At 37.1% G+C, this 921470-nt stretch overlaps 3 protein-coding genes, 4 long non-coding RNA genes and 2 pseudogenes across 23 annotated transcripts; 2 read left to right on the top strand and 7 right to left on the bottom strand.

Annotated features, from left to right (window-relative positions):
- Positions 1-3178: 3178 nt before the first annotated feature.
- Positions 3179-6516, bottom strand: LOC134470811 (uncharacterized). Its single transcript, XR_010039974.1, has 2 exons — positions 5451-6516; positions 3179-4416 (listed from the first exon to the last, which is right to left on the bottom strand). It is a non-coding gene; the product is annotated as an uncharacterized LOC134470811 (long non-coding RNA).
- A 37081-nt stretch (positions 6517-43597) lies between these two features.
- LOC111753922 (protein FAM136A-like) lies at positions 43598-43904 on the bottom strand (annotated as a pseudogene).
- A 182996-nt stretch (positions 43905-226900) lies between these two features.
- On the top strand, positions 226901-740387 carry Kcnq5 (potassium voltage-gated channel subfamily Q member 5). 6 transcript variants are annotated; one of them, XM_063226947.1, is made up of 16 exons: positions 227979-228115; positions 245081-245157; positions 557332-557422; positions 593857-593983; positions 637864-638039; positions 638289-638414; positions 654910-655020; positions 660663-660758; positions 666890-666984; positions 670734-670760; positions 675497-675553; positions 679315-679535; positions 706652-706760; positions 733180-733311; positions 735035-735161; positions 736058-740387. In XM_063226947.1, exons 2-16 carry the CDS (start codon positions 245132-245134, stop codon positions 737015-737017), a joined length of 2481 nt encoding a protein of 826 aa, XP_063083017.1. In that variant the 5' UTR covers positions 227979-228115; positions 245081-245131; the 3' UTR covers positions 737018-740387. The 6 variants fall into 6 exon arrangements, with proteins under 6 accessions (XP_063083012.1, XP_063083015.1, XP_063083013.1 ...); XM_063226946.1 differs by lacking the exon at positions 245081-245157 and adding an exon at positions 316514-316626 and having other exon boundaries at positions 227989-228115; XM_063226942.1 differs by lacking the exon at positions 245081-245157 and having other exon boundaries at positions 226901-228115.
- On the bottom strand, positions 643230-646374 carry LOC134470810 (uncharacterized). Its single transcript, XR_010039973.1, has 3 exons — positions 646252-646374; positions 645085-645356; positions 643230-643371 (listed from the first exon to the last, which is right to left on the bottom strand). It is a non-coding gene; the product is annotated as an uncharacterized LOC134470810 (long non-coding RNA).
- Positions 660752-689843, bottom strand: LOC134470764 (uncharacterized). The gene is made up of 4 exons (XR_010039929.1): positions 689659-689843; positions 667303-667420; positions 666854-667021; positions 660752-663734 (listed from the first exon to the last, which is right to left on the bottom strand). It is a non-coding gene; the product is annotated as an uncharacterized LOC134470764 (long non-coding RNA).
- A 4910-nt stretch (positions 740388-745297) lies between the features above and the next one.
- LOC101787062 (collagen alpha-1(XII) chain-like) lies at positions 745298-815919 on the bottom strand. Of its 12 annotated transcripts, none has more exons than XR_002788716.2 (8): positions 814015-814348; positions 787993-788142; positions 787792-787911; positions 787538-787702; positions 786800-786946; positions 756120-756269; positions 755018-755091; positions 745298-746545 (listed from the first exon to the last, which is right to left on the bottom strand). XR_002788716.2 is itself a non-coding variant. In XM_023560826.2 (8 exons), exons 2-8 carry the CDS (start codon positions 814088-814090, stop codon positions 782957-782959), a joined length of 942 nt encoding a protein of 313 aa, XP_023416594.2. In that variant the 5' UTR covers positions 814091-814127; positions 815664-815919; the 3' UTR covers positions 781423-782956. The 12 variants fall into 12 exon arrangements, 10 of the variants coding, with proteins under 10 accessions (XP_063083011.1, XP_023416594.2, XP_063083005.1 ...); XM_023560826.2 differs by lacking the exons at positions 745298-746545; positions 755018-755091; positions 756120-756269 and adding exons at positions 781423-783100; positions 783611-783750; positions 815664-815919 and having other exon boundaries at positions 814015-814127; XM_063226935.1 differs by lacking the exons at positions 745298-746545; positions 755018-755091; positions 756120-756269; positions 814015-814348 and adding exons at positions 781423-783100; positions 783611-783750; positions 788871-788978; positions 790076-798776.
- Positions 813944-814845, top strand: LOC106025326 (uncharacterized). The gene is made up of 3 exons (XR_001198900.3): positions 813944-814082; positions 814337-814458; positions 814566-814845. It is a non-coding gene; the product is annotated as an uncharacterized LOC106025326 (long non-coding RNA).
- A 31040-nt stretch (positions 815920-846959) lies between the features above and the next one.
- On the bottom strand, positions 846960-877183 carry LOC100721198 (cell cycle control protein 50A-like). The gene is made up of 7 exons (XM_003478276.5): positions 876767-877183; positions 859179-859286; positions 857770-857877; positions 855714-855801; positions 854413-854562; positions 853443-853649; positions 846960-850357 (listed from the first exon to the last, which is right to left on the bottom strand). The coding sequence occupies exons 1-7, from the start codon at positions 877001-877003 to the stop codon at positions 850161-850163; spliced, it is 1095 nt and encodes a 364-aa protein (XP_003478324.1). The 5' UTR covers positions 877004-877183; the 3' UTR covers positions 846960-850160.
- Positions 877184-905272: 28089 nt separating this feature from the next.
- Positions 905273-906412, bottom strand: LOC100720661 (max-interacting protein 1-like; annotated as a pseudogene).
- Between the last annotated feature and the right edge of the window lie 15058 nt (positions 906413-921470).

Genomic DNA, 921470 nt, shown 5'->3' with positions numbered 1-921470 from the left:
AACTTGAGAAGTTTAGAAGGGGCTCAGAATCCTCTCTTTGTAAACATTGTCCTCCTATGAGAGACAAGGGCAGGGAGATGGTGTAGGCAGGTAGCCTGCTTACAGTGTCAGGGAGGAGAAGAGGCTTGCTCTCCCCACTTTTGTTCCTGTTGATTTTGCTATCTTCTGCCTCCTTGAACTGTTGCCCCTGCTGCAGAGCCAGCTAATTATGGACTGAAACCTCCACAAACTGTGAGCTAAATAAACCTTGCCTTTCTTAGTTTTGGAGGTGTTCTGAAGATGAGAGAAAAGTAGCCAAGAAAAGCACATTCAGGAAATGTTGATGAACCCGATCAGAAGTGATACAGTTCCATCAGCCAGAATTCAGTCACAGGCTCTCACCTGTGGACATCGGAGGCTGTGAATGCCCACAGACATGAACATGGGTTTTGATGAGCAACTCGCAGTCTCTTCTCAGTGTTTTCCCCCATAAGTGAATGAATAAATGGAGGTCAAACATCTCCCTTTTATTAGAACTAGTGTCAGACAGAATTCGCTTTGAGTAGAAAGCAATAGCCCAAGGACTAGCAAGCAATATCTAAGAACGGGACATAATCTCCAGGAGCTTTTGATCTACTAAGAACAGCACCCAAGGAAACCACTCAAGTTTTCTTAGCCAGGCAGAACAGTGGTTCATTTGCTTAAGGATGGTACACTGATCTTCCTACTGTAATGTTTCAATTTGTTTGAAAATACTTGGCAAAGGCTTTTCAAATTCCATCCTGAAGAATAAGGAATCTTCCTTGAACTTGTCTCTAGGATGACTGGAAGAGGTCAAATGGAGATCAAGCAGGCAGGTCCCAGAACCTTCATTTTTGTTTAACTCACAATTCTGAACTTTAATGTCCTTAGTAATTTTACTGAGGTTTGAGGAAGGTAGATGTCTATGCAGGACAGCCAAAAAATTCAATTTTGTGAAAATTTAGATGGATAAGAACCAAGAATGGGCTGCCCTTAGGGAAAGAGGAGCTAGGGCCCAGTTGGTGCAGATTTATGGCTTGTCCTTAGTTACTTACACAGATAATATGGGCATGAATTTTAAAAGGAAACCTCAGAAGCACAAAAGGATTCGTTTTTAATTAAAAAGATAATTAAAACATAAAAAATTTAGATGGACACTGAGATTTTAGGATAATTCTTTTAACCTAACAGTCACCACGTAAGCAGTATAACCCTGTTTCTAAGGGAATTTGGGTGTCAGCACCCTAGCTGGTAGAGTTCAACAATCAAAATAAAAGGTCCAGGACACTGTGGCTAAGTAGTCTCCCAATTCTAAAGACAGCCGGAAGCTCAGTAAGCTACGGGGATGTTAGCCAGCCTCCTACACCTCTGACTCCTGTCATCCTCACTGCCACATCACCGTGAGCAGGGACTAAAAAATGAGTTTGAGCTTCAAAATAGTACGTCTAGCCACAGGTTTTGGCTTCTTGGAAAGTTGTGTCATACCTATTAACTTCCTCTGCTTTGTGAACAGCTAAAAGTCTGTGGTGTTACAGGATTCTTCTCGGTATCAGTTGCAGAAGAAAGCTTGATGGGCCACACTAAGCTCAGTTACCCGAAAAGGTTTCCTTCCCAATGCCGGCCCTCTGTCGGTGCAAACTGGAATCTTACACACAGAACGGGTGCGGTGGCGTCGCTTGGCCACGAGATGGCAGCAGTCACCCGCGGGCAGATGCCAGCCTCAGAGGAGGTGAGCAAGCAGCACAAACCGCAGAGCCCGGGGCGCACTGCTGGGCCAACAGCTCGCCTCGTGTTATGAAAACAGCCATTGCGTTTAAATATTTCATAACTACGAAGAGGCCCAGCCTTTTCATCTTTATCTCCATTGAGAACTGCTCAGGATATCGTTGTTTAAAGCAAAGTCTGAATTTTTATTTTTCTCTCTGAGGATAACAGAAAGTTCATTTTCGGTTCCCAGCATGTCCGGCTGCAGAATCTCTATTATCTCTGCTGTCTAATGGTACATACACTGCCTGATCCTCAGGGCCGCCTTCACCACCCCAACCCGTCACCCCAGGGCCACCAAGCTGGAGCCCTAGGTCAGAGGAGAGGCAGAGGGGACCTGGGTGACAGCCAAGGCCTTCACTGGGCTGTGTCCTAGGCCCCTATGGCTCTCACAACAAATCACCACAAAAAATGATCAGTCATTCCCAACAGCAAAAGCACTGTTTTTCAGTTCTGGAGGCCAAAAATCTGACACCAAGATTTCCTAGTATTTCCTCCTTTCCCTTGTCCAGATCTCACAGCCTCCTGAGCATCTTCGGCTTGCTGCCAGTGACTCCAACCTCTGCCACCACCTTTATGGGTCTATCTGCCCCGGGCCCCTGGGTCTTCTCTTCTGTCTTTTACTGGGATATTTGTCACTGGATTTATCGCCTGCCCCCAATCGCGATGCCCTTATCTTGCAATCCTCACCTTAAGTATGTCTGCCGACAAAGACTCTTCTTCTAAGATAGATCACATTCGGACTTTCCAGGGAGATGTTTATCTTAAGTGGTGGGACATCATTCCATTATTGAATGTAACTCAACCTGTACGGAAGCCAGTAAATGTCAGGCCGTAACAGCAAAGTTCACTTGACTGTGAATGTGGAAATTTCCAGAGATGGGTTATTGGTAAAATTAAACAACAACAACAACAACAACAATTTTGTCCCAGAGATGTCCACACAAGTTCTTTAGTGAAATAATTTCCAGTGTGTGTTATTAATACCAGTTATGACAATGTTCTAATTTGTATACCAGTTTTAATATAATGACAGGAACATTCTCTTTGGATTAGTCTTTTGTGCACCCTCCCTAGCTGTGTGTCACTAGACAGAATTATAGGTGTGATCATGCTGCTCCCCCCCCACCTTGCCTAAAAGAAATGTGTTCAAAAGTGGTTTAAAATGTAGAAAACCCTTCTTTCTCCACCTTGGCAGGATGTGTAGACACAGGAGTGTAGACTGGAGCCTGAGCTTGTTGTCCTCAAAGTTCCATCCTCAAGGCTGCCAAGAACAGCAGCTCTTGGGAGCCTCCTATACACACAGCACTTGGGATCTGCCCTCTGTACCCCCAAGACCGAAGGCCTCCAGACCCTCTGTGTAGCACAACCTCCAGGTGATGTATATGGACACTAACACCAGAACACTCTGCTGTACGTGACCCTCGGTTTAAGTTTATTTGCTAAAATGAAAATCCTCAGAACTTCTCTTTAGCGCTGCCTAGAAGCACCCCGGGTTTGAGCAGGAGTGGGCACCAGAAAGAAGAAGGCACTCAGCACTTCCTGGCTGAGACTCCCAGCAAGCCTGATTAGGCGGCATAGTGACAGCTCCTGACTTGGCTCCAGAAGGTGATTGGAACCACAGCAGGGAACCATCCATAATTGTGATCTTGACTCGGGCCTTGTAGTGTGGAAGTGTCAAAGGCAACCAGAAAGAGTAACTGCCAGTGACTTCCAAGGACATTAGCTGAATAAAAAAGAGGGGGACTGTAAATAAATGGGCAAGGAGGTCCAAAGAACCCGGGAGAGGGTCCTTTGATCTTGGCCTGATTCCTTCCTCCCTGTGAACAATGTGAGGAATGATAGCATTCATCTCAAAAGGCAAGATCCATGTAGAGAAAGCATTCCTGCTTCAAGGTGCCTGGATGAAACGTGCTCTGGAAATACAGAACAGTGCTGTCCAGGCTAGCCTCTGGGCACGCCCGAGACTGCTGCTGGGCCCGAATGGTCACAAGGTGGACTGGGGAACAATCCACCAGGCCCTGTTGCCAAGGAAACAGCTGCAGGAGTGAAGGGGCTGTCTGGTTTCTTGGTTGGCTGTGGGACTGAAAGAATAATGGCCTGGGAAAGATAGATTTCAGTGACCAAGGCAGAGAGCAAGTGATGGGTACCAGAAGGAGGTCGGCCCATCTTCTCCTACAGAGCTCCTTCAGATAGAAAATCTCAGCGAGGCAGGAAGCAGCCTTTTCAGGAGCACATTCAGCCTGAAGGCACAGCCCCTGTGGGAGCTGCTGTCCTAGAGGACACAGAGGTCAGAGGATGCTCTCACAGGCAGTCCAGGTAGTGCGGTGCCGAGTCAGCCTCGGAGTACTGTTTTGGCCTTATGTTGTCACAGAGCTGCAGAGGTGCAGGGGCTTCACTTTCCATCTTTGCTCCAGGCTGTGCCATCGACTCGTCTTCTGCACACCGTGAACTTTGCTTGAGGAGCGGCATGAGCTTCTCCACTGTTCTCCAACCGGATACTAAGGCTTGTGTCATCACATCCGTTGTAACAGTGTTGAGGTGCTGCCTCTCCTTCCACCAGTCAAAGAATTTCATGGAGACCAAAGACTGTATTTATTGGTGGCCAGTGTCCTGCTCAGTGCCTGCTGCCTGAAGGAAGTTGGCCTTCCTCTGTGAAAGCAGAGAGAATACAAACAAAATGAAACAAAGCCACAACATTTGCAGAAAACCTCAGTGAACACAAACAACATAATCATATTTCTGGCTTTTAAGTTGCTAGCAGCTTACACAGTTGTTTTATCTAATTTTCATGTTTCTTCTATTCTATAAGGTAGGCAGTGTTTCCTATACTCACTGACAAGAAATTAAACCCTGAAAAGTTAAATAAATGACTTAGACAGATGTCACAAGTTGCGGAGCCACTACATGTAGGTAGATCTGATATACATCACGCTGTCAGCCAGCCTGTCCAGATACCTTGTGGTGGGCATGTGAGCTTTCATGAGACACTCTCCAGCATCCACAGACTGCTTGTGATGGTCCAACTAGCCTTCACAAGAAGACAAAGTGGGTTCCAGGCTGGGTGAGATTCAACCAAAACTCAGTGGTTGGTGCACGAGTGTGTGTGTGTGTGTGTGTGTGTGTGTGTGTGTGTGTGTGAGACAGAGAGAGAGAGAGAAAGAGAGAGTAGAGAGAGAAAGAGGACAGCAGCACAATAACGCAGACTAGATACATTGAGGTTAGAATCCCAGCTCCAACAATCACTAGCTTTGTGGCCTTTTATTGCTAATTTTATTCAGCTCCTTCATCTCCACATTGAGGTAACTATTATTTCCTACAAGAAAGTATTGTGAGAATTCCACTGAGCAATATATGCAGATGTGTTTAGTATGATTTCAAACACATAGTAAGTGCTTCATCAATTACACTATATTCTTTATGATCAATATCGTCATGCTAACGTAGATAGTATTTTTAGCGCAAAAAGAGGTTTTTGGTATTTGTGGGCCTTGTTTTAGTAGTGCTGGATTTCAAGCCTGTGATCCTCCAGATGTTAGGCAAGTGCTCTCCCACTGAGCTACAGTCCCAGACTGCAAGTGGTTTTGTTCAAAAGACTTAAGGAGCTGGTCAAATTTAAGCACTGCTGGGGCACTGTCTAAAAATCACTGTTCCTCTGATAGCTTAGAAAAGACAAAAAACATTACCAGGAGAGAGAAGATCTGCCTGGTCTGCTGGTGTTTTCATCACATCCACATAGGCCATCTTTCCACTGGACATCTTTCCCATGTATATAAAGAAGTGATAATTGTGGAAATTCTTCGAAAATGAAAAAGAACCATGCAGAAGCTCTTTTTCCCTCTTCATCAAATAACATTCAAAAAACCCCCACAACTTTGTTTTTCTTTACTTAATCTGGACAGACTTGAATTCTTTGGGGTCTCTTTACTTTTCAACTGTCTACCTCTCCAGGTTTTCAGGGTTCCAGAGAGGACAGAGAAGTATTTTTTCCATGAAACTCCTTGTTAAATAACAGCTTTGGAAGGACACAGTCTGTGCTTTGTATTTCTTGGTGGCTTCCCTAGTTCTGTAAATTCACTGCCACTCACTAAGCCGTGTCTTGATTCTCTATGACCTGGAGAAGCCCCAGCAATGATTAAGCACAGCAGCAAGCTTTGTTGGTGACTTCATACCCTTCAGCTCCTGCAGGCCTGAGCTGTGTTCACTCAGCAGCAGCCGAGCAGTCAACCCTAAGGGCAGGGTCACAGGATTTGCCACCCTGTCCTCCTCTTCAGAGGAGCTGCCCTGGGTCTTCCTGTCTACCAGGAAGACCTGGCTACTAGTGTGGTTCTGGCAGTCTTAACTCCTTGTACAAGCCACTTTCCACAGTCAATTTAATTAGGCTTCTTGGTAGCATCCAGTTCCCCATGCCATCGGAGGTCTTCTGATAGTTGCTTGGCAGCCACTGTTCCAACAATTGCTGATTTTCATCCTATAGTGTTTATGCAATTTGCTCGTGAAGGTTCTTCAGTTGATGAGATCTGTGTAAATACAGATACTCCAGCTCAAATAGTCCTGTCGCTGAATTAACAAATACTTTCCAGTTATCTACCTATGGAGACTCCAGCTCTCATTCAGATTCTTCTTGCTTTTCCAAGGACTGTCCCAGAAACGCAGTGATCTGAGATGGTCCAATCTGAGCGTACTTACTTAGCACACCCAGGCTGTGTAGATTTGAATCAAACAACTTTATCTTGGCTTAGTGAAAAGAGCCATAAACTGAAACAGAAATACAGTTAATGCATTATATTTAGCATTGCACATGTTTAGGCCAAAATCAGCCATCCTAAATAGCAGTGCCAAAAATCAAGCTTAACTTCCTAAATGTGTCTGAATTCTCAAATGGTAAAGCTGGAAGGAGCTATTCATTTTATAGTAGAATTAACTAGGTCTAGAAAGGTCAAATGACATTTGAGCTCCTGGTTGGTGGTAGAGTCAGAACCAGAACCCAGGGACAAAACCCAGAACAACTCCCTCTAGTACGTTTCAAGACTCTAGTTTCAGTGCATGCTTGGGGTAAATAAATGGTCCAAACTTCATGCATATTACTCATGTTATTTGCACATTTCTTACACAGATTCCCCTATATCAATACAGTAAGAGCCACGGAAGCATCCTGTCTCCTCCTTCCTCTGCCTATGGAGTTCACTCCTCAACTGGAGAGATTTCAGTTTGGGTCCATTCTGGAGAGGTCAAAATGCCAAAAGTCACATCTCCACATGCTCTGCTCTCCTATTTTTTCTTGACACAAGCAGAAAGAATTATTCAGTGACAGATACAAAGTGTGAAAGACCAAAAAACAGCACAGGAGAGAACTTTGTTCTGAAAGAGACTGTTTGTTGTTCCTGGCTTTGCTGACATTCAAAAGATCTAAGACAGAGGAAGGAACAGTGACTCAGGCAGCCTGCTCACCTCTGCGGGCTGGCATAGGTCCTGCCCATCTTTGCATCTTTGCATGGCAAGAAGGATGGAAGAGGAGGTAGCTGGGGGCGGGGCAGGTGGAACTCCCTGGGAGCTGCTGGTGGATCCTGGATCTGGATTCCTACCAGGTCCTGCCACAGTCTGAGCAGACCAGTCTCTCTCTCTGCAGCCCTTTCAGTGGAAATCAAAAGCTTAACCTGTTGAAATGACTTTTAGATGGGTAACCTTAGTGGTGAGTGAGTGAGGATGTTCATGCTATGGGGCCACCCCTTGGCCAGGTCTCCGGAGCAGCTAGCTGGTGGATTGGGAAGGCAAAGGGTGGGGCTCTGGGATGCCCTCCCTCCTCACTTTATTTTCCCTTGAATGTCAGTTTGTGAGCTGTGCCAAGTATCTTCTGACACGTCACTGGGAGGGTGCAGGGAAACCAGATGGTTCGCCTCATCCTCTGATCCCCGGGGTCAAAGCGAACAGTTCCATCCAGATGGCTCTGCAGAGAAGACCCCCAGGCCCACCCTGCAATGAAGTGCTTTAAAATCTGTGGCTGACAGGCCGGACTTCAGAAGGAAGTTTAAATAGACCTACACATACCATGAAATTTCTTAAGGGCCATTTGATTAAAAGGATCTTCCTCTGAATGAAACCAGGAGCTACATAGGAATTGGGGTAAACCTCTTTCTAGAGCCAAGAATGATGCCAAATTGGTATATTTTTTGGTTTCATCACTTGCTATCCAAAGTACCTGGACCTTTTCCTTTTGAACAAGAAGGTTGCTAACTGCTTGTTACTGGCCTCTTCTCCCTCAATCCTTTCATTTTTAATTTCATTTTCTGTGATCAGTGTTGAAAAAATCACATTCTGTATTATGATTTAGCACAATGAAGGGTTTTTTCAAAGGTGGTTATAGGTGTAGTGTGGTAACAGATAACCTTTCCCTCCCACTCGCATTGATTTCTCTGACTCAGTCTTTAAGATCACTTGAGAATAAGAAGCAGTGAGGTAGACTTTGTGGAGACTGAAAGGCCATCTGGGAACGGGGAGGTGGCAGGCAAGGAAGGAGAAGTAAAAACAATGACTGCGATGTGTGTATGCACCAATCCTTCCAGATAAATATAATTATTATGTATTATAAACATATACTAATTATAAAATAACACTTGCATTCAGATAGTGGAATAAACAAATTAACAGGCCACTTGAGGTTAGTAATGTGCACACACAAATTGGAACCCTTTTTCTATAAACTCCCTTTAGCCTCTTCCTCAGTGATGTGTGTCTACCACCTAAAATGTGATTTTTTAGTGATTCCTAAGAGATTTCACAAAACAACTGAAAACACCACTTTGTAACATTTCTGCATTTTTCTTGAAATGTCAGAGGTAACATTGCCTTTAAATGATTGCAAATACAAGAAGATCTAAGTATGAATCCTCTGTTGTTTTAGAAAGTTGGCAGAAACTCCCAAGCTGATACAGAAAGGTGTTAAATATTGATGAGTTCGGGGCTGGGGATTTAGCTCAGCGGCATAAGCGCCTTGCAAGCACGCAGTCGTGAGTTCGATCCCTGGTACCGATAAAAATGAAAAAGACCAAAAAAAAAAAAAAAATATATGATGAATTCGAATAGCAATCCAGAACAACTGGGCAGCATTCACTGAGGGGTAAACCAAAGACCTGTTTGGTCATATTTAACTGCATCTAGTTTATTTACAAGAAGAAACTGACCGTGGGAAGTTTGGGAGAGAAGAGTTTCCCTGAGAGACCTGGCTGTGTGCAAAATGCCATCCTTATGAGATCAGTTTTCTCCCATACAGTAGGTAAAGAATTTACAGAAAGCCATTCATGGAATGAGCAGGCCCTGAGGAAAGACCAGACTGACTGTCCATTCCCCCAAGGATCTTTGCAAGTTGCAGAAATCTGAAAGCCTCGTGGCCTCCAAGTTCTCCCAAATACTGTCACAATCAGCTGAAATGTGGAGCCAAAAGGTCTGGTATGCCCCTCGGCACATCTGAGTAGAGAAGGCACAGGCATGCTGTAGACCCCTCGAGGTAGGGACCACACCTACCTGCAGTCTCCCGCCAGCTGAGAAATGCATAACCAGTATTTGGCCTTGGTTGTGTTGATGAGGAGACTCCACTGTAGAGGGCCTCCCTCGAGGGTGAGGCATTGCTTGCAGAAAGGCTAGAGATGCCCAACTAGAGGAGAGGCAGATGAGGTTGAAGTTTTCAGAATGACCAACCAGAGCCTGCTTTACCTCACTGTGAATTAGAGCTGAGAGAGGCACACAGTCAAAGGATTTAGAAAATTTGCGAGTCTATGCAAGGAAAAGCAGCAGATCCCAGCATTTGGATGCCTCCCCACTTAGGAGACTAGCAGGGCTCTCTTACATTTTCCTCTGCCTTTGCCTTCCCCTCCCAGCTTTTGATACAGCCCTGCAGCAGCCAGAGCAACACAGAGAGAGGAGACATTCAGAAATGTGTGAAAATGCAGTGGAAATGGATCCTTGGATCACACCCCTGGATCCCCATAGTGTTCTGAGCCTGAACTAGACCCACTTTGGCATAGTTAGAAGCATAAATTGGATGAGAGATTAACATCTTTGCTGCAAGAATGGAATGAGCTTTAAAAAACACAGAATATTTTCAAACATATCAAAATAGAATGGTATAATACATTTGCATGACTTACCACCTAGCACAAATGGCTGCTCACATCCTTCTACCCAGCTGAAGCAAAACTGTCTGTATCTACAGTGATACCTACACATGAAGACCCCATGTTGATGTTTGACCACTGCAGCTTTTTAGGCTCCCTGATCCTCCTTCCCCCCTTTCCTCCACCAAGAAGCCAATATGAAACCCCATTCCTTGCTATGACTGTTGAGATTTCACTGGGGGATCTACCCTATATTAGGTAATAGCACAGTCTGATTTTTAGGTTTTTATGGTTTCTCTATTAAGGGAGAGTTTGATTCCCTGTTTTAATATCGCTGTTTTTTGTTCACATTGATGGTGACATAGATTCCTGCAGACAGTGTGGAAAGACTGACTGCTTGTGTAATAGGACTTTCTAGGGAGAGGGCAGCAGCTGTCATTCTGGAATTACTTGGACCCAACTGAAGAAGCTGTGGTTTGGGATTCTGTTGTAGGTAGGAGATGGGGCTTGGATGAGTGTCATGCAGCTTGGAGAAGTAACTCCCCTACCTGGATACCAAGTCAGGGAAACCATGCTCCTCGGGCCTGTCCTGCCTCCTGGCTGTACCTGGCTCCAGGCAGTACATATGAAACAGACAAAGTTGCTGCAGATGGCAATTCCCTGCAGCCAATGCGCTGTGCCAGAACGCAGAGGTCAACGGTGCCGTGGCTTCCTTCCCAGTGTCAGCTCTCCTAGGAATTCTGGACGTGCACCATAAATCACAGCTCTTTAGAGATGATTTTCTAGGAATAATTTATTCCCCATTTTGATTAAGTACTCTTCCCTACTAATAAATACTAGTGCCATAAGAGAGTTAATTCAGGAATCATCTAGCAACAAAAAATGTCAAATATATAGCCTTAGTTTCTTAATATTCACTTGGATAAATTCACTGCTTTCAACACCAGAACTTTGGAATCAGAAACTATTTGGGTTCTCGAAGGTTTTGAATAGAATGCCATGAAATCTAACAGATAAATTTGCCTCTTCTTTTTAGTCTTTTTAAATTTTCAAGAATGAGCCCAGTGTACCAAAACTACCATAAATTAACTTCTCAGTCCTCAGGAGAGCTTCTGTCTAGAATTTCCCATTTCTCAACTATGATGTGCCCACTGGGATAGGGTACAAACAGTGTATGCATTGAAGTTAGCTTACAAGAATCGATGGCATACACCTCGTGTCGTGAGGCCCCACAGAATATTTTATAATAAAATAGGTTACTTTCAGCTGATGACATCTTAACTTTGATGACCAAAACTCTGCGTTTCACTTTCTCTTCCCTTGTTTTTGATGTCCTATTTTAAATTTTTATGTTGTACATTGTTTAATCAGTCATTGTGGTTATAGTTATAAGTCTTTATCCTAGAGATGCAAATGATTGACACAACGCCATGACAGTATTCTGAATCTGACTTTATACTAATTTTACCACTGAATGGGGTCTTTCATATATTCTCATGTGGTTAACTAGTATCCTTTCATTTTAACTTGTGGGACTTGGTCAAGCATTTCTTGCAGAACAGGTGGAGATCGGATGGGCTTTTATTTTTCTGGGAATTTCTTTCACATTTCTCACTTGTGAAGGACACCATTGACAGACATAGCATTCTGAGCTGGTGGATTCTTCTTTCTTCCAGCACTTGGAATATACCATGCCCACTCCTGCCTTGCAAAGCTTCTGTGTAGAAGTCTGTCCCAGCAGCCTTATGCAATTTCCTTCATGTGTGGAGAGTCTTTTGTGTCTTGCTGCTTTCAAAATTCTTCCTTTGCCTTTAACTCTTGACTATTTGATTACAGTGTTACTGGGAGTGATCTTCTTTGGATTGTTTTCGCTTGGGATCCTTGGACTTTATAAATCTGGGTATTTGTGTTACTCCCAACTCACATGGGTGGCTTGAAATCAGCCATAGTGCATTTGCGTAACAGAAATTGACAAGTGCTAAAAATCAGCATTTTTTTTAGTAAACCAGAAATCCCACCACTGAAAATAACCAGCATACTATTTTTAAGGGTAGAATTGGAAGAAGGGGAAGTAAATGAATCTCAGATTTTATGTATACTATGGAAAACTGAGTAATTTTAAAACTGAATGGCAGTTCTTGTCTGTCTTTCCTTATCTTTCACTTGGCTTATTTGCTTGTTCTTTTCACATATGAGAACAGAATTAAGCATTGTGATATAACTTCATAATTCTAGATTAGATATATTAGATGAAACAATATGGCATCTGATTTATGAGCTTGGGTTCTAGGTCAGAATTCTGTGCCTGCCATTTTCCAATTACTTGACCATGGAAAATGTCATTCAACATGAAATTCTCAGTGTCCTTATCAGAAAGTACAGATAATAAGGACCCTTATCTTATGGAGTTATAATAAGATCATGTCTGGCATTCATTGCATACCTGTTAGATATTAAGTAGGGCTGGGGGTTTAGCTCAGTGACACAAGCATCTGCTTGGCAAGTGCAAGGTCATGAGTTCAATCTCTGGTAAAAAAAAAAGGATTAAGTAAATGTCATATGTATGCTTATAAGAGCACGTTGTCAATACCCAAAGATTTAATAATGTAAGATTGAGAACAATGATGGGGAGAACTAGAAAGGAAGTTAAGTCCCCACCGATGAACCATCTGGAGTGTGGATTGGGAAGGACCAGGAAAGCAGTGAGCCTGTGCCTGTGAGCCAGGGTAAAGCCAGTAGTCTGAGCAACTATTTAGAGATCAACAGTATGCAATACAGTAGCTCTTGTAGATTTCCTACTGTCTTGTCACCGTTTCATTTCATTTTATTGTTGTTTTATTCCCTTTAAAATAAAAACAAATTCATAAAAATGTAAAAAAAATAGAAATAATAATACCTCAACAAAGAATATAAGATTAGTTTCAGTAGCTTAAATCTACCCTTGGTTTAATTTATGCAGTTTTTTTTAACAGTTCAATATACACACCAGTCTCTGACAGTTCAGTATACACACCAGTCTCTGAAAATGATACAAGCTGAGACCTGCTTTTGAATTCTCATCAGAGACATGCCACTGAAGCTGCAGGAGGAGAAGCTAGATCAAAGGTGACGGATGAGAGCTGATTTGCCCTCCTGTGAAGGTTTGCAAATTCTGGGTGTGCTGGCACATAGTTGAAAGTAGTATTCATCAGCATCCCTTCTGTGCCTCCTGCTTTCGTGGTATTGACCACAGGACATTAAACATGTCCCTTGTTATATTCATTTTTATATTTTAATGTTTAAATTCAGCTTTCTAATCTACTACTCTAACCCTTATGATGTTCATATATATTGGACAATTAAAATAAATATAAAAATAGCTAATGAATACAACATGTTTAAAATCACATGATTTTTAATATATGAGTCTATATATTTTTTGAGTGTCTGTTTTAACTGATATTGGGAAAGGATTTATATTTCTCTGGAAAATTTATAGGAGAGATTATGCAAGTTAACAACCATTATTGAAACTAGAGACAATAACAAGTATTTACTTTGGTCCAAAAAAAAGGAAAAACAGAAGCGAATTGAAAATTCAAGGTGCTTAAAATCAGCAGTTAGAACAAGCTGTGATTTCATATACCAGTAAGAATATAGCAACTTATAAATCTTATTTAGAAAACTAGAACTTTCATAAGGAAAAGTAGCCATAATTAACGGAAGTCAATATGAAATTCTTTCTGGTTAATTCCTCCACCACCACCTCCTCTTCCTGCTTCCTCTGTATTTTTTGAGAATTGGTGCAAATTCAACTGTCAACAAAGAAATTGCTTGATCAATTAAAAACCCATTCTGTAAGAAGATACCAGTTTGTAAACTGAGGTCATTCACTTGCTATGCTCCCCTTCATTATTTATTGTTTTTTTCTGGTACTGGTGGTCAAACCCATGACCTCATGCTACACATGCTCCACCAATTCTCTACCTCTAAGCCATACTCCAGCCATCCTGCCTCTGTTTTGCAAACTGTAAGTAAAAGAATAATGAGTTTCAAATATATACTCTTAGGGTAGACATTATGAAACTGTGAAGTGTAATTCCTGATCCCCAAAGTTTACAGTGTATACATACAGAGAACAAAGAAGTACACACCACAGCACATCAAAAAACAGCACACTGTATACAATTGCATGCTAGTTATACACAATTCACCAGTTAATGAAGTGACTCAAGCAGGAAGGAAAGCACTAAGACTGCAGAACATTAGGACGCAGAAGCATTGAACTGGACCTTGAGAAGCATTTATTTTGATATGTTAGAAAACAGAAGACTTGGGAGTTGGGATGGAGGTAAAAGTTCTTGTCACTAGAAACGCTAGCAGGACAAGTTATTTCACCTGTATCTAGTGCTTAGAATGGGCATATACTGCAGAATAACCCAAAGTATGTATGAAATTCAAAATGTATTTACTCAGTAGCTAGCTGATCTATTTTATTTTATATTGGAATTCCTATGCTTTGACTTTGCTTGTGATGTTGGTGCACTTAATATACAACTATGTTGGATTTAAAACATGTTTTTTACTTTTTTTTGACAAATGAAGTTTTCAATAGACAGAGGTTGAGCTAGAAATCTTGTCTAGAAAATTAGCTGTTTTACTTGATTTGGGGCTGCTGTGACTGGCAGGAAGTAGTCTGAGATGGGTACCTGTTCCCCCCACTTATCCAAGCTGTGGCAACTGGCGAGAAAGAGATCCTAAAGGGGCTCCTCTCTGCACTATTGATCAGGAGCTGCCGTGACTGGCAGAAAAGTGTCTGAGACAAGCTCCTGCTCCCTCCATTGATGGGACTTAAGGACCCAGAAACCAGTAGAAAAACTGGAGACTCAGTAGAACACTGGCAACAGTGCCCACAATGGACAAGTAGGGCTAGGAGTGCAGAAAACGGTAAGCAACACTAACAATGTGAGCAAGCAGGTAAACTGGGAACTGATTGAGATCAGAGCTGGTGTAGGCCAATAGAAGAAGCAGCCAGCCCTGATCCATGTACATATAAGCCTCCATTGGGACCTTCCTGCAATTAGCCAGTGCAGGCTGGGAGAAGAAACAGCCAACCCTTCCCCCATGAGCCCAAAGGCTGCTACCCTGTAGCCATTATGGGACAGGAAAACCAGCCAGTCATGCCTTGGAGAAGCTGCATGTTTCTGGAGAAGCCTATCATGTGCCCCACCACCTCCCTGGAACCTGGGCTAGGAGAAGCCCAAGTGTCTGACCCTTTCCTGTACACTGCAGATGGGTAGCCAATGTTGGAAGTGCCTGGGAACCCACAACCAGTTCTTCAGGAGGAAAACAGGAAAATGTCAAGATGAAAGAGCAAAAGTTAATGTCAGACCTCCAGCCCAATCAGAACAAGTCCAGGAGACGTAGTCCTGGAAGAAATCAGAAGTTGCCCAAATGAAAGTTCTGAGATGATAGCAACTGAGGTAAAGAAACTACTTCATGAGGCTGTAAATGGAATCAGATCAGAAACAATATCTCAGGTAAAACAACAATTGACAACATTAATAACAGGGTTGATGAGCATATGTAAAGAAGACACAGGTAAAAAATAAAAAGAGGAGAGTAGAAGAATGAGAAATGCCTTGAATAAGGATATAGAGAAAAATAGGAATGTATGAAATAGATTAAAAAAGATATCCAGAAAATTGAAAACTCAATTGAAAGCTGGCAAAATTCCTTGAAAGAAACAAGATGGACAGGAGCTTGAAGACAGAATTGCAGCTACTGATTGTGAAAGGAAAGAACTCTTGAAAAGAACAAGAAACTAGGAAATAATTCAATGGCTGCAAGATGATGCAAAGAAAGATAATGTAAGACTGATAGGTGTCAGCAAAAAAGCAGGAATCAACACAAATGACATAAAAAGTCTATTTACATACTAATAGCAGACAACTTCCCCAACATGAGAAAAGGACCTGACATACAAGTAGGTGAGACATATAGACTCCAACTAGCCATAACCAAAATAAATCTGCATGTAGACATATAATAATCAAAATCCCAGAAAGTCAGCACAAGAACAGAATATTAAAGGCTGTTAGAGAAAAGAGACAGATCATCTATACAGAAAAACCTGTATAGATCAGAATCATGACAGACTTCTCAACATAAACCATCAAGTAAGTCAAGAAGAGCTTGGAGTGCAGCCTTTCAAGTCCTGAAAGAAGACAACTTCAAACCTACACTGATGTAACCTGCAAAACTATCTTTCAAAATTAATGGAGAAATAAGATACTTTCATGACAAAGAACAAAGCAGGGATAGCTTTCCAATCAACTGCAGAATGAATAAGAAAGATATAGCATTTTTATACCATGGAGAGCTACTCAGCTATAAGGAAGGATAATCATGAGACTCTTGTAGGGAAATGGATACAACTTGAGACCATGTTTATGGGTGAAATGTTCAGATTCACCTGGGTGAACATTGTGTTGTCTCTCTAGTATAAAAAATGAAGGAATTAGTGGGATCCAAAATATACAGTAGATACGGTGCAAGTGAAAGGGGAGGAAATATCTAAAAAGGAAGGTGGTAGTCATTATTAAGTTCCTATTATTTTGTTTTGAAGCTCTGTATCATTTTAAGTGCCCTGTTTGTTTGGTTTTACTCTCTTTGTTTGATTTTTTATATATGATGGTATGGGTTCAAAGTTAACAAGATATATTATGCTAGCAATTGTTGACTTCCTATTATCTGGTTTTGAAGTCCTCAAAGTTAACAAGATATATTATGCTAGCAATTGTTGACTTCCTATTATCTGGTTTTGAAGTCCTCTAATACTTTTATTATTCTTTTTTTGGTTGGTTTTACCCTATTTTTGTTTGTTTGTTTGTTTGTTTGATTTTGTTATGTCTGATGGTATGGACAGCTGTTTTGAAGAAGGCAAGAAACATTATGGTAACCATTGTTGATTTTCTATTGTTTTGTTTTGAAGTCTTATATTGCTTTCATTGTTCTGTGTTTATGGCTTTGTTCTGTTTTGTTTTGTTCAGTTTTATGCTCTACAAAACAAAAAGAAAATTAGCTATTTCAAAATGTAGCCATATTTCCCTGTTTACTATCTAGGATGTGGGAGAATAGTCAGCAATCATTCACTTTCTATAAAATAGCATTGTGTCAAATATTCTGATGGTTGCATTTAAATGTCTTTACTTCTAGCAAAAGTAATAGTGGAGAGAATAACATCAAGTCATGTAACTGTTAGCCCCCAGTGAAAAACTCAGAAATATGAGAGTGTCCTGCTACAACCAAACTCATAGTTGGTAGGTATGAAGGCATGGTCATCAAAAACACTTGTATATTTCATACTTCAATTCTTAAAAATGCTTTTCCTAGCTTTCACTGTAAAAGCAATAAAAAGAGACAAAGTCATCCACTGCACCACTTCTATTTAAAGTAGTTCTGGAAACATTAGCCAGAACAGCAAGACAAGAGAAAGGAATTAAAAGAATAAAGAGTAGGAAAGGAAGACATTAAATTACCATTATTTGCAGATGGCATTATACTCTACACAGAAGATCTCAAAAACACTACCGAAGATTTGGAGATTTAATAACCAAATTCAGTAGTATAGCTAGATGCAAAGTCAAATCTCAAAAATCAATAGCCCTCCTTCACACACAGAGAAAGAAATTAGGAAACCACACTCTTTACAGTAGCATCCAAAAAAAAAAAAAGAAAGAAAGAAAGAAAGAAAGAAAGAAAGAAAGAAATAGTTAGGAATCAATCTAACAAAGGAAGTAAAAGATCTATACATTGAAATTATAGTAGTCTCAAAAAGAAGACCAGAGGATATCACAAAATGGAAACATATCCCATGGTTATGGATAGAAATAACAATGTAGTGAAAATGGTACTAGTCCCAAAACAGTTATACTTATTTTGTGCAATCCCAATCAAAATACCATTAGCATACCTACAGGACTAGAGAAAAATAAATCCTAAAATTCATTTGGAACCAGAAATGATTTAGAAGAGCAAAAGCAATTTGGGACAACAAGGAAACAAGAGGCATTACAATCTATGGCCTGAAATTATACTACAGACTACTGTGATACAATATGGATGGTACTGGTAAAACAAACAAACCAAAAAAATTTTGAGGATTGTGGAACAGAATAGAAGATGCAGACTCAACTGGAAACACACTATTTTTGACAAAGGAGTCAAACACTTCTAATGGAAGAAAGATAGTGTCTTTAATAAATGGTGCTGGAAAAACTGATTTTCTACATGCTGAAGGCTAAAATTAGTTGAAGATATATTTGTAAATGGAAAATTCATGAACAAAACCATACCGCATGGGATGTATTACAAAGAATGAACAACTGAAATCTCTCTCTATCAAAAAGATTTCGCAGAGTTTTGGGACCCTCACTCAGCCCCGGACAGGGAACTTCGTGGCTTCCAGTTGCAATGGACCAGCAAGGTGGGTCCTGAGCAGTCCTGCAATTGTCTCCCCGCTCCTGGCTGTGCTTGGCAGATTCTGGAGTTCTAAGCAAGCAGACGCCATTGGTTCTAGAGGCTGGGCGGGCTGGGATGAGTGTCCCACGCAGCATCCCCTGAGCCCAGCTAGTTTGGCATCCTTGCTCAGCCCCTGACAGGGAACTTCACGGCTTCCTGTTGCACTGGACCAGCTCGGCAGGTCCTGAGCTGGCCTGCACCGTGCCCAGTGACCCTCTAGCAATCTGAGGAACTGATTGGCCAGAGTCCCAGGAGCTGAGGGCATAGAAGAGGATTTCCAAGAGACTCTGGGGGAGCCTTGGAATAACACTTGACCCACAGAAATATAGGAAAATGACAAAACAAAAGACCAAATTACAAACTCAAATCTCCATCCCATCCCAAAAAACCTTAGGAGCTATGTACATAGAAGAAAATATATGCCATACACCTGAAATATCAGACATAATAGCAACTGAAATAAAGAAGCAAGTCCGGGAAGCTTTAAAGGAATTCAAACTAGAAATAATCTCCCAGGTAAAAGAAGAAATGATAAAAGAAATGACGGAGATGCTGAACACATCTAAAGAAGACACAGTTAAAAAATTGGAGGAACTAAACAAAGAGATAGAATCCCTGGATGAACAATATAAGAAGCAGAATACATGAAGTAGATTCAAAGAGATATACAGGAAATAAAAAACTCCATTGAAAGCTGTAAAAACCATCTCAATGAAAGTGAAGATAGAATTTCAGACCTCGAAGACCAGATTGCAACTAGTGAACAGGAAAGGAAAGATTTTTAAAAATAACAAGGAATCAGGAAATAACAATTCAACAACTGCAAGATGATGCAAAGAAAAACAACATAAGATTGATAGGGCTTAATGAAAAAGAAGGGGACAACATAAATCATATCAAGAGGATATTTAGAGAAGTAATAGCTGAAAATTTCCAAAAATGAGATTGGAAACTTACATAAGGATCAGTGAAGCATATAGAACTCCAAATAGTCATAATCAAAATAAAACTACATCCAGACATAAACTAATCACCATCCCAGAAATCCAACATAAGAATAGAATATTAAAAGCTGTCAGAGAGAAAAGACAGATCACTTATAAAGGAAAACCTATCAGAATCACACAGACTTCATTATTAGCTCACAGGATATATTTAAATAAATGCAAAAGAGTTGAAATTATTCCTTTCATGTTACCAGATCATAGCGCTATGAAATTAGAAATTAATGGAAAACCTATCATAAAGGAAAACCTATCAGAATCACACAGACTTCATTATTAGCTCACAGGACATATTTAAATAAATGCAAAAGAGTTGAAATTATTCCTTTCATGTTATCAGATCATAGCGCTATGAAATTAGAAATTAATGATAAAAGATACTGCAAAAATCCCACAAACACTTGGAAACTGAATATCACACTCTTGAGCAATCAGTGGGTCAGTGGGGGAATTAAAGAAGAAATTAAACAACACCTACAAACAAACGAAAATACAAATGCAATTTACTGGAATCTGTAGGACGCAATGAAAGCTGTCCTCAGAGGAAAATTTATTGCACTGAGTTCCCACATCAGGAAAACTTAATGAATACAAATAAATAACCTGATGTTACACCTCAAACTTCTAGAAAAAGAAAAGCAATCAAGCCCAAAGCCAAAAGAAGAGAGGACATTATAATAATCAGAGCAGAAATCAATGCAATAGAGGCTAAGAAAAGAATCAATGAATCTAAGAGTTGGTTCTCTGAAAGAATAAATAAAATTGATAAGCCCCTAGCCAACCTTATTTAAAAAAAGAAAGAAAAAGCTAAAATTCTTGCAATAAGGAATGAAAAAGGTGAAATCTCTACAGACTATAGAAATACAGAAGATCAACACCTATTTTGAAAACCTCTACTCTCAAAGGTTTGATAATACAGAAGAAATAGATTCCTAGAAACATACGAAGTAGCAAAGCTAGGTCAAGAGGATGTAAAACTGCTGAATAACCCGATTTCTATTAATGAAACTGAAAATGTAAATAAGTCCTTACCTACAAAGAAGAGCCCAGGCTGAGACAGATTCACTGCAAAATTCTACAAAAAGTACAAAGAAGACTTAATGCCCACACTCCTCAAGTTCTTCAATGAAATTGAAAGGGAAGCAATCCTTGCTAAGTAATTCCTGGAAGCAAATATTACTCTCGTACCAAAACCTGAGAAAGACCCAACTAAAATGAGAACTATAGGCCAACCTCCTAATGAAAACAGATGCAAAAATCCTCAATAAAATATTGGCAAATGGGATGCAGCAAATCATCAAGATAATACACCATTACCAAGTGGGACTCATCCCAGGCATGCAGGGATGGTTCAACATATGTAAATCAAAAAAGTAATCCACCATGTCAATAAAGCCAAAAGTAACAATCATATGATCATTTCTATAGATGCAGAAAAAGCTTTTGATATGGTCCAAGATTCATTTATGATAAGAACCTTACAGAAAATTGGAATAGATGGTCTTTACCTCAATATAATAAAGGCTATCTGTGACAAACCAACAGCCAGTATTATCATACTAACTGGCCAAAAATTGAAGGCCTTTACTTTAAAGTCAGGTACAAGACAAAAATGTCCTTTATCACCACTCCTATTTAATATAGTACTGGAAATACTAGCCAGAGCAATTAGACAAAAGAGAAAAATAAAAGGGGTAAAAATAGGAAAAGAAGAAGTTAAATTATCATTATTTGCAGATGACATGATACTATATAAAAGACCCCCTAAACTCGATTGAAAGACTCTTAGATATAATAAATAAATTTAGCAAGGTAGCTGGATACAAAATCAGTACTCAAAACCAATAGAATTCCTATACACTAACAACAAAATCACTGACAGAAATAAGAGAAGTCACACCCTTCACACTAGCAACAAAAAAAGTGAAATATTTAGGAATTACTCTCACAAAAGAAGTGAAATACCTATACAGGGAAAATTATAATACACTGAAAAAAGAAATTGAAGAGGATCTCAGAAAATGGAAAGACATCCCTTGCTCATGGATAGGAAGAATCAATATTGTGAAAATGGTCATTCTCTGAAAACTGTTATACAGATTCAATACAATCCCGATAAAAATACCATCAACATACCTCATAGATCTTGAGAAATCACTTCTAAAATTCATCTGGAGTGAGAAGAGACCTAGAATAGTATAGAGAGTTCGAAGCAGTGAAGGCAAGGCAGGAGGCATCACAATCCCTGACTTGAAGTTATACTACAAAGCAACTGTATTAAAATCAACATGGTACTGGAATCAAAACAGAGCCGAAGATCAGTGGAACAGATTAGAACATACAACCACAACTACAAACACTAAACCAACTTATGTTTGATAAAGGGACCAAACAGGTTCACTGGAAGAAGGACAGTCTTTAATAAATGGTGTTGAAAAAACTGGCTCTCCATATGCTGAAAACTAAAACTATACCCATGTCTATTGCCATGTACTAAAATAAAATCTAAGTGGATCAAAGATCTGAATATTAAAGCAGAAACATTAAGTCTATTGGAAGACAAATTGAATAAAAACCTTGAAGACATAGGAGTAGGTAGAGAATTCCTGAACAGGAATCAAACCGCATGGGAAATACTTCCCAGAATCAATAACTGGGATCACCTCTTATTAAAAAGTTTCTGCATGTCAAAAGAAATTTCCAGCAGTGTGAAAAGAAAACCCGCAAACTGGGAAAAATTCTTAGTGAACTGTCCCTCGGACAAAGCACTTCTGTCTAAAACATATAAAGCATTAAAAAAAATCAGACCCTCAAAATTCAAAGATCTAATCCAAAAATGGGCATCTGAGACGAATACACAATTCTCAGATGAAGAAATACAAAAGGCAAGTAAATACATGAAAAAATATTCATCATCATTAGTCATTAGAGAAATGCAAATTAAAACCACACTGAGATTCCATCTCACTCCTGAAAGAATGGCCAGGATCAAGGAAACTGCCAACAACAAATGCTGGAGAGGCTGTGGGGAAAAAGGAACTCTCCTGCACTGTTGGTGGGAGTGTAGACTTGTGCAACAATTGTGGAGGTCAGTCTGGAGATTTCTCAAAAATCTGGGATTGGAAGTCCCATTTGTTTCAGCTATTCCTCTTCTAGGCATATTCCCAGAAGAACTGAAAGCATCATACCACAGTGATATATGTGCACCCACGTTTATAGCAGCACCATTTGTAATAGCCAGAACTTGGAAACAACCTAAGTGGCCATCAATTGAGGAATGAATAAAAATTTGTGGTATTTTAATGCAATGGAATACTACCCAGCTATAAAGTAGGTTCACATTGATATATGTATAAATAAATGGGTGCAGCTTGAGACCATACTCTTAAGTGAAATAAATCAAACTCACATGTATAAATACCAAAGTTTCCCTAGTGTAAGAAATGATATAAATACCTAAAAGTATGTGGTAATCATGATTCCCCATTATATTGCTTTGAAGCTTTATAATGTTTCCACTCATTAATTGGTATGGTTTTATTCTGGGCTGTTTGATTTTATTGTCTGTGATGGTATGAACAGCTATTTTGAAGAAAACAAGACATCATAAAAGCTAGTGCTGATTTAATAGCATCTTGTTTGAAGTCCCATAAAACTGTTGTTCTTCTGTCTCCATTGGTTTTATCATGTTGTATCTTATTGGATTTTATTATATGTGATAGTATAAACAAAATTTTTATAGGCAAAGAGATAATATAGAAACCATTGTTCATTTTCTGTTAGCTGGTTCTAAATGGCCTGTAATACTTTCATCCTCTTGAATGGTTTCACACTGTCTTGATATGTTTGATTGCTGTAGTATACGAAGTTATACTCAAGTATTTCAAGGAAAGAGACACTATGGTAACTACTATTAAATTGAGTTATCTTATGGTGAAACACTATGTTGCTTAAATTTTTCCGTTCTGACATGTGTTGTTATGTTGTTATGTCCTCTTTTATCTCAATCTCCCTCTTTTTCTTAAAATTTATTTTTTAATTAAGGGAAAACAAACAATTAGCAGGATATATTATAGTAACTTTTTTGATTTCCTATTAACTTGATTTGAAGCCCTGTATTGCTCTCATCATCTTGTTTTGACTGATTTTTACTGTATTCTGTTTTGTTTGATAGTATCAAGTTTGAGGGTATAGGCAACTACTTTGAAGGCAATAAGATTCACTATGATGTCCATTCTGGTTTGAATATTATCTTCTTTTGAAGTTCTGTAATGTCTCCAATGTTTACATTTTATTGTTTTTTTCTGTACTGTTTTGTTCAATTTTATTATACCTGATGATATAGACAATTCTTTTTAAGGTAGCAAGAGGATTATGGTAACCATTGGTGATCACCTTGTAGTCTGTTTTTACATCATGTACTATGTCCATTCTTTGTTTTGACTGACTCTGCTTTGTTTTGTCACATTTGGTTTTATTCTCTTCCCCCAAAAAATAATAAGAACTGTGGGAGTAATAAAACCCAAAATGTGTAATTGTTATTGTAAAAAAGAGAGGGAAAGGAAGTGCTCTAAAGGATAGAACTGCAAGTGTGTTTAGGTTTGTTAAGATAGATGACTATATTACTAAGGTTTTGTTGGATAATTGAACACAATTTTTGTAGTCTCACTGTTTGAATGTCCACTTTGTATGCTTTACTTTTGTAACCTGAACAACTATTTCTAAGATGACAATATGTAATCTATTAACTAGTGATTTCTTACTGCTTATTTTTTTGAAATTCTGTATTACTTGTACCCTTTTACTGGTTTTATTTTCTGTTTAAATAAAATTTTTAAAAAAGCTTTTGTATAACAAAAGAAATCACCAACAGAGTGAAAAGATAACCAACAGCATAGTTGCCAGTTGCCCCTCAAAAAAAGAACTTTTATCTAAAACATATAAAGAATTGAAATAAAGCAGGCCCTCAGATTGAAAGACCTAATCCAGAAAAAGGCATTGAGATGAATACACATTTCTCAGATGAAGAAACACAAATACATGAAAAAATTTTCAATATCATTGGCCATTCAAGAGATGCAAATTAAAATAACACTGAGATTCCATCTCACTCTAGAAAGACTGGCTACCATCAAGAAGTCAACCAATAACGGATAATGGTGGGGTTGTTGGGGGAAATGAACCCTTTTCCAGTGTTGGCAGGAGTTTAGACTGGTACCACTGTGGAAATCAGTGTGAAGATTCTTCAAACAACTAGTTTTTGACATCCCATTCAACTCAGCTATTCACCTTCTGGGTATCTTCCCAGAAGAATTAAAAACATCATACCACAGGATATATATGTTCCTATGTTTATAGTAGCACAATTTGTAGTAGCTAAATCTCAGAAGCAACTCAAATGCCCATCAACCAAGGAATGGATAAAAATGATTTTTTACAGAATAGAGTACTACTCAGCCATAAAGAAGGACAGATTTGAGACTTTTATAGGTAAATGGATGCAACTTGAGACCATACTTACAAGTGGAATAAATCAGGCCCTTGTGTGTAAATCACACTGTCTCATTAGTGTGAAAAGCTGAACAGGTAAATAAGATCTAAACTGCACTACAAATGTTGTGAACTGGGAAGAACTTTTTTAAATGAAAAGATAAACTAATGGGAAAAAAAAGGTAGGAAGAGAAAAGGGAAAATAGGTCTATAGACAAGAGGGTTAAGATAGCTATATAGCTACTTTCTCTCAGCTCATTGAAAATAAAGATTTGTGCTAATATTTCCTGGAGATTATTTCATGCCTATATCTTGTACTCTGAGTAACTACTATGAAGATAACGATGCACAATGTATTAATTATTGTTACCCTTCTAACAGCCTGATTTGAAACTCTGTTTTATTTATTCATTTTGGTACCGGGGATTCAACTCACAAATTTGTGCTTGCCAGGCAGGCGCTCATGCCACTGAGCTAAATCCCCAGGCCCCCAACTCTGTTTTATTTTATTTCTATTTTTCTTCTTCTCTTAAGAAAAAAAGATAGTAGAGAAACTGTGATGGGGGAAAAGAGCAAGTAAGAAAGGGAATATATATATATATATATATATATATATATTATATATATATAATAGTTAAGATATATATTATATATATATATAATAGTTAAGATAGTGTTGAAGCTAATTTCTCTTAGTTCATTGAAAAGAAAGGTCTACTAATACTGTTTGGCCAATATTTCATGCATATATATTGTATCTGTGAATAACTACTATATAGACAACAATACGTGGTATACTAATTATTGTTACTGTCCTCTAACCGGCTTTATTGTTTTTACTTTTTACCTCTTTCAACAAAAAGAAAAAAGCTCTGCCGTTTTCCATCATCATCCCCAGAACACATACAATTTTCACAAGCCAAGAGTTTCATTTGCAGCACCCCAGGAGCATTAGCACAGTGGTTATAGTGAGCATCACAAAGCCAAGAATTATTGGTTTTAGCAAAACTACTATGGATAGTTAGTTTATGCAGTGCAATAACAAAAAATTAAAATATGTAAATAGAAATAAACTCTCACAAGCAAGTTTCTAAAGTAGATTTAATACCAAAATCTTTGGAAACACTTTTTTTAAAAACTTCATTATCACTGTTCACTTAACAGATGGCAATTAAAGAAATGAGTAGAAATGTAAGGGCACATTAATGTGGAAACATGCTAAGTTTTAAAGCTGTTGAAAATTTTAGTGGTAACCAAATTTACATTTTAATTAACCTCTGCTCACCATATTTTGTTCTGTGGCTTCTTAGTCATATACTCGCTTTCATATGCTCAGACACTGACTCAATTCAGCTATTCAGTGTCACAGGACTCATAAAAAGTAGAGATCTGTCATTCAAACAACTATTATTGTTTCTCAATCATTTGTGGGACGTTGATACCTTATCTTCAGTCATTTCAGCAATTGTTAAGGTGTAGGAACAGTGACAATCTTTTGATGTCTAGAAGTGAAATCAGCAGGTCTCAGCTCATTCTTATTCAGCCACTGCTGGTCTTGTTGCAGAAAAACTGATATCAAGCCTAATGGAACACTGCACTGAGGAGTCTGAAATGCAACTTTATTTTAATGCCAGTGGTCTGGGGGACCAAATCAACAGTCCTGAGTCAGCTGAGAGTTCAGTTCAAACACTTTTTGCAAGCAGTAAGTACAAGGCGGACAGCAGATTATGACACGGTTGGTTATATGATTAAGTCACATGTTGTCAAGCAGATTAGTTTTAAACATATTTACGTAAAAAGCAATTGTTATCTTAATGTAGGAACATTCTGGGAAGGCGGGGAGGAGATTTCAGCAGAGCAGGTAGAGTTAAATATGTCCTTGACTGGGCCAGTTGGTTCTGGGCCTAAAGTCCTTAAAGCAAGCTGGAAAGCTGTAAATATATTTCTAGGTAGGAAAACACAGATTTTACTGCTGGACTCATGTTGACTTAACCCATTATCTGGGAGAAAGAGCTGGACACAGATAGTCAAGGCTAACTATGTGCCAGGCAGCATGAGCATAGTCCTGGGCCATGAACTTTTAACTGCTGCTATAAAATGTCCATAAGTTTGCTTTTCTATAAGTTTGCCCTTATAGTATGTCTCTCTTGTATCTCTAAACTTGTCAGCACAGTCCTCTCATGTCCATGTTCTCATGTCACAGGCTATTAATTTCTTGCTATCTCCATGCCGATATGGACAGAAGTTAACCTTTCCAAATGGGTATTTACCAGCATAATATTGTGAATATTTCTTTTTTTAACTTGTTTTTTTTTGGGGGGGGGTCATGACATACTCCTCTGTCAGGCAATATCTCATCCTAGAAGTTGGCATTTTAAGAGCCACCATAATTCCTAGCTAGGTCATGTTTTTGCTGCTGAGAAGTGATACCTGACATCCCCAGTTTAAAGAGAGAAGTTTTTTTTAACTCCTAGTTTGTAAAGGTTTTGGCCCACAGTCAGGTGTAGCCAAGGTAGGACAGCATGTCAGACAGGCTGAGCAGAGGTGATTTGCCAATGGCATGGAATCAGGAAGCGGAGATCAAGGGAGGAAAGAGGGAGATTATCTTGATTACTTTTCTCTTATTGCTGAGACAAATGCATGGCATCCAAAGTTAAGGAAGGAAAGATTTATTTAGCTCACAGTTTGTAGAGGTTTCAGTCCATACTTGGCTGGCTCCAAGGCAGAGTGGCACATGGCAAAGAGCAATAGTTCATGGTGACAGAAAACTGCAAAAGAAATAGGAGTAAAATGAGAGGAGTGTAAGAGAAGATTCTTTCTGTTCCTTATGTTGTATGTAGGCTACCCACCCTAGGGTAGATGTAGCACTCACACTTATAATCCAAGCATTGGACAGTGAATCAATCACAAACTCTAGAAGCCAACCTCCATGACTGAATGAGGCTTTAGGGGGACATTTAGACACAAACCACAGCAGAGATAGAACCTCCCAGGCCACAGTCCCAGAGACCTATCGCTTTCCACCAGGCTTCACCTCCCAACATAACATTTACTTCTAAAATCCTCAATGGAAGTGATGCTAAATTTTAAAGTTTATAAGGCCACACACCCATTGTCCAATCACTTTTCAAAGGCCCCACTTATGAGCACATGAGGTTTTAGGATGACATCTAAATAGAAACCTTATTCCCCAATCTTTTTAAAGATTCCCTATTGTTACCAAACACCAGAGTCCCGTTCCACAGTGAAAATTAATGAAAACTCAGACAGAAGAGTTAGTATACAAGTGAATTTATTTAGATGATATAAAAGCAAGAAAGTAAGACATACAAAGGCAATGAGGTAGAAGATATAAAGACAAAGAAGTAGAATTCCCACTACCCAGAAGGAGTCCTGATCAGAATTCTCAGAAAGTCTCTTATCTAGAGGTTCTTAAAGGGTTTACAAGGGATTTTTCAGCTGTTGAGCAAGCAATGTGATCTCAGTCCCTTGGGAAACTACATAGTTTTCAGGTCTAGTCTAGGCAATGTTCATGCAGGACTCATGTGCTCTTGAGCCTATAGCCTGCCTGATTATGGTCTGGGGAGGTCTCTGTCAGCCCAGATGTTTTTATAAGATTCATGGAGGGTGATTACTTAGCGGACTCCATTTTCAGCTTTCTGGCTCCATTTTGGAGCCACCATCCTTACTGTCTAATACAATCCTGAGTCCTGTCTCACAATGTTCTGTCATCCTTCCTCCCAGCATAACAAAACAGGCGTAAGACAACAGGCATGTAAACCAACCTTCCCTTGTCAGCACGGTAAGCTCTTACAGAGTAAGCAACTCTTTCAAATGTACTGTGGAAGGTGAGAAGGACGAGGTGCTGAATGCCCCTAACTTTTGTCAGAGAGGGCATCCCCACGGGGGCAAGACACTTACAGTATTGAGCAGAGAGGAAGGCGCGGTAAGGCTTAGCAGCCTAGAGTGCGCGCACACACATCCCATGATTGCCAGTTGTAAAGCAGAAATTCCTTCTATATGAAGGGAAGTGTTGCTAGAGAACTCCTGGGGCGGGGGAGAACCCAGACTTTAAAGTTTCTGCTATGCCAGTGATAGCAAACCTGAGACAGGCGTGCTGCCATGGGCTGTTGTAGTATTGAAAGCTCTAAAATGTTCACCATTGTGCTATAATTTACTATGGAATGTGAGTTTTAAACCCCAGTAAAGAGATTCTCTCAGGAATAATTACAAAAGAAAACTATGACAAATCATTTGTTTCAGAAAAGTAACTCCAAAGAGAGTATTAGAAACCTTATGGCACAATCTAAGGGTATTTTGGTTTCAATGCACAGGAAAAATGGACCAAAATTAACTAAAAATAGAATATGTTGCAAGCATTATCTCTTTTTATTGAAGAAATCGCTGAGTAACCAACGCTATGGATAGACCCAGGGCACCTGCAAAAGTCCCAGGGAATCTCCCCAATGTGACGTCATTAATGTGTCATTAACTTAAGCCCTCTAGTGCAAGAATGAGTAATAGAGATTTACGAGGGAAAGAATTGTTCACTGTGCCAGAAATGGGTTAGATAACAGTAATATGGTCCTTGAGCAAAGTGTTTATTAGAGTTGTTAGTGAGTTTCTGTGAGTTAAATGACCATTTATCCAAATGAGTTGGAAAACAACCATTCTATACAAATATAGAACAGATGAGATTAATGATGAGCCATATAGAACATAGTCAATGTATGTACTTGTTAGAAGCAATGTAATTTGGTAAGCAATTAGATTTGTGAAGTAAATGACCCGGGGTAGAATCCCTAGTTTGGAAGACAAGATAAACGGCATTACTAGTCAACAGTGTAGCAAACAGAAGAAAGAGGAAGTTGGAGGTGAAAAAGACCATTCCTTTCCGAACCTACTGAATTTGAGGTGCTTGATGCTTGTATGACATGCGCAGGAGGAGATCCTCAGAGAGTTGATATCTGATTTAGGCACTTGAGAGAAGCACCAATCCTGATGTCCTTAGAGCGACTGCAATCTTGGAAGCCATAGACAAAGGTGCTGTCACCTAGGGATGTCAGGTAGTGTAAAAGAAAAGTGAACTCAGGAGTCACAAACAGCAATTCATAACATGCCTGGGAAAACTTAGATGAAAGAATATATCACAGTATCTACTATATAACAAATCATTGGTAACTGTGAGCAAAGGGATGCCATCATATGACTGAGGTAGTGGCATGGGACTGAGTAAAACAAGCGAGAAGTAAAAAAGTGGAAATAGTGTATACAACTCACGTCATTATTCCAAGAAGTCTAAGGAGAGAAAGAGTAAGTTTTATTATGCCAGTTTGTTTTCATATTGGATGGGACAAAAGCAATATAGAAAATCATTAAAAGCATAGTGAAACCTTTAATTGTAACTCTGGAGAAATGAATATGAGCGTATTCACAGGAAGGATGAGATGTTTATCGATATGAGAAAATAATTCTTTGAGAAAAACAGTGTTAATGAGGGGTTTATTTTAAAAAGAAAGGAAACGCTTGACCTTTAAAATGGGAATAAGGTAGAAAGAAGAAGGAGTTTATTAACTTCTTTTCACCAGTAAATAGGAAATAGGTCCTTTGTCAGGGGCCCTTAAGTTGCACTGAGGTGCTGAGCGGAAGAGAGTGAAAGCAGTTGGGAAAGTGATCTTTCCAAGAATGCAGGATGCAAAGCAACAGGCTTAGCTGACAGTCTAAGTACAAACTCCACATTGACAAGTGCTGATACTCAAACAGAACTGTACAAAACAAAACAAAACACTTTAACAGGTTTCCCAAGTTTTCATGCAGAAGGTGAAAATATAGACAGATAATTAATGCAGAAGCTTCTGCTCATACCTGGCAAGGCAGAAGGACCAATTAGCAAGACTTTGAGTCCTGAGGAAGAGAAAGTGAAATGACTATGTACTTAAGCTATAAAATGCTGCAGAAAGCCAATCCTCCCTTTATTGGTCAACTGGAATTAAAGAGAGCAATCAATGGCTTCAAGATGCTGTTAATAAAGGGCAGATTTAATGGAAATGCCACAGGAATAAAAGGGTACAGTTGCAGAGGAGAGGATCACAGTTATTACTTGTAACTTAGCATTTCAGATAAAACAATATTGACTAATAATGAGATAAAGATAATTTGATTTAAAGTGTTCTTGAAACTGGGCATCATCTATAGGATGGCTTATTTCCTTTAGAGATCAACGTTTATGGTAGGAATTCAGGTGAAAATGTGGCTGAGTTAGATATTAAAATCCTCGAAGTGTATGCATCAGGGACATGAGGAATCGTGCATAGTTACACTCTTTATCACCAGCTCTCATTAGAAAGTTGCATGGTATGATTCCAGAAATAGGTCTTAGAGGAATGCAGGAAAGCCGTGATCCCAAAATGACAATTAAAATAACATGAATGGCTTCAGATGCTTTTAGTTGTGTACAAGTGTGACAAGAAGAACTCTATTAAGTTGAATGCCCTATTAACAAACACAATCCTATCAGGTACCCTGGGGAGGTATCACTACACTGTCTTATTTTTTAAATGTACATGCAACATAGGGAAAATGTAGTAATAGCTAAATAAAATAGTCATGAAATTTAAATAAGGGGTCAATGGAAGGTCTGCTTGTGAGGAAAAAGACATATTGATGTCAAAACAGTGAGTCATCCCATTGTTGACAAAAAAGTTACATGATCATTTAATACTAACACTTGTGATAGCAATAAAAATATTCTTAAAGCTGTGAACATTTAAAGTCAGGGGTGAGAAGGAGGTTGATATGGCAGAAGAGAAGGAAGGAGTGACTCCAGAAACTACTCATAACATCAAGTAGCTTTTTATTCCCAGTAAGTTACCATTGCAATTGCTAGTTGCTGCAAAATGTTTTGAAGATTCATTTGAGACTGGTAAAAAAAGTAAAATGCCAGATTAGTAAGGATCACAATTACTGAATGCTGATGGCTCAAAAAACAATTCGGCTGATATGTGATTCCAGTACAAGAAGAATTAACTAGCATTATTTAAATATGAAGGGTCCTACAGGCTCAGGTATCAAGGGCTTGAACTATGCAACAATGTTCAGAGATGAAGTGACCGATCACAAGGTTGGGAACCTTGTCAATGGACCAAACTGCTGACGAGGTCATCACTGAGTAGGCTGGATGAAGTAGGTCACTGGGGTTTTGCTTTTGAAAGATAATTCTTGTCCCTGACCCTCTCTCTCTCTCTCCGTCTCTCTCTCTCTCTTTCTATTCTCTTTATCCATTTTATTCCTGGCTGCTACATGGCAAGCAGCATCCCTTCCACTGTGCTGTGTCTCCCCACCTTGATTTTCTTATCTTTCGGGGTCTGAAAGCAATGGAGCCAACTGACCATGAACTGAAGCTGCCAAAACACTGAGCCACAGTAAATTTTTAGTTGTGTCAATTGTCTGTGTCAGATATTTATTCAAAACAATAGGAAGTTAATATAGTGAGTGGTTATATTTACAAATGGTTCCATTTCATAATAAAATATTCAAAATATTAGAACATTTCTTGATAAAATATCAAAAAATTGGGAATCAATTTTCCAGGAAAAAAAAGCCATGGAAAATGACACAGTAAATTGCTAACATAAACAATCTCTGAGTGGTGGGATTGCAGGTGCTTTATACAGAGATTTCTGAATTATCTGAATGAGTACTGATTCTGCAATATCAGCCATGGTTTACTTTAACTTTAAAGTGTTTGTAATGTATTTGTAGAAAAGAAACACATGAGTTCAACAACCTATTGACAATAAACCATTGATAGTTTCTGGAGTCTATTCTTGAGCTTACTTTTGTGATGAATATCCTTTAACCCTCAGTGTAAAGTACAGATGTTCCATGATTTACAGTAGGATTGAATCCCAACAGACATACCATAAATTGAAAACACTATGAGTCCAGAGTCCATTTAATACACCTAATCTGCTAAACACTATGCTTTAGCCAGTGTATGCTACAGATGATCATCTTTGAATCCCAGAGCTGCATGGCCAATTGGATGCTATTGCTGACTGCCATTGTCCAGCACCACAAGAAAGTGTCATATTGAGTGTCACTAGCCCAGGGAAAGAAATAAAAATTGAAAACATGAAGCATGGTTTCTGTTGAATGTATATCCCTTTCATATCATTGTAAATTCAAAAAGTATATGTCAAACTACCACAAGTCAGGGATTATCTGTATTGAATCTTTATCATCGAAGACTAAAGATGGAACCCAGTCCCTTCACACTGAACAAAACCTCCAACTCCAACTGGATTTTATGTTTTTGACAGTCTTGCTAAGTCTCTACGTTGCTCATCTTGGCTTGAACTTAAGATCCTCCTGCTTCAGCTTCTCAGAATTCTAGGATTACAAGCATGCTCCAGAAAATCCAGGTTTGTATTCTTTTGATAACAGTAAGAAATCAACATTTACTCTGAATAATGAAATAAAAATGAATTACATACGTAGAAAATTGTTGCTTGATCAATAGGTTGATTCTGCAACATCAACCAAGTGTTTGTAATGTATTTATGGAAAAGAAAAACAGAGCTCAACAAACTAGAAGTATTTATGAATGATGAGATTTCTTCACTGGACACACAGAATATTTTCTTTTATATACAGCTTTTTGGAATCTTATTAAAATCTCCACGAACACTAATATAAATGCATGACCTGATAATTCAGTAAGCAGGTCTAAAGTTAGAGTCTTTGTTCCTTTCATCTATCATTTTTCTGTAAATATTAGCATTAAGAGAAAAATAATTTTCCCTAGTAGCTTCTTGTGGCTAGGATTGCTGTTTATTTATTTACTTATTTATTTATGGTACTGGGAATCAAACTCAGGTCCTTGTGCTTGCCAGGCAAATGCTTGTACCACTGAGATAAACCCCCAACCCTAGGATTGTTATTTAAGAAAGTGTTCCACCTCTTGCCTTCAACTTTGCTAGCATATTATGCAGCACCTTGTGTTTGTCACTTTTTAAAACAGTATTTTATATGTGCTAAATTATTTTTGCTCATGACAACACTAGTAGGTAAATGTTAATTTCCTCAGTGGACAGACAGAGCAATTGAATCAAGAGAAGGTGGGCAACTTGCTAGAGGTAATGTTTGAGAACCAGCCACTACAACATCTAGCTCTTATTTTTAACCACTGATGCCTTAAATTATGATTTACATTTTCTTCTCCTTGTACAAACAAAATTATATATACTTACAGGAATGCATAACTTATGCATAACAATACAGAACAGAGAAAATATATGGATGTATTTCTTCAAGTTTACAAAGCTCAAAGTACAAATAATTGAAAGTACAATAAAAGACAGAAATGAGAAAGGGATCAGGAGATGGAAGGAACTTAATTCCCATTTACCTAAACTACTATCATACTGAGTATATCACTTAACACTTAAGAATTTTGTTTTAAAGGACAAGGGTCAAAAAATCTACTCTCTCATATATACAATATTATTCTTGGATCAATAGATTGATTCTGTAATACCAGCCAAGGTTCATTCTAACTGTAAAATCTTCGCAATACTGTGAGAAATAAAATCATAGAGTTAAAGAAACCAAGGAATGTTTATGAAATTATATGATACTTTCATTATAAATCTATGGATTGAATGTTTTCCAAAATTTGCATACATGTGCACACACATGTACACACTGGTATTGTACTCTGTCTTTCTTGCCAGCTAGCAAGACGGAATGCTTTCCATCATCTGCTTCAGGCCCTGGGTTTTGACCATTATTTCTAAAGCCATAATCTGTTTAGGAGTCCCTCAGAGTTGAAAAGGGCCTGAAGCCTTGATCCGCTAAAGGCTCAATTGAACATTTGCTTCCAAAAAGCGAGCCATTTGTAGGGTTAACTCACTACAGAGACAGCAAGAGGATGCTTTATGAGAGAATCTTATTGAGACAGCTCTGTTTCTGCCTAGAGATTAGCTGCATTAAGATATCAAGAAAAGTAGCAACTCTGCTGTGTTAATCAGAATTTTATGCACTATTTACAAGTGAAAATAGTACATCCTTGAAATACGCATTTTTTCTGGGGGATTTACTGAAACATTCTTCCTTTCCCTTGGCCATCAAAATACTAATCCTGTCTAGACATACTTTTAATGATTTGACATAAAAATTGATAGTCTCTCCCTTAAGAAGAACAGCGTACATTGTTAATGTGTGCAAATACATGTGATTCTGTAATGGGAATTGATTTTGTTATGTTTTTATCTTTAGTACCACTTTGAAGCATGTCTTCATTGATTAGCAGAGGCCTAGGCACTTGATTTTGTTGAGCCACGTAATCATTGGAAAGGGGGTTGAAAAAGGATTTAAAAGTCTAAATGAGTTAAGATTAGAATTAGGGGAGAACATTTCATGAAGTTTGAGATCAATAAAGATAGTAGGAGACAATTAACCTAACCCAGACTGAGTTTGGAATTAGTCTTAGAGGCTAGAGAATGTATCGCCCAGTGTTTATAAAGAAACAGATTTAACACAAGATACACAAATATATTAGGATTTATGAGATATGTTTCCAATGGTCACCTACAGAGTCAGGTGTAGAAAAGTCCAAAGGGCTGCCTGTGAGAGGGAGATCTGAAGGATCCAGTTGAAGGTCCATAGTGTCCAATCAAGTCAGTATCAGCAGACTGAAGAGGCTGTGACAGAAGGCTGAAGATTCTGTGCTGGAAGCCAGGAGATGACATCCAAGGGGAAGATGAAGACCAGAGCTCCTCTTAAGATGCAGAAGTAGCCTTCCTTCTTCCTTTCCCTTTTATTCTATCCAATTTGCAAGTCTGTTGGTTGGTGCCATTCACACCCAGGGTGGGTCCTCTGCCTTCAGCAAATCCCTTCAGCCAGTGGACATTTCTCACTCAAGTGGATACACTCAGTTAACTATTACAGAGAAGTTTCCCAACAACTTGTATGCTCAATTAGATCATGAGAGAGAGATAAAGAGAGGCTTGGAAGTTACTTTCTATGTAATATGAACATATGCCCTTTTTGACTCTGCAGTGAGACACTGCAACGTAGACTTAAATTATCTTACAATTCCTCTGGCTTTCTGATTTACGTTTTTTTTTTTTTTTTTACTTTGACAGCATGCTGATATTGGCTTACAAGCTGCCTGTCTATGCACAGATGATACAAAACTATTAATGGGGGAAGCTCTGCCACTAATCTTTCACACTATGCATTAGAGAAGGTGCTACCCTAAGGTAAGGGAGACTCTACTTCTACTGGGATATAATTTCCCAACCAGAAGTTCACCAAGTGTGGCTTTCTGGGGTAGAAACAAAGGTGGGAAGTCTTAGGCAAATATAATGCACAGTGCAAAGGTGGAAGAATATAGTAAACTGATACACCCAGCCTCATCAGTGACCAAGCAATACATTGAAGATGAAAAACTCCATCCAGGGAAAAGACTTATACATAGAAAATTTAAAGTCACAAGGAAATGCAGACTTTTTGTTTTGATGCCCTGAAGTGCACTTGCTAATTGCATTCAATCAACCTTGATTTTTTTCCTGATACCCAGTTAGCATCTCTTCATACTAACAGGTAGTTAATTTTTACTGTTTATTTGGCTTCATTCTTGTAAGAGGAGGTTAATCATTTTCTCTCATCTCTCTTACTATTGGACCCATGAAGTCATGGTTGACATTGTCCAGTGTCTTTCTTCCACATCCCTGAAGCATGCAGCCAGTAAGTATTCCCAAGAAGAAGAAATTATATTATACCATTGCCAACCCGTAACTCATCTGTCTGCTTTCCCATTTCCCCACCACAACAAAGTCCTACCCAAATAAATCAGTTAGTTTTCCCCATAACTATTGATATCCTGATCCCAAATGAAGAATGGGTTCTATTGTTTCCTCAACTAGTTTTATAAAATACTTTTTACACTTCACCAACAGGACTACAATTCTGTTTTTCCCCCTAGAGTATATACAAAAGCCCTAGTGGAATTGGGATGGATAACTACCAGCAAGAACAACATTCGGACCCATGAGCCATCCTAGAGGACCTCAGCACTCTCTGACAGAGTGAAAATATAAGAAATATTTATGAAGAAGGGAGAAAATCGAATGACAGTCATTCCAAAAGTGCCCAGCTGGTCTACAAAATGTGTGGGTATAGAAGACTCATGTGCTGAGGAAAACACAGATTTTGGAAATCAAAAATGAAACCCCTCACGAAGTAGGGCATTCTTCATAACCAAATTCTGAGACCAAATTCCTCATCTCATACTTCTAATTTAGTTCAGCTCTGTTGACATAAGTGTATTTTTTTGAAAGTGAATTCAATTCTCACCTCAGCATGGTTTATATTTGTGGTGTAGTTAAATGGCTCCATCTGAAGAGTGATGTAATGGAGCATATGCTACTCAATTATAACATCATCTTATGATTTGAAAATTAAAAGAGATGCACATTTGAACTCACACTGGAAGCAAATGTGCACAAAATAACTACCTTTTACAGTAGCTACCCTGCTTTGTTCTAAAAGTTGAAAGTATATTTAGAAGCAAGAACAAAAAAAACCCTCTTGAGATTTTCTTCAGGGAAGGGTTTCTCAACATTTTTATTACTGACATTTTGAACTAGATAATTCTTGAAAGAGTTTATTTTTGAGAAGTTTAAAAATTGAGTAAAAGGCACAGTGTTTTCCCATATACTATGCATGACATGATTCTTCTCTACAGAGAGCTGCCATGTGCACTATAAGATGAATGTTTAACTTGAAGTTACTTAAAGTATCCTCTGGATGCTTGTAGAATGTGCTAGTTGTGGCAACCTAAAATGTCATCAAGTATTGCCAAATGGCCCCTGCTGATCAAAATACCCCAGGTTGAAAAGTATTACTTCAGAATTTGACCTCACTCCTAAAGGAAAGAGATGACAGGTTCCATCTTGCAGTTTCTTGAAGGGTCATCCTTTTGGAATCTTGCTTCATCAAAACTGCAGGACCCAGCTAGATGTTCCATGAGTGTTTGACTTCCCCAGATGAAACTACTACAAATTCATTGAAGATTTTTTTTAGGGAGACAGTGAATTTGGGGTAGGGGAGAAGGAGTTAGGAGAGGAGGTTAGAGGTATTCCTAAGACAGAGCTGCATGGAGCTGAAGCAAGGTCTGTCTTCAGTCCATCATGTCTAAAATCTCAGGGTATAGCAAGGAATTACTAAATCATGGATCAAATTCAGCATTTCAATTCACAAGAAAAAAGTTTACAGGCTATAGAATATAAACAATAATTTGTTAATTTCCCAAGAGAAATGCCATGGTGAAAAGGACCACAGTCCAAACTGGCTTCTGCTGATTTCTCAGTAGTTTAGACATCTGCACACTAAAGTGCTAAAGAGTGCTAAGTATGGGATTAAAGTAGGGACAGCAACACCTGTGACTTGATCACCTAAAGAGCTTGCTATGCCCATGCCACATCCGAGCCCTTTTCTTTTCCCTGCTCCATGGAGAGACACATGTGAATTAGTGCTTCAATTAACAGGTGAAAGGAACACCTTAAAACCAGAAACTGATTTAGTAGGATTAGGGTAAGACCCAGTCATCCACAGCTTTACCCAACATCCCAGCTGTGAAAACTCTGGGAGATTTCAAGATATGAACCTTTTCCTTTTGGTTTCCACAGATTACAAGAAATCCAGCTCTAGTGAACATGGTCCTTCTCTGACCATATTAGCACTTTCAGCCTGAAAATGCTGGGTCTCTGTAGGTACTGCATGTTGATAACTACTGATTTCCACTGAATCAAAAGTCTCTATCACTTCTATTTTTGGAAGAGAAGACAGTAGGTAGGAACACCTACAAGTACTAAAAAGACATTTTTCATTAAATACTTTGAAGGTAATTAAGTTGAGGACGCTTTTCTCTCTTAGACTGAGAGATTCTTGCTGTTGGCTCTAGGCCATTGATTGCAATTACCAAAAAGAAGAGCAAAATACTGAGTAATAGGCATCCCCACTTCTCTCTGTTTCCCCCAATTACTAAACCAAATGTCCTGTTCTTCATATTAAAAGCCCATCTGTCAACGCATTCTGTAAACACTTACTGAGTGTTCACTAGGGGGAAGTTGTGATTTGTAATTTTGAGACCCAAAATCTCTGCTATAGAGTACACTGTTGTAGCACTGTTCAGGATGGAGCATAAAAATAAACAAAGAGAAGAGAGAACCTAGCTCTTATGGTGTAAAGTGAAGAGTAAGCCACGTTTCTCAGAGCATGGTATCCCTGAACTGAATAGAGAGTGTAAGGAGAAGCCCACTGAGCTTCTGAAATGACATTCAGAAAAATAAGGGTGGATAGTCTTCGGCCTTTTAAGAGCTGACACTGGTTCTCTGGAAGATGAGATGCATGTGGAGATTTGGGATGTGATGAGAGTAAGCAAGAACCACTCCATAAAAGGCCCTGTAGAAAATGGATGGAGGAATGTTGTGGATCAGTGTGAAAAGTGATCCTTCAGATGCATTTAAGCCTGGAAACTGACAAGTGGATTTATGTTTAGGGAAGGTCACCGTGTAGCCCAATGGAGATTTCCTGGTGCTGGATGCTCAGGCAGAGGCTGAATGGCTGGTGTTGAGGAGGACCATGAACAAGAGCCAGGCACAGGACTGCCAAGCAGTGGCGAACAGCTTGCTGCATTGAAAAAAAAAACTTTCATGCTTTAAATAATCTATGTGCTTTGAGGATTTTTTTTCTAGCAGTTCTCAGAATCAAGTTGTATAGCAAAACAAGATGATGGCTGAATTAATTCACAGTTGTCATGTAAAATTTTTTTAAACCAAGGGTGTGGGAATATTTGTAGGTTTGAACAAGAGATGTAATGGAAGAAAATGATGGGCAGGGAGGGAGAAAAGAAGTCAAATAACATGCAGCCTTACTAACTTGAAGAGCATGTTCGCCATGGCAGTGAGAAAGCTAAAGTGAAAAACTGTGAGAGATTGAAATATCCAAAACTAACACTTAAGAGGCAGCACAGTCCTTCGTGATGAGTCAGCACCATGGTAGGAAGTCTCAGGAATAGATGCCCTGTAAGTATGCTTCCTTTCACCTTTGGAGTGCTTTTCTCCTGCACTCCTGGCCCTCTTTCCCTAACCCCCAAGACCACAGAGGGCCAAATGAGGTCCATACTGATGAAAGCGCGTGGTGCCCTGGGCACTTGGGGCCAGTGCGTTTCACACTTCCAGAGACAGGAAATCAGAATACTAACTACTCTCTCTTGTTTGAATTCACTGCTCGGGAATACTAGTGGTTAACTGTATACCCGGAGAGAGAAATGGTGTGGGAGTGGCGGAGAAAGAAGAGAGAAGAAGAGAGAGATGAATGCACACATGAAGAAACGAGACTCTGTGTTCATGAAAGAGTATCTGTTGCTCCCTCTTACTTCCCAGTTGGCTCAGTTTCCTTGATGTTCTTCTCACAATTTCCTCAATGGTCTGGTCTTCAATGATAGAATTCTGGAGGGAGAAAGTACCTCTGCACTCATCAGTTAAGCACTTCAAAAATAAACATTATTTATTTATCAGATCGATTAAACTTCAATTACAGTCAGCTTTCATGAGGAGGCAGAGAAAAAAGTGCTCTCAAATTTATTTGCCAAGAAATAGGTATGGGAACCATCTTTTTGAAAGGCAGTTTGGCAACAGCTGCAAAAATTTTGTACGTGTGTCTTTTGACAGGATGAATCCATGTTACATGAACTCAAAAGCAAAGAAACTTTCTGTAATGCTCTATTATTGTTACAATATTATTTTTAATAGAAAAAAGTTAGAAACATGGAACATATCCACACATGGATGACTGGTTATATACATTATGATACATGTGCAAGTGTTGATCAAAATATACAGGGACTATTTAAATGAAAACATCAGTTACCATAAGATATGCATTGCCATGAACCCTCTCAGAAGAGTTCTCAGCCTGAAGACACTCATTGAATGTTCTTGACACTTCCTGAAGCTGTTCAGAAATCCTCTTTCGAGAGTGTCTGTAGAAGGTGTGATGATAAAATTCAGTGAATGCTGCTGCTGAGGGCCACCCAACAGAAAGGCAGGGTTATGAAACGTGACAGTGTCCTCACCCAGCTTGTTCACTGTCTGACATCCTGTGAGTTCTGGTTCTTCCCCACGGTCAAAAGGCCGTGAGAGGCAAACACTCTGAAGAGATTCAGGACACTGAGACAGCCACTATAGGACAAGTAAAGAGGATCAAAAAAGCACTTCAGGTTTGCTTCAAAAACCAGAAAGAAAGACGGGCTGAGCATGTTTGGAGCCCAGGGGAGTATTTTGAGAGGATTAATGGTAATATGTCCTTTACTGTAATGAATTCTTTAAAAATATAAACTTTTACCATATTTTTTGTTCATACCTTGTAAAACGTGATGCTTATCCATACAACAAGGTCCCAGATTAAAATGAAATAAATTAAATAGATTTCCATTTGCTAATATGTATATATATATATATATAATAGCATATATACACATATGTATAATATCTATCTATCTGAAATATTTTTGAATGAGAAAGAAAAGCTGAGTGCAGTACATTATACCTATAGTCACAGCATTCTGGGAGGCTGATGCAGGAAGAGCCTGAGTTGAAGCTCACCCTGGGAAACTTAGCAACTTAGTGCATCCTCTCTAAAAATAAAGAAATAAATAAAAATCTGTGGGTACAGCTCAGTGCAAAGGCCTGGGTTCAATCTTCTATCTTAAGTAAGAAGGAATGATGGGAGAGGAGGAAGGAAAGGAGGAAGGAAGCTAAGAAGGAAAAAGGGAGACAAAAAGCACATAATAAGCATATTCCACTTTTACATGCATGCATTTCTGAAGCACATACTTATCTGTGATGATGTTTCTGTGTATTTCCTGACTGAATACACGACAAATTGCACACAGTGGTTAACTTGGAAAGAAAGACCTGAAGAGATTGTAGCAGGTAGGAGAAAGGAAATCTGCTTTTCATTCTGGGCTTCCTGTTTGTGCTGTTATTTATTGTTTATTTAGTATGTTCATATGGTACTTTGGTTTAAAGAATAAAATAATCCTATTTTGAGGAGCAGTTCTAATAAGTGATGTTTATGCCAGTTTACTCAGAGTAAATGTCCAAGACAACTCATACCACACTGGGAGCCAAGCCCTTGCTTTGGCAGCAGCTGGCCTTTTTGTTGGGTTGTGTTGCACTCTGCTCAGAGAGCATGCTGATTTGGATTTCCAGGGCTGGATCCTTACTTCTCCCTAGCCAGCGACAGAGATTTCTCCTGCATTTTTCAGACTGCATTTTGAAAAGCACCAATTCATACTAGAATATTATTTTAGGACAAATTCTCACCTTCTCCCAGGCATACTTGTATGTTAAGACTCTTTCTTTGTTTGGAAAATAATAAATTTCAGGAATATACTTGAAACCTTTTCAGAGGGGAGGGCTGCAATTAAAATAAGACTAAACCATTAAGAAAATATACCACAGCCTTGACACAGACAGTCTATATTGTATCATTTCAGGTAATATGCTGGTAAAAGACAACACGGTCCTCATCCAAGAGAGAAGTGCCATGCCAGGGCAAGAACACTGCATGTTGCAAAGATCCCAGGCAAAAGTGCTACTTGATAATAGGGTGATATTCTATCCCTGTACTCTAAAGGAGTCACAGCTAACCCCAACCCGAGTCTCTTATTCTTTGACTGTCCTGTTGCCAGGTGATTACCTCAATAAGATGCTGTTAATCCAGGGGGCTAAGCAAGCAGTGCTGGCTTTAGGCTGTTACTCTGTTCTGTTCTACAAAATTCAATTTCTTCCAGTTCAGTACTTCACGTTCTTAGCTAGCCTGCAGTTCCTGTTTATTCTTGGATACTGGTGTTTATTTCTAAGTCCTTTCCCTTTCAGGGAAAGTATCACCCCAAGATTGCCCTGTCATTGCAGCAAAATGCCTAAAGGCTCATCAGGCATTGAAAGAGTTATGCTTGCCACCCTGTGTTACACCATCTCTCATATTTCTGCAATCACTTCTAGGCTGAAAAATGCAATGTAATAATTCAGGAAATGCACATTCATATCTTGATGGCTAGAAGAAGATGTATGGTATAAACCTTTCAAAGTTCTTAACTGAACTACTCTCATTTCCACACTTTAAATACACTCTATGTATTTTCATATTAAACACATACAAGACAAACACAAACATACACTCGCTCGCACGCAAAATGAAGATCTGGAAACATTTTTCCCCTAAACTAGTAATCTTCTAGATTTTTTTTTTCAGCTTACAAAAATAGTGTGGTGACATTTTTGTTTAGGAAGTAGCTACAGAGACACCTCTCTTGCAACTCCCCCAAGTCATAGGAGGCTTGGAGAAACCTCCAGCTGTTTAAATCTGTGTAGTGAAAAGAATCTGGTACCTTAGAGAGCTTGAGACTGGTACAAAGAACCTCTCTACCGCCAGGACAAGGTCTTGCCACATGCAGTTTAGGATCTGAAACACTCCCTTGTTTTAGCACAATTCCCTCCCCCCCCCCCGTTTCAATTTCTAGTATCTAAGCATAGAGATACCACCTTCCAGAGGCAAGTGAAATAGTTTCTTCATTCATAAATTTTATTTAAAAGATGAAATTTTTCATTCTTTTTTAAATAGATTCAGCCCAGCTGACCACTGGCAAAGATTTTATTTCCTCGAGGATAAGGGAAACTCCTCAGTCTTCTTGGTCATATTTGGAATGAGGTTCATGTGGTAATTCACATACTTGGCCACAGAATTATCCAGCTGCCTTTTCACCCGAACCTCTGTACTCCCCCACACTCCATCTATATAATCTTTGGCTTTGTCATTGCAATGCAGGGTGAATGTGGCCAAGCAGTTCTGGCCAAATCCTGTGCTTGAGCTAGAAGTGCATAGCAGCACTTGTGCACTGGGGTACCAGCTGCATGGACACCTGGTTCTCCTCACAGCAGTTGGCACTGCACTGGAACATGAGGTCCTATATCCTCCAGGTGTCCCCTCTCTCCATACTCTTCATTGTGGAGTCTTTTATGTTTTGTTTAATAAGTTCATTCCAGTACATTTCTATTACTTATCAATAACCTCAGGCAATTCTATCTCATTTCTTCCTTCTAAATGTCTAGCTCTTATAAATCAAGGAATGAGGAAATCTTTGGGTCCATAGGATTCATATATAATTCTTTAAATCAGGCCATATAAATATATTTTAAACAATTAATACAATCAATTAGTTTGCTTAGCTATAAACTGGTTTAATCCCTTATTCTCATAGGACTTATCTCTTGCAAGAATAGGTGGGAATCATAAAACATTTGTTAATTCTGATGTTAAAAATACACTTTCTATTTTCTTATTCCTTCTTCTCTTGGAACACTGGTAGGCTTTCCCTGCACTTTGCACCTGACTCCGTGGGGGCCATTCTTGACTTAAATGCATGAGCCTCTCTAACATGTACTCAAGATTTCATCCTATGGCTCTTCGCTAAGTAGATTCACCATAGTTTCAAAGATAAATTCAAGGATGAAAAGAACACCCAGCTCATGTCTCCAAAGTATAGACAATTCCTTCTGTAAAAAAATAAGTTTCTTACCATTTAAGTCAGCAGAATTCTGGGGCTGGGGATTTAGCTCAGTGGTATAAGCACCTGCCTTGCAAGCAGGCAGTCATGAGTTTGATCCCCAGTACCGATTTTTAAAAAAGACTGTATCTACATCAGCAGAATTCTTAACTTTTTTTTCCTATTCAGTATTCCAGAAGCCATTGGCCTGGGGGTTTCTGTGAGGGAAGCTGTCTCTGTGTGGCGAGGTTGAGGTCAGGTCCTCAGGTGAGTCGGAGGAAATGTCCACATAGAGAAGCTCCATCAGTCTGTCAGGTGGTTTCTAGCCTGAAACAAGGGTGTTAATGGTTGAGTTTGTAAGTGAGGCTCATTTAAAAAGGAGTTTCAGATCAGCAGTGTACCTGTGCTCAGTTCATTCTAATTCACCCCAGAAAATTTCAATTTTTCCCTATTCTTGAAAATAATGGTTTTTAAGTGTCAAATACCATTATTTTCAAGAACTGTAGTTTTTGTTAATAACTGGAAGAAACAGAAGCTTCAGCCTAAAGCAAGATCTAGAAGAAGTCAGTCATGTTTCAGTCAGCAGCTCATTCATTTTTATGAGGCAGTAAAATCATTGCGGCTCAATGATCTTACCATAGGTAATATTTTTTTTAATGGTGTCAAATACAAGTCAAGGAAGAAGTGATTCTTATTTTCTCATATTTCCTGAATCAATAAAATCTAGCCTATTTCTGTAGTTTCCATCTTATTTTCATCTCTTATCCCTCTCTATGCCTGTCTCTCTCTCTCTCCCATGCCTGATACCATTTAAAAATAAAATGGTGCAACTATCTCTTCCTTTTTAGTGCTTTGTGATTTTTTTCTCTCTGATACACCTGCAGAGAACCAGCCAAATGGAGCTAGTTATGGTAATATCAAGTTCACTCAGCCAAAGCCTTTAATTAGACTGTCATTTGCTCTCAGTCTCTTTCCTGTTGACATGATGCTCAATTTCTTATTTTCTTCTACCTCCAAAGGTGGTCCTCTCCTCACAGTTCTGTACATGTTTTTTCTCTGAATAGCCTGTTTTAAGAATTTAGACTCTTAGAGAAAACCTTTTCTACTGTTCTAAACATTTGCAGTATTTTATATATAACAGAAATTGAACTCAGGACCTGGCACTTACCAAGCAGGTACTGTGCCACTGAACTATATCCCTGGCCCTATTTGTTTCCTGTCTTATCGTCAGCCCACTTGGGGGGATGGCAAGGGAGACTTTTGTGGTTGACATTCCTGGATTAAAGAATGCATGTGTATAAGACATTAGAAACAGCAACAGGCAGCAGGGAGCAGAGCAGAGCACAAGAGCCACCTGTGACTTTATTGTGTAATTCCTACACAGGTTATTGCCTCATATTTACATTCTTACATAGTGCCATACCCAGAAAACGCATGATGACCTGTGTTATGTCATGCTCAGTGCGCTATACAGTGGGGTCATCTCACAACTGTCCAGAAGCATCCGTAGATCCTCTTGAATTTTGCAGCCCTTTGGAGTAATATCTCACGATTATATTCAACTATTTGAAAAGACCAACATCTGAACTTTTTTTAAAAATTAGATCTTCATAGAGGATTTGAGGGTATAGAAAAACAGTTTTGGCCTTAGAGTTCACTTTCCAAGTACGATAGTAAACAAAATGCCACCTATGCAATCCTGTCATTTTTCTTACCCCCTCTGTTAATTTCTGGTGTTTTCTTCTTGTTGCTGTTATCATTGTTTTCACTTCTTTGGCTCTTAAAAGCTTCATCTGAGAAATTAAAGCTACTTGACTATCCATTTGATAGTGTGCATTCTAATTGCAAGATCTTCTCTCCTTATTAGTGAGTCAATGGTTTGCCTTTGCAATAAACATCTTTAGAGTTTCCTTGAAGAGAACTAGCCTAGAATATATGCAGGCTTTGATTGATTATTGCTCAGTTTCTCTAAGAATCAGTTATCACATAGGTAGAATATTTTCACATAGGTAGATATTTTGTAGACCCACTTGGGATCTGTGAATCTACTAAATATAGAATAAATTATTGGTGCCATTTCAAGTGAGGAATTTTTTGCTACAGATGATTTTATATATTTTATACCTTTCCTGGCTTTAAGAAAGCCTTGAGTTAAATTCATTGTCCACATATTGGCATATGCCAAATGCCAAATGTTTTGCAAAGCATCTATTTCTCTTCAGAGGGATTTTGTTCTCTGTTAGCCTCAGATGCCTTCCTTGACAGGTTTTGCTTATAGATGTGAGCAGAATGCAAGATGTAAATTTAGCTGGCAGTACAATCTTGAATTTCAAGCTGATAAATTTTCAGGTTCTTGTTAACAAATTAATCTGCTTGCTTGCAATTGTCTACCTCCAAGGCTGGTGTCAGAAGCTATTAGAGAAGATTTACTCTTCCCTGAAGGCAATACTGTCGGAAGGTAAGCAGCTATTCTGACGTACTGAAGTGTGGGAAGATGTTTCTTGGAAGCCATCATGGGCTCTCCTGGAAGGCCATCGAAGAATATAGTAGTTCATGCAAGAATCTTCTCCCTGCTTGTGCTTAGTGGAACTGCTTTGCATGAATAAATCCTGTATGTTACCCAGGGTCTCAGGGTTTCCAACCTTCAATAACTCAGGAAACAACTCCAATGCTCAGAAATATGTTCTTATGCTGAAAACTGTGGCTACTTTCCTTTCTTATTTCAACTGCCTCCTTTATTGGTGCATACAGTTCGCAGCCCCCCCACATGGGTTCACAGTGCCCTAAAGATGTTCAGTGCATACTCCTGACACCTGGGAACAGCTACCCTGAGGAGGGCTTCCCATGATTCAGCCTTTTGTTAGCTTCCTGTCATCACTTTGATCAGCCTCAGCACTACTCAGACTGTAATAAATGCTCTGCAGCTTTGTCTAGACTAGAGAAAATCATGTGGTTTTGGTATCTTTCAAAATCACATAACATATATTAACTGAAAACTGTAAACCACTTCATTTTTGAATGACACCTTTCCTATATCAAAAATAAACTTATCATCTTAAGCAGGGAAAAAAAGTGACAGTGATTGTGGAAAAACAAGTAAGAAAATAGAGATTAAATATATTCAAGAATTTATTCAATTACTAACAATATTTTATTTTATTTATTTTTTCTTTTTAATTTTATTTAAGGAGAAAAGAAAAAAAAAGCAGAGAAAGGGTACAAGTTATACAGATTTACACAAAAAAAATGAACAGTAGGAAATCACTAGTTAATAGATTACATATTGTCATCCTAGAAATAATTGTTCAAGTCACAAAATTAAAGCTTGTAAAGTGGACATTCCATCAATGATACTGCAAACAGTTCTGTTCAATGATCCAATAAAACTCTGTGATATCATTTTCTATCTTATACACTTAAATATACATGCAGTTATATAGTTTAGAGCACTTTCTTTTCCTCTCTTTTGTACCATGACTATTACACATTTTGGGTTTCACTGCTCCCACGGTTCTTATTACTTTTTTGGAAGAGAGTAAAACCAAATGTGACATAACAGAACAGAATCAGTCAAGTCAAAAGGGTGGACATAATAGATAATGTAAAAACATGATACAAGGTGATCAACAATGGTTACCATAATGCCTCCCGCTATCTCTAATAGAATTGCCTATATCGTTAGTTATAATACAATTGAACAAAACAGTAAAGAATAAAACCAACAAAACCAAAACATTGGAGACATTGTAGGTCTTCAAAAGTAGATAATAGTCAACGAGAATGGGCGTTATAATGAATCTCATTATCTTCACAGCTGATGCCTAAACTTTCGAACCTGATACTATCCAGCAAAACAGAATAGGGGAACATCAGTTAAAAACCAGATGGTGAGAGTAATACAGGGCTTTAAATTGAGGTAATGGAAAGTCAAAGTGGGTTACTATAATATATCCTGCTATTTTTTTCCTTTAATTAAAAGGATAAAGATAAAAAAGTAAATAATGAAATAATGGAGTGGAGATTGAGATAAAAGAGGGCATAACAACAAAACAGCGCAGATCAAAACATAACCATTTAAGCAGAATAGTGTTTCACCACCAGATAATCCTGACCCAAAAGTAGTTACCATATTGTCTCTTTTCCTTGAAATCCTTGAGTACAACTTCGTATACTGTAGCATTAAGTATATCAAAACAATGTAAAACTATTTAAGAGAATGACAGCATTACAGAGTATTTAGAATCGACTAACAGAAAATGAACAATGGTTTCTGTATAATCTCCTTGTCTTTAAAATGTTTTTGCTTATACTATCGTACATAACAAAATCCAATAAGATGCAACCTATTTAGACCATTGGAAACAGAAGAACAAAAGCTAGATGAGACTTCAAAACAAGATGATACTAAATCAGTATTACCTATTAAGATGTCATTTTCTCCAAAATAGCTGTTCCTATCATCCAATCTTCTCTGCCTCATTTCTGTTGAGCTCTTTTTCTGTCAGAAGCTGTCAGTTTGTCTTCTTCATTTTGTTCTCTGCTCCATTTGTTGTGGCCTCCCCGCCACTATTTCTGGGTTCTTTGTATTTTTCTTTTTTTTTAGAATATCCTGCAATACTCTGTGTAGAGTTGAATTGGTGGCCGCAAACTCCCCCAGTTCCTCTTTATCCTGGAAGCACCTCGTTTTTCCATCAATTTCCAGGGACAGTTGTGCAGGATATCTCAATCTTGGCTGGAGATTATTATCTTTCAAAGCTTGAATTATTTCCCCCCACGCTCTTCGTGATTTGATGGTTTGTGCAGAGAAATCTGCTGTAATTCTGATGGGTGTTCCCTTGTAAGTGGTCTGTTTCTTGTCCCTGACAGCTTTTAATATTCTGTTCTTGTATTGAATTTCTGGAATTTTGATTATTATATGCCTGGGTGTTGCTCTGTTTGGGTTGTAGATAGCTGGGGTCCTGTATGCCTCATACATCTGAGTATCTTTACCTTTTGCTAAATTAGGAAAATTCTCCTGGATTATTTCTGTGAGTAGCTTTTGTAGTTCACTTGTTTGTATCCCTACTTCTTCTTTTATGTTCTTAATCCTTAAGTTATGGATCCTCTTATCATCTTCCTGTCTTTGTATTATTGCTGTTTGTTTCTTTGTTATTTTTAAGAAGTTTTTCATTTCATTCTCCCATATTACAAGTCTGCCCTCCAGTTCAGATAGTCTGTCCTTAGTTTCTTTCAAGCTGTTATGCCAGTCTTCGATAGACTTCTTAGTTTCTTGGTAGTCCCTTTGAACCTGCTTCACGTATTCTATGCTTTCTCTGTTTTCTCCATCAAACTATTCTCCCCTCTTTTTCTGTTCTTCCATTCCACCATCTGTTTTTTCTTGGGTGGTGCTTAGCATTTCTCTAACTATTTTGCATACTTCTAGCTTCAGGTCGTTGATAACTTCATTCCTGAATTGGTCTATGAGGCTCTCTATATGGCGCTTTATGTCTATTGGTGCAGTGTCCGCTATTGCCTGTTTCTCAGGATTGGGGGCCGAGGAGCCTTTCTTGTTGCTGCCTCTTCCCATATTCTCTGTTCCTTATATATTCAAGCTTATATAGGAGACCCAGCTTCTCTCCCTGTAAGCTACAGCCTGATCAAATTGCTCCGGTTAAGTGTTCCCACCCACTGTAGCACACCAGGAAGTTGCAGATCAGGCAGCCTACGCGGGGGTCGCCCCTCCCGGCCACCATCAGGCTCTGGGATCTGGGTTGGGCCAGCCCACCAGGTCCGCCAGCAACGTCACGCAGGCCAGGCACTTTTCACCAATCCCGCCCAAGAGGGGATGTGTGGCTGGAGTCGCCACCGCGCCCTGCTCCTGCAGGACTGCCGGGGCCCAGAAAGTCCTCTGCTGGAGTCAAACTGTTGTAGAGTGACAGTTTCTCTCACTCACCTCACCACAAGTCAGTGCACGCCTCCCTGCCTGTCCAGTTTTCGACTCGGTTCGCAGACTCCCGCTCTCAGAGCTTCCGCGCGCCTTGCCGAGCCGCTGTAGATGCAGTCACCGGCCGCGCGGCGGGAAACCCAAATCGAGGCTTCCAATGGCGTGGGGTCCAGCCTCCACACCAAGGCTTTTCTGTTCCTGTTTTAGCACCAGGACTGCATTCCAAGTTGGTTTCTCTCAGCCCAGTTCGTTCCTGAGTCAGCAGAGCATATCTCCACCTGCTTATATCTCCTTAGTCCACACCATTCCTGGCTTCTGAGCCGAGTCTTTCAGAGAGCCTCCGGTAGTTGCTGTTGTCTGTCCGCCATGTTCTCCCGGAAGTCCACCTTATCTTTGATAAAGGGACCAAACATGTTCACTCAGCTGACTATGGAGTTCCCAGACAGGCACTAACAATATTTTAAATAGGTTTCTAAAATAAGCTTTCTTCACTAAGCAGTATAATATATTAATTTCATTTAATTTATAATTTTCATTACACCTAGAAAAATTTAGTCCCAGGGGAGTTATGAAAAAGTCACCTTGAGTCTTCAATGAACAGAAAATGAGATCTAAAGAATTTTAAAATGTGCCTATGAATCATGTCCAGGCATCTCATCAAGGGCTAAACTTTGGGCTACAAATAATCTTTGCTCAATGAGATTTTAAAAATGTTTTTGTTTATTTACTTATCTATCTATCTACTTTTATTTGCTGTCTTATAGTTTCAAAAGAGGGGTGCATTATCAACGAAAGTCTAGGGACACCTTTGACATGGGCAGACATGAGGCTCACACATTGAGCTCACCATCTCCTCACATCCAAGACGAACATTACTGAGGGCTGTTGAAGCTGTAATGTATGGCATGAAGATATCTCCAGCCCAGCAAACATTTGTCTCCATTTACCATTCTTTATCAGTCAGGCATAAAAAAAGTGTGAGCCCTTGAAATTATTCTGATAGTGGAAATTATAGCAAAAAAATGCCATTCACTTTTATGGCTAAATTGCATTTCCTTGTGTACCACAAATGTCTCTCATTTTCTTTATCCACTCATCAGTCAATGATCACTTTATTTCCATTTCTTGATAATTGTGAATGCTTCCACACTGAATGAGGGAGGGCAGATGACTGTTTAAAAAAAAACCTAATATCATTTCCTTTGGATAGCGACCCAGTTGGGGAGTACTGGGCCAGATAGTGCTTTGAGACTCCTCCATATGGTTTTCCATAGTGAGTGTGCTAATTTACACTAATTTACCAGCTGGTACAGCAATGAGAAAGTATTTGTGTTTTCTCTCCATCCCCCCAGAATTGTAAGACTTCTGAAAATTTGTCAGTATGCCATATATATATTATATATATGCATATATATGCTAAAATAATTATATTATGAATTTCTTTTAGCTCACTGAAAAGATCATTTTTTAGTGGCTGATTAATTTTATATGCCTATATCTTGTAATTTTAGTAACTACCTTGAAGACGACAATATATATTAACCATCATCAATTTCTTATTACCGTTTTGAAACTCATTTTATTTTTGTTTTACTTTTCTTTCTTTAAAATAAAAAATAGAACATTTTATATGTTTATTGGACATGACTTTCCTCTAAACTGTCAAGCAAATTTTATGCTGAAATTTTTCTTGGTTTTCTGTTTTCAATTGATTCTGATCATCATATTCCATATATGTACTGTCGCTGATTATATGTTGTGTCTATATGTTTCTACATGAGGTTACCTTCAGATAGTTATTCTGGTGGGTGAACCTTAATTTTAATGAGGTTAAACTTACCCTTTTTATTTGCGGTTAGTGGGTTTCCTGTCCTATTTTAAAAGTACCCTCTAAAGTCATGAGCACATTGGTCTATATAATTTTGTGGAAGTTTTATAGTTTTGACTTTCATATATAGTTCTGACATACCTACAATGTGTTTTTGAAAATGGTGTGAGATAGAGTCTGATTTTGCCCCACGTATACTCAATTATTCAAATATTTTGTTGAAACTATTATTATTTTGTCATAAATCAGGTCACTGGATGCTTTCTAGGCTCTTCATCATTTTGTATTATTCTTTGTCAGTTACATATTTTAACTCTTCTTAATTGCTTAGTTATTAACTGGTACAACTAGAGACAGATCTAGGCATTAAGGAACACAAAGCTTACACAATTTTATGCCCTCCAGCTGCAGCAGAAAACAGCATTGAGATGTCACTTAGGATTTAAAGGCAGATTTATTAACTTTGACAAACAAGACAGAGAATCATTCCCAAAATATCAGGCCTTGATCTCTGGTAGTCTGTAGATTCTATGGGGTTTGCAAGCAAAAAGTACAGAAGCAGAATATTTGGTGGTTATTGATTGGTTACATTTTATCTCCTTATTAATATTAGCTTAAAGGAAAATTATATCATATAGGCAAAGTGAAACTCCAGGCAAGCTTAGAGTCGTGAAAAACGTTTGATTGAGGTAACATATGGAATCAGGGTGGGGTTAGTAGCATTAGGGAAATAAGCTCTTGTCACTAGAAAGCAAATCTGCTCAGGGGAGTAGCTACTTATAGGCTGGCATGGGACCTCAGAAATAAAGTTTAATTTTTTATTTTCCTCATCACTGTAAGATAATGATGAATGAATAATGATGAATCTGAAATTAAGCACAAAAATGAATGAGAAATTACAACAAAGCATAAATCTTAGCTGACAAAACCTCTAAAAATTGTGAGATTCACAACATAATATATTTTGTGATTGTTGCTTAATTTCAGAGGGTTATCTCTTTAATTTTAAGCCACATATTGTTTAGTTGTAATTTCCTATGTTGATGATGATTTCATAGTACTAATTTCTATAGAGGGGAAATTGCTCTTTCTGGCAGGACAGATAATTAAAATTTTATTTAAGTTTAGAAAAGTTTTTTTTCAGCTTTTCAGTTCACTATTTCTAAAGATATGGATAAATAAAAATTTGTTAAATATGTAAAAATATCCACCCAAATTTTTCATTTGTATGGTATCAATATACTCACCATTTGCATATTGTTACAAGTGTATGTGCTAAAAATGCAAAAATTATGATCTTTTCTACAGTGCATGCCTCCCACTTAAAAGTACATGGTAAACTTATGAATACTGCTTATTTTTGAAACAAGATTAATAACTGACTATAGAAATCAATTATCTCCTTACTATTCAACATATCAGATGATTGGAAAACTTCCACAGAGAAGCTTGTGATACCACTTTTAAACCTTGCTTCTCCTGCAATCTTGCCCACATACATTTCCAGACACATTCTGTGCAGTGATAATGTCTGATCTTGCTCATTTGGGCACTACACTGCTTGTGGAGGCACAGAAACCTTAAGCTTATCCCCAAAGCCATTCTGAGAACTGAAGGCTAGAAATGGGGTAGATCTGTGTAGAAGTGACTAGGACCCACAGGATGCCACAGCGCACCAACATTAAATACGACCCAAATTCAACTTCCTCTCACTCAAATCACTCCAGTGCCCATAGCCCTTCCAAAGTCTGCTAATATGAGTGAGTAGGTGGCGGAAATGAAAGAGAAAGGAAAGATAGCAATCTTAACTGACTGTGGTTATCTTATGTAACACATTTTGCAAAAATATATAAACATCTGAACACACTGGTAGGGTAGCCTGAGAGTCCTGATGGGACATTTCATACTCCATGAGAGCTGCTTTTGTTCATTTATAATAATATTTAACAGCTAGGACCCATCTTAGTACATTGCTGTTCTCCAAAGGTACCTATATTATTCTTGGCACTGTATATTTTCATATGAATTTAGATTCAATTTAATTTGTACCGTAAAGATACATATAGGGATTTGGAATGACATTATATAGAATCTATAAGTCAGTGTTAGAAGAACTGACATCTTTACAATATTAAGTCCTCCAAAGCATGCACATAGTATGTGTCAACATTTATTATATTTAAAATTTTATATATATTATATATATGCATGAATCCTTATATAGAGGTGTTAGACATCTCAATTGCATGAGCAGTTCTGGATATTTTTACTATGATACATTGTCTTATTATAATAAATTTGATTTTATAATGTTTTATTGTTGGTATAGAGATATATAGCCATGCATATTAATTCATTTTGCTAAATTGTATCAACACCGAAAGTGTATCTGCAGATTCAAATTTTTTCAAACTTATATAGTTTATTTAAAATTAACATTTCTTTCTGATTCTCTCTCTCAACCAATATATATATATTGGTTTGGCTTGGCATGGCTTGGCTTGGTTTGGTTTGGTTTGGTTTGGCTTGGTTTGGTTTAGTTTGACTTTGCCCTTCTGCACTTACTAAGGTCCTCAGTTCCCAGATGAAAAGAAGTAGTGAGAATGGAATCCTTGGTTTTTATCTCAAAAATATCATTATGTATAATGATTCCTATAGAACTTGTTGGGAGCCGCAGCCCCGAGCCCGGTCGCCTCACTTGGCGGACGTGAGGCCTGTAGTAAAGAGTAAAGCCTGAGGTAGATTACCCCTCCCATCGAGCACGTTAGTTTCCTGCTTACCGCGTAAGCAACCCGCTCAACAATATAGTCTGCCTGGCAACTGATGATGTTAGCCAATCAGCTTGCCTTGCTTACTTTAACATGATTGGACACTGTATCCGTATATATACTGGTGCCACCCCTGGGGGAGAAGAAGAAGCCCGGAAGTAGAAGCCCAGAAGGAGCCGCGGGGAGCGGACCAGAGGAGGCTTCGGCTGGGAGCGATCCCAGGGCAGGCTGTACGGAGAAGGAAAATAAAAGAAAAGGTTGTCCACTGCCAGACTTTGTCGTGTGTCCTTCCTGCCGGCCGGGAGCGGACATCGACATTTGGAGGCCCGCACGGGGACTGATCACCCCCGAGACGTGACAGCGGACAACGCTCCAGTACAGAGCTGCGAGACAGGTGAGTTGGGGATAAGCCTGGGCTCTGGGTGGCGCGCACCTACAGGGCTTTTAGACTCCCCTCAGGCTCACGCGTAAGTGGCGGATTCCTTGGGCCTCACGCGGTGAGTAACATATTAAAAGATGGGAAACATGCTAGGTAGCAACACTAAGAGCGAGGGTGGTTGTGGAGAAAGCTCTCAAGAGCTTACAAAAGTACGCAGGGTATTTGAGCAGGCCCAGTCAGGGAGCTCCCGAGAGGGGCCCGTCAAGGGGAACAAAGATGCTAAGGAGAAGGACGGGGCTCTAGCCTCGGAGTCGTCTGACTCCGAGGACGAGGGAAAGTTGAATGGCAAGGAGGCCAAAGAGACCAGCTGTCAGGAGCCTAAGTCGCTCGATAAGGAGTCGCAGGGTTCTTTCCCAGTAATTCAGGGTACCACAGAGCCATTTGTTGACTTTGTGGCCCGAATGCAAGATGCTGCCGATAAGATATTTTCTGATCCGGGAGTGGCTCGACCGCTGGTAAGGCAGCTGATTTTTGAGCAATGTACAAAGGAGTGCAAGGCAGCGATAGCTCCTCATAAGAACAAGGACCTCAACGCCTGGATTAGGATATGCAGAGAGATAGGGGGGCCGCTCTCCAACTCAGGAGTGGCTGCTCTCCTGGCCGCGGCTGTACAGCAGAGGGGACCTCGCGGGTTAGAAGGGGAATGTAAGGCTAAAGGGTGTTTTGCCTGCGGGGAGCCAGGACACATTAAACGTCATTGCCCAAACAATGCAGATGCTAGGCCTCGCCCTAGGAATGAAGAACCATATGTTTGTGGGCGATGCAAGAGGGGATCACACAAAGCTGAGGAGTGTAGGTCGGTCTTTGATGCTCAGGGCAACCGTATTTGTGGACGAGATGCTAGAGGGCCAAAAAACGGCCAGAGGGGGCCCCCTTCACAGGCGGGCCCCCGCCCCAGAGACAGGACTTGGTCGAGGCCCTGAGACAAGCTAATCTGCATGTTGCCCCCGACAAGATTCAGGGAGGAGAAATGGTGACCTACTTAGGCGCGAAAATCTCCCCTATGCTAGTCTCTCCACAGAAGGTCACCATTAGGACGGATGGCGTTAGGACCCTAAATGACATGCAAAAGCTATTGGGAGACATTAATTGGATTAGGCCATATTTACATATACCAAATTCAGATCTCAAACCCCTGTTCGACCTTCTAAAGGGAGACCCAGATATAGCCTCCCACAGGAGGCTCACTCCTGAGGCAAGAGCTGCCTTACAGAGAGTGGAAAAAGCCTTAGGTGGGGCTACCTTACACAGAATTGAACCAGGGCGACCCTTTGATGTCTGTTTGCTACAGACTAGTCTACAGCCCACAGCGGTGATTTGGCAGAAAGGACCATTACTGTGGATACACCCTAAGGTCTCACCTGCAAAAGTCATAGAGCATTACCTGGAGGCAGTCGCTTCATTGGCCCTTGAAGCGCATGATAGAGCTGTCCAACATTTTGGCTCAGGACCACAAGCCATCCGAGTACCCTATACCGCCAGCCAGATCAAGACCCTGGCTGCCTGCATAGATACATGGGCCATTCTGAGATGTGTTTTCCATGGGGATATAAACAATCAATACCCTAAAGACCCTATCTTGTCATTTGTCACTCAGCACCCTATAATTTTTCCAAAGGTTACTGCCTCTGAGCCATTAGTCTCAGCAACTACAATATACACAGATGGCTCCAAGACGGGGATAGGCGCCTATGTGATCCTAGGCAAGCCCCCGGTTACCATACAATTTGAACCTGATCAGCCTCAGGTGGTGGAACTGCAGATCGTTAAAATGATTCTTGAACGGTTCTCAGAAGCCATTAATATTGTCTCCGATTCTAGGTATGTGGTCAATGCTATGCAAGTGCTTGAGACTGCCGGTTTAATTAGATCCACTTCCACAGTGGCTGGGCTGTTCCTGTCTATCCAGACATTGCTTCAGAACAGACACCATAAGGTCTTCACCACCCACATAAGAGCACATACATCCCTGCCGGGGCCCATGGCACAGGGGAATGCGGCTGCTGATACTGCCACTCGCCCGTTATGGATTTTTACCTTACTAACACCAATCGAGCGAGCCCGTGCCTTCCATGATAAGTTTCATGTCAATGCCAGGACACTAGCAAACCATTTCCATGTTTCCAGAGCAGATGCACGAGATATCGTGCGACTATGTGACTCCTGTGCCACATACAAACCTGCCATACCGATGGGAGTAAACCCTCGAGGTTTGATCCCTGGTGATGTTTGGCAGATGGACATCACACATATACAGGAGTTTGGGACTCTTAAATATGTTCATGTTTCCACAGACACCTGTTCTCACGTCATATTCGCAACAGCAGAAACAGGTGAAAAAGTGTCTAATGTGATCAATCATTGCCTGGCGGCTTGGGCCGCATGGGGCAAACCAAAAATATTAAAAACTGATAATGGACCAGCCTATATAGGCAAAGCCTTCAATGAGTTCTGCAAAATGATGGAGGTTCAATTAAAACATGGTATCCCATACAATCCCCAAGGTCAAGGAATCATTGAGAGGGCTCATAGAAGCCTCAAAGAAATTTTACAAAAACAAAAAGGGGGAGTAGGCCAAGGCCTGGCCCCAAAGGCACGATTATCCATGGCACTATTCACACACAATTTTTTAAATTTAAATAATGATAATTGCTCCCCAGCCGTGGAGCACTGCAACCCTTCCCCCAACCATAAAGGGTGGGTGAAGTGGAAAGATGTCCTGACAGGACAATGGATGGGCCCGGATCCAGTGGTCAGCTGGAACCGAGGCGCGGTTTGTGTTTTCCCACAGGAATCGGGACGAGAACCACTGTGGGTACCGGAGAGACTGACACGGGCGACAAAGCCCTCGACTAAAGATCAGACTTGCCCTACTGGAGATCCATCACAGACCAACCAACAAGATGAATAGAAATAGCGGTAGCCCGAAATGGACAAAAAGATCCTCAGGCATATGCATGGCTCGCTCGCCTAGCCTACGACCGAGTCTAGGGGTGGTGAGCTTCCCACACTCCTCCTCTAAAAAATTATGACATAGCTGGGTAGGAGAGTCAATGACGGGTAAGAGCGTACTCCCCCGGTGCGACTCAACCTAAGCCAGGCCCTACCCCATCCTGCACGTAAGCCGCTGGACTGTTAGATGCTGCCCAGGTCTAAATTTCTCTCCGAGGGGATTTCTTTACGGAGAGGAAATGAGTGCAAGCTTGTGTGCATCCAGGTTCCGTCCAGTTTGTGCCTGGCCCTAGAAAAAGGACGAGGGCCTCAGGGCCTTGGCAGACCATGGGACGGCCGACCAGGGTCTAAGCCAAGGACCTACGGTGGGCCTACACATAGGGCATAAGCCTCTGCACCCAGTCCAGGAAGGGCTACGATGCGCACATTCATAAAAAATAAAAAAGGGGGAGATGTTGGGAGCCGCAGACCCGAGCCCGGTCGCCTCACTTGGCGGACGTGAGGCCTGTAGTAAAGAGTAAAGCCTGAGGTAGATTACCCCTCCCATCGAGCACGTTAGTTTCCTGCTTACCGCGTAAGCAACCCGCTCAACAATATAGTCTGCCTGGCAACTGATGATGTTAGCCAATCAGCTTGCCTTGCTTACTTTAACATGATTGGACACTGTATCCGTATATATACTGGTGCCACCCCTGGGGGGGAAGAAGAAGCCCGGAAGTAGAAGCCCAGAAGGAGCCGCGGGGAGCGGACCAGAGGAGGCTTCGGCTGGGAGCGATCCCAGGGCAGGCTGTACGGAGAAGGAAAATAAAAGAAAAGGTTGTCCACTGCCAGACTTTGTCGTGTGTCCTTCCTGCCGGCCGGGAGCGGACATCGACAAGAACTGTTTTGCAGATATGCTTATTCCAACTTAGGGAACTTACCATTTTCTTCTTTTAAAGTTCTTTTGTATGTTTGAATTAATGAATGTTGAATTTTGTCAAATGCTTTTCTTGTGACTGCTGAAATGATAGTGAGTTTTCCCAGCACCATGTGCTGAAAAGGGTATCTTTCCTCCAGTGTGTATTTTGACCCCTTTGTCAAACACCAGGTGGCTGCATGTGTCTGGGGTTGTTTCTGCATCCTGTATTGTGTTGCATTGATCCACATGTCTGCTTTTATGCTGTTTTTATCACTGTGGTTTTGTAATCTAACTTGAAAGCTGGTATTGTGATGCCTCCTGCTTTGCTGTTCTTACTCAAGATTGCTTTCGATATTATGAATCTCTTGGTTCCACGTGAATTTTAAGATTGTTTTTCTCCACTTTAATGAGATTGATTGGGTCACAACAGGACCATAATTCATATGTCTTGCTGCCAAGCAACTCTGATCTAAATTTGACCATCCACCTGGCTCGAACCATCAATGGTACCTGCATGACTGTCTCATTGGACTGCTTTTTTGAATAGTACTGATTAATGTTTATATTTGAGAAGTAATTATTCAGATTAAAGTGAATAACTAGTTTCATGCACAAAGTTGTTATTAATTTTATTAGTAAAAAGACCAATAAATATTAGCTCCATTTTTATTAACTGTGGTACATGTACAGGGCACATCACATTACATGTCCTGATGGGGCACTCATCATTGGTGGTTCAAGCCAGCTGGATGGTTTGTATTAAATGGATACACAGTTTTGGAAGTATGGCCACTCTGACAATGTTGGTTCTACTCATCCAGTAACAGGGATTCTCTTTCGATTTTTGATGTACTCTTGAATCTCTTCAGAGACTATAGATTTCATTGTAGAGATCTCTTACCACTTTTATATAGAAGTCTCCCCTAATCTTCATGTGCTCATATGTCAGGCTTTTCAGTGATGCCTGGATCTAGGGTTTCTGAATATGAATTAAGGGTATTATAACTAAATTAGATGGGTTTAGCACAGTATGGATATGGATACTGGGGAAACACACTCTGGGTGTGGGTGTCATTGACCAACACACTTGTAGCTTGAATGGAATAAAAGGGAAAGGGAGGCCCCAAAGAGCTGCTTACCTGCTTTCTTCCTACCATACCGTGGAGTGTTTCTCCTCTGTGCTGCCTCTCTGCTATTCTGCCCAGTCTTGGAGTCACCTGGCTATGGACTGAAACCTCTACAAACTGTGAGCTAATACAAACTTTTTTCTCCTTTAACTTATGGATATGGGTAGTTTGTCCTAGTAATGTTGAAGTAATTAAGATATTTGGTTAGGTTAATTTTTAAGTATTTAACTTTTGATGTATTGTGAATGGTATTTTTTAAATGACTTTCTCAGTTGGTTCATTATTGATGCACAGGAATGCTACTAATTTCTGTGAGTTGATTTTGTATTCTGCTACACTGCTGAATTTGGTTATTAATTCTAGGAGTCCTTTGGTGGAAATTTCTGGATCTTTTACATTTAGGAGCATGTCACATGCAAATAGTATTGATTTGACTTCTTCCTTTCTTATGTATCCTTTTTATTTCTTTCTCTTGCCTGATTGCTCTGGCTAATATTTTAAGTATTGTATTGAAAAGGAATGGTGATAACAGACATCCTGATCTTGTTCCTAATTTAGAGGGAAAGCTTTCAGCTCTTCTTTGTTTGGTATGATGCCAACTATCCTTATTGTCTTTTAAAGCAGTTATAAATGATATAGAAAGAAGGAGTTAATTGGATATATCTGCATATGGTTTTTTCAATTTTTCTTAGCTGAAAGGCTCACAGCCCTGTAGTTATGTCCAACTTTTAACTTTTTTCCCATGAGCTATGAGACAGAATATTTTTAGAACTTCAAATGTCAGTAAATAAACAATGCATGTGGGAAAGTAAACGTGTTACTTACACACGCCAAATAATCTATAATGAAAGTATGATTTTTCTCAGAAAGACATCTCAAAGGATAACATTAGAGGTCACCATTTTTTAAAACAAAATCTGGTGTTGCAAACAACACATATTCCCTTCTATCTAACGTTCTAAGTATCTTCCATGGGAAAAGTCATTTCATCTTGTATTAATAACATATCAAGAGCACCACGGTATAAAAACAGCAAGGATGTTTTATTAACTAAAAGCTAAGAAGTGGAACTCCCTCTTGAAATTCTGCATTTCCAGTAAATTTATGGAACTAGAAATATATTAAACACATGACAATCATGGGTATCTTGGGAGCTCAAAGTATAATGATACAAATCTTCCTTTGAATCTTGACTTAAATTGTCCAACTCTTCTACTATTCAGGAGGAAATTCTTGAAGGCTAAGGTTCCACTTTTTAATGAGTTTTCTATTACTTTGACTCAAAGGTCTTGAATGATATTCTTATGTAGGGTCAGAATGGACCCCTAGAGAAGGTTAAAAGACCCAAGACCTTGTTGGACAGTAGAAAATGCAGCCTGTGTGTGGCTAAGAGTAGCAAACATTTTTAAAGTGCTTCATAGTTTAGAGCTGACAGTCTGTGGTTTGGACACCTGCCTCTGGTCGGCGACACTGCCCTTTCTAATGCAGATTGCCATACCTACCTAAAGTATTGACTCTCAAGCAGGTAAAGACAGAGTCCCTACCTATTCCCATCCTATGCACTGGAATGACTGAGTCACAGGGAGCAATGTAGGGGCAGTGGGAGGGGGAGACAGATGAAAATGTAGAGCATAGCTAATGTGGTGTGCCTTGTGACTATAAAACAGCCACCTGGTTCCTGGAAATTGCCCTTTGTGAAACCTTGATGGGTTCAGAACAGTTATTCTTAGAGATCTGCTTGCGTGCATGGGAAACCCCCTCAAAATATGCACCGGAACCACCCATAAACTTAAGCACACCCTAGTAACAAGCTCATCCCCAGCAACAAAGGATAAGGTTATACTTGACTTAAAACTCCTATAGAAATGGGCAATGCAAGGACACCAGCCTGAGTTCACTTAGCTCTCTCTTTGCCAAGAAACTTGTTGCTCAACAGCTTTTATCCGGCCTTCGCAATATTATAAACGCACTTCTGCTTCACACTACTTCCATGTTCTGAGTTCCTCATTCTGTGCCAGATGACCTGAGAGATCTTTGGCTCCGAGTCAGCCTCACTCCACCCTTTCATTCCTCACCAGGATGAAAGCAAGAACCTGAGGAACAGGAGGATCATGCATGAGAAAGTCCTAGGTCTCTAGACCTCTGTTGTGTCTTTACATTTGGATGATTGCTTTGAGGTAGAAATGGAAAGGCTATGTGGAATTCTCATGCCTGTCTTTTGTGGTCATGTGACCTTGAACAAGAGATTTTGCCCTTTGGGTGTAGTTTCTTCTGTAGAATTATGAAAGTCATAGGTACATTGCGGGGTGCTGTTGAGTTACACATGCACATTCTTGAGTGTGACCATGCAGCATGCTTGGCATAAGGTGTGCATACAGTGCTCTGAAGATGTGACTGTTTCTGGGATTTTTAGGTTGTTAGATTCTGAAGAAACTCAAGCCAATAACAGAGGAAAATGACTTATGGATATCAGAAAGGATGTAGACTTTAAACATAGTCACATATCTCTTTACAGCGGTTTCCCAAAAGCAACAATTTCCATCTAAATAATCAGAAATACACAATGAAATTTCTCTCAAATGACAATATCCACTTCAAAACTTTTACATAGAAAACAACTAGACAATAATAATATCCTGAGTCTCTATCAGATGTATCCTTTTTTACTGTGATTTGTTTTACTTCAGATATGATGACATCACAATGTCATTGTGTGGTCTGATTCTTTTCAGATAGAAAGAAAATATATTTTTCAGGTTTTCTCAGGCAGGAAAAAGCAAAATACAACTAAATTTATTTATGATTCTGTTTTGTTCAACTCAGTAAGTATATGTTTTAGTAAAACATGTAAAATACGGCTCTCTTTATCCAAAGGATTTGAGAAGAGTGTGCTTCCCAAATATCAACAAATAATTCAGTAGTAGGAAAAGCTCTGTCAGTTGTCTATCTGTCATTCTATCACAGAAAAATAATCACCTTTTTTTTTTCTTCAGGAAAAAGAAAAGATAAATTTAATAATGTAATAATACTGGCTGATATTTATCGAACATTCCCTGTGAGACAAATACCATTCCAAACACCTCATGTGTAACTAATATGTCCCAATCCTCATGACAGCCCTATATGGATGGTTTTAGAATTAATCTTATTTCTAGATGACAAAAAGAAAGCGCACAGAAAGCCTTATAAAACTTTCCTGAAGTCACATTCCTCATGAAAGATACTATCAAACTCAAGCAATCTTTGTCACATCCACACAACCAGACCCCATTGTTTTTCTGGTAAAACCTGACCCTGAAGATTCTCATCCCTAATACCAGCTGCTCAGTGAGACAATAAAAGTGATGAGCTTTTAGTGTAGGAAACAACCAATATTTTGTTTGTTTAATTAAACCGTGTTACTTGTGTCATGAATAAAGATAGATGTGTGGCTAGCTTTTTTTTTTTTTAATTTTATTTTTAAATTTTATTTAAGGAGAAAAGAAAAAAAAAGCAGAGAAAGGGTACAAGTTATACAGATTTGCAGAAAAAAAATGAACAGTAGGAAATCACTAGTTAATGGATTACATACTGTCATCTTAGAAATAAGTGTTCAAGTCACAAAATTAAAGCTTGTAAAGTGGACATTCCATCAATGATACTGCAAACAGTTCTGTTCAATGATCCAATAAAACTCTGTAATATCATATTCTATCTTATACACTTAAATATACATGCAGTTATATAGTTTAGAGCACTTTCTTTTCCTCTCTTTTGTACAATGACTATTACACATTTTGGATTTCATTGCTCTCACGGTTATTACTTTTTTGGAAGAGAGTAAAACCAAATGTGACATAACAGAACAGAATCGGTCAAATCAAAAGGGTGGACATAATAGATAATGTAAAAACATAATACAAGGTGATCAACAATGGTTACCATAATGCCTCCTGCTATCTCTAATAGAATTGCCTATACCATTAGTTATAATACAATTGAACAAAACAGTAAAGAACAAAACCGACAAAGCCAAACCATTGGAGACATTGTAGGTCTTCAAAAGTAGACAAAAGTCAACGAGAATGGGCGTTATAATGAATCTCATTATCTTCACAGCTGATGCCTAAATTTTCGAACCTGATACTATCCAGCAAAACAGAATAGGGGAACATCAGTTAAAAACCAGATGGTGAGAGTAATACAGGGCTTTAAATCGAGGTAATGGAAAGTCAAAGTGGGTTACTATAATATATCCTGCTATTTTTTTCCTTTAATTAAAAGGATAAAAATTTAAAAAAAGTATTAAAAAAGTAAATAATGGAATGGAGATTGAGATAAAAGAGGGCATAACAACGAAACAGCACAGATCAAAACATAACCATTTAAGCAGAATAGCGTTTCACCACCAGATAATCCTGACCTAAAAGTAGTTACCATATTGTCTCTTTCCTTGAAATCCTTGAGTACAACTTCATATACTGTAGCATTAAGTATATCAAAACAATGTAAAACCATTTAAGAGAATGACAGCATTACAGAGTATTTAGAACCGACTAACAGAAAATGAACAATGGTCTCTGTATAATCTCCTTGTCTTTAAAAGGTTTTTGCTTATACTATCGTACATAATAAAATCCAGTAAGATACAACCTATTTAGACCATTGGAGACAGAAGGACAAAAGCTAGATGAGACTTCAAAACAAGATGATACTAAATCAGTATTACCTATTAAGATGTCATTTTCTCCAAAATAGCTGTTCCTATCATCCAATCTTCTCTGCCTCATTTCTGTTGAGCTCTTACTCTGTCAGTAGCTGTCAGTTTGTCTTCTTCACTTTGTTCTCTGCTCCATTAGTTGTGGCCTCCACTATTTCTGGATTCTTTGTATTTTTCTTTTGTTAGAATATCCTGCAATACTCTCTGTAGAGTTGAATTGGTGGTTGCAAATTTCCCCAGTTCCTCTTTATCCTGGAAGTACCTTGTTTTTCCATCAATTTCCAGGGACAGTTGTGCAGGATATCTCAATCTTGGCTGGAGATTATTATCTTTCAAAGCTTGAATTATTTCCCCCCACGCTCTTCGTGATTTGATGGTTTGTGCAGAGAAATCTGCTGTAATTCTGATGGGTGCTCCCTTGTAAGTGGTCTGTTTCTTGTCTCTGACAGCTTTTAATATTCTGTTCTTGTATTGAATTTCTGGAATTTTGATTATTATATGCCTGGGTGTTGCTCTGTTTGGGTTGTAGGTAGCGGGGGTCCTGTATGCCTCATACATCTGAGTATCTTTACCTTTTGCTAAATTAGGAAAATTCTCCTGGATTATTTCTGTGAGTAGCTTTTGTAGTTCATTTGTTTGTGTCCCTACTTCTTCTTTTATGTTCTTAATCCTTAAGTTATGGATCCTCTTATCATCTTCTTGTCTTTGTATTATTGCTGTTTGTTTCTTTGTTATTTTTAAGAAGTTTTTCATTTCATTCTCCCATATTACAATTCTGCCCTCCAGTTCAGATAGTCTGTCCTTAGTTTCTTTCAAGCTGTTATGCCAGTCTTCGATAGACTTCTTAGTTTCTTGGTAGTCCCTTTGAACCTGCTTCACGTATTCTATGCTTTCCCTGTTTTCTCCATCAAACAATTCTCCCCTCTTTTTCTGTTCTTCCATTCCACCATCTGTTTTTTCTTGGGTGGGGCTTAGGATTTCTCTAACTATTTTGCATACTTCTAGCTTCAGGTCGTTGATAACTTCATTCCTGAATTGGTCTATGAGGCTCTCTATATGGTGCTTTATGTGTATTGGTGTGGTGTCCCCTATTGCCTGTTTCTCAGAATTGGGGGCCGAGGAGCCTTTCTTGTTGCTACCTCTTCCCATATCCTCTGTTCCTTATATATGCAAGCTTATATGAGAGGCCCAGCTTCTCTCCCTGTCAGCCACAGCCTGATTGAATTGCGCCGGTTAGGTGTTCCCACTCACCGCTGCACACCAGGCAGCCTATGCGGGGCCCGCCCCTCCCAGCCTCCGTCAGGCTCTGGGATCTGGTTTGGGCCAGCCTACGGGGTCCGCCGGCAGCGTCACGCAGGCCAGGCACTTTTCACCAATCCCGCCCGAGAGGGGAATGTGTGGCTGGAGTCACCACTGCGCCCTGCTCCCGCAGGACTGCTCGGGCCCAGAAAGTCTGCTGGAGTCAAACTGTGGTGGAGTGTCAGTTTCTCTCACTCACCTCGCCACAAGTCAGAACGTGCCTCCCTGCCCGTCCTGTTTTCGACTCCGTTCGCAGACTCCCGTTCTCAGAGTTTCCGCGCGTCTCTCTCCTTGCCGAGCCGATGTAGAGGCAGCCAGCCGCCGGGCAGCGGGAAACCCAAATCGCGGCTTCCAATGGCGCAGGGTCCAGCCTCAGCAGCGAGACTTTTCTGTTCCTGTTTTAGCACCAGGACTGCATTCCAAGTTGGTTTCTCTCAGCCGAGTTCGTTCCTGAGTCAGCAGAGCATAACTCCACCTGCTTATGTCTCTTTAGTCCACACCATACCTGGCTTCTCAGCCTAGTTTTTCAGAGAGCCTCCGGTAGTTGCTGTTATCTGTCCGCCATGTTCTCCCGGAACCCTCGTGGCTAGCTTTAACTTCTGGCAAGAAAATCTGGTTCTCTGTACTCATCCGTACCTAAAAGGCCATAGTTCTTATGATCAATCTGCCGGAACTTCTTTGTGGTAATCATTGAATTCTGAAGCAGTCCTTTGTATGTCTTCTCACAAGCTGGTTTTCTAAAATTCTTGGTTCAAACTGAACTGTCCAGTCCCAGCATCCCCCAGCATTGTCAGAAGCTCTATGTGTAGATTCCAGCTGTGCTTCATAATTGTCTCACAGGGACTTTCCATATCCACAACACACATCTTGCTCAAGGTTGTTTCAGTCAGCTGAGTACTGAGTGCAAACGTTCTAAAAAAGCCAGCCAGGACTTCAGAAGAGGGAAACTGAAGTTTCTCTTTCGTTTCCAGCTTACACTCAGCTGTCAGAAGAATCTCTCTTTAGAGTCAGGCAGCTTTATTGATTTTCATTTTTCTAGCTCAGAAAATGAATGCATCACTGTCTTAGTTACTTTTCTTGTTGCTGAGACAAAATACCAAAATATTCAACACCAAAAGTTAAAGGTTTATGTAGCTCACAGTTTGTAGAGTTTTCAGTCCATAATCCTCTGGCTCCAAGGTAGGATGGCTTTGCAGAGAACAGTTCGTAGCAACCAAAGTCAACAGAAGCAACAAGCAAAGAGAAAAAAAAAATTTCTGTCCCTTTATATTGTATGCAGGCTATCTGTCCCAGTGTGATTCCCTTAATCTTAGCCAGAACTATGCCAAACCGATCAGTGAACCAATTTACTAATCATACACCCTTAATCTCAGCGTTACATTTTCTAGATTCAGCTATCTCTGAAAAAGCCCCATGACTGCGTGAGGCTTTGGAAGGACATCTTGACACAGACCATAACAATTACCTTCCCCTCTTCAGCCTCTTTGATCTGATTACCCTAACAGCTAACCTTGTGCACTATCTCTAGCCAGAATAGACTATTTCTTATCACAGTGAGTTCCTTCCTTCTTTCCTTCCTCGCTCTGTGTGTCTCTCTCTGTCTTTTTTTCTTCTTTCCTTTCCTTCTTCCTTTTTCTCCTCTCTCTTTATCTTTCTTTCTTTCTTTTCTTCTTGGGTCTGGAACCACTTAACGACATCCTCATTTCTCTCTCTCTCTCTCTCTCTCTCTCTCTCTCTCTCTCTCTCTCTCTCTCTTTCCTCTTGAGATAAGGTATCACTACGTTCCCAGGCAGGACTCTTACTCGGCCTCCACCAGTGCTGGGTTTACAGGTGTGCACCGCCATGCCTGGCTCCTATCAGTTTTAAGCACATTTTAAAGGTGTTTTGCCTTGCTTGATTAGTTTTTCTACAAGTATTTCTGGAGCACCCACTATGCAACAGGTGAAGAGCAAGAGAATAACTAATATGTTAGTTCTCTCCAGTATTTGAAACTTCAAATTCACTCAACACTGCTTGGGCTTTTCTGGTATTCAATATTCATTATTAATTTACAATCATTTCCTCCACTGGGTCTAGGGACTCACAGGCTCTATATGTCTGTATCTTTCATTATGCTGAGCAGATATACTTGCACAAAAGTACTTGTCAAAACAGAACTTCAGCAAAACTCTTTGCCTCATTAAAGCTTCACTCTAACAAAGGTCTCCAACCTTTACTTAGAAGAGATGATGAATTGTTATGAAACTGATGAATTGTTGCCATCTGTGCAGATGTAAGAGAGGAACATGGAGTCACTTTTGCTCTTTAAAAACGGATGGTGTTGATGTGTGTCTGAGGACAGCGGGGGTGGGAGACCGGGAGGGGGAAGGAACTCACTTTTTATCTTACACAACCTGATCCACATCTTTTGGTTTTCTACCTTAGCGTGTTGCCACTAGAACAAAACTCCTTTGATATATTGGAGTTCTCATTTTTTATGCATTTTTAAGCACAAATTTAAGTATTTTTTCCTATTAGAGTTAGGAATTAATCCAAGTTTCTGCTCACAGCCTTGTACTGTAAGATCGTACTTTCTAAATTTTTATTTTATACCAGCTCAATCCTACTATTTTACCCATAATGTTTTCTTCAGCATATTCTCATACTGTAAATACTTTGGCTTACTCATTTAATCAAAAGCCCACTTTGTTCATTTTACTGTATAATTTAGTTTCAATGCATCTTTTGCAGCACAATTGTTATGAATTTTCAATTTATTTTTATGTCTATTTTTATAGCTGCCACTTCTACAGTGTGGCAAGATTTTTTTTCTTAACTTTAAAAACATCATTTCCAAGAGAAAGCTGTTCTAAAATCTGGCTTTTTCAGTAAACTGAACACCCACACGATAAAGACAGAAAGACAGAAGCTAGAGGTAGGAATGATGCAGAAGGTCACCTTGCCTATTTTTCTAAGCAAATAAAAAATGTGTACACAATAATGCTCGACTTTACAAAACTTCCCACTTCAAGCTTAGATAATGTTGTTTTGACCCTCACTGTTGTTCTTTTATGTATGGATTTTGCTGGAAACTTAGATGCTTTGCATCTACATTTTCTTTGAAATCAGTTTGTAGCTGAGGAGTAGAATGTATCTGAGAGGTCCCTAGACTAGACCCCCACCCAGCCAGGAGAGAAACACTCCCCAAGCAGATCTGTTATTCACACCTGCCAGTAGGCGCACAGCGCTTAACAGAAAGGCCGGGGCTGCCCCACACAGAGAGCTGATTCAATGGAAAAAATCACAAGATGTGCTGTATCTACCAGCACTTTCTGTACCCGACATTGCCTTATTTACTAGCCAGCCCCAGGCTCCCTAATCAGGGACCCAAAATTTTACACCCCTTCAACAATGCCCACCATCATATACAACTCCCCTATAAAATATGCTCTTGCCCCTTGTTGAGGGCCAATATCTTTTCACCCTTGGCCTAACCACACATAGTCTGCTATAAATTCTAGCATGTTATTTAAATTCTGCCTGCTTTGGTGATCTCAATTGTGCCTTAGTTTGCCCTAACAGTGAGTTTGATTGATTCCAAATTTGTTTTGCCTTTCAAAGGATAACAATAACTTTGTTTTTCTGTGTTTCACAGTAGTGTTCTCTTTGTCACCTTCATAACAAACCAATTGCTTCCATAACAAACCAATGTAGTCCTCAATAATGTGAAGTAACAGCAATCATTTGTTTCTATTTTGATACCATTTGTCAAGGATCCTGGACTGGATTTCAGGGCTCTTATTGGGACCTCTTATGCAGCTGGGGTCAGATGATAGAGGCTGCTAGAGTCATCTTAATGGTTTTCTCCCACACTTGGATCTTTAATAGAACCTCCACCAGAGCCAAGATAGCTACTTGTGTCTTCTCTAGTTTCCCTGGTCTACCCCTTACAGCCTGATGACTTGTTGCCAGGGGAAGTATACCAAAATATGGGTGAAATAAGTATTGTCCTGGACGATCTAGGAATCACTTTCACCAAAGTGTCCAAAGCGACCACTCAGGTCTAAATGGGGTGGCAGGAGGGATTGAGGGTAAAAGCTCTGGCAAGTGGGAAAGTAGGTTCGAACTCTGGTGAGGTCACTTTGTGAGAACCAGTGTGATGAGAAACAGTGTTGCTGTCATTTTTGGAAGACACAGTCTTCACCAAGTAGTTGTATATTTAACTATTAATCACTTGCAAATAGATAAGGAGTTTAAGTTCATAGATACAAGCCCCAACTCTTCTCATACCAAACCACACGTAGGTGTCACTGATAAATCTAACCAGGTTTTCCTTACTTATTTTGTCATAATGCTTCCTGACCACTTTTTCAGGTGAGATACAATTGGTGAAAAAGAAGAATATTTGCTAATTCGTACACTCGTATACGTTGTACTTGCCATTCTCATACTTGCTCAAGTCATGCTGTTTGTCCTCTGACCGTGTGAACTTGAATGCCAATTGTTTACCCAGGACTGCATCATGGCTAAATTGTCTCCAAGTTCTGTTTTTCTCTAATCTTCTAGAATTCTCACTCTTCTATTTGCAGGTCTCAGACTCTGCTTTCAGTGATTAAATAAACAGCATCACCAATACAACCAGGTAATTATCCTAATGAATGTATATGTTTGCTTTTGTATTTTGAACCCCAGGGAAAACCATGAAGTCAATTCCTGTCACATGCTCCGTCTTTATAACTATAAAAGCATTTTGTTTATATTTCAAGTTGAGTTTATCCAAGTTACACGTATTATTTTTCTCCTCTTTTTTCCTAGAATAGTTCCCCAAACGATGAAAGTTTTCCTATGAAAATAATAATAAAGTTCCAGCAACATGTCCTCCAAAGGTTAGCTAATAACTCTTTATCAAATTCAAACCTGTAGTAAAATGGTGAAATGAAAACTATGAATTTTTCAGAAGCACGAACCTCACTAGGGAAACCAACTGCTAGTATATGGGACACTCACAACACAATACTAACCCTGTGGATTTGTAAATAAACAGGAAACTCAAATCTCCAAGAAATTTTGCAGCACTGTCTTGAACCAGTATCCAGCAGAAGTGACAAAGCTGTGGTTAACAATGGTTCCTAGTGCCATTCATCAGAAATAGCTTATTTTCTGGATCACTCTGAATAAAACACTTGGCTAAGTGTGATGATCTCTTTTTTTCTCAGTTATGATTTTTAATAATTTAATTTACACTTTGCTTCATTTCCAAGGAGCTTTGCTTTTTTTTCTCTCCAAATCAAATATTCTCCCCCTACCTCACTGTTGCTAACAAGATGATTTTTCTCCACTCCCACCCTTTTCTCTCTCCAGTTTAGAGCCTTGACATCAGCATTTCCATGCCCTGTCTTTTATACAATAAAATGTCCTCTCAAAATTTTTTTTCTGATTTTAATCGTACATCTGTAATTAAAATCTTAGGGCAAATCATCTGAGAGTACCTCTGCCCATATTAATGATTCTACTAGAGGCATGTGTATGGACACATAGCACAAAAAGAGGAAGTACTACTTATTTCCCTATCTTTAGTCACTGTTTTTGTGTAGTTCCGGCCTCAGTCTTGACAGTGCCCTTGAAATGATTTGTGGGAATTAAGCTAAGGCTGGCTGAAAACCTCTTTAGCCGTCGATCCCAAGAAGCTGTTGACGAAGGCCAAGTGTAGTTCTAGGGTGCCTTGGGATAACAATGATGTATTAAGTCCCTCCTTCCCTGTACCCTGTGAATCATGTTCCTGAGGGAGGAAGTCCAAGGATTTTCTGGCACCTATCTCTTTCCCTGTGTGTCAACACTTCTGGAGGCACCATATTTCTGAAGGTAGCTTCAGACTCAGGGACAAAAGTGACCTGTACTGACAATGCCACTAAGCTCATCACAGCCTGTCATTCAAATTAGCATTTGCAAAGTGGTCTACCCAATATTCTATCCGTAAATCATTTAACTGAGTGATCGCATGCAGAAATATATGGGCAATCAAAGAGGAGAAGTATCCCAGGGCTGACTCCAGGAGGCACCTTTGCGGGACAGCTGTTACCACCAACTGCCACATCCTGGCTGCACAGGCCCTGCTGCAGAAGGAATGTAGATGCCTTGCAGAACCACTGCAACCTGGAATCTGGGTTCACTTTGCTGAAAAATGATATTTACTGAGTAACCTACCTGAGAAAATGCAGATTTTCTTCTTTTTACTTAACCCTTCAACAAAATTGGTATTATCAACATTCACAACTTTTAAAAATCAGCATTGTTCTTTATGCTTCTTTCTTTCATTCCCCCAAACTATTCTGTTTTGAAACATCCATGACAACACATAGAAGTAACTGATTAAAAGTTTGTCCTTCCAATGCAATGAGAAAAATCATAGGATGAGAATATTCTGTCAAAAAGAAAAGAAACGTAAGATTTTTCTAAGAAGCATGGTTAAAATAAAAACCAGAAAAGATAACCAGAGGGAAGATACGTACCTAGAGGAAAGAACTTACCCTGAGTCTAATTAAAATTCAAATCAAAAGCATAATGGAGCAGGTTAATAGGTCTGGCTGATAGAGTTTATGTTGTCATTAGACACCCAGTGGCAAGGAAATAAAAATGAAAATGCAGTTAGCATCCTTGAAAATTATCCATATTTCACATAATTGTTTCTTCGCATTTAAAACAGTATCCTGCATTGCCAACATAGTTCCCTTAGTGAGAAGGATGAAGGAGATAATTTTAAAATAATTTCAACTGAATTGGTATTTTAATGTATCTGAGGGGACCAAAACTACACAAACTAAACATGGAGTAGCAGGTGAGATGGGAAGCTGCTGAGTCCTGAACAACTCTGGAGTGCTGATGCGATAAAAAGACGTACCATGCTGTCCACACTGAAGCCTAGGCGGTAAGACAGGTGCCGTGTTCCTCAGAAGGATAGATCTGAAGTTGAGGTAGCACGTGAGGGCAGGTTGTGCAGATAGCCAAATACATCTTCCCAAACTCAAGCACACACACGCTGTATGTGCAGCTGGTACGGGGTAAAATGCCGATTCATACCTCACAAAGTCATTACAGTACTTCTCTTCCTGGTACTAAGAACACTTTGTACAAATTGTAAGATGAAGAAGGTATAATACTTACTTGTCAAATGTCAAAATTCCTCAAGTGTGCATCCTTGAATGCTTTATGTATCTGTGCTGTAGATTTTAAAAGTCCTCAAAGCTAATGGATGTCTCAACAATCTGTCTTAGTATGGTCGGTGGAATATGGAAGATTCCTGCATGAGCCAAGTATGCTGAGACGAGAATTTGTGTCACTCTGAATTCTCATTAAATTTAATAGAATTTTATTAAATAAAACTATTAAATAACTACATATTCTGACCTATGGCTACAAGATGATTTCATATTAGTTTGCAATACCCAAATGTCTCAATTTATGGTAATACAATGTCAGCCTTTTCAGAGGGCCCAATGTTGAATGGTTGGAGTCTCCAAAATGAGGCCAAGCATGATTCATAATCATGTAAACGAGTAAGGTGCAGTCCATATTTGATATCTTCCATCTGGTTCGTCTGCTCTAGCTTTTACTTCTCCATTATCTTCACACAGACCCTCAGGTATTGCTGATGGACCATCATGACAGCACCATTACTATCACCAAAGGAGGTTCTTCAAGTGTCCACATCTGCCATGTGGAGTGTCAGAGCTGTGAAAAAATAAATGGCTTTCTGCCATCTTTCCATCAGCTCAAACTTAGCTCCTTCAAAAATGGTTTCTCCTCAGTGCAATTCTTTTCTCCCCGATGATAATATTTTTCTCCTGATAGCCAGAAAATCACTTTGAACTCCATTTCAGCTGCGGACATTCCATTATCTGTGTCTAGCCAAAACAAAGCTGCTCAACCTCTCTGCTCTCTGCACACAATAAATAGCCATTTTTATCTAAAGAAATGAATCAAAAGAGATTTCTAGTCACTAGCTCTTGTATATAACAAAATCATCTTGAAATCATAAGTTTTCCACCCTCATCAAGATTCTTGGTTAAATTAAGGAAACTGACAAAGGATCACTGCTTCTCCTCTCCTCAGTCTCTAATAATATGTGCTCTTCAGTGGGACCTCTGTCCTTCAGTGATAAGGGTGACTTCCAAAATGGAGAGTGCTCTTGCTCTCTGGAAATCACAGCCTTTTGATTGAATGTCTGCAAAGCATCACACTCTGGGTATACTTCTCCACGGGCTTATGGCTTGGAAGAAAAAGGAGACTCACCTATATGAACAACTCATCTCTAAGGCAATCTATAAAAACGATAGTTATCTGAGGGGGAAAAAGAATAATATGATTTTAAAACATCCCTGACTTTGAATGATGAAGAGTACTTTGACAAGTAGCTAGAAAAGGAAAGAACATTACAGGCAGAAGTGAGGTAATGATGTTAGTCCAAGACATAGAGGAAGTAAGATAGAGACTGATGAATAACTGTGGAAGAATGATAAGTAAGAGTTAGAAATGATTACTGACAAATCAAATTAGTGAGACATGAGCAACTAGCTCAGAAGTTGGAACTTTACTTTTAATAGAATAGTGAAATTTTGGAGAGAAAGAAAACTATGATCAAAATTGGAATTTATTTGTTACTTTTAATTTACCTGTAGATTGCTTATATAAAAGAAAACACGGGTACTTAAGATTCTGAAATTGGCTGTTTTGCTTAACATGATGTTTGCCAGTTCATTTTTCTGCAAAAGATATGGCTTTGTTTTTCTTTTTTAAAGATTAATTTTATTGGTACACTTTTGACATACATCAAGATTAAATTCATCATAAGGAATCTGTGCCTGCACATATTATATTTTAATTCTTTATTTTTCTCACTTCCCTCCTTTCTTTCACATCTTCTTCCCCTCCCTACTTATAAAACTTTATTTCTATTACTTTCTTTGACTCATTTATTGTTATATCCGTTTCATTCATTCGCTCCTCCTTCTTTTCCCTTGCTCAGTTTCCCTCTTGAACCTTTTCTTCCTGCTTCCCAATATGAATCCTCCATTTTAATCTTTATTTACCCTTTGAGTTTATCACACAAGAGAAACAATAATTAAACGTGTGTCCAATTTATTTCATGTTCTCAAATTGTCCTCATTTACCTAAAAATATTTCAAAGTTATATTTCTTTAAGGCAGAATAGTACTTCATTGAATATAAAATCCACATTTTCTTGATCCATGTATCTTTTGATAAGCATAAGGTTTGTTTCCAGGATAAAGCTATTACAGATTATGATGATATAAATATGGATATGATATTTTAACTCTTTTGACAAGATGCCTAAAAAGGAAATGACCGGGTCCAAAGGTCTGCTAGTGTTTTGAAGAGTCACCATACTGATTTCCACAGTGATTGTACCAACTAACATTCCCGCTATCAGCAAGGAAGAGCTCCTTTTTCCCCACAGCCTCATTAGCATATCTTATTGGTTGGTATCTTGATGTTGACAATTTTTTTTCTTGAGTGAGGGAATCTCAGTGTTGTTAATTTGCATTTCTCAAATGAGAAGTAATGTTGAATATTTTATCGTATATTGATTTGCAGTTTGTATTTCTTCATCTGAGAAGTGTCTCTTCATTTCCAATGACCATTTATAGATTGGGTCCTTAAATTTGGAGAGATATTGTTTTTTCTTTTAACTCTTTATATATTCTAGATATTAGTTGTTTCTGAGGAAAAGCTAGCAAAATTGTTTCCTACTCTTTGGGTTTTCTCTTCGCTCTGTTGGTGATTTCTTTTGCAGTGCAAAATCTTTTCAATATACACTAGTTGTTGGTTCTTTGTACTATTTCCTGTACCATCAGGATTTTGTCTAAAAAATGTTTGTCTGCACTTGTGTTTTCAAGAGTTCTACCTGTTCTTCCAGTAGATTAAGAATTTTTGTTTTAATATTTAGAACTTTAATTCATTTCTATTTTAGTTTACTGTATGGTGAAAAATATGTGTCTAGGTTTAATATGCAGCATATGGAAAGCCAGTCTTTCCACCACTGTATTTTAAGAGGATGTCTTTCTTCCAGTGGGATTGTTTGGCCTCTCTGTTGAAATAAGGTGGCTGAGTATGTTTGGAGTTTTTTCTGCATCATCTATTACATTTCATTGTCCTCAGGTCTTGTTTGTTTTGCCAGTACTATGCAGCTTTTATTACAATACCTTGTAGTGTAATTTCAAAGAAAGGATCATGATGCCTCCACCCCTCGCTCTTGTTATCCAGAAGTGCTTTTGCTATTCTAGGACTCTCCTGGATCTATGGGAATTTTAGGATTGTTTTCTCTAGTCCTACGAGTTATGCTATTGGTATTTAGATTGGATTGCATTAAATCTGTATAATAATTTTGTGAGTATGGCCATTTTTATTATGTTGGTTCTTCTTATCTGAAAACAAATGAACTCTTTCCATTTTCTGATATCCTCCTCTTTTATGGATCATCTAGAGCCCGTTAGACTGATTTTGTTTCATGGTCCTTTGCTATTTTAAAGAATTCTTTCATTTGATGGTTAGCAACCACCACCCTACATTCTAGAAGTGATATTCTCTCTTTGCACTGGTTTATTCTGTGTGTATACCAGATATTTGTTTGAATGTTCTTTATGGAATCCACTTCTTTCCTGTATTGAACATTCATGACTTTCCTAGACTCCTTTATTTTTTTTTTATCTGTATCTACTCTAGATTCACTGATCATTTCCTTTGTTATGGTTATCATCTCTTTAGTTACGTATATCATTATTTTTGTTTTGTTTTCTTCTAAATATTTGTTTATTCATTTTGTTACTTCTGCTGATACCATTTCAAGAAATTCAGTTGGCAGGCTTTTGATTTCTTGCACCTTAATATTTTCTGGAGTTGCTTTGGATGACTTGGGCATGTTGGCTCGTATCTTGCTTCTGTGTTTTCTCATTTTCTAATTTTTTGGCTTTGTTTATTTGCTTCCTGCATTGATGCTTGTAAGATACTTGTGGGAGGTAGTTTTATTACCAGTAATAAAACTCTTTAGGAAATGACTACTTTTCAGAGCTGTTTTCTAGTCATAGCTGGGTTTTGGCATTTGAGTCAGTCCTAAGATCCTACCTCTTCTGTTCACTAGGGATGAAATGCTGCAGCCCATTTGGCCTAGCACCCAGTTCTTTGGATCTGGGCTGTAGTATTATTTATGGTCCCCAGTAAACCTAGATATTGGTATACAAGGTGAGTTAATTGATCACAACAGCAATATCATCTTGGCTATCAGTACAATTAGTAATAAGTAGTATTAAACACAAACTGGAAAATGACAAACCGTAATATCTCTTTGTCATCTTTAACCCTAGGTTCAGGATTTGTAGTTATATAATGACATCTAAGGCAAATCAGAAAATTATATACAGTAAATATCCCATCTTTAGAGCAATTTACCTTTTTTCATTGTAAAGCAGTATTTTGTCAGGTAAGATATAGTTAACTACCTGTAGATTCTTAACAGTAGATGGCATGTGCAAAGCAGAATGAAGGAAAAAGAGCAGAAGAAACAGATTATGAAAAACAAGGCAATGGTAGATGTGAATAATGTGGAAAGATTGATGTAGGAGGTCTCACTAAGGAGTGGAACAACGGAAATAGATAACAATAACAGATGACTCTCTAGGAGAGGATAAATAATAGGGAGTGGAGATTAAGCTAGAGAGAAGCAAATAAAAATACAAAGGAAGCAAGTTGAAAGAGAGGGAGTGATAAAAGAAGGGGGAGAGACAGAGAATAAAAGGATTGTCTATGATTCCTATGTATTTTCACGTGGGTGTTTCCTTCCCACGTCAGTAATCTTTAATCTTACAAATTACATTCCTGATTGTCTTTCTCTATAGTCTGTGACTTATATGGTGATTATTCAGGGGAGTTTCTCTTTACAGTCCCATTTGTGGCAGCTGTTCATGCTAGGTAAGCAGACCAGGGAAAGTATGGCTCCTGTTGTGGATCTCTTCTGGCTGGGCATCAATGCTGGTTACCCGATGTACTTTCCAATGTTTGTGGGACAGGCTCCTGATTTATGGAGGATCCTGTGGGCTCTCAGACCTGACTGTCAGTGTGTGGGTGCTGAGGAGAGAAACAAATTTGCTCAAGACTAATGTGGGCTTATTTCCACAAGCCCAGTGTGGGTGTAGAGCTCTGAGTAGTGTCTCAGGGGTGTCTGGAGTACTTGGCAGAATAAGCAGCCATTGAACCTTGCTGCTTCGGCAGGCAGAGGACTGGCCTGCTGTGTCTAGGACTCTGGCTGAGTGCAGAGAGAAGACTATACCACGCCCAGTGTGCTTGAAACACCTCCATATAAACCTTGGTTGCCCGGGGACTAGTGTTAAATGCCAGAGACTCGAGTGGGTCTATGATTGAAGCAGAAGAGTGGGAGTTCAGGGTAGTCTCAAGTTAACCTGGGGTACTGAGTATGGACTCAAATGGGACCAGTGTCAGTTCTGTGTGCTGAACGAATGTCCCGGTTTGCTTAAGATAAACAGTAGGCACCCAGCAGTTATTCAGGTGTGCTTGGGGGTCCAATATTGAAGACTCCTAATACAGGCACTGGTTGGTTGCTTGTTTCTCCACTCAGAGTCTAACAGGATGGTGGGGGGAGGGAGCAGCAACCTGATCGCTCACCCCTGGTGTGCACCAGTGAAAAATGCTGCCAAGTTGTAGTCTCCTCTGTTTGGAGATGGCGAAGTTCCCATATACTCCGAATCTATCCTGCATAATTTTACTCTGCTTGGACATTGTTGGCTACTTAGGAACATCTCACAATAGTGACTCCTGTGTTTGGCATTGGCTGAGTCCCTCCCTTGGGCAGTCCTGTCAGACTGCTTCACCTCTTTTAAACTCCTATGCATATACTTTGCTTGTAGATCTTCTTTCAAATTGATTTTTTGCATCAAAGTGTTTGACTCTCTCCTTCTTCCAACTTTCTGTGTTTTTAGTTGACCTCTAAGTCTCACTAACATGACTCCTTCACTATTTAGCTATTGAATCTCTAGTTTTGTTTTCCTTTAGGGCTGAGTAGGGTTTTTTCCTACATTTCCTTTAGGGATGAGTATACACTGCATCTGTATACTGTATTTTCTTTATCCATTCACTGTTGATGGGTCACTAGATTGAGTAGCCTAGCTATTGTGAATGTACCAGTATTCAAACAAGTCTACACATATCGCTACAATATGCTGTCTTTAAACTTTTCAGAACTATACCAAGGTATGGTATGGATGGATCAAATGGTGTAACTTTTGGTAGTATCTATTTTTCTATTTTAAGGAATCTCCAAGCTGTACTAATTTGTATTCTCATCTACAGTGTAGAAAGATCCCTTCCCACCATTACTACTGTTCCTGATAGAACTCATTCTGATGGGGGTGAGATAGAATCTCAGTGTAAATCTAATTTGCATTTTCCTGACAGCTAAATGACATTGAACATCTGTTCATATACTTCTTGGCCATTTATTGTATTTCTTCTTTTTAAAATTCTTGGTCAATTGATTTTCTTATTTATTGCTTGGTATGTATTGTTGCTCTATCTGTTGGAACAGTAGGTAGCAATAGTCTCTAGGTAGCAGTAGGTAGTAGATGATCTCTTTACTGTGATGACTGCTCACATTGCTGTGCAGAATCTTTATAACTTGATGTAGTTTCATTTGTTGACTCTTACTATTATGTCCTATGTGGCTTTAAGTTTCCCCCTGTTTTCTTCTAGCAGTGTAAATTTCTGGTCTTATATCTGGCTCTTTGATTCACTTTGATTTGCTTTATTATGGAAGGAAAGATAAGGATCTAATTTCAGTCTACTGCATTTGAATATCCAGCTCCATTTGTGAGTGATTGGGTTTCTTTCCTACATTTTCGTACATTCCATCGGTCTACATGCCTGTTTTGTGCCAGCCCCAGGTTAACTTTATTGCTATTGATTCAAAGCATAATTCAAAATCAGGCATCATGTTGACTCCTGCTTTTTCTTTTCTTTTTCACGAGGACTGCTTTGGCTATTTCAGGTTCACACTTGGGTTTTAAGAAAAGTATAAAGCCTACAAGCTTAAAAATAGCAAAAATAGGAGAAAAGAAATGTGTAAAGTTCATACAATGTTTAAAGGCAGTAAAACCACAGACACAACCCATCTGAGCATTCCACATGACGCTTCACAGCGGCAGCTACCACTGGGAAAGAGCAGTCAGCCCTGCTCAAGCTCAGATACGATTTCTTTGTTTTTGGAAGTAGAGAGAAGATGAACATTTTGTTCTGTAAATTACATAAGGATAAATAAATGCTGTCTAGAAACAAACTGTCTTATTTTAAAGAGTCTGCTTTCTTCAAATGGTTGAATTTGTATAACAATCATGCATGGTGTTTCCATAACTCAGGATGACCTTGTTTTTAGTTATGTTATCTTGAACTGTATGAAAGCAGTTTAGAAATATTTTCAATTTTGTAATCCCTTGAAATCTAGGAATATTCCAGCTGGTCATTAATAATGAGAACAGCTGACAAATTACAAATAAAATGCATATTATCATCCATAGGAATAGCTAGGCTGATCACGCTATAATCAAGTTATTAAACTTAAATTGAGCTCTTCTCGCCCACTGATGGCTTCTTTATATAGCTAACTCAAGAAAAATGCCCTCAGTAAAATGAAGATTACCATCTCCTCATATCTAAACCTCTGGAAGCGAGGATACAAGGAGATGGAAGTGCCAATTTATTGAGAGAAAAATTGTCCTTCTTTCGCAGTTATCAGGCAGTATACTACCTCAGAAAGTTTCATCCTAAACACCTCTTTGTCATAATAAAGGCACTGGTTGTAATTCACTCGTGTTGGTTAATGATTCAAATAGTACACATTCTACATTCAGATGGCTAGAGAGCTTGACAGTATTAAATATTGTGTCTTGGTATCCTGCTGTTCTCAGCAATTTGCTGAGATCTTGGAGCTTTCCATAGCAAATAAATACTTTTCCCACATAGCTACCAAATTACCCTGTCATACAGAACAGCATAGACTTTATCTAATTGAAAAAGCCACAATTCACAGCAGGGGTCAGCAAACTACAGTCCATGCCCCTAATCTGCCCTGCTGCCTATTTATGCAATGACTGAGCTAAAAATAATTCTTAGATCTTTTAATGCTAAGGAACATATAAAAAGAATAATGTTTGTGATATGTAAAAATAATATGAAATTCAAATTTCAATATTGATAAATAAAGCATTCCTGGAAAATAAGTCACACTCATTTGTTTATGTGGCAGCTTTGGAGGTACAACCGTGGAGTCAGGCGGTTGGAAGAAAAGCCATATAAGACCAAAAGGCAAAAAATATTTACTACTTGGGCCTTTAGAGAAATTTTATTGAACCCTACTTCTCAGCATCTCCAAATGAGAAATCAAGTGACTTTTTTTTAAGCCTAAAAACTGTTAAAAATTATATTTCTCTCAGAACACAAAGTTTCTTCAAACAAGGTTTTAGGTCTTGGGAGTTTTTAATTATGCGGACAAACAGGTAAATGAGATATCCGTGAAGGGACATGGTGAGGTCTGAACTCCCCACAAAACTTTAGGAAACACTAGGTTGCAATGAGAATGCCAGCTCGCGGTTCTTTCTGGCTAGGATGTGAAGCTAAACTAGTTATAGCGATCCAGCCAATGGATGAATGTTTGCATGCTAAAGAATCACCCTGAATTGAGAACAGGAGAATGGTTCTCTGGGATGGGAGGGACACAAAAGGCTACTTTAACATAGCATAGAGAACAGTCAGGGAAAGAGTGCATATTTTAAAACAAGGAGAGCAAAGCCAGTAGTCCTTGTAACTGTCGTCAGCAATTCTAGTCACCGTCACCCTAATGTCCCTCTCAGAGTGTAGGGGCACAGACACAGAACACTGCTATTTGGGTCCCCAGAGTTGTGCTTTAAAACCATTCCAACACATGTAACCAGTGCATCCAGTGCCCATCTGGAGGCATTTCTCTGGCAGGTCTATGATATTTTCATAGATCATAGCTGGGTTTATAGCATTCTTGCTATGCTCTGAAGAGTATGGACAAGCGCACTTTTGAGGTGTCTGGTTTTATTTGCTGTTCTCAACAGATCAAGAAAATAGAACCAATCTTAAAGGCTTCAGGCTTCCCTGGCAGCTTGCAGTATTTATTGCCATCACAGTGCAAATCAAATGAGCAAATAAAACAGTGGCTGCTATGGCAAAGGCTGCAGTGCTCAACTAAGAGAAAAGAATTTGCTTCCCTGGAACCCAGCATGATGCAGCCTTGTCTGGGCTCCTGGAGCCCTGCAGATGTACTAATTTAAGCATATTTTAACAGACATCACTAGGATTTATCTTTCCCTTTTTAAATCAAAGGACAGTTCTGTGCATAGGACACAGACCTCCAGATGTCTGAACAATGCCCCCATGGGGGACGGCTAACACCGTAAGATCAGAACATGATGCTTTAGGGTACTGCTGTTGCCATGGGACTGACAGGTATCATTCCTGTGCTGTTGGGCCTGGCCATTTTATGCCCTTAGCACTGTAGTTGCTTCTGGCTTTGATTGGACCACTTTAATTCATTCCCTCAGTTCATTAAAAATCTAATCAACTGCACCAATACTCACTTACAGTTTTCTTGCTGTCTTCCATGCTGGCACGGACTGCCTTATTTCCTAAAGTTTGGAAACAAAATAAAAATATTTCCCTTTTAATATAGCAAATTGTTCTTCACTAACTGGATAGGGCTAGTTGAGTAGATGTGATTCTCACTTCTGCACTTTCCTGAGCTTAGTCTAATGTTACTGTGAAGTCTTGCTCTGGTTTTTACAGAAGTGACCAGTAATGGAGCAACCAACCTTCTATAGCTTAGTAATTCACTTTTAACTCTTAGTTATCTTTTCTTCCATGTAAATCCTTGAAGTCTTAATGTCTCATTCACATGCCTAGTTAGAGCTTTTACTTAAAGCCATTATTTCACTGTGCAAACCACTAAAATTTTAAAAAAATTATTAGTCATTATCTAAAATGTAATGAGAAAGAAGGCGGTAAGAGAGGATGGAGATGACAAACTGCTAGGAGCTGCCAATCAGTGAAAAGCACTCACAGCATCATTTGTATCTAACACAAATTAAGAATTGAGTCCAGTGAATACAGAGCAAAAACTTCCATGTTTACTGTGAGCCTTTTAGAAAATTAAAAAGTATTGTTTAGAAAGTGTATCAGTTTCATTTCAGAAACACTAAGTAATGGAGATTTTTAAAAAATTAACGTTAATTCCATAGCATTAAAAATTCTAAAATAAAGTCTTAAGTAGATTTTTGTATTTTGACAAAATGCTTCCCATTGCGTTGAGAACTAATTATCCAAGAACTAATTTCTGGAAAGAGGAAATATAAAACATTAAAAACAAACATGAAAAGAAAGTCCTTAGAGAGACTCTTCAAGGGTTGGAATTAAAAGTTGTAGACAGAGTGGCTACAGGATGTCTGGACAAGCAGGTATTGAAAATTTTCACAGAGTAAACAAGAATATTGAATTTGGCAGAAAGGTGCCTGTATGATTTTGAACAAATCACTATGTTTCCCAAATCTTAGGATTTTTACTTTGAAAATCAGGTATGTAAATATAAGTATATAAATACTTCCATAGCATTTTTAAAAAATGAGATAGGCTTGTGCAAATTTTTTAAATGTGAAGAATGTCTATTAATTTGGTCACTCCTTGTGGGAGCTGGGCTGGACAGGGAGCCCAGGTACGCAAAAAAGCAGACCTAGATTAATATGCAAATTTCCCAGGAAGTTTCCTTGGAAGTGGTGGTGGGAAGAACACTTCTCACAGCCCAGAGGATATCAGGTTGAACACAAATATCCACTCCTTATTGTTCAAGGCTTTGGCATCTAGCATTTCCTTAGCATTGTTTATTTTGATACCTTGATTTTCTCACCAAAGATGAAAAGGTTGGTCCTTCCCAATATCTCTTCTGGCCCCTATATCCTATGATAAGGTATAAGGTGTGGTTAAAAATAGTGAATGTAAACATTTATTATTTTTAAATTTTATTTAAAGAGAAAAAAAAAGCAAAACAGAAAAAGGATAGGAATAATACAGAATTTCAAGAAAAATAAACAGTAAGAAACCACTAGTTGATAAATTACATATTGTCATCTTAGAAATAATTGTTCAAATTACAAAATTAAAGCATACAATGTGTGCATACAAACAGTGAGACTGAAAACAGTTTTGTTCAACGATCCAATAAAAACTTAGTAATAGGTTTATCTATCTTATACACTTAAACATATATGCTGTTATATCCTTTAGATCACTTTCTTTTCCTCTCTTTTTCACAATAGCAATTACACATTTTGGGTTTTATTACTCCTGCAGTTCTTATTAATTTTTACACTAGAGACACAATGTGATATTTATAAATATGATTATTATTTATTTCACTTATGACGATAGTCTCAAGTTGCCTCCATTTATCTGTGAAAGCCTCAAGATCATGATTTTTATAGCTGAGTAATGTTCCATTGTATAAATATACCACATCTTTTCCATCCACTCTGTGGTTGATGGGCATATTGGTTGTTTTCCAAGATTTAGCTATTACAAATTGTGCTAATATGAACATGGGTGCACATACATCACTATGAAATGACATTTTCAGTTTTTCTGAGGAAATATTCAGGAGAGGAATAGCTGGACCGAATGGAACTTACCATCTTAGTCTTCTGAGAAATCTCCATACTGATTTCCATAGTGGCTGCACCAGTCTATATTCCTACCAACAGTGGAGCAGTGTTCCTTTTGCCGCAGCCTGATCAACACTTGTTATCAGTTAATTTCTTGATGGCAGCTATTCTTTCCTGAGTGAGATGAAATCTCAATGCTGTTTTAACTTGAATTTCTCGAACGATCAGTGATGGTGAATATTTCTTATCTATTTATTTGTCATTTGTATATCTTTATCTGAGACGGTGTGTTCATCTCAGATGTCTATTTTTGGAGAGGGTCTTTGAATTTGGGGAGTTTTCTGTTTTTCAGTTCTTTATATGTTCTGGATATAAGTCCTTTGTCTGAAGGGCTACTGGCTATAAATCTTTCCCATTCTGTGGGTTTTCTTTTCACTTTGTTGGTGATTTCTTTTGAAGTGCAGAAACTTTTCAATAGTATGAGATCTCAATTATTGATTTTTTGAAGTGTTTCCCGTGCAGTTTGCATTTTGTTCAAGAATTCTCTGCCTACTTCATGTCTCTAAGACTTCTACCTACCTTGTCTTCCAGTAGATTCAGTGTTTCTAGGTCTTTGATCCATTTAGACTTTAGTTTTGTGCATGGTGATATACATGGGTCTAATTTCAGTCTTCAGCACGTGGAGAGCCAATTTTTCCAACACCATTTATTAAAGAGGCTATCCTTCTTGCAGTGAACATGTTTAGCACCTTTGTCAAATTTCAGGTGGTTGAATGTCTTTTAGTTGTGTTTGCATCTTCCTATCTGTTGCACTGATCCTTGGTCTATTTCTTTAACAGTCTCATGCTGATTTTATCACTGTGGTTTGGTAGTGTAGCTTCAAATCAGGAATTGAGATGCCTCCTGCTTTGCCTTTGTTTCCCAGAATTGCCTTTGCTATTCTAGGTTTCGTCTGTTTCCAAATGAGTTTTAGGAGTGTTTTCTCTAAATCTGTGAGGTATGTTAATGGTATTTTGATTGGGACTGCATTAAATCTGTATAAAAGTTTTGGGAGTATGGTCATTTTCACCATGCTGGTTCTTCCTAACCATGAGTGAGGAATATCCTTCTGTTTTCTAATATCCTCTTCAATCTCCTTTTTGAGTGTAGCATAATTTTCAGCATATAGGTCTTGTACATTCTTAGGTTGATTCCTAAGTATTTCATTTTTAGATGCTATTATGAAAGGTGATATTTCCATAATTTCTCTATCATACAGTTTTTTGTTTCTGTACAGGAATGCTATTGATTTTTGAGCACTGATTTTATATCCAGCTACACTACTGAATTTATTTATTACCTCTAGTAGTTTTTTAATGGAGTTTTTTGGGTCTTCTATATAGAGTATCATGTCATCTGCATATAGTGATAATTTAACTTCTTCCTTTCCTATCTTTCTTCCTTTTACTTCTCTCAATAGAGTCCTGGCTAGTATTCCTAGAACTATGTCGAATAGGAGTGGTGATAGTAAACATCCTTGTCTTGTTCCTGATTTGAGAGTGAAAGCTTTCAGTTTTTGTCCATTTAGTACAATGTTGGCTGTTGGTTCATAGATGGCCTTTATAAGATTGAGGTAAACACCGTGTATTCCGAGTTTCTGAAAGTTTTTTTTTTTTTTTTTTAATCATGAACAGGCGTTGAACTTTATCGAAAGCTTTTTCTGCATCTATTGAGTTGACCATGTGTTTTTTGTTTTTGGTTCTGTTGATGTGGTGTATTACATTTATGGATTTGTGTATGTTAAAACATCCCTGCATTCCTGGAATGAATTCCACTTGATCATGATGTGTAATTTTCTTGATGATTTGCTGCACTCTATTTGTCAGTATTTTATTGAGAATCTTTGCATCAATGTTCGTTAGGGAGATTGGCCTATAGTTCTCCTTTTTGGTTGGGTCTTTCTCTGGTTTTGGTACCAGAATAATACTTGCCTCCAGGAATGATTTATGGAGGATTGCTTACTTTTCAATTTCATCAAAGAGTTTAACATATATTTGCATCAGATCTTCTCTAAATTTCTTGTAGAATTCAGCTGCAAATCTATCAGGACATGGGCTTTTCTTTGTAGATAAGATTTTATTTCCATTTTCAATTTCAATTAGCTGGATTATTCAAAATTGTTGTATCTTCTTGGTTGATCTTTGGTAGTTCATATATTTCTATAAATCTGTACACTTCCTCTGTGTTTTCCACTCTATGTGAGTAGAGATTTTCAAAGTAGGTATTCATGATCTTTTGAATTTCCATGGGATATGTAGTAATTTCCCTGTTTTCAGTCCTTATTGCATGGATTTGGGTATTTTCTTCCTTTCCTGATAAGGTTACCTAGAGGTTTGTCAATTTTGTTTATTCTCTCAAAAACTAAGCTATTTATTTCATTATTTTTTTGTGCTTTTTAGTTTCAATTTTACAATTTTTAGTTTCAGTTTTATAATTCCCTCTCTACTATCAGCTTTGGGTTTAACTTGCTCTTCTTTTTCTAGCAGCTTGACATGAAGCATTAGGTTGCTTATTTGTGTTCATTCTGTTTTCTTGATATAACAATTTATTTCTGTATGTTTTCCTCTTAATATTGCTTTTATTGCATCCCACATATTACAGTATGTTGTTTCCACATTTTCACTGAATTGTAGATATTATTTATTTCTCCTTTAACTTCATCTGTAGCCCACTGGTTGTTCTGAATGTTGCTATTTAATTTTCACATGTTTATGTGGGTTTTGAAATTTCTTTTGCCATTAATTTCCAAATTCAGCGCACTATGGTCAGGTATTATGTGTGGGATAATTTCAATACCTTTACATTTACTTGAGAATGTTTTATGGTAAAATATATGGTCTATTTTGGAGAATGTCCCATGTGCAGCTGAGAAGAATGTGTATTCTAATGTGGTTGGGTGGAACACTCTGCAAACATCTAAGTCCATTTGCTCACAGATATGATTCAGTTCTATTTTTTCTTTACTGACTTTTTGTCTAGTTGTTCTATCTCTTTGTAACAATGGGGTATTAAAGTCCCCTATTATAATTGTGTTCTTGTGTATTTGGTTTTTCATGTCCATTAGTATTTGTCTTATATAGTTGGGTGCTCCTGTATTTGGTGCATATATATATATAATTGTTAGTTCTTCCTATTGCAGTTTTCTACTTACAAGTATAGTGGCCTTGTTTATCTCTTTTAATACTTTTAGGTTTGAAGTTCACTTTGTCTGCAAATAGAATAGTTACCCCTGCTTTTTTCTGGGTTCCTGTTGCATGGAATACTGTTTTCCATCCTTTGACTTTTAATCTATGAGTTTCCTATTGGGGCAGATGTGTTTCTTGCATATGGCATATCGTGGGATCATGTTTCTTCATCTACCCTGTCAACCTATTTCTTTTGATAGGTGAATTGGGGCCATTTACATTTATGGATATAACTGATATGTATTGGCTCCACTTTGCCATGTTATGTTCCAGTTGTTTGCTTTCTGCTTTTCCCCATTGTTTAATTGCTTGTCCTATCTGGTGATTTCTTTCTGTTGCTGTTCTGGAGATTGTGATCATTTTTATCCCTTCCTATTATGACTCTGAATACTTTTTGCAGGGTTGGTTTGGTGGACATGAATTTATGCAGTTGTTTTTTGGCATGGAAGTATCTTGTTTCTCCATTAAATTTGAATGAAAGCTTTGCTGGGTACATCAATCTGAGTTGAAAGTTGTTTTCTTTCAGGGCTTGCAATCCAAACTCATCTTGATTTGAGGGTTTGTGCTGAAAAATCTGCCGTGATTCTAATGGGCTTTTCTTGATAAGTGAGTTGTGTCTTTTCTCTAATAGTTTTTAGTATTCTGTTTTTATGCTGCATGTCTGGGACCTTAGTTATTATATGTCTGGGTGTAGATTTATGTTGTTTTTGATTGTTTGGCATTCTATATGCAGTCATCTGCATATCAGATTTTTCCCCATTGTTTGGGAAATTTTCTGCTATTACGTCTGTGAATAGTTTAGTTATGTTATTTGCGTTGACTCCTGCATCTTCCCTGATGCCTATTAGTTTTATATTGTTTCTCTTGGCATCATCTTGAAGCTGCTGGATTGTCATTTCATGTTTCTTTGTTATTTTTTAAAGTTCTTTCCATTCTTGGTCACTAATTGCGATCCTGTCCTCAAGGTCCAAAATTCTATCCTCAGCTTCATTTAAATGGTTTTGCAAGCTTTCAATAGAATTTTTTGTTTCATGGATATCTCTTTGAGTTTGTTTCATGAATTCTGCTTATCTTCTGTTATTCATTCAAGTTTTCAATCAGTTTCCCATGCTCCTGTACATTTTTATCTATTTCTTCTCTAGCTTCGCTGAGCAACTCCTTTACTAAAGTTGTTTTTGTCTTTACATGAGAGATTACTTCTAATTTGATTTCCTCTATAGCCTCATGGAGTTTTGTTTTATTTCACTTGCTATCTTTTTAGAGATTTCTAGTGTGTTACTTTTGGGGTTCTCTATTTAAATGTCTCCTGTACTTGTTCTTAGTGGACTAGATGTTTGAGATTGTATTTTGCTTTTTTGTTTTGCAATTTTCCTCTTTTGGGTTAATATTTAGCACTTCAATCTCACCAGTGTCAACTGTTGGTAGTGTGTATCTTGAGGTCCTACTGCAAGGTTGATGTTTGTTCAGTTGCTGGGTCCCACAGTAAAGAGGTGGGCCAGTCACCTGCATTCCTCCTGCGGGCCCTGTTGGGTGAGTCCTATGTTCTTCCTAGGCTTACAAGCCTAGGGGTACTCTGATGAAATCAACCCCTAGTACCTGCTGTTATTATATCTTCAGGTTGTTCAGAGTCACTAGATCTCCCTGTTTATAGTGTTTGACTTAGCTGGGACCCTATTGTGTCCTGGGTGTCCCATAGGCCCCCTTAATTTTCTCCAGGTTGGGGGAGGCTTTATTGGCACCCACCTCAACCTACCTGATATTCTCTGTGTGGAGGAAGGACTCACGCACCCACTTGCCAAGCTCACCAATGGCCTACTTCTGGAAAGGGCTTCACTATTGTTCCTGTTTACCCACTGAAGGTGGCAAACTGCATTCCTATCTTAGGGGCAAATTCACCTCACTGATGGAAGCCTGCTGAGTTCTTCTGTTTGAATGAGGGGTTACTGAGTCTCCCCTTGATATTGCATGGTTAATCCACTGCAGTCCACAGTTCTGGGGGGAGGTGTGGGAGCTGAAGATCAACAGCAATACTAGGTCCCAGAGGTGGGGAGACCCTGATGGCAGTGGTGGGAATGCAGGAGCACACATTCCTAGGCCTGAGGTGGGTGGCCAGGACTGCAGGGACATGGGAGGGTCCCAGTTCTGGACTGGCCTCACCCCCCACCACTGGCTGGAGCTCCCAGGTCCTGCAAAGTGGTCTGCCAGGAAGGCAGGGATTGTTAGAGGGGCCTGGGTCTAGCATGGCCCAGTGTGTGCCATTGGTTGGAATTCCTGGATCCTGTGAGGTGATCTGCCAGGATGGTGGGGGTCACGGAAGGAGCCCATCCCTGTCCACACTGCAGTCTGGAGTTAGTGGGTCCTGCAAGGTCTACAAATTCTTTAAGATCAATTTATAAATTGGGGAGCAACTCCATGAATGAGATTTTTGACTTGACAGACTTTAAAGCTAGTACTACTGATGGCAATCTTAGCTCTTCCCTCCTGAGTATCTGCTATAAATTTTCTTTCTAATGAAGGCTTGGAGTGCATTTTTTCTAATTTCTGCAAAACCCCGAAAAGATAGATATTGCTATTAATATTCTGATCATGGGACTCATTTCCTAGCATCTTACATTGTACTTAATATACAAGCATGACTTCTTCACCTGCTGTGTTGGCCAGGTATGTATGGGGGCAAGTTTTAATCATCCTTCAGAAGCTGGCTTGCGACTGGGTATGGTGATGCACACCTATAGTCTCTGCTATGTGGGAGGCTGAGGTGGGTATTGCTTGAGCTCATAGGTTCAAATTTAACCTCAGTAACATAGTAAGGCTCTATTGGGGGAAGGAGGAATAAAAAGAGAATTGATTTGGTTCTTCCCTGTAATCCCCAGCCTAGCCCTTCCTAAACATCCATGGAGGGCATGCTCATTGATCACTAATGGCAATGCTCACTTTCTGCACAAGTTTAGGAAATACCAAAGACCCACTAGGTAAGGACCATGAGGACTTGCGGAGGGTGGGATCAAAGAAGAGGAACTTCTTCTCAACTTGTGAAAGTAACCTGGGACAAACAGACACCTCAATAAATGAGCACCTTGGAACAAACAAAAGGTGGTGTGGTGCTTTCCCTGAGAGGAGACAAGCATGCCTGAAGACAGCAATTCTGTACCAGGCCTTGCTGTGCTGTTTTGGTCCCTACCCAGGCTGCCTGTCTGATCCCTAGCCTCAGGCTGCAAGATTTTGCTGCAAAACAAAGCAGAATCAGACTGTGACTTCTAGATGAAAACCCCAGTGTTTCGGAAAAAATAATTGTCAGTCTTCAAAGAGACATTATGAGCCAAATAGAGAAAGTAGTAAATTTATGAATGAGAAAACAAATCTCTAGATAGGTGCTCTTATTTTAATGAAGACAAGTTACAGAGAAAATTTCTCAGTAATATTTCTGTGAAGACTAATTATTGTCACAACTGTTGTCAAACCACCATGTAAAAAAGCCAAGCCCATGAAAACATTCATAGACCCTAGACATGTTTGCCTCCCTGGTTCATATCTTTCAAAAAATATTTTAAAACTATATTTTATTACTTGTTGGTAGAAAGATTAATGTGTTAAAATATTTTATTTGATCTAAAAGTTTAGTGCTGGTTGAAAGGCACTGGGATTCCTTTTGCCTGTTAGGGAGGTTAGTCTTGATATAATCTATGTTTCAAATGATGAACTTCTATTACTATGTTCACAAATTAAAGTGGTCATCGCATTTTTGCTTTAATGATATTGGGGATTGACCCCAGAGCCCTGTACTGAGATGCATGCATCTCTAACATTTTTTAAACATTTTATGTTTTAAATTTTTTTACATGGAGATGATGTATTGTTTGCTAAGTTGTCCAGGCTGGGATCTAAATTGCAATTCTCCCCTCTCACAGTGTTGAGATTATGAGCATGAACCATCCTTCCCAGCTTGGTCTCCAGCATTTTAATAAATTAGTCTGGTTTTGTCACATTTTTACATCAGGAACTTATTTCCTTCATTAAAAAATATGAACATTTCTTCCTACCTCTCTATTGAGGGAAAACTAAATGCTATAGAAATGTTATAGAAAAGCCACATGAGGCTGTGCTTGCCTGGCAGTTTTCAGGCCTGCCTAGGACAGGTCCAGCAACCTTCTCTGGAACTGGGAACCCAGAAACTCAGCTGGCTGCTGGGGTGAGTCTGCTCCCCAGTCAGAGCCTGGGAGTCTGTGTTAAGATCATTGTTCCTAGAGCTCAAGGACCCGCCCAGAGAACAGCCACACTAGGCTGTGCTCACCTGGCAGGTTTCAGGCCTTCCCAGGACATGCCCAGTGACCTTCTCTTGAACCAGGAACCGGGGAACTTAGCTAGTGGCTGGGGTGAGTCTGCATGCCATCCCAAGCCCAGGACATTGTGTTAAGATCATTGCTCCCAGAGCTCAAGGAGCTGCCCAGAACCCAGCCACTCTAGACTCGCCGTGGGAGGTTTTGCAGCCTGAGTAGATTACCCCCACAAGCTTCTTCAATTACAGGAGTGGAGAACAGGTGAAGTGAGTTTCAGGGCATTGGTCTTTGCCCAGGGAGAGCTTTATCCCATCATCCACAGTGGGTAGGTATCTGCCCAGCTACCTGAAATACTGAATGTAGCACAGGAAGGCCTCAGGGCCTGACTGGACCAAGCTCAGCAACCTCCATTCAGTCCCATGAGCCTAGGGTATAGGAGATGATTTCCAACACATCCAGGGGAAGCTTTAGAAAAACACTTGGAACAAAAAAATAGGAAAATGACAAAATGAAAGACCATAATGCAATCATAAAATTACAGCCCATCACAAAAAACCCTAGGAGCCATGTACATAGAAGAAAATATATGCCATACACCTGAAATACCTGTACTAATAGCAACTGAAATAAAGAAGAAACTCCAAGAAGCTTTAGAGGAATTCAAACTAAAAATAATCTCCCAGGTAAAAGAAGAAATGATAAAAGTAATGAAAGAGATGCTGAACACATCTAAAGAAGACACTTTAGAGTCTTAAAGGAACACTTTGTTCCTTTAAAAAGTTAGAGGAACAAAACAAAAAGATGGAATCCCTGGATGACCAATTTAAGAAACAAACAGAAGAGGGGCTGGGGATTTAGCTCAGCGACATAAGCACCTGCCTTGCAAGCAGGTGGTCGTGAGTTCGATCCCCGGTACCAATAAAAATGAAAAAGACAAAAAAAAAAAAAAAAAAAAAAAGAAACAAACAGAAGGCATGAAGCAGATTCAAAGACATACACAGTAAATCAAAAATTCCATTGAAAGTTGTCCAAACCGACTCAACAAAAGAGAAGATAGAATTTAAGACCACAAAGACAAGATTGCAGCTAGTAAACAGGAGAGGAAAGATCTTTTTAAAAAACAAGGAGTCAGGAAGTAACAATTCAACAGCTGCAAGATGATGCAAAGAAAAACAACATAAGGTTAATAGGGATAAATGAAAAAGAAGGGAATAGTACAAATGATATCAAAAGGCTATTTACAGAAGTCACAGCTGAAAATTTCCCAAACATGAGAATGGAAACTGACATTAGGATTAGTGAAGCATATAGAAGTCCAAATAGCCATAACCAAAATAAAGCTACACTCAGGCATATAATAATCACCATCCCAGAAATCCAACATAAGAATAGAATACTAAAAGCTGTCAGAGAGAAAAGACAGATCACCTATAAAGGAAAGCCTATCAGAATCACAGCAGACTTCTCAGCACAAACAGTGAAGTCAAGAAGAGCATGGAGTAAAGTATTTCAGATCCTAGAGGAAAATGATTTTCAACCTAGAGTGATGTACCCTGAAAAACTGTCCTTCAGTTGGACAAATGGATGGAGAAATAAGATACTTCCATGACAAGAATAGCTGAAGAACTTCATGATCACCAAGCCAACCCTGCAAAGAATACTGAAAGACAGTTCAGATACACTTAGGAAAAAACCACTAAGCAAAGCAGACAAATAAACAGAACAGAAAGATAAAGATGCAACAGCAGAAGGATAACATGTCAACAATAAACCAACATATAACAGTTACAATCATTAATGTAAATTGACTCAATGCACCAACTAAAAGAAACAGACTGGCAAAATGGATCAAGAAACAAAATCCAACCATATGCTGTCTACAAGAAACTCTTCTAACCCAAAAGGATACTCACAGACTGAAAGTCAAAGGATAGAAAACAATATATCATGCAACAGGAACCCCCCAAAAAACAGGGGTAGCTATTCTGTTTTCAGACAATGTGAACTTCAAACCAATAATGATCAGAAGAGATAAAGAAGGTCATTACATACTGGTTAGGGGAAAACTTCAAGAGGAAGAAACATCTATCTTAAATATATATGCACCAAATTCCAGAGCACCCAGTTATACAAAGCAAATGTTAACAGAAATGAAAAATCAAATAAGCAATAACACAATTATAACAAGAGACCATAACACACCACTGACACCAAAGGACAGATCAACCAAACAGAAAACCAGCAAAGAAATAACAGAACTGAATCACACCTGTGAACAAATAGACTTGATAGACATATACAGAGTGTTCCACCCAACAATGTCAGAATACACATTCTTCTCAGCAGTACATGTGTCATTCTCTAAAATACACCATATATTAGATCAAAGAGCATATTTAAGTAAATGCAAAAAGAGTTGAAATTATCCCTTGCACGCTAACAGATCATAGTGGATGAAATTAGAAATTAATGATGAAAGATACTGCAAAAATCCCACAAACACATGGAAACACATGGAAACTGATTACTGTTGAGGAATCAGTGGGTCACAGGGGAAACTAAAGAGGAAATTAAATAATACCTACAAGTAAATGAAAATACAAATACAGCTTATCGGAATCTGTGGGATGCAATGAAAGCTGTCCTCAGAGGAAAATTTATTGCACTGACTTCCCAAATCAGGAAAACCGAACAAATACAAATAATCTGATGTTATACCTCAAACATCTAGAAAAAGAAGAGGAAGTCAAGCCCAAAGCCAAAAAAAGAGAGGAAATTACAAAAATCAGAGCAGAAATTAATGGAATAGAGACTAAGAAAACAATCCAAAGAATCAATGAATCCAAGAGTTGGTTTTTTGAAAGAATAAATAAAATTGATAAGCCCCCAGCCAACCTTATTTTAAAAAGGGAAGCAAAAGCTCAACTTCATGCAATAAGGAATGAAAAAGGTGAAATCACTAAAGACTCTTTAGAAATACAGAAGATCATCAACACCTATTTCGAAAACCTCTACTTTCATAAGTTTGATAACACAAGAAATAGACAGATTCCTAGAAACATATGAAGTAGCAAAGCTAGGTCAAGAGGATGTAAAACTGCTGAATAACCCAATTTCTATTAATGAAATTAAAAATGTAATTAAGTCCTTATCTACACAGAAGAGCCCTGGCCCGGGTGGATTCACTGCAGAATTCTACAAGAAGTAAAAAGAATATGTAATGCTGACACTCCTCAAACTGCTCAATGAAACTGAAAGGAAAGCAATCCTTCCTAAGTCATTCCTGGAAGCAAATATTACTCTAGTACCAAAACCTGAGAAAGAACCAACTAAAAAAGAGAACTACAGACCAATCTCCCTAATGAACACAGATGCAAAAATCCTCAATAAAATATTGGCAAATAGGATGCAGCAAATCATCAAGAAGATTATACACCATGAACAAGTGGGATCTTTGGTTCAACATACTTAAATTAATAAATGTAATTCACCATATTAATAAAACCAAAAGTAAGAATCGCATGATCTTTTCTATAGATGCAGGAAAAGCTTTTGTTAAGGTCCAAGATTCATTTATGATAAGAACCTTACAGAAAATTGGAATAGATGGTCTTTACCTCAATATAATAAAGGCCATCTATGACAAACCAATAGCGAGTATCATACTAAATGGCCAAAAATTGAAGGCCTTTACTTTAAAATCAAACAAAAGACAAGGATGACCCTTATCATGACTCCTAGTTAATATAGTACTGGAAATACTAGCCAGAGCAATTAGACAAGAGAGAGAAATAAAAGGGATAAAGAAAGGAAAAGAAGAAGTTAAATTATCATTGTTTGCAGATGACATGATACTCTACATAGAAGACGCCCTAAACTCCGTTGAAAGACTGTTAGATATAATACATAAATTCAGCAAGGTAGCTGAATACAAAATCAATACTCAAAAAGCAATAGCATTCCTATACACTAACAACAAGATCACAGAGAGAGAAATAAGAGAAGCCACACCCTTCATACTAGCAACCAAAAAAAAAAAAATGGAATATTTAGGAATTACTCTCATGAAGGAAGTGAAAGATCTATACAGGGAAAATTGTAATACACTGAAAAAGGGATCTGAAGAGGATCTTAGAAAGTGGAAGGACATTCCTTGGTCGTGGATAGGAAGAATAAATATTATGAAAATGGCCATTCTTGCAAACCTCTTATACAGATTCAATGCAATCCCAATAAAAATACCATCAACATACCTCATAAATCTAGACAAATCACTCCTAAAATTCATCTGGAGTGAGAAGAGACCTAGAATAGCATAGAGAGTTCTAAGCAGTGAAGGCAAGGCAGGAGGCATCACAATCCCTGACTTGAAGTTATACTACAAAGCAGCTGTAGTAAAATCAACATGGTACTGGAATCAAAACAGAGCTGAAGATCAATAGAATAGATTAGAAGATTCAATCACAACTACAAACACACTCAACTCCCTTATCTTTGATAAAGGGGCCAAGTGTGTTCCCTGAAGAAGGACAGTCTCTTTAAAAAATGGTGTTGGAAAAACTGGCTCTTTATATGCCCAAAACTAAAACTAGAGCCATGCCTATCACCATGTACTAAATTAAAATCTAAATAGATCAAAGATCTGAATATTAAAACAGAAACATTAAATCTATTGGAAGACAAATTGTGTAAAAACCTTGAAGACATAGGGTTAGGTAGAGAAATCATGAACAGGACTCAAACCACATGAGAAATACTTCCCAGAATCAATAACCGGGATCATGTCTTATTAAAAAGTTTCTGCATGTCAAAAGAAATCTCCAGCATAGTGAAAAGAAAACCCATAAGCTGGGAAAAAACCTTAGTGAACTGTCCCTCAGACAAAGTGCTTATGTCTAAAACATATGAAGAATTAAAAAAAAATCAGACCCCCAAAATTCAAAGATCCAATCCAAAAATGGGCACCTGAGATGAATATACAGTTCTCAGATGAAGAAATACAAATGGCAATTAGATACATGAAAAAATGTTCATCATCACTACTCATTAGAGAAATGCAAATTAAAAACACACTGAGATTCCATCTCACTCCTGAAAGAATGGCCAGGATCAAGAAAACCACCAACATCAAATGTTGGAGAGGCTGTGGTGAAAAAGGAACTCTCCTGCACTGTTGGTGGAAGTGTAGACATTGTGGAGGTACAGCCCTTGTGGAGCTCAGACTGGAGATTTCTCAAAAAGCTGGGATTGGAAGTCCTATTTGTTTCAGCTTTTCCACTTCTAGGCATATTCCCAGAAAAACTGAAAGCATCATACCACAGTGATATATGCACACCCATGTTTATAGTAGCACCATTTGTAATAGCCAGAACTTGGAAACAACCTAAGTATCAAACTGAGGAATAGATAAAAAAGTTGTGGTGTTTTTATACAATGGGGTACTACTCAGCTATAAAGAATTATCACACTGAGATATTTATAAATAAATGGGTGTAGCTTGAGACCACACTCATAAGGGAAATAAATCAATCTCACATGTATAAATACCGAATAGCTTCCCTAGTGTAAGAAATGATAACAATACCTAAAAGTATGTGGTAATCATGATTCCCCATTATATTGCTTTGCAGCCTTATAATGTTTTCATTCATTAATTGTAATGGTTTTATTCTGGGCTGTTTGATTTTATTGTCTGTGATGGTATGAACAACTATTTTGAAGAAAACAAGACATCATAATAGCTGGTGCTGATTTAATATCATCTTGTTTTGAAGTCCCATCAAGCTTTTGTTCTTCTGTCTCCATCGGTCTTAACATGTTGTATCTTATTGGATTTTATTATATGTAATAATATAAACAAAAACTTTTATAGACAAGGAGATAATATAGAAACCATTGTTTGTTTTCTCTTAGTTAGTTCTAGATACCCTGTAATACTTTCATTCTCTTGAATAGTTTTACAATGTCTTGATATGTTTGATGCTACAGTATACGAAGTTATATTCAAATATTTCAAGGTAATAGACACTATGGTAACTACTTTTATGTTGGGATATCTTGTGTGAAACACTATGTTGCTTAAATTGTTATGTTTTGACCTGTGCTGTTTTGTTGTCATGTCCTTTTTATCTCAATCTCCTTTTTTATTATTTTTTTTACTTTTATCTTTTTAATTAAGGAAAAAAGAAATAAAAAATAGCAGGATATATTATAGTAACCCACTTTGATTTCTTATTAACTTGATTTGAAACCCTGTATTGCTCTTACTATCTTGTTTTGATTGATTTTACTCTATTCTGTTTTGCTTGATAGTACCAAGTTCGAGAGTATAGGCAACAACTTTGAAGACAATAAGATTCAGTATGATGCCCATTCTGGTTTGACTTTTATCTTCTTTTGAAGTCCTGTGATGTCTCCAATGTTTTGGTTTTATTTGTTTTGTTGTTTACTGCTTTGTTTAGTTTTATTATAAATGATGATATAAGCAATTCTTTTTAAGATAGCAAGAGGCATTATGGTAATCATTGTTGATCACCTTGTATTCTGTTTTTACAGTATATACTATGTCCATCATTTTGATTTTACTGACTCTATTTTGTTATGTCACAATTGGTTTTATTCTCTTAAAAAGAAAAGTAATAAGAACTGTGGGAGTAATAAAACACAAAATGTGTGATTGTCTTTGTAAAAAAGAGAGGAAAAGAAAGTGCTCTAATGGATATAACTGCATGTATATTTAAGCGTATAAAATAGATAACCATAATACTGAGTTTTTGTTGGATCATTGAACAGAACTGTTTGCAGTCTCACTGTTTGAATGTCTACTTTATATGCTTTAATTTTGTAACTTGAACAACTATTTCTAAGATAACAATATGTAATCTATTAACTATTGATTTCCTACTCTTTATTTTTTTGAAATTCTGTATTACTTGTACCCTTTTCCTGTTTTTTTCTTTTTATCCTTAAATAAAATTTTTTTAAAAAGAAATGTGATAGAAAGCATCTTTCTTTTGAAGTAATACTTTGGAGTTATTCGAACCCAGTGAAGAAAAAAATGCTACAGTATACGAAGTTATATTCAAATACTTCAAGGTAATGGACACTATGGTAACTACTCTATTCTATAGCCTATCCTGAGCCTATCTTTGGTAAGTCAGTTTTCATATAAAATTTATTTATATTATCAATGTGTTAGTTCTTATTAGCCAAGATGTATATGTCATATGTTCCTAGAATTATCTGCTCTTAACTTGTGATTGTCTAATACTTTTCATCCTTAACATTACATAGTTTTCCTTCTTTTTCACCTAATTTACTGTGTAAGAGAGTTGGCCATTTCAATCATCCTTTCAAATGAGATCTTGATAGTTTCTTGATCAAGAAATCATGCTCTTAGATTTTATTTCTGCTTTCATCTTTATAAAGAAGTTCTTTTCTTGGGTCTGATGATACTCTAGGGATGCTACTGCTGGACCCTGTTTTAAGCAAAGAGTGAGATAATGAGGAAAATTTACTAAGAGAGGCTGAAAGGAGAGATGGAGGGAAAGAGATCAGAAAGTATCACGCAAACAGAAGGAGGGAGGAAGAAGTTGCTTAAAACCAGCTCTTCCTCTTTCCTTACATCACATGAGCTATTAAAGTCTTTTAGTTAAACACACTAGTATGTTAATAGAATATACTATTTTATTATTTATATTGCTATTATAGATACATATGGGTGTTTGTGAATGCGATCAGTGTTATTAAATTTATTATTTTCTCTTTGCTAGTTCCATAAGTCTGTTGTATCTCCTCACTCAGTAATGGATCTCTTTGGTTCAATTTGCCCTTTATATACAAACTATAGATGTCTGGAGTCATCACTGGATATGTGACCAAAGAACATTGTTTTCTTAACAAATTAACTACTGTAACAGTTTTTAGGAATTAAATAAGGGGAAATTACTAGACCCAATTTAATATTGGCCACTTATCTGTTATGTGATATTGATTCTATTCTTTTCATGCATTTCTTTACAATACCCAATTTGGAAAACTTCAAATAATTCTGGTAAAGCACAATCTCTGGAAAGTCTTCTCCAACATAATTTCTGCAGGATCTAAAGGATGCTGGAAGCAACAATGGCAGAGAGAGGTCTTAGGTACAGACCTGATTTTTCTACACATTTATTATGTAATTTGCATAGGTCATTTTGCCTTTTTAAGTTTTCAGCTTCCTTATTTGAAGAGCCAGATTTTACACATATGATTTCTAAGATTTCTTCCATCTCTGGCATGCTGTAATTTTATGAATTATTATAATCAAAGACGTTTCATCAAATGACTTGTGTGACAATTATTGCACTACATTTTCTTTGTGTTTACAAATGTGACTTAATATTGATATAAAATCTTTAAACGTTGAGTACAGTCTGTTCAATATGTACTTCTGGGAAGGATTATAATTTGGGTATCTTAATAAAAATACTCTTAGAGATGTAGAGATAAATGTTTACATATAGGTCAAATACTCCTAGCATGACTTTTTCTCTGCTGCACAGGGGATAGAACCCAGGGCCTCAAGCATGCTAAGCAGTCATTCTATCTCTGAGCTGTAATCCCAACCCTGTCATTTTTCATTTTTAGCATCAAGTTAAAAATGTTGTGTGAATGACTAAGAGTAATTATTTAATACATTGCAATAAGAAAATATTACTTTAAAAAGTATTCTTTTTCCTTTAACCCTCTGCTTTAAGGCCACCACAAAAATATCACTCCATAAATTAGCAAAAATATTTTGCCAAGTAAAGGGTTAAATGGTCAAGTACATCATAATATCATGATTAGAAATCATAATACCATGAATATTTTCACTGCACTTTGTGGATTCCAGTTTCTCTCTCCACTGTTCACAGTAAAATTGTGCCTTTAGGATTTCTACCATCTCTGGATCCATAACAACTTCTCCCTGTTTTGGACTGTAATTGAGTGACTTATATGCACACTCACTAAGAAACTTAACAACAAACTAACTTATTCTGACCTCCATGTTGCCTTCCAAAAAGTAGAAGCTGAAAATCAAGCATTTTATATAAGTATTTTTCCTTTATATACCTTTCTATGAGTTTCCAGGGCCTGAAGAAATTCTCAAATGTATAAGGACTTTAGACATAACCCACTCTGATTTTATTTTTCTCCGAAACGTAAGACAAGGCCATCAAGCTCTGAGCTGAGTCCTCACATAGAGAACTTGACAGACTTGGGAAGTACCGTTGGTTTCACAGCTAAATTGGAGGTTAAGATGGACTGGCTCGTGGTTCACAGTGAGTCTGGCTAGAAGTTTTTTGGTCTTCTGGGATCATTTACGGATTAGAATTAGGCAGTGGGGTGCTTTCTAGAAGATGGAACTTTAAAACTTATTATGTCTTTAAAAGCAGAGTAAGAACCTACATAATACTCATTAATATTTCCCGTATAGAAAAATTTGGATAGGTTGTACTTTAATTATTAAATGTGTTGTCTGATAGTAGAAATCACAGATTGTGCTTTTTCTCATTTCTTCTTGCACTTTCTTTTTGCAAAGTGTGGAGTCTATACACGTGTACTTTGGAATGCATGAACAATGTCTAGGCACACATCCACCAGCTGAAATACAGAATATTACCTGCACCTCACTCTTCCTGTACATCTGTCTCAAATCACATCCCCTGATATTCTCCAGAGGCAACCTCTGACTGGATATTTGCATTAGTCATTTTCTTACTTTAAAAATTTTTGCCATTGTTTACCTATTTCCTGGTAGATACATGCAACAATTTTTCTATCATTTATACCTGGGAGGATGTTATAATATAGAATACTCCGGATTTACTTAATGAATATCTCTAAGTATTCTGCACCCTGGGGCACAAAAGAAGGTATAATCCTGTGGATTTGTAAAATATGGATTCCTGAGTATAAATTAAGCATAATGCAGAAATTCTGTGCCTAATCTCAAAGCCTGCTGAAAGAACAGAGCATTTATCTGAATTGGCTACTGAGATGAAAACTGGCTGGCTCATAAAAACTATGAGAAAATCAGCCTCCGGGCTGTTAAGTGAAAAATGTAAAAATAGACGCTATGGTTTGGCTATGATTTGTGTGATTTGAAGGGCGGGTTCCCTGGGTGATGCTGCAGGATGGCGCTGTGGGAAGATTAAGGGGTGGGGTCTAATGAGAGGTCCTGGTGAGCCGCTCCCCCTGCAACTTACAAGAGGGTTGTTATAAAAGGAGTATAGCACCCCTGTCCTCAGTGTGCACCTGGCTTAAGGTACAACATGGTTTGATCCTGCACACCTCCCCCACGGCTGTTTACACCGTGGGGTGATGTGATCCAGGGTCTGAGCCTTCATTAGGCATTGGCTATCAGACTCCAAGACCATGAACTAAGTGAACTTCTCTTAGTAAGTAGCCTTGTCAGATGTGTCATCACAGTGACAAAAGTATGGATGGGCAGGTGCCACTGCTTTTCTGTTAGTAATTAGATATTTATGCTATTTCAGCCCTTGAGAGGTAACTAGACTCCAGTGAATTCTGTATCAATAAATGCAGGCCTATCAACCAGGAACATACACACAAAAGAATCTGTATTAACTTGGGCTTGTTTCTCTTTCCTTTGCCCCGAAGCCTTGTCTTCCCTTCTCCCCATGCTATCTCCTCATCTTTCTATTCCTGTTCATTGTCATTTCAAAGAATAACTACTCAGGCTTTAATGAAACTCTAAGAGCATCACACTGCAAAAAGGATAATATCTCAAGATTTTCTAGGTAACTGATATTGTAAGGAATATATTCTTAGAAACGTAAAAGAATACAGTTATTTTAGGATTTTATACTTTTTTTCCATTACAAAATCTCTTGGGAGTCATTTAAAATGGTGGTCAAAAAGAATCACACAAATATCTCTGTTCAGTAGTTCTGGCCTGTGGGTTAAGTGCTATGTAAAGTGGACAGTGATTCCATATTTACAAAATAACAATAAGGGTGCAGGGCATGTCTGGCCCCTGTAGACAATGGCTACTGAAATGCCTGTGGAGCAGCAGGGTGGTGCACACCTATGATCCCAGGGAAGCTGAAGCAGGATGATCACAAGCTCGACAAGCTGAAGCAGGATGATCACAAGCCTGGACACTGGACAATTTAGAGACTTAGCAAGACACTGTTTCAAAAGAAGAAAAGAAAAAGAACTCAGTAAACGAAAAATGCACTGCCTTCAACCCCTAGTACCAAACACATACAAAAACCATGTGGACAGTGTGAGGCATGATTAGACAAATGTATTAAGCAGCATTCATTAGCCCTGCGTGGCTTATCCCCTTAATCAGTGAATGCATAGATGTAGTTCAGCTACTGCCAGAAAGATGGATGAGAGGGAATATTTGATATTAAAAATAGTTCTGAGCTCTAAAAGTTTGGGAGCTAATATAATATAACTCGCATTTTGACTTTTAACATTATATATATATATATATATATATATATATATATATAGACAGACACATACACGTATCTCGATGAACACATTTATCTCTATCATGAGAAGGATAGGAGAATATTAAGAAAATTTTCCTATGGATATGTGCCTTCTAGCTCTCTCTGAGATAGCATTTTAAATTATTCAACAGAATACCTCATCTTTGTACTTGAATAACTTATTGGTAAACACATAAATTAGACAACACCATTATTTAACAGGATTTCTCACACTCCTTAAGGGACCTACTGTCCCTTTTAGTTGCATCTTGTAGACATTCTTTATAAATCACTAAATACATAATAGAGGGTTAAAAAGCTTAGTTGATTAAATATGAATCAAAAAACAAGATGATACGAATATTTAATGGTAGTATCACTTTGTGATCATTTACATTTTGAAAAATTGGTTTGTTTTATAAAATTTTGACGATTCAACTTCATTACTCAAAATAATTTCTTCCAAACTAAAAAGTAATTTATAAGCAGTCTTGTAGATAAATGTGAGTGCACTTATTTTCTCTTTGAGCAAAATTTCTGTGAATAGAAGAGTATCTTTTAAATAGCAAAAAGGTGACACCTCTTGCATATAATTTAATTTTATAACTCAGTTCTTCAAATGGAAATAAAAATAACAATAATGATTCCTCACATGGCTAAGACTCAGCACAAGAATTTCTTGCTAACTCATTTCAGAAGACTGTTGTGGAAAATGACTAAACTGGTTCCTGACAGTGTTTTCATATATAAAATGAAAATATAATGACAGTATTTTCATTACTGCTAATAATGAAAATATTTGTGTCTAAATATTTATACTCTGAAAAAACACGAGAGCTTGATTGAATTTTTAAAAGCAGAGGGTAAAAAAACAAAACATGCTATTCCTAAAATAGATTTTTTAAAATTTATGAAATAATGAGAATCTGTGGCTTTATCTTTTCCCCCAGTGACATGTAAAGAACAAGGCTAAAATTTAAAAATGTGAAACAAATATACCAAGGAAAATGAAGAATTTCATAAAATTTGTAATTAGATGATTCATGGTGCCCATACTTGCCCTTCTCCATGGGCTGGTCAATAAATAATACACTTGAGAGAGTTTGTATAAATACTGTCTTGGCACCAGAGAAAGGTAAGATTAGCGCCGACTTCTGGAATAGGTCCTGGCAGCCTCACGGGATGGAGTCTGTGAGTTTGGTGAAAGGTGGTGCAAAAAACTGATTCTTTGCAGGACAGTTTATCCCTTATATCTACTGTGTTTAGACATGTGAAAATACAGATACGCAGCATACTTATAGAGGAACAACCACTTGAGAACATTACACATTTTTATCTTTGCAATGCAATCATTCCTTGATTTTACCTTTCTGTGTAAACTTTCCTATTACTATATGGAAACAAAATGTTGGAATGCAAAGGCAGGCTCCTGAGGGTTAGTCTTTGCGTCTTGGATGATTGGAGAGTAAGTAGGACTTCAAAAGTGTTGGAGTCTTTGGCAAGCCCTCTCTGCTAAAAAACAGGAACACCTACCCAGGCAGACTCTGTAGGAGACTGCACCTTAATTTACATGGTGATCACCAAAGAAAAGTTTGTCTATTCAGAAAGATACAACTGTCATGACAGTAGGCTGTTTACAAACCATTCATAATTATTTCACATTTTGAAAGGACAATTGAAAATTGAAGTCCAAACTTTCCTTTAAATGCTTCCATATTGCCTTTGCATTGCAAGAGAATTCCCTTTACTACTCTATACCTACCTAGATTAAACTCATGGGAGTCTTTAGTCTACTAAAATAAGTTTGTCTTCTCTCCAAAGCAAGGGCATATATAATGCTCATATTAAAGTTTGACTTATAGTTCAAAAGCACATCATCAATTTACTCACCATAAAGTTGAGTGAGTATAAAATATCAAGATTGGTAATGTTTTACTTACATTTTTTGAACAAACATAAACAAGAAAATATTAAACTATTGCTAATTCTCCTTGATACTTAAGTTTTAGTGTTGACGGGTTTAAAGTAACCATTCAGATTCATAGCGCTGCAGTCTGGAACTTATCTAAACCTGATAACAAATCATTTGGTCATGTTCTGAAGAAAATTCCCCAATTAAAATTGACTCACTTTCCACAATCTAAATTGATAAAAACCTTTGTTTCTTGGAAAATTATCTCCAAGGAAGCTGTTCTAAAAAATTACAGAGCTTTTCCCCTGACAGTATTGAAGCTATAAAGAGCATTTTATGAATATCAAAGGTATCCCAAACTGATGAATATTTTCATGGTTTAGGTTCAGCTCTTCTGAAAAGTCTTGAATCTATATTAGCACTCCTAACTACTTATGACGGAAGACTGATTCAGAATGGATCACTTACAAATAAATCTATAAAAATAAATTCAGTTGTTTATAACTGGAATAGATAAGGGAGTGGGGAGGATGTCGGAAGTGGTTTGTGCAGAGATGAGTTGACATCACCAAGACCCTTCCCCCGGGTTCATGCATTGCTGGATTCCCTTTCCATGGAGGTAAGATGCCTGCAGCACCAACAGCCTCACATACTCCAACCTACAGTCTGATAGAGGACCCATTGTGTCTCAATATTCGCCTTTTTAGAGTCCTTACCTGTCTTTTAAATGAGAGTTTCATTATGTCTGATTCTCTCTGAGTGGGTTACTTGCTTATCCCTCAATCTGTGACCAGTGACTACAAAATACAATCCACCACTATACTTAGGCCTTGGTCATATACTGTACCCCTAAAGCTGAGAATAGAAGTCCAGTAGACTGCAGAATGACAGTAAGCAAAAATTGACCTGGAAATTAAGACTGAACTGCTCCATCCTCGAGAATCTATTACCATCAACTCATAGCAAGCAGCCTCTTATATATAAAAGATGTGATAAAAGTCATCTAGTAAGCAATGCTCTGTAATATGATAAATTACCAGTGAAATTACTCACTATGTGGAACTTAGTATTATATATTAAGTAGATTTTTCATAGTAACATACTTGCAATTTGAATTCAGAATTCAAATTTTACTTTATTCAAATTTAGATGAAGGCTAATATTAAGATAATTGTACTTGCTTTTATGTAAGTATAGTCATTAAACTCTTCCCTCCCTTCCATGAAAGCATTGTATAACACTGTACTGAACTTTTTCTATTAAAAATCAAAAAAAAATGGGAAGAACAAAGATCAATCAAAAATATTCGCTAAGGGAAAAGAATTATATTATTACATACAAACTCTGCAAGTAGAGTATAAAAGTACTATCACACTTAATATGCCAAGTAATAATTTTTTATGCCTGAGAGGGCTATAAAGATCATTTAATCTTAAAATTTCCTAATAAAGATGTTTTTGCAATGTACCGTCCACATTTTCTCTCTAAAACAGGACAGGAAGACATTAACATTAGCACTTCTCCAAGGAAGAGGTTAATCTGAGGTTGTTCTACAAAGAGTCTGCTGCTCCTCCAAGCAGATACAGCTGCACAACTCTGCTGACTCCTTCCCAAGTGCTCACTCTCTCCATAGGTCACTAAGCTCCTATGTCCCTAGAACTATACTAGGGGCTGAGATTCAAGAAGGTACAAGGAAAAAGTGGCCCCTGACAAGCTGGTACCTCCAGGCCAGTGGGAGCCACAGATGCTAATCCCTTTACTGCACAATTGTATTCATTAGCACACACTACAATTAGTCTTTCAAAGGTATTTTTCTTTTTTTATTTAAGGAGAAAAACTAAAAAACCGAAAAAGGGTACAAGTAATACAAAATTTAAAAAATAAACAGTAAGAAATCGCTAGTTAATAGATTACATATTCTCATCTTAGAAATAGTTGTTCAAGTTACAAAATTGAAGCATATAAAGTGGACTTTCAAACAGTGAGAGTGCAAACAGTTTTGTTCAATGATCCAAAAAACTCAGTAATATGGTTATCTATCTTATACACTTAAACATATATGCAATTATAACCTTTAGAGCACTTTCTTTTCTTTTCTTTTGTACAATGACAATTACACATTTTGGGTTTTATTACTCCCACAGTTCTTATTACTGTTTTTGAAGAGAGTAAAACCAAATGCGACATATCAGAACAGAGTCAGTCAAATCAAAAGGATGGACATAATAGATAATGTAAAAACAAAATATAAGGTGATCAACAATGATTACCATACTGCCTCTTGCTATTTTTTATTTTTCAGTGCCTGGCTAGAAGAGCTCAGACCTGTCTGCCCGCTCTGGAGGAGGCCTCGGGGTGCTGCCTGTGAGCTGAGCGTGTGAGAAGAGGATGGAAGTCTGGGCTGTCCCTTATGCTAAGGCTCTGACAGCCACATGCCTGGAGCACAGAAAGCAAGACAAGGCCAGTATTTACCACATGGCCAGGTCATGCAGGATTTCAGGCGGCATGGACCTTACTCTTCACCCTAGCATTTATCCTAAAATTTAATTTAATCTTAAATGAAGCATAATCAGATATGCATTTGAAAACTCCCTCCCCTCCTCTGAGATTGCTTTCAAATTTATCCATCCCCCCGCCCCCCGTCTACTTTTTCAGGGCCTCAATTCATACCCTTGTTATTTCTTGCATACTAAGCTCATGTTGGTTTTTTTTCCTCCAATTAGGGTCCCTTTGCTGACCCATTCTCCCAATCTGAGCCATCTATGAGGAAGACTGACTTAATCATCTTACTTCTGGGCAGAATATCTCAGGGAAGCTGTTCCTTCATGGCCTTTAGGATAAAATGCCAGCAGCTCAGTGTAGCAAATTGGATCCTTAGGAATTTTTTTTTTTTTTGACCATTGTATTACAACAGCACAGCCCCTCCTCTCCCAGGGACTCCATTTGTAAATGCTTTGAGCTCCGCAGTTACACAATGTGTTCAACTCTGCCTTTGCTCTTCTTTTTGCCTCTCACTACTACAACTCATCATCTTTGAGGGTGAACCCTAAAATCCAGCACAGTGTGAAGCCCATGTGTTGTAGTTAGGGGCTGTGCAGAGAACAATTAGAATCAGGACATGGAGTTTATAATATTATTTTTGTAATGGTCACTGGGAGTTAACACAAGAAAATGCAGGAAGTCTATCCACAACACCAATGACATACAATACTTAGCCAAAGGCCTGAATCCCACAGTAATGTGCCACATGAGTCCAGATGAAGACCCAGAGCTTATGACAATGCCTCCCATGATTACGACTGGAGGTCCAGAGCCTACAAAAAAGGACCCATGCCAGTCTCTCTTATGGGACTGTGCTGGGAAGGCCCAAAGATCAGTGGCGGAAGCTAGGAACTTATGCCAGCAGGGTAAAGGAGCTGTGCTGGTAGGTGAAGGGTTCTTCGCTGGAGCCAAGAAGTCACACTCACAGCAAAGACCAGGGCTGTCCTGAAAAGCACCATAGTGACATCCTCAGTGACATGGAGGCCTTGAGCTCCAACGACAACAAGCACAGTTGAGTACATGCCAGGAAGCCGGGGTGACGAGTTTATCCTGGAGGCCAAGCGGCACATGTCTTCCTCTCTGGAGCCAGAAGCAATGCTCATTGTGAGGACCAGAGCTTCTCCAGGAGAACCAACGGCTCAAACAGCAACACAAAGGAGAACCCACAATGCCTCAACGCCTCAACACAAGCTTCTCCTTCTCCACATCTCTATTTATGCTGGCAACTTTCCTCAGGTAGAACATCTATGCTCGATGCCATGCGGATGTAATCCAGCTGGCATTAAGTTGACCACCAATTCTTAATTCATAAACCAGGCATATATCTGCTACTTAAAACTTGTCTATCGCTATGGGGGGGGCTCAGATTAACTTCCAATAATATTACATCTCAATTTCAACCAAACTTTGCAGAACAGATTATCTTTTTGTATCCCAGGATCTATACTAAGTGTGGTATGCAATAAATGTTTAACAAGCATCTGTGCAATTGATTATCATAGTTCTCTAAAAAAAAGTAATAATTGTATATTATGTGTTTTAGCTGGAAGAGAAAACACACACTAGATAAACAACCTGAGTGACAAAATGAATAGGCCAATTTCAATAACTCATTAATAGGGTTGAAATGACTATGAAAATGACTTTCAAGTTTTGTCTTATGTGATTAGTAGCCAAATCACGTTTTTATTTTTCAGATTTTCATTACTGTGCCCAAATACCCTAGAAAAAGAATTTTAAAAGAAAGAAAGAAGGAGGTTTAAGTTCATGGTCATCAGGCTTCATTGCTCTTAGGACTGCAGGAAGACAGAAATATCGAGGAGGAGAAGGAAGAGCCTGGCATAGGAAACCTGCTCATCTCCAGGCAGCCAGCATACAGAGAGCATGGGAAAGGGACAGAGAATAAAGGGTCAGGGCAAGATGTGCTCCCTGAGGTCACCCCACTGAATATCGGCCTTACAAACAGACCCCATCTCCTCAATTCTCATTACCCCTCACAATGCCATCAGGTTATGATCTTCTTAACACATTAATCCATGAGTGAAAATAGAGATTGTGATCTCCCACCTCTGAACACATAGGACCTTTGGGGACCCTTTTGTGTCATCAGATCTCTACTGTCCAATCATATGTAAGGTAAATAAACTTCACAGAAATCATCTTCACCTTTCCTATGTGTGATGTCTTCTAATATCTTTCCTATAACTTTTTGATTTTAATATATTTGCTAACAGCTATTAAACATGTTTTATGACATTTGGAGAATCACAACTTATCATTTTGATTTACACATGGTTATAGTCACATAATTTCTATAAATAATTAAGTATACATAAAAAGCAATTGCTAATGCAATTTTCTTATTTTAAAGCTACTCATAACTCATCTATTTTCTAAAAAGGTGATCCTCATTGCCAACACTAGCGCTATGTTTAAACAATAATGAATACGCCATATACATTTTTGACATTTCACCCAGAAGCAGGGTGTGCGACCCTCACTGAATCATCCCGTTCCTGTTTTCTTTCTTACATGCTGTTTAACCTTGAATCTATTTCCTGCCACAAAAAAGTTAAAACATTTATGTGGTATTCCTACTAGGCATGCTTGCTTTATTTTCAATAAATACTATAAAATGTGACTAGAGGGTAACTTTCTTGAATTGAAGCTAGTGACATAAATAACTTAAACACATATATGGAATCATTCCACAATATTTTTTCTTTCATATTTCTGAATAATTGTGTCATTGTGGATAAATGACAAGTAATTCTCCTATAGCCATGCTGTTTGGCAAGGAAATGGATGACATTTTTTAGGAAGTTTAATGAGCATATATCTGCTGATTTTTATGTTACCATGTGGGAAAAAATGAATAATACACTCTATATATCAGCATTTTAGAACCTAATAAAGAAGGGACTGTCTGTTGCTTTTCTAAGTGACAGAAAAACAAAATTAAAAAAGAGATTTTTGCCAAAGATTTGCTCTAGAAACACCCATTTCTTTAAAAAAAAGTGGCTTTTTTTCCTATTGGACCCATACCAGAAAATGAATTTTTTTTTATCATGATACATGCGTTCTCAACTAAATCATGATTAGTTTAAATTGACAGTTTTGACATACTTGAATAAATAAGTGTTTTGTTTTAAAATAATTCATTCTCAAAATGAGATATAAGATGTGTTGAGAAAGTTGTCAAAATGGAGTTTCTCTCCCTAACTCCTGCTAAGTATAATAGCACAGCTGCCATGAATCCTAAATTTGAGTACACAACTTGTATAAGTAGGACATAGAATGTTGTTGTTCAAGTAGGACGTGGAGTCCTCTTGATATGTTTCAAGGCCGTGAATTCCCTTCCTACATTTAGTAGTTATTCTAAAACTGGAAGCTTGAGAATGGGTATAGAGAAAGGAAATTATGACATATCCATATTCATATAGATATTTTTCTAGATGCATTTGATGAATTAGAGAATTGCTTAAATTAGGAAATGTCAAAACTATTTTTTGTGGATTTTACATACAGTTTGATGGACTGAAAAAAATAGGTGAGAATAAAAAGACAACTCCAAACTGGGTACAGAGAACAACAGGATGTACAGGGTGGGCCGAGGATTTAGCTCAGCAGCATAAGTGCCTGCCGTGCAAGTACGTGGTCATGAGTTCGATCCCCTCAATCAAAAAATAAAATAAAATAAAAATGAACAGTGTGTCCTCATGGGGAAAGGGATCAAGATGTAGGTCCCTGATGTGAGGGTGACTTAAAGGTAGGGAGCTGCTCAGGGGACCGCAGAGACCATGGCCTGAAACAGGTTGTTAGGTCTTGATTAGAGTAAGGGAGGCATTAGTGCACTGACTCAAGGAATGTGAGTGGTTAGAGGAAGTCTAATCAGGAAAGAAAACATATGACAGATTATGGGAGTCAAGATTCCCGTAGACAGAAAGGAAGGCGCAAACAGAGAAACCCAGGATGAATTATTTGATGAGGCACTGACATACGTTTCTCACCACATTTGGGTAGTCACAGAAGTAAATGTGTTTAGGTTAGTCAGAGTTCTCCAAGATATAGAAGCTGTAAGATTTGGCACATGCAATTAGCTGGTGGGGACTCTGAAGCTAATGATCTACAGTCAGTCAGCAAACTGGAGAATTACAATAGCTATGCGAAGGTCAGAAGCCTGTGCAAAGGTCAGAGGCCTTACAACCTGGAAGAGTTTCATTGTAAAGACCCAAAGAGACTGTAGGGCAGAAATAGATCCCATCCCATGGGAGAGAATCACCATTTTTATTCAGTTCTTCAACTGATCATATGAAGCTCACTCACATTAAAGGACAATTTGCCTTACTCAGTCAATTATCCAGAGGTTACTTTTAAGGATGAGATAGAAGAATTATAAGTTTGAGCCCAGCCTGAGCAAGTTAGTAGCTTAGACCCTGTTCCAAACTTAAGAAAAAAATTAAAGAATGGTTGGGGATATAGATCTGTAAAAAGTTCAATCCCCAGTATAAAAACAAACAAACAGGCAAACAAGCAAAAACAAGTTATTCTCACCCAGAAATTATCCTCATGGATACTACCAGAAATCTTAGTCAGATTAACACATAAAATAAACTATCACAGTGTGAGAACTTTTGTGTCTGTATTTAAAATACCTAGCATCTGGGCCTTGGTTTCTAAATACTGTAGCATTCTACCCTAAAAGGAATTAAGGCTCCTTGGAGAAATGGCTGAATTCAGGTCTGGACAGGGAAAATACAAAGAACACATGAACCGTTTAATTGTGCGATAAAGAGTGCTTAAAGAGCGATAAGGACAATTTTTAAAAAGACATAGGGACCAGTTTGAAGATGCTCCCACTGGACAAATCCTGGGCAATTTGAACACCAAAATAAATAACAATAGTAACAGTTTGTAACACTCAGTAAAAAAAGGATTGCCCAGTCCATATTTATATTAATTAATCAAGAGATTCATGGAAGATGAGATGTGTACATAGTCTCAAAGTATATCCTCACTAAATATGCAGTAGTTACAGAAGGATATAGTAACTTTTCAGTGGAGAATCCTGGCAGACACTACTTTAAATGTGTGCTAAATGTTAGCATGAACAGTAGTAGAACAAATCAAATCATGTACTGTCTGATAGAATACAATGAGATGAATGTAAAATCACTTTCTGTGGCATTTCCAGAAGAAATAAAGTACACTGTGAGAAGATACAAGGAAAACTTCTATTAAGGGATATTCTATAAAATAGCAGCTCTTTGTCCTCAACAGCATTAAGCTTATACAGCCCAGAAAAGACTGGGCTGTATAAGGAAATTGAAGGAAAATAAAAATACGTGTCAACTCAGTGCAGCATTTGATTCTGAACTGTGTTCTTTGTTACAAAGGACATTATCTGACTACCTGATATAAAATAGGATCTAAGATTATATAATAGGGACAGACTTATATTAATCTCCTGATGTTAGTGTGTTTGTAAGGTAAGACAGTATCCTCTTATGAAACTATTCATGAAAGTATTTGAAAGAATCACATTATCACTTTTACTCTCAAATACAGGGATGGGAGGAAAGACTTTTGTTCTGTTTTTACAATTTTTCTCCACATTTGAAATTGTTTCAAAACTATGTGAATATTTTATTCCACTGGCAAAGATAAATATCACTTATTTCCTTAAGACATAACACTCTTGCCATTTTCCCTTAACTCTCAGGCAGGTCTGCTTATTTTAGTGTGAAATGGCAGTAGGTACTGCATTCCTCATCCTATAAATTACTATGCATAGCTTCTGAAATCTTGCAAAAAACTTTTTAGCTTGAATTTTTTATTATGCAGAAACCTTTCCAAACAGCGATACTTGAATACACCCAGTGACAGAGAGAACATTACCATGTTTCCTCCTTGGATAAGTCTGTTTTTAGGAACTTCTCCCATATGGTGAACATTCCTTACCACCTCAATGAAACAGACTTAAAATTTTTATCACCTTTCTCAGTTTCTGTTATTTAACTGTAAGTATACTTATTCTTTAGTTGAAATCTCTGTTATCTTACAGACTCATAACGTTTGCCTCCTTGAACTCTCCTCTCACTTGACTCTGTAATGTTTACCTCATCTTCCTCCCAGTTCTCCAGGAATTTCTTAGTAGTATCATGGATGGTTTCCCCTCCAATAATCCCTAAAATATTGATGTGCTCCTGGGCTCTAGGCTCATATGGTACCCTATTACGTACTTTTTTTCTGAGTTATATCTTTGACGCTTGATCATCTCACACTTGCTGTTGGCCTCAGATCTCTGTGATAGCTAGACATACTCCCAGGCACAGACCTGAAGAGCCCACCATCTAGTCAACACATACACACTTTCATACCTTGGACGTCTCAAAGTGAATCAGCACAAAATTGAGTTCACCACCAAATTCCACTCCCTTTAATCTACTTCCATAGGCTTGGTGCTAAGTCTTATTTTGCCCAGTGAATTATATCTCCATTCATCTCGTGGTCAAGCAGTCAACAAGATCTTTTCAACTTCCTGATTATTTATCACATCTATACATTTATTTCACTCCCCTCCCACTGTCTTTGATTAGATCACTAATATCTTTCCCTGGATTTCAACTTTATACATGGTTTCCTGGTTTGAAGTCTTGACCTTTTCTAACTGTTCTTTCTGAAAATGAAATGTCAAACTTACCGTGCCATGAAAATCCTTTGGCTAAAATCCTCTGTTGTTTAACCATGGTCTTTGAGTAAAAATGCAAACTGCTTAACAGGATTCATGATCCTTCATGATCCCACCCTGCTCACTTCCCCAAATTCCGCTCTTCTCATTCCCTCTCCTCAGTACCAAGCTCCTGCAGCTCCGTGGCAAAGTCATACTTTATCCAGATTCCAGGTTGGAACACATTTCAGGCCCACTGTCTTTCTTTCTTTACCTGGTTACCTGTCAGCCTAACAGGAAGCTACCAATTTACAAAGTCTTCCCTGACTGCGTCTCTGCTGCGGGTTTTCCCCTCAGAACCCTGTGATTGCCCCTCATTTCTATCAGAACATGCATCATATCAAATTGCTGTTTTCTGTCTCCACCTGGAAAACTAAAATCAAGCCTGTTATGGTTTAGATCCAGAATCTCTCAAATTACTATGTTCCCAAAGATTGAGAGGCTTTGAGAAAGAGGTTGTATCACGGTGCACTGTGCTTTACAGGGCGATTCAACAGCTGAGTGAGCTGTCAAGGTGCTGGTCACGTTGAAGACCTGATGAGAGGGGCATAACTTCCTGCCAGCCCTCTGCTCTCTACTCTCAGGTAGCCATGATGAGGACATCTTTCCTCTGCACAGGCCCTCCTACAATCCCCTTTTTTCCTTAGAGCCAGCTAAACATGGACTGACACTTCTGAAGCAATTCTGATGCCAAATGAAACCTAGCATCCTTGCTGATATTGCTAAAAATTCATCAAGGGAAGGGAGTGATTAGTTTCAGAACAATGTGTCATGCTTGCTCCAAATCCTGCTCTGTATGCTATCTCTGATTTCTTCACATCTGATTTCCAATAGATGTTATTCACAATCTCGCAGAGAAGAGTTCCCCTACTGCACTTTACCAAAAACAAACCTGTTACAGGTAACTGATCTATAATGAATATTTGGGAATTTGGAGGAAATTATACATTGGTACAGAAAACAATCTGCTATTAAACAACTGTTCTGAAAGCTCATGGACTTTCCCTAATAAGAAATCCCTCATTAATCTTTTTTTTTTTTTTTGCCTGTTGCTGTGTTTTTGGATCTCTATATCTACCTACAAAAAAATTTTTACTTTTTACAATCCAGAAAATGTAGCCTCCTTTGTAACACAGTCTCTCCCTTAAATAAATTCACATCATATTTCACTCACAAGGGACCACTATTAAACTTTCTTTAGAAGAAGAAAAATGTATCCACTCTCCTTTCTTGGAGGGTGACCCTGTTTGCTCTGAATAAAGCTATCATCTCCTGCATTTTAGATCACTGATTTCTGTCAGCAGTGCCTAAAATTGTATTAAGTTCACGCTAAACGCACTGTGTGATTGACTCACTGAAAGTCATTGAAATCATTTAGACTGAAATCTGTAAGGCTTTCACAAGAGTTGCCTTTCATCTACAGATCTGACTCTGAGGTTTTTTTTTTTTTTTTTTTGAGTTGGAATTTTGACCAAAGTACAGAGAGCTACCCCTGTTAAGCTTGATCTTATTATATTTGGCCCATCATTGCAGTCTGTCAAGATCTTTTAGAATCTGGATTCTGGCATGCAATCTATTCACTAAACCTGCCAACTTCATGTCAAGTGCAACTTGCGTAAGTATGTTCTCTATCCTTGTGTAAGCCACCAAAAATGGCTAACAGGCATGTGCTGTTTTGTAACAGGATCTTAAGAACTAAAAAGAATTTAAAATCACCAAATGAGACATGTAAGGACAAATATCTTTAGATCGGGAATGAAGGTCTCATTTTTAGGCTTGTGTCTCCTATGTTCCTTGGCAATTCCCGCACCACTTACTTTGTGGTTTGGGTTGATGTGGTGAGAGAATAAGATCTGACACAGCAGACATCCTAAAAATATTTTTATATGACAGAGTCAGAGATAGGTTAAGACAACTAAGAAACTAGAGCCCAAAAAGCTTACTCTCAAGAGTCTGGCATTTGCAGACACTGGGAGTGAATTCCCTCTTAACATTTGCACCCGAGGCTGCTCTCTGGTTTCTTCCTCATTCATGTCCAAGCGTTTCATTTGCAGAATTTTCTTCCTTAGAATCTACTTCTTCAGCCTGAGCTTGAGCTGTCACTTTACCTCCTTCCTCCTTGCTAGCAAAATTTCCACAGTTAATGCTCCTTGTGAATGCAAATGCTTGAATTTGATCACAGTTCTCTAGTGCGCTAAGATCAAGATGACTGCTGAGTCCCAACGATCAGAAATTTTAAGAATAAATGTAATTCCCTTTTTAGTTTAGAATATGCTGTTTTGATCTTCAATACTTTTTGTAACCTTTTATGCCAGCCAGGATATTACTTTCTCAATCTAGGTGTCTCAGGCCTTTGAAGTCTGGTAGACAAAAACCATCACCACCAGGAAAGCAAGATGAAAATCAATTGTGGCTAACGGGCTCCTTTGGGAACCCTGTGTGGTTCATTTGGTTAACTTGCTCTGTGAAGGCCTGCACAGTCCTGTTTACTGAATGGTCTGTATTATTCCTCTGCATGCAAGTTTCTGACCCCAGGACTGATGTGTAAGGGATCACAAAGCCCTAAGGGCAACCGTTCTCCATTTTTTTCTCCTCATATCTACCATTATTACTTCAGCACTATCCTTGCTAGGGGAGACTGGTTTTCCCACTAAGAAGTTAACTGGGACTTCATCTATCCTGTTTGTCACCTGGTTGAATACACACAAATCCCACTTCATTTCCTTTAGTTAGTGGATGAATGAAAGAGCAGTAGGAATTAGGTATTCAGCACTTCAGAAGGCATGATCAAGTGATGTGAATTGCTAATCTGCCTTCCCATGTATGAACATTTGGAGCCAGGCAGATGGCAACTGTGACATCTGGGTATATCTTAGCTTCTCACCAATGACAAGCATTGATTTACTTGGGCATGCAGGCTGGCAAAAATCATAACTAACAAGATGAAAGTCTAAGGGATAAAAGGAGCTTGAAGAGAATCTAATAAAATGGTGTCTAATATAAAATGATAATAAGAATATTATTATTTTCCTTGTGTGCACCTGAGTGTGCATATCCATGCGTCCACACACACAGGATAAAGTTGAAAGTGTAGCTGGCTCCAAGACAAGCCATTTTCTTACGCTCACTTGCTGCAGCCATGCTCTTTTCATGTTCAAACACCAACAGATGAGGAAAGAGGAGGAAAAAAAGGGGAATGGGGGGTAAACATGTACTAATACAAATTTTAAAAACCTACAAGTAGCTAAGATAGATTCTTAAGATCAATCATGTTATCTATTTAAGACAGAAGGTATCTGTCTTCAACATTTTAAAATTTGATCCTGGGGCTAGGGATTTAGCTCAGCGGCATAAGCTCCTGCCTTGCAAGCAGGCGGTCGTGAGTTCGATCCCTGGTACCGTTAAAAAACCGAAAAAGCAAAAAATAAATAAATAAATAAATAAATAAATAAATAAATAAATAAATAAAATAAAATAAAATTTGATCCTGCTGGATTAACTTTTAATGCTTTTATTTTGTACTTTCTGAAATGTTTTTGCCCCAGATGGGACACTGTAGCTGGTAAAGCCTTGGAGGCGAAACCAAGGGGCTCTATCTTGAGGTCATCTTCCCACACCTATGCAATTTACCTATGGCGCCAAATGAATACCAATGGGCTACCTGTGCATCACTAATGCCCCTTAGGCACCACCCCAAACCTAAGCTACATGTATGCCCCCACACCACGTGTCTGGTGGAGAGAATGCCAGACCCCGGAGGGACAGGGGGTCTCTCCCCACATTCTTAAAAATAAAGGGCTCTGTATTTCATACTTATCTTTTCAGCTGCGCCAAAATCCTATCAGATGGTTCCCTTGCGCGCCAAAAACTCTATCACTTTCATATTCCCTTGTGATGTTTTTCCAAGTCTTTATCTATCGACACCTATATTGCAACATTACTAAATAATAAAGAAAAAGGCTTTGGGTACACAGACATAAGAATATGCAGGATTGGGGCTGCAGATTTAGCTCAGCGGCATAAGCGCCTGCCTTGCAAGCAGGCAGTCATGAGTTCAATCCCTGGTACCGATAAAAAGGAAAAAGACAAAAAAAAAAAAAAAAAAAAAAGAACATGCAGGATTTTCCTTTATGAATGAGAGGGATAGAATTACCTTGTATTTAAAGAAATACATGTTTCTGTGTTTCTTGCATTGTTTTTGCTCTGCTTTGTTTTGTTTTATTTTATTAATATAAAAAAGAAATTGGGAGATGGGGATTTAGCTCAGTGGCATAAGCACCTGCCTTGCAAGCAGGCGGTTGTGAGTTCAATCCCCGGTACCGATTTAAAAAAAAAAAAAAAAAAAAAAAAGAAAGAAAGAAAGAAAGAAAGAAATTTATGCTCTAAAACCAGAAATATGCTCTCTGTATTTCTAATCAAAAATACATGCTCTCTGTATTTCTAATCAAAAATACCTATTCAATGATATGAGCCCACTATTCAGAAAATGAACAGTAGATGGGTAATCAACAAATAAGAGATTTTAGCAAATTTGTGAAGTATATAAAATAAATAAATGATGCCTGGTGAACTGGTCCAGAGAAAATATTCAACCTACAATACACAGTCAAGCTTACATATAAACTAATATGCAATGAATTTAGGTGGTGCTTTGGGGATCAAAAATGTTAGATTCGATTGCGAATAAAGTTACTGTATACATGTTCGCTACTTTTCTCTCATTGCTGAGACAAAATATCTGATGCCCAAAATGAAACAAGGAACGGTTTAGTTAGCTTACAGATTTTGGAGAGTACAGTTCATACTCAGCTAGCTCCAAGGCAGGGTGGGTTGGCTGAGGGGCATCCGTTCACGGCGGCTGCAAGCAACAAGAGTGAAGGATTAAAAGAGGGAAAGCATGCCTCCTTTCCTCCCCTATATTGTATGCCAGCTCTGTCCCTGGGTAGGTGGAGCACTCACACGACCAATCCCAGCACGGTATAACAAACCAATCACAAATAATTGGTTTAGCTGCCTCTACAACTGCATGAGGCTTGGGGGGCCACCCAGACACAAACCATCACAACATAGGACTAAAAACAGAAGCAGTCAATATTCAAACAGTTGACTCACTGCCCTCCATACATATATCTTCCAACCTCCAAGAGGGACCCTCTGGAAATCAGTTTCTGTGTGCCAGCCAGGAAGGGACATCTCCAAGAAGCTGAAAATTCTGAGGGAACATAACTTACTTAAAGTTTTCCAATATAAGAATCACAAATGCAGATTTCCTTTTTTCCTTTTCCACTCATTATGCCAAATAGGTGCTTGCCTATCAGTTAGTCCTGCGCACACACATGGAGATACCAATATGTTATTACCAGCTTATTTATAATAAATAAGCAGACATAATGCACAAGCAATCTGCAAAGAGCTTCAACTATTAAATGGTAACCAAAATAAACTAATTTTGAAATTTAAAAATGACAAAATATTTCTAATTGTCCTCCTCAGAGAATCCTGAAGAAGTTGAACTCACAAAACAAGAGTGGGAAGCAATAAAAGGAACAACCAGAAAATTGAAATGAGTTTTTACATGTGAAAAATGTTGCTACCAAAAAGTAATGGATGGATTAAAAGAGCAAGATAAAGAATCTCTCAGATTCTTCTTTAGATTCATGGGGAAAATGAGGAACTAAAGTTATGAGAGAAGATAGCAGAAGCTTAGAGAAACAATCTAGGGCATTCAAATATCTGATTAATAGACAAGGCTTCAATCTGTATATATGATAATTAACTTTATAAAGTCTTACAATATGAATCAATCTGGTGCTGGGTAATTAAAGGGGTGAAGGGAAGGGGAAAAAAGAATTGGAATGTGTTATGTACATATACCAATTCCCTACAGTGAGTGTAATCCTTTGTACTGCAAACATGTACTAATAAAAATACAGTATAATCAGAGAGAAAAGTCATGGCATGTATGAAGGGAAGAGAGTTGTAAACATTAGTACTCTTGTTTTGTTGTTTTTATCAGCATCTGTGTATTCTGGAAACAGAGTGTCACAAGGTTCTGAGAGGTCATTATTTCAAACTCATGGCTATGTGTGTTAAAATTGCAAATAAGGAGTCAATGGATGTTTAAATTTTATATACATGAGGAATAGGGAAAATAATCTTCCCCAAGTAGCAGGTGAAAGCAAGTAGTGGTTGTTTGCTTTGCTTTTAAACAGCCTACACATGATGCTTCTATTTCTTCATTCTTTTTATAAACTCAAATCCTCCGAAATTTAGTTCTTACCCCTAAGTCTCCATAAAAAATTGTTAACCACAAAGATCACAAATAGCTTCATCATTATTAATTTTTTTATACCATCTGATATTACCAACTTTCCTAGTTTTAAAATTCTCCTTCCTTGGCCCCCTGACCCTATCTGTTCCACGCTTCCATTTCCCTCTGCATATCTATCTCTCCTCTTTCTGGATTTTGCTCCAGGCCCCTTCCTTTAGGTGTTAGTGTTGTCTGCATTCTGCTCTTAGCTTTTAGTCATGCTCTCTTTATGGCCATCCCCCGAACACATGCACAAGCAGAACTAGGGTCCATGTGTTATTGACTCTGCCATTTATATCTGCAGCTCAAATTTGTTGTGTGGTTTTGAAAGTCTAATGCCACATCTCAATCAAATATATATCTGCTTGGGTGTGTCAAACTGAGTCTATTATCTTCCTCCTTGACTCTATACAGACATAATTCTTGGCATTTCTATCTTGGTTTTACATACGCAGTTTTCCAAGCCGGAAATCTCCATGCAGGACTTTCTCTTTGATTCATTTGACACCAGGTCTGTGTATTAAGATCACTCTCCTTTCCCCCTCAGTAAGCTCCTTCTTTTGTGTGGTTCTTTCATCACCTCTCACCTCCAGTGCTGTATTAATGTCCAAGTGATTTTCCAACCTCCAGTCAAGCCCAGTTCTTTATACAGTCCCCAGAGGGCTGGAACACACAGGGTCCTTAGGGTGATCTTCATAACTTGGTGAACTTCCCAATTTTGGTAAGATTTTTCTTCCAGATTGTGAAGTCTTCATGGAAAGACCTGCATTTTTCATTTTTTAAGAGATTGAATAGTAGGACATTGTGGTTCTAGGCTTAAAAATGGTCGTATAACCCAGCACTTAGCATACCACTTGGCATTTGGATGCTGGATAAGTGTCGTGAGAAGGAATACATTTTCCCCAAAATTGAAACAATTGGTGGATTATTCATAACATCTGGGTTTAAGATTTATCTGTACAACTTAGAAGTTTAAAAAAAGTTTCATCATTAAAGATAAAAAACAGTATTTTGAAATCAGAAATTAAACTGCTAGCATTTAAATCTGTCAAGAATATTAATCCTCACAGCTATAATGTTCTTTTCTCAGTCACAATAATTACTAAATCAAAAGAATCATTATTTGGAATGTAAAACACATTACAAATGCATTTAGGCATTTAATATCTAAATTATAGAGCACTTCATCTGTGATCTATATGACGAGAAACTTTTATACAGAAGTGAAAAATAAATTTGCTATTGAACACTCTGTCTTCTGTCTCCCTGTGGTTACTTTTCAGCTAACTGTGTGGTAAAATCAAACGCTATTATAAGTTAATCTTGACTTACATGGCTGTCAAAAAGAAGGCTACTACTTAATTGGGAATAAAAAAATATTGAGGAGAGTGAATTTGATTGGACCTTTAAATGTTTTGTATCTGTTTGCTGTGAATTTCAAATGAGTTCACTGATTTTGATCAAATTTCCTGTCTTCAAATTTTAAGTATCACGATGAATGTCTCTTTTAGGAAACACTTTCTCATATGAAAAATTTGTCCTCAGACAAATCCACATCTTTAATAAGATAAGAGCAAAACCACAAAGTGGAGCCAACGTGTCCCATAAAGCCACATGTCTCTGGCCTCTGCATAGTGTCCCTTCTCCTCCCATCATGGGATGAGACACATTGGTAATCAGAGATTGAAAGTTCTTACTACTGACATTGAAAGTATAGCCATTAATAAGGAAAGATAGATGCATTCATATAAGGAGGTAAGTTTTTCCACTACATAGTTTATTTTACTGTATGGAATGTGGCATTGTATAACTTCTGAAAATGGGGGAAACTGGCCTAACCTTTCTGAATATCTATTTTGTCAACCACAAATGAACTAAGATACTACCTGCCATGTTAATTTGGGAATTATGTAAAAGACTATAGTATATGTTTCATAGCAGAGTGCCTGACATACACTTAATGCTTGCTAGTTGCTAGCTATGGATATCACTTTTACCCCAACAGATGTCTCACTTATAATTTTAAATGAGAAGCAAAAATTCCACACTCTAATTTTCCTCAAGTCCTAAAACATTTTTTATTTTGAAATAACTATAGGAAATACACAGAAAGCTGTGAAAAATATATGCAGTGTAATCTTGTAGGTTTTTCACCCAGATTCCTTTACCTGACATAACTATAGTACAATTTTAAATACAAGGAAATGACAAAGGTATAATCTACATAGAAAGATTCATTTTTTTCCAATTTGCATGCATTTATATTTTCCATATGAATGTATGTGGTTCTTTGGATTGATTTGTGTAATCACAATAATTAAGACACATATATTTGAATTATAAAACTCCCTTGTGCTATGTTCATAGTCCTAATCTCCATACCTGCCTTCACCACAAGCACAAGTACAATGTTCATCTCTACCCTAGGACGTTATATGCATGGAACCACATAATAATGTAACTTTTGGAGATTGGCTTTTGTTATTCAATGTTTTCCTTGAAATGCATTCAAATTGTAAATATCAACTGTGTGTGAGATTTGGAAATAGCAACTACTTTAACCAATTGTGAAGATACTTGAAATTTTGCTATTACAAAGCTGTAAAACTTTTTTTTTTTTTTTTTTTTTTTTTTTTTTTTGTCTTTTTTCCTTTTTATCGGTACTGGGGATCGAACTCACAACTGCCTGCTTGCAAGGCAGGTGCTTATGCCGCTGAGCTAAATCCCCAGCCCCTAAGCTGTATAAATCTTAATTTATCTCGTATAAATGTACACAAGTACAATTGTTTCATTGGCAGGTATATGCATGTTTAATTTTGAGAGAAACTATTAAAATATTTCCCAAAGTAGCTCTGCCATTTTCCTAATAGCACTGTCTCAGTTACTTTTCTCACTGCTGAGATAAAATACCCAGCAGCTAAAGTTAAAGGAGGAAAGGTCTAGTGAGCCCACAGTTTGTTGAGGTTTCAGCTCTTAGTTGGCTGGCTCCAAGGCAAGGTGGCAGGGCAGAGGGGCATTACAGAGGACACATAGTCCACAGCAACAAGCAAGCAGGTGGGAGCAGGCAAGAGGCCTTGGCAGCTTTTTCTGCCCCTTTTATACTCTATCTAGGCTAATAGTATTAGAGTGATGCCAAATCAACCAGGGCACGGATTTAGTAATCACATATTCTTAATCTCAGAATTGCACTATGAATCAGTCACACACCCTAAATCCTACTACCTCTGCAAAAAACCCCACCCAGGATTGCATGAGGCTTTGGGGGAACATCTAGACACAAACCATAACAAGCACTGTATGAGCACACAGATTCTTTTCATTCTTCTCAGGATTTGGTGCTATTTTATTTTTATTTACCCCTTTCACTTTAGGGGTATAGTAGCATTTTGTAATTTGATTGATATGATGTTTTTAGGGTCTGAAGCAATATTCCCTGACTGATTGATATCATATATTTTTATTGGTTTTACTAGAGACAAATAATTTAATTTATGTTTTCATGATATATTTTTCTGTTAATTTACTTTTAAGTGATCTCTATTTGAACTTATATTAACATCTATAGTACATGGTTATGTTTTAAAAATTCACTCTCCTAATCGTTATTTTAACTGATTTATTTAACATAATTATTGATTTTTTTCAGGCTTAAACTTGGTATTTTGTTTTATGTTTTATCTTTTTTTTTCCATTTTCATCTCTATATTCTCCCTTCTAGAGTTTTGCTTTGAACTTTCATTGGGATTTTATTTAGATTCATCTAAAGATTTTTTGAGTTTATTTATTTGTATAATTTTACTGGTTCTTAGGTAGTGAATTATGTATATATAAATTGTTGCAGGCTATCTGTTCCATGCTTTTCCAGTTCTAATAAAATTTGCTGCCACTCTGCCTGATTGTGTGGTTCAAAATCCTCTGGAACTGGATTGCAGAAAAAGTTTGGAAATGTCAACTATAGAACCCAGAGAATAATCTAGACATTGGTGGACAACTTTGATCGAAATGATTATTACACTGCTTGTGAAGTTTCAGTTGAGATTGAAACCTACTGAGAATCAAACTAATGGCCATATATATTACCATCTGGTAAAAATTTGTCTACATTTTATTTATGTTTTGAGACTTTGTGGAAGACTAAGTTTAAAGGCGGAATACTAATTAATCTGGTGGAGAAAATTTCAAGACAGCCCAATGGTCAGGCCATGATATGAACACTGTTGGCTGCTTGTAGCTAGAGTTATACTGAGAATTAGGAGCAAAAGAGAAGTACAAAGATTTTGAAACTTTTTTAGCCAGAAGAGATGCACTGTAAAGTTGGGACAAAGGAGGTATTAATGCTGAAGAGATTAGCATCATTTAAAAACAAAACAGAGACCAGCAGAAAGATTGACTAAGGATATCTCAGAAATGGATAAGATCGCACTTTTTCAGGCTGAAGTGCATAAAATTGTAAACTTTTCATTTGAGAAGTCCTTGGGCCTCCTATTTCAGAAGACCTAAAAAATTACTTCTCCATGATTGATTTCACCATCCTCAGTTATCTGGGCACTCAGGGGCCACGGCAATCATCATCCAAGAAGGCCTGGTTACTGTTTAAGCTGGTGGTAGACACTGATATAACACACATGATAGTGGATTTGCGGGTATGTAAAGTTTACAAGATGTGTCCTCACAGAAGTTTCCACGCATATTTAAAAAAAAAAGCCTACGAAGCCAGATGTGCTACAGGGTCAGAGAACCACCACAAACCTATCCTCCTTTAAGGTGCAGGTGTCAGCTATTTTGTCCATGCAATGAAACAAACAACCAGTTCAATTTCTGATAAGAAATACACTCTCATTTGAATGGTTTCATTTCTGTAGATAAGGTGATTTTTTTTTTCTTGATATTTTTTTGTGTCTAAGTTTCCAGAAGTTTGATTATGATATGTCTTGGCATAGAGTTCTTTGAGTTTTTCCTGTTTGGCATTTTCATAGCCTTTTGAATATGTAAGTTTATGTCCTTTGCCAAATCTGAGGATGTTTCATCCATTATTTATTCAAATACGTTTTCAGTGCTACTGTTTTGCTTTTCTCCTCTGGGGCTCTGATGGCACAAACGCTAGATCTTCCATTGTGGTTCCTATGGATACTTCAGGCTCTGTTCACTTTCGTTTCAGTGAATTTTTCTCTGTTTTTCAGATTGAGTAATCTCCAGTGCTCCAGTTCTATGGCCTGTGTGTGAGTTTTTTCCTGTGTCAAAGCCTCTCTCCTCGTAAGCCTATACATTTACCTTTTTAAACATTAGCTGTTACATTTTTCATATCTAAAATTTCTATTGTGTTTTTTTTAATGTTTCCATTTTTTACAGAATCTCGTTCTCGCTCTCTTTTTCTCTCTTCCTGGCTGAGATTTTCAATATGTTCAGAGGCTTCAATCTTACTCAAACACGTTTATGATGGCTGCCTTAGGATCCTTGTGTGGTTACAAGATCCATTTCATCCTGGCCTTTTCACCTGAAATTGTCTTTTCTTATTCATTTTTTTAAATCCTTTTTTAAAAAAAATTTATTTAAGGAGGAAAAAAAGCAGAGAAAGGGTACAAGTTATACAGATTTACAGAAAAAAATAAACAGTAGGAAATCACTAGTTAATGGATTAAATATTGTCATCTTAGAAATAATTGTTCAAGTCACAAAATTAAAGCTTGTAAAGTGGACATTCCAACAGTGAGACTGCAAACAGTTCTGTTCAATGATCCAACAAAACTCAGTGATATCATTATCTATCTTATACACTTAAATATACATGCAGTTATATCGTTTAGAGCACTTTCTTTTCCTCTCTTTTGTACAATGACAATTACACATTTTGGGTTTTGTTGCTCCCACAGTTCTTATTACTTTTTTGGAAGGGAGTAGAACCAAATGTGACATAACAGAACAGAGTCAATCAAATCAAAAGGGTGGACATAATAGATAATGTAAAAGCATAATACAAGGTGATCAACAATGGTTACCATAATGCCTCCCGCTATCTCTAATAGAATTGCCTATATCATCAGTTATAATAAAATTGAACAAAACAGTAAAGAACAAAACCGACAAAACCAAAACATTGGAGACATTGTAGGTCTTCAAAAGTAGATAATAGTCAACGAGAATGGGCGTCATAATGAATCTCACTATCTTCACAGCTGTTGCCTAAACTTTCGAACCTGGTACTATCAAGCAAAACAGAATAGGGGGACATCAGTCAAAAACAACATGGTGAGAGTAATACAGGGCTTTAAATCAAGATAATGGAAAGTCAAAGTGGGTTACTATAATATATCCTGCTATTTTTTATTTATTTTTCCCTTAATTAAAAGGATAAAAATAAAAAAGTGAATAATGAAGTGGAGATTGAGATAAAAGAGGGCATAACAGCAAAAGAGCGCAGATCAAAACATAACCATTTAAGCAAAATAGTGTTTCACCACAAGATAATCCTGACCTAAAAGTAGTTACCATATTGTCTCTTTCCTTGAAATCTTTGAGTATAACTTCGTATACTGTAGCATCAAATATATCAAAACAATGTAAAACCACTTAAGAGAATGACAGCATTACAGGGCATTCAGAATCAACTAACAGAAAATGAACAATGGTTTCTGTATAATCTCCTTGTCTTTAAAAGTTTTTGCTTATACTATCACACATAATAAAATCCAATAAGATACAACCTGTTTAGACCAATGGAGACAGAAGAACAAAAGCTAGATGAGACTTCAAAACAAGATGATATTAAATCAGCACTAGCTGTTATGATGTCTTGTTCTCTCCAAAATAGCTGTTCCTATCATCCAATCTTCTCTGCCTCATTTCTGTTGAGCTCTTTTTCTGTCATTAGTTGTCAGTTTTTCTTCTTCATTTTGTTTTCTGCTCCATTCATTGTGGCCTCTCTGCCATTATTTCTGGATTCTTTGTATTTTTCTTTTTTAGAATATCCTGCAGTATTCTCTGTAGAGTTGAATTGGTGGTTGCATATTCCCCTAGTTCAATACAAGAATATTTCTATATTTCTGAGGGTAGTAAGTTTATATCTTGACATTTTGGCTGTCACGTTGTAAGACCCTGGATCCTAGTCAAATAATTTGCATTAACAAGGCCTCTCTGATAATACTGTATCAACAGGAAATGGAAGAACACTACCTTTGGACAGCTATGTATCAAGGAAAATCAGAATTTCCACTGAGCTGTAGGTGACATCAGAAGAGGATCCTTTTTCAGTACTGTGTGCGGCATAAGCCCAGGTTCCACACTAGGCTTCTTCTGGAACTATCTTGACTTGGAGGTGAAGCACTGTCAGTTAATGTTCCCGGCATGGAGCCACAAACACTGAAGGTGGGTGGGATAAAGCTTGTTACTTGGGCTGCTGAGAATGGTCTGACTTCCCACTTCGCTCGCCTCCACTGCTCCCTCCCTCGAGGTGAAGGGGAAGAAACTCAAGTTCCCTTTTCTGCCTTTGCTATTGGGGTTCGTGGACAGTCAAATTTTTGTTCATATTATTTGCTGATGTGAAGCGTAATGTCACCGTCAGGAAGTTATTTCTCTGAAGATGTTGCCCCTTTTCTTTTTCTTTGATTTGAAATTGAAGGATTTTCTTGGGACAAGCAAAAACTCATTGCATCTGTCAGGTTCCTGCTTCTCGGCAGGAGCGGTAGGAAGCCAAATGAAACCTGGGAACTAAGGAGGGTATCACTTCTCAGGCCCGAGGGCCTGGGTCACCTGCCTTCTTTCCTCCACTTACCAAATTCTTCCAGTGTCTGGTCAGTACGTAATGTCTAAGGCATTTATTACCTTATTCGGCAGGAGGAGTAAAGAGAAGTGCATCTACTCTGTTTATCCCCCAAACTAATCAGACATTAGTTCTCTCTTTACGGTTTTAAATTGCATTGCTGTAATTGCTAAATATACTGCACATCTGTTTTATCTATGTGCTTGTTATCTGCATAGCCTTTTTGGTGAAATGCCTGTCCATGTCTTTTGTAAATTGCTAACTCGATTATTTGTGCTGTTTTCTGTTTTTTACTATTGTGTATTTTCAAGGTATAAACCTTGTGATTTTCAAATATTTTTTCTCAGTGTAGCTTCACTGTTCATCCTCTTCACAGATTTTCATGAGCAAAAGTTTTAAATTTTGATTATTTTTTAACAGCTGTAAATACTCAATTAAAAATCTTTCTATAAATGTGATATATACTATAAGAATATTATTTATGCATTAAAACAATGAAATTTATCATTTGCAGTCACGTGACTAGAACTGGAGACATTTTAAGTGAAATGAGAGAGGCACAGAAAGACAAGTACTTCATGATTTCACTGTTATATGGAATCAAAAAGTTGATTTCTGAAGTTGACTAGTGCATGGGGTTTACCAGAAGCCAGAGAAAGCAGGAAAAAGGAGGGAATGGGAAAATTTTGCTTAGTGGGTACTAAGTTAAAGTTAGACAGGACAAGAATTTCTCTTGAGCACAATAGGGTGAGTTTAGATAGCAGTAACATACTGTACAGTTCAAAAAACTAGAAGAATTTTAAAAGATGATAGCATGAATAAACAATGATTGAGGAGACAGATATATTTAACCTAATTTAATTATTATACCATGTGTACATGTGTCTAAACATTTCATAGTACTTCATTATATATACAATTATATGATTATTATACCTTGAATGCACATATGAAATTATCACACTATTGTACAAGAACATGTATAATTATCATATGTATATTGTATAAAATTTTAAAATAAAATAAATAAATGAATTTTGAAACATAATTTAATATAAATACCCATGGAGATTATGGTACATGAAAATATTTATTTAGAAAAATAATTTTAAGTAGCATAGTCATTTTCCTATGCCTATTAACTAATTATATTTACCCTTTGTAAATGGTCTTTCTTTATTTGCTTTTGAATATTTCTGTCTTTTGAGGAAGAAATTCATGAAACAAAGACATGAAGCACTAATTATATATTAAGCATTAAGTACACAGGTTCACTCACATGTGCAATGGTGAAGTTACACCCTGATCCAGCCTGCTCTCAGATGAGATGAGTTGAGATTTAAATCCCAATCATTAATGTACGCGTTGGTAAGATGTACATACATATCAGGTGTGTTTTTCTCTAAACTGCACAAAGGTAAATATCTGAACATAAACAGTTATGTGCTCATCTTTTCTGTACTGATTTCATAGCTATATTTTAAGCCATAGAGGTCCTTTCTTTTCCAGATAATTTAAAATCAATTAACTAAAATGCTTAAGACTTCTTTTTTTGCTACTGTTAAGTGTGGAGAAAAAAGTTAATGGAAAAGTCTTTAATTTATCTGGATTTATTCATATGCAGTGTAAGATCTATAAATAGATTTCTTCTTACACCAAAAATCAATGATTCTTTCACTAGTTAGAAAATAAACCCTCCTTTCCTGTCTATTTTAATGTTTTAAAAATCTTTTTAATGTAATAGAGATAATAATGTATTTTATGAGATTTTTTGCTCAACATTATTGTTTAAATTGTTAATACTATATTTTACTAATACGTCAGGTAATATATTTTACTAATATACCACACTGTAGTAAAGTGTGATAGTTTGACAAAGAATAATGATCAAATCAGGGACTTACTATAGTGCTCTCATTTTTAAAATTGTCTCCTTATTTCTGTTAATTCTTCAGAGAACATTAAGTAATTTTTCAAAGTTGAAAACACAAGCTAATTGTAATTTAATATGAAATTATTTCAGTAATTTTTTTTTTTGGTCTTTTTCGTTTTTATTGGTACCAGGGATTGAACTCACGACTGCCTGCTTGTAAGGCAGGCACTTATGCCGCTGAGCTAAACCCCCAGCCCCTATTTCAGTAATTTTCTACTTCAAAGATACTCTCATCAGAATGGAATATGCCACTCGACTGATATATTTTCCCACTTTTTCTTCAGTAAACAATTATATTTTTCATAATATGTGTTTTATTTTATTAAGTTTAATCCCAGGATTTGATATTGCTTTTCCATGAGTGATATAAGTCTGATAAAGGTAGTCAGTGTTCCTGCAGGGAGGTAACTGTGACCTATGAAGTAAGCCTAAGAATCCTCTAAAAGGGAGATGATTATGAGTTTTCTCTTTTCTGTACACCAACATCTTGTTTACAAAAATGAGAAAAATGTGCACCATTTTAGATAGCTATTTACAAAGTTATACAAATTATTCCTTTTAAAACCTGAAGGTAACTAATGTTGGGAGACTCTTGAACTCCCTGCTTTAGGGATTACTATATGTAATATAGTCCATATACATGTAATCATTTTTTACACATACACATTGGTTTTAGCTGTATATCTCCAAATCTATATTACTAAGAAGTTGGTGATGATGTTTAAATCATATAGCTAAAATAATCTTTGCTTACTCTGTTTGTACATGATGTATTGGATTTTAGTTTGCAATTCAGTTCCAGATGCACATTGTAGTCTTAGCTTAGCTATACATACACATTGGTTGTATTAAGCTGTATTATGCCTGCCTAGCTAGTCAGGCTTCTATTTTTTTCTCTGCCTGTTGTGGATTAACCAATAAGCAATTTGGAATAGCCAGCTGAACTGAATCAGCTTGATGCTGGGTTTGAAAGGTACACCTGACGATTGTTGCCAACAGCATAAAAACAGAAGTACAGGGAAGACAGTGTGCTGGTGGTTTTCCGGGAGAAGCCTGTCACACTAGTTTTCCTGATATAAACTCAGCTGTTCTCATCTTCAGAGGGGCTGGGTTTTTGCTGTCACTGAGGATGGCCGTGGTTCCTTATGGAGAAGCTCTGGTCCTTACTTTGAGCATTACTTGCTGGCTCCAGTGTAGATAGATCCTTCACCCTACTGGTACAGATCCTTTGTAATGCTGGCACAGACTTCCTGCTTCCACCACTGATGTTTTGGCCTTCCCAGTGTGAATCATTGATGCAGACTTGCATGAGATATTGTTGTGGGCTCCAGGTCTCCAGTTGAATTTGTGGAGGACATTGCCATGGGCTCTACATCTTTAGCTGGACTTGTGCAGGACATTGTCATGAGATCCAGGCTCTCAGCTAGATTCTTTGGGTCTCCAGTGTTTGGAGAGATCTCCTTCACTGTTCTGCATTTGACTCCAGATGAATATTATAAAATAATCCTAGAAAGTGTACTGAAAGACATGCTAGATAGAGATAAAAATGACCATAATCTCCAGAACAATAGGAAAAAACCACCAGGCTGGACAAGAAATTAAACAAGGAAGAAAAACAGCAAACTAACATTAGAAAAACAACATGGCAAAGTCAAGCCAATACCTATCAGTTATATCCATAAATGTAAATGGGCTCAACTCCCCTATCAAAAGACACAAGTTAACAGTATGGATCAAGAAATAGGACCCTACAATATGCTGTATACAATAAACACATCTGACTCAAAAAGAAACTCATAGATTAAAAATCAAAGGATGAAAAACAGTATTTCACACAACAGGAACCCAGAAAAAAACAGGGGTAGCTATTCTGTTTGCAGACAAAGTGAACTTCACAAGGCCACTATACTTGTAAGTAGAAAACTGCAAGAGGAACTAACAATTAGAGAGCTAACAATTTTATATATATATATATGCACCAAATACAGGAGCACCCAACTATATAAGACAAATATTAGTGGACATGAAAAACCAAATACACAGGAACACAATTGTAATAGGAGAGCTTAACATCCCACTGTCAAAGAGGTAGATGAACTAGACAAAAAGTCAGCAAAGAAATAACAGAACTGAATCATACCTGTGAGCAAATGGACTTAGTGGATGTTTACAGAGTGTTCCACACAACCACATCAAAATATACATTCTTCTCAGCTTCACATGGGACACTCTCCAAACAGACTATGTATTAACCCATAAAACATTCTTAACTAAATTCAAAGGGATGATATTATACCATATCTGACCATAGTGCACTAAACTGGAAATCAATGGCAAAAACCTGCAAAACTTGCATAAATATATGAAAATTAAATAACAACCTTCTGAATAACCAATGGGTTATAGATGAAATTAAAGAAGAAATAAACCAATATCTACAATACAATGAAAATGCAGATACAACGTACTGTAACCTATGGGCTGTAATAAAAGTAGCACTAACAGGGAAATATATAGCAATAAATAGTTACATCAAGAAAATGGAAAGAACACAAATAAATAACATAGTGCTACATCTCAAGCTTCTAGAAAAGGAAGAGCAAGTCAAATTCAAAGCTTACAAAAGAGAAGAAATTGTAAAGATTAGAGCAGATACTAATGCAATTGAAACTAAAAAAATACAAAAAATTAATGAATCAAAGAGCTGGTTTTTTTTTTTTGAGAGAATAAACAAAATTGATAAACCCCTGGCTAATCTTATCAAGAAAAAGAAAGAAAAACTCAAATCTATGCCATAAGGACTGAACAGAAGAATATTACTACAGATCCCATGGAAATTCAAAAGATCATGAACACCTACTTTTTTTTTTTTTTTTTTTTTTTGTCTTTTTCCTTTTTATCGGTACCGGGGATCGAACTCACGATTGCCTGCTTGCAAGGCAGGCGCTTATGCTGCTGAGCTAAACCTCCAGCCCCAGGAACACCTACTTTGAAAATCTCTACTCATATAGGGTGGAAAACAGAGGAAATGGATAGATTTCTAGGAACATATGAACTACTAAAGCTCAATCAAGAAAATATAGCAATTTTGAATAACCCAATATCTGCTACTGAAATAAAAAATGTGGTTAAACACTTACCAACAAAGAAAAGCCCAGGTCCTGATGGATTCACGGCTGGGTTCTATAAGAAATTTAGAGAAGATTTAGTGCCAATACTCCTTAAACTCTTCAATGAAATTGAAAGAGAAGTAATCCTCCATACATCATTCTTGGAGGCAAGTATCACTCTGATACCCAACCAGAGAAAGTCTTAAACAAAAAGGAGAACTATAGACCAATATCACTAGTGAAAATTGATGCAAAGATTCTCAGTAAAATATTGGAAAACAGAATGCAGCAAGTCAAGATTATACACCATGACTAAGTGGGATTTATTCCAGGAATGCAGGGATGGTTCAACATATGCAAATCAATAAATGTAATACACCATATCAACAGAACCAAAATGAAAATCACATGATCATCTCAATAGATGCAGAAAAAGCTTTTGAAAAAGTCCAACACTTTTTCATGATAAAAACCTTTCAGAAACTCGGAATAGACAGTATGCACCTCAATCTCATAAAGGCCATCTATGACAAACCAAGAGCCAACATTATACTAAATGGACAAAAATTGAAAGCCTTCACTCTAAAATCAGGAACAAGACAAGGATGTCCACTATCACCACTCCTATTAATTATAGTTCTGGAAACATTATCCAAAGCAATCAGACAAGAGGGAGAAATAAAAAGAATAAAAATAGGAAAAAATGAAGTTAAATTATCACTATTTGCAGATGACATGATACTCTATATAGAAGACCCAAAAACTCCATTAAAAGACTACTAGAGGTAATAAATTCAGCAATATAGCTGGATACAAAGTCAACACTTAAAAATCAATAGCATTCCTGTACACAAATAAAAAAAACTCTATGAGATAGAAATTATGGAAATACGGACTTCCAAAATAGCATCTAAAAAAATAAAATACTTAGCAATCAACCTAACCAAGAATGTAAAAGACCTATATGCTGAAAATTATACTACTCTTAAAAAGGAGATTGAAGAGGATATTAGAAAACGGAAGGGTATTCCTTGCTCTTAGTTAGGAAGAACCAACATTGTGAAAATGGCCATATTCCCAAAACTGTTATACAGATTCAGTGCAATCCCAATCAAAATACCATTAACATACCTTATAGATCTAGAGAAAAATATTCCTAAAATTCATCTGGAAACAGAAGAAATCTAGAATAACAAAGGTAATTCTGGGCAACAAAGGCAAGACAGGAAGTTTCTCAATTCCTGGCTTGAAACTATACTACAAAGCCATAGCAATAAAATCAGTATGGTACTGGCAAAGAAATAGACCTAAGGATCAATGGAACAGATTAGAAGATGCAAACACTATTACAAAGACACTCAGCCACCTTATACTTGACAGAGGGGCTAAACACGTTCACTGGAAAAATGATAGCCTCCTTAATAAATGGTATTAGAAAAATTGGCTTTCCACATGTCGAAGCCTGAAAATACACTCATGGCTATCACCATACACTAAACTAAAATGAAAATGGATCAAGGCTCTAAATATTAAAACAAAAACACTAAATCTTATGGAGGACAAGGTAGGTAAAAATCTTGGAGACATAGGGGTAGGGAGAGAATTCATGAATAAAATGCAAACCACACAGGAAATACTTCAAACAATCAACAACTGGGACCTCATATTACTAAAAAGTTTTGCACTTCAAAACAAATCACCAACAAAGTGAAAAGAAAACCCACAGAATGAGAAAGAATTTTAGCTGACAATCTCTCAGACAAGGACTTATATCCAGAACATATAAAAAACTGAAAAACATCAAGCCCCCCAAATTCAAAGACGCTCTCCAAAAATAGGTATTGGAGATGAACACATAGTTCTCAGATGAAGATATACACATGGCAAATAAATACATGAAGAAATGTTCACCATCACTGGTCATTCGAGAAATGCAAATAAAACAGCACTGAGATTTCATCTCACTCCAGAAAGAATGGCTGCCATCAAGAAAACAACTGCTAACAAATGTTGGTGAAGATGTAGGGGAAAAGGAACACTTCTGCACTGTTGGTGGGAGTGCAGACTGGTGCAACCACTGTGGAAATCAGTACGGAGATTCCTCAAAAAACTAGGATTGGAAGTTCCATTCAACCCAGCTATTCCCCTCTTGGGCATTTTCCCAGAAAAATTGGAAAGGTCATGTCAGAGTGATATATGTGCACCCATCTTCATAGCAGCACAATTTGTGATAGCTAAATCTTGGAAACAACCAAAATTCCTATCAACCGCAGAGTGAATGAAAAAAATGTGGTATATTTATATAATGGAATACTATTCAGCTATAAAAAGGATGATCTTGAGGCCTTTATAGGTAATTGGAGGCAATTTGAGAATGTCTTCATTAGTGAAATAAGACTCATATTAGTAAATATCACATTGTCTGTCTAGTGTAAAAAAATATTAAGAACTGACAGAATAATTGGATCCAAAAAGTATAATAGGTATTATAAAATTGAAAGGGAAAGAAAGTGCTCTAAAGGATATAACAGTATGTATAGTGTGTAAGATATATGACCATATTACTAAATTTCTGTTAGATCCCTGAACAGAAGAGATTGCACTGTCAAATGTTTGAGTGCCTAACCACTTTCTATGCTTTCATTTTGTAACTTTAACAACTTTGTTAAGATGAAAATAAGTAATGTATCAACTATGAAATGTATCAACTAGGGATTTTATTATGTTAATTTTTTTCAATTCTGTTCTATTTTTTCTTTAAAAATTTTTTTCTTTCGTTAAATAAAAAATAATCCTATGGTTACGCATGCTGTATTAAATCCTTTCCTTGTAAAGTTTGACTACAATACTGTGTTCCTTACATGGGGCTTCCTTCTCTTGCCTCACAGCTGCTTCTCTAGAAAGCTCTAACAATTTACAGAGCTGCTAGAGCCAGCTCAGAGCTAACCAGGAAATTCTACATGTGAAATGCTATAAGCCTTTCTCTACAGTTTCACTGGCAGCCCCTGGAATAGTTGTTCATATTAACATTTAATTTTTCGTATGTGATCAAGAGGGTAGAACTATACTGGTATTGTCAAAAAATATGTAAGAAAGTAATTCTTGGATAATCATTAGTAATCATTAGAATGGCCTCTCTGCTGACATAGTAAATACAATATATCTACTGAAAAATAAGACTTCATTTGCGTTAATTATGTAAAATCATAAATTTTTTAGTACTGGGTCAAAAGAAATAGGTTAAAAACTTAACTTCTAAAATACATGTTGTACACTTATTATAGGGTCCGACAAGAGAGAATTAAGTTGATCTCATTTTTCCACTCTGAGTGGAATTCCATGCCAGGCCATTTACAGGGTATTTATATCCTGGTGGGCTGCTCCTTTTCAGCCCTGTATGTACTATCCCTGCAGGTTTACCAGTCACTGGGAGAACAGCTCACTTCCAGAAGGTGGATACTCTTGAGTGTTGCATAAATGAATATTTACCAATTTTACATCTGTAATATTCTGCACTGAAATGGAGCTCAGCTCAGATGAAAGGGAAATGAACCATCTGAATCACTTGATCTATCCAGTACCTGGATTTCAAGGTTTCATTTTCCATCTTGAGGTAAGAAACTGAGTTGTGGACTGAGACGTCCACCATGGCAACTGGATTTCTTACATAATAGTACTTTAATGAATAGAGGAAGAAGCCATTGATGGATCTGAGAGTGTAAGTGATTATATTTGAGTTCCCACCCGATGTATGTTTTTCACTATTTGTTGTTTTAATGAGAACTCAAGGAAGGGATTCCTCAGCACCAACTCAGTCTGTTATAACAGAACTCTTTTGTGATATTGTTTTGCTGGTGAATCCAGCATCTTACTGTATCAACAGCTGCACAATTAAACTCGTATATGAGAGTCTCAAGAAATAAATTTATGAAACCAAAGTCAAACTTATACATTTGGGGAATCAGTTTAAAATTTCTTAATTTTACTTCAAAAATTAAGTTGGGACAAAAATATAGAGTATGTTGCAAATTAAAACAAATTTGTTTGATGAAAGTATTTTACATTGTTTTACTCTCCTCTCCCGTACTAGAGGATCTGATCCAAAAACACAAAAGCATGACGGCACTTCCGAGAAACTTCAGTGCTATTTCCTTCAGGGGTTTCTGATCATGCAGAACTTTATTTCTCCCACAAATTTCAAGGAAAAAGGGACCAAGCTACATAATTATTATGTTTAAATTTTACAGTCATTTACTAGGGTAATCTTAAAGTGATTGCAGAAAATGTTGCTAATTAAAAATTAATTAGCTTATTTAAAATAAGATTTTATTTTCGAGAACAGTGAAATAATGAAATGCATCCGGCAATACAATTCCATAACTGGGAGGGAAAACATACCGCTAAATTGTTCTTATAAAGGCCAAAGTAATAAAAATGCATCTAATCAAGTCTCTAAATGAACAAGTGGAAATTACAACCTGGTGGATTAATTTTTGAAAAGGGTCTTATTTTTTGGAGAGAATAACTCGGGAGACTGGAACTCAGGGCAGCAGGTGGGAGAGGGACACCAGGCAGCCTGTCTCCTTACCTGCTTCTCAGATGCTCAGGGCTGACTACGTTCTATGCCTCGGGCGGGACAGTGCGGTCTCTAGCGTAAGGCAAATCTCCTAGAGAAAGACCTAGCTGCCCAAACATTCCTGGATCCTTATTGCAGTGAAGACTGATCTATGCAGCCTCTCATACACAGAAACTTTCCAATTAACTCTGTTCGCTAGTACAAATATTTCAGTATCACCAGCTACCTTCAGGATAGCTACCTTCCTTCTTCTAGTAATGGACACACATGCACATGTCTCTATCTTTGTCTCTCTGTCTCCCTGCCCCATCTGCCCTTCCCCCATCTTCCTCCTTGGCCCCCTCCCTTCATCAACTTCCTGGTTGCCATGAGATGAGCATCTTTTGTCCACCACATCCTTCTACCATGATGTTCTATCTCACCTCAGGCCCAAAGCAAAAATGGAACCAGTCGACTTGGGGCTGAAACCTAAACCGTCAGCCAAAATAAACTTCCTCCTTGAACTTGTTTGTGTTAGCTGTGTTGTCATAGTGACAGAAAACTCACTAACACAGTTAAAATGCCAAATTATAACAGAACTATAAGTCAGAATTCAGCATCGGAAGCACTTGCTATTCTCTGTTCTCCCTGCAATGAACTCTCGAGGGTATCTGTCCACATAGTTCATGCAGAAAGCGGATCTGGAACCTATAAAACCTGAGGCAGAACTTTATATAAAGAATGTAGATCAAGTAAAACATAGAATTGGGCCCGTTTTTTCAAAGGAAATGTCTTTAATTTGCATATGGATATTCTTCTGGGCAGTGGCCCTTTGGCAGGTGACAACAGGGATGTAACACTGTGGCTGGATGCTGCTGGCCAGGCCCTTCCCCTACAGGAGACTGGGCCTTGTTGGAAACAATGACTGTAACCAAAACAATAAATGTCACCTTCATTCTAATTCCTGAGAAAGATTCTATCAAATGTCCCTAATTAAAATGACCTCTGAGATTTGTAGGGAAATTTAAGAAAACCTTTATATGAGGGTTCTGATGAAAGTTTGCCCATTTTCCCAAGGTTCAGAGAAAAAGGAGTTATTTTCTTATACTGAGTGTGCTTCATGCATTTCTAATAAGATGAACTCTGGAAAAGAAATGTGTTATGTTGTTGGTGTTAAAAGATGAAATATAAATCTCATAATTCATTTAAAGCCAAACCATCATCTGAACAAGAAGCAGATCCCCTTGGAACTGGCAGAGACGAGACAGCAGGGCCCTGAAGTACACTTGGCATTGACTACATTTTCTCACACCATCGTCATTTCTCCCCATGGCTTCGCCACCCTTGATGGGCACGGTTATTTCCTGGGTGCTGCTTTGAGCTGCATCTTGCCAAACTAGTCCTGCACCTCTATGAATCCAACCCAGGCAGGGGCTGTGGTTCTGGTGCTGCTGCATGTCAGACTCACACTGAGACACAGTGCTCCACAGCCGGGCAGACATTTCAGCCTCCCCACCCCACAGCTGCTGCAAGAGCTCTGCCTCAGGGGCTGCAAGCTCTGTCTACCCCGTGATCTGTAGCTGTATCAGAAAAAGGATGCCACCTGGCCTCTGTGAAGAAGTGTTCTTAGCAATTCTGGACCTATTACCAGTACCAGTAGGAGAGGGTGGTCCATACCTGCCAGTAGAAGCCTATCTTCCTCAGTATAGGAAGCTATGGAAATGAGCCTGAGAGCTCTCAAACCTAGTGTTCTTGGCCACTACTTGAGTGGGTGTAAGGCAGGAAAGGAAACAGTGAAGGATTCATCAACATCGAGTTTGCAGAGAAGAGTAATAATAACCCCTCTCTCCATATCCATCCAGCAGAAGAAAGTGAAGAGGCCTGTATCAGTTAATAATTTTAGATCAACACTTTTCATCACACTTTTTAAAAAGTGTATCCAGTGTTAAGAAGCTCCAGAGCATTTAGAGTGCCAGTATCATCATTTCTCATTGATAATTCCAAAGGGAATTTGCACTAGTGCAATTGTTCCCTGGCTGAATTCGGCAAGAGACTAAGCCCTGTTTCCCCCATCTGAACAATTGGTCCCTACTCCTTGAGCTGTCCTCAAACTCAGGAATTTATGCAGACCTAAAATGGGGTCTTTCCAATGGCCATTTCTAATACTCATGCAAGAGGTTTTCCACTGGCTGTCACCTACTCCTTTTTCTGCCCAAATGGGTACCAAACCCCTAAAAGCCAAAAGACACATTTGTGTCTCCTCCTTTCTCCCCTAGCCACTGAGCTTGCTCGTCTCTGAGGAGACCTGTTCAGACTCCTTGAGTCGAGAAAGTAAAACTTTCTATAGCTAACAAATACCATTTCAAGGTCCAGCATGATGACTCAGGCTAAAGTGATGAAAAGCAAGTCCATGTACCACCTTCCCGGAGTGATGTTACTTTTAGGTTTTCCTGTCTTTCCTGCTGGACACCTTTTCCCCAGCGAACTGAATCAAAAACTTTATGTGGAGGAAAAACACTGTGAACAAGTTGTCCTGGCAATGAGCTTTCATCTCCCAAAGAGACACTCACTGGAAACTGGTTGTGGGTGTTTATGTATGCTAAAAGCGTAACTAGTTTCTGCATGGCTAGACGGATGTGACTATGATTAATAGCACCTGGAAAATATTTATGAAGAAAGATCTAGGGTTTTCACATACTTTTTCTTACGCTTTGCTTAGCCTCTTGAGAAAGCTATCACGGCAATTATGAGGAGGAAGCTATTAGCAAGGAGGATATCTGAGAAAATGTACTGACTGAAATATGACCTCTCATAGGAATTGCTTATTAATAGCCTTCAGGTTGGGATGACATTCAGTACATTTTAGAAAAGACTCCTAAAACCAAAGCTTCTCTTCACTTCACATATGAGAGATCTTACAATCACTTTGTTCATCTAAGCAAGCATACTTCATAACAGACAGGCTTTGAACACGACTCATGTTCCTCTTAGAAAGGAATGTTGAAAACTTATGAGAAGGAAGCACTATATCTCTCCTAGACTAAGTGTTTTGCAGCTCCTGGGAATGATTTCCTATTATTTCTTTTTGAGCCTTTCTATTTCTCACTTACTTGGTTCTCTTAATTCTCAAGGAGCATTATTCTTCTGTACTTGCTGAGTTTTTTCCCCCTTGTCAGAAGAAATATCACTCCCACATTTGTTTCCTTCTTTTCTGCAGGGACAGAGAATTCTAAAATTGTTGCACTGTTCCAGGTGACAAAGTTTTTTCAACCTCTAATGAAATGCTCTTTATAGAAACTTAGCCATTGTCACAAGATATGTACTACGCAGAGCCTTTACTCATTGTAAAGTTAACTTTATTCTTATAGTGAATCTTTCAAAACTATGTTCTTCCTTGAGCATAGTTACAAACTGTCAATGTTTAGAGTCTGAGGGAAGAGCCCTAAACTCTGGCACAGGGGTTTTCAAAAATTAATTAAAATAGCTACAATTGTATCTGTGTCATCTATCTAATTACATATCTAGATATTAGAGGAAATGTTAAAGAGCATGTTATGATGCGTGTTCAAGAAAAGCTTATTTACAAAGAGGAATTGTGCTCACTACCTAAGTCAAAGGTGAAAAAAATGATCGTAAAAATAAACTGCATGAAAGGCAAATTTTCTCTTTCTTTACTTGCTTTTCAGAAGTTCCTGGTGGCAAACTTCACAGAAATTTAGGATAGGATTACTTAAACAGTCACCAAATAGAACTACATCCCTGAAAATTGATCATTTGGCCAATTTTTAACCACCTCAAGCAAAGGAAAACACTATTTACAAATACTGCCTTTTCCCTCGGAGTTCTGACTTTCTTTTTTTTTTTTTTTTTTTTTTTTTTTGGTCTTTTTCATTTTTACCGGTACCAGGGATCGAACTCACGACTGCCTGCTTGCAAGGCAGGTGCTTATGCCGCTGAGCTAAATCCCCAGCCCCATTTTTTTTTTTTTTTTGGTCTTAGTTCTGACTTTCTTATAGTAAGTCAATGCCTTTAAGCATAAACATGTCAAATAACTGGGCTCCCTACCCAGCATACCCACACATTACTGGTAAGCATTCCTCATGATGAGCCAACATGGTTCCTCTTAAACTTGGGCCCTTTGGTTCTAGATTTGCCTTGTTAAACCACAGAAGAAATTTAAACCATCTTATTGTAAACACATCATACCAATGGCCATCCATCAGGTTTTCAGGCTATCAGTTAAACCTCTCTTTCTTCTACAATCACTTGATATGGTTTGTAGACCACCAACTAGTCCAGAGACCTTCCTCTGGACACCCTTGAGGAATTTCTTTAACTGTCCCTGAATAAATGGTTACTGGTGGGGTTCAAGCTACATAAAATCCAGCAAGGTCACTTAGATACTTTTTTATAAATCTATCCAGAATCATAGGAGTTTTCTTGAATGATGCATCTGCTTCTTGAATGTTGAACTCAGACTCAGCTAAACCAAATAGCCTGTATCCAACAACTGTACATATATAACTTTTGAATCCAAAAATGTAACTGCATTTTGACCTCTTACATTTCTCCACATTACATTTATTCTGGCATTCTGCCCTTTTTTCTTTTCTTTTCTTTTCTCTTCTTTTCTTTTCTTTTCTTTTCTTTTCTTTTCTTTTCTTTTCTTTTCTTTTCTCTTCTCTTCTCTTCTCCTCTATTCTTTTCTTCCCTCCTCTTTTCTTTACTAGTGAATATTTGTAGTGCATGATAGCACCATCCACGCGGGGGAACTGTTACGTGCATTTAAGGTACCTTGATCATTGCAATCCCTTTGTCTTCCCAGCTCCCTCCACCTCCCCTGGATATCCTCTCCAGTCTTAAAGAATGCACTTCGCAGTTTCTTATCATTTTACTTTATCTTATTCATTCATTTATTTCTATTTTATATTTCTCACAGAAAACATTCCAGCATTCTAATTTTTTAAACGTTGATTCCCATTCCTTTCTGTTCACTTGTTTGTTTGATTGCCTGTTTTTGAGATGGGGTCTTGGTTTGTTGTCCAGACCATTCTCAAACTCTTCAGCTGAAGAAAACCTCTTATGTCAGGCTTCTGAGGACTTGAGAACACAGGTGCATGCCACTGTGCTGGTATATATACATTTATATGACCCTGCTTCTTTATCCAGTGTGCTATTTTTTCCTAATTTTTAAAATTTCAAATTTTATTGATATGCATTAATGTTTCTCTAAATACATTTATTTAAACTGTTGAATAGATGAGAAAAAAAGATTCAGCTTATCTGTAACAGAAATCCACTCAAATGACATTAATCCAATTCTCATTCTTTTTCCTTTTGTGTCTTGCCAGGACTTCAGACTGATGTTTATCAATAATCTCTCCTCCATGCGGTTTCCTTAATTTGAGAAGAAATGGAAAAAAATCTGTCAGCACCTTATTGGGTTTTAAAAGCATGTCATCACATGTCACATAGGTACTTAAACCACACTGACCCACACAATAAACTGAATTTGCTACTCTTATGAATAGCAAAGTGAATAAACTGAGGAGTTATTTTTTATCCTAGGAACTTTTGCGTACCGTATCTTGCAAATGCATCCTCATGGCTACACTATGATCTTAATAACCCAAGAAAATGGTAACGCTTTTTGACCTAAACTAAATTCTGTATGGACTTGAGGGTAAACCAGAATCAATGGGTTCAAATTTGAGGGGAAAAGATGCTGGTTCACTATGGGGACTGATAATATGTAACAAGAAATCTGTGTAGACATAGATCGTACAGTGAGTTGTTGCAGGGATGGAGACAAAATGCAAATGCAAGCTGAATACATTTTACCTTTATATAGCATGTCATAGTTAGCATCCACTCCATGTCCACGAAAATGAATAATCTTATCTCAACCAGTGTCCTTGCACTAGGAAGTCCAACCCTTCCTTCAACACAAGGCACTATCTCAACCCAAGTCCACGTGACTCATGCTCGATATTCTCTGAAAATCTGATCATTTTAAAGCCAATCTGATATATGTATGTAAACAAAGTGTTAATATTAACTATTAAAATGTGAACACAATTGATTACTTGCATTTGACAAAAGCTGTCAACATCTTACACCAAAGGAACAGACATTGAGGACTCAGTCATCCTAATATCCTTCACATCATCTCAGAAAACCAGTCACATTCCTTTCCTGACGTGGAAAGCCTTCCCTGTGAGGATGGAGACACTGACCCACGAATCAGTGACTTCTCCACAGGACATCTGCTGTTGTCTTTAGCTTTATTGGATGCATTGGTAACCGCCTCTGTTAACTTCCCTAACTTAAAATTAAACAGATAATTTAAAACCACTTGACTTATTAAGTGGTTCAATTTTCATATATATTTAACACATTAGCATTCAAAATAGAATTCTGTAACTATTTCAAAATATATCCACAGAACAATAGAAATAGCAGCAATATAACCAAGACATGGTCCAATAACTTTTATTGTAGGTCTGACTATCAGCTTTCATTACAAAAGATCTCAGACACTGTCACTGAAGCTGCACTTAATTTCTATATTACAATAGTATTACCTTTATATATATTTATATGAAATAGATTAATTTTAATTAAATTAGGTAAAATATCACAAAACATTAAAGAGCTGCTGAATTATTCTTTGAAAACATCTCAAATAATTCATCTCTGAGAGCATCTCAAAGAATAATTCAGCAGACCTTTAATACCAGAGGTCGTTGTGGAGATAAAGAAAATGTGGTATATTAATGCAACGGAATATTATTCAGCCATAAAAGTAATGAGATCCTGACATTTGTGGCTACATGAACAAAACTAGAGAACATGTTATCAAGGAATACACAAAGATGTAATACCACGTGTTCTCACACATTGGTGGAACTCACCAAGTCAACCTTGTTGAAGAACCAGGTGGAATATGGTCACTGGAAATTGGTTAGGAAGGAAAGGAGCCAGCAAAACGATCAATATAGCACTCTATACAGTGGAAGAATCCCTCCTTGCTCTTCTTCAGGCTTCTAGGGTAACCACTGGGAAAAATGATCTATGGTGTATTTCAAAATGACTAGACAAGATCATGACATCTCCATCACGTGACTAGAGATGGAAATACTTCTTAGCCTGATTGGACTAATAGACAATGTATGCATGTGTTGAGTTATTATAATATGCACTACAAAAATGAACAAAATTTTAAATAAAGTAAAAATGTACCATGTCATAGTGTAAAAGTAATTAAAAGGATTTTCAAAGGTGAGATGACTATACACAACAGACAAACTCAGAAAGATGAGTAAATATTCTTTTCTACAGAGGCTTAAAGAAAAGATTTTATAACCAAGAGCTTCCAGGATCATTCCTATTAATTAAAAAACAAAAGTTCTTAGTCACTGTGGTGAATTAACTAATGGTAAATTTGTAGTGCCCAGCTGAACTGAATCAATATGGTGCTGGGAGTGAAAGGCTCACCCGAGGATTGTTTTAGAAGAATAAAAGGAGAACAGAGGGGAAGATGGTCTGCTATTAGTTCTCCTGAAGAAGCTTGTCACTCTGGTCTTCCTGATATGAACTCAGCTGTTCTCATCTTTGGGGGAGCTCAGGTCTTCACTGTCACTGAGGATGGCTGTGGTTCTCTGCCGGAAGCTCTGGTCCTTACTTTGAGCCTTGCTTCCTGGCTCCAGTGCAGATCCCTCAGTCTACTAGCACAGATCCTTCATCCCTCTGGTGCAGACTTTCTAGCTTCCACCACTGATGTTGTGGCCTTCCCAGTGTGGATCCTTGATACAGACTTGCATGAGCCATTGTTGTGGGCTTGAGGCCTTCAGCTGGACTCGTGGAGGACATTGCCATGATCTTTAGGTCTTCAGCTGGACTCGTGGAGGACACTCCAGTCTCTCAGTTGGATTATATGAATCTGCAGTGTATGGACAGATCTCCAGGATTCCTCTGCATTTCACTTTTTGGGTGAATATTATAAAATGAACCTGTAAATTATGTGTCCTGTACCAAATCTATTCCCTTGCAAACCCTGACTACAACAGTCAATGGCTAAGAATTGTAGCCATTCATTCCCGAAACTCCTCTTTTGGTTGTCCTACTGTTGGTGGTGAGAAAGAACAGCTCCCCTCTATCCTAATGCCTAATTTGGGAGTTCTCCTGTTATTGTGGGATACCTTGATTTCAAACTTAAATTCAGTAAGGATCTCAAAAAGAAGTAGAGAACAGGTTTTCACAACTTTTATTCCAAAAGGTCTTGCTTGTGGAGGCTAAGCTAAGTTTGTGGAGGCTCCATAAGTCTGCAATTAAGTACTGAATACGTTTGACAGTGATGTTGTTGACTTTCTCCTTCTCAGACACTTCAAGCTGGCTACATCCTGCAGTTTGCAGAAGGGAAGAAGAGAAGAACAACATCCCAGAAACAGATGGTGTAAGTTCAACTTATTAAGTGTTTCCAATACTGATTAATTTGGCAAGTCATATGAACTTTTTAAGTTTGCTTATTCATTCTTAAAGTGAAGATGATAATAAAGTATATGTGAAGAACTGACTGCAAGACACAGAAAACAGGCAATTCTGAGTGTATTTAAGCACTTCAGAAAGTTTATTCTTTATCTTCATCAATATGGTTACCATAAGTTTTTGGTTAATTATTGCCCCCTAAATTATGTCTATAATTTTGAGATTCATAAACAAAGGAGAAAAGATCAAATAAGTCTAGCATCATTGAAGAAACCTTAATTACCAAGTGAAACTCACAGTTGATTAAGAACTGCAATGTTAAGTGAAATATGTCAGAAGCATAATGTAAATATCCCATACTTCTTCTTAGGCAAGAAGCCTAAAATATAAATAAAGAACAAAACAAAAGATATAGAAAATAAAATAGACCTTTTGACAAAGGACAGGGGACCACGAGAGGGAGGAGGGGTGAGGAAGGAAATGAAAAGTGGATGACAGGAGAATGCAGATGTGTTTTGTACATGTACCAATTCTCCACGAGGAATGTAATCATTATTGTACCTCAGATACGTTCCAATGAGAGAAAATTTACAAAATAGGCCAGCATGGTCTAGTTAAGGAGTCCAAGTATTATGCTGCCAATTCATCATTTCTTCAACATGGAGGAAGACAACTAAAAATCTTCAACAATGTGATTTCTAGTCTGACCTTCATAAGAACTTGTGCCTCAGTTAGAGCTGGAACAGATTTGACAAGTTAATGGCCTGAATAGAAGTGGCCAGATCACTAAGCTGAGAAATATGAGGCAGGTCCTGAAGTCAAATCTGCAAACTCAAGTCTTCAGCTTCAAAGCCTGGAACCTTTATAGCCTCCCACCATACTCATTTCCTACCACAAATCATTTGCTTTAAGCCTGACTTTACTTTGATTCCATGGTGTCATGGTTTATGTCTGTGTCCCCAGGCCTCATGAGTTTGCATTGTGCATTTGTGATGGTTCATTGTCTAGAGCTTGGATTGATAGTGTCAGTGCTCCACCCACATATGGGTGGAGCCAGGACGTGATGTAATGGCAGGAAGAAGGTGTGTCTTGTTCTTTGCCCTTTCTGGCTTGCCGTGAATGGCAGGCCAGCCATGCCCACCTGCCTTGGAGCCAACTGAGTGTGGGCTGAAACCTGCAAAAAACTGTAAGAAATAAACCTTTCCTTTCCCAACTTGGGCTTCAGGTATTTTGTCTCATCGACAAGTAAAAAGTAACTAAGACACATGGTATATCTCAGATAATTTGGACTGCTCAGTGACATGGGCTTATTATGTGTCTCAGAGGAAGTTGACATGTATGTAAAAAATCATTATAGTTCTAAAATGAAAATCTATTTAAAATTAGTTTTAAAAATGTGCTATTATGGGTTGAAAATCACTTTAATGATTAAAAAGCATTTGCTCCTTCCAATTGAAGGAAACCTCTTTCATTTTTATGCTTGCCATAATTTTAACAGGTCCTAGGTTAACTCTAATAAAACTGACCTTACTGCTAAGCTCAAAGGACTGCATATCAGATTTGCAGTAATAACATCATTATAGTCACTATGTCATATTCCTGCAATCTTGGCTGGATTGTGAATTTCCTAAATAGCCATTGTTTGGCTGTCTGCCTTTTGGTTTAGTTAGTTGCGGCCAAGCTATGACAATCAATTATTTTTCTCTGCTACCTTTGGCAGTCTGCGCTTGCCATGCTATGCCACCCTCAGTCATTTCTGACGACAGAAAATCTCTGTGTATGAAGACTCTGTAAACCTAGTAAAGATGGATTTGTTATACAGTTGAATTATCTTAGAGGCATATGTAAGAAAGTTCACAAGTGCATTTATTAATATTTGATGCCCTTAAAAACAGTGGGGGAAGCATCTGTGATGAGATGAACATATGTAGCAAGTTTGTTCATTACTTGCTTGAGCCTGTCTATATATGCATGCATGTATATGAACACATACACACTGGGTACTCAACTTGTATTAAATTGGACAAAGCTGCTAAAAGAAGAAACATGGCGAACTAAGTTAATATCCAAAAATAGAGATTATTGAAATGTATAATGATATTTTCAAGAGTGGCCTACAGTTATCCTTGCTCAATAGTGAAGAAACTATGGGTATACATTATTTTAGTCATCACTTAAAAATTTACAAGAAGGGAAGCAGGAATACTGATTGTTCATTGGGACAAATTCTTCCTGATAAATTCTAATGCCAGTTTCCAAATATTATATGCACTATGATCAGTTTTGCAAAGAAAAGGAAAATACTTCATTAGGAATATTATGAGTAAGATATGGAAGCAAATGTTAAAGAACTATTGTTGGCTGGGAAAGTAGATATGTTTTTCTTCAATATCACCTCTACTTAACAGAGTGTAGATGTTATAACTGGCAAGAGGAATGTACCTACCCACAAGTCTGTATTCTGACTCTACATTGCCAAAGTTTGGTTTCCAAATCTAAACATACCAACTGCAATCCTATCTTCCAAAAGCATTATCAGATGAAAGTTTACCTTATGGCTAGATATTTGTAAAAAAAAGTTATTCTTTGGCAGCAGTGTAAGGGATGCTTCTTTTTTACTTTAAGCTTTGTCCAAAATGTTCCTCTGTGCAAATGTATTGTAATTATTCTAATAGAATACATGGCCACTTTTCAAAATGCTCTGTCAAACCAATTACTCATTAAAGCCTTTGTTGGCACTTTCTTCATAAGTAGGAGGTGGTTGGAAGTCTGTCCCTACCAGATGGAGTGGGGAAGATGTGCACACGTTGAGTGATGCTACTGTGACATCAAGGAACGGAAAATTTTGCAGGAGACTCTCTAACAGTGGAGGAAAGTGTTCACTGTCTAGCCATTACCACTTCAGATTTTCGAGAGGATAGAATATGTAAGCAATTTTCCCCAGAGCACCATTGCTAAGCAATTCCACACCAAAAGCAGAAATCCCTGTCACCCCATTTGTACCTCACTTGCAGAGTCCATGGTGGCTCACAACCACATCCTGCCTTGCTACTGACTGTGCTTTTCTCTCATTACAATCACGAGGTAGGGAAGCGTCCCATTTCTGTCCTTAGGCATATGGTTTCTTTCCTGTCTGTTTACTGTCCCCTGGTGTCTCCACCAGGCACCAGTGCTGAGGATGCTGACGCATGGCCACATGAATGTTCGTCTTCCTCAGACGACAGCTTATCCCATTTCCGGGCCACTCATCTGGAGTAAGATTTGCACTTTGAAATAAGCCTATCTTCAATATGGAGCTACTTCCTCCTGATGAACTTGGCACCATTAAGAGATTGACGCGGTATTTCTAGCGTCACACTTCACCAGTTATGTGTTCTCCCAGTGGATGAAAGCTAGGGGGCGCTCTTCCTCAGAGTTGAACTCAAAATTTGAAATGGGTTGTCCTAATGCTTCTGCCTTGAGATGATTTCCCACTGCTTTATGATTTCTTTCTGTAGCTGATCAACATTATAATCCTAATTGTGTTTTTTGAATTTGTTTCTTTCATGAGAAATATAAATTAGGCACATGAAGGAAAAAGAAGTTGAGTCCCATACCCAAAGATATAATATTAACAAGTAAATGAACAGGACAGAGACATAAGAAAGATATTCCCCTTAGAGTTAATGATGAGGGCCAAGCATAGAAAAATTTCTACCTATCTGTCTAGGCCTCAAAGCCTTGTCTCCCCTCTACTGCCTCAAATTTCTCCAGAAACTCTACTGCAGAATATTCCCATCTGCATTCTAAAGTATAAAGCAATAGCCTCTCTTGATATTACAGAAATCTACAAGTGGCATCCAGTGAATTACGACTGGTCTGCCAAAATGTTTGCTTTGCTCTCCTAGTGTGGCTTAATAATCTGAAGTTTTCTGCTTTTGGGCAAATCAAGGAATGTCAGATTTAATGAGTCTCCAACATTCAACATTTGTTATTGTCATACATTCTGTGGCTTTGCTTATTTGCATGATCTGATTGGAGACCTCTGCAGACTATGTATGTACCATGGAAGTCACAATTGCCTTTGCCAAAATCTAGGTTCTAGTTGTAAGTGTAAGAATGCATTGATGAAAACATAAAAGAAAAAAAGATTTTTGCAATGTTACAACTGAAACAGGATAAGCATAAAACTAAAAGTCAAGGCCGTAGAAATGGGAAAACAGTGTTGAAGGGGGTCTGGATGTAGGACTAAATTGCTTTCACTGATCAGAAACTAAATTCAAGTCTTTGCTATCAGTCTGCCAGCTTATTAACGCAGAGATCCATGTGGCTCAAACCACTGCAATATTTTGATCCAAGAAATCTTAAAACAGCAAGTAAAGATTTTAAAACAAAATTCTTAAATTTTTCTACAGCCATGAAGAAGATGCATAATATAAAAAATACAAGGGGCTTATTTAGATCTCAGTCTCTTCCCTTATACCTGGCTGCATTTTACAGTTTGTGTTCTGATCTGTACAGTTTGTGTACAGAAAGAAGCTTTCTGTACACACTCTGAATGTAGCATTGACTTTCTCTGATTGAACTGTTGGTAAGATTGCAGTTTGAGGTGGAATCCTTATTACACCTGTCTTAGTCCTGACAGGAATCTGTATAATGGAGGAATAATCTATATCATTTATTCCGTATTTGCCTCTGCCTAGTAGCATTACATACTTATAAAAAAAAACAAATTCGAGAGCTTGAATGATCATAGAACACTCTTCAGTTTATCATTTAAGACCAATAAGCTTAAATTCAGTAAGTAGGACTAGCTAGGATCATTCTTTCACCATGATAGATGAAATGTCTTTGACATCTCATCCTCATTTCTAGATGTCCCATAAAACTCCACGTAAGTGATTGTAGAGAACACTCTCTCGATTCATGTAAACATTGCTAGGTTTTCAAGAGGCTGCAGAAAGCTTCTTCTGATCATGACAGTTTATCATTAAAGTCCTGACCCGTTGGTTAATCAGAAATGGGTTGTTTCGGTATTTTTTTGTATTTTCAAAGCTTTCTTCTCTTCTATGAAGAAGACATCTTGTATCTCTGGTGGTCTCTAAAATGTATGCCATTCACAACCTGCCACTATCAAGCCTAGATGTCAGAAGTGGTTCTGATATGATGATAACTTGAGCTTTGCATCTGGCCACTTTTATAGCTCTCTTGCTAACTAATCACAAATCTCAACTTAGGACCTGTGGCTGTGGCTCATTTATAATCAAGTTACTTCAAGTCAAATTGTGAACACTCACAGATTGTAGAAATAAAGGCAAATGTTTCCAAATTATTTATTTCTACAGTTTGGAAGTAACATTTTAGTCCACTGCAGAAAATAGGAAACAAAAAAGAAAAAAAATCATGCTTACTGATGGCAAACCTTGTTGCCAACCTATCAGGGACATTATGGGCAACGGTCATTTATGAACACACTGAACACTTGCAATAAGCATAGGATAACCTTAGAATAATAGAGAGAACCATGTTTCTGCAATGCTACTTATTTCTAGGAAAAAAAATCTCATGCTTACAGCATTGCCTACCAATCATGTTGAGGTGTATTGGTCAGTTTTTTGTTACTGGGACCAATTATCTGACACACAAAGAGGAAAGTGTTTAATTTTGCTCACAGTTTCAGAGATTCAAATCCATGATCAGCTGGCTCCAAGGCAGAATATCATGGGTGAAGGGCATGGTGGAGCATGTTAATTTTTAGTATCTGAGAAACAGTACAGGCAAAGTGCTCAGTGATAGATACCCTGTTCCAAAGCCACAGCTCCTGGTTACCAGTCTCCAATGGAGCTCCGTCTTCTAGGAGCACATTTGGCTGTAAGCATGATTGGGTTATGATCCAATCATTTCTACAAGCATCTTGGTACAGACAGCTTGGCCAGGAAGATTAGGGTCATTGGAAAAGAAGGGTTAAGATGATCAAAACCTATGTATCACAGCATGATGTGCCATAATACTAAGAAAAATAATTAATTGGTACCTTCAGAGACAAAATGGTAGCCCAAGAAGGGAGTAAAGAGCAGCCATAGGCTGGCTATGGGATGGCAAGTGCCCACTTGTAGTCACTGGCCATGCAGATGGGCATGAAGCTGTGATAGTAGGATCACATACTAGATAAGTACAGGAGAAGTATAACTGATCGGATGCAAAACCCACTTGTAGAATTGAGCTCATTTTCCTGTTTTAAAGCTCTTTAGCATTTATAAGCTAATGTTAAAGAGTATTAGAGTTGTTTATTGCTATTAACATGTCATTGCTTTTAAACCTTGGTAACAGTCAATTTTGCTTGTTAGCATGATTGGACTAAGAGATGCCTACAGAGGTGATTGGAGTGGAGGGAAACAAACTCCATCAAGTGGATTAATCCAACTTATGTTGAATGGACCAATAAAAAAATAGGACCTAACTATATAAAGCAAGTTCCTAGGGAAGTGGATTTGATGGGTATATTTTATCTAAACCTCCATCTCTGCTTCCATCTGCCATGAAGTGAGTAGCTTTCCTTCTCCACACTTTACCACAATATTTTGGCCTCATCAGAAACCTAGAACAACACAGCAAAGTGACCACAGATCAAAGTGACCACTGTGCATGATGAAACTATGAAGTAAATCTTTCCTCCTTTAGCTTGTATTTGGCCACAGTGACAAAAAACTGAATAGCACACCTTTTCAACAGTTAGAGCTTTTAAATGTCTGTGGAAAGGGAATATAAAATAAATTCACTGTGATTACTTTAATTTCAATGGAATATCCCTGGAGATTTATAGTGTCTTTTCTTTGTTTACAAGTGTCTTCTCCAGTCATGATAAACCTGACTCCCGTTAGCCTCAAAGTATTTATAGTGCACAAGCACAGAATGCAAAGAAAGTTCACTAGTGTTAACACTTAGTATTGCAAAAAGGAAAATCTATTAATTCAAGACCTTTTTATCTGGAAATGTATTTACTTTGCTTTCATTATTAGTGATATGTTGCTGGATATAGAAATGTAGGGGTTTTTTGTTGACGTTCAGGATGTTGTCTAATTTTTTTCTGTGTAAAATTTTCTTCTGAATATAATGTTATTTGAACCTCTACTGTATTATGTATGAAATGTTCCTATTTCTTGGTGTTTTTAAGTTTTGCTCATTATTTTTAATTTTCTTGATATATGTGGCTGTCAATTGCTTTGCTTTTATAGTTCTTAGGGCTCATGGAACTTTTAAAATTGGCTAGCTTAAATTTTCAACAAGTGTAGGACATTTTCCAATTTCAAAAATGACTTTTCTGTTTTATTATCTCCCTCTTCTTTTAAGACTCTAATTTTATATACATTAATGTCACAAGACCTTATTCCTTAGATTACGGAGGCTGTTCAATTTTCTCTATCATTTGTTTTTATTTTCCAGTCTAGATAGTTTCTATTTCTTTAACTTCCAGTTTACTAATGCTATCTTTTGTCCAATCCATTGTTAAACCCATCAGTGAATTTTTAGAGATATACTTCTCAGTTTTCAAATTTACCTTCAGATCTCTCTCTCTCTCTCTGTCTCTCTGTCTCTGTCTCTCTCTCTCTCTCTCTGTCTCTCTCTCTCTCTCTCTCTCTCTCTCTCTCTCTCTCTCTCTCTCTCTCTCTCTCTTTCTCTCCCCACCCCAGTTTCCATCCTGCAGACATTCTCTCCCCTTTTATTCTCTAAGGCTGTTTCCCTTTAAGTTCCCAAGTGAGTCTATCACTCTACGATCCTCATCGTATTAGAACCTGTTGTATTGACTGATTTCTTCCTTGACCAGGAGTTTTCCTGTTCCTTCAGTTGTACACTCACTTTTTAAAGTTATTCTGAAATCTGTGGGGATGCCATGAAACAGACTGGATTCTGCTTTTGAACCCTGAAGGCTATTGATTTTCTTTCAGCCAGGTATTCACTAAACAGGACTCACACCACAAGCTCCATTTTCCTGCACCCTAAGGAACTGAAATAGTTTTCCTCAGGCACCAGCTCCTCATGTGCCCTGTCATCTCTCTCAGAAGTGCATCAGGGCTCAACCCAGGATCTGGATGCCATCTGCACCTTACGCTCCCTGGATCCTCACTCTGACACTCTCCTTTTCTGCATGTTTCACTGTCTCCTATCAGTACCAGATTCCACCTCTTAATCCCGAGAGCCAGGAAGACACTGGTTTTCTGTCCAATTCTACCTTTCTGGCCCCCGGTGTAAAAAAAACCATAATGATAAGGATCCTTCCCAGTTCTTTTCAATCCAATGGGTTCTCCTCAGATTTCTGCCTTTCATCCTACTTATGTGCCTTCAAATAACTGTTTGTAAGGCAGTATCCTTATGTGAGTCATTACAGGTGATTTTCAGCACAGCCAGACCAAATCAAAACTAATCTAACATCACTAAAAGCAGTGTCTCTGTATCCTTCTTTCTCCCTCCCTACCCCACCCTTCCTTTTCTAGAAGGGAGGTAACTACTAGAAATTCATCCCAGTACCTGATTCGTATTAATTAATCAAGCATTTTATTACTAAGATACATTTAGAATCCAAGCCTATTCATTTTAGATGGTCCCTTAACTCTATAATTCTTTAAACATATCAAATAAATACATTTTACATTTTTACATGATCATTATAACTCTTACATGTTTTACAGATCCATAATTTCTTCTCTTTTGTTTTGGCTTTTTTTCTCCCTTTATTTGTAAATATTTTAATGGACTCATATTTGTTCATACATTTTACACTTTAAAGTGTAAAATGCATTTGATAGTCTTTCTCAAGAAGATTTAGATTACTTTGCTTTACTTTTAGTTTTTGGGTTGTGTTAGCCAGAAGGATTTCTTGAGTCAAGCTTGCCTTAAACTAAATTCTTACATTTTTGAAAGAATTAGATAGAAAGAATTCTGACCCTGAATCCATATGGAGGGTTTCCCAACTCCAGTTAGAGCCAGATCCCTGTGAGGTAAGTTGGTGTTCACTCTTTAAGCAGGGGTGTTTCCTTCAGGGATTCCAGTTTTATCAGTGTGTATAGCTCAAGCTCCTTTTTATGAAGGTGCTAAGTGTTGTGTCCTAAATGTATCTTCTTCCTGTCTCCAGCACCATGTATCAGTTCATTTCTAGGGAACCAAAGATTGAAGGAAATTCAAAGCAGTAGTAACTTCAGCGATTGTTTATGTCATTAAATTTCAGCTTTCCCATGAGTTTTGAGTTCTTATTTCCCTTACTCTTCAACTAAGTCACCTGGTCATTTAGAAAGGTGCATATATTAGCTAGCAGTTTAAGTCATTGACAAATGAAAGGTTTTTCAAATGCTAGTACATATTGTTGTCAGAAAAAGTTCTTTATTTTAGTAGCTGTTACTTCCTCATTCTTTATGCACATTTACAAGTGATCTCAATTACAAGTTGACAAGACTATAAGAACAAAATAGGATCTCTTGGGGGTGTTCTTTAATTCACTGGCATTAGACTGTATATAGCAGGAATCTTGCACAACTGATGGCACATAGTTTCCCAGGCTGATATTGGGTTTTGTTTTCTTTTCTGAAGTGATAGAATGTGTTTGTCTCCTTTGGCCATGTTACTAATTTTCTTGAAACCATGGTAGTGATGCCATGTATCAATAAAAATAGCTAAAATTAAATCAAATGGGCAAAGGATTAAATTATGTCTATTTCATGAGTACTTCTGTTTCTGAGAATTTATGAAAGAGAGAAATGATAGGACATGATCTTAATACTTCATTTAAATGAAAAAATAATTTAACGGTCAGCTAATCCAGTCATTCCCCTCAAACAAAATGACAATAAAATCACTTTTTATACAGAAAAATGTATTCCATATAAAGGCCAAGGAAAATCACACTTGAAAACTGCATGTGTTATGATTTGTCATCTTGGTCACTAAAGGAGCTTCTTTCAAAGACCCCAAGAACCCCATTTGCTTCATCCATCACCTCGCAATGACAGTCCCTCAGTCAACCTCCGACCTGCCTGAAGAGAAGAGCCAGACAGCGGTAAATATTTAAGAAGAAGTGACGACAATTCCCCTTTCTTTGAGCAGAAAATATTCAAAATAATTGTCACTGTAGCAGACAAGCGTGAGTCAGTTCTTTTACTGCCCACCACCGTCATAGAGGTTACTGTGGGAAAATGGTCACATGGGCTGCACCTGACTTTCACCCTGCTAAAGTAGTGCACTAAAGTCTGTCTAAGGAAAGTATCAAAATAACTTCAAAACTATAGCATTTTCTCTAGATTTGAAACATCACAACATGTGCAGGACCACCTGGATGGCTCTCTTAGAAAGAAGAGCATTGATCTCCATTTTGGTTAAACCTGGCCCTGACCCCATGTGTTGATATGTATAGAGCTGGTTCAGATATTTATTTCTTTAGCTGACTTTTAGCAATGCAAACGGGTTTAGCTGAACTGCTGATGTGTAAGCAATGCAGACAGGTCAGTGATACCCTGCCTACAGCTTCCATCTAGTATATGAGAGCTAGGCTGAGCATGTTGCACTATTGGCTGGGATTGAGCCTTGAGAAGGAGGGCGATGGCTCAGGGCATGAAGATTACACATCAAAGCTGAAGCACTGACCCCCAAACACGAGATACTTCCTCAAACTGCCTCATACAGATTACTGTCTGTGTCTGTCTGTCTGTCTGTTTGTCTCTCTCTCTCATTGCACAAATGCTATCTCCCTTCTTCCCTAGCCCATTGCACAGCATTCATGTACCTTCCACTATTCTCACAGTCACACATCCCCAAACCACTTCCTCTTTGTGAATTAATACAACCTGAGTTAAGCCCTGGGTTGAGGTTCTTCTTCTGGTTGGTCACTGTTGTAACTGGATATAGGACTTCCTTGGATCCCCACCACTATAGATACCTTATCAGATCTTCGTTCTTGCCGTGGGTTGCACTGGGAGTGGTAGAGTAGAATTACTTACTGGAATTCTGATAACTTTTGCCTGGGATTACAAATGTGGACTTTTCTGTACTGTGACATAGTGAGTGGAAAGGGATCTCTGTAACAACTTTCTCTTATTTTCATAGGCTGTTACATTTAATGCAGTACTTGGTGTCAGCTTTTGGTTCATTGTCCATTAGCCCAGTCAATAACTATTCTTTTCATCTCTTGTCACATAGAAATCTAATTTTCTTGTCCTTTAATGTCAATGACTTTTCACTGAAATCTCGTGTCTATGTTTTTCTCAAGATTACTCATTTTCTCTCCCAACTCAAAAATATATTCATATAATTTGTGAACTAAAATTTCAGTTTTTATGTTGGTATTGATTGATATTACTAAAACTATGAACTTTAGGCTCACTTGCAGATTTATAAATAGTCCTACATGTCCATAGCAATAAAATAACAGATACTGAAAATGAATGTCTTAAAACAATACTAAAAGAAATAGTTAGTGGACTGAACAGTCAAATTTTAGAGTTGATGACACAGATGCATGAGATTTTTAAAAATCAGGCCATCTATTTTTTGTAGTAAGGTACACACATGCAAAATTTACCATTTTAACCACTTTAAAGGTTGGATTCAGTGGCATGGAACACACTCACAGTCATGTGCAATCACCAAACTTATGTAGTTCCAGAACACTTTTAACACGATCACTGTGTTGTACAACCGTCACTGTATAGTTCCTAAACATTTTTGTCACCCAAAAGAAAACCCTTAGCAGTTAAGCAGTCATTCCCTATTCTCCCTCACTCCCACCTTGCTAATTTCAGACTATAACTAAACTACTTTCTCTTGTTAAGTACTTACTTTCGGTGGGGGGAATATTTCAAAAAAGTAGAATCATAAAATGTGTGATCTTTTGTATTTGATACTTTTCACAGAGCATAACATTTTAAAAGTTCATCTACATTGTATCATATATAATATTTCATTTTTTACATTGTGTCAACTTGAGAAGTTCAGAAGCTTAACTCAGTGAATCAGCAGGGAGCCAGGGTCCCGTCCCGAGCCTGTGGAAGACAAGGGTACAAGATGGTGTAATTTCTATGTCTGCCTACAGGAAGAGGGAGCCTATTTACAATATAAGGGAGGGAAAGAGGCTTGGTCTTCTTCCCCCTTTTGGTTTTGATTTTTTTGCTCTTCTGCCACCTTAAAGTATTTCCCTGGTGCCATGCCACCCTGCCTTGGAGCCAGCAGATTATGGACTGAAACCTTCACAAACTATGTGCTAAATAAACCTTTCCTTCCTTAATTTTGGGTGTCAGGTATTTTGTCTCACTGTTATGATTGATACATTGTTTCAATTTGAGAAGTGTATACATAAAGCATTCTGAGAGCCAGGGTGCTTACTTGGTAAATATCCTCCCCTTGTGCAGGAGGAGGACACAGAGATTTTGAGAGGGCTGCACCCTCCCTGGGAAGGGGAGAGTAGCCAGTGTACAATATAAGGGAGGATAAGAGGTTTGTTACACCCTTTTTTGCTCTTGCTGCTACCTTTAAATATTGCCTCAGTGCCATGCCACCTTGCCTTGGAGCCAGCTGATTATGGACTGAAACCTCCACAAACTGTAAGCTAAGTAAATATTTTTCCCTATTTTGGGGTGTCAGGTATCTTGTCTCACAAAGAGAGAATAGTAACCAAGACACTCAGCAATGAGAGAAAAGCAGCTACTGTAGAATTTGATACCAGAGCAATGGGATATTTGCTGTGGCTATACTTCAACATGTGGTTCAATAACCTTTAGGAGTGGCTTGTGGGAAGAGTTGGGAAAGGTTTGAAGATGTCTCCTGAAAGAGTAGCACTGGTATGCCTTAGGCTGTTCAGTATGAAAGATTCTGGTCAAAGCTCAGAAAACTGATTGAAATTCTACCTGTAAAGACCAGGCTCAGGAGTTTCTGCTAGGAAGAAGGACTGCATTGGCTGTTGGATTCCAGATGGTATGTATTATGACTTGGCAAAAAAGTTTGTCTGTATTTTGCTCCTGTCCAGAGACTTTGCCTCAGATTAAAATTAAGGGTAGTGCACTAATTAATATGACAGAAGAAATTCCAAGGTAGTTGAATATTGAGGCGTGGTATGGCTATTATTGGGGGCTTTTGTTTAGATCTGTGTTGAGATTCAAGAGCAAAGAGCCCAGCAAAATGATTTACATTGTAGGTCTGGCCAGAAAGGAAGCTCCAATAATGCTGTACACTGAAAAGACAGAGCTGAGGAGATTTCAGTTGCTGAGAAGGAAAAGGAAAATATAAAAGATGACCCTGAGGGCACCCCAAGAAGCAGCAAGTCTCCAGCCTTTGCATCCTTAAAACTGCAAAAGTGAAAGACTTTTCTTTCAGGAGAGAATCTTAGAGCATAATGTTCCAGAATGGAAGCAGTATAGAAAATTTGTTCCTCAGAATTGATTCATGGTGCCTAAAAATCCAGGCACTTGACCCCTACAGCAAAGAGAAAGGAAAGCCTGGTTACTGTTCCAACTGGCAGCAGACTCTGGAATCACTCACAGGGCACTAGTTTTAAGTACATGTAGAATTGAAGAGTTCTGAGCTTTAAAAAGGCTTCCACCTTTATTTCAGAAGGCGTAGGAGGCCAAGCAGTGTGCCACTGAGAGGGCAGTGTATGAAGTGGTGAGTGTGAAGTCAAAGGTGCAGTGGACACCCCAGAAGTTTGGAAAATCCAGGAACATGGATCATGTAAGGAAAACTACAAGTAAAGAGCAAAGCAAGTCTCAGAGACAAAGACAAGCTGTGGGAATTACAACCACCAGAAGTCCCATAGGGTTGGGTCACTCAAACCCTTTGGAGCTCACAATGTGCCACAGATTGCCTCAGACACTGGACATGGAACTGCAAGACTTAATGTTTGTCTTACTAGATTATGGACTGGCTTTGGTACCAATTCTTTGTATTACCCTATTTGTAACTTTTGGGATGAAAATGTTTTATCTTGTGCTATTGAATGTAGCAAGTGTTTAACTTTTCATTCACATGAGGGCTTGCAGCTAAGATGTCTTGGAGGAGATTTGGGACTTGGACTTTTCAGTAATGCTGAAACTGTTAGGACTTTGGCAACTCTTAGAGATGGGCTAAATGCCTTTTGCATAAAGGAATGTGCATGAGTCTTTGGGGGTCCAAGGCAAAATGTTATGTTTCTAATGTAATATAATATGGATAGGCTTAATACTGGTTCTTAAGGATTGTTATACCTGTGTTACAATGTTCAAATTGTGAAATGATAAGGATAAGCTTGTCTGTGTACCCGTAAAAAGTTTTAAAGAAATACGTCTGGTTTCAAATTGACAAGGGATGGACTGTTATGGTTTGATACATTGTGTCAATCTGAGAATTTTAGAAGCTTAACTAAATGACTCAGCCAGGAGCCAGAGTCCTCACTTTGTAAACATCCTGAGCCTGTGTAAGACAAGGACAAAAGATGGTGTGATTGTTATACCTGCCCTATGTGCATGAGGTGGTGGTAGCCTGCTTATGAGCGATGAAAAGAAGCTTGCTGCCCTTTCCACTTTTGGTTTTGCTGTTTTGCTGTCTGTTGCCATCTTGAAGCATTGCCCCATGTCATGCTACCTTGTCTTGGAGCCAGCTGATTATAGCCTGAAACCTCCACACACTGTGAGTTAAATAAACCTTTCCTACCTTAATTGTGGGTGTTGGGTATTTTGTCTCAGTAATGAGAGAAAAGTAACCAAGACAAATTCCATTGCATGCATTCAGTATATTTCAGTTATTACTTCATTCAGAGATACTTGTGTTGTTTTAAATTTTGGCTGCTGGGAATAGATTGCTACAAATATTCCTGTATAAAAATATTTTTGATGAAATGCCCACATATTTTAAACTCATATGGTTATAAATCTAGAGGTGGAATTGTTGGGTTACATGGTAATTATTCCTTAAATTATTTAAACTATTGAAGAGCTGCCAAACTCTTTTCCATAGCAGCTGCATTATTTAGAAGGGCACAAGCAATGCACAAGGCTTCCAATTTCTTGATGTACTCATCAGTGCTTGTTATTTTTCTTCCTTAAAAATTTAGTCATCTTAGTGAGTATAAAGTAGCATTGTGATTGAAACTGTCATTTCCTAATAGCAAATAAACTTACTGGCTATTTGTGTTCCTTAGAGAAATGCCTAGATCTGTGGCCCATTTTTAAATTTAATTATCTTATGTTGATTTGTAAGAGTTCTTTGCATGTATTGGACATGAAGCTCTTTTTGTATATATTTGCAAATCATATGTCAAATATGAAGAGTGATAGTGTCCTATGATACACAAAAGAATTTAATTTTTTAAAATCTAATTTATGTGGGTTTCAAAAATGGTGGCTTGCTAGGGGATTGGGCAGAGTCTCTGTGGAAAAATCATATTAGATACTAGAATATGACAACATGGAGAGGGCCAGACGTATGGATAACGATTCTTACTAACCAAGGCAGTAACCAAAGGGAAAAATAAAACTAGGAAAAGGAAGAAAAAGCACGGATGGAGAGCTGAAGCCTGATGTACTCACTGAGCCCCATTCCACACTGTACTAGGTGCGGCCAGAGGATTTAAGGTGGTGCTGAGATCGCAGTTGCCGATAATGGGAGTCTGCGAATCCCACACCCTTAACACAGCACATGGACCAGTGGATCCAAAAGGAAAAGCTGTATTGGCTTTTGGCAGCTGCTGAAAATTGAGACCTGGGACCCCATGAAGCAGCCAGGGCCACCTGGCTGTGCCAGAGGAGACAACAAGAAGCTCTGGAGCTCCAATGCTGGACACTATGCAGTTTTCTGACTGATCCGTGCTGTGCTGGGAACACAGTGAAAACAAGCTGCACAATGTGCAGTGTACCCAAGAGGAAGCTCTGCATTGAGTTCCGGTGAATAATAGGGACTGAGTCCCGCAGCTGCTGTCGCTAGCTGGAGGACATCTTGAAATTGGGCAGAGCCCACCACCATGGCAGCATCAGTGCACAGAGAGGTCGGGTGGAGGACATCTTGGAGTTGGGCAGAGCCCATGCTGTGGTGACATCAGATAGTCGCCCCTGGCACAGAGAGGTCTGGTGGAAGACATCTTGAAATTGGGCAGAGCCTGGCACTGTGACGGCATCAGTGACACAGAGAGGACTGGTGGAGGACATCTTGGAATTGGGCAGACCCGGCACCATGGTGAATCAGATAGTCACTTTTGGCACAGAGAGGTCTGGTAGAGGACAGCTGGGATTTGGGCAGAGCCCTGTGTTGCAGTGACATTAGTCAGCTGCTTCTGGTGCAGGGAGAACTGGCAGGATCTGCTGAGGCTGAACCATGCCTCTGGTTGGGACCCAATAAGCAGATACAAAATAGTAGTGACTCTGTGATGTCCACAAGGTACAGCCTAACTTGTGGGTTGACTGGCACAGAGGCTGGAGGCTAGCCTGCACCATCCCTGAATCCCTGCCTACCTCAGATAACAGCAAATTGGAGAGGGCAGCAAAAACTCAAGTCAGCACACTTCAGAAAGGCCCTAAGCAATACAGAAAGGGCTAGAGACCCCCAGGACACTCCAATCTGAAAGAAACCAGAAACATGACAAGAGATAGAAATAAAAGAAAAATCTCCAGCTGCTGAACGTGAGAAAATAAGCCCAGGAGAAGTAAACACAGAAGAGAACCAGCACAGTAACCATCCAATACTTAGACCCAACATCAGCTGAAATAAATACCTTTATGACCTCATAGACGAATTTAAAACTGTACTTCTGATCCAAGTGAGGCAAGATATAAAGAGAATAAGCCCTGCCCAAGAGAACACAGATGTAATAACAGAGAAATAAGAAAAGAAAGAGAAACTTCCAAAGAAGAATTTAAACATAACCTAGAATACATGAAACAGATCCAAAGAGATTACCAGGAAACTAAAAATTCCATTGAACACTGGCAAAATGACTTGACAGAAACTAAAGTTAGCCTTTTGAAACTTGAAGAGAGAATTATGATATATGATCATGAAAGAAAAGACCTCTTAAAAATAACGAGGGAACAGAAAGAAACAATTCAAAGGCTAGAAGATGACAAAAGGATACATAACTTAAGAATAAAGCATGTGAGCGAGGATGCAGGAACAATCAAAAATGAAATACAAAGAATATTCACAGATATATTAAAGGAAAACTTCCCAAGTGTAGGAAAAAGAAATGATATCCAATATCCAGATAAATGAGGCATACAGAACTCCACCTACCTACAACCAAAACAGATTTACACCCATTATCAAAATTACAACAGACTTATCAACACAAACTCTCAAATCGAGAATGGCCTGGGAGAAAATATTCCAAGCCCTGAAAGAAAACAATTTACAACCAAGACTGATATACCCAGAAAAGTTCTCTCTCAAAATAAATGGAGAAATAAGATGTTTCCAAGACAAGGAGGAATTGTGGGAGTTCATGGCCACCAACCCAACCTTACGGAGAGTGCTGAAGGACATTCCAGAGAGAGAGAGGAAGGGATACCAGCATTCCAGCAACAGTGGCAGAAAGGCCTCAATGAACAGGGCAGACAGTGGAATGAGGGAGTAAGGTGGACAAATTATAGCAGTAAAGTGGAGTAGCAGACATGAGGCAGAGACAGTAAGCTATAATCTTTAGTATAGATAGCTTTGATACACAATAAAAAAGGCAGAGGTCATTGTTAATAGTGTATCAGTATTTAAAAGTCACAGTAGTCTTAATTCTCTATTTAGTTTGAATTTAATTTGTTCTGGTCTGTCCACTCATATCAGATTTGAGGGCACAGACATCTGACCCAAAAATAGCAGGTTATACCATGGTAACTATCCTTAATTTCCTATTAACTTAAACTGAAACCCTGTATTACTTACATTGTCTTACAATGAATGATCCTATTTGAATCCGATTCGTTAGACTGCAGTTTTGCCTTGGCTGATTTTATTTAAATTTGGTGTGCTTGATAGTATCAACCCTAAAAGTTGAGGCAACTACTCTGAAGATGACAAGATGTAAAAGATATCCATACCAGTTTTGATAATTAACAGTTCTCAAGTCCTACAATGTTTTTAAAGTTGTGTTTTTTTTATAAAACTAGCTATGTAATACTATGCTTAACTATATTAAGCCTGATGATGTGGACAAGTCTATTGAAAATAACAAGAGAAAGCATAGTAACTATGGTAGATCATCTAATATTGTGGTCTTATGTGTCTTTTTCATTGCATGTTTTTCTAGGAATTTGTTTTGTTGTCTTGTTATGATTTGTTTTTCCCTGTAATACAGAGAGGAGAGATATACATGTAGAAATTCACACATGGGAAGAATTTTTTAAACTATTTATGGGAACAGATTACATAATGCAAGATGTAATGAACAGATACTGTGAAGAAGAGACACTAAGAAACATAATGCTAATTCTATAGCATTATGATATAAAATCTAATAATACGATTATTCACTGTCCAGAGTGACATTAGCCTAGTCTCTTAAGTTCAATTTCAGCATATGTAAAGATAAGGACAGTTACTACGAAGAGAATGAGAGACACTATGGTAGTTATTATTGTCTTCCCCAATGTCAGCTTTTGAAGAACTAAAAAGCCTTCATCATCCTGTAATGATTTGATTAGTTCCATAATATGCAGTATATATTTAATGTGTGTGAAGATGGGGGCAACTATTTGGAAGAAACTAGAGACAATTAGATAAACAGTGAAGATCTCCAGTGGACTTACTTTAAAATCTGCATTTCTTTAAATTTTTTTTTTTTATTAAACTGTTTCGTTCTGTTTTGATATGTTTAATCTTACCCTCTTTAAGATAAAAAACAAGTGTGTAAGACTGATAACCATATTACTAAGTTTTTGTTAGATCACTGAGCAGAACTGTTGGCAGTGTCACTATTTGAATGTCACTTTACATACTTTAATTTTGTAACCTGAACAACTACTTCTAAGATGATAATATGCAACTTATCAACTGATGATTTCTTACCATTTATTTTTCTGTAATTCTGTATTATTTCTACCCTTTTTTCTTCGTTTTTTTCTTTCTCTTTAAATAAAAAAAATAACAAAATTAATTTATGCACTTTGTTGTTCTTGCTTTGGGTGTTTGATGTAAGCATTCATTGCCAATTACAAAATGTAAAGTTTGTCTTTATCCCTACACTTTCTCCTAAGAAGCTTTTTTTCCCCCCTCAGTAGTAGGGGTTAAATCCAGTATTTGCTGTAAGCTACATCCCCAGCCTATTTACTTTCTGTTTTGCTTCAGGGTCTCTGTAAGTTACTAATTGGATAGTTTGGGCTTAAATTTGTGATCCTTTTACCTCATCTTCTGAAAATTCTGGGATTATACATGAATGACATCACACTGTCTTCTTCTACGTCTTTATACTTTGAAGTCTTACTTTTAGAATTTCAATCCATTTGGAGGAGCTATTTTTGCATATGATGTGACATGAGTCCAAATTCATCCCTTTTTTTCTTCTTTTTTGGTGATACTAGAGATTGATTCTAGGGACATATATACGCTAGACAAGACTCCTCCGCAGCGCTATACTCTCTCCAGCTTTATTCTTTCACAGGTAGATATCCAGATGCCCCAGCCCTTCATGAAGAGACCATTTTCCCCCTTTGAATGTTCTTGGCATCCAAATCATCCAATCAAAAATCATTTGGCCAAAGATGTGTACTTTTACTTCTGAACTCTGAATTCAGTTCAATTTTTCTGTATGTCTATCCTTATGTTGGTATCAAATTATTTTAATTACTCTTGCTTTATAGTAAATTTTATGTCTTTTTTTGGTACCAGAAGTTGAATTCAGGACCATGCACTTGCCAGGCGGGTGCCGTGCCACTGAGCTATACCTCTGGCTCTGTTGTAAATTTGGGGGAATATGAAGCTTTAAATTTCATTTATTTTCAGAATTATTTTGATTGTTCAGATTAACAATTTCATATGAATTTCAGTATAATATTTTTCATTTCTGTGGGGAAAAAAGGCCACTGGAATTTTGATAATGATTACATTAAACTTGTCAATCAGCTTGGGGTGAATTCCCATCAACACTATTACACATTCCAATTTATGAATGAAGAATGTCTTTCCTCTTATTATTTATGATTTAATTTCTATTAGCATTGTTTTGTAGTTTTCGAGGTATAAAAACTTTGTCTCCTTGGCCAAAATTTATCCCTGAATATTTTATTTTTTTGATGCTTTTGTGAAAGTAACTTTTTCTTAAAATTTTTGAATCATAGATTATTAGTGTGTTAAAATGCAACTGATTTTTGGTATTGATATTGTATTCCACAACTCTGAGTAACTAATTAATTTTAGTATTTGTGTGTGTTTGTGAGTGTCTCATTTAAAACACATTCTGTATAAAATTATGTCATTTGTGAAAATAGTTTTACTTCCTTTCTAACCTGAATGTCTTTTATTTCTTTTATTTGGCTATTGTTCTGGCTAGAACTTTCAGTTAACTGATGCATAAATTAGCAAAAGCAAGCAGTCTTCTGTCTTTGATGTTATAGAGGATTATTTCATTGCGTTTGATGTTAACTATGGGTTGTAAGAAATCCTTTTATCATTTTAAGTAAATTTTTCTCTTTTTAATTTGTTGAATGTTTTCAACTCATCAAAGTTTGTTGGTTATTTTAAAAAGATTTTCTGCAACAATTTATGTAATCACTTATTTTTTCCTTCATTTTGTTAATGTGATATATTACACAGTTTATTTTTATATGTTAATAAAACTTACATGACCATGATTTATGATTCTTTTATATGCCATTGACTTTAGTTTGCAAATATTTTGTGGAGAATTTTTTTGTATCTGTATTTATTAGAGGCACTGGTCTATTATTTTCTTTTCTTGCAATATCTTTGTCTTTGGTTTAGATATCATTCTGGCCCCATAGAATTAGTTAGGAAGTGTTCTGTCTTTTATTTCTTGACAGGGATTTGTTCCTTCTTTTTGCTTTGTGCACCCCCGATTAATTTCAATCACCCCATCTTCAAGTTTGCTGATTCTTTCTTCGGTCTGCTGAAAGCTTTTGTTGATACCTTCTGGTGCATTTTTTTCAATTTTGATACTGCATTGTTTTCAGTTCCACAACTTGTATTTGGTTTCTTTCCTTAAAGTACAGTATCTGACATTCTCTAGTTCATACTCTACTCTTCCTCTGATTTCTTTTAGATTTTTGGCCGTTGTTTCACTCAGCTCTTTGAACACATGTAAAATAGTAAAATTTAAATGTTTGTCTGGTCAGTCATAATTTCAGATCATTTATTTTTGCGTGTATGATAGGGCCAAACTTTTTTCTTTGCATGTCTCATATTCTTTGTTGAAACTTGACACTATGACTGTTACAACATAGTAACCTAGAAAGTCAGATTTGCCCCTCCCCCAGGAATTTGCTGTTGCTCCTTAATAGTTTGTTGTTTCCTGTTTATTTTGTAAACTATTTTTATAAAGTGTGCATTCGATATTATATGTGGTTATTGCAGTCTTTGTATGTGTGAATCAAAGAAAAATAGAAAAGAAAAGAAAAATCTTCCAGTATTACTAGCCGGATTCTATATGCTGCTGCCGGGATACATCTTCCATGCCTCTTCCTTTGCCTTTTTTCCTTATTTGCATGGAGCTTGGGGATTGGTCAAGGCAGACACTTGGGCCATCTTATGTGTTTTCATGCCCAATGCTGGGCATGAACACCGCCTTGTTGATTCCTGGCCCTGTTCCTTGAAAGTATCTTACTTTCCTTCCTTTTCTCCCAGGCCTTTCCCAGACACTTAAACTCAGATCTTTTGCCTTGCAGAACATCAGGTTGCTCATTTGCCTTTGAGGACTTTAACTACTGCTTACTGTAGCCCAGCTGCTGTTTCTTTACCCTGAGAGCTGTGAGTTTAACGTATACAGATAATTTCTTCACCTTAAGCTTCAAGGAGTTACCAGAGAGATCCAAAGAGACAACTACAACTCCTCAAACTTTCACTGGGGATGTGGGCCTTCACCTTCAAAGACCATTACTCAGCTGAGAGAAGTGGCCATGGGTCAAGGGAGAGTGAAAATGTCAACAAGATCTCCCACACATTTTCAGTTGCCTATTTAAACATTTTAAATTAAAATCTTTGACTATTTTCCATGGTTCTGACAAAGTTGGTGTTGGTAGTTTTTGCCATGTTTTTCAGTGTTGGTGAGAATGCTAGTGTTCTTAGAGTTTCTTTGCCATCATTTCTCCTGATATCCTTACCATATGCTTTTAACTGTTCTTCTTATGTGTATAAAATGTATTTGATTAAATATGGAACAGGTCCTATTTTTTATTCCCTGGGTTATTATTGTGCCTGTGCTAAAACTATCCTGAAAAGGAATATACAGCCATGAATAAAAGCATAAATCTTGTCTCAGGAGCTTATGGGCTTCTCAGAGTGTGTCAGATACCAAAACTACTACATCTTGGACACAGCAGCAAGTAGAGACTTGTAGAAGCAAACCAGACTTGAAGGGAGATGCCAAACCATAGTGAGATCAGGGATGACAGATGTTATGGGGGAACAAAATTCAAATAGGTAAGAAATAAACAGTAAATACATAAGCAGGATGCTAGCCAACCAAGGAGAATCAAAGATCCTGTTAAAAGTACTCCAGGACCTTGAAAGTACCTCAATTATTTATGACTTGCATATCTGAAATTCAGTACCTAGCTAGGTCTCATGGACAAATATCTGCATTTGTAAACAAAGATTTAGTAGAGCACAACTACACCGATTCATTTTGTATTTTCTGCTGCTATTTTTAAATTAAACAGCAGAACTGAGTAAACCCAACAAAGGTGAAAATATTTATTATTGAGCACTTTATAGAAAGTGTTCTCAGAATCCTGAATTAATGGATTGATAGTGAATTTTAAAGAGAAAGAAAAAAAAATGCCCTCCTCTGCAAGTATGTATATTTATTATGAAGATACTGCATTTACAATATACAGCAAAGGAAGAATACATTACAAAGGAATATCCTTTTTATTTTAATGTGGCAATAAAATCTTTTAATATAAAAGAGATCACAATAAGGGAAATATTGATAAATCTATTTCCTAATTAACTATGTCTACAGTTCAATATTTGTATATGATTCTGAAATTCTTAATATGTTTATTGCTCTATTATAAAACTTTCCATGTAATTCTATTCTGAAAATTATAGTCTGATTTTTGGCGATAAGACGGAAATGAAGTTACGCAGCTACAGAGATACATACCAAATTTACAGGATAGTCTTACAATGAAGAGGATGGATATAGTTTCAGGAAAATTATTTTAGAAATTTAGTCATTTGAGAGCAAACTAGATATTGCCTGAAACCCTAATGTTAAAAAACAAGAAATTTCACCCAGAAAAACAAGGAAATCGGTGAATGTTTTCTTATTGACCTCATAAAAGAAAAGAATCGCGGTTTTTTCTTTCCTTTATTTATTTTCTTTTGTTAAAATCATGTACTACAACTGGTATGTAGTTTCATTCATTAAAGACCTTATAATACCATTGGTTTAAATGTAGAACCTAACAAACTGCGAAAATTAGTACTGAAAAATCATTTTAGCTGCAACTGTCTTTAACACACTTTTATAATTACAGTATTTTCCACCTTCTGGCATCAAAATTCTCTAAACATTATTTCTCTGCCCCCTAAAGAACTGGAACTGGCACTACACAGTTCTCTAGAAAATGTTCCAACTCACTCACCTAAAATCTGAAAGCAAGTATCATAAAAATACCTGAGCTATATATTGCCACAAACCTCTGGGAATATTCCTGGTTCATAAAAAGACAAACTAATATGCTCCATATTGTCTTTCTTAATCTTGAAGGAATTTCTGATTTAATTAAAATAAACCTTTTTTAGAACAAGACTCAAATTATCTATGCAAAGCACTACGTTTGACAATCTCTAAGGATGGAACATCCCCTTTATCTTTTACCACACTGTAAGACTGGTACACAGCTAACGTTAAATTAAATCCAAGATGGACACATTAAGTTCTCTTTGGCTGCAAACATTTCTTTCAATATTTAGGAACGTGTTCCCTCTGCAGATGCATCTGGTAATTATTAAACAATGTGTGAGGCTCTTTTCTTCATACATCTACCACTTTCCAGTCACCTCAGTGTGAGGAATTTTTAACTGAGTATCACAAATGATAAGGCTGGCAGGGGCTGGCTGAACTAAGCAAGAGACTGACACTTGTAAAATGAGAACCACGATGCCTTAACCAAGTGGCAAATGACTTCGGTACAAAGGAATATTATTTTCTCTGTCAAACATCATAGGGCTTACTTTGACAATCTCTGGTTGACAAATTCAGGTGATCAAAGTAGTTAATAATGACATAATTAAAAGGCTCACAAATTCACAAAAGGTAATTGCCATTGGGCTCTGAAATTTTCATGGTTTATTTTTGTTTTTGAAAATTACCACAGGGAACTCTAAGTGCATTGCTTTCCTATGTACAGTGCTTGGCATGAATTTTTTGCTTTGCTCTACCTGATCTCTCATTCCATCAGATTCTATTCTGTGTGGGAAGTAACAGCGAATTTGGCTGGCCCAGGGAGAAGTACAGAATGTAAGAAATAACAACATCCTAATACCAAAAATACAACACCTAGGACATAGAGCTTAGAAATACACACAGTTGCTCAGATAACATTATACTTATCTGTTGTATAGAAAAGGAAAACTAACTGATTAAAGTTGATTCACATAAAAATAGAAAACACAGACTTTGAAGTTTAAAAACAAACCTATTTAGTAATGATTTAGTAAGTGTAGTAGTGAATTTGAGATTGAAAGAAAAGAGATTACAAAAAGTGGATATAAAAACTAAAATCTAAATTTGTGGCTCTAAAATAACAGGCAGCAGAATATCATACAACTTATGATCACTGCTAACAAAGTTTGGCATGATGAGCTGATCGATACCTAGGACAATTATGAAAAGATAAATTTAATATGATTAAATGGAAGTGAATTGAACAAAAAAAAAAAAAAAAAAAAAAAAAAACCTCCTAAGGAATAATTTGAAATACTGTGAAAGGCTAACTAGCATTATTAGATCTTCCTGTCTGGCCTATCAAACCAAGAATGAGGTTTAATCTATTTTAATCACTTACACAAGTAATATTAGGTTACATAAACAGAAATTACAAGTACGATGGGGGAGACAGAAATCTTGCAAAATAGCCATCTTTTCAGCTATATTAACACTGAGAATAATGGATCAATAGAAACTGAGAGCTTCCCCAAACTTTAGTATTGTTTTAAATATTTCCACTCTGCATCACAGATAAGCAAACCGAGGTGAAAGCAGCTTGTGACTGTTATGAACCAGATTTGCATACACGTGTAGCAAACATATACAAATGCACACATATATCCTCTCCTAAAGTGACAATTTTCACTTTAATAATTAAGTCTAGTGAAAAAGATCTTTCGAACACTGCAAATTTCACAAACACAGCAGGTTCAACATGTTAGCATGTTTACGAGCAGCAGAGTCAGGTCACTGTGCAAACATGCGCTTTAAGTTATTTGAAAGGCACACACAGAACGGGTAACACTACTAACCTCAGAGGAAGTTAGGGTCATGGGCAAGGCATTGTTAGTTTTACCCAATTTTAGACAAATGATGCCTTTATATATTAGTTGTGTAAATAAAATGTTAATTGCAAAGTAGCACTTTAATAGATACATGTTAATGTTCACATATTGACATAACTTTTTTCTCTTCCTTTTGTTTTATTTTTAATAGTACTTAAGACAAAGAACATAGTATCACCACCTCTCTAATTCTAGTTGTATTGTTTTGAGGCTAACTAGATAATTTCTGTGTTTAAGTACAGGAAGTGTCAATTTTTCCCCTCAATTTTTACCAAAAATACCTTGTGTATTTTTTTTTCTGTCTGACAGATTATGTACCTCTAAAGATAGATTTTCTTTCTATGACAAACCAAGTAAGTTATCCTAAGAGTTATTATCATTTTAAAATTTTCTCTGAAAAATTTACAAACTATCAGGAAGCTAAAATCTTTTTATAAAGTTTGTACTAGAAGTTCAGATCTACAAATATTTCATAAAAGTTTCCCTGAAGTAAGCAAACATAACATGTTAAACCACTGTTCCATGAAACAACTGAGACTATGAACGTTGGCTGGGAACCTGTCTCATCTACTGTAGCCAGCTTCAAAAGCTGCCTGTAAGGTGACCAAATGTGAAGGGAGTCCTCCCTTTCATATTTTGATTATTTTCAGGCTTTGGAATGTAATCCAGCTTTTTGCAAACGAGAAATCAAGGATTGAAAGGTAAATCTATTGACTTAAAGCCACTCAGCAAGTAAGTTAACAACTACTGCTGAGACAGATGTGCTGCTCAGCATATATAAATGCAATTGAGGCAGAAAAGAAAACACATGTGAGAAAGACAGCTATCCCAGGGCTTTGTTAGATATTTAAAGATGCATCACACTCTGCCTCTGATATGGAATGTTTTACATTTTACTTTTCTGCCAAATAAATGTTGCTTTCTCTTAACCTCCAGGATTTTCTAGTGTTTCCTAATTATAATTAAGTTCCTATTGCTGTTTCTTACAGGCAGAATGATATTAAATCAAGGGGACTCTTGCCAATTCCTAGGTCAGCCTTTCTGTAAATTTTCTGTTCAATGACCCTCCTGTGACTACACTGAACCTATACAAATCCCACTGTGTAATTCCTCTTCATCTCCTGTGGAAAGTGCTCTTACTCCTGCAACCAGATACAATCAAAAACTTCAAACTTCTAATAAACAGTTTAGATTCCCAGATTGGACAGCATATTGTCTCTGTGCCAATACCTGGCTGCAAAAAAAGAATGGAAACCTCTCATTACTGATTTGAAGCATGCAGATGAATTGGAAAACTCTGGACAATTATCAGAGAACACATTCAAAAGTGTTAATAAACTGACAGTCTCCTTCCACACTGCCTATGGATGTTGCTCCAACCTTTCTTCTCTTTTTTTCTTCTATGCCTTCTTTGTTTGTAGGGCTGCCTGAGTTAGTAAACAAAAGCACGAGATGGGACACATATTGAAACATTCTTCTGGTTTATTTGTAATTAAAACAACTTAATCCTGTATTTTATGTGACATACCTACACATATGTAAACATCTTTCAGGTGTTTCTGAGGGCAATTTGGCCTTTCTCATGCATCAATATGAGATTTTTATATGTTTAAAAGAGGAGATATTCAAAGAATAACCATCTTATAAACTTCACTTGAATCTGCTGCATAAATTTGCCAGATTTAGTGTATTACATGGTCCACAAGGATGTGATAATTTTATTAAGAGAGCAGATAACAAATAGCATAGGATTTGCAGGCTTAAACTCCTTCCACCAAACTATTACACTCTTCCTCTCTAGTGTGAAATGAGTGTGGCTATGATCCATTAAACTTCATTTACAAAAACCAGTGTTAGGCTGGTTTACATTTTTACAGCTTACATTTTTCCAACCAATATCCTAATGAACCAGCACTAAGATGATATTCCAGTGACATTAAATTTAACATTGGAAAATCAGCCAAACCAACTGGGTATAACTGAGGTCCCTAAAAGTCATCAAAATAGCAAGAGTGATAAAGGGAAATGGAAATCAAGCTATTAACAAATACCTTGCACTATCCCATAGGATGGTCAAGATTTGAAACATTCACTGAAACTAAATTTAGCACCTTATACTAGCACATAGTCCATAAACAGAGAAACACTGTTATTTAACCAAATTATAACTTTTAAAACATAATTAAGTTGTTTAAAATTTTTTTTAAAAATTGTAGGAGTGGAAATTCAAAGGTGGAAAATTTAAACAAGAGAAAAGACACTGAAGGCGAATCAAAAAGCATCTTGTTACACAAGGGCAGCTGAAAGGCAGACAGATAACGGGATACGGCTGGGAGGATAAACAGACGGGGCTGGAGTGGTTTCCATGACTCAATTACTGAGCTACAGTAACTGGAGAGGCTGAGAGACTGAGCCAAAGTGGATACAGGGAAAGTGAATGTCACAGGCAGAAAGAGGGACAAAGAGAGCCAAAGACCAAGAAAGGACGAAAACTAATGACGTTTTAGATACCTTCTCTGGAAAGACATGTGGAAAATACAGACTACAGAGGTTGGTTTTACTTATGATCTCTTGCCAAAAAGTACTTGTTTGCAATATGACGGTTAAGTCAAAGATGACATGTGTAGATTTCTATTTTTGTACTGTAAGCATGACTTACATGACATGTCCAAGCAGTTTAGTCTGGTGGAAAGGATTCAAGCATACACTTAAAATCAATCATGCATGTGACACCAATGATGTATTTTTAGATAAAAATGTTTCACTTACTAAATTTTAGAAACAAAGAGCTGCAAAAAAAACTGAGCCAGAAGAATCACTTATTAAGTTTTTCCCCCTTTTTCATCAGCTCAAAGCCAGAATAAACTTGATAGCATATTAACTGAAAGACTGAAATGAAGTAAAGAGATTGCTGTCATTGACTATCCCCATGACAATAAAAATAGGCTGCATAAAGAGTGGACAGAATAAATGAATAATGGATTAACCCAAGCCGAATTCTGAGAACTCACAGTCCGATGTCAGTGAGTATATCCCAAAAGAGATATTTGGAAGTCTAGATATCAGAAATGACCAAAGTTCTAGTTTCACTAGAATTTTTTTCTTTTATCAAATAAAATTCTCCCCAAGTCAGAATGAAAATTTAGAAGCAGTGTCTCAAGATAATTTTACCTGCTGCGTATTTTTATGCAAATGATAAAATAACCACTTTAATAGAATATATACACTGTGATAAAAATAAATTTATTTTAAAATTTCCTGTGTTTTTGCATTTATCACACTAAAAATTGTATAAGAATATGTTCACTATAATGAAGTCAGTAGATATCCTGAAAGAAAAAAAATTATCTTTCCAGAGGCATATTCACCAACTTTTACTGAGCACATTTTAAGTGTCAGGTATCATGATAAGTGCTATGACACAAGTTTCACAGCTACAGGAAAATGATATTATTAATGTCTCACTTTCGTATGGAAAAAAATGAGGCATGAACAACCATGTACAAATACACCACCAAGAACCTGCAGCTAAGGCACTCCACTACAAGATACCTCTTGCAAAACCTGACTCTTGGTTTTAGTTCTGCACCAAAAGATTTTGTTTGTGCCCTCATGGAAGTTAACTGGTCACTGATCACCAAAGCACCAGCCAATGTAACCTTCATTAATAAGTATTTGTTGCACCTGAGTTATGTGGATGAGGATCACATTTTGTGTGCAAGCAATTTGTCTTTCCATCATGTCCTTGGTTTTTTGCTAAAAAGGTGACCCCCCTGTGTCATCTCCCCAAACACAGGTTTCCCGAGTTGATGGATTTTCCTGACTCAGTCAGTATGTTCTTTCTCTGCCTCTGCAGTCTGAGGTCAGCTCTGCATAGGCCTGTTTTTTGGCCATAGGTATCCATAGAAGGCATTCTGATTTCCTGACTGAATTAATCATGCACAATCACTGATCAGGGCAGCTCTATTCAAAGCATGAGTCTTAAATTTGTGGGACAGCAAAGCTTTAGAGTCTTCTAGAAGGATAGCTCCCCGAAATCCAGCGAAGTGCTTTCTCAGTATCTTTGAATCGGCATTTTGATAAGAGCTCAAGGCAAATCGTAAACTACACTTGAAAATGTTGATAAATACATAGAATCATGATCAATATTGATAAATATATAGAATATTGATAGACATGTAAAATCATGATTTTTTTTTTCTCCTGGGGCCTCATTCCCCTCAGTTTCCCAAAGAAATCTTAGACACAGAAAGCTTTATTCACACTGGAATCAGATTAGTCACAGATCCTAATCACCAGTTTGCTTTATTGCACCTCCCAGTATAAAACAGCTAAAAATGAGACAAACAAGTAACATCACATAAAATTCAGATCAGTTCAGTGTAAGATGATGCCAGCCATGACAACTAAAAGTCAAGAGACAAATTTACAGGAGTTCTGGCTGTTTTGTTTTGAGACAGGGTCTCACTACATAGTTCAGATTGTCCCTGAAATCTCAACAATCCTTTTCTTTCACTCTGGAATGCTGCCTAATTAAAGCAACAGATTTGTGATAAACTCTATTCCTTCCCTTCATTTTATCAGTTTATTCCACAGTGCCTTGGCAATTACTTTTTTTCTGAATATCTGCTTGACATTCAACACATTAGTTTTGATTAAATGCCCATCTAAGGTACTTTTTCTCACTGCTGAGACAAAATAACTGATACTGAAAGTTAAAGGAGGAAGAGCCTATTTAACTCACAGTCGGTAGAGGTTTCAGTCTGTAATCAACCTGCTCCAAGGCAAGGTGGCCTGACAGAAGGGCATCGGAGAGGACAGACAGTTCACTGCGTGCAGAAGCTAGCAAAGCGGGCACGTAAGCAATAAGAACATCTTTCTATCCATTTTATATTCTAACTAGACTACCCGGTTTCTGCCCTAAATGTGGGTGGCGCTCACTCTCAGAACTATGCCAAATCCATCGCTGGACTGATTTAGCAATCACACATCCTTAATCCCAGCATTTCACACTCAGGATCAGCTAATTCTGAAAAAAGGTGCATCTATGAATGTATGAGGCTTTGAGGGGACACCTAGATCCAACTCCAAAGAGCCCAGTATCAAAGTACTATTCTGGCAAACAGGGGTTTACAAATTGAAGAGACTGTATAAGTGCATAAATTTTGCAAAGGTAGTATGTAAACATATAAGGTATTAGACAAAATCGCAATTATTTCTATCACAAGTTGTATGGAAGTTCTACCTAAGCAGAAGCTGTTGATGTTATTAAGGAACGAACTCCAGAAAACAATCTATAATTAACATAAGAAACGAAATTTGAGTTGCAATCAACTAGAATCCCAGAAATCCAGGATCTTCAATGAAGATTGCAAAGAAATAAAATGGTTAAACTCTGTTTCTCAAAAGTGGTTTGTGTAGCCTTCCTTTAACTTTAGAATTAATTTTATTCCTAGTTATTCATCTTGTACTGAAGAGTTACCCCACCTGTCTCCACATCTCACTTCCTCCTTTTCTGTGTCTATATCTGTCACTCTATTCTTGAAGTTTTTGCATCTCTCTCCTTGTGATCACACAACTTATTTTAGATCTGGACAGAGTTTCCTCAGAAGGTTCCAATCTGGACTCCTAAAACTCAGAAGTTAAATACATTCTACATTCCTGACCAAGCAAGAATGACAGACTTGTAGAGACAGGCATGGCATGAAGGCACATTCCAAACAATAGTGAGTTCAGGAATGATAGAGTTCAAGAGAGCACACAATTCAAGTAGGTGAGAAATGACTCAATCAACAAGTACATTCGGGAAGCCAGCTGATCAGGAAGAATAAAAATCTTATAGAAGAAATACAGAACTTTGCAAAATTGAGACAAGAGTATCTCAAATAATTATGATCTGGGTGTCTGAAACTTCATACTTACACTTTACAATCAGTTTAAACAATTTCAAATAGACAGTATAATTCTGCACCTATCAAGGTACATGTATTTACTTTTAAGCAGAATAGTGAAAATCATTGTGAAATAGTTAAGTATTTTATTTCTGATAGTCTTCTGACATCAGTAAACTTATTATTAAAATGTATGTATTTTATCAAAGTCAGAATTAAAGATATACTTCCCCAAGGTACAGGTATAGGATAAATTCTCCTTGGCATAGTTTTCAAAGGCATTTCTGAACCTAATGGTTGATCCAAACTGAAGCAAATTGTCTAACATGCAGCCACTTGGTCTTCTAAGAGAAACTAACTGGTTTCGTGTCTTCATTTTGGCCCTCACGGATATCTACCATCTTTTGAGCACTATGTGAATATGTCTGATGTAACCTATTTCATATTTGAAAAGTGAATTACACAAACAAATACCACTCAAGATGTTGTTTAAGGGGGGAACCCACTCAGAACCCCTTCTGCATCTCTCTTGGACAGAAGCTTTCTTTCTCTCAATAAACATAATCTGCTCTTAACCACCATTCTTCCTAAAATTCGTTCCTCAATTTTCTAGACACAAATTCATATTAGACATCTAGTAGGTTGGAAGTTCATAGGTTTTCCACTGAGATCATTGGAAGGAGGTAAGAATTTGCTTTTGTTTCATAGACTCTGGACTGGGACACATTTAGATAATAAATTTTTGTGCTTCCAATTTTTGTTATGTCTTTGTGTGTTGCTTATGCTTTGTGTCTTATATACTTTTGTTAAAATGATGATAAGTATGAAAAGTTTTCAAAAAGGTATTGTTTAGGGATACTTACCTGTGTGATGATAGCATTTTTTTTAAAAAAGGAGTTGCTGAGCATTAAAATTGAGGATAAAGTTACCTCCCCAAGAGAAGGCAATGGAAGGCAGAAAGGAAGCACAGTGACACTGGTGACATTCTTTGTCCTACATTGGGTAGTAGCTATATACTTTATTACTGACCATCATCATTTAAATCTCGCATGTATTATGCATGTAAAATATTATATAATAAAAATTTAAACATCATCTAAAAATTTTTTCTATGAAGTCCATAGAATACAAATTCAGTCTTCCAGAGTTAGGAATAGTTGTACTTGAAAAGAAATTATATATGAGATTAGAAAAAAAGGTTAATGGCTTGAAATAATTTTCTAGTTTATCTGTAGTTAGAGAAAACATCTCTTTGCCAAGGAAGTCAAGTGGAAGACTCTTGATCCTTGTGGGTTTTGGCTATTTATGGCTGTAGGAAGAAAAGCAATTTTGTCTTTTTCCAAAAATAATTTATAATTGATTTTTACTAGAGAAACATAATGTTTTGCAGACAGGCTGGGCATATTTCAAAATTAATTGTCCTTAAATAATAGAGTATTACATAATTTTCATTCTATAAATACTGCAAGAGTGTTCTAAAAAGAAGTAAAATAGAAGATTTGCTTTACTTTTTTTTAGGTCACTTTGTAGCCCCAGTTGGTCTCCAACTTGCAATAATCTTCCTGCCTCAGCCTCCTGAGGGCTGCGATTCCAAGTATACACTACCAAGACCTGGCTCTGTTTAACTTTTTAAAAACATCTTTTAATTTTTTAAGTTATGTGTATGAAAAAAAAACCATAAATAGAAGAAACTTGTTGAATTAGTGCTTTTGGCACATTGAAATTGCCTTAGGACATGCATATAAACAAAATAGGTAAGTGGAAATTGAGAACCAGAATGTGAATGTAAAACCTGTTGAATGACCACGGTCTAAGAGTATAGGCCTGTTGCTGAGTTCTTCTCGGATTCAAATAATGAAGTACTGGTAACTATTTCTAAGTAGTGAATAAACCAAAGAGAAGACATGGCAGAGAAGAGACATTGAAACCTCAACAGCAGGACCAGTCATTTCGGAATTTGATTGGTCTTTGAGGAGGGGATACGCATGAAGGAACATCTCTTCTTGGAGGTAAACTGAGGAAGAGTGACATAAAGAAAAATCAAATACTTGATGCAAGCTTACATTGCATCAATCTTGTTTGTTTCTAAATCTACCTGTATGTACCTAAATGCCATTTGACTAACTTAATTTGCTTATTTATCTAATGTGAATATATTACATATGATGCGGATAACTCTTCAAAGAATAAGGATTTTCCTGATTCCAAATAATGACCAAAGTACAATATAAAAATATTAGTTCCTATAAAGGAAAGAAAGAAGACATGGTTTAGTGGAGCTGGCATTGAAGAAATGATTAAATCAAAGAAAAATCAAATTGGTGACTAAGTGGTTTTAATGTTTCTGGTTTGGGTAAATTTTAGACAGGCTTCCTCCTGGCTGTAAGTTTTGGCTTTCTTTTTCCACAAGCATTTATTTGAGAAAATTTTCAACTGTAAATTCTTTGAGAGATTTACCCTGTATATTCTAACAGTCTGTTGCTGAGTTTACAACCTAGAAAGGTCTTTCTCAAGGACCTGTGGAGCCATGTATGTGAAAGGTGGACATCAAGGAAGACAGTGGCAATATCTCCAGTGTCTGAGGGAGAGAAGGAAAGAGTTTAATGTGGCAAACCGGTCATCAATTCCAGGTCATCTAGTCACCAAAAGGAGCATTTTCAAATTCAAAAATAACTTCATGGGTTCAATAATTGTCACTGATGAACCTCTTATAGCATCCCACAGTTCTTTTCCACTAGCTTACCCCCAGGATTAAACAACTTCTTGTCTTTTGTTTTAGAAGAATTTAGTTCAGGGGCTTTCTCTCCAATATTACAATAGCCTTTAAATGTTTCAAATTTTTATTAGCATATATTTTCAGTCATGATCATTACATGCATCGTGGGGGTTGTTACATGCACATAATGCCTGATAATTCTTTTTATATCCCATTTTCCTTTTCTCCATGCCCCCATCTCTTGGTCTGCTTCCCTTCACCGTGTAACTTTCTCCAATGCAGTTTTTACACGGACAGTGGTGGCAATAAAAGATCCAAGGGTAGTAAACCAAAGTCTAGGTAGGTACCATCATCCAATAAGCATTTCTAAGTGCCCGTTAACAGAAGTAGAGCTTTTACAGTCTAGTGTTCAAGACATTGTCACAAATGACTAATTTGGAGTTGGAAACGAGCAGTGGCTTGAGAGAACTCCTACGAGTATTACAAAAGAATCAAAATATTCCATGTCCAATGTTAGACAGAAAAGGCCCATATAGTACATAGTAAAACTCCACCAACAATATATTATAGTAAATCAAGAAAGTGTTGGCACACCTAAGACATTGGTAAGCGCCAACTAATGAGGAGAGGAGTTGTTGAGTAGGTAACATGGAGTATAAATAATGAAAACAATGGCAGAACTTGACTATCCTCATCTTTTAATAAGTATATGGCCATCACGGGGAGCACATGCACACACACACACACACACACACACACACACACACACACACGTGCACACACACAAGCATGCACAGATCTATATCTACCTTTATATATGCATACAGGTATATTCAAAAGAAAATAAACAGGCAAATATATCAACTGCTTGCTTTAATGATATAAATAGCAACAATAACAAACAATAATTGTCACGCCAAAAGTTTCAAATACCTTTTTTTCAATCTTTTCTAAAATGAGGAAATTATTACTATCCTCGCTTGTTTGATAGGGGAATTGAGGCAACGAGAGACCCAAGAATTAGAAGCAAGCGAGATTTAACATGAATGCTATTAAGAGAGATAAATTTGAAAGTGGATGTTCCTCGAAAGCAAACTAAAAGATAATAGAAAACCAGGAAGGTAAATTATTTTGTAAATGAGAAGGGGATAAAGAGATAGAGGTTGAGGCAGGGGGCAGAGGGAAGGGACATAAAAAATTAAGATTTATCATGTAAAAGTACCAATTACCCATACACAATAAGTTCAGTCAGCATATATCACAAATATGTACTGATAAAAATATAAAAAATAATCTAAAGCCTATTTGATTACCATATTCTTGTTTGATTAAATCAGTAGTCTTCAAGCCCAGATAAATATTAGGATAGCCTGCAGTCCTATTTAAATATCAGTATCTGAAGAGCTCCTTTAGAAACTCCACTTTAACAAGTTCAGAGCAAGGCCCAGGCAGTTTTATAAAAATGGTAAAAATATAGAATTAACCTTCCCAAGGTGATTGTAAGATGCATCCAATCATGAGCTACTGCATCAGGCTACTCTGTTTCTCTTCCTACCCTTTCCTGTGGTAGAAATAATAGCATAAATCAATACTAGGGGACACAAAGCTGGCTCTCACCACTTCCTCACCTCTAATTCACCTCAGAATAGAGTAGAGCAATCTGATTTCATATGCACCATCAATACAAACTGAAAATACTAAAGCTACCAATTAGCTTGCACTTGATTTATCTATCATCTTTTAATACCCAAGCTTCCTGCATCATTTTATGCTGTGATGAGAGCCTTATTTTTGAAACCATTCCTTTTTCCCATTTGACAGAATTCCCACCCATCTTCCGAATTATCCTGACCTCCCGCTGAAGTGGAGCTTTGCCCTGCCACTTGGCCCTTCATGCTCCTCCATGAGCTTTATTGCCCCATAAATTTGCATTCTTGTAACTATCTCAACCCACTGCCACAGTTTCATTACCAATTCCCTCCCAGGAAAACAAGCTCATCAGCATTATCATCTGCACCCAGTCTCTGTCCTGGGCCTTGGGTCTGTATTTGAAATATCTCCACCTACTTCACTGTACAGCAAGGGTGCCTGGACCTCAAGAGGCTTCTACCCAGGAGTGAGAGGTTACTTTTTATGCAGGACCTGTTGCTCTATGCATTGTGTCAGGGACAGAATAATCATCTAGTTCTAAGTGAACCTCTGCTGCCTCCCATCTCACCATTGAAGCGGGGCTTGTCATTCACTCTACTTGTGAAAACAAGAGCTTACTGAGAATAAAATGGTAAGAAATCAGAAATTGGAAGAAGTATCTTTTTCTAGGTCCTTTACCTGCTTCCAGGTTCCTCTAAATGCAACTATTCTACCAAAACACAAAACAAAGTGAATATTGTTCATAGTCATGATTTACCTGCTATTTTTCTTAATCTGAGGCTTTGCACTGATAACCAGAATTTCAATATTGATTTTTTGTTTTCTTCAATGTAAACAAGTAACATTTTTCAATTATTTAGTGACATGTAGCTGTTATATATGTCTGCTTCATTTCTGAGATCACATTTGTTAAAACACGCTGCTTTTCACCATGACAAACCATTAGCTATATATTCCAGTTTCATAAATTGTCATTAATTTTAAGTTTGCTACTTAAGGTAAAGACATATAAAAGTAACCACTATTGTTAGTTATTTTAAATTTTACAGCATTTCTCATAACAGTCATATTGGTGGTAATGTCAGTAATGGCAAGAATATTATTTTCTTTGTAGAATTTTTTCATAGTTTATAGGCCTATTGATAATGTTACTATTAACATTTTATCTCTAATATGAAGGAATATAATAATATTATAGTATTTCATTTATTTGTTTTTATTGCAATTATGTATAAGCAGTAACTTGAAGATATATAAATTATCTGACTCAATAATTGAAGTCCAAAGTTACATGAGCTACAAGCACAGGAGGTACTTGTTTAATATTAAGTGATAATTACATGGTTGGCTGCATCATTTCATTTATAATAAAGTGCAAATTCTTTTCAATTTATATTAAGACAAAAATCCAATTAGAAGGTTTGCAAATGTAATCATTCCATTACTGCATATATTAACTTTGTCATATTAAAGTAATCTCCCCAGTGTATAATTTTTAAATCAATTTCTGCCATAATTTCTTTTTGCTTACAAGTTAATATGCATAATGTGCATACTGGATACAATAATATTTAATATATTTCCCCTCTTTGTTTCATGAGTTTAATATAAACTACATTTTCACTCAGCAACCAGTAAGACTTGAAAAAACTTGTCTATGAACCCAGAGGTTCTCTAGAATATTTTAATTTTTTTATTTTCTTCTTCAAGAAGAAACTAAAGAACTAAACTGAGAATTTTAGGTAAGAGATTTGTATTCTAATTCATGATAGAAAAATGTGAACCAAGAATTAAGTTTATTGTTCATTTCAATAATAATCTCTTTATAGATAATTAATACACAGATTAAACAGGTTTTATATTTATATTTATTTGCTTGTTTGAGATAGAGTCTTTCTATATAGCTCAGGCTGGTCTTTAACTCAGAATCCTCCTGCATCAGCTTTTCATGTGCTGGGATTACAGATGTGTCATCACACCTGGTTAGAAGTAAGTAATGTTCCTGGATAACTCACAACTAGGAATGCTCTCTGTTTTTTGTTGCTATTACTTTATTTTACAAAACAGAGACTCGCTCTGCAGTCAGACTGGCCACAGGCCACTTGTGTATAACAAACTTGTAGTTCCCTTGTTTCAGTCTCCTGAGTGCTGAGATTTCAGATATGTGCATTCACACCCAGCATAAATGTTATTTATGTACTCAACCAAGTAAAACATCAATGAAATAGGCCTAGATTTTACTTTTCTTTGTAAGTTGTAAACAAAAAGCCTCATAATAAATATGCCTGACTTCATTTGTTTTCTCGAGTAACAGTTTTTGGAAGGAACCAGAATTACCCAACATACTCCAGCTCTAATTAATCTCAGGAGTCAGGACAATGTCCCCCTGGACTTCTATGACTCACAGATATTGCCACTGGCTACCACAGAGTCTGTGACACACTTTTATTTCTTTTGCCAGCAGACTGCAAAAATGATAGAAATGTAAACACGCTGGAGTGTCAACACAACTTCTCCTTGGCTAACTAGAAATGATACCTGAAATTAATAACCTCCCATCTCCAGCACTATGTCACACTCCCCTTCTGCTGCAATCTGAGTTTTTAACAGTGTAGAATTTTTAGTTTGGTAGAGACCAAACATTGACAGAATAATTTAATTAAATCAATGGAATTTTAAGGAGAAAGACTGGTTTTCCACGTGTGTAGATTAAAAGTTTATAGTCACATGCCAAGGAAATGGAACACCAGATTATCCTGACTCTGGCCAAAATATGTGAGAAAGAACATGTCCTTAGTTTATAAAACCAAACATTGAAATTGCTAAAGCCTTAGTTATTTTTCTAAGGGAAGAGAAATGTTTGAACATTTCCATCAATTTAAAAAGTAGCAACAAGGTGAATGCTCTTGATTTAGTCTCTGAAGATTTCCTCCAGGATAAGCCCCATTCTAGATGGATACTATTGGAAGTTAGGGACTGGGTTTCTTTTTTCTTTTTTTTTTTAAATTTTATTTTGAAAGTATACAACAGAACAAGTCAGAATAAAGCTAACTAAGATCTTACAGTGAAATTAGTACAGAACTTCATAGCAGGTTACCGGGATAACAGTAATAGGTATCACAGTGTATTTTGTTATCGTTATAATAGTTGTTCTTTCAATCATGTATATCAAAATGAGATGAAATATAGAACACTATAGAACTTATCAAAACAGAATATTGAATAGAGCAGTACCATTAATCCGAAAAGAGCAAAACAGTAATAAAAACATTTGCCTTCAAAGAAATGGTAGAAGGAAGTCCCCCTTATTTGCTATGCTCAACCTCCCAGGAGGTGCTCAGATTTCTGGTTCCCACTTGCTAATGGGCGGGGAGGAGTAGGAGAAGGAGGATAGGGGAAGTGGGATATTTGACTCTAGGCCATGTAGCAGTAGGTTCACTATTGCTTAGCAGGGAGGCAGGATGGTCATTTGTTTTCACAGCGTCCTCAGTTACAACATGGCGTGGATCTCAGGAGCTGCTGATGGTTCTCCCCCTGGAAGGGCTGCAGTCGGCCAGACCACCACCGCTTACTAGGGAGGGGAGGTGCTTGCTTGGCTTCCTAGTGTCCTCAGTTCCAACATGGCGTGGATTTCAGGAGACACTGCTGGTTCTCCCCCTGGAAGGGCTCCAGGACCAGGTTTCTTAATGTTTACAGTATACCTCTTCTATAAACGATATAGTGTGAGGTAGTAGCTAAGAACATGAATAACTCTGTAGTAGATAACACAGAACCCCCTTAATTAGCTAAATGTCTTCAGGAAGTTCATTTATAGTCTTTACTAATCTTAGTGTTTTAAAGTTATCAAGTGGAAATAATATCTAGCTGCAAAAGTTATTGACCGACTTTAGTGAGCTATCACCTGCAAATAAATTAGCACTGTGTCTTTGTGGGGGAGGGTTAGGGTTAGAGTTAAGGCTAAGGTTAGAGCACTATGTTTTACATATAATAAACACACATATATTATTATTATTAATGACGTATTTTGCTTTATTTTTAAATTTTATTTTAAAGAGAACCAAACGAAACAAAATGAAACAGAGTAAAGCCAATCAAAACAAAACAATGGGAGTAATACAGGACTTCAAAAAAAGATAACAGAAAATCAACAGTGGCTACCATAATGTCTCACATTATCTTTAAAAGCTGTCCAATCCATAAGACATAATAAAATCAAACAAAACAGAACAGAATAAAACCAATCAAAATAAAACAGTGAAGGTGATACAGGACCTCAAAACAATAGGAGATAACAATGGCTACCATAATATATCTTGTTACTTTCAAAATAGCTTCCCATACCATCAGACATAATAGAGTCTAACAAAAAAAGCTAAATAAGATAAAATCAAACAAAACAATGAAAATGATGCAGAACTTCAAAACAAGATAACAGGAAATTAACAATGGCTACAACCTTCCCTTTTTAGATATTTCTCCCCCTTTCACTTTCACAATAAATATTGTACATTTTGGATCCCACTAAATCCTTCAGGATTTTTTTCTCTTTAATTTTAAAGGAAATAAAAGAGAGCAATAAAATGAATCAAAACAGCGATAAGACAGTAGGAAATCCACCACAGTTACTGTATTGCATGTTATTGTCCTCCAAATAATTGTCAACTTTAGGCTTGCAAAGTCAATCAAACAATACAGTACCTCCAAATCAGCTGGTTGCTCATGGTGTGGGGAGTGCTGTTTTCATCACCCCAGCCTGTGTACCAGTTAGCTCACAGGTGAGGATATTGCTTACTTAATTGCTTTCCCCAATCCCTGTTCTGAATGACTCACAGCATGGGGTGGGAGACTTTGCCTCACGTCTTATTTTTAATATAAAAAATGCTTCTCAAAAGTCTCATGTGTTCAGAGGTGGAGCTTTTAGAAGATGATTGAATTGATGGGTTGCAATTCTCATCAATAGATTAACCCATTGAAGAATTCAAAGCTGAACGTGTTCTTAGGAAGTAGGACCTGGAGAGAAAAAGTGGAGTTATGACCTGGAAGGGTGTGTCCTTGTCTCTGCTTCTCTTCTCTCTCTCTGATTCTTGGCTCCATGAGTTGAGGAGTTTGGGTCTCACAGATCCTTCTATCATGCTATTTTTGTCTTCGAGACAGCCTGCCATGGACTAAATCCATTGAAACCATGAGCCGACACAAACCTCTCCTCCTTTTAGTTGTAAGTGTTGAGTGCTTTTTCCCATTAACAGGAAAGTGACTAACATATCAGCTAGACTTTGAGTAGTTATATGTTATCTGATATGTTTGTAATCTTTCAAAAGCACTGAAACTCAGAGAGAAGAGACTGAGCCCTTTTACCTTAACATCTTCAATTATGGTTTCTTTGCATCCAGTATTATCTTTTATTTTTCATTTTCTAGCAATCATAGCAGAGGAGCAATTTCATGCCAAGTTATGATTTTGGATATTCAAAGGTCTTCATGAGATCCTATTTAATTTCCTTCACTTCCCTCTGATAACTTTGTTATGGAATATATTCGATGGTCAAAGAAAAACTCTAATCACATCTGCTTCACCTGTAAAAGTTTTTCTAACTCTTAGAAAAAAACCTTGTTTCCTCCACGTTGTTTCCTCGAATAGCATAGTGAATCCTTTATTCTCTTTGACTAGTTGTATGTTTATCTGTTTCTTTTGAGACACATAAACACATTCCTTAAGGTAGGAATTTGGGGCTTACTTGTCATTGTAGAATTTAAAAGTGTAAAAAAAATTGAAAATACATGCTTTGGGAAGACAAATACTGAGACTCTTTCAGACTGGTGATGTTCATTGGTATTTGAGGAGTCACTAGGGATGGTCAGACATTGTTTGATTTTTCATGGAAATGCCACAGTTAAAAGTGGCAGGATGCTAGAGAGCCCTCCTGGAATAGCACATTTTGAAGCAGCACTTCTGAGCTCTCTTTTAGGACCTGTATTTGCCCTCAAAGACTATGCATAGCTGATTATAAAATACCATTAAATGATCTTTTCAAGATTTTCTCCTGAAAAATAAAGATATTTTTGTCTTAAAATATCATTTACTACTCAAAACTTCAAAATGATAGTTTTTTAATTCTATTTATAAAATCTCAGGACATAAAAATAAGTTAACTCAAAATTTGTTTTATATTTCCAAAATATAATAGAGATAAATTATGATAATCATATCATAATCATTATTAAGGTCAATGCCAATTAGTGGAAGAAATATGAATATTAATTTATACCCGGTAAGAATGGAAAATATAACAATTTAATTGTCTTTATGAGACTTTTTAAATAAATTATTGGCCATCTTGTCACTTACTCTAACTTTATTTACATAAATTGAATTATTTTTGAGAAATGTTATGGAAATGAAGTTGTGAGATTGGAAGTGCAAATGCAGTGGAGATCCCAGAAACTTGGAAAAGGCAGAAAAAAGCATGTGAGGAAAGTTGCAAGTAATCAGAAAAATCTGCCCAGGAGAGAATCCCTGAGGGTCGCAAGCAGTGCCAGTGCCTAAAGGTGGGAATGCCCACACTTACTGCTCACCACAGCGTACCCTGAGTGCTAGACAGGTATTTTGTCCTATTGATGAATAATTAAGTAAGACACCTACTACAGCAAATCAAATAACCATTTCAAGAAAGACCTAGCTCATCTTTTCAGGTTTAAAAATTACTCTACTTTTTTTTAGAATTATAACTAAATTTATTTGGTTCTTAATGGCAATCAGATATCAATCTCCTTTTTAAAGTCATTTTAGCTCTCTGCTAAAAATTATTATGACAGAACAAAAATTGTTATTTATTCTTAAAAAAGATGAAGATATGATATATATCTTCACCTGTATTTTTTTTTCTTTTATGTTTTATATTTTATTTTGAAGAGAATAAAACCAAACAAAATAAGACAGAATAAAGCCAATCAGAATATAACAATGAAATCATTACAGGACTTCAAAATAAGATAATCGGAAATCAACAGTGGCTACCATAAAGTCTTGTTTTTTTCAAAATAGCTATCAATAACATCAGACATAATAAAATCAAACAAAACAAAACAGAATAAAGTCAGTCAAAACAAAACAATGAGAATGTTAAAAGACTAAAAAGCAAACAATAGGAAATCAACAATGCCTACATATTATAGCATTATCTTCAAAAAAGTTGGTTATACTGCCAGATATAGTAAAATCAAACAAAAGACAGAATAAAACTAAACCTAACAAAACTATGAGAAAGATACAGGACTTCAAAACAAGAGAATAGGATATTAGCAGTGGTTACCACCTTTCCTTTTTAGATATTTCTTCTTTTATCAGTTTCAATAGTATCTATTGTGCATTTTGGAAGCCACTAACTCCTTCAGTATTTGTGCGAGGGAGATATCACAATGTTCACCCATATGAATTTGAATCATTTCACACAAGAGCATGATCTCAGGTTGCATCCATTTACCTACAAAGGCCTCAAGATTATCCTATGTTATAGCCAAATAGTTTTCCATTGTATAAAAATACCATCTTTCTTATACATTCTGCAATCGATGGTTAAGTTACCCTTGCTTTTTTCTGGTTTCCAGATGCATGAAACAATTGTTTTCTTCTTTGACTTTTGGTCTATGAATTTCCTTTCCAGTTAAATGTGTTTCATTTCAGCAGCATATTGATGGATCTTGTTTCTTGAGCCACTCCCTGTGTTTCTTTTTATTGGGGAACTGAAAACATCTATATTAATGGCTACAACCCTCAATGCACTGGCTCATCTCTGCCCTGCTATCCTCCTGCTATTATAGCATGTCAATTTCCCCCTCCATTTAACTGCCTGCCCTGTTTGGTGATCCCCCTCTGCTGCTGTTCCTGAAACCATGGTCATCCAAATGTCTTTCTTCAACATTCTTTGTAGGGTTGGTTTGGGAATCATGAATTCCTTCAGTTGTTCTTTATCATGGAAGTATCTTGTTTCTCCATCAATTTTGAAAGATAGTTTTTCAGGGTACATCAATTTAGGTTGGAAGTTTGTTTCTTTCAGTATTTGAAACACTTCACTCCAAGATCTTTTTAACTTGATAGTTTGTGTTGAAAAGTCTGCTGTGATTCTGGTGAGTTTTCCTTTACTGATGACCTGTTTCTTTTTTCTAACAACCTTTAATATTCTGTTCTCATCTGAATTTGTGGGATATTATTATATGTCTGGGTATAGATTTATTTTGGTTATGTATAGCTAGAGTACTGTATGCCTTGTTTATCTGAATGCCAGATCCTTTTCCCATGTTTGGGAAGTTTTTTCTATTACTTCTGTAAACAGTCTTCTTATGTCATTTGTACTGTCCTTTGCTCTTTCATCGACACCTATTGCTCTTTAATTATTTTTCTTTTCAGTGTCTTGCAGCTGTTGAATTGTTAATTCCTGATCGCTTGTTATTTTTAAGCTATTTTTCCTTTTGTGATTGCTAGTTGCAATCTTTGCTTCAAGGTCTGAAAGTCTACCTTCAGTCTCTTTCAAGTAGTTTTGCCAGCTTTTGATGGAGTTTATATTTTCCTGGATATCTCTTTGAATCTGTTTCATGCATTGTAATTCATTCTTATATTGTTCATTCAAAATTTTCATTTTTTCTATGCTTCTATTTTTATTAATGTGTGCTTTAGATACTCTCAGCAATTCTTTCATTATGTTTGCAATTTTTCTTTTACTTGAGATATTATTTTTGATCTGATCACAGCTTCATGAAGTTGTTTCTTTCCCTCAGTTGCTGTCCTTTCAGAGATTTCAGGTGTGTGACTTCTGATTTCTTCCATATGTCTATCTTCCAGACTTGTTCTATAGAGACTGAGGTAAAAGGATTGCCTTTTGCTCCTTCATTTGACATTTTCATGGGTTCCTCCCGACCAGCCACTTGTGGTGTTGCTGGTGCTTCCCACATTGACTGCCCCTCTGCGGTGTAGCGGAATGGGACAAGTACCTGGGGCCTTCTGACCCCAGATTTACATGGAGGTAGCAGCACATGAGGTGGGCTTCCCCAGACCAGTGCAGCTACAGTGAGGCTTCCCCAATGACTAGATATTTATCCTTGATAAGCCGCATCTGCTTCTCTCAGTCTGCATGTCTACACTGGGTCTCCTGTGATGGTGGCAGGCACCAAAGGATGTGTTCGTCTGATTCTCTGCCCCATGCTGGCTGCCTGTGGGAAGCAAAAGTCTCCTCGGCAGCTTGTGGGCACACGGTGTGGATCTGGCTGTTTCTCTGAATTTACTTTCAAGTACACCTTCATACACTACAGAAAGAACACAGTCAGACTTCTAGAATGAATTAATAAAGAGTATTAGTTATAAAATTCGCTAATTTTCTTCTTCTGGTTACAATTTTATACTAAAAAGTAAATGAACCTACTGAGCACATTTCAAATGAATTTAAAAATTGTTTCTGAATTTTAACCAAGATAGTTACCAGAACATAGTGGTGGTGGAACAAAATGTATGATGTATCTTTTTTGAAGACAAATAATGTTCAAGTATACAATTTCTGATTAATTTTGAGGGAAATAAAATTTCTTAAGTTAAACTACCATAAACTTTAGAGTGCTTAGAAAGATCTAACCAACTCTCATGCTAAAAATAAAGGAACTGAAAAAAAATATTATAGGCTAATAGAAACCTAAAGAGAAAAGAGGTAGCTGTAATTTTATATGAGAAGAAATAGAAAAATCCAAAAAGCATAAAGAGAGACAAAGAAGGTCATTATAGGGCTTTCAGAGCTTTTAGGGTCAATTTTTCAAAAGACTATAACACAAATATATATGCATCCAACATCAGAGCCTCTAAACATTTGAAGTAAATCCTAAAATATCAGATGAATCCGGTAGTTCAGTGTAGAGCACAGGCTTAGCTGCAGAATGCCCTAGGATGCACCCCCAGCACCAAAATACAAAATTAACCCAACCAACCACCAACAACAAAATCTGTATATACACATGCAGAAAAATATAATTGGATCTTTAGTTCATATTTCATAAAAGAAGAACTCAAAATGAAGATGTAGATTTCCTAGGATAAAAAACAGGACATTAGTCTTAGCATTAACTTTGTTTAACAAGCAACAAAAGCGAACAATAGAAAATTTAGGCTACGTCACATGGAAAACATTTGACAGAAAAGGCCATAATTAAGAATGAAAAGTGCCTTAAGAATCAGGAGAAAGTATTTGAAAAACATACAGATAACCTTTGTCTAATGACCTAACAATTTCATGTCTGTTTGGACACTAGGACTAAGGCACATTGTTCAGGCTTATGATCCACCACTTGGATTTATGACCCCTTTTTTTTTTTATAGAGTCTCAATGTCTTTGTGGTACAGTACATCTCGTTTATATAATACTGTCATTTTTGTTGACTGTACTGTAGTTTTATGTTCTATTAATACCCTACAGTATCTCATGTAAAAGTTGTGCAAATACATTAAAAAAAAGTTGTGCTTTAGCAAATACATTAAAAAAAAGATGAGATAATTTCTATTTTATTCTTTTTCCTTAGGGGTAACTATTAAAATGTAGGGGTTAAGTTTAAGAGAAACTTCACCTAGCACTTTAAATAATTTTCAAATATTCTATTTATTGAAATATCTGAAGAGAAAATTGATAACCATTTCAAATAAAATAATGTTATATTAGATTCTTAGGACTATGATTTCTTCTAAAATTTTTATGGGGAATTGCATATTTAACAGTCCAGTTTTTGAAAACCAAAACTGGCTTTGGAAAATGTAAGTAGATTATTAAGTCTAAATCTTTGTATGACATCTAAATTATTGTGATGAAATAGTTCAAAATACGTTTATGAAAAGTATTTTCCAATAGCATTTTAAAAAGTATAATATTATAGAAAAAATGATATTTTGAAAATCAAAAAAACTTTAACAACAAAAAAAATCAAAGCACCAAAACTTTTAAAATATAGTCTGGGGATATAGCTCAGTGGCGCAAATGCCTGCCTGGCAAGCACAAGGTCCTGAGTTCAATTCCCTAGTACTAGAAACAAAAAACTTTTAAATTACAAAATCCTATCAATATTCATCAATGTCAACACTAACTTTAAATGTTTGTGGATCTAAATACACCAACTGAAAGACAGAGATTGTCAGAATAGACAAAAACAAAAATGTTCAACTAAAGGCTGTCTAAAACACACACATTTTCCATACAAATATACAAATATATTAAAAGTAAATGGCTATATAAAGATACATTATGTCATCACTAATCAAAATAATATAGGAGGAGCTAGATTAATTTCACATGGTATACACGTAATGTCATGGAAAATCACTAGAGAAAAAATCATATTATGATATAAGGGTCAGTACTCCAGGATATATAACAATCTTTAATGTATATGTACTTTGAAATAGAAAAGCAAAATATATAATGTAAAACATTAAGAAAAGAAACAGATCCACTATGATAGTTGAATACTTCAGCACTGCTCTATCAGAAAGAAAATGATACATCAAGCAGAAAGTGATTAACCATCCAGTTGAACAAAACCATAGTAGACATAAACTGGATATAAATGATCCCTATAGTCTACTTCATCCAACAACAGCAAATTATACATTTTCTGAAGTCAACATAGAGCATGCACCAAGATAGACTACATTCTATATGATAAAGCAAATCTCAGCAAATTAAAACACATAGAAATCACCTAATGCATATTTTCAGAGTATAATGGAATTAAGGTACAAATCAGTAACAGAACAATAGCCTAAAAATTCCAAATATTGAACATGGAATTAGCCGATGGGTCAAAAAAGGAATCTCAAGAAAAATTTTAAAATATTTTTAATTATATGAAAATAAAAAATGCGACTTAGCCAAACTTGTGGGATACAGCCAAAACAATAGAGGAAATTTAGTAACATTAGGATGCACATATTAGAAAAGAAAAAAGCTAAAATCAGTAACCTATGATTTCACCTTAGGAAACTAGATAAAGAAGAACAAATTAAATCTAAAATAAGCCGAAGAAAAAAATAAAAATGGCATCAGAAATCACTGAAACTGAAAAGAGGAAGTCAATAGAAAAATGAAAAACAAAGCAAAAAACCCAAAAAACTGTTTCTTTTAAAACGTCAATGAAATTGATACCCCTCTATCTACACGAAAATAAAATAGAAACCAAAGTGGAGACATTGTCTTAGTTACTTTTTACTCATTGCCGAGACAAAATACCTGAAGCCCAAAGTTGGGAAAGGAAAGGTTTTTTTTCTTACAGTTTCTGGAGGTTTTAGTCCATACTCAGTTGGCTCCAAGGCAGGGTGGCAGAGTAGAGCTACAGTTCATGGTGGCTACAAACAACAAGGCAAAAACTGGCAAAAGAGCAAGACACACTTTCTTCCTGCCATTATATTACATCCTGGCTCCACCCCTAGGCCATTGCAGCACTCACAACCCTAATCCGAGCTCTAGACAATGAACCAATCACAAATGCACAATGCAAATGCATAATGCCTGTGGGCCACCAACATAAACCATGACAGACATCATTAAATTTCCCACAAATATTAAAAAGCAATGTGAAAACACTACCAGTATAAGCTAAAACTATAAAGCTATAAAATGTAATATGAGTAGATTGTCAAGGTCAGTCTTCTGACATCTGACTAGTGGTGATAAATGCTTCTGCTTTAGCACATTAATTAAGGCATAGCTTTCTCTTTTTGTTTCCTTACTAATTTTCCTCCCTAAGAAAATTCTTGGTAGCCTTTCTAAAACTTACATATTCTTTAGCTTAGATTCTAGCATATAAATACACTTAAAATATGTTTTTATTAAATATATATGTATATATTTCCTAAAAGGAAAGTTACAGCAAATATTTTCACATATAACACTTACTAACATCTTGTTGAATCACCAATATCTTACAGAACAGAATGTGGAAGATTGTTCAAGAGATGGCTATTCTTTAGCATGAAATAGAAATATTCTATGAGCAGAATGTTAATGAAGCAACAGTGTCTTCTTCATAATGACAAGCAATGACAAGAATGTTAACAGTGACATTTTCTAAGCCACAAGAAACAGTGCTAGAAATAGTACTTACTACATTCCAGCAAAGGTTGTTGGTGTATATACACATGCTGAGCACATTAAGCTTGGCAGAAATTATTTAACTTGTTCTTTAAGATGGAGAATCTTCAGGCAATGACTGATATTAAAGTCAGTACTCCATTTGTGTTACAGTTTGCTAGATGGAGTTCTCAGGATTTCTAACTTGACTTTCTTTCACCATCTTTAAAATCATGCTGGACAGAATATTTTCCACATAAAGAAATGGGACAAGATTTACTTTATATGCTTACTTTATAGCAGGTACCTCACATATTTTTGTATGTATTATCCACAACATCAATTAGATAGAAATGTTTAAACAATGGCAGCACCCATAACCACTACTTGTGGAATGTATGAAAGGCACTACCAGAGGTCAAGGCCAACACCAAGGTACTGTGACCGCTTATCATTTCCAAGGACTATGTGATACAGTATCATAAAAATACTAAGAGCCTTTCTATATTCCTGTCATCTAATCTATACATTCTCTTCAAATAAAATCTCCATAACTGAAATAGAAAGACTATAAAAGCTATTTTCTTATTTATGTGTATTTCAACACCCATTTAATTATATGACTGACATAAACGTGTACTATGATGCAAATGAAATTATATAAATGTTAGCTGGGGGGAGAATTGATTAATTTTGCAATGTAGATACAAAAGAAAGATTTTTAAAGCAGGATGCTAATTTAGAAATTTGCTCAATTGTTGTTCTCCATTTCAAAAATATATATTTTTTCAGTCTTTTCTACAACTCAATCATGCATTACTGGATATCACAATTTAAACAATTCAATCCTGCAATAAATATTAATTTGTTAAAGAAAGTCACAAAATAGAAATTAATAGTATAGCTGTATCGAAAAGAAATCCTTGGTCCTGCTTCAGAGAAATTGCAGAGAGGGAAGATACTGGGTAAAAGCTCAGACAACACACCATGAGAAATATTCAAACGTGCTTTGCCATCTTTTGCATGAACCTTGCATCTTCTTGAAATAAAAGAGATGCACTGTATTTTGTGCTTCCAAAATTAAAACAAGTAAATGTTTTACTCTAAGAATAAAGAAAATACTATGTTAGCTTCTATTTCAAAAAGTTTCATGGTATCTTAATCTCTAGAAGAGGTTTCACATAGCATTATCTGTATGCTTACTCAACAGAATTTTATCTGTATATTTATTTCGAAGCTTGTAAATTCTTCTGACTAAAAATTATACTGTGGAATTGTGAGTTTTTATGGTGTAACTTCTGGAGAAGCTGTATCCAGTGAGTGTATCTCATTTTCCAGGAAATGTTCTGACCCTGTGGAGCAATTAAAGCAGCCCTTTCTTGGCGGCTTTGCTGAATGTTCTGAGTGCCCTCTGCTGCATGCTGTTGGCTACTGTAGGGGTGACTTCCCTAGCCAACAGGAGTCCCTGAGGCTAGCAGGAGCTGACACCTTATGCATTAATCCACAATCCATGTGTGAAAAGAAAGTACACTACAACAGCTTTGTGACATAGAAGACTCTTGAAGTGATTTTAAAAATACATAACAACAATAATTATTTCTGTGATAGGGCTTTAAATATACTCGAGACTTTCTATATTTAAAGTGTCTATTGTGATAAGTTCATCTACTAAATAATTCAGCTTTAGCTTCACCTTTTCTAGTCTGAAGCTATTCTCTTTCAGTTTGTTTATTTGATAAATACTGAATCTACTGTATTGGAAGAAGCAAAGGTAACTTAATGGGTGCATTAATAAATTTTACTGAGAGATACTAACATTTTTAAATTAAAGGACTTCTTTTTATTTAGACAGAAATAAATAGGAGAGATGTAGAAAGACATTAAAAGTAAACAAGCCCATTATTTTGAAGAGAATTTCCAGATACAAATTGGTAACTATTAAGTAAAAACATTGTTTATGGTTAGAGTACTTTGAAGACCATGGAAACTTGTATGCAGAATGCAACCCTGACACCTTAGCCGATGGCATCCCTTGTGGACACGGTCTCTTATGAACTGCTTCTGCCCCAAACCTAACTACACTGTTTTATTAGCTTCCCACTCTGGCTTGCATTGCTGTAAAGTGTGGTGTATATTAGCATGGCTGCCAGTTATGACGCATGATTTATGTCCATTCTGCTACTAATCTGTGCCCCTGTTCCATTTCTGAGAGCCCTAAATTTCTTTGAGACTCCAGAGAAACCTCACTTGGGAGAGCTGTTTCGGTTGTATATCGTCTTCTGCACTGCTCTTCAGATCCGTGACAAGGGACTGGGTCATTTCAACTACAGTTTGTCTTTTTGCACCATGATGAATTATACTCTAGGGTGATAATTTCATAATTTAATCCTCAATATTCTGGTTTATTACCAAAATATCTGTGTATAAAGTGCTCAGAGAAGATCGATGCATAACAGTTACTCTGAAACAATCCCTTGGGCTAATTTTTCTTGTGTTCTGGAAAAATATGCTTTTGTTTCATCCCATCAACAGACCATCCTTTATCTGGCAGAAAAGTAAAATATTCAAGAATTATGTTTCTCTAGTATTTTATGGTCATAGTTTCTTAAGAAGTACACAGTTAATTGCCTCAACACTGGAAATAAAGTAGACTGTGGATAAAGTAAGGGGTATTTAATTATGTATAAAACAAATCAAAGCAGCAAAATGATAAGAAAGTTAGAATTGCTGAGCTTCACTTAACCCATGGTTGCTCATGAGAAATTAGTAGTGAAACCAGTCATGAAAATCAAGTCGATCTAACTCCAAAACAGACTAATTTCCCAAAGAACTACACTTACAAGTGTTTAGAGAGCTGGGGCTGGGGATTTAGCTCAGCGGCATAAGCGCCTGCCTTGCAAGCAGGCAGTCGTGAGTTCGATCCCTGGTACCCCCCCCCCCAAAAAAAAAAGACAAAAAAAAAATGTTTAGAGAGCTGTGTGAAAGTTAGGGTCAAATCCAAGACATTTCATAGATTCCTGCCAGTAATTACATTATTATGTTCAGAAGCTTTATACGGAATAATTGTTCATGTGCAATCCAATTGAAATTCTTTAAAGGTTTCTCTTAATTCAGTCACCTGCCTTCCACGATGATGCATGTAACATCTAGACTAGAACATTGTGTTCGCTATCCAAACCATTGTGGTATCCTGTTCTAGGTCCCAGCTTAACTTGTAATTCAGTCTTCCCCTCCTGATCCCCCTCCATGTGGCTCTCAGACATTCTCCATCCTCTCATCTTCTTTTGCACACTTTTTTCCCACCTTTCAGAAGATGGAGGTCTCTCAAAACCTTCCTAAAAAGTTGAGAAAGAAATTCAATCAAGTGATCAGAATAAAGACAAAATTTGCAGGATCAAATTAGGATAAAAGAGAAAATAAGTCCAGGCTTTGCTGTGATTGAAGGATGGAGTTAGACATTTCTAGATGATAGGCACTCAGCAAAACAAAAGGCCTCTGGAAACCGCCAAAGGTACAGGAACAAAGTGTTCCTCAGAGAGCCTGTTTTAACGTATTTTTTTCAAGCACAATGTATTGAGTATCTATTAGCAGAAAAGTGAGAAGTCACTTCAAAAGCCCTAAAGGATTCTTGTTTTGTTCAATGCATAAAATTTTAAGCCTGAGAGCTCTGTTTCATAAAAGTATACACTGAGCTAGCTCTGCCCCCACAGACATGCCGAAAAGAGTCCTCAGCCCTAAGGAGATGGGTGGGTAATCTCAAAGTCCTCCACGACTGTGGCAGGATAAACATTCTCTATCCACTGAAAGATGCTGAAACCCTCACCCTGCCAACAGCAAGTCTATCTGAATGGTTTTTGTCCTATTTATTATGGAAAATATTATTTTAGAATGTTATAATTTCTGTGTGTGTGTGTGTGAGTGAGTGTGTGTGTGTGTGTGTGTGTGTGTGTGTGTGTGTCACTGGGATTGAACTCAGGATCTCATGCTTGCCAGGCAGGCTGTTATGCTGCTCAGCTGAATCCTCGGCTAGAATGGCATAATTTCTTTGACTTCCTTTCTGGCTTATTTTTCTGATTTTTAATGTTCACTCTGTTTGGTTAGATAAACTGGATCAGATTGATTTTTTGCTGTAGAAAGTAGTACAGTGAAAGAAAATATCCCTTCTCTTTTGTTACTTTATGGTACAAATAACGTTATAGCTAATGTAACTACTTAAAATTTAGTATTAAAAAAGCACATATAATTAGTCTTTTAAAATTACTAATTAATATGCCTAAAAACATGAGGAATGCTTCCAGTCCAAACACGGATATGAAAGTCAGTGTTTTCCCTTTCTGCAAGAAAATATAGAGAAGTAACAAGAACAATAAAAACGAAAGCCTCAAATCTATATTTTTAGTGAAAGTAGGAGATGGATATATTCCAGATTCAAAATGCCTGTAGGGCTGCCCCCAAAATAAAAAATCAATACTTCGTATCACTACTAGGAGTGCACCTCATATAGTAGGTCTTTTTAACCTGAGCCATTAAAATGGATGTGTAGCTGTATTTTAATATGATTTTAGTTTATCTTGACCTAATGACTAGCAGTTTTGAGTACTTTTTCTTGTCCTTACCTTTCATCTGAATATATGTAGTGTTATGTCCATTTTCATATTGAGTTACTTTTCTATTATTGTGTTTTGCAAATTCAACTTTTGGCAAACTGGTGGCAGGCAGTAAGGAAAGTCTTGTTATCTGACTAAAACTTTAAATCATTTTTTTCTAATTATAAATGAGGTAAATACTTTTCAAAGCGAACTAACTTTTATATAAAGTATCTATTCATATTTTTGCTGACCTTTTTCTTTTAATTTTTCTCTTTTTATTAATTTGTAAGTGTTCACTATATATTGCTGATATGAGTCTTTTCTGTTTTAGCAAATATCTTTTCCCACCTTGACTTATCTTTTAATAATTTTATAATACCTTTTGGTGAACAAAATTCTCATTTCCAGCATAATTGTATTTATCGATTTTTCTTTGTGTTTAATTTTTGCATCTTATTTGAGAAATATTCCCCTTCTCAGCTGTCATGAACACATGATCAAGTTACTTTTCAAACTCATCATCTTGCTATGACAGTCAGCTGCCTCCTCCCCTTACAACACACCTGGTGTGAGTACGGGTCCCTTATAGTTATCTTACATAATAATTACTACCCCACTTATTTTAAAATGTCCTCTGACACTTTATTTACTATTTAATCCAATGGCCACAGACGTATGATTGCTTTTAGATTCCCTTTCCTGTTTCAGTAGGCTATCTTAATTATTCTATACTATACTAATGTTACATCTTGAAATCTAGTAGAGATACATGCTCACTCGTCATGTTTTGCAAAGATGTCTGCATAAACTTTTTTTTCATATCCTTAATCATCTCAAATCTTCCATATAGGCTCACTTTTAATCTCATTGAATCAATATTTAGAGTTGTTTTTAAATGTGGCTTTGAGGGTATTGGACATTGAATGTTTAGTTTATCTATGGAGTTAGTATTTTTCCTTCACTTTGGAAGACACCACCAGTGGCTATCACGACATTTTAAAGATAATTGTCTTAGTTACTTTTCTTGTTATAGAGACAAAGAACCCAACACCCAAATGAAAGAGGGAAAGCTTTATTTAACATACAGTTTGCACAGGTGTTAGTTCATGGTTGGATGACTCTAAGGCAGGATGGCCTGGCAGAGAAGCATTGGAGAGGAGAAATAGTTCATGGAAGACAGAAGGCAGCAACGCAAGAAAGAAATAAGATGAGCTCTTTTTATCCTTTATGTTGTATCCAGGCTACAGGGATTAGGGGAGTGCCAAACCAATCAGTAGAACGATTCAGTAATCATACACCCTTAATCCTAGTATTGCACCATGAATCAGTCACACTCTATATTCTGAAAAAGCTCCACCTATGACTGCATGAGACTTTGGGGGGACATCTAAAAACAACTCATAATGGCATTTTACTAACTCTGAGCACCCTGGGTTACAATTATGATGTTGGCTGTCAGCCAAACTTCTGTTTCTGTGGAGCTAATTCACCTTTATTTTTCTATCGTACTTAAGATTTTCTCTTCGCCTCAGATATTCTGTGTTTTTACTATCGTGTATTTAAATGTTTGTTTTTAAATTTAAATTTTGTTGAGGTAATTGTGACTCACATGTACTTTTAATAAATAATGTAGAGCATGTATATTTTCCCTAGTCTTTCTCATGTTAAAATTTTGTAAAACTACAGTATAATGACCAGCCAGGAAACTGACGTTTATAGAATCCATGCATCTAACTCAGATTTTTCTATTTTTACTTGTGCTTATCTGTTTATAATTTTATACAATTCTATTACATATGTAAGTCCACATCCATTTCCCCAGCCAAGATGAAGGATAATTCTAATGATAGAATAGTTCTAATCCTCATGCTGTCCTTCTATAACCACACTCATCTCTCTTCTGCAATATCCTGGGTTTAGGAGGACAAACCACAAAGTCAGTTCCTACCCGTGTTATTTTAGATCTTCTGAGCATCTGTTCATTCTGTGGCTCATAGCATGACTTTTGCATTTTCCATCTTTTTATCACTTCATGCTGTATTCTGACAAATTTACTCTAACCTATGTTACAGCTAATTTTATTTTTAGCTATTTCCAGTCAGTTGTTAACTCTTCCCACCTGATTTCTTAATTTTTATTTATACTCAAGATGAGAAGTTTCATTCATTCTTTTAAAAGTCAATATTACTGTTTTTATGATTTTCTATTTCTCAAACATTTTAAAACATATTTGAGCAAAGGCAAAGAATATAGCTCAGGGGCACAGCACCTACCTTGCAAGTGTGAGGTCCTGAGTTTGATTCCTTGTCCTTCCTCTCCCCATAAAAGAAAACAAAATATATTTAAGCTTGTAAATTTGTTTTGCATTATGTTAATTTCAATCTTTGTAAGATTTTTGAATATTTTTTATTGTCTACTTTCAAACAATGGTTTTATTCTAATTCACCTTTATTCTAAGAGTATTTTTTTTCAGATTGCAGTTGGATAGAAAATGATTTTTGAAGTCCCTCCCTTTGATCCAGGAGGCTGCCAAATCACACCTCAGCTGCATAGTTATTTATAGCAACAGACATATACACTCTGGGCAGGAACCGGTGACATGGGCTGGAGGTATAGCTCAATGGCACAGTGCCTGCCTGGCAAGTGCGAGGTCCCGACTTCAATTCCTGGTGCAATAAAACAAAATAAAAAACAAAAAAACAGATGATATTTTTCTGCTTAACCTTCTGAGTTTTCAGTTCATCCTAGGTTTTGACCAGATAGTAATTCACTATGTTGTTAGCTTGCTTCTACATTTAAAAGAGTAAAAACATTCTATTCAGCTGTTTTAGTTGTCGTATCAAGATAAGTGCGCATTAAAAATATTCTTTGAAAGCCTGACTCATATAAAATTACCAATTTAGAAATTATATCCGCAAGTCCATGTACTCGCATGCACATGTACACATGCACACACTCGCACACACATGTGCACATGCACATTATGGAAGAATTCTAAAGATGCACTTGTAAGGGAACAGGAAAATTAATCAGAATTACCCCAGTCACATTACTTTGTAAAATCAGCCACACAACCATGGACTTTTGAGATTTTAAAAAAAGACATACATATTGCCAAAAGTTCTTGGCACAAATACAACAAAAACATAGAATGGAGCATGGGGTAAAAGAGAACATGTTTATTTTTTGTATCACATGAATTCATTTACTACTGAACGTTGCTAAGCCAATTAAACTGTTATCCTCTTTCCCGTAGTTTAAAAAATTTTGTCTTCAGATTAGCTAAAAGAAAAGGTAATATCTGGCACTGTTATCATTCTCTATTTTCTGTCATGTTTTCTCTTTTCCTCACTGCCACATACATTTCTCAGATTCTTCATATAATTCACTAAACTCATAATATACACAATCATTCTTCAAATTAATCATTATTTGTTTTGTGATATTTTCTCACTCCTCAAATTTCTAATTTATTCTGTTTCTCCTTGTATCATTTAATGTTGCCTTACCTGTATTTGTATCCTTTCTTTTAAGAACAAATGTTTAAATGTAGCTATTTTGTACTTTCTCTGATAGATCTCAAGTCTGAAAGCTTCAGGAGTTCAATTCAGTTGTTGATTTACTCTGCCCATATTCATTCTTGTTGCCTGTTTCCTGGGGTGTTTGTGACTTTGGCAAAGAGCTCCAATTTGTGAGAGCTTCATCTGCAAGTCCTCCTTAAGGTTTGACTTTGTATGGGAAGTGGGCTTGCACTGCTTCTTATAAGATCCTGAGGACCCCGTGGGATACTTCTAAACTAATGTAACTAATTGTAAACTAATGTACCATTAATGGTCTTTTAAAAAATTACTCAGACTTTATAAACTCAGTTGCAAATGCTCATTTTCTGACCTATTAAGAATTACTAATACATGGCTTCTCTCCGATAAATCTAATGGCAAGTTTAAAGATAAGCAATGATTCTCGCAAACTTTTTTTCTATTAACCCTTTAATTGAGAATTTAAGTTCAGTAAGGGGAGAATCATTTATCTGATCTGAGTAGTTTTGTTCCCTGCCACTTCCTTCCTCCCACCCAAAATCCTGTGAAAATTGAATTTTGTATTCATCTGAATGTTAGCAAATATCTTTAGGGCAATATTTCCACTTACCTATGAGGATTATTGCTTTGATTAAATTTGTTACCTCTGAGGGAGGCTACATCAGAGTGTATTTTTTTTTTAATACAACACCAAATACAGGATGCTAGTTTCCTTATGTGTGTATCTGTGGTCGTGTGTATGTAAAAAAAAAAAAAAATCTACCATAATTAAAAAATCAAAAATTACTGAAATAAGTATGTCAGAGTATAATATTATAATACAAATCTTCTCTTAACAAGCACTTATCATCTTTGGATTGTTTCTGAGTCCATTGGAGCTCTTCAAGAAAATACTCCATGTAGAATATAACAAGTCCATCCAGTTTTCCCTTTATCTGGGAAGAGGTGGAAAGAAAATTCAGATTTGGATACAAACTTCCAGTTAGGAACTTTTCAGAAGACTGAGACTATGTAATGCCATCCGGTTCCCTGCTAAGTCTTTCTTTTTGCTTATTTGGGGTTTTTCTGATTATTTGCAAAATTACATTTATTTGTAACTGATGTTTTCATAAAATAATGGAAACAAACAAGCATCTTGGGGTCTCAAATGAGTTAGTAAATTTGTGTTTAGATGTCTCTCTGAGTTTACAATTTTTGTTCTGGGAAAGGAAAATGTCTGCAAGCCACTATGTTGAACTATTAACTCATTCTGTGTGTGGAAGTGTGTAACTCCTCCTGTGTCCATCTCCAGGGTCAGCATTAGCTCTGGATTTCACAGATGGATGATTTCAGAGAGTTTGTTTTTTGAAAAATTTTCATTTCAGGTACTCAACTAGAAATAAAGTGTGTAGTATTTAGATGGGCAGGTGCTTCATTTGTTAAGCTTAAAGATGAACTTACAGGTAAGCATCTGGCTCTCAACCTTTGAAATCTTATTATCAAAATGATACATTTAAAAATATATAGAAAAAGTGGAATGTTATCCAACCTAAAGAAGGCAGGCTTCCAATGATTTGGCAGAAACTCTGATCTCTCTGTGGTAGCTCACTCATACCATGGTCTTTGAGCAGTGTACATAATAACAACAAATCTTATTCTGCCACTTGATACACCCAACTCCATATTATGATTTGAATCTCAAATATTCCCCCCAAAGACTCACGTGTTGAAGACTCAGGCCCAGTATTGGCAGTGGTATTCAAGAGTGTGGTTCTTGGCAAGTGATTGGGTCACAAGCACTTTGATCTTAACAGTGAATAAATCCACGGATGGGCTCAAGATATAATGGTTTATTATGGAGTGATAGAAGTTTAGGAAGTGGGATTTAGCTAAAGAGGGTGGGCCCTTGGGGACACGGCCTTGAGAGTTTATTTTGTCCCAGCTTCTCCCTCCCTTGATTGCTCTCTTGCTTTCCTGATACTTTGATTTTGAGCAGCTTACCTTTGCCATAACTTCTGCCCTCAAGTTTTAAATATACAGTAGGCTTAAAAACAAGCTGTCCATGGACTGAAATTATCAGTCAAAATAAACATTTCCTGTAAGGTATTCTTCTAAGATATTTTCTTAGCATGATGACCTCTGGCTAAAATCCCCCATAAATAAAATATGATTTTTAAAATATGTTTATTCTTTTTGTATGGTAAATCATCAGTTTATGGTCATGATTTCAGAAGACTGATGACATTGGGTTGATTCTTGCCTCACAGCTTAGGATCCATAATCTACAGGACTTGTACTATTCCCAGTGGACAATCATAACCTATATTTCTAACTATTCAGCGTATTCATTGATCATGGTTTCTGATTTGTTACTCGTTTTTGAGTTTTCTTCATTTGAGGATTTCTTTGCTATAACACAGTGGAATCATCAAGATAAAAAAGTAAAATGTTTCCATTAAATACTTTAAGTTAGAAGTGAACAATTGAATGAGGAAGGCCAAATGCAGCTTCTATTTTTCTGATGAGAATGGTGGCAAAATGGTGGCTTCCCCATGCAGTGTTAGTTTTAAGAACAGTTGCTAGATAAAGGAGACATTATGCAATAGACAACTGCAGAACAACAACAGCAAAAAAATCTAACATGTTGAACTTAACTATTGCATCAATGTTATCCAATCAGTTTTTCATAGTTTGATGTATTGTTCCAAATGTTTAATCTTGGCCTGGTTCTCTATCACTCCAGTAATGAAGCAAACACTTTTTTTTTTTTTTTTTTTTTTTTTTTTTTTTTTTTTGAGACAGCATCTCATTATGTAGTCCAGGCTGATCTTGAACTTGCTACATAGCCCAAGCTGGCCTTGGTCTCCCAGCCCTCCTATTTTAGCCACAGGAGTGCTGGAGTTATAGCAGTACACCACCACACACAGAATAAGCATCTTTTAATTTGATTACACAAGGCCAGCGACCCAATTATTTACCACCTGGAAAGCTATTGATTTGATAGATGGTAATTATGAAATTGTGTTCTTTATTGGAGGTGGAGATAATGTACCAATGGAGGCCTCAATGATGAAGAAAATATCCCAAAATTTCAGATTATGTTGTGTGGGGGACCTAAAATTTTGCTTACAACTTTTTATAAATTCCTGCAAAGAGAGAGAGAGAGAGAGAGAGAGAGAGAGAGAGAGAGAGACAGAGAGAGACAGAGAGACAGAGACAGAGACAGACAGAGAGAGAGAGAGAGAGAGAGAGAGAGAGTCAGAGTAGGACTGGCTTGTTTACAGACAGACCAAAGAGAATACTACCTTTTGAAGGGAAAAGTACTCTGACTGTGACTTAAAGGCTTATGATAAAGGCCTCAGAAATCCACTGAGCCATTTTCTTTGACAGCACAAATCAGTAGTTTTGCCCTAGAGAGACCAAGCTCATAGGGCTTTTTGTATGTTTGTTCGTTTGTTTTCTAAAGTAATTCTAGTAAGAATTCTCAACCAAATAATACAAATGGCCCACTGACAAAGAATCACAGTGTGGATATTTGTTATTTTTAACTACCTCAAAGTATTGATGCAAATATAGCCTTCGGGCCTAAAGAGATGATAGAAAAGTTTCATATCTTTTGGCCTGAGTTCTAATGCTGCGGAGATGATTTCTACTATAGTTCCCGGTACATGAAAATTTATTATCAGTTCATAAACTGACCATGGTAATCATGGCTGACAATAGCTTGATGCTCTCAGTACTCAAGTTTACATGACTAGGAATTGAACACCCTCTTCTAGGTGTGACATCCCTAGATGTGGCCATGATGATTAACTGAAGAGGCAAGAGTGCTTTCAAGGCTAAGGTACTGGACTTGCTGGGAAATTATGGTACGGGACAGAATAAGAGATTTTTCTCTTCTTAGCTAATTCTGGTTTTCTTGAGTTTTTGTTTCTTCTCTTTACTACATGAGAGGTTTTACTATGCATTTCTAGTTCTTTTCTCAAAACTTCTGATATGTTCAAGACAATGGTTTTCAAATGTTTAAACTACTAGATTTCTAAAAGCTACATTTAGAGTAGGTGAACAAGAGTGTGCCTCATCTGGAGATCTTTCTTTGGAGTAGAGTCAGTACTTTGAAGATACTCTGGAGATTTGGTGTATGCTCTATGTTAATGAAGAGTCGTACAGATGATGGGTAATTAAAGTGGAAGGGTATGGTAGGCATTTTTGGTTATCTATCAGCTCCTCAATTCTTTCAGCTGAATGGACTTTAATTGTTTATTTTCACTATTCTTAAATAATGTATTGTTGGTCCTGTGGTAGTTCTGGCTGATGAGAGATAGAAATTCCTCAGAACATCTCTTTCTGAATTACAGTCAAGTTCCTTTTGCCATTGGTCCTTGACTCTGTTCCTGTCTAAAAGCCATCTGTCTGGAGACACAGCAGCCATCATTACACCATATGGGTCAATAACACTTGCAGAGGGGGCCGAAGCAGCAAACAGAAAAGGCAAGACCTCCAGGCTCTGTGGGAGAGTAACTACCTGACTTAAAAAGTCTCTTAGTGAAACAAATGAAACTTAGCAAAACCACTGTTCTGTGGGCTTTTCTATTTGCTACTGAACATATTCATAATACATATAATCTACTTTTCAATTTAAAAAATTTTAAGTTGTAGTTTACTAGTTTATGTGTGTTATACATGTTTACATTCTTTGTGGGAAGTTGGTACAGGTACATAACACATTTTTATTTCTTTTCTCATCCCCTTTGCCTTCCCTCTCTCCCCTTGTTTCTGTATCTTGATTCTTTTCCATTAGTACTTTTTTTGGTACGTTTGTAGTATATTTACATTCTTTGTGTGGAATTGGTACATGTACATAATACATCCCAATTCCTTTTTTTCATCCCTGTCCCAGCCTGCGGTAAATCCATGGAGACCCTAGAGGGGAGTGGGGATGAAAAGGAAGCAAGAGACACAAGGATGGAAACAAGATGAGTCCAATCAAGTCTCATTTATTCAAGGAAGGAGTATCAAATATATAGGGTATTGAGGAGGAGGGAGTTGGTTTCTAAGATGTCAGCAGGTAACTTAGCAACAGTGGCAAGACCAAGGGTTATAGGTCAATTCAAATTTCCCACACGCAGGCTCATAAGGTGGGCTGATTAGCATGGTCCCTAAATAGATCAAACAAGCTAGATAGGCAAGGTGCTGCTTAACTACCAAACTTAACTCCTAGAGGGAGTTAAGGTGGTGCAGTCTGCAGATATAAGATGACAACCAATTACAGGGCTTCCCACAACCCCTTCCCCTTTTCTTCCACCCACTCTCTCCTCTCTCTATCTCTTGATCCAATTCCCCTTTGAGAATAATGTCTCCCTACTTTCTATTATCTATATTTTATTTTGCTCTTTATTTTTATACTGGGTTTCTCATACAAGAGAAATAATATGATATTTAAACTTGTGTGCCTGATTTATTTCGTGTAACATTATGGCTTCAAGGTACATCCGTTTTCCTACAGAGAATTACTCTTAATCTCAGCTCCAGAGTCCTTAGGAACAGGGTATGTATAAATTCTCATGGTTGGCTGGCTCCAGCATCATGGTGGAAGGGCACTGAGGAGGAAAGGTGCTTGGCTTATGGAAGCCCGAAAGGAGAGAAAGAAGGAAAGAGCCAGAGAGAAAGAGGTCAGATATCTGAGGTAGTCCCCAAAGTCCAACCCCCATGACCTTCAACTAAGCCTTACCTCCTAAGTTTTTGTTACATCCCCATAATGCAATCAAGTTACAGTCTTTTCGATGGATTAAATCTCTGATGAGGTTAGAGCTTGCATGATCTAATCACTTTCCAAAAGCCCCCACCTCTGAACACATTAGCCATCAAGGGGATATTTGAGAACTCAGTCACAACAGAGGGACATGATGGATTTATTGTTATGATGTAATTTCTAAAGTCAGGGAGTCATCCTTTAAGTGCCCATTTTCTAAAACTCAACAGCTCTGTTTAACATTTGACTGATATATGAAGGGAGTGGGAGACTCACAACAAAACTTTACAAAAAGACAGGTTGAAAAGAAGCAATTGAAAGTACTTGATTTATTACCATAAAGGTTCCATAATTTGTTGTGTCTGGAGCTATTAAAAACATAATAACCTATATGTCTGAGAAATGTTGCATTTGCCAGTTAATTGTTTCTTTATATGAAAAAGTTTAAATAAATAATCATTCCAGACCCTCTCTCAAACCGGAGAACTAGGTGGCTGGAGCTGAGTGTCCGTGCACCATCCTGAGCCCGAGGAGTTTAAGATTGTCACTCCCAGTGGTCAAGGAACCTCCCAGCTTCCCTCCACTCCACCAGCTCCACAGGTCTTGGGCCTACCTGTGCCACCCCAGTAACCCTCTGTTAATCTGGGGAACTGGACTGCCAAAGGTGAGTGTCCGCGCTCCATCCCAAGCCCCAGGAGTTTAAGATCATCGCTCCCAGTGGTCAAAGAACTGCCCAGGGTCCCGCCACACTCAACCGGCTCCAGCTCCGTAGGTAGGTTTTCAGTCTGCCTTTGCCACCCCCAGCGACCCTCTCTCAATCCAGGGAACTGGGTGGCTGGAGGTAAGTGTCCACGCACCATCCTGAGCCTCAGGAGTTTAAGATCATCACTCCCAATGGTCAAGGAACCTCCCAGGTGCCCACCACACTCCACCAGCTCCGCAGGTCTTGGGCCAGCCTGGGCCACCCCCAGTGACCCTCTCTCAGTCCGGGGAACTGGGTGGCCAGAGTGACTGTCCACACACCATCCTGAGCCCTGGGAATTTAAAATCATCACTCTCAGTTGTCAAGGAACCTCCCAGCTTCCTGTCACACTCGACCAGCTCCACAAGTTTCGGGCCTGCCTGGGCCATGCAGTGAACTTCTCCAATCTGAGGAACTGTGCTGCCAGGGTCCCAGGAGCTGAGGGCATAGAAGATGATTTTCAAACAGGCCCAGGGGAAGTCTTGGAACAACACTTGAAACAGGGAAATATAGGATAATTGCAAAACAAAATACCAAAATGGAATCTCAAAACTCCAGCCCATCCCAAGAAAGCTGAGAACCTATGTACATAGAAGTAACTATTTGCCATACACCTGAAATACCTGAAATAATAGCAACTGAAGTAAAGAAGCAACTCTGGGGAGCTTTAAAGGAATTCAAACTAGAAATAATCTCCCAGATAAAAGAAGAAATGACAAAAGTAATGAAAGAGATGCTGAACACATCCAAAGAAGCCACAGTTAAAAAATTAGAGGAACAAAACAAAAAGAATCCCTGGATGAACAATATAAGAAACAAATAGAATGAATATATGAAGCAAATTCAAAGAGATATACAGGAAATCAAAAATTCCATTGAAAGTTGTCAAAATTGCCTCAACAAAAGTGGAGATAGAATTTCAGACCTTGAAGACAGGATTGCATCTAGTGAACAGGAAAGGAAAGATCTTTTAAAAATAACAAAGAATCAGGAAATAACAATTCAACAGCTGCAAGATGATGCAAAGAAAAACAACATAAGATTGATGGGAGTAAATGAAAAAGAAGGGGACAACACAAATGATATCAATGATATTTAGAAAAGTAATAGATGAAAATTTCCCAAGCATGAGAATGGAAACTGACATTAGGATCAGTGAAGCATATAGAACTCCAAATAGCCATAACCAAAATAAAATTACAACAAGACATATAATAATCACCATCCCAGAAATCCAACATAAGAATAGAATATTAAAAGCTGTTAGAAAGAAAAAGACAGATCACCCATAAAGGAAAACCTATCAGAAATACAGAAGACTTCTCAGCACAAACAATAAAATCAAGAAGAGCAAGGAGTGCAGTATTTCAGATCCTAAAGGAAAATGATTTCCAACCTAGACTGATGTACCCTGAAAAATTGTCCTTCAAAATGGATGGAGAAATAAGTTACTTCCATGACAAAGAACAGCTGTAGAATTTCATGAACACCAAGCCAACCCTGCAAAGAATACTGAAAAACAGTTTAGATACACTTAGGAAAAAAACCACTAAGCAAAGCAGACAATTAAACAGAACAGAAAGATAAAAATGCAACAGCAGAAAGATAACATGTCAACAATAAACTAATATATAACAGTTATAACCGTTAATGTAAATGGTCTCGATTCACCAATTAAAAGAAACAGTCTGGCAGAATGGATCAAGAAACAACGTCCAACCACATGCTGCCTACAAGAAACCCATCTAATCCAAAAGGACACTCACAGACTGAAAGTCAAAGGATGGAAAACAATGCTTCATGCAACAGGAACTCCCCAAAAAGTGGGGGTAGCTATCCTGTTTGCAGACAATGTGAACTTTAAACCAACAATGATCAGAAGAGATAAGGAAGGTCACTACATACTGGTTAGGAGAAAACTTCAATAGGAAGAGATAACAATCTTAAATATATATGCACCAAATTCCAGAGCACCCAGTTATACAAAGCAAGTATTAACAGAAATGAAAAATCAAATAAGCAATAACACAATTATAACAGAGACATTAACACACCATTGACACCAAGGGAAAGATCAACCAGGCAGAAAATCAGCAAAGAAATAACAGAACTGAATCACACCTGTGAACAAATGGACTTGATAGACATATACAGAGTGTTCCATCCAACAACACCAGAATACACATTCTTCTCAGCAGTACATGGGACATTCTCTAAAATAGACCATATACTTGCCCACAGAACATATTTAAATAAATACAAAAGAGTTGAAATTAGCTTATGTATGTTATCAGATCATAGTGACATGAAACTAGAAATTAATGATAAAAGACACTGAAAAAAATCCCACAAACACATGGAATCAGTGGTCACAAGGGAAATTAAAGAAGAAGTTAAACAATAACTAAAAGCAAACAAAAATACAAATACAACTTACCAAAATCTGTGGGATGCAATGTAAGCAGTCTGAGGAAAATTTATTGCATTGAGTTCCCACATCAGGAAAACAGAATAAATACAAATAAATAACCTGATGCTATACCTCAAATATCTAGAAAAAGAAGAGCAAGTCAAGCCCAAAGCCAAAAGAAGAGCAGAAATTATAAAAAATCAGGCAGAAATTAATGCACTAAGAAAACAGTCCAAAGCATCAAAGAATCAAAGAGTTGGTTTTTTAAAAGAATAAATAAAATTGATAAGCCCCTAAACAATCTTATTTAAAAAAGGAAAGAAAAAGCTGAAATTCATGCAATAAAGAATGAAAAAGGTGAAATCACTACAGACTCTATAGAAATACAGAAGATCATCAACACCTATTTCAAAAACCTCTATTCTCATAGGTTCCATAACACAGAAGAAATGGACAGATTCCTAGAAACATATGAAGTACCAAAGCTAGGTCAAAAAGATATAAAACTGCTGAATAAAATTTCTATTAAAATCATTGAAAATGTAATTAAGTCCTTCCCTTCAAAGAAGAGCCCAGGCCCAGATGGATTAACTGTGGAATTCTACAAGAAATACAAAGAAGACTTAATGCCAACACTCCTCAAATTCTTCAATGAAATTCAAAAGGAAGCAATTCTTCCTAAGTCATTCCTGGAAGCAATTACTCTAGTACCAAAACCTGAGAAAAACCCAACTAAAAAAGAGAACTACAGGTGAATGTCCCCTACGAACACAGATGGAAAAATCCTCAGTAAAATATTGGCAAATAGGATGCAGCAAATCATCAAGATTATAAACCATAACCAAGTGAGATTCATCCCAGGCATGCAAGTATGGTTCAACATATATAAATCAATAAGTGTAATCCACAATATCAATAAAGCCAAAAATAAGAATCACATGATCATTTCTATATATTCAGAAAAAGCTTTTGATAAGGTCCAACATTCACTCATGATAAGAACCTTACAGAAAATTGGAATAGATGGTCTTTACCTCACTATGATAAAGGCCATCACAATCCCTGACTTGAAGTTATACTACAAAGCAACTGTAGTAAAACCAGCATTGTACTGGAATAAAAACAGAGCTGAAGATCAATATAATAGATTAGAAGATACAATCACAACTACAAATACACTCAATCACCTTATCTTTGATAAAGGGGCCAAACATGTTCACTGGAACAATCACAGTCTCTTTAATAAATGGTGTTGGAAAAACTGGCTGTCCATATGCTGAAAACTAAAACTAGACCCATGCCTATCGCCATGTACTAAATTAAAATCTAAATGGATCAAAGATCTGAATATTAAAACAGAAACACTACATCTATTGGAAGACAAATTGGGTAAAAGCCTTGAATACATAGGGGTAGATAGAGAATTCACGAACAGAAATCAAACCGCACAGGAAATGCTTCCCATAATCAATACCTAGGATCACGTCTCATTAAAAAGTTTCTGCATATCAAAGGAAATCTCCGGTATAGTGAAAAGAAAACCCACAAACTGGGATAAAATCGTAGTGAACTGTCCCTCAGACAAAGGACTTATGTCTAAAACATAAATAATTTTTAAAAAATGGGGTTGGGGATTTAGCTCAGCGGCATACGCACCTACCTTGCAAGCAGGTGGTCATGAGTTTGATCCCTGGTACCATTAAAATAAAAAGAATTTAAAAAAATCAGATCCCAAAAATTCAAAGATCCAATCCAAAAATGGGCATTTGAGATGAATGCACAGTTCTCAGATGAAGAAATACAAAAGGCAAATAAATACATGAAAAAATGTACATCATCATTAGTCATTAGAGAAATGCAAATTAAAACCACACTGGGATTCCATCTCACTCCTGAAAGAATGGCCAGGATTGAGAAAACTACCAATAACAAATGCTACAAAGGCTGTGGGGAAAAAGGAACTCTCCTCCATTGGTGGTGGGAGTGTAGACTGGTGCAGCCATTGTGGAGGTTGGTCTGGAGATTTCTCAAAAAGCTGGGATTGGAAGTCCCATTTGATCCAGCTATTCCACTTCTAGGCACATTCCCAGAAGAGCTGAAAACACATCACAGTGATATATTTGCACCCATGTTTATAGTAGCACAATTTGTAATAGCCAGATCTTGGAAACAACCTAAGTGTCCATCAACCGAGGAATGGATAAAAAAGTTGTAGTTTTTTATACAATGGAGTACTACTCAGCTATAAAAAATGATCACATTGAGATATTTATAAATGAATGGGTACAGCTTGAGACCATACTTATAAGTGAAATAAATCAAACTCACATGTATAAATACTGTATAGTCTCCCTAGTGTAAGAAATGGTAAGAATACATAAAAGTATATGGTAATCATGATTCTCCATTATATTGCTTTGGAGCCTTATAAAATTTTTATTCATTAGTTGGAATAGTTTTATTCTGGGTTGTTTGATATTATTGTCTGTGATGGTATGAACAGCTATTTTGAAGAAAATAAGACATAATAGCTAGTGCTGATTTAATATCATCTTGTTTTGACATCCTATAATGCTTTTGTTCTGTCTTCATCAGTTTTATCATGTTGTATCTTATTGGATTTTATTAGATGTGACAGAATAAACAAAATTTTTATGGACAAGGAGATAATATAGTAACCATTGTTCATTTTTTGTTAGTTGGTTCTGAATGCTCTGTAATACTTTCATTCTCTTGAATGGTTTTATACTATTTTGTTATGTTTGATACTATAGTGTATGAAAGTATACTCAAATATTTCAAGGAAAGAGACACTACAGTAGCTACTGTTATGTCGGGTAGTCTTGTGGTAATCACTATGCTCTGATCTGTTTTGTTATGTCCTCTTTTATCTTAATCTTTTTAAAATAAAAAAGGAAAATCAAAAACATACTTTCACACTTTAAAAAAAATCATTCCAATATGCTATAACTCCTGAATTTTTCTCCTAAAGTACCACACACATACGTACACACACAGACTGGGAAAACATCTTCAAGTGCTATTTAAGATTCACAAAGCCACCTACGGGACCTCGTGGTGCAATGGTAGTGTGTCTGACTCCACAAAGCCACCTACATGGTGCAAAGTCCTTGCACAGTAACTTAGTTCATCTCCCAGTGACTGTTTATGGTCTGCCATGTTGAAAATGGGAGAACTGTGGAACAAAGGGGCTAAATAATGCATTCAAGTTTTCTCATGTGTTAGACAGATTTACTTGGATTTAAGCTCAAATGGGTATGTAATCAGAGAGCTGGCATTGTGGAAGTCAATGAACCAAAAAAGAGGTCTAGTCACCACTACAGGATACAGCATCAATTCCTGACAAGGATTACTGACGAGAACAAAGGTAGGTATTCCCACCTGAAATGGAACAGTGGAAAGGTTATAGGCAAGGATATGACTGTTATCCATTTAAATGAGCTAAGGCTCCTCCTGGACTCATGATCTTCCTTCATAGATGAGTAGATTTGAGAACTCATCTAGAAACTTCAAAATAGAAACAACCATAACTGATTCAGAATCTCAGTTCTCCCTATTCAAAGCTTTATGATGGTCACAAACTGCTCTGTCGTAGAAGCCCCTTGATAGAAGTGTCACGAACTATTCATGACTCAGCCTGTGACTTAACCCTGGCTATTCCAGGGAGATCAATGAAGTTCTGGCTGTTCCACATTTTCTTAGATGTCCAAAGCAAGTGATGCAGAAGGTAACCTCCAGCGCATTCTGTAAGAGTCATTCCTCAAAGAATATGAGCCAGAGGGTGGAACAAGATACTGGCGAAGTAAATCCCTCCAACAATCCTCTGCCCACAGACATGCCAGCTATTCATGCACCAAACTATTTTCAGAAAAGCTGATGAAGCCAGATGAAAGATGGGACTTGGTTTTAGTGTAATTAAAAGAGGACATGCAATGAGGAGGGCGGAAAGAAAAGAGCTGCCAGCATCACCTCTTGCTCAACACATGGAGCATGTTACCTCGGGAGATGGCTTTAGACGGGAGAAAGAATTAAGTTCAAGCTTAATTGGCTTTCTGATGTATTACCAGGTTTTAGGTCCACTGCAGTGAATTCTGTGATGGACCCAAGTGTCTCTATCCCTAGTCCAGTACCTAGACTAAGCCCTTAAAGATATATCAGCTTGACAGATTCTGCTAACCCCCATCCAACTCAGACAGAGGAGCACAGAGCAATACTCCAATTGCTGAGCAGCAGGGCAAGAAGCTCACATAGGACCTCACCTCAGATCTCAGAACCTGACTATTCTGGAGAAAGACAGAACCGGGCAAAAACCAAAGGCTCTATACTTTGGCATCTACTCATGAATGGCACCACTAGAGTTGCTCAGCATCATGAGATCTGCACCACCAGACAGACCTGAGTTTTCATCTTGTATGATTACCATTCTAAGAATGGCCCTGGGCACATCCTTCTCTCCCAGACTCTGTATGTCCCTGTGGCTATGAGACTTAGGTGCAACCCAGTTAAATGATTACCTTTGGGTCCATTTTCTCCTATCATCCATTCCCCAACCTTGGGTTACACTGCCACCACCAGACTTCCACATGGAGCCTCTGAACTAGCTCAACACTATGAAAAGGATGGATGTTTTAGCCTTGCATCATCAGTGATGGGAAGCTCAGGCATAAAGATAGTTTCATCACAAGAGTTTAAGGCCAGAGTGGGCAAATAGTGTGACTCTATCTCAGTGAATGAATGAACGAATGAATGAATGAATGAATGAATGAATTTGAAAAGATTATAGTCCAAAGACTCATAATCTAAGACTCATAAATCGCAGCCTTTATTATTTCCAAGAATCTTTAGACTCCAGAAGTTGTATACAAATATGCATAAGTATGTGGTTTTTGCCTTTTCTAAAATTTTTATCAAATTCTCAAACTTGTCATTCAGAAAGATTTAGAATCATAAGCTTACAGATATTCTAGTTTAATGAATTCAGCAGCTGGCACAAGCTATCTAAAGTGTCACCGGTATACTAAAGTGAAAGGATTACTGTTTGAAAATATTTAGAACTAGAGTTACATCCAAAACTGTTTATTAAGCTTTACTCTGTTTCATTGCGTCTAGTAACCTTGAACAAACTATATAATATACTAGTATAAACTAGTACATTATCAGATACAGTTCTTTCATTTGCTTTTTAAACTTCAAAAAATGTTACCTTGAGGCAATATCTGCAAACAGGAAAATTTCACCTCTAAAGTATCTCTAGGCTTACTCATAAAAACCATGTCACAAGTTTAGATTTCTAATCTTACATGAATGCTAAGTTCCAGACAATATTAACAACTAAACTCAATCTGCTATTATTTCAAATTGCAAGCTACGTGACAAGTTGGACCCAAGGTAAATCTTGATATGCATGCATAGTAGTAGAAGTAATTTATATTTATGGATCACTTAGTATGTGTCAGCATTTTATTAAGGCCCTTACATAAACTAATTTGTTTAATCCTTGGAAAAGTCCTGTTATATGGATATTATTATGTTTACTTTAAACATGAAAGGAATGAAAACTGAACCAGATTCAGGAACGAGGATCCCACAGTTTAGAAGCTATTTTTTGACTCCAAATTCGGAATATACTTGACTACATATTGTTAGTTTTTTTTTCTTTACCCTCAGTTCTCATTATCCTATGCAGCATTGGGTTTTGTGTTCTCCAGCATCTTCCTCTTTTTTTCATTTTCCTAATCTCATCATGAAATATATTTTATTTAAAGCAAGTTTTAACTTCATTTGTTTTTCTTTTACTCACTGTACGTTAGTCTCATGTAGAAAATAACGTGCAAATCCAAAACCAAAACTGTGGAGACGTAGGTATTGGTACTTCCTCTACTTACATAGCTCTTTTATCACATCAAAAATTTTTGCCACAGTGGCAAACCACAACATGGTTGCAACCACACGTACCTGTTCTTCCGCACAGTTGGCTCTTGTTCCAATGAACTCTTTTGTACTAAAGATTCCTGCACAAAGCCTCATCTCCTCATAGCATTTTGCCTTAAGCCTGTCTATAACTTATAGTCCAACCAATGTGTGCAAGACCTCAGAGCATGCAGAACCTTAGATCTGTCCTCTGTTCCAGGGCACCACTTCTAGCCCCAGGATTCTATTTTCCTTGTCATTTTGTTATTGAAAAATATTTCAAAAGAGCAGAAAGTGTAACTCCAGGTAACCCAATAAACAGGACCATTCTCTGCTTCAGCCATTTTCAAAATAATTTTAACAAACTTTCTGTTAACATAACTTTATTCAGAAACTTCATAGATAGTAGGAAAACAAAACTTGATTAAAACTCCAGAAACTTGCATGCCTCTGCTTCTGCAACTCCAGACTGTCTGAAGGACTCCAAGGTATCACTTATTTGCAGTATCAGCAGCAGCACTGTTTGAAAACTATGTGGGGTATTTTTTGTTTGCTTGTTTATTTATTTATTTAATCGGGTCAGTTGTTCTGTCTTTGTTTGTTTGTCTTTTTGAAACAAGGTTTCACTATGTAGTTGAGACTGGACTTGAACTCACTTTGTAGCCCAGGCTGGACTTGAACTTGCAGTGATCTTCCTGCCTCAGCCTCCCAAAGACCTGGGGTTTGCAGGTGTGTCATTACGATGCCTGGATACTGTCTTCCATTATAAATAAAGTCAAACAAAAATGTGTAGTTTATCCATCATGCATTTGTTTTTCTGATAAAATTAAACATAAAAATGTGCTTTTATTAAATTGTTTTCAAAACTGCTAGGAATAAAATATTGTGGCTTTATTAAAGATAGGAGTCTCAAATAAAATCAGTAGAAGAGATTCAAGGTGTCAGAGACTTCACTGTGAACAGTGAAACACAGTCAGAACTCCAGCTCAGCTGTGAGCAGGGCTGGGCATGCGCAGTCTCTGGGTCTTTGAGAGGGGCCAACAACGCCGCCAGGTGTGAGTCTGTACTGCCTTCATCTAGAGGCTTCCTCAAACCCAGCTTCTCGGCTTGCGACTTCCTCTCCTTACCTTCAAAATAATTACCTCCACTTCCTCATCTTTAAATTCTTTCTTTTCCCACTCTCGCTTGATTCCTATTTCTGCAAATCTTCAGGGAAAAAAATATAATGAAAGCAAAGTGGTCAGATGACCTCTTTATTGCTCAATCCAAAATGCCTACCTTATTTGGTCTCTCTCCAATACTTTCTTATTAAAACTCCTCTCGTTGCTAGAAGTGATCCTTGGGGTACCCAAGCTTCCTGATCTCATTATTTCTTCTCTTCTTGCTTCTGTATTCTGAATGCTCATGTTCATCTGATATTGAAGTGCAGACTCTCTTTTTTTCCTTTTTCAACTAATCTATGTGCCTCTCCAGGTAATCTGACCCAGACCTATTGAATTCATCCTACATAGAGTAGATGATTCTCAAATTTAAACTCCTTGTTCCCCTTTGAGCTGCAGATGTATTTACTCTAACAGCCAAGACAGGTATCTGTGTTGGGCTTTATCAGGGGTATGTTGAATTGAATTTGATATAAAGTTGAATTCAATAGCCTTTCCTTTCTTAGACTGCTTCCTTTTCAGGCTCCAATAGTCAAAGAGATGGTAGCACTATCCACTCAGGTACTGTTGCAGGCAGCTGAGTTAGTTACAAATACTATAGGCAGTGAGACAGGCCTAAGTCCAGGAAGGAGCCAGTGCAGAAACCCCAATACCTTGCAGTTATGGCGGAGACAGACAAGTCCTGCTGTGGTCCAGGCCTCAAGACAAAAGATCAAACTGATGCATCCATATACTAACAACTGATATTCTAATTAGTTCCCTAACACCCTGAGGAAGTCAAAAGTCAACATGCCAACCCCTAGAGAAGAGTGGCTTTTCTAAGAATGCCCGCTTTCTATGTGACTGGCTTTCCCAATTTAATCAGTTTTACCTGAACTATTAATCTTACTGGCTAACCATAGTTCTGTCCCACCTTATGCCCATCTGCCTTGTGAGTTCACGGTTTTCCCCACCTTAAACCCATCTCACCCCATGATTTTACTCTATAAAAGTCCCTGGAAAAGACAGAGTCCCTGGCAACCCACTCGGGACCCCTTCTGTCTCTCTCTCATTCAGAAGCTTTCTTTCAATAAATATATTTTGTTCTTAACCTCCGTTGTTCCTAAAATTCGTTCTTCAATTTTAGAGAACACCAACTTGTACCGGACATAGTAGGTTGGGAGTTTCATTCCTCCATATCAGTATCGTGTCTCAAAACTTGAAGTTAAATTTAGCATCTGTCCTGGATTGCTAGTCAGTGTTCACTAACCCCCAACAGAAACAGGTATCACTTTTATATTTGAGTCCCTTGGTTTAGAATAATATGCACCTCTCATAGGGGCTTCCAAGGTATCAAGTGCTTTTCTGCACTTCCTAAAAGTAGGAATATGGAGTGATTGTGGCATGCCATTCTCCAGTGGTTGTTTGTCAGGATAAATTTCAAAGCTCTTGCTCAAACTCTCAGCCATGGAACCCTGCCTTACTTCTGGTGCTTATATATAGCTTTATCTTCAAAAGCTATTCACAATTCTTAAAATGTGATGAGCTCCCCAGATTTCATACTTTCTCAAAGCCTATGTCTTCAAGTACTCTGTTCTCAAGGCTTCAAGAAAATCCACGAATTCCTCAACAAAACTTTTGTAAATAAGGAAAGGGAGAAGAGGGACTGAAGAGATGGTAGGAGACTGGGAAAAACAATGCTCAAGTTAAATCATTTGCAGTTACAGGTTCTCCATAATGAATGTGATCGTTGCATATACCTAAAATGTACCCATAAAGATAATTAATTTGAAAAAGAAGACTTAGCTCATGTATTCCATTCTTCAGGAAATCTTTCGTAGCTTCTGCATGAAATTCTCTGAACTCATCATCAAGTTACAATTACTGACTTTTTAAATCTTACTAGTCCACAAGCATGATAAAAATCAGGAATACTTTTCATCTTTGCAATACACCAACTAGAATGGCACTTAATGATTGATGACTGTTGAAGGACTGAATATATATCTAGAAGTTTGCCGTTTTAATTCCCCCTTCAAACATGATGGTAAAAAGTCAGTACCACTAGGGGGCACAGATTTATAATAGAATTTTCTAGTGCATTAACTCAGAGGGGATATTCTCCCACATCAGCTTACTCAGTTTCTAAATAAATGGATCTCAAAAAGATCCAGGAATTGTACTCTAATTTGTTACTGAAAAAAATGTTCAATTAGTTGGTTAAAAGATAGTCATTCTAACATGACCGAAAAAACAAACCAGGCAAAAACAAATACTAAATACAAGGTTTTGTCAATAAAAGATAGTGTTAGGGGAAGATCAAAATTTAACTACAAATACAACAAATGAATGCTCTAAGATTTGGGACTGCTTTAAAATTTCATTTTAAAAACAGTCTATTCAATAAAGACTCTTTAACTTTACAGGAAAAGTGAAGAAAAATGAAGCTATTTATGTGATGAAACCCACAAATCTTGGCTTGAAACAAAAGAAACTTTCCTACATTTTTCCTGTCAAGAGAAACTAATAAGATTATGAGTACAGCTGGGTATGATGGTACACACTTCTAGACCCAGCATTCAGGAAGTTGAGGGAGGAGGATGGGTTTGAATTTGAAGCCAACCTGGGCTGCATAATGAGTTTAAGGGCAGTCTGAAATACCCTGTCTCAAAAAACAACCAAGTAAGATTATGAATGCATAATAATGGCACAAGCTTATATTTTTTTGTTTCAAAAGTTTATGGAAGATTAGTAGTTAAACATCTGGCTTTTGTTTTTCTCCACTTTGCTTTCTCCTTTGTATTAAATACGTTTAAGTTTCCATGCCCAAGCTCCACTATTTACTACTTTAAAAAAGTTTTGAGTATCTTCACCTCAGTTTCTTAATCTCTGCATTGTTTGATTGTAGCCTATGCTTAGAAAAGCATTGTCAGAATCAAGTGAAATAATTATTTAAATAACAGTAGCTAGCACCTACTGAATACATACTAAACATTCGTATGTTAGTATTGCTTTGACAGTGATTAGCATAATATTTTGATAATTATTAGACAAATAATTTTTGATGGTAGCAGGAATGAAAATGTTGAGAATTTTTAAATTCTTTTACTTTTAGAGTGTTATTTTTGAGCTATCAATCTTTTCTTCTAGCCACATGCACTGACACCCACAGACTTCCTGTGTCCCTATGGTGAAGGCTGTGCCTGGGCCATCCATGGGTGACGGATTCTTACTGTGTCAGAACCTTCATGCAGTGCTTCATGCAGCACCTCAGAACACCCCTGATACTGACCTGGGTTCTCTGCTTTTGACTCATCCCAGAAATCTCAAGTATGTATCCTGTCTCTTAGAGATAAGAATGCTTGATGGACTAAAAGTGGCACAGTGGGATATTTGGCCAATATATTTAAAACAGTAAAAGGAGGTAAATATGTTTTCTGAGTCAATAGTTTATATAAGATACAGTACCTACAAAATGAAATGCAGTTCTTGAGCTTCTGGGGTCAGTTATGGCTTGGGACGGCTGAAGTAAAAGTGAAGAAGGGTGGTGTGGTTTAAAGGATTTTCTACTGAGGAGCTGGAAAACTTTACTATGACTTCCAGGCCTGCATGTCAAATTGCTGACCTTTGTGCATCTCTTTCTTTCCTTTTTTGCTCAGCAGTTTAAAGATTCTATTTATTGTTACTGCTCTGACTAGGCCAAGAATCCTACGGCAGCCCAAATGCATCTGTGTGGCAACCATACGTATTACTTGATGGGAAGGAATGTTGTAGTAGGTATTTTGGGAGAGCTAGGAAAATGCTTACATATGGATAAAAAAGAAAGAATACCAGAGTCACTGACAGTGAAATCATTGCAGATCTATTTACTCTGCCTCTTTTATGAACATTGAAAGTCTTTTTTTTTACATTACAATTTTTAAATTTTAAAATGAAAAAATAAAAACGATACAGAATTTCAAAACAAAACAATGATTAACCATGGTTAATATAGTGTGTACTGTTATCTTCAATGTAATTGTTCAGGTTACAAGATGTTGGCATAAAAAATGATCTATCAAATAATGAAAGCATTCTTTTTGATGAACTAACAGAGATTTGTAGTATAGCTACCTATCTTGCATTTCTAGCTCACATATAGAATCATCAGTATTACTTATTCAGAGTACCTTTCAGTGAAAAAATATAATGGAATAGAAAACACTGAAAAAAGTATTTGTATTCATTATGTTCTGTTGAAACCATTTTCACGTAGACTTCAGAGGAAAAGCTTCCAAGGCTATAAATATTACTCAGGCATCAATGTGTAAAAAAGGAAAAAGTGGGGAGCAGACCCATTTCAAAGGCTGGGGTGGGCCAGTCAACTCACATGGCCTACATTCACTGGCATTGATCACTTGCATTTGAAAAAGGTGACTGTTATTTAACTTTACCTCTGCCGCTCACTAATGTTCTTCTGTAATTGTGAAGCCTAGGATATACACTCTACTGCTTTACTTGTGGCTTACTATGCCTACTCTCTAGATTCTGATATTTCAGCAAAAAAGTATTAAAGGCAGTTTCCTAGCAACATCTGTATTCAGAAGAACAACAACAAAAGCTTCAAAACACATACATTATTTCCCCCAAAGTTAATGCCTACTTATCCAGAGATGATAGTGGGTAGCAAAGGAAGTATGGTACAAATAAAGAATTTCACCGGAGATATCGAAGCAGCCTCACTTGATCTTCCTTCTTCAGAAGGGAAGATCAGGGTGGTCAGGGATTGTAGTGTAGCTAAACCAGTGTTTCCCAAGGTGGCGCTCGGCACAGAAGAGCTTGCGTTTGGTTGCATGCTCCCTGGGAGATGCTGTCTGAGGGAGTACTGAACCGGGCTGCAAGGTTGCTGTGTCCCTACTAATGGGTGCACTAGCCACTGGTGGCTGCCTGGATTCATCCCATCTGTTCTCTGGACTGTGTCTAAATGTAGGGGAAAATCCAGAAGGTCCGCCCCAACTCTGTACCGCTATTCCATGGAACCTGATTGTTTTAACTTTCTTGGCATTTGCTCAGTCACCTCACAGTTCCTTTGAAAAGGATCCTTTGGAAATTAAGCAGCTGGTTTTACTCCAGAGAAGCACATCCCTGTGCCCTGCCTTCCTAAAATTTCCCGCCTGCACCCTGGTGCCGGGAGCTCCGGCAGGAAGTCAGATGGAAGGGACCTGACCTAGGTAGTCCACACCTACATGGGAAAATAACTCGTTTAAAAGGAAGTGGTTTGCGTCTTACTGCAGAAAAGCCAACATTTCGAGTTAAAGCATGTACGCTAGCTAGTCATCTCAACTCTCCGGATCATTCACCCTGAAAGTCCCTGCACAGAAACTCCGAGGAGGGTCTAAAGATAGCAACAGCAAACTCCCCCCGCCTTCAGCTGGGGTCCCAGAGCAGCCCTGGGATTGGAAAGCCTGTTCCAGGAGGCTCTTGGCTTCTGCCTGGAATAGCAGGGCACGGAGCAATCGAGCTCGCACCTCCACAGCACGTGGGTGTGAAGTATATTAGGGGAAGGCGAGAGCGACTTTGGTGGCGGTGCGCGGCTCAGTCACGTGGCGAGACTACCAGCTGCCCAGAGGCTTGGGTAGAATGCAAGGGCTGGAGCCTGCGAGAAGATTTAGCCCAAAAAACAGCAACACAGTAAAAATTAAAAGTCAAGCATTTCAATGAAGCTATTACTGCAGGCAGCAAGCAGTTGCCACAGACGTGGGTGTGTACCGGAGGGAGTTGTTAAGAGTATCTTGGTGGAGCCAAGGCAGTTGAAATAGGGACTTGGACAGCAAAGAGACATAGGGAATGACCACCTGGCGACTATCTGCTGGGGTTAGGTGGTGGGCGGGAATGTTTCATCTCACTGAATTTCTCTCTCTCTCCATCTTTCTTTTCTGTCTGTCTGTCTGTCTGTCTGTCTTTGTTTCTGAATTCTTTCAGTTTCCCCTCGCCGAAGTGATGTTTAGCTACTTGTATTTTACACTGACACTCAAAGCCCGACGTTCCAGCCCTGGCACGGTGACCTCCCAGTTCGCCTGGGGTGTGAGACAACCAACCAGTACTTCCCAGCAACACTTTTCTAACTGCACAAGTCACAGCACCCAAGGGTGCTGGGCGTCCTGGGCGCCTCACGCCCCTAACCCCCAACCCCGAGTTCCTCGCGCAGACCATGGGGCTGCCGCTGCCACTAGCCACACTTCGCAGTTTAATGACTTTCTTGAACTTAAATGGAAATTTCTGGGCGGAGAGAACAGGATTAATTCCCCCAGGCGTGGCTATTAAAGCCCCCGGGCTACTCTTCCGCTGCAGCCGAGCTACTTTAGAGCCTTTCCTTCACCCCGCCCCCTCTCCCCGGACCTGGGCTGGGGAGGATGTCCAGGCACTCTCAAGCTGGCTGCTCGTGCAACTAGAATGAAAAATCACAGCCTGCTGGCTGGGGTGAGGCGCGGGGAGCAGCCGGCGCCCGGCCCCCAGGACCTGGCAGCCACGTCCTCTGGGTGCGCCCCTTCGCTCCGCGGAGGACGCGCCCCCAGCCCGAACGCCCCGGGGGCCGGGTAGTACCTAGCGGCAGGACCAGCCGCTCTGGCTCCGACCGCAGGCGGGAGGATGGCGAGAGCCTGGGAGGAGGCGGCGCTCGGTCTGTGCGTCCAGGTCCCTTTCAGGGCACCGAGTGAATTTCACGTTCTGACCGCTCCGGCCCCCTGGGAGAACTAAACCCAGCCCCTGCCTCGGAGGCGCGCCCGGAGGCTGGTCCTTCGCGGGGAAAGAGACGACCTCAGCCGGGCGCTGGGAGCGGAGGGAAGAAGGAAGGGGGCGCCGGCGCTGGGTGCGCGCGTGGGAGCGCGCCCGGGACCCCCTCGCACACCGCTCAAGCCGGGGCGCCGCGCGGAGGAAGGAGTGGCCGCGGTGGGAATCGTAGGGCTCAAAGGCGACCTCCTAAAGTGGCGCTCTGGACAGGTCCAGATTTCGGATTCGGAGCCACCCACAGAGACTCAGGTCGTCTGGGCTCCTCCGCACCCCACCCCCAAGCCGGGGTTCGCGTCCCCCGCCAGCCCTGGGGGGGGGTTCGCGCGGGCGCCCCGTCGGGACCGGCTGCCCGGGGCGCCCATGAGCTCGCGGCCCTCGCCGCCAGCGGCCCCCTCGTGGCGCGCTTGGTGATGCCATGCCCCGCCACCTCGCGGGCGGAGAGGAGGGCGGCGCCGCGCGGCCCTGGGGGAACAGCGGCGCGGCGGCGGCGCGCGGGGGGCGCGCGGGCGGCGGCATGAAGGATGTAGAGTCGGGCCGAGGCAGGGTGCTGCTGAACGCGGCGGCCGCCCGGGGCGACGGCCTGCTGCTGCTGGGCACCCGCGCGGCCGCGCCGGGCCTGCGAGAGAGCCGGCGGGGCAAGCAGGGGGCCCGGATGAGCCTGCTGGGGAAGCCGCTGTCCTACTCCAGCGGCCAGAGCTGCCGGCGCAACGCCAAGTACCGGCGCGTGCAGAACTACCTGTACAATGTCCTGGAGCGGCCGCGCGGCTGGGCGTTTGTGTACCACGCGTTCGTGTAAGTACCGCGCCCACCTTCGCGCCCCCTCCGCGTCCGCGCCGGGACCCCGCGCCGGCCCAGGAAGCGCGCACACGCTCGCGCGCGCACACGTGGTGGTTTTATTTCCCCGCACGTGTTCGCGTCCTCCTGCCCGGAGCCTTCCACCTCCCCCTGCCCCACCTCTCCCGCTCGCCCCTTCTCCGCAGGGACACCCGCGAACTGGCCGGCGGTTCCGGGCACCCGGCGAGAGCCCAGCGGGAGCGGGACTTAAGCTTTGCTGTGGATAATAGAAAACACTTAGGTCTGGAGATGCATAAACTTCCACTGAGCGGGGCTGCGGGGAGTGCGCAGGGAAGAGGTTCGCAGCGTGAGACGGGAGGGTCGGTGAGGTGAGGGGTTGGCAGCTGGATGCGGAGGGACAGAGAGGGGAGCTCGTTCTCGCGACTGCCCTGGTCCGCGTCCGGCTCGGCGCAGCAGGAGGGGAAGCTGCTACTTGCTGCTTGCTGGGTTCCAGTGCGCCCGGAAACATGCCTCGCCGCAGCCACAGCCACCACCAACGGAAAATCTGTCAGTGCAAGGAGGTGGCCCTAGTCAGAAAGAGCGGACTGGCTGGCGGGGCTGTGTCCGGCGCTGCAGCGGGGCAGCAGGGAGCTTGGCCCAGGTGCGGTGGACAGAGGCGCGCTGGATCCCTCGCCGAGCAGCGTAGGGCAGCGGCTTAAATGGGCTTCTATGGCGCCCAGAGTGTGTGTGTTAAGCATGCCCTTGCCTTGTAGCAGAGAATGCTTAATGAGGAAATGATTGGAAGCAAATGTTTATTTTTCCTTTAGGCATTTAAAACCTTTCGGTGGCTTTAAAGTTTACTACTGGTTTTCCCATGGCATCCATTCATTCAGTCTCCTGTTGGAGTTAGGTTTATCTGGACATTTTATGGTTACTTTTAGTACTTTTAGGCCCTAATTTAATCTTCTTATTTTCCTCCAATTTTCTCTCCTTTTAGTTCTCCACCACTCCTTGCTTCTTTATGTTAAAATGAAATTTAAGATGTCATCCTTAGAAGACCCACAGAGAAAGTTACATTCAGTCACCAATATATTCTTTGTTTCCTAGTAAAATATGTTTTCTAGACATGAACTAGGTTTCTTTTAGAAATGAGGTGTTAGCATCCATATGTATCTCTTGTCTGGGATGAAAGATTTGACATTGGTATGGGAAATACAATTTGAGATAACATGGGAAATGAGATTAGTTTTGTAAATTGACAAACCTGGGATTCGACCACGTAGAAATAAGGAAGCTGGTGGAGTGTACAATCTGTGGAACCCGGGTGTCTGGAAAAGTTTACGGTCCCAAGTTGATGTGAACATGTAGCATCAGAATATTCTGGCCTACTTTGCATTTTGCAGCGTATACAAGGAGAATGTTGCACTGCGTGACCACTACATCAAAAGATTTAACTTAGTCACTGGTATTAAGATTGACATTACTTTAGATGTAGGTACTGTAATGACGGACATAGAGAAATAATACCAATACTCTTCATTTTCCTCTCTGCTGGATTGATAGATAATGAACCCTATTACTTAGTAATACTAATAAACTACTTTGACCTGTCACAATACACTAAAAATAATTAGCAACGATGACACTATATGCATTATAATGAAATAAGTACACTTTATTTGAATAATTATTTTTGTAAGAATAAACTCAGGGTTCATGGTTTTGAATTTTCAATAGAATTCCCTTCATAGCCTTTCATTTAATATTACATCTACACTGTCCATTCAGAGAGGATTGGCAATAACCTTGGTTGGTGCACACACTTCAGATCTCCTAAGTGTTTTCTTCACCATGAATGGGAATTTCTCAATTCCATGTTTTCTTTTTGCTGTCTTGATGTGTAGTAGGTTTCTATGGGCTTACTGTCTTTATGTTGTGATAAATGATTTTTTTAAAGGTTCGATTTTAGATATGTCTCACCAGGCTTTGTCGGGTTAGCAGTGTCATTAGTAGTAGCTTGAAAATAAATTCTATACTTGTCAATAAGATGCTGCTAATGTAGAGTCTTGCATTCTATACTTCTGGAGTCTGAGCAGAGAGGGGGTGCTAGACCACATTAACACGAAGAGAGAAGGGTTAGTGTGATGTTTGGGAGCATTGTACACAGTTAGAGCAGGTCGGGGTTGGGGAAGAGGCCATCATCTTTGGCAATTGCTGCTTATAATTTGAAATGGGTTTTTGAATAGCTGGACTTTACACATTAAATTAATAAGGCAAAGTTGCTGTGAACTGTAAGTCTAATGAGACCGTTAATAATACAGGAAATTATAAGAAAACAACTTCTAGAGAGGTGTAACTAACTAATTCCCTGCCAGCCTGGGAATCCCCAGATCTTACTTTAATAACAGTTTTTGCAGCATATTAAGGTTGCTGCCAAGAACAAGTGCACTGTGATTAATGAGGTACTTCAGGGATGCATTTATGTGGTAGACCAGTGTTTTACTGCCAAGAAACAAGAAAACTGTGTTTAAAGTTACACTGTAGGTAAAGAAAAATTTCTGTGTAATATGCAAACATCACTATTGTAATGACAATTTGATGATATGTACTGTGGTTTCAAGAGCACACATCCTAGCTTGCTGATAGGATGACTGACAAGGACAAAACATGAGCTGCTTCAAACAACTGTCTTGGAGTCTATCAAGTAGTGGAAATTTGAAAATCTGTACCTGTCCCTCTTTCAGATGTAGGGACAGCCCTGTGGCTGTCGGAGTAGTTCTTCAGTTTGCTAGATGAGCAGTGCAAATATGAGAAGCTTCTCTATTGGAATATTGCTTGTTCCTTTTTATTTTCCTCCTCCTTTAAGGACAGTTTTTGGAAGAGTATGCTGGGATTCCATTGATGCATGTATGGTGCTGAGAAATTACATGGGAAAAGGTGTTGCACATAAATGTAATTTGTCACTTTGTTCAATGTATTTTTGTCTGACTTGATACTATAAATGAGAATTTATAGATACTTTAAACTAGACTAAATTGTCCAGTCACTAAGGTAGGACTCCTGAAGCCCTCCTTTTTCTCTCACTTGCTCTTGCCACTCATCCAAAAGACGTTAAGTCCTGGTTGGACACTTTATATTCTCTTTTTTTTCCCCTCTTGACTACTTCTGTTGCCCCTTCTAGTTCTTCAATACCTCTCTCCGGTGTTTTGTAATGTTCTCTTGCCTGATTCTTTGGCTTTGGTTCATAGCTTTCTAACTTTCCTCTCTGACACCATACTTTTGTTCTTAAAATGCAAAATTTGTCATATCATCCCATTGCCTAAAATTTTTTGTCACTATCATTCACTTATTTGTTTACTCACCTGCTTATCCATATGTGCTAATTCACAGGTTATTAAGACAAAGGCCTCTGTTATAAAAGAGAGAAAAATATCAGGCATGTGGACCAGTGCAAAATGATGTCGTTGTTATTGCTATGGAGGAAGCAGTTCTATGGCTTCCTGGAAAAAGACAAAAACTTGGTGGAATTGGAAGCAGAAAGGCCAGCATTATCTTCATGTGAAAGTGAGGCATGAACTCATTTTGGACAAATATGTATCTAATTTTCAGATGGGCATTGCAAGGGAAAATGAGCAATCTTGGTAGAGAAAACAACCTGAGCAAATATAGGAATTTCTGAACCAATACAATAATTCTAGGTACCATTGAGTGTTTGCAGGATGAGGAGAGCTGCAGGAAAAGAAGATGAGGGCAAGCAAGTGCTTGGCCTTCGACAGCCCCGTAATGCTAGCCATGGAATCTGGTCTTTATTCTGTATGCTAGAAGTCCCCAGTCCTTCTGAAACCAGGGGCCAATTTTGTGAATGACAATTTTTACACGGATGCAAGGGAGGGGAAAGGGTTGGGATTTAAAAATTGCATTAGTGTGTTTTAGTATTGAATAATTACATACCCCCATGCTAGCATTACCTCCTCAGACCATTTGATGTTAGATTGCCATAAAGAATATACAACCTACATTCTGCATGTGTGCAGTTCATGTAGGGTTTGAGCTCTTGTGGGAATTTAAAGCCCTTCATCATCTGACAGGAGGGGGAGCTCAGGCCGTAATTTGAATGCTGTAGGTAGAGGGGAAGTTTTGCTGTTTCCCGTTCTGCTCACCTCCTGCTGCACAGCCTGGTTCCTAAAGGCCACAGACTGGTGCAGGTCCAAGGCCCTGGGTCTGGGATTCCTTGCTGTAGGCAGTGTTGGGTAATGAAAGGTGAAAACCAAAAACATGACATAATTACATGCATTTTGGACATATCTGCATTTTACTAGTTAGGAAAATGACCTGGAGCATACAGAATGGAGTCAGTGTGGTCTACTGACTCAAAATTTCCAGTCATTCATTCATTCTTTCTTTTATCCATGTATTCATTCTGCATTTGCTGACTCTCCAGAAAGGTAAGAGGTGATTGCCTAAGTATTTAAGCACCTGGCGAAATGAAGAGGAGGGCTTAATAAGAGAAATGATGAGGATACAGAATTGTCAGATTGTCTTCTGTAGTCTGGTGAGTGGGAGAAGGATAATTTTGACCTGGATAATTTGAGAAATGGAAGTGCCATGCACTAATATATGGAGCAAAGGGTGAATGGCATATATTTATGGTGTACAAAAAGTTAAAATTTGGGCCTGTTTCATTTTAGGTATTTTTGAGTCATTCCGATAGAGATTGTGATTGGTAGGAACATAGCTGTAAACCAGACACAATCTCTTTCCAATGGGTCTTGGGTTGGTATACAGAACTATTTCTATCATATATGAGGGCACACAATAAAATGTTGTTTGAGGGAATGACTACATTTACAGATGTGAAGATTAGTCTGAAAGTCTAGATCAGATGTTTATATTTGAAAATATCTATCAGTTTCATGGTGAGTAGAAAAGAGTCTACAGTCAGGATATGAAAGAGGACAGAGTCATGGGGACACCAAAAATTAAGCTTACAGACTACAGGAGAACCTGGAAAATCCATGATAAATCAACCAATAGTCAAAGGAGAAGCCAGGAAACTTTATTTCATGAAAACAAGGAAAGACATGTGCACAAAGGTAATGGCCAGCAGAAAGGACTGCTGCAGAAAACAAATAGGAAGCTTGGTAAGATTTCATTGAATTGATCATGAAAGAAGCCAGCGATTGACTTTGTGACAGCAGCTTCAATGAAGTGGGAGGTCATAAACCTGGTTTCAATAGATGATCATGGTAGTCTAAGGTAAGGACCAGATTCTTTGAAGAGCTCACTGGACTCTTGTGTTATGTCCTTTGTCCATCTTTCTGGCCTCTTTACAGCCACTGCCCTATAAGATGCACCCTGTTGCAAGCCTTACACAACTGCTTTATCCTGTACCTCACTGGATCTCTTTGCTCAAGCTGTACTCTTGAATTCTTCCCACATCTTTCACTCTGGCTTTCCAATTTTTGTTTCTGCAAAACAATGCAAGGTTGGCTTTCTCTCAGGCACATTTTCAGACAGGCTGCTAGGAGAGCTTAGTTGCCCTTGTCTCAGAATTCATGGTGCTCTGGGATTGTCCTTATAGTGGTGTGTCCCCCACTGTGTTCTTGTTGTGGGCTACTTGCTGTCTCCTCAGGGTGAAGGTGAATTTCTTACATGGGAGCTCTCCTTGTTTCTGAATCTCAAGCCCTTAGCAAGGTCAGTTGTATCTTGTAGAATCTATGTAAGTTCTTGCTTAATGAGCAAGTAAATAATTTTTCATGGAAGCCTACTGTAGAGAAGAGTCAGAATGAATTTCTGAGGGATGGAATTACTAGATCTTATCAGTTTTCTTGGAAGTAAAATGCTGATGATTAAAGGGGAAAAGATACAGAGCTAAAAGTAGGAGACCAGTGCTCCGCTCCCAGCTTTTCAATGAACTAATTTTATCATTTGGAACCAGTCATTGTGTCCTTTTGGAGTTTGAAATCTCCTTCTATGAGTGTGTCCAATAGTGTCAGTGATCCAACTAAGATGGTGGAAGACAGACTGGAGAGTTCTCCCCTCATCGCAGAGATGCAGGGGCACCTTCTGTATGCTTCCTATAACTTCACTCCTAACTCCCCAGATCCCCAGATATGTGTGTGACTATGTAGCCAAGGTGATCTTCCTAAAGACTTAAAAGAACACATCACTGCTGTACTTGGAGAAGGAGTCTACTGACTACCCACCCTCATCCTTAAAAGCAGGGGGTGCTTTATCTTGCTCACTGCTGTCTCATCAGCACCCCGAACAGTGTCTGTCACATAGAAGATGCTTCGTGCATGGGTGCATGTTGGCTCACCCACTGACACCCAAATCTGCAAAACACGTTACTGACTCCCTTGTGAAAATGGAATTTTACTCTGCTGACTACTTTGCATCAGACTCTATGAGACTCAATGAGTTACTTTATTATTTAAATATATTTTCTGTTCTGATTTCAATCTGTTTAAAAATTTATTTTTGGCAATTTATTTTTCACCCCTACTCCTTAAAAATCATTGATTTCCCTTTTTCTTAAAGAAGTCTTACAATTTGTACTACTTTAAGTTCAGTTAATGTAGTAACATAAGACACTTCTTATTCTTCCGTCTACTTTTAGAAATGTAAGCAATGCTATAGTATTACAGTTAGAAATGTTAAAACTATTGAGGTATTAGTATGGGGAATATTATAATCTAAAAGAAATAAAATATATGAAAAGAATATTTCAAAGTAGACTGAGTCCTGATACAAGAAGCACTGTAAACAAAGAAAATAGCCAGCAGCCTCTTGTTAATTGCTTGCAAAGAAGTCATGCCAGTTTTAATTTTTAATTGCGATGGCTATTTTGGCAGATGAAAATGCCGGCAGAGCATGTTTTATCCTAGCCCAGTGGTGTGAAACTACTTGAAGCTCAATTGAAGAGCCACAACTCATAGTTCTGTTTAATGATTTGTCAATGTTTCCATTTTCATTTCCCTTTTCTTCAACGATTTATGAGCATGTTATTTGAAATTTTATTTGCTTGCAATCTGGGAGATAGATTGGCCAGACCACTGCATTTTTCATCATTAGTGAAATTCTTTGATAGGCCTCAGAGTTTCCAGGTGATCCTTTTAATCTTTTACAGTCATTTTGTCTGAAAAATGTGTTTGTTAAATGGTAATGAAGTCATCAATTCCTAAATTTAAAAATAGCCTCAACACTTTCCATTTGCATCCACAAATATTATTTATGCATATAGGCCATATGCACATAAGTAAACACACAATATAAACACACACTGTAGCAGAGAATTTGTCTCTGTGCAATTATTTATATTCCTCTTGTTTTGCTCCTCTAAAAGAAAAATGAGACACTTAAATAAAATATAATTTGGAAATAAATCTGTTCAAATGAGAAGGGGAACAAGGGAGAGGGAAGGGAAACAAAGCTTTTGTAAATAAGAAGGGGAGGAGAGGTTGAAGGGAGGGGTGGGTAATGGAAAAAAGAAGATATATTATATACAGATACAAATTCCCCATGATGAATGTGATCATTATGTATATCTAAAATGTGCCAATAAAAATGAATTAAGAAAAGAGATAAAAACAATCTAAACTTACTCTTGGCAATATGAAGATTGTCTCATATTTTGAAGATATTTAAATGTTAGTGTACATGAAGAGACAGCACTTTTTACAAACTCAGTCGTAGTAGGCCTTGTTCCCATTTATAGTACTTATAGAGTAATTTTAGTTTCTCTATTTCTTCAGTCTGTGGCGAGACAATCTAACTGTAATGTTACAATCCATCTTTTGCTTATTAACAGTCAATTTAGTTTTACATTTAATTAAGAGCCATTGTGTGTATCTGGTAATGTGTTAGATGCTGGTGGTTCAAAAATGGATTACAGTATATATACATTGAAGGAAATTCCACTGGGGAATATGATTAAGTTCTGATTCAATATTATAAACTTTACTTTTACCAATTGGATGAGTATGAGCAAGTTGCTTTCAATATCGTTTTCTTAATTTGTAAAGTAGGAATAAAACATTGCATCAAGACGTTACAGTATCGATATGAGATGTATGTATATGTGAGTAGTACTGTATTTTATACATATATATTCACACTCAGCACATTGTTTGTTATTGTAACTGGATAGAAAAGTTGAATAATGTGTTACAGGATTGTATTTCTATAGGTAGTGAGCAACCTTTGTGAAAAAGACTGATAATAAGGTCATGGATTTTGTTTACGATTTATCATTCTGCCATCTCTAAGAATGATACTAACAGAGTATCACAGAATTAATAATCACTGAAGAATTTTAACAGTGTTTGTTCCTCTGCCTTCATATTTCCTGGCTTATTTCTTACTATTATGTACCTCCCATAGCTTTTATTATTTGGGTCATGTATTGTAGTCCTTAGTTACATTACTGCCTCGTCCTTTAACTGGATTTTTATATAATTCTTCACAATACTTTGTAAATGTCTGAGTAAACCAAAGCATTCTCTTCTTTTATGTCTCCTATGGTATGTAGCTAGAGTTTCATTCTTTACTTCTAATCAGAATTTACTTTTAGAGTCTTAAACCTGCCTTCCCACGAAGCAGGACGTTCCTTCAGTTCTCCTAGTTTAAAATTGTGTAACAACTTGTATTGATGATTCAAATTCACGATTTCTTAATGCCATTTTCATGAACACTAAATTCCGAATTTATACTTTCGTTGCTATCTAAGATTTATTTTAAAATAGCATCATTTGATTTATTTAAGAGCCTTAATGCTGAATGTGCATGATATGTTTGCTCCAACTGATTTCCCACAGGATTCTTTCTCTCTGTCAAACAACAGATATAATTCTTGTTTTCTATGCATAACCCCATTTATCTTTCATGCTTTTCTTTCTCACTTTTCACATACCTGTTTTTTCCTGGACGTTTCTTCCGTTCTCCTCATTTGTCCCACTGACTTTTTTCACCTGTGGTTTAGATCTTTTTTTCCCCCTCTGTGTGTCTACCTTTATGGGATACATTTCTCTTCATTTATTTTTACTCTGTGGTATACCTTGATTTCTTGTCCTCGGAAGGCTGTCTGCTCTTAGTCAAGAGAGGCATTGGCCCTCTAGCTACTCCTGCTTTCCCAGTGTACTGCTGAAGTAAACTGGGTTAGCTAGTTTACATATCACACTTCAGTAATTAGAAGAGGCTTCTAGAACGATGTGGGGCTAGAAATGCACTGTGAGAATGCGATTTGGTGTGCTCTTTTAGTTAGTTTCAGACTTCTTAGAAGATAAGAGTGTGAAGTCTTAAGATTGCATTGAGTTCTTCTAATTATATTATTTCTGAAATACAAGAGTACTTAACTATTTAGCATGTAGTTTTTTAAAGATCATATTTCCCATTTTGGAAGCTACTGCTTTATACAATGAAGAAATCAGAAATTTACTTTGAGGTCAGTGGAGCTATTTTAGAAAAACATACTTTTAAAACAAACTCCAATATGTTTATAATATATAATTAAGTATCATTTAACTTAAAATATTTACCACATAGACATCCTGGCTATTAGGAATTGTCAAGTTGCCCTATTCAGAAGAAATAGGACTATACTTTGGCGTCAGAGAGCTACACTTTCTCTGTGTAATTGAGAGGTTATATCATGGCCTCCAAATGTAAGTATACTGTAAAAGAACCTCTGGGATATGAAACCAGTGGCAGTCTTTCCTTGTTGGAAATTTTCCTGAAGATATTCTTACAGTGTATTAAGACTATCACGGAAGTGTTGGACTCCCATGTCTTTAATCGTCTTTTCTCTACATCATGCTACTTGTGAAGTTCTAGAGTGTAAACTATGGGAGCTTCATATGAATAAGAGTGTATTTCTTCAAATGGCTATTAGTTTACTATTTACTGAGCCTCAGAAACCATCTCTATGAATTGACTCGGGATAAAAACAAAGATGAGCCTTTCTCCATCAACTCTTAGCTGTTGTTGCTCTTGAAAGGATTTACACAATGATCTCCAGGAGCACCAGATACAGGCCCACTGATGGCCAGTCCTCTCAACCCCTTGAGAAACTCACAAGGTTTTCTCATACAGAAGCAGCACAGGAGTTCCTGCTGTAAGAGTGATTTCTAAAGAGTGGTAATTAAACAAGTTAACCTAAATGTTTTAGTTAATAAATCATCCTGAGGATGTTTCATTGACTTCAAAGTATTTTAAAAATAGAAAGGAAACTGATGCTGGTTCACAATACTGTATTTGAGGATACTATTTATTCTCCCCAAAATGATTTAAGAAAAAAATAATATACACCATTAGTAAATCAAATGAAATTCTTGTATATTTTCAGTGTACTCTTTAAGTGTCTAATAGAGTTAACTTTTTAGATCTTGTGTATGAGAGGAAAATATTACCTGCCCTTCTAAGGAACCTTGAATTTACTTAATCATTCATTTACTATCTGAGCGCCCGCTGTGTACCTTGTCTTTGGAACACTGTGGATATTACTTCTTCCGTTGTGGTCAGCTATCTCTAGGGTTGGAGAAAGTGCCTTGTTTATTCAGGTAGACAATGTTACTTGCTCTCTTCTTTTAGGTATGGAAGGTGTATTCTGTGCAGTCATTAAGGTACTCTTCTTCTAGCTCATCAAAACTACCTATAGCTCATCAAAACTACCTCTTTATGCTTTAAATGGGTTAATGAACTAGATCATCAAACAAGTTAAAGCGTTGTAAAGATAGTAAGATTCATTTAGTTTCAAATTTGCTTTGCCAGATCCTACAATTCGGTTTGTCCCATCAACGGGAAAAAGAAAAAAAAAAATTGAAGGGAAATGTAAATGACTTTTTGGGAACCCACTTAGAACTTTCAAAGCAGGTTCCTAAACTGAAGGACCATTTGTTCTTATTTATAAAGTCTTTGACAAGTAGAAATGACACTGTGCTTGGGGCAGCAGTTTTGCTGAGCTTGAATGCTCAAGTAATCACCCAACTTGTTTTTTTCTGGAAGAAAGCCAGGTAAGTTCTTTAAATTCAGACCTATCAAAGGATGGATAGAATGAGATGGGTTAGAATATTGGCAAAGGCCAACATTCTATGAACAGAGTGCTTTGACTTCCAGCCATTGGTTTATATGATGTGACCATGTATTCCTCAGCCCTTTATTCCTTCTAGCTGGCGTGGCCCCAGACATTGTACTACAAAGGAAATGAGGCTTCTTGTCATGAAGACAGATTCCATGATGTGATTTTAGATTATTTTTGTATCCAGAACTGAACTTGACAAACTGCTTTAGAAATTACTGTTCCTTAACTAGTTGGGTCATGCTGCTCAGAGCTGTTTTTCAGAGCTCATAGGTATAGAGTTTTAGCCTAGGCTTCAGGCCAGGAAGTGGATAATAAAGATGAGTTTATATAAGGAACTAGGCGAGGTAGCTTAAACACCCATAAACAAAAATGGTTGAGAACCTATCACGTTAGCTAGAAATGCATAATATTCCTCTAATTCAGGACATGACACAATTCACAGTCGTCATCAGTGAAAGATCATAGGTTTAAAGATTTAAAGATAAATACATGATTTTTTTATTGTTTCTTGTTGATTCAAATTCTGTTTCCACATTGCATTCTTACAGTAGATTTGCAAAGCACACTGTAGTGTATTTAGGAAATGTGTCCACATAAATGTATCATGTTTTTATACTTGGGTCATGTGTAAAGTTATTGAGTGGTTGGTGCAGAATAAGCATCTGGAAGTGGGGCAGTAATGTAGTGTGCAAGGGCGTGGTTTGCAGTGCTCAATTTGGGAATTTGAAAGCTGACAAAATAGGAATCTATGAAATTGTTAGCCCTCAATTAGATTCTCACAGGCAAAGAATCAAATATTTCAAGGCTTCAAGTGAGTATGATTTTAACCATGAAGTATTTGCTTTATTCTGCTTTAGGTAGAGACAGGAAGCACCATATGGCCTGCTTAGGTTTTGGGAGAGAAAGATGGCAGGTCATCATTAGTTACCAGTGTAGAAGGGATGATAAGGAGATGAAATGGTGCTGGGCAAAGAGGTTCAGGAAATGCTAGCCTGTGGAGGGAGCAGAGGAGAAGAGAAAGGAGAGACGTGAGAGAAATACAGTGTGAATAGGATTTTGTCCCAAAGAAAAGTCACAACGGGACAAAGGTATTACAAAGAAGAAAAATGAAGTTATGCATGTAAAAAGAGGTAGTAATGTAGCCAGCCAGGGTAGATGAGGAGAGGCCAGAACTTAAAAAATAACACCTCAGCCATCATGTAGTAGATAGCATCTGCAGCGCCATCTGTTGTGGGGATATCCAGTTTCACAGGAAGGAAACATGGTGTCCAGGAGAAAAGAGGACCAAAAACAAGACAGCAAGTGGGTAGATGCTGTCAGCATCTCTAATGGCGCTTCACAGGGTGAGGAGTGTCCCCTAAGGCGCAGTTGTATAACCGGAATGGGGTCTCCAGGAGAGAGGCTGATAAAGAAACTCCTGTGCAAGCAGAGAAATCTGGTGGGAAAGCAGTTTTGGAGTCTGTAAGAGAGATGCTGATAAGTGGAAAGCAGCTCTAAAGGGTTTGAGACAAGGCACCAACAGTGTTGGGGGGGAAAGGAGGAGAGAGTAGGCTGCATAACTGCCAGCTGAATGAGGGAAGAGAGAAGGGAAAGAGGAGATTAGGAAGGAAGAGAGAAATGCTAAAGTTTTCATTTCTCCGAGCAGTTAAAGGTCTGTCCACATATAAAAGCCTTGGGGGAAGGGCCAGCCTGCGAAAGATTAGAGTGATTGAGACGAGCAAGGACCTGAAAGAAGGGAGACTGAGATTTCTGATAAAAATTTAGAGTGGTAAAGAAACAGTGTTGGAGGTGGCAGCATTCTGTCATGTGCTAATGCAGTACTGGGTGACAAATACTGTCATTTCTTGACAACAGCAGAGGCTCAAATGGAGTTTTGGCATACTAGGTACAGGAGCAGGTGTGAGGTTCTCAGAATCCCTCTAATAGTGGCAGACAGGGAAAATTTACAATAGCAGCCAAAGCTTTGACTCAAGACTGGCACCTGTGTGGCCCCAGCAAAGGTAGTGTGGAAGTGCTCTAGAAGCCACACACTCAACATGTGTGACCGTGAGCAGAACGTGGACCTTTCTAGGTACTGACCACCTGACGTTGTGGAGACTCCGTAAGGTAATATTTATACACCCTCACCAAGATATTCTGTTAGCCCTTTGAAGGGGGAAATGGTGCAGTAGTTACCTCACCTAAAAGATTCATTCAATGATTAAAAGAGTGAATAAGTATAGCACTTTGCAGCAAAAAGCATTATATTTGGTGCCAATATTATATAGCAAGAACTTTTCTGCTGTGTTTACAAGCTCTCCGAACTTGAGCAGTGTTTCTCAGAAATCAGGAAATACCGTATGATCTCTCTGTTTTTGAATATGCAGACAAGAGCACATCCTTAAAGTTTAAACTTGAAAACACTGCCAGGGACTACTGTTTTTGCACATGAAAATAATAGGGTTGTAGAGGCGGAAGGGCCTTTGAGGACCTAGTCTAACACTGTCCTATTTTACATGGGAATTGAGGCTGCAGAAACATTAAGTAGTGCGCTTGGAATGACTCATCAGAGCCAGCATTGGTTCAGCTTGTGTAGAAAGAACTTAAATTGTAGGTCTGGGATCAGCCTTAACATTCCTGTCCTTGAAGGTGTTCTGTAGTCTTTTAAAAAGGGATATTGCCATTTATTTCAAATACTATTGTTTATCTAACTATTATACAGAGTATAGTCTATTAATAAGCATTTTGGTGCCTTTTTAGTCTGCATAATAACAAAGAACATTTTGTCCCTTTTACGAACTCCCATTAGCTAGCAAAAGGCATTAATTGCTATAGTTCTTTCTTGTAAAGAAGAGAAATTCTGAAGAAGCAGTTTCTCCCGGCTTGGTCTTTAAGACTCGAATGGATAAATAGATCAAGTAAGAAGCAAGTAGGAATTTATAGTTCATTCCACCGTGGCATTATGCTTTGTTTTCAGATAAGACAATTTTATTGGAATTATCTCCAGAATTCCAGGAGGCAGTAGTGGGAAAGAGTATGAACATGACATGAATGATCTTAAATGATCACTCACACTCAATATGCCTGTGCACACACCACTTCATTACACTTGATAAACTCATTAGGGCAAGGCCAGTATAGTTTTCCAGAAGTTCAAGTGAGCCAAATATCTGTATTTAAACGTAACACGTTTAACAGGTCTAACGCTGTATATATATGCCCAAAGTGTATTGTCCACAACAGACCTGGGCAGGCAGCTAAATATGACCCTAGCCCCTGGATCTCCTCAGTCTGCCTCATGACAGGTGAGGCGCATCTGCTTTGCAAGCATGGGACTTCCTTTTGTGTGAATGACTAAAATTAACTTGAATTTGGTTTCTGTGCTGTTCTACATCTCGTATTCTTTTCATTGTTACTATTATCATTAAAAATGTAGTGGTTTGGGGAAGAATTATAAGAGAATAAAGAGTTTTAGTGTTTACTTAAAATTGTTAGTTTATGAATGACCACTTTCTCAATGGGCTGCCTGCATGCACCAAAGTTGACTTGTTCATGCAAGGCATTTCTGTTTTATCCAGGAAAATTTTGAAGTAGAGCAGTTAACCAGAGAACTTGAAAGTATCCCATTTATTTTTATGCAAAACTCAATATTCTTTATTCCTCTCCTGTGTTTTGAATGCTTACAACCCTACAATATTCTAAGTCACCATAGCCCCTGCACTACTGATCCCGTGCGACTTCACCACACAGACACAGGTCGGCAGCAGAAGGGTAGGTATGAGATACAAAGACGGAGGGCTTCCCTTCCTTCCCTTTGACACATGGCTTTTGTTTCTTCCTTCAAAGAAAAGTGTTAGTTTGGTCTTTAGTTTCAAAGCTCTTCAATGGGACCTTCTTCATGGGCAGCTTTAAATATAGACACAGATAAAAGGATGCTGCAATTATTAAAGCCTGACTTTACATACCAGAAAAGGTCTAATGACTTAACCCATGCTCATCATAGTGCTGTTATTCGACAGCGTTAACTTCACAGGCCAGATCTGCATCCTGCAGTGTAATACCAGTTTATTAAATTATTTTGATGACTCCTAAAGACAGTTGTGGCTGTTGAATATTTGTTACAGGAACTCAGAATCCAGAGATCTTTGTAGTGTGCAGTAATATAAGCGCGAGACTGTTCCTTGAAGTGTTTTTTTTTTTTTTTGTCATTTAAAATAACCAGAAATTACATGATGCTCTGTCTCATTAGCAACTAATTAAATCAAGAAATAAGTCAGTGTTAATCCAAGGGAAAACTATTATTTGAAAGGAATGAGGGAGCAATGTATAGCATGATATGACATGGTTTCTAAAATGAACTATTTGGTGAATACAAGCAAGATGTGAAGCAGTATACATAATATAGGTACTCAAGAATCCAATTTTCTAAATAACTCCTTATAGATATAGTAGGTTCTTGTCATTTATGGCTGTTATGTCCTATAAGGTCCCTGCAAATGCTGAATTAGTGAATACTAAATCTTTTTTTTTCCAGAACCAGGAATCAAACTCAGGATCTGGTGCTTGCCAGGCAGAACTTGAAATCTTCTTTATAGTGAAATTAGAGAGTAAAGTCCTATAAGCCTTTGTTATAATATTTTCATTAATCAGTGAACACATAACCTTATTTTATGTGTGTTTCTGTCCAAATATATATTATTTAATATTTATTATTGCCTGTTAAACTCACAGCCAATAAAACTGCAGCTCATTCCCGAATGAAGTTTATTTTCCATATTTTTTCCAAAGAAGCACCACACAGTCTCCTTGTGTGTAGGAACACTGAATAGTCTCTCAGTCTTATTCACTATTACTTGCTCGCTATTACGTGTGCAACAGAAGACATGAATATTTGCACACGTCTTTAAGTGACTTCAAAAGCACTATATTGATTTTAGGGGTTACCAATGAAATTCACCTACGCACATTTATAAACTGGAAATCAGTGTCTAGTGAGGATCAGGAGTCCTCACACTTCCACCGCATATGATGTGTATAAAATGAAAATTTCTGAAAGGAATAAAATAAACTGCTGATGAAAGTTGCCTTTGGTGAATGGTTCCATGTTTAGAGAATGAGGAAAGATGCTCATTTTATTTCCTTTCTGTCCCACATGACTTTCTACTCTTCACCACCTATTCCTTTCCATTCTCCATCATTTTCCTTTGTCTCTCCTACCATCCTCATCGCCATTCTTATGCAAACCATGTGCATTCTAGGGAGCTGTAGGATAAGGTTGTATTTGAGTGACTACTGACTCTTAGAAAAAGTCTATATAATTTTTCAAATGAAAAGTATTTTATAAATGCTAAATACAATACTTACAACATGGACATGCAGGATAATTGTGTCATACACTATCTCTCTGACTCCCAGCACCCAGAAAATCCTGAACTTTTTATTTCAGAACTGCCAAAGGATCTTGTATACATTCTTACCACAGATTGTCAGAATGCTTATCAGAAGACTGATAAGTATGAATCAAGAGCTATTGGTGATATCGTGGTAACTACTAAGTAGCATATGAATTATGGTATGCAAATTCTCTTCAGGTAGAATTCTGGGGTCTGGGCTCCCTACCGCTTCCTCATTGCAGAATTAGTAGCAAGGACCTTGGTTCAGTCCTTATAGGCGTGACTTCTTGGGCCCCTCTTATCTTGGGTGTCCAGACTCAACAAAATCCATTTCTGGCCTTGAATTATTTTTGAAATCTTGCCATTAAGAACTTGTAACTTTGGGAAGCAGAGAAAAGTTTTAATTGTTGCATCGTTTCCTTCCTTGCTTATGTCATGGTGTTCTTTAAGAGAAAAGCCTGAATGGAAAGGAACTTTTCACTTCCCTGAAAGGCTTTTTTCCCTAGTTAATGTGAAGATTTCCTCTTCCCCCAGGTACTTTCTGTGATGTACTGTACCCCTGATTGAAAGCAAGCTGAAGCTAAGATGGCCGTGGATGGAGAAAGAGATATGTAAGACATGTCCATGTCTAACTATAGTTGGGATACATTAGTCTCTCATAGATTGTCACTCTTTGCTCATTCTTAGTCTCTTATCTAAAATCATTCTGATTTTCACATAACTGGATTTCTGACAGCACTATTCAATGCATCACTTTCTCTTCTCAAACATTAAGAACACTGTACTAATTTTAAGTGTTTGTATGCATGTGCACATATATATAATCAAAATGTGTGAAAACATTCCTTCATTTAAAAAAGATCAACAAGCCTTGTGAAGAATAACTTTAGCAACAAATGGTGAGTTTATTTTAAGAATAAACTCTGTAAATGTGTATACCTCTAAGAATAAAAATAGTGAAACTTCTAAAGGTTTACTTTCCTCCCTAAATATGACAGCTACCCACAAATCAAACAGATTGTAGTTCTTGTTGATCTGATGCTTGCAAAACCACGACAGTTTAGGGAAAAAGCATATGGGTATTGAATATCCCACATAGTTTACTACTGCATCTGTACAAGTCTTCAGTAAAATCAAGAAGAAAAATCAAGATTTTCTCATCAAAGTTTGTAGTCAACCAATCCAATTTGGAGGGGGGTCTGAGATTGCCTTACAGCTGAGATTAAGTTTACTGTGGCTGACTCACTGTCCCTTCATCTGTAACTGTGCCTTGCAAAGTGTCCCTGCTTCCCAAAAGCAAGTATGCCGCTTTGGTGCCTTGTCCCTTTTACAAGTCTCTTTCCAGCCATGTCTGTGAGACCTAAGATATGAGTTCTTATTACTTTGTATATCTGAGTTATATTGGAAGGAATACTTATTGGTTATCAAATTCAAAAATAAAGTAGAATCCTCCACATAACTATCCTATTTTCCCATTGAAACTGCTTTCTGCAAAACTGAACCATCATCAGAATTACATTGGTAAATGCAAGCAGAAATTAATCGGGTGCTGGTCAATCTTGGTAGGTCCGGGTTCCATCAAAGGTACAGTTTCACAATACCATCGTGCACATTCATTTAGGTGTCGTCTAAGACTGTTTCCATGCTACGCAGTCAGAGTTGCGTAATTTGTATCAGTGACCTATAATACATAAAAATGAAAATGTGTACTATCTAGCTTAGGCTAGAAAATTATTTCACAACTTGTGTCCTTGCCCTGTGGCATGTGGTTTTTAATGATATAGGATAAAAAAAAAAATGGCACTGGTGAACCAGGTATTAGTAGAGTTGAAATAAAAAGGATTCCTCTTTCTGAGGTTAGAATCAGAGAAGTGAGAGAGAGTACAAAGTGAAGGTAGGAGGGAGGGGAAACTGTGATTTGAGTAGAAGAACCTGGTCAGGAGGCAGAACAGAAAGCAGAGATGCCTGAAGACAAGAGATAGACACAGATAGAGCTACCGAGATCAGACGGCTTTGACACAAGATTAACTTGGTCCTGGAACTCTTTGGTTTTAGACAGTTGAACAGTGCATGGATACACTTCCATACACCCCTTCTGTGTATAGGACCCACAGAGCTCTTTTCACAATCAAAAGAGAAGGATTAAAATGTGTTAGTTACTCAGTAAATTTTGGAAAACCAACAAGTTGTACAAAAGTTTTTCTTGACAGCTCGATGAATGAGAACATGTGAGCAACAAGGCCCAGTCCCAGAGAATATGAACAATTTTATAAGAAAATTCAGATGGGGCCAGACATAGTAGTATGATCCTATAATACCAACACCTTGGGACGGGATGCTGTGGCAAGAGGATTGCAAGCTCCAGCCTAGCATGGAAACTAGAAATTTAGTCACAACCTGTATGACAATAAACGTTTTGAAGAAGGCAGGGGGTTATAGCTCAGTGAAAAGCCCTGAAGACTGAACAGTCTTCAGCCCAAACAAACAAACAAACAAACAAACAAAAGTTGAGAGGGTATACCAATAATTGTCATACAGAGAAGACAAACCTGTGATTATTAAATTTAATAAATATCTAAAGCATAATGGCAGGTAGCAGAAATACTAGGCTGGTTGAGGCTGAGCCTCTGACACTAGAAAATATTAATGATGTGGATAAAGAATTGTTTCTTTCCACTGAGCCAACAGCCCACCCAGGGTATTGTGCAGATGGGCACATGAGGTCCACGTAATGAGCCTTGCAACATCATTCATTTATAGAGGAAAAAATCTCTAGAAAAGAGATAACAGGTAACTATCTGGAAGTGGTTGTAGGAGATGGACTTGAGCTGTTTGAGTCATTATTGATACATCTCAGACTGAATTTTGAGTCAAAAATAAAGGTGCACAACCGTTCTATAGTGTGATATAAGCTATACAATATTCAGAAACACTGAACTCCATATTTATATTGTTTAGACTGGTTGTACATGTGTTGCATAAGTACGTTTTTTTATTATTTAGAATGGATAGATATAAAAACAGCTTTTAAACCTGGAGGGAGGGATTGAAGAGGCATATTTAGTAATTCCAACTATATCTGAATATTTTAATTTTTTGTTTTGAAAATGATCTAAGCCTAAAGAAATATAGCAAAATAAGTGGTGGGCACATGGGCACTCAAATTATTCTCAGACCTTTGTTGTTTGAAATGACTCACGAGTGGTGGGGGAGACGGGGAGAGAGAAAAGGAAAGGGAGCAGAAGAGATGAGAGGAGAGGAAAGGAGGGGAGGGGAGGGGAGGTAAGGGGGGGAGGGGAGGGGAGGGGAGGGCAGGGGAGAGGAGAGGAGAAGAGGAAAGGAGAGGAGAGGAGAGGAGAGGAGAGGAGAGGAGAGGAGAAGAGAGGAGAGAGGAAAGGGATAGAGGCTAAGTGTGTGTTTCTGGACATGTTCTCAAAGAAGAAAAACGTGTGTGATATTACTCAGTTTATCTGTCTAACCAGATGAGAGGCATTAAGGACTTAGTTTTACTTCTGAGAGTCCTGTTTGATTACATATTGCATTGTATCAATTAACTGAGTGAGATCAGCTTCATGGTAGTGAAGCACCATTTCTTATGGCCAAACAGTGAAGGCAGTCTGGAAATGACTGTGCTAAGCATCGATCTTGTCCTGCTCCTGGGACATGTGCAGCTGAGAGACGCTGGAACTGTTAGTACATGTGTTAGGAATCTCTGGGCATTACTGTCAGTGCAAATCCTAAATTTACCAAATGCTTTGGGGTCAGAGTCCCTTTCAGAATATAAGAAAAAAGCAAACTGTGAGCCATGTCTGTGAGCAAACATGTGCCCATGTGTGCATATAGACAGATGATTGCACACATTTACGTTCATAGGCCCTGGGATTTAAGAGCCTTGGCAAAGAATCTCATGTATGGACACATTGCCTTAGATAAGTGTTGTCAGGTCCTCCAGTGGATAGAGCAATCTCTGTGAATGTGCCCAAAACTCTGGAGAATGGGAGCTGCAGTGTAAGTGAAATTCGTGAAACTCAAGACTCCATAAATCCATTGATTTAGATGCTTTTCTAACACCATCAGTCTTGGAGAAGAAATGACCAAAATACATGTGCCCCTTCTGTAAGTGTTTTATAATGCTTCTTGAGTGCATCTTCCAAATGAAGCTAGGGGGCATAGGAAATCCTTCAACTAGTGCTGTCACCTTGTGTGTAGTCTTTTAGGTGTAACTAAATTGAGGCATTTCATGTGAAAAGGAGGTTCAGACAGATGACAAATTCCAGGCATCAAAGCCCAATCACCAGTACAGAATATGACAAAGGAATGAAATTTTTAAGGAAAGATCATGGCTAATATGAACTTTACACATTTTAATTTACCAGGTGGCAGATATAAGTGAAATCCCAGAAGCCTGGTTTTGTGAAAAAATAGTGTACTGACCAATGTATCCTAGTATACTTAACACATTCTCTTCTTGAATGTGCTGATTTCTGTTGTATATTTTTGTTCATGATTCAAATACTTAATATTTTTGTAATATTAAATTCTATTTTCCATCCTTCTGAGATGCTATTTATGTATTTGTACCATTATTGCTTATAGAATTAAAAGTACACATTCATGAGATAAAAACTGGGTTTTTTTCTTGCCTTCTTTCTTATAATCTAGTTGGCGTTACATCATTTGAGTAGTAATTGTTTTGGTAATAATTTATCCTAACCATTTCTTTCCTGAGCTGGTTGACTAAAGTGTGTAAAAATAGTCATAAATATCCGTTTTGAAATAACCAATATGAATAGGTGCTGTCTGAGCATAGCACATTTCAAACAATACCCTTACCAAGTGCATCACAAATAATAATAATCATAATGATGATGATAAAATAAATTTTAAAATGTGTGCAAATACCTTGCAGTGAATGTTTCAAGCCAATGTGCACATTCCTTCAACATTTATATAGCTGTATCAAAACAAGGGAAAGAAACCAGAAATTCCAGAATATTTTCAAACTGGCTTAGACATCTTGACACTTTATTGTCTTTTCCTGCCAGAAGATTAAATAAGTAGTTTGCCCTCTGGAGAAAAATCCATTCAGAAGAGAAACTATTTTAAATTCTTTACCTTTGTAGAAGTAAAGAAAGAAGTGTAGTTCTTAGCAGTAATAGTTGGGTGAGGAGTTATAGAGGTGTATGTAGAGGAGGGTGCAGTGACACATGTTATGGGAAAGTCGTATTTACTTATCATTCCACTTTTCTCTTAGGATCTACTACAGATTGGTGTCAGAGTCTCTCAGACATCAAAATCTGTGGATGAGCCAGCCCCATAGCATTTGCATATAACCTACCCACATCTCCTGCATACTTTAAATCTTCTTTAAATTACTCATAATATTACAGGCAGCTAAGTTAGATAGAAATGAATATACACTCAGAGGACTGGGCTCTCAAAGAAGGCAGTGAAAAGTAAAGACATTAGAATTGGCAAAAGCAAAGACACATCTGTAGATGGCCAGACCTTATGATAAAGTTACAGTAGTGAAACTTCATACTTTCCTAAAGGATAAGCAGAATTGGAGACTATCCTCCAACTAGTACCACCCAGGTCTGTAAGCCCCGATATGGCATCAGACACTTGAGTGGGTGAGCAGAGCAACTGGACTCATCCTTTCCTAAAACGTTCCTGTTTTAGAGGTCATGGATAAGCCAAGGTAAATGATGTCAGCTACAGACTCTTGCTACTGTGTTCTGCTTTCCTATGGGATCAGTATTAGCTAAGTGACTATATTTGTAATCCTATGGGTTGATTGTAGTTTGACTCATGTTGTGCCCACATTGTGACTTTGCTTTATAAATTACCCTGACTTGGGACCCCTCTTGTTTCTCAGGAGCTATTCCTCTTCTCCCCAAAACGTTTCCTACTCTTAACCTCCTTGTCCTTTGGAATTCATTCTTTGATTAAGGGGACAGGAACCCTGCACAGCTGACATTTAGCAGTCTGTACATACTCAGTGCCCATGCTGTTTTGTTTCTGATATTTTCAGTTTGTGGTTTCTTGAATTCACTGATGCAAAACCCTATATGTGGATGCCCCACTGTGTTTTCTTCTTTGTTTTCATTCATCCTGTATTTAAGTGGTGAGCATTCATGATGAGAAGGAACTAATCCTTGCTGTCAAATGATTTCAGTCCTAGTAGAGAAGCCTCAGGACATAACACAGGGTATTTGTTACCTCAGAGATGTAAGTAAGTAATCCCACACAGTGTGAGGGAGAGAGTGGCCAGCCTGCTTGAGGAACAAGTGGGAGGAATAGGGACAGAGATCACATGCAGGATCACAGCCACGTTGGTGAATTGTGCATTGCACTTTTTGTGTGAAGGTGCAGTGAGACGTGAGATTTCTGAGTGTTTGAGGTCTCGTTCTCTTATCTTTGTTCATGTATTTAATGTAGTTGTTCCTTCATTGTACTCTAATTACCTGATAACATCTAATTACCTTTCAGTCTCTGTAAAGTCCTCAAGAGTAGGAATATTTATGATTGCTTTTGCTACTCAGGATTCCTTCTGATTGCTTGTGAATTTTTGGCTTGTTTTCGCTGATTCTACAAGAGATGCTTTTGGTATTTTGATGGGGAGTGCATTTGGTCTATACAACTGTTTTGGAATACAGCTATTTGGAGAATGTGATTTCTGCATATCCAGATACAGAGGGTGTCTTTTTATTTTCTGATGCCTTCTTTGATCCCTGTTTCCAGGGTACATTCTATTCCTCTTGATCCCTTGGTGCCTAACATAGGCCAGGCCCATGGTAGGTACAAAATGAATGATCTTTTTAATGGAGCTGAATGAATGAGTGAAAGGATAGGTGAATGTTATTCGGCATTTGGAAAAATGTACTTGGGCAATGACTGCTTTGGTGGAAAAAACAACATAGGAGAGGAAAAATGCAATGCATTGGGTGTGGTAGAATGTAAAAATATTTTTACTACAAGTTCTTTTGGACTTTATTATAAATTAGAAATTATTTCCTCCAGTTCCTGGCTCTTCCAAAATTTCACATTCATGCATACACTAGCGTACTTGTTAAATTGTTGGACTAAAATTTCATTTGATTTAGAAGTCAATTTTTTTTCGGGATAACAGTTTTTAGGTAATATGCAAATTTCCCAATCAAGATATTAATTTTGCAATGCATGTCAGGATTATATGAAAATAAACTGGTTAGTCCACTGGAGAAACCTTAATTATGTTAAAAAGCTTTAACATGGGATTATATATCAAAGCATACACCTTTAAACTACCAGTGAAAATAGAATAAAATAAAGGTGTGGAGGCTCAAGAAGAGCAAGCAGACAGCTGGAATTTTTAGGAAATACCTGTGGCATTTGAGTTTATTTTTGAGGGAAAGAAAAAATTTCCATTAAATTTTATAACACAATAACATTTTTAAAAACTTACATTCCATAAGAAACTTTACAGCATTGATGTAAAATTCAGACTACATTTTATTCATGAATGACAGATTTATTTTGTGATGGAGATGGATAGTGTAAGAAACAGGCCTTTATTAACTTCATCCACCTCCATTAATTACCTCCTCATCCTGCCTCAGCTCTCACACTTAAGAACATACACATCTTTTTCTTTTTCCTGAGGTCCATGCATAACAACATCATACCATATGTAAATTAAGAAACACTTCAAACAGTCACTGGAACTTGAAAAGGAAATCTAATAAAGCATTCTGTAATGTGCAGGCACCTTTAAAAGTGCCCAAAACAGAATCAAAAGAAGAAAAAGTGAGAGAAAGAGGTTTTCTAACCATGTGTCTTTTCTAGTCAGATATTTCAGAAGATGAGGAAGTTTTAATTATGCACTTCCTTGCAGGAGTGGGATATTAATTCCTCGGAATCATTCTCTCCAACTTTGAGGCTCACTCTCATCTTTGCTTCTCTCGTTTCCCTTGGTTTCGCTTCCCTTCTCTTTTTTCTCCTCTCCTCTTCTTCCCTTCCTCTCTCATCACCTAAAAGCCAAAATTGCTTGGTGGTGAGCCTCTAGAATCCAGCAGGATGGAAGTAGGGTCTTCCTCACTTTCCACTGTTCCCTACCTTTTCTCACCTGAATATTCCTGGATCTTTTAGAATTTCACTGACCTGTATCACACCAGCTCTTCCACATCCTGGTCCATGTCAGGATGGCGACAGGTATGTTTGTCAACACCACATGTGCTGTGTTTCTCTATTATATTTAACCTTGAAGAGAGATGCTGTGCCAGGGAGGAAGAAATTCCTAATCCTAAGCAGAAATCAAAAGCTCATTCCATCCTCACAAGTTGTTCAGAGTATAGTTTTCAACAAGGGAACTTTCAAATCCCAGTTTCCTGCTCCATATAAGGGGAATACGTGGAGCCACCTCATTGACCTGTGCTGAGAATTACATGAAATGGTCAAGAGCAGTGTCTAGTACACAATTCCTTCCCTCCATGGTATGCTATTGACAACATTTTGGATGTTTTCCCTAGCTCACCTGGTACTGTTATTCACAGACGATCACAGGTATTCATAGGTTATAAGAATCAGAGTCACAATTGCTTGGTGTAGTATGTTTATTCCACAAGAGTGGATTTATTAAAAAGGAAGAAAAAAGCCACATCCTTTGGAGTTTCATTTACAGTGTGCTGCAGCTGCCACACGCTCTGTGTCTTCCACGTCTTGAAGCCTCTGTGTTGGTGTTTCATAACCAGCCTGCACTTGTCAGATTCCGTAGAACAAACCAGGTGCTGCCTGTCTCAGATACACTCGCTGATTTTCTCCCACCAGTGCTTCACTTTCTCTGTGTGGATCCTCCTTTGTTTGAGTAGAATTTTCTTCCTTGTGTGCATTTGGAATTTTATCTCCATTTCTAATTGTGAAGTTTATTTTGTACTTTTATTAGTACCCAGAGAAGAGGATAAAGGATAGTACCCAAAGGAGGAAGCTTAAATAATGCCTTTAAAAAATTTTTTATGGTGATTTTTTTTTTTTTTTTTTGTACTGGGACTCAAACTCAGGACTTGCCAGGCAGGCATTTGTGCCTTTGACTTATATCCCTGGCCCTATGGTAATTTTTATCAACTGAATTAATTCATAATTAATGGCTATTTATATTAAAATAATTATTTGAAATTACTGCACTAAAGTCAGTCTCTGGATAATATACTTGGAATTTGGAGGGTGCAAAAATGTAAACAATAATTCATCTCACTGAATGTGGATATGAGAATGGTTAGAGCCACACCATTGAAGTCAAACAAAATTATCTTTCTAAGGATATTCATTTATCAGAATGAAGTGATATTATCTTAACCTTTTTTCAAGACAACTATTTCTAAATATTCATTAGAGAAAATTATTCTAGGCAGAATTAAATTTTAGATATTGTATACTTAATTCTGTAGTGGAGACATAAAAAGTTGGATATCAGATAGCTTTGTATCCAATTATATATCATTATACTTAATATTTGAAAGAAATACTTTTCTAATTTTTAAGGAATATGTAATAGTAGCATCTTCTTGTTGAGTTCGTTTGAAGATCAGTTACAGTAATACACACAGAATTTAACCCAGTGTCTGTCATGTGGCAACACTAAGTGCATAGTTGATGCTGTGATTGAGTGCATGATGTAAAACGTAGCTCAGAACGAGACTCTAGGGACAAGATAATGGGAATAATTAACATCTAAATAGCAGAAAACAGGAAATAAAAAGAAATTACTTCATCCTGTTTGAGACCAAGTGATGTAAAAAAAGGACTAGAAGAAAACTAGGCAAGGGCAAGGGAAATGGGAGTCTGGGGCAGAAGCGGTAACTCTTGTGTTTCAGATACACTGAATTAAAATGATTGGTCTTTGTAGGGAAGACATACCATGGCATCTCATGGATTGAGACAGAGCTTCTATGTCGCTGTTGACTCAATTTTTCAAAGAGCCAGCCTCGTACTAGATACTACACACATATGATGAGCTTAGAGTGGAAGTAAGTAAACATCTGGTCAGTATTCCGAGGGGAACTTAGGCATGAGGAGCAGGGTGCTGGGCAGGAAACATTGGTTGGTGATTATAAGCAGAGAAGAAAAAAGGAAGAAGTCTTCAATGCTGAAAGCATATTAGAGGAGAAGATAATTTCCAATAATTATAGATGTTCAGAACAATCACTTGTATAGGAATTAAACATCCTTTTTAGAGTTTGGGATCATCATCAGCTAGAAAGTGAAGAGAAAGATACATAGCTTATTTTTGGCTTATATCTGCCAGTTATACACAAAAATAATTACACATATATACTTATCAGGGTGCAGAATTATTATTCTCTTAAAAAGCAAAGATCACAGCAGTTGCTCAATGAACAATAAAAAATAGAGTTACACCTAAATATTATGTATGCTTGAATATTTAGAAATGTTTAGTTCTGTAATTTCCCACACACTTTTTAGTAAGCCAGACATATTTTTAAACAACGCATATCTTTTTTTTTTTGTATATATATATAGTAGCCAAATGTTTTATTTTTCTTTTAAGGTAAAGAAAATTATAGATGTTTGTATCTGTGTGTAAATAAAAGTGAAACAAATGGAAAAAGTCCTTCAAGAAGATGTACCTACAGAATTTAAAACTCAAAGCTCCGACACCAAAGGAGGCTTCAGATACTACTGTATTCAGTTCAGACTGACACATATGCTGTTGCCTGTCCATTTTTGAACAGGGTGTTACGTTCTACAAGGTCTAAACTCACAATCTTAAATGTAAGGAGGCAATTGTAGAAACAACTGCGACAAAAAGGAGGGTCCACTGATCACCAGAGGCATTTCCAAAGGAATGTGAAAATGCAGCCCATGTATGTGATGGAGCGAGCAGGCAGAGAGGAGTGGAAAAGTAGCATGAGAGAGCCCTGAGGTGTAGGATCAGAGCGATGCCATGAGCCAGGCAGTAGAAACAGTCAACAACGTGAACAGAGGCAAACAGACAAGTGTGGCACATGGCGTTACCAGGCAATTATCATCCTCCGGAATGAAGAGAAAAGGGTGTAAGAGTGGTGGAGTGCTAGCAGATAGGATAGAGTGAGGTGTGCTTGCTTCTGTGACACATCAATTGTGACTGATTCAGTATGTAATGAAGACCTATGAATGGGTTCTGAGAAATGAAATGACATTCCTGGAGCAATTTAAAAGACTGATATGACAGCGGTCTGTAGTGTATTCTGGAATGAAGACAAATGGGATTTGGGGAAACTGGCTGGGACCCTATTGTTATGGAACAAAAAGGAAAGAATCTATATATTCATCTTCCAAAATGCATATATTTCAAAACATTCCATATGTACAGGGCACAAACCTGCATTTAAAATTTTCACATTTCCCCAGATTTTTGGCAGGTTAGCTGTGGTGTGATCCCCACTGCAGAGCATTACTTTTTTTCTGTATTAATGGTGTCTTCTCAACCTCATAGGCCACCAAATATATGCATAAATTCCTTGATAATTCCACTCTCTTTGACCTAGATTCACAGTTTTGGGAAGTAATGCAGGACTACACAATACACTATTGTGTTATGAACTGATTGTCACAGGAATTCTAGAAGGCTTCATTATTTTAGAAAGACACCTGCTCTTCTGACGATAACTTGGACATTTTGTTTGCCCTGTTGGTTCAGTCCTCAAACACATCTTTACCTGGTGTTTCCATCAGGAGCAATTGCTGTGTTGGAAACATGGCTTTATTTATATTTAAGAGGCTTAGTTTCCTACTTAATAGACAGAGTTAATCTTTGATCAAAGAATGTTTCAGTTACTGTTATTATGTTGTCCACTCATCGGTTTCATCTTTTCATTATTAAAGTACTTAATTGCAATAAAACTTCAACACAAATAACCATCAACACGAGTCTGCCAATTGACCAATTTTAGACTTGCTTTTCTCTCCCTATTACCTAATAAAAAACTGATTTAATATTCTTCATTTATGAATCAAATAAACATCATAGACTTAGCTTCTTGAGTTCTATACTGCTGTATGTGCATTGTGAACTCCTTAGCTCTGGAATGCCTTTCGGCCCAGCATTGACCATTGTTCCATCCAGGAGGCATTTGGTGCTTCCACATATTAATATACAATGGCATAAGTTAAGTTATTTCTATCTGAATCTTGTGAATGACACTACACTTTTAAACCTAAACATTATGGGGTAGGGGAATACCCTGGTTTCTAAAATCCATTCTATAAATTTGTTTTAGCTAGTACTCAGATATAAGTAATCAAGTTATTGGTTTTTTTAATTTAGAAAAGTTTTAGTAATGTGGTTATGATGTTCAATATTTAGTATTTAAGAAAGTCACTTGTAATTTTTGCTTATCCTCACTCAGAATCAATCTCCTAATTAGCTTATTGAGTTAATAAATGGGGCCTTTCTCAGTGAGATAGATTTAAATGTTACAATGCACTTCTCAGGCTGAAAGAGGTTATTTATCTTCTGAGAATTTGGGGGTTTGCTTCATGGCTATGCCTGCCTAAGCGAAGAAACAGAGTCTTGTTCACCTACAGTAGTCCCTGAAATGCTCAGGATATTTGCCCAGAATTTCAGAATATGCCAAGACTGTAAAAGATTCCTTTCCTCATATAAAATCCTTTTTTTATAGCTTGTTTGCAAATGATGTTATGGTAAAGTGACGGCTTTTATATTTATCAAATATGTATGTCTTTATAATTGTATAAGGGAATTTAATGCAGCCTGTAAGGTAACATTAGTTTATCTTTGATGTTCCTAAATCTACTCATTAGTTATTATTTTATGACTTCTCTATATTTTAGTTTTTTTTTTGGATAAGGTCCTCAGAACTCTGTATACTCAGGCCATGTGAAGGGGTCTGTAAAGAACAACCAGACTTCTCACAGTGTTTGCATTTTAATCTACAGTTTAGATTTCCAGGTGCTTAGCTATTTTTGTATTGTGGTCACATTAGCCCAGGAAGTGTGGCAGATAGCAAGTTTTCCTGACATGCTTCCACTTTATGCTTAAAAACTGGTGTAACTGTAAACTGTATTTTAAAATGTCTTTCTTGGAAGAGTAAATACTCAAGTGGTGCCCTTTGAAAGTAACGTGGATTTGTTCTGTAGATCAGATTTATTTTTCTTAATTTAAATGGACATTTATGTAATTTTAGCAATTTAAAAAGTTAAATTTAAAAGTGAGTATAGAGATTGAGTGTGGTGGCATACACCTGTAATCCCAGAACTCCGGGATGCTGAGGCTGAAAGAACACAAAGTTCGAGTTTAGTTTTGACAACTTTGTGAGAAGACTGATTGAAAAAAATAAAAAGGGATGAGAATGCAGATCAGTGTGAAGGCCCTAGCTGCAGCACTGTACTGCAAAATCCATCCATCCACCCATCCACCCATCCACCCATCCACCCATCCACAGAACAGATGTGATTGATAGAGCAAAGACTCCAAGCTGTGTACGTATTATTCACTGTGTGCCCCTTCTTCTAGTAGCATGCCTTTTCCATTCTTTCATCTTTATTTTGGGAGTTCCTTGATAGCATTAGATCTGAGAATTCATCCCCTTTCCAAAGTATCTAGTGACTGCCTGTATCTCTGTGCATCCCACTACCATGGAAGAATGTTTAGTAGAACACATGGGAATATCTCCCTTGAAATACTGTCTCCTCAAGGGGGCTCCACTAGGTAAAAGCTTTGCTTTTTCATACTCCTAGTATGAAGTGACTGGTTGGCTCAATGAAAAAATGCTAAATTATGAGAGACTGCAGCTACATGACATGCATGGGAGTTATTTTCATGTGTGAAACTAAGCCAAATCCAAAGTGTCTTGGGTCAACAACTGACATTCATGAACTATCTTCCCTCTTTCTTTAATATTGGCCATTTATTGTATTCTTACCCAAATATATGTTGTGATAGGTCTTTAAACTGTGAGTTTTTTATTCCAGTCTGTGACTTCAAAGAGTATAAGATTTGTTGGGGGGATATAGGGGTTGAACTCATAACCTTGCACTTGCCAGGCAAGGGCTTGTGCCACTGAGCCAAAGAGTGTAAGATTTCTAAATGCCTCTAATAATATCTAGAAAACATCAAAGTGTGATGTACATACAATTTAGCCATTATTCACATAACTTAAGGACTAAGATAAAATCTCAGGGAAAAATTAGCTTACTTTATGATTAAGTGCTCATTTAGAATTGCCTTCTTTCCACTTGATGTTTCACATTTGAGAGTCTTCCCACATAACATAATTTAATCAAAAGCAACTCCACTTTTAAGTCTCCTTACTCAGGCCTCTCTCCTTGCTTTCCAACTACATCTTTGACATCTCCAAATATATTTGATAGGCATCTCCACCTGAATGTGTATGAAACGAATTTGTGGCTGTCCTCATCTCCTTATTCCATCTGTATATTCGACCATTTAAATATCTGAACACTTCAAATTCCATCCTCCCAAGTGACTTAATTGTTCTACCTTGATTGGCTTTGGGATCCACCTGTGGAGTTGGTGGATTACCCTTTGGATGCATCTGAGTGGGTAATGTAGGCATGGCCTCCAAGTTTGTATCTGATCCCTGGCTGCTTATTCCCTGGTACTGTTTTCTTGCTCTGCTTCCCAGCCACCATGAATTGAGTATCTTTGTTAAAGCTGTGTCTTTCTGCCATGATGTTTTTGCCTTAGAGCCAGCCAACCATGGGACAAATCCCCTGAAACGGTGAGTTGTGTGTGTTTGGTATTGTGTTTCACATTCTTGTTTCCTCTCCTCTTCTCTCTTCTCCTCTATTCTCCTCTTTCTCTAACCTCCCCTCTCTACCCCTGCCTTCCCCTCTCCTCCTGCTCTTTCATTCTTTTCTTGCGTTCTAGGTATGCAACCCAAGGCATCAGACATACTAAACAAGTGTTGTCACTAATCTATATACCTAACATTAATTCCTGTTTTTAAGGAATTTGTTCTTTTGGCTTAGTTACCTCCTAGATACCCTCATCTTTTAATTGCTGTGGTAGTAATTAGTGATTAAGTATAAAAACAAAAAAAATTGAGAATACATTTAGATTGTAGTACCACCCACAAGAAAATTCAGTTTTTAATATCTTTACCCTTTCTTTCAAATGTCATAGGCAAGTCTCATCTTGGTAGTTGTTGCCGTAGTTGACAGGATGGTTTTTCTCCACCTGCCCATGTCCTTTATATTCTACTTACAATGCTAAAGCAACAGTGCTCCTTTAAAACCCAAGTCAGATCATATACTTCCTCCATTGCAAATCTTCTTGCAGTATCATTAGAATGTTATGAAAATTATCAGTAAGACTTCAGCAAATACATGCTGATCACTTTCAGTGTGGCAGATCCTATGCTAAAAGTTTATAAAATACAATAGAAAATATAAATACATACATATAATAAATGTGTAAATATAAATATATAAATATATGCAAATAAACATGTACATATGAATAAATATAAATAGAAAATAAAAATTTTACCATTTTTGTCCTCACCACATCTTATTATTCTTGTGTTACACATAAGGCAATTGAGATACAGCAAGATTAAATAAATTTCTCAAGATCACTCAGTCACACTTTCTTTACTTGCTTTGTAATCAGTTGACCTCCTATGGTGTATTTTTATATACAAGTGTCTCAGAATCAAATAATATAGATAAAAATAGCATGTACACTCATGCATTATACATTTCTTTGAATTAAAAAATTGACAAAGCGATCACATATTTATTAGGAAAATGTGATAGCTTGATAAATAAATACTGTTATGATCTATTCAGAGTAATTAACATTTCCATTTCTTTAAACAATTATAATTTCTTTGTCATGGGAAATTAAAAAGTCTTCTCTTCCAGCTCTCTTATACATATATAATTGTTGCAGACTACAGTTGTTCTACTATTCTGTATGCTTCTAACACACCTTCCTCCTATCCAAACTTTAGCCAAACTTTCTTTATTCCCTTCCCTATTACATTTCCAGTGATGAGTGTTCTACTTTTTTCTCCCTTTTGTAATTCTTCTCCATCTCTCTTTTTTTCTTCAGTGTGAGGGATAAATCCTAGTGCCTCACACATGCTGGACAAGCATTATGTCACTGAGCTACAGTGCAATCTTACTCTCTACCCCTATGAAATCAACTTTTTAGTTTTTATAAATGGTTTATTTTACCTAGCATAATGTCCTCCAGTTCTATTTATGTGGACACAAATGACAAGCTTTCATTGTTTTATGGCTAGATAATAGTCCACTGTTCTTAGGTACAACATTTATGCATGCATTTCTCATTGATCATCTAGATTGATTCCATATCTTGACTGTTTATAGTGCTGCAATTAAAAAATAGAGTTCAAGCATCTCTTTGATAGACTAATTTCATTGAATTAGAATATATACCCGTAGTGAGGTTGCTATATTGTATGGCAGTTGTAGTTTTAGTTTTTTGAGAAACCTTCCTACTCTTACTGTTATCCATAATGGTCATATCATTTACGTTTTTCACCAGTAGTGTATGAGTATAACTTTCTCCATAACCTTGTCAGCATTATCTTTATTTTCTTATTTTTTAGTCAATCTAATTGGGGTGAAAAGATAGCTAACTGTAGTTTTGAGTTGTATTTCCTTGATGATTAGTGACTTTGAGCATATTGGCTCTCAATATTCTCTCCATGAGGGCCATGAAGGGTGGTGAGGAGGTGAAATAATAAAGAGAAGATACAGAAAGCTGAGACCAGGTGAAGCCCTCTTTTCTGATGGGAGGAAAAGAACTGCTCATTCACCATAGGACATTCAGGTTAGTTTCACGCAAAACTCTGTTGCCTAGCAACCTGTATGCATGGCCACCTAAAGGCTTGGTGTTCTCTGGACTGGAGTTCACATGGCTTGTTTTGGGTGCTCCTTGTTCTCAGGACTCCCTTGCTCCATCCTTGCATGTGTGATCAATCTCCAGCTTCAGCTGCTCCCCGTATTTCCCCCTTTTCTGTTTTGTAGTTGCAAGCAGTGGGTGGTCACTTGAAATTGGATGATTTGTCTTTGGGGGACTTTGAAGATGATTCTCTTTCTTGTGGTTATGTTTTTCTGCTGGAAATTCAAGACCAAGTTAAAGTGAGACCTATATGAATTAAAATTAATTTTTTTCTATTTATTAAGGTCAGTTAATCTTCCTCAGGAATTACTTTGCAACCATACACAGCACCTCTTAGTACTTTTGTGAGTGTCAGCTGCCTGGATAAACCATGACCATTGCTTAACCAAGTTGTTTTCTATGAAAGCTTAAGAGATTTTTCTCCCTTAAGCACTCTCCTTAGGGACACTACATATTGTTAATCACTTTCCTGTGTATTCCCACAATCTCCTTGGTCCGAAGACTGGGGATTCACTGAGTTATAGGATATTGAAGCGGAGGTTCTCTTATGTTCTAGGTCCTCAATGAATTTGGAGACTTAGGGCCAAAATATTGGCTGTCCTCCTAGAACATCTGTTTTTCTAATTTTTGATTTCCAAACCTCAGTTATTGAACACCCAGAAAAAAAGATTGACAACATTACAGTGTCATAGAGGTGGTAAGCTTAATGTTACCATCTTATTTGAATATCAAGCACCTTAGAACATAAAATACAATCATTATTTTTAACAACCATAGATGTTGTAGTATTTAAATCTCTATATAGTGTTAACAAGTAGTTACACATTTTACACAGAAAATTAGAAATAAAAACCATACATAATATTGTTGCATGACAGTCATGATGACTCACCTAAATTTCTATTTTGAGATTAAATACCCCTTTTAGTCAGTTATCCCTATCTAATACATAAGAAGCTTTTACCTAACTTGTTGACTGTTAGTGGGATGTACATCTCATAAGTTTTTGTTAAAGGCTGATGTCTGAATCTGAAAAAAAATCTGTTACCATATATATATATATATATATATATATATATATATATATATATATTTGTCTTTTTCGTTTTTACCGGTACCAGGGATCGAACCCACGACTGCCTGCTTGCAAGGCAGGCACTTATGCCGCTGAGCTAAATCCCCAGCCCCATGAATATATTTACTATACTACAAGAACATTAACAGTTAGCAGTCATAGCCATATGAAAACCTTTGTACCAAATCACCTTTAAACCAAAAACCTTATTTTCTGGAATACTCAATCCTTTTGATGCTGACCAATGTAAACTTATCACAATAATATATTTTTTAATGACATCTACTGAAATGTCTCCCATAAGACTGTAGAGATCATTGTGGCTTCCTATTAATGAATAAAGACTGAGATAACTTACCACATAGTGGCTCCTTTATCAAAGGGAGCCTTGACCAATAAGTTTCTAAGTCCAAAGTATCCTCATTTAGTTACTTTAACAAATTTGTGATGATTTATGAGAAAACCCACTTTGATATTATATTGACCAGCTGGAAGCTGAGGTGGGAGTATGCTTTTTTATGTCTATAAACCAACTCAAATTTTGAACAAATGATAAAAATGTCTAAAAAAATAAAGGGAAGAGAAAATATTGTTGAGCTCAAATAAAAAACAGGTGTTCATGGATATGACAAACATACACAAAGACATAAGTACACAGCTTAACAGATAAGACAAACATCTTACAAAATCAGAATGCACTGAAATCTATTTTTGACCAAATTGAGTTATAATAACTTTTAAAATTTTAACAGCTTGTAATTATAAATAGACTAGTCAGAATTATTCATAAGTCAATTAGCAGAGATCTCTTATAAGAAGAATTTGGAAGGAATAAAATCTTATCTATGATTAATATATACTTTTAAAATTTTATTTTGTCTTAAGAATAATAACTTTTGTGTCCCTTTCTTTCACACAGCTTTCAGCTCAGTTTTCTCTATACTCTCAGTCACCTACTCAGATTTTGATTCTTGTTTTTTGTCATCATCTCCTGGCCATCCTGGGTCAGTTGCTTTAATTGGCCACAAATCAGTTCTTACCTCATCCTTGTCTATTTGGTGTGGCATGGTCTCTGAAGCATCACTGTAGTAGGACTAAGCATCAGCTTCTTTAAAGGTGGAATCAGCTTCTCCAGGTTTGGGTCCATGATAAAACTGAACAGCACACTCTGGCACCCAGATAGGCTTCTCAGCATTCTCTGGATAAACACAAGCATATCTTCTAAATGAGGAGTAGGCTAGAATCTTTCCTAGTTTCTTTTCCTTTACCTGGTTGAATTGTCTTTCTGCCTAGTAGAATTTTAAAATTTAATAGTGCATCCTGGCAAGTGAAGTCTATAATGAGGTATAAATTTTGAAGGGAAGGATTCCCCCCTTTTGTTTATATAATTGAATTTTGAGCATACATTGAGCATGTTCATCAATTCCTTGACCTTGAGGGTTATGAGGAATTCCCGTGGTAAGGAAAATATGAAAAGATTTACAAAACATTTTGAAGGTAGCACTTCTATAGGCTGGGTCATTCTCAGTTTTAAATGCAAGGGGGGAAAAAGCCTGTTTTCCCATTCATTGTTCTCACCTCTGGCTGTGGCACCTAACTCATGGCCTCTGCAGCTATGGATATTTTATTCATTTGTTTGTTGTTTACTTTTTTTTTCAGAAGGCCATTTCAGCTCTTGAAGCCTGGAGCCAAGTCCTGTGGCACAGGTAAACCTTCAATTTAAAGGCTTGGCAGGGCCCCAAATGGAGTTGGTGCTGCATCATGTGAGAGGCAGGGCTGCTGGACTTCGTCCCTCCATCCCAACAGCTGCATCATGTCAGACAGCATAGTCCATTTTTTGTGGGCTTAAAGCCTCTTTACATCATCTATTTGTGTTTTCAAAAGCCAATTGTTAAATGATTAATGTGCTAGCCTTTGTGTCACTTAGTGTTGCTGGCCTTCCAGTAACTTGCAATAAGTATGCTGCAAAATCTTGAAATGGTTCATCACAACCCTGATGAATCAAATCAAGGGATGCCTCATCCTTTGAAGGAAGTTCCTTCCAAGCCCTTGTGGCAGCTATTTTAATTTGTTCATATACTTGCAGTTCAAATGTAAATTGATCATTTGTGGCAGCAAAGTCACCTTCACCAGTTAACATGTCATTTGTAATGGTTATGTTGTGAGTAACATTGCTAGTAGCCTGATCCATACGCAATTTTTTTAAAAAATCGTTTTCACAATAAATAATCCCCTGGAGTTAAACATGCTTTCGCTATTCCTCTCCAATCATTTGGGGCCATAACCTATTTTCCTAGGAGTTCTATTAACCCAAGGTAAAAAGGGCTATGGGATCATAAGTGGTAGCAGCTTGTTATAATTCCTTTAGAGTTTAAAGGGTACAGCCACATGAAGATGCACAACTTGTTCTGGGTTACTGGGGACTTGAAGTTTGGTAACATATGTTGAAAACCTTCCATAGACTCCCCACGCATCTGCCTATTTGTAGTGTCAATTTCGGGAGAAAAAAGGAGAGATGGAGAGAGGGAGAGAGAGGGAGGTAGGGGGGAAGAGAGAGAGAGACGAACAGAGAGAGAGAGAGAGAGAGAGAGAGAGAGAGAGAGAGAGAGAGAGAATAGCTCTACTCCTTTAGAGGCAAATTTTTCAATCTGTGATGCAAGATAATTTCTCTGAGCTGAAGAGGCAAAAATTGTGGGTTGTAGCTAAGTGAAGATTATCAGATATTGTGAAATGGAATTCACAGTGAAACGCTCATTTAGTGGGAAGTGGTCCTTTGTCCCCACAGCTCCAGCTTTATGTCATTGAGCAAAGCTAGAGAGCTTAAATTCTATCAGTGTTGGTGTTGCTTGTCCTTTTCCCCTGTGGGACTTGATTTTAAAATAGTGCTCTGGGCCAAATCCCTTGTGATCCAATGAATTACCACTATAGACTATTAACACATTCTCTAATCCAAATCCACAAAAAAGAAAGTAAACACTGGAATCAAAGATACAGCCAGCATTTCTATGTACATCTGTGGTTCTTGAGAACCAGTCTGCCCCATGTTTTACACCTAATATGGGTTCAGTGTTGATATTAATGAGTACAAGGTAGAGGATATCAATATGCTTCTGGGCTCACTATTAATAATGATAATGGGCTCAATGCTGAGGATACTGATACACATCCCTCCCTTTTGTGTGCACATTAGTGGTGTTCTCACCTGCTAAAGGAAGAATTTTCAAGTCACTGTCCAAGCACCATTCTGCTGCAACCCTCATGGCTCTTGAGCTTCCTGGGGTGAGCAAGGGTGGTGACAAGGTGAAGAAATAAAGACAAGATACAGAACACTGGGATCAGGTGGAGCCTTCTGTCCTGATGAGAAGAAAGGAGCTGCTCGACCACTGTAGGGCATTTATTTATACATTCAGCAGGTTGGTTTCATGTGACTCCCTGTTGCCTAGCAACCTGCATGCATGGCAACATAAGGACTTAGTGTTCTCTTGACTGCAGCAGCTTGTTCATGTGGCTTGCCTTGGGCACTCTTTGTACTCAGGACTGCCCTTGCCCCAGCTCTGCACATTGATCTCCAGCTTCAGCCACTCCACACAGTACATATGCACCATTTCAAACCCCTAAAGTAAAATGATTAGATGACTTTTGAAGATTTGAGTTTAAAGGCTGGTCTGTGACTTGACAATATTTGTTGGCTTTGCTTTTTGGTTAAATTATTTCTATTTTATATCATTTTCTTACTCATAGGTTCATATATATGAAAGTAGCATACTACTTGGCACATAACGAGCTGTTTTCCTGGATTTATAGATTCACATAATGAGCAAGGATGAGTTTCTTCAAAAAAGGGTTGGATTGCTTCCCACATTACTTACTGGTTTTTAGCCATTACAGCATCTAATATAGTAGTGAATGCCATATTAAAATGAGCGTTTGTAATAGAGAAGTTCTTATTCTCATGGCTTCCCAGGTATCCATCATTTTCATTTATTGTTGATTTCACAGTTTCTTCCCTAGGAATGTACCTCGGGTTAAAATTCTTGCTTACTATGCACAACACCGTAAGTTTGATCCCTAGTGCTGAAAAAAAAAAACAATAATAAAACAATCTTTATTATCACTTCCTCTTAATATGTTTATATCCTGATCCATATTTTTGTGCAGCTGAGCAGAATAAATTCACTTACCATGTAAACATATTTACTTTAGTCAAAATTAATTTTTTAATGTCTGAGAGTACTAGTCATGCAAAATAGTGACATTCTAGGAATAAGAGGAAAAATAAATTAAGCCTTGTATTTTCTTTATATAGTAGAATGTATATATTGTTTGTTTCTCTTTTATTTTTGTGTCACCCAAAGTGGACAGTGACCTGATTATATAGATGATTTGCCTGAAATGTTTCTATAAATTGAAAGGCACTTATGTAGTAATTACTAGGTGGATAACATTCCATAATGTCCATGAGAGGCAGAAAAGATACTGAAAATTAAATACTGCTCACAAATAATTAAACAGAAACTCCTACATGACCAAAACCTTTTAGAAAAGAACATGTTAAGTGGGATTTTTCTCTTTTACCTGTCAAGAGAGCTCTTGATGTCATTAAGCAAATAAAAAATTTTGGCCACAAAGAACTGATTCACTCTTCCTCCTTCTAGGAGACTTCTGTGTCTCTGTTCTCTTTGGTTTGGTTGTTTAAGTGACCTTAATTGATAAAAGAAAAATAGATAAAGCTATTATGATAACTAAAGTCTAAAAATATGATGATTTAGAAGAATTTCCAAGCTCTCTGTAAACTTACAAAGGCATAGAGAGTAGTATCAGTGAGTTTTGCATTGCTCTTTAAAAAATCCTTCCAAGGTGAAATATTCTAAAGGTCTTCAGGAAACTGGATGGTTTTCTACAATAGTAGCTGCCTGATCATGAAAATGCCCATGTTTCTAAGGAGGTCGAAAGTTTCATTTTATTAAGATTTTTCAAAGACATGAAGCATGATATTTTGCAATTATAATCATACTTGGTATTTAGCATAATTCACTTTTTAAGGGATATCCTTTCAGTTCGGTAGTTTAAAATATTTCATCTTCCTCCTATAGAAGAGGGCACTGGTGCTAAAGTCTGCCTGAGTCCTTTCCCCAGTCCTCCCTTCTGACTCCATGGCTCACCTCTCTCCTTCAGAGAGGCTACCCTGGTCCTCCTCATCATCATCGGTGCCCCAACATGCAAGTGATGCTGAACCCAAGCAGAAAGACAGAACAAGAGAGTAGGACAGTTTAAGGGTGTAAAGTGGTTGACACTTTCAGAACCAGATGACACTGTTGGCTTTGGTTTAGGCTCTCACTGGTCCCACCTGTTTTTCAGCTGTATTGCCTTGCACACTCCTAGAAATATTCTACAACCTGTGTAATCAGAGGTCCTGTCAAAACTAACAAAAATGACCAAGCTCTCCAGTTATGTAACATGCTATCTAGAATCTATTCTAGGGACAGTTCTCTTCTGGTCCATGAGAACTAAGAGCTACCTTAGTGGAAGCTGGCCTTGTATCATTTGCTTTTTTCATCGTATTTCACAAGTGCAATAAAAAAAACTGTACCAATTATCACTATCCCTGGCAGGTGTAAGGCCATAGATTGGACTAGGGTGTGAGGAGGTCAGGTCCTATGGAAACTTGTCATGTACTGCAGCAAACGGTGACACAGCTACATAGAAAGTGGGTCTGTTTGAACACACAGTGTGAGACCAGAAGAAGAGAGATTAAAAGTCCATGAAATTGATTTTAATATTGTTTTGATATTATAGTGTATTTGGCATAAGACAGCCAAACATATTTTGGTCTAGTATTTGGCACATTGTAATTTATAGATTGTGTGTGTGTGCACATGTGATATAACACAATGCATTAATTTTCAAAGGCAAAATTACTAAAAGTGAATGAATCCTATGTTTGATGGTCCCTTACTTGCATGATCCCTGGTATTTAAAACTGTCACTGTCTAGCAAATATATTTGCCATTAATCTCAAAAGTTACTACTGACTTGCTAAAAACAGGAAGTAGTTATCTGCATATTCTATCATGTAGCCAGATTGTGGCCTATCTGTACAAATACGTTTTAAAGGACAAGCATTATTTTTGAGAATAAAATAGAACCTTTTAAAGTATATAGCCAAGAAAAGTATGCAGCTCACCTATAAATTCTTTAAAGACAGTACCTATTTCATAACATAGTGTTCATATGTTGCCCACTGAAACAATTTAAAAAATCAATTTAAAGGCTGGAATTTGATGATGCAATCCATTTGTATAGTATAGTATTTTAAAATTATTGATGTTTAAATCTTGATTGCTTTCATTAATATCTATCTAAGAATTTCCAGGAACTTCTGTTCAGATATCTAGTAGCATCTTTTTAAACTTGTAACTAGCTCTGTGTGCCTTATTCACATTTCAGGTTGGCCAGAACCTAAGAAACCATTTTCCACATCAAAACTCATATGAGATCATTAGAAATATGTTAATCTTTTGAAAACAACCCTGCAACTTCCTTCTTTCCTATTTAATTACATTTTTCACCTTTTCAAATTTTACTTGTTTCCCTTCATTGGCCCAACTCATCAAGTGTTGCCTTGTGAAGGTGTTGTAGCTTGCTAGTATTTTGTTTTAATTTTATGGAAAAACAACAAAATTTCAAAACAAAATTAGAAAACAACAGTTAATACAATGTATATTATTATTTCCAGTATAGTTAAAGAGTAAAAGATATGGGCATAAAAAATTATTCAAACGATATTAACACAAACCTTTCTTTCCAATGAACCTAAGAGAAACTAGTGGTATAACTATCTTGTATTTTTTTTTTCTTTTTCTTTCCATTCCCCTTTCCCTCACCCTAATTTCTCTTTCTTTTTGAACAATTTCTACCCATTTTACAATATCTGTTGTAGATATTGGACCTTATTTACTGTTTCAGTTTCTCAAATCACGGAGAAATAGGGTGTTTATAGATATGACTTTGATTTATTTTACTTATGAGCATTGTCTCAAATTGCATTAATTCACCTATAAAAGCCTCTAGTTTATGCTTCTTTATAGCTGAGCAGTGCTCCATGTATAAAAACACCACATTTTTTAAATTCGTTTCTCAGCAATGGGCATTTGAGTAATTTCTAAGATTTAGCTATAACAAATTGTGCCGCTATAAATATGAATGCACACATACTTTGCTATGGTGTGATGTTTTCAGTTCTTCTAGAAAAACATCCAGAAGGGGAATAGATGGACTGAATAGGACCTCTAGTTCTAGTTTTTTGAGGAATCTTCATACTGATTTCCAGAGTGATTGCACCAGTTTACTCTCCTGCCAACTGTGGAGAAGAGTTTCTTTTTCCCCACAGCCCTGCCAGCATTTATTATTGGTTGATTTCTTGATGATAGCCATTGTTTCTGGAGTGAGAATTTTAATTTGCATCTCTTGAATGACCAATGATGTTGGACATTTTTTCATGTACTTATTCGTCATTTATATTTCTTCATCTGAGAAGTCTACATTCATCTCAGATGGCCATTTTTTGATTTGAAGGGTTTGATTTTTTCAGTTATTTTTATGTTTTAGATGTAAGTCCTTTGTCTAAAGGAAAACTGGGTAAAATTTTTTTCCACTGTATGGGTTTCTTTTCACTCTGTTGGTGATTTCTTTTCCAGTGCAAAAGCTTTACAATTCACACCCTGTTGTCCTTGAAATAATATCCCCAGGTGGCCACACCACTGGTGAATTGCTGTGTGGGGAATGTATTTCTTAACTGCTTTGGAATTAGCCTCAGAGTCACTACATGAACTACATAAGAATTTTGGTCATTAGGCTTCTCATCATGAATATTAACTACTCCAAACCTGTGACCTTAGAAGTCCCAAAAAAGGATTCAGCTATGGGAAGATAATAAGAGTCTTCTCACAGCTTTCCCATGTGACTGTATCTTAGCTCTGAGGGTACAAGGCCTCATCCGTAAAGACGTAATGAGGTTTTTGCCACTATTCAAAACATAAAACTATTCATTTTTTAGTAACGTTATCAGTAACTGAAAAAGTAGAGACATGCATTATGATATTTAAAAGGATGTTAGTGTTATTATAAAAAATTCTAGCTGTAAAGTTGTGTCCATACTAATAGAAAATAGCAAATGGAGTAAGTTGATACTCTATGGATTTGTAGGGAAGCCCTGCATTATCTCAATGGCATCATAATATCAACTCATCAATATCAATGCCACAAAACAAAAACTTTTAAAATGGAATAGGGTAATTTTCACCAAATTTAGCAGACTGATAAGTGAATTATTTCTATTTTGAATCAATTTAGATTTGTAAGTTTGAATCTCATGTGAGTCTTTTTAAAATTTTAAAATTTTCTTTTTGAGTAACATGAAATATTGAAATATGCAATTAACAATATAAAAGTGATTTAAAAAATAAAGAGAAGGTGGTCTGAAATACAGGTTTACTTTTTAAAATTTCAAAGGGTATTATTGCAAAGTTCAAAAGAAACTATAGTGAAAAGTCCAATAAAAATCTTACTGGGTATATGTGTGACATAATGGCACAGTAACTCCTTGAGTTTAAATAATTAAGCAATTTCTGCATTCCTTCTTTCATCCCTCAGAATTTTGTCTTCCATTATATATAGGAATATCACAATAAGAATCCATAATATTTTAGATGTTAGCATGTTATTACTCAGTAAACAGTTTTATGTATGTATGTACTGCTGTAACATTAGCAAATATTTGTTAAGAAATTTGTTAAATAAATTTTTTTTCAAAGAAGGTGAAATTGTTTGGTACTTGCACATATTTTCTGCATTTTTAATTTCAGTTGCTTTCACGGAAACTTTAAACTGTCTTAGCTCAAACATTGGGCATCACCAAGTAAGAAAAGTGGGCTAGGCCCATTCTAACAGATTAAGGCAGCTGCTGTGGCTTGTGTTTTTGTGGCCTCACCCCCTAAGCCTCATGCAATCATAGATGCTACAAGTCTAGTGTTTGTGATTGGTTTATCGTCTAGCGCTAGGATTGGTGGTGTGAGTGTTTCACCCGTCCTGGGATGGAGCCAGGATATCATGTATCAGGTGTGTTTTATTTCTTTTGTCAATTGGCTCTTTGGAGTCAGCCATGAAAGGAGGCCTGCTGTGCCACTCTGCCTTGGAGCCAGCGGAATATAGACTGAAACCTCCAACCTGTAAGAGATAAAACTTCCCTTCCCTAACTTTGGGCAACTCAACAAGCAGTGTATTAGGGTTTTATTAGAGAAAACAGATATAATGTGAGATACACAAAAGTATAAAAAAATGACAAGACTGGCTTATAGTGGTCAGTCACAGTATCAGATGAGAAAGTGCGCAGAGCTCAGAAGCGCGCCAGAGGCCGAAGGATTCAGTCTAAGGTCTGGAGTTCACTCCAGTGTCTCATGCAAGTCCGCACCAGTAGGTTGATGGGTCTTCCACGTTGGAAGGCTGAAGAGTCTATTCTGGCAAGCTGAAGAGTATACTGGAAACCAGGAGACGCTGTCCAAACCAAAGGTGAAGACTGGGGCTCCTCCAAAGAACTGAATTCATTCATCCTTCCTCCTAACCTTTTATATGGTCCAGGTGATGAGCCACTCTGGGGTGGGTCTTCTATACCCTAGAGGGTAGAGTTGCTAAACCCATTTAGCTAAGCTTCTAAATGTCTCAAGTTGACACAATCAATCAACACTACAATGAATAAAAAAGTGAATAAAAAGTAAGTAAGCAGCCATCCAGTCTGACTGAAGACTGACACCTGTCTGTGGGATGGATTGGCTCCTCAAGCCTCTTGCTGTGCTCCTGTCAATCCTTCAGACTCTTTATCTCACTGTTCAGGGAAATTCAGCTGTCTTTGGTCCTCTTAGAGGACTGCAGTGGATCAGTTTGTTTTAAAAATCAAGTTTAAAGGGTAAGGAAAATTGAAAATCATTATATGTAAAATTATAGAAATAGTTATTGATAGCTAGGTCTGTCACTGGATGCTAAAATAAGGTGGAAAAGAAACAGGCTATTTTACTTAGTCTGAAACTATAGTATCTCCCCTCAAATTATTTGCTAATTGCAGGAAAAAGTGGTTAATTTTTAGTGGAGAAACTCAACCAACAGGAAGCACTTGGTTTGGATAACATCAGTGGTAATAAGATCAACATGTATTACACAGTCAGGATTAATGTCAGCAATGAAAAAATATTTCTACATCAGTTTCCTGGTAGGGTAGTGAGAAGATATTGAAATCATATATCTTTATATGATGGTATTTGTGTTAATAATATATAATCAAAAATCAAATAACGAACATTATGCAAGATAATTGAACAGTAATCTTCAAAAGTGTGAAGATCATGAAAGGCAAAGAAAGATTGTTAATTGTCACTTATGAGGTAAATGCACTGTGGTGTCATGTTCTAATTATCAATGGAAAAACTGAAAGTCAAAGAAAGCTCTAATTTAGAGCCTGATGCTGTAGTCATGTTACTTTCTTGGTTTTGATAAACGTAGTGTGGTTATATCAGGTGTTGGCAGCAAGCACTGCTATAGAGCGGAGGGGTGGCCCTGCACAAGGCTGTGGAGGTGATGCTGCTATTCTGCTGGACCTAGAATATGGGATGTCAAGCCAAGGGGGTTTTGATTGACTTCTGAATTTGTAATGGGAATATTGACCTCACAAAACATCATTGTGTTTTGCAGTCACATAATTCTGCCTCCTTCGTACCAATTCACATTGCTAGCTTAATTTGTGAATTCTCAGCATCCTATTAAATCATTTATAGCAGTAACTATGTTTGCTCACTACCATATCTTGGTTTTGGTAAATGTAGTGTGATTTGAGTTACATTGACTTGAACTCTCAACATTCTTTTTTTAAAAAGACCTTGAATTTAAATTTATTTGATAATTATAAAAAAGCAAAATAGTATTATCTATACTGTATAGTATATGAGAATGTTAATATATGCCTCTATAAGTCTGCATTGTGGATAGATAGGATTGTATAAAGGCCTAGATGACTTTTTTGTCATAATAGCCAAAAAGGTTTCTCATAGATATGGTAGCAGTATTTAGGTAAAGTGTCAGGAGTTAGGAACACCCAGATTTTCATGCACTGTTTTCTGAAACACATGCCTTTGTGTATGTGTGGTTTTTTCAATTTGGGTCTTGTTTCTAGAGAGAGAAGATAATCATAGTGAAAACACTTTTTATTCATCACTATAAAATTGTGCTGCCTCTTGGGCTTCAATTTTTCTGTTATCATTTATTCAAGTAATAATATCAATTTTATACATCATGTAGTCATTTTACCTTTATACATGACAAGGTGTGTGAGGATTTTCAGAAAGTAACCATGACAACAGACTTTTTTTCCACCTGATTTGTGATGGCAGAGAACATGAGTGTGCAGTTCTCTGGAAGGAAATAGTTGTCTGTGATCACACACACACACACACACACACAACCACACACATACCACAACCACAACCACCACCACCATCACCACCACCACCACCACCACCAGAAAAATACAGTAAGTCCCTGACTTACAAATATTCTAGTTGCAAAGTTTCACAGGTGTGCTGTATAAGGTTCACTTTGTTGGATATGAAAGACTGATTTATGAATGTTCTCCCAGAATGGAACTCATTCATAAGATGGGAACTTATTGTATATGTAAATATACGTATATTAAACTCAGGACCTTGTGCTTGCCGGGCAGGTGCTTGTGCCGCTGCTCTATATCTCTGGCCCTATTAACTTTTTAACAGATGAACAACAAAAAAGATCCCACAGTGCCCACTAACATTGCATCATATACATGAGAATTCAGCCTAGTATTTTTTTAAATAACAGTATAATAGTTTTCTGTGACTCCTTGGCTGTTAGGTTTTAGCATTTTCTGGTTGGGCAGACTTGGAAAATGACAACCTTGAAGGTAACAGTGTTACAGGCAACTGTAAATTAGAAGTAAGATAGAAGAATTATAAGCAGTTAGCCAGGGCTAGGCTCTCTAAGGAGCCAGGGCAGAAGCCAGGTACCTTAAGACTGGAGGAGACAGACCAGGCGTCAAGACAAAAGATAAACAAATCCACCCACATCCTAAGAACTGATATTCTAAATCGGTTTCCATCACCCTGAGGAAGCCAGGAGTCACCATTCCAACCCCTTAATGGAAGTCACTGCTCCTGAAGCATGCTTTCTTGCCACATGACTTGCTTTGCTTCCCCATTTATTCCCAATTTAATCAATTTTACCTGAGCAATTAATCTTACTGGTTGACCATAGTTCTGTCCCACCTGATGCCCACCTTGTGAGATTGTATTTTTCTCCACCTTGGACCTGTCTTGCCTCGTGGTTTTACTCTATTAAAAAAGTTCCTAAAAAAGACAATCTTTGGAAACCCACTTGGGACCTTCTCTCTCTCAGACAGAAGCTTTCTTTCTCTCAATAAATATATTCTGCTCTTAACCTCCATTGTTTCTAAAATTAATTCTTTGATTTTAGAGAACATGAACTTGTATTGGACAATATAGTAAGTAGGTTAGGTGTTTCATTCCCCTATATCAACTGTAACAGTCTTGAACAGTGTCATAGTTTTTAAAAAATGATATGAGTGATGAAAAGCATTCCAGAAAGGTTAGGTGATCTTCAGAGATTATATATTAGGAGGAGATGGCCAACAGGTAATCCAGTATTGTCTTTAAGCACAGTAGAGAGTTGGTAATGATGAGCAGAATGGGAAAGGTCAGCCTGAGTTACTTAGGATAATTAAACAAAATAACTTTCTGAAAGTGAAAGTCATTGCAAAATAGATTAACTGCTGCGCAGGTTGTGGAATCCCACTTTGTGACAGGTTTCCCATGATCTGGGAGCAGGTTAGTGCCAGGCTTGCCTGGACCGTGCCTGCATTACCTTCCATTTGTGCTTCCACATAGATCTGTGGTGTTGGGGACAGTGAGTAAAGTTCCTGCTTGTTTTCCTGGTCACAGTCTTTCTGATCACAACTATCTACCTACAGAAAAAGAAGAAATAATGGAATATCACACCCTGAATAAACATTACATTGAGTATATTTTTTTCTTGCTAAAATAAAGCATCCAAATTTTCTTTTAAAATATTGAAAACAATTTTAAAAACGAGTAATGGTAAAAAGTACAGTATGCTTCTTTCCAAGAGATAGAAAAGAAAGCAAGAGAGGCAGGACAGAGACAGGGCAGAAAAGAAGGAGCTCCTTCAAGGGATGGAGTCCGTGGAGCAGTGATGATGATCTGTGGGAGGAGGCGATGCTGAGTAGTGTACTGAAGACATCAGCATTATTATTCTTTGTCTCCTGCTTTGAAAATTAGTTAGCTGGTTGATTACTCTGTTCATATTTTCAATCTGATGCCATTTCTTGGGTTTATTAACTTTAGAGGGCTCCCAGAGTAGATACTGGAAAGTAGTTTCCAAACTGCAATAGCAGTGACAAAGTAGTTTTATCGAGGTTAAATCAAATCAAAAGTTTTCCAACTAGAAGGCCTCCACTTCAGCTACAAGAGGTTAATATGAACCAGCTTTTGTTTCTAGAATTTCCACTAGTTTTAGTACAATATGTACATTAAAAGCCTTAACTCACTACTGATTTGACTCTAATGAAGGATTATCATATAAACTGTTATTTCTAAGCCAGTTTAATGATTAAAGCTATACTGAATAAGATGTCACTACTGATCCTTTCTGGAAATGAGGGGAAAAATCTGTCTATATCTATCCAACTATTATCTCTATATACATTACTGACCTATATGTGTAGGTGCATGTGTGTGTATGCATTTATCAGTACATCCATCTGTCCATCTATTCATCTCTATTTAATATTCATCCAGTATTTTTTGTTTTTCAGAAGAAACTATGTCTTATTTTTTCAAAACCTGAATAATAAGTGTCTTACCTAGTTGTTTTAAAGAATGGTTTGAAGACATGCTTAGTGGAAAATTTTAAGAAGCTTGGAAGTAGATGTGATACATTGTCTTTTGATAACCTAAAAAGAGATTGAAATTGCCTGACTTTGATGTTGTTTCCTAGAATAGTTCTATGTTTTATTGTTCAGTGAAGATGTGAGTGAACACAACCACATAGGTGCTGTGCATTATCAATATATCCAGTGAATATATACATTTTAAAACTTTGTTACTGTAAACGACATATTCCCATCAAACTTTCTTAAAATAGTTCTCTTTGTTTCAAACACATCTCATCATTTTTGCCACTTGATTAGGCAACTTTTTTCATGTGTGTCTTTAAAAGGTGTGATCAGAAACATGAAAGCTGGTGCTGAGTGCTGTTCTACAGAAAGGCAGGCTCATAAAAACATGATGTGCTTTTATCCACTTCATTCATCAGATTTTGCAGCATGGGACTTCTGGCTCACCCTCAATATCAAAATAACCAATGGAAAGTAAATGTTTTGAGTGCATTTGGAATATCAAGACAGGCACGACAGCACAATTAGAGTCACTCAGGAAAGAGGATTTCCAGAACTGCTTCAGAAAGTGGCAAGCATGATGTGTGTTTAGAAGCAATAGGGACTGTTTTGGAGAAAATTATTGATAATATGTCTTTTACACAAATGACTTTTAAAATTTGAACATCCACCATAAATTCTTGATCAGACTTCACACTAATCTTTTGTGGTCAGTAATGCAATTATTGCATGAAGATTGCCTTGTAGAAAGTTCTTTGCTAATTGCACCTTTTAGATTTTTTTTATTATAACTGTCAGTCAGTCTTACAGTATTTTTTTATGTTTTTGCTTTGCTCAGGTCTTTCTGAAGCAAACAAAACAGAACAAAAACACTCTTTTGTTTATATTTCCCAGGATACATTTTATATTGTATTCAGGGACCACTTGATTCTCAAAACTGAGTGTCCAAAATAGTCTTAAGGACTTGAGCAAACACATAAGGCTTAGACATGAACTTGTTAAATTATTGAATTACTTATACTTTCTATTCAAGAGCTTTCCAAAAATTTGTAAAATTGTTGACTTGTTAATAAATGTCTAATTCCCAGGGAAGATGGGTAAAACAGTCTAAATGATGTTATCTTGGAATTGGCGTAATATTTAAATCAAAATGTCATGCTTTACAATCCTATTGTAGAAAGCAGATGTCTGATTATATGCCACTGATTTCAATTTCCAATTCTAGCACTGAGGTCTGTGGTCCTGTTGCTCAGACAAATAGCAGTCAGCCAAGATTAACCACTAGTGCTGAGGACTGGGTGACTGGGTGACACCAGTGGGAACTGCCAGTGAGATAATGGCTGTGGACTTTCTTGGAGTGCTTCTCATGTCAGCTTTCTGAGTGGGTATGCATGTATTTTTCTTTTTCTTTAATTTTTAAAGTTAGTACATGTTGATACATAATGATCACATTCATCATAAAGAATTTGCATATGATACATTTTAATTCTTCATTTTCCCCCAATACCCTTCCTTCCCTTCAACCCTCCTTGTCCTCTCCATTTAGAAAAGCTTCATTTTCCATTGTCTTTTCATACTACTCCCTTTCTTCTCTTCCCCCTTTGCCTCCCTTGTTTCTCTTGCCATTTGAACATGTTTTTCCTGCTTCTTGATATCTGTCTTCCTTTATACTCCTTATTTACTTTTTAGGTTTCTTATATAAGACAGACAATGCAATATTTAAACTTCAGTGTCCAAGTTGTTTCACTTAGGATTATGGTTGCAACATTCATCCATTTATCCAAAATGGCTTGCTTATTCTTCTTTATTGGAGAGTAGTACTCCACTGTATATAAATACCACATTGTCAATGAGCAGATGGGCTCTTTCAAAGAGTTAGCTATTATAAATTGTGCTGTTATAAAAATGAGAATGGATATATCACTGTGGTTTGATGCTTTTCTTTTGGGGAGATACCTAGCAGAAGAGCAGCTGGATCAAATGGAACCCCTAAGTGTTAGCTTTTAATCTCCGTACTGGCTTCCAGAGTGGCTGTATCAATTTACATTCTTAGGTACAGTAGAGAAGGGTGCCTTTTCTCCCATAGCCTTGCCAGCATTTGTTTTTGGTTGATCTCTTGATGTTAGCCATTCTTACTGGAGTGAGATAGAATCATAGCTGTTTTAATTTGCATTTCTTGAATGACCAGTGATGTTGAATACTTTTCACATATTTATTTGCTGTTTTTACTGTTTCATCTGAGAAGTGTCTGTTCATTTCAGGTGCTCACTCTTGTAATGACTGGGTCTTTAAATTTGAAGGAACTCTGGGTTCTTTTTTTTTTTTTTTTTTTTTTTTTTAGTTCTTTGTATATTCTAGATGCTAGTTCTTTTTCTGAGGATTAGCTGGTAAAACTTATCCCCCATTCTGGTGGATTATCACTTCACTGTGTTTATGATTTCTTTTGCTTGTACAAGCTTTTTAATGTGATGTCATTCCAGTTGGTTCTTTGTCTTATTTCCTGTGCATTTGGGGTTTTGATCATAAAATCTTTGCCCACACCTATGTTTTCAAGAGTTTTACTTATTCTATTTTCCAGTGGATTATTTTTCTGTTTTTACATATAAATATTAGATCCACTTTGATTTTAGTTTAGTGCATGGTGAGAAATACAGGTCTAGGTTTACTCACTCTTTGGCCTATGGAAAGCTAGTTTTCCAAGTGCCATTTATTAAAGAAAGTCTCTTTCTTCCAGTGAAGGGATTTGGCCCCATAGTCAAAGATAAGGTACCTGAGTGTACCTGAAGTTGTTTCTGTATCTTCTCTTCGCTTCCTCTGATTTGCAAGTCTTTTTTTCTTTAATCACTGTAGCTTTGTAGTATAGCCTAAAGTCAGCCATTGTTATGACCTTGCCTTGCCTTTCTTGTCCTGAAGGTGTATCTGTTACCGTTTTCCAGAATGACCCCCAGGGAAACTCTGCCTTTATGGTTTCATCTCCCTACTTCACTCTGAGTTCTTGTAAGTGAAGCATTCAAACTTGGTGTTCCTGAAACTGTGGACCAGTAATTTTTAGAAGGGTGTTCCAGTGATCTTATGTGATGAAAACAGTGGCTTAGGAAAATGTACCTTTATTCTGGGCTTCTTGATATGGAAATATTTGAAGCTATAGTATATGAAGTTATATTCAAATATTTCAAGGAAAAAGACACTACAGTAACTACTATTTAAATCGGGTTATTTGGTGGTAAAGCACTAGGTTGCTGAAACAGTCATGCTTTGACCTATATTGTTATGTTGTTATGTCCTCTTTTATCTCAATCTCTCCCTTATTCTTACAAAAATTATTTAGTTATTTTTTATGTTTTTTTTTAATTAAGGGGAACAATTTAAAAAATTAGCAGGATATATTATAGTAACTTTTTTTTGATTTCCTATTAACTTGTTTTGAAATCCTGTAATGCTCCCACTATCTTGTTTTGACTGATTAGATTCTATTCCATTCTGTATGATAGTATCAAGTTTGGGGGTATAGGCAACTACTTTGAAGGCAATAAGATTCACTAAGATGCCTATTCTGGTTTGACTATTGTCTTCTTTGGAAGTCCTGTAATGTTTACAATGTTTAAGTTTTATTGGTCTTGTTCTATACTGTTTTGTTCAACTTTATAATACCTAATGAGATAGACAATTCTTTTTAAGGAAACAGGAGACATTACGGTAACCATTGTTGATAACCTTGTACTCTGTTCTTACATCATGTACTATGTCTATCCTTGGTTTTGACTAACAGCTTTGTTTTGCCATATTTGACTTTATTCTCTTCCAAAAAAAGAAAAAAAGCAATAAGAACTAAGGAGTAATAAAACCCAAAATGTGTAAATTTTGTTGTAAAAAAGAGAGGGAAAAAAAGTGCTCTAAAGAATACAACTGCAAGTGTGCTTAGGCGTGTTAAATAGCTGACCATATTAATGTTTTTGGTTGGATCATTGAACACAACTGTTTGCAGTCTCTCTGAATGTTCACTTTGTATGTTTTGATACTGTGACTTGAGCAACTATCTCTAAGACGATAATGTGTAATCTTTAACTGGTGATTTCTTACTGTTGTTTTTTGTTTTTTTGTAGTTCTGTATTACTTGTACCCTTACACCGCTTTGTTTTATTTTGTTTTTTTTTTCTCTTTTTCCTTTTAAATAAAATTAAAAAAAAAGAAAATGTACCTATTCTGGAATTGAAAGAGTAATAACTGGATATTTTAACTGGCTTTAGCAGGATGGTCTTTTCTTTGTTCTAACATATAGCCAGTCTTAGCCTGTCAATCGTTTTGAAATAGTGCATTTTTCTTATTTAATTGTTTAAGTAGATTCACAGAATTATATCTTTGAAGCTATTATCATAGGCTCTAATTTCATTAACTCTTAGCAAGACCTTCTGACTTTCCAGGTTGTTAGTGTGAGTCAGTAAATCCATCTTGATCTGCTCTATGTCCAATGTAACAGTCCATGAAAAGGGCCAGTTTTTCTGCACTTTTATTTGGAACACAAAAATCACTTCTGAGCATGTGAACTTGGGGCAGAAGTGTGTAGGAATTCAGTCTACTCTGAAGAATGGAAAATTGTATCTCTCTTTTTTTTTTGATTGTTCAAATATTGTTTTGTTGTTGTTATAAAATAATAAAATGAAAATCTTGCCATAAAATACTTCAATCCAATATAAACTCAATTTTACTGAGTCAAAATTGACCAGAGATGGTCAAGAGGACCAGAGTATTCTATTGTACGGATGGGCTGTGAGAAGCATCTTGTTGTCTAAGTGAATTTTTGGAGAAATGGTATCAAGTTTTCTAAATTAAGAAAAAAATATAAAATTTCTGCCTGAAAATGATAAGAAAAAAAATCTGGTAAAATATATTACTTATTTCTTTATATTTTAGTTGTGACATTAATTGACCAACTTTTCTTTTTGAAAGTGGGGTTCAGAGAATGAACCTCAGGACCTCCTGCATGCTAGGCAAGTGCTCTACTACGGACCTACGTTGTAATCAACATTACTTTATAAAAGTACTCCTACTTATTTTTATTTGTATTGGGGTAAGAGGTTTAACTCAGTGGCATAAGTCCCTGCTTTGCAAGCGCGAGGTTGTGAATTTGATCCCTGGTACCACTTTTATTTGTATCTATTTTTACATCCCATTAATTTGAGATTTTAAAAAAATCTGGGTATAATTCTTGTTAAACTAATTCTGTTCTGCTTCTTTATAAAATTCTGATTTTTAAAAACCTCTTTGTGTGGCGATGCAATCAATATGTCTAGATATTTCATTTTGTTTTCCTTCAAAAGCCTGCTGTAGAATAGCACAGGGTCAAATGTTAATGATTCTGACTGGCTCACATCCAAAGTGGTGATTTTAGATAATACAAAATATTTTGGTCTTTAGGGTACAGTTGCTTATTTGGTTAGTACCTTTCTTTTCAGCTTGTTATTGTTAGGTGTGTGTGTGTGTGTGTGTGTGTGTGTGTGTATGATGTGTTTGTAGTGTGTAACTGTAGTGTGTGTTTGTGTCTGATTTCTGTAACACGCTTTGAATTTCAAGGATTATCTCCTTGGCTATCAAATCAAATGAGTTCAGTAACTGGACTCGGTTCACTTTGTTTCCCTAACAGGAGGTCAGGCAAAACCTGGTTTGCAGTATCAGATGCACAGTCAGTCACACTAGTCTTTGGAGCCACTGAACCCTGCTATGTGTGTGGTGTGTGGCCAGGTAAATCAGCTTGCTCACTCTTATCATACAAGTTAGTAATCCTTGTGAGTGGCTTGAACCTTGCCAGAGCAGTCCTTCAGAAACATAAGCTCCAGCTGCTGAGTTTCAGATCTCTTGCTAAATTGAGCTCCAGGAATGGCACCGATGGGATAGTTCACAGATGATCCCGGAACCTCAGAAATGGGAATGTTTCTATTAGGATATAGACCCGAGGGTCTTATGGTTAAGGTTACTATCACTGCTTGCTATAATGAGCCTTCTCAAACTATTGGAGCTTATCTCGAAATGTGATCCTTGCTTATTCACAGATAATAAGGGTATTTGGCATTCACCTTTTACTTGATGATAAACTTTACCTTTGCTAAAACTTATAATTGAACAACCTGCTATTTTCAGTTCTAAACACAGTACGTCTCAGAAGATTTAAGGCTTAGGTAAGGCAAAGTTTAACCTTAGTTTATATATGTGATCCCTAACACAATATTTGGGCATTCAGTTACATGATACATTTATCCTGTGCAGTTTCTATGTTCAAAACATAGTTAGTGCCTGAAAGGTACTTGTAGAATAAATGTAATGTTACAGAGCTATAAATCAAATATCAGCACGTAGTTGAAAGAGCAGGCTTGTTTGCCTCTTCATTTTTCATTACACTGATGGATGCCACATGTCTTTTATAGGTGATTTTTTTTCCTTAGTGGCTAGCAATTACTGCCATTATTGTCTGTGATGCAGCAGTGCTTAGATAGCAGCTATTTTGCTTATAATCAGATGAACAAGATATTATGTTTGGCTTTGTTTATGGAAAAAAAGACATTTTAGGAACTTGTGGTTGGAGACCTATTAGCAAAAAGGGTGAATAGCTTCTTGGTATTATAATTTGAATTTTTTTGGAGAAAAACAAAAAAAAATTGTCTCTTGAAAGTGCTGAATTGATTTGTGACTTTGCTTCTCTAGATGAAATCCATGTACTCCATCTAAATGTCACTGGAATAAGACACAGTCTTACAACAGAGGATTAAGCAATGCTTTAAAAAAGATGATGTGTTGATTTTTCAGTTTGTCATGTGGCCTGTATCACTTCAAGTGCATTATCATAATTAATTGTTACAATCTTCATTTTAAATATGGAGAATTTGAGCACTAGCGAGATCAAGAAACTTCCTCAGGGTTCTAAATAGGGAATCAGGATTTGAGTCAGACTGGCTGAGTCCAGGGTTTGTGCTCCTAACTACCCTGTTGCTATGCATTATTATTCAGTTATTAAATACAACCTTACATTAATGGCATTTCCAAATGCATGTTAAAAAATAAAGTAACATTGTTCATATGTGTATGTGCATTTTTAAACAAAAATTACATTATTCTTTTGGTTTCTCAGGAAATTTTCACTGCATTAGTTACTAGAACACTAAAATATAAAACTTGGCATTTTTAAAAAATGTGTATGATGCTGTAATAAGTGTTTAAAATATATTTGGGATAACACTTAATTTCCAAGGTATTCCGAGTAATGTGATCAGTTAAGCAATGATTTCTTTCCTACTTGGGGTATGATCTATATTTGATCTGCTAGTTTCAAAAGACACACAATATAATTCTTTCTTAATCCCATTTTGCCTCCACTTTGTTCTAAAAACAAAGACAAACAAGAAAAAGGATTTTTTTTATCCTATTAGAAAAGCTGATAAAATAAAAGAATTATCCAGAGCCATTTTTTTCTTTAAAATTTAAAATTGGCAGGAAATTTTGTTTATAAGACTGTGGAAAATAAGCTGAGATTTACATACAGAGATTTTAAAACTTGTTTTGCTAATGTAATGTCACTCAGAAATTCACTGAAGCCAACAAGGTAAGCTCATGGGGAATGTTTATTTGGGGAAATGATGATGATGACAGAAAAGAACTTTCTAGTTAGAAAATTGAGGTATAATTCACATTCATACAGTTCCATGAATTTTAATGTATTCACAGGATTAAACAAACAACAAGTGTATAATTTCAGTATATCTTAGCACTCCAAATCAAAGCCCCAAGGTTTGTAAGCCTTCACTCGCCATCCCCTTCCACCACGACACCAGCCTGTCTCCAATCCAGTTTCCATCTCTGTGTATTTTCCTATTCTGGTCTTCAATAAAAATATCAATGGGATCACACTATATGAAGTGTGATAAAAATATTTGGAAATTTTAAATTTTAAAAATTTAATAAGGGGCTGGGGATTGTGTGGTTGTGAGTTCGATCCCTGGAACCGATAAAAAAAGAAAAAGGCAAAAAAAAATTTAATAGAATAAAAGACACATGATCATTAGTCTCTCCCAAAATGTGCCCCTTTGCTTTAAGCATGCCCCATTATTCTTGCCACTTTCGGAACCAGTTCTGGAAGCCCTGTTTCCTGCATGTCTTTAGTTGTGCTGCCGTGGTTGTCTGGAAGTCCTGAATCCATCTAAATCGCTTTCCTTTCATAATCATTTTGACTCTGAAGGAGTGACAGCAGTTGCCTGGTGCTGTGTCTGGTGAATAAGGGATGAGGACACACCACAGTATTTTTACAAGTCTCCTTTCTGTTGGGTGGCACTTAGTAGCAACATTCACCATACTTTTTTATGACACCTTGTAAAGACTCTCACAAAAGCGGACTTCTAGAACTGCTTCAGAAACTTGCAAGAATGAAGAGATAAGTATATTTGAGGTGAGTGGAGGTACTTTGAGAAGGATTAGTGGGAACATGTCTTTTACTGTAATAAATATCTAAAATGTTTAAACGTGTATTTTGGTCACCTCTTCCATGTGTGTGATTTCTTGTGCCTTTTCTTTTACTTAGTGTTCTCAAGGTACATCCATGTCATAGCATGTATCAATAGTCCATTCTTTTTTTAATAGTAAATAGTATTTCATTTTTAGATATACAAACTTTCATTCATCCATTAATCAGATGAGGGATATTTGGATCAGTATTTTACATTCATACTAAAATTCTAAAATGAAGAAACAGGAATACAATCCATGTTTGCTTTCAAATGCAAAACAGTAATTAATACTCTTGACTTCACCGTATTAATGAAAACTAGTCCTCACAGTGAAAAGAAGGTAAATTGAGAAAGAAAAGCTCATGCCATTTGTTTTTAAGGCAAGAGAGAACCAAGAGAATTTTTTCTTCACTGAAATACCTCAACAACTTAATTTTGCTCCTTCTTACTTTGCCATGTGATTTCATTGGCCAGAGATCACCAAGACTTTACATTAATATAAATATAAAGGGTTATTTTCTTCCACTGGTGTATAATACATTAAATCTAAAAATAACATAAGTAGTGGTATTGAAGCAAAAGTATATATTAGCACTGCCTTTGCTCATTGTCTTTGTTGGTTCTCTTCCTATCACTCACAAAAGAAAAGGAAACATAAATTTTAATGAAGAGTATAGTGACTTTTGTGATCTGATACTCTGTGTGGCAAATGCCAACAGGAGAGAACACTGGTCTGCAGTTCATTATTGCAAATCAGAAGCTACTAGAAATACTGCTTACTAATTGTGTACTGAAGCGCTTAAGTAAAAAGTGTGAACTGGCTTTGTTACATCCTACTTCTACAGACGATGATACATATGAGTGACCCATGTGTACTTTTCACAGGTCTCCTGAGTAGCACACATGTCCCATACATTTGAGAAATGTAGTAACATGGGGTGCTTGAGAAACAAGGGCAAGTATTTCTGTGTCATGATGGCCATCTGCAACTATGGCTATGACAACAATAGCAACCAATGGATGAGGTAACAGCAGCTGATTTTTATTGCGTAATCACTGTCTGCTGGATGCTTTGTATGCATACTTTACCTTTTCACAACCTCCCAAATAGGTTGTATTATCACCACTTTACAGACAAGAAAACGATAGCACTGAAGAATAAATTGCTTTTCCCTGCATTGGAATAATAACAAGTAACAGTTGGAATTCAAACACGGATTCAAATTTTGCATTTTGAAATAGGCAAAGATGGGAAATGGATGTTTAATATTAAAGCTATAGATGTTTCACCCACAATATGATGACAGTATGGTTTAAGTGGCATGTTAAGTGAAAGAGGCATTATGGTTTAGATCTGAAATGTCCCCCGTAAGTCTTGTGTCTTCAGAGGATGACCTTTTGGAAGGCAATTGAATGGTGGCGGTTCTATACTTACCAATAAATAAATAAGCTGGTGAATTTATAGCTAAATGGGCTATTAGGAGGTGAGGCCTTGTGGAAGAGGTGTGTGCCTTTGGAGGTTATCTTTTTCTCTTTCTGGCTATTTATGCTATCTTTTCTTCCTGGCTGTTATGGGTTAAATGGCTGTCCTCTGTTATTCCCTTCTACCATACTATTTTTGTCTTGGAGCCAGTTTAACATGGACTGAACTCTCAGAAACCACGAGCCATACTTAACCTTTTCTTAATTTGTGGTTATTGAATATTTTGCAACAGTGACAAGAAAGCTGGCTGACACTCATACACTGCCTATCTGCCCTAAGTAATAAACTTGTTTTGCTCTTTTTTGTTAATAATCTTGCACCTTCACAGCTGTTTTTTCCAGTTTATCCTGATAGATTATTATTATCATGCTATGATTGTGCAACTTCATAAAATATGACAGAGATTTCATGGGATTAACTGTGAACCATTTTCAGTGGGATTTAATAGGATTAATTTATGAACCAGTTCAGAATTCATGAAATCTGAAATGGCTCTACAATATTTTAATTTTCCCTTGAAGATGTACCTTAGACTTTCCTTTGTTACTTTGGGGGATGAAAGGGTCTCTCCCTAGAGGAGAATGGAAAATTCTAGGAATTCCTCAGAATCTGAGAATTTCCTTGAGCCTTAGGAGATAGCCTCTTCTGAGAACCTACAAATCCACTGACCCAGGTTTCACATCTTCAGAAAAAAGACTCTCACTTGAGTGTCACTGTGCAAAGAAACATTACCATATTAATGCTTAACACTCCTCTCTGTAACATTGAAAGAATGAAATATTTCCATAATTGTGTTCTTTGGTCTTGAACAATATTAATTTTTTAGATGACATTATTTTTAGGAATGCATCAGAATCTTCTTCAAGTCTACATCTTTGATGAACTAACATTGTCTGCCTCATCCTTGAAGGCATTTGTTTCTGGCAACTTCTGGATGTGACAATATTCAAAATTTCTTCCATCCCTACCATACTCAGAGTCTCTGATTACTTCAGATTTATATAACAAGTCTTGCCCAACTTTCTCCTTTGTCCCCACACTTGGACCCTCCTGACCTCCCTCTACCCCATTTTTCCTGCCTTTCCTTCGGTGGCCACACACACAGCAGGTGCAGTCTTAGTCTTCAAGACTCCTTCGATAGGCTCTAATGTACACCTTCTCTTTCTCAGTGCCCCTTGACCCAGCGTATTCCTCATGTACCCTTAGTCTTTGTCTTAAATCATTTGTATCTATGCATAATACAAAGGGGTCTGTTGAACTGATCATATTGAGAATAAGTGGTTGCCAGTATCCAGGAAGAGAGGTGGTGTGAGGTATGAATTGCTGATGCAATCAAGTGACTTTTTAATTAACAGAAGACCAAATTGGTGAGGGTGAAGGGACTGTAGAGTGGTGAGACTGGTCTGCTTATATTCTAAACACTTTTCAAAGAGAAATGAGGTCAAAAGAGAGGTAGCCTGGGTGTCCAGGCTCCAGGAGGGTTGGTCTTTCTGTGTTGGAAGGCAGAATTTATTGTTGTCCCTCCCTTTCTCTGTGGAAAGAAATGCACCCTCTTTTAAGGGTCACTCTGCTTTCAGCTGTGTGTGAGTTGGTCTTGCAGAGTTGACCATGGTCTTGGTGCAGCAAGTGAAAGTTGATCTTGACGTGTTTTTGCATTTCAGTAGACAACCTGTTCTACAGGGTGTCTTTATCTCAGTTTTGTGAAAAGACACATAAAATATGATTAACTCAAATGTTAAAGCTGTCCTCCCTCTGAAGTGTGTCTGCACCCCAAAGCCATGTCTCTCCCTGGGGGTTTCTGAGGCTCAAAAAAGCCCTCATTCTCCAAACATTGTGTGGAGGAGGAAGATATTTACACACATATATTCTCTCTGTCTCATGCTATGCTCCAGTCTGCAGGGAAACCATGATGTCAGTTATTTTATGCACATTTGCCTTCCTTCTGCCTAGCACATCCCTACTGCACATGGTCTTCCTACCTCTTAAAAAAATGCCCTTGTGTAACTGCTTACCTACTTCCCTACCTATGATGAGCAATCAAATCTGAATACTCAGATGAACACATACAGTTCTTGGGAAAAAATAATTTTTTTCTCACAAACTTTCACATAAATAATAGTTTTCTTTCATCACAGAAAATTTTATCTGTAGGAGAGTTTTTGATATCTTTATTTCTCTGATACTGAAACTGGGGCAAAATTTACTAATCTGCACAATCAGTGTCAACATACAAGTCTTCCAATTTTGAGCACTGGAAGTTTTATTTGTATATCTATAATATCATCACCTATTATGCTCAAGATATGATCACTTGGTTTCTACAAAGCCAAAAAAGAAAGAAAGAGAGAAATAAAGAAAGAATAAAAACTCACAAGCCAAGTATGGTGGTGCACCTCAAAAGACCCAGACCTTTGGGAGGCCAAGGTAGGAGGATTGGCAATTTAATTGAAGTATTTAGGAAGGCCATACATCAAAAAAACAAAAGCAAAAAACAAACAACAAAAACCAAGGGCTGGGCTGGAGCTCAGTATAAAGGCCATGTGTGCTTTCTTGAGCACAAACAAAACAACCCAAAAACAACAGCAACAAAAAGTCTTCTCCAAAACTGAACTAAACAAAAACACCCAGGTCCTTATTCATTCAAGATCCTTCTTCCATCATATCCTAAAGCTTTTGTTGGCACTTACAGAGGTCACCTGCAACACTAGAAGTGACCAGCAGGCAAGACCCCAAGTGCTCACAGACTTCTGGGCACATCCCTCAAGTGTACTGAGACCCTGTTCTGATGGAGGAGCGTGGCTTCCTCCTGAGATGTCAGGCAGCTTCCACCTGGAAAGCTCCAGCTGCTGTGATAGACACTGAAAGTGTCAAAGCAGTGTCCAGTGTCCTTTGGGATAAGTCTGCCTCTCCCAATCAGGCTTCTGAATATAGTTTTATTGCATCTTTACACAACTCTGTAAACGTCTTTCCACTGGGCTGCATTTCTTGACAGACAACGTGGTCAACGGGAAGCCACTGCATTATCTGTCTATGCACTGGGGCCTTAAGCAGACAAGTTCAGTAAACACATAGAACAAAAAATAGAAAACTGCAATAAATATAGATGAGGAGAGGAAGTGTAGGGGTGTGTATTGTGTATGCAAATAATTGAATTTGGACAAAATTTTCTTTGTTTTGTAAACTCTTAGCTTGTCTATTTTAGTAATCTACATTTAAAGCCAGGACCAAAGGTCCTCATCCAGTGATTTCTGTCTGAGATATACTAATCACTAGGTTTTCTTAGGAACACACTGTTTTAAGTTGAAGCTCAGATATTAGCAAAAATGATATGTGTTTTAACATGTACTGGTTTTGTTCTTATTCTTTTGAACTGGGTTGCATGCATAACGTAACATTAAAAGGGCTGCAGTGGTTAAGAGTGAGAAGGCTCCCTTTGCTGGCCCCTGGCAACCAAATTCCTTCTCCTTTGACATAATTGTCCTGGCATTTTGGGCAACCTTTAGAGGTGCTGTATGCATTATGATTATAGATGGAAATCTTCCTTCTTTACATTAATGTTAAAATATCCTATATACTGTATATTGCATCTTAGCATCCATATAATACTGCTGTACTAATCGTCAGACAACATAAACTTCCATCAAATGAATATGCAGTAGTTTATTTAATTTGACTGCTCTTATTTCTAGAATTGCTTATCATATTTTGGTGAAAATACTTAGGTGAATGTCCTTGTACTTGTGTGTCAGAGCATCCAGGAGATAACTTTACAAATGCATGTTTTAGCTGCGTGTGGTGGTGTAGGCCTGTAATCCCAGGATTCGGGAGGCTGAAGCAGGAGGTTCCTTGTGAGTTTAAGCCTGGTGCTAAACCTGGGTTACAAAATGAAGTCAAGGCCATCCTGAACTGCATAGCGCAACCCTGTCTCAAAACACACACACACACACACACACACACACACACACACACACACACAGTGTTTCGGTTTGAACTGGTATTTAATAAAATACAGTAGGTTGTGTGGATCTTTCTCTCTCTCTCTTTTTTTTTTTTTTTTTTTTTTTTTTTTGTACCTCTAGAGACAGAGAGGTCCAAACTCAAGGTGCTATTCGTAGGAAAAGTCTCCTCAGCTCCCAACTGGCCACCATCTCACACTATGCTCATGTGACTTCTTTGTGCATGCCCAGGAAGAGCCTGGTGTCTCATCTCCTAAGGACAACAGCATAAGGAGTCCAGCTTCATGACTTCAAAAATTAATTACCTTCCAAAGGCCTCACTTCCAAATACTATCACCTTGGTGGTCATCCTCATGAGTTTCATGGAGGGAGGATAAACTTTCAGTCCATAACATGACAGGGTTAACTGTAAAAGAGTTTTTGACTTTTGTTAGTACTTACTTACAGTAAATAATAATTGCATTCACTGTAAGGGATTGGTACATGTATATAACACATTACAATTTCTTTCTTCACCCTCCTCCAGTCCCTTATTATTTTTCCAGGATAAGACTTGTTTGTTCATCTTATAAGCCCTTCTAAATTAATTATACACACAGATTAAAACCAACTGTGTACATTTGGGTAGACTTGCCATTGTTCTACCTTGGGTCCTATCCATTTCCAATGGAAGAGGAAGCCTTTGAAACTCACCAATAAGGTTTGTTATTAAAATTGTGGCTGCTCTTTGAGTTTTTTGGTGAAAGTGATAGCTCTATGAACTTTTAATTTACAGCTTTCTTATTAATGTGTCAGGTATGTCATGTATTTAGTGACTGTCAATACTTTTCTGAGAAAAGTCATAGTTCTGAGTTACTCATAGTCTTTACTCACTTTTCAGTTTGCTGGGTGGTCTCTCTTATTTTTTAGGAAACATTTATATACTAAAAATGAGGTCACTGTCTCTGGCAATAAGCTGTAAGTATTCTTTCATGGTGATCTTGGATATTTTGAGTTTTGTTAATAGTGTTTTTTATACTGAGAATATTTTACTTATATTGCATCTCTATGCTGAGATTCCAAAAATACTACCCTGCTCTTTAGTTTTAGATTATTTTTACTTTATATTTAAGTCTTTGATACATGTGAGATTATTATGGGGAACATCATAAGATAAGGGGCTCACAATTTTTGCTGTATTTACTGGATGTATTGTTGGGTGATGTTACTCAATTCTATACCTATTTATTTCTTTAAAAAAATCAGTCTTTCAGTTTAGTCTTTCAAATAAGGAAAATATTCTCTTAAATCACTTAAGAAGTAAAATGACAATCCTTTTGGGGCTAATTTTATTGATACATGTTAGATATATTTGTAATGATCATATTCATCATAGGAAATTTGCACCTATGCATAATATGTCTTGATTCTTTCCTTTCCCCATTCCTTCCCCTCTCTTTAATTCCTCTTTGACTCCTTATTTATAAAATCAAATTCTTTCCATTTTCCCTTTTGTTTGTCTTTTATCGTCTTTCTTTTCCTTTTATATCCTCCTTTATTTCCCTTCCCATTTGAATATTTTGTTCTATTTCACAATATCTATTATATATCTCTTGGTCCTTATTTACATTTTTAGTTTCTGACACCAGGGAAATAATGTGATATTTAAACGTGCATGTCCAATTTATTTCACTTAAGAGTATGGTCTCAAGGCATATCTATTTACCTATAAATGCATCATATTTATCCTTCTTTATGACAGAGCAGTACTCTATTGTATAAAAAAGGCTGCATCTTCATTCATCTGTTGATGAACATTTAGGCCGTTTCTAAGATTTAGCTGTTAGAATAATTGCTGCTATAAACGTGGGTGTGCACGTACCCATGTGGTACAATCCTTTTGATTTTTTCAGGAAGATGCCAAAAAAGGGAATAGCTGAGTCAAATGGAACCCCTAGTTTTAGATAAAGTTACTATGATAAAAACAACTTTGTACTGGAAAAAACCAGATGTGAAGATCAATGGAAGGTTTAGAAAACACAAAAACAACTCTAACCAGACTCAGCCTCCTTATCTTTGACAAAGGAGCCAAACATCTTTACTGGGAGTAAGAGAGCCTCTTTAAAATGGTGCTGGGAAAACTGGCTTTGCACATGCTGAAGAGTGAAACTGGATCTTTATCTTTCAGCATGCACTAAATTAAAGCCAAAAGGTATCAAAATCTAAATATTAAAACAGAAACAATAAATGTATTGGAAGATAGCGTAAGAAGCACCCTTGAAGGCATAGGTATAAGCAAAGACTTTATAAACAAAACCTCAGTTGCACAGGAAATAATAAAGAGAATCAGCAAATGTAATCCCATTTTAGTAAAGAGTTTTGCAAAGCAAAAGAAACCAAAAACAGAGTAAAGAGACAACCCACAAATCAGAAAAAAAAAATTTGCTAGCTGCTCCTTAGACCTAGGATTAATATCTAGAATATATAAAGAACTCAAAAAATCAAACTCCACCCCACTTTGAAGACTCGACTCAAAAAAAAAGGTGTCTGAAAGGAATAGATTTTTCTCAGATGAGGAAATACAAATTACAAATAAATATATGAAAAAATGTTCACCATCACTGGTTGTTCAAGAGATGCAGCTTAAAACAACATTCAGATTCCATCTCACTCAAGAAAAAATGGCTGAGGGGATGAAGGAACCCTTCTCCACCCTTGGTGGGAGAATAGACTGGTAAAATGACTTGATTCTGTAGATTTTTGCTACTGTGAGAACTGTAGATTTTTTTATTACTGTGAGAATGGTGAGAATAATTCACGTTTGGAATATATATGCATGAATGTGTGTATAAACATAGGTACATATTTTGATTACTGAATTAAGTGTATTTTAGGCTGATAATTAGCTTATTCATTGATTTAACTGCCTAACACATTCATTTGTATATTCTGTAAACTTCATTTTTTGGAAATAGGGTCTCACCCTATTTCAAGGCTGGCCTTGAACTCTTCATCCTACCCCTTCAGCCTCCCGAGTAACTAGCATTACAGACATACATCTCCACACTAAGGTTTAAACTCTATTTAGACAGCAAAGATGAACTGCCTTGAGCACTAAGAGTGGAGCCAACACCAAGATTCTGCTGTAGCTGCAGGCTGTATATGATACTTTACCAGATATTTATACCAATACTTCTCCCTGTTTTGTTTACATTGATATGCATTGCCTGTATCACACAGTTGAGTTGAAAATCTTCTTGTCTTATTTCTATTGTATGATATGTATCTATTCCTCAGAAAAGCTACTGTAAAAGGAACTCAAAAGAGGGAATAGGCCTTATACTCCCATTTAATTGGCTCAGAAAACATTTATTGAATGTCTGCTGTGATCCAAGCAAGGTCCTAAGTCTGAGCGAGGCAAAGGAAGGGAACTTAGGTCTTGCCTTTGAGGAGCACAGTGTCATAGAGATGCAAACGGCACATCAGCAGTGGCAATATATATGACAGTCATGTTTACAGGATCCCAGGAAGTTCAGGGAAGGCCATCCAACATAGACAGGGTGAATAATAGGACATAAAAAGTGAAATTGTCTTCTAATTTTTAAGTGCTATGTGTTAGCAAATGATGTAAATTAAGTGTAGGAAAATGTTAACATTTAACTTCACATTATAAGCCAATACTCACCATATTTACCCATGCACTAGTAACATTACATAGCATTAAACAAATAATATCTATATTAAAGCATAATAATATAACAATAACATTAAAACAAATGACGTGGGTAACTATGAGTGTGGTAAAATGTGATTGTGAAATATTTATTTTTTAAAAGTGTCTATTTGTGGTATGATATGTTATTTTTTCACTGTATTCGAGTTGTCCAGAATTATAATAAGGTCATTAAAAACTTACTGTTTCCAGAACTACTTCAAGTCAAAGTACAGTACATGTAAAATAATAATTAAAAAAACTAAAACCACCACCGCCATAGCAAATACTTTAGAGGCAGAAAACACTACATCCATGAAAATAAAATTTTGAGCATTAAAAATGTCACACTAGGTTATTAAATGTTCTTCTGTCATTCAAAGTTCTTGCAGTCGAGACCTGAATGTACTTACAGTCTGTCCTCAGTTGATTTCAAAGTTTGAAAGGAACTTCACAGGGACAGACCCCTGGAGTCCTCTGCTGAGAACACAAGCTGTGACTGCTCTTCTGTTTCCAGACCTGCAGACTCTTCTGTTTCCTCCGTTGTCAGAGTGGAGTGAGCGAGGCCAGCGACTGACACAGTGAGTAACAGACCTCCAGTCGGGAGTCTAATTCCCCCATGGACCCAGCTGAGCTGACCTTTACACAGGAAAAACAGAACTGAAAATCTGCAGCTCAGAGAGACTTCCCACAATTTCAGACAATGTCCGGCCTCAGGCAGCCCTCATGCAAACATAGCCATTCGTCCAGTGAGAACTCGGTGAGAGAGCATCAACCCAGAAGGTCAAGCAGCAGCCAGCAGATTCGGGTCAGGCGCAGCACCCTTGCTAAGAGCCAAATGGATTTGGTGATAGACCCATACTAGATTTCAGGCTTTGGGGGACAGTAAATTTCAGAGGTAACTTAGTTTACAGAAGCTGAAAATTCGTGTTCAAATAAAAATTAAAGACTTTATAATTATGCTTGCATGTTAAATAATAAGCAAACTGAACTTTTATGTTCATTACATTAAGTTTGTTACTGTTGTTACAGTAAAATTCACATTGGTGAAGTGCACTACAATGAAATTCATACAATTTTAACGTAATTTAATTATTGAAGTTATTTAAATTACTTAAAGCCACTCATGGTAGTGCACACGTGTATTCCAGCACTTAGGAGACTGAGGCTGGAGGCTCACTGCAAATTCCAGGCCAGTCTGGATTACAAAGTGAGTTCAAGGCCAGCCTGAACTGCACAGGGAAACCCTGTCTCAAAAAAAAAAAAAAAAAAAGTTACTTAAAGGGTATAGGGTTAAATTTAATCCTAATTTAATGTGTATTTCAAAACTTTCCTGGAAAACTTTAAAAAAGCTGAAAACATGCTATTTCCACAAAATACTTTCATTGTACTGTTATGCATAACTGATGTCTCATATTTATTAATAAAATTTTGTCATTGTACCGTTATGCATAACTGATGTCTCATATTTATTAATAAAATTTTATCATCACCGTCTCCATCATCATGTGTGTGTTTAACTTCCCTAAAATTTTACCTGCATCAGATTCTCTACACTCCAGTTCCCACTCTTTTTCACTAACTTGTGCATTTTATGACAGGAAAATTTACAGTTCGTGTAAATTTTCTCATCATATATTTTTGCATTGAATTGACCTAAACCATTTAAAATAGTGATGTGACTAATTACTTGGCATCTTCCTACAATAGATTTACAGTGGAAAAGGCAGAGCTTGTGAAATGTGTGCATAAAGGGTGCTGCTGATATGGCCGTGTCAGTACCCCAAACACAGGTGCTCTGACAAGGTGTGCGATGCTGACATCTCTTGCCAAAGACGTCTGATAATTTAAGGCACAACCTCTCGGTAACCTAGGCATTATTTGGCTATGTTTTTCATTTTGCACAGGAACAAGACTAATTGCATATGGCACATAAATATTACTTACAGTGGTGCACATAAATTACATGACAATAAGGTTTCAGATGTGTAAAAGAAGGAAAATGATTAATCTCATTTTTTTCTAGAAATTTTCCTTAGCAAATGTTAATCAGACAATAATTCAAAAAATATCCAGAATGATTAGTTTTTTTTAATCATTGTGTTTAATGACTTAAACTAATAATTGCTTCTTGGAATCATTGCTTAGGAGCTTGAACTCACTTTATTAACCAGAAAATTCAAAATCATCTTCAGTTTCAGAGCACTTGACATGATTTACTTGAAAGATGTACTTATTCCCCTCACCTCTCTCTATTTACAGTAGGCTTGTGTAAATTACATAGTTCATATCCATAACCTCAATAATAAGGAGATTTCAAGTTGGAACATACAGTTCTATTTTTACAAGTGTCATTTAGAAACCAGTTTATAAACCTTGTGATTTATGAAATATTTATGAACAAAACACCTAGTGTTCTTGGAGTGATCCAAATGAAAGAGGGCTTGTATGGCACAATTTGCTGGTTGCAGACCTGCCTTTTACAATTGCTCTGCAGTTGACCCTCCAGTCCTATTTTGAGTTACCAGATGAAAATAAGGTTTCCCTTCAAGTGGTGGTTGCCAAGGGCAACTGGTACTGACGCCAAAAGATGAATACTCTACCTCCGTAGTATAATGTCTACTTTGTGAGCTAAATAAAGAGCTAAATTGTAGAGAAGGAAGTTGTATAAATGTGAAATATCAGGGAGGGAATAGAGGCAGGACTATTAAGGATGTGGAAATCAGAAAAAAGAATTACAATCAGCACATTTTTGGTAATTGCCTAGCATTTTGAACAAATGTCCTAATGTCTTGGCCACCTTATGTTTCCACCTGTCAGAGTGAAAACTTTACTTTTATTCTTTTCACTGGTTTTTGAAGAACATTGATTAACTTACATTTTTTCTCTGAGGCAAGACTTGCTTTTTGACATCAATGTATGTTCTCAGTGGGCTTTAAAAGAAATGGAAATGAGATTGTGTTGCAACTGCATAGGGATATATGTGCCAGCAGCTTTTGGATTGAATTTTCAAGCAGTACTAATGTGTCATTATAATTACTTTATGCTATTTGAAAACCTGTGGTAGATAGGATCAGTTATTTCTAGTGGCATTTCAGATTGTCTTATGAACATATGCATTTAAGGAGAGCAGTTTCAGACAGGATACATTATCCCATGCTCGTAATTTCTGTGACCAAATTTTACAGTTTTAATATGACCACTGGTGTGATTTCAAGAATCTTTAAGTACAGCCTTTTCTTCCTTGTATCCTTGAGCTGCTGTTCTTGAAGGGTGAGTTCACTGCTCCTTTTTGGCATCTGTTCTATGCCAGGTGTTATGTTCATCTACAGGAGCTCATAGACTGATTGGGAAGATGGACATAAAATCAAGTAATTACAGATACATATACTATCAGCTATAATCAAGCTGCAAACTGGATGTTATAGGAATGCAGAGGAAGCAATATGCTCAAGGAATAAATCATGTTTAGCTTGCAGAATGAATTGGGGTTTGCAGGATGCATTGAGAACCATCTGCCCGTAGCTGGGTCACTTCCTTGGTTATCAGAGTTGGTGCACCTGATCTGTTTTACTGCATATCTCTTTTCTCATTTCCTCTTCTGAAACTGATTTGTTGATTAAAGAAAATAATCCAGTTACAGGAGTTTCTTTCTTCTGAAAAGGACATTCTAGAATATGGCTCCTGCATACAAGACTCTGCAAATATCTTCCATGTGAGCATGGATATGTGCGATGTTTTCTGTGATGATAAAAAGAGGAATAACTTGTTAGGCACAGCTAGGAATGGCTTCTACAGGAAAACATCAACTCAGTATTCCAGATTCACCAAGAAAGTTTTGACTCCAAATAACCTCTTCTTTCCTGGTTACAAAAGGGAAAGAAAACCCTGCTTATCAGTCTTTATGTCCTGATGAAACTGTGATCAGAGTAGCAAAGGTATCAGAAGTAAGAACGGCTAGTGGAGTACTGTTACATTATGGTGAAGGTTTTTGAGACTAGCACATGATATAAGGACATAGATCTGTGTGCAATGCTAAGAAATTTGGACTTTTTCTTCCGTATCAAAGTTGTCATCACATTCTTAAAAAGAACAGTTCTAGAGCAATATGGAGAACAGATTGGTTTGGGTTTTCAAGAATGATATTTAACTTTAAAGTATACATTTATGAATTGCAAACTTACAGAAAGTTAAAGCCAAATGAATGAGAAAACAAAGGGAAAGCATGAAAACATAAGAAAACAGGGAGAGGGAAAGAATCCTCAGAAGTACGTGTGATTGGAGATAAAAAGAAAAGAAGACAGAATTATTTAGAGAATTAGAAATCAGGAGAGTGTGTTTAGAAATGAAGAGAATATGATGAGCTAGAGGAACTGATAAGCGTTAAGAGGTTAAATGGAATGAAAATTGAAACAGTACAGTGGATTTGGCAGTTAGGGCTGTATAAATTTTTGCTTTTTAGGTTCATTTTGTAAGATACTGAGGAGGCATGTTAGAAAAGAAATATGTATATCAGAATAAAGGATCCTTTTGGGGGTGGAGAAAAAAAACAAGCAGAGTAAAAGTTTTTCTTTGAAGTCATAAAGGAAAATATCAGAGAAAATTAAGATAATCATACGAAAATAAAGGAAGCCATAATCATAGAGTTGTAAGACTTTAAATTGTATCGCCATAGGCCATGATTTCATCTAAACTATATGAATCCTAATTATGAACTAATAAGAAGAGGAATTAAAATTAGCACCCCACTGATTTCATTGAAAGACATTTATATTAGCTGCTACTAACACTACTTTCTATCCTTCTCAAAAACCATAGTTATTTCACAATTGCTTCTCAGTTTTAAAAGTAGAATTGCTTAAGAAAGACAAAAAGTATCAGATGTTTTAGTTGTTGGATGTGTCAGAACAGGTTTTTCTTTTTATTTATTCTTTTCTTTCTTTGTTTTTTTTGGAAATACTGATTAACTTAAAGTTTTAGTTTTAATTTCTTACTCTGGGCCATTATGTGTAAATGCCAGCTGCTTTTTGCCAAACAAAAACTAGGATGGCCCCATATCAGGTTCCTCTAAAAGCTGCACAGTTGCTGAGGATGTGGGGGCAAATCACAAATTTTTGTTATGTAAAACATGGCTAATGATTGCCGGTGATTACTAACGTGTTTTAGAGTATATAGTTTCCATGAGAAACAGTATCCAAGAAAGGCACAGCATCTGTGCCCCTTGGATAGGGCATTCACAGGGTGACCCTTGGAGAGGCTTGCATATGGCTGGGCAGGAGGACTTGGTCTTCAGATACGCTAGTTGCATAATGAGAGGTTTCTATTTTTTTGGTCTGGAGTCATGGCATGGTTACACACCCATTCTCTTTCTTCGCCTGGCCTTTTTTCTCATGAGTTGAAAGGTACAGAGCCTTGGATTTAGAGAAAGAAGCACTGGCCTAGGAAGGAGTCCTGAGCTCTAGTGCTAACTTGGGTCCAGATTAACTGTGTGATTGTCTATCAGCAAATACAGAGTAACATTTCCTTACCTGTGAAATCAAGATTCATGCTACTGGAAATGCTTCTTACAGCGACTTGGAGGACCCAAGCAGAGAACACTTGTGCAGACCATCTGATGAAGTGCCTATTGCCGTGGCATCATATCTGCACTGTTCTTTTTTTTTTTTTTTTTTTTGCAGGACAAGGGCTATTGAGATAATCATCTGCATCAGTGATCATTGTTGTAAGACAACCAGGAGTCTGTATTTCCTGACATCAGTGCCATTGCAAAAGGATAGTGATTTCTACAAAGCTCAATATTTCATTTCTTGTTTCCCTTGTTTTTAAAATGAAGTACAGAAAACAATAGACATTTATGTAGTTTTATAAAGGATGTTGCCATTTTGCCACATTTCCTTCAGATTTTAAGAAATTTTTTTCTTTAAGAAAATTTGAAGCTTACAGATGTTGCTTGATGCTCCACCTCTGCATCCCAGTCTGCCTTTTCCCTCCACGAATGTGATCACTGGGTTCCACTCTATCCATTCCACACATGCATGTACTTTTACTACACCCTAATTTTTCCGTAAAGAGTACATAGGAAATACAAGGTGTACGTTGTGCGTATATTCCCTTGTGTAGAGGCAATACGAACTTACATAAAGTTTTGTTTGACACAGAAATAATGTTTTGGGAGATTTTCTATGTAATCTTGAAAAACCTCATTCATGCACACAAAGACACATTCAGGACTGTTCATACCAGTAGTTTTAATAGTAAAATATGGAAATAGGGGCTGCGATTTAGCTCAGCGGCATAAGCGCCTGCCTTGCAAGCAGGCAGTTGTGAGTTCGATCCCCGGTACCGATAAAAAAGAAAAAGACAAAAAAAAAAAAAAAAAAAAAAAAAAAAACAAACATGGAAATAATCTATGCCTCCCTCATTAACTAAATCAATAAATAATGGAATAGTATAAACCACAAAATACATTTTGATAAAATAAACTACGGTAATGTTAGAAAAATTATCAACCATTAACTATATGTAAATCTATTAACAATATCTGATAAAATCTACTGTGAAAAATTTTGTATTTTAGGCTTTATATAAAAAAGCTATTTTTCCTATACCCCATTCATCATAATTTTATGTAATCTGTTTCTGTATTAAATGCATGTATAGGGCTTGCATGAGATAGTCACAGTAGAAAAAGGAAGCGTCTTCAAAACTGATGTAATAAATTGACAAGGTTTATTTTGTACTTTATTCCATTTTACTTAATACTGGCTGGCAACTCTACTATTATTTAATGGATCATGACAAAAGAATTCTTTATTGTTGTTTAAGGAATTCTCTGCTTTAGAAAAAATCTGGCATATTAAAATATTGACTTACATGTATAAATACAGGTATTCTTGGATTTGCATTTGGAAACATGTTTGCATAAGGACACTCAGATTTAAATATGATTCAGCACATTGAATTTATTTTTCCATGATTCATAGAGTGCATCTAGAGAGAACATACGTCCATAGATTGAAAGGTGGTAATTTTAGCACTGCACACTGCTTGGCACTTCAGTAGAAGGGTAAGCCTAAACTTGCGAGATCTTCCCACCTTATCCCTCCTAAGTAGCGAGGATGACAGGTATGTGACACCTTGGCTGGCTCGGTGTTAGTTTTGTGATTTCATTCTATTCAGAATCATTGTGCAAACTCTTTCCTGTGAAACTGTATTTCAGAGAATACTGATTCCAGACTTTTAAGGAGAAGGTTGTTTTACCTGGTATTTAGGTTGTTCTCTTACATCATTCATCTTCCTATGCATTTCTGGGTGCTGTCTGACCCATGGAGGGATCAAATGGGACGCAGAGGAAGATGGTAGTGGGGAGGTCCATATGGCATAAGTATAGTACACATTAACACATGTTGGGTGAAATTTTTTTCAGAATTTCAGGAGCAACTTCCTTAAGCTCATGTGAAAAATAAATATGGAAGGAGGTCTCAAAGAGGCATTAATGTTGAAAGACAAAAGTGGATTATAAAAAAATGGAAAGACATTACTCTAGTTATGCAGTTTTACACTGATGTCTACACTCTGAACCATTTTATTAGTCATGACTCTTACTGTTGTTTTGCAAAACAGATTCTTTTTTGCCGCTTTCTTCAGGTATATTGACATGTAGATATGTTGATTAGCTTGATTAATACATACTCTATGCATACTTTAAAACAAAATTGTTCCCCTTAAATATATACAATTTTATTAAAGACCTTCTTGTTACAACAAAATACTTTTGAAGACTACCTAGAGACAGTTGCAAATAAGTTTCTATTCAAAAAATAATCAAGGCAGAACTTTTTTTTAAAGTTGCTCTTTATTACCATATGTAAAATTTAAATATATAAAGCATCACTAAAAATGAGTTCATTTACCTATTTTCATGTTTGTTTATATTGGCGCTATGCAATTTTCAAAGCACTACTTGAACATGTTTACAGGTGTTTTTATAGAGAAGGACTATAAATGTTCCATAACAACTTGGAAATAGACTTAGGTCCCTGCCCCAAACTGGCTGTAATAAAAAAGTTAGATAAAGTTAGCAATAACAGAATAATGAGAGAGCATCTTGATATCTTACTAGAACTCCCAGAAGGCACCCCTTTTAATATTACTTTGGTTAATACTTGTAGGTGGGGTGGCCCTTTAGAAAAACTCAAGGTAAAATGGTATGTAAATGGTCAAAAATCTAGGCCAATTTTAGAACAGAAACCAGGTCGGACCTTTGAAACATTAAATTCAAATTCACTTTTAAAGAGTAGCTTTTGAGGAAGTAAAAGAAAAAGACCTACATTTTTCCTTTGTAGTGTGCAATAAATATTTATCAGATAATTTAAAATCTGCACCTCAAAATGACCTGATGCTACACCTCAAACATCTAGAAAAAGAAGAGCAAGTCAAGCCCAAAGCCAAAAGAAGAGAGGAAATCATAAAAATCAGAGCAGAAATCAATGCAATAGAGACTAAGAAAACAATCCAAAGAATCAATGAATCAAAGAGTTGGTTCTTTGAAAGAATAAATAAAATCGATAAGCCCCTAGCCAACTTTATTTTAAAAAGGGAAGAAAAAGCTCAAATTCATGCAATGAGGTATGAAAAAGGTGAAATCACTACAGACTCTAGAAATACAGAAAATCATCAACACCTATTTCGAAAACCTCTACTCGCAAAGGTTTGATAACACAGAAGAAATAGACAGATTCCTAGAAACATATTAAGTACCAAAGCTAGGTCAAGAGGATGTAAAACTACTGAATAACCCAATTTCTTTCAATGAAATTCAAAATATAATTAAATGTCCTTACCTACAAAGAAGAGCCCCGGCCCAGACAAATGCAGAATTCTACAAGAAATATAAAGAAGACCTAATGCTGACACTCCTCAAACTCCTCAATGAAATTGAAAGGGAAGTAATCCTTTCTAAGTCATTCCTGGAAGCAAATGTTACTCTAGTACCAAAACCTGAAAAGGACCCAACCAAAAAAGAGAACTATAGACCAATCTCCCTAATGAACATAGATGCAAAAATCCTCAATAAAATATTGGCAAATAGGATGCAGCAAATCATCAAGATTATACACCATTACCAAGTGGGACTCATCCCAGGCATGCAGGGATGGTTCAACATACGTAAATCAATAAATGTAATCTACCATATCAATAAAGCCAAAAGTAAGAAGCACATGATCATTTCTATAGATGCAGAAAAAGCTTTTGATAAGGTCTAACATTCATTCATGATAAGAACTTTACAGAAAATTGGAATAGATGGTCTTTACCTCAATATAATAAAGGCCATCTATGACAAACCAACAGCCAGTTTCATACTGAATGGCCAAAAATTGAAGGCCTTTACTTTAAAATCAGGCACAAGACAAGGATGCTCTTTATCACCATTCCTATTTAATATACTACTGTAAATACTAGCCAGAGCAATTAGAAAAGAGAGAGAAATAAAAGGGGTAAAGATAGGGAAAGACGTTAAATTATCATTATTTGCAGATGACATGATACTCTACATAGAAGATCCCCTAAACTCCATTGAAAGACCTTTAGATACAATAAATAAATTCAGCAATGTAGCTGGATACAAAATAAATACTCCAAAATCAATAGCATTCCTATACACTAACAACAAAATCACAGAGAGAGAAATAAGAAAAGCCACACCCTTCACACTAGCAACCAAAAAAAAAGAAATCTTTAGGAATTACTCTTACAGAAGAAGTGAAAGACCTGTACAGGGAAAATTACAATACACTGAAAATAGAAATTGAAGATGATCTCAGGAAATGGAAAGACATCCCTTGCTCATGGATAGGAAGAATAAATATTGTGAAAATGGCCATTCTCCCAAAACTCTTATACATATTCAATGCAATTCCAATAAAAATGCCATCAACATACCTTATAGATGTAGAGAAATCACTCCTAAAATTCATCTGGAGCGAGAAGAGACCTAGAATAGCAAAGACAGTTCTAAGCAACAAAGGCAAGGCAGGAGGCGTCACAATCCCTGACTTGAAGATATACTACAAAGCAACTGTGGTAAAATCAACACTGTACTGGAATAAAAACAGAGCCAAAGATCAATGGAATAGATTAGAATATCCAACCACAACTACAAACATACTCAACCACCTTATCTTTGATAAAGGAGCCAAGCAGGTTAACTGGAAGAATGACAGTCTCTTTAATAAATGGTGTTGGAAAAACTGACTCTCCATATGCTGAAAACTAAAACTAGACCCATGGCAATCACCATCTACTAAATTAAAATCTAAATGGATCAAAGATCTGAATATTAAAACAGAAACACTAAATCTATTGGAAGACAAATTGGGTAGCAACCTTGAAGGCATAGGGGTAGATGGAGAATTCATGAACAGGACTCAAAAAGCACAGGAAATACTTCCCAGAATCAATAACTGGGACCACCTCTTATTAAAAAAGTTTCTTCATGTCAAAAGAAATCTCCAGCATAGTGAAAAGAAAACACATAAACTGGGAAAAAAAATCTTAGTGAACTCTCCCTCAGACAAAGGATTTCTGTCTAAAATATATAAAGAATTAAAAAAAAATCACACTCCCAAAATTCAAAGGTCCAATCCAAAAATGAGCATCTGAGATGAATACACACTTCTCAGATGAAGAAATACAAATTGCAAATAAATACATAAAAAAAAGTTTATCATCATTAGTCATTAGAGAAATGCAAATTAAATCACACTGAGATTCCATCTCACTCCTGAAAGAATGGCCAGGATCAAGAAAACCATCAACAACAAATGCTGGAGAGGCTTTGGGGAAAAAGGAACTCTCCTGAACTGTTGCTAGTAGTGTAGACTGGTGCAACCATTGTGGAGGTGAGTCTGGAGATTTCTCAAAAAGCTGGGATTGGAAGTCCCATTTATTCCCGCTATCCCACTTCTAGGCATATTCCTAAAAGAACAGAAAGCATCATACGACAGTGATATATGTGCACCCATGTTTATAGCAGCACGATTTGTAATATCCAGATCTTGGAAACAACCAAAGTGTCCATCAACTGAGGACTGGATAAAAAATAGTGATATTTTTATACAATGGAGTACTACTCAGCTATAAAGAAGGATCACATTTAGATATTTATAAATGAATGGGTGCAGCTTGAGACCATACTCATAGTGAAATAAATCAAAGTCACATGTATGAATACTGAATAGTTTCCCTATTGTAAGAAATGATTCAAATATATAAAAGTATGTGGTAATCATGATTCCCTATTATGTGGCTTTTAAGACTTATAAAGTTTTCACTCATTAATTGGAATAGCTTTATTCTGGGCTGTTTGATATTATTGCCTGTGATGATATGAACAGCTAATCTGAAGAAAACAAGACATCATAATAGCTAGTGCAGATTTAATATTTTGTTTTGAAGTCCCACCAAACTTGTTTTTCTGTCTCCATTGGTTTTATCATGTTGTATCTTACTGGATTTTATTGTATGTCATAGTATAAACAAAAAATTTTATAGGCAAAGAGATAATATAGAAACCGTTGTTTGTTTTCCATTAGCTGGTTCTAAATACCCTGCAATACTTTCATCCTCTTGAATGGTTTTATACTGCCTTGATATGTTTGAAGCCATAGTGTATGAAGTTATAGTCCAATATTTCAAGGAAAGAGACACTATGGTAATTACTATTAAGTCAAGTTATCTTGTGATGAAGCACTAAGTTGCTGAAATTATTATGCTTTGACCTGTATTGTTGTTATGTCCTCTTTTATCTCAATCTCCCCTTTAAAAAATTTATTTATTTTTATTATTTTTTTAATTAAGGGAAACATTGAAAAAAATACCAGGATATATTATAATAACTTTTTTGATTTCCTATTAACTTGATTTGAAGCCCTGTATTGCTCCCACCATTTTGTTTGGACTGATTTTACTCTGTTCTGTTCTGTTTGATAGTATCATGTTTGAGGGTATAGGCAACTACTTTGAAGGCAATGAGATTCACTATGACGCCCATTCTGTTTTGACTATTATCTTCTTTTGAAGTCCTGTTATGTCTCGAATGTTTAGGTTTTATTGGTCTTGTTCTGTTCTGTTTTGTTCTATTTTATTATACCTAACGATATATGCAATTCTCTTTAAAGTAGCAAGAGGCATTATGGTAACCATTGTTGATTACCTTGCATTCTGTTTTTACATCATGTGCTATGTCCATCCTTTGTTTTGACTGACTGCTTTGTTTTGTGATATTTGGTTTTATTCTCTTCCAAAAAAAAGTAATAAGAACTATGGGAGTAATAAAAGCCAAAATGTGTAAATGTTGTTGTAAAAAGAGAGGAAAAAAAAAGTGCTCTAAAGGATACAATTGCAAGTGTGTTTAGATGTGTTAAGATAGATGACCATATTACTAAGTTTTTGTTGGATCATCGAACACAATTGTTTGCAGTCTCACTGTTTGAATGTCCACTTTGTATGCTTTAATCCTGTAAGTTGAACAGCTATTTCTAAAATGACAATATGTAATCTATTAACTAATTTCTTACTGTTATTTTTGAAATTCTGTATTACTTGTACTCTTATACTGTTTTGTTTTGTTTTTTCTTTAAATAAAAAAATCTGCACCTCAATTCTAAGTAACAATAATGAAACATGATCAGTGTGATCAGTGGTTAAATGAAATCAGTGGTTAAATGATTACATATTGTCATTTAGAGATTTTCAAACCTGCCAGTGACCAAAAAGGAGTCAAACAATTCCTTTATTTATATCAGCTAAATAAAACCTTTCTTGTCTCTTCAGTGGACTTCAAAAATTAATAATCCTTGTCAATTATTATTTTACTATGAAAGTTCCATTATTCTACTTGCCTACTAATGTCATCAAATTAATTAGAAGCCTGCCAAATACTCCACTTTATTGGGAGTTAAATAAGGTGCAGTTGATGGTCAAATGCTGGTCGATTAAAGAATTTATAATGTGATGAGTTGAAGTGTTATTTGATATAAAAATCTTTTGACCACATGATTTTCATTCTTAGTCACTTCATGTGGAGATAAAATGACTAATTTGAACTTAATTAATTTGAAAATTAATTTAATTTTGACTAGACTTAAGTACTTTTATGTTGGAATATTCCTCATTGAGGGCCCTGTTGAATTAAACTTCTATGATCAAAATAGTTAACAATTATTGAAGCTATTTTACCATTAGACTTTTCCTGCACCACACCTACTTTTCACGCATAATTAGCTCCTTATTTCTACCTTTTCATCTTTTTTAAAAGGGGGTAACAATTAGAACCATTTCAGGCTTGAGGACTGAGATTATTTCTTAAAGTACTTAAAACAGCATAGAGTGAGCAGTCAGCAAATGTGATTAAAATCAACTATTTTAATACTCAGAACAGTTGTATTTTTGTATATTGCTATTATGTTCAGAAATTATTACTTGTCGTTTCAGTTCTTAATAGTTACGTCATACAATAATACCTGGCAAAACTGAGCGTAAACCCCGTACTGTTTCATTTCAGGGTCCAGGCCCTTAGTACACCTAGTACAAGAGCTGAAAACTGTAACATTTTTCAAGTTTTATTCCAAATTCTTCAAAAAAATTTTTCCATGAATAAGTCAATATTTTTCCATTCATTTTATATTACATTTTTAAGATTTAGCATATTAGAGGGAGGGTTTCATTCTAGGACACATCAGATTCTGTGACTTTCAACTACTGTGCTTAAATGTGTCACGACTAATTTTACTCGAAACAGGAAAATATGCAATGAGAAGCTAAAGTTTACAAAAATACTTTTTAATCTATAAATTCTGGCAGGTACAAGAGTACTCCTAAAACAGCGTCTCATCTACTTCCCTACAGTGCTCTATGCTTCCTTGAGAAAGGAAGAAAGGATTTGCAACCTGTTTTCTGGGAACCTTGCACAATTATCTGCAGGAAATAATGCCCTGGGAGGGTTTTCTATTCAAACCACTGCAGTTGCCAGGCCAAAAAACTGAGAACGTTTGGGTGTGCAAATCCACACCTTAACCAAACCTCTGTGCAGGTATTTTTCCTGAATTAACCAATCAGATACCAATAAAATATTATTTTCTAGACTTACAGATACCCTGTAAATTGAAGAACTAACCACATTGCTTTCATTCTTGTATACATTGACTCTATTACATTTTACTGAATTCATTCATGGTTTTTCATTCATTTTAGACTTACACCAGAATTTTTGCATGGGTCTTTAATGCAAAAATATAAATTGAAATTTCTAGCACCTTCAGTTACTAAAATGACTCTTGAGAGATTACTAAACTATAATTTTGTTGACTTTGTAGAAGATGCTATTTATTAAATTCCAACTAAAGGTAAAATAATGTGTAATGAAATCTGTTATATTTTTGAAAATATATCAAAGCAATTTTTATACAGTTGAGCATGGAAAGCTTACCTCAAACTCACATGTTCAAGACTTTTACCCCAATTCAAGACCCTTTGAAAAGATTCTATTTGTCTTAACCTCTAACATCTTGCTTTAGACCATTTTTACTTCTACAAATCAAGTACCAAACATTATATTCATTTTTCAAAAAAACACTATCACAGTATTATCACAAATTTGATATTTTTGTGAATCATTCTATAAGTTCTATAGATAGCTAGATATTATTTTGTTTTTCACACATATGGAAGAAAAATGATACTATCAACTTTTTAGTATATTTTACACTGCCATACCTCATTGCTACATAGAAAGTTCATTAAGTTTTTTTTTCAAGGCACATTAAGATTATAGAATACAGTAATTCAAAGCAAATACAAATTATTTTCTTTGCCAGTAGTATTAATGTGTGCATAATGGTCTACAATAACCTTTCAAAAGAATCTTAATGTTTATAAACAATGATTTGTCAATAAAGATAGAACATGAGGGTGAAGTTGAAAGTTTTAATACTACACTCTATTTAGCAATGTGAAAGACTGCTTAGAATAAGGATATGAGTCAAATACAATCACCAGTTCATGTAGCTCAAGGGAAATAACATGGGCAAGAAAGTTCTTGAGTTACTGGCTAAGGTTAAGGAAATACAGGTTTCTTTTTCTCTTTTACTCAAGAAGTGTATGAAAAGGCTTAAGAGAGAGATAATCTTTTTGCAAGTGATAAAATGTATTAAATTCTTGGAATGGTGCAATACATAGTCATGGTACAAGAAGAGAAAGATGTGTTTTCAAATTTCAAGGAACAAAAATCCCTTTGTTTTGTTCAACTCTCAGTGAAATAGCTGAAGACTCTGAAGTGAGGCCTGTACAACATCAGACCCAGTGTAATGTTGTTCTCCCACGTCCTTTGCATGTGACCCATTCACACAGAGCATTCAGATACAAGTACAGGCTCTGATTGTCAGCTAGTACACATTTCCTGGACTTCTTGCAATGCAAAATTAATGTAACTTTACAGTATAAAGTACGAGTTCACTTCTTAAGGCTATACTTTGGGCAGATCCCAGTGAAAAGAAATCATTCACATTTCTTATCTGTCCATGTATTCACTGTTTCCACTTCCTGGGAATCAGTCTTGATTCATTTAAAAAATATTTTACTGATTTTGCTGCTTCTTTCCATTTCTACCATCATTTAGCTGTCTTTGGCCCTATTTAAACTCTCTATCTCATTTAGTCTCCAAACTGGATGGTTCCACTCCGTTCCATCCTCTGTACGGCCACAAAAGTTGTGTATTTAGGATATAGATCAGTTGATGTCATCTCCGTGCTAGAGTGCTGCATTGGCTCCATACATCCAGCACACAGGGGACAAGCTCTCATGGGGCAGACCATATATCTCCTGGATAGATGCCGCTGACCTCTTTCCATCTGCTCTGCTCGAAGATCTCAACCCCATCACAATAGCCCTGAGCATGCTATAGTGTTCTGCACCCCTCAAGATCTGCATGATACCTCTTAATATCTTTCGACTTACTTTTGCTTTAATTTCTCCTCATAGAATCGGCTCTCATATCACCTTTTGCAACCAGTGATCAGATGGGCTTTGTCTGTGTCCTGGACATCTCTGGATTACTGCACTGGAGTGTTGTTTTGTGATTATTTGTTAGATGTCTGTTTCTTCCAGGAGATTGTTGAGTTTTGAAGACTAAGAACAGTGTTATGCCAATCCAACAAAACCATGGAGCTGAAATAGCTAGTTAAATAATTTCTTTAAAAAATATTTTATTTGGCCAGAACCAAGGTACACAGACTTAAATTCTTGCAAAGAAGGATTTGCGAAGAATCAGCTTAGACTATAAAGCAGCAAGTTCAGGTGGTTTAGATGTACTGCATGTCAGCATTTTTAGATATTTCTTCATTTGGTATAACTTTTTAAAAAATACATTTTCATGTGTAAGGTTAGATTTATTATATGTGCTTTAGTTTTCAGCCAAGTTGCAAGAATGTGCATGGTGCTAAAGAGGAAGTAATTACTGAGGATGACGACATTTGATATATTTGCTGTTCCTATAAAACCTTAAAACTACTCATTCTAAGAGGTTTTCCCTTAAAATAAAAGTTTTAAATAAGGGAAATATTCAGTATACTGTTTACCAATCACTGCTTTACATACTAACAATTTTGGGGCTATATTTTATGTGCCTTAAAAATTACTACCAAACCATACATTTTACAAAAATTAAAAATGAATCCTAACTTAGCTATTTATGAATACACATATGACATTAACCATGTTTTTAAGTTTTATATTAATAGTTTCTATTCTAGGATTGAGCTTCACATTTTCAGATATGTTTAATTGTCATAATTAGGTTTTTCAGAAAATTATTTCCTATTTTCTTTTAAAAATATATGTAATTATAAACCATTCTTCTTATATTTATGGAGGGATAGTAAAATTATGTTATTTTTAAAATATGATTTCCTAAAATCCATAAAGACCAAAATGAAGTATTTTCAATTTCATATTTTAAGTATATAGACACTACATTCACAACATGCATGTCTTTAGGTCATTGTAAATTACCCTTTTTTTTCTAATTTCCTGAAAATTACCCATTAAGAACTCTAGAGATACATGTAAGGGATGCTTACTAAATTATTTTAGGCAAGTAATATTGTAGCTTTCTCTGTTTAGTATAATATTAAGGATTTTTAAAAAGTAAAACCGCATACAGAATGAAATGTACCAATAGCAAGTTCATGATTTGAGCAGCTGTTTCCTAATGAAAAGAGGTATATCATGAACTTTAAATTTCTATGCATCTGTTCTTCCTTTTTGAAAAGCTCATCTTATTTTTTCTGAAAAATAATTATATGATGAAAGTTACTTCCATTAATATAAAATGTAAAGTTTCCTTTTTGCTTAGAATTACTGTTCTGTAAACATGGAATTTTAAGCATGGAATGCTATTATTTGATATTTATATAATTATGTAATACTACATTGAAGATTCTGCGTCTTTCCTTTTGTCCTGTTCTACATCAAATTTATTGCATTTAAAAGATGATTATAATGCTATTCCATTACATGTATGAGTTATTACAAAAAGATGATACAGTTGTAAATTTTATTATATAAACCCTCAGTTAAGAAATGTAGAATTGCCCTACTGTCCACCCTGTAACTTAGCCTGGCTTTGCAGTTATTTCTGGATTGATTTTTTTTCATGGTGTCTTTACTCCAAGTAAATAGAACTAGTCAATGTTTTCTAATAATTTGTTTTATTTTTTTCTGCCTTTCTGCCTTTGCTTGATTCATGTCTTCTACTTCATATGCTTTTCTTGATTTTTGAGTCCAAGTCCCATTCATATCTTTTCCCTAACCCACAAAGATACTTGCATCTGCGGATTTCCTAATAATTGTTTATTTTGGCATAGAGATCCTGGACCACTAGAATTCACTGTGAGTCTGTCATCAGTAAAACTCACCAGAATCTAAAAGAAGAATATAGATGCCTTCACAGTGAACTTATTTACTATATTTTTCAGTGTTAATAATTAGGAATAGGGCAGACATACTTTGTATAAGATATCAATGGTAGATTTGGCTCTACAGAGTAAAAAAAAAAATACAAATTATTACCTTGTGGAGATTCTGTGCTTTCTTTAAAGAAGGACGGTTTCAGATTGCAATACTGAAGTACTTTTATGTTACTAAAGATATGCCTAGAGAATGAGATGTTATTTCGAACCTAAAAGACCTGTAGGATTTTACATTTTGATTACTTTAATCTTGGATATAGCTTAATTTTTATAAGTTAGGCAGGCACAAATTCCCTGAAATAAATGATCAAAATAAACTGATTTTATGGGAAATTTTCTTTTATTAATTGCTGTCTTACCAAAATTGAATTATTGTGTGAAGTTAATCAAAATAAATAATAGCTATTAAAATGAAGTATTGTTGTACAGATAGATTGAAATAAATATTTGATAAAGATTTAAAACTTTGGGGGCTGTGGATTTAGCTCAGTGGCATAAGCACTTGCCTTGCAAGCATGCAGTCATGAGTTCTATCCACCCCCCTCCCCAAAAAAAAAAAGATTTAAAACTTTGGTTAATTTACTTTGTAATTTTGGTTAAATGAGGCAACAGAAATAAGAAGTACTAAACAATATAAAAATTAAACTTAGTTAAAATTCCACTCCTAATATAATTGTAATTTTCTCTTTTTATATGAATTACTAAGTGGTTCAAAACATAGGTACCTTATTAACCACTATGAATTTGTCTATTGTCTCTTTCTAAAGCAGACAGATGAACATAAACATAGCTTGTATAAAACTGTGACATAGAAAGGATATTTTTTGTGTAAGTTACAAATAGTCTGATAAATTTAATCTTATAAAGTAACTTGTTACAATTGAAATCTAAAGGATCAAAACTGTAAATCATTCATCTGTTAGAAGTTTCCTTGTGCTTTCTCTGTCCTAGAAACTCTAGTACATTGTCAGGAAGGAGAAATGACCTATAACCGCCATTCCTCAGAGATTTGCATTACTGGCAGGATGAAAAGACCTGTACCTAAGCAAATGCAACTGAAAATATACGTCGATGTGCATCTGGAATATAAAGGAACATAAATATAATGGCCTTCCCTTGCCCCTGACCTTTTATGGGTTCTACAGTACATAACATATATGTTGTAATATAGTCATGTAAATGCCTATCTTGGTAATTGAAAACTATGAGTAAAAATGTGAGCATATATTCATATTTTAATCAGTTTATAAATATTAGTCATATCCATTTGTTTTATTCTTGCCATCTCCATTTAATTCTTGAAATTAGTCTATGAGAATGAGTAAACATTTACTTTTTAAAGTGATAGACTGTTTTAGGTAATTCCTACTGCAGCAACCTATGTTGGTATTTATATTAACTTCAAAAGCATCAGGATAACTTCCTAAGTAACTAAATTAAAACCCAAGCATAATTTAACCAAACAGGGGAACACAACTACTGAAAATGTGTATGAAAAGTGCAGAATAGTTTTCTGTAGTAATCCATATCTAGTAAGTATAAAGTGTCACCATTACTTATACCTTTTTTAATCAAAAGAATGACACTTAGAAACATATATAATAATTTTCTGTGCTACCTTGTATTCATACATATGAAGACACCCACACTACAGTAAGTGTTCTGCATACTTTTGGGGGAAATCTGTTCATTTTTTTTTTTTTTTGGTTTCCATATTGAGAACAAATGTGTCTCACTAATCATAGTATACAATCTATGATTTTATATGACTGTGTGCATGAGTTTAGGAACATACACCAATCAGGGTTTCCAGCTGTGAATGAGAGTGAGCTTTTTCATAAAAGGTTTTTAGATTTGCAGGCATAGCCATAAAGCCTTTGCCTGTTCAAGAGTATTAAAGATTTGCATTCCTACCTGTGGAATTCTGCATATCAGAAATGTGTCCTGTCTGACTAAAAAGCCAGTGTTGATAAATATTCTTTTTAATTGGAAAGGCAGAAGGCCTTAATTAAGTTAATATAAGTTAGTATGAATTTGCCTTGATAATAGAAGTTCTGTGTGTGACCATTCTTGCCTTACTTGTAGGCATTATTCAACTTTTGATTATATATATATATATATATATATATATATATATAATGTATATGTGTATATATATATAATGTATATGTGTATATATATAATGTATATGTGTATATATATATATATTTCAGAATTTTAAAATAACATCATTATACTTTAAAACTAGATTCAGAAGGAAATGAAGTTAATGTTTGGTATTTGAAGTGGAAAATATTGAAAACCATCCACAAATAACTCCTGAGAAAAATTATAGCCAAGATAAAATGCTCATATGTTCAATTTATTCCGTGTTCCTTGAATCTCCTGGAATTTAAATTATACATTAACCTAGTAATAGTTATTTAGGACAGAATATAAAATAGACATGAATTTTAATTTTTAGATACAAGTTTAATCTTTGAGCAGACATGTAAAAATAAAATTGAATCTGAAAGATGCTGTTTGCATTAATTATCTAGAGAAAGGGGCAAGTATTTCATGGCTGACATAGAGGCATGTACACCATTAATCAGCACACTGAAGAACCCAACTCTGACCCATATTCAGCCTTCTCCTGGTACACCTTATTTCTCTGTTACCAGTTCCAAAACTACAGTCCTTGTTCTTGATTATTCCCATCATTATTCCAACTGCTAATCAGGCACCATAGAAGGGTCCTTCAAGTGAAGCAATACCATCTTTTAGTTCTCAGCCATAGTCTTTAAGAAAGCCATCTCTGTTTAACTACATCTTTCACCCCCGATCCCCAATGACATTCTATAGTAGCTTTCTAAAGTCTCATATGGAATCCTCTTCACCCCATCTTTCAACATTTCTCTCACACTTGCTTCACCGTGTTCTACTTTGGACCTTTAGGATATATTTGCTGCGTTGCATAGAATGTACTTTTCTCTTAACTTTGTCAGTACCCATCTGACCCTGACCTTCAGGCGTGTTCCAAGGCATGCCTTACATGAAGTTCTCCCAGGGGTTCTCTAAATCACTGAAATAGCTGTTGTCAACATGGACATCTACATAGCAATAAGATCTTCTGTTATTCTCCAACGATGACATCTTTACCATGGACTCAGCTTTTTAAAACAAGGAACCACGTCTTTGTCTTCTCCTGATCCCCACATAGAATATGGAGAGATGTAGATATTTTGTAATACTCACTGAGTAGATTACAGAGACCATCACCGAAAAATATAGGTCATTAGTCCTGCTCAGGTGTAGTGTTGGTCTTTCAGGGATATTTGGAAATGTTTGATTATTGATTTAAGGCATTTTTGATTATTCAAATTGAATAAGGAAGTCTTCCTGTTATCTATTGAATATAAGCCAGGGATGTCCTTAAACCGCAGACAAGGTACAGGAAAACCTTATATTGTCCCCAAAATGTGAACAGTGCCAAGGCAAAGAAATCTTTGCTGAAGTGGATGGAACATTTGATTGTAAATAATCAAAGATCTTACATATTTCATCAAAAGAAGTTCTGTGGATGCATCAATCAGACACAAATATGAATTTCTTTTCTATCGATTATGGAAGAGCAAAGAAATGTTCCAGAGATAGCCAGAGGTGATTTGAGTTCTTTAACCTTCCACTCCCAAAAAATCAAAGGTAAACTAGTCTACACTGTATCTATCCAAACATAAAAAGACTATCTTGGTTGTTTGAGAGCAGATACCTTTATTTTTGCTAAATTGACTTTTTAATGTGTGCTATTCAGACTCTACCCTTAAGAATATGCACTTGAGCACTAAAAAAAAAAAAAAAAAAAAAAAGAATATGACCTCCTACAATAAGGTTTCTGATGGGGAGGGGTTGTTTTGTTTTGTTGAGACAGGGTCTTGCTGTGTAGTTCAGCCAAATCTTTATATTACTGTGTAGCCTAGGTTGCCTTGAATTTGAGGCAATCCCTCTGTCTCAGCCTCCAGAGTGCTGGGGTTATAGGTATACATCACTACACCCTGCTGGGATTTTGTTTCTATGCCAGTGTGTTTGTTCATGATTAAATTTTAATTGCAACTAAATGACAAAATATTCATCGTTTTGATTTCTTTCCAAGTAGTTGTTCATTTTAAGATATATTTTATATGTATTAAAATACGAAGAGGAAAGGAGTTGGTAAAACCCATTTGAAAAATTTTGACATATGAAAAGGAAACTTTGAGATGTTCTTAAAGACATGCAATCATTTGGAATCTTGCTGTATGGCAAAGAAAAAAATATGAGATTATTAAACAAATACTTTTTTTTTCAAACTTTCCTCTAGGTGGAGAAATAAATCAAAAAGCAGTGGGTGTTGTTACTCATTTGGCTTATGTACTTTTCAACAAGCAATCAGACTCCTACCAGGATATTTTGGAAGAGAAAGAACACAATTCTGTAAGAATTTGCAAATATTACATTAATCATTTTTATTAAGCTGAATCTATATTTTGATCAATTCCAGAATAGTAAATAATCTAAATATAGTATTGATAAGCTTTCTTCTTTTTCTAAAATATTATCTAAAAATAAATCAAGCATAGGAAACATATCTAATTCTTAATAGCAGTTGGTTTAGTGTAGGAGTCTGTGTTCTTTATTTTCTTTTTTTAAAACATACTCATTTCAGTTTGTATAAAACATTAAAATAATTTGGTGCTGGAATTCCATTCAGTGGTGAACTAAAGTACCATTCAAGATAATCAAGTGGGGTCACACTTGGTCCTTGTAGCAGAAATATTTCTAGAAATAAAAAGTACTCTTATTGTCTTTCTTCTATAATTTTCACAGTACTCTGGTGGTAGTTTTATGGTCTCTAATAGATATTTGGCCCAGACAAAACATGCTTAAACTGAGGGTGTACCCCTATTAACCAAAATGAATTATGAAATAGCTAGAAACACTTCAACTCCTCTGCAAATTATTTCAACATGTTCTCTATAAACTTTCACTTGTTTCGTATTTTAAAAATTTAGTTGATATTGATTCAAATACTGACTGAAAATACCATGCACCAGCCACTGGTAAGAACCAGATAGTGGTGAGCGCAACAGATACTTTTCCATTACAAATTAGTGTAGTCAACAGATAAGAGACAAACAGCCATACAAATAAACATACTCAACTAATTCAGTCAAAAGGATATGTTGAATGCCCCTTGTGTTCTGGATCTGTGCCACACTTGAGGCACAGAGTTCCTGAGCCCCTGATGCTTATGTTCTGGTAGGCAAATAAGCCAGTAATCAAATAAACAAGTAATAGATATTGTGAAGGGAAGTAGTGCTGTGAAGAAAAATAAGCCTCTGTAAAGGCACGGAAAATTTTGGATTTGGAATAAAATGTTTAGAGACACAGAGGTCAGGGGAGGCCTCTGCAGCTGGTGATGTAAACAGAGATGAACGAAGAGCGGCCTTGTCCTAGCATGAGAAGAGATTGTGCACAGGCCGTCCCTGGAATATTAGGGAATCAGCAAGAGGGCTGGAGGGAGGAAGAAGGATAACAGTAGGAGATGAGAACACAGAGATAAGAAGTTCCAGATCTGTTCTATGCAAAATAACTGTTGGTTATTACAAACTGTGGAAAGTGCGTTGGAACAAATATAAGGCAGTAAGAGAATAGGTAACAGGGCTTTACCTCTAACCTGGGAAGCCAGGGACAAGTTTTGTTATGGACTGAAATGCTTCCCCCAACCCCTAATGGAAAATTAATTTAATTCCCAAAGTAATTGTATTTGGAGATAGGGCCTTTGGTGATGTAATTAAAATTAAATGATGTCATAAGAACAAAACCCTCACCCAGCAAGACTATTGCTCCACTTCTGCAAGGAGAGGAATACGAGGATAAAGGTTACCTGCATATAGAGAAAAGGCCATGTGGAGACTCAGGCCTTGCGAAAGGTCATGTGACAGTAGGCAAGAGACCATAAGAGAAGCAGGTCCTGCCAATATCTTGACCTTGGACTTTGCCTCCAAGCTGAGAGGAAGCATGCACTATTTCAGGCCCTGTTATGGATTAAGAACTGGTGGTCAACTTAATGCCAGCTGGATCACATCAGCATGGCATTGAGCGAAGATGCTCCACCTGAGGAAAGTTGCCAGGATAAATAGGTGGAGAAGAAGGGAGGTATTGAGGATTGAGGCATTAAGGAGGCATTGTGGGTTCTCCTACATGTTGCTGTTTGAGCCGTTGGTTTTCCTGGAGAAGCTCTGGTCCTCACATCGAGCATTGCTTCCTGGCTTTGGAGGGGAAGATGTGTGCCGCTTGGCCTCCAGGATGAACTCGTCATGCTGCTTCCTGGCGTGTACCCGACTGTGCTTGTCATTGGAGGAGCTCCAGGCTTCCATGTCACTGAGGATGGCTATGGTTCCTTTCAGGATAGCCCTGGTCTTTATTGTGTGACTTCTTGGCTCCAGCGTAGAACCCTCATCCCACTAGCACAGCTCCTTCATCCTGCTGGCATAGACTTTCTGGCTTCCACTGCTGACCCTTGGGTCTTCCCAGCACGAATCCATAAAAGAGACTGGCGTGAGTCCTTCTTGTGGGCTCTGGACAGCTCAGAGCATTGTCCTGAGCTCTGGGTTTTTATCTGGACTCATATGGGACATTGCTGTGGGATTTAGGCTCTTGACTAAATAATCTATGTCTTTGGTGTTGTGGACAGATTTCCTGTGTTAACTCCCAGTGACCATTATAAAAATAATATTATAAACTCCATGTCCTAATCCTAATTGTTCTCTGTGTACAACCCCTGACTACAACAGGTCCCCAACCTCTGCTGTGTTTTTTTTTTTTTTCTTTTTTGACACCAATAACTAACTAATGTGGCTTTTCTGAGGAGGTGGCCTTTGGACTAAAAACAAAAGGAAAAGTAGGAATTAGAAGCATAAGGGAATGGTGTGTTCTGAGGCTCTTCTGCATTTAGGCAGCCATTGGGACACTGAAAAATCAGAAAGAAAGCCTCTTAGCTGACTAGTAGCTGACTAGAGAACAAATATAAGAGAAGCGCAACAAGAGATGTGACATGGGAAAGAAAGCCTGGTCAAACCAGGTCTGGTAGACTCTGACTGGGATTTTGGTCGTCTTCTTAAAGAGGCTGACGTGATGTGCCTATTGAAGTGTCTTCTGGCTCTGGATAATTGGAGTAGAGAAATAGCAGTACAGGGAGACCCCTGCGAAGGGCCCAGAGAAATGAAGCAGTTGAGATTCAGATAGTGGCAGTGGAGTTGGAGAGACATGGATTGATGTTGATGGATAAAGTGAACAGGTCAAGGACTTGCCTCACATTTCTGGGTTTTTTAGAAAAAAGTTGACATCATTCTTGAGATGAAGAACCCTAGACTTATAATTTTCCCCCAGCCAGACCAGTTCCACTTGGAACACATTGAATTTTAAATGCTTCTGAGACTTTCAGCAGAGAATCAGAAGGTAGGTGAATCTGGAGCTCAAGGAACAGATAAGAGAATGTGTCATGAGATAGAGATAAAAATGTAGGTGTCAACAGTATATTACAGTAATGAACGCCAGGTACAAGGTGCATTCTCTGTAATCAAGTGTTTTATGTTTTAGCCACAGATGTATCACAGGTTTGTCTACAGTGCTGACAGGCAGAAGGTACTCAGTACATATTTGAATGAAATGAATGAAGGAAAGAATGAATGAACTACCCAGAGAGAAAAAAGAAAAGCAGACCTTGAGTGAAACATGTAGGAATACCAGTGTTTATCGACTGAGTGGAAGGGAACTAGCTCTGGGAAACAGCAACAGAATAATTGGAGAGAAGAAGAAATCAGTACAGCTGAGCTTTGGGAAGCCAAGGAAAAAAGAATAATTCAGAAAGAAGGATAAGCCATAGCCTAACACATACAGTAACACTTCTGCCTCCTCGTAGCTACATAGGTGTTTAAGTACTGGTGTTTATTTCACTGTTGTCAGTCTTTAAAACTAGAAAGGGTTGATCTCTTATGTGTGAGATATGCCTCATAATAGCATGCTGGAATAACCTTTGAAAGCACATCTCTAACACATTCGCAACATACGTGTATATATAATTGTATTGTCATTCTTTGTATTAAATTATAAGTCCAGTGACAAATAGCGAAATGCATTCAGCTAATATTTTTTGACAAGTTTACTTGGATCATGATCTCTGGAGGGGAGCTTAACAATGCTATGCTTTGCTCCATCTTCTTGTACTTTACTTGGTGTTTCCATGTACATCTACATCAGAGTAACTTTATTCACTTCATACATAACCACAGGATGGATCACAGTTATGATCTTGCTAAACAGTAGAAGATTGTTTTATTGTACAGTCTATATATAGACCTATATATATGCTCTATGTATAAAACAACTTACATTGTTTTAGAAAAAGAAGACAAACTAATGAAAGAAAAAAAAATGTATCATTCTGATAAAGATTGTAATTACTTGTCAAAGTTTGAAGTATAATTTGTCTAATGCTCATTTTCATGCAGATTTCCACCTTGCCATTAACTAGGGCCCCTGCTTGGGACTGTTGTGCCCACTCAGCAGCATGGTTATCTTATAACTAAATTGGGGTCACAGCTCTCAACCTGGAGACTAAGGATGTTTACCAAAGAGTCCTGGCAGTCCATCTCATCTGACTGGCCTTTTCCTTGAGACAGATAATCCACTTGACTTTTAGATATTATTAGCTGCAGTGGAAAAACTAGGAGAAAAGTCATTAATTAGTGCTTGGCTTAAATCTCAACTCTCACATAAATATTTAGTTTAAGAAATGCTTCCCCTCTCCCTCCCAGCATTATTTGTCTTCAATAGATGCATCTACTTGATACTTTGTTATGTGCCTATTACTTACTTGGCTTTGGTCAGTTTTTCCTGGGAAAATACTCTTCATGTGAACTGGGAAACTGTCTCTCTGTTTATTGCACCCCCAGATTTAAAAAAATGCCTGACAAATTATAAGTGCTCAGAAATAGCCACAGAGCAAATAAATGAGTAGATGCATTAAGTGTGATGGGAGGAGAGAAATACGCAAATGCTGGTTGGGCTTGCCATTTAGTTAGGGACATGATTCCTGATAGTGAGGAAAACTAGAAATCCAAGCAAATGTCTTGGCTTGGTAACTTTCCCAGCTGACTTCTCCTTGGTAGGGTCCTCACAGTGGCTGTTTCTATATGAAAATTAGAGTGGTGATTTGAGCTAAAAGTACCCGGAGAATAATTCACTTCAAACTCACATCTCTTCCTCCTCAAGGCTCTTTTTATCTTTATGAAAGTATCATCCTCTGCCTGCTCATGTGCATTACTAAACAGTACTCTTCTCTCATGCGTCCAATCAAAACCAACAAATTCTGTTAATTGTGCTTTTACAAGCTTTTAAAAATCTGCCTTCTAAACTGACTCTTGATTCCCAGGATGGCTTCTCTTTCTGATGCCTCCGTTTACACTTTTACCCATGCAGTATTGAATGCTGTCAGTGAAGTTTGGTTAAAGTAGAGTGTGGCTATTCATTGGTCAATAAGCAAGTTCCTTTTAAGTGTTTAATTAACGTATGATATAACTTACATATTACTTTGTAAGTTTTTTAGTGTGTTTATTCTGTCCCTAAGGAGAAAATACTCGAAGCCTACTCAAATCTACATGTCTTAGAGAGGAACATAGCGATCAGAAGGGCTAAGTCAAAAATGTTCAGCATGCTTATTTGCAGTAGAATAAATCTTAGCATAGATATTCCCAGAACCACGTGTGTGAAGTGGTACATTTCCAGCTTTATCCCATTCTACTGCCCAAACTCTGCAAACAATTGCTGTTTATAACTCTTCTGTTGTTTTCAGAGAGGCATGCACTTCATCCCGAATTCAATGTCTTTTCATCTCATTCCCTTTGCTGGAATGAAGTTCCCTTTTTCCTTATATCATGATGAAATCCTATTCATCTTTAGAAACCCAGTGCAAAGTTAGTTTACCCGTGGGCCCTCGCCTGCCTCCCAAAGAACCAAGCCTTTTCTCCCTGCTTGCACACTTGCATTTATTCCTCTGTAAGTGAACTCACCCATGTAGAGTGCCCTAGAGATGTGCGCTCCAGGTGAGTTTATTTTTCAGGGCTCTCATATCCAAGTTTTAGGCTACCTACATGCCTATTTGAGGCACCAAGTTCATATTCATGACTTCATTTCTAAGGATTTCTTAGATTTCTTCCAATATGCTGTCTGAAATGTGAGCCACAATGACACAGTGCTGTATGGTTTTTGGGCCCCTTTTATCTGAAGTGCTCTCTCTGTTCTATAACAATGGACAAGGTTTTTATAATGCATTTGTTAGGGGGACTCCTACCTCCTTGGTGCTCACAAGGGACAGGAATCCCCCACTAACCTGAAAAAAATGAAATCTTCCTAGCCCATCCCCTGCAAAATCATTAAGCAAGTTGCTTTCCTTTCTCTGTCTGATACAGCTCGGGAGCAACTGCGTGTGTACCTCATGCTTAATATTTTATGGGTTACAGAAGGACACTAAAGTATCTTTTTATCCTAAGTATAAAGAGTGGTTGCCTTGGGTGTTGTTAGATAGCTACTGTGTCTGTCCTAATGACCGTCAGACTCAGAGTTTAATTTTTGGCTGCTGCTAACACTGTTTTTTTTTTATGCTGGCTGATTTCTGACAGCTTCTAAATGATAGCTGCTAATGTCAGGGCAGTTCAAAAAGAGCAAAGACTTGATTTCCTCTTAATATCCTGAGAATCATATTCATGGGCACCAGTGAGTCTGGGCAATAATTCTGATGGATTTTTGCCATGAGATTTAGAATAAACAAATTAATGTTAAAAACAGTTTCCTAAAAGATAATAAGGAAATGGGCAACCAAATAAACGCTATGAAGAAGAAAAATACAGTCTCTGTGAGCCGATTCATTTTTTATTTTATTTTTGGATGGAATTTTTTAAATGTAGGCAAGAATTTTAAAGTCAGAAAATTTGGCTAAATATTTGTTTCTGTCATCAAATAGTTGTCTTTATAGTGGGGCCAAAATTGATATTTAAATAAGTTTTATTATAAAGAGCACTTGCAAGAGTGACTACGGCATTTCTCTAATTGGAGCGAGGTGAGTGAGAGTGTGGATCATCGCTGATAGAGACAGTCTTGGGCAGGCCACTGCAGGTGGGTGTGGAGGACCCACTGCAGCCCTTGTACCTGCCCTGAGATTACAGAAGGACCCACCTGGGGTCGCAGCACGTGGGATGGCCATGTTCCTGGGCGTGCTCACAGTCAGTCTTTCCCTCACCTGTCTCCAGGCTCCCACTGTCATCTTCCACACTCTGGCTGCATAGTGCATTATGATCTCTTAAGAAACATGCTTACCTTTTGGTAATTCTAAAGCCTTCTTGGTATAGAAATTCAGGCAGTATTCTGCATGGAATGAAAGTAGAGACCCAAGCAGAATAGGCAAATTCTCAATTTTATTGAGGTCGGCTCCTCCTTTCACATAATAATGAGAATCTTTGGTCCCTAAGGATTAAGAAGGATGGATATGTAATTTACTTTTTGAAATATAGATGCTTTTAATTTTTAAAAAATCACTTACAAGATTAACAGTTATAAAGTAACTTTGAAGTCATACTTGGTTTCGTACTATGGTGTTTTAATTATAATAACTACCAATCTAACAATGTCATATTCTAAATACTAATTTGCTTCTTTTAAAAGGTAATTATTCTACAAAATCTAGAATACTCTAACATAATTTTACTTTATGTGTCATAGAAAATCTTACCTCTAAATTAAGTAATTTTGCATATATATATACATATATACATATAAATATACATATATATTTAAACTCAAGTTTTTGTGGTTGGTATTTATAATCCATATTTTTTATCGTTACGTGTAAAATTTTGAAAATACACTTTGATCATAACTAAGCACCTATTTCAAGGTGGTAAGACTGTTGTAGTGTTTTGTTTGCTTTTTTCTTTTTGAGACAGAGTCACATTATGCAGTTCAGGCTGGCTCTGAGCTCACTTTGTAGCTCAAACTGGTCTGGAACTCGCAATGATCCTCCTCCCTCAGCTTCCTGAGTGCTGAGATTTCTTGTAGTGTTTTAAGAATAATATATATACAGAGAGAATATTTTTCTCATAAATTGGAGTTCATATCTAGAAATATACTATAGGTGGCATAGATAAAATAATGCAGTGGATTCCATGGAATATTTTACATTTTGAAAAGTAGATATTTTGTATAGAATGAGTTTGGTTAATGAATTCATTTTAGTGTTTTTGAAGATTAGTTCTCAAATTTAAAACTTTTGTGTTCCTAATCCTTCTGCATTCCTTCTGATCATTTATTGCAGACACTGTAACAGAGGGGTAGTTATTTAAAGGCAAGTTATCATATTTTAACAATATATAACAAATAATTTTATGAGTGTCATTTGCTGAAGAAAATATTTTTCCTAAGGAATATCTAAATGATATTAAAATATCAAGAAGACTTACTATCTAGGATTTTTAAAAAGCAGATTAAATAGCAACCTACACACATCTTTTCTGAAGAAAGGCCTAGAGCTTAAAGGAAATAATATAAAGAATTAGTTATGTGGAAAAATATTTAAGTGAATGTAGGGAAGCAGATCAGGTAAAACATGTCGTAACTGCCTTTACCATTTATCTGGAGGTTGTAGTTTCACTGTATTTGAATATGGCCTGTCCTAGTCTGGAATATTTTAGCACTATTATTAAAATTATGCTCCACTTCAAAGTTTATAGTTTTTCAAGGTTTCCAGCAATATGTGATGTGTGATTTTTAAAGGAAATAATAGTGATTTAATACTTGATGAAATTATTCTTTTCAAAATGCACCTGTAAAGAGTTAAGTATAAAATACTGAGATGTAAGAACATATATATTTAAATTGGACAATGGATGAAGGAACCTTATCTTGACAGTAGTCACCCTCATCAATTTTCTAGTTATTACAGTGGTTTTGCAATTGTTCAAAAAAAATTTTAAGCTAGGGGTGTAGCTCAGTAGTTGAGCACTTGTGTAACATGCATGAGGCTCTGGGTTTGATTTCCAGACACACACACACACACACACACACACACACACACACACACACACACTCCAGAGTTCTTTTTATGGATTTATAATCAAGTTATGAACCACATGAAATCCTTAATATGTTACTGTTGCATCTTATTGTTGCCCAAATGTTACTGTCCAACTTTATTACTTACAGTTTATCATAAAGGATTCCAAATGGATTTTTATAGTCCCCAAAATAAAATTCATCCTTTGAGTTTATTTAAAAGAACAAGATATGATTGCAGAGGAAATTGAAACATGATTTTAAAGTATTTAACTGACTGTTTATGAGAATACATATGTAGTCTTGCAAAGCAACTGTTTCAGAAAAGAAAAGAAAGCAATCAATCCGGTATAGTGTATAGAGTGATGTTTTATCTTTCTGTTTACTTATTAATGAATGACTATAAAAGGGTTAAAACATCTTTGCATCAAGAAAGTATTTAAAATTTTTCTCGTTTTCTAGAAAGGTAATTGTTGGAATTTTCATTTGGTTTTTGCAGTCACAAAAGCATTGGAAAGAATCCTGATTTAGAAGCTTCTTGTGATCTCTATCTGCTAACTTCAACAGAAGCTTTACATTTTTATCAATTAATTTGGGCACCATATAGTGTAAAGACTGCACTCACAGCCACAAAATAAACTTTATTTTCCTGCTTTTATGTCCTGGATTAGACCATGTGTGTTTGCTTTTCTTCACTGTTAATTGCTATCTGTTGAGCGAATATTGGATGTCAGGTGCTCACTATGTTGTGTTTTGTTTCTTAACATTTGAGAGAAGCATTCAACTCTGGGATGAAAAGAGGGAAATTTGTTTCAACACAATACACCTTTAAAAAGAATTAAGATGTGCCATGTACATATACCAGCTTAATGCAATGAATGTAATCACTGTGTACTACAAACAGGTACTACACTACGCTTTTTTAAAAAAGGTCAACTTTAGAGAACATCTTGCAGGGATACTTATTTATAAATTGATCCATACCTCCTATTTCACATTGGCCACTGTATCCACAGTGTGATTTCAAAGCAACAATCTAATGTCATTTGTGCATTCAAGCATCACAATGATTATTAAACACCTACTGCATGCCAGAGTGTTCTAGGGACTGGAAAAACAGTTGTAAGCAACACAGAGCCCCTAACGAGTTTGCCTTGTGTTGGGGTAGTAATAATTCTTGAAGATACTATAAATTATTTTTGATCACTGTTTCTAGTTATTGAAAAAATGCAAGTAATGACCTCCATGTAGTTGGAACCTCATTAGCATAATTTGGTGAGCCTCACACATGGTGTCACAAAAGGAAGTATTGCACTAGTTATCAGTGTGAGTAAATCAAGGCAATTTAGATGCCTAACGCCTCGAATTCTTTAACTGATATATGAAGGTTCTGTGTAAGAGGACTCATTGACCATCCTAAACTTCTCAGTAGTTACCAAATAACGTATCTTGGGCAGATGTTATTGGATGATATATAGTTTGAGGAAATAATGTATGTGAGGTATCAATATAGGAACATTTATTTGGAGCACTATTGTTAATAAAGGTTATAGGCTTTGGGGCTCATGGTTCTAACATTCACCATGCATTTAAAGAGTAAGTGATAAGCATACAATTACGTCACTGGTTTAGTATTCCTTTCTGTGAAGTTGCCTCTAGATTTTTCCCATCACCCTAAGCTACACAAATGAACATTTAGTGCATAATTTTGTTTGTGTATTCATGAATGAGTTTCTATAAAACTATGAAAAACCTCATAGTATGAAGGAGGCATTTCAAAAATCCTTTTATTTTTAAAAGACTATTTGTTGAGTGGAGGATTCACTCAGGTTTTACAGTAAGTAGTACTAGCAGTGGCTAGAATCCTGCCTTGGAGTCCTCCCCACCATGACCTGATAGGACTTTTCCTTATCAAATGTCACACTGCCAATCACTATCTGCATATCTCTAAAAGGGCAAAGATTGTGCATCGTGTGTGCACCTTTTTCATCTTCCACAGCCACCCCAAAGCATGCATTAGTGTCCCATAAGTGAAGTGCATCTATGTTTTTACAGTTTGACTTGGAGAAGAGCTGTGAAGGGTCCTTTCTACCTTGCCCAGTGTTACTAGAAATGTGCCTTGAGTGCCCTTTCTGAAGGACGTAGGTTGCCTTGAGAGCTAACAGTTACTTTTTCTAAATTCCTGTGGATCTTCGTGATTTTATAAGAGAGCTCTTCCAAGCTGATCTCAAAGTGGGTATGAATAGTTAATTATGTCACAAATGTGTGCCTTGTCCTTTCCTGGTCTGTCTGCTCCTCGTGCCAGTTTTCCTTCAGCAGTTGGTGGCATTCAGCAGCAGCTGCCTTTTCTATCTGCTTTTCACTTGCAGATTTGGGAGGTAGGCCAGGACTTCAGACTTTTCCCTTCTGAGCCTTCTTAGAGTCCTATCTGAAATCCTTTAACATATTTGGGGTACCCAGAGAAGGAAAGACTACAAATGATGATAATTTCTTCCATGTCACAGTACAAATTCTATGAGGTTTATTTCTGTATGTGATTGTGGTAGATCAGTTGCTCTTTTTGAACTGAAAGATGATATTCTAGCTTTGTGTTCTAATGAACTGGTGAAGTGGTTTGCACATGGATGTAACATAAAGTTGCTGGGATCAGAAGAGATGGGTAATTGTTCAGCATTTATTTATTGATTCATTCAATAACTGTTGATCTAGCATATCCTACTTGTTAGAATACATGGTGCATAAAAATGAATAAGACATAATTCTACTTCCTTAGAACACACAGTCTAGATGAAAAAACAATGTAATCGTACCCTGACTCAGTAGGAATCTGAACTCCTGTGGAGGTTTTTAAACCCCTTCTATGCCAAGTTTTCTGAATGAAAAGTGTTATTCTGTCTTACTGCTAGTATTTTGAAAGATTAACAGCATCTACTGAGAGAAAAGGGTGAGGTCTTTAAATGCTAGGCATCCCTGTAGTTCCATTTTACCTGCTGCTCCCCAAGAAACTAGGCAGAAGCCCCCTTTCATAGATAGCCTGAATTCCTTCCAAACTTCATAAGTAAGGACAAAAGAACAAAAAATGTTTTTAGAAAAAGTTCACTACATACCAGCAATACTGCAGCCAGTTCTGAGAGCAGTGAGATTAAATAGATATTTTACTGATGATAAACCTACAAAGTAGATATCCAAGTCAAGCCAGTTGCAAGACTAGGCCTGTGGTAACTCCAGACACACATGCTGTTAAAGTCAGAGCTGTGGGGCCTCCTTTAGAGATCCTTCTGTGTAAAGGTGGCAGCTGTTCTTGACAGTGTTCATTCAATGGGCCCTTTTTGGTAGCTCTCCTAGGCTGCTCTTTCGTCTCCATAGCAATTTCCCTGCTTCCTTAAACCACTTCCCAGGTATGTGGCCTGGAAGATGCAGCCTCCTCTCTCAGAACCAGCAGTGCTGGGCAGCTCTCTAGACCTCTGTCGAGGCACTTCTACAATGACCCAGCTCCAGACTCAGAGGTTCCTGGCTTGCTACCAGAGAGCCAGTGTCTGTCAACAGCCTGCCAAACAACCAAAGAACTGGGTAGCACTCTCATGTTCCTCTTCATCCTAAACTCTCCTATGTCTAATATATAATTGTATCCGTGCTGAGTCAGTGTGACAGACACACGCAAAGCCAGGCCCATGTTCCTCTTCACTTCCCCCTGTGCCCCGTAAGATGAAGCCCCTCACATGCTGTGCTTTTGAGGCATCCTGTCTACTTTTATGGATTTACTGTCTTTCGCATTGCTTTATACTGCTGTCAATGCCCAGCCGGCTTGACCTCCTGGCATATGTGCTGCTTTTAATTTGCTATGGAATGGATAATCAGATTTTACATTGCTTTTGCACGTTGTATCTAAATTAAGGGATGACAAAACTCATGAGTTAATGCATTCATTGTAGTTTCTCAGTCTACTAAATTAATTTTTCCCTGTTTAAAAAACCTAGCTCACTTTATGTCTCTCAGCTACTTCATGTTATTTGTGTCACTGAATACTTGGGTTAACTGATTGCAGGGATGTTTTCTTTTCTCATTCCCATAGATTCTTGGCAACATTTGAACCTGTGATTTTCTTCCGTTTCTTATTCAGTCACTTGTTGGCAAAAGGGATTTCTGATAAAAGACAGAATTCTTTCTCTAGGGAAGATGTGATCATATTAGCATAGATTAATAGGTAAGGTTTGACGTAATTCATAATTACTATATTCATAAAATTCCCAGAAGTGTAAAAGTGATTAAGCTAGCTGGTCTTTGTAATTCCATACTGGAAAAATACAGCACATCTAGATTAAGGTATTTGATCAAGGTCCCAGAGATAATGGATCCAGATCAGCAGAAAACCCCAACCTCTGAATCTTAATCCTTTGCTTTTTCCTCTCTCAATATTCATTAATCAAGAATAGCCGTTCAATGACTACATATTCTGTAGTTATAGTTTCATGAGGAGAGTGTTTAATCCCAAATGAGTAAACATCTGAAGAAGACAAGGGAGGAAAAATAGAAACTGGATTTAGAAGCTAGAGACAGTGACCAAATATGAGCCCTATAATTTTCTAACTCTGTGATTAAAAAGAGATTATTGTAAATTTTTCTGATCCATAAAGTAGATATTATAATAATAAATATTTAAGGATATTGTGACTATGAAGATTAAATGAATTAGTGCTTAAAACATCTCTTGACCCTTAATAAGTGTCCAGCCAATTTTAGCATATGTGCTGCTGACGGAAACACAGTGTCCAATAAATTGAGTGCACCATTCTCAGATGTCTTTTCTGTGATCAGATACAGGTAGTTTTTTATTTTCTTTTAATGTTTAAAATAGGATGTTTCTTATTGTGGAGTTATTATTTTAGGCTTGTTATAAGCCTTTCAAGAAATTAGTTTGTGAATAGGTTAGAAATGTGTTTCTTAATCATGTTTTGTTTTACTTGCTCAGTCCTGACCTGATTCTCTGTATGGGAAAGGAGTGCAAATAGATTTAAGTGTCCTAGCCCAGCTTTTCTCAAATTTTAGACCACTTGCATCCGAACTGCCTCTAGGAATTGTTTAAAAAGGAAGGTTCCTGGATTCCACACCAGACTCAGTTAAAAGAGCCAGGGACTTCTATTTTACAAAACCAACCAACAAACAAACAAATAATCCACTTGAGCTATGATTTTAATACATTCAAATTTTTAAGAACCTTCACTTTGATCATGCTGTTTCCCTATTTAACCTCCAGTAATTGTCACTAATCTGCACTTTGGTAAGAAGAGTCCTCTCCCATCAGACTGTATGTACTTGTCTGCCATTTCTTGTGGCAGGCTGAAAATGAGCCTCCAAAGATGTGCTTATGTTGGTATTTCATATAGCAAAGAGATTTTTAGAGGTGCTCCAATTAAAGGTATTGAGGTAGGGAGATTATCCGCATCATCTAGGTGGGCTCCACAGAATCACAAGGGGCCTTAAAAGAGACAGGGGATGAGAATTAGTGTATAACATCAGACTGGAGTGATACTTAGTAGTCCAGAGCCACAAAAGGCTTACAACCTCTGGAAGCTGAAAAGCGGATGCAAACAGGTTGTTGCTTCAAGCTTTCAGGAGGAAGCAGCCCCGCTGGTCCAATAAGACTGGTTTTGGGTTTCTAGCCTCCAGAATTGTAAGACGGCCAACACAAATTTGCAATAACTTGCTACAAATTGCTTATTATGGAAGCAGCAGAAAAAGAATTTGTTTCTTCCCAAGTCCTCATCTCTGCTCTTAGCAGCCTTAAACTTATCTCTAAGCTCTGCTTATTCTGCATCTACCATACATATTCATCCTTTGCTCTTCTGTTCAGTTGTCATACTAATTTCTCATTATTTGAACAAATTTTGAGAACTTTCAAACTCCCCTTGTCTTTATTTACATCAATCTCATCAAATGTTTCACATGCAAATGATTGGCTGTGGTGACCAGGTCAGAGTAAAGAATTCACAGGTATTGGCAATCACTTAAGTAGAAATAACAATAGTATTTACCTCTAATAATTGGTCTCACAAGTAAGTAAGATGATAAATTTGCCATGTGCTAGCAGAATATCTAGCACATAGTAAAAGTTCAGTGTACATTAATTGTTATTACTGGCAATGGGCACTTAATTTTCTATTGCTTATTCTGTATATAAATTTTGAAATACCTATTATTTGATATATAGAAAATATGAAAAATCAGAAGTAAAATTTTATATATAGATAAGACATTTTAATGTCACGATTAAATGTGCTGTAGGCTGTGAATCCTGCTGGCTTTTAAGCTTGCATTTGAAGTAACATTTGTACTACAAGATTCTGTAAGATACACATGAAACTTGTCCGGCCCTGTCTTTCTTTCCTTTTTTCCTTTCCTTCCTGTTTTTCATCTCCGGTGGTTGTATGAATTGCTTGATATTTAAATCCACTGAATATATTAGGTTTCAAAAACTTTTCAAAAAAATCTGATTCAATACATTGTCATTAATCATTGCCTTCCCTTGCAATCCTTCATGCTATTTTAGTGCAGATGAGAACTCTCCAATCGCAGCTAATTTGAATTCATTTGTCAGATGAAAGAAAGTTCATGAGCTGCTATGCTAAAATTAAGGTCGGCTACATTTTCTGCACTTCCTTTGTCTGCTAACGTAATATAATTTTTAAGTAATTGAGTTTTTTTTGACATGCTTTCTTATTTAGAAACTCAGACTTTTTGCATGTCTTTTCACTTTTTAGATGTTTACATCTTTTATGTACATATTTTCTGTGTAGCTAGCTCTGTAATTATTTTAAATTGTCTTAGAATTATTCATTTTTAAGCTCTTTATGACCAAGGAAATGTGACGCAAAATGTTAGAAAAAATTGATGATAATGACTACTTTCGTTGTTAAAAAAGGAAGGGAAAAATCAAGCTAATACCTATAAGAAAGAGGGAAAAATACACTTGAAAGTAATAAAAAGCAACCTTAGAGTTTACCCCTGCCATTTTTTAACTTTTAAAAGCAAAGAAAGATCCATTTTTTTTAACTTTTTAAAGCAAAGAAAGGTCTCTCTCTCTCTCTCTCTCTCTCTCTCTCTCTCTCTCTCTCTCTCTCTCTCTCTCTCTTTCTCTCTCTCCCGGCCTTTTTTAGTCAAAGAAATAAAATAATATGGAAGATTACACTTACCTGAAAGGCAATTGAGAAATTCCCCTAGGACAGTCTATTCTTTGTGAATTGTTCCTAGAATACAAAAGGGCGAGCACGGTGCTGTAGGCTCTCATTGGAAACTTTACCTGTGGGAAAACGGTCTGTCTTGCTTTGAGGAGGAGAGATGCTGAATTTGGACTCAAGTATACAGCACAGTGGTTTCATGTATGAAATGAAGTCATTAGGTAAAGTAACAAACGTTCGTGCTACTGAGGGATGTGTGCCCCTGGTGCTCCTCCTTGGCCACCTACAGCAGCTCCAGTATGCTGGCTGAGAATGAGAGTCAGAACAGATGAAGCCCCCATAATAGGAAGCCTTGTCTTTAATTGTTTACCCACGGCTACCTGGAGGTCCTAATCAATTCAAAATGCTCCCTTTTCACAGTCATTTTGACTTAGGCAAAGAGCCAGAAGTCATGTGGAACTAGAACTAGTGAATAAGGTGGATGAGAACACTTCATAATGTTTTTATTTGACAGAAGCTGCCATACCGGAAGAGATGTGTGACACAAAGCATTGCCATATGGAAGATAAAACTGCCTATTTCACAGGCTATTTTCTATGCACATTGTTTCTAAAATATTCTAATAAGCATAACTCCAAAGAAATGCATCGTGCATAAACCATGAGTTATGACACACTTCGAAATACATTTTCTTTCAGCCACATCTCACGAGTGGCTGATTGCACTGAAACCTGTCGCGCATTGTTACTGAGGTTTGACAGGCAGTTTCTCTCTCATGCTGAATATCTGTCTTTCTACTGGATAGCACTTAGCAGTAGCATTCACTGCCATTTTTAGGTCATATCTTATATCCTCATGGCAAAAGGCAGAAAGAGTAAATGTATCAAAGCCCAACTTGACAAGAATATTTTAAAAATTAATTTGTAATTTACTCATAATTAACATAATTTTGTATATATGTAGCATGTAATTGATGTTTTGGTCAATGCACGCTTTGTAAAACTAGTCAGTAAACCTATTTAACATATCTATCAACTCAACAACTTACCATTTTTGTGGTAACTGAAATTTGGTACCCCTTGTTAGATCAGTATCTTCCCTTTCTCCATCTTGAACCCTCCCTCCAGGTTCTGATAACCATCTTTCTACTCTCTGTTGCTAAGTGATTAACTGTTTTAGATTCTGCATACAGATGAGGCCATATAGTGTTTGCCTCTCTGTTTGGCTTATTTCCTTTAGCATGGTATCTTTTAGCTATCATAAGTGACAGAATTTACTTCTTTACGTAAAGCTATTTAGCATTCTATTGTGCACACTGACGATATTTATTTTCTTTATCTATTCATCAGTTAATGGGCATTTAGGTTGTTTCAATATCGTGCCTTATTTACCCATATAGTAAGAGACAGGAGCTGTTGTACATGTTCATCAGTTTACAGTGTTGCATTAATTATCGTGTCCATTGGTCTTATCGCACATGGGTGAATTTACTCATAGAAAAATAGAAACGACCAATTAAAAAGATTTTATGAGTTTTCAATTCTACAACACACTAGCAAGTCGCCTTTGGTAGAACTTCTAACAATACATACATGTATTGTCAGTCAAGAAGAGACCTCATATGCAATGGTTTCAACAGAAAACATTGACTCTCTACTCTGTAACTGACTTTGTTTGTGTAGGTACACTCTGTGGTGGTCACACAATGATAGAATTTCCTGATGACAACTTTGTCATGTGATGCATGACTGTCCAGACAGGCTTCTTTAACTACGTATATTAACAAACTTGGAATTTGACTAATTTCTCGGGTGAAAATGAAGTGTATTATGAGTGAAGATTGACTTACATCATGTATTTAGGAGCTATTTGTAATTTTTTTTTTTTTTTTTTGTCTTTTTAATTTTTACCGGTACCAGGGATTGAACTCACGACCGCCTGCTTACAAGGCAGGTGCTTATGCCGCTGAGCTAAATCCCCAGCTCCTATTTGTAATTTTTTTAAGTCAAGTTTCTTCTTACAGGATCTCATTCTATCGTGTTGTTGATCTTTGTCTCACTGCTTTCAATAAATATTAGATAAGTGACAATTTTGGGAGAGCTGAGTGTATACCAAGGACATTAGACATTTCAAAAATAGACTAATTGAATATCATATTATTGACTTTACTTATAAAGTATTAGGAATTTGCTCTTTTCTTTATTATAAAGACTAATTTACCAATTTTATGTAAGAGAAATTTCTCTCCTCATTCTGAGGTCATAGAAATAATTCTCATGCACATTTCTTCTGGTACTTTTATCGTTACACATAATCCTTTATTCTCTGAGAATGTGTTCTAGGATGTACATGAGGTAAGGATCCAACTTTTTTTCTATATGTCTGTGCAGTTGTCATGTCATTTATTGTACAGCCCACCTCTTCTCCACAGAAAGGAAAAGCCACTTTATAATATTTTAAACTTCTGTTTATTTATATATTTTTTAATATTTACATCTCTTTTTGTGGAATTGTTCCATATTTTTTAATTACTGAAGCTGTATAGCATTTTATTATCTGTGAGAGTTACTTATACCTTGTTAACTTTTATTAGGAATTTCCCCAGCTGCATTTATTCATTTTGCTTTTTCAATAAGCTTTGACATGGCCTTATTTTGTTCTGGATTTTTGAGAGTACTCACTTTTGAGTGCTAATACACTTAGCTATGAGAAAAGTCATGTCCCTATTGTAAGTTTTCCTACCTAAAAAATAGTTTTCATTAATTATCTTTTCTATAGAAATATTTGAATGGTCTTTCATATTTCTCCTGAAGTGCTTTTCTTCCTGATTCTTCTTGGGCTTTAGTATAATGATGGAATGCTGAAAAGAAAGGGCTTCATGGCTGTTGTAAGTCTAGCTCTATCTCTGGATTCTCACAGAATTGGGAGAAAAAGGTAAATAATGTTTTGAGAAGGGATATGAAACTATTATGTGAAAAGGAAGACCAGAGCATACTCCTAACAGTTTGAGTACTAACCAGTTTTTCTCATCCTGTCCAATGAAAGCCATCAGATTTGTCTGTCACATACAATATAATGCATACAGAAAAGTCTGAGAAGGCATAGAAGTTATTATTTCTTTCATAGAAAAAATGAATCTAAGGACCTTTTCAGTTGGATGTGGTAGCATAATAGGTATTAGAAATAACATAATAGAAATGTATTTTTCTCACATTTAAATGAGGTCTGGGTATAGTTGTCCTAACATTGGTATGGTCATTCCATAGAAGTCTCTTGGTTCCTCATTTCTTCATTGCTCCTGTCCTTAGTATGTGATATTCATCTTCAACCCTGCCTCGCATTTCAAGAAGGCTGCCCAGACTCTTGACACATTCACCTTTCAACTATGAGAACAAAGAGAAACAGGGAAAAATGTGTGTGCCTTCAAGCTAAATGGGCCTACTTAAATAGTGCATGATTGCTCTTGAGAAACCCAAAATATAAACAACAAAATAAAGTGTAGATAATAGGGGAAAGGGAGGTAGATCTTTTGAAAAAAGGAAGTGGAGCAAGAGATAGAAGGAGGAGGGGGAGAGAGAAGGCAAAAGGGATGGAAAAAAGAATGAAGATTTGCTGTGTACATGAGCCAACTGTGTAAGAGGAATGTAATCATTATGGACTGCAAATGCGGACTCATAAAACAGAAATTACAAAAAAAGTTATAGCTCATGACTTGTCTGAAGAATACACCTTCAACATATTTGGGGTCAGGAGTATAGCTTAGTGGCACAACACCTGCCTGGCAAGTGGGAGACCCTGAGTTTGATTGCCAGTACCAAAACAAAACAACAACAGCAAAACAGAATCAAGGATTTTTTACTTAACTGTTTCTCTAAGAAAAGTACTTGGAATATTTTAGATGTTTGCAAGTGACAAATTCCCAAGACTGGGCTGGGGATTTAGCTCAGTGGTTTAAGCATCTGTCTGGCAAGCATTTGATCCCCAGTACAAAAAAAAAAAAAAGAAGAAGAAGAAGAAGAAGAAGAAGAAGCTATTGTCATGAGCAATTATGTAAAATGAATCTTTTAAAAGTTATTTGTTTTGTCACAGTTGCAACACTACTCATACTTTCAATGTCATAAAATACTCAATAAAGTGTCTTTATGTTATTATTTTATAAAAAGTGACTATGCCTCTTTAAATTACCAAAGAAAGTCTTTTTTGCTTTTTTTTTTTTTTTTTTTTTTTTTTTTTTTTTTTTTTAATGCCGGGAGGGAATCCAACTCATGACCTTGCATTTATCAGGCAGGCACTTGTGCTGCTGAGCTAAATTCCCAGCACCCCCCACCTTTTAAAAAGATTTTCTTTCTCTTTTCTTTTCTTTTTGGGGATTTTGGGGGATTGAATTCATGACCTCGCACTTGCTGGGCAGACACTTACGCTGCTGAGTTAAACCCCCAGCCCTCAAAGAAAGTCTTTTTGATAAAGAATATTTTATTTTTCTTTAAAACGAAAAGTTTTGAATTAGTGAATTTCAAGCTCTACTGGGAATGAGGTGTGGGTGGGAACTCTATACTTTCTGACTAGTTTTGTTGTGAGACTAAAATTGCTCTCAAAATTCAGTTTATTCTTAAATACTGTAAAAGAAGTTAAAGATGAATACGACAGTTATGCACTGGTTATAATTTTGGGAATTGTAGAAATCAGTTCTTTGTTGGGCAATTTCATGGAGTAAATCTGTTCCAAGTCTAACAAACAATAGGCCTGAAGGACTGAAGCCACCACTTGTGACATATTGTATGGGGCCAACAAATAAGGTACACAGGGAACAAATCTCAAATCCTTTAATACAACCTATTTGATCAAAGACCTTTGCAGTAACTTCTCATTTTGGTTTCATTCTGCTTCGATTCCATTGCTTCTGAACTCTCATTTTATAAAGCAAACTCTGAGCTAGTGCTGCTTCACTAAATTTCATTTTAAAAATCTGTTCTCTCTTAGAAATGATAATACAGACACCACTTTTACAAACATGAGATTTAAAGAAAACCATTCCCCTGCATAATTTTTTTCTCTATCAGGGAAGGCAACAGAGCAACAGATGGTATGTTCAGTGAGCCGCGAATTTAAGACTGAGAAGCACTATTAATTCTCTCTAAAGCTTTTCTACTATTTTATGGTCCTGGAGACTGATGTCATTCAGAAACTGCTTCATACAGGATCAAACTATAAAATGAATTGTTTCTTGTATCTTAATAATATCTACAGCACTCTAAATTTAGCTACCATATTAGTTATGTTTTTCTAGGTAACAGATTTTTGTAATCTTTAGTAGCTCTGTTTCTGTGAGTCAAGTACCCAGGCAAGATGTATTTGGAGTCTCTGCTCAGATCTCATTCACTTGAAATCAAGCCACTTACCAAAGAGATTGTTTTTCCAAAGCTGTATTATAGTAATCTCATATCTTCAGTAAGTTTCAGTGCCTTCCCTAAATAATGATGTCTTCAGAGAGCCACTATGAATTTTCCTGCTATCTTCAGTTTAAAAATATTCACTGAGAATCTCCTATTTTCCACCTGAATATATCAGAAATATGAGACGCATGCAAGGAGCTGATGTCAGACAGTGTATGCTCTACTAGTAAATCAGGTTAGGGGGAAGATGCTGAGGGAGACCAAGTTGTATTCATTTTGAGAGAGAAGAGGAAACTCAAAAATAGTTGCCAGGATCAGCTTGTCTTGAAAGAAACGTCCCCACTAGTGAGTAACTGGAAATTCTTTGCAGGTGATAGATTTACAATGGGAAGTTGTTGTATTGGGAGACTTATGAAGAAGTCTGTGAGGTCATTGAAGTTGACAAAAGGCCACTACAAAACAGTAAAGATAAACAGATTCTCAGTAAAAGATCAAGTTCAATAGCAGTTTTTTTTTAATGCTGTCTATAGAGGATTTAGGTAAGATTCAGGCAAAGGGTGCTTAGGAAATATAGCCTCACCCTGAGGAATACGTTTGCCCAGCCTACAAGGGATATGAAATTCTGAGGTTCAAGGGTGGATGAAGACTTTCCATAGCATAGCTATGCAAATAGAAAGATTCTAGGAAACCCAATCACATGCTGAGAATGCAAGCTTTTGTGCCATTTTATACCTGTAAACCCCTGTGTAAATTTCAGATGCGAAATTCTGTCAGCTCTCGTTTTCATTCCAGTCATTTTATTGTACTTCTAGTTATTACTTTATTGATGCTGCAGTTATCTTTTTGGAGGGAGATCTAGCGATTGTTAAAAGATTTGTGGTGAGTATGGAGGTCATAGTTCAGTTCTTGCAGTATAACAAACTTCTATGCTAAAGTAACAAGAGTACTTCATAGAGATGACATTGATCACCTATAAATGAGAAAGTACAGTGCCTGATGGGAGTTCACATTGTATCGTTAATGTCTTGTCCTTTTCCTGAGTGTGGGAGACAGTGATCTGGATAGGCAATGAGTTGAAGTTTAGTCAACTTCAGCTTGGATGTAACATTGCCCGAGAAATGAGTTCTCAAAGGAACTCTGTGGTTAGGGTTCCTGTGTCACATCAGATCATACAACGATTCCCTTTCTTTAGTCTAATAATAAGAAATAAGCTGGAAGGCTTTGAAGTTTAGCTGAAGGGATGAAGCTCTGTGACTTTCTACCACCTTCAGGAACTAGCCTGTAAGACAGATACAAAAGCACACTCATTTCTCATATGGAAGAGTAAGAATGAAAATATGCCAGGGCAGTATTTCTCAAACTTATGTGAGCATATGACTCACAAGGGGATTCTTTTTAAATGCAGTCAGAGAGATGGAGGGAGTAGGAATTTGCATTTCTGAGTTTCCAAATGATGCTGATACTGAGCACTAGAATGAGGAAGATACACATTCGATGAACTGATTACAGTCCTTACATACTGAAAAGCCACAAAATAAGAGGGAACTTAACTTGTACTCATACAACTGAGTATGAGTATTTAAAGAGCTATAAGGGAAAACAAAATGCAGAAAGCAAATACATTCACTGCAATCTGTCTTCTCTAAAGGATGTGTCACGAAATGTCAGGAAATGATACTTTTGATAGGAGACAAACCAAATTATTTTCATTATCCCCTAACTCTGAAGGATATGGTCATCTGTTTTAAGATTTTGAGATCACCTAACACTAGCTAATTAAAAAATTCTGCCTGCTACACCCACACACTCAACTCCTACCTTCTTCATGTAGTGCCTTTTCTGTGAATGTTTACAGAATTTTTTTTAAAAAAACAAGTACTACAGGGGCTGGGGATTTAGCTCAGCAGCATAATCGCCTGCCTTGCAACAGGCAGTCGTGAGTTCAATTCCCGGTACCCATAAAAAGGAAAAAGACAAATTAAAAAAAAAAAAACAAAAACCAAGTACTACAGTAAAAGACGCATTGGTATTAATTCCCTCAACATACTCTCCGCCATGGGGAATACATAAATTCCCCATTCTTGTCACTTTCTGAAGCAGTTCTGAAATTCCTTTTTGTGAATGTCTTTAGTTGTGCTCTTGTGGATGCTTCAGTGTCCCTGAATTGATTCAAAATATTTACTTTTCATGGTTATTTTTACTTTAGGAAGAGCCAGATGTCACAGGGTGCCAGATCCAGTGAATACAGTGGACAATGACACACTGTGAAGATTTTTAGGAACCTGATTTTCTGTTGGGTGTCACTCAGCAGCAGTATTCAATGAATTTTTGATCATACATCATAAAACACAGAAGAGGACTTCCAAAACTGCTTTTGATAGCGGTGAGAATGACAGGATGAGTGTGTTTGAAGCCAGAGGGAGTATTTTGAAGAGAATTAATGGCAACTAGTGGTCTTTTAAGGTAGTAGATTTTTAAAACTTTAAGCCTGAAAAAAGACACACAAAAAACAGAAACCTGTACTGCTTTTGTGATTGGCCCTTGTATCTCTGTTACAGGCTGTCTTTGCTTTTCCACACGAGGGAAGGAGCTCAAGGTTGGCTTGAGGGTGTATTTTATACTTGGATCTCAGGTATCCAGAATGATTTTTATTCTAGGGAGTAGAGAGAAAAATCAGTCTAAAGACAGAGTGATTGTCCAAGGCTGGTTAGAAGATAGCTTCTGTAGCCTTTATGGTAACAGTTGTGTGACTGTTTACTGTACTACAATTCATAATTCATCCAAAACTTTGTATTTCTTTTAAAACTCAAAGCAATAAAACTGCCCTTGAATTAGTAAAGGCTTTTGTAATGTGCAACCTTGGAAATAGTTTTCCAAGTTTATCAGGGTTGCAAAACTTCTATTTGACCTGTTCACACACACAGATGTTCCTTCCCCTGTTCCTTTTTATAATTCTATTTATACCAACTGTTCTACAGGGGATCAGCTTTCTTCTCAGTATCCGATATAAATAAACACAATTCCCAGTGTGTGATCTACTCAAGATTTCCAGGTAGTCCAAGGCTGTTATTTTGTTATTCATATTCATTATTGATACTGATACATTTCTATCACTAATATGTGTTAATACTTTTCCTATAAAATGCAATAAACGTTTCATGTAACTCCAGTGATATTTTGATGAAAATGTCACTCTCCCTACTGACTGGGCAAGTCAAATTTGGACACTGCAGGGACATTCAGGAATGTGCAGTCAGGGTGTTGTTTTGAAGCCACGCCCTTGAGTTCAGTTTTCCCTGAAAAGATCTCCAAATGCAGAAATAAACTCAATAAACCACAGCTCTCTGATCTGCTCTCAATCTGCTCTGATACCTTTCAGACCTAAGGAGTGTGAGCACCGGCTTATTTTTATGCCCCTTGTGCTGTAATGCAAAGGAATGTGGACTGTCCTTGCTCCTTTGAGAAAAACAAAAAACAGAGTTAAGAAACATTTTTGCTTAAAACTGTCCATGTAAAAGCTGCTCAGTCTAGCTTTTGCACAGAATTCTTTAAAAAGCTTTGATCATTTAAACCATCTTAGATGTATCTTGATCTAAAGTGCACTCAACTTCAGATAATGTGGCAGCAGTCATTAAATACTTAAGAGACTTGAAGATCAAAGTATGGAACAGAAGTACAAGTTTAGTTATATCAATAAAAGCATTAATAAATAAGTGGGTTATAATTTTTCATTATAAGTACTGAGTTCAAGTATTATGAAACCCAATTAATGAAGTAGTTCATGATGTAAATATATTTTATTAAATATTTTTCATGACTTTACTCTTTAAATTGTAATTTAATTATGTTAATAGAATTTTAATGTATTTAAGCCAACATTGTCTTGCAGTTTAATAATTTGAATTTAAAGTAGATTAAACTCATTTTATTTTCATTTTTACTATAATTAGATAGATGTGAGAGGAACATAGGGACAATTTATTGAACTTAATTCATTAATATCCCTCATAATAACTATATCAAGATTATGCTGCAATAACCATAAGCCCTATTAAAAGTCTGGTCATTATTATTAGTACTGTGCTTATATACATCTTATAGATGATGAGCAACTTCTTAAGGAAGTAGTGCTGGACTCAGATGCAATTTCTGATTTATATTCTTATCAGACCTGTTGATCCTGAATCCTATCTTTCTCTTTGGTGAACTGGTGATTCTAGTCTGTGCCTTGTGTAATTCATGGAACGGTATTAACTGGAGTGAAAAATTATTGGATATGACACCAATTTTTGTTATTACATGTTTCATGAAGGATTAGGGTTTGCCACAGTAGCAAAAGAAAAGTATGGGCAAGATCACTGTGTGTGTAAATCTAGCCCACATGTGGAAGCTTATTTCTCTTATGCTTCATGTCTAGAGAAATTTGCTTCATTTTCATCCCCAAGCGACCTCCCTAATGGGAACTCCATGCTAACAAATGCCGCCACCACCCCCAGGTTGGGAAAAGGTTTTGGTTGATCACTCACTGGTAAGGGGAACTGTACTGCAAAATGATGCCTGTAACTCAGTTCATCTTTTATTGACCAAAGCAAGTAACATCAGAGCAAGTAGAAAGGTGCAGTTTTACCATGTACTTGGAAGAAGAGCTGTTCCCATCTTTGATGAACTGTAGTAATGATTACAGGTATTTCAATCTCGATGAATTTAGTGAAGAAATTCTTTGCCTTGCCCCGGTAAGGAAAACCATTCTATAGCTTTCTTCTATAAATGATGGAAGTGGGCAGCCAAAATTTGAGGAGGGAAGATGTTCCAATCTGAAATAAATAAATACCCAAATATTTCTTTTCACACCACCTGCTACATCAAATTCCTCTTACTAGGAATGCAAAAAAAAAAGACACAGAAAGATGTGGGCATCCAGAAATGAAGTAGAAAATAAAGGTAAGAAAGGCAAAGGGGCTACCAGGCTTTCAGAAGAATCTTATAGCTGGATGGGAAAGGTGTTTTGAGAAACGTGAGTTAAAGATAATATTTAAGAATGAGAGGGACATGGATTTAGAGAAAATATGAACTATAATACAGAAAGGTAAAACTGAACACAGAAATTCTGATTTCTAGGCTATACTTAGTGAGCACATGTATACTACTTTTGCTAAAATGTAGGACTTCTAATCTGGTGACTCAAATTTTCTGTGTTTCTGTTTCTATTACACTTGTTTTACTGATTTTCTATTTAAAAGTTAAACCATGGAAGAAATTTTGAAAATTATGTCCATTTCTATGTGTACAAGTGCTCTTTATAATTGAAAAGATCAATTAGGAAATTATTGACTCTTTCATACTTCCTTTGCCATGTCTAATCAATTAACTGCTTGCATGGGGCTCTCTAGACTTAGCTATTCTTACAATATCAAATCAATAATACCTGTTTAAATCAAGTGAATGTGTACAACTCCCATACTCCTTGCAAGTTCTGAAAAGCAATCTGAATTATTTAGGATTGTTATTAAGTAGAAGCAACAATCCAGGTTTAGGATTAGTTGGCATACTTGCATCTTTTTGCTCCAAGATTTAACCAGTATTTGTAGAAATAACAATAAAGTTATGCTTTTTTAAAAAATCAACTTATGTTTTGTAAGTTTTTTAGTGAAAGTAGCTTTTTAAGATAAATGTCTAGGTCACCACCCCGATGCCAATAATTAGTGAATTTCTAATCCTTCTTTAAGGATACAGTCAGATTCGTTTTCCCTGGTTGCCATACCAAATTGTCACACATTGAGTGGCTTAAGACAGAAATATATTATCTCACAGTCTTAGAGGTAAGAAGATCAAGTCAAGCTGTATCAAAAGGTCACACTCCCTCTGAAGTGTCTAAGAAGGATAGGTCCTTGTCTCTCCCCAGGTTCTGGTGGTTCATGTAAATCCTTGAAATTTTTTGGCATGTGGCCACATCACTGCGATCTGTCTGTGATCAAAAGGCTCTGTTTTCCCTCTATACCTCTGTCTCTGATTCCAAATCTGTCTCTTGTTACAAGGATGCCTACCATGGAATTTAGGACCCACTGAAATCCAGTTGCCTCATTTTAGCTTAAATATATTTGTAGACACTATTTCCAAAAGTGGTCACCTTGGCAGTACTAGAGGTTAAGACTTCAACATAAGTTTTTAGGACACACAGTTCAACCTACCACAAAGCCATTATTGAAACTTCTGTTATTCACTTAAGTAATCTGTTGAATGCTTACCTCTCAGCCCAAAAATACAGACACAAATTTCATCAAGACCCTTCCGCTTGCTTCTGATTCTGATTGTCACTTTTTTTCAGAGTCTGCATCATTATTTTACTTGCCCTAAGACTTCACTCCTTGATACCAGCTCTTCTCTTCTCTTGATTTTTTTCAGTTCAACTTGTCAAACTTTACCTTCTTTCAGAAGGTTTTGGGAGGCAGATCAGATGTACCAGAGCAGATAGGCTAGTAATCAAGGATGAGTCGCTGTTTCCCTCCTCTGCTAGGGATCTGTTGACAGATACTAATGGTAGCTGTCACTGAAAAAATCTGAAACAATGGTAAAAGAAAACAAGAGTTCTACCATGTTCAGAGAAGATAACTTACAATTTTTGTGTTTCCTCTTGCTCGTCAATAAACTATACTGGGTATATTTAGTTAACTGCTTTTGTAAACCAGCTCTCAGAGCAGCATCTTCTCTTCCAGAGTAACATCAATGTAATTTTTGAACATAGACAGAAGGGAAAATGTTAGAAAATGCCAATAAGGATAGTGCATTGATATCCAAAAACACCAGAAAATAAATCAAGATTCAATAATGCCCTTTTATGTTACACTAATATGTTGTTTTATGCAAATATACATCTATAATATATATTCTAATGTAAGAATGAAACTACTAGACTAGCTTATAAACCTTTGTAATTACAGTAAAAAAAAAGGATAGTGTATTGTATTGTAAACTCTGGTTAGAAGGAGATAAGAGTATGGCTTTGAGGTCTCTTAAGTATAATATTACTTGCATAGGAAAAAAATCTTTCTTTTCATGAACTCCAACTAATGTTTGATATCTCCTCAATTATGAGAATAAGCACTGGTAACAATAAAGGTCATAAATTAGTTTTGAAAAGTATATATCAAATGTAATTTATATAAAGTATATATCAAATGTAATTTATACTCAGCACTACTTCAAAATTATGTTAAGTACCTAGATTCACTAGGCTTGTTTTATTTAAAGAATATTTTATCCTTTTTATATATCTATTTTTTAATGTTTTATTATATGCATTTTAAAGTAGTTGTATAAGACTGATTAACCAGTCTTGGCAGCACTGCCAGCGGAGCCTATGATACAAAACTGGATAAGAACCTCGGTGCTGGGTTTAGTGCCTTCTTTCTCATGAAGACAGGCTCAATTACTGGTAGTAGATACTATGAGTTTTTCAGTTAGCCATTTCATTAATCACATGGATATTTTTTAACAATGCCATGATAGTTAATATTGGGATAAATACTAGAAGATATATGATTATAAAAAAAGAAGTAGAACATAATTTCTGCCCTCAGCGACATGACATTCCAGTTCAGTGGTGGCAAACCTATGACACAAGTGCTGCAACTGGCTCTTGATATCACTGAAAGCTCGAAAAGGGTTTCCGTCACTGGTCCAGTCAGTTACACAGCAGGTGAATTCCCATTGTTTCTGTCATATCCTAAAATAATAATAGATTGGGTCATATTTTCTAAAATGTTCTCAGAACACTAGCCTACATAAGAACTCGCTGGAAAAAAGAAAATTTTAAAGAAAGGGAAGAAAAGGGACTGGAGATATAGCTCAGTGGCCCAGCACCAGCTTGCCAAGCACAAGGTCCTGAGTGCAATTCCCTGTACAAGAAAACATTTCACTGGTCACCATCAACAGCACTGTTAAATTGGTAAATAAAGATCATATCAGTTTTATAAATAAGAAATTGACTTCTTGTCTCTAACATTGAGAGAGAATGAATAGCAAGACCCTGGGCAGTTCTTCCAAACTGTAGTCCAGTAGGACCTTCATGTCACCTTGCTGGCCTCTGAGAAACATCCTACATCAGAAACTCTTCATCTTGTAATCAGTACACTGTAACTTACATTCTGAGTAACTTACGTTCTGTAGTATCAGTATGAAAAGTCAGTAACTGTGGCATTTTTAATCAAATGGACATGAAAAGCAATTTTGTGTCCATTTTAAAACTTATCATTTACAAAATTCATTCTTTTTTATATCTCAGCTGATAGCCAAAATCTACTATGATTTTATTTTATTATTTACAAAATCAATACCCCCCCCACCCTGGACACTGATAATTCGTTTAGAGTTCTCTTACCTGAGTAAATTTTAAGTAGTCATGTACTTAAAATCCACTGTTTTGAAATAAGAGATTTCCTTATCCAAAAACTAAATCTCAGGCTAGGGATTTGTTCACTGTTAGTGCTCTTGCTTAGCAGGGGGAAGGCCCTGGGTTTAATCCTCAGGGTTACAAAAGGCAAAACAAAAATCAGTGACACCACCACCACCACTGAAAAAAAATCAGAAAAAAAAAACTACCACTCAAAAACTAAATCTCAAAATGACATTAAAATTGTTTTAATAAAATCTTTACTTATAAATAATTAATACTTACAAAATACACAGATTATTAATTCCAGGGCATTCTTGTATTCTGTATAGAATAGCACAATTTAACGCACAAAACACTCTTTTAGCAAATGTACTTGGGAATGTCTCCCAAGGTTTGCCAGTGACTCATATTGTGGCCAGGTTATTTATTTTTATGTTTCTTAAGTTTCTCCATTTATAAAACTACATAAAGTTTGGCATGTGCCATTTTGGATATCATTTTAATACCAAGATATATAGATCAAGATTTTGGGAATTTCAAAGACCATGCACTTGCATTCCAATTAAAATTATAATCAAGGAAATAATTATAGGTTTTAGGAACACCACCCCCTTTGACAGTGTTGTCACTGTAATTATAATTTGGCTCCGAATGGCGACAAGTACTTTCCTGACAGGTTATCTAAATTTGTATGTTTGCTTTTAATTAGAAAAATGCTTCTGAAGAAATTAAGATTCCATGAAAAGAAAAACCAAATGACTCAATGGTATGTTGAAACAACCCTAAGTTGATCACATAAATGGAAATAAAAATATTTTTAAAAAATATTCTCCATGGCTGTTCAAGGCAACATTATTCCCAGGATGGGCTATTTGTACCTTGTGTTTTTCCATCCACCTACCTGTGGTTGGACCGTTTCCCTGCCCATTTTTTTTTATGCAATGAAAAGCAGAGCATGGCAGAAGAAATTGAATGTGATGAAGTTCAAATCCTTCTTGTTGGCTACTTGTGAGCAGTGGTTCACTGTGAGATTTAACAGCAGGTATATTAACGGGTTTAATTTCTCTACATTTTTCCATGAACATGATAGATGATAGTTAAGTGACCAGTCAATGGCAGCTGAAAGCATATTTCTAAGTGAGAATAATTCCTAACTTCCACTAAAATAGAAAGTAAGCAAAGGTGCCTCATAACCAGGTGGCTTTAAATTTTACATACAAATCACTTTTTCCAATTGGCTGGCTATATTGGTGCTGTATTTGATCTGAATTTTTAGCAGAACTTCAATCTAAATACCAGAGCAAGAATTTGTCTTGAAATGAAAATGGTATGGAATTTTGAGAACTCCTTCTGTAGCTTATTGAAACTTCTCTGAATGGTGAGTTTCTATCATGCCAATGAGCAGTGAAGAGAAATATGAGAAGGAAGAAAATAAATATGTAATTTAGAGTTTGTTCAGGATCCAAGAGTTAACTCCCTTTATTTAAGAAAGTTGAGTCATGGGCAAACCACAGGTGGTCAGGGAGTGGATGAACCATGACACATCTGTTTCTCATAAAACCAGACTGTGCCATTCTAGGGCTTTTTCCTTTTTCTGAATGAGATACATTCATGTGTGAACATGTCAGAGCCAGTGCAGGAAAAATATTGGCTCTCCTTAGCACACTGTGTACTTAGGATTTGCCTAAATGTGACTCCGGGGCCAACTTGCTCTGTCTCCTCAACTGAGCTCTCCCATAGGTCTATGGTTGCTATTCAGGCTGATTTTCCTCATGTGTCGTGTCCTGTATGATGAAAATCTCATTATATGCTCTTTAGAATTTAATGAGCTTTTCACCAAAAGTAATTACTGCATGAATGTTATTACCCCGGGTTCATATCTCTAGATGAAAGTAGAAGCAGCAGCAAGAAGCACTAAACAGTGAAAGAATTAGGAGTAAGAAGGGGCAGTGCCATCTTGGTCATGACGGCTGCAGAAGACACGGATCATCCTGGCTTTTGAACCTCAGTGTGCATTGAATCCACTTGAGCAGTTTGACACAATGCTCCTTCTGACTCAGTAGGCCTGAGATGGAGCCCAAGATCTTCACTCCAGACAGACTTCCAAGTACGGTTCTACCAAGCTGTTGCTCTCTAAGACATATTTTGAATGTTTTGGAAAGGGCAGACATAAGCAACCAGCTGACTCTAAAGTCAATTTTAGTTACCTCAGTGCAATTACATCTCTTTTCCTGGTTTTGTGAGAACATCATTTGCATTTAGAAACAGGTTGAGATTTAAAAAAAAAAAAAGAAGAGTAAAAATTTATTGTTCACTAAATGTATCAAAATTCATTGTCAGCAACTATTGTATCAGTCACACCACCATTCCCATGACTACTCTTTTCCTTTGTGACATTTGTGTCTGCCGTTTGACAAGCTATCTCTGTTCTCGATATCTTCTCAAGAGAGCTAGAATTATCATATTACATGGATACTTGCATTCCACATTTATAGAACACAATTTATAATAGCTACATCTTGGATATAGCATATATGTACATCAACAAATGAATGGATAAGAAAAATATGGTGGGGCTGGGGATTTAGCTCAGAGGCATAAGTGCCTGCCTGGCAAGCATGAGGTCATGAGTTTAATCCCCAGTACAGCAGGAAAAAAAAAAAGGCATTTTCACCCAATGGAGTAATACATTGCCATAGAGAAGGATAAACGAGGTATTCATAGGTAAATGGATGCAATTTGAGAACATAATATTAAACGAAATAAACCAGACATATACGCTCAAATACCTACCGGTTTCTCTTATATGACAAACAACAAAAATGCACAAAGAGCAAAGTAGAAAAGAGATAAATATGAAGTAGGAATAAGTTCAAATACTTCTCCAAATTACTTATTTGATTGTTTCAAAACTATTTTAATATAAATGCTAATTTGCTTTACTTATACTACTAGTTTATCTTAGTTCACTGCAAAGAAAGTGTTTTGCTTTTATCTGTTTCCTTTTTGTAAGAGTATTTCTGGTTCATGTCTTATACTCTGAGTAACTGCTTTGAAGATAACAATACACAGTATTAACTGTTGTTATTTTCTTTGTATTGTTATGAAATTTTGTTTCATTTTTCATGAAATAAAAAAGAAAAAGCCTTGAAGTTACAATGCTTTGAATTAAACAGTTAAACAATTTGAAAATTCAATTTATTAGTCACACAGACTAACTCTGTATTTTATAAACAAAACCACAGTGATGCTAAAATTGTGTACTTTGCCTGAAATAAATCTGTACCTGATGATATACTATACTAGAAAAAGACACTTGTATTGTTCAAACCTTCCACTTTCATTCTTTTTACATATATATAGAGTTTTATTAATTCAGGTCATTTTAAAAGAAACCTCCCTTTAAATTGTTCTTTAGGTTTTGCATACAAAAGAAATTGTATTTAAACTGGGTGTGATATATGTCACTTCGTCATTTCAGATGCATCCACTTTCCTACAAATATCTCAAATTTAGGAAACAAGGGACAGATCTTTGGCAAATGGGAAGGGGATCACACCAGGAGCTTCAGGGAGGGGCGTGGTGGAGAGGGGATGTAAAAGAATTAAGATGCGTCACGAGCCTGTACCAGATCCTCACAATGCATACAAGCATTACCTGTCATAACAACTGAAGAGGAAATGTCTTCTAAATATGTCGGTTCACTGAAAATGATGTTCTAGATTTTTGTTTAGGTTGTACTGATACTGGGATGTGAGAAAATTAAGAACATCTAAAGTACGAATGGTGCCACTATGAATCCTGTAATTGGGGTGAAGAGAAAAATCACATCAAAAATTAGCTTTAGTACAAGAAAACTTATCTGAAGTGGTGTGTGAAGAGGGAGTTTTTTAAAAAAGGTTTGAGTTGGGTCGGGGGTAAGACAGGCAGTGCTTTTAATAGAAATGTGGAGAGTTAAGTTCTGGAAAAGCGTAAGTGAAGGCTCAGAATGGAAAAAGTATTAGAAATATGGGCGAAAATGCAGATTGCAGTCAGACTTGAGAAGTCTTGAATGATGGACTATGAAGTGCAAATGCTTTAGATAAGAACAAGAAAAAAAATTGCAGGTTTTTCTGTCATCAAATCACATTCACCCTAGTTATAAAAAGAAAATACACACACACACACACACACACACACACACAGAGAGAGAGAGAGAGAGAGAAAGAGAGAGAGAGAGAGAGAGAGAGACAGACAGACAGACAGTATATCTATACCAATAAATATACACACATTTTAAAATTATCAGATAATTTGGGCTACTTGAAATTGTCTGAAAGTTAATTTAATCAAATACTGGCATGAATTTTGTACTGTTTACCTTAGTAATTAATTTTGGAATGATAAATATCTATTTTACCATTGAATAGCTTTCTAAAAGCAAAGCTCTTAAAATGAAATATAATTGAGATTGAGATACCTGTCACGGTTGCTTAGTACAAAAAGCAATGATTTGATTCTACAGTTATTTGACACTTATCATGTATGAAGCCCAAAATAGGTACATTCAATACCTTTCTTCATTCTATATCACTAGATTTTTTAAGAGGAAATAATGTTCATTTACCTTCATTTGGTATAATGATTACAAATCATGTTTATGCCTACAATAATTGTAACAAATTAACAAGTTTGTAACAAAGTTGTATACCTATTGTCAATGTTGGAATGATGGTAACAAACTTAATTAAAATTTAATGTAATTTGTTACTACAGAGATTTATTTTCTCAAATCATCATCAGGGTAATAATTTTTAAATATGAGAAAATGAATTTGCATATGAGTTTCATCAAATCATTAGCAAGTCAATGATGATGTTGGGATCCCAGTTTCTTCTGTTTTTGTTTGTTCTGGTTTCATGTTGGGTTTAAAATGTCTGTGTAGTCTGCCCAGTAAAAAATCAAATTTTGGTTGAGCGACTATCTTGAACAAGGTGCAGAATGATATGGTGGATGTAGACTAGTCTATGGGTGTAGACTAATCACCAAGAAAGCCACTATTCTTTTTGTTTCAGAGATTTCAATTGAGTAACAGATACAAAACATTACTTGCAAATTAATTTTTCACTAAAATCAAGCTGTATGCTTTGAGACAATATATAGATGAATCGATAGAATATAAGAGGAGAAATTTGATCTCCAAAACAGGAAGAATTGTCTAAAACATTTAGGCTGATACCTGAAGATGAGTTGGTGTTAACAGATAATGGAGAAGAGAAGTTTTTAGGCAAAGAAAATAAGCTAGGCAAGATTTTGCTTTTTAAAAAATAATAACTGTTGCTCAAGACAAATAGACTTAAAAGTCATGTTCTTAGTTATACTTTTGCTCTGGCTACCTCCCACGCACTGAAGGGGAGCTCATCCTCAGTGTCCACACCAGTTTTGCTGAATTCCATCCAAGCCATTACACAAACGGGATCCTACACTATCCTGCCTTCCCCAAGTCCCTAAGTGTGCAAAGTTTGCACTGACAAGCTAGGACAGCCAGCACATGTCAATGCAGATTAAACTGAGTTATTACAAAGTTCTACTTTTGCCCTAATAACCTGTAATATTGTATTTCTGTTTTTTTTTTTTTTTGCAAATTAGAGGTTGATAATATACAATTGAACACCCTGATTTATTAGACACAAGGCATAGTGGATATGCATAGTGGCAAAGAATGGGAAGTGATGAATGAGTTATTATAGATGAATACTTTCTGGAGAAACATGAAAAAATGTGAACCTTTGGTTTTAATGAGAGCAATAAATCTGAAAATTAAAATTAACTCAATTTTTATGGCTAAGAGGATTTAAAATGACCTGTAGAGATATCTAACAAGCACCACAATTAAATTATGGAATATTTCCATAATCCCTGAGTTTCCTGTATTCCTTTTCTCCCAGTCCTACATTCTGGAAATGTGGATTTGATTTCTGGTCTTAGAGTTTTGCCTTGTTACTAATGTAACATAAGTGTAATTTATACCATACATATAATTGTGTAACTGGTTATACAATGGTATATTATAATTTCTATTTCCGTTTCTCTAATTCCTAATGATGAACACTTTTTTGTGTGTCACTTGCAAGCCATATCTCTTCCTTACTGATGATTGGTTTAAATACTTTGCCCATTTGGCTTATCAAAGAAAGTTGGGCTGTTTGGTTTTCACTACTGCATTGTAGGACTTATTTTAAAATTCAAGATGTTTATTCTTTAATGAGATAATGTGTTTTATGAGTGTTTTTAGCAAGCCCATGACTTACTTGCCTTCTGATTTTCTTAGCTTTGTCTTTCAAGACTGTGTAGACTCTTAGAAAATTCCTACATAGACTTTCATTTTGCAGTTTTGTATTGGCTAGGCTCTCTTTATGATGTTAAATGGAAAATAAGAGCAGACAGATTTACCACATTCCTGGTCTTGGGTAAAGGAATTGTTTCACCACTGCCTTTGATGTTTCATTTCAGTTGCCTTTCTTCAGGTTGAGAAAGATTTTAATAAATAAACTTCATATTCCAAGTTTTTAAAGGTTTTTAACTATAGATGAATATTGAATTTTTCAAATATCTTTTTCACACCTATTGATATGATTATTTATATAAGCTTACTTGTCATTAGTATGCAGAATAGTGAACAAACCTTATAATCCTGGGATAAAATCACTTGGTCATTATGTATTGTTTTCCCTATATTACTGGATTTAATTTTTGAAAATTTGTAGTAGTTTATGTTCACAGACTGTGGATAGTTGTGCTCCTCAAAGAACACTGGGAAATATCTGCACCCATATTTGGTTCCACATCTGGGGAAGAAGGAGATCTGCTACTGGCATCGAGTTCATAAAAGTCAGGGTGCTGCTGAAATTCTAAATAGTACAGGAAAATCCCACGCAACAGAGTTATCTGGCCCTGCTGTCAATAGTGCCAAATTTGAGAAATTCTGCCTTGTAGGATTTCAAACCTTTTAAGTTTGGCCATATATATTATTTTATGGCCTAAAATATGGCTATCTTGATGAATATTTAGTATATATATTTTGACCTATTAATGTTCAGTTTGATTTTTAAAAAAATTTAGTAGTTCCACAATTTAAGTGTAAATCTTTAACTTTTTCCCCTCTGTCTTGAAATAATTTTATAATATTTCATCTATAGAACAAGAATCTTACAACATAAATCCCATCACTCCTTCTTCCCACTCTGTTATTATCCATTCTACTTCTATGTATGTTTTCAGTCTTACAATTCATTGTTGCTATATTTGCTTCACACAGTCAATCCTGAAAGCGATTAAAAGTAAAAAAAAAAAAAATTGTACTCAGTTTTTTTACTGCCGTCTCAGTGCTGTCCGTTTCTATGTGTAGCTCTAAATTTCCATCTGGTATCAGAAGCATTGTGTCTTAAGAACTTTCTCGAAACGTTCTTAAAACGGCGTACATCTGTGACTTCAGCCTGCAGCAGCCAGTCCCCTGCAACAGGAGGGACTTGCTCTGAGTCCTTGCTGTCTTTCTGATGAATATCTCCTGGAGGCCTATAAGAAGGAGCCTAAGAGTGTGCATGGACTCCTCTTAAGGAGTCCTGAGATTTAGCTGCCTTTTGCCTAACCACTAGCTCGAAGGGCCCCTCCATGGACCCATGCTTTGCCAAACAGTAAATAGTTTGTCCCTTTGGAAGAGTTTGCCCCTCTTAAGGATTTAGTTTATTGCTGTCTTTCCCCTTAGCTCCCTGGGGGGTGGGGGGAATCATTGTCACTTTGTATATCTTCTGGATTTTGATCATTATTTAAGTGACAACATTCTCGTATCTTTCTATATGCTTCGTCTCAGCGGAACTCCTTTTTTTTTCTGAAACAAATACAAGTGTTAGCTAATTTTGGATTTGAAATGACTTGAAGCACTTCAGAACTCCACTTTCTGTATTGTAAAATGCAGCCTAGAGGCCCGTGGTATCTAACACAATCTTAACTGTTAATTACTCAGATGGGTGTATGTAACCTTGTAATAACTTGTAGGGCTTGTTTTTTTTAAAGAGATTATCATGACTCAAAAGGTCTATTTCCGCATGAGCATTAAAATCCTTTCTCAGAAAACAGTAACAGTAAATGGATCAACATTGAGAGGTGTGTGGAGGTGACAGGAGGACAAAGTGAACCGTGGCTTCTGCCTAAATCCCTATCGCCTTTTACTGGTTTTCACTCGGTATATATTATGCATGAGGTTGATAGCCAAGTTATGGAGTATATCAGTCTGGACCTACTCATCATTCTTCATCGGTATGCACTCAAATAATTGACCTAGACACGCTTGATAAAATAGATCTACTAACCTCAATCATTATTTTCAATCTGTTTGAATCTAAGCTGTGCACAAAACACCAAAATTTCAAGATTCCCTTAAAGTTGTTGCATACCATTATATGAGAAGAGGGCAAGATTCCATGTAGTAAAAGCTGAGTTCCAAATGTGTGGAATGTAATGTTCCACTTCAGATGTAAGAATAATATTGGTACTGATGAAATAATTTTTCTCTCATGTATGCTAGGATCAAATATTGTGAAGACATTTAAATTACATATAGATTAATGTGAAAAGACCCTGAACAGACTGTAGAAAGTGTTCAAACTGAGTTGTTTATATAGTGTGATCACATTTTAGCCCTTGAAAAAAATATGGATCAGATAGTATCATAGCAGCAGTGATGCTGCATATTCTGCCACATCAGCAGCCAGAGGAATGACCTATTCCGATAATACCACCTCATCGGTGTGCATTTAAGGCATTTTCTAAGAAAAAGCATATACATTCGTCACTTACAGGCATTTATTTATTTGACTTTTTAGTATTTTCTACTATGAAGAAATTACAGTTACAAAAGCAGCATTTTATGAAATCCATTTCTACAAACAAAAACAGTATTAATAAAAAAGTAATTTAAAAAGTTCCAAGCCACACTAATGAGCTCTTTTGTAATTTGAGGAGTTTTATATTTGAGTTCCAAGGATTCAAGCAATATTGGACTGGGAGTGTAGCTCAGAGCAGATTGCTTGTCTAGCACGCGTAAGGTCCTGGGTTTGACCTCAGGACTGCAGAAACAAATAAAAAAAATAGTTATCTTCCAGACACAGACTGCAATAGTATAGTCTGATTTCTCAATAGCTTTCAGTCTATCCAGAGTATTGAGACACTATAGAAGGGAAGGGATGTTGTAGAATTCAGTGACCAGGGTTCTGTCCAACGGATTCATCTACCTGAGGGTGGTCACTGATACTGTTCGTGGCCTCAAGCCGATGTCTTCTTACTGTCTTAAAGTTCCTGGAACTCTGCATGCAGCTCCTGTATACCTTCCCACCTCTTGGTTCTCCTGTTAGCAATTACTGATCTCTTTTGCTGTTCCCATGGGTAGGGTATATTTTAAAATATTATTTTAGAATTAGGGGTTGCTATTTTGCAAGATTTTAAGGGGTTTTTATTAGAAAATTTTAATAATTTTTGGGAAAAAAGAGTAACTTTACTAAATCTGTAGCTACAAATAACCCAAGGAAGAGTTCATAATAGAACAGACCACGTACAAATTTTCTCCTGCCTTTGTACAAAGAGCTTAGATCAAACCACAGTCCAAGACAGCGGAGAGCAACTCAGAGCTCAGATACAGCAAAAAGCCTTTGACATTATCAGCTGCAAACCAGGAAAATGTTAAGGAGTATAAAAACAAAGAAGCAGGATTGATATTTACAGCAATTTTATATATTTATTTTATTATTACTACACATTAAATGTACAATTTAATGAGATTCACTGTGATAGTTCCATATATACATACACCTTGCCTTGATCTTGTCTGTCTATTCTTGTGCTTCTACCCCTTGATACCTAGTCCAGGACCTGGTCATGATGGTAATACCTCTTCTACTTCAAGGCTGACATTTTTTTCAGTTGCTGCATACAAGAAAGAACACGTCAAATTTCTCTTTTTTGTCATGGTCTCATTTCACTTGTCTCTGCTTCCACCCATCTTGCTGCAAATGACACAGTTTCCTTTTTATAGATAAATAATATTCTACGACTCATGTGTATCATATTTCCTTTATTTATTAATGTGTAACAGACATCTAGGCTGATTCAGTATCTTAGCCACTGTGAACAGAGCTCTGGTATACATGGGGCTGCAGGGCTTTCTTTTGCATGTTGACTTAATTTCCTTTGGATGTATATCGAGAAGTGAAATATTGAATCATATGATAGTTTTATTTTTAGTTTTTGGGAAATCTCCATACTGGTTTTGTTAGAGCCCTATGAACTTAACATTTCCCACCAATAGTATATAAGATGGTGAAATGATACATTACTGTAGTTTTGCTATGCATTTCCCTGAATGCTAATGACTTGAAGCATTTTTCATATGGTTATTGATCATTTGTGTTTTTTTTTAAAGTGCCTATTCAGATCATTTGTCTGTTTTTAAATCATACTATTTCTTTCTTGTATATTACTCTCAGTTCTTTATGTCCTGTGAATATTAACTGTTAGATGAATAGCTGGTGAGTATTTTCTCCTACTCCTTTGCTCTTTAGAAGCTTTTTTAGCTTGATATAACCATGTTTGTCAAATTTTTATTTTGTTTCTGATGTTTTTTAGTTTGAATTCCAGAAAATAATTGTATTTACCAACGTCTTATAGTGTTTACTATTTTCCTCTTCCAGTTTCCAAGACTCAGGGTTTGTATTAGGATATTTGATCCCTTTTGAATTGACTTTTATACACAATGAATGATAAGAGGTCAAACTTTAATATTCTGCATGTATCTGTTTTGCTCTGCACTATTTTTAAAGGGGCTGTCCTTTTCAATATGCTTTGGGCTCCTTTGTTAAGAATGAGTTGGCTGTGGATGGTGTGGGTTTATTTCTGGATTCAGTCTTCTGTTCAGTTCGTCTTGTCTGTTTTTGTGCCAATATCATAGCGTTTTTATTACTGTGTCTCTATACTATGTCTTGAAGTCAGGTATTGAGATTCCTCCAAATCTTTTTATTTTTTAAGTCTAATGTTATTATTACGCATTTACAGTACATGATAGTTTTATTCATTGTGCAGCATTGGAACATGCACATAACACATTTTCAATTCTTTTTAACATATCCTTCTCATGTCCCTCCCTTTCCCTCCTTACATCTTCCGGTCCCCTTTCCTTTTGCAAAAGATCTATTTCCTTGTTTCCTAGTAATGATCATTTATTTTGCTTTTTATTTCTATTTAAGTTTCTTTCATAAGAGAAAGCATGTGATATTTTAGCTTGCGTGTCTGATTTATTCCACTTAACATTTCAGTTTCAAGGTGCATCCATTTTCCTAAAAATGGCTCAAATTTGTCTTACTTTATGACAGAAAAGTACTACATTATGTATAAATACATTTTACTTACCCACTCATCTGTTGATGAGCATATAGGCCATTTTCAGGATTTACATATTAGGAGCTGTACTGTTGTAAATATGGGTGTGTAATATGATGTCTTTAACTCTTTGGGGAAGATACTGAAAAGGGAATGAGCTGGGTCAGATGGGATTTCAAATTTTAGTTTTTAAATTAAAAAAAAAAACAAACAAAGGATCTTCATGCTTATTTCAATAGTAGTTTTATTCCTACCAGTAGAGTAAAAGGATTCTATTTCCCTCCCAGCCTTGCCAGCACTTGTCACTTTATTTCTTGAAGACAGCCATTCTTTCTGGAGTAAGATGGAATCTCAGCATTTTAATTTGCATTTCTCCTGTGATGTTGAACATTTTTTCATGTATGTATTTGGTGTAGAAATTTTTTCACCTTTTAGTGTTTTCAGTTTTGTTACTTCATGTATTGTAATTTTCACTGCAGAAATCTATCACTTTCTTAGCTAGATTTTTTTCTGACATACTTTTTTGTGGCCACAGCAGATGGGATTGCTTTTATGATTTCTTTTTCGGCATCATTATTGGTGTGCAGAAAAGCTACTCAATTTTTGTGTTGATTTTTTTCCTGCTATTTTTCTGAGTTCATTAATTTTTCTAACAGTCTGTTGGTGGAGTCTAGGTTTTTTCTGTGTATATAGAATCATTATCTGCAAACAAGGATAATTTGACTGCTCAATTTACTATTTGCATTTATTTTATTTCTTTCTCTTGCCTGAAGATAGATAGATAGATATCTGGATATATATATATATATATATATATATATATATATATATATATATTACAAACAATTTTCTCATTCCTAATCATTTTTTTTTCATTTTTTCCATTCAATACAATGTTGGCTATGAGTTTATTGTGATATATCTCTAATTATCTTGAGGCATGATGCTTCTATATCAAATTTCTTCAGGGATTTTATAATAAAGAGACATTGATTCATATCAAAACATTTTTATGCCTCTATTGAGATGATAATTAACCTTCAATCTATTTATGTGGTATATTATATTTATTGATTTGTATATATGAAGCCATCCAAGTATCCCTAGAATGAAAGCAACCTGATGGTGATGTGTGATCTTTCTGGTAGTGTTGCACTCAATTTGATACTATTTTGTTGAGTATTTTTACAACTGTGTTCATCAGGGATATAGACCTATAGTTTTCATTATTTATTATATGTTTACTCAGTTTCTAAAATCACCTTTGAATATGCTGTTACTTAGGTTATGCATTTACATTTTTAACTTATATTTCTAATAATTTCATTGTAAAAAATTAAAATATGTGTCTATAAGAACAAGAAATGTGAGGTTAGGTCTTTTGCATAGTTCTTTCTAATTTGACTGTAACTCAAAGATGTAAGCAAAAGAACTGAAGGTATATTACAAAGGATGATACTTAAAATCACTAAAAATGGGCAGAAATTTCAACATGAATAATTAAAAGACACAATTCACTCAGAGTAAAAGTTTACAGAGCAAGGAAAGAAGATCTTTGGCTCTCAAGAACTTTGTGTTGGACAAAACGCCACACCTCACAACCAAAAGACAGTCACAAGCATCATGTGATGCTTATTATTTTAAAAACCTGCTTCTCCACACACAATCACCACTATACAGTGACCAAAGTTACATAAAATGCAAAGCCTTAGGAAATAAATAACTTCTTTGATAACTCTTCTCTGGGCATATGAAGCTGTGAAGTCTAATTGCAAATATTCTGATATATAAATATTTGGAGCTGTAAGTCTTAAGGTCAAAATATATTAGCACATAGATTCCCTGTCTGCACCAGTTATAGACACAAAATTGTTATTGCAGAAGGAAGAATGATCAGTTTGTCAATTTTGGCTAAAGTGAAAGGAGAACCATGTGTAAGTTCAGATTCATATTATAACAGTCTATCTCTTTCTGCTTTTATTTGGTTCCCAATAAAATATTGATCATATAACAGAACATACTAGAATAACTGTTTCTTGTAGAAACGTTGCCCAGATTTTACTTGCATATTGCTGGAGCTCCGTCCCATGATAGATAACCCTGCCTCCCAGTTAACATAATACATGCCAGTTTATGGCCCTTTTATGTTCAAAATATGATCTGAATGAAAATATAATTGGTCTTATCAATGAAACAATTCTCTAGAAATAGCTTCTCCCCACTAAAGTTGGCTAGCTAAACATTCCACAGATAGAATTAAATATTACTAAAAAGTGATTTTATAGTCATATTAAAGAGCTAAAAAAAGTGTAAGTAAAAGAATAAAGCATCACAATTGTGCACATGCACACATTTTCATCCATTTGTTTTCTAATGAGATTTAACAGTATAGTGAGAAGATAAGAAAGTAGATGAGATGTGCAAATAAGATAGGCCTTACTAAAAGGGTGAAAGAAGAAAAAATATAGCTGTTACTGAACAGAACTTTTGGAAGACTCAGTGCTTCAGCCCCAGAATAAGCAGAGCTCCTCTGAGAAAACAATGTCATAGAAAGGAGAAAGAAGCACCCTCTGGATAGGAGGCCTGCTCTTCACAGTGAGGATGTGTGGCTGCTGGACTTTGTCCATACCTGGTAACTTTTAATAATAAGTCAAGTCTCACAATTCAGGCTGTACCAGGAAAGACTGCAGTTGGAAAAGAAGCATTAGTATTCCTGATTTAGGTCTAACAGTGCAGCAAGGTCTCCTGGGTAAAGCTTTAAGAGCAATTAGAGCTAATTAAAAAGACAGGCTTGTCAGCAACTGAACAATGTGGGAAAAGACCCAGCGTCTTGGCTTTTGATTTTGAACAGAACCCAAGTTAAAGCTGAATACAATTGACTTTTCAGAAGTATGTGGATGTGTGTACTGTGTGCGTGGGGTGAAAGGGTTGATAAATGCAGATACAGTTCAGCTTTGGAATAAAAGTGAAAGGCAGTCTTAGTGGCTTTCAAATCCTCTAAAAATAGCTATGAGTCCTTCCAAAGTTAACATAGGATTCCCATGGAAACCCATGGCTTGAAGGGGTGGGTATTATTTTTCACCAGTGATTGGTCAAATGATTCCTACTCATTTTCCATAACATGAAACCTGGCAAGCCAAAAGCTAAAAGCACCTGCTAATCTACCTGTCCCATGTGTGTGGAGGTGGGGAGGGAGAAACATTGTCTGTATTTAATTCAAAAATTTCACAAGCAAAGCCTTGTAGGAAAAAAAAAACTGTGCCATTTTTGTTTTACATTCTGTGCTTTGTATTAGTTTACAACTAGATTTTTAGTTTTTAGTGTTATCAGGCCCATGTATTTATCTGAGGCGGAAGTCTCCTTTCTTTATAATTTCTCATTATGGAATGTACCTGTTTTGGATGTATTTTTCAGTTCTGAGAAGCTGAAAAGAATTAAAGGATATAATATCAGCTTAGAATATTGCATTGTACAGTTAACCTTTGAGCAGTCTTTTTTTCTTCATTTTCAAGTGTAATATAAAAACCTTGAAACATATAGTCAAGAAAGACCAATTTGTTTTTGTCTTAAAATTTTAACACTTTTTGGAAAGTATTTTTTAACAAAATAACTAGATATAATTATCCTTTTATGTGGGATAAGACTAGATTAAACATTTTTAAATTACAAAATTATTTTCAACACGTTTCAATATAAACATTACAACTAATACAATGCCTAAATGATAACCATTTATATTTGATAGCTTTATTTTTTATTTTCCTCTTTTGTTTTCTAATAATATGTGCTGCCTAAGCCACATTATAAATATCATTAACATATGTTCATGTTAATTACATAATCTACAAAACCCTTTCATAGAAATTGGATTTAATAATTATAACTGTAAAGGTGTATAAAGCCATAATTTTTATAATTATTTTATAATTACAATATAATATAATTAGTCACGAGTCATTTCATTTCCTCATGTGGTTAAAATTATTTAACTCATACTTCTAAAAATTATTTTTCAGTAGCTGTGTCAGTATTTACATTTTTAAGTAAGGATTGGGATGAATAACCCTAAAATATTACAGCTCACAAAATACACCATGGAACGAAGTTTTAGGCATTCTTTTTCTCACTTATCAGTAGCTGTGGCTAAAAACAAGTTCTGGTAAGCAGAGGTATCTTCAAGTTCCAGGGCCAGGTGCTAAAAATGCCTGGTTTTTCTCTGTCAGAAAACTAAAAAGGGTGTTCAGAGAAAGCTGTCACACACACACACACACACACACACACACACATACACACACACACCCCTCCTCAGTAAGGCTGAGTCAGCTGCACTCTCGCAGACATTTTCCTGGTCCCTCCTTCCCTTGGGAGACCTCACTGTTACCTGAGGGAATGCTAGTAGGTCAAGCCAGCCAACCTGGAATGTCCACAAGTGTTCTATATATGGGGAATTTTAAAAAATCACATCAAATGTTTGTGGGAAAATAAAGCAGAGGATGTCATGATCAAAAAATAGTGCTTCCTTCATTTTTCTATTTATTGTTTCCGATTGAAAATTATGGGTGCCTGGGTTTTCCTAACTATAGGAAGTTGAGGAGGGGAAACACAGTGTAAAAAAGCACAAGTCTTGAAATTACTTGGACTGTTTGAAATCAGCTCTTAGCTACCCAGCTTGGGTACTTTTTAGTTGTTTTTCTTTTAGCCTGACAAGTTTAATACTGCTGGGCTAGAACTTGTGATCCTCTTGCCTCAGCCTCCCAGAGTGCTGGGATTACAGGAATGTCTCACCACAGCCAGCTAAAATAATTTGGAACTGTCTTAGTTACTTTTTACTGGTCGCTGAGACAAAATACCTAATGCCCAAAGTTGGGAAAGGAAAGGTTTATTTCTTACAATTTTTGGAGGTCTCAGTCCATAGTCAGTTGGCTCCAAGGTAGGGTGGCACCGGGTGGCTGCAAACCGCAAGGTGGAAACTGACAAGAGGGAGAAACACACCTTCTTCCTGCCATGACATTACATCCTGGCTCCACCCGTATGTGGGTGTAGCTCTGACATCATAATCCATGCTCTAGACAATGAACCAATCACAAATGCAAATGCATGCGGCCTGGGGGCCACAGACATAAACCATGATAGGAACCTTCACAGTTTATGAGATTTTATAATGCATTATTTTAATTAGGAATCAGCATTTACAGTAATCAAACAAGGCTTAACACTGAGAAATTTTGAAAAAATTCAGAACAAAAAGGTGTGTGCTCTGGCCAAACACCTGATGGTATTGTCATCTACCAGTAAGTTAATTTAGAACAGCATTTCTAAAGTTGGGCATTATTTCCTGTGTACTAAAATAAACACAAACTGTTATTCAAATAAGAAGAGGATGACTCTATATCATGATTAAGTATGTAATAATATGCGTGAGTTGTGTCTTGGTTGCTTTTCTCTTTTTGTTGAGACAAAATACCTTATGCTCAAAGTGAAACAAGTAAATGTTTATTTATCTCACAGTTTTTGGAGGTTTCTGTCCGTAGTGAGCTGCTCCCAAGGCAGGGTGACATGGCTGAGGGACAACTGTTCATAGTGGGCTCAAATAACAATTGCCTAAGGGCAAAAGGGGAAAGCATGCCCCCCCACCACGGTTCCTTTCTATTGAATGCTAGCTCCATCCCTGGGTGGGTGAGGCACTCACACCACCAATCCCAGTGCTAGACAATGAGCCAATCACAAACACTAAACTCCGTGCCTCCAGGAGGGCATGAAGCTTTGTGGGGCTGGGGAACATTTAAGCCATAACAAATTGTTCTTACTGTCTTTGAATAACATTACTGCTCTGCTTTATGAATTACTTAAATATATTACATTCATCAATTTTAAGTAGTGTTTTTTTCCTGCTAAAATGCTGTATTATTGTAATTTAAGTCTAATTTAAATATTTAGTGTCATCTTCCCAAGATATGAAAGTTAATTGGGAAGAACAAAACCATTTTAGTGATGCTTGGAGTAAAAGCACACTCAAAACCTGTACAGTTATAATGTTAACCTATTGTCCTAAATCAGATATTTTTTTCCTCTGCAATAAAAGTTTGTTTCATAAGTGGTAAATTTAGTTTAGTATAAACTGTGAGCAATATATTATTTATATTATAAACATAAAAATTCACTTTTATGTAGTTACATCTTTTTGTTTATTTGTTTTTGAAAATTCCTCATGCCCTAACCCTTGGACATGTCACTTCCATAGTACATTGAACAGTATTAACAGACCTAATATTAATTATTTTTTAAACAGACTTAATAACCTCACAGCCCGGATGTGTTGGCCTTGATGGAATGAGTTATTATAAACACTATGTGTGTAGACATTTGAAAGAAACAGTGTGGGAGTTGAAATTACAGGTTCAGGAACCTATTTTTCGTCTTTCTCCCACACATATACTCATCTCCTGTCATATTCTTTCCCAAAACTTTGCAAATTTCCAATGTTTTTCAGTAGATTTGCCCATTAAATAAATGCAGTAAACTGTCAGTTACAGGTCACGTTCATTGACCTTAATTATCTTGAGTCAAGACTCTTCATATTTAAATACTTATAGTGTAAACAATTGCAGTTTTGTTACTGTGGTACTGAAAGAAATTGTGCTATTAGCCGAAAGGTGTTCATTTCAAATCTAAGCCCCATGGAAGGCTCCAACTAGTGTGTTCTTTCAATTCCACACTATCTTAATTAGGTGCAATGAGGAGGAGCTGCCTAGGGGCAGGGATATTCGCAGAAGAACAGTTTTAATGTTCCATGGTTTCCAAGCACTGGAGTCCCTTTAGTAGTCACATGTTATTGTGGAACAAATAAGACATTTGAGAGTGAAAAAAAAAAAAAAAAACTGACCTCAATTCTGGCTCCACCATGTCCTTGTTCTGTGCTCTTGGGAGAGTTACTTATCTTTTTTCTTGTTTCCATCACAATATACAGCACCAATAAAAATAAGATTTTTGAGCAGATTCAGTGCTCTCTTTTATAAAATGGCTATTTACTGCTAATTTAGAAGACCTCTAAGTGTGAAGATTTTATATTCACTATTTTGATAATAGAAAGAAAGAACATCTAAGAAAGCCAACTCACTAGAAAGTCCATACTCAGAACACTGAGATTGACAGTATGTGAATTCTAATCCTGAGAAAAGATTCTGTTAGTTTAATTGAAAAATTAGGCCCAATTAAAAATTGTGCTTATTTAGGAGGACAAAAAAAAAATCAAAACATGCAACAAAGAAAAGCTCTGTGAAACTTTATTAGAGTATCATCTGTAGCCTTTTAGCCAGAAATTGGTGTTTGGTGATTGGAGTCAAATAAGGTGAAAGAGTATAAACTATTCAATGCTATAAATAAATATTAAGCTATTTATATGCCCAGTACTATAGAAAGTGCTAAGAGTCCTGTTCTAAATAAGGAAAACATAGTCGCTGACCCCTTGGAGATTATGTTCTATTGGGTATTGGTGAGGGTGGGGGATAAGGGATGCAGACAATTAACCCTTAACAAATATGACAAATAGCAGACCAAGATAAGTGCTGTGGAGAGAAACCAAATAGACTCAAGATGACTAGTGTCTACACCAGGGGTCTAGGAAATTCTCTTCTGGTAAGATCATGTTTAAGTGTAAGTTTCTCCAACAAAAATAAACTAATACAGTCAAAACTGCTGTAAGAATATTCCATAAGGGTCAGTAATGTTGGAGTGCAATGGTCAGGTTTAAGGATGAACCAAGACATGGATAGAGATGCAGCCAGCAGCTCACATCCACCTTCTTGTGCCCCTGGTAGGGCGTCTGTGTTGTATTGTAAGAATGATGAGTTGCCCCTGGATATCATAATGCTATCTCTCCTATGGAGGCTAGTTTGCTGGTGGCACAAGAGGAAACTGAAAAACTATTAAGAGATTACTGAGATCAGATGAGAAACTAGTTGCTTTACTAGGATGTTAGTAGTAAAGACATCCATTTTTTTCCTTCATTCATTTGACAAATATCTACTGATGACTTATGGGCCAAAATTTGTTCCTGCTACTAGCCACGCAGAATCAAATGCAAAGAACTTGCTATTATGTAGCTTCTATTCAGTGGATGATATAGATGATCAAGGGGAAAGACAAGGGATGGGGCTACTTTTAAGTAGGCAATTGAGGGAAGACCTTTGGCCAGACCTAAGTGAGGCAATAACATTGTAGTTGTCTTAACAGGATGATATTTGGAGCTCAGCTGAGTGAGAGGCAAGGAACAAACATTGTGATTTGGAGGCCAAACTGGGACCAGATCATGCAGCTTAGGTAGGCCATGATAAAAATTTTGAATTGTACTTTTAAATTTTATGAAAAGCCACTGAAGAGTTTTGGATAAGAAGTGACTTGATCTAGGAACTAGATCCATACTTTAAAAAGAATCACTCTGGTTGCTGTATGAAAATAGGTAATTGAAAATAATGGGAAGCAGAAGTACTCATTTGGAGAGTGTTGAAGTAGCATCCAAGATATGATGATGCACTGGCTTAGACTGATAGCCATAATAAAAAGTGGCTCATACTCTCAGCAGAATTTGAAGGTAGAACCTGTAGGATTTGCTAATGAGCTGGATATGGAGTGTGCCAGTAAGGAGTCAAGAAGTTTCCAAGGATTTTATCTTGAATAAACAAATGGAGATACCATATCTGGGAAAAGATGGCACATCAGGAGTAGTAAGGGAGAGCAGAGGATTAAATGTTTGCCTTTGGACATATTAAAAATAAGATAGCTATTAAATACACAAGAAGAATTGTCCAGTAAACAGTTCTGTATATAAAATTAGTGTTTAGGGTAGAAGATGAAATAGAGGTATCAGTGTGGATTATCACAACATACAGGTGGTATTTAGAGCCATGGGACTGAAGGAAATCACTTAAAAAGTGAAAGCAGAGAGAAAAGATGAAGAGTGTGGATTTAGGATGTGTTTTGAAGACTGAGATAAAATAACCTGCTGTTCAATCAGAGAAAGAAAAACAATCAAGTATGAATTATTGCTTCCAACAATTGAGTGGATAATTGTATCATTCCAAGAGTTGGGAAAGATTGGAGAAGGAACACTGTGTGTCTGTAGATGAAGCACCATGAGTTCTCTCCTGCTGTGTTAAATTTGAGATGCCCATTAGACATGCAAAGGAGCTTTCTGGTATGAAACAGATATTTAAAATCAAGAGAGTGTGACATCAGATGATGATATTAGGACAACCTGATAACCGTATGCCAAAGAATGAAGTTAAATCCTTACCTCATACAGCAGACAAACATGAATTCAAAGTAAATCAAAACCTAAATGTAAAAGTGAAAACTATTATACTCTTAAAAGAAAACCCAGAATTCAATATCTATAGCTGTGAATTTGGCAAACATATTCTAAACTTTGATACCATAAACATGAATAATAGAAGAAAAGATGATTAAATTGGATTTTATCAAAAGTATAAACTTTTATGCTGAGAGACACTAGAAAGTGAAAGAACCCAGAGAATGTCAAAAAGTATTTGCAAATCATGTATCTCAGTAGAGTCTAAGCAGACTTTATAAAATACTCTTATGATTCAATAATTAAAGGACAACCCGACTTAAAAAGCAAGTGTCAGAATAGACATTTCTTCAAAAAAGATAAAACATTTCCTTAATTACTAATGCTATTAGACACTATGACTAATAAGTACATTAGCTACTAATGAAAAACAAAACAAAACAAAAAAACCCCTACAACATAATGTCACTGGATCCCAACTAGGATTGTTAAAATATTAAAAGACAGATGATGACAAGTGTTGGAGAGGGCATAGAGAAACTGGAACACTTCTACCTATTGGTGGGAACATAAAATAGTTCAGTAACATTGAAAATTAATCTTGCAGCTCCTTAAAATGTAGTATTACTGTAAAATTCAGCAATTTCACTCATATATGTATATATGATTAGTGAAAACATATGAAATATGTCCACATAAAAACGTGAGCATAAATGTTTATATTTAGCATTTAGCATTATTCCTTAGAGCAAAAAAAGTGGAAACATAACAAATATTCATAGAGGATGAATGGGTAAATAAATGTCCCATATTGTTCAGCAATAAAAAGGAATGAAGTACTAATATCTGCTGCAGCATGGATGAATCTTGAAAATACTCAAAGCTAAAAACTATCTGACTCAATTTTTATATGAAATGTCCAGAAGAAGCAAATCTGTAGATATAGAAAGCAGGTAAATGGTTACCTTGAGCAATGAGAAGGGATGACTGAGTGAAAATGGGAGTCTTTACTCTTGGAGTTATGAAAATGTTCTAAAGTGGACCATAGTGATGCTTGCACAACTCTGAATATCTGGAAAACCATTTACTTGTACATTGGAAATGGTAAATTTCCAATGCACAATTGGAAATTTGAATATCAATTACACTAACTGCATATATTAATTAAATCTCAGTGAAAATGTTGCCCACAACAAAGAGAAAAACAGAGTAGTAAATCATGGAGCAGAAGACTGGGGGACTGGTGGAGTGCACTGTCACTAAGCTGAGAGAGGCTGTCTAGAAAGAAGGTTGAACAGCTGGGTTAAACTCTGCAAGGGTTGAATACAATGAGACCAGAGCTAGGAGTGACTGAATCTGGCGTAATGGCACCTAGTGGTGGAGAACCTTCTTGGTAGAGAGGAGGAGGAAAGTCCAAAAAGAATGAGAGGAGGAGAGAAGGAGGTAAGAAGGTAACTACTGATTAGCTTCTTTTTAAAAATTGCTCTGAAAGTGAGTAAAGACTTGGGACATGAGCTGGGCTATTTTTATTGTTATTTTTATTCACAAGGAGTTTTGTTGTCTGATATAATCATTCTGCTACAGAAAGATATATGGATGCTATCAAGAGATATGAATCCCACAGGTTAGGAGGAAAAGGGGTGTAGCTCCAGATATCATATTGCCATCTAGTTCATGAAAATTAGTGGGCTTTTTCATATCCGTTTTTAAAAAAAAACATTGCTTGTATGAGAGAGAGAGAGAGAGAGAGAGAGAGAGAGAGAGACAGAGACAGAGAGAGAGACAGAGAGACAGAGAGACAGAGAAAGAGAGACAGAGAGAGAGAGACAGAGAGAAAATGTGTGTGTGTGTGTTGTACTCTAATTCTTGGAGAAGAGAGGAGAATTTCATTATGTGGAAAAGAATCATATAACTAGTTTCACTATCCTATCTCTTCAAGAACTCCTCATATATTCTCTCACAATATTTTCTTTTTCATCATTCCACTCATGTAGTAGTCATAAAAAGGTGTCTTAGCTGATTTTGTCATTGCTGAGGTAAAATACTTGACAGCCAGAGTTAAAGGAGAAAAGATTTATTTTGCTCACAGTTTGTAGAGGTTTCAGTCCATAGTTGACTGGCTCCACAGCAGGGTTGCATGGCAGAGGGGTGTTGCAGAAGACAAGCAGCATCAGTAAACAACAAGCAACAAGCCACAACCACAGCTCTTGCTGTCCTTCATAACTTAGCTAGGCTTCCCATCCTTAGGGCAGGTAGCACTTACACCCTTAATCTTAGCATGGAACCAAAAATTAATTCCAGAATCATATTCTTGAACCCAACAGCACAAACCCTGGATCTAGCTCCCTCTGAAAAGTCCCACCTGTGACCCCATGAGGCTTTGGTGGGAGGAGGGGGGATCTAGGTATAAGCTGTAACAAAAGGATAAGCCAGTAAAATTATAAAACAGTTAAATCATTGGAAAGAAATACTGATCCATGAATAGAAAACAAATGCATATATTCTCAATTGTATTCTTCTTCTCAAAATCAATTTAACACTATGTACATAATGGCAATACAAAAGTTTTGTTTTAGGTTGTCTGATAGAATGATAGATTCAAATGCAAAATCATAGATGCATTGAAAAATGTGATGTATTATGTGATATTTTGCAATCCTTTGAATCATGGGAAGCATTAAACAATATGCCAATGTATAAACTCCACTCATGAACTATTAAATCAGAATTTCTGGAGGACAACCTGAGGGTGATGTTTTAAAATTTCTCCATCTAATTCTTTATGCATCCAGTGTTGGGAACCATTGTCCTGATTGCTGAGAATTTCTGGAAGAAATATGCAGAACTGTTGCATGGTCATACGTTCTAGACACTGCAAATTGTCTACTATTCCTACTATATGGAACGAAAATATCTCACTACAGTGTGATTGTATGCTGCCATAAATTCCTCGTTATAAATTAGAAAATAATTTGTCTGAGGGACAAGAAGTTAAAAATAATGTATTTTTCTGAGCTGAGTTTAAGATTGAAAATTAGAACAAAAGGTTTATCACACTGGGAGATGCAAAGGTCTTTAACAGCTGTTAATTTGACTGAAAGGAGAAATCAGCCAGATTATGTAAAATCTATTTTTAGGCACTGGGCTGACAGGTGCTATACCCTCTTTCACACTCTCCTGGAGATGTCTTACCTACAGTGGCTCCAAGTTTTAAAAACCATGTTCAGTGAAGCCTGTAAATCAGTAAACAGAGGCAACAGCAGGCATGCCTTCTTAGTACCATTTCAAGTAGCAAGTTGAGAAAAATAAATTGAGAGAGAGGTTTTAAAAGTGAATTGTAATGATTCATTTGACTTAAAGTAAATTCTGAAAATGTTGGTACATATGCCAGGAGATATCATGTCATTATCAATAATCCAAAAATGAAAGAAATGGGACAAGAAGCAGAGGATAAGCAGGCTGAGCTGTGGAGACAGAGTGCTAGCTGAGCGGTTAGTTGGAGACTTAGCACCTGTTTTGCCTTTGTATTAAGGATATTGTCTTAGTCACGTTCCTCTACACTGAGACACAATCCCATGCTCACATGCACTTTCTAAAGTAAGACAGGTTTATTTTGACACATAGTTTTTAGAGGACTCATTCTGTAGCTGGCTGGCTGCAAGGCTGGAAGGGCATGGAGGGAACTGGCTCACCTCATGGCGGCCAGGAAGCAGAAAGCAGAGGGAGACACACCATTCCAAGTCAGGACTCCAGTGACCTTGCGTTTGCCATGCCCTACTTCTTGACAAAACGCTCTGCTGCTGAGCTCACTAGACAGGATGAATCCATGAGTGGGTTCAGTGCCCCCTGATTCAACCACTTTCCAGAAGCCCCAATCTCTGATTGCAAGATAATTTTGGGGTACAGTCCAAATGGAAACCACAATAGATCTTTAGTAGCAGCAGATGACTATGAAAAATTTCACTGATGACCTGACAGGTATATTTACTTCAAGGATTTGAAGGAAATAAAGACTGCTGATTATTACCTTTGAAAGGAATAAAATCTAGTACACTACATATTATAATTTGCAAAACAAGAAGTTTTATTTTAAAAAATAGACTAAGCTAACCTGAGTTACTTATAAGTAAGCAACATTCTTTATAAGGTCAATAATTTTTTAAGGTAGAAAGGATTATTGTTTATATGTATATGGGTCCATATTTTTAGAACACTATTTTGCATGTGCATTTAGCTATTACAATTTCTTGCCTATTGTTAAGATTCATTTAATATTTCCATAAAAGTATTATAGGACAAGCTGACATACTAAACATAGGTACTTAAGGGTTCTATTATGTGTACAATCAAAAATTAATATTAACCCAGAAAGGCCATTATGATACCACTCCAGGAAAGATTCATCTGTTCATTTATTCACCCATAAATTCTTATTGATCCCTAATGTGCAAAACACTATATCAAGATACCTATATATGTGAAATCTCTTCAGGGAGTCTCAGGCTAGAAGTGGGAATGGGAAAGAGATTATAATCAAGTAACAGTATAAAGGGGGTGTGTTGAGAGATGTCCTTATATATTTAGGGGAGGAATAGACGAAGGAGTGGAAAATTTCCTGGAGGAATGAATGAAAGGAGAGGAGAAAAGGCCTTCCTGTTTGCATGCAGGTATTGGTGTGAACTGGAGTAGGAATTGTGGGGAAGTGGACAGACAGAAGCCGATCTTAAAACATGAGTAGGCATTCATGGCCACAGAAGATGAGTTGTTCATTCATTTAATTCAAGACAGCAACAGTTAATATATTTTGACTGAATAGAGTTTACTTTTAAGGAAGATCTTAGCAGGTGTAAGGTGACATCTCATTGTGGTTTTGATTTGTATTGGAATGGTGAATACATTTTCATATTTAGATAATTTTCTCTCACGGTAATCATGTGAGGTGGTAGCCATTTCACTATGCATATGTATATCAAAACATTATGTTGAGCACTTTAAATACATGCAACAAAAGTTGCTAAAGCAAAGCAATTTATTCATAAGAACCTGTTTGTCAGACTTTGCTAAAATAAGATATAATTTTGATAGCAAATTTATAATAGTTACTGAGAGATGAGAAGTAGGAGAGAAGGATACAAAGGAGTAGAGGATAAGACCTATGTATGGATGAAGTACTTAAGGGGTAGTAAACAAGGACTACCCTAAATAATTATAGCAAAAAATCCCTAAATTATTATATGCAAAAAATTTGGTTTTGTGCATTTTTTTCTGGGAAGGTGGTCCACATTTTACAGCAAATTCTAAAATGATTCATAATTCCAAAGTGTTAAGATTTTTTTTCCTTAGAATAAGAAATTTTGTATTTTTATGATGCAAAATTTGCCTTGCTTTGGAATCTTCATTATTCTGAGTTTGTGAATTGTACTAACTATGTGCTTTGGCCTTAAATTAGTGAGTTCTGTATCTTAAGATATAGTTTCTCTGATTCATCTATTCTTTTCAAATGTTATTTGTCTAATCAAATATTCACTACAGATAAGATATTAATGCAAAAAAAACATACATAAAATTCTAATGCAAACCTAAAATTTTACTTATCCATGAAAGTATCCTGTAATAACCTACATTATAACAAAGTGCAGAGGAAAGTCTTAAAGCTAATTATTGAAAAGACTACTTAATTTTAATAAGGGGATATCAATTTATAATGTTTGTGCATAATTCACTGTAAATAGTCACATGGTTTTATATGTTAAATAGCAAAACATATTTTCTTATAAGACAAATGGCTTTCCAGAACTGAAAATCATTTCTGTGAAGACATAAGTATTTCTGGGTGTGGTGGTACATGTCTGTAATCTTAGCACTTGGGAAGTTGAGGCAGGACTATAGTGAGTTTGAGACTAGCTTGTGTTATATTGAGAGCTCCATGCCAGCCTGCACTACATACAGCAAAGCCCTGTCTCAAATATAAAACCAAAACTATGACACAAAAGATATATTTTTCCAGTTGCAGCATATGTTTCCTTAGGATACTGGAAATCCCTTACCTGCCTCCTGGTTGTTAAAATTATATAATGACACAAGTAGAAAAAGTAGTATGCCTCTAATGTGTTACATAATGTCAACTAAAAACCACTAAATTTCACTACATTTATGGAGGAGTAAAGTATCTATTAACCTGCCAAGTGCTGCCTGTTAAGTTAGAAAACAATATTGCTTTTAAAATAAACCTCACCAAACTGTAGTTTTCAGGAAAAAAAAAAAATGGACCTGATGAAAAATGTTCAGGGGGAACTCCTCCTATAACTTCTGAAGCTGATAGAAAAGCTTGTTTTTATTAAAACAATAATATCAGTATCCTTACCACACTGAAATTGCAATGGTTACTTTAAGAATTTTTTAACAGGAAATCTTAAAATTGAACTTAGTTTCCAAAAATATCTTTTATGACAGCATCACAGTTCGTCTAGATTTTATATTAATGTTATACCTTATAAAACAAAATATTAAATATACAAATAAAAGTAATATATTAGAGATACTATTAGAGATACTACTATGTAGATATTATTATCTACATTTTTAGAATTTTACTCTCATGATTTACTTTTGAGAATTCTTTTAATAGTTGAAAAACATATTTTTAAAAATGGAATCCTGTTATTCTATTTCCCTAACAATTAAGACATTTGGAAAATTTGATATTTAACTTTGTAAAATTTATATGGAAATGCAAAGGACCAAGAAAAGCCAGTTTTCTGATGGATTTATTTATCACTGATAAGCCCTATTATAAGGCAATATTATTTAAGACTGTAGAGTCTTGGCAAAAGATTAGAGAGCAATAAGTCAATAGAACAGAATACAGAGCCCACCTAGACACGGATCCACACGTATTGGTCACCATATTTATGACACAGTAGTATTGTGGTGCAAGAGAAAAAGGACTGTTTTTCAAATAAAAGCTGTAAATGGGATCGCCTTATGAGAAAAACATTGAATCTTTAGTCCCATCAAAACATACACAAAAATCTGTTCAGATGAATTGAAGATCCAAGTGTAAAATTTAAAATAACCTTTCTAGAACCCAGGTTGGTAGAATTTTCTTAAGGACTAAATAGTAGCTATTTTAATCTTTGCAGGTCATACGGTTGATGTTGATCAACTCTCTGCCATAATAACACAAAAACAAGTCATGAGCAATATATGAGTGGGTGATTTCTGTCTGTGCTCCTGAAAAACTTTATTGATAAAAATAGATGGCCCTGGATGTGGCTTATAGGCCATAGTTTGTCAACTCCTTTTTTAGAGCGTGACCTTGGCATAAACAAGATTTTTCTTAAACTGAAAATAAAGGGTGGTAATCAAAAATAAAATTGGATAAACTATATTAAAGTTTTAAAAGTCATTCACCAAAAGTCACTGTTAAGGCATTGTCAAGGGGAAGTAAAAAGAACTAATATGCAATATAAGTATATGTACCAAATCCCCACCATGAATGTATTCATTATATTATCACAAATATGTATGAATAAAATCTTTTAAATACATTGCTTTCACTACCTTGATAAAAAGACATTATGAAAAGTTAACCCACAGAGTTGAAGATTTTTTTAAAGGTATTTAACAAAGGACTCATATCTAGAATACATAAATATCCTCTCACACACATATCCTATGATTAGAGAAAAAGAGCAAGAAAATCTGAAGCTATTTTCACAAAAGAAGCTCTATGTGGGATAATATCCAAGTGACAAAAAATGCAAAAAATATTCTCATCTTAAATAGTAATATTTAAAATTAAAAGTGAAATTTCAATTGTGAACCACAGTATCCACAAACTAGAAAGGCAGATGATTCAGAGTGTTACCAAGAATGTAGAAAAATGGCACTTTCATCTCCCACTGGTGAAAGAGTAAGCAGGTATAGCTCACTTGGAAAATCCCATTGTATACTTGAAATGACCATAGTTGTAGGTGTGTGATCCAGGCATTTGTTCTTTGCTATAAAATCAACATGAGTGTGTGTGTGTGTGTGTTCACTAAGAGCCATATGCCTAAATTCTATAGTGGCAGGATTCATATTATCCCAAGCTATAAACCACCAAATACCCACAAACAGAAGAAAGCATAAGCGCTGCAGGATGGTCACTCTACAAGTAACTCAGATACACATTCACATGTGTGCATTCGCACTACAAGATTTTCAGTTATATGGCAGTTAGCATGGTCTACAACCCCACACATGAACATGCATTGTGTATTCCCACAATATATATTAATGCTACATAGCAGTAATTTACAGTGATGCAGGATAATGTGGATGACTGTCTCTCCAGCTCCATTCCCCAAAGAAATACTGAGTGAAAGAAGCCATACACTACTGAGTACATATTATAGAAGCCCATTTATAAGAGATTCAAAAAGTGGCAAGACTTATATATGCTTTTATGGCTAAGGACCCTGGACACAGTAGGGTGGAGAAGAAACAATACCAAGGACTGAGCAAATGTGAGGAGTGTTCCTGGATGGTCGATAACATTTTTATTTCTTGACCTGGATATTGTTTTCACATAGTTTGTAAAAATGAGTGGAAACGCATCTTTTTTTAGTTGTATTTTTCTGTGCACATTGTGCTCTGCTGTGATTGACTACGCACAGGGACTGTACTTAGTTGAAAAGCATTAGAATAGCAACAGGATGATAAATGTGATGGTCCTTGGCTCCCTGTCACCATTTCTGTTTCATGTGACTTTTGTTCATATCTTGGTATATTTAGTAGAAATTTCTTAAATTCTGAGATAGAAACAGTGAACGACAGACAGACAGACAAACAGACAGACACCTCATTCAAAAGAGTGAAGTCTGAGAAAGAGACAAAAGAATAACTTGATAGTGGAGAGAGAGAGTTGGCAAACAGTACTGTACCAAACAATACCAAGTGGGTAATCAATGTCAGCATCATCACTAGGATGTCATATTGACAAGGTCAGCCTTGAGATCGTATAACAAACATGGCACTGTATGTCTGTGGTCTTCCTCCCACAGACTATCCACAAAACACTTAATGTACAACTCTTCAAAACTGTGAAGGCCATCAAAGCAAGGACAGCCTGAGAACCTGTCAGAGACAGGAGTGTTCTGAAAAGACATAACATCTCAGTGTCAAATGGAACCCTGCCTGGGATCTGAAAACTGCAAAGGACATTAGTTAAGACCTAAGGAAATTAGAATGAAGTATGGCCTTTAATCATAGTGTATCCATATGACACATTTCCCTGCTCATATTCAAGGTGAATAGAAGAGAGTTGGGACAGGGTGTGCCTGAACTTTCTGTAATATCTTCTCAACTTTTCTGTAAACCCAAAATTACTCCAAAATGAAGTTTGCTAAACAGTTTTTAATAACCTGCATAATAATAAGTACTGGATTATACCTAAACTGGGAAACATGACTTACAACATTAAATTAGTAACAAGAAAACAGCAACTATCATAACCCAATGCAGGAATTATCCTTTGCCTACACTGCAACGTTTAATGAATTTCTACGAATAAATGCTTTTTGGCAGTACTGGGAATTGAACTCAGATCTGCTGAGCTATATCTCCAGGCTCTTTATGAAAACTTTTGAGACTGCTAAGTTGCCCAGGATAGCCTCAGATTTGCAATTCTTCTGTCACATGTCTCAAATAACTGGGCATATATATATCACCATGATAATTAAACTGTATAAATGCAAATCCTTTCTGTTTATTCCAAGACAAGGTGGGAACTTTATGAACTATTGCTTACTCAGATATTTTAAGTTAAACTCTTTAACTCAACTCAGAAGAGTTGAGTGATGAGACGGACTGTTTTGGTTAGTAATTACTGATTATTAAAAATGAATTTTCACTCCATTACACTCTTTCAACAAATGTAATAGAAACATCATCGAAAGTTGGAACCAAAAGAAACACTTAAGGGATTAGTTCAGCTCCTTAACTTTATGCAAAATAACTGAGTGGCCCAGAATTTGAGACTCTCCCAGGGTCATAAGAAATGGATGGAAACCTGGAATTCACTTATTCAGCTGAGCAAGTGTTTACTAAGTATTATTAGTAATGTTTCTGGAACTGTGATGGGTGCTGACGGTCTAAACAAGTAAATAAAACTTTATCCTTCAGCTGAAAGAGCTGGCTAGGGAGAGGCAGGGAAATGAATGGGGCATGCAGCTCCATGTGGAAGCCAGCCAGTAGGCATCAGAACAGCATGCCATGAAGATGAAGGAGCTGTTGTCTTGACTTGGTTTAGGTACTACTTGAGCTTTTGGAAGATAGGTAGACTTGCAGAGGTGAGGAGGCCAAAAGCATTTACTCCAAGCAAAGCTGATGACCTGAGTCACAGAGAAACTCCTTGCTGCTTGCTGTCTGTTGTCTGCAGAGGATTGTAAGCAGGAAACAAGGATAGAGTCAACTGAAACTGCTGTTCCTTGGGCAGGGTTTCCTAATGAACTGAGCCTTTATCCTTTATGCACACTTCTTGTGAGAATCTTATCAAAGAGGTTATGGCAGCACTCAAAAAGATGAGTGATAAAGGGCTGGCATAAAAAAGTGACAGTACATATGGAGAACAGGAGTGGGTTCAAAAAGTATTTTTAAAAAGTGGTGATTAAATGGATGAGAATAGGGTAAGTGGCACAGGAAGATGAAGGTGATAACCAAGGAGTCTTGAGCTGAATCTCGGGTCCAGACCTGAAGAAGCACATATTAGCTCAGCTCTCCTTTCACTTGGTCTTCTGCCTCTACCTCCAAGATGCATTCCTGAATATAAGTCACCTATTGCCATCTTTACTAAAGAAAAGAAACAATTGCATAGCTATCCTGTCTTATCTAGGACAAAAGGTGTCTTCTTGGCTTTACATGTATAGTCAAGAGATCACTGAGGTCATCCTTTGGAGAGTTAAAAGGACTTGCTTCCAATGCTAGTTTCTCTACCTCAGGGCTGCATAGAACGTACTGTGTCTCCAATACAGCCCAGGTTGCAATCATCTTGAGTTGCAGCCCAGACACACCTGTGCTGGATTCAAGTGACAGTGCTTGATTGAGATAATATAAGTGGAAGGGTAGGAAAAAAAGAGAGAGTTCACCTTTTCAAAACTGAATTTAACTACCTGCAGAATATTCAATTAGAGAAATTCAAATGGCAGTAAAATAACCACCTTTGAAACTCAAGGAAGATCTTTCAATTTGAAGGTGTGACTCTTATAGTAAGAAAAAAATACCTGAAAAAGGAAGTCGTATTTCAAGGAGAGCCTCACATGTAAGAGAAGTGGGCAGAATAACAGACCAAAAATGCAAGTCAGATCACTAGCAATTGAAAATTCAATGAAAGTTATACATTTTAGAGGTCTAATGTACATCTTGATGAGTACAGTTATAACAATACACTGTATATATAAAAACTAATAATGCAGGCCTTTAATCTCATCACATGCGATGACAGATATGTTAACTAGCTTCATTGTGGTTATCATCTCACAATATGTTTATATATCAAAACAAACTGTTTATATATCAAAACAGTATCTTGCATGCTGTAAATAAGCACAATTTATATTTGTCAGTTTTGCCTCAATAAAGCTGAGATATATTTTCAAAAAAAAAAAGAAGGAAAATTCAACAACATAATCAGAAATCTACAAGGAAAACCAGAAAATAGTCTTATCCCAAAGCAGAGACATTTAGTTTTCAGAGCACAGTGATAGATTACATGGGTATAGAGGAGATGCTAAAGACAGTCCCTGTGAAAATATCCATTAACTTTGTCAGTTAAAAAGATATAGGTAACTGTAGTGAAAGCAGTTTCCATACAGTGAGTGTCCTTCGTTGTACTGAAAGGGGTGAGTGAATATGTGGATGCTGAAATGCAGATTGCTCTCCTAGACTGTTCTTTGAAGGTCTGGATGAATTTAGGAGACAGACAAAAAAAATCCTATGTAGAGACAGAGCCGCATAAGACTCTTTGTTTTCTGTTTGATTTGCATTGAGGTTTTTTTAAGTGCATCTGTAGACTACAAGGAAAGTGCCCAAGAGAAAGCAGGTTTTGATGGAACAGCAGGAGATGCCTAAGTTCCAGAAGGTCCAGCAGAGGCAGGGTCAAGAGCATGTGGAAGGGGGCTGGCACCTAGCATCTCAGTGCTAGAAAGCAAGAACACAGGCAGCAGCATGAATGAATGTGCAGGCAAGTATGTTGGACTGGGAGTGTACACGTACGTCTCTGTGTGTACTATGTCTATGCATGTGTGATCCAGAGAAGGTGATGGGCATTAGAGAGTTGAAGGAAACTTTGCTTGAAGACTTTGCTTGTCACTTAGGCATCCGCACTTTTTTCTGGTAGGAAGTAATTTGAGAATGAGGTTCACTAAAGTCCCAGGAGAACAGATAGTGTTTGAAGACAGATAGTGGTATTGACTAAATTGCCACCTGTGTCGTCTGTTCTTTTTGCTGGTGGCCATTTTCTTATTGACAAGGCACTACTTCGCAAATTGTTTCTGGGATTCATTCTCTTTGCTATTGATTTGTCATAGTAGAGAAAAGTTGGTCTCAGATATATCTGACGTTTCCTAAGGCTGTCTGCTCAGACTCATCAGTCGCATAGATGACCTTACACACACATATGCCCATGGACACAGGCAGGCACTCACAGCAAGAGAATTATTGAGGACAAAAGTTTTAGAAATTAAACCAAAAGTATTAAGAGCGGGCACTCTTAATTTAAGGCTGCAATAAACTGCAATGGGTTTTTTCCCAATTGTGATCAACTACCAGAACATTGAAAAGGCATTTATTATCCTTTAACACATTTCTGGCATTATGCACTGCAAACAGTGTCTCCATCCCAGGAGGTTGGGCCTTTATTACTTCCACTTTCAGTTTAAGTAACTTGTCTAAGGCTGTGCAGCTGGTGAAAGGCAGAGCACAGGTCTGTCTTAGTCCAAAATACATAGTTAACCATGTGCTGTTTCCTTTTCTTGGGAGTTTTAAGATTTGATAAGACATTCGCCTGGCCTCAGGGAACTTCCAATACCCAGGAGTAGATACACTAATAAATAATATCCAGCAAATGTAAGGGATTGTTCCTTTCAGAAAGCAGAAAAGAGGGACCCTTCAGTCTTTCTAAGGCTTCTGGGAAGCCTTCTCAGGGAGCAGACACCTGACAGCCGACCAGGTCTGAGTCAGTGTCCACTGGGTAGATAAGGAATTAGGGCTTTTTGGTTTGGGGATGAAGTGTATGTACAAACGCAAGGAGACAGGGAGCAACATCTTTGTCGTATGTATCTGGGATATAGAGGATGCTCAGTGAGGGGTGGGAGACCAAGAGAGATATGGGTTCCAATAGAAAGAGGCATTGCATCTACTGAGGAATTATTTTATCTAATCATCATTGCATGACATGTGCAGTTTTTTAAAGAAGAGAATGACATCAGATTTGAGTTTTGGAAACATGACCCTGTCAGTAACAAGCAGGATGGATTCCAGAACAAAGAGACTAATAATTACAAGCTGTCACTTACTCTGAATACTGGATATGTAAGTAATGCTCACAGATTCAGTGATTTAATCATAGGAATTCCACAAGGAAAGTGTAGTTCTTTCCACCTCACCAGTGAGGCAGCCAAGAATTTGACAGGTTAAGTAGTAATGTGCTCAACATTGCACAGTTGAAGTATGACCAAAGGAGACTTGAAGCCAAGGAAACTGACTAAGCCATGTGGCCAGAGTTCTTTCTACTGTTTTCTTATTTTTCATAGTTTTGCTGAACATAGATATATGACACAGGCACCCAGGTGAATAGTGCCCCACCCAAAATCCACATGTATGCAGCACTTTGGAATGTTCTTTTTGACCTATTTGGGGATTGAGTCTTGGAGGTGTAGTTATGGTAGCTGTTAAGAAGGTGAGCTCTGAATCCGATAACCAGTGTCCTTGTAAGAGAGAACCCAGAGAGAAGAAAGAGAGGCAGATTAGAGTGGTGCAGCCATCTGTCAGGGAGTGCCCCAGGGTTGTCACGACTGGCTGGGAACTAGGAAGAGCAAGGAAGCATTTATTTCTGGAGCCTGCACAGTGAGCATGGCCCTACTCGCTGCACTTCAGACTTTTAGCCCCAGGCTGTGAGACAATATATTTCTGTTGCTTTAAAACATCACCTTTAAGATGCTTGGTTACAGCAGCCTTAGGAACATAGCACATTTCTTTATGCCAGTTAAATTTCCAGCTAGTTACCTTCTCGTATATGTATTTATAATTATGTACAAATAAGTGTTGTTATTTGTCCCTGATAGATAGATTACACTTGGATTCTCAAGGGTAAAGCTGCTTTCCTCTGCGTGTTGATATTTTTACCTGCATTTTCAGTATTTTAAGTTACAAAAAATTATTTTAACCTTTGCTTTTTAAGGCTTAAAGTTAAGACTTCCCTTATAAATGGGACAAGAACCTCTATACTTGAAAAAGACCTAAAAGTACCCAGACTTACTCCAGATTTTGCTTTTTCCCTGACCTAGGAATTGACAACCTGTTTTATGCAAGGCTGAAATGTTAGTATTGTTTGCAAAGTGTATGACAACCAAATAAGCAAGCCAACATGAAGGATATCTTTTCAGATATTTGAACTCCGAGCTCTTACAGCACAGAACTGTGGTGTATTAGAGATAGCCAAATAGAATTGATATGTAATGAATGAGTTAAAATTGTCTTGACTTATACCAAAATAGTGGTACTGACTAAATTTCCACCTCGTCATCTGTCCTTTTTGCTGGCGATCATTGTCTTATTGACAAGGTACTACTTCGCAAGTGTTTCTGGGATTCATTCTCTTTGCTATTGATTTGTTACAGAGAAAAGTCGGACACAGATGCGTCTTAGTTTCCTAATGCCTGCTCAGACTCATCAGTCACAGAGACAACCTTGCACATGCATACGCCCATGCGCACACATGCAAGCACTCACAGTCCCAAGGTTTATTGGTTTTGATGAATTAGTAATAATAGGATAAAAGATGCAGGACTTGGAATCAGTGATGAGAGAGTTCTTGAATCTAGAATTCAGGTGAAATGCCTCCTCTTCAGAAAGGCTCCTTTTCCATCTGTCACCTGTTTTGTTTCGGTGTAATACTTATTGGTCTTTATTTTAATTTAATAGTTTACCCAAGCAACCTGTTGTTTTTCCAGACTCACAGACTCTTAACTGTCTCAGTTTGTACCTATGGAGCCTAAAACTATGCCTCTTTTTCATCAAAAGTTTATTCCAGGAATGAATCATGAGTGCAGCATAGATATCCTGTAGGCTATCCTGGGGGGGAGGATTGGGATGAAGGAGCAGTGGTAGAAGCCGTAGGTAGTTGGAGTCAAGGGTTCGTTAGCAGAGATACAGAACAGGGACTCTGATGAGCACCTATGCAAGAATTTGGAATAATGTTGGGAAGAGGTTGGCTGAAGACTGCAGAGACAGAGGAAGAAGGTGTTCAAGGGACAGACACAAAATGGTAAGGGTACAGCTTTCAGGTAGCTGAATAGGGACAGGATTGCAAGGGAGTTGTAACCTGAGCATCCAAAAAATGTGACAATGAAATAACACTTTCAAAAAAGATAGTGGTGAGTTCCCAAGCACCATATAATTACAATAACACTATAATAACAATGTAGACTTTTAAATCTTATATATATGCTTACATGTGTACTTCATGGAAAACAGCAAATTGATCTGTGTTTTCAGATGAATTAACAATGTTAAAATGTGCAAGGTGTATTCAGGTAAATACTCATAAAGTTACCTAGCAATGGGATGTGTTTTTACCTGTTTTCTCTACATGTGATCCCATGAAGCTTTATACAGGAAACAAAAGAGACTTATTTCACCCAAAATACCTTAGGGATTTATTTCCCAATGAAGAAATAGTGGAAAAAATCAGAGGATATCATTGTACTGAAAAACAAGTATAGAGGTGTAGATGTACCAACATTACCGAGAGTCACCTAGTTACATTAAAAATATCTGAATAAACAGCTCCAGGGGGAAAAGACATTTTCCTTTTCTGAGTTCATATGTCTCTGTGCTATTGTCTGGGCATCTTTTCAATTTTCCTTTGTGGACTTGGCTGTTTCTGGATTGGAGGCTTCTTTTTCTTATCTGTGGGGAGGAATGCTTTTCTAACTAGAGCCTGATGATGCTGCTGGGATGACAAGATTTGTGTGGGTTAACGACAGAACACAAGAGCACGTGTAGCTCTTAAAGAACTGAAGTGTCCTCTGAGGTATCCAGGAGTCTACCAAAGGAGAAAACAAGATCAGCATCCCAGCACAGGCAGCTGCATCCCCTCTTCTGCCCACATTGCTACAGTGGCAATTTGACCCTCTTTGCAGTCCTCAGGCTGGTGGCTAAGGGTTTGTGAAAGCACTTGGCATAGTGCTCTGAAAGACACTGTCCTCCTGGAGAGAGTGGTTGACCAAAATGCCAGAGACTGCAGTAATGGGTGAGAGACTAGATTTCATGTGCTAAGGATCATGGCTCCAACGTACTACTGGCCAGCATTTTACTTCCTTGTAACCTTGCCTGGTAATTCTAAAGCTGATAGGGCAAGACTTGAGAAAGAAAAGGGAGATCAGAGGAAGAAACATTTGGATGAAAGATACACCAGAGTCACAGTCATTGAGATAATTCTAGGAAGAAAAGGCGATTCAGAACTCATTTTTCTCTCTCTCTCACCCAAGAAATCCAGAGGAAGTCAGCCTCATGATGTCATCCAGGATTGGGCTTTGTCTCAACCATCATCAGTCTCAGTGTGACCTTCTCGTCTTTGTCCTCAGAGGGCTGCTCATCTTCAGGCTCCCAGTCGCATTACTGTCAAGTGACAAAGGGACCACAGGATTTCTAGAAGAGCTTTAATTTCTTAGAGAAAATATTCTCTTCCTGAATTTTCTACTAGTTGTGTTTTTGACCAAAATGGAGCCACACTGCATCTCTTACCTGCAGGAGAAACTGAGAATATGAAAATTTACTTTTCCAGTCTCTGTGGTAGAAGCCAGTCAAGACAACAGACAGTAGAGGGAACAAATTTTCAGAGAACCGTAGTGGGTCAAGGATACATTACCAAGTAATCAAAAGTAAAGAATAAAGTGGAGCATCAGTCTACACAAAGTTAATGGGTAGACTGATGGAAGGCCATGAAAGCAGCAAGAACATCAACCAACAGGGACAATCACAAGTTCATGGGCTAGTACCAAAGTGTTAAAGACTTTCCTTTCTTTAAGTTTTTGTATAGTAAAATAATTCTGCCTTACACTAAAGGAGAATGAGTCTGGGAGTATTGTATAATTGCCAGAGATGTTTTTTACTCCCAGCACATGGAAGGATTGTATACTCATGTGCATGTCTCCCTCAAGATAACTGTGCCCCTGGTCTAGGCAAAAATTCCAGCAAAAAAGATTAAAGATACCATTTTCTGAGATAGTAACTGGAAAATACAATAGAGCTCTTGGGCAAGAACAAGAAGAAGGCATATTGTATAGATTTTCCTTCTCTGTCCTTCCTCTTCCACATCTGACTAACCTTCATAGCAACATGTTTTCCTTCAACAGTAACTCTGGTCCCACCATGTGCAGGGTGCTGCCACAACCTCCAGGCAGCTCAGCCCCCATGCTCTAGAGCTGCATTGCCCAAGAGTGAGTTTGATGCATAATTCTGAGTTTCCCATTGTTCACATTAAGTAAGGGAAAACAAGAAATAAAATTAAATTTTCATAATGCAGTTTGTTGAAAGCATTATATCTAAAAAATACTTTTTTTGACATGATATAAGAATTATCAGTAAGATATTTTACATTCTTTTTCTCATACTAAGTGTTCAAAGTCCAGTGTATATTTCAATATACTCCATTTGGGCTAGCCCCAAGTCAAGTGGCAACAGCTGGCTATGGAAATTGGTAGCATATTATAAGGAACTCTTCCAGAGCTTACAGGCCATACATAATGGCTGAGAGAGCTGTTCATGTGCCTAAGAGAGTTCATGGCGTGAGGTCATGGAAGCTGTCTCCTATGAGAAAAACCAGATGCTTCCCTACTCAAGTCTTGGTCTTAGCACTTTCATCATTGTTCAGAGTCTAGATCTCAGCCACATGGGCTTAGCAAAACCTAATTTATTCAAAACACTAAAGTTGACTTCCTTCAGAGTCCTGGCTCTTCATGACAGAAGTCAAAGAGACTGTTGTGCAAAATGGCAATCATAGTCCTTTGGCAGAGAACACGCCAGGAAGTGTATGCTTCTGTCACCTGTGTGGACCATGGTTTAGCAGCTATGGCCTGGAAGATAAACCAAGCCTTTCTTCCTTCTGTCTTCGTATACCCACAAGTTAAGAATGATTTTTACGCTTTTGAATAGTTGAAAGGAAATTGAAAGAAGAATACAATCTTGTGACAGATAAAATGCACCAAATTCAGTTCTCATTGCCTATAAAAAGTTGTATTGGAACACAGCCACACTCATTCATTTAAGTATTATCTAGAGCTGTTGTTGTATGACAATAGCAAATCTGGGGAGCTGCAAGAGGCCATATGGTCCACAAAGCCCAACACATTTAATTATCTGGCCTGTTTCAAAAATGTTTGCCAACTCCAGTATTGTGTATGTAAATCACTTGAGGGGCTTTAAGGAAGAGTAGATATCCAGTACTACCCCCAAGTACTTCTGAATTAATTACTGTCTGGTGAGCCCTTAGTGACAATATGCAATTAAAAAAAATTCTACTACTGTAGCAAATCTGGCTTGGAAACCAAAGTACAGGTATATAGAGAGGCTGCAGTTAGCACAAAGGGGTTCAGGGAAGGAACTTTAGTTATATCTCGCAGGCAATCTATGCCTGTCAGTAGAAGTGCTCTTGGATGGGCATGCCAAGGCACATTCCTCTGAATCATTGTTTATTCCTGTGCCTGTTCACCCCTGCGACCTGGATGTTCCTCCCCTTCCAAGCTGAACCAGATCCTCAGCTCACTGACACATTCTTTGTGTGAGTTCACCAGTTAAGCCACCCTTATCAGCTCAGGGGCCATTCCCTGTCTCTCCAACAAATTCTGTTTGTCTGTTCTGAGTCACTATTGCTGCTTTTGTAGCTTTCTCAAATTCTGTCTGATTTTCCTTTCTTTTTTCCAAAATACTTCTCGGTTGCCTCAATGCCTTAGAAAACGTACATTTCCTTATATGTCTTTCAGTCCCCAACCCGATGTGCGCTGAGTCACATAAGTGCTGGATAGCTGGCTTCCCCAGTAGTTAAAAGTAAGAATGAATATGTGGGAAAGAATAGTTAGGAAAAAAAATGTAGAGGGATTTTGCAGATTATGTGTTTTAAGTATAGTGAATTTAAAATTTGAATGTCTGGATTTGAATGTTGCCTCTACTAGAAAGCCCCAGGCGAAGATCCCTTTGTCTTCCTGAAAGTTCCTCCTTAACAAAGAATGTAAAAGATCCTAATTATGTGTAGCTGCAAAGAGTTTGGAATCTCACTTATTAACCTGTATACTGATTGCGATATTATTAAAGGTGACTCAATAAAATATATTTTGCACATATATTTTACAGTACATGTTTTAAAGCAATTCTAGATAATAAAATTCAGTAATTGACATTGGTTTTAACAGATGATTTTTCCCCATAAAGTATCAAACAAACATACTCATTTTCTAGGCCCAGTCACATTTCATATAATATTTTGTGGGGGTTTTTTTGCAAAGGATTTTAAAGTTTTGAGATGGGAGAAGTTTTGAACCCTCATCTCTTATTGTGTATACTCAGAGAAAACATGGTGCATCCTGAAAATTAGTGTCATTTCCTACTTATTGTTTCTGGAATTTTTAAAGGTATTAAAGAATCAAAAGCTTCTCACATGAATTCACATCAGAAGCATCCGAGGAGATATTTTAGTTGTTGCCTCTTTCAGTCTCAGACTCAAAGCATGGAGCCCCAATTCATCTTCTAAATGATGCCAGTGTGTGGGGTGGCATTACTAACCTCTCCAACCGTCGGGGTCTGCATACCACAGAAGGGAAGCCCAGAGGTTCTATGATTGACCCCATTTCCAGAAGATGAACTGAAGGTCAAACCCAGTTCTGTTGCCCAAAACCATTGTTTTAGGCTAATCCCAATCCAAGAATTATAGTATATACAGGTTTCTTGAAGTCTACAAAATTTCACTAAATAAAATGTTGCTCATATTAATTTAACGATATGGGTATAAACAGTATCAATGATAGAACTAAAGTATGTATGTTTAATTCATTTTTTAAATTCAAACAATCACATTTTATACAGTATATTCAGTGTAATGGCTTTCATCATTACTCTGTTTCATGAACTAAACTCTATCATTGACATTTCACCAGTAATAGGATATCAGTTTAATATATTATCCTAAAAGGTGAATATTATCAAATTATTACAAATTGTCATAGTGTATATCTCTTGATTTAAGTGCTTAGCATTTATCCTTTCTTATATTAATCATTGTATACCAGTTTTTCTTTGACATCATATGAAGAAAAGTATGACTCAAGAGGTCAGTGGTCTTGCTTTAGGACACACATCTAGTAAGTGTTAAAGTTAGGAAACAAACCTATATCATAAGACACTTAATGTTATCTTTCTTTTTCCTTCTTAAAAATAGAATCATTTCCTTTTACAGACTTCTGCCTTTTATAATTTTTTTCTCTGAAGACATTAATATCTCAGTTGATTTTGGTCAATCATTGACTAAAACATAAAATTTTCTTTATTTAGAAGACTGGAAAATATACATAAAGAAGTAGACTTGAACTATGTCAGACTGTACTAGGCAGTTAAAGCTTACCTAAGACATCTCAGGAAGATTCTGAAGGCTTGTTTCCCTGATTGTAATGAGTTAGAGAGAGAGGGAGGTATCACTTTGTTTTGCTTAAAGGATTATAAGCCGCTTTTTTTGAAACTTATTGGAAAAGAACCATTGGAAAAAAAGTAATGAACAGAATGTACTTACATTTTACAAAGGACTATTTTACAATGAACTCCGATGAGTTTCAATGCAAAATAGTAAAAGAACAGTAATATTTTGATGAAACAGTGGCCAAATAGAATCAAAGCTAGACTCAACTTGTCAAGACAAAGTTTTGCCATAACTTGCATATCTGTACAGAGTTTCCTACAATGTTGATTTAAATTCAATACTTTCTTAAAGCAATACTTACAGTGCTTAAAAGGCTATGTAAATAAGTTTTTTTATTCTTTCTTGAAATCTAGTTTTTTGGTGTTCAATAAAATGAGACAAGCCACTAGATAGGATCACAAAGTAGTGACAGTTTCTCTGTAGAAATGAAAATACCGATGAAACCACAGACATCACATGACCCAGGATATAATGAAAATAAATTTAGTGGCTAAATGAGGTTGACACCAAGTTGAACTACAAGTTATACATGGAAAAATAAACTTCTATAATTATTGCTTCCACCTGAAAATAAAGCCATTTAGAAAGCTATGGATATTAAAAGAATAAAGCAAACATAATAAGCATGAAATTAAAGAATAAAGTTTTTACACACAAAGAATTGCAGTCAATTTTTTTTTCAACAAAAAAATTTTGGAGTGTCTTCTATATGCCAGGAATTATCTTAGGTCTGGTGTAGGACTATAACACAAGATAGATGGGGAACCTTGCCCTCAAATTCCTTGCATTTGAAGGCAGCCAAATCATGAAAAAAAAAAAAGCCATCAGTAAGTTAATAAACAACATCACTGTAGCTTTTCAAATGTTCTAAAGGAAATGAACAGGCTTTGGAGAGTGATTAAGAATGATCATGAATCCCTTGTCATGACAATGGTGCTTTCCACAGTTCTGAGAGGGCCTTCTCAGAAGAGCTGATATTTGAGGTGAGATCTGAGACTAAGCAAAGTGCTGGCCACAGGGCAAGCTGGGGTGAGGGACAGCATAGACAGCAGAGGGACAGGTTTATACAACGACCTGGATAGCACTTTGCATGTGAGAGTAATAGAGAATTCAGAAATCACAGAAACTTTGGCACACATGCATATTAAACACACACACACACACACACACACACACACACACACACACACAGAATAATGAGTAGAAGATATCAACTAACTGCTATTAAGAAGTCAAAACAGGTAAATTTCTTCAGTGATATATTTCAAGATACTCTAACTCCTTTTCTCTCTTATTCTGTGCCCTTAGTCCTTTCCTAACACACAAATTAAACTTGGAAAAAGATTTAAAATACTGACTTTCAGAAAGATGTATTTTATCTCACGGTTAGAATATCATAGAATGGTTTTTGCAAATTCATCTATTTGGTAAATTCTCATTTCTAAAGGATAAGTGTGCAGCAAAAGAAACCCACTATGTGTTATTGGAAAGAAAACTAATATCTTAACTGTCTTAACTGAGATTCCCGGGAAATACATTTCTTTTGATGTCATGAGTATTATATCATATTTGCAGCTTAATTTCTTAGTCATGGTGACAAACCAATTTGTTGAATATATTTACAACCCATTACTTATGGAGATGGCTATTTTTCATCTTCCAAAAATCTCTAAATATTTGGTTCTTTTGTTGTTTTTCCAAAGACTCGTTTTAGCCTTTTTTTTTACTACATCCATTTATTTCTCTAGGTTATTGCTCATTAAACTTCCAAAATATCACTTTAAACTCGAGCTTTTTGTTGTTTATGTTGCTTCTACTTTGATGGGGGGAAATGCTGTCATGTTCTTTTGGCTTTTGAAGCACAACAAAACAAACAGTAGAAACATCTTATAGTATTTTGGAACTCATGTGTTTTCTAAGTATCATATAAGTAAATCAATTCTTGAATGAAGCAAATCTTTAAATAAACATGGTTCTCAAAATGGCTATATTCTGGTAATCATAAAGTTATGAATCACAGAAATCACAAAGTTATGAACCAAAGAACTTCAAAGACAGGTCACATGTTTTTATGTTAGTTTGGATGTTTTTTCAATTGATTTTGAGATGCTGTTACAATTTAACCTGGCTCTAGTGTTTTACGTGCCTTAAGACGTGTTGCTACTGTATAATAAGTAGGACAGCATAGCTGCAGGGTTCCAATTACTCTGGCAAAGAAACCTTATTACATTGTCTCCGACTAAGCATGTAATTAATGTCTCTATTTCAAGGCCATTTCAGCAAATTCAAAATCCAGAGACTATTCACACATGTTTAGGAATGCATGCAAACACTCATGATGTCTTCATTGCAACTGACAGTAATGGCAGAGAAGTTTTTCAAGACAAATGTAGTATTCTTCAGCACAGGTACCAAGTATTTTACTATAACTAAAGATGTGGCTAAAAAGTCTCAATAGGAATAAACTCATCCTCCACTCCATAGAGACTTCTTTTAAAAAAGTGAGATATTTTCAGGTGTTCACAGTTTCTAGATAGAGGTCAATTGTCTTCAACACATTTTGCACATCCTTTTGGGTATTTATGTAGATATAAGGTGTGCTTGTAGTCATCTAAACTTGAGCCTACCTCCATTTTGTGAGTAAACAAAGTATCTCTGCGTAATTTTAGTACTTACTAAGTACTAGAGGAATATAACTACTATATAAACAAGAGACAACTTTAAGTTTTGTTCAGAACTGCACCAATTTTTCCAACATTAAAAAAAATTATGCTGGCTGGGAATTTACTTAGTGGTATAAGTGCCTACCTGGCAAGAGCAAGGTCATGAGTTTGATCACTATTACCAAAAAAAAAAAAAAAAAAAAAAAAAAAAAAAAAAAAATCATGGCAGCATAGCTTGTGATATTTGAGTTGCCAGTGAAACAGACCCATATTTTTACATATTTGAAGGCTTTGCAATTGAGAGAATTGTCTGTGTGCCACCACTTAACCATTATTCAGTTATGCCTTTTTATCAAAAATATCATATATAAATGCTTGCCTATTTAAATACATTTTTATCATGAATTACTATTGTAACATTCTCTTTTACATTACAGATAGATTTTAGGCAAATTATTTGTTTTATGGAATTCTTTTCAGGGTACCAGAAGGGCATTTTAAAGTAAGTATATTTTAAGAACAGTTTGGTGAGATAATGTTAAGCGTACTTATTCTGTAATATATCACCCTTCCATGTAGGAGGGGAAATGGTGTATGTGTGTATCATACGCACTTCAGAGGGGAAAAAAACAAGCAAAGAAAGAAAATAAAGGGATAAGAAGAGAGAGAGGACATTTGGCCTTGATTGCAGCTTCCCATTGCGTGTCAGGCCCTATGCCCAGGCTTGCAAGTACATAATCTCATTTTTATATATAGTGCTGAGAAATTTCATGTGTTCGTTGAATCTTTGGGTCCTGAAGTACCACATTCAGAGCTGCCTGTTTGACATTTGCAGAGCAGAAAAGGAAGCGGAGATGAGTACAAGAATATTCTTGACATTGCTGGAATGTTCGAATTATTTAAAAGTTCTATTAAGTAAGTGGCAGTCTCAGAGCCTGATTTATGACAGATAATGAAATTTTCACAAAGAAGTATTATCATGAAATTGGAAAAAATCCTCATAGATGCACACAGAACATCATATGCATATGAATTTCAGTGCACATGGCTGTATTCATGCTTCCTATTTATAGATTTTAGGACACATCCTCAAGTGATAAATGAACATTGAAATGCTACACATATGTTTATATCCGCTTTTAGCAATGGAGTTGTTTCAAAAAGTGATGTCTCCACTAAGCCAAATCTCAGACATTTGGAAAGATCAAAAAAATTTGAAATTTTGAAGCTGAACCAAAGGAAAGAAGAACAAGGAAAAAAAATCTGGCAGGTTTAGCAATAGTAAATTAGACAGGAAAATGATTTTGTAAAGAACAGTTTAAAAATAAAATATATTAGCATTCATTACCACTCCCTTGTTGGTTGGTTTTACTTTTTATAGACACAAAAGATATTGCTTTGGAATTTTTATGCCTAGGAGGTACATTTTCTGTGTTATACTTCAAAGTGGTCAATTTGAGCATTATAATTTTAGTTAAGTGACAAGGTGCTTTTTTTTTCAAAATGGTCAGATAACCCACAGCTCTGTATTTAGTAAGGATTGTATATGTACACTTGGGTTGCTCCTCTATTTCTGGCCAATAAAATAAGAGAAGCTGAATTCCAGTGGGAAGGTATTTGTGTAGGAAAGATGGCAGATACTGCAATAAAATTAAAGACAATTAGAATCCCAAAACATCTTTCTCGTGTTTCCTTTGGTTACAAGTTGCAGAAACCCAAATAAGCTGGTTTAAGGAAAAAAGAGAAAGCATTAGCTCACCTGAGTGAAAAAATCAGAGAACAATACTTGCTGTCAATGAAAGAACTCCAATTTTTTTTAGGTTGTGTATCTCATTTTTTCCCATCTCTTGATCTTATCCTGCTTTCTGTGAACTGACTTTTCACCCTAAAGTAGTCGCAAAGTGTTGGGTAACAGAGGTACCATGTTTAAATTTTTGTCCAAGTAGAATGAAACTTTCTTTTCCCCCAAAACTAAACAAAAAGAACTTGGGGTATGTTTTAGGGAAATAATGTGGGTCACATGCTCCTGGAGCAAATATTGTGGACTGCAGAGGATGATGGTGGCAGGTTGAACCAAGGTCGTATGTCCTTCGGGGTCCCAGGAAGTGGGTTCCACCAGAGCCCAAAGAAATGCAGAGATTAGAGATGAGACTGTGCTTTAGTCACTGATGCCTTAACCTGGAGGCAGCAGCTAGGTATTGAGAAAACATTTACATATGTTACAGTCCCAGAAATCCCAATTTTGTTCCTCTTTTTATTCAGATGTAAGAATTCATAGTTAGGGAATGACAGAATTTAAGAACTGAAAGAGATTAGGTAGTTAAACATCATCAATTTAAATATTTTTAAAGAGTTTACTCTTTTAAATTGCATCTGGCTGATTGCATGAGGTAGACTGCATGAGTGCAAAATCCTTGAGAGGAATACTATAAATATGAATCAGAATTTTATTAAAAGCATTCACAGTATATCCTAAAGAGCTGCACCTTGATTGCTCCTAAGGAACTGTTACCCAAAGTTGATAAATCATTTTAGCAGGAAGTCCCATCTTTTTTCCTTCCTTGCTATAATTTTTTAAGTTTCCATTATCATAGAACTTGTTTCTGTCTGAAATGTACGCCAAAAAGTAATTTTGATTTTTTCCTTTAGTTTTCTTTCCTCTGAGTAATATGTGACCATATTACTGTAGAATGGAGCAATTACTCTGCCTCCTCTGCTAGCTGAGCCATTCCATAACTGTGTGAGTAGGTGTAAATATTTATACTTACCCATTATATAAGAAAGTAACTATTAAATATAATTTATAGAAATAAAATGTTATATCTTTTAAATTGCTGAGTGCCTTGTGCAGAGGAAGAGATATGTAAATTCAAGCTAATAAAATGTCCATTGGTTGAAGTCTTATCATTGTCAGTTTGGACCTCACATTTGAAAATTATGTGACTATAATCCTGCTGTCTAACTTTGACAATGATTTGAAGCCTGTGCCATATTTCAAAGCCAACCAGGACCACAGGGAGCCAGAGAAACTCTTTTATGTCTGTGATTGCTAGAGTTGATGATAATGAGGTCAAGGTCAGGGGTTTGAAATCTGGGAATGCCCTAGGTACTTTGATTCTGAGGCCACTTACAGCACTATCTCTGTCATTAAAGGAAATAAAATTTGAAGGATACGGCAAACTATTACAGAGCATCTTCCAACCTTAGAAGCACCATTGCATAGTATGCTGTCCTGTGCTACTGGCTCACACTTCATTCCAGAGGCATTTACATCATAAATGAGGGTTATGAGATGATGTGGAGTTTTGGTGACCCACTAAAGCTTATTTAAGGTTTCAGTATAATTAGATGTCTTTGTCATATTTAAGACAGCAATATTAAAGTTTGCCAGACATACTGACTTTAAAAACTTCAAAGGTCAAAAGTAGAAATACAAATAGATACTGTAATAAGATTAAAGAACCAAAAGAACTAACAATGAAACTGTTCATTGTGTGTGATGAGATTATTCTCAGGCAGATGATTTCTTAGCTTAAGTAAGAAAATGAGCTTTACAGACCAGAGATGTTATATTGCCAGTTTCTGTGAACTCATTGCTTTTGTGTTTTGCTAATGTAACACTAATCCTTCCTCTTTTTTGCAAAATAGAAATGCTTACAGTGGCATTGAAGCTTAATAGAAGTAACTAAATTTCTATGTAATCCTAAATGTATCTAGAATAACTAAACTATTAATTACCAGTTAGGCAGCATATCAAATAAAAAGCAAATAATGATTGTAAATATTACTATTTTTTTGATTTATCAAAATTCTAAGAATAGTACACACTGGAGAGCACATATACAAAATTCTGATAAATACTCTTGTTTATGGATAGTTACATTGGCAAGTTCTTTTAATATACTTTCAGAACTCAATTAATGCTATCTTTATTTGATTATGGTAGTGATATTTAGTGTAATTGAAGTTTTAACTGAGTAAATAAGATACCTTTCAAATTAGGAAACTTAGATTTCTATACTAAAGTGGCTTATTTATGTATAACAAAATAAGGATCAAATTTTGAGTAGTGCTATAGTTTGTACAGTTTGGTATTGATTGCCCCCAAAGGCTCATGTGTTAAAGGCTTAGTCCGCAGAGTGCCTTTTATTGTGAGGTGGTAAAAGTTTAAAACATGGCTCCTGAAAGGTCCTCAGCACGGGAGGGAAGCTCTTAAAGGTAATTGTGGAACTTCAGTTCCTCTTTGTTCTCTGTTTGCTTCCTGTCCATCCGTTAAGCAGTTTGCTTCAACCTGGGTCCCCACAATGCCATCTGGCACCCCATTGGGAGCCCCAAATCTGTGGGTCTGGCTGATCAAGGACTGCGACCTCTAAAACTTAAAGGCCAAATAAACCTTTTCTATTCATAGGTTAATTATCTCAGGTTTCTTTTTAATAGTGACTAAGCTAGTGGGAAAAAAATTCAACATTAAATAATATGCTAATATTAATTTTAAATCATTAAGATGCCATTTGTAATTTTAACCTCTTATTACTAGAATTATATATCTTCTATATTTATTGTTGGTCATTAATTAATTCTTGAGTGCCTGAAATATGAATGTCACCATATGTGAAACGCTAAGCCAGTTACCTTGGAGAAACAGTAATATAAAGTCATGATCTTGATCTCAGCTTTTGGGGTTTGGCTTCCAGATGACAAAAGGAAGAGGAGAGGGAGGAAGAAAAAGTAAAGCTAAAGGAAAAGAAAAAGAAACAATTGTTGTGCAAAAAAAAGTCACAGTTATGTGTAACATACACACTGCACACACTTCTCCTTACATGTACCAAACGACAAAGCCATTAAGTTCATCACTGGAAACTGCAGCCTTCAGGGACATTTCCAAAGACTGCCGTGTTAATTTATTGCCCAAGCTCTGCACGAAGTCACTTTACTATATGAGTTGCACCGTTCATAGCAAGGTGACCAGGAATCCACCTCATGCAGCCCAATAAGGCGAAACCCCCGGACACCAGTGTAGACCAAGTGCTGCCCACAACTGCAACTCCTCTGTACAAAGCCATGTACAGAGTTTCTCTCTAAAGACCATATGAAATACGTAACAGAACAATGCAAAACATTCTAGTGATCTGGAGAGTGAATGTACTAATAATTTAGAAAAGGACAGAATCGTATGACTCAAGCTAGGTCTTGAGAAATGAGTTACATTTTGCATTAATGGAGTGTGCCTACAAGTTCACATGTCCATATGTTTCTTATCTCAATAGTTCCATAGACACATCACTCTACGTCTTTGAAACATCTTTTAAGCTTTTAACTTCTAGTGTAAGATTTCACTTTATCCTATTGTAGCACATCCTGTAATTTAATTGACAAATGGGAGTAATGAATGAGATTGATCAAACCTTCAGGTCAGGGCACATTGACATTATCATTCCAAGATGAATTTCCTTTTGATATAATTTGTAAATTTCATTGGTCTATTTTGTCTCCTATTTTCAATTCTATTTCTCCAGAAAGGTATCTATTTGTGTATGCTTAATGTGGGTTCTTGCACTCTATTTTTAAATTTTTACACATAAGCATATATAACATTTAATATGTGGGGACATATCCTTAAATTTGTACATATGAACTTATCTGAATGGCAAAGGATGGTGTATCAGCCAGTATTCTCCACAGGAAGAGGTTCCTCATTAATTTAGAGAGAGGGAGAGACAGAGATTAGTTTCAGGGAACTGGCTTAGCCAGTCGTAGAGATTGGCAGGTCTGAAGTCTGGAGCAGGCCAGCAGCCTGGAAACTTCTATGCAGGAGACACTACTACTGTCCTAAAGCAGAGTTTCTCAGGGAACTCACAGATTTGCTTTTTAGCCTATCCACCTACTTAGATAAGACCCACTGCATTATGAATATAATTCTTGTACTTCAAGTGGGTTGATTGTAGATGTTAACCACATGTAGGAAATATCTAGATAACTATTTGATTGACAATGATGATATAACTGAGTGAAGTTAACACATGAATCGAGTCATGGCTTATGGTTTCCTACTCTGTTTAATCTCTTCCCTACTTGATATTTACAACTACCTTCATAGCCTGGACAAGAGAATATGCTTGTGAATTTAAATTATATACTCCTACTTTGACTCTCAGAGAGACAGAGTCTGTACTGATATGGTAAGATTTTCTTTGAGTTTAAATACCGAGGTTCCAGATTTGGTATGTGGAATGAATATAAGGAAAGAACTAAACTGGCTATGGGAATCATCATCAATTGTGGAACTAACCCAGATTCCTGTTCTTAAATGACATTGATAGGTACCCTTTACTGTATTCCACATGGGGGACCCATCCATTTTTCACAGCCACATCATGAAACTCTTCCAAATATTGAAATGAACAGTTTGTGATTGTCCAGCTGACACTGAGGTAATACAAATGTATTTTCAAAATAAAGATTTATAATTTTATTTAATCATCCTTATTGTATCAAAATGTTCTATATCCTTCCTTTAAAGGACCATTTAATTCCAGCTGAAAAAGAGGTAGAGAAACCAATTCCCTTTGACTACTAACACCTTATCACTGTACACTGTAGATTATATACTGTTAATAATCAGCTAATAAAAGATGATGAGAAAGCCTATCTTTATTTCCACTCTGTGACTCTCTGAGTCACATATTCAATTTCAAAGGATAAAGGCACAACAGCCCCTTATTTTGCCTCTCTGCTCATTTGCAACAAAACAGTGGTAGTAATTTCCTATCACTCAGACATCACACACACAAAATGAGCTGTCCTATATATCGTCTGCTAGTAAAGTTAACCATGGGCTCAGCTCTGTTCCTCACATGGTTAAAGCAAACCCAACATCATATTATTTTAAATTATAAAGAATTTTATTCATATTCTAGTCTCATTTCAGTTAAAAAGAAGATAACAAGACATGTTTCTGTAGATGAAATTTGGTAATATTGTTGAATCAGAGTATTTGGCTTAGGAAGAGGGTAGACATCCATGGAATGACCCCTTAATGGTTCGAGAGTCCATATCTTATCACTAGTTGAAAATAGAGTCAGGGCCAGAACTCAGTCTCCCTTTTCCCTACACAACTGCAGTCTAGTTATACTGCCTCCTACCTCATTAAAGCCTAGTCTTATAAAACCCATTTCTCCTTGCAAACTCTGTCTCATGTGAGCATGCATCTCTGCACTGAACCTATGAAATCCCAACAGGATTACTATATTCCAGTGAATGACTATTTCCACAGGCTTTACCATCACTGACTTGAGCTTTTCTTAGAGACTGCACTGGGTATTTATGATTGACCCAGTCTTCAGTACTCAACTTTGCCCTTGAGACAAACGCACAGTCCATTCTCAGCTTAACCAGTCAATATTTGTCTTAGATATTATCTTTGTTCCTATTGTCATTATTCTCACTGATTCTACTTTATAAAAGTAGCTTCATTTCAGAAGTGAATGGGATGTGTAATTGATATTGTAAAAAAGAGGAAAAGAAAGTGCTTTAAAGGATATAACTGCATGTATGTTTAAGTGTGTAGGATTGATAACTATATTAAGTTTTTGTTGGATCGTTGAACAGAACTGTTTGCAGTCTCGCTGTTTGAATATACACTTTATATGCTTTACTTTTCTAACTTGAACAACTATTTCTAAGAGGACAATATGTGATTTATTAACCAGTGATTTCTTAGTGTTTATTTTTTTGAAATTATGTATTATTTCTACCCTTTTTCTGTTTTTTTTTCTCTTTAAATAAAATTTTTTTTAAAAGTGAAGGGAGGAATGGGATGTCATTACATGTAGGTTTATTCTCAACATTTTAATTGTTGCATGTGAAAATCTATATAATAGACTTAAGAAAGATCTGGGCCAGAAGTGGACACTTCAGGGAAAAGTCATCACACTACTTCTGAGCTAGTCCTGAGAGGCTTACCTCCCCAAATCTGGTATTGGTGTTGCCATGTGTGTACATTTCCAAGGACCTTAAGCATACTAGGTTTTTTGAAAACTTTTTATGCTTCATGTTTGCAATATCCAAAATAGAGCTCATGCCAGTGAGCTCTACTTGGTGTGTGCAAAACATAGTATCTCACATAGACACAAGATCTATTTTCCAAGGTAGTGCCAAACTAAATTTTGACTTAAAATTCTTGACTTTGGCTATGTTGTATAAATGATTTAACTCTTCTCTCTGCTTTCAAGAAAAAGGAAAAAAATGTTCCTGGGATTCGCTGATCATTCAGTGGGAAGTATTGTTCCTATCGCTATCATCATGAACTATTTACATAGTTGGTTTATAGGCTAATGCCTAATACCATGCTACTGCTCACTTTTTATTTTCCTCAAATGGCTTTTTCAGAGATTTTCTAAGATTCTTTATTCTTCAAAATAATAGTTTTGTTTGGGACTCATATAATCTCAGTAATCTTATCTTGAATAAATGGATGTATTTTAGGTGAGGAATAAAAGAGTAAATTATAAAACTTAGGCTCCTGAGCATAAATGAAGGCATTTATGAATTGCATTCAGTGACCTTACCATTCTGTATTTTCAAGAGCATTATTCTGCCCTTTTCCCTGGTGCCTGAAGTTTACCTAGAGGCAGCTAGTGACAGAGACCTGAAGAAAGAGGCAGGGTGGATGTGGGGCCCAGAATTAGCTTGGGTTTTGACTTCATCCTCTCTTCTGTGGTCTGTTGCAGTTTTCATTTATTAATTTTCATGATACTTTGCAAGTTACATGAGTCATGATAGAAACTGAAGCTTTTAAGAATGTTTTCTCTTTTACCTAGTATTGATTGGAGAAGTTACCACACAGTATTAGTTTCTTGACTGCAAATTTATTACTGTATAGGGGAATAGAAACACCATTGCAGACAATGTTGGTAAAGCCATAGGCAAAAATGCAGTGACAAGCCAGATATGTTGGCAGACTCCTGTAATCCTTGTGCCTGGGAGGCTGACATAGGATTTCAAATTCAAAATCAGTCAGGGAAACTTAGTGATTTAATGAAAATCAGTTTCAAAATGTAAAACAAACAAGCTAGAAGGATCTCAGCATCGCCTGAGATCCGGCCATGGTGGAACTTAGGCAGCTGAACAAAAAAGCAATTCACCCCACTTCCTGCTAAGCACCCTTTGCACAAGCCAGGAGGAGAAATCAAACATCCTCCGCCCTCCTGTAGCAACTGGGGGCAGAGGTCTGAGCATCTCTTGGGAGGATGACTGTATGCAATATAGCAAATTATCTTCTATTTGAAGGCAAATATTGTTTTCACTGTTTTGCTTTGTTCTGATTAATTATTTTGCTCTATTCAATATTCTCTTTTGATTGCTTTTATAACGTTCTGTTTTGGTTTGATTTCTCTATACTTAATTGAATGGACAACTATTGTGAAGATACCGAGATACACTATGGTACCTATTATGGATATCCCCATATACAGCTGTGAACTTCTGTACCAACTTCTTCACTGCATTGTCTCAACTGGCTTTGTTCTGTCTTGTTCTGTTGTATTTTACTACCTTCAAAATAAAATTAACATATACATATATATGTAAAATAAAAACAACGATGCTGAAAAATTAGTTTAGTTATGGAGTACTTGCCTAGCATGCATGAGGAGGCTCAGGGTTCAATAAAGTTCTCTTCCTTATTTTACTGAATTGGGTAAAATTTAAAGACAGAAAAACAAGAGTATATCTCTCCAGTAACAACACTGAGTACCACCATCTTAAAGTGTTGCTGTATTTTTAAAATCTTTTTAGAATGTATGCATATTGCCTAGTTCTTGGTTCCACCCTGTATTGTATTTGTATTCATTTGATTATTCAATATGCCTGTATTATTGAAAATGTTTTGTAAAGTTTACTCTTAATTGGTTGATAATAACCCATTCTGTGGAATTTCCTTAGTTATTAACAATGTGGATGGCTGCAATATAACAAATATGGGGGATTATGACACATGCTATAATTGAGGGGAGAGAGTGGACAGGTACACACCTCAGGTGACTTCCTTAGGATAGATTTCTAGAATAGAAACATTCTCTCATAAGATTGTCACTATACATAGGTTAAAATGGAGTTGTCAAAGGTTTGTAGCAATCAACATTATCATCTTGCCTTGTTCTGATGTCTTAATTACAAATCTTGTCTGTGCAGCAGTTTAGAGGTAGGTTTTCAAATATTAACATAAATATAAAATTTTTAAAGAGAAAGAAGTTATGTAGGATACACAGTGGAGGACAGAAATGGAAGGACAGAGTCAGTAGTGCTGTTTCCTGGGTTGCTGTGAGAGGAAGTGGAGACAAGTGCACTGATCTCAGAGATGCTTATGAATGTGTAAGGAAGAGGGATACTGTCAAGTATGATTTTGAATGTTCTACCTCAAGCAGCTAAATGTATGATCATATAAAGAACATCCACTCCAGGAGAGGGAAAGGGAAAGAAACACAATACAATGAAGCAGACTGAGTTTATTTCATCTAGTTTGGTCTGGAATAGTCAGTTACCTTAACCAAATATAAGTGTATCTTTTAAATCTTTTAAGCTGCATTTTTTCTTTTTTCTTTTCTTTTTCTTTTTTTTTTTGTCTTTTTTGAGATGGGGTCTCGCTATGCAGTTCAGGGTGGCCTTGAGCTCACGAGTGCTGGGATTATAGGTGTGAACTACCACACCCGGTTTAAGCTGCATTTTTTCATAACCTTTTTTTTTTTTTAATAGAGTCTCATTGTAACGTTTAGGGTGGCCTTGAACTCAGCCTTCCTGGTTTCAAACTTGCTTCGATCCTCTTGCCTCGGCCTCCTGCATGCTGCAGTTATAGGCCCACACCACCATGCCTAGCATCAAAGCCTGTCACCTTTCAATTGGTTATAATTTTTCTGCTGTTTCTTATGTTACTGTCTTGATCCACTGAATCCACTTAAAATAAATTGATTTAAAGCTAAAAAATAAAATAACTTTTAATTTGTTATTTTGATAGCTTGTGCCCTAGTATACTTCCAAGGAGTTTTTCCCAAGCCAGGTGGTGAATGAGGTAGGATTGTAAGTGACAACACGGTTTTTGAGTCACATCCATGTCGTGTGGGCAAAACCTTGTGCTTGGTAGAACATGTGTAAAAATAATAATCCAGGGGGCTGGGGAATTTAGCTCAACGGCATAAGCGCCTGCCTTGCAAGCAGGCAGTCGTGAGTTCGATCTCTGGTACCTATAAAAAGGAAAAAGACAAAAAAAAAAAAAAAAAAGCAATAATCCATGCGGGCTGGATGCAGACTGTGGTTGCTGGAAAGCTAACATAGAACACTTCTCTACAATTTAATCCCCATAATGCTGAGACAACAGGGCACAGTGACCACTGTCTGCCTGGATAACACTGCTTTCTAATGCTTCCCTGTACTTTCACTTTTTTCTAAAGTTCACAGATGTGTCCTTGATGAGATGTGGGTATTTTTGTGAACTGCTGGAAAATTTCACTCACACACTAGTGGTTCCAATGAAGACAAAATACCTCTTCCAGAGAGTAGTTGCCAATAAGCAGTATTTTTAGAGGCCCAGGTCACATTTTCTGTTTGCCTCTGTTGTGATTGTTAATGGGCTCCGAATGATTAAGAACAGCATCTGATAAAAGCCTTTATCCACTGATTCATTATCTACTAGGGGCAGTAAATGTTTACTACATGCTGGCCTCAAGCAACATGTCATTAAACTGTGCTCCAGTTAAGTCAGTGCCCACCACATAACTGTTACTCTTTCGGATGTGTTTGTCATTTCCCTGTATCTGAAGAGCATATTGTTCCTTTTGGATCTCTAAAGCTAAATGCCCCTTAACAATGTCTTAGCACTGATGCACCTTCCTCAGGGAAATAGTTTAGTGAGCCTCCTGAATGTTCAGTAAACTTTACCACACCCTCTAGGAGACTGTCTCTGTTTCCAATGATTTACTCTAACCTATTGAGAAAAGAAATGCTTTTCAGAGAAGAAATGGGGAAGGAAGAACATGTATTTGAATAACAGCACTAATACACCTAAAGCACTTTATTACTGAGAATACATACACTAAAGTGCTCTGGCACATGGCCAAGATGAGTTTTCCTCAGCGCTTCGGAGAAGCAAAATTCTTTGGTAGCTGATGGAAGAAGAAATCTATTTTCCTTTCCTACTCTAGAAGTGAGAGTATCAAAATTTCTCACTCCTCAGCCCCATAGGGAATTCTCCTGATATCAAAAAGTAAGCGCTCAGTTTTGAAAACACTTCCAGCTATGATAATGTTAGTGCTACAAACTACAACTGGGAACAATTAGAGGGGAAAAGGCATTCAGGTGCCATGTCGGTTTTTCATAAGTATGGCTGTAAAAATAAAGGGCCTCTTTGGACATGTTTAGTCATAATGCCCAAGTTAAGAATGAAAACAAAACATAAGAAAAATCTGTCTGAAACATAAACATATGTTTTTCATTCTGACCTATAGAATCAACATTATTTTCCACAGCTGCAGCTATCATTTATATCTTTCAATCTCTGTTCTACAACTGCATGCTAACATTTTAAGCTAGCTCCCCTAGAGGTGCTAAGAAGACCCTGTGTCTGGTACTCACTCTTCTTCACTTGTAGAAGCTACTGTGTTTGTGCAGAGGCAGGAAAATGTCTTCTTGCCTTGAGCTCATGTGGCATCACGATATGCGATCATCCCTCAAACACAGTTATCTTCAGTGATTCCCAGGCGCAGAGAGACCTACAGCCAACAGGGTCAGGCCCTGTATGCGAAAGAAGCTGCCACATTTGGCAATGAACTCACATTATTCTTTGTGCTGGATTTACAACAAAGGAAAATTCTGTGGATTGTCGGTTCTGAAACACGTGCTTGGAGTAAAAAGGAAGGAGCACGGCTAGGGATGGTAGGTAATGCATGACTGTAATCCAGCTACTGGGGAGGCTAAGGCACAAGAATCCCAAGTTCTATACCAGCATGAGCAACTTACCTGTCTCAAAATAAAATATTTTTAAAAGGGCTGTGGATGTAACTCAGTGCTCCTTGGATTCAATCTTAGTACCTATTTTTTTTTTTTTTTTGTAATTATAAAGGAAGATTTTGTCCTCCTGGAATGTTTTGCTTATGCTTCTTGAATGAAGAGTCTAGTAAACCCTAAATTCTAGAAAATAAACCATGAATGCTTGTTTGATGTTATCTGCTGCTCAAGTTCTTTGCCTTTTTGCAAAGGAAATAAACATTTTATTTCCCATGTTAGTAGATAAATAAATTCTGAATTGCATATAAACATCTTTTTCCTAAAAAAATTGCTATATTCCAGCAGTGGTTTTCTTAAAAGAGATTCCTTTGAGAATTAATCTTCCATACTCCCACAGCTCTGGAACAGTAATGGCATGTCTCACAGTCAGCACAGATTAATTATTTTTAAGTGTGGTTCTTCTTATACTACTAGATGAGGAGCCCATAGGTGTGAAGTTCCAGCTTTCTGTCACTCATCCCTGGACTGCTCCAAAGCCCAGACCTGCCCTTCACTCACCCATCGTCGGTGCTAAACTCATGTTTATTGAATGAAATCATATTGAACAGGAAACCCACAGGGAGGCTCATTTATTCTATGCCAGAAAGCATTTAGTGTCAAGATTCATTTAACAGGAAAAAAACCACTAGGTATTCTCTTGTGGACTTACCAATAAAATTATGTACACGCAGCACCTTGGACTATTGTGATAAAAATCATGGAGGAAGAGTAGAGAGCCACTTTGAAGAATGTCATTCTTGACCTGAAATGGAAAGAAGCTTATTAACTTTTGGTCAAAGGGAGCCAGGTTGATCCACTTAGAAGCCAAAATTAAGTACACACCAAGTATACTCAGGCTTTATTGCTAACTGTGAGAAAACATTGCAAAGCTTTTGGAGCAAGTGACAGTAAATTATAAAATAAGTGGCAGGCTGAGGTTTATCTTGGACCTATTCTCATGACAGTTACTGGGTCAAAGGAGAAACTTTTCAAATGGGAAGCATTTTTTAATTTAAATGGATTAAAATATATATTTCCATGGGTAACTTAATCTATTGGGAATTTATTTATAAGATTATTTTACAGTGTAACAGGCACTGCTTTGGAAACTTTCCAAGAGTGATTGCTTCCCTGGTGAAATCAAGCATTCATTTTTCTTGTTCATTTCTTATCTGGAGAAGTTGTTTTTCACTCATATGGAATAACAACGTCTCCTCCCCTTTTTCTCGGTCACTGAATTTGCCTTAGTCAGCTACCTATGACTAAAGTGGGCATTCTGAGAAATAGATATTTGAACTAAACATTTAAAATAGTGCTCTTTTGTAAGGCTTGTTTTCAGGATTCTTTTAGCAAGAAGACTTTGTCTTGAAAATGTATTAGGCTAATCAAGAAAATATTTATTTTTGAAGCCTACTCATGTATAGTTTACTGCTTGGACTGCTTGATGACATAACATGAGTCTGTAAGGTTTTTCATTAGGTTCCTAGCACGACACATATATTTGGACATACAGAAATAACCATTTCCCACAAGTAATCAACATTACTTTATCACATGCCCACACAGTGTACAACCTTTTAAAGTGAAAGTCTTAATTTAAACTACCTGATTGCACTCCTTGGTTCAGCAGTCAGTGGTCTATTGATTGGCGCCACCGTCACCAGAGCCAGGCAGGGGCAGGGAAGGAGCCAGGCCCAACACCATCAACATAGTTCTGGGCACGGAACAGAATAGAAGTACAGAGGGAGGAAGATAGAAACTGACGTGATATTGCAGAACAGCCCATGAGAAGGAAACGGCAGGCACTCAGCGTGAAACATAGAGCCAATGTGCCCTACGGGGAGGTAGCCCAGTCCAGCCTGGAAAGGCCCTGAGTGCAAGGATTTGGAATCCTTTGAGATCGGATGGAGAAGCCACCTCCTGTTGCTTGTCTGACCTCCCCACCTGAAACCTGACTGTCCCCGTCTATGGTGCTACTTCCTAATCCTGCCACCTTAGGGAAATCCCTTGGTTTCTCTGTGTCCTTGTTCCTTCTGGTGTAAAATAAGGTTCTAAACCATCACCCACCTCATCCATGCCTCTGAGGATTACTTGCCAATATAAAACAACTCTACCTCACTCCTGTAAGGAGCAGTGTATGTTGTGAAGAACTTTTGCATTGTATTGTCTGTTGTAACTTGAAGTACATGCTATGGGACTCTCTCCTTGCCCTCACTAACATTTGCTACCATCTTTGTTTCCTTGTCCAATACTTTGCATTATTAATTTTTAAATTTAAATCTAATGTGTACCTCCGTGGCACACCTAAACATAGAGTTTATTAATTGATAGATGTGGACTTTATCAATACAGGTCCCAGTGATAGTAAAAAGAGGTTTTTTCTTTTTTTACTTGTCTTTTTTTAAAAAACAATATATCCTCACTTAAAGTTTTAAGTAGGAGATGATAAAAAAGACAGAGTTTTAACTAGGCAACAATTTAAGATACTATTTATAATTTCGCATCAAATTTTACATAGAAGCTGGTCAACCGAATTCAAAAAACAATTTTATCAGGTAAATGAGCATACAGGACAAAAATGGAGAAGTGGATTGTGGCCAGACTGTATGGCATTTGGGGCTGGATCATTCATTATAAAATACACATGAAGTCATAGAGTTTCAGTGCTTGGTGTTCTTATATATATAAAGAATCAAACGTAGTTTTCACCCTCAAGGAGCCTATGAGGTTAGGCAGTGTATGGGACTCTAAAACCTAATATATGCTGAGTACTTGGGAACAATGAGTTGCTCACTTTTGCTTCCTTGTGCACAACAAAATGAACAAATGTAGTGAGAGATTAAAAAACATTTTTTAAACAGTCTAGGAGAGATGTAAAATTCTGTAAGGTGAAATGGAGAGATGAGGGAACGGTACAGGCAGACAGTTGAGCTGGGTCTTCATTGGTGCACAGGATGTGCGGATCTGTGAGGAAGCTTCCATGAATCAAGAATTCCAGAAGCATATGGGTGTCATGATGTGTAGTTTGATTTGGTTGAAACAAAGCTCAGAGAATGAAGGTGAAAAAAGCAAATTGGCTTCAAAATAGTCAGGACCCGTAAGTAAAGTTTCAAAACTTAAACTGGGTTCTGTAGTCCACGAGAGCCCAGAAAACACTTTAGACCATAGGAATAGCATGATGAGTTCAACTTCAGGAGGACACATTATTAAAACAGATCTTCAAATTTCAAATCAAGACTCTGATGGAAGGAAGGGGAGTTGTTTGACAATGAGTTTAGAAATTAGAGCAATGCAGGGGCATTTAAAAGATAAAATTCATGACTCATTTTTCACCTCCAAGTGATATTAGCAGAGTTAGGCAGCCCAGAAGGAACAGCTGGATTGAGAGAGGATGCGATGGGCTTAACTTGAGGCATACAGTATTAAGTTGATAGCACTGGCAGGACATTCAGCACCAGAACTCCTGAGAGAAATTTTCAGTGGTGAAAGCATTCACATACAGCAGATAATTGAAGCCTTAGAATTACCAAAAGAGCACCTGAGAACAGAGGATTAAGGACATTTTTGTCAGGAACATTCCATTCCAGAGCAAGAGCACACAAGCAGAGAGAGAGAGAGAGAGAGAGAGAGAGAGAGAGAGAGAGAGAGAGAGAAGGAGAGAGACGCACAAGACGCGAGGTGAGCACCTTGGAGTATTGCTAGAGTCACAAGGAGAAACTGTGCCAGAAAGAAAGAACCAGACAGAAATGTATGGTCTCCAATAGGGGTTGTTGAATTTAGTGACTAAGAGAAAACTGGTGACATTTACTGGTTGTGGAAGTGTAGTGAGGGCCAAAGCATGCTGCATAACTAATGAGACGATATGTGATGTCAAAGTAGGACAATTGAGTATGGAGGCCTTTTCCTTCAGGATGTTTGGCAAAGTAAGGAAAGAGAGTTTAGAATTATCTTAATCTTTAGTCCTCTTGCAAAACTACACTTTCGCTTCCCAGTTGGAGGGTAGTAAAATTAACTCTGTAAGATCAGGGAGACTCTAGCACGCACATTAAACTGAAAGAAAGTCTGCAGTGTACTAGAAGGGAGAAATAAGAGTGGAGTTGGAGATCCCAAAGCAAGTGGGCAAATACGGGTTCAAGAACATATCGATGTGCAGTATTATAAAATCCATGTTATATATCTGGACAGTTGCAATAATTAGCACAGTCTTCCAAACAGCTCAGAACTGGCCTTGAGAAGAATCGCAGTGATGGGTGGCCCGTCTTATGATTCAGTTATGCAGTCATCCATGGACATGGCCTATCTTTCCAAGATGTATTATCTTTTTTATTCTTACTTCATGGTATCAGAAAAATAGACTGATTTCTTCATAAAAGAGTTGTTCCAAAGGAAAAAGGGAACCAAACTCTCAGTAATGTATTCAGCAAGGAGAAGGGAGAAACAGTTCAAAACCTGCCTTGCGTAATAGACAGGAGTTGGATGCAAATGTTTCACTGATACAGAAGTATCAAAAAATATTTGAGGTTTTGTCCAGTTTCTGCTGCAGTGTAATTCTTGCCATTATGAATTAGACATTGTGAGGATTTGCAAACCTCCACAACAATGAAAGGATATACGCAAGATCTCCATAACTTTCAAAATCCAAAATGAATATGGATACCGTTATTAATACTATCAGCACTAAAAATGATGAAAAACATGTCTTCCTACTTACTCCTGTTTATAAAACCAAGAAATAGTAGAGGTGAGTCTTGATCTTTGTTTGACAATATTACAGTTCATGCAAGAAAACTGACCTTGGTATATTCCTTAAATACCTTAAACACAGTATCTATTTTCATGGATGTTACTCAAAATTAGATTCTGAAAATATGAAACTACATTATGCTATGGAACAAATACAAAAGCACCTGAAAATGTAGTTTCAATGTTTGGATAATACTTCAGAAAAATTTATTAAAATTTTAAACAAGAATAAAATCACTTAGTACAATCTTAGCCCCAGAATTAAAGCAGGGCAGGATCTTGAAGGTTCCTCTAACAGCATGCCAATTGGTTGTATAATTAAGGAAACTGAGACCCATGGTGTCTAAGAACCTCATTAAATGAATCCTTATCAAAGAATAAAGCAAAATCCCTTAATCTGTAAGACACATTAAACTGTGACAGATTTCATATTTTTATATTCAGTTAATTTTTAAAAAATTAACCTCAGTTGGAATGAAAGATAACTGATTAGCAATGAAAATAATGTTTTCACAATATTCAAAATATGAATTAGAAAAATTTGTGGCTAAGCATTCAGAGATGTGAAAAAATGATTAATGAAAAGAAAATTCTATTGATGAGTTAGTTATGTCAATTTCAGCATGATTTTGAAAAATTAGTTTTCTCTTGATTAAACCACAATATTCTAATTCAACAAATATATGTGAACATTTCTTAATATGGATTGAATTATTGTGGGTACTTTTAAGACATTTTTATAATTTTAAGGAACTGTTTTCTATACAAAGCAAGGTTATCACAAGCAGAAAACATCTAGAAGGTGTATTTTTCTGAGTGTTACACATTTTAGTTGTATTGTGACAATGAGATACTGTAATTATTAGTTCTATGAAAGCTAAGATCACCTAATTTACAATTTATATAAACATTTAACCAAAACATATGAATTACTTTAAACACATGTATCATATTTAATTTGTTTCTTAGTACAAGTGTAAATATTACACTTAGAGATGATTCTTTTAATTCTTATTAGTTTACAACTATTTTAAACATTTGACTATAGCGATATATTTTGACCTTTTTAACAATACAAGTAAATCATTCTTTAGCAAAGAACTGTTTTAAATTAACAATTATACTTAAATTTGATTTTTAAATAGATTAAAAATACAGTTATTTTATATTTTTAATGCTTTAACTGTGTTTATGTTTAAATAATTATTTTAGTTACTTAATTATTTAATAAATCCTAGGTATTTTGATACCAGTTTTAGATGGGTCATTTCTTATTTCATAGTGATTCTTTAGTTGCATCCATATATATGCTTTGTTAGATCTCTGAAGCAAACTGGTATTTTGTGTGTGTCCATTATGGACTAGAAAGGTCTTGCTTTTTTTCTCTTTAGAAAATCGCTACAGTAATCAAAACTATTTCACATTTCTTCCAGGAACATTCAAAGGTAGAGCTATCTAATACCCCTAAAAGCAGCCCAGGGAGGAGAATGTAAAGTGAATATGCGGTAAAGGCTTCAGGTCCTGAGGGTGGATCCCTTGCCCTAGGAAAGTCTGCTCTTCCTTACCTCTCTCTTCCAGCCCAACATTGCGGGACTCTTGGTGAAGAGAATTGCTCCTCTCCATTGCTTCCCTCTTCTCTCCCTGGAGTACTCTCTTACCTGGCAGTGTCACCATCTTGGCCTTGGTTCAATGGCTCTTGAGCTTCTTTAAAGGTGACCTGTGGTAGGTGCTCCTAATGTCCACTTCCTTGGCCAGCCTGTGTCTTGGGAGGAGATGCCTACACTTGCTTGCTGTGCTTCCTGCTCTGTTCCTACTCCTTCCTCTGCCTGTCATGTTATACATCCCCTGAGTTTCCTTCTGCTGGGCTTCTCACTCCTCTGCTTTTCCCACTCCACATTTGAGTCCTCTAAGGTCCCAGATACCAATATAGGTCCATCGAGTACAGGTACTTCCTTTCTCCGCCATGATAATCATACCTCAGTCCATGTATTTCTTAAAGGACACCTGTGAGTTCCTCTTGTCATAGTGTAGGGAAGCTTAGGCTGACCAAGTAGAGGACCTCATGGCTACCATTTAAGGTTACCATTAGCATCCACTGGATAGTAAGGAAACTCAGGAACAAAGGGGTCAATGCATGTGGACCGGCTACCAAACTATTCAAACTCAGAGTCTGCAGACTGTCTGTGTTCCTGTGTACTTTGAGTACATCAAGGCAAGCAGGTGAATTCCCATTACTGGTAAATCCCATCACTCTTTACATATTACCAGCAGATCTTTAGTTTTCTTGTTTTGTAAGTAGATTTAATAGATTCTGAGTTTGTATGTAAATTCAGAAAAAAAGGTCAGTGTATTCTATAATTAGAAAAATATTTGAACTTCTCATTTTCCTATAGCAAGGAGAATAAAATACATTAAAAATAAAGAGGGAAAAGACCTAGGTGAAAAAATGGGGGAAGTTAGTTGATAGTGCTTTTGCTCTCTCCGGTATCAAATTAAAGACTGACTCACAACGAAAGAGGGGCTGCCCTGAAGATACTAAGGACATGTATCATTTCTCTTCACGGTGAGGCACTCCACCTGCTAAACAGCAGAGCCTTCAGACCATAACATGTGAAGTGTTTATGAACTTAAGGCTGTACAAAAGCATCATGAGCATTGTTTTTCAAATAGAACTTTGTATATTCATCTTGTGTTTACTTGGAAATGCTATGAGCACCAGAGACATTATCTCATTGGACTTTGGTTGGACTTCTGGGGAGGAGAAACTGGCACACAGATATGGCCTGTGCATGTGACATGCATGTAACATGTGTGGAAAGTGGCAGATACTGCCAAGAACCGCATGGTTTCAAAAGCAAAGATGATGGGGGATGCTGAGATAAAGGAACTTTTGAAATCAGCCACTCTGGACACAGTTTGGTGATGAATTAGGGATTATAACAGTAGTTTGCCAATAGTAATGGAATATTCAGCAGTCTTCTAACATTAGTATTCTCCTGGGTAACTTAACATCTATATATCAAAAGTACTTTCTACTAAAATTCCTATCCCACAGGCATCAGCCACTCACCTAAAGATTCATTCCATGGAAGGAATGTCAGAGATCCGAGTTGGGTTTGAATTCTCTTTGCTCTAACATTTAGACACACATCATCCTGTTCCCTGAGCTCAGATCCAGCATGCATAGAAATGAGAGGCAAATTTATTTGTGCTTCCCAAATTGCTTTTCATCGAGTTTCACATATTGTATTCTGTCACTGTGGAAGACGTTTGGAGCTAAATGTTCATTCTCGGCTGAAATGCCACAGCCATTTATCTCTCTTTCTGAGCAATGTTTATTGCAGGATGGACACTCATGAAATTCAAAGGATATAGATACAGATACAAGTATAGATCTATAGATATAGATATATCTATCTGTGTTAGAATTTAAGAGTTTTCTTCACCTCTGGTAATTTCTGACATTAGTCTTCTCTCAAATCAGTTCTGTACCTTCTTCATGCCTAGTTTTATTTAACAGCAATAATTTGTTTTCGGGGTTGTTTTGATCCTCTTCCATTTTTTTCCTTGTGTTTTACAACCCTTGTCCCCTCGCACTGCAGAATCTTTGCATCACTGTCATATTCTTCTGTTGAGAGCATTCTTATTTTTCTCTCCAGATCCCTTGTCATGCTAATAATTTAGAGATAATGAATTTAGTCTCTGTGTTCAGCCTTTCCTCACAGGTCTGGAATGGCCCTAGCTCACCCTTATGCCTCCTTTCTGCTGCTCTAAGAAAGACTGCTAAATTTCTGGTCAATCTTTTTTTTTTTTCCCCCCATGGGAACTGAACTCATGACCTCACACTTGCCAGGCAGATGTTGTGCTGCTGAGCTGTATCTCTGGTTCCTGGTCAGTCTTACTAACATGTTCCATGCTGCTCTGCTCTTTCCTTTTGAAGAATCATTCAGAATATACCTCCTGCATGTACCTTCCCCCGACCAACTGCAAAATATTAGAAAACCCCTGAAATAACTAATTGAGATGCGACTCCCAGTTAGCCCCCCCATCTCACTGCTATAACACCAATTTGAGCCCTGCTCCCAGGGAATAGCTGTATTATTAGTATTATTTATAAGCTAGCTGTTAGTCAAGTGCATGGTCATTCAAACAGTGCATTTCTTCAAACCTTTCACTAGACGCACAGGATATTTGCAATAAGCACTTAAGGATCCTTTATTTAATAAAATTACTAAGTGTTGTGCCTACCTTCTTTAAAGCTTCCTTCAAATATTACCTTTCCCTGTGTGCTGTCTGCTGAGTTTACTTGTAAGTAAGGTCTGCACCATAGTGGCCAGGAATTAAAATCATCAAACATGGCAATAGGAGAAAGTCTATACATTGCTTGGGTAAAGCGTGCTTTCTTAATCTGTATATTTGAGAATTTGCAAGTAGGTCCATTTCTTTGGTCTTCTTTCTAAAACTTTTATCTTCTTTAAAAAAATAGCAGGGCATCTAGCATTTATGAACAATGAGACAAACAATAAATATATAAATATATAAACTGCATATATGTTCTTATTGCTGTTGGAACAAATTGCCACAAACTTAGTTGCTTTAAACAATCCATATTTATCATTTTATGACTTAAAGGTCAAAAGTCCAAAATAAGTCATATGAAGCTAAAATAAATGTATATAGAGAACTTTATTTCTTCCAGGGCCTTCTAGGAGATAATTGATTTGCTTCCCCTATCCAGATCTAGAGGCTAGCTGCATTCTAAGTGTATGAATCCATGAAACTGAAATTTTTCTTCCATTGTTACAACCGTCCTGTTTGTTCCTGCCTCTGCCACCCATCTCAAGGTTCTTAATTTAATCATGCATTCAAAGTACCTTTACTACTGAAGGTTACATATTCTCAGGTTCCAGGAATGTGAAGAAGAATGTATTAGGGCTATTTTTCTACCTACTCTATGTAATTATAAATTTGTATATAGTATTTTCAATATATTGAATTGAAAATAAACATATTAATATTCAAACAAAGAGAAGAAATGGGTTGTTTAAGATCATACCAGGTAAGCACTTGATGCTTTGATAGAACATTACATGGAAAAATGTTAATGAATAATATTCATGGCATATTCTTAACACATCATACTTGTTATTTATCATATTGTTACTGTTCATTACTTTAACCTGATTGAAGCTTTAAAAGCAAAGGAAACCTAAAGTTGCAAGGCCATTTAGTATTGATAGGAAACTCAGATTTTTTTCAGATAAGAATACATCAGATTTGGAAAAATCCTACTCACAGCATTTTTTTCTTATCGAGTCTATTTTTTTTAGCATCAGTTTGGGCATAAACAATTTCGACTGTAAAAACCAATGAGCCAAGAACAGCTGCAGCAGGGAGCCCTGCATGCTGATGGCAGGTGCCCAGCCTGCTGGAACCACTGAGCCAGGCCTCTTCTGGGTTGACCAGATGTTTCCCACATTCTTAGAGCCTGCTCTTGGGGCACCACTAGGGCTGAACTTCATGGTCCAAGCCACAGACCTCAAAGCCTCAAAGCCTCAAAAATTTTAAAAACTTTATTAACTTTATTAACTAAACACCCATAAATATATTGTGTGAATGAGAAGCACAACAAATTTAAGTAGACATCCTATGGCAGTCTGGCCAACTTCAAGTCAGTTAATTCATTCTCTTTAATCCACCCTATCCTTCATCATAAAACAAACATAAAATATTTAATGCATTTTTGTTAAATTCATTTGAATGTTTCAAAATTATTTTTTATTATTAAGTATCACTTTGAATATTATCTGCTGAAATTCTTGCTTTTATCCAAGATCACTGTATTCTAGTGAGAAGGAAATTAAACATAGGCTTGGCTCCCATATTGTTTCAGAAAATTAGTTTCCTTTTTAAAATAATTACTAAGCTCTGAAGATTATGAATCATGAACTAATTGTAAGCTCCCTACCAACTATTTCAGAAGCAATTAAGCAATAGAAATGCTCTTCAAACTGATCAGTTTTTTATCTGTTTAAAATTTAGAGAGGGAGTCTGTGAAACAATGAAGAAGAAAACTTTGATTTTTAAAAGGGAAAAAAAGTTTAAGTAAAGCATACAATCTTAGTTTTAATTTTTGTATGAAAATATTCAACTTGGTGGGCTATGTATGTAGTTCCAGCCCTTATAAAGCTGAGACAGGAGGACCAACACAGGGAGATAACATCTCAAAAAAACAACAATAAAAGAAGAATCAATGTTTTACATTCATCTTATGTTCTTAAAAAAATTTCCTTCTTCAGTTTTTTTTTTAATTTGGAAATTATTTTTTATTGCTTAATTAATTCAAAGTCCTGTAAAATCAATCTACTTTTATAAATTTACTTATTAAGGTAAAAGCAATATTCTACCCAAGAATTTATCATGTACTTGCAGTCTAATGGTTGGAGCAAAATAATCTAGGAAGACCAAGTCTTCTTTGGCCCACAGCAGTGATTAGCACATAGAGAAGAAAGGGTATCTCTCTACCTAGGTACAGTCAGTGAATACTGACTGTACACTGATAAGCGTGATCACAACCCTAACTGTGTTCCTCTTCTCTATCTCTTCCCCTCCCTTCTTCCCTCCTCTTCCATCTGTGTACTAAGTTAATAATATTTTGATACAGGAATAGGTACTCCACTTATTTGTAGTAACATTCTGCATAATCTGCATAATTTACTAGTATGAGAGCTTCTTCCCCCTCCTCCCGGGGCAGGGAGGAGATGTCTCTTTAGGCACTGTCTCCTTTGATCCTCATAATAGCCCTAGGAGACCAGGAGAAAGGCAATAGTATTCCCCTATTGACACAGAAGGAAGCCACCTTAAATTTCAGCAGTGTTTAAGGAGTTTGGTTAATGTCAAATGCTCATGCCAGGCCTCTTAGTAACTGCCAGTTGCACTTTGCCCTTGGAGAAAGCAAGAGAAATGCAAAAGCCACCAAGCACATCTCTATCTTCCCTTGGCAATGCTCCCTTCTGCCCTGGTTCACATGTCCCATACCTTCAGGTTGTCTTTGCTCCATCACTTTTCAAGCTTTGCTCTGAAAGGGAGCGACTCCTCCCCACAATAACCTAACACTCCATTCCCCTCTGCTTTCCTGTCTTTTTTCTTTTCTTCTTTTCCTGTAGCACTCACTGTTTGGGGATGTACTATTTCATGTATTTCCTATCTGACTCCCCAACTATAGTGTAAGATTCTTGAAGACTTCATTTGTCTTGTACCTACCTACCCTGCAGCAGAGCGGCCCTTCGTGTTGAAAGGTGGGAAGAAATGCCAACAGCCAGCATCAGTCACAGAGTAGAACAGACCTGGGGCAGGATGGTTACGCACCCCCAGCGAGTCCTCTCCTTTCCAAGAGGGAGGGCAGGAACAGTCTGAGAAACCAGACAAAGATTCTGTGAACAGCCTGGCCATTCGGTCAGTACTTCCCAAAAGCTTAGGGCTCTCCATAGTCCCCAAGCATGACCTTGAAAGTCTTCGGGGAGCTGATTCTGGGAGCAAGACACTAGCCTCTTGATCTAGAGACTCAGCAATCTAGAAGTGGGTGTCTGGTTGCACTCAAGAAACCTCGTGAGAGTCTGTTTTTTAATGAGTGAATAATGAAGGAATCAAACCGATCTTAATTTTTTTTAAGGTAAGGTCTCACTATGCAGTTTAGGCTGGCCTTAACTCACTTATTTAGCCCAGGTTGGCCTCAGACACAAGACCATCCTCCTGCTTCAGCCTCCTGAGTGCTGGGATTATAGGCGTGCACCACCATGCGAGGCTAAAGCCAATCATTTTTATATTAAGGTAAATAAATGACACTGAATACTTTATTTATAATTGTGCCATTAAAACCCCAGCCAGACCCATTACAAAATAGAAAAGGGATATTTGTGTTGAGGTGGTCAACTCAGTTATCCAGACAGCACTGCCGTCCTGGGGTCAACCCTTTGATGTTGTGGCAGTGAGCAATTTTTTTTAGATGATAGAAAAAGAAAACAAGGACAATTGTAATTTTATCATTTTAATTTTAAGAAAAACTATACCTTCAGGACGCAAAAGTTACTTAAGATGTTTTCCCTTCCAGGAAATTCATTCACCTCCTCCCACCCCAAAAAAGGACATGACAAGCCTGTAACCTGGCTCACAGTGAATTGAACTTTCTTCCAAAGACCTCCACCCTCAAGGATGTGGTACTCTCAGCGGGGGGCAAAGCCCATCTTCAGCAAGTGTGAATGGTTTACATTCTAACAGAGCCTGACAAATGAGTGAGCTGGCAGACATAGGAACACACATCCCACCTCGCCCATGGTGAAGACCACAGGAAGCTAGCTGCCCAGCCCAGAGCATAATGTGCCTCTCCCTTGAGTGCCCTCACACTGTTCCCTCTAAGTACACAGTTTGTAAATTCTGAGTAGGAAACCTCTTCATGACTCTCACTGACGTGTCTTCAAAATTTTGTTTTGTCTGGCTGGAGGTGCAAATCTACTGCATGGGTGGGGTGATTTGAGGTTCTCATTTCCACTTTGCGGACCTCCTTGGACCCTGTCCCTGACATGGTGAAATCCTTTAGCAAGCCAGCGAGGTCTTACTTCCCTAGCAGAGAAGCCACACTGAGCCTTCTTTCTGTACTTCCCTTCAGTCATCCACGCCAGGAATTTTACTCTGGAGACTGTAGTTTGCACATACCAATTCAGGGGATCAAGTAAAACCACAGGCTTGCAGGATAAAGATACCAGTTCAGTCTGCTCTCTCCATCAAAAGATATGTGCTTGGCATTAGGAATGGTTTAGTTACCAGTCATTCTTCCTGTGAGATTAGTCATCAGATCCCCTGATTAGCCTTGCTAATGCTCTGGGAACAGCCTGATAATTATCATGAGCTAAATTTAGAAACAACAGTCATTTTTTGCTAGATTAGAAAAATTGAAATGGGTGTCTTATCAGTCTTTTTATCTCAAAGCTACAAGAAAATGATGAGAGATAATGAATAGAAATACATTTCTTTTGTAAAACAGCTTTTGTTTTACCTCCTTTATATGTCTGTCTGCTCAAATATAAGCTTGTTTATGTTCAATATCTCCTTCGTGTTGCTATGATCACAGAAAAAAGTTTCAAATACTCGGTCTTAAAAGCCAAAAAATAAATATATTTATAGAGTATATCTGTACACATAAACACATGTCATACACATGTATGTGTGTATATTTGTAAGTATAAATTTGCATGCAAGTATCTCTAGTCTTGTGTTAATTAAAAGGGTATGCATTTTAAGAACTGTGTCATTTAGCAGTCATCTTTGTCGGAACATCATAAAGTATACTCATGCGAGCTAAAGTGGCTGCAACACCACCAGACAATGTACTCTCACGAGCCCTGTTCAGTAAATGCAGCTCATTGCCAACCACGTATTATCTAGCACATGACACCAGACTGAGGGGGAAGGATCAGGCAAGTGACAAGCAGACATGGGCCACACCAAAGCCCCCTAATTTACCACTAACTTATATGTAAAATGTATAAACATATCTAGCCTGCATAACTGCATGTATACGTTTATACACTTATGCATTGTATATACCTACCATATATTTTTATATTTTATATGCATACATACACACATTTGTATATGTTAGTGGTGAATTAAGGCTGCTCTGCTGTGGCCCATGTCTGTTTGTTGCTTGCCTGACTCTTCCTCCGTGGGCCAATGTGGATCCAAAGATCCTTTCACATCGTCCCTTCCCACTGGCCCTGTACATGGCCCATTCTGCAGCAAGACTTTCTATGGAGAGGCTCTTCTCAGCTAATTTATGCTTATTTCAGTATATTCCTGAAACTTGAAAATCTTCAAGATAGCGAAGGAATTTAAAGTAGAGTTTTACACAACCAAAATGAGGCAGAGAGAGCATTTTGGCCTAGGGCACTTTTGTAAAGGTGCATAGTTGTAAAGGATCCTGACTGGTCCTGCCAAAGAATCACTTTACAATCCTGTAAAGGTCTCTCTTATCTCCTTTTTTTCATTAACTTAACATATACTTACCAAATATGCTCTTTGTGCAAGACACAGTGCTACAAACTATAGGAAAGGTTTTATGTTCATCAGGCACATACCAAAACTCTGCAGTACAAACTGGCCACTTGAATAGTTTGAAATTTCTATAGGTACCATAGGGTTTCAAGAAGGAAGAAAGATTCTGGACCAAAGCACCAAAGAATGTTCAAAAAGAGGTGACATCTGAACTAGCAAAGAGGTCAGTAAATAGAAGTTCAGCACTCAGAGAAAAAGGCAAGAGAAAAAAAATAGATTAAAAACATGTATGAACTGGACAGGGTGGCACACATCCGTAATTACAGCACTCCAGGAGCCTGAGGCCAGAAGATCTCAAATTTGAGCCCATCCTGTGCAACTTAGCAAGAACATGTCCCAAAAATTTGTTTTAATAAGGTTTTGGGATATAGCTTAGTGAAATGGTATTGCATTGCTTCTCCAGTACCACAATACAAGCAAGCAGCAAAAGACATGTATGTAGGAGAGTTAAGAAAATGACAAGATGTCAGAGACAAGGCAGTTTTGGGTGAGTGGAGCTGGCATTGAGTCTCATGTGTGTCAAAAGGCAAGGAAAATTTTGGTACATGGAAGAGAAGATCTCCCTAAGACAGTTTTGGGACAGTGGGAATACCTGGAGTTGTGTGACACATGGTGGGCAGTCCCAAAAGTGGGTACAGTGAGCTTGAGTCTGTGCATTGATAGGAAAGGAGCCAATTCAGCCTGTCTCAAGGAGTAGTACAAAGTCAAGATGAGACCAAGGTTGGAGTGGGAGTTAAGTGCCAGGAGCGGGAAGGTAGGCAACCGTAAGGGATTTTTTAGGAAACAAGATGGAGCTAACTGAGGGGGAGCTGCCAAGGATAATCAAAGATGTTGCTTCCCAAATCTGTCAGGACAGTGGGGCCATTAGGACCATGAACTTTTTATAGGTGACAAGTCATCCACAGAACAGTGTGTGTAGCTGGCCTCAGGAGAGGCAGATTGGGACTCTAAAGAGAGTCTGAGCCGAAGTGCACACTGGCGAATCCCTCAAAGATATAATGTGATGCATCTTAGTTGACATGTTTAAAAGAATGCGAGGAAGGAGATGAGCAGAGCAGAATCTTAGTATTTTCACCCAATTTTAATGACTATTCCTAGCTCTTACTGCTCTCCCTGGTTTTTGTTTTTATTTTTTTCAGTATGTCTTTTTATTAACGCACTTGAGATACGTAGTGAACACATTCATGGTGGGGAGTTGGCTCCTATGCATACTGTATCTTAACATTTTTACAGGAGCTGTCACTTGAGGAGAACTTGGCGCAAGGGTGGGAAGGAGTAATGTAAGATCCCAGGCATCCCAGAGGGAGAGCTGTGCACCTCGCTCTATAGCCATCACAAAGAATGACCTGCTCCAAGGTGTCAGCAGTGATGAGGAGGAAAAACCCTGGTCTGTGTGTGCCAGGAGAAAAATCTCTCGAACATCTTGTTTAGTCAAACAAACCTCATCTCTCAAATGTACTTGTCTCCTACACAAATTGAAAAATAGACATCCTTTCAGACCGAATCAGTTCTCTGAAAGGGTCTCCAACTCTTCCTTCACACTCTCATAAAAGAGAAAACTCCCCCTCATATTTCCTCTATAAAATAAAAACTTCATACTCAATGTAAGAATGCCAGTCTGGAAAATAAAAAATTATTTTCACAAAAGCAAGCAAGAACACATTTTTTTAAAAAAGTAATTGCAACTGAACACACATCGCACATGGCAGAGCACTGGGAGACAGTCTGGGAGTGTGCTCACACTTGGTCATGTTTGTTCAGGGTGTTTGCAGATGCCTGAAAGGCCGAGGTGTCCAGGCTGCCTGGGAGCCTTACTGCTGCCTGCAGAAATGGGCAACCTCAAGTCCCCTGGCTGTGGCGGTTACTGCTTCCTGTACTTTCTGCACTTGCGAATAAAATTTTATTTTGGTAGCTTTCCTGAAGAGAGACTTACTTGATTCACTGTGATAAATTTAGAACAAGAGGTAAAGGTGAGAGAGAGCCACAGGAGACATTCCGATCTCTGCATGAGAGCAGCTCTACTGTGTGCCCCAGGGAGCAGGTCTGGTACCCTCTGTCCTGAGCCATGCCTTTTGTTCCACTTGTTAGGAAAGTTAACTGCCTAACATTTGTTTTTCTCAGTCTCCTCATCTATATGTGAAAATGCTAAAGTACCTATCTCACAGAGCCTACAAGTGAGGCCTAAATGGTATAAGGACCTGACATACTAGAGAACGTGTGATAATTGCTAGCTTTCACAGAAAGCATCTGGAATACAGAGGATACTCAAGAAAAACTATTGCCTAAGTTTTTGTCTATGATTCAGGCTGAAATTACATCATTTTAACATGTTATTTTAAGTTATCAGAGCTGAAAAACCATGAAAAGTGAAGTATTCTTTAGATGCTATTACATACAGTTTACAAATTGTTAGTCACAACTCACAGGGGGGAAATCAGCATTATGACATTATTCTTTATTGCTTAGCCTGTCACCAAACCAAACTCCTCATAGCTTGTATTTACACTTTGAACTTATATACATCACCCTGTAGGGTTATGGCAATATTTGTGTCTTGGGGTAGAAACATGAATGTTTGTTTTTCTTTATACTTTTTAGGCTTTTAAAAAGTAAAGAATGTTTCATTAGGTGCACTTTAGGGGAAAAAAAAAGAGTTTAAAAGGGCACTAAAATTAGGACAATTTTCTAAAACCTGTACTACTCAAAAGTAACTCTTACTACCACTCGTAGTAGAACTTTAGTATTGATACTGTGGATGCTCAGTTGACTCTGAAATACGTACCTGAGTAAGATAAATGAATTTGGTTCTTTGAGTAGAGACTATAAAGTGAATACCCTAGAAAATACTTACAGAAGCAAGGAGTTAATTTTTTTGTAATTTGAGTAAACCCCATTGTAGTTAGGCTCTCTGGTGCTAACTTTCCATGTAACCAAGAAACGTCTGGAAAGGTCAAAACACAATGAAATCCGCTCTATTCACTTAAGGAGACTTTAGACTTGGCCCTCTGCTGTGAAATTCCTCTGGATTTGCTGCTTCTGTGGAACTGGAATTGTTATCATGCTTGGAAAAGCAAAGCAACATGATGTACAACCTCTACTAACACATAGCCCAAACAGTACCCTAACCTTGCTACTTCTGATGTATTGCCTTCAGTGGAATATTGAAAACTAGCCAGGAATGATTTTTTTTTATTCCTAGTCAATTTATTTCACATAAGTTTCCATCTACCGATCCCCTCTAAAGAATTCTGAGTTCAGCCAATTTTCTGTGCAACCATAAACTACATAAAGTTTTTTTACAAAGTCGCCATTGTATGTTTAATCAGCCTCAGATTCAAATGTATGATATCCCCAAATAGTACACTCAAGTGATAATTTTTTCCTTTTCTTTACATGCCTTTTCTTCAACCTACAAACGTAAATCTAGCACAAGCCTGTCAATGTACATAATCCTTCCTTTCTTCCTCCAAATGAACCATAGTGGTTGTAGTTTATGAACTAAGTACTCTTCCTACCATGCCTAGACACAATCTCAGAATCTCAATGTCAGGTCTTAGTTAAACAGAATTAATACTTGAATTAATCCTGATTCAGAGTTATACTCACTGGAGATATATTCCAGAATGTGCGGAGTCCCTGTCTATTCCACAATCTAGCTAAGTAAACACTGCATGTATCATATTGGTTGTGACCATTTCTCCTCTTTCATTTTCTAGCAATGGAATATCATCAGCTGTCTGGGAAGCAGAAGTGATTTAATTTTATGATTCTTATACTACAAAATAGGAAATAGCCCATCAATAAACTTTCACTCATTTGTTATCAGCAGAGCAATTTTATGAACATAATGGTGCGTCAATAACAATTTATGATAATACATGGTGTGCATTATTATTATGAATTATAATAATGAAGTAGGTTATCATGAATTGTGTTATTATGTTTCAGACATTCCACTAAGCGCATCTTGAATAGTTTTCCATTTTGTCTCTGCAACAAATCTACTAAGTAGACATTGTGCAGATAAGAGAACAGAGGTTCAGAGAAATTAGATCATTTGACCAGGAATGGCTGGGAGTTACTAAGTCCAGTTTCCAACCCATGTTGCATACCCTGTAACCCTGACTCTTCTGCATGCTGAACCAATTCAGCATCCACTGTCTGGCTAGAGCAAACTATTGAATTTTGAAGAATTATACAAGTCATCTGGTAATCATGGGCATTACTGAAAAATGAAATAATATAAGATTAAAAACAAATAAATCATACTAAAAATCAAAGGCATGAAAAATGCTTAAACCCTGTAACTTCCTACTTATTTACCCCATTTTTGTATTCTAACCCTAGAGTCTAGTTAGTCTATTGTACCATCATGGGGAGATGATTATACAACAGTGTGTTATTATGCTTCCCTCTCCAACTCCACATTCAGTGACATCACACTGATGTCTTAAAATTACCCCAAGATTGAGAGATTCTGTTACATATCAGGATTTGGTTTTGGTAAATTGGGAACCAGTTGTTAAACACTTACCTGCACACTAATGACTGCTCATACACTGGTGGTGGTGCTATAATTTTTTTTTAAATTTTTGTAGGATTTTTTTCACTTTCACTAGATTCCTCAGTAGGAACATAATTTTCAGTCAGATTTGAGGTTTTGGTGGCAAATTCTAACAGTAAAGAAAGAAGAATGGTAAGCTTCATTAGACTACCCGGTGAAGCTTTAAGTTTCTGACAAAACAGGACGGAATTTTAAGAACAAAAATATGCAGTAGATGACACACGTGAAAGTCAAAACTGGGGCAAGAAAGAAAAGACAAGTAAAGAAAGGAAAAAGTGAAGTGCTGAGTACCAGCCTGTGCCTTTGACTCCCTTTGTCTCTGGATAAGGCATTGCTGTGTGTATCAGTCACTGCTTGCGAGACAAACAGACTTAATACAAGATATATGGGTATAAATATAGGTAAATAGAGAGATAGGTATAGATATAGATAAATAGACACAGATGTAATTTACAAGTAGGCTTACAATGGCCTGCAGAATCACTCAGGTGTGGAAGAAAGTAACAGTGCTTCTATGGGCAGGAGACACAGGATGAAGACAAAAGTCAAAAGCCTAAATCTCACTGTGGAGTCCTGTACAAGGCTCAGTCAGGAAGCCTAAAGATCTAACTGGAAGCCTTTCTGGAAGCTTGGTTGATGCCCAAGTGAAGACTGGAGCTCTTCCAAGGGAACAGAAGTGAGCCTTCCTTCATGTCCTTTTATATTCTGTTCAAGGTAGAAACGTATTGGTTGGTGCCACTCAGGGAGGGTCTTTCATTTTCAGTGAATCCATTCAGTCACAGTCAGGTCTATGCTAAGCCGATCAGTTTGAGGGTGTCTTATTCAAAGTGACATTACCCTTATCACAGTGTGCTGATAAAAAACTGTAGAATTCATCCAGCTGTAAGATTCACAATTGGACTTCTTTATTTTTTTTATTCCTCTGCACTAAGCTACATCCCCAGCCTTTATTTATTTGTTTGTTTGTTTATTTATTTATTTATTTATTTATTTATTTATTTAGAGACAGAGTCTCAAATTCCCCATGCAGGGCTCAGACTTGCAATCTTCTTGCCCCATCTTGTGAGACTGCAAGCAGAAATCACCTCCCCCCCCCAGCTTGGCATTCTTTTTATAAATGTTATACAATGCATTTCTTGCAAGTTGAAATCCAGTGGAAGATTTGCACCTAACATTGCCAAATAATGATTTTAATTTACTTTTTTTTTAAACCAGGGATTGGACTCACAATCTCGCGCTTGCCAGGCAGGCACTTTATATTGCTGAGCTAAACCTCTATCCCCTTTAATTTATTTTTAAAATAAACTTTCAAATGAACTACTTAAAGCTCTGGAAATCAATGTGAGATAATTTTAAGCTAATAAAATTATGTCATCATTTTTTCATTAATTCAACCAAATTTGTATAAAGTGCCATAATATTACCAATACAGTAACTGCTGTTTACTGAACACTTACTGTGTTCCATGTTCTAGTGTATGCACCTTACCTTCAATGAGACACAACTCTATGAAGTTCATCTTAAAGATGAAGAGACCATTGTTTGGAAAGTTGAAGTTTCTTACTCAGATCTAAACCCAGATTATTATTTCTTAATTCTGAGCTCATAGCCTAGTACTAGTATTGAGTTACCTGTTATTTATCTGCTATGCCAGGTTAAAGTGTGGAAAGTCAGAAAAACGTATAATATAGTTACAATATTGAGGAACTTTCAGGATCACTATGGAAAAGACACATGAGAATGATTACATAAAAAGGTGAATGTATCTCCACTGGGTCACAAAAAGCACCAAAAAGGATAAAGTAAAGGGTTTAATGGATATCTAATAATCAATGTTTTGGACAGTATGTTCTTTGATAGTTTTTTTGCCATTCCTTAAAGCACTGCTGTCTTTCATCAGCTCTCTAAGTAGAGCATCACTCCCTGATACCTCAGTAGCTCTTTTTTCTGTTCACAATATTATTGATTAAAACTTCCTTTCCTTCTTATAAAATATGCTAGAAAGTTCTCCTCCAAGTCATTTGAAAATACATGTCTATAATCCCTGGGATGGAAAATAGTACTTTGTAAATGAAACGATATATGTGATTCAGTAATTACACACAATTTTTCCTACCATTTTGCAGTAAGTAATACACACAAAACTTAATAGGAGTTGTTTAACAGTGTTGCTTACAAATTATTTCACTTTAATTTTCATGAATCATATGTATGAACTTTGTATTATATAAGCTAAAAGAAACACCAACATTTAAAAAATAGTTAAACTGAACGTTTGTGAGAAAAGTTTTTCACACCACTTTAAATAGCTGATATTCTCTTTATAAATGTTATATTTTGTTTCTTGGAAGCCTGTTAGAAAATGAAACTGAGTGGGAAATTTGCATATCTTGTTCTCACATGGGATGCCAAATATGTTTTAGTTCACTTTTTATAGGGGACTGAGACCAAGTGCCTAAAAGAAATTTTTCTTGAGTTAATTTTAACTATTTTATGAACTTTCAATATCAATTGATTTTAGATATTTTCCAAGAATATTTACTTGACTGATACAGTGCTTTCATACTAATTAGTACAGTTTCTTACAGATACTACTTTCATTTGACTTTGAAAATTGCTTTAATATGATTTTTTCTCTGATGAGACTATATAATTTTATTCACTATGAGGATGTATTATTTGATCCTACTGAGCATATTATAATAGCTATTTTTAAATATTTGTCTTATAATTCCAATATCTTGTCCGTCTTGGAGTTGGCATATGTTGATTATTTTTCCTTGAAAGTAGATCATATCTTCCTAGTTTTTGTCAAATAATTTGGAATTTTACCCAGAATCTTGTAAGTATTATGTTGGGGAGACATTGGATTGTGTTACATAACTTTTAAAAAACTGCAATTTTTAGTTTCAGAATAATTATCTTTAAAGCAAAACTACAAAATGCTTCCCTTATCATTGTGAGCAGCCTAAACCACCATTCAGACTGATGTATTATTTACCATTTTTTTTAATTTTTAGTTTTAATTGACAAATTATAAATGTATACATTTATGGGGTACAGTGTAATGCTTTGATCATGAAATCATTGAGTCAAATATGGTTAACATATACACCTCCATGAATCTCCTTACACAATTTTAGGGAAAGATAACATTTGCACACTTGCAATTTACTGTCTTAGTTATTCTTATGTGTGCAAGTCACTATTAACTATAGTCACTACACTATGCAAAAGACCTCAGAACTCATTCCTAACTGAAATTTTGTACCTTTTGACCAACATCTTCCTATCTCCCCACCCTCCCAGCCGCTGCCACTTACCACTGTAGTGTCCACCGTTCTAGATTCCACATACAAATCAAATCATGTCTCACATGTTTTTCTGTCCCAGCTTATTTCCCTGAGCATCATGTCCTCCAGGTTAATCCATATTGCTGCAAATAACAGAATTTCCTTCTTCTGTGAGGCCAAAGGAGCATTCCATCATTAACTCCATTATCTTAGATATTGTGTGTAATTTTGCACGTGGAAGTGCAGATAGCTGTCAAATTTTTGGATATAAACCCAAAGTGAGTATTTTTTGAATCATATGATAATTTTACTTTTAGTGTTTTGAAGAACCTTTGCACAGTTCCATAATATTTTTTGTGTGTTCTGGAACATTTGCAATTTGGGCAGTGTTCATATGCACAAAATGTGGGATTCCCTTTCTCAGAACCTCCCTTTTCTAAAGTTCTCTAATTTGCTCCCAGTGCTCCTTTCTGTAGCTGTTCCAGCCATTCTGATGACAAACTTATGAAATATGAAACTTGGTCCATGCCCACAGTTATTTGCTCCAGGTATTTACTCCCTTTCAAAATCATCCTACTTCTGTTCATTGCCAAGATGCTCAGAGAGTTGCATTTTGAACGTGATTTTATCATTTTTATTTGGAGATGGTTTGATTAGGAATATCCCCTTTGATACTAAAAATGGAAAGTAGAGAGGGATTGAAGTTTAATGGTGTAAGACTTGCTAGCATATGCAAAACCTCATATTCAATCCCAATAACAACAACAAAAATGTGGAAACTCGTGATTAAACCATTTTGCTTCCATTTGCTAGAAAAGACTTGTAATAAAAACATGATATCTGTGATTCCAGTGGTATTTTGCAGAAGTTAGCATTCTGTGTACAGCAGTCATTATATGCAAGGATATTATGTCACAGGCACAGTTACTTTTGTTGACGTGAAACCATTAGCCTTGTGAGTTAGACCAAAAACGGGTTATACTCTGAAGTCCCTGTTCCTCACTTCCACCCAGACACTGGTCTAAAGCACCCAGACTAGTGAGAATCAATACTTTTCTAATGTAACTGCAGAGATTTCCAATCATACTGTGAAAACTTCATTGCAAAACTTAATATAGAATTGCCAAGAAACTCTAACTTAAATCTAGCCTACTACCTCGGCACTGCCACAACTTACAAACTAAATTCCCACACCTCTCCATGTTCTTCCTTTTTAGTCACACTGTATATTGCTCTGTGACTACTTTCTGTAAAGATACCATAATTCCCATCAGTTTTACGCGATCCATTTATTCAATCATGCATTTTTAATGGTGAAGATAGAAATGTGACTCATTTCTTAACATCCCATATTGCATCAAAACTTCCATTTCCTGAAAGGAGCTTTTGAACCTAAATTTAATCCATTCTTCCAGCCTTCTTGAGTACTGTATCCTGGATATGCTTCCTTCTTTATTCTGTCCCAGATACATTGTATAAATATCCTTCAGATCATTGCCCTACATTGGGTATTGAAAGAAACGCTTCATATTTCTGCATTCTTTCTTATGTTTATTCCTCTCCAACAATAATTTTTACTGATATTCATAATATACAAGAAATGGAGCAACCTAAATACTTATCAAGTGGTAAATGGATAAAAATGAACACATCTATAAAACTGAATACTATTTGACCATTAAAAAGAGTGGGATCCTGTCAGCCGGAAATCATGGTGTTCCATGAGATAAACCAGGCACAGAAAAACAAGGACTGTTTAATCTCATTCATCTGTGAATTCTAAAAAATGTTGTTCACCAGAGGCAGGGGAAAGAGGGCTGGAGAAAGATTGACAAAAGAATACTAAAGTATAGCAAGATAGCAACAAGAAGTTCTATACAATGAGGCAACTAAAAATAAAATGAGTGGACCATATACTTCAAAATTTCTAAGAAAAGACCACTTTGAAAACATTGTCTTTAAAAATAGGATGAATGCTTGTGGAGATTGATGTGTCTAATGTGACTTTAAATATATGCAAATATATATTTATAAGTTACACCTTTAATGCATGCAATTTTGTGTTATGCATCAGTTAAATTTCATTTTAAAAATTATAGTGCTGTATTTTTTCATGCTATCGTATTCAACATAAATCTTTTTCTACCAATATTATACCTAATTATTCCTTTACAATCATATATGCATGCAATGTCCCTTCCCTCATTTTGGTGTATGGTTCTAATTAAACGTTAAGTTTCTGTTCTTATTTCTTAAAAGACAGAGCACTCCTAGGTCCCTTTGTATCAATAACTATTTCTATATATTACTGCATTTCTTATGAAACAATTAAGGAGTACTGGTATTCAAATTAAATACAGCCTAAAACAGACACACTAACAAAAAGTGAGGATGTTTAAATAACGCTTAGAAACTTTTTGTATGAATCTTGGTTGTCAGAAGGTACCTTAATTGCTGTCATATCACTTCTTGTTTAATGCACAAAATGAATAAAAATAGTTTTAGTCAAGTTACTCAGCAATGCAGTAATAAGTATGATAAAGTTAGTAGCTTTTGTTAACTGAAGATTCACACACATCAGAAAGCAAATATTCATGAGATATCAGACTGAAAACATTCCTGGTAGAGGATAGTCAACTCTAAGAAAAAAATTTCAAAATTCATGTGATGTAGGAATCAGCCCACCAGTATGTGGACATTATCTGCAGAAATCACTTCTGGAAAGCAAACAACAACAAGAACAACAACAACAAAAAAAAACCCACGCTTTTCTTTCTTATTAAGTTAATTGACAAGTCTTCATCCATTCTGTTTTGCTCCTAACTTTATAAAAGAGCTGGCAACTGTTCCCCCTTCCTGGAGGGCTAGATAGGAATTACAAGAAAAATCGACAGCTATGATTCATTAAATGCATACTGTGCACATACACTGTGTTCACTTCTGAGACCAGACAACCTATAACACAGTTACTGTAACTTTCATTTTTTCAGCAGTGTAACCACAGCACTCAGAAACAGTGTCCAGTTTATACAAGGTCACCCTGACGGACATGGCACGACTGGGTTATAACACACATCCATCTGATTCTCTATCTTGAGCTGCAATCACTGCATAACTGTGCTTTATAGAGGGGATGAGCTCATCTAAAAAGAACATACCCTGCAAGCTTTCTCTGAAAAGATCCAAGCCCTAGATGTGAAACAGCTTTGAAAGCAAGAGAAGGCTACAGAGAGGCAAAGTATTGTTCCTCCTTGTTTGCTCATTTCTCTTTGTTTTTCCCCTTCTCTCATCACATTTGGTAAATACATGAGTCATCCTGAAAATGTGCACTTTGCTTTAGTTTATTCACTTCTAGACCTGTAACGAAACATTTCTTCAGTAACTAAGGGCAGAATAAAATAGAACCACAGTTAAATAATCTCCTCTAATTCAATATCTAGATGTTTATCTATGTTTTTCACTAATCTTTCTGTGACAACTATGTATAATATAAACACATAAAAATCAACTAACAAATCTGCTTGTTTTCCACCTAAAAGTGTTACATAAATGCAAAATTATACTGATGCAAATAAAAATCCTACAAAGTACATCATTTGAAAAATAAAGCAAATTGCAATCAGTTCTACAGAAATGACATCCCTAACCTTTTCCTAAATTACATGAAGGTTGTGACATTTCATGGCCAGTGGCATAGCTAAATATAAACAGATTATTCTATGCCTGTTCCCTGTGCTTTTGCTGACTGATGCAACAATTAAGGAAACAAGTTTCTTTTGTAAATTATAGCTCAATGCAGCTTTGAGTAAGCAAAAGTGTACATTAAAAATATTTTTAGCTTGACACGAAACTTTCTGAAGGCTCTTAATTAAACAGTTAGGTCCAAGAAACTATAATCGCAACTGCCAAAATAACTGGGATACCATACCTTTGCTGGGATCAGTCTTAAACTACAACTGTTGTTGGTAAAACTGTATGGGAAGACCTTACTGTTCTTCAGCATCCTCTTAAACTGAAGGCTATTTCTAATATTGCCAACTTTCTTAACAACTCAGGTGTTAATATCTGTGTTTATATGACAGAGCAGGCACAAGAGTATACACATACAGCTGAAAATAATGATGTAAGTATTGGTTACTCATGATTAGGAAGTAAATCTCCCAAGTTTTGCCTTCAGGGGTGCAAAAGCAAAATCTTCACACCTATGGTGGGATGTAGAATCTCACTGTGAAATTCAGCAAGTAGGTATACCAAAAGAGATCTTATGAGAATGCTGTCTCACTTATAACTTGATCTCAAAGTAATTTCATGCCCACAGATGTGTCATATTTGGAAAGAATAGTAACTGATTATTATGTAGAATATTTCTGTAGAGCTCAGACTTCGAATATCATTGTATGAAGATAATACACTTTTCAAGGTTTAAGCGCTAAAAGCTTTCATATTAGAATGTCACTTTCTTTAATGAAGATGTTCAGGACCCATTAGCATATATGAATTTAAAATAATCATCATCTAGCTAGGGTTGTCATAACAAGTCATGTTATGGTTGCTGGTGCAGTTACCTAGACAAATCTTTGAATATGTTTAGGACAGTTTTATATGTACATAATTCCTAATAATCATATTAAAGTACTGTGTACTTTATTAGTATATTTGAATTTATTGAAATAATTACTTTTTATGATTGAGTGTAATCTCAAACCAGAAATTTTAGCAACAGAATGAGTGACAAAGTGGACTGCTAGGTCATTGATGTTTGGCATATGGGGAATGCTTTCAGTGAACACCAGGAAATACTTGCATTTACTCACCAAATCCCCCAACACTAATATAGCATTTCTACTGAGATGAGGAGTCAGAGACATTAGCCAGTTTATCCAAGGTGATGTAATACAGAGTATACAAAGATGGATTTATACTCAGCCAGTATGGCTCTAGAGTCCTTTTGTTAATATCAACACTAGAGCAATGAATAGTTTCCCAGCATAGAAGAAAACATCACACTCCAACAGAATATGATGGGAAAGCATGAGACTTATTTTTAAGCAATATATCACACTGATTTCATATACATGTATTTCCAGAATAGATCCCTCAGAGCATTCTGATTGGACACTGATGATATCACCATTTCTCAAAACAGTTGTACAGTTATCTTTGGGGTCTAACTTTAGAAACCAATTTACATGCCACATTCTTATGGAACTTAACCTGATGGCTTCATAGTCTTAAACTTTTTTTAAAAAGAGGAATTTATTTGTTGCTTGTGTACCTTCCACCCCAGACTTATCTCTGAATGACATTTGGTGGTTAAAGGAGAGTTAAATCTACTCTCAAAAAATAAAAATGTGTCAACCATTCAAGTATTCAAAAACTTTGCTTGCAATATATTTTAATCACTTCTAGGGACATTTTGAGTAATAAAGGCACTATTACAAATACATATTCCACTGAGTTGGAAACACAATGAGGATCAGAAACACAAAAGTAAAGTAGAATATTTGGCCTAGTATTGGGCTAGCCATTAGAGAAATCATTAAGATCATGAGACATGATCATAAATAAAATAGGTTATCTAGGGAAGACCCCCAAAATGCCTTATTTCCTTCTAGTCCATATTCTGTACTAGAAAGGAAGAGATGCAATAGAGAATGAGGAGCATAGCCTCCTTTGCAGTCACTTCTGTTTAGCAGAGAATAACTGATGGAGACTTGGGAACCAAACTTTTCTGAAAGTTAAAAAAGGTATGATCGCCTACCTGAGGGGGAACCAAACAGCTTTGAAATTGAAATTAAACTTTCTGGTATAATCAAAAAAGCAAAGCACCAACTGTATATCTAACAAGAAACTTGGGTTTCAGGCATATCTGCATCCACAACTTCTAATGAAAAACAGCCAATTTTGAAGGAAATACTTCCATCTAGGCTAGTGTGTGTCTCAGAAGAAACAAAAATACTAGAACTTGATCCTGAGCTGGGCACATGGAAGGCCAGCTGTGACTTCTTTGTGTAATGTCTTTGTAATAAACTCTTTTAACATGAATAAATTTTACAGTGCCCATGGATAAGAATGTAACATTGATAGACATTAGCACTGACTAATGCTGACTCATTGATAACAAATGCACTTGGATGATTAAATTTAAAGTTTTCTGGTGCAATTTACAATGAATATAGGAGAATTCTTACCTGTAACTCAAATAACTCTTCACCTGTCCTCAAAGTCTTTCTGACACTCCCCCAACACAAAAGAAAATGCCAATTGGACATCTACAAAGGTTCATCCCAACCTTTGGATATCTGCTAGATGAGATTAGCATATCTATCTGAATCTCCTCCAATGTAAAACAGTCAACAGAAAGAGAAAGAGACAGAGGGAAGAAAGACAGAGAGAGAGAGAGAGAGAGAGAGAGAGAGAGAGAGAGAGAGAGAGAGAGACAGAGACAGAGAGAGACAGAGAGAGACAGAGAGAGACAGAGACAGAGACAGAGAGAGACAGAGAGAAACAGAGAGAGACAGAGATATCAATTTAACTTACCAAATACACAACAGAATTGCAGTTGTTATTTTTAAGTGTCCCAAAGTGATCATTAACTAGTCAAGTGAATGAAAAAGAACTAAAAACAATGATCAGTGCTATTAAGGTGCAGAAGAAGATGAACCCAGGGCCTTCCTGTGCACTGAGTTACACCCCCAGCTTGTTATTGTTTATTTTCAAACTGTGTACGTGTAAGTCACTAAGTTGCCCAGGTTAAGCTGAAAGGAACTTAGTATCTCCTGATATAGCCTCCCAGAGTTCTGGGATTATAGAAAGACAGATATTTTTGATTCCTCAAAAGCACCGCTCTGCCAGTAAACAGATTGGAGAATTCAAGGTGAATCATAAACTCATACCATGAGACTCCATGTTGACATGTGAAAAACTGATGGTGAAACAAGATACCAATGCCCACCAAACAGATTTCAGAGGAAAGGGGTCAAGGAGAGAGGCCTAAAAGATTCCAAAAGTTTAAAATTAAAACAGTGCTTCATTTTACATTGGCTTCCATGTTTGGAGAGAGAGGGCCCCTCTAAGAGTGTTGCTCCAACAGGGGGAGTCTTTGAGGCCATGGTCCTGATAGGCCTGATATGCCTTCAGTGCCCATTCATGAACTGCCCTCTCCTCACTCCATGGTAATTGTTTCCAGTAATTTACAAAGACCTCAGGATGTCCAACCTCTTGGAATTTATAGAAAACACTCAGAAATAAATTTTAAACATCTGACAAACAGACAAACAAATTTATGTATCAAACATATTTCTTACCCAAGTATATTATTAAACTAAACAATATGTTTTCTTACTATACCAAATTTTGCTGTTTTCCTTCTCATGTGTTTAATTAATTTATGATTTTAAGGCAAGAAGTTTTGTAACATCAGTTTTTGTTTTTTTGTTTTTGAGGGTTTTTTTTTTTTTTTGCTTTTGCTGTTTTTGTTTTCATCTTATTTTTGCCCAGCATGAAATTATTTAGTTAGAATCACTTATGATTGCTAGAAAAGCTTGTTGTCAGCTGAGAGATAGAAGGCTGGCTCAGTCTTTGAACAGATTTGCTGTCCAGCAGAAATGAAATATGTGTCTGAGTCTGTACTTTTGTTTGGATCAAAAGAAGCTTACTTATCTGAGATGGCTTGCACAGTTGGCAGGACCTGTTATGACATCCATTTCAGAGTTACTTGAGATCTGCTTTCGATGTAAGGAGAAGCAGAGCTTTGACTTCTCAGCTCATCCTCTGATTCAAGATTTAAACAGTGGCACTTATTGAGAGCCTTGTTCATGCACAGCAGAAGCACTGTATCAACTCCACCGTGACTCCTGGCAAACACGTATCTCCCAGGACTCTTGCCCCCATCTCTACTGTGGAAATAATAACCTCTTATACTTCTCTAGCTCCTGGAGATGCTGTGGAAATTAGCAAGTAAATGTTCCTGAAAGCCTTAGATGAATGTGTTATATAAACATAGAAGAAAGCTGCCTTTCCAGGCTACAGCCAGAGCCTGGAGCTTCTCTGACATGCCAGGTTTTCCGGGTTGGGTGCTACTTGCCTGGGGCTGTAGTATTCCGAGATAGCTGGCATACTTTTTATGAATATGTATTCCTGACTCGTGGCCCAGAAGAAGATAAGGACTCAAAGATCAAATTATATTTTACTAAAGTTTGGGCTAAATATCTCTTTATCTTTTTTCATTCCTTTTGACCAGAGTGCCTCAGATCTTGTGATTCATAATGTACTAACTAGAACTTGCTTCTTACCTAACAAATATTCTTCGAGTTCAGGATAATTCTTGCAAAGATATTCAAAACCCAAAAGTAATTGCTTGGAAGTTGGCTCCTAAATAATTGAAGCATATAATTTCTAAAGTTCTGCTGAATTTCAAAACAATTTAAGAAGTCACTGAATTAAAGCAATGTATTATATTAGGGATGATATTGTTACCATCCTTTCAAATAGTTCATTGGAAAGCAAGTCACACGTAGGGCTTAGTGGACATGATGAACTTCCTGCTGAAAGCTTCTACCATTTAAACGTCAACACACTTCTGAAATTATTAGATCAATGACACTGCAAAATACAATTTTGTGCCCCTTGTAACGTGTGTCAACAGCAGCATTAATTAGCACTCAGCAGAAAGGAATTGAGCTCATTTCCAGTTAACCTGGGACCAGCACAACAAAGACTGTGATCTAAACAGGTCTAGTACTGATGCTTCAAACCACAGAGTGTCATTCATTTTTGAACAAGGCTTTATTCCCATTTTCTTAAATAACTAAACTATTGTCAACACTTGCCATTTACTGAAAAGATCACTCTGTTGAGGAAATTGGCATGTAAAAGGCCAAAAATTCAAAATCTTATCTAAAGTAAATAGCAGGCTATGTAGATTTTTAAAAATACATGCTTATTTGATTTGAGGTTCACCAACTTCTTTCCACAATCATCTGAATAAAATTTGTTCTTTAAATACTAAAGGAGAAAATTAATATTATAAAAAATTACCTATGCTTATCAATAATGTCAAGAATATTTGTCATTACTTTCATAAAATTATGTTTGGCTGAGTTATTTAACACAGATACATTTTATCATATTTAGATAGAAAAAAGATAATGTAAATACAGATAGAGATAAAGGTACTGTAATTCACTGCATAGATAAACAGGCAGAGCGTTAGTGAGTAAAGAGCTCCTCCTTTCATATCTCACTGTTCTTCCAGTCAAACTAATCGTCAATACGAAGATAATCTACGGCTTTCCTAATGAGACTTAAAACGAACTCTTTCACAATGTTAAAGGGAACACAAATCATAAGTTAAGTCTAAGTAATTGAAATGCATTTCATTATATTTATACAACAATAGAAGTTCATGTATCCCAGAGTTGAACTGGAACTGGCTTACAGCTGTGTGTATGGAATTTGGATGATGTTAAATTTTCAGGAATTTTGCATGTTCCCATTGCTATGCACACACACTTTTAAACTGTAATTATATAAAGTTATAAGTAAATAAGTTGCATTAAAAACAAAATACTCAAGATTAATCACTATGTTTCTTCTTTATATGCTTAAATTTGTGTCTTGTGACTAATATGATAATTATTTTTAATAATAAAGAGTATCTCTTCCCAACTTTCATGTTCAGTGACATCTTCTCGAAAGCTTGAAACTAGGCATAGGGAAGGTATGTAAACTGCGGAAATCAGCAAATTCTAAGGAACAGGAGTCTCTGATCCTTCAGAGTTGATTGTTAAACTTTTATTAGAACACCACTTAGTTATCCTAAATTCTAAGGAACAGGAGTCTCTGATCCTTCAGAGTTGGTTGTTAAACTTTTATTAGAACACCACTTAGTTACCCTAACTCACTGGGCAAATACTTAATTCTGTTGCAAATTTATGCTTCTCCTCATAGACATCAATCAAAACGTGGAAAGAACTATATTTTATATTCTTACTGCTAAGGAAAAAGAATGAAAGAGAAACAAAAGTAGTTTAACAGGAAAGGTTTATTTCAAAACAAACCTGAGAGGGACCTTTTTGGCACTGAGACCAGAATCGGCTCCTCCTGTACAGGGTGTGGGATCTTTTATAGGGTCATGGGGTTGGGAGTATGGTTCAGGGAAAGGGGGTTGTGGCTTCCTGCCAAGATCAAGGCTTGAAAGAGAGTGATGGTCACCCAATGACGAGGCTTGGAAACATGCAGGGAGTAGTGATTGCTACCAATAGCTGGGTTGACAGTGATATGAGTCACTGAGTGCAGCTGTGCTGAGTGGGGTTAGAGTGGTCTGTCAGGATGGTGGTGGTTGGATTTCATCACCCACCAACTATGTATTTGTTTATAGTCATCGAAAAGTACCTTATGACTTTGTGATCCCAAGCCCTCCAACTAAATTTGAACAGCAGGTGAGATGTCAGGCAACACTGAAGCTTTCACTTTGAATATGGGTGGGCAAATAATCACTGCACCCTTCAAAAGGACAACCCTGGATAAAGCACTGCTGGCTTGATAGCTTGTTCTCATATCTAATAGCATAAAGAATCTCTCTTAACATCCAACCAAACAAGGAAGCAGAGCAGGCATGGCCAAAGGGAAGAATACTCAGTCTGACTGTAGCTCACCAAAGTAACTAACCAGAGTGCTCTTTTCATCAGTGTCCCCAAGTTTTCACAATTAAAGTTTCCATTGATTTTTACTTTGAAGCATGCTATCATGTTTCTTGTAAATGTTTAGAAATTGCTTAAACTATTACTGTATACACTGGAACCTTAAAGCTGTATTTATGACTTAGTGTACACTTTGTGGAAGGACTCAGTTTGTCCTTTCCATGCAAAGAATTTTCCACAGGGATCCTGATACACAAGATCTTGCCTATCTCAGACTTAAGAGTCTGTACAGAGAAGTTACAGGGCCTCATTCGTGGCAATGTCATGAGAATAATTCTCAACAGTTGGGATGCACCATTACAGTCAAGATTTAAATTGATTTGTGGTTGCATCCCTTCATATTTGTGGTTTTATTTTCCGTTGTTTTAATTTTTATTAGTATATACTTCTTTGGGGGTTTCTTTGGTGGGAGGTTGGGTTTCTTTGTTTGTTTGTTTGGTTGGTTTTTTTGGTATCGGGAATCAAACACATGACCTCATGCTTGCCAGGCAGGTGCTTATACCACTAAGTTAAATCCCCGGTAAATTAGTATGTACTGATTTTACAGTGGAGGTGTGATAAGTGGTTTCAGCACATACACACAGCACTCAGATCACACCTGGATAATGATCATTTTCCTCTCTTTATCATTTTTTATGTTTGGAGACTTCAACTTCCTCCATTTCAAATATTTTTTAAATAATTTCTCTTCCTTAAAAAAAATATAAATCTTTACAACTCAGTAGAAGCGCATACTTAGCCAATGAAGCTAGGCACAGGGGAAGGGTGGGTGAATGTGAACAGTCATTTTTGGTAGTGAAATTTCAGATCAACTAATGTTACGTATGAAGTACATATAATCAGGCTTTACTTAGGCAACACAAAATATGAGATAAACATAGTACTATCTGGAGGAAATTATGTAGTGTTAATTGATGAAAATTTTTCTTTTTGTTATTAATGTATGTTCATTCCTATAAAAATTTCAATATTAGTGTAAAATTCTGCCATAGGTTTTTAATTATCCAAAAAGTTTACAATGTCTAACATTAATCTTAAGAAAAATAAATGTGAATATAAGTTAAATGAATTTTATTATATTTAGTCCTTTGAGCTGTGTTTTCTAGTTATCTTTTTTATAGATCAACCTGTCAAGAAAACTCATACTAACTGACTTGTTAAGGAGATAGTACAGTGACTTCCCCCAACACACACATACATCATGTTATATGGTTGATAAAGAAAAGATTAATTTTTGTCATGCCAATTGAGAAGTGTCATTTATGGGTTCATAGTTTTCCTATTGTAATTATGTGATCTTGTGGAAGAAAAGACATAATTATCATTTTGAGTGTCTCTGGCCTCCCTGAGCCAGTGGCTCTTGATATTGACATTTTGTACCATGGATAATAATACTCTTGGTTCATGCAAGGGAACAAGAAGTGCCTTACAAGCACTCACTCATCAGTGGTCATTGTCTTTTCATCAATTATCACACATTAAAAAAGAAATGGCACCAAGCCGTATCCAGTGCAAATTACTATGTTCTCACCAAGCCTCACCACTATTACATATTCAAACTAAGTTCAATCTTTTGATAGGAAAATAAGAAACTGTGCCACTGAGATCAAAAAATGTATCAGTTCTAGCATTCTAAACAGAATAAATTAGAACTATTTTAAATTTGGATGTTTATTTCTAAGAAACATGAAAAGCCCAATGTAAATTAACTGGCTATTTTAAAATGCCCATTGTGTCTCAGTTATAATAAGTGCATTATTTTGCTAAAACACAGGATTAAAAGAATCAATTAGTAAAAGAAGTGGTCATATAGTTAAAGAAAGATTATCTGTGTTTCTGATATTGGAAAGCACAATGACATGCAAAAATTAATTTATGCAAAATTAATTCTTTCTTAATTTTATATCCATTACACTTGTAAATAAATCTAGACTACAGACAATTCTTTCAGTTGGTTAAGGTATTTTCTGACAGGACACCAAAGAAATGTTGTGCATATGGCTTCATATAGTTTGGAAAAAGCACGCTGATGAAATTTGGCTAATGTTAGACTGGGGAGATAAAAGAGCTATTATGGAAACCAAGGGGTTGGAAGTAAGTGGATTCTGAGTCAGGAGCATATTAAGTGGTAGAAATAATGAGTTCTACCAGCTGAGACATAAAATTCACCATGCACATTTCACCCTCTGGTATAGATGAGATTTCAAATTAGATTTTAGCGAAAGCCCGTTTTCTTAAAGTCTTAACTAAAAATGTTTCCTCAGATTTGTCATACAGTGGACTTTCTATTCTTTGTATTCAACGAACTCCAGATCAAAAATATTTTGCAAAGTGTCTATACCAAACATGTAGAATTTTATTTTTTAGTACATGCTTGCAGTACATGAAGTTTATAGTCATCTTGTCGAGTGGGTACTTGTACGTGACACAGCTTGATTCTTTTTTAAATCCCTTCCCCTCTCACTGCCTCCCTCTCTTCTCTTCTAAATCCCCTCAACCCATTTTGTTCTTGTTGGTGTTATTAATCTTGCTTCATGTTAATGACCTGCAATGTTTATATCCACTGGAGTTATTAGGTTCTTGTACATGGCAGATCTTTATTCTACTTATTTATCCTTTTCACTCCTCTCATCCTGGCTCTCTTGGATGCCTTCCCATTTGCAAGAGATCTATCCTCTCTATCTCCTTTAGACCTTTTTTTGTGATTTTTTTCCCAAAAATAAAATATAACATCTAGTTACATAGTATTTACAGTGTATTAGATATTATAAATAATCTAGATGATATAAAGTATGGGAGGATTGCATTGATTATATACAAATATTGTGCCTTTTTACATGTGACGAACATCTGCAGAGATGATTGCAGTGGTGGTGAATGTGTGGCATGTGAGCTGTGATGGATTATTATCACTGAAAGCTCTAAAATGTTCACCATAATTGGTATATGGAATCAAGTATACTGAATATATAGGCTTTTAAAACTCATACAAATGAGGGAAATATCTGTTAACAAAGTTAATGTAACTGATGGATGTTCTGTTTTGAGGGGATTCCTGTAGACTGAACCCAGGCCTTATATGCCAAGCAAGCACACTATCACTGGCTTACATCCCCAGTCACGCCTGTCTTTTTGAGACAGAGTTTAGCCTAATTGCCTCAATTGGGATTGAATTTGCAGTTCTCTTGCCTCAGCCTCCAGAGTAGCTGGCATTACTGGCTTGTGACACCATACGCAGCATAAACTTCTTTTTAAACAACTTGTATTTGTACATATTAGTTACACAGAATGGTAAATTCTGTCTTGGTACATCGTACGTGCATATAATATATTCTGAGCATTGCCTTCTCCAACTCACCTCTTTTACCTTTCCTCATCTCTCTCCAGGACCTTTCCTCTCCTCTAATAGTATTTTTTCTGTCTTCAGGTCGTCTCTCTTTAATGTTTTTTTTCAATTGTAGACTCCTTTTATCAGAAAAATGTGATATCCAACTTTCCGAATCTGGTTTATTTTGCTTAATGTAATGATTTGTGTTCATCTCTTCCTTGAGATAAACTGACTTTCCAAAGATTTCTTATAGAAGCTCCTTGGACAGTTTACCAAACTACAGGTTCTCCTCACTTCACATAGTCACAGTTGTACCCAACACAAATTTCAGTGTATAAGCATAAATTTCAATTACCAAAGTTCAGTTAAATAAATGTAGACACAAAATGTAATTTTCTGATCTGTTGTACAGCATATGCCCAATAAGTAACTGGGTAAAACAAAAACTTTATTGCTAGTTCTTTGTTCCCCTGATCATTGTGTAGGTAGCAAATATTCATGATAAGTAGCCAGTTTTATCGCTGCTGCCAAGGTTGTCTATCAGAGAATGGTCACTTGTGATCCGTCATTCAGTCCACATCCAAACTGCAGAATGGAGTTTTGCTGTCTTGTTGTCCACCAGTGGTAGTAAATCACACAAATTCATAAAAGAACAAATATACTAAAGAGGAACTTGCCTGGCCCAAATGAAAGTGCAGCCAAGAAAAAAAGTAATAATGACAGAAGCAAAATTTGAGTCAAACATCTATGGAGTTATGGAAGATATAGCTAGCATGTGAATTTAATGGACACCATTCAACAGACCTACACACAGAGTAGGAGAAACTTGGTGAGGGTTAATTATTCACGTATTATGGGGAAAGTGGTCATGATGGGCAATGGGTGAAAGTGTAATGTACCATGACATCAGCACAAAATTTCTCATTAAAGAAGTTCTCAGAAAGGGAAAAGGACAAAACCCTGATAACAAACTCAACCTTAGAGAAGACAATGCAGTCGTCCAAGTGGTTCAGCATCCTAAGCATTTCATCATTCGCAGGGTGGCCAGACTCTGTGGCTGAGCTTGAAGGGCAGATAAGTCCCTTGCAGTGATTAGAGGTCAGACAGGACCAGGATCAACTGGCACAGTATTAACTCACACCAAGAGGGGACAGAGAACGTATAAGGTGTAACCCTTGACAATGTAGTGGTTCTGGCCAGTGGATCTACTGGCCAGCTAACTTCAACAGGGTAGCAGCACATAGCCCTCATCATGCTGACGTCGAAAGATCCCAGACCCTGACCACTTCCCTGTGGAATCTGAGGGGCAGATAGCTTGAGGCAGGCATGAAAGCCATAGACTGAACGTATGTGTGAAGCCCAGACAGGAAGGGAGACTTCCTCACAAGGCAGCTAAGCTAGCTGAGGCGATGAACCCCTCACTTCCCAAGGGGGAAGCAGTTGTGCCCAGAGTCACTCGTATCTGACTACACAGGCAGCAAAAGATTTACAGTACCAAGTTCTATGACCAGAAAAAACCAAGCACTATTCAAATGATTCTCTATATTTTTTATTTTTGTTCATGATGGACACATAATAATACATACTGATAAAGCATAGTGATTCATATATACATTATGTAATAATCATATCAGCGCATGATGTTAAGTGAAATAAACCAAATATATAAATGTGATATGCTGGCAGTCATGTGTGGAATCAAACTCTTCTTAACGATTTCTTTTTCAAGGAAGTAAAAATATTTTTTATACTCAGTACTTTTAATGTTTTAAGTTATGGTGGATTAAACAAACTATTGATTTTACTCTTTTTCATTTCTCTACATATTTATAACTAACACAGATATTTGTAATACTTTTTTATTTTAAAAGCATCTAAGGATCATGGATTGATCATAATGTTTCATATTTATTATTTTTTTTGTCTTTTTGTTTTTTATCGGTACCAGGGATCGAACTCATGACTGCCTGCTTGCAAGGCAGGTGCTTATGCCACTGAGCTATATTCTCAGCCCCCATCCTATTTATTATTAAGATCACATCACCTGGTCTCAGTCTCTAATTGTTTTTCACAGTCCCTCACTCCTATGAGGACAACTGATGCTGACATCTTCTGCAGGAAGGACACTTATACATTTTTGTTTTCCATCTTTAGTATTAAGCACACAACTAAAAGCCCTTAAAGTATACATGAGCATCTATCTGGTAAAATAATTTGTGTTTTTTGTATACTTACAAGTCAGGGGAGAAAAACCAATGTTTTTTTTTTTTTTTTTTTTTTTTGGTTTGTTGATTTGTTTGCGTTTTTTAAATAAAAAGACACCAATTGGTGAGCTGAAAAAATAAAAACCTTCTCAGTATGTGCTGCACCTTTCAACCTGGTTATTAACAGTTGTTCGCTAATAACCCACTATGTATCCATAAAGATATGGATAGACAAAGATATGTATGGACTCCCCAACACATATCCCAGAGTTTGTAATTCTGTTGGAGGATAACTTACTCAATAAACATTTCTTAAATGCCTACAATGTAGCAGGTATTGGGCAGACTCTTGGTATACATGAGAAGACAAAATGCACAGAAAAATATGCCTACAGAATTGCATCTCTCAGCAGTAGAAAAAAATACAGTCCAGTTAAAAGTGATGTGGATCAAAGGGAGAATAGTAAAAGCTTATGCAATTGAGAAAAATCACTTAAAATGTAAGTTTTGAACTGAATAATAGCTAGCATAACTAGATATGAGTATACATTAGAAGAAAAGTTTCTAATTTTTCCCATGGCATTTAACTTTAAAATATGTTTTTGCTTTAAAAAAATGCAGGTATAAATATAGAGACAAGTTCTTCAGATACCGAACTACACTTGAAACTGCTTCTATATTTAAAGTAAAATATATGACACTAAAATATACATATTGCTGCATTTCTAAGGAGGCAGCGATTGTGAACTTCTGTTTGATTCTTAAATACATGATGGCAATGAACAGTCATTTCTATTGGGAAAGTTCTTCCCCTTCAAATGATAGTCTTAGGTTGGTAGATTTAATTCGTTTTTCTCAATATGGACACTCCCCTCACTTCGTTCTCTACACAACTGCCAACTTTGGGTAAAACTTACAGAATAGCATTCTCGGGTAAATTTATATCTCTTATACTTAAAAAATTTTCTGTCCTTCTTTTTCTCCCGTCATGGAAATGAAAATACCACAGAGCCACATAAGATGTAAATATAAATGAAGCACCCAGAATCATTCATTCTCATAAAGCCTGAAAATAGCCTTTCTCTTACCAAATCACATCTAATCACTAAGATCTCTAGATTCTTAAGTTAAAAAAATACATCTGAGTTTAAGAAACACATATTTATATTTTTCTTTTTCATTACTCTGCTTCCATTTGAATACTTACTTTCAACACCAAAAGCCCTGTAGCATAACTTTATTTCTGACAAAAATTTGTCCTTGTGGAATTTTTTAATCTCCAAAGTGAAAACGATATTATTAGCCCATTTTTGGCTTTTGAAGTTTTCTTTTTTACATGTAGTACTGGAGATTGAAATAGGGAGCACTAAGTCTCATGTCATCCTTTATTATTTTTATTTTGAGACAAGATCTTGCTAAGTAGGCTGGACTGATCCCAAACTTGTTATGCCCCAGCCTCAAACTCCCAAGAAGCTGAGATTACAGGTATGCTCCAACACACCTGGCTGTGGTGATTTCTGTTCTGCGTGTTCATAGTTAATTCTTCAGAAGAAATGCTGACTTATAAGCCATAGTGTAGTGCTTGGCATATCATAGTATTTAATATTCACTACTGAGTTCTTACATGATTCTATTCTAGATAAGTTAGTGTATATTTGTCTCTTTTTCAAATTTGGCTAAAATAGTAACAGGCTTTAATTTTATCACGTAGCTGGAAGCCCAGAGTCTGGGTAATTCTGTGACAAGAACTGCGACACAGCTTCTGTGTAATTCTCTTGTCCTCACCTCACAGTTACAAGACAGCTACAGCAGAGCCACGTACCTGCTCTTCACAGAGCATTAATGACAGGAAGGTACAGAGGGGTCTCTGGGCTCTCTTTGTTCAATCCAAGAAGAAATTCCTCTCAGAGGTCTCTCTAACATGATTTTTCCCGAGTTCTGTCTTCCAGCATTGGATTTCACATCATTTTTCTCTGCAAAAGAAACAAACAGCAAGTTTAGCCTCCGGGAAAAAAGGAGGCTCTGTTGATTAAAAAAAAAAAAAAATAGAAGGAAACATAGAAAAATGAATACCCAAGATTTCTTCTTCTAATTCCCTTCCTGAAAGAGCTAAAGACATCATATTACAATGATATATGCATAGCCATCTCTATAGCAGGGCAATTCATAATAACTAAGCCATGGAAGTGGGCCTATATGTCCATCAACAGATGCAGGAATAACAAAAAAGAAAAAAAATGTGGCGTTTATACACCACCTTGCCACAAAGAAAGATAAACTTGAATCATTTAACTCCATAGTGAAATAAATCAGACACACAAGCTTAAAAATTATATGATTTTTCTTCTATGAGAAACCCAATGTCTACATAAACTGAAGAGCAAAAAAAAAGATAGATAATAGGAAAGAGGGAGCCAGATCTCTGATCAATGGAAAGATTACTAAGAGACAGATGAAAGAGGCAGGAGAGGCACCTGAACAGAAATAAGATGTGGTATGTACATGTACCAACCACCCACAATGAATGTATTCCTGATGAACTGCAAACATGCTAATACAATTCTAAAATACCAACTTAAAAATGGATACTGTCTGCAACATTGACATAAACACTTTGCCTACCATGAAAATGCATGATTTTTGCAACTCTCTATTATAACTATATCACATATCACCTATTTCTTTCCATTTAAGGGACACTCTATTCTTCACACAGTTTCTCTCTTTTTTCTCTCTCTTTCTCATATATATTTCTATATATGTGCGATTATATATGTAGAAATTTATTTCAAAATTCTTTTGTAGTTGTGCAATGAGACTAGATGTTTTCATGTGGCAGTCATTCTACTCTCTTCGTGAAGAGGGGCTGTTTTTCTGACATAAATTTAGGGATAGAGAGTTGATAATTGACTTACTATAGAACATATAAAAGTATACTTATTTTGCCCTCATTCTGCGGAAGATTGCACATTTCGAAATGTGATTTCCCTTCATTATTGCTCTCCAACATTTAACTTTTATATTTTCAATGTAGTATAGGTCTTTCCTTTATGTTTATTTTTTTTTTCATTTTTTTCTTTTAAAACTTCTAGCCTTATGTCCCATTTATTTGTCTTTCTGGGACTAAGTTTCTTAGAGAATCTTTCTGTTCTCTTCTTTCTTTCCAAAATGTCTACACATCTGTATCTTGATTGTGCTGGTGGGCATTTAACTTCACATGTGTAATACAATTTCATAAAACTGCATGTATCTTCAAAAGAGTTCAGACAGCAGTGAAGTCTGAGTGAGATCTGTCGGTGAGTGAGTTGTATGGTGTTGAACCGGTGAATGTTTTTGACAGCCTGCCATAGATAAGACAGGAGGAGGTGGGGCGGTATACAGTTCTCTCAATGCTAGGCTTGCAGTTTCTCTGAGTCAATGCTTATTTACAGTACAAACTTTTCTTTTTCTCAAGAGTATTCTCTAGTTACCATCTTTCCTCAGTTTAGGCCTGTTTATGCCATACAACACAAAATATTTATCATTCAAAGAGTGAAGAAACCTTTTTATTATAGGTCTTTCTTCTAATTTAATGAGGCTTCATTATAATGTAGCACAACAACAGCAACAAGAACAATAATAAAAATAAACTTTTCCTTTAGATACATTTGCCTTATTTTATAATGCCATGAGGAAAAATTCTTATCAAGGCATTAAATACCTTTTAATAAAGTGATGAATGTGGAAACAGAAATTATGTAATCTGAAAACTTGTCTGAAAGATAACCCTTTAATCCCCTTAAAGTCTGTTTTAATCTGATCATTTCAATAGGACTTTTGCAATAGGTCTTTTCTAGGAGGAAAGTTTTTTTAAAAACCCTGAAGTCTTAGCTTCACCCTGTAATGCTGTGTGCATTTGGCTTCTTTAGCTTTTTTATGGAAGTAATGCACAATGAAATAACAGTAACTGAAGAAGAAAAATAAATAGGATATACAACCAGAAGCACTCTTTAGAGGAATATGTGAGATATTTCCTGTAAAGTTCTCATTACAATATCCAAAACATTGACATGGTTTATGGTAATTTTTTCTTCCTTTTCAAATTACTTGGGCCAGTGACTTTTAAATAATCAGTTTATTCATTGTCTACTGTCTGAACTTTATTCAACCAATATCCATTTCTGTGATACTCTTCTTCAGAAACCTTATTGTGTTTGATGCATAACAGGTTGTAAATTTAATTCTTGATGCTTATTTGTTCCTTGGTGATTATGTATTTTTAGCTCATCACTAGCCTGTTCATGGTATGTGTATGTGATGTGCTTGTGTATTTTGAAGGAGAAAAGGGAAAAAATCCACCTTGTTTTCCTTTTGCTTATACTTTGTATTTTTATGCATTTCATAGAAATTTGTATCAATGTATGCAATATTAGAAGCTCAATCCCAAGGGTCCTGTGAATATTAGGGTTGAGAGCTCAGGTTTTTAGATAGCAACCTGAGTATTCTATCCAGTCTCTTAAATTATTCCCTAGCTGATAGGATTAGCAAAGTGGTCACCGAGCAATTTGAAACCCTTCGAGGACATGACCGGAATGAAGAAGTCCAGTTAGAGAGGGAAGCCGACCCTCCAAGGAGGAGTGAGTGAGCAGCCGTGAATGTCAGGTCTCCTGAATAAAAGAAAGAGGTTCACTCAAGAGTTTTCCATCTCCTTAAGATATTCTCGTAACAGAATAGTGTCAATAGTAAGTCACTGCCTTTCCTCATACTTTCAGAGGTGCTGGAAAGCCATGATTTTCAATCTCTTTCCTTTTTTCTGTATTTCAACTCTCTTAGCAAATAGCTTTCCAAAGGATATTTTTAAAAAATAGCAGAATATCTCATAAGTTCTTTCTAATGTTTTATCACTCTCAGAATCAAGAAGTTCTTCTGATGACTGTGTCAGGCTAAGGAAGATAAAACTTAGCCAACGTCTTTTATCTGTCTAGATAGTACATTTTTTCGTTTGTTTTTCCTTAAGCTGAATGTCTTTTGCACTGCTATTTATAGGAACATAGAAAAAACAAAGAAGTGATACTTTTTCTGGAGAACATAAGCTAAAACCTGGCAGCAGCGTATGACTCAGTTCATACCGTTTGTATAAATGGCTCTATAAGCTACAGAGGATGCACAGCTCCCCAGTGAGTTAGTGGCTTAAATATATTAGACGGAAATACAGGAAAAAACATCTCAGGTTTATAAGAAAAGTTGGCCTTTTTCTCACCTCTTTGTACGCCAGCTTTACAGCCACATAGAAGCTACAGTTTCTTCCGTCCCTTTAAACCAACTTATCAGATAAGTGGACATGGGCAGAGTCCATCAAGTCTGTTCTGAAAGGCACCTGCATCACCCTGACACCATCCATCACTTCCATGTTAGAGATAAGTGTTTCTTTGATCCAGGTGATCTTTTACAATAATATATCTCGACATAATAGTTTTTAGATTCTTACTTTTCATTAAACACAAGGCATGTTATTGAAAAGACTTCCAAAAGCTTCAAAAGAGGAAAATACAGCTATTCAGAAAGTCAGCTAGAAATTTTTCTGAGTAATAATAACTACTTTCCAGAAAAGCTCGTGGTAGGCAAGGAAGAGTAGGTGGACCAAAATAAGATTGTGTAATTTCTACCAGGCACCCAAGTAAGGACCCCAGGTATAGGAATATTTCTGGATCAAATGTTTCCTTTTTTAAAAAATTTCACTAGAATGTGATACTTGTTCAAAATTAAATTCTTTAACACTGTAGTCAAATGGATAATGTAAATTACAATCAAAAAAGCAAACAATTGAAGTATTACATATTGTAAGAGAACGGAACAAGCAGGAAATTTTTAGATCACCACTTCCTCCTGCCAATGACTCCCAAGTTGGAGCAGTTTATCTCACCGTCTATCTGTCCCCCTCTCCCTGGTTCTTTGGAGGGACTATATCCTCCATCTGCAAGTAGCTCAAGGACTACAACGTGCAACTATGTTGAAAACCTGCCACCTGTTTCACGATTCTTGTATTTCAACATATATTTCCTACTTGCCTTTATTTTGCTTACAGTTTTTAAAATTCCTAAGCCCTTTACTTTGTACTCCATGCCTGGCTTTGGCTAACTCTTGGGGTGTCTTCCTGGGTCTCTGTCCTATTTATATTTTCTTCTATAATCAGTAAAAAATAATGAGCCATAAGTACTACTCCTGACACAAAGCAACCTGGTTTTTTCCAGAAGTATTAGCCTAGTTTTTGCAAAATAATGTGATATTCTCATAAGATAGCATCTATTGAATATTAAAATGTATAGAGTACCCTTTGAGTGAATCTGAGTTTATGAAGTCATGAAGAATTATCTGAAAGTACTTGTTTCTACAAATAATAGCATTTATAACCTTTTAATTTAACACACACAGTTCCTGAAGTCTTACCACAGTCTCTAATTACTTACCTTCTTTTCAGTTTATTCACTTTTCTGAATTTTGAATAAATGTTAATTTTGGTTTGTTATTAACTGTTGTTTCAGAATTTATTACCTTCAGTTAGAGGACAGGAAATGTATTCCAAGGAAATGGAAAAACTAGAGACTCAAGAATTATACAAAGGTTTTCACATTTAAGTCAATGTTTGAACATTGTTTTAATCAGTAGCTAACAATAGCTTCTGTTGTTTGGATAGCTCCCCATGAGAAATAGTTCCTATCCTTTGTCCAATAAACACTTGCTGTGAACCTTCTTCCTTGAGGACTTATATGAGTTATAGTTCTTCATTTGATCCTTATAGCATCTTTGGGTGTAGACGTCATAATCCTCACTTTGATAATGAGAAATGGAAGTCTAAATTAGTTGAGTAACTACGTGATGCTCAAAAACTGTCTCTGGAAATCGGGACCTGAATCCCAAGTCTTCCAGATCTGAACTTCAAGTTCTTTCCACACCACTGTGTCTTCACTTTCCTGTTTGAGGCTCTACATGCAAACTCTGCTGTCATTCAAGTATGAATTCTTCCAAAAATCATCAGGAAAAAGGTTCACTGAAAGCACCCTTGGACAAAGTACAGAAGGGTAATATATGAAGCACCTTGTAGATATAATCTTTTTCATGCACTAATGAAAGGCACTAGAGAATTTGTGGATTCACCACACAATTAAAACTATCTTGGGGCTATGTAATAGTACTGTTACTGTACTAGTCTCTAAGACTCAGTGCATTATTTCATTTACAGGCTAATCCCTATTCTGAGTTCTTTTGATCAGAAGGGATCCAGGACAGGATGTTTTGTTATCCAGACAACGAGTACTATGTGAGTGCCAGCTGGAGTCATGGCATCAAAGCTTGGCCCCAATCCCTAAGCCAACAGTGTGTAGACATTTGGGCACATTATTCACTAGGTTCCTGGCTACATACTTTTTAATCTGACAGCTGGAGATTACTAACAGTGTCTTCTGTGAGTGTGTACCATTCAACCTGGAGGAGTCCCAAGTCTTCACTGCAGTGTGTAACCATCATTTACCTCTGTGCTCATGGGTGCTGTTAAGTCCCTAGAATCTTTAGGGTGGGATCATGGGAAAAGAAATGGTGTTTTTCTGCAGAGAAAAGCTGCTCTTTGCATTCCCTTGTAAAAATGGAAACTTCACAGCATATTATTTAAAGTGAAAGAATGCAAGCTAGTGTTTGTATCCAGTGGTAAAACAAAACCAGAATGATCAATTAAAGATCTAAATCCAGTCATCCATCCCTTTAGTGCCCTCCCTGCATCGCAGTGAATGTGCCAACTTTCCTGATAGAAAACATGTTATTGAATGTACACTATTTTCTGAGAGTTTTACATAATATAAACTTAATTATTGCACAGTGGTTCAAAGTCACTAATATTAAGCTCATTTTGTAAACATGAATACTGAGACTCAGATGAATTAAAGAGTTTGGCCAGATGTCACACTGTGTAAAATGCGATCCTAATTGAAACCATGTCTGACTGACTCTGGAGTCTTCATGTTGACAACTCTATTGGGCCATCGTGCATTGTCTCCATCGTGCTGATTCTTACTTCCATCCACCTGCTTTACTTCAGCCATCATCCTTGGACCCTCATCTATGACGATTTTAGTTTCATCTCTGAAAACTATTTATTGCTGAACCACATATTAGTAAAATCCCTTATTTCACATCAGTTCTTGCCATGAAACCACATTGTCAGTCAATTTAAAACCGTTGCGAACCATTTCAGAATTTAAGCCATGCCATAATCTACCTGTATTGCCTGAGGACTTTGAGCTTCACAATTTCTGTCATCAACACCCTCAGCCCTTTGAACATATATTTAGAATGTCCTCCCTTAATGTGGCGGTATAGACCTCATTTGAATTTACCATTTTCTCTTTGCATGAACTATAATTATATGTCCCCTGGAATATATATATATATATATATATATATATATATACACAAATATGTGTATATATACATACATATATATACACTTGTACATATATACATGTATATATAGATGTATATATATATGCTATATATATAAATGTTTTCTATCTAGCCTTTGTGAAGTTATTGTGTTTCGTGAGCTCTGATTCTGCTACAACATAAAAAGCACAGAGCACATATTAATGTAATAATCAAATAATAAACACATGCTTGAACATAAGTTTGAAGGAAGATAGTTTGAAATTATGTGTGAGTCAGCATTTGCTTTATGGAAGTTACTAAACCTTAATCTAATTAAATATGTATCACAAAACTGGCAGTGGAATACACCTGTAATTCCAACTACTCAGGAGTCTGAGGCTGGAGAATTGAATGTTTGAATCAGCCTGTGGAACACAGGAAGACTAATTCTGCTCTCTCTCATGCTCTCACTCTCCCTCTCTCTTACACACTTGTTCTCTCTCTCTGTCTTTTTCCCCTCCCTGCTTTGTTAAAATTTTTCACAGGTTTCTTCATATGTGTGTGTGTATGTGTGCGCGCATGTGCACATGTGCACATAGATAATTTGCAAAGAGAAATAAGTGAAGAAACTCAAGTATTTAATCGAAAAGAAAAAAAAACTGTGAACAAAATAGAGTAGCTGTTCCCACATAATTGGAGAACTCTTGAGCAGAACAGCACTTTAGACCTGTTACTGCTATTTGAGACTCTAAGGAAAAGGACCAGGGCTCCACACAGAACTGCGCTGGCTGTGCCCTATAGAAGAACACCCAGGCAGCCCAGTCAGGGAGTGGGATAAGACTCACCGAGGTACCTGTGGCCACCACGTACCTGTGACCCTGTGGTCTGGATTGGGCTCTGGCATGTAGATGCCCTTTTGGAAATTGAACCTTCTCAAGGGATTGCCTTTTTGCTTTCATTTCCTTTTCCTTTTCTTTTAATTTCTTTTAATTTCTTTTCTTTTCTTTTTGTCATTTTGAGACAGGGTTTCACTACGCATTTCAGGCTGGCCTTGAACTCACGTTGTAGCCCAAGCAGGCCTTAAACTCACAGCGATCTTCCTGCCTCAGCTGAGTGCTGAGATTATAGCTGTGTGCCACTATTCCCGGCCTGCCTTTTTGTAAAATTCACAAGAACATATATGTTCTGCAGGCCCTGATTTCAACTTCATGTCATAAAATTATTTGTTTGTCCCTAGATTTCATAACATAAAATCACAAGGTTTCTCAAAAACTAGGGGATTGTTGGACCTCTAAGACTCAAGAAATTGGATAGCACCTAGTAGAAATTTAATTCCAATCATGCTAAGGAGAGGCATAGTAACCAGAAGTTACCACAGTGGACCAGACGGAGCTTCAATTTTGACATCAGCAGCATTTACTGAGGGAGTAGGCTTTGCTCAAATGGAGGGAGATTAGGTAGGTGCTACAGTGCATCCAATAACTATTGTAACAGGCACAGGGGAGTCTAAAGTTACACTGTTTCCTATTTATGCATTTACTTCAGGTAAATACATGAGAATCTTCCCTTTCCTAACTTCCTCACTCATCTTTTAGAAGCATTGTGCTTACAAAGACAACATTTTGATACAGCCCTTTGGCATTCAGTTGCTTCAAGATGTCAGTTCTTTAAGGGGTTGAGGTTTTTAGGCAGTAACCATGGTGATGTGGGTTCCTCCCTGTTATTTTCCTCCAGGATGTATCCCAACATATCTGGGAGTCCCAGGTCGTCAGACTGAGACCTACACAGGCTGCATGCAAATTCTGGAAAAACCAGAATAGCCAAGGGCCAGGCAGAGAATGGGGAGGACTTCTTTGCAAAGAACTTGATATTTTAAGAAGTTGAGAATTTAATGGTTTGCATCTTAGGGAATATCAAGATGTGCACTTGTCAAATGACTGCTTTCAAAAGTCCATCATCAAAGTGGCCCTATCCAAATCTCATTTGCTTATGTTTCTGCTTTAAAGTAGAACTATCTCTGAATTCCTGGCATTTCATTATCATTCTGTGTGACCACTTTTTAAAATACTGTTAAAATTTGGAATCATGATAAATCATCACATTACATAATCAGATATCTGGATTTTTATTGTGACTAAAATGACAGCAAGATAAATAACCCTGCTACTCAGGTTCTACTTATTGATCTTTTAATATTTTTATGTTGATGTTCTTTATAAAGTTGGCAAAAACTACAATAAATTCCTTATTGTGGTTAAAGCTTATCTGTATATTTAAAGCTATCATTCATTTTGCCATAATTCTATTGTTCTGAAAAATTATATTCTTTGAATATGAATGCCTTTTTTATCTAACATACAACTAGGTAGAAATTTCACACCAGGATAAAAGGACACAAGGTAAAAATATTTGAGTGACACATACTTCCTGTACATATCATCATAATGACTGTCTCACTATATTTGACATGGAGCAATGGTGGCAGACCTTTGGCACATATGCTGCAACAAGGCACACAGATCCCTCTTTTTTGGCACCGGAGCCAAGTCACCCTAGCAGCACTCAGTTTCTAAAAAGTTTACCATCACTGATATATAGGTTTTTAAAAGTCAAATATTCAATAGAAAATTATAATAGTTATTTCTCTGCTATTTCAGTTGGGTCTTACGTTTTTATTTTCCTTTATGTTGTAACCATTTGAGAGCAGTACCCTCAAAAGACCACATTTTCTAGCTGTCAAGTAGATACCCTGATAATCCACACACAGGGTTAGTACTGGTGCCTCACACAAAGCCATGGTCACTGTGCATAAGTACTCTTTAAGTCCCTGCTAATGGAGTCTTCCCACCATATTCCTATTATCTGTGCATTTCAGAGACAGAAATCTACAGCAACAAAAGCAGGACTTCCTTACTGGCTTTTTTGTGGTTGTTGTTAGTCTAGAAAAAGTGTTTATTTAAATATATATCACATTCTAATCAGACTAATCACTTTTTGACCAAGTAACATATTTTGATTCTGATTCGGCAAACTAGTAGAAAATTCTGGAAAATTCTGGAAGTAGATTATTATCTGTTACTTTTTTCCCTTTAGTTTTCATTCTCTGTCATGTATTTACATGTTTATATTGTAAATGCTACTGTGATATGACTGCCAACTCCCTTGTCATTAAATCTACTAAATAAACAAATGTGTTAGAATCACATAGTAAAGAAGTAATATTCACTAAAGTTAAGATTTATTTTATTTGACTATAACTCACCTGTAGTAATAACTAACAAAATCATTCTTGCCACATTATTCCAAAAGGAAAAATATTTAGCCTAAATGTAAATTAAAAGACACCTCGTTGCTTCAGTCAAAACAGAAAAATAAGCTCCAGAGTGAAACTAAAGATGCTGAAGTCTGATTCTCTATGCAAAGTTTTAAATCGAAGGGCATGGTCTTTTCCAGTAATAAGCACAAGGATGTCCCTTCCTCTGTGTTAGTCAGATTTTTTGTTGCTGAGATCAAATATCCAACACACACAACCTAAAGTAGGAGAGGCTTGTTTTGGCTGTTTCGGAGCTTTCAGAGAAGCAATAATCATGACAGCTGGGAAGCAAAAAAGCAAGGGAAGAGCTCAAGAGGAAATGCCAGAAACCAGATAAAATTCCCAGCCAGATACATCCAGGAATGTGCTTTGAACAGCTTCTAGGCATATCACAGGCAGATCAAGTGTCTGATCATTATTAACCATCACATTTTCGTTATCTCACTGCCTGGGTGTGAGTCCAAGGAACTCACCACCTAGCAGAATCTAAAATTGGCCAGACATCCATCTGCAACATTAAAGGTTCTGTTTTGTTTTGTTTTTTCAAACAGAGCACTGAAATAATAATTTTATTTTGAGAAATTTTAATATTTCCTATCTCTTGCCAGAATGAGTTCAGCCAAAGAGTCAGAAAAAAATTAGTAATAGTAAAATAAGCAAACATAGATCTCCAGGAAAGGGTGCAAGACTATGGACAGAGTTTCTGTAGTCTCTGCAACCCCAAGTAGATTTTCAAGTACTTGATGGATAGATGCATGGACAGATGAATTGCAGAGCAGGATGGATGGATGGATGGATGATGGATGGAGGGATGATGGATGGAGAGGTGACTAATTTTAATATTTTTAACTTTGCCCAAAAGTGTATGTTCTGTTTTACTATGCACTTCTTTCCCCTTCCTTTACTTCCTGAAAAAAGTGCTCTGAGCATTTGTCTGAGTCATGATCTAATGTGATATGTGTAGTTAACCTGATGCTAGAATTAAGTGAAGTTTAGAAGTGATTAAAGTTGTAACAGAGTCAGTGTTGTTGCTACAACACGATTATTTGCTTATTTGAATTCCAAAATGATATTTGTTATGAAACAGTAAGAAGAGCTACTGTGTGAAAACAAAAAGAAGATCCAAAAGGTTTGCTAGTTACATGGGCGTAATTTGTCTTATGAGCGTCTAGTGTGAAATAACAATCATAGTTGAATCTTGAATAATTTCCACATGCCAGTCATTTTCCCAGGAGCTTTATGTGTATTATTTCATTAATTATCTCAAAAACTATTAGTATGATTTTCCCTCCTAGATATCCTCATATATAGTTTAGTAACTACATTAAAGCCATACAACTAGTAACTGTAGAGCCAGGACCTGAATCTAGGCCATTGTAACATCAGGGCCTTGGATTTGCTGCTTTATAGTAAGAAAAAATTTTTTTCATTTTTAATTTGTGCCAAAAAATGGAGGATATATTTACATTCGAAGCAATCCTAATGAAATACTTTTCATTATTGTCTTCTTCAAAGAGTATTAAAAATAAGTATTCTATGATTTAAAGTGGAGGGGAATGCTAATTATCTATGTTATGCTAAATTATTTTATGTGCAGTCATCCATTTATGTAGGTATTGCAGAACCTAAACATTTCTTGCAGACTTCTCAGGTAGTTCTTCCACTAAAATATAATTTGAAAGATATACCTGGGGGTATTTTTTGCTCCAAAAATAAGAATGCTCAAAATTTTCACAGTTTCTTAAGCATCTTACATACTTAGAGAAAGAGTCTCCTTTCTTTTTAATCTAAACATTTCTATAATTACTATACCTTTCATTTTTTTCCTCAATGGTGAGATGTGATTTTCATTCTCCTTATATAGTTTATATTCAAATAATTTTCCTGATTTGCCTTTTCTATCTGGCACTAATATTATAGAAACTCGTGTAAAATACGTACTGGCTTGAAGATAATATTCAAACCTGATGTTTTTAGTTATCTTTATTTATTAGAACTTGCAAGCCATGTTTTTCACTTTAAGTACTTTAAGAATAATTGTTGTTCATGATTATGTTACAGTTGGCACAAACATGGTGATTGTGCTTCCTAAAATTTACCATTGATTTTGTAAAAAAGCCACGAACCCTACTAAACAAAGAAATTATGAAAGTTCTTGTACAGGTGGGTGACATTTCATTTGACCTAATCAAAAAACTTATTTTAATACAATCCTGCTGCCTTTTATGGACAGGAAAGGAACGGAAATGCTTACATGCTATTTCTGCTCCCAGATATCAGATGTGATTTATTACTGAGCAAAGTAGCCTGCATAATGGTTTTACCTGGCTTAGAAAACCTTTGCTGTACTTTCTCCTTAATCATGTTAGTAGCCACCTTTGTATTTAATTACACCTCCAGAGTACATTTAATTAAACCTCCAGAGCATTCAATAGGAGTGGCATGTCTGAGTACAATGAAAATGATCTAGAAAAACTTTTTTGCTTCCAAGACACCAGAATAATCTGAGAATCCCTTAGAACAGGAACATTCTAAGATATCAATTTAATGCATTTATGCATACTTATATTTTTTATTCATATATATATAGTAATGAAAGCCAGCAAGAGCATTGATAACATGTCCAGAAAGAATATGGGAAAACTGTGACAACCAGTAATACATAGACCCTGAAATGTATCTTCAGATTAAAATTCCTTATTTCACATAAATAATCTTAAATCCAGCTGATATTATATTTGTAGCAATGATTGTGATATGCTTTCAACATTAAAAATCATATGTTTAATCACAAGTGAAAATGTCTCTTCAAGTCTGAAAGGACAAGTATTTTAATAGCATCAAAACTAATTTATCTTTGCTATCTTCAGAGTGGGAAAGTAAAAGAATGTTACTGATTTTAGTTTTTTGGAAAGCTTTTTTTAAGTAATTTATTAAATTAGACAAGATACATATTGTCATTTATTTTTGAAAAATTTTAAAAGGTTTATTCATTTATCTACCTAGAATAAATATATATGCACTGAAATTTTTAGGGTAAATAAGGCAGTCATATCATAGAAACTGTGGTAAATGTAGTTTTTGAATACCATTGATCTATCAAAATAACTATTTTTTGTAAATAACTTAATATCACACAATAGATTTTCCAGGAAACTCTAGTTTTACTTTAATCACTGAAATTACTAAAACCAAACCAGAAAGTCCTTTTCCTTTTCAAATCCAATAGAAGTAACATAATCAGAAGAAAAACAATCAACAGACCTGCGTTAACTGAATACTAACTGCATGAGTGACAACATTCACAGGCATCAAAGCCACCTTTCCTGGAGGGGCTGCCACAGACAGCGCAGGCTTAGCACTGCACAAGGCCCTCATCCCTCAGAACACACACAAATGTGAACCCTGGTCCTCATTCTGCACGTGAAGGAATCCAATCCCAGACGTGAAAGGGCAAAATAAAAACCCAGTCCCAGTCCATGTGCTTCACTGTTATACACTCCCCTGAAATGCCTAGATTTAAAATTTCACCAAAGTAACATAATTACCTCTGTACAAAATAGACATTTTTTTAAAAGGCAAGGCAGGTTTTTAAGTCAAGTATTATTTAAATAATGCTGTGTTTCTTCCCATAACGTTGCCACTGATGAAAATATTTTGGAAATCAGGATTTGGAGTTGCCTGAAATTGCATTCTCTTTATCTTCATTGTGAAAAGTTTGTGGTGGAATTTCACTTTTAGAAGCAGCCTGAAGGCATTTGCAACCTTGTTTTATGTGGAAGGTGATAATAAGAGGACTTAACACAGTATTACTCCAAACCCCTTTAGAGAAAGTCCATCATGATAACATCATCATAATGAAGTCAGCAAGGGCTACAGAAGCCCTTGGCTTGTTTTACACAGAATCTCTGCTACATCACCAGTCCTCCACCAAAGAAAAAAAAGTGATTATTTTACTCAATAATATTAATTCTCCTTGAATAATGTCATCAATTCCACAAGGATAAATCGATGTTCATTTCACTTAGTTTTTGCAAAATAAACTTTTCTCCTTGTTGGAGTTTTCATGAAGATTTTGATAGTTTATTTCCCAATTTTACTGGAAGTAGCATATTTCATCACCAGCTTCTGTTTTCCTTAAAAATAAGTTAATTTTGTCAACTTCACTTGAAAGAATACAATAAATGTTAAGTTATCAGTGTCTTTGTTCATAATAATGTGCAAAACACTCTGGCAGAAATTTTTTTTACTTGAAAATGTTTTATTATATAATTTTAATTACCCAGCGATCATCCTATATTTAAGTTACCTGTGTCTACATTCAATTCACTGTTTAACTGACTCTTTGAGGTCTTTACATGTTTTTAGTTAAATCTTTTATTACATATTAAAAATAAAAATATAAAACACAATGGGTGATATAATAACCTACAACCTGCCTGCTGCCAATAAACAAATACTAATTTTGCACAAAGCTTTTGGTATCTACTATGTTCCCACTTTGGTTTACATTTTATATTTTTATGATAATTTCTGTGGTAATCCACAAATATTTAATGTGCAGAATCATTCATGTTATTTTTCTTCATTTATGAAAATTATATCATATGGTATGTCATTTTCTGTTGCTTGATTTTTTCCAGCTAAACTCACTGATTACTCCTTTGATGATTGTGAGGAAATCGCTTTTTTTAACCCAGTGAAAGAGCATCTATAGTTAGTTATTGGTCTTTAATATCTGGCTTAGTAGAGTTTTAATTTTAAAGCCTAGCTTTTCCAAAACTAAAAGTAAATTGACTAATCTTATATTTCAAAACTAGCAGTTTTGTGAATAATTTAAAATGTCAGTGAATTATTCTTGAATTACTACTCCATTTGTTTTTATATTTAAAGAAAAATCCCCCCAAATTTGAAAATATTTAAAGATAAAGAATCTCTCTTAAGTAAAGAATCTCTCTTAAACAATTTTTAAGTAAAGCCACAAATTTGGTGCATCTCATTCTAGCACTTCACCACCCAGGAGCAAACTTTCAAATGGACCCAACAAAAATGTTCTTAATTATCTAAACACTGCTTATGAATAACATAAATCTAAATAAATCTTTCCAACAAGTCAGATTACCAGAGTATTTAAACATTTATTTAAAAGTTAGATCTTCCTGTATTTTAATAAAAATCTCATCTATGTCAAACTCCCTAAATGCTCTTTTTTAGGCTGTTGACACAACTACAAATTAATAAAAATATTATAAATCATTACAGTATTTGCACTTAACATAAAAAGATTAATACTAAACATTTACAGCAGCTCTGTCATCACATCGGATTTCAAATCATTTGTCATGGAAGCAAAATAACCATCACAAATTGGCTATTTGGTTAGCGATTAGGGTCACAGATTACAGATTAACACCTTAGTCTGTTTATGGACTTGTATTATTGGCAACCAGTTTGACTAAACCCAGGAACCTTGGCATAATTTCTTATTTAGCAGATCATCAGGATGGACTTTTTCTCAACATCATCTGCTGTTATGTCAACTGGATTTTGGGGGAGAATTTCTCATATCCCACCCTACAGGCATCTCTCCATTGTCATCCTTTCTAATTTTCTTTTAGCATCTCATCTACAACTTTTGGCCATAGATTCTTCCTTAAATTGCTGCCATCTATCTTGTGCTGGTGGAAAAAAAAAATTCAAATAGAACCCAATGTATTAGTTTCGATTGATGTGTGCATTTTCTGTAGTTATCACTGGAAATCCACAGATGCCTTTCCTACCATATATGTCATGTGATGTCTTATTTTGAGTAATATTATAAACGCGTGGCCTTTGACAGAATTATTATTATTTTTCTGTTGCTCTGATTGTCTCAGCCCTAGGAGGTATTTTGATCCCTAGATTGCTCCCAGACAACTCTGAAAGACCACTCATGTTGTGGTAGCTGTATCTTCTCAAATGTGATTAAATTTTCCTGACTCTTAACAGAAAGCGCTTACTGGTCAAGTGGTCCTGAATTCCCGGATGCAGAGGCCAAACCTGGGCATGAGCACTGCACTTCATGTTGGCACTCATAGGAACGGGTGCTGTTTATCCAGGATACTTAACAGCAGAGCCAAGGGAGACACTTTCGAAATTCATATGCATTTCAGTGAAGTTCATTTTACCTTTGCATTCATTTTTATAACATTTAGTCAAGATTTTATAAGCTGCCATATCAAATTTCATATAAATTATAATATTTATTGTTTACGTGATTAGATGTATTTGCTTATATGCTATATCTGTCTTGGTGACAATTCAGTTTCTTCTTTGTATAAATCACAATTTTGCGTAATTTTAGTGAATATTTTCAAGATCTTTCTATTATACTCCATATTTTGACTTATAGAAATAATGTATAAACATGTATTTTTCTATATGTCTCCGTCACCATGTTCTGGAATTTGTCTGGGGTCTAAATCTGGAAGTACAGTTATAGGTTCTACTCACTTTTAATCTTTTTTTTTTGTACCAGGAATGGAACTCATGATCTCACGCTTGCCAGGCAGGCATGTGTGCCACCAAGCTAAATCCCCAGCCCGCCACTTTTAACTTTATAAGAAATTTTGATAACTTGCATTACTGATAGGAGCCAAGAGAGTTTCCAATTTCCCCATTCCCACCAACATTTGATACTGTCAGATGTTTTAATTTTTTATTACTTCTAGTAATGATAAATATCTCCTCTTTATTGTTTTTATATTTCACTGCTTTGACTACCAGTAGAATTGAACATCAATTTTATAAGTTTACTTGCTATTTAGGGTTCTTATTTTGCGAATTTCCTGTTCACATCCTTGCCTATTTCCTTTTAGTGTTTTTTATTCTAAGTGATACTATGCACTCTAAATATTTACCATTTATTGTATATATTAATGCATATATTCTCATAGGCACTTCACTTTTAATATCATGATAGTTGTTACTGTATATAAGTTGTATTGTTCTATAGAGTCAATTTATCAATTTTTAAAATGATCTTGATTTTGTCTTATATAAAACATTCTTACTTTGATATATTAAATATATTCTCCCATATTTAAAATTTTTTTCAAGTTCTTTTTATCACATTTAGGTTTTTAAACCATTTGGAATTCATTTTTATGTACAATATGAAAGAAGTCAAGTTCAATTGATTTTGTATTATTTTCCAGAAGAGAATGTCCCAGTGGTCCAGTTTTCCTATTTTCCTTGCAAGGTTTTAAAACCTCTTTTTATCATATATAAGACCCACACAAATTTGAGCAGGCTTCTGGGTCTTATGTTCTTTTGCTCAGATCTACTTTACATCCTGGCCCACCAAGACTACTGATTGCTACAAACTTGTAACACTGGTAGGGCAACCCTCCTTTATTTATTTTCTGATTGTCATGTTTAGTCTTAGACCTTTACCATTCTTATGAAAAATGCATCACACTGTCAGTTTGCCTCTTTCCCCAGAAAACCATTTTTGTCAGTTTCTTTACAGGGAGATTGACAAAATTTACAAAAGAACTTGAGAAAATTAATACTCAAATAATATTGCCTCCCTGTGTTAAAACCATTCCAGCTGCTATAGCAGCATGTCTCAAACTTTTTTCTTTATGAATAACAGTATTTATTTCTCACAGTTCTAGAAAAGGTCCAAGAGCAAGTTGCCTGCAGTTTAATTATCTCATGATGGGGACTTTCTGGTTCATAAATGGCACTTTCTCACTATCCTGATTTGGTGAAGAGCCAAGGGGTCTGTCTTCAACCCATCTGAAAAGGGCATTAATCCTATTCATTATATTCCACCCAGTCATTAAATCACTTCCCTCTCATACCATCACCTTGCGGGTTAGGATCTCAACATGTGAATTCCAGGATTGGGGAGAAACATTCAGACCCTATGTTGCTCTTTTCTTATTGTTTTAACTTGTACTTCCAATAGTAAATGGTAGGGTTAGGAGCTCTTTAGGGAAATGGAAGCACTAAGAATATAAACAGTTTGATCCAAGTTTTATGGAGCAAGAAGGAATTAAATATTTTCACAGAATTATATTTGAAACTATGGATCGTATTAATCTGACTGGATAATGCCGTTGGTAATGATGATGGTAACTAGTATTTAATGAGTTATTATATTTCAGGCACTGTGTTCATTGTGTATATTCCCACAAAAATAATTAATAGGAAAATTATGCAAGGTTGTAACTATATTCTCATCATCATCATAGGTGTGAGAAAATTAGTTTTCCAAAAGTTTAATGATTTGCTCATAGTTATACAGCTAGCAATTGCTAACTACAGGACATCAGACCAGAAGCTTTCCCTTAGAGCTATTGATACTAGAACACTGGCTCATTCTGAGAAGGACAGAAGTAAATATAAGGAGTCAGGCCCTCTGGTGCTCACCTGTAGTCTCAGCTACTCGGGAGGCTAAAGTAGAAGGAACACTTGAGTTCAAGACCAGTCTGCACGATCGAAAAGAGTCAAGTAGAAAGAAAGATAAATAAATAAATAAGACATAGAGACAGAGAGAGTGGAGGGAGAAGCATGTAGAGGAAAAGAGAAAGAGAGGAAGGAAAAAGAGACAGGCAGGCTTCAATTCTAACATAAATGATTTTAAGCCTGTTTTCCATCTTTTCTCCAATATATCTGATTATTTTCTTTGGAAGCTTTAGAAAACAAGATAGAAACCCATATTTGGTAGATTCCTCATAATTGTTGAGCACTGCTTATGTGCTATGATGCCACAGTGAGAGACAGCTGAAATATTTCAGTACGCTGAATGGATAAACGAGTATGTGACCAACTATAAACTCACGCACAATGAAAGAAGTGTTGTGAGAACACGCAGCTAGAAATAGGTAAGATTAGCTTTTGAAAGTCTTTCTACTTAGTAATTCTGCAATTCAATTTTTACTTTTATGCTTTTTTATGGCCTACTCATTGATAAAAGAAGTATAGAAATGGATAAATTTTTCTGGAGCCTTTACACGCACTTGTTTAAATGAATATAACAGGAGAAGAAAAGATAGTGCACTTTCCCATTGTTAAAATTTTGTGAAACATATAATGGCCACATCAAAAGCCAAAGTATGCCAAATCAAATTTTAAAAGACCTGTGATATTACAGATATATTTCGTCTCTGAATTTTAATCTTGCTATACAAAAGGAACATCATTTAAAAAGTAGATGTAGGTGGTACTGGGATTCATCTGCATAATTGTTTGCAAGGCAGAGAAAGTTACAGGCATCAACTGGGAAAACCCTTTTTTAAAGGCTGAAAGGATTGGGGTATGGTTCAGTGGTATGGTGCATGCTTAGCATGTGTAAGGACCTAGGTTCGTTGATGACGATGATGATGATGATCATAATGAGCCTGAAACTGGAAAAGAAAATGATGAGTGAATGTCTTCTACATATATCAGATATCTTAAAAGTAAAGAAAAATGTCATGGAGTACAATAGAGCAAAATAAAAGAATCTATTAATAATTTATGTGTTCAGGCTCAAAGCAGCAAACCTTCTGCTGCTCAAAGCAGCAAACATTCTATGAAGTTAAGAGAATTTTATTTAAATGCTCAGAAATTTTGATATTTTTATTTGTCTTGTCTTTAATAATCAGATCTTCATTTTCCTAAAAATCATTATTTTAACCTTTTGAGATGCTTGGAATAATTATACACATATAATTATTATCTATCATGCTAGTTTCTTCTCTTTTTATCTCCACGCAGATTCTAAGGGTGGTTTGTCTCATCTCTCTGTATTCCACTGGGTTGCTGTTCGTTCTGAGCTGTCTATTCAAAGAATTAAGGGAAGCTTGAGAACAGCGTATGTATCATTGTAAAAGCTCTGTGGTCTTTAATATTGGATCCAGGTCTTATTTTTGCATGTAGAAAAATAGATCTGTAGCCCATTTTATTTTCCACTTGATTTAGATAGAGTTTTAACGTGACTAACACGCTATGACTCATATGGTTGTTAGTCTGTAATTAATCATAGGCCTAAGATCCATCAAAACCCACTCCTCTGTGAGATTTCCAGCAATTGTGAGCTGTAGACTCTCCAATCTTTCTTCTCTAAACTCAAGGTATGTCAGATAATCATTGCCTGACAGAGCTGCTGGAAATAAGAACAGCATCCATGTTCTGTACTTCTCAAGATGTTTAACCAGATGATTTTTCTTCGTATACTGTTTTTGTCTACTTACTTATAGCGCCATTTCTTTTCAGAACAGCTGATGCCTCCTGTTCTCAAATGAATAATGCGTTTTTCCTAGATGTACTGTCTTTGTAAAACAAAGTGAGGAATTCTAACAATGAAAATTTCTGCTAAGGCTACTTTTTCTGCTGAGCTTATGCTGTATTAAAACGTTTCTGAAGTATCCATTTTTGGATGCTATAGACCTCTCTTGAAAATTCAGAACCAAAACTTTTTTATAACATTTAGGAAAAGAAATGAAAAAGAAAACGAAGCAGAACTCCAGTGTGAAAGAAGTGCAGCTAGGGAAGTTACTCAGACAGGGAGGGAGAGAGAGAGAGAGAGAGAGAGAGAGAGAGAGAGAGACAGACAGACAGACAGACACACAGACAGACAGACACACAGACAGACAGACAGACAGACAGAGACAGAGACAAGAAGAAGAAAAACAAAGAAAAGAAGGAATAAATGAAGAAAAAGAGTGATCCCAAACAAGCATTTGCCTTGAGCCACAGTCCGATGGAGCACAGTGTTCGTACAGAGGCCGAGAGCACAGGAGAACTGAATGGGGGAGTCCCCATGACTGCCTGCAGTGATATCTCAGGATGCCTCTCCTCGCACAGCTAACTGCTACAGGAAACAAGAGACCAGGCAGCCTTAGAAGATGAAAAGTGGAAAGAAAAAAGAAGAAAGGGACCAGAACCTTAAAAGCAAAGAGGCTATTATTGCTAAGAGGAATGGAGGGAGAACTTAAAATGTCACAATAAGGAGAACGAAGTACAAGGTGCAGCAGAAAAAATGTCACTGATAAAATTAAATGCAAATGCGCTACAAGGTGATTACTATTCCTGCTTGCTACATATGAAGAATCAGTGTCCTAAGGGCATACGCAATGTTTTCTTCATCTTCTCAGAATTTAAATGATGAGGTAAACCTCTGCCATACTAAGTAGCTATTTAAAGATATATCTCATTTTAAAATTCTGATACATAAGAAAGCAACTGGAATTTGGATTCTTCAGCCAGAAGGCTCCACATTGTGACTGGACTGGCCTTCTTGCCTGAACACGCACTCCTCTGTCCAGGAAGCAACCCAGCGCCCATGGCTAAATCCACCCTTCCCTGGTTCTAGGTTTCAAAGAATCTCTGAAACTGCATATAACATTGAGTCTGCAGCAGCAGGCAGCCATGAGAAGAATTTAACAGAAAAGTGATTATTTCCTTTTTTAAAGAAACAGTCAATGGCTACTTATCCTGAGCATTAGTCCACTCCTGTGTAACTCCTAAGCCATCCATTCTCTCAGCCTCAATTTCTCCATCTTCCAAAAGAAATAAGAATAGCGATGAACTTCAGGATCATTTTGAAGATTAACACAAAACAGTAAAATATAAAGCATTAGGGGAGCTAGGCAATTTGTCTAACAGCGATTCAAGAAATGGTGACATTTATTATGTCTTATTATGTTTAATGTATTATGTTCAATTTGACCATTTCAATCTACAGCATGTTTATATGCGCAACAGCTGAAACAGTGCATTAGTGCATCGTAAATAATAGAAGTTAAAAAGCATCTCTTGACTGAATCAGTTAATTCAGATAACAAAAGAAGCAGTTCCTACCCTCAAGATAATGCCAATAAACAGGGAGGAACAGAAGATTTAATCCACATTTACAAAAGAATGTGCTAAATGTTATAAAATGGGAACTTTAGAATACTACAAATACGACAGACTTATCTTTTTAATAATATGATGAAACACCCCTGAAAGTGCCTCTTCTAGCACCACTTGAACAAGGCACAACTGAGATGACAAGAAAATAACGGAGGCTAAGAAGAAATTCTGACCACAGAGAGAATCTGTCAGGATACGCAATGTGCTCCTGCTAATGCTTGGAGCCCCAGATCTTAGAGCACGTGCACAGGGGAGTGAGGCTGAGTGAAGGGCCAGCAGAGTGTCTCAACTAAAGCAAAAATGACCAAAGGTCCGGGGCACAGGTAGACACAAAACGAGGGGCAGGACCCACTGCACAGAAAGAGACAAGGAAATCACTGTTTCTATCTTGACTCTCACTGGAGAGAGAGAAAACACTTCCCCTGGGAACTACAAGCCAGCTCTTGTGCAAGAGTCAGCTTGAATTCACACTGCCTGTGTATGCCCCTAAATCTAAGTTCACACCTGACAGAAGCAAGAGGAACCTCTCTGGAGGGTTCCTCATCCAGGTTTAGGGGGAATGTCACAGTAAGTGCCAGTAAGCATGAGCCGATGGAGGGTCAGCTAAAGAAGGGAGGGCAGAGTAAGAGCACCAAGGACTGTGGCCCTGGATCAAGCAGTTTGGGGATGAAATAGGCCAGTGAACCTCTGTTTAAAGAAATAGAAGAGCATTCCACGCATGACTGAGAATGAAGGGAGTTAATTCGCAAGCATCATATTTGAAAGAACAATACAACTTCTAGAAATTATACTGCAGGTAGCTTGGAAAGTGCAGTAAGCATTAAAGCATTTTAGCCCCCACTAATGTAAAGAGAGGGAAAAGGTAAAAAAAAGTCAAGGTTAAGAGTTACTTTTAATCAGAACTTCAGAAAGAATAAAGAATATGTGGAAGAGGAAATATTTCAGAGTAAGATTATTGAGAAGCTTCTAAAATTGACAAAGGACATGAATTATGTAATTCAAGCAGCAAAATTTATTCCAAGTGATTAATGAAAATAAATGCATACACGTCACAGTCAAACTAAAGAACATAAGAAACATTTAAGAAGCTAGAGAGAAAAGCAGATAACCTAAAAAGAATGACAATTAGACTGACAATTGACTTATCAAGAACAGCAGTGGAATACAGAAGACAGTGAAATAATTAAAGTTCTGAGAGATAAATTCTGACAAGTGTAATTGTATGTCTTCCAAGAACAATGGCAAAACAAATTCGTTTTCAGTTGTTAAAAGAAATAAATATTAAAAATAAAATTGCACAATTCCTTACCAAGAAATCCTCACATCATATATTTTCCTACCAAATGTACTTAAAGAGAAGGGCAAACTATCCCAGAAAGGCTGTCATGTCTGAAAGGAAAAAATGAATATTGAACACAATTATGTCAATATAAAGAAATAAGTAAAACGTCATACTGTTAAAAAGCACTGAAAAACAATCACAAATATATTTTGTGGAGTTTACCAGAATAAAGATGTTCAAAGGAGGAAAGAAAATTTCCTCAAAAGATCTGCAATGCAAGAAAATGTGAGGAAAGAAAAGTTAACATCTCAACAAATCTAATTATTGTCTACAAAAGATTGAAAATAATAAGTAATTTATACATTAAATAAAGCAACTCTGCTGTATGCATATATGTAGTATCAGAGTGAAAAACATTAATATATACCATTAACATGCATTAATAATTCTATTTAAGAAACAAAATTAAATAAGCAATTAATGACTATAAGGAAATGTATCTATTTCCTTAAGATGCCAAACAAATAAACAATAACAGGTTCATTTGTTTGTTTGTTTTGCTGTCACAGATTTTGTAATATGCAGTTTGCAACATCAAGCCCGAGTTTTCTCTCAAACAAGTGATCTAATAGGATCTCCTTACATAATTCTCTCATTGTATCCATACCTTTACCACTGTGACTGAGTACAAAAAATATAGGGCAACGGTTTATCAGACATTATGATAATGAGCAGAGTAATGCATTCAAAGGTCACTTACTATATTATTCCAAGAGACAGTAAATGTATTGATTAAATACCCACATTATTAACTTACAAATGGTTGTAAACACTAAAATGACAAGGAGTACAGTTCTGAAACTAGTAGACCAGAAAACATGGAGGAGAGTATAATCCGATTAGCTCAAAAAGAGCAAAATAAGTAGAAATAGCACCAGTTTACTCTTAACAAGTGAAAATAGACTAAATAGTCAAATTAAAAGACAAAATTTGGAGATAGAGCATTTTTTAGGATAACTCTAATGTGTTTGAAAGAGGCTTCTTGAAAATATAGTGAGGACTTGAACAACATGGGTTTATAAGTTATCTGTGCATAATAGGCTTTACAACCATAAAGTACACACAAATCGTTTACAAAAGGCTAACACACGTCAAAATTCATGCACATAAAAACAGACCAGTCAATGGTACAGTTGAGAGAAATGTAAACAAAGTCCAAAAGAACAAACAAATTTTTTAAAAAGTAAAAAGCAGGGCTTGGTAACCCATGCCTGTAATTGTAGACCAGGGAGCTGGGGCAAATTTCAATGCCAGTTCAGACTACATAGAGAGACTCAACAAACAAACAAACAAACAAACAAAAAGGCCCTTTATCTTTATAAATATGCAGAATTATACTGCACTATATGCTACTACTGTAATAATTTGGTAGCCACCACCTGTTGCTAGTGCATTGAGCTCAAGTGTTGGGAGTATCTTATCAACCTAAAATGCCCCCATGACCTTGTGATGCTAGTTATCTCCAAAGACTGCTGTCTCTTTCGGGTAAATTATGGATCATAGTAAGAAGTGATCTCTTAGAGTTTTTGCATACTTTTACCTGATATAATCCATATAATATCCAAATTATGCATTTCATCAACTGTTTGTAAGGATGGCTTCTAAATAGCAAAATATTTGTAGTCAGATTTTTGAGAAGTTGAAGGCTATATGAGGATTTGCGACTGTTGTGAAGTCAGTGGACTAAACCCCTGAGTTATAAATGGGAAAACTTCTAGAAAGCACTAATACTGAAAATAAAAGTATGAGAAAATGCATGCCAAGAAAACTAAACAGAAACAGTATAGGCATATTTAAAGCAGACAAAATTTCAAGAGAAAAAATAATTAACAGAAAATAAAACACTAAAAGGGATAGAATAAGCCAAGGCATTTACAAACCCAGTATGCTAACAAGTAGAGAGTAAGCATCTATCCCAGGCAGTTTAAGGAATTTTCTCAGGAAAGGTGATACTTGTGCAGGGGCTGTAAGGAAGGAAGAAGTTGGTTTGATAAAGTAGGTGGAACTGCTAAAAAGAAACGTGCGCAGGCATGTGTGCACACACATGCATGCACGTACACACACAGAATGTGCTGCCAGTGCTTTGCCATGGCTCCATGAACAGGGAATGGGTAAGAGTGAGGCAAAAACAAAGAACTAAAGTAGGGCTCTCACATACTTTTGCAGACTTTGCAAAAAAATTGGGAAGTTACTGAAGAACTAAAATTCTTTTCTTTGTTTAATTTTATTTTTCAAAGGCAAATAAATAAAAATTATGCAGGTGAATGGAGTATATGTCAAGCAGATGACAGTCATGTTCCTATTGTAGCTGAGATCTGTAAATCTGTGGCAAAGATGATAGCTAGGTGGTGATCTCTACCGGGTCTTATGAGGAACCATGAGAGTTTCTGGTCTCAGAATCAGGGGTAATGACAGCAGCTATAAAAGTAAGTTGTGCCAGTCCACATGATGTAGGCCTTCCTTTCCTGTGGAGGGCCCAGTTATTAAGCTTCCTGTCTCCTTTGTCTGGGTTGACACCTAGCTCTTGGCCAAATTAAGCCTTGTCATACTCTCTTGTTATGTTGCATTTCTAGATAGCCCTTCATTCACCCACCTATGGGTCCATTTATTTCTTAATATGTATTGAGGAAAATTCTCCTGCCAGGCACAGTGACCCTTGTGGATGTGAACTACCCCAACTGAGAAAGTAGAATCCTGAGACACACCAGCATCCAAACCACACTGTCCCAATTCTCACTCTTGATACAAACAGCTTTGTGTTTCAGAAGTGATTCAATAGAAGTCTTCATGGCTTAGCTAAATGTGAATCAGGGGTTCCAGTGACAAGCTTTGGAAAACCCCCACATCACATCAGATGACCCTAGAAAGAATGCTGAACAGCAAGACTGATGCCAAACATCTGGCCCTTATAAGAGAACATGTAGCTCTCCTAAGGGAATTCAAGTATTTGGAATAGAATGAACTCTTTCCAAGTATTTACCAAAGTCCTAAATGAGATTAATAATCCACTGTTCAGAGTTGTCATAGAACTTGGGGAAATGGGAAAGGTGTGGGGAAACTAGGATCAACAAATGTTACTGCTAACTGTATTTTAGGGAATTTCAAAAGCACGTGAGCTCCATTTGGTCTATAGCAATATTTTAAAATAGATTATTTAATAGAAAAACATATAAACCTGGAAAGGCAAATATTCATGGGATCCTGTTTGGGCTCACCAAGAATAAACCACACCATGATTTCCCTATTTCCATGTTCAATAGATATACTAGACCTATAACTTAGGTATTGTTACAGTAAAATATTTCAGTAAAGCAGTTGGCAGATTTGAGCATGAAAACCTTCAAAAAGCGCTCAGTTATGCAATTCTACAGTTATCAATCTGTGTAAATAGCTGAATGAATATGCTTAGAAGTATCATTTCAAGTATTGCACAGAATTATGAAAATGTGAGTATGTGGTTAAAAGATATTTAGATGAAAGACTTTTTATACTCAGCCAGGAACCTATGATTCTAGGACGCTTATCTGATGACTGTGTTATCATCCTTTGCCAGGAATTTAGCTCAGGACCCTTAATCATAGCTGAAAAGCTTTAATAGGGTGACAAATTAAAGAGATTTCAACAAAATATCATGTAACTGAAATTCTCTGATCTTCATGTCCTCCATGTAGTTATGTAATCCTGTTATATAAGGAATGTCTTAAAAATAATGAGGTTGTGTTATTTATTCACTGATGTTAGACACCAATGTCCACAGGATGCAGCCCCACTATCTTGTTTAATTCTTACAATTAAAAATATAAACATTATATATATATTAAATTCTAGATGCTTATTTTTGAAACAATAACATAACTCGTATAATCAAGTAAGGTCATTCTAGAATTCTCTACTCATCTCTCTCTCTTCTTCTAAAAAATCTGATAAAATTTAGAGAGCAAAAAGGTTTGAATGTCCATGGGTATGCAAATAGACTTTTTAGAATGTCTCAGATCTGGAATCTATATGATGACTGTTATGTTTACATTGCCATGACCACTGTAATTTGTGGTCAGTTTAAAGGCGATAAAGCTTCATTTTTCTGTGTGTAATGCTTTGTCTTTTTCATTAGATGTGAGGTTTAATCCCCATGCAAGATTCTGCTCTACTATTTGCATTACATATACATACATACACAGTATCAAGGAATAATGGAAAAGATGTTCTTCTTTTGACCAAAAGGGAAACAATTAACATTAACATTTCCTGGGTGTTTGCTATAAGAAGATAATGGTTTAGAGTCTTTAAATCTCCGAATTAAAGCCTTCTTTCCAGAAGATTAGAACATCTCCAGCAGTAGTATTCCCTTGTATGCACTGGCAGTCCACCCTTTTACATTGATGCTGCCCCAATATCTTATAAGAAACCAGGCTCTCATACAGATTAAATTCAATCAGATAATTTTCATTTTCCCAGCTGGCCATTTCCTGGGTTTTAGGTGAAAGCTCATCAATATACGCAAGGCTTTCCTCGTTATGAAGAGAAACATTGCTAAATCACAACTGTGATGAAAGTTCACCCAGATGCCTGTAGCCAATAACTAGGCTATTGGCTTAACTACAGAGAAACCTCTCTAGCAGATTTGCAGAAGTTGAGCAGAACTGTAGCAAGCTTTAAAATGCTATTGCAGGAGGATTTTCCCTACCTAATGTAAGAGTGGAGATATCAGAGAACTGTTAATGAGACACAAAGAAATAATTTGCAGACTGATACTCATACCACAGCAGTTTTTATCAGAGCTAGTACTGTGTATAAAATCTGCCTTTACCAAAAACAGGCAGTCAATATCCTGGTTGGCCTAAATTATGAAACAAAACATCAATAGCAGAAAACACTTATTTCCTGGACATTTTCTACTCTGAATGAAATCTTTACCATGTTTGGTTTGGGATTTTTCCTGTTGAAGTGAGAAGAAAGTAGAGTACGTTAACATAAATTTGTTGACTGACAGTAATTACTGCTGAGCTTCTAAAATGGCACCACGTGAATACAGTCCCTGTAAAATGACAGTGGAAATAGTAAGCATTTGGACATCTCAGGGGGAAGAGGCCATGTTTTTTTCCCTTTGCCTATAATTATCCATACTGAGTAAAATTTTGCACTCTTGTCTTCATCTAAAGTAAAATTAAAGTTGGAAAGCAACTGTCTAAGCATGATGTAAGCAGAGAATAGAGTACAACTAGTGATGTGGCTCTCCTTGTTGAAGCGGGAGGTACCAAGAAACGGGATGGAGCCACCAGAACACATGAACTGGACAAGGGGCATACGATACTGGAGACTTCTCTCTTCCTGGATGAGTGGGGTGAATGCATCAGGCTGCCGTGCTTCTCTTTCCTTCAGTGCTAACTCCAGACTTGTTATTTCCTTGGTGTAATAAGACTATCAGAATGGCAGAATGTTCCCTCTAGGTGGTGGGTGTAGGAGCTCTGGTTGGCAAACCTGACTGTCTTCAGCAGAAAGTGAATGAGAGTCACCAGGAGACTGAGGCAATGCTTGAGCAAGGAGCTGGAGAGAAAATGCTGGCCCATACTCTTCCCTACCTAATCTGCCATGCTAGACTTAGGGCAGTCAGGTGACAAGTTAGGATCCTCTAAAACTAAACACTGCACTTATTCCTTCTCTTAATAACTATCAACTTTGTGACTTGTGAGAAAAGGTGCTGTATGTGAAGTTGTTCTACTGGGCCACTCTCAGTAAGAACATTCTTTCCGGGACTTTCCCCCCACCCCAGTAATCAGAATAGATTCCTGGGTATTTATTCACATAATGTTTGATACCCTTGTATATGTTTTGAGGCATCTGAGAAGGTTAAAAAGGCAATCTATGATCATTAATGAATTTTAATTGAACCAAAATAGTTCTTCAATGCTTAGTCCAAGTAAATAAAAATAACACCTTGACTCCAAGCTCCTACTTACCTAAATTCCCTCAGCGGGGCTTAGCTTTCCCAGGTATACCATAGCTCCTGCGATGGATCGTAAATTTGTTGCCATTTAAGAGATCTTTGTCCCCTTTAACATTTCCCTCGTAAAGTTTAGTAAGAACCTCAGTTTACTACAGCAGTGAACTACATTTCTTCTGATGTCCAAAGCTTGTGTAACTATCAGGCACTGTGAACCACCTTCAATTCTAAAAAGTACTTATTTGTCCTACAAATTCATTGAAAATCATTTGGTTTTGAACTTTACAGTAGTCATCAGAATAGCTAAAAATAATTCCAAATATGAAATCTAAATAACTGCTTTACAAAAAGGTGTCTTTTCTGGATCTCTTAAGCAGTTGTCATCACAATTGACTCAAAGAACTCAAAGCAATTATTCTGACACTTGAAATTTTATTGTTAATGTTGCCCAGGAAACACCATTTATACTCAGCCTTCCCTCACACTGAGCCACTTAAAAGAGCAAGTGACCTGGGAAACAGCCAGGAATACAGTTACCTGCTGCCTTGATGTGTTCCAATTTCTCTGCTGACTTTCGACCCAACAGCTGCCACGGCTACGATCTCTAGGAATCTGGTTCTTGCATGGCAACCTGAGTGGCAGAGAGCTTTGATAGAAGGTCATAACATCTTTGTTAAAAGTGATATGCAAATTTTCCCAAGAGCTTATAGCTCAGATTTTCAGTCTGACAGCAAGAAAATCTGCAAAACAAATTTCTTTGTAAATCACATACTAAAATGTGATGAAAATGAGGTGCCCTCTGGCTTTTGTTTTGGTTGACAGTTGTTCTGTGAGAGGGTTGATTATTTTTGTAATTCCTCATGGAGACCGTAAGATCTATCTGATTAGGTGATAACAAGGAAAAGGAGATTATACAAAGAACAGTATTTATCTAATGCATTCCTTTAGAAGCTAAAGAAGAAAATTTGTCTCACATAGAAGAAAACTTGAACATTTGCTTTGATCTTATTTATTTCATTGTTTTTGGTGGTAGGAATCGAACTCAGGGCCTCACCAGGGCAGGCTCTGTGAGTCATTTTGTTTTGATAACCAAAAATCACATTTCAAGTGTTGTGGGATAATTCCTATATTTTAGAGGAATAATTACTGTCAGAGAGAATAAGTAACATGGTCACACATTTATTATGTGGTCAGATAGGGGTTTGAATTAGATATTTCACTGAAAATAAAGCCCAAATTCTACAATAACAGGGTAAAGACTCTAGTAGTCAGAAGTTTTCTTCTAATGATGCGTAACAATGTAGTGGTTGTCAGCTAGACACCCAAGAGAACATACCAGCGTGCACCCACATGTAAACACACACGCACACACACACACACACAGACATACACACACACACACACACACACACACACACACATCCACACACACACACATAAACACACCCCTGCACAAGTTTTGAGTTGGTATATGTAAGCTGGAGACTACCTTTTTAAAAAGCTTAAGAGTGATTTGAATGCTCATTCCCACTTGAGAATCCCACATCATTTGCTATTTTAACTTAAACTATGATGAAACAAGAATTAGATCAATTGAACAGCATGCTCCTGAAAACTTCCTTTTTATTTTTTGGAAAAGGCAGTTATAGGAATTTAAGAAACTACAAAATCAGTGAAAACGAGAGTTAGGTGAAATTCTTACTGAGACTTTGAATTATTCATTGCCACACTGCACAAAGAATTCAATTTACATGTTATTCAACCACTGGTGATATTTTTATAACATAATAGACCTAATCCATTTATTTAATGTTTAACTATGTATATACAAACTGACTCGTTTTAAAGAATGGAAGAAAGAGAGGCTTTTCTTTCCCATCCAAAATAATCTGTATTAATTCTCAGATGGTGTTTAAAGTATTACAGGGCAAAATTATTTATATCTATCAAAAATCAGATTACTTACTAGAAAATTCAATGAGATCTTTATCAGCTGAGTTGAACAACTTGCAAACTCCAGAGGACTGAACATTGCGACAGTGTGTTAAAATTACAAAACAGCAGTTTTAGTACAGGCAATGGAGTGAATTTAAAACATTCATTTCATTCAAGTCTATTAAATCATACCAAAGTTATCATAAATTATAGTAAAGTACATAGTAAGAGTTTTTAGGGCATTTGCAATGTAATTGAAATGCTATATATTTGCCTTGAAAAATGCTTAAAAACAATGCTTACCTAATTCTCTAAGTTAGGTATTTATAGTAGTTACAAATGAATTACTGAGGTAGAGGATTTAGCTTAGTGGCATAAGTGCCTGCCTTCCAAGCACAAGGTCATGAGTTTGATTCCCAGTACCAAAAAAACATTAAAATTAAAATTAAAAATAAATAAATGAATTACTAGAAAGTCACATACAAAGTAAGTTGTAACTTTATATATGCACTGTGCCTAACAGTATCTTATATTGATTGTTCAAATAAACTGGACGATCTCCATTAAAGGTTTAGAGGAAAATTAGTGATTTAGTGAAAAGAAATGCTGAGGTATTTTTCAAAAACCCTTTAAAGTTGTGGTTCTCAAGACTCAATCAATAAATAACTGAGAATTCTATTTGACATGTAGATTCTGGGCTATAATTGCATAGATGGAGACTTACAAGGTCAGAATTTTAGGAGATTAAAATTTTAACTAAGACAAAAAAAAAAAAAAAAAAAACAGGGAAAAATATCATCCAAACATTCTGCTTTTGGCTTGTGGTTCCTGTAGAACTTTTTCATTATTTTTTATTGTATTTATTAGAACATGTTTGCAGCACAAGATAATTACATTCATTGTGAAAATGTGACACTGTACATAACACACCCTATTTTTTTTGCAACCTCTTCTCCCCTCCCCCTCATCTCCATCTCTTGGTCTTTTTCTTTTCACACACACGCACAAAAAAAAAAAAAACCTATCTGCCTACTTTCTATTTTTTAAAATTTTATTCAAAGAAAGAAAGAAGAGAAAATTTAAAAAAACAAAATAGAAAAAATGAGAAAAGAAGTACAATACAGAATTCAAAAAAATAACATCGTAAAATTGCTAGTTGATACATTACCTATTGTCAGTTTAACAATAGCTATTAAAGTTACAAAATGAAAGCATAAAAAGTGGCTAGGCACTCAAACATTGACAGTGCAATCTCTTCTGTTCAGTCATCTAACAGAAATTTAGTAATAGGATCATCTATCTTGCACACTATACATAATGTTATATACTTTAGAGCACTTTCCTTCCCTTTCACTTTTACAATATCTATTATATATTTTGGGTCCCATTATTCTGTCAGTTATTATTTTTATACTAAAGAGACACTGTGATATTTACTAATCTGAGTCTTATTATTTCACTAATGAGGATATTCTGAAGTTGCCTCCATTTACCAATAAAGGCCTCAAGATCCTCCATTTTTTAGCTGAATAGTATTCCATTGTATAAAAATACCACATTTTTTCATCCACTCTGTGATTGATGGGCATTTTGGCTGTTTCCAAGGTTTAGCTATCACAAATTGTGCTGCTATGAACATGGATGCACATATATCACTGTGACACGACCTTTTCAATTTTTCTGGGAAAATGCCCAGAAGGGGAATAGATGGATTGAATGGAACTTCCAATCCTAGTTTTTTGAGGAATCTTGATACTGATTTCCACAGTGGTTGCAACAGTCTGCACTCCCACCAACAGTGCAGAAGTGTTCCTTTTCCCCTACATCTTCACCAACATTTGTTATCAGTTGTTTTCTTGATGGTAGCCATTCTTTCTGGAGTGAAATGAAATCTCAATGCTGTTTTAATTTGCATTTCTCAAATAGCCAGTGATGGTGAACATTTCTTCATGTATTTATTTGCCATTTATATATCTTTATCTGAGAACTTATGTTCATCTCTGAATCCCATTTTTGGAGGAGGTCTTTGAATTTGAGGGGCTTGATGTTTTTTAGTTCTTTGTTTCTTCTGGATATAAGTCTTTTGTCTGAAGGACTGTTCCTAAAATTATTTCCCATTCTATGGGTTTTCTTTTCACTTTGTTGATGATTTCTGTTGAAGTACAAAAACATTTTAGTAATATGAGATCCCAGTTGTTGATTCTTTGAAGTATTTCTTGTGTGGTTTGCATTTTATTCATGAATTCTCCCCCTACCTTTACTTCTCCAAGATTTTTACTTACCTCCAGTAGATTTAGTGTTTCTATTTTAAAATTTTAATTTAATTTAATATTTTAATATTTAGATCCTTGATCCATTTTGACTTTAGTGCAGTGTACGATAATAGGCATGGGTCTCTTTTTAGTCTTCATCATCTGGAAAGCCAGTTTTTCCAACACCACTTACTAAAGAGGTTATCTTTTTTTCAGTGAACTTGCTTAGCCCCTTTGTCAAATATAAGGTGGCTGAGTGTCTTTGTAATTGTACTTGCATCTTCTAATCTGTTCCATTGACCCTCAGGTCTATGTCTTTGCCAGTACCATGCTGATTTTATCACTGTGGCTTTGTAGTATAGTTTCAAGTCAGGAAGTGAGATGCCTCCTATCTTGCCTGTGCTGCCCAGAATCGCCTTTGCTACTCCAGGTGTCTTCCATTTCCTGATGAATTTTAGGAATATTTTCTCCAGATCTATAAGGTACATTAATGGTGTTTTGATTGGGATTATATTGAATCTGTATAATAGTTTTGAGAGTATGGCCATTTTCACAATGTTGGTTCTTCCTAACCAAGAACAAGGAATATCCTTCCATTTTCTAATATCCTCTTCAATATCCTTTTTAGAGTAGTAAAATTTTCAGCATATAGGTCTTTTACATTTGTGGTTGAGTTGATTCCTAGGTATTTCATTTTTTTAGATGCTATTGTGAAAGGTGGTATTTCCATAATTTCTCACTCAATGAGTATTTGTGTGTGTGTGTGTATGTGTGTGTGTGTGTGTGTGTGTGTGTGTGTGTGTGTGTGTATGCAGGAATGCTATTGATTTTTAATGTTAACTTTATATCCAGCTATGCTGCTGAATTTGTTATTACCTCTAGCAGTCTTTTATTGGAGTCATAGGGGTCTTCTATGTAGAGTATCATGTCATCTGCAAATAATGATAATTTTACTTCTTCATTTGCTATTTTTTTCCTTTTATTCCTCCCTCTTGTCTGATTGCTGTGGCTAATATTTCCAAAACTATATTGAATAGGAGTGGTGATAGTGGACATTCTTGTCTTGCTCCTGATTTTAGAGTAAAGGCGTTCAGTTTTTGTCCATTTAGTAAAATGTTGGCTGTTGGTTTGTCATAAATGGCCTATATGAGATTGAAGTACATACCATCTATTCCAAGTTTCTGTAGGGTTTTTATCGTGAAGAGGGTTGGACTTTATCAAAAGCTTTTTCTGCATGTATTGAAATGATCATGTCATTTTTATTTTTAGCTCTGTTGATGTGATGAATTACATTTATTTATTGTGTATGTTGAACCATCCATACATTCTGGAATAAATCCCACTTGATTGTGGTATATAATCTTCTTGATGATTTGCTGCATTCTATTTACCAATATTTTATTGAAAATCTTTGCATCATGTTCATTAGTGAGATTGGTCTCTTTGGTTGGGTCTGTCTCTGGTTTTGGTGTCAGAGTCAAACTTGCCTCCACAGCTTCTCTTTCAATTTCATTGAAGAGTTTAAGGAGTATTGGCATTAAATCTTCTCTAAATTTCTTATAGAATTCAGCCATGAATCCATCAGGACCTGGGCTTTTCTTTGTTGGTAAGTGTTTAATCACATTTTTTATTTCAGTGATTTCAGTAGCAGATATTGGGTTATTCAAAATTGCTATATCTTCCTGATTGAGCTTTAGTAGTTCATATGTTCCTAGAAATCTGTCCATTTCCTCTGGGTTTTCCACTGTATGTGAGGAGACAATTTCAAAGTAGGTGTTCATGATCTTTTGAATTTCCATGAGCTCTGTGGTAATTTCCTTCTTTTCAGTCCTTATTGTGTGGATTTGAGTTTTTCTTTATAAAGCTGGCCAGAGGTTTATCAATTTTGTTTATTCTCTCAAAAAACCAGCTCTTTGATTGATTAATTCTTTGTACTTTTTTTAAGTTTCAATTGCATTAATTTCTGCTCTAATCTTTACAATTTCTTCTATTCTATGATCTTTGGGTTTGACTTGCTCTTCCTTTTCTAGAAGCTTGAGATGTAGCAATAGGTTATTTATTTGTGTTCTTTCCATTTTCTTGATGTGACTGTTTATTGCTATATATTTCCCTCTTAGGACTGCTTTCATTGCATCCCATAGGTTGTGGTATGTTGTATCTGTATTTTCATTGTATTGTGGGTATTGTTTTATTTCTTCTTTAATTTCATCTGTAACCCTCTGGTTATTCAGAAGGTTGTTATTTAATTTCCATGTATTTATGCAGGTTTTGCACTGTTTTTTGCCATTGATTTCCAATTTTAGTGTGCTATAATCAGATATTATGCATGGGATAATTTCACTTCCTTTGCATTTAGATAAGAATGCTTTATGGGTTAATATATAGTCTACTTTAGAAAATGTCCCGTGTGCAGCTGAAAAGCATGTATATTCTGATGTGGTTGGGTGGAACACTCTGTAAGCACCCACTAAGTCCACAGTTGTGATTCAGTTCTGTTATTTCTTTGCTGACTTTTTGCCTAGTTGGTCTATCTCTTTTTGACAATGGGCTGTTAAGCCCCTATTACGTTTGTGTTCTTGTGTATTTGGTTTTTCATGTCCATTAGTAGTTGTCTTATGTAGTTGGTTGGTCCTGTATTTGGTGCACATATATTTATAATTGTTAATTCTTCCTCTTGCAGTTTTCCACTTACAAGCATGTAGTGACCTTCTTTATCTCTTTTAATCCTTTTAAGTTTGAAGTTCACTTTGTCTGCAAACAGAAAAGCAAACCCTGCTTTCTTCTGGATTCCTGTTGCATGAAATACTGTTTTCCACCCTTTGACTTTTAACCCATGAGTTTCTTTTTGAGTCAGATGTGTTTCTTGTGCACAGCATATTGTGGGATCCTGTTTCTTGATCCATTCTGTCAACCTATTTCTTTTGATAGGCGAATTGAGTTCATTTACATTTATGGATATCACTGATATGTACTGGCTTGATTTTGTGTGTTGTGTTCCTATTGTTGGTTTCCTGCTTTTCTCCATTGTTTATTTTCTTGTCCAGCCTGGTGGTTTCTTTCTGTTGTTGTTCTGGAGATTGTGGTCATTTTTATCTCTATCTAGCATGTCTTTCAGTAGTCTTTGTAGGGTTGGTTTGGTGGACATGAATTCCTTTAGTTTTTTTTTTTTTTTTTGTCATGGAAGTATCTTGTTTCTCCATTAAAGACAGTTTTGCTGCATACATCAGTCTGCGTTGAAAGTTGTTTTCTTTCAGGGCTTGAAATACTTCACTCCAAGCTCACCTTAACTTGATGATTTGTGCTGAAAAGTCTGCCATGATGCTAATAGGCTTTTCTTGATAGATGAGCTGTGTCTTTTCTCTAACAGCTTTTAGTATTCTGTATTTATGCTGTATGTCTGGGACCTTAATTATTATATGTCTGGGTGTATAATAATTACATTATTATGTAATGTTGGTTGTGACTGGTGTTCTGTATGCCTCACTTATTTTCATATCAGATTTTTTCCCTATGTGTGGGAAATTTTATGCTATTACTTCTGTGAATAGTTTAGTTATGTCATTTGCATTGACTCCTGCATCTTCCCCGATGCCTATTAGTATTATATTGTTTCTCTTGGCATTGTCTTGAAGCTGCTGGACTGTCATTTCATGCTGCTTTGTTGTTTTTATAAGTTCTATCCTTTCACGATCACTATCTGTGATCCTATCTTCAAGGTCTAAAATTCTATCCCCAGCTTCATTTAAACAGTTTTGCCAGCCCTCAATAGAGATTTGTTTCTTGGATATCTCTTTGAATTTGTTTCATGGATTCTGCTTGTTTTCTTCATTGTTCATTCAAAGTTTCAATCAATTTCTCATGCTCCTGTATTTTTTTTTATCTATTCTCTAACTATGTTGAGCAACTTATTTACTAAGGTTATTATTTCTTTCTTTATGTAAGACATTATTTCTAATTTGATTTCCTCTATAGCCTCATGGATTTGTTTCTTTACTTCATTTGACATCTTTTCAGAGATTCCTGGTATATGACTTTTAAAGTCCTGTATTTCAGTGTTCTTGTACTTGCTCCTGGACTAGATGTTTGACATTGTATTTTGACTTTTCATTTTGTCATCTTCACCTTTTAGGTAGATATTTGGTCTTTCAATCCCAACAGTCTCAACTGTCCATAGTGTGAGTTTTACGGTCCTACTGTGTGGTTGATGTTTGTCAATTGCTGGGTACCACAATGTAGTGGAGAGCCAGTCACCTGAATTCCTCCTACAAGGTCTGTTGGGTGAGTCCTATATTCTTTCTGGGCTAATTAGCCTAGAAGTATTGATGTAGATCAACTCTTAGTTCCTGCTGTTGCTATGTCTTCAGGTTGTTGCAGGTCACCAGATCTCTCTGTCTATAGTGTTTGTGTCAGCTGAGGCCCCACTGTGTCACTGGAAGTCTCATAAACTCTTTTCATTTTCTCCAAGTTAGTGGAGGCCTTATTGGCATACTCCTCAATCTGTCTGATGTTCTTTGTATGGAGGAGGGGATTACTCACTCTCTTGCCAGGTTCATCAAGGTCTTACAGTTGGAGGGAGTTTCACTTTTGCTCATATTTACCACTGCAGATCTCTATTTTAGGGGCAAACTCATCACACGGACAGGCGCCTGCTGAGGTTGTCTGTTTGGGTGAGGGGTTCCTGGTCTCCCATCCAGCCAACACAATAATTCACTGCAGTCCAAGGTTCTGGGAGAAGGGATTGGATCCAAAAATCAACTGCAGTACTATGTCCAGGAGGTAGGTGGGTTCCCCAAGGGATGGGCCACAGCAGCAGTCCAAGGCAGCTCAGTCATGTGTGTGGTGGGTATCCCAGGTCTTCGTGCAGAGGGGCAGGCCCAGCGGCAGCAGTCCCATGTGGCTAGGTTATGTCCGAGCATCCCCCACCTACTTCCTATTATCTGCCTTCTGTTTTGCTCTTTACTTTTACTCTGGGTTTCTCTTTTAAGAGAAATCATGTGATAATTAAGCTTAACATCTTGGTCTCCAGGTACATCCATTTTCCTACCAATGGCTTGTTTATTCTTCTTTATGTCCAAGTAGTACTCCATTGTATATAAATACTACTCTTTCTTTAGCCATTCATCTTTTGGTGGATGTATAGAACTTTTACACCCCTATTTCTACCTTTTGAGTGGCAACTTACAGTTCACTGAAGCTTAGAGTACTGAGAATTCTCAGTAAATCTTCCATGTTTCATAAAGTGATGTCCCAAGAACTCTTACAAACTTCATCTTGGGGTGGTAAACTGTCAAAATCTCTTGTCTGAGCTGCATACCACATCTGTCAAGATCTCAAGTATCATTGAAACCATTCTAAGAGCATTCTCCTTTGTTTTCTCCTCCTGGGGAACCCTTAGAGACCTTTCCCATCCCCGTCCTCCACTCCCTCCACTAGGAAATTCTTAACTGCAGCCTTCTGGTATTGCAGTCATTTTAAGAGATCATTCCCAGCAAAGCAGGACAGACATTCCGTATAGCAAACAGAACACACTTGGAGATGATAAAGCGGGATAGAAGGCTCCAGATGATGAGAAGAGGCTCAAGGTGGAGATTACACATACACATACACCCAAAACAACATGAGAGGTTTAAAGCAGGGCGTGAACAAGATCAGACTTACGAAAAATTCTTTCTAGTTTTAACCTGAGAGCTATAGAAACAGTGCAGTAGAGAGAATGGTGGTGACTACCCAGAATTTGTGTTCAATTCCTGGTCCCCCACATGGTAGACAGAGTTAGATGAATGTTTTGGGAGATAATTAGGTCTTCCAGGTGGAGGTTGCATGCCTGGAATTAATGCTCTTAAAAAGCCACAGAACTAAGTAGCTGCTCTTTCGCTGTCTGAAAATGCAGTGAGAAGCTGACAGTCTGCAACCCAGAAGAGGGCTTTCTGAGACCCGGATCTCAGACTTTTATTCACTCTGTAGAGCTTTGAGAAATAAATTTCAGTTGTTTATCAGCCACTCGCCTTTGTTAATTTGCTACAACAGGTCAAACAAAACATGGAGAGTGACTAAAAAGTGAATAATACCAACAAGTAGGTTAGTGCCTAGAAACCAGAAGGCACTAAATAAATTACTGCTATATTTATGGCAACAGAAAGACCAATTTTGATGCCACTACAGAAACCCAGTGAAGAGAAGATATTATTGGGATGTCAAGATAGTTATAACAGAGTGAACCTTAAGATGTTTCCTAATACAGTTCAGCAGAACTGAGAATACCGTATCTTTGTACAGAATCCAGAGCAGAGAAAATGTTCTTGCTTTTGTTTGTCAAGATAGAGTTTCACCTTATCATTTCTCTTTCCTTGAAGATGCTGTGTTCTTTCACCACTAAAGTTGCAATTACTTCTAGCCTGGCAGTTTTGCTGATGGATTCTGTGCTCTGGAAGATTTGCTCATTTATTTTCCAGTTTCCCATTTGGCAGTGCACATTTCTATCCTCATTTTCACTACAGAGTTCAAATGCACAAGCTTTCTAATTACTCAGAAGCAAGAGAGAAAGAAATTGGAAAAGAAGCAAGTGAGGATAGGCAGATGCATAGCAGGCAAGATATTGCACAGTGCTTCTCTTAATCAGTGACATTATCATCCCAAATGTTGACAGGTCGAGTTTGGGTGGAATCCAAACACTCATTGTCATTGAAAATAGTTAATTACTTGGGGAAAATCATATGAGCTGGAAACAAGGCTCTGCACACATAGGTAAAGGGAAGAAGCTTGTTCTTCTTTAAGCTAGTAGCTTTATTAATAAATAACTTTGTAATGAACATTTAAAAGGTAAATATGTTTATTAAATTTATAGATACTTCTATGAGCATATATAGCTTTCTTCCACCTTCTTAATCCAGGATATGTTTTGATTTGTTTCAAACTGTTTGTGTGTTTCCCAGTACTGGCAGCTACTGCTTTCTTTCTGCTGAATTTATGAGAGAAATTTGTAACTTTGCATAACCACAGATTTCAGCATCATACCAATTTGGGTTTACCTTCAAGTTTCTGAAAATTTCAGCTTGGCAATGATCAGCAAATTGTCAAGCTTTTCTGAGCCTGATGTTCTCTTCTTGTAAATAGTAATCACAATCTCAAAGAAGGGACTAGAGAGTATAATTAATTGTTTATGTTTTTAACAGTCTAGCACAATACTAGACTTGCAAAAAGTAATAAACACTCATGGCCATTCTACTGTATATGAAAATTTTCCAGAGATACCTTTACATGAGTAAGAATGTTTTGAAATAGAATCTCAGAAATAGCCACCCAGCTATTATTTGACACCTGTGTTACTACTTGAGTAACTATTAAATTCTTTTTAAATGACACATTTTTTGTATTCTCTACTCATGATATATACATTAAGCCTAATTTAATGCAGATAAAAGTACTAACTGGACATGTTTGGGGTAGTAGCTGCAACCTGAAAGTCTAGGAACATCTTTCCACTTTGTCTTTTCTCACCACCAGAAGATTTCAGTTACACTTTACCCAGTGGCATTGTTAATGCTAAACAAACTTAGAAAATTTTCAGACTAGCTCCTGCAGTGAAATTATGGAAATTCAGACCTAAAATAAATGAAATGTTAAAATAAAAAGTAGAGCACAATAAGAGCAGATTTTGAAACATAAAACAAATCAGGAAAACTCCCATTACAATTATAAAAATAAGTACCAAGGCTTGAAAGAGCAAAAAGAAAGATTGGTTTCTTTACAAAGCAGAGGATCTTGTGAGGCTGTGTCAGTGGGGGCTGTTCCAGTCACAGTTGGCCTTGGGAGGGACCTTGGCAGCATCCTGACACTCAGGACTCAAGCCAGACTTGGACAGTGTGGATTTATATCCTAAGGAAAGGGGGAGCCTTTGGAAAAAAAATGCAAGCTTAGCGAGTCCTCCGGTCCAAGGAAACAAGCAAAACCCAGACCAAATAAATACTCCTGTCTGTCTGTTGGTGGGTGCTTTCTTCCCCTCTCAGTGGACAACATGGCCTTTTCTATTTATAAAAAATAAAATTAAAAGGAAAAAAGGTAGGAGAAAAGTTACAATAGTGATACAAAATCAGAAAACAAAAGCTGTTAATAAGGGTAAGACGCTTCAGATTATGTAGGTAAGACAGTAGAAGCCAAAAGGATCAATTCAGTGATGGAATTTTATCAAAACAAAAGCTATGTTGTAGTGAAAATGTAAATTTATTTTTTCCACTAAGGCAAAATACAGAGAAGTAGACAGAGTTGGCAGAAAGATATATTTAGATTAGACGTGAGGAAGGACTTCTCAGTTATAATGGGTGTCTATTTTAACTATAAGAAATAGATAACTTGACTGCTTACAGTATGGTCCAACTTCATGGATGTTTTGGCTTAAACAACTTTTTGCTTTCTATAAACAACTCCCTAATCTTTACCTCAAATAAAACGGTTCACATTTTACTTCACATTTCCACTACAGTAATTCAGAGAAATCAATCAAGTACCTTCCGTAATTAATTTTTCTGAATGCCCCGAATAAATGCTTCTCTTTGAAATTAGCCGATTCATCTTAAATCATGAAATTTCAGAAACTGTTGTGTGAAATATATGCATCTATTCCATAATAATCTGAAAATGTAAAGCAAAACATTCCTTCATATGTGTGTATGAATGCACACACTCACATGCACACACATACCATCACACAGGCATAATATTGGGATTTTAAGTACTTTCAAAGATTTCTCAGCCTTAGCAAAATGAGAAGTTCATTCAGTACGCATCTATGTTCCCATTAAACCTTATGTAATTATTGACATAAGATCCTATATTTGAGTATTAACACATAAACATGAATCTGGCTTGAAATGTTAATACCCACGATATTCACAGATATGACTAAAAATCATAATCAGTACCAAATTCTCACCTGAACCAGAATTTGGAGGGAATTGAGTTCAGACAGCCCCACCCAAGGCTTTGCTAATTGAATCTCTTCTGAGACTGCTGATATTAACTGGCTTTTGTCCCGGATAGATGATTTTGAGGAACTGAGTTATCCCTATTGAATAGAATTGTTGGAGAAATTTCATTTTTAATTTTAAGTTATCAGAACAGAGTTCTTTTACACAACTCTAAAAACTATAGTGATAATGCAAAATAGTTGGTAGTTTCTATGGCAGCAATTTCTTATTTTATATTTTTTCCAGTTTACTTTATTGTTTAACAAAATGAATAATGCATATTAATTTCTAAAATGAAGCAAAACCATTCTGGTTTCACCCCACAGATTACATGATTATAACCTAATAACTACCAGAATATTGTTCCTGCCTTAAAATATTTAAGATGCAACTAATATTAGCTCATGCTCTCTTAGCTCTTTTAGGGGAGTAGGTCAGAGAAAAATCTAAGTGAGCCAATGGGGAATAAGCAATTCTGATTTAACCGATGATACCATGAAAGGGCGTAACCAAGAGACGCCCACTCACTACTGCTCAGTGGTATGGATCCCCTTGCTTCCTAAGCACCAGCAGAGAGGAAGAGCCTTTATGCTAGCAGCCTGATTATTCCTCCCAGGCATCTTAGCAATAAACCTTAATTTGGAAAGAACATTTTCCCTGTATTCAATTCCAATAGGGGGAAATGAATTTTTTCCCTTTCATATCTCATCCTTAAGTAAATCCAAAGAGTTTTCATACCAACTAGTCTCTTCATTTACTTGAATTAATGATTTTGCTTTATTTATCAGAGTGACTTTAACTGTTATATTTTAAATGAACATATTAATCAGAAAATAGAAAAAATTATTCTAGCTGTATTTCATTTCAACTTGAAAAAAACATGGGAGAAACATGTCTGACTTACAGAGATGCAACCTTTCAGTACCCAGGGGACTGGCGCCAGTGGCAGAATGGAGAGCAGTGTTCCACTGAGCAGGGGCCTCGCCCTGCTTCCTGGTGCCTCTCTACCAGGCATCTAACAGGAGAGCTGCTACTCCAGGACCCACTGGAGAACCACCACAGAGTAGGAAGACTAATGATCTAAGGAGAAGACAGGAAAGAGCTTCCCAACATCACTGAAAACAAAAAAGTCCACACCTCTATACTTATTGGACTATGATGTTTCCCAGTGATGAATAATGACTCTCGTATACATCCTTAAATGTTGCAAGTTTCAATTTCTACACACACTTACTGGGTATATTTACAAGGCAGATCCTGAACTGAAGTACCACACACTGATGCTAGTAATTCCATGTCAGTGCTCATTTCCTTTCCTCTTCCTGTACCATGCACACATCCCCTGACAGTGGGGGAATATGGTTATAGTGTTCTTACACATTCACAAAATGTTTCTGTATCTGGAAGGTGAGGCTGGTGATTCCAAAGGAGTTCAGGACCCTAGGAAGAGCAGATGACAAGGGAGGTAGGACAGGGATTGTCCTGATAATTTCCTTGAAGTCTAAAGAGGGACACCTCTGCTGCTGCTTATCTCCCATGGCATGTGGTAGAAATAAATTAGGCTGAGTAAATCATGTGAAAGCACCAGGCTAGAAAAAAATTACCCCTACTTACTTCACTCTTACTTTCCTTTTATGTTGTAAATTTGAAAGATGTTTTAAAAGAATGAACATAATGAGACCGAAAGACATTTTTAAAAATGCTTTTTGTTAAACTGGGAACATCAAGGACCTGCAGAGAACTGACTCTGCTATGGATTCTGGGAGATTTAATAGCTCCATTTTCAGAAGGTATTTTGCTTAGAAAGGAAAGTGTGCCCAGGAAGCTACTTCCCTCATCCTGTCCCTTGAAATACTGTTAATTTTACAAAGCAAGTTACTATAATTCGGATCAGTATTTCTCAGCATCAGCATTGCTGACATGTGGACCAGGTATTTGTTGTAGGGCTGTCCTGGGGTTTGTGGGATGTTTAGCAGTGTTCCAGCCTTTCCTTAGGGGTGCATGAGCACCCCTAATCCTGAGTTGGGACAATCCAAAAGTCCTAGGAAGTGTAGGCTCTAGGGGGCACAAACCCGTATCACGTTTAGAATCATTGGTACACATCACATTTTCTCAACTGCCTTCCATGAGAACCTTGCATGCTGTCTCCCTTCTTAAAGATTTGTACTGCACAGCTGTGTCTTGCAGTCTCTCTGAAGTCATTCTTGGCTTTGTTTAAATCCATGCCAGATTTACTTAAGTGTGACTCCTCTATTTTCCACTAGAACCTGTTGGTATTTTGAGGAATACTTTGCCCTTGAAACACTTTATGGATGGGGTTTGACTACTATACAACCCAGAATAGTGGAAATTTTATTATTTTAGTGGTTCATGTGCTCCAAATCTCTGAACGTGAAAGTGACTGTTTTTGTGAATGTGTCTCAAGGTCATGATACAGGAGGTCTGTATATGAAGAGAGACAAATGTTATGCCTTCCTTAACTGTAGAAATTTGAGGGAGACAGACAAACAGAAAAGAGAAAAAGGCCGATGATACAATCCTTTATCATAACTTCAAAGGAAATTGAGTGTCAGCTGCCCTAAATTCCTTTCTACTATAGAAAATCACATCAAAACAAACAAATTAAGATCATGAGAGGTAGACAAATGACAATACCAGATCTGGAGAGCTGCTACATGAATCTTTGAGGCCTTGGATCTATGGGTATAGCTCAGTAGTGGGACTTTTGGCTATCATGAGCAAGGCCCTGAGTTTGGTCTCCAGCACTGCCAAAAGCAAAAACGAAAACAAAAACCTTTCAGGTTTTACTAACTGGGATCCCTATGCTGTATATATTTTTATGATACTATTGTAAGGTATAGCAAAAGAATAAATGTCATGCAAATAAGCTTAAGTAAATAAGTAACTGTATTGAAAAGTTGCATGGCATTCAGAAGGGATGTGGAGAAACTAGAGCTGGGCACAAAGGAATTCCAGTGCTGTCTACCTTTTCTTCCCTCCTTCTCCCTTTCTCCTTTCTCTTCCCCTTCCTCCTGCTCATCCTCTCTCATTTCTTCTTTTCTTTCTGCTTCCTAGTAACTCCAATTTGCATAAGCTCAGTGAGAATATGCCTTTGCTGTGCCCTGAGGTTTTCTTTGGCGTTTTCTTTTTTTAACTCTCCTGCGTGTCTGTGGCCATCTGAAGGACCTGTTGGCCCAGGTCAGGTATTTGCCTGTGTTTCAAACATCTGGAACCAGAAGACGAGACAGACATTCTTCAGCAGGCCATAAGGGCTGAGGCAGCTAGTAAAGAGAAAATCCCGTGTGAAACAGGAACCCCAAACCTACACACTATCATCTACTGCTGTATTTGGCATACAACACTAGTATTGATAGTCACCATGCCAATAGTGATAAATAGATTCATTCAATGATTGAGTGCTAACTGCAGGTATGGTAGCAGTTTCCGAAGTGGTTTTTATATATTCATTCACTTTAAAGCTATGTATGTGGTAGATAGAATTATTTTTTTCTATTTTACAGGCAAAGAAAGGTTTAGTTCCCAAAGAGCTGACAAATGACAAAACCAAGATTCAAACATAAGATTCTGGCTCAGAATCTGGGCTCTTGCTTACTCTCTTCAGCTCCCCTTCTGAAATACATACATACATGCATGCATACATACATACTTACTTACTTTACTATAGTTTCAGGAAATTAGATGCTTTGCTGGTGGCAAAGTGTCATGAGTTTGTTGGTGTTTCAACAAAAGCTAATATAAAATGTGCTTGTGGTCATAAATCAGTCATGGACTTTGGGTCTCAATTTCCCTGCCCCAAATGGGTGTGCTCTATGGACACTCATCAGTAACACCCTTCAGATGGAGTTTAATTGTTGAGGCCAATAACAGAAGGTCCATCTTGCTACTTATGGCACAATTCCTCCCCCTCTGCCTGTGTGAGGGAGGGTACCTGTCTGCGTGTTCTATGATGCACCTATCTTTACTAGTTGATCAAAACTAATGACTTGATCTCTTTAAATGTAGTGGAATACTTTGAACCAGGATGTTGGAATTCGTACCCAAGAATAGCAGTTGCTTCATGCTGATGACATGCATTCCTTCTTACTTTATTATTAATAGGGCAGTCGTTATCACTGCCTCCTGAAGCCTGCCACTAGCACTTAGATATATTTCAGAATCAGAACACTCAAACCCTTAACATTTTCCTGACATTTATTTCAGTGGAAAAAAAAAATCTATGCTCTTTGTTTTTCAATGTTCTAGATTTTTGTGGGGAATAATGTTAACGGTCCTAATGTTAACAGTCTCCTCACCTAATTCCAGTCTGCCTTTCAGAAATATTTCTCTTACAAAAACAATCAGCAAATCTGTTCTATACTTATATTTAGTCTGATTCTTTAAGTATAGTGCTGCATATTTAAATTTAGGTAAATCAACCTCCTTACCTAGTAGGACAAGGGTGCTACTTGCTGCCATAATATTTATCTTGAATATTCTTCCTAACAGGTTTTTTTAGCAATAGCTACAATAATGTCTCTTTCTTTGAAATAGTTGAGCATACCTTCATATACAATAGTATCAAACATACAAAATAGTATAAAACTATTCAAGAGAATGAAAGTATTACAACGCATTCAGAATCACATAATAGAAAACAAACAATGGCTACTATATTATCTTATTTTCCATAAATGATTTGTTTATACTATCACACATATTAAAATCCAATAAGACACAACATGTAGAACCAATGCAAACAGAAGAACTAAAGCATGGTAGGACTTCAAAGCAAGATGATATTAAATCAGCAATGGCTGCCATAATGTCTTGTTTTCTTCAAAATAGCTATTCATACCATCACACATAATAAAATCAAACAAAACAAAATAAAACTATTCCTACTAATGAATAAAAACATTGTAAGTCTTCAAAGCAATGTAATGGGGAATCATGATTACCATAAAATCTTATATACTCTTACCATTTCTTACACTAGGGAGACCATATGGCATTTATATATGTGAGTTTGATTTATTTCGCTTAAGAGTATGGTCTCAAGTTGCATCCATTTATTCATAAGTTCCTGCTCAGCTTCCTAATAGTTTTGATTAAATTCAACCAGAAATTTATTGATACATGAAAAAACCCAATGATGATGCCCTTATTGACTCATAGAACAGTGAGAAAAGGGCTACCATAAAAGGCTTGGTCCTGTGGGAGTAGAAGACAAAAGACAACTGGGTGTCAGTGTGTGGAGGCCCAGCGTCCAAATGAATATGACTTCATAAGAGTGATGTAACTATTTCATGATCAATAAAGCCATAATATTGGAACTTAAAAAATACAATAACATTTTATTACACATACACCTTAAAGACTTCACTGATGGCCAGTGTGTGGGAAGACAGATCCAAAGAGTCAAACATCAGAGCAAACATGGACATAGCACACTCTGTCTGGGAGAAGGGGCGGAGATGCAGTAGAAACAATTAGTCAAGGCCATTTCTGGAAAGTCTAAGTATGTAGTGAGTGACAGGGAGCAAGACAAGGTTATCAGGGTTTGAGTCCTTCCTTTGCTGCCTCCTGACATTATAACCTTTATTTTCACAAGAAAATCTCTGAGCTTGAATCTGCTCCTCTATAAAATGAGGAAAATAAGAGGATCTACTTCACCATGTTGTAAGAAATACATGAGCTAAACCACTTAAACTCCTAAGAGCTCAAAATTTGTTACCGAATCTTTCATCCTAGAAAGTGTTAAGTTGAACAAGCTAATAGAAAATGTCCCAGTAGTTCAAGTCAAAATTGAACATCAAAAATCCATAGCTCCTTTTACTGTTAAACATATACCTACTTTGGTTTTGTGACCCTAATGTAGTAACTTTATCAGAAAAGGATATATGGGAAAATTTTAAGGCATATTGACTCCTTCAGCTTGAAACTCTTAATGCTGTTAAAGAATATTTTTCCAAAGAGATAGGGAAAAACCAAGAACTGACACCTTACAAAATAATGGAAATGGAATAAAATTAGTATCATTCAAAAATATCATAGGTTGTCTTCAGACTGACTTCATATTTATGGTCGTACTTTTATGTATAAAATTCCTAAAGAATCTAAGCATATAGCAAAACATTCAGTCAATTCAAGTAATTATTTAATAGAATATGTTATTTTTTTGTCTGTGCCTTAGCTACCTATTATTTAATATTCTACATTTTAATATGATCATTATTTTAATTGACAGATTGTACATATTTGTAGTAGACAAGATGAAATTTTGATAAGAGTATATTATGCCATAATTAAAATGACTAATATCTAATGCATCTTATAATTGTCATTTTTGTGGTTAAAACAATTTAAAATATGCTTTTTTATTAACATTTCAAATACGCAATATGTTTTTATTAATGATAGTCACTACGTCAGAAAATGAATCACCTGACATTTAATCATCTGGCACGTATTCCTCCTCATTGAAATTTTATATGCTTGATCAAGATCTCCAATGTCCCTACCCCCCTCCCCACCACGCACAGCTGAAGAGATACCACCTTACCACTTTCTGCTGCTATGAGTTCAGCTTTCTTAGGGCCCACATGTAAGTGAAATCATGCAGTAACTGCGTTTCTACTCCTGGCTTGTGTCACTCAACATCGTATCCTAACATTGAGAAGACAACCCAATAAGAAATGGACAAACAAATGGACAATTAGAAATATTCATCTATGATATCACAAATAACAAAATTTTTTATAATAGCCATCTTAACAAGTATGAGGAGATATCACTAGGTTTTAATTTGCTTTTCTCTGATGATTGGTGATATTGAATATAATATATATACATATGTATATATATATATATATTTGATCATTTTAATACTTCTTTTGAAGATCTACTGTATCCAGATTCTTTGTCCATTTCTTATTGGGATATTTGTCTTCTTGATGTTGTCTTGAGTTATACAATTTAAAATTTGTTACCTACTCTTTTGTACTAGACAGTCTTGAGCTGATTATGTCAACAGAAAATTTCTCAATAGTTCAGATCAAGACTGGCTATCTTAAAATGAAAGAGAATTATGACCACAGCTTTTATCTTTGAGTATAATTTTTAACACAGTAATGTTCTTTTCAGACCAACATGAGTCTGAAAAAAAAGTATGAAAATAGTTCAGAGTTTACCAGAGGAGAACATTTTGCTAATACTTCACAAATAACACTTTCAACTTGGGAGATTTTTTATATTATTTTCATTTGAATTTCTTATTTTGAAAGAACTTTTAATGTTAAAACAAGTGTTATAATGCTTGTCATCTAATAAGTATGCATCATGATATATTTCTCTGAAATCCACCAATCATTTTCATAATAACTTCCAAAGTAGCTGAGATATGAACTCATGACAGACTTTTTTAATTTTTTGAACTTGATGAGATTTTAAAATTACATATCAAGATAATCAGAGGAAACCATGAAGCTAAAATAACATTTCTTCTGAGTAGTCAGTCACTTTGTAAAAAAATCAGAATTTTACTTTGACATCCTTTTTTGAAGAGTTGAATAAAGCTGTCTTCTTTAATGGATCTCCGTCCTTACCTGGTTACAGTTTTTATCATGTCCTTCCGGACCCACAGCCAAACTGTCACCAACAGCATATCCCCAGCTCTGCAGTTAGTTTACTGTGCCATTTTGAAAGCAGATTTGCTGCTCAAGGCCTCTCTTAAGGTGTCTTAAGGTAGCAGAGATGTTTCTTCCCTTTCCAGAGCTATACAGGGTCCTTATCTTCTCTCACCATTCTTCCACCTGTGCAAACACACTCACACACACACACACACACACACACACACACACACACACACACACCTTCTTTCCTCTGACCTTCAAGGGTGAGACTACTGCCCTGGTTTGCCCACAACTAAAGGATTTCCTTTGACAGGAAACTTCCAGTGCCAAAGCCAGAGATGGCTGGTCATACAGGTGAGCGATGGTGAGTGGAAAGTTAGTGAGAGGCTGTAACGGTTCCTCATTTTCCTTTTTTTCCTTTCCTTCGTTACTTCTTTCCCTCCTTCCTTCCATTCTTCTTTCCTTCCTCCTTTTGTTCCAGGATTATACACACTCATGCTTACATCTGACTCAAATTTTAATTCTTTTTTTTAAATTTTATTTAAGGAGGAAAAGAAAAAAAGGTAGAAAAAGGGTACAAGTTATATAAAATTTCAGAAAAAAAATAAACAGTAGGAAATCACTAGTTAATAGATTACATATTGTCATCTTAGAAATGTTTGTTCAAGTTACAAAATTAAAGCTTATGTAGTGGACATTCAAACAGTGAGACCAAACAGTTCTGTTCAATGATCCAACAAAACTCAGTAATATCATTGTCTGTCTTATACACTTAAATATACATGCAGTTACATCGTTTAGAGCACTTTCTTTTCCTCTCTTTTGTACAATGACTATTACACATTTTGGGTTTTATTGCTCTCACAGTTCTTATTACTTTTTTTGGAAGAGAGTAAAACCAAATGTGACATAACAGAACAGAGTCGGTCAAATCAAAAGGGTGGACATAATAGATAATGTAAAAACATAATACAAGGTGATCAACAATGGTTACCATAATGCCTCCCACTATCTCTATAGAGTTGCCTACATCATCAGTTAAAATAAAATTGAACAAAACAGTAAAGAACGAAACCAACAAAACCAAAACATTGGAGACATTACAGATCTTCAAAAGTAGATAATAGTCAACCAGAATGAGTGTCATAATGAATCCCACTATCTTCACAGCTGTTGCCTAAACTTTCGAACCTGGTACTATCAAGCAAAACAGAATAGAGGAACATCAGTCAAAACAAGATGGTGAGAGCAATACAGGGCTTTAAATCAAGTTAATAGTAAATCAAAGTGGGTTACTATAATATATTCTATTTTTTATTTATTTTTCCCTTAATTAAAAGGATAAAAATAAAAATGTAAATAATAAAATGGAGATTGAGATAAAAGAGGGCATAACAACAAAACAGCACAGATCAAAACATAACCATTTAAGCAAAGTAGTGTTTCACCACAAGATAATCCCGACATAAAAGTAGTTACCATATTGTCCCTTTCCTTGAAATCTTTGAGTATAACTTCGTAAACTGTAGCATCAAATATATCAAAACAATGTAAAACCATTCAAGAGAATGACAGTATTACAGGGTATTTAGAAGAAAGCCAGATGCAGTCAGGCATATCTGTACTCAGAAGACTGAGGTAGGAGGATTCAAGCCTGGGCATCCTAGAGAGACCTTGTCTCAAAAAGATAAGAAAAATTATATACATATGTAATATACACATATTACATTTATATATATATATATATATATAACATTATATAGAAATTTATATGAAAAAGAAGACAGGGTTCATCTCATAACTTATCATTTTAGGACATGATTCTCAGAAGTTATTATCTGAAAATCTTTTTAAAATTTAAATATTATAAAAAGTTTTTATTTGACAGTATGTACCAAGAACAGATAGACTTTACCATTGAAATCACATTTCAGTAAGACGTTAGCACCTCTTCAGAAAGGGAATAATGAAATAACTTTTCAGGGAAGACTGATGCCCCACATTCTGGGTGGAGAAGTTCCTACATGGCTTCCTATGAATGAATGAGCGGGCAGGTGACATGTGTAGTATTGATGGTTGTGGCTGTTTAGATGGGCTTCCAAATGAACCACTTCAATCCACATCTGTCAACTCAGTAAAGAAGCTGATAAAAATCAGCCAGAACGGCTGCCTAGCACCAGAATCACTTAATTAAAAAGCTTTATACCTCCACTTGCTTTTGCATCTGTGATTATATCCCAAAGAGGCCACATCATCAAAACGGATCTAGACATTCATTTTTTTATCCAAAGATTTCCTAATTGAACATGCATCCTATTCAGGTTACTGTTTTAGGCATATGCTAAGCACAACAGCCTCCATTCGTGGCTGCATGGTGTTTATAATACACTGAGGGCGTGAAACTAAAAGCAAGTAATTTAATAAAAACATAATTAGAACTCACGATTATGGGCATTGTAGGGAAAAGGTACAGCTCTGGGGAGGGTGCTATTGTTGGATGTGAATTCCTCCAGGTGTAAGTGAAGCGGAATTTTGGATAGAGAGGGCAGTATGGCTGAGGAAAGAGCTTGCTTAGTCATTCAAGGAACCTGAGGGGAGGACACTGCAACTGGCACTTGGAAGGCAGCAGGAAGCTACTGCTGGAGTGACAGCGGACAGAGGCAAAGGTTTTTGCTTCCCTTATAATTGCAATGAGAAGCCAGCTCAGGGCTTTTCACTAACATGCTTAGCTAGGGATCCATCTGACGTTGGATAAAGAATACTCCGTCTGCCTCAGCAAACATTCACTTGAGAATATGAGAGAAATAGTGGGGAAACAACAAGGCAGATCCCCTAAATTACTGTCCCATGAAGCCAAGAGGTGAGGGTTGACAGGTTGAATGTAGGCTTTCTGGCCCCTTTGCCTTTAGAAATCTTTCCGCTGACTGCTAGGGAAGATGATAAACTGCTCTGCCTTGTAGAAATATATTGGTTTGGGACATAGAACTGACTGAAAGATTAATTAATATTACAGCTGTAAGAAATTATCAGTTCGGGGCTGGGGATTTAGCTCAGCGGCATAAGCGCCTGCCTTGCAAGCAGGCAGTCGCGAGTTCGATCCCTGGTACCGATAAAAAAAGAAAAAGACAAAAAAAAAATTAAAAAAAAAAAAAAAGAAATTATCAGTTCATAAAGAGCTAGGCTATACCAAAACCGAACATGCTTGCGCTGGTTATGGGGAACATCCAGGCAGTCTTTGCAGAGGCGTTATTCCTTCCCAATTTTCTCTCTGTCTCCCTCTCTCCCTCTCCCTCCCTCTCCTTCTTTCTTTCCTTCCACCCCAGACATTTTATACTGATTTCTACAAGTTTGTGTATTAATGAATTTTAGTCATTTCTGATCATGTAGCTACTTGTTTGAGCAATGACATCTAGTGATTTCCCTAAGCTTCAAGTTATATTAAAAGTCAGTGAGCAGAATCTGATTGAAATAAGCTCTTCCAACAGTCTGCCCTCCACTAGAATCTTCAGTGTAATTCTCTATGGGAAAAAAATCCTTTAACCATGAAAGTTGAAAATCTTCATATATTTTTAAGCTAGAGATAAGCAGATTTGTATTTTCACTGAAAACGTGTAGGAGCAAATGATGTTGCTCCTAAAAGTTTCTCATTGCCATGGTGAGTTCTTATCTTTTTATTTTAGAAATCATTTTTATTACTCGATAAATGTTTCCATAGAGTCAAGACACAAAGCGTTTGTTTAAAGCAATGAAAATCAAAGCCTCACAAAACATTGACACAAGGATTAGATTTTACAAAGCCAGCTAACTTGAGTCCCACAGGAGAAAACTTTATGCTTGCTTCAGTAGTATTTAGTGGTTCTTTATTAGCCATGTGAAAATGCTAAAACTTTTACAACCAGATTTCTCTGTAGTTTTACTATATGGCAAACATCCCTGGACTGAGTCCCACAGAGCTTCTCAAATACTTCAACTATGACAAGTTTAAAGTTTCTTTTCAGAAAATAGGACCTGCTCATGTCTCACTTTGGAAAAATGATGTGTATGTGCTACTAATGAGAGACAGTCATCTTATTTATGATGAATTGTTCTTGTCGTGTGTTTTTCTGTGTCTAGAAATCCTAGGAACTTTCACTAATGAAAGCTTTTAGCCTAATGTGTGTGATAAAGAGACTAACACAAGAATTGCAGACAAATTGAGTTTCTCAAAGCAGACTTACTCCAAGCTAGAAAAAAAGAGAAAACAGGCAGGTAGGTAGGCAAATCTGACTAACTTCCTCCCATCAAAACAAAAAATATTTAAAAATCATTACACAAATAGTATGAAATGCCAACTTAACCATCTTAAGCTTTCGTTTAGTATCAAGAACTTTATTGCTTTTATTATTTGAATTTGTATCTAAGATTACACTGAATTTATCACCTTTTATTTTTTAATTACATATATATATTTAGCATAGGACAGGTCTTAGAATTTTAAACTATGAAGTTTTCAGTTTGCAGTACTTTAAATGGTGCAATGCTACATGCCTCTAATCTCAGCACTTGGGAGACTGAGGTAAGAGGATTGCTGTGAGTTTGAGGCCAGCCTGGACTACATAGAGAGGTCCTGTCTCAAAAATAAATCAATAAATGCAGCATAGTCTACGTTGCTTTAACTGGACAAATTGGAAGTGTAACCTTACTTTTAGTCAGTTATAATGGGCAAGTATTTTGCTAGGTACTTACTGGATTTAGGAAAAATAATGATGTTCCAAATATGGCCAAATTTCCAATAGTATGAAGACTATGCACAGTTGGAGTGCTTTGCAAAAATCTCTCTGAAGCCTCTGGAGATTTCCATGTGTTCATAATTACCTTATGGTTACATTTGTGTTAGAATCCTTCTGCTTAGGAAAGATCTTAGAGTTAAAAATTTTCTACTAACCTTTAAACTACCACCTCATAAATTTAAGAAAATTCACTGAAATGAATTTTCACGTTAGAGAATGTAAGAAGAAGACTGTATTTTTCATATCTATGATATGAAAATCTTTTATCTTACTTTCAAACAAGTCTCAATTTAGAAAACAACATCCTTAGACAGATAGATAAATTGTAGGTAGATTAAGATAAGTAAGCATAGAATAGACTCTAATAATATGTGTCTATGTGTGTACTTATGAAGAGAAGTTTTTATTGCTTTTATTAGTTTTTATTAATTTTATTGAATGCTATTGAAAAATTGCTTGTGTAACTCACATAGTTCTCCACTCTGCAGATACCAGTAAGCTTTTAATTTTTTAGTCATTAATTTCTTCACCTTGTCAACCAACATTTATTAAACATTCTGCAATAGACATTTTGCTAAGTAACGAAGAAGCAAAGATATGGAAGACTCAGTTCCTGACTTTAAAGACTTACAAAGCATTCTAAGGCTAGCTTTCAAGATGAGTCATATACCCAGAAGCATAGAGGGATCGTTATGATTAGGTAAATAATCAGTTCTAGGCATTAAATTTTAAAGCCCTATCCTCACAAATGTTTCCTCACAACTGCGGCTTTTAAAGTAGTTGTAAACTCATAAACAAGTCCCTTAACCTCTCAATGCTTTGAGGAGATTTATTTATTAAAATATGGTGCTCAAATTAAGATTCCCTCTATATTTGAACTGAACTGAGAGTGACCACTCATCCAATGTCCTGTAGCCATGGATGAGGAAAGAAGTTGGAAGCTTGTGTCAGTTATCCCAAAAAAGGGAAAATAAAGTTCAGCGAAATGAGACTTAGTGGACAAGATATAGCTTTTAAGCCTCCCACAGGCACATAGAGGGACTGCCAGAACATATGCTCTCGGTCATGCGCACCCAAGAAAATATCTGGCATAGTCTTTCATTCATTAAGCCCTAAATATTCTAATTAAAACCCTGTATTTTGGAATGATAGAACCAATTTCATGTGTTTCACAGTTGTATACTGCAGTGTTGACTATGTAGAACCATCAGTTTTGTCAGGTGGAATGGAGAGAATGTGTTAGGTTGCCCCGCAGTGTTGTAGGCTACAGGAAAAGGGCTTTGGGTGCAAATATGCAAAATCAAGAGCACTAAAAGTGTAAAGCATTCACTTTTCCAGAATGATTTAAAATATGTACAACTTTGACAAATATGGTAATTCACAAAAGTTAATAATATTGAGTCAACACTGGTAGACACAAATATTAGACACAATATGATGACAGAAAGTACTAAAGAGAAGGGCAACATGCTATTATCTGTTTAAATGGAACTCCTGTAATGTAACTTGCTTTCTTTTTATCAGGAAACTGCATAAAACTTGATGCTCATAGTAGCTGATAACTGTGCTCTCCTCCTTTTCTTACGTTTTATTTTATTTATCTATGTCGGTCTCATCTTATTAAGGATCACTTTTATAAGTGCTTTTAAACCATCTTTGCAAAAAAGAATAACTTTGAATCAGTACAGAGACCAGAGTTCCTTTTATAGAATAGTTTGACATGCTTGCTACATTAAGTATTAATTAACTGATGAGGTCTTTCATGAAAATAAAAGAAAATAAAGTAAATAAAAAGAAGATGTCAACCAGTTTATTAAAATATTTTTGTAAGCCAAGTTAATCTAAGAAGACCAACTATGTTTTATTTCCTCCAAACTTACAAATTCTTTTCTTCCGATATAAAATATATGACTTTATTCCAGAAAGACTGATTCAGTTGATTCCTATAGGTACTAGTCAGTCTTGACTTAAAAGAAACATCTTGAAAAGCAACAGAACATGTGAGCCATGGTTTGCTCTTGGTTAAGTAATAAACCACAAGCCTTAAAGCTAGTTTTCTGAAGTCATTAATACAATGTAATTAATCGCCTTAATTAAAACATATGGACATTTTACAAAAAAACCTGTGCCAATAGTCCTTAAAATAAGGTTAAATAGATCTAATTCTACTAAGCTTTAATTAACCATATGTGTTACCATGTGATAGAGTTCATACATATGTTGCTTACATTAATTGCTTTCATAAATTAATTACTACAACACACTTTGGCTTCTGTTCACTTGAAATGTAACAAATGTTCACACCAGCTGTGAAAGTAATTGAAGGCAACAAATGAATGAGTAAACCAATGGTTAACTTGTTTAAATTAAATCTGCTATCTCAAGCTGTCTCATGTCTTAATACGTTAGAGAAGATACCCTGGAACTGATGATCACATATTTCCGACTTTAATCACCGCTTATTCATACTCATCTATGTAGAAGAGACATTGAATCTTTTCAGTGGTAAACTAGCCTCTGCTCCCTGTAGGTAATTGGTCATAATTGACTGGTGTTTACTTTTATTGTAGTGCAATTGGTCTATACTTTCATAAAGTCAGAAATTCTTTGTACAGAAATATACAAACTGTCACTCCTAATTTCTTTTATGGCCCACTTTAGATATCAAAGTTTATGTTTTTATAGATAACACATCCAAGTGACTTTTTTAAAATCTTAGAACTTATCTTTCATTAAAGCTAATGTTTTTTATATCAGTTTGTTGCACTGAATCTGTAGTACACTGACCTATGTAGTCTGGTAAGTTACTACTTGAATATCTCATATGAAAAGCTGTATTTTTCTCAAATATCTTTTGATCATTTTTGTTAAGAATCACATTTCAGTATAAAGATGGTAACTCGAAGGCATTAGCCTCTGATTCCCTGCTGAAACCCAAACAAATTGAGTTTAGTTTTTTAAAAAACCTAAATCACTAGGACAAGGAAGTAAAAGAATACAAGGAATAACCTTGAAAGCACATGGGCAAGAGGTAACTGACTTAGTGGAACCAAGAAAGTTAACTCTTAAATCAGCAGCTGGGGAAGCCTCTGCAGAGCAAAAGCCTCAGAGCTGGGGGCAGTGGAGGGGGAAAGGATTTCAGTCTTTAACCAAAAAGTTGACAAGTTTGGTTTAGAGGTAGTTAGACCCCAGTGACCTTTCCCATCCCTTAAGGCCAAGTAACTGACCACCTATACTCTGGTCAAAATTGGAAGTGCATTGTCTGAAAAGAGAGACTTTTTCCAGCAGCTAAAATGAGAGTTTACACATGACAGGTAAGCTCTCCCTCAGCAGTTCCCATAACAGTGACAAAGAGGATTACATCACCTGGACACTGGGAATCCTAAGAAATCTCTGCAGCTCAAGTGAAAGACCTGACTCCACAGAGATAAGGCTGAGGATGGCAGGAGATGGGGCTGCGAGAAAGCTAGTGAAAATCTGAAAAGACTGCCTGAGATTGCCTGTCACAGAGGCCTGTGGCGCTCACAGGCATCTCCGTAAGCTTTCATGTTCTCAGAACTTGGCTCCGCTGATTGCATGGTCTGATAATACAAAGAATGAACATGAATCCTATCCAGAATGTCATAAATTTGAGAGAGAGCTGAAAAATGGAGTGTGTGTGTGTGTGTGTGTGTGTGTGTGTGTGTGTGTGTGTGGTATGTTTGTGTATGTGTGCAACATCACACCAATAGATGGTGCCTATCATAAGTAATCTAGAAGCAGCAAACAACTGTAACATTTCTAATTTCTTTTTCACTTTAGTCCTGAAAACATTTGGCTTGGAAGCAGGAAACAATGTGACTGCCTCAAATATACGCATGTATCACTTTGGCAAAATAAAAACTAAATTTAAAATCACATCTAATAGATGTTTACATAGGTCTCAATTTTAAAAAGAATATTAAAGACAGTACAAAAGCACTGTTTTCTTTCCTTATCAATTTTCTATATTTGGTCTTTTATAACTTCATTTCATGTAGAGCATTACCTGCTACTTTAAGACTTACACAGACCCAGGAATTGTGGTTCTTGTATTCCCTAACCTATATCATATCAAATGCCCTAAAATGTATTGATATCCTACATTAAACAAATTATATGTGATATAAAATTTGAGAGTTTTGTATGTTTCTTTTTAAACTATTATTGCATCAAGAAATTCATCAGATAAATGATTTATATGTTGGAATTATCCATATTTCTGTACTTTACAGTAACTCTTCTCAATAAAGCAACAAGTAGGACTAATCTGAATTTTGAATAAACCAATATATTTTAAAGCATATGGAATAAAAATTGCCTTCAGATGCTCATATTAGGAAGAATTTTGAGCATAATTTACTATGTCAAATTTGAACAATAAGATTTCACTTTAAGAGACACAAAACGGTAGATCAGAGTCAAAGGAAGCTATGAGATTATCCTATCCCAGCAAGAATATTTTATCTCTCTATCAGATGCACTTCAGTCTGCATTTGAAGGATCATCCCATTACTTCTGGTGAACCCAGGAGCACTTCTTACAGGACGGGTCTCGGCGTGTGCTTACAGTCACCCCAGGGTTGTGCACATGAGGATAGAACACTATTGAAGGGATCTGCACCTTGCCTCTGAATGCATTGTGTTAGCTCATCTTTGCTCTGAGTACCAATTAATAATCACCATCAACTGTCACAAGCAACTAATTCTAGTTGATTGCTGCAGATTAGCTCTAATGAACTATTATCTGCATTCCACATTTTAGGCCTAAATTTTAAGATTTAGAACAAAAATAGCCATCATACTTTGAAAAAAGCAGTGCATAACAATTTTCTGCTTTACATTACAAACTGTTACTTTCTTAAAGTGATTGCAATGAGATCACGTCTACTCTCCTAATAAAGCAATAGCTCTAAAGAATTTTGCAGTTTACTTTTTCACTCACAAATACTTATTCATTGTTTTTGTAAGCCTGCCATTATTCTTTTAATTATGTTTTTTAGGCAAGATTCTTGACTTCACAGAACTTTTTCTTGAAGGATGCAGTACAAACAAATAATAATTAGCTGGGCTAGGTGATTTGCCTCTATTGTCCCAGCTGTATGACTAGAAACCACTTTGACATTTCCACTTACATACCTCAGAGGCATCTGAAATTTAGATTCATCCAAACAGAATTATTGATTTCATCCTCCCAGATTCTCCTTTTCCAGCATATCAATATCTGACTTCTTACCCTTGGCTGTTTATACTGAATACAATCGTTGCTGGTTCTCAATCCTTCATTTTTCTTGCTTCAAATTCAGACCATCAGCAGGTCCTTGTCATCCTAGTTCTAAAATACTTGGAGAGTGTCCGATGCAGGCCTCCTGACCACCATCACAAGCTCTCCTGTTTTGCCTGGACTATTCAAATAGCACATTAACCGCTCCTCACTTCTGCTTTGCTACCATTATCCACTCTCCAAAAAGCAGACAAATGAGCTCTTTAGAAACATAAATCAGAGAGCTGAGCGTGGTGTGCACACCTGTAATACCTGCACTCTGGGAAGCTGAGGAAGGCTTGTAAGTTCTAGCCCAGCATGGGAAATTTAGTGATTTGACAATATCTGTCTCAAAAACGATTTTAAAAAGATTGTATATGTAGCTCAGTATGGAGCCTCTGAATTCAATGCCCAGTACCTCCAAAAAGAAAAAAAAAAAAGAAAGAAAAAGAAAAAAGAAGGCAAAAGAAAAAGAAGCATAAATCAGTCCATGACTTTGTTTTGAATTCTCTTTTGCTTTTTTTAACTGCAAAGTGAAACGTCAAGTCCTTACCATAGCCTGTTCTGCTCACTGACCATTTCTTCCTGTTTTCCTACCACTTTCCGGTCTCTGCCGCTGATTATCAGGCACTCTGGTCTCTGTTCCCCAGCATGTTAAGTTTATCTCAGCTTCCGTGTTTGCACTGGCTGATCATTTCACGCGGAAGGCCTTTCACACCCAACTTCTCCTAGACTCATCTTTTCCATTTAAGATTCACTGGGGTGTCCTCACCACAGAAGGATTTTCTGGAACAACCCGTGTAACATAACCCCCCCCCCCAGCTACTGTCTATGTCATTACCCATTTTCACTTTCCCTGCTACATGTGTCATGACACTTTCAGAAATTCTTACTCATTTGTTCATTTTCTTGTGCATGACCTGCCTTCTCATACAAATGTGAGCTCTTCAAGGGCAGGGAGTTCATCTGACTTACTCTACTTCAGTCTCAAAACATGACACGACACTGATTCATAGCAGATTCTCACAGTGTTACTATAAATTCAAAGAGTAAATGGATGGAATTGAGATTGGACATGTTAGCTTTAACACTAAATCTAACTCAAAGATTCACATGAGGACTGTCCCTAAAATAATTGAACGTAACAGAATTAGATGTGCTATTCAAATGAATCACTTACAGAGTTGGAGATCTTTTCCCTTCCTTCCTTCCTTCCTTCCTTCCTTCCTTCCTTCCTTCCTTCCTTCCTTCCTCCATCCCTTTTCTTTCTTTCTTTCTTTCTTTCTTTCTTTCTTTCTTTCTTTCTTTCTTTCTTTCTTTCTTTCTTTAATGAGATTTCAGTATGCTGCCCAACCTGGATATGCAAAGCTCAGAGCTGAAAAAATATATCATTTTTCCAACTTCTTACAACTGAAATTATATCCACAGCAAATACCATATTTAATATTCCATAGTTTAGTCATATATATATATATATACATCTATATATATATATATATATATATATATATATAATTTTGTGGATTTTTTGTGCTAGGGGTTGAACCCAATACTTCACATGCTGTAGCATATTCTGTGCTACCAAATGACACTACAGCTGCTTATTTGATTTTTAATTAATAAATCCACTTAACTCAATATAAATTCTATAATGAATATTTAGCTTTTGTCAAAATCTCTTTCTTGTCTCTTCCTCTATACTTAAATTTTTAGGTGACATTCAATCTCTCTAAACATTTTATTCATCTGAGAATTTGGAGAATTCCAGTTTTCAAATTTGTCACGTTGTCATTATGCAAGCATGTGTTTGTTCATAACTTACGTCTCAGTAAGGGCCCCAGTTTTCTTTTTGTGTTTTTCAGGGTAGGGATTGAAACTGGCCTGGAACTGGAACTGAATCTGTGCCAGGAAGCTGCGTACGCAAAATTTCAAACCCATGCAAACAGCGACTCTTGAACAAATTACACATACATGCTAAAGACTCAAAAAAATAAGTTTTACTATAGTAATTTATAAAGAATCCTCCATTAAAAGAAATTATCACCTTAGGCACTAAGAGAAGCTTTAAAATTCCTTCACTGAATTTGCAAAATTTAGATATATGTAATGATCCATCACATGTATCATATGGAATTTGTACCTGCACATGAAGTATCTTGATTCCTCTTTTTTTTTCCCCGTTCACATCCCCTCCTCTTAACCCTTCTTCCCTTCTTATTTACAAAGCTTTGTTTACAGTTTTTCCTTCTTTTGTCATTTTTCTTTTCCATTCCTTCCTTTCCCCTTCCTCCTAACTTAGTTCCTCTTTACTTTTGAACATTTTCTGCATATTTCACCATACCTGTTATACACTTTGGAGCTTATTTACTCTTTCAGTTTCTCACACGAGGGAGATAATGCGATATTTACACATGTGTATCCAATGTATTTCACATAATGGTATGTCTCAAGGTGCATTCATTTACCTAAAAATGTCTCTCAAGTTTTTCTTTCTTTATCTATTCATCAGGTGATGGGCATTTGGGCTGTCTCCAAGATTTAGCAATTACTTCTTTGCTACCATAAACATGGATATGCCCCTATCACCATAGTATGATGCTTTTAATTCTTTTGGGAAGATATCAGGGTGGGAAATAGCAAATGGGAACTCTAGTCCTAGTTTTTTGAGGAATCTTCACCCTGATTTCCACAGTAGTTGCATCAGTCTACGCTCGCATCAACAGAACTTTCCCCCACTAGCAAGTATTATAGTTGATTTCCTGATAATAGGCATTCTATCTGGAGTGAGATTCTTTCAGCATTGTTTTAATATTGAGCATTTTTCATATATTTATTTGCCTTTTATATATCTTCATTTGAGAAGTAAGTATTCATCTCAGAAGTCCATTTTTGGATTGGGTGTTTGTATTTGAGATATCTGATTTTTTTTTCAGTTTTTCTGTTCTAGGTATTAGTTCTTTGAGAGATAACTAGCTAAAATGTTTTCCATTCTGTGAGTTGTCTTTTCACTCAGTTGGTGATTTCTTTTACTGTGCAAAAGCTTTTCATAAGATTAGATCGCAGTTGTTGATTCTTTGCAGTGTTTTCCATGCAGTCAGTTTTGTTCACAAAGTCTTTCCCATACCTTGTATCTTCAAGAGGTCTACCTCTTCTCTCTTCAAGTAGATTTAGTGTTTCTGTTTTAATGTTTAAAACTTTGGTCAATTTTTATTTTAGTTTAGTGTATTAAGAGAGTGTATTAAACCTAGTTTTAGCCTTTTGGCATGTGCAGAGCCAGTTTTTCTAGTGCCATTTATTTAATTTTATTTTTTTACTTAATTTTTTGCTATTTTTCTTACAGTGAATGTCAAAGATAATATGGGTGAGTGTGTTTGGAGTGGTTTCTGCTGTTCTGATCTGTTCTGTTGAACCTTGGGTCTGTTTGTTTGTTTTGTGTTTTTGCCAATATAATTTTATTTTTATTATAGTAACTGTGTAATATAATATCAAGTCAGGGATTGCGATACCCCTACCTTGTATTTGTTGCTCAGAATTGCCTTTGCCATTCGAAGTCCTTCTGGTTCTAAATGAATTTTAGGGATGCTTTTTTTAATTCTGTGAAGCATACTAATGGTATTTTGATTGGGATTGCATTAAATCTGTGTAACAATTTTGGGAGTATGATCACTATGTTGGTTCTTCTTATTTTTTCATTTTCTGATATCTTCTTCAATGTCTTTTATAAGATAGGGCCAGGGATTTAGCTCAGTGGGTAAAGTGCTTTCCTGAGGTTGTGTGTTTGATCCCTGGTACAAAAAAAAAAAAAAAAAAAGTACTATAGTTTTAAATGTAAAAATCTTTACTTCCTCTGTTAGATTGATTCCAATGTCTGTCTGTCTTTCTTTCTTTCTTTCTTTCTTTCTTTCTTTCTTTCTTTCTTTCTTTCTTTTCTTTCTTTTTCTTTCTTTCTTTCTTTCTTTTCTTTCTTTCTCTTTCTTTCTTTCTTTCTTTCTTTCTTTCTTTCTTTCCTTCTTTCTTTCTTTCTCTTTCTGCCATTGTGTTATTTCTCTGATTTCTCTCTCAGTGAGTTTGCTATTTGTGTACAGGAATGCAACTGATTTTTGAGTGCTGACTTTGTATCTAGCTATGCTGCTAAATTTAGTTATTAAATCTAGAAGTCTTTTGGAGTATTTAGGGTCTTCTGTTCAAATAAATCCTCTCATGTTCAAATAAATATATTGAACCATGATTTGCATATATTAAACTATCCCTGGACCTATGGGATGAATCTTTCTTAGACATGGTGTGTAATCTTCTTGATTATTTGCTGCATTCTGTCTGTGAGTATATTACTGAAAATTTCCACATCTATGCTCATTAAGAAGGCTGGCCTCTAGTTCTCCTTTTTGATTGGGTCTTTCTCTGGTTTTGGTTTTAGGGTAATACTTGCTTCCAGGAAAGAGTTTGACAGTACCACTTTTCAACTTCATTAAGGAGTCTGAGGAGTCAATGGCATTAGATCTTCTCTAAATTTCTTATAGAATTCACTATTGAATCTGTCAAGACCTGGGTTTTTCTTTATTTGTAAATTTTCAATTACATTTTCAATTTCTTTGACTAATAAAGGGTATTTAGAAATTTTTTGTTTGTTTGTTTTGTTTTTGTTCTTTAAGACAGGGTCTCACTGTGTAGCCTGGACAGGCCTTAATCTCACTATGTGGCCTAGCCTGGCATGGAACTCACAGTGATCCTCCTGCCTCTGCCTCCTGAGTGCTGGGATTACAGGTGTGTGCCACCATGCGTGGAAGTATTTAGAATTTTTATATGTCCTTGACTCAACTATGGAAATTCATTTGTATCTAGAAATCTGTCCATTTTTTCTGTATTTTCCATTAAACATTAAATAAAGGCTCTCAAAGTAGGTATTAATGATCTTCTGGAGTTCTGCAGAATCCATGGTGATTTCACCTTTTTTGTTCCTAATTGCATAGATTTGAGGCTTTTTTTTTTCCTTTTTGGGGATAAGCTTGGCTAAGATTGTATCAAGTTTACTTAATCTTTCAAAGAACCAACTCTTCGATTTATTATCTTTTGAATTTTTTCATAGTCTCACTTATGTTAGTTTTTTCTGTGATCTGGTTCCTCCCTGGTATGAGCTTGGGTTGAATTTGTTCTTCTTTTTTTGAGAAGTTTGAGGTTCTATATTAGGTTGTTTATTTTAACTAGTTCTTTTTTCCTGATGTGAGAATTTACTGCTATAAATTCTCTCTGCTGTTAGAACTGTTTCCATTGTATTCCATAAGTTCTGGTACGTCGTATTGGCATTATCATTTAATCGTAGACACTGTTTAGTTTCTTTTTTAATTTCTTCTATGATCCATTGGTCATTCAGGTTCAGGAGAGCATTATTAAATTTCTATGTGTTTATGACATCTTTATGGTTTGGTTCAGTTCTGATATTTATTTTTTTAGTTTTTGTTTAGTTGATCTATTTGTGACAGTGGGGTATTAAGGTCTACTATTCAGCTGTATTAGTGCTTATTTGATTTTTCATGTCCATTAATAGTTGAGTGCACTGGTATTTGATACATATATATTTATGATTGTTATCTCGATCCTCTTGGAGTTTTCCCTTAAGAAATTTGTAGTGATCTTCTTTGTTTCTTTTGATCAGTCTTGACTTGAAGTTCACATTGTCTGTGAATAAAATATCCTCCCCTGCTTCTTTCCTGGTTTCTATTGCATGGAGTATTGTTTTCCATTCTTTGACTTTTAGACTTTGAATTTCTTTTTCATTAAATGTGCTCCTTGTATGCAGCATATTGTTGGATCTTATTTCCTGATCCATTCTGCCAGTCTGTTTCTATCGATTGTCAAATTAAGACCGTTTACGTGGATGGTTATAACTGATATGTATTGGATTATCCTTGTCATATTATTTTCCTGCTGTTTGTTCCCTGTCTTATCCATCTGTTTAATTGCTTACCTGACATGATGACATCTTTCTATTGTTGTTCTTGGGATTTGTGTTCTTCATTATCTCTTCCTAAAATATCATCAGAACATTTTGTAGAGATGGTTTGGTGGCTATAAATTTCTTCAATTGTTCTTTGTCATGGAAATATCTCTCCATTAATTTTTAAAAATAGTTTGTGTAGTATATCAGTCTGGGTTGAAAGTTTTTTTTTTTTTTCTTTCAGGATTTGAAGTATTTTACGCCAAGCTTTCCTCGACGTAAGGGTTTGTATTGAGAAGTCTGCTATGATTCTGATGACCTTTCCTGTATAGATGACTTTGTTTCTTTTATCTAACAGCTTTTAATATTCTGTTCTTGTGCTGAATTTCTGAAATCTTTATTATGTGCGTTGGTGTATATTTATTTTGATCATTTCTAATTGAAATTATTTTCACTTATTTGTACTTATTTCTCACTTATTTATATGTCAAATTCTTTTTCATTGTTTGGGAAGTTTTCTACAGTTACTTCTGTGAATAGGTTTTTTTGTGACATTTGCACTATCTCCTGCCTCCTCATTGACACCTTTCAATCTTATGTTGTTGTTCTTTGCATCATCTTGCAGATGTTGGACAGACTTTTCATGGCTACTTGCTGTTTATCAGATATTTTTCTTTTCATGGTTGCTAAGTGCAATCCTGTCTTTTAGAACTGATAGTCTGTCCTTACTTTGGTTCTATCAGCTGAGTATATTTACAATGGAATTTTTAATCTCCCAGATATCTGTTTGGATCTGTTTCATGGATTTTGTTTCTTTCCTATGTTGAGTATTCATGGTTTCTATCACCTTTCTAACCTCCCCTACTATTTTATTCATATCTACTCTAGATTTACTGAACAAGTCCTTCATTTTGATCATTTATTTTTTTTTCCTGAGAGGTTATTTTGAGTCTGATTTTATATATACCCTCATGCATCTGTGTTTTTACTTCCGCTGTTATCATTTCAGAACATTTAGATGGATGGCTTCCATTTTTCCTCTATCATATTGTCCTCTAGTATTGTTCTGAGTGTGGGAGGTCTGGGGTTGCATTTTGCAGCTACATCTTGTCATTTTCTATTTTTATTTTATTTTGTTGCCTGTGATACTTATAAATGTCTTATAGTAGATAGCTTTATCACTAGTATTTAGGTTTCCCTACAGAATGTCTACTTCTCAGAAATGTCTTCTAGTTGTAGGTGGTTCTTGGTCTTTGTGTCTGTCCCAGGATCCTACTTTCCCAATTTATTAGGGATGTGAAGTTTCTATATATTTGGCTTAGTCTTTTGGTACTGGGTGATGATTATGATGGTACTGATGGTGATAATTATGACCCCAGGTGATCATAGTTTAGTCATAGCAGAGAGAACAACTGATTAGGAGAGTAATGACATCCTGGCTAAAGCAGTACAATTGTTAAGTAGCAATAACAATAGAGTTATAAAGTAGCATTAACAGTCCCATCAAGCACATCCTAGAAACTAACTGTGATAGCTATTAATTTGGTACCTTTAACCATAGGGGCAAGAGCTACAATTACATAACAAAATCCAACACAAACCAGGAACTTGTAAGAAATGAGTTTCCCCAGGTACAGTGATTTTATCCTATGTGTTTGGGGGCAATGAGATGTTAAGTTTCATAGGGGACAGGACAGAGAGACAAATGAAAAGCAATATATTAGAAGCAAGACTAGAAGACAAAGAATGATTGTCCAAGCTTTGGAAAACTAGCTGAGGACAGGAGAGAGAGAACAAAGGAGAAAGAAGAAGAATGCTGAAGCAAACCAGAAAGACTAGAGACAGTACTTACTTACATGAAAAAAATATCAAAAAAAATCTAGAAAGATAGTTGCATAAAGAGAAAAGGAGATGTCTCTAGAAGAAAAATGAAGCAAACAAAAGAAAAAAACAATAAAATTCCTCTGCTGTTCACAGTTCTGTGGTAGGATCCAATTCAGAGCCCAAAATTGTGGTGGGAAGCCCCACTATCTCTGTGGTGACATTAGTGGCCTATGGATATTAGGGCGGGGGCCGGTCTTCAGCCAGCTTTCCGTATGTCCTTACTCTCTTGCCACTGCATTGCTCTCCCACTTGGTGTTGCACCCTCAGACAGAGACAACCTTGGCTGCTCCCAGTCCTGTGCATACTTGGCTTCTCCCAGTCCTTGCAGAGCCTCTGTTCATGTCTTTACCCTCACTGTTTGTCAGGGGAGGTCTTGTTGTCACCACTGCAGATAGCCCAAGGTCCTTGATTTCCTTTCACTCCTCTCCAGGGGAGGAGAGAATTGCTACCTCCTACTGTCTGCTCCCATGCATCTGGCTCCTTTCTCAAGCCTCTGTTTGCAGTGCAGAAAGGGTAGTGCTGCTCCACTCACTACTTTAACCACCTTTGGTGTGATTGCTAACCTTGTTATCACTAGGGTTCCATTTTGTGCAACAAAATTAAATAAATGAACCGGCAACCCATTGGGAAGGGAGCAATATCCCAGTCACTTGCCCTTATCTGTGCCAGTGAATTGGCTGCCAGGCAGCAGTGTTCTCTTTGTGGAAGAAGGCAAAAGGGGTGAGGGATCTCATAAACCAACTCTATCCTGTGTGGCTTGATTTAGCCCACTGTAGTCCATCAGTTTTTTAGAAACTTCCCACAATGTCAGTTTCTGTTCTGCGTGCAGGCAGTAGAATCATCAGCATCCTTGTGGAATATTTGCCTGTTTTATGAAGTCCTGTGTGTATGTACTGTTTGATATACAAGTCTCTTATTTCAAATTGATTTTAGCACCAGGATGTGTATACCGCCCTTTATTCTATTTACGTGTGTTTTTAGTTTATTTTCTCTGATTAGGCCCTTCTCTGCTGAGTCATGTTGAATCTTCTCCCAAAATTCTGTAACAATCAACCTGCACTCAACTTCTTGCATATTCAAAAGAGTAAGATTTGAAAGTGCCTGGCACTATTCTGTGAGATTAGGACAACTTCAGCTGTTAACTGAAGTTGGTTCACTAAAGCAACTATGTCATCTTTTTTATTGAAGCAGCTAGAATTTGCCCTGGGGACAGGGTGACTAAACTTTCCAGTCCTTTGCCAACCAGAACCACTGTTAAAAGAAAGTTATATTTCCTTCCACCACAGAACCATATGTCTGTAAAATATAGCACACATCACAAAATAAAGACATTGTAGATCAAGTTAAAGTATTTTTCAATAAAAAGTAATCTCTCTCTTTTAGTAGTGCTTTCCTGTGGCAGTTTGGTTATGTGAAACGTACTGACTTGTGCATTCTCTCCCAAAAAAGAGGACGATATTAAGCAATCTGCTAACAAAAGCAGTCCACAGAAAGCTATGTGCTATTAAATTTTCCAAATAACACGAGAACACATGCATTTTTAGAAAGCCTAAAGAATTTCTTCAGTTCTTTAGGTTATTGTGCATATTAAACCTCATTTTAAAGTATTTTTTGTTGTTGCTGTTTTTGTTTTGCATTGCTTTGTTTTGATTTGATTTACTCCAAGAATAGTGAAACACATCTGTAATCCCAGGTATTTGCAAAGCTGTGTTAGGAGGACTGCAAATTTTAGCCAGCCTGGGTAGCTTAGCAAGACTCCATCTCAAAATAAATAAATAGCATTGGGGATGTTGCTTAGTAGAATCTTGCCAAGTATGCCCAAGACACTGGATTCAATCACTAATAATGAAAAAAAATTATTGCTCTATAGCAAATAAATTTATAGTTAAAAACAACAGGTTTTTTTAAAATTATGTATTTTTTAAAAGCCCATATATACTTACATAGACCTTACATTTTCTCAGCATTCTATAACTTTAATTTGACCATAGTGGAGTTATATCAGCTATATTACCAAAAGACAGAGCTTTAGCTCTTACAGCTGAGACTCAAATAGCTTACTCGACTTTCCTAGATCTATTTTATCATTTTTGGAACGCATCATCTTGACTACCTCACAGATATCTAATGAAATAAGATGATGTTAGATTAAAGTACTTGGCATACAAATGAAAAGTTAGATTTCGTGAACAGAAAGTCCTGCATCCCTAGTATCCAATCAGCTCATTAAGATATAATAAACTTTTATTGTGTGTCTAAGTACCAAGCACTTCTCAAGGCACTGGGAAACGACCAAGAATGGAAACAAATTAGTAATTGCCTGAAAGCAAATGAGTGTGAGATTTTTCGAGTGCATTGATAGAAACGATTTCAGATAAGATTATGAGAATTATTGTACAATTCCATAAAACTTTGTAAAACTTAGAAAATTGTACATTGAAAACAGGTGAATTTGTGTGCTCTATATTATACTTTGATACAATTGAAAAAAAGTAAGTCACTGTTCCTATTTGCAAACTTATCATGGTGAAAACTGACATGGAAACCAAAGACTGCAAAAATATGCTGAAGAAATAAGGATGTTTTGTTCTTCAGCACTTTAAATGATTTAATTTTTTTAAAACTAAACATTAAAATACTGCTGCCATTGGTAATACTGTTGTAAATCCAGGACTGATTTCATACCCTGCAGAGACATCTACTATGTAAAATTTGCAAAAACCCATCAATTCTTATACCTAACTTGGCATGCATGAGACCCTATTTGCAGAAACAAGGCCATGACATGTCTGGAAATGTTGCTAGGGTTATCAGTTTGATGTTGGTTGAGAATCAAGAGTTCTCAGTGCTGCTGGGAAAGCAGCTGGAAGTGGGCAGAGGAGGAACAGCCATGCCTGGCACTCTTGTCTCTTTGAGCCCAGCCCCTCAGGGACACTGGCTGGATGGGCTCCCAGATCCTCACACCAAGCAGGGTGGATGTGCTGGGCAGAGTGGAGGCAGCAGCTCCACCACTGTGGCATCTCTGCCTCCTTTTGGAGGGAAAGTCTACACAGCCAGTCCACATTCACTGTCTCCAGAAACTTTTTTTTCCTCTTAGGAAAATGCTGTAAAGGACACCTTTGCTCTGAGCTCAAGATTGGATGCCAACTCTTCCAAGCTTTCTTGTATTTCATGAAGTTGTTACACTTTTAATCCTTAAACTGGAAACTGTTTTCTCAACCAACAGACAGATCCTCCTTCGGGACACATCTCTCCACCCAGCATCTGTTTCTCTGATATTATTTTCTTTCAACCTCAAATGAGAGACAAGCTGTATGTGCTCCCCACTGATTACTTTAATGCATTTCTTGTGCACTCAATAAATATTTACCAGGCATTATTGTCTATTTTAACTTGAGGCAGGCATGTAAGACCAGATCACATCTCTGGCACTAAAACTATGTGAACTACCACATGTACACCTCTGGCAGAGCCCCTGGATTCTGTTCCTGGCTATCCCGTGGGCACGTATTCTCTTAGCAAAGGGAGGCCAAATTTCTTTACATTCACTTCCGGGGAAGATGAGTAAAAGTTGAAAATGAACAGAAAGCGTGATGGCAACAATCACTTACTGCCTGGCGTTTCTGGTTTTGTAAATAAATGGGAAGGCAGCGCAAGAAAAATGTTACTCTCACTCTAGAGAGAATCACTTTAAGGTTAGAAAGAAATACCATTGTTCTCTGGTCTTACTTTTGTCTCATTTAAAATGAGGATGTTGGATTCATGATCCCCAAAGCATCAAATTTCTCTGAGCCTCTGAATCATATCCAAAAGTCATCCCTTAGTTGTGGGATGTTGTGTCACTGTATACTTACAGTGACAAGTATGAATTTGAAACAGAGTCCAATGGGGCTGACTGTCCCCCCCCCAAAAAAAAAACAGAACTTAATAATTCAACCATGTCAACCAGAAGAAATATTTTAGCATACTGAATTATTTCTGCATTATTACTGAGATGGTTATCATTTCAGTCAAGTCACTGAAGTTTCAGTAGGATGTTTTTACCTAGCTCTGCTATTCCTTTTCATACATAAATGGGTGTCATCCAGTATGACCTAAATCTTGTCAGCTGGAGGTGCGGCAGTCAGGCACAGTGACTGGTAGCATAGTCTCCGGGCTTGCAGGAGAGCAGAGTAGGTGTCACCAGAATTCTGGGACGCTGTCAGCTCTGTCAGCACTCCCACCACAGGGACAGAGATGGCATCAGTGTCTACATCCCTGTACACCAGTTGAGTCAGAATAGCAAGATGACTCAAAGGAATCACTTGTTTACTCAATCAGGTGTTTGTTTTCCAAAGAGACACTCACTTGGACTGGAATCCTGGCTTCTGATATGCTAGCTCTATGAACTGAAGCCTTAGCATTGCGTACCAGTAAAATGACAACAGTAAGATTATTTTAAGGATTAAAGAATTCAGCATAAATATTTAGGAAAATGCCTGGCCCATAGTAAACACTGTTGATTTTGGGGGGAAAATAATATTAAGCCACAAAGAATAGAACATTTAGATGAGCAAAAAAAATGTAGGAGGAAAGGAAGGGCAGTGGCATTAGATAGGGTCTTAACTGAGCAGGTTCAAAATCCCTGTTCCATAAGATTGTCATGAGATTGACATGAGAAGTTCATAAAGTTCCCTAATACTAAATAGTCCCTCCCTCCTTTATCCTATGGATTCTGGGGATAAAACCAAAGGAAAAACGAGCATACTGCTGACTTTCTGACAGTGTAATGGAGGAGAAGGTTGGTGATCAGTTTGTATCAGTGAACGTGCGAATACCACCTGAGGGTTAGTATCCTGTGCAGACAGAATACTGATGTATGAGGGCATCTCTCTGGAGCACCGCTGGTGAGTGAGTGAAGGCTCTGAGAGCATTTGCCAGCCCTGTAGAGGAGAAGGCCATTCTCTGTCAGGCCAGCAGCTGATGCAAAGGGTCTGGGGTCTGAGTAGCCACTAAAAGTGTATGTCTGGAGCTCAGGGAACCATGTAACCACTGGAGGGCCTCACTGGAAAGATTTGGGGAAAATAACAATAACACCAAGCAAAAAGTTGTTTTACCTTACAAATAACCAAGCAGTAGTTTATTTCTAAATATTCTCTTTATATAATCACACATTTTAAAAATAGATAAATCTTATTCACTAATTGACCTAAAGTATCAAAATTAAATCTATTTCTTTACTCAGCATAAATGTGTGCTAGCTATCAAGAATTATGCCCCCCCCCCTTGCATATCCCAAGGTTCATCAAAGATTTTATGATTACTCTAAAAAATCTGAAATAGAAACATTCTTGAAACCTCAGCTCTGTAGCTGTCAGGTAGGCATCTGAGGTATCTGTACATATTATTGTATTTCCCTAAACCTTTCCAGCTAAAAAATACATTTACAGATAAAAAAAATAGAGATTGACAGATAAAAGAGTTAAAGAAATCATAACGGTGTTGCACAGAAAATCTGCTTTCAGCATGCTAATTATCTTCCAACTTTTCAGATTACTTTGGAGCAATTTGAATATACAATTCATGCTTCAAAAGTGAGACTGAACTTTCTAACTATGATGTGGGTTTCTTTAAAATGACTGTTTCCTTGATTTGCCTGTTTCGGGGGGTCTCTCAGATAATGAAGAATGTCTATCGTAGGTGGGCAGTGTGTACATTTAAAGTGACCTGTCTGACTCACAAAACAAATTCATTTAAACCGTGGCCTGTATCTACACAATATCCAAAGTAACCTATTTAGCTAATTTCAAAGAAATGATTGTCATTTTTTTCTAGTTCAGTCTCTTCACTTCACAGTACAGTATATTTAGCCTGTGCAGCTAAATTTCACCCACTAAGTTTCAGTACTCAGAGGGTTGGAGGGGAAATTTGGAAATCAGTTAATAGTTTTTTTTTTTTTCTCAGTATACATGATCTTTGCAGTGAGCTATATCCCTGACCCTTTTTTATTTTATATTTTGAGACCAGCCTCCCGAAGCCATTACATTGCCCAGACTGGAGGCAGGGTTCAAACCTACTACCTCCTGTTTCAGCCTCCCAGAATACTGGGATTACAGATCTATGCCACCATGTCCAATACTAATCCTTTTAAAGAATCCTTTTCTTGAGCAAACCATTCATTTGACCTAAGAGACAGTGTGGCATTAAAACAAACACAATCCTTCCTCATTTAGTATTTAAATGTAGTATGCACTGTTGATAATACCTGTTTTTTCTGCATTATTTTTTAAAGTGAAATGTGTGTTGCAACCATTTTTCAAAAGTGTTAACTCTGATGGCAACCTTACTTGTGCATGAACACACCCGAAACTACAGCTATTGGAGTATTGTCACCCCAGGATACAGTTAAACATAAAGACTAATTAGAGTCAAATGAAAGCAAAGCTAGTCTCACTGAGATGAGATTTATTTTTAGTTACTAACACTTTGTGAAGGTTAAATGACAGAAAATAGCAATCATTTTCTAGTGCCTTCGTTCTTAAAATTAATCAGGCAACTGGGTTAATAATAGCATATTTTTATTAATAACCTTCAGAAACACCTGTACTTATTCATCAGAAATCTTTGAATTGGTATTCTAGTGAAGGAGTGTCAAATTAGCATTGGGAAATTCTTGAATAAATTCCAGGAGCTGCTCATTATTAAGAGTAAATTAAATACCTTTTCAGTATATTCATTTGGGGAGACACAGTAGCCCACAGGTAAACCACATAATCTCTAACCAGACAACCTAGATTCCGAAGTTAGTTTCAATACCTGCTAGCTATGTGATCTTGGGCAAGTTACCTCTGGGCATCAGTTCTTCACCTGTAAAGTGGAGATGACAGCGGTGATGATGATGATGATGATTGCTAGTATTTACACAGCACCTCCTTTGTGTCAGGCCCTGTCCTAAATGAGCTTGTTAGAGGGAGCAACAGAGAATGAGAGAAACAGAAAATATTATGTACCTGGTACAATACTATTCTTGGTTCACAACTGTGTGAGGCAGTTATTATTTTCCCTTTTCTACACATAAAGAACTCGGGAAACAACTTGCCTGGAAGTATCTAGATACCAGAGCCTGAATTTAGACCCTGTATTTTACCCCAGAGTGAGTCCTCACCAAATAGCCTACAAAGCCAACTGTGCTTATTAATACAGGGGTGTGGTTTATGAGATTACTCACCTAAATCACTTCTTCTAAGACTTTTGTATAATCCCATTAAGCATTCAGTGAGCATTCATTTCAACTGGCTTATAAAAATGATATACATACTTTACTATATACCACTTCCTTTTGGGATTGAATATTAATTTTCCATTAAGTTTTTTCTGTTATACATCTGTTGTTGGATTTTATGGGTTTCGTAAATTCATCTTGGGGTCAACAAATACCAAAAGCCATCATATATTTTTGGTTTCTATTAACTTCATATGCCAGAATATGAAACAATCAATGTAAATTTTTAAACATTATTTATTTTCCCATAATTTCTGAGCATCTACTGTGTCCCTGGCATCATTCCAGGATGAATTCATGGAGGGTCAGCACGGAACAAGACAGACTAAGTCCCGTCTTTCATAGAGTTTAACTCCTAGTAAATCAATTTGTCCTTATACTGATTCAAACTCAAGCATTTATTCTTGGGCAATACTGTTATAATAATAACTGTAATATCGTCATCTAACACTTGAGATATTAGCACGGAGCTGCATTGCTTAGGCTACAATCTTCTCTTCCGAAGCTTTATTAAACAGCTTCAGAGGCCACCGCTGAAGACCCTCCCCTAGCCCCTGGACAAACCTCCCCCAGACCAGTAGCTGAGGGACAGAAAAGAGGCCATTCATGCTCTCTGAGGATGACGTCTTTTATTAAGCCTGTTTCTCCAGGGCATAGGAGCTGCTGTCTCACAAATCATGAGTTCATAGAGAAAAGGCAACAGAGTCATAAAACAGGAGCTGAGACTTTCGCATTCCCGAGACCCAAATTTGATCCTCCATCTTGTTTCCTAATGATCATACTTTTAAAAATTGTCCATATCCTATTATTACCAATATCACGTGAGATAATTCTATTAGGGAAAGCATTTTAAATCAGCTTATGTCCTGATGGTATACAAGGAAAAACAACTCATCATTGTAAAAATATAAGTATTAAGAAATTTTTAAAAAATATTTTATTATTTGAAGAGAAAATGAGTTTATGAAAAAACCTAGTCACCTAAAATTTTGAAAAAGTACATGTGTTTTTTTTTTTTTTTTTTTACTTAATTTTTACTTTAAATTGACAAATACAATGGTAGCTACTTATGGGGCACAATGTGATATTCTGATATGGGAACACACTGTAGAATGATTATATTGACCTAATTAACATTTACAGGTTTCTTTATTCTGCAATTCTGGTGATCTATTCTTAAGAGATTAATTAAGATGGAAAAAGGAAACTTATGTATATTGACCTCTCACAAATGTAACATATTTCATTTAATACAATTCTCATGACAACTCTGGAAGTAAGTATATTTAACTCTCATTTAACGAAATGAAAATAAAGATTCAGGAAGACCACGTAACTGTCTGAAGTTCACTGAGATTACAGAGTCAGAGAACTGTATTCAAAGATCACATCCTTACCATGAAATCACAATACCCCACACCAGCAAAAGTCATACAGATGACTAGAAGACTGTTCAAGAGAAAATAGCTTTAAAGCTTTTATACACATCCTATTGTCACATATATCACATCAATATTACACAGAGAACATTCTGTATAGATTCATGTAATCCATCAAAAGATCATTGCATTAATAGCCATTTGAAACAGCTTTAATCAAGTTATATATCTGAGACAAAATGATACATTTTTCACAAATTGCTTGATGACTCCATTAAAAGCAATAAAAATTATGATGTAGTTAAGATTAGCACTTTCCCTATTCATTTAATGATAAGCCTTTGTAGTCGTCATCATCATCAAATAATAGTTGTTGCACATCATAACTCCTAGAAGAGCAAGGTTTGGACTGACAGACATAAGTAAGATACTAGCAAGCCTTACTGCTTAAGAGGCCATGAGCCATTAACTTCTACTGAAGTGCTTCATTTTAATGTGCTGAAAAAGAAAATCCAAGCATCTATCTGTGGGAAGAGTGGAGAAAATCAAGTGTCTGTGAATAGTCTTGTACAAGCTTGATTTATTATTGAAATTTTTATTGTTATTCATGCTTATTTGTGTTACATAGTGATTGTTGGCATATGTACATAACACACCTTACTTCTTTTTACTTCCCCTCCCCTTGTTCTCCCCTGAATTTAACTATCCTTTCTAAGAAAGTAAATTTATTTATTTCTTCCCTACTTAAACTCCTGTTAAATCTAATGGGAAAAGCAAGGAAGATTAAGGAAATAAATATGGGCTTGTGAGTAAAGTTCTCAATCTTGCTCTTAATTATATCTTGACTATAAAAGAACTTGTACATGGAAATCTCAGAGTAGTTTCTAGTATATTTAATCACTTATGAGATATGGGAGAGGTTTCCTTGCTTCCACTTTCCCCATATGAAATGAAGTCCTGAGCTAAGACATGCATAGAGCCCTACAACACAATGTGTAACCATCCCCACTTTGAGTCTGATGATCTTCCCGTTAGGCAAAATTTCACAGCATTTCATATTCTTAAGCTCCAGCCTTTCAGTTCTTTGTCATTGATTATTTTAGCTATATTTCCAGCACCCAACTAGCATCATAATGGCCTTTGAACCTCTATATTAACTGTAAGTGTATGAATGAGCTGGCAGGATCTCATCCATACTTTTATGGCTAAAATTTTTGAATGATAATATTTACAGGAAAAAAGACAAAAATTGGTTTCCTCATGTCACAGCTAATATATATGCTTCACTTCACATGCTGTTTCTCCTAAGCTTTAAACATGAACAAGATGCTGCTCTATACCACAAACCTGCAATCAGTCTTTAATTTGCTCTTTTGATGCTAAGAAAGAAAGTTTGGAGTATCTGAAGTTATCAACATGAAAAAATATGTATTGTGTATTTATTACAAACTATGCTTTATAGAGGAAGTACAACGTCTGGACTGCTAAATACAACACAAAATAGTGTGCTTACGCAATAGGATATGGATCATTTTTACTAAAGTAGAAAGGTTAAATATCCTTTTACCTAATGACCTGGACCATCAAAGGGAACTAGGTTTTCTCTAATGAAAACAGAAAGTGTCAAAGTGTTTCTCACTTTTAGTATAAAATCTTAATGGATATATATGATCACTTCACATTCAGAAAATTCACATTTATCTTTCTGTATTTTAAAAGCAAAAAAAAAAGGGTGATATATGTTATCTATAGTCTTCCTCCCAATATCTCTCTATTTGTTCTGGCAAATATTAAGTAATGAGATCACTTATTGCAACCAGAGAGATCATGTCTATTTGGGATGCTACATAGATAAGTGACATGGACATAGTTTATTCCTCATTTTGTTATATAGTCAAATATACGCACCTGAACTTTGGCTTCTGTACAATTTAGAAACAGTAAAATCATAAACAATCATTAAAAATAACATTATGAAAGTCTTATGGATTTAATTATATATATTATGAAGAGTGACTCACATGGTAGGGTTTTCCCAGAACAGAAGAAAAAAATAAAATATAAAGTAGCACCACGTCAGTTTAAATACATCCTTCTCTAACTCAGGATGAAATTTCATGATAGTTAAATAATTTTAAAATAATTACTGGTCTGAACTTTGATTGATAATGCTACAAATTTGTTAACACTCCCTGAGGTTATTCTTATTAGATATTAAAGAGTAGATACTAACTTTACAAAAGACCAAGACATTTTTTACATCAGCTGACTCACAAGTTCAACTGTCATATCCTTACTATAGTTCATGGAGAGGACTCAGGGGAACAGCTTGTTCCGTGTCTTCCGGTTGATGTCACATGCACAGTAAGCACCTAGTCACTACTCTGATTAACCCAGAAATCATTTTATTGGGGCTCAGTTTCCTTTCTCTTTTGAAGTGGACAGTTCCTTTTACCTTTTAATAGATTTACGATCAGTGTTAATTTTTTGTCTTAAGGTATGTCTTAGGGGAAAAATAAATGTAGATTGTCTTGATATTGTCTTTATGTACTTAAAGCTACCCCCATGTAATGCATTTTCCTTTTTATATTTTGTAAAAATATTTCCTGAAGAAGTTTTCTGTATTTCAGTACTTGGCATCCTAATAGACTTATGTGTGCCAACACTTCATTTTAGTTCTCTTTAAATAGATTTGAGGGAAAGCCTAAGAGATCTTGAATTTTATGAAAAGATGATGATTTTATGTGACTATTTTATAATCAATCTCTACAACATTATTTTCTTCTAATTCAATAGAAGAGGATGCTAGCAGATCTGTGAACCAAGGAATTTTAGACAACCAACAAATATGTATCTAGTGTCTTGTTCGAGTCTCTACTCTCCTACCAAAAAGAAAAAAGAAAACATTTTCTTTTTAACTTACGTTCCTACATTTTTTCAATTATATTATTGGATCAAAAATTACAATAGTGTTACTTCACTTAGCAGTGTTCACGTTTACTTATACTCATTCAGGAAAAATAGAAAGAAATGCTTACTTTTAATTTTTTTTAATTAAAGTAAAACCCAGATATAAGCTCTTTGGCCTTTTCAGATGGGTGCTTAAAATTGACGATCACAATTATATTGTTAATTCTCCACATTATCTCAGTCATCTTCCTGTGCTGTGTCATAGGAAATACAAATAGTGGAAGTATTATTTCCTCTTTTCAAGATATTGTGACACTCAGTTTTCCTGGTCTGGAGCCAAAGGGTACAAAAGAGAATTACATGTGGCAAAGAGCATTTCCGACCATGTAAAGTGGAGTGGGACACTTGGATCCACCATGTTGGAACAGAGCCCCTGGGAGCAGTGACTGACAAGGACAGCTGTAAATATCTTTGCCCTTTTGTGTCTCTCTCATTTCTTTAAAATAGACTCTGAAATGGCAGCATCAGTCAATGATAGCTGTCTGAGTTTCTATTCCATATACATATTATAATGTTAACAAACAAGCTATTAAGTGGACTAGATTGATATTGCTTTAAAATTCATGTTACACCATTTTCACATAAACCACAGGCCAATATATGGTCATACTCACTTTTGGCGATTTTGCTTAGCACAATGTGCCCTTGTCTGCAATAATTAATAAATCATTCTTTTTATTATTCTTCAAATTTTTTAATAGAAATGTCTCCCTGTTACCTCCAAAAAGTTACCAAGAAAACAAGGGGAATGATATTCACTTTACCCTTCCAAATACCCCAGTAGACTAAATTTGTTTTTGAAGGTAGTTATAAATTTAATGCTATGTTTATGAGACAAAAACAAGTTCCTTTTTTTTCTTTCAAAAAACGCTAACTTCTCAGGTTGTTTGTATTCAAAAATCTGTAGGGCAATCTTTTTCTTTTACAAAGCTCCAAGCGGTTTTTTTTTCAACTTCTATTTTTATTCACCTCCCTCTGTCTTTTTCCTTTTAACCTTTATGCAAAATTCTTCATTCAAAATTCTCTACCCTTTTCAAATTCCCAAAGGAAATGCAAGAAATTTGCATGTATTCTTTCAGCATTGGTATTGTATAAGCATATCACAGGAATTTCTTTTGACTCTTTTGTTCAGCAGGATCGTGGAAAGCCACATCATTGAAAACCAAAAACAGGTACAAAAAACTAAGAACTGTACGAGCAAAGTCCATTAGAAATTTGACGTCTTATTGCTTGTCTAAATCAGTCTTGAGAATAGTTGTGGTAATAACTGGTAGATTATTCAATACAATCTCTTCACAACGGGCTAGGGGCAGCCAATCTTGGTGAACAACCTGATTAAAAGATTATCTGTCACCCAGGGCTTCAGCATCCTCTGTACTGAATCACTTATCTGGAGCTGGGATACAGCCTGAAGTCATTGAATGGAGCTGATGAGGCTAATGCTTCACCAAATGGAAAATTAAAATCCTTGTCTAAAATCAGGCAGAAAATTCCCAGTGATCACTGCCAACTTGTGTCATGTATGAAAGACAAGCTCAACCAGTTGGTAAAAATCCAACCTTCTGTCTCCATTCATGAGTCATAGGCACAACAGGCCACAGCAGAGGGACTCAGCTGTGTCACTGTCTCAAGTGGCAGGAGCCAGCTGCTGTAACCTGGGTTTACCTAGTGAGAGTGGGGATTAAGACCTTACTCCTGCAGCAGCTAGAACCATACCAGGGAAGGCAATCAGTCCACAGCTCTGTGAGTGTCCCAGGGAAGCTGAGGACAGGAAGGTTCCAAGCATGAGGCAGTAGAGCAGTTCAATCCAGTGTGGTCTTCAATTCTAAACATACGTTTTTCTCACTTGGAAGAGGGCTGTATCATGGAAGAGGGAAACGCAAATAATGACTTTTTCTACCTGCTCTGATGTCATAAGGACTAATCACCCAGATATAACTTTCTGAGCAATGTAAAAGTTTTTGTCAAATCAAGTTGCTATTTATGATTAGATTACATACTGGGTTCCAAGTCTTTAAAACAATCCTGTCTAGCTTTTTCTATGGTTGCTGATGAAGTCTGACAATGCTAATTGTGTTTTAGAAACTGTAAGCCTTATTTCCTGTTCCTCTGCTTCTTCCCAAATCCTGAATAATCAGCATTGAAAACTTGTATATTTTCATATGCAAAGGAAGTGTTTGAACATGAAGCCAGAGTGAGGATGTTCTCCCACTGATCAGAATTTTCATCTCTCTTAATCTTCCGAGCTCATCTTCTCCAAACTAAAATTCTCCTTTTAATATCACATCTTCTACGATGGAAACCTCCTCTAAGAGAGGTCATTATAAAAGTATATGCTTATGCCTAGTTTTATTTAGTGATAGTGATTTTATCATACTCTAATCAACGGCTGTTTCTCATAGAGCACCCCAGAGAACAAACACTTTTTCGGGATGAGTATTATATACCTAGAATAATGAAGAATATAGTGTAATATAATTGCATGGTTTTAGAGCTTCATATTCTATCCATTAAATTAAAGGACAGATTGAAAGAATTGGATGGAAAAAGTAATGTATAGTCCACCAAATAAAATGAAAGACATTCTAGTTTGGTTTATTGATAACTCTAGCTAGATATGAAAGGATAGTGTTTTTTTCTGGTACACTGAGGTCATTATTTAATTTGAGCATGAGGGAAAAAATATAAGCTTCTGAAGTTGAAAGTAAAAAAGGTTGGTTGATCGTGAAATGGAAGAAAAGAATGATATAATGAAATTAGTGAAGTATTGTTGAATAAGTATGTGATTTTTCAGATAAAAGAGCCACTTTCAAAGTCTGACAGCACATTTAGCAACATAGAGATGCTATCTCTAAATAAATACATAAATAAAATCTGGGGATGCCGCTCAGTGCCAAGGCTATCAGCTCAATTTCCAGTACCACTCACAGACACACACACACACTAAGTTCATAACTCTTCTAGACCACAGTAGTATTGTAAAAATACACAGACAGTATTGTAAAAGATACAGATCTGTCAACTGTTTTAAGAATCACACCTAAATTATAGGAAGAAAATGCCCTTAATAGTGGTGTGAAACCACCACCTTAAGAAAAATAGGAAACTTCTCAAAGTATTTCAGCTCCCTATATCAATGCTGAATCTTATACCTAAGTAATTTTGTAACTTAGTTCTCAGCTTCAAGTGAGTTGAGATATGAGATTCACAGCTAAATTACCAGATTCCACCTTCTTGGCAATTCCCTGTCTTTGATAGCAACTGCATCCTTCTCAATCATTTTCTAAATAGCAAAGCTTTTGAAGATCTTTGTTAACAATCTTACCTTCTATTCACCCCCCTCTCTCATTACCCTGCCAAAACCATTTCTTAACTGGGAGCTTTTTATTCTTTAACTAGCGCAATTTTTTGTTTAAGTGAAAAATCATAAGTTTGTAGGATATGTGCCTTAGATTATAGATTACTGAAACAGGAATCTGTTCTGTTCTCCTCTTCATGTTTCTTCTATGGACCCAACAATGTTCCTGGTTCAATAAAAGCTTACTGAGAACTTTCCAGTGGGCTTTTCCATTTCCGTTCTTCCATCTATTCAGCAATTATTTGTCCTTGAGTGTGTTGCACATAGTGTTCTTCTCTAGATGACACCAATTACTTGAGATAAACTTGGGCCCTACTCCTATAGATCTTATAGTACAGTGATGAAGCTTACATAATGAGAATTCCCCCTGGCACATTTTATCCTGTGAAGATATATATTATTTGTATAAAAATTTTGTTTAAATAACACTTTCCCAATTTCCCATTTTTCCATTTTCAGCCTGACTTACAGCCAAGTGAGTATAAACTAGTATTTTTCATTTAAGAATAACAATTTCAGTTGGCAAAATTGTGAATCATAAGACCTTTTTAGTTTTAGAATAAGAGCTAGTAATTTATCCTTCACTTCTCAAATTAGCTAAATGTGACCAAGGCTATTTATATTGGACCCCCGTACATTTTAGTTACTGTATTTTTCATATTGTTGGAAATGATATCAACAAGTTATAAAATGTGTAAATACTAATATAGGAGAGAAAATATAACTCCCAAGTTGCTATATGTCATATATGCCAAATCCATGTGCCTGAAATCAAAGAATGAGTTCCAAAGGACAAAGGAGTTTAAAAGTAGGGAAGGTTTATGGAGGTACAGCTCCTGAGAGACAGGAAGAGTCCTGAAAGTGAGTTGCCATCAAGGCCCTTTGTCGAGAGTGGACTTATACAGCAAAGTCACAATGTGGTCAAACATGGGTCAAACTATCTTCAACCAGTAAGATAACTTGGGTAATTTGGTCCAATAGGAAAGCAGGGCATGTAGTAAGGTTCCATAGCTGATATCATTGACCTTGGCTTATGTATGACTCCTAAAATAGGAACATTTTAGGAAGGGATGGATCCAGATAGTCTGCTCACCCACCCAGGTATCTGATGTATATCTTGGCTTAATGGACTGGGTGGTACCAATTACAGTATAGTCTCCAGTTCCGCTTATCCCTTAGTGAAGTATGCAAGCTTTGCTAATGTGACTTTATCGTCACCTTGCCTTCTTCTGATGCACTTTCAGCCACAATTCTGTTGTCTTTTTCATTGAATTCCTTGAAACCCCAATCCCTCTCTGACTGTAGATAACTTTGTAACTTAGCTCCAGACAATAATATGACAAAACATTATTGCAATTAAATCTACCTTTGAATCGAGTCACCTGTCACTTCGGTCCCGCCCACTCATCATAGAGTAAAACCTCCTGTGAAGGGCCGATCCATCATCCCTCTGCACTGCATCCTTCCATGCATGTCCCTTCTTGGAACTGAAGTCTTGCTTACTTGCTTGCTTGCTTGCTTCGAGAAACACCCAGAGGACTAGCACTGTTTCAGTTACCTGTGGAGGCAGGAGCAAGATAGAAAGAGTGGAACAGAAGAGGGGTAGAAAGAGTGGGAGGGTAGAAAGAGTGAGACTTCTTCAATGTAAATAGATTATAGAGTGTGATTTTTCAAGTTTAAGAATGTGTTATCCACCCAAAACAAACAGAAATTTAAATGGAGAAAAAAAGTAAGGAAAATAAAGGGAAGTAAATGGTGACGAAATGGACATGTTAGGAGGAAACAGCACAGAAAATATTTTTCTCACGGTCAGTATTCTTTACCTCATTTTCTAGACCCTCAAATGTTTTCCAGGGGTGACTTAAAAGATTTCAATCAACCACCCACTAATACACAACAGCAAAAGCTGAATCAACAAAAGGCTCCTGCCTTCTGAGCTCAAATTCCTTGGCAACCTTACAGTTTTTCTTTGGCAGATCTTAGTACAACCCAGTAAGAATAAAACATCTTTGAGTTCATCTTCAGATACTTAATCCAGCTTCCTTATCTGTCACACAGTACAAGATTCACAAAGACAATGCCAAGCTTCTGGTTCCAACTGCAGATCTGTTTTAAAAGTGCCATTTGAGAAATCAAGTTGTCACGTGGAGACCTGTATGACTACCATTCTGTTAGAAGAAAAATTGTATATATTAGGGGGAAGAAGCGGGAACCAGCGGCTTGGTAGCCTGGAGGGATAAGAATGAGTAAAAGTAAACATGAACTAAAGCTGCAGGAAAACCATTTGACATAGCTAAGGCATCTTCTCTGTGGGTGCAGTTATACTTTTGTAGATAAGGAATTAACTTAGTATATAATTGTATTCTCAGAATATGTATCAATGTCTGTACCTTTGTTTCTGTCAGTGTGTGTGTGTGTGTGTGTGTGTGTGTGTGTGTGTGTGTGTGTGTGCTAATAAAAACAGTCAATTGTCCATCCTTCTCATTGATTATAAAATGTCATTCTCTCATCTAAGGTGCAAGGAATTTAAGCTGAAAGCACAAAATAGCTATAAAATGTGCTTTTCTAGATATGTAACCCTTCCCAAAGAGACTTGGCATAGTGAGTAGATTTAAATGGTTTGTTCCATCTGTGTGATAAAATTGTATCTGACATCTGTTGAAAATGAGCACATGATGCTTGAAAAAGAAAGGCAACCCTCAGGACTGAACATGACGGAATCCGGGGCCATTGCTCTGTGCATGTGTATGTGGGTGCCCATGTGTGCAAGCTCACAAGCTTGGACAGTTTGCCAGCCTTGTCAGCTATTACTACCTTATTATCTGGATCCTGTTAACTTGAAATTTGTTCTTAGCTCATGGAAAAGGTCTCCCTTTGTTTTTTTTCCTCCAGATAGGAGAAGTCTCTTGGCAGAGTTCTTCAAAGGCAGCTAACTTAGTAGCATCATGGAAATTTGGCAGTGAGTTGAGTACTAGGGCAGATCTAAACACTAGTTTAGGTTATTTTCACAGGCAGTTGTTCCACGATTTTTCATCCCTTTATTTTAGCAGTTAGCATAATCACTCACAACCATTCTTCCTAAAATGACCTTACTGGTCTATTCTTATCATTGTATAGTCTGAGTAATTGTGAAATTTAAATTTAAATTGGATACATAAACATGACAAACCATGAATTAATCATCCAAAGGCTTTCTCAATCGTTCAGATTATACTTCTTTAAAGTTCATTTTAAAAATTCAAATTCAGGCTTTTGATTAAATAAAAAATTGAACAACTAGGTTACTTTATGTATTTCATCTCTGGTAATTTTGTTCTTTTGCCTTTTAAATCAGTTTTTAATTGCTTTGAGCACTGCCAAAATGCACGCTTACTCTAATCTATTAAAGATACAAGTAGAAACTTTGCATTTCTAGTAGAAAGAAGAGGGTGTATATTCTAGGCGATTTAATCCACCTTATATTGACTGAATTCCTTGTGAAGTGGTGTGGGTAGAAACAGAAAGAATTAAGATCCAGTCCTTGTATAGTGTCTTACATGTTAACAATTCCAAAACTGAATTCTTTTGCATTTTGTATTTTGGAAACAGTGACACACCAAAGTAACATAATCGGGCTTCTAAGGCTATGTTGCTAAAGATGTTGTACAAAAGCAATGGTTCTCAAAATAAAGGAAGTCTTAAAAATTTTTTGATATGTGAAGTGTTTAGCCTACAATCTTGTATCAAAGTTAATAGTAACTTTTTTCATGTCTCTCAAGTCAAGGGAAAAAGGGGAGTGAAACTAATGAATTTTAAACTTCATGTCAGATACATCCAGTGCTTGATGTTTGCTTTCTGTGCTAAGTCCTTTACTGTATTCATCACTGGGTGTAACACTTGGGACACGTTGCAGATATCTCATTACTTTATATATTAAGAGGCTGAAGACCCCAAAATATGCTGAAAGCCACACAGCAAGTCATTTGTCAAAAAATGATCCAAATCAGAACTAAAATCCTATAGCAACATCATAAATAAATTGCCTTCAATGTCTAACCTCATTTATGCATCAATTCTTGAATTTCACCATAGAATGTATAACTTAAACAATATCAAAACAAGAATTCATTCTGTGTAGTCACAACTTACGGGAAGGTTTTAGTGAGTGCTTTTGAAGCTCCTGCTTAGCTTTTTTCTTGACCTGAAATCTTACCTGGATACCAATGTATCCAACAGATTTGAACTGAGATGCTCTGGTCGAAACAGGGGAGGGGTCAGAATGAACTACAGAAATTCTGGCTTTCCCCCCTCCTGCTCAGGTGTGGCTTTTGTCACATTAGAGAGGCCGCTGACTTATGTCAGACATTCTAACTGTATAAATGAGTTAGTCATAGTAGATGGCCCCGAGGTTCTTCAGAAGTCAGCCATCATCAGAGCCGGTGTTGGGAGCACTAAGTACCCAGACTGTGGTAGTATGATGTCTGGACTTCAGCAGCCAAGCTCTGGCTGGGGCTTCAGCACATCATGTAAGTTTGTGTAAGTTCTAGGCTTCGAGCTGAGTGAGGGTTAACCAAGAACAGATCTAAACTGTGATTGCACATAAGTGTGAAGCTGTTTTTCAGTGCCCATACCTAGGCCAGTGGTAGAGAATCCATGGCATATGTACCACAGCGAACTGTTCATATCATTAAAAGCTCTAAAGGTTTCACTACCACTGACCTAGGCCTCACTTGTGGGAATTCCAATTTGCTTTCATCTTTAGATGAAACCTGGACATGATTATGCCTTAACTACTCCTCCAGATGATTCTAACATACAGCAATAATGGAAAGACCTAGTCCAGATGACTTTCCTGTTTTCTTCCTTTTTTTTTTTTTTTTTGTACTGGGGATCGAACTCACCATCTCGCATTTGCTAGGCAGGTACTTGTGCTGCTGAGCTAAATCCCCAGCCCCTCCTTCCATTTCTGAACTGGTTATTGTTAGGATAATGCTAATGAGGTCATTCTTAAATGTCTTACCCATTCTGTTCAATAACATTAGGGACTTAAGAAAAGTCATTCTCCAGAGTGTCAGTCTCGGAGTGTCCCTGTTCTTTAAGAACTGGATTTAATCACGTGGCTGCCCTTTTCCACCAACAATGTGACACAAAGGCTAACACCATGAAGAGTTCAAAGGTGGGAGAGTATTCTGTTCTAATCTTATTCTTCCAGGTTACTTCTGTGTTTTCTAACAATCATCAAATGCTGTCTTACAATTTGTTAAGAAAAAATTCAGTGTCGTCTCTCAGAATGACTACATTGCTTTTCTAGATCTATTAAAGCAGGTTCAATATCTCATGAGCTGCTAATATACCCAGTAACTTAGCTAAGACAGAGAGTGCCTGGCATATGATAGGTGCATAGGTGCTCCATTTTTGGTGTGTGTGTGTGTGTGTGTGTGTGTGTGTGTGTGTGTGTGTGTGCTTTAGCAAACAAAAAGCGTGTAGTTCTAGACAGTGGAATGTAGAAAGCTGAACAAAATATGACTAGGTTCCTCTCATGAATCATCAGATTACAAGAGAACAGTTTGAAAATAATGTAAAACAAATGGACCATAAAATTAGCCAATGCCCTAGCCCCCCATCCCTCATCCCAATTTTACTAGTTGGTTAGATGAGAGGTTGATTTAACAGAATAACAATATCAAGGAGATGGATTATCTCAAATAACATACATATAACATATCATTAGAAGTGCAAAACTAATGTTGTGTTCAATTAATAAACACTTTCATAATTGGGGGTTTTTGGTGAGGTTTGATATCCTGCCAGTCTCACCCCAGAAACCCATGCTACGCTTCCTCCTCTTGCAGCTACCCACACCAGGACACTCTCACTGTCTAAGGTTTTCACTTTAAATTGTCTGTTTATGAGGTATTCGTGTCGAACACTGGCTCCATCTTGTGCAGCATGGTAAGGGGACTGAGATTGCTTTACCCAGGTATATTCTGCAACAACAAACATGGAAACCATATGAGGCTGCATGCTTGAGTAGCCAATAAACAGGTGTTCAGTTTATGTTAAGCAGGCCTTCCACTAAGGTCAAGAGTCAGGTAATAATGTTTGGGCCATTCCTGGAAGAATTGCCCTAATTGGCACTTTAGGATTACGATTTTTTACGTTTTCGAAATGCAATACATTCAGTAACCATCCATTTAGAGACATTGTGTTCCTATACCACAGCTAGGAGCCATTTTACTGACAACACCAACAAATGGGAAACTTTGTGGAATCTTTTATATGTGCTGCAAAGTGATAAAGAAGGTTTGGAAAATGTTTATTCTTCTCCTGTCGCCTCGATACTTCTGAGTTAGATTTCAATATCTAAGATGCGACCAGCCAGCCAGCATATCTTTTACTTTCCCTTTGGAGAATCTGAACTTTAAGTCAGATTTGTGTTGCAGGAGAAAATGAGTTTGGTAATCTCTGGTCTTGTTATAAGGCAGACAGAACATGCATCAATCTGCAGAATAAAACGCATTTAGCTTTCAGGGTTAGTGTGGACAATAATGATCCTTCCTGCAAATGAGAGCTCGAATTCTAGATGCTCTGCCTGGGAATGTTGCCCGGGGCCTGTTTGGCTCCCACTTTTGCTATTTCATATTCACTATTTTATCTCTATGCATTAAATTAACACTAACTGTCATATTTGGGCAAGAAAAGAAAAATTCCTATAAGCTAGTAGAGTAAAAGAACTCCAAAGAACTCTCCAAGGAACACAGCCCCTTTTTAAGCTTTCAGGTTTCCACAGTTTTAGAAAACATGCATATATAGTATGTGGATCATCTGCAAAGACATTCAGCACACTTCTTTAATTCTGAAAATTATGCTACCAATTAAAGATGCCATGAAAATATTTTAGGAAAAAGGATTTAGTACAACATATCTGAATCTAAAGATTCACAAACAGTGTTCTTTGGTTATATAACACACAAGGCAGCCCTCAGATTCAAACATGTTCAAGAAAACAAGAATTCTTTTTCCATAAATGGGAGGCATGAATAAACACCACTTTCTCACTTTGGAATTCACAATACAAAAAATTATAGCTTAGTCTTTTAAAAAATTATTTTCTGCAAAGTTCCTTTGGGGGAAGCTCACACTGAAGTTGTTATTGAATCAAATTTATTTGTAAACTTGAAGATCTTAGAGATTCACATTACAATACAAATCTAATTATAGGAATGACATCCCAGAACACAAAAGTGTGGGAAGTGTCTTGAGTGTGTTTAATTTGTCACTAAACTTTCAACAATATCTCCTTTTATTTAACACTCCAAAGCAAACAAATATAGTATATAGTACTTTTGTGCTATTGAGGATGAAAATGTGAGCCATGGGCCACAGTGGAAGGAATACTTGTGCCATGACGTTGTGTGTGCAGTCTTCATCTGTGGTAGGCTGGGAGTACGACGAAAGAATCTTGACAACATAACCTCTCTCCTGGCATTGTTGTGACCTCTGAGCCTGTCAGACTCTGAGAGTTATCAGCATAAGACTGAGAATACAGGAAAGGGCCAAATTACCCCCAGATATTCACCCACATTATCACTGACACAAATGATCAAGACCTAAGAGTAGGCAGTTAAGAAGCCTTGTGAACTACTCATGATGTCAATTTATAAGAATATGTAATTATCAAGTAAACTTCTCTGTTCACTTTTCTTAATATGTTAGTAGATATTTAAATGTTTCCCTCATTGAATTTCAAGTCCTGTATAAAAAATTATTTTATACAAAATATTGTCATAGTGAAATAAAAAGTGAATGTTCTAGAGTGTTAATAATTTATCACTTCTGAAGCTGATGCAATTTTCAAACTGAAAAAGATGAAGTATGATATTGACCCACATCACCTAATTGTCGGCAAGAATATTGTGATCAAAAAGTTAGAGAACAGCAGACACATATTTACAACTCTGTATTAAACCGTGCAGCCACAGACATTTGAGAAAATGACTTCAAAGTGAAATGGAGGAGACTGGAGAGGGAAGGTTGGTGGGATTTTGGATGGGCTGAGATGAGAGGACATAGGCTTTTTAGCCTGAGCTTGAAAAAGGATGTCAAAATGAGCTCGAAAATGAGAGACCCACCCAAAGAAAAAGTGAACGGGGAAAAGGAGAAATCTAGCAGCAATTCATAGGCCATATGGCAGAAGAGGAATGGAGTCAGAATAAAATGCCAAGCCTGGACTGAGTGGGGCCAGTGGTTTCTCAGGGTCACACACTGTCCCTCTCCAAAGGATTTAAGCTTAAAACTCTGTGATGCCCAACTATAACCTATACATTCAGAAATATTTTAAAGATATTCCTGAGTCTTTTCTTTCTCTAAGACAATAAGATTTATATTTCCATACTTTTCTAAGAAAAAAATAGTTGCATCCAAATTCTAATTCTTATGAATTAAGGCATTATACTTCTTACTTCCAAAACAAAGTCAAGCACCTGGGTTAATTTACATATGTACAAAAAATACCATTCAGTCTGGTTGGATTTCTGTGACTGAAACATTTTCAGACATTTTGGAGTTTCCTTGGAGAACAGGAATATTTATTGCTTTAAACTTCATATCTGAAAGCAAATATTTTAAAAGATTCCTTATCTTTACAGCAGCTTCATCTGCTGTAAGGTAGAAATTTATCTGATGGAGATGAGGAAAAAACTCTCATTAGTTAACCAGTGCATTATGTGTTAATTATATAGGGACTTCACACTTACAAGCAATCTACTTAAAGTTTGACTGAAAATATGATATAGTCTTGCTGGAACTAAATTTATATATTTTCATTTATGATTATTTCTATGAAATGCCATAAGAAATAAACTGAGCCTGCATTTCTAATAGTATAAAACTACCTAAAATTGCGGAGTATGGTTTTAATGATTATATCTTACTTAAATAAGTATGAAGAAAACATTCATGTTAAAGACTAAGTTCAAAACCTTCATTTAGACATCTAGAGTTATTCATCACAGCCTTTATTTTTAAGATGGAGAGCGTATTATATTTCTTGTCAACCAGGACACAATGGGTTTCACTGCCTTATTTTAGTTTCCATGATTTTTCATTGTTTGAAAATTAAAAAGAATATTTATCTCAGTGAATCACAATGACGTTGTCCTGGCTACTTTTATATTCATTCTCAAGCCCGTGAATGCCTTGTAGCTTCGTGTTTATTCAATCAGTGTACTCAGTAATTGTGATGATGCCCTGATAGACTTTTAAATGTAAGCTGTGAACAGTAAGAAAGATGACATCATCTAAACTGCTCAGTTTATTCCTCTTGCAGACCTCTGTAATTATATATAGATTATTATGAGAATGTGGCCAAAGAATTTAACCTACATGGTTTTGCTTGCTATAGCAGCTGTTTATTTGCTATTCTAAAACCTAGTTAAAATATGCACAAAGGTTTAGAAAGCTATCATTCATATGTGAACTATAGATGCTTATTTCCTTTACTCTTTTTATAAGACAGTATTATTTAAACTCATATTTTCCATAAACTGATAAGAAAGTATTATTTAAACTCATATTTTCCATAAACTGATATGAGTACTAGTATCATTCACTTCTCAGTTGAAGAAGTTACAGAATTTAGGCATTTATATATTTTGAAATTTATCTACAGCTTATACATACAATCAGCCTCATTATTTGTGGATTCCACATTTAAAAATTTGCTAAACCACTAAAATAATTTGTGAGAGGAAAATTAATACTCATGGCATCTTCATGGTCATTCACAGAATGGTTATAGATGATTGTAGTTCCCTAATGTGTGGGTTCGCCCTGCGTTTGAGTAAAATGAGACTCCTTTTTAGTTCAGCTCTCATATGCTAAACATGCATCCATTCCCGAACCCATTTACTGCTGTTTCTCACATTTTTGGTGTTGTTGATAATCTCATTATTTTAAATGATCCCCAAGGGTGATGCACGTGTACTATATTATGTTCCTAAGCACAAGAAGGTGGTGAAAATGTATGCAGAGTAGATAAATTCAAAGGCACGATGAGTCCAACATTAACGAATCAATGGATATACTAAATCAGGTACCATTAGGCCAAAGCACACATAAAACAGCTTCTGCATTCATTGACCAGTGAGAGAAACTATTGTAATCAGAGGCTTGCTGAAGCCTGCCGCTGCATTTTCCCTAGGAATAGTTCGGCATTTGTTAATTCAGTGTGTGCTGCAAATTTACAGAATATAATTACTGTAAATAGAAGAATGAGATGTATCTTCTGGTTTTTGTTTTGTTTTGTTTTTGTTTTCCTTCCTAGGAGCCATTGCGACCAATATTTCATCATGAATCATTGTGGCCTGATTGGGAATATGAACTGTATGATCTGAGCAGGCACTCTTCTTGCTGTTCTATCTACCAAGCTTCAAACAGATTTACAAGAGAAAAAAAATGGCCTCATAGGCTGCAGAATTATTACCCATTAGAGTCTCATATTTTATTAATCCAAATTTTAATAGTCAAGGCTTCTAATAAGATTTTATTTACTAGATGTGGACATCATCATTTAAAAATTCAAGATTTAATAATTGGGTTAATTATAACAATCATATTGCGTGAAAGCTAGCGGCATCTACCAACATTCTTTACGTAGAATAATCCTATTAGTGTCTGTGTGAATAGATCTACTGTATACTTTTACATAGAGTAATGCAGGAATTTAAGTTTACTTTAAAGTTATGTTTGAGCTTCTACAGCTTAACCTCTCAGTCTTACAGAAAAAAAAAAAGATTAAATGCCTGCCCAAGGCCACATGACAGAGCAGATCGAGGCAGGTGCAGCCATCCAGTCCAGTGAGAGTGTGTCCCTCCTTCCTGTGAGTCCCTGACACCAATTACAGAAGTCATATAACTTCTGGACTAGTTTGAAATATGGTTCCAAGCCCTACTAGAACTTGTTATTATCATTTAAATATATTAGTTCCATTCTTCATGAGCTGACACATTTATTAAGAAGTCAAATATTTGCACTTAGCATGGAATCAGAAATTTATCATAAAAAGGAAAACAGTACTTGGAAAGGTATCTTTATCTTAAACATGTGGTGACAAACTATTATACTAAAGCTGAACTTTTATCAGGTAAACAGAAATCTAACTATATTCAATTTGAAATGGATGACTGCATTTGAGCTCAGGGAAAGAGGCACTGTGGGTTAGGGCATGGACCCCCAATGTTGAATTCAGTCTGTGCCGACGATGCCTGGGTCCTGGCATTTTCCTGTAACTCAGCAGCTGGCACAAATGACTGGCAGGAGATGCCAATAGCTGACTTCACTTAACTCCCCTCAGTTATACCTTGAGGATGTGTTGCTTCTGGAAGGAGTGAGATAAAGTACAAGATATGATTTCCTTAATGTCTTGTAGAAGTCAGAGGAAGACATACAATGACAAATCTATGGTTAAGGGACAATACTTTTTTCTGTAGCACGTTTCATTATATGAAACGAAATGTCAACATTGTGACATCATCTGCAACAAAGCAAGCCTATGGTTATGACGTTTCCCATTCGACTCCATTCATGCATGGAAAATGAACTGCCATAAATGCAATAATATTGCTCTTCGAGTTTACCCCCCCCCCTTTTTTATAACCCTCTTAAGGATAGAAATATTTCCTGCCTTGTAAAAGCTTTAGACAATAAAGTTTTTAAGTTCTCATAGTGATTGGATAATCAGCCTCCAAAACCTTCCTCAGTAAAGAGTTATCAGTATAGTGAAAGATGGCATTATGTAATTTTAAGATGTACATCTAAACGAAGGATATCCTTTGTTTAGTCAGAGATAAGTAAATCAATGGGAAAATGTATGGTAAAAGCTTTTAGCACAGAGCTAACTTTCAATATATTTTTCTTTCCTTTCTCCACATTTTCCTTCAACTACAAGAAACTAGAAATAAACATTTATTGGATACTTTGATGTTTTCAGAACTGTGATATGCCCAGGGGGTCTCAAAAATAACAAAAAACAGTCTCTACTCCCAGGAACTTAGTTTTTCCACATCAGTTTCTAAGAAATATTGAGTACCTTGAGCTATCCTAAGAGGGTAAGATGATGTTTCTTTTCCAAGTTTTAGGAACACAGCCTGCTAAAGCTTTGCTCTACACCTGTGTCATTCACATTGCATGTGAAAAATGTCTCAGAAGTCCTGCAACAGCAACAACAACAACACCCAGTAACTGTGCCTGAAAGCAGTGCTTCCTCCAGGTGTTGGACAGAGATACTTTTTCTTTGAAGCAGGTGTAGAAAAATCTCAGCTTGGAACTGCTGTGTTAAGAGAACCATTACTGTATTTTATGACTAAGATTTGAGCACAAACTCAAAACTGCTAAAGTGTAGAGAACAGAAAGATAATCTAGGATGGTGAATAAAAAGAGAAGTTAGACTTTAAAAGAAATAAAAATGTCATTAAGAAAGAGCTAAACAACTGGAGAAGGAGACCAAGTCTCTTATCTCCCCAAGTATGGACATGGATCAGACGGTGAGCAGGGAAAGGGGCAGTAATTTCCAGGGACTTCGCCTAAGTTACACATGTATATATTGGTTGTGTGCTGGTTTTAAAATAATTGGGCAATAGTTTTCTAAAACTCACTAAAATGTACTTGTCAGATTAGCTAATGAGACTTGTGATCTTTACTTTCCTGTATATATAAATGAATAGGTTAGATAGATAGACAAGGTGATAGATAGGTCTTACAAACAAAGAATGTGCAAACACCGTTCTTTGGAAAAAAATGAATTAAAGCACCAAGGTCAACTTTGCACTTGGGCAGCAGCTGTGGTGTTCCTTCTCCCAAGTGTGGCTTACTTTAGGAATGAGAATAAACAATGTGGCCTCTTACTAGGTTTCCCTTTTGGCTGGTCACTCAATTGGTATGTGATGACTGTAGACAGTTACCTGAAACTGAGGAGTTGAGGAGCAAGCTCAAAATAGCCAACTAGGATTTCGGACTATAGTTTGTTTCCTGTGATAACTTTTTGATTGCCCTTCAATTTCAGATTATTTTTTGAAGTATGTTTTATTTTAAAAGTGGCAAATTTAGATATTCCTTTGTAGTTATTAAGCTATGTATGCCCCAAAACACAAGGTTTGTGATGTTTTATTTTGAGATGGGGTCTCAACATGTCACCCAGTATGACCTTGAATTTGAGATCTTTCTGCCTCAGCCTTCTAAGTAGCTAAGATTACAGGCATGTGCCGTCATTTCTGGCCTCAACACATTTTTAATGTGAAACTTGAGTCAGATTTGAAAGAAACTGAACTGATAACCTTCTATATAAAGGATGGGATTTAAAAATATTAACTTTGAAGGCCATTTCCCTCATATCTTTAAGTAATTATTTATCTAAAATTAGAGAAGAAGAAACATGAATTTTTTGTGGGGTGTATGTATGTGTTTATATATATATAATATATATATAATATAAATGCATATACAACACAGCAAAATATAAGCATAATTCCAGTGTAAAATTGCTGAAGTTTAATTCTTTCTGGCCTACACTAATGATAATTTTATGTGGTTGAGTCTTATAGTTTCACTCATTAGTTAGGGCTTCCTCTTCTCTTAGGTAGAGAATTTGCCAGTTGTATTGAGACCAGTACTTTTTAGAAATACAGTTTTAACCCTTTTGCATTCCAGATGGGTCAGGATTCTTATCTCACCTTCTCACCTGCACCATTTGTATGCCATTGCAAGCTCTTATTCTGCTGGATGGGCTGGTCAGTTGTATGCTAACCCATTTCTTGGTGAAAATATTCTGACATCAGACCTTAAAGGTCAAAGAAGGTCCATGTGTTTAGTTCAATGTTTCTATACAGAATAAGTTAACTATTGATGCCCTTTCCCTATTACCTCTCCATGTTTCTGTTACGTTTCATATTGCCCAAGTATCTACATGATCCCTCAGAGGGTCAGATTACAACCTGTCTGAACTGTAACGTCAGATTGGCTGATGTCACTGCTGAACCACTTGGCCTGGGTTTCAAGCCCTGGACAGGAGACCAGTTTTACTGAGAAACACTAGCAAAAAACACTCCCCCTCTCCTAATTCAAATACACTTGTTACCAGTTTGTTTGTAATTTTTCATTCTTCATTGGTACTCTACTAGGTGTCCAAAACACAATACCAACCAGCTTTATGGGTTAGGTGTCTAAACCTTATGTGACTGTGCAATAGTGTGATAGCCAGCAAGTGTGCACTGTACACATACAGTAGTGCCTTGGTTCAAGAACACTGTGGATTTGCAAACAGAAACCTTTGGCAAAATTTTGTTTTTGTTCACAAATTTTGTTTTGTTTTTGCATCATGTGACAAATATGACTGTGGTCATCTTTCCTATATCAATATAATAGTGGCTGTCTTTTCCAGAATCATGAAATCATGGAACAAATTAAGTTCGTGAACCAACCCAGTTACCAATGCGTATAACACTGACACAACATTTGGAAATAAAAATGGCAGGTTTTTTTCCACACCGAGTATCAGTAATTCCAAATCTAATGACCCCAGTTGAGAAAATGTATATGTTGTAGGAGGTACTAACTAGGATCTAATGAGTTTTGTGCAGATATTTCTGAGAAGAAATAGGATCATTTCTTGTTATGGGTTTTTAATAGTGTCAAAGGTTGCACTGCCTTCCAGCTACTGGCAAAGAAATTCTCTAAGCCTAACAGCATTGGTAACAGATCCTACCTCTGCAAATTGTGCCAGGATGAATATGAAGAATCATAACAGAAAGCTGGTTTTCATATTCTTCCTTTTAGAAATTTGATGTAGAAACAGACTAAATTTTGTAAGGATTTGCATTTTGTATTGACTCACAAATAGATGAATGCCTAGTTATCATTTAATATGGCGTTCAACCAATATGATCAACAAATGATTATTGAACGGCTTCTTTGTAGAAGGTCCTGGTGCCTGGTAAGTGCTTGATACATTTTTCTTAAATTCAAAGGAATAAGATAAAGGCCTGTTCTCGGGCACTTTATAATCCTCTCACAAGAATACCTCTTGCTTGTACAAAGGTTTCTTTTTGTCACATACATAACCAAATTCTACCTACATGTGGCAAGTGCTAGATTTCACTTTACAAATGCAGTTGAAGCTGAGAAGAGATAAGCAATTTTTCAGGAGTTCCCAGGTAGGAAGCAGTGAAGCTCAAAGAAAGTCCAGACTTTCTAATGCCTAATCTAGTACTAATTCCACCAAATCAACCCAGCTCACTAAATCTAAGTGAAAAAGCATTCCCAGGAACAGAGAAAAACAACTGCTATTCATTTACTCATTTGCAGATACCCTAAAAGGGTATGAAAGTTTGTCCACTTTCTGTAATATATGTCCCTCAATAATAGTATCTTAGTCACAAGTTACTGGTTATCATAGTCATAGTATACTAATAGAACTACACATTTTAGTTAAAAAGAAGTCATATTTTTTAAAGTTTTATTTTACTCAATAAAGAGAACTTTTTAAAATTTTGAGTGGAGAGCTCTAGGTAATCTCATGGGAAATCTCTGTACCTTCCTGTCAATTTTGCTATGAACCTAAAACTGTTCTAAAAAACATAAAGTCTCAAAAAGTCTTAGAATCAACAGCAATTTTGTAGAAATGTCATGAACACTTTTTCAAGCACTGAATGTTGGAAAATTATCCTCAAAACACTGAAAAAATAAGAATGCGTGTGTGTGTGTGTGCCTTAAAACATTTGAGTTCTTTTAACCAGAAGATATGAATTTTACTGAAACATTTAAAACTGAACTATTACAGAAAATTATTTTGAAACTGGAGAGTATCATATTGCTAAGTTTCCCAAGGCTTTGCACAAGAGAGGTGATCTGAAAAGTTTTCAAACTCTTAGATTTTTATAGTGATGTGAAATTTGCTTGGACCCCATTACAGATAACAGGATCTGGTTAATTTCTTTATTACTTTTCTTTTAATCATTGTTTCCAACAAACCAACATTAAACAGAGAAGGCAAAAATGAAAATGATTTTCTGATCAGCTAATATTCATTTTACCTAATACAAATCATAGCATGGGAATAAAAAAATGTGAACTATTTTTCTCATAGTCCTGTGACTTGTAAAGTACTATTAAAATTGTTCTGCCAAAGAGTTTTCAATATATGTGACATTTCTTTTACTTCGACATTTGTCCCCTGGTTATTTTTTATGTTTAAAAACAAAAATGCATAAATGTCCCCTATATTTTAAATTTAGCTTTGAGTATAATTTTCAAATCTGCAATCAGTGCAATATAAAAGTGTGCTCATGATGGGATCTTTCTGACAAAGAGTTGAGTAAGGAGAAGCATACACTGAAAATTTTTCTGGAGAATGAATTGTGGGACACAATTGTCACTGTCTCATCAAATGAGAGTGGAAATCACATTGCTGACCTTTGACTCTAAACCAACAAAAGTTAGCAAAATACAATATGGCTTGTGGGCCAAATCTAGCCCAGTATCTGTTTTTTAAATAAAGTTTTATCAGACACAATCCTTTAACTAGATGTGGCTTCGCTTACACTAAAAAGTATAGACCAGAGTAGATGCAAGTGCGAAGAAAATCCTAAGGTATTTTCCATCTTATATTTACAGGAAAAGTTTGTCCACTCTGCTGCTAATCGTTCTTCTGTCTCTTCCTTTCCTTGCATATGGAAATTCCTAGTGGGAAAAATGTAGCCCAGACTCTGATAGCAAGAAGTGGAACTCAGTGCTGTACATATGATTACTCCCCTATTGTACAGGCGACACGCCTGATCTCCACCAGCCTTGGGCATTTTGAGGGCCCAAGAATCACTATTTTGTGGCTCTTCAACAGCAAGAGCCACTACAGCCTGGGTAAAAACAGACTGAAATATTCCAAAGCAAATGAATTTTTAATTGATGGAAATTCTAAGGTGTATGTAGTGTAACCCTTCAGCCACTGATGAGAAAAGTAAGTTATGTTGACAGTTTTCATTGAAAGATGGGGGGAAAAAGATTAAAAAGTTGAATTCCCACAAAAACAGAATTTAGGGCAAAAGAGCCATACAGATAGCACTTCTTATTGTTACATTTCCCATCATTGTTTAATGTAGTTTCAGGGGTACATATGAAACGATAGTGATGGAATTTAAGTAAGCATCTCTAGAATTTTCAAAGGCTAAATTGTCTCATGAGAGAGCTACACTCATTCGCCCAGTGCATTTCTGTCTTCACGCCATCACCAGTTTGCTATTTTGGCTATCAAAAGGAGATAGAATTCTTGGTGGTTATCAACATAACAGCAGTAAAAAACAACAACAACAAAACCCCCCCAGTTTTCCTTACCATGCTGTGGAGGACTGTCTACAGCTTTTAAAACTGTCAGTGCACTTTTAGAGAAAGAACGTGTGTTGTCTGGTGTCTGCCAATTTCTCTGGTTTGTAAAATGTTTCAGTGCCTCCACACACTGAAGGGCCTTTCAGCTACCTTTCACCTCTGGTCACTGGGAGCAACGAATGCCATTGTAGGTCAATCTCTAGAGAATCCTCCTTCTTGTTTTCTATGGGCAGGTACTTAAATGTGCAGTAGTTTCAGAGTTTACGTTTATTACTCTCTGGAGACATCTGTCTGCTGGATTTATTCTTTCCTGATGTTGTACCACATCATAAAGTCTACTGCCAAGAGTACTCTATTCAAGAAGATTTTGTTTTCAGCTGTTTTAGTCACTTTACTAATTTATTTCTGGAGACCAAAGACAATAGGGAAAACCAGTAGCAATTCTCCACTCCATAGACCACATAGCATAACTTTGATTTGTTTACAAACTCTTACTCACTGAGGGCTTTAAAATATTCTCACTGCATGAGTTTTGGTGTAGAACAAAGAGCTACATAGAGATGTTCCTTGAAGTGTAATTGCCTCAGAAAACCTTTTCAGGAATCTTTAAAAAAAAAAAGCTAGTGGAGTATCTGGATCTAATCAATAAAAAACAACCATTTTCACAATTGATTTTTAATTATCAACTACAGTACTTGAAAATAGTTTTTTATTTGCAAGAAAATAACAACTCTGGGTCTATATTTATTTCTGCTTTCATTCCCAATGAAGTATAGTGGTACCTTGGCTCACGAACGCTTTTGTTTACAAACAATTTCATTCACAAACAAAAGCATTTAGCAAACTTCTATTTTCTTTTGCCAACTCTTCATCAGGTGATGAACACCATCATAGTCGTTTTCCTGCACAAACACACGTGTGGCCAACTTTTCTAAAATCATACAACAAATTAAGTTTGTGACCTGAAGTACCATTGTATTGAAACAAATGTACTTAGAATTTCTATTTTCAGGCAATGTAATGTCACAATCAAATAACCATAGAAAACTGTAATGATTAAGTCATTATTTACCTTATAAATTGAAAACCTGTTCTATGGAAAAATGATTCGAACCAGACAGCTATTGTTAAACATCATTTACCGTGTATTTTCAATCGTTGTCATGGCTTACTTTCAGACATAAACAGATCCTTCAAAACAAAACATGGAAAATTTAATCCACATGGATTCATATCATTTAGAACTATTAGACTGGATTATATTATTTTCCATGGTGTTAGCATTGACATTAATCTCTTGAGAAGATGACTTTAATGGAAACACTCACATAGATCTTACAAATGTCTCTTACAAATTACTTCAATTTCATTCATAGTTATACTTAGCATGCTCATCTGAAGTAGCCCTGTCTCATCGCCAATGGGCAGGTTTTCTGTTTATTAGAGTGGCAGCCTAGGTCAGCAGAATCCTCAGTGATCATTTTAATGGTAAATTGGAATCTCTGTCTGGTCAATTTAACCGAGGCTCATTGCCATTCCCCACCTCAGTCAAGCAGCTTCACAGTGTTACTGCTCATTTACTTAAAGTAGCTCCCAGAAACTGGAGTTATAAAGGTTGAACACGGAGGTCAAGTTCACTGAAGCTGCTATGCGTGGAGAAGATACTGTGACAAGCCAGCACCAAGCACTTGGTTATACCCAGAAACCCAATTCTTACGTCATTGTTCAAGTGAGTTTGCTTAGACCAAGACATGTTTTTTAAACACCTCAAATCTTGCTGTGCGAGATTTCATATTTTACATTTTTAACTGCTTTGCTTTATGAGCAGAGGTTTTAGGTGATGAGCTCTTCGAATTTGTTGTCATAACTCTTATTATGCTAATAAAAACTTGTCAAGATTATCTAGCAATTGGTTTTCAACTCCATTTGGTATTCATTTATTTTTCAAGAGCACAAATTATAAATTCTTTGCACTCTCATCTGACCCTTAAAATAACTCTGCAGGAGAGATCCGGTAAGGAGGCTGTGTGCCTGCGACCAACAGGAACCTGGCAATCAGCTGACTGTGGCTATAGGCAGGAGAAGCGGCACCCGATAGCATGATTATAATGAATTATTATGTCTCTGCATGGTACTGTGCAAAAAACAGGAGATAGGCTTTCCCAGAGGGCAAACTCTGGAGGAATGAGGGGAATAATGTTCTTGTGGAGAGTTTAAAATCCAGACAAAGGAGTTTAGATGAGATATCAAGAGAGATGGACTAGTTTCCAAATGAGGAATTGACATCGTTAAGACAATGCCTTAAGAAGCAAGGTCAGGAAGGCCCATGCAGGTGGATTCAAATAAACCATGCTTCCGTGCTTTGGTGTCATAGATGTGGGGATTTCAGTTTGGAAATTCAACTTATGTGGCCTTTTCAGTGAGAACTTTTTTGATTACTCTGTCCACACACTCTGTTTTCCCCATTTCTGCATCATAGCCTTCTCTGCTATTTCTTTCTCCTCTTTATAGTCAAAGGCTAATCTTCCTACTAAACTGAAAGCCCTGTTAGAGCATGGATCCTCTGCTTAAATTCCCAGTGCCTGGTACGGTGTCTCCAAATATTTGTGACTAACGTAGTACTGAAAAGATAAAATAATAACAGAATGATAAAAAGAGATCAGGAACAAAGTTCATCCCCTGAAACCTGCATGTTAATAAAAGGCCTAAATTCATATCCACTAACAGATTACACACTCACCTCTGAGGCTCTAAAGCAGCCAAAACAAGATGGAAAATATGCTCAAGAAGTTAAAAGATCTCTCGCATTTTAGAATGTCATCCTTTTTTCAGAAACAATATAGATTTTTCTTGAAGTGAAATACTGTCGCAATTTTTTTTTAATGCTGGAAAGTTCCAACAGAAACTGCACAACTATCTATGCATGGTGTTTTAAAAATAACTTCTTCCAGGGAAGTTGGAGAAGACTCAGAGATCCTCCTAGCTCCCTAGATTCCTGATTCTGGGTAGAATCAGGAAGTGTGCCTTGTGCCTGTGTTTGGAGAGTGCAGATGCTGGTCTGAGGAAGGCCCTGGAACTAGTTCGAAATTCTCTTGCTGTGCTCTGGCTCATTTCCATTAGTCCTGTGGAGAGCACACCGACTAAGCAGAAAATGCTACTACTTCCCATGTCCTCTGGTTTCCTCTTAACACCACACTTAAAATGCACATTTCATTTGTAAGAAATATTGGTTCATGGCCCTATTCTTAAACCTTCACAAGGATTACAGTGGTAGTTTTTTATTGATTAGGATCTTTAGTAATACAGCTCAATATACTTAAGCAGAATTGTTTGATAGGTCAAATATTCTAAATCATCTTAAAAGAAAACAACATGCCTTATTTAGTATGTATTGATTTGTAAGCTGATGTGTGCTGTGAACAAATTTCAAGTGCAAACTGAATTTTTCTCATGGAAAATTCTTCAGAAAGGACATTTTACAAATTACCAAGTTTGTAAAAACATAAATTTGGATTCAAAGAAAGAAATAGTGAGCTTCAGCCCTTTGTTCCCTGTAAAAACATAAATTTGGATTCAGAGAAAGAAATAGTGAGCTTCAGCCCTCTGCTGCCTAGAAAGAGGTCTTGATTTCATGAGGTGGTTTGTCCTTCAGCTACGTGCACTTGGATCATGAGTCATCTGAGGCCACCAACACCAGCATGCATGCTCCAGTCCTCATAATTCATGGGGTCACCCTCGCTAGGTCACCCATCAAGTGTACTGAAAGGTAGACTTTTGTCAAAGCAAGACTTAAAAATTTATAAGAAGTCAGAGGTAAGGTTGAAATCTCTTTGGAAATTGTTTTGAAAGAATTTTTTCTTTTAAAAGATTCCACATCTAATCTGTGTACAGTGGTGCACACTTGTATTCTCATCTGCTCTGAAGCCTGAGGCAAGCGGACCACAAAATTTGAGCCCAGCCTGGGGAACTTGGTAAAATCTTGTCTCAGAATTTTAAAAATAAGTGAAAAGTGCTGGGCGTATAGCTCAGTGGTAGGGCCCTGGGTTCAGTCCTTATTACAAAAATGACAAGATAATATTTCTAATTCTTATTAGCAACCCTTATGTAATCCTGTGAGTCCTTCTTCAAAGCTTTACATTAAGTGTAAATGATTTACACATGAACAGTTACACCATGCAAAGCTTATTGGCCACCAAAATACTCTCACAAAGCATCTTCAAGCCTACTCTGTATCTAGCTCAGCCCAAAGAGAAGTCCCTTACCCATTAGCTCCATAGATCCTTCCTTGCATCATTCATAATTGCTTGTGGAGTGGCGAGAACTGTGTGTATGCATGAAGAAAATAATATAATCAACTATGGTTTATAGGATAAAGAATCTGCAGAGCTCTTCTAAATGTGCTGTTGTCACTTAATTTTATTAAGCAAACTTGTGCTTGAAGCAGGAGCTTTGGAAGCTGGGCATCCTCTGCTCTGCAAGAATCCCTGATATTCTTAAGTTGGGCTTCTTATCAAATTGTTTGACAAGTTAATTCTTAATTCACCTATAAGGCAAGTGAATGGTAGTTATTGTGACTAAATATAGAAACAATTTTTTAAAGCAATGTGTTTTTGTTTTTCTTTTTCTTTTTGTTTTTTGTGGTACTGGGGGTAGAATTCACGACCTCACATTTGTCAGGCAAATGCTTATGCCACTGAGCTAAATCTCCAGCCATGTAAAATCTGTTCAAGGTACTTTTTTTTCACCAGTGCCCTTTTACAATAAATTGTACCTTCCAAGGAAGAAGTTTTGGATAAAAAGTTGAATCAAAATAAACTTTTTCAGAAGCAAAACACACATGATTGCTCCAGGTTAAAAAAAAAAAAAGGTCAATAGCCGTTATAGAATTATTTTCAAGAAATATGCATCTTGTAACACCTTAGGATTCATGTATAAAAACTATCAACAATCCAGTAGGTTGTTTATGGCTGCCAAATGGGCTGTCCTCCAGCTCCCAGCCCTGACTCTATAATTCTCCGCCACAGTGAGGGCTTTGTGAATGTCTATGTATATATGCACACCCAAGGACTCTTCATTAGTCTTGTAACACCTATAAACCATTTCTCAGAGTGATATTTTTAAATGCCTGTAATGATAATTTAAATGGTTATTTTGAAATTCATGTAATAAAAAATTATCTATACCATAGAACAGGATAAAATATATAATTCAAATGGGAAAGTTACAAATACTCTAACACCATCGTAATTTGTCATCATGGATAGTAGAAAAGGAAGATGTAATTTTTTCCCCATCCATACTTACAACCCAATAATTTCTATGCATAGCTCCCTTGGAGAGCGATGGTCCCTGGATTAATAATACACTTTAGTCCAGGGACTGTTCCCACCTTTCTCTGAAAGACACATTGGAGCAATGGTCAGTCACCAGCATGCACACATGTGCAGGGGACCTTCTAAAGCAGGGTTATCAGCAAAGACATTCAGATCTCAGCAGTGCACCATGTCACGTCCAGTGAGCCCAGTGTCTGAACACTGTCACCTCAAAGAGGTCACTTTGTGTTAATTCAGTGCTCCCGGTGTTACCAGGAGCTAACTTCCTGCGCAATGTCTTTGTTACACTCCACGATGGCACTCACAAAGGTCAGGAGATAGTCCTCCAGTATCCCTTATGCTTAAGTACCCAAATCTTGTCTGCACTGCTGCCAGGATAATATGTTTTGCACAGTTATTTCTTTTGGGAAAAATTTACTTCCTCATCTCCAACCAGACTCTATGACCAAGATTTAACTCAGCTCCCCACACAGATATCTATAACTGAGTTTATCATCATCTCAAAATTCATTTCTCTTCATGACTTGTTAGGCTAGTCCAGAGTAGGGGTTCAACAAGAGAAGGCTCTGGAGAGATGCGTTCCAGGAGAGTGTACCATATGAGAAAAGTAGCAGCTAAAAAACGAATGAGGTGGTGCCGGGGATTTAGCTCAGCAGCATAAACACCAGCCTGGCAAACACAAGGTCATAAATTCAATCCCTAATACAAAAAAAAAGGGGGGGGGCGGGGGGTAGGAAAGAGAAGAAAAGAAAAATGAATGAGGCAAAATATTTTCTTCCCATTTTGTGGAGAAAAGGTTATGGAGTTTGCATCCCAGCATGAAGCAGGTAGCTGGATAGGGATTGGGAATAGGTGGCTGTTAATCACATGAACCACTAATGGTATTACTGCCCTATTGAAAGATCTTCAGTGGCCACCCCACCATCTGCTAAACTAGACACACACCCTATCTACAGTCTTCTTATTTGCTTTCTGGCTTGCTACTTAATCTCGCACCCTCTTGCTGGAATGTTCTTCAGAAATTTCTCTTGTTCTGCTTTCAATGGTAATTTCAGACACCATCTTTTTTGGAATGACTTTCTTGACACACCTCCACTTCTCTTAACAGAAAAGAATCTCTTCCTGCTTTCAACCTCTGGAGCATTTGATGCTTGTCTTCCTATCCCTTTCATTATCATCCACTCTGTTCACCTTGGACATCTACTGGATTTGTAATCCCTGAAGGTAGAGACTGCCTCATTTATCTTTATGCTTCTAGGAGTGCTTGACACAGTGTCTTCTAGGAGTAGAATGATAAGTACATGTCTTCAGTTGAACTGAAATGATATCTGTGCAAAAAGAGATTCACAGAAATGTTCTTCCTGACACTTCTCATATATTACAGAGTAAGCTGGTTAGCACATGTTCACTAACTCTAACTTAATGATTGATGAGTAGCTTCTAGTTTTGCTTGCATGTGGCCTTGACCTATGTAGTCTTAGGGACTGAAGCTCTCCTTCCCCTAAGCCATTCAGCTAATTCTCACTCCAGGAAGTCTCCCCTAATCCTAGGTCACCCAGGCATATAACCTGTGAGCCCTGGACCCCACACTTACATGGCTGCCAAATTTGGTTTCACACTGTTAACACTATCTTGAAATCCTTACATTTAAAATAGGTCTCATATTTCCATTTTGAAGTGGGATCCACGAATTTAGCAACTTGCCTACATCCCCTCTGCCATCTGGTCTTGGCATGCCTGGCACATCCTGTCTCTGCAATCATCACTCAGAACTTGGGTTTTCTGCATACGTCTGTCTGCTTCTCTGTATGCCTCAATAGAGTTTAAACACTGAGAAAGTAAAGAAAGAAAAGAAAAAATGAAGAAAGACAGGGAAGGAAGGAAGAAGACAGAACATCATTTCTTTTTTCTTTTCCTCTTGATTTTTTTTCTTGTCTTTTTGAGACAGAGTCTAGCTATGCAGTTGAGGCTGGCCTTTAGCTCACTTTAAAACCCAGTCTGGTCTTGAAATCACAATGATGTCCATCCCTCAGCTTCCCAAGTGCTGAGACATTAATTCTTATTGTTGTATCCACATAGCTCAGACTAGCACAGTATATGTTTAATCAGTACTTACTGATTGGATAAATGGACGGAGATGGAAAGAGAAGGAGAAATACACTAATTTATGAGTATTCACTCGTACCTCATTGAGCAGCCTGAATAATGAAGATTCTTTACTTCAGATGACAGAAGGCTGGTACAGAATTTACTCTAAAATAAGATAATATTAGTTCAAAGAAGATGGGCAAAGCAGGGGCATGAGACAAATTTTTAAGCAGTTTGCAAATACTAACCCAGAAGGAGCTAGCAAAAAGATCTGTTTTGGACATAAACATAGAATCATGAAGCTACCAAAGGATGCTCTTGGAGGAAAATAGTATCTTATCAGTTAAATGATCTCCTGCTCATTTATCCAAGTGTTTTCTGCTAAGTTTGGTCTCAAAAGCCACTCACTAGAAGGGACACACCTGTCACTGTCCTTATTTGGTACCACATTGTCCTCCCAAACATTTTAGTGATCTCTGAATTTCATTTTCTCATTGGTAGTTTGGATCAGGTAGAATCGATAGATTTCTTTTTACTTTTTAAAAAATTTTATTTAAAGAAAGTTAAAACAGAAAACAGGTAGAAATAATACATACTTTCAAAGAAAAAAAATAAACAGTAATAAATCACTTGTTGATATTTACATATTGTCCTCTTACAAATAATTGTTCAAGATACAAAAGTGGTACATATAAATGGGAATTCAAACAGTGAGACTTCAAATAGTTCTGTTCAATTATCTAATAAAAACTTAGTAATATGGTTATCATTCCTGTACTCTTAAACATACATGCATTTATCCATATCTTCATTTATGTTGAGATTAAACAAACCAAAGCAGACTAAAATCGTTCTGAACAAAGAATAATAGTATTACTGGACTTCACATCATGACACTCGGGAGCTGTTGACAGTGGGTGCTGTTGTGCCTTTTATTACTTCAAAGTGTTGTTCATTTCATCATGTGTCATAAGATCAGTTCTCATAAACTGTTTATAAGGTTTTACGCAAGTGTGAATCTTAACATTTATTTCTATCTTTTTTATATTAGAGGGAGAAACAGAACAATGCAGGACAGAACAAAACATATTTCTATAGACACATAAAACTAAAAAGACATATGAAACTCCTGTACAAGGAGTTCTATCATGGTTACTGTGTTGTCTCTTGTTATCATCAATGGAATTGGCTATACCATCAGATATAGTATAATTGAATATATCAGTACATAACAGTATTAATAGAAATACAACTTTGTAAATAGTGTAGAACTACAAAAGCAGTTAGTAATCAAGCCGTGGGTATTGTAATGAATCATTGTCATTTTCAGTATAGTTGTCTATATTCTTAGACTTAATACTATCAACCTTAATAATTTTGAATAAAATCTGTCAATAACAAACAGCAATCAAACAAATCAGGTTTAACTAAGATCAGTCATGATATAACAGTATCAGTTATACAGGGATCCAGATTCAGTTAATAGGAAATTAAAGATGATTACTGTGCTATATCCTGATATTTTTGGGATAGCTGTCTGTGTCCTCAGATCTAGTGCTTGTATACAAAATGGGACAGAATAAGTTCTATCTAAGCAGAGTGGTGTGAGTAATATGGGTTTTAATTCCTGATACACTGTAAGCAATAACTTCGGCTGTCTTTCTTAAGATTATTGCTCCCCTTCCACTCCCCCACGGTGTACTGTGCATTTTTGGGTCTCCCCAACACCCTCGATTTTATATGGCGGGGGGAGGTGGGCAACCTGCTGTTTACCTAAGTGGTTCCAAACCTTCTCACTCCTGGACTTGATTTCTAGTTGTATTTCTTTACCTATTAAAGCCTGTCTTTTCAACCTATCCATAAATACTGGTCCAGTTGCCCCTATTACTCTGGTTCCTTATTGCCTAGAGTACTGTTTTCTCGTATTTGATTTTTGGTCTATATACCCTTCTTCAGGTTAATTATATTTCCTATAAAGAGCACCTTGGTGGACCCTACCTCTTGATCCACTCTGCCTAGGCCATCTATACTAGAAATTATACCCAACCTTCTCTGCCTCATTTCTATTGTGCTATTTTTCCATCATTGGATCGGTGGTTGCGAATTCCCCGAGTTCCTCTTTATCTTGGAAGCATCTTGTTTCTAATATCTAGACACAGTTTTTCAGGATACATCAATCTGGGCTGGAGGTTATTTTCTTTCAGGGCTTGGAATACTTCGTTCCACACTCTTCTCAATTGATGGTTTGTGCCGAGAAGTCTGCCTTAATTATGATGGGCTTTCCCTTTTAAGTAATCTGTTTCTGGTGTCTGACAGCTTTTAATATTCTGTTCTTATATTGGATTTCTGGGATCTTGATTGTTATATGCCTGGGTGTAGTTCTGTTTTGGTTGTAGGTAGATGGAGTTCTATATGCCTCATATATCTGAATATCATTTCCTTTTCCTATGTTTGGGAAGTTTTCCTTAATTATTTCTGTGAATAGCCTTTGTAGTTCCTTTGTTTGTACCCCTGCTTCTTCATTCACATTCTTTATTCTTAAGTTATAGATCCTCTTGTCGTCTTCTAGCCTTTCTATTGTTACTGCTTGTTTCCTTGTTATTCTTAAGAAATTTTTCCCTTCATGATCCCATATTGCAAGCCTGTCCTCCAGTTTGGATAACTATCTTTACTTTCTTTCAAGCAGTTATGCCAGCTTTCAAAGGAGTTTTTAATTTCCTGATAATCTCTTTGAACCTGCTTCATGTATTCTATGTTTTCTTTATATTCTTCATCCTTTTTTTTGTTTTCCTCCATTCTTCCAACTGTGTATTCTTCAGAGGTGCTTAGCATTTCTTTTATTATTCTATTTATATCTTGCTTTACTTGATTAAATATTTGACTTTTGAACTCATCCATGAGGTCCTGAAGATGTCACTTTATGTCCACTGGTGCCGTGTCTGATATTGCATGTTTTCCATCCTAAATCTTCTTTGCATTTACCTTTCCTGGATCAATGTTCTCAGGGTTGGGGGTTGGGGGTCTTTCTTGTTGCTTCCTCTTCTCATATATTTTGTTCCTTTCATGCAGGTGTATATAGGAGTTCTTTCTTTGTTGATTATAGTTCGTCTGAAGCATGCTGACTAGGTGTTCCTCCCTACTGCAGTATACTATGGAGGTACAAGCAAGGGCAGTGTATGCTGGGCCCTCCCCTCCGGGTCAGTCAATCTTCTGAGGGCTTCACTGTTTTTAGGTGTGCTGCCAGGTGTAGGGACTTAGTTTGGGCTAACCTATTGGATCTCAGTCCGGGCCGTGACCCAGGTCAAGCATACCCCACCAATCCTGCTTGAGAAGGGAGCAGCTGACTGAAAGTCATCACTGCTCCTTATTCTCGCCAGTCTGCTTGGCCCCAGAATGTCATCTATTGGAGCCCCTTTTTCTGTGGATTGGTTTTATTCCCATCATCACCACAGGTCGATGCATGTTCTGCGCCCGCTCAGCTCTCCATTTGGCATGCTGACCCCCAACCTCAGCGTGAGTGCATCTCCAGTGAGTTGAAGTGGCAGCAGGCTTTCAGGTAGCTCAGTAAGTCTCAGCTGTGTAAGTTCAAGAGCTGCAGCAAGAGCACCGAGCCTTTAGCTACTCCAATAGTAGCACCGGGACTGTATGTTTAATTGGTTTCTTTCAGCTTAGTTTGTTCCTGGGTCTGGTGGATCCATCTCCCTGTTTGGGACTCCCCACACTGTACTGGTTTTGGAGTCTAAGTTGACTATCTCAGGGAGCCTCTGTAGCCTGCTGTTATCTATCCACCATCTTTATTCCCAGATGATCAAGACATTTTTAGATCAATAGACTCTGATAATTTTACAGTTTTGGGTCCAAGGCATTTTAAAGTACAATTCAGAGTGTCCTGGTTCATTTTGTTGCACTGGTCAAAAGTATCATGAGTTATTTTAATATTACATGCTAGGTTTTTTTAATCACTAGTAGATTGCTTCCCTCCTGTAAGAGACATGGTCTATTTAGAGCAGCACCAACTCTTCCCTCCATCTGAGGAGGGACAAATATCTCATAATTGTCCTTCTGGGTTGAAAATGTTCTCTCCACTCTCTGTCTATTCATTCACACCCTGCATGAAAAGGATAGGGGCTGACAACACAGTGCTCCAATTACTCTGTGCTGCACAACCTTGGACAAGTTACAAACTCTTCTTAATTCCCAGTTCTTACATCTGTACAATGGAAATAATGGTATTTCTGTGTAAATTGGTGGGGACACTGCGGGCAAATATAGGAAAAGGGGGAATCAGCACAGTTCACAGCCTAGTGTCCACTATCCTGTGAATGGTAATAATTTTTATCAGCTCCCAGAACCTTAGCAGTCCAGGGCTCCTACTGCAGTTCTCTGTCACCAAAAGAAAAAAGAAGGAATAGATAGCATCAGTCAGAGGTCAACACAATTACTCTCTAAAGAGCCAGATAGCAAATGTTTCAGATTGTCTCTGCTGCCACCGCTGAGTTTCAGTTTTAAAATGAAAGCAGTTTCAGACAATGCATACATGAATGGATGCAGCTGTACATCAACGAGACTTTACAAAAATAGATAGATGTTCAGGGTCAAATTTGCTTCCCAGGCCATAGTCAGCCAATCCTCACTTGTAGGCCTCTTGGATCTTCTTGAGTCAAGTGTGGTAAAGACACCTGGGATACTTCTCAGGATAAGCCAGTGGGAGGCAAGGATTAATTCCCCTGTCAGGGTGAAGGAGATCAGAAATCAGTACATAAATATTTATCATATGACTTTCTGAGGAATAAGTAAACATGAAAAATACACCATAAAGCACCCGGTGCTTAGTTTGTTTATCTCTCATTCAGGATGTAACTTCAACTTCAAAACAGAGCCTTCTCTTTTATTAGACATTTTCCTTGGGAACTCAGCTCACCTTTGATTTTTGAAGCTCTAGAAATAGTTGATAGATCGACTGCACTTGACTTCTACTTAAAAGTTATTTCTCTAGTAGTTTGACTACAAGGAAATGGATGGTATCTGGAAAGCATAAGAAATCATCCCTTTTCTTTTCTATTATTCATATTAATAGAAAAAAAGACAAATGACAATCTACAGTCAGTATCCACTTGTCAATGCTACCAAACATGCGGTAGAACATGTTTTTCCGAAAGGAGTGGCTAAGTGTGAGCCCTCAGCCAGGGGGGCAAGAACCACTTCTGAGCCTTTCTTAGGGTCCCTACTTGGAAATGGAGTTGCATGGGAAATTCAGATAGTTCAACGTGAGCACTTAAACACAGCCCAGTACCTATCCAGAATCATACACAGTCTTTCTTTCATCCATAAACTTGCAAAGGACCTCATTTACATTGTGCATCATTTTATATTTTGAGACTCAAAATGGCTTGCACCATAACAGCTTTTACGATTTAACCTATGCCCATTCAAATGGGGTGGATGTTTTATTCTGAGATGACAAGGTGAGGTTCTTACCAAATTTCTCTTTTTTGTTGTTTTACAGTTTTCTCCTTGTCTTTGGTTGCTTGATTTTGTCAGTGTTTTCTACCATCCCTGAGCATACAAAATTGGCCTCAAGTTGCCTCTTAATTCTGGTAAGTGAAACATTTGAACAAGAACATGCATAAAGTTTATATAATTACTGTTTATAACATTTTTGCTATGCATCGTATCCTACAAAATGTTCTATCTGAGGAATAAAAATAATGTTACTTTGAAAAATGAAAGTTTCAAAGGTCACTGAAACCTACCAGTTTAGCTAGTAGTCAGTTTTCAGACAAATATAGAAATATTCAATATTGCTATTAGGCAGCAGTATCTTTGGCCAAAGCACTTCATATAAAAAATGCAATATTTGAAAGCAGTTTTAATTATGTTTACCTCTGCCAATAAAAAAAAAATGTTAAGAAGAGTCAGTGTCATGACTGCTTCTCTTATTGCTAAAGGTTGCAAGGGAGTGAGACTTTCCAATAACTGCAATTTAGCAGAAGCTAAGTATAATTGGCCAAGAACTATGAGAATATGGTACTTCATAAGGAGACAGAAGGTTCCTTCGTGCTCTTTTCAAATAACAGACTATATCATGAGTTTCTCTGGTAATGTAGTTACCTGGTGAGAAATTCTGCAGTTTGCTTTCTTTCCATTATGCTGTCAATCCTCAGCCACACAGAATTATTCAATTCACTTTCCAATGGAAAAAGACCCTCAGGTATTTTAGTCTGCATTATTCTGGAACTTTTTTAAAGCTCTTATGTTTTCTATTATAATGAAACTTATCATTGTATATCAAAATTACGTCTGATTGAAAATTTGGTTCATTTTCATCCATTTGACCTGCTCACTTAGTCTAAAATTATCAGATCTGACAATCTCAGAACTACCTGCATGAACTGGAACAGTTCACTTATGTAAGCCCTAATGGAATACAGGGGAGGAGAGACCATTTAAAATGTTTTATGTGCCCCTAATAAGCAGAGATAGGTTATGTACAGCAGTAAGCATTTAATATGAGAAGAATACTATTACTATGAAGGAGAAAACCGAAGGATTTCAACTCCTGTAGCCTGAGAAGAGGGCAGATGCTTTTATTATCTTTGTTTTCAGATGGCTTATTTGTGCTTGGGGTTGCCAAGACATCAAGTCATTCAGCCATTATTAGGAGGAAAGCATCTTTGAGGCTGAAGCAAATTTATTCCAATTTGTTTCCATACAAATTGTGCTCAGCAGCCTATTTCTAATGTTAATGCTGCATTTGTTCTTTCAAACCTCAAGGTAAAGAACAGAGACCAAAGCACACATAAGGGATGTTCTCCATTTACAGAGTTTTCATTTGAGTGATAAGCAGGACAGAGGTAGTAAAACATGACCTCAGCCCAAGGTTGAAAGTGTCACTGGCTTTAGGTCTTCATACTTAACTATAACCAGGAACTTTAGATTAAAAATACAAATATAATTTTCAGATTGGGGAACATGAAAAAGTAGATCTACTGCATGATCAATGGTTTTTATTAGAAATAAATCAATCACAAGGTAACCCAGGAAAAGTTTTCTTTCCTATGTCAAGAATTCAAAATATTAGGTTATGTCTTCCAAATCTCTGAAACAGAAATCCAGTCATTGTCAATGACTTTCTATATGGTTCAAAGAAACCCATGTAACTACAAAGCCCAAATTTGACTAGAATTTTTACTTTAAAAATCTGTTTAACAGTAAACAACTGATCAGTGTTCAGTAACTGGAATGTATTTTACTGATAAAAAGAAAGTACATACCACCAATCAGGGTGTGTGTGTGTGTGTGTGTGTGTGTGTGTGTGTGTGTTGCTAGAAACTAACCTCAAAACCTTCACTATGGCAGGTAAGAGGCACTCTTATCATGAGCTCTAACACCAGTCTCAAAGTTGTCAATCTCCAATGCTTTTGGACTTAGGAAAGAAGAAAGGAGGGCTGGGGATTTAGCTCAGTGGTGAAGTACCTGCCTGGCAAGCGCAAGGTTGAGAATTCAATCCCCAGTACCACACACACACACAAAGAAGAAGAGGGCATACAGGGACCAGTGTGTCCTCAGACATCTTATTCACAGAATCTGGTTCTGTATGCCCTCTGCTTTTACCCCCAAGTCAAAATGACACAAACGGTAAATATTTTGAATCAATTCAGGACATTGATGCAGCCATAACAGCACAACTAAATCAAGACATTTACAAGAGGACCTCTGGATCTGCTTCAGAAAGTGGAAAATGTGATAGGGCAGGGATCTTCAAAGTGAGTGAGATCGTTTTGTTTTGTTTTGTTTTGTTTTGTTTTGTTTTGTTTTGTTTTATCAGAATTAATGGCAAAGATTCTTTTACTGTCAAGTATTTTAAAAATTAAAATATACTGTATCATATCTTTTCCACTCACAGTGGAATGAAGTTAAATATTAATAACATAAATACAACTGAACTGTTCACAAATTTGTATAAATTAAGCAACACATTCTTAAACAATGTGTTCAAAGACAATGGATCAAAGAAGAAAGAAAGAAGAAATAACCAAAAACTAATAAAATACTGGAGATGAACAAACCCAAAGCATAACGTGTCAAAACTTAAAAGGCATAGTTAAAGCAGTGCTAAGGAGAAAATTTATCACTTTACATTATCACATTAAAGAACAACAAAGATCTCAAATCTATGAGCTAGTTATACAATTTTTAGAACAACAATCCAAAGCTAGCAGTAGAAAAGAAATAATAAAGACCAAAAAATGGATACATGAAGGTGAGAATAGAAAACAAAAATAAAATCAAAGATTGGTCCTTTGAAAAGATTGGGAAAACTGACACACTTCTCGCTACATAATCTAAGAGAAACAAATGGACAATTCACATCAATAAAATCAGAAATTAAACGATTCTACAGAAACAGGATTATGAGAGTGCTGTCAACAAATTTAATAATTTAGATGAAATGAAGAAATTACAAGAAACACAAAACCCACAAAGCCCACATCATGAAGAAACAGAAAATCTAAATAGACATATAACTTGTGAGAAAATTCAACCAGTAATCAAAAATCTTCTCAAAAACAAGAAAGTGTGAAACTTTATGGTTTCACTGATAAATTCTAATAAGTATTTAAAGAAGCACTAACATCAGTCCCCATCAAACTTTTCAAAAAATTACAGATGAGAGAATACTTTCTGATTTGTGAGGCACCAGTATCTTGATGCCAAAGCTACTACATGAAAAGAAAACCACAGATCACAGCCCTTATGAATACTGATGTAAAAATCAACAACAAAATACTATTAAACCAAATTTAACAACATATTAGAGGATTACAAAGAGTGACAGGATTTATTTACTGGAATGGAAGGCTGGCTCCAAATACAAAAAAAATCAATTAGTGTAGTTCACCATATTAGCAGAATAAAGGAGGGGAAAACATGATTTTTTCAACTGATGCAGAAAAGGTATTTGACAAAGTTCAACACCCTTTCATAATTAAAACAAAACATCAACAGCAGCAGGAAAAATCTCAACACACTAGGAATAGAAGGAAACTACCTCAATATTATAAAAGCTAAATATGGAAAACTCAGAGCTAACATATTTATGGCCAAAAAAACCACAAAAGTTTCTTCTAAAATCAGGACCTCGGCACCTTCTTTTGCTACTCCTATTCAGCACAGGACCAGAAGTTCTAGCTAGACACAGCAGGCAAGTAAAGGAAATAAAGAGCAGCCAAATTGAAAAGGAAAAAGTAAATTCACCTGAGTTCACAAATGATAGGATGTTACATATAGAAAACTCAAAGATTCCATAAAAATATGAGATAATAAATAAATTCAGAAAAGTAGTAGCATATGAAGTTGACACACAAATATGACTATATTTTCTTATATTCACAATAAAAAGGGAAAATTATGAAAACATTTCCCTTTACAGTCGCATGATATGTAAATATTTTGGAGTTTACTTACCAGGAGGATAAAAGTCTTATACAATGAAAACTACAAAATAATTCCAAAAAAACAGAGACATGAAAAATGAAAAAGTCCACAAGTCCATCAATGTATCTTTATCAAGAAGTAATATCCAAGATGATTTATAGGTTATATGTAATCCCTATTAAAATCCCAGAGATGAATTTTTGCAGAAGTATAAAAATTTATCATGAAATTCATATGGAATCTCAATTGACCTTAAATATTCTAAGCAAAAATAAAACTAGATGACTCACAATGCCTGATTTCAATACTTATAACAAAGGTACAGTAATCCAAATAGTGTGGCATAAAGATATTCAGGTACACCATGAAACAGAGTTCAGAAATAGATTAGATCACTATGCATGGTCTTGTCACATGATTTTTGTCCAGGTGCCAACATTCAGTGATAAAGGACACTCTTTTTAACAAATAGAGCTGGAAAAACCAACATACAAGAGAGTGAAATGGGTGAAAGACCTAAGTGTAAGACCTAAGACCATAAAACTCTTAGAAAAAATATAAGCCAGGAACAGTATGGCAGTGAATTTGACAACAGTTTCTGCCACCAAAAGCACAGGCAACGAAGGAGAAGTACACTGATTGTACTTAATTAATATCTTTTATTTTACAGAAAAATTACTAAAAACAATGATATGAAATTTCAAAACACGAAATAGAATAACAATGGTTACTACATTGTGTATTGTTATTTTCAAAGTACTTTCTCAGATTACAAGATGTATGAAAATACCTATATATCTGATCAAACAATATAAGTACAAGCCTTTCTTGTCAGTGAATTAATAGAAATTAAGTTTAGCTATCTTAATTATATATATTTAGTTAATTTTTCTTTTGCCTTTCTTCTTTTCTCCTTTCCTCCATCACAGTTTCTCTTTCCTTTTGAATGATTTCTTCTCATTTCACGGTATCTATTGTGCGTTTTGGACCTTACTTATTTGTTCAATTTCTCACACTAGTGAAATACTATGATGTTTACACATATGAGTCTGATTTAATTCAACTTATGCATATGGTCTCAAGTTGCATCCAGTTACTACACAAGTCTTGAGTTTATCCTTTTTTATAGCTGATTAGTACTCCATTGTATAAAAATAGCACATCTGTTTTATCTATTCCTCATGGGATCTATTCCTAATGGGCATTTGAGTTGTTTCCAAGGCTTATCTATTACAAATTGTGCTGCTATAAACATGGGTACACACATATTGCTGTGGTATGATGTTTTTAATTCTTCTGGGAAGATACCCAGAAAAGGAACAGATGGGGCATCTGATCCTAGTTTTTTGAAGAATCTCCTGAGTTTCCTGATTTCCACAGTGATTACACCAGTCTATACTCCCACCAACAGTGAAGAAGAAGGGTTCCTTTCTCCCCACACCCCTGCCAGCATTTGTTATTGGTTGATTTCTTGATGATAGCCATTTTTTCTGGAGTTAGATGTAATCTCAGTGTCGTTCTAATTTGCATCTCTCAAATGATCAATGATGTTGAACATTTTCTTATATATTTATTTGCCATTAGTATCTGTTCATGTGAGTAATGTCTCAGATGCCTGTTTTTGAATTGGGTCTTTGAATTTAGGTTGTCTGACTTTTTTCAGTTCCGTATATGTTTTAGATATAAGTCTTATATCTGAGGGACAGCTAATTTTTCCCACTTTTCAGATTGTCTTTTCACTCTGTTGGTGATTTCTTTTGATGTGCATAAAATTTTTAAAATTGTGTACACCTTAAGACAGTTTCAGCAGAATAGAAAAATGACTCATAGAGAGGAAGAACATATCTGCAAATCATATATCTTATAAGGGATTCATTTCTAGAATATGTAAAGAATTTCTAAAGCCCAACAACAAAAAAATAGCCTACTTCAAAAAGAATCAAAGATCATGGATATATTTCTTTCTCTCTGTCTCGATCCTCTGTCTGTCTCTCTCTTTCATCTCTTTGAGACAGGGTTTCATTATGCAGTTCAGGCTGGCCTTGGGCTCACTTTGCAGCCCAGGCTAGACTCAAATTTGCAACAATCCTCTTGTCTCAGCCTCCCAAGTGCTGGGATTACAGGCATGCACTACCACCCCCGGTTTATGGATATATTTCTCCAAAGAAAATATACAGGTGAACAATAAGCACATGAAAAGTAAGTCATCATCACTAATCACTAGAAAAATGCTAGTCAAAACTATAATAAATATCATTAGAATGGCTTTCATCAGAACGGCTATCAAAACATAATAAATATTGTTAAAGAATTGAGACACTTGCTTCCTATTTGTGGAAATGGGCAATAAATAGCCAATATGAAAAATAAAATGGCAGTTCCTACAAAAACTTAAAGCAGAATTACCATATCATGCAACAAACCCACACCTGGGGTTACATCCAGAAGAACTGAAAGCGAGATCTTGAAGAAATATTTATATACTCACTTTCCTTGCAACATATTCACAATGGCTAATACGTGGAAATAACACAAGTATCAAGGCTAATGAATAAGCAAAATGTAATATAAACACATTAGTGAATGCTACTCAACTTTTAAAAAGGAAATGAATTCTGACATTCTACAATATAGATTAACCTTGAGAGGGCACACATTATGCTAAGTGAAATAAGCCACTCACAAAAAGAAAAATACTGCATACTCAGAGTAGCAAAAGATCATAAGAATATAATAGGTTGGTGGTTTCTGGGAGGTGGTGTTAATTTCACAAACTCGTCAAAACTAAAAGGGTATTAAAAAGTATTTAAGCGGGTATCTGTCATTTATTTGACTAATTGATTTCTTATTTTAAAAACAAACAATATAACTATTACCCCCTTCATTTTACCAAATGGATAAATAATTTATGCAAGATAATAAACCAAGTATAAAACAGAAACATGACCCAAGACTTGCAGACTGAAAGCTTGGGATATCTGCAAGGGATGCATCTCATTCTCTTGCTTCTTTCAATGTTGACAAATGCATTTGTACCATTCACTAAAGCCAAGCTTCTTCTTGTTTCCATGAATGTCAAGTGATGCTTACAATACTTTTACCTAGAACAAGGTATCTACATTCAGAGTTACCACAAATGAATATGTCAGTTTGGACTACTTGATGTTTGTTATGTCAAGCATTCTAAATATTTTTGCAAACAATAGTCTGATCCATGTAGTAAATAAATGAGTGTAAATTTTCATCTTCTAGTCCCAGCTCACTTCGTCCAGGTGAGCTATTAAATTCTCCTATTTCCAGATTAGACTATTGTGGAAAGTTTTGTTTTGGCCTCATTGGCTAAAGGCTGTATGTTTCAGCACTTTGACCCTTATTTTCCTAACAATGATACTATTTGAGGTGTATTTTATCCCACTTGATACAACTTCTTGCCTTCCAGATTAATTTGAAAGTTTTTATTTAAGACAATAAAAATTGTTTACCACATTGAAAACAAACTCTTCATTATATGAAAGCCACAGATACCTTTTGCAAAATTCTCATTGTAAGGGATCATTTCTAAATTGCCCACCCATACATATAAAAAGAATGCCACTATCAATTTTAATAAGACAAAAATTATCTAGGTGTATCCTCTACTTTATGTGATGGAAAGACACCAGACTTCAGGTGGGTTGTAATTCAAACATGTAGTCCTGCAGCCAAGTTTTCCCAATATCTGGTTGTTTAACACCTTCTACATAGAACACATGCCTATTTGCCACTTATACTTCATGTAACAAAACAAACATGGGTTTGCTGTTTTCTTGCATGGTGAGTTGCTTCTTAAAATGTACACATACAACCAGGGTAGATCTAATTTTATTGTAAATGTACTGGCAGAGCTTATGTTATGGTGTGTGTCTAAGTGTCCGCCTCAAAGTCTCATGCAGTCATGAGAGCTGACATCTAGAGTTTGATTGATTCATTGTCTAGGGCTGGGATTATGGGTGTCAGTGGTACACCTGCCCAGCGGCTGGTAGCCTGTATAAGATGTAAAGGAGAAAAAAGGTTTGTACATTCTCTCTTCTCCTTTTTACTCTTGTTACTTTTGATGTCTTCCACTGCCATGAACTGTTTCCCTGTACCATGCTACTCTGCCTTGGAGCCAGCCAAGTATGGACTGAAACCTCCATGAACTGTGAGATAAATAAACTTTCCCCTCTTTAATTTTGGACATTGGTTATTTTATCTCAACAATGAGAAAAAAGTATTGAAGACAGCTTACTATTTTTAAAAAATCTGCAGTAAATTCCTTAGTAAAGTGAAGATTCTCTTTGAAAAGTGAATTACAACTACATAACTAATCTGCTACATGTTTGGTTTAGTTTGTTTGTTTAATGTGGCTGCATGTGTTCTTTCCTTTTATCTTTGTGTAACTATCCAGTATATGAAGTGTACTGAAGTATTAGATCTCTGTTGTCAGTACTGGGTAGTGTGGGGTGGAGGTTGGGCGGGGGTAGTGGGCAGTCAGCCACTAAAACATTTGTGTTCCAGTCCTTACAAAATAGAAATGTTTGCACATGAAATTATATGGATTTGATGTAGAATGAGATTACATTACTATTTATAAGCAAAGCTTCTGGTACTCATCATTGTAAAAGAGGATAACAGAGCACAAGAATAAGAATCCATTCAAGGCTATCAAATCTTATATTTGTAATAGAAATGACAAAGCTCGCGATATTAAGCAATCACGTCTGAGGAATGAGTGATGCATCTTTAGATTTCTCGCGTCCCTATAATTTACTGCAGAAAGCTCTCAGAATATCCAAATGAACATTGAAAACTGCAATTATTTCCCTTTGCTTCTCTTTCATCAGAGAAAATGGGAATAAACTGTAAAATGATTCATGGAGACCAAAGACCCTCATCAATCTACTGATGACTGAAAAGAAATGGCAGGAGTAGTCAAACACCTACACTGCCTATTAACTGAGGGATAATAATACAGTCAGTCATTTTCTCTGTGAAAAGTATTTTCTCTGTGAAAAGACATTAACTGAAATACTAACTCAGAGAAGAGTTGTTCAAGTTAAAGAAAATGAAACTGTGTCTGAAAAAGACAATGAAGAAAAGAAAGAACTGATGATGCAAATGTTAATATCTATTTTAGTCTAGTCTATATTGTGGAAATTCTGTAGAATATTGGTTTCTAAGACTTCATGAGTAGCCCAGGAAACACTCTTGGTGTTACCTTTGCGCCACTCTGAGTCAGTCTACACTGATGCTTAGCCCAATAAAAGGACTTGAACTGAGGGACAAACCAAGTGGCAAGGCTAACTTCATGCACTTCCTAGAAAACACTGAATCTAACAGAGATAGCAACAGATTACTCTTCTGCTACCATCTATCCAGTCTGAATCATTCCCCCATTAGAAACTTCCATTCAAAACTTCCTCATTCATGGAATGAACTTTTGCTTTAACTTTCTTTAGCACCATCTACCTAACACTGTATCACTTTACTGTCATTTACTCAACAAGTTCTAGGCGGTGCCAATATGGGCAAGGCATTCTGTCAGGAATCTAGGAATATAACAATAAAAGATACAGGCACAATCTCTGTTCTAGCTTTGCAGGCAAGACATACAACCAATAAACAAGCAGATCAGTATATCAAGAGTTAAAAGTAAACCAAGAAAATATTAGGTTTTATGAGGCACACTTAGATAGTGTGTTTAGAAAAGCCCACTGAAAAAGACAGCATTACCCAAAAGGTGAGTGACATGAGGAACCAAGCCACAAGGCTGTTGGAAGACATTTCTAAACATAAGGGGCTTCAAAGACAAACCTTCTAGAAAAGAATGTACTCATGAGACTGAGAGGGCAAGACCTCAGCCAAAGAAGGAGATAAGCCAGGGGAAACAATGGATGCCAACTAGGCTATAATTTCTTTCACAAACCCCAAAAATGATTTAGTGAAGACATTGAACATGGTGATGTCTGGTGGCAAATAACCAGTAAATATGTGATGAAAGGGGATGACCAGTTTTTAGATTCGCCTTCCTTGAAAAAGAACATAATGTTGAAATTGTCATTGTATCATGTAATTGGCACCAAAATTGAAACAAGACAAAGGACCTGCCTTAGAATGAACTGAATAGGGAGTAATACGATTGATTAGCACTTAGGACTATGATTGCAACCACTTAGGAAGCAGGTGAAGTCAGTTAAAATGCAACAGAGTCTTGAACCAAACAGAGCAAATGTGAAGCAAAGGGACGGGATACACTGGAGTGACATAGGTAGTTTAATGGCCAAAGCAAAACTGTGTGAGTCTTCTATAATTGATATGTGCTTTACAGAAAGTCTGGGCAGGGCTTTTCTCCTCAGAATGGAGGTGTTCTATGTCTCAGTTACTGCACAGTTACAGGTCACTTCTCTCCTGCCAGACTGTGTTCTCAGTAGCTCCCGTTTGTTCCTTACTCCACTAGTTGAGACCCACTATCATGTTCTACCTGACTCCAGAATTGATTTTCCAATTGGTCCCTGATCTTGTGCATTTCCATCAGTTTTTCCTTGGGTCCCACATTTCCATTCTCGTAATTTCTCCAGACCAGTGCCTTAATTCATTGCTATTGTAATATAAATGTCCCTTACGTGCTTCAGACAGTCCATCCTCCATACTTGGACTGGAGTTTTGAATATGAGTGAAACATTCTCCTGCCCTGGAAGAATTTATTGTTACAATCCACAATTTCTAAATCTAGAAAAAAACAGGGTTTGAAAATCATATGCTTATCCAAAATAAATGATGGAATTTGGAGATGAAAGAGAAAAGGGTTTGTCATTTTAAGAAATCCCTATTTCAAGATATATTCATGTAAGTAAATAGACCTACCTCAAATCATCTTTACTCCTAAAGAACACAAATAAGGTTTTGAAAAATTATTGTCAATGTAGGTTACTAATCATGCTCACATATTGAATATTAGTTTGGTACAAAAGAGGGGCTCTCACTATTCCCCATGCAGACACACATCAAGATCATAATTAAGGTGAGAAGATACATCATGCCTCTGCAAAGTAGATTAAAGAAAAACTTTCCAAGCTCTAAATGGCAGCTTGACAAACAACATTACAGGCTACATTCAATGAATATGCTGCAGAGCTGGTTTCCTCCAGGATCATAAATCACAATGAATCTACAAGCCATTACTGGAAAATGGAGAGCAGAAAAGAGACTGTAAGTGTTACACAACCCAGTCTTAGCTCACCAAAAGTAACCAAGGGAGATTAAGGGCTGAATTCTGAAAGTCCTCCTTGCACTGCAGAACAGCCTTAACAGAGCATAGGAAACTCCAGATGAGAGCACCCTGTGGGGAGGTCAGGAGGGTGAAAGGTGGGGGAACACTACCTAGGACCACAAGACAGGAGGGAGGACTCATTCTGATCCTTGCCCCTCACTCCTTGACTCTCCTCATTATTTTTCAAGTCAGGTGAAACCAAGTATAGATCAACATCAAATCAATTTTAAAAGAAACTTTTCAATATAATCAATGGTTGTTATATGTAGAAGGGCCAGTAAGCATTCCCAATTCTTTGAATTAATAGGAATAATAACTAAAGAATCTGTGGGTTAATTATGCACCTCTGAAGCTGGAGAGTTTTCTACCCTCTGCCAGTTACTTCATCTGCTTCCCTCCAGGAAGCTGAGTCACTCTCTGCCTGATCTTGACCTATAACCCAGAACAGTGGAGAAATGGATTCCCAGGGTCACTGTAGTCAGTTGAGGATAGGCATAAAAATGAGCTGTATAATGAGTTTGGAAAGCTTGTCAGTTTGCAGCATCCAAGAAAGAGCTTTGGAGAGCTCTAGGCTGAAAATCAGAAACAGTAGGTCAGTCATTCAGGGGTCCAACCTTGTGAGGACAAAGCTTCCCTTGAATCATCTTTGCAGATGAACAGGTTTTTTATTTTGAGCTGCTCATTGACTCATTTATTCTTTCGCTTGTTACTAAGAAAAACACCAGGCATGGTATGAGCCAAAGGCATGGCATACATTTATACATCAGCTATACACTGAGACACTCATATAGTTTTATCCATGACTGTTGACTCTTCAGAGTGTTTCCTAGTTAAACCAACTGGAGAATTTTCTGTACTGTGAAAACACATTCTACTACATTTCAGTAATTGTGAATAGAATAATGATGTCCATGTAACATAGAAGTTAGGGATAATTGTCTCAGATTACAACAACTCAACATAAAACACACTGCCCTAGCTGAATGTAGCAAACTTGAGGAAGTACAATACTGCTTCTGTCCACTGTATTTTGATATCTTCAGTATGTGTTATAGTTTGTGTCTGGCTGTTCCCCCCAAAACCTCAAGCAGTCATGGGAAGTGGGTTTTTCAGAGGTAGATAAATCTAGAGTTTGTGATTGATTCATAGTCTAATGCTAGGATTAAGTATCTGAGTGCTACCCCTGCCCTACAGTGGTTAGCCTGCATACGTTATGAGGGATGGAAGGAAGCTTGCTTTTCCTCCTGTCTTGTTGCTTTTGATAGCCATGAATGGCTGCGTCTCTGCCACAACACCCTACCTTGGAGCTCTACAGATTGCGAGCTAAATAAACCTTTCCACCTTTAACTTTGGGTGTTGAGTATTTTGTCTAGGAGAAAAAGGTAACTAACACATTACATCAAATGCATAACACTTGAATCAGTGTCTTCCTGATTTTAACCTACAGTGAAATTTCAAATAATTTTCATAATTAAAAGATTCCATTTTCTAATATTTTCTGTACAAGACTAGCTTCATACCAATTTCCCTTCCATGTTCTCATGTGCATCAGTCAGGACTTGCTTGTTGGTTGGTTACTTTTCTCTCATTGCTGAGACAAAATACCTGATGCCCCAAGTTAAGGAAAGGTTTACTTAGCTCACAGTTGGTGCAAGTTTCAGTCCATACTCAGCTGGCTCCAAGGCAGGGTGTGGCAGAGGAGTAAGCATTCACACTGGCAAAAGATGGCAAAAGCAACAAGTGCAAAATGGGGGGAGCAAGCCTCTTTTCCTCCCTTATATTGTATGCAAGCTGTCCACCTTCAGATGGGCGCAGCACTTACACTATCTCCATACTCTCCTCTTTCACAGGCTCAAGATGTTTACAAAGTGAGGACTCTGGCGCCCTGCTGAGTCACTTAGTTAAACTTCTAAACTTCTCAGATTGACACAATGAACAACATCCTAGAGTGGTAAGGGCGTGTCTTTTATGCCCCAAGATGTAGAACTGCACACACCCCAACATTCAGTCACATGTTGCACACCAAAACTAAACCATAACTGTGTGCTGTGTATGTAGCTTCTTGCCTTAAGTGATATTCTTTCTATTTGAAAGCCCAGTTCAACCACTTCTCTTTGCCACTTTGGTAATTCTTATTCATTTTAAAATTCTCAACTCAAGTTTTCCCTTCTTCAAAATTTTCCTGGACTCTCAAGGAGTTGTTATTCTTCTTTTGTCTATGTTCTGGAATCTAGTGCAGCTCAGCGGGAGAGGTTGGTAGTTGCAGATGGTTTATAACAGCATTCATTGCCATCCGGTACAGTTGTTGGTGTCCATCTACATTTTATTTTTTATAGATTGAAAACCATGTAAGACTAGGGATTGCACGTTAGTAGATTTTGTGTTTCCTAATATGAGTCACAGCAACCACCATGCAGGACATAATAAATATATGGAAACTGGATAACTTGACCATCTGATCCAAAGAACCCAACCTGTACTCCTATTTTGATTTGTTTGTAGCATTTCTATTTGTCTTTTCTTGATTATTTGTTCTCACTTTTCATTATCAATTTCTGTCACCAGGATGTAAGTTCTGTAACACTAAACTCTCCTTGTTTTGCTTATCACTTTAGCTCCAATGTCTAGAATAAATAAATTTTCAGTGCCTGAAATAAAAAATAATCTGAGATAAAACTTCCAACTACACAAAATGAGTAGCTAGATCCATGTTTGCTTTCCTGTACTAACAGGAGGGCTTTTAAATAGACTACTATATAGGATCAGTGCCCCCCTGGGGACATTAAACTACTCTGACTTCAATTAATCTTATAATTTTAGCAGTGTTAAACTCCAAAAACAAACTTTCCGTCATTTGGAAAACCTATAAAGTCTAGTAAAATTAACTAATATGGAACCTAAGTTTCAAAATCTAAAAGTGATTATTTGATCATTGTTTCCTCTTTGGTTTGCTCTTTCCCTTTTCCTACATTTCATTTGCCCTGAGTCTAGGCAAATCAAGCATTTAGATCTCTACATCAAATATTCTTATATATATCAAAGCAGGATGATCATTAATGTTAAAGAATGAGTCTGTAGTCAACATTAAAAATGAATAGAATCACATAACAATAATCACTGCAAAGATCTTACCAATTATTCAATACTAATATATTTTAATTGGAAAATTATTTAGTAATGACTGAGTCATCCACTAATGATCTCTAAAGGAAAAGAGAAAGGCTAATGTCTCTGAACAGCTTCCTATGCTAATAGTTTAGAACTTGACCAAACTGAACTTGACCAAACTAAAATGTCATCACTCCCTCCTTGAAAAAAAGCATTTCACATATGACCCATATTTAACGTACATCAACAAGTATTTCTTGCATACTCTCTCTGTTCTTGACTTGATGCTTTATCTTACCCTGATCACAATCACACTTAGGTGACAGGACCAAGAATAAGTAGAACTAGAAGCTATGTGATTCATAAATATGATGTGATAATATAAATGTAGAAAAGAGTGGTTACAACAGAGGAAGTGACTCATTCTCTACTGAGAGTTTGGAGTCCCAGAGGCGGGGACATTTAAACTGAATCTAGTATTATAAAGGCCTGGGTCAGTCGGAGAGGATTTTAGGGAGGTCCATTAGTTGAACGGGAAACTCAGGAATATTGGGACCAGATCTTTTTTTTTTTTTTTTTTTTTAATTTTATTTAAGGAGAAAAGAAAAAAAAAAGCAGGGAAAGGGTACAAGTTATACAGATTTACAGAAAAAAAATGAACAGTAGGAAATCACTAGTTAATGGATTACATATTGTCATCTTAGAAATAATTGTTCAAGTCACAAAATTAAAGCTTGTAAAGTGGACATTCCATCAATGATACTGCAAACAGTTCTGTTCATTGATCCAATAAAACTCTGTGATATCATTTTCTATCTTATACACTTAAATATACATGCAGTTATATAGTTTGGAGCACTTTCTTTTCCTCTCTTTTGTACCATGACTATTACACATTTTGGGTTTCATTGCTCCCATGGTTCTTACTACTTTTTTTGGAAGAGAGTAAAACCAAATGTGACATAACAGAACAGAATCGGTCAAGTCAAAAGGGTGGACATAATAGATAATGTAAAAATATAATACAAGGTGATCAACAATTGTTACCATAATGCCTCCCGCTATCTCTAATAGAATTGCCTATATCGTTAGTTATAATACAATTGAACAAAACAGTAAAGAATAAAACCGACAAAACCAAAACATTGGAGACATTGTAGGTCTTCAAAAGTAGATAAAAGTCAACAAGCATGGGCGTCATAATGAATCTCATTATCTTCACAGCTGATGCCTAGACTTTCGAACCTGATACTATCCAGCAAAACAGAATAGGGGAACATCAGTTAAAAACCAGATGGTGAGAGTAATACAGGGCTTTAAATCAAGGTAATGAAAAGTCAAAGTGGGTTACTATAATATATCCTGCTATTTTTTTCCTTTAATTAAAAGGATAAAGATAAAAAAGTAAATAATGGAGTGGAGATTGAGATAAAAGAGGGCATAACAACGAAACAGCGCAGATCAAAACATAACCATTTAAGCAGAATAGTGTTTCACCACCAGATAATCCTAACCTAAAAGTAGTTACCATATTGTCTCTTTCTTTGAAATCCTTGAGTACAACTTTGTATACTGTAGCATTAAGTATATCAAAACAATGTAAAACCATTCAAGAGAATGACAGCATTACAGAATATTTAGAATCGACTAACAGAAAATGAACAATGGTTTCTGTATAATCTCCTTGTCTTTAAAAGGTTTTTGCTTATACTATCGTACATAATAAAATCCAATAAGATACAGCCTATTTAGACCATTGGAGACAGGAGGACAAAAGCTAGATGAGACTTCAAAACAAGATGATACTAAATCAGTATTACCTATTAAGATGTCATTTTCTCCAAAATAGCTGTTCCTATCATCCAATCTTCTCTGCCTCATTTCTGTTGAGCTCTTTTTCTGTCAGTAGCTGTCAGTTTGTCTTCTTCATTTTGTTCTCTGCTCCATTCGTTGTGGCCTCTCTGCCATTATTTCTGGATTCTTTGTATTTTTCTTTTTTTAGAATATCCTGCAATACTCTCTGTAGAGTTGAATTGGTGGTTGCAAATTCCCCCAGTTCCTCTTTATCCTGGAAGCACCTTGTTTTTCCATCAATTTCCAGGGACAGTTGTGCAGGATATCTCAATCTTGGCTGGAGATTATTATCTTTCAAAGCTTGAATTATTTCCCCCCACGCTCTTCATGATTTGATGGTTTGTGCAGAGAAATCTGCTGTAATTCTGATGGGTGTTCCCTTGTAAGTGGTCTGTTTCTTGTCTCTGACAGCTTTTAATATTCTGTTCTTGTATTGAATTTCTGGAATTTTTATTATTATATGCCTGGGTGTTGCTCTGTTTGGGTTGTAGGTAGCTGGGGTCCTGTATGCCTCATCTGAGTATCTTTACCTTTTGCTAAATTAGGAAAATTCTCCTGGATTATTTCTGTGAGTAGCTTTTGTAGTTCACTTGTTTGTGTCCCTACTTCTTCTTTTATGTTCTTAATCCTTAAGTTATGGATCCTCTTATCATCTTCTTGTCTTTGTATTATTGCTGTTTGTTTCTTTGTTATTTTTAAGAAGTTTTTCATTTCATTCTCCCATATTACAAGTCTGCCCTCCAGTTCAGATAGTCTGTCCTTAGTTTCTTTCAAGCTGTTATGCCAGTCTTCGATAGACTTCTTAGTATCTTGGTAGTCCCTTTGAACCTGCTTCACGTATTCTATGCTTTCTCTGTTTTCTCCATCAAACAATTCTCCCCTTTTTTTCTGTTCTTCCATTCCACTACCTGTTTTTTCTTGGGTGGTACTTAGCATTTCTCTAACTATTCTGCATACTTCTAGCTTCAGGTCGTTGATAACTTCATTCCTGAATTGGTCTATGAGGCTCTCTATATGGCGCCTTATGTGTATTGGTGCGGTGTCTGCTATTGCCTGTTTCTCAGAATTGGGGGCCGAGGAGCCTTTCTTGTTGCTGCCTCTTCCCATGCTGCTTCTTCTTCTCTGTTCCTTATATATGCAAGCTTATATAAGAGGCCCAGCTTCTCTCCCAGTCAGCCACAGCCTGATCGAATTGCGCCAGTTAGGTGTTCCCACTCACCGCTGCGCACCAGGGAGTTATGGACCAGGCAGCCTACGCATCTCCCCTCCCGGCCACCATCAGGCTCTGGGATCTGGGTTGGGACAGTCTACCAGGTCTGCCGGCAGCGTCACGCAGGCCAGGCACTTTTCACCAATCCCGCCCGAGAGGGGGATGTGTGGCTGGAGTTGCCACCGCGCCCTGCTCCCGCAGGACTGCTCGGGCCCAGAAAGTCCTCTGCTGGAGTCAAACTGTGGTAGAGTGTCAGTTTCTGTCACTCACCTCACCACAAGTCAGTGCACACCTCCCTGCCCGTCCTGTTTTCGAGTCCGTTCGCAGATTGCCGTTCTCAGAGCTTCTGCGCATCTCTCTCCTTGCCGAGCCACTGTAGAGGCAGCCAGCGGGAAACCCAAATTGCGGCTTACAATGGCGCGGGGTCCAGCCTCCACACCGAGGCTTTTCTGTTCCTGTTTTAGCACCAGGACTGCATTCCAAGTTGGTTTCTCTCAGCCCAGTTCGTTCCTGAGTCAGCAGAGCATATCTCCACCTGCTTATGTCTCCTTAGTCCGCACCATTCCTGGCTTCTGAGCCGAGTCTTTCAGAGAGCCTCCGGTAGTTGCTGTTATCTGTCTGCCATGTTCTCCCGAAAGTCTTGGGACCAGATCTTGAGGCAAGTTTTCTGAAGCTAGTTTTCCCACACTTCATGTATTGTTTTGGTTTTGATAATTTGTTATATATAATCAAGCACAGCCTGAAAACCTTAAATGGAAAATTCCATAAATAAACAATTAATAAGTTTTAAATTGATGCCATTCTGAATAGCATGATGAAATATTTCACTATCCCATTGTAACTCAATGAGAACATGAATCTTCTCTTTGTCCAGCATGTCCATACTGTATATGCTTTAATTAGTTGCTTTGTGACTATATGGGTTCTCAGATCCCTTATCATAGTATTATAAGGGATTGTATTCACATAACCCAATTTTTACTTAATCATGGCCCAAAAATGTAAAGGTAGTTGATATAATTCATATATGCCAAAGAAAAGTCATAAAATACTTTCTTTAAAAGAAAAAGTTCTCAAGTCAGTAAAGATAAATAAAATCATATGTTGAGGCCCAATATCTATCATTTCCCTCCTTACATTGCATTGTATCATCTCACATTACCGCAAGGAAAAGGAAGATGAGCATATTACAGTATGGCATTTTGAAATATAGGAAGATAAAGAACCACATTGCATAACTTTTATTATAATACACTGTTATAATGCTCTATTTCATTATTGATTCTCATTACTTACAGTGATTAACTTATAAAATAATCTTTATTATATGTGCATATTTTACATATATATATATATATATATATATATATATATATTAGAATATATTCCCCACAAATAAAGGCAAAGGGGTTATTAGAAAGTCATTTGAATGTTATGCTGTGAGTGATGGAAATTGAAAGGAAGTCAATAATGTGATCAAACATGGTTTAGAAAGAGAGAATTCTGACTACTTTTTGGAGAATAACTGGGATAGAGAAGGCAAAGTGGAGAAAAGAAGGCTGTTGACTTGAGATATCTCCCATGCTGCCTTCCCAGGACATGGCTTTCATCCCCATGACCTTCAACCTTGGCATGTAACTTATTACATTGCTAGCTCCATAGCAAAATCTTGGTAGTTCTGCATAATAGAAGTAAAACTAGAAATAGAGTCTTCTTTCTTTAAAGAAGTTATGGGTTAACATTGCATTAGGACCAATTGAAATTAATTTTTTAATCAAGATTTGTAAAAAGACCTCAGTGAGAACCATCCTTTAACACAAATCTGGAGTTAAAGGCTAAGATACATTTGAGTGATTGCAATCTCCTGTTGCTGCCCGTTTTCCTGAGATGAAGGTCATGCTCTGGTTATATTTTGTCTGTTGGAAAGAGAACCTGCTTGAATAATGTTTCTGAAACAGCTGAAATTTCTGTCCTGTAAAATGTGGCCAGTCACTGTAGTGGTTAGAAATTTACACCTTATAACTTATAAAAGTGGTGAGATGAAGTTCTGCAAGAAGTGCAACCTCTTGGAGGACTTGGTTTTTGTTTTGTTTCATTTTGGCTTGGTTTGGTTTAGTTTGGTTTTCATCTACAAAAATATTAAGGAGTGTGTGGGATCAGTGTTCTGTAGGAATCTAGCGTCATCTCAAAGTCAGTTCCCTTCCCAGCAGTCATTGGGTCAATCAAAATTACTTCCTAATACATCATAGATAAGGTCTTGCTCCCTTGAGAACCACTCACCTGAACCATCATGAACTAGAAGCAATCAGTCCTTATCATTAAGCCTATTTATGTACCTAACCTGCAAATGTCACTACAGAAGTTCAATTACTGGCACAGCATTATAAAGACAGAATGATGCAAAGGACAAAAAAAACCTTAAACAACAAATAAACACAAAGCCTTATTGCTATAGTCATATATCTGAACTTCTGTTCAGGTGCCATAAAACAGTAGCTGGAGAGTTGTTTAAAAATCAGAGATTATGGTTTTCAGGAGATGAGGATAGGAAGGCAAAAGAGAAGGATTGCTCTGGAACATCTCCAAGAGGAAAAGTCTATCTGAAAAGAGGGATTTCTCTTTCTCTTGACTCAGTAATAGTCAGAAATATAGCAAGATGAGATAAAATTTCAATATAACTTAAGCCTCACCAGAGCCAGAATTCATTTTTATGTTTCTTTCAACTGCCAACCACTTTTATAAATTATAAGATGGAAATTTCTAACCACTACAGTGACTGGCCACATTTTACAGGACAGAAATTTCAGCTGTTTCAGAAGCATTATTCAAGCTGGCTCTCTTTCCAACAGACAAAATATAACCAGAGCAAATAACCACACTCAGCTGGCAGTAATCGGGTTCCCACCTACAGAGTAGGACTGCAGGCTACGTGAGCTGTCATCCCAGTAACTCCTGCCCAGAGCACAGCACTTCTTAGGTCAGCGTCTCCCGACACTCACAGATGTCAGCACTGAAGTAATAGCAGCAATGATATGTCATAAGCCTTTCTTAATATCTAGGTGAGAAGCAGGGAAAGACAGTGCTATTGTTTCCTTGCCTTCTCTATTACAGAACCTCAGTTTATGGTCACTCATTTACACATAGCCCCAAAGCCAGAGGATCAGAAACTTGGAAGGCTTTTCCTCCCAGCTTTCGCTTAGCTGCCAGAAAAGGTGAAAAATGATCTGATTCTCACTAACTTCATACTATTCCAAAGACTTCTGAGCCAAATATGTACAAAATTTGGAGAAAAGAGAATAAATTTACCAAAACTGTTGTGATATAATTGGTGCTCCAGATTGTCAACAAGAAAAATGTAAACAGAAGAACAGGACAAGAAAGCACCGTAAGATTTTGTGTCCCATAAATTTACAAATAAAAACATTTCTGGTGCTTTGAATTTCCACTTAAATTTATACTAGAAAGTATATTGAGCTCAAAAATGAGATGACTTTTCCCGTATCCACTATTGCTCATTCTATTTCTGCCAATGAAAAATGTCAACTCTGACACTGTTTCTCATCACCTCAGAGCCATTCTTGGAAGCTTGTTAATTCAGGGTCACATGGAGGACTGGGGCTAGGACTAAGGTCTTGTGGTTTGGGGCCCTTGGCAGTAAGTAGAATGAAAAGAACTATTCTGAAGGTTCTGACAATTACGAAAAACTATTTAATATGTTTATCTTTGAAGATTCTGCTTTTAGCGTGTGTGGGGAATGCCTTGCTCTTAGCTTAGATTTTCATCACTATTTTTGTTTTCACACATGGCTTCTTGGATCATGTGTGGGTGCCCTTCTCTAAGAGCTCTCCCGTCTTCACCAAAACCTGCTGAAACACAGAACAATTGTGATGAGGAGACAGAGAATCCAGACTGCCTCTGCTTGAGCCCTTTGTCCTGGAGTACACGCTTCGTTTCCAGAGTAGAAGCCAACATTCTTTCAGTGATCTAAAGACTACAAAGTCTGCGTCCTGTCTGCACCTCTCCTCACTCTTCTCCTTCCTCTTTACTCAATCTCCTTCAGCCACCTGGCCTCCTGCTCTTCATTCACACCTCCAACCCTTGTTTCAACTGATCGCTATGTCTAGAAGCGTCTGTCAGCGACACGGTTGAGTCACTCCTTTAACAACCTCAAGCCTTCTCAGAAAAGTCTGCTCCACATCTCCTCGTGAAGGCTGAAAGCCTTCCACCTTTCCCCAACACCTCTCCTCTCTTTCATCATTTCTCTACAGCATTCATTTCCCACTGATCTGCAGAATGTTCCTATTTTTTTTTTTTATATCATCTGCTTTTCTCCACTAGCAAATAAAAATGGATTTTTCACTCTGGCCACTCTTTTATCCTCATAATCTAGAAAAACATCTAGCAGATAGAAAGCATTCAGTAAATATCTACCAAACAGACTTACTTTATTGAACAATTATAGAGTGATTTCTGTGTGTCAGACAGTATTTAAGCACTTTGACAATGTTAACATATTTAAATCAATCCATACAACCATATTGCAAAGGAATTGCAATATTGCAACAATATTGCAAAGAAATTGTTTCATCCCTATTTTATAAAAAAAGAATCTGAGGTGCAGAGGAGATATGTTAAATTGCACACACCTTGTGTGTGGCAGAGTGCCATTACACTTCTAACTCTTAGTCCTACTAAATGAGTTAGTGGAACATAACAGAACCTCTGTTTTCTGTGTGTTGTCCTGAGCCTTTCATTGCCAACAAATTCATGACTCGTGTGCTGGACATCAACCTTAGAAGTCACCGTCCTGGTCTTCAACTTCAAGGACACTGCTGGGTATCAGGAAGAGAGGAAGCAAGTATGCTTGTATACCAGAGCAGGTCTGTGTACTTTTCTGTAGAGGTTGTGCAAATTCACATCAAAAGAAATAGTAAAGACAGGGCTATGTAAATGGATCTCAGCCTCTTGGACTCATTGTAGACTCTGATCCATTTTGTCAAGATGCTGACAGGCTACAAACTTCCTCCACAGAGCACAGGAGTTATGGAGCTCCCTGTGGCACAGACCAACATATGTTTGCATTCTAATTTATGCAGCTAGCTCAGCTTATTAGAATGACAACCTCACTATTTGGGAAGCATTTAAAATGATTGAAAGGAGGTAATTAGAATTTTGAAAGGAGGCACATCTCTTATCACTTCTCCATTGAGTTGATACTTATGGAATCTCTGCTGGCAAACTGTTGCCAAATAAAAATCTCACTGGGTTTTCTTTAATTAATGAGATACCTTGGTTGTAATTATTCCACTAATTGTTTAAATACAAATAAGTGCTATTAAGAATCTTGAAAAAGATTTCCTTATAAATATGCTAAATGTTCTCCCTTGTCCTATCATATCAATTCTTAGTTTTCTAGCGTTATGACTTGTGTCTACATGTCCCCCCAGAATCTCATGTAACCCTAGGTGGGGCTCTTCCAGAGTGTGTGACTGATTCCTGGTACAACGCTATGATTAAGGATTAAGAGTGGGTTATTACTAAATCAACCCACTGATTGGTCTGACACAGCCCCAATCCTGATAGACTGGGCAAAATATAAGGGACAGAAAGAGGCTTGTCTTGTCCTTTGATTGCTTACTTTGCTATCTTCTGCCCACCATGAATTGTTTTTTCTCTGCAATGTCTGTCTACTAAGCCACCCTACTTTGGAGTCAGCAGATTATGAACTAAAGCTTCTACAAACTGTGAGCTAAGTAAACCTTTTCCTTTTTAACTTTGGATGTCAAATATTTTGATTCAGCAAACAGAGAAAAGTAACAAACACCACAAAAATCCTCTTTTAATGAATAATACAAAAAGAAACTATTCTCAAACTCTACTCAGACTGATTACAAATTCTGAATTAGCAAAATTGTAATAAGAGTAGTGTTGTACTGTAGAAGATAAGATTCCATTGAAACCATATTTACAAGCAAAGTAAAATAATGGAAGAAATAAAAATGGAAATTTTCATCAGTGTAAGCAATTTATACTCACCAGTGACATACAGTCTTGGGTATCTGAAGCTAGTCTGGAAACACTATACTTGACCAACTCTTAGACACTCTTTCCCATGGGAGGGAAACCCCTTGCTTTAATATGTCTGTTCCCTGCCTGCCAAGACAAGGGGTAGGAGATGAGAGCAGCAGAAAGCTCTCACTCATCTCACCACATCTGCATAGCTGCCACTAGCTGCAGTTAGAACGAGGCTGTGAGAGACACCACTCCAGAGTCAGATACTTATAAGGGAGCCGCCAGCATTTCTTCCCCAACAGAGGCTGCCTGGAGGCCTGTAAGGAATGTTGAAGGGATAGAGGTGGACAAGGCAGAGGTAAGAGTTATTTCCTTTTCAGCCAGGGAAATTTCTTAGAGCTCTCCTGCTTCCAGAAGAAATCCACGCCTGTGGGCTCCTTGTTCTTTTTGCCTTGAATCCAGTTACTTCTGGTCACAGTAGCCAGGCTGCAGACTCACTTCAGGGCACCTTGCTCCAGGACTTCTTTTGTATAGATTTTACAAAAGGTCAACCTGACACTGTGGTATCACTTTGCATCTATTCAGGCATCCCAGGCTCCTTAGAAAACGGTGCAACACATACTCACTCTCTCCAGTGCCTTCTTTTCTGGGGTAAATCCCTACTTCTAGCCGTTCTTTTTGCTCAGAGCCCACCTCTTGTTAATAATCTATTAAATCAGTCCACATAAGGATTTACATTTCCATGGCTTTGATCGCTGTATACATGATGTCAAAACTGTGAATCAGTCCTCTCACATATCCTTATACTCCCACCCTGGTCTCCAAACCAAGTGTCATGTTGCCTGAGAGAAATAAATGGACAACTAAATAAAAGAGCGAGAGGGCAGAACAGAGTTTCGTGTTACTGTGTCAGATCAGTTCCCTCCTGCACTAAGTGATTTTCCACATCAGTCCTAATGATGGCAATTCGTCTTATGGATGGAGGCCATCTCCCAGTAGAGGTTGTTGGCAAGTATATATAATAGGTGTGAGCAGGCAATGGCGTATTAATTAATATATATTGATGATGTGAGATTTGGCAGTAATGACATTCCAAATGCTATAGGCTAATAAGAATGATGGTTTCTGTACAGTAAGAGTCATTTTTGCCTAAAATAAAAGCTAGACATAACAAGATCACACATTTTCTCTCCAACAAGAAAGCTTCAGCAAAACAAATGAGTATCAGACAGTGGCTTGGTGATTACTACAACAGAGAACTGGGCTGTGATAGAAATAGAGAATATCTCATGAATTCCTTAACCGTCAAGATAAGTCAACATTTAAATTAAATTGATAAATATTTGCATATACCTTATGCTTAGGAATAACAAAAATTGTCATTCTGAAACACCTAGAAATTTCCCAGGTAGATATTTTTAATCATTATTTCAGTTTTGCTTTAGCCAGTGGATATAGAAGACATATTCATGCTTGATTAATTGTTTAATGTTTCAAATGATCAAAAGACAAAATTATTCAATAAATTGGCTCAAGATCATCTATGGATATTCCTTTAATCTCACTCAGTTTAAGAGTATGTTTGAGTTATAGCATGACTGGTCTTGAAAAATTTTAATGAATGACTGCCAAGAATTAGAGATATAAATAAATATCTCAGCATCATCACAGATTTCCTAAAGGTTAGACTGATGATTCACATAGTTAATGATACTGAAGCTACTAATATAAATTATGCACATGTAATTTCTTTGTGATCTAGATGCCCAAGGTGGAGGAATATTTCAAACTTCCTTCACTGTAGAAAAAGTTCATGGAATATTGTCACAAGATCATTAGTAATTTTACTTCAGGGACACTTATTCTTTTACGCCTGTCAGAGACTATACTAAGAGCTAATGTTAACTTTCTGTTTTGATGTTCTGTTCAGAAAGTCTCTCATATGTTTCTGTTCTTGAGTTTTTATTGCTTCTGTCTTCTGTATGAGATTAATTGATGGAATCCCACTGTCGAACTCTGAAAGCTTCATGCAGGTGAGTGTACAGATGCACCTGCAGTATAAACACAGAGTTATGGATTCTTCTCATGCCTCTAAAACTCACCAAAGATTATAATGTTCCCCTGGAATACATTAAGACCAATAGTACACATTAGAGTAAGGGGGGAAATCGGTAATCTAGGTAATAAAATGCACTTTGATGCTCATGATCATGGATGAGAGAGGAGGCAGGCAGAAGTGGGCTTTGAATCAAAATGACATCTGTTTAGCAAAGAGGTCTACCAGGAACCTAGGTCAGGTGGCCCAGGAAATCCTGTGAACTTCTTCTTCTTTCAGAGGCATATGCAGGACAAGGAAGGTATAGGTTCAGTGTATAGGGAAAAAGCAAGACAATATCTGGTCCTTATTCACTCTAACACCAGCTTACCTATAGCTTTTTCTCTTCTTAAAGCCATGACCCCAAAGATTTTTATTTCTTCTACATTATGCATCATTTTGTAAGCTATCAGTGAAACGTCTATCCCCACTGGTAGCCTGAAGACTGAGTTGGCTGGGTCCCAGCCTCTCCAGCAACACAGGGTCAATGAAATAAAGCATACTGGCTGCTTCTGCTTAGACTTCAGGAGCCACTTTGCCTCCACCCTGAACTTCGGTTTCTCCCAGAACCCAAGACATATCTGGATTCTGCCTAAAACATGCTCAAATAAAAAGAAAACACAGTCTTGGTCTTAGCTTCCTTCATCAGCCTTTCCTAAGCACAGTAGTACAACCACTGGTGAGCAACTCTATCACTTTAGTAAAAAAGAAGAATCACCCAGATGAAAATAAAATTAGCCAGTGGTAATAATCATAGGAGGGGGATTTGGTAAGTAGTACCCCATAGCTTAGGTTGATCAGAATTAGACCAGATTGATACCAAGACATCTGGCTGTAGAAAGCCATTTACCCTCTCATTACCATTTGTGTCAATAAAGCTAAACAAGCAAGTCGTGAAAAAAAAAAAATCAGAGCCCATTAACTCATTGCAACTTTTCAACATCTAACTAGCTCCCTTTGAGAATTTTAACTGATTAGTAAAAGAGTATGTTAATTGAATTTTGCTGATCTTGAAGCCCTGAACAGAAAGAAACGTGGACATTCAGTGTAGGCTTGGCCTCAGCAGAAGAGTTACAGGGATGCTAAGTAGATCTCCATGCACCACCACTGGAAAGCAGTGAAAACACATGGGGGGAATTATCTGGTATGTGTACCAGTCACCCCTTACTAGTTCATAAACTCCTCAAGGGAGGTGGAATACGACTTCATTTTACATCCTGCATATTTACAAAATTCAGCATACATTGGTGTCTTAGTTACTCTTTTCATTGCTAAGACAAAATACTCAACTCCCAAAGTTAGAGGAGGAAGGTTTACTTGGTTCACAGTTTGCATAGGTTTCAGTCCATAGTTGACTTGCTCCAAGGCAGGGTGGTATGACAGAGGGGCATCACAGAGGAAAACAGTTCATGGCAGGCTACAAGGGGCACACTTTGTGTCCCTTATAGCCTATCCAGGATAGCCTCCCAGGGCAAGTAGCATCACATCTAGGGTGGGGCAACCTTCACATCCTTGATCCCACCATCACACACTCTAGATACATCCACCCCTCAAAAGCCCCAGCTATGACCACGTGAGGCTTTGGGGGGAGATCCAGAAATAAGCCATAACAATTAGTAAAGCAAGTCCACCTATAAGTAAAATAAAACTTTCAGAGTAGTTAATTCTGCTAAATCATGTTATTCCTTTATAAGAGCAGCAAAAAGGAACGTTTTTTGAAAGTGAAAAGATCTTCCAGTATAAGAGCAAGTGCTGTTTTCCAGGAAAGGGAAGCTCTAAGGACAGAGATGTGACTCCTGAAGAAGAAAAATATTCTCTACAAGCATGCTCAACCTTGACCTTATTTCCAGCCTCTCGGCAGCACGCAATCCATCCTGACACTTGTCTTCTTACCAGCATCGACCTCAGCACACTAGGCAAATGTCATCAAAAGGGATAAGATTTGTGTGATAGCCAGCTTGTTTCATGTGCTTTGGTTTCTCAAACCTAGAGAGGTTTCTCTCATTTTTTTAAAGACATCATTTGTTTAAGAGAATTATTTATATTTTATTAAGCCCTTTACATTTATTTTTAAATTTTATATATGAAAAATATCCAGTGGCCTGGCGTGGTTTTTTATACAACTAAAAGTTTGGAGGCTTGTGTGTAGGTCAGTAGTAAACTGCTTGCCTACAGCATGCACAAGGCCCTGGATTCTATCTCTAGCATGGAGTAGAGTAGATTTTTTTAATGGCCTAATTTTATTTATAATAGCAGTATTTAAAATTGTTGGTCATATAATTTGGGGGCAAGCTTATATAGTTCTTAGGAGAAAGAAAGTCCATATAGGTTAATGAGAAATAGATTAGCTATTTGAATCAAATGAAAGCTTAATCTCATTTATTTTGGAGACACTTTCAGTGTTTCCATTTTTGTCTGATTCAAGGCTTTCCATTTTAATTCTAAACTGAACTGGTTAATTTGTGACTAATTCGTTAAATCCTAAGGGAATAGGCTGTGTTCAGTTCAGAAGCTCATTTTCAATTTTTCTAACTTCGACTTCGTGAGTCCGAGGTTTTATGCAAGCCCTTGATATATATCCATGTAGTTGCACACACATATCCACATGTAAATTAAGGTATAATTAGGTAGGAAAAGGTAGGTGATCGAAAAGAACTCAGTGAGACTACTTTCTGTAGTCTTTCTTCAGCAGAGCTGAAGTGAATCTCCATTGCCCACGCTGAAGACTAAGCTTCTCCACAAAGGGCACCACTGTAGATCAGTCCCAGAGACAGTTCCTTCCTTGGACGGGGAAAGGGACATCTTGGCCCTGATATAGATATGGCTAGATATAAAACATGTTCCTATAAAGAACAATGTGTGTGGGGATCTCATACTAAGCAGACATAATGGTACCCATTTAGACAATTGCTAAATGTCTAAAGGTAGAAGGGGTCCTCATCACGGCATCCCTATCCATAACGGATTCAGAGGACTCTCTGTGCTGAATTCCTTGAGGGAAACCAGCATGTTCCTCAGCTTTCCACTGCTGTGACAAAACACCTGATAAAATCAACTGTATAAGGGCAGATTTGTTTTGGGTCTTCCATTGCTGTGAGTCTATGGTGATTTTTTTCATCATGGAAGGGTATAGTGGAACATAGCTATAGGCAGGGGTCTGGGATGGTAGGTTTCCTCTTTCTGTAATTTTTGTTCCAGCTGGGCCCCCATGCAATTATGCGATGTGACCCACATTCAAGCCAGTCTCCACTCTCACACTGCTGTCCTAAATGCCAGATATCTCTTTAGACACCCTCACAGACACACCTTATGTGCCTTACTAAAGTTGACAATGCAATCAAGTTGACAGTAAAGATAAATCATTGTGATCAGAAATATCCAGCTGTTCACTGCCCTTTCAAGAAAGGGGATACCTAGCTCCTACTCCTGACCCAAGTGGTCTCAACCCATGACCCTACGCTTCCTCTGTGACAAAGTACATAACCATCATTTGGAATGGGTTATTTTCAGACATTTGCCTTCCTCATGCTCTTCTGAATAACCTCTGAAATAATCCGATGCCTCAGTCACTCTTGTGAGACACAATGTCAACAGTTGCAGCTTAAAGAGGGAAAGGTTTGTTTTAGCTGATGGTTTTTGAAGATTTTGGCTCATTACTGGCTGGCTTCAAGATAGGAAGGCCTGGCACAAAGGCCTGGAGAGAGAAAAATGGTTCACATCATGGCGGCCAAGAAGCAAAGAGGAACAGGAAGAACAAGAGAGGGTCTACACCCCTCCAGGTCATGCCCTCAGTGATCCACCTCTTCTGACCAGGCCCCACCCCCCAACAGCAGAGCAGATATTGCACCCTCATGATCCACATTCCAAACACACAAGGCTTTGAAGGAATACCCTAAATCTAAACAGTAACGATGAATACTGTCATAGCTTCCCTTAAATGAATTTCTTTTCAGGAGAGTTACAATTTAGTAAGTGTGAACAACTTGACAGGATAAATCATGGGCAGAGAAATTTCAGAGTGAAGCCCTATGGAGGATTTTCCTGGTACTGCTCAAATTCACTTATCAGAGTTTTCTGGGCCCTCCAGCCACTGAAACTGGCCCCAGGTACACTATTTCAAATCTCTCTCTGACATTATTTCATAAGGCGGGAAACTTCAGCGTGCTTTACCCTATCCCCACTTCATCTCACCCCAACTCTTGTTCTCACTTTTAAAGTTATATCTCAGTCTTACCAGCCCCAGCACGCAGGCATGATTCTGTAGGTATTCATGCATCTTCAACTCTGGGTCAAATTAGTCCCTTTGATAAAGATGTTCATTCTTTCCAGTTTCCTCCCAATGTACTCATAATTAATATATCTTCCAAAAATAAGGAGAAATTTGAAAATAAAGTGATACTGCTATAAGACTTCCTATAGATGGTGGTTAGTAAGCATGTTTTTAGGATAGTTTTTGGGTCTCCAAAAAAGAAAACTCAAAAAGATGATTACTTTGTATATGTATTTTTTTCTGATTTGAATGAAAAATCATTTCTAGATATGAATTTAATTTCCCAAATAAGTTTTAGACCAGTTGAATTTTCCAAATTACAAAGATCTGTAAATGCAACTCACCTGATTGATGCCTTTCTTTGAAACTGACAGTGCATTTTACGTCACAAGTTGTTTGCTGCTATGATTGTGTGAGAAGACATGCTGGCTTGCTTACCTCATGCCACTTGAAGTATATATATGCACACACAAAAGAGTAAAAATAGCCAGAAATTGATTGTGTTGATATTTGGAATGAAGCAGTGGTTCTAATTTTGTATGTCTAATTAGCCACAGCTCTTCAATAATTAGTGCAGATGTCACAAGGTTTCTAATGTTGGTATTTCATCTACATAAAAATGCTATCAGATAGCATAAAACTAATGATAAACTAATAGTCACAGCAGATAGCTTGTAGATTAGGCAAAGGTCACTGGTTTTAAAGAATAGTGCTAATTAGCAAGAAAACAACTAGAACATGTACATTTAGGCATCATCAGTTTGTACCAAGAAAAATCAATCAATCTTTACTTAAAACCACTTGAAATGAATAGAAAACAAAATAATCACAAGGATGGATTTATATCTTGAATGATATGTCAAAGCCAAATCCATCAATGAAACAGTGTCACAGTTGTCTGATGTAACATATGAAGAGGCTTCTTTGCTATCTGGAAGAGAAGATTGATTAAAGCTACACAAGTAGTCTCAGTAACTAACATAGATAGAATTCTAGATGAGTGCTACCACTGCTTCCTGGGCTTCTTCATTTCTATATGCATTTCCTTGGTCTTTAATAAGAATAGAAATGATGCTCTATGTTTTACAGAATTATGTGAGGCCTGCTGAGGAAATTCTGTAACTCCTCCAATGCAAGTGACACAAACAATAAGCACTGCCCTTGGTTCTTCAAGATGACTGGCAAAGCTGAGTTTCTACCCTCTTCAACAAGGAAAGATATTTTACCTTCAGCTTTGCTCCCAGTAAAGCATGGACCATATTATTCACCAATCTCCTCAGCAATTTAATTCCACAAGAACCAAGTAAGGGAATTCCAACTGCTGCAAAGGCAGCAGAACTTGTTTTGTGGCTGGCCAAGCAAAGATCAGAAAAACCACCTCTCATCTAAATCGTTGCAACGAATAAAACCGATTTTCACCACATTTGAAAATAAAATTCAACCTCATCGAAGAGGTGATGTAGAGAACACTACTAAACCAATACAAGTGATATCAGATAGCACCTGGACCTGGAGAAGAACACATTTCCTCTTAGTACTCTATTCCCTTGATTAGATTACTGACAAGGACATTTTTCATTAAAATTTTTGACATAATTTTAGATTCTCCTGCAGTTTTAAGAAATAATATACGGACACTCTGTATTCATTTTCCCCACATGGTAAAGTTTTGAAAAAACAGTATGCTAACAACCAGGATAGTACTATCAATACAGTCCATGAATCTTGTCTGGATACCTCCAGTTTTACTTGTGCATATTTGTCTATGTGCATTTAGCTCTATTCAATTTTATGACTTTCAGATTTGTGTACTTACCAGGACAGGCAAGAGTTGAGCCCTTCAAGGCTCTCTCAAGTCGCCCTTTGTATCACCAAGCCACTGGCTCCCTTCCAGCCGTCCACTTCCCCATTGCCGCCACTAACCCAATCCCTACCGCCGATGTGTTCTCCGTTTCTAAATGTTTTTAGAAACCATTACAAAATGTTACAAAAATGTAAAATCAGTGGAATACTATACTGTATAACCGTTTAGAGTGGCTTTTATTCATGCCTCTTAATTCCCTAATGATTGTTGTATTAATTTATCCACTCTTATTGTTGAAGAGTCCATGGTAGTGACAGAAGACGGCCTGTTTAACTGTCCTTATGGTAAAAGACATCTGAGCTGTTTTAGAGTTTTGGCCATTATGAATAAATCTGCTCTGAACACATTTTTGTATAATTATAAGCTTTCGTTTCCCTAAAATAAATGCCAGAGGTCAAAGGCCAAGTTAGGTAGTAACTCTTTTTTTTATGGGAATACTATTTTCTAGATGGGTTGTACTATTTTAGTCCCCATCAACGATGTGTAAGTGACCTGCCTTCCCCCTAGTCTCCCCAGCATATTGTGTTGTAGCTATTCTTGGTCACTATTTTTTATTTCAAGCATTGTGATGTTAGTATAATGATATCACATTGGTTTTCCTTTGCATTCCTCTCACAACTAATGATGTCTAGTATCTTTCCATGTGATTATTTGTGATCAGTACACCCTCTCTGGCATGCAGCATCTGCTATGACAATTCTATTCATATATCTTGCCAATTTTGCAATTAAATGTTTCCATTGTTGAATGTTCAGATTTCTTTATATATTCTAGATATTAACCCTTCATCAGATATGTAGTTTACAAGAATTTTTTCCTTGTCTATAATCTGTCTTTTTCCCTCTTTATATAAGCTTTCACAGGCCAAACATTTTCATTTTGATACAGCAAATGTATCAAATTTTCTTTTACTATTTGTGCTTTTGATGTCAAGGAGCTCTTGTTTAGCTAAATCCCCAAAATCTTCTGTAATATTTCTCACTAAAAGGCTTGTTGCTTTATGTTTAATATTTAAGCCTATGAACCTTTTAATTTGACATTTGTACACAGAGAGGTTCGGGTTTTTAAGGAGTTTTACAGGTAGGGTTGGGTATTCTCCAGGATTGACTCTTGAAAGGCTATTCTTTCTCCATTGAATTATGTCTCCTTTGAAAAATGAATCAGAATGTGTTTTTCTCCTCGTCTGTTTTCTGGGTGAAATCATATGAAATTGCAATAATTTTTTCTTAAGTATTTGACTGATAATAGCAATAGAACCATTTGGCATGGACATTTTTCTTTTCTTTCTTAATTAAAAATTCGATTTCTTTAGTGGTTATGAGACTATTAAGATCATCTATTTCTCCTCTGTCAAGTTTTCATGAATTTGATCCTTTTCTCCTGATTTTTCATATTTATGTAGATAATATTCATATGATTCTCTTATTTTTAATAGCTACAGTTCCTATGTAATTTAATTTGTCCCATTGCAATGCAGAAGTAATGCAGAGGCCTGGGCATAGTTTTCTTAAGAATAATGGGTATACATCTCTTGCTGCCATCTGTTTTTATGAAATGGAAGAATTCTTGCATGGTAGTACTTTGGGCCACATTTGAGATTTTTTTCTTGGGTATCTTTTATAGCATGACCTCTCATCACCTGAATGCCAAACTTACTGGTTTAAATCAAAGCTAATAGCAAGAAAAACACATGTCTATCACCATGCACTAAAGCCAAAACGGACCAAGGTTCTAAATATTAAAACAGAAACACTGTGTCTCCTGGAAGAAAAAGTAGATAGACATCTTGAAGACAGAGGTATAGGAAGAGACTTTATGAACAAAATCACACTGCATGAGAAGTACAAAGAATCAGCACCTAGGATCTCATCTTGTTAAAAAAGTTTTCACATCAAAAGAAATCACCAACAGAGTGAAAAGAGAATCCACAGAACGGACAAAAATTTTAGCCAACTGTCCCTCAGACAAAGGACTTCAGTCTAGAACATATAAAGAACTGAAAAATCTCAGGCCTCCCAAATTCAAAGACCCAGTCCAAAAATGGGCATCTGAGATGGATACACAGTTCTCAGATGAAGAAATACAAATGGCAAATAAATACATAAAAAAATGTTCATCATCATTGGTCATTAGAAAAACGCAAATTAAAATCACACTGAGATTCCATCTCACTCCTAAAAGAATGGCCAGGATCAAGTACACTACCAACATCAAATGCTGAAGAAGCTATGGGGAAAAGGGAACTCTCCTGCACTGTTGGTGGGAGTGTAGACTGGTTCAGCCATTGTGAAGGTCAGTCCACAGGAGATTTCTCAAAAAGCTGGGATTGGAAGTCCCATTTGACCCAGCTATTCCACTTCTAGGCATATTCCCAGAAGAACCAAAAACATTATACCACAGTGATATACGTGTACCCATGTTTATAGCAGCACAATTTGTAATAGCCAGATCTTGGAAACAACTTAAGTGTCCATCAACTGAGGAATGGATAAAAAAGCTGTGGTATTTTTATACAATGGAGTACTACTCAGCTATAAAGAATGATCACATTGAGATATTTATTAATAAATGGATGCAGCCTAAGACCATACTCATAAACGAAATAAATCAAACTCACATGTATAAATACTGTATAATCTCCCTAGTGTAAGAAATGGTAAGAATATATAAATGTGTTGATTCTTTGTACTTTTTGTATACCATGTATATATGTGCACCCATGTATATAGCAGCACAATCTGTAATAGCTAAATCTTGGAAACAACTCAAATGCCCATCAACTAAGGAATGGATATAAAGGATATGGTATTTTTATATAATAGAGTACAACTCAGCTATAAAGAAGGATAAACTCGAGGCTTTTCTAGGTAAATGGATGCAACTAAAGACCACATTTGTAAGTGAAATAAATCAAGCACACATGTGTAAACATTGCATTATCTTCTTAGTATAAGAAACTTAGATTAGTAAAATCCAAAATGTAGAATGAATATTGTGAAAGGCCAAGAAACTGCTCTAAAGGAAAGGATGAAGTAAAAGATACAAGAAGGTAATGAAAAAAATAAACATATATTTATACACATACAGGATAGCTAAGGTAATTATACTACTAATTTCTTTTAGTTCATTGAAAAGAATGGTTTTGTGCTTACATTGTTTGATCAATTTTGTAGGCCTATGTCTGCAACTAACTCTATCTGAGCAACTGCTCTGAAGATAATGCTCAATATATTAACCATTGTTAACTTCCTACTATCTTGTTTTGAAATTCTACATCATTGTTTTTATTGTGTTTTTTCTCTTTAAAACAAAATTTTAAGAAGTAGCAAGAATAAGAAAAAGAATGGGTCTGCAACTATACACAGGCGGGGCGTAGGTACAGTAAGTACCTGGGTATTTTAGGCCTCAGTATCGTTTCTACGTGTGGAAAGATGTTCTGGATTTAAATCAGATGACTGAACACTTTGAATAGACTCAACAGATATATATTCAAAATGCAAATTAAATAAATCCCTCAGATTATTAGAGAGTAAGTAAGTATATTAATGATATTTTAGTTATCAGTACAGAAAGTCAACTTCAGGATGTATCTTCTAAGTAGTTCTAAATCATTGTGAGTAAGCAATTACAATGTCGGAAATTTATTTCCTAGTGTGAGAATTTGTGAATTATTCAGTGCAAAATGACAGAAGGATAGAATGATATGTCTCTAGTAGGCATTTCAAATTTGCCGCATATCATTACACACTCTCAGTAAAAAAAAAAAAAAAAGGCATGTGTCTGAAACTTGAATCATGAATGCCATTGTTATAAATCAGTTTTTATCTTGGGCATGGGGTGAGAGAATGGGGTGTGAATTGCAACTTTTACTTTGCATAATTCTACGCATTTCTGTGATATTTGAAGTTTAAAAAATACCCTGCATTGCTTTTATTATGGAGCTGTTATAATAAAAAATCAATTAACAAATACTGTTGTATATTATAAATGCGGAGTCAATCCTTGTTTAAAAATAAGAAAAGAAATTCTAAAAGAAACCAGTTTTAGTAATTCAGTACCAGTCCGTTTAGGGACAAGTGACTGTGCTGATCTTCTGCCAGACATACTTCCCTTTTACAAATTCCATCTGGTTTTCCCTCCTCTGACTGACTGTTTAATGAGCCACTTTAGCTGGCCTTTCCCCAAGGTTAACTCACAGCTCTTCCTAAATAATCTCAAAGTCATTTTTCTGGCACAGGTGTTGTTTTCCAGGCAGCTGCTGCCAAAAGGCAGCATGATATTAATAAGTTTCAGATATAGAGAATTTGGGGTCTCGTTTCTGGCAATAGATATATGTGCCACATATAGAGTAAGACTTTTGAAACCCACTGTTTTATGAGGAGATTCTGACATTGTAAAAAAAAAAAAGCTTAGTGTGCTTCTAAGTAGTTACTGCTTTCTTGTTTGAGAACAACTCTTAAAGGATTAGGGATTATGTCACTCCTTGCAGCAAAATGAAAATTCTGTTCGTTTAGAACTTGTTGATTGTATGTATTTCAGAATCTACTCTTTCAACTCAGATATTTCATATGAAACCAGTAGCTTAGGTCAGCTATCCATTATATTTTAGAAGCGATGGAATCATTATTTGACTTATAAATTTAGGATTGAGATTGATTCTTAAATAGGTAGTATCAGTGACCTGAAGGTTAATCAGATTCTATTCTGGGAGATTTAGACAGAGTAGAGGTTTGGTATTCTTTGGGTTTTATTTGTTAAAAGATGTTGTGAATTTTAGACATTCACCATGACATGCTTTTGACAAAGTACCTAAACACTCAGAAATAGTAACAGAGCTCCTCACTGTTGTGTTTAGAATGCTTCTCTCTGATATGTCTTGTCTGATATTTTAGGAATTCGTAATGATCGTCGTCTTTGGTTTGGAGTTCATCATCCGAATCTGGTCAGCAGGTTGCTGCTGTCGGTATCGAGGATGGCAAGGAAGACTGAGGTTTGCCCGAAAGCCCTTCTGTGTTATAGGTGAATATTGAAGTCCCGGCACCCTGGATTTGTGACTTTGCATCCTTTTCTTCTGTTTCCTGTGCTGAAACATTTGACTAAGTGCAAATATCCATGGCGTACTTACACTGGAACACACTCCTGTGTTTTAAAAAGTGTTGAGTCATTTAATCTTCACCTTCTCACTCGCACACTGAGATATTTTTGTTATCTTCACTTCACAGATGAAGAAACTAAGGCAAAATTGAAAAATGAGTTATGGAAAGGCATACAAATAATAAATGGTAGACATGGGATTGAAGCCTACAGATGCCCCTCTAGAATATCTATGTGCATTAACTGAAGACATACTAAAATACATGGTTCTTCAGTGTTGCCCTGAAGAAGGAAATTTATATTTCAATAACTATAAAAAATGTTAAGTGTACAATATGACATCAAGCTGTACTCTTAATCAGATGTAATAGATGCCAGTATATCACTTATGGTCATGTATACCAATTAATATGCTTCAAGAATGATTGCAAACATGGTTTTCTTTATGCATTTAACTAAGTTGTTTACACTCTGAAATAGGATTCCCATCACTACATAATCACCAACTAAGTAACACATCTCAGAACCTCTCTGTCTGCTGTGGCTCCACGGGGATTCCATTCTTCTTGGTTTAACTTTAACATTATACTACTCAGAGAAGATGCCATAGAGAATTCTGAAATTAAAATATGGCATTTCCCACCAATATATTTAAAAGCATGTCCGAGAATTGAAAATTTCATACATTCAAGCTATTGTTATTGTTGTGATTGTACAGCTCCATTTTTTAATTTAAAAAAATAAGGATAGAAATGATACAAAATTTCAAAAAATAGAAAGTTAGCAGTAGTTAATATATTGCATATTGTTATATTAGAGGTAGTTGCTCACATTACAAGATTTAGGCATGAAAAAAACTATCAAGCAGCCAAACAATGAAAGCATAAACTTCTTTGATGAGCTTACAGAGATTAGTAGTATAGCTATCTATCTCGTGTTCTTCTGTCTTTTTCACTGCTTAGGCAGCCATTCAAACCTAAATGCTGGGAGTCCTTGGTGAGGCTTAGTCACTCCACTTGTTCCGAACCTGAGAAAGTGGGTTTTTAATTTATGAAGTAGTTTCAACTTATACATCCACAACAGGTTTGCACGTTTGTTTTAGAAGTGAGGAACTGAGTCTTCTCTTGCCACTCACGCCCCTGTGGCTGGAGCAGTGTAGATGCAAGATGAAGAGCACCTCCTCCGAGCCATGGCACTGGCAGGAAAAATTCTTTGTTCTTGCTGGTTTGGTAGTACATATATTTCAAGAAAATTCAACCAGAATTTACAGAAGTTCACAGTTACAATAGTGAAATCAATCTTAAAATACCTGTGTGGCTTTACTAATGTAATCTATTTGCCCAGCTGTCTCTCACCAACAAGACTAAGCCTTCATTGAAGGAGCTATCATCCTGCTGATGAATGGAAGAAGGCAGGTGGTAATTCCAGTCTTGCAGGTCTGTCCAGCTACAAGACAAATTAGTGGAGGCATTTAATATTTGTCTCTGAAGATTTTTCCACTTTCTGAATTCTTTGCTCAAGCAACATTATGAAGCACTGTAACTTGACATGAAACTACTGCATAACAAGTACTCTCTGTCCCATGAGGAACCCAAACAAAACAATTCACAAGGCAGATAGATGGCTGGCCAAAAGTCACTCAACCTCTACAGGATAAGGTCGATTCATGGATGACTGCAGGAGTGTTCCATTCCAGAGTTTAAAACTAATTAAAAATTGGTTTTGTTCCAATTCCAGAGCCAATGCCAACGTATTTCTGGCCTCTAGATGAAAAAGAAAGTTTTTTCCCAGATGCCTGCTGCCTTTTGATAGCTGTTTCCCACAATGGGCACATCATCACATTTTAGTTCTTTAATCTTTCTCTTTTGGTTACAGATCCTTACAGATCATTTTCTAAAAACTGATACTGTGTTATCTGTAAGCTTACTTGCCTTTGTATCTATCAACAGTGACCTCAGAAATTTAGTAACACAAAGTTTAGACAAAATTCACAGGGATTTTTTCTAGCTTTTCAAGTCCTTTCTTTCACTGTATAGTTTACATCTACTAGATTAATTGCCTTGAATGAAAATTCCATGCGTATAATGTATAATTCCATGTATATAAAATATAATGAATTCGAAGTTGAACAAAGACCAATATGTACTTACAGGAATGATAGCCATGAATTTTTTCATTATTTTAATTAAGTGTTCATGTGATAGTTTTGATCTAGGTTTCAGCTGAAACATATTCAGAGTGGCTTATCCATATGAGATCAGTAAAATTAATCTGTGAGTACAACCTGAACTTCACCTGCTTGAAGGTAGCAGACTGTTCTAGATGGGTGCTGTGACCTTTTCTTGGCCTATTTAGAAGGTTCAAAACATGCTTGACAAAAATGGCTCTTTTATTCAAGCAAATGTAACCGGACAAAATGAAAAAGGAAGAAAGAAAAAAAGAAAGAAAGAAAGAAAGAAAGAAAGAAAGAAAGAAAGAAAGAAAGAGAGAGAGAGAGAGAAAGAAAGAAAGAAGAGAAAGAAATCTCATCTATGATAGCTATTCTGAGTGAGAGATAGCAAATGTAGCCAAAATTCCCAAGACTTCCTCTAGTTGTAGGTTTGATCACTCCAAACATGCCAAATGCACCCCCAAGTGTTTGTGGAAATCTTGAACATTTGAGTAGAGACTATGGAATCCTGGATGTCGTGCCTTCAATGCAGCAAATGCTTTCTATAGGCACACCAATGTTGCTACTCTCTCCCGTGGGTCAGACAGAAGCTGCAGCTGTGGTCAGCCACCAAGCCACTGATAGCATCCTGCCTTACTGATCAACTAATTGCATATGGACCCAGTTCGATAGAGGTGCTGTGGGTTATTTTCCAAAGATGTTAGTAAATGAACTGCCCACACATCTCATCCCTGAAATTCAGGCAGAACCAGGAGCATTTCAAAAGTTCATCGATTTAAGAAATCATAAAATCTTTATATATTGGTGTTTGGAAAACTTATTTTAAACAGCTAGCACCTAAGAGAATAGAAAAGTCTGCTTAATTTTTGTTAAATTAAGAGCTTCATGACTATATTAATTTTTTTTCTGCTTGATGATGAGAGTTTGCTTGGAAAATTGGTAAAATCTTACCAATTCTTCCTTGTTCCTATGTGCTCAATTTACATGTCTCCCCTGTCATAATAACATTTCTGCAGCTGTGGGCAATAATCATCTCATCCATGCTTTGCAAAGTTAAGTATACTTTGGGATATCTACTTTAACTGCCCTCTATTTACCAATGCTGAATGCTTTATGATTGTTCTGTATTCAAGTGCAAGTCATTCATCAAAGTAGCATCAGTACTGAGAATGTATGAATAGCCCCAAAGACCTTTGCTATAGTCCATTTTTTGGAAGCTTTCATTAATGACTTTCCTGAAAGTTGCAAATAGTACCAAAGGCTGATACTTAGATCACAGTAATGAGCCTCATATGGCAGAACACCAACAAATTACTCCCAAAAGTGACTTGGTTTTTTTTTATTTCTTGGTGACTCATAAAGACAGATATTAAAAGGCTGTATATTTCAGCCTTTAGTGTGTCTCAGGAAAGCAGAAACTATCAGCCTGTTAGTAATCCTGGGTTTGTGTTTCATGTGAAATGAAAGTTTATTTCTTATTGCTATTTTAATAGTTGTTCTTCAATGTAATATTTCCACAACAGTACGAATGAGGAAATAACAGCCAAAATACCCCGCACCATCAACCTTTGACATGACATAACAGTTCTTTAGGAAAATGGAAACAAGTCTATTTTTTAATTGCTTAAAAGACAATTAAACCACATGACTAAGGCCACTCTAACACATCTGTGATTTCATCATATTACAAGGTAATGTTACTCCTAGAAATGTCATCAGATATTTAGATGCATTTAGGGGTTCAGCTAGACTATTCTTTATTTAGGTAATTGTTTAGGTGACTGCTGACCTGATCCACAAAATTGAACTTCTAGTATGATAATATCATTTGAGCATATAGAGAGTACTCAGTGGCTGGTCATGCTGGCTCACATCTGTTGTTCCAGCACTCAGTCAGCTGAGGCAGGAAGACTGCTTGAACTCAAGGCCAGCCTGGGCTACAAAGTGAGTTCAAAGCCAGCCAGAACTGCATAGTGAATCCATATCTCAAAAAGACGAAAAAAAATATTACTCTTAGAGGAAAATTATTAAAGATTATTTTCCACTTCTATAAACTTTAGTAGAGCACTGTGATAGACTTTACTAATTTTGTACAATCACATCTTATATGCAGTTTCCAATGTACTTAGAAAGAGCTAAACCAAAGAAGGAATATTTACTATGCTGTAACATAGCAAAAGTGATAGCACGAGGAAGCTATAGTATAACTGTAGTATTTAGAATATCACAACTTATTTCATAAAACAAAGAAGCAAAATATTATTCCAGCTTTTGAATTGAGCCATCAAATAAAAACCTCTAAAAGCAATTACATAATTCCTATCATATCTAAGCATGGTTTCCAATACTGGAGACTAAATAGAAAAGTTATAGCTACATGAGATTTGATGGTCCAATAAAGTCTTTCTAAAGTACTGTACAGTTGAGGTGACCTAGCTGTTAAAAAGGAGTGGGCCATGAAAAGATTTAAGTACATGTAACTCCAGACTAAAGACAAATAATTGCAAAGATTCTTGAGACCTGATGAGCTTGGCTTGTAGAGGAGGAGACGTGAAGGTCCTGTGTCTAGAGCTCAGTTAGCACTGGGGACAATAGTAAAAGGTGGGAATAGAGACAGGAGAGGCCACACTCCCAAGGACGCAGTGCGCTATGAGCAAAGCAACCTCAAACTGGCTTCCAAGAGGATCCAATAGGTTGTTGCTAACAGACCTAATATGAACACCTGGGTTATAAGTTCAAAAAGTGTGGGCATATAAGGCCGAGGCTTTTTAGTCAGCTATACCTGTTAGAACTTGTCATCAGCAATATACAAATTATTCATTGCGAAGGATACATAACCCACTACACTTACATTATAACTTTTAGGAGAAAAATTCCCCTGACTTTTCCATATTTCTGCACGTAGATACATGAAATTTCAAATTTCTTCAAAAATAAAATGTATTTTCTAGGAACAAGTAGAATTGCAATGTGATGGAAACGTTTATAGCTCCACTGGTAACTATCACCTATGAGCAATTCTGAGAGCCTTCTTACCAAAAGACTTGGTTCCAGACTGTAATGACTGAAATGCAGCTATATCTCATTAAAGATTACTTATCTTCTTTGGAAAATTGTTCCTTTTCGCCTTGAGATATTATTTGAAAACTTATGATCAATAAGAAGCATTAAATTGTCACTATGGGGTAAATTTTCAAAGTGGTGCTTAGAATTTGCCAGTGTGAAGCCCATTAACTTCAGTGAAAGTCCTGCAGTTAAACTGTTGCACATGGTTTTGAAAATGTTCTACCACATATCTTTGCAATGCTTTTAAAAATTCTCATAAATATCACAGAGAGACTCTGTGCACTGCTGATTGCAGTATTTAAGAATGTGGATAATGTGCTGTGTGGTAGGAGGCTTTTAAAATTAGATTTTAAAGCTTCATTTCTTCAGGAATTGCAACAATAATGTAAACACATCTTTAATTCTTCAAACAGTACCTTTCCATCAGGGAACTAGGAGCCAAATTAGAATATACCATCCACAAAACAGAGCTGTGGACCTCTGAGACTTTCTTTATCTCTTGAGGTACTATGAAGGAGAGGCACTTTGTCCTCAGCCACAAGTCATTGGAAAAGCTAGGAGTAGAATGCAAGCCTCCCAGTAACAACCTGCTCCTAAGCACAGCCCTTCCTAGTCAAATTTAAATACAGCATAATCCTTTTAATCTACACACAGAAGAATAATGAGAGAAAAGGAGAAACAAATTTATTAACATATTAGTAGGTGACTATGCTATGTAAGTTAGCAACTTTCTTCTGGGATCTAGATTTTCAGCGTTTTCTGAAATATGCGTGGTGTCACCGAACAGATTATCCTAATTTCCCAAGTCTAACCAGAATTGACAAAAGACTTCTTGATTTACTGTCATTTGAAACACAAGCAAAGGTTCCATTTACAAACACTGCAAAAGCATCTTCATTGTTAGATATAACTTGATTTAAAATATAAACATCAGGCTAGAGATGTAACTCAATGATAGGTTACACACCTAATAATTGTAAAGTCCTGGTTTTGATAACCAATACCACAACAACAAACAAGTAAGAACATCATGGAAGAAAAATCATATAACTTCCCTGCATGACCCTGTTGGAGTTAAAGTAAATTATGTTTAGCTAAATCCTCTACTCATGGCTGGGGATTTAGCTCAGCGGCATAAGCGCCTGCCTTCTTACAAGCAGGCAGTCGTGAGTTCGATCCCTGGTACTGATAAAAACGAAAAAGACAAAAAAAAAAAATCCTCAACTCATGGCCTTCTGTGAAACAAAAGATGAAAGTACTTTTTCATTTTGTGGCTTTTTATTAGCTTTTCATTAATTCACTGTGGCTCTGTACATGATAGCCTATCTATTGTCATTTTCTATATCTCCATTAGAGATAGGACAATACTTTAAGAAATCTATTTAAATTAGAAACCTTCTCTGAAAACTAAGCATAACATGATGTTGGATTACTGGGCATCAAATCAATGGAATAAAATATCAAATTTAAATTGCCAATTAAATTTATGACTCATCTTATTATACCCATGATAGTCTAATTCATGATAAAAGAGACCCATTTCACACCTTAAAAAACTGAGATTAAAATTAAGAGCTTTGTCAAAGGTCCCACAGCATATAAAACAAAGAGCCCAGGAAGGGAGATATTTACTCATGTCAACTCCTAATTTCTTTGCATGGCTTCCCATTATCTCCTTGTACCTCCCATGTGTACCACAGGAACAAATCAATAAACTGTATAATGAAATCTAAATCCTACCTCCAAATCTTTCTCCTCCCCTTACAGACATTATGTGAAGTCTAAAGGTAAATAGTTCTCTGAATCATAAAAGCAGCAATTCATTCTTTCCACAGTCAGTTTTCTAAAGTCTAATTTTTTTCCAACTTTTTATTTTGAAATAACCTTAGATTTCCTTGGAATTTGTTGCCAAATAGTATGGAGAATACCCATGTTTGAATATGTCTTTCATTCAGCTTCTCCCAATGATAACATTTTACTTAAGCATTAATCAAGAAGCATAATCATAAATATATATAATTAACCAAACTGTAGACCTTACTCAGATTTCTCTAGCTCGTACATGCATTTGATTTTTCTAGATATTTCTATGAAATTTCATCACATATATGGATCTCTTCAACCATCACCACAATTAAGAATCAGAACTTTTCCAGCACCCTAAAAACTTGGGATGCTACCCCTGCTCTTACCCTCGTAGAGTCACTCCCGACCCAGTCTTAATCCTTTAGCACTGCCTAGCTCCTTCGTACTATAATTTTGTTATTTTTTGAAATGTCACATACATGTAATCATGCAGAAATTACCTTTTTAAAGCAGCTTTTTATCACTCCACATGATGATTTTTAGATCCACCTAAGTTGCCATGTACATCAAGAAGGGTTCCTTCCTTTCTATTGCTGAATATTATTCCATGATATGGATGTACTATAGTTTTTTTTTTTTTTTACTCATTGATCTATTTACCATTGAAGGTTATATAGTTGCTTCTAGAATTTGCTATTACAAATAAAGTTGCTATAAGAATTAATGCACAAGATATTTTGTTTGTTGTTTTCTGTTTTGTTTGTTACTATAGATAAAAGCAAACATCTCTCATGCTAGGCAAGCATTTTACTGCTGAGCTACATACTCAGCCCCTGTGTATAGGTTTTTATATGAACATAGTTTTTATTTTTATAGGGTAAGTACTAAGGAATAGGATTACTGTGGTATATAATAAATGTTTAATACTGTCAGAAACTGCAAAGCTGTTTTCCAGAATGTTGCCATTCCTTTCAAAACAAAGGAAGATCTAGAATATTTCATGGTGGTAAATTATCTTTGCTAACTTAAATGACATTTTATTGGCATACAAAATAAATATTTCTGCTTTTTCTGTTTCTATACAAATTATTTTAACAAACAATGCTGAAAGTCATATTCACCATTTGGATCAAGAAACAAATGAACATATGCCTCACTAAGGAGAATCTCTTTGCACTTGTATAAATGAATGTAAATTTGATGTTTACATAAATGAAGTGTCAATTGACCACTTGATGTAAAAAGCCAATACTGTACAAATTCCTGGAAAGCATTACTCAGATCTAATTTTACCTTTTAGAAAGTCCCATTGAAGCCGATACCAATACTAATTTCTGATACCAATACTGATTATGTTTGCCTGCTAAAGGACACATATAATATTCACATTAGTGAGAGCCTGAAAGCATGGTTCCAACAGAATAACACATTTAAAATTGCCACCGAGAACAAATAGAACTTCACAGATTTAGGACCAATATTCGCAGTTCTCATGTGTTCTCAAGAGATCAATTTTTTTCTCTTAATGCAGCATTACTCAGAAAATTACTGTTCTTATAATTAAAATCCTCTTAACTATAAATCTAAGATTGTTTTTCTTCCAACATTCTTTTTAATGTTTACCAATGAATTTTCCATCATATCCAGCAGAAAAAATAGCTTTCTTCAAAAGTTAATATTAACTCTGTGTGACCAGATTCATGAATTTCAACCTCATACTCATGCTAATTGTAGAAATGTTAATAAAATCCAACTGCTTACTTGGGAAAAGATAATGCTGAATACATACATATCTTACCATTAGTTTATCAAAGATAAGCTCCAAAATCAAGGATAAATTAAATTTTTAAAAAATACCAGGCAGCAAAAATGGGTAAATTCCCTTCTAACCTTGGTATGAGGACGGTGTTTCTTTCTTTTTCATTTTTACTGAAAATTTTTTTATTTAGAGAAAAAAAGCGAAACAGAAAAAGCGTAAAATTCTAGTTTCACAAACACACACAAAGTAAAACAATAATAAAACACTAGTTGACATTAAATATTGTTATCTTAGAAATAGTTGTTCAAGTTGTGAAATCAAAGCATAAAAATGGGCAAATAATCAAGGACAGTATAAGCTATTCTGTTTGATGAACTAACAAAAACTTAGTAGTATGGTTATCTATCTTGCACACTTATACATGCATACAGTTATATCCTTTAGATCACTTTCTTTCTCTTTCATTATTACAGTATCTATTGTACAGTTTTTATTTGTATCTTTATACTAGAGAGATAATACATTTACAAATGTGAGCAGGATGGTGTTTCTAACTACAATTAAAAAGAAGATGATAAATCAGGCTCTATAAAATCAAAGAATATTACATGATCAATAGAACAGCAACCATAAGCAAGGCAGAAAGAAAAACATTTAAAACTTCTATCAGAGAAAAAGAGCTAACCATCTTAAGATACAAGGAACTTTGGCCCAGTTGGGCCCCCAGCCAGCGACTCCGAGGGACCCAGAACCGCCTATGCTCTGCCTCGCGAACCCATAGTGTGCACTGCAAGTTCCATCTCATGGTGCAGCCTCTGGGCATTGCTCTGAGCCTGGTACAATGCCATCCAGTATCCACCATCACCAGAGAACCCCCAAGAAGATCCCTCTTGTCCTAGATGGGCCTGGCCCAGCAACCCATGTGTGGCCCGCATATGACTGTGCACTGCTTCATGAGCCAAAAGTGCACACAGCTAGTCCCATCCTGTAAAGTGGCCTTGGCACATGGCTCTGAGCCTGGTAGGACCCTGTCCAGGGTCCACTATCACCAGAGGACTGCCAGGAGTGTCCTTTCTGGCCTAGTTGGGCACTGCCCAGTGACCCTGGAGTGGCATGGAGCTGCCTGTGCTCCACCTCAAGAGCCAAAAGTGCATGCATCAAATTCTATCCCTCAATGGGGCATCAGAACATCGCTCAGAGCCTGGTAGAGCCCTGCCCAGCATCCCCATCTTTGGAGGACCCCCTGGGAAGGTTCCTCCTGGCCTAGGTGGGCCCTACCCAGTGAGCCCAAGTGTCTGGGAGTCACCTGAAAAAGCCTGTCTAATCACCTCCACTCAATTGAGGAAACTCTCTGCAGTAGGGATAGATAGATATTCTCAACCTTAGAAACAATTGAGACCTTGCCTTCAGCTTCCCTAAGGGAAAATAGGAAAATGACAAACTGAAAGAGCAAAATGCCCAACCCAAGTAAATGTAGGAGACATGCACATAAAAGTAAATGTAAGCTATACACCTAAAACTCCTGAAATGATAGTGACTGCCATAAAGAAACAACTCCAGGAAGTGACAAAAAAAACTCAGGTCAGAAAAAAATCCAGTTAAAAAAGAAATGATAAATGTAATGAAAGAAATAATGAACACATGTAAAGAAGACATCGATAAAATATTAGAGGAACTGCAAAAATTTGTAAACCTTGAATGAACAATATAAGAAAAAAACAGAATGCATGAAATAGATTCAAAGAGATATCCAGGATATCAAAAGTTCCATCAAAAGTTGGCAAAACTGCCTCAGTGAAAGTGAAGACAGACTTTCAGACCTCAAAGACAAGATTGCAGCTTGTGAACAGAAAAGGGAAGATCTTTTAAAAATAACAAGGAATCAGGAAACAACAATTCAACAGTTGCAAGATGATGCAAAGAAAAAGAGCATAAGATTGATAGGTATAAACAAAAAAGAAGGTAACAATATGTGATATCAAGAGGCTATTTACAGAAGTAACAGCTGAAAATTTCCCAAACATGAGAATGGAAACTGACATAAAGGTAAGTGAAGCATCTAGAACTCCAAATAGCCATAACCAAAATGAAACAACACCCAGACATATAATAGTCAACATCCCAGCAATTCAATACAAAATCAGAATATTAAAAGCTGTTAGATAGAAGACACAGATATCTATAAAGGAAAGTCCACCAGAATCACAGCAGACTCTCAACACAAACAATGAAGTCAAGAAGAGCATGGAATACAGTATTTCAAATTGTAAAGGAAAAAGACTTCCAACCAGATTGATGTACCTGCAAAACTGTCCTTTACAATTGATGGAGAAATAAAATACTTCCATGACAAAGAGCAGCAGAACTTCAGGACAACCAAACCAATCCTGCAAAGATTACTGAAAGACATTCTAGATAGACATAGGGAAAAAAACCACTAAGCAAGGCAAACAATTAAATAGAGGCGAAAGGTAAAGAGACCCAGAAGAAAGATAACATGACAAAAACAAATATGAGTCAGTTATAAGCATTAACATAAATGGCCTCAATTCGGCAGTTAAAAGAAACAGACTGGCAGAATGAATCAAGAAACAGCATCCAGCCTTATACTGTATACAGTAAACCCATCTAACCCAAAAGGAAACTCATAGACTGAAAGGCAAAGGATGGAAAAGAATACTTCATTTAACAAGAACCCAAAAAAATGCAGAGGTAAATATTCTGTTTGCAGACAATGTAAACTTCAAACCAAGAATGATACGAAGAGATAAAGAGGTCACTACCTATTGTTAGGGGGAAACTTCAAGAGGAAGAGATGACAATCTTAAATATATATGCACCAAATTTGGGAGCACCCAGCTATACAAAACAAACATTAACAGAAATGCATACTCAACTAAAAAATAACACAGTCATAATGGGAGACATTAACACCCCATTGGCACAGTGACAGGTTACACAGGAAATCAGCAAAGAAATAACAAAACTGAATCACACCTGTGAACAAATGGACTTAATGGATGAGTACAGAGTGTTCCACCCAACAACATCAGAATATACATTCTTCTCAGCAGCACATGGAACAGTCTCTAAAACAGACCATCTACTATCCCACAGATCCTGCTTAAGTAAATGCAAAAGAATTGAAATTATCCCATGCATGTTATTGGATCATACTGCCATGAAACTATACATTAATGACAAAAGACACTTCAAAAAACCCACAAACACATGGAAATTAAATAATACACTCCTGAGCAATCAGTGGGTCACAGAGGAAATTAAGAAATTAAACAATATCTGCAAGCAAACAAAAATACAAATAAAACTTAACAGAACCTCAGCAGTCCTCAGAGGAAAATTTATTGGAGTGAATTCCCACATCAGGAAAACAGAACTAACACAAGTAAACAATCTGACACTACACCTCAAACGTCTAGAAAAAGAAGAACAAGTCAAGCCCAAAGCTAAAAGAAGGGAAGAAATTCTGAAGATCAGAGTGGAAATCAGCACAATAGAGACTAAGAAAACAATACAAAGAATCAATGAATCAAAGAGTTGCTTCTTTGAAAAAAATAAATAAAATTGATAAGCCCCTAGACAACCTTATTTTAAAAAGGACAGAAAAAAACTCAAATTCATGCAATAAGGAATGAAAAGGGTGAAATCACTACAGACCCTGTGGAAATACTGAAGATCATCAATAACTAGTTCAAGAACCTCTACTTTGACAATACAGAAGAAATGGACAAATTCCTAGAGACATATGAATTACCAAAGCTGGATCAAGAAGATGTAAGACTTCTGAAAACCCAATTTTGATTCATGAAATTGAAAATGTAATTAAAACATTGCCGACAAAGAAAAGCCCTGTTTCGAATGGGTTCACTGAAGAATTCTACAAGAAATTCAAGGAAGACTTAATGCTAACATTCCTCAAACTACTCTATAAAATTGAAAAGGAAGCAATTCCACCTAATTCATTCCTGGAAGCAAGCATTACTCTAATACCAAACCAGAGAAAGACACAACTAAAAAAGAGAACAACAGGCCAATCTCCCTAATGAACATAGATACAAAAATTCTCAATAAAATACTGGCAAACAGAATGCAGCAAATCAAGAAGATTATACATCATAACCAAATGGGAGTCATCCCAAGAATACAGGGATGGTTCAACATATGCAAATCAATACATGTAATCCACCCTATCAATACAGCCAAAAATAAGAATCACATGATCATTTTTATAGATGCAGAAAAAGCTTTTTATAAGATCCAACACTCATTCATGAAAAGAACCCTACAGGAAAGAGGAATAGGTGCTCTTTACCTCAATATTATAAAAGCAATCTATGACAAGCCAATAGTCAGCATCATATTATATGGCCAAAAACTGAAAGCTTTTACTCTAAAATCAGGAGCAATACAAGAATGTCCATTATCAACATTCCTGTTCAATATGGTGTTGGAAATACTAGCCAGTGCAACTAGATAAGAGAGAGAAATAAAAGTAGTAAGGATAGGAAAAGAAGAAGTTAAATTATGATTATTTGTAGATGACATGATGCTCTACATGGAAAATCCCCAAAACTCCACTGAAAAATTCCTAGATATAATCACTAAATTCAGTAATGTAGCTGGATACCATATCAGCACTCAAAAATCAATAGCATTCCTATACACTAACAACACAGTCACTGAGAGAGAAACAAGAGAAGACACACTCTTCACAATAGCATCCAAAAAATGAAATACTTAGGAAGCAATCTAACAAAAGAAGTAAAAGATCTATTCAGGGAAAATTATAATACCCTGAAAAAGAAATCGAAAAGGATATCAGAAAATGGAAGGACATTCCTTGTTATGGAAAGGAAGAACAAATATTGTGAAAATGGCCATTCTCCCAAAACTTTTATAGAGATTTAATGCACTTCCAATCAAAATACCACTAGCATACCTCAGAGATCTAGAGCAATAATTCCTAAAATTCATCTGGAACCAGAAAAGACCTAGAATAGCAAAGGCAATTCTGGGCAATAAAGACAAGGAGGGGGCATCACAATCCCTGACTTGAAGTTATACTACAAAGCTACTGTAATAAAATCAGCATGGTACTGGAATAAAAATAGACCTGAAAATCAATGGAATAGATTAGAAGATACAACTATAACTACAAATACACTCAACCACCTCAACTTTGACATAGGGGCCAAACATGTTCACTCAAAGAATGATAGTCTCTTTAATAGGTGGTGCTGGAAAAAATGGTGCTCCAAATGCCAAAACTAAAAACTAGATCCGTACCTATTACCATGTACTAAACTAAAGTCAAAATGGATCAAAAATTGAAGTATTCAAAGAGAAACACTAAATCTGCCGAAAGACAAAATAGGTAGAAATCTTGAAGACATAGGAGTAGGCAGATAATTCATGAACAAAAATCAAACAGCACATGAAATACTTCCCATAATCAATAACTGGGATCTCATCTTATTAAAGTGTTTTTGCATGTTAAAAGAAATTTCCAACTGAGGAAAAAGGAAACTCATGAATTTTGAAAAAAATCTTAGTCAACTGGATATCTGTCTAGACCATATAAAGAATTTTAAAAAATCAGACCCCCCAAAGTCAAAGACCCAATCCAAAAATGGGCATCTGAAATGAATACACAGTTCTCTAAAGAAGAAATACAAATGGCAAATAAATACATGAAAAAAAATTCATCATCTTTGGTCATTATACAAATGCAAATTAAAACCACACTGAGATTTCATCTCACTCCAGAAAGAATGGCCAGGATAAAGAAAACTACTAACAATAAATGCTGAAGAGGCTGTGGAGGAAAAGGAACCCTTCTGCTTTGTTGGTGGGAATGTAGACTGATGCAATCACTGTGGAGGTCAGTCTAGAGGTTACTCAAAAAGCTGGGATTGGAAGTCCCATTTGCCCCAGCTATTCCACTTCTAGACATATTCCCTGAAGAACTCAAAACATCATACCACAGTGATATATGCTCACCCATGTTTATAACAGCACAATTTGTAATCGCCAGATCTTGGAAATAATCTAAATGCCCATTAACTGAGGAATGGATAAAAAAGATGTGGTACTTTTATACAATGGAGTACTTACTACTCAGCTATAAATAATGATCACATTGAGATATTTATAGGTAAATGGTTGGAACTTGAGACCATACTCATAAGTGAAATAAATCAAATTCCCATGTATAAATACCATATTGTCTCCCTAGTGTAAGAAATGGTAAGAGTACATAAAATACAAAATTCACAATCAGTACTGTGGAATTTGTCAAAGAGGAAAAAAATATCTCAGGGAAAGTGATGGAAAAAAGGAAGGGAAAAGAAAAAATATCTAAATGTGTATAAATACAGGATAGCTAAGATGATTGTGCTACAAGTTCTTTAGTTCTTGGAACAAAATAGTTAACAACATTCATAGAATTGGATCAATTTTGCACGTTTGTATCTGGTGATCTGAGAAATCCTTTGAAGATCACTATGTAAAATAACTCTAGTTATGTTCCTACCACCTTGTTTTGAAGGTATATATTGTCATTGTTTTTGGCTCCTTGCTATTGTTATTTATTTCTCTTTTTTGTTTCTTGTTTTTCTGGTGATTTGTTTTCTTTTGTTTTGTTTCTCTCTGTGATGCAGAAAGGATATATGTACATATAGAGGTTTATATATGCCTAGAATTTCTCCTAAACATTTTTCAGTTGTATTATACATGGTGATATAAACAGCTACTTGGAAGAAAAAGAGACATTATGGTATCCATTTCTGATTTCCTACCTCATGCTATGAAATCCAGTAATGATTTTATTCTTTATTTAGAGTGGTTTTAGTTTGCTTTGTATTATTTAATTTCACATATACGAAGGCATCAACAGTTATTTTGAGGAGAACAAGAGACATGATAGCCATTGTTGATTTTCCTACTGTCTGGTTTTGAAAGCCTGTAATGCCTTCATTGTTCTGTTTTGATCAATTTTATACCATTTTGTGTTGTATGAATTCATGGTTTGTGAAGGTATAGGCAACTGTTCAGAAGAAAACAACAGACATTATGGTAGCCACTGTTGATCTCCTGTTGTCTTGCTTTGAAATCCATGTCACTTACATTGTTTTCTTCTGATCTCCTTTGTTCTGTTTTGTTATTGTTTTACCCTCTTTAAAATTAAAAAGATACAAGAAACTCTAGAAATCAAGGAAGACTCAATACCAACTAGAAGATGGGAGATAGATATGAACAGAGAGTATGCAGAAAAAGAAATAGTTACATGGTACTTAAACATACTCAGTCTTCCCAACAAAGAAATGCAAATGATAACATTCCCTCACCCATCAAACTGGCAAAACTCTGCAACTGGATCATAAGTTTTTAGTTTGTGTGAACGGAATGTCAATACATACTAAAACTACATAAGCATTTCCTCTCCAACCAGGAATTCTACTTCCTAATAGTTCCAACAGCATGTAAATATTCACTGTAGCTGAGTGAATGGAAGTGTATCTACACAACAGAACGCAGTGAAAGCCTTTCTGTACGGCTATAGGAGGATCCCACAGCACATTAAAGAAACAAGAACCCGCGTTTTAATAGGTAGTATGCTAATTTTGTGTAGAAAAAAGAAAATAAGAGTACATGTATGTACTGCTTGGACTTTTATAAAAACCATTGAAAGACTTTTTAAAAATTGAAAGATAAGAATGAAAATGATCACTTAATAGTGAGTGGAGGTAAAGTGAATGAGTGCAGAAGAATAGCAGAATTTCTCATCGTGTACTTCTTTATAACATCTTGATACTTAGAGCATGTAAATACATTAACTATTCAAACACCACGTAGAAGACACCTATGGTCTAGCTCACAGTATCCATAATTTAAATATCGACTATTTTCTTTTCATACCTATATTGTGGTAGGTTATAGATGCAGATGATGAATTTTAAACTTGGAATTTTGCATGTTTGCTCACAAGATTGTCCAAGAAGATAAAATGAGAGAATGTGTGTAAAGTTCTTAAGTTAATGCCTGTCATATAATGCCATACTTCTGGAAAATAAGAACTGACAGATGTAGTAAATTAAATCAGGGAAATGGTCAGTTGAGTATAATCTCTGATTAATCCTGGGATCAATAATTAGAATAATTACCAAATTAATAATACCTTTTTGTATATTTTTGTTATTTCTCCTCAAAATATCTTTATCAGTATTGAATTCATAGAATTTAAGAGTTTTCCTCTGTTTCTTTGGTTTTTAATGATGGGGATTGACCCAGAGTCCTGTACATGCTAGTCAAGTACTCCATCGCCTCCACCCAAAATTGAAGTATTTATGAATCTTAAACACTAAATTTTATTTTAAATGAAAAAGGAAGAGAATGACAATGAGCCCAGGTACTTTGTTAGTCTGGATTTCTTTAGATGTCATAAATAATTTCAGGAATGCTGTGTTTGGTACCTAGAGGATGCTGGGTTTAATTAAAGGCAATTTGGAAGTTTTGTTTTTGACTGGTTGTTAAATATACCCTACCTTTCACTGAGGAGGGCATTACTGGCCCCTTAACAAGGTTGACTGTCCCATCTGGGCGCCCCTTGTGATCCTACTATCATAATATTTGTCACTATGACTGGAGTTACTCATTTTGGTGTCCTCTCACCCACATGGACAGAGTGCATTTCTCCTGCCCATACCTTCCATTCTAGGCCTACACCCTCTAGTACCCAAGTCCTGGCAGTTTCTACCCACCACAAATGCATGTTGAATGAGTTGAAATATCAGAAAGTTTTCAGCTAGCAGACATCCACTTGATGATGTATGTAGGGGATACATCCACTGTATGTATGTACGCATCACCTACATACATACAGTGAAAACTTATATTCAACAAGAGCCAATAAGTAAAAAATTATGGCAGCTATCCAAGAATTGCAAAGTGAATTAAAAGCACCTTTCTTTCAGTCATCAGATGTTTTCAGAAGAATAATTTTACTTGCTTGAACTCTCTAGTCACATGAGTGTGATTATACGTTTTAATAAAGGGCTTATTCTGCATTCTTACCATTGTAGACTTTTACAAGAGACTCTATTCATGCATTACTTTTTGGCTGTCTTCTTCTTTTTACTTTTGCTTTTTGTGAAATGTTTAAAATATTTTATTTTAGCCCCTACCACTCCAAATCTGTGCATAGAATATGGAGATCAAAGTACTGGAGTTAATCCTCAGGACTTTTGCCATTTTCTGACTTAAGAACTCATCTCTCATCAAGTTTCTGTGGTTTTCTGGAGTATTTACTGATGATAATGGTAAATGTGCACATCTGAAACTATTTCTGAACTATGTTTTCTTGATGGTTTTCCATACTTACTTAGTGGGAAGAGGCCCAACTTCTGCCTGGTATTGAACTCTTGTCAGACCGTCTCTAGCCTCTGTAGGGAGGATTCCTAGGTTGTATCATCACATGTTTTCAATAAAACTTTGCTTTTTGTTCTCTGTTAAACAGAGCATGTCTTATTCACGGTGGCAGGAAAACATTAATAGTGAAAAAAGAGAGTGTCCAGAGTAAGGATTTTCTTCATAGCATTAGGACTTTTGTAAGACAGTGTTTCATGATCTCAGCTGCAGCTATATGGATCAGTTACTGTGAATTAAGACTGTCTCTGGAAGTAATGTACTGTGTTCTTCTTTAAGTCTCTTTGGTACAGTTTCTTTCCTTTTAAGCACAGATAAGAACAGAGTAGTACACTTTGTAAGGTTCATAAACAGTAATACATAAAAACAAATATGAAATTAGAAACCTTTTTTAACTATCTTTTATTAGTGCCACAGAAGGAAAATTGTGCCAAAGATTTTATAAATAAAAGAAGGGACTTCAGTGCATAGTTAAACAGGAACTATTGGTTAATAGCCTCACTAAAAATATAGATAAATACATATAACTTATTTATCTCCAAATAAAGGCAAGCAGGATTTTCAAAATTAGAATGAGCACACGATATTGATCTGTGGCTTGTATTTACTCAAATTTACTTCTTTAAAGGTCTATCTTCTCATTCTTCACAGGAGGAAAAGTCCATTTTCACACCCCAGTGTTTATCCCTAAGGATTAGCCAAGTGCCAAAACTGTATCCATTTCTTATTTCTAAAAATAAGAAATTGTGCATTGAAAAAGATTAAGAGAGCCAGGTGAGCCAGATAATTCTCAATTTCCCCAGATGAGACTTAGAAAAATTTCCCATCCATAGATGTCCTTTGCTTAGTGACATTTGAGGGCAAGTGGCATCTCCATTGCAAAATCCAAGGAAGTCTAGTGAACAAATTTCAAGACAACTTTTGAAAAACTTTTAGTAGTAGGTGACGATTAATCAGAACCAGATTGTCATCTGAAAATAAGCATCAAGTTTCTCAAGAAAAAGTTACATCTCCAGACACTGCTAAACACAATAAGCTGCCAGAACTCAGAATCTCCATCATTCAACTAGTTAGCAGAAGGGCGAAAAGAAATACAGTGAGGGAGATGTTTGTGTTTGGAGGCAGTAAATTTAAAACTATAGACACAGTTTGCCTGTTGGTGTATCAGCAGTCAGGTTATGTTCCCGAATGAGACCATCCAAGCATTGAATTTCATCCTAGCATGTAAGGATATTTCCAGTAGAAGTTTCAGCTTTAATCATTCATTGGTGGGAATTCAAGTCTTTTTTATTATTTGTTTTATTTTTTGATCTGTAGTCAAATACTAGTTTGGGGCTCTGTTCAGGAATTGAAACTGACTGCCATTTTGTCATTTGATACATATGAAAGTAGGTGCTAGAAGAAAATTATACACACCTAACAACATTAATTTGCAAAGTTGCTCCTTCTAAAAGCCTGTTATACACTTTCTTTAAAATAATATTGCTATAACCCAATACCGTGTTCTGACTCATACAGAAATACTTGTTACTTCTCATACCTCTGATTTATTAAACACTGATGGAATTACACTCAGGTAATTTTCCCAAGATACTGCAGTGTGCCTTAAATAGGATGTATTTGCCTCCTGCTTATTCACAATGACTCTCAGGAGACAAACACTTCTTTCCTGCTCTGTAAATATGGAAACACAGCTTTCTTACATTCTCCAGTCTTCAGTCTTCACTCTACAGCTGAAAGTAAATGTATATGATCACACATTAAAGCAATAATTTCTGTGGATTATGGATGCTGAAGGGAATTAATTCTGTAGCATAAAAAAGTGCTTTGCCTGAATCTGCCCCTTGACATCTCCCCTGAACTCCAGCCCACTCCACTGCCTCCCACATATTTACTGGGCATCTCAGCATTAACAAGGCTGAAACAGCATCGTCAATTTTACCCTTGAGTCAACTCCTCTTATCTGTCTCTCACCCTAAATAGTTCTCCATCTCAGTAAGTAGCACTTGGGTCACGCAGTTATTCAGATCAAAACCCTAAAGTCAGCCTTTGGCTTCCTTGTCCCACCTCCCACCACTGATTCTTCAGCAAATCTTAACCTCTCCTCCTTCCTACCATGCCCTGCTTCCACCCCCTTTTCAGGGCCTCCCCACTTATCCTGGCTCATGTAAAACTGCTTTCACCCTTTATCCAGGCCACAGTCCTGAATCTTCTCAGAACGCCTTTCACACCGAAGTCACACTAAACAGGACATCTGAAGTTATTTCCAAAGCCACCGTGCTCTGGCCGGAACTCACTCTTGCCCATCCTCACTCTACACAAGTTCACAGTATCTCCTCACCACCTCTGACACATACAGACGGTGCGCCTGCCTCACATTCCTTGTGTCTTTTGCCTGGAACACTTTCCCTTTGGATGTGGTGAGAGCCTGCCCGGTACCTCACAGGCCTCAGCTCAGACGTCTTCTCCCTGACCATCCCAGCTCATACAGAACTGCCTGCTCCCTAGTGATTCCACCCCTTGGGAACCTTGTTACTAATTTCTATCTTATTTTTTAGTTCTGTGGACAGTACCCAGGGCCTTTGCACTCTGCTACACCCCCAGTCATTTGCCATACATGATATTTCCATTTGTTTGGGGTAAGATACATAATACATATCATATCATATCATATCGTATCATATCGTATCATGTCATATCATGAGCATTTTTAATCTCCCTTCTCCCCTATCTTCTCCTTCCCTTTTGCAACTACTCCAAAAGGTCATTTTACTCTTAAACAAATTTATACTTTAGGTTTCCCATGTAAACAAAATTATACGATGCTTGACTTTCTGTGTCTGACTTATTTCACTTAACTTATGATGCCAAGAATCATTCATTTTCCTGTAAATGACATGAAACAGGGTCTTGTAGCTGACTACATTGCCCAGACTGTGATCTTCCTGTCTCAGCCTCAGGCTCACTTACTAACATTATACTCTGAACTGGTTTATTAATTTAATAGCAGCCTACCCCTACAGAACATAAGCTCCAGGAGGGCAAAAAAACTTTTCTGCATTATTGATTTCCCTCTCCCTGGTGCATGGCTCCTGGCAGACATGCATCAAAAATATTTCTTGAATTAACTATTGAATGAAGGAAGAAATGGCCTTCATGCTTAATGTGAGAATAATTATTTCCAAAACACTACTGCTGGTGCTTCATTATTCTTCCAGTGTCCAAAGTAAAAAATGTGCCACTTAGAATTCTAGAAATTCAGAGTTTGAAAAGATCCCTGTTACTGTCCCATTTAGTTCATCTCATTTTAGAAATGCGGTAACCAGCCCTGAGAGATTTAAGATACCAGAACTGGTTAATGGCACAACTGGTAGCTAAGCCAGTGTTCAAATTCTTTGTTTGCACACTTTACATCTCTGCTTCTTTTGAGAGGTTATAATTATGGACATATAGGCAAATCTACTGGAAACCAAATTTCGGTTCCTCTCTACCTTGTTTCTCTGTTGGCAGTTAAATATCTGCAACACGATATAAGTAGGACATTTATATATTGAATATGTATATATATTGTTTTTTTAGATTGAGAAGTTAACAATGTCAGGCAACTAAGGTAGAGTAAGGGCTTAATATGCATTACCTCATTTAATTATTCAACAGTCCTAGGAGAAAAATAATTCGGTCTTCTATTTACTCCAAGACTCAGCAAGATTAATGGATCAGAGGCTGCATGATTAGGAAAGACCAGGGCCAGCAATCCCCAGACTATCACACGTGAACAGTACACTCACAGCTGCTGTGCTTCCTTAGAGGGCAATTATGGAAAAGAATGAAATAGAGTGTGTGTAATGAACACCCCTCATAGCCTCATATATCAGCATGACTCGATCTATGTTGCCCATTTTCTTTCTCTTTCACCACCACTGACTAAATAAATGATCTTGGCCAATGTGCTAACCTTTCTGGGCTATAGCTTGTCATCTAACATAAATAATAGTTCTTCCTTTTTCTCATCACAAAAGCGGTACTTGTTTATTTTGACAAAGGGTATAAGAAAGCTAAATGTCTCAAAAACCCATTACCCAAAGATGATCACCACTAATATATTAATAATACGCCTATCGTACTTATTTTCATGTATACCATAAGAATACATAGTACTTTTGCAAAGCAAAATTAGAATCATCCCATATAGGCTGCTATGTAGTCAGTTCTTTATATAATGGTATATTGGAAACATTTTATCACACCAGTATTTTTCTAAAACATGAATTTTGTTCTTGAATAATAATCGAAGAAATAATATAATAGGTGAAATTTATTTCATCATTCATGCTGTGCTACTATATTTTACACATTTACTCATATAATTCTCCAAAACTCCCTGTGGCATGAATACTTTAAGACACAGAGGAATTGAGTAACTTAATCCAGTTAATCCAGCTCAAAAGAGGTAGAACCAGGGCAAGAACCCACCTCTGTAGTATTTGTTCTGGAAAGCAAATTCTATGTTGTTTTTCAGAAATCCATTATTATTGAAAAGTAGTTTGGCTTTAATTTTTATACTATTAATAGTAGCCCAATAAATATGTGAATGCAAACTTTCACTGATATCTATATAGTTCTCCAGTAGGATAAATTCCTAGAATAAAGAGCAGATATTTACATTGTTAATGCTTTTAGCAAATGTCAGTTTGCTCTCTCTTTCCCCTCTAAAATGCTTAAAATCTTTGGATTATTCTTGCAGAAAAACGTTTTCACCTCTCCTTGCTGATACAGATTATTCATTTTTTAAAACTTAGTCAATTTGATAGAATAAAAGTACACCTAATTGTTATGCTAAATTTCAAAACTAGATATTGTGAAGAACTTATTTCTACATATTTATTGGCCATTTTACTTTTTTCCAGAATAAATGTATAATTCTGCCTCTGTCCAGTTTTCTACTTCCCTATTTTCATGCTACATATGAAAGATATTAACCCTTTGTCCTTTATCATATACATTACAAATTTTCTTCCATTTTTTTGCATATCAGTCTACATGCAGTCATCATTAATACATGAACTCTTTGATTTTGGAATATTTGTGTCTCAGATTCTTAACTGCAAAGTGAGGAAGATTTAGCTCTGTTATTGTTAAGATCCTTGAAAATATAAAGTTATATGCTATCTTATTGCTTTGATTATTGCTATAAACAAATGACTCATCAAATAATTATCCAGCAAGGGAATTTTGAACACCTACAATATGATAAGTACTAAGCACGGCACTTAGTGTTACAAAACAGCAAACAAGGAAGCAAGCAGAAAACACTGTCAGTGTCTTCTAGTCTGCTATAGGAGAGGCCAGCCTGTTAGCTGACAACTAGGACAGAAGTGGGAAGTGCTGTGCCAGGAGGATAGCTCAGTCCTCTGGGCACTGCAGGTGTGAAAGCAGGTCTCCGCAACGTGCTTATGTCTATGCATGCTCCATAGCAGGCAGAAGTCAGGCTGGACGGAGAAGGCAGAACAATAGTATCTTTTAGAGCTCTTTAAATGCCAGGCAGCAGGATCCCATCCCTTCTAATATTCTAAATATTAGAAGGTTTTTTAAATTAGAGAAATAATATAATCGTTTTAACATTTTATATTATTTTTTTAAAAATGAAGAGAAGAAAATAATAAAGATCAGAAAGTACAATCCTTTATCAAACTGTCAACATCATTTTCCATATAGATTAACATTTTGATTCTTACATTTCTGTAAAACTACAAAAGACTCAGAATAGTCTAAACAACTTTGATAAAGGAACAAAATTGGAGCTCCAACCCTCCCCAAACCTATGATTTATCACAAAGTTACACCAATCATGATAAAATGGCATTATGTCAAGATAGACCAACCACCAAAGTATCAATATAAAATCCCAAAATAGATATCCACATAACAGACATTTGATTTCTAGCAAAGATGCAAAGGAATTAAATGAAGAAAGGATTGTATCCTCAATAAATATACTGGAACAGCTGGATATACACATGCAAAAAACTCCAACTTTATAGCACATCAAAAATTTCTTAAAACACCCAAAAGTCAACTCAAAATGGCTCACAGTAGATTAGTTAGAGTGAAGACAGGTGTGTCTTCAGTGTTGCTTGGCTGAAGTCATTCTCTCTGTAACAAAATACTTGTTTTCCCCTTATCATATTAATGCAACAATGTGATTCTTACACATATGTGACATATTTATTTCACTAATAGGTATATTCTCAAGGCACATCCATTTGCCTATAAAAATGTCCAGTTTATTGTTCTTCATGGCTGAGTAATATTCTGTTATATAGAAATGCCACATCTCTTTCATCTATTCTTCAGTTGATGGACATTTAGGTTGTTTCCAAGATCTGTGCTGCTATAAATATGGGTGCACATGTATTGCTGTAGTATGATGTTTTTAATTCTTTTGGGAAATACCCAGAAGGAGAATAACTGGATTGAATGGCCCTCCAATCCTAGTTTTTTGAGGAATCCCCACACTGATTTTCACAGTGGTTGCACCAGTCTGTATTTTCACCAACAGTAAAGAAAAATTCCTTTTTTTCTCCCACAGTCCCTCCAGCATTTGTTATTGGTAGATTTCTTAACACTATCCACTCTTTCTGGGGTGAAATGAAATCTCAATGTTGTTTTAATTTGCATCTCTTGAATGGCCAGCGATATTGAAACATTTTGAACCAGTGTACAAAATGATTTTTAAAAAGGATAAACAGGAGAGTGATGATATCTTAGTTATTTTCTTTCACTGAGACAAAATACCTAACACTCAAATTTATAGGAGGAAAGGTTTATTTTAGCTCACAGTGTGTAGAGGTTTCAGTTCATGGTCAACTGGTTCCATGGCAGGGCAGCATGGCACAGGGGCGTGGCAGAGCAAACATCGTCCATGGTAGGGCAGGCAGGAGGCAGCAAGCAGCAGACAGAAAAGCAGCAACAAGCCCTCCTTTCCCTTTTATCCCACCATGGCTCCAAGCCTTTGGGTGGTGCCACCCACATCCAGGCTGAGCCTTCCCATTAGCCACATTGAGAACTAAGATAAACCAATTTGTGGACAAATCCAGAACCACATGACCTTAATTCCAGTACCACGCACCCTAGATCCAGTCATCCCCCAAAAGCTGTGCCTTTGATACATGATGTTGGGGAAGGAGGAATCTAGCTACAAGCCATAACAGAAGACTAAAGAAAGTTGTTGCTTTGGCCAGGAGAGGGCTAAGTTAGGCTTCAGCTAGGGAAAAGAGATGGCAAATCAAAAGAAAAAAAGAGTAAGAGGTATCATGTAGGCAAAATCAACAGAATGAGAGAGCCCAGTAGATTCAGAATGAAGGAGGTGATAGAGAAAGAGATGTTAATATATAAATCTGGACTAAAATTTTTAACTTGATTATTGTGTTCTGAAATTCACCTGGGAAAATAAATAAGTTCACAAGAAATGATCGTTTTTGGAGAGAGTGAAGGGATAACATTGAAGGCATCTTAGACATTTGTCATACTGATTCAAGATTAGACAACAAAATGGTATAGAAGCCAGAAAAACGCTTTTCAATCAGTGTGCAGGAACATTTGGAGAAGGACAGGCTTTTTATCCAGGTAGTACTAAGAAAATGGACTTTTGTGGGGGCTAAAAAGTAAAATCAAATTCTCTACTTCATCAAAAAGACAAGCAAATTCTACACTGTTACTACTGTAAAGTAAAAATCCCTAAAATTTAGTGACTAACAAAGTAGAAGTTTATTTCTCACATGTGCAGTGATCTAGCAACAGTAGTCCTTGATGGGGGATGGGGGTAGGGAGGGCTCTGAATCCCACAGCACTGAGACTCAGGCCGACAAAAGCACTATAGTGTGCAGCATATGGCTTCAAAGGCACCCTTAGTACCACTATACGGGTAACAGGCAAAGGAGAGGGAAAAGCTACATGCGCTTTCCTTCAACCTGGACATCATTTCCATTCACTTCCCACTAGGTAGAAGTAGTAGCATCTCCCCACGAAGAGTCAGGGAACCCAGGATACAAAATCCCTGATTGGCCAGTCACTCTCCAAGCATAGCTCTGGACCTTGGAATACAGGCATTTATCTAGGGTGGACAGCTAGCTTCCTCTGTCACAAAGATCATTCTGACTAGTAATGGTCCAGTCACATAAGAAGCCCAAATAAAATATGGGAAAATATTTTTGCTATCTCAAAATAGAAAAAATTCATTATAGATAGCATAGTTTCTATGACTTACAAATGACGTAAAATGCAGAGATCTGTAAGACAAAGGGGAAATAGTTTTGTCTATTATGTTGGCAAACACTAAATATCTATAATGTGCTTAGCAATGAACAAAAAGTTTTGAGAACAGTGAGAATTATATACTAAGCAGCAAATTTTACCTGATATTATTATATCATTAGCATGAACATTAATTTTATTAGCAAGGAGCAAGAAAAAATTATTTTCATACATTGTTCAATAAAATGAGTTGCATTATTTGGAGGGCATTTTAGTATCTATTACAATCCAGAATTTGCCAAACAAAATCACAGTCTAGAAAGCCAGTTACACAGGCTTTTTCAATTGAGCATCATTTTAAGAGCAAAAAAAGTAACCCAAGTAGTCACTAAGAACTAATTGGTAAATTAAATAAATATATTTCTAGCTTCTATAGATAATTATATTATTTTGACATTTTATAAAAGCAATCATTTTATAGCTTTAAAATATATGTTTCACTAAAAATATTCAAAACTTAGTCAGAGTAAGGCCACTACAAATAACTCAAGGAATTGGAACATTAAGGGAAATGGAAAAAGGGGTATAATCTTTGGGAACATTCTATTATTTGTACTTCTGATTTTTCCCAAAAGAATGAGATAAAGTGAATTTAAAGTGCAGGAGGAAAGTTATATTAGCTGTTAGGAAAACTTTATGAGACTCTATAATAATGTACCAAAAAAAATTTAAAAGTCTGACATCCCTAGTCTCTAGGAGTCAAGCTGTACCCTGTTTGTGGCTTACCTCGTGGAAAATTTATCTTTGCAGCTACATTAAAAGTGTTTAACCATGCTTTTCACAGTCCATGTGATTTTCTTCTTCTCATTGTTTTTAAACTGAGCTGTTACACCTTCCAATAGATGTATTATGCAGTGCAATTACAGCTACAAAGCACAGCTGTCAAGTTCAGAGCTGGTCCTTGGATCCATTATATAGCAACTTTAGATATGAACCATCTCCTAATGGGAGATTTTGGTATCTTAGTGACTAATCTCCTTCTAGAGAGGATCCATGATGATCAACTCATATTGATTTTGCTGACTACTTAATACTCAATAATACTTAATACTCTAATAATAAGCTCTTCCAGAAACTCTATATGTCCTTAAGCATCATTACAGCATTTACTTCCCTCAAATTTTTTCAGTCTCCTCAAATCTCAAAAATTCATCCATAAATTGTTCTAAGTGACTCAGTAGTTTATGAGCCTACTTCCTAATACCACTTAAGCCTCTATAGACAGTGTCTCACTTTTCTACAGAACTGGTTGCAATCAATAATTTTTTATTCACCATTTCCCAACTTGTTCATATCTATTTCCTGTGGGAGAGGCAGGTTTTAGAGCCCAGGACTGTATCCAATTTAGAACTCCTCCTTATTTATTAGCAGTTCTATTTCTTTCTCAAGCCCCACTTTTTCTTGACATATCCATAAAAGTACCATCTGTTCTTAGCATCACTTTATTTCTGTTTTATCTGTCTGTACTCTCTTCTCCAAATGCTTTATGTGATAACAATTTATTCTTGATTTGTTATCCACCTGCTTTCACAGGTGGATACTCCCATCTTGCCCTGGATTTTTTTTTATCCAAGGATAATTATTCCAGACAACTCCTAAAAGTATGGCTGAGCTCAACCAATTACAGATTTTGGTCTTTGGTTATTTGACCATTAAAATTACTCCCTCAGTAAGAAAGTGATGCTTTTTAATATTATTTGCTGTTTATTTTTGTCTAAAAGATTAAATGAAATGGTGAACATGAAGGTTTCTGAACTTCAGAACTGTTGGCATTTGGGGCTGAGTCATTCTTTGATTAGGGATTCTGGCATCTAACCTCTAGATGCTAGTAACAATCCCCTTCCCACTTGTGATAACCAAGTATGTCTCCAGATATTGCCAATGGACCCTTGCAAAGCAAAACTCTTCCCATTCGGGACCACTGGTGAACGTAAAGCACTTAGCCTGATAACCGGTACATAGTAGAGATTTATAGATGAGCAAAACGTGTATAGTCGTTAAATACAAGAGTCTAATCTAATGCTTGCCACAAATCAACCTGAAGCCATCCAAATGAGCCTGAATGCTGTTTATGTGGTACATAATACACCTATTAGGCCATGAGCTATAAGGGCTATTAGTGGTTTCTTCCTTACACTAAAAGGTAATATCTTCACAAAAGTACAGCTCCTATACAATTTTTCAAAAAAACGTTAAACATAGCTACTTTCTTAAGCTACTTTCTGAATTTAAGGCCTCTGTACTCTAAACCCTAGTGAATTTTATATTACAAACTATGATGGATAATGTTATGTTACAATAGAATGTAGTGCTGATTTAGTGATCCTCTGATTAATTTTCATAAGTATTTTAAATTGATGGGCTAGTTACTAAGCCATTGGTGTGGTAATAGAACAAATCTCATGGCATTGTTAAGTATTTATTAACCTAAGCTTATTCTGTAATTTTCAGGCACTGTTACAGGTATTAGTGAAAGAAAAAAAAATCAGTAATCCAAGCCTATGAACCCCCATTCTATAAAGTAATGGGCCACAAAAATTTTTAAAAATACACCTAAAAGTGAAGGTTAGTCACAACTTCTAAAATGTGAACATGGGAAATATTCTAGGTGGCACTGACAGCAAAACCTCAATGGATGGCTGGAACACAACGAGAAATATTTCTGTGACTATATGCACTCTTTGCCATTTGATTGCTCATCTGTGATTTCCATTCTACTGAACTCTAACTTTCTTGTCTGATCTGAATTACAATGAAGGAATTAAATCAAATCTGTTGCTACTTTTGCATATTTTATGACTTCAGATATTTAGATGGTAATTCACTGTATGCATATTTTTGGTTGTCTTACAAAAAGTAAAAAGAACAGTGTTCTTTTTACTTTTCATCTAATGAACTAAACTTCATAACATGCTTTTTGTGCTATAGTCTCACAAATTATGAATGAGTTTATAAACAGTGAATACAATATATGTGCACATTACACCTCAATTCTTAATCTGTAAAAAGGGATTCATAGAATGCTTAATTCACAAAGTTTTTATAAGAATTAAGATAAAATCACAGAACGATAGAAAAATACCAAGTATAATAGTAATTTTTTAGTGCTAGGTTTTCTTAACTGCTACTAGCCATTTACTTATTTCTACTATTTAAAATATTTGCATATACTACAAGAAGTATTTCATTTCTTTCCTTTTATAATTTACAAGATTCAACATTATAATGAAATACAAATTACATAGATAATATATATAAACTATATATGCATATACATATATCTTAAGTAGGATCATATAAATAGTGTCTATCTTTAAATTACCAATCTCAAAGGTTAATCCTTCCAAAAGGTGAAATCATGTGCTATATTTTTTACTTTAAAGAGAAAAAAATAAAAATAGCAATAAGTGGGGGCTGGGGATTTAGCTCAGCGGCATAAGCGCCTGCCTTGCAAGCAGGCAGTCATGAGTCCAATCCCCGGTACCGATAAAAAAAAGGAAAAAGACAAAAAAAAAATAGCAGTAAGTTTCAAAACAGGCAGGTAGAAGAGTTACAATAATTACTATGTTTTCAATTGCTGTCTTTGTAGTAGATATTCTGAAATAGCCATAATATCCTGTCTAAACAATATTGGCACAAGCCTTTCTTTTCAATGAACTAAGAGAAACTAGCTGTATAATTATTTTTACTATCTCGGATATAAATATACATATTTTTCTTTTTCTCTTCCTTCCTTTCCTCTTCCCCCCATTACAGTTTGTCTTTTCTTTTGAACAATTTCTTCTCAGTTCACAATATCTATTGTACATTTTGAACCTTTTTTTACTTGTTCAGTTTCTCACACTAATGCAACAATATGATGTTTATACCTATGGTCTGATTTATTTCACTTATGAGTATGGTTTTGAATTGCATTCATTTACCTATAAGTCTCCAATTTGTCCTTCTTTATGGCTGACAAGTACTCCATTACATTAAAAAACATTTTAGGAGCTGGGGATTTAGCTCAGTGGCATAAGTGCCTGACTGGCAAGTACAAGGTCGTGAGTTTGATCCCAGATACCAAAAAAGCAAACGAACAAAACACATCTTTATCCATTTCTCACTTGATGGACATTTCAGTTGTTTCCAAGATTTAGCTATTACAAATTATGTTACTATACACATGGGTGCACATATATTACTTTAGTAGCATGTTCTTAATTCTTCTGGAAAGTACAGAACAAGAATAGTTTGGTCAAATGAGACTTCTAACCCTGGATTGTTGAGGAATTTCCACTGATTTTCACAGCGGTAGTACCAGTCTACACTTCCACCAAAAGTGGAGAAGGATTCTTTTTTCCCCACAGCCCCTCCAGCATTTATTATTGCTTGATTTCTTTCTTTTTTAATTTCAAAAGAATAAAAACAGATAAAATAAAACAGAATAAAGCCAATAAAAACAAAACAGTGCAATGATACAGAATATCAAAACAAAATAATAAGAAATCAACAATGGCTACCATAAATGCTTGTTATTCTCAAAATAGCTGCCCACACCATTACACATAATGAAACAAAACACAATAAAATCAATCAAAACAAAACAATGAAAGTTATACAGGGCTTCAAAACAAGATCATAGGAAATCAACAATGACTACTGTAATTATTGGGTCCTGACCTAGATCCCCAGCCTCCCAAATGAGTGTATGGTGAAGGCTTAAATAAATGAGACAAATGGTATGATTTTAGGGCTCTGAAGATGGCCAAACCCTTTAGCTGAGTTTGAGACTCTGAGGGCCAAGATAAAGATTTCTCTGGACCACCCATTTTTATTAAGTCCAAAACAAAGAGCTGGGAAACTGAGGAAAGCAATGAGCAGGGCCTTGGGAGTCACTTCAAAGACTTCTCCAAGTAATATATCATGTCAGTTGAGGGGAACTGTCTTATCATCATGATGACATCGAAGGAGTGAGACTGTAGGAGTAATTCCTGCAGCTGTAGTCTCTGTCTTCTTGATGATTTGCTGCATTCTGGTTGTGAATATCTTGTTGAAGATTTCTGCATTTATGTTCATTAGAGAGGCTGGCTTCGTTCTCCTTTTTGGTTGCATTCTTTGGATTTGGAATCAGGGAAATACTTGCTTCTAGGAATTATTTTGGAAGTAATACATTTTTAAAGAGTTTCAGCACTAGTGGCATTAGTTCTTCCCTAAATTTCTTGCAGAATTTAACAGTGAAACCATCAGGGCTCGGGCTTCTCTTTGTTGGTAAATTTTTAATTGAATTTTAAATTTCATTGGTTGATATCAGGTTATTTAGAATTTTTATGTCTTCTTGAGTTAGTTTTGGTAATCTGATTATGTCTAGGAATATGTGCATTTCTTCTATGCTTTCCATCTTGTTAGAATACAGATTCTCATAGTGGACATTGATTATCTCCTATATTTCTGCGGAATACATTGTGATTCCCCTCTTTGCATTCCTAACTGCTTGAATTTGGGGGAGTTTTTCTTCTTTTTGATGAGGTTGGCTAATAGCTTATCAATTTCATTTATTCTTTGAAAGAATCAGCTTTTCATCAATTCTTTGTAATGTTTTCTTAGTCTCTATTGCATTAATTTCTGTTCTTTTCTTTAAGATTTCCTCCCTCATATGAGCTTTAGGCTTGTTTTGTTTTTCTTTTTCTGGAAGTTTGAGGTTCAGTATTAGCTTGTTTATGAGAGCTCATTCTGTCTTCATGATATAAGACCTCACTATTACAAATTCCCCTGTTTGCATTGCACCCCATAAGTTCTGGTATGTTGTATCGGCATTATCATTTAATTGTATATAATGTTTAACTTCATCTTTAATTTCCTATGACCCATCGCTTGTCCAGAAGGTTATGTTTTTTTAAGTTTTATTTTAAAGTGGTAAAAATTAAACAGAACAAAACAGATCAGAAGAAAACAATGCGAGACACAGATTTCAAAGAAAGACAACAGGAGATCTTCACCGTCTATCATATTGCCTCTTGTTTTCTTCTAAATAGTTGTCCATATGTTTTTTTTTTTATGTGTGTGTGTGTGTGTCTTTTTCATTTTTATCGGTACCAGGGATCGAACTCACAACCGCCTGCTTGCAAGGCAGGTGCTTATGCCGCTGAGCTAAATCCCCAGCCCAGTTGTCCATATCTTCACATACAATGAATTAATACAAAACAAAATAGTATTAAACTGATCAAAACAAAATGATGAACGTATTTTAGTACTTCAAAACTAGACAATAGGGAAGTCAACAATGGCTGCCATAATGCCTCTCATTCTCTTCAAAATAGTTGTCCATACTGTCATGTATGTTGAAATTAAACAATACAAAACAGATTAAAATCACTCTGAACACAGAATATTATTGCTGGATTTCACAGCATGATGCTACAGAATCAGAACTGGGTACATTGGTGTCTCTTTTTCTTCAAAGTAGCTGTTCATTTCATCATGCATTATATAATAAATTCTAATAAACTGTTTAGAAGTTCTATGCACAAATGAGTCTCTACATGTATTCCTATCCTCAGAAGGTTATGCTTAATTTCCATGTGTTCATGTAGTTTTTGTGATTTCCTTTGTCATTGATTTCCCGTTTCATTGCACTATGGTCAGATAATATGCATGGAAAGATTTCAGTTCCTCTAATTTAATTAAACATGTTTTGTCAGCTAATATTTGGTCTGTTTTGGATAACATTCCATGTATAGCTGAGAAGAATGTGTATTCTGATGTTTTGGGGTGGAACACTTTGTAGGTATTTCCCAAATCAATTTATTCATAGGCTTAGTTTAATTCTAATATTTCTTTATTGATTTTTTTGTCTATTTATGATCTATTAAGGTCCCCCACCATAATTGTGTTAGTGGTTATTTGGTTTTTCATGTCTCTTAATATTTGTTTTATATATATGTTTTATGTGAACCTGTGTTTCATGCATATTTATAGTTGTTATCTCTTTTTTTTAAATTTTATTTAAGGAGAAAAAAGAAAAAAACAGAAAAAGGGTACAAGTTATACAGAATTTCAGAAAAAATAAACAGTAGGAAATCACTAGTTAATTACATATTGTCATCTTAGAAATAGTTGTTCAAGTTACAAAATTAGAGCATATAGAGGGGACTTTCAAACAGTGAGACTGTGAACGGTTTTGTTCAATGATCCAGCAAAACTCAGTAATATGGTTATCTATCTTATACACTTAAATACGTATGCAGTTGTAACCTTTAGAGCACTTTCTTTTTCTTTCTTTTGTACAATGACAATTATACATTTTGGGTTTTATTACTCCCACAGTTCTTATTACTTTTTTTGAAGAAAGTAAAACCAAATGTGACATAACAGGACAGAGTCAGTCAAATCAAAAGGATGGACATAATACATAATGTAAAAACAAAATACAAGGTGATCAACAACGGTTACCATAATGCCTCTTGCTATCTTAAAAAGAATTGCCTATATCATCACTTATAATAAAATTGAACAAAAGGGTAAAGAACAAGACCAATAAAACCAAAACATTGGAGACATTACAGGACTTCAAAAGAAGATAATAGTCAACCAGAATGGGCAACATAATGAATCTTACTGTCTTTACAGTTTTGCCTATACTTACAAACTTGCTACTATCAAGCATAACAGAATAGAGGAAAATCAGTCAAAACAAGATGGTGAGAACAATACAGTGTTTCAAATCAAGTTAATAGGAAATCAATGTGGGTTACTATAATATATCCTGCTATTTTTTATTTATTTTTCCCTTAGTTAAAAGGATAAAAATGAAAAAGTAGGTAATAAAAAGGAGATTGAGATAAAAAAAAGAGGGCATAACAACAAAACAGCGCAGGTCAAAACATAGCCATTTAAACAAAATAGTATTTCACCACAAGATAATCTCGACATAAAAGTAGTTACCATAGTGTCTCTTTCCTTAAAATCTTTGGGTATAACTTCGTACACTGTAACATCAAACATATCAAGACAATGTAAAACTGTTCAAGAGAATGACAATATTGCAGGGTATTTAGAATCAACTAACAGAAAATGAACAATGGTCTGTATAATCTCCTTGTGTATAAAAGTTTTTGTTTATATTATCACATATAATAAAATCCAATAAGATACAACATGTTAAAACCGATGGAGACAGAAGAACAAAAGCTTGATGGGACTTCAAAACAAGAGGATATTAAATCAGCACTAGCTATTATGATGTCTTGTTTTCTCCAAAATGGCTGTTCCTACCATCCAGCCTTCTCTACCTCATTTCTGTTGAGCTCTTTTTCTGTCATTAGTTGTCAGGTTGTCTTCTTCATTTCCCTTTGTGCTCCATTCATTGTGGACTCTCTGCCACTGTTTCTGGAATCTTGCTATTTTTCATTTTTAGAATATCCCTCAGTAATTTCTGTAGAGTTGAATTGGTGGTTGCAAATTCCCCTAATTGCTCTTTATCCTGGAAGTACCTTGTTTTTCCATCAATTTCTAGGGACAGTTGTGCAGGATATATCAATCTTGGCTGGAGGTTATTATCTTTCAAAGCTTGAATTATTTCCCCCCACGCTCTTCGTGATTTGATGGTTTGTGCTGAGAAGTCTGCTATAATTCTGATGGGTGTTCCCTTGTAAGTGATCTGTTTCTTGTCTCTGATGGCTTTTAATATTCTGTTCTTATATTGGATTTCTGGACTTTTGATTGTTATATGCCTGGGTGTAGCTCTGTTTGGGTTGTAGGTGGCTGGGGTCCTGTATGCCTCATACATCTGAGTATCTTTATCTTTTGCTAAATTAGGGAAATTCTCCTGGATTATTTCTGTGAATAGCTTTTGTAGTTCATTTGTTTGTGTCCCCACTTCTTTTATGTTCTTAGTTCTTAAGTTATAGATCCTCTTATCATCTTCTAGCCTTTGTATTATTGCTGTTTGTTTTCTTGTTATTTTTAAGAAGGTTTTCATTTCATGCTCCCACCTTACAAATCTGTCCTCCAGTTCTGATAATCTATCCTTAGTTTCTTTCAAGCTGTTATGCCAGCTTTCAATAGACGTTTTAGTTTCCTGGTAATCTCTTTGAACCTGCTTCATGTATTCTACGTTTTCTCTATTTTCTCCATCAAACAATTCTCCCCTTTTTTTCTGTTCTTCCATTCCACCATCTGTTTTTTCTTGGGTGGTGCTTAGCATTTCTCTAACTATTCTATTTATTTCTTGCTTTATTTCATTAAATACTTGATTTTTGAACTCATCTATGAGGCTCCGGAGATACCACTTTATGTCTATTGGTGCTGTGTCTGATACTGCATGTTTTCTGTCTTCATTCTCTTTTGCATTTACCTTTCCTGGATCAGTGTTCTCAGGATTGGGGACTGAGGACCCTTTCTTGTTGCTCTCTCTTCCCATACTTTTTGTTCCTTCCATACAAGCATATGTAGGAGGCCCAGTTTTTTATTTCTCTTTGTCTGTTACAGTTTGTTTGAATCTGCCAGCTAGGTGTTCCTGCCCACTGGAATGTACTAGGGAGACACAGACCTGGGTAGCCTCTGCTGGGCCCGTCCCTCCAGATCAACCTAGTGAAGGCTTCACTATTAGGGTGCACCACCAGGCGCAGGGACCTGATTTGGGCTAGCCCACTGGATCTTAGTCCGTGGTGTCACCAGGCCAAGTGCTCCCCACCAGTCCCGCTTGAGAGGGGAATATGCAACTAAAGTCACTGCAGGGCCCTGTTCCGGCTAGTCTGCCCATTCCCAGAATGTCCTCTGTTGGAGCCTCCTAGTCGATGAAAGGGTCCCCATTTCTCTCACTCACTGCAGGTCGATGCAGGGCTCCCTGCCAGTCCCACTCTCAACGCCGTTTGGTTCACCGATTCCTGCTCTCAGAACGTTTGCACATCTCTCTCCCTGCCATGCGGATTGGGACACAGCAGCGACAGCAGGAAATTCAAATCGCGGCTTCCAATGGCGCGGGCTCCAGCTTCCATGCTGAGATTTTATCTGTTCCTGTTATAGCATCAGGATTGCATTTCTAGTTGGTTCCTCTCAGCTTAGTTCATTCCTGGGTCGACAGGGTACATCTCCCCTCGCTTAGGACTCCTCACACGGCACCGCTCCTGGATTCTAAGCTGGTAATCTCAGAGAGCCTCCGTGGCTGCTGTTATTTGTCCTCCATGTTCTCCTGGAAGCAGCACAGTGATTCTGCACAGACAGCACTAGTGACAGGGCTGACATCTCATCCTGTTGAGGGCTCCCAGAGTCAGCGGGAATCAGGGCTGGGGTGGAAGTGTGTTCTCTGCAGCCTGGCACACGCTTGCTGCCCTGGGTCACATGCTCAGCCCTGTGTCTTCAGTGGAAAGCTCTGTTTCTTCCTATTCACTCAGAAGAGTTTTGCAGCACAGCTCAGGCTGGCCTTGAATGCACTTTGGAGCCCAGGCTGGCGTCAAACTCACACCAACTTTTGTGCCTCCACCCCAAGTGCTGGGGTTACAGTCTGTGTCTCCATCCCCAGCTCTATACCCTTTTCAGGGTGATGAAGGTCAGAGAACATGACCAGTGCAGTGGACCTCATTGCGCAGCTTGCTGGTGTCCCCAAGTCCTTCCCACGTGGCCTGCAGCTGGCAGAGTATCAAAAGGCAGGCTAACGGGCAGAGGGATTCTGCCATATGCACTCAACACGTGGAGCCATCTAATTGTTATCTCTTATTCTCAGAGTTTTACCTTAACATGTATGTAGTGACCTACTTTGTCTCTTTTGATCAATTTTGTTTTAATATTTGAATTGTCTGCAAATAGACTAGCTACTCCTGCTTTATTTCTAGGTTCCTGTTACATGGATATTGTTTTCCATCTTTTGACTTCTAATCTATGAATTTTGGTGTGTGAAAGGGTGTTAAATGTTCTTTTTAAATGCAACATATTGTTGAATCTGGCTTCTTGATCCATTGTGTCAGTCTGTTTCTTTTGATTAGTGAGTTGAGACCATTTAAATTGATGGTTATAACCAAATACATATTGGCTTTTTTTTTTCATGCTGATTTCTTGTCATTTGTTCTCTCTTTCTCTTTTGTTTAATTGCTTACCCTGCCTGATGACATTTCTTTATTGGTGTTATGTGTTTCTGGCTTAGTTATCTCTTTCTAATATATCCTTCAGAACATTCCGTAGTACTGGTTTGGTGGTTATAAATTTCTTTAGTTGTTCTTTGTCATAGAAGTATCTTATGTCTCCATCAGCTTTGCAGTGTAGTCTTGTGGGTTGAAGACTGTTTAATCTAGGTTAAAGATTGTTTTCCTTTAGGGCTTGAAATACCTCACTCCAAGCTCTCTTTGATTTGATGATTTGTGTTGACAAGTCTGCTGTGATTCTGATGGGCTTTGTTTTGATCTGTTTTTCCCTAGTATGAGTAGACAGACTGGAACAAAATAAAATCAAACTAAACAGAGCAATAAGACTATTGTGGCTTTTAAATCCTGATACACTATTAACAGTGTCCTCTACCCTCCTTTTTAAGGCAGTTCTTCACCTTTCCTTTCTCAGGGTGCTTTGTATATTTTGAGTCCCACAAGCTCCTTTAGTTTTTAGATTAGGGGGTCAACTCGTTATCTACCTGAATGATGCCCAACCTTTTTACCCCTGAGCTTGATCTTGAGCCGTACTCTTTTACTTACTAAAGTCACAAGGTTTTCCTTCCTTCTAGCTGTGTAGTTCTACACTGCACAAAAGTGTCATAACTTTCCAATCTATCTGCGGCTGCTGGACAGATTGTCCCTATTTCTCTCTGGTTCCTTGTTACATAGAGCATCATTTTCTCATCTTTGACTTTCAGTTTATTAACTCTTTTTCAGATTGAGTATATTGCCTATTCAGAGCATCTTGATGGATCCTGCCTCCTAGTCTACTCTGCCTGTTTCTCTTTGTTAGTGTATCAAGGCTATCTATATCAGAGATTATAGCCCACCTTGCTCTGCCTCGTCTCTGTTATTCTATTTTTCTGCTATTATTTGTCCACTTTTCTCTTTTATTCCACTGTCTGCCCCATTCATTGAGGCCTCTCTGCCACTATTGCTGAAATCTTGGTATTTTTTTTTCTCTCTCTCTCCCTAAAATGTCCTACAGTATTTTTTGTAGGGTTGGATTGGTGGCCATCCACCACTCCCATAGTTCCTCCTTGTCTTGGAAACATCTTATTTCTCCATTAATTTTGAGAGAGAGTTTCTCAGTGTACATCAATCTGGGTTGGAGGTTGTTTTCTTTCAGAGCTTGGACTATTTCCCCCCAGGCTCTTCTCGATTTGATAGTTTGTGTAGATAAGTCTGTCATTATTTTGATGATTTTTCCTTTGTAGGTGATCTGCTTCTCTTCTCTGACTGCTTTTAATATTCTGTTCTGTGGTGGATTTCTGGGATCTTAATTATTGTATGTCTGGGTGTAGATCTGTTTTGGTTGTAGTTGGTTGGAGTTCTGTATGTCTCATTTATCTGGATATTCTTTCTTTTTCCTATGCTTGGGAAGTTTTCCTTAATTATTTCTGTGAATAGCCTTGTAATTCATTTGTGGTTATTCCTGCTTCTTTGCTCACATTTTTATTCTTAAGTTATAGATCCTGCTGTCATTTTCTAGCCTTTGAATTGTTACTTCCTGGTTCCTTGTTATTTTTAATAGGTCTTTTCTTTCACAATCACACACTGTAAATCTCTCTTCAAGTTTCGAAAAGCTAACTTTAGTTTCTGTCAAGGCATTTTGCCAGCTTTCAATGGAGTTTTTAATTTCCTGGTAATCTCTTTGGATCTATTTTATGTATTCTCAATTTTGTTTATATTCTTCACCAAAGGTTTCTCTTCCTTCTCTGGGTTCCTCCATTCTTCCATCTGTGTCTTCTTGAGAGGGGCTTAGTATTTCTTTTATTAATCTTTTTGTATCTTGCCTCACTTGGATTAGAATTTAAGTTCATCTATGAGGTCACGAAGGTATTTCTTTATGTCCACTGATGTTGTGGCCAATATTGCATGATTGCTGCCCTGGTTCTCTCATGTATTTACTTCTCCTGGACCTGTTTTCCCAGGGTCAGTGGCTGGAGGTTTTTTCTTGTTTCTTTCTCTTGTCATGTTTCTGATTTCTTTCAGACAGGTGTGTGGTGGAGGTCCCAGGCCCTCTTCGTATTGCTTGTGGTTTTTCTGAAGTGGAGTGGCTGGGGTTTTGCTGCCCTCTCCACTTTGCTGTTATCTGAGGTACATGCAGGGACTGTGGACTAACCGCTTTTCTCTGAGCCAGTCAACTGGCAAGTGCCTTCAGCAATTTAGGCTGTGCTGTGACTGAAATCACAAGGTCAGGACAGTTTTGTCCCTGGCTAATGGGTCCAAACCAGGGGTGTGACTCAGCCCAAGCTGATCCCACTAGTCCTCTCTGAGCCAGGGATGGCTGACTGACACCACCATGGCGCCAGACTCTGCCCCACTCCAAGATGTCTTCCAGCCAGCCTCATCAACCACGGGACCCAATTTCCAGCACTCATCGAGAATTAATGCAGCTGTCCAGCGTGGCTCCACTCTACGCTGCACCACATCCTCCCACCGAGAGGCTGGGACTCACTAACTCCCAGTGTGACCTTGAATTGTCCAACTCCACGGCGTGCTCAGCACAGTGCAGAATGGGTCTCAGTGAGTCTAGCTCCTGCCCTCCACTTGCATTTTTCTTTCCTCTTCCTGTTTTTCTTTTTCCTTCAGTTACCTCCTGGGGTCATAAGAATCCCTCTCCACTCGTCTGGCCCTCTCCATGTTGTCAAATTCCAGCATCTGAGGTGTTTTTCCCAGAGAAGCTCTCTCCCCAGCTACCTAGCAAGCTACCATCTTCTTGTCTCCTTGTGAAGATGTTTTTAATAATGGCTTTTGTGCTGGCTCCAGCCTTCTCACTGAGTCCAATCAATCTTATGTTATTTTTCTTTCCTTTATCTTATAACTGTTGGATTGGTTTTTCATGGTCTCTCACTATTTTTAAGATATGTTTCTTTTCCTGGTCACTAGTCATGTTCCTATCTTCTAGATCTGACATTGTATCCTTGTCATCATTCAATCTGTTTTTAATCTCCTGCATTTCTACTTGGATCTGTTTTACTGATTCATGTTTTGTCTATGGTTGGCATTCATGGTTTGCATCATTTTCCTGAGTTTCTCTATTTGTTTATCTGTGTCTACTTTAATCTCTTTCATTTTGATAGTCATTTCTTCTTGCATCTTAGGGATTATTTTTCTTATGGCCTCTTCCATTTGTTTTTTCACTTCTGCTACTATCATTTCAGAGAGTTCCATTTGTTGGCTTCTGATTTCATCTATCTCTTTGTGTTCTGGAATTGTCCTGGGTGGACTGGAAATTTGAGCTTACATTTTGTTTCTTCATATTTTCATATTATATTTTCTATTTTCCTCTCTGTTGATGCTTATAGATTTCTTATGTTAGATAGCCTTATCACTGGTGTGGAAGCTTTCCCAGGAGGTGTCTGCTCCTCCAGACATCTTCTAGATGCAGGTGGTTCTTGGTCTATGGCTATTCCCAGAGCCTGCCATCCCAATATATTAATGCTGAGGAGTTGCTATCTACTGACTTAGGACTCATTCCTTTAGTATTGGACTATAATGATGGTTTTGAGCCCTCACAATCACAGTGTTATTATACAGGGAGGAAAGACTGGCTATAGCATGTATGACAACCTGGTTAAAGTAGTTCCGTCGGGAATAACAATAGACTCAGGTATAGCCTGGCTATTGACAAAATGTGGTAACTATTATCTTGATGCCTATAACCATAGGAGAAAGATTTACAGAAATATAATATAATATAACTTGTACCAGAAACTTCTATGCAATGATTTTCCACTTAGTACAGTGATTTTACCCTGTTGTATATTTGGGAATGGGATTCAACAGAATGGGGGTAGGATGGAGAGACGAATGAGGGTAACTACAGTAGGAGAAAGGTTGTATGGCACAGGATGATCAACTAGGTTTTGGATAATTGCAGTACATAGAAGAGAAGGACTAGAAGGCCTAGGAGTTTTGACATGAACCAGAAAGAGATGAAACAATATTCACTCACATGGAAGTATTATAAAGTTAAGCAAGATAGTTAACTAAAGGGAGGGAAAAGATGAGTAAATAAAACAAAAAGAAAGGCTAGAGACCTAAGTCTTGAACCAGAAAAGATGGAAAAAAGAAAAAAAAAACAGAAAAAAATGGTAAGCAAAAATATCCTCACTAAAAAAGCAACATACAGAAAGAAAAGCAAAATAGGACAAAACAGAGAAAAATGAGAAGAGAAAAGGAAAATGAACAAAAAAATCATCAAAAACAAACAAACAAACAAAACAAAATAAAACACTAATCCAGCCAAATACCAAGAGGGAAATCAATCAGATGGAGAAAATGAAAGTAGTCAGAGTCTAGTGTCTGTAACTGTGTGGTAGGTCCAAATTGGATCCCATAAATGTGCACTCTGGTCAAGAGTTCTCTCCAGTCATTTATAAAAGAAGAGGAAAAAAATACAAGAAGAGAAAAGGGGACGGTCCACTTCTATTCCTCATGTCTTTGTCCCCAAGCACAGTGCTAGTTCTCCCAACTTCCCATCTGTTAGCTCATATTGTTACTGTTGGATGAGACATTTCTATGCCTCTAGTTCTGTCCGTCCATCATGTACACCTTAACCAGGGTGCTTCTGTGTTATCGGCATTCCTGCAGGTGTCTGAGCCCTGAGTTCCACCAGTACCAGTGAAGGGACGGAGGGGCGGATCTCAGACTTGTCTCATCAGCCACACAGTCCCCAATCAATGGAGGAAGGGAGGAGTGAGACCTCACATTCCTCTCAGCTGCGCTGTCCCAGAACATGAGCTATGTTTGTATACAGCTTTAGTTCAATTTTAACACATACTTACTGTTATTATATTCTAACATTATAGGAATTCATCATTTTGGGGCCAGGGATTTAGCTCAGTGGCGTGAGTGCCTACCTGGCAAGCGCACTATCCTGAGTTCAATCTCCAGTACCACGAAAAAAAAAAAAAAAAAGAAAGAAATTATTTTGAAGTGAAAGTCCTTTTTAGATACAGCTCATCCTAACTTAATGCCTAGAGATAATTCATAGTAATAATCTGTGAATATGCTGCTTTTTTCTAATTATATGCTAATACATGTTTTTATCTCAATATGATCACATTATCTGTAGTTTTCACAAGTGGCTTTCATTTACTTAAAAATATGTCTGCAGTGTCTGTATCAGCACATTTAGTTCGTTTTCATTCCCCACAGCTGCCAAGAGCAGAAACCCAAGGATGCATTTGGAGCTTTCTGGATACCTAGCCACAAAGCCACCTAGAATTTAGATATAACTGGAAAAGGCCCTTTCGCTGATCCTTATATTGCCAACCACTGAGATGGTCCCAAGGGGCACCAGCAGAGTGACTCAAAGAGCTTGCCAGCCTCCCCATGAGACCAGAATTTTCTCAGAGTACAAGAAGCATGAGCTGAATGAAGAGTACACATCCATATGCAGTTAATCCCAAGGATCACAAAAACGTTACAGATGCAGCAACCTCGAAGTGATGCTCCTCTTTGGAGTATGGAAGTCAGGTTGCACACAACCCACTGAAACAGGATGGAAATTGTATTCAAGGTTGTTAAGATCAAGTGAACATATGAAAAATCATCATCTTACCTCTCAGATATTTACTCTTGAAGTGATGAAATCCTCTTTTATCATTTCAGTGCTTTCATTAGCTGCTCTTTATCTTTTTTGCTTACAAAAGGGCAGCTATTTTAAGACATATGTCAGTATATCAGACATTAAATACCCATTCCCTTGCAATGCAGTCTGTATAATTACATGTTCTATTGTAAAAATGTAATATTATTTAATTGATGCATGAGACTTTCACCAGGTATAAAGACTACTCTGTGCAAAAAGCCTAGCATATTGAGGCCTTTATTAAACCATATAAAAAGTGGTTTGCATATGCAAACAAAATAGGGAATTTTTAACATAAAAGGGTACAAGTTTGTTTGGCAAGAAACTAAGTGACAGGTCTGTATCAAGCCAGTAGCATTTTCAACAGCTCACCATGGGGAGATCCAGGAGCACTCCAATAGACAGGTTCAAGGTATGTTCAATTTTGCTCCCAAGAAGTCCAATTTAAGCTTTCAGAAATACAGTTTTGAGAAATCAAAATTTCTAGTCAGGCAACTTACGGCTATCTCCCGCTGTGTCTTTCAGATACCATTGTCCTTATCGCGTCAATAGCAGTTGTTTCTGCAAAAACTCAGGGTAACATTTTTGCCACGTCCGCACTCAGAAGTCTCCGTTTCCTACAGATCCTCCGCATGGTGCGCATGGACCGAAGGGGAGGCACTTGGAAATTACTAGGTTCAGTGGTTTATGCTCACAGCAAGGTAAGCTTTGCTTTCTGAATTTTAGAATAAAATATCTAAAACCTTTTCCTTGATATCTTCATGTTTAACGAATTTAATCATTTCAGAAACTGGCCAAAGTTATTTTTGGACATAGGGCATAATGGGTTGCTTTTAAACCATCGTAACTATCCAAGAAGGGGGGAAATGATTGGAATCATTTTTAGATTTGTTTTCCTTTTTCAAAGATTTTTTTCACCTCTAATGATCTTCCATTCTTCTTATTTCTAGGAATTAATCACAGCTTGGTACATAGGATTTTTGGTTCTTATATTTTCATCTTTCCTTGTGTATCTGGTGGAAAAAGATGCCAATAAAGAGTTTTCTACATATGCAGATGCTCTCTGGTGGGGCACAGTAAGTATAAAAATTTGTTTTATTTGTTGTATATTTTGTAATGTTTTCTTTGAACCATAATGTAATAGTTCCAATGGATGATCTCAATGAAAATGTTAATTTCTAAAAGGAAGATACGGGAAAACACACACTCATAATTGTCAGAGGAGTTTCCATGTCTCTTCAGTCCAGTAAAGCCAACTTGTCTCATATATCGTCATTTATATTTAAGTGGTAGTCACCAAAATAAAAACTATATTATTTTAAATAATGATTTAAAATTAACAGGCTTATTTGTTCATGTGTTTTAGCATTGTGGAGTCCAGATTTAAATTGCTAGTCATTGCATTGATTTTTTCACTCATCAGAAAGTTAATCTGGGATTTTAAAAGTGAATGGCAGATGAATAAAAGTTAAAAGAGTAAAACACAATCCAAAAAACTGCAACAAAAAGAGATGATTGTGAACCATCTGTGAGATTGTGCACATCTAAACTTTCCACTCAAAATCTTATTTTTCTCTCTATTGCTACTGAAGAATAATTTTCCAAATCAATATATGTAAAGTCACAATTTTCATAGAAAATAAATATGAGATAATCATTGTATTTAACTCATTTTTAAGTCATTATCAATTAAGAAATCAATAAGATGTTAAAACTACTTCAAAGAACTATTCAAAGAATAAAACTTTTATTAAAGATTAGGAATATTGAAATGAATGTACAAGTAGGGCTTCTTTTACAGTGTGGAAGGGAAGTCAGTTGAACCTCCATGAGATAATAGTCTACTTACTTTAGTGTACAAAAAAAGTATTTTGCACTGCTATCAACTGTCTATGCTTCAGAGAGTTGTAAAACGGCTCACAGGCTAAGAAAGATGCAAAGCTCCGTAAAATAAGACTCCAATAACCTGGAAGGGTGCACTCTGAACAAAAAATTCCCTCCATTGTACAGAATTCATAAAACAGTCACTGAAGTGTGTGCCTTAATAAGAATTCCACAGAACACAGGAGAGTTTGTACAATATATAAAGTATATTTCTCACTTTTATTAAGACATTTCAAAGGGGGATTATGAGGAAATACACAGCATTTATAATTTGTAAAGAATTTTTACTCTTTCACTCAACAAAATAAAGTTCTGTTACAAATCAATATTAGTATTTCTCAGGTGCTAGATTGTTGCCAAGATAAAAACACATAGTCTTAAACTATAATGAAAATAAGTTTTTTTTTCCTTAGTGTTTCATGAAGTACAGATTTAACTTACCAACTGTTCACTGATTACTCATCAAAAGCTCATGAACAAGACCTAGAACTCCTGTCCAGGACCAGGAAAATTTTCCAGGGCTGTATTAAGCAGAAGTAGGCATATTGGTTGACTGTATAGTAGCAACATAATAATAATAATAACAAATAGTAAAAACCAGAAATACATTCACTAAAGACAAAGGCCTCTGAGAAATTAACCAAGTGATGCCTAGAAAACTGTGCCATTGGTCACAGAAAATTCCATTAGTTTGAATAACATGGTCTCTAACTCCTCTTCCTTACCCACAGGAAAAAACAGACATTCTAAAAGGAAAGAGTAGAAAAAAGAAAAGAATAATCATTTAACATTTTAGGGGGCAGTTGAAGTTTGAGCCAAAGGTCTTCACACTGAACCTCTTCCCCTCTTCCCCTTTTTTAATTTTTTTTTTAATCTTTTTGAGATAGAGTCTCACTATGCAGTTCAGGCTAGCCTTGAGCTCACTTTGTAGCCCGGGCTAGTCTTGAACTCACAACGATCCTCCTGCCTCAGCCTCCCAAGTGCTGGGATTACAGGCGTGAGCCACCACATCCGGCTAATTATGTTTTTTTTTTTTAATTTTGAGAGAGAGACTTAAGTCGCTAAATTGCCCAACCTGAGCTTCAACCAGTAATCCTGCTTCAACCTCCTAGAGTTCTGGGATTACAGGCATGCACTGACATGCCCAGCTTTCAGATTCTATACATAGAGAGCAAATGTAAGTCTGTCTCAGCCCAGGGATGTAGCTCAGTGGCACAGCACCTGCCTGGCAAGCACAATGTCCTGAGTTCAATTCTTGGTACCCAAAAAAATGTCTGTTTCTCATAGTGGAAAAAATGTGTAAATGGAGAAAACAGGAGGCTTTTCTAGGTAGCAAAGGGAAAGCACTCTCTCATTCCAGCCTTTAAAGTAACAATACGAATTCAAGCTTCTTCTCTTGAATCATTTTAGTATATTTCAATTCTTGGACACTTAAGTACACTTTCTCCCATTGAGATGTGATTGTGGCAAGTGCAACTGAGCATCTCTTTGTTCCTCGACCCATACATCTTCTTTTCCTTCTACTACTAATAAGCATTGCTGTATTGTGTGTTAAGCTGTGTGTGGGAGACACTTAATATACCTCTCGCTTAGTCACCAACTAGATTCTCCTGCCAGAATAGCTCACATGGCAAGTCTTCAAAGGTCATATCTGTGATTTTCAGGGGAAAGTAACATAGTTTCCATGATTTCCATAAAAGTAGTGCTGGTTTGACTGTTTAGCCTATACTTAACAGGTTTCTGAACAGACTAATTATGTTTCCTTTTTTTACAAAAGCTTTCCTTGATACGAGAGTAAAACTCTTTTGATGTGTCAAGCTTCTAGGAATAAAAAGAGACTGTGTTAGTCCACTGCGGCATTGTTGATAACAAGTGACTCATTAATGAGGTTTTCTGGAGCCCAAAAATAACACACAAAATGTAAATAAGAGGAATTATTATTTCTCTTTATTAGAAACAGAAAAGATATTAGGTCTTAGTGTGTTAATGTTAAATTTTAAAATAGATTTAGACTACTATACATTTTATTGTACAGTACTAAAGATCTTCATGGCGTATTTGTCTAATGTTTATTATATTAGGAGAGATAATTTTCAGATAAAATTGCTGTGTGTAATGAGTGACTTAACATGCAGATTAAACAGGGAATGGAAAACACCTTGATTGGAATATTTCTACTAACTGCTAGACTTCAATGAAGAAAAGGAAATCTCAATTAATTAAAAGAGCCATGAATACAAAATACAATTTGTGTACTGATATAGTGCCCTGCTGAATTCCAAGTGTTAAATATTCTTCTAGTCACCTTCCCTTTGCTCGACACTCACAATTTAATAAAAGAGAAGTTTATCTTGGCTCACAGTTTCATCCATAGTCCTTGCTCCAGGGAAAAACACCATGGCAGAAGGGCCTGGTAGGGGAAAACTGCTCACTTCATCTCAGTCAGAAAACAGTGAACAAGGGAGGATGGCAAACAGGAAGAGACCAGGGACCAGATATGATCCCCAAGTTGAGCCCTTTAACCCACTCAGACTCATCTGACAGTGTGCTTTACTGATTTCCCAGGAGATTTGCAAGCCAATCAAGTTAACAATAAGATTAAGCATCACAAATACTAAACTTTGCATTAAGATAGGGAAGGGTGTCCCTAGCACCAACTTTTGGAAGTATAGTGTGGTGTGATCATCACCACTCAAAACCAGTAACAATTTAAAGAACTTTGACACTTAAAAATCATTCTGTACTGGAGAATGAATGTACCTAGCTTGCTAATTAACTGAGATAATAAATCAGGCACCTGGTACCAGGACTGTAGCAAGTGCCCAAAGACGGTGGCTATTGTAGGTATACACATCACTGTTGTAGACAGAACAGAAGAGAACTGTATGCTTCATTGCAGACCCACAATGTAAGCGCAGAAGGGGTTTGGAAATCAGAGGTTGTGATGAAAATATGTTCTGGGAACTGCAACAGCACCTAGAGAGGCAGTATGGCTGGCAGTGGAGGGGAGCAGGTGGAAGAGGAGAGGCCGAGGCGGCTCTAGTAGCTGAGGCCTTAGCAGCTCCGGAAATGGAGCTCCATTGAACTCCATTTAATGTTACTTTCTGCTGGTGTTTTTCCTCCTATTTAATTGCCTCAGATTTATTCTGAAATACTATTTAAGACTGCATTTTCCTGAACATACTCTCCATTACTATCTCCTTTCCTTGTGTTACTTTTTCTCCTTTTGACCTGTTTAGATTCATTCTGAAATAGTGTAAGATTTTCTTTTCCTGCAGTAATCTTTTCAGGTAATGATTTGTTCTTAAAACCCAGGCTTTTACTCTTTCTATTTATTGCTATGCTATTCTTGTGGTGAAGATAGGGTTTTGGGTTTAAGGAAAAGTTGCATGAAGCAGCAGAGTACAAATGTTCTCTTGTGTACACATGTGAATGCAGATACCACTTGAGACCATGTGCTTGATATGATTACTTCGGCATACAGGAAAATTTTATATAAGCCCTATTTAGTCCCAGAATTCATGTCAAAAACTTAAAACCTTTCTCAAACCCAACCACAGCAAGCTTTCTGTGTAATGCAGTATACAGCGTACTCTACAATTTACACATCCTAAATATATGCTATGGGTTTTATCTCCTGCAATAAGAAATCTGTGAAATGAACAAAGAAACCCTTGTCCTTGATAATATACTTTACCCTTTAGAAAATCAGTTCTCTTGACTTTGGGTTCCCAGAAGAAAATGTCTTCTGAACATCTTACAAACTGTTGTTTTCTAACCTAATGCTGGTAAATTAAGTTAATCATCATTCATTACTACCAGTGCACTACCTGATTCTGTGAAACCTTTCCTTAGACATAGGAGAATGAACACACCAGCTCATAACTCTTCAAGCAGACTCTCAGCTACCAAGCAAGAACACATACCCTGGCTAATTCCCATCAAAAAAACCCTTTATAAAAGCTTTTATAAAAAATCTTTCATAAAAGCCTGCATAAGTGGTATACGTGAATTTATGAAATATATTAGTCATAGCCCATTTGGGAAATTTCTTCCTAAGAAATCTATTTCTTTAATAATATCATCTCACACAATGCTCTGGACACTTTCTCAGTTACTCTTATTTCAGAAGCTTTGGTACATGTTGTTCTGAAAAAGAAGAGAAGAATTATGGTCAAGATCTGGGAATCAGCACCAACATCATGATTAATGGATATGTGAGTTAAGCAATTATTCAATATCTATAAAATGGAGATATGAGTATATCACATTTGCTCAGATTAGAGCAACACGAAATTGCTTTGTGTACAAAATGAGGTTAGGACATGTAGGAGTGTTTTATCAAGTACTAGGCACATGTCAGTTACTACTATTTTAACATCTTTGACCATGAGCCTAGAAAACATCGTGGAATGATAATGCCCTGAGCTACCTACCACAGCAAAACTCAAATTACACAATTCTACAACGCATGAGATTCTGATGTTCGAAGTCATTCGACGTGATCAAACTTCAAAACTGACAGATTCTGTGACATCACCATCTAAAGCTAAGTGCTCAGGAAGCCTTCAGAAAAGATGAAAGAGAGTAGGGAGGAGACAAATGAGAAGGGGAAGGAAGAGGAAGGCAAGTGAGGGAAAGGGAGGAGATTGTTCACAAAATGGCGAGAAAATCACGCTTTCTTAAAGAGCTCCTATAGGGGGAAATTATGCTCTGCTGTGGAAATGCCAACACTATAATCTTAACTTGCTCACATGAATGCGTTAGCTACAAGCTAGTATTGATAATTATATCTTCATAATTAAGCAAATAAATGTTAGCTAATTTGTTACTTAAAAGAAAGAGGAAAAATTGTCTATCTTCTACTCTGGAATTGATTTTGTTTTGCAGGCAAAGGCTTTAGCCTAACCAGTATCTGAATTATAATCACACCATAGCATCTTGGCATCTCATTTTTTAAAAAAAATTAAGAAAACATAGACCAAAATTTGCATTTGTTTTGTTGTATTATTCCTGAGGACAAATTCTTGATTACTAAGCACATGAATTTGTCTTTATTTCATGTCTGAGGTTGCTACCTGTATTATACCATTACACAAAAATTTTTCAACCCACAAGTTTTCAGAAGGTATCATTTCTGATGGGCCCGAGTATAACTGAGCATATGGGACAGATGGGCAAACATCACTCTGAGGCACTCACACCTGCCAAGTCGCCTTCAAGTAAAAGGTCTACCAGAACAGATGGCAGACACTGCCAAGGGCCCCTGAGGACTGCTGCAGTGGAGCCGCAGGAGGGAACTGGTCCTGCCACCAAGACCAGGACCCGTCCTGCCGTGACACCTGGCAATGCATCTGCCAGCCTCTATCCCAGATCATGAAGTATGTCAGCAAATAACATCATCTCATTTGATGAGACTGTGACTCTGCCCAAAACTGTGCAGAAAGAGATGTTGTATATTAATTTTGTTTATTTTTAAATTATTGAAATCCAATTTAAAACTATATTATTATTTTCCAGTGATATGGAAAATATCATATTTCAAAGTCAGTGAGTAGGCATCACCAAGTAGGCATCATGGAAAAATTTTTGATACAGATTTAATCTATCTTGCATATGTGAACTGGCACACCTTTTGTATACTCTGAGACTAGGTCAGAAATAGAATGATATTCAATAGAGCGGTCTAAACTTCTCCATCTCATCTCTTATGCATAGGCATGCAAGCAAAAACTCACACTTAGACATGTGTGTAGGAAAGCAAAGTTCACAAAATACCATTCTGTTTGCTTACCCATTCATATAAATATTGTATTTGTTTTAAAACATAGGCTGTCATAATTTAACCTCCTCTTCACTTACCGGTCAGAGGAGAGTAACTGTCACTCTTCCTTGTTATGGTTTGTATCTGAATGACTCCCCACAGTCTCCTAGGCAGGCTTTGTGAAGGTGACTGAATCCTGGGTATTATAACAGGAGTTGGGATTTGGTCAGAAGAGGTGGGTCACGGGGGTGTGGCCCTGAAGGGCGTCTTCCTTCTCAGTTTCTCCCTTCTCTCTCTACTTCCTGGCTGCCGTGACAAAGCAACTTTCCTCCAGACCCTTCTTCCATGTTCCTTGTTGTCTTGAAGTTGGCTAACGAGGAAGTAAACGCGTGAGCCAAAATAAACCTTTCTACCTTTAAATTGTGGGGTTTAGGTAATTTATGCCGGCACAGTGGAAAGTAATTAAGACATCTCTCCTATGAAGCATACTGACATAACAGATGCTCCCCAGCATACCCAGAATCCTGTTCTACCTTGTCTGAAAGTTTGCAGAGTTCAATATATCCCTTCCTAAGTGTTTTTATGCCTATTGTTTTTGTGATTATAATGTCATGGTTAATTTCATGTTATTATATAAACTGATGTTACTTGATACCGAAAGAAAAAAGACCTTATGAAAATGGAATAAGATGCCTTAGAAAAGCTCAATAAATTAAAATGCCACAAAACATTGCTCTAAAACCAGGAGTGAACATACAACTGTGAGCAAAATGCCTTAAATATCTAGGACTCTAGACACTGTACTCTGCTGTGGAAATAAGAAACACAGTTATGTTAACCTGTTCATGTGAGTACATTAGCTACAAGCTAATGATAACTGTATTGATAACTGTATCTTCATAATCAGGGAAATAAATGTTATTTGTTACTTAAAAGAAAGAGGGATCAAAGCATATATTAAAAAAGAAAGGAAAAATTTTGTATTTTCTATTCTGAAATTAATTCTGTTACTGGGGGCAGGAGGCTCAGATAAGTCCACAAAAGTTGACTTCATGTTCCACTAGGAGACAGAATTTATAAATTATAATTAAGAAAAATGATACATTATGGGTGAAGTTTATGAAAATAATGGATTATAATCCCAATTGCCGAATACATCTTCAGCCAGAGTAATAGGAAACCAATATACATTTATGTACTTTAGATTAGTATAAAATATTTTGTGACTATCTGATTTGATATATAATTTCAAAAAAGTATCTCACCTTCAAAGAACATTAAGATTCACTCTTTATTTTATGTTGATTCAACTGCACTGTGGTTGAAGTCATTCCCTTGGAAGACATCTGCTGTGCAGATGGCAAATTGATATATTGCGATGCACCTTTTAATCCTGTATATATTAGAAAAGAATTAAATGCTTCACTCAGGAATTACAGTATCTAAAATTTACTAGTATAAGGAAAACCCATTAACTGGCAACAATTTGGTTCTTCTTGGCATTCTGCACCCACTGGATCCTTGTCATCCTCACCTAAACCACCCATGCACAGCTATGAAGCATCTTCTTAGCTCATCCAAAATGAACAAAGATATTTGAGTTTGATTCTAGCCCTACTGTCCACTATATGCAGCCCCCATGTCTACACGTCAGGTGCATGGTGTAGCCTTTAGGGTAAAATATCAACATGATTAGCTCTGGGACTCATCCAGAGGGTTGCTGGAGCACACTTCCAGGTATATCTGGAACAGTAAGGGAGGTGTGGCCATAGGGTCTGTATCTGGCCCCTGCCTCCTCCTTTTATGGTGCTATTTCTCTGTGCTCTGCTTCTTAAACACCCCCAAATCAGCAGTCTCCCTCTGCCTTGCCTTCTACCATGATGTTTCTCGTTGGAGCCAGCTAACCATATATTGAATTCCCTGAAACAATGAGCAATAGCTATTAACTTGTGAATGTTGTACCCAGCAATGGAAAAGCTAATACACACTTGTAGGATGATAAGGGATTACACATGCAGGAGAAGATGAAGGGAAAACTATTTTACTTGTTTAATGTTGAATACCAGGCTTACCTTATAGATCTCCATGGTCGCAGCAGCAGCCTGAGATCCCAGGTAAGGCGAGGCAAATCTGAAACCAGTCTGTACTATGTAGTGATACTGTGCCTCAAAAGAGTTAGGCATGGTGGTGCATTTCTATAATGACAGCCCTCAAGAGACTGAGAAAAGAGCACTGGCATGAGTTCAAGGCCAGCCTGGGCTCCATAGTAAGTTCAAGTCTACATAGGGAGAGTCTGACTCAGAAAAAGAAAATCCCAAGAAGACGAGAGACAGACAGACAGATAGAGACAGAGGGACAGAGACAGAAGCAGAGACTGATATCTCATGGGAGGTATTTTATCACAATAGCATTACAACAGTAGATTGCAGATATTATGTTTTCGGAAACCAATTTTTGTTCTTAAATTCATGCAGCCCACATCACTGTTAACTGTGTGCTGTAATTAACAATCACCATCTGCCCTTCACATGGAGTCATTGTGGCACTCAGTGTGGGGGCAGCTGCAATAGAGATGATGAGATGCCACAAGACAAGTCGTTTCCCCATGCCAGGCTGCTGCTGGGATCGTGGAGATCTGTGCGGAGATTTTCTAGAAAACAACTCATGGGTCCCATCCCAGCTCCCCTGGGAAGTCCAGGCATGAGCCCAGGTTCACCTCTTCAAAGTCTTGGGAAAAAGTCACTGTTCTGGCCTCTCCTCAAGCACCCTGAGAATTGGTGTCTTCAGGGTCCTGTGTGGCCTTCCTTTCTCTGACTTGCAACCTACATAAGAGCTCTCAGAAGTAGGAATGGTTTATTCTTTAGCATAAGCATGGGAGAGTGAGTCCAAGAGAGCTTCTGTTCTCAGTTCCTGTGCCAAAGGACAACTGAGTCCCATCAGCAAGGCTTTTCAGGTGTTAGGAAAAGATGATAAACATCATGCAAGCAGTCACAGTATTCTAACTGAACAACTGTGATGGGTACTCTAAGGGTAGCTTCCCCTGCAAGTGCAGAAAACCCACGAATTTCTATGCAGAGCTCAGCAAAGGATAGTTCTCAAATGTAGCTGGTCCTCACCTGAGAAAGTTGGCAGCTAGGCCACCCAGGTGGGTCAGTTTGGAGGATCCTTGTAACTTTTCATTCTAAACCTTCATAATTTTGTCTGGTGCCACCTTTTTGTTCACATCACAAAACTCAGTTGTCCCCTTTGCATGTGCAAAAGTGAGGTGATTCCACAAACTGAGGCAAAAGAACTGCAGATTTGGGCCCACCCTGGGCACCTTACCAACTTAGCCAGAACTTGCTGAAAGTAAATAAAAGTTTAAAAGGGCTTGGAATGTAACTGAACAAGAAGGCCTTGAGTTCAGTCTACAGTGCTACCAAAAAAAAAGAAGAAGGATATGGAGAAGACAAGGAAGAAGAAGATGTTAAATCTCTAGACAAAAAAATAAAAGAAATTTCTGCTGCACGGAGGATGACAAACTACCACTTGTTTCTAAATCCTTCTCAAGCCTAGGGTGGCTCAACGGAAGATCCTAAAATTTTCAACAAGAAATTTCCCAAGCATCTCTGAAGCCAGAGTAGAGGAGCTCCACTGCTGGACACCCTCAGTCCACACCTTGAATGTGTCTGTCCCAGACTCTGGAACCAGAGGGCAGAAAGAAGATGGGCCCAGTTCACACTATACCTGCCCATGGGAGTCCACGGTGTGTCTGAGGCTCTTGCACAAACCATCTGCCAAGAGACAGGATGACCTTAAAATTCAGAATGACAGAGCAAGGTCTATTTTCTACTAGAGATAAGGCAGAGCATGCTATCACTGGGCTCTGTCCTATTCCCCTGACCTGAAAACAGTGGTTTAAACCCCATTGTCTGAGCCCTTGTGCCAAACGGAATAACTCAAATGTGCTTTGGGATTATAAAACAAATATGAACTGTAACATTGTTGACTATGACCAAACTGTGAAATTTCTTCTTCAGCAGACCATTAAGAATTAAGCTATTTTTCAAAAAAAATAGCTCCTGAAAAAGTTAAGCTATTTTTCAAAAAAAAAAAAAAAAAAAGTATGGTACATTAAAATTTTTCCCACATATTTAAAATTAGTAATCTTTACTAAAATAAAATGGAGCCAATTTTTGTTGTTGATTTGCCTTCTCAAGTAATTGCTTTGAGAGTCCCCAACTGGTGCTGGTGGTGACATCCAATTCCCTTGGCAACCAGGTTTTGCTGCACCCCTCTCTGACCTTGGGAAGCTCTTTCCTCCCACCCCACTGCCCACAAGCTTCTTTCCACCTCCTCCGGGTGCCCCACCACCTTCTGTCATCCTCCCTATGCTAAGCCCTCTCCTCTGCTGCCCTTGCGGAACCCCTTCTGCTCTGCTGGGATTGATAGATATGGTGAAGGCATCCTCACCTTCCTCCACCCAGGCTCGGCCCACAAGGTCCTCCCACTCTGCCAAGCCTGAGCCCTGCCGCTGCATCCTGGCCTCTATTTCCTCCACCTCACTGCAGACCTCACCCCACCAGGAGGCCCCTTCCCTCAGTTTCACCCTCTCTGTAGCCACACACAAGCCTCTCCTGAGCTTTTCTCACCACATTTGTTTTAAAAGGCTCCTTCATTTATTTCCTAAACAGCGAGTTCTTTCTACTTCATGGCAAGCATCATGCTAGATGTTTGGGAGATAACAAAAACAGACCATGATTCCCCCTTCTGATAAGGGCATGGGGACCCCCTTCCCAAAGGAAAACTCAGAAACAGTTCAGTAGAAAACTACCACTTGTGATAAGTAGCATCAAGAAACAAGGAGCTGAAATATTAACCAGAGGTAGGTGGAGGTGGCCTTAGTAATGAAGGATGATTTTTGGGTAAGACCTAAAGATGGAAGGAGCCCTTGGAAGAGAATCAGCAAGTGCAGGGGTGAAGGGAGACCCTGGCTTACTGGAGGAACTGGGAAGCTACCATCATCAAAGTGCAGAAGGCAATGCATGATCCTGGAAAGGATGGCAGGGATCAGATCATCAGGGCCATGGTTAGGAGCTGAGAACTTAGAATTTATTCTGAATTCAGTAGATAGCCACTGAAAGATTTTTAGAGAGGAATATGACAGTAATACCTCTTTCAGGTATATAGACAGCTAGAGGCAAAACAAAAGAAGAGAAAGAAATTAAGAGGCTATTTGGAGCCTCTTGGTCTCCCAGGGAAGCTGTGAAAATGGGCATCAGAGGTGAATTAGCAATATATTAAAGAAATAGAATCAGCAGGACTGGTGGATCAATTTAGTGAGGGGAGCAAGAGAGAGAGAAGAAAGTAGGTTGACTGAGGGTTCTGGTATGAGCAAGTGCATTGATTAAAATAGCAGAATAGCCAGATATGGTGGTGCATGACTGTAATTCCAGCACTTGGGAGGCTGGAGCAGGAGAATTGCTGCAAGTTCAAGGCCAGCCTGAACTATATAGTGAGACTCTGTCTAAAAATAAATAGCAAGAGATAGAAACTGGGAGAAATAAGAACTCTATTTTAACCATGTAAATTTAAATGATTATGTGACATCCGAACAGAAGTATCAAATGCAGACCTGTGGATATAGAGCTCACAAGGGTAGCCTGGCTTAGAAGTTTAAATTTGATGTGTTCAGCACAGAAGTGGTACTTAAATCCATCAGAACACTTACCATCACCTGAGAAGAGGGGAAAAAAAGAAAGAAAAAAAAAGAAATCCCCAAAATAACTGTTTTAAGGATCGAAAGCCAAACCTTAAGAATTCAGTATTCAATGATTGCAAAGTGTAAGAGAAGCCACAGAGAAGATGCTACCAAAAAATACAGAGGGAAAAGCTCAGGGGTAAAGGGGGAGTGTGCCTCGTGGATAGGTGTTGAGGGCTTTTGAAAGGCCTGGCACAGAAGCATTTATCTCCTTCTTTATCATTTCCGCTTCTCAAAGCATTACCCCCTCCAATGCCCAGGGAAGATGGCAGGAGGAGATCACGGACCGTCCACCTCCACAAGTCTACCTGCCCTGATCCTCACTCTCCTGGTTTCCTGTTGGCCTGTGGCATCAGGGACCACTGGTCATTTGTGAAAGTTTTTCTTTCTTCTCCATGGAGTTTCATTCATGTAACCTCATTAAAAATAGTTTTCCTACTTTTCTTTCCCTTCACCCCTTAAATGTCTGTTTCCTGAGGTATTTTTAGGCCCCTTCTTGGCACTCTCTGTAACCTCCTGTGTGCTCAAAGCTTTGACGACCACCCCATGCGGGATTTCAAACCCAGATCTCATGCCAAGCTGATCTTTCTCTCAAGGCTCAAGCTTGTATTCTCAAATCCCTGCTAGACATTTCTACATCAGAGCAGTACTGACATTTTAAGAACCATTATTGGAAAAAAACAGCTCTTCACCTTTAAAACCTTCTCCTTTCATGATTGTATTTTTATTTACGGTACAAACGTCTTTCCATTTGAACTTTTCAAGTCATTGTTGACTTAGTCTTCACCTTCACCCTAGACAATGAATAAATGTATTTCTGTTGAACTTCTTATACATGTCTCTACTCTGCACTGCTCTGTATTCTTTTGACTGTCTTCCCTGCCTCTCATTTCTTCCTGTTCCAGTCCATTCAGTACATTTGCAGCCATAATTTCAATTTCCAAAGCACCACAATAGTGTGCAGTGCTTTAAAAAAACCTTTTCTAAGTGTATTTCTCAGCTCAAAACAAGGAGCAGAACCCTTCTCTCACCATACAATGTTTCTGTGTATCTATTCAGTACATATTTATTAACTATAATATGCCAGTCACTGCACTGGCTGTCAGCAGAGAGCAAGACACAGTCACAGCTCAAGTGAAGTTTACTGTTAGGTAGTGAAGTCAAACAGGAAAGAAATAAATCTAGTCACGAAATACCATTTCAGACACTGATGTTTTTATAAATACATACAAATGAACAGAGGATAGAGAGGACAGTTAGCAAGGAACTATCTTAAGGGGTGAAATGGGCTAATCTTTTTTAAAAAATTATTTTAATTGATATGTTTTATGTAATTGTACATATTTATGAGCAGAGTGTGACTCACACATATATGATAATCTTCAGATCAAAGTAATCAACATATCTTTCATTGTACCACATTATCATATATCTGGAGAACATTCAAAATCTTCTCCACTAATTATTTTGAACTAATCTATTATATCTTGATATCATAGTTACCCTTGGCAGCCATAGTTAGGTGCTGTGGGATTTTAAGAGTTATTCTTCCTTCCCATTTGCACCCTGGGTGGGACCCATTAACTGGGGATGGTATTTCTGTGGCACTCACAGTTGAGCCACTAACTGAATGGAGACCTCAGAGTGAGAGAAACCCAAAAATAAAACAGCAAGTCCGCGATACCTGAAATAAGGAAAGAGTTGGTGCGCTGCTGAAGGGCAGGACGCATGTGGTGGAGGAGAATGAGATGGAGTGTGATGGAAGACCACACAGTGTGGGCTGAGGCTGCTGATGCAGAATCATGGCGGCACGGAAAGGAGCTGGGATACAGGAAGCTCCTGGACCACGTGTGTGACTATCATTCTCAAAGGCATTCCCGAGGGGCCAGGGATACAGCTCAGCGGCAGAATTTGGCTAGCATGTGTGAAGCACTGAGTTTGAGACCCAGCACCACAGAACACAGAAGTAAAATAAACTCTACCAAAGCAAGATATCCCTTGATCTACCTTTAGCATGTTTTGTTAGTTCCTCTTTCACTAATGCTTTTCTCTTTTTTACTACAAACTGACAAGTATTATTGTATATATCTGTGGGATTCAAAAGATGTTATAATTTATTAATGCAACATAGAATAATCAAATCATACTAATTAATGTATCCATGGCTTCAAATTCTTTTGTTTTTTTGGTGACAACAAATATATTACTCCTGCCATTTTCAAATGTACTATACACTATTATTAACTACATTCACAATTCTGTGCAATAGATCTCAAAAAACACACCTTTTTCTCCTATTTGAGGCTTGTATCCCTTGATCATCATCTCATGGCTCTCCACCCCACAGCCTCTGGTAACCACAATTTTATTCTCTGCCTTTAGATTGTTTTAGATTCCTCATATGAGTGAGCACATGCACTATTCATCTTTGTGTTTCTTTTATTTCAGATCACCTCATTGGGATATATGTCTTAGTTACTTTTCTCTAATTGCTGAGACAAAATACCCAACACCCAAAATTAAGGAAGGAAAGGTTTCATCAGCCTTCAAGTTGTGGAGGTTTCAGTTCATAATCCGCTAGCTCCAAGGCGGGGTGGCATGGCACAGGGGCAACAGTTTAAGAATGCAGAAGATGACAAAAGCAACAGAAGCCGAAAAGGGTGGAGAGCATGCCTCTTTTTCTCCCTTATACTGCAAGCAGGCTCCCCACCCTCAGGGGGGTGTAGCACTCACACCATCTCTGCACAGGCTTAAGAGGTTTTTTACAAAGTGAGGACTCTGGCCCCCGCTGTGTCACTTAGTTAAACTTCAAATTTTCTCAAGTTGACACAATGGATCAACCTTTACAATACAGAAAAAGTGTTTCACAGTGTTCAAAATCCTTTCAGGATTAAAAAAACACTCTCAACAAATTAAGTATACAAAAATGTAATAAAGATTACATTAACATTGCAATATTGCAAAAATGCAATAAAGATTATATATAATTACCCCACAACTAACATTCTACTTACAGGAGGAAAATGGATAGACTTTCATTTAACACCCAGAATAAGACAAGAGAGACCACTTACCTCACTTCTATTCAACAGAGTACTGAAATTTTTCACCAAAGCAACCAGATGAGAAAGGATTAAAAAGGCATCCAAATTGGAGAAAAAGTGAAATTATTACTGTTTTATGATGGTATTATCTTTATAGAGAAAACTCTAAAGAACAGAGAGAGGCAGAGAAAGAGAGAGAGAACCAAAATGAATAATTCAGCAGGATTAAAAATAACACACACACAAGTATACAGTAATAACAAACTTACTGGAAAAGATACCAAGAGAACAGTATCACTTGTAATAGGTATCAAAAAGTAAAATACTGAGGAATAAATCCAACCAAGAAAACAAAAGATCCATACATGGAAAACCATGAAATGCTAATGAGAGAAATTGGAGAAACCACCAGCTGAACAAGATACACTGTCCAGAACCGTCTGTGTTGTATTTGCCGTTCTGCTACTGGTCACCTGTTTCCCTTCCTCAGAGTCCTATCTTTTCTGCCTTTCAAAATGTTGCCCTTCTTTCAATGCCTCAGTCTGATGACATTGCTTCTCCAGTAACTCTCAACCCTCAAACTCATATAACCAATCTGTTCCTTAAACTCCTACAGAAGGTGAGTGTGTCTCCATCATAATTCCCATCATAGTTCAGTTATTTGTGTGTGACACACTTCCCTTACTACGATTTCTGTTCCACTACAAATGATAACATTATAGCATTATATAATATGTACCTCACATGCACCAGGACCTCAGGAAGAGCTTGCCAAAGTAATGAATGCACAGCCTTCATTAACATAAATGATTACTTGGGATATGGATTCCATCCCAAACCCATGGTACTATCATTTCTACATTGCTAGTGGTTATCTGCTTACTTAACCTTTCTATGCAATACACTTGTAAAGATGAAAAACTGTGTTAAAGGGGTAGAACAAGTATGTAAGTTAGTCCTTTCCTTAAACAAAGAGAAGTCTTGTTATGCGTCATGGAAAATTAAAGTTCAGTAATAAAATATGCCAACGAGACATGTTGAATAATGATTTAGTGGAAATGCTGCTTTGCCTCCCGCTTATGGGTCCTAACTTCCCTCTCAAGTACTTAGGCTGAATGTTTTGTTTATTTTGTTTTTAGATCACATTGACAACTATTGGCTATGGAGACAAAACGCCCCTAACTTGGCTGGGAAGGTTGCTTTCTGCAGGCTTCGCACTCCTGGGCATTTCCTTCTTTGCACTCCCTGCTGTAAGTATCTTTTTTTTGGTAAGGGTTCGAACTCATGACCTTGCACTTGACAAAAGGCAGGTGCTTGTGCCATTGAGCTAAATCCCTGGTCCGGTAAGTATCTTTATAACAATAAAGCAGTTTAAATTCGATTTTAGAGGTTTACAGGAATAAGCTGTCACAAACTGGAATACTTGGGAACCTACCTGTGTCACTGACAAAACCATTTTTCTAATATAATATTGACTTTTCTAAATATATCCAGGTAAATACTTCATAAAATATGGCCTTCCCTCAGAGGCACTTGAGACTGTAATACCAGCTAGTTTTTTATGGTCAAATAACCATTCAAATGGCATTACCTCTCAGCCAATATGCCACTAATATATTTAAAGTATTTGTAAAGATTTAAAGATATGTTCATCCTAAACTGATTGTTCCCATCTGGCTTATAATATGTGCGTCTAAAGAGACAGATGCATGTCTGTGGAATGTTTTCCTCTTCAGGTCCATTTGAGTGAAAAGCATATGACCTTAAATGGTTTTAAATGTGTTTCATGATTTATTCATTGTGTCTCTGTCACTGATTTTTTTTTTGAAATAGCAGTTTCTGTATTTTATCAGAATGAATAGCACATTTATATCTTCCTGTTTGCTTCTGATTACTTTCTGCCTAATGGATGAAGCTTGCCATTTGGATCATTCCATCTTCTTGCTTGTTTAAAAGCAGTTGTCAAAATAGTACTATTTGCCCCATCCCCAACTCTCACCTTTGGTCACTCTACCTGGGGCAGGGGTGAGGGAGACACCAGAAAGGATGGTTGAGGCAGTGGCCTGGGGTTCTTGTCCCCAGGAAACAGACAAGGACTTGCTGCAGACATAGGCTAAGGCTTTGGTACAACCTTCACCCAGAAACCCAAAGTGCTCCCCACAGGGGATCAGGCGAGTCAGAAGTCACATGGGGACCTGCAGCTCCACAGCCTTTAGCTTCCAGGTTTCTCTTCTGCCTGGCAATGAAAGCAGAGGACCCTTGTCCTTCTGGTAGCCAGTGCCAACTCCTCACTGACCAACTGGCTCTGCCCTGAGCCATTCAAAATCACTGAAAAGAGACTAAAAGGGATTTGCTTCTGCTCAGGCCTTGGGCCTCAGTTTGAAACTGTCTCACGTACTGTGTGACAATGTTAGTTTGCTAGAGCTGCTGCAACAAAATTCCATGGGCTGGCTGTGCTAAACAACGAAAGGTACTACTATCTCACAGTTCCGGGAACCTGAAATCAAGGTGCTGGTAGGGTTGATCTTTCTGAGAGCTGGGAGGAAGATCTGCCTCAGCCTTTCTCCTTGGCTTTGTCCATGGACACATTCTCTGTCTTCATTTCATCCCTGTCCTGATTTCTTCTTTCTTCATCAGCTATATTGGCTGAGGGCCCATCCTGATGACCCCATTTCAACTTGATTACCTCAGTAAGGACCTTGTCTTCAAATAACTTCAGATTCTGAGGTATAGGGGTTCCCATTCCACCATAAGAATTGGGGTAGGGGGCATAATGCAGCTTAGAACACTGATTTGAGAATATTTCTTCATCATTACAAGTTAAGAATTAAAGAGCACAGAGAAATTTGGTGAATACCTATGTGATAGTACGTGCTTGTTTTGAAGAAAACTCCATGTTACTTCTTAATATAAAAATACATGTTTCCAAGTACAAAATGATGAAATCAAAAAAGGTAAGAAAAAACCCTCATTTATCCAAAATCAACTCACCTGGAAATTTTAACAATCTAAAACAGAACAAACAGAGCAGAGAGACTCACTCAGTTATCAAATTCCTTGCGGGGAAAACACCTTCAGAAACAGTAAAATGGAGTCTTGATTTTTTTTTTTTCTAGAATAGTGGCACAAATACCTGCTGCTTTTGGGTTTCTATTTAGCCTGAGACCACAGACATTGTTGAGTTGTTAAATAAGACACGAGGTGGTTCCATAAGAGAGCTACTTGAAAACTAATTTGTAACTCAGTCCTCATTAGCAGAGAAAATTCCAATAAACTTAACTATATAGTTTCACAATTCTTTGTAGATATATAAACAGCAAATGTAGGGGGAGGCTGATAGAATAAACACCAAAACAGAGGAAAATAATGGTGAAAGACTCCACAAGGCAGAGGAAACAAAATCTGTAAGAACCAAGGAGAGCTAGTCATTCAAAATATGAGAAGACCTGCTGGGGCCAATGGGACCATTAGTACTCAGCTCTCTCACCTCTGGAAGCCAGCTGCATCCAGCACAGTCAAATGTTACAAAGGGGTTAGTCAATAGGTTGGGCTAAGGTCTGACACTAAGTAATCAGTGTTGGAAGTGTTTCCAATAAAGCGTTTATAGTTTTGAATTAACAGATGTGGGAAATCTGAAAAATGTGGATGCCTAAAACAGTGTCATCAAACAGTGTCCTATCATTGTCAACAAAAGCAACCTCCACTGTGGCTTTCCCTGTGACCTCACAGCTAGTGCTGAGTTATCACTTTATCCTCCGTATCTGTCAGTCAACAGTGCTGTATGACTGAACTTAAGAGAACATGTTGGCATCTTGCTGAGGAAGTCAGAAGTGAATTTGAGCTGCTCCTACCCAGGCAACTTGAAGAGGAAGAGGGACCGTCTTACCTTCAAAGTGAAAGGACTCTTGCCCACTGCTGAAGCTATGCTTCCCAAGGGATAGGGATTTAGCTCAGTGGTGCAGAGCCTGCCCAGCAAACAAACACAAAAGTTTGTAAGCAGCAATGCTTCCCAAGCCTCCACTGGCAGTCGCTTACTCTCCTTGGGGCCCCAGTGGCAACCCCAGCTCTTCCACATCACCCTGGCAAGTGTGTTGCTCTCCTCCCTCAAGGGATCTCTCCTCCTGTTAGGAGGAGAGAGGAGGATGAGATACCATGACAGGTTTCTCATCCACTAATAAAGAAAAACATGAGTTTCGGGGAAGTTGAATTCCTTAAGATCTCCAGCTAGGAAGGTCAATGGGAGGACTTGTTCTGCTTGACTTAACATTAACCTTTCGATAACTATCAATACCTATAATCATTAGCAGCATTAACAAATATGATGATTGTATTATAAAATATTAACAACTGTTGAAAATATTTTAGCATGGCTTGTTTGCCATGTGTGAGGTATAAAATAGGCTTATTTAATTGAAAACAACGTAAGTAGGAATAAATACTTAAAATGTTTGCCAAAACATTATTTTGGCTTTAGTGTTTATACATCTCTTTAAGCCTAATACTAAAATTAAAACTTAAAAATTTGAGTCTTTTTTATCACAAAATGGATGAAAACAAAGCTCATTTTGAAGTATTTTCATCTATTGATGTCCACTTTGAAGGATTGGCACATATGTACCAAGATTAAACAGGTGTGTGTGTGTGTGTGTGTGTGTGTGTGTGTGTGTGTGTCTATACAGACTTAAAAAGACTTCTGTTTAGCTGCACTGAATTGTATATACAGAGAGAGGTGGAAGAAAACTGGAAAAGAGCCATAATGAGACAATGAACAGACCTGGTTTAATAATGGCTGTAATGTACAGTCTGGCACAAGAGATATGGAACAAAGAGTTGCCATCTACTAATACATGCTTCTCAGCATTATCAGTGTGATTTTCTGTGCATTTAAGTTTGTTAGTAAATACTAGATTTGGGCTATAGGACCTGTTCTCATTTCCTGAGGGAGATTTAATACTGAACCTCATATCCACATGATAAGTGCTTAAAAATGATAGCTATTATCGCTGCTAATTCAGTTTCTAAAAACTCTGAATTGTTCTCTAGAAGAGCACGCTACATACAAACATGTATGCAATGTGTATACTTCTAACACATGTTATAAATAAGTGCTATAAATTCTGATGATTTATATTCTCATATGTTTATCCCACAAAGAAAATGATATTAAGAGGAAAATAAATCAATCAAACTTTATTTTACAAAGGAAAATAGTAGGCATTTCAAATGACTTGAGTTGATCTGAATTTGGAAATGGAAAGCTGTTTTTATAACCTCTAAGTTATAAAAGGCAAATATTGTTTAAATGTACAAACCAGATCACAGAAACCAGGTTTTCATAAAGCTTAGTTTGTGTAATCACAACTTGTATGAGATGGAGATCTTAGCCAGCATAAGACACACACTGAAAAAAAAAGAGATGGAAAACAGAGCCTATGAGATCATTGCTAATTTCAAGGTACAGTCATTTGTCCTAATTAATAATGTAGTAGATTATTCCTCATTAATAGCAAAGAGTATTTGTGTATGCAAAACACGATTGCATTAGTTATTGTCTGATCTTGTCACAAATGTGCTTGGAATTGTGGAATCTCAAAATAAGGAAGAAGGTTAAAGGCTATCTGGAGCCCCAAAATATGTCAGCCAAGCTGTCACCAGCTGAGACTTTAACACCTCCCAGAGATGAAAACCCACCACCTATCCAGGCAGTCTATATCATCTTTGAACTACTGAAAGAAAAAGAAAGCATTTCTTATCTATGGAAAATACTGACTTCATGCTTATAAGATGCCCATCTCTAACCTAGGGGTTAGTCTCCTTGAAGTTTAATAAAAAGCTAATAATTTATAGCTAGCAAGTAAAATCCACCAACTTGAAAGAAGAGGAGCCCCAAGCTCATACTAATAAAATCAAGAGTATAGACAAAGCCCAGAGACTGAATATAGCAAGCTCTGAAAGTCAACCCGAGGCTGAGACAAAAAGCATCTTGATTTCACAAATGTGAGACCAAAGCAAATTGAAAAGGGAAAAGAACATCAAAGAAGCAGATTTTTGGCAGATCTGCATGATAAATCGAAGGAAAGCAAACTAGTCCAAAGCTCATGTAAACATGGAAGGGGATACTAACCTTACTAAGCCCAAAATCGAAATAGGTGAGCCAAAAACCAAAAAAGTAAGCAATGCTAACAGTGCCTGATTAAAACAGAGGAAAACAGGAATGTGCTTCATAATGATTCATACTCTTGTCTTTATTTGAAGACGCCTTCCCTAGCTCCACAACTGATGGCCTGCTCATCTCATCTGGATAGCTGTCCCCCTTTCTCTGATATTTTGGTACACGTAGAACCGAAACTTCATGAAGGGCTACAGCTGGGACAGATTTGAAACACCCTTCCCGCACTTCACGATGGAGGGTACGCACGTTCAGTCTCACCAAAGTGCTACAGGGACTCCCCAGGGAACAGCAGCAAGACTAACTCTCCCAACTCAGACCCCAGCTGTGTAAAACAAAAGTTCAGGTTTTCTAAATTGTGTCACTGAATAAAACCACTCACTCAAATTCAAGCATAAAGAAACATCACAAAGAATCCCTTTCATTTTTTAACTGTCATTTTTATTTTTAAGTGTAGTGCCTCTTACTCTACCACCAAAGACGATGGAGGATGACTTGCTAAAGAACAGAAGTTGTTATGCCTCTTGGCAATGTTGCCCAACAACTTGCCATTAGCTGACAATATAACAGTGTTTGTTTTAATAAGTAGCATTTTTATTATGGACAGATTACATATTATTTGTCTTGTCTCAGACTCATTTTCAAGGTTTTTTAAAAATCTGTGTATTATTCGACAGGGCTTTTGAATTTTTTAAAAAGTTCTATATTTATATTTTGTTCCAGGGCATTCTTGGCTCAGGTTTTGCATTAAAAGTACAAGAACAACACCGCCAGAAACACTTCGAGAAGAGAAGAAACCCAGCTGCCAACCTCATTCAGGTAAATGTCAGTGCAATAGGAAGATGGCAACATCTGTCTCCACGGATGCCTGGCGAGTGGCTTTCCAGTCTCTGTGCTTCATTGCCTTTCTAAAAATGAAGACAGGACTTGGGTCTGGGCAGATGTTTCCCTTCTCCCAAACAGAAAAATACACCATGCACTGTTCAAACAATTAACCATGTAGCAAGGATGTGTGGAGGTTAGCAGCTGTGCTGCTCTGGGAATGACCTAGGATGTCTTACCAATTACAAGGCGGAACATAACTGACCACTAAGTGGTACAGCCTGCATTACAATTACTTTCTCAGCCAATGTTTACCATCGTTCTGAAAAACAATCTACCTGTTTAGAATATCAAGCTCTAGTACCTGAGGAACTTCTTTTAATGCCATGTGGGGAAATAACTTGAAATAGTATCCTATGTTAAGAGCTGGAAGGATTATGGAGAATATGAAACAATAAGCATGTTATTAGAAGACCAACATGACTTAGCATTTTCTTTCCTGAATTCAGGACTTGCTTTAGTTCTAAAAGAAATGCTTCTCCTTTCATTGTCCACATCTTTTGGAAGTAAAACCAAGTAAAGAATCACAAATTATATTATTTTCCAGACCCATAATATCGAATTGGCATTTAATTATGGGCAAGATGATTCTACAGTTACATTTTTCTCCTCCTGCCAGACAGATGAAGTTTTAGAACTTCTAAATTGGAGCTGTTTGGGATCGCAAACCAAGATCCTAAGAGATGTGTCTCCATGTTGCAGTAACAAGCATGTTGCTTTAATTGAGATTGCAGATTTGAGTGACCAAGTTAATAGAAAGTAATATCAATATCAGCCTTGATCTGTAGCTGTGGTATGCAGCCCCTCCAAAAGGAATGGAGCTAGAGGAGAGATCAAGGAGTACAGCTCCCAAGAATCATGAAGGTCTCTTTGTATCTAAAGACTAAATTAGGGCATTCATTTTCTAATCAAGTTATTCTGCAACTACATATTGACAAAAAATATGTAAAAATATGTCATTGGGTATGACCTCTAATGAAAATAACTGAGTTTTCATTTTTAAAATTTCCTAGTTGTGTAAAACAGAAACTAAACTTCATTTCCTTAAAGGAAAGGGTCCCTAAGTAGTAGGAATTTAGAAACTGGTGACAAACAATAGTGTCCAGAATGAGAAAAGGAGTTACACACCAGGTCATGCACCTGTCTCCCTGAGGCCCAGGACTCAGAGCCTTTCATCCTTTAGTACTTTTATCTGGTGGTTCATGCTTCCATACAGCTAACTAATTTTGCTCTTTACTATTCTTATCCTTAATTTCCCTTTACTCTAGAACAATACTTTCCAACCCATGAGAACTAAAAGTATCTTAAAGGGCTTTTTATTTCATCTGGACACCAAGGCCTGTCTACATATGAAACCAGTAACACACTTTCCGGACATAAAACCTCTTAGAGGATCAGCTGCTGTGTTAGGAAGTGAGCTCTTGGAGGAAAAAAAAAGAAAGAAAGAAAAAAAATAAGCCCTTGGAGAAGTTTCTGATGCATGTATCAGTTGTGATGCTGTAGAGCAATGATGATGACAAATATGGTAATCACTAGTTACTTGCAGCTATTTAAATAAAAATTCATTAAATCTAAAACTTGTAGCACTTGATACTTCCCAAATGTTCACTGGTTGTAACTACCTATTGACTAACACATTGCACAAGATCAGTGGTGACAAAGGAAGCAGAAATACTTTTATCTATTTGTCATTATAAACTTCTAAGTTAGCAATTTCCAGTAGAACTTAAAAATAAATTGCTATTTCTGCATTAAATCATCAGAGCAGACGTATTTCTATGTACACATCCAAAATAAAGCTAGGCCTCCTCAAAATAAAGCTAGGTTACCCATAAAACATAGAGAAGATGCTAATTGAACAGTTTTGCCTAGAGGCTTAAAATTTTATTTTTTGTAACTGAATATATAAAACATGTTTGAATCAGCAATTGAACTTGTAAAAATGTAGATAGTAATACACCCAAATCATGAAATTTTCTCTGATTTAAAAGTTCAGATTTTATGTTGTTCTTAGCAGAAAAGAATGTACAATGTAAGGAGTGATACATTTAAGAATGCCTTTAAAACTGACTGTAGTTTCAAAAATCAAAATCGAATTTGCTAATTTAAAAAGCGACTGTTTCCTCATTCAATGCCATCAATTTATCATGCATAAGAATAATAATGTGACAATGTTTTGCTCACTATTCTTGATACAGTCTTTGGGCAAGATTCAGAGCTTTGGGCCTTAATTATAGATTTTAGAAAGTTATTTTTAAGGGTACACTCTATTGAAAAATCATATCTCATATGCTGATCCATTCATATTCCTACCTGATAAACTTGACTTGGTTTGCTGAGCATAAAAGGCATCAAGAGCAAAAGTGATCTCATTTGTTTTAAACCAAAGACACTATCTGCTTATAAGGGCAAGAGAGATGCCCAGATTGCTTTGTTCTTTGGTTGGTGAAAGAACTAAATTAACTAGCATTTTAAGGTTTTGGTGACAAGTTTAAACCCCTGGCAGTTTGCAGCACATTTAGCTCTGTCAATATCTTCACATGATTCATTGAAATTAACTTTTCATTTCAAGTGGAGCAGTCTGAGAAACGAAATCAGCTTTCGGTAACATTTTTGAATGCCTGCCCAAATGTCACAACTTTCATTAATAACACCTAAGACTCATGAAGTACTTTGCAGTTTGCCGAGTGCGTCCAATGCATTATGTCACTTGATCCTCAAGACAAGTCTAGGTGGGGATAGATTAGAATCCCATCTGTTCAAATCCAAATCTTTACTCCTTTCAAAAGCAGTGCTGCATTCCCCTTTCTGCATTATGGAACCTTGGGATTAGTCCTTAAAGATTCTTCTGAAGCTTCATGTCACAGGTCTCGTCCTGGAGAGGCTAGACCAATTCACGGTGGATCCAAGGCACTTTAATAGAAGAAACAGGGGAATTAGGTGAGCATTTGTAAGATCAAGGCTGGCAGATAGTGTTAATTTCCTTCACAGAAAAGATTCGAAGATGTATCCTTGAGGAAGTTAACTAACACCCCAAAAATATTACACATTGATACTTTGGCTTCTTACTCTTCTTCTAGTTGTCCTAAAGTGAAGTTACAGTACATGCTCTCAGGCTACTAATACAGGGATGATACATCTTTCTTAATGTGTGTCGTAAATAAAAACAGGAAAAAAAAATCTTAGAGGCAAAACACATGACGACAGAAAAAAAGGGAAGATAAAGTTGTGAAAATCTTCCAGAGAATATAGTAAAACAACAGAGATGAAAACTAAGATAAAGAAGAAAATCTGGGGACATTTCTAAGAGTTTCAAGATCCAACAACTACAGGTACCTTATACTACTAGGGAAACTAAAGGGAGGATTTTACCAGATAATATTACTTTATGATTCTTGGAACTAAAGGGTAGAAAGACTCACAGTAAAAGAACTCACCAAGTGCCCAGCACTGCAAACCAATAATTTCATTCCAGGATCATTATAATGAGATATCAGAATACCTACAAAGAGATCCTAAATGCTGTCAGCACATATCCAAAGAATCAAAAGTCAGGATGGCACTGTCTATCCCATTAGTAACTCTAAAATGAAAAGACAGTGAAACAAGGCATTCAAAATTATGGAAGAAAATTACATCCAACCAGGACTTCCATATGGAGCCAAACCATTTATGGAGTGTAAGAGCAGCACAAAGATGTTTGCACATAGACAACCTCAAAAATCAGTATTTTCCTTGACTCCAGAAAACTTCCTAGATAGGATTGCTCTTCCAAAACAAGATGAACCAAGAGAGTAACAAGCATGGCATTCAGGAAATGAGAATTCCTACGCAGGAAAGGGGAAAAGGTAGGCAAAGGGTAAAGGTAGGACAGTCCCAAGACAGCAGGCCCAGCAGGGTGGACGCTGTTAGAGGAAGAGGTGTGAGCACCAGAAAAGCCATCCTCAACAGTACAAAATGTCAAACTGACAGATTTTGTGGTATATTAACAAGAAGAACTTCAGAGATCTGTAGATGAGATGAAGAATGTGTTTATAATACCTCCATGAAGGCAAATCAGAAAATTATAATAGGGCAGTAATCCCTCCAAGAAAAATGAAAGTATTATACAGGAAAGTTAGAGTGGTCACAAGAAATTATACTGCTGAACTTGCAACAATAGTTACATGCTCATAGTAAGGCAAACACTAACTAAAATTGTGATATAAAAATATTGGAAATATGAAATTAGAAGAAAATGGCACTCAGTAGGCCATGGTTAATGAATAATGCCTGAAGCTGAAGAATCAAGAAATATAATTATGAGCATGATTCTTAAAAATAAGCATTCTTAAGAACAAAAACAACAACTATAAGAGTTGAAGAGATTGCTGCTAAAAAGCAGACTTTAATGCAAAGGGGGAAAGGATTGTTGACTTACACCCTAAATTTTGTAGGATTAATATTCTAAACTGCATACTTTGAAAAAAGTAAGTTCCATGTTAACAGAGCTTTGGTTGGCCAGCTGAAGCCTTCTGGACCATTTCCACAAATAGTCAGCCTTGCCATAAGTAAACTACTCCAGACAATACAAAATAATGCTCCCCTAAAACTGAATTATCCTGACACAAAATTATAGAGCAAAGTTCAAATTGCATTTGGCCACTTAGAGCACCAGCCTTGCTTGATAAGTAGCAAATCTGGCTTCCATGCCTCTTGTTAGCTTGTCCTTTGAAGTCACTATACCATGTAAATTAGCCATAGGAAATCTCTCTGGGGTATCACTTTTCTCTTGGCAACCACTATGTGACTTGGGCCTTAAGTATGAGAACATCAGGTACTAGCTCAGCTGAATGTGGGTTTGAATCTCAGCTGTTAGAAGCAATTAGCTGGGAGCAAGAACAGGACAATGTTATTAAGATATAAAAGTAATAGCATTACCCTTTCCACTTCCATTTTGATTGTTAAATAGTAACAGCCCCGTGATAGGTACCACTTGCTCCTTCTGCACCTCTCATTTACAAGACATTTTTAGGGGCAGAGTAATGAGGGGGAAAAGAGCTTAGCTGCTAAGATTACTTTTATAGAAAAAGAGCAAAGAATCCAAGTCTTACTGTAAAGAAAATTACTAATTTTCTCAAAGAGCCCCCTGTTATAATATTAACAAGTAATGCCTTGGTCCTATTTTTGTTTTTGTTGTTGTTTTGGATTTTTTTAAACTGGAATTAACTAATGCATGGACCTGCTCTATGAATCCCAGTCTGTTGATCAAGTGGAAACTGTTCAATAAAAGCAGCACCTGTGCCCTCAACATGCTGGTCTCATTACTACAGAAAGAGCTGTAAACTAAATTCATGTGTTTTCATTGATTATTCTAGATAGCTAAAAGTTGTGCGTGCATGGTTGCAAAAGCTAACACTTCAAGATGCTATGATGATAATTGTTACATGTAAAATGTTAAGATGCTTAGCACAAATTTTCACAGATTTTTTCAGTTACATTGACATGAGCCACAGGAGCAAGACTTCAAGCAAAAAATTCTGCTAGCAATTATTTTTAGAAACCCTTCTTGAAAACAAAAAAATTCCTTGGTTTCTACCACATATTTTTCTACTGTATCACAGCAGTTATAAAAATTTTACTGAGGTATAATATGCATAGAGAAGAAAAGATGCAATTTAGTGCCTCTGTCAGTTCTCTCCACGATTCTGGTTACAAACCAAACTGGGTGAGAACTGAATCAAGTTTCTCCATAAAGACACCATTGAAAACCAGAAACAACGAAAGTGCTAGAATACAACATAGGAGAAACACTACAAATCATCGAATTTGATTTGATTCTCACGCAACTCAGTTTGCAACCAGAATTGTGAGAATTAAGTTCATGAACCGAGAAAAAAGCAATTCTGATGTGCAGAATAGTGTTAGCCAACTGGACATGCCAAAGTTCTCTTTTACCTTTGGAAATTCATCCAGGATAGTTATGATGAGGAAAAGATTCTTAACGTGTAGTAACTTAATAATCTCCGTTTTCATTTCATTCTGTTTCTTACCGTCTCTTTTTCCGACCTCGTCTATGCCACATGCAGTGTGTTTGGCGCAGTTATGCAGCAGATGAGAAATCCGTTTCCATTGCAACCTGGAAGCCACACTTGAAGGCTTTGCACACCTGCAGCCCCACCAAGTAGGTATCAGTGTAACAGCTGCTCCTGTGGAAGGGTCTGTTGGGGTTTGTTAAACAAACAATATTCACACACAAAAAGTGTTGACTTTGCCTTGTTTTATTTTCTGGTGGTCTTAATGAGATTTGTATCTATTTAGCAGCAACTCAAGCACAAAACTAAATGGAATCAGTTATCATTCCTCACCATCCCCAGACTTTTGTAGAAATGTCTTTCTACTGTTTTACATTAATTTTCCACTATCTCATCTCATAAAACTCTCCACAGTTCTAAAAGGAAGCACCTCAGTTCTTTAAAAACAAGGATTATCTTCCACTCACCGAGGGGAGTTCTTGGCAAGTGATGTATCTTTGCTCATTTGAGTCTGACACAGTCATTTCTCATCTGGATCTTTTACAGGGTGGAGCTTTCACATGTAGATCAAATTTATATCAATAGCTATAAAATGGAAAAATTGTGTGATATGATTAGAATTTAAATGAGGCAATGGGACCAATCAGATTAAAATTTGGAATTATCATTCAAACAAATTTTAAAGTAATAGTCTATTCACGTTTCATTAGCCAAAGTGAATTCTCTGGTCATCCCTAAACTCAAGAGAATTGGAAGATATTGACCCTACCACGTACCTAAAAGGAAGGGAGAACATGAGGAGTTATAAACAGCCTTAATTTTACCACAATGGTCTTTAATTTTTTTTAAAAAAAAGTCATTAGTCTTAAACTATTAGACCAGCTCCATAGCAAAGCACATATTAAGTCATAATCATCCGTCTAATTAAAGAAGCCCTCATTGATACTTCAAAGCCAGTAAATCATGAGAAAGGCTTTCTATGAGTCACCCAGCTTGATTAGAATAGTCAGTTCTTCAAATTGTTCTCAAAAAGTATTAAATTGCTTCTCTAGCCTCATGTCTTAGAACATGGCTACGTCCCTCCGAACAAAACCCCTAATCTTAGAGTTTCATGGGATTCAGGATGCATCACTTCTGTGACTCAGGAGGACCACCTGATCTTACCCATCTGGAAAGGAGACCAGCTACAGATAGCATCATACCTGTCCCTGGCAGGGCCACACTATTGGGGGTTTGCGAGACAGCACCATGTACCCAATTGGAAAATAGCAAACCGATCATTAATTTCATTAAGTGGTCTCCCTGTCTTGCCCTGGGCTTCAGTTTTCCCTTTCATACACAAAAAACGCAAAGCTCTGGCAAGATAGTTCCTAACAAAATATGTCTCCTACAAGCTAAGACTGTCATCACAAAGGTATTCTTTGCAACACTTACCCTAGGATTTTAGAGGGGAGGATCCTTAGCAAGGAGAGAAGCTTGAGCGCTATTGAGTGAACATGTGAAATAGTATTCTCTTTCCATTTAGATCTTAAAGTTTAGTTGAACTCTTTTTATAGAATATTAGATCTTTTCAAAGTTTTACTATATAAAAATGAAAGGATTGTAACTATGCCATCTATTCCTTGGGTGAAGGATTAAAAATGAGTACTATATAGATATTATAGTCCTTACCTTCAAGAAGTTTTTGAGATAAACTTAAAAGAGAAAGTTTAGTAAGAAAATCAGTAGAAGGTTCTCAAATGACAGAAGAGAGTGATCTATTATCATATGTGATTATTTAGCTTCCCACTTGCTGCAGTTTTTGGATTAAAAGTCATTCTGAAGCCTGAAAGAATCTATTTAATAATGAGTCAAATTCTCCCAGTTCATCAAGTATGATTCTGCTCATGTAATTTTTTTCCTATGCTGTCCTCCTTGTTGTTGGTGGGGGTGGATGTGGAGGAGGATTGATTCAAACACCTGCCTCAAACCTGTCCCAGGTCGCCTGTCATCCAACGCCTCCCGCCCCTTCCCTACATCCTCATTAACCTGAGACTTAGCCCATTCATGCTGAACACTTGTCTGCCCACCCACAGTGACACAGTCACTGGTAAATTCCATGGGAATTGGAATACCCTCTCCCTTCCTCCAGAGATACTGCACAGTTCTTGTGGTTCTTAGCTGTTGTTGTTACTGTTGTTGTTGATAGCGATGATGTTGTTGTTATTATTGTTGTTACTGTTCCTTGATAAATCACAAAGAATATGACGGAAATTATGAACTCTCCCCCAAGAATAATAATCAATGCACCAAAAATAAAAAAATTGCCTACAATTTTACTGCATTCTCAGATTCCCTTAAGCTAAGTGCAGAACCTTTGCTTTAAAAAGAAAACCTACTTTAATCAAATAGGTTTTAATTAAAGGTGATTTAAAGGACTATCTTTATATATATAACTAGCTGGCTTACTGGGTGAGAATGTAAGAAACAGACCAAACTTCTTTTTATTTATATATCACATTTCCCTTTAGCATTCCAAGTCTAAGCCTTCAACCAGCATTCATGGAATATCTCTGCGTGCTGTTCCATGCGCTAGGAATGCAGGAGTCAAAAAGAAAAAAAAAAAAAAGAGAATCTCAGGATGCAAGAAGTCTGCATACAAGGGATACCAGGAATAGACAGTAAAATTGATCATACATCAAGTGACGATAAATGCTAAGGAGAAAAGTAAAATAAAGAACAAGTTTAGGGAACATTTCAAATAGGTGGTCAGGGAAAAGATCATCAACAACATCATCATCACCACCAGCAGCAGCAGTGATATTTTCATCATTAAAGAATATCAGCTCTGGTTCCCCACAGTTTGATGGCTATGTAGGATATTTTGACTCCACAAGCTTATTCCAGGGAGAAATATGAAAGACGACTGAGAGGAAAGAGGCCTGATGCCTCTCCCACTCCAAACCTGCTAGGGACACAAAGCAGCACTTTCTTGCTCTCTATTTTTGGTCCAGTCTGTCCCTTAGATGCACCTTTCAGGTGTGACAAGTACTATGTCAAAGTTTCATTTTAATGACGGAAAGATTTATAGAGGGGAATATTTTTCTTAGTTTTCTTCCTAAAGGATGAAATGCAGGTAAATGTTAGATAATGAATCAGATATTTCATGAATCTGTGGGAAATTGAGAGCTCCAGTAATGCCAGTCATCTTCAAAATATGACTGCCTACAATTTTAATGTACTCTCAGACTCCTTTAAGTGACGTTCAGAGCCTTAAGAAGTCAATCTAGTGCGTGCAATGTAGTCATCTAAAAAATAATACTCACAAAACAGTGAGATGCTTGCCCAGAGGCCTCTGGCTCATTTTCAGAGAGTGACTCTACACCATGTTGACCAGATGAAATTTACTAAAATAAGTTATTAAAATTGCCACTCAACAGTAAGAGAGAGGAGTTCCAATAGATTTTCTTGGTATCTTATTTACTCAAAAGGAACTCATACTTTATGCAATAGGAAAAGAAAAATCTGCTTTAACAAGTGACTGAGTTGCAGAGTCACAGTCACGTATTAATGAATTCAAACTTGGAAACCCAGAAGTCTACTTAGGACACAACAACTACAACTACATTGAACCAGCAACCTTCTAAGAACTTCCAGTAATGCTGAGCAGATCAGTGGATATCGACAGTTAATGAGGAGTCTGTGGTTTTGGGCTATTTGTGGGCTGTATTGGATCTTGTGTTGTCTCAGACCTATGCTATGTGGGTATATTTATTATCAATAATTCCGCTTTTCTGGGTCATACTTGAAAGGGTCGTTGAGGTCCTTAATTCCCAGTCTTCAATTTGGCCATTATTAAGTGCTGTAAGTGTATTCACCAGTCTGTCATCATTTCTCTTCTTTCTGCACGCACCTGAAGGAAAGAACAAGGGGAAGCAACAAGCAGGTTTGTGATTTCTTTTTTGCTACATGTTCATGTGTAAAGCCGATACCTAATGGATGTTTCAAATGTGTCTCATGAGTGAAATCGGTCAACAAATTCAAGATGATTGAAAGTGACCTTTCACAAGATTGCCTGCAAAGTTTGCTGGTTTTCACTGATTTCTCCCTCCTTGGAAGCAGAAGTGCCTTTCCCTAACTCACACACAGCTTTGAGCAATTTGTAGATCATAGAAGATTCTGGGAGCAAAGTAATTTCGTTTTCCTGGACAGAATTCTTCTCCAGATATTTAAAATTCAATCATCTAGAGACATTTTCAAAAAGAGAAATTTTTTCTGAATGTTTTGAGATTGGACAGCAGCCTTTACTTCTTTGGGGTCCTTTGGGGTTGAGAAAATAGTATTTTATTACTTTTTGGCAAAAGGCCCATTATGTTCAAGAGGTGAATCTCTCCCACTCATTGAGCACTGAGGTTTACTTCAGTGAGCTGGTTCAAAAATACACCCCATCTTTCTAGAGGAAGAAAGTCCTCCTCAAATGTCTCCAAATAGCTCTTGGTCACTCCTTCATGTTACAGAAGGACGTACCAGTCAGATTAGGTAACACAGAGTTAGACCTAGGGAAATAGAAAGTAAGTGAGGAATTTTTGACTTGGTTTAACAAGCACAAAGAAAGATCTGGATTTAGGAGCAATGTCCTGCAGGACAGAACCAGGCTGACCCCCACACTGATGGTGTAAGGGGTGGTGGAGGCAGACCAGCAAGAGAACAGCAAGTTCCTGGAAGGGAAAAAAGAACACAAGTACTTTCACTTTACTTGTTTTCTTTTCTTGTTTTAGTAAAGAAAAAATGAAGGCATTGCCCTTCACAGATTCAGTGTCTAGGTGGGAGTCAGTGTTGTCCAGGAATTGTTCCATCAGCTTTGTGCTGTTTTGATAATGACATTAATTATGCAATATTAACCCAGCACCAAAATCAGTTTTGAAAGTGATGAGACTCAGTTACTTATTTCTGCATTAACACTTAAAAACATTCTCAAAGCAAAACATAAATATATTCATGTATGCTGAGAGGCAGATACAGTATCGTATACCTCTGGAGGCCCTCCCAGTGGGTGATAACCTAGGTACTTAGGGATGGTAGGTATACAGTTAGTACAAGAACATCAGATATTCCTGAGTGATACATTCAGAAATTTTTGATTGCCTTAAGACTTGACTCCACTTTAGAGATATTTCTGACCAAAGAGTGGCTCTGGTCAGTCTCAGAATATTCTTTTCATAGACACTGGATGACGCAAGCTGACCTCACTGTCCTTCTATTATGACAACTCCTTTTAAAAAATATTATACAAAATAAATCATAGCCATCATAATCTATGTTGTAGCCTCTTTGGTGATATCTTAAAACACTTTCCTCATCTCAGGATCTGCCTATCTACAAAAGGATGACTTGTCTCAATTCTAAGGGCAGAGATAGATCACCAGTGGCACAGATTCCAGAAGTATTTAGGAGTAAAATCACCTATCTTGGTTTCATCCTCCAAAATGGAGCTGTTGCTGGCCAAAAGGGAAGTCTGTAAATCCTGTACAGGTGCTTGGGAAAGCATGACCTTTCTGGCAATCCTGAGTGAGGGATAATAACATTTTCCAAATGTTAGTGTGGCAGAAAGCAAAGACAGAATCAAAGTATTGCTCTGGAGCTTCAGATCACTTGTCCAAGAGTCAGCTCCTAGCCATCTGGCACGATACAGAAAGACTACCCATCCAATTTCATAAATTTCATGGTGTCCCCACGTACCTAAAACATTTAAACCTATGCTGGATGCTAGAAACAGATTGTCAAAGATAACTCGTTTGCAGGTTTGAATATGTACAAAAACGATGAACTGGTTTATGACTTAGAGAATCAGGCACTGAAATTTCTTACTGCTCTACAATTAAAAACACCTTAATACAAATCCTGTTTTACTACTTATCCTGGATACCTTGACTTCCATTCTGCAAGTATCTATTGTACCACCAAGGTGAAGTTATGATAGACATCATGGGCTCAATTCCTAGATACAGTAATAAACTATCCCCAAGGTCAGCTAGTTTATATGAAGAGAAATAAAGCACAAACAAAAACAGGAAATAGAAATATCAAGAAAGAAGAAATAACATTGCAGTGATCTAAAGGAAATAAGCTGAAGGCTTCTATTTATTTGTTAGTATCTTACTTGACATAAAAGTGTACACACTGAAGCTCCTTAGCTTTCACCTTGTGCTTCCTGAACAGTGGAATTCATAATGCTGCATAATGAATGCAGAAAGGCTATTGTAATAACAGAAGCAAGAGTGCCATCTTTGAAAGTTACAAATTTTTCCTTAGCAAGCAAAATATGCACAAAGGAAAATGTATTTATAATCAGACTTCTCTCTTGGAGGAAAGCAGCTCTGAGTCTGGAATATTCTTAATTAATACTTGACCTCATTTCAGATGAACTAATGAGCACACGCGCACACACACACACACACACACACACAGTTGCATAGTCCTTCACTGCCTGTGGGGCTATGAGGTCATAGAGGGTGATTTCAGGGGAGATCTGGTGTGTTCTGGATGGTATGGCCATAGACTGAGGGTGATCTCAGATCAGCTGAATAGATAAGCTTCAGACCCAGTGAAAGGCAAAATTTTGGTGTTTCACCTACCTCTAAGCCTAGAAACTCCTACATTCTTTTTTGTGATTTTTCGTTGTGGTAAAAATTGAAAGTAATCTAGGATGAGCTGATAAACTCAGAACAGTCACCAACACCCTCTCACAGCACCGGCTGTGTCACAGAGTGAGAGCCAGGACTCTGCCTCCAGCCACCCATTCTGTCTACAGAATGGATGGAAGTCAAACACACTCATACAGTGGTTAATTATGTTGCCTGTGTTCAGATATGCTCATCACATAGAGAAATCATTTCTTTCCACACTGAAATTAGGGTGTGTTTAAACAAAATTCATCTATAATGTTTCAAGCTAAGAAACAATGCCATATTGTTTGTGACAGGTCAAAACTTTTTCTTTACAAATACAAACTACCTGTTCCAACAAGAGCATTTTTAATATAGTAATGATAAAGAGAAAGTTTCTTTGGTTATGTGATATAGGATCAGTACAAAAATTACTGTTGGTCTCATCTGAGCCAGCTGTTCTTCCTCCACTGAGACTATAAATATAATGTTCAGCATCATTTTCTTACTCATTTCTTGTCTTCCCTCTGAAATTGCTCTCATCTCATACATGTAGTGGTAAATTTGTTTGTTCACTTTATTCTAATTAATCATCTCATTGACAATTTTCTAACTCATTTCTGCAGTTGGACAGTTTCTCTCTGTGCAGCATCAACTGTCACTTTCACAGAATGGAATTTACTTGCAAACCCATCTGGAAACATTAGCCCAGTATTCTCACCTAGGGAACCTAAGTTTTTCTCCCTGCCCAGGTCACCAAGTAGTGGTCAGTGAGTCATCACACTGCTTCAGAAGGCTTTTACCTCTCCCCTACCTAAATTTTCATTGCTGTAAGAACAGATCATAGCCTGTGAGGGTTAGGGGTTGTCTGTGAATCTCACTGCCTCCACTTACCATGTCTTCTTAATCTACACGGCTGCCTAACTTTGTTCCCTAAGTAAGCATCAGTAGAGCCACCTCAGATTCCAAGTCAGCAAACAGTCTAAACTTGCCTTAGCCAGTAACTATAAGACTGTTACCAAGACGCATGTGTTAAAAGTTAAGATGCAAATAATTTCCTTTCATTGTATTACAAATGTGTGCTGTGATCTATTGAGTGCTTCATCCAGACAGCTGGAGTGCAGTTGCTATATGGGGCTCTGCGCAGGGTGTGGTCCTTGTGGCAGGATTCTGGAACCCTCGGGGAAGAGATTGTGTGTTCTTGTATCTCTACTGCTTCTCCTTTCTGCTTTTCTTCCTTCTGTGTGTGATGAATGATATGCATGTGTTGTCAAACTAAACCCAGTACCACAAGAGTTTACTTTCTCTCCAGCAAAGTCAGTTAAGGTCCTTCTTGTCAAAATGTTACATTGGTCCAAAACAATCTTTTCAAAATGGCCTTTCCTTCTGATCACGTTTATTGATAGAGGGAAAGGATTTACTCTTTTGAAAACACACTGTAGAATTTTAAATAAGAAATATACTTAAAAAAGAAAAACTAGTCACCTGGAATCTTCCTGTTTGTTAACAGGTGTTCTAGCTGAGACATGATTACTTATATTAACTGTAACTACAGGTGTTTCACCCAAATCAAGAATCTCTGTCTTAAATTTCAAAACAATTAATGTTATCTACATCACTGACTTTTGTAAATATTTTTTCTTAAAATTTCTGAAATATTTTATTCCTCAAGCATTTTTACCATGCTACATAGATATTTATTACAGGACTTGCTATGTTCTAAAATATTCGTATTCTTACTCTCATAGGAAACAGATTGCTTGCACATAGACTATCATCATTAATAATGCTTTATTTCAAAGCCAGTTATTTCAACCTAACACCTAAGAGCCCTACTTGTATTTCGAGCAGCACATTTAAACTACAGAGTTCTTCCTGCTTAAAGTCTGTGTACTTATCTGCAAAAAACAACAAAGCCAAAAGTCTGTGTTTTTCGAAAGAGCAAGATAGAACCCCCTAAGCACTTTCCTGGTGGTGAAATGCCTAGTAATGCGCTGCTCTATTTCCCCCACTCTAGTAAGCTCTGCAGTAATAAGCAGAAGCTCTTCAGAATGTACACCTCACGGAAGCAGAGGTACCCCGCATCCTGGCTGTTGACATGAGATTTGAGAATGCCAACTAACCTCAGGTGCATGACCAGGTTATACCGCCTCCCCACCTGAGCCCTCTTCTCAGACTCACTCTCCTCAGGGACTTCTTGAATGAGGTCTTCAGCCCGCTTGTAATTCTTGTTGCTTGTTGCTTGCTTTGATCTCTCCACCACTGGCACTAATAGGCAGGGTCCCGCACAGCCCTGGCACTCAGCCCCTTGGCGCCTCCTTGTGGTGGGAGAACCTCTGGGCTCCTGCACGCACAGGATTGTGCCCCAGTGTGCCTGAGGGAAGTTGACTGCAGAATGCTTATCCCAACAAGGGCTAAACCCTCAATTAAGTATAACAGTAACTACAGCACTCCAAGTCCTAGAGAACTGCTGTGGGGTTATGCTACCGCGCAGTTCCTAGCAGGGAGCATCCGGCAGTACACCGCATGCTGGGCCATTTGAGTAGCTTGGACATCTGGCTCCTGGGAGGGAGGGAAATAGTCTCCTTGTGGAGCAGTTTGGCGGGCTCCCCTGAGCATGGTCCTCAGCTGGGAATGTGGGATTGTGTACCACAAAAGGCGCGCCCGTCAATGACCACAGCGACCTTTGGTTACTTTCTCCAAGAAAAGACCTACTTTTTGGTCTCCTGGGGATTATTCCTGGCATTCTCCCTCAACTCACTGCTACATAATTCTCAAAAATGACAGTTGTGAGTGTCAGAAAAAGACAGCAAAATAATTGAAACTTTAACGTGCCAATGAAAAGTCTATATGTTTAATCAATGTGTGTTTTCAGTGACATCTACCTAATCAGTTTAATACCATATAATTAAAATACTCTTGATTTCCAAAGGGGAAATGAAGTAGAATTTACAATAGTAAGGGGTTATTTGTTTGTTTATTTTGTTTTTTGTGAGAGGACTTAACAGATCTTTGCCTTGGGATGGGGGGAATTACCTACTATTCCTGGGTCAGGATGTTAGTCTTATCCATCATCCAATTCTGTCTGAAGAGAAAGTGAAAATAGTGTTTTCTTTAATTTAATGAGTAATGTGTTTATTTCAAAATAGTTCTTGATATTTTTTAATTAGTAGACATTAACAAAGTCATGTAGATTAGAAAAACACAAAGGAAATGGTGTCTAGAATTCATTTATATCAATTTTAAGTGCTTTAAGTGGTACCAAGATTCAGAAAATGTTATTTTCACTTTCTATTATTCCATAAAGATAGTATCAAAATGTTTCATAGATCATTTTAGATATATTTTATTGGAGCAATTTTTAAATATTTTACTGTTATAAATAAACAATGGTAGATTTAAAATTGATACCTTTCATTCTAGATACTTTTTATTTTTTTAGCAATCAAAGTTTTTTAAAAGAATAAAGTTTCTATTAAATAAGTTTTTATCATTGTTCATCAGTTTCCTGTTCATTTAGTTAATATAAAAAGAGATGTCTTGAAAGTTTGAGAAAGTAATTAGGTACGTACTAAGCCCAGCCTACTATAGTAGTTAGTGTCTGTTAGTTCCAGTAAAAGTTAATATTAGGTAAGAACAAGAATAGAGATGGCATTTGTCTCCCATCCAAGTACTAACCAGGCCCGACCCTGCTTAGCTTTGGAGATCAGACGAGTTCGGCACGTTTTGGGGTGGTATGGCCATAGACAGAGATGGCATTTGTAATGATAGTTATTTCTAGCTGACCACTTACTTAAAAAGGGTACAAAAGTAAGCATATATTTCCTAAAGCAACCCATGATACATGTAAATTATGGAACAGATATGTTAAAGTCAAAAAGAGATTCAGGCGGAGACAGAAGTATCACAGGTTTAAGCTCAGCCTATAGAACTTAGTGAGACCTTATCTCAAGAAAATAAATAATAATAATCATTAAATTAAAATTTTAGAAAACATTTGAGAATATAGCTCAGTTTGAAACCCTTACCTTCAATCCCCAGACTTCAAAAAAATCACAAAAATTTTACTATTAAAAACATTTTTAAAGACAAGTATTTTTGGACACTATCCTTTGAAAGATGTGTTTAAATAATTCCAGGGTTTAGAGGACATGGAGAACCTAGCCTGAGAATAAAAAGATTCAGTTTTCTGATGTTATTGTTACTCTCACGTAATGTAATATAATCTACCGTTTAATCGCACATTGATCTAGTGCAGAGAAGCCCTTCAACTGACAGGACTGTCATAAAGAACTCTCGGCTCACCTGACCTCATCACGAGACTGCCCGCCTGTTCTGTGCATGTGTCCTCAGCTAGTCCTGGACTTGGCTGTCTGCATCGCAGAGGGGAGCTGGCAGTTGCATGGTCAATTTGTTTCCTGTGACCAAAACTCTCTGACCACCATAATCCATGATTTCATTTGTTTTCATGTAAACACACAATACAGTGCCTTGTAGAATAATGTTTGTTAAACACGGCATGGAAAGACAATGTACTTTTTCTCATTAACTGTGAAACGCATAACCACTAAACATGTTTGTTGTTGGCATGCTGCAGTCAGGGACGGTGGACACTACGTTAAGTGGGGAACCCAAGGTCTCCACTTTGTCTCAAATAATTCTGATCCCTGAGAGTTGCCTTCATCCCCACAAAGGCTACATGTGACTCAGCAAAGCTGGTCCAGCAACTCTCCCTGGGATCCATTGTCCCATTATTTCTTTGTCCCTGCTGTGCCCTGACCCTAGCACATTGATAACACCCTGTTGCTTTCCAGTGGGTAGTGCAAGTCTCTTACAAATGAAAAAGAAACCAAACAAAGTGGGTATGCAGACCTTCTTCTGATTCATCTTATTCCCACAAAAAGCCTCAGCTACGTGGCTATTTTTATCTCCAATTCAAAGATGTGGGCCTGCCCTCCCCAGCACATCACACCAAGTCTCTAGATTAAGGAAGTGTGAAGATGCATTCTCGAGTGTGCTGTTGATAATGTTCCTTCTATCAGCACACAATTCAACCCAGTGCAGGCCCAAAGAACTGAATGTTTGAACAAATATAATTTACCAGTAGCTGCCACAGCAATCAATAACCTGCTTAACAGCAGAAAATTGTGTTAGTAAACATTAATTACATCTCATCCTATTAATCACTCATCACATTCATTATATGTCGAGACTGTTCTACCTTGCATAGGTTTTGTCTCATAAGAAGGAATGTAAGCATAAAAGAAATGTCCTATTAAGTGTCATATGTTTGGTACATATGCAGTGCTACTAACTGTTGTAAGATTGCATGAATTTATGGATATATAATCTTGCCTGAAATATAAAATGCATGCTGAATGGACATCTATATGTAACTGTCATCCATGTTTTCCTGTGGAACTGTTTAAAAATTGGAGAGAAATTGCTCCCAAACAAAAAAAAATAACTTTTTTTAAATCTTAAAAGTTGAGGCTAAAGCTAAATTTACCCAACACTTTTTAAGCGAAATGCATACCAGTCTATCTCCAGTATAACTGTGTACAGACTGCTACACCTGGTCTCAGTCCTTTCTGTAACAAGTCCAAGAAGGGTATGTATTACATACCTGCATTAGATAGATCTCACATGAGTGCAAACAAAAATTTTAAAAACTCAACTTTTCACCAAAGGAAAAATATAGTTCTATGCTCCTACTTGTTGAAAACATCTCATCTATTGAAATACATGACCGCATACAGTTTCATCAAATTATGTACTAAAATGAATTGGAAGAAATAGCTTGAAATGGAATAATCATGCCTCTGTTCTCCACAGTCAGAAGCTAAGTTTTAAGGAGCGAGTGCGCATGGCTAGCCCGAGGGGCCAGAGTATTAAGAGCAGACAAGCCTCCGTAGGTGACAGGAGGTCCCCAAGCACAGACATCACAGCGGAAGGCAGCCCCACCAAAGTGCAGAAGAGCTGGAGCTTCAACGACCGCACCCGCTTCCGGCCCTCACTGCGCCTCAAAAGCTCTCAGCCCAAGCCAGTGATAGACGGTAAGCTTTGTTTCCTCCATAACCATTTTTAATTTGATAGGCTACAGTGAATTACATTGTGAAGGAATTAATTCTCCATGGTGCCACTTGGAAACAGAAGAAAACAATCCAGGAGAAGAAATTGTTTTTGTTTTATTGAAGATTTATTCATTGCCTTGGGCAAATGTAACGTGTTAATTTTGGGAAGTAACTTTGGCTACTAAATCAGCATTTCAAAGAAACCAGGGACTAGGGATGCATTGCAGTGGTAATGCTGAGCGCACCAGAGACCGTGAGTGCCATCCCCAGCAGCACACACGCAAGTGTGCATGCAACAGAGTCCACCAAAAAATGTATGCATACTTCAGGGAAAGAAAAATTCGTATAAATATTTTAATACTAAGTGTATTGTGATGCCCGAAGGTTAATACAAACTACCTTTGGCCTCTGCCCTACTAGAGATGCTCAAATTATTGGTGGCGATCATTTTTCAGACATTTATTAATACAGTAAACTGCTGCTTAGGTAACTTTGGTCATTGAGATTGCTGCACACATTTTCAGCTTCTTTTCTAAGGGTCCAGCAGTACAGTGGGTTTTCTATGAAATATGACATCCCCTAGGGTCCCCCATATGAGGGTAACACCATGTATTGGAAAAGCATCATACTATTTTTCTTTTCTGAACTATGCATTTTTAGTGATATATACATAGCTAAAAGTGAATATATGTATATGTATATATATGAAAATGTTATTAATTCTTCACTCATATCTACAATATTTTTATTTCAAAATCAGTGTGATAGTTTTTCGATTTGGATGTTATATCTGACTAGCAAAGACCCAAAGATGAGCAGATACTGTGAGACCCCAAAACACAAGAGTGCACCAGCATCCTTCCTGTCAACAAGAAGATGCCCTTTCCTTTCCAAATGTTCCATATGTCCCCAAATCATCGACCACTGCCTATCATCCTTAAACAGACCCCTGTGGAAAGTTCTTGCAGGCCTGAAGGCCCGTATCTGTAATCCTAGCACTCAAGAGGCTGAGGCAGGAGGATTGTTGTGAGTTTGAGGCCTGCTTACATAGTGAGTTCGTGGCCAGCCTGAACTATATAGCAAGACTCCACCTCAGGAAAAAAAAAAAAAAAAAAAAACCACGAAGAAGAAAATAAAAGAAAGGAAAGTTCTGCAGTCTTCCAATAAGTGAAAAAAGTTTCTTCTCCCAAGAAGAATTAACCTATTTTATTTATCATATTATATAGCAGAAGTTTACTTGCCAACACATTTTATCGAGTGCCACATAATTTTCATGTTTGTAAAATAAAACATTTTCTTTTCCATTGAAAGGTTAGCTTAGCTTTCTATTTAACTATGCCCCCCAGAGATCTCTTTTACTGGGCAGCGAATCAAAATCAAATAGCATCTTGCATTAACACAGAAAAACTGCAAAGGCTATCAGTCCTTCTGTTCTCATTCCCTAGAATAACCTGTATTTTCCCAGGCTCTGAAAGCTTGAGGGATAAAATTAACAAGGAGTGGTCATAATTGCAGTGACCTCTGGCTCCCTGCCATGGGATCCCTTGGAGCCCAGCCCTAGGTCCAACTACTGGCTTGGAGTCCCTGACAGATAAATCCTCCTCTTGAAGTGGGTAGTGCAGACCCCTTCACATTTCCTTCTCCCTAGCACTCCTGGAGGCTGATCCCATAGGGTCCCTCCTGGCAGGGCTCACAGGCCCCATCTCAACCACAGGTCATACTGGCCCCGGCACACCTGTCACTCCGCCAAGGTGGGAAATGCCTCTTCCTTCCATGCCACACTCTTCCATCAAGCCACCTGCAATTCCCCCAAATCACTGGTGTCGTTAATGTTCAGTGTCCTCTAGTTTCCCTACTGTCCTGCCTAGGAATTTGGCTGTGAGGCCCAGAGCAGCTGAGTATAGAGTTCCTGGTAACGGGGCTTTATGTGGCACTTGAAATAGACTAGCTGGATATAAACAGGCATGACCTTAAAAGTAATGCTGCAAAGCCTTTCCATCTTTCCATCTGCTGGAACCTCCACGCATCTAATGCCCGGTACCCTTCTAGAATACCACCCTATAATGAACAGTTTTGGACACTGGAAATGGCTTTATAAGCGAGACATTGCTGACATTGACAGATGACCACAAAAAATAAATTGTTCCATTTTGCGCCTATATATATGCATGTATGCATTACATATGTAGATTTGTTTGTTTATAGGAAAAAGTCTGGAAAGACACAATGTGTGGTTATCCTTAAGTGGAGAGACACAGTTATATTGTGTTTCTTCCATTTTTTTCATCTTTTTGTTGTTGCTTTTGGGGTTTTCCTGTTCTGTTTTTTGTTTTGTTTGCAGCATTGGGTTTGAATCCAGTGTCTTCACAATGAAATGTATCCTGAGTTTGTTGTTGTTGTTGTTGTGTTGTTATTGTTGCTGTTGTTTTGAGACAGGGTCTCACTCAGTTGCCTAGGTAGACACAAACTTGAGATCCTCTTGTGTCAGTCTCACAGATTGCTGGGATTACATATGTGTGCCTGGTTTATACTGCATAATATTTCTATAATGAATGCATTAAGCTTTTGTAATAATAAAGCAAAAGGAGATTTAAAAAGGAAAAAAATACCTTTCCTTTCGCATACTGCTCACTCTCCTCCCTCTGTTCTAGGAGCCCTTGAAGTAACTGATGCGCACCAAACTTTTATCCATAGGCTCATCTCCTCCCAGTTGGGAGCAGAAAGGGTCATCTTGTACAAGTACAGCTTGTTGAGTTTGCTTGTGTTACCACAGGAAGGGAGGTTTAAGTGATGAAAATTCATTTTCTCACAATCAGAAAGCTGGAAATTCATGGGCAAAGTGTTGGCAGCTTGATCCTACACAGCTTTCTCCTCGTTTGTAGGCAGCCGTGCTTCTCCTGTCTTTGTGCTCTCTCTCTCTCTCTCTCTCTCTCTCTCTCTCTCTCTCTCTCTCTCTCTGTGTGTGTGTCTCTCTCTCTCTGTCCAGATCTCCTTGTGGTAATAAGAACACTATGTCAGATTGGGGTCCACCCTCATTTTAACTTAATTGCCTGTCTCCAAATTTAGACAACTGAGAGAGCAAGGTTTCAGCATGTGAATTAGGAAAGAGCACTCGATTCAGCTTGAAAAGGGCTTCTGTTCAGCACATCACATTTTCCCTGGTGAGCTCAGGTGCACCTGGGTCTTCACGCCCACCCTGGGCTCACACTGTACCAGAAACACAGCCGTTCCACAGAACAGTATGTCCACATTCCTCTAATAAGGGCTTCAAAAAGCATTGAATTCCTTGCTGGGAGGCCCTGGCAGTTGACTAAGCACATTTAAATATAAAATTCATAGAATCTGCATCTCAAGCATGAAAAATGAATTCAAGCCATTTGTACTGTTTGACCAGAGGGAAGGCAAATTTCAAAGACTTCCTGGGATTGACCCTATTTGTCACAGTTTGTTCAGTATCTGCCTAGATGTCTCAGAAGTCAGACATAAAAACAGCTGGCCTGTTCTCCACCAAGTTGGAGAGGTCTCCTGTCATCACAATTTCTAGACCATTTCATACAAGTGCGGTTTTGTTTGACTAGAAAGCAATTTTTTTCCCTGGCTGATGCCCATTTCCATGGAGTCTGAGCTCCTCCAGTGATCACAGGGCTGATGCTGCTCCACTGAGTGGCTGTGCTGGCTACCACTGGCAGGAGACAGCAGCTCCTGACTCCTCGTTTAACCTGATAGTTCAGAGTCTTTACCTCTGATTTAACTTGATATTAGGTCTTGGAAAAATGAAATAGTTTTTTATTTGTTAGTTTGTTCTTGTTTTTTGTAGAAGGATAAACTGAAGTAATTATCAATAAATGCAGATTTCAATTGTACATTTTTATTTTTAGTGATTCTCCAGGATTTAAGTATTTCTAAAAATCCACTTACCTCCATAGAAAATAACATGTAACACTACAATGAATTCCAGTTATTCCAGATTCACCATTCACTTTTGGAGTCTTTTCTTTTACTTTTCTCTTTCCTTCACAAGTAGTAAGCATTTCATTACCCACTAGCATGCTCAAGGAGGGCAGATGAATATAAGAGAAGTAATGAAATTTGGATCAGCCAGTGAGTTAATAACCAAAGGTTACATTTGGAAAGTAATGGGCCTATACATAAAAGATACTGCAAAGGAAAAACAAATTAAATCTATAAACTTTAATAATTCAAGCTAATGACAACACTCTTTCCTGTGGTTGGTAATATTTTAATAATGTAATAGCTCTTACATATCCATATTGTTTTTGTTATAATTTTAATTATAATTTTTGTTATAACTTTGACACTTAAAAGGGGCACAGTCGTCTCCTAATATTCCACACTCATATGGGTCAGCAAAGTGGGAGAAGGCAAGCAGATGTTGAAGCCAGAAATGTACAAATAGAAAAGAAAAGAAAATCAGCTCTAAGAGCTAATTTAGTGTTAACCATAAAAATATTTACCTTGATATGATATGAATGATATGAATGCTTTAGTTTATAAATCTATAATAACAGATGGAAATGCTACACTAGGCAGTCACTGATATTCAAGCCTCTTCATATAATTTTAGAAATTAGCATAGAAATATTTTCATCATGAGTATCTAATAAGAACAATAATGAAACTTTTACTGAGATAGGCATTGTTCTAAATGCTTTACCCCATCATCTCATTTAACTCTTCCCGTGCACCATCCTCATTTCAGGGATAAAGAAACTGAAATATAAGGCTAAGTAGCTTGTCCCAAGTCTAACAGATGTGTCCATGAGCCACAGTGAACACCTGGGCACTTTACAGGTAACTCCTGTAGATGGATTTTAAGATGTGCTCCAGGTGATCACATCAGTTTCCCAACAAGCATTTTCTCCTCCTCCTTCTACCTGCTCCGGCACCCACTCTTCCATCTTCCATCTGTCCAGATTCCCATCCTGAAGAAGACCTTTTACCTTGCTACTACTGTTCTATCTCATCATTCTCCCAGCCTGATCTTCCATGCCTCATTACTACGTTATCTTCAAAAGCTACCAGAGCTGGAAGATTAGACAAATCTGGGAAATGACCTTTTACTGACCCTTTTCTGTTTTGATCGGGTGTCTAGGAAGCGTCTCCAAATAATAGATATGCTGGTCTGTGTCTATTCGCCTAGATAAGGCACCCAGTGATGGGCTCATTAAAGGGCTGTTTCAAGATGCAAAAGGTGGTATCAGGAGACAGACAGCTGCTATCAACAGATAAGCAAATGGAAGGTGGCAGATTGCAACTAAAAAAATGGCAAATGAACAAAATCCATGAGTGTGAAACTAGGCTAGACATAGGGACAGTTCTCAGATTTCTGGATGACTAGTCTGCTCTCAAGGAAGGCTAAGCTTCCTAGTTCCTGCTGCACTCAGAGTACAATAACCTCGACAGAGAAAAACCAGGAGGTAGTTTAATAATTTCACATTACCTATATTCATTAGGAATTAGAATCTGTAAGTTTCAGAAAAGGTAATCTCACATACACGTATGACCGTGCCTGTTTTGATATTGAGTGAAGAGGTGTCATTTTTGCCAAGCAGCTCTCAGGCATAATTCTGACTACTAGAGAAGGAACATCCACACCAGTTGTTTACAGGAAAAACTGGTGCATCCTGTGGACAAGAGATGCATAGGATTCCCCTTGTTGGGGTCCAGGTGATCTTTATGCTGAATATCTTCCAGTTTGGGACCCTGAGCTAGTCCTTTTGTTCCCAGCACTGCTCAGATATATACCTATTCCTACACCATGCCCATACCCATACCTACACCTATACTTATATCTAGATCTATATATCTTATTCCTTTCCTTTTGTTCCTTTCGCCATGTACCAGGTGGGATCCATATGGCTACAGGGCATGACAGAGCTGATTCAAATACCCAGAACAATGATGCAGTTTGTAACACCACATAATGAGACATTTAGAGATGAGATAGTTCTAAGAAAGGAGGATCACTTTGGCTCCATTTCACTAAACTTCCCTGACTCTCCCTGTGGCAGGGCTCCATTGGAGTGCCCCACTTCCTCCTCAGTTCCAAACATCTTATTCAAATGCAGTGCTCTCAGAGGCAGAAGAAAGGCCACTTCATGTTTTTATCTCTTCTTAAAATTGAGGAAAGCTTCCCAGGTACATCTTTTTTTTTTTTTTTTTTTATCAGTACCAGGGATCAAACTCCTGACCGCCTGCTTGCAAGGCAGTTGCTTACACCGCTGAGCTAAATCCCCAGCACCCCCCCCTCCATGTACATCTTATTTTCCAAAGTTCTCAGTAGTCTGGCAAGTGAAACCATCGTCACTGGCAGTCACCAATAAAGATCGGGAGGTGAATCTGGCACCAGAATCACCCAAAGCACAGACCAAGTCTGGAGGAGATAACTGGATACATTTAAGGATTAAGACCCAAAGACTAGATTTTGGAAAGACACCTTCTAATATTATCTGAGACAGCCAAATCATTTCTATTTTAGCATGAAGGTAAGGAGGAAATGTGTTGCTAGATGTCAAATTCTATTTTTTAACTATCTTCTTTAGTCACACTATTTCCATGAGAAAATGAACAGACTGGTATAATTTCTTGAGTTTCAGAAGGAAGGCAAAATGGGTGAGCAATAAATGAGTTAATATTTCAATCCTCTCCTCATAAACAGTCAGCCCATACATTCCCTATTACAGGGCCACCAAGGGACATGGGTTCAGTGTCCTGTCTCCTTCTTGGGGCAGGAGCACAATCCTTTACTTCTTAAACTGCTTCCCTTAGTGCCTCTTTCTTTGGACAGTAATGAGAATGAATCTAATCTCACCTAAAAAAACAGCAAAGGGGCTAGGATATAGCTCAGTGGTTAGAGTGCTGACCTAGCATTCAAAAGGTCCTGTTCAATACTCAGCACCACAAAAAGAGGGAAGGGAAGGGAAGGAAAGGGGAGGGGATGAGAGGGGAGGAGAGGGGAGGAGGAGGAGGATGGAAAGAAGGAAGGGGAGAAAGAAGGAGAGAATAATGGAGGGAGGGCTAAAAGATAGAAATTCCAGAACACTTGAAGCTTCTTAAATATAGTTTATTTCCTTCTCCTTTTCTAACCTCCTCCAAGGACCACCAATCCTCTATAATCCTCGAGACTGTAACATTAAGATCGCTAAGAATACTGGCAAGAAGGAAGCATTTTAATGCAATGATTTTCACCAGTGCCTTATCCTAAACTAAATCTCTTGTATCCACAGTGAGATATTTTCTTCCAAACAATGTAAATTATAAAACATCAACATTTTCTATCTGACTAATTTAAGCACATGGGTTTTAATCTCCTACTACTCTTTCATACTTGTTTCCCAGTGGCATCTTCTCCCCTCATGTTTTTCTCAATCTTCCCAGTTGACACTTTTGGTATTTCCACAAAACACCAAACACCGCACACTGCATGTAACATATCCCCCTGACTTTTCCTAATGATGGCCCAACTTCAGCTGGACCTTGATTATAATTTTCTTTTTTTACTTTGCAATTTTTTTTTATTTAAAGAGAGAAAAGAAGGTAGAAATAATACAGGATTTCAGAAAAATAAACAATAAGAAATCATTAGTTGATAATTTACATATTGTCATCTTAGAAATAGTTGTTCAAGTTACAAAATTAAAACATACAAAGTGACATTCAAATAATGACACTGCAACAATTCTGCTCAATGACCCAACAAAAACTTAGTAAAATGGTTATCAGTCCTACACACTTGTTTTTTATTTTAAAGAGGGCAAGATTAAACATGACAAAACAGAACAGAACAGTTCATGAGGAAACAGTTCATGAGGAAACAGATTTCAAAGCAAGTTCACTGGAGATCTTCACAGTCTATCTTATTGTCTCTAGTTTTCTTCCAAATAGTTGTCCACATCTTCACACACATTGAATATATACTAAACATTATAGAACTAATCAAATCATTACATAATGATGAAGGCTTTTTAGGTCTTCAAGACCTGATTTTGGGGAAGTCAATAATGACTACCATAATGTCTCTCATTCTCTTCATAGTAGCTGTCTTTATCTTTAAATTGAACATAAAAGACTAGACTAATATCACTCTGAACAGTGAATAATACTATTGCTAGATTTTGTATCATAATGCTACAGAATTAGCATTGGGTTTCTTAGGTCTCTTCTACAGAGTATCTGTTCATTACATTGCGTATTATATACTCTGTTCCCGTAAATAGTGTAGAAATTCTTCCCATGTGTGAATCTCTACATGTATATCTATCCTTTCTGTATTATAGGGAAAAACAGATCAAAACAAAACAACAAAACAAATTCCTAGAAAAACATGAAATGAAAAAGACATATAAGACCACAATATTAGGTGATCTACAGTAGTTACTATGCTTTCTCTTGTTATTTTCAACAAGAGAGTTGTCCACATCATCAGGCATTATATAGTTAAGCATAACATTACATAGCTATTTTTATAAAAACACAACTATGAAGACATTGTAGGACTTGAAAGTGGTTAATAATCAAAACTGGTATGGATATCTTTTACATATTGTCATCTTGAGAGTAGTTGCCTCTACTTTTAGACTTGATACTATCAAGCATACCAAATTCGAATAAAATCAGTCAAGACAAAACCAAGATCTAATAAACCAGCTTCAAATATAATCAATCATAGTAAGACAATGTAAGTAGTACAGGGCTTCAGTTTAAGATAACAAGAAATTAAGGAAAGTTACCGTGGTATAATGTGCTATTTTTGGGTTAGCTTCTGTGCCCTCAAATCTCATATGAGTAGACAGACCCGAACAAAATATAATCAAACTAAACAGAGCAATAAGACTACTATGGCTTTTAAATCCTGATACACTTTTGACAATGTCCTCTGCCTTCCTTTTTTAGGCAATTCCTCCCCTTTCCCTTTCTCAGGGTGCTTTGTATATTTTGGGTCCCACTAGCTCCTTTAGTTTTTAGACTAGGGGGTCAACCTGTTTTCTATCTGAGTATTGCTGAACTTTTTTACCCCTGAGCTTAATCTTGAGCTGTACTCCTTTACTTACTAAAGCCACAAGGTTTTCCTTCCTTCCAGCTGTGTAGTGATTATAATTTTCTGCTGTGGACGATGGCTCCTGGCACTTTCTGAAGTACCCTGCTATTGACTCTGCATCGTGCTGACAGAAATGATTCTTGGTGAAGCAGCACTTTATTAGAGCATCCCATAGCCTGTTGTACCCACTCCTGCTTGAGGAGTCTGACTAAAAAGTAATACCCATTCCTGTGAGCACTCTTTGTAACAAAACTTGGGGGCTTTTGTGAAGGTAAGGATGGAAACGTTTGTTAGGATTACAGGATCTGAACTCTAGAAATTCACAATGCATATTTAGCTCCATGTTCGATTTATTATCATAACTCTATGAGAAACTATACCAAAAGTATATAGGAAGATTCTAAAGCACACTTTCGCTGAGGCATGGTGCCACACACCTAAAATTCCAGCACTCAGGAAGCAAAGACAGGAGGAGGATTGCTGCGAGTTCAAGGCCAGCCTGGGCTACAAAGTGAGTTCAAGACCAGCCTGAACTGTAGAGTGAAACCCTGTCTTAAAAAAATACAAAAAGAAAGAAAGAAAAGAAAGAAAGAAAGAAAGAAAGAAAGAAAGAAAGAAAGAAAGAAAGAAAGAAAGAAAACACACACACACTTTCATACTCTTCATTAAGTTATTTGTGAAACAATTTCCTGAATGAATTTGTCTCTGTTCTGGTCACAGTGTGATGTTTTGGTTTTGATTTGCTTCAACTTAATTTGCTCTGCTCTGCTCTGCTCTGCTTTGCCTTGTAAACTCCAGGCTCTTCCTTTGGTCAGCCAGTCACTTTTTTATTCGAAGACGTGTCTTGACCTGGCAAGTCCTGAGTTCGATTAATGTTCTGACAATGAAAAATGTGTCTTAGTTCCCTTCTGTGTGCCCTACACTGTTCTCCTCCACTGAGTTCCACCTTAATAATCTAAAGTGCACTGTAGTTCTCTGGTTAGACTCTACAGGATGAAGTATGTGTTGGATTTCTGAGAAAGATTGTCTCAGTCATTTTCGGCTTACCGTGAACACTGATTTCTCAATGTTCTGAAGGCTGGAAGTTCAAGGCACGGTGTTGGCATTCTTGTCTGATAAGAGCCCATTTTCACGTGGTGGCAGAGGCCTCTTGGGCTCTTTCACAAGGACATGAATCCCATTCCCTTGTGGCCTATCCACTTCCAAAAGGCTGTGTCTTGTAATTCCATCATGTGGGAATGACTTTCAACTTATGAATTTTCGAGAGATACAAACATTCAGAACATGTGACATTGATTCTTCTACCACTTTTTCTAGAGTGCTTTCTCCTAGTGCTTAGTCACTAGGAGGGGAAATGATTTTCTAATTGGTCATGCAGGAGTTCTGCCTAGCTTTCTGTTCTTTGTATTCTTGAGCAGGACTTTTGTCAGAGTTCTCTAGGTTCTGCCTCCATCTTCATTGTCACCCTACAGAAACAGGAAAAATTATATTCTGTTCCTATTTTCAGGAAAAAAATAGGTCCCTATTTGATGTATAAGTAAATTCCACCTACTCCCTTCCAACAGAAGCTAAACTGTTGAGTGAGCTCTGAGAATAACCTTAAAGCATACTTTTTTACTTTTATATATCCATGTTTTCTTGAGAAACTCAGATCTGTAAACTGCAGCCTTGTATTTCACCACTGCTGATTTATACTGAACTTGAGTGCAATATTAGTTATCTATTATTATGTAATAAGTTCCCCCAAACTTAGTGGTATGAGACATGCATACCTGTGATCTTGCAGTTTCTATGGTCAGGAATCCAAGATTGGTTTAGCTAGTAGTTCGGACTCTTTCGTGGGGTGCTATCAAGTTCTTCACTGGAGCTGAAGCTATCTCAAGGCTAAAATGAGAAAGCAATCATTTCTAAGCTCATTCAACCATTTTTCAGCAGGTCTTTTTTTTCTTCTGCAAATCAGCCATCTCATTGGTCACCTGAATGACCATATGACATGCTGATGGTGATCTCCAGAGAGAGTACCCAAGACAAGTGACACACATTTATATCATAACCTCAGAAGTGATATGCCATCATATTTTGTGTATGCTACTGGTCTTACAAACCAAACCCCGGACAAGGGAGAAGGAGGCTTTCCCGGGGTGAGGTATGTATTAGGATGTGGGGATCATTGAGCTCATTGCAGATGATGGCTTCTCTATCTGCCTTTAAATCCAATGTATCTTTCAAGTCACAGATTTCTGCCAGTCCCTTTTGTCTTTCCAGAAACCCTAACTACAAGTTCTCTGTCCCTTTCAAATGTTTTCATTAACTGCCTGCCTCTAAAAGCACTGGGCTTTGTGACCTCTGGTCTAACTACTTCCTGTCCAGAATTCTTTCTGAGATAGATGGGTGGATGGATGGATGGGTAGATATAAAAATAGACAATTACATGCATATATATCATAACTTAGCCTTCACCTTGATCATTTTATAACTATGTGATTATATTCTGTTCCTAGTGTACCTTTCAAAAGTAATATTAACAAAATATTGAGCATAGAATTGGAGTGAACAATAAATAAGGAACAAGAAATTAGCTGCTCAGTTTCAAAACTAAGATCTTAAATTCTAGTTGAGTACTCTCTCTTGAGCAATGCCTGGCCCTATTCAACTACACCAGAAAGTTCAAAATATATTCTTGCCCACTTCAAAAGGCAGAACTGGAAGCAAGAGGTAGGTGTGTGATGATAATTATGAATCAGTTCACTGCAGTGACAAACTAACAGCTGGACAGCCAACACCAACAGAATGACTTACATGTGGAAGCCTTCAACCCAAACCTGGATGACCAGCCGTCAGGGATTTCTGGACCTGTAAGAAGATCAAACCACACAACTGCCAACAAATCTTCCCCCAAGTTCGAGAACCTTTTCTTTTGGTCTGACAGCACATAACCAATTATCCCTTATTCACATGGGCAATTCCAAACTGAGAAATAGAGGAAGGAAATAAGATTAGCTGAGAGATGCTAAGGACAAGTTTTTTGTCATTACAATGGTTTTGTGTCTTTTTGACAATGAGAAAATTGCTTTCCACCTCTTTCTAGTCCCACTCTATTTCTTCTCTTTCCAAAGTCTGTGATAACCCTTAATATTCTAAGAAGTAATAAGCCCTGAATGGGCATATTTCAACCCAAATCAGCAAATTGTGGTTGCTGCTCAAGGACACCATTTTCCTAGGCATTTAGGGGGCAGTGAGTAGATGTAACAGCTGCCATCTCGAGGAACTCTAAGCTTCACCACCCCCACCCCACCTGTGTCATAGTATTGATTTGCACAAGGAGGAACAAACTGTCTTTTCCCTGCTTTTCAGACTTCCCACTTTTCAAAATAACCTGTGGCTGACCTCTGAAACTTGCACAAAATAAGCACAAAGTTAACCATCGCACAAATCACAGAATGTAGCCCCTATTTAGGAAGAAGCACTTTTCAGCTGCATGGTGATTTTTTATGTGTAAATCTCAAATTACTCCCTTCAAAGGCATACTTAGTTGTCTGCTTCACAAAGAGAAACCAATATGACACAATTTTAAAATTACACTTAATCACATTCATGTCGTGCTCTACCTAGTAAAGATGGAAAAAAATAAAAAGGTTATATAAAGGCCAGGATCCATTTTCTGCAATGGACAGCAGACAGCAAAAAGATGCTACACAGGCTTTGCTTTTGCCATCTGCAGTATGAAACTTTCATACATTGTCCCAAATCCTTTTATTTTCAACATTATTTTTTCCCACATTTTTCCCTTGCCACCCTCTGTTCCTCTGTTGCCATGTACAGTGCGTAACAACAGTTCCCAGACTCCAAAAGTAAAGAAACCTCAGCAAACTTTGCCTGGGGGAAATTAATCACTATACTTCTAGTTGCAGAGAATCATTTGCACATGAAATCCTTGATTCCCACTAGTGAGAGATTTCCATCTTTTATTAATCTAGAGCAGTAGCAACTGGGTATGCACAGTATTAAGTTGGTATTCATGAATAATCATTTCCAGAAGTCGTCTCAAACCTGTGTCCCCCTGATTTTGTATTTTGGTTAGAAAGCTGTCTCCTTACATGTGCATCAGTTGTCTATTGCTGCATAACTAACCCCTGCCTCCAGACAGAGTAGTTTAAAACAGCCAGCATTTATTTAATCCATGATTCTGTTAGTCATGTTGATCTTGGCTAGAGTAACTCATCATCTGTGATCAGCTACTACACTGGTGCGACACTGATCAACCTCAGAGGGCCTCTGTCAGGACTGGTGTCTCTGATCTCAGTTCATATATCCTCTCATCTGCCAGCAGGCTGGGCTGGTTCACAGGGCTGTGGTAGTTTCTGCAGGCTCAGGTCCAGTGACAGTGTACAGTCCAGGATGCCCTAATAGTCAAAGCAAATGACAAGGTCAGCCTTACTGCAAGGGATGGGAAGAGACTCCATGCATTACCATGAGGAACTTCAGGTGGTGTGGCCAGTATTGGATCTAACCATCCTAATCCTTTGGGGCTCATTCGCTTTTAGTATTTTCAAGTGCTGTGGCTCTGTGAAGACAGTATTAGTATCTTATATATTTTGTATTCCACCCTAAAGTTTCCTTCACTTTCAGAGTCTGAGAAGAAAAACCGCATTGCTAGCACCTAGTATACCTCAGGCATTGACTAGACATTCCTTGTATACTCACCTAGCCATTTTGCACATGCAGAAATTAAGACTCTGGAAAGGCAGATAAATAGCTTACCCACAAACTTCAGGCTTAAAGGTGAAGATGAGTTTTGATGTTGTACTCATGTCTAATTTCAGAGTCGATAGACTCAAATTAAGCTGCTTTGCATGTTTTCTAAATCCCATTAAAGAATGAATGAAAGCTGGTGTAAACTACTATATGTTTGGTGTTAGGCAAATCATTTATTGTCTTCTATTTCCATAAATATACAAAACCTGCTTAATCTATATTCATTTAACATTGTTTATACTACAAACATTCCCTCCGTCACCTTTCATGTGTTAATTAAGGTAAAGAACCAGTAATTCACGTGTTTTAAAGCAACACTTAGACTGCAATGTCTGGTCAAACTAGTTCAAATAATACCAATATTGACACATTCACATCTCCTGGCATATCATGTGAGTCAAATGAGAGTTGAAAGTTGAGATAAATTGTCGGATGTCTTTAGAATTCTTCCAAAAGACCTGATGAAAGGATAACTGCGTTATTAAAGATTTTGCAGTTGCTGGGCCATTATAAAGCATGACTTTCTTCATTAAAATTGGATGTCTCTGAATATGGTTCAAAGGAAACAGATCTCATTCTTGCAGAGAAAATTAAGTAGTCTTTCTTAGACATTTTACCACTGACTCAGACTGTTTCTCGCAAGGTGAAACATTCTTGAATGATTAAGAACAGGATGAGAAATTTTTCTGTCTCTTCTAAGCTGACCTAGTACAGTCATGTGGCCACGTGAGGACACTGCTAGGTATAGAGCTACAACTTCCTGGGTGATCTGAATGCGGCTGGCCACTTGGTTTTGCCAGTGGTTCAACATTCATTCAGTAAAATCAGTCCTACTAGACTATGAATTTACCTTTTGCTAACCTTGCCAATTTGTTAGTGGAATTACAAAAATCTACAAAAATTGCGTTTTGTATGTGTGCATTAAAAAGCCCTTTTCCCAAGTTGTGAGTTTTATGTATTTTCAGTTAGGAAGACTGTAATGCCTTCAATATTGATGTTTTCTCAAGGGATTTTTATGAAATTGAATTAATCAAGCATAATGGCTAAAATCATGGTTTTGCAATAAAAACAGAACTTGTTTCAAATCCTGGAACTCCACTAAGTGAATTGAGATATAGCAAATGACTTGATCTTACTGTAATAATTTAGTTCTCTCCCCCCCCATCGTCCTTCCCTCCGTCTCGCTCTGTATCTCTTTCTCTCTCCTGTCTCTCAGCCTCTCTCTGCCTCTCTGTATCTCTCTCTCTGTCTCTCTCTGTCTTCCTCTCTATCTCCCTCCCTTCTTTCTCTCCTCTATCTGTCTCTCTCTTTCCAACTCACTCTCCTCTTTCTTCTGTACTCCTTCCTCACTCTCTTCTCTCTTTCTGTCTCTTTCCAGACAGAACCTACCTAACGGTTATTGGAGCAATAACAAAGTCTACAATGTACATAAAATCCATACAGTGCCCAGAACAGGTGCTCAATAACTAAACGTGGTTATTATTTATTATTTATTAATTAATACTAATCTCTGTACTGATAATAGTTGAATTGCTACGCTTCATTAATTTCCATATTTTCTTTATTTCTGCCAGTATTTGATGGCAGTTCGTATCTGTAGTAAATGGAAGGTTAAAATGTAAATGTTAATACAACCTTCATTCCTTTGCTCTTTAGAGTATGTTCGAAGAATCCACATATTGAATAATTCATATAATCACAGAAATAATAAAGTTATCTTGATTATACCCCATACTATTACTAGTTTTCAGGAATCACTGACTTTATTAAAGATGATAGAAATAGTTCATCCACTCTGGGAGAGGCCTTGGTTTACTCTATTCTAAAACAATGCCAGCACATAACAGTTACTCAGAAATTTTTAGTTTGAATGAATAAATGATAATAAATTATAAACAGATAAATGATTTAATGTTTAGTTATTTAAGAGCCAATTAATGGGCTATCTCATTGATGAAAATTTCTCTTGGACTGAAAACAACCCACACACAAATGAAATATGTCATTGAGTTACACTTATATTATTCAAAGTGCTATTGCTGAATCACTGAATATTGAAGTAGTAAGTAGATATTGGAATGATTTTAAGATAATGAAACTCTTGTATTTCTTTAATTGCAATAATTTTAAGAACACATTAAAAACATACTCTAGTTTTCCCATTTGAATAAAGATAATAAATATAATAACATGTAGTTAAAAAGAAAACATTTTTTATATCCTCCCTTATATGTTATTGACACTTAGCCACTATTGTGGTGTGATCAGCATTTTTAAAAGTATAAAACTCTCTAGTGCTTTGTATCATCACTCAAATCAGAACAACTCCTTTTAATTAAGTGTTAAGAACTATTATGTGAAATTCGGCTAGGTTTTCTACTAGACAGTAAGGTTAATTGACAATCTCTAATAGAAAATCTTAGAGAAATTCATATCATAATTAACATAATTTAAGACACTAAGGATGCATGAATTATCCATAAATGGCATCTTTACTCTTTAAAAGAAAATGCTCAAGTGGAGCAGTATCTTACCTAATAGATTCCCTTATTAGTGTCAATTAGTATTTCTGAATGTTGCTAATTAGTGAGCCTGAGAACAAACATAATAAAATCAACATCACTAGTCAAGCAATTCAAGTGAAATATCACAATGAAATATCACCTCTCTCCAGCTTGAATGGCTATTAGCGAAAAAACAAAATATAACAAGTGTTGGTGAGAATGTGGAGAAAAGAGAACTCAGACATTTTTGAAGGGAAGGCGAACTAGAGCAGCCATTATGGAAAACAATAGGAAGGGTCCTCAAAAGTTTAACAGCGAACTCTTATCATACAGCAATTCCACTATGATCAATATGTAAAAAGACATCCGCGCTCCTGTGTTCACTACAGAACTGTTCACAGTAGTCAAGATAAAAAATTGGTCTAAGTATCCATCTGTGGATGAATGGATTAAAAATACAGCATCCCTACACAGCGGAGTACTGTTCCACCATTTGCAACAACATGGGTGAATCTGAGGACACTGTGTTAAGTGAGCCAGGCACAAAAAGATCTCATTCATGCATGAAACAAAAAAGAACCCATAGAAAGAATGTATGGAACCCATAGAAAGAATACAATACTGCAAAGATTGGATGAGTGAGAGGAAAAAAAGAGTTAAGGAGAGATTCATCAAAGGATACATGATACACTAAATGGGAGAACCAGTTCAACAGATCTATTTACAGCAAGGTGACTATAGTTAACGATTGCATATTGTACTCTTGAAAAATTCAAAGAGATTGGCTAGCAAGTGTTCTTGCTACACATATGCTAATATATTTGTTAAGTACCTAAACTTAACCTTTCCTCAGTATATATAGCCCCTGGACCAGTAAATTATGATACCCATGTTGTTTTTCTTTTAAGAGAGAAGATGTTAATATATGAGCTGTTTTTCTAAGATAAAACCTCAAGTTTAATTTCAGTGTTGGCACTTTGTGATAAATACGTGAGTTTTGTCTTGCAAGTCCATGATCATTGCCCTAGACTTAACCACACCTCATTGTGTATACACCATAGAACATCATGCCGTACATGATAAATGCACACAATGTTATCTGCTAGATTTTTAAAAATAAAATAATAACATAAATAAAAAGACAAATAGCATAAGTCCTTTATAACAGAATATAGGAGCTTGCTTTCTCAATTCTCCCATTCATTCCAGAGATAACCATTTTCCATTTTTAGCTATTTCTTCTTACCCTCACATACCTCCATGCTTTTCCTGTATGTGTATATTTCTACTTCCTGATTAATCCATTTTAACATTACACATTAATTCTTACTCTTATAAATGAAGATTTAGCTCCTATTTTTTTTCACTGCTTCCCTTCTTCTGATTTTCCCATTTAGAGAGAGAGAGAGAGAGAGGCAAGAATTCATTAAATTTCCGAGGATGGTCTCAACTCCCATACAATAAATTTTAGTCAAAATTCAATGTCTGCATTATATCTGTGTTATATCGTACTACTTCTTAAATTTTACCTTTCTTATAATTAAATAATCAATATATAGTTTGTTGTTGTTTTCATAATTCTTTTCATATCTTCCATCTCAGTAAAATTTTCCTCAAGGCCAGTAGCTTTGGAAACTTGGTGAGTTCACTGGGACTTTTCTTGGAGAATGTGTGCGGAAAACATCCATCTTCCTTTAAGCCACTCTAAGCCTAATGTATGGTCATTATCTTTAAAAAAATAAAAAAAGAACACACAACAAAAGGCTAAAAAACCAATGGAACAGAATTTCAAATCAACATAGTAGGAGATTAACAATGGTTACTATATTGTATATTGTTATTTTCAAAGTAGTTGCTTACAAGATATAAGCATGAAACAATGATGGAACAATGCAAGCACAAAACAGTTCTTTTGATTAACTAACAGATTAGTATATGATTATTTATCATATATATAAAATCATTTCTCTTCTTTGATTAACTAACAGATTAGTATATGATTATTTATCATATATATATATATATATATATATAATCATTTCTCTTCTTTCTTTTCTCCTTTCCCCTGTCCCAATTGTTTTTTCCTTTTGAACAGTTTCCTTCTCTTTTGCATTCACAATTTCTATTGTAAATTTGGTATCTTATTTCCTCTTTTAGTTTTTTATATTAGGGAGACAATCTTAGAGAGAAAATGGTTTGTTAAGGTGGCAGAGCCCAGTAAATTGCATAAAACTTAAAACTTGACACTCAGAGGTTCAATTCCTCTCCTAACACTTACGTTCATAATCAACTTCTTTTTATTCATTATTCCTATCCTTCTAGCCATAGCATTTCTCACCGTGATGGAACAAAAATCTTTGGGTATATACAATTACGTAAAGGACCAAACATCGTCCAGCCCTCTGGAATCTTACAGCCACTTGCAGATGCCCTAAAACTATTCATCAAGGAACCCCTTCGCCCATCTACCTCTTCAGTGTCCTCTTTATCATAGCCCAAACCTGGCCTTTACACTCGCTCTATCCATATGAGTCCCAGTCCCCATACCACACCCATTAATCAGCATGTTTAGGAGTCTTTTGAATTCCCCCTTATTTTCCTATGATTTCATATTTTTGTCTTTTTAAATGTCTCTACTATTTCAGAAAATAAACGTCCAGTTTTTTTCAGGGAAAATGGTGGCAGAAAGCATGATACTGACAGCTATGAGCATGACATCCCTTGGTCCACATTCTCCCTATCTGAACTGAGCCCCTTTCCCCACCCGTCCCACAGCCCCACACCACCACACCACCACCCTGCTGACCCCTGTGTCTTCTGTCTCTTGGTTTATGTTCCTATTTCAGTGAAACACATCCTCTAGTGCATGCCTTAGAGAGAATGCATGAAAAGCAATTTTTTTGAAATTTTGCATGCCTAGAAATGACTTTCTTACATTCTGGAATATTTCATTGATTTGAGGAATAATTTCTTCCTTTTATTTTTCTTGTTCTGTTGTTATGGAAACCTGTTACTTAGAGGTTGAACTTGTGAACTGGCCCTGATTTTCTTGCCTTTTCTCTCTCATTTTCCATGTGTTTTTGGTAATACTATTTAGGCATTTTGGCCAATGTTACCATCCAAACTTATTAAGGTTTTAATTTCTGTTATCATCTTTCGGCCTTTTTGCTGTTGTTGTTTCCCTAGTGTCCCTTTATTTTAGCATCTGATTTTTGTTGCGTAAATGTAGTACCTTGCCTTACATCTGCAAAGATATCAATTATAATGTTTTGAGAGTTTCTTTCCTTTTTTTTTTTTTTTTTTTTGGTTTCTGTTTTCTTCTAGATGCTAGCATCTATTTTTGTATTGGAAGATACAGTATTTAGGGAACTTTGGGGGTCAAAAGATATTCAATGAACCTTGGGCATTTCCTTATAATGAAATGCAAAAGGCCACAGAGATGACTGGAATTTCTGATCATAGTATTGATTACATCAACTTCAATGTTCAGTGTAGGTCGATCAGTCAACCATTTGTTAGAGGATTCCTGGTCTTGGAATATTTAGCTTTTTTTTTTTTTAGTGTTTTTTTCTGGGACTTTTCAGATTCCCCAAAGAATCTTATCTAAACTTCTACCTGGAATGTAAAAGCCTGGCTGTTCTTGTTACAGTAGTGAACAGCAAGTTTTGAGTCTTCAATATTTAGCCTGCATGTGGTCATTGATACCCCAGCTTTTGGTTTAGTCCTGTCCTCCGACTGTGCCCGATGACTCCTCATTCAGATTTGTACCTTCTAGAAGAGATGAGGACCATGTTGTCAGGTATCTAGGGCAGAGGATGCACAATCTTCCTTGCCTTGCTTATTACCCCCTTCCCACTGGTACCTAATGCTGCTGATGCCTGAGCTTTTGAGTTTTCTAAAATGTAAATGTCATTGTTTCTGTTGTCCCCATTGTTGGTATAGGGTTTTTGTCTCTGCTATCCTAACTAGTCTATCTGCTTCCCACTTCCAAATTTGTGTTGTTGCTGCCTCATATCCTATCCTCTCCATTTATGTCTTTTTAAAAGAATCTCATTAGTATGTTTTATTAGATTTTTCAGAGGAAGCAAGATTAGACATGTATTCAATCTACCGTCCTAACTCAGGAGGGGACTGCTGTCTTGATAGGTATATGTATACCTCTTTGCATGAGTGTGTGCTGTATTACGGTATAAAATGCATTTCCTACTGTAGATGGAAGTCGAAAGAGTTTGAAAATTACTGTTAAGCCAAGGCACCAAAAGTCATCAGGTTCACTCAAAGATGAATCATATTTTCTTTCTGTGAAAGTTTCCCATGAATCTGAAGGTTTTGAAGATGCACAAGACCATTATTTCAGAATGTGGCATTCATAGGAATTCTAGATCTAACTCTTTTTGAAAGTTAGGGAATAGGTACACTGCACGCTTTGCACAGTGTCCTTGAATGTGCCTCTTCATTTCTGTCTTGGGTAGTAGGGCTGTTTATTCTGAGTCCCAAATTTTCTAGTCAAGAGTGTCACACACACATACATATAAACAAACACAGCTTAGTCGTACAATCTCTATCAATCTGTAAACTTCAATTATGCTAACAATATTTGCTATGTAGACTTCATCTATTTGGTATAACTTCATCTATTTTGGTAAAAAAAATCTATATAAGAAATTGGAATTACTTTTTAAAATATGAAAATTGTTACTTAGAATATTGCTTTAAAGTCTCAAAAGGTCAGTTTATTTTGAAACTAATATGTACCATAGTTCACGGTATTTGGACTTTTTGAATAAAAACATTTTCTCTCAGCCTTTGAGAAATTTTTTTAAATGTTTTATCATTTTAATTCTATAGCCTATGAAAAAAGTCTAAGGGAAATGTGTGTGCAAATACTTTAAAAACTTCATTATAGCATTATCTTTTATTTCTATAGAAGTTCAATGAAATTATTTCCTAACTTGTACTAAGAAGACACAGAAGTAAGTAACAATGGTTGTGACTGAAATTTCATAGTTTGTCTCTCCCATGGCAACAGTATAAGGTACTGGAATCAAAGTCACATTTGGAAAAGGATTTAGGAGTTGAATATTCAAAAGCAGCATGATATCTCTCTGTATATTTATAGTACATTGTCATTGGAGTTACATTGTTCCTGAAGAGAAAAATAAGTTTGGATTGACTTCTTTGTTACATTAATATGAATGATATAGGTAACCAGTGTGAAAGAGAAAGACAGAGACAGAGATCCCTCTTGTTTTTCCTAGTGGTATTAAAATTCTTCTACTATTTGCTAATTATAAAATTTACAAACTAAGAAATTTAAAGAGGGCCTACAGATTGCATTTTTATCTTAAAATTTAAGTGTAGGATACAATATTCATTCAGACAATAGAAGTCATTCATTTCTACACATTAAATGTCTTTTGTCTCTTCAGTACTTTCATGGTTAAGCAAAGGTAAAATTTATTTTGAAGTCTTATAAATATTAAAACACTAGAGGACATTGTGAGTTTTTCACAATAGGATCTTGAATTGTATCTAATTAGAAATGGCCCAACACACACATACACAAAGAGAGAGAGAGTACATGACAATAAGGCCAAAATCGTGAGCTTGGCTGTATGGATGAGAAAATTTGGTCTTGACCTAATGGATCCAGATGTCTATCAAGGGAAAGGCTTGTTACCAGTCCAGGAAGCTGTAATCCACGTCCTAAAATACCTGCCCAGCACAGCCGTAGAAGAAAGGACTGGGCCAGTCTCAGGGCTCATGAGGCACTTAGTAGAGACTCAGGCTCTTGCTGCCCTCCACCCCTCATCCACTTTGCTTGAGATAACACACAAAAAAAGATTAATTTCTGGACCACAGAATACAATTCTAGTTTTCAAAAACAGTACAAAAGTTACATGGATGCTGATAATTGTTCTAGGGCATCTGATGTTCCGCTCATTTCTGGGTGTCATTTGCTGCTGTTGGTACCCTATGCATATTGCAACCTGACCTCTGCAATTCAGCACCCAGAGATCACCAGCCACACAGAAAAGAAAGGAAAGTAGCTGGATGGGGACACACAGAGGATGTCTCTCTAGAGAAACACCTAAGCCACCTAGGCTCTGGAAACTGCTGGCAGTTTGATGCAGCTGGGGCATGAGGTGGAAAAATCATAGTAAAATGTGGCTTAGCATGGACTTTTGATCCCTAAGAATAAACATCTCCCACATGGCAACCAGAGAGGTGTAACTTGCAATCTGTCCTAAAAAATTAACTTTGATATTAAGCATCAGCCACTAGAGACTAGAAGGGAATGTGCCAAAATTTAATGGGATTTACCTCAAAGTGTCATAATCACAGGCAATTTTTTTTCTCATTCTATGTAATTTAATTCAAAAGTCTGAGAGGGAAGACAGGAGAGATGATCAACAAGTACAACGTTAGAGTCACTAGGACAAAGAAGCTCTGGCACCCTGTGACACAGTGCACATTAATGTGCCATGCACCTCCAAAGTGTTAAAAGAGAAGATCTTAAAATGTGCTTACAAAAAAAATGATAAAGAGTTTCAGATGTGGATATGCTAATTAGCTCTATCAAGACACTTATCAAAATGTCACATTGTGCCTCAGAAAAACATGAAGATTTTATGCTGTCAATTCAAAAGTAAAATAAATAAAAACAAAAGTCTTCAGAAGACTCAAAAACTCAAATTTTCACAGTTTCTGTGATGAGCGTGTATTATGCTGAGGGAAAAATCATGTTAAGATAAAATGCGTTGGAAAGGAGAAACATCAAGGACAAAGGACAGATCCTCGTGGGTATTGTCCACATTCCTTATCCATGCCTTGGGGACCCTGTGTATCTTTCAGTAACTCAACAGCATCTACTGTGGAACAGACAAAAAGACCTGGGCCAGGGCAGAGTGAAAAGCCACTGTGCTTCTGCATCAGGGCCCAAGCAGTGACTCTAAACTCTAGCAAGATGAACGGAATCATCCTTGGACCAGCACATGTCTAAAATGAAACTTCCAAATTTAGGATGATATTTAATGTATTGGGAAATGGTAGTTGAGAGAGAGGAGAATTGAAATACAACCAGCAGCAGAAGAAAATAGGTTGTAATTATGACAAAACGTAATGTTTTCATTACACCACTGCTAATAGTGGCTGTTTTAAGATGTGTACCCCAAACATAAGAAAATAAAATCATTGCGTGTTTTGTTTAAATTTCTAAAATAAAAATAAATTATGAATTTCTACCCCTCATACTCTTATTGCAAGAAACATATCACAATGTTGGTTGCTTTTTAAATTTTGGAATCGTGGAAGATTTTCTCTTCATTCTAATTTACTTTTCAATTTTTCAAATACTTTATGTCAAAAAATATATTAAGTGGGGCCAAAGGTATAATAAAATGTATATTTAGCATTTATGAGCTCTGGGTTCAATCCCTAGGACGTCCTTCAAAAACTATGCAATTTTTAAAGTGGAAAAAATTCTTGTATTCTTTAAGTAATTTAAAAGAAATACTTACAATTTATAATCTTATACTCTAGTACAACTAATTTAATTTTCATATATCCTAGCTATTTTTCTCATGTGACCATAGCCCATATCTCCCACATTGCCAGCATAGAGACTAAGTCATGGAGGTGAAGAACTGTTGAAAAGTTAGCTACGCCCAGGTGAGGCATTCATAGAGGATTTTAAATCCCTGAAAATCATAAGATAGGCATTAGTGTAGCATTAACCTCACTGAGAAGAAAATTCACATCTCAAAATACTTATGAAGCAAAAATAAATAAATAAATAAATATGCTCTCCACTTTATATTGAGGAAAAATAGCCCTAATTCATCTTCTTTCTCAATACATTCCTCAATACATTGTGTACATGTACACAATACATGTGTGTACAAACCTGCACACACATGTGCACGCGCACACACACACAAACACACACACCAGCACCGTTTATCATACCTTGAATAATCAACTTAGAAAGTGCTATTTTGAAAACTCTCCCAAAAGATGCATTTGAATATGACCGACTGAATCTCTTTGTGGGGCACAGATTGGAGGTAAGGCAGTACGGCATTAAGCTAGAAAGTAGCTGCTTTCTGATGCTCTGAGATCTTCCCAGTCCTGCTTACAGTCAGTGGCAGACATTAGTTTCATCGTCTTCACTTTGGTCCTGGTGTGACAGTACACACCTGTTGAAAAAAGTCTTGCATTAACTTCACAGTCAAGGAGATTGCATTTTATACTGTTTAACTGCTCATATTATGGTTGCTTACACTGTGTTTTCAAATAGAGAGGTCATCAATATAGGCATTGCAGGATCTGCCTTTCAGGTACCTTCTTCAGGGATCCCCAGTTTCTTGAGGAATAAGCTGGTTCTGTTAGAGGTACTTGTCTCTAGGGGGTCAGGTGCAGGGAAGCACTAGCATGCCTCCATGTCAAAGGACAGCACGAGCCTTCTATGGGCATATGTTTCTGTTGAGCAGCTGACATCTGGACATCTCAGAGCCCAGGTCACGGCAGAAGGTGACCTTGGCTCTGTCTGCCACCCCCCCCCCATATGTTAGCCCTCCTCTGCCTGTCTTCCTCTTGGACCCATCACACAGTCTTTCTGGAAGTCCAGGGTATAAGCATTTCTAGGGATCCTTTGGGGTGTGGATTGGCTCTGCACTATGGTTACCACACTGCCCAGCTGTGGACTGTCTGTCAGCGCTGTGAAGCTCGTACTTGCTGGGTGCACATGGCCATGTGAAAGAAAATGAAATGCAGGTGATGGGAAGCCAGATGCAACAAAAGAGACAAGAAGGACAAATCCAGAAGGGATCAGAGGTGACATTCAAGGTCAAGCAGCTCCAGACCTCACTTTCACAATCTGTAAAACAGAGAATAATAATAGTGCATAAATTATGGAGTTTTCCAGCAATTAATGAAAGTTCTTGGCACATAATTAGAGTTCTTTTTTTAAAGTCCCTGTTACTATTACTGGCCTGGAGTGAAGAGCTGAAAAGCATGAAGTTTCCTCCAATATGTTAGTCTCCTGGTTGCCACAAATTGGGTGACATAAAGTAACAAAAATACATTATCTCATAGGTTAGGAGTTCAAAGGTCCAAATTCAAGGTATTCTCAGTTGGTTCCTTCTAGAGACTCCAGAAGAGAAACCATCTTTAGCTTCTTGGGACGTCAGCAAGCCTCAAGCTCCCTTGACTTGTAAATATATCACTCCATTTGTGCATCCATATCCCTGATTCTTCTCCTTTTCTGTGTCTTATAAAAACAATTTCATTGCATTTAAGGTTGGTGCTATCACACTGGTGGTTGATTTTCAACAGATGAATTCAGCGAGGTAAATTCACAGTTCTTCAATTACTATCACTATTACGAGCTGGTAGTTCCATCTCTCCCTTTCCTAGACCTGAGCCCAAAAAGACCAAAAGGATCAAGATGAAGAATTGAGAGCACTCATCTTTATACCTATCATCTCTTGCGCTCCCCCAACATCACCTCTGCTACAGCATAGTAAATGTTACTGGAAGTTAAATAGCACACCATCTGCATTTTAAATACAAGCACTGTCTCAGTGGATGACTCTTCAGTAGCACTTTGGACTTTGAATCTAACACGGACAGCCATAGAAAGGTCTCTCCCTTTGATGTCTCAGAAAATGGATACTGCATGGAGCAAAGGCTTCACGAGCTGCCCCTGGTCCTGTTGCATATGTCACCATGAACATCGTGGTTAGAAGCCATGTCTCCCATCTCTTATAAGTGCCCTTTTATGACTTTATTTACTTTTATTACTAAGGTAATACAAGTTTGTTGTAGAAATTTTAGAAAATATAACCAAAGGAAAAAAATCATTCTTAATTCCAGATACACATAGAGATTTTTAACATGTTGTGACATGTTCACAGTCATTAGTCTTCAACAGTATTTTTAACAGCCTTCTAATGGTCCATTACATAAATCTCTCAATATTCATTTAGTCTATTTCTCTTTGCAGAAATTTTAACTTGTTTTTAATATTTTGTTGCTGAGGGGTTGGGGATTTAGCTCAGTAGCATAATCGTCCGCCTGCCAAATGTGAGGTCATGAGTTCAATCCACAGGTACAAAAAAAAAGTATTCCATTTTAATTTTACAAATTCTTAATATGTGGTATTTTTGTAACCCTTTACTTTTTCCAAATGTGGCAATGAACCTAGAAGTACCTTAGCTTGTTCCTGAGGAACTGACTTCTTATCCAATCCGAAAACCTGCTCTCAGCTTGGCTAGCTTCTCTTAAGCAAGCTTGCCCCTGGACCACTGCCATCCATATCCGGTAACTAATAAGCAGGAAGCATTCTTGAGTCTGTCTGCTTGGCTTAGGGAACGGGACTAATGAGGTCAGTGTCACTGGAGTTGAGCTCTCCGTGCACAGACCAGTTAAATAAGTGTCCAAAGACTATTTACCTCACTCCAAACATCTGCTATTTAAGGCTGGCTATTAGTTTCCAAAGAAATGAGGAAAAAAAAAAAAAAACATTGACAGATCAACACAAATCTCTCATCTCTATCTTCCCCATGGAAAACAGCTCAAAGAAGAATTCCTGCCAGTCACTAAGACTGGCCAGGTTGTAAAGAAGGGAGAGAAAAAAATATTGGGGAAACAATTGGGTGACTTTGTGTGCCTTGGCTGAGGAGCGTAGCCGAGAATACCCCGCTGTCCCCGCGTGACTCAAACTCAGCAGCGTGGTCTCAGTTGCCCTTGATGGTGTTAATGGGTGTTTATCCTTGCAGCTGACACAGCGCTTGGCACTGAGGATGTGTACGATGAGAAAGGATGCCAGTGTGATGTATCAGTAGAAGACCTCACCCCACCACTTAAAACTGTCATCCGAGCCATCAGGTTAGTGGCATTCTTGAACAAAATGATTTAGAGATGTACTTTGGATTATTTGGACTACTGTGTTACAAAATTCTTCTTGCAATAGGGGAATCTTACACAATAAGTCTTTTCCCTTTTGCTATTCATCCGCATGCCTATCATACAATAAAACACCTTGTCTTCATTCCACACCGTAGTTTGTTCAACACAGAATATCTTCTAAGGTTTCGGATTTGAAAAGTCATGAAATACTAGAGAGGTGACATGAAAATTGGCATGCTGCATATGTTTGTTGCTTTAATGACATTTAGTTTATTGATGCAATTAGATTTTGAAATTAATTTTATGATGATACTGCAATATATATTCTGTACGTTTTATTAAAGAAAAATTTCCGCGGCTGGGGACTTAGCTCAGCGGCATAAGCTCCTGCCTTGCAAGCAAGCAGTCGTGAGTTCGATCCCCAGTACCGATAAAAAGGAAAAAGACAAAAAAGAAAAAAAAAATCTCCTCAGGTTAATTTCAAAAGGCTAAGCACTGTGCAGTGATTTGGTCCTGTCTTTGAAGTGTAATGATTAATGGTGGATCTTTATGCTCCCTCAGTTGATGGCAGAGACCTATGAGAATACCCAAAGGCAGTTACATTTGTATTTTTCCCACATTCTTTCTTCAATTCACAAAAGGAAATTCGGGATTTGGTGTGATCAACCCACCTAGTTTAATCACTTTTGGAAAATTGGCATCTGTTATGGGACATGAAGTGATTTATTGCAAATTTAAAAAATAAAACCTCATTTGATCTTTTTTTTTTTTACACTTTCTGCCTCTGACCAAAAAATCAGAGGAAACCTTAAAGATCCAAACTAGCTTAACTGTTCAAATGCTTAATCCAACTTCAAATGTCAGTGTGATTATTTACTTCTTCTAGTCAGTCGTTTGACATCACATTAGACATGGCGTTACTGCACAGCTGGGAGTCACTGGGAAACCAGAATGAGTTAAAAGATTTAGATAAATGGATGGGGGGCTGACAGTGTACTTCAGAATGTGCTTAAACTCTCTGTAACAAAAACCTAAGAAGTTAGCTAAAACCTAGTTCCTTCCCAATGGAACATCAAGTAACAGACCTTTCAGGAGAGAAGATCATAATGTCTTCCTTAGCTTGTGCATTCTCAGATTATGCCTCTTCTCTCATAATCATAGTCCCTGTTTTATTCAAGTATCTCAGTTTGAGCAGCCATCTGTATGACCACCCTTCCTCTGAGGAACCTAGAAGCCTTGGGTGATGTGTATGCTCAGAAACCCAGAACGTGAAATAAAATGATTGGAGGAATGGAGAGGATATGGAAGTACAATATTGAAACAGTAGCCACTGCTCACCTGGGGCTGTTTAAATTTGAGTTAATTAAATGGAATTCAAACTAAAATTCAGTTATCAACACATGATCCACATTTCAAATGATCAATAACCAGAGTTGGCCATTGGCTACCACTCTGGACAAAGAAAAAAGGACATTTCTGCCAAGATGTAAAATTATAGTGAGAATTTCTACTCTAGAAGTCACCTTGAAGGTCTTTGCATACATTGGTTATGTCCATCAAAGACCCCAAAGTGAAGGTAAGCAATTCAATGTGCAAATTAATCTGACTCACAACAAATATGGAAAATCTTATCCAGTGTAAGCAGATTATGTTTCCTTACAGTCATATTTAACTGAGTTTGTGTCATTTCCCAAGACTCCAAAGCTTCCTGCTTTTGCTTCACAGCCTATAAAAAGTATTGTAAGTTGCAAGAAAGAAAATTGAATAGGTTTATTCTGCTAGCTAAGCACTTTAGCAACAGTTTAAGATTTACTTTGCAGTATATTCTTGAAACCTGACTGATTTTTGTAAAGTCCTCTGCAGTTCCCTTGCTTTTCAAAATTCTTTCTGTCCTTAATTTTTAACTGAACTTTATTATTTATCTCTCTATCTTTTCTGTTGATTTCTAAAGCTCTCTATGCATTGTTTTGTGACCTGCAGGGGAGAATTTTTCTTCCTATATCCTGATTCTTCTCAGTAGGTGTTTTTATAAAAAAAAATTCACTTCTAATTTCTGGAAAATCATGATAGCCACAGCAAAGAGTTTAATAACTTAGTTGCAAATCTCTCACTATAGAATTCATAATTTCAAAGGTATATGATTAAAAGTTCAACCAATACAATTAGCAGTTCTGAAAAGTATGAAGCATAGGGCCTCTATTTTTTTTTTTTTTTTGTACCAAGGATCGAACTCATGACCTTACACTTACCAGGCAGGCGCTTACACCACTGAACTAAGTGCCCAGCCCCATGGGCCCTAAATCTTAAGCACAAGTGTCTTCATTACATAAATAAATTCAACATTAGTTAACTAAAAGGCTTTTTGCAGAATATGTTTGCCTCTTTAATTTATATATTACTGATTTCAAGTATGAACCAGCTATTATTTACCTCTGAGATAGTAACTTGTTTTGACATATTCCTTGGAATTTAGGGGAATTTAGAGTATTTAATATAAATATTTGACTATGCTTTTTGTATCCCAGTAGCTCTTGCAATAATAGTTTCTCATTAGAGCCAAAATAATATTCAAATGTATAATAGAAAATATGTATTCCACTGCAAAGATGTCAGCAAGGAAAAAACATTACTACATTCAAAAGATTAAAATAAGAATTCTCATTTTCAGTTATTAATATTTATTAAGCATTTGCCATTGTGTTTACTTTCAAGACTGAAATTTTTCACAATTAGATAACTAAGACTATTCAGAATTTGCTGGAGTTGATTACCCAAATGCACTTTCAGACTTTTTTCTTAATTAACAATGTCACTTTTAAAAGTACATAGTGAGCAATAGCTATTCTTAGATTGCTTCCAAAGTATGTCTTTCACTCAAAGGAAAACTTAGTTTTGAGTGTTTCCTTTAGGATTATCACAGATTCTTCTCAAGCTGCCATTTCATTGGAAATACACCAACTTTCTAGAAATACTTTTTCAAACTCACCTTTGGAATGGAGAGTGCTAAAATAGCTCAGAGCGGATCAGTGAATGAGAAGCCCTGCTGACCTTTGAGGTCTGCCCAGGCAGCTCCTCTGCTGAGAGCTCTGGTTCCCCCTGAAGGACATGCACAGGACCCTTCTCACTCTCCCCTAAACTAATCTGCCTTCTGAATCCTGCTCAAGTCTTGCTCCATGCTTCAGACAAGAATGTTCCACTAGGGGAAAGAGGCACATGTTTGCCATTGTGTGCTTTTTGTTAAATTTATAAGCTATGTAATCATCCGCCTTTCTTAATTTTCCTTGTGGCATCCTGCTATTTTAGGAGAGGTGATGAGTCTTGGTTTTCTAGTCACTATGAAGACATCCTTGAAAGACGAGTCTGCAACACAGTACAGTAAAGGATACTGCCAGAGGAATATTTTACGGATCATTTAGCACACGTTTTTTAAAACTAGCTAATATCATCCCTGGAATATTATTTTTGTTTTCGTTTTGAAGATAATTACTCGTGGCCACATTTTTCTCTGAGGCTGCATTAAACTATTGTTTTTACTAAAGACACATTTGGTAGCATCAGAGATTTTTTAACCCTTTATTTATCTATAATTTAAATTATATCTCCGTGACTAAAAAATATTTAAGTGCAACCAACACATGTGGTCACTTCACCCTTTGAAATTTATACAAAACCTTATATTACTAGGAGAAAAAATTTACAGATTTAGTTTCTATGTTAATGCTTGCAAAATTCTCAAATGAAACTTAGTCAAATACAGACTTTCCTTGGTCCAGAAAAGCATTTGATTGCTGTTACACTTTTAAAAGGAAATCTAACAAAATCAACAGGAGAGCCTACTGCATCCTGGGGACAACATAAGCAAGTGTTAGAAGAATAGCTCTACTTCCACTGGTAGAAGGAGTACATAAAACTCGTCCATGTCCTAAATCAGCCAAATGAAACAGCCAACCACCTGCAGTCAGGACATTGGATAGCCATGTACCTGTCAGATTAAAGTTACTGTCTCTGTTAAGGACTAAAAGCAAGAAAATGGGACCAGCTGGTGCATCCAGTTGCTTTGGGGATTTCTTAGTCTTTTACTAGTAGCTAGTCTGAGATGAAACAAGAGAGAAGTCTTATTTGTACAAATACAATTCTGTGACTTCTTTTACAGAGTTTTTAGAGTCTAAATATTTTACATGCAAATGTAAACCTGGAGTTATGTTTATAGTTGACAGAAAATTGACATTAATAAATATTCTAAACAAGCTACTCAGAAGCCTTCAGGAGAGACCCAAATTATTGCGTTCTGTAGCCCTAGTGTCTACTGGACCTACTCCAAGATCAACACCATCCGTTGGCCAACCTCTAAACATCAAGGAACAGTTTTTTAGGGGGAGGTTGACCAATGTCCAAAGGGCACTTCAATAATGAGCCCTGGGGTCCTGGATTTTAAGGAAGTTAGATTTCTTGTGAAGAATCGAAATCAGAAAATAGTTTTCAAAACTGAGAAGAGAATATGGAACGCACATCAGTAGGTAAATCAACTCAGCCAGCCAACATAAAGCAAAGAGGGGCTTGGGAGAGATTACACATTAACCCCAAAAATATACAGTCTGGCAACATAATGCCATTTCAGTGGCCAGGAGAAACAGTAATATCCCCAGATATAAGAGGGCAATGCTGGGAACAAGCTTTCCTCTAGAGAAACTATATCCTGTCACCTCTTTCGTCTGGGTGAAAGGTTCCTCTTCTGCATACTCATAGCCTGTGCTTCCCACCAGCCTGCACTTTACAAAGTATGCAACATACAACACTGGAAGTGGTCCAACAACAGGATTTATTTATCATAGCGTCCTTGCCATCTAGCAGACTTTGGCACAGAATAGGCACTCAACACATGTTTGATGGATGAAGAAATGAGTGATTTTTCAAGTCTCATTCATCAGGCACTCTGTTGGCATCATTTAAGGAAGCCCACAAGGAACTCGTCTAGGAAGCTACTGGCCCTGGATGAATGGGGTTATTGAATACCATCAGAACTCACACTGGAAGCAGCTGAGGCTTTGCATCATGTGGAAAAGAAGAGACTGGAGACCAACTAATCATTGTCACCATATAGAGGCTTTTACAACTCCACCAGCTCCCCCTGCACAGCCAGTGCATACTCTTCAGAGCCCAGTGCGCTGTCCAGCATGACAGCGTAGATGCTCAGTGAATATTTCCAAAGGGGGAAAAAATGAATGAGTAAGAAGCCACCTCAGCACTCCCTTTCCTTTCCAAGCTAAACAATGGGAAAAATAATGGAACATTGTAACTACTGTAACTACTGCTTTGCTTGCAGGAAACACTTAAGGTCACTTTTAAGGAAGGGGGGCAGGAGGCTCTGGGTTGTAAATCAAGCTTGGCACCCAGACCCATTAACACCCTGCCCAACTGGTGTGCTGTGCACAAATGAGACAGTTTATGCAAACCTGCATGCATCATGATCGCTTCTTTGCGCAGAGGCAGGTACTTTGCTCCTGCCCCAGCCCCTCTCAAGCTTGGTTGAATACTTGCATCACTTGAAGAGTTTTAGGATATCTCTGGACCACATCCTGGACCAATGACTGGAGAATGTCTGGAGGCAGGACCTGAGCTCACCGGGTGCCTCCGGTAAGCAGACAGCTCGGGAAGCCCTGCAGTTCTCGTGGATCTCTCAAGCTGCCTCTTGGAGCACAGGCCTTCCGTTCTGTGGCAGCAGCAGCCACACAGCCCCTTCTGTTTTCTCCTCCTTCGTATCTCTGAATATTCACCGGCAGTGTTTCCACTCTGATTTAGAGGGCTGGAACGCGATTCTGCAAGATTTTGTAACTCATGGCAGTACAACAAACGCACCTACTTTGTTTCCTTGGAAGGGCACATGTGGTGGTGTGTATCTAGACGCTTTCTGCCCAGAGTTTAACTTGGCTTCTTTTTTTTTTTTTTTTGGTGCTCAGAAAATTGCACAGACTTCATTTTCTGCAAGAGGTGACCCTTTAGGTTTGTGGAGAACCTTTTCCACCCTCTAGTGGTGCTGTGGGGAAGTTCAGTTTTGCTCAGTTCAGATTCCCTCGCGCTGTGTTTCTGCCAGCAGGAGAGCAGCAGAACCTCAGGAGCAGCTCTTGGCTGCTGTTTTTACTGCTGTGCCTTGGATGATGCAGTTTGCTGCTGTGAAGAAAAGAAGCCATCAGATGTGCAATATACTCAGCCTTTTGCTGGCCTTCCAGTGAGCTACTTAACAACTCTGGTACAACAGGCCACACACTTGACACAGGTTTATTGATTGTCTTCTGTATACTAAGCACACAGTAGATGAAAAGAGCCCTAGAATATCAAAGTGTCTTAATTAACAAGACAGTGGGAGAGCATTATAATTAGAAGCTCAACATTGGAGCCAAACTGGTTCATTTCCCAAGTCCATACTTACTGGATGCTTAGCATCAAGTTACTTACCCTCTCTGTGTTTCAATTTACTTACCTGCAAAATAGACACTTTCTCACAGAATTATTCTATAGGGCTGTTAAATATTACTATATATTAATAATATATATATATATTCAGCAGTATAATTTTTCTATAGTACTGATCAGTTAAGATGACCATCTTAACCATTACTGCCATCAAACATAATAAAGTCAATCAAAACAAAACAGAATAAAACCAATTAAAACAGAGCATTGAATAAAGCAAAACAGAAAACAGAATAAAACAAAACAATGAGAACAATATTGGATTTCAGAAACAGAAGGAAATTTCCCATAGTTGTTATATGGCATATTGATATCCTCTAAATAGATGCTCATATTACTGGCTTTAGGCCTGTAAAGTCAAACAATACAAGCATTAAGTTGTTTTGGTATCGCAGTTGCTATCAGCTGGGCCTGTGCTCCTCCAAATCAACCAGTTGCTGGGGTTGTAGGGAGGTGTCTTTCCTCCCAGCCCACACACTGGATGTCTCACTGGTAGGCCAAATTGATTTCTTGTTTCTCCTCCTGGACTCTGAGTGGCTGCTGCTGGCTCATAGGAAGGGTGAATCAGCTTTTATAGTTGAAGTCTTATTGAAACATATCTGTACTCGTGTGTTTATTCTACCATGTCGGCCATCACACAAAAACATCAGAGTTAAAGAGCTTCAACATAAATCATACAACCTGCTAAGTAAAACATATTCACTATTGGACCTCTGCTTTAAAAAATAAAAAAGCTTTGAGTCACTGGGGACATAGGCCCAGGTTTTTTTTTTTAAAGAAAGGAAAGCAATAAAAATAATGATATAGACTTTCAAAACAAGATAATAGAAAATTAACAATAGTTAAAACGTTGCAGACCGCCATCTTCAAAGTAGTTCTGTAGATTACAAGATATAGGTATGAAAAATTAATCAAACAATATAAGCACAAACCTTTCTTTTCAATGAAATAATAGAAATTAGTAGTATAATTATCTTAGCTGTCTTGCATATGTATTTATATATTTTCTTTTCCCTTCTTTTTCTTCTTTGTCCCATCACAGTTATTCTTTCCTTTTAAGCTGTTTTTTTACCTTTCACAATATCAATTGTGTATTTTGGCTCTTATTTAAGTCTTTCTGTTTCTTAACTAGGGAGACAATACAGTGTTTACACATGAGCCTGATTTATTTCACTTATGAGTATGGTCTCTATCTGTTTACCTGTAAGGCCTGAAGTTTATCCTTCTTTACTGCTGAGTACTACTCCATTATACAAAAATACCACATCTATTTATCCATTCCTTTGTCAGTGTGCATTTGTGTTGTTTCCATGATTTAGCTATTTAAAATTGTGCTGCTATAAACATGTGTACAGATATATTGCTGTGGTATTATGTCTTTAATTCTTCTAGGAAAATTCCTAAAAAGGGAATAGCTGGGTCGAATGAGACCTTGAATCCTCGTCTTTTGAGGAACCTCTACATTGGTTTGCACAGTGGTTGCACCAGTCTGCATTCCCACCAACACTGAAGAAGTGTTTCTTTTTCCCCACTGTTCCTCCAGCATTTGTTATTGGTTGATTTCTTGATGGTAGCCATTCTTTCTGAGGTGTCATGAAATCTCAGTGATGTTCTAATTTGCATCTTTCAAATAACCAATGATATTGAACCTTTTTTTATATATTTATTTTCTTTTTGTATTTCTTCATCTGAGAATGTGTATTCATCTCGATGTCAATTTTTGAATTGGATCTTTGAATTTGGGCTATTTCATTTTTTTCAATTCTTTATATGTTCTAGATAAAAGTCCTTTGTCTGAGGGGCAGTTGGCTAAAATTTTATCCTATTCGATCAGTTTTCCATTCACTCTGTTGGTGATTTCTTGTGATGTGCAAAAACTTTTTAATGAGATCCCAGTTATTGATTCTTTGAAGTACTTCCTATGCAGTTTGGATTTTGTTCGTGAAGTCCCTATGTCTTTGAGATTTATTCCTACTTTTCTTCCAATAGATTTAATTTTTTTGTTTTAATATTTAGATCTTTGGTCCATTTCAACCTCAGTTTAGCGAATGATGATAAACACGGGTCTAGTTTTAGTCTTCAGCATGTGGAAAGTCAGTTTTCCCAGTACCATTTATAAAAGAGGCTTTCTTCCAGTGAGCATGTTTGGTCCCTTTGTCAAAATAAGGTACCTGATGGGGCTGGGGATTTAGCTCCGCGGCATAAGCACCTGCCTTGCAAGCAGGCGGTTGTGAGTTCAATCCCCGGTACAGAAAAAAGGGGGGGAAAAAGTGCAAAAAAATAAATAAATAAATAAGGTACCTGAATATGTTTGTAGTTGTGTTACCATCTTCCAGTCTGTTCCTCTGGTTCTCAGATCTGTTTTTTGCCAGTCCCATGCTTATTTTTTAATCACTGTAGCTTTGTAATATAATTTCAAACTGACAATTTTGATGCCTCCTGCCTTACCTTTGTTGCCTAGGAGCACCTTTGCTACTCTAGGTCTCCTCTGGCTCTAAGTAAATTTAAAGAATGTTTTCTCTAGTTCTGTGGGGTATGCTAATGACATTTTGATCAGGATTACATTAAATCCATTTTATTAAATGGATTAAATCCAATTTATTAAATCCATAAATGGGAGTGTGACCATTTTCACATTGTTGGTTCTTCCTACCCATGAGCAAGGGATATCTAGCCACTTTCTGACATCTTTTTCAATCTCCTTTTCCAGAGTACTATAATTTTCAATGTATAGCTTTTTTGCTTCCTTTGTTGGATTGATTCCTAAGTATTTCATCTTTTTGGATGCTATTTTAAGGGTGTGCTTTCCCTAATTTCTCTCTCAGTGAGTTTGTACAGAGGAATCTACTGATTTTTGAATTTGATTCTATACACAGACATTCTAAAAGTCTTTTGGTGGAATTTTGAGGGTCTTCTATATAAAATATCATGTTACTGTGAATAATGATAATTTTTATTTTAAAGAGGATAAAACAGAATAAAACCAATCAAAACAAACCAATAAAAGAGATACAGGACTTCAAAGCATTATGAAATCAACAATAGTTACCACAATGTCCCTTGATATCTTCAAAATACCTGCAGATAACTTCAGACATAGTAAAAATCAAAACAGAATAGAATAGAAATAATAAAACAAAACAATGCAATATAGCACTTCAAAACAAGCCAATAGCAAATCCAAAATTGCTACCATAATATATCTTGCTATTTTTGAAATAGCTGCTCCTACCAACAGATTTGACATAATCAAACAAAACAAAAGAGAATAAAATCAAATCCAGCAAAACAACGGAAATGATATAGGACTTCAAAACAAGACCATAAGGAATCAACAATGGCTACAACCCTCAAAGGAGATCCACTCCCCCCAGATGCCACACTGTGTACCGCTATCCTCTCAAGCTGTAATCAGACCACTGGCCATAGCCTGCAATGTTAGTGAAACACCAAACCACCACATGCATCTAATTGCATTTCACCTCGTTAGCTAGCATCACAGCCTGTGTTTCTCCAAATAAGCTGGTTGCTTATGGGGTAGGGAATTGGTTGGTACTTCTTGTTTGCCAGACCACACACTGGAAGGGTGTAGGGTCTGTCTGTTCCCAGTCCAGTGGTGGCCGCACGTGTGGCACTGGTTCCCAGAGTGGGCTTGCTTCCTGGTGTGGCTTTGTTCTCTCTACCCCTAGTCTACAAATCAATAATGATAATTTAACTTCTTACTTTCCTATCCGTATTCACTTCATTTCTCTCTCTTGTCTAATTGTTCTGGGGCTAACGTTTTCAGAACTATATTAAGTAGGAGTGGTTACAGTGGACATCTTTGCTTTGTTCCTGATTTTAGAGTGAAAGCTTTCAGCTTTTGACAATGTAGTATGATATTAACTGTTGATTTGTCATAGATGGCTTTTATCAGATTAAGGTAATGACCATCTATTCCAATTTTCTGTAAGGTTTTTATCATGAATGAGTATTGGACTTTATCAAAAGCCTTTTCTGCTTCTATTGAAGTGATTATGTGATTTTTGTCTTCGGCTCTGTTGATATGATGTATTATGTTTATTGATTTGTATATGTTGAACTATCTCTGCATTCCTGTGATGAAGCCCACTTGGTCATGGTATACAATCTTCTTGATGATTTTCTGTGTTTCTCTTGGCTAGTATTTTATTGAGAATTTTTGAATCTATGTTATTAGGGAGATTGACCTGTAGCTCTCCATTTTGGTTGGGTCTTTCTCTGGTTTTAGTATGAGCATAATACTTGCCTCCAGGAATGAGTTATAGAGAATTACTTTCCTTTCAATTTCATTAAATAGTTTGAGGAGCATTGGTGTTAAATTTTCTCTAAATTTCTTGTAGAATTCAGCAGTGAGTCCATCAGGACCTGGGCTTTTCTTTGTTGGTAAGTTTTTAATTACGTTTTCCATTCATTAACTGACATTGGATCATGCAGAATTTTTGTATCTTCTTAATTCAGCTTTAATAATTCATACATTTCTAGGAATCTGTCCATTTCTTCTGTGTTTTCCATCCTATGCAGGTAAAGATTTTCAAAGTAGGCTTTGATCATCTTCTGAATTTCTGCAGGATCTGTAGTAATTTCACCCTTTTCATTTTTCATTGCATGAATTTGAGTTTTTTCTTTCATTTTTTGATAAGATGGGATAAGGACTTATCAATTTGTTTACTCTTTCAAATGGCTCATTCATTAATTCTTTGGTTCATTTATTAATTCTTAGTATTTTTTCTAAGTCTCAATTGTGTTAATTTCTGCTATCTTTATAGTTTCTTCCCTTGTATGAGTTTTGGGCTTGATTTGTTCTTCTTTTTCTAGAAGCTTGAGGTACAGCATTAAGTTTTTTATTTGTTACCTGTTGTTTTCCTCATGTGAAAATTCACTGCTATAAATTTTCCTCTTAAGACTTCTTGCGTTGTACACCACAGGTGCAATATGTTGTATTTACATTTTCATGTCATTGTAGATATTGTTTAATTTCTTTCTTATTTCCATCTGTGAGCCATTGGTTGTTCAGGAGGGTGTTATTTAATTTTCATGTGTTTAAGGAGTTTTTGTGTCTTCCTTTGTTATCCATTTATAATTTTATTGCACTATGATGAGATAATATGCATGCAATTATTTCAATTCCTTTTCATTTATTTAAACATGTTCTATGGGCTAAGATAGGGTGCAGTTTAGAGAATGTCCCATGTGCAACTGAGAATAGTGTGTATTTTGATGCTATGGGATGCAGCATTCTGTAAATGTCTACTAAGTCCATTTGCTCACAAGCTTGGTTCAGTTGTTATTTATTTATGTTTTTGCTGAATTTTTTGCCCAGTTGATATATCTCTGTGACATTGAGGTATTAAGATCCTCTGTTAAAATTGTATTACATATTTGATTTTTTAATGTCTATTAATGTTTGTCTTATATAGTTGAGTGCTCCTGTATTTAGAGCATACATATTTATGATAGTATCTCTTCCTCTTGAAGTTTTCCCATAACAATATGTAGTGACCTTCTTTATCTCCCCTGATCATTCTTTGTTTCAATCTCACATTGTCTGCAAATGGAATAGCTATCCCTGCTTTTTTCTGGATTCCTGTTGCATGGAGTGTTATTTTCCATTCTTTGACTTTCAGTCTATGAATTTCTCTTTGAGTTAAATATAGTTTTCTATACAGAATATTGTTAGATTTTGTTTCTTTATCCACTCTGCCTGTCATTTCTTCTGATTGGTGAATTGAAGCCATTTACATTGATGACAACCTGATGTGTATTGTCTTAGCTTTGTCATGTTATTTTCCCACTCTTGATTCCCTGCTCTTCCCCTCTATTTAACTGCTTGTCCTGCCTGGTGATTTCTTTCTGCCCTTGTTCTTGGAATTGAAATCAGTTTTATCTGTGTCTAGAATATCTTTCAGGACTCTGTGGATTAGTTTGGTGGTGATGAATTTCTTCAGTTGTTCTTTGTCATGGAAGTGTCTTATTTTTCCATTAATTTTGAAAGACAGTTTTGCAGGTACATCCATCTGAGGCCCAGGTATTTTGGAAAAGAGTATATAGGTGAACCTACAACCTGAAATCAGCTTTCCCTCTTCTCACTGTAGATCACAATGCTGCTAGCTCAGCTCCTCTTGGCTCCCCTCTTCTCCTTGTGCTTTTAAAAAGCCTTAGTATCTCAAAAGCTGTGTCTTGGACAGGGTAACAAAATGAAGAATAAAAAGGCCACTTAAATTCAGAGTTGATAGCTCTTTTTACACATTTTCTGCAATTTCTAACACTTTTCACACTTTTTCATTTTTCCCAAGGTCTAGAATTATAGCATTGAATGGGGCTTCTCTCTCTCTTTTCACAGAACTAGTAGTGTAGCTTTTTGTTTATGATATTAGCTGAGAAATATATGTAAGGAAAAACTGAAAAACATCAGGAAAATGAGCTGTATCTCCTGTGAGTGGAGAGAAGTGAGCAAATGATCCCAGGATTTTACAAGAAAATTACAATTGTTGAGGAGTGGAGAACCTACCTATCCATGGGTTGATTCTGAGAAAAGAGCCCTGGGGAAAAGACAAGGGTGGACTGCATTCCCAGCAAGGGGTCCAGCTAGGAAAATAGCATTGGATACCACTGGAATGAGTCCTGCAGCTGAGGAATCACTTATGGGAACATGTCAGAGAGGAGGGACCAGAAGGAGGACCTGCTTCATCGTCCCAAGTAACTGCAAACTTCTCCCTCAAGTTTGCAAAGCTCCCGGGGGAGTGCCCAGGCATCCCCTGTGCTGTAGCTGGATGAGGGGAGCAAAGCCATGCACCTTGACCTTAGCAATGACGTGCACCTTATTAGCTGTATGCCCTTGGAACAGGGTACTTAACCTCCTGAGTTTTCATTCAATATACATATAAATATTGGAAATTCTTAGAATTTTAAATTGTCTTAATGCAGACAAAATGCTTCACATGATGCCAGCCATCCTGAAAGACATCAATAAGCAGAAATTCACAGAGAGAAATGTCTTTATCTGCTCAGCTCCCTGCCCAACATCCAGTGCTGGGTCTTGTGCTCCCTAGCCAAGTTCATCACCTTACAGAGACAGAGGCAGTAAGTTTGGGATATCCTGAGGTCGACCCTCTGGAGGAATGAGGGCATGCTGCAGGGCAAGGATGGAAAGACAGAAGGCTTGGAGAGAGAGGCCTTTTGAACTTCACTGGGCCTCCTTCCACTTTTCAATTTTGGTTTTGAAAATCATGTCTGTTCTGGATGAAGCAAGAGGTCATAGGGTGGAGACATAGGGCTAAGATCATTAATAATCTGAGCTTCCTGAACACCTGACCCTTGCAGCCAAAGGTCTTCTCTTACAAAGGCTATAATGACTAAAGCAGCCAGGAGCCCCAAGAACATCCTTAATTTCTGCCCCACCGAGTAGACCTGCCATGTGTGGATTTTGGAAGCAGTTTGTGCAGTCTTCTAGGAGCAGAACACTATGGGAGTTTTTATTCTTCTTTGTTTTTATTTTGTTGTTGTTTTTGTTTTTTTAGTTTTGGTTGTGTTGTTTTTAAGACAGAATTTTTCTACATGCGTCACGCTAGCCTATGCTCAGCGATCCTCCTGCCTCATCGTCCCAAGTAACTGGGACTACAGGTTTTATTCTATTTTAAGATGTTAGCCATATGTTTTCTTCCTTGTTTTCTTCATGGCCCTGTAGTACTATGAAATGTACTCCACCAAGGTAATTACTGTGCTCTCAAGATCTTCCTTTCCTTTGGCCTAGAGAGTTTCATTTTTTTATTAGCTTTCTCTGCACTTGCGGCTTATCAGGTCAGAGTATCATTTATTCTTTCATTTACAATGTTTTTGCTTTCCTCCTTATCTTTTTATAGTGTTGTCTTTCTGTTTGAAGTTTGGTTGCTCTGTGGGATCTTGTTATATTAGGAATTTAAGGAAAAAATAGTATTACGTTTTCACAATTTTTAGAAGCTGGTTGTGGCTGTTAAGTGGATGCACTTTTATGTTACTTCACAGTTTCTTACACCTGTGGAGGAGAGTCAAAGAGTGTGCTGTCTCTGAAATGTGCCTGAAGAACTTTAATCTATTCTAAGGTATTCTGTCTGCAAGGTCTCTACAAGAGCCTGCCGTGTAACAGAACACAAACTTTGAATACTTGTGAAGCACCAACTCCACATTTACTTCTTTGGCTGGATTTTATTGATCATCTCATTCTTGTCAAGGATTGTGTGGGATGCTAGGATAAAAAGCATATCCCTGACCTCCACACATGCCAGCGATGACTCAGCTAATAAGAGGACATTTGAGGCCCTCAAGAAAGACCCTTCAGTGGAAAACTTCCTAAAAAGACCATGATTGATCTGAATTGACTACCAAGAATCCTAAAGAGCACTTTAGTGACAAGAAAATGTAGATGGCAGGAGCATAGACAGCCTGCCGAGCAATCCCAAAGATTAATCTTCAGAGGGAAAAGGATGGGCACTCTCCCTTCTATGGCCTATGGAATCTTTTTTTTTTTTTTTTTTTTTATTTAAGAGGAAAAAGAGAAAAACACAAAACAAAACAAAGCAGTGTAAGGTTACATATAATACAGAACTACAAAAAAAAGCATAACAGTAAGAAATCACCTGTTAATAGATTACATATTATCATCTTGGAAATAGTTGCTCAAATCACAGTATCAAAGAATACAAAGTAGACATTCAAACAGAGAGACTACAAACAGCTGTGTTCAATGATCCAAAAACATTAATATAGTCAGCTATTCAACATCCCTATACACACTTGCTGTTATATCCGTTAGGGCTCTTTTTTCCCCTTCCTCTCTTTTTACAACAAAATTTACACATTTTAGATTTTATTACTCCTTAGTTCTTATTACTTTTTGGGGGGGGAGAATAAAGTCAAATATGGCAGAACAAAGCTGTCAGTGAAAACCAAGGATAGACTTAGCACATGATGTAGAACAGAGTATACGGTTATTAACAATAGTTATCAACGTTGTCTCTTGTTTCCTTAAAAAGATTTGTCTATCTCATTAGATATTATAAAGTTGGACAAAACAGTAGAGAACAAGACCAATAAAACTTAGACATTGTAAACATTACAGGACTTCCAAAGGAGACAATAGTCAAACCAGAATGGGCATCTTAGTGAATCTTACTGCCTTCAAAGTTGTTGCCTATACCCTCGGACCTGATACTATCCCACAGAATGGAACAGAGTCTAATCAGTCAAAACAAGATCGTGGGAGCATTACAGGACTTCAAAACAAGTTAATAGGAAATCGAAAAGAGTTACTATTATATATCCTAATTTTTTAAATTTTTCCCTTAATTAAAATAAACATAAGAAATAACTAAATAATTTTTTTAAAGAATAATAGTTACCATAGTGTCTGTCTTTTTCCTTGAGATATTTGGATAAAACTTCATATACTATAGCTTCAAATATTTCCATATCAAGAAGCCCGGAATAAAGCCTTTCTAATTAATAAGTGAAAATTTTATAAGGCTTCAAGGCCACATAATGGGGAATCATGATTGCCACATATTTTCATATATTTGAATCATTACTTACATTAGGGAAACTATTCGGTATTCATACATGCGAGATTGATTTATTTCACTTATGAGTATGGTCTCAAGCTGCGCCCATTTATTGATAAATATCTCAATGTGATCCTTCTTTATAGCTGAATAATATTCCATTGTATAGAAATACCACAACTTTTTTATCCATTCCTCAGTTGATGGACACTTGGGTTGTTTCCAAGATCTGGCGATTACAAATTGTGCTGCTATAAACATAGGTGCACATAAATCACTGTGGTATGATGCTTTCAGTTCTTCTGGGAATATGCCTAGAAGTGGAATAGCTGGAATAACTGGGATTTCCAATCCCAACTTTTTGAGAAACCTCCAGACAGACCTCCACAAAGGCTGTACCAGTCTACACTCCCACCAACAGTGCAGGAGAGTTCCTTTTTCCCCACATCCTCTCCAGCATTTGTTGTTGTTGGTTTTCTTGATCCTGGCCATTCTTTCAGGAGTGAGATGGAATCTCAGTGTGGTTTTAATTTGCATTTCTCTGATGACCAATGATGATGAGCATGTTTTCATATATTTATTTGCCATTTGCATTTCTTCATCTGAGAATTGCGTATTCATCTCAGATGCCCATTTTTGGATTGGATCTTTGAATTTTGGAGGTCTGAGTTTTTTTAATTCTTTATATGTTTTAGACAAGAGTCCCTTGTCTGAGAGAGAGTTCACTAAAATCTTTTCCCAGTTTGTGGGTTTTCTTTTCACTATGCTGGAGATTTCTTTTGACATGCAGAAACTTTTTAATAAGATGTGGTCCCAGTTATTGATTCTGGGAAGTTTTTCCCGTGCGGTTTGAGTCCTGTTCATGAATTCTCTACCTACTCCTATGTCTCCAAGGTTTCTACGCACTTTGTCTTCCAATAGATTTAGTGTTTCTGTTTTAATATTCAGATCTTTGACCCATTTAGATTTTAATTTAGTACATGGTGATAGACATGGGTCTAGCTTTAGTTTTCGGCAAATGGAGAGCCAGTTTTTCCAGCACCATTTATTAAAGAGACTGTCGTTCTTCCAGTGAACCTGCTTGGCTCCTTTATCAAAGATAAGGTGGTTGAGTGTGTTTGTAGTTGTGGTTGTATCTTCTAATCTATTCCATTGATCTTCGGCTCTGTTTTGATTCCAATACCATGTTGATTTTACTACTGTTGCTTTGTAGTATAATTTCAAGTCAGGGATTGTGATGCCTCCTGCTTTGCCTTTGCTGCTTAGAATTGCCTTTGCGATTCTAGGTCTCTTCTGGTTCCAGATGAAATTTAGGAGTGATTTCTCTAGATCTATAAGGTATGTTGATGGAATTTCTATTGGGATTGCATTGAATCTGTATAAGAGTTTTGGGAGAATGGCCATCTTCACAATGTTTGTTCTTCCTATCCATGAGCAAGGGATGTCTTTCCATTTTCTGAGATCATCTTCAATTTCCTTTTTCAGTGTATTATAGTTTTCACTGTATAAGTCTTTCACTTCTTTCGTAAGAGTAATTCCTAAATATTTCATTTTTTTGCTTGCTAATGTGAATAGTCCAGTTTCTCTTATTTCCCTCTCTGTAATTTTGTTGTTCGTGTATAGGAATGCTATTGATTTCTGAGTATTGATTTTGTATCCAGCCACATTACTGAATTTATTTATTGTATCTAAGAGTATTTCAATGGAGTTTAGGGGGTCTTCTATGTAGAGTATCATGTCATCTGCAAACAATGATAACTTAACTTCTTCTTTTCCTATCTTTACCCCTTTTATTTCTCTTTCTTGCCTAATTGCTCTGGCTAGTACTTCCAGTACTATATTAAATAGGAGTGGTGATAAAGGACATCCTTGTCTTGTGCCTGATTTTAAAGTAAAGGCTTTCAATTTTTGGCCATTTAGAATGATGCTGGCTGTTGGTTTGTCATAAATGGCCTTTATTATATTGAGGTAAAGACCATCTATTCCAATTTTCTGTAGAGTTTTTATCATGAATAAATGTTGGACCTTATCGAAGGCTTTTTCTGCATCTATAGAAATGATCATGTGATTCTTATTTTTGGCTTTATTGATATGGTGGATTACATTTATTGATTTGCGTATGTTGAACCATCCTTGCATTCCTGGGATGAATCCCACTTGGTCATGGTGTATAATCTTCTTGATGATTTGCTGGATCCTATTTGCCAATATTTTATTGAGGATTTTTGCATCTGTGTTCATTAGGGAGATCGGTCTATAGTTCTCTTTTTTAGTTGGGTCTTTCTCAGGTTTTGGTACTAGAGTAATATTTGCTTCCAGGAACGACTTAGGAAGGATTGCTTCCCTTTCAATTTCATTGAACAGTTTGAGGAGTGTCGGCATTAGGTCTTCTTTGTATTTCTTGTAGAATTCTGCAGTGAATCCATCTGGGCCTGGGCTCTTCTTGGTGGGTAAGGACTTAATTACATTTTCAATTTCAGTAACAGAGATTGGGTTATTCAACAGTTTTACATCCTCTTGATCTAGCTTTGGCACTTCATATGCTTCTAAGAATCTGTCTATTTCTTCTGTGTTATCAAACTTTTGAGAGTAGAGGTTTTCGAAGTAGGTGTTGATGATCTTCTGTATTTCTATTGGGTCTGTAGTGATTTCTCCTTTTTCATTTCTTATTGCATGAATTTGAGCTTTTTCTTCCCTTTTTTTAATAAGGTTGGCTAGGGGCTTATCGATTTTATTTATTCTTTCAAAGAACCAACTCTTTGATTTGTTGATTCTTTGGATTGTTTTCTTAGTCTCTATTGCATTGATTTCTGCTCTGATTTTTATAATTTCCTCTCTTCTTTTGGCTTTGGGCTTGACTTGCTCTTCTTTTTCTAGCTGTTTGAGGTGTAGCATCAAGTTATTTATTTGTATTCGTTCTGTTTTCCTGATGTGGGAACTCAGTGCAATAAATTTTCCTCTCAGGACGGCTTTCATTGCATCCCACAGGTTCCGGTAAGTTGTATCTGTATTTTCATTTTCTTTTAGGTATTGTTTGATTTCTTCTTTAATTTCCTCTGTGACCCACTGATTACTCAAGAGTGTGTTATTCAGTTTCCATGTGTTTGTGGGATTTTTGCAGTATCTTTTATCATTAATTTCTAATTTCAGAGCGCTATGATCCGATAACATGCAAGGGATGATTTCAGCTCTTTTGCACTTGTTTAAATATGTTCTGTGAGCTAATATATGGTCTATTTTAGAAAATGATCCATGTACTGCTGAGAAGAATGTGTATTCTGATGTTGTTGGGTGGAACATCCTGTATATGTCTATCAAACCCATTTGTTCACAGGTATGATTCAGTTCTGTTATTTCTTTGCTCATTTTCTGTCTGGTTGATCTGTCCCTTGGTGTCAATGGCGTATTAAGGTCTCCTGTTACAATTGTGTTACTGATAACTTGAGTTTTCATTTCTGTTAATAATTGTTTTATATAACTTGGTGCTCTGGAGTTTGGTGCGTATATATTTAAGATAGTTATCTCTTCCTCTTGGAGTTTTCCCCTTACGAGTATGTAGTGACCTTCTTTGTCCTTTATGGTCATTGTTGGTTTAAAGTTCACGTTGTCTGCAAACAGAATGGCTACTCCTGCCTTTTTCTGGATTCCTGCTGCATGAAGAATTGTTTTCCATCCTTTGACTTTCAGTCTGTGAGTATCCTTCTGGGTTAGATGGGTTTCCTGTAAACAGCATATGGTTGGATTTTGTTTCTTGATCCATTCTGCTAGTCTGTTTCTTTTGATTGGTGCATTGAGACCATTTACATTAATGGTTATTACTGTTAAATGCTGGTTAATTGTAGGAATGTTATCTCTCTGCTGTTGCATCTTTATCTTTCTGTTCTGTTTAATTATTTGCTTTGCTTAGTGGTTTTTTCCTTTGTGTATCTAAACTGTCTTTCAATATTTTTTGCAGGGTCGGTTTGGTGTTCATGAAGTTCTTCAGCTGTTCTTTGTCATGGAAGTATCGTATTGCACCATCTATTTTGAATGATAGTTTTGCAGGATATATCAGTCTTGGTTGGAAATCATTTTGCTTTAGGATCTGGAATATTTCACTCCATGCTCTTCTTGACTTTATCGTTTGTGCTGAGAAGTCTGCTGTGATTCTGATAGGTTTTCCTTTATAAGTGATCTGTCTTTTCTCTCTGACAGCTTTTAGTAATCTATTCTTGTGTTGGATTTCTGGGATGGTGATTATTATATGTCTGGGTGTAGTTTTATTTTGGTTATGAGTGTTTGGAGTTCTATATGCTTCACTGATCTTGATGTCAGTTTCTGATCTCATGCTTGGGAAATTTTCAGCTATTACTTCTCTAAATATCCTCTTGACATCCTTTATGTTGTCTCCTTCTTTTTCATTAATCCCTATCATTCTTATGTTATTCTTCTTTGCATCGTCTTGCACTTGTTGAATTGTTGTTTCTTGATTCTTTGTTATTTTTAAAAGATCTTTCCTTTCCTGTTCACTAGCTGCAATCCTGTCTTCAAGGTCTGAAATTCTATCTTCACTTTCATTAAGGCGGTTTTTACAACTTTCAGTGGAGTTTTTTATTTCCTGTATATCTCTGTGCATCTGCATTATGTATTCTGTTTGTTTCTTATATTGCTCGTCTAGGGATTCTATCTTTTTGTTTAGTTCCTCCAATTTTTTATCTGTGTTTTCTTTAGATATATTTAGAATCTCTTTCATTTCTTTTATCATTTCTTCTTTTATCTGGGAGATTATTTCGAGTTTGAATTTCTTTAAAGCTTCCTGGAGTTGTTTGTCAACTTCAGTAGCTATTATGTCCGATATATGAGGTGGATGGGATATATTTTCTTCTATATACATTGCTCCTAGGGTTTCCTGAGATGGGCTGGAGGTTTGAGGTTGTAATTTGGTCTTTCGTTTTGTCATTTTGTATATTTCTGTGTTTCAAGTGTTATTTGAAAGCTTCCTCAGGATCTGTTGAAAATCCCCTTCTATGCTTGGAGCTACTGAGCCTCTGACACCGCACTACCCCAAGCCATTGGGCCTGCAGAACCAGTGTCCCTCCTCTGCCTGCTCAGAACTCCGCAGTTCCAGACAAGCTGGGCCTCAGGGACACTGTGCGCCCACCTGCCCCTTGGAAGATCCACAGCTCTTCAATTGCAGCCGGGTTAGGGTGCTCTCCACAGGCCACAGTGCCTCAGGAGCCTGTGATCCCTCCCTGCTTGCAGAGATATCCACAGTCCTCTAGGCAAAGGAAGGGACTTCTGCAGGCACTCCAGATCCGCCCAGCTCCTCCTCTGCAGGCAGATGGCTAGGCGCGGCTGGGCTCGGGGGTTAGTGTAGGCCCGCCCATCCGTCAGGAGCTCAGCAGACTTCCAAGTGTAGCGGGGGGGGGGGAGGGGGGAGGCAGCTGTAGTGGCCTCTAACCCACTGCTCCACTTCACTGCACCCAGAAGCCTGGGGGGTCCGGAACAGTCTGAGATTTGGGCAGACTGTGCTGGGCACTCACCACAGGCTGAGGTGCCTCAGGAAGCTGCGATGCCTCCCTGCTTGCAGAAGTATTCAGTCCTTCAGACAAAGGAACGGGCTTCTGCAGGGACTCCGGATCCGCCCAGCTCCTCCTCTGCAGGAGATGGCTAGGTGCAGCTGGGCTCCGGGGTTAGTGTAGGCCCGCCCATCCGTCAGGAGCTCAGCAGACTTCCAAGTGTAGCCAGGGGGGATGGGGAGGCAGCTGTAGTGGCCTCTAACCCACTGTTCCACTTCTCTGCACCCAGAAGCCTGGGGGGTCCGGAACAGTCTGAGATTTGGGCAGACTGTGCTGGGCACTCACCACAGGCTGAGGTGCCTCAGGAAGCTGCGATGTCTCTCTGCTTGCAGAAGTATTCAGTCCTTCAGACAAAGGAACGGGCTTCTCGGCCTATGGAATCTTGAGATGCTACCCAGTTTCCTCAGGAAAGTGTCTGGACAGACAAACCTTGCATGTCCATTGAGCTCTGCTCCAAATGTTGGGCTAGAGACAGACAGCTTGAACTGATGGCCCCACACAGTATGGGGGTGAGGCTAGGACACAAGCAAATAGGAGGAAACCATGGAGGTGACAGGCATGTGCTAGCTGTCAAGGTTCCATTGAAAAGTGACTTTAGAGTTAATTCTTTAAAACAGTATTTTTTTTTTTTTTGGTCTTTTTCGTTTTTACCGGTACCAGGGATCAAACTCACGACTGCCTGCTTGCAAGGCAGGCGCTTATGCCGCTGAGCTAAATCCCCAGCCCCTCAGTATAGGTTTTAAGAGAAAAGAAAACAGTATATGTGAATCCATGAAATATAGGATCAGCATGTAGCTCAATGATGAAGCACTTGCCTAACATGTGAGAGCCCCTGGGTTCCATCACTAGCACTGAAAATAAAAAACACTGTACTTCACTTACCTATCAGCACATGACTATACTAAAATAAGATAAAATATCATAAAAAAATGTTTAGTATTTATCAAAATAACAAATATTGGTGAAAACTTTAAAATACAGGGCCTAGGGATTTAGCTCAGCAGCATAAGCGCCTGCCTTACAAGCAGGCAGTCATGAGTTCGATCCCTGGTACCGATAAAAAAGAAAAAGACAAAAAAAAAACTTTAAAATATATTTAGTTTGACTAGCTCATAAGTGGTAAGTTACATAAGCAAAAGTGAAATTATTTAAGGTCTGCATAAAATATGGCTCATCAAGTGCTAGAATGCAATATTGTCTATTAAATGCTTCAAAATATAGCTTATTTTAATACATCTTGCTTGGTTACTTTTCTCATTGCTGAGACAAAATATCCAACACCCAAAGTTAAAGGAGAAAAGATTTATTTCAGTTCATAACTGACTGGTCCCAAGGCAGCGTGGCATGGCAGACAGGCATTGCAGAGGAGAAACAGTTCATGGCAGGCAGAAGGCATTAAAAGGAGGAAGCAGCAAGTGACAAACAGTGACCACATCAGGCCTCTTTCCATCTGAGCACTTAGAGGTGACAGCACTGACAGTCAGGGTGGCCCTTCCCATTATCCACCCCAGAACTCTGCAGACCAATCAGTGGACTAATTTAGTAATCACACACTGTTGATCCCAATGTCACACACTTTAGATTCAGCCACCTCTGAAAAGCCCCACCTATGACTGCATGAGGCTTTGGGGGAACATCCATACACAAGCCATACGCTTTTCAAAGGAGAATAGGAAAGCATTTTACAAACTGACAAAAGATAAATATCCGGGATACACAAAGAATATACAAGAATACAAAAACATCCCCAAATAGTTCAATTTTAAAATATGAATAAGACAAAGGATATGAAGAAACACTTCTTAAAAGAAAGCCAAATGGCCAACCAATTCATGACAAAAGGCTCAGCTTTGTTACTCATCAGAGAAATGCAAATCAAAATCACAGTGAAATGTCTTCTCACCCTGCTTAGAATGGTCATGATTAGAAAGACAAAAAGCAGCAAATGCTGATGAGGATGTGAAGGAAAGAACACTCTCATGTACAGTTTCCAGGAATGTAAATTAATATAGCCACTAGAAAGAACCATGCGGAGGCTCCTTGGAGACTAACTAGATCTTACCACATGACCCAGCTACCTCATTTCTGGATATATATATATGTATATCCAGTGGGATACCCATTGGTGGATGAATTGATAGGAAACTGTGGCATATATGCACAATGTAATATAATTCAGCCATCGAAAAGAATGTTATTCCATCATTTGCAACAAAAGGATGAAACCAGCACATTATGTTAAGTGAAGTAGGTTACACACATCAGAAAAAGTATCACATGTCCTCTCTCATATACAAATGTTAACAAATAAAAATCCAGTTGTATTGAATAATAATGACTGTTAGATGCTGAGAAGGTAGACGAAAGCATAGAGGACTGAAAGCTGAATAACAGGTACTCATAGTTAGAAGGAACAAACTGTAACATCTAACAGAGCAGTGTGGTAACTATTACATATTTTACAAATATAAAACAGTAATTAAGAGATTCCAAACACAAAGTAATGATGAGATGAAAACAGTAGCTCCCTTCATTTGATCAGCACATACATATATGTATACTGAAATATCACCAATTATTGCATGTTAATAAAAAACCTTGACTGATGTCACCGAAAACATTGATAACCACAATAAGAACCCATAAACTACAGAGGGATGTAGACAGATAATTTTTCACGTCCACTCTGGAATCAGGCAATCTTTGCCTCTGAAGGAGGCAAAGAAAGGTTTTGGGCTGTTAAATTAGCTTTTCTAGTTTTATTCAAAATATGACCCAGACTGGAGAGCGTTTTCTTTATCTCTTTCTTTTTTTCTTTTCCTGTTCAGCACATGTTTCCTTCTACTATGTCAGAAACTGTACCACGCTTTGAGCACACTATCACAGAATAGTTGTGGTAATTACAGTAGTAGAACCAACGGTAGCAGCTAACTTTTATTAGGCACTGTGTTTATCTACTTTTAGACACTGTGATCAAAAACCTGAAAAAACAACTTTAACTAGAATGTTTATCTCAACTCATAGTTACAAAGGTTTCATTGTCAGCAGAATCCAAGAAAGGCAGAAAAATCATGCAGAAGAGCAGCAGGGTGAAGCAAAGTGGTTACTTCACAACAGCCAGGGAGCAAAGGAAAAGAAGAAAATTTGAGAGGAGGAAAGGGCCAGATATTCTCCCCATAACCCAGGCCCTCTTTGTAATGTCATCCAAGTATGACTGAACCAATTAGTCCACTGATGAAGTTACAGTCTGCTTGAGACGATGGTCTTTGGAAACAGATGCACCCGAAGTGATCTTTATTAATTTCCTAGGCATTTCTCAATCCAATCAAGTTGACAGTCAAAATTGACCATGACAAACACTGACTGTTGAGTAGGAGATAAGTTTCTCTGCCTTTACCTGACAGAGGTAGAGAAACAGATATTTGCATATCACTGAGGACCGGAAATGTCACATGTTAGATGTTGTGCTCAGTTTCTTGGATATAAGAAACTGAGTCCACCGATGAAATATGAATAGTAGCAAAAACATTTGAAACCAAAGCTAAATACTCAAGAGGCTAAATTAAAGCTCTAATTTCTTTAACTTTCTGCTGATTATTTTGGCTCACATATCTTTCAGGAAAAAAAAAAACCTTGAGTAAAGAGAATATTGGCGAAGAAAACAGAGAAAGAGAGGAAAGAGGAAGTGATTAACAATAATTAGGATAGAATTAATCTGAAGTTAACACAATTACAAGATAACCAGTAAAGCAATTTAGATTCATTGAAAGAAGCTATTGTTTAAGATAGACAATAGCCGTATCTTTTTAAACTTTAATCATCCTAATTGTTTCACTGTGTAACAAGGGACAATAAATTTTGGTTTGTAAAGTCTACTTGACCTACCCTGCTCTCTATGAATATTATAATAGAAGTCTATCAGTGATTTACTAGTTGAAAAATTTCAAAAGTATAACTTTCACCTGCAAAATGTGTACACAGTCTAATTTAACATTGGGTTTCTTTGACTTAATCATTAATTTTATGAAGTTACTACAGTAACTCGTTATAAAAGGCATCATGAAAGTAACTGATGAAATATTGTTTTGAAACTCGTGTTTCATGTTAGGAAAAACACTGTAATAAGAGATCTCCTGTTCTGAAAAACCTAGATTCCCAGGCTTAGTTGGTAAGGGTGTTGTGTTTAAACTAAGAGAAACTTAGCTAGCTAGCCAGCAATATAATGCAGAGATGATTTACGAAAATTTTCATATCACTGTAAATTGCTTTTGGGAGAGTAATAGTGTTTTGTGAACACATTTGCATTATAAAATGCATGTAGTTACATAAAACACCATTTGAAAAATCTTTCTAATTTTTATATTTATTTATTTTACATGTTTCATATATATATTTCATGTTAGTAATGCAGAACAGAGTGATTGATTTTAGTATACTAGTACATTGCATATCAGTCTATTTTTTGAGGATTGTTACACTAGGTGTGATGTCTTTAACTTCTGGGATCACATAGAAATGATAGAATTACATTTTCACTATGTTTTAAATTCAGGGTTTCAATGAACATTTGAAAAGTATAGTGCTCAATTGTCTAATTACTTTTTTAGTCTGTTTTTGTACTTTTAAGGTGTCTCAAAGAGATGTTTTTAAATCATCCTCTGTAACTCAGCTTTTATATTAATTTCCATAGGCACCTTAAATAATTTGATGCTTGATTTTTTTTCTCCAGAATTTCTTACATTTACCAATATATCATTTTGGCAACTTCTTTTAGCTGTGTTATAAAGATTAATGTGTAATATGTCATTCATACAGAATTATGAAATTTCATGTTGCAAAACGAAAGTTTAAGGAAACTTTGCGCCCATATGATGTAAAAGATGTCATTGAACAATATTCTGCTGGTCATCTGGACATGCTGTGTAGAATTAAAAGCCTTCAAACCCGGTAAGCAATCAAAATGCTATTCATTGTAAAGGAATGAGCATGGAAATTAATGTATCTAGGGGGAACTTCTTTTTAGTAGCAAAATCTTTAAAATCTACATTTATAGTTTGTTTTTAGTGGGCAACTGAACTTCTGCTTTTAACATAGATGTAAAGTGGGCATTCAAAGCCTCCCAATAGAGTTTCCTCTTTTCGAAAATAGCTCTTTTTGTTCACAGACTTGGCCAGAGGATTTGGAGAGTTAATATATGAGATATAATCACCTGAGCATAAAATGCTCAGTAAGGACCAAGGACTAGTGCTGATGTTTGAGTTATTACTGCTGTTGCTATTTCTGTTATTATTAGAGCCCTTCAGCAGCAAGCTAACCTGTCTCCCTCATTAATCTTTTCCCTATTATGCAGCTCAGGAAAACAGATCTTTCTCTTTTCTGACCTCCTGCATCAATAAAGTTTCCTCAATGTGTGAAACGCTAACAACTTTGGGAGAATTGGAAAGTTAATACTTGGCCCTTGTATTGCTCCTTGGTTTGCAAGTTTGTTGCCCTTGCTCTCCACTAAGACAGGCCCTTTCTTTTCTTAGTGTTATGTACAGTGACAGATTGCCACATTCATCCAGCTAGCATCTTGCTGAGAGGTTAAAATGCAGGACTTCCATATGTACATTTAAAATACATGTGATTGGTTGTATCTTTTTCAAGCCAAATATTTAGTCAGTTCAAATTGTTTTAAATGGTTGCCTTATTGTCAGGCACAAATAATCAGCATTGAAAATCAAATAATTCTTAGAATACAAAGACTGGGTCTTAAATATTTTTGTGTTTCCACAACACACAGCTCAGTCTGTGGTATATACAGATTAGACTCTTAATAAAGGACTTGTTGATTCATCATAAAATCATTATTCATTAGATTCACATAGAATCAGTTTATTCATAAAGCAGATAATTACTGAGCCTATTATGTGTGCCTGGCATGGTGGACATCCAGAGTTTGAACTATTGATCCAAGCTTTGCAGATTCTAGTTTTAAAGATTAGATATTGGACAGAAAGTAGGCCTTGACTATTTCTCTGCAGACAAAGTAAACAGGAAAATTGAGTCAATATCCATAGTAATTCAAGTCTAAAACATACACAAAAAGTAGAACTAGATGATCCCATTCTGGTTGATCAAATTTCCTCGGAAACTTTTGACCTACCTATCATCATGTTACAGTCTATGGAAACACATATGGTGTCCAAGGTATTGATATGGTTAAACTGTATCAGAATTTACAGTTAGTTTTTACTTTCTAGCTCATGCATATTTTCCCAATTCAAATGCCAAAAAGCAATAGTTTCATATGTGCTTACCATCCACATATCAGACATGCAGTACATCCTCACTGAGTAATATGCTCTAGTGACGCAACATTATTATCATCATGACTTTTTCATATTTTGAAGTGGTTTAATTCAGCACTGCCTGGTGAATATCTAGGTCAGCTTTGCCTCCAGATCACCCATTAGTGCATTCATCATGGAACCAGGATTCTGAAAAAATTAATCTCATGTATACTCCATGTTGAGGAATAAGATCATCAACTGGAACCCACTTGCCTTTATTCTACCTTAAATAAATTGAAGATAGTTGTGTTTAATTTTTTCTTCACAAAACTCTTTACTCTGGCCAAGGCAATCTGCATCTTCAGCATATATAAGCAGATATCCTCTTTCTCTGGTAGGGTTGATCAAATTCTTGGAAAGGGGCAAATCACATCAGATAAGAAGAGCCGGGAGAAAATCACAGCAGAGCAGGAGACCACAGATGACCTCAGCATGCTCGGGCGTGTAGTCAAGGTTGAAAAACAGGTATCATTCAGCTACTCTCGGGAAATCTTCAGCCATTTATTTTTAATCAAAATTGGTCACAAGCAAGTAGGCGTGTCTTAAAGATGAATACATTTTAAAGGAGTACAATGAAGAAACAGTGAATGAAATGAAATTTTCCTGTGTATATATAGTGTCCTCAAGACACCGGTGAAGTTCCACTTAAATTTTATCTATTAGTGAATACTTCACTGGAAGCAACATAGATTCCCAATAGTAAAAGATTAAAGATCTGTATTTCATTTGTGTTTGGATTATTTGCACTATCTCTCTTTTAGGTCACCCTTTTTAAAAATAAGACAAGAATCTCATCGTAATTATGAGACAAGCATTGATTATTTGTTACTGTTGACACTATCTCTTCTCATACAAATTTAATTTTTTCTAAATCAAATTGCTCTCTCAATGGAATCGTACCCATTCAAGTATTAGTCCTGAAGCATTTTATACCTTTATTTTTAAGTTCAGACTCATCTGGGTTGACACACAGCCATTATTTCATTATATAATAAGTTCCTTACTAAAATTCAGTAGAGTTCCCAGAAGGCAATCAGTAGGGTCAGGAAAGGCAATTTGACTGGATGGCAAGTGGCATTTGCTAGTGCTGAGATGGCTTTTTAGAGCATCAACTGCCCCTTTTAACCAAGTGGAAGGTGGAGTGGCAGAGGAGGTGATACAGAAGCCAAGGGATTCCTCTCACCCAGTATCCTCCTCTGGCCTCATCACAACACATGTGACCTTCATTGTGAGTCAAAGCTGCATGGTATTTATTTTTTTCAACTATATCAACACACACTCATTCAGTTTGTTAATCCCATAAGTGAAATCAGTACTTTCTAACAGGTTATCTTTTTGTGCGTCCATCTTTTCCTGTTTAGGTCCAGTCCATCGAGTCCAAGCTGGACTGCCTCCTGGACATCTACCAGCAGGTCCTTCGCAAAGGCTCTGCCTCTGCCCTCACTTTGGCTTCATTCCAGATCCCGCCTTTCGAATGTGAACAGACATCTGACTATCAAAGCCCAGTAGATAGCAAAGACCTGTCCAGCTCCACTCAGAACAGTGGTTGCTTAACAAGATCAGCCAGTGCCAACATCTCACGGGGGCTGCAGTTCATTCTGACGCCAAATGAGTTCAATGCTCAGACTTTCTATGCGCTCAGCCCTACTATGCACAACCAAGTGACACAGGTGCCAGTGAGTCAGAGTGATGGCTCCACAGTGGCGGCCAACAACATTGCGAACCAAATAACCACGGCGCCCAAGCCAGCCGCCCCAACAACTTTACAGATCCCACCTCCTCTCCCAGCTATCAAGCATCTGCCCAGGCCAGAGACGTTGCACCCAAACCCCACAGGCTTACAAGAAAGCATTTCTGATGTCACCACCTGCCTTGTTTCCTCCAAGGAAAACGTTCAGGTTGCGCAGTCCAACTTGACCAAGGACCGTTCTCTAAGGAAAAGCTTTGACACTGGAGGAGAAACTCTGTTGTCTGTTCTCCCCACGGTGTCCAAGGACTTGGGCAAGTCTCTGTCTGTGCAAAACCTGATCAGGTCGACAGAAGAACTGAATTTACAGCTTTCAGGGAGTGAGTCAAGTGGCTCCAGAGGCAGCCAAGATTTTTACCCCAAATGGAGGGAATCCAAATTGTTCATAACTGATGAGGAGGTGTGTGCGGAAGAGACAGAGACAGACACCTTTGACAGCACACTGCAGCCGGCCAAGGAAGCTGCTTTTGCCACAGACTCTCTAAGGACTGGAAGATCACGATCATCTCAGAGCATCTGTAAGGCAGGAGAAAGTTCAGATGCCCTCAGCTTGCCCCACGTCAAACTGAAATAAGTTCTTTGTTTTCTTTCTAAACATAGTGGTTCCTTTAGCCATACATATCATTGCATGAACTATTTTGAAAGCCCTTCTAAAGAGTTGAAATTGCAAGAATCAGGAAGAATATGACAGGCAGTTTATAAGCCTGTTATCTTTTAATTGCATGAAAATGCATGTTTAGGGATGGCTGAGATTCCAAGGTGCATCGACATTCACATTTACTAATGTACCTTGAGTTTAAAATCTTGAGATACCAAACATTGCTAATGCTATAGGGTGTGTGAAAATGTCAAGATTAGAACATTTAGAAGATTGGACACTATATTTTGAAATGTGGGAGTAAATACCTTCAAATTTCAGGCATTTCTGCTTTGTGACTAAATAAAAAATACATTTTCAAAATTAGGTCATAATGTATATTTAAACATAATGGCTATCCACTGCTGCTAACAATATATTAAGTAAAGCAGAATTTGGGAATAACAGAAATGGCTGCTTATTTCAGATATTTTTGCCAACCCATTCCCACTTGGTCATTTTATTATTAATGTAATTTGAATGTAACTTTGTGTATTCTTGGTGATGTAATGCTGTGGCAAGCAATTTTGCACATCATTTTCATGTTGTCCTTTATGACAAGAATGTTTTTCAATTAGAAAATGCGCAAATTATGGAATTCAGGGCCAGTAGAGCAGACAGACTCATTATTTGATATATTCGACTCTGCGGAAGCATGTTCCGTAATGACATAGTCAGTTGTGAAAATGGTCACCTTCTACACAAGTGTATGAAAAATCCGGTGTGCTTGGGCTGGTTTCTCTGCAGGGCTGTCCACTTCAGGGTCACCCCACCCTGCCCTACGAAGGGCATGTGTGAGCGGCAGTTCTCATTTCCTGAGCACCCTAGGGGAAAGGGAGATGGAAGTGGGATGGAGAGGGGAAAGCTTGGAAAGAATCCAGACACAACACCAGGAAGGAGGCAAAGCCCAGACAACGACTTCCCCCTCAAAGGCTGAAGGGGAAAGAAACAAACCAAAATAAAAAACTAGATTTTTTCTTTTTAGAAAATGATATTTGCTAGGGAATTCAACTACCTATACATCCCTTATTCTTATATACAGACAGAGATTTTGCAAAGTATTTATTTTTTAATATGCCCTGGATGTCTTTTACTATTATGTCATACATTTTGCATATTAAAGGCTAAAACTAAATTTCCTTTACTTTTTATACTATAGTGAACTCTTTCTATTCTGCCCTAAAAAGTTGTCCCAAGTCTGAAATTACTGAATCTATTTCCTGGTATAAATGTCTATAATTAAAAGCCAGATGCCACTGGCAAGGTCTGCAAATCAAAACACTTAATACATCATAGCAGTGAAAAAAATCAAGGGAAAATGAAAAATGTATTTCCCAGAAACAAGCAACACTGGCTGCTCGTTAGGTATCAGGGTAGCTATATCAGAATGTCAGAATTTGGGCCAGATTTGGTAGCCTGTGTCTGTAATCCCAGCACTCAGGAAGCTGAGGCAGGAGGATTGGTGTGAGTTTGAGACCAGCCTGGGCTACAGAGCAAGTTCAAGGCCAGCTTGAACTACATAACAAGACTCTGTCCCAAAAAAACAAAACAACAAATTAACGGTATGAACAAGGCAAAGAGAGGAGCTAACCCCCAGCCACTCCCAGAAGAACTCAAGGAAAGAACTTTTTCTTTAGAAAGAATTACAGTCACTTCCAGAAAAATATCTCCAGCGGCCAGTGGAAGAAGCAGGCAGCAGCGTACTGCTCAAAGGAAAGAAGCCCTGAAATCCACCAGCCTGTCTCAGCTCTCTCCACTAGACGGGCCTTAGAATTTCCCTTAGAAACTCCCTCCCCAAGTAAACCAATTATCCTCTCTACCTAAAATGTGCTTCTCAGCCTTCTAAAATGTTTGTCCCTTTTGCTAACGTGCAATTTTTAAAAGCTTCGTCTTCCTATCTTACCTGGATTCTAACACACTGCCCTGGAGTGTATTACTCAGAATCTTCTTGACTACTGGAGACACATGAGTTAAAAAGATTTTGCTAAGCATTTAATTATTTTCTTTTTCCAAACACAGAAGTTATTAAATACAATTTCTCATCTGGCCATGTCTCTGCCCAACCTGAAATTGTGATACACCCTCCCAAGGACACGGTTCACATAAACACGCACACACGCATGCATCCACACAGGCGCTAACCTAAGCCAGACTCCTCCTCGATGCTTGGCAGGTCTCTCCAAAGATTAGCCAAGGAAAAAGGAAGGAGGCCACAACTTTCAGGTAGCACTGATTCTTGGGCATATACTGACTTGGGTCAAACCCCACTGGCAGCAGGAGTTCTGAATGTATTGGGGACCCCCTGTGAGGCCTCATTAGACCTCAAATAGTTCATACAGCATTGCTGAAGACTGGAGATTCAGAAATAAAGCCTCCACCCTTCGCTGAGGTCTTCATCACAGCAAAATGTGATAAGCCATGTTGCGAAAAACACGTACCTATTGAAGCTTTGACCATTTTTGTCTAACTCACTCTAGCACAAAAACTCTCAGGTGGTAAAAGATGGCGAGAAAACCACAAGGTTCTGCTTGTGTCGCTCTCTGTGGAGACGAAAATGGTGTCCCATTTACACTTAGCAAAGTCCCACTGGTCAGTCCAAGTGGTGTCTTGAAGCACAATTTAGCTGAGGACTGAGGAGCTACCCGCTTTCTCAGTTCAAGTTTGTCTGCATCCTTCAACACATGTGGAGGATCCAGGGAATCCTTACTTAATTACAAACAGCCCATGTATGAGGTCCCCTAAAAATTTTTGTGCCCAATGTAATGTTTGCATTTTGTTCGACTAAATTAATATCTGTGGATTGCAAGTTTTGCTGAAAGTAAGATATTTTCCCTGTCTCATTCTAAGGTGCCTTTATCACCTCCCATGCATTCAGTGATTCTTCAAGTTCTTAATTTGAAAGTCAAACTTAATAGAGAGGAGAAAATCAGGCACAAAGTGACTCAGTCTCACACTCACTTGCACAGAAAAACTACAAATAAGGAAGAAAACTGGGCAATTAAATAAATAGATCACTGCATTCAAACAGACTAAGGAAATATCGTGAATATGTTATCTCCCCAGAAGCTGATTTTTTTTTGCCTTAAATAACCTGGTTGTGTTTATGTAAGAGAAAATTAATTTAATATAATTATGTGCATTTAAGTGAGCAGTTCTAAAGTCATGTACAACAATGCAATTGTCTGTTTCCTGAAAACAAATAAATCAGGAATATCATATCTATTTCAAGCTACCATGTAACTTCATTTGCTCTCTTTTACTGGGATTATTTGTTTTAAAGTAAAACATTAAAAAGATGTCTATAAAACAGCTAGTGTGAGTTTTTTATCAGAAACTAACTGATTGGTTCTGAACTGACTGATTCAAGTCAACCAAAATGACTGTCTCCGGATTTTGGACTAAACTATAAAAATCATCTTGTGGCAATGTTGCTAAAGAAATTCTTGGTAATTTAGGAATAGGGAAGATTTGTATATGCTCTTCAAGGTTTTATAAGAAAACTTAATTCATTTGGTATGAATCATAACTCTGATACCAGCTCATATGAGTTTTGTGTTAACTATATATGGAGCATCCTTTATCAGAAATTCTTGTGACTGGAGGTGTTTTGGATTTCAGATTTCAGATTTTGTTTTCATGTACATAGTGCTACATATTGGCAATGAGGTCTAAGTCTAAACATAAAAGTCATTATCTTTCATATGTACTTTGTACATAAAGCCTAAACATAATTTTAAATAATATATGTGTGTGGTACTGGAGATCAAACCCAGGGTCTTGAAAATGCCAGACAAGCAGCTTATCACTGAGACAGACCCTTTTCTAAAATAATTTACACTATTTTTAATAATTTTATCCAGAAGCAAGTTACCATGGCATGGAATTTCCCACTGGTGGTGGTCATATCAGAGCTTAAAAGGTTTTGGATCTCAGCGCTTCTCAGAATCAGATTTTCAGATTAAAGAAATTTGACCTGTATAATAAAAGTTTACTAAACAAGTGATAAACAATGGAGAGGTGCAGCTCCTACTCAAAAAAGGATCATCTCCTTTCTTCCTCAGTAAAAAATGTCATTGCTTCTGCTGTGATAGCAACTTCGCAGTGCCCACTTCTCCAATGTCCTCCGCTTCTTTATTGTACTCTGTACTTGATCTTCACTTAGAAACAAACCACTGTCATACAACTCATAATAATGTTTCAGTTAACACCAGAAAAAGATTATAATGCAGCCGAAAACTTCCTATCACTTAGTGACATGATGCATATTATAACATAATACCACAACAAATTACTCATGTTTGTAGTGTTGCTGGTGTAAACAAACCCACTTCACTGCCAGTAACATAAAAAATATAGCACTTTATGTACTAGGCATAATATTTGATAATGACAACAGGCAAGTGTTACTGGTCTATGTATTTACTATCCTTTTAGCATTATTTTGGAGTTTACTTCTTCTATTTATAAAAAATGTTTATCGCAAAAATGCTATGTAGTCAGGCATGGAGGCACATGTCTAAAATCCCAGCATCTGGGAAGCCAAAGCAGGAGGATTACAAATTCAAACTAAACCCAGTCAGTTTAGCAATTTAGCAGTAATATTTCTCAAAACTTAAAGTAAAAGAACAGGCAGAAGATATAGCTCATTACAAAGGTCCTGGATTCAGTGCCCAGTACTGAAAAACAAAACAAAAACTGCTATGCCCTGGCAAGCTACTACAGCCTCAGAGGTCATGTCTATACTGTGTCCTTCGTAGCATCAGGATGCCAATTCAAGTGGCTAACCTATATCAAACTTCTATACACTCTCTATGATGTTCCAGGATGAAATTCCCCAAGTAATTTCTTGAAAATACATGTTTATTTCTTACAATTTACCCACCATTTTGTGATGTGTGATTGGACTTACAAAATAAATTATCCAGAGTATGTCCATTTCCACAGCACCGGAATGTGACCTTCAGACCCACCTGCCACCACAGAAAAAAAGAAGTTGATTGAACAGTCATAGCAGCATCCCCCTCAGCTTTTCTAGAATGGTCAACGCTGCAACCACTCCTTGTGTTACAATTCTCAGAATATCACTCCTTCTCAGTTTGCCTCTGAAAAACATAGGAGAAAAAAATCTCTTTTCTCAAGGTGCATGTGGAGATTTTTCCACACCAACAACCGAACAATTCATGATGGAGCCCAGATAGGGTTCTTCTGATTCAACTTAATTCTGAGATGGCAGCGGATCCCAGAGGTAGGTGGCTCTGGTCCACCAAACTGTCCACTTTTCAGGCACTCATCACAAACCCTAGTAGTACAGATAGACATGTGTAATTCTGCTATAAATGGGGGTCTCAACACCCCTTCCTCCATTAATTAACTAGAACAAATCAACAGAACTCAGAGAGACATTTTATTTATATTTACCACTTTATTATAAAGGGCACTCCAAAGAACACAGATGGAAAGATGTGTAGGACAAGGTTATATAGGGAGGAATAAGCCACACTTTAGAAATCTCCACAGATTCTACTATCCAAAATCTCCCAGAACTCAGTCCTTTCAGGTTGTTATGGAGATTGTGTAGACCAATGAACTAAACCATTAGTCATTGACAGGCAGCGTGACCTTCAGCCCCACTCTCCACTCTCTGGGAATTATAGAGTGTGGTTAAAAAGTTTCAACATCTCACCATGCCTTGGTCTTTCCTGTGGCCTTTCCTTGGTCTTTCCTGTGGTCTTTTCTTGGTCTTTCCTGTATCCTGATGTTACTGAGAGATCCCATCAGCCACCCATCGTCTCACTAGCATGCTGAAAATTCAGAGTTTCAGGAACTGTATGTCAGGAAATCAGAAGAGGACCGAGTATATATTTTGCAATATTCCAGTTCATTACCTTTCAATTTGATCATCTTTATTGACTTTGCCAAGTTATTTTTCTCCACTTAACTGTGTTCCCATGAATTCCTCCCGCTCTCCCACAAGGTCTCATCTATGACCTCAAATTCTTGTGTGGCAATATCCCATCCTGTCATATGTGCACTACAGCCCTGCTTTCCTCCTCCAGATTAAAAAGATGTGAGAGCAGATGTGGCTTTTCACACTGTAACATGCTGGAAGCACTTAGTATCTTAACAAATGAAAGTAACTGGCTTGCTCTAGACCTTTATTTGGCTTTCAACAAACTTCCAAACTAAGTGCAGCCGAGAGAAGAGTGTGATTACCAGGCTTCATTCATACTATGTCATAAACTGAATCTATTATTTTTCTGAAAGACCTTGTTCTTTTCCAAAGATGTGTTAATAACTTTTTGTCACTGTGAAAAATTACCTGAGAACAATAACTTTAAGGAAGAAAGGCTTATTGGACGTGAACAGAAGTCCAGGCATAATGCGTTTTGCTCAATTACGTCATCCAGCTTGCACATTCTTTCTGTCTGCTGCCCTCCTCATCCAAGGTATATGATTGGTCATTTGTTTTATTGCACACAAGAAGATCACCAGAATGCCATACACCCCTTCACCACTTCTAACAGCAGAAGAAAAACAGCAAGGGTCTCTCCAAACAAAGGGGCATAAAATCCTTTCCTGACACTAATACAGGTAAGGTGCCCTTTCCTGGACCACAGGAGTCATGCATGTGCTCTGTTAGGTTTAAGCCAATTACCATTCACACTGGCAAATACAGAACAAACACATAAAAAACAATAGTGCTTGTTAAATCAAAAGCAATGATGGAACAGGGAAAACCACCCATCTGAGGTAGGGGCTGTTATTATCTCCACTTTATAGTTGTGAAACCATTGCATTGAGGAGTCATTGAAAAGAACATAAAGCTATTATTGAAAGACCTAACGTTTAAATCCATGTAAACACACGCTAGTGTTTCAGATATTAACTCCTTTAATATTAACACAGAAACTTTTGGTGGCTGGGACTTAGAATTATACTATGAGGAGAAAGGAAATTTGATGATTTTTGATGTGAAAATCAACTGAAAGATGTTATTCTTTTTGCAGGAATCTTTAAAATACAAGGTTTTATCTCTATTCTGTGGGCCTCAAATTCTGAATTATCAGTTAGCCAGTAATATTCCCTTTGCAATTGATTTCATCGGTTTCTTCTTTCACTCTGATTCATGGATTTTTACTACTGTGGATCTAATCTAACTTTTACTAGTAACTGGGAATGTAAAAGCTATGTATTGAACATTCTTGTTGGTTTCAAATCTATCCCAACTTCCAATATTTTCTAACACTTCTGTCATTTCATGCTGATCCAAGATACTATCCCCCTTCCCCTCTCCAGAGGACTGCAGTGACTTCTCTGTTTGTCAGCTTTCTGGGGCTGTGACAAGATACCTGAGAAAAACAACTTAGGTTCATTTCCCAAGTTAAAGTCCTGGGCATGCTGGATCCATTGTTCCTGGGTGGTGATGTGTCAGGTCACAGAAGATGGGCACAGTGGAGCACAGTTGCTTATCTCCTGGTGGCAGGCAGCAGAAAGACTCCCAGAGAGCCCACCAGGAAAAGGTTGTGAACACCATGGAGTCCCCAAGATGATAACCTCATGACTCACTCCTTCCAATTAGTATCCATATCCTCCTGTTTCTAGGAACTCCCAATCAGCTCAGAAAATTAGAAACTCTTCAGGCTGTTCATCCCTCATGATCTGGTTCCAAAAGCCCCACCTGTCACATGGCTGCTTTGGAAACCCAGCCTCCACACAAAACCCCTTGAGGGACCGTCATAGATTCAACCTCACCAGCTTCATGACAAGACATAGACTGCTGGGGAAGGAGCAGCAGTCAAGAGCAAGAACTGGGGTGGGGGTGAGGGATTTTAGCTTGCATGACCTTGGCTGAAGAGCTCCCATTGGCCATTCCGAGTATCTCATCCTGCACCTCCAGTGGGAACACATTCTGCCTCTATCTGGATCCTGGTCCACCTTGCCTTTCTCTCTGCTCTGCATTTTAAGAGTAGCAGAATCGTGGGCTTCCTGGGAAACAAACTTCTTCAGAAGCCCACTTTCCCTCATCCCTGAGGAGCCTAAACAGGCTACTGATCTGGGAAGGTCAGTCCATGAAAAGCTTCCTGGTTTCTGGGTCCTTCCCAGACCTGGACCTCCTTAGAACCTATGTGGGCCACCTAGAGCTTAGCATCCTGCTGGCTCAGAGAAGGCCCTCTGGGCTGTATAAGCCTATCCAAAGGGAAGAGGCCAACACATCAATACCTTTATAATCACATAGTTTATTTTATTGTATGTCTTTGCTAGCAGAGCACTTTATTCCACTTAGGAGACACAGGCCTGCAAATCTTAAGAAATAAGAGGATATCAGGAATTCAAACTCCTATCAACTTCTTTCATGTCTTTCTCACACAGGGCCAACCCAGGACTTCCTTCTCATCTCAGTTTCCTGAGGAGGTCAGTCTTTCCTTACAGACAGAGTGAACTGCAATGGAACCCACAGCAACCAAGACATCTGTTATGATTGATATGTTGTGCTCAACTTGAGAAGCTTAGAAATTTAACTAAGAGCTTCAGCAGGGACCCAGAGTCTTTTTTATAAACATCCTAAGCCTGTGCAAGAGAGGGGCACAGAGTTGGTATGCGTGTTACACCTGCCCTGGGTCAGGGTAGCCTGCTTACAATATAAGGGAGGAAAGGGGGCTTGTTCTCCCCATCTTTGGTTCCTGTTGTTTTTGCTGGCTGCTGCCTTGAAGTGTTGCCCTAGTGCTATGCCACCCTGCCTTGGAGCCAGCTGATTATGGACTGAAACCTCCACATACTGTGAGCTAAACAACCCTTTCCTTCTTTTAGTTTGGATGTTTGGGTATTTTGTCCCTGCAATGAGATAAAACCTGAAGAACCTCAAGAGAAATTATTCCATTCATTCTAGAAGCCAAAATCACATTCCAGATGTCCAGCTGCACCCTGATGGAAGTGGCCAGGTTGTTTATGGTCAGCAGCTGGCTCCAACATGCTGCAGCATCTCTTGGACTATGGAGGGAGTATCCAGCACTGATAAGACAAGGTCTGTAAAGGAGACCCTGAGTAAGTCAGAGCCCACACAGGGACATTAGGTGGAAGTAAGTCATCATAACCCAGGCTCTCCCCAGTGACCCATTCATGCCTCCCCACTAACTGCCTCATTCCCCAAATATGGCTATGCAGTTGAACCCCTCTTCTTACATAGACTCTGGAGACATCTGCATTCGTAGCCACTTGGGCAATTCCTCAAGAACAGAAGATGCTACACATCTCTGCCATCCAGTCTGCAACACAATCCATCCAACAACACTTACCTTGGACCTGATGATAGATATTCTGGCTCCCCACCTGCCAGATCATGTCCAGCAGCTTCTACGTTGTTCCACGTGGTCCCGTAACCATGGCAGGAATCTGGCCTATAACTATGACCATGACTTCAGCTGAATGAGGGTGAGGCTGTGCAGTGGAGGTAGGTGTCCCCATTGCCTGTGAACATAATAAGTTAGGAAGGAAGACATGGGTGTCAGCAACACTTGGTGAGCAGGCCCTTCCACCATTCCTTAGAGCAAAGCAAAAGTCATTGCAATCCTTGATTTCAGGTTACACCCCAAAGCTGCAGTGATAAAAACAGCATGGTACTGGCACAAAAATAGATATATTGACCACTCGGGCAGAATTGAGGATGCAGAAGCAACACCAAGCACTTTCAGCGAACTTATTTTTAAAAGGAGGGACAAAAATATGTACTAAAAAATATCTTTTGCCTTTTACTAAAATCAAATCAAAATGGATCAACCAACAGACAGAAGAAACAGCTTTAAAAATGCAAAAAAAAATATGAGAAGCAGACTGGAGAGATGAATAATAACTATGTAAAGAACTCAAAATATCATACCTCCCAATAAAACACAATCAAAATATGAAAACTTTAATAGACTCTTCTAAAATGAAGCATGAATGACAAATAAGTACATTTTTTTAAAGTGCATCATCTTTGGCCATTAGAGAAATGCAAATCAAAACAGCGCTGAAATTCCATCTTACTCAAATGAGACTAATCATCATCAAGGACTCGAAACAGAACACATGCTAGAGAGGTTGTGGGGGGAAAATAAAACCATTTACACTGTGGTTGGCAGTATAAACTAGTACTCTGGGTAAGTCACATGCAGAATTCTATTTTTAAAAAAAGCTAAAAGTAGAAATTACATTTGACCCAGCTATACCTCTGAGTGTCTTCTAGAAAGATTTAAAGTCACTTTATTATAACAATACATGCCTACCCATCTTTATAGCAGCACAATTCACAACAGCTAAATCTTGAAAAGAGCCTATATGCCCATCAACAGGTAAATAGATAAAGAAAATCTAACGTATATATGCCATAGAGTGCCATTTGATCATAAATAAGGATAAATTTGAGATATTTGTAGGAAAATGGATGGATCTTCAGATCATAATACTAAGCAAAGTAAATAACAAAAAGTTAAATATCACTTGATTTCTTTTATATTAAGAACTCAAAGCATAAATAATTTACAGAACAAAATGAAAGAGAGATGGTAGAAAACAGGGAGGTAGACTTTGTGGAGATAGGACAGAGGTGTGGGGAAGGGAGAGAAGGGAGGTGGGAAGGAGGAACAGAAATAATCAAGGTGCAAGATACAATACATGCCAAACACAGAGTTTGTGGACAGAATTACTGTGGACAGTAATTTGGGATTTTACAGCACCCCAGTGTTTACCTCTGATTGTCCTGCACATTCATATATAGTTGTCCATTTGCTTGGCTCTTTATGAACACAGTGACATTTAAAAACACATATCTAATTTGGTTTTGTTACATATGTCTCCCCTAAACATAAAAGGCAGTAGGAAAAAGCAAAAATTAAATATTCATGTTATTTTTAAAATTGTTTTGGGAATATACACATTGTCTATTTTACATTTACCCAGGTAATCCCTAAAATACACCTTTGCTATTATTAAAGACCTAACACGGTAATTAAAGACCTACTGTCTATCTCTTTGAATTGAACTATGTTGGGAACTTTACTTACGTGACATCAATACAATATTTATATTTTTCTGTCTGGCTTATTTCACTTAGAAGAACACCCTCCCAGATCATTCACACTGAATTATGGATAAAAATTTTGTCCCACTTTGAGGCTGAATAGTATCCACATATTACTTATTCATTCATCCAATGACAAACATGTGGGTTGCTTTCACATTTTTGTTATGGTGAAATGGGCTTTCACAGTTTTGCTGTTGCTATAGTGCTGGCCTAACTATTGGTGTACAAATATTGGATTGAGTCCCTGTTTCAAATTCTTTTGGATATAAACCCAGAGTTGCTAGATAATACAGTAATTATCTACAGTAATCTACAGATAATACAGTAAGCACAGCAGCTACAGCATTTTATCTTTTCACCAACACAGCACAGGGTAACTATTTCTCCACACCATGGCCAACACTGGTTTTTACATAAGAGTTTTCCACAAAACATGAAGAAAAATGTATAAAATGTTATCTCTCTGTAGTTTTGCTTTTCCCTAATTATTTGTGATATTGAACATCTCTTATGTGCTTACTGGCCACAGGAACAATGACTACTCAAGACCTTTGGCCATTTGAATTGGAATATTTTTGTCATTGCTGAGTTTTAGGAGTACTTCATATGTTGTGGATATTGTTCCTGTATCACTTAGATGACCTACAAATACTTCCTTCCCTTATGAAGGTTGTCCTTGAGGGAGAGACTGTTGAGTTGATAATGACCTTTGGTACACAAAATGTTTTAGATTCAATAAGGTTGGTTTTTCTATTGGTATCATATCCAAGAAATCACACCAAATCCAATGTCATGAAACTCCTTTACACAGTCTTCTAAGGATCATAGAGTATTAGCCCTATCATACAGTGTTAAGGTTCATCTCTATCATTCTGCATGTAAATAGTCAATTTTTCATGGCAGCATTTATTGAAAAGACTCTTATTTATCAATGATATTAATAAAAATAACTGGTCTAGTCCAAAATTATTTGGTCACTTATGTGAGGATTTTTTGTGGGCTGTCTATTCAACTCCATGATCTATGTGACCACGTTATACTACTATACACTGTTCCCATTAATGTGACTTTGTACTACATTCTGGAATTGGGAAGTGTGAGTCCGCCAACTTTGTTCCCTTCCCAGGTTGTTTCAGTTATTCAGGGTACCTTCAGATTCTGTATGAATTTCAGAATGTATTCATCTACTTAAGCAAAATGGCCATTAGGTTTTTGATAAGGACTGCATTGAATCTGTAGATTGCTTTAGGTAGAATTTGCATCTTAAGTCTCTAGTCTATGCATGTGAATGTTGTTCTATTTATGTTGTCCTTAATATCTTTCAGCAATATTTCCTGAGGCACTTAGGACTGAATCCAGATCTTTTCATCTTTTGTTTTGAGACCATCTCTCACTAAGGTACACACACTGGGCTTGAACATGTGATCCTCCTGCCCCAGCCTTCCTAGTATTGGGGTTCCAGTCACACACCAGCACTCCAACTTAAGCAATATTTTAACATTTTTTAGTGTATAAATTTTTTTACCTACTTGTCTAATTTTATTTGTAAGCATTCTTTCTCATGATGCTTGTAAATTTTCAATAAGTTGGTTTTCTATTCTGTCCCATATCTGAAAAGTATCACCATAGATTACTAATAGAAGTATAAAATCCAAGACTCAGAGAGACTTTTAAGTACATCATCAGCACATAAAGTTCTTTAAAAGTCTAACTAACAGCAGCAACTACATACCCTCATTTTCACACATTCATTTGCCCCTTAAAAGCTACACGTAAGTCCTTAGATTTAGATGCTTCCTTTAGATGTCTTCCCCTATATCTCCCCTTGGCCAGCAAGGGCTTTTGGTTATTCTTTCTAATAAACCTTACCCACTTCATTAATCCTGTCCTTTCTACTTCATTCATAAAGAAGGGCAAGAGTCCAGAAGAAGAAAATTGGTTGCAGTAGTATGCAGTGTCCTGCCAGTTAGGATGTCAGAGACTTTCTCTCCTTCCCCTCCCTGATTTGGTCAAACCTCAAGAACCTTTGTTTCTATCCAGACCCAAGTGCAGTCCTCTCTCCGGAACCTACAAGCAAGGGGGATCCTCCTCCCCAAGAGGCAGCCTTCCAGAAGCAGGAGAAATTTAGTTCTGGCAAGACGACCGTTTTTGTTGTTGCTGGTGGTGTTGTTTTGGAACAGGGTCTTGCTATAGTCGAAGCTGGCCTTGAACTCACACTCCTCCTGCCACAAGCTGAGTGCTAGGATAATAGGTATACACCACCACACCTGGCCCAACATGGCCACTTTTTATGTTAACCTGCATCATTCAGCTGAGGTGCCCTTTGTCAGATTCCCCCAGTAAACTACATACCTGGTTTCACACCGTGTTCTTTTGAAGGAAGTCACCATTTACCCTTCACAACTATTGGAGTTATGTTCCACCTCCATGAGCATAGGGTAGCTGCATAAACTGGAACACATCTGCATGAGAAATTTATCTGTCCTCTCAAATGTATTCAATCATTTATTTGTGACAACATGGACTCATGCTTTACTAATCTTTACTAATCTTCCTAAAGAACACACTGTTTTATGTATTTCATTCTGTTTTATGTATTTTAGTCCATTGGCCTCTGTTTCAACTATTTCATTTCTTATTTTCTTTTTAGGATCATTATTTCTACAATCTTTCTAGGTGATGCTTAGCTCATTTGTTCCAGTCTTTATTCTATTGATAATTGCAGTATAAGAAAGGCCAAATGTGTACCCTTCCCCACCCATATAGATGCCCCTTACCCATGTGGGCAGCTCCCAGCCCCTTGGGGATCTCCCAGTGCCTTGGAAACACCCCTGGGTGAACAGAAGCCTTACCTGCCGGGCCCACAGTGCAGACTCCATGACAGTTTGAGGAGTCTAATATATCAGACTCTTTTCCTGGCCCCAGGATTGAACCCACAGCATTCACACTGAGTCACATCCCCCAACTCTTTATTTTTAGATAAGATCTCATTAAATGACCGTTACCCAGACTGGGTTTGAATTTGTGATCCTCCTGCCCCAGGCTCCTAGAATGCTAGAATTACCATCACTCTTGAGTTTTCTCTTTTCTATGACTACCATACGAAGACTCATTTCTGTTAACTTGATTGTGAATATGGTTTTTCCCCCATGTATCTGCAGGGGGATGGTCCCAGGGCCCCTGCTGGATACCAAAATCCAAGTCCCTATATTAAAAGTATTTATATACACCTATGTGCATTGCCCTATCTACTTTAAATCATCTCTAGATGATGTAATGTTATACCCCAAAAACGAAACCCCAAAATGCTGTTCAAAAAATGGGGCAAGACAACTTTAAAAGAAAAAGAAGTGCTTTATTTAGGCTGGTACCCAGTGATACAGTGCGATGGAGTTTACAAAGCTGTGCAACTAGGTTAGATTTGGGGGGCTTATAAAGGAAAAATCTGCAAAACAGGGGTGGGAGGAGATAAGCATGAGGAAGGCTTTTGTTCCCTTATTTGGCCTGGGAACAGAGTTCCTTGCTTAATCAGTTGCCTTTATGAGAAGTTTTGCAGCTGGTGGTCAGCGAGTTCCTCCTTTATGGGAACTTGACAACTTTTGGTCGGCTAATTCCAGGAATAAATGTCCTTCACAATGGAGGACAAAGGTTGACACAGAATACAGGGTTATCTGGGTAACAATGTATGCAGAACAGAATGGCTGCATTTTGGTTAGAGCACAATAGTGTAATACCCGTATAGTGTGAGAGCTGTATAAGCAGTTGTCATACTGTATTGTGTAAGGAATGTTTCATCTGTACAGGTTTAGTACAAACACCACCATTGTAAGCCTAGCATTTTTGATTCCAGATTGGCTGAATTCATGTATGAAAAACCCACAGATAGAGAAGGTAGACCTGACTGTAGCCCATTCTCTAAATTTCCATAGGGCTTATTTTACTATAGAAAGATATTAAATTTTATTTGCTTTATTTTAAAATCTTGGCAAGAATCCCACCAGCCCCTCCAAAGACAGTACATTGATTCTGCTCTTTTTAATGTTTATTGTGATTTAAATGCTACTATTCAGAGGAGATCACATGGGCTGGGGAAGAACCAGGAAGGAAGCCACATCCCCTCCACACCACCCCATGAGCCAGCTGGCCCAAGAGCAGGGAGAGAACACACACTCCCACACCCACATTGCCCTACTCCCCAGCCCCACACCCACCCCCACCCCCACCGTAAGTACCTGATGATTGGGAAGAACACAGGCTGGGATAAAGAAACTGAAGTAAAGAAACAACTTAAGGCTCGTATGGTTTGATTTACTTTGCAAGCCTAAAGCTGTAGTAAGATCATCTATTTACAGGATAACAATATGCAATATCATAACTATGGTGAATTCCCTACTGCTTCATTTTTGAAATCCATTATCAGGTTCTCACTGTTTTATTTTGTTTCATTTTATTGTTCTGTTCTATTCCCTTTCAAATAAAATAAAAAATGTCACTCCTTTTCAGTTCTTATTTTTGTATTAGTACACATTGCCGACACATAATGATTACATTCCTTATGGGGAATTGCTACATGTATATGGCACATCTTACTTCTTTATTTTTAATCCCTTCCCCTTCTGATATAGAGGAATGAAACTCCCAGCCCACCAGATGTTCCATATGAGTTCATGTCTCTAAAATCCAAGAATGAATTTTAGGAACAATGGAGGTGTTATGGTTTGAGAACTAGTGGTCAACTTAACGCCAGCTGGATTACATCAGCATGCATTGAGAGAAGATGCTCCACCTGAGGAGGGTTGCCAGGATAAATAGGGGGAGAAGAAGGGAGGTGTAGGAGGGTTGAGGCGTTAAGGAGGCATTGTGGGTTCTCCTACGAGTTGCTGTCTGAGCTGTTGGGTTCTGGAGAAACTTTGGTCCTCACATGGAGCATTGCTTCCTGGTTCCGGAGGGGAAGACATGTGCTGCTTGGTCTCCAGGATGACCTCCAGTTGGACTCGTGGGAGGCATTGTCCTGAGCTCTGGGTTTTTATCTGGACTCATGTGGGACACTGCTATTGGGTTTAGGCTGTTGACTAAATAATCTATGTCTTTGGTGTTGCGGATAGATTTCCTGCATTCTCCTGTGTTAACTCCGAGTGACCATTATAAAAATATTATAAACTCCATGTCCTGACCTGAATTGTTCTCTGTGTACAACCCCTGACTACAACAGGAAGTTAAGAGTGGAATATATTTATGGAGAGCAAGAAAGCTCCTGTCTGAGAGACAGAAGGGGTCCTGAGTGGGTTGCCAAAGATTGTTTTTTCTGGGGATTTCATAGAGTAAAACAACAAAGTGAGACAAGTCCAAAATGGGAAAAATTGGGTATTCACAGGGCAGATGGGCATGAGGTGGGACAGAACAATGGTCAACCAGTAAGATTAACTGTTCTGGTAAAACTGACCAAATCAGAGACAAACAGGGAAGCCAGTCAACTAGCAAGAGGCAGGCTTAGAGAGCAGTGACTCTTCCTATAGGGGATTGGGATGGTGGTTCCTGGCATCCAAAATGATTCATACCTAATTAGAATAACAATTCCTGATGTCTATACTTAGGGTGTGGTTGCCTTTTTTTTTTTTTTTTTTTTGCCTTTTGCCTTGAGATATGGTGCAAGCGGGAGGTGTCTGTCTCCTCTCCTCACAAGACTTCTGGTCCTCTGTTTGGCTCCCTCAAGGGCCTGTCTGACTGCTTGTAATATTTCTATCAAACTCAGCTGCCTCTAACACTTCCTGTTCCCTCATCCTTCATATCTTAATCCTTTTCACCTTTTAGAAAGGTCTATCTTATTCTTATTATCTATTTTTTATTTTGTTCTTTTTTGCTTGTGTTTTGGTACCAGCAATTAAACTCAGGACCTGGTGCGTGCCAGGCAGGCAGTGTGCCACTTAGCTATATCCTCAGCCCTTTATTTATTTTTGAGGAAAAAATATATAAGAAACCATGCAGTTTAAGCTTGTGTGTCTGATGTATTTCACTTAACATTGTGGGCTCAAGATGTATCCATTTTCCTACAAATGACTCAAGTGGCAGAGTAGTTCCCCATTGCGTGTAAATGCCATATCTTTTTTATCTGTTCATGTGTTGATGGCATATTGATTGCTCCCAAGATTTAGCTATTACGAATTGTGTTGCTGTAAAATGGGTATGCATGTATCACTGTAATATGATGTCTTTAAATCTTTCAGGAAAATACCTAGAAGGGGAATAGCTGAGTCAAATGGCATTTCTAGTTTTAGTTTTTAGGAGTTTCCTTCTGATTTCCGTACTGACTCTGCTAGCTTACATTCTCACCAACAGTGTAGAAAGGTTCCTTTTCCCTGTTTCCTCACCAGCATCTGTTAGTATTTGATTTTTTGATGAAAGCCATTCTTTCTGGAATAAAATGGAATCGTCATGTCATTTTAATTTGCATTCTCTAATGACCAGCGATGTTTTACGTACTTATTGGCATTTCTTCCTTTGAGGAGTGTCTATTCATTTTGGTTGCCCATTTTATGACTGGTCTCTTTTGGAGATCTAATTTTTTTCTGAGTTCTTTATATATTCCAAAGTTTATCCCTCTGAGGAGGAGTTGGCAAATTTTCCCCCAGTCTTTAGGTTGTGTCTTTATTTTGTATGTTGTTTCTTTTGCTGTGCAAAAGGTTTTCAGCTTGATTATATGTTACTATTTTTTTTGAAGAACTGAGATATTTTCACATTTGATTAGTTCCTAGTTTCAAGAGCCAAATCCAAAGGTTACCACTAGATGGCACTCAATCTCAATACCGCATCTGGCTAGTTCTTTAGCAATTAGACTGAGACCTCTTGCTGTTGGGGTCAGTAGAACTCAAAGTTCCTACCTGGTTGGTTTCCTTGGCAACCTGCTCCATTCAGAGGCTGGCTATGAGCCTCAGTCAGGAAGCATCTCGGAAGCCTACAAAAAGTTACTATCATTTTGGGGAGTCCAGGGGATATAGGAGCTACATGCAGGAAACATAACATGGGGAGACAGTAGATATATATTTATTTATATATTTATAATATATATAATACATATTTATTATAAATCACAATATCACAAGAAGTATGGGACATAGCAACCACTGTACACCGTTCTGTACGCCTACCTATGAAACCTATCTAGAGCACATGGCATAATTTTCTCTTTGCTTTGAAAAGTTTCTGTTTTGTTATGACCCATTGGGAGACTCCTAAAAGATGCTACTTGCCTAGTTTTTGGAAATCCCCAACCAAGCAATAAAAAAATGTCCCCTGACTAATGCTCATGCCAGCTTATTGTGCACAGAAATCTCATCTTAGGCATGGATAGAAAATCATTAATAATAGTGGCTTGAAATATCATAGGCAAATAGTGAAAACAAAGATTATAATAGTCTTAAATGTTTCTGTCACTTAAATAAATATATATGGTCTTTTAAAATAAACAGATTTCCCTAACAGACCCAGAATTTCATCTGTTGCCAATACATTGGGGATCCGTATACATCCACCAGCCTCTGGGGACAGCTGTGCAATTTACAAAGGAGCAAGGAGGGAGGGAGGGCCCGGAGAACAACGGCACCATATATACCCACTGTCAACCCATGTGACCACTCTGACTCTCCTGAAAAGAGCTGGTCTTCCTGGGAGATATCTGCTCCTTCACGCTGGGGTGATTTGTAGCGGTCACGATCTTAGACCATGCTTTGGCCCCAGTTAATTAAGAATGTGCTCCTTTCCTAATAGTCAGTTATGAAATTCTTAGCCAAAGAACATTTCCACCAACACTGCAAAGACACCATCATCAGAAAGCCCACGGTGTTGACACGGGGCTTAGGGAGAGCAAGCTGTGTATTTGATGTAAAAGCAACCTCTATGGAGATTAAAAATATGAGTCAGTTTTGACCCATTTCAAGTCTTTTCCATCATTCTGAAGGTACAAGTGAAATGACTGCTACTTACAAGTTTAAAGGAAACACTGAAAAAGCCAGGGTAAGTTTTGATGAATGCCAGATAATAATCAACCTTCCTGGGTCCATTTTGGTTCTCACTTTCTGACTATCACCACACGATGGCACCAGGCAAACACTGTGGAGCTGTCCTGGTGTGAAACTGAGATAAAACAGAAGAAATAAGGAAAAATAAAACAGGAGACAAGCATAGGGATGAGTTTCTGTACGTGAAAAATAGAATAGAGGCCTCCTTAGGTCTGCTAGCTAATCCTAACTAGGAGTTTAAAACAAACTTTACTAGAGAGATTTCTCTGGGAAGCATATAAAGAGTAAAAAAGAAGAGGAAAAACAGGTTTTTAAAAGGCACCAAACAGCCTTAAGACTTTCACCGAGACCAGAAAAAAGAGCTGACAGGGAAGACACAGAGAGAAAACCAAATCCACAAAAGGTAAGTTGCCCCCAAACCCAATAAGCATAGGGGAATCAAAGGAGGACCCTGACTAACTTTAGGGCAGCAGGCACCACATCTTGGCTCTAGCATAGTCACGTGGTTGCATGTGTATTCATATAGAGCCACTATGTTGTTCACTCTGGGATTATTATAGAGTGTAGTATCCACATGCTCCCCTCCTAACTCTCAACTAACCAAGAATGAGGCATCTCCTGCCAGCCAGCCACCCAGCCTAAAGATAAGGCTCTAAAAGTTAGGTAAAGAGCAAGTAAACAAGGAGATAGAAAAAGCTACAAGCTACACACAGAACACCGGAAGAAATGATGTTAGGCAGAAGTACCCAAGTCTAGATCAATGTATCTTTTACTGTAATAATTTTCTAATTTAATCATTCACTGGATATTTTGATCACCTTTTGTATATTCCACCATTTATTTAACTCTTTTAAAATTTTTTAAATTTTTTATTTTAAAGATATTAAGATAAAAGAGGATATAACAGAGCAGATCAGAACAGAACAATGTAAGCAACACAGTATTTCACTACAAGACAACCTGTAATTAACGGTAACTACCATAATGCCTCTTTCTTTGAAATAGTGGAGCATAACTTCATATACAATAGCATCAAACATAACAAAATAGTACAAAATCATTCAAGAGAATGAAAGTATTATAGGGCATTCAGAACCAAATAACAGAGAACCAACAATGGCTACTATATAAAAATTTTATCAGTAATGGTTAAGAATTTTATGTATAGGTTTGCATAGACCACTGGATATTTGATGGGATTTGATACTATTATAGATGGTATCACTTTCAACTTATTAAAATTTTCTTCTATTACACTGAATGCTATATATAATAATTGTCTTTAAGGCTCCACTTGAGAAATCATGCATAAATCACTTCTCATCACCCTAACTCTAATTAATTGACACTTTTGTGTTTCTTAGTGCAAGGGTATTATAATTTACACATACTCATAAAATATGTCCTCAGATAATGTTTTCCTTTAAACGTCACTTGGTTTTTAATACCCAAGCCTCAGAGACTATACAACACCCCAGTCCAATATTCTCAAACACTGAATTTACACCTCCAAATCAAAATTCCACATTTTAATTAAAATGTGCAGGAAAATATTGTAATTTATTCCTGATACAATTCATAGAATATCAGAATTATGTACTGAGTGTTTGGAAATTTTCCTTATGTATTTAATGGAGTATCAAATGTTTCTGGCCCTTAAAAAAAGTCAAATTACTGCATACAAAGCAACTGTATACCATCAATCATATTAATTGCTGATGATCACATAGTGATGTTTTAATCACTTTATATACAAAACAGAGAATCTATTACTAATATTTAGATATTTTATTCTATTGTAGTTACATAATAAAATTTGGGTCAATATTTAGTGAATTATAATTTTCACACTTACAATCATGAGAAATTATTTCTGATCCTCAGAAACCCTTTCCCTGTGCCCGGATGGCCTCAGCAGCCTAGAGAAGCCTTGGCTTCCACACCTGAAGGACCTCAGCAGCCTACAGGATTATCAAGTGCTCTTCTCCTGTACCCCTCCCACTGCATCAGAAAGATCTTAGTAGCCAGTGGACCAGCAGTGACCCCTTCCACCATCTGCAGCACCTTGGTGGAGTGGTAGAATACTTGGCAACCCATCCCCATACACAGAGGACATCAGTGGGACAGCAACAATGTGGTGAGTTTCGCCCTCAAGTTGACCTCGGTGGGTTAACAGGAGCCTCGCCAAGCCCTTCCCCCAGATGCAGAACCTTGGTGACCCAGCAAGAGTCTGAATGAGTCATTCTTCCATCAGAGAAACCCTGGTGGGTTGGCACCAATGAAGCTTCCCCCAACCCAGTGCAACCTGAAAGGGCCTAGACGACCCCCAGTGACACAGCAGGACCCCGGTTGGGACACACACAATTGACAGGTAGATCTGGTGGCCTCAAACATAAAGCCACAGTAACAATAGGAACTAAGGGCTACATTACATTAATACTCCTGGGCTAGTCAGCCTAAAAAGAATATAGTGCTCACCCAATAGGCCCTATAAGAGGAAGTCAAGTGACTGGTCCTGCCTCTACATTGCAAGACCCAGCAGTTGGGTAAACTCAGCCACAGAGTAGGACCCCAAAACACACACAAAAGACAACTGAGACTAGCAGCATTGAAAAGACCAAAATCTTAACCCAAGAGATAAAAAGGAAAAACCAAATGCAATCTCAAATATCCAGTATATCTGGAACAAGTACAGGAGACATCAAAATAGAGGACATTGGAAGTCATAAACTTGAAATTGCTGAAAAGATAGCAAGTGAAATAAAGGAACAAATCCATGAGACAACAGAGGAAATCAGATTAGAAATAATCTCTCAGGTAAAGAAAAAAATGACAACCTCAATAAAGAAGTTACTCAACATAGCTAAGAAGACATACATAGAAAAGTACAGGAGTATTAGAAAATTATGGAAACCTTGAGTGAACAATATAGGAGAGAAACAGAATGCATGAAACAAATTCAAAGAAATACCCAGGAAATTAAAAATTCCATTGAAAGCTGGCAAAATCCCTTGAATGAAACTGCACATAGACTTTCATACCTTGAAGACAAGATCGTAGCTAGCAACCATGAAGGAAAGAACTTTTAAAATAACAAATGATCCTGAAATAACAACTCAATAGCTTCATGATGATGTAAAGAAAAACCATATAATACTGATAGGTGTCAATGAAAATGAAGGAGTCAGTGCAAATGACATTTTTAAAAATTGTTCTCAGAAGCAATAGCAGAAAACTTCCCAAACATGGGGAAAGAATCTGATATACAGAAAAGGATTCATATAGAACTCCAAAATAAAGCTACACCCAGACATACAATAATCAAGATCCCAGGAATTCAGTATAAAAAATAGAATACTAAACACTGTTAGAGAAAAAATACAACTCACTTATCAAGGAAAGCCCATTAAAATTATGGTAAACTTCTCAACACAAACTCTCATCAAGACAAGGTTGGAGTGAAGTATTTCAAGCCCTGAAAGAAAGCAACTTTCAACCCAGATGGATGTTCCCTACAAAACTTTCCTTCAAAATTAATGCAGAAATTAATTTTGTCTTTGTCTTTGTCCATGACAAAGAACAACTGATGTCATGGTTTATGTCTGTGGCCCCAGGCCTCATGCATTTGCATTGTGCATTTGTGATTGGTTCATTGTCTAGTGCTTGGATTGATGGTGTCAGTGCTCCACCCACATAGGGGTGGAGCAAGGATGTGATGTGATGGCAGCAAGAAGGTGTGTCTTGCTCTTTGCTGGTTCCTGCTTGCTGTTTTTCAGCCACCATGAACTGTGGCACAGCCATGGCTGCCTTACTTGGAGCCAACTAAGTGTGGACTGAAACCTCCAAAAACTGGAAGAAATAAATCTTTCCTTTCCCAACTTGGGCTTCAGGTATTTTATCTCAGCAACGAGTAAAAAGTAACTAAGACAACTGATAAAATTCATGTCCTCCAAATCAACCCTAGAAAATGTACTGCAAGTTGTATTAGAGAGAGAAAAGATGACTATAATTCCCAGAACAACACCAGAAAGAAAGCACTAGGCAGGGCAAGCAATTAAACAAAGGAGAAAAGCGGGGAACCAACAATAGAAAATAACATGACAACGTCAAGCCAGTACATATCAGTTATAACCATCAGTGTAAAAGGACTCAGTTCACCAATTAAAAGAAATCAATTGACAGAATGAATCAAGAAATAGGATTCAACAATATGCTATATACAAGAAACACATTTGACTTGAAAGGAAACTCATTATAACAGGAGACCTTCATATTCAGTTGTCACAAAGAGGTAGATCAACTAGACAAAAAGTCAGCAAAAAATAACAGAACTGAATCAAACCTGGGAACAAATCAACTTACTGGATATTTACAGTGTTGTAGCCAACATCAGAATACACATTCTTCTCAGCTGCACATGGGACATTCTCCAAAATAAGCCATGAATTAACCCGTAGAACATGCTTAGAAATTAATGGCAAAAGAAACTGCAAAACCTACATAACACATGGAAATTAAATAACACCCTCATGAACAACTACTGATGTTCGCCATCTGGGCTACAGATGAAGAAAGTGAAGAAGAAATTAAACAATAACCACAATTCAATGGAAATGCAGATACAACATACTGAAACCTGTGAGACACAATGGAAATAGCCCTAAAATGGAAGTATATAGCAGTGGAACACAGACTAAGCACAAAAAACAATCCAATGCTACACTTTGAGCTTCTAGAAAAAGAAGAGCAAGTCAAGCCCAAAACCAAAAGAAGGGAGGAAATTATAAAGATCAGAGCAAAAATTAATGCAATTGAGACTAAGAAAACAATACAAAGAATAAATGAATTAAAGAATAAATGTTCTTTGAAAGAACAAACGATATTGATAAACCCTTAGCCAACATTATCAAGAAATAGAAAGAAAAAACTCAAATTCATGCAATAAGGAATGAAAAGGGTGAAATTCCTACAGATCCTATAGAAATTCAGAAGATCATCAATACCTACTTTGAAAATCTTTACTCACATGGGCTGGAAAACGCAGAGGAAATGGGCATATTCCTAGAAACATGTGAATTATCAAAGCTGAACCAAGAAGATATAAAAATTTTACATAACCCAATACCAGTTACTGAAATTGAAAATATAATTAAAAACTTGCCAACAAAGAAAATCCCATGTCCTGATGAATTCACTGCTGAATTCAACAAGAAATGTAGAGAATATTTAACACCAATACTCATCCTCAAACTCTTTAATAAAATTGAAAGGGAAGCAATTCTCCCTAACTCATTACTGGAGACAAGTATTACTCTCATACCAAAACCAGAGAAAGACCCAACCAAAAAGAAGAACTACAGGCCAGTCTCCCTAATGAACACTGATGCAAAAAAATCTCACTAGCCAACAGAATGCAGTAAATCTTCAAAATTATACATCATGACCAAGTGTAATTTGTCCCAGGACTTCAGGGTTGGTTCAACATATGTGAATCAATAAATGTAATACAGCACATCAATAGAGCCAAAAACAAAAATCATATGATCATCACAACAAATGCAGAAAAAGCTTTTGATAAAGTCCAATACTTGTTCATGATAAAAACCCTACAGACAATCATAACAGATGGTATCTACCTCAATCTGGTAAAAGCCACCTATGACAGACTAACAGCCAATATCATACTAAATGGACAAAACTGAAAAGCTTTCACTATCGAATCAGGAACAAGACAAAGATGTCTACTATCACCACTCCCACTCAATATAGCTCTGGAAACGTTAGCCAAAGCAATTAGACAAGAGAGAGAAATAAAAGGAACAAGTATAGGAAAAGAGGAAGTTAAATTATCACTATTTGAAGATGACATGATACTCCATACAGAAGATTCCCAAAAACTCCATCAAAGGAATATTAAAAGTAATAAGCAAATTCAGCCATGTAGCTAGATACAAAGTCAACACTCAAAAATCAATAGCATTTCTGTATACAAACAACACACTCACTGAGAGAGAAATTACAGAAATAGCACCTTCAAAATAGCATCCCAAAAAATGAAATACTTAGGAATCAACAAACAATGCAAAAGACCTCTACATTGGATTATAGAACTCTAAACTATAGAATGCTAAAAGAAGGAAAAAAAAGGAGATTGAAGAGACTGTCAGAAAATGGAAAGATATCTCTTACTCCTGGATAGGAAGAACCAGCATAGTAAGTATGGCCATACTTCCCAAACTGTTATCCAGAAAGTGAACATACTTCTAAAACTGTTATAATGCAATCCCAGTCAAAATACCACTAGCATATCTCACAGATCTAAAGAAATCATTCCTAAAATTCATTTGAGACCTAGAATAGCAAAGGCAATTGTGGACAACAAAGGCATGAATCATCAGAATCTCTGAGTTGAAATTATACTACAAAGCTACTATGATATAATCAGCATGGTACTGGGAAAAAAACAGACCTGGGGATCAATGGAACAGATTAGAAGGTGTAAATACAAATAAAAGACACTCAGTCACCTAATGTTTAATAAAGGGGCTAAACATGTTCACTGGAAGAAGGGTAGCCTCTTTAATAAATGGTGTTGGAAAAAACTGGCTTTCCACACGCTGATGACTAATGCTAGACCCAAGTTTATCACCATACACTACACTAAAGTCAAAATGGATCAAAGATCTAAATATTAAAATAGAAACACTAAATCTACTGGAAGACAAGGTAGGAAAAATCTTGAAGACCTAGGAGGAAGCAAAGAGTTCATGAATAAAATACAAATCACCCAGTAAGTACTTCAAAGAATCAGCAATTGAGATCTCATCTTATTAAAGACTTTTACACTTCAAAACAAATCACCAACAGAATGAAAAGAAAACCCACAGAATAGGAAAGAATTTTAGCCAGCAGTTCCTCAGACAAAGGACTTATATCCAGAACACATAAAGAATTAAAAAACATCAGGTCCCCAAATTCAAAAACCCAATCCAAAAATGGCATCAGAGATGAACACACACTTCTCAGATGAAGAAATACACTTTTTTATTTTCCTTTTTTTGGTACCAGGGATTAAACTCATGACTGCGCACTTGCAAGGCAGGCGTTTATGCCGTTGAGCTAAACCCCGGCCCTAGATGAAAAAATACAAACGACAAATAAATACTTGAAGACAGGTTCAACATCACTGGTCATTGGAGAAATGCAAAGTAAAACAACACTGAGATTCCGTATCACTCCAAAAAGAATGGCTGCCACCACGAAATCAATGTATTAAAAATGTTGCTAGGGCTGTGGGGGAAAAGGAACACTTCTCCACTGTTTGTGGGAGTTTTGACCAGTACAATCAGGGTGGGGACTCCTCAAAAAACTAGAATTGGAAGTCCCATTCAATCCGGTTATTCCCTTTCAAGGTATTTTCTGATAAAAATTGAAAATATCATGCTGCAAGATATATGTGTGCCCATGTTTTCAGCACAATTTGTAATAACTAAATTTTGGAAACAATCCAGTGCTTATCAACCATGGAATGGATAAAAAAGATGTTATATTTTCATACAATGGAATATTACTCAGCTATAAAGAAAGATAATCTTGAGGCTTTTATAGGTAAATGGTAGCAACTTGAAGCCATATTCATAAGTGAAATAAACCAAACTCATATTTGTAAGTATCATATTGTCTCCCTAGTGTAAAATAAACTGAAAGAGTAATAAGACCCAAAATGTATAATAGATATTATAATAATGAAAGGGAAAGAAAGTGCTCAAAAGGAAAGAACAACTGGGATAGGGGAAAAGAGAAAAGGAAAAATATACACGTACATATATGTATATATATATACATATATATATATACAAAATAGATAACTATACAGCTGATCTGTTAGTATTAAAAAAGAACAATTTGTGCTTTCATTGTTTGATCATTTTTATGCCTAAATTTTATAACCTGAACAACTAATTCTAAGATAACAATAAGCAATATATTAACTAGTGTTAATTTCCTACTTTTTTTTTGAAATTCTGTACAGGTTCTATCCTTTTTTTCTGTTTTGCTTTTTAATAATAAAAATATTTTAAAAAGAAACTAAAATAATAACCAATTGTTGTTCTAGGACACTAAATTTTGGAGTAATAGGTTATGCAGCAATTGGGGAACTCATATACTCAAAACTATTTTTAAGATGAATGATTATGTTTAGAAATGATATCAATATTTAGAAATGATGTAGAACAGTTTGTGGAAAGACCTTTGAAGCAAGTATAACAAGAGTATTTCTGGCACTACTGCATACTATAGTGTGCTTTTGTTATTTGGCTCCAGAATACCCCCGCCCCAACACTCATACATGCTCAGAGGTGGAGCTCCTGGGAAGTGATTGGAGCACAGGAGACAGTAAGCCCATTGGTAACTGGTCCACTGCTGGAGTCTTGTTTAAGTGTGCTGTTAGGAGACGGGTCCTGGTTAGAGGAGGCAGGTCCTGGGTGTGACTTGGAAAGATCTAAGTATCATGCTCCCTACTCAAGCCTTTCCTTCCTCCGTCTGTTTCCTGGATGTCATGCGTGTGAAACTCCCCTTCATGCCAGGCCTACCACCCTGGCATTCCTGCTTTGGCTCAAGCTGAACATGGAAGAACTGAGACCCCTAGAACCCTGGGTTAAAATAAACCTTTCTTAGGGCTGGGGATTTAGCTCAGCGGCATAAGCGCCTTCCTTGCAAGCAGGCAGTTGTGAGTTCGATCCCTGGTACTGATAAAAAAACATATATAATAAAAAAATAAACCTTTCTTCCTTTAAGTCGTCAGTGTCTGGTAGTGTGTCTCAGCCATGTCCAAGTGACTAAGACATGTATGAAATCACAAAGAAAAAGACACCAACTTTAGAAAACTAGCAGACAACTAGAGAAAAATACAGAAGATAAATTGCCAGTGCAAAAAGTCCCATGAGAAGACGCTAGCCTCATCAGAAGATAAGGAAATATAAAATAATAATAAAGGGTATTTTTAACGTGCATGTCAAAGAAAAAGTCAACTTTCATTGCGAATGATGGCATGCAAGAAAGGCAAGTTTATACAACTATTGGTGGAACTATACATTTCTAACATCTTTTGAGAAAAGTAATCTTCAAATACAAGCCATCCTGGAAGCATTAGTCCTAAAACTGTGTGACCTGTGGGAGAGGGGATACACTTCATGATGCCCAGGCATCTGCTTTACTATAACATCCTTTACCAAATAGAACACTGTGCTTCCACTGAGAGAGACTGAGAGCAGAGTTCTGAAACAGGGCTGCAAAGCTCAGCATCAGAAAAAAGTTGCTGCCTCAGGCACAGTAGAATTAAAGCAGAAATCTGCTTGGCCAAGAGCTGGGCCATATATGTGCCTCATGAAACGTCACACGAAGCCCCTCTGTGGACAGGTGCTGTGTGGTTGTGAATAATGCAGACAGCACAGAGGATGAACAGGGTTGGAATATCAGAGAGCGCTGGTGAGGTCAGCCCTGGTGCAGTCTTGTTAATAAGCAGAACACCAAGCTGGTACACAAGGAAGACCACACTTTAGGAGTAAGGACCACAATCTGGATGAAGACTACACCAACCCTAACAGAGTCTAAAACACTTCTCAAGAAAATTCAGAAAATGAGTTTGGAGATTTGAGTCCTATCCAAGTGGAAAACAACTCAGACTTTCCAAATACTGGATCAAACAAATCTTCAAACAAAAGTCCACACACGATAAATCAATAATTGATCTGTCCATTAAAACAAAAACCAGAGCCCTTCAGCAGATAACAGAATCTCAAAGTTTCTAATAATGTGTTGTCTGCAAAGTCTAACACATAAAGGAAAATTGTGAAATCTGCAGAGAAACAGGAAAATGTGATCCACATCAAGAAAAAAGGCCTAGAAACTGACCTTGAAATACACCAGATTTTGAATTTAGCAGATAAAATCGTTAAAGTAGCTTGATAAATATATTTAAGATCTTAATGAGAGAACAGAGAGGGAATCTCATGAGATAAATTAAAACTACATTTTTAAAAATGGAAATCCTGTAACTCTTCTACTATAAAAACTGAACTGAAAATTTTAGTGAATTAGTTTAACTGGTGATTTGAGCTTGCAGAATAACTTGAAGGCAGATCAAAGAGCTTTTAGCCTAAGGTAAAAATGGCCAATAAGTATGGGGAAAGAATGTTAAACATCTTTAGCCATTAGGGAAATGCAAATCAAATCAATTTAGAGACTCTTTTACCCCAATCAAAATGGTTATTATCAAGAGCTCAAGAAACAACCAATGCTGGCAGGATGTGAGAGAAAAAAGGTTCTACAGTATTGGTGGAAACACAAAGTATTACAACTCCTGTAGAGATTCCTCAAGAACCCAAAAATAGAAAATACATTTGATCCAGCTATACCTCCTCCTGAGTAATTTTCTGAAAGATTAAAGACATCTGTAGTAGAATTCATACAACTAAGTTCTGGAAAGAGCCTAGATGCCTGATAACGAGTGGTTAAAAGAAAATGTGGCGTGTATATATAAGCATAACAGTTATTATTCAGCAAAACAGAGAATGAAATCACACCATTTATATTAAAATAAATGGAACTCAAGACCATCCTATTAAGCAAAATAAGCCAGATTCAGTTAAATATCACATTTCTCTTATATGAGAAATTTAAAATATAAATAAAGAAAAGAATGAAGTAAAGAAGAAATAATGGAAAGCTACAGTGTAGACTTTTGGAGATAAGAAGGAGCAAATGAAGGAGGAAGGTAAAGGGAGGGAGGGTCAAGGGATTGCAGGTGATCAGGGTAAAGCACCCGCACACACCAGTTCCAAACGCGAGCATCATTCTGCTGTACTGAGACAGGCAGTAATTTTAAAACTCATCAGTAGAGGGAAAAAAAGAAATTCTATAAAAGACAAAACTACAGTAGCATAACAGAAAGTAGTGATTGCCCAGGGCCAGGAATAAAAGCTGGAAAAAGAGGAAAGGGACCAACTACAAGGAGCAAAAGGCAGTTTGTTAGGGAAATATGGAGGTTTTGTTTATTTTTATCAGTATGTATTTGCAGTACATCGTGATTATATTACTATCAGCTGTGCTGACACTCATACACAACACATCTCATTTTTTATCCTCTTTCCCTCATATCTCTCCCTGCTCCCTGGGACTCTTGGTTCCCTTCCGTTTCCAAAAACTCTCTTTCCATTTTTTTCTTCAGTTCTCTCTTTCTCCCTATGCCTCTTCCCACCCTCCCCTCCCTCCTCTCATTTCTTGTTCCCCTTCCTATTTGAGGAAGACCTCCCTACTTCTTATTATCTATCTTCTATTTTAATCTTTATACTTTGGGTTTTCACATAAACCATGCAATATTTAAATATTTTATCTGATTTATTTCACTTAATATTATGGCGTCAGGGTACATCCATTTACCTATGAATGTCTCAGGTTTATCCTTCTTTAAGGCAGAGTGACACATCATTTTGGATAAACACCACATTTTCATTACCCATTTTTCTGCTGAAACACATATAGGCCGATTCCAAGATGTCCGTATTATACACTGCGTTGCTGTGAACGTGGATATGCATGATCACTGTAATACAATGTCTTTAACTATTTAGGGAAGAAACTTAGAAGATACTATTCAGCTAGGTCAAATGGAATTTCTAGTTTCAGTTTTTCAAGAAATCTCCACATAATTTTCATATTGCTGTACTATTCATATGCCCACCATCAGTACCGAAGGCTTCCTTTCCCCTCATTTCTTCACAAGCATTCTTCTTATTTGGTTTCTTGATGATAGTCTTTCTTTCTGGAGTAAACTGGAATCTCATTGTGGTTTATCTTACATTTTTCTTTTGTCCAGTGATGTTGAACATTTGTTCATGAATTTCTTAGCCATTTGTACTCCTTCTTGTGAGGAGTGTCTACGCATTCCAATTACTCATTTTTGACTGGTCTTTTATTTGGGGAGGCTCTAATTTTTTTTTAGTTCATCATATACTTCAGATGTTAGTCCTCTGGCCAAGGAGTACATGACAAATTTTTTCCCATTTTATAGTTTGTCTCTTCACTCTGTTGGCTGTTTCTTTTGCTGTGCAGAAGTTTTTAAGTTTGATATGGTACCATTTGTTAACTTGGTATTTTTGCATAAAAAAGTCTTTGCCTATGTCTGTATCTTCAAGAGTTTTGACTAGTTTATCTCCAACCGATTGTTTCTATTCTAACGTTTAGATCTTTGACTTTAATTTTGTGCATGGTGAAATATGGGTCTGGACTTACCCTTCTTCATGTGGATAGTCTTTTTTTTTTTTTTTTTGGCCTGATAGCACTACAATTTTTCCAGTGCTATTTATGAAAGAGACTGTCTTTCCTCCAGTGTGCTTTTGGGATCCTTTTTCCAAGATCAAAGGCTTGAACTATGTGGAGTTGTTTGTGCTTCCTGTGTTCTGTTCCATTAATTCCCACATCTGATGTTGCCAGTACCATGCTGTTTTAATCAGGCCATGTCGTTTTACAATATAATTTCAAATCTGGGACTGTGATTCCTCCTGCTTTGCTTTTGTTACCCAGACTCATTTTGGGGTCTTATTCTGGGTCTTTTTTGGTTACTCTGAGTCTTTTTTGGTTCCATATGAATTTTAGAACTGTTTTCTCTAGATCTATGAGAAATGATGTTGGTATTTTTACTGGGACTGTATAAATCTGTATATTAGTTTCATCTATCCAAAAACAATGGATATCTTTCCATTTCCTGATATCTTCTTCAATTTTCTTTTTGGGTGATACAAATTTCATTGCAGAGGTCTTTAGCTTCCTTGGGTAGGGTAATTCTTAAGTACTTTTTTATGCTATTGTGAATGATACATTTATCCTAATTTTTTTTTATTTAGAGAGAAAAAAAGAAAGGACATGAAAAAACAAAGCAGTAAAAGGGTGCTAGTAATAGAGAATTTCAAGAAATAAATATACAGTAAGAAATCACCAGTTAATAACTTACATATTATCTTCCCAGAAACAGTTGTCCAAATTACAAAATTAAAGCATATGAAGTGGACATTCATACAGTGAAATTGGAGACAGTTCTGTCCAATGATCCAACAAAAGCTCAGTAATATGGTTTTCCATCCTACACACTCAAACGTATCTGCGGTTATATCCCTTAGTCCACCCTCCTTTCCTCTCTTTTTTACAATAACAATTAGACTTTTGGGGTTTTATTACTCCCACTGTTCTTACTACTTTTTTTTTTTGAAGAGAATAAAACCAAACGTGACTAAGCAAAACAGAGTCAGAACAGAAGGATGGACATAGTACATGATGTAAAAATAGAATACCAGGTGATCAAAAGTGGTTACCATTGTGCCTCTTGCTATTTTTAAATTGAGTTGCCTGTATCATCAGGTATAATAGAATTGATCAAAACAGTACAGAACAAGACCAATAAAACCTACACTGGAGACCTTACAGGACTTCAAAAAAAGGATAATAGTCAAACCATAATGGGCGTCATAGCATATCTTATTGCCTTCAAAGTGGTTGCCTATACCCTCAAACTTGATACAATCAAACAAAATAGAATATAGAATAATCAGACAGAACAAGATAGGGAGAGCAATACTGGGGTTCAAATCAGGTTAATAGGAAAACCAAGAAAGTTACTATAATATGTCCCACTATTTTTTTAATTTAGTTTTCCCTTAATTAAAAAATGAGAGAAAATAGATTAATTTTTAAAAGGGGGGAGGGATATTGAAATAAGAGAGGACATTGTAACAGAAAAATGCAGGTCAGAACCAAACAATTCAAGCATCATTGTGTTTCACCACCTGATAATCTAACATAATAGTAGTCGCCATAGTGCCTCTTTCCTTGAATTATTTGAGTGTGACTTCGTATGCCATAACATCAAGCATATCAAGACAGTGTGAAGCCATTCAAGAGAATGCAAGAATTACAGGGTTTTTAGAACCAGCTAATAGAAAACGAACAACCGTTTCTATATTATCTCTTTGCCTATAAAGAATTTTGTTTATACTATTGCATATAGTGAAATATAGTAAGATACAACATGTTTAAACCAGTGGAAACAGACATACCACAGCTTGATGGGACTTCAAAACAAGATGATATTAAATCAGCACTAGCTTTTAGGTTGTGTTATTTTCTTCAAAATAGCTATTCGTACTATCATAGATACTAAAATCGAACAACCCAGGTTAAAACCATTGCAATAAATGAGTGAAAACATTAAATGGCTACAAACCAATATGATTGGGAATCATGATTACCACATACTTTTATGTATTCTTATCATTTCTTTTTTTTTTTTTTGTCTTTTTCATTTTTATCGGTACCAGGGATCAAACTCACAACTGCCTGCTTGCAAGGCAGACGCTTATGCTGCTGAGCTGAATCTCCAGCCCCTCTTATCATTTCTTACTCTAGGAAAACTATTCGGTATTTATACATGTAAGTTTGTTTTATTTCACTTATGAGTATGGGCTCAAGCTGTGTCCATTTACTTATAAATGTCTCAGTGTGATCATTCTTTATAGCTGAGTAGTACTCCATTGTATAAAAACACCACAACTTTTTTATGCATTCTTCAGTTGATGGACACTTAGGTTGTTTCCAAGATCTGGCTATTACAAATTGTGCTGCTATAAACATGGTTGCACATAGATCACTGTGGTATGATGCTTTCAGTTTTTCTGGGAATATGCCTAGAAGTGGTATAGCTGGGTCAAATGGGGCTTCCAGGCCCAATTTTCTGAGAAATCTCCAGACTGACCTCCACAATGGTTGCACTAGTCTATACTCCCACCAACAGTGCAGGAGAGTTCCTTTTTCCCAACTGCCTCTCCAGCATTTGTTGTTGTTGGTTTTCTTGATCCTGGCCATTCTTTCAGGAGTGAGATGGTATCTCAGTGTGGTTTTAATTTGCATTTCTCTAATGACTAATGATGATGAACATCTTTTCATATATTTATTTGCCATTTGTATTTCTTCATCTGAGAATTGTTTATTCGTCTCAGATGCCCACTTTTGGATGGGGTCTTTGAATTTTGGGGGTCTGATTTTTTTTAATTCTTTGTATGTTTTAGAGGTCCTTTGTCTGAGGGGCAGTTCACTAAGATTTTTTCCTAGTTTGTGGGTTTTGTTTTCACTATGCTGGAAATTTCTTTTGACGTGCAGAAACTTTTTAATGAGAGGTGATCCAAGTTATTGATTCTGGAAAGTATCTCCTGTGCAGTTTGAGTCCTGTTCATGAATTCTTTACCTAGTCTTATGTCTTCAAGTGTTTTACCCAATCTGTCTTCCAACAGATTTAGTGTTTCTGTTTTGATATTTAGATCTTTGATCCATTTAAATTTTATTTTAGTACATGGTGAGAGGCGTGGGTCTAGTTTTAGTTTTCGGCATATGAAGAGCTAGTTTTTCCAGTGCCATTTATTAAAGAGACTGTGGTTCTTCCAATGAACATGTTTGGCCCCTTTATCGAAGATAAGGTGATTGAGTGTGTTTGTAGTTGTGGTTGTATCTCCTAATCTATTCCACTGATCTTCAGCTCTGTTTTGGTTCCAGTACCATGTTGACTTAACTACAGTTGCTTTGTAGTATAACTTCAAGTCAGGGATTGTGATGCCTCCTGCCTTGCCTTTGCTGCTTAGAACTGTCCTTGCTATTCTAGGTCTCTTCTGGTTCCAGATGAATTTTAGGAGTGATTTCTCGAGTTCTATGAGGTATGATGATGGTATTTTTTTAACATTATCTTTTTTTTTGTCTTTTTCTTTTTTTTTTTTATCTGTACCAGAGATCAAACTCGCGATTGCCTGCTTGCAAGGCAGGTGCTTATGCCGCTGAGCTAAATCCCCAGCTCCACATTAGTGGTATTTTTATCAGGATTGCGTTGAATCTGTATAAAAGTTTTGGGAGAATGGCCATTTTCACAATATTTATTCTTTCTATCCATGAGCAAGGGATGTTTTTCCATTTTCTGAGATCATCGTCAATTTCATTTTTCAGTGTATTATAATTTTCCCTGTACAGGTCTTTCACTTCCTTTGTAAGAGTAATTCCTAAATATTTCATTTTTGGGGGTTGCTAGTGTGAAGGGTGTGGCTTCTCTTATTTCTCTCTCTCTGTAACCTTGTTGTTAGTGTATAGGAATGCTATTGATTTTTGAGTATTGATTTTACATCCAGCTACATTACTGAATTTATTTATTATATCTAGCAGTCTTTCAATGGAGTTTTGGGGATCTTCTATATAGAGTATTATGTCATTTGCAAATAATGATAGCTTAACTTCTTCTTTTCCTATTTTTATGCCTTTTGTTTTTCTCTCTTGTCTAATTGCTTTGGCTAGTATTTCCAGTATTATATTAAATAGGAGTGGTGATAAGGGACATCATTGTCTTGCGCCTGATTTTAAAGTAAAGGCCTTCAATTTTTGGCCATTTAGTATAATATTGGCTGTTGGTTTCTCATAGACAGCCTTTATTATATTGAGGTAAAGACCATCTATTCCAATTTTCTGCAAGGTTCTTATCATAAATGAATGTTGGGCCTTATCGAAGGCTTTTTCTCCATCTATAGAAATGATCATGTGATTCTTACTTATGGCTCTATTGATATGGTGTATTACACTTATTAATTTACATATATTGAACCATCCCTGCATGCCTGGGATGAATCCCACTTGGTCATGGTATATGATCTTCTTAATGATTTGCTGCATCCTATTTTCCAATATTTTATTGAGGATATTTGCATCTGTGTTCATTAGGGAGATTGGTCTGTAGTTCTCTTTTTCAGTTGGGTCTTTTCAGGTTTTGGTACTAGAGTAATATTTGCTTCTAGGAATGATTTAGGGAGGATTGTTTCCCTTTCAATTTCATTGAAGAGTTTGAGGAGTGTTGGCATTAGGTCTTCTTTGTATTTCTTGTAGAATTCTGCAGTGAATCCATCTGGGCCTGGGCTCTTCTTTGTAGGTAAGGATTTAATTATGTTTTTGATTTCATTAATAGAAATTGGGTTATTCAGTAGTTTTACATCTTCATGACTTAGCTTTGGTACGTTGTATGCTTCTAGGAATCTGTCAATTTACTCTATGTTATCAAACCTTTGAGAGTAGAGGTTTTCAAAATAGGTGTTGATGATTTTCTGTATTTCTATAGGGTCTGTAGTGATTTCTCCTCTTTCATTCCTTATTGCATATGAATTTGAGCTTTTTCTTCCCTTTTTAAAATAAGATTGTCTAGGGGCTTGTCAATTTTATTTATTCTTTCAAAGAACCAACTCTTTGATTCATTGATTTTTTGGATTTTTTTTTAGTCTCTATTGCATTGATTTCTGCTGTGATTTTTATAATTTCTTCTCTTCTTTTGGCTTTGAGGTTGATTTGCTCTTCTTTTTCTAGATGTTTGAGGTGTAACATCAGGTTATTTTTTGTATTCATTCTGTTTTCCTGATGTGGGAACTCAGTGCAATAAATTTTCCTCTGAGGACAGCTTTCATTGCATCCCACAGATTCTGGTAAGTTGTATTTGTGTTTTCATTTTCTTGTAGGTAGTGTTTAATTTCTTCTTTAATTTCCTCTGTGACCTACTGATTACTCAAGAGTATGTTATTCAGTTTCCATGTGTTTGAAGGAATTTTGTAGTATCTTTTATCATTAATTTCTAATTTCATAGCACTATGGCCCAATAGCATGCAGGGGTAATTTCAACCCTTTTGCATTTATTTAGATATGTTTTGTGAATTAATATATGGCCTATTTTAGAGAATGACCCATGCATTGCTGAGAAGAATGTGTATTCTGTTGTTGTTGGGTGGAATACTCTATGTCTATTAAGTCCATTTGTTCACAGGTGCGATTCAGTTCTTTTATTTCTTTGTTGATTTTCTGTCCTGTTGATCTGTCCATTGGTGTCAATGGTGTGTTAAGATCTCCTGTTAGAATTGTGTTACTGTCAACTTGGTTTCTCATTTCTGTTATTACTTGTTTTATATAACTGGGTGCTCTGGAGTTTGGTGCATATATATTTAAGATAGTTATCTCTTTCTCTTGGAGTTTTCCCCTAATCAGCATGTAGTGACCTTCTTTATCCCTTCTGATCATTATTGGCTTGAAGTTCACATTGTCTGCAACCAGAATAGCCACCCCTGCTTTTTTTGGGTTCCTGTTGCATGAAGTATTGTTTTCCATCATTTAACTTTCAGTCTGTGGGTATCCTGTAGGGTTAGATGGGTTTCTTGTAGACAACATATGGTTGGGTTTTGTTTCTTGATCCATTCTGCCAGTCTGTTTCTTTTAATTGGTGCATTGAGACCATTTACGTTAATGGTTATAACTGTTATGTATTGGTTTATTGTTGACATGTTATCTTTCTGCTGTTGCATCTTTATCTTTTGGTTCTGTTTAATTGTCTGCTTTGTTTAGTGGTTTTTTTTCCTAGATGTACCTAGGCTGTCTTTCAGTATTCTTTGCAGGGTTGGCTTGGTGATCATGTAGTTTTTCAGCTGTTCTTTGTCATGGAAGTATCTTATTTCTCCATCCATTTTGAAGGACAGTTTTTCAAGGTACATCAGTGTAGGTTGGAAATCATTTTCCTTTAGGATCTGAAATACTTTACTCCATGTTCTTCTTGACTTTATTGTTTGTGCTGAGAAGTCTGCTGTGATTCTGATAGGTTTTCCTTTATAGATGATCTGTCTTTTCTCTCTGACAGCTTTTAATATTCTATTCTTTTGTTCAATTTCTGGGATGGACAGTATTATGTGTCTGGGTGTAGTTTTATTTTGGTTATGGCTATTTGGAGTTCTATATACTTCACTGATCTTGATATCAGTTTCCAAACTCATGTTTAGGAAATTTTCAGCTATTGCTTCTCTAAATATCCTCTTGACATCTTTTACACTGTCCCCTTCTTTTTCATTTATCCTTATCAACCTTATGTTGTTCCTCTTTGCATCATCTTGCAGGTGTTGAATTGTTATCTCCTGATTGCTTGTTATTTTTAAAAGATCTTTCCTATCCTGTTCACTGGTTATAATCTTGTCTTTGAGGTCTGAAATTCTATCTTCACATTCACTGAGGCAATTTTTACAACTTTTGTTGGAGTTTTTGATTTACTGTATATCTCTTTGCATCTGCTTTATATATTCTGTTTGCTTCTTATATTGTTCATCCAGGGATTCTATCTTTTTGTTTAGTTCCCCCAATTTTTTAACTGTGCCTTCTTTAGATATGTTCAGCATCTCTTTCATTTCTTTTATCATTTCTTCTTTTACCTGAGAGATTATTTCTAGTTTGAATTCCTTCAAGGCTTCCCAGAGTTACTTCTTTATTTCAGTTACTATTATTTCAGGCATTTCAGGTCTGTGGCATATATTTTCTTCTATGCACATGGCTCCTAGGTTTTCTTGGGATGGGCTGGATGTTTGAGATTGCATTTTGGTCTTTCGTTTTGTCATTTTCCTATATTTTCGAGCTTCAAGTGTTTTCCAATTGAGGGAGAGATGTCAGCCAGGCTGGGATGGAATTCCCTGTCCCCTTCTGACTCACTGATCTCTACAGGAAGTGGGGCCTCGTCCCCAGGTGAAGAAGAGAGTTCCACCGGGCTGGGGTGGGGTTCCCTTCTTCTGCTGGACTTACTTGTCCTGACAGGGAGCCAGAGTCTGGCCCCCGGGTGAAGAAAAGAGTTCTGCTGGGCTGGGGTGGGGTTCCCTGCCTCCACTTGACTTAGTTGTCTGACAGGACTCCTAATTTTTCTCAGCGAGTTCATTATTAGTGTATAGAGATGCTATTGATTTTTTATGCATGAATTTTGTATCCTGCTCCATTGCTGAATTTATTTATTAATACTAGGAGTCTTTTGGTGGAATTTTGGGGGTTTTAGAAGTAGAGGAAAAATGATAATTTGACATCATTCTTATGTGTATGTATGTATATATATATATATATCTTTTAGTTCTTGTTCTTGTCGGATTGCTCTGGCTAATGCTTTTAGTACTATTCTAACTAGGAGTAGTAATAGTGGACATCTTTGTCTTATTCCTGTTTTAGAAGAAGAGCTTTCAGTTTTTCCTCTTTTAATATGATGCTAGCAATCGATTTATCATAACTGACTTTTATTAGGTTGAGATAAGATCTTTCTATATCTATTTTCTTCATGATTTTTATCATGAATGAGTGTTGGTGTTTGTCAAAAACTTTTCTGCATGTATTGAGATAATCATGTGATTTTTGTACATATTTATGTGATTAATTATATTTATTGATTTGCATGTGATTTACATTTATTGATTTATGAAACAGACTTACATGAGACATCCTCGTGGGCTCTAGGTCTTCAGATGGACTCATGCAGGATACCATCATGGGATCTAGGCAATCAGCTGTATTCTTTGGGATCTTTAGTGTGTGGACAGATTTCCTGTACTTTTTGTGTTTGCCTATTATAAAATAATACAATAAATTATGTGTCCTGTGTTAAGTTGTTTTCCTTGCAAACCTTTGACTACAACAGTTGGATTGCTGTATAGTTTTAAAATCAGGGTACTGCTAGCATACGTGAGTGGTTTTGGGAGTACTCCTTGCCTCTCAGTTTCACTAAAGGGCTTGAGGAGTACTGGTGTGAGATTTCCCTTGAAGTTCTTGTAGAATTTGGCAATGAATTCATCAGGTCCCGGGCTTTTCTCAGTTAGTAGATTTTTTATTACTACTTCAATTTCATTTGCTATTATTGGATTATTCAGGTTTTGTAAGCTTTCTTGGTTCAGTTTTGGTAATTCACATATATCTAGGAATCTATTTTTTCTGAGTTCTTCAAATTTTTTGGCATACAGGTTTGTGAACTAATTGCTAATAATCTTCTGGATTTCTTCTGTGTTCATTGTGATTTCACCTTTTTTGTTTCTAATCGCATTGATTCATGGTTTTTTTTTTAAAAGATCAGTTAAGAGTTTGTCTATTTTGTTTAACCTTTTGAAGAACTAGCTTTTTGAATTCATCAATTACTTGTGTTGTCTTTTAGTCTGTTTCAGTGATTTTCATTCTGATCTCTGTAGTCTCTTTTTTTGTACAAACTCTGGATTTTGATTGTTTTCTAGGACCATTAGATATGTCACATATCTGAGCTCATTCTGTTTTGCTGATGTGAGCATTCACAGCTATAAACTTTCTTCATAGGACTGCTTATGTTCAGTCTCAAATTCTGATATGTTGTACTGGCATTATATCACTTAATTATAATTAATAAAAATTACAATATTTCTTCCTGAATTGCTTCTGTGACCTATTGACAACCTTTCCACTATGCCATTATTAGGAATATTTGTGAGCAACTTCCCATTCTCCTGCTGAGTTTTGGTGTATAGAAAAGAAAAGAAGGAGCAAGAGATAAAGTAGAGGAATATAGCAGGGCTCTGGGATGACTAGCTGCTCTCTGGGAACAAAAGGCCCAGTACCCCAACTAGCCACCATTTTACTTAGCCTGTGCAGGGATCTTTTTCCTGGAACAGCACAGAAGTGGTAGTTGAAAGGACAAGTTTAACATCATAAAGGAAACAAGATTCATCGCCACACCCGGGCACTAGTCTCTCTGTATTGTCCTCAGCAAACTTCATGCTGTTCTACGAGCCTCATTGACAAGAGGAAGGAGAATTTTCACATTTTCAAAACTGGTCCACAAGACAAGGGTAAGTCAATTTACAATTTGTGATCCCCAACAGTAACTCATTGATTATTAAAGAGTGTGTTGTTAAATTTTGATATGTTTGCATAATTTCTGTGATTTCTTTTGCCATTGATTTCTAGTTTCATTGCATTGTGAGCTGAGGACATGCATAATAAAATTTTTATTCTTTTGCATTTACTTAGTACAAAGCTAGTACTGACTTACTAGCTAGTTTGTGGTTTATTATGGGAAAAATTCCATGTGCTGCTAAAAAGAGCATGTATTCTGTTGCTGCTGGGTGGAACACTGTGTATAGCCAACAAGTACATTTTTTGAAAGGTTTGGTTCAACTCTGTTATTTCCTTTTTCTTTCTTTCTTTCTTTCTATTTTTTTTTTTTTTTTTTTTTTTTTTTTTTTTTGTGTGTGTGTGTGTGTGTGTGTGTGTGTGTGGTACTGGGGATCGAACTCCTGATTTTGCATTTGCCAAGCAGGCACCACCCACCGGCTCTAAACTCTGATATTTCTTTGGTGATTTTTTTGCTGCTGTTGTTGCTGATCTGTGTGTTTGCGATAATGGTATATACAGGTTCCCCACTATAAATGTATTGAGATTCATCTGATCTTTTATGTCCGTTAGTATTTAATTTTTGCAGTTGAGTGCACCCTATCTTGGTGAATATATGTTTGTAATTGTTCTCTCTTCAGGTTGAATATTCCACTTATCAACATGTCCTTTGCCTTTTTGATCAACTATTCATTCCCTAAATTAGATGAGGAATTGTAGAAAACTTAGGCAGGTTACTTGCATCTGTATAATCATGACTTTGTTCTCCATCAGTTTAGGTCCTGACTACGCATTATCCACTAAAATATATATATCTAAATAAATAAATAGATATGGATTTAAAAATTTAAGAATAAAATTATAAAAGCCTAAATAAAACAGCCAAGTATTATGCAACCATTAAAATTTAGTATAGTGAGGAATTTGTAATACCATGTAAAATATCTTTATAAGATGTTAAAAGGATACAGGACTATTTATAATATGACAGAGATGAACACATGAGAAGTCAAATGGAAAGAAATAAAGTGGGGCCAGGAATACAGCTCAGCAGCACAGTGCCTGCTTGGTAAGCACAAAGTCCTAAGTTCGATGCCCAGTACGGAAAGGAAAGGAAGAAAAAAAGAGGTAAAATCATATGAAGTTGTAGGTCACTTTGCCTTTTACCATCCTCTGCTCACTTTTGCTATTTTCTTGTAGTGAGATTTATTACTTTTGTAGTGAGGAAAAAATTGAACACATCTTTTAAAGGCCATTGCATTCGTCCTAGGGAAAAGCACTGAGGGCCAGACTAAGGGGTGATGGCAGAAATGGCAATGTGGGTACAGAGGAGTGTGCAGGATTGGCCAGCATCTGTGAGAAGCAGGAGGGGGTGAGGGACAGCTGCAAGCATCTCCTAAGTTTACTATCTGAGGACTCAGGAGCCTAAGGAAGAGGAAGGGTAATATTGAGGATGATTTTTGACAGAATGTTGTATATATTATTCCAGGGGCCTTCAGATAGAGAAACTAAGCGGCGTTTTGACATTTCTAAATTACAGCCGGGTGTGGCGACACAGGGCTGTACTCCTACCACTCTGGGAAAATGAGGCAGGAGAGCTGCAAGTTCAGGCTCAGCTTGCATAACCTAACAATGAGCAAGACCCTGGCTAAATAAAAAAAGATAAAAGACTGGGGTTGAAGCTCAGTACAAAGGTCCTGGGTTCAGCTTCTGGTACTGAGAAAAAACAGCAGAAGGAAAAAAGAAGGGAGAGGAAGAAGAAAAACTTGAGATATCTGGTATAAAACTTTGAAACTTGGAGTCACTGACATTGAAGTGCCAGCTGGGACATAGAGAATGGCACTGTTCTTTTCAAAGGGGACTACATTGAAGGTGTCTCTGAGAAAAAGGACACAACATATTATGGCCAATCTATGGAAATTTTCTTATTCAATAGAAAGGAAAATTAACATTTTAGAATTACATTTTTGAAGACTGAATCTATCAAGTGTTCATGTCTTCTTATATTAAGAAAAAATTTATTTCAACTTAAATATGCAAATCAAATTGTAGTTAAGCAAGATAAATTCACACGCAAAAGAGGACCAATATTGACTCTCTCCATTAAATACAGTCAAGTCCTCATAGCCCTACATGAGAAAGCAGAAAGGATAAACCTGCTGCCTGCAAAGGTTTCATTCGATTTTTTGATATTAAGCACCTACTGTATGTCAGATATTGCTCTGTCTTGGATGTTCCATGTTGAAAAAATAAATGACAGAGAAAGTACGACTACTTACTTCCAGCATGGTGTGTCTGTCTTTGTCAGCCATGCCAAGTTTCATATTTGAAAGAAAAACCCAAAGGAGGAACCTGTGAACCACCCAAGAGACAGGAGGAAGCCACGGACATCTCAGCGTCCTGGTGCAACTGAGATCAGTGATCCAGGGGCAGTGAGGAGCAAAACTGCATGGGGATACGCAGATGCAGTCTCTTCTCAGTGCTAAAAAGGAGAGGCCGTGAATTCTAAAACCATACAGTAATGAGGGTGATGTCAACTCCAGCAAGACAGCAGGACCAGTATTAGAGACTTGTTGTGAGTGACGAAAAAAGATGACCAGCAGATTCTATCAATTCACATTGCTGCAGCATGGGGGGTTGGGGGGCTGGCTCCTCCCTTAAGAGACCCTCAGCTTCCTTGCTTCCTCTCCCCACCCCAGCAAAAATGCAGAGGTAGCATGAGGCTGACTAGAATCCTGTCTCTCTGGTACAGAATGAGAAACTCAGATTAATGAAAGTGAAGTAAAGCAGAAGTTTTACTGATAATATTGCAAAAGGGCAGGGCTGCCACACAGCAAGTGAGCAAGTGTGAGGCCAGGAGAAGCTCAAAGAGAGATTCTCAGTCTGATGGCTTTGCCTTGTGCACATTTGCAGGGTTAAGCTGATTTTCTAAAAATAACTATTTCCCTGGTAAAATCAGGGTCTTAGCCTTTGTTTGTGAAGTGAGCCAGCGTTCCCAGGAGCTATGGGCACAAAACAAAAAGTATGTGAAGATCCTGCAAAGGGAAGCCCTTCCAGGACATAATGTCACAGAGTTATCTCTGTTACACTAGCCACCCAGGTCATGTCCTATGCAGCCTATTCCTCCCTTACTAACCCTACAATATCTCATTAAAATGAACCCCATCAAGATAGTCTGAACTGTTTTTCTGATTGGAGAATCAGACAGTCAGATGGAGGGGGGCAGTAATGAAAAGAAGAACACTACTACTGTCAAGCACAGCTGTGTGTGTATACAATATGTACACATATAGGTAACTTCTATCCTGTGATGCACTAACCTAGGCAGAGGAGGAACTAAAGAATGTCTGCTTGAAACTGGGGAATTCCCTAAAGAATGTTGCTTACGATTATTTTGCCTAGGAAAGAGAAGTAAACATTCTAAAAAAAGGTACTTTAACTCAGAATGTACTATGCAGAAAACAAAAGACAAGGTAACCTTGTATTAGTGATTTGAGACCAAATCATTAATTTTTAAAATACATTACTAAACTTTATTTTCCCAAGCAATATAAAGCCATTGGATAATACTTTGTGGAAGTCCTGAGTAAGTCTTAGAAGCCAAGAAGTTCATGAGGAGTCCCCGCCCTGGGGAGGATGAGCTGACATAGATGGAAGATGACTCAGCCCAGAACAAAGAAAATTGCCCCTGTGTCCATCACTTCCACTCCCAGCACAGGTGTGTAAGGAAGCACACCTGCCTCAACAGAAACCTGCTTTGGACCAGGGATCAGAAAGTAGACATTGCACATTGATACCCCTTCCTCCTAGGTACACATTGCTTGATAGGCAATGCCACATTGCCACATTATAGGGTACACAATGCCCTATAATCCAAATTCTTTTCCTTTTCAGTTCTTTATATAAGGAGCATTGGATTTCCTTGGACTGTTTAAGATTGTAAAGGAGAATTTTAGAAGACTGTCTTTATGCTTCCATCATAGAACAGAAACAACTAACACAGCATTTTTTATTTCCTCTTCTGGGAAAAAAATCTATTTAAAAATAGAGTATCACATGTGAATAACTGGAACTTAGGAAATGTATAGAATTTTTTTTCTTTTTTTTTTTTTTCGAGACAAGATCATGGAGCACAGTAAAAGTTCATAATCTTTTCACTTAATATCCATATAATTTTCAACTACTTTTAGTTCAAAGAGTGATTTTTAATGCATGGGATGATCCCAGGCATCCTGCCAATTATAAAAATACATTATTTTCCATCTCCTGTGGCCTGACATGAGGAGGTAGAGAGGAGAAAAGCACCGAGGAGCCGAGCAATCTGCATAACCAGCTCTTGACGCACTTCCTTCTCTTGTAAGTGGCTTCCCTTCTTCCTCCAGTGCCAGCCAAGAAACAGGAAGAGGGAAAGAGTACTTATATACAGCCTGGGAAATGCTACCAGGAAGCGGAGCCGTGAGCATCTCCTCCAAGAGCTCCGCTCAAAGTCAAAGCCAACAGGACCTCAGCAATAAAGGCCAGAGCCAGCCAGAGCAGGGAGAGGTCACAGCCAACAGGAGCTCTGTGCAGGGCTTTTCCTAATGTAGGCCCCTCCCCGCCTGGAACATCTCTGGGTATTGTACCGAGAAGAGCTCAGTTCTTCAGGAAAATGTCCTTATGTGACAGTAAGAGCAAAGTCTAAAGTTTTACTCTCTTGACACGTCTGTTTGCACTTTAAGGGATTTTCTTGAAAGCCAAAGAGTTCCAAGACTCTAAGAAGCAATAATGCTATTAAAGGTATCTCTTACCTGAATTCTGGCCATGGCTACCCACTGTAACAGTGGGGTCCTATGGGGAAGAAGTAGCCAAGACTGGGTAGCCGAGTGTTTACTGAGAACTTGCATGAAGAAGGTACTTTGTAAACATTCACTGAATAGATATTGAATCAAGACATGATTTCAAAGTCTGGCAAAAATTAACACACGGTCTATCACCTTTTTATCTTAAAAAATAAAAGAGTAAGAAAATGTGTATTAACATGCGTGATGCATATATGTCTGTTTACTCTCTCTTAGAGGTTATTCCTGTGCCTTTTACAGGCTCACTATATTCATTTTCCACCATAGAATAGACATTCACAACGTATTGAGCTTCAGGCTCCAAATTTTTCAACACTGTGCTGGTTTTCACTCGATTCACATGAATCTAGATGAAAAATTAAAAACAACAGCAATACATTTTATGATCAGTTTTTTTTTTCTATTATATTTACAAAGTAGTTCACTGCAACGACCTTAAAAATTATATCCTAATGAGGCTACTGTCTTTTGTTTTTGGAAACTACTAGGCCACAACGAGATTTTGGACAATTTACATAATTTATTCACCTAGCTGTGGTTTTCTTTACTTTTAAAACAAATGAGTAAAACTAGATCGTCTTTAATATTCCTTGGTAAATCTATGGTTCTAGGACAAAAATTAACTTTAATTTTGAAAAACTTATACTGACACCCAGCAATTCTTAGAAACCATAAGAACATAAGGAAAGCTCTTCTCTTTTAATTAAGCCCAAAATACTGTGCCTGCCTTGCCAAATAGAGAAAGCTCTGTTCCCTGCTCAGTTTTGCCTCCCCACACCCCTCTTGCCCAGGGCCCTAGCGAAGAAGATCCTCTCTCAGTGCAACATCAGAGTGGGCAGAGGTGCTGTCTACTCACTTCTTGGCGTTTGCCTCCTGTAACAGGGTAGTATTCCACCTTGTATCTGTCCACACTGTCAGACGGAGGAGTCCAGCTCACTCTAAAAGAATGGTGAGTTTGCTCCGAAATAACCAAGTTAGAAGGCGCTTCCAAGTCACCTACATGTGAAAATAAAGCTCATGCATTCTTTCATCATCGTAGCAACACAGGATGGTGTGGCAGAGTGCCAACAGTTCATGGGGCAGAAAACAGCAAAAGCAACAAGAGCCAAAAGGAGAGAGAGGAGAGTGAGAGCAATCTCTTTCTCTCCTTTATTTTGTATGCAGGCCGCCTGCCCCAGGGTGGGCATAACACTTACACCTATAATCCCAGCATTGGACCATGAATCAATCACAAACTCTAGAAACCCGCCTCATTCATGACTGAATGAGGCTTTAAGGGAACATCTAGACACAAGCCATAACATACTCTTAACTAAATAATGGAATACAGAAGAAATCAAGGAAGAAATAAGACAATTCCTATAACTGAATTATAATGGTAGTACAACATACCAGAATTTATGGGACATAATGAAAGCAGTCGTAGAAGAAAAGTTTATAGTTACAGTTGGGAGCAATTAAAGCTAGAAATTGACCACATGAGCAGGGCTGCAGCATGGCCATCCCAAGAACAAAGAGCCCCCAAGGAGGCAAGCCACACGAAGAGGCTGCTTCAGCCCGGAGAACACCTGGCCCCAAGACAATGTGAACAGCAGGTTGCTAGGACAACAGGGTGTCATATGATATTAAGTGTTGCTCAAATGTATAAATAAACACTCCTACAGTGAAGGGGCAGCTCCTTTTCCTCCCATCAAGCAAGGAAGTGCTCCACTTGACTGCAGGGTTGTCTCCTCTTTATTCTCTCATCCTCTCAGGGTCCTTCACCCCAAGAACTTCAAGGGCTATGTGGGTCACAGCACAAAGTCATTTCCAAAAGCTACCATTACCCTGATTCTGAAACCAAACAGGTAGTCAGCCAAAATAAAGAACTATAGACCAATCTCTTTAATGAATATACATGCAAAGATCCTCAAAAAGATAGTGGCACACGGAAGACTACAAATCATCAAAAAGATCATACATCATGGCCAAATAAGCTTTATACTAGGGAATGAAAGGATGGTCAACATATGTAAACCAATATGTAGTACATTTGTAAACATAAGCAGGGACAAAAACCATCTGATCATGTCAATAGATAAAGAAAATACTTTGACAACATTCAACACCATTCATAATAGAAGAAAAACCCTGAAGAAAATAGGTATAAAGGTTTTATCTCAATCTGAAATTTAGAAACCTATTGTCAACATCATTAAATGGGAAACAACTGAAAGCTTTCCTCTAAAATCAGGACAAGACAAGGATGTCTATTATTACCACTCCTGGTCAACACAGTACTCAAACCATTAGTAAGAGCAATTAGGCAAGAAAAAGAAATGAAAGGGACATGCATAAGAAAGGAAGAAGGTGAATTTTCATTATTTGTAAGTGACATGATCCTGCACATAAAAACAAACAAAAAAATCCCCAACAGAGTCTGAGAATAAATAACCAAATTTAGTAATAGAACCAGATACAGAACCAACACACAAAAATCAGTAACATTTCTGTACACTAATAATAAACCCATTGAGAAAGAAATTAGGAAAAAATATCATTCACAACAACACCAAGGAAAATAAATTACTTAAGAATTAACCTAAGGAAGTGAATGAAAGATTTGTACAACAAAAGTTACAGAACCCTAAAAAAAGAGATCAAAGAGGGCATCAGAAAATAAAATGATACTCCCTGATCTTGAATAGACAAAACCAGTATAGCCAAAATGATCATACTTCCAATATAGATTTTTCAAAATCTTCTATAGAACAAAGAAAATAACCAAGAAAGTGAAGAGAACTCACACTGGGGAAAATTTCCCAGCTACTTCTCAGAGAAATGACTAATATATACAATATATAAAAATTAAAAATATTAGCTCCTCCTCCCAAAAAGACTCAACAAAAAATAGTCAAGTGAAATGTTTAAACACTTCACAGAAGAAGAAATACAAACAAGCAGTAAATACATGAAGAAATGCTCAGCATCACTGGACATTAGGAAAAATACAAACTAAAACACTGAAGTTTTGTCTTGCTCCAGAAAGAATGGCCATCATCTCAAGAAATCAAATAATAACAAATACTGCTGAGGATGTGGGGGGAAAGGAATCCTTTTACATTGGAAATCAGTATGAAGTTTCCACAAAAACAAAAATAGAAATTCCCTTTGATCCAATTATTCCCTGATTAGGCACCTTCCTGAAAGAGTTAAAAACTTAATGTTATAATGACACATGCACACTCATGCTTGAAGCAAAACCATCTATAATAGCTAAATCTCAGAAGTAACCTATATATCCATCAACAGATGGATGGATAAAGAGAACACAGTATTTACATACATAGAATACTACTCTGCCATAAAGAAAGATAACTTGAGCTAGTGGGACAATGGACCCACTGTGAGTCCAGAGTGTTAACTGAAAAAAACCAAACACACAAGCGTAAATATCACATGGCTTCTCTTAGGTAAGAAACCTGAAGTATAAATAATAAGAGAAAGATAGAGCTCTCTCAAATAGAAAGAGGATCAAGAGATGTAGGGAGGAGAGAGAGTACAAGGGAAGGAAATGAAAATGAATTAAGTACATGATACATACACATACCAACTCCACATGACAAATGTAAACATATACTAACAAAAAGTAAATTGAAACTCAAAAAAATACCCTGCTGACCCAAAGCACATGAACCATTTCTACCACATTGTTTGCTAAACTCATTTTCACTTTTCTAAAGCCAGAGTAAATTAATGAGAGATAGTTGCTACCATAATCTAGATATACTTTAAAAGACTTGTTCTCATATAAGACCATAATTTTTATCATGAATTTGCCAAAACACTTTCAGTTTGGGTACTTCACCATGTGTACACATATATATATGTTAGAAACTGTAAAGCTTCTTTTAGTTGTTAAAACTCAAGGAATCTACCGACATCCAAAAGACAGAATCCAACGATGCAGGTAAACGTCTTACAACACAGTCCCCCCCCCCGCCCCTAAATTAATTGTTTTTCCTAAAGTACCGATAGTGCTGAAGAATCTCTAGGCTAGACTCACCTGGACCTTTGACGCTGTTACACAAGTTAGTGGTGAGGTTGTCCACAATACTGGAGAGTGACTCAAAATCTGCCACGTTGTAGGCATGGATGTCATCGGGATCTGTGGCGATCATCTTTAACTCGTCCTCATCAGCATTCTTAATTCCTTGAAAATGAATACATAAAACTTCAAAACATTCTCAGCAAAAAAGCTACCGGAATAAAGAAAATATTTAGGGATTTTCTTTATTGATGACTGCTTTAGGCAAACCGAAGGTTTCATAACTTGTTAACTAGGCCACATATTTTATTCTTCTTAACAATAAAGTGATTACTTATAGGTAGCGATAAAATAAAAATGAAGAATGGCCTAATCTCAAAGGACCTGTAAAGTGCCTTCTTCTAAGTGCTTCTAGCACCAATTTCCACCGAAGAATGTCTTTTCAGTGTTTTGTTTTCTTTTTGTTTGTTTGTTTCCCCACCCCGAAAGTAAAGTAACGGTTATCAAGAAGACACAAGCACGTGCACAAAACCAAACAGGAATTTTCCTGAATCCCATCAATAGTGTATCTTTCCTCTAATCAATTACTTTTCCTTGCAAGGGAGAAATAAACAGACTCCTAGAACACCCTCTGGATAAATCGTGCCTTAGAGAAAACACATCTGTTGCTTTCCCCACGCTGCAGACCATCTTTACCTGCACAAATACCCTCACCCGGGGTGACCCCAGGCCATCGCCATGCCCCTCTGAGCTCACCAACTGCAAACAGCTCCACGCCTTCGTCCTTGAGTTTCTTGGACGGCGCCTCGACGTCGTCTTGAGACTTTCCATCCGTAATGAGGACACCAATTTTGCGAGCCCGAGTCCGCAGGCCAGCTTGGGTCTTGAAGTTCTGCTGGTGAATGAAATTCAAAGCCAAACCTAGAGGGAATTTTGAAAGAGCGTCAGCCATCTCTTCTCAGCAGGTCTGGTGGGGCCTGGTAGCTCAGAGTCCCCAGGGCGCGGCTCACCCGTCAGCGTGTTGCCCCCTTTGTAAGGCAGATTTGCCACCGCCTGCAACAAGCTCCTCTTGTCTCTGTGAGCATTCAACTGCCACTCGGTCCTGGGGTCTCCACTGTACTGAGCAAGACCTAAAACATACCATCGCCGTCAGTGAATACAAAAAGCACAACGAAAACATTAACAGTCTCTTCACTTTAGGGAGAACCTACCAATTTGCACTCTTTGGGGGCCAATCTCGAAGACTTCCACAATGCGAGAAATGAAACTCCTCACAGTTCTAAAATTTGTGCGGCCGATGCTCCACGATCCATCCACCAGCAGCACGATGTCGGCTTCAGCTCTGGTGAGACACTCCATCCCTGTCCGACAACCGCAGACAGGACGGTGAGGAAGGAGCAGGTGGGCGGTGGGTTCCTGGCTGTACCTCTGTCATCCCCAGCCCTGAATCCCAGTATCACAGTTTCAATACTAGAGCTCAGCTCAAAGATCTGGAGCACCTGACTCTGGAAATCTGCCCACATAATTTATAACCTCAAATAACATTCACTCTTAAGAATCAGTTCCCTCAACTACCAAGTCAGTGGCAAATCTTTCCTTTCTCTTTCATTTCTCGGCTGCCATCATAGCAGATGAGGACTAGAATTAGACCATCACTATCAATGTGAAAGTGTCTCACACCCAAAAGCTGAGCTAAATGAGAATACCTAATGTCAACAATTGCATAGTAATCCAAAGATAAGATGTTGCACTTTTTTGCAATATTTAATTAGCAGGCAAGTATGAGATGGACTAATTAAATGTATAAGCTAGAAATGGCTTTTGTGAACCAAAAATAACTTTTAAAATAATAAAGCTCCTAGCTGACTATTCCATATACACTATTATGAAGAATTAAATTAGACCCCGACTCTTAAATTAGACCTTTATAAAGTAAGGATACATTTTTAAAAATCTGATACATTATTATAATATTACTTAGTGATTATTTAGCTTTTTCAACTATTATACATAAAAATCAGACAAATACAGATCTAGTTTGCACATTTAAGGAACCAAGAAATAAAGAAGATAATTAAGGGAAGTATACAAACAAATTAATTGAGAGCTGCAGACATAAAATGCACAGACATGTCACAAATCGAGCAAAGATGCTTTGGAAGTGAGAAAAATAATCCCAATATCCTCAGAGTACAAGCTGCAAAACAAAAACAAAAGCTGATTAGTATCACCATAAAAAAAAGATCAAACATCAATGCAAAACAGCACAATTTGACACTTTGATTTATTTTATGCACATGCAACTTTTTAAACGTCCTTTGTTCTACAAGCTTCAGTTACCAGCTATAAATTTTCCAATTCACTGCACTGTCATATGTGATACAAAAAAAAAAAAAACAATTAAAAAAATTAACCAGTGCTCATCACCCACCATCCGAATGTTACCTGTATCAGGATGGAACACGCCCAGACATGAATCCTAGAACTCAGCCTCCTCAGTCAGCCCCTGAGCCCCCGAGACTCAGGCCTCATGGTTCAGTAAATGATACAAAACATAGAAGTAAGCTCTTTCCACCACTTCCACATCTAAGATGAAAAAAACTAGCTGTCTTTACACCAAGGCTGTCATCACTGCAGAGTGGGAAATCTAGAGGCCTTGTGTGACCTTGTCCTGTCCCAAATCAGCTGGCCCATCTTTTCCTGTAATCTGACTCTGGGTCCCCAGCCTAAATGAACTGTTGATGTAAAGATTCATAACTTCCTTAGCAACAGAAAACTGCAACTTCACTAAAATGAAGAAAATGTTAGAGGAGGGTAGATAATGGTATCTATATTCAATAAAAATTCTAAATAATGCATACTATGTAACTAACGCAATACCAGAAAGCCTTTAAAAATTACCAAAAGTCCAGTTAACTGAATATCTTGAGAAATTTTTTTTCAAACATCCGAATCAGTAGATTCCTTAAATCAATTTTAGTGAAGAAAAAATAAACTGTATAGCTACTTCTCACTGTATAATGACCTAAAATTTCACTTTTGAAATACTTTCCTAAAGCTAAGTTCTCGCAGGAAAAGGTACTTCAGTTTCTTACTGGAGGATAAAACTGGCATTGTGGTTGTGTTAGAAAGGATTGTCATTTCTTGTGCAGCAAGAGGTGAACTTTCTCCTCCATGAAACGTTTCAAAAACTTTAACTTTGTAGACAGCGCCTGCCCTGAAATGGTAAAGTGTATCGTCTGCATGGACTGTCAGCTAAAGGGGTAGCATTTTTGCTTTCTTAAAAACATTCACCTTGATTAGCAAACTTTCACTCAGAAGACTTCAAAATGGATGTAACTTCCATTCCACTAATCCTTTGAGGACTCAGGGAAACCAGCTGCACAGCACCTCTTGAGTCCCTGCCACAGGTTCCACTTGTTGGAGAAGGTTCCGGAACTTGGCACTTGAGCGATGGACTCTAAGCACACACATGAAGGGCTGGAGTGTGGCTCAGGGGCTGAGCCTTTCCCTGGCATTCACGAGGCTCTGGTTCCACCCCTACTACTACACAAAGAGAAAGGGATCAACATTGCACTTTGCAAGGTATCATATGGCTCCTCACATGGTTTCTGGCAAGTAACAAGGCCAATCCAGTTCACATGCCCTGGGAAAGTAAATGACAAGAGTTTACATAGATTTCAGTATTACAGGATGCCTATTGAAGACTTTCCAGGAAGCAATGCTTGGTAGTCTGTCTCCTGTTTCCACTGTGATGAATGCAGTGTTGTCCAAACTCAGACTGCCTTGTTTCCCAGCACATGGCCTGGAAGTGAACCATCCCTCAGCCCTGCTCCCTGCCAGATGGCACCAAGCACAGAACCCCTGGCTTCTGGTGTCACCAGAAAAGGCTCACTTGGGGCCTTAGCATGAGTCACCGCAGGAATCACACTTGCACATGACTGCAGGTTTGGTGAAATTATGCAATAAGGCTTTTTTTAAAAAGGGAAAAAAACAGTGTCATTGAAAAATTTAATTCCCGATCGCTTGTAATAAAAAAGTAATTAAAATATTACAAATATTTTACCTAGGTCTAAATTCAATTCTGGCCTCTGAATTCTCACTTGTACTCCTAGAGCACTTAAAATACAGATTCAGTTGCTTGTAAAATACTCTGCTGACAAACAGACATCCCTGATAATTGCTGAAAGGGCTACTGATTTACCTAAGTTATCCAGTCTTTTAACACAAACACAATTGGTTTTAAGCGCCTCCAAAACACCTGTGTCTTCATCTGGTCCAAGCGATATAGGGGAATGAAACTCCCAACCTACTAGATATTCTAGTACGAGTTTGTGTTCTCTAAAGTAGAAGAATTAATTTTAGGAGCAACAGAAGTTAAGAGCAGAATATGTTTATTGAGAGAAAGAAAGCTGAGAGAGAGACAGAGAGAGTGCCTAGTGGGTTGGCAAGGACTCTGTCGTTTCTAGGTACTTCTATGGAGTAAAACCACAAGGTGAGATGGGTCCAAAGTGGAAAAGAATGAGAACTCGCAAGGTGAGTGTGAGGTGGGACAAAACTATGGTCAACTAATAAGATTACTTGCTTAGGTAAAATTGATTAACTTCGTAACAAGTAGGGAAGCGAGTCACATAGCAAGGGGCCATGCATAACAGCAGGACTCTTCCTGTAGGGGGTTGGGATGGTGACTCCTGACTTCCTCAGGGTGACAGAGAACTATCTGGACTATCAACCTTTAGGATGTGGGGTGTTAGCTTTGCCTTTTGTCTTGAGATCTGACCCACAGCAGGAGGGTTTGTCTCCTCCAAGGTTGCAAGGTATCTGGTCTTCCACACTTGCTCCTTTGAGGGCCCAATCCTGTCTGATTGCCTAGAATATTTCTAATTAACTCAGCTGCCTATGACACAAGGATCAACTTCCCCAGGCTCTGTCATCTCCCATAGGTTGGAACATGACCTTGTATCCCTTCACTTCCCCTGAAGCAGGCTCCCGTCGAAGCTGATATAGTTGGGTCAGATGTTTTTAGATTTTGGGGAGACTTAAATAGAGAAGCTATAATAAGAAAAAGATTTTAAAATATTCATAAGACTAAGATGTAGGAGTTTTCTAGTGGTCTCTAAAAAATGTATATTTATGAGATGTTAAACCTTATGGCACAAGAGATTATGCTGAATAACACAGCACTACTCAAGTGTAAATAATTCTTACAATTGAGGTTAGATTAGCATTAGAATATTAGCAATACCATTTAACCAGGAACTACATAGGGAAAATTATATGCTAATGAGGCATCTCATCTAGTAATTATAATGTAAGGTATTTCAGATTCAATTTTAAACATTTACAAATGAAGTTGACTTATTATTCTTTTAAAACATTACATACTTTCCTCCCTATACCCATAAAAAGTTATTATTTTGCACCTGATGTTCCTGATCCCTGCCTCAGCCTTCCTGCTTATAAATCAGAAGAACTGAGATGTCCTTTGTGGTCCGGAGGTGAAGTCACTTCAGCACTGTCTAATCTCCTGTATCACTGCTGAAGCAGTTCCCCTAAGGAGTCCCCTCCTGGTATCCAGTCCCAATTCATGATTTTCATTGCATCAAGATCTGCAAATCATATCCGAGTTCCAGGTGGCAGTAACCCTAAAGACATTTCTAGGCTGTCCTCTGGGAAGTGCCCATGAAGCTATGTGAGCCTGGCCTGGGACTGCCTTGCCACCCTTATCTCTGGATTCAGCTGCCACAGAAATACCAGCTCTCTGCACAGATCTGGAAGTCTTTTCTGCAGAACTTTGCTTCCCACACACAGGGAAACGTAAAACACGGCAAGAAGACAGAATATCCTCTCTTATTTCCTTTGACATTTGAGCAACTTCCTCATACTCTAACAACTGAACATTTCATTTCTTGCAAGTTAGCTTCTAGTTCAAAAGAGTAATTCTGTTAACATTTAAGTCAATCAATTACCAAAAAAATACTGAAAAGTTCTTAGATGTTCATTTTCTAAGACATGGAAGTTTATTTACAGTTTCTGCTAACATTTGCTTTTTGCTAAAACTCATCTCTTATGAAAATTTTCAACCTCAATAACTATCTTAAGGGTAGGACAGTTTTGGAAAATGGTACAATGGAAGAGAATTATTTTAAATCCTCTAAATACTATATAGCATTTTATAAATTCTGAGTCATATGAATTTTAGCTTTACTTTTACAAATAAAGTTACCTATATGTGTCATCTCAAGCCTAAGTTTACAACATGGTTCCTCTGCAAACAAATGAATTTGCATCAGACATAGAGAATAAATTTCAGCCAAGTTCTTAAACTACATCAACCAGTGTGCTCCAAACACAAGATTTTATTTTCATGAAAATAAATCATGATTCTCTGAAAAATATGCCTTTTTACGTATTTAAATTTCCTAAAGAAGATTATTTTTTTCTGAAAGCTGGTTAGCTTAAAAATATTTAAACTTAGATGTATTCAACTGAGCCTACCAATCATAAGAAGAATATGAATTCCTCTGAGAACCCAGACCAAAAGATTTTAGTAAAGGATAATTTGATCAGGATAAGACACTTAACTGAAAATCTTCATTACATTCCCCTGCTCTTTCTTTTCCAGGAAAATCACCAAGATGTTCTAGTTCTTCCTAATAGGAAAAAAAAAGAAAAAAGAAGGCTCCATTTCTTTTCCCTTTCCCTAAAATCCTCTCAAAAGAAAACGAAAAAAAATTTCCTATAAATACTGAGAAATGTCCATGCTTAAAAATGATTTTTTGTTTGCTTACATTTTGTTTGGGCTTGTTCCCAATAGAAATTTATCTTTTAGAACAGAAGAGGTTTTAGGTTTCTAGCAAAATTGAGCAGAAGCTATCAAGATCCCCATGAGCCCTTTCCTGCCCACACACAGTACAGTCTCCCCATTACCAACATAACCCTCCAAAGTGGCACAGTTGTCAGGGTCACTGACCCTGTATCAACACATCCTTATCCCTCAGACCAACAACTTTTTAGGAAAGCTAATCAAGAAATCTTGACACATCCTTCAGCCATATGATGATAAATGATAACAGATCAGTCACAATTATTCACAGAAATCAATATTAACAAAATAGAAGTACACTTGAACCACCAGAAAACCCAGGGGGCTTTGGATTTAACCTTACCATATATAGTAGTGATCAAGAGGGTTAGTTTAGGATTAGCCTTGTTACATGATAATCATAATCTTATTAGTCACTTATCAAACATTTCTAAGTGGTGAGTGATAGAACTGTGGGACCAGTGGCGGCTGAAAAGATAAGAAGTATGAAATATAAATGACCTTTATTTTGAGAATGCAGGGGAGACACCCCCGATCCTTTGGGGGCGGCATCCCCACCCCACCCTGCCCCCGCCTCCCCTGGTGGTGATCTCTCAGTGGAACATGTGGAGTGGAGACATATAAGTATCCTAGGTTTGGGGTGGAACCTGAGGAGGAATTAGTGATGTACAGGTAGCCCATTGGTAGTCTTTTGGCGCCATAGGTAAATTCCTAGGGGTGGGGGAGACAGAGCTCCTTGGTTCTGCCTGAGGCTTTACAGGCTACAGTGCCTTGTCTAGGCCAAAACTCTTTCAATGAGGCACTAAACTTCATGGTCTGTGTGCTCTTTCATTTAATCCTCATGGTAACTCTAAAGCACAAAATTGATTATCTACATTCTACAGAGTAGGAAACTAAGATCCAAGGAACGTTAAATGAATAACTTGATCAAGAAAAAGGAACTATAAATGGTGCCTGAAATCTGTCTCCAAGGGTTCTCATTTTTTTTTGTTGTTTTACTAATTGAATATCCTACCTAGTTGCTCATACTATCAAGTTAAAAAGAAAACTATAGGTAATTGAAAGGGATTCAATATCTCAAAAATTTGACGTATTTTTATATATTAACCTAACCTGAATGTAAACCTCATTCTTTATAAAATCATAATTTTGAGCTGATGACTGTATGGTGGCTCCCACACACACCCCAACACACCTGTGCTGCTACCTACATTCATCTCGCATCTGCGATCAGAGGTTCTCCTTCTCCACAGCTGTATGTTTTGCAAAATCTGGAACTCTGTATTTAGTGTCTGACTGCAAATTTTTCACTACAAAATGAACAAGCTATCTAGGAAGATTTTTTCTTAGTGTCAATATCATCATAAAGTGACTTCCCACAAACCCAGTAACCACAAACCATCACTGGGACAGATATCCAATGAGCCCAAATTGATGTGTCAGGGATGTCTTCAGGGACTCAGCTTTGAGGCAAATAGGGTTCTAGAACAGAAATTAAAGGGGAATAATTTTTAAGTGTCTCCTACTATTTAAAGATTCATCTGGATAGACAACTTGCTGTACTCAAACCAGATGAGGTGGTTTAAGCTTAAGTGTATCAATTTGATTAGATTGGAAATCACTTAGGGGGTTATCACAAAAACACACTTCTGGCTGTGACCGAGCAGGCCAAGAAGGTATGCTCTTAGGTAGTATATATTATCCCTGGCAATGTTTCCCTGCTTTCCAGTCAATGAACATCTTGTTCCACCATGCCTTTCCACCATGACATTCTTGGGTCAGAGCCAATGTATTGAATACCTGAAACGATGAATACCTGAAATGATGAGTCAAGTTAAACCTCTCATCCTTTTAATTTGTCACCTTTGAGTGCTGTGACAGGAAAGTGACTAATATACTGAACTTGTCTGAATTTTCTCATTTCTTCTTTCTGAGCTTTACGTCCTGTTCTGTCAGTGGAACAGATCAGTGAAATAAAACTACAGAATTATATTTGATTTTTACCAATAAGCCTTGCCATAATATACCCACTAAGACTACAAGATCTTCTAGGACAAGAGTAACATCTAAATTTGAAAAGATATGTATTTTACAGTTTTTCCTAAAGAAAAGAATGTGTCTGACCCCTAAAATTTTACATTTTAGTCTACCTTATGACATAGTCCACTGAATATAAATATCTTTATTTACTTATCACAATCTTTTCCTCTCAAATAAGCTAAGGTTCTAGATATAATTTACAATAAATGCAACAATCTTACATCACTTGCAAACTGTAATTCCATCAATCATTTCTGGAGAAACTTTTATTTTCTTATGCAATTGAAAAAATAGAAGTGAAAACTTTTGATATTGCTTAATGCCAATGAAACTTAAAGCCACCAATTCTGGAAATATAAAAGCAATTAGTCATCAAAATGAAACACACCACTTGTTCCTGATGATCAAAAATGTCTGCTATGAAATTTTGGCTTCTTCTTTAAAAAATGCAACCCAAGTGGAAAAATGTGGAAACCACAAATTAATCACAGGCACAGATGCCTTCCAATAAACCTTCATCTTCCATATTGTAAATGTAAGATAAATATACAGATCACTTTATATTGGCTACCTTTTCTAGAGTTTAGGCCAGTACAACATAACTAAGAAACTATCTGAGCCCTCAGCATATATTTTGCCAGTAGCTTTTGCATGTTTATGCAGATGGTATTTAACATTTTTGTTGTATTTTATTCAAATAATATATAAGAATTTTGAAGGCTGCCATTTTCCTTGACTCAAAGAGAAAAAAAAATGAATATTTTAAACTGTTTACACTTAAAATTTCAGCATACAAATGAGGATAAATCAAAAAGAAATATGAGCAGAAAAAACCTATAATATATGATTAAATTCAAAGATTAAAATAAATAAAACAGGAGCTGAACTTCCTACCAGAGTTCAAACCTAGATGGAAAATTCTATTATAAGTAACTTTACTGACAGGATATCTCAGCTCAGCTCTACAAGGAAATTAGCAACATATTTTACTGAAACCAAGAATAACTTATTTCTGCTGAAACACAGCTCAGTGGTAGGGTGCTTGCCTAAGACTTGTAAGACTCCAGGTTTTATCTACCAAAGTAGGAAAAAGAAGAAGAAAAAGGAAAGAACAATACTTATTTCATATTGCTTCCTCCCTTCAAATATTTGAGGTTCATTTTCATTTGAAAAAAATTTAGGTGTTATTTCCTATTTAAATGACCACAAACTTTTATATTTTGTGTACTTGAAAGATTATAAAATTGAAATTTCAAGTTATTTATTTTTTTGGTTTGGTTTAGGAATTGAAATTTTGTTTGTTGGTTGGTTTTTACTTTCTTTGATAATTAATATTCCAACAGCTAGTCTGTAAGTTTTTAAAATGTAGTACATTTTTCTTTTCACTTATACCCGCTCCCCTTCTAAATTTTAGGATATGCAGTTAGGAATGGCTGCAAGGTCACTTGAAAGTGATCTTGAATTTAAATAAGCTAAGTACTGCATCAATGAATTCTGAAAAAAATCGTAAGACAAAGTCAGAAAGTGAAAATCTTCTGAATTAGCACTAAGATAACTTATAAACATTAATTTCAGCTTCTACTTTTCCTGAAAGTTGTGCTTTTTAGCAGTTTTCTCCCTCCTTGCTAGAGACCTAAATGTGTGATATTGTTACTATGACAACAGATGTTCATGTCACAAACAAGCCAATTATTTAAATGTGACAAAAATAGTAGGAAGAAAATTTTGGTCGAAGCAAAAATATATTGATAAGGACATTTCTGAGCTTAAAACAAAAGGACTATGAGATGCAGGAGGAGAGAGTGGAGGGATAGGAGATGAAACCAGGAATTCAGATATATTATGCACAAGTACCGACTCTCCACAAATAATGTAAACATTATGTACTATACACGTGTACTTTAAAAAAGAGCTCTGATCACTAGACACAACTCCTCATGGGTTTCAAATAACTATTTTATTGCTCTCCAGACCTGTAATCCACAACAAAATACTAGTAAAATTCAAATATAATTATAATTCAAGTTAGCCAGTAATGATAACTAAAAATCCAATCATGAAATGAAACCACTTCATCTTAAAGATTGTTCCAGCCAGCTTTCATTCAGTTTCATATCCTACTTTCAGAAGCAGAAGTTAAATTGAAAATGTAATGATGTAAGCTCTCTTCTAGATCAATTTGTATCTTCCATTAGCACTCAGCTCAAAAACCATCTAAATCTCCACAGCAGACTAAAAAAGACCTGCTTCTAGCTAACATTCATGTGGAAATACACTTGACTTATAATCAATAAATTGGAACCACCAATCCAAAGGACAAAGTTCACTACTGATAAGTTGACAGTTAAGTATTGCACAGTTCTTATAAAGCTCGTAACGAAAGATTGTTCAACTTCAGAGCCTGAAAGTAAAAACTATTTCTTCCATGATTATTACCTCGTCAATTTAATTCAGATTTTTTATCAGAAAGGAAGCAACCATGAGTTACTGTTCAGCCACGGTGCTAACATACCCTGGCAATACGAAAATTGTTTTATTCAGAATGTATGATTTTTCACATGATGAAACAGGAATCAATCCAGGCAAGTACAGAGAACAGAGCAGCCCATCTTGGGGAAGGCCTGTGTTACTTAACATCATGCAGAGTTCCTGGGCTGTGCTAATTGCCTTGCTCATCAAGGAAGCTGAGCTGGCCTGGTCAGTCCACAGGAAGTCATTCATGTCTAGGATACTGGTGGGTTGCTACAGCAACAAAAACAAAGGAAATCCTGAAAAGTCATGTTTTCCATCACCAAAACAACACTTAAAATTTTTCATTCATTTGTGGTACTTCTCCAGATAAAAATGAACATTATTCACACAGAGGTTTATACAGGTTTTCCTCCCACTATATAATGATGATTACTTAAATTTACTATCAAGACTTAAAATAATTTATAACAGTTTTAGTCATCACATAAAGCTTATCAACTCTAACAATAACAAAGGGGGAGAAAACAGTGTAAATGAAACCTAATGGTGTGTGCTCAGATTTCTCTGAAGTTTGGATCTGGAATAGTAATAAACTCTGCCACTGTGATTCTCTTGCCTATAATACTATAGCCACTATGGTTTTCCAAAGTGCCAATGCTAACCTGTCTCTTCCTGAATGTGACATTCTGATCATCAGCTACACTTAAAAACAAACGAACAACAACAAAAAGTATGAATATATATATATATATATATATATATATATATATAGAGAGAGAGAGAGAGAGAGAGAGAGAGAGAGTGTACCAGGAAACAGAGTGAACCAAGTATGGTAGAAGACCATAATAAATATTTATTAAATTTTTTAAAAAAGAAACTTTTGATCATGATGTATGATCCTTTTGCTAACTACTGCATTCTATTGGTCAAAATCTTATTAAGCACTTTTTTTTGTAACAGGAATTAAACTTAGGACCTTGTGCTTGCCAGGCAGGTGTTTATTATGCTGCTGATCTATATCCCTGGTCCTTTAGTAAGCATTTTTTACATTTATTTTCATTAAGGAGATTGATCTATAGAATTTTTAAAAATTTGTTTGAAAACAGTAATGCTGGCTTATAAAAATGAACTTGGAAGCACTCCTCATTCAATTTCATTAAAGACTTTTACGAATGTTGGTGTTACAACCTCCCTGAAGTTCTTAAGAATTCAGCACTGAATCCTGGGCTTTTGGTCCTGGGCTTTTCTTAGGAGTGGGCTTTTGGTTAAGATTTGGCTAGGGATGTGCCTATTTTATTTTTTCAAAGACTCACACCTTCAAATCACTGATTATTTGTAATTTGCACTTTCATTTTTATGATTTCCATTTTTAAACTAGGTTTCTGTTTGGACTGTTGTGTTTTAAGCATCTTGAGGTTCATAGTTTGGATATTTATGAGCTTGCTACTGTTTTTCTAATATGAGTATTGACTCCTCTTAGGGCTAGCACATATGTTCTGCTATGTTGTACTATCGTTGTTCTTTCATTCTTAGAATTGTTTAATTTCTTTTTTTTTTTAATTTTATTTAAGGAGAAAAGAAAAAAAAAGCAGAGAAAGGGTACAAGTTATACAGATTTACAGAAAAAAATAAATAAATAAACAGTAGGAAATCACCAGTTAACGGATTACATATTGTCATCTTAGAAATAATTGTTCAAGTCACAAAATTAAAGCTTGTAAAGTGGACATTCCAACAATGATACTGCAAACAGTTCTGTTCAATGGTCCAATAAAACTCTGTGATATCATTTTCTATCTTACACACTTAAATATACATGCAGTTATATAGTTTAGAGCACTTTCTTTTCCTCTCTTTTGTACAATGACTATTACACATTTTGGGTTTCATTGCTCCCACGGTTCTTATTACTTTTTTGGAAGAGAGTAAAACCAAATGTGACATAACAGAACAGAATCGGTCAAGTCAAAAGGGTGGACATAATAGATAATGCAAAAACATAATACAAGGTGATCAACAATGGTTACCATAATGCCTCCCGCTATCTCTAATAGAATTGCCTATATCATTAGCTATAATAAAATTGAACAAAACAGTAAAGAACAAAACCGACAAAACCAAAACATTGGAGACATTGTAGGTCTCCAAAAGTAGATAAAAGTCAACGAGAATAGGCGTTATAATGAATCTCATTATCTTCACAGCTGACACCTAAATTTTCGAACCTGATACTATCCAGCAAAACAGAATAGGGGAACATCAGTCAAAAACAAGATGGTGAGAGTAATACAGGGCTTTAAATCAAGAAAATGGAAAGTCAAAGTGGGTTACTATCATATATCCTGCTATTTTTATTTATTTTTCCTTTTAATTAAAAGGATAAAAATAAAAAAGTAAATAATGGAGTGGAGATTGAGATAAAAGAGGGCATAACAGCGATACAGCGCAGATCAAAACATAACCATTTAAGCAGAATTGTGTTTCACCACCAGATAATCCTGACCTAAAAGTAGTTACCATATTGTCTCTTTCCTTGAAATCCTTGAGTACAACTTCATATACTGTAGCATTAAATATATCAAAACAATGTAAAACCATTTAAGAGAATGACAGCATTACAGATTATTTAGAATCGACTAACAGAAAATGAACAATGGTTTCTGTATAATCTCCTTGTCTTTAAAAGGTTTTTGCTTATACTATCGTACATAATAAAATCCAATAAGATACAACCTATTTAGACCATTGGAGACAGAAGAACAAAAGCTTGATGAGACTTCAAAACAAGACGATACTAAATCAGTATTACCTATTAAGATGTCATTTTCTCCAAAATAGCTGTTCCTATCATCCAATCTTCTCTGCCTCATTTCTGTTGAGCTCTTTTTCTGTCAGTAGCGGTCAGTTTGTCTTCTTCATTTTGTTCTCTGCTCCATTTGTTGTGGCCTCCCCGCCACTATTTCTGGATTCTTTGTATTTTTCTTTTTTTAGAATATCCTGCAATACTCTCTGTAGAGTTGAATTGGTGGTTGCAAATTCCCCCAGTTCCTCTTTATCCTGGAAGCACCTTGTTTTTCCATCAATTTCCAGGGACAGTTGTGCAGGATATCTCAATCTTGGCTGGAGATTATTATCTTTCAAAGCTTGAATTATTTCCCCCACGCTCTTCGTGATTTGCTAGTTTGTGCAGAGAAATCTGCTGTAATTCTGATGGGTGTTCCCTTGTAAGTGGTCTGTTTCTTGTCTCTTATAGCTTTTAATATTCTGTTCTTGTATTGAATTTCTGGAATTTTTATTATTATATGCCTGGGTGTAGCTCTGTTTGGGTTGTAGGTAGCTGGGGTCCTGTATGCCTCATTCATCTGAGTATCTTTACCTTTTGCTAAATTAGGAAAATTCTCCTGGATTATTTCTGTGAGTAGCTTTTGTAGTTCATTTGTTTGTGTCCCTACTTCTTCTTTTATGTTCTTAATCCTTAAGTTATGGATCCTCTTATCATCTTCTTGTCTTTGTATTATTGCTGTTTGTTTCTTTGTTATTTTTAAGAAGTTTTTCATTTCATTCTCCCATATTACAAGTCTGCCCTCCAGTTCAGATAGTCTGTCCTTAGTTTCTTTCAAGCTGTTATGCCAGTCTTCGATAGACTTCTTAGTTTCTTGGTAGTCCCTTTGAACCTGCTTCACGTATTCTATGCTTTCTCTGTTTTCACCATCAAACAATTCTCCCCTCTTTTTCTGTTCTTCCATTCCACCATCTGTTTTTTCTTGGGTGATGCTTAGCATTTCTCTAACTATTCTGCATACTTCTAGCTTCAGGTCATTGATAACTTCATTCCTGAACTGATCGATGAGGCTCTCTATATGGCGCTTTACGTCTATTGGTGCGGTGTCCGCTATTGCCTGTTTCTCAGAATTGGGGGCCGAGGAGCCTTTCTTGTTGCTGCCTCTTCCCATATTCTCTGTTCCCTATATATGCAAGCTTATATAGGAGACCCAGCTTCTCTCCCTGTCAGCCACAGCCTGATCAAATGCGCCGGCTAGGTGTTCCCGCCCACCGCAGCGCACCAGGGAGTTACAGACCAGGCAGCCTACGCGGGGCCTGCCCCTCCCGGCCACCGTCAGGCTCTGGGATCTGGGTTGGGCCAGCCCACTGGGTCCGCCAGCAGCGTCACATAGGCTATGCACTTCTCACCAATCCCGCCTGAGAGGGGGATGTGTGGCTGGAGTCGCCACCGTGCCCTGCTCCCGCAGGACTTCCCGGGCCCAGAATGTCCTCCACTGGAGTCAAACTGTGGTAGAGTGTCAGTTTCTCTCACTCACCTCACCACAAGTCAGTGCACGCCTCCCTGCCTGTCCTGTTTTCGACTCCGTTCGCAGATTCCCGTTCTCAGAGCTTCCGCGCGTCTCTCTCCTTGCCACGCCGATGTAGAGGCAGTCACCACACGGTGGGGAACCCAAATCGCAGCTTCCAATGGCGCGGGGTCCAGCCTCCACACTGAGGCTTTTCTGTTCCTGTTTTAGCACCAGGACTGCATTCCAAGTTGGTTTCTCTCAGCCCAGTTCGTTCCTGAGTCAGCAGAGCATATCTCCATCCTGCTTATGTCTCCTTACTCCGCACCCTTCCTGACTTCTGAAACGAGCCTTTCAGAGAGCCTCCATAGTAGCTGTTATCTGTCCGCCATGTTCTCCCGAGAATTGTTTAGTTTCTTCCTTGATTTCTTCTGTGATTCACTAAATGTTCAAGAGTATGTTATTGTTTCCAGATGTTTATTTTCTGTGATTTCTTTACTGACTGATTTCTAGTTTTAATGCACAAAAATCTCACAATATATATGGAAATGATTTCAATTATTTTGTATTTATCTAAGCAGGCTTTGTGAACTATTACATGACCCATGTTAGAAAAGTTTCTGTGTGCTGCTGGGATAAATGTGTGGTCTATTTGGTAAGGTAAAATACTGTAGATAGCTAGTAAGTCCATTTATTCAAAGATGTGGTTTTGGTTTTGTTTTGTTGATTTTTGGTTTTCTTGATTTGTCTCAGTGAAGGTTGTTCAAAATATGCAAATAAATAAATTTAATACATCACATAAATAAAAGCAAGGACAAAAATCACATGGCCATCTCAATAGATGCAGAAAAACCTCTGACAAAATCCAACATCCATTTATGTTTAAAAGAAAACTGGAGAATAAAGATATAGAAAGATCTTATCTCAATCAGACAAAAGCCATTTATGACAAACCTGCTGTCAGTTCAGATTAAGTGGGGAAAACCTGAAAGCTTTAACTCTAAAATCAAGAATAAAACAAGGATCTCAACTATCAGCATCACTGTTTAATATAGTACTCAAGACAGTAGCCAGAAGAAGGTCTACACAGTGAGCCCCATCCAGCCACTGTAACCTCAGAACCATGCTTGGAATCTGGAAGGGTCCCACCCAACATCCCCAGTCAGCTGTAGATCTTCAGGTAGGTCCCTCAGGGCCTGCTTGGGCCCAGCAACCCCTAGTAGTCAGAAATCACCTGAGCTCGGTGGTGAGAGCTGAAGGCCTGCACAGAGGACCCCACCCAGCCATGCAACTTCAACAACTCCCATGGAACCTGGTCAGATCCTGCCTAGAAAATGCAAGCAGGTTTGGAGCTTTGGTGCACCATGTGGCATGAGCTGAAGGCCTGCATAGCATACTCCATCTAGCTGTTTGGCCTGGTAACCCACTCAGAACCTGGTAGAGTCCCAGCCAACAACCTCACAAAGTTGGGGAGCTTCACAGTAACCATGTGGGGTGTGCTGTAGGCCTGCCAGCATACTCCCCCAATTTGAAGAGCCTTCAAGTGCCTCTAGGGACTTGGTAAGGCCTGACTAATGACCCCCACTAGACTGAGGAAACTCCCTGCAGTACTGACAGATATCCTCAACCAAGGAAACAACTAAGACTTTGCATTCAGCCTCTCCAGGGTAATATAGGAAAGTAAAAAAACAAAAGAGCAAAAATGCAATCTCAAACCTCCAATACATCCCAAACAAGTCCAGGAGACATGGACATAGAAGAAAATGTAAACCATACACTTAAAATATCTGAAATGATAGCAACTGAAATAAAAAGCAATTCCATGAAGCTGTAAAGGAACTCAGATCACAAATAATCTCCCAGTGAAGAAATGATAAACATAATAAAAGAAATTCTGAGCACATCTAAAGTAGACATAGTTTTAAAAAATTGAGGAGCACTGCAAAAAGATGAAAGCCTTGAACAAACAATGTAAGAAAGAACACAATGCATGAAACAGATTCAAAGAGATACCTATGAAATCAAAAATTCCACTGAAAGCTGGCAAAACTGCCTCAATGAAAGTGAACATAGACTTTCATTCCTAGAAGACAGGATTGCGGCTAGTGAACATTAAAGGAAACATCTTTTAAAAATAAGAAGGAACCAGGAAATAACAATTCAATAGTTGCAAGATGATGCAAAGAAAAACAATATTAGATTGATAGGTGTAAACAAAAAGAAGGTCACAACACATATGATATCAAAAGACTATTTACAGAAGTCATAGATGAAAATTTCCTAAACATGGGAAAAGAAACTGACATACAGATCAGTGAAACACATAGAACTCCAATTAGCCATAACCAAAACAAAACTATACCCAGATATATAATAATCAACATCCCAGAGATTCAACATAAAAACAGAATATTAAAAGCTGTTAGAGGGAAGAGACAGATCACCTATAAAGGAAAGTCCATTAGAATCACAGCAGACTTCACAACACAAACAATGAAATCAAGAAGAGCACGGAGTAAAGTATTTCAGATCCTAAAGGATAATGAATTCCAACCCAGATTGATGTACCCTACAAAACTTCAAAATTGATGGAGAAATAAGATACTTCTATGACAAAGAACAGCTGAAGAATTTCATGACCACCAAATCAACCCTACAAAGAATACTGAAAGATATTCTAGATAGACATAAAAATAACTATGACTTCCAAACAAAAACATTTTTTAAAACCCATTAAACAAGGCAAACAAACAAAGGAGAAAGATAAATAACCAATAGCAGAAAGATAACAGGACAAAATAAGCCAATATATATGTATATATATATATATAGATAGATATGTAGATATATAGATATATATCAGTGATAACCATCACTGTAAATATCCTCAATTTACCAATTAAAAGAGACAGATTGGCCGAATGGATCAAACAACATCCAACAATATTCTGTATACAAGAAACCCATCTAACCCAAAGGGAAATTCATAGACTAAAAGTCAAAACAATACTTGATGCAACAGGAACCAAAAAAAAACCCCACAGCAGCTATTCTGTTTGCAGACAATATGAACTTTAAACCAAGAAAGATCAAAAGAAATAAAGAAGGTCATTACATAAAACTTCAAGAGGAACAGATAACAACCTTAAATATATATGCACCAAATTTGGGTGCACTCAGCTATATAAAACAAATACTAATAGAAATGAAAACTCAAATAAGCAACAACATAATCATAACAGGAGATCATAACATTCCTCTGACTCAAAGAGACAGATCAACTAGACCAAAAATCAGCAAACAAATAACAACTAAATCACACTTGTGAACAAATGGACTTAGTCACATGTACAGAGTGTTCCATACAACAATATCAGAATATACATTCTTCTCAGCTGCACATGGAACATTCCCTAAAATAGACTATCTAGGAGCCAATAGCACATGCTTAAGTAAATGCAAAAGAGTTGAAATTGTCCCATGCATGTTATCTGATCATAGTGCCATGAAACTAGGAATTAATGACAAAAGAAACTACAAAAACACAAACATATGGAAATTAAATAATCAATGGGTCACAGAGGAAATTAAAGTAGAAATTAAACAATAGACACAAGCAAACAAAAATACAAATACAACTTACTGGAACCTGTTTGATGCAATGATAGCAGTCCTCAGAGGGAAATTTATTGCAGTGAATCCCCACATCAGGAAAAAAGAATGAATACAAATAAACAACCTGATGCAACACCTCAACATCTAGAAAAAGAAGAGCAAGTCAATCCCAAAGCCAAAAAAAGGAGGAAATTATAAAGATCAGAGAAGAAATTAGTGTAATAGAAACTAAGAATACTATACAAAGAATTAATGAATCACAGAGTTCGTTCTTAGAAAGAATAAATAAAATTGATAAGCCTCTAGACAATCTTATTTTTAAAAAGGAAAGAAAAAAACTCAAATTCTAGCAGTAGGGAATGAAAAGAGTGAAATCCCTACAGACCTATGAAAATACAAAAGATCATCAATACTACTTTGAAAATCTTTACTCTCAGAGGTTTGATAACATAGAAGAAATGGACAGATTCCTAGAAATAGATGAAGTACCAAAGTTAGATCAAAAAGATATAAAACTGCTGAATAATCCAATTTCAGTTAATGAAACTGAAAATGTAATTAGAACCTCACCAACAAAGAAAAACCCAGGTCTTGATGGATTCACTGCTGAATTTTATAAGAAATTCAAGTAAGACATAATTCCAACACTCCTCAAACTCTTCAGTGAAATTGAAAGGGAAGCAATTGTCCCTAACTCATTCCTGGAAATAAATATTACCATAACACCATAACCAGAGAAAGACCCAAACAAAAAAAGAGAACTACAGGCCCTAGTGAACACACATGCAAAAAATTGCAATAAAGTACTGACAAATAGAATGCAGCAAATCATCAAGAAGATTGTACACTGTAACCAAGTGAAATTTGTCCCAGGAATGCAGGATTGGTTCAACATACACATATCAATAAATGTAATATACCATGTCAATAGAACCAAAGGCAAAAATCACCTGGTCATCACAATATATGCAGAAAAAGCTTTTGATAATATCCAACACTGATTCATGATAAGAACCTTACAGAAAATAGATTGTCTTTACCTCAATCTGTTAAAGTCATCTATGATAAACCAATAGCTATCATTACATTAAATGGTCAAAAACTGAAAGCTTTTACTCTAAAATCAGGAACAGGACAAGGATATCCATGATCACCACTCCTATTCAATATAGTGCTGGAAATATTAGCCAGACCAATTAGACAAGAAAGGTAAATAAAAGGAATAAGGATAGGAAAAGAAGTTAAATTAGCATTATTTGCAGATGACATGATGATCTACATAGAAGATGCCAAAAACTCCCTTGACAGACTCCTAGGTATAATAAATAAATTCAGTGATGTAGCTGGATACAAAGTCAACATTCAAAAATCAATAGCATTCCTATACACTAACAAAATCACTGAGAGAAATAAGAGAAGTGACACCGTTCACAATAGCATACCAAAAAATGAAATACTTAGGAATCAATCTAACAAAGGAAGTAAAAGATCTACTCAGTGAAAATTACAATACTCTCAAAAAAAATAAATAGAAGAAGATCTCAAAAAATGGAAAGACCTTCCTTGTTCATGGATAGGAAGAACAAATATTGTGAAAATGACCATTCTCTCAAAATTGTTACACAGATTTAATGCAATTCCAATCAAAATCAAAATACCTCACAGATATAGAGAAATCATTCCTAAAATTCATCTGGAATCAGAAGAGACCTAGAATAGCAAAGGCAATTCTAAGCAACAAAGGCAAGGTAGGAGGCATCAAAATCCCTGACTTGAAACTATACTATAAAGCTACTATAGTAAAATCAACATGGTCCTGGAATAAAAACAGACCTAAAGATCAATGGAATATATTAGAATATTCAAATACAACTACAAACACATTCAGCCACATTATCTTTGATAAAGGGGCCAAACAAGTTCACTGGAAGAAAGATAGTCTTTTTAATAAATGGTGCTGGAAAAATTGGCTCTCCATATGCTGAAAACTAAAACTAGATCCATATCTGTCACCATGTACTAAAGTCAAAATGGATCAAAGATCTAAATATTAAAACAGAAACACTAAATGTGCTAGAAGATAAAGTAGGTAAAAACCTTGAAGACATCAACAAAATGCAAACCTCATGGTAATTACTTCAGAGAATCAATAACTGAGATCTCATCTTATTAAAAAAGTTTTTGCCCTTCAAAAGAAAACACTAATAGAGTGAAAACAAAACCCACAGAATGGGAAAGAATTTTAACCAGCTGTCTCTCAGACAAAGGACTGTTGTCTACAACATATAAAGAATTGAAAAACATCAGGTACTGCAAATTCAAAAAGCCAATCCAAAAATGGGCATCTGAGATGAAAATACACTTCTCAGCTAAGGAAATACAATGGAAAATAATATATAAAACAATGTTCAGCATCATTGGTCATTAGAGAAATGCAAATTAAAACAACACTGAGATTTCATCTCACTTTAGAAATAATGTCCAGGATCAAGAAAACAACCAATAACAAATGCTGGAGAGTCTGTGAGGGAAAAGGAACTCTTCTGCACTGTTGGTGGGAGTGTATACTGGTGCAACCATTGTGGAAATCAGCCCGTAGGTTCCTCAAAAAGCTGGCTTGGAGGTTCCTTTTGACCCAGGTATCCCACTTCTGAGCATGTTCCTAGAAGAATTGTAAACATCACACCACAATGATATATGCACACCCATGTTTGCAGCAGCAAAATTTGTAATAGCCAGATCTTGAAAACAACTCAAATGCTCATCAATTGAAGAATGTATTAAAAATCTGTGTTATTTTTGGTATTTTTATATAATGGAGTGCTACTCAGCTATAAAGATCACATTGAGGCCTTTGTAGGTAAATGGATGTAACTTGAGATCACATTTATAAGCGAAACAAATCAAATTACACATGTAAATACCACCATGTCTCCCTAGTATAAGGAACTGAAATAGTAAATAAGATCTAAAGTCTTCTATAAACATTATGAAATGGTAAAAAATTGCTCAAAAGGAGAAAATAACTCAAATAGGGAAAAGAAGAAAAGGAAGGAAAAAGAAAAAATATATAAATTTGTATATACACACTTAAGATAGCTAAGAGGATTGTGCTACTAGTTCTATTAGTTCTTGAAACAAAACAGTTAACACTCATAACATTAAGTCAGTGTTGCATGTCTATATCTGATAATCTGAGTAACTCTTTTGAAGATAACTATTCAAGCTAACAACCTTTGTTAAGTTCCTACCACCAAGTTTTGAAAGTCATATTGTTCTTATTTTGGGGTTTTTTTAATTGTTGCTTATTTGTCTCTTTTGCTTCTTGTTTTTCTTGTATTTCTTCTGGTTTGTTTGGTACTCTTTAAAATAAAATTTTAAAAAAATAAAGCTGGAGCCTGGGGATTTAGCTCAGTGACATAAGTGCCTGCCTGGAAGGCATAAGGTTGTAAATTTGATGCCCAGTACCAATAAATAAATAATCAAGTTGGCATGTGACTTTATAAATTTAAATCAATGCAAAAATATTATTTTTATTAATTTTTTAAAATGTTTTCTTTTGCATAAAAGATAACACAACTGTCATTGTATTGCAAATGCCCTAGGTGTTCCCTAAAACAATGCTGACATACATGAAATAGCTACATATGGCATAAAAATTCAAATAGCCACAGTTGCGCAGCAGGAGAAACCGACCCAAGAGAAATAGAATTAAAATTATAAATAAATAACAATACATGGATATTCATGAAATCTGATACTGATGTTGAAGAAACTAACCTTTAAGTACTTAGAATTCTAGTGACTTAGTTTCATATTTATGAATAATGTCTTTTGTAATCAAAGCACTATGCTATGAAAGTCTCATTCTGATGACACTTTTGTTACATAAACTGGCAGGATTTAGGACATTTCAGGATGATGGTACTAGATAACCTTTGCTGAGTGTCTCCTACGTAACCAGCAGAGAACCAGTCAGTTGAGGTATTGTTTATCTTCTTCCTAATGACAACCGAATGGTACTCACTATCCTTATTTTACAGGTGAAATTCAGAAGAGGTCAACAGACCTAGCAGGTGATTACACTATTATCTCATGATCAGACTCTAAAGCATAGTGTTTACTATAATAGATTAAATGTATGAAGAAGATTTCAATCAGAATTAACTTCAGAGTTCAATATTTGTATGTTACTGTTCCTTAATAGAGACATACATATCTTTCTACTCTGTGAAAAATTATTGGAAGAATAAATGATGTTCGGTTAGTAACAAATATGTTGTAAGCAGACTTCTCCAATTCAGATAGATATGGGATTTGCTGTATTAACTTTACACATTTGTTCAAGTAATTTTAAAAGTAAAATGCCTGCATTGAGATACATTAAGGAAAAACATCTTTTTCTTTAATGTATATAGGGCACCCCTACCTGAGTCTATGTCTAAAAATTTACCAAGCAGGACAGAGATGGATAGATGAATGTGTGTAATGGAAAACTCTGATAAGCTTTGGTAAACATGTACAGTATGTTGCACAGAAAACACACTAAATTGTCAAAATGAAACCCTTGGTAAAGTAAAACCCTTGGTCTAGTATTTGAGATAACACTGTAAAGGACATACTATGCTTTTTGTCTAGATGTCCTCTCAAAGCTTCATGTGGTCACAGATGGAGCTTTCTCCAAAGGTGGCTGAATCTAAAGTGGGTGATGCTGGATTTGACTCATGGTAGAATGCTAGGCTCAAGGGCAGTAGGGGTAAGGGTGTGAGCGCTACACTCACTGAGTATCCTGCATAAGATAAAAAGGGACAGAAAGACACTGTTAAGGTTCCTTGCTTATTGATTTTGCTGTCTTCTGCCACTATGAACTGCTTCCCCTCTGTGACGCCTGTCTGCCACTGCACCCTAACGTGGAGCGACCTGGTTATGGACTGAATCCTCCACAAACTGTGAGCTAAATAAACTTTCTCCCCTTTAATTTTGGATGTCCAGTATTTATCTCAGCAATAAGAAAAGTAACTAAAATAGGATATTACTTTAATGGTGAACATTTCTAGCAGTATGTAAAAGTGTGATGAGTTCACTATTTTCCATAGGAATTAACTTGTTTTTTCATATGAGGTTAGTATATGTTTCATGATGTTTGCAATGCTATCAAAATTCATTTCATTTGTGCTTACAAAATGTACAAAACAACCAGCTGAAAAGCTAACAATTCAGATAAGCACTGAATTACTTCACATACATTACACAATTACAAAATGTACTCTCACTAAACTAGGTTCATAGTCATCCTGTAAAAAGAAGCATGCTATAGTCAAACCACCACTAAACTAGTACCAGAAGTCCTGGGGCTTGTCTATGCCTTGTCCCTTGGTGCATTAGTTGTTACATTTATTCAACCTTTCTAGGCCTCATTTCCTCATTTGGAAAATAAGACAATTCAAACACACGATCTCTGAGCTCTCCTCCAGTGTGAGGCTTCTTCTTTATGTATTAGGCATAGGTCTATGGGGCTATACAGTAGTTAGCTTCTTGGCCAAAACATAAGACAATTAAAGTGTGTGACTTCAATTCACAGGTAAATTGATAATATTCAGCTGTTCAATTATTCTTTTTCAAATAGATAAGTTAAAAAGTAAAACTCTGCTTTACAAAATTTGCATCCATGTTATAATCTAAACAAATTAGAAAGGTGTCTAGTTCTCAGAAATTATTAGATAATACCCTTAAATACAAAGTATTAAATTTTCTAAAAAAAAAATAACTAATACATTATATGACTAGTTCACATATTCTATGCTGCATTTACCCCTGGTAAACTGCTATATGGCTAAAACTTACAAATATTCAAGGCAGAAAATTCATTTTAGCCTTATTCCTGTAGAATAAGATATAATAGCATGAAAAGTATAATTCCTCATACAAGGCAACAGAAGAAAAACAATGGGAGAGAGGTCGTAGTACTATAAAAAGTAAGAGAAAATCAAAGGTGAATGCCAAAACTTTTTAATTTGTATCAAAAATTAGGTAATGGTTTTCAACATATTAAAAAGTAAGTAAATATAAAATGGTGAGAAAAGAGTGTATAGGATACACTATGAGTCACAGAAGGAAAGAAAAAGCAAAGAGAAAGAAAGAAAGAAAGAAAGAAAGAAAGTGGAAGGACAAGCTGTGACCACCTAGAGACTAAGATCAAAAGGACACAGCACCAAACAGAAGGGCAAGCTGAAATTTTGTTATGTCCCAACTTTCAAAGAAAGGCGCAGGCCACAAGTTTCCTTAGACTTTCCAGGCTCCTGGGGCCACTTAGCTGGTGGTTAACACCAGAGCTATGCTGTCCAACGCTGGAGCAACCAGCTCCTGTGGTCATCCAGTGCCTGAAATGTGGCCCGTCTCAAATAAAATGTGCTGCAAGTCTAGATCCACATTCGCCTTCAAAACTTGGATGTAAAAATGCGAAAAAGAGCACAAATGATTTTTATATTGATTACATGTTAAAACAGTAATAGGTCAGACAAAATATAACTGATTTCTCCTGTTCAATTTTTTTTCTAAAATCAGAAAATTTGGCTCATAATGTATTTCCATTTGATAGTGCCAAGTAGAACTTTAGACAGAAAATTTCTATTACAATATGAAATATAGGAGTAGAAGATAAAAGAAGACAATGCTTCAGAAAGTAAAGCAAAGAGCTATATATACTAGGGAGATTAGTACAAAGTCAAAAGAGAATAGGGGAGTTATGGAAATAATCAGAAATGTAAGCAGTACAACATTCTTTTTAACTTCAATTTGCTAACCATTGTCCAACTCAGAATTGATTTTTTTTCCACTTACGTCATTTCCAACGTAATGTTTCTCTTAAGAATATTCAAATCTTTTATTTTCAAATAACCATTTTCTTAATGAACAATACAGGGGTCACTTCAGTGAATTACCTAAAAATATCTGTAGCAGTGTTTCTGGAAGTAGTGCATATTAAGGAGACCAATATGAGCTCCCAAAACCAGCTCACCTGAGGATTGCTGCGTGGAAGATGCTCTGGGAAGAAGCTCCACTCACAAGAAGCTCAAGTGACACGAGCCGGGGAGATTCTGCTACTGCTCAAAAGCCGCCTTACCTTGTGGAGATTCTGCTTTTCCTAACCTGTTTTTTGTACCTGCAGTTTTGAACTAGAAACCAATCAATCACGTTAAATGAACAATAAATGTGATTGTCAATCACAATCAATCAATCAATAAAACCTCTGTTGTCATGAAGCAGCCCTGCTTTTCCATAGCGTCTGTAAAAACACAGTCCCTTGAAAGTTCTACAAGTGTGCACGCACAAGTTTCTCCCTTCAGTTCATCAGGAGCTGGTTTAACTTTTTAACGAGCCATTACTGCGTTTAGCTTGCAGAATAGTAAGATTAGTCTGGTCTCCACTGACTGAAAATTGAGAAAAGTGTCCTTGGGGTTAAGGGCTCGTTCAGTGAACACGGAAAAACTGAGTCATCCAGAACGCACGACAAAATGAGTGACAGTACTTTGAAAGCCTGTCAAAAAGCCCAGACCCATCTGCACCTGGGCTCCGCAGTAGGGTCAGGCGCCCAAGGTCACCAGCGGCGCTCAGCCTGGCCGAGCCTGCGCGGCGCCTGCAGGACACGCGGAGCCCAAGGGGGCGCCACCGCCCAGAGCTCCTGGTGCGCGGTGTCCCGAGCTCCCTCTCGGCTCTGGCGTGCGTCCTGGGCGGGCGGCGGCGCGGACAGCACACCGCGGGGACCAGGGAGGAGGACAGCGCTGCACAGGACGCGGGGTCAAGCAGGGGCCAGAGCGGAGCGCAGACGGACGCACGGACAGACAGAGCCCAGCAGCAGCAGGAGGAGGAGGAGCAGGAGGAGGAGGAGGAGCAGGAGGAGGAGGAGGAGCAGGAGGAGCGCGCACGGAGCAGCGGGAGCGCCGGGGACCGCGCAGCACGGCCCGCAGTGCGGACCCGGGAGGAGCCTTTACCTTCAGCCTCCACGGCCGCGAGCAGGAGCAGGGCCGCGCCCAGGGCGGCCAGCGCCGCGGGCAGCCGGGTCCGCATGCTGACTGACGCTGAGCTCCGGCGCTGGCTCGGGGGGCTGCGGGAGGAAGCGGGCGTCATAACCCAGCCGGCAGCGGGTCTCCCGGACCTGGGCCTGCACGTGCCCAGCACCCGGCCAGACACTGGGCCAGCCCGCACGTGCCTGCCGGGCCCACAATGGAGCCACGGAAGACAGCTCCTCCGAGCCAGGGGAGGGGGCGCGGGTTCGAGGGCCTGCGTCCCTTGACATGGTCCTGCCACCCACAGGGAGGCTGACAGCCCCGTGAGACCCTGACCCTGTGCTCTGCCTGGGAGATCTGACTCTGACTGGCCACATGCATCTGTCTCTCCCGGCCAGGCTGCTGCTTCCTAGCTGCTGATCTCTTCAGGTAACTGTGCTTTACTGGTCTCCCAGTAATTTGGAAAAGTATAATAAACCTCTTTTACTTTCTGTTTTCTTCATTTTTTTTTTTTTTTTCTGGCTGCGAATTTTTAGGTGTTCCAGATCTGAAATATGTAAGGCTCGGCTGAAACCTTTGCCAACGATTAGGGTTGACAAGGAATACATAATAAAAAGAGACAGGAAAAAGCAGAGTAAAAACACCCTTGTCTATTTTCTCAAAATATTTCTGATTAAAAAGTCTTGGCAATAAAATGATCTTGGCAAGTTATGTTCACTTATCCTGGAAGACCACAGTCGTATATACTCCAGTGTGTTCTATGCTGATGTTTCCTGATTCTGTAACTAGATTACTAAATCCTTAAAGACAAAGCAAGCATCTGGCTTATCTTTTGTAGTTCCCCAACACACAGTAGGTGTTTGATCCAAGTCACCAAAATGTGATCTCCTAAAACATTCTAAGGTCCAGTCTAGGGACAAAAGCTACCTAGCAATGAACTGAACTGGGAAGTGGCCAATGGCAAAACATAAAAGAGAGTTGACTCTGAGGTGAGCCTCGTGGAAAATGGAGGGGACACAGGAGACTGGTGCTTAGGAATCCAAGAATGACCCAAAGGACAATTCTTCCTTGAGAAAAGAAAGTGGCAGTTTCTACCCAAGCCTTTCCAAAGCAGTGGCACAGGCATTGGAGCAGCTGTGGAGCTGGACTGCAAATTGCATTTTAAGTGTCTGGCTGCAGGCTGCCAAATTGCCCTCAGCTCCTTTGTATGAAGTTCAAAGTCTATGGCTTCTCCAGGGGATCTCAGGGCCCTCACCATTTCTCTCTGCCTAATTAACTGACATTTCCAGTCCTCTTGTACATCAGTGAAGAGGAAGTGAGACTGGCCCGTGGTTCCACACCATCTGGCCTTTACTATAATAATTTCCAATTCAGTTGATGTCCAGCTAAAGACTGATCATTGACCCACAAAATACTGTGTGCAGATTTTTTTAAAAAGTTGAACTGACCACATAAATTTGAGGCTGTAAGGATGTAATAACAGCACCAGAGCAGGATTCCCCAACACACCCTCGACAAACTGCCAAATCCCCGTGGGCCAGGCAGAAGCAAGCTTCCCGAGTAGCTAGAAGCAAGCTTCCCGAGTAGGCTTTGGGGAGGATGGGAAAAGCAAAATCTCTGGAAACCGAACTTACTCTGAGAGGCCGAGAAAGGGGGCAGCAGAGTCCGCCTGCGGTGGCGAATCCTCGGGTGACCCTCGCGCCAGGCGACAGCGCAACCACTGGGCGTTCCGAGCGAATGCAGACGGCAATGGGAAGGTGACCAAGGAGGGCTGGAAGAGGAGAGCCCGGGAGCACCGCAGATGGCCGGGGCGCCTGCTGACGCGGAGCCTGCGCCTTCAACGGGGCTGCTCCCGACTCAGCGGACTCGGTTAGCGAACGCCCACCCGGAAGGTGAAGAACTCCACGCGCAAGGTCCGCCCCTCCGGCGGGAAGGAGGCTCAGGGGAGGAGAGGAGGGAAGAGGAGGGGAGGTTCCCTTCTCTCTTCTCCCCCCCCCCCCCCGTCCTCTTCTCTTGCCTTCTCCCCTGTCCTTCCCCCCAGAGCTGACCTTTGCAGGCCTGACCTTCTCTCCATTAGACCTGCTAGCGTGAGAACTTGCCTTTAGTGTCAGGAACACGTGTAAGGTCTTCCCACCCTCCCGCACCTCCTCTAGTGCATGAGTTGCCTCCACTGAGATCCCGGGATCGAGGCTTGGCCCACACCAAGTGCAGCTGACAAGGAGCACAAAGAGACTACACAGTGCACAGGACCCACCCCAAAGTCCTCTGGCCGGGATGTCTGACCAGCATAGGATGTCTGATCAGCCTGAGGACTGAGATCAAACAGGCTCACACTGTCCCTGTGGCAGGCAGCCACAACATAGCCCCGGTACCAGTGCACATCTCTCTGGAGTCTGTGGAGAGCACCACTCCGCTCCATGGGTTCCGAGTCACCCCAAGCGACAAGCCCAGTGTGTGGGCCCCTGCAGCCTGGTCCTCGCTCGAGGTCTGTGTAGGTGAGGACGCAGGAGCGAAGTCCAGGCTAGGGGGCTTCAGGGTGCTGTGGATGCCCGCTGAGCCAGAGAAGTCCAGGATCAGTCTACAAAAGGCAACGGCTTTGCCCACGAGCCGGCCAGGCTGCCTGCCGGTCCCAGACGTTTTCTCTGAGTGGTGTGTGTGCGCGCACACGCGCTTGCTCGCAGGAACACGTGGCTCTGAGTGTGTAGCGCCCTACCGCGCCCCCTTCCCTCCAGCAGCCCCGGCCCTCGCTGGCTCCCCACGGTAGGGCCACAGACGGCGAGGCTCAGGAGTCCTCCGGAGAACGCAGGGAGCTTCAGCCCGGAACCGCGTTAGGGATGCGCGTGGAGGCGTCTCTTGGGCTTGGTATTCTGCTCACGAACTAGACACGAGGCACCTGAAATAACGTCGGCAAATGTGGGTCGGGGAAGCACACAGAACACCTCCAGACTCGCTGCTCACTCACAAAAATGATCCCTGCCCTTAACTCCCAAGAGGGAAGCAGGAGCAAGAAGAGGGAGGGAACCGAGCGCCCGCGCCCGAGCCTCCCCGAGCAGGCTTCAGGAAGAGGACGCGCGCGCTCCAAGAGCACCGAGGGGCTGGACAGCAAGATGTCCTGTCCAGTGCCCGAGGCGGTGAAGACCGTGGGACCCCCTTTCCGTCCTGCGCCTTTCGGGGTGCGTCCAGATCTTAACCTCTCTAGGACGGGTTAAGGCTTGTGTTAAATCGTTGGGGTTTTAGTCTGGCTGTTGCCTGTGCCCCACATTCGTCGCGGCTCCCCGCTTCCCTCTCGGGCTCGCACCTCGTCCCCCTCGAGTCCGGGGTTCCCGGCGGCTCCGGCCTCGGATCGCTTGTCCCACAGCGCCATCTGGCGGTCAGCCGCGACTCAGTTCAAAATTGCGGATGGAGAGCTGTGGACAGGGTTACAAGCCTTGGGGTGGTTTCTCAAACACATGGCCTTCATCTCTGTGATTCTCGAGACTGAGAGGCCATAGGACGGGAGAGGAGGGAAGAGAGACACGGAGTCTTTCTTTGTGGCCATTCATTAGCCGCCTACGGAAACCCTGTCCTCTAAAATGTGAGGTTCTGGGTGCTTTCTACTGAAGAAGTGTAAAGGGTAAGCAAAGATGTGACTTCAGCAGGAACACAGCGCCGCCCTAATTCCAATTATGGCAAGTGTCTGGATCCACTCAGCTCAGCCCGCGCCAGCGTACCTGGGTCAGGTGTGACGTTTCTAGGTGTTCCCCTGGGGACTTCTGGCTGACCATGTCACAGGGCGGTGGAGCAGAAGAAGCAACTTATCCAGACTGTGGCTTCCTCAGCCAGGTCTGTGAAGGACTAGGGAAGAGAGGTGAGGTGCTCAGAGAGGCACGATGCACCTCCTGTTCTGCCCCTCAGAGGGAGAGAGCCAGCCAGCCAGCGCCCAGAGCTGTGTGTGTGAGGCTCCCTTCGGTACTGAAGGTAACTGTGTGCAGCGTGTGTTTGATGAGCACTGTCTGTGTACCTGAACAGAGCAGCTGATAGTTAAGACAAAGCCCTGCCCTGCAAAGTCTGCCAAGCAACACCTGGGACACCTGAGGAGCTTCTCGTGGCCCGCTTAAGTCTCCCCAGAGAGTGAGTCCTCAAAGTGTTTCATACTGGAAGTGAGACTCAGTAAACAGTCACCATCGCTGCACTCCAGAAGCATAGGACTGCGAAGCCTAATGCCATGATTAAAGGCAGGACCTGGGGTGCACTTCACGCCTGCTGCCTGCTTGACAGGCTCTGCAGTTTGAGCACCTTTTCAGGGAAGCGAGCAGGCTTTGTGCACGTTTCACCCAGACCTGTTGGCCCACCAAGACTGAAACACAACCTCCCCCACCCGCAGGGTGGGCAGCTTTGGAGCAAAAAGAAGAAACTGTGTTATATTTATTTTACTAGTCAAAGTGGCTGGCTCAAACCTCACTTGAGCTCAAAAAGCTGTGGCCACATACGAAACCAGTAAGTTTCAAAATATACTGCATGCACATATAGTATCATCCAGCTCACTGCCAAGCAGACTGAGATGCAGCAGTGGCACAGTCATGGTCAAAGAGATTTCTATTCTCTAATTGGAACTTCTATGATGGATGAACTGTGACTAAATGCACCATTTTCTAATTCTTTTTATACATTTACTAATTCATTCAACTACTTTTAGAATGCACAGGCACTCCTGCCTCAGCCAAGTATAAACACAGATCCTGGAATTTTCCATGTCCTAAATCTAATGTGGAATGCACCCTCTGGTGGGACCATTACCTGATCAGACTCAGTTTAATTTTTCTTATTCTGAGCATTCATTTACAAATGCAGTTATTAGTCACTAGAAACCACAGAGATTATTTTTAAGGCAAACCAAAAGACTTTCTGTCCATAAGAAACTTAAATGTAGTAACAGAGACCAGAAACAAATATGAAAGCCCAACTAATAATAATCATCATAACTATGAAGGAGCTGAGCTTTTTACCCTTCATAATCCTGCTAACAGCTTAGCCTGCTGAAGTTTCATGAGCCCTAGCAGAACACACAAGGAGTCAAAGACACAGGACTGTGTGGCACACAGCCCTGGCGGGAGTCACAGGATGATGCAAAGAGCCAGTGACCCTTGTCTGTGTAAGGGTTGCATTATGGGAGCTTGAGATTTTTCATAAGGGTAGTGAATTCACCTCACCTTTGACCTGTAGGGACACAGTGCTAGCTATACAGCAAGCAAACCTGTCCTTTGGTCTACAGAAAAATTATCTTTCCTCTTTTGTCTTCCAAAACCGTTAGTATCCCAGCACCCCAGAGGACATTTAGAGCAAAGGCAGTCAGAGCGTCTGCTCAGTAGACCTGCAGACATGTGAGATTCCCAGAGAGAAAATCTTCCTAGCAGTAAGAGCTACTGAGAGGTCACCAACGGAGAAAGCACTAAGGATAGAAGTGGATCCTGAAGAATCTGTGGGTCAGGTAAACTTCAGAGATTTATGTCACTTGCACTTGACTAAAACTGGAACAAAACAGTGATTAATATGGCCCAGTGCAAAGATGATCACGCAAATTTGTGAAATGTTCCATATTTTTTCATCAGGCAAGGTGATGCTCATCTGTAATCCCAAGATTTGGGAGGCTGAGCCGTAAGATCACCATGAATCTGAGGCCAGCCTGGGCTTCATAATTACAGCCTGTCTCAGCACACACACAAAAAGAAACTAGGAGTGAGTGTTGAAGCACAGAGTTCAGAATGAGAAGTTGAAACAATGCTAAAGGGCTGGGAAAGTGTTGGGCGAGGAAGAAAGCAGAGTGGTTTCAGCAGAAAGTTTGTGAACATAATTGGAGCAGTCGTGGTGCTTGCAAGTGACTAAGACTCTGGAATTTCATCTTATAACTCTAACTGTAATTTATTTTTTATTTCAATAGATTTATTCAAGTTTTAAAAAGCAACAAGTTAGATTTTACTTGCCAGTTGTCTTAGTTACTTTCTTCATCACTGAGATACAATATACAACACCCACAACTATAAGAAAGATTCATCCTGGCTCACAGTGTAGAGAGTTTCTGTCCATAGTTAGGAGGCTCCAAAGCAAGGTGGCATGGCAGTGGAGAAAGAGCTCATGGGACCTTCTACAGAAGGTCTGACCAACCAGAATCAACCAGAATGCTTCTATGACCAAGGGAAGCAGAAAGAGATCAAGAGAGCAAAGAGGGAAATAGACCCTTCCAGGCTACACTCCTAGGGACCCACCTCTTCCAACCAGGCTTTACCTCCCAAAACACATTTAGCTATAAACTCAACAGTGGATTAGTTCACTGAAGGTTATCACGCCTCAATAATCCAATTGGCTCCAAAGAGCATCCCTAAGACCACATGAGGCTTTGTGGGGATACCTATATATAAACCACAATAATAATGTTCTAATTAAGGAAAGAAATTCCTAAGTGTTAATCTCAGAATACACAGGACCTAAGAATAAACACAAACAATGAAAGGAGAAAAAAAATTCAGTTAGCATATAGAAGAGGTCAAGTAGCTGTTTTCTTTGGCCTGGATAATGACGTACTCTACCCAGCATGACTTATTTCCCAACAGTCTGACTCAAACCATCAAAGTAATTTACTTAGCATCCCACATACCCCAGTGTCAGTCTCATACAGGCCTTTGCCTGATATTCTTCCTTGTTACAACATTTTTAATATTCTTTTCTAGCCAAACTCTATCTTAGGGTGATCGTCATGATGATGTGGATAATTATCTAAAAATAGCTATCTATTAACACTCACAAAGCATAGCAGTAAAAAAAAAAGTTTATATTTGATGTATATTTGTATGGTATACCTACACATATGAATATTTAATGGCATCCAAACTTCTTTGCATTTTGGGAAAGGAATATCACCTGCATTTTAATTTGGTTTAGAAAGACAGAGCAAATATTTCAATTTTAATACACTTTGAAAACCAATGATAATACTGTCACTACCTTTCCTTTGCTTAAGACCTAACTTAACATTTTACATCTACCGAATAGCCTTTTCTAACTACACTGATCCTGAAGTTATCCTTTCCTCACCAGCCACATACTTTGACCTAAATTACTTTTTAAAGTATCATCTTTACTAGACTGCGAGCCACTAAAGAGTAAATATAATTTCTTATCCAGGTCTGTATACTGTTTCCAATGTCTAGTACTATGCCTAGTGTGTGTCCAAAAGTGCTCACTGAACTGAAATAAATTGAGTTTGCATTGTAGAGCCATGTGGTCATTCACTATCCCTTTAGGTGGTAGGAAAATCCCTTCTAAGAAGGTCTGACACACTTATTCAGAATCAACCAGAATGCTTCTATGACAGGAAATTTACTACTTTACAATTAATACTGTTTTAACAGTCAACATTATTAAAAAGCCATGGGACTTTTTCTATTTTAAAGAAGATAAAACAGAATGAAACTAATCAAAACAAACCAGTGTGATTCAGGATTTCAAAATATTATAAAAACAACAATAGTTACCATAATGCCTTTTGATGCCTTCAAAATAGCTGCAGATAGCTTTGGACATAGTAAAATTAAAACAGAGCAGAGTAGAATAAAAACAAGACAATGAGTGCAATATAGGACTTCAAACAAGCCAACAGTAAATCCAAAATTGCTACCATAATATATCTTGCTATCTTTGAAATAGCTGCTCCTGCCATCAGATTTAACATAATCAAACAAAATAAGAGAGTAAAACTCAATCCAGCAAAAGAATGGAAACTATATAGGGCTTCAAAACAAGACCATAGGGAATCAACAATGGCCACCACTTTCAGAAGGAGATGCCCTTCCTCCCCCAATGTCACACTGCATACCACTGTTCTGTGAACCTATGATCAGACCACTGGCCCTAGACCTTCAAGGTCAGTGAAACACCAAAGCACCACAGGCATCCAATTGCATGTCACCTCCATAGCTATCATCACAGCCTGTGTTTCTCTAGATAAACTGGTCACTCACAGGGTGGGAGTGGTACTTGTTTGCCAGCTGACACACCAGAAGGGGCTGTGGTCTGGCTGTTCCTGGTCTGGTGGCAGCCCACACATGGTGCTGGATTCCAGACTGGGCTTGCTTCCTGGTGAGGTCTCCTTCTCTCTGCCCCCAGTCCATGAGTGGCCCACTCACTTTGGACATGAATGTGCAAAGTTATCTGTAGCTATTTTGAAAGCATCAATAGAGAGCATCTGTTGTCAAGGTTTGCAAGTGAACAGATTTATAAGATAATTTATAGGATTATTTTATAATTTTCACCCAAAAAGCAAATGCAGAAGAGCACAGATATGTCCACACACTAGAGATCCAAAGAATCCAACTAAGCCTGGATCCCGTGGCAAGGTCCTACATGAGTCCAGGTGAATATCTACACCCATGGCAATGAGTTCAGATGGAGCCTAGAGCCTCTGACAATTTCTCATGCAAGTCTGTTTTATGGATCTGTGCTGGGAAGGCCAAAGGTCAGTGGCAGAAAGTAGGAAGTCTGCACCAGTGGAATGAGGGATCTATACCAGCAGTCTGAAAGATCTGCACTGGATCCAAGAAGTGATGTTCAAGGTAAGGACCAGAGCTTTCTCAAAGAGAACCACAGTTATCCTCAGCGACAATGAGGACCCGAGTTACTCAAATGAGAACCGCAGGGTTCGTATCAGAAAAGCCAGTGTGCCAAGCTTCTCCAGGAGAATCAACAGCACATTTTCCCTTTCTTAATCTCCTTTTATATTGTCGGCAACAGTCCTCAGGTGGGCCTTCAACACTCAGCACCACACTGATTCAGTTCAGCTGGTGTTCCAAATTGACCATTCATCAAATCCCACCATTCACAGCACCCACTGTATGGTAGGTACTACACATTTCTACAAGCCAAAGGCAGCAGGACCAAGGCCACGAAGGGTGTGAATCACTCTTGGCCAAACTGCACAACTAGGAGCTCAGGGTGCCTCGAGGTCTTGGCATTTGTTTGTTGCACTTTGCTACCCTTCTTCAAAATTAGCTTGGTCTCCCAGTTTGTAAATGGTTTTTATTTCTCAGTTCACTATTTTGGCAACAGAGTGCCACGTTATATTGTTACCTTGTCACATGGCCAGACACCATCTTTTTTTTAAAGTTAATTTTATTGGTACACTTTTGATACACATAAAGATCACATTCATCATAGGGAATTTATACTTGTACAGGATGTATCTTGATTCTTCTTTTTTCCCTATTCCTCCTCCACATTATTCAACCTTTTTCCCCTTCCTTATTTATAAAAGGTTTGTTTCCACTTTTTTCTTCTGTTCTTTTTCTTTTTTCCATTCCTTCCCTTTCCTTTCCTTTGTTTCCCTTCCAAGTTGAACATTTTCTTCCTGCTTCCCTATATCTAGCATCTATTTTGGTCCTTATTTGTACTTCCAGTTTCTTACATAAGAGAAACAATGCAATATTTAAACATGTGTATCCAATTTTTTCTCTTAAAAATATTGTCTCAAGGTGCATCCCGATGTCTCAAGTTTCTGTTTTTGTGGTACTGTAGTGTATAAAACAAACAATCAAAACAAACACACATTTTCTTTATCCATTCATCTGATGATGGATGTCTAGGATGTTTCCAAGGTTTAGCTGTTACAAATTGTGCTACTATAAACATGGGTGTGCATTTATTGCTGTGGTATGATGCTTTTAATTCTTTCAGGATGATACCAAAAGGGGAAATAACTGAGTGAAATAGCACCTTTACTTTCAGTTTTTTGAGGAATCTGCACACTAATTTCCATACTGGTTGCAGCAATTTACACTCCCACCAACAGTGAAAAAGGGTTCCTTCTTCCCCACAGTCCCATCAGCTTTTGTTATTGATTGATTTCTTGATAATGGCCATTCTTTGTGGAGTGAGATGCAGTCTTAGTGTTGTTTTAAGTTGTATTTTTCAAATGACCAGCGATATTGAATGTTTTTTCATAAATTTATTTACCATCTGTATTTCTTCATACAAGAAGTATCTATTCATTTCTGAATTAGATCTTTAAACTGGGGCAGAGTCTGATTTTATTTGAGTTCTTTATATATTCTAGATATTAGTCATTTGAGAATAGCTGGTAAAAATCGCTTCCCATACTGTGAATTGTCTTTTCTTCCTTTTGTTGGTATCTTTTGCTGTGCAAAAGCTTTTTAATGTGCTGAAGTTCAGGCTGTTGATTCATTGTAATATTTCCTCATCTATGTCTGTCTTTAAAATTTTTACCTGATTCATCATCCAGCAGAATTAGTTTTTAATATTTAGATCTTTGATCCACTTTAATTTTAGTTTAATGCATGGTGAAAGATATAGGTCTACATTTACTCTTCTGCATGTACAAAGCCAGTTTTTCCAGCACCATTTTTTCAAGAGGCTGCCTTTTTTCCAGTGAAGTTGTTTGGCCACTTTGTCAAAGATATGGCAGCTGAATGTGTTTGGACTTGTTTATGAACCTTCTGTTCTGTTCCATTGATCCTAAGGTCTGGTAGTTTTTTGCTTTTGTTTTAATGTTGTTTGTTTGGTTTTTGACAGTAGCATGCTGTTCTCACCAACTTTGTAGTATAATTTTAAATGAGGGATTGTGAAGTTCTCTACTTTGCCTTTGTTGCTCAGAATTGTTTCTGTTACTCCAGCTCTCTTCTGGATCCAAATGAATTTTTGGATTGTTTTCTCTAATTCTGTTATTGAGGTTGTTTTGTTTTGTTTTGTTTTGCTTCTCTCTCTTTGTACTGGAGATTGAACTCACACTCTTGCGCTTGTCAGGCAGGCACTTGTGCCACTGAGCTAAATCCCCAGCCCTGCTCCTCTTTTTTGACAGGGTCTAGCTATGTATTTTAGGCTAGCCTTTAACTCACTTTGTAGCCCAGGTTGGTCTCAACTTGCAAGGATCCTTCTGCCTCATTACAGGTGTATGCCAGCACACCTCACCATGTTATTGGTATTTTTATCAGAATTGCATTAAAACTGCAAAACAATTGTGGGAATATGGCCATTTTCACTATATTGGTTCTGCCTATCCAAGAACAAGGGAAATCTTTCCATTTTCTGATATCCTCTCCAATCTCATTTTTTCAGAGTACTGTGGTTTCCAATGTAAAAATCTTTCACTCGCTTTGTTAGAATGAACGCTAAGTATTTCATTTTGGGGGATGCTATTGTGAAAAATACTGTTTTCTTAACTACTCTCTCAGCAAGTTTGTTATTTGTGTACAGGAAGGCTATTGATTTTTGAGTGTTGACTTTGTGTCCTTCTATACTACTGAATTTGGTTATTAAGCTTAAGAGAGTTTTTTGGGTCTTATATGCAGAATATCCTCTCATCCACAAATATTAATTTAAATTCTTCCTTTCCTGTCCTTACTCAGTTTAGTCTTTTTTCTTGTCTACTTGATCTAGTTAATGTTTCAGGAACTATATTGAATAGGAGTGCTGAGAGTGGGCATCAGTGTCTGGTTCCTGATTTTAAAGAGCAAGTTTTCACTTTTTGACAATCTAGTATGAGGCTGGCTATTGATTTGTCATTAATCACTTTATCAGACTGAGATAAAGACATTCTATTCTGATTTTCTGTAGGGTTTTTATCATGAATGAGTTTTGCACTTTGTCAAATGCTTTTTCTACATCTATTGAGATGATCATGTCCTTGCTTCTGTTAATGTGGTATATACATTTATTGGCTTTCATATGCTGAATCATCCCTCCACCCCTTGAATGAATCCCCCTCAGTCATGGTGTGTAATCATCTTGATGGTTTGCTGCACTCTCTTTGCCAGTATTTTATTGAGGATTTTCGCATCTTTGTACATTAAAAAGATTGGACTATGTTCTCTTTTCTGGTTGGATCCTTTTCTGGTTTGGTGTCAGGGTAATGCTTACTTCCATTTCATTAGAATCTAACGAGTAGTTACAACCAAAACTCTACCTCCCTCTAATCTGTGTACTTCAGTTTCTTTTAGTTGCACTGGTAACCCCCGGTTTACTTCAATTCCTGTTACAGTTCCTATTATTTCTATTTCTTAGAAATGACTGGTCACTGTGATGAGTAGCTGATCACTATGATGCATATTGTAAGAACCAATCAAAGACAGCCAAGTGCTCTACTTCTTGCTTGCAAACCCCATCAAAATTTCCTTCCTTGAGCCTTTGAGGTTTGACATTTTTATAAGGATTGATTCCTTGTCAGTGCCTGCAGCATAATCTGCCTCTAAATCCTGGGTGACGTTTTGGTGTTTCTGTTTGCTGTACCATAGGGGCATTAAATCATTTCTAAATTTCTTGTAGAATTCAATAGTGAATATGTCAGGACTTGGACTTTTCTTTGTTGATGGTTTTTAAAAATTACTTTTTCAATTTTATTGACTGATTTTGGGTTATTAAGAATTTTTATATGTTCTTGATTTATCTTGGTAATTCATATGCATCAAGGAATCTGTCCATTTCTTCTGGTTTCTCCATCTTACTAGAGTTCAGGTCCTTGACGTACGTACTGATGATCTTCTGAATTTCTGCAGGATCCATTGTGATTTTACCCTTTTTCATTCCTAATTGCATGGATTTGAGTCTTTCCTTTTTTGATAAGGTTAATTAAGCATTTGTCAATTTTATTTTATCTTTCAAAGGACCAACAGTTCCATTATTGATTTTTTGAATTATTTTCTTAGTCTTAATTGTGTTAATTTCTGCTCTGATCTTTTTAAAAGATTACCCTTTTTTGGTACTGAAAATCAAACTCAGGGTCTTGTACTTGTCAGGCAGGGATTGTGCCACTGAGCTGTATCCTCCACCTAATCTTTAAAATGTTCTCCCTTGTATGTGTTTTGGGTTTAACTTGCTCTTCTTTTTCCTACAAGCTTGAGGTTCTATCTTAGGTTATTTATTTGAGCTCACTCTGCTTTTCTGATATGGGAATTTGTCACTATACATTTCCCTTGTAGGACTGCTTTCACTGTAGCATGTAAGTTCTAGTATATTGTCCTGACATTACCATTTAATTGTAGAAATTGTCTAATTTGTTCTTTAATTTCATTTGTAACCCATTGCCTGTTCAGGATGATATTATTTAATCACCATGTTTACACAGTTTCTGTATTACCTTGCAATTGATCTTCAGTTTTATTACACTATTTTCTGATAATATGCATATATCATATGCATATATGCAGATAATTTCAATTCCTTTGCATTTACTTAACTGTTGTCTATGGATTAGTATCTGATCTATTTTGGAAGTCTTGTGTGCAGCTGAGAATAATGTGTATTCTGTTGTTGTGAATTAGAACACTGTACATATTAAGTCCATTTGGTCAAAGGTTTGGTTCAGCTCTGATATTTCTTTGTTGATTTTTTTGCCTACCTGATCTATTTGTTACAATGAGATTATTGAGGTCCCTCTTTGCAGTTCTATTAGTGCTTATGTCAGTTACTTTCTTCTCATTACTGGGACAAAATACTCAACAAAGTTAAAGCAAGAAAGTTTGTGGAGGTTTCAGTCTATACTTGGCTGGCTCCAAGGCAGAGTGGCACATGGAAGAGAGCAACAGTGCTTGGTAGTAGAAAATAGCAAAAGCAACAAGAGCAAAAAGAGAGGAGTGTGGAGAGAAGACTCTTTTTATCACTTGTACTGTATGTAGGCTACTCACCCTAGGGTAGGTGTAGTGCCCACACCCATAATCGCAGTGTTAAATGATGCATCAATCACAAATTCCAGACGCCTGCTCTGATGACTGTATGAGGCTTTAGGGAGGCATCCAGACCCAAACCATAACTGTACTTCTTTGATATTTTGTGTCTATTAATGTTATATATATGGATGCACTGGGTATTTGGTACATATATATTTATGATTGTTATCTCTTCCTCTCAGATTCTTCCCTTAACAAGCATGTAGTGGTCCTTTGTCTCTCTGTATCAGTCTTGACTGAAATCCACTTTGTCTTCAGATAGAATAACTAGCCCTGCTTTTTTCTGGGTTCCTGTCACAAGGAGCATTGTTTTCTATCCTTTGACTTTCTGTCTATGCATTTCTTTTTTAATTAAATGTAGTTTCTTGTGCAGCATATTGTTGGATCTTGCTTCCTGATCCATTCTGCCCTTCTGTTGCTTTTGATTGGTGAATTGGCACCATTTACATTGATGTTTATAACTGATACTTATTGACTTATCCTTGTCATGTTATTTGCTTGTTGCTGTTACATGTCTTCCCTTGTGGATTAATTTTGTTGGGATTCACGAAGTTGTAGTCTTCACTATTTATTTCTATTATGTCTTTCAAAACTTTCTGGAGTGCTATTTTAATTAATGGTTGTGAATTTGTTCAAGTTTTCTTTTTCATGGAAGTATCTTATTTCTCCTTCAATTATTAAAGATAGTTTTGTGGGCTGGGGTTTGTTTGCTTGTAGGGCTTGAAATACTTTATTCCAAGCTCTCTTTGACTTGAAGGTTTTGGTTAAGAAGTCTTCTATGATTCTGATGGACTTTCCTTTGTAGTTTGTTTCTTTTCTCTTCTCTAACAATTTATAGTATTTCTGTTTTTGTGTTGAATTTCTAAAATCTTGACTATTATATGCCTTGATGTAGTTTCTTTTTTTTTTTAATCATGGTTAATTAGAGTACTATACGCCTCACTTATATGGATGTCAAATTCTCTTTCCATGTTTGGGAAGTTTTCTTTCATTACTCTATTAACAAGTGATATAGAGATAGAGATAATTTCTATCTATATATCTACATGTATCTTTGTGCTATCTTTTGAATTTTCATTGATTCATATAAGTATTATGTTATTCTTCTTTGCATTGTCTAGCAGTTATTGGATTGACTTAGCAAATGGCATGATTATTTTACAATATAGACTGGGCATGCATGAGTGCAAAGCCTCTTCCTATTCCCTCAGATCAGGTGGTTGTACCCAAAAACAGGCATGCAGAATGGCCATATCAGGAGCACAGTCATGGTTGCGGACATGCATGTGTGCAGAAGCCTAAGGACAGAATAAACAGACTGGAAATCATGCTGGCTCTTGGCAACCTAGCTTCTTCTGGATCATAAAACCTGCTTTGGGCTATTGTTTCCCAGCTACCTCCCTTCTTTGTTTAAATGCAGGTAATTTTAAAACCTTTGCCTGATGGCCTGAGTAGAACAAATGAACATATTTATAATTTAACTAAAGTAACCATGAGTATACAAAAGCTGAGCCATCTCTGTTATTAGGAAAAATATGGGTACCTATCTCTAATTCCTTAAACAATGTTTCAAAGTCTTCTTGCTATTACAAAAAAATGCAAGAGATATTTTCCCATGTGGTCCACTCTGCTTAAGTAAACAGCCATCAAGTAGCTCAGTGGCTTTGGGGAGGAATTTCACCCTTATTTCATGGGAGTCAAAGGACTAGGTAGGTTAGCAGGTGGTCAAGTGCCTTTTTTTCTTAGTAGTGAATAGGTCCCAAATATGAAAACGAAAACCCTCGGGGGCTCTTTAATGTGCTTCTGTGAACAATGCCAGCATTACCCTCAAAGTTCAGAGAGACATACTGAGTGTTAGGTCTCACAAGGGACACTTTGTGGGGAGCTTGGGTCTCCTCATTCTGCATGGGACATGATTTTAAGGAGCCAAGATCTAGCTATCTTCCTTTCTCTAGGCCCCAAGATAAGCCAATTAAGAAACACCTTGGATCTAATTGACTTCATCACTAGGCCAAATTCTTGATGAATGGGAAAAGTTTGTTCCTGATGATTTAAAACAGAAACAGTTTACCTACTAGTACAATACGATTTGGGATGAATACAAATTGGAAGTGACAAGAGATGGGTATGGGATGATACTTTAAATTATTAAGATTATTTTTCAGTACAACATTAATATTTAAAATTTAAAAAGTGGAATGAAATGCCTTATGCTCAGGCTTTTGTGACTCTACCAAAAGTAGTACTCAGGAACTATACTATTTAGAATGGCCCTGAGAAAGAAGGAAGATGTGGGTCTTTCTGATCTATTTGATGAGTCTAGGAGGTCTTCTCAAACTCTACCTTACAATCACCAGGCCAATAAATCAGTTATTTCCAAAGTGATTCAGGGACTCCACTAAATCCTAGCGTCCAGAGAAACCCAGCATCCTTCTTCAGTACCCTTATCATGCTCTTAAGACAGCTTTAAGCCCAACACATCCAACTCAAAGTGGTAATTCTTACTACTCTAATTCACAACTTATCCTGCCCCTAAAAGATCCAAGGACAGAAGGGAATACTCAAGTTCAGATCCCTTTTATGGTTGCAGATGTCCAATACTGCAAAGAACAATTGTGCCAACTCTCAGAGAACCCTAGTAAGTTTGCAGATGTGTTTCAGATTTTGACCCTTCCTTTGATTTCTTGTGGCAAGATGTCCAATTTATCTTGACTTCTTCTGATAAAGATAAAGAATCATACAACAAGTTAGGAACTATGCAGATGAACAAAATATTTTGAAAAGTGGGGGGAACACCCTGAAATGGCTATTTTCCCTTCAGCAGAAGCAAACTGGGATTATAACACTAGTCAGGAATTAAAAATGATGTCAGACATTCTAACTGCTCTTACTATGGAGATAAAAAGACAGTATCATATTTAACTATGGTAAAGTGGAGTGACAAGGGTGCAGAGGAAATTCCAGTTCTCTTCCATAACCAATTATTAGAAGTCTTTCATAAATACACAAATAAAGATCCATTTTCCAAGAAGGAAGAAGCACTAGTGAGACATCATTTCATCTGTCAATCAGCCCTAGATATTCAGCATAAACTACAAAGACTTCCAATGGAGTTGTAGACACCTATGGCTCAGTTGCTGGAACCAGCCTTTTCAGTGTTCAACAATTGGGACCCAGAGAAGAGACCAAAAATAAGGCTAAGATTATAGTTGTCACAATTGGTAATGTTTTAAACCCACCCAGGTCATATAAAGGAAAACTCAGGGACAACTGAGTTCCTATATCAAGTGCAAGAGCATGGAACCCTGGGCATAAGATTGGACCAATCCTCTGCCTAGACCCTGCTCCAAGTGAAAGGCAACTAATGTGCCTGATGTGGTACTGGACAAAAGTAAATGACAGTCCCATTAGGGAAACAAAACATGTCTTTACCAAGGCTCCAGCATTGGGAACATTTCACCTAAGGAAACCTTCTTCTTCTATATAACAGAAAACAGAAGATTTACTTTGGGTATCTTTGTCCAAAGGCTAGAACTCTGGCAAGTGAAAAATTTTTTCAAAAGTTAGATGGAGTAGATGCTGCAGGGCCACCATGCCTAACAGCAGTAGCAGCTATAGTTGCACTAACAAAGAAGGCTATAAAGTTAACTTTAGTACAGATTAGAAATCCTAACCCCTCCTTGGGTCAAACCTAATCTGAAGACAAAAGATTGCTTATGGTTAATGGAGACATGGCTTCCAAGTATCCAACCATACTCTTTGACATCCCTAAGATTATTTACAAAAACCTGCACTACTCTTAATCCCGCCTTTTTGAAGCACACAGACCCAGAAGTTAGCCACTCTTGTGAACAAGGAATCTCCCATACCTATGTGAGCAGGCCAGACATCAGTGACCTGCCCCTCCAAGGTGCAACACCAAGGAGGTATGATTCATTGGTGGAAGTAGCTTTGTCCAAGAAGGACCTCAAAAGGCAGGTTATGCAGTTGTCAGTTTATAATGGGTCACAGAAGTCAAACTTCTGCCCCCAGGAACCTCTGCTCACAAGGCAAAATAACTCTTGCTTGGACACTGATATTAGGAAAAGGCAAAAATATTTATACAGATTCCAAATATGCCTTTCTGTTGCCATGTTTGTGCAGCAATTTTTAAAGAAAGAGGCTTACTGATTGACAATCATCTATAAAGCACATGCAGGAAATTCTACAATTCCTAGAGGGAGTCCATTTTCCCGACCAGGTTGCAGACAGATACTGTAAAGGGCATCAAAGAGACATATGTGAAGTAATGTTGGGTAATTAGAAGGCTGATAGAGAAGTTTTACAGCACCATAAAACTCTCACCTTATTCTCAGTTCTTGAGAAACTATTAAAATCAATCTGCATTCCCCAGAAAAATAAATGGGCCTTATGACAAGGGAGAATTAAAAAGGAACTCTCATGGTATTTAGAAACAAACTAGTCCTTCCTCAAGGGACAAGGCTGTAAAAACACTTCATGAGAGGAGGGGCTGGGCGGATCTGGGACGCCTGAATTGGCCTCCCCGTGTGTCTGGAGGACTGTGGATATCTCAGCAAGCAGGGAGGGATCGCAGGTTCCTAAGGCACCGGGGCCTGTGGTGAGTGCTCAGCACACTCTGCCCAAATATCAGACTGTTCCGGACCCTCCAGGCTTCCGGGTGCAGTGAAGTGGAGAAGTGGTTTGAGGCCTCTACATCCGCCTCCCCATCCCCGCTGCACTTGGAGAACTGCTGAGCTTCCAACGGGTGGGCGGGCCCACACTATCCCCGGAGCCCAGCCTCTTTGGGCCTCCCGCACCTAGCCATCGGTGTGCAGAGGAGGGGCTGGGCGGATCTGGGGCGCCTGCATCGGCCTCCCTGTGTGTCTGGAGGACTGTGGATGTCTCGGCGGGCGGTGGAGCATCGTGGGTTCTGGAGGCCCTGCAGCCTGTGGTGAGTGCTCAGCACACTCTGCCCAGAGCCCAGACTGTTTGGGTCCCTCCAGGCTTCCAGGTGCAGTGAAGTGGAGAGGTGGGTTTGAGGTGTCTACATCTGGCTCCACATCCCGGCTGCACTTGGAGAGCTGTGGAGCTTCCAAGGGGCAGGTGGGCACACAGTGTCCCTGAGGCCCAGCTTGTCTGGAACTGCGGAGTTCTGAGCAGGCAGAGGAGGGCCATTGGTTCTGCAGGCCCAGTGACTTGGGGTAGCGTGGTGCCAGAGTCTCAGTAGCTGCAAACATAGAAGGGGATTTTCAACAGATCCTGAGGAAGCTTTCAAATAACACTTGAAACACAGAAATATAGGAAAATGACAAAACGAAAGACCAAATTACAACCTCCAACCTCCAGCACATCTCAAGAAACCCTAGGAGCAATGTATATAGAAGAAAATATATGCCATTCACCTCAAATATCGGACACAATAGCTACTGAAATTGACAAGCAACTCCAGGAAGCTTTAAAGAAATTCAAACTCGAAATAATCTCCCGGATAAAAGAAGAAATGATAAAAGAAATGAAAGAGATTATGAATATATCTAAAGAAAACACAGATAAAAAATTGGAGGAACTAAACAAAAAGATAGAATCCCTAAATGAGCAATATAAGAAACAAACAGAATACATAATGCAGATGCACAGAGATATACAGGAAATAAAAAACTCCACTGAAAGTTGTAAAAACCGCCTTAATGAAAGTGAAGATAGAATTTCAGACCTTGAAGACAGGATTGCAGCTAGTGAACAGGAAAGGAAAGATCTTTTAAAAATAACAAAGAATCAAGAAACAACAATTCAACAAGTGCAAGACGATGCAAAGAAGAATAACATAAGAATGATGGGGATTAATGAAAAAGAAGGAGACAACATAAAGGATGTCAAGAGGATATTTAGAGAAGTAATAGCTGAAAATTTCCCAAGCATGAGATCAGAAACCAACATCAGGATCAGTGAAGCATATAGAACTCCAAATAGTCATAACCAAAATAAAACTACACCCAGACATATAATAATCACCATCCCAGAAATCCAACACAAGAATAGATTATTAAAAGCTGTCAGAGAGAAAAGACAGATCACTTATAAAGGAAAACCTATCAGAATCACAGCAGACTTCTCAGCACAAACAATAAAGTCAAGAAGAGCATGGAATGAAGTATTCCAGATCCTAAAGCAAAATGATTTCCAAACTAGACTGATATATCCTGCAAAACTATCAGTCAAAATTGATGGTGAAATACGATACTTCCATGACAAAGAACAGCTGAAGAACTTCATGAACACCAAATCAACCCTGCAAAAAATATTGAAAGACAGTTTAGATACACAAAGGAAAAAAACCACTAAGCAAAGCAAACAATTAAACAGAACAGAAAGATAAAGATGCAACAGCAGAGAGATAACACGTCAACAATAAACCAGCATTTAACAGTAATAACCATTAATGTAAATGGTCTCAGTGCACCAATCAAAAGAAACAGACTAGCAGAATGGATCAAGAAGCAAAATCCAACCATATGCTGTTTACAGGAAACCCATCTAACCCAGAAGGATGGGTTACAGACTGAAAGTCAAAGGATGGAAAACAATACTTCATGCAGCAGGAATCCAAAAAAGGCAGGAGTAGCCATTCTGTTTGCAGACAATGTGAACTTTAAACCAACAATGACCATAAAGGACAAAGAAGGTCAGTACATACTCGTAAGGGGAAAACTCCAAGAGGAAGAGATAACTGTCTTAAATATATATGCACCAAACTCCAGAGCACCCAGTTATATAAAACAACTATTAACAGAAATGAAAACTCAAACTATCAGTAACACAATTGTAACAGGAGACCTTAATACGCCATTGACACCAAGGGACAGATCAACCAGACAGAAAATGAGCAAAGAAATAACAGAACTGAATCACACCTGCGAACAAATGGATTTGATAGACATATACAGAATGTTCCAACCAACATCAGAATACACATTCTTCTCAGCAGTACATGGATCATTCTCTAAAATAGACCATATATTAGCTCACAGAACATATTTAAACAAATGCAAAAGAGTTGAAATCACCCCTTGCATGTTATCGGATCAAAGCGCTCTGAAATTAGAAATTAATGATAAAAGATACTGCAAAAATCCCGCAAACACATGGAAACTGAATAACACACTCTTGAGTAATCAGTGGGTCACAGAAGAAATTAAAGAAGAAATTGAACAATACCTAAAAGAAAATCAAAATGCAGATACAACTTACTGGAATTTGTGGGATGCAATGAAAGCCGTCCTGAGAGGAAAATTTATTGCACTGAGTTCCCACATCAGGAAAACAGAACGAATACAAATAAATAACTTGACGCTACACCTCAAACAGCTAGAAAAAGAAGAGCAAGTCAGGCCCAAAGCCAAAAGAAGGGAGGAAATTATAAAAATCAGAGCAGATATCAATGCAATAGACACTAAGAAAACAATCCAAAGAATCAATGAATCAAAGAGTTGGTTCTTTGAAAGAATAAATAAAATCAATAAGCCCCTAGCCAACCTTATTTTAAAAAGGGAAGAAAAAGCTCAAATTCATGCAATAAGAAATGAAAAAGGTGAACTCACTACAGACCCAACAGAAATACAGAAAATCATCAACACCTATTTCAAAAACCTCTACTCCCAAAAGTTTGATAACACAGAAGAAATAGACAGATTCTTAGAAACATATGAAGTACCAAAGCTAGATCAAGAGGATGTAAAACTGTTGAATAACCCAATCTCTGTTAATGAAATTGAAAATGTAATTAAGTGCTTACCCATCAAGAAGAGCCCAGGCCCAGATGGATTCACTGCAGAATTCTACAAGAAATACAAAGAAGACCTAATGCCGACACTCCTCAAACTATTCAATGAAATTGAAAGGGAAGCAATCCTTCCTAAGTCATTCCTGGAAGCAAATATTACTCGAGTACCAAAACCCGAGAAAGACCCAACTAAAAAAAGAGAACTATAGACTGATCTCCCTAATGAACACAGATGCAAAAATCCTCAATAAAATATTGGCAAATAGGATCCAGCAAATCATCAAGAAGATTATACAAAATGACCAAGTGGGATTCATCCCAGGAATTCAAGGATGGTTCAACATACGCAAATCAATAAATGTAATCCACCATATCAATAAAGCCAAAAATAAGAATCACATGATCATTTCTATAGATGCAGAAAAAGCCTTCGATAAGGTCCAACATTTATTCATGATAAGAACTTTACAGAAAATTGGAATAGATGGTCTTTACCTCAATATAATAAAGGCCATTAATGACAAACCAACAGCCAGCATCATACTAAATGGCCAAAAATTGAAAGCCTTTACTTTAAAATCAGGCACAAGACAAGAATGTCCTTTATCACCACTCCTATTTAATATAGTACTGGAAGTACTAGCCAGAGCAATTAGGCAAGAGAGAGAAATAAAAGGGGTAAAGATAGGAAAAGAAGAAGTTAAATTATCATTGTTTGCAGATGACATGATACTCTACATAGAATACCCGCTAAACTCCATTGAAAGACTCTTAGATACAATAAATAAATTCAGTAATGTGGCTGGATACAAAATGAATACTCAGAAATCAATAGCATTCTTGTACACTAACAACAAAATCACAGAGAGGGAAATAAGAGATAACTGCACTCTTCACATTAGCAAGCAAAAAAATGAAATATTTAGGAATTACTCTTACGAAAGAAGTGAAAGACTTATACAGTGAAAATTATAACACACTGAAAAAGGAAACTGAGGATGATCTCAGAAAATGGAAAGACATCCCTTGCTCATGGATAGGAAGAACAAACATTGTGAAGATGGCCATTCTCCCAAAACTCTTATACAGATTCAATGCAATCCCAATAGAAATACCATCAACATACCTTATAGATCTAGAGAAATCACTCCTAAGTTTAATCTGGAACCAGAAGAGACCTAGAATAGCAAAGGCAATTCTAAGCAGCAAAGACAAAGCAGGAGGCATCACAATCCCTGACTTGCAGTTATACTACAAAGTAACAGTAGTAAAATCAACATGGTATTGGAATCAAAACAGAGCCGAAGATCAATGGAATAGATTAGGAGATACAACCACAACTACAAACACACTCAAGCACCTTATCCTTGATAAAGGAGCCAAGCAGGTTCACTGGAAGAACGACAGTCTGTTTAATAAATGGTGCTGGAAATACTGGCTCTCCGTTTCCGAAAACTAAAGCTAGACCTATGTCTATCACCATGTACTAAATTAAAATCTAAATGGGTCAAAGATCTGAATATTAAAAGAGAAACACTAAATCTATTGGAAGACAAATTGGGTAGAAACCTTGAAGACATAGGAGTAGGTAGAGAATTCATGAACAGGACTCAAACCGCACAGGAAATACTTCCCAGAATCAATAACTGGGACCACTTCTTATTAAAAAGTTTCTGCATGTCAAAAGAAATCTCCAGCATAGTGAAAAGAAAACCCACAAACTGGGAGAAGATTTTAGTGAACTCTCTCTCAGACAAGGGACTCTTGTCTAAAACATATAAAGAATTAAAAAAACTCAGACCCCCAAAATTCAAAGATCCAATCCCAAAATGGGCATCTGAGTTGAATACGCACTTCTCAGATGAAGAAATGCAAATGGCAAATAAATACATGAAAAAATGTTCATCATCATTGGTCATTAGAGAAATGCAAATTAAAACCACACTGAGATACCATCTCACTCCTGAAAGAATGGCCAGGATCAAGAAAACCAACAACAACAAATGCTGGAGAGGCTGTGGGGAAAAAGGAACTCTCCTGCACTGTTGGTGGGAGTGTAGACTGGTACAGCCTTTGGGGAGGTCAGTCTGGAGATTTTTCAAAAAGTTGGGATTGGAAATCCCATTTATTCTAGCTATTCCACTTCTAGGCATATTCCCAGAAGAACTGAAAGCATCATACCACAGTGATATATGTGCACCTATGTTTATAGCAGCACAATTTGTAATCGCCAGATCTTGGAAACAAGCCAAGTGTCCATCAACTGAGTAATGGATAAAAAAGTTGTGGTATTTCTATACAATGGAGTATTATTCAGCTATAAAGAGGGATTACACTGAGATATTTATCAATAAATGGGTGCAGCTTGAAACCATACTCATAAGTGAAATAAATCAATCTCGCATGTGTGAATACCGAATAGTTTCTCTAATGTAAGTAATGATTCAAATATATAAAAATATGTGGTAATCATGATTCCCCATTATGTGGCCTTGAAGCCTTATAAATTTTTCACTTATTAATTGGAAAGGCTTTATTCTGGGCTTCTTGATATGGAAATATTTGAAGCTATAGTATATGAAGTTTTATTCAAATATTTCAAGTAAAAAGACAGACACTATGGTAACTATTAAGTCGGGTTATTTGGTGGTGAAGCACTAGGTTGCTGAAACAGTCATGCTTTGATCTGTATTGTTATATTGTTATGTCCCGTTTTATCTCAATCTCTCCCTTATTCTTTAAAAAAATTATTGTTATTTCTTACGTTTGTTTTAATTAAGGGGAAAAATTTTTAAAAATTAGCAGGATATATAATAGTAACTTTTTTGATTTCCTATTAACTTGTTTTGAAGTCCTGTAATACTCCCATGATCTTGTTTTGACTGATTAGACTCTGTTCCATTCTGTATGATAGTATCAAGTTTGAGGGTATAGGCAACTACTTTGAAGGCAATAAGATTCACTAAGATGCCCATTCTGGTTTGACTATTGTCTCCTTTGGAAGTCCTGTAATGTTTACAATGCTTAAGTTTTATTGGTCTTGTTCTCTACTGTTTTGTCCAACTTTATAATATCTAATGAGATAGACAATTCTTTTTAAGGAAACAAGAGACATCGTTGATAACCATTGTTGATAACCTTGTACTCTGTTCTACATCATGTGCTATGTCTATCCTTGGTTTTGACTGACAGCTTTGTTTTGCCATATTTGACTTTATTCTCTCCCCCCCCCAAAGTAATAAGAACTAAGGAGTAATAAAACCCAAAATGTGTAAATTTTGTTGTAAAAAAGAGAGGGAAAAAAAAGAGCTCTAAAGGATACAACAGCAAGTGTGTTTAGGGGTGTTAAATAGCTGACCATATTAATGTTTTTGTAACTGTTTGCAGTCTCACTGTTTGAATGTCCACTTTGTATTCTTTGATACTGTGATTTGAGCAACTATTTCTAAGATGATAATATGTAATCTATTAACTGGTGATTTCTTACTGTTTTTTTTTTTTTTTTTGTAGTTCTGTATTACGTGTGCCCTTACACCGCTTTGTTTTGTTTTGTGTTTTTCTCTTTTTCCTTTTAAATAAAATTTAAAAAAAAAACCACTTCATGATTCCTTCCGTATGGGAAAAGATGCACCATTGGCAATAGTCATTCAAGTTTTCATACCACTAAGTCTAGCAGCAACTACCCAACATTTCTGAAAACTTGCCCACTCTGTGCCTGTGATAACCAAGGCAAATCTAAATCTTCCACTTCTCAGGCCTGGGAACAGGACATACCTTGGGGAGGACTGGCAATTAGATCTTACCTACATGCTGTCATGAACAAATCTTGGTCCTAATTGATATCTTTACAGGCTGGATTGAAGCCTTTCCTACTCATTCAAGAAAAGTTAAAAAGACAGGTGCTTCTTAAAGAAATTATCCCCAGATTGGGGCCACCTCTGTCCCTCCAGAGTGACAATGGACCTTCTCTTTCCTCCCAAATAATTCAGGGGGTGCCTAAGGCTTCAGGAATAAAATACCACCTCCATTTCATCTGGTGGCCTCAATCTTCTAGAAATGTGAAAGAGCCAACCAGACCCTAAAGTGAGGTCTGGAAAAATTTTGCCAAGAGATACCTGAGCCCTGGCTCCATTGCTTTCGGTGGTACCCATGAGAGTTCATAACATGACCAAAACTGGGCTAAGTTTGAGCCCGTTTGAGATGTTACATATAAAAGGCCATTTCTATCCTCTGATATAATAGTGGACCAAGACACCACAAGACTCTCACAACATCTCATTAAACTGGGCCAAGTACAACACTGTCTCCAAATGTATGGCAGCATAGTCTTGCCACTCCTGGGCCAGGAGAACCACCTGTAGATCAAATGTTTGCATAAATGAGAGCGAAGGGACTCCCACAGAATACTTGAAGCCAAAATGGAAGGGCCTCTTTTCGGTGATCCTTGCCACACTCACTGCAATACAAGTGACAAAGATAAATAATTGTATTCATCTTTATAGTGTTGTGGGAAATGGAACAACAGATATCCATAGGCACAAGGAACCAAGCATGCACTCAGAAAGGTGAAGATCATTTCACCACCTTGCTCATAGAGGCTCACACTCTGACCATCTGAGTATGGACAGGGTTTGACTGATATGTATCTTGGTTGATACATTGTGTCGACTTGAGAAGTTCAGAAGTTTAACTAAGCAACTCAGCAAGGGGCCAGGGTCTTCAGTTTGTAAACACCCTGAGCCTGTGCAAGAGGAAGGCACAGAGATTCTGTGACTGCCACACTTGCTCTGGGGGAAGGGCTGGTAGTGTATAAGGGAGGCAATGAGGCTTGTTCTGCTTCTTGCTCTTGCTGCTCTTGTTGTCTTTTGCTGCCTTGAAGTGTTGCCTCTGTGCCATGCTACCATGCCTTGGAGTCAGTTGATAATGAACTGAAACTTCCACAAACTGTGAACTAAATAAACCTTTCTTTCCTTAATTTTGGGTGTCAGGCATTTTGTCACAGCAATGAGAGAACAGTAACACACACTGAATTTAGTACCAGAGAAGTGGGGTTGTTGCTGTGACTGTACCTGACCATGTGGTTAAACAGCCCTCGGAATGGTTTGTGGGAAGAGTTTAGAATGATTATGAGATGTTGCCTGAAACAGTAGAGCTGGAAAGCCTTAGGTGGTTCTGTATAGGGGACTATTGTCACAGTGTAAACCACCAGAATGCTGATAGAAATTTTGCCAGGAAAGACTGGACTGGGGAGGTTTCTGCTGGGAAGGACTCCACTGGTTATTGGGAGTCCTGATGATGTGTGTTATGGTTTGGCAGAAAGTTTGTCTGCATTTCACTCACGTCAGAGACTGAGATTAAGACTGAGACTAAGATTGCCTGAGACTAAGGTTAAAGGTGGAGGAATAAGAATTCTGGTGGAAGAAATTTCAAGGCAGAATGGTGGTGGCACAGATAATTTGTTCCTCAGAATCATGTTCAGAGTGTCTAGCTATCCAGGCACTGGACTCCCACAGCCAAGAGAAAAGAAAGCCTGGCTACTGTTCCAGTTGGCAGCAGACCTTGACATCATCCACACAGCACTGGTTTTAGGTGCATGCAGAATGCAAGAGTTCTGAGGTTTAACAGGTTTCCAATTAGATTTCAGAAGATCACAAAGGCCAAACGGTTTGCCTCAAGAGGTCAATGTGTGAAGCTGTAAGTGTGAAGCTAACAGTGCAGCGGAGACCCCAGAAGTCTGGAAAAGCCAGGAACACAGATCATCTAAGGAAAGTTGCAAGCATTGAGCAATGCAGGCCTGAGAAAAGCCCTGGGAGCTACAATCACTGGAAGTGTCATAGGGGCAGAGCCATGCAAACCCTTTGGAGCATACAATTTATCACAGATTACTTTGAATGATCTACATGAAACTACAGCACTTATTATTTGCTGTGCTGGACTCTGGACTTGCTTTGGTCGCAATCCTTTCTAGCCCCATTTGTACATTTTGGAATAGTACTGTCTATTTTGTGCCATTGAATGTTACAAGTGTTTAACTTTTTGTTTGTACAGGGGCTCACAGCTGAGTTTGCCTTAGATCTTGGAAGAGACCTAGATCTTGGACTTCTCAGCAATGCTGAAACTGTGAGGACTTTGGCAACTCTTAGAGATGAACTAAAACACCTTTTGCATACAGGAATGTACATGAGTGTTTGTGGGACCAGGGGCAAAATGTTGATTTGTGCCTAGATGTCTTCCCAAAGTCTCATGCAGTCATCGAGGCATGCCTTTCAGAGGCTGAATCTAGTGCTTGTGATTGATTCATTGTCTAATGCTGGGATTATGGGTGTGAGTGCTATCCCCACTCTAGAATGGGTAGCCTACATGCCATAGAAGGGACTGAGTCTTCTCTCTCGCTCCTCCCATTTTTGCTCTTGCTATTGTTGTCTTCTGCAGCCATGAACTGTTGCCCTCTGCCGTGTGCCACTGTCATGGAGCCAGCTGGTTATGGACTGAAACCTCCATAAACTGCCAGCTAAATAAACCTTTCCTTATTTCATTTTGGGCATCAGGTATTTTATCTCAGCAGGGAGAGAAAAGTAACCAATACAAAAGTTTGTGGTAGCAAAGAGTGAATTAAACCAAGACAGTTACCTAAAAGTAATAGGTTTACAACTTTGTATATCTAGCTGGCCTAGGCAGGGAAGTCAGGTAACAATACAGGAAGGAGGAGGATGGGGTACAGCGAGGTATGTATGGGAAGTGAAGCCTCCAGTGAGCAAGGGAGTGTTGCAAATTAGGAGTGAGATAACAGAAGCTGTGGAGTGGTTCGTACAGCAGGAGGGGGAGACAAAGTAGGTTAAAGAAGCTGCTGTGACTAGGAAGAACATAGCTTTATATGACAGGTGGGGCTCAGAATTGAGCCTTTTGTTGAGGAGTCCCAAAGCGATTTATTTTTGTGTTCCACTAACACAAAATCAGTTTGATCCAAACTGTCTGAAGAATAGACACCCAAAGGATAACTAATTCTGAGCCCCTGAAAGCCTTCAGATTTATCTTCAAAAAGCAAGACTCCAGTGCTGCTACAGATAAACAGGATCTTGCTAAGGCCAAGTCTCTCAAAATCTTGATAATTCATAAGACATTCCTCTCTGACATGCATTCTCCTTTATAGGAAATGCAGAAGTCTGACCTGCTTCTCAGATTTGAGTTGAGAGTAAAGTTTCTTTCTTCCATCAAACAGGCAGCTCAATGGTCACTAATTCTTTTCTCATTATATTCTGACAGGTGTTTTCTTTTTTTCAGCCTAGTGAGCCACAGCACCCCCAAGATAGCTCTAGAGCACATACTTCCCTGTAGGTAGGTTCTGCAGCCCCTTCCAGCTTGAAGAAGCTGTGGAATATAGACACCTCCACTCCCTCAGCACCCCATACAGAATCATAGGACACGTCTCTCACAGGGAAGTGATAGGGAGATAGCTTAGAATTGCTTGGAAGACAGGCATGGCAAGGTCCCAGAATCTACGCAGCACTGCCTCTCAGGATCCCTGTGTGCAGGTTTTCTCATGGGTTCCCGACGGCTGTGAATGGGATAAAAGGACACAGATGCTGTAAAAAGCTCACTAATGCTGTCTTTCTCACAGTAGCCCACCCTGTGCCCACCAAGGTGTACTTTTATTTTGTTTTCTCTTTTCTCTCAGCCCAAACTCTGCAGTGCCAGTTTGTCTCTTATCCTTCACTTTTCAAACAAACATGGTCATGTTTCTGTTTCACTCAATTCTTTGTTCAAGATGAAAAGCACATTAAAACAACTCCACAAGAGGCAAACACTCTAATAAAAGCAAGTAAATAGCTTGCTTCAAGCCCATCTCTGTTGGTAGGTGGTTTCTTTAACAAACTAAATTTTCAAAATGTCACTGGAAATTGGGTAAGAAAACAATACAATTTTCAGCTTTACTAAAGTACCATTTTGACACTTTGCAAGACAGAGCTGAGAAAACCTAGATAATATTCCTAGTCTGTTATGTTTATTAGAAAGCATTTTGGATAATTTCCATGTTATCATAATAATTCAAAGAGAAAAGAGAACGATGTCTTTCCATTAATTTTAATATAGTAACAAGTACCAACAAGAACATTCCCATTGCATTTTCTTTTTAGGAAATTAAATGAAAAATAGCATTACAACTTACTAAGAGGCAAACTGCTCTGAGAACTGAACTTAGACATAGGCCAAAAAGAAACTAATTGGCTTGAAACAACCTTTAAAATTAGTCAACTGGACAAAGGTGATGTTTCTTTTTTCTTTCTTTTTTTTTCTGTCTTTTTCCTTTTTATCGGTACTGGGGATCGAACTCACGACTGCTTGCTTGCAAGACAGGCGCTTATGCCACTGAGCTAAACCTCCAGCCCCCAAAGGTGATGTTTCTTACAAAAAGATGTTTTAATAACTCTGTGCCAAAAAACAAACAAAAAAAACCCCCTCTCCTAACTACTAATAATGTAAGGGTTAGCAATGCTTTTAACATCTTTGTCTCACAATAGACTAAAAGTGACTTAAATTTGTCTCAGTCACAAAGATTTCATTATTGAAAAACTGACTCTAAGATCTCCTTTCATGAAAAATTCCTTTTATCGCCATCTTTACTTTTCCAAGCCCCTATTCTTTCCAAGAATAACAGTAAGACCTGTGTGGATGATTTCAAAATGGCGGAGTCGTAAATGGAAAATGGCAGAGTAGTAAATGGCAGTAGTTCAGCTTCTCTGAGATTCAGAATCCAGACACTGTAAAGCAACATGGAAAAGATAAACAGAGTAGGTCCCCAGAAGCAGAAAAGGAAAACTAAAAGTTAAAGAAGTTAACAACGCAGAAAGGGAATGAAACAAGTCTCTACTTTCTCCCCAGCCTGATACTAAAGCAAGGTGAGCACTGGAGATTCCAGAGGCCTCCAAAGAGAAAAGATGGCAAACAAAACTGATTGTTCCGATCTTCAGGGACAGTGCAGTTTTGTTCTGACTCTTCTTCCACAAGGCAGACAGCAGGTAGAGAGGGATCACAGAGCAGGTGCCCACCATATTGCTATAGAGGATGGGGTCGCGCACCATTTAGGAAAGGGTTGAGTGTTTAAATTGGACTGAGAAGAGCTTTTGTGACACTTGCAATAAGGTGACTCTAAGGATGAAGAACAAATGAATAGCTGCCCTGGGTTCTGAGGGAGAAGGTGACTATGAAGAGACTGTGAGGGAGTTTGGGCAAGTAATGGTACTGGCTCTGTATTTTATTATGGTGTTAAAGAAATGTGCACTAGAAGAAAAAGGTAGTTTACCATATAACTTATGAAAAAAGGGCATGAACCTAAAAAGAAAAGAGATGGCAACTGTTAAGTGTTTTCAGCAAGTTTCTGAAGACAAAGCAGATACGATATGATTGAACTGGACAAGATGCTGACGCAATCTAAAGAAACTGAAGAGAGGTATCAGGGAGAAGTATGGTGACCCCACAGGCCCAATAGGTAACCCCATAGGCTCACGTTGTGGAATGCAGTTACCACAGAATGCAGTCAGGAAAAGGCCTGAAGAGGAACAGCTAGAAACTGTGCTCAACAGGAAGCTCAAATCTCTATGGCCTCTGCCTCTACACACAGATCATTTCCCACATTCAGTCCTGTTTCCCACAGGCAGAAGAGAGAAGGACTTTCATCAGAAGGAATTAGTGGGAGAACTAGGTGGAAGAGACACAAGGAGGGACACATGAAGGAAAATACTTACTTGTTAAACACAAATCAGGAGGTAGGATGGACAAGAAAACAGACCCTTTCTCCACCAACTTCCTTCTGCAAATGATTCTTCACAGAGAAAGTAAAAACCCTCAGAGAAGGCTACTACTCAAAGGAAGGATCCCTACCACCCATCCCCAGTGCACTGCCTTCACAGTGTGTTCTACATATGAATGCTGATCTGTCAACTATTTATCGCTTAGCTAAGCTTTGTATCACACAGCAAGTAAAAAACATTTGGCAGGCACTGTGCTAGTGAAATGACTTGGGAAGCACTGCTCACCAACCCAGAGCTTTCAGGTACTCTTTTGGGGTCTATCAAATTAAAAGTCTTGCCAGAAAAATAAGGAAAGGTGTCAATATGAACAGAGGAAAAAAAAAAAAGATTAATTAAAAATAGTAATAGAAGCCAGGTGTGGTGATGCATGCTTGCAGTGTCAAGCACTCAGGAAGCTGAGGCATGAAGATCGCCTTAAGTTCCAGGGCAGCCTGGGATACACAGTGATTGCAAGCCCAGCTTGAACTACACAGGGACACCCTGTCTCAAAAAAACAAAGTACAAGGACAGTAGGACTACACAGCGAGGTCAAAGCCAGCCTGAACTCTGAACTGAATGATAAGACCCCATCTCAAAAAACAGGGGAAAGAAGTTAAAATATTTTTTAAAATGTATTATTTCAGTATAAGGAAGACAATGTAAGAAGATCAAATTAAAGAATTCTAGAAAGAGAGACAATCACACACACACACACACACACACACACACACACACACACACACAAAACAGAGGAAAAAGAGAACCAAGCACCAATCAGCCTCTAAGATTAGACCAGATTTCTCAGAATCTGGAATGGAAGCTAGAAAGGAGGGGAGCAGTATCTTCAAAACTTGGAAAGAAAATTATTTCTAACTATCAATGAAATGTGAGAGAGCAAAAAGGTGTATTAGACACAGAAGAACTCAGAAAATTTACCTTTCATTTACCCATTTCTAAGGCAGCTGTATGTAGTTCAGGAGAGCACAGTAAAGGAGTGAACAAATCAAAAGATCCAACACTCTAGAGTGACAGCAGAGGTGAGGAGATAACAGGTTTTGCAGTAGGTGAGAGCTGCAGAAGAGACCTTGCTAGTGAAAACATGTACATCATTATCTGTTACTTGGGCACAAAAACCCTTTAAGACTAGTGATGGACCATGGTGGACCTAATGGAGAACTGGGAGTTTTGAGACTGGTTTGCAGAAAACTACCTAAGTAGAGACACTACCTAAGACCGAGACAATTATTAATACCAGGAAGAAGAAAATTATACACAAAGATATAATCATGGTACAGTCTGCTCTAGACTACACATTTTATAGTCATAAACAATAACTAAGCTATTATTAAGATGTAACTACATAATAGAAGGTGAGATCCATGTGTAGACCTAAACCATCATGAAGCATTGTCCAAAAGACTGTAACAGTGCTCAAAACTTAAAATTGGACAACAGTTGAATGGGCACTGAGGCAAACAGACAAATAATATAAACAACTCCAGAGTGAAAGTGATAGTCTGGGAAGAAAGGGAAATTCAGACAGGCAGTAATGTTTTTCATCAAAGTCTTTAGAATTTTGCTATCTGATTTTGAAATTGGGCACACATATTTGACATATCTTATAGATAAATACAAGTAAATAAAGTCACCATGCCATTTGTTTTTAAACAATATACCGTATTTATTTTGAAATTTCACGTGACAGTAAGAGAAATGTGATTCTTTTATTTACTGAAAGATACAGGGGCTAACAAAGGGTTTTAAAACACTTTTCTAGACCACCCAAAATCTACCACAGACATTTATGCAAACCAAAAATTTTGAAACAGCATTTCCTCATTTCTTCCACTAGCCCCTCAAAATTGTCATGTTTACAAAGAACAGAGCTTTACAATGTAACCAACAAATAAGTGACAAGCAATACTTCTGTTTCCTTGAAGACGAGGCAGCAGGCTGCGCAGCATTCATTAACCCTAACCTCTCAGGCTCCTCTTACTAGTCAGATTTTTTATTTCCTGTGTGACCTTCATTACTTTCACTATCCATGCCAGTTTACCAAATGTTCCCCTTGATGCGAATATCAAACTTAGCCTAAGTATAACGTGGATAGCAAACTGAGCACTTCTCAGTAAGAACAGGTTTCCCTCAATGATGTATGTATCCTGTGGTTTACACTATCAGGGTGATTAATCCAAATCTAATCATTTAATAATGGATGGCACTTTATTCAATCTAAGCAAGAAGTTAAAACCCAGACTGGCTGACCCTGGCGTAAGCTGAATGGTAAGGACTAGGGATTTAGTTTAGTGACAATAGTACCTACCTAGCAAGTGGGAAGGTTGTGAGTTTGATTCCCGGTTTAAAAAAACCTTTAAAAAAAAAGTTGAATGGTAAACCTCAGTTACAACATTGGGGCACTTTTATCTAGCCATCTGAACACAGCAAAACTAATTTTATTCATTTTTACTAATACCAACAGAATATTATCTTTTAATTTAATCAAGATTACAAATAAACTCCATCATTATCCAATAAATAATATTGACTTGATTCTTCTTTGGTTGAATGATTCTCTGACAGGTAGTGTGTTATTTTTCCCCACTTATTCATGAACAAGCTTTATGACTTTAATGAAATTTGTTAGCTTTTACTTACTGAATAATTTCTTCAATAGGGAAACTTTTCATGTCCAAATACTTCCTACAAATTAGTGTATTTTTCCAAGTCTTCTGCTTAACCTTGTGGCCTTGAAATGATGTGAGTCTTTGAAATTTGCGTAAGACATCGGTGTTTCTGAAATGCAAGCATAAAGCCTGTAGAAAGAAAAGCTCCCCTCCATGCCTCAGTGTTTCACAGGGGCTATTCCAATATCCTGTTTTCTTATTTAACAGAGGAATCCCTTACACTTCAAATGGCAGGCCCATCAGTACACTTGTGAGATGGATAAAACTCCAGTTATATTTAATATTCCATCTTTTCAGTTATATGAAAATGTTAAACAAGCTTTCCAACTGTTCCTTTAGTGACACCCTTGGCCCCCCAGTTTAAAAAGAAAAGATTCAGGGTAACAGACTTCCTTAAACAGCACTCTTCATCTGGAAAGAGTGAGGAACTCCCCCTTTCTCAAGTGCAGGAAGGACAGCTTTCAGATCAACGGCATTCTGAAGGACTGGCCAAACAAAGCATCTACCTAGAGAATACTCTCTGCATTTTAGGAGAACCCTACACTAAATAACTCATGCAAGCTACATTTTTAGAGTTAAAAGTCAAGAACAACTATAAGTCTTTTAATTAAATTTCATATGTTATACAAAACAATAAGTATGGCACATTTTCTATTATAACCATTACATTATGTTTTATTTCTTTAAAAAAATGTATTAATCAAAACTGATAATTACCCAACCTTCTGATTTCAAATATAAAGAAAATTATTATAAACTCTGAACAGAGATTCTTTCACATAAACATAAGTTATTTTAGTAAAAATAAGATGCAAGTCACCGTTAATACATACATTTTCATGTATGTAGAAAAATTAAGTTTATACTCACTTCAAGAATAAATTCCATAGCAAACAAATACAACATTTATTCAATAAGCAATATTATAATAATTCTAGTTAGTAAATAACTTCAATCATATACATAATAATTTATCATGTACATATTCCCAAATCTCCAGAACTTAAGTAGAAATTTTATAGAACATCTTCTTAAAATATGTCTTGTAAAAACCAACCAAAACAACTGGTATATTAACTAAGACTGTGTATACACATCTGTATTTGACCGGTATGCAAAAAATTGAATAAATACACAGGAAATTAAAATTTCAAAATTTCTGGAATATAACGTTAGTACTTAAGTCAAAACACTTACCTGACAAATAAGGAGAGCCTGAGGTATTTCCAATGCTGAGTAAGATTCTCGATGTTAAAAACCACGAAAAATGAAAACAGACTCCTTTGAGTTATTTTACGGTGGAGGCAAAGGATTAAGATCTGCCAAGGAGTTTGCATCTCACCGTATTCTTTTCCCTTATAAAACATAAGCTTCACGGGAAATGGCCACAAGCAAAACATTTCAACTGGGCTGAGCAATGTTTTAGCCAGTGAAAAGAGGAATTTCAATTCTCCTGTCCAGGACATACCTGCCCTCTTCAGACATGAGCACTACTTTCCATACACAATAAGCAGGCCCTTTGAAATCAAAGCCGAGCTTGACCAAAAACTAGAACAAACTCAATATACGAACCATCTCTATAAAGACAGTACTTTAAGTTTTTACACATGACACATGAAAATGGAGACGTATTTGATTAGATTTGGTCTTTCTTTGATTTCCAGTACTAAAAAAAAGTCTTTTTTGATCTTTCCATGACCATGAATCTAAAAGATTAGCAAGTGATTGCATTCATGTATCTTTTTTTTTTTTTTTTTTTTTTTTGAGAAAAGGTCTCACTTTGTAGTGCAGGCTGGCCTTGAACTCATGGTGATCTTCCTGCCTCAGGCTCCCAAGAGATGGGATTACAGTTGTGTACCATCATGCCTGGCAACACATGCATCTTATAATCCCTTTCATCACACAATAGGTACATATGTCCAGCATCATATGCCCATATAACATTATCAACACAGCACCAACATTTAAGCAGTAGATGCAAGTCACATGAAAGAAGCTCTATGCATCATGGGCACTGTCCCAATAAGAAGCAAACATTAAAATGCAAGTTTAGCATTTTCAGTATTCATATCATATAGCTAGATTTATATAATACCCATCATATATTAAGTCATTCACAGGGAAGAAGCAAAGGACAAAGACTGCTTTTTAAAAAATGTTTTATGTGCCAACCTCAAAATGCCATGGTGTCAGCAGTGTTACTACTGTTTCTATATTTATGATTAATTACTAGCAGAACGACTCCCAGAAGGAAAGAGATTGATCCAACGGTGATGTAAGCAATCCCCAAAAATGGATTTTTTCCTCCCATCCATGAAATAGTGCTCAAGATCATCCGTTTTCGTCCATCAAAAGAATGTACAGGGTAATCTGAGGAGGGTATAGGAAGACTTTTCCATCTCTGGTTACTTGATGTTTAAAATACAAATCTAAAGTTGCCATTCAACTGCTTACAATTCACTTGTACCTTACTCAAATGTCCTGAATCACAAAAAATAGATTATTTTGAAAAGCTGACTTTAGAAAATTAAATGTCAGTTAGTAAAACGGAAATATTATATCAAAACAACAAAATTTAAGGGTTAGGTTCTCAGGTGGTTTTCCTGTCATCCAATAAGAGAAGCAAAAAGCTTCAAAAGTATAATGCAGTGTGAAAAAACACTTCAGTGAAGCCCACACAGGAAATGGGGAGCTGACAGAGCAGAAGAAAATGGAATTAAGACAGGGGAAGTATCTGCAATCTCGAAGAGCACATGTAACATGAACACGGCGAAGAAACTGAGGGCTCTGAGCACAAGGTCCAAAAGCACGAACCACACTAAAGGCTTAACTTGGTGGTTTGGAGCAATGATAAAATTCACATTTGCTAGATGTGGTGGTGCACACCTGTAATCCCAGCACTTGGGAGGCTGAGGCAGCAGGATCACTGCAAACTCAAGGCCAGCCTAAACTACAGAGACCCTGTCTCAAAAAATCAAAGTTAAAAAAAAGAAAAGAAAAGCTACAATGTGGCAGAGCTGAAGGCTAAGACAGAGTCAAAGTAAAAGGGGCTACATAGGAGACTTAATAAAGGGGACACTAGTTTACCAGACGTACTTTCTGCATGCACCTGTTAGAGGAGCGGAGAGAACAAAGTCCCTATTAAAAGGTGTACAACCTTTTCAAAAGCGGTTTTGAATCGTGTTAGGCCCCATCTGTTTCTAGAGTTTCTGCAGCTCTGCACCTCACAGATGCAGCCCTATGACTCCAAACGGCAGGCTCAATTCCTAAGTCAATTCCAACCTGAGACAGGAATGATTTTAAGAGCTCTGCACAATCCAACACTCTAGGGCCCAACACAGCATCAAATCACCCAGGCTAGACACTCTCTCTCTCTCTCTCTCTCTCTCTCTCTCTCTCTCTCTCTTTCTGTCTCAACCCTAAAAGACAGGTTTCTGCCGTGATTCCAGTGTCTAGTTCCTATTTTACACCCCATTTTATCACCAACTCTGGATGCTCGCAGGCCCAAAGTCCTGTCTTTCAGTCTTTGAGAAACCCTGCACTCTTCCTAATAGTTCTCCTTCCAGTACCTGGGACACCACTGCAGACTTCCAGCAGGTGACCTGTCAACCAAGAGCTCCCGCTGCCATGGACTCCCCACATTGTGCTCTGAAGGAGACGCAAGGCCGGTATTTGTCCTTATTCTTTTAGAGCTATTAGGTGCTGGGACACAGTTGCCCTCTACTGTGGTTCCCTCTCAGGATGTTCTTTTTCTCAGTATCTGAAATGTTCTGTGTATCCAAAATTGCCCCTACGTGATTCTTGAAAACTTGTCAGTTTCACTCTGTCACTCTCAGGCCACGTTCACTCAGATATAACATTGAGGATCCCAAAATAATTGTTATTTTTGAAACTGGCCTATGAATGTAATCATTTACTAACCTAATATAAAACCAAAACTATGTATTTATGGCTCATTAAATTATGAAAAATAAAAGATGCAAAGATCATCAAATATTTAAAATGCTAATATTAGAATCTTTCATTTACAATATATAGTATATAAACAATGGACTAGTGATTAAAAGATATGTTTAGAACAAGAAGAACAAAGCATCTCCCCTCTAAAAACACTGTGCACCCATGCAGGTAGAGACTGGTCTGCCGCCCTGAGTGAACTAGCAAGGGGTGCAGCCTACGGTGGTGGCTGAGGGTCAGGCCGTGGCCTGTGGAGTCAACACTCTGACTTGAACCCCAAGTCTTCTCACTACCACCTGCATAACCTACGTCAGCCACAGAAGCATTCTAGGGTCCAGGGCTTTTCTCTGTAACACCAAGATGATACCTACCTCATGTTACTGCACCAATTAAGTAACACAGACAGTTCCTATAACAGTGTTGAAATATAGTAAAAATGAAATAAACATCAGTACTAAAAGAGAACCTGATTTGCTAATGTACAACAACACAGCTGATGACAAAAATTTTTTGATACTGATGCGAATTAATACATCTACTCAGGTATTTTTGTTTGTTTCTTCTTCAATGTTTTTGAGACAGGTCTCGCTGTGTAGTGCAGGTTGGCCTTGAACTTGGTTATCTAGCCTAGGGTGGCCTCAAACTCACAGTGATCCTCCTGACTCAGCCTCCTGAGTGCTGGGATTATAGGCACACGGCCCATAACCAAAACAAGCACAGGTCCTCATTATGTAATCCACACTGGCCTTGAACTCACTACATAGGCTTAGGCTAACCTTGAACTCAAACTCTTCCTGCCTCAGCCTCCTGTGTGTTGATATTACTTGTATATACCACCGTGTCTAGCACATCTGCTGATTTTTGACATCTAAAAATATATTTAGCCTGCTGCCACCACCTATTTAGTACTAGGTATATTCACTACCCTTTGTGCTAAGCTCAATTACAGTCTCTCTTATAAAAATCTCTAGCTTCTTAATAAACAAAGTCACCTACATTCTAAGTAATTTTACTAAGTAATGTGCTTAAAACCCTAACACAAATACATACGAACTTGAGACCTTCCTAGAATATACATTCCCAACACACACACTTATTCATTAAAATGCAGGGATCAAAACTAAAGCACATGGCTGGGAATACAGCTCTTCAGCAGAAGCGCCTGCCTAGCAAGCACAAGGTCCTGAGGGTCCTGATTTCAATTCCAGTACAAAAAAAAAAAAAAAACAACCCAAAAAACAAAAAACTAAAGCAAAAGACCAAGCATGGTGGCACATGGCACATGCCTGTAATCCCTGCACTCAGAAGGCTTGCTGCGAGTTGAAGCCAGCCTGGGCAGAGTGAAACTGTGTCTCAAAACAAAAAACAACAGGAAAAAAAAAAAAAGAAGAAGAAACAAACAAAAAATCCTAAAGCACAGTTAACTGTGGCACTGAGATAAGGCAGCAGTAGATTCCTTTCAAGTTCAATGACAACATACACAACCACAAAAGGATACTGTACGTGATATTCAAATAGTACTGCCCAGCTGGTAATGTTGGATGCAAATCATCTGTCCGTTCTATCAGACGATACAACTTTCGAAAAGTAGGCAATGCTGCAGTGCGCATCCAAACAATCAAATCCTCATTTATGAAGCCGTTGTTATCATCCTCCGAATCCAGCATGTACACTGGTTTAGGCCAGTTTACTGGCTTTGTTGTGCCTTCAACAAGGTTAGAGGAGAGATGAATAAACAAAATATTTAATTCTACTGAGTTTCAATGAAAGTCACACTCCTAATACAAAGATGTGCAACACACAATCTGAAACTTTTATTTCAAAGGTATACAGATATTCATGTTCTAAGGAATTGTAAAATCTATGAAAATCAATTCCTTATATGACAAAAAATTTATAAAGACTTGGGTGACATTTCAATTAAGAGCCTACAAAAAAATATTCAGTATATAGGGAGATTACTAGTTAGTGCAAAAATATAACGTTAAGAAATATTTACAAGCCAGTAGTAGTAGAACAGGCCTATTATCCTAGCACTCTGAGAGGCTGAAGTAAAAAGATGGCAAAAAAATACTTTTAAAAGTGGGGATGTAGTGGGCTCAATCTATAATATTGCACCAAAAAATTAAAGAAAAAAGAAAAACATCACTCAGTTAAATTAAGGTGGCACTCAAACAAAAAAAATTTGTATTATAAATAAGAGTCTTATTTAAAACAAATTTTGCAACAAGTACAAAACATCATAGCTGAAATGTGTACAAGAGAACTCCAAAGAAATTGGATTCAGTTAAAAGTATGCACTTCCTTTAGTATTTTAATATATCAGAACTTTCACCTCAATTGGTATAAAGTTGAGGTAAGAAAATATTTCAAGCAAACTTTAAGATACTGAAGATAGAAATACTAAAATACTTCATTGAAATATCTGATTTATTATTTTTTTTGTATAGGATATGAGTAATTTTCACCTTTAAATCGTTCTTCCAGGGTTCCTTCTCCAGGAGGATTTCTGAATTTCACATGTTTATCTGTCCACCAAGCAATACCTTTCCTTTGCAAAAGAATAGGTTTGGGTGTAGGATCAGAGTCATTGGTGATCAGAAACAATTCCAATGTATCTAACACAAAAAGGAAAATGTTAGTTAACATCTGCCAAAAATCAACATCTGCTTTCTTCTATGAAAAGTAAAGATAAGCATTTGTACCTCAAAGTGGTTGTGACAGAGAAAACACAAGATTTACTTCTGCTGTTTATTCAGATGTGAATCAGCTTCATTAATTTTATAATTCTAGATGAATTCTCTTCCCTCAATAAAAATCTAAGACACTTTCCTATATAACTAGTTAGTATGTGATATGGTGCAGTGTTTCAATATTTACCCCAATAAAGTTTAAAGATAAATATGAGCTGGGCATGGTGGCACACTCCTGTAATCCCAGCACTTGGGACACTGAGGCGGGAAGATCATTACAAGTTCAAGACCAGCCTGGGCTAGAAAGTGAGCCCAATGCCAGCCTGCACTACATAGCAAGACCCTGTCTCAAAAACACTAAACAAATCAATACAAAGATAAATCTGCCTTTTGCTCTTCTTTTCAAAAATGCATTCTTGATACTTCCTGGCATATTAATTTCTATCTGCACATAAGGCCCACATGGCTACTGAGCCCTTGAAATGTGATTAGCAAAAATAAACATGTACTGTAAGTATGTAACATATGTCAAGGATTTAGTATAAAAATATACATTAACCACAATAACTTTCACATAGTATTATATACCTAAATGATACTATTCTTGCCATGTGGGGATAAACAAAAATATTAACATTAATTTTACTTGTTTCTTTTGAGGGTTTATCATGTGATTAGCAGAAAATTAAAATTAACCACATGGCTGTTTATAATCCACATATTTTCATCAAACTCCAAATGATTAAGGACAGTCCCTCTCTAATGGTATCAGTAATAAAAGCCAATGGGAATACCAGCCATCTTTTATTAGGGAATACAAGATTAGCAAAGTATCTTTGCTTCTTTCTTCTCAGAGACAGAAATCTATTCTTAAATATAAAGGATGCTCAAAATGCAGTCACAAAGTACTCTAAACTCCACTCAATTCTGCCCCCACTCAATATCTAATACCTAGTGTAGTTAATTTTCTCAGTTTCATTCATGATTACTAGATTATCAAATCTGCAGGAAGACTATGCAAACTGTCCTAATTATCCACAGCGGCATCTGTGTCTGTGTTTGTTTCTGTATCATACCATTAAACATGCTGTTGGCAATAGCTCCACAAGGAGCAATTGGTAAGTCTTCATTTCTTCGATAAGGTTCACATTCCTTACTGGGGTTCTGGTTATCAGAAAAAGAAGAGATATTATTACCAAGATGCTGAAGAACTGAATCATCTCGATTTAAGATTCAACCCCTAGCTTTAAAAAATGCAAAATGACTCAGTAATGAAAGCTGGCTATAAATAACACTACATTCGAACACTCAAAATACATTCCTTTTAATGCAACTTCCACTTGCATATATTACTATATATGAATATATCAAATTAATATCTTTTGGATGTTGAAATCAACACAGAAACCACAAAAAGCTTTCTGTCTGAGAAAAATTAAGAAACAGTCTATTGTTGATCCAGTTGTAACACAATAAAGGGGAACTTTAAACTGGAAATAAAAAGATGAGAGTTCTCATGTCTTGGAGACCCCTTGAGTAAACTGAGCCTCACGAATAAGATGAACATGTTCAACTGAGTACTTTAAAGTTTGTAATTCTGGGTTAAATCGTATGTCTGATAGAAGGAAGAAGGGGTCTGCATTAGACCCAACACTGCAGCAACCTCTAGCTGCGCACAGCGAGCTAAGGAAAATGATGGTGCTGCCCAGACAGACGGTCCGGGGGCCCTCTAGCCTCAGTCTGGACTTGGTCCCTACCGAAGACCTCAAAGAAGTATGGCAGTTAACAGGTTAGACGTGGGATCTTGGTGCTGTCTGAGCTTTGGCACAGACCTGAGTAGTTCCACGCCTTAAGAAATGTAAGGGACCAAGATAATCTCGATTTGAAGCTAACTAGATCTTAGTACCAGTCAAACTTGACTTTTATCTGTATTCTCTGTAGCTAAACTGCAAAAAACACTATGTAAGTGGGAAAGACAAGAGAAAGAGAAGGACACGTACAAAAGGGATCTCATCTTCAATATCTGATTTCTCAGTTTTCTGGTCCCTAAGTCAGTTATAATGATAAAATTAGTACTCCAAGACCAAGAAGACGGTCAGTATATTTATAACTGGTTTATTACTTTCTAAATGTTTTGACAGACACTATGATTTTTTAAAAAGGTTATTAAATATAAATAAACTCCAGCAGGATAAGTATATTGTTGCCACTAAATTCTTAGGCAAATTTTAAAAGACAGGGAAGTATTATTTATTACATATGTGTCTCATACTAACCAATTTTGCATTTACTGGCTTAGGAAGGTGGATAATGAGTACCTGATATACATCAGATAGCACACTAGCTATCTCTGCATAAAAATACAAGCAAAAATAATCCCCACTTTTAAGCAACTCTAAATGCAGCAGAGGAAACAAATCTATACACGAACTATAACCCAAATAACAGCCATAATAAAGATGTCAAGTTATTCAGCAAGTATTATTAAGTACTTTTAATATGCTAAACACTAGCTAGACAACTGCCATTTGGTGATTAAAGAAAGTCATGCTCCCTGCTCTACTAACCCTATAGTATAGTGGGGAAAACAAAACAAAAAGGCATTTGAGACTCAACCCCTGCAGCACTGACACATCAGACTTTCTGGAATCTCTATTTTCAAAACAGCAGCACAGAGTTTGTCAATAACTCATCTTTTGGATTTTACTACTCAGGCATTTCGCAAATGAAAGTGAAGAGAATCCCATTCAATTTTAAAATACAACTCCAGAAATGAAAAGCAGCTTATTTGCATATTTTTACCAAGTGTGACACTAAGGAACAATCTCAAACAGAATATATTTACACATTCAGAATGCTAGATCCAAAACACCATTACGAGCAGGTGAGTAAAACCCAAATCCCAAAAATGACTGGAAGCAAACAGCTGCAAAGGTATCTCCTGGCTGTAGAAAATAATTAACCTGTGCAAATTTTCAGAAAAAGAATTTTAACTCAAATCTCTCACTATACTAAGTACAAATAACAAATAATTACTAAATATTATTAAATATTTCAATATTTCTAATCCAATGGTTACCATGTATTCTTATTTCACAGACATCATTTTCATAATTTTTTCATTTTACTTACAACTAAAGCTCTAGGATCTCCATTTAGCTGACTATCATCTCGAGATTTCACGTAACGTCGATGATTTTGATAGAAATTAGACAAGCCATAATACATGAACACATTACCCTAGAAAAAGCAGAAAGGGAAAATTTTTTCATATAAAAACAATTTTATGAATTACCTTGTTTCACATATACATAAAAGCAAAATAATGTGGGCTTAACTGGTTTATAACTGATAACAGATTTTTGTAAGTACTCAGCATTGTACAAATGGTACAACTGTAAGCGAGATTTTAAAAAGTACTATTAACGTTAAAATAAGTCTATTAGACTACTCTGAGCTATTTCCAATCTAAAATTTTCTCTGATGCAGATTTATGTTTATCCAATTAATATCAACTTTTCAGAGAGGTAATAACCAAACTGTCCAAGTAAATACTGACTTAATAAGGATATACAATTTGTCAGTAGGATACTATATATTACTAGCAATTAATTAACTGTTAATAAAATATCTTAATAATGAGTCGTATAATAATCAAGAGCAAGGCACACTACAAAACAGTGAATCTGAAGTTGATTACATTTGCAGAGAAAAGCTCTGAAGTGTTTTTGAATGGGAGAGGAGACTAACGGACAGATCTTTGAAATCATTCCAAGCCTCACTGCTTCAAAAGCAAAACTGTTTTCTCCCAAATTAGTTCATGTTTTTTTCCAAAGGCAGCAATTCTTTATCTTGACGCAAGAGTAGTTATAACCACTGCATGGCAATCATCTCTCAGGAACTGATAAATTACCACTGCCTTTAAAATATCTGAAATACAGAAAATCTATTAAAGCAGTTCTGTTTCCTGCTTAGATTGCAGATACAGGACCGTACAAACTGGTCTTTCTATACCTATTCTGAATCTTTGTAATCCTTCAGCATCTGCTCAGTTACTAAGAATGGCAGAATGTAGATACAGAATTATCAAAATACAAAAAAAAATTTAGCAAGTTTTAGTGGTTCCATTTTTGTAAGGTTTCATATCTCACCCAAAAAATAATTCAATTAAATAATGGAAGAATTAGTATTTATTTTCGGAAGTAAAATGCTTTATAATTTTACAATTGAAAGTATGCAAAACAATTTAGCAATAATTTTAAAATACTAGTAAATGGAACCATAAATGACACAAAATTGATTTACGCAATTATAAAATTTACTGGTAAAAGGATAAAATTTCACCTTAAATATTGTCTACAAAGTACTAAGTAAACCATTCAAATAAATGTGTTTAATTAATGGACACACACACACACAAAAATTATCAGACACAAAAAATGCAAAGGCCAAGTATATAAGACTTTTTTTTTTCAAAAATAGAACAATATTACCACTTTGTAAAGCATGGCTCTTGTAACACCTTACTTGGAAACACAGACCTCAAATGCCTTTTCCAGAGTGAAGTTAATGGTGCAAACGCAAGGTGTCACATTCGAGGACAAGCACTTATTGCAGGGACTGGAAGGCTCTGTTCCAGTGTAATCAATCTGTAAGAGAAAAAGACAACTAAGCATTTTCTTGGAGAAAGTAGATACCAAAGACAATCTGAAATAACTTGCTATTAAGAGACAAAATAGCTACAGCAAGGCAACCTTTAGCCCAGGCAAAATTGTTCTTAAGGCCATCTGTTTATTTTGGCAGTGTGAGATATTAAACACTGAGAAGTGTCCTCTGCTGTTTTTTTTTTTTTTGTCTTTTTCCTTTTTCTTTTTTATCGGTACCAGGGATCGAATTCACGCCTGCCTGCTTGCTGTTTTATCGGCTAATCTTTCCAAAGTCCTCTCCCTTTTATACCAAAGAAATAAATAAAATCACAAACACAAAATTCAAACTGTATGATATATTCACATTAAATAGCTGTTAAATCTAAACAACTATAATTCTGATTAGTAGAGATCAAAAAGTCAGCTTTTCCTCTTAAATCTTAGGACCTTTAACACTTCCAGATATCTCAGCTTTCTGTACACTTTCAAATGTAAAAACAATTAGGTTTTCAAGATTTACTATTTTTCCAAACCCTAGTATTGAACCTGTCTTCTCTCTGTCCTGGGATCCTGTCAGGGAGCTTCACCCGTCATTTCCCAGTGACCAGATCTTCTCTGTTACTCATAAGCCCCCTTGATTCACATCCTTGAGTTTATGCTAACAAAATAGCTAAGGATGGGGGGTGCTCACTAAAATACTGAAGGTGTGGCCCAGCCTCTGGGGAGGGGATGTCAATCAATCTTACCCAATCCTGAGGTCCTGCACTTCAGTCTGGACACTGAATTGTGGGTAGCTCTCTGCTGGGCAAACTCACGATGTGCTGGGAGGGAATGTGACCTGGGAACACAGGGAGTGGACGGGGAAGCCCCCAGATCACCCTGTGAGTATCTTGTGGGTCCCTCTTTTCTCCATCTATGCGAAGTGAGGGTAGTCCTGCAGGAGGAGGGGACAGGACATCTTGGAAACCCCTGGGCTCAGAGTCATTTGGAACCAGCTGACAAGAAGTGTGGAGGGCCCCGACTGCATCTAAGGCTAACCTCTGGGCAGACTTGAGGACCACACTTTTAAACTGCTAACTCAGGGTAGTCAGAACTCAACTGCACTTTACTGCAGAGACAGATTATTAGTATGACAAGCAATTTTTACTGAAAAGAAGGATATGAACAGATCCACAAAAGAAGGATGAAGAAAAGAGGGGCCATTAGAGAAGAAATAAGGTATAAAACATAAGGCACATTTAAGGATGATGAGCATAAATAGTCTGGATTGATAGCAAGCTTTATATTGGAAGAAAATGAGAAAAGGGTAAGAAGGTAAACTGGAGCCGTTAGGACAAAGCATGTTTTATTGACTACTATCATCAAATGTGTACTACATGTACACAGTACAAGTACTTAATATACATCATCTTACCTAAAAAGTGAGATGCCCTGCCACGTTTGTTTTTAATATCCATATCCAAATCTAGGACAGAGTGGAGTATAGCTCACTGGAACAGCATGTACTTAGGATGAACGAAGCCCTGGGTTCAAATCCTGGTACCTCCTCAACAACAACAACAAAAAAGAGAGAGCGTTGTACTCTAAGGAAAATAGCTTCATTGTATGTGTGTTATAGCAAAACCTGTAACGAGGCTTACAGTATGTGTTTTCCTTTTCCCTCGGGGCGGGCGACCTAATTGATATGTTAAGCAATGCTCTCCTCTGTAAAGAATTGCAAAGTCTCACCTAATTGATATGTTAACCAGTGTTGCCCTCTACAAACAACAGGTGTGGTGCTAAAACAAGCTCACAGGGGTTGTTAATCACTGTTAAACTTGTCTATTCTCTGCTGAGGAAAACCTGGATGTTTCCCTGATTTAAACTTGTTTGAAGTAATTTGCTTGTATGTAGGGAGACTTGCTTGTTAGCACAACCCTTACCTGACCTCGCTCTCCCCAAGGAATGTAATCTCGCCATATTTTCTGTTCTGTAATGCGCACTGCCTTCCCCCTTTCCCTACCTGGTGGTAGTCGGTCATAAAATGTGCTAATTGCGCTGTTCTTAAGAAATGCTCAACTTCAAATAAATTACAAAAATGTTGTGGCTTAACCCTAATGCACCAAAAGGGTTAAGTTCCAAATCCTTGTAAAAACTTAAGTTTCAGCTTCTTGTAACTTTCACCCCTTCCCACATGTGTTAACGAGCTGTCCTGAGATAATTAACTTTCTACTTTCTTCTCCAAATGTTATTGCAGATGTGCTATTCCAAGATAATGCTTATCTGCAGGACGGGAGTAACTCAAAAGGTGCCAAAGGCTCCCGAAGTTGTCAGAACTAAGTGGACAGCTTTACAGTTTCCAGACTTGAGTCAACAGCTTGACAGCTCTGTGGGTTACTTTGTTTTTCCTCCCCCCTCTCCTGCTTTTTAAATCCCCTTCCTTCAGTCTCTGGCACACAGTCTCCAAATTGGCTCCCGGAGACTCATCGCCAGGCCTGGCCTAAATAAAGCCTTTGCTCCCCAAATTTCAGTCTCTTGCTTCCTTGGATTTTATACCGGGGTTCGAGCTATCACAAGAGAAAAAGAGAGAAGGAGGAGGAGAAAGACAAAGCAGTGACAGCTATTAAACTGTCATTTAGGAAGGTTTAGTAATTTTCCAAAAATCACCCCCGAGTAAGTCTGGCCAAACTTTGACTACAGCCCTCTCCATTTCCAACACCCATGCTCTTCTAACCATGATACCCCTCACACAATGGTCAGGTCCTTTCTGACATACAAACTCAGGACTTTCAGATCATAAGAATGAAAAGAAACTTCTGATGAATAATTGAAACTTTTGCTGTACTTCTTAAGCTGCTTCCAAATGTACTTGCAAGTATTGTGGAATTCTCGTCTGTGAAAATTCTGAAAGGACACAGAGCTCTTCCTTTTCACTTCAGAAGCTTACAAGACAAAAGGGTCCTGCCACTCCCCGAGCCCACCAGTGGCCAGCCTGAGGGCAAAAGATCTAGACTTAGCAATCAGACGCTCCCATATCAATCATCAGATCCTGCGAGGCCAAGGCAAAAGAGCCTGTGATCACATCAGCAGCCAGGGCAACAGCAGGAGCTGCAGTACTCTCCAGCCTGTTCATGCTTTCCAAGCTCCCTCCTTCCCATTTGTCTCCAAATTGTATTCCTTATATTCCCCACCAACCCCCTTCCCAAGTTCCTTCCAATAAAATCTGAAAGGTAAGTAACCTGGGTGTTAAAATGTTCTGCAAGATAAACAAGGAACTAAAGAGACTCTTTAGAAGAATAACAATATTAAATACAACAATACATCAGTCAAGGAAACAGGAATTGACTTTCTTCTTGAATGCCCCAGCACAATGTAATCACTCATTCACCTAATACTTTTTTTTTCATTCACCTATTTTTTTTTTTCTTTGTCTTTTTCCTTTTTATCGGTACCGGGGATCGAACTCACGACTGCCTGCTTGCAAGGCAGGCACTTATGCCGCTGAGCTAAATCCCCAGCCCCCTCATTCACCTAATATTAACGAGTTCCTATGTAGTCTAGGTCTTGAGGATTCAGCTTAGCATCTGTCCACTCCAAAGCTCAGTATCTATTATAGAAAACAGCATCTAATATTAAAATGTAATGGATATCATATCCTGGTACAAGTACCATGGAAACAACCTATTCTAGTAGCCCACAAGTTTCTCTAAGAGATCTTACTTCCAGGGAGACAGACAGTACAAAGCAATGCATCTCTGAATGAGGGCCTAGTACATATAGGCATATGCCAGAGCAAAAAATTTATATGCCGGGGCCTGGGGATTTAGCTCAGCGGCATAAGCGCCTGCCTTGCAAGCAGGTAATCGTGAGTTCGATCCCCCGGTACCTATAAAAACGAAAAAGACAAAAAAAAAAAAATTTATATGCCAAAAGGCATATAAATTTAGAACTTCAAATAAAGTTCTGAATTAGAAATAAAATAAAAAAAGAGACCCAGAAAAAAATTTTTAGTCAGCCTTTCTCCCATTTCCAACAACTAAAAGTCCCAAATTGAGCCCACAGAGGAAAATTTTTCTATAAAAATGCTGCAGAGAGAAAGTTATCTTACATAAGGAACATATCCTTTGATTCATTAATATTTTGTTTTTGGCTGTTTTTTGGTTTGTTTGTCTCCAATTTCATTACTTTTTGCTCTGATCTTCATAATTTCTTTCCCTTCTGTTAGTTTCACATTTGGATTGTTATTGTTTTCTAGGACCTTGAGATACATCTTTAGCTTATTTATTTGGTATCCTTCTCTTCTTTTTTTTATGTACATTTACAGCTATAAACTGTTCTCTCAGAAATGCTTTCATTGTGTCACACAGGTTTTGGTATGCTGTGCTTCCATTTTAATTTGATTCTAGAAACTTTTATTTCTTCCCTAATTTCTTTTGTGATCCACTGATTATTCAATAATGTATTATTTAATCTATGTATTTTTGTGGCTTTTTTTGCTGTTTATTTCTAACTTTATTTCTCTATGACCTGATGGCATGTAGAGGTTTATTTCAGTTCTTTTGTGTTTATTTTAGCATGCTTCATGGTCTAAAATACACAGTGGTGTATTTCGGGAAAAGTTCCACATGCTGTTGAGGAAAATATACAGGCAGACTCTTGTAGGTGGAAATACTCTGTAGATATCTATTAAATCCCTTTGTGAATAGTATGAACATTGAGAGTTATTACTACAAAGTATTTATCAAATCTTGTCACTTTAATTTTATGGATCTGATTCCTTTATTTTTTTCCCTTTTGTTTAACTGGTCTTAGGGCTTTTTCATGCTGGTTGCCTCCCTGCATCTGCTACTCAGAATGGTATACAAAAGTCACAAATTGTTTACCTCTGGGATTTTCAATGTAATACTTTTAAACCATACTTGAACACAAGTAATAAAGTTCAGAAATTAAATTATACATAAGAGAGTAACTAAAATTTCTATATAAACATTTTTATATATAGCATTTTAATGATTTCTACAACCAAAAAATAATAATATTTCCATCACCAAGTTTTAGTTTCCAAAAGTACTGCTAACATATCAAACTATAAAAACTGCCTAAGATAGAATTTGTTAAAGGGGCTTTGTTAGTTATGTTTCAACCTATACATAGGGTAGATTAAAGAAACAGGTAGTTAACATAAGTAAAGCATTTAAAATGTCTTTGAGCTCCTAAAACTCCTGGACTGTCAGGACTGGTAAGAGTATCTTTTGCCTGCTAATAAGAAGACTGCTGGCAGGTATCTTTCCAAAAGAGCTAAAGACAACACATTATAGTGATACATACATACCGATATTTACAGCAGCGTAATTATAATAACTAAATCCTGGAAGGAGCCTATGTGTCCATGAACAGACAAATGGATAAAACAAATGTGGCATCTACGTATAATGTACTGTTTGGTAATAAAGGCTAAATTTGATACAACTGTAGAAAACTGGATACACTGGCAAACATTAAGTGACATAAATCAGATATACAGGTTTAATACCATATAGTTTCTTTCATTTGAGGAATGCAAAGTACAAACAAAGAGTGAAATAAAAGACTGATAAAAGAAAACAGGACAGATCTTTTGCAAATGGGAAGGAGTTTAAGACACCCAGTGGCAGGGGGAGGAGGATATATTTAAGATGTGTCATATACACGTACCAAATACAGTGAATGTACATATTACATGTCATAAACATAAACTCAAAAATAATAATAGTAATGAAAACAGCAATGAGGATCTTGAAAGGGGAGAAGAATGAGAAGTGGAAGGGAAATAAAAAAAGAATCAAGATTGTTATGCATATGTATCTACTCACCAAGATGAGTAACTTCATACAGTACAAAAATGTACCAATAAAATAAAACATTTTAAAAAGATAAAGGAAGAAATGTTATTAAAGTCATTTTAGAAAGAATATAAATTTAAAATTCTGATAAAAATAACTGACAATGTATATAAAACTCAGTAGAGTGAACAGTCAAAAAGCCACTATTAATAGTTAATTATCAAGTAGACAACACAGGATATTTTTGTTCTCAAGAGAAGAAATTGGAACACATTTATACACTGAAGAATGAAAAAGGTTAAAGAATAAGAGGAAGATGATAGTCAATATTTTTTCTATAATGTATTTTAAAAACCTTTTAAGTAAAGCTAAATACCTAATTCGTGCCTCACATAAAAAACACATAAATGCTTTTACTGTGAAATAGAATTTTAACTTAAAATTGTTATCAGTATAAAAATATATCATTGGGCTGGGGATTTTAGCTCTGTGGCATAAACCTGCAGTTGTAAATTCAATCCCCAGTTGTAAATTCAATCTCTGGTACCAAAAAAAAAAAAAAAAAAGTATCATTATTAACTCTATTTATACCCTCTAGATCTAGCTCTCCAGTGGACATACCATTTTATCACAGATAAATCTTCCATCCTATCCCAGTGTTTATTTTCTTGTGAAGCAGTGAAGCATAAGGTAAAACTCTCACTACAATGTCCATGCTACCTCTGCTCCACAGTATAAAAATTTCTTACAAGCTGGAAACCTTGGTACTGGACTAAGAACTACAATTTCCAAGCTCTAGCTATAACATTCGGGGTGGAGGTGGAAGGAAACCAGCTGAGAACAGCAGGCTTGAATAAAGGCAACATGCATGGAATTTATTGTGCCTGGGTGCGGTCAGACAGAAGCAAAGAAAAGACCTTCTTCCAGAACAAAGAGAAGTGCACCCTTTGCATAGGGATGAAAAGAGGACAGGGGACATTAGCTGTGAAGATTTTAATAAAAATCTGTGGTCAAAGTTCTCTGGCCACCTTGCATCAGAGTGGGCAGGGTCCTTGAAGTGTTCTTGTAAATTTTTAGGTATCTGCAGGAGTCCCCAGAACTTGCAAAATTCCTTGTCCTATCTTATCTCCTTCAGGACATCCTGTGTTTGCTTGTTGGGAGCAGGAGCCAGGGGTCCGGCAGTGAACGGGTGTGGGAAACCACACACTGAAGCTGGACCTCAATCAGTTCCTCATCCTATAGTGACCTCAGCCTTCTAGACAAAGCATCGCGCTGATATTAACCTGGGAAAAGCTTCATAACATAAACAATAGAAGTTTCTCATGGGCCCAAGAACATGTTTACCTCCTGGGCTGCACAACATAGAAGTTTCTCACGGGCCCAGGAGCATGTTTACCTTTGCTGTGTGCACAAGAAAGTGTCCTGAAGTGACTTGTACTGCTCTTTGTTTTGAAACATTATAAAAACTCTGTAGTCTTTCAATAAATCGCCTTTTGCCTCCTGAGCAACTGGTCTCCCTGTGTCTTCAGTCTCTCGCCTGACTCCTTCCCCGCGCTGGCCGCGGCACCTGGCATTTGCTGATGACCGCTTGGGCACCAAGCTGAGTTCTCTTCCCAGAGTAATGCCTCTCTGCTAGGCAAGCTGACTGGGGGCGAGGAGAGTCAGGTCAGGTCCCACTGAAGCCTTGCACTAGCTAGTGTGGCCTTGTTAAGAAGTAGTGGGGGGGGGGGTGTTGCAGCTTCCAAGAACCTCCTTTTAAGTCCCTTGTTCTTCATTCATTCTTCTACATAATACCCAGAAATGGCAATCAGAACTCTAGGCTTCTGTCCTGAACCTTTCACATGAGAGCAAATCCCTGAGAACATCAGGGCATGAAGCAGATAGGAAGGGCATGAAGACTCAGTAAGACACAGCCTCTCTATTGTCTCCATATTATCCTCTCAAGACATTATGCAGCAGAATCCAAAACTTCATTATCCATTGGTGAACTCAGTCCTACCCAATACACATTCTACCAGTCACATCACTTTTCTGGTTTTAATACATTTGCTATTGAATACCACGACTATCCACAATCTGTCACCAAGTAATCTCTTGTTTTCTTTACCTCTTGTTTTCTTTATACACCTTTTGATTTCCTGCCACTAAATCATTGCTCATATGAATTTTCCTTCTTGGAATGTATTCAAACTTCTCCTTTAGACATACTACTTCCCCTTTAAATCCCAACTATATTCCTAATTCTTGGCTTTTCTTGGTCAACAGAGGCATATGTGATCTTGTCTTTCTTTGAACTACTGTACTGCAGTTATTCTGTGTGTGCCACTTAACACAGCAAAGCTTAGATTTCCTGTTACATGTCTGTCTCATCTTTCCAAAGATTTCAGGTCCCCTAAGAAAAACTTCTGCTGAAAAAAGTATAGAAGATTGTCTCCAACTTTCCAATCACCCAGTATGCCCAAAGAGGCAGTCTTTCTTATATATTGAAAATGCCCAATATTGATTGAAATCCTTGAAAAAATAACCGTTTATGAGCTTTTACCATCAAACACTCATTGTATCTTTTTTTTTGGTCTTTTTGAAACAGGATCTCACTATGCGGTTCAGGCTGGCCTTGGGCTCACTGTTAGCCCAAGCAGGTCTTGAACTTGCAACAATCCTCCTGCCTCAACCTCCCAAGTGCTGGGATTACAGGAGTAAGCTACCACCCCTGACCTCACTGTATCTTTTATTAGCTAAAATTTAACAGTGGCTTGACCTACCATCCAGATTGCAATAAGGTGTATTGAGAATAACAACCATGTAGGTTTCAAGAAAACAAAATGTATGCTGAAGTCCTGTAATACTCCCAAGATCTTGTTTTGACTGATTAGACTCTGTTCCATTCTGTGCGATAGTAGCAAGTTTGAAGGTATAGGCAACTAATTTGAAGGCAATAAGATTCACAAAGATGCCCATTCTGGTTTGACTATTGTCTCCTTTGGAAGTCCTGTAATGTTCACAATGCCTAAGTTTTATTGGTCTTGTTCTCCACTGTTTTGTCCGGCTTTATAATATCTAATGAGATGGACAATTCCTTTTAAGGAAACAAGAGACAATGTTGATAACCATTGTTGATGACCTTGTACTCTGTTCTACATCATGTGCTATGTCTATCCTTGGTTTTGACTTACAGCTTTGTTTTGCCATATTTGACTTTATTCTCTCCCCCCCAAAAAAGTAATAAGAACTAAGGAGTAATAAAATCCAAAATGTGTAAATTTTGTTATAAAAAAGAGAGGGAGGGGAAAAAAAAGAGCTCTAACGGATATAACAACAAGTGTGTTTAGGGATGTTAAATAGCTGACTATATTAATGTTTTTGGATCATTGAACACAGCTGTTTGCAGTCTCTCAGTTCTAATCTTAGAAAAGAGTTACTAAGTGGAATAAGGAACAGAGGTTTAAAACAAATCAATGGTTTTTCAATGTCAAAAGTACACAAGGTATAGTTCACAATATAATGACAGTATAGAAAAAAGATAAAGAACCACAAGCAAAACAGAATAGACAGAATACTAATGACAAGCATATATATAGAAGCAAGATGTGGAAAAACGGCAGAGTAGCGAGCAACAACTCAACCTCACTGAGATTCAGAATCCAGACACTGGAAAATAACAACTTTGGGAAGAAAAAAAGAGAGAAGTTGTTATCTACGCATCAGGAATGATCTGCCAGGAAAACTAAAAGCTACAGAGAAACTGAAGAGACAGAACACAACATAGAGAAGGAACGAAACAGTCTGCTGGCTCGCAGCTCACAGGAAAGGGAGAAATAACCTACAGAGATAAAGTGGATCCTGAGGACCCCAGAGGGCCCCTGGGACAAATGGACCAGAACAGCAGTTGCTGTGATCTGCTGGATGGCAAGGGATTCTGTTTGCCAAGGGGTCCTTCAACAGGCAACAGCTGGTGAGCGACTCCAGCCCAAATGTACAACATCAGTGAAGAAAGTGCTTGGTCAGATGCCTAGAGAAGGACTGATGGTCTGAAACGGACTCAGGAGTACTCACATGGCTTTACCTCCAGGATCCCTGCACTAACATCCCCACAGTGACTGAGTGACAGACACCACAGGAGACAGCTGAAGTCAGACAGCAGTCTGCAAAGAGACTATATAAAGGTTTCAACTAACAGAAACAGGCTCAGTCTGAGTGGCTCTGGATTTGAAACCTGTAATCCTGGCGTTGTCACCTTACTCCTACTGTGTGCTTCTGCCTGCATCCAGCAGAGACGTGAGGGCTGACAGCCTTCTTTATCTACCAGTGTGAGCAGGTCACAGCTTAACTTGGGCACTAATCAAAAACTGTAGATTCTAGGAGAAAAGCATGTATTCAAAATAACACCAAGGTTGTTTTCCTTTATTTTATGAGTGTGTGTGTGTGTGTGTGTGTGTGTTTTCCTCTTTCTTGTTGGGACTTGGGACATTTTCCTTTATCCCTTTATTATCTTTATCTTTTCTCTTTACTTCTTCTTCTTTTAACTTTTTCTGTCTTTTATTCTCCATCTGTTTTTACTCTCTTTTTTTCTTTTATCTTCCATTTCTTATCGGTTTTTTCTCTTATCTTCATCTTCCTGCTCCCCAATAAGATCCTCTGCCTCTTATCTCTCTCCTCATATTATATAGTTTAAGTTTTTAAATTTTTTTTCACATTCTACCATTCCCAACCCTCTACACTGTTAATAATGTAACTGTAAAGCTTTATTAATCTTTTGCTAGTTAACTCTATAAAATTTTGTTGAATTCTTTTCTACCATTAGCAAAGATATAGCTGTTACATCTAGTACATATTAGCTGTAAGTCAATCCCTATGTTGTCTTAATGTTTACACTGTAATTATGGATTTCTTCTCTAGGTTTAAGGGTGATACATAATTCCTTCTTATGGTACGTCAATATCCAATTTGTCTTGGATGATTTGCTTGATATTACCAGGATCACACACTTGTAAACCATTACCCAGATTACCTTGGTGACATTAACAATACCAGGGTATGTTCATAGAAAACTCAAGTATTGGGCCAATTATACTACATCTTCCCCTCCCAAAATAACAAACATGGCCAGATCTTGGAGCAGAAACAAAAGGATTACAGTTAGCCTTGCTCAAAGTACTTTACTGAAAAGCAACTTATTAAAGAGATCTCCATACTAGCAATAAAGTTTCTATACTGCACATGTCCAGAAACCTTAACATAAAACTAACAAATAAAAAAATAGACAGTTGGGCATGGTGGTGCACACCTGTAATCCCAGCACTCAAGAGGTGGAGGCAGGAAAATTGCTGTGAGTTGAAGGCCAGCCTGGGCTACATAGTGAGTTCAAGGCCAGACTCAACTGCATAGTGATACACTGTCTGAAGAAACCAAAAAGAAAAAGAAAAAACAGAACAGGAATAGACAAGTCGATTGGTGAAGAGTTACCATATCAGCTTTGTTTTACTACCACTATAACTGACCCACTATGTCAAATCTGCATTTCTAAAACTACATGCTATTCCTAATAAATGCAACTCTAAATTTAATGTGGTGAGAAAGGAGGAATTTGAAGGGCATGTAATTTTACACTTTATAGGAGGACTGGAAAGCTTCCAATCTGAACGTAAATTTATCTAAAAGGAAATCAATATAGGACATTCAACAAAATGCTGAGTAATAAGATAAATCATTTGAAGAATTAATCAGATTAAGTTTAAAATGGTACTTTACGAATCCTCTATAAACTGATTATTTCATAAAAAGGACCTGTAGAGCTTTTAATGAAGATGACAGGAAACTAAAAGAAACTTCAAAAGCAAATGTGTTTAGGCTGCTTGACTTTTACCAGCAATAAAGAAATGAAGAATGATGTTACTGAGCCAAGATGAATGCTAAACTTAGCTAACGTATTTTATAGCTTATAAATCTATAAGCATGGCAGAACACAAGCAATTACTAGAGGTCATTCCACCTCGATGAAATGATTACTGAGGATTAAAATATGTAACTTAAACACAGCCATTTTTGCAGCAAATGTTAAATTTGCCAGTATGTTTATTTAAAACTCTAAATTAAAGAAAGACATTTCTTTTCTATAAATAAATATGTAATTCTGTAAATAAATTCTGAAAGTAAGTACTTTAGGCTTTGCAGATCAAGGACTAAGATTGAGGATTTTATGTAAGTAATTACATAAGACCTTACACTAATTTTTACTGAAATTAGAAATATAATAATAGTTGTCTATAATTTGGAGGTAGCAAAGGTCTACTCATAAAAAGAACGGAGTTTGCCCAGCACCAGCCAATAAAAGGAGTCATACCCTGAAGCCCTGTCACCACCGGGACACACACACACACACACACACACACACACACACACACACTAGTAAACCACTGTCCTGTGCCTCTCCAGCTCTACAGGAGGCCCAGATCCTAGTTAGGCCCCCAGATCTTAGTTAGGCCAATCCACTAACTACCTTAAGGGGTGACAGCCAATACAGGAAGTGCCCATGATGCAGCAATGGGCTGATTAGGAGGAACACACGAAAATGTCAAGTTGAAGGAGCAAAATACAATCTCCAACCTCCAGCCCACACAAGATAAATTCAGGAGACACAAATGTAGTAGAAATTAGAGGTTACCCATCTGAAATTTGTGAAAAGATAACAACTGAAACAAAGAAACTCAGTTCTTGTATTATTTGGTTAATTTTATATGCTTATGTCTGATTGTCTGGACAGCTATTTTGAAGATAACAAGAGACATTAAGGTATCTATTGTTAAATTCCTATTATCTTGTTTTAAAGTCCTGTATCCTTTTCATTGTTTTGTTTTGTTTGGTTTAATTTTGTTTTGTTTTGTTTTGTTTGATTTTTACTATGTCTGATAGTATGAGCAGCTATTTTGAAGATAACAAGATATATTATGGTAGCCATTGTTGACTTCCTATTATCTTGTTTTGAAGTCCTTCATCACTTTCATTGTTTTGTTTTTGATTGGCTTTATTGTTTTATTTTGTATGGTTTTATTATCTGTAAAATAAAATAGAGAATGCAGTTTTTGAGGGGTCGATAAATGACATTTGGAGTAATTGGTGATACTCTCTATCATCAAACGTGATTCCAAAAGATCATGTGCAAAACTACTCCTAGCTCCTGGGCCATGCAAAGCACTCAAGCAAGCCACTATTACTTTGCCATCACTTGCTCTAAATACTAGTTATCTGAGAAACAAAAACACTAATGCCACAAATCTTTTAATTTCCAAAGTTTCACTAAAGTTACCTGAGAAACAAAAACACTAATGCCGAAAACCTTTCAATTTCCAAAATTCACTTTTTAGTAACTGCAATCATTTGGCTTTGGCTTGTTTTGATTTGTTTTGTTTTTGTACCAGGAATCAAACCCAAGGGCCTTGAGCTTGCTAGGCAAGTGCTATACTACTGAGCTACCTCCCCAACCCACTATAATCATTCTGAATATTCACAATCATATTCAAAATGATTTTATCCTCAAACTTCTTAATTTTTAAAATGGATTAAAACATAACTTAAACACAGCCATTTTTACAGCAAACACTAAATTTGTATGTTTATTTAGGACTCTAAATTAAAGGCATGCATTTCTCAATTTTTAAAATGTATTAACTTCTCAATTTTTAAAATGTCTAATCTTATTCAGACTCCTAGTACTCTGGGAGGCAGAGGCAGGAGGATCACAAGTTTGAGCCCAGCCTGGACAACTTGGTGACTTGGTGAGACCCTGTCTCAAAATTTTTAAAAAAGGTGCTGGAGATGTAACTCAATGGGAAAGCCCTGGGCTCAATTCCAATGCCACAAAATTTAATTAAATTAAATTTTTTAAAAGTGCCTTATCTTTTTATAACAGGTTCTGAAAGGTATTTTTCCTTGATTCTTAACAAAGACTCTAAACAAAAATTACTAAACACAGATAAGAAATTTAATCTTCTTAAAAAGAAACTAAAAAAAAAATACAGAATAAACAAGTGAGGACAGTAAATGGAATAATATAAAGAGGAAAGTTGGGTGTTTCTCTCACCAAGATCTCAAGAAAATATACCTTGGAAATCGTGATTTGACACAGATGAATATTCACTTTCAAAATTCTGAATATCACTATGAGTAACATTCTCATTCAATTCTAAGCATTAATTTAGTTTTTGGATTTTGAGACATGGTCTCACCATGTGGCCCAGAATGGCTTTGAACTTCTGAGTTCAATGGCTCTTCCTGCTCAGTTCCCTCAAGTAGCTAGGATTAGAGGCACACAACACTCTCCTGAGCTTCCTAAACATTAATCTAAACTGTATAACTTCACTCTGCAACCTTGGCAAAAGTCAAGAAAAACTTCACTGGCTTATCTTTTTCAAATTAGCTTCATATTCCAGCCTCATTTAGGGACCTAGACTGGAAAACCATTATCATATAGTGAAAACACGTGCCTGATGCCTACATCACCAAATTAAAGGAAATACTAGTACCCTGCTCCTAATAATAAATGAAAATATTAAATATTCATACTGAACTAAAAGATTTAAATACTTAAAATATTTTCTTATGAATGATAAAGTTAAGTGTAGATATCTAAAAGCTTCATTTTACTTAATTTGTAAAATGTTTAAACAAGTCAAATACATAAGTCTTAAAAGGAGGAACATGGTACTGAATATAAACATTAAAATACAAAAGCACATTTTTGTTTGTTTTATGCCCTTTCTGAAGCACTTGATAAGTGCAGTAATTTTTTAGTATGACATTTGTGGGAGAATGTGAAAAGTCTACTGGTTATACTCTGAAACTGTGGATATCTAATCTTAGCACTTTAAGCTATGCATTTTGATGTAAGTTTCTTTGCTCTTATAATTTCAACTATTAAAACAAGGATTTAAAATTTCAAAAATAAGAGAAATAAACTAAATATATGTGAACAACTTTTAGCACAGACATCAATGCAAGCAAGAACTTATTATCCATTCACCATATTTTTAAACACCCTTCAACATATTTTATTCTAAACTAATGATAAACAAAGAGTAGAGACCCTAAGGATATAGCCTTATGGTATAACACATGCTGGTTCATTCCCCAGCAACAGGGGAAAAAAGATAAAGAACAGGCAGAAACAAGCATATTTTGGGAAAGCTCCCCTAGATTTTTCCGATAACTCCAGACCCAATTTGGCACCACATTTTAGATATTTAATACTCAACCTTCATATATATATACATATATATATATATGCATACACACATCTGATTTACATATGTTAGGTTCGATCTGCACAACTGTATGCCAATGTCGGTATAAAATTCTCAGTTATTCCTAATTTTCACTTCCTTTAGTTTCAATGGCAATGTAACATGAACATGCACCATTTTTTTGTAAGGCACATTTAAGTCAAAAGCCACAGAATTTCAATAGTCCAACAGCACTTTAGAGATCAGGCTACCTGCCTGAGTCTATTGATTCATCAAAGAAGAGAATCAACTGAAAACCATGCCTGTGATCACAAACCACTGATTAACTTCAGAGCCCTTCGGACCAGCCAAGATGCAGCACATCTTTCAGGTAACTTGAAATTAGATTTATGCATGAGAATTGTTTAAGAAATGTCCACTTCTCAGCTAGCTAGTGTAAGAACCTTATTTTACTTCAGAACTCAAAAGTTTTAAGGAAAGTTAAATATTTATTTTCATATTATACTTGGTATTTTCAAAATTTTACACATAATTCAGTAAATATTTATCAACACAAAATCCCCAACTATTGCCATTTTAATCTTAACCACCTAAAAAGTTTAAATAAAGTGATTCAAATTTCTTATGTTACTTTCTTCTTTACTATTACTGCAGTAAACACCTTAGCATACAGTGAAAGCTTAAAATGAGGACTCAAGAGCCCTGAGTTTTCATCTGAATTTTTTAATACTGTATTCTTAACTAGTTTATTGCCAAAGCTCAACCTTTCTCATCTCCTGCTTAACTCTGTGACTAATCTGTATTGCTTCTAATTCTTACATCTCAGAAGATATGCATTACTTTACTTTTTCTAGAGATGAAGAAACCAAGCTTCAGAGAAATTATATTAATTTTCCAAGAATCTGAACATAAGTGGCTCAGCCAGAACTTGAACTACCTCTCCATGATATCAGCTGGAGTCCGTGTATAGTCTGATAATAACATATGATCCTAGTGTGGATGAGTATAAATTGAGTATCCAAAATGTTTACATTTCAGATTTAAGGCGTTTTCAGATTTTGAAATATTTTCATAGACTTAAACAGTTGAACATCCCTAATCTGAAAGTCTTGAAATTCAAAATACACCAAAATCCAAAATATTCTGAGGGCCTAACATGACACAGCCAAAAATTTTTGGTTTTGGACTACATTTGCAGACCAGTACAGATGAATAAATAAATAAGCTTACTTAAAAAACACACAGGTCACTTTCTCTAGTTCTTATTTTGAAAATTCTTAGTGAAAGATTTAAAACCTACTTAGGCTGCAGATACTATTCTTACCACTGTTATTAACACTGAAGAAAGCACAATTAAAAATGTCAATTTTGCTTTGAGAGATAACACTGTAAATTAAATTTTTAAAAAGGTGCCCCTTCTTGCCTAGCTAAAAAATAAAATTATTCTGAGAATCCCATTATATCATTAGGTAAATATTTATTAAAAACTGTACACATAAATGCATATTATAGAACAGAAATCAAGATTACTTGGGATCAGTTCTTTGCCTTTCGGCAGATAAAAACACTCAGATATGAATACAAAGAGGATTAAAGATTTGTTTAACACTGAATACCATACAGTATTTACATTGCAGTATCATCAATCCAATTTCACCACTGCAGTTGGATAAAAATATCATGATTCAGTTCCATCAGAAATCAAAATGTTTCCCCAATAAAATCTAAGTACTTCTGTCCTGTCATCTATCATTAAAATGTTTAGTAAAAATAATACTAGTAAAATGTTTAATAAACAGTGCACAACTTATTCCGTGTGGTCAATGACTCCTGTACAAGTTTAAAAACTAAGACCAAAAAAAAAAAAAAATACAGAGAATGTGGGACATAATCATTAATAAACAAGGCCTACGCAAAACCAGAACTGAAGTTTCCAGCTAGCTTTAATCTGTATTATGCCCTAAAAACACGTAATTAGCTCAAACTGAAAGGCACGGTGCACACCTTAGTCATATAATATGTGCCCTCCTAACACACGACTTCACTAAGCTTCATCAGTCCTGTGACTCTGGGTCTTTTCCAACCATGGCCAACGTGTTCAGCTGTGTCCTGGGTCAATACCCACACAGGTAGTAACACGATCACCCAACCAGTCGATTACTTCCCAGTTATATCTTGATATAACTTATTTTTTACCCCTTTCTCTTCATCTCAATGAACAGCACCCAGAGGCCAGGGACGCATACAAACTGCCCACTGAATGAATTCTCCACCTGACTTACTTTCTACTGCATTCATTTAGTTTGCAACTATTCAAACCCCGAGTAAGAGAAATGCAGTTTACAAACGCGGGTGCCGCGCAGAGACTGGAGCAGCAGAAAAAGCCCTGGGAGAGGGAAGGCGCTGCCTGTCACCCGGTGAGGAGGGGACCCCGCCCGCCGCTCACCTCGATCTCACGGATGTTGTTAGAGGTGACGAAGATGCCGATGCCGATGGGGATGAAGATGAGGCCGACGATGAAGAACGTCGGCAGCACGGTGCCCGCCGTGAGGATGGGCTGCCAGGCGGGCAGCCGCTGCTGCTTGAAGGCCGTGTTGTCCGGCCTCCGCGTCTTCGCGGCGCCCCCAGGGGCGCACGGAGGCCCGCCGTCCACCTCGTCCTTGGGGTTGCAGTTCATCGCCATCGGACCCCAGGGCGCGGCTCTACAAGCTCAGGTGTTCTGCCCAAGGAACCCGCCCCCGACCCTGGTGAGACTGGGGCAGGGGCCGCCGCCACCGGCGAGGCGGAAGGGGCGGGGCATGGATGGCCGGAAGCGGCAGTCCGCTGGACCTCCGAGGGGCGGGAGACCGGAAAAAGAGAGAAGACTGCAGTGAAAAGAAAGGGAAGGTACTTAGTCAACAGAAAAGGAAGACGCGCCTAAAGGCCGCGATAGCGCATGCGCGACGCGAAAGTAAATGCGTAGTCGCAGCGCCTGAGTCGTGGGTGCTTCCGGGTTGTCAGGACCAAGTTGGGTGGGGGGCAAGAGCGACCCACTGGCCAGAACCGCACACGTCAGCGATGTTGGGGGCTTAGACCCTGGACAGACTGTACTCTGACGCTGTCTCTGAAGCAAATCAGAACTTCTCAAAGGTCACTGCAAGGTTATTTGAGGCCAGTGCAGTTAGTGCAAAGGTAAACTTAAATTGACCTGAGTGACACGTTTTGTTCTACATCGAGGAATCAGCATTTCTTGCTTAGCACTACTGTCTTGCCTTTCAGTTGTTATAAGCTGAGAAACCCAAAATGTGCTGTACTTATTATTCAACGTGCCTTGACAACTTGTTCTGTTCCTGTAAAACTTGTGTAATTGCCATTTAAATTGCAATCTTGCAACATACTCACCTTGTAATCTCCTCCCTGCCTCCCTGGTTCCTGTAACTGCCTGATCTGCCTCCCTGGTTCCTAAAAACTAAACCAAAATACCTTTTATGGAGACAAACTGATCCTGAGGCCCTGACCCTGCCCTTGCAGCTTGCTGCTTTATAACTCTCTGCAGTCCTTTGCTCGGGGCACGCTTCCCGGACTGCTTTCCGGGACAGTGTCGCTGCTGAGCTCAGCTAATAAAAGCGCTTCCTTCTTAATTTTTGGAGCCCGTTGTTTTTCTGACCATCACATCAATAAGTGTGCCGTACTTTCCAGATCTTTGCGTTATTTTACTCTTTTTGGGGACTACCATTCTCTTCTGCACGTTGATGTAGTGTATGTTTGGAAAGGTCTTTAATAATGGCAATTTTTAAAAAGTACAGCAGTATATAAAATCCAGTACTACGTATCTTAAAACTTAAAAAGAAATACTCAAAATATGCATCCAAGTAACTAAGGATGTCAAAGTAGTGTAGAAACAAGAAGTACAGAACCCAACCAAAATGTAGCTATAGTGGTAACTTCAGTTGATTGGAGAATTTGTTTTCTTTTTTATTAAATTTTATTTAAGGGAAAAAAAGCAAAACAAAAAAGAGTAGAAATAATACAGAATTTCAAAAAATCACTAAGAAATCACTAGTTGATAAATTACATATTGTTTTCTATTTCTTTTCGCTTTTCTATACTATCTAAACTCTCTATAATAAGCATATATTTAATATTCATTCCACATTGTTAGGCTTTGAAATCTAGACAGAGAGTAAATCATCTGAAAACAAATACCCAAACTTTATTTTTTAAGGACTTTGTCTCCAGTTAGGCGTTTTAGAAGGCAAACCTACATAAAGAAATCTAAACAGTGCTGGGCTCTCATAAGTTACAATTAAATGTTTGGGTTTTTTCAGTTATCACCAGTCTCAAGCATGTGAGTCAATCAAATTTCAGTTTGAGAGGAATGTAATGGTTGATGCCTACTAATGACAATACTAACTTTCTTGAGTTTATTCTTACAAAATGTCTATATCTCACCAATTCTTAGTACCACTAAAAACTTAGCTGCATATTTTATTGTGGCCAATGGAAGTTTACTGACAATCTTAGGTTTAAATGGAAAACAATCTGTCACAGTTAACGGAAAAGGCATGGAGTCCTTTTATTTTACTAAGTTACCTTTGTTAGTAAAAATGTATGTCACAGTGTTGGGCATAACCCAAAAGTGTAAGTTTTTCTCCCAACTGCTGCCTGTATGATCATATCCACTAAATGTAACATTTCCTTAATTGATTTGCCATTCCAGCCTTCTGTATAAATGGTTATTGCAGTCAACTTCCATGTCCATGAGTTCAGCATTCACAGATTCAACCAACATGTGATCAAAAAATATTTAGGAAAAAATTTGTGTTTGTGCTGCACATGTTCTTTTTTTGTATCATTATTCCCTAAATAATACATTATATTATACCAACCATATGTGTATCACTTACATTGTACTGTGTGTTATAAGCACCATAATCTAGACATGGTTAATCTAGATATGGATGTGCATAGGTTATATGCAAACAACTAAACCATTTGTCTTAGTCACTTTCTTGTCACCCACAATTTAAAAAAGGACAGATTTGTTTTGTCTCATATTTTGAGTCTGTAGGTGTCTGGCTTCAAGAGAAAGACATGGCATAGGGGCTAGCTATGCCCCTCCATGGCACGGGGAAAAGCTGCTCACCTCATGGCATCTAGGAAGCAGACAGCAAACAAAAGACCTGAGGTGGTAGATACACCCTTAGTGACCTGGCTTTTCTGACCAGCCCCCACCTTTTAAACACCACATTTAGTTATTATACTTGATAATGCTACCACCTTTCAAAAATCTCACCTATGATTCAATGAGGCTTTGGGAAGGGAGTGGTGTAATATAAACCATAACATTCTAGCCACCACCCTCAAAAGGCTCATGCAAATCTCTTTATGCAAAATGCGTTTAGTTCATTCCTTAAGTCACCAAAGTCCTAATAGTTTCAGCATTGCTGAAAAGTCCCAAATCTAAAGTTTCCTCTGAGACTCAAGAAACTCTTAGCTGTGGTTGTAAACAAACCAAGAAGAATGTTAAACACTTACTATGTGCAATGGCAAAAGTTAAATATCTCCATTCCAAAAGGGAAGGATGGAGGATAGAAACCAATAAAAGCAAACAAGGTCAAGCCTGAGCAGGGCAAACATTAAATCCTGTAGCTGTGTCCAGCCCCAATTTATGACCAGATTTGAGCTCCAATAGTTTGGGTGGCCCTGCTCTTACAGTATTGCTATTTGCAATCCTAATGGTCTCTCTCTTGGGCTGATTCTAGTCACTGTCTTTTGCTTTCTTCAGATATTTCACATTCTTGGCTTCTCCAACTTCCTATAGTCTCCACTTTACTTTTGGTTTCACTCTCACAGCTTTGTGTATTGTCCTCTCAGGGGTATGCCTGGCTTCCCAGGCCTTCAGAAATCTGGATGGAAGTCACCCTGACCCAACAAGTTTTACAGTCTGTATCCCTATAAAATCAGTACCATATGGATGATACCAAGGTTTGCCACCAGCTGGAGCACTAGCCAGACCCTCTAGAATCATAATTGCCTTCATTCCCCAAGTGCTTGAGTGTCTGAGCACTGTGAATAGAATCTGCGGAACAACTTCTCTAGGTGTCTCTTTCTGAGCATGGTAACCTCAGGCTTCCTTATCAGAGCACAGTTTTTCATTTCAGTTTTGCAATTTGAAACCTGCAAAGGTGAGATCTTCTTGGTTCATGTGATGCTCTCAAGCCATTGTTCCTATTGTTCTGATCCAAAGTACTTGACTTATTTTAAGTACTAATCTTTTCAGCATCTAAGCTCTTCCCTACTCTAACTTTACAGTTTTGGGGGGTTTCAGTCCATAGTCAGCTGACTCCAAGGCAGGATGGCATGGATGAGGGGCAACCTCTTATGGCGGCCACAAGCAACAAGAGCAAAAGGACAAAAAGGGGAAATCATGCCTCCTTTCCTTCCTTATATCATATACTGGCTACTTGCCCTTCGGCAGGTGCAGCACTCACACCACCAACAGCAGTGCTAGAAAGCAAACCAATCACAAACACTAGACTCAGCTGCCTCCATGACTGCATGAGGCTTGGGGAGCGACCCAGACACAAACCATAACACCTCCTGATAGTGTCAGTTTTCCTTTCTGTTCTTACTAACAAACCACACATCTGGGTGTTCCCCACTGCCTGCTGTTTTGTCACATTCTGCATGGCCTTAGAACAAGGACCCACAGGGAGCTGATTACAATATAAAAGAATAATTACGTACTTGTCCTTTTGTGCTAGAAAATACATTTGACTGAAAGATTTTTACAGTACAAACCTTAAATTCTTGTCTAAATACATTTTTATATCAGGTCTCAAAAGGTGAAATTGCTTTACCAGATCTCATGAAATTCTCAATTTCCTTTCTACTATCCTTCTTACCTAAATGGCACAACTGTTTTCACCTCAATATCATAGTCTCAGAGACCCAGAATTTTACGATTTCCTTAGTCATGTAATATTTCATGGTAGTCAGTATTAGGTAGTGTTTCATTAATCTGCTGAAGTAGGAATTTTTAAAGGAAAAAAACATTGTTTGCCAGTAAGAGACAATTAAAAAAAAACTGTTCTTGTAATGGGTTGTCATGCTCCCAGCACCCCAACTCAGTGCTGGAGATTAAACCCAGAAATGGCTGAGCTACTTTGCAACCCTTTTCTATTTCACTATAAGACAGGGTCTAGCTAAATAGTCCTGGCTGGACTTGAATTTTCAATTTTCATGCCTCATCCTCCTGAATAGTTTGGATAACAGGGATGCATCTCTATGTTCAACTATATATGTGTTTTCAAACTGGGGCATACAAGTGACTAGAGATGTGTGGGGCAGGGGTGTGGGTGGATGTTGACACATAATGTTAACTTGCTGATACCTGGTAGGGGTAGGATTTATGTGGCTAAATCAAAACTAATTCTTACTATCAGATCAGTGTAATAAAGGCAATAAATAACTATCCCAAATATAACATAAATTTGAGATGATAAATCAGATGCAAACCCATCAATCTGAAAAAGTAGAGATTTTTAGCTTTCAGAGGCAAATTTTGTTGTAGTGTTCATTTTTGTTCAATTTCTTTGTTATGCCATTGAACAAGAAACATGCAAGAAAAAATGTGTACCTTCAGAAATGGGCAAGAGGAAACTAAAATTAGTCTTTTAATTGCTTGGTTGAAGTGCCAAAAATTGTCATGTTTGGTTCTTCTGATGTTTAGTGCTGCTGTCCCTCCACTTCATGCCATCTTCAAACCATTTTATGCTTCCCTGCAACTTACAGTTGTTTAGGTAAGTTGAAGAGAATTGAGAAAGACACGTGATGCTTTTTATAGCATGAATTTCAGAGAAAGTTCTCCTTTACTGGAAAAATTGTTATCAGCAACTTTTGGCTTTATTTTCCCTCTATTTGATTAATTACGGAACGTAGGGAACTTTGATAGAGCTAGGTGATTTTAATTTTAGTTTGTCTCCAGGGACTTTTAGAAGAAAGAATAATGTTAGAATTTCCTGTGTTTATCACATGAGATTGATCCAAACTGATTTCAAAAGCTTTTTTAAAAACTCAGTTTTTCTTTTGTAAATAAGGAAGGGAAAGGGTTAAAGAGAAGGAAAGAGAGAGGGAAAAAAGAACAAGATATGTCATGTATGTATGCAAAGTCCCTATGAGGCATGTTACATTATGTATATCTAAAATGTACCAATTTAAAAAAAAAAATCCAAGAAAACATAAATACAGGTATAGAATAGTTCCCAGAGCCCTGCATGTGGACATTCTCTGTGAGAATTTGATCAGATTTTCAAAGAAATGACTTAGGCTTCACTTTAGCCTGTGGTACGGGATCCAAGCACTACCTCTCAGGACCCATGTGTAGAAACCTCATGGCTTTCCTAGAGATTTGAACAACATAATATGACACGGATGCCAAGAAGAGCTTACTGTCACAGCTTTCCTCACAGTACCCTGCCCTGCTTCCTTTATGTTGTAATTTTATATTTTTTCCCCATTTACTCTACCCAAACTCATTCTGCAGAGCTAGTCTGCCCCTTCCTCTTCATTTTTACAAATAAAGTTTGTCACTGCCAAAAATTTAGCTTTTGTTGTTTTTTTTTAAATCTAGTTTATTTGTTGAACTTTCTCAGTTAGGCATTGAAGAAACGTTTTGTTCTCGGAGATTGTCTTATTAACCTAAGAACACTGTTGTGACAGTTAAAGATTTTGCAAGTTCGTGAAAAATTATGCAGTACTCAGAAGTACTAAACAAGATATTTAACTGGTTAGTGTCTCTGTTATTTTTCTCTAAGAAAAATAACACTGAAATTTCTTTATAAGCAGCCTAAGGAAAGAAATAAGGTTTAATTCCTTATGATTCCATAATTTATTTGTTTTTTTGTTTAGACAGTGGCTTGCTCTATAATTCAAGCTGGCCGTGAACTCACAATGTAGCCCAGACTGACCTTGAATTTGTGGAGGTCCTCTTGCCTCAGCCTCCCCAGTACTGGGATTACAAGTGTGCCACCCCACCTGACCCCACACTTTCCTTAAATAAAATAGTTTAATTCTAGGGAAACTTCAGAATTTATTATTCTATTGCATATAACCTCCCAGTTAATTACATATTCATGATACATTTTTTTTCAATAGGTGGCATCAATTATAGATAAGGTCTTCTCTTCAAATGTGTTGCCATCTAGAGGTTGACAGCCAGCTGACATCTGTTACATGAATAACAAATTATTTTTTACAAGAGTTTGGAGAAACAAAGAGACTTAGTTTATTCTATGGGGATCATCAAGAGATACAGGAAAGTAGATCTTTAAAAACATATTTTTATAAGTCATATATTTGGACCATTTTCGAACTTATTTTTAAGTTTAAATTTTTCTGATTTTCCAAGTTTTAAATTATTGCAGGTTCTGGGGATGGACACACATTTCATCATGATATGTTTTTGACATACTTGAGTCACTACTACCATGAGATTTTTAATTGCGTTAAAATAACCCCAGCATATAGTTACAGTTTAACCTGTGCAAAATGCTCTTAAAATGGCAAAGTTGACCTTACTGATCCTCAGCAGTGAAAAGCTTCCTTGACTCAATGGCACTAAATGATAGTAACATAAAAGACCAAGGGCCTCTCTCTAACTAACACACCATGTGGCTCATGTAGAGTCCAACAAACTGTTTCACTGAGTCCTCTCGACAGAGTGACTGGTGTTTATCAACGCTGTCACTCAGCAAACTGCCACTTCCTCCCCAACATAAGATCCACCTCCACAGAAGCTTCCTTATCCACTGATTCCCTCTCTCCCTTCAAGAGTCTTTTACCAGGTATTGTTAATCCCAGCGCTCAAGAGGCTGAGGCAGGAGGATTGCTGCAAGTTTGAGGTCAACCTGGACTACAAAGTGAGTTGAAGTTCAGTCTGAACTGCATAGCGAGACCTTGTCTCAAAAAAAAAAAACAAAAAACAAACAAACAACAAAAAAGAGCTTTTTGACCCCTAGGATGGAGCTGAGAGGTCCATTCTGAGTTCAGGATGACCTATGCATGCCTCCACTCTTGCATTTACAATACAGTGTTGAAAAATAACTCACTACACAGGGCTTTGTTACTGGACAGAGACCTTTTTTTTTATTCATTTCTAAAGGTCTGTCATATGGCAAAGTGCCTAGGACATAAAAGGTGCTTGGTAAAAAAAAATTTTTTTGAGAGTGGTATCTCACTATATAGCCTCAAAGTCACAATAAGCCTCCTGTCTTAGTCTCCTGAGTGCTGGGATTACAGGTGTATAACACCACTCCCAGCTTATGTAAAGCTTGTTGAACTGACCTCACCTATTTCAGTGAGCTCACATTACAGCAAAGAAATCACTTGCCAACAAACAACTAAAATACAATTAGGTCAGCGCTCTTTACATGTATAAGGGATTACAGGAGCTCCAAGGTAGCACATCTTCTGTAAGATGTCAGAAAGGTAAACTGAACACATGGATCTTATTGTCAGAGTGATATGATGGTTCTCCCACCAGAAGAGAATAGAATTTTTTTTAAAAACTGTGTTGCTAAGGGGTAATCGTGTCCTTTTTCTCAAGCAAGATTTTGTCAGGTTATGGCTGCATAAAAGCAGACATCTCTTATGCTCTCAAATTTGGAGAAATTCTCAGTTCATTAGTTTATGTAGGAGTCAGTGCTCCTTCAAAAAGTAAAAATGAATGAGCACCTTCTCTTGTTAAAGTCGTACAGACTCTGGTGTCCTGTTGAGGGACTTTTACAGACAGTATGTCTTCCTTTAAAATCAGTGATTAATGAGGATCATAAAAATTTTTTATCGAGCCAGAAGGAGAGGGCCCAGCTGAGCGGAGGGGATCCGGTCCAGCCCCACCCGCCGTCTCTCCCGCCCTGGGAGCACACAACCGCTGCCAGCCTGAAGGAGAGGGCCCAGCCCAGCAGAGGGACTTTGGTCCAGCCCCACCCTCTGCCTCCTCTGGCCAAGGAGCACACCACAGCCACTGGCGGGAAGGAGGGAGCTGGGCCTGCCTCTGGAACCTGCTCTGACCTCGCCTGTGACCTTCTTTTGATCTGGAGAACACCAGCACTACTGCCATTGCCTGGAGGAAGGAGCAGCCCTGCTGAGGAGGTTTGAGGCCTACTTAGGCCATAAAGGAACCTTCTATAAGCCTGGGGAGTTTTGCCATCCAAGGAACTGGATTGTTACACAACATCCAATCCCCGGGAGAGTATGAGATCCTTGCTCTAGGGGTTGGGGGCCCACTGGGCTTGCAGCCACACTAGACTGGACTGAGCAGGATTTGGGATTGCCTAGACCACACCAGGTGGCCTTTTATCAGTCAGGGAGCTTTGCTACCAGAAGGGGAAACTGTGCAAATTGAGGAGGCTTTAGGTGAACCTAAGAGGAGCCTGGCAAGCCTCTTTTAATCCAGGGGCTCGGCTGCCCAAGGAGGGCGCTACTACCAGAGAAGCCCCAAGAGTCAAGGACATAAGAGTCAATTTACAACCTGACCAGGGGAAACTCTGGAACAACACTTGAAATACGGTAATATAGGAAAATGACAAAATGAAACACCAAAATGCAATCTCAAACATCCAACCCATTCCAAGAAAGCCTAGGATCCATGTACATACAAGAAAATACATACCATATACCTGAAATACCTGAAACAATAGTAACCAAAATAAAGAAGCAACTACAGGAAGCTTTAAAGGAATTCAAACTAGAAATAATCTCTCAGGTAGAAGAAGAAATAATAAAAGAAATGAAGGAGATGCTGAACATATCTAAAGAAGAGGCAGTTAAAAAATTGGAGGAACTAAACAAAAAGATAGAATCTCTGGATGAACAATATAAGAAACAAACAGAATATATAAAACAAATGCAAAGAGATATACAGGAAATCAAAAACTCCATTGAAAGTTGTAAAAACTGCCTCAATGAATATGAAGATAGAATTTCGGACCTTGAAGACAAGATTGCAGCCAGTGAACAGGAAAGGAAAGATCTTTTAAAAATAACAAGAAATCAAGAAATAACAATTCAACACCTGCAAGATGATGCAAAGAATAACAACATAAGATTGATAGGGATAAATGAAAAAGGAGACAATATAAAGGATGTTAAGAGGATATTTAGAGAAATAATTGCTGAAAACTTCCCAAACACGAAATTGGAAACTGATATCAGGATCAATGAAGCATATAGAACTCCAAACAGCCATAGCCAAAATAAAACTACACCCAGACATATAATAATCACCAATCCAGAAATCGAACAAAAGAATAGAATATTAAAAGCTGTCAGAGAGAAAAGACAGATAACCTATAAAGGAAAACTTATCAGAATCACAGCAGACTTCTCAGTACAAACAATAAAGTCAAGAAGAGCATAGAGTGAAGTATTTCAGACCCTAAAGGAAAATAATTTCCAACCTAGACTGATGTACCCTGAAAAACTGTCCTTCAAAATTGATGGAGGAATAAGATACTTCCACGACAAAGAAAAGCTGAAGAAATTCATGATCACCAAGCCAACCCTGCAAACAATACTGAAAGACAGTTTAGATACACTTAGGAAAAAACCACTTAACAAAGCAGACAATTGAATAGAACAGAAAGATAAAGATGCAGCAGCAGAAATATAACATGTCAGCAATAAACCAATATATAACAGTTATAACCATTAACGTAAATGGTCTCAATAGACTAATTAAAAGAAATAGACTGGCAGAATGGATCAAGAAACAAAATCCTACCATATGCTGTCTACAAGAAACTCATCTAACCCAAAAGGATACTCACAGACTGAAAGTCAAAGGACAGAAAACAATACTCCATGCAACAGGAACCCAAAAAAAAGCAGGGGTAGCTATTCTGTTTGCAGACAATGTGAATTTCAAACCAATAATGATCAGAAGAGATAAAGCAGGTCACTACATACTGGTTACAGGAAAATTCAAGAAGAAGAGATAACTATCTTAAATATATATGCACCAAATTCCATAGCACCCGGTTATATAAAAAAAAATAATGTCAGAAGTGAAATTAGCAGTAATACAATTATAACAGGGGATTTTAACACACCATTGACACCAATGGACAGATCAACAAGATAGAAAACCAGCAAAGAAATAAAAGAACTGAATCACACCTGTGAACAAATGGAATTGATAGACATATACAGAGTATTCTGCTGAACAACAATAGAATACACATTCTTCTCAGAAGTACATGGATCATTCTCTAAAATAGACCATGTATTACCTCACAGAACATATTTAAACAAATCCAAAAGAATTGAAATCAACCCCTGCATGTTATCGGATCATAGTGATAAGTAATTAGTAATTAATGACAAAAGATACTGCAAAAAAACCCACAAACATATGGAAACTGAATAACACACTCTTGATAATCCATGGGTCACAGAGGAAATCAAAGAAGAAATTAAACAATATCTACAAACAAATGAAAACACAAATACAACTTACCAGAATCTGTGGGATGCAATGAAAGCTGTCCTCAGAAGGAAATTTATTGCACTGAGTTCCCACATCAGGAAAACAGAACGAATACAAATAAATAACTTGATGCTACACCTCAAACATCTACAAAAAGAAGAGCAAGTCAAGCCCAAAGCCAAAAGAGGAGAGGAAATAATAAAAATCAGAGCAGAAAGCAATGCAATAGAGACTAAGAAAACAATCCAAACAATTAATGAATAAAAGAGTTGGTTCTTTGAAAGAATAAATAAAATCAATAAGCCCCTAGCCAACCTTATTTTAAAAAGGGAAGAAAAAGCTCAAATTCATAGAATAAGGAATGAAAAAGGTGAAATCACTACAGACCTAATAGAAATACAGAAGATCATCAACACCTATATAAAAAACCTCAACTCTCAAAGGTTTGATAACACAGAAGAAATAGATTTCTAGAAGCATATGAAGTACAAAAGCTATGTCAAGAAGTTGTAAAACTGCTGAATAACCCAAATTCTATTAATGAAATCTAAAATGTAATTAAGTCCTTATCTACAAAGAAGAGCCCAGGCCCAGATGGATTCACTACAGAATTCGACAAGAACTACAAAGAGGACCTAATGCCGACACTCCTCAAACTCTTCAAGGAAATTGAAAGGAAAGCAATCCTTCCCAAGTCATTCCTGGAAGCAAATATTACTCTAGTACCCAAACCTGAGAAAGATCCAACTGAAAAAGTGAACTACAGACCAATCTAATCTCCCTAATGAACACAATGCAAAGATCCTCCATAAAATATTGGCAAATAGGATGCAGCAAATCATCAAGAAGATTATACACCATGACCAAGTGGGATTCATCCCAGGAATGCAGGGATGGTTCAACATAAGTAAATCAATAAATGTAATCCACCATATCAATAGAGTCAAAAGTAAGAATCACATGATCATTTCTATAGATGCAGGAAAAGCTTTTGATAAGGTACAACATTCATTTATAATAAGAACCTTGCAGAAAATTGGAATAGATGGTCTTTACCTCAACATAATAAAGGCGAACTATGACAAACCAACAGCCAGTATCATACTAAATGGTCAACAATTGAAGGCCTTTATTTCAAAATCAGGCACAAGACAAGGATGTCCCCTGTCACCGCTCCTATTTAATATAGTAATGGAAATACTAGCCAGAGCAATTAGACAAGAAAGAGAAATAAAAGGCATAACGATAGGAAAAGAAGTTAAATTATCACTATTTGCAGATGATATGATACTCTACATAGACGATCCCCAATACTCCATTGAAAGACTCCTAGATACAATAAATAAATTCATCAATGTAGCTGGATACAAAATCAATACTCAAAAATCAATAGCATTCTTATACACTAACAACAAATTCACAGAGAGAGAAATAAGAGAAGCCACACCCTTCACACTAACAACCAAAAAATGAAATATTTAGGAATTACTCTCATGAAAGAAGTGAAAGATCTATACAAGGAAAATTATAATACACTGAAAAATGAAATTTAAGATGATTCAGAAAATGGAAAGACATCCCTTGCTCATGGATAGGAAGAACAAATATTGTGAAAATGGCCATTCTCCCAAAACTCTTATACAGATTCAATGCAATCCCAATAAAAATACCATCAACATACCTCATAGATCTCGAGAAATCATTCCTAAAATTGATCTGGAGTGAGAAGAGACCCAGAATAGCAAAGACAGTTCTAAGCAGCAAGGCAAGGCAGGAGGCATCACAATCCCTGACTTGAAGTTATACTACAAAGCAACAGTAGTAAAATCAACATGGTATTGGAATCAAAACAGAACCGAAGATCAATGGAATAGATTAGAAGATACAACCACAACTACAAACACACTCAACCACCTTATCTTTGACAAAGCGGCCAAACATGTTCACTGGAAGAATGACAGTCTCTTTAATAAATGGTGCTGGAAAAACTAGCTCTCCATCTGCTGAAAACTAAAACTAGACCCATGCCTATCACCATATACTAAAATAAAATCTAAATGGATCAAAGATCTAAATATTAAAACAGAAACACTAAATCTATTGTAAGACAAATTGGGTAAAAATCTTGAAGACATAGGGGTAGGTAGAGAATTCATGAACAAGACTCAAACCACATGGGAAATACTTCCCAGAGTCAATAACTGGGATCACATCTTATTAAAAAGTTTCTGCACATCGAAAGAAATCTCTAACATAGTGAAAAGAAAACCCACCAACTGGGAAAAAATCCTAGTGAACTGCCCGTCAGACAAAGGACTTCTGTCTAAAACATACAAAGAATTTTTAAAAATCAGACCCCCAAAATTCAAAAACCCCATCCAAAAATGGGCATCTGAGGTGAATAAACAATTTTCAGATGAAGAAATACAAACGGCAAATAAATATATGGAAAAAATGTTCATCATCATTAGTCATTAGAGAAATGCAAATTAAAACCACACTGAGATTTGATCTCACTCCTGAAAGAATGGCCAGGATCAAGAAAACCATCAACAATAAATGCTGGAGAGGCTGTGGGGAAAAGGAACTCTCCTGCACTGTTGGTGGGAGTGTAGACTGGTGCAACCACTCTGGAAGTCAGTCTGGAGATTTCTCAGGAAGCTGGGACTGGAAGCACCATTTGACCCAGCTATTCTACTTCTAGGCATATTCCCAGAAGAACTGAAAGCATCATACCACAGTGATCTATGTGCACCCATGTTTATAGCAGCACAATTTGTAATAGCCAGATCTTGGAAACAACCTAAGTGTCCATCAACTGAGGAATGGATAAAAAAGTTGTGGTATTTTTATACAATGGAGTACTACTCAGCTATAAAGAATGAACACATTGAGACATTTATAAATAAATGGATGCAGCTTGAGACCATATTCATAAGTGAAATAAATCAAACTCACATGTATAAATACCGAATAGTTTCCCTAGTGTAAGAAACGATAAGAATACATAAAAGTACGTGCTAATCATGATTCCCAGTCACATTGGGTTGAAGCCATATAATGTTTTCACTCATTAATTGGAATGGTTTTAATCTGGGTTGTTTTATTTTATTGCCTATGATACTACAAATAACTATTTTGAAGAAAATAAGACAGCATAATAGATAGTGCTGATTTAATATCATCCCGTTTTGAAGTCCCATCAAGTTGTTGTTCATCTGTTTCCATTGGTTCTAACATATTGTATCTTATTATATTTTAATGTATGCAATAGTATAAGCAAATTTTTTATAGGCAAAGAGATAATATTGAAACTGATTTTCGGTTTCTGTTAGCTGGTTCTAAATACCCTGCAATAATTTCATTCTCTTGAATGGTTTCACACTGTCTTGATAAGTTTGATGCTATAGTATATGAAGTTAGACTCTAATATTTCAAGGAAAGAGTCACTATGGTAACTACTATTAATGTCAGGCTATCTGTTGGTGAAACACAATGATGCTTAAATTTTTCGGTTCTGACCGGTGTTGTTCTATAGATATGTTCTTTTTTTTATCTCAATCTCGCCCCCCCTTTTTTAAAATTAATTTATTTCTTAGTATCTTTTAACTAAGGGAAAACTAAATTAAAAACCTTGAGATATATTATAGTAACTTTTTTGTTTCCCTATTAACCTGATTTGAACCCCTGTATTGTTCTCCACATCTTGTTCTGACTGATTTTGTTATATTCTGTTTTGCTTAATAGTATCAAGTTTGAGGGTAGAGGCAACCATTTGGAAGGCAACCAGATATTCTATGATGCCCATTATCGTTTGACTATTATCTTCTTTGGAAACCCTGTAAGCTCTCCAGTGTAGGTTTTATTGGTCTTCTGTACTTGTTTTGTTCAATTCTTTTATACCAGCTGATATAGGTAACTCTTTTTAGGATAACAAGAGGCATAATGGTAACCATTGTTGATCACCTAGTAATCTTTTTTTTTTTTGCATTATATACTATGTCCATCCTCCTGTTCTAACTGACTGTTTTGCTTTGTCACATTGGGTTTTCCTTTGGTCTGTCTTGTTTTGTTTTGTTTTGATTTTTGGTTTTTGGTTTTTTTATCTTTTTTCTTTTCCTCTTCAAAGAAAAAGTTATAAGAACTGTGGGAGTAATGGAAACCAAAAAGTGTGATTGTTAGCGTAAAAAAGAAAGGAAGGGAAGTGATCTAAAGGATATAACTGCAAGTATATTTAAATGTGTAGGATAGAGAACCATATTGCTGAGTTTTTGTTGGATCATTGAACAGAACTGTTTGCAATCTCACTGTATTAATGTCCACTTTGTATGCTTTAATTTTGTAATCTGGACAGCTGTTTCTGAGATGACAATGTGTGATCCATTAACTGGTGAATTCTTACTGTATATTTTTTCTCTTGATATTCTGTATTACTTCTAGCCTTTTACTGTTTTGCTTCATTTAGTTTTGTTTTTCTCTTTAAATAAATTTTTAAAAATTTTTTATCTATTTTTACTTTATGAAAAAAAGTAAAACAAAATTTCATAACAAAATAATAGCAGAATAACTGTAGTTAATGCTTACGTATTGTTATCTCTAAAGTAGTTACTCAGAACACAAGATATGAGCATAAAAATTCCTACAAATGATATTAGCACAAACTTTTCTTTTAATGAACCAAGAAACTAGTAGTATAAGTATCTTGTATTTTTTCTTTTTTCTTCCCTCATTTTCCATTTCGCCCACCCCAATTCCTCTTTCCTTTTGAACAATGTCTTTCCATTTATGTATGTTTTGAACCTTCTTTACTCTTTCAGTTTCTTATACCAGGGAGACATTATGATGTTTACTCATGAGACTGAGTATGGCCTCAAGTTGTATCCATTTACCTATAGAAGTCTCAAGATTAACCTTTATGGCTGAGTGGTACTCCATTATGTAAAAACTCACACATTTTTTATTCATTCCTCAGTTGATGGTCATTTGGGTTGTTTCCAAGATTTAGCTACTGCAAATTGTGCTGCTATAAACATCAGTGCACATATACCACAGTGGTGAGATGTTTTTAATTCTTCTTCAAAGATACTCAGAAAGGGAACAGCTGGGTTGAATAGGACCTCTAATCCTAAGTTTTTGGAGAATCTCCACACCAATTTCTACAGTGGTTGCACCAGTCTACACTCCCACCAACAGTGGAGAAGGATTCCTTTTGCCACACAGCCCCTCTAGCATTTGTTATTGGTTTATTTCTTTATTTTTTTATTTTATTTAGAGAAAAAAGCAAAACAGAAAAAAGGGTAGAAATAATACAGAATTTCAAAAAATAGCAGTAAGAAATGACTAGTCAAAAAATAATAGTAAGAAATCACTAGTTAATAAAGTACATATTGTTATCTTAGAAGTAGTTTTTCAAGTTACAAAATCTTGATGGCCATTCTTTTTGGAATGAGATAGATTCTCAACCTTATTTTACTTTGGATATCTTGAATGACCAATGATATTGAAAATTTCACATATTTGTCATTTGTATTTCTTCATCTGAAAAGTACATATCCATCCCAGATGAACATTTCTGGACTGGGACTCTGAATTTGGGGGTGTGATTTTTTTACAGTTCTTTACATGGTCTATACAAAAGTCTTTTGTCTGAGGGACAATTAGCTAAAAAAAATTTTCCACTCTGTGGGTTATCATTTCACTCTGCTGATGATTTCTGATGTGCAAAAGCTTTTTAATCAGATGAAACCCCAGTTGTTGAAGTATTTCCTGTTTGATCTAAGTTTTGTTCATGAACTCTCTGCCTAAACCTATTTATTCAAAAATTTTACCTACTTTCTCTTCCAGTAGATTTAGTGTTTCTTTTTTAATATTTAGATCTTTGATCCATTTTGACTTTGGTTCTGTGCCTTGTGATAGACATAGGTCTAATTTTAGTCTTCAGCATGCAGAGAGCCAGTTTTTCCTGCACCATTTATTAAAGAGGCTTTCTTCCAGTGAACATGTTTGGCCCCTTTGTCAAAGATAAGATTACTGAGTATGTATGTAGTTGTGTCTGAATCTTCTAATGTCTTTCACTGATCCTTGAGTCTGGGTTTTGTTTTGTTTTGTTTTGCAGTACCATGCTGATTTTATCACAGTAGCTTTGTAGTATAATTTCAAATCAGGAATTGTGATTGCCCAGGATTGCCTTTGGTATTCTAGACCTCTTCAGTTTTCAAATGAATTTTAGGAAAGTTTTCCCTGGTTTAGTGAGTTATACTAATGATACTTTGATTGGGATTGCATTAAATCTGTATAATAATTTTGGGAGTATGGCCATTTTCCCTATTGGCTTTTCCTCTCCAAGAGCAAGGGATGTCTTTCCATTTTCTGATATCCACTTTGGTCTCTTTTTTCAGAATACTATAATTTTCAATGTATAAATCTTTACTTCCTGTGTTACATTATTTCCTTAGTGTTTCATTTTTTCGAAGGTATTTTGAAAGGTATGATTTCCCTAATTTCTCTCATAGTGAGTTTATTATTCGTGTGCATGAAGGCCATTGATTTTTGAGTGCTGATCTTATATCCAGCTACATTGCTGAATTTTTTTATTAAATCTAGAAGTCTTTTGATGGAGTTTTTGGGTCTTCTATGAAGAACATGATGTCATCTGCAAATAATGATAATTTAACTTCTTTCCTTCTTGTACTAATCTCTTTTATTTTTTTCTCTTGTCTAATTGCTCTGGCTAATGTTTCCAGAACTATTTTGAATAGCAGTGGTGATGGTGGACATCGTTGGTATTTTTTTCAGGATTTTAGAGTGAAAGCCTTCAGTTTTCTACTGTTTATTCTGATTTTAGCTGTTTGTTTTTTGTAATAGATGGCTCTTATTGGACTGAGATAAATATCTTCTATTCCAATTATCTCTAGGGCTTTTTAAATATCATGAATGGGTGTTGGAGTTTTTCAGATGCTTTTTCTGCATCTATTGAGATGATTGTGTGATTTTTGTCTTTGGTTCTGTTAATATGGTGTATTATATTTTTTTTGATTTGTGTATGCTGAACCATCCCTACATCCCTCAAATGAATCCCACTTGTCACGTATAATCTTCTTGATGATTTGCTACATTCCATTTGCAAATATCTTATTGAACATTTTTGTATTTATATTCATTAGGGAGTGTCTTATAGTTTTGTTTCTTGATTGGGTCCTTCACTGGTTTTGATGTCAGGGTCATACTGACTTCCAAGAATGATTTTGGAAATATTTCATCCCTTTCAATTTCACTGAAGAGTTTCAACATTAATGGAATTAGTTCTCTAATTTTTTGTAGAATTCAACAGTGAATCCATCAGGACCTAGGATTTTCTTTGCTGTTAAGTTCTTAACTGCATTTTCAATTTCATTGGCTGATAGAGATGACTTAGAATTTTTATATCTTCTTGATTCAACTTTGGCAATTTGTAGGTGTCAAAGAATCTGTCAATTTCTTCTGTGTTTTCCATTTTATTAGAGTACAGTTTCTTGGGGTAGGCATTGATGATCTGGATTTCTGCAGGCTGTCCTGTGATTTACCCCTTTTCATTCTTAGTTGCCTGAATTTGAGTCTCTTCTTTCCTCTCTGATGAGAATGGATAAGGATTTATCAATTTGATTTAATCTTTCAAACAGCCAACTCTTTCTTTGTATTTTTCTTAGTATCAATTACATTAATTTCTGCTCTTATTTTTATAATTTCCACCCTTGTACAAGCTTTCAGTTTGATTCATTCTTCTTTTTCTAGAAGTTTGAGGTTCAACATTAGGTTTTTATCTGAGCTCATTCTGTTTTCCTGATGTGAAAAGTTCATCTCTATAAATTTCCCTTGTAGGACTGAGATCCATAAGTTCTTATATATTGTATTGGCATTATCATTTATTTGTAGATACTGTTTAATTTTTTCTTTAATTTTCTCTGTGACCATTGGTTTTTCAAGAGGGTATTGTTTAATTCCCATATGCTTATGTAGTTTTTGTGATTTCTTTTACTGTTGATTTCCAATTTCATTGCACTATGATCAGGTAGTATACATGAGATGATTTCAATTCCTCTGCATTTACCTGAGCATATTTATGGACCAATATGTAGTCTATTTTGGAGAACGTCCCATGTGTAACTGAGAAGAATGTATATTCTGATGCTGCAGTATAGAACACTGTAGATATCTATGAAGTCAGTTTGTTCGCAGGTTTGGTTTAATTCTGATACTTCCTTGTTGATTTTTTGTCTAGTTGATCTGTTTGTGAGAATAAGGTGACAGGGTTCCCCTTTACAACTGTGTTAGTGCTTATTTGATTTTTTGTGTGTTAATATTTTTTATGTAGTTTGATGCACTGGTATTTGGTGCACTTATATATTTATGATTATTATCTCTTCTTGGAGTTTTCCCTTAACAAGTATGTAGTGACAGTCTTTATCTCTTGTGATTAGTCTTGGCTTGAAGTTCACATTGTCTGCAAATAGAATAGCTACCCCTGATTTCTTCTAAGTTCTTGTGGCCTAGAATATTGTTTTCCATCCTTTCACTTTCAGTCCATGAATTTCTTTTTTGAGTTAAATGTGTTTCTTTTATGCTGCATGTTGTTGGATCTTGCTTTTTGTTCATTCTTCTGATCTTTTTCTTTTGATTGGTAACTTGAGACCATTTATGTTGATCGTTACAATTGATATGTATCGGTTTATTTTTTCATGTTATTTTCCTGTTATTGTTCCCTGACTTTCCTCTTTGTTTAATGATTTGCCCTCCGTGGTGGCTTTTTTCTATTGGTGTTCTTGTGCTGGTGGTCTTCATTTTCTAATATAGCCTTCAGAGAATTATGAAGAGCTGGTTTTCTAGTCATGAATTTCTTCAGTTGTTGTCATGAAAGAATCATATTTTTCCATTTATTTTGAAAGATAGTTTTTCAGGGTACATCAATCTGGTGGGAGGTTGTTTTCTTTTAGGACTTGAAATACCTCACTTGAAGCTCTCCTTGATTTGAGGGTTTGTGTTGAGAAGTCTGCTGTGATTCTGATGTGTTTTCCTTTACAGGTGATTTGCTTCTTTTTTCTTGCTGCTTTTAATTTCTGTTCTTGTGGTGAATTTTTGGACTCTTGATTATTATGTGCCTTGGTGTAGATTTATTTTGGTCATGGTTATTTGGTGTTCTATGTGCTTCATTTATTTGTATGTCGAATTCATTATCCATGTTTAGAAGGTTTTCTGTTACTATTAATGTGAAGAGATATTTCTAATGTCTTTTGCACTGTCTCCAGCTTTCTCACTGAATTCAATTACTCTTATGTTGTTATTCTTTACTTTTCCTTGTGATTGTTGGATTGATTTTTCGTGGCCTCTTGCTATTTTTAAAATATATTCCTTTTCATTGTTACTAGCTGTAATTCTGCCTTCTAGATTTCATAGTCTATCATCACTTTCATTCAATCTGTTGCATGTACTTTCAATTGAATTCTAGTCTCCTATATTTCTGTTTGAATATGTTTCATGGATTTCATTTCTTTTGTATGTTGAGTAGTCATAGTTTCTATTGTTTTCCTGAGCTCCTGTACCTTTTTAAATCTCTGCTTTAATGTTTTTCATTTTGTTTTTTTAATTTTTTTGATCATTTCTTTTTGCACATTAGAGATTTTTTTCTATAACCTCTCTCATTTGTACTACTGTCATTTTAGAAAGTTCCAGTCATAGACTTCCGATTTCTTTTGTCCCATGCTCTGGATTTGTCCTAGGTGGAGTGGGGATCTGAGGTTGTATTTGTTTCTGGGCCTTTTTATTTTCTATTTTTTATTTTATTTTTATTTCTGTGGTAATGTGTGTAGATTTCTTATGGTAGATAGCTTTTTCCCTAGTATCAAGGCTTTCCTAGCAAAACAGTCTTCTGGGATTTCTTCTAAATATAGGTGGTTTTTGGTCTTTGTGTCTATCCAAAAAAAAAAAAAAAAAAAAAACAAAAACAAAAACAAAAAACAACCCTGCCTTCTCAATATATTGAGAGAAGTTGTTATGTATTTGGCTCAGTGCCCTGTGGTACTGGACTATAGTGATGATGATGACACCACACAATCACAGTGTTCTTGTACAAGGAAGAAAAACTGATTATAAAAGGTATGAAATCCTGGCTAAAGTAGCAGAGTTAGCAATAAGAATGGTCTCAAGGGCTGCCTGACTATTGATAAACTGGTAACTTTTAACCTGATACCTTTAACCACAGGAGCAAATTCTACATGTAGTTGTATGACTGTAGTATGCAATGATTTTCCCCTGAGTGGAATGATTTTACTCTGTTGTGTATCAGGGAGGGGGTGGATTCAGAAGGATAAGAGACAAGATAGATGAATGATACCAGCATAGTAGGGGAAAAGCTTGAGGGCAAAGGATGATCACCTAAGTTATGGGAAACTAGAGGACACAGGAGGCAAAGAATGGAAGAGAAAGCAGGGATTTATTGTAGTAAATCAGAAAGAAAAGAGACAATGTTTGCTCACATGAAAGTATCATAAAATCAAGCAAGATAGTTGACAAAAGAGAGAAGATAAGTAGAAAGATCAAAAAGGAAGGTAATAAATCTAAGTGATGAAAGAAAGAGTAAAGAGAGAAAGGAGATGAAAAAGAGAGAAAAAAATAATCACAAAAAATAAAGCAAGACTGAACTAATGTAAATGAAAAAAAAAAAGAGCGTAACCAGACAGTAAAAGGAGAAACAGTCGAACAAACATAGAAAAATAAACACAGTATCATTCCTCTAGTGTTCACAATTCTGTGGTAGGTCGAAGTTGAATCCCAGAAATTGATTGTGTATTCCAGCCAAGTTTGCAGTGGGATTTAGTCTGGAGATAGGGCTGATCTTGGCTTCTGGATATGGGGGCTGGGACTAGTGTTCCCTTGCTAGAGTTCCCCTGAGCCCTTTGATTAAATAAATAAATAAGTAAATAAATAAATAAAGCAAGCAAGCAGGAGCCCATCCACCCTCTTCCATTCCATTTGTCCGCATGTCAAAGCTCAATGCTACTTCACCTAACTTACCAACTTCTGGTGTGTTTCCTTGCTGGGGCTTTGGAAGATTGTTGGAAGTCTCCACCTGTGCTGGTCCAGACACAATGTGAGGGATCTTTTCTTGTTTAATCTAGTAATCTACATCTAAAACTTTAAGTGGTCACAAATTTCCTCAGAAAAATCATCTGCCAGAACAATTTGGTTAACATGTGTCACAGAATACCCTGGCTGAGGTACTGCCCCAAAAGGAGCAATTCTTTAGAATGAGAAATTAATAATTAGGTAGCTACAAAATATCTGCTATAAAGGTATGACTTGTGATCAAGGAGGGAAGATAATTGTACACAAATAAACAACAGAAAGTCCAAAACAGAAAATGTGTATGCAGGCATGGAAATTACTTGGTAATATGGGAGAAACAAATGAGTGGTAAAAGACCTCATCCCAGCATGAACTGTATTTCAAATACATTTATCCAGAGGCTGTGGGTGTGGTTCAGTGGTAGAGTGCATACTTAGCATGTATAAGGCCCTCAGTGCAGTCTGCAGCACCAACGCACACACACTGACACTCACCCAGCACCTTGTATTTACTATAAGGAGTACGCATATCCTGTTTTAAGAAGCTTACAAAGTGGGAAGATAGCTTTGTAAACCAATACTAATTGTTATAGCTTGAGCCTGCAGTGCCCCAAAGACCAGCTGTTGAAATCATGGTCCCCAGCCCATGACATTGTTAGACAATAGTGGAACATTCAAGAGGTGGGACCCAAAGGGAGGAAGTTAAGCCTTTCATGGTGTGAGCTTGAAGTGGGTATTTCTTTTTTTTTTTTAAATTTTATTTAAGGAGAAAAGAAAAAAAAACAGTGAAAGGGTACAAGTTATACAGATTTACAGAAGAAAAAAATGAACAGTAGGAAATCACTAGTTAATGGATTACATATTGCCATCTTAGAAATAATTGTTCAAGTCACAAGATTAAAGCTTGTAGAGTGGACATTCCAACAATGATACTGCAAACAGTTCTGTTCAATGATCCAATAAAACTCTGTGGGTATTTCGCTGCTGGCCCCTTCTCATCTCTTGTTTTCTTGGCTGCTGTGAGATAGTGCATGTTCCTGTCCCGCCACAGGCTCAAACAGGGCCAAGCGACCATCGAGATTGAAACCTCTGAAACTAAGAGCCAAAATAAACCCTGTTATTAAAAAAAGGAAAGAAAAAGCTCAAATTCATGCAATAAGAAATGAAAAAGGAGAAATCACTACAGACCCAATAGAAATACAGAGGATCATCAACACCTATTTCGAAAACCTCTACTCTCAAAAGTTTGATAACACAGAAGAAATAGACAGATTCTTAGAAGCATATGAAGTACCAAAGCTAGATCAAGAGGATATAAAACTGTTGAATAACCCAATCTCTGCTAATGAAATTGAAAATGTAATTGGGTCCTTGCCCACCAAGAAGAGCCCAGGCCCAGATGGATTCACTGCAGAATTCTACAAGAAATATAAAGAAGACCTAATGCCGACACTCCTCAAACTATTCAATGAAATTGAAAGGGAAGCAATCCTTCCTAAGTCATTCCTGGAAGCAAATATTACTCTAGTACCAAAACCTGAGAAAGACCCAACTATAAAAGAGAACTATAGACCGATCTCCCTAATGAACACAGATGCAAAAATCCTCAATAAAATATTGGCAAATAGGATCCAGCAAATCATCAAGAAGATTATACACCATGACCAAGTGGGATTCATCCCAGGAATGCAAGGATGGTTCAACATACGCAAATCAATAAATGTAATCCACCATATCAATAAAGCCAAAAATAAGAATCACATGATCATCTCTATAGATGCAGAAAAAGCCTTCAATAAGGTCCAACACTTATTCATGATAAGAACTTTACAGAAAATTGGAATAAATGGTCTTTACCTCAATATAATAAAGGCCATTTATGACAAACCAACAGCCAGCATCATACTAAATGGCCAAAAATTGAAAGCCTTTACTTTAAAATCGGGTACAAGACAAGGATGTCCTTTATCACCACTCCTATTTAATATAGTACTGGAAGTACTAGCCAGAGCAATTAGGCAAGAAAGAGAAATAAAAGGGGTAAAGATAGGAAAAGAAGAAGTTAAATTATCATTGTTTGCAGATGACATGATACTCTACATAGAAGACCCCCTAAACTCCATTGAAATACTCTTAGATACAATAAATAAATTCAGTAATGTGGCTGGATACAAAATCAATACTCAGAAATCAATAGCATTCTTATACACGAACAACAAAATTACAGAGAGGGAAATAAGAGAAACTGGACTATTCACATTAGCAAGCAAAAAAATGAAATATTTAGGAATTACTCTTATGAAAGAAGTGAAAGACTTATACAGTGAAAATTATAATACACTGAAAAAGGAAATTGAAGATGATCTCAGAAAATGGAAAGACATCCCTTGCTCATGGATAGGAAGAACAAACATTGTGAAAATGGCCATTCTCCCAAAACTGCTATACAGATTCAATGCAATCCCAATAGAAATTCCATCAACATACCTTATAGATCTAGAGAAATCACTCCTAAATTTCATGTGGAACCAGAAGAGACCTAGAATCGCAAAGGCAATTCTAAGCAGCAAAGACAAAGCAGGAGGCATCACAATCCCTGACTTGAAGTTATACTACAAAGCAACAGTAGTAAAATCAACATGGTATTGGAATCAAAACAGAGCTGAAGATCAGTGGAATAGATTAGAAGATACAACCACAACTACGAACACACTCAACCACCTTATTTTTGATAAAGGAGCCAAGCAGGTTCACTGGAAGAACGACAGTCTCTTTAATAAATGGTGCTGGAAAAACTGGCTCTCCATTTGCCGAAAACTAAAGCTAGACCCATGTCTATCACCATGTACTAAATTAAAATCTAAATGGGTCAAAGATCTGAATATTAAAACAGAAACACTAAATCTATTGGAAGACAAAATAGGTAGAAACCTTGGAGACATAGGAGTAGGTAAAGAATTCATGAACAGGACTCAAACCGCACGGGAAATACTTCCCAGAATCAATAACTGGGACCACTTCTTATTAAAAAGTTTCTGCATGTCAAAAGAAATCTCCAGCATAGTGAAAAGAAAACCCACAAACTGGGAAAAGATTTTAGTGAACTCTCTCTCAGACAAGGGCCTCTTGTCTAAAACATATAAAGAATTAAAGAAACTCAGACCTCCGAAATTCAAAGATCCAATCCAAAAATGGGCATCTGAGATGAATATGCAATTCTCAGATGAAGAAATGCAAATGGCAAATAAATACATGAAAAAATGCTCATCATCATTGGTCATTAGAGAAATGCAAATTAAAACCACACTGAGATACCATCTCACTCCTGAAAGAATGGCCAGGATCAAGAAAACCGACAACAAATGCTGGAGAGGCTGTGGGGAAAAAGGAACTCTCCTGCACTGCTGGTGGGAGTGTAGACTGGTACACCTTTGTGGAGATCTGTCTGGAGATTTCTCAAAAAGATGGGACTGGAAATCCCATTTATTCCAGCTATTCCACTTCTAGGCATATTCCCAGAAGAACTGAAAGCATCATACCACAGTGATATATGTGCACCTATGTTTATAGCAGCACAATTTGTAATCGCCAGATCTTGGAAACAACCCAAGTGCCCATCAACTGAGGAATGGATAAAAAAGTTGTGGTATTTCTATACAATGGAGTATTATTCAGCTATAAAGAAGGATCACATTGAGATATTTATCAATAAATGGGCGCAGCTTGAGACCATACTCATTAGTGAAATAAATCAATCTCGCATGTGTGAATACCGAATAGTTTCCCTAATGTAAATAATGATTCAAATATATAAAAATATGTGGTAATCATGATTCCCCATTAGGTGGCCTTGAAGCCTTATAAAGTTTTCACTCATTAATTAGAAAGGCTTTATTCTGGGCTTCTTGATATGAAAATATTTGAAGCTAGAGTATATGAAGTTTTATCCAAATATTTCAAGGAAAAAGAGACTATGGTAACTACTATTAAGTCAGGTTATAAGGTGGTGAAGTACTAGGTTGTTGAAACAGTCATGCTGTGACCACTATTGTTATATTGTTATGTCCTGTTTTATCTCAATCTCCCCCTTATTGTTTCAAAAAAAATTATTTAGTCATTTATGTTTGTCTTAATTAAAGAAAAAATTCAAAAAAATTAGGATATATAAATAGTAACTCTTTTTGATTTCCTATTAACTTGTTTTGAAGTCCTGTAGTACTCCCACAATCTTGTTTTGACTGATTAGACTCTGTTCCATTCTATATGATAGTATCAAGTTTGAAGACATAGGCAACTACTTTGAAGACAATAAGATTCACTAAGATACCCATTCTGGTTTGACTATTGTCTTCTTTGGAAGTCCTGTAATGTTTACAATGCCTAAGTTTTATTGGTCTTGTTCTCTACTGTTTTGTCCAACTTTATAATATCTAATGAGATAGACAATTCTTTTTAAGGAAACAAGAGACAACGTTGATAACCATTGTTGATAAACTTGTACTCTGTTCTACACCATGTGCTATGTCTATTCTTGGTATTGACTGACAGCTTTGTTTTGCCATATTTGACTGTATTCTTCCCCCCCCCCAAAGAAAGTAATAAGCACTAAGGAGTAATAAAATCCAAGATGTGTAAATTTTGTTGTAAAAAAGAGAGGGAAAAAAAAAAGAAAAAGAGCTCTAACGGATATAACAGCAAGTGTGTTTGGGGGTGTTAAATAGCTGACTTTATCAATGTTTTTGGGACATTGAACACAGCTGTTTGCAGTCTCCCTGTTTGAATGTCCACCTTGTGTTCTTTGATACTGTGATTTGAGGAACTATTTTCAAGAAGATAGTGTGTAATCTACTAGCAGGTGATTTCTTACTGTTATGTTTTTTTGTTTTGTTTTGTTTTGTTTTGTTTTGTAGTTCTGTATTGCGTGTACCCTTACGCCGCTTTGGTTTGTTTTGTGTTTTTCTCTTTTTCCTCTTAAATAAAAAAAAAAATAAACCCTGGCCTTATCAAAGTGATCATTTTAAGTATTTTGTCACAGTAACTGAAACTAACAGAGTAGTCAACACAGTAGAAGGTAAAATTGTACAAATGGGATCCTGAAAAAAATTTTCTCCATGAAGATGTTTATCTCTAAAAGATATACTTGGGATAAATTTGAGAAGATTTGTTGTCTTTAAATAGCAAAGAAGGTTATCTGTAGAGACCAATCTCTAGATTCCAGCATATTATCTGTATATCATGCTGATGTGTCTAGGATAACCAAGTTAGTGAAGATTGCCCCCCAAATAATCTATTAGAGGTATCAGTGTTTGATATCTGTCATAAGCAGGTTTCTTGGGATATTGTTGAATGTTAATTTTAAAAGTAAATTTCAATAACTTCTTTAAGAGTATATATAGTGCAGTATTGTCATATTTCCAATAATCGGGGCCAAGAGATGTTACTCTGGTTTCTCTACCCCAGGGAAAAGCCTTCCTCACTAAAAGTGGTAACTCTAGCCCAGGGATTAAGGGGATAAAATATAAAATATAAATATAGTAAACATCTTGAGAACTTTTGTCTTGGGAAGTCAGGAGATTAACACAGTGACTTGCGCAGCAGGTGCTCTTAAACCAAGCGTACCAGAGGGTTTTTCTCTCCAACAAAAGAAACCGGAAAACTGCCCTGCAAGAAAAGAGACCCTAACTGCAACTGATCTGCAGAGTGCATCTTGGTTTAGGTGATTTGAACATGTTTTTTATGTCTAAAAATAAAAAAAAGAAATCCAGTCTTGGGTCTCAAATAAGGCAAAGGTAAATTTGGAGTGGCTATAGCTATGGATCAGTGTTTTTGGCAGAAATAATCTCATTAATAAAAGAGGTCAAGCATAAACTATACCACTCCCATCCCACTTTGCAGAAGCCATTACCCACACTGCTTCCAGAGAAGCGAATACACCTACTGACAGTGCCTCAGTTATGTTTGCTCTTTTGGTTTAGAAAATTCATTAAAGCTTCAAGAATTCTAAAACTTTCTGATCATACTGTAAAACTCTAAATTGGGGGAGTTAACACCTGATATTTCAAAAGTGAAATGTATATCACATAAACACACACCTGCAGTATTAAAATAACAGAATCTCTGAAGAGTAAAGTAAAGTTTCCCAAAATAGCATAAACAAAGAATCCCAGAAAACAAATGTCATATCATGGCATCCACAAACACTTCTCTTTAAATGCATTAATCTACTGGATTTTTCTCTAAAAAACAAATACAGTTGTCATCGCATACTTATGGAATAAATGCTGAAAATTTTAATGATCACTAAGCTCCAATTTTTTTCCAGTTTAATAGACTGTATTGCATTGACCCAGTGAATACTTCACCCTGCAATGTTATGTCATGCTGGATTCTAGGAAGTGAATGGAAGTTTTACACTGGCCCTGGAGTAACCCTCATCACTCTCGATACTCTGCAGGTTGCTGTGGTATTCAGTGTCACTGATGCTGGTGATCCTTGCCTTGTCCACTTCTCCGTGGGAGAACTATGTGCTCTCACTGAGAGTCAGAAAGACCTGAAGAGATAGTTGATCCAATGCTGTCCATTCGTATTTATTCCATTTCTTTAGGAACTTGCAGCTGTTCTGGTCATCGCTTTAAAAATCTCTGTTGTTGTTCCAAGTTCTCAAGCTGGTGCTGGCTCTTTGCCTTAGCTATCTTCAAGTTTCTTGACGTGTGCTTTGGCTTTGTAGAGCAAACCAAGCGCTGTGTGCCTAGTACAGTGTGGTCCTAGAGGAATCAGAACTTTCAAGCGTTCCAAACATAGGGACGATGAGCTCGCCGATTCATTTCCAGCTCGTTGTGTTGGCAATGCTGTTGGCAGTGCTGGTGCTGCTGTCCCCCTGCTGGCTCCTGTGCAGGGCTCAACCTCTGTGGGGGCTTTGAGTGTTGCAACTGGGGGGCTGGGCATGGAAGGAAACAACATAGCATCATTCACACTCACTCTCCTGGCACTCCAAACACTCGGCTGCCTCCAGCAGGCGCTGCACGTGGATAATCACACCTGCTTCATGGTACTGCCCTGGTGACAGGCCACGACAGGCCGACGGGAGGCCGCCCGCACCCTTTCCGGACCTTGGGGCTGGCTGCCGGCGAGCTGCTGCGACTTGGTGCGCTCCCTGCCTCGCCAGCCACACTGGCCACCGTCCTCACCTCTTGCCCAAACTCCCAATTTTTATAAATTTCTTGCATCAATGTTGATTCTTTTCCTTCTTTTGCCTTCTGATTACAGTAGGTTCCCAACTTATGAACAGAGTTCATTCCAGGAAAATGTTCATAAGTCGAATTCATTGATAAGCCTGACGAAGGACGTCCTCTCATGTCACCACTGCTTCTCCTCCTGCTTCCAGACGTCCTGGGCTCTGACTGAGCACTGCATACTGCACACTGTCACCCTGTGCAGTAAACACACAGCAGCACGTCTGCGGCAATGTCTGCCATACTTGTGAGCCACTTCCATATCTGGGGATGCTCAGAATGTGAGGTTCATTCATGTTTGTGAGAGTTTTCACAATTTGAATGTCTGTAAGTCAGGGACTTGCTGTGGTACATTTAGTAGCTGCATAGCCCTGGGGGTAAAGAGGACAGGGTTAGGGGTTAGGGTTACTTTAGGTGTCAAATATCTCATTTTTTAAGTTATATTTTGTGCTTTTACTATTTTTAGATTTGTAGTTGACACAATTATGAACACACTCTACTTTTGCTACGTTATTTATTTATTTCCAGGGAAATTCAACGATAACATTACTAGAAAGGGTAAAAGCCATATTCCTGATATACAATTTATTCTCACTTTTTCACAGATTGTTAGAAGGTAAAAATTATTTCATTAGTGTTGGTGTCTCTTTGTTCTTTTTTTATTTTATTTAAAGAGAAAAAACAGAAAAAGAGTACAAGTAATACAGAATTTCAAAAAAAATAAACAGTAAGAAATCACTAGTTAATAGATCATATATTGTCATCTTAGAAATAGTTGTTCAAATTACAGGATTAAAGCATACAAAGTGGACATTCAAACAGTGAGACTGCAAACAGTTGTGCTCAATGATCCAACAAAAACTTAGTAATATGATCATCTGTCTTACACACTTAAACATACATGCAGTTGTATCCTTTAGAGCACTTTCTTTTTCTCTCTTTTTTACAATAACAATTACACATTTTGGGTTTTATTACTCCCACAGTTCTTATTACTTTTTTTAGGAAGAGAATAAAACCAAATGCGACAAAACAAAACAGAGTCAGTCAAAACAAAGGATGGACATAGTACATGGTATAAAAACAGAATACACGGCAATCAACCATAATGTCTCTTGCTACCTTAAAAAGAATTGCTTATATCATCAGGTATAACAAAATTGAACTAAACAGTACAGAACAAAACTGAAACATTGGAGACATTACAGCACTTAAAAAGAAAATAATAGTCAAACCAGAATGGGCATCATAGTGAATCTTATTGCCTTCAAAGTAGTTCGCTATATCCTCAAACTTGATACTATCAAAAGAAGCAGAATAGAGTAACATCAGTCAAAACAAGTGGTGAGAGCAATACAGGGTTCAAATGAAGTTAATAGGAAATAAAAAAATTACTATAATATATCCTGCTATTTCTTTAAATTTATTTTCCCTTACATAAAAAATAATAAAAAAACTAAATTTTTAAAAAAGGAGATTGAAATAAAAGAGGACATAACAACACAACAGCACAGGTCAGAAATGAACAATTTAAGCAACATAGTGTTTTACCACAAGATAACCCAACTTAACAGTAGTTAACATAGTGTCTCTTTCCTAGAAATATTTGAGTATAACTTCATATACTGTAGCATCAAACATATTCAGACAGTGTGAAATGATTCAAGAGAATGAAAGTATTACAGAGTATTTAGAACCAACTAATAGAAAATGAACAATGGTTTCTATATTATCTCTTTGCCTATAAAAAATTTTGTTTCTACTATGAATATAATAAAATCCAATAAGATACAACATGATAAAACCAATGGAAACAGAAGAACAACAGCTTCATGGGACTTCAAAACGAGATGATATTAAATCAACACTAGGTATTATGATGTCTTGTTTTCTTCAGAATACCTCTTCATACCATCACAGACAATAAAATCAAACATCCCAGAATAAAACCATTCCAATTAATGAGTGAAAACATCATAAGGCTTCAAAGCAATATAATGGGGAATCATGATTACCACATACTTTTATGTATTCTTATCATTCTTATACTAGGGAAACTATTCGTTATTCATACATGTGACTTTGATTTATTTCACTATGAGTATGGTCTCAAGCTGCACCCATTCATTTATAAATATCTCAGTGTGATCATTCTTTATAGCTGAGTAGTACTCCATTGTATAAAAATACCACAACTTTTTTATCCATTCCTCAGTTGATGGACACTTAGGTTGTTTCCAAGATGTGGCAATTACAAATTTTCCTGTGATAAACATGGATGCACATAGATCACTGTGGTATGATGCTTTCAGTTCTTTTAGGAATATGCCTAGAAGTAGAATAGCTGGGTCAAATGGGACTTCCAATCTCAGCTTTTTGACAAATCTCCAGACTGACTTCCACAATGATTGCACTAGTCTACACTCCCACCAACAGTGCAGGAGAGTTCCTTTTTCCCCACAGCCTCTCCAGCATTTGTTGTTGGGGGTTTTCTTGATCCTGGCCATTCTTTCAGGAGTGAGATGAAATATCAGTGTGGTTTTAATTTGCGTTTCTCTAATGACTAATGATGATGAACATTTTTTCATATATTTATTTGCCGTTTGTATTTCTTCATCTGTGAAGTGTGTATTCATCTCAGATGCCAATTTTGGATTGGATCCTTGAATTTAGGGAGTCTGATTTTTTTTAATTTTTTATATGTTTTAGACAGAAGTCCTTTGTCTGAGGGACAATTGACTAAGATTTTTTCCGGTTGTGCGTTTTTTTTTTTCACTATGCTGGAGATTTCTTTTGACATGGAGACACTTTTTAATAAGAGGTGATCCCAGTTATTGATTCTGGGAAGTATTTCCTGTGCAATTTGATTCCTGTTCAGGAATTCTCTACTTATTCCTATGTCTTCAAGGTTTTTATCCAATTTGTCTTCCAATAGATTTAGTGTTTCTGTTTTAATATTCAGACCTTGATCCACTTAGATTTTATTTTAGAACATGGTGATAGGCATGCGTCTAGTTTTAGTTTTTGGCAAATGGAAAGCCAGTTTTTCCACTTATTAAACCACCACTTATTAAAAAGACTTTAGTTCTTGCAGTGAACCTGTTTGGCCCCTTTATCAAAGATAAGGTGGCTGAGTGTGTTTGTAGTTGTGGTTGTATCTTCTAATCTATTCCATTGATCTTCAGCTCTGTTTTGATTCCAGTACTATGTTGATTTTACTACAGTGGCTTTGTAGTATAACTTCAAGTCAGAGATTGTGATGTCTCCTGCCTTGCCTTTGCTGCTTAGAACTGTCTTTGCTATTCTAGGTCTCTTCTCACTGCAGATGAATTTTAGGAGTGATTTTTCTAGATCTATGAGGTATGTTGATTGTATTTTTATTGGGATTGCATTGAATCTGTATAAGAGTTTTGGGAGAATGGCCATTTTCACAATATTTATTCTTATCCATGAGCAGAGAATGTCTTTCCATTTTCTGAGATCGTCTTCAATTTCTTTTTTCAGTGTACTATAATTTTCCCTGTATAGGCCCTTCACTTCTTTTGTGAAAGTAATTCCTAAATATTTCTCTTTTTTTGTTGCTGTGTGAAGGGTATGGCTTCTCCTATTTCTCTGTGATTTCGTTGTTAGTGTATAGGAATGCTATTGATTTTTGAGTGTTTACTTTGTGTCCTGTTACATTACTGAATTTAGTTATTATATCTTGGAGTCTTTCAATGGAGTTTTGGGGGGGTCTTCTATGTCACCTGCAAATAATGATAATTTAACTTCTTCTTTTCCTACCTTTACCCCTTTTATTTCTCACTCTTGTCTAATTGCTCTGGCTAGTATTTCCAGTACTATATTAAATAGGAACGGTGATAAGGTACATCCTTGTCTTGCCTGATTTTAAAGTAAAGGCCTTCAATTTTTGACCATTTAGTATGATACTGGTTGTTGGTTTGTGATAGATGGCCTTTATTGTATTGAGGTAAAGACCATCTATTCTAATTTTCTGTAAGGTTCTTGTCGTAAATGAATGTTGGGTCTTATCGAAGACTTTTTCTCCATCTATAGAAATGATCATTTGATTCTTTCTTTTGGCTTTATTGATATGGTGGATTACATTTATTGATTTATGTATGTTGAACCATCCCTGCATGCCTGGGATGAATCCCACTTGGACATGGTGTATAATCTTCCTGATGATTTGCTGCATCCTACTTGCCAATATTTTATTGAGGATTTTTGCATCTGTGTTCATGAGGGAGATTGGTCTATACTTCTCTTTTTTAGTTGAGTCTTTCTCTGGTTTTGGTACTACAGTAATATTTGCTTCCAGGAATGACTTAGGAAGGATTGCTTCCCTTTCAATTTCATTGAAGAGTTTGAGGAGTGTCGGCATTAAGTCTTCTTTGTATTTCTTGTAAAATTCTGCAGTGAATCCATCTGGGCCTGGGCTCTTCTTTGTAGGTAAGGACTTAACTATATTTTTAATTTCATTAATAGAAATTGGGTTATTCAGCAGTTTTACATTTTTTTACCTAGCTTTGGTACTTTATATGTTTCTAGGAATCTGTCTATTTCTTCTGTGTTATCAAATCTTTGAGAATAGAGGTTTTCGAAATAGGTGTTGATCTGTATTTCTACAGAGTCTGTAGTGATTTCGCCTTTTTCATTCCTTATTGCATGAATTTGAGCTTTTTCTTCCCTTTTTTATATAAGGTTGGTTAGGGGCTTATCAATTTTATTTATTCTTTCAAAGAACGAACTCTTTGATTCATTGATTCTTTGGATTGTTTTCTTAGTCTCCGTTGCACTGATTTCTGATCTAACCTTTAAAATTTCCTTCCTTGTTTTGGCTTTGGGCTTGATTTGCTCTTCTTTTTCTAGATGTTTGAGGTGTAACATCAGATTATTTATTTGTATTCGTTCTGTTTTCCTGATGTGGGAACTCAGTGCAATAAATTTTCCTCTGAGGACAGCTTTCATTGCATCCCACAGATGCTGGTAAGTTGTATTTGTATTTTCATTTTCTTTTAGGTATTGTTTAATTTCTTCTTTAATTTCCCCTGTGATCCACTGATTACTCAAGAGTGTGTTATTCAGTGTCCACGTGTTTGTGGGATTTTTGTAGTATCTTTTATCATTAAATTCTAATTTCATGATCTGATAACATGCAAGAGATAATTTCAACTCTTTTGCATTTATTTAAATATGTTCTGTGAGCTAACCTATGTTCTATTTTAGAGAATGACCCATGTACTGCTGAGAAGAATGTGTATTCTGATGTTGTTGAATTGAACACTCTGTATATGTCTATTTGTTCACAGATGTGATTCAGTTCTGTTATTTCTTTGCTGATTTTCTGTCTGGTTGATCTGTCCCTTGGTGTCAATGGTGTGTTAAGGTCTCCTGTTATAATTGTGTTACTGATAACTTGGTTTTTCATTTCTGTTCATACTTGTTTTATATAACTGGGTGCTCTGGAATTTGGTGCATACATATTTAAGATAGTTATCTCCTCTTACAGTTTTCCCCTAACGAGTATGTAGTGACCTTTATCTCTTAGGATCATTATTGAAGTTCACATTGTCTGCAAACAGAATAGCTACCCCCGCTTTTTTTTGGGGGGGGGGGTGTTCCTGTTGCATGAAGTATTGTTTTCCATCCCTTGACTTTCAGTTTGTGAGTATCCTTTTGGGTTAGATGGATTTCTTGTACACAGCATATGGTTGAATTTTGTTTCTTGATTCATTCTGCCAGTCTGTTTCTTTTAATTGGTGCATTGAGACCATTTACATTAATGGTTATATACTGTTATATGTTGGTTTATTGTTGATATGTTATCTTTCTACTGTTGCATCTTTATCTTTCTGTTCTGTTTAATTGTCTGCTTTGCTTAGTGGTTTTTTCCTAAGTGTATCTAAATTATCTTTCAGTATTCTTTGCAGGGTTGGCTTGGTGATCATGAATTTCTTCAGCTGTTCTTTGTCATGGAAGTATCTTATTTCTCCATCCATTTTTTTTTTTGTCTTTTTCATTTTTATTGGTACCAGGGATCAAACTCATGACTGCCTGCTTACAAGGCAGGTGCTTATGCCACTGAGCTAAATCCCCAGCCCCTCTCCATCCATTTTGAAGGACAGTTTTGCAGGGTACATCAGTCTAGATTGGAAATCATTTTCCTTTAGGATCTGAAATATTTCACTCCATGTTCTTCTTGACTTTATTGTTTGTGCTGAGAAGTCTGCTGTGATTCTGATAGGTTTTCCTTTATAGGTGATCTGTCTTTTCTCTCTGACACCTTTTAATATTCTATTCCTATGTTGGATTTTTGGGATGGTGATTATTATATGTTTGGATGTAGTTTTATTTTGGATATGACTATTTGGAGTTCTATATGCTTCACTGATCCTGATCTGTTTCTATTCTCATGTTTGGGGAATTTTCAGCTATTATTTCTCTAAATATCCTCTTGATATCCTTTATGTTGTCCCTTTCTTTTTCATTTATCCCTATCAATCTTATGTTGTGTTTTTTTTGCATCATCTCGCAGTTGTTGAATTGTTATTTCCTGATTCCTTTTTATTTTTAGAAGATCTTTCCTTTCCTGTTCACTAGCTGTAGTCTTGTCTTTGAGGTCTGAAATTCTATCTTCACTTTCTTTGAGTTGGTTTTTACAACTTTCAATGGAATTTTTGATTTCCTGTATATCTCTTTGCATCTGCTTTATATATTCTGTTTGTTTCTTATATTGTTCATCCAGGGATTCTATCTTTTTGTTTAGTTCCTCCAATTTTTTAACTGTATCTTCTTTAGATATGTTCAGCATCTCCTTCATTTCTTTTATTATTTCTTCTTTTACCTGGGAGATTATTTCTAGTTTGAATTCCTTTAAAGCTTCCTGGAGTTGCTTCTTTATTTCAGTTGCTATTATGTCTGATATTTCAGGTGTATGGCATGTATTTTCTTCTATGTATATAGCTCCTAAGGTTTCTTGGGATAGGCTGGAGGTTTGAGATTGTAATTTGGTCTTTCATTTTGTCACTTATATTTCTGTGTTTCAAGTGTTATTCTAAGGCTTCCCCAGGGTCTGTTGGAAATCCTCTTCTATGCCCTCAGCTCCTGGGACTCTAGCCGCCCAGTTCCCCAGATTGAGAGAGGGTCACTGGGGTTGGGGCAGGCTGGCTCAACACGCCTGAGCTGGTCCAGTGCAACAAGAAGCTGTAAAGTTCCCTGTTTGAGGCCGAGGGAGGATCTCAAGCTTTCTGGGCTCCGAGAATGGTGCAGGGACACTCACCCCAGGCCGCCCAGCCTCTGGAACCGATGGCACTGGCAGGCCCAGAACTCCAGAGTTTGCCAAGCCTGGCAGGGAGTGGTGAGACCTGTGCAGGCCAGTACAAGACCTGCTGTGCTGGTCCAGTGCAACCAGAAGCCGCGGAAGTTTCCTGTCTGGGGTCAAGTGAGGATCCCAAGCTTGCTGGGCCTGGAGGATGGTGCGGGGGACACTCACCCCAGGCCGCCCAACCTCTGGAACCAATGGTGCTGGCAGACCCAGAACTCCAGAGTCTGCCAAGCATGGCAGGGGCCGGCGAGGCCAGTGCAGGCCCACTCAGGACCCCTCTCTTCATTCTCGAATTAGATTTTTTTTTTGTCTTTTTCCTTTTTATCTGTACCAAGGATCAAACTCAGGACTGCCTGCTTGCAAGGCAGGTTCTTATGCCGCTGAGCTAAATCCCCAGCCATTTGAATTAGATATTTTACTCCATAAATTTTATGATGGTAATAAGATACAATTAATTTACTACATTTTGTGAAAATTTCAGGCATCTGACACCTGGTATTTTTATATTATTCTTTGTCTTCATCAGACCTCAGTGTGTTATGAAATACTTGTATAAAATCTGCAGAAGATACTCTCAGAAAAAATAGTGCTGTCAAAAAAGAAGCATTAGCCAAGATGATGGCACATGTCTGTAAATCCCAGCACTCATGAGGCTGAGACTGGAGGATCTCCTTGATTTCAAGGCCAGCTATAGTACATAACCAGACCTGAGTCGGGGAAAAGGGGGAAGAGATCAAATAATCATTTAGTTCAAGTGTTGTGCCTTGAACTGGAAACATTGATTATGTTATTTTTGAAAACATTTACAATTCCATTCAAAATGACTGTCTTTTAAAAGAAAAAAAATTACTGTCAATCAGCCTGATGACTAGAGATTTATCTACACTCAAAGATATGTAAGTTGATCCTAGAATGGAGATAGGATTGCATGAAAAGGCAATTTTTCAATTGGATATGAACAGTAAGATGTTACCATTTAGGACTGTTATCTGTTAGCAGTCTTTTTTTTTCTCTGTCAGAATTAATATAATCGCTGGTATTCTTTAGGCTCAATTCTGGTTTATAGAGGATTTAGTCATAATATAGACAGAAAAGGATCAGCACTGAGTGATAGAGCTGCCAAACCTCGTGCCAAAGAACCAGAATACACACTGCGAGGTCAACACGAGGAGTTTTAATCAAAAGAAAGAGAAGTGACCTTTACCCAGCAGACCAGGGCAAGACACGCCAGTGGGGCAAAGAAGCATCTTTGATGGGTTGTAAGAGGGCTTGATGGAGAGAAGGGGGTTAGGCAGATGTGTCTTCTTTTGACCTGTTGGCAGGTCTCATTGCTGGACTGTGGGTCTGCTGTCAGTTGAGGGTTTCCAGTTTGCCTCTATTTTTGGCTCTTTGCAGTTAGGTACTTTTGATTCTTGTTTGTCCTCGCCAGGCCGGAATGAACTTGTTCTTTTTGAGTTTTGGGTCTCTTCCTCTTTTTTGGAAGGGTGCTTATCACTGAGCTAAACACAACCCCATCCTCTCTGCTAAGCAAGTACCAAGTTTTATTGCCAATTCAGAAGAAATAATCTACAGATCTAAACATACATAAATTACTAGTAATATCTTTAACTCAAAAAGTATTTGAAATATTTTCCACTAGCCTTTCACTATTAATGCAGTAGAATTCTCACTCATTAAGAAAAAAATATTTATTTCAAGTGCTCATCCATAATACATCCAAATGTTTTGCCATGAACAGTATAAACATTGGCAAATAGGGTATTTAACTGTGAGTAGAAAAAAGTGTAACAATGTTAAATAAAACTGTGTTCTAATTGAAAATGTCATCACAATTCAACACTTTCAGAAAAACAAGATCAATAAAGAGCAATTTTAAAAATCTTCACACATAAACACTAGTTTTCTGAGTTTTATTGACTCTAGAGTAGATACAGACAAAAAAATGAGCTTAAGAAAATTATGGAAACCATGAATGCTCAGCATAGGAAAGAATTCTAATGCAGAATCCAGATTCAAGCAACTATCTAGGAGAATAAAAAATCCATTGAAAATATTCACAGCAGGTTAAGTCATTATGAGGATAGGATCTCAGATACAGAAGACAAGCTTTCAGTTAGTAATCATGGAAAGAAAGATTTCCTAAAAATAAGAAGTGACCATGAGAAATCAGTCCAGCAGCTGCTAGATGAGACAAAGAAGAATAATTTTAAGATTGACTGGAATCAATGAAAAGCAGGAGCTACCACAAATACTATCTTTAAAAAAACTGTTCACAGACATCATGGCCAAAAATATCCCTGGTAGAGAAAAAAGAATTTGACATACACATAAATAAGGCATATAGAACTCCAGTTAGCAATGATAAAAAAAAAAAAAAACTGCAGCCAGGCATATCACAGATTCCAGAAATTCAATACAAGAATAGAACTGTAAAAGCTGTTAGGGAAAAGAAACAAATCACCTATAAAAGAAAGCCCATCAGAATCACAACCAACTTCTCAGCACAGACTCTCAAGTTAAGTCAAGTATTTCATTCTACTTTCTCAAGGAAAGCAACTTTCAACCCAGAATGATGTACCTCACAAAACTATCTTTCAAAATTGATAGAGAGATAAGATACTTTCATGACAAAAAGCATCTAAGGAAATTTATTACCACCAAACCAGCACTTCAAAATATACAACAAATACCAGTACACCCAACTATGTAAAACAAATATGAATGGGCATGAAATATCAAATAAGCACTAATACAATTGTATTGAGGGATCTCAGTCCACCCAATCCCAGAAAGATGAATTAACTAGATAAAAAATGAAATATTAAAACTGAACCAAACTTTTTAACAAATGGACTTAGTAGATGTCCATAGATTGTGCCACCCCATAACATCAGAATACACATTCTTCTCAGTTGCACACAGGATGTTCTCTAAAATAGAGCACATAGTAGCTCATAGAACATGCTTAAGTAAATACAAAGGAATTGAAATTTTCCTATGCATATTATTAGTCCGTATAGTGCAATGAAATTTCAAATCAGTGGCAAAAGAAACCACGAGAACTTCATAAATGCATGGAAGTTAAATAGCACCCTTCTAAACAACCAATGGGTCACAGATGAAAGTAAAAAAGGAGTTAGACAGTTTTTGTAGTTGAATGATTACAACAATACAACATTTTGGAACTTATAGGACACAACAAAAGCAATCCTCAGAGGAGAATTTAGAGCAGTAAATACCCATATCAAGAAAACAGAGCAAGCACAAGTAAATAACTTAACGGTGAACTTCAAATTTCTGGAGAAACAACAGCAGCCTAAGCAAAAAGCTTGTACAAGAGAAGAAATTATAAAGATCAGAGCAGAAATTAACACACTGGAAAATTTTTTTAAAAAGACAATACAAAGAGACAATGAATTGGTTGGTTCTTTGAAAGATTAAATAAAATCAACAAACCAATATCAATCAATGAAATCAAATATATAATTAAAAATCTACCAACCAAGAAAATCCCAGACCCTAACAAATTCACTGCTGAGTTTTACACAAAGCTTAGAGAAGGCCTACCACCATTCCTTTCAAACTCTTCAAAGAAATTGAAAAGAAAGAAATACTCCCACATTCATTCCTGAAAGTAAGCATTACCCTGATACAAAACAGAAGAAGGGCCCAACAAGAGAAATAAAAATACAAGTCAATCTCCCTAATGAACACTGATGTAAAACTCCTCATTAAAATGCTGGCAAACAGACTGCAGAAAATTATCAAGAAGATCATACATCACCACCAAGTGGGATTCATCCCAGGGATTCAAGGATGGTTCAACAAATGTAAATCCATAAATGAAATACCCCATATTAACAGAGCTCAGGACAAAAATCATATGATCATCTCACTAGATGCAGAAAAACTGTTGACAAAGTCCAGCACCCTTTCATGATAAAAAAAAAATGCCTACAGAAAATGGGAATAGATGGTCTTTATCTCAATCTGATGAAAAGCCATCTATGACAAACCAACAGCCAACATCCTACAAAGAGGTTTTAAAAAAGCCTTTTATCTAAAAATCAGGAACAAAACAAAGATGTTGACTGGCTCCACTCTTGTTAACATACTCCTGGAAACATTAGCCAGAGTGATTAGACAAGAGAGAGAAATAAAAGGAATAAGAAATAAAAGGGCAAAAAGAACTTAAATTATCATTATTTGCAGATGACTTGATACTCTACATAGAAGACCTCAAAAACTCCATTAAAAATTGGTAAATTTAAAAAGAAATTCAGTAGCATAGCTAGATACAAAGTCAGCACTCAAAAATCATAGCCTTCCTGTACATGAATAACAAACTCACTGAGAAACAAATTAGAGGAAAAGCACTCTTCATAATAGCATCAAAAAAATGAAATACCTACGAATCAATTTAATGAAGGATGTTAAAGACCTCTACTTTGAAAACTACAGTACTGTAAAAAAAAAAAAGGAGATGGAAAGGGATATCAGAAAATAAAAGACATCCCTTGCTCATGGATAAGAAGAATTAATATAGTGAAAACGGCCATACTTATGAAATTATCATATAGATCTAAGGCAATTCTGATCAAAATTTTGACAGTCTATCTCACAGAATTAGAGAAAACAATCCTAAAATTCATTTGGAACCAGAAAAGACCTAGAATAGCAAAGGCAATTCTGAGTGACAAAGATAAGGCAGGGGACACCACAATCCCTGACTTAAAATTATACTATAAATATATTATTGTAAAAACAGGATTGTACTGGCAAAAAAAAACCCAGACCTGAACCTTAATGGAATGGATTAGAAAATGCAGAAACAACTACAGACACAGTAAGCTATCTTATCTTTGACAAAGGTGCCAAACAAATTCACTGGAAGACGGATAGCCTCTTTAATAAATAGTACTGGAAAACTGGCTTTGCACATGCTGAAGGTTAAAATTGGACTGCATATTTCACCATGCACTAAACTAAATTCAAGATGGATCAAAGACCTAAATATTAAAACAGAAACATTAAACCTGCTGGAAGACAGAGTAAATAAAACTCTTGAGGACAGTGGTGTAGGCAAAGTCTTATGAAGAAAACTCCAATTGCACAGAGACTACCACAAAGAATGAACAACTGGGATCTCATCTTATTAAAAAGCTTTTACACAGCAAAAGAACAACAGAGTGAGGAACAGCCCACAGTGTGGGAAAAAAAGTTTGTCAGCTGTTCCTCAGACAAACGATTACTATTGAGAACATATAGAGAACTAAAAAATTCAGACCTATCAAATTTAAAGACCCAACTCAAAAATGGGCATCTTGAGTATACATTTCTCAGATGAAGAAACACAAAATAAATATATGAAAAAATGTTCAATATCACTGGTCATTCGAGAAATATAAAGAAAAACAACATTGGGATTAACATCTCAGCCCAGAGAGAATGGCTATTATCAAAAATTCAACCAATAACAAATTATGGAGGAGTTGTGGGGAAAAAGGCATCCTTCTCCATTGTTGGTTGGAATGCAGACTGTACAATCACAGTGGGAATCAGTGTAGAGATTCCCAAAAAACTAAGATTGGAGGTCCCAATGATCCAGCTATTCTCCTTCTAGATATCTTCCTAGAAGAATTAAAAACATCATACCACAGTGATACACGTGCACACATGTTTATAGCAGCACAATTTGTAATAGTTAGATCTTGAAAACAACACAAATGCCAGTCATCTGAGGAATGAATACAAAACGTAGTCTTTTTATGCAATACACTACTACTAAGCCATAAAAAAGGATAAACTGAGATTTTTTTATAGGTAAATGGATACAACTCAAGACCATACTCATAAGAGAAACTGTGATGGAAGAATGGAGAAACCAAGGAAGGGAAAAGCAAAAGAAAAGTATATATATATATATATATATATATATATATATATATATATGATAATTAAGATAGTTACAATACTAATTTATCTTAGTTCATTAAAAAAGATTTGTGATACTATTGTTTGGACAATTAAATGTCGATATCTTATACTCTGAGAAATTAAAGATAACAATATGTGATGTATTAACCATTGTTACCCTCTTACTATCTTGTTTTGAAATTCTGGGGTTTTTTTTCTTTTTAAGATAAAAAAAGAATATGGAAGGAAAACTAGAGCTTGGAAGCATGAGTCAAACTCAGATCATTTTAGATCTTAAATGCTAAGCTAACTAAATGTTGGCTTTTACTATTCAACTTTGGGATGATTTTAAGCAAGGAATAATATTTATCAACGAATTTTTGAGAAAAATAATTTTTCAGAGGTACATGTGAACTAAACTAGTTGGGACATGAAAAAGACTCTATACACATGTATTACTGACATTCAGATCAAAAGAGACGAGGGCATGTTAGAGACCATTGGGACATAGCAAAAGAGAGCCCAAGTAGGACCACAGAACTGGAAAACTCTGAGGTTTTAAACCTGCAGTGTTTTGAGGGCTCAGAAGCAAGCCTCAAGTGGTGAGCAGAACTTTAAAGCCATCATACCTGAGAATATGCAGCTGAGCATGGTGGGGCATACCTTCTATCCCAGCATTCTGGGAGGCTGCAGCAGAAGAATTACAAGTTGGAGTCCAACCTAAGCAACTTAGTGACTTAGAAAGACCTGTCTCTAAAATATAAAAAAATTGCCTGAGAATATAGCTTAGTGTGAAGATCCTGGATTTAATCTCTAGTAACACACCCATGTGTGCATATGCACACACATGGAAACAGGCATATCCAGTAAGCAGAAAAGTTTATACCTTTATTCCAAACAAAAAATATACAGAACGATGAGTCACTTGAAATAAAGCAGATGCAGACACTTTTTTAAAAAGTCAGGTCCTTTTTTAAAACCAAATTTCAGAATGTATTATGAAGCCCTTGATTTGGTCCAAACAGGTTGACCAACTAACATAAACCAGGCTGCACAATACGATCCAGTGTTGCAAAATTAAAGAAATCAATATTCCATGTGATACTACAGAATTTAGCCCTATCTCCTTACAGCCTTAGTCTTCCATTTCTGACTCCACTATTTCATGAAAAATGCTTTGTTTGGTTCAGCAAGTCACCAGTGGCCTCCTAACTGCTATATTCAGCAGAAATTCCTGTCGATCGTTCCTTTATGCTGACTCAGAGCCTTTCTTTCCCATTTACCTCATCTCCAAAGAATCACAAATCCTGTCAGTTCTTGCTGATTCATTCTTCTTCATCGGCCCCTGCCTGTCTCATTTGCCCCACACTGCCACAGGATAGGCTCTTGTTACCTCTCAGATGAAAACAGGGATTCTCAGATAGTGCTCACAGCTGCACCAGGAAACATAAGTAAAAATCCTCAAGTCCCACCTTAGCCCCAGTCAGAAATCTCGGGGATGGGTTCCAGGTACCTAGATTTCATAAACCTTTCAGATGCTTTGTAAGAAGCAGGAGTTTGGCTCCCTGACCTCAGAGGGCACCTCCCTGCCTTCAGAGTCAGTCATGGACAAAATCGCTCACTTCCTCATCACACTCAGTGCCTTCTATGACAGCACTCAAAATATAGGAGTCTTTCTTAACCAGAAAAATGTTTGTGGGCCTCAAGTGCTAAATTATGTTCTAATACTGCTCAAATTTATTAAAAAACATTGTTTTATAAAACTAACAATAACTTTTTATATTTATCAAGCATATATACTTATAAAATGATTTTTTTCAAAGAACACAAAACCAATGCAATGAAGAGCTTTAATGAGAAATCAGGTTCTTTTGAAACTTAATCACAGTATCAGGTTTAATCCCAGAAGGCAAGGTCTCTGGCTTGTGGAAACTTGGAGAAGCTGCTTAACCTTTCTGGGCCTCAGTTTCTGTACCTGAAAAGTCAGATCATAATAGAATGAAATGCACAGGATTGAGATAATTAGGTGAATAAATACATGCAAAATTCTTAGAACAGTGCTGGATATGCAAAAAATACAGTGTGTTTGCTACTATCATGGCCACCAGCAT

The sequence above is a fragment of the Cavia porcellus genome, unplaced genomic scaffold (genome assembly GCF_034190915.1).
Source record: "Cavia porcellus strain 051 isolate PalLab524CR breed Dunkin Hartley unplaced genomic scaffold, mCavPor4.1 scaffold_16, whole genome shotgun sequence".
NCBI classification, from domain to species: domain Eukaryota; kingdom Metazoa; phylum Chordata; class Mammalia; order Rodentia; family Caviidae; genus Cavia; species Cavia porcellus.
Note: the sequence above shows the minus strand (reverse complement) of the source record. Positions and strands in the feature narration are given on the sequence as shown.

Coding starts and splice junctions, on each gene's coding strand:
- Kcnq5 (XM_063226942.1), top strand. CDS start 227,739: ATGCCCCGCCACCTCGCGGGCGGAGAGGAGGGCGGCGCCGCGCGGCCC. Junction 666,985..670,733: donor CACACCTGCAGCCCCACCAA/GTAGGTATCAGT, acceptor ACGCACCTGAAG/GAAAGAACAAGGGGAAGCAA. Junction 679,536..706,651: donor GCCCAAGCCAGTGATAGACG/GTAAGCTTTGTT, acceptor TTATCCTTGCAG/CTGACACAGCGCTTGGCACT.
- LOC100721198 (XM_003478276.5), bottom strand. CDS start 877,003: ATGGCGATGAACTGCAACCCCAAGGACGAGGTGGACGGCGGGCCTCCG. Junction 859,287..876,766: donor ACAACATCCGTGAGATCGAG/GTGAGCGGCGGG, acceptor TTTCTCTTACAG/ATTGATTACACTGGAACAGA. Junction 857,878..859,178: donor CTCTGGAAAAGGCATTTGAG/GTCTGTGTTTCC, acceptor TGCTTTTTCTAG/GGTAATGTGTTCATGTATTA.
- LOC101787062 (XM_023560825.2), bottom strand. CDS start 814,150: ATGACGCCCGCTTCCTCCCGCAGCCCCCCGAGCCAGCGCCGGAGCTCA. Junction 787,912..787,992: donor CCCCCAAAGAGTGCAAATTG/GTAGGTTCTCCC, acceptor GGTATGTTTTAG/GTCTTGCTCAGTACAGTGGA. Junction 787,703..787,791: donor AGGGGGCAACACGCTGACGG/GTGAGCCGCGCC, acceptor AATTCCCTCTAG/GTTTGGCTTTGAATTTCATT.